Raw genomic sequence first — 1,101,323 nt, 5'->3', positions numbered from 1 at the left:
GCGAAATCGTCGTTTAACATTATTATTGTCTATTCTTCTTGCACGTTGATTTTCACCTTTTTTTCTATTGTTTGTTTTGTCGGTTCAACAATTTTTTTTCTCTCTGATTTTTTTTTCTATTTTCATAAAAAAGAGCTTCCAGCCATCCGTTTCGTCATGCCATGATGTCGAAGTTAATTTTTCTCAAAAAAAAAAAAAATGAATATTCAAACGTTCATCCGTGAGTTATGTGTCGCTTGCATGTCTCGAGAACGTATGATTTTTCACTAATTTTGGGCAGAAAAAGGGATTGGAAGGAGGCAAAAGTGTCATAATGCGTCATTCATTGTCTCAAATGGGCTTCGTTGTTGTCGAAATTTGATTTTTCAGTCGTCGCCAGGCAGCACAGAGACACAAACAGTGGTTTACTTCAAACGCCAACAGCAGCAGCAGCAGCAAACAACGTCAAGGTACGAGTGACAACAAGCTACGAGAGACCACGAATGTCCAACTTTAATTAATTACACTCCTGTGTATCGCCGTCTCTTCTCGCCAGCAAAGCAACAAAGGGACAAACAGCGGCAAGAATCACGAGATATTCCGTCGTAGACGACAGCATGTGTGGCATCGCATTAAACAAACTAATAAATAAACCAACAATGTCGCTACATGTCGTTCGCGTTCCTTTGTGGAGTTGGCGAGAGTTGAGAGCAGTTGCCGTTGTTGTTGTTGTTGACGCGGTTTGGCGCGTCTTCTGTGCGTTTTATATTTTATCATTGGCGATTTTTAATGAAATTTAAGCGAAAAACAGGGATGGAGCGTGAAAATTTCATCCAAAATTCGATTTTAAAGTTTTGGCGGGAAAATTTTGACAGATTTTTGATGATTAAACTGCCTATCGAACGAACCTAATGTTGATTGTTTACATCCAGGGTTGCCAAAAATGCAAAAATTTTCTTATTTTAAAATAATTTTGATGCAAAATTTGTTTTTTTTAAATTATTAATTTAATTTAATTTAATTAATTTAATTTTTAATTTAATTAATTTAATTTTTTTTTAAATTATTAATTAAATTTAATTTAATTAATTTATTTTAATTTAATTTTATTTATTTTAATTTTTTTAACAATTTTTTAGTAAATTTTTAAGAAATTTACGTTCAGGCTCGAAATTATTTAATTTTTCAAAATAATTGTCTAAAAATTTATATGAAAAATTCTATGAAATTTTTTCAAAAAAAATTTAAATCTTTTTTCAATAAAATTTTTTGTTTGGTAAAATAATTTAAATTTCAATAATTGTTAAAAAGTCAAAACTTGCATCAAAATTAATCAAAAAATCATTTGAAAAACTGATTTTTTTTGCATTTTTTGGCAACCCTGAAAAACACACAATAGCTTCGTTCGACAAGCATTTCCCGTCTCTGTCGATCTCCAAATATCCGCTGTTTCATAATATAATATTTGAGAATCCTGTTAAGGCTTTCCATACGACGCAGTGGCTATTTTCAGTGGTTTTCAACCCTCCACACGTATCCTCAAACTCAACTCAACTCGAAAATGAATATGGAAATGGCATTGAGTGTTAACATATTATTTGCTTATCATCGTCCTGTTTTTCGTTTCGCACACATTTTCCCTTTTCTTTTTTTTCCAGCAGCATTGTTTGTTGTTGTTGTGTGTTGATTTTTAATGTAGACAAGCCACGACAGGATTTTAATTGAAACAGAGCAGAAGTAGGCAGTGCGCGGTCATCTCATCCCATAAATAAAAAATGTAACATTGTGTGATGGCAATTTAATGATGTTATTCCGCCTCTCTTGTAGAAAGCTCCAATATGGTAATCTGGAAAAAAATAATGAAAAAAATTAGAATTTTTAGTTTTAAAAATTTTTTAAAGGTAAACTGCGAAATAGAAAGTCTATCGAACGAACCTAAGAATAAACAATAACAAAAATGGCGCCAAATTACCTTTTTTAAAAAAATCCTTTGAAAGATCAGAAATTCCTTTAAAAAAATAAATATAAACTTCCTGCGAACCAACCGCATAATAATAACAAACGGAAATGGTTTCTCCTAAAGAATATTTCTCATTATAACTGATCTTCTATTCTCGGAAGTTGATTTACTCACTACTTGCCCCATATGCAGAACTTTTTTCATTAAAATATTTTTTTTTCTCAATTGCTTTTAACTCGTATAATTTTTCCAAGAATTGTTTTTTTTTTCATTTAAAAAAAATGTAAATATTACAAGAATGAGACTATATCATTGTAAGTGCGAATGCTCAGTGACCATAAGAATAGAATTTTTCAACAAGCCTGTGGCTTTTGATATTAACATATATGCATGCATTTTGAAGGTTTTCATACAAAAAATGAATTTTAATTATTTTTTTGCTTCAAAAATCAAAGAAAAAAAAAATAAAAAAAAATAAATTTATGAATGAGGAGTACAAAAGTGAGAAACAACGCTAAATTTGGCGCTAATTTTTAAAAAATGTTAGGAAAATTTTGAATAAAAATTCAAATTTAATTTAAAAATATAAAAAATCCTCAAAATCATAAAATAAATTAACAAAAACTGAATGAGGAGTATGAAAATGAAAAATTTTGGCGCCAAAATGTAAAAATAAAAGTTTAAAGAAAATTTAAAGAAAAAAATACAATAAAATAAATATTAAATAATTTTAAAAATGAAAAAATAAATAAACTATAAAAAGAATTTTGGCGCCAAAATTAAAAAATTAAAATAAAACAATAAATTATTTAATTTAAAATAAAAAATAAAATAAATATTAAAAATATTTAAAAATAAAAAAAATTAAATAAAAAATTATATAATTTAAGAAAATAAAAGAAAAATTTTTATAATTTCACTAAAATGAAAAAAAAAAATAAAAATGCGCCTAAAATTTTTCATTTCACGACACAAAATTCTGCATCTTGACGCATTTCAAATCCGCTTAAAAACTTTTGACATGTAAGTTTTTTTTTGCAAAACTCTCCCATTCCAAATACATATTTTTTAACATCAAAAGCTGTAAACAACGAATTATTTTCGCAACTATTTGGTCCCTCCAACAAGCCATCCATTCTAATATTTTTCCTATTTGTTTGCTTTTTTTTCGCATTTTCACATGAAATCATGGCAGCATCGCCTGAATGACAAAATTTATTGCAGTCCTCGCTACAATAACACAACACATGATACTCCATTTGAACGAAAATAGTGAATTGTGACCTCTACGTGCTCGAATGCTGCTCTCGTTCTCGCCAAAAAAAAAAATAAAAAAATTGTATCTCTTTGTTCTCTCCGGTTTTTTAAATATGATTCATGAATTTTTCATGCGAGTGTGGGCGTGAGTGTCGCATTACCGAGCGAAAGAAGACACGGTCCAATTATTGGGTTAATGACCTCGACTCGCCCGTTTCGCAATATATATTGGCAGACAGACGACGACGACGACGAGAAAAAATGTCACGTGAAAGACCGTCGAGTTGAAAAGTTGATCCTGGCACTTTTTTGTCGTCGTCTCGACTTTGTCAATTAATTTTTGTTGTTAACTTTTTTTTCTCCGGCAGCTGGATATGGATCTGGATTGTAAACGACGAAAAAAATGTGAGAGAGTTAATCTAATTCACATCACAACGAAAGTTCATGATTTGCGAGTGTGTCACATTTGTGCGCTCACGAATCGAGGTTTTTACAAACTTTTTCCACTATTTATAACTTTTTTAATTTGTATTTTTTTTCTCCTGCAGTTTTTTTTTTATTTTATCATCAAAAGGCGTAAAAGCGAAGCAAGAGATGATTAAATGCTGAATAGAGATGCTCATTTTAGGAAACAAGATTTTTCTTGTCCGAAAAAAAATTTTCCATTTATTTTTTAACAGAATTTACCAACAAAAATAAAATTGAAGGAAGAAAACCATATAAACCTATTTTCGACGAAAAATCCATGTTCATGTTCACAATTTAACACAAAGAAAGAAGGAATTTATCCTTTTTACAACTTTTTTTCTTTTTGTTGCACATTTGCCACGTGAAAAGGGCCGAAGAGAAAAAAATTAGATGAAAAATTCATTTTATGTCACCAAATACCTTTTTATTTCCATGTCCAAATACTAAAACTTTTAAATTTCAGGTACGACGAACGACATGCATGTCGAAAAAGTATCCAATAAGAAGACGTTGTCGTCTCGATTTCTGGATTTTTGTGAAATTTCTAATAAAAAATGAGGAATTTTGCAAGATTTGACGTCACGTGGTCAAAATTATTTGAAATGTGCATTGGGATGAAATTTAAAAAAATTTAAAAATTTAAAAAAATTTAAAAATTTAAAAAAATTTAAAATGTAAACTGGGTTAAAAGTTAAAATTTTTTGCAAAAAAAATTTAAAAAAATTTAAAATGTAAACTGGGTTAAAAGTTAAAATTTTTTGCATTAAATCGAAAATTAAGAAGATATAATGAGCAGAAAAATTTTAAAATGTGCAATGGGATAAGTCACGTGGTTAAAATTTTTAATGGGAAAAATTTTTTTAATGTGTAATGGGTTGAAAATTTCAAATTCTTAAAATAATTTCATATGTAAACTGAGTTAAAATGAACAATTTTTGCATCAAAACAAAAATTAAGTAGATATAATGAGCAGAAAAATTTTAAAATATGCAATAGGCTAAGTCACGTGGTTAAAATTTTTGAAATTTTCAATGGGAAAAATTTTAAAACTTGTTCATGAGCAATTTTGAATCCCAAATATGGAAGATAAAACTTCTAAATAATTTTAAGATGAAAATTTTTCAATTGTGCATTGGGAAAAATTTTCAAATATGCACTGGGATGCAAATTTTAATATGAATTCTTACAAATAAACTAAAAATTTCAATAAGAATAAAACTTTGAATGTGTTCTGGGTCAAAAATTCAACTCATTCCATCATAAAAAAAAAATTAAAATGTGCACTGGGTCAATACCAAAATGCGATTTTATTATTTGACGCTTTTTAAAACGACAACTTTCACACTTTAAAAATCTTTTCAACGGAAAGAAAACTCGAGAAGAAAAGACTGCACATTTTTTTCGAGGCAGTAGCAGATATTTTACAGCAAAAATTCTCCCCAAATGCAATAAATATCTTAAAGGCAAATATTTTCACTTTGGATTCAATATTTAGGAGAGACAACATTTGTTACGAAAAGTGTTGGAAATTGTCACTTTTTTTTGCTGCTGCTTTTACAGTAAAAGCCGAAGCCACACACAAGAAAAAGTTTAAATGTGTTGCCAACAGAAGAAAACAGAAGAGTTACGAAGCCCGAGACAAAACAAAGAACATTTTTACAAAAGAATAAATAATTCATGTTCCTGTTCTGCGATTCAGCTGCTGATCCAAATCGAATCGAATCCAATGAAAAAGTTGCGAGAAAAAGCAAAGCGATGCAAAATATATGGAAAAATGTGGGTTTAAAGATTTTTTTTTCGTGTTTTAAAAGGCAACACATACACGAGAGGATTTTGTACGAAAAAAAAAGTACATAATCGACTTTGTGTTATCTGTTGTTTTAACTTTACTTGTTTGTTTGTTGTTGTTTTTAGCTTCAAGGTACTTTTAGAAGGATGTCAAATCAAGTTCAATCAGCAACATTTATGAAGATTTAATTTTTTTTTTCTATTTTTTTAGGATTATTTATAAAAAAAAATTAACTTTCAGACTTAACAAGGGAATTTTTCTAAAAAAAAAAATAAAATTGTTGCAATCGAAAAGGATTAAGCTTTATTGAAGATAAAAATTGATAAATTTTTATGAAGCAATAGAGACTTTGTTAAAGTTCAAATACAAGTTTTGAAAGGATTTTGCCACAAAAGAGTTGAAATATTTTATCATATTTATTCGAATTTGTGCAAAAATAGTTTGTTTATTGGCAAAAATATGAATTGATGAAAATTCAATACAAATTTCTCTTAACAAGTTATGAAATCTTTTGAAGCCCTAATTCCACGAAATCCATACGTGTTTCCATAATGATGCAACAAACAAGAAGCAAACATGTCAGAAAACGAAAACCATGACTTGGCAAGAAAACACAGAGAGAGAAGAAAATAAATTGAACAAAAATGATAATAGAAATTGTTACAACTTGACCATGATTTTGGCATCAAGTAACAGACACACTGACCAAAACTACCAATTTCCAATAATTCTCTCGAAGAATAGAAGGTGAAACAAGACTTTGAAAGATATTGAATGCGGCTGTGTATTTTTAGATTGAGAAGAATTGAATTGGCTTGCGGCGACGGCGTCATACAGCAAGAGAAGGAAATCGAAAATGGAAATTAAATTTATTTCAATTCAAATTTATTTAATAAAAGTACGACTTCTGGTCAGTCACTCAATCGATTCGGTTCGGAATATTATCGTCATTACGATATTTTCTTCCGATACTTTGCGATCGTCAAGACTACGTGTAATAACGAACGAACGACTGTCCTGCCCTAAAGGTCAACTATTTTAATGGAAAAGCGGATGATATTAGGGACCTATTTGAGGTTTTGCCAATACACAATTTGTCGTTGCGAAAGGGGGAATTGTCATTGGAGATTTAGGAGAGATATTTGCTTCCCATTTATATTATTTTTGTCCTTTGGAGACAATATTGCGGTTGCAATCAATTCGATTTTATTCCCGCATGAAGACATGTGTATGAGGGAAAGTAATGACAAATATTGCAGTAGTTTTTTTTTTGTTTTTTACGAAGAAGGAATTTCGCTGTGAAAATTTCATGTCACGAGTTTAAAAAAAATGTTTTAAAAATTAAAAGAAATTAAAAATATTTTTTTAAACCCAGTGCACATTTGGAATTTCATTTAATTTTTTTTATCCCAATGCATATTTTGATTTTTATCTTTGATAAAAAGCTTTTAAAATTTTTTCCCAATGCATGTTTTAATTTTTCTCTTTGAAAAAAAGCTTTTAAAATTTTTTGCCTAATGCACATTTTAATTCTTTTCTTTGAAAAAAAGCTTTTAAAATTTTTGCCTAATGCACATTTAAATTTTTCTCTTTGAAAAAAAGCTTTTAAAAATTTTAGCCCAATGCACATTTTAATTTTTCTCTTTGAAAAAAAGCTTTTAAATTTTTTTCCCAATGCACATTTTAATTTTTATCTTTGAAAAAAAGCTTTTGAAATTGTTCCCAATGCATATTTTAATTTTTTTCTTTGAAAAAAAGCTTTTAAAATTTTTGCCTAATGCACATTTTAATTTTTCTCTTTGAAAAAAAGCTTTTAAAATTTTTTCCCAATGCACATTTTAATTTTTTTCTTTGAAAAAAAGCTTTTAAAATTTTTACCCAATGCACATTTTAATTTTTCTCTTTGAAAAAAAGCTTTTAAAAATTTTAGCCCAATGCACATTTTAATTTTTCTCTTTGAAAAAAAAGCTTTTGAAATTTTTTCCCAATGCACATTTTAATTTTTTTCTTTGAAAAAAAGCCTTTAAAATAATTGCCCAATGCACAAAATGAAATTTCTAAAACTTATTTTATGATTTTCATTAAAAAAATTTACTATTTTGAACGTTTTTGAGCATCCAATAATTTTTTCCCAATGCAATTTTCAAAAATTTTAACCACGTGGTCAATTTTTGTTAAAAATTATTAAATAATTTTGAATTGAAAAATAAATTTAATTAAAATTTACTGAAAATTTCTAAAAAAAATCTAAAAAATTAATGATTCTTGAGTCGAATAAAAATTAAAAAATTAAATTTTTAATTATATTTCGCAAAATTTCTCAATTCTTCGAAATTTAAACTCCTCCCAAAATCAAAACGAGACAAAAAGAAATGCTTTATTGATTTGCTGATTCGACCATTTTTCACAACAAACGACAACGAAATTGCATAAATTACATTTTCCCTCTCGGATTCGGATTCAGACTCGGACAACGACTCGACAAGAAAGTATTTGCCGACATTTTTCATTGCTTTCAAACGTCAAACATTCCATTCCAGATTTGAATTCGCATAGCTAGCTACTGAAATTGTAAAGAAGCAAAGGAGAAAATGAGAAAAAACGGAGATGAATTTATAAATTCCTGCTGACATTTCAATAATTTTGCATTTGCTATCTGCGTCGCACACGATTGCGAGTCAACAAAAAATCGAAGACAAAGTCATGCATGAGAAAAGACATTTTTTTCTCTGTACGACGGAGCAAAACGACTGTGACAAATATTTCTGAGTGAAAGAGGAAAATAAGTAGCAATAAAGTGACTTTCTTTGTGTGAGAAATATTTCGCAGCATCAGTTATTCCTAATAAGAAAAAAAAGAGAAAAAGGCAGAAAAATAGTTTTTAAAATGGAACGAAAGGCGTTTCGATTCTCGATGATGGAACTCAACTTTGCTATTTTATTGTTATTATAATTTTATTTCGACTTAAAGTGGCTCAAGTGAACATTTAGAGATAAATAAAGCAGAGCACAGAAACAAAAGACGATGGAAAAAATTCAAATGTAAAGTCCATAAAATGGCTCTCCCGTAGTCAGAAAGAAGATGCCAAACATAACCATAACATTATTGCTTTTTTAACTTTTATTGTTTGCCAAAATTTTTCTCGGGGGCGTCGTTTAGTGTTTAAAAAGTTTGAGAAAAAAATTAGATGGAAAAGTTTATTTTTTCTGACGAAAAAAAAAATTTTTTTTTGATGCGAAAGCGATGACGCAAAAGCTAATTCACGCATTTTTACGCATTTTTTACGCACATATTACATTAGCATTTACCTTTAGTACTTTTTAATGCAAAGTAGGATAATACTCACAAAGTCCTCACAGAGGAATGATTTTCAATTGAGTTTTGTTTGAAATATTAAGATGAGCTGAGATGAGATATTGCAAGAAGTGAAAATAAATCCGCGACTTTGGAATTCGAGGTAAGAGGATTTTTTTTGTGGAAGATTTTTGTTAAAAATTTATGATTTTTTTCTTTAATTTTTTTTTAAGTGAAGAATATTTTAAAAGAAAATTTCAGTATTTTTTTTTATTTTTATGTTAGGTTTGAGAATTTTAATTCATGATTTTTAATTTCATCTAACTTTTATTTAATTCGACGTAATTTAAAAAAAAAATAATTTTAATTTATTTTATATATTTAGTTATTTTAAATTAAAAAAATAAATAAAAAATTTTAAAATTTAATTTATTAAATTATTTTAAATTTAAGATTTTATTTATTTAAATAACATTTAATTTTATTATTTTTTAAATTTTTCCATTTAAATTAAATTAATTAATTTTTTTAAATTAAATTTAATTTTTTTAAAATAACATTTATTTATTTTTTTAAATTTTTTCATTAAATTTTATTTTTTTTTAAATATTTAAAATGTTTTATTTCAAATTTTTCAATTTAAAAAAAATATTTAATTTAAATTTATTAAATTAAAATTTAATTTATTTTTTAGTTTAATTAAATTTATTTTTTTTTAAATATAAAATTTATTTAATTTTATTTTTATTTATTAATAATTCTAATATTTTTTTTTATATTTTTTAAAATGAAAAAAATTAATTTTTTATAAATTTTTGATGTTTTTTTTTATCGAAAAAAGGAAAAAAAAATCATCATCTCAGAAAAATAATAAGAGAAAAAAAAATAGAAATCCATCAGAAAAGTCATCAAATCATGTTTAATCGAAGTCTCGTGCCGCACAAAAATGATCAAAAATCTCGACTGTTCCGCAATTCCTTTTGAAATAAACTTGGCACAACGACGCTTATAATTTATATTGTTTCCATTGTCTGTTATTTCATGTCTTTGTGAGATGCGATGAGACACTCGACATCCAATCAGTTTCATTGTTTTCCTCACTGCCGCAACGTTTAACGACCATCTCGACATTCAGAAATAAATAAAAAGAGGAAGCAAAATTGCGATGTGAGAGGAAAACGAGCCAATTTCATTCGTTTTGTTGCCACTTCAACCTTGACATGATACGATTTTGTGCTTTGAATTGACCATGAAATGTCTCGTTTTATTTTTTCTCTCTGAATTTTCCTTCAAGGAACGACGGAGTAAAGTGCCTGTCGTCTCCATCAACGGAAATGTTACTCAAAATAGGTCATTAAATCGATCATTATCCGTAGTAATCAACCCTCTTAATCGCTAAGTACCCCGAAGACGTACAAAAAGTGAAAGGCAACGAGATTTTCGGTTCACTTTATCTCAAAATTGCCACATAATAAATATGTATAACGATCCCCCATAATCTCCGAATCCATACATGTGGATTAAATGAACAGACATTTTATGATAAAATTGCCGTACTTTGTCGTAAATGCTAATAATACATCATCACAATATGTTTCGTTTTTTTTTCTTTCTTGCTTCTGGTGTCTCTCTCCTTCTCTCCGTTCTTTGGAATGTTGGCAAGCAGCTTAAACACAACAAAAAACAACAAGACGACCAATCTTACATAAATGGGTCTGTTAAATGTTAATGAAGGGATTAACCCTGTTTCTGCTCGTCTTCAACTTTTCTCCCTCGTCTTTGAGGTAATTTGTGAACATGTGCCCTATTGAGAGGAAATGTGGGGAACTTTAACCTCTTGATGCATTTTAATAAGTTTCTCATTTAGAAATTTTTTCAAGATTAACTCACGAAAAATTTTAATTTTTTACAAAAAAAAAATTTAAATCGCCAAAGTAGATTTTTGATATTTTTCTTTTAAACCCCTATTATTTAAAAAATTAAAATTTTAATTTTTAATTTTTATTTATTTTAATTTTATTTTATTAAAAAAAAAATTATTATTTTTTTTTTAAAATTTTTTCTTTTAAAAAATTTGATTAATTTTATTATTATTTTTAATAATTTAAATTAAAAATTTTAACATTTAAAAAAAATAATTTAAATTAAAAAATAATTTTAAATTTAAAAAAATTAAATTAAACATTTTTTATAAAATTATATTTAATTTAATTTTTTAATTTAATAAATTTTAATTTAATTTATTAAAAATTTTATACTTATTTAAATAACTTTACTAAAGTAAAAAAAAATACTTTAAAAACTTACAACTTTTCCACTTTCAAATATTAATTTCAAAAATTTCACATTTTTTCGCTTTAAACTGATTTTAAAGAATTTTTTTCCTTTTTAAATTTTTCATTTTTTTAAAATTATTTATTTTTAATTAAATATTATTATTATTTTTTTTTAATTAAAAAATATTTTTTTTAAATTTAATTAATTTAAATAAATTAATTATTTTAAAAATTAATTTTTTTAAAAATAATGAATTTAAAAAAAAATTATTTTAATGAATTTTTAGAGAGTTTATCTCAAAATTAAATTAATTTAACCAAAATTAATAAAATTATCTCCTTAAAATGTCAAACTCTCCCATTTTCCTCTTTTCAGAAAACAAAACTTTTCTTTAGAAATCATAGTCAATAGACTTTCAAAGTCTTAAATTTAATTCCTCTTTAGACCCTTTTCATGTAGTACCAAAGATGTGTTCGAACGCTTTCCAAAAATTATATTCACAACAAATTCACAAAGAAGAATTAAATTCATTTTCTTTGCGCTTTGTTCCAACATTGATCGAACTTTGCTCTATTTTCCTCCTCTTTTTGTCTTTTTTTCTTCTCTCTCATTAAAAACGACACACAGACACAAAAAGAGATGAAAAATTGTAAGATCATGCTTAATCTCATTTTTAAAACCTCACAAATTATGAATCAAAAGACGGCGCAGATGCGGTTATGAATATTTTTAATTTTTCATCTTTTTTTGTCGTTCAAGTGTTTTTTTTTTGCTCTGCATGCATGAACTAAACACACATAAATTAAAACATAAACACACACATAAATAAATTGTTAAACGCTCGCTTTACGATACGGAGCAATGCCGTTTTTTTTATGAGGTACTTTAATATTTACTCCGCACAGACACTCGAGCCCAACATAAAAACGACAATTATTTATAAGTCTCGGAAAAAGTTGAAAGAAAATCCAAGAAAATGAAATATAAAGCAAAGATTGAGATGGTTACCGCACATTCTCCGTGTGTTTGTGCGGTTTCTTCATTTCCCAGGCAGGCAACGACGACAAAGAGGTAAGGCGAGAAACGAACGACGAGGAAATGTCTCATATATTATTATTACCTTAATAAGACTTAATTTAAGACAAAAGAGACAGACAATAATGAATTGTTTCGGAACGTCAAGGGGAACTTCCGTCTTGAATGGAACAAAATCTCCCAACGAAATGCACGAAAACCGCTTAAGACGACGTTCATTAGTATTTATTCTTCTTATTAAATAAAACACGGAACACACACAAGCTGAAAAACGAGAAATATAATGAGCTTTTTCAGTTCTCTTTACACGAAAGTCGACGCCAACCTACAATAACTCATGTCTTGAGAGTGATTTGTGGTAAGAATGAAAGCAAAGAAAAAAAATATAATATTTAAGATGACTTTTTGAATGTTTTCACTTTAAAATTTATAAGCTTCTTGTTTCGGGATAATGTGCTTTGTTGCGTCTCATTGTAGCTTTCTGAGGGAAGAATGAAATGGGTTGTCATTGTTCAGTGCACACAACAACAACAGAATATAATAGAAGGGGACTTACGAGATGACTTTCAGAAAAATTTGTTACATATATTGTTTTTTATTTATTTTTAGTCATTTCTTGTTATTTTTTCTTTTTAAAAAGGTAAAATTGGTTAGAAAGTGTTTGGCGAACGAAGCTTGTTGACAGATCAGAATTCGGTTAGGTTCGTTCGATGAACATGAAATTAATTTGTTAACGTTCTTTTTTATTTTTTTAAATTTATTTATTTTTTTAATTGCTTGATTTTTACAATTTTACAACAATTATCAAAAAATTAATTTAAAATTAAAAAAAAATTTTTTTTAAATTTAAAATTTTTGATTTTCAATAATTTTCCAAAAATTTTAAAAATTAAAAAATAAAATATTAAAGTAAGAAAATATGTATAAAAAATTCAGAAATTAAAAAAAAAAATTAAAATATTAAAATAAATTTAATTTTTAGGATTTTTTAATTAAAATAATTTTTTTTTAAATTTTTTATACATTTTTAAAGGTTTTAATTTAAAAGTTAAAAATTTTCTTTTAAATTTTAAACTTCAAAACAAAATTTAAAAAATTTCGAAAAAAAATAAAAAAAAATATAATTAAAAAAAAAAATTTGAAAAATAAAATATTAAGGTAAAAAAATATTTATAAAAAAAATTTTGAAATTTAGAAAAAAAATTAATTTTATTAATAAATTTAATTAAATTAAATTTAATTAATTAATTATTAAATTATTTGAAATTATACATATAAAAATAAAAGTTCAACAGATATTTTTTTATAATTTTTTCTTTTAAATGAAAAAAAAATCGTAACTTCAAAACAAAATAATATTTTTTTTTAATTTTGAGCCTTTGTTAAATCTGTCACTTCAAAATAAAAAACATTAAAGCTTATTATTTTTAATTTATTTAATTCAAATAGGTCTAAAAATTAAAAATAAGAATTAATATTGAGGAGTATCAAAAAGTTTTCCATTTTGAAATCGAACGAACCTAAACAAATTTGATCTGTAAATGAGCTTCGTTCGACATACAATAATAAAAATTAGCTTAAAATTCATAATTTTCGAAAGAAATATTTTTTTTTAAACAAATAAATTTTCTTTAAAATTATGTTTGAACCGAAAATTCTAAACTATTCCTTAACAAAATCAGTAAATCTATTTTTTTAAAAATAAATTTGATAAATCTTTTCGAGAAATCATAAAACCCTTTAGTAAACAACCATGCACCTCCATTTTGTAATTTCTGTCATTTGACCTCTATTTGATCCCCAGATCGTTTCCATCTCATTGCACTTTATGACTCGAACGACCTTTTCTTCACACGCACAACAAAAACTCACACAAAAGTTAATCTTGTCTTGCCTCTCCATTTTATTAAATCAATCTCATGCTAATCCACAACAAAAAAGCCAACGGACCAATCTTGTGATCCCCCGTATAGAAATGTAAATGTGTCACTCCAACTATTATAAATATTTTATGGTCGAAGAAAATTGGCAGTATATGTTTGTCATAAATATTTGACACCCGCCATTCCTCTTGAAGAAACATCTCACCATCCTCTCGAAACCGAGTTTGAGCATCAAGTAGTTTGTATGATAAAATAATTACTCAATTTGTAGTGCCACAGAGTAAATATCGTACGACTCTTAATGGCATGCACGGAAGGTAATATAAACCACAGATATGTACTCAAGATATTTACTAAGTTCTCGGTTTTACTCATTGGTTTACGATGTGCTCCAAGACATTATATCTGACTAATATTAATAATTTGCCGTATGTCGTGTGAGAGACTTACGCCAAAACTTGGAGGGTAATAACGAGTAAATACACCAAAAATAATAATAATGTTTAATAATAAACGTATATGGGAGATAACAAGAGCAGCAACGAGACGATGTTGATGATGATGTTTTATGGTAGCATGATTATTATTAAGATATCGTTTCCATTGAAGTTGAATGAGATTTGTGAAATGTTGTTTTTAGTGAAGAGCAGAGCGAGATCAATGGACTTAAATCGATTTTGTGAGAAAATTTACCAATATTTAAAATTTCTTTGAAATCAAAGCTTATTTAAAAATTTCAATTTTATTAAAGTGCCATCTAGCGGAGAATTTTTTTTTTAAATTTTAGGTTAAACAAAACTCAGAAAAAAATTTACAAACTAAAACAAACTAAGGATAAAGAGTAAAAAAAATTTTGAAAAAAAATTATTCATAAAATTAAATTTAAAAAAGAGCCATCTAGCGGATAATTTTTAATATGAATTTAATTAAATAAAAATATTATTTTATTTTTAACTAATTTGGTTGAAAAGGAAGAATATTGCTTATCGAAATTACTGTCGATAAAAAATTTTTAGATAAAAATAAAAAAATCTGAAGAAAAACAAAGAGCCATCTAACGGCAAAAATAAGTTTAAAAAATTAAAAAATTCAAATATTTAAGGATTTTAAATTAAAAAAAAATTTGACTAAAAAAATTAATTAAATTAAAAAAATTAAATTATTAACTTAATTAATTAAATTGAAATAAATTTTTTTTTAAAGAGCCATCTAGCGGATTAATTTAAAATTTGAAAAAATCCTGAATTAAAATCTAAAAAAAGTTTAAAATTTATTTTAATTAGAAAAATATTCTCGAACCTGAATTAAATACCCAAAGAATAAAAACTTAAAAAAAAATTTCTAATGACAAAACAGCGCCATCTAGCGGTAAAATTGAAAGTTAATTAAATAAAATTTTTAAACGAAATTAATGAGAAAAAAATTGATACAAAACATCACAAAATCTCCCGTTACATTGAAAAATCAGCTGCAAGCCACACAACTTTTCCCATATTAAACTTTCAAAAACTGAACTTGCAACTCTGAGATTATTCCTCAAAAACATTTTCCCGAAACATTCATTCCAATTATCGCCGAACAAGTCTTCTGGCATGATGAGCACATCATAGTTCTATGTCTTGTGTCATGTCAGGCGAATGACATGCAGATTTCCATTTGCAAGCTGCTGCATTAATACATCAAAAGTTCTGGTTGTCAGTTGTCTCTCACTCACATTTTGTGCATTCACATGTCGGTTTTTCCCCATAAATATATATTTAATTCCCTTCTTTTGAAAATTCTGAAAGTTTTCAAATTAACACGAGTGCAACGAGATTACCATGAAGAGCAGCATTCAATAACTTCTCTCAAACGCGGTCTCTTAACTTCGAATTTTAATTATGGCAAGCAAACCAAGTGCACACACACAACTTTTAATTAGATTGGAATGCAACTCGTTCACATTTTAAACGAGTATAATTGCCTTTACAAAGCTCTGTCTCTCATGGAACAAAATAATCATCAAATGAAAGAAGACGAAGAAGATTTCAGCTTTTAATTTGCAATTTTATGACAATTTTATTCGAGTAAAGCCAGTTGTGTAGTAATAATGTGTTTTTGTGTCGAGCACAAAATTTCGTACAGTCAATTTTCATTTATTTAAATAATAATTTTAACCCTATTTTCGTAATCGTATGTAATTATACAATGAAAACTTTTTAATTTTTGCATGTATCGTAAGTGTTCTTTCTCGTTTCGAGCAGCAAAAAATGCACTTTGTTGTACTACTTTCACATTTGAATAAGTAAAAAAAGTGAAAAAAAACTTCAGTAACTCACATAAATCCGATAAAAAGTTTTTTGTTTGGCAAAAGTTTCTTTTTCAATATACAGTAAAAGCAAGCAAGGAGGAGGCGAATTCATCCATATATAATTATGTGTGGACCGAAATTGGGTTAAACAAATGAAGAGAGAGATGCAAAGTACTGAGAAAGTCTGCATTCATGTGGGAAGTTGTCCGAATTGCAGCAAGCAATGGGAGCGTGTGGTGTAACCGACAATTAATTATGTTGTTTTCCCAATAGCTGCTTTTTGTTGCTGAGTCGGAATTTAGACCTACAATTAATCTTCATTTTGTTGCACAGCTTTAAGAAATTCAAGGAAACTTTTTGCAGATGGATTTTATTGCTTTTTAATTCTGCAGGAAACGAAATTATTTGCAACGTAATATCTTTTACAAAATTAAGAGAGTCAACTTTTAGTTGAATTTTAATTTTTATGAATTTTTTTATATATATAAAAAAATATTTTTTTTTAAATTTTGGTTGAAATATAAAATTTTTGTTATGTTTTGTAATAATTTGTAAAATAAATTTAATTTAATTTAATTAAATAAAAAATTTCTAAAAAATACAAAATGCTTAGATAATTCAAAATTTTTACCAAAATTAATTAGAAAAAAAAAATTTAAATTAAAAATTAAATTAATTCATTATTTATTTGAAATTTATAAAATTTATTGATCAATAAAAAAAAAAATAAATTAAAAATATAAAAATAATTAATTAATTTAAATTAAATAAATTAAAACTATTGAAATAATTATTTAATCAAAATTTTAAAAAATGCAAAAATAATAAATAATGGTATTTAACTTTAAAATTTTATTAAAAAATTCTTCAATACTCTTAAGAACATCAGACACTTATGAATATGGAAAAAAATTATAAAATTTTTCAAACATTTAAAAAAATTTTTTAATGAATTTTGCTTGATAGGTACATTTTGAAGTTCAAGATAATTTTAACTTTTTTTCAAAATTATTTTTTATTTTTTTAAAGCAAATTTTAAAAAAAATAAATAAAATTTAGAGATAAATAAATTAAGCTTAAAATTTTTTTCTTAATTAAATTTTATTTATTTATTTAATTTTAATTTTTTTATTTATTTTAATTTTCTATTTATTTATTTTATTATTTTTATTTTATTTTAATTTTTTATTTATTTTTCAAAAAATTATTTTTTTTTTCTTTTTGAAATAATTTTTAAAAAATTAATAAGTTCAAAAAAATTCTTGAGCTGAATAGAATTCAATTTAAAAAAAAAATTTAACTCTCTCGATTAATTTAATCTTAAAAACTTTTTTTCATTAAAAATATTTCATATTTTTTTCACAATTTTTTTAAAAATTTAAAAAAAAATTCTCGCAATAAACACAAAATAAGCTTTTTATACATTTCCAAATAATTTGAATTCATCAAGAGCTTTCAAGAGAAAAAAATATATTCAACATTTTTTTTTTCAAAACTCATTCCACACGTCATCATTCATGAAAAACCCTTCATTTTTAATTAAAATTAATTTAAAAAAAAAAAGATTTAATGAGACGCATTTAATTTATATGAATGAGTGACATTGATGATGACACTTGTGAGCACCAAAATAAAAAAAAATTAATTGACACGGAACACAAAAATCCACTTCCGTCTCATTTAATAATTTCAAACGTGTTCTCATTAAATGAAAAATCTGTCGCTTTATTTTTTCTGCATCGAGAGTCCTCGCACTGTCATTTCTAATAATAATTTTTATTTAAATCGTGCCGCTTTTGAAATTTTCTCATATGTTTGTACAATTTATTATTTAAATTTTATTTTTATTATGTGTTCTGTCGTTATTTACTTCGGATTCATTTCAGCTGTACACACACGAAAAGCCCGCTTTAGTCAATATTAGAGTTTGGGGCGCGCAGTCAATGAAAAAAAATTTATAAAAAAAAGTATAATAAAAATTGTTATTTTTTTAATGGGAGAAAATCCACATGAACAAACATTTTTTTTTTGTTCGAAAGGCAGTAAATAAAGAGACATAGAGAGAAAAAAATACATTTTTATGGAACATTACTTCCTCGCTCGCTGCTGATTTGATTTGCATTTGAATTTTTATTGCGATATTAAAATCGGGTTTTTATTGTTGTTGGTTGATATTTGTTTCGTAAATTCAAAAAGAAAAATTATTCAGCAATTTGATGGGCTCTAATTTTTATTACTTGCTGGCGGTAAAAATAAAAATCTGTTGACATGCTTAGATAACATTCAATAATGAATTTAAATTTGATTACCGCTTTTTTTTATCCCCTAAAGAGATTTTATCTGTCAAGGCGGAGATATTGATTGAAAGTGACAGAAAATCGATGGCAATGAATTTTTTTCCGCACATTTCTTTCGATTTGCGTCACAGTTTTGGTCGAAAAAAAAACGTTATTTATTTCTTTTGTTTTTAATAAAAAATAAAAATAAAAAAAGTAATAAATAACGGGTAAAACAAAAAATTTCTTGCCATAAATTTGTCGGGTCACCCGAGCAAACATTTGTCATCTTTTGTTACAAAATTATTTACGTAACGAAACTTTTGTCTTGTTTATCACTACAAATTGCCGTAATAATTTTTGTCACCCAGAAAGCATTTCTTCCGCGCGAATGTAACACCTTCAGTTAATAGTCTATAAATAACGCAATAAAAGTGTTGCGATAAAAAAAAAAGCGCGGGATCTTTGCAGCGTCGGTTCCGTACCTCAAGTGATGTCTATCGAACGAAGCTGTGACAAAAAAAAATGGCCTGTTGCCGCCTTTTTGCTTATTAAATCTCCAAAAGTAAGCCGGGAAAAAATCATAAAACAGCAAAAAGTTAATAATAAAGTGTGTCACTTGGTCTTTTATTCTATTTTTATTCCTTCCTCGTATTTGCCCTTTTTTTTTAATTTTGTTGACCAAGAGCGTCGAGTCGTGTTCATGGAGAAAGATGGAGAAAACAAGACGAGGACAAGAAAGTAGCTACAGATGTATTTGCACTTAATAACGCATGACCTCATTTTTTGCCAATTATTTTTTGTGTTATTTGTTTTCTTTTTCGCTTGCTTTTGCCATGACAAAATTCGTCTTTTTTCGGGATACATTTTTTTTTATGAGAGGCGACGACGACGACACATGACGATGCAATAAAATGGAAGAGAGTGTCAAGTTTTCATCAAAAAAAAGGAATTTTTGTACAGCAATTCTTTGATGTTTAAGCAAAATTTCAGACATTTATCGATCGATTTTTGGATGAAATTCAGTATGGTTTATCATCTTCGGTTACAAATTGTCATACATATAAGACAAAAGACATTATTTGAGGCTGAATAAATTAAAGAAAATGTTTAAGAAATGTTAAAAATAATTCTTAAAATTTTTTTTTCTAAATTAAAAATTTAAAAAGTAAATTAAAAATTTCAATTTAATTTTCAAATAAATTTTTAAAAATTAACAAATTCTAAAAAAATACTAAAATTTGTGAAAATTAAATTTTTTATATTATTTTTAGAATTAATAATTAAAATAAAAATCATTAATAAATAATTTAAAAAAAATCATAATAAAAAAAAAAATTATTAAATTTAAAAAATATAAAATTATAAAAAAATTATTAAAAAAAATTTTCAAATTTTTACTAAATTAGGTTTTTGCAATAAGGGAAAATATTTTAATTAGCCGAAATTTTTTTAAATTTCAAAAATTTTAAATTAAATTTTTTATTAATTTTTATTCCATCATATTTTTTTTAAAATTATTTTTATTTAAAATTATTTTTAAAAAAAAAAATAATTCTACAAAATTAAAAAAAATTTGAACAATTAAAATTATAGAAAAAAAAATTAAATAAAAATATTTTTCAAATTTTTAACGGTTAATTTTTGAATTGACAGCTACAAATTTTCAATTAAAATATTTTATAAAATTAAAAATAAATGTATAATAAATTAATGTACCTAATAAACTTTTTTTTGACAATATTTTCAACTTTTATGAATAATTTTTTTTTTTTTTTTTTTTTTTTTTTTGAAAAATTTAATTTTTAAAATATTTAAATTGAAAATTAATAGCTGTCAATTCAAAAATTAACCGTTAAAAATTTTAAAATTATTTTTATTTAATTTTTTTTCTACAATTTAAATTATTCAAAATTTTTGAATTTTTAAGAATTATTTTTTTAAATAAATAAATTTTTTAAATAAAAATAATTCTAAAAAAAATTATAAAAAATCTAATGGAATAAAAATTAATAAAAAAATTTAATTAAAAATTATTTTGATCAAATTAAAAATTTTCAAATCAGTTAATTAAAATATTTTCCTATTATTGCAAAAGCCTAATTTAGTAAATAAATAACAACATAATATTTGCTGATAAATATTCCTGCAAACACCTGCTCTCGTTCCGTCGCACTCTCACACACACGCCAGAACAAAGGAATTTCCCATTCATTTTTTCCATGCAGCAGCAGCAGCGACAAAGACGTGTTAAAGGTGACACAATCTGTCTTTTGATAAATATTTTTCCTCTTACTTCTACCGTGTCATAAAAGAGTTGAAGGTGAACGTTGAAGCAGAATTATGAGGGGATACGTCCTGTTTGAATAAAAGAAAAATGATATCAAAAGACTGAATCTATATTCATAAAGTTGTGCAAAAGGCCTTTAGATGCTGGAAAAAAAAATAAAATAAAAAAGGGGGCAGTAATAATAATAATATAAAAAACTAATAAAACATAAATTAATCTGCACCGATTTATCTCACTCTGCTTCGCACAACACGATAGCACTTGGTTTAAGCATGAAATTTATCGGCAATCTCCTGTTTTTTCTTCTCGACGTTAATCTAGTCTCGTATTTGGAGAGGTTTATCTCCGTTAATAAAGTGTGTTTATTGTTTTCTGCTTCGATACGTACGATGCCAACACGGATTACGGTTGTCCCGAAATGCCTGTCTATCGAACGAACCTAATCGGAATTTACACAAAAATGGACGAAAATTGTTTACTTTTCACGGAATTGGCATTGATATTGATTGGATATTCATAAAATAATAAAAATTTGCATTTTTTCTCGATTTTTTGTGTGCCAGAGACGACAACGATGATGATGATGATGATGTTGACTCAATCGAAATGGAAAAATATTATTTTTTGCCATTTCCCAATACAGCTGATCTGATACATATTTTATTCATAACTGCATGCAAATGTCGGTCTCATCATCATCGGCGTCTCGTTGCTGAAATGATGATTTGAAAAATATGGACAGACAGCGAATAACTTTATTTTCCGCCAAACTACTACTTTGCCGCTACGAAAATGAATGAGTGCATGAAAATATCATCAAACAAATAACAGGCTTACTTAACGAGAGACTCTACGAAAAAAAAAATTGTAATAATATCGAAAATAATATGAAGAGGAAGTGAATTTTTTTTTTTGTCGGGGATATCTGAGTGTCTGTAGCAACATCGATTTGCACATCATTTCAATAAATAATGTTATTATATTCTTGTTTCGAGCCGCAAATGCATATATGGCGAGGATTTTGCGTTTGGAGTAGTAGCTTGTGGCGCTGAAAGTAATAAACATATTTCAGATCACGTTGGATACCGCTGGGAGGGTGAAAAGCTTATCAGACGATAAACAGTCCGTGTTTTCACTCTTTTTATTTTCTATTATTCGATGCTTTTTAATAGAATTTTATTTTTATTTATTTTTTTTCATGATGATTTTTTTTTAATTTTGAATTTATCCAAATAGTAGCAAAAAAATTTTTTTTATCAAAGAAGAATTTTCAATTATTTTTTTAAATTTTAATTTCATTTAATTTTAATTAAAAAAATTAATTAAATTTGACAATAATTTTTTAAAATTTTCCTAAAAATTCATAAAAAATACAAAAAGTACCTCAATTGATTTTTTTTATAAAATTTTATGAAAAATAATATTTTTAATTTTTTTTTTAATTAAAAAAAATAAATGAAGTAAATTTGATTAATTTAAATTCAATACCTATATATTTTCTTCTTAAAATTTTTAATTGAAATAAATTTCTAAATTGATTTTTTTTTAATAAAATCGTAATAAATTTTCATAAGAAAAAATTCTTGAGATTTTTTAATTTAAAAAAAAAAATAAAAAATTGTAAAAAAAATCTAATCAAATAAATCTGACTCAAAAGCTACAAAAATCATGAATTTTGGTATAAAATATTTTTTTTAATTTTTTTTATTTAATAAATAATTAAATTTAATTTTTGTTTAATCTAATAAAATTTTATAAAAAATAATATTTTTGAATTAAAAAAAAAATAAAGCATTAATAAATTAAAAAATTCTAATAAATCATGAAGATTGTAATAAAAAATTATTTTTTAAAAAAAAAAATCTTGGCAATTTTTTGCAATCTACATTACATCATTTTTTCGTACAAAAACCCAAGCTTAATTAAAAAAAATTTTCTTCAGGTTATGCAATGTACATTGCATACAACTTTCCCTAATTTTCATGGAAATTCAATTATTTTTTCCAATTCTTTTGGCACGAAAACCTTCTAACAATTAAGACAAATATTTTACAAAAAGCTGTAAATTTATTCTTAAATCAAAACTTGAGTTATTACATTTCAAAGCTCGTATGAATAATTTTTAAATTAAATTTTTAAGCAAAATCCCTTATTTTTTACATTTTAGATCTCTCTAACAAACAATTTTCCAAACAAACTCTTTCAATAAAACTTGTAAATCCACATTGCTGTCTGATACCGGATTAAAGCTGCAATTCCGAGAAATTTCATCGAACAACATTAATCCAGCACAAGCGAGGAACGAGAACACAAACAAAAACAAGTCAAAATCAAATTATTTTATCTTCCTCGGCAGAAGGTTATTTTGCATTGACACACATTATTTGTGCTAAGATCTCTGACGTTGACACGTGACGCCGCCGCCGACACTCTGTCTATCGCTCAGTGTTTAATGAAAATTATAACTTTGACATTCATTGTCATATTTTTAGGAAAATATATTCAAATTTTATGAATCTACTTCACGAGGGACGAACTTTAAATTAATATTCGTTTGTCTTTTGACACGCTGCCGCCGCCGAAAAAAATGAGCAACGCACTTCAAGTTTTGACAATAGGACAGAAGGTAAATTTTAAGACAAGTAGGAAATGGGGAAAAATGTAATATGAACAAGAAATTGATTCGCAAATTGAATTAACAAAACATTTTCCTTTGTCGTTCAAGTTAAAATTTACTTCGAGATCAAATTTATATCAAAAGTAGTCAGAAATAATGGTTAACTTTGCTTTTATGACTTCTTCTTTGCTGCTGTTTTTCATCGTCAAGCCTGCAAGAACTACACGCGGAACAAGGAAATCTATTTTCAATTTGAAAGTTGCGTCTAATTTTATTAGCGACGGATATACATGATGTGATTTTGATAAGGTTTTGTCTTATCCGCCGCGTCGTTCCTTCGAGCAAGGAGAAAAACGTGATTGTTTTTTTTGCATGGAAACAAAATTGAAGTTAATCAAGTTAGTTCGTTGAGATTCGGTTTGGTCGAGTTTGTTTTTTTTTCCTTCAGAAGCAAGATAAAATTATGTTTTTTTAAAGAAGACATGATAAATGTCCCATAATACTCGCAGCCATGAGTTAAAAGACGAAGCAGAGTATCTTTTAAAGTATTAAACAGAGAAAAAATTATGCATAACACCCAAGACGGCTCCGATGAAAAATGAAAGAGAGATAAGCGAATGACTATATTCATCATTGTCGCATTGAACGTAAGAAGCTCAGTTCTCATATTTTCATAAATTTCCCTGGAATAAAGAGACAACAGAGAAAATGCAGAAAAAAAAGGTACAAAGCACAAAAAAGTAGTTGTTTTGTATGGAAGTGCAAAAAAAAACACGAGCAAAGCAATGAATTTATGTCTGCATAATGAATGTGTGTATTCTTCTTGCTCAGGTTCTTTTCGTATCTTTCGTTAACATAACAACAATTTTCTCGTGTTGTTTAAATGTTGTGTTGTCTCTCTGGCTTTATTATTGCTGTAATCATTTATTTCCCACTTTTTCTCTTGTCTCTACAAAGAAAAGCACTCTGATAAGAAACTGAGATGACGTCGAACGAACCTATTATGATGATCGTTGTAAGAGGTTCGTTCGACGTCATATTAGAACTTTTTCTTATCAGCTTTTCTTTGTAGCAAATAAAGATAAAAAGAGGAAAATATTGAATTATGAACGTCGAACGAACCTATTTTTGAGTAATTTTTAAAAAAAGGTTCGTTCGACGTTCAAATTTTAGGTTAGAATTAGATCAAATTTGATCTTGACAAAAAAAATACATTGAATAAAAATGAGATGCAATCGAACGAAGCTATTTAAAAAAATTATTAAAATAGGTTCGTTCGATGTCATCTCAATTTTTTGTTCAATGTACTTTTTCTGACATTTTTTATAGAATTTTCAACCTAAAAATGATTGATTTTGAAGATGTTTGTCGAACGAACCTCTTTTTTTCTTGATCCTTAAAAATAGGTTCGTTCGAAAAGCATCCGTTCATAACCTAAAACCAATCATTTTAGGTTGAAAAATTAAAAAAATCATTAACGAACTTTTTTATAGTAGTTATTAAAAAAAGTTTGTTCGACGTTAAAATTTTTCAAATCTCAGGTTAGAAAAAAAAAATACATTGAAAAAATTAGATACAATTGAACGAACCTATTCAAAAAATTATTAAAATAGGTTCGTTCGATGTCATCTCAGCTCCTTTTTGTACTTTTTCTGAAACCTGTCATCAAAATTTCAACCTAAAAATGATTGATTTTCGGGATGCTTGTCGAACAAATCTATTTTATAGATCTTATCAAAATAGGTTCGTTCGACAAGCATCCCTTCATAACCAAAAATCAATCATTGTAGGTTGAAAATTTGATGATAGCTCATTATTAAACCACAAAACAAAAATGATTAGAGAAAATAGAAAACGAAAATTATAATAATGTAATTCTATACATTTTTATAAACTTTTCTGCAAACAATGTTTATTGTTACGTTGTCATTCCCCCGACATACATCCATAAAACGTCATAAAAAGCAAGAATAACAACAACACACCGGATGGGCTGAATGGATATTGATCCGTCATTGAATAGAACAATAATTTATTTATGGATTCTTTTCCACAGGTAACTCAACAACAGCCTACATAGCGCGCGCAAGTAAACTCGGGCTAACGATATCAATCAAATCCATAACAAATAACGAAACAACAACAAATCGCATAAAATACAATGAATGGATGGAAAAATTCTGCCGAGATTCAATTAAATTATTTTATTTTTATTTTGTTTATTTCGCAAAAAAAAAACTAATGTTTGTTCGAGTTCAGAGTTTAATGATTTTTTGTTGAGTTTTTATTTCCTTTTGTGTCTTTTTTTTTCGCGATAGATAAAAAAGCATGGCAACGAACTATTATTGTCTCATCATTCTATTCTTGCTGGATGCAGTGCTGGAAGATACTAAAGAAAAAAAGATGAAAGTGAAAATCATAAATTATTTATTATCTAAAGAGAGTAATAACAATGAATCGTGTTTCATGTCTTCTTCTTCGTCGTCGTCGTTGCTTTGTCGGCAGCTGGATGTTGTACAGTTATTGCACTACAAAACACACACACACACACACATTTGCGTTACATTAGAAACGAAGAAAGAAATTTTTATTTTCTTTTATATTTTCATGTATATTAAAGCAGGGGCGGAAATGAGGGATGAAATGTCTTGAGGGAATTTAAAATAATATTTTTAAAAAATAAAAGAAAAAATCTGAAAAAAATATTTTCATACTTTTTTTAATTATTTTTTTTATTTTATTTTAATTTTTATTAAAAATTTAATTTAAAACAAATTAAAATTAATTTTTAAACTTAAAAATTTTAATTTTTTTTATTTATATATTTTTAGTTTTTTTTTTATAAATTAACTTTTAAGCCTTCTATAGAATTTTTATTAACTTCGACTTAAAAAACAATTCTCAAAAAATTTTTCAATATGTTTTTTGATTTTTTTCAGCAAATTTTTTTATCGGTTTTCGATCTTAAATATTAATAAAAAATGTTTAAAATGTTTAAATTATTTAATTTCAAAATAATTTCTATTTTTTTTTTTTGTTTATTTTTTATTTATTTTAAAATTAGGAAAACTTATAAATTTTTTCCTCAAATTTGAATGAATTTTTTTTTCTTTATTTTCTATAATTTTATATTTTTTTTATTTTTATTTTCTAAATTAATTAATAATATTTATTCAAAATAATATTCTAAGCAAATTTAAAAAAAGTATTAAAAATATTTTAAAAAATCTTTTTATTTTAAAATTTAGTTATTTATTTTTTATTAATATAATTTTGTTTTTATATTTTTTAAATTTCTAAATTTAATATAATTTTTTATTTTTTTCAATATTTTAAATATTTTGAAAAATTTAATTTTCAGTAATTTTTTTTGGTAAAAATTAATTTTTCGATCGAAAAAATTATCTAAAAAAATTTAAATTAATTTCAAAATATTTTTTTGAAAATTAAATTTTTTTTTCCTCAAATTTAAATAAAAATTTATTAAAATTTCAGAATAACTTCAAACCCTTTAAAGACTCAAACAAAAATCTCCCTGAGGAAATTTCACTTCCCTTCCATCCCTGCGTAAAATTTCATATTGTTTTGTAAAAATGTATGAATTTTTTCATATTTAAGTTCCTTTACATTTATATGATTTTTTTTCTTTTTCTCGTGTGTGCCTTGTCTTCTCATCGTCTCTCATATAAGCGAACATAACTACAATAAATGTGAGCTCTTGGTACAATAAAATGCGACAAAACCAAGAGGGCTTTTGAGAAATGATATTTTTTATTATTATTACTTACTTACTTGCTTCGCTTCTTCTCGTCGTTCAAAATGTCTTGAATTGCTCATACAAGTAGTTTTTTGTTCATTTTTTGTTTCTTTCATTTTTTTCCAAAATGGCTGTGAAAATTTTCAACCTTGATGACAGAAGAAACAGAGAGAAACTCGACACGTGACGGTCATCTTTAATTTGTATGTCCTCCGGTGTAAATATCTTCATTTCCCTTTGCTTCTGTGACGACATAGATTTGCTTCCGTCGTCGTCACAACTCAATGAACAACCGACAACACAAGGAAAAAAGTGAGAAACGGAGGCAGGACAAATCGTTTTATTATTATTATTATCGTCTCGATTACACTTTTACTTTCTCTCTTTTTGCTTCCTCCTTCACGAGAGCGACACACTGGACCGGATAACGAATATTGCTTTGCCCGAGGATGTACAAATAATATTATTGGAAATGAGACATGATTCGAGCATAACAATAAGGTAAAACGATTATTATTTTTATTGCTGTTATTATGGTAGATCATCGTCTTCATCCTGTCGAGCATTGTAAAATTACGGAAATTTACATGAGCCGATTATTTGCGATGAAAAATGTTTCAAAAGGAATTTTAAATGTGCCGGAGATAAAGACGCCCATTAAGAAAGCAACGAAAAATCAATACTAATGCTTTTAAAATTTGTCTCATCGAACACAAAAAAAAAATCCAAATGATGCAGTTAAGTACAATTCTTTTGCCATTTCCCAACGAACAGCAATATTTGCTCTTTAACAAGATTCTTTTTAAATGCATTTCGGAAAAAAATTGATAAAAAACGACTTTTTTCAAAAATTGAAGGTCACGTGGTTTAAAAATTTTTAAAATGTGCATTGGGGTAAAAATTTTAAAATTTATTTTTTAAAAATTTAAAATATGCAATGGGAAATTTTAGAAACTGATTTTAAAATTTTTAATAAAAATTAATTTTAAACTGATATTTCAAATGAAAATAAAACGATCACGTGGTTAAAATTTTCAAAATGTGCCTTGGGCTAAAAATTTAAAATTATTTTTTAAGCTAAAATATTAAAATTTGCAGTAGGAAAATTAAATTTTTGCATTGGAATAAAATAAAAAAAAATAAATTAAGTGTGAAATCGTAAAATTTAATAAAAAAAAGTCACGTGGTTAATTTTTTTAAAATATGCTCTGGGATAAAAATTTAAAATGTAAACTGGGTAAAAATTTAAAATATGTTCTAAAAAGAAGACTTTTAAATGTTCATTAGGTCAAAAATTCAAGTTTATGAAAATTTAAAATATTAAGTATTTACCATGGTCACGTGGTTAAAATGCATCATTATCTGAAATTCTTTTAATGCAAACTTTTTTTAATGTTTTGTGATTCCGATGTCGAATTTTGACTGCATTAAGTACATTATCGTCTCTTCTCTTCTCGTGTATGTCGACGACAAATACCATCAGAGCAGAAGAGAAGAAAACAACAACAGCCGCCATCCGAAAAACGTTCTCCATTCACGTAGAAAATCAAATAAAATGATTGTCATTAAGGGTTGTCGTACACATTTGCACGCCGCTGCTGCATCTTTTTCGCTAGCAGCTCAACTTCATCTCGAGTCGTCTTCGTTTTTTCTTCTTTTTTTTCATTTTGTATAAATAAAGCAATCCATTTTCGTGTCTTTATAGATTTCGTGTTCGTCGTTGTCTCTTTTTCTCAAAAAAAAAAAAAAAAAAAAAAAAATTATTTGGCACACAAATCAAATAAAAGCACATTGACGCAGCAAACGTACACAAAATAAATGAAGAAAATCGATTTCGTGCTCTTTTTGCCATCAGTTCAGCCATTCATGAAAATAAAAATAAATAAACACAAGGGGTTGACTTGATTCTTAAATATTTGTTGTACGCGTTCAAAAAAAATTCCCGTTATTTCTCAAAAAATTGGGCTTCGATTATGAGAATTGGAGCTTCTCACGCAGGTACATGTGTTGCTTGAATAATGACTGTCATTTGATATATTCTTCCACTTTAACATTTTTTTCTGTGTGTTCGCGTCAATTTCATGTGTTTTGTTATTACACGAGAGCAGAGAAGAGAAGAAACGAGAAATAATATTAAGAAAATTGGATGGAATTTAATCCCGGGTAGCAATGTAGAAACGGCAAAAATGAACATGAAACATAAAAAGGCATAAATGGAAATGTGTTCTCGGCACACAAACATCCATTATCTTGATGGACAATATTGAGAGATGGTACGTGGTACGATTTTTTGATGAGAATTACTGCATATGTGCGGCACTTTCAGACGTCTTTGACTGATTTTTTTACGTTTCCATTGAAGTGTAGAAAGTGTTGGCTTGATGAAATCTTGTCGCATGGATGTTCAATGAGATGAAAAAGGAGGAATTTTGATTCGTGAGGTGTTGAAAAATCGCTTTGGGGTCCTAAAATTGCTCTTGAGGTCTCAATTTTTTCTCTTTTTAATATGATTTTTTTCTTGGGGTCTCAAAATTTTCTCCTTGAGGTCTTAAATTTTATCTTGAGGTCTTAACTCTTTTTTTCTTGAGGTCCCAACATTTTTTCTTAAGGTCTTCAAATTTTTTCTCAAGGTGTTAAAATTTTAACTTGAAGTCTTAAATTTTCTTCTTGAGGTCTCAATTTTTTTTCTTAAATTTTTTTTGAGGTCTCAAAATTTTTTTAGGTCTTAAAGTCTTCTTAAAATTTAAATTTTTTCTTGAGATCTTAAAATTTTTCTTATTGAGGTCTTAATTTTTTTCTTAAGGTTTCAAATTTTTTTCTTAAGGTCTTAAAATTTTCTCCTTAAGTTCTTAAATTTTATCTTGAGGTCTTAAGATTTTTTTCTTGAGGTCTTAAGATCTTCTTGAAGTCTTAAATTTTTTTCTTGAGGTCTTAAGGTTTTTTTTCTTGAAGTCTTAAATTTTACCTTGAGGTCTTAAGGTTTTTTTCTTGAGGTCTTAATTTTTTTCTTGAGGTTTCAAAATTTTTTCTTAAGGTCTTAAATTTTTTTACTTAAGGCTCTAAATTTATTTCTTTAGTTTTCCTTTTTTTAGAGATCTAAATTTTTAATCTGTGAAGCTAAGTTTTGAACTCACTTCAAATCATTGAGCTCCTTTCCAAAAAGAACGGTCTGCTTGAATTAATTTTTTATTAGATTGAAATTAAATTTTCTATTAAAATAAAATAAAATTTGCCGCGTTTTTTTCTTCGTTAATTCCTTTAACACGCTAGCCACGCACCGTTTCCGTAATTTTTCTCTTATTCATTTTTAATTTAATTCCTCCCAAAGTAACGCCAACCGTGTTAGTTCTCGACAGGACAAAAATTCAATTTACTCATTCTCACACTTTCTGTCATAATAATCATCATTTTTTCATCTCCATCGTTCCTCTCGCAAGCTATTAAAAATTCAAACCACGTCCTTTTAAAATTGACACACATTTTTTTTCATCTCTCTCTCAATATTATGAGTACGAAAAAAAAAGATGAATGAATAAAAAAAAGAGATTGTCGAAGCGTAAAGATGGTTTTTAACGAGTAACTGAATGATTCAATGAATGAATGAACTTTCCGTCATCCAAAAACCAAACTTAATTATTTTCACATTTGGCCCACGTTACAGCGAGTTAGGAAAATTTGCTGCAAAAAGTGTACAATACCAATCCAGAAATAAATCGAATAAACAAATAAGAACTTCAAATATTTGTTGATATATCGGTTGTTGACTGAGTAAATTTTGAACATGCCGCTGCTGCTGCAGAGAAGTAGCAAAACACTTCGTGTGTAAAATTCAGTCTGTGACTGTGTTTGTTTGGATATTTGTCAACAAATATTGGTTTATTGGACTAAAATTATCATGAATGTCGGTCGATTCGAGCTTTTGCGTTACAATTTATCGGGAAAAATGGCGGAAATTGATGATGTGTTATCGAACGAAACTAATGGAGATCGAAGATTCGTTCGATGGGCATTCATTAAAGGATTTACTTTTCAATTAGTTTTACCAAATTTTAACTAAAAATAGAACTTCTAAATCGAAAACCAAATCTAAAACAAAAAAAAATGGTTAAAAAGTTTTAGCTAGAAATAATTTTTTATTTAACAAAACCGATTTCCGAGGTTCGTTTAATAGACATTTACATGAATTTCTACTTTTCAGCTTCCTCAATCGAAATTTAACTAAAAATTACTTTTCATAGAATCAAAAAATGATTTTAAGTAATTAAATGCAAGCCAATCAAAATTGACCGTTGAATAAATGAACAGATCTATTAAAAATCTAAGCTTCGTTCGACAGGCATTCGCATGAAGTTCGGCGAATTGAAAAAAAGATAATTTAATTATTCATTTAAATTTTCCAAAGTTCACGTTTTTTCAACAATATTTTTTCGTATGTGAATTAAAAAAAATATTTTTAATTACAAATTTTTCAAATTAAATTTTAAATTTCATTAAATAAAACAAAATTAAATAAAAATTTAACGAAAAAAATTCATTAAGATCAAAGGTTCGTTCGAAAGGCATTAAATTAATTACTAAAAAAATCTCCAGATGAAATTAAATAAATTAAATTATTTCAAATTGATTGAAAAGCAAATTAAATTAAGAAAATAAGAAAAAAATTATCAAACGAAGCTAATAAAGATCGAAGGTTCGTTCGATAGACAATTTACAAGAATTTAATTTTTTTCAATAAATTACTCTGAATTAACAATTAAATATTTTTTTCGAGGAAAAAATTATTATTTTTAACAAAAATTGACATTAATTAAAAATAAATTAACTTAGCGAAATTTTAAAAAATCTAAGCTTCGTCCGTTAGCCATTCCTCGAAAATTTTTCAACTTTTGCAAAAAAAAAACCGTAATTCAAAGAATTAAAAGTCGACCATTTATGTCAATTACAACTTTTTAGTTAGTTTTCAAAAAAAGAGAAATATTCAAATGAAATAAACTAAAAAACTGTCTATTTCCATTAAAATTTTAATATAATTCGATAAAAATTATTAGTCTTGACTTTTTCTATTAAAAAATAAAAAACTTTTTTTTTCATCAAAATGTCTTCTATAAAGAATTCAATGAACTTAGAAGACATCGAAACGACAACGACGACGACGACAATGATGACGTTAACAGAAAAAAGTCGCATTCTGCCCGCATATTCATTTGCATATATAATACGAAAGTATTTTTTTTTATCATTTATTCAATATTATTATTGTACTTGTCTTGTGTGCGCGCGGAATTCTAGCCAAACCCCCCTTCTCGATACTCGGCTTTAAATCATACAACAATCATTCGCAACTGTTACTACTCCTCTTTTTTTTCGGTTATTTTTGTGGGTTATCGAACGTTATTGTAGCTACCGTCGTACCGCGCGAATCAAGCTGTCAGGTTGCTCTTAGCGACATAAAAATGTTTTAATATTAATTTTTGGTTGTATGTTATTTCCTCGTTCCTGTCTTGTCGCGTACATCGTAGAGAAAACTTTTTGCAGCTATGTTCCGCTGGCGAGGTCGATGGTTCATGTAATTTTTCAATAATCATAAAAATTGATCAAACCCTCCCCCTCCCCCCTATTGAATTACTCAAAGAAATTTTCCAATCCACAAAAGGCAAAAAAGAAAAAATCTTCGTCGATATATTTTTAGATTAAAAATCCTTCCTCGCTTCTATTGAAAAAAAAATAGTTAAGATGTCGTCGTCGTCGAACAACGAGCAATAGAGACAAGATGCAAACGATGTAAGTAATAATAAAATGGATCCATTCAAATTAGGCACTTATACGGGAATTTATGGTAATGCCGAGTCGTGTAACTTTATCATGAAAATTTTCGGCACAACTTTTACACACAAAAAAAAAGTTAAGCAGATTTGTGGTTGAAAGACGAGACATATTTCCCCCTTTTTACTCTCTCCATTCATTCATCGCTTTGTGGCTCGAGGGCAAAAATCATCCCATAAACTTTTACCGAAAAACTTCGTAATTGAAGATTTTATAAATTAATAAAATTGAATCAGCACAAAAAAAACCAAAAAGTCTGGCAAACAATAATATTTTACATAACTCTCGAGAATAAACAAAGCACAGAAAAAAATGTTGATCACCGCATTTGCATGCACAATACTCGACACACATGTGTGCAATATCTAAGAGATTGCTTACAGGCAGAAAATAATGAAGGAAGAAATATGTACCGAACGTTCAGTGTCGAGTCAAGCACAGAAGTGAAGTAGAACGATGTCAACTTGTAAATATAAACAACAACAAAAAAAAGTGTAACAACAACAATGTTGTTGAAGAAAAGTTTTAAAATTTCATTTATTATGAGCAGAAAGTGCTTTTAAACACATTTTGATGTGTGTTTTGTCTCTCGTGTTGAGATTTTTTCAAGCACTAAAAATGAGAGGTGAAAATTTCGACAGGAAGAGTTTTAAACGAGAATTTTTTGAAAATTAATTTAATGAATATATGAATTTTTTGATAAATTATTTTTATGGTCATGTTGCATAGTTGCATAAAAAATTAATAGAAAAATATGAAAAAATTGAAAAAAAAATATTTTTGAAATTTTAACATTTTTTCATTAAAAAGTTAAAATTAATTTTTGACATTTTTTACAATTTTTGTAATGTAAAAATAATTTTTTTTATCTTCATATGAAGAATTTTATCAATTAACAAAAAAAATATTTTTTATAATTTTTTGAAGCAATTTTTTTTATTAATATTTATAATTTAATTATTCTCTTCTAATTACTTAATTCAATTTTTTTTTTAATTTTTTATGCTTTAGGATTTTTTAATTTTCTTACATTTAATTCGTTCTTTTTTATAAATTGATAAATAAATTTAATTTAAGATAAATTATTTAATCATTATCAAATTAATTTAATTTAATTAATTTAAATTAATAAAATTTTAATAATTCAATTTTATTTTTTTTAAATAAGTTATTAATTTATTTATTTTATTTTAAATTAAATTTAATTTTAATTAAATTTTTTTTTTTTTTTTTAATTTTATTTTTTACTAATTATTTATTTAATTAATTTTTAATATTTTTTATTTAAATTAACAAGATTTTATTAAATTTATTTTTTTTTATTTAATTAATTATTATATTTAGTTATTTAATTTTTTATTTTAATTAAATTAATTAATTAATTTATTTATTTTTAATTTAATTTGATTTTATCAAAGTTTTAAAAATTATTTGAAATTTAATTTTATTTAATTTATTAGATTTAAATTAAATTTTTTTAAAAATCAAAAATGGCATAAACCAAAAAAAATGTCGAACAAACCCAACAAAAAATAGATTTGTTCGCAAAGCAATCTTTATTTAGTGAACAAACTTTGTTCAAACAAATTTTCCTTCAATCAACCCAAAAAAAGGGTCAAAATTTGTCAAATATTTACAATCTACCGCCTTGATCACTTCCATAGTTCCTTTCTGATAACAAACACGCGACAACCTAAACAACCGCTTAATGAATCAAGAAAAAATTACAAAATTTACAAAAAAAAAAGTTCTTGCTAACCCCTTCTAAGCGCACTGCAAACAAATAAAAAATAACCGAAAAAAGTGCCTGATATGACAAGAAAAAGTTCAAACAAACCCATCAAGTTTGTCGGATCTCATCGCAACGAACGATCTCCATGCCTCTCGTGTAACTACAGAGACGGCATGTGTTAGCCCGAAAAAAAAAATGTTTTATGATTTTTATTTTGTTTTCCCTCATCATCGCATCGTCAGTTTTTTTTCTGCTCCACGCTATCCAGTCGTCGTCATTCGGATACAATAAACATTTCAACAATGTACTTTTTTCGGGAGGGCAAACACACACAATCCTTCAACATCAGCTTGTGGATTGAAATGGAGTGAAATTTACCTCTTAAGGGGCTACTTTAATCCCTTATTTAGGAAAAGAGGTTAAAATAATTCCTTAAGAAGTCAATTTAACACCTTTAGAGGGTAATTTAATCCCTTGAAGTAATTTAATTCCTCGAAATCGGGATTAAAAGAGACTTAAAGGGATTAAATTAACCTCTAAAGGAGTTAAAATGACATCTTGAGGGATTATTTTAACCCCTTTTCTAAAAAAGGGATTAAAATAATCCTTTAAGAGGTCAATTTAATCCCTTTAGTTAATTTAATTCCTCAAAATAGAGTTAAAAATGACCAAAAGGGATTAAATTAACATCTTAAGGAGTAAAATTTATCTCTAATTTTGAAAAAGTGGTTAAGATAATCTCTTAAAATGTCAATTTAGCACCTTTAGAGGTTAATTTAATCCCTTTTGGTCATTTGAATCTTCATTTCAAGGAATTAAATTAACTTTAAGAGATTAAATTGACCTCCTAAAGGATTATTTTAATCAATTTTTTAGAAAAGAGGTTAAAATAATCCCTCAAGATGTTAATTTAACACCATTAGCGGTTAGTTTAATCCCTTTGAGTCTCTTTTAATCCCAATTTAAAGGAATTAAATTAACTTCAGGGGATTAAATAATCTTCAAAAGGTGTTAAATTAACATCTTAAGGGATTATTTTAACCCTCTTTTTTAAAATGAAAGATTAAAATAGCCTCGAAAGGTAAAAATAACTCCTTTTCAATCCTCAGAGCCCGAACGAAACATGTTTATGACAGAGTTGAGAGCCAGCCGCCTCAAACAACAATGATGATGAATATGATGAGGTGACGCATATGCTGCGATTGTGTTTTTTCCATCCTCTCTTGTTCGCTTTCTCGTTCAGTCGTGCAAGCAACGCTCGTAAATTCCGAGGAAAGTTTTTTTCATTTTGATGTGTGTTTGTTTCTCTGACGTTGTTGCTGTAGTGAATTATTTTTTTTATGCTAAACTGGCATATTTTTCCGGCGAAAAACCCTTTCGTCCCGAGAACAACGACAACGACGACGGTCTAACGCAAAATAATGTACAACAAGGATGATGTTGTGTCGGTAGGTAAATATTTGGCATGCTCCGTTAGATAAGTAAATTATGTTCGTTTTCTTGCAAAAAACGAGAGAAAAAAATATAAAATTATATGATGACTTGTCAAAATTTATAGAAAAGGGATGAGAGATTGATTTTTTGACGACAAACGTTACGAACAGACGTCTATCAAATATTTGCTTTATTAAAACCTTATCAAACGGAATTTAAATAAAGAGGAGAAGAGAAAAAAAATTTTTTTGGTCAACATTTTTTTCTTGTCTACTTTTGTGTTCCGTCTGACCAAGCAGGACTAACAACAATGCCAACAATTCAAATGTTCGGTTTCGACAAAAATTTTTGCTACACGTCTAAGATGGGAGAGTTTGTGTGAGAGGTAACCATTGTTTTTGTTCGAAAATGCCACAACATTTTTGTCTTTTACCTCCTGTGGTTTGTACAAAAATTTCTGTCCTTTTCCAGCAGAAATAAAAGCTATAAATTGCATAAAAGACTCAAATTTAAGTGTTCTTCTTGGTAAAAGGCAAAAGTACACAAACACAAAAGATGAAAAAGGAAAAATTTTTTAAGAAGGATTATTTTCTGTTTGAAAATTTTAAATTAAGCGTATTTTGACGTCAAAAATATTTTTAAATAATTAATAAAAAAAAATATTTCCTTCTTCTTAAAATTAAAGTTAACTTAAAATTAACTTCTTAAATTTTAAAATTTAATTTCAATTTTAGAAATTAAAAAAAAAATAAAAAAAAAATTTAGTTTTAAAAATTAATTAAAAAATAATAAAAAAAATAATAAAAAAATTTAAAAATTAAAAAAAAATAAATCAAAATTTTTTATTTACAATTTAATTAAATTTTTAATAAATTTATTATTTTTTTTTCTTTTATTTTTTAAATTTATATTTTTTTTCATTTAAAAAATTTTTAATTTGTTTTTTTAATCTGTAATTTTAAATTTATTTTTAAAAAATTATAAAATTTTAATTTTTTCAACCCAAAAAAACCCAAAAAAAATATTTTTAAGAAATTATGCAAAAAATTATATTTCTAAAAAATTTTTAAGACATTTAAGTTATTCAGAAATATAATTTTTTGCATAATTTCTTGAAAAATATTTTTTTATAATTTTTAATTTAATTTTAAAGATATGCTAATTTTTCATGTTATTTAATATTTATTTTTTAAATTTTAATTTAACTTTTGATTTTTTCGAACAACCAATTTTAATTTTATTTTAATTTAATTGATTAAAATTAATAAAAAAAAATATTTGAAAATATTTGAAAATATTTTATATAATAAATTTTTTATTATTATTTTTTTTTTTATTTTTATTTAATTTAAATTTTTTTAAAAATTGTTTTAACAGTTTTTTAAATAAAAAATGAAGAATTAAAATTAAAATATTTTTTTTTATTTTATTGCACATAAAAGGAATTAAAATTAACACAACTCTCCAACAAAAAACAATAAAAATGAGAAAATAAACCGCAGGCACTACAATTGAGAAAAGTTAGACAGACGTCGTCATGATGTCGAGTCAACTCTCGTACACTTCGCATATGTGTTTGATGAATGAATTATTTATTAATAATAAATTTTGCCCTTTTTTGCCAACCATTCATCATCATTTTCAATTGTTCTTTATCGAAAAATACTTTTCTCACACACAAAAAGCAGTCCATTTTGCTACGAAAAGAAACAACAACGGACAAACGGAGCGACCTTCTAAGCACCCCGAGGACTTGTTTTAATTATAATTTTCCTTTTTCTCTGTTTCTGTTGCCGACAGAACGCCAACAAAAAGGGATCAACTGAACCATGAACCGAACTGAAGACTCGTCGTCGTTGTTTATTTAGTGAGTTCAAAATTAAATTTCAAAGCAAGTTCAAGAGCAAAGACGATGTCGCTCTGCAATTCAAAAAGCAACAGAGAGAGAGAGACGAAAGAAAAGTTAACTTATGGGAAAACAAATTAAGCAAAAGATTTAAATTTGCGAGAAAAAAAAAGAGGAAAAGAGGAGACAAAAACCACATCCTGTTTATTACGAACACGAAAAACGAGAAAAACGGAGGAAATTTAAAAAAACAAAATTTATCAGCATCATGTGCGGTTAAATTAAAGACACGTTTTTAACTTTGCATTCAAGAGAAATAATTCGGCAAAGAAAGACAAACTTTTGAATAAACATTTTGTTGTCTGTGCTCGCTTGAATTAATTTAATGCCAAAAATCGTGAGTATTTCAAACTTTTTTAAGGAGCTTTTGACTCAAACTTGACTTTTTGATTCCTTTTTTGGGCGTAAAATTCAATGAAAATGGTCTTTAAGTCGACAGTTGATCAGCAAACCACGTCTTTGTTTGACGTTTTTGCCAAAAAAATGAAGAAAAAACAAGAAAACCTACAAAAAGTGTGAAAGGAAATGAAAACAGAACTGAACAAAACAGACAAAGGAAGGAAAAGTGTTCTGTCATGAGTTTTTTGTCCCTCATTATTTTGTCTTGTCTTTCGTCGTTTTCTAATCTAACGATGTTACGCTCATAAAATTTTTCTTAATGCGTATTTTCATTAAAAATTTCAAATTTTTAACCACGTGACCTAACCCAATGCGAATTTTGAATTTTTTGCCCAATACACATTTTAAATTTACAATTTTATGACATTTTATTTTTAACCCAAGGCACATTTTAAATTTTTGACCCAATGAACATTTTTTTATTTTCAGCCCAATGCACATTTTCAAAATTTTAACCACGTGGTTGCCGAATTTTTTACGATAAAAATGAATTTCCTCAAATAAAAGACGCAATTTTTCTTAAACGACATCAAGAAACCACGACAAAAAAAAACAAAACAAATGAATTTGGTTAATTGGATTTGAGTTTTTCCATCCATTTTATTTCCTTTTTTGTGGCAGGCAGATCTGTTGCTGCAAAAAAAACTTGAACGAAAAAAACATTTCTTTTCACTTTTGGTCTATTTCATGTCTCTGGTTTTTTTGTCTTTCCTGACATTCGTTTGTTGCTTTTTTTGTGTGGTTTATGATGCAGAAAAAATGGTCCGTCTTTCTTTCTTGCGAGAAACGACGAAGGAAAAAAATGAAAATAAACGATAAAGATAATAATGAACATTTCTTGTTGTTTGCCTTGCGAGTCCCGAGGAAAATTACGTTTAATTGTTAAGAACGCGTCGTTACATTAACCGAAAATTAAGGCGAAATAATCGTTGTTATTATTATGACGACGGAAAAAAATAACAAGTCCCGTTTGACGCAGTGTAATTTTCCGGAAAATGATGGAAGTTTGTGTTGATAGAAAAGAAAAGTGTTTGATTTGGGTTACAAACGGGATTTTTTATTTTTTTATCAAGAATAATTTTTCTGTTTTAAAATCTTAAATCGCAAATAAATAGCAAAAATTTTTAATAAATTTATTTTAAAAAAAAATAATAAATTTTTTCTGAATTACCTAATATTTCAGATTTTCATCCCAATTCGCAATTAAAATCTCATCCTAATGAACAATTATAAAATTTTTACTCAATGTGCATTTAAATTTTGAACCCAGTTAACATTTTAAATTTTTGTCCCAATACACATTTTAAAAATTTTAAAAAGAAATTTTTATATTTTTTCTTTTAATTAAAAAAATAAAACGAATGAAGATTAAAAATCTCGTAAAGTTGAAACTAATTAGAATAAAATTATCAAAAAAAAAAACAAATTTTTAAATAATTTTTTTTTGGCCCAGGGCACATTTTAAAATGTCACCTGAAGTAATATTTCAGATTTTCATCCCAATTTGCAATTAAAATGTCATCCCAATGCACAATTATAAAATTTTTACTCGATGTGCATTTAAATTTTGAACCCAGTTAACATTTTAAATTTTTGTCCCAATGCACATTTTAAAAATTTTTAAAATGAAAATTTGGATAAAAAAATTAATAAAATTTTAAAAAAATTAATAAAATTTAATTTAATTAATTAATTTAAATTTTAATTAATTTATGTAAATTTTAAACAATTTGATTGAAATTTTAAAAAATTTTAATAAAAAAATAATTAAAAAAAAATGATTAAAAAAATAATAAATAAATTAAAAAAAAATAATAAAAAATTAAAAAAAATAATAAAACAAAGAAAAGTTCATTTAATCTCGAAACATTTGACTAAAAATTATGAAAAAAAACAAATTTTTAAATAAAAAAAATCTCATCTCGCAATAAAATGAAATGAACACCGTCGCGCCAATAAAATCGCAGAACGATCCGAAATTTGAATTCATCCAGATTGAATAATAGACGACAATAAAGCTGAAGTGAAAAAAAAAGTATAAAACGAGTGCAGCATTTTATTTAATATTCGTCACTTTTCACGCTGCATGCAAGCAAAATCGAGGCAAAGTCAGACAGAAATCCATTTCGAAATTTATATCTTCATGTCATTTCATTGCGAAAATAAATTTCCAGTCTGCACAACAATTGCCATGATACGAAAAACCCAAAGCTCCGTGCAAAAAAGGAGGAACCTTGCTATGAGAGCGATGCAAATTGACACACTTGTCGAGTCAACTCGATACATTTCGTTTGTTTTTTTTTTTCGTGTGTTGTTATTGAGTTTGTTTCATGCATGAAGCATGAAAATAACACACTTTTGACTACAATTTATCTCGTTGCCAGCAGATTTTGTGCAAATACTCCTTACTTTGAGGATTTTTTTGTGTAAAAGGGGATTTTCATTGCTGAAGTGCGCTTCGTCGTAATTAAACACGTCTCGACATTGTCCCCTTTTTTTGCAACAAAGCAACAATTTCCCTTTTTCACGCATTGAAAATCCTCATTGAGCCAGAAAATAAAATTAAAAGTAAAACTAATAAATTGAACCAGACTAGATTTCGATTGGATTGGATTTCTATTGTCTCCACAGGAAATGACAATAGCAATGAGTCGTAAAAAGACATCATAATTGGTTCAATTTTTTTTTTTTGCAATTTTTCGGATTTTTCTCTCTCATACACGTGAAAAAATGAGAAAAATATTTCGGTTTACCTTCGAAAAATTTCCGATTTCGGTTTTGTTTCATTATTTTAAGTGCCTTCGAGTGAAATATTTTTGCACACGAGAAAAAAAGAGCATTTCAATCAACGGAAAAATGTGCGGAGTGTGAGGTTTCATTGGCTATTTTGTAGCGATGTCGATTTGGCAATTTGCAAATTTTTCTGATTTTTTTTTCATTTCTATGCAAAGTTAAAATATATGTCAAAAATTTTTTTTATTTAAAAGCAATTTGAGAGAACTAATATTGCATTGCGTTAGATTGACATTTGTTCAATTTTAGAAGTCAATATTGTTGACGGACAATTATTTGTGCACAAAAATAGAAAATATATTTTTTGATAAATATTTTTTTTTTTTCGTTGTTGGTCTGTTAATGAAACAAAGTGCTTTTGGGAATTCAACTTTGCGTTTTTGACAAAAATTATTTTTAATGGAAAATTTTTTTCATTAAGTTTGATGGATTTTTGGGTATTATGAGAACTTGTCAATTTATTTTATTTCTCGAGAATTTGATTTTTCAAAAAAAAAAAAAAAATAGAATAAAATTTTATTTTTTTTCGAAATTACAACAAAATTAATATTTACTAAATTATTTTATTGAAAAGTTTTTTCACTTGATAAATTTTTTTTCAAACATTTTTTTAAATTTTAATTAAATTAATAAATTAAATTAAATTAATTAAATTAAATTTTAAAATTAAAAAAAAAATAAAATTAACAAAAAAAGTCATATTCAAATAGAAAAAAATAAATAAAATAAAATATATAAAAAAAAATAAATTAAAGAATAATAATAAATAATTAATTTTATAAATTAAAAATTAAAAAAAATGTCATTTTAATATTTTGAAAATTTTTATTAAGAAAATTGAAAAAAAAAATATATCTAAATTGCATCAAAATAAATTGCATCAAAATATTATTAATGATTATAAATAAATTTTTAAAGATTTTTATTAAAAAATAATTTTAGATTTATTTTTTTTATAAAGTTTAATTAAAATATAGGTAATTAATTATAAATTATTTTATTTTATAAATAAATAAAAAAAAAAATAAAATAAAAATATTAAATTAATTAATAAAAAATTATTTAATAATTAAATTTTAATTTCTTTTATAATTTTTAAATTTAATTTTTTTTTAAATAAATTAAAAAAATCATTTTATTTCAAAATAAATTAATAAATTATTTAATGAAATAATTAAACACATTTAAATTAAATTATTAATTAATTTAGCAAAAATTGATGATGTAAAATTATCTCTACAGTCCATTAAAAAAAATTTAAAAAGCTCTTTAAAAAATTTATGAGTTAAATTTAACACTTTAAATTTTCACAAAATTACAAATTTTACGACACTTTTTTACTAAAACTCGTCAAAAACCGATAAAATTCACTTTCAAACCCAAAAAATGTAATTTTACCAACAAAACTTTCCTCATTTTCAACCATAAAACTCATCTTCTCCGTGATAAATAACTCCAATCATCACATATCTTGTACCATTAACCCATTAACGACCCATCTCGTGCCCTTTTTTTCCAATAAATTACCACATTGTCTTAATAAAAAAACAGAGTCAAAAAAGCCACTTTGTATAAATTAAACCTTCCATAAATAACGTGTGAGTTATTACTCAAAAAAAAACAAAAAAAGAGTAAAAGGGAAACAACTGACGACGCGACACAACTTAACGGAGTGTGCAATAAATTACAGCAATAAAAGACTCTTCAATTCGGAAAAAGCCACCTTTTTCTCCGCTCCTCTTCCCTTCTTTTCCATTAGCACAAAAATTACATTCACACAAAAAAGTGAGATAAATGTGCAAATATTTTTTTTTTCGTATGGCTTTCAACACACATTATTATCATATTTTATGACAAAAAACCTTTTTTTTTTCGGTTTCATCATCATCATAATCGCCGAAAAAGCTCCAAACAACGAAAACAAACAATTTTACGAAAAACCAACTTTTTGCATAATCCGACTTTAAAACCTCTCCCTCAACCCGAAGTGTCATTTTCTTTTTACCTGTCGTCGTCCATTGTACACGAACGAGGTACTTGGAACAATAAAAGGGGAGAAAATATTGAATTAACCCTCCGTTTATTTTATCGTCTAAATTAACTCGGTAACTGAAAAATCGATTTTTGGCTACGCAAATGACACAGGAACAAAAATACAAAAATTTTCCTTATTGTAATAATTTTCCGATACAAGTTCGATAGACTTTTTTTTCATTATTTTTAGAATAAAAATTTAAATAATTTTTTTTCTTACCTTTTTTCAGGATGATTTGAGTTGAGTTGAGCTGCCATTGATGAAATTCCAAGAAATAACTCCTCCATTATTTTTTATTCCGTTTTTAATTTAATGCCGAGTTTTACACAAATTTACCATTAAATGATAAAGAATACAAGAAAAGAGAACGAAAAATGCAGAAAATCCCTCTTCTTATATTTATTCATAATTTTTTATACTTTTTGGTATGTATTTATGCACAAATGTTTTATTTTATTATTATATTTCATTCTTTTTGTTTACTTTTTCCACTCCTTTTCCTCTTTTTTTTTCGTTTTTTCTCGTTATAACCAAGCAATGGATAATTTATAAGCAAGATGCTTGAATATTTTTTTTTGTACAAAAATTACCTCGTTGCAGTTTTATTTTAAATAAAAACATTTTTTTCTTTTATTTAAATAAATTAAAAAAGTAAATAAAAGAAAAATTTATTTAAAAAAAAAATCGAAGAAATTTAGGTCAGTAATTCAATTTTTTTCTATTAAATCGAGCTGAATGACAATTTAGCAGTCAATAATCGATTTTTTGTTCCCAAATTAAATAATTTGTATCGCGCGACATAAACTGGATAAAAATAGGAAAATTTTCCACAAATAAATTATTTCTCTTTTGTTTTTTTTTATTTTCAGGTGAATGACGCATTTCTCGTAGTAAACGAGATCCTGCTTATAGATTAGGTGTGAAATATACGACGAAGGTACGTAGAGTAAAATAATACGTGGAAAAGACACAAACATCGTACACAAAAAAAATTTCTACATGACACGTGAATTAAATATTTATGGAAGTTCTTTTTTTTTGTATGAAATGTTCGTTATCTGTCATGTCGCGAGCGAGACTTTTAAGAAAAAGCAAAAAAAAAATGTAGAAATGAGAGATTTTTCGTCAGAAAATTTTTTTTTGACTTGTGATTGAATAAAAGATGTGATTTTTGACGTTATTATGTAGCAGAAGAATTGTATCATTTACTAAGAGGTTTTATTTGTTATTGGATTACTTTTTTGTTTGACGGGATTTTGTTGAGCTTTTTTTTTGATGGGGATGAATTTTTTTAAGGTTGAGATTTAAAATATGGTAGATAAGGCAAATATTTTTATTTGTCATGGATTTTTTATTTTTTTTAAATGAAATTTAATAAAAAAAATTGAATTAAAGTATAATTTTATTAAAATTTTGGATAAAATTAATTGAATTAATATTTTAAATAAAATAAATTTAATTTAATTATTTATTTTTTAAAAAATTTAATTTAAAATTTAATTTTAAAAATTTTTTTTTAAAAAATTAATTAATTTTTAATTTTTTTTTTTTATTAATTTTAAATAATTTAATTTTTAATTTTATTTTTAAAAAAATTTTTAATATTATTTTTATTATTTTTAAAAAATTTTGTTTAAAATTATTATTTTTAAAAAAATTATTAATTTTAAATAATATTATTTAAATTACCTAATTTTTAAAAAATTAAAAATTGTTTAAAAATTCATATTTCATCATAAAAATATTCATGACAAAAAAAAATATTAAAATTTTTCTCACATTCTTTAATTAACTTTTCATTGCCAGAATATTAAAAAAAAATATTTTAAAAAAAATTGCATATCAATTTCCCATCAAACATTAAATCATATTTGACACATTTTCAAACTTTTCGTTATAAAAAAAAAATTGCGGAAAAATATAAACTTTTTTTTTAATATTTCGCTTCAACTCTGATATTTATACCTGATGCAGTTTAATTTATGTTCATGTCCAGATAGAGTTAATAATAAAAATTCAGACAACTTTTTTTTTGCCATAATATTCAAACAAAATTTTTTAACGCTTTTTTATTCATTCGTACATTCATGTGCTGTTATGTTACACGAATAAATATTTTGTTGCTTTTTTGTTCAGGATTATTTTTTTTTATTTCATTTATTTTCCGTGTGTGATCCGCAACTTATCTGAACTGCAGGAACTTTTTTTCCATTCATGGGAAAAAAATTATATTTTAATATTTTTTTGTATTTTTTTCTGTGTGTTCGCCTCCGGAGATTAAAAAATTATGTTGTGTCGTAATAATTGTAATAAATGAATTTTTGGTGTTTTTTAAACATTTATAAAACAAAATATTGTCCTGTATGAAAAAAAAATAACGAGAGGACAGCAAAAAAAAATGGAAGAGGGATTATTTTTCGTGTCACAAAATATATTAATATTTTTATTCACCTTTTTTATTTATTTTTTGTTTATTTTTTTTTTATTCCTGTGGCTTTTTTTTATTATTTTTCAATTATTTTTCGTTTATTTTTTTTTAATAATTTTTTTTATGAATTTTATTCAATTTAATCGAATTTTGTTCACTTCACTATTCTATTGGGAGAAATTTTTGACACTGTTCAATCAATGGAACACGAAAAAAGAGCCCGTCGTTGTTCCCAATACAATAAATGTAAAGTTATCATTAACTTTTTTTTTGACAATTTAATTTTTTTTTACATTTTAACTTTTTTTCCACGTCTAAACAAGAGAAAATCCAACGAAAGACTGACTCAAATGCCCAAAAGTATGCAAAGCATTAACCGGTTACGGTATTTCTCTCTTCGTCGTTACAAATTGCGAGAGAAAAACTAACGAAAGCCGGCTTCTCGTTGCGCATGCGCACACGATTTGTTGACAAGCCACATACGAGACGGCTGTAATGTTGACAAAAATTTGTTTGTTGATGTTTTGGTTGCTGATGGAGATGTTTGCTTGGCTTGCGGTACGACGTCGGAGAGAGAAAGTAACGACGAACGGTTTTCGAATATGAAAAAAAAAGAATTTTTTTTTCATGAAAATCCGGTAAATGTTATGTTAAGTGACAAAATTTTTCCGCGTAACCACTGACAACAATTTACTAATAATTCAATACATTCCACGATTTCTCGAGGAAATTACTTTTTTGTTACAAGTTTGGCTCATTTGCATATCGGTGCATGCAGCAAAGCACGAAATCCGTTAGACAAATGATTATTTTTAGATTTTGCGTGAAAAAGCGGAGCTGTAACGTGAATGAGGTTTACAATTGTCTTGATTGTGTTTTTAAAATAGCGCAAGAAGTTCTTGTTTGTAAATTTGCTTGGAAGGCAAAAACAAGCACGTTTTCTGTATTATTTATGTGTTACTATTTTTTGGGGAAGGGGAGAGAGCATGTGTGAAGATATCGACACACAAGAATATTGGAATGGAAAACAGTTTCGTGATAGTTTGAAAGTTTAAGGGTAGGAAAATGCATTTTTTGAAATATTTTGTTTTAAAGGGATTTTTATAAAAAATTTTTTTTAATGTCAAAGAAAATGAAAAGTATAAAAAGTAAAAATTTTCTAAAATTTCTTTATTTTTTTTATATTTAAAATAAATATTAAAAATTCAAATTCGACTTTAAAATTCTAAAAATTTAATTTTTATCTTAAAAATATCAAAGAATTTTAATTTTTATTTTATTAAAAATTTTAAAAAGAAAAAAATTAATAATTTTTATTTAAAAAAAATTATTAAGGCACATTTTCAACATATTTAATTTTTTAAAATTTTATTTATATTTTTTATTATATTATAATTTAATTTTAATTAATTAGTTTTTATTTAATTTTTAATATTCAAATTTTATTTTATTTTAATTTTTTATTTTATTTTATTTATTTTTTCAATTTTTTTTTATTTTTTTATTTTACTTTAAAATAATTCATCATAAAAAAAAATTAAAAAAAAAATGTAAAAAAAAAATTTTTATAATTTTCTTTGTTAATTTGGTAAAAAAATTTCTCGCAAAATTTTTTTTTTTTGCCAAAAAAGCTTTTTTTTTATAAATTTTATAATTTAAAAAAATAATTAAAAAATTAATATTTTTTGAAAACTATCTTTCAAGGATGATTTTTCAGCTAAAAAAATAATTAAATTTATTTATTTAATAATTTTGCCTTGAAAAAATATTTTTATAAAATTTTTTTTTATTTATTTATTTTTATTTTATTTTTCAATATTTAATTTTTTTTTTTTTAATAAAATTGAACAAATTAATAAAAAAAACAGAAAAAAAATCTAAAATTTAAAAGAAAATTAATATAAATCTCAAAATCTCATTTGTTTCAAAAATTAAAATTTAATAATATTTTACAGAAAATTTTAATAAAAATAATTTTTTCGTGAATTAAAAACCAAAAATCGATCAAACCTGATTCAAAACTCCATCATCTAGTTAAAAACTTGATTCCCCTAAATCAGAACAAAAAACTTCCGTTGCATTCATTCCTCGTAAAAACTGCCAACTGCTTATAAATCCCGTCAAAACTTCCTTTTTGAAGAAAAACTTTCTTCCCTATTCCTGAAAAAAAAAAACTTTCATCCTTTACAATTTATGTCAGATGCGGCTTTAGATTCCTGCTTCTACATTTTCCGTGTCTTGCAACGGCGGTTTTACACAAAAACTTACATGAGTTGCGATTCGATGGTGAATGCCTTAGACAGGTACCGCGGCATGAACTTTCACGGAATATCTGACTAAATTTACTATAAACTTAGAATTTTTACTGTTCGCGCGTCGTGCAACAAAACACACGATTTTATGACTTCTTATGAACTCGTAAAAAAAAAGTTTCTCGAGTAAAATTGTAACTTGCGTGGCATGTCGCTATTTTTAGATGTTTTTGAGTGTTTCGAAGCATTTTATAACTATTTTTGTTCCACAAACCTTCGATTGATGTCGTCGTCGTCGGTGTTGTCGTCATTATCATCAGGAACTTTGTTGCACGATATCGGTTGCAGCTGTTAAAACCTACTTTTTATGCGACGGAATGCACGCAATCGCTTCCCATGGCGTTTCAGAGAAATTTCCTTAAAAAAGCTAAAAACTCGGAAAAATCGATAAATTCTGAGGAAACTTCAGACGAGACTCGAGCGATGTCATTGCGTGTGCGGCACTCATTAAAACCCACGTTGGTACGAAAAAAAACTAATGAAAATCGATTCGCATTTAATAACCCACTTAATGATTTCAATAAATAAACACTCTCACGTGATCAATGGTAATAATAAATTGCTAATCAATAATTAAATTTCTGATACGGGGAAAAGTCGAAAATCGTTCGAAAATGAATTTTTGATGAGGTGTTAATTGCCGAACGACTGTCAATCTGCCAAATTTTTGATGAAGGGAGGAAAAAGTTTGTTGCCCTTTCGACGTAAAAGCTGGCAGGTGGTTTTTTTAGAAAGAAAAAATTTAATCGAATCCATATTCATAGAGCAGTTCATCACAAATTCATCACGAGAAGCGAGAAAAAATGAGAATTGAAGCGGAAAGAAAACGGAATGAGAATTTTTTGTGTGTGTACAGCGATTAATGTAAGTCGAAAGATACCGAAAAGTTATTAAGTCATAGGTACTTAAGTGTACCGGCAGTTGTACCGTTTCGGTAAATTATTGTTACACGGACCGTGTATTAAAGAGTTATCGTTGTGTAGAGAAGGTATTAGGCAGGTGAGTGAATTATTTATTAATTTTTTTTAATAATTTTTTTTTAAAGTAATTTTTTAAATTAAAAAAACATTTGATTACAATTTATTTAAAATAATTATTTTATTTTTTTATTAAATAAAATAATTATTAAAAAATAAAAATTATTTAAAATTTTTTGCTCGTTTAAATATTTTTTTATTAGCAAATATTTTGAATATTTCTGTTCTTTAGTTCAGTTTAAATGTTCAAAATTTTAAATTATTTTTTTTTATTTTTTTCATACATTTTGGATGAAAAATTATTCTAAAATTTAAAAAAATTATTTTTATTTAAATTATTTATTTTTTTATTATTTATTATTTTATTATTTATTTTTTAATTCATTTTTAAGTTATTATTTTTTATTTATTTATATTTTATTTTATTTATTATTTTTTAATTTAATTTTATTTTATTTTTTTTTTTTTTTTTTTTTTTTTTTTAATAAATAATTTATTTTTTTTTTAATTTAAAATTAAATATTTCACTAAAATTTTAGTATAAATTTTGAAAAATCTGAAGATATGTTTTATTTTTTTTCTTCAAATATTACTTTTAAGCCTGTTTGAAAAAATAAATTGATTTTTCCATTTTTTATATATTTTTTATAATTTTAAAATTTAAATTTAATTCTTTTAAAATTTACAAATTAATTAATTTAATTAAAATTAATTTAATTAAAAATTATAATTAATTAATATAATAAAAATTATGATAAATTAATAAATAAAATTAATAATTAATAACTTTATTTATTTATTAAATTATTAAAATTTTAAATAATTTTTTAATTAAAATTATTTTTTGATTAATTAATTTAATTTTTATTTTATAAAATTAATTTTAAATTTTTGATATTAAAAAAATAAGAAATTTTTCAAATTTAATTTTAATTTTAAAAAATTTTAGTCGAGAATTTTAATTTTATTTTTTGAATCAAAAATATTCATAAAATGCTTATCAAAGCCCTTTTATGCAAAAAAAAAAAATGAATAATTTAAAAAATATTTTTTTTATTAATTTAATTTTTTTTAATTTTTATTTTTTTTTAAATATAGTTTAATGCAATTTGATTTATTTAAGAACTTTTGAACAAATATCAATTTTTTTTTAATTTTTAATAAAAAAAAAATCAAAATATCTCCTCTTTAAAAAATCTCATATCTTTAATACTCGAGACACGAAGAACCATTCCCGTCTATCAAACTAATACACACACACTCGCATCGTCTGTCGGCCAGTTCTGGTCCAATACATTCACACTCACGCGAGAGAATACTTAAAAAACACGTAAAAAAAATCATACAGTCGGTATGTACTGTTATTGTTTCGTGCCTTTGTGAGTGTGTGCCTTCATATGTTAAGTCAGTTGTCAAGTGCAAAAGAACGGGTTAAGAGTTATTTCTCTCTCGATCTCGAACTTTTAACATTATTTTAAAGTGTTTCTTTCCAACTTTCGTGATAAATCTGCAAGTTACGAGAACAAAAAATGCAACAATAAAACAGAAATTCGCCAAGTTTCGTTCCCGCAACCAACATCAAAGGTAAAAAGCTACGGAAATTTGACATTTTCTTGAAGAGATATCAATTCAGCGAGCAACATAAAATAATGAACTCAACACAAACCGCCTTAGCTAATTACCTTGCCGCTGTAATTAAATTTTATATTTACGACAGCAATTTTAAGCGAACACTTCACAAGCGCACTTCCCACATGGAACAACACGGTTTTAAATGAGATTAATTACACCTTTTATATCCCATACTTTCCTCTATCGCGTCTTCGTTTTTTTTTTCGCTTAAATATTTACTTTCTCAGCAGTAAAAAGAAAGAAAGATGAAGCGAACAAAAGTGTTTTCTTAGCAATTTTTTCTGTTCTTTGCGTTGTGCATTTCCTCCCGTGCCGCTCGGGGAAAGAAGAGGTAAAAATGTACAACAACTGCAATTAAAATAATACGCTGCCATGGAGATGGAAGATAAGAAAATTAGTTACAGGGAAATTCCTGCAGTTGAAGGATTGTGTATTTTTTCTGCTTTTTTCCACGTCTTGGTCTCAAAAGAGGATCGTGTTACAGAATATTTATTTACGAAGAGAGCGAAAAAAAAATAAACAGAAAGAATGAAAATAAATAAGGAAATAAGTAGAAAATAATGTAATTTTATAGTTTGATTAAATAATTATTTTTGTAATTAAATGGCAACAATTAATTAAAAATTGAGCAAAATCGGGATTTTTTTTAACTTCTTTGAAGTTTGAAAAAAAAATAAAAAAAAAATATTTTTTAAAATTATTTTTTAATCAAGATTTTAATTTTAAACATTTATCTTTCGAAATATTTCAATAAAAATTGGTTAAATGGGCCAAAATTTTAAAATTTTTATTGCTTTAAGTGAACATTTTTTCATGATATTAAAATTTGCAAAAATTTGTAGTATTTTTTTTTTAAATTTTTAAAGATATGAAAAATTCCGTTCGAAAAAAAATTCTTTTAGGATTTGTTGAATTTAAAGTTAAATCAATATATTTTAGTTTTTTTGTTTAAAAAAAAAAAATAAAAAAATTTTAAAAAAATAATTAAAAAAAATTAAAAATAATTTAAAAAAATAAAAATAATATTTATGATAAAAATTAAAATACCTAATTTAAAAAAAATATTTATAAAAATTAAAATAATTTTTAAAAAATTATTTTTAAAAGAAATTAAAAATAATTTTATAAAAAAAAATTATTAAATGATAAGATGATAATTAAAAATTTATTACCATTTAATTATCATCTTATCATTTAATAAATTTTTTTTTATAAAATTATTTTTAATTTTTTTTGAAAAATCATTTTTTAAATTATTTTAATTTTTAAAAATATTATTTTTATTTTTTTAAAATTATTTTATAACTTTTTTTAAACAAATCAAAAATTTTAAATTAATATAGTTTCAGTTTTATTTTTAAAAATTCAATGCAATTCAAATTATTGATATAAAAAAAATTAATTTTTTAATATCAATAATTTTTTTCATGATATTTTTCACTTTGAAGGAATTTTTCATTATTTTTTTTTTTTAAATTCTGTCAAACTTCGATTTTTTCAGATTCGTATTCTTATTTAAACATCAGTGTACCACAAAATTGTATTTAAACCCTTTTAACATGCACTTAGTAATCGCTTATTCTGAAAATTTTGTTGTTACTCATTTCCTCGAAGTGCAATCAACAAAATTCCATATAGACGAGCTCTTAATATTAGATCGATATCGTATCAAGAGCTATTCAATACGAGATTCCATCAAATAAACATCCAATCATTTTACTTTACAAAAACACTCCTTCTCGTCAGTACTTGAGGATACAAAATTGACCTAATGATATTTGCTCCGCTCGTTCATCAATCGTTCGAGTGTTTTGAGTACATTTTGAGCAATTTTGAAATGACAGGAAAATTTCGTTTAAATTTGGATTTTCCGAGAATTTTCGATACTTTAACGAAAAGGGAAAAATAAAAAATTTAAAAACAATTTTTTTAATTATCACATTTCTGCTTTTGGCATATTTTTACGCCATTTTACATCACCGCAAATTCCCTTGACAAGCTCGCACGTGACTTTGCCATCATTATTAACTTTATTATTTGTTGGTGCGAAAGAGAGTGAAAAAAAAGCAAAACACTTGTCGACGCCAACGACGACGTGCTTCGTTTCGTGTGTGTTAATTAATTAATCATAACGTCAAACTTTTATCATTAATTATTTGCTGAGCTCGACACGAAAGTTGTTGACGTCCAACGTCAAAAAATTAGCATCATTTATCTATTTTTTTGTGTTTCGACCAACAATTTTTTTTCATTCTCAATAGAAACTGAATGCAAGCCCAGCCAACAATTTATCAGCAATTTTCCTTATCTGATCTACGAAAAATTACGAACAATTGAAGTCAACTCCAATAATTAGGTTTTTCAAATGGGCGAAAATTAGTTCACACGAAAAATGAAAGAACGAACAACAAATAGTACAACTAAACAAATTAAAATCGTTATCACCTTTTACTTTTTGAATTTAATGTTTTTTTTTCGTTTCTTTGTTTGTTTACATACTCGACGTTCTTATCGTGTAAAAATATTTTGAAACAAATAACGAGCCAAGTATAGTTGTTATGAAAGAACAAAAACTTGAAGAAGCAAAAAAGTTCAGATAATTGTACAGAAAAACGATGGGTAAACTTTTATCTTATGGGCGCTCGTACAGTTTTTCGATGATGTTCATTTATTTTCACTTTGTTTGATTTTCTTTCGCGTAGTTGTTTTTTGTTCGTTGTAAGTGTTTGATATCTTTGTTAATTTTTTTTTTTAACTTTTTCTCTTTGCTTTTTTCTTTTCTATTCGTGGAAATAATTGAGTTTGTTTTGTTATGATTTTAAGCAAAAAAGTGGATTTTTGATTAAGTTGTCGAGATTTGTGAAAAAGTCATAAATTGACAACAAAAACAATTGAATAAAGGTTTACTATCTAAGAGTTATTTACAAAAATTATAAAATTTAATATATTTTAATAAAAAAAAAATCAAAATAAATTAAAAATACTTCAGAATTGTTGTTCAATAAATAAGGACATTTTCTATTTAAATTGAAAAAATGAAAATTAATTTATTTAGTTAAAAATTTAAAAAAAAAACATAATTTAACTTCATAAAAAAATTTAAAATTAATATAATTTTAATTTTAATTTTAGAAAAATTAACTTAATTTAAAAATTATGTAATTTAATTTAATTAATAAAAATTTTTAAATAAAAAATTATTTAATTCAATTGAAAATTTTAAAACTGAAATGAAGTTAATTTAACTAAAAATGTCAAAAACAAAAATAATTTCATTAAAAAAATTAATTTAATTAAATTTAAAAAAAAAATAAAATTCAAATTGATTTGATTTCTTAAAAATTTTAAAATTAATTTAATTAAATTTAAAAAAAAAATAAAAATTAATTTAATTTTTATTAAAAATTTTAAAATAAATTTTATTTGCTCAAATTTTATTTTTTTAAGTTATTTAATTTAATTAAATTGAAATTTATTTAATTTAATTTAGAAATTTCAAAAATAAAATTTTAATAATTTTTTTTATAAAATAAAAAATTCGTAAAATTTAAAAAAATTATTAATATTAAATTCAATTAATTATTAAAATTATAAATTTTTAAAAATTAAATTAAAAAAAAAATGAAATTTTAAAAATCTTTAAATTTTTTTTATACAATTTTTTGTTACCAAAATAAAAAAATTTAATGAAATTTTTTGTGCTAAAGAAAATTTATTTCAAGTCAATTTTCTTCAAGTTTTTGCAAGAAATGCTCTTTAGAAACATATAATCTTCAAAAAAGACCAAAAGATTTAAAATATTACTTCACTTCAAAGTAAAATTTCGTTTTGAGACATCTTCAGTAAATTATTTCGTTCACAACTCTTATTTTTGAAGCACCTAAATTTTCATCAATTTTAAAGAAGTCTTTTATCACAAACAAATATTGCATCCTTTTGATGTCTCTTCACAATAAAATAATTATGAACACAAATACGAAACACGACAAATAAATCAAATAAATGCAATAAATTCACTTCTGTCATAATTGTCACTTTAATCCTCTGTACATATCCTTGTGACGCTCCTCCGTAAGTAACATATCAGATTTTAACCACATGACATAAATAAATTTAATTTTGTTGGCGTAGTTCTACGCTGCTTGAGACATTTCTCGTTATTTGATATATTTACAAAGATTAATCTACCAACACTGTCGTCTTCGTCGGAACACAAAACAACAGAGGAAATGCAGGCGCCACAAAAGCCTTTGTGTCAAAATGAATGTCAAACATGGAATTTATCGATATTCACACTTTTGTTGTGCAAAGACCTCCCAATTAATACCTCCTTTTACTACTTTGAGGTAATTGGCAGTTTTACAACGAGACATAAGCCGAAAAAAGAAAATTTCTGTTCCATTTGACAATTTTTGCATAAGTAATTTCCGTTTCACGAGGCGACACATCAATTTTATTTCCACGTTGTTTCTCGATAAATAAATATTTTTTTTTTATTGTACAATCAAATGTAGGTTTTTTGCACAGCACTCGCGAATTTTATTTGCATTTTACTTGATTTTCTCGTTGTCGTCGTCGTCGTCGTCGTCTTTCGCTTGTCAAAAAGGATTTTATCTTCTTCGTTTTTCGTGTGTAGCTGAGGAAAAATAAATAAAATGCAAAAATGTTGTCAACTCTTGTCGACGACACTACGAAGAGCCTGCTTTCTTGCGAAAACAAAAATTTTATAAAACGAAGTGAAATGAAATATAAAATGAAATAAAAGGAAATGATGCAAATAATGCAAAAATATAAACATAAATTGAGAGACATTTGGGTAACACTTGTTTCGTTCCAATGTTTATAGAGTGACTTTTTCCTTTCCGAGTTGGAGTTTATTTTATGATTTACTTTGTGATTTTTATTTGATTTAGCGTTGTTGTTCGCGACTATTTTCAATATTGAGAGAATTTTATTAGAGTTTTAAATTGAATTTTTTTTTAGGAAACTTGAAGAAAATAGATTTTTAAGTTTTTCTATGTTGAAGCTGAGATTTCGCGATTTAAATTTGGTCAATTTTTCTTAACGTACGATATTTTTTTACAACTCACTATAGTAATTTTGTCTGTCACATCATAACTTTGTTGTTTTCAAGGGTGAAGAGCTCAAAGTTGGGTCAAAACTTGATGAAATTTTACGTCTATGGTACCCTACTGATCAGATTTGCAATTGAAGATCTCTATATGGGACCTCCCATATAAGCCACATTTTTAAGAGGCCCTTATTTTATCCTTTTTAGTTCGTTTTTACGCTTTTAGGTCTTTAGCCTCTTTTTAGGCTCCTATTTTTTATATTTTTAATACGTTTTTATTTCAAAATAAATTTTTAATTAAACTAAATTTTATTTTTTTTTAATAAAAATTTTTTATATTTTAAAAATTTAATTTTTTTTTTTTTTTAAGAAAGTTTTAATTTTTTTTATTATTATTTTATTCTTTATTTTTATAAAATATTTTTTAAATTTTAATCTTCGAAATATTTTTTTATTTTTTAATATTTTATAATTAATTTTATTTTAAATTTTTTAAAATATTTTTTGATTTTTTTTTCTTAATTATTTTTTAATATTTTATGAATATTTTTTTTTAGTTATTTTTGAGCAGTTTGAAAAATTGTATTTAAAATTATTGTCAAAAAAACCAAGGAATTACGATATTTGCTCCATAAATTGAATGAAAATAGATTTTCTTTCTGCAATTTAAGTAAATAATAATCTTTTCGAACTTTTAATCCTTCACTATTTTTGCATCATGATTCGTAATAAATAGTCTATTGATCGAAATTTCCTATAAAATAAAGTTTCATATTTCATATTCGACCTGGTTTCCCTTCAAAAATCAAATTTATTGAAAATCTCTTGTACCGTGCAATAAAGATGTTTGTTCATTAGTTTTTCATTGGAATGATATTTGATAAATTTATATTCTAAATTTCAATTCGAAGAACTTTCTCATAACATTTTCCAAGAAATAATCTAAAATCATCTGAAATCATCATAACTGCTCTTAAAATGAAAACTTTGATGTAAATTTCTCAAAATTCAACAAAACTTACCAATTTTCTCATATTTTCTCCATTTTCAGGCTTAAGCTACTCACCAAAGCATGTCTACCACAGATCCCGGAATAATTTGCTACCAACATTGCGGACCGAAAGTCTTCACATTTACGTTACCAGAAACGTGCAAGGCATGCAACACGAATTTAGACTCGAACAATTGCTCAGTACTGCCCTTCCGTTTGCCGTATCCCTTTGTGCAGGCGTCACAACATCCCTGTGCCGTCGTTTTGCGACCTACGAACGGAGATTTTCTCAAGTAAGTTTGCAACAGGCGACTGTAACTGCCTCCTTTAATATTATTATCCCACAAAATGCTTAATGACCTGTAAAATTTACTTGTTGTACTATCTTTAAGACTTTCTGTGTGTGTGTTTGTGACAACAAGACGACATGAGACGATCTTCATTTTGTCCGGCACTTAAATTCCAATGTTTGTGTGTCAGAGAGATATCGATAGCTGTTCAATTTACCAAACGACCTCATTCTCCATTTTTGTCATTATTCTGCTTTAGTCGTCACTTCATTGCACTTTAAACTTGCTGCCTTGAACGAGATGACATCATAACCAGTTACGTCGATGATGACGATAATGATTTATGTCTGTGCGAAAAAGAGACTAAAAATGTATCGAAACCGCAAAATATGACAAAGTGTACTTGCCTTTTATGATGTTGCGGGAAAAATTCCATTCCAGAGTTCATGATAAACACATTTTTGCCCGAGTGTTGTGGTCGTGATGAGTTACGATAACAATGTTTGGCACACTTGTTGTTGCTGGTTTGCGAAAGGCATCCATTACGCGTCAATAATTTCGTGTGCCAAACAAATGACTTGCATTCCTTTTTCAATTTCTCCCCGAAAAACACACGAAGCAGCTGCAGAGAGAAAACGTGAAATAAATGATGTGATAAAATGTTTTCCGATATAATCAAAGGCAGTTCACATAACAACAGGTTCGTTTTTCATGTCAATAAGTGATTTTTTTTTTCGTTTTTTTGAATTTCCTTTCGTTTTTCACCGCACACAAAAAACACACATTTTTGACATAATAAGTGGCTTCATTTGCGATCTTATTGACGATGATAAAAAGGAACTTGATTATTGTTGATTTCTTTTTCGGGTGTTGAAATGTGCTTTTGATGAGTCATGTACAGCTTTTTTTGAAGTAATTGGATGGAAAATTTGATTTTTGATCATTTTTTGCAACATTTCGATGGAAATTTGTTATTTCTCATGTGTTTGTGCCTTTTCATAAAAAACTCGAAAATTACAATGAAAAATCTGAAAAAGAAAATTATTAAAAAAAATTAAAATTGTGAAAAATATTAACGAAAAAATTTTAAATTTCAAAAATACAAAAAAAAAATTAAAAAGTATATTTTACAAAATTTAAATAAAAATAATTTTAATAATATATTAATTTATAAAATTAATTTAAAAATTATTAAACATAAAAAAGTGAATTAAAAAAAAATAAAATAATTTTAGATAAATACTAATTTTAAAAAAAAATATGAAATATAAAAAAAAAATAAAATTTACCAAAAGTGATTATTTTTTTTTAATTGTATCTAATGTGGATCTAATGCAAAATTTAAAAAAAAATGAATATGACAAAAAATATTAAAAAAGTGAATTTTAATAAATTCCAAAATTTAAATAAATTCAAATTACAGTTAATAAAATGACGAAAAAAAAATTTTCAAAAGTGAAAATTTTTAAAATTAAATCTAAAAAAATAAAAAAATAATTATTTTATAAAATATTTAAAAAAATAAAAATTTATAAAAAAAAAATAAAAAATTAAATGAAATTTTTTTAAAAATTATGAATATAAACAAAAAAAATAAAAAGTGAATTTTTCAAAAATAAAAATTTAATTAAAATAAAAAATAAAAAAAAATTCAAAAAAATAATAATAAGTGAATTTTTTTTAAATTTTAAAAAATTAAATGAATTTAATAAAAATTTAAATAAATTCAAGTTTAATTTAAATAAAAATAAAAAAGGAACAAAAATAATTAAAACCATAATAAAAAAAAATTAAAAACTTTTAAAAAGTGAAAAATTTTAAATTAAACTTATGTGAGAAAAAAAATATTTAAAAAATTAGAAAAAAAAATTAAAATCAAATTAAATGTTCAAAATTTATTATAAAAAATTAAATATAAGAATGAAGAAAATTCATAAAATTTAAAAATTTTGAAAAAGAATTTTAATCATGAAAAGTTATGAAAAATTATCAAAAATCATAAAAAAATGTCTATCCTAAATGTGATAAAGTAATTCGTTTTCTTCAAAATGTCAACTTCCCTTACCTTATTTGAAATTCAAAATCATTTCAAGTCGAACTTCTTTAAAAAGCGAATATCTTTAAAAGTATCTCCTTTGTGCCAATTTATTGAACAAACAACTTAATTTCGCATTCCTCCCCGTATTCAAATCAAGTAACGACCTAATTTGCGCCATAAAATTGGTTAAATTGTGTAATTTCTCATCGATTTTCATTTAATTTAACAACTGCTTCGTTTCACGTTAGCTTCTACATAAATAAACCGAGAGTGAAAGAGAAAACCGAACAAACCCATAAACATAGTTCAGAAGAATTTATTCTCGGTTATGGAGTTGGTAGTAATTAAAATTTAATACTTTTTCGCGTTGCAGAATGTTTAGAGGAGCGCACCAGGTGAGAAATGAACTAAATGGTAAATACGTAACACGTGCCACACGATGTTATGCACATTCCCGTCGTGTCTCGACTTTGCTGCTCAATTCATTATATTTTATCTTCGCCCGAGACGAGCTTTTTTTCTCTCTCGAAAGGAAACGCCATTAAAAATAGAACAGCGTGCATCGTGTAATGAGAATGCGAGGAAACGGAGTGAGTGAGGAATGTTCTCGCACTGTTTCAGGTAAAAATTATGTGGTGCATTAATAATGGGAAAATAATTGGGAAACACATTTTTTTCTTCATTCTCTTACTCGTTTTGTTTCGTTACGTGATTTCCTTTGCACTTTTCACTTGAATGCGTCGTCGAGTTATTAAGAGACACGTGTTTCTTTTTTGTAATTTCAGTGACTACTCGAATCATCTGAATTTGCATATCGGCGTGACGACATCGAGTGCGGCGATTGTCGAGTTCGATCGAAACGGATTGCGACGACATGGCGTCAGCAGTAAAGCTATGAAGACGCAATGGGCACAAAGCTTGTTGGTAGAAAAAGTTCCCGAAGCATGGACTGAACATTGGGATGATGTGCTTCAAATTATTTGCAAAGAACCTGTTTGGACTCCGCAGGATTACCATGAAGATCGACACAATTGTTACACTTTCGTACTGCGATTTTTGAAGGCATTGGGATTTGGTGAACTGAGTCAATTAGCGGAAAATAGGTAAGAGTTTTGAGATTTTTTGTTAACATAACCTCAAAGTTGTTGTTGTTGTTTGTGGAAAAGAAAAAGAATTGGATTTTTTTTAGTTTTTTATTTTTGTGAAGTGAATTTGTGTGTCAAACACACGCCATCACAAACACATCGGGATCTCAAAAAGTTTTAAAAAACATTTGAGATTGCTTGCACACGGTGCTTAATAGCGGATTGGCAAGTCCTTGTAGATGGGCAAGAATTTGTCGAAGGAATAGTGTTCTCCGTATGGGAAGTATTTGTGTCCATAGAATTGGTTTCCATAGATGCCATCAAAGTGTTTGCCATAGAAGCCATCATAGGGTTTGCCATAATAATCACCGAATTTGTGCAAGAAAGTGGTGTGATCTCCGAATCCAGTGAAGATGTCGCGCATGAAAGGCAAGTCCTTGTGCATAACATCGACGTAGTTGAAGTGCAACCAGTAGTATTTCATGAACATCATGTAGTCGGAGACTTTGCAGATCATGAACAAGTCGAAGTAGTGAGGATCGTATTTGGTGAAGTCGATGTTCATAACCATCATCCAGTGCGTCAAACCAGTCATCTTCTTGCAGTACAATGGCATGGTCAAGGTATCGATGTCTTTGTAGTCAACATGAACCAAGATGTCGTTGAAGCGAGTCTTGAAGATATCCAAAAGATCAACCAAGTATTTGTAGTAGAAGACGATGAAGTCCTTCTTGACAATGCTGACATCTTTGTCCAAGATGTGAGTACGACCTCCCAACATCAAGGTACGGTAATCGATGACGTCAGAAACCAAGTCACGACCATATCCGTAGCTTCCGTAGTTGCCATGGGTGTATGGGAAATAGGGAACTGCAGATGCAGCAGCGACAACAGCCAACAAGATGAGGAATTTCATTTTTCTTCTTCTATTTGCTTCGGTACTCAAGAATGCACTGAATGCTTTCTCCAACTTACTTGCCGCTATTTATACCCCTGAAACTCTTCGCATTATCAAAACACGTACGACATGGTTCGATGTTTATTGACAATGCACATTTTATCTCCTTCGCAATATTTTTAATTAGAAATTTTTTGAAGATTACCCGAATGACCTTTTGCGACTTTCTTTTGAAGATTATGCGCTTAATTAAAAACGATATCAAAGTCGCAGTTGTCAAGTCGAAAATTCCGGATCTTATGCTGCTAATCAAGGTTGAAATGTTACTTTTGATAACTGCATTTTATTGAAATAAACAAGACTTCGATTGATGCAAGGTTAATTGAAAAATAACAAAAAGACACACCTTCGGTTTCATCAACAATACTTTTGCATTGAATTGTTTTCATCATGAAAAACTTATAATGGAAATACCCATGAAAACCGATAAATACAATGATTCCTTTAAACAGTAAAGTCATATATTGAAATGGAGAAATTTTAATCGATATTATCGAAGGAAATAAGATTGAATACATATTTCGATTCTGAAAAAGATGTCAAAGAATTGAACAAAAGTTATAGAAGCATGAATCGAATAAACAAGTTTTTAAACATTTTCAGGAATATTCAATGTTTACTTAACATCCTACGAAGTCAAAAGAAAAGAAAAGTATAGTCCAAGAAAAAACTCAATTCTTCAAATCTTGAGCCATTAAGAAAACTAATGACACTCATTAAGACATATTTTTATTTTAAAATTTTTATTTATAAATTTGATTCTTTTTTTTCCATTTTCTTATGAAAAACACCTTTCGTTTCATTTATTGTAATATGAGAAACAAAATATTACAGTATTCCAAAGAGATTTTTTGGATAAAGTTTTACTAAACTGAAAAGAAGTAAAATGCAAAATTTATGCTGTTAATATGATGTGATTTATTGGAATCATATATTTAATTTTGAGCAACAATCTCATGAAAGTAGCTTTTGACAGTCGAATCTCTCTATTGTTGTTTAAAGTTTAGTTGATGAAAATTTAGTATTTGTGGACAGGGAAGAATTTGTCGAAGTTGTATCCATATCCGTATGGGAAGTATTTGTGTCCAACGAAATCCTTTCCGTAGATTCCTCCGAAGTGTTTGCCATAGAAGCCATCAAAGTGTTTGCCATAGAAGCCATCATAAGGTTTGCCATAGTAGTCTCCGAATTTGTGCAAGAAAGTGGTGTGATCTCCGAATCCAGTGAAGATGTCGCGCATGAAAGGCAAGTCCTTGTGCATAACATCGACGTAGTTGAAGTGCAACCAGTAGTATTTCATGAACATCATGTAGTCGGAGACTTTGCAGATCATGAACAAGTCGAAGAAGTGAGGATCGTATTTGGTGAAGTCGATGTTCATAACCATCATCCAGTGCGTCAAACCAGACATCTTTTTGCAGTACAAAGGCATATCCAAGACGCTGTGTTCTTTGAAGTCAACAGTGTACAAGATGTCGTTGAAGCGAGTCTTGAAGATGTCCAAAAGATCAACCAAGTATTTGTAGTAGAAGACGATGAAATCCTTCTTGACCAAATGGATGTCTTTGTCCAAGATGTGAGTGCGACCTCCCATCATCAAGGTTTGGTAGTCGATTTTGTCGGATACCAAATCATGACCATATCCGTAGTTGCCATAATAGTTGGTTCCATAGTTGTAGTTGTATGGGAAATATGGAACTGCGGATGCAGCAGCGACAACAGCCAACAAGATGAGGAATTTCATTTTGAATTTCTTCTAATTGCTTCGGTACTCAAGAATGCACTGAATGCTTTCTTCAGTTTTACCAATGGCTTTTATACTAAAATCAAATTAAATTTTGTACTGTGCTCTATACTACTGATGTATAAAACAAAAAATAGATTAATTCAATTTTTGATAAGAGCAAAATATTTTGATATACGAACATTGTGCGTTCACCTACAATTCGCAAATCATAAGAACCTTATGTTTTCTGATAACAAGAGGCATTGACTTCAAATTACTGTTAACAAAGCTTGCTATATAGCTTGATATATCGTACATTAAACCTAAAATGGAAATCTAAGAGTAATCAAATTATGCTTTTACTCAATAATCATAATTGCAAATAATATTTGTTGTATATTTTGAATTGATATATCGAGTCTGATAAAATTTCAATGTATATCGAAGTATCTCGAAGCATACCTGATTCTTTATTACTTTCACTTAACTTTTAATTCAAAATGCAAAAAAATAAAGAAAAAAAAATAGAATTCTAAGTACATTTTTTTATATAAAAAAAAATATCTAAGGCAATACTTCAAAGAAAAAAATTGATATTCATGAGCTTTTAAAAAAAAAGTTCAATATGAAATTTGCAAATATGCAATTTTTCTATCTCCAAGTCAATGTTTTGTTACATAAATCTGTCTCAAGGTCATATGCTTTTAAAAAATAATGATAATTCGTATCAATTTAAAGAATATTAATTAGCGGAGAAATTGATATTTGTTATCAATTATACATTCTTTGCATTCCTCTCTGATGTGTTCTACATAACATTATAACAAAAGACGTTTCGCGTAAAAAGATTATAAGAATTATGCAATACACGAAGATTAACATTCGTTTTTGGTATAAAAGCCCTCGTCAATGTTGAGAAAAGCATTCAGTGCATTCTTGAGTACCGAAGCAAATAGAAGAAGAAAAATGAAATTCCTCATCTTGTTGGCTGTTGTCGCTGCTGCATCTGCAGTTCCCTATTTCCCATACACCCATGGCAACTACGGAAGCTACGGATATGGTCGTGACTTGGTTTCTGACGTCATCGATTACCGTACCTTGATGTTGGGAGGTCGTACTCACATCTTGGACAAAGACGTTACCATTGTCAAGAAGGACTTCATCGTCTTCTACTACAAATACTTGGTTGATCTTTTGGATATCTTCAAGACTCGCTTCAACGACATCTTGGTTCATGTTGACTACAAAGACATCGATACCTTGACCATGCCATTGTACTGCAAGAAGATGACTGGTTTGATGCGCTGGATGATGGTTATGAACATCGATTTCACCAAATACGATCCTCATTACTTCGACTTGTTCATGATCTGCAAAGTCTCCGACTACATGATGTTCATGAAATACTACTGGTTGCACTTCAACTACGTCGATGTTATGCACAAGGACTTGACCTTCATGCGTGATATCTACTCTGGATTGGGCCACGATTTCTTGTACAAATTCGGTGACTTCTATGGCAAGAAATACGACGGTATCTATGGCAAACACTTTGACGGATTCTACGGAAAGAACTTCGATGGAATCTACGGAAAAGACTTCGTTGGACACAAATTCTACCCATACGGAGAACACTATTCCTTCGACAAATTCTTGCCAATTACCAAGGACTACTTGCGTTATTAAGTGTGATATCTAACACATTCGGTTAATGGCAGCGAATATCTTCGCGAAACCCATTATCTGATGAATATTTTTTACAAAACAATAAAGATCATGTTTTGAGTAAAAATTACTTTTTTCACTTTGCTTTTTCTGTGGGTATATTCAATTTCAAAAAGATGCATTCTCGACTTAAAATAGTTTTACTTTGTTTCTTTGGAAGCTTTGTATCAGCTTCAATTATCCCTGATGAAACGAATCACTTGAATTCTCATCTCTACATGGATGAATTTCCAAAACCATCAATGTATCATCCTCTGAACTGTCAAGATTTCAAACAAAAAGGAATCATCGCATGGATGATACACGAAGGATACAATGTTCCATCAGAAGATCAAATGTTGTTCAAAAAGTGTGGAAATATCGACAAAGATTTCATTGTTGGAGAAACTTTTCTATATGGAGAACGAAATGTCGAAAGTATGAAACGTTACAGTAATTACTTGAGAGAGTTGTTGAAAACAAAACCCAAAGTCAATTAATAAATCCAAACATTGAAACTGAAATTTTTTTTTTTTTTTATTGAATAGCTTTACTGTTCACTATAAAATTTTTAGCAAATTTTGTTTTTTTTCAAAAACTAATTTATCATTTTTAATCATTTTATAACTTAAAACTGCTAAAAAATTGAAACTGAAAAAAAAAATTTCTTTGACATAGTTTTGTTTTAAAAACTAAATCAAGAGCAAAAAAACTGTGTCAAAAACTGTGTCAAAAACTGTGTCAAAGCTATTTTCGTCAAATTTTGCTCCAAATGGATAGAAATTTGTCAGAGGGCTCCAATTTATCATTTTTAATCATTTTATAACTCAAAACTGCCAAAAAATTGAAACAGAAAAAAAAAATTTCTTTGACATAGTTTTGTTTTAAAAACTAAATCAAGAGCAAAAAAACTGTGTCAAAAACTGTGTCAAAGCCAATTTTGTCAAATTTTGCTCCAAATGGATAAAAATTTGTCGGAGGGCTCTAATTTATCATTTTTAATCATTTTATAACTCAAAACTGCCAAAAAATTGAAACTGAAAAAAAAAATTTTCTTTGACATAGTTTTGTTTTAAAAACTAAATCAAGAGCAAAAAAACTGTGTCAAAAACTGTGTCAAAGCCATTTTTTTCAAATTTTGCTCCAAATGGATAAAAATTTGTCAGAGGGCTCTAATTTATCATTTTTAATCATTTTATAACTCAAAACTGCCAAAAAATTGAAACTTAAAAAAAAATTTTTCTTTGACATAGTTTTGTTTTAAAAACTAAATCAAGAGCAAAAAAACTGTGTCAAAAACTGTGTCAAAGCCAATTTTGTCAAATTTTGCTCCAAATGGATAAAAATTTGTCAAAAAGGCTCTTATTTATCATTTTTAATCATTTTATAACTCAAAACTGCCAAAAAATTGAAACTTAAAAAAAATTTTTTCTTTGACATAGTTTTGTTTTAAAAACTAAATCAAGAGCAAAAAAACTGTGTCAAAAACTGTGTCAAAGCCAATTTTGTCAAATTTTGCTCCAAATGGATAAAAATTTGTCAGAGGGCTCTAATTTATCATTTTTGATCATTTTATAACTCAAAACTGCCAAAAAATTGAAACTGAAAAAAAAATTTTTCTTTGACATAGTTTTGTTTTAAAAACTAAATCAAGAGCAAAAAAACTGTGTCAAAGCCATTTTTTTCAAATTTTGCTCCAAATGGATAAAAATTTGTCAGAGGGCTCTAATTTATCATTTTTAATCATTTTATAACTCAAAATTGCCAAAAAATTGAAACTTAAAAAAAAATTTTCTTTGACATAGTTTTGTTTTAAAAACTAAATCAAGAGCAAAAAAACTGTGTCAAAGCCAATTTTGTCAAATTTTGCTCCAAATGGATAAAAATTTGTCAGAGGGCTCTAATTTATCATTTTTAATCATTTTATAACTCAAAACTGCCAAAAAATTGAAACTTAAAAAAAATTTTTCTTTGACATAGTTTTGTTTTAAAAACTAAATCAAGAGCAAAAAAACTGTGTCAAAAACTGTGTCAAAGCCAATTTTGTCAAATTTTGCTCCAAATGGATAAAAATTTGTCAGAGGGCTCTAATTTATCATTTTTAATCATTTTATAACTCAAAACTGCCAAAAAATTGAAACTGAAAAAAATTTTTTTCTTTGACATAGTTTTGTTTTAAAAACTAAATCAAGAGCAAAAAAACTGTGTCAAAAACTGTGTCAAAGCCATTTTTGTCAAATTTTGCTCCAAATGGATAAAAATTTGTCAGATGGCTCTAATTTATCATTTTTAATCATTTTATAACTCAAAATTGCCAAAAAATTGAAACTGAAAAAAAATTTTTCTTTGACATAGTTTTGTTTTAAAAACTAAATCAAGAGCAAAAAAACTGTGTCAAAAACTGTGTCAAAGCCAATTTTGTAAAATTTTGCTCCAAATGGATAAAAATTCATCAGAGGGCTCTAATTTATCATTTTTGATCATTTTATAACTCAAAATTGCCAAAAAATTGAAACTTAAAAAAAATTTTTTCTTGACATTGTTTTGTTTTAAAAACTAAATCAAGAGCAAAAAAACTGTGTCAAAAACTGTGTCAAAGCCAATTTTGTCAAATAAATGGATAAAAATTTGTCAGAGGGCTCTAATTTATCATTTTTATCATTTTATAACTCAAAACTGCCAAAAAATCTGAAAAAAAATCCTTTGACAAAAGTGTATGAAATTGCAAAAGGGTTAAGGAGTACGAAAATGTAACTTGAGGAGTACGAAATTGTAAAATGAGCAGTTGAATTTTTGAAAATGAAAAAAAATATGTAAAGGAAGATGTTGATAAAAAGATGAAAAGAAAAAGACAAAATTTTGTTTAAATTTGAATTGGCTTTTTATTCAACCAAATTTTGAGTGTTCATTTAGAAAAATGTTCACTTTCGGCAGTCAAATCTCTCTATTGTCGATAAAAAATTATTTTAATTTTTCATCGTATGAAATTTAGTATTTGTGGACAGGGAAGAATTTGTCGAAGTTGTATCCATATCCGTATGGGAAATATTTGTGTCCAACGAAATCCTTTCCGTAGATTCCTCCGAAGTGTTTGCCATAGAATCCATCAAAGTGTTTGCCATAGAAGCCATCATAAGGTTTGCCATAGTAGTCTCCGAATTTGTGCAAGAAAGTGGTGTGATCTCCGAATCCAGTGAAGATGTCGCGCATGAAAGGCAAGTCCTTGTGCATAACATCGACGTAGTTGAAGTGCAACCAGTAGTATTTCATGAACATCATGTAGTCGGAGACTTTGCAGATCATGAACAAGTCGAAGAAGTGAGGATCGTATTTGGTGAAGTCGATGTTCATAACCATCATCCAGTGCGTCAAACCAGACATCTTTTTGCAGTACAAAGGCATATCCAAGACGCTGTGTTCTTTGAAGTCAACAGTGTACAAGATGTCGTTGAAGCGAGTCTTGAAGATGTCCAAAAGATCAACCAAGTATTTGTAGTAGAAGACGATGAAATCCTTCTTGACCAAATGGATGTCTTTGTCCAAGATGTGAGTGCGACCTCCCATCATCAAGGTTTGGTAGTCGATTTTGTCGGATACCAAATCATGACCATATCCGTAGTTGCCATAATAGTTGGTTCCATAGTTGTAGTTGTATGGGAAATATGGAACTGCGGATGCAGCAGCGACAACAGCCAACAAGATGAGGAATTTCATTTTGAATTTCTTCTAATTGCTTCGGTACTCAAGAATGCACTGAATGCTTTCCTCAACATTACCTCATGCTTTTATAGCACAAATTCTTTGATAACGACATCATATTGCACATAAACTCGCGTAACAATTTTTTGTAATTAAACTTCGTATCTCACAACATTAACCTTGACATTGTTTACGATTTGCCGAATTATCGTTGAGGCGTTGTCAAGAGATTGCAACTTTCTTCGTGAATGTTTCGTGATAAGAAAGCGCCACGCGTCGTCTGCTCGCTATCAAATCAAAAGCATTGTTCCATATGAACAAAAAAAAAATAAATTGATTAAAATTGAAATTCAATTTTTTTGTCGGTTCTGCCACAAACAACAACAACTTTGTAACAAATTACACAAACAACATATTTTGATTAAATATCATTTCAAATGCAGCTTATTTACGAACAAATATTTTTGTGCATAACTAACAGATAAAAAATATTTTTCCTCTATTTTCATTCTGGAAACCGCACACATCACGATGATATTTTGCAACAAATAGAACCCAATTTTGTGAAAAATTTATTGTACCACGTACAACGGCAGCTGGCAAATATATTTCATTGTATCGCAAAATTCGTGATGGTGGTTATTACATTCATCCAATTTCGACAACAACAACTACAGAGATGCAAACGGCAGCAAATAGAGCAACATCAACAACACCTGCATCATCATCGATATTTTCTGTGAAGCGCAACTTTTAAAAGTGCAAGTTTTTTCCGAGAAGAAAATGTGATACAACTCTCCTCGAGTATACTTTTAGCAATAAGCGCGTTCACGTTCCTCTTCAGACACTCCATGGAGAATTTTCTGCTGGTTAGTACATTTCATCGCAACAGACATTCCGACATGAAATGTAATTCCATTTGAAATCCATGATCATCATCGTCACTAACGTAGGTGGCTCGAAATGCAGAATTCTGTGCTTTTCAATTGTTTTGCGAAGAGGTAACGATAATTCCTCGGGGGCACTCTCGCAATTGTTGTTAACAAAATGTAATATTTTATTTTCATTTATTGACATCCACAATGCACACAAATACTGAAGATAACGGCACTTGAGCCAGAGACAGATCTCCGATAACGAGGTCGCTGAACGAGTAACCTTGTAGAAATATATTTTTTTTAGAAGTAATTGATATTTATTTAAAAAATAAACAATTTTTTTCGTTTTTTCTGAAATAATCAAAATTTTTCACTTCACTTCGTTCTGAAGTGCAAATGCCTTGGCAACTTACCATCCATCCCTTGATCCGAACATGTCGAAGGTAAGAACGAATTCCCAACAATCACATGCCGCTCATGCATGAATAAATAAAATTTTGGATTAGATGTTGTGAAAAATCGAAGAAATGTAGCAAAATTTATTTATCTCTTGTTTCTCTCGGTTGCTGTCAATATTTTACAATTTTATTAATGCATTTTTGGAAAATATTCCATCAATTCACGTGGAAACATTCTTGGGGGAAATCAAACAAATGATTAATTCTGCAAACAAGTTCCGTTATGGCACACAATTCCAATCACAATATTGCTGTTGATTGTTCCAGAATAAGCCGGGTTGGCAATTTTGCGTGTATGGCGCCTGTCCGGGCCATGCACAATGGTAGAATTTTGTGCAATCCGGGTGCTTGAAGTAGCCTGAAGTAGGACAAACTTGCAATGCTCCATCAGGGTTGGAAGAAGCGGTTGTTGTCGTAGTAGAAGTCGTTGTCGTGTCAACTGGATCAGGTAATTCTGGCATAACGGGATAAGAGCTATTTCCGGATAAGGTAAAAGAGCAATCGACCTATTTTTAGATAAAATAAAATAAATGAAAGTTATTTTAAAATAGTTTTAAAAAAAATTATTAACTTTTGTTTAATTAAAAGTATAAATTTAAAATAATTGTTAAATAAAAGATTTTGACTTAAAAAATCTAAAAAAAAAATTTTAAATTAAAATATTTTAAAAAAAATGAAAAAATAAAAATTTAAAAAATTATTTTTTAAAAATATTTAAGTAAGGTTTTAAAATTAATTTAAAATTTATTTAAAATTTAATTAAAATTTATTTATTAAGAAAAAAATTATTAATATTTTTTCATATTTTTAATTTAAATAAAAAAATAAATTTAAAATTTTAATTTAATTAATTAATTAAATATAAAAAATAATTTTTTAATTTAAATAAATAAATTTTAATTTAATTAATTAATTAAACAAAAAAAAATATTTTTTAATTTAAATAAATAAATTTAATTTAATTTAATTAAATATAAAAAAGTTATTTTTTAATTTAAATAATTTTTTAATAAATTTAAAATTTTAATTTAATAAATGTTATTTAATTTAATTAATTTACAAATTTTCATTTTTTTAATTTTTTTTTAATTATTATTTTTTAAGATTTAGAAGAAAAAATTTCGTTTAGAGTGAAATATGAATAAACAGATTTTTTTGAGATTTTTTCAGTAACTTACATATCTTCCAACAGCATTATTGATCGCTCGCATTAACGGGAAAGGACATGTATCACAAGCGCCTGTTTGGTCATCTTTTTCCAAAGACCAAACCATAACTCCTCCCAAATTTCTCGTATTTACCAAACTCGCTTTTTTCGTAACACTCTCGGGATTTTCATACGAAATCCATAAGCTACTGTCATACATATACGGAGTCCATTGGGGTGCTGATCCAGCAACTTTTGTCATTCCAGTTCTTGCACAAATCTAAAAATAAAATAAAATTTCAAATAATTTTTAAATAAATTTAAAAATAAATCAACTTACTTCATTATAAGAAGGCGAAACTCCCGTACTTGGCCAATTTGATGAATAAGAAGCTCCAACATTGACAGATCCCGCTCTTGCATAAGCATTTCCATACAACGGCAATCCAAGAATTAACTTTTGCGAATCCACAGAACTGAAGAGATTCAAACTATTAACCATTGAATCGCGTCCTGCGACATCATCCATTGGCGCATTGAAGTACAATCCGAAACTGACATCCCATTGAGCATTTGCATGAAAATCGTACGTCATCATTTTCACGTAATCAACAACTTGCCCGACTCCGGCAACATCCAAGCCTCCCGATCCAACAGCCCACCAATTGGAAGTTCCGACAGCAACTGTCAACAAGTATCCAGCAGGAGCTAATTTTGCTTTCACTGCTCTGAGAAGTTCGACAAAATTCTGACGATCGCTTGAAGAAGGAAATTCCCAATCGACATCGATGCCACTCAAACCGTATTGTTGACAAGTTGTTAAACAAGATTGAGCAAAAGCGTCTCTCAAAGAAGGACTTGCTGCGATTTGAACAAAGTTCTGTAAACTCCACCAATCTGCAGCGCCCCCTATCGACAAAAGCATTTTGGGAGCTTTTTGTGTTCCTCTAAAGTTGAGAAAATTTCCAAGATCTAAAAAATTATTTTGATTTTTTTTTGTTTTTTATAAAAAATGAAGAAAATCTTACTCGTCATGGCACTCGCCAAAATATTTCCATTAGCATCGACTTGAGCGAAGGCTAAATTCACCATCGTACACAAATTAGGCTTCAGGGTAGATAAAAGTTGGTATCCTGCATTGGATGAGATATCGACATAACAAACCACTTCCTCTGAAAATTAATGAAAAAAATTTATTTAATTTCATATTTTTAATAAAAAAAAAATACTTACTTCCATTAACGTTATTTGCACAAATAATGGCTAAAATAGCCAAAAAAGGTAAAAACTTATTCATTTTTTGAATTTTTCTCCAATTCACGCCGAATTCAAATCTGAACTAGAATTTTTTACAAAAAATCACAGATATTTATACCGAAAATAATGTTTTATGAATTACAAAAGTTAACAAATATCGCTTATCGTAAGTCTAATTATGCCATAAATTTTAAAAAAATATGACATGAAGTGCGATTCTTGAGAAATTTGAACCCTTTCTGACAACAATTGGTGAAATTTTGGTCTCATATCTTATCTGAAACGTTTATTTATTTGCTCAACGTTGATTTTTATTGTTTCAGAAAGCCCGAAAAATGAGTCAATCTGCGTCATTCATGAGAAATTCTTATCAGATAAAATCTTATCATTTTTCTTGAATTTTATCTAAAGCGTTTTTTAAAGTATCTTACGTTGTGAAATGCATTTTAGACTTAAAAAATAGGTCAAATGCTTCAAGTTTAAATTTTTGGCGGGAAATATTGAAAATTTGCATTGGGAAATGATCTTGAGATCATGATCAGTATTTTACGCCATTTTTTTATTTTTTGGCGGGAAAAATTGAAAATTTGTATTGGGAAATGATCTTGAGATCATGATCAGTATTTTACGCCATTTTTTATTTTTTGGCGGGAAATATTGAAAATTTGCATTGGGAAATGATCTTGAGATCATGATCAGTATTTTACGCCATTTTTTATTTTTTGGCGGGAAATATTGAAAATTTGCATTGGGAAATGATCTTGAGATCATGATCAGTATTTTACGCCATTTTTTATTTTTTGGCGGGAAATATTGAAAATTTGCATTGGGAAATGATCTTGAGATCATGATCAGTATTTTACGCCATTTTTTATTTTTTTGGCGGGAATAAATGAAAATGTGCAATGGGATTTGACCGATCAACGTGTCCCAATGCACATTTACAAATATTCGCGCCAAAAATTAAAATTTCACAAAAAACAATATATTAAATTTAAAATTACGAAACAAGTGAGAACAATTTCGTCTCAAACAACACGAACGTCGAACATGCTTTTAACACCATTCACAGCTTGTCGCATTACATTTTTTTATAGATCGTTGGCTTGCAATGTTTCGTACCTTCTTTTATTGTGAAAATGGCTTAACAGCAAATGCAATGTTACAGATTTGCCTGCATGACTGGCTAATATTTCTCTGCTTTTGTGTTTACTCATGTAACAAACAACAAATTTTCGCTTTCTCTTTTTGTGTGTCTCTCCGAGTCTGAAGAAAAGACGGAAAATGTTGGCAATATTTTTGTTTGTTTGCTAACCAAAATCTATTGTTATTGCCAATGTAAATGCGGCAGCGTGTTAAAATTTAGAGAAGCCCTTTTTCCAAGCTTTAAAATTTATCTAAAATTCGGTCCCGTTCTGCTTGCGTAACGAAATAAATGGAAATAATTCTCCATTTTCTTCGCTTAAATCCCGTTTCTTCTTCACTTTCATGCGAAAAAAAATTTTGCGAACCAATAAATATAAATAAATCGCACATATTTCAGGCACAAAAAGCTGTTCACTGAATTCCTTCACATGATGCCAGTAGCTAATAAAACATATGTGACGACAATTCGTCTCTTTGTTATTCAAAATGACGAAAGACAATGCACGAACGTTATCTCTCCATTTTCAGCCAAACTTGCTTTTTATACAAAAAAATTTTTTTACAGCAAAATTTCGTTTAAACCCGTTTTTCGTAATAAATTTCGAAGAAAAAATTACATTAACATTCGATATTAATAGCATCTCAACCCAGTCTTTAAAATTCTTTTATTGCCACAATAAACTGATAAAAAAATAAAAATCTGTAATAAAGTGCCCCGAAAAAAAAAATCGATGACTCGGAGGAAATGACAACAATAAAATATCATTTTGCGATTTTTTTGGTCTCAGAACGTTCAATTTTCTCCATGGAGATTTCGGCACCGAAAAAATATCTCTGAGCAAGTCACAAAAGGAATTAATTACATGATCCTTTTTATTTTATTTTTATTGTTTGTCACACAGCTCACATTTTTTAAAAACAGACAGGTTTTAATTTTATTGGATTAGAAAAAGGCGGTGATTGAAGAAAATTGGATTTTTGTCGATAAAAAGGGTCAGGAATAAGTGCACGTTCGAGATTGGATTTTTATGTTCAATGAGTAAATTTTTTTTTAATTAAAATTGTCGCTTTTACGAGTGATTTGTTGAGTTGTTAATGAAAATAACCAGGTGTTTCCATTTGATTTTTTTTAAGCAATGATTTTTTTTGTAGAAGCACAAAATTATGCAAATGATATTTTTTAAGATTTTTTTTTTCATTTTTAAAAATTTTATATTTTTTTTTAGAAATAATTAAATAAAATAAAATTTAAAAAATTAAAGAATTTTTACAAAATGTCAGAACAAAATGTTTTTAATTAAAAAAATATTAATTTAAAAATTTTTAATATTTAGTATTTAATCAAAAATATTAAAAAATTTATAAAAAAATAAATAAAACCTAATATTTTTTTTTTTAAGCTTTTTTTTATCTTTAAAACAAAAAATATTAAAATATTTTTTTTTTTTTTTAAATTTTTAAAAAATAAAAATTTAAAATTTTATTATTTTTTTAAAATATATATTTTTTATTTATAAAAAAAATTTGAAAATTTTACAAATTTTAAAAATAATTTTGATTTAAAAATAAAAATTAAATTTCAAAACTTTTTAAAAATTAAATTTATTAAATTTTTAAATAATAAAAAAAAAAATTAAATTAAAAAAAAAATTTTTTAAAGAAATTTTTTTTATAAATTTTTAAAAGAATTAATTTTAACAATAAATTTTAATATTTAAAGTTCAAAATGCCATGAAAAAAATTTTTTTTCCTTTAAATTGCATTTACCTCAATAAAAAAAATCGTCGATAAACAATCCAACTGTGTAATATTTAAATGCAGTGAAACGTAATTTCGTTGCAATGTTTGCATTATAAATGAGAAACATTTTTTTTTTCATAATTAATCCATTCGAGCGAATTTGTTGTGAAATTCAGGCCATGTTGCTCGTCGAGGAAAACAAAAACAACAATTATATCATCCCACGCATAAAGAAAAAGCCAATAATTAGGGTGAAATTGGGGCAATTATCCGTGGATGCTAATGCAAAACAGTTAATAAAAGCGGTTTTATCTTAATATCCCTCGAGTACACATTTCACTTGTTTCGTCTCTTATCTTGCGTGCGCGCGTGTCTGACATGAGTAAGTGTTTGTCTATGACGAAGGGAATCAATATTGGGGCAGATAAGAAAAAAAAGGTTCGTCGAAAAAAAAAATAAACAATGTTGAGTGTCTGTCGCTCCCCTCTTTCTGTCTGTTTTCTCTCTTTTGTTGTTAAGGATTATAATTATGATTATTTGAGATTTTTCTCTGCTTCGTTTTTCTGTTAGGGACAGACACAGATAAATGTGCGGTTTTAACATATTGTTTCAAGTATTTTGTTAATTACAACCTTTTTTAGGAAATGAGACCCGAAATATGGCATAAAATTGTTTTTTTCTCAAGATTTTTTTTAATGTTTTTCAATTTTCTTCGAGATTTCGAACAAAAAAAAATTAAAAATAAATAAATTTAAATAAGAAATTTAAAAATATTAAAATAAATTTTTAAAAATGAATAAAAAAAAATAAATAAAATTTTTTTGACGTATTGAAAAAAATATTTTGCTCGAAAAAAATTAAAATTATAAAAAATCAGCCTAAAATTTAAATTTAATTTAATTTGAAAATATTTTAATTAAGGTGTTAAATTGAAAAAAAAAATAAATTAATAAAAAATTTAAATTTTATTTAAAAAAAAATAATTTTGAAAAAAAAATTTTTTAAAAAAATTTAAAAAAAAAAATTTAATAAAAAATAAAAATTAAATAAAAAAAGTTTTTAAGTTCAATAAAAAATTTAAAAAAAATTAATTTTTTTAATAAAAAATTAAAAAAAAATAATTTTAATAAAAAATTAAAAAAAAAATAATTTTAATAAAAAATAAAAAAAAATAATTTTAATAAAAAATTAAAAAAAAAATAATTTAAAAAAATAATTTAATTTTTATTTATTTTTATTTTTTGTAAAATAACATAAAATTCAAACATTTAAGTCAAGAAAATAAGTAAAAAAAATTGTTTATTTAAAATATTTTAATTTTTATGAAATCTGACTTACCCTGAATTTTTTTCATAATAATAAAAGACAAATTTTAATCGAACGAAATATCGTCAAAGGAACAAAACTTTATTGGCCAAAACTTTAATTGTTGCAAACCCATCCACAAGTTCCTGAAACTTTGTCGAATTGAAGACTTCCGCATGACATTTCATAAGGAGCACTTCCGACAGCTCCGCAACTGTAGAATTTGCTGCAATCCGGATGAGGCAAAGTACCTGTCGAAGGACATTTTGTGATGATCGTAGTTGAACCTCCGCCATTGTTGTTGTTGTTGTTGTTGTTATTTCCTCCGTTATTGCCTCCATCTGCTTTTTTCGTCGTCGCTTTTTGCGTGGTTGTTGGAATAACGACGACATTTCCGCCATTGCCGCCCGATGAACTTCCATCGCAAGCCTTTGCCCGCCCAATAGCGGAGTTCAAAGCTTTCAACAAAGGCCATTTGCACGACGAACAAACTCCGGAATAATCATCTTGATGCAAAGCCCATGTCATGACACCTCCGAGCCCATATTTGTTGGCAAGATCTCCCTTGTCCTTGATACTTTGCTCGTCTTCGTAGGCAATCCATTCCGTTCCCTTGTACATGTACGGGCACATTGTGAGCGAATCGCGCTTTTTAGTGTACGACGGATCGGCAATTTTCTTGCAATAATCGTGGTACGACGGCGTATTTGCAGCCATGATTTGAGTGCCGCCAGCGCCCCATTTATCGCCGGGTTTGTTTTGACTCGGGCTTGACAAGGTATACGTACGACCGTAGAATGGCGTGCCAACGTTCAATTTGCTCGCAGGAGCTCCGCCTTCGATGAACAATTTGATGCCGTTTTCGACGCTGTCGCCGTATCCGTTGACGCGGATGGGAGCATTGAAGAAAATTCCCGAGTTGTAATCCCATGAAGCATCAGCGTGATAATCGTATGACATCAAGTTGATGAAATCGCAAGATTTTCCAAGGGCAGCGATATCGTAGACTTTTTCATCGCGTACTCGCCAATTTCCGGGCATGACAGCTGTCGTGAGGAGATATTTAGATCCGAATCTGAAATAATAATTTAAGTTTATTTTAGTTTAAATTTTAGAAAAAAATTAAATAAAAAAAAATTAAAAAATTTGAAAATTTTTGAAACTTTTTGAAATTAATGAAAAAAAATTAAATTAATAAAAATCTAATATTTAAGAAAATTTTCAAATTTTGGTACATTTTTAACGAAATTTCTTCAAAAAAAAAAGTTTCATTAATAAACAAATTTAATTTAAATTAAAATTAGATCAAAAGTCAAAATTTTCATTTTTTTATTTTTAGTGAAAATGATTAATTTCAAATTCATGTATAAAAAATATTCATTTTCGAAAATTTATAAGAATTAATGATAATTTTTAAAATTGAATATTTTTCTTTAAAAAATTGAAAAAGTGAAAATTTCATAGCTTTAAAATAATTTTAACAAATATTTTTTTAAAATTTTCTCAATTAAAAAATTTAAAATAAATAAAAATTTAAAATTTAAACTAAAAAAAAATTCTTTTAAAAATTATTAAAAAAAAAATAAATTTAAATAAAAATAATAAAATTTCATTAAAATAAAAAAAAAATTATAAATTATTAAAATTTAAAATAAAAAAACTTCTTCAAAAATTATAAAAATTTAAAAAAAATTGCCCAAAGTAAAATTTTAAATTATGAAAAAAAAATTTAATTAATTAAAATTAAATTAATTTAAAAAAAAAATTTAACTAATTAATAAAATTAAAAAAAAATTTTAAAAAATTAAAAAAAAAAATTAAAAAATTATAAAAAATTCAAATTTAAAATAAAAAATTTAAAATTAAATTTAATTAATTTAAAAATATCTCATAAAAAATTATTTAGGAAAAAATTAAAAGAATTTTTGAATTTTATATCGTCAAAAAACTCTTACTTGTCACGAATAGCTTGATGCAATTCAGCGAATGTAGTTCTCTCATAACTTTCCGGGAATTCCCAATCCATGTCGATACCATCCAAGCCGTGTTGCTTCACGACATTCAAGCAATTTTTCGCGAAATTTTCACGACTTGCGGGCGTCGCAGCAACTGCTCTAAAGTTCGCAACTCCAGCTGTCGCTCCGCCAAGAGCAAGAAGCAACTTTGACGTCGGAGTCTGCAATCTTTTGAAGCTCGACAAATCCGGAACACGAATACTGCCATCAGCATTGACGTCTCCGAAAGAGATCATGAACATTGTGCAAAGTTTGGTATCAACGTAGCTCGTAATGTCAACCCATGTTGGAATGTAACAAACGACTTCCTCTGCAAAAATTTAAAAAAAAAATATTAGAAAATTATTTAAAAATTAAAAAAATAATTTTTACTCGATTTAACAGCTTTAACTGACAAAATTGTCAAAAAAATACAAAACGCGGAAATAAATTTCATTTTTTTATTCGCGACTGTTCCGAACAAATCACAAACAAAAAATGAAATTTACCCGCAAAATTTTCTAATAAATATACCAAAAAAGCTGCCAGAAATTAAATTAATGTTACATTAGAACGAACGATAATGAGACGATAAACATAATTAATGACTTAGGCAATTATGTCACGATAAAAATCCCCATTAAAATTGAATAATAATTTAAAACAACAAAAAACTTTTTATCACTTACTCGCTTCAACGTTGGCACCCAAAACAGCCAAGAAGGCCAAAGCACAAAAGAACTTCATTCTGACGACTTTCAAAATGAAACTGATAAACATCCGATATTTGGAGCGACTTTTTATACCACAAATCGCTATTTGCTCTTGTTTTGTTTTTCTCGATTTACGTCGCGGACCAGATATTGCACATATTGACTTAAACTTTTGATTGACACATTTTAGCAAAAATATTGAAATAATGCGTCATTAGAAAAAAAAATCGCCACGTAAAAGAAAATTCAGCAAAAATTTAAGGAATTTAAAAAAAAAAACATAAAACGAGAAAAATACTTGAAGTTTTTGTGTTAATGCATTTTGTTAACATTTTAAGCATTTGACATGACTTTCAATGAGATCCATTCAAAAAAAAAAAAAGAAGAGCAATAAAAGTTCAAGCAACTTATTTGCGAAAAGTATCGTTGAAAAACTTTTCATTGCTAAAAAAAATGTTTTAAAGTACTTATTTTTTATTTTTTTTACCTTAAAAAAATTTGAGGAAAAAAAAGTTGCCTTTCTCACTGGAAAGTTATTCATTTGAGGTATTTGATCAGAAAAAAATATTGACAGCATCTGGCAAAATTTTTCTCAAGGTTTTTTAATGTTTACTTATCTACGATTGTTTTGACGCAAAACGAGAAGATTTTTTTTTTCTTTAAGATTTTTACTTAAAAATTGCAAAATTTTTCATTGCACAATTCTACTAAGACTTTTTTCGTTGAACTTTAATTACAGACTGCTTTAAAAAATTTTTTTTGCTGTTTACTAATTTTTTGTTGTTTATTTATTATTTTTTAAAAAAAACCTCGAAAAACATTTTTTTGCATTTGCGTCGCTTAACTTGATCAAAGCGCGCTTTGCCAGTCCATTCATCCGCCGAATGAATTTTAATTCAAATTTTAATCGAAAAAGTTATGAATTTCTCGCAGATTTGCATTACATCGTCGTCGTCGTCATTCGCAAAGAAACGCACTAAATTTCTCTTTTGATGGCGAATGAGAAAAAAAACTGAAGTGAAAAAGATTTAAATTGAATTTCGTTGATGTTATTTCCATGTCAAAGAGCAATCTCATAAATAAAAAAAAAACGCACACAAAAAAAAATCTCATAAAAAAATGTAAAGTAGAGTCAAAACAAGCCAAGCTTTACTCTACTTACATCCCCTTAAAAAGAAAGTGATAAAGTAAATAATATCTTTCCCGGATTTTTTTATTGTTTGTTTGTTACAAGATGAGAAGCGCAAAGAAAAAATCGCTTATCATGATCAGAATGATTCAAATACGCTTCTTTTTGTCATTCAAATGCGATTATTGTTTGCTAACAACGAAAATAATATTTGAATAGAGAATTATTTCTAGAGTTGTCAAGAGCATTGAACACTTGTCGTTCGCGTCAAGACATCGCATTGAGACGTTCTTGAGGAGCAGATGTAAATCTGAGCAAATAACAAACGACTAACGAAATTTTTTTGTGTTGATACAAATGTGTAATCAAAGAAAAAAAAGTTTCTTTTGTTGTGTGAATTAAATCGCTTTTTTGAAAAAAAATTGGGCTTTCTATCGAATTTTAATTTTAATTAATTTTAATTTTAATTATTTAATTTTAATTATTTGAATTTTAATTATTTTATGTTAATTATTTTATTTTAATTATTTAATTTTAATTATTTAATTTTAATTATTTAATTTTTTTTAATTATTTAATTTTAATTTTATTTAATTTAATTTTAATTATTTAATTTTAATTTTTAATTTTAATTATTTAATTTTAATTATTTAATTTTAATTTTTATTTTAATTTTTAATTTTAATTATTTAATTTAAATTATTTAATTAAATAATTTTAATTATTTAATTTTAATTAATTTTAATTTTAATTATTTAATTTTAATTATGTATTTAATTTTAATTATTTAATTTTAATTATTTAATTTTAATTATTTAATTTTAATTAATTAATTTTAATTATTTAATTTTAATTTAATTTTTTTAATTTTAATTATTTAATTTTAATTATTTAATTTTAATTATTTAATTTTAATTAATTTTAATTAGAAAATTTTAATTAATTTTGAATTATTTATTTAATTATTTAATTTTAATTATTTAATTTTAATTATTTAATTTTAATTATTTAATTTTAATTATTTAAATTTAATTAATTTATTTTTTATTATTAAATTTAATTAATTTAATTTTAATTTTTTTTATTAATTATTTAATTTAATTATTAATTTTAATTTTAATTTTAATTTTAATTAATTATTTAATTTTTAATTTTATTTTTAATTTTTTAATTTTTAATTTTATTTTTAATTTTAATTATTTAATTTAAATGATTTAATTTAAATGATTTAATTTTAATTATTTAATTTTAATTTTTTAAAAAAATCATAAAATACGTTCAAATAATTTTTTAACCACAAAAAGGTTCAATAATTCTCAACTTCTTCAAAAAATACTCCTGAAGCATTTTTTTAAGAGCTCACCTTGAAATCTAAATTCTGCTCATGTCCTTCGATAATTCAATTCCAGAAAATAGAAAAAAATAAAAACCTTGCCTTTAGCTCCTGAAATAATCCACAAAAAAATATTTCCTTCAAACGTCCGATTTTATCGTTGGAGGCAAATCGAAAGATAATTAACTTTTTCCCCTCTCCATTGAAATAAAATTCGCAGATTATCTCGCCTTATGTTTATTTATTTTCCATCGATGATGTTAGTGTCAAATTTGTGGTCGTTTACAGCATTTAGAGATGTGTCGTCGGGCGATATTTTATGGTTATCGTTTAGAGATAATGAGAAAAGTTTTTTTTTATTTTGACACACCTCTGGCGATGCTTTAGATTTTAGGCTGTTTTCGGTATTAGTTGATATTTTGGTCGAAGTCGACAAAAGATGTGCCTGAAATTGTTATTGATAAAAGTTATTATTTATTACCTCGTGGTTTATGAACTGTATTAGTGGCGATAATCAACGTTAATCGACGAAAAGTTCTCTTTTGCCAAATTAATGACTTTTCCTCTTCTTCTTTTCGCAGATCCTGTCAGAATCGAGCAACTGGATGTTGATTGAATTGATACGGGAAACGATTATCACTCGTAAGCGTTCCTCGTTTTGAGACCATAGATCATCGCACGAGCCATATCGATTGATTGAAATATTATTTTTCCTGTTTTGCCGTGTTGTTGTTGTTGTTTGTTGCCGTTTTTAATGAAAACATGTTTCGAGCGCGCTGTCAGATCAATTTATTGATATCCATACACTGCCGGGAATCCTACAAAGAGAGAAATTTCTATGAAAAATTGGTTTTTGAAGAGAACTGGACTGGATAGCAAATGGATCGAATGCACAAAACAATACAACAGACACAAAAAATGCCTCAAAACGGGTTCTAAGTGAAATATTATAGGTGAATGGATGATGATTGGAATGGTTTGCTTTTCAATTTGTTTCGTAACGAGGAAAGGTCAGAAGGCGAAAACGAAGAAGACGAAGATAAATAATTGCTTTTGTATTGCAGGCAGATTAGAAACGGATGTTTATGCGATTGATGAAGCGCCATTGTGACGAAACACAAAAGGAAATTTAATCAGATTATTGTCACTTCATTCATTTATTTTTTTCCCATTTTTTTTTTCGTCGACAAATTTCTGAACAGTACACCTCATTAAAGATAATGTCCTATGAAAGCTCTTAACGATGGAAAATTATCTGGTGTTTTTAATCAAAACAATAATAATCCGAGAGGAGAACAACGAAAAATGTTTCGGTTTTTCGACAGACACAGAAAAATTGGTACAAAGAAGAATAAAAATAAAATAAAATTATCTAAATATTTTGGTTGTTAGCAAGCCACGTCGTCGATGGAAGAACAGCAGATTACAACCTAATTACGAGAGCAAGACAACAAACAAGGCATACCACAATGGAAAAAAGCAGAGGAAAAATTAATGAAGGTTGTTTCTGTTTCACATAACGATTTTAATGATGGGTTTTGTTTCATTTTGATTGTTTTTATAGCATTTTTTATGAATTTAGAAAAAATGAAAATTTTCCGTTTCTATAGAGAAAAGTTGTCTGTCAGTTTGAAATTCGATTTTTGTTTTAAATTTTTTGACGATATTCTTTAAATAAATTTTAAATTTAAATTTATTGAATTAATTAATAAATAATTTAAAAATTATTTTAAAAAAATAATAAAATTTTAAAATTGATTAAATTTAAAAATTTGACCTCATTTTAAATCAAAATTTTAAAATTTTCTTTAAAAAAAAAAATAAATAAAAAATATTTATAAAAAAAAATTAATTTAATTAATTGACTTAATTTTAATTAAAAATATTTTCCAAAATTTTTACTCATTCGATTTAAAAGGTTAAGCAAAATAATTATTTTTTTTAATTTAAAAAAAAAATATTTCTCTCAAAATTAAATCGAAAATTAAAAAAAAATTAACTCTTGATTTATTTCAACTTATTCTTAAGTAAAATAAAGCCAAAATAATTATTTAAAAATAATTTTCGATCTTAAAAGGCTTTTGACTTAAGCTAGAGTTTCAGAATAAATTGAAATAAATTAAATTATTTTTTTTTAAATTTTAAATTAATAATTAAATTATTTTAATTAATTTTAATTTTTTTAAATGTTTCATAGAATGAATAATTTTTATTAATTAAGAAAAAATCTAAACGAAATAATTTTTTTTTTTAATTAATTAATTATTTTAAAAATAAATAAAATAAAATTAATTATTTTGCTTAAGTCAAACATAAGTTAAATGAGTTCAAATTTTAGAAAATATATATTTTTTTAAATTTTGTTAATTAATTAAATAATTCAATTAAATAATTTTTTTTGTATTTTAATTTTTTTAAAACTTTTTGGTTAGATAAGATGTTTGAAAAAAAATGATTTCAAAAAATTTACTTACCAATTTTATTTTTTTTTTTCAGAAAAAAATTAATTTTTGGCCCATGCAGGGGTCGAACCTGCGACTTTCGCGTTATTAGCACGACACTCTAACCAACTGAGTTAATGGGCCTCTTGACATTCTCTTATCAGTGCCAACCCTTGAATTGACGTCTTTTGAAGCATTTTGCAAACACAAATATTGTTATCAACTTTTTTCCATGTCAGTATGCAACTTTTTCTCAAAAAAGACAAATCCCCGTGGCACACAGAAAATCCTCATTTCATTCGTCATGCTCACATCAAGTCGCACGACAAACTGCCATGACAAAGTGATTCCATACTGTTGATTACATAGACAATCCCCCTTTTGCAAATTACACCTTTGAAACGAGATTTGCAACATTTTTCGCTGCATTCCAACATCCTGTGTGCATCGCTGATGAGCTTAATTTTGTTGAATATATGTTTTTTGTCCGCCTTTCTGTGTAAGTAATCTCTGGCAGAGTGCGGCCTAATTCCACTAAATTAAATTATGCTCTTTTGCAGCGAAAAACAGCGAGTGTACGGCATAAATTTGCAACTTTTCATTCATCACACACACACACACGAGAGACGCGCCCGAAATGAAATAATAATTAGAAAATCTGAATAATTGAATGCTAATCCGGTTTTGAGCTGCAATTATGAAAATTATGACGATGATTATGATTAATTAATTTATGTGCCGCACAAAAGTACGCGAATTCGTAAACATCGTCGATTCCATGGAGAAAATCCACGCAATTGCCTAACAAACTGGAATAACACAATAGAACTAATAATTGAGTGCCGATTATGCCGAAAAATCGCTGAGGCGAAAAATTTTAAATGTGTTCGATTGGTAATGCATGAAAATGGTCCCGAAGCATTTTCCGAGCCCAAAATTGGTCAAAGTTCGAACGAAATAACGACAGTTAATTATACAAACTTGTCAAAACTAATTTCAATTTGCATTTTGTTGCCTTTGTCATTTTCCATTTGAAAAATATCCGACAAAACTTTTTTTTTCAATCCGTATGTCAATGAATTATTTTTTTATTTTCATTCCATTTTGAAATTTTTCGGATTTTTTGAGGTCTGTCTGTCAATAATTTATTTAAAATTCAGTCCAATAATTTTATTTTTTTATGAAATATTTCTTAAAGAATTTTTCGTAAGAACAAAAAAAAATTGTAATAAAAATAATAATTTATATAAATGGTAAATTATGGGAAAAGTTGGACAGATGTTTATTTTATACAGGCAAGTCTGCATAACAAACCACCCGCCGCTATTCACCGACGAATACGAGGAAAAATGCCGGTTATTTTAACTTTTTTTTCTGTTTTGTTCAATGTTTTTTAGTTTGTTATCCAACTATAGTATTTATCGAAGCATAGTTGGGATGCAGAGAAAAATTGGTACAAAAGTTGCCTTTTTTTCATTCGTATCAAAAGTTTCTTTTGGAAAAATCATTTTGTGAATTTAGTTTGTTTCAGCAAAATAAAAAATAAATAAAAGCACGTTTTTGAAAAAATATTTAAAATTTTAATTAATTTAAATTAAAAAATATAAAAAAAATAATTTAATTAAAAAAATTAAAAATAAATGAAAAAAATTATTTTTTAATTAATTATTTTTTTTTGTTTTTTAAAAATCATATTAAAAAAAAATAAACTGAAAAAAATTTCAAAGAAATTTTTCCTGAATTTAAAAATTATGTAAAAGTAAATTTTAAAAAAAAATCAAAATTCAAAAAATTAATTAATGATAAAAATGATTAACTTTTTTTAATAAATTTTAAAATTCAATTATTAAATTTAAATTTATTAAAATACTATAGCTTATTATAGAAAAATTAAATAATATTTTTTTATTTTTTAAATTAAAAAAAATATATATTTAGGTATTTTCAAAATTAAATTTTCAATTTTAAAGTTTCGTAAATTTTAATTAAAACAAATTTAATTTAAAATAATATTATTTAACTTTAGAAATAAATTTTATAATTTGATATTTAATTATTTAAAAATAATATAAAATTATTTTTTAAAATTATTTATTTTTACAAAAATTAAAAAATAATTTTTTATTTATTTTTATTTTTTTGATATTAAAATAATTAAATTTTCATTTAAAATTAATAAATTAAATTATTTTTTTAATTAACTAATTTTCAGAAATCTTTTTAAAAATAATTCAATATCCCAAAAAATTTTTTTTTTTCATATTTTTTTTAATTGAAAGTTGATTTTTAATTTAAAGACAGACTTCTAAGCTTTTAAAAACAAATTTTCACAAAAATTTAAACAAAATGAAATCAAAAGCTTTTCAATAGAAATAGTATTTTGTGCCATTTTGTTGCCGATATCAATAGAAAAAAAAGTATATTTAATGGGCCCCTGATGCACTCAAAGGAAAAATTTTTAATGATTCCATAAAAGTTATCGAAATTTTCCCGTTCAAACGCTGAGAGGCATTCCTGCAGGACCGATGATTTATCATCCGCTACTAATTGCTGTCTGACCAACATTCGCAAGACTCCAACTTGGCACAACTTTCTTGATTAACTCCCTCATGGCAAGTTTCTCGCGAGCGCCAAACGACAAACAAGAACTTTTTAAAGACACTAAACGATGTTTTAATGTGTTTTTGATGGTGATGTTTTCTGCGGTTTTTCGAAAAATTTCGCCTCGTACAAAATGCAATTTCAAGTCGGAAGTGAAATGCGATGTTTTTTCTGCAGAATCATCAAAAAAGAGCTGAAAACAGGCATTTTAATGACTCTTTTACTGTGCCGATGATAAAACCTGCTCCGTGTAAAATGTAATAGAATGATGACTTTTTATTGCCGCCCACATTGTCTTTGTGCAAAAAAAAAGGAAAAAAAAATGGTAGTTAGCAAGTCTGATTTAATTCATTGCTTGCGAATATCACAGGCGACGACATAAAATTAATGCACATTTATGACTCTTTTTTATTTTAGTATAATTTCACTTTTATTATATGAGAACGTCGTGATAAGTCCCAAAGCCGAGCCAAATTCATTTAATTTACTGCAAATGTCTATCTAAGTCATGAAAAAAGTCCCCTTCTGTTGAGAAAAAAGACAAGCGCACTTTATATGAGGCAGTTAAGGCAGTTAGCACAGACATAATTTTATGTGTTTAATTACCTAAAACGATTTTTCTTAATGTTTGTGTGGATGTCGAAGATTCTTTTTTACTTCATTTTCTCTTTATGCTCTTTTATAATTATGAGATAATAAAGGTTTGTTAGTCTTACGAACAAAAAAGGTACAAAATGAGGATGAAAAGAAACGTTGGACAAGGCGTCTCCATCGTAAATAAGAATAAAAATTAATTTAAAGGAGGTAAGTAGATGGAAAAAGCAACAAATATTGAATTTTATTGCTCTAATTTGCGATTTTTTTTAAATTTTAAAATTAAAATTTTTTAAATTATTTTAACAAAAAAAAAATCAAATTATTTCACAAAAATTAGCAACGATAAAGTATGCAATAAATTACACTTTATTTTTACACTGTTAAAAATTTATGACTTTAAAAATATTTATATTTTATAAATTTCATTAAATGTGAAAAATTATTAATTTGGATTTTATTTTAATTTTTATTTATTTTTTTTAGTAAAAAGATTTTAATCTTTATTTTATTTTTGTTTATTATTTTTATTTTATTTATTATTTTTTTTTTTAAAATATTTTAAAATTTATAAAAATTTAAAATTATTAAATTAATTATTATTTTTATTTTACATTTTCAAAAATTATTTTTTTTTTTTAATAAATTTAAATTAAATTAAAAAAAAATATAAAATTAAAAAAATTAAATAATTAAAATTTTTTTAATTATTTTTATTTTATTTATTTTTTTTAATTTAATTTAAATTTATTTTTAAAAAAAAATAATTTTTGAAAATGTGAAAAAAAATTAATTTGAATTTTATTTTTATTCATTTATTTTTTCTTTATGTTTTATTAAAAAGATTAAAAATTTTTATTTATTTATTTTTTAATTTATTTTTTTTAATTTCATTTTATTTAATTTTTTTTAATTATTATTATCAAATTTATTATTTTATATTATTTTTTCAAATTTAATGCCTAATTCACTTTTTTAATTTTAAAAAAATACATTAAAATAAAAAAATTAAATCAATTAAAAATGGAGACGCCTTGTTATTTATACCAAATTTCGTACATTTCTGTATCTATGGGTTACGTATAACTAACGAACTAAAAAGTATTAAATAAGAAAATTTTAAATATTTCTTGTTTTTTTTAAATAAAAAAAATGTTAAAATAGAAAAAATCTTTAAAACTAAAAATAATTAATAAAAAATTAGTTTCGTTCAAAGATCCAGTTGCTAAAAATTTCTATAACTCTAAATTTTGTTCAAACAAAAAATCAATAAAATCCACAAATAAAGATTAAAAATCACTTACCCATCATAAATTTCTCCATACAAACTTCCCTTTCGAAATTTTCTCATCAATTATCTCTCAAATGATGATCCAACGCACAAACAAACCTAATTTAATCCGTTCCACAAAGAAAATTATTTATTAACGCAAACAAGACGATATCTATTAAAACATTATTTGCACAAAACCTCAATCTTTGCTTCACTCGGCAATGATTACAAATCCATTTACTCTTTGCTCAAAGTTTCGTGTTACACCGAAGACGAGTGTAATTTAAAGAAAAAAAAAACACAAATACTTCCAACGCCAATTAGAGCATGAACTGTTGTTATTTTAAACACCATTCCGTTCTGTTTTTCTTCCTTCCGAAGGACAAAAGCCCGCCGCCTGGCAAGAAACCATTAATCTCGGCAAATGTTTAATTAGAAATTAGAGAATACGTGACTGGACTGCCTGATTGCAATTTCAACTTCGGAGAAGCAGAGCAGCCCGTATTGAAAAAAAAAGAAAATATTTCCTAAAAACATTCAGATTCATGAAAATGAGGAAAAAACAAATTCTAATAACATTTATCGTTTACTTTGTGCTAGTCTTGTAGCTTGCAGCAACATTTTGAGCACACAAACTTTATAATAAAATGTTGCTGTATCATCATTTATTGTTTGTCTTCTTGTTTTCATTTACTCATTTAACGAGAGTTTGTTTACATTTTCTTGTCATGAATGTCACATTTGAATAATTTTAACACTAAATTGTCGTACGAGTCTCGCATTTCCAATGACTCTTTCGGAAAAATTTCTCCTCTCTCACCAAAAAAAAATTTTCGTAGCATCTTTAAGCGATTAAAATTCCATAAATTTAATTTTCAACTTGTTATTCCGTAATAAAATGATAATGAAATGCTCGCGCTCCCGTGAACATAGTGAGGGACAACCACAACTTTTCCCGTCGCAAGTCACTTTCCGCGCGTACAAACAACAAATTTTTACTAATTAAAAAAGTTTTGCTCGGATGATTTTTCTCCCTTCGCCTTCGTCATCTTCGCCTTTAATAATTATTATTATTTTTATTACTGCGAAGTGACATTTGGACGAGACGCACACACGCCGGCACGGGAGCTATGAATGATTAATAAATTGAAAATAATAATGAAGAAGAAAACGATCAAAGTGAAAGTTAAGTTTTCTAATTAGCGTCAAGTTTTATAAGATGCTTTATTATTAGTATTATGAGAGTAATTTTTATCAAGTAAATTGACAAAATACGGAACGACGGCTGTTTTTAATGCTTTTATGAAGGTTTTCCGAGAAGAAGAAGTTTACTGAAGCAAGTTTATTGAAAATTCGTATTGATAAATTAATTCTAAAGAATTTTTGACTTTTCAATTTTTTTAATGATTTTTAATTTTTTATTTACCTAATTTATTATTTTTTGAAAAAATTAATTAAATTTGAATAAATTAATTATTTATTTTTTTCTTAAATTTTATTAATTAATTTAATCATGATTATTAATTATTAATTTAAATTTTTTATTTTATTTAATTTGATATTTTTTTTTTAAATTAAACATTTTTTTTTACAAAATTTACTTTTAATTTAATTTTTATTACTTAAAAATTTAATTTTTTTAAGTTAATTTACTTATTTTTTTTTAAAAATTATATAAATTAAAATTATTTTTTAATTAATTAAAATATTTTTTCTTTAAAAACTATTTAATTAATTAACAATTAAATTTTTTAACATAATTTATCAGATTTTCTTGTTGCACTTTTTAAAAATAAATAAATTATTAATTTTAAAAAATAATTAAATTAAATTAATTTAAAAATTAACTAAAAATAAATTGAAAATTAAATTAAATTTTTAAAAAATTTTAAATTTAAATAAAATAAATAAATTTTTAAAAAATTATTCAAGTTTTCAAAAAAATAAGTAAATTAAATTTAAAAAAAATTAATTTTAAAAAAAATTACATTAAAAAATTTTTAATTTTTTAACTTAAAAATTATTTTTATTTTATTTTATTTTAAAAAATTTTGTATAAAAAATCTGCAAAAAAAAAATCTTGTAAAAAAATAAATATTAATTTAAATAAAAAATAATTTTTAATTAAAAAATTAACCTGAAAATATTGAAAAAATTAATTTTTAAAAAAATAAATTAAATTAATTTTTTTAAAAATTAATTTTTAAATTTTTAAAATTAAATTAAAAGTAAATTTGTAAAAAATGTTTAATTTAAAAAAAAATTATTAAATTAAATTAAAAATTAGCTTAAAATGATAAAAAAATTATAATTAAAAAAATCATAAAAAATTAAAATTTTAAGGACTTACCAAAAATTATTTTTTTTTATTTTAGAAAATTTTATATAAAAAATTTGCTCTTTCAATCCCACTATTTTTATTTTGAGCTTTTACAACTCAATATCACTCACTTTTACGACTTTTCCTTATCTTTTATCTCTCCAAATTTATCTTATCACAAAAATTCAAACTCTCGCCCGCAAGTTAACTCGAGTCAGTTCAATTTCGTTCGATGTCAAAACGCGTCGTCGTCGTTCGAAAATCTGTCAGACTGCGTTCGATATATTTAAAAGAGCTCCTCATGATGGAGACCCCCATCGCCGAAGCACTCGAACATGTCGCCTTCCTCCAAACGCTCAACCGTTTGTGCGAAAATAACCAACACGAATTAATTTTATCCGTTCTTCAAGCGAACAAAAGTGCCGAGGAATATTTATCTTTACTCCTGTTGATTTCGTTTCCCAATTGCGTGACTTGCGTCGAAATATTCATCGATAATTTACCTGCCGAAGCAATCGAGAAACCCGGATCTCTTGGAAGAAATGCTCTGATTGCGGCAATCGTATTGGGAGAAAATAACTTTGCCGTCATCGAGACGCTCGTAAAGTACAAAAAAGGTGTTTTAGTGAATGTGCCTGATGCTTTGGGACGCACCGCGGTTCATTACGCCGTGATAAAGGGCGATACGAAGATCGTAAAGTTGTTGTGCGAAGAAGGAAATGCTAATCCTGATCACATCGACAACGATGGAAACACAATTTTGCATCAATTTTTCCTGTTTAACGTCAAAAATGCCGAACTTTTAGGTTATCTAATGCGCGGGAAGCCCCAACAGCACAAAATGTTAAATGTTCATAACAGCAAAGCTCAAGGCAAAAGTACCCCGGGTATGTTGGCGATGGGCATGAACAGTCCTTACATGTCCCAACTCTTTCGAGAAATGCGCGACATTCCTCCTGAACGACATCCAACCGTTGAACGTCGCAAAATGGCGCTCGATTTATCACTTTACGAAATCCAAGATGGCGACTTGAACGAACTGAAATTCATAATCGAGAAATTCGGAGACTCCGTTGATGGAAATGGAGATACTTTACTTCATAGTTTTGCGAAATTTGGATTGTCGAACAAATCAGCGATCGATTATTGCTTGAGACGACCTTCAAATGCCCTTGAAGGTCAAATTAACGCTCAGAACAGAGAAGGAAAGACTCCGTTGTATGTCTTGCTTGAAGGACCCAAAAAAGCTTCAGAAATGTTATTTGAAGCACTTTTCGAACATCCTTCTTTGGATTTAACGATTCGAGATTCCATGGGTTGGACTGTTTTGAAACCTGCGGTGAAGCAATCTAAAGAGATTTTTCTTAAAATTTACGATTCAAATCCAAATCTCTTTTTTGCGTTGAACTTAAACGACATGAACGTCTTCATCTACATGTTTGAAATCATCAACAAGGAACCATTTGAACTTTTGAAAGCTCTTGTAGAAGATCACGGTTTAGATCTAACCTCAATTGATGATCTTGGTCGAAATATTTTTCATTATTGTGCGGAATTTGGCAAAAATAAGCCATATATCTACGATTATTTGTACAGTAAGTTGCCTGTAAGTCCTCAGACGATGATAAACGTGAAAGCGAAGGATTGTTATGGTTACACTCCCATGATGCTTGCGATCATTTCCGGCAACGATTACTTTTTTAAACATCTTTTTGCTAAATATGACGTCGATTTAACTCTCAAACCAAACTCGGGTTTCAATGCGAACTATTTGACACTCGCTATTAAACATTCAAGTCTCGATATCCAACTTCAAATCCTGAAACGCTGCCCTGAATTAGTTGATTTTGTCAGCGACTTGGGAATAACTCCCGTGATGATCGCCATAGCTGAAAGTAAACTTGAATTAACGAAAATCCTAATTAACGAATACAATGTCGATATAACTGTCAAAAATTCTTACGGCAATACTATTCTTCATTACTTGGCGAATCATCGAGTAAAGGACACGGAATTAATTGAATTGCTGCTAAATGGCGATCGAAATGTTGCCTTTTACATCAATGAACGAAACGAGGATGGCTTGACTCCCTTCGACATCGCCATGCAAAAGGAAAATATTGAATTAGCAAATGCTTTTGCGAAATATCTCACAACAGAGGCAGATGTCGCTCAGATCGATGTCAAAGATGTCACGAACGAGAAACCTCTTGTCATTAGCCAAGTTGATGGATTTCTCGCCACATTTCAGGAAGAAAGTTTATTTGATGATCTTCGAACGTTAATTGAGAAAAATGATTTGGAAGGTGTCAAAACTTACATGAGTTCACGAAATTTACCGGAAGTTCTTCATTTCATCAGTGCCATTCAGAATATTGGACCAAATATTATCGATTTTCTCTTGCACGAATGCCCAAAAACGCGGGAAAATGTCAACTATCAAAACAAAAATGGCGACACCGCGTTACATTGTGCGGCGGTACGAGAACATATCCCATTGCTAAACGCTCTGTTGAAGCATCCGGAGATAAATACAAAAATCCAAAACAAAAAAGGCGAAACAGCACTTTTGGCGGCAATTAACAACACCTGGGTGAAATTCAGCGAAGACGTCATTCGGATGTTAGTGATGCACGAACCGAGCCTTGTGCACATTCCAGATTTTTATGGAGTGACGCCGCTTCAAGCCGCCATCTTGCATGACCATTTCAATGTTTTGAGGTTAGTTGTGGAAAAAGGCGCGAATTTGCATTATGTTGACTCGGATGAAGATACGTTGGCACATTTTTTGGCGGGATATAAGGCGCAAGACCCGAAAATGATTGAATTTCTCATGAATAAGCCGAATAACGTGTTGAAACACATAAATAAGCGGAATAAACATGGAAATACTCCTTTGCATGCGGCGTGTAAGATGAACAATGAAAAGTATGTCAATTATTTGTTGGCTCAGAGGCGCATCGATTTGCTGCGAGTTAATAATATGAACGAGACGCCACTTTTTGTGTGTCTTTCAGTGAATAGGAAGACAGCATCCGCTAAAATTATTGACGAATTGGTGAAAAAATGCCCGGGAATGGTATCAAAACCGAATTTTGTGGGAGATCTTCCTATTTTGTTGGCATTAAATGTGGAAAATCACGATGTTATCAAAGTTTTAATTGAAGATGGGCGAATTGATGTGAATATTTGGAGAGACAGACAACAAAACACTCTTCTTCATTATTTGTTCCTTTATGAAATAAAAGATCGAAATATTTATAAACTCTTAATAGGTAAGTTTTTTATAAAATTAAAAAATTTTACTCACCAAAAAAATATTTTTTTATTTTTAGATAAAGGTCAACTCGTGATAAACCATCCGAACAACTTGGGAGACACAATTCTTCATTTCGCCTGTCGTGATCATCTTCTCGATATCGTGCATCTTCTCATCCAATGCCCGGATGTCGATTTTTCCCTCCAAAACTCCAAAGGCGATACCCCTCTTTTGGAACTCCTGAAACCCGGGCAGAATAACGTCGACACAACAATTCTCGTCAAATTACTGATCTCCCTCTTCCCGGCGACGAAACACATGAAAAACTATCGAGGCGTCGCTCCGATCCACAAAGCTCTCGAAAGCGGCTTATTTGATGCCGCGCCATGTTTGTTGCCGATAACAGATGATGCGCGCGATTTTACTGATAACGCGGGCAATAACTTGCTGCATTATCTCGCGCGATACGCAAATTCCGACGAAAAGTTGATAAGGAAGTTCTTGCAAGGCATGAGTCAGCCGGAAATTGAGCGAATTGTGAATAATGCGAGAAATAACGACGGAAAAACAGCTTTAGATCTCGCGCGGGAGTTTAAAAATGATATTTTCTTGAATGAGATGGAAATTAGTTGAATAAAAGAGAAAAATCCCTTGAAATTTAATTATATTCAAGTCTGTGCTTAAAATGAACAAAAACTCCCATTGTCCTATTTTTTTTGTTTCGAAAATGACATTTAAATAAAATTAATTTTTCATCCGCGAGACTTTAAATAAATATGAATAATGAACAAAGTACTTTTTTGATGAAAGACATTCGAGAAAAGTTTATGATATTTTATTATTTATGATGAGAGTGAATTAGAGATCATTAATTAAGGGAATCAAGGACGCGAAACTGTCATAAAAAGTAGGAGAAAAAGTATTTATATAACTCTTTTGTTCAATTTTGTCAGAAAGTTATTGATAAATTTTCTTTTAAAATTGAAAAGAAAATTTTTCTTGAAAAACATAGAAACTCGAATTTAATGTTTTTCTATTAAACAAAATTATTTTTTAAAAATTTTTAGTTCTTTAATTCTTTTTTAAAGAAATCTTTTAAAAAATTTCATATAAAATTCGTAAATGTCAATTCAAAAATTGACCGTTAAAATATTAAAAAATTAAAATTTCACTATTTTTGAGCCAAATATTTTTTTAAATTTCAAAATAAAAATTTTCATGAAAAATATTTAGTTTTTAAAATTTATTTAAAAATTAATTAAATTTCCTCAAATCAAAAGTAAATTTATAAAAAATTAAATTTAAAATTTTTTAATAATTAATTAAATTTTCATAAAATTCCTTAATTTTTCATTATTTTTAAATTAAAAAAAAAATTAAATTAATTTATTAATAAAATACCAAATTAATTTTAATAAAAATTTAAAAAAAAATTAAATTAATAAAATAATTAATAAATAATTTTAATTAATTTTAATAAAAATTTATAAAAAAAAATAAAAAAAATTTTTAAAAAAAATAAAAATAATTTATAATAAAAATAAAAATAAAAAAAATCAATTTAATATTAATAAAATTTAATTATAAAAAAATTTGATTTAAAAAAAATTTTTCAAATTAATAAATAAAAAAATTAATTTTAAATAATTTTTCAAAAAATTAATATAAAAAATTTTAATAAAATATTAAAAAAAATTTTTAATTAATTTTTTCGAAATTAATTAAATTAAATTAATTTGTTAAATTAAAAAAAAAATTAATAAAAATTAAAAAAAAAATTAATAAAAAAATTGATAAAATTTTTTAAAAAATTAAATACAAATTTTTTTGAAAATTTAATAAAAATTTAAAAATTAATCATAAAAAATTTCATGATTTTAATGAAAAAAATTATTTTTTTAAATAAAATTATTTCAAATAATTCGAGAAAAAAGGACAAAAGTGAAAGGTTTATAAAAAATAATTTTTTTCTTGATAAGTCTTCCAACAACAAAGTATTGTGAAAACTTCTAATTCACTTTTGAAATTCAATTTTGAAGAAATTACTGAAACCTTTTAAACATTTCTCGAAATCCATTGTTTTGTTAAAAGTTCATTATTATTGAGTTTCAGCAGAGAAATATGTGACATAACATCATCTATTCACACAATTTTCGCCTAAATTGATACAAAATTGATGAAATCTTAATAAATCTGTTAACTATCTCTCGTCCTTCATGCCGACATTTTGTGTTGCTGCATGCACAAGGTCTCAACGTAATTCCTCAAAAACATTTGCAAACAACAGAAGCAGCACAAGCGACAACAACAGCATCATCCCCGACAGAAAAACTTTTCTAATCTAATAGATGAAGAACTTTGTTTGGCAACACAAAACATTTAGTTGTTATATTTATACTCTCCTCTACGGCCTCCGCTCCGTGTGCTACAGCTTTTAATGGAAGACAATGGAATTTGTGGAGTGTGTGCCAAAAAACATCACGAAGAAGATCAAAATCTTGTTTATATTCAGTTTATTTATTTATTTTAACATCAAAGTGCTGTGTGTGGAAACAAACTTTATTTTATCGCTCAACAAATTGTGTGCAATGTCGAGCTCCTTCCTTCTTCTCTCCTGCAAAGAAAAAAAATTCTCTTTCGGTAATGTGAGACAAAAAAGCAAAGAAAATTGGATTGAGCACTTTTCTTTAATTTAGTACACAAAGTACGGCGCATCAAAACTAGATCAAAAAGTAAACAGAAAGAATTTAAGTTTTCTACTTTGACGCTTCTTTGTCAACGTTGAGACGACGAGAAAAAACAACAAAAAATAGTTTTCCTTTTGAATTTCTTGCGCTTTGGAGCGACGTGCTAAAAAACGAGAGAAAAAGGATCATCTTCATGAAAATAATTGCACAATAAATATTAAAACTGTTTTACTTTGTTTGTCTTTTGTAGGAAATTTTTAAAAGGGATGTGTGTCATGAATACTAATGTCATACTAATGGGAATTGTGTGGCAACCAAAGTTGGAGCAAAAGGATAATAATGTGGAAAAAACAAACAAAACTTGAAATTGGATTGCTTTTTTGGGTGCATTGTGAGTATTTTTCCCCTTTTTTATGACTGAAATTTGATACTTTTTGACACGTTTTATTTTAACTCGAATAATTGATAGAAAATTGGCTCATTGAGCGGTTGGAAAATAATTAAAGTTGTCGAAATTGAAAGCAAATTTGAATTGTGAAATTTAAAAAAATAATTTAAAAAAAAAAAAAAAAAATTTTAAATAATTTTTTTGTTTTTTTTTTAACAATTAAGAATAGATTTTACAGAAAAAATTAGAAAAATTCTTAGTTTAAATTTTTTTAAAAATTTTGAAATTTTAAAAATATCGTTCGAAAATTATTAAATTATTTTATTTCATAAAAATTTGCCAAATGTTTAATTTTATTTTAAATTATTTTTTTTTTTTATAATTTTATTTTAAATTTAATTTAATTTTTTTTTTATTTTATTATTATTTAATTTAATATTTTTATTTATTATTTTTTTTTTATTCAAGCCTAATAAATTATTTTTTTTACTTCTTATAAAGTTTTGGAAATTTATTTATCATCTTCAGGGATAATTTTTTTATTATTTTTGGATCTTTTTTTATTTGAATTTTATGTTAAAAAATATAATTAAAAAAAATTCAATTAAAATGTTCACAAAAAAAAATTGTTCAAAAAATTTTTTCAACTAAAATTCAGATTTTCAAAAAAAAAAATCAAAAATATTAAAAAATTATCCTTGAAGATGGTAAATAAGTTTTTAAAACGTTTAAATTAATAATTTTTTTTTCATTTATCCAACCTGAATCAAAAATAAAATAATAAAATTCAACAAGGAATGATCAATAATTTTTTAATTAATTAAAATTTTAATTTTAATTATTTAAAAATTAATTTAAAATTTTAATTTAAAAATTAATTAAAAATTATATTAAATTTATAAATCTAAACTTTAAATTTTTTAAAAAATTTATATTCATGGTTTTCCGCAAAGATAGGCAAAATTTCTCTATTCAAGTTTTTTTAAAAAATATTTTAATTAATTTTTGAATTTAATAAATTAATTAAAGTAAATAAAATAATTTATTTAAAATTCAACAATTAAAAATTAATTTAAAAATTATTTTTTATTAAAAAAAATTATACTTACCAACCATGAAAATTTTCTCTCTTTTTAAAATCCAACTTTAATATTTGACTCAATTACAAAAATTCAATAAAAGATTTTTTTTCGATTTTTTCTTACATTTATCTCATTATCGAACTCCATTCTTCTCCATCGTATTCTTGATTCCCATTCAGTAATTTTTCAATTATTTGCCTTGCAGCTCTTTTCAACGTCATTATCTTTTCATTCCTTTCAAGGCACATTAACGAAAGATTTGCATAAAGTTTTGTAAGTGCCGCAAGTCACTTTTCCTCTTTTTCCTAAAATAGAAAAAAGTATTTTTTTTAATGGAAATTCGCATCACGCCGGAAGTAAATAAAATGCATTCTAATGGACTTTTGAAGATGTTACAAAGTACCTGGCGTCATTAATAAAAAATATTTTTTAGAAAAAAAAATAAGTTGACCTAACACATTAATTGTCTCGTTAAGTCAGGTTGAGAAATAACGAGAAAATTGAAAAATAACAAAAATGAACACAATTCAAAAAAAAAATAGTTGATGATGAAAATAATCTGCTGCGGTTTACTTTTTATCTCCCTTATTATTTATTTTTTTATTTACTTTTCGCTGTGTGCAACTTTCGTTTCCTGTGTTTATCTCCCCTCTTCTCTTTTGAGCGAATGTATCTGTTTGAAAACCTTGTTTATTCTCGTTTTATAACTTTTTAATTTTCTTGTTTATTTATTTATTTATTTTTTTTTTTTCATTATTCATCCGTTTCTGTGTTATCGCGTTAATTTGTGCGGTGATGCTGTTTTTAATAACTTTGAGTGCTTCTGTTTTTTATTTCATTTCGTTTTTTTTTTTCATTTTCGTGGAAATGGAATGAAATGCAAACCAGACGTTCAAATAATGAAGTCAAAAGAGTCACTTTATGAAGCAAAGTGTGTCGCAAAAAAAAATAATAAATAAAATATTTCATCCTTTTCGAGTTCAGTGAAACCGCATGAGTCCCTTTTTCTTTCCATTTTCATCATGATTGATTCGCTGCCATCGCAACCCATCAGGAATTCAATCAATTATTTATCGATAGATAAGGCGTTCGTCGTCACTTCTAATAAAAATGGAGGGGAAATTGACAAAAGAAATATTTTGAGTGCTTTCTTCTTTTGTCATTTTTTGTGTGATCTTTCGAAAAAAAGGTCAAGAATCGCATTAAACGGGATTACGAATTTATTTTTTTTTTCAGCACATGTGAGATAACTCATCACTAAAAATGTTGTGAAAAAAAATGTCATTAATATTAATGCAAAAAATTTATTTTTATCTCGTGAATGTTTTCAGCAATTTCATAATAAATTGTATTTTTTGTTGAATGAGTGAAATGCGATGTCCTTTTAATTATTTTTTTTTATTTATTATGTGATTTTAATGAAAATTACTTTTTGAGTTATAATTGTGTCACTTTTGATAGAATTATAAATTTTTTATATTTTATTTTGACAAATTTAATTTTATTTTTAAATATGTTTAAATATTTTAAATTAAAATTAATTTTTATTAATTATATTTAAAAAAATAATTTTTTAATTATTATTAATTTATTTTATTTTTTACTATAAAATTTAATATTAAAATATTATTTAAAAATAATTAATAAAGATTAATTTAATTTAAAATATTTTAAAAATTTATTTTTATTTTTTTTTTACTTATTTATTTTAAATTTTTATAATTTGTTTTTAATTTAATTTTTTATTTGTATAATAAATAAATTATTTAATTTTTTTTATTTATTATTTTTTTTTTTTTTTTTGTAAAAATAATATTTTTTGTATTTATTTATATTATTAATATTTTTATTTGATAAAATTTTCCGTTACCTACATTTCAATTGTCACTTGCAAATAATAAAAAAAATATACAAAAAAAAATAAAATTGTGCCAAGTGCTCTTTGTTAGGTAAATAAAATAATAATAACTGTGCTCTTTGACATTTTTTTTTGCCGAATATTCACGTCAAATAAAAATAAAATTCACACAATTTGAATATCTGTGAGAACGAAAAGTGTGCTTTGTTTGTTATTTTATGAATTTTATCAAAAATTATCAAAGAGACGAACGAAAAATTTTTTTAAATTAAAAAATGAATAAATTAACATACTCAAAATTTTAAACGACAAAAGAATATGTGAAAAATTTAATTACCTTCAGAATCGAGAACCGTAAAAATCGAGATGGTATGGAATTATTAATATTTTTTCAGTGTTTAAATGAAGTAAAGACAAGAAATGAATAATTTTTCTCCGAAAAATGAACAAAAATGCACAAATTTGTGTAAAATTCTATCTCTGTGAACATAAAAAGCATATTTTTGTGTCCAAAAGTGACAAGTTTCCTGTGTGTTTTTGCAAATTTATTTGTGTTAGTTGCTTTTTCGCGTGCATTTCATGCCAAAAACCTCATTTTCGATGGTTTTCATGCCCGCAAAATGTACTTTAGTCACTTTTCGTCGCCAAAAACACTTTTTGGATCGCCAAATAATTGAAACGTATAATGAGATTGTTTCAACACATCCAACTTTTATGCTTTGCATGTGCTTTGTGTGGCTTTTGACACCATGTTTCACGTTGATTTATCTCTTTTTGCGTCCGTTTAGTGCGGATTGCGTCGCGGCGTGGCATGTCAAGGCACGAAAAATGGCAACTTTTGCAATTTATATGTTAAAATTGTTACTGACCAAAGTTTTATTTTTTTTTTTTGTTCAATTATCGTTTTTTAAAGCTCTAACAGCTTTTTTTAGACAGATTTCAGTTGTAAGATGTTTTAAAAATCCATTTGTGTGGCGGCAAAAGTTTGTGTGTGTGTTGTCACTTGCATTTTCTCACTAATATTACCGCTGCTGAACAACTTTTTTGAGCTCTATATCTCTTGATGTTAACTTATTTGAACTTTTTCTTGTGTAGTTTTGCGTCTAATGCAGAAGAAGTTTGAAGTGCATTTTTTAAAAAAATCATAAAAATTAGGATTTTGATAGTTTTTCATAAAAAAAATCAATTCAAAAATATAAGTAAATTAAATTTAAAAAAAAAATAAGAAAATTTTAAGAAATTAACTAAAAATTAATTTTAAAAAAAATTAAATAAAATAAAAAATAATTTAAAAAAAAATAAATAAATAAAATTTAAAAAACATAAATAAAAATATTTTTTTAAATTAAAAAAAATAATTAAAAAAAATTATTGAATTAAATTTATTTAATGTTGAAAAAATAAAAAATATTGAATAAATTATAAATATTAAAAAAATTTGTTGAAAATAATTTAAAAAATTATTTTAATTTAAAAAAATTAATTAAATTAAAATTTTTTTTTTTATTTATTTTTTAAAAAAATTTTCAAATTATTAATTCATAAAATGATAATTTAAAAAAATTTTCTAAAGTAGATTTTAACTAAAACAGATTTAAAAAAATAAATTTAATAAGTAGTTAAAAAAATTAAAATAAAATCAATAAAAAAAAATAATTTTAAAGAAATAAAAAAAAATAATAAAAAAAAATAATTAAAAAAATTTAAAAAATTAAAAAAATTAAAATAAATAAATAAAATTTTAAAAAATTAAAAAATAAATATAAAAAAAATAATTATTTAAAAAAATATTTAAATAAAAAAAATTTTCTCAAAATAAATTTTAAAAAACGCTTTAGTTAAAAAAAAAATTTTAAGACAACTTTTCATATATTTCGTTCATTTTTTTATCATTGCACATGGCAATCTTGTCATGTCTCTTTTTAAACAATTTAACACTCTTTTCACACTAGAGTTGTGTTCTTAGCTCATGTTCAAAAGTATTAAATAAAATATTATCGAGAGATGTTTAATTTAAAAGTTTGTAATAATAATCTTAGATCATGGCTTTTGAAGTTTTCCAGCAGCTTATCATAACAAAAAAATACTTTTTTTATAGAAACTTTTTTTTAACAAAAAAAAAGTGAAAAACGTAAAAATGCAATGAACGTCCCATCACATCGTCTCACGCTTCATCACACAAACAAAATGATAAATTGAATATATATCATTTACACACATTGTAGCCAATCCATTGTTTTTTTACAATTTTTTTTTATTATTTAAAAAAATAACGAAAAATCCCTCGTGACATGTGAAGAGTAACATTAATAATTTTTTCGTTGGACAAGCGTTCGCTTGACACGTGTCCAGAGCATATTGAACGTGCTTTTAAAAATAATTTATATTTTTTAAAAAATTTTTCAGACAGACAAAGGACGTTTCACCCTTGAACTCTTCTGCATTGAAAAAAAAAATTCAACGGAAAATCGTAAAAAAAAATTCTCGATAAATTTTTATGTAACGACGACACTGAACGACGCCAAAAAAAGATAAGAAAAAAAAGTGAGTCGTTGTCGTTTATGATCTTTTGATTTCCTTGCCACGTTCCATCAATTACTGCGAGATAGCTGGTCTCGGGAGTCGCATCGATTTGTTTGACAAGCGACATAATCTTGTGTTAATTGGAACAATGTCGTGTTTTTTCCCCGTTCGGCATGTGTGGGAGTGAATAGCAACAAATTAATATTAAATGACAACCAATATTGATAGAGAAAGCGACAGAGAGCGAATTGTTGCTAGGTGTTTGTGTGTACATGAGAATTATTTCAATTATTTGGTGCGTGAAATTTAATTATATTATTTTCGGGACATTTTTGTTGTGCAAATATTAGAATTATTTTAAAATGTTTTATTTAGAAGTTTAATTGAGTGTGGAGCGCGTGTCGAATAAATTTAGGTCAGTGTTAAAAGAGAACTTTAAAAAGAATTTTTTTGAGTTTAATATTTTATAAAGGAATTTTTATTGTAAAATTATTAATTGAAGTCAGATTTTTACTTTTTAATTTTTGTAAAATTAAAAAAAAATAATTTAAAAAAAATAAAATAATATTTTTTGATGACAAAAAAAACGAAAATAATAATTAAATAATTTTTCTTCTTTAAGTTAAATTTTTCAAAAATTAATTTATTATTTTTTCTTATTTTGTATTATCTTATTTAATGTTTTAATTTTTTTTAGAAAATATTTTTTATAATTTAAATTTAATTTTTTTTTTATTTTTTATTTTATATTATTTACAAACATAATAAATTTTATTTAAAAAAAATAATAAATTTTAAAAAGAAGATCGATTTTTTTTTATTTTTTAAAAATAAAATAAAAAAAGGACTTTGAATAAAAATTTATAATTCAATAAAATTAATGAAAAATTTTACAATGAAAGTTACATAAAAATTGAAGAAATTTAAATTTCATAAAAAAAATATTTGATATTAAAAAATAAAATAAAAAAAATAAATTTTTAAATTTAAAAAAAAATTAATTAATTAAATTTAATTTTTTTAATTTTAATTTTTAATTTTTTTTCTTAATTTTTTAATTTATTTTTTTTATTTTAATTTTATTTTATTAATTAAATTTAAATTTTTATAAAATTATTCAAAATTTTGTTTCATAAAAAAATAAAAAAAAAATAATTTTTGAAATTTAATGAGCTACCCTTTGAAAAAAAAGGAAATTAGCTCATATTAATTAATGACTAATTTTCCGCAGAAATTACTTACATTTTATTTTTCTCAACTTTTAATAGCAATTCTTCATTTCAGACCCGTACTTCATTCAAACAACTTCAAAAAAATGTCAAAACTCGAATTTCTCGTTCCAAAATCCTCACTTCCTTTCATCCATGGAAAATGTGAAGAAACATTAAAAAGCATCGAACACGCAACCGGCACTGAAATCAAGTTTTTCTCCAACGAATCCGAAAATTCACTTTGTGTCATCACAAATCCCAATTTTGAGTACAATCCCGAAGCTGTGCATCGTGCCCAAAAATTTATTCTCGACAAGGCGAAAAATCCTCCGCGAATGTCGGAAAAAATGACTGTTCTGAGTGTTTCTGTGCCTCGAATCATTGGACTCTGTGGAGAACGCATTGAAAAAATACGCAGGACAACGTTAGCGGATGTCTGGATTGAAAGTAAAGACAAGGACGAAGATATCGTCACAATTGAGGGCACACAGTCGGAAATTGACGCTGCTCGTGCAATGATCGAAGAATTTTTAAAGGGTTAATTGGATAAATCGCACATATGCAATTTTTGAAGTTTTTTAACAGAAAAATATTAATTTTTAAAATCGTAAGTTTAATTAATTACTTTAAAAATTTAAAAATGAAAAAAAAAATTATCTCAATTTTTAAAGTTTAATTTTTTACAATTTTTCGTTTAAGATTAAAAAATTAAATTAAATTTTTAGAAAAAAGAATACAATAATTTTTTTTTAAATTTTATTATTTTAATTATGTAATGATTTATAATTCAATTTATTAATTACATCATTAAAATAATAAAATTTAAAAAAAAATTCTTTAGAATAAATAAAAATAAAATAATTAATAATAAAAAATTAAAATTAAAATAAAATAAAAAAAGAAATATATTTTTAAATATTCTCAAAAAATAAATAAAATATATAAAAAAAAATCCTTTAAAAATTTTAAGGGGATAATTTTTAATTTTAATTACGTTTGAAATGTGAATAAAATGTTTGGTAATTTTTTTTTTATTTTATTTTTAATTTTTATTAAATTAATTAATTATATTAATAATTTTATTAAAATAAAAATTCGAAAAAATTAAAAGTTTTCGACAAAAAATTATTTTTAATTTTTTCAGAGTTTCAAAATCAAGAAAAATTATAAAAATATTTTTTTTATTATTCAAAAACTTATTTTTTAATTTTTTTTTTTATTTATTTAAATATTATAATTTTTTTTTCATTTTTTTAATATGTGTGATTTTCCTTTATAGACCCTTAAAAATCATAATAAATAAAATAATAAAAAAAAACAAGACGCCTCCACAGACATAAGTGCAAAATCTGTCGTTGATAGCTCCTTTTGTGAAATTTAAAGAAACAAACAAACGACGACGGACATTCATAAATTCTAATAATTTTTGTCAGGTACTTTGTTCAAACACTTGCTCTCCATTAAATTTTATTTATTTTTATTGCCTCATTCAACTCGAGAACATTCATTTCAATTTTTTTTTTTTGTGTGTGAATTGCCTCACTTTCTCTCCCCAAACACACACACGAACACTCGAGTCCTCTGATTTATTTAGAAAATAGAAGGTTACGGGGGGAAAACACTTGAGCAGTCCCATTTGTTCTGAAGATTTCTCGTGTCTTTGTGTGAAAAATAGAAAATTTGCACTACGAAAAACATAAATTCCGAGATCTTTATTGTGCTTTATGAAGTGCTGAAACACATTTATGTGAGATTTTTATATTTATTCTGAGTAATTTACGAAGCTGAATGGTTGAATGCTCCTCAAAGTTTTAAACTGGAAAATTTTTATTCAAAGCTAATTTTGTACTTTTGCATGGTCTGAGGCAAAAAACCATTTTTTTTTTCGTTGCTTTGTTTGGCAAATTAAAATGTTTCTGCTTACATTTACAACTCACACACAGGCGGCGGAAAAAATGCACCTTTTGACAGGAGAAGAGACGAGTCAAAGGTAAATAGCAAGTGCTTTGTGCAAATAAGAGAAAAATACGGCGATGATGCAAGGCGGCGCAAGTAAATATTTGCATAAGAATCCAAACTACTCTCTCGACATAAATCGACTCAATTAGCATCAATTTCGCTTTTTCTTCGTAAAATCCGTAATCCAGAGAGAGAGAGAGAGAAAATTGAATAAAATGCCTCAATGGACTCCAAGTTATTAAAACCGATATATGGTTATTTATTTATTTTAATATTAAATTTAAATTTCGGAGCAATTAAAATTCTAAGGATAAGTCGGGCGAAGTGCAGAAAAACGAGAAACAATTTGCAATAAATTTTCCAAAATTGTCTTTTTAAATGTTTTTGTTTCGTTTGTTGTTGTTGTTTTGCAAAAGCAAAATTAAATTTCGATAAGGAAATAATTGGATAAGAAAATTATTTTATTTGTTGGAGATTTAAGATTTTTTCAATAAACAACAAAAAAAAGTTAATTAAAAAAATAAAATTTAGAATTAAAATTGACAGTTTTAGATAAAAATAAATTTCAATGAAGATTTCGTTATGAATATTAAAAGCCACATTTGAAATAGAATCAATTAACAAACAGTTTTAAGCTCATTTGTTTGCGTTTGATTCTGGTTAAAATATGTAACACTGTGGGACGAATTATTTAATTTACTCAAAATTATTTTTTTTTTATTTTTATAAATTTATTATTTTTTTAATAATTTTATTTTTATTTAAAAAAATGATTTAATTTTTTTTATTTTTTTTTCAATATTTTTATTAATTTATTTATTTATTTTTTTTTTGAGGAAAATAAAATAATAAAAAATGAGAAAATATTTTATATTTTTTAATCAAAATAAATTTAAATATTTAATTTAAATAATTAAATAAAAAAAATAATTTTTCGTTAAAATTTTACAAATAATAAAATAAATTTTCTTTGTGAAGACATTAATATTGAAATTAAAATGAAAAAAAAAAAATTAGTAACGTAAGCAAAACAATTTTTTGCAAAAATTTCTATTTTAATTTTTATAAAGTATATATTTTATTTTTTGATATTTTTCATTAATTAAAAAAAATATATAATTTTTAATTGTTTAGTAATTAATTTTTTATATTTTTTTTTAATTTAAAAAAAATATATTTTTAATTGTTCAATAATATTAAGTTTATTTATTTTATTTAATTATTTATATTTTGATATTTTTTTCTTTAATTTAAAAAAAATAATTTTTAATTAATAAATTTTTAATTAAGTTATTAATAAATTTTCATTTATTTAAAAATTAATTAATGTAAAATATTTTTTTTATTTTTTTGTTAAATTTTTAAAATATTTTTAAAAAAAATTGAAAAATCGTCCTAAAATTTTTCAAATTCACCCCACAGTGACAAACAATATAAAATAACCAAATTTCTGTAAATAATACCGTTAATGGAAACTATTCGACCGATTAATTACTTACACTCGCCAATGCACCGCAAAAATTGAAATGCATGATTATTTCCCAATAATTTTCCGAATATTTGTTCTGTTGCTGAAACCCTTTTTACGAATTAAATTATTGAACTAAAAAAAAAAGTTTACAGCTGCCCATTTGATTTATGTGCACTTATAAAATTTTTTAAAACCCTTTTTTTTTTTGAAAACCAAGAAACGAAGGAAACAGACAAAAAAGCGATAAAAACTACAAGAAAGTGTAGCAAAAGTTCAATTTACAACTTCCCATCATCATCATCGTCGCATCATCGGCACAAATTGAAAGGCGAACGAAACAATGGCAAAAACATCTCAGCTGCTGAAGATAACTTTTATTTTTATTTTATATATCCGTTTCAAACTCGTTCAAGTTTTCCTCTCGTGCTGTACGAGGTAATGAACGCACTCAGTCAGTTATGACTTACAACTACCCTCGCATTACAGAAGAGTTTCTCCTTCTGACAAGAGATAAGATGAATAGAAAAACTTTTCCCATATAATAATTTTCATTTGTTCACATTCAATAAATTTCTTCTTCTTCGTCTTCTTCTGCCGCCGCTCGAAAATAAATTGTATCCTTTTTTAAAAAACAAAAGCTCAGTTCGCACAAATTTCTTCCGTTTCCAATCACATTTCCGCCGTCGCACGAGAAAAAAAAACTGAAAAAGTGGAAGAATTGATATTATTATTATCTGTCTCTTGGGTGTAATAAAATTAATGCCACTTCATTGGTTTCAGCAAATGCATTGTCTTATCTTTTTTTTTTGCGCCCGAACATCGTTGTTTGTCGATGGTAATTCACTTTGGCGGTAGGAGCTTTGAAAGAACATCCAGTTTTTATGGTTCACTGAATACATTTTACTTTTCAACTGAATGAGTGATTTAAGGAGGTGAAGTAATAAATGCGCTAAAAGCAAAATAATGGAACGATTTTTTTTTTTTTTTTTTTTTTTTTTTTTTTGAATAAACGTGAGTTGAATTATTTTAATTTTTTCAAGAGTTTTCAAATATTTTTCAAGAAAATTAAAAAAAAAATTATTTAAGTAAAATTTTATTTTATTCACAGACTTAAATTTAATTTTATTAAATTAAAATAAAATTTTAAAATAAAAATAAAAAAAATAAATAAAAATTAAAAAAAATTAAATTTAAAAAAAAAATTATTTTATTTATATTTAGGCCGCTCCAAATGAAACTCAATAGTTTTGTCCAAAATTTTATAAATAAAAATGGGGGGGGCAAAAAAAAAAAAAAAATTTGAAATACTTTTTTTCATACAAAATGCCAATTTTTTTGTAAATTTTTGATTTTTAATGAATATTTTTGTTGTTTTGACTTTTTTACATTGATATTTGTGTATCAAAAATTGATTTAAAAATTTTTTAATTAAAATTGAAAAAAATGAATTTTAAAAAAATAACTGTTAAAATTTTTTTGAAAACAAAAATTCAATAATTTTTATAAAAATTATTTTTAAAAGAAAATTTTATGTTAAAATACGATTTTTAAGACAAAAATTACTAAAAATTGAAAAATTTTCTTGAAAGTTTTATGAAAAATTATGGAAATACACCAAAAATCGGTAATTTTTGATGAAATTTTTAACTTTTTTTTTTATTTTGCCCCATTGGATTTTCGAATTTAAAATGGGGCATCGGACAAAACTATTGAGTTTCGTTTGGAGCGGCCTTATTTAAGGAAGAAAAATTTGAAAAAATAAATTACAAATAAATTAATTAAAAATTTAAAAAATGATACTAAGTATCAAAAATGTGTTTAAATAGGAATTTGGGTTAAAATTGATTTAAATGATTTTTTTTTTCAATTTTTTTTAAATTATATTTTAGCAATTTGAATAAAATTATGTATGGTAGACAAAAAAATTAATGAAAAAACAGACAAAAAATTTATAAAATATTTTTTAAAAAAATTATAAAATATTAATTTTTGTTTTTTTTTAATTTTTATAACAATTTAAAAAAATTATTTTAATTGATATTTTTTTTAAATACCATAAAAATTAATCATTTTTGTAACAATTTATTAAATTTATGAACTTTTTCTTCTCTTTTTATTTTTTTTCTTAATAGAGATCTAAAGCAATGAAAACTGAATCTTCATTTCGAATTTATTTGTACCCTCATTATTAATTTAAGCCATCAATTGCTTCATGTTGACATCCGGAGAAAAATTATCGAAATTTTTTAATTTATTTTTTTCAAAACTTCTCTTCTTGGACCAAAACTTGGACCTTTTTCCTTAATTCCTTTCATTTTTTTCTTCATTTCTGCCATTTGTTGTGAATGCCTGCGTTTTATGTGTCTGGATTTGTTGCCCGAATTATTGAACGATCGTCCGCAAAAGTTGCAAAAATGCCTCGGAATGCCGTTATGGATGCTCATGTGATCTTCAAAGGTGTTTTTCCGCTTGAACGAAGCATTACACGTTGAACAAGTATACGGTTTTTCACCGGAATGGATCTTCATATGCAATCGCAGATACTTGTGCGTCGTCGTTTCCAACCCGCAAATATCGCATTTCAGATGCAACTTTGACTCGACATGAATTTGCTTGTGTTTTTGCAGATATTTGACGAAAATTCCGCAAATATCGCATTTATGACGAACACTTTTCGTGTGACGAGCTTTGATATGAGCTGTTAAGTCGGCTTTCGAAAGACATTCTTTGCCGCATGTTTCACCTTTAAAATAAAAAATTTAAAAAAAATTAATTTTTTTTTCAAAAAAAGTCAAAAATTTTACTCACAAATTGGTTTTTCGAGGTCCATGTGAAACCTTCGATTGTGTGTCATGAGAGAATATTTCGAAACGAACGATTTTTCGCACAATTTACAATTTTGACGTTTCTCTGGCTCCGTTTTCGTGCGATGGAGACGATTTATGTGATCAGCTAAATCCTTTTGGACATGAAATTTTTTGTGGCAATGATCGCATTCGAATTTTTTCGCTTCGTCAGGATTGTGTCTCAATTCATGATCTCTTAAAGTGTATTTATCCGGCAATAATTTCTGACAAATTTTGCACATAAAGTCGACAGGATTCAAATGAACTTCGTTATGATTGACTACAGACTTCTTTGTGAAGAATTGCTTGTTACAGCAACGAACGTACCCTCGAATCCCGTGTTTGGCTTGATAATGATCCGACATTTGACTAAAAGTTGGGAAATTTTGCGCGTCACAAAGCTCACAAATGAGATATTTGTCGATTTCAGGAACTTTTTGATGTTTTTTGGAAGTTTCCAAGTGTTCTTCGTCCATGTGTTGCTTCAAAAATTGCTTCGAAGAGAAATTTTCTTCACACAAGTGGCAGATGAAAGACTCGGAACTCGTTTCAAATGCTTCTTCTAAGTATTCAACATCCATTTGGAGCTCAGGATCTTGTTTGACGAACACATTTTCACTCCGTTCGAGACTTTCCTCTATTACTTTTTGATTTTTTTGTACATTTTCGATGAACGCGGCGGTGGATAGTACTCGAGAATGGCATTCAAGACACAAAATTGATGGATTTTTATCTATTTCCACAGGATTGAAGTGAAAAATCTGAATGATTTTATCAACGAGGTCCGAATATTGTTGGATATCCACGAATTCTGTGACTTTTTCAAGGTTTGACAAGCAAAATCGACAATAAGGTAAGCTTAAATCCATTTTCCTTCCGATAAAAATATTTTTGTTTTGATTTTTTAGCATTTTTGAGACGAATGAAAGTGATAAAGTCAAAACGGATGTCACATTTCGACTATCCTCCGTCAAATCCGTCAGCTGTTTCCAAAAGCAAAGATTTTTAGCATCCAAAAATGGTTCATAACAACACCGGAGGTCCTCATGGCTTGGGCGATCCCGACGACAGATCGCTGCGAAAGGTCGAACTTGAAGTTTGCATCCCGAAAATCATACGCGAACGCACAAAACTCTACAAATGCCCTGAGGAAGTGAAGGAATTCGAGAATTGCTGCAAGGAAAAGGGCCTCATGATGTGGTATTCGTGCCAAAAACAGAACGAAAACCTAAAAAAATGTCAAATTAAATGGTATGCCGACGAGGAATTGAAGAAGGAATGCACGGAAATTTACCTCGCGGAACGCGCCGAATTCCGAAGAACGGGAATCACGAAGAAACAGAAAGAATGGATGAAAAATAATCCGGGAAAGCCGCTGCCGTAGATCCATAAGTAGTCATAATGTTAGAAAAAGAGATTTTATTTGGCGATTAAACGAATAGAAAATTACGTTGAGACGCTTTTGGTGCCTTTCCACAGGTTGAAACGCTTAAAGGTGAGTAATCGAACGCGAAAATCACGCAATCGAGTGAGAAGATCCATTGAATTTGCACTTGGAGGAACAACTTCGATGACGAGACACTCCTTTTTACTCGTCTCTGAGATGCGATACCATCCGAGAAATTGTTTTGAAGGAAATTTGTCCTCGGTATCGAGCGTATTTCGGACTTTAACCGTAAATTGTGAGTGAAAATATTGAGGCCCAAGTTGGTAAAGTACTAAAAATGGGAAAAATTTAATCTAAAAATTTGAAAAATCGAAAAATTTACTTACAAAAGTCACTTCCGAAGTTTGTTCCATCTTTCACAACCCAATTTTTCGCTCTGCAATATTGATATGCCACGAAATTTGTTACGAAATTTCTTTTGGCTTCGATAAATTTCATCAAAATCTCTTCTGAAGTCATCTCACGATCATTTTCATCGAATATTCGAAGCACTTTTAACGAAAAATGCAAGAAAAAGGCCTCTTCTGGAAATAATTTCAAGTCCTCCGTCAATTCACAACGCCCTAAAATGGTATTTTCTTCAGAATTTTCCTCTTCCGATGCAAATCCGTCACGAATTTCGTAAAATCTTTCGTTCACGAATTGTTTCTGGAAACGATTACTAACTCCGAAGCATCCATTTTCATGTAATTCTTGCGCTTCTTCAGGATTTGTGACCAAAACTGATGATTCTGAGAGCTTTCCTTTGTATTTTGGCTCACTTGGGATCTCTGTGACAGGCAAAAACTTCGGAAATGAAGGCAAAGGCGTTCGATATTTACGAAAACTCATTTTTTTCAACCGGCAACTTCAGTTTTAAGCTCTTTCGGGCGATGTCACTTGAAGTTTTTGATGAAAATTGTTCAAAACTAGCCTTGAGTCTCGATTTCAGGTAAGAAATTTCCAAAATTCTTCAAATTTCATTAAAAATTTAACTTTTTTGACTGAAATTCTTTATTTTAATCCTCACAGATTGCGACATAGTCCCTTGCCTCGCGTCAAATTGTGCCTCATTCAACCTACTCGGCAATTCGTGCCCAAAAATTAACAAGTGCGAGTGTCGGTCATCAAGCAATCCCGTATTAAAAGTTGAATTTTTCCATCAAATACTTGCCAAAAGTGACAATTTCGGCATTTGTTCGTGAAATCATAGCATGTTGCAGTAATTAAACGATCAGGTAATGCAAAAAGTGTCAGCTGGAGCTCGAGAAATGCGAAAAACAAGTTTCGGCTCATTAGACTCCATTTTACTGTACGTCGCTTGTGTAACGTAGGAGACGTAAAAAGGCATAAATTACCTTTGGAGCCATTAAAAAAGTATAAAAATCCGTAAAAAATGCGTTTTTCGACCGAATATGAGGAAAAATGAGACGCAAAAAAATCACTTTGAAAAAAAAAAAATTTTTTTTGATGAATGTGTTAACAAGAAAGTGTCGTCATCTCACACAGTGTGGATTCAATTGTCGTAAACAACACCCAACGGTGTGTTTAGCTGTTGTTGTCGTCACGTAAAGTACTCGCAATGCCCATTAAAAGCTAATTAATGCGTGTTGCTTATCGATTTTCTCCCATTTTCACCTGAAATCCAAAGGAAAACGTGTAATTTTCGGATGTCGTTCACATTTTTATGGCACCTCGCAGCGAAAGTATGAATGAAAATCCGTTCGTGAGTCTCGTAAACGACTAACTTGCATACAAATCGTTGTTTACTCCGATAAATAATTAACGGTTTGTCCACTTTTCGATCGTTTTTCCCCGAGAAATGACAAAAATTCGTCAAATCGGTGAAATTTTCACGCAGATGACTCACAATTTTTTAATTTAATAGACAAATTACGTGACACTGAGTCCAATTATGCGTTATACAATGCCACAATTTATCGATTCACACGGAAAAAAAAAGTGTCGTCGTATTATGTCATGAACTTTAACATTTGTGTCGATGCTCGACGAACATGGGGAGGGAATGGAATGTAGACAACTGGAGGAACAGGTAGCAGAAATCTAGTATCAAATGACAATTGACAGAGAATCGACGTCGTGTCGACAAATAAAAAAAAATATAAACATAAAAAGTTGTCCTTTTTGGGGATTTTTACACGAAATTTTTTGTTTAAGTGAGAAGAAGGGGATTAAAAGTGCGTCAAAACATACAAAAAAAAATATAAAAATGTGATTTTGTGAGAAAATGTTGCCTTGAAAGAGGGCAAGGTTAATAAATGAATGAAAGTTTTTGCTATTGAAAAAAATAGAAAATTAGAATTTTTACCATGACCTCAACAGTAAAGTGCGATTTTACGAGAAAATTGACCAATGAAATTTTTAAAATAAGTTTATGAAATAAAAATGTATTAAATTTAATTTATTTTTAATTAAATTTAATTTTATTTTAATCAAATTATATTTTTATTAAATTTTATTTTTATTTTATTCAAATTTATTTCATCTCCAATATTGCAAAAAAAAATTCAAATCGATAAAAAATATTAAATTAAATTAAAAATTTTAGTCATTAGTTTTATTTTTTTCTAAATTTTAATAGTTGTCTCTTTTATAAAAATTTTATGAAAATTAAAATTTTTATGAAAAAAATAAAATAAAAAAATTTTTTTAAATCTAAATATTTTTTACATATTTATTATTTATTTATTTTTTTTTTTATTTCTCATAAATATTTATATTTTTTATAAATATTTATTAAAAAAAATTAAAATTTTTTTTTTTATTTTTAATTTTAGTTTGTTTAAATATTTAAAAAAAATAAAATTTTGAACAATTTTAAAAATTATTGTGACATTTTCTCACAAAATTACAATTAAAGAAAGTTTAGAAGATAAATTTTAAGGTTTTTATGTCAATTTTTTTAAATTTTTGTTATGAAACTTATAAAAAAAAATTATTTGAAAAAAAAAATTAAATTAAAAACGTAATTTTTATTAAAAATGAACAAGGACCTTTAAATAAAAATCAATTTTACAAAAATCGTCTTACTAAAATCAAATTAATTTCATAAATTAAAAAAAAATTAAAGTTTAAAAAAAAATTAAATGAAAACTAAAAACCTAGAAAACTTTTTTCTCATAAAATCATTCAAAAATGTTCAAAAAAACAAAATAATTACAAATGTTTCCATCTTTTTTTCTTTCCAGAACTGATATTCAATGCCATATATTCTGATACGAGGAAATTTATCTTCCTATAGGTGAGTAACTAACAGCTGCTTTATTTTTCTTGTTGCTATTGTTGTTATTTGGTTGCATTGATTGTCATGAATAAATACACTCGTCGTCGTCGTCGCATACGATGATGATGCGAGAAAGCGAATGGTTTAGTCCGAATAATAATTTTTATGTCATTATTATCATATTTTATGTTTTTCTTCCATCATTTAGTATTAAATATGGGAAATTTTTTTTTTCGTACCTTCTTGTTGTTTTTTTAACAAAGACTCTAAATCAAGTTGCATGTTGGTGTTAAAAAAATACTAATTTTTTGTTTGTTTTTTTCCATGTAAAGCCACAAATATCCGTTTCGTGTGTTAGTGTCTGGGCTAAAAGGTGAGAAAATTGTAAAAAAAAGAATTAAAATGAGTTTTTGATGAATGAAATTTTGTTTTGCAGCCGCTGATATCGAACAACTGAACCGCTTTCCATGCGGTGGTTACTCTGACGAATCGACTATTGTTTATTTGCAGCATCCGTGCATTATTCTTTCTGCTTTAGAGGTAATTATGAGTTTTTTTTTAAATCTGAAAATTTTAAGGAATATAAGTTTTTTTTTAATTTCATAAAAAATTAAAATTTTTAGAAAATTTTCTGTCGTAAAATTTCTTAAAAAAAAATAATTTTGAAAAAATTTTGTATCGAATTCAGTATTTTTTATAAATTTTTTTTACTAAAAATATTTTTTACAAAATTTTTTGTATCAAAATTCAGTATTTTTTTAAAGTTGAATTTTTTTCAAAACTAAAATTTTATAATGTTGAAAAAATAAAAAAATATTTATGAAAGGTTGAAAATTATTTAAATTTTGTAATATACCTATTATATGAAACAATATTTTAAAAAAAAAAATTATTATATTTGATTAAAACTATTTATATTTTTTAAAAAGATTTTTTTATCTAAAAATTTTCTAAAATTAGATTAAAATTTTCAAATTTTAATGTAAAAAATAAAAATATTCATAAAAGGTCAAAAATTATTTTTTTTCAAATAAAAATATCAATTTTTTGTCTCCCCCCCCTCGGATTTTGTCGAAAAAATTCAGGGGGAAAAATAAAAATTAAATATAAAATACAAATATTTTTGACATATTTTGGAATTTTTATATTAAAAAATCATGAAAAATTACTGTTTATGGTAAAATTATACAAAAAACTAAAGAAATTTGCTTAATTAATTAAATTTGCTTAAAACATTTTTTTGAAAGTCACGTGAAAAATAATTTATGTTGATTTTTCTTTACTTTTAATTTCAAATTTAAAATAATATAAACTAAAATTAAATAAATGTAAAGAATCAACGTTTAACGTCTAAAAACGTTAAAAAATTACAAACAAAATATTCAAAAATATTTTTTTTTTTATTTCCCCCCCCCCCCCCCTCGAATTTTTGAAAATATTAAATTTATTCGCCTTAAAATAAATAAATTTTTAAATTCAATAATAATTTTTCAAAAAAAAAAAAATTTTTTTTTTTTCAAATTTTATTTATATTTAAAATATTCTTTTTTCATTTCAAATAATTTTTTTTTTAATTTTAAAATATTTTTTTTTTATTTTTAATCAATTTTTTTTAAATTATAATTTTTATTTTTTTTTATTTTTTTAATTTATAAATATTTAGGATTTTTTTTTTGAGTTAAAAAAAAATTCAAATAAACTTTAACCCATAAAATTAATAAAATTTATTATTTTTTTCAGGTTTTGGGATATCGTGTAGTTGCAAGTAGTTCAACGGCAGTAAAGCAGGACTACAATGAGTACATGTGGACTATGAGAAAGGAGTTTAACGAGCCAGATCCCTTTTACAGCGAAACGTCATCGGCAATTATCGAACGCGACAACTTAGCAAATAGCGGGCGCGAAGACGGCTTGAACAAAATCGACGTTCCCGAATAAACCAGAAATCTCAATGGAATCATCTAGTTCACCGCCACAAACGATAGCGACGCAAACCAATCAAATTCACAGTTCCACGACACCCACGCAAACCGTATCCAGTCAAATTTCCGTAAACGCGCAATCCGCAGCTGCTGCTGCGCCCAACGTCGTTGCGATTCCCGTGCCCGTTGTGCCGCCCCTCGAGAGCACCTACTACTACGTTTTCGTGCGCGGAAGCATCTATTCGGACTTTGGTTCGTTATTTGGACTCACGCAAGACGAAATTACGGCATTGAGTACGCGCTACAACAACAAAGTATCGTGCGTCGACAACGGGATTATGATCAAAGCACCTCCCGTTGATCTCATCAATTCACTTGCACAGCTCGGCTATAAAGTTGTTTGCGCCACAGGCGAGTCGGAAATCACTTGGACCTTACAGCGCGAAGGATAAACACACATTTCATCCCATTTTTTTAAGTTTTAAGTCACTTTTTTTCGTTTTTAAGTTTTTTTTTTTAGTTAAGATTTCGATGACACATCCGTTTCCGAGTCAGGCTAATCTGAGGAAGACAAATCACAATTGCGTGGGTATCGTGAATCACATCCAGCCGAATCCCTCGGTGTCCCAAACGCTCGAAGAGCTCGATTTTGATCGCGGAATTTGGGCGTGCGCCATGTACGGCGACTACGATGCTCTTGCGAAGCACATCAAGAAAGGGCATGTCAATGATCGCGACGCCAACGGATACACGGCACTCCATTATGCCATTCGAACGGGTTACACGCGATCTGTGACGATGCTTTTGGAAGCGGGAGCCGACGTGAATGCCCAAACGAATGGCGGCGCGACACCTTTGCATCGGGCTGCGCTCTGGGGACACACCGAAATACTCAAAATGCTGCTCAGTATTCGCGGTATTCGGATCGACGTGAAAAACGAGGATGGGCAAAATCCGTTGCATCGCGCCGCTGAGGGAAATCACATTGAGGCATGTCGTTTGCTGCTTGCGGCAGACAAGCAACTCAAGTATGATCGCGATGTGCAAGGACGACTGCCCTTCGATTTGGCGGATGACGATAACACGGAACTGCTGCAATTGCTGGTAGTTGATCTGCCTGCGGGTTACATCTGAAACGCATGTGATAACTGACAAGTGCTTTGGTTAACGAACTCCCAACTAACAATTACGACGAAAAAAAATATATTTACAAGAAAAATTATTTTTTGTAGAATTCATCATCTTTATATGTGTTTAATATAAAAAAATAAGAAAATTATATGAAAAATAGAAAAAAAAAACAAATAAATAGATCAAAATACTTCAAACTATGTTACTAATTATATTTACAAGTAATAAAATACTAATAAAGTGAATCATTCAGTCAAAAGTCAAAAACTTTTTAATCCTCTCGATTTTTTTTTTATTGAACTTTTTGGGCTTCATTTCAAAAATCGAAAAAAAATTGAAACTTTTATCCAAATTGACAAGGAATTTTCAAAAATTTTATATATTTATAAAAATTTTTTTTTTGTTTAAATTTTTAAGCTTGAAATTGATCAAAAGTCTGCCTTTGAAGCCCATTTGATAATTTTTATTGATCAAAAGTTATGATGCCTTTGGATGCATTTTTGATAGTTCTTAGGCTTAAAAATTGAATACGTAATTTTCATTTTGAGAGCCCATTTGATAATTTTTAGGCTTGAAATTGATCAAAAGTCATACAAAAGTGCTTTTGATGCCTTTCTGATGGTTTTTAAGCTTAAAAATTGAAAAATAAAAAATACGTAATTTTCATTTTGAAGGCCCATTTGATAATTTTTAGGCTTGAAATTGATCAAAAATCATACAAAAGTGCTTTGGATGCCTTTTTGATGGTTCTTAAGCTTGAAAATTGAAAAATAAAAAATACGTAAAAATTACGTAAAAAATACGTAATTTTCATTTTGAGAGCCCATTTGATAATTTTTAGGCTTGAAATTGATCAAAAATCATACAAAAGTGCTTTGGATGCCTTTTTGATGGTTCTTAAGCTTAAAAATTGAAAAATAAAAAATACATAATTTTTATTATGAAGGCCCATTTTATGATTTTTACGCTTGAAATTGATCAAAAATTATGGAAAGTTGATATGAATGTCATTTTGATGGTTCTTAAGCTTTAAAATTGAAAAATAATTTTTTTTAACAAACTACCAGTCGTCGCCATAACCCAACGAAATAATTGAGACGAATGCAAATGATAAATTCCATCAGCTGATTTTCTGCTAATTCAACGAATTTGTCTTCATGCTAATTCAACAAAAATTTTAAGTGAAAAAAATCCAAAAATCACGCAAATTCTCCAATTTCAATCGAAAAATCATCCAAATTTGCACAAAAAATCGCAACAAGTGACAAACACAAAAAAAAATCTTCTGAAATTAGTCGTAAAATCGACAAAACCAATAGGCGGGGCACAAAATTCCTTCACATCAAATTGACGGAGAGAGAAAGTATTTTTTCATGTTCGTCTACGACTGAAAAAAAATCATGCCTCCCTTGAACAGCTTCGGCGGCGAGACTCAACAACAGCACAATAACAACAACAGCAACAGCACATCAGGCACAAATGCGAATCAACCGCAAGTCCCGTCGCAAGATCGTCGTTTCCAGAGCATTTCGTATGAACACAAATTACTGCAAAACCTGAATCTCCTGCGTCTCGACTCGAGATTCTGCGATGTTGAAATTGTCGCCGGAAAAAGCGTCATAAACGCGCATCGCGTCGTCCTGTCAAGCGCTTCGAAGTACTTTGAGGCGATGTTTCGGCCGGATCTCGGTTTGAGCGAAGGCACACAAAAAACGGTGACTCTCCATTCGATCGACTCGGGGATTTTGCGGCAACTCATTGAATTTATCTACACGGGAAAAGTCGATATCGATCAGAAAAATGTGCAAGAATTGCTCGCAGCAGCAGATATGCTTCAAATTATCGAAGTTGTCGACGGTTGCTGTGAATTTCTCGTGCGCGAATTGCATCCGAGTAATGCCTTAGGAATTTTGCGGTTCGCCGAGACACATTCGTGCGCCGCCCTCGTGCAATCTGCCCAAACATTCGTCAACACACAATTTCCCGAGGTCGCATTGGAACAAGAACTCCTCGATATCGACTCGAATCTCCTCATAAGACTCATTTCCTCCGAAGCGTTGCGTGTCGACAGCGAATGTCAGGTTTTTAATGCCGCTCTGCGTTGGATTAAACACGACACACTCAATCGCCGTCGCTACGTCTTCGATATTCTCGCAAATGTGCGTTTGCCGCTCGTGAATATCCGTTATGTGAATGCCGCTATCGAGGAATGTCACGATGTCTCGCTCCAAGTCGCCTTAAAATCCATCAAAAAAGATCTCGTTTCGGGTCGAGGGCATCTCGTGCCTGTGCGAGTGAGTCCGCGCATCAGTGCGAAAAAGAGCATTTACATAATCGGCGGATCGCGTCGCGAACCAAGCAATTTACAGTCCTGGAAGACAGATTGCATCTTCGAAAGTGTCATCAAATACGACATTTTCCGCAAGGAATGGCAAGAAGTAGCTCCGATGCAAGTTGGGCGCATTTTACCCGGCGTCGCGTCACTCGGCGGCAAAATTTTCGTCTTTGGCGGCGAACGTGGCAGTCAAATTCTCGCAAATGGCGAAGCTTATGATCCCCAAACTGACACGTGGGAACCCCTGTCGCCCATGATAATGCCTCGATGCGAGTTTGGATTGTGCGCCATTGGCGGAACTCTCGTTGCACTCGGCGGATGGGTTGGCGAAGACATCGGAAGCACCATGGAAATGTACGATCCCGTCAAAGATACGTGGATTCGACTTGGAGAATTGCCCGAAGCGCGTTTCAGTATGGGTGTCGTGAGTTTTGAAGGCTTAATTTACATTGTGGGCGGATGCACGACAGCCAGTCGACATCTTCCCGACTTGATAAGTTACAATCCCGTAACGCACGAATGGACAAATTTGGCTCCCATGCAAACGGCGCGTTGTCAAATGGGTGTCGCGATACTCGATAGGAATTTGTATGTCGTAGGGGGGAATAGTTCGCATCAGGAAGTGCTTCGAACTGTCGAAAAATACAACTTTGACGAGGATAAATGGACGACAGTTGCTCCAATGACAGTTCCGAGGGCCAGTCCTGCATGTTGTTCGGCAGATGGATTGTTGTATGTCGCGGGCGGCGATCAAACGTGCGAAGTTAACTTTTATCGGGCACAAATTACGATTACTTCGTTTGAGTGTTATGATCCGGTAAGAGAAAAAAATTGTTTTTTTCCCTGAAATTTTAGAAGAAAATTAAATTTTTGTAATTTTAGGCTACTGATAATTGGCGCGAATGTCCCGATTTGCCGCTTTCGAGATCAGAAGCTGGAGCAGTTGTCGTTTAAATTCTTTTTTTTTTATCACATTCCAAAAAGTTATCTTGTTTCGCGTTTCCTTTTTAACATTTTTATCAAAAATAATCATTTGCAATATAGGAATTTTATATAGATTTTGAAATACTTTTTCATAAATATTGATTGATTTCTTAAGCTTTTTTTCTATTTCACCGTTATTTTTTTTATTTTAAATATTTTTGACATTTTGATTTATTAAAAAATTTTTTATGAATATTTTAAATAATAAAAAAAATTAAAAAATAACGACCAAAAAGTTAAAAAAAATTTTCAAAATATTTTTTTGTTTATATTTTAAAGAGTTAGAAATTCTAAAATTCACAAAATATTAATTATAAAAATATATTTAAAAATTTTTTGAAAAACAATCCAAAATTTAAAAAAATTTACCACTTTTTTGTAAAAAAAAAAAATATTTTCTGAACATTAATAATTTTAGAATTTTTAAAAATTTAAAGAAATTAAAATTAACATTTATCACTAAAAATTCAAAAATAATTAAATTTAAATTTTAAAAGCTAATTTCAGAACATTTTGAATTATTTTAAAGTTTTTTTCGTAAACATTTTGATTAAAATATAAAAAAATTAATTTTTTACTATATTTAAATATAAGGACTAAAAAATATTTTTTTATTTTAATTATTTTTTTACATATTTTAATTAATTTAATTAATTAAATATTATTATTTTTATTTTTTAAATTATTTTTTAAATTATTTTTTAAAATTTTTAAATCAAATATTTTAATTAAATTTTTTAGAATATATTTTCAAGAATTATTATTTTTTTTTTTTGATTTATTTTTTTATTCAATATGAATATTTATTTCAGAGAAAAAAAATATAACTATTTATATTTAAATTTTTTTTTTTTAATAAAATTTTCAAAATATTTTTGAAAAAAATTTTAGAAAAATTATTTAAATTATTAAAATTATTATTATTTTTTGAAAATGAAAAAATCATTTAAAAAAATATTAAAAAATCAAAATTAATTAAATAATTCAAAATTGAATAATTTTATAAGTTTTTCATATGAAAATCTAAAAATTTCTATATTTTCAAAAAATTTTATTTCAAAAATGGAACGCGAAACAGAAAACGCTTTTGGAATGCTATAACGGTCCAAAAAAAAACTCTTATTGGATCTGTGGATGTCTCTCTGTCCTGTTTCACTAAAAATAAGCAAAAAAAATCATAATCAAAAAATTAAAAAAAAATTGTTAGAAGCCAAAGATGGATGTCAAAAGTGGTCAAACCACCCTTTGAATGTTGAATGTTGCAAAAAAAAAAATCGCTTAAAAATTATCCGTTGTTACTCCATGACGAAAATTCTATTAATTTTGCACAAAATCTTGCTTTTAACAGAAAATACTGACCAGTATTAGATATTGCGCGTCCCGAAAAATTCATTGTTACTGAGATATTCTATTAATAAGCACCCAAAAAATGAACGTAAATGAATAAAAAATATATTTGAATTAAAAAAAAAATAAATCTGAGTTTGGAGAGCAATTGAAAAGATGTTGTCGAGGTCACGTCATGTATGATCAAGGCCTACTGCAATGACGCTGTACGTGTTTCCATAGTGTTTACCATCGGAAGTTTGCCAATTTGCGGAATTCATGTCGTCGTCGCACCAAATTCGCCTCTAAATTCCCTCTTTCATCGCTTTTTCGTGAAATTTCCTGCGCAAAATGGTGAGTAAAGTGCCTTTTTCATGCAAAAAATAAAATTCTTATTGGATTTTTGCGCATTTCCAGTCGGATTTGTCGGATAGTTGTCGCTGTTGCTTGTTGGATGTTTCGTGCCTCGACATTTCCAAGTACTTTTCGCTCGATGATCCGATCCAATTGGCATTCAATGTGCACGATGCGACAGATTTCGATGGCAAATCGTATCGTACGGTGTTCGAAGAGTATGCGGGCTTCAAAGTGCTGCCCGGAGAACCGGATAATTTGTGTGCAAATTGTCGAACGCGTCTCCTGGATGGATGGAAATTCTGGAAATTGCTGCGAAAAACGCAAAATGTGCTGCAAGAGACACTTTTGAAGGAAGCTACGAGTTGCGGGGAGGAAATTTCCGTGACGCCGCCCGTTATTACGATTGTCGATAGTGCCGCTGTGGAAAAGGAAGAACGACAATTGGCGGAAGAAACGAAAGATATCTTGGCATATCTCGCTGAAGACCTAAATATCTCCGAGGAATGCAAAAATATTGATACTTTACCGCCTTTGACGCTGGATTTGGACTTGGATGCGTTAATTGATGGTCACGCAATCTCGATGAATCTCGACGGAAGCAGTCCGAAGAAGAGAATTTGCCCGTTTAGCCCGAATAAGGCGTATAAAAACATTGATATGCATTTGTCGCGGAAGCATCGCGACTTGAAGACAATAAAATGCACGACAATGGGATGTCGGCGCACTTTTTACACTGCCGAGATGTTGTCGGAGCATCTTTCGAAGGATTGCGGAAGACGCCCGAGTGTTGTGAGAACCGAAAATCAGCAGAATTTCACATGTAAATTTTGTGGCAGAGACTTTGATGCGTATCAAAAGGTCCGTTCGCACGAAAATGCACACAGAACTCGCATTAAAGCGGCGAAAGAAGGTCCCCGATACAAATGTGACATCTGCCAGAAGTTGTTTATGGAGAAAAAAAATGTTCGGTTGCACATTGAGTCCGTACATTTGCGTCTTCAGAAGCTCCGTTGTGCCAAATGCGACGCAAAATTCTTCTCAGACTCCGGATATCGCTACCACATGACGAAATTTCACAAGAATCACGAGACCTTCAAGTGTCAGGAGTGCGATTACGAGACCAAAGTACGTTTTATGTTGACGCGCCATCAGAAACGACACGAAAAACCGGCGACAGACGACGAAATTGTGAATCACGAATGCCCCCTTTGCCTTACGAAACTCAAGACAAATCAATTGTTGCACACGCATTTACAAAAGGTGCACGGCTCCAAAATCATTCTGTGTAAGATGCCCAAAAAAGCCTCCTCGGAGTCGTCGGAAGACGAGAAACAACGTCAGCTGCAACGCCAGAAGCAACTCGAGTACGAGGAGGAAGTCATCAAGCAACAGGGCGAAATTTTGGCGGAAATCAATCATCAGCGATCGCCCAGCAGTCAATTATTATTGAGTAATTTTTAGACACCGTAACACGTAGAACGTAGTTGAACGCTTTATTAGAACGAGTAGGAATGTAGATTTTAAGGCAACAACAATTTTTTTTATTGAACTTCGATTCATCGCTCGAGACGACGATCGAGACAGACTGAATGCTGACAGTGATAATTGTTTCTTTTTTTAGCTGGCTTTTGCTGGATTCGCGATTTTTAAACAGCTACTGTTGATATTTGATAACGGGAACAAACACGATGAGGTACGCAGCTCGCGCGAATTTATTTCATGTACCACTGTTCCTTATGAAAAAAAAATATTTTTAAGTTTTTTGTACTCAAACTCATTCTAATATTAAAAAAGTTGCACAAAAACTGCATGAAATTCTTGCAGCGGAGTGCAATGGTAGTTTTTAAGGCTTTATGTGATTGCTACGTTTTTGAAACGGAATAGAATAGCCATGAATTTGAATTGTAAAAGCGCTCGAAAAATTATTTAAAAGCAATTTTTAAACAATTTCAGTGATTTAAAAAAATTTTGCTCAAAATTTAATTTTGAGTTTTTCTTAAGGGTATGAGCAGATAATTTTTTTAAACGAGATGACAATTAAAAAATTTGACAGCTAAAAAAATTTTTTTTTTCTGAAATTTTTAAAAAAAATTATAAAATAGTTAATATTTTAGTTATTCTCAAGTTTTTTTTATTAAAATTTTATTTATGTTTTCGTAACAAAAATTAAAAATTTTACAAAAATAAAATATTAAATTGTCAAAATTTGAAAAATAAAAAAAATTGGCAGCTAATATTTTATAAGACATTTTTGAGAACAAAAATTTAAAACTCGTAAAAAAATTATTTAATTTTATTTTATTTTTTTTTTCTTCAGATTTTTAACAAAAAATGTTCTATGTAATTTTTTGTGACATCTGTCAAATTTTGGTTCAAATTTATTTTTTTTTAATTTTCAAATCTCTTAAAAAATTGAAATTTTTGAAAAAAAAAATGTTAAGAAAAAAAATATCAGTGAATGATTCCACAAAATATTTATTTTTCAAAAAAAAAAAAAAATTTTTTAAATCAAAATTTAAAATTTTATCAATATTCGTTCATTTTTTTATTTTTATATTTTTTTAGAAATTTTATAGAAAATAAAAAAAAAATAAATTCAAAAATATTAAAATTCAAATTCAAAAATATTTATTTATTTTCTTAAAAAAATGTTCTTTCATATTTTTAAAAATTTTATCAAGATTTGTTAATTTTTCGATCAACATCTAAACATTTTAATTAAAAAAAAAAATAAAAATTTTAAAATATGAAATTCAAAAATATTGAAGAGAATAATTTAAAATTCTTTCAAAATTTGTTCATTATTTTTATTAACATCTAAAAATTTTTATAAAAAATTAAAAATTTTAATTAAAAAAAAATAATTTTATTAAAAAATTATAAATTTTAAGCAAAAAGCTTAAATTTTGACATCTGTCAAAAAATTTTAAATCTAAAAAAAAATTATCGAGCTGATCCCTTAACATTTTTAATTCTAAAAAAATCACTTTAAACAAAAAATTAAAAAAAAAAAATAATCGAGCGCTTTTTTGGAAAAGATTTTTTATATATTTTAATGTTTTTTTTACGATTTTTAACGTAAAAATAAGCAAAAAGGAAAAGTTCACTTAAAAAGTGAAGCAAATACGTAACCACATACAATAACGTAGAAATTTAGAAAATAGCTCTTAAGATTTGTAGAACTCTGCCTGGCACTTGAACGTCTTTCAAAAAAAATTTTTTTGTTTTAATTTTTTAATATTTCAACTTTTTTTTATTTTTTTCGCTTTTCTCACAACTTTTTCATATAATAAAACAGTTTTTTGCTATAAAAATGTATTTTTAATTCTCTCCGACGCCTTCATGCCATTTTTGTTTCTTCTTCTTGACAACCTCTTTATCTGTACTCGTCGCTGCTTTGAATAAATTTTTGTATTCTGTGAAAAGTTCGCCAAAGTTGTCGTCTTTTTCGACCTTTTTCTTCTTCGTTCGCCCGATTTCTTGCTTTTCCTTGCGGATTTCCTCCTGTAGTTTTAAGCGTTTTTGTTGTTTTTTGAGTTTGTGTGTGTTTTCTGCGTGTTTTTGTGCTTGAGCATCGAGTTTCGACCGAGATCGCATCCGGGTAACTCCTTCTTTAGCTTCTAATCCGACGAAATCCGCATCTTCTGTTTTCTTCTTCTTTTTCGGGTTTTCGTTTGTGTCATCATCGTCGTCTGCGGGGCGTTTCAACAGCACAAATTTGCCGGGGAAATTTTCTTCTGCCTTCTTTTTGGGTTTTTCGTCGGGATTTTTCTCTTTTTCGAGCTTTGCTTGGTACGTCGGGTTGTTCAAAAGTGATTTTTCGAGTCGTTTTTGCTTCAAATTGATCGCTTTTTTGTCTTCGATGCTGAACGAGACGATTGGGCGGTTGTTTTTTCCAAAAATATTTGGATTATTATTCAATTTTCGCAAGACTTTTAATGCGATTTCGTGTGTTTCGAAGGATAAAAAGCCAAATCCTTTGCTATTGCCTCCCGGAAAGTCTTTTGATGGTTTATTTTCGCGCATCACTTTGCATTCTTTCGGAGTTTCGCCCGTTTGTTGGATCACCATGCCTTTTAATTTTTTATCGTCGTACTTTTCGGGCAAATTATGGATTGTCAAGCGATCTCTTGCCACAAATCGATTCAAATCTTTCAACCATTGCGCCTTAATTTTCTCCAAATGAAGTCTTTTTTGCATGTCGGAAGCGGAAACGCCCTCTGCAGCACTCGAACCTGCCAAAATAACGCCTTCCTTCACGAGATACAAATTTCTCGAGTCTTTCGGCTCTTTTTTCTTGTCTTCCTCGTGCTTTTGCTTCGCCTCATTGCGACTCATGGCAGGAAAAACATCCAACGTGAAATCCTTGACTTGAATTTTGCCGGAATTCTGCAAACACAAATCCGCCGACTCCTTTGTGCGAAAACGAACGAACCCAGTTCCCTTGGAATGACCCGAAATCGGTTCGCGATTCGTCAAGGCGTACTCTTGCATGCCAAATTGCGACATAATTTGCCCGAGTTCTTCGTCTGTCGTGTCAAACGGGAGATTTTTGATGAAAAGTGTTCTGCCATCGCCCGCATCGTTCGCTGAGCGACGAGGACCTTTTTTTACGGGCTTTTCTTCGTCATCCGGATCCTTTTCTTCCTTCTTCACGACTTCTTTTTTGACTTTTTGTTCGTCGTCGTCTTCAGTTTTGAGTCCTTTTTTCTTCGCGTAATCTTGTTTGCTTAACGCGAACTCGACTCGCAACGGGCGATCCATGAATTTCTTATTTTTTGTCTCTTTGACAGCTTTTACGGCGTCATTGACTTTTTTGTATTGCACAAAGGCACATCCAACCAACTTTCCGTCTTGTCGTTTGAGCATGCAGACTTCTTCGATGTCGCCATAGGGAGCGAAATGCTTCTTCAGGTCACTTTCTTTGGCTTTGAAAGGCAAATTTCGCACGATGAGACGCGCTTTGCGGTTAATTTCGGATGCGGGAGTGTCTTTTTGTGGTTTTTTCGAAGGTTTTTTGGGAGAAGGAACGCCTCCGGGACGGGATTTTTTGCATTTGAAGCATTCGGCACGTCGAGCAAAGTTACTTTCGCCACAATCGCAGGTCCAGTCTCCTTCACGAACGTTCGAATTGTCACGAGGACCTTTATTGGGACTTTTAGGAACGCCTCCGGGACGGGATTTTTTGCATTTGAAGCATTCGGCACGTCGAGCAAAGTTACTTTCGCCACAATCGCAGGTCCAATCTCCTTCACGAACGTTTGAACTGTCGCGAGATCCCGAATTTCTGTTATTAGCACCTTTTTGAAAGCCTCCGGGTCGTTTTTTGGCACATTTGAAGCAATCCGTTCGTCGTGAAAAGTTATTTGCGCCGCATTCACAACTCCAATCTCCCTCCCGAGCATTGGGATTTGTGAATTTTTTGTTTGTTCCGCCTTCGGGTTTGCTTTTGTTGCATTTGAAACACTCATTTCTGCGTGCAAAATTACTTTTTCCGCATTCGCAGGTCCAATCTCGATCATTTCCCTTGGAATTGTCACGCGATTTGTTCAAACTTGATGAAATGCCACGCGCTGCGGGCTTTTTTGCGACATTCGCAGGCACTCCGCCGGGTCGGGGCTTCTTACATTTGTGACATTCGCCTCTCCAGGCGAAATTTGTGTTGCCGCAATCGCATGGCCAGTCTCCTTCACGTGCGGCAAATTGATTGCCGTTGCTTTGACGTCGCGCCGGTTTGTTTGCATTCTCCAACGGAATGTAATCTTCGCCTTCTGGCACCATTTTTGACTTGTTTTTTGTCAAATTTCTTCAAAATTTTGCAGAGTAAACAAAACGCACGTTGTTTCCGTTGTTTTGCTGTCAACTCTGAATAACAAAAGTACCCAAGGCGCAAATAAAATGCTTCATTTCATGCCCGGAGCGAATTTTGAATGAATCAAAAATCAAAATAAACCGCCAAGAAGTTTCATTTCTCCTGAAAATTCAATAAATGGAGCCTCCGAAGAAGATTTTCAAGCCATCCGACGGTTCAAAAGTCACAGAATTGCATCTTTCGATCCCTCCGAGCTTCCAACCGACGGGAATTTCATATCAACATGTCGAAAATAGGACCATGCTCATCGTTCAAGGTGTCAATGAGATCCTCACGTTCCTTCTCGGAGACCTTCGAACGATTCTAAGCACACCAAATGCCATCAAACCGCTGAAAGAGAACTTAATTCAAGTAGAAAGTTCAGTTTTGAAGATAATTCACAGCAAAGTTCGAACTTACTGCCTTCATGAAGATCAAAGTCTCTCCTCTTTTGCCTCTTACAAGCAACTTAAACAGCTGAAAAGTCCCTCAGGATGTCGTGACATCATCAAATACAGAGATGGGGTTGCTGTTCTCGTGAAAAACCCTCGAGAAAACTTGCGGATCGAACTTTTGCCAGACACGAACAACGAAAATCCATCAAAAATTGTCGATTGTGGACCAGCAGTTGATGACGAAAGTTATTTTTTAGGGCAATTTGTTGTTTCTGAACGAAATTTGAGTTTTTTAAGTGCTTTTTTAGGTGTTTCGATGCCTGTGAGAAAAGATCCTTTTCTGCTTTTCTCCGTGGGAAATAATATTTTTTGGATAAATGACACAGAAGACGATGAAATTCGAATAATTCGAAGTTACAGTTCAAAAATAATGAGATTTTTCATGAAAAATTCACTTTTCATCGCAATTTTGGAATCCGGAACGATGGAAATTTCGTATTTATGTTCCTTACTTGGAGTTGTTGGCTCGAAAAGATTCCATTTGTTCGAAAATTGTTGGAGTTTGTGCACGGAAAAGCTCTTAGCGGTGTCAAATGGCAACGAACTTCATGAAATTGAGGTAAAACAAATGAAAAATGACGTAAAAATTGATAGAAAAGTCACAAAATTACCGGGGATCGTTGGAATTGTTTTCGTGAAGGAAGTCAATCGACTGTTGAGCATCACAGAAAATCGATTTATGTATCATTGGGAAGTTACGACAAAAGAATTTGCGGTTGGAGATGATGATGATGAGTTTCAGTTGGTATGAAAAATTTAATTTTTCTCAAAAAAAAAATTTTTTAACAAATTTTTTATTGTAGGTCGATGATAAATATCTGTTAAAAGCAAATTCTGTTAAAAATCTGTTACAAAAGTTACTTGAGGTGCACAAAACTTACCAAAAAACCATCGATGAGAAACAATCAAGGCATGAATTGCTCGAAAACTTTCGTTCAAAACGCTTTTCAAGCATTTCTTCACAAAATTCGTACTTGGAATCGATTCCTCGTGACTTGAAAAATTACGTTCATAATCTCCAAAGTCTCTCAATGGACCAAAATTTGCTATTTCTCGTCGTTGACATGAAAATTGATGACTTACGGACGATTTTATGTATCGAAAACACATTTATATTGTTCGAATATTCATTTGAAGGAAAAATTCGAAAAAGATTTATTCGTCTAAAAGATTTTTTATCGGATGAAAAATCAAAAATTCTCTTCGACGTGAGCCAAAAAGGACATTTATCGTTGCCAGAGATGAAAATTTCACTTGTTCACCTGATAAGACAAAATACTGACCTTTTAATGTTAAAAACTGACGTGAAAACGAAGACTGAAGATTTGAAACAAGAAATTGTGAGTGATGAGGAAGTATCAAAAATTACGAAAACGAATGAAAATTCACTCATTAAACGAATTTTGGGAGAAGAAATTAAAAATTCAAGCGAAATTAGTTTTTCACATAGCTTAAAAGTTCCTAACTCGAACATTTTATTGAACAATTTCAACTTAAGTTCATCAAATAATCGTTCAGTCATTAAAATCCATGGGAAATTTGCAATTCTTGAATTAATTCATGAAGAAGATGTGCTTAAAATATCATCGCCTGACTTTGGTTTAGTGAATTATCTCAAAAATTTGATTTTACGAAAAATTTTTGAACAAAATAATTTTCAAAAAATTTCGTTTGATTCAAACTTTGAGAGAAAAATGAAGGTAAAAAAATTATTTTTACTTAAAAAAAAATATTTTTAATTTTTTAATTATTTTTTTATTAATTTTATTTTTTTTAGGAATTCTTGCCGATATTGACTTCAACGAATATCAATGACAGGGATGTTTTAGAATATTATCGAAAAATACGAGAGCTTCCTATTGAATTTTCCGCTAATTAAAAAAAATAAATTTATTTAAAAAAAAAATTTTTTCAATTTTTTTTGACAATTTTGGCTTCAATTTACAAAATATGCTTATTCATCCGTAAAATTTTATCTCATGAAGTTGCACAAAATAAACATTTATGACACTTCAATTAATTTCTTATCTTCGTTTGATATAATTTAGTAATCTATTCATTCAACAGGAAATTTTATTTAGTTATTATCGAAACTTTTTAGCGAAAAGATTACTTCCTAATTTTTATGAACAAAATTTAACAAAAAATGTTCTAAAATTCAATAAAAAAGTAAAATAAATTGCAAATTTCATTTTTGGCGCCTTTCAGTCTAGATTTATTTTTAAATTAATTTTTTAATTTATTGAAATATTTATTTGTGCAATAAATTGACAAAATAATTCAATTTTATTTTTTTATTAATTAATTTAATAAAAAGATCGAAAAATTCTTTAAAAAATTAAAAATTTAATTAAGCAATAAATTATTTAAAATTAATTGAGAAATAAATGAATAACGCCATTCAAGATTTTTATGCGAATTTCATGATTTTTTATGATGCTTTTAAAATTTAAAAAAAAAAATAAATAATAAAACATTTAAAAATTTGAAATGACAAAAAAAATATAAACTTATAATAAATAAAACAATTTTAAAAAATTAATGAAGTGTTGAATAAAAAAAAATAAATTTAAGAAAAAATGTTAAAAAGTAAATTAAATAATTAAAATAAATAAAAAATAAATAAAAAAATAAATAAATAAAATAAAAAATAAAAAAAATAATAAATTATTAAAATAAGTTAATTAACAAAATAAAAATAAATATTTAAAATAATAAAAAATAAAAAGAAATATAAAAATCTAATTAAAATATTTTTTGTTTTTGTATAAAATTCGAAAAAAAAAAAAAAATAAAAATTAAGAAAAAAAACGAATATTTGAAAATAAAAAATAAATAAACTTCAGAATTCAAATCATCTTCAAATAAATACCTTTCAGGTGTGAAATTCACGCACAACAGGATCAACCAAAAAAATACGTAAAAACTTAAGCTCACACGCTTGATTTGACAATATGATCGTCCTTCACAGTGACTTAGCAAAAGACGCCTTTTAAAGTTTAAAATATTAATTTTGTGTATGGTTCCAATTGATTAATATCCATTCATTTCAATTGTCTTTCGTGAATTTTTCTACATATCGACGTTCAAGTGTTCTCAAAGTGTAACAAGTTTGCTTAATTTATCAGTAGACGATGAAAACAAACATCAGTTAATTCGCGTTCTTCGCTTGTTTCAGATGTGCCTCTCACTCGAAAATCGCTAAAATGGTCAATTTCAAGCGGAAAAACGTCTTAACAGCAAGTTTTAGAAGCCTGTGAGTTTTGCATCTACAAGAAAATTTTAAGAAAAATTAATAAATTTTAATTTTTTAGCAAAAAAACGTTCAGTAATGGCACGATTTTACCTTTTCACGAACTTTTTATGTTCGCAACGCCTCTCGAACTTGCCTTGGTCATTGTTGGAATAATTTTCTCCGTTCTCAGTGCCCTCGGGATTCCAGTAGTGATCGTTTTGTACGGCGAATATACGACAATTTTGATCGATCGGGTGCGAGAAGCTGAAATTTCAACGGAAACTTTGATACTTAAGTGGTTTGGCGGAGGAAGGATTTTGTAAGTGATTGATTTTTAATGAGAATTTGTGAAAAATGTTTGAATTTTTGCAGAATTAATGCGACTACAGAGGAAAATCGTGCGGAAATGATCGTCGATGCAAGGGCATATGCCCTTTCGAATGTAGTTGTGTTCATTTTTCAACTTATCACGATGGCAATTGGCATTTATCTCTTCAATTTTTCCGGGCAAAAGCAAATTTGTACAATTAAAAAGCTATTTTTCAAGTCTGTACTGAGACAGGATCAAACGTGGTTCGATTTGAACCAAAATGAGAGTTTTGCTGTGAAGTTCAATGAGTAAGAATTTAATTTTTTTACAATTTTTCTCTAAAATTTTAAAAAAATTGAGATTTTTTAACTCACCTGAGAAATTTTTTTCATTAAATTTTAGTGATTTGGAAAAAATCAAAGAAGGAATCAGCGAAAAAGTCTCAATTTTCATCTATTCCGTGGGAACTTTCTTCTTTTCCATCATTTTTGCCTTCATTTACGGATGGAAACTCACGTTAGTGATCCTCAGTGTGTCTCCTTTGATCATTTTATCCACAGCTTATGTCGCCAAGATGCAAACAACGCTCACGGAAAAGGAACGAAAGTCTTATAGCTCCGCTGGAGGCATCGCCGAAGAAGTCCTGAATGCAATTCGCACCGTTTTCGCCTTCAACGGTCAACAACAAGAAGTCGCTCGGTACAACGAACATCTCGGAATTGCCGAAAAAAATGGAATTCGCAAAGGAATGTTCACCGGAGCTGGCGGAGGCGTCACTTGGCTCATCATTTATTTGGTTTACGCGCTCGCTTTTTGGTACGGCATGCAATTAATTTTGGAAGATCGCTACAAAGAAGTCAAGGAATACACGCCAGCTGCCTTGTTGATTGTCTTATTTGGCGTCTTAACGGGAGCACAAAATATGGGATTAACGTTGCCCCATTTGGAAAGTTTTAATGTCGCACGTGCTGCAGCAACGGGAGTTTATGCGATCATCGGAAGAAAGTCAGAAATTGATGCGATGAGTGAAAAAGGATGCAAACCGAGTGCGTTGAAGGGAGATTTTAAGTTGACAAATGTACATTTTCATTATCCATCGAGAAAAGACGTCAAAGTTTTGAAGGGATTGAATTTGACGATGCGTTCAGGACAAACGACGGCACTTGTGGGAATGTCGGGATGCGGCAAAAGTACTGTGTTGCAGTTGATTCAACGACTTTACGATCCTAAAGAGGTAAATCTTGAATTTAAAAATAAATTTTGACAGCTGTCAATTGATTTTTTCATTAAAAATTCAAGAAAAGATACGAAATTTGATTAAAAATTGACAAAAATTATCGTAAACAATTTTAAACTTCATAAAAAAAAATTTGACAGCTGTCAAATAATTTTTGTTAAAAATTGACATGTGTCAAAGATTTCGATTCGAGAAATTGATTTTGGCCTAAAAATTTTAAGATAATTAATTGAAATTGCCAAAATTTGAGAATATTTTTGACACCTGTCAAATTTTTCAACAAAATATCGATTGACAGCTGTCAAAATTTCGGTTAAAATTTAAATTTTTTGTGTTTTGAGACTTTAAATGAGAAAAAAATGATATGAAATTTAAAAAAAATTTAAAAGAGAAGAAATTTTTACAAAAATTTTGACATTTATCATATTTTTGACAATAAAAAATTATTTGACAGCTGTCAAAATTTTGTTATATTTAAATTTTCAACATTATTTTTGTCAATTTTAAGTTGAATTTCATATCTTTTCTCAAAAAAAAATTTGACATCTTTCAAATATTTGACAGCTGTCAAAATATTTTGAAATTTTAAATTTTTTACGATATTTCTTAAATTTTTACTCAAAATTGGTATTTTTTCTTAAAAATTTTAGAACTCAATGTTAAAAATTTAAATTTTTTGAAATTTTAACAAATTTTTGACTTTCAAAAAAATTTTTTTTACTAAAATTTATTTTTTTACCATTTCAGGGCATCGTTGAAGTCGATGGCATTCCCCTGAAAACCATCAACGTCAGTCATTTACGATCTTTCATCGGCGTCGTTGGCCAAGAACCCGTTCTCTTCGACACTACAATCCTCGAAAACATCCGTTACGGATTTCCCGAAGCGACACGTGAACAAGTTGAAAAAGCCGCCAAAATCGCAACGTGTCACAAATTCATCTCCAAATTCCCCGACGGTTACGAAACCAAAGTCGGACAAAATGGGGCTCAACTTTCGGGCGGGCAGAAACAAAGAATCGCCATTGCACGAGCAATCATCAAAAATCCGTCAATTTTACTCTTGGATGAGGCAACTTCAGCTTTGGATCCAACGTCGGAGCGCGAAGTCCAAAATGCTTTGGAGAAGGCATCGGAAGGAAGAACAACGATCGTTATTTCGCATCGCTTGAGCACGATTGTAAATGCCGATAAAATAGTCGTTATCGATAAAGGAGTCGTCGTTGAGGAAGGAAAACACAGCGAATTGATGGAAATTAAGGGAATTTATCATAATTTGGTGCTGGCGACGAGTAATAAGAAGCAAGAAGAAACAGATGAGGAGAAAAATGATGATTTTTCAGCTCAAAACGATTTTAAAAGTCTTACCAGCTTGGATTTGTCGCAAAAAAGTCTCGATTATCGTCACGCGAACTCGAATGAAGAGGAAGATTACTCAAGTGACGTTAAGGATGACTCGCATAAAGTCCCGTTGCGTCGTCTTTTGGGCTTAAATGCTCCTGAATGGCCTTTTTTGCTGCTTGGATCTGTCTCCGCTGTCATCGTAGGAGCTTCATTTCCCATTTTTGCCGTTCTTTTCGGCGGAATTTACGGATTACTTGGCGGAACTGACGACATTGCCATTCAAGAAGGCACCAATTTTTACTCCATCATGTTCATTGTGCTCGGAATTGTTACAGGAATCGCTACTTTTCTTCAATCGTACGCTTTTAACGTTGCCGGCGCTCGTTTAACGAAACGTTTGCGCTTTTTGTCCTTCGAAGCGATGATCAATCAAAGCGTTGCGTGGTACGACGAACCCACAAACACCGTTGGCGAGCTTTCAAGTCGTCTCAGTTCGGATTGTGCGCAAGTTGAGGGCGCTTTGGGTACTCGGATGGGATACATTTTTCAATGTGTCTCAATTATCATCATCGGAGTCGCTCTCGCCTTTTATTATTCGTGGAAATTGACGCTTGTGTCGATTGTGGCGTTGCCCATTACGTTAGCTGTGGTTTTTATTGAGTCCAAACTCATGACAAGCAGCGAAATTAAGGAGAAAAAGTCGACGGAACAAGCGACGAAACTTGCTGTCGAAGCAATTTCGAATATTAAGACGATCGCATCGTTGGGACAGGAGAAGTTGATTTTGCAAAAGTACGAATTGATCATAAATGATGTCACGAGAACGTGTATTAAGAAGATACGGTATCGAGGACCTGTTTATGCAGTTGGGCAAACTATTCCGATGTTGGGTTATGCGTTGGCTTTGTGGTATGGAGGAATTTTGGTTTCCAGATTTGAGATGAGATTCGATGAGGTTGTCAAGTAAGTTGTGAAAAATTATCTAAAAAATAGAAAAAAATTGTTTAAAAATTTTGAAATTAAAAAAAAAAATAGTTTTTACAAATATTTTATTTTTTTTTAGAATTATTTGAAATTTTTAAAATCTTTAAAAATTAAAAATTTATTTAATATTTTATTTAAATTAAAATATATTTTAATTTTTTCATTAAATAATTGCTTAAAAATATTTCCTTTAATTTTTTTTGAATATTAAATTATTTGACAATTTTTTAAAATATCAAATTTTTAAATTTTTTTTAAAGTTTGTTTTAAATATTTTATTTTTTATTTATATTTATTTTTTTTAATTATTATTTTTTTATTTAATTTTATTTATTTATTTGTTTTTTTTTTTTTTTTTTTTGTTAAATTAGAATTATTAATAATTTTTTTCTTTTTTTTTAAATCTTGCAATTTGACAAATACTCAAAAATATTAAATTTTCTAAAAAAAATCTTGCTTTTTAACTTTTTTTTAAATATTTTAAAAAATTTAGTAAAAAATAAAATATTCATATTTTAAAAAAATAAGAAATTTGAAAAAAAAAATTAAAATTACATAAATCTGAAAAATATTTTATTTTTTTTTTTGTATTTTTAGAGTTTCTGAGGCACTTTTATTCGGAGCATGGATGATGGGACAAGCTTTAGCTTTCGCGCCAAATGTTAACTCGGCAATGAAAAGTGCAAAACGTGTCTTAGATCTACTGGATAGTCGAAAAGCGATCGAAATAATCCATGACAAAAGATGGCAACAGTCTAAATGGGTAAACATCAATTTTTTTAATATAAATTCTTTTCAAAAAATCTTTTTTCGTATCTTTCAACAGATCGCAGAAGGCGACATAACCTACGAAGGCGCCAAATTCAGTTATCCATTAAGACCCAAAGTTGAAGTCTTACAAGGACTCGATCTGAAAATCTTTAAAGGACAAACTGTGGCATTAGTTGGACCATCTGGATGCGGAAAATCAACCTGCATTCAACTTTTATTGCGTTATTATGATTTAAAAGAAGGAAAAATCGTAAGAAAAATTCTAACCTCAATTTGATCTTTTTTTGTTTACCTTTTTTCCTTTTAGTGGATCGATGATCGTCTCGCTAATGCACTTCCCGCCAAAATCGTACGTAATCAAATCGGTTTAGTGTCTCAAGAACCTACGCTTTTTGATCGTTCAATTGCTGAAAATATCGCTTATGGCGACGATAGCGATCAACTTTCCATGGAAGACATCATCAAAGCATCCAAAATGGCGAACATTCATGATTTTATTATTCGTTTACCGCAAGGATACGACACGAATTTGGGCGCAAAGGGTAGTCAACTCTCCGGCGGGCAAAAACAACGGATCGCAATAGCACGAGCTTTGATCAGAAACCCAAGAATTCTGTTACTGGATGAAGCAACGTCGGCTTTGGACAATCAAAGTCAGAAAGTTGTGCAAGAAGCATTGGATCAGGCACGCGAAGGACGAACTTGCATAACGATTGCGCATCGTTTAAGTACAATTGAGAATGCGGATGTGATTTGTGTCGTAAAAGAGGGAAAAGTTGTCGAACAAGGATCACATAATGAATTATTGGCTTTGGGAGGAGCTTATAAAAAACTTTATGAAATGCAAAAAATTTAAAAAAGTATTTTTTTGGCTTAATAAATTTAATTTATTTCAAGTTTTGTTAAAATTTCAAGTAAAAAACGTAAAATTAAATTTTTTTCTTGTTTAATACTTTTTAGTGCACTTTTACCCAGCGCACATGTAAAGGTAAAATTTTTTAATCGAACACGACGCCACTGATTTTTTCACAATTCGTAAACAAATGCAAGCCAAAAGTTGTGAAATTGCTAAAAAATTAAAAAATTCAGCTCGAAAGTGACAAAAAACTCGAAATTTCATCAAAAATGGATTCTCCAGCATTTAAAGATCTTCAGGTTTGTAAAATTTCGACATCGAATCCTAAAATTTATTTTTTTTTTTATTTCAGGAACTTGAAAAAAATGAAAGAATTGACGAAAATTGGGCATTCTCGGATACATTTCAGAAGGTTTTAGATACGGGCAACTTGGAAATCATCAAATTTTTCGTCGAAAATGGAATTCTGAGACAGAAAATCTCAAACCAATGCGATTTTCGAAGCTACATTTCATAACCTACAAACATCACGAAGATGCAAAAACTTTGGAAATTATCAATTATTTGTTGCCATATCTGTACAATGAAGATCCAAAACGCCCCGGATTTCAACTCGTTGACGAACTTTACAGTATTTTAATGGATTTCTTCCGCGGATGTCGTTTTCTGATGAAATATTTTCTCGAAACTTATTACACGAAGGAGCACAATGCCTTGTATCCGCTTTTGGAGAAGCTCGAAAAAAAGTTCGAATTATCGGAAATTCCTTGTATTGTGATTTTTTTGCACAGTGACATAAAAAATTTCGATGCCGTTGACGATTACGAAGATTTGGATGATATTTTGACAGTTTTGATGAAACTCGTTAATGGAGATGCTGAATCTGTGCAATTGGCTGTTGAAATAACAAAAGTTTTTCTGGACAAGAAAATTTATGAGCGAGATTTTGAAATATTGTTAGGCTCTCGTATGCCAAATATCGATGAAGCACCAATTGTAGTCACAGATGATGAATTTAAACGTTTATTTCAGTTTGTCTACCACTTACTCGACAATACTATTTTCATCATTTTCGCATTAAAATGGTGTAATTTTTGTGTGCAACATCGAAAGTATTTTCAAACATGCATTTTTTTGGTCGAATTATTTTCGTTATTTACTGCCATCGCCGAGTTTAATGGGAAAAAGCTCCTGTCTTTAGAGAAATTTTGTCAACGGGTAATCATAAAAACAACTTTAAGAGCAACAAAGGTCAATGTAAAGGAAACCATGGACCGTATTTGGTCTTTGACGCTTCCCGTAAGAGTTAAGTGCAGCATGCTTAATATCCGTGATGCCAGTTGGATGAATGAATTACGAGAAAATTAACTTTTAAGCTTTTTTTAACACAAGAATCGATTTTTTTTTAAATTAATTTATTTTTTGATCCTTTTTTTGTCATGAAAATTAAATAAAATATACGTAATTTATCTTTTTTAATCATTTTCTAACTCAAAACTGCCAAAAAATTGAAAATGAAAAAATTTTTTTCCTTTGACATAGTTTTGTTTTAAAAACTAAATCAAGAGCAAAACTGTGTCAAAAACTGTGTCAAAGCTATTTTAGTCAAATCTTGCTCCAAATGGATAGAAATTTGTCAGAGGGCTCTAATTTATCATTTTTAATCATTTTCTAACTCAAAACTGCCAAAAAATTGAAACTGAAAAAAAAATTTTCTTTGACACAGTTTTGTTTTAAAAACTAAATCAAGAGCAAAAAAACTGTGTCAAAGCTATTTTTGTCAAATCTTGCTCCAAATGGATAAAAATTTGTCAAAGGGCTCTAATTTATCATTTTTAATCATTTTCTAACTCAAAACTGCCAAAAAATTGAAACTGAAAAAAAAAATTTTTCTTTGACACAGTTTTGTTTTAAAAACTAAATCAAGAGCAAAAAAACTGTGTCAAAGCTATTTTAGTCAAATCTTGCTCCAAATGGATAGAAATTTGTCAGAGGGCTCTAATTTATCATTTTTAATCATTTTCTAACTCAAAACTGCCAAAAAATTGAAACTGAAAAAAAATTTTTTCTTTGACACAGTTTTGTTTTAAAAACTAAATCAAGAGCAAAAAAACTGTGTCAAAAACTGTGTCAAAGCTATTTTAGTCAAATCTTGCTCCAAATGGATAGAAATTTGTCAGAGGGCTCTAATTTATCATTTTTAATCATTTTCTAACTCAAAACTGCCAAAAAATTGAAACTGAAAAAAAAATTTTTCTTTGACACAGTTTTGTTTTAAAAACTAAATCAAGAGCAAAAAAACTGTGTCAAAAACTGTGTCAAAGCTATTTTATTCAAATCTTGCTCCAAATGGATAGAAATTTGTCAGAGGGCTCTAATTTATCATTTTTAATCATTTTCTAACTCAAAACTGCCAAAAAATTGAAACTGAAAAAAAAATTTTTCTTTGACACAGTTTTGTTTTAAAAACTAAATCAAGAGCAAAAAAAACTGTGTCAAAAACTGTGTCAAAGCTATTTTAGTCAAATCTTGCTCCAAATGGATAGAAATTTGTCAGAGGGCTCTAATTTATCATTTTTAATCATTTTCTAACTCAAAACTGCCAAAAAATTGAAACTGAAAAAAAAATTTTTCTTTGACACAGTTTTGTTTTAAAAACTAAATCAAGAGCAAAAAAACTGTGTCAAAGCTATTTTAGTCAAATCTTGCTCCAAATGGATAGAAATTTGTCAGAGGGCTCTAATTTATCATTTTTAATCATTTTCTAACTCAAAACTGCCAAAAAATTGAAACTGAAAAAAAAATTTTTCTTTGACACAGTTTTGTTTTAAAAAATTAATTAAATGCAAAAAAACTGTGTCAAAAACTGTGTCAAAGCTATTTTAGTCAAATCTTGCTCCAAATGGATAGAAATTTGTCAGAGGGCTCTAATTTATCATTTTTAATCATTTTCTAACTCAAAACTGCCAAAAAATTGAAACTGAAAAAAAAATTTTTCTTTGACACAGTTTTGTCAAATGCAAAAAAACTGTGTCAGGGCTCTAATTTATCATTTTTAATCATTTTCTAACTCAAAACTGCCAAAAAATTGAAACTGAAAAAAAAATTTTTCTTTGACACAGTTTTGTTTTAAAAACTAAATCAAGAGCAAAAAAACTGTGTCAAAGCTATTTTTGTCAAATCTTGCTCCAAATGGATAAAAATTTGTCAAAGGGCTCTAATTTATCATTTTTAATCATTTTACAACTCAAAACTGCCAAAAAATTGAAAATGAAAAAAAATTTTTTCTTTGACACAGTTTTGTTTTAAAAACTAAATCAAGAGCAAAAAAACTGTGTCAAAAACTGTGTCAAAGCTATTTTTGTCAAATCTTGCTCCAAATGGATAAAAATTTGTCAAAGGGCTCTAATTTATCATTTTTAATCATTTTCTAACTCAAAACTGCCAAAAAATTGAAACTGAAAAAAAAAATTTTTCTTTGACACAGTTTTGTTTTAAAAACTAAATCAAGAGCAAAGAAACTGTGTCAAAAACTGTGTCAAAGCTATTTTAGTCAAATCTTGCTCCAAATGGATAGAAATTTGTCAGAGGGCTCTAATTTATCATTTTTAATCATTTTCTAACTCAAAACTGCCAAAAAATTGAAACTGAAAAAAAATTTTTTCTTTGACACAGTTTTGTTTTAAAAACTAAATCAAGAGCAAAAAAACTGTGTCAAAAACTGTGTCAAAGCTATTTTATTCAAATCTTGCGTCAAAATTTATCATTTTTAATCATTTTCTAACTCAAAACTGCCAAAAAATTGAAACTTTTTTCTTTGACACAGTTTTGTTTTAAAAACTAAATCAAGAGCAAAAAACTGTGTCAAAGCAATTTTTGTCAAATCTTGCTCCAAATGGATAGAAATTTGTCAGAGGGCTCTAATTTATCATTTTTAATCATTTTCTAACTCAAAACTGCCAAAAAATTGAAACTGAAAAAAAAATTTTTCTTTGACACAGTTTTGTTTTAAAAACTAAATCATGAGAAAAACTGTGTCAAAAACTGTGTCAAAGCTATTTTAGTCAAATCTTGCTCCAAATGGATAGAAATTTGTCAGAGGGCTCTAATTTATCATTTTTAATCATTTTCTAACTCAAAACTGCCAAAAAATTGAAACTGAAAAAAAAATTTTTCTTTGACACAGTTTTGTTTTAAAAACTAAATCAAGAGCAAAAAAACTGTGTCAAAGCTATTTTAGTCAAATCTTGCTCCAAATGGATAGAAATTTGTCAGAGGGCTCTAATTTATCATTTTTAATCATTTTCTAACTCAAAACTGCCAAAAAATTGAAACTGAAAAAAAAATTTTTCTTTGACACAGTTTTGTTTTAAAAACTAAATCAAGAGCAAAAAAACTGTGTCAAAAACTGTGTCAAAGCTATTTTAGTCAAATCTTGCTCCAAATGGATAGAAATTTGTCAGAGGGCTCTAATTTATCATTTTTAATCATTTTATAACTCAAAACTGCCAAAAAATTGAAACTGAAAAAAAAATTTTTCTTTGACATAGTTTTGTTTTTAATGATAAATCGTACTTTTTTTTATTTCATCAAAAATCGATCAGATATCAATGGAAATGAACTTTAGAATGAATATTTATTAACTTTTAGCTTTGAAACCCATCAAAAGTTGGTTGAAAATTGACTTGAGAAAAAAGTACGATTTTTGCTCCTCATTGGTATAAAAAAATTCAGATGTCTTGTCAAAGGGCTCTAATTTATCATTTTTAATCATTTTACAACTCAAAACTGCCAAAAAATTGAAAATGAAAAAAATTTTTCCTTAAACATAGTTTTATTATATGATAAAATCGTACTTTTTTTATTTCATCAAAAATCGATCAGATATCAATGGAAATGAACTTTAGAATGAATATTTATTAACTTTTAGCTTTGAAACCCATCAAAAGTTGGTTGAAAATTGACTTGAGAAAAAAAGTACGATTTTTGCTCCTCATATGATAAAATCGTACTTTTTTTTATTTCATCAAAAATCGATCAGATATCAATGGAAATGAACTTTAGAATGAATATTTATTAACTTTTAGCTTTGAAACCCATCAAAAGTTGGTTGAAAATTGACTTGAGAAAAAAAGTACGATTTTTGCTCCTCATATGATAAAATCGTACTTTTTTTTATTTCATCAAAAATCGATCAGATATCAATGGAAATCAACTTTAGAATGAATATTTATTAACTTTTAGCTTTGAAACCCATCAAAAGTTGGTTGAAAATTGACTTGAGAAAAAAAGTACGATTTTTGCTCCTCATATGATAAAATCATACTTTTTTTTATTTCGTCAAAAATCGATCAGATATCAATGGAAATCAACTTTAGAATGAATATTTATTAACTTTTAGCTTTGAAACCCATCAAAAGTTGGTTGAAAATTGACTTGAGAAAAAAAGTACGATTTTTGCTCCTCATATGATAAAATCGTACTTTTTTTTATTTCATCAAAAATCGATCAGATATCAATGGAAATGAACTTTAGAATGAATATTTATTAACTTTTAGCTTTGAAACCCATCAAAAGTTGGTTGAAAATTGACTTGAGAAAAAAAGTACGATTTTTGCTCCTCATATGATAAAATCGTACTTTTTTTTATTTCGTCAAAAATCGATCAGATATCAATGAAAATCAACTTTAGAATGAATATTTATTAACTTTTAGCTTTGAAACCCATCAAAAGTTGGTTGAAAATTGACTTGAAAAAAAAGTACGATTTTTGCTCCTCATATGATAAAATCGTACTTTTTTTTATTTCATGAATATTTTATGAATATTTATTAACTTTTAGCTTTGAAACCCATCAAAAGTTGGTTGAAAATTGACTTGAGAAAAAAAGTACGATTTTTGCTCCTCATATGATAAAATCGTACTTTTTTTTATTTCGTCAAAAATCGATCAGATATCAATGAAAATCAACTTTAGAATGAATATTTATTAACTTTTAGCTTTGAAACCCATCAAAAGTTGGTTGAAAATTGACTTGAGAAAAAAAGTACGATTTTTGCTCCTCATATGATAAAATCGTACTTTTTTTTATTTCATCAAAAATCGATCAGATATCAATGGAAATGAACTTTAGAATGAATATTTATTAACTTTTAGCTTTGAAACCCATCAAAAGTTGGTTGAAAATTGACTTGAGAAAAAAAGTACGATTTTTGCTCCTCATATGATAAAATCGTACTTTTTTTTTATTTCATCAAAAATCGATCAGATATCAATGGAAATGAACTTTAGAATGAATATTTATTAACTTTTAGCTTTGAAACCCATCAAAAGTTGGTTGAAAATTGACTTGAGAAAAAAAGTACGATTTTTGCTCCTCATATGATAAAATCGTACTTTTTTTTATTTCATCAAAAATCGATCAGATATCAATGGAAATCAACTTTAGAATGAATATTTATTAACTTTTAGCTTTGAAACCCATCAAAAGTTGGTTGAAAATTGACTTGAGAAAAAAAGTACGATTTTTGCTCCTCATATGATAAAATCGTACTTTTTTTTATTTCATCAAAAATCGATCAGATATCAATGGAAATGAACTTTAGAATGAATATTTATTAACTTTTAGCTTTGAAACCCATCAAAAGTTGGTTGAAAATTGACTTGAGAAAAAAAGTACGATTTTTGCTCCTCATATGATAAAATCGTACTTTTTTTTATTTCATCAAAAATCGATCAGATATCAATGGAAATGAACTTTAGAATGAATATTTATTAACTTTTAGCTTTGAAACCCATCAAAAGTTGGTTGAAAATTGACTTGAGAAAAAAAGTACGATTTTTGCTCCTCATATGATAAAATCGTACTTTTTTTTATTTCGTCAAAAATCGATCAGATATCAATGGAAATGAACTTTAGAATGAATATTTATTAACTTTTAGCTTTGAAACCCATCAAAAGTTGGTTGAAAATTGACTTGAGAAAAAAAGTACGATTTTTGCTCCTCATATGATAAAATCGTACTTTTTTTTATTTCGTCAAAAATCGATCAGATATCAATGGAAATGAACTTTAGAATGAATATTTATTAACTTTTAGCTTTGAAACCCATCAAAAGTTGGTTGAAAATTGACTTGAGAAAAAAAGTACGATTTTTGCTCCTCATATGATAAAATCGTACTTTTTTTTATTTCGTCAAAAATCGATCAGATATCAATGGAAATGAACTTTAGAATGAATATTTATTAACTTTTAGCTTTGAAACCCATCAAAAGTTGGTTGAAAATTGACTTGAGAAAAAAAGTACGATTTTTGCTCCTCATATGATAAAATCGTACTTTTTTTTATTTCATCAAAAATCGATCAGATATCAATGGAAATGAACTTTAGAATGAATATTTATTAACTTTTAGCTTTGAAACCCATCAAAAGTTGGTTGAAAATTGACTTGAGAAAAAAAGTACGATTTTTGCTCCTCATATGATAAAATCGTACTTTTTTTTTATTTCATCAAAAATCGATCAGATATCAATGGAAATGAACTTTAGAATGAATATTTATTAACTTTTAGCTTTGAAACCCATCAAAAGTTGGTTGAAAATTGACTTGAGAAAAAAAGTACGATTTTTGCTCCTCATATGATAAAATCGTACTTTTTTTTATTTCATCAAAAATCGATCAGATATCAATGAAAATCAACTTTAGAATGAATATTTATTAACTTTTAGCTTTGAAACCCATCAAAAGTTGGTTGAAAATTGACTTGAGAAAAAAAGTACGATTTTTGCTCCTCATATGATAAAATCGTACTTTTTTTTATTTCATCAAAAATCGATCAGATATCAATGGAAATGAACTTTAGAATGAATATTTATTAACTTTTAGCTTTGAAACCCATCAAAAGTTGGTTGAAAATTGACTTGAGAAAAAAAAAGTACGATTTTTGCTCCTCATATGATAAAATCGTACTTTTTTTTTATTTCGTCAAAAATCGATCAGATATCAATGAAAATCAACTTTAGAATGAATATTTATTAACTTTTAGCTTTGAAACCCATCAAAAGTTGGTTGAAAATTGACTTGAGAAAAAAAGTACGATTTTGGCTCCTCATATGATAAAATCGTACAATGAAAAAAAATATTTTGGAAAAATTACAATATTTTAATTTAATTTAATTTCAATTTTTAAAATTTTTAAAACACTCAAAGACTAAAAAATTGAAATTTAATAAAAATCAACGGCGATGAGAATTAAAGTTGAATATTTGTTGTTGGTCTCCGTTCCTCGTGACATCCATATGGGAAAATTTGCAACTTAAACCAAAACAATAGAAAATTGATGTTGCTTAAAAGGGGTCTTTCCGTCTCTGGGATCGCTAAAAACTAGCAAAATAGTGCAAAAATAACACGACAAGTACGTCCCGCATCAAATTTCACTCGAATTTAAACTAAAATTTTAATTTTTCCGCAGAAATTGCTCGTAGTAGAATTTTCCCTGCGTAGACGACGACGACGAAGATGGAATCGGTGACACAGCTCTTCGAGGATCTCGACAACACCAACAACCAGCAAAATATCGAGGAATCCAAACGGAAACTCGTCGAAGTGTTCAACATGACGAAAGATTCGTGGCTCGTGCACGGCTTCATCGACTACTACAGTCACACAATGTCGGAACGGGTGCTCGATGTCTTGGCAAAAGTGAGTCAACCGCATGACAAATTCATCTTTGATCGGTTGTGCGAGTTGATGCGCGAAAAAGATACGCGTGGCGTGTCGAATAACAAACAAATGGCACTGAATGTCTTCGGGTATTTGGTGCGAGCGAACCCAACGTGGCTGTACAAAGTGACGAATCACGGTTTGCTGCGCGAAATTTTGAAGTTGCTGAAGAACGATAATGACGTCGTGATTTACATGTCAGCGCTGTGGTCAATTATTGCCCTGTTACCGATTGTGCCATCGTCCGTAGCTCAATATTTGCACGATTTATTCGACGTTTTTGGGCATTTGGCAGCGTGGAAAGACTCGCAAGTGTTGAACGAAGTCGAACATTTGAATTTGCAGATCGGATTGATTTTTCTCTTTACGCGTCTTTATGGGATGTATCCGTGCAACTTTATGGATTACATTAAAACGCACTATATCGCCAACAAGGACAAGCAATCCATCTACCAACACACGATTAAAGGGCTTATTGACACAGTTAAACTTCATCCGTTGATCATGACGGCGACAAAAGAGACTGAAATTAGTCCCGCACGTTGGAAAAAGATGGAGCCGCATGACGTTGTCTTCGAATGTGCTCGTCTCTCGTTGGAATATAACGAAAGACCGCAAGATTTCGTCAATGATTGCACGACACGACATCTCACGCCTGTCCCATTGCTACTTTCAGACTCTTCGGGCGCCACAATTCGCGTAAGTGACCTCATGTTACCCAATAACAAGGCTCTGGCATCTATCCAAAACGACAAATTCGAAAGTATTTGGAGTCCGAGTAACGTGGTTCATGCAACGCCTCCTCCAACGGGCGCTTTATCGTCTCACACATCGACACCGACACCAAATTTGCACAATTTTGGCATGCAACCGCCCAATTCGCAGCAACAACAACACTCGGATAGCTCGTCGCCGCCCGAAGCTGCCGTTGAAGCGACACCCGAAACGACCCCCATGAAGGATAATGTCAAAAATGTGCATTCGTTACCGACAAATTCGACAATTGCGCGGGCGATTTGGAACACGTCGCAACCGTCGTCGCCCTTGAAGAAGGATTCGTCGCCGTTTCGCTTTTCCGCGGCGGAAATTCAAGACCAAAATACGGGAACGAATCAGCGGTTGATGAAACTCATGGATGACAGAAGCATCGCGGTGAATCATTTGAAGCAGAGTAAAATGGTTGTTTCGCCGCCCACAGTTGGAAATGCCGATGAAGACAAGGAAGATCAGGAAGTTCGGGTGATTAATAGCAGACCAATGGATGTCCCGGTGAAGCCAGTTGCGGATGACATGATGGCGAATTTTGAGAATGAGGGATCGTCGCCTTGTAGCGTGGGCGGTTTGCATATTCCGTTTTCGCGGTCGGTGTATGAGCTGAAAAATAAAGTGAATCGATTGAGATTGGTCAGTAATTGCATTGAAGATGCGAGTTTTAGTGCAGGAACGAGTCCCGATGCGCATGGAAATATTATGGTGACGCGCGGGAATAAACAAACGAGAATTAGGTAAGAATTTAATTTGTTGAAAAATTACAGATTTCAAAAAAAAATTTTTAATTTTTTTTTAAATTATATTTTGAGTAATTGAGTAACATAATTTTATTTAATTTTTTATTAAAATTATTTTTTACGAATTTTTTATTTTTGATTTTGTTTTAATCAAACTTTTTTGAAATTTTTGAAAGAAAAATTTATTTTTTAATTTTGAAAGTTAAGAGAATTTTTAAAAAAAATATTATATTCCGAATTTTAAATTTTATTCAGAATATAATTTTATTAGAATTTTAAAAGATTCAAAAGTTAAAGTTTTTCCGAAATAAAATATAAATTAATTTAAGTTGAAGTTGAAATTTTTTCAAAATGAAAATAATAAATTTGACAATTTTTTGATAAAAATTAAAATTTTCAAGTTATTTTTTGATTAATTTTTTAATTTGAATAATTTTTTTTTTTTGAAAAGTAAATTTTAATTTTTTTTTTTATTTTTGAAAAAATTTAATAATAAAAAAAAAAATTTAAATTAAAAAAAAAATAATTTCGAAAATTTCTTTTCAAAAAAAAAAATTGAAATTTTTTAAAAGTTGAAATTTTTTTTCAAATATTTTAAAATTAGTTTTAAAATTAAGGTTTTTTAACTTTTTTGAATATTTAAATGTTTTTGAAAGAAAAATTATTTTTTTAAATTAAATTTTGTTATTAAAATTTTATGTTAATTTTTTTTAAATTTTCTATTTTAGATTTTTTTATTAATTTTTTCAATTGTTAGATAATTTTTTTTTAATATTTAAAATTTAAATTTTTTACAAAAATTTTAGGTTTAAGTGAACTTGTAAAAATTGAATTCAAATTAAGAATTTCAATACTTCAACTATATTTGAAAGTAAAATTTTTATGAAAATTTTGAAAAAATCTTAATCTTAAAAAATTTTTTGATTAATTTTTGTAAAATTTGATTAAAATTTATCATTTTTAGACTTTCACAAGAATCAAAAACTAAAAATTTTTTCGAAAAAAATTATTTTTTTCAATTTAAGAAATTTAAAATTTTATTTTTTAGAATACTTTTGGTTTAAAATCATATAAAAAAAATTATAAAAATATTCAAATTTTCTCGAAAATTAAAATTTAAGCAAAAACTTTAAAATTTATAAAATATTTATCATGAAAATAAGTTTTTGTAAATTTTTTAATAATTTTTTTTTTTCTCAATTTTCTCTTTTCAGACGTTTCAATTCGTGTCCTCGGATGTCTTTAAATGCCGCAGATTCAACCCCCATCTACGATTTGCGTCGCGAATCAAAATCTTCGAGCAACAAACGCAACGACAAACCCCCAAGTCAGCATTCGAAGAAGCTCTTGCAGCAAATTCGTGACGATCTTCTCACAAAAAGCAGCGGCGCCTTCGGTCGAACTGATGCCTCCGTGCAAACCGTAAAAACTGTCTTCGATCAACCGTACGACGGTCTCATGTCGGCAACGATAAACGAGGAAAAAGAAATAAAATCGCGCAATTCGTTGCCTTCCATCGACGCAAAAATCAAAAGTTTAAAATCGCCGTACGAGCTGCTCGACAAAGTCATCGAAATCGCAGGAACGCGCAACATTGGAGGCTCAGGTGCCGTAAAAACCGTCGACGAATACAAAGAAAGTCTGAATCTGATCCATTTGCAGCTGCAATACGAAAAGCATCGTCGCGAAGTGCACGCCGACCGAAATCGTCGATTGCTCGGCATGACACGTAAAATCCATCAGTACGAACAAAGTCACCAATCGCTAACGGAACAAAATAAGATCCTCATGAACGACTTGCAGCTCGTGAATGATCAGCTAACGAAGTTGCGGTACACGTTCAATTTGCGCGAACAGGAGATGCTGAAAGAGACTGAAGTGTTCCGGAACAAGTATCACGTGGAAAATGAGGAAAATCAAAAGTTGCGTGCCCTCGTCGAGCAACTGCGTGCGGAAAATGCCGAATATTCGCGCGAAAAGAAAGAAACGCATTTGGAACTGGAAAAAGCACGCGGCGAACTGTTCGACGTGAAAAACGAATTGCGACAAATGATGATCCAAGCAGAACTCGTAAATCGCTACAAAGACGAACTGAATCACCTGCAATCCGAAGTTATCATGATGGGCGAAGTGCAGCTCAAGTGCAAAGAGAAATTCTCGAGTATCGGGCTTCTCGACGCAAAAGACTACAAAATTTCGTTGCTGCAAGAGAGTTACATGGAGGAAATTAGCAACCTCAAAGCTGCTCTCGAGTCGAAAAAATCCAGCTTGGAAACGGCTTTACTGAAAGTCACCGATCTGGAGAACCAATTGACACGTCGTGACGTCATCTCGGCCGATCTGAAGCGCGATTTGAAACGCACGAAAGAAGAATACGAGGAAAAAATCAACGCCCTCGAGAAAAAATACACGGCACAAAAGGCGATCATGCTCCGCAAAGACGAACACATTTTGGAATTATACAAAAACAGATCGCCCGTCAATATGACAGCTTTATCGCCGGATTCTGAGCGCGGAGGTGTCAGCGAAATCACCGCAGGCTCATTGGATCATGCCTCATCGCCTCTGTCGCTCTCCCAAACATCAAGTGACGGCTTATCCGCGAGTTTCAGCAAGTCCGTTACCGAAATCCGCAATTTACAGGCCTTGGTGCAACAAAGTACGAGCACTGTAGCAACAGAAATCACGGGAAAATCGCATCCCGCTGACATACCAACCACTTCTAACCAACTCAAGTAACGCGATGACACATTTTAACCCAGTTTTCTGTTGAAATTTATGAAAAAAAAGAGAAATATTCTTAAATACACTTGAAAAAACTAATTTTTAATGAAATTTCAGCTCGAATTCGAGTCACTTGCTTGTAATTCGCGATCGTTATCGTACAATCGACGAATTTCCGCTAATAATTCTGTCACATTGATGCCTTGTTTGGCGGAAATGCAGATTACAGGAGCATCTACGTGACTTTTTAGTGCTTCGATATTGTCTTTGGCTTCGGGCAAGTCAATTTTATTTGCAACTATCAGTCTTGATCTCGTCAATAGCTCGGGACTGAACTTTTTGAGCTCTTCCAATAGTGTTTCGTAGCATTTCCAAGGCTCCTCGATTGAAGCATCGACGATGAACAGCAAAGCAGCGCATCTTTCGACATGTTTCAAAAATTGGATCCCAAGTCCTTTATTTTCCGCCGATCCGGGAATCAATCCAGGCAGGTCAGCAATCGCTATTTGTTCGTAATCGTCATATTGGACCATGCCGACGTGCGGTTTGAGCGTTGTAAAGGGGTACGAAGCTACTTTTGGCTTTGCTCGTGTAATCGCATTCAACAAAGTACTTTTTCCCGCATTCGGAAATCCAATTAGACCAATTTCAGCCATTGTTTTAATCTCCAGCTTGTACGTGATGTCTTCTCCCTGAGCTCCGTGTTCGGCAATTTGCGGGGCTTGTGTCGTCGCTGATGCGAAATATGTGTTTCCTTTGCCGCCGGCGCCTCCGCGAGCAGCTATGAACATGCTTCCGTCTTCATCCAAGTCCCCGACGACTTTTCCAAGGTCATTTCGAATCACAGTGCCAAGCGGGACTTTGACATTCAAGTGTTGCGCATTTTTGCCCGAACAATTTTTGTTCATGCCTTTTTCGCCGTCCGCAGCTTGCAAAACGGGCGGAATGTGATGCAAATCACGAATATCTGTGGTTGCTTCGAAAATCACGTGACCTCCGTTTCCGCCATCTGCTCCATCGGGTCCTGCGAATTCCTTGCGATAAACGCTGAGGAACGAAATGCATCCGTCGCCTCCCTTGCCGGCAATGCAACGAACTCTTTTTTGGTCCACGAAGTATTGGGAGGTTTGTCGTTTGGATTTGGCTTTTGTGCTTCGCAGTGCGCGCGGAGTTTCATCGCAAAATTGACGAATTTCAAGGGATTTTGGCGTGACAAGAGATTTTCTCATAAAATTTCGAGAAATTAAACGAAGACTGAACATCGTGGAAATTTTTTGAATTTTGTTTTGATTGAATTAACAAGAAATGGGATTTGAGGCTGTTACAATAATCAAAAATGTTCTAATTTATTTCTTTTTTTTTGAAAAATTTAAAAAAGCCTCTAAAAATTTTGAAATTTTGTCGAAATGTCGAATAAATTTGTCGAATAAATTAAATTAAGGCGAATAAATTTAATATATCCATTTTTTTGTCTCCCCCCCTCAGATTTTGTCGAATTGGAGAAATAAAAATTAAATTAAAAAATAAAATATTTTTTTAATTGAATTTTTTTGTACTACTTTTACGAAATTTAAAAAAATTATAAAATTTAGCTTTGGAAAAATAACATTATTTAGCGTTGGGCATTTTTAAAAAAAATAGTGAAGTAGAAATTATATTTTTGATCCAAAATGGTGAAAATTTATTTTTTAATCAAATTTTGATAAAATTTAAAAAATATTGTTTAAAAATTTTTTAAAATTTTTCTCGATTTTTTTTTAAAATAAAAAAATAATTTTCATTTGTAGCTTTTAATATGAATTTTTAAAAATTGAAAAATCCACATTTGCGAATATTTTTTTTTTGATTGTAAACTTTTTATTTTAAAGTTCAGAAAGAAAAAAAAAATATTTTTGAACTTTTTGAATGAATTTAAACATAAAAAAATGTTGTTTTTTAAAAAATTGTACGAAATATTTAATTTTTTTTGTTAGATTTTTCTTCCAATTTCCTTTTAAAAATTCTCAAAAATTAGTTTTTAAAAATTTAAATAATAAATTTTCTGAATTAATTTAAAAATAAAATTTTTAAAAAATTAAAATTAAAAATTATAAAAAATTAATTTTCAAAAATTTTTAAATTTTTTTACAAATTTTTTGAAAATGATCAAAAAATTTCAAAATTTAAATTTAAAAAAAATCAAAATTTTCAAATAGAAATAATTAAAATCGTGAATTTTGAAGTCATTTTCAGAAAATTTAAGCAAACTGAAAAAATTTGTTTTGTCTGAAAAATTGCTTTCCATTCACGAAGCATGATTTTAAAATAAATTCTGAGGGCATTTTTTTCCTCATGCTGAATTAAAATCGTGATAAATTTTGCAAGTTCAATTTTTGAGTTTTTTATTTGAAAATCCTGAAAATTTCATGAAAATTCAATAAAAAAATAAAATTATTTTCTCATTTTAAATAAATTTTTCATTTGAAACATTCAGAATTAAAAATACAACTTTTGTTAAATTAAAAATATTAAAAAAAATAAAAATATTATTAAAATTAAAAAAAATTAATAAATTAAATTAAAAAAATAAAATTAAATAAATAAAATCAAAAAAATTAAATTAAAAATATTAAATAAAATTAAAAGTTAAAAAAAATAAAAAAAAAATAAAAAAAAATTTCACACAAATTGGATTTGTAATTTGAATAATACTCCGTTATCGATTCAGGAGTTTTAATAAAGATTTTTAAATATCTTCCTCATGCTGAATTAAAATCGTGAAAAATTTTGCAAGTCAATTTTTGAGCAATTTTAAGCTTGAAACTGAATAAAAAGTCATTCTGAAGATGATTTCCATTCATATTTTCTCAATTTTCGAACAAATAAAATTTTTCACGATTCTTCAATTTATTATTTCTCAAAAAAAAAAAAAATAGGATTATATTGGAAACATTTTTGATATTTGTATCGGCCTAACTTTAATATTTGTAAACAAAAAAATCCATTGAAACCGAAATTTCTCAAATTTCCCAATGATTTTCGAAAAATGGTAAATCCTCACATCTGTAACTTCCCGGATTGTCGTCAAGAATTCACAAATAAGCAATCTCTCGATCTGCATTACAAAAAATCTCACAGCAAATTAGTGTTAGAGTGCGCGGAATGCATCGCCGCCGTTGCAGATCTCCTCAACCAAAGACATCATCAGGAACATTTACCGAAAAAACGCTCGTCTGTCGTTGTTCTTGTCGAAAAAAATGACAAAAATGACCTTGTAGAGCCAATTCCTGTGCCTTCAGCTACTAACGAAGTCACCGTTGTCGATACTGAGGACGCGCTCGTCGAAAAAGTCGTCGCTCGTGAATTCAGTCGCGAGAATTTCGAAGAACTCCAACTTTATCTGTCAACATATTACCCGGAAACGGAAGAGCGAGCGCTGAAATTGATCGAAAAAGTCGAAATTGGAAGTCTGAAGGAGGCACGATCAGCACAATATTACCTGCGATACGACTACGGAGTGATTTTTAAGCGAGTAGCGCAAAAAGTAATTTGTCCCGTTTGTGCGAAATTCTTTAAAAAGTCACATTTGGATGAGCACATAAGAACGCACGAGCCAAAGAAGGAAACGCGAGGCAGGAAAAGGAAGACGAGAAATCCTGAGCCTTCGACATCCATCGAACAAAGGACAGATTGCATCATTTTGAGGATTTCGCCGACGCCGCATGGGGAATTGCATCATGTCGAAGAGGATTTGATCGATTTTAGTACTGAGGAAGAAGTTTTAGAGGAAATTAAGATTATTGAAGGCTGAATTTTTAATCAAAATTTTAATAAAATATTTTTTTATAAGAAAATTGTGAGAAAAATTTGAAAAAAAATGTTTTTTTTACGAATTTTTAATTTTTTTAACGAAACTTTATAATTTCAATCTAAAAAAATTTAAATTTATGTCTCAAAATTAATCAAAAAATTCAATTTTAAGATAAAACTCGAAAATTTTATAAAAAATTTGAAAAAACAAAATTAAAAATTTTTTAAAAATCAAAAAATTTAGTATTAAAAAAGAAGCTAGATGATAAATTTCGAGGAAAATTTGTCAAAAAATCATGAAAAAATAACTTGAATTCGTAATTTTATAAAAATTTCCTCTAAAAATTAAAATTTTTGTCACTTTTTCATTAATTTCGTTCCTCGAAGCCCTTTTTCACTTTCGCGCGTCATTCAAAAAATCCAAATTTAGATGTTTCAATTAATTGTATTTCATTTTTATCTCATCGGAAACGGAACTCGCAACTTATGAAGAGTTGGCATTTGGTCCGCGACGACGACCGAAAGATTGAACAACGTTGGCGAAACGTCTGTTGAATTGGATACGTCTCTTAGCACGACCTGTCTTCTTCTTTTTCTTCTCTTGCTTCTCAACTTTGGGCGTTTGTCCCTTGACCTTGCCAGCACGTGCCAACGATCCGTGAACTTTACCTCCGAGCAATGGAATATTGAAGTCGAGCTCGACGTTGCTCAAGGATGAGACGACATTGTCAACGGACAAAACGGCGCCTTCGCATGACAAAGTAAAGTCTTCGGCATCAATACCTTCAAGGATTGACAATTTGTGCTAAAAAAAAGAAGAAAAATAGGAAATTAGAGATTTTTTTATAGAAATTTGTTGTGAAAAATCTCTCACAACAGTCGAATGTTTGATTTGTTTGATGAATTACTTCATTTAAATCGAAATAAGTCACAGAATAAATCGTAATTTTAAAATTTTTTACTCTAGCAGCCTAAACGGAGGATCAAAAGTCACTAAATCTAACGTTTTGATCTGACTAGAACTGCAAATTTAATTTTTAGCATTTAATTTCAACTGAGGCGGCTTGAGTTTTGACGTTAAAGTTCAAAATTTTCACAAAAATTTTCTTTTTTTGCCTATTGAAGCAAAAAAATGTTTGATTTTTTGATGAATTTTTTCATAAAAATGGAAAAAAGTCACAGAATTAATCGTAAATTGATAATATTTTGCTTTAGCAGCCTAAACGGAGGATCAAAAGTCACTTTTTCAAACATTTTAATCTGACTAGAACTGCAAATCGCATCAAAACTCACAGCCAAGGCGTCAAAAATGCAAATTTTTTTCACAATTATTTCCTTTTTGGTCAAATGTACGGGTCTTCCTAATATCGTAATCAGATTCCTCCACAAAAGAGGCCAATTACGACTCAAACAGAACCGATTCACTCTGGCAGAGATTTGGAAAGGGATGATATAGATTTAATTTTTATATTCCCTTGCTAGAATTCTGCGGTAAAAGCTTTGCACTTTTCGTTGCCGGTTACTTACTTTGATTTCTCCAATAGTTTCCGTTGGTTGGACTTCCAACACATGATTGTTTTGACCACGAATATGGAGTTGCATCTTGACAGATTTGCCTAAAATTGAAAAAAATCAATTACAATGGGGTCCATGATGTTTTCCGCACAAATATTTTGACGTGAATTTTCGTGTTTAATGCAAGTTTTTGTGAGATTCTAACACAATATAAAGTTGAAGCGCGATGGAAAAGTCATTTTAACACGAAAATTGACGAGTTTTGAACGATTTTTTGTGGATTATTTTGCGAAAATACGAGAAACTCCATACCTTCTACTCAAAAAGCTGGCTAAAAAGAAAGAAACGTGGAGAAGTGACGTTTATGACGTTTGAGCAGTGAGGTGTGTTCGGAAAATAATTTGAGGTTGAGTTGGTTTGACATTGGGGTGTGTTCGAAAATTATTTAAAGTTTAATATGATCAATTCGAGATCTAAAAATTTTATTTCGAGAGCTGAAAAGTTCATTTTGATAGCTGCAATTTTTTTTTAATGATAAAAAATTCATTCGAGATCTAAAAATTTTAGAATCGAAATTTTTTTTTTAAATCTAAAAATTTTTTTTTTAAATGTTCATTTCGAGAGCTTAAACTTAACATTGAAAACTTAAAATCTTCATTTCAAAAACTAAAAATTTATTTAGCCTGTAAAGTTCATTTCAAGATATAAATTTTTTTTTCGCAAGCGAAAAATTTTCATTTTGAGGCTCAAAATTTTATTTAGAGAAGTAACAAGTTCATTTTGAAAAATAAAAAATTCATTTCAAATTCTAAAAATTCATTCGGAGATCTAAGAGTTCATTTCGAGATCTAAAAAAAAATTCGAGATGAATTAAAATGAATTATTTCAAAATTTGAAAAATCATTTCTAAATTTTAAAATTCAGTTCAGCATCTAAATTTTTTTCGAAGCTAAAAATTCATTTCAAGGTCTAAAAAATTTAATTTTTAAACAAAATATTTTATTTTTCATTTTTTTAAATGTTCATTTTGAGAGCCAAAAATTTATTGATGATCTAAGAGTTCATTTTGGGATTCCAAAATGTTCATTTCGAGACCTGAAAATTCATTTTGAAAACTGAAATTTTTTTTTTATAATAAATTTTTAGTTATTTCGACAGATAACAAAAAAATAATTTTGAGATTTAAAATGTTCATTTGGAGAGCAAAAAATATTATTTTAAAACTAAAAGCTTTTTTTTCGAGATAATTTAAAAAATGATTTCGAGTCGAGAGCTAAAAAAATATCGAGATGTAAAAAATTCATTTCGAGATTTAAAATTATTTAAAATAATTTTATCATTGCGAGACCTAAAAAATTCTTTTATACAGAATGGCAATTTTTTTTTTAAACTAAAAATTTTGTTTCGAGAGCTGAAAGTGTTCATTTTGAGTTTTTAAATGTTCATTTCGAGAATCGAAAAATTTATTTCGAAAACTGAAATTTTTTTTCGAGATCTAAAAATTCATTCGATGATCTAAGAGTTCATTTTTGAAGATCTAAAGATCATTTTGATCTTACCTTTAAATAAATTTCCTAATTTTTTTAAAAAATTTAAACATGAGCCAAAAAAATGAACAAAAATTCATTAAAATATTATCAGAGTACAATTAATTTATTTATTTAAATTACAACTTCAACATATAATTTATGACCTTATCACTAAATTTTTTAAACGCAAGTGACTAAATTAGTAAATAACGATATGCAATGAAGCTCTAACTAAATTTTCTAACTAACTATTCAACTTTTTATTGTTCTTCTTGTGTTTATTAACCTAAGTAATAATTAAGGAGGAGGAAAAAGGAGAAACGTGAACTTACAAAGTAACTCAGTCTTTGTACTTTTATTTTTAACGCGAGATGAAACATGAAATGAACTGGGATACAATTTACTTTGTAAATATATTAAAAATGATGATAGATCGATATTTTTCTAAATAACAATTTTTTATACAAAAATAAATTAAAGTATTTTTGGTAAGTTTTTTTTTTTTTTGGATCTGCAAAGATTTTTAAAAAACCTTCTTCAGAATGCGTCGAAAGCTCCCGCCTGCCTTCTTAGATTTGCTCGAAGCCTCGTCGCTGTTCGCATCACTCTTGTCAACGATCGGCGTGGATGTGCTGATGTTACTTCCGGCTCCGACACTGATCACATCGGGGCTTTCTGACTTTGCTTTCGACTTTCGCAAGCGATACCATTCCCATCCGCTCGTTTGAACGACGGGCGGCAACGATTTCCTTGTACTCGAACGCCCGAGAGCCGATTTGAAAAATGCTGGCGACGAAAGTCTCCGGGATTTGTCGAGTTTTGTGTTGCTTGAGCGTGACGAAGTGTCCGAAATTGAGGAATCCATGCCGTTAATTCGCTGACTACTCGACATCGAGGGCACGTACTCGTTATAGGACAGCTCCGACGCTGTTGGGATGATAAATTCGTCGTTATCTTCCAAATATGGCATTTCTTCAATGGGTTTATTGTCGGCATTACATCGAATCAAGTTCCCATTTTTGATGTCGTATTCAGCTGGTGACTCGCCACGCAGTAAATTACTGTCGCCGGAACTGCTGCGTTTCGATAAACGACTTCCTGTCGATGTTTTTCGGATTTTTTCCTTATTTTTCTTCTTTTTGCTCGAAACGGAGTCGGAAACTTTCATTACTTCGACGAAATCGGTGCCTTCGCTGCCCGAACCGATGTTACGAACATCATCGCCGCCTCCCGAAGAGATGAGCAAGTCCTCGTAATGTCCCGTAATCTTCAGAGCTTCTTCGCTGGGGCGTCTTTGCCTCACAGAAGGTGAACTATGTAACGTGCCATCGATGGATTTCCTTCGTTTTAGGTCTCCTTTGTTCTTTTTCTTCTTTTTTGACGCTGCGATTGTCGCTTCGAGCGCTTCTGTCAACAAATTATTGCGTCTTGAGCAGTTTCGCAGCACGAAAAACATGAAAAGTAACTGAACGAAGAGAAATCCGCCGCAATAAGTGACAATAATCTTCCAATTTTGCAATGTTTCGATCACTTCATTCAAATCGTGACGCATTTGCAGGTTTTGTTCGTACAATTGTTGCTCGCGATCAGTATTTTTACGATTTTGCTCCTCGATATGATGCAAAGTTTTGGCGAAAGATTGTTGCAACTCTTCAACTTGCTTCTTGTAACGACGCGAAAGCTCTTCCAAATACTGACCCGATAGCGACATATTCCTCTCGAGTGACTAAAAACGAAGAAAAAATCAATTTTTATTAAAAAAAAAAATTAAAAAAATATTTTTTTTACCTTTATCCGATTCGACAAACGCAGGAAAACACTTTCTGGTTGACCTTGTTTGTGATTTATCGTTGGATTGGTCGTTGGAACCGAGTCTCCTCCATTTCCATTGCTCGCCAAAAGCGTTTCTAAATTCTCCCATGAATTATTTCCATTTATTTCGATCGTTTCATGCGACGGGCTTTCATCAATTTTATCATTTTCAGCAACTTCCTCTTCGGAAGTTGCAATTTTTTCGGGCAAATTAATGGGCGCTAACGGAGGCGCGTCAATAACGACTTGAACATCCTCAGTAGAGACATTGTCGATGCTATTTGTGACAGTTTCGGGCTCTGTTTCGTTCGTTTCTTGCGACAATGGGGGTTGACTGTCTTCCGCATTTTGGAAAATTCGTTCCTCGTGCGAGATTTCTTCCTTTTCGGACTGAACTTCAGCATTTTCTTGCGGTTTTTGTTCGTTTTCATTGACTTCTTCTGCGACTTTTGACTCTTTTTCGTGATTTTCTTCCACAAATGGCACCTCATTCTTCATTTTGTCAATGGCTTCCAAGGATTTCAGGTGTTCCCAATGGATTTTGTTGCAAACACCGATGGAAATGTTCAACGGAAGCATCGTTGCGACGTAATTACGACGAATTGTCGACGGAGTTGGCGGTAACTGAGCTTTGTTGAGAGCGGGATCAACAAAAATGGCACAAAGATCACGTGAAAGACTCTCAGTGACGACGGGATTTGCAGCTAATTGGGTTAATACGTCGTCGTAACATGCCGCAACTTGTTGAACTGAAGCACTAAGTTGCGTCGGGCACGAGTTACACAGGAATGGCGTAATGACAGACACACATTCGCGCGTTTTGAATGTCCTTAAAGTTCGATTTTGATGTTCGTTTGTCTTCGAAAGTGCTTCGGCTGCCTTTTTAACCATATTCATGACAGCTTCTCCCGCTGTTTTGAGGATATTTTTCTCCTTTTCGCCTTTAGTTTTTGATTTTTTCTTCCCATGACGCAGCGGTTCGTCGATACTCGGCTCAAAAACGGCATTTCCTTCATCTTCTTCCTCCTCATCTTCCAAATCATCGGGCGTCGCTATCACTGTCGGTTGATTTTCCGTCTCAAATGCCTCAAATTCGGACGTTCCGTATACGCGAAAGAGCGAAACCGGGCAATAATGCTCCGAATTGTAGTGCGATTGGATGTCAACTCGCACGAATTTTCCAAATAATTGCGGATGCAAGACGAAAGTTTGAACATCTCGCTCATCTTTCGCCGTAAAATGACCCACATTGGACCAATCTCGTGTCGGAAATCGATTGGAAACGCCTACAGTGAAGTTTTTGGGCGACGACGAAAAAAGCTCGAAATTCGCCAAATCGATTTTTTCCGCTTGAATGGGTTCGCACAACTCAACGACGAACCAAATGCGACTCGTACACGGACTGAGCAAATATTCGTCCTTCGAAGCAGTGAGAACAGAACCCGTACTTTGCGCATCAGCGTTCGAAGCAAGGATTTTCGCGCCGCAATCGGGAGAAGCATAATTTTTCGCTCGTAATTTCACCACTTGATGCTTCGGATTGTGCTGACGCTGACTTTTCGGGATAACGACACTGCCGTTTTCCTCTTCTTCTTTTTGTTTTTGCTCAGCTTCTTGCATTTGCTTCTGCGCCCATTCCGAAAACACGGGAATTGTGCCGTCTTCGGTGTTGTTTTGCTCTTGCGGCGTCGCAGGTTTGATTTTTTCCGCGGAAATGTCGTCTTTTGTCGCGGATTCTTCCGTGGATGGAGCAATTTCTTCTTGCGAGGATGGAATTTCGTCAATTTCGGACTTTTCCGTTGATGTAGGCGGCAATTCTGGATCATTTTCGTTGGGATTGTTGATCATCACGAACGCTGTGGCATTTTTGAGACTGTCGTCGATGTGTTCGTTGAGCTCAGAATCCACTCGAAGCTCCGGTTGATCAACTAAAGTGATGAGAGGACCATTTGCAGGAATGTCTGGTAAGCTGAAATTAAAGAAAAAATTAAAAATTAATAAAAAAATTAAAAAAAAAATCATTTTTAGAAGTAAAACCTTTTGTACAACGTGGATAAGGCAAGAATTTGTGTGAGACAGACGACCCAACAAATCCATATCAGAACATTAAAATTCTTCATCTTCCTGATGCGATTGACTAGTTTCCGTACAAACATCATTTCGATGCAATTTTTACGTTTTTTCGGTATTTTTCGACAAAATTTCTTTCATATCGATCATTTTTTTCATGATTCGCGGCAATTTTAGTTGTGCGCACTCATAATTACTATTCACAGTCTAATGAATTGATGCATCACTTTTTCGGTTCATGCTGGCTGCCTGCTTGACTTATCAATTATTCAACAAATAACAACTTGAACGGCGAGCTAGATATGCAATATAAATTAATATGTTAGTCAATGTCACACTGCAATAACAATCGATTCACATTTGGTTGAATTTGGTCACCTCGCATCGACTTTTGAACTTTTTTTTTACGAAGAAGTGTCAAAAAAATGTAATTTCAGCGAAAAAATTATTTTTATTATGAAATACGGTCCAACTTTTTTCAAGAAAACACTTTTTTGCTCAACGAACTGTAAAAATTGTTACAAAACTGCCGTAAAAATCACTTCATGACACGATATTACATCATTTTCATCTTAGAAAAATGGAGCAAATCTACAGTCGACGGCGCCAAAACACTTTTTTTCATCTCGTCACTCAACACTGCCGATGATTTCAATGTCACGTGCTCGGAAAAGTCATACTTTGATGATTTGAAGATATTGGATTTCTCTTTATTCTGCGATTTTGTCATAAACAAGGAAGCTTTATAAGGTAAATTGATATAAATTTACCGGGTTAGAGCAAAGTAAGCGGCGGAAAACGACAAGAGAGACAAGAAAATATGCGCGTGATTAAATTCCGAAAAAAATACTTTCGCTTTTTGATTTTGATCAATGCACTTTTTTTTATTAGAAATGCATCTTGTAACGCAATTTTTATTAAAATTTGCAGGTGAATGTTTTAATAAATAAATTATAATTGAAGTTGGCGGCGATTATTATTTTTTTTTATTTTTTGTTTTACTTGAGGATGATACAAATTTTTAAATTGTTTAAAACTTTACCCATTTTTAAAATTTTTGAAAATCTCATCTAAAAAATTTTTTTTTTATAAAGATCAATCGAATATTTTTCGAATTTTTCGTTTGAAAATTTGTTTCAAAAAGAAAAATTTTTAAATAAAATGAAAATTTCTGACTCAATTTAAGCAAAAATTTGTAAATGTCAATTCAAAAAATGACGGTTAAAAATTTGAAAATCGCTTTTTGCTAATTCAAATTTAAAATTATTAAAAATTTTCAACAAACATTTTTTAAAAAAAAAAAATAATTAAATAAAAATTAAAATTAATTAATTAATTTTTTATTAAAATTTTCTAAATGAAAAAAAAAATTATTTAAAAAAATAATTAAATTTTAATTATATATTGATTAATTAATATAAATAATTATTTTTAAAAATTGATTATTATTTTTAACTTAAAAATTTAATTCTGTGATTCAACTTGTAAAAATAAAATATTTTTTTTATAAGTAAAATTTAAAATTTTTGAAAAATATTAAATTTAAGAAAAAATATTAAATTAACAAAGAAAAAATTGGAAACATTTTTCCTAATTGCATCTGCCTTAATCTAAAAATTTTTAACATCTGCTGAAAATAAATGTCTCTCGAAGCAAACTTTTCTTCCTAGTTGTTGCTTTTAATTCAAAAACTTTCAATTTATATTAAAATAAATCGACTTATGAATACTTTGTAACATCACAGCGCCTTGGCGACGACTTTTAATGCGATTTTCATTCAAAGTACTTGTAAGTCACTTACTTGGCTAAAAATGCTCTTCAACTGAATTATTTTTTACTTTCAATCGATCTGTTTATTTTTCATTTTTTAAAACAATTGGATTAAGACCAAAATCGTATCTACCTGAAAGTCCTGTTCTGTCTAACCTTTTGAGGAATTTCTTTGTTTCTAATAGAGTCTCTGTGTCTAGACAACTTTTCAAACTAATGAATGAAGAGTATTTATTTATAAATATACATTCAAATGTTACTAAGTATAAAAATAAAAAAAAATTGCTATGCAAATTTGCTTCTAATAATTGCTGAACAAATTTCTTTTCTTCTGTTTTTTTAATTAATTGCATGAATAAATTTTTTGATAGTTTTGTCATTTTAAGCGATATGACGTGAAATTCATTTGTTATTAAAATTGTATGCAAAATATTTATTCGTGATAAAACATTGACTTAGTTTGTTTGACGTTTTGTTTGTTAAACTGTATTTAGTTAAAGTTTTTTTTGTCATGAAACTTGACACGTTTTTTTAACAAAAAATTAATTTGAGACATTTTTAGGAAAAATTAATTGAAAAAAAATTTATTAATTAATTCGAAGAAACTTAAGAAAAATTATTTTGAAAAAAAAAAATTAATGAAAATATTTAAAAATTATTTTTTTTATTAAAAAATTAATTAATTCGAAAATTAATTAAAAAAAATTAATTAATTAAAAAAATTAATTTAATAAAAAAAAATAATTATTAAAAAAAAATTATTTCAAAGTCAAAAATTTTCGTTCCAAAATTTTTTTCAAAAAAAAAATTTACAAATTTAGTATTTAGAATTTTTAAAATAATTAAAACGCAAAAATTCTTATGAAGAAAGTTAATTTGTAATTAATTTCTTTGAATTCCTGAGATTTAATTATTCACAGAATTTATTACTCTTGTCTCTCTTCCTTTGTTTTATCAGAGCTTTATCAAAACGTGACTCAATAGACTTCACAAAGCCTTATTTGCTAAAAACACACCTTCAATTTACATAAGACTTTAAAAAAAATGCATCGTGATGAAATCTCTACTTTGTAACAGATACGTGCAAAATCTAGGCTACAAAACGAATCAACTATGTCAAGTACCAATTTTAGCTAATATTTGAGTAGCTGATAAGTCATAAAATAATTCCAGCAAGTTCAAGTTTAGAATTTTCCAAAACTTGTTTGTCTAATCTGGAATTTACATTGTCATTGTTCCTCTCGAGATAAGATACTTTTTTTTGCGTCACAAAGATAAAAACAATTTTCAAGACAATTCCGGCTTAAATTAATGAACTCTAGATATTGCATCAGCAAGTTGCTCCAAATTCAACCAAACATTGAACGTTTTAATTGAACCTTCAAACAAATAGTTTCAATAATTTTTATGTGTACCATATGTGAATGTGTTGCCACTATTTTACTCCCGAATTTATGAAACGTTCACTTTTGCAACATTTATTTCTCATAAAAAATGTAAATGACGTTGAACGAATGCAGTCGAGTAATCACAGAAAGCCACGTATTATTTTAACGTGATTTTTTTTTATCACAGCTGTGAAGCTCAATATTTTCTCTTTTGGTAATTTGTATTTGTTTTCAATTTTATATTTACATATATGGACGGCGTTTAAAGTTGTTATCTTTCAATTTTTTGTTATTCTCAAAAAAATATAAATTTTCGAGGTCGCGTTCTATATGATGACTAGAATTCACTTGTGTGTTAATCTAATTTTTAAATATTTATTTTGAATATTTTGCGCGTATTTCTATGGTACTTGTTAATGTTTGATTATTCGCGTCATATAGCAAACTTAATGCCGAAAAAAATTAAACCGCATAAATTTTTGCACGTTCAAGTCTTTCAAAGTTTCGATTCATACTGGCGTATTTTCTCAAACTATTTACTACTCAATTGCAAGAGAATACATACACGTGTACGGAGACGAGTTTGTGACAGAAATGTTTTTTTTTTAGTTTTGTTTGAATAGGGAGTAAAAAGCAGGGTTAGGAAAGTACTTTTGCTTTTTTTGAAATAAAATTTTTTTCTAATTGATTTTTTTTTCTTTTTCAGATATTTACTTCTTCAACTTTAATTATGACAAGAAATTTTAAGCAACTAATTAAAAACCAATTAAGAAGTTAGTTGAGAAACTTGTAAGAAAACTCAAAGGCATAGACTTAAACTCATGGAATATTTGGTAACATCACATAAACTGGATAACGAGACAAATTAAAAACAGTTCTTCAATTTACAATTCTTTAATCCTTATTACAAAAAGCTCATTAGGATGCGAAGAATATCCATCGTTAACAAGAGGAAAATCATTTGAGGCAAGAACAGATTGATCTTTTTTTATAAAAGTTATTTTGTTGAACATGCTGCTAATTGAAAAGCTATTTCCATTATGAATCCAATTTGTAGACAACATCCATCTCATATTTCTTCGAATTAAGAAACGAATTGAAAACCGAAGGTCCTTTGAGAAACTAAAGAGTGTGAACAAATTTATCCGTTAAAAAATTCAAATTTTTCCCTATTAACATTTAAAAATCTTGATAATGTTAGAAAGTCATAAACGAAGCGCTTTTAAGCGTATTTAAACTTCTAAAAGTATTTTTTCTATTTCTCAATAATAAGTGAGGATTAAATATAAATTAGAGTGATATTCATACTTCTTCAGAATCATGACACTAATTTTATTTGAAAAATCAAAAGACTTCTTAAAAGTGATTTTTTAATTTTCATAATAATTTAATAATTTAAAGAAAGAATTACTTAAAACCTTATATTGTTAGAGAATTCTTTGTTCCGCAACTAAATCAATTACAAAGCCTTTATTCTACATCATCTCAATTTAAAACAAAACCAACAAAAATTATTATTTCTGAACCCTGCTTTATACTATACGATACAAAAGAGCAAAACCACATAAATAAAAATAACGAGAGAGAGACAAGTTTTAAATTATGATCGTACAAAATTCGCGTGGCTCGTTCGAAACGTAGGCAGATAGTCATTAAACGTAGTTTTTTTTTCATGAATTGAGAGATAAAAATACAAACAGAGAGAATCAACAAAAATAGCAAACAATTCAACCTTATCACTAACTATGTATAACTATTCAAGTATTTTGTTGTTATCAAGTATTTAAGCTCGTATTTACGCACAAATAAGATTTTTCATTCTATTATTTTCCTTACATAATTTTTTTTAAAGTAATCGGAAGTAAATTGAATAATTTTTACGCCTCTCAGTCATATCAAAATTTCAATGAATTAATTGAACATTATTATAAATTAAATTTGTTCTGAGATGAAATTATGGGAGAAAATGAGACCTTGTGAGTTCATTTACTCTACTTTGAGATTATCGGCACGTACTATTTTATTGTTGAATTTTTGTACAAAAAAAATGCTGGGTGTGAAGAAATTGCGTTGAGAATGCGGATGGCGTGTGTTTTGTGTTAAAAAAATGATCGAACTAAAAATAGATGAATTTCAGCAGATCATATCAGTAAAAGACTTTATGTATATTTTTTCGTATCGCTTTTGACTTTTTTTTTTATTGAAGGTTAATGACAATTTTTGAACAAAAATTTTTTGAAATGTTAGTGCAGATTTTAAATATAATTTTACAAAAGGGATGTGCAGACAAAAAAAAAACAACGAAAGGGAATAATCAAAAGGAATTTCAGTCAAACATCATCATCTTGTCCTAAAAACTAGAAAGACTTTTGTGTCTTTTACCAAGCATGGACAGCTGGAGCTGAGTGAGCATAGGTAAGAGGGAGCCCGTGTGAGTAAACGCCATGGCTGTAGGTCAATGGAGCTTCATGAACGAGTGTTTTGGTCAAGGGGGCAGCAACAAGAGTCTTTGTCAAGGGAGCCGAATAAGTGTGAACTGCTGGAGCCGAGGCAACGTACGATGTATGGACAGCTGGAGAGGCTTCAACGAGAGTCTTTGTGTGGATTTCGGGTTGATGGACAACGTGTTTCTCGATTCTTGGGGTCTCGATAACGGTTTTCTTGAGTCCGTGTTGGTAGATGGGCTCAACAACGTCAGCTTTGCTGTGTACAATCGTTTGGCTTTGATGCGAGACGGCAGTTGGGAAGCTCTTGACAACGTTGCCAACATGATGAACAGTGGGTTCTTCAACGACAGTCAATTCGGGTTTGACGACAGTTTTTTCGTAGGACTTGAGAACGGGCTCTTGGATGACGGTCTTCTTCAAGACAGATGGTTGATAGGTATCAACGACGACGGCACCATGGGAGACGCTGTGCGTAGCGAGACCGTGATGCGTGACGCTGGGAGCAGCAGCAGCAACAGCAATGAATGCAGACAACACCACCTTTGGGATTATTTTTTGTTATTCACACTTTTTTTTGACACTTTTGGGATGCAAAAAGACTTACCAAACGGAACATTTTGATTGATTGTTTAAAAATTTTTCACGAGGTCTGTGTTGAGATGATTGTTAAAGCAAGTATTAAGCTTGACTGATACTTTTCCCAACATGGCTAGACTCTTTTATACCTCAATTTTTTTCTCAACACCGCACATACCGCACAACAACATTGAACAACGCTACTTTATGCTGCTTTAAGCCACGAAAGAGCAAGAAACACACACACACGACAAAAACTTATTACCGGGTTGTAAGTAAATTGTCGCTCTATGGAGGGGCGTTCTGATACGCGTTTTAAAATTGTATCAAAATCTCGAACCATGCATATGCAATGCAGTGACCTTGAATCTTTCATGTACTTCACTTTTTTTCAAGTTTATTAACACACAACTCTTTTATTATTACAGTTACTCGCGTAAATACAGCGGGCAATCAATCAAGGGATCGCTCCTAATTGAGCATTTAACAACGTCGTCATCGCGAAACCTGTTCTTATTTTTTTTTGTTTTACTTTCCGTTTCAATTAGAAGCCTCTCGTGCTCTAAATGGTTGTCAAAGTGTAAGAAAATAAAAAAAAATGTCGAAATCGCAAGATTTAATTACCGAAATTCAATACGGAACTCGAGCAAAACTCGTCTTTATGGTCAGCGCAGAATTGAGTTCATGTGCGTCGATTGCGAGACATTACCGTCTCGCGTAAAGGTTAGATGGCGACAAGGAAACGCCTTTTCTCGTTTCAAAACATGTCAATTACTTGTGGGATTACGGATCTGTTTAGAACAAATTGAATTGATTTTTTTTCAATTTTTTTTTATGGAATTGCATAACAAAAAAAAATATTCAAAAAATCAGTTCAATGACATGAGTTGAGAAGGTGCTAAGTAGTGCAGTAGTGCATTACAATTTTTTTTTATTTTATTTTAAATGAAGAAAAATGAGACTCATGAGTAAATTAATCGCATCGGTTAAACAATTGCAATTTTTGAAGCATACTTTGTCATGTAGATCAATTACAAACTCACTTTTTGACTTTTTTTGTGGTAAAAAAAAATTCATGAAAAAAATTAAATTAAAAAAAATTAAAAAAAAATTAAATTAAAAAAAAATTTAAAATAAAAAAAAAAAAAAAATAAAATTAAAAAAAATTTAAAATAAAAAAATAAATAAATTAAAAAAAATTTAAAATTTAAAAAATTAAAATAAAAAAAAATAAATTAAATAAAAAAAAATAAATTAATTAAAAAAATTAAATGACAAAAAAAAGTAAATAAAAAAAAAACAATTTAGAATAAAATAATAAAAAAAAAAATTAAATTAAATAAAACAAATTAAATTACCTAAATAAATAAATAAAATTTAAAAAAATAAATTATTTTGAAATAATAAAAAAATTAAATTAAATTTAAAAAAAATTTAAATTTAATAAAAAAAATTAAATTTAAAAAAAAAATTTTTTTTTCAAATTAAAATTTTAAAGAAAAAAAAAATAAATGTTAAAAAAAAATTAAAAAAAATATAAAAAATAAATTTTAAAAAAATTATTTAAAAAAATTAAATGACAAAAAATTACAAATTAGTTTAATTAATAAAAATTTTTAAAAAATAATAAAAAATAAAAAAAATTAAATTAAATTAAAAAAAAAAAAAAAAAACAGTGAGAGGCGTGTCGAATGTCCTGTTCCTGTTTTATTTTATTTCTCAATTTTTTTTTGTCTCGCTAAGTAAATTAATCATTTTTTTTTTTGTTTTAACATTTTCTCATCTCTTCTATTCATTTTTTCTTGTCTATTTCTCAGAATGGATATTGGCATGTTCAGCAAATATAAAATAAAGTAATAATAATTGAACGTGCGACAAAAAAAACTTGTTTGCCTCAGTCAAAAAAAAAGTATATGGTTAAAATTGAACAAGGATACATCAACAACGAACGCCACTCGATTGAAGTCACTTTCAGTTTTATAGCCCGACAAAAGGAATTTATGAGGAATTGACAGCTTTGTCGTAAATTTTGTTGATAAGTCGAGGTCTTGTAGGAGATATGATAAAAATTTTATTGAAAATTGTGTTTTAATGTGTGGATTAAAAATGAAAAAAATGGTTTTTCAATGAAAATTGGATTCGAATGGAAGTTTTAAACCGAAAATTGCTCGAAAATTACTGAAGTTTTAATTTTTTGATGAATTTTTAGTCAAAATTTTTCTTCTGAGATATGATTTTGTGAATTTTATTCAAAAATATTTTTTGAAGGGTCTTTAGAAATTTAAAAAAAGAATGAAACTAATGAAATTTTGAACTTTTTTCGATAACATGAAAAAAAATTTAAAGAATTTTTTTCTATTCGGCTCAAATAAACGAAAAATTTCTTTAAAAAATTAAATTTCTGAAAATAATTTTTATTTTAGTAATTTAAATAAGCAAAATTTGTCAAGTAAAGAAAATATGAGAGAAATTTTCATAAAATTATTTGAAGCTCATGAGGAAAAAAAAGTTACTTAAATTAAAATTTTTATCATAAAAAGGTAAAAAATGCACTTAAATCTTATTTATTTTTCCCTTCCTTAACTTTTAATTGCAGGAATTGCGACTGTCCCTTAATTCTTACTTACAACTTGTCAGACAAGAACAAGAAGTACAAAAAATCATATGATCGTGAACAGACAAACAACAATAAAATGATGCAAAAAAGTGGAAAAGAACGTCAAAACTGGTTTAGAGACGCCTGCCTTTTCTTTTGTTTTGCTCATTTTTTAACAGCTTTACACAGACACCGTTAAATTTAATTGAAACGTTCAATTTCCTGATCAATAAGAACAATTTCGAAGAATTTTAACGGATTTTTTTGTAAAATTTGTCAAAAAATCTTAATTAATCGCCCTTTGTTTTACTTTCAATTTCAACATTTAAAAAAAATACTTGAAAATCTTGAGGCACGAGAGCAACATGACTTGAAGTGCATTTAATTGCGTATCTCTCGAATGTTCGAACTTTCAAACAACAAATTTCAATTTTTTTAAAATTTTTATTGCTGAGAGCGAAACAATTGAGCAACAAACCAGCATTAAAGCTCAATTTATAATAATTAAAGGGCATCGAATCACCTTGATGTCAATTTTTGGCCTTGCAAGGGCCCTTTGTGTTGCGCACGTAGCACCTTTGAAAAGGGTTTGAATCATGACGTCGTACTTTTTTTGACTAATGTGCTTAACCTACTTCTTCTATTTTCGACGAGATGATTATCTTTTGGTTGATTTTTTCACTAAATGCAGCGTTTTTCGGATTAGAAAAATGTCAAAAAATAAAACTAATTAAATTTTGAAGAGATAAGGTCAAGCACATCAGTTTCAATTGTTTTGCTTTTGTGAATTGTCGCTTTGACGTGCAACGACGACGATGCTTCCTAAATAACACTCACACACATAATTTGGCACCGGAACCATTTTTCATTTGTTTATTTGTTTGTTTTAGTCGTGATTTGAAGCATTTTAAGAAAAAAAATTTAAAAAAAATATTTTTGAAGTTTGTCTTAAAAAGTCTTAATTTTAAATAAAAAATTTAATTAAGTAAAAAAATTAAAATAATTTTTTTTGTAATTTAAAAAAAAAATTAATTAAAATTTAAAATTTTTAACAAATTATTTTAACACTTATCTTTTTTTTATTTTTTTTAGTTGAATTTATATTTCAAGATTTCTATATTAATAATTTTTTTTTCAAATAAATTCAAATTAATTTTTAAATTTATTTTAATTATTTATTTTAATTTTTTTGAATCAAAAAGTTGAAAATTTATTTATTTTAATTTTTTTTATTTTTAAAATAAATTTTTTAAATATTTAAAAAAATAAATAAATAATTTAATTAATAAATAAATTAAAAAAATATTTTCAAAACCAAAAAATTTTGGAGAAATTAGAAATTAAAAAAAATGAATCAATATTCATTTAAATTCAAAATTAATAAAAAAAATCATAAATTTTAAAAATAATGAATTTAAATTAAAAAAATAATTAAAAAAATTATTTAAATAAAAATAATTAATTTAATTTAATTAATTAATTTAAATTTAATAAATTAATAAAATAAATTAATTTAAAATTAATTAATTAATTAAATAATTTAAATTAAGTAAATTTTTGGTAAAATTTTTTCAAAAAAAATCAAAATGCGCTCAAATATTTTTTTTTTATTTACAAAAAATTAATCCAATCTCGTTAATTTTCGTTTGCGCCAGTGAACTGCTTTGTTGTTTCAAAATATTTATTTAATTTTATTTTCGTGTGCGACAATCGCTCAAACTCAATCATTCACAACGAGCCGTCAACGCAACAAAACGTAGGTCAGTAACACTTTTGTTTTGCATTTCAGAGACATTTCAACGTGTAAACGAGAAAAAAAAACTGAAAATTAGTCGTAGATCGTTGTGAGATAAATGTGTTAATAGACGTGAATTATAATCAAACTAATGAGCGTCAAATTCAAAGAAGCGCCTTTAAATGAGGAAAAATAAATCCCTTTGCAAAAAAAAACTTGACCTTGCGAAAAATCACGTGTCACGAAAGAAAGAAAGGAACGGATTAAGAAAAAAAAATGAAAAATTATAAAAAAAAGCGAGCACATGACACAGAGGGAAAAAAAATGTTGATCGTAAAAAATTGTGAGTATAATTTAATTTTCACAATTTCTTGTCTTTTTTTGCATTTTTTCTAATAATAAGTCGAGGAAAATAAAGCGCTTTATTTTTAATAATAATTTTCTTGAATGACGGAGAAATTTTTCTTTCAGGCTTGAACTCAATGAGGGCTCTTTAACACCCAAAAATGATTTTTAACTAAAAATTTTAATTTTTTAACGTTTCCAGTTGCGACAAAATGCAGTTCAACGCCCTTCGCAACACACAAAAACTCGTCTAAAAAACGTAAATGACTTTAAAATTCGTAAAAACATTGCCACGAATGAAAGAAAACACACAGAGGACGTTCAAAGTGCACCGAATGACTCATTGGAAAGTGTCTCGACACAAATTCTTATAAAAAATACTTGAAAAAGTACAAATATTTGCACAATACTTACTCATTCTGAATGACGCCGGAGTTTTTGGAAGCGGATTCGAGGAAAACGACGTCGTGCGCCACATTTTCGGCATCGAAAAACTTGCTTTTGTCACTTTTGCCTGTGACACGTTCACCTTTCAAGCACTTTTTCTCGGTACTCGAGACATTTTCGCGTCTTTTTGGCGCCCGTTCTTTCACTAAATTTATTTTTTCTTTGGTTTTCACGGCTTTTGTCGCCGTTTGAGCTTCATTTTTGTCACTTTTCACGATTTCTTGCACTTTTTCACTCTTTTGCGGGCTTTGTGTGGCAGCGGCATTCGTTTCGGCAGCGACAATGAGGAAAAGTAAGCAGCTGTAAAGGAATTTTGTGGATTGTGGGATGAGAAGAGATCAATAAAAATCAATCAAGTATCTGCGGATGCGAGAAAATCTTACCTTGAAACTAATGAGATGACTAGCAACAGCCAGTACGTGTGACGTAAGTTGAATTTTATCATAGTTTTCTTATCTTTTTTCACATTATCTCAATTTTTTTTCAGATTTTTGCATTTTTTTCGTGGAACAGAGGATGAGTTTTTCACTGCGACAGAGATGACGTTTTTCATTTAACGAATTTTCTCGGTTTTTGACACTTTTTCGAGTATCCTTCACAAGATTGACACGAATTGCGATGGTTTCTTTGAAGTTTTGAGCGATTTCGGGTCAAAAAGCGTCGAATAAAGGAGGAAATTGTGTAATTTCAAGAGGACCACGACACGAAGAACGTAAACAAGCACTTTACTTCCATTATTTCCAATATCACTTCCATTATTCCAGGCTGGATGTCTGTTTCTATACGCATACACGGTACGGCGTCGGAAATTATTTTTTTTGCACTGGGATTTGTCGGAAATTATTTTCTCTGCATTGGGACTGAGTGCCGTGAGTGGTTTGAGTGGTTTTGAGTGACTTTGAGTGGTCAATTTATCATTTTCATTCGACTCAATCCCATGTCACAATTGTCAATTTATCCTTTGTGCATTGGGATTGTTATTATTTTTCGAAAAAGGATTCGTTAAAGTCCTGAATTTTGAAAATCTTACAAAAAAATACTTAAAGTTTATTTTTTTTATATCACAATTCATGTCTTTGACGGGTTTCTTTAAAAAAATTGAGTATCTAAAGAATTTTTTTCAACTTTTTTCAGGATGATGTTTCTTCGTGTGCTCCACAAAACGATTCCGACGAGCAAATTCTGACTTGCAGATGGTACATTTGAATTGTTTCTCCATGTGAACATCTTTGGTGTGTCTCGTGAGGGTTTCTCGTGTCTTGAAGACCTTGAAACATAGTTGACATGTTCGAGCAGCTCGCCTAAAAGGAGAAAAATTATCGAAAATTTCCGAAAAACTTGAAATTTCTTACTTTTTTGCACAGGTACGTTCATGTCGTCTAAAATTATTCGATCGATTTGAACGAAATTTGCAATTTGGACACGAAAATCTCCAATTAAGCTCTTGATCCGGAGGATTTCTAACGATTTCAGTCTTTTCGTGTGTTGGATTTTTCTTTATTTCAGCAGATTTGGCGTTAAATATCAAAAATTCCTTCAAGGGACTTGTGTTGATTTCTTCAATTTGATGATTTTCTTCAGGATTTTGGTTTGTATCTTCCTCAGATTCAGTTTCTGATTCAAAATTTTCTCGTAATGGACTTGAAATCTAAAATTTTGGTAAAAAATTAATGAAATTTTAATTAAATTTTTTGATTTTTCAGATTTACGCTCAAATTATCGCCATCTTCGTCTTCTGTCTCGGAGTAGGAGCTGTAATCCCATTCAGATTCCGACAAATCTCCCGAATCATCGGTTGAAAGGAGTTTTCGCGGCAATTCAGAGTTCGTCTGAATGTAATCATGATCCGGGATTTTCTGATATTCGGCTTGATCGTCATCGAATGTGCATGTGTCCCAATGATTTCGCGCATCTTCGACCCCCAATGGCACGTAAAGACACTTGCTGCAAGGCTCGTATTTCGCAATTACGCGTCCTAAATGAATTATTCGCACTTTGTTGTCCATTCAAAAATAAATAAATAATTTATGACGTCAGAGGGCGTCTGATCTTGCCGATTTTTCCATTTCCGGCACCGATTTTTTCATTTCCGGCACCGATTTTTTCATTTCCGGCACCGATTTTTTCATTTCCGGAACCGATTTTTTCATTTCCGTTTCCAATGAGACGAATGCAATTGATAAGGACGGCAGCGCCATCTGGTGCTCATTTATCAATTAGCTTCCGGTTTTTGAATTAACGTGATGGCGATTTTTTAAAATGTCGACGACATTATCAATTTCATTCGTAAAAAATTAAGGATTTTTAGGTCTTTTTAAGCTAATATTCATTAAAAAAAATTATTTAAAAAAAAAATCTTTTACAAATTCGAAAAAATTTTTAATGAATCAATCAAACAACATTTTTACATAAATCAATTCAAAATGATTCATCCGCTCAACATAATTTTTTTATGCTCGCACATTGACCTAGAAACCAACGAAAAAAGTTACAATTCAAGTTCATGACTCAAGCAGCACGTTTCTGTAAGTCATCGATCGGTTCAATGGAAAATAGAGAAGATTTCCACGAAATATGACTAATACGCAGCAATTGAACCGAGTTTGCGTTGAGTACTTAGTCATACGTCATTCATTACGACGCGATTTTTTTTTTTTTGCAATAAAATGTGAATGAAACAGATGTTGAGCAACGTCACGATTCTGATTTACTCTGACTCAATAATAATGTTCATTCATGAGTTTTTTTTCGTTCGGAAATGGGCTCGACTTTAGTGACGTTTTCTTTAAAATTTAAATAAAATTTTAAAAATTGAAATCTAAAATTATAAAAATTGAATTAATTTTTATTAATTAATTTTAATTTAAAAAAAAATTAATTTTGATGAAGAAATAAAAAAAAATAAAAATTAATTAATCAAATTTTGAAAGTTAGATCACCGTTCTCCGTCTCAAATTGAAGGTTTTGATGTTAGAAACAACTTTTGTTTTGGACTTTTTCTAAATTTTGCGTTTTCGATGTACAGGCGCCATTTAAAGATGTTAAAAAAAATTGATTAAAAAAAATTTAAGTCAAAATCCTCTTATTATGAGGGCTCACATACCGATTTTTCAAAATTTTTTCAACTGTTGTAGATCACGGTTCTCCGTCTCAAAATGAAGGTTTTGATGTTAGAAACAACTTTTGTTTTGGAATCAGGAGCCATTTAAAGATGTTAGCAAAAAAAATTGATGAAAAAAAATTTAAGTCAAAATCGGTTCTCCGTCTCAAAATGAAGGTTTTGATGTTAGAAACAACTTTTGTTTTGGACTTTTTCTAAATTTTGCGTTTTCGATGTACAGGAGCCATTTAAAGATGTTAGCAAAAAAAATTGATTAAAAAAAATTTAAGTCAAAATCCTCTTATTATGAGGGCTCACATACCGATTTTTCAAAATTAAGCTAAATCACGGTTCTCCGTCTCAAAATGAAGGTTTTGATGTTAGAAACAACTTTTGTTTTGGACTTTTTCTAAATTTTGCGTTTTCGATGTACAGGAGCCATTTAAAGATGTTAGCGAAAAAAATTGATTAAAAAAAATTTAAGTCAAAATCCTCTTATTATGAGGGCTCACATACCGATTTTTCAAAATTAAGCTAGATCACGGTTCTCCGTCTCAAAATGAAGGTTTTGATGTTAGAAACAACTTTTGTTTTGGACTTTTTCTACGCGTTTTCCGTACAGGAGCCATCGAAAGATGTTAGCAAAAAAAATTGGTCCTCTTATTATGAGGGCTCACATACCGATTTTTCAAAATTAAGCTAGATCACGGTTCTCCGTCTCAAAATGAAGGTTTTGATGTTAGAAACAACTTTTGTTTTGGACTTTTTCTAAATTTTGCGTTTTCGATGTACATGAGCCATTTAAAGATGTTAGCGAAAAAAATTGATTAAAAAAAATTTAAGTCAAAATCCTCTTATTATGAGGGCTCACATACCGATTTTTCAAAATTAAGCTAGAGTTCTCCGTCTCAAAATGAAGGTTTTGATGTTAGAAACAACTTTTGTTTTGGATTTTTCAAAATTTTGCGTTTTCGATGTACATGAGCCAAAAGATGTTAATGTCACATACCGATTTTTCAAAATTAAGCTAGATCACGGTTCTCCGTCTCAAAATGAAGGTTTTGATGTTAGAAACAACTTTTGTTTTGGACTTTTTCTAAATTTTGCGTTTTCGATGTACAGGAGCCATTTAAAGATGTTAGCAAAAAAATTGATGAAAAAAAATTTAAGTCAAAATCCTCTTATTATGAGGGCTCACATACCGATTTTTCAAAATTAAGCTAGATCACGGTTCTCCGACTCAATGTACAGGCGCCATTTTTTAGCAAAAAAATTGAAAGTCAAAATCCTCTTATTATGAGGGCTCATTTACCGATTTTTGAAAATTGAGTTATATTACCGTTCTCCGTCTCAAAATGAAGGTTTTGATGTTAGAAACAACTTTTGTTTTGGACTTTTTCTAAATTTTGCGTTTTCGATGTACAGGAGCCATTTAAAGATGTTAGCAAAAAAATTGATGAAAAAAAATTTAAGTCAAAATCCTCTTATTATGAGGGCTCACATACCGATTTTTCAAAATTGAGTTAGATCACGGTTCTCCGTCTCAAAATGAAGGTTTTGATGTTAGAAACAACTTTTGTTTTGGACTTTTCTAAAATTAAAAATTTGTACAGGAATAAAGATGTTAGCAAAAAAAATTGATGAAAAAAAATTTAAGTCAGAATCCTCTTATTAATTAATCAAATTTTGAAAGTTAGATCACCGTTCTCCGGCTCAAATTGAAGGTTTTGATGTTAGAAACAACTTTTGTTTTGGACTTTTTCTAAATTTTGCGTTTTCGATGTACAGGAGCCATTTAAAGATGTTAGCAAAAAAAAATTGATGAAAAAAAATTTAAGTCAAAATCCTCTTATTATGAGGGCTCACATACCGATTTTTCAAAATTTTTTCAACTTTTGTAGAACACGGTTCTCCGTCTCAAAATGAAGGTTTTGATGTTAGAAACACGGTTCTCCGTCTCAAATTGAAGGTTTTGATGTTAGAAACAACTTTTGTTTTGGACTTTTTCTAAATTTTGCGTTTTCGATGTACAGGAGCCATTTAAAGATGTTAGCAAAAAAAATTGATGAAAAAAAATTTAAGTCAAAATCCTCTTATTATGAGGGCTCACATACCGATTTTTCAAAATTTTTTCAACTTTTGTAGATCACGGTTCTCCGTCTCAAATTGAAGGTTTTGATGTTAGAAACAACTTTTGTTTTGGACTTTTTCTAAATTTTGCGTTTTCGATGTACAGGAGCCATTTAAAGATGTTAGCAAAAAAAAATTGATGAAAAAAAATTTAAGTCAAAATCCTCTTATTATGAGGGCTCACATACCGAATTTTCAAAATTTTTTCAACTTTTGTAGATCACGGTTCTCCGTCTCAAAATGAAGGTTTTGATGTTAGAAACAACTTTTGTTTTTGACTTTTTCTATTTTCTGCGTTTCCGATGTACAGGCGCCATTTTAAGATATGAAAATTTAAAAATAGGTATTTAAAAAAAAAGTTCAAAAATAAATTTTATTTTTTTTTTAAATTTTATTACGGGAATACAAAATAAACGAAAAAAATTAATAAATTTTTATTCAATGCTTCTTAAAATGATAAGATTTTAGAATTGATTTCGTTTCAAAGCTTAAATTCGTTCGTTGGTGAAATATACAGCATCCGAATGGAACTTTCTGATTCTTCTTGTTTTAATGAGATATGCCACAATAACAACTAAAATTATAAAAATTGTTCCTATCGCAGCCCATAAAGTACTTTGAGGTTGATTTTCTTGAGTTGTATTACTTTTTGCTTTCAATTCATTTAAATTTTCTTCCAATATTTGAAAATTTGTTAAATTTTGATCAATTAACATTTCTTCAAGATGTTTGAAATTTTCGTTGAGTTTTTGCTCTCTTTCATCATTTTTCTTTAAGGTTTCATTGAATTTTGATTCTAAACGCAAAATATCTTCTTCAAACTTGTGTAAATATCGTGAAATATCTTCAACTCTATTGAAAAGATCTTCATTTGTCTTGTTAATTTCATAACTGGATTTTTCTTGATACGCAGCTCCAAAAACTCCTTTGATCAAGAAAATGTTGATGAAAATGATAAATTTAAACATTTTTATTTAAAAGAACAATAAGAACTGAACTAAGCAAAAAATTATTAAAATTATTCGCAAATTCTTATCGCTTTTTAAAAAATTTGGCACATTTTTAGAATATCGGTCAAAGTCTATTTGATAAAAATTCTAATTTTGTAAAAAAAAAAAATTAGCGAATTAAAAGTCATTGAACTCTCCTTTGAATCACTCATTTCAAACGTGACTCTACATCTCTTGTTCCATAACGCCATTTCGACGCATCGTCGTCACTTTAATGTTGCAATTCGACTCCTGTCACAAGTTGTTATAGGTCAAGTTTTCCATAAAACGCCTCGTTGGTTGCAAAGACGTTTCGGATTCCAAGAAAGTTTCATAAACAAGAGATAAAAACTGCTCCTGTGTGTCTGAACGTCATAAAATGTGTCTCCGGCAGCTACAAAAATAAACAAAAGGCGTCAAACAATCGTATTTGTCATGTAAGTAAATAAATCTGATATAAACAAACAATTTATTAAGTATAAAAAAAAATATTTTGATAAACATGAAACGTTTGAAGAACTTGCATCAGTGACGTTTTTAGCTATAATTTTGTTATTGTTAGCAACTAAAAGTGCAGTAATCTGTTTAGAGAAGTGAATCATGGAAAAAGTTGTTCGTCATAAGTTTAGAAGAGAAATGTAGGACGTCATATATGAGGCGATCGAAAATTTTAAGATAAATTTTTTTTTGCGATTTTGTGAGAAAAAGGTCAAATTTTTTTAATTTTTTTATTCTTCTTAACCAAAAATTTATTTTCAGGAAAAAATGAAGAGAAGAACTTATTTTCTTATGTTATATTGGAGATAACAATCAATTGAATGCCTAAAAGCTGAACGGATCAAAACTTAAAATCTATCGAAAATCGTTTTGAAGGTACATCCAAGAATAGTGAATATGAGAAATTCAAATTAAAACTCCCTATTTTGATTTGAATATCCTAACAATCTCACTGGAATATCACAAAGCACATAATATCCATGATATTTATGTTTATGGAACAGTAAAGCTCGTTAACAGCATTATGAGGATTTTAATGAGACAGAACTTTTTATTTTAAAAGCATATTATACCTTTATGGGAAATCGACGCTGTATAACCAAAGTTTCAAACCGAATATTCAATTACATCGACTACAACGATTCATCGACTTGAAATTACCTTTTGCAAGAAAAAATATTATCACACTCTGACATGAAGAACAGTTTAAGTCTTTAGAACTAAACGATCCGTTTATAATAAGGAAGACTTTTTAAATTTTCTCTGTTGAACCTCACAATATTCCTTGAATATATCAAAAGTTTGATATTAACTTTTTAAAGTTAGAGGTTATGTTTCGAGTAAAAGCCTTTCAATTTAATCTCATATTATTTCATTAAAAAATAATAAAAAAAAAAATGTTCCAATTTTTCATAAAATCGCAATAGAATTATTCTTGCTACAATTGACAAAAAAATCATTCAATCCTCGTATGAACCAAAACCCATTAAATCTGTTTCTGACCAAAAACAAAACAAAACAATGATTAATATTTACAATTTTACACTCGAACGCGATTTACACGAGGTACGGATCGTACACGCAAATTTATGAATGAATAAATCCCCACTATTAAGCGACGTCATCATTTCTGTACATTCGCGGTATAAATACATGGCTTATACCACATAGATAATGCATGCGGCATTGATGATTAAGTCACTAGTCATCGAAAGTCGCGTGTATTTTATAATTTTTGTGTACGCGAAAAATTAGTCTTCTAATAACCATCGATATGCGTGGACTAAAAACGCGGCGCTTGATCCTTTAAATTTGCCGGTTTTACTAAAAAATAAAAAAAAATAAAATTAGAAAAAAATATGAGAATTTAACCGTTCAGTATTAATTAAAAAAGAGAAAAGTGAAATTAAAGAAAATTTCATAAAGTGATGAAATTTCTAAATAAAAATTAAAAAGTGAATTTTTTTTGAAAAATATCTTTTATGAGAAAAAATGAAATAAATAAAAATTTCTTCGCACAAAGTGAAAAAAGAAACAAAATAAAATAAAATCAATGATTCACCATTCCTAGAAATGGAGAGCTGTGCGAATAACGACAACTTGTTACCATTCACTGTACGCACATTATCGATTCACAGCAAGTCCATTCGCGGTTTGGCTCATAAAAATAACAAGAAACGAATACTACCTTGCATCTGCAGGGTTTTTCCAACATCATGCAAGATGACAGTAGTTGTAGCAATTACAGTGTGACACTCTTAACGTCGAGCACATCGAGTAGCATAAGCAGCAGTGTTAGTGACGAATCGGAAAGTCGGACAAGAAAAGAATCTAAAAAGTGTGAAAGTGACGAAGAGAATGAAAATGACACGATTTTTCTGCCATGCGATCCGCGTGAATGGGAAGCTGAGCATATTGAGCAATGGCTTGCATGGGCAACGAAGGAGTTTAAAATTGATCCGGCGTTGCAGAAGGAAAAGTTTCCCGAAAGCGGGAAAGAATTGTGTGCGATGACAAAGGCGGATTTTTGGGTTTGTGCAGGAACGAAATATGGCGCCGAGAAGTTGGCGAAATATTTGACGAATTCCTTGTACAAAGTCACGGGCAAATGGGATCAAGAGTTGTTCAGTGACGATGAACCAAGTAAGAGTTTTTTTTGTTTATTTTTTACAGGTGAATGGTGTTGATGATGAATTAAGTGAATGCCGTCGGTGGTTTTTTGTTTTTTTCTGTAAGACAAATAGAAGAAAAATTTATTAATTTAAATAAATTTTTTGGAAAAATTGAATTTTTAACGAAAATTCACTTAAAATTTTAGTTTTTTAATTAAAACTTTTAGAAATTTTGTCATTTTTTAAAAGAATTTTTAAAAATTTTATTTGAGATTTCGATTTTTCTTAAAATTTATTTAATTTGATCTAATTTAATAATGAATTTTTCACATTTATGAATATTTATTAAAAAAATCGTTCAAAAATCTAAAATAAAGCAATTCTCACAATTTTAAAGAATTTTTTCATTTTATGCCTCATGGTTCAAAAAATAATAATAAAATAATAATTTTTTAGGATAAATATTAACAAAAAATAAATTTTAAAAAATTAAAAAAAAAAATAAAAATTAACTTGAACTTGAAATTACCTAAAATTTATCTTTCGTAAAAAATATTTTGAAGAAATTGATTATTTTAAGTCTAAATTTCTTATTTTTAGACTTGAAATTGATAAATTTTGCAACAAAAATTTTCAATTTCGTACAAATTTATCAATTTCAAGTCTAAAAATAAGAAATTTAGACTTAAAATAATAAGTTTCTTCAAAATATTTTTCACGAAAGATAAATTTTAGGTAATTTCAAGTTCTAATGAAATAAATTTTCAACAAAAATTGACATCTCAATGGTTAAAATTGCAATATTTTCTTACCACAGTGCAAAAAAATCACATTTCCGATAATTTTCGCAACAACTTTAATGAAATTCCTCGACAGCTTTCGCTTAAATTTATCTCTTGTCTGATAAGAATCCCCATAAATAGTGCAAAAATTCCCATCTGACCTGACAAATGTTCTCATCGTGCACAGATTAATGTCGTCTGATATCGCTTCATTGACCCATGCGAAACAATAAAAACCAAAAAAATCCATTTTGACCGTGTCGTTATCAAATGATTAGAATCTAACTCGTTCTTGCAATTTTTTTGGAAAATTATACGGTTCGAATTGACTTTTGTTTTGTGTCTTGCGATCCCTTTTCCGTTGATAATCCCTCAACAAATACAAACATTTATCAAATTGACTGGATTTCTTCTTATCATTCATTCACTTAAACTCCGTTTCTCGTGTGTAAGCTGCGACCGACGTGAGAGTTTATTGTGTTCGTTATTACATTTATCACTCCCCTTCCATTATTTCCGTAGCGTACGAGTGAAAATTGAATAATTATGGAAAACACTTGGCAAAACGACGGAGCATAAGTTAATAATCATCATCCCGAAAAGTGGCAAAAGTCAAAAAGTTATTGTTTGGCGGGATTATTTCTCGATTTGAGGCCCGTTCGGTGACAATGCGCGTCGCGATGTTCGCAAATCCCCGAAAAAGACATTCAACACATCCTTTTTCCTTCCACAATCTAATAGCTTTTCCTTCCTGCATAAATTTAGCGTGCACGGTACAGTCAAGGGGCGCGTGACCCGAAATTTTATGGATCACCTGCTGTGTGAGAAAGTAATCCCGCAAGTCAAGTTTAAGTTTTTTATTAGATTTTGCGACTTAGATGGATTTTTTTCTCCTCATTTCTCCAAATTTTCATAAAAAATCCGATTTTCGAGATTTTTTTAAGGGAAAATTTCTCAGAAAAAATTCAATTTTTCCATTTTCTTGCAATATTTTCAAGAAAAAACACTAAAAAAGACAACAACATGACACAAATTTCCGTTTTCCCCTTCAAACGAAGACGTTCTGTGTACCCATACATGAGATTCCTTTGCCATTCTTAAACAAACAAAAGGACACGAAAACGCAAGACAAACAGTTTCCTTCCGACCTTTGATCTGTAAAGTCGTTCCAAGCCACAAGTTGAAATAAAATGAGCGGCGTCAGTATCGAGATGGGAGCAATGTGGCGTCTTTCGGAAGATGCAGCTCGTCGTTTCGCCAGAGATCGCTTCACGAATTTCGCGAGTCATCATCATCATCATCACCATCATCGTCATTATTCAAATATTTATAATGGTAAAAAAAAAGAGATTTATTACCATCTGTTAAAAATTCTTTTAGAAGAAAATGTCTGAAAATACAAAAAAAGTTCATGAAACATCCTTTTAATAAGAAAAAATTTTAAAAAATTAATTTTAATCAACAAAAAATTTAAATTTTAATTGTGATTCATGACAAGGCGCCCGACAAATTAATTTATTTTGTGGTTTGTCTCGTAAAAATGGTCAAAAAAGTGTCTCGTTATGTAATGCGGAAAAAAATTCAGAATAATAACAACAAAAAATCAAACAAATAAAATTCGGATAGTGAAACATTTGGCGCCGCATATTATTAGTTGTACTTTTATTTTATTTTAAAATCAATGACGTGTTTGGATTTCGCGGAAAAGTGTGTAACGTTCGCGTCTTTGAAGAAGTTGATGGTGTCTCGATGATTTTTTTTTGTTATTTTTTATTTGAATAATATTTACCCACTCACTTTGTAACGACCTTTGTGAATGTCTTTTGTAAGATTTATGTGAAATTTTTAAGGATTTTAAGTTCTCATGAGATGAAATTTGATTAAAAAATCATTTTTATCTCCAAAAATTTAGTAAAAATTTGTAAGATTTTTTATTTAAGAAATTTTTTTTTTAATTAAGAAAAATTAAAATTTTAGGATAAATATTAAATATTTATAAAAAAATGAATTTTTAATAATTTTTTTAAAAATAAAATTTAGTAAAAAAAAAATATAAAATTTTTGGTATGAATTAAAAAATAATAATTTTTTAGGATAAATATTAACAAAAAAAAAAAACAAATAAATAAATAAATTTTTAATAATTTAAAAAAATAAAAATTAATAAAATTTTTTTTTAATTTTTGATTAATTAAAAAAAATTATTTTATGGATTAATTTTTACAAAATATGAAGTTTTAATAATTTATTAAAATAATTTAATTTAATAATTTTTTGATTAATTTTATGATGATGTTTATTCTCGTGAAAAACGGAAAAAAATAATTAAAAATAAAAAAATTTCTTAAAACTATTTTTCACATAAATTTATTAATTTTTCATGAAGAAAAAACTTTTTAATCAAAAATTTATTGAAATAATAATTTTTTTCATTGAAAAAAATTTTTTAAGTAAATTCAAATTTTTTCATGAAAAACTTTAATTTTTTTACTGAAAAATTAAAAATTAAATTTGCAACATTAATAAATCCAAATACGATATTTTATTAACTATAAATATAAAGGATCTATAAAAATTTTTTTTTTTCATTTTTGAATCTAAAATTCTAAAAAAAATATTAAATTTATAAAAAAATTTAAAGTTAAAGTATATTCTCAAATAAAATTCTTCAAAAACTTTCTTTCAAACTTCGCCAAATTGTTAAAATGCACTAAAAATCATCCAAAAACAACATTTCCAATCATAAAATTCCGTGAATTGTCACAAAACGACAGACAGTAAAGCACTTAATTAATTCAATTCTTACCTCATTCCTCTTTTTTTTTGCAGATCCATATCAACTACTCAACGCTGCATCCCACAGATTGGTGAGCCAAGGAGGCTCAGGACAGATACAATTATGGCAATTTCTGCTCGAGCTGCTCGCTGATTCGTCAAATTCCTTCATACAATGGGAGGGAACAAATGGTGAATTCAAGGTAATTTCCCCTTCCTCTTATGTTCAGAACTGCGCGCGTACAGGAGAAAAATTCTGTAAAAGGGCTGCTCATCGAATCGATTTTCTTTCAGCTCACAGATCCTGACGAAGTTGCACGTCGCTGGGGCGAACGCAAAGCCAAACCAAATATGAATTATGACAAATTGAGTCGTGCTCTAAGGTGAGTTTGCACTTTTTTGTGTGATTTCAGTTGAAATTCGGATCAAAAAGTAATAATAATAGATCAAAAAGTGCGAATAATTTTACGAATTTTGCGGTTTTATTTGATTTTTTTTGGGATATTTACATAACAAGGCACAGCAGGCCCACACACATGCGCGAGTCGTTAGAAAACTCGTGTGAGAATTTTGTAGAGTGGAGAGAAAAGAGGCTCGCTCGTACATTCTTTGCATTCTTCTTTGACTTCTTGCTTCGTGTATGGGTTTTTTTTTGCATACACTCTCTTCGTTTGTTTCAATTAAATTTAGCTGTTTCTTCATTTATCTTACAATCGCTTTTAAATTTATAATGTTTTAGTGCTGCGAGCGGCAATTCTGAGAAAAGTGACCATTCAGTTGTTGCGAGAATGCGGAAGGAAGTTTGGGAGAAATAATTGGGCGATGATTCATGTTGATTTTTTTTAACAGTTTGAAGAATTTTGTCAAATTTTTGTTTTTTTTATTTTTTTTTTTCAAATTATTTTTTTTATTTATTTTTTTTTTTTAATTTTTCATAAATAAATTTATTTAAATTTAAATATTTTTTTTTAAATTTATTGAAAAAATTATTAAAATTATTTATTTTTTAAACTTTTTTTTATATTTTATTTTTTTTATATTTATTTTTTTAAATTTTTTAAAATTAATTTATTTTAATTTATTAAAAAAAATATTTTAAAGTTTTTTTTCATATTTTTATGAAATATTTGATAATTCATTAAATTTTTTAATGCCTTTCCAAACGTCGTCGCCTTCGTTAAGAATGTAAAAATCATAACACGCCACAAAAACATTTTGATGTTCAATTTTTGTTGCATTCACAAACTCCTTCAATTGTTTTACGTCTCTTCCATATACCAAAACTCCTCCATCTGTTGCATTGATTCCCGTTTTTTCTCTCGCTACTCCGCTAACAAAGGCATCTTCAATCCACAAAAACGGCAAATTATTCGCAACTTCGTAAATCTTTCCAACTGTCGATTGGGCATAAAATATCGCGAAACCTCCGATGTAATCTGGATAAAATTTGCCTTGAAGCTCTTCTTCTGTCACTCGATGTCTATCCTTTGAACTTCGTCCGATCGGATTCTCATGAAACAAACGCCCGTAAACAAAATCTCGATTTTCATCATAAATTGTCTCCCAAAAGGATGTTTTGAAGGAACTTAACAAGAATGGCATGTTGAACATCACATCGTCATCTGTTTTCAAAACGACTTTGGCACTTCCACAAAAATATTTTGCCCATTTTAGACTCATTACGTGTTTATAAGTGAGATTTCGATAATGATCGACAAAGGATCCTTGAATTATGTCGTGATACTTTTCATTTTCGGAGATGATTTCGTCTTGTTTTTGCTTCGTCGCTACTGTTCCAAGAGTAAAATACACTCGAAATCGACCAAATTTGCCATTTTCTGTTTGATTTGCCCACGTTCGTCGAATAACTTGACGTTTTTTGAAATTATTAGGAGCTGATTCAACAAAAACTGCGAGATCAATTCCTTCAACGGGACATGGAGGTTGCTGGATGACAAAATGAAAGTCATTAATGTTAATTAATTTCGTGAAATCCGTTGAATTTTCAGATGAACTCATATAATTTTCATATAAAAAGTTCGATACCAGAAGAAATAAGGCCAGCGCCAACAGAAATGAATGTAATATTTTTCTTGTCAGAAACCTTTGATTGCAATTTGCGATAGTTGCAAAAAAATCTTCAAAGCGCCCCATAAGTATGGAAAAAAATTTTTTTTTTACAAAATACAACTGCTTGAATGATATTTGACAGCAAACTGAAAAGCTTTTTGACACAAAAAAATAGTTGTTTTTACTTTTCGAAAGTTTGCTCAGCTGACACATTTTTTTTGTGTACAAATTTAGTTCAATGTTAAGAAACTTCTCATTAGTATATTGTCAGTTGATCTATAAAAACCTAAAAAGAGACAAAATTTTATAAAATGTTAAATAAACTTGTTACTTTTTTCGTGATTTTACTTTTTATCTCTGCGATATACATAGTTATCCTGCTCCAAACTACAACTTCTGCTACAAGCCCTCATCCAAAAGTAGAGACAACGATCTATCTCGAGGACATCGATTACGGCGAACAGAAACCATCGCTCAGTAAAAGTGATAGCCAAATATTTTTCATCGAAACAACATGCGCGGAAAAATGTGATTGTGGCACTATTTTTCCCGACAAACGACTTTGTGCCTTTGAATCGACAGCTCGACTTCATCCAAACTCAAAAATTTACGTGTTAGTTGTGAATTCCGATTATTTCGATCCAGCTCACAACTTGGAAACTGTAAAAAAGTTGATGGAATTTGAAAATGTATACATTCGAAAACTTAATTTGACGGAATTTTCGAAAGAAACTCCGTTAGAGCAATTTTTCGCAACTAAAAGATACACACATTCGAATTATTTGAGAACTCATTTGTCGGATATCTTGCGTTATTTGGTATTATGGAAGTATGGCGGCACTTATCTAGACTCTGACATGGTTTGTTTGAAGAATTTTGAAGATCTTGGCAAAAATTGGGCCTCCGAACAGGATGACGTGATAGTTCAGGGGGCAATGATGAATCTCGGAAACGATGAATTGGGTAGAACAATCGCTCAGAATTTTGTAACAGAGCTAAATAACACTTTTGATGGCACAAATTGGTCAACGAATGGTCCTGAATTGGTGTCGAGAGTGCTTAAGAGATTTTGTAATGAAACAAGTGTTTGGAAAATGTGTAATACTACGTGCAATGGATTCAGAATCTTTCATAGACAAGTATTTGCTCCTATAGGATGGCAAAATGCACGTTATTACTTCAGTGCAGGAGATACGGAAGGTGTCATGAGAGACATAAGGAATGCAAAAACAGCGCATATCTTCAATCACATGACGACGGACAAAGAGGTTGTGAAGGCAGAAAATATATCGTACGCGTTAATGGCGAAGGAACATTGCCCGAATATGTTTTACTCTAAAAAGAAATGTTTTTAATATAAAATGAAAATTTTGGTTTTATGAAACTTTTAAAAGTTTATTCAAATGTTGAATGCCCTTCCAAACTGCATCTCCTTCACCAACAATGTCAAAGTTGTAACACGCCACGAAGAAATTTTTCATTTTAGTTTGTTTCATATTTACAATTTTCTGTACATTTTTCGATGGCATGCCAACTGTCAAGTATCCGCCGTCTGTAGTCTTTATTCCAGTTTTCTCTCTTGCTACACCGCTAACAAAGGCATCGTCAATCCACAAATACGGCAAATTTTTCGTTGCTTCGTAAATCTTTCCGACTGTCGATTGCGCGTAAAATATCGCATAACCTCCGATGTAATCTGGATAAAATTCACCTTTTATTACTTCTCTTGGTATGTAGTGTTTTTTCGTTGGATCTCTGAATATTTTTCCTTTGTGCCACAAAAATCCGTAAACAAAGTCCCGATTTTCATCATAAATTGTCTCCCAAAAATTTGTTTTGAAGGAATTTAGCAAGTAGGGCATGTTAAACATTGCATCGTCATCCGCTTTTAGCAAGATTTTGGCACTCCCACAGAAATATTTGAACCATTTGAGACACATTATGTGCTTATACGTGTTGTTTTTATAATGGTCGACGAAGGATCCTTGAATTATGTCGTGATATTTTTCATTTTCGGAGGTAATTTCCTCTTGTTTTTGCTTCGTCGCTACTGTTCCAAGAGTAAAATACACTCGAAATCGACCAAATTTGCCATTTTCTGTTTGATTTGCCCACGTTCGTCGGATAACTTGACGTTTCTCAAAGTAATCAGGAGCTGAATGCACCAAAACCAGCAGATCGACTTCATCAACGGGACATGCTGGTTGCTGGATAACGAAATGAAAATCACTAATGTTGATAAGTGTCTTAAAATCAGTGAGATTTTCTGATGAATTCAATTGCAAATGACTTTTTTCAACACGAATAGTCTCCAAATCAATTGACTTTTGATATATTACGATCAATAATGTGAATACCAAACATATAATGAGAAGACTGTTGTAGAGTTTTTGTATAACCTAAAAGAAAAAATAATTTCAAAAATTAAATTTGCATGGTAAATGTTAAAAATCTTACGAATTTGCTGAAATTTTTGCAAAAGTTTTTAAAACGTTCCATCTTCCCGCAATTCGGTTTGATGTTTTAAATCAAACTACTTTTTTGTAATTCTGAAAAACTCTCAAAAAGTCTCTTGTATTAAGACTTTTGACGTAGATCCACGCCAAGTTTGTTCAGCTGGCATATTTTACTCTTATTAAGATCGTATATTTACTCAGTTTCTGCGAATTTTTTCTGGTCTCCGATACGATGTCGTTAGATTTTTGACAAAAAAAAAATAAACGTCGCTTATTATTCTGAAACTTTTAAAAGTTTATTCAAATTTTGAATGCCTTTCCAAACGGCATCTCCTTCTTTGACGATTGAAAAGTCATAACACGCCACAAAGAAATTTTCATCCTCAACTTTTGTTGCATTTACATATTGCTTCAATGTTTTAACGTTTCTTCCATGTACCAAAACTCCTCCATCTGTTGCATTGATTCCCGTCAGATTCCTCGCTACTCCGCTAACAAAGGCATCTTCAATCCACAAAAACGGCAAATTATTCGCAACTTCGTAAATCTTTCCAACTGTCGATTGGGCATAAAATATTGCATAACCTCCGATGTAATCTGGATAAAATTTGCCTTGAAGGTCATCCTCCGATACGTAATGCTTATCTTTTGGATTTCGTGAAATCGAATTTTCATGAAGCAAACGCCCGTAAACAAAATCTCCATTTTCATCTTGAATCTTCTCATAAAAATGCGTTTTTATAGATTTTAGTAAAAATGGCGTATTCAGCATGACATTGTCTTCTGTTTTTAAAACGACTTCTGCACTTCCGCAGAAATATTTTGCCCATATTAGACTCATTACGTGTTTATAAGTAAGATTTTGATACTGATCGACGAAGGATCCTTGAATCAAATCTTTAAATTGATAATTTTCGAGAATCAATTCGCCTTGTTTCTGCTTCGACTTAACTGTTCCAAGAGTAAAATACACTCGAAACCTTCCAAATTTGCCATTTTCTGTCTGATTTGCCCACGTTCGCCGAATAGCTTGACGTGTTTTAAAGTTATTAGGAGCCGTTGCGACAAAAACTGCGAGGTCGATTTCGTCGACGGGACATTGGGGTGGCTGGATGATAAAATGAAAGTCATTAATGTTTATTAATTTATGAATGTCCGTGAAATTTTGTGTAAAATTCAATTGTGAATCATTTTTTTTCATTCCAAAATTGATAAGTTCTCGATAAACTACGGTAAACTTTGATAATATCAGACACAGAATCAGAAAAAATATATAAAATTTTCGCTGAAAAGAAAATTTGTTTAGTTTACACTTTTACAAGATTTTTAAAAATTTCACTTACGCAAAAATATTTATAATAAGCCATCTTTTTCCAAAGATATTTCAAGAGCAAATTATATTTTGTGACTGATAAAATATTAGATCTTCGCAGTTTTGAATTCTAAACTCGCGAAAAGTTTGTACAACTGGCTAATTTTTTTATTATTTTCATGATATTCAAATATGTATTTTTGACAAAATTTTACCAAAAAGCTTCATAAGTTATATTTACATTTTTATTTGATGATTTTGAACAAACTATACTACTTAACTCTATTTTTTATTATTTTGTAATAATGATTAATTGTTTTAGCTGTTTTGTTTTCTAAAATAGTATATTTACTCAGTTTTTACAAACTATTTTTTGTCTACGATACGATTTCGTAAGATTTTTGACAAAAGTTGAAAAAAAATATTATTTGTTTAATTTTAGTTTGACTCTTTTTATAAAATATTTGTCAATTTATTAAAATTTTGAATACCTTTCCAAACGTCGTCGCCTTCGTTAAGAATGTTAAAATCATAACATGCCACAAAAAAATGTTCATCCTCGATTTTTGTTGCGTTCACATATTGCTTTAATTTTTTTACAGATCTTCCATGCACTAAAAGCCCTCCATCTTTTGCACTTATGCCCGTTAATTGTCTTGCAACTCCGCTAACAAAGGCATCTTCAATCCACAAAAACGGCAAATTATTCGCGACTTCGTAAAGCTTTCCAACTGTCGATTGTGAATAAAATATTGCGAAACCTCCACAATAGTCTGGATAAACATTGCCTTTTATCTCATCTTCGCTCACTCGATGCCTATCTTCTTTATTTCGTTCGATCCGATTATTATGAAACAAACGCCCGTAAACAAAATCTCGATTTTCATCATAAATTGCCTCCCAAAAGGATGTTTTAAAGGAACTTAACAAGAATGGCATGTTCAGCATCACATCGTCATCCGTTTTTAAAACGACTTTGGCACTTCCACAGAAATATTTCGCCCATTTTAGACTCATTACGTGCTTGTAAGTAAGATTTCGATAATGATCGACAAAGGATCCTTGAAGTAAGTCTTGAAACTGATAGTTTTCGAGAATCAATTCGCCTTGTTTTTGCTTCGTCGAAACTGTTCCAAGAGTGAAATACACTCGAAATCGACCAAATTTGCCATTTTCTGTTTGATTCGCCCACGTTCGTCGAATAACTTGACGTTTTTTGAAATTATTAGGAGCTGATTCAACAAAAACTGCGAGATCGATTTCTTCAACGGGACATGGAGGTTGCTGGATGATGAAATAAAAGTCATTAATGTTTATTAATTTTTTGATATCCGTAAGATTTTGTGTTAAATTAAATTGCAAATGATTTTTCTCCATGAAATTTGTCTCAAAATTGATACATTTTTGATGAATTACAATCCACGTTGTCAATATCAAACACGGAATTGGAATGAAATTATACAATTTTCGCTGAAAAAAAGTTTTTTTAGTTTAAATTTTTGCTATATTTTCAAAAATCTTACTATTTTAGGGAATTCTGTTCGAAAATATTTATAGTAATCCATCTTTTTAAAAATTTTAATATTTTTATGCTTACGTTTCCAAAAAAGCTTCTCTGCGTTTAGTATTTTTTTTTCATATTCGATTGATGATATAGAGCCAACTATTTTATGAAACTCTAAAAAAATTTTCCTTTTTTTGGTATAAATTCATTCTTAGTTTGTTTAGCTGGCACGTTTTATTTTATTAGACCGTGTATTTACTCAGTTATCACGAATTTATTCAAATGTCTATGATACTTCTCATTAGTCTATCGTCGGTCTATCAGTAAAAACCCTAAAAAATGAAGAACGTTAGTAAAGTTCTTTTTATAATTTTTGCTGTTTTTGCCAATATTCCGTTTTTGATGTTTATCGTTTCGAATGAAGAGCCGCCAAAGCAGCAAAAGTTGGATTTAATTCCCATCCTGGATATTGACAAAGGCGTTGTGAAGCCATCTTTGAATAACAGTGATCGCCAAATATTTTTCATCGAGACGACATGCGCGGAAGCATGTGATTGCGGCACCGTTTTCGACAATCGTCGAATTTGCGGCTTTGAATCGACAGTTCGTCTCCATCCAAATTCTCAAATTTTCATCTTGGTCGTGAATTCCGACTATTTTGAGCCGGCTTACGACTTTGAACCTACGAAGGAACTCATGGAATTTAAAAATATTCACTTTAGGTCAATTAATTTGGAAAAATTCTCTAAAGGAACTCCGTTAGAGCAATTTTTCGCAACTAAAAGATACACAAAATCGAGATTTATGAAAACTCACCTGTCGGATATCTTGCGTTATTTGGTATTATGGAAGTATGGCGGCACGTATTTGGACTCTGACATGATTTGTTTGAAGAATCTCGATGATCTTGGCAGCAATTGGGCTTCTGATGAGGGAGATAAGTCCATCCAAAGTGCCATGATGAATCTCGGAAATGATGATTTGGGCAGAACGCTGGCAAAAAATTTCCTTAATGAAGTAAACACAAGATTTAATGGCAAAAAATGGGCAATAAATGGTCCTCAATTAGTGACGAGAGTGTTGCAACGCTTTTGTAAGACGAAAAGTATTTATAAAATGATGAAGCAAACGTGTAAGGGTTTTAAAATTTATCCGGGTACGAAATTTGCTCCCGTAAATTGGGAAAAGGCAGAAGATTACTTCAAGGAAATATCAAGCAATGATACCATGAGGGTTATAAATGATGCGTATACAGCTCACATTTTTAATCATATAACTTTTCAACACAGAGTTTTGAGGACAGATAATGTGCCGTACGCATTGATGGCGAACAAATTTTGTCCTGACATGATTTGTTACTCAATCAAAAAGTGTATTTAAATTATTTGAAAATAAATTTTTGTTTTTTAAGATTTTCTTCTAGAAAACTCTTAGATGTGACACAAAAAATTTTTCAACTTCATTTTCACACTTTCATTCAATTTGTTTAGCTGGTATTTTTTTTTCTTTTTTGTATATTTATTAAATATTTATTCAGTTTTGAAAGTCTACCACACGTGCCGTCAAATTTTTGAAAAAGTCGCCTTGTACTTAATACTTTTAATTTTTTTTTAAATTTTGAATATCTTTCCAAGCCTCGTCTTCTTCGTTGGCGATTTATGTAGCACTTTTAATTCATTCAGCTGACACATTTTTGTTTTGTATTTTTTTTATAAAAAAAAATATTTATTTCTTTTACTTTATTCTGTTTTCACGAATTTATTTCAATGACCATGACACTTTTAATTATTTCTTTTAACTTTTAACACTTACGGATTATAACGTGATGTCTACTCATGAAGCGTTAAACAAGAACTAAATTAGAACATAGAACAATTCGTACACGATACTAAAGTTGTCAATGTGTGCGTGATCTGCTTTCTCCTGTGTAAATAAATTGAAAATAAATTGAAAATTTTCTTTAAAAATAAAATAAATTAAAAAAATTAAAATTATAAAAAATAATATATTTAAAAATATACCTAAACGAGTAAAATAATATTTAATATAAAATAAAAACTTAAAAATATATTTATTAAAAATTATTATATATTTTTTAATTATATATATTTTGTTTTATTTTATATTTATTAAATTTTATAATAATATATATAATTTATATATTATATATTCAATATTTATTATTTTATTAAATTAATTAATTATAAAATTTTAGATTTTTTTTGTTTTATTTTTAAAAACTTTTTAAAAGCATTTTTTTCAAAATTTTTCAACAACAATTTTTCAAATTCAGATTACCTTTTAACAATTTTCCATTTTTTCCTCTTCTTTCCAGATACTATTACGACAAAAACATTATGACCAAAGTACATGGCAAACGTTATGCCTACAAATTCGACTTTCACGGTTTAATGGCGGCTTGTCAGGCTCAAGCGCAAGGACAAGATCCGACAGCAAGCATGCTCGTTAGCACCTACTCCAAATACCCAACTGCAAGTCAGGATTTCTCATCAGCTGCAAGTCTCTATCAAAGTGGGCATTTGCCGCATCCGTCTTCCGTTGTCACGGCTCAACAACAACTTCCGTCAACGTCGTCGCATCAAGCGATGCTTCCCGCATCGAATTCGTGTCTCAACACAAGCAACAACAACAATAGTACAAACAACAATGGAGGCGGCTCGTCGTCAAAAACTGCTCCGATAAGTTATTGGTCCTACCAACAATTTGATCCGCGCCCTCCTCCTTCATCGCCATTTTGAGAGTTTTTGTCGTGATCTCTCGGCAGTTCCTTGCATTGAAATTCTGTAAAAAAAAAAAGAAAATTGTTCCTATAAAATTAATAGAAGCCTCGGCAACAAAAAGGGTCACACTCCATTCACACGAAAAATCTCAGGAAAATGTAAATTTTCTACTTTCCAGTGTAATTTATTGTAAAGTATTCCATTTAGCATGTAAGGCAGAACTTTTTATCGTAATAAAGCATTTTATTAATACATAGTAGAAAAGTGCGTTACAATTTTTTTTTTAAATTATTTTTATGGAAAAAATTTTTTGATAATAGGGCAAGTATAAATTTTTCCATATTTTATTCGTATTAACATAAAAAACCTAAAATTGATAAAAATTAAAAAAATATATATTTTTTTAATTTTTCAAAAAGAAAATTGAAATTTTTCAAAAATAAAAAAAAAGTATTTTTTTTAAATGAGACAAAAAAAAAATATTTAAAATGATGTATTAAACAAGAATAAAAAAAATGTCTTAAACAAGAATAAAGCCTTGAGACGCGATTGAAAAATTTCTAGAAAATATTGCAAGAAAAATAACTTTTAATTAAAAATTAAATTAATTGAAATTAAATTTTAAAATAATTTTAATTAATAAATAAATTTAATATTTTTGTTACCAAAATTCATATTTAAAAAATTTATTGTGCTCATCATTGCATACTTGAAGGCTTTCTAAAAACAATTGAGACGCGATTGATCTCGTGAAAATTTGTTTTTTTTTTATTCAGTTTCTTATTTTCAGAAAATATTGCAAGAAAAATAACTTTTAATTAAAAATTAAATTAAATTTTAAAATAATTTAAATTAATAAATAAATTTAATATTTAATTAAATATTTTTTTCATGAAAAAAGTTATAAGTTTAAAAAACTTCCATTATAATTGTTGTATTTTAATATTTTTTTTGAATTAATGAAAAATTTATTTTTCATGAAAAAATATTAGTTTAAAATATTTTTATAAAAATTGTTGAATTTTAATTTTTTTTTAATTGAATTAATGAAAAATTAAAATTTCATGAAAAAAATACTCCAAAAATAATTCCTGAAAATTTTGGAATTTTAATATTTTTTTAAATTAATGAAAAATATCGATTACTCTTTAAGAACTTTTTCGACAAAATCAGAAAAAAATGACGAAAAAAATAAATATTAAATTTAATTATTTGCCTAATATGTATTTCCAGATACTATGACTTTTTCAGACACTAAAAAAGTAAAAAAAAACTAAACGTTTTTAGATTTTATAAGTTTGCACAACTTGAGTCAATGTTTAGTTATTAACAAAAAAACGCAAAAAATTGGTTCAATATTTCTATTATTTCTTGTTATGACTGCGACTCGTTGAACTTCAATTCAGGAATTCTAAAGTATGATCACTTTTCGTGCTACGATTTTTTTTTGAATCATTTGTTTTTGTTTTTAATACTTTTTTAAATAACAAAATACCTTTTTGCAGGCGTCACTCAATATTGGGTTCAACATTCAGCCTTGAAAATATTTTTCTTGACGTTAATTTGTTTTTCAAACATCAGTATATAAAAATTGTCATTTTATTATCGCTTCTTCTTGATCAGTGTGAAGCACGGAGTACATTACGACTTCCTCCGTAAAGTTGTTCTAAAGGCGTTATGGGAATAGCTTCAAAGCTGGTAGACTTCTTAGCTGGCAAATCAAAAATTGTCTTCCGTATATACAATGGCACGTGATACCCATATATACAAGATAAACCACGAGACAACTCTGACAAATAATTTATCCAGTTGGTTTATATTTTGTTTTTTATTTGTTATAAAATATTATATTAATTATATGCGAGCTCACCTGTCCGATATCTTGCGTCATTTGGTATTATGGAAGTTTGGCGACACTTATTTGGGCTCTGACATGGTTTGTTTGAAGAATTTTAATGATCTTGGAAGCAATTGGGCATCAGCGGAGAGTGAAGGCGTAATTTAAGGAGCAATGATGGATTGGACAGAACCGAACTGAACAAGGAACTGAACAACTGATGTTTTTAATCAAAAAACAATTTTTTTTTATGAAACTTTTAAAAGTTTATTCAAATGTTGAATGCCCTTCCAAACTGCATCTCCTTCAGCAACAATGTCAAAGTTGTAACAAGCAACAAAAAAGTTTTTAACGTCAGTTTGGTTCAAATTGACAAATTCTTGTACTTTTTTCGATGGCATGTCAAATGTCAAATATCCGCCGTCTGTTGCATTGATTCCCGTTTTTTCTCTCGCTACTCCGCTAACAAAGGCATCTTCAATCCACAAAAACGGCAAATTGTTCGCAACTTCGTAAATCTTTCCAACTGTCGATTGGGCATAAAATATCGCGAAACCTCCGATGTAATCTGGATAAAATTTGCCTTGAAGCTCTTCTTCTGTCACTCGATGTCTATCCTTTGAACTTCGTCCGATCGGATTCTCATGAAACAAACGCCCGTAAACAAAATCTCGATTTTCATCATAAATTTTCTCCCAAAAATTAGTTTTGAAGGAACTTAACAAGAAGGGCATGTTGAACATCACATCGTCATTCGTTTTTAAAACGACTTTGGCACTTCCACAGAAATATTTTGCCCATTTTAGACTCATTACGTGCTTGTAAGTGAGATTTCGATAATGATCGACAAAGGATCCTTGAATTAAGTCTTGAAACTGATAGTTTTCGAGAATCAATTCGCCTTGTTTTTGCTTCGTCGAAACTGTTCCAAGAGTAAAATACACTCGAAATCGACCAAATTTGCCATTTTCTGTTTGATTTGCCCAAGTTCGTCGAATGGCATGACGTGTTAAAAAGTTATCAGGAGCTGATTCAACAAAAACTGCGAGATCAATTCCATCAACGGGACATGGAGGTTGCTGGATGATGAAATGAAAATCACTAATGTTAATTAATTTCTTGAAATCCGTGAGATTTTCCATGGAGTCGACTGAAAAGATATCAATATCTACTAAAATTGATTTCAAATTATTCCTATTTGCATTATAGATCAGCATTATAACAAATACGATCAAGAATAATGGAAAAAATTTATAAATTTTTCCTGAGGGCTGAAAAAAATAAATTATTAGCTTAAATCTTGACTTATTTCAGAAATCTTACTTTTTTGATGGAATTTTTGGAAAAATCTTTAGGGTCTTCCATTTTGCTGGATGTCTTTAATGAGGTAAGTATACTTTAAGACTGACTCAAGAAAAAAAAAAATTACTTCGTATTCTTTGACGCAAATTATCCGATAGTTTACTCAAGTGCCAATTTTTAAACTACATTTTTTGCGAGTTCAGTTCAACATGTTTAAAAAATATTTCTCATTAGTTCTTCATCACTTCATCAGTGAAAACCTAAAATAAAATGTTAAAGCTCCATACTACAATTTTCGTATTTCTTCTTGCGAATACTCCGTTTTTCATCTTTATCGTTCTCAGGTTCACGAATGAAGAGCCGCCAAAACAGCAAACATTGGATTTAATTCCCATCCTGGATATTGACGAAGGCGTTGTGAAGCCATCTGTGAACAACAGTGATCGCCAAATATTTTTCATCGAGACGACATGTGCGGAAGTATGTGATTGCGGCACCGTTTTCGACAACCGTCGAATTTGCGGCTTTGAATCGACAGTTCGTCTTCATCCAGATTCACAAATTTTCATCTTGATCGTGAATTCCGACTATTTTGAGCCGGCTTACGACTTTGAACCTACGAAGAAACTCATGGAATTTAAAAATATTCATTTTAGGTCAATTAATTTGGAAAAATTCTCTAAAGGAACTCCGTTAGAGCAATTTTTCGCAACTAAAAGATACACAAAATCGAGATTTATGAAAACTCACCTGTCGGATATCTTGCGTTATTTGGTATTATGGAAGTATGGCGGCACGTATTTGGACTCTGACATGATTTGTTTGAAGAATCTCGATGATCTGGGCAGCAATTGGGCTTCTGATGAGGGAGATAAGTCCGTTCAAAGTGCCATGATGAATCTCGGAAATGATGATTTGGGCAGAACGCTGGCAAAAAATTTCTTAAATGAAGTAAACACAAGATTTAATGGCAAAAAATGGGCAATTAATGGTCCTCAATTAGTGACGAGAGTTCTGCAACGCTTTTGTAAGACGAAAAGTATTTATAAAATGATGAAGCAAACGTGTAAGGGTTTTAAAATTTATCCGGGTACGAAATTTGCTCCCGTAAATTGGGAAAAGGCAGAAGATTACTTCAAGGAAATATCAAGCAATGATACCATGAGTGTTATAAATGATGCGTATACAGCTCATATTTTTAATCATATAACTTTTAACCTTAGAGTACTGAAGAATGCAAGTGTTCCATACGCAAAATTGGCAAATCAATTTTGTCCCGATATGGTTTCGTATCCTAAAAAAAAGTGTATTTAGGAAAAAAGATTGCTCAAAACTAAAGAATTTAAAATAAAATTAAATTTAAAATAAAATCATTGAATATTTTAATTAAAAAGTAAATTAAAAATTTTAATTAAAAAAATAATAAATTAATTAAATAATTTTATTTGATTAAAATAATTAATTAAATAATTTTAATTAAAAAAATTAATTAATTAATCATTTTTTTACCTAATTTTTTTAATGTATCATAAAAAAAACAAAAAAAAATAAAACCCATAATTTTAGTTATTTTTATCAAAATTTCTAAAAATCTATTGGGTTTTATTTAAAGCGAATTATTTTTTTTTTATTTTTAATATTAAATAAATTTTTAAAAAATCTTTCGCATTTCCAAAGAGATGATTTTTCAATAAAAAAAAAGATGTTTGCACAACTGTTTAGAAATTATTGTTCAGACAAAATTTTATTTAATAAAAAAATATTGAACCATATTTTTTTTTATTTTATTTGTTTTTATGTCTGCTTTTCTTTTCTTTTTTAGAATTTTTTTTTTTATCTCATATGAGTTTCTGTTTCCATGTTAATTTAGTTGTCGTCTGAAACTTCAAAGACGATTTACTCAATTGGTTGATTTTTTCACTAATTTTTATTTTTATTTTTTTTTTTTTAATTTTAATTTTCACTTTTTTATTTATATTTATGATTTTTTGATAAAAATTAAATTTTTAAAAAATTAAAAAAAAAAACAGATTTTATTTTATTTTAATTTCGCTTTAGAAGCCAAAAGCTAGGTATAAAAAACCCGTCAAAATTTTAACTTTTTTTTTATATTTTTTTCTTGAATTTTTTCGTCAAAGTCGGAAAAGAGTGACAAAATATTTAAAAATTTAATTTAATACACTTTAGAGGTTTGCATTACAAGAAATGCTTCAAAGCCATCACGCCAAACGTGACGAGATAAACCAAAAATGCCGTTCGATCGATGAGTCTACCCAACAACGACCAATAAAACTCATTTTCGCCCGATTGATGTCCCGCTGAACTAATAATTTGATGATCGTCGCTCGTTTGATGATCATCAAAAGCGCCATCTTTCAACTCCTGTGCCGCCTTTTGCTTCGCCCGTGGATTCGTGACACCCAAAAATGATCCGTACCAACTGTCGATGACAACTTTGCACGCATTCGGTACATTTCCATTCTTGTTTCGCGCGATTTTGATGACAACCACGCCGAGAATGAGAGCAAAACACACCAAATACAGCGTCAAACAATAATGACAAACTGCAAAAAAGCGAACGTTTGAATGAATTTCTTATCGCAGCAAAATCGGAAATGTGCAAAACTTACCGACGAGCGGAACAGTCGTTGCCGAGACAGGCAACAAGTTTGAAAAATATTTGATGAAAATCGTTAGAATGACGGCGTTGAAGCAGTTTATGATGATTTTTTCGCCTGCTTCGGAGGGAAGCCAGAAACTCGCGAGTGTCGAAAGGACGACAATTGTGATGGGCGTGAAAGCGACACTTTTGTACATTTCGGAGCGACGAGCTACGGTGATGTTGTATTCGATATCGACATAGGGCTCCGTGCAACATGCGTACATTTTGACGTTGCGAGTACTTTTCATCGAAGTGATTTGCCATTCGGGGTTCTCGATGACCAGTTGGAGCTGAAAAAATTAATTTTTTGATTTTCTTGAAGATTTTTTTTTAATTTTTAAAGAAAATTAATTTTTTATGAGTTTTTAACTTTTTTGTTTGAAAAAAGATTAATTTTTTGCAGTATATTATATTTAGAAATTTCTTTTTAATTTTTATTTATTTTTAAATTTTGGATTCAAAATAATTTTTCATCTTTGAGCAAAGAAATTTTTTTTACTTTAACTATTTTTTAACAAAAAATACTTTATTTTTGAATTTTTAGAAATTTTAGATTTTTTTTTAAAGCTAAAATTAAAAAATTTCGCATTTAAAAAAACTTTCTAAAATTTAAAAAATTAAATTTTAAAAGATTAAAAAAAAAATTAAATTTTAGAAAATTTTTTAGATTTTAAATTTTTTTTATGAATTTTAGAAAATTTTTTAAATTTTAGAAAAAATTTTCATATGCGAAATTTTTTATTTTTAGCTCTTAAAAAAACTTAGATTTCTGTCTGAAATTTTTAATTTTTGCATAAAAATTTAATTTTTTGAATTTGAACTTTTTGAAGTCAAATCTTTAACTTTTTTAATTTAAAAAAGAAAATTAATTGTACCAAAAATCGATATTAAAACTCAAAAAATAAAAATTTCGTTAAAATTTAAATTTTCAGACAAAAAAATCAAACTTTTAAAATACTAACCTCCGGTGTCTCGGACTGCAAATCAAGAATATTCCCCGAATAGGTCCACGAACCAACTTTAATCATGCACGTTTGCACATCATTTGGCCATTTTCGCAAATCCAAATCGCAAAATACCTGAAATTGCGACGGCGGCACCCACAAAACCTTCCCTCCGTGATACACGATGCACGTCGTTCTGCCGTAATGCGAAATATCATTGCCCAATGCCGAATTGTACAACACAATATCCGGTTGCCACACTTCATGATCTGCCATATGAACGGATTCCAAGCCCCCATAATCCGCTGGATTCCATTTCAGCTTGTCGTCATTCCACGAGAATTTGGTCCATCCGTTGAGTGTCATGATGGATTTTTGCTCGTTGATGTCAATGTGTCGAATGGAGAGCTTAATGTCGACATTTGTGGCGTTTTCATGATGCGCAGGTCGCGCAAAACGATCGTAATTCATCAGCAGATCCTTTTTCAGTTTATCCGTGAAGGTGCTGTTCCATATGGGTTGCGGCTCTATAAGAGTAATGTCTTGAAAAGTGAATGGATTTAATCATAAAAACACGGAAAACGTGAAGAAATTGAGAGATTATGCAAGAATTTTGTATTTGTGTCTTTAAGTGACGTTAATTTAAGCTTCTATTGTTGCTCAATTGAAGAAATTTCAGAGGTTAGAACTTTCTCACGATAAAAAATAACAAAAATTTTGTGAAAAAATACTCACTCACGGACATTCCGCATCTAATTTCGCTAATTAGCAGCAAAAGTCCCAACAAAAACAACATTTTGCTGCTTTTTTGATCCCGAAAATTATTTTAAAAAAATATTTTCTCCTAATTTTTTTCGTTCGACTTCGGTTGACGGACAAACAACAACTGATATCGTTCCCCCGAACAAGAGATTATCAAAGCAGCAGCTTTTTTTTCATGCATAAACGAGATAAAAGATCGTTTCGTTTAATTTTTCTCATAAATTATATCAACAATGTTTAGAGAGTTGTTTGTTATTTATCAGGAATTGTACTTCGGCAGTGCACTACGGAGCAATAAAAGCGAGAAATTCGACGATGTGAGGGCATTTCGTATAAATTTTAGGCTGTTTTCGGTATTTTTTAGATTTTAGTGTGTTGAATGGTGTGAGAATAGATTTAAACGAGTGATGTTGAGTGACGACGACGACCAATTACGAGTTGAACAGTCGTCGAGCGCATAAAAAGATAAATAAACAACGTGATGAATGCCCATTTTGCGCATTATTAGATTAAAACGACGAGAAGAAAACCTTCGAGAAGACAATTTTGGGGTTTTTGTTACCTAAAATGAAAGAAAAACATTTAAAAATAAGAAAATTTCTTTTAAAAAATTTTACCTGGAGCAAATTTTTGTTAAAATCCATAAATTTTTTTCACATTGAGCAATTTTCGACGTCAAAATCTGAAAATAAAGAACTGGAAGTATCACAGCAGGACATTTTTTTCTAAAAAAAAATTAATTTAATTCAATTATTTACCTTTTCATGCCTCCAAAAATTATTCAATGTCACAAAACTCGCTCCAAATCCATCATTTGTTATTAGAATTTTGTCTGAAAACGTTCAAAATGTCATCAAACCACGAAAACTGACCTTGAAACGCAGACCATTAGAGAGTAAAAGCGTTAAAAAAATTCCATAAATCACGTTTGACCCCCTTTTATGTGTCTCGTTGCCTCTCTCTAGAACAAAAACAATAACAAACACTTAACATTTATTAAATTACAGCGATATTAGATGGTATGGACAACAACGAACGACGGAACGAGACAAAGAGATTATTAATTTCATGTAATAAAAGTGTATTATATCACAAGTGTCTCGTTGTCAGTGTCATCGGTAAGGGTCATTGTGTCGTTATTATCGCATCAGCATCAACAGGTGGTCAATTTTCTTCTTTTATGAAGAGACTTTGGCACTTACTGAGTGTGAAAATTAGCAAGAATTAATTTTTTCGTCACTTTTACTTTTGCAAAATTCCTTTTTTTGTACACGGAAGAAGGAATTTTGATTGAAGTAATTTTAAATTTTATGCTTCGTCATCAAAATAATCCAATTTTCTATTTTAAAACTGACTTCAAAGCTATTTTTAGACACAAAATTATTCTAAATCTAAATTTTGCGCTTACTTCATTAACTAAATGTTCCTCCAAAGGTGTCCGTAAGTGATTCTTTGTGTGAGATAATTGGTCTGTTGCGAATTTTGTGAGAGTTTTTTGAAATTTTGCTCTTTTCGAGTGATGAACGAGACAAAAAGTGTGAATTTCATGCCGCCTAAATTATTATCATTGTACATAATTCTCAATTGCTTCCATTGTGTGTGGCTTTGATAAATCTCTTGAGCGGAGGAGTTTTTAATCAGTCGTCGTTTGATCCTCAATTTGAGCGGTTGTGCTAAAATTGAATTAAAAAAATAAAGTGAGAATTAGGAAAATAAAGGAGAATGCTGTTGCTTTTTGGAATTTTAATATTTGTGACGGGAATTGCCTCACATGAGCATGATCATGAGCGTAAGTTTTTTATTTAATTTTGAAAAAAATAAAATAAAAATTTATGATAAAAAACTAACGAAATTGTACAAAAAAATTTCAGTAATTTTTGTAAAAAAAAAATTAAAAGTAAAAATAATTAAAAATAAAAAAAAATACTTCAATATTGATAGATAGATAGAAATTAGAAATTGAGATTGATAGAAAAAATCAATTATTTTATTTTAATTCTAAATTTTATAAATTTTTATAAATTTTTAATTTTTTTATAATTTTTTTTTAATTTTAATTTAAATTTTGTGGAAAAAATTATTAAATTTTATTATTTATTTAAATGAAACAAGATTAAAAATTTTAAAATTTTTAGAGAAATTTTAAACTTCAATTTAAAATTTTTGAAAAGAAAAATAATAAATGATTGAAAATAATGATGAAATATTAATAAAATTGATTAAATAAATAATTGTTTTTTTTAATAAAAAAAAAATATTAAAATTCAAATTTTATTAATTTTTTTTTGTACTCTCAAAATTTTATATTTTGATGGAAATGTAAAAAAAATACAATAAGCATTCTGAAGATGATTTCCATTCAAATCTCCTCGATTTTTAAATAAAGAAAAAAATTATTAAATTTAAAAAAAAAATTTTATTAAATTAAAAAAAAAAAATTAAAGATAGTTAAACTGAAAAATCAGTTGAAAATTGAATTTTTATTAAAAAAAAATTTGTGAATCTTAAAATTTCTTTAAAAAATTAAAAATGATTAAAATTAAATTTTTCTACTAAAAAGTAAATTTATAATACTTCCTCAAAATATTTCATAAATTGCTCAACAAAAGAGAAATTATGTCACCATTATGTTAAGCATCCATTGTCATCGCATCACTTCTACTTAAAAATAATTAAATTTATTGCCTTTTTTCGCACACACTCTTAGATCATCATCAACTTTGGAACAACACTTACCAAGATCTCCTGCGAAAAGATTTGATTTCGGACTACGATCGTTTTTCTCGTCCCGCAAATTTGCAAAATGTCACCGATTTGAATGCAACTTTGACCATTTATCAAATCGACGTGAACGAAAAGAAGTCTCTCGTCACGATGTTTGGGCGTATCCTGTTCACTTGGACCGATGACAAGCTCAAATGGAGTCCTGATGCTTATGGGGGTCTCGATCACATCCATTTAGCTGCTCACGAAGTATGGAAACCCGACATCACTCTTTATAATTCGGCGATGGGACAAAGTTTGGATGTTTTTGGGCCAACGAATACCATTGTTTATCCAGCAGGAAAAGTTTTGTGGGTGCCTCCGACGAAATTTTTGGTGTTTTGTGACTTGGATTTCACAAATTGGCCTTTTGATACGCAAAAATGCTACGTTAAAATTGGATCGTGGACTTATTCGGCGAAAGTTTTGAACATTCAGATTGAAAGTGAAGCTAAAGTAAGGAAAATTTTGAATGAATTTTTGATTTTTTAAGTAAAATTTGCTTTTTTAGATCGAAAAACTCATGACGAACCCTGTTTGGGAGATTGTCGAAGTCAAAAGTATCCGACATGAGACATTTTATCCTTGTTGTCCCGAGCCATATGCTGATCTTCAGTACAATATTACCGCGAAACGTCACTCGATGATGCAGAAAAATATCGCTTTCGTTCCCATCACCTTCGTAATTGTCACAACTCTTGTTAGTTTCTTGTTCCCATCAACTGCGGGAGAGAAAATTTTAGTCAACTCCATCAATGCTGTCATTTTAGTACTTTTGATGATCTATTTTTCGTTCATGCTGCCAATTTCTACAACGAACATCCCCTTAATTGGTAAGAATTTCCTAAGAAAAAATAAAAAAAAAATTATAAAATTTTAATTTTTTTTAGTTCAACATCATTATTGCACTTTATACCTCATTTGCATCGCCCTTGTGATTGGAGCTGTTGTCCTCAAAGTTTCCCGCAAGAAGAACGGAAATGTACCAAAATGCTTCAAATGCGTAATTGACAGTTTTTATGCTAAAATCCTCGGAATTTCATCTCCTCGCTCACGAAAAACGTCGGAACAGGAATTAGAAGATGGCAAAAGTGACAAAAATTTGTTAAGCTCTGAGGAAAATGAGCTTTATTGGCCTTTAGTTGGAACGCTCGTTGATCGCACAGCATTTGTTGCGTATTTTATCGTTTTTGTTGTGATGATGTCGAAACATTTCTAAAAAAAAAATCATGAAAAAAAATTTTTTCGTTAAAATTATTTACGATGAAAATAAACGAAATTTGGATGCTTACATGATAAAATTTTCATTAATGGGCCTCAAAAAAGGTCATTTTTTGTCAAATCTTGCTCCAAATGGATAAAAATTTGTCAGAGGGCTCTAATTTATCATTTTTAATCATTTTATAACTCAAAACTGCCAAAAAATTGAAACTGAAAAAAATTTTTTCCTTTGACACAGTTTTGTTTTGAAAACTAAATCAAGAGCAAAAAAAACTGTGTCAAAAACTGTGTCAAAGTCATTTTTGTCAAATCTTGCTCCAAATGGATAAAAATTTGTCAGAGGGCTCTAATTTATCATTTTTAATCATTTTATAACTCAAAACTGCCAAAAAATTGAAACTGAAAAAAAATTTTTCCTTTGACACAGTTTTGTTTTGAAAACTAAATCAAGAGGAAAAAACTGTGTCAAAAACTGTGTCAAAGTCATTTTTGTCAAATCTTGCTCCAAATGGATAAAAATTTGTCAGAGGGCTCTAATTTATCATTTTTAATCATTTTGCAACTCAAAACTGCCAAAAAATTGAAACTGAAAAAAAATTTTTCCTTTGACACAGTTTTGTTTTGAAAACTAAATCAAGAGGAAAAAACTGTGTCAAAAACTGTGTCAAAGCATTTTTTGTCAAATCTTACTCCAAATGCATAAAAATTTGTCAAAAGGCTCTAATTTATCATTTTTAATCATTTTGCAACTCAAAACTGCCAAAAAATTGAAACTGAAAAAAAATTTTTCCTTTGACATAGTTTTGTTTTAAAAACTAAATCAAGAGCAAAAAAAATGTGTCAAAAACTATGTCAAAAACTGTGTCAAAGCCATTTTTGTCAAATCTTGCACCAAACGGATAAAAATTTGTCAAAGGGCTCTAATTTATCATTTTTAATCATTTTATAACTCAAAACTGCCAAAAAATTGAAACTGAAAAAATTTTTTTCAAAGCTTTTTTTTGTCAAATCTTGCTCCAAATGGATAAAAATTTGTCAGAGGGCTCTAATTTATCATTTTATAACTCAAAACTGCCAAAAAATTGAAACTGAAAAAAATTTTTCCTTTGACATAGTTTTGTTTTAAAAACTAAATCAAGAGCAAAAAAACTGTGTCAAAAACTGTGTCAAAGCAATTTTTGTCAAATCTTGCTTCAAATGGATAAAAATTTGTCAGAGGGCTCTAATTTATCATTTTTAATCATTTTTCAACTCAAAACTGCCAAAAAATTGAAACTGAAAAAAAAATTTTCCTTTGACATAGTTTTGTTTTAAAAACTAAATCAAGAGCAAAAAAACTGTGTCAAAAACTGTGTCAAAGCAATTTTTGTCAAATCTTGCTTCAAATGGATAAAAATTTGTCAGAGGGCTCTAATTTATCATTTTTAATCATTTTTCAACTCAAAACTGCCAAAAAATTGAAACTGAAAAAAAATTTTTCCTTTGACATAGTTTTGTTTTAAAAACTAAATCAAGAGCAAAAAAACTGTGTCAAAAACTGTGTCAAAGCAATTTTTGTCAAATCTTGCTTCAAATGGATAAAAATTTGTCAGAGGGCTCTAATTTATCATTTTTAATCATTTTGCAACTCAAAACTGCCAAATTTTGTTTTGAAAACAGAGGGCTCTAATTTATCATTTTTAATCATTTTTCAACTCAAAACTGCCAAAAAATTGAAACTGAAAAAAAAATTTTCCTTTGACATAGTTTTGTTTTAAAAACTAAATCAAGAGCAAAAAAACTGTGTCAAAAACTGTGTCAAAGCAATTTTTGTCAAATCTTGCTTCAAATGGATAAAAATTTGTCAGAGGGCTCTAATTTATCATTTTTAATCATTTTTCAACTCAAAACTGCCAAAAAATTGAAACTGAAAAAAAATTTTTCCTTTGACATAGTTTTGTTTTAAAAACTAAATCAAGAGCAAAAAAACTGTGTCAAAAACTGTGTCAAAGCAATTTTTGTCAAATCTTGCTTCAAATGGATAAAAATTTGTCAGAGGGCTCTAATTTATCATTTTTAATCATTTTTCAACTCAAAACTGCCAAAAAATTGAAACTGAAAAAAAATTTTTCCTTTGACATAGTTTTGTTTTAAAAACTAAATCAAGAGCAAAAAAACTGTGTCAAAAACTGTGTCAAAGCAATTTTTGTCAAATCTTGCTTCAAATGGATAAAAATTTGTCAGAGGGCTCTAATTTATCATTTTTAATCATTTTTCAACTCAAAACTGCCAAAAAATTGAAACTGAAAAAAAATTTTTCCTTTGACATAGTTTTGTTTTAAAAACTAAATCAAGAGCAAAAAAACTGTGTCAAAAACTGTGTCAAAGCAATTTTTGTCAAATCTTGCTCAAATGGATTTTGTTTTGAAAAATAGTTTTGTTTTAAAAACTAAATCAAGAGCAAAATAACTGTGTCAAAGCCATTTTTGACAATTCGTGCTCCAAATGGATAAAAATTTGTCAGAGGGCTCTAATTTATCATTTTTAATCATTTTTCAACTCAAAACTGCCAAAAAATTGAAACTGAAAAAAAATTTTTCCTTTGACATAGTTTTGTTTTAAAAACTAAATCAAGAGCAAAAAAACTGTGTCAAAAACTGTGTCAAAGAAATTTTTGTCAATTCTTGCTCCAAATGGATAAAAATTTGTCAGAGAACTCTAATTTATCATTTTTAATCATTTTTCAACTCAAAACTGCCAAAAAATTGAAACTGAAAAAAAATTTTTCCTTTGACATAGTTTTGTTTTAAAAACTAAATCAAGAGCAAAAAAACTGTGTCAAAAACTGTGTCAAAGCAATTTTTGTCAAATCTTTGCTAGTTTTGTTTTAAAAACAAATGGATAAAAATTTGTCAGAGGGCTCTAATTTATCATTTTTAATCATTTTTCAACTCAAAACTGCCAAAAAATTGAAACTGAAAAAAAATTTTTCCTTTGACATAGTTTTGTTTTAAAAACTAAATCAAGAGCAAAAAAAACTGTGTCAAAAACTGTGTCAAAGCAATTTTTGTCAAATCTTGCTTCAAATGGATAAAAATTTGTCAGAGGGCTCTAATTTATCATTTTTAATCATTTTTCAACTCAAAGCAAAAAAACTGTGTCAAAACTGAATACAATAAAAATTTTAAAAAAAATCAAGAGGAAAAAACTCAATTTTTGAAATCAAATGGATAAACATTTGTCAGAGGGGCTCTAATTTATCATTTTTAATCATTTTTCAACTGAAACTGAAAAAAAATTTTTCAACATAGTTTTGTTTTAAAAACTAAATCAAGAGCAAAAAAACTGTGTCAAAGCAATTTTTGTCAAATCTTGCTTCAAATGGATAAAAATTTGTCAGAGGGCTCTAATTTATCATTTTTAATCATTTCTCAACTCAAAACTGCCAAAAAATTGAAACTGAAAAAAAATTTTTCCTTTGACATAGTTTTGTTTTAAAAACTAAATCAAGAGCAAAAAAACTGTGTCAAAGCAATTTTTGTCAAATCTTGCTTCAAATGGATAAAAATTTGTCAGAGGGCTCTAATTTATCATTTTTAATCATTTTTCAACTCAAAACTGCCAAAAAATTGAAACTGAAAAAAAATTTTTCCTTTGACATAGTTTTGTTTTAAAAACTAAATCAAGAGCAAAAAAACTGTGTCAAAAACTGTGTCAAAGCAATTTTTGTCAAATCTTGCTTCAAATGGATAAAAATTTGTCAGAGGGCTCTAATTTATCATTTTTAATCATTTTTCAACTCAAAACTGCCAAAAAATTGAAACTGAAAAAAAAATTTTCCTTTGACATAGTTTTGTTTTAAAAACTAAATCAAGAGCAAAAAAACTGTGTCAAAAACTGTGTCAAAGCAATTTTTGTCAAATCTTGCTTCAAATGGATAAAAATTTGTCAGAGGGCTCTAATTTATCATTTTTAATCATTTTTCAACTCAAAACTGCCAAAAAATTGAAACTGAAAAAAAATTTTTCCTTTGACATAGTTTTGTTTTAAAAACTAAATCAAGAGGAAAAAAAACTGTGTCAAAAACTGTGTCAAGGCAATTTTTGTCAAATCTTGCTTCAAATGGATAAAAATTTGTCAGAGGGCTCTAATTTATCATTTTTAATCATTTTTCAACTCAAAACTGCCAAAAAATTGAAACTGAAAAAAAATTTTTCCTTTGACATAGTTTTGTTTTAAAAACTAAATCAAGAGCAAAAAAACTGTGTCAAAGCCATTTTTGACAATTCGTGCTCCAAATGGATAAAAATTTGTCAGAGGGCTCTAATTTATCATTTTTAATCATTTTTCAACTCAAAACTGCAAAAAAATTGAAACTGAAAAAAAATTTTTCCTTTGACATAGTTTTGTTTTAAAAACTAAATCAAGAGCAAAAAAACTGTGTCAAAAACTGTGTCAAAGCAATTTTTGTCAAATCTTGCTTCAAATGGATAAAAATTTGTCAGAGGGCTCTAATTTATCATTTTTAATCATTTTTCAACTCAAAACTGCCAAAAAATTGAAACTGAAAAAAAATTTTTCCTTTGACATAGTTTTGTTTTAAAAACTAAATCAAGAGCAAAAAACTGTGTCAAAAACTGTGTCAAAGCAATTTTTGTCAAATCTTGCTTCAAATGGATAAAAATTTGTCAGAGGGCTCTAATTTATCATTTTTAATCATTTTTCAACTCAAAACTGCCAAAAAATTGAAACTGAAAAAAAATTTTTCCTTTGACATAGTTTTGTTTTGAAAACTAAATCAAGAGGAAAAAACTGTGTCAAAAACTGTGTCAAAGTCATTTTTGTCAAATCTTGCTCCAAATGGATAAAAATTTGTCAGAGGGCTCTAATTTATCATTTTTAATCATTTTGCAACTCAAAACTGCCAAAAAATTGAAACTGAAAAAAAATTTTTCCTTTGACACAGTTTTGTTTTGAAAACTAAATCAAGAGCAAAAACTATGTCAAAAACTGTGTCAAAAACTGTGTCAAAGCAATTTTTGTCAAACCTTGCTTCAAATGGATAAAAATTTGTCAGAGGGCTCTAATTTATCATTTTTAATCAACTCAAAACTGCCAAAAAATTGAAACTGAAAAAAAATTTTTCCTTTGACATAGTTTTGTTTTAAAAACTAAATCAAGAGCAAAAAAACTGTGTCAAAAACTGTGTCAAAGCAATTTTTGTCAAATCTTGCTTCAAATGGATAAAAATTTGTCAGAGGGCTCTAATTTATCATTTTTAATCATTTTTCAACTCAAAACTGCCAAAAAATTGAAACTGAAAAAAAATTTTTCCTTTGACATAGTTTTGTTTTAAAAACTAAATCAAGAGCAAAAAAACTGTGTCAAAAACTGTGTCAAAGCAATTTTTGTCAAATCTTGCTTCAAATGGATAAAAATTTGTCAGAGGGCTCTAATTTATCATTTTTAATCATTTTTCAACTCAAAACTGCCAAAAAATTGAAACTGAAAAAAAATTTTTCCTTTGACATAGTTTTGTTTTAAAAACTAAATCAAGAGCAAAAAAACTGTGTCAAAAACTGTGTCAAAGCAATTTTTGTCAAATCTTGCTTCAAATGGATAAAAATTTGTCAGAGGGCTCTAATTTATCATTTTTAATCATTTTTCAACTCAAAACTGCCAAAAAATTGAAACTGAAAAAAAATTTTTCCTTTGACATAGTTTTGTGTTAAAAACTAAATCAAGAGCAAAAAAACTGTGTCAAAAACTGTGTCAAAGCATTTTTGTCAAATCTTGCTCCAAATGGATAAAAAATTTGTCAGAGGGCTCTAATTTATCATTTTTAATCATTTTTCAACTCAAAACTGCCAAAAAATTGAAACTGAAAAAAAATTTTTCCTTTGACATAGTTTTGTTTTAAAAACTAAATCAAGAGCAAAAAAACTGTGTCAAAAGCCATTTTTGTCAAATCTTGCTCCAAATGGATAAAAATTTGTCAGAAGAGCAAAAAAACTGTGTCAAAAACTGTGTCAAAGCCATTTTTGACAATTCGTGCTCCAAATGGATAAACATTTGTCAGAGGGGCTCTAATTTATCATTTTTCAACTCAAAACTGCAAAAAAATTGAAACTGAAAAAAAATTTTTCCTTTGACATAGTTTTGTTTTAAAAACTAAATCAAGAGCAAAAAAACTGTGTCAAAAACTGTGTCAAAGCCATTTTTGACAATTCGTGCTCCAAATGGATAAACATTTGTCAGAGGGGCTCTAATTTATCATTTTTAATCATTTTTCAACTCAAAACTGCCAAAAAATTGAAACTGAAAAAAATTTTTTCTTTGACATAGTTTTGTTTTAAAAACTAAATCAAGAGCAAAAAAACTGTGTCAAAAACTGCGTCAAAGCAATTTTTGTCAAATCTTGCTCCAAATGGATAAAAATTTGTCAGAGGGCTCTAATTTATCATTTTTAATCATTTTATAACTCAAAACTGCCAAAAAATTGAAAATGAAAAAAAATTTTTCCTTTGACATAGTTTTGTTTTAAAAACTAAATCAAGAGCAAAAAAACTCAAAACTTTATCAAAAATTTTTAATCATTTTATTGAAACTGAAAAAAAATTTTTCCTTTGACATAGTTTTGTTTTAAAAACTAAATCAAGAGCAAAAAAACTGTGTCAAAAACTGTGTCAAAGCAATTTTTGTCAAATCTTGCTCCGAATGGATAAAAATTTATCAGAGGGCTCTAATTTATCATTTTTAATCATTTTATAACTCAAAACTGCCAAAAAATTGAAAATGAAAAAAAATTTTTCCTTTGACATAGTTTTGTTTTGAAAACTAAATCAAGAGCAAAACTAAATCAAAAACTGTATCTTAAAATTAAATTGGAAATTTAGAGACAAATTCGGATACTATAGACCTGAATATAACAAAAATTTAAAAAAAATCGCATGAATTTTTCAAAAATAGGCAATCAACATCTCACCAAGTAACGTTTCAACAAAGAACAAGACATCTCCATCTCTAAAAAAAAATAAAATTGAAATATTTTTAGCTCCTGTGTGTTTGTTGTGACTACTTTTATCAATCAATGACATCATTTTTGTCAATATCTACCGGTTTTGAGACTTTGTTGTTCAAGAATTTGTCTGCAGAATGTTCAAGTACTTCAATTTTTTGCCTTTTTGTTCATTTTCGGTCAATTTTTCATCAAACTTTTTAAAAAATGTATTTAAAAATTAAAATGTTTAGCTAAAATTTATACAAAAAAAAAATAATTTTTTTATATTTTCAGATCCTTTAAAGGAAATTACTCACAATATTTACATTACCAGCTGTCGTCGATGTCTACATTTATCGTTTCTGCATTCCATCTACCGCAAACGCAATTTAAAAATAAACTGCTTTTCGTGCATCGGCGAGCGAAACGCATTTTTCGCGATTGGTATAAATAAAAGACGGCCTTCTATCGTGTCCCGTTATCATTTTAGTCGAAACCTTGCTCTAATTCACACCGTGCCCGGACCAATTTTAACTGCGCTTACTCATTCTCGTCGCATCGTCGGTCGAATTTTCGTTTCGTTCGTGTTACGCAAGAATTTTCACCTGAAAAAAAAGAAAATTTTGATAAAAAATGACATTAACTACAACTGGAGAAGAGAGTCCTGCTGTACCTGAACCAGTTCCTGAGATGGAAAGTTTGTCTCCGGTACCGCCAGAGCCTCAGAGAGAGAGAAGTCATACTCCGTTGGAGTCGGAGCTTGTGGTTGATGAACTTGCGGGAACGTATCGGGATTATCGTCGTGCCAAATCCCCTTTTGAATTGGGGCGGAAGGAAAATGTCTTGAAAAGTTCGTCGAAAGCAATTATCGATAAAGCTTCCGTAATGGATATTTCCGTGCCGAATGGCAATGCCGAAGAGGATATTCAGAATTATTTCCGACACATTTATCAAAATTTGATTTTTGACATGGCCTCGATTCAGGACATCACGAGCTTCAATGAGGGAACGAACATCGAGATTGTCGTCGTTGAAGAGGGCGAAGAGCCTCCCGCGACGGAGGAAAAAGACGATTCTCAGGCTAAAAAAAAACTTCGATTGAACCGCGATCCGGAGAGTCTTCTGACGACGATGAGGATGCTGCTGACGAGGAGAAAAGTGACGAAAAGGCGGAAAAGCAAGAAGAAGGTGAACAACCTTCCGAAGAAAATGTCGTCGTCGCCGATGAAAAACCGAAGACACCCGAACCGAATGAACAAGAAATCGCTGCAGCTGATGCCGAAGTGAGCGAAATTATCGCTGCAAGTGAGGAAAATGCGCAAGAAGAAATCAGTTCAGAGCCAACTGCCGAACTAGAAGCACCAAAAGTCGAGGAAAATTCATCAACGTGGCAACAACCAGAAGTCGCAGTCGAAGAAGAAGTCGAAGAGGAAGAAGAAGAAGACGACGAACCAATGAATCCTGAAGTAATTCCGGGCTTGGAGAATGTCGTTTGGGACAAAATTCCCGACGAAGAATGGGATTTCGAGTACGAGCCTCTCGTGACGCCATGGAGCTCCAAACGCAGCAGCATGACAAACGAGCCCAGTGAGTCGCACAAAACGTTCGAAATGCTCAAAGAGATGAAGGAGCAACGTGGCGCTTACATCATGACACGTTTAACGGATCGTGCAGCACCCATTGGAGACACGGTGAAACTCACAACGATCGTCGATGGCAATGGCGTGCGTGTTAATTGGATGAAAGATGGCGAATACATCGAGAGAAGCTCCCATCTGACAGTTAGCGTCAATCCGCCAATGTACACGTTGACCATCAGTGATGTCGAGAAGAAGGACGAGGGCGAATATACCGCGGAAATCGTTCAGGGCAAGACAAAGATGACGACAACGGCCAAAGTTACCGTCTTGAGCATCAAGAAGGAGAAGAAAGTCAAGCCGTTTGCAGTCAGAATTAGAGGTAAGTTAATTTTAGATTTTAATTTTTTTAATTTTTTGACATTGACGACGATGCGATATGAACGACAATGAAAGACTCGTGAGTGATAAACACATCGAAAATTATTTTTTTTTGGCAATCGATCGAGTCGATGATAAATGCAATTAATGAGGCCATTGAAATTTTCGACAAACCTTCGCTCGTCATTGTCAAGATTACAGCATTTAATGGCGCCATTTGGGCGAAGAAATTTTATTATTTCACTTTTTGTCGCTAATTGATTTTTTAAAATAATTTTTAATTTTCGATTTTTAAAAATTTATCAATTTTGCTTAATTATTATTTTTTAAAAAAGTAAAAAAAATAAAATACCTAATTTTTAAATAAATTAAAAAAAAAAATTAAAAAAATAACAATAAAAATTTTTAATTTCTTGTTCAAAACAGAACGAAAATTTACTGAAAAAAATTGTTGAAAATTAATTTTTATTTATTTTTAAATCAAAAATTATTAAAATTTCATATTTTTAACATTTTCTTACAAAATTTGATACAAAAACTTACGAGAAAGATATTAAAATTTTTTTTGAATACTATTTATTTAACTTGCTTAAAAATAAAAAGAATAATTTTAAAAATAATATTTTTGTTAAATAATTTGATATTTTTCAGATAGAATTTTCAAAATTAAAAAAAAATTGATACAAAAAAAAAGAAAATTTTTTTTATAAAATTTTGATACTAAAATTATTTTTGTAATAAATTTCACTTTTTTCACGTTTTTTACTTAAAAAATTATAAAAAATTAATTTTTATATTTTCAAAAATTTTTTCATATTCAAAATTTTATACAAAAAAATCTTCAAATTTTCTTAAAAAATGAAAAAAAAAATTATTAAAATAATTATTTTAAATAATAATTTAATATTTTGCTCTCATTATTTTTTTTTTTTAATTTTCAAAATTTTTTTAAACAAAATTTGATACAAAAAATTAAAATTCTTTAGTTTTTTTTTTGAAAAAAATTTTGAAAAATATATAAAATAAATGTTTTTAAAAAATTAAAAAGTTTATATAAAAAAAATAAAAAATCTCAAAAAAATAATTCTGAAAAAATAATAATTTTAATCAATGTCTCCCATGATTTTTTTTTTTTCGACAAAAAGTGATAATAATATAATTTTTAAAAATTTAAAAATAATTAATTAATTTAATAAAATAAAAAAAATTAATAATTAATTAAATATAAATTATTTTTTTAAATAAAATTAATTAATTATTTTTAAATTAAATTGATATTTAATTAATATTTAATTTCAACTAATTTTATTTATATTTTTTCCGCAGACTTCTACCATTTAAAATACAATTGTCTCATCATTGAAGCCCAAATCACGGGATCTCCTCGTCCCGAAGTGACATGGTACAAAAATGACGAGCAAGTCGAGATGAATGATCGCACGCGCACCGACGAAACGGAAGGCGACGAAATCTATTGGCTAATGTTCCATGATCCCGTGCCCGAAGACAGTGGCGTTTATCGTTGCGTTGCCGAAAACAAATCCGGAAAATGCGCCATCGAGCACGAAGTTGTTTTCACGAAAAAAATCCCCTTTATCCATTATGCGGGAATGGGACATGCCACCCCAAAATTACTCAACGAAGAGCAATTAGCTGAACTTGCAGCGAAAGAACAGGAATTCAAGCGCAAAGCTGCTGAACGTGTCGCTGAAGAATTAGCAGAAATTGACGCAGTTTTACGAGCGGAAGAATTGGCGAAGATCAAAGTAAGAACGCCAACTCCCGTGCCTTCAGTGAAATCCGGGGAAGGCGGCGAAGAAGGCGAAGCTGGAGAAGGCGGCGAAGAAGCAGAAGAAGAGGAAAAACCAAAACCTCCTCCGAAAAAGGTAGAAAAACCGAAGGAAGCTCCGCAACCGTATGTCGAGGAATCGATCGCAGTTCGTTTGTCAAAAGAAAAACTCAAATGGTGCGCCCTTTTAACGAGTCGTTCAATTCCCGAAGGCGGAAGTACAAAACTTCAATGTATCTGCGAAGGACCTGGATCGGTATTCAAATGGACCAAAGACGGCAAAAACGTTGAATGGAGTGATCGTGTCAAGAATACAAGTCAAATGGGCATCGGCGAAGTTGTCATCACAAAAGCACAAAAGAAAGATGCTGGCGTTTATTCGTGCGTTGCAAAGAACGGCAGAGGCGAAATCGAGACAAGTTGTCGTGTTACAATTCTCGAGCCACTCGAAAAACAAAGCATCAAATCGCCTCCGACCTTCCCTCGTGGTTTGCACGAAAATTATAGCATCTTAGTCGACGAGTTGATCCTCGAAGTTGCAATTCGTGGCGTTCCTCAGCCCGAATTCGTTTGGAAGAAGGATGGAGAACCCGTTGTTGCCGACGATCGCATCGTTTTTCACGAAGAGAAAGACAATGTGTATCAATTGCTGATCCATCGACCTGTTGCGGAGGACAGCGGAAAGTATTCCGTCATCGCATGGAACTCCGAGGGCAAGAAGGAAGTCTCGCATGTCGTCAATTTCGTGAGTAAAACCGAAAATTCTCGTCCTACGGTGTTTGGCATCTTCCACAAAGGCTCCGTTGTGAAGCCAGAAGACAGTAGCTTGGAAGAAATCATTCATCCGCCGAAACCTGCGAAGAAGGAAGGCGAAGAAAAGGAAGAAAAAGGTCCAAAAGTGCAAAAGGAAATGGGCGGAGGCGGCGCAAAAGCCACACATTTCGGCGCTTTACATCATCTGAAATTCGTGTCGCAATTACGGGATCAATATGTCATGGAAGGATCAACTGTCAAGCTTCAATGTTACCTTGACGGCCCGCAACCAACGATGAAATGGTTCAAAAACGAGAAACCCATCCAATGGGGACAAACGATGATCAACAAGAGTCGCGATGTGCACGGATGCTGCGAAATTCAAAAAATCACGATGCAAGACGCGGGAATTTATACATGTGTCGCCAAAAATCCCTACAACGAGATCGAAACAAAGTGTCGTTTGACGGTATATAAAAACCCAGCAAAAGATTTGGACCTTGGAAACCCGAATCTGATCAAACCAACCTTCACGCGTGTCATGGATCATTACGACATCGTTACGGGCGACATTATTATCGAAGTTCAAGTACGTGGATCGCCGCAACCGACCTTAACATGGGTTCGCGACGGGCAAAATGTCGTTGCAAGTGACAAATATTTCTTCATGCGTGAACCCGATGAGGTCTATAAACTTTGTGTGCATAATCCGACGTTACTTGATGCCGGTTTTTACACTGTCAAGGCGAAAAATAAGGCTGGCGAGACTCAAATCAAGCATAAAGTTGAGTTTTTGGGACGCGAACGTTACGAACATGTCCCGTTAATCGCTCATGCGCAAAAACATGTGCCTGTAGAAGAGACTGAGGAAGCAGAAACTGTCGTAGAAGAGCACGTGAAAGAACCATCACCTCCTCCAGCGCCCGTAGCTGAGGGCGAGGAACCCGCAGAAGGCGAAGAAGCCCCGAAAAAACGCAAAGATCCTCGTCGTTGGGAGAAAATGGAACCAGCTCCTGCTTGTAAACGTTGTCGCGCTGCTGATGTTTTAACTTTCGAGTCAAAATTGAGGAATGTAACTGCTCCCGAAGGTACTGTCGTGAAACTCGTTTGCTCCGTTTCAGGTAACAACCCGAAATTCCATTGGTTTAGAAACGGAAACAAGCTTGTGTTTGACAAACAAGTCGTCAACAAAGGAAAACTCGGAATTTCTTCGGTAGAAATTATTGGAGCGACGCCTAAACATTCAGGAACGTACAAAGTCGTTTGCGAAAATGGTCCCTGCGAGATTGAATCCGAATGTGTCGTCACAATTTTCGAAAATATGGAAGCAACTGTCCCTCCAACGTTCACGCGACTTGTCAAAGAGTATTATGACATTCGTACTAACGATCTCGTGTTGGAAGTTCATTGTCGCGCTGTTCCCCGCCCAAATATCAAATTCATCAAGGATTGTTTGGATGTCAGTAACGAAGAATATTTCCCGCCGGGCAAGTTTGTGATTGTTCGTGAAGCTGAAGGCATCTACAAATTGTGTATTCATGCTCCTGAACGCGGCGACAGTGGGCGTTATGTCTGCGAAGCAAGCAATAAAGCTGGAAAACAAGAAATTACGTATCAATTGAAGGTAAAACCGATTTCGGAATATACTTACATGCGAGGAATTGTCACTGCCGAACCAAAATCCAAGAAAAAATACGATGACGAGGACATTGTTATTCGTTCGCGACATGCTTCAGTCGCTCGAGATAAGACTCCAGCTGTTCCAACGCCTGCTCCGACGCCAATTCCTCCCCCAACGCCTGTTCCAACTGCTGAAGGAGAAGCTCCCGGCTGAAGGAGTTGAAGCAGAACCCAATCCAGAGGAGAATTTAACGCCTGAAGAACTCGAAAAAGCTCGCATGATGGCAGCTACGCCCCCAGAACAGAAAGATCGGGACTTTACAGATGCCAAATATGCCTTGAACTTCATCGTGCAGCTCAGAGATCAAATGACAATCGAAGGAGGAAGCGCTAGATTCGTTTGTTCTATTGACGGATATCGCCCGACCCTCACATGGTACAGAAATAACGAAAAATTAGCATTCGGGGAAAAGGTAAAGAATACTTCGAAAGATACTGTTGGTAGTATTCAACTTCAAAACTTGAAAGTTGCCGATTCGGGTATCTATAAATGCATTGCGACGAACAGATATGGGCAAATTAGTACTTGGGCGAGACTTCGAGTGATTGCGAAGGGCACAGAAGAAACAGGAGTTGCTCCGCAATTCGCTCGGGTGCGAGATTATTACGATATACCCACAAATCAGATAATTGTCGAAGCCCGAATTCTCGGAACGCCTCCTTTGGAGATTTTATGGTACAAGGATTGTCGCGATATTCAAAATGGCGACAAATATTTGATTGGGCGCGAACCTGGCGGTGTTTACAAACTTTATATTAGCGATCCGGTGCGTCGTGATACAGGCACGTACATGATCCAAGTGAAGAATGCCTATGGTTACGAGCAAGTTAAGCATGAAGTTCGTTTCTGGGACAAAGAAGAATATCTCTACGTACCTGGAATCAATCATGCCGATCCAAAAGAGAAACGTAAGCACATGGAAGTTGTTAAAATTCCTAAAAAAGAAGAAGAACCCAAGCCAGTTGAAGAGCCTCCGCGTCAAATTGAGCACAAAGCACGTCCTGAAATTGCCGCTTTGGAGCCTCCAACACAAGAAATCATCGATGAACGTGCTAAAGATGAAAAGCAGCAACGAAAACCTCGTATCTTGAAGCCAGATCCCGTTGAATTCATCACCCGACTCCGTAATCAATGCTTGGCGAAAGGTTCGACGATCCATCTTTCGTGTTGCGTCTCTGAAAATAACCGATTCGACGCTCAATGGTTCAAAAATGGCGAACCTCTTGAAATGGACAGTTCTCGCATGAAGACAACCGTTAACAAGGATTCCGCTGTTGCGACGCTCGTCATTAAGCAAGCCGTCGTTGATGATTCGGGCATCTACAAATGCGCGATCAAGACAAAACGTGGACCCATCGAGGGCGAATGTAAAGTTGAAATCTTCGAATTGGAAGAAGGAACGCCTGAAAATGTTCCTCCAACATTTGTTATCCCGCTGCATGATTATTATCGCCCCAAGACGAACGATATCGTGATAGAATGCAAAATTCGTGCAAATCCTCGTCCCAGATGTCGTTGGCAACGTGATGGGCTGTTTGTGGATCATTGCGACAAATATGAGCCTTATTTCATGGAAGATGGAACAGTGATGTTGGTTGTTAATAATCCGAAGATGATTGATTCTGGAAGATATTTGCTCGTGGTTGAAAATAGCGTGAAACGTGTTGAAATGTGGCATGAAGTGCATTACGAGCCGAAATATGAGGAGAAGAGGAAACCGAAATATGATGATGTTATCATTGAGAACGAAGTTCATCCACGTAAGTTTCTGAAATTAAAAATTTTTGCTGTTAAATATGTGACAGATGTCAAAATTTTTGTTCAAATTTCAATTTTTAAACATTTTAAATTTTTAAAAAAATTAAAATTTTAATGAAAATATTAAAAATTTTAATTTTGAACAAAAAATATTCTAAAATTCAACTTAAAAAAAATTAAGAGCTGTCAAAAATTTGTTTCTGTCAAAAATGACAACTCTTTAAATTTTTCTCTAAAAACTTAATGTTTAACTATTTATTTATAACAATTTTTTTTTACAAAAACTTAATCTAAAACTTAAGAATTCTTTAAAATGGATTTATATCCAAAAATTGACTGACAGGGTTCAAAATTTTTTGGTAAAGTTTAAATTTTTATACATTTTTAATGATTAAAAATATTAAAATTTAAAAAAATATATTTAAAAAATTTTTAAATTACGAATGTTGAACAAAAAATATTTTTAAAAAAATAAAAAAATTTACTTTTTAGCTGAAAATCGTAAAAACTGTCAAAATTGTTACTGTCAGAAAATGAAAACTTTTTAAATATTTTTTTTATTTTTATCAAAAAAATACATTTTTTATAACCCTAAATTTCTCTAAAGTTAAAAAATTTTATCAAAAAATTTCAAAATGTCATTTTTGACAGCTGTCAAAATTTTAAGTAAAAATTTAAAATTTTTGCAAATTTCGAAATTTTTGATAATTTTTCGATACAATTAATTTTTAAAAAATTTAAATTAAAAAAAATATTTTTTTAATAAAAATAAAAAAAAATTTGACACATGAATTTTATAAAAACAAATATCATTTTTGACAGGTGTCAAAATTTAAGAAAAATTCAGTAATTTTGAAACTTTTGAAATTTTTGACAATTTAAATAAAATAAAATTTAAAAAAAAAATTTTATAATGAAAAAATAACAAAAAATTTGCTAAAAATTAAATAAAAAAAAAAATTTTGACACCTGTCAAATTATGAACTGTCAAAAAAATTTTTTTTTTACCTGAAATTTAATTATTTTTTTTTTGATTTTCTCTTTAGGTGTCTATCCCAAGCCAAAGGAACCTACTCCTCCTCCGCCAGTTGAAGAAGTTGTCGAAGAAGCTGAGCCCGAAGAGCCTGCCGAAGACGAAGGATGGGGCGTTCCCGACTCTGAGGAAGAAGAAGGAGAGCAAAGCGAAAAAGAAGAAGAATAAATTTAAAAATTTAACTTTTAAAACTTAATTTTAAGCTGAATTTGTGTTAATCCTTTCTTAATTTTAACCTATTGTAGTGGCTAAAGTAACAAATGTGTGCCTTTCGACCTTTTTATTATTTATTTTTATGCAAATAAATGATCTTTCTTTAATAATTTTTCGCATTTTACACATCATCGCGCGTAATGACACAGAAAATTATTCGCTACTTACGTTTTTTCGTCACCGCAAACGTCAAAAAACAAACATTTTTCACTAATAAATGCAGATTTCTAACAATTAGTTGGTGACAAAAAGTACGTGAATGAGCGTCAGTCGACTTTGAGTCTCAAGAATTGAAGCGAACTCACCTGAAATGGAGTCTAACGAACGTTAACGGCTGAAAAGTCATTTTAGAATAGAATCGTGTCGCTGTTGCACAAGGAAAACTGCATCTCAGTCGTTGTTGGAAGTTCATCAACAGAAGTTCATACTCTAAAATTAAAAAAATCGAACTAATTATTCTCGCTTTATAGAGTGCATCAATTACCCGCACGCTCGTAACTGGCCTCAGGTGCAAAATGATTTCATTTTTCGTGTATCTCGTCTTCCTCATTGTCATTTTTGGGCAATTTTTGACACCGTTGAAGGATTACTTGACTCGCGTTTGGATCGCATTGCATCTTCCGGGACCAAAAACGAAATTTCCCTTCGGAAATTGTTTCACACTGCGAGATCCTGACGTTTTGAAGAAAGAATTCGCACGTGGTTACTCGTTGTACGGCACTTTTGGTCGAATCTGGTTGATGTTTTTCCCGTTTTTTGTCATTTTGCATCCGGATGACGTGCAAACGGTACTTGCGACGAAAAAACACACGGAAAAAATGTTTCTGTATAAATTTTTACACAACTTTTTGGGCAAAGGATTGATTACGAGTGAGCGCGAACGATGGCAATGGCACAGGAAATACTTGCAACCCTACTTCCATTTGGGAATTTTGGAGAAATTCATTGAAAACTTCGAAAAATGTGCGAAACGAGGTTTAATTGAAGAGATTAACGACAAAAATGAGGCTTTTAACGTCACTCCGATCATCAATAAATGCGTTTTGAACATCTTAAATGGTAAAAAATTGATTAAAAATTGAAAATTTAGAAAAACTTACCTTAAATTACATTTAGAGACGATCCTCGGATTGAAAATTGACGATCCAATGAAGAAAATTTCGGAAAAATCTCCCTTTCGAGATGGAAAATTGCAAGTTCCAAACCGGATTTGTTCTCCATGGCTCCTTTTTCAGTCAATTTATAAACTCACAAAAGCCGCTGCTCACGAAATGAGTCAAAAAGAGCGTCTTGAAAGCTTTACAAGGAAGGTAAGTTAACATTTTTTCTAAAAATTTAAACAAAATTTATGAAATTTTTCATAGATGATCACAATTCGTCAAAGTCAAACAGAGAAAAACTCACCTTGCATGTTGGATTATTTGCTGGAAGTGTCAAAACAACATCCAAATTTCACCGAACAAGACATTATCGACGAAGCTTGCACGATGATGCTCGCAGGTCAGGACTCAACAGGCAGTGCTCTTGCTTTTCTCATGTACTATCTCGCCGAAAATGAAGATTTTCAACAAAAATGCTTCTTGGAAGTCGAAAAAATCTTCAAAGAAAAGTCTTTTGACGAGTCATTGACCTTAACTGACTTAAATAACATGCGATTTCTCGAGATGTGTATCAAGGTTCGTATTAAAATTCACTAAAAAATTAATTTTTACCTCAAAAAATCATTTTTAGGAAACTCTCCGCTTACAACCAAGCATCATAATTTACGGAAGAAAGCTGTCAGAGCCTGTAACTCTTCGTAACGTGACTCTTCCAGCAGGCAGTGACGTCTTTATCATTCCTTATGCAACGCATCGTATTCCAGAAATTTATCCTGAGCCAGAAAAATTTGATCCCGAACGATTCAACGTTGAAAACTCCCAAAATCGAAGTAAATTTGCGTTTATTCCCTTCAGCGCGGGTCCTCGTAACTGCATTGGATACCAATTTGCGATTATGGAGATGAAAGTTATCATGGCAACAATACTCAAAGACTTTCGGATCAAGTCAGTGCCGGGCATAACGAAAATTGAACCATCATTTCGGATAACTGTGAGAGCGAGAGGCGGAATTTGGCTGAAAATGGAAAAAAGAACATGAAATTATTTATTTTTAATAAATTTTGTAACAATTTTGGTAAAAAAAAATCTAAATATTTAATGAGGCGTCATGATTTTTATTATAAATTAATTATATCACGCAATAAATTTCATAATTTATGAAATTATGTATTAATTTTCATACATTATTTTGGTAATTTTTGCAATAATTTACAAGTTATTGTTGATTTTTAGAACATTAACGATAATTTTTGTTCAAATAAATGAAGTGAAACTAAAGATTTCAACATAATTTTGCATAAGAAGACGAACGTATTTTAGGAAATTTTTCGCTCTCATCAGTTTTAGGGCTCGGAATAAACCAAATACCAATAAATAAATATATTTTTGACAAATATCTTCAAGTACTTTTTTAAATTTTTATTTTTGAATTTTTATTTTTTTAAATTCAACATTTCAACTAATATTTCATTTTTATATTTTTTGTCTTAAAATTATTACTTTATTGTCAAAAAACATTTCAACTGAAAATTGTTAGAAAAATTTTAAAATAGTAAAAAATTTAAGAGAAATTCTGTTTTCTTGACTTAAAAATTAGGCTTCTCTTAATTTACCTACATTTTCTGTTTTATTTTAATTTTAAACCTTTTTCTTTTAGCATTATCGACATTACAGTAATTTCTATGTCAATATAAAATTCCATAAATTTTTGATGAAAATTTAGGTAAATCTCAGAAAAAAAAATTTCAAAAATTAAAAAGGTATTCAGCATTAATGAAAATCTTACTTTTGCATGATATGTACTTATATTTATAAAAAAAATTGCATGAACAGAAATCATCTTTAGAATGAATATTTATTCAATTTTAGGCTTAAAACTGGTCAAAAAGTGACTTGTTAAATTTATCAGCGTTTGAACTTCAAAACGCTGATTTTTTTGTTACGTCAAATATCGACCCAATATGAACAGAAATCAACTTTAGAATGAATATTTATTCAATTTTAGGCTTAAAACTGATCAAAAAATGATTTTTTAAATTTATCAGCGTTTGAACTTCCAAACGCTGATTTTTTTGTTTCGTCAAATATCGACCCAATATGAACAGAAATCAACTTTAGAATGAATATTTATTCAATTTTAGGCTTAAAACTGATCAAAAAATGACTTGTTAAATTTATCAGAGTTTGAAAAACTCTGATGCGTTTGAACTTCCAAACGCTGATTATCGACCCAATATGAATAGAAATCAACTTTAGAATGAATATTTATTCAATTTTAGGCTTAAAACTGATCAAAAAGTGACTTGCAAAAAAAATCAGAGTTTGAACCTCCAAACTCTGATTTTTTTGTTTCGTCAAATATCGACCCAATATGAACAGAAATCAACTTTAGAATGAATATTTATTCAATTTTAGGCTTAAAACTGGTCAAAAAGTGACTTGTTAAATTTATCAGCGTTTGAACTTCCAAACGCTGATTTTTTTGTTTCGTCAAATATCGACCCAATATGAACAGAAATGAGCTTTAGAATGAATATTTATTCAATTTTAGGCTTAAAACTGGTCAAAAAGTGACTTGTTAAATTTATCAGCGTTTGAACTTCCAAACGCTGATTTTTTTGTTTCGTCAAATATCGACCCAATATGAATAGAAATGAGCTTTAGAATGAATATTTATTCAATTTTAAGCTTAAAACTGGTCAAAAAGTGACTTGTTAAATTTATCAGCGTTTGAACTTCCAAACGCTGATTTTTTTGTTTCGTCAAATATCGACCCAATATGAACAAAAATCAACTTTAGAATGAATATTTATTCAATTTTAAGCTTAAAACTGGTCAAAAAGTGACTTGTTAAATTTATCAGCGTTTGAACTTCCAAACGCTGATTTTTTTGTTTCGTCAAATATCGACCCAATATGAACAAAAATCAACTTTAGAATGAATATTTATTCAATTTTAGGCTTAAAACTGGTCAAAAAGTGACTTGTTAAATTTATCAGCGTTTGAACTTCCAAACGCTGATTTTTTTGTTACGTCAAATATCGACCCAATATGCACAGAAATGAACTTTAGAATGAATATTTATTCAATTTTAGGCTTAAAACTGATCAAAAAATGATTTGTTAAATATTTTGAAGTTCAAACTTCAAAAAGAATTTAAAGAGAAAGTGAAAAATATAATAAAATTTTAGAAAAATATCTTGAAAGTTAAATTTTCGTAAAGAATCAATACAAATTAAAAAATCATATAAAAGCAAAATTTCACTTATTTCTTGGAAAATTGTAATTTTCTTTCAGAATTCTCTTAAAAAATTCAATTAAAATTAATTTTGATCTTAATAATTTCTTTATAAGTGAGTATTTGACAAATACTTACCAAATATTTATTCCGAACCTTATTTCATTCCGCACCCCATTTCATTCCAAACCCTATTTCCATGCCGTTAACATCAAAAGTGCATCCTCTGTATTGACTTTGCAACATCTCCGTATTTACACTTTACTTATCAACTACCGCACACTCACGTTTCTTCACTTCACTACACTTTTTGTACGACGAGCCGTTATTGCAGCTGTTTATTTCATGAATGAACAACTCGCGAGAGAGAGAGCTCCGAACAAAAAAAAAGTTGTAAACACTACAAAAATCGCGTATAAAACATCAACAAAAAAGCAAACACGGAAAACGTAAATCAACGAAAAAAATTATTTAGTGGGGGAAACTCACTTGTTTTGCCTCATTTACAGATAATCGCCGCGCTTTGATGATGACACAACAACAAAATTAACAAAAAAAAACCAAATTTGCAAAAATCGCGCAAAAATTAAGTTTGGTAATTTTTTTTGTGCAGAGAAAAAAGTGCAAAAATTAAATTTTCCAGCCCATTTACGAATCGACTTTGTGGTTAATCAAAATTAATAGGCGCAAATTTTAGTGGTGAGTTGAATGAAAAGTCTCTCTAAAAAAATTGCCATACATGCAATGGAGACGTGCATCTGAAATTTTCTTTGGAGGTAAATTTTTGCATCAGTATAAAGCGACGTAGACGGTATACGATAAACTTCAGTTTGCCGAGTGACTTCAAATAGTGCGGATCGTTCCTTATTTTTGCTCACGGAAACAAGTGTTGAAACGTTTTAAATATTATTATTATTTAATAAAGTGATCAGTTATAATTATTGGCGTGAGTTCAAGAGTTAAATTCGAGTTAAATACAGTAATAAAATATGCAGGAAAATGGAAATTTATGGAAAAAATTTGAAATATTTTGGAAATATTAAAAGAAAATGTCGACTTTCAAAAAAATGTTGAAAACTTAATTTTCTAAAAAAAAATGAATTTTCAAAGAAAAAAAAAATTTAAAAGTTTTTTTCATAAAATTTGAAGATTATATAGAAAAATTATATACCTACATTTAAATAAAAAATAATAACACATTAAATTGAAAATTATTTATAAATTAAAAATATCAATATTTTTTGAATATTTTAAAAAATTGGAACAAAACTTAATTTTTAAAAGTTTTCGTGAAAATTTATACAATTTAAGTTGAAAATATTTTTTTTTAATTTTTTTAATTATCAAAAGTAAGCATTTTAGATAATAAATTTTAATTTGATTAAAATTTTGTTTTTTTAAGAATTTTACATTTTCAACCTTAATACAAAAACTAAACAAATTTTATTTCAAAAAATCCCCAGATGAGTAAATTTGATCGAATTTTCATGAAAACTGAATAAATTAATGAAAACTGTTAACATACAAATTGCGTGCTCGACCCCTTTTAAAATAAACTCAAAATCAGATTAAAAAACAAAATATTGCGTAATTTTTTTCATTACAAACACATGGAAAAATTCAATACTTGAAAATTAAAGCTTATACGAAGGAAAACAATTAGAAACCTTGAATACGTTCATGTTCGAAATACCCTTAACATACACATTTTTTTTACTTCCACATTAGGCAAATACAATTTCAAAAAATGTTTCACTTTGATTTAGACCCAAAAACTTAAATTAAAATAAATGTTGATTAAAATAATTAAATTAAATTAAAATTAAAAATTAAAAAAGAATAATATTAAAAAAAAATTAAATATTAAAAAAAATAAAATTCTATAATTTTTTTTCAGTAAAAAATTAAGCTTCAAAAAAAATTGACATTTCTTAAAATATTAAAATTTGATTATTTTCAAAAATGTTCAAAAAATTAGAATATTTTTTAACTTTTAAAAATACTTAATTAAAAAATTATATAAAATATTAAAAAATTTTATTTATGTATTTATTTTTTTTTAAATTTAATTTCTAATTTTTTTAGCCAAACTTACTCCATTAATGACAAAAATTAAAGAAAAATTCAATTAAATGAAATGTGAAACATTGTTTAAAATTTCACTTGCCTAATTTTTTTTTTTTTTAAATTACATGTCAGTAAAAAAACAATTTATTTAAAAAATTTGCATAAAAATAACTTAATTGTCACAAAAATTAAAATTTTTCACGCAGTTCTCGAACATCAATGTCCCAAAATCGAAAAAAAAATTGCACAATTTTCAATTAATTAAAAATTCTTACAAATCGAGCAATAACCAACCATACATTATGCGTATCTGAAAATATCGTTGACACAATAATAATTTTTTTGTACGGTTTCATATTTTAAAACTGCAAGAAACTGTCTGGTATTTTTCCATAACAATATTAAAACCTGTCTAAATTTTATTCATAAAAAAATTAATCGAACGTTAGAGGAACATACTTGTTTGTATGATTGTCTAAAAATACTGCGTTAATGCTTTAAGCATTGCGTTGGATTGCAAAAATTATTATTTTTAACAAATTTAAGTGATTTTAATCAGGCAAGACTTGTTCTTGAAGTTTTGAGGCGGAACAATTTTATGCTCAAAAGGTCAAAAAAGCACAAAATTTATGAATTTAACGAAGATTATTCTTAAAAATTGATCACAAAAGTGACTTTTTGCAATAAAATGACAATATAAGAGCTCAAAAATAGCAAATAAGCATCGGTCAAAGACTCTACTTTCATTTCTTGGCATACGGATGTCGTCGCATACACGTGCATTGATGCATTTTATCGAACAAATGTCTATGCACACGATTTAGCTATTATTCAATTGCTCGTAGTAGCGACTTGTACAGCGTTTATGCATAAAAACACGCAAAAATAGAGATATGTGAGGAACATTAACACAGTGAAATAGTAACCAGTTTAAGACTTTTCACATTTTTCAACAACAATTGGATTTTTTATGCGATTTTTTTGGTTTAAAGTTACTTGAAACGCTCAAAAATGAGGATTAAAGTTGATTTTTGTTAGAAAAAAATTAGTTGAACATTGAAAAATTTATAGTTGAAGGCCTTTTCCTGTACAACTTGAAAAAACTTCTGATAAAATGCATGATTTATTGTGTTATTTGACCAAATCAAGGCAACTTTTTTAAATTTTCTTCTTATTTTTGCAGAAAAATGGCTTCCAACGTTCCTTCAGTGCGGGAATTCTACAAAAATAAGACGATTTTTATTACCGGAGCGAGTGGGTTCATGGGAAAAGTAAGTAAAAATTGATTTTTAGACCTTTTAAAATACTTACAATCCAATTTTTTAGGTTCTCGTTGAGAAACTTTTGTATTCCTGTTCCGACTTGAAAGCCATTTACATCATGCTGCGACCAAAACGTGGAAAAGTGCCCAAATCTCGTGTTGAGGACATGTTCAAATTGCCTGTGAGTAAATTTTATTGTTGCAAAATTCAGAAAATTGCTAAAATTATGAGTTAATAACAATGGAAAGGTAGTTAAAAAGCATTAAAGTTGCATGTTCTCCCCCCAAAAAAATTCAAATTATTGCCAAAAATAAACTTTACCTCTCTAATGTCGATTTGGAATCATGTTAATCATCAAAAATATTTTTAAGAAGGGGAAAATTGCTACTTGTTCAACAAAAAAAGTAATTTTTTGAACTTAATTGAACTTTTTTTGCAATAATTTTGCATCAAATAATTGTTAATTGAACAAAGCAATTATTTCAAGTTCAAATAACTGCGAAAAAATCGTGATGAAAATGTCAATGCGATGCAACTTTATTGAATTTCAATCAAAAAAAAAATATTTCTCGGGAGTCTGAAGTGAGAAACGACCTTGTGACGTTACATAAACAAAATTTCTTCGAGATTTTTTGCGATGCAGTGCTCATTAATGAGATAAACAATAAATTTACATGGCTCAATGAGCGACGTGATAACACGAAAAATATAAAGTAAGAAGAAGAGACCGAAAAATGTTGAAATTTTCATCGATTGCGAGCTTAATTAAACGATTTCGGCTGTCTATGGAATTAAATGAATGCATAAACGGTTATTATTTTGATGAATTTTGACATTTTTTAATTAAAAATATAGAGAAAATGCGATTTTGAGCGGATTTTATGTCTGTCTGAGAATTAATTAAAAATAAAATTTTCGAGTAATTATTTTTTGTGAAAATTTTTGAATTTTAATATAAAAAAAAAAATTAATTTTGAAAAATTTAAAGTTGAAAAATTTTTTTTTTCGAATATTTTGTAAATTAAAATATTTAAAAAAAAAAAATTTAAATTTTTAAAAATTTTTTAAAATAATTAAAAATAATTTTTAAAAAATTATTTTAAATTAAAAAAAATAATTTTAATTTTAATTTAATAAAATTATTTAATCAAATTTTAAATTTTTTGTAAATTAATTTAATTAAATTTTAATTTTTTTATTATTTTATAAAGAACTTTAATTTGATTTAAAAAAAAAATTTAATTGAAAAATAAATATTTATAGAAGTCAAATTAATTTTTTTTATATTTTCAAAAGATTTTTTTAAATTAATTTTTATAAAAAGTTCGAAAAAAAATAATAAATTATTTTCATAATTCTTTTAAAATTCTCTAAAAATTTTTTTTAAATTTTCTTAAAAATCTCCTTAAAAAATTGAAAATTTAAAAATTTAATAATAATATTGACATTAAAAAAATCGAAATTTAATTAATTTTTTTAACTGAATAAAAAAATATTTTTTACAAAGTTAATAATTTAAAAGAAATATAATTTAATAAATTTAAAAAAATAATTTTAATTTAAAAATAAATATTTTTTAAAAATAAAATTTGAATATTTTAAATTTCAAAAATATTTTTTTAACAATTTTTTAAAAGAAAAGATATACACAATTTGATATTCAAAATCATTTTTTTTAAATTTATCGAAAATAATGCTCAAAATCTCCTTTAAAAAATTAAAAATTTAATAAAAAGCGCTTTCAAATATTTTCCGATGACTTTTAAATTTTGCCTACTTGACGAAAAACAACAATACCGAAAAACAGTTCAACTACTTTTAATGTTGTACATTAAATAAATGAATAAGTGAGACATCTTTCTTCAGAAATAACTCAAAAAAAAAAAACATTACAAAAGCACTTGTTTTTTATGACATTCTGTCTGTTGCGCGACTTGTAGGTACTTTTAAGGCAGCAAAAGCGAAAAAGAAATGCAAAAAAGAGACATTGATAATGATTTATCTGCATTAATAACTCTTGAATGCACCTTTTTATGCCTTTTCAAAAAGGAGGACACGCCATGTTAACAGATTTTTAATCACTTATTCATCAGTGCTCGTAAATTGAAAGAAAATCACGTTTCGTTGCAACATTGACATTCGGTGCGGAGCGCAGATCAATGGGAGTGAGATGACATAACGCGACCCTTGGCACGAGACTAATTTATTTTGTGCGTCTCGAGTGATAAAATTGCAAGTCATAAAGGCTTAAATAGAGTTCAGTTAAGTTAATGCGAGACAAATTAATTTTTTTACGCTGCTTCTGATCGTCAAGCGAGGTTTTGTGGAAAATTTTTCATTAAAATCTTTCTTTTTTTTTGCAGATGTTTCAACGACTTCGCGATGAGAAACCTGAAATGATGAAGAAATTGCATGCGTTTCAAGGGGATGTGACCTTCGATGGTAAAAAATTTAACTTTTTTCATGATTTTTTGTCATAAAATCCAATTTTTTTCATTTTAGAGCTCGGTTTATCTTCGGAGGACACTCGCGAAATCGCTTCCAACACCAATATCGTCTTTCATTTGGCAGCAACGCTCAAACTTGAAGCCAATTTAAAGGACGCCATCGAAATGAACACAACAGGCACTCAACGAATCCTCGATTTGGCGCGTAAAATGCCGAATCTCGAGTGTTTCATCTACTCTTCGACAGCTTTTTGTTGCGCCGATCAAGATGTTTTGCACGAAAAAGTCTACGATTGTCCTCATTCGCCTTACGATTTGATGCGATGTGCTGCCTGGATGGATGCCAAGACTCTGGATCAGATAACGCCGAACTTAATTCATCCGCATCCCAACACTTACACTTATTCCAAACGTTTGGCGGAGATTTTAGTGCGTGACGCCTTTCAAGAATTGCCGGTTGTGATCGTTCGTCCGAGTATTGTGACGCCAGCAGTTGAACATCCGTTGCCGGGATGGGTTGATTCGCTCAATGGACCCATTGGAATTATGGTTGGCGCGGGAAAAGGCGTCATTCGGAGCATGGTGTGCAATGGGGATTACGATGCGGAAGTTATTCCCGTGGATGTTGCTATTAACGGGTTGATAACGGCAGTTTGGAAGGAAAGTTTGTTCGGCGGGAAGAAGGCGAAGGATGTTCCGGTGTATAATATCACGTGTCCCGAGACAAAAAGAACGTCATGGGGCACAGTTTTGAACATGGGCAAGGAGATTTCGAGAGAATATCCCTTTGAAGCGGGTGTTTGGTATCCAGATGGGGACATCACGACAAGCAAATTGGTCTATACTTTCAACTCAATCTTCTTCCATTGGCTGCCTGCGTACTTTATTGACTTTTTGATGTTCCTTTTTGGACAGAAACGATTGTAAGTTGACTTTTTCTTTGAGAAAAATAATTAAATTTAAATTAAAATAATTAAAATTAAATTATACAAATTTAATTAAATTAAAAAAAAAAAATTTAAATTTAATTCAACATAAATTAATTGATTAATTAATTATGTAATTGTTGTTTAAATAATAATTTTAATTTATTTTTTTAATTAACAATTAAATTAAATAATTAATTAAAATTATTTTAATTTTTAAAAAATTTTTATAATTTAAGGCCTTCATATTATTTAAAATTAATTTAATTCAATTAAAATTCAAAATTTTTTTTTATTTAAAAATTTTAAATTTATAATTCAAATTTTAAATATTAAAAATCAGTGAACTGATGCTAATTTTTTCATTTAAAAATTAAAAATTATTTAATTTTTTATGTAAATCAATTTTAAATAAATTATAATTAATTTTTATTATTTTAATTTAATTAATTTTTTTTTTGTATGAATTAATAATTCAAATTTTTTTTTAATTTTAATAAAATTTTATAAAATTAAATAATTAATTTAAAATACAAAAATTATTTTTATGTTTTTTTCTTTTATTTAATTTAATTAAATTATTGAATTTTATTTGAATTGAATTTTGTTTTAATTTTTGTTAAATAATTTATTAAAGTTATTCAATTTTTCAGAAAATTTAATTATTCCTTTAAATTTTTAAAATTAATTTAAACTATAAATATAAATAATATAAATTTAATTTTTATTAATAATTAATTAATTAATTATTTTTAATTATTAAATTAATTATTTTAATTCCCTAAAAATTTAAATAATTTAATAAAAATTAATTTTATTTTAATTCAATTAAAATATTAAAATTTTAAATTAATAATTCAAATTAAATTATTTTTAAATTAAAATTAATTTTTTAAAAAATATTTTTAATGAAAAAATTTAAATTTCAGCATGGTTCGCATTCAAACACGTGTCTATAACGGACTTGAACTCTTGACATTCTTCACAACGCGAGTTTGGGACTTCAAATCCCCCAATTACGCCTCTTTACAAGATGCCTTAAGTGAAGATGATAAAAAGGAGTAAGTTTTAAACAAAATTTTGTCCATGAAAATTTTTTTTTATTTATTTTTCACAAAACAGCTTCAACATGTACACAGATGACGTCGAAGTATACGATTATTTGAAAACAGTGATTCTCGGAGGGCGACAATATTGTCTCAAAGAGCCTTTGTCGTCTCTTCCAAAGGCTCGAATGCAACTCAAAGCGTGAGTTTTGATTTTTTTCTTAAAATTTTCTTTTAAAAAAATTAATAAAAATATATTTTTAGGTTGTACATTCTGGATCGCGTAACAAAATTGGTCCTTTTCTGCGTCTTCGCATGGCAAATGTTGCGATGCTTTGGATTTGCGGAGCCCATTAAGGAATGGTTTCGTGGCGTACATGCCTAATTTTTAAGTTTCGCTCAATTTTATTGGCTTTTATCTTTTTTTAAACAGTTTTTTGTACCAGTGTATCAATATAAATATTCAATTTTTGATGAAATTCGGATGAAATTAAAGGAAAAAAGTGATAAATTATGCGGGATTTTACTGAAACTCATCCAAAAATTTGATATCTTCTTCCAAAACGTCAAATTGAGCCAACAAAGCTTCTGCGTAGTTGGCGTAATGTGACTTATCTCCCATATCAGCAGCACGTCGAGTCCATTGTTTGCCTTTTCTGATGGCACTTTTGAGTTTTTTGACACTTTGAAGCAATTCGCACGAAAATTGATGTTCATAGGTGGTATATTCGCCCGTCATTAAGTCGTCAAAGGCATAAAAACTCATTTCGGGAGTCTCTTCCAACTCCAAAGCATCGGTAAGTACGAGAAAACTTGTATGAACGAGCTCATAAGCCCACGATCCGTAAGCCAATGAGACCAAAGATTGCGCAAAATCGACCTTATGTCGCTCGTCTTCCGGCAAGGAACGACGATATTGAACCAAATTGTTCATAAAACCCGCTAACAAGTGATTTACTTGTGCAAAATGCAAATTCTTGATGAGACAATTAATTTCCTCGACCATGGCGGGCATTGTATTGTTAATTACGTAAATTCCCTGATTTTCCGACTTGTCAATTGAGATTTTGGCACGAATTGAGGGCATAGCGTACTTTAACTTCATACTGTCGTTTTTTACATTACTCCAGGCGGCAAAAAGGAAGATCGATGTGTAATGATGCGCCATCAGGAGACACCATAAAGTCTTAATTTCGCGTGGCACGTCGAATAATTTGTATGGCGTGAAGGCTTCTTTGGCATCAGGGACCTTTTTTAAGAAGGAATTGTACGTCGATTCAGCTTTTGACAAATAATCCACGGCTTTTTGAGGGTTTTTGAACAAGTAACATGTCCCAAGAGTATTTAAGGCATCAACATAGAAGTAAACAGCAACAGGTTCGAGACGAATTTCTTCCAATATTTCGACACTTTTCATACAAAATTCCGGATGATAATCAATTTCAGACGAATCCGTCGTTTTTTTGGCGTTACTTCCTCGCAAATTCAACGAAAAAGCCTTCATAGCGAGAAACTTTTTGTAATCCGGAGATTCTGGAGACGGCATTTGACGATCAACTTCTGTTTCCAAGTCCTTTGCAACATCCTCGATGTCTAAAAATAAAATATTTGAACAAAAATTTATGAAAATTTAAGAAAATGTCACTTACTGACAACAATTTCATCAAAAAGAGTATTTCCGGGAATTTTTTTCAGCTCTTTTTTCATTCGATAAAGCTCCGTGAGACTAAATAAGAGCTGTAGTTCGGAAATTTCTGAGTTTTCTCCATAAAGATTGTCTGCGGTGTATCTTCCAGCTTCACGAAGCGTAATTGAACTAAAAAAATTAAAATTTTTTAATGATTTTTCATGAAATTTAAATTCAAAATTTATACTTACACCATTTTTCGGTGATTTTTCTCGATTTTCAATGAAATCTCGATGGAAAAAGAATTTTCAATCAAAGTTGCCGGCAAAATTATATTTTTGAAATTGCCTTTTTGCTGATTCAAGTAAGTTTTTGTTTACATTTTACTTCGAGTCGTTTGTTTTTCTAAAGAATTAAAGGAAAAAATAGAAAAATTAAAAGAAAAAGGAGCAATTAAAATGTCACAACAAGAATTTGCAAGCGTTTATATCAATTCTGCACCAAAAAACACATTTGCTGATGAAGAAATCATCCATTCAGCGTACATTTGTGGCTCTTGCCGCCTTTCTTGTGCATCTCTCTACGATTTGGTCCTTCACGAGAGTCAAGTAATAAAAAAAATTTTAAATTTCACTAAAAAAAATTAATTTTTCATTATTTTTAGGTTCATATTATCGAATTTTCTCGAATTGTATCCAAATTAAAGGCATTAATTGACGAATTCATCGTGCCCGAAGACAAAAACGAAACACATCCTTTCAAAAAGGAAGATTCTGTGGATTATTATGATGAACCTGATGTTCATGACGATGCCGGCAACGAATCTGAAGAACAAGAAATCATCCGCAGACTTCAAGAATCCGGAAATTTAAGCTTAAAAGTCATGAAACCCTCAACCGATCAAAATTTGGAGCCTCGTTCGTTGCGCAAAGAGATGCCTTTGCGAATAAATCGTGATAAATTGTCGTTCAAAACGATTGTTCGAGGTCGTAAGAGACTAAAACGTCCCAAAAATTGCTTCACATGCGCCTTTTGCTCGGAAACCTTTGAAAATTACCCGCTTTTGCAACGTCACGAACGCTCCACACACAAATACATTTGCGATTATTGCGGCAGGGAGTACACGGTAAAGCTAAATTTGAAGATGCACATGTTCCGGGAGCACAAAGGTATCAAAACGTATTGCATCGAATGCGGCATTTCGACGACTGACTTGAAGGAACACATGAAAAAGCACGAAAACGATCCAACTTACATCTGTGACATTTGCGGCAAGGAGATGCGAGGGAAGCAAAAGATTAATAATCACATGAATCGATCGCATAAGTCAGTTTTTGCGAGATTTTTCTGCCAATTTTGCGATGTAGGCTTTAAATACATGGCTGACTTGAACGAACACATGATCAAACACGATCCCGATCGAAAAGATCACAAATGTCACATTTGTGAGAAGGCTTATAAGAGGAAAAATGAGCTAAAAAGACATTTACAATCACATGAGGGACAAAAATGGCCTTGTGAGGATTGCGGAAGGGAATATGCTTGGCAACGAGGCTTATGGACACACCGAAATAAAGGAAGTTGTAAAGGAAAAAATTAATTTTAGCGTGATTTTTAATAATAATGTTGAAAAAAATGAATTTTTATTCCATAAAAACCCGAAAAACACGAATTAATTATGCATGTTGCCGATCGCCTGCTCAATTTCCTCCTTGGAATACATTCTAAAGAGCTCCTTGGGTGTCATTGTCATTATTTCGACATTTGTGGAATTTAATTTCTCCTCCATGACTTCCTTCAAGATGCTCAAAGCCACATTCAAGGCGTCTTCCAACGTCAAATCCGGCGTATATTGTTCCTGCAACGTTTGTTGAGCGCCTTCGCTGCCACTCCCGATGGCTTTTGCCTCGAAACGCGTATATGTCCCTGATGGATCCATGTGATACAATTGCGGTTCGCCATCATCGATGCCCGCAAATAAGATTGCAACACCAAATGGACGACTTGTTGCCGATTCGCTGTCACTATCGCCGAATTTAATCGCTTCCACAGACACAGCTTTCGCGCAAGATTCGACTGTCATGCGTTCGTTATAGACAAACCAGTGATTTTGCACTTCGATTCGCGCGCGATCGAGTAAAGTACGAGCATCGGCAATTAATCCAGATGTCGCACAACCAATATGACGATCGATTTCGACGATTTTTTCTACTTTTGCCGGTTCCATGAGCACAGAAGTGATGCGCTTTTCGACCGCGATGACAACTCCATGCTTCGTACAGATCCCAATTGCGGTAGATCCGAGCTTAATTGCTTCAATGGCGTATTCTACTTGAAATAAACGTCCTTCGGGCGAAAAGGTATTGACCCCACGATCGTATTCGGAGCGAGTAAGGAACATCCTACAAAAGAAAATTTGTTAGTATTGCAAGTCATGTCAACCAAAAATTCGCCGGAACACAAAAAAAGTTGAAAAATTCACGAAACTTTCATGAAATTTCTTTAAAAATGATAAATTTCAACTCACCTCGTTACTTGTGAAGTAAATTTTTGATGAAAAAGAAGCAAAAAATAGTAAAATCGGGAAAAATTCAACAATTTTAATGGTAAACAGCAAATCTGCAACTCATCAACTGTCACTTAAACGTCATGCGAGTTCGTTTTTTGCTTTATGAGACCTTTTGGGGTGCCATTTTTCAAAGTCGTACCAAAACATCTTCATCCCGTGAAGATTTTTCTTCGTTTTTCGTTGAATTTTAACTTAATTTAGAAGATTTTTCGTGATTTTACGAATAATTTGCTCGAAATTTGCCATTTTTTATCAATTATTGTAAAAGTCTTCGAGATTTTTGTCGAAAAATCATCCGAAAAAGAGAAAAATCTTCATTTTTGATCATTGAAAAGTTGAACTTTGGACTTTTTTTACGGTATTGAAGATGCAATCCAGTTTGAAATTGATCCGTGCAGTGCAATTGTTGCCCAAACGGCTTTATGGAAGTTCCTCTGGATCGTTGGTTAATGTAAGAAATTTTAATTTTTTTTCAAAAAAAAAATTCTTATAAGAATTTTTTATTTTTAGTTGACGGTTGATGATAAAACCGGGTATGCGACAATGGAATTGAATCGTCCTCCAGTCAATAGCTTGAATCTTGAGCTCTTGCAAAGCATCGACAAGAGTCTTGATCAGTTGAATGAGAATCGAACACGTGGTTTGATTTTGACGTCGTCGTCATCTTCCGTTTTCTCCGCTGGATTGGATATTATGGAGATGTACAAACCGAATGTCGAACGTGCCGGGCAATTTTGGCGAACGCTTCAAGATGTTTGGATGAAATTATTTGGAGCGACATATCCCACAGCTGCTGCCATCAATGGACACAGTCCCGCAGGCGGATGTTTGCTTGCGATGTGCTGCGAATATCGCGTCATGCTGCCAAAATTCACGATCGGCTTGAATGAGACGCGTTTGGGAATTGTGGCGCCAACGTGGTTCCAAGCAACGATGCTCAACGTTTTGAGTCGCAAGGAAGCTGAACGTGCCTTGACCTTGGGCACGATGTTTACGACGGAAGAAGCTCTGAAAAATGGACTTGTCGATGAAACGGCAGCTTCGAAACAGGAAGCCATCGAAAAATGCGTCGCATTTCTCGATCAATTCAAAAAAGTGTCGGGCGAGGCACGTGCAATTACGAAACAAGCCTTACGAGCGGAGCCTATCCGCGTTTTGGACGAAAATCGGGATCAGGATGTCGATTTGTTCTTGTTCACGATCCAACAAAAGAAAGTTCAAAAGGGATTGGAAGCTTATTTGGAAGCTTTAAAGAAGAAAAGTGGATAAAATTGCATTTTTTAGTTGATTTTTAAATAAAATTTATCATTTTTCACAGTTAAAAAAACATTTTAATCAATTATAACGGTCTAATAATTCATGAGTCATCCTAATCTGGATGCACTTTTGCTCTAAAGTTCATTTCCCGCTGAATTCATCATCATTCATTTTGAATTTCGCAACCGGACAACAAGTGTCTCCGTAAATTTTTAATAATTTTTCGCATTTTTACGTAAAATAAAAATACTAAACTACTAAAAAACGGGAAATCATGCCGTAAGTTGTTGATTTTTTATGAAATTCAATGAAAATTTGGGGAAATTTATGCAAAAAATGAGAAAATCTAAAAGGGCGTTGGAAAGATCTCAAATTTCAATATCAAGGCCATTGACGCCATTTTTCCTTCTTGCAGGTTCGAGATGGTCGAAGATGCTTTTATTGAAGAATTGTATGGAAAACGAGCAAAAGTCTCGACAATTCAACGTTTGTTTGCTCAGTTGTTGGGAAAAATTACTCAAGCTTTATGTTTTGAGATCAATATGAAAGGTAGGTTTTTTTAAAATTTGAGGAAATTTTAATTTCTGAGTAAATGAGACAAAGGAAATTTTGCTAAAATTGCATAAAAATTGATTTTTTTCCATTTTTTTGAGGTACAAGTATAACATCTTAACTGAAAATCACAAAAAAATGTCATAAAATTGTATAAAAAATTTTAATTTCATGAAAATTTGATACAGAATTTATCTTTTTCCTTACAAAATCCTTATCTCAAAATTCGAAATTTTCTAAATTTCAAAAAAATAATTAATTTAATTTAAAAAATTATTAATTAATTCTATAATTATTTAATTTATATTTAAAAAATTAATTATTTTAAATAATTTTAAAATAAAATAATTAAATTAATTAAAATAAATAAAAATTAAATTATTTAATTAATTTTAAAAATTATTAAAAATATTTTAAAAATTATTTTATTAATTCAGATATTAAGAATTAATTAATTAATTTTTAAAATATTTTTAATGTTTTTTAAAATAATTAAATAATTTGATTTTTATTTTTTTAAATTAAAATTAATTATTTTTTTTTTATAAATTTTTTTTTTTTTTATTTTATTTTTGAGGCTCACAAAATTTTATTTCAATGCTCTAAAAAATCTGAAAATTAAAATTTTTAAAATAAAAAGGACTCAAAAAATTATTTTAATACTTTTTTTCACAGAGTATGAGGCCATTTTGACCAAAATGGAAACTGAAGTCAATGCATTGATGTCGAAAGGCAAATCTGTTGAATCGAAGAAACTATTGGCGATCAAAGGTTTCATTTATATCCAACGTGGTTATCAACCAAGCTTCGATGGAAAACGTAAAAAGGTTAAAATTGAGCATTTGAAAACGGCTCTCGACATTTTTGGATCCATTAAAAATGATCGCGAAGGCATTTTTTACTACATTGTGGCCTTACAAGGGATCGCTTTGCATCACAAAGGCTTGTCGCATCGCATTGAGTACCTAGACAGTTTGAAATTTGCTGAATGTGCCTTCGACATGTTTCAGAACAACTTTTCTGATGTCGATAAGGAAGCTTGGAATGCGACAAAGTTGTTTGATATCACTCCTAAGACTCTTAAAAGCTCTCCGCTCGGTGGTTTTAACCAAAAATTGTCGCATTTGAACAACGAAACAATGGCACAGCTCTACTATTGTGCCAAAATCTTGAACATCCCAAACTTAATGTTGAAGCTCGAGTACATTAACGGATCTATTTGGAAGAAAACTTCCGCAAATCCCGCGATGGAAATTGATTTTTGCAATTTAACTCACGAAATTGCCGCTGAAATTGAAGATTTGATTGGTTTGCGTTACTTTGGGCAAGTTGATCACTTTCTTACCGGCTTGTGGTACCAAATGAACAAGTATCAACGTGCTTCTGACGAGAAGAAAATGGTTCGTAGTCGTGCAATTGTATCTATGATGTACGCAAAATGGGCTAATCAAAGCGTCGATCACGGAGGTCAATGGCGCAACTCCCAACCTTGTGCAACTATCAACCCAATTAAGACTAAAATTCATCGTTTTGAGCAATTTGCAGCAGTTGGTGTCAAATTGTGTGAGCAAGAGTTGCCTTTAGCTGTCGTCAAAACAGCAAATGAGGTTGCTGGAGTCGTTAAGAAAGGCAAATTTTGGGGACAGAAGGCTTTGAAGTACTTTGACGAAGCTGAAGATCAACGCAATGTTCAACGCGTCAAAGATTTGATCCGCGAATTGGACCAATTGCAAAATCAGTACAAGGGAAAAGACAATTGAGTCTCGATTTTTGCATGAAATTCGATATTTTACGTTCCTTATATTAATATTGCATGATTTTTTTCATTATTACTTATCACAATTTACTTAATTTGCCATGAATTTTAGGCAAAAACAAAGAATTCATTAATTGAATTGATTAAAATGTATTTTTAATGCATGAAAATTTGAATAAAATTTAATTTTCTTGAGAAAATTTTGAGTTTTTATTAATTTTTGAATGAAATTCGTTAAATTTCGTGTGTTTTTCAGCTTGTTTTAACTCTAAAATTTCAATTTTTAAGATTTTTTTTTTGAAATTAGGGCTCTGAAAATCAAAATTTGCCCCTAAAAATTTTTTCTCTAACTACGTCACTGATAATTTATCTGAATTCATTCTCAGAACGCCATTCAAAAGTGACGCGCTCTCCAATTTTCATCAAATTTTAAAGAAATTAGGCCATTTCTTAAAATAAAACTGCTAAAATATGGAGTAAGTATTGCTATTTAGTTGAAAAATCATGAAGGTTCAATGAAAAATCCTCAAAATAACTAAAAAAAATAATTTTTCGAAGGCGTCTTTTTGTCAAAAAATTTTGAGGTTATTTTTTCTGCACAAATTTAATGAAATTTCATAATTTCTTGTAATTTTAGCGAGATAATTGAAGATTTTAAACGTGAATTATTCGGCGAGGATGCCAAATTGACCGAAATTCAACAAATCCACGTTACCATTACTCTCTTGGATGATCAGTTAAGACGCAAAAAGGGCTACACCGATGAGCAAAAGTCTAAAATGCTTGAAAGTGAGACTTTATTTTTGTTTTAAAATTTATTTTTCAATAATTTTTGTTTTTTTTTATTTAGTTTTGTTCGATCATGCTGAAGAATTGGAAACCGAAGTCGACAAAGTCATGCCTGCTGAAGATTCTCCAAATTTCATCAAATATCGCGTGATAAAAGCCTACACTTTTTATGTTCGTGGATATTTAAGCTGCGGATCTACGATTATTCATGAAGATTTGAAGTTTTTGGAACAAGCGATGGAAATTTTAAAGCCGATCAAGTTGACACACGAAGCTCTTTACTACTATTACTTGGTCTTGCACTGTTTCGCTTCGATTTACAAAAACACAGAAGAAAAAAACAAAGTTTACGAATTTTTAAAGGAGCAAGAAGAAACCCTCGAAGCTTTCAAAGAGAAATTCCCGGATTGCGTTCATAAAAAGTACGGAAATCAAATTTTGTTCGACACAATTGTCAATTTTGACAAAACTTTCACGCAATTGATGTACACGTCGAAAGTTGAGATGTTCGGATATTACCAAAAAATTGCATGTGACAAGGAAATGGCTCTCAAATACGCATTGGAAGTCGTTTTTGCCTTTGATACACACATTAACGGAGATGCGACAACCTCACAATCGGTTGTAAATTTCATAAGTCTCCTTTACGACGCCTTGCACTTGTTCATTGCTGAATTTTGCTTCCCGCAATTAAATCACTTTCTCGCCGTAATCTTTTTTCAACTCGTCAAATATCGCCGCACATTACCGGAAGACAAAAAACACGAAATTGACGAAGCCATGGGAGACTTATCGCAATTATACGCAGATTGGGCTTACGAAATTGTCGATTACAGTCTCAAATGGCGTTATGACAAGGCAGCTTTCGAGAAAAAGCATCCAATTGACCAAAAAGTCGTCATTTTAGAGAAATTCGTTGAGCCCGGAGTTGAAGCGTATGCGAATCAGTTCCCGTGTGAGCCAATTGTGTATCGCGAGGACATCATGAAGACCCTGAGAAAGGGAAAGGCATGGTGTCAACGTGCCATTGACTTGTATGAGGTCTGCCCGGAGAAGCAATCGACTACAAAAATGCAAATGGATGGATTTAATTTGGGATTGAATTGCTTCAAAACGATCGATTTGCCGGAACGTGGCTCGTAAACTTGATTTTTTTCATAAATTAATACTTTTCATTACCTTTTTTTGTACTTGACGTACTTGAATGTTCAAAAATGTAACTTTTAACGTACGAATTCTATGTTTTCCATAAGAGAATAAACGAGTTTTTCATGTTGCATTGCTAAAATTAAAAATTTTCTGATGTTAGATCGTCATTTGTAACTAAATATTCGTCGATAATAGAGAAAAAAAAAATTAAATTTTGCTTAAATTTTAAAATTTTTTAGGAAAAAAAATCTAAAAAAAAATTTTTTAAAGAAAATGTTACGAAAATCGATTTTAAAAGTAGCCAATTTGGCTCAAAAATTACCAAAAAGGCTTTTTAGCAGCAATTCTTCGATGTTAAATGTAAATTTTTATAAAAAAAAAATTAAATTAACCAGAAATTTTAATATTTAAAATTTTTTTTTTAGGTTTCAATTGATGAAAAAACTGAAATTGCAATTTTAGAGTTGAATCGTCCTCCCGTTAATGCTCTCAATTTAGAATTTGCTCATGAAATTACAAACAAAATTGATGAATTAACCAAAAATCGTGCAAATGGCGTCATTTTCACCTCATCTTCTGACAAATCCTTCTGCGAGGGTCTCGATTTCCACGAATTTCACAAACCAGATATGAACCGAGCTGAAAAAGCTTATCGTGCATTCCAAGAGTTATGGTACAAAATTTACAGCTCTCCATTGCTGACAGCAGCAGCAATTAACGGGCATTGTCCTGCTGGCGGTTGCGTTATTTCGTTGGCTTGTGATTACCGTGTGATGCTTCCCAACTTCAAAATTGGCTTGAGTGAGGCTCGTTTGGGGTTAATTTGTCCCGAATATGTGCGAGGAACGATGCGAAAAGTCATGGATCGACAAGATGCGGAAGAAGCAATTTCGAAAAGAACACTTTTTACGACTGAAGATGCTCTGAAGGTGAAATTTAAATGGAAAAATTTTAAGAAATTTAATTTTTTTGTAATTTTAGGTCGGATTAGTGAATGAAATTGCAAATACAAAAGCAAGGGCGATCGAAAAATGCAAAGAATTCATGGTTCAATTTGAAAAATTTGATATTGAGACACGAGTTCGGATGAAATTACGCTTCAAACTTGACGAAATTGATGAATTTCTTTTGATGCAAGAAGAAGATGTTCAAAATTTCTTGAAAAATATTCAAAAAGAGAGTTTTCAAGAAGGGCTTGATCGATATTTGCAAAAACTCAAGCAGAAATCAAACGAATAATTAAAATTTGGTAATTTTCAAAGTCCATTTTGATGATATTCGTTTTTTTTGTGCGAATAAATAAATAAATTTGCATGTCGTAGTGACTTTTATAAGTAAACATTTGGCAAACAAAAATTTTTATCGCGCTATTTGTACATAAAAATTGAATAGATAAGGAAAAATTAGTGAAAAAGAGTGAGAAACGTCAAATTTTGGTCTAAAATAATTAAAACTGGCATCAATTTTAAAGAATTTCAACATAAATATCGAAAAAAAATAATTTTTGTTTAAAAAATAAACAAAAGTGACCTTTGTACCTTAAATTGTTTATAAAAAATTTGATAAAAATTCAAAGAAAAAATTAAAATGATACGAAAATCGACTCTTAAAGTTGCACATTTGGCTCAAATACTTACAAAAAGGCTTTGTAGCAGCAGTTCATCGATGTTAAACGTAAGATTTCTCCAAAAATTTTTTCATTTTCAATCCAAATTAATTTTTTAAAATTTTTCTTTTAGGTAAAAATCGATGAAAAAACCGAAATAGCAATTTTAGAGTTCAATCGCCCGCCCGTGAACAGTCTCAGTTTGGAATTTTCGCAAGAAATCACCCGTAAAATTGATGAATTGACCAAAAATCGTGCAAATGGCTTCATTATTACCTCAGCTTTGGACAAAGTTTTCTGCGGGGGCTTCGATATTCAAGAAATGAACAAGCCCGACTTGAATCGAGCTGAAAAGGCATGGCGTGCGCTTCAAGAAGTATGGTTCAAAATCTATAGTTCTCCGTTATTGACAGCAGCAGCAATTAATGGACACAGTCCCGCTGGCGGATGCATGATGGCTTTAGCTTGTGAACATCGTGTGATGTTGCCCAACTTCAGAATTGGCTTGAATGAAGTGCAATTAGGGCTGGAAGTGCCCGAATGGTTACGAGCGACAATGAGAAATGTCTTGAGTCGACGTGATACGGAACTGGCACTTACTTTGGGGACGATTTTTAGTACCGAAGATGCGCTGAAGGTGAGAAAATTGAAAAAAAATTTAAAATTTTAACATTTTTTTATATTTTTAGGTCGGATTAATTGACGAATTAGCGAATTCAAAAGAAGAAGCCATAGAAAAATGTAGAAATTTCATGTTACAATTCGAAAAAATTGCTCCTGAGGCACGATCTCGTACCAAATTGGGCTTAAGACGTGCGGAAATTCAAGATTTTTTGGCAACTCGTGAAGATGACGTTCAAATGTTTGTGCGAGACATCCAAAAAGAGAGTTTTCAAGAAGGCATCGAGCTTTATTTGAAATCACTCAAGAAGAAAAGAAACAATTAATTCAAAATTTTCCATAAAAATTTCTATAAATTCACTTGTTTGTCCATCATTTCTTGGAACGCGGCTTTCATGCCGCCCACAATGTTGTTGACGTGAATTCTCGTGTGCACTTTTAGCTCGTAAGGCGTTTTAAAGATGGCGAAGCAATGAGCGCATCGCTCGTTCGTGTTGTGATAATGTTGACGCATATGCACGTCTAAGGCAACTTTTGACCAGAAATTCTCGTGACACTCGGTGCATTGGAATGTTTGTGATGACGCGGTAATTTTGGGCTCGGAACTTGCGGAGGGAGGAGCTTCAGGTACGGGATCATTATTGTTATTATTCGCCGTGGTTGTACGTTTTTTGTCATTTTTCGCTTTCTTTGGTGACTTTTCAACAGGTTGTTCGCGTCGTTTGCGGGTTCGCGTTGCACTTTTTTCAACTTTGAGCTCTTTTTCGTCGACGAGTACTTTTTGCGAGGCATGACACACTTTCATGAACTCGTTAAATGTTTCCATTTTGGTGCAACATTTCGCGCAAATTAGGTCATGTTCCGGAAAAAGTGTCAATCGCAGCAAATTTTGAACCAAGTTTGATAAGCTGCTGTTGCTTGTGATGGAAACGAGATTTTTCTTCGACGACATGAGGCACAGACGACAACGATCTGCGGAGTTTGACATCTTTTGAGCTGTTCAATGACTTTTGGTTGCTTTGGATGATCGCTGTTTGCAGGAAATAATTCTAAAAATTAATTGTGAAATTGCTTGAACACCATTTTTTTGTTATTGTTTTGGTTTTTTTGACAGACAAGTGTTAGTTAGGGCGATTCAATGTTAAAAATTGATTCACTTTTTGGCGATTTTTTAAAATTTGAATTTTTCAACAAAATTTGGTTTAATTTTTTCTTTGATATTATTTATTGAAAATTTTAATTATTTTGAGCTGTTAAATATTTTTATCAAAGTTTTAAGTAAATTTTTAAAATTTTTTTTAAATTAAAAATATTTTTGAAAAAAAAATTAGAAACTAAATATATTATAATTTTGAGTAATTTAAGGTAAAAAAATTAAAATTTTCTAAAAAAAAATCATTTGCTTTTCGAAAAACTTTTTATAAAAATCTATTTGAAAAAAAATTTAAAAATAATTTAATTATAAAAAAAATATTTTTAATTTTGAAAATTAAACTCCGTTCGTAACAAGACATTGAAAAGTGAAGTTCAATAAATAAAGTTTAAATTACACCGAGCCTTTTGACTTACTCAGCGACCTTTTGGAGCAGAAGAATTTTTTTTTAATTCGTTTCATTTAAAATATGCAAGTTAGTAATTACAAATGAAATTATAATATTTTTAAAATTAAAATTGAAAATTAAAAATTAAAAAAATAATTTTGGAATATTTAATTAAATTTTTAATTTTTTAAAAGAAATTTTATAAATTGTAATTTTAATAAATTATTATTATTTTTTTAAATTTTATATTTAAATGATTATTTATTTAAAATTTTGATCAAAAAAAATTAATTTTAAAATATTTTTAATAAATAAATTAATGTGTTTTTTTTTCAATTTTTTTTATCAAAAAATTTTACAAAATTAAATTTTTAACAATTTTATTTAATTAATTAAAATTTAATTAAAATCTAAATTTATTTAATTATTATTTTAATTAATTAATTAATTAACTTAGTTATTAAATATTTAATTTAATTAATTGAATTTTATTATTTATTTTTAAATTTTCATTAAAAAAAAATCAAATGTGAAACATTTTTACACATTGAAATCGCCTAATTTGCATGTCTCGTTAATTCAAAAGTTATTTACGCTCCGGCAGTCGACGATATCACACACATTTTTAATATTTTTCCTGTTTTTATATATTAAAATTTTAATTTTTTGTCATTTTTCGCTAAATTCAATACAAAATGTCGGCAATTACTAAAGGTAAGCACTCAAAAAGTCAAATTTTCCCAAAATCCCAAGTCTCAAAGATCAAAAATATTTTTACGACGAAAGTTCAAAGTCCATTACGAAGTGAAAGATAACTTAATCTTACAATAACAATTTTTTTTTTGCTCGCAGGTATTTTCATCGTTGGTGCAAAACGAACAGCTTTCGGCACATTCGGCGGCTCTTTCAAAAATGTTTCCGCCACAAAATTGCAAACTGTTGCCGCCAAAGCTGCCATGGAGTCTTCCGGTTTGCGTCCCGAGCAAATTGACTCTGTGAATATCGGAAATGTCATCGCTTCGTCGCAAACTGATGGCATCTATATCCCACGTCATGTTCAATTGCACTGCGGAATCCCGAAGGAAAGACCTGCTCTTGGCTTGAATCGTCTCTGCGGATCAGGATTTCAGTCTGTTGTGAGCGGAGCGCAAGATATTTTGTTGGGCGCTGCAAAAGTTTCGCTCACAGGCGGTGTTGATAACATGAGTCAAGCTCCGTACATCACACGAGGCATCCGTTTTGGCACAACTTTGGGCACAAATCCTCAGTTGGAAGACAGTTTGTGGTCCAGCTTGACTGATAGTTACTGCAAATTGCCCATGGCACTCACGGCGGAGAATTTAGGGGAGCAATACAAGATTTCGCGTGATGAGGTCGACAATTTCGCCCTCCGTTCGCAACAAAATTGGAAAAAGGGACTTGATGAAGGAGCATTTACTGCTGAAATTGCCCCCATTAAGATCAAAGTGAAGGGAAAGGAAGTCGATTTCGTCGTCGATGAACACGCCAGACCCCAAACAACGATCGAAGGCTTGAAAAAACTCCCGTCTTTGTTCAAAAAAGACGGAACAGTGACAGCGGGAACTGCTTCTGGGATTTGTGATGGCGCTGCTGCGGTAATTGTCGCTTCCGAAGATGCCGTTAAGGAATATAACTTGAAGCCTCTTGCTCGATTGGTTGCTTATTCGACAGTTGGAGTCCCGCCAGAAATTATGGGAATTGGTCCGGTGCCAGCGATTCAAAATGTGCTCAAAGTTGCTGGTTTGAATTTGAGTGACATCGATTTGGTTGAGATTAATGAGGCTTTTGGCGTTCAAACTCTTGCTTGTGCGAAGGCTTTGGAATTGGACATGAATAAACTCAACTTGAATGGAGGTGCAATTGCTTTGGGACATCCGTTGGCGGCAAGCGGAAGTCGAATTACGGCACATTTGGTGCACGAGCTTCGAAGAAAGGGATTGAAGAGAGCCATTGGATCTGCTTGTATCGGAGGCGGGCAAGGAATTGCCTTGTTGTTGGAAGCTGTTTAAGCTCGAAATCTACTTTTTTGCATTTTTGTACGAGTCCTTATTAATTTTTTCAATTTTTTATCGAATTTTGTTTTTAAAATAAAAATAATTTTTACTTAAAATTCGTTTTTTTGAAGAAATTTCAATAAAATTTCGCACTTTTTGTTATTAGATTCTAATGGAAATATTTTTTTTTTGTAAAATTTTCACTTTATGTCGATATTTATGGATTTTTATATTTAATTTATATTTTTTTACATTTAATATGTTATCAAAATTTTTAAATTTAATTTAAAATTTTTAAAATTTTAAGAAAAAAATTATGTTTTTTTAGAATCAATAATTTTTTTCAAAATTTTCAAAAATTTAAAAAAAAAATTAAAGATATGACAAAAAAAAAATCAAATTTATTAAAAGTCTCAAAATATAAAGTTTTTACAAAATTTGTTCATTTTAAAATTTTTGAATAATATTTTTGAAAAAGTTTTTCAAAAAATAAAAATTTTCTCAAAAAATTTGATTTCCAAAAAAATTCAAATTTTGAAGCTAGAAATATGTTAAAAAATAAAAAACGTACAAATCTTTTAAAAATTTTCTCAAAATACGAAACTTTTTAAAAAAATAATTTCATTTTAAAATTTTTTTTTAAAAATAATATTTTTAAAGAAATTTCTCAGAAAATGTAAAAATTCTAAAAAATATGAATTTTTCGAAAAAAAAAAATTAAATTTTTAAAGCTCGAAGTATAAAATTCAATTGAAAATTATAAAAATCAATTGAAATTTTTCTCAGAATATGAAATTTTTACAAAATTTTCTTAACTTCAATTTTTCTTTAACAATAATTTTGAAGAAATTTATCTGAAAATCAACTAAAAAAGTGAAAAATCCCGTTAACTGAACTGAATCAGCATGAAAACGAGTTGTTTGAATCAGCAAATGATGAATTTCTAAATTTTTGAAACGTAAACAAATAAATCTCCGACTTAAAAATTGATTTTCCTCATCAAAAATGATAGAAATCAAGGCAAGACTCGTTCGAGAGCAAACCGCAGTCTTCATCGCAGGAGAATCCATTGAATGTTTCGTCACTTTTACGAATCCTCAAAGATCTCAAAGCACTTTACAGAGTAACAGGTAAATTTTTCTTCCATTTTTCATTAAATTTTCTTCTTAATTTTTATTTTTTTTTAGTGACGTCTTGGAAAATCTCGCTTGGGCAACTGTTTCGATCCAATGTTACTGCAATACGACACTAAAAAAGGACAAACCATCATTAGCGGATGACGTTCCAACTGCATCGACATCTCTTGCCACATCACTTTTGAAGCAGGGAACTTTAGTGGCTTCCGCTCAACCCAAATTTTTGTTTTGTGATTTGCGATTGGAGCCAGGAGAGACGAAATCTTGTAAAAAAATTCAATTTTTTAGTTGAAATTTAAAAAAATTTAAATAAAAATTATTTTTTTTTAGATTTATATCGTGATGAGCTACCAAAAAAAGGTCCTCCAACTTATCGCGGCGTTCGTGTGAAATATTTTTATAAAATTACGATCGCCACGCAGCGTGTGGGCTCAAAAGTGCAACTTTTAAACGTTCCTGTGCGAGTTCTCCCAAAGCCAGATTTCGAAAATGAAAGTGTAATTGGCGAAATTTGCGACGACACGAACGACAATGTAGCTCCCGCAAACCCATTCATCGAAAAAAAGAAGACAGAATCTTATTTGGAGATAATTTTGCACTATTTGCAGAATATTTCGTCGCGTCGTTGCCCAAACTTTTATGTCATCACGAATAAACGAGGGCGTGTCGGGCGTTTTTGTCTTTTCAAGCAAAATTATAAATTGGGCGAAGACATCGTTGGAACGTTAGATTTTTCATCGCAAACCGTCAAATGTGTGCAATATTCCGTAACGTTGCAATGCGAAGAAATAATTCGCGAAACGAATGGAGATGAAGTTCATGATGTTGCTGCTGTTACGAGCTTCACGAAACATCACGAAGTTTGCATCGGATTGGTAGAAACGCAAATTATTCTGCCGGTGCCGTTGCATGTGACGCCGTCCTTCAAAACGGATCAAGTTGATGTTCGATGGCGACTTCATTTTCAGTTTGTAACGACAACTTCGAGTCACATGACGCCCGAATGCGAACCGGGAGAAACGTGGCAAGCACCCGAAGACATCGAAATTGAAACGATGATGTGGAATTTGAATGTTCAAGTATTGCCGACGAATCCGCTGCAAATTTCCGCGCCAAGTGGCGTTCATACATTGATTATTAAATGAAGACTTTTTAAAGTATTTTCTATAATTCCAAATTAAAAGTTAATAAAAAAGTTGAAAAAATTTTTTTTTTAATTTTTTTTAGTGAGTATGTGAAGAAATAAAATTTACAGACCAAAAATTAAAAAAAAAATAATTTTTAAAATAATAATTAATTTTTTTAAAATATTTAAAAAATTAATTAATTTTTAATTTTATTTTTAAGAATTAATTAATTTTTTAAATATTTTTAAAATTAATTAATTTTTTTTATAAATTTTTAACATTAAAATTTAAAAAAAAAGATAGATTTTTCTTTAAAAAATTGAATAAATATTTATCAGCAAAATTAAAATAAAAATTTGACAAATTTAAAAATTCATTTTTGAAAGGAAATTTTATTTAAAAATTTAAATTAAAAAAATTTCTCAAAAAAAAATTTTTTTACATGAATTTTTAAAGCAATATTTGAAATTCGAAAAAAAAAATAAATTCGAGGAATAAAAATCTTGATAAGAGAAAAAAAAGTTTAAAAAAAGCAACAATTTATTTCTCAACTTCCTTTTAAATATAAACGACATCTTCACTATTCGGATGTTTCAACTCATCAAAAGTCATTTCAAGCGCTTTTAGCAGTCTCTTTGCATCCTCGACGTTAAAAACGACTGGCGGCTTAAACTTCAGCACATTCTCGTACGGCCCATCAACACTAATTAACGTCTTGTGAACATTTTTCATGTAATTAACAACCCAAATTGCCATTCCCTTTGCCGGTTTTCGCGTTTTTTTGTCTTGAATCAACTCACATCCGACAAATAATCCTTCTCCTCTGATGTCGCCGATGAAATTATAGTGAGGCTTCATCTTGCGCAATCGTTTGACGATATAAAGACCTGTTTGGAAGGCATTCAGTTGCAAACGCTCCTTTTCAAAGACATCAAAAACGGCGTTAAGGATGCCGCAAGATACGGGATTTCCGCCGTACTATAAGAAAAATGAAAAATTATGAGATTTTTGTGGAAAATAATAAAAAATTGTGACAAACCGTGTTGAAATAAGAGACACCCGTGTTGTAAAAACTTGTAGCGATCGCATCTGTGGTAATAACGATACCAACTGGATGCCCGTTTCCGATTGCTTTTGCTAATGTGACGATATCTGGCTTGCCTCGCATTTTCTCGATGGCGGTAAAGTGAGTTCCGATTCTGAAAAAAAATTAATAAAAAAAAAATTTTTTTTTTATTTTGATGAGGAAACTTTAAAAAATATAATTCTAAAGTAATTTTTTTAACAAAATTTTAAATTTAAAAATTAAATAAAAAGAAATAATTAAAAAAAAATTTATTAATAAATAAATATTTTAAATATTTTATTAAAAATTTAATAATTTAAAACATTTTTCCAAAATATTTTTGATTTAAAAACTTTTTTAAATTATCATTAAATATTTTTTAATTTTTTATTTAAAAAAATTTCTAAAGTAGAATTTTAATTTTGAAAATCTTTAAAAAATAATTAAAAAATTATTTTTTTAAATTATATTTTAAATTTTATAAATTAAATTTTTTTTAAAAATTTTCAAAATAATTTTTTATTTAATTTTTTTTAATGAATCGTAATAATTTTCAAAAAATTTTTAAATTAAAAAATATTTTTGAAAAATTTTAAAAACGATTTTAAATTATTAAAATTTATTTTTTTTTAATTAAAAAATATTTAAGATATATTTTTACATTATTTTTTAATTAAAATATTTATTTTTTTCAAATAAAAATATTTAAATTAAATTATTAAATTTTTTCCAAAATGTGTTTTAATTTTAAAAATTTTTTAAATAAATATTAATTTTAATTTAATAAAAATTTAATTTAAAAATACTAATATAAATTTTAAAAAATAAATTTTTATAATTAAAAAAAAATAAATTTTTCAAAAATATTTTTCAATTTAAAAAATTTTGAAAATTAATAAATTACTAAATTGAAAAATATTTTTGAAAAATTTAAAAAATTATTTTTAATTTTTTTTTAATTAAAAAATATTTAGGATATATTATAATAGGTATCATTTTTTAATTAAAATATTAATTTTTTTTAATAAAAATTATTTTTTTAGTTACCTTCCAAAGCCACATTGAACTTCATCGGCAATTGTAACACCTCCGTTATCTTTCACCAACTTGTGAATCAACTCAAAATACTTCCGCGGAGGAATTACTTGACCTCCGCAGCTTTGATACGTTTCCGCAATAAAAGCATTCAACCCATATTCCGATTCCTTCAACTTTTTCACAACTTTCGCAGCTTTTCGTGCATAAAGCTTCGCTGCTAATCGATTCGAGTAATTATGGAATGTATAACAACCACTAAAAAAATTAATTTTTTAATCAAAATTCTTTAAAAAAATATTTTTCTTACCGATAGGTATCCGGGCAATCCAACACTTGAACATAACTTTCGTTTTGAAATTTATCCGGAGTGAATTTGTAAGGCGAAATTTCCATCAGCGACGTTAAATGACCATGATAGGCGTGATTTAAGGTAACAACTCCTTTGGAATTTGTGTGAGAATTCGCCAAACGAAGTGCCAAGTCGTTAGCTTCGGATCCGGAATTGACGAAAAATGTCACCGTCAAGTCCTCTGGAAGCAAATGCGAGACCCGAGAAGCAAATTTGATGAGTTCGTCGTGCAAAAAGCGATTATTCGTGGAAATAAGTGACATTTGTTTGTAAGCTTTTTCAACGACATCCGGATGACAATGCCCAACGTGCGCCACGTTATTAATACAATCCAAATACTCGTCGCCGCGCTCATTGTACATCTTACAACCACGTCCCGCGACAATTTTCAACGGATTTGACTTGTAGAACAACTGACACGATTTGCTGCGATAATTTTTTAAATGGATTTTTTGTTTTTTCAGCTCTGTGACTTTCAGTTATTTTCTTACCCGGAATATTTATTTCGAAGTTTCATCGTGCGACTCACCGTGGTGAACGGATGCGCAGGACGATCGTGATTTTGTAACATTTTTAATTTTTAAAAAATTTTTTTTTTACTTTTAGCACGCGACACGCCAAAAAAATCGGAAATTGACGTGCTTTCGAGCGAACGACTTGCCAGAGACTGCTTTTGGTCTATTTTAAAAATTATTTTACTTATCTCTCCGTTGTCTAGTTACGATTTTCTATGTGTACCAACATTAATAAGCACAATAATTTAATCGTGCCGGACAGAAGATGAGCGATTTTTTATGTGAGGGTGACGTTTGAGAGAAAAATTTACATCTCTCGGTAGATAAGTTGTAAAAAAATTAGATGAGAATTGATGTAAATTGCTTCAAAAGCAGAGAGTGTCAAATTTTTTTTTATTTTTTGAACGAAATTTTTACGAGAAAAAAAGAAATTTTTTAATTTTTTTGATAAATTTTGACAAAAATAACAAATTTTGAGCCCTTTAGCATAAACAAACCTAACAAGGTCACCTATTAACCCAAGTTGAAGGTCAGATTTATTATTGTTTAGCGAAAAAATAACTTCTCTTATCTCGATTTTTACGTTTTTCTCTTTAAAGGGAGATTTTGTTTGAATTTTTTATGTAATTTGGCCTAAAAGTTGTTATTTTTTTAAATTTTACATGTTTTTGATTATTTGAACAGATGTTTAAATGTTTTGAAGATGATTTTTAATTTAAATTTCCGTGTAATATTTTTTAAAAAATCATTTTGAAGGTAAGTTTCAGCTTTTGTAGAGTTGAAAAAAATAATTTTGATCATTTGACGAGACTTTAAGTTTCATTAGAATAAAATTTTATCAATTTTTTTAAGAAAAATGATAAAAAAAAAATCTCGAGAGTAAATTTTTATATTTTATGATCAAATAATTTATTTGCGATCAGAAAATTAAATCTCAAGATTAAATTTCTAAAAAAAAAAAAATTTTTTAATTTTTTGAATTGAATTTTTAGATAAAATTTGTGACTCAATTGTTTTAAAAATGATATTTTTGATAAAATTTTGTTGAAAAATTTGATAAAATTTGTAAAAAATTATAAAAAAGTGAATTTTTGAAGAAAATTTTCAAATTTTGTGAACAAAATATTCATTTAAAATCAAAAAATTAAAATTTTAGTATCGAGTTCCCTTGAAAAATTTAACAAAAATTACATTTTCAGGTAAATTTTATGAATCTAAGGTTTAAAAAATATTATTTTTGTTCAATTTTCGTTAAAATTTTTGACAAAAATACAAAAAACCAGCCGTCTCCATTCACAATTCTTCCTCATTTGTCACTTTTGATTGTTTTTGTCTCTTTTTCCAGTTCAAAACAATTCGCAGATAGCACAAACTTAATCTAATTTATTATATAATCCCCGCGTATTTGCTGTGATAACCGTAGATCAACGTTCTCACTTCATTATTATCACCTTTGTGTTCAATTTTTGTCCAATTTCTCGACATGCACGTAGACAACAAACACAAAGGGGCTTGCTTATCAGCGTCTCGTAACGAAAATTGTTTGATCGAGCACTATTGTTTGTAAATATTGAATAGTTTTTCAAATAGCACGTGCTTGTCACGCTTAAACTCACACGTTGGAACAGCAAATGACCCATTTTGCTATCAAAACTTCAATTTTATTGAGAAATTTGAAAATTTTGGTTCACAGCTTAAAACTAAAACACATTCATGAACGGAAACGCCGCTTTTTCAGGAGTCATGAGATCAATGAGGAAACAAACGGTGCCCGCGATGCCTTCGAATAAGCTAAAAGGACGATCGGGAGTTCGTGAATGTCTCTTAAAGTCGTCAGTTTCGAGAAATTCTGCAAATTTATGAGCTCGATGGAGGTATTTTGGGTTGTTTGTGAGACGAAACATCAGTAAAAACGCATATCCGTTGCCTGCGATGCCGTGACAGATCCCGGGACCCTTCAGCAAGAGACCTTGATGCCAAATATTGTCTGCGCAACGAACACAAGCCTCCAGATATGACTTTTCCTTGAAGACGAGATACGCTTTTGCATATAAAATGATGAATCCAGGCGATCCGTGACACCAATGAACGAGATGTTTGTCGTCAGAGTCGAATTTTGTCGGAAAATTTCCATCCGCAGCTTGAAATCGCAACAAATAATCGATTGAGTTTTTGATATCAGCGAGTTTAGTATGTGAAATATTCGAAAATTCATCGTTTTCGGTACTTTTTGAGAACCAAGATGATCGTAGCAGAGTAAAAAGTATCGCAGAAATGCCATGAGCTGCTCCCAAATATTTTTTTCCGTGCCATTGATACATCAAAGGAATGTCTAATTGCTGTTCAGATGAAAAATTTCGACCACTGTTGAGCATAAAATTACATAATTCCAGGATTTTGTCATTTTCGATGCAATTTTCGTCAATTTCTTCATTGATGTAATACATCCCGGAGAGAAATCCAGCCCGCCCGACAAGAAATTCATCGCCTGTGTTGTCGTCATCTCCGAATTTCGGGTCGAGACACTTTGGTAAGGACTAAAAATAGAACTTTTTGTTAAAAATTGAGTAAAATTTGAACAATTTTTGAAAAATTACCTCCAAATAAGTGTCAATGTCGGCTTTTTCAGCAGATTTTTGTCCATTTAGATGATTGACAACAGCAGAAACGGCAAAAATTCCCGCATTTCCGCACAAAAACGCGCAAGGTTTGGATGATAAGTTCTTCTTAGCTGACTCAATGTACAATTTTCCAAGCTCCAATGCATTTCTCACTAAATTCGGGTCAAATTGATGAAGTTTCGTGAACATAAAAGCAATTCCCGCATCTCCTACATACAAATCTCCTCTGCGATTTCTCTCATTTTTTCGTGGTTTTGTATTTTCTACTATCAATTCAACATATTTTCTTATCAATTCAACAATTTTTTCTTTTTTTTCTTCGAAAACTCGTTCGTCTCCCGTCTCATAATCCTTAAAATTATTCCTAAAATGTCGCGACATCGTAATTTATTGCGGTTGTGGCTGACTTTGATTTTCGCGAGCCGATTTGTAAGCAATTTCCAATGCGGAGGTCACAACTCGCATATCCCCTTCGATCGTCTTTGACCAACACTCGACGTCGCCGATTTCCTTCAATGCTTGATTGAAATTCTCGATTAAATTGAGCCACTGATGCGTTTGTTTGGCGAAATTGTTGGCTTGAACGTGCAGTTGCTTCGCTTCGATGTCGAGACGTTTTTGGTTGAGATACGCTTGGGCTACTCCGACGTTCAGGTGATCCACGAGATTCGATGTTAGCTCGTTTGAGGCGATAATTGCTTCTTTTCTCAACTTTTCTTGTTCTTCTCGGCGCGATGCTTGCTTTGATTGGTGCTCTTTGATCATTTGTTGGAACATTATTTGGGAATTAATTGATTTTTTTGTGTGGATTTCATGAAAAGTTTTTTGTTTTTGTTGTTTTTCAAGTAAGGCAAGGGCAATTTTGAAAAATGTTTCACTTTTTTTTACATTAAATTTTTTTAATAATTTTTTTTTATTTTTAGATTTTTTTACGTTCTAAAATTGTTTTAAAATAATTATTTAAAAATTTGGAATTTAATATAAAAAAAAAAATTTTTCATAAAAAATGAGTTTGATAAAATTATTTAAAATTAAAAAAAAATAAAATATTTTTTTTTAAATAAATAAAAAAAATAATTTAAAATAAATAAAATTTAAAAAAAAATTAATAAAAATTAAAAAAAAATTTTTTTTAAGAAAAAAATTAAAAAAAAAATTAAAAATAAAATTAAAAAAAAATTAATTAAAAATTAAAATAAAAATTAAAATAAAAATTTTATTAAGAAAAAACTTTTAAAAAAATGTGAGATAATTAAAATAAAATAAAATTAAAAAAATATTTTTTAAATTAAATTTCAAATTTTTCAATTATATTTTTGTAAAGAATCAGGTCAAAAAATTATAAAATTCAAAAATATTTAAAAATTTATTTTTTAAATTAAATTGAATCAATTTAATTATTTTTTTAAAATTAAATTAATTTTTTTTAATGAATTCGTTTTCAACCTCAAAAATAAAAAAAAAATTAAAATTAAATTTCAAGTTTTTGTAAAGAAGAAGGTCAAAAAATTATAAAATACAAAAATATTTTAAATTTTCATAAATTTTTTTATAAATTATTTTTTTTTATCAATTTTTAATTTAAAAAATAAAAAAAAATATGTTTTTAATAAAAAAAATAAATAAGATGCAATATGAATAAATTATAAAAATTGCATTGGCCTCAAAATTGCATTAGAATGAAAAACGGTACCTCCCGGAATTGCATTCGACGAAACACATTAGAATAACAAAGTTGCAATAAACCTTCAATAAGCCTTTTTGTCATTTTTCAGTTCATCTTTTAGTTACAAAAACCCAACGAAGTTCCTTCTGAAGCCCAAAAACCTCTTCTCGACACCAAAATGGACGAATCCCAAACAAACGCCGCTGCTGTGAGTCTTTATCATCAAAAAGAATTCTACATTGGGCTACTTTTGGCAGTCAGCAGCAGCATTTTCATCGGAAGCTCCTTCATAATCAAGAAAAAAGGCCTTCTGAGACTCAGTAAAAAAGGTTCTTTAAGAGCAAGTGCAGGCGGATTCGGTTATTTGAAGGATTACGTTTGGTGGGCAGGGCTCATTTCGAGTAAGAAACTCCATTTTTTAATTGAAATTAATGTTAATTGCTTTTAAATTGAATTTCAGTGGGACTTGGAGAGGCTTTGAATTTCACAGCATACGCATTTGCGGTAAAAATTCTCTAAATTTCTTGAAAAATTTGATATTTTAATTTTTTTTTGCATTTTAGCCCGCATCGTTAGTCACTCCATTAGGCGCATTATCAGTTATTGTCGCTGCAATTTTATCATCGCACTTTCTGAATGAACGTTTGAACTTACTCGGCAAACTGGGATGCTTTTTGTGCATTATCGGATCGACAATTATCGTCATTCATTCGCCGAAAGAAGCAGAAGTCGAGAATTTGGCGTTGTTAAAGGAAAAATTAACAGATACCTCGTTCATCGTGTATGTTGGAGTAATTATGACGCTCGCGCTGTTCATGGCAATTTACTGGGCGCCCAAATATGGACACAAAAATGTATCGATTTACATTATTATCTGCAGCGCAATTGGATCGCTCACAGTTATGAGTTGCAAAGCACTTGGATTGGCATTTAGGGAGACAATTAGCGGCGAATCGAATGACTTTGCGACAGCTTTTCCATGGATTTTGATCATTTTGACGGTAGTTTTCATTGGAATTCAGATGACTTACCTGAATAAGGCGTTGGATATCTTCAATACATCGATCGTGACGCCGATTTATTACGTGATATTCACTTCTTTGGTCATTGTTGCATCGGGAATTTTGTTCAAGGTGAGTTTTGAGTTGAAGAATTTAACGATTTTGAACATTTTCTGATATCTTTGGGTATAAAAATGAAGAAAATGTAAAGTTTTAGCTCAAAAAAATTGAAATTTTCAACCAAATTGTGTTAAAAAAAAATATATTTTTTTGTTTGAAATTTAAAACTTCATATAAAAAAATTTAATTTAGTCAAAGGAATTAAAATTAAAGAAATATTTTGAGAATTTTTGATCTAAAATAATAAAAAAATTCATAATTTCGGTTAGAAGCCTTCATTTCTTTCAAAATTTCTTAAAATTTTAATTTTTTAATTCTTAAATTTTTTTTCCTAAATTTTGATTGTTTATTTTGTCGAATTTTTTTTTCTGAATTTTTTTTTTTTTTTTTTTTTTGAAATATTAAAATTAGCAAAATTGCATTTTGAAATCGTTTTAAAACAGAAAAAAACATAAAATTTAAAACATAAAACAGAAAAAAAAAATTATTTTTCTGTCTCAAATTGAAAATTAAATTTCTAAAAAAAATTTTTTATCAAATTAAGTAAAAAAAACTTACCAAAAAAATCAATTTTTGTTCGCAAAAAAATAATTTTAAGTCAAAACTCTTAAATTTTTACCTTTTTTCAATCACTTCAAAAAAAATTTCAATAAAAACTTTCTTTTTAGGAATGGACAAACATGTCACCCGAAGACATAATCGGCGATTTGTGTGGCTTTTTCGTCGTCATTTGTGCCGTCATCATGCTCAACGGATTCAAACATCTTGATGTCTCCATGGATGACGTTCGTGGCATTATGAGACCAAAACGCCGGATGATCGAACAAAACGAACGTGCGCCGCATTCTTCTTCCAACTTTGAGGATGTCTTGGTGCACCAAAATACGTCGTCATCTAAGCAATATGGCACGACAGATGTACGGAACATATGACCGATGAAGCAATTGAAACAAATCACTAATTTTAAATTGAAGTAAAAAAAAAACTTGAGGACTGAACAAAAACTTATTAAAATAAATTATAAAAAAAAAATATTTATAATAAATTTTTTTCTAAAAGAAAAGATTTTTTTTAATTTTTTTGCATTATTTTAATCAGTAAATTTTTATTTATTTTTTAGTTTTTTCATCATTTTTTTTTTAAATAGAAACTATACAAATGTGTGTTCATCATCATCCATATCATTCAAAAATCTTCAAAGTATTACTTTTGTTTTATTATTTTCTATTTTTTAACGATTTATGTTTTTTTTTTGTTTTGTTTTTTTCAATCAATTTTCTTTTCTTGATCACCTCAATTCGCTGAAATTCATTAATTTTATGGACTTATTCTCTCACAATCGCCGATAAAATTATTTTTTATTGTATTTTGCGAGTTTTTTCAGCTGGTTGGTAAAACAAACAAATAAAAATTGCTTGAAGAGATTTTTTTGCGTCTTGTTTAAAGCCTGCTAATGTTTTTTCGTTCTGCTCGAGAGATTCTCGGGAGAGAGGAGTCTCCGGAATTGGATGATATTGAGTGTGTGGGTGGTTTTTTTGTGTGTAGAATTTATAGAAATGGTTAAAAATTATTAAAAAATAAAGAAAAAAAATTTGAAAAAATTTTTTAATTTTTTTTTCAAATTTTTTTCCTCTTTTTTTCTGTCTCAATTAACATTAAATACTATTTTTTTCACTATTTTAACAAAACATGTCAAGCTTTTTACAATTTTTGTTATGAAATTTCATGGGATGATGTTTCTTATTGTTGTTTATATCAAGGTGTTTTTTGAAGAATTTTTAAATTTTACTTTTAAAATCGGAGATGTAAGAATATAATCATATAATAATGATATATAATAAAAGAAACAAGTGTGTAATCTCATGATCAACGCCAATTTCTTTAATAAAAAAATTAATAAATTTTTTTTCTAAAAAAAATAATTTTATTTTAATTTTTTTAATAAAATTTCAAATTTCAATTAAAAAAATTAAAATAAAATTTTTTTTTTTTAGAAAAAAAAATTATTAATTTTTATTGTTCTTATAACAATAGAACAATATAGCCATCAAGGCAGGGATCCTGAACAGTATTTTTTAAAATTAGGGTGATCTCGGATCTCATTTTAAATTTTAATCGTTTTCTTCATTTTTTTCAGGGGTCATGTCACTTATTTTCTTTTTTTTTTCTTAATGAATTTCGTTTATTTTTAATTTTTGTGTTTTTTTGTATGTTTTTTTTTTCTTTATAGCTTAAGTAGTACAGCAAGACCAATATGGTTCAATTTCTCATTTTTTTTCTTCATATTAGTTATTTTTCTTCTTTAAAGTATTTATAGAGGTTAGACATTTTTTTACAGGGCTTTTCTATTAAAAACCGCAACAATGATCGATCGATGCATTTTTTCTCTTTTTTAGATGTTTCTTACGAAAAATGTACAACAACAATTTTTTTTTAAATAATTAAAAAAATTAAATAAATAATTATTGGGACGATTGATTTTTTTTTTTAATTTTGAAAAAAATTATAAATTTTTTTTTTTCGTACAAAAAAAGTACGTGGGACATGTTTAAGTTTTAAGACAAACAAAAAAAAATATTTAACTAAAATATTATTTTTTAAATTTAATCAGAAAAATTTTTTTTCGTTTTAGAACTACGAGGAAAAAATCGAGTTCTATCTAGCTAGAAGGACAAATTACCAACACAGACAGTTTTTAACTAATTTTGTTGATTTTTTTTCACTACAGTAGTAATATTTTTTAATGATAATTTTTTTTATACAGATGCATTTTTTTATATGTTGAAGAAATAATTAATTGGGAATTAACTCAATTGTTGTTGCTTTTTGCGTTTTTTTTTTCTTTTGTTTTTGACATGAATGTGATACTTTCGGATGTTTATGGGCTGATTTTAATTGTATGTGTTGTTGATTTACAATTGCAATCAATTCAGGTCCCGATCTTCTAAGTACTTGTATTCAAATGTAAAACCTTCCTTTTTGCGTTGACCCCATTTTTCGTAATCAAAATAGATGTAAGTTCCCTGAAAGTGAAAAAAATAAATTAAAAAAATTTAAATTAGCAAAAAAGCGATTTACGAATTTTTTAACGGAAATTTTTTGAATTGACATTTACGATTTTTTTTGTTTTAAAATGTCAAATTATATTTTTTTTTTAAGAATTTTATTAAAAATTTGTTGAAAAAAGTGAAAAATTTACCTGTTCGTATTCCTCATTAATTACTTTGGGCTCCTCGTGTCGCTGAAACCACATCATATACTTTGTATGAAATCTCCAACTCTGCTTTTTCAGCGCCTTGGCGGCGAGATACTGGGCCTTCGTGCCCTCCATATAGTAGAAAATGAAGAAAAGCGTTTCCGTGGACAAGCGTTGAAAGAATTCAAAGGTGTCCGAATGTGGAAGTTGTTGCTGTTGACAAACATTTAAACGTTATTTTGGAGGTTATTTATAGATTTGTGCGCGCAAACACGTGAAATACCGAAATGAAAATGTAATTACCTGCGGATAATGTGGCGGTGTTTGTACAGGCTGTCTTTGCAAATAATTCCTTAATCTCTCAGAATCACAAGGCTGGGGCAAATGATAAAATGACGCTTCCATAAGTTGGAACTGAAAATTGAAGGAAAAATGTTAGAAATTTCGAAAAAAATTAAAAAATGTGTAAAATTTACTTGAATTTGATGTTCTTTCTGCAGCGTTAACTGCCCGAGCGGAGCAACTCCTAACAGCGGAGGAATATGCGCTTCATTTGTCGCAGCCTGATTTTGATTTGACGTCGCGGATGACGATTGATGCAGTTGTTTTGCACTTTCGCGTCCCGATGACGTGCCCCCGACAACGGAATTAGGTCCATTTGTGGCAGTAGAGTCGATCGCATAGCCTCCCTGAACGCCTGAACCGCCGACAATGCTTGCTGCCGACGCGCCTTGTCTCGTGTCAGCGGGCTGAGGTGTCGATTGTTGCAGATGGCTCGGTGTATTGACGGGCGTCTGTGCTGTGCCCGATGACGGTTGTTGCGCATTCATGTCGTTCGTCGCATTCGAATCTAGCGCATTTACCGCCTCCTGGGCTATCGTCTTAAGCGTAGACATTTTTTCACCGGATTGCGTCACAGACTGCTGTTGCTGCTGATGTTGTAATGGAATATTGTTACTTTTATTGTTAACAAGATTTGAAGTGGGTCCGTTTACTAAATGCGTCGCAGTCAGAGGAGAGGTCAGCGATGGCGATGTCCTGAATTGAAAAAAAAAATTAAAAAATTATCAAAAAATCTCTTAAAAAGTGAAAATTTCGCGCGAAAAACACTTACCTACTGCTTACGCCCGAATTGCTCGGCGACACACAATTATTCATCGCAGAGTTTCCATGATGGTTCGAATCTGCGTTGCTATTGTTATGCATTATCACTGAATTATTTTGTGATGTTGAATCTGAAAAGACACAAAGGAAATTCATGAAAGTGAAAAAAATTTTTTTTTTAAATTTCAGAAGTATATTCAATTTTAACAACCATCAAACATCCAAATTAGGAATATTTTTAAAGTTTTTTTTTTTATATGTTTAATTAAAATTTAACCATTCAAAACAGATTAAAATTAAAAAAATAAATTATTGGAAAATTAATTAAAATTTAAATTTAAAAAAAAATAATTTTAAGTAAAAAATATTCAATTTATTGAAAATTTAATTTAATTTTTTTATTAAAATTAAAATTTTGCAATTTTTTTTAAAATGATTTTGGAAAATAAGAAAATTTCAAAATTATAAAAATAACAAAGTTGCTTGAAATAATTGTTAAAAGACAAAAATATTTTGAAAATTTTTAAAAAAATATGAATATTTTCTTCAATTTGAAATATTTGATATTGAATTTTTATAAAAAATTAAATTTTAATATAAAAATATTTTCTGTAAATTTATAATTTTGGAGAATTTTCGATTTTTTTTTATTTTATTAAATTTTTAGAATTTTTTAAACAAAATTTTTAAATTCAATCAATTTTTTCGTAAATAATTATTCAATATTTTAAAAAATGATACATTTTTTTTATCGATGTTGGATATTTTTTCTTAGAATTTTCAAAAAAAATTATGAAAAAGTAAATCGAAAATATTTTTGTATTATTATTTTTCATAAAAAAAAAAAAATAAATAATGAAATAAACTTACTTGCAGACGAGCTAACCACAGATGAAATTGACTGTTGCGTTGATTGTAGCGTTATCGGTCCGTTTTCAAGAGCTAAAAATTCAAATTTTTCATGTAAAAAGTCAATTTTGGGGAAAAATCAATAAACTTACTTTGTTTTGCCACGGCGGCAAATGCGATAGGTGCCGTTGATGGAATTGTTGAGGGCGATGTAATTCCAGCTGCAGCTGCACTCAGAGACGCGAGCGTTGTTGCGTTACCTCCAATTATTTTGTTCGTTATCGTGTTATTGCCACCCGATTTCTGTTGCGAGGACGAATTAGATGATGAGGTTGCTGGCGAGACTGCATCAGAAAATTTGTTGCCGGCACGCATTGGAGTCGGTTTCACAGGCTGTTTCAAGAAAATCATTAATTTTTTGAAAAAATGAGAGAAAAGCGAAAACTTACCGTCACTTTCGTACTATTGGAATCATTATTCTTCGCATTCCGTTTCTGCGTTTCCGCATCCGTGTTGGTGCTCGTTGTTGAATCTGCTCCGCTGTGATTCAGGGCTGCCGTTATTGTACTGCAATTCAGTGTCGGCGATGTTACAGGCGACGAATTTGAGATAAGACTACTTGGTGAACCGCCAGCTGTGTCATTACTGTTATTACTGTCCGTAGTACCAGCAGACCGATGTTCTAAATGAAAAAAAAAAAAATTTAAAAGGTGTCCCAAAAAATTTTTATTAAAAATTATTAAGGACAATATAGCAATATATCAATAGATTTTCAAATATTATGAATTAAAGATTTTTTAATTTTTTTTTTTATAATTTTGACATTTTAAACTATCTTAAATTTTGCATTATGCTTTTATTTAAATTTTGAGTAAAAAATTAAGAAATATTATTTTTTCAAAAAATTACAAACAAAAAAAAAAATGAAAAAAAAATTTAAATATTTTTAGATACGAAAAAATAAACAAAAACAATACTTTAATTTAAAAATATAAAAAAAAATAAAAAATCAAAAAAATAAATTTTTAAAAATTAAAAAAATTATAATTAATTAAATTTATCAAAATAATAAAAATTAAAATGAAAAATTATTTTTTTACCTCTTATTTTTATAAAAAATAATTTTTCATTTTAATTATTAATATTTTGTTTAATTTAATTAATTATCAAAAATTTATTTTTTTTAAATAATTTTTTTAATTAAAGAAAAGCTTTCAAAAAATTTTTTTTAGAAAAATTTAAAAAATATCTTTTATAAAAATTTTGTAAATTATTTTTGGAAAGAAAAAATTTTAAATTGAACAATTTCATAAGATTTCCATACAAAAAAATACCAAAACCGAAAATCTATAATTTTTTTTTAAAATTAAAAATTAGTTTAAATTTAAAAAATTAAACTCCAAAAGATAAAATGTGAGAAAAAAAAGTGATTTTCTTACCTGTGCCAGATAATTCAATTTCATCCAAGCCAATGATATCGTCGTACAGATATTCGTTTTCCTCAAAGTCAGGCTCCTGCGATGACTCAATGTAATACTCGACATCGTCCTTGATCTTTTTCACCTGATCCAGATCCACTTGATCGTTGTCCACGAGTCGGAGCAGCGTCTCGAGTTTGGTTATATGGAATTTATGTCGTTCCAACTTCGACTTCAGATCGTCAACCTTATCCTGCTTGTCCTTGTCCAGTCGTTTCTTTTTCGCCGCCATTATGGACTCCACTTCGCTCTCGTACTGATCCTGTTGCAGCTGCAACGACGTTATCGATGACGTTAGCCAACAACAGAGATCTTCCTTTTCGCGTTGCGCCGGATCGAGTTTTTGCGCCGCACCCAGACCTTCCTTTGAGTATGCTTTTGTCTTCGTCGCTCGCTCTACTACTTTGAATCGTTCCATTTGCTACGAAACAAATATTTTTTAATTGAAAATTTCTGTTCAGAGAAGCAAAAAAAGACAAAAATTACAGTTTCTATTAGACGTCGATTCTCAAGTAGAGCACTTTTGTCCTTGATTTCGGCAGATGCGATCCATGACTTGATCTGCTCACGCAGCCTCTGCAGCTTTTTGATTTCCTTTTTGAGATCACCTTCATATTTTTCCTGAAAATTTTCGAAAAAAATTAACGAATTTTCATGAAAAAGTGAATTTTGGGACTTACCTTTTGGTTACTGTTCGTGGCATTGTGCACTTTCTGCCAAATATCTTCAAATGTTTCCACGCCTTCCGCTACTTTTTTTAGACACTTGTCTATTTCACCTGCGTTTTTCAAAAAAAAAGAACGAAAAGTGATGTAAAAAATGCATGTGAATAATTTAAGGATAGGTGCAAACGAAAGACGAGAGTTCTTGTAATTTTTTTTGTCGTACATCGTACATGTCGCCGTATAGCGAGCATACACGCAATTCCATTGCCATAACACACGGAATTAATCGATAATTGTTTGTCCAAATATTTTTCTGACTTAAATCTTCTGGCACGGCACTTTTGTAAGCTCGTTACATGCTGAAAACTCGTCATTTCGAGCTCCCTCGGAGACTTTTCACTCTGCGAACTTTTGCGTGATGCGTACACACAGACACAACACGGAGCACGGACAACCCGAAAATCCGTCACTTTCGCTGCCGAAAGTGCGTTTGCACGTTATTTTCCGGGCGTTTCGGCGAATTTGCGACACGCTGAAGTGCTCGCGAGACATTCCGCTTGCGAGAAATTCCGTTTCGCGACACGCAAAATTGCAAAACGGCACCAAATAAACGAAAGGAGAATGGATGATAAATGGACAATGGATGCTTTTGACGATTCGACGAGGTTTTTTGCTGTCAAAATTCACGCTTTTTCGTGCAAATTCTGCCATGGGACATGCATCGGAGCGAGCATTCGAGCAGCTGGAACGCATTTTCGGGAGATTTTGCGCCGCTTTGCCGAAATTCGCAGCGAAAATGGACAAAATAGCGAAAAACTTTGGCGATAAATGGTGCGTCGGCTACAGAACCTCCGTGCACGTACGACGACTTGTATGACGACTCGAAAAAAAATGAGTTTCCCAAAATCGCATACACGAATTTTTCAACTTGAAAAAAACATACCTTGCAACTTTCTTGTGGCTGCCATAGCTATGTACACCGCGATTTAAAGTATTCAGGCATAATCTAATTGTAAAAAATTACGTGTAAATTTCCGTTGATCACTGTTATTTTTTATTTTAATTTTACTCGAACGATTGTTGTTTTGATCGTCGCCTCATAACAGAAGTGAGACGAATGAAAGTGATGAGCCCCCTGGCGGATTCTGCAAAACACAATTGACAATCGCCTTTACGGCTAATTCAAGTTTGCGAAGCGATACTGTTATACAGGCAGGTGCGGGAATCCTTAAACTTGAGTTAAAAACCCGAAAAATTTGAAATATAAAAAGAAAATATTTAGAAGAAAATTTACTTCAAATTACAGGCAAAAATGTTTTTCAAGTCTCAAATCGAAAAAATTAAATAAATGAAATTTTATTTAATTTTTTTTTCGAATTTGTCAGAAATATGATTCATTTTTTGAATTTTAGAGATGAAAATTTTAATTTTATATTCAAGATCAAGTGTGAGGTTTTTTTTTATTTTTTCAAGAAATTTTTTTTTTTAATTTTTGTATTGAATATCGTATTTTAATATGAATTTTTTTCTCACAATTTTTATAAATATACGAATTTAAGAATTTATTTAATTTTTTTTTATAAAATTATTATTTTTTAATTATGAAATATTATGAAACATTAATTAATAATTAATAATTATTAATGAAATATGCTTTTTATCAAAATGATATGGTATTTACAAAATTTTATCATAGGACACCCAAAATTCAAATAAGTGCACCAAAAAGAGAATATATATTTCCAAAATCCTCAAACAACATTTTTCGAAGAAAATTTGTGAATAAGGTTTTACAAATATTTTTGATCATTTAAATAACTGAATATTACATATTTGTATCAAAGTTTTTTAAATCAGGAATTTTGTTTAAAAAAATTCAAAATGAGAAATTTCTTTAAAATTTTTGAAATTTGAATTTTTTCAGGAAATTGTTCCTTTATAATTCCTTTATATAATAATTTTTGACAATTTTAAACTTTATTTTATGTATAAAAAAAAATAGATATGAAGTTTTTTGATGATTTGAATTGACACAAGGTTATAAGCTCTTTGTGTATAATTTTTGTAATTTATGTTTGTATCTGTAATAATATCTATTTGAAATGGATTTCATAAATAGATAAAAAAAATCTATAACCTTCATCCCTCATGTTTTTATTTCCAAAATCAAAATTTCATATCCAACTCATATCAATTTAATATGAAAAAGTATTTGTTTTTTACCTTAACTGAATTAGCGTTTGACTTATTTTTTTCTTTCACAATGTTCATAAATAACAATTCAAAATGTCAAAAATATTAAAATGACAGTAAAAATTATTTTTTGAAAGAAAAAATTTCTTTAAAAAAAATCTTTATTAAATTTTTTCATAAATTTATGAATTCCCGCAACTCTCAGCTGTAGATAAGTATAACAGTTGTATAACATAACTCACTTGACGTTTGTATAACTGTTCATTTTCATTCGTCTCACGTATAACTAAAAATTGAATTAGCATAAAAGCAAATTCCATTATCACTAAAAAACTGAGGAGTAAGAAAGTGTCATTTGTTTTGCTCGAAAAGTTTTTTTGGAAAAGTTTCGCAAGAGAAAAGTCAATTTGTGATCGGAAAAGATGCAAAACAGTCGCGCCTTTTACAAAAGCGCGAAACGTAACTCTCGTCTCACGAGCTTGACGGAAGATCTCTCGGGAACAGACCCTCCTTACCGCGAAAAACTCCACAATTTGTTCGCCCAAATCGAATCGACGTTCGATGCTCTGTATGCGGAAAATTTAGCTTTGCAAGAAAAACTCGAAGCTGTTTACGCGAAACAGGGCGTTCCTGATTGTACTCCCGCCAATGTTCAAGGGCAAGGCGACGAATCGTTGGGCACAGATACGGCAAGCAGCAAAAGCTTCAAATCGAAACTCGCAAGTTCAGGGTCAAAGTTGAAAACGAGCTACAAAATCAAGGCACAAACGAGTAAAATTGTGTCGTCGTTCAAGGCGCATTCTGTCGTCAGTACCGCGGTGCGCGAATATGTCGGGCACAAAGATGGCATTTGGTCCGTGGCAACGAAAATCGGGCAACCCATAATCGGGACAAGTTCAGCGGATCACACAGCGTGCATTTGGGGCATCGAAAGCGGAAAATGTTTGTTGCAATATCAAGGTCACAACGGTTCCGTGAATTCAATTCGTTTCCATCCGTCGCAAGATTTGGTGTTGACGGGCAGCGGCGATGGCACAGCTCACGTTTGGCAAGGTTTCGTCAATTACGATAAATCTGTGAAAAAATCCGCGCATTCATCGGATGACGAACTAACGGAAGCTGAAACGGAAGACGAACGAATTGACACACTTCGAACGCCAGTTTGCGAATTAGCAGGTCCCGGAGGTCATACGTCAGTTGTCGTTGCCGCTGATTGGCTTCCGGGCGGAGATCAAATTGTGACAGCAAGTTGGGATCGCACCGCGATTTTATGGAATGTCGAAACCAAAGAGCCCATTCAAACGCTTACGGGACACGATGGCGAACTCACCTACTGCTCTGTCCATCCCTCACAACGCCTTGTCGTTACCGTTTCGCGAGACAGCACATTTCGCTTGTGGGATTTCCGACAAGAAATTCCCGCCGTTTCCGTTTTTCAAGGTCACACGGAGAGCGTAACGTCAGCTGTTCTCACGAAAGACGACAAAGTCGTATCGGGCTCCGACGATCGCAGCGTCAAAGTTTGGGAACTGAAGAATATTCGGGCAGCTCTGACACACATTCGCACCGAAAGCGCCGTAAATCGCTTGGCAGTCTCCGCAAATTCCGTAATTGCAATTCCGCATGACAATCGAGACGTGCGATTATTTGACATCAATGGACAACGCATCGCTCGTCTCTCGCGAACGAACCGACAAGGACACAGTCGAATGGTTTCCTGTGTGGCTTGGAGCGAAGATCCCTCGGCAGTTGTGAATTTGTACTCGGCAGGCTTCGATAAGAAGGCCATCGGATGGAATGTGCTGCTGCCCAAGGAGAATAACTGAAAGGGAAGGAAAAGTTCAGTAGCTGAACGATCAAAGATTTGAATTAAGGAAAAAAACATTCGCTCGCGAGAACTAAAAAAAAAAATCAATTTAAATTACCACCAAAAAAATTAAAAAAAAGCACCTGTTCGTCAATTTTATGTCTCTCATTTACTTTCGTAGTTAAAGAAGTACTTAAAAAAATGTTGTACTAAAAAAAATAACCACAGTCTGTTTAGTGCTATAGACATAGAAAAACATGACATTTATCAAAGAAAATAAATAAAAAATTAGATTTTAGAAGAGCAAGAAACTGAAAAGAAATCCTATTGTTAACTAATCTAACAATCTATTTTATGTAAGAAAAAAATCTTGTTAAATAACTTATAATAAATTATCAATAAAGATCAATTAATGGATGAAAAATAGTAAATAAAAAGTGTTTTATTTAAAAATGGTTTTTTTTAATATTTATTTTAAAAATAAAATTTTAATTTATTATTTTTTGAATTTAAATTATTAAATAAATAAATTAAATTATAATTAAATAATAATAAATTTTATTATTTTTTTGGTGATTTAAAAATTATTTTTTTTATTTTAATTTTTTTAAGAATTCAATTTAATTTATTTTGACAGAAAATTTAAAAATGTAGAAAATTAATAATTATTTAAAATTGTTATTTTATTTTTTTTTGTAAATTAATTTAAAAATTATTTAAAAATTTTATTAATAAAAAGTAGATAAAAAGTTATTATACAAAAAAAAATTTTTTTTTAAATTTATTTTTATGCCTAATTTTTTTTAAATTTCGATTTTTAATATTTTTAAAAATGAACGTTTTTGAATAATTTTTTAAAAATTATTTTGTTCATTTTTCAATTATATTTTTTAAATTATATTCAAACCAGTGTAAAATTTTATACAAAAATTCGTATTGAAATTTACCTAACATTTATTTTTTCTTCAGAATTTTCAATTTATTTTCTTTTAGTTCAAGACAAGTTTCATGGGAAGACTTTTAACAAAGAGATAATTTTTTTTACAAAATTAACATTTTTTTTTTTATGGAAAGCATTGATCAGGTTCTTTTGATATTTGGAAAAAAATTATTGTAAAATACCAAAACTATTTTTTAACAAAAACTTTAAAAAATATAAAATTAAAACAAAATATTTTTTTCAATTGTTTTTATACTTAAAAATTGTTCAAAGCATAAATTTTAAATAAATAATTTAATTAATAATTTGTTTATTTTTTTAAAAATATTTTAAAATAAAAAAAATTTTAAACGATTTTGTAAAAAATTTTTTCAATAGAAAATAAAATATTAAAATTTAATTTAATAAAATTAAAAAAATATATATTAAAAAATTTTATATTTAATTAAAAATTAATAAAAAAAACAATTAATTATATTTAAATTTATTATAATTTTTTATTATATAAATATCAATTCATTATTCAAAAAAATTATCATTTATCTACTGTAAAAAGTCCATTCTCCATTCTTATCAATGTTAAAATCTCTTTTAATTACCGATAACACGAACAAACAACTCCATATTTCAGTAAAAAATCTCAAAAAACAGCTGTTGCTTTATATATTCAAATGTTGCTATTAAATTGTATAAAGAAAATTCACAACGACTCGTTCATAGTTATTATCATTAATATAGTTGTACCTACATATAGCAACTCCGTTCAATGCTAACGACTTACTGACATACACGAAGAAAAGTCGTCGTTGCGCTTTTTATCCTGACTCAAGTTTCAGTACTGAGCAGGATCTCAAACCGCGAACACTAAAAAAATAATAAAAAAAATATTATTACCGGAAAATATTAAATTATAAAAAAATTAGTCATAAAATAATATGAATTAATTTTTGTTTTTAATAATAAATTTTAAATAATAAAAAATAATTAAATTTAAAATAAATAAAATAACAACAAAAATCGTAGAATGCATAAAAAAGTGATACAAATTTAATCTTCTTGAGTGACTTGGATAAGGGAAAGATAAATGGCATAATAAATACATATAATGAGATATTTATTCCGCTTGTCATCCTCTGGAGGTAGAAACTCCCGTTACTGAAAAAAATTGACATTTAAAAGTTTTTCGTGAAAAAAAAATTTTTTTTTTAAGAAAAAGTACGTGTTGCAGTATTTTTAAGGACACAATGGTCGTTTAATGTGGTAATTATGTTATTTTTTTATTTTATCGCTTGCATTGCAAAAAAAGCCATTTATATGTATAATGTTGGATGCTTGAAAGTAATACATTTTAAATGCATGTATAATAAATTTATTATAATATATGTAATAATATATTGCAAAAATGTGTGTTGCGAAGAGCTTTTTCTCGTAAGAAAATGTTTTTCTTATCAGATTATGATATTTTTTAATTTTAACTTTGACGAAAAAAAAAATATCCGCATTCTCGGTGTTTTTTTCAAAGAGCTTTTTATTACAATAAATAACAGTCTTCGATCCGCGTATCAATATGTAATTATTGCAGTGCACAACTGGCTCAATACGTCTCAAGGTAATCTGGTAGTTGTTCAATTTATACGGACAATGAAGCTATTTTGATGAATTTTAATTGATGGTAATTTTGTTTACTGCTGTTGAGGATGCTTTCGCGTGCTGCTGCTGCTGGTAGCTGATTATTACCTCACTAATCAGCGGCATTATTGTCAATAATACACGGCGCCCGGTACGGAAATGCCGCTCAAGAAAATTATTTTTAACGTGTAGGAGTTGGGAGTTAATAAACTTTTGCAAATGTAAAAAGACTTTGACCTGAATTGGATTTCAATGTAATTAAATTTAAGGCGAGATATGTTACAAAGTCACGTTATGCATTAAGAGTTAAAGTTACAATAGTCGTAAAAATAAGTATTTTTATGTCATTATGTTGAGACATTCACTTTCTTCGAGATAACATGTAGGACGAAACAATGAAGAAAAATGTTTTATTTTTGATAATTTTAATTTTTAACTTAACTTTAAAATTTTTTAAATAATTAAATGATTTTTTTTACTGTAACTTATTTAGAAAATTAAAATTTTTAATTTAAATTAATTAATTAATTTATAATTTTTTATAAATTTATTTATTTTTTATCTTATTTTATTAATTAATAATAATTTTTAATTAAATTAATTAATAATAATTATTTAATAACTAATTATTATTTTTTTAAATGTTTCAATATTAAATTATATTTTATTATTTTAAAGTATAATTTAATTTAAGTCTTTTAAAAAAATTTTAAACTTTCGGAAAATATTTTTAAGTTTTTTTTTTCAGCAGAAAATAATCCTTCACGAAGATGGAATAAAAGACTTTAAGAAGCCTCGACCTATTTTAATTGAATGGAAAGAAATGAATTCAACTAGTTTTCATGAAAAGGAAAATTTATTTGAATTGTATTAAATGAAAATTGTGTCACAATGACTAAATTACATTGAAAGACATCTAAAGAAAACCAAACTAAAACAAAATGTGTGATAAAGAAAACGAATTCTGATTACAGACAGCAATTTAGATGAAACTAATTAACTTTTGCGTTTCCACAGAAGAAATTTGATTTTTGTAATACAAGACAAATTCTTAAAGAAATCCTTGAATGATTACACTCAACTGCGGTTTTTGTTTAAAATCAGCTCATAATTTTCACGCATAAGATATGCTTTCATTTGAACGTGAATGTATTTATGATAACAATTTTCTATTATATATTAAATATTTAACAAGGCATTTTTTTTACAACTATAAATTTCTTTAAATTAAATTCTTTCGAAAATTTATTTTAAAAATTCTAATTTAATTTAAAAATGTAATTATTAAATTTATTTATTTTTAATTTTAAAATTTTATTAAAAATTATTTTTTTTATTATTTTTTATATTTAATTATTTTTTCTAACTTATTGCTTAAATTTTACATTTTTTTAAATTAAATTTAAAAATAATTAAAATTTTATTTTGATTAAAAAAATTTATTTTTAATTATTAAATAGGTATTTAATATTTATTATTAAAAATAAATTTGATTTTATTTATTATTTTATTTAGTCTTGTTTATAAATTTAAATTATTATTAAATTTTATTTATAAAATTATTTTTTTATATGCTAAAAATTTTGTCTAACTTCGTAATTAATTATCATAATGTTTAAATTAATGATTATGATATATAAAATTTAATAAAAATTATTTTAAAAAAATTTTTTAAATTATTTAAAATTTAAAAATAAGAAAAATCGAACAATTTCAAAAATAATATTATTTTTTGTAATATTCATGGATATTATTTTTTTTTATAATTTCAACTAATTTTTATTTTTGCTCAAATTTATTTAAAAAAATTTTAAAAATTATTAAAAATTTATGAACATTCGAAATATTTTTTTTGAAATATGCATTTTATATTTTTTAAAGATTTTTTATTTTTATTCAAATATTTTTTTTAAATTAATTTTCTTTTTGCATATTTGACATTTCAATATTTTAAAAGTCATTTTCAGTAATTGCTAACCCAAGCTCTTAACTTTCTGCATCTAATTTAAAATTTCTCATAAAATCTCGAAACTTTTCAAATAAATTGTCAGAAACTTCGTAAAATCACCTTTTCCTAATACCCTTTAAATTTATTTCCAGATTTGTGTTTGTTCAAAACCAACAAAAAAACATGACGTTGCTCGGTATCGAGGAGAATTTAACGAGAGATTATCCGAGCAGCAATGAAACGCAGCAACTTTTGGAGGGCAACGAAAACAACGATGACTTGCATCCCGTTCGCGATTCGTTGGGTGTCGTTATCCCCATAACCATCATCTACTTCTTGATATTTGTGACAGGCGTAATTGGCAACATCACGACTTGCATCGTCATATCGCGCAACAAATCCATGCATACCGCCACGAATTACTACTTGTTCAGCCTGGCGATTTCGGATTTTGTGTTGCTCGTGAGCAGCGTGCCCGTGGAAATTTTCTTCATTTGGTACAAATATCCGTACGTTTTTGGCGAGACTTTTTGCATTTTGCGCGGCGTTGCGGCCGAAGCGAGTGCCAATGCGACAGTTTTGACGATACTGGGTGAGTTGCACCTGTTTTTCGCGAGTTAATGAAAATTAATGTCTTTTTTTTTCGTAGTTTTCACCATCGAACGATACATGGCAATTTGTCATCCATTTCTGTCGCATTCATTTTCGCGTCTCTCACGTTGCGTCAAGCTGATAATTTTCATTTGGTGTCTGTCGATTTTCTATGCTGTGCCGCAGGCGTTGCAATTTGGCGTCGTGAAAATTCGGCCCAACATGGAGCAATGTGTCGTCGTCAAGGTCATCATTCAGCATTCCTTCGAGCTGTCGACATTTTTGTTCTTTTTTGCACCCATGACGCTAATTACCGTTTTGTACATTTTAATTGGATTGAAACTGCGGGCCTCGACAATGAAGCGCGAAAATAGCTCCATGGAGAAACGGTACCACAACACCACGCAATCCTCCCGACGCGTTATTAAGATGCTCGGTACGACGTAATTTTATGTCTTTTTTTCGATTTTTACGACTTTTTATCTTTCCGCAGTGTGTGTCGTTGTCGCCTTCTTCCTTTGTTGGGCACCGTTTCATGCACAGCGACTAATCTATATTTATGGCACGAATAAAAATCACACAGCAAGTCATCCGATCATGTTGAAGTTGTACATTGTCATGACTTATATTTCGGGAGTTCTTTACTATTTGTCGACGTGCATCAATCCCTTTCTCTACAACATCATGAGTCGCAAGTTCAGAGAAGCATTTAAGGTACTTTCTTTGCAATTTTCTGAAAGAAATTTAATTAAATTTTTATTTTTTAGTCGGTTTTGTTTAGAAGCACTTGCAAAAAATATTTCGTTTGTCTGCCAAAAACGATCCAGAGCAAACCTGTACAATACTCGCGAGGAGCCAGCGGCAGTTTGGCTCGAGATGCAAGTCGACAAAATCAAACACTATTGAAAACTCAGGTAAATTTCTTTAAAAAAAATTTAAAAAAAAATTAATTTTAATTTTTTTTTAAAAGTTAAAAAATTTTAATATTTTTTTTTATTATTTTAGGAACGTTAATTAACAAGAAATATTTACGGAGTATGGGAAAAAGTCAATTAACAAAAATATAAATCTTTCATTAGAATACGTAAGAAAATTATAAAAAGTTTTAAACACAAAATTAAATGGACCAAAAATTCATTTTTTACTAAACGTGGTTAGCTAGAAGCTGAAAAATAAAAAAAAAATAATGTTGTAGAAAAATACAAAAAATAATTAAAACGAACAAAAGAATAAACCAAAGTTATTGTATGATGTAGATGTTTATCGTAATTAAAATATATAGTTGTTAGATTAAAATATATTTTTGATATAAATATGAAAAAAAATATATTTAAAAGTCATATGTGTGAATTAAAAAAAAATATTTTTAAGAGAGTGGTTTTGAAAAATATATATATTTAAAACAATTTAAAAAATATATTTTTTTTATCATACATGTATATGTTATTTATTGGTAGAAAAGGTAAATATTTATTAATATTTTTTATTTTATTAGATTAAATTAAATTATTTTTGAAAAATATAAATGATTACTAAAATAAGTAATATAATGAATATTAAAATTATGTTAAACAAATTTGTTTAATAATTTTAATATATTTTTTTTAATTTACAAAAAATATTTAAATAAAAAAAAAAAATTTTTTTTAATTCAAAATAAATAAATAAAATAAAATATATTTTTTTATTTAAATTTTTAAATTAATTAATTATTAAACACTTTAATTAAAAAAATATTTTTAATACATTAATTTTTTTTAAAATCAAAAAAATAAATAAAACTTAAGGTCTAAAAAATAAATTAAATTAATATTAAAAAATTAAAAAAAAAATATTAATTAAAAAATTATTTTTTTTATTCAAAAAATTAATATAAAAATAATACAAAAAAATATCATAAACAAATTAAAATAAATTGAAGTAAATAATTAAAAAAAAATTATAAAAAAAAATTATAAAAAAAAAAATTAAAAAATAATTTAAAAAAAAAATAATTTTAATAAACTTACCATCAGCATACTTTTATCAATTAATCAATTAATTAATTAAAAAAATTCAAACTTTCATTTTCAACTTGTTTTTAATTTATCATCATCACTTTCCTTTCATATAATAATTTTTTTCCATATTTCCTTTCATAAATAATTGTTTTTTTTTTCATCTTTGCAATAATAATAATAATTAATAATAATCCAACTTTTTTAAACATTATTTTTTTTAATAGTAATAATCATCACCTATACAATGCTAACAAATACGTACAATATTTTTTAATTATTTATTTTTATCTGCGTATTAAAAACTATCATTTATTAACATATCTAACATAATAATCAGTTGAACAAAGCAACGTTTATTTTTTTTATTTAATATTTAAGTTTAACAAATCACAATTTATAACTTTTTTTTAATGAAAATCTCTCAAATAATTTTTTAACAATTTTTTTTAGTAGTAAATAATTTTTTTACACAGTACAGAATTTTTTAAAATTAATTAAATTTAATATTTTTTTATTTGGAAAAGAGAAGATGAGAATTTCGAACAAGGAACATTAATACGGGCAGCGGGACAACTACAGCAATTTAACATGTTTCAACATCAATCTAAATATTTTTTTTTTAGTTTTTTAATTATAATTTTTTTTCTTGTATATGAAATGTCAGGATATATAATTTAATTTAATTAATATAATTTATTGCAACACATGAATGACAACAAATTTGATTGATTTTTTGCAGGTGATTGCTATTAAATTTTTTATCATAATGTAAAAGTTTGGTCGAAAATTTATTGTTCATCAAAGATATGGATGATTTTTAATTAATTATAAATTTTCACATCAAAATGGAACTACGAACTACAAATTACTACTCATAATGTGTGCTTTTCAGGCGGATACAGTTAACAGACTACACTACAGTAAAAGTGTTTTTTTTTATTAAATATATATTTTTTTGAACAATTATTATCATTGGTTGATTGATTCGTCGAATTTTTTATTGCGTAGAATATTTTAGAGAGAGAGGAAGAAACCGAGGACAGGATTTCTACACGAAAATTCTCATTTTTTATTTTTTTTTAATTTTGCGTGCAAAAGCAACGATGATTGTTTTTAAGCACTTAAATATTTTTTTTTACCAATTTTAATTAATTTATAGACAATGAACGAGCCTTGTTTTTTTTTTTTTTTTTTTTAATCTCTAAATATGTGCTAAATATTCTAAAAAAAAGAGACTAGATCGAAAAATAACTGTACGAAAAAATTTGCACTTAACGTGCTTGCATGTACTGTGCCGAAAAAAAAAAATAATTAATAAAGTTTCGTTGTAAGAAGGAAAAAAATAACAAAATTAACAAATATTTACAAAAAAAAAATTAAAGTGAATTTTTCTATAAATAAATACTGTAACGGCTTAATTTTAGTCAAAATTTAATTAATTGGAACGAATTTTAATTAATCTCGTAATTTACGTATCGTTCATTTTTTTTTCAAATTTTTTTTAAGAAAGTATTTTTTTTAAGAAGACGACTTTGGTATAACAGTAAAAATCATCGTATTAAAAAAAAAAATAAATTTTACGAAGATTTTTTTTTTCTAATTTTTTTGCACATTTTTTTACATATTTTTTTAAAGCACAACGTCGATGTTACTTTTTGTGTGTTTGTTCAATGAAATACTAAATAAAATTATTTTTTCCTTTCAAAATTATAATAATTCATTTTTTGTTCGTTTAAGCTTTGATTATGTTACATCTTTAAATTAATTAATAATTTTAATCCTAATTAATGTTTGTAAAAACAAAAAAAAAATAATAATAACGAAGTAAATGTTTTTGTTCCTTTGATTATATTTTGGCTCTCTTTCGTGCTTACGCTCAATTTTTTTTAGCAATTTACGCACCAATGAATCCATAAACCTCCAACACGCGTATTTCAAAGTCGCCGGATGCACACAACGGGGGATTGTTAAATGTCTTGCAACTGTCTGTCTTGCCAAAGCGGATATTTTCATCCATCCAAATTGCTTGTCCCTCACTAAAATTTAAAATTTTACGTAAAAATTTATTTTTTTTCAAAAAATTTTAAAAATTAAGGCTTACCCTCCGCCAACTGTGATCATTTTGGAATCTGCTGCCATGAATAATTCGGATCCGTGGCCCAAATTTTGATCGCCTTCGATGCCTACCCAAGGATATTTCGCTCGTTCGGGGTAAAGGGAGAAGAGGAAAGTCTCGCCGGTACCAAAATAAGCTTGACGTTGCCCGCGATCGTCTTTTAAGTTGCGTTCGTACCATCGTGAGGAACAGTATGCTCCAAATACCTTCAATTAAAAAAAATTTATTAAGAATTTTGGTGAAAAAAAAAAATTTTTTTAAAGAAAATTTCAAAATTTTTTAAGAATTTAATTTTTTTAATATTTTTTCATCAACTTTAAAAAAATAAATTAAACAAAAACCTTGAATTTCCATAAAAACCTTGATCAAAATCACAAAACTCACTTCATTATTGCACGTTTTAATCATAAGTAACGTTGGTTCGTGTTGTTCTACGCGTACATAGAACGTCGTTAAGGAACATCCATGCTCCTCCGTTGTGTATAACAGGACTGGCTGATACATCGTTATCCGCACGGGTAGCCAAGACCAAAGTGTGAAGAGCTGTTGTTATTAAAAAATAAAAAAATTATTAAAAAATTCTTAAAAATTAAAAGAAATTATTGAAAACCAAACGACACAACAAAAAAAAAACACATTTTTACGTTAAAAAAAATTAAAAAGACACAAAATTCATGCTAAAGTTAAGAGGTTTATCCGAAAAAATAAGAAAATGATGATAATGAGTGATGAAAATATCCATCAAAAGTTGCAAATCTATGGGTTTTCTATAAAAATAAAAATTTTTCTTGAAATAAAATAAATAATTTTTTTTAAGGAAAGTTCATAAAAATTTTTAACAAGTATCACAATTTTTAGAATTTTTTTTTTACATTTTTAAATTTAAAATAAATTGAAATACATAACTCATTTGATAAGAAAAAATTTCAAAGTATAATTTTTCAAAAAATTTTTGACATTTGTCATAGTTTGACGTTTGAAAATTTGACAAATGTCACCTTTTTAAGTAAAATTATTTTTTTTTTAATTTAATTTAAATTTTTTTTTTCAAAAAACTTTTGTGTTATAAAAACTGACATTTTTTTGAAATTTTTGACAGCTGTCAAATATTTTTTAACTGTCAAAATTATGACATCTGTCAAATTTTCAGCTAAAATATAATTTTTCGAAATTTAAAATAAACTTACATGATATTTTTGCTATTTATGACTTCAAAAATTTATATTTTAAGAAAAATTTTGACAGCTGTCATTTTTTTGACATTTAAAAATTTAACATATCTCAGAATTTTTCGATAAAATATCAAAATTTAAACATTTTTAAGAAGATTTGATGAAAATTTTGTCTCATTAAAACCCAAAACTATACAAAAAAATTAAATTTTCTTTAACTTTTGACACTTGTCATCTGTCAAAATTATTATGAACTTGAAAATCAAAAGAAAAATCAACTAAAAAGTGATTTCTATCTAAAATCATGCTACTTTTGGAGAAAAACTTTCAATAATTTTCAACATTTTTCGTTTAAACTTACATCATCATGATCAAGAATATTGCTTTTAAGACTTTGAATTGGATAAACACCCATTGATAATACACGTGCATCGGGTGAATGTGCACCCTAATGTTAGTTTTTCATTCAAATTATTGTTAAAAGTTGGTTTAAAGCAAAAAATTTTCCATTTATGTTAATTTTTTAAAAGGCAGCAGGAAAAAAAGAAAAAAAAAACAAAATTTTATGACAATGAGAATAATTTATGTTAGTTTTCTTATTAAATTTTCAAAGTAAAGTGCATGCTATGTTTTTCCTTATTATTTTTTTTTTCATGGATAGATGGAAGGTGACACTCAAGGGAAGGCAAGAAGAGAAAAATACTTAAGAGGCGAACGACACAAATATCGGTTAATTAAGTTTTTATATTTTTTATAAGGAAAAGCGGGGTAAGATGATATTTTTTCTATGATAACATTTTATTTTTTTTTTTAGTTCAAAAGGTCACAAGTGTCAGTCACGGGTTAATTGATTATTTTTATTTATTATTTATTTGATGACTTGAATGACGTGAACGGGAGTTTATTTAATAGACACTCAAAAAATAAACGAAAATCTATTTTTTTTTGTTTTTTCCCATCATTACCATTTGTCTGCACGTGTCGGACGGTATTTTCTGTAGAATGTGAGAGTCCCACGAGAATAAAAAAAATATGTGAAAAAAATAAGAAATTTCGTTCGTTAGTGACACACTGCTCTATAAGAAGTTTTGCGCAGATCCGTAACCAGAAAATTCGACGAAATTGAAGAAAAATTTAAAAAAAATTTTTTTGGAAGAGACTTACCTCTCTTATCGTTAATGTGTGCGACATCATTTGTATGTTAAGTTGGGATTGACTTGTGGGCAAATTATCACTAGAACGCGATCGAACTAATTGCTTGGGACCCCCGAGAACTGATTTACTTTTCAATAACATTTCAGTCTTAATGAACACTCGTGAAATATATGATGAACTGGAAAAAAATATTTAAAAAAAAAATTAATTAAAAAATTTTTGACAATTAAAATTTAAAAAAAAAATTAAATTTTTAGTTAAATTAATTTTTTATATAAAATTAAATAATTATATAAATAATTATCTAATTAAAATTTAACATATTTTTTTATTTAATTTTTTTTTTAAATTTTTAATTATATTTTTTCATTTTTCTTAAAAAATCTTATAATTAATTTTAACTAAAATTTTATATTTTTTAAAATTATTTTTTTTAATAATTAATTAATTTAATTTTATTTAAATTATTTAAATTAAATATTTAATTATTTAATTTTTTTTATTTATTTTTTATAAATTTAATTTTTTTCATCATTTTTAAAAAAATTTAATCCTAAAAATTTTATTCATTAAAATTAATTTTATTTTTTCAATTTTTAACTAAAAATTTTTTTTTTTTTAAATTTAAATTTTTTTTTGATATTTTATGTTTTTTATTAAAGTAATAATTATTTAATAATTTTTAATAAAAATTTAAAATTTTCTGATAAAAAAAAATAAATTCGTTAAAAATAAAATTTTCAAAATAAAAAAAATCTTACCTTAAATTTCGTATGCTAAAAGCGGTTCGCAGCAGCTTCGTCGGCGTAACTGGGATATTTTTGCAGAATTTCGGTATGGCATTGTCAATGTCATTTTTCACAGAGTCCGTGCTCCATTCCGCCGTGCTATTTGTCGCCGCAGACGAATGCTTGTTGAAGAGAATGAGAATCGCGAGCGCTACACGATAAAACACTTTGATGCCTTCGTGCAGGAAGCAATCCATGACTCTGACTAGATGGGGAAACGGTAAACTACTCAAAATCCACCACATCCAATCGGTAAAGAGACGCTCGAATTTCTGGCCCGTACACAGTCGGGACAAATACATTATGGCGGGTTTCTGTGAAAAAATGGGAAATTTTTGTTGAAAGTTTTTGAGGGAAAAATGAGAAAAACTCACTGCATGTTTCTTTGATATTTGCATAACAGTCTTCCATGTTACTTCAAACAGTAATTTTGTCTGTGTGATGAATACTTTTTCTTTAGCTGCTACTAAACTGGCTAGACAATGATAACACTCTTCCTCTGTGGGGAAATAAAGAAGATAATGAATTTTATTCAATTTTTTTGCTGTCATAGAAAAAAATATTATTAAAAAAAATGTGAGAAAATTTTCTTTCTATTAAATTATTTTTTTTCATTTTAAACAATTTTAAACTCTTTTTCATATGAAAAAAATTATTATTTTTTAACTCTTCAAAGAAATGAAATAAAAATTAGAATTTCTTAAAAAATTTTTGTTTTAAATATTTTCGAATTTTTCTTACAATAATTTTTATTTTAATTAAAATTTAAAAAAAAAAAATTATTTTTTTTGATAAATTTTCGAAATTAGAAGTTTTATTTTTTTTATCTCAACAATTTATTTTTAGATTTTTCTTTATATTTTTTAAAAGAAAATTTAAAATTTTGATAAAAAAAATTATTTTACTCATAAATGTCACAATAAGTTCTTTGAACTCATAAAATCAGTTCAAATCGTGCAAAAAATCGATTTTGTCGAGGTTCATTGCTCCATTAGCGTTCAATAAATCCACTAAACGAGTTCAATCGAATAAATTTATCATCTTTCATTATCTCTCGTTTGCTCACGTACAAAGTAGCTGTCAATGGCAATAAAGCACGAGAAAATCCACTCACCTGACATGTAATGCAATAAAATCGCCGTTATGGGATACAGCGATGGACTGTACGTGATGTCGGGACATGCATAGCCGAGTACACTAACAACGCGATCAGCCACCGCGCGTCCTTTCTTGTTGAGGAAATACGGGAGACAATGCGTCGAATCGACAAATGGCGGCAACATTATTGGCTTTTCTGGAAGTTCTGTGGTACCGAAGACCTGAAAATGAAAAAAGTTTTTAATTAATTAATTATGAAAATTTTTATTTTTAAATATTTTTAAAAATAATTATAAATTAATTTTAATTAAATTTTGAATTTAAATATTTTTTTATTTATAAGAATCAATTAAAAAATTTAATATTTTTTTTAATTTAAAAAAAAAATTAATAATTAAAAAAATGTAAAATAATTTAAATTATGTACCTTTAAAAAGATTATTAAAATTAAAAAGAAATTTTAATTTGATTTAAAAAATATATTTTAAAAATTTTTTAATTTATTTTTTCTTTTTAAATTTTAAAATATTTTTTTTTATTTTATAAAATTAATTTATTAATTCTAAAAAAATTAATTAAATTAAATAATTTAAAAATTAAATTATTTTTTAAAAAAATATTAAAATTAAAAATTATAAAAAAAGTAAAAATTCTATTTAAATAAAAATTAAAAATCATATTTGAATTATTTTTTAATTTTAAAATACATATATTGTTTTATTTTAAAAATCTATTTAATTCATATTAATAATTTTTTAATAAAAAAAAATAATTCTTAATTTTTAAAAAATAATTTTATATTGAAAAATAATTTTAATTTAATTTATTTACAATTTGTATTAAAAAAATATTTATTTATTTTTTAAAGTTTAATTTGAATTATTTTTTCATCTAGAATAATTTTTAAAAAATTTAATTAATTTAATATTATTATTTAATTCATAATAATTTATTATTATTTTTTTTAATAATTGAATAATTTAATTTTTTTTTTCAATATTTTTAGATTTCCAAAGCGAATTTTGTAGCAAAAAAAGTTCTTACCTGATTAACCATATCCCAATAAAACCCATCGAGCATACTTTTGCCAACCTGATGCTGCGCACACAAAATCGGCCACAACTGAGATCGTATCGAGGAATTTATCGGCCAATTATTTTCGCGAATGATAATTTTAACGTCGCGTTTCTTGCCCTGCTGCAGCGTCTGTTGCACCTCGAGAAACGTCTTCAGATGGATTTTCTTCGATGGCGACGTAATTGCCGAGGCATTTGTTGCTGCGCCAAGCGCTTCGGCACCCAACGACGCTATCTTCGATGTATCAACGTGCGGCGCAAAGGCATCGTAGATGTCGGACATCTCCTCGATCGCACTCAACATTTCGCCATTCCCGCCATTGTTGATGGGCATTTTTCTCCGATGTCGCTTCTGACTGTAATACTTTCGACTGTACCGCAAGAGTAACGCACCGCGGCTTAATGGTTGCTGATTTTTGTGTATTTTGATGGATTGCAAGGGAACCTTGTCAACTACTTTTTTTTTGTTTTTTTTTTAAGATGACTAGATCAAGTTTCAATTTTTTTTTTGTTCAACAAATTCGATTTTTTTCGAACCGGCAGTTTTTTTTTGAGTTCCTTAACGTTTAAAAATTACGAGTGAGATGAGTAATTTACATCGCGATCGATTTTCTGTATCTTTTCTTGGCGGAAATATTAATTTTTGCGTTTTGAGGAAAGCAATTAAGCTAATCGATTTTGCGGCATCTGCAAGATAAACATTTATTAGAAATTATTTCAATCGTCAAAAGCACTCTAAAAATATTATTTTTTTTATTTTTGGTCATCATTAATGGAGACGTCGGGTTTTTTACTCCGAGCTGCTCTGGAATGCGAAATTTTATCAAAATAGTAGCAAACACGCGTGCAGCGAGTTTATAAATAGAATCATGTTGCGCGCGGGCAAAACAACAAAATAATTTTTGTTTTTATTATATCTACAAAAAAAAAATATTATTCATATCAAAGATAAAAGTAGACAACAAAGAGTAAACAATTTATTTATGATTTTTTTTTTTTGCACAAACACTTTTAATGTGTTCACGAAAAAAAAATAAAGCCGGATCGATTGTGCACACGTTTGTTGTGTAAAAAGAGCGGTTTGATAGTCTTGCCAGTAGTCAAAGCCAATTGAGAATAAAAGATAAGAAAAGTAAACTTTTGATATGAAAGTCTCATTAATGAGTACATTTCGTATACTACATAACTTCTCTGCTATAAAATGTTATAAAATTACACAAAGTTTGGTCTATAAATAAGATATAGACCTAAATGAGGCAGAAAATTTCCTTTGAAGAATGGCTTTTGTAAAAAGGGGTTATTAAGAAATTTACTCTAATTAGTATTTTTTTCATAAAGAAATTATTTTTTCTTGTATTTTGAATAAATTTTTTTTACCATTATTGAAGTTTCTCAAGTTGGCTTTTTAAAAAATTTAAATTTTTAACAAATTTTTGTATTTATTTTTATTTTTGTTTTCACTTTTTAAAATTTTAATTTTTTAACTTTTTAAAAAAAAAAATTAGAAAATATTTTTAAAAAAATCAAAATAAAATAATTATTTAATAAAAATTTCATAAATTACATTTTTATGCAATTTTCACTTTAAAACTTAAAAAATTTATAATTTTCACAATTTTAATTAAAAATTATTTTTTTTTAATTTTTAAGTTAGTTTTTTTTGCTTCACTTGTTTAATTTCGTTTTTCGTAAATATTACTTTTTAAATATTAATTTTTCGTACTTTTTTTATTTTTCACTTTATAAAATTAATTTTTATTTATTTATTTTTTTTATTCTTTACGAATTTATTAATAATTTTTTTTTACTTTTTTCACAAATTTATTTTTTTATTCATAGAAATTTTCACATTATTCTCTGAAAAATTATTTTTAATTAATTATTTAATAATAATTACTAATAAATTATTTTTATTTTTTAAAATGCAAAATAATTTTAAAAAAAACGTGATTTTTTTTTTCAATAAAACTCTTAATTTTGCATAAATTAAAATTTATTTAATTAATTAAATTAAAAAATAAAATAAATGTAATTTAAAACTTGAATAAGCGAAAAGCGATTTTCAAATTTCAAATGAATTTTTTTGATTAAATATTTAACTTCTTAAATATTATTATTATTTTTTTATTTTTTACTTTCTAACATTTTATGTCATTATCAAAAATTAATGTTTTTTTTAACAAATATTTCGAATTAAAAAAATTAAATTTTTAGCAATTTAAAAAAAAATTAATTAAAAATTTAAAAAAAAAAATAAAAGTTTTAATTTTTTCACTCAAAATTACAAAAATTAGATAAATTAATTTAATAAAAAAAAATTCGAAAAATTAAAAATAAATTTTTGTTCACCCTTTTCAAATAAAAACAAAAAAATTTGCCTCCTTCATATTAGAACAATATTTAATAATTATATTCATTGTGCGATTTCGTACTTTTTTTTGTTTGTTCGAACATTTATGATGATAAAAAATGTGTTAAATGTCTCAAATGAAGAAATTTGTTTAAACTATCTTTTAGAGACACTCTTGTAACAAAAATTTGTGACGAAGTAAGGCAGTAGCTTTCATAAAATTTTTATCTCGGAATATCATATGATTTTTTTTTTCGTTGCTTCTCCTCGCTTCGAATCACAGATGGCTCACGAAAGAAAAAAATTAATCTAGATGAACCATAAAATTAACGCAAGTGACACACTGTCTGCATATCAATCAATGAAGCAATGAAGCATCGACCGAAATTAATTCTCGCTATCTATCTTGCGATACACAAACAACAACAACAACAACAGATACAAAGTCAATCAAAGTCGCACAGATAAGATTCGTTCGGCGTAGCGAATTGGCTCATGTGGAGTTAAAAATTTACGTGAAACGCTCGTCGTTGTATTTCCTCTTGGCAACTCTATGAAATTTCTTCCATGTGGGAGATTATTTAGTTTTTCTGATAAAAAAAAAAAATTAAAAAAATATTCAATTATTCAACCCCATTTTTTGTTGCGATGTTCAGCAATTGAAATAAAAAAAAATTATTCGAACAAAAAAAAATTATAAAAAAACTTGAAACATTAAAAAAACAACATCACGTGATGATGAGAAAATTGTACATTTATGTACGAACAACGGGCGGAGGCGCAGATGAGAGCAATTCGGGCGAGAAATATTCGGAATATGACATTGAATCGCGCGATGATTGAAGACGAAATTCCCCCAAGAATGTGTCTCACCTGTTTTTCGTCGTGTTCGCGTGTGTGTGTGTGCCCGTGTGCGCGTTGTTTATTTATTATTTATTACACAACTTTCTGTTTACACTTTTTTTCACACTAATTCCGGCTGTGCACGATCAAAAGTGCAAAAATGCAAAAATCTTGTCTGCCTGTCTCGCGCTGCGAAATTGAGTGACAGCGTCTTTCGCTCTCTCTCGGCAAAATCTTATAAGAAAATTTCAAATTTCCTTCGAAAATTAATCATTTTCGTCGTTTACGTGAGAAATTGCACATTTCGACACGGGGATTTTGCTACGACGATTGATTCATTGAATAATTCGACGAATTATCGAGGAGCTCAAGTAATTTACAATTAAAAAAAAAAACTAAAAATAAATAATTTTGTCATCGGGATGGCATTCCTCGCGTTATTTACTCGCGACAACAACCGCAACGTCACGAAATTTGATGACCAAAGCACTTCACTTTCACGGCAAAACTCACCCTCGAGATTTCCTTAAGTTAATTTGCTCGTGAAAAAAAAAATTTTTTTTTCTTGATTATTTTTCTCTCGGTGCTGCTAAAAACTCTTGAGTGAGCGTAAATTTTTTCTTTTACTCGTCTTTGCCACCGTTTAAGAGACTTTTACACATTTGTCGCGATCTGCTGTGCACTTCCGTCGGTCACTTTCATTGAATGCACGCGTTCTGGGCACTTGAATTTTCCGATTTTCGCACGATTGGGGGATAAATAATTTTTCCTTTGCAAAAAATCGATTCAGACTGTCTGCTTGTTTATTTCGACACTTTCATTCGTCTCAAAACTTGAATTGGCGTGATGGCAAAAAATTAAATTTTAGTACTCCTCATGAAATGATAAGAAAAAAATTATTAATTTTTAAGTTTTTAAGAATTTTTGAAGAAAAATTTAAGAAATCAAAAGAAAATTTTTTAAAAAATAATTCTAAAATGTAAAAAATTTAATGTCTCAAAAAATTTAAATGAATGGCAAGCCTAATATTTTTGACAGTAAAACAGTGCCGTGAAGAGAAGTTTAACAATATGGGGCAAAATTTTTGAAAAAATTTGTTGAAAATATTTTTTTGGAGTTTTTTAGATCTTGATCATTAACTTTAGCTTTTGATTGCTAAATTTTGATATTCGGAGAGAAAATTAAAATTTTTGAAATTATATTTTTCAAGAATTAATAAATTATTTTTAAAAATTTGTTAAAAATACAATTTTATAAATGCGCAAAATTTCAATGCAAATTTTTTTGAGCTCTAATTTTTTTTTAAATTTCTAATTAATGGAGCATCTTATTTAAAAATTACAAACCGAATATCAATTTAATTTTTTTTTTTGAAAAAATTAAACTTTCAAATTTTTGAAAGTCTTTCATCTTTTTGAAGGTCTTTCATCATTTTCCAATCTTTCGTTTTTGATATGTAACTTTGGTGAATATTTTCAGCTTTATTTTAAATTTTTATTTTTTAAGTCAAAAATCAAAATTATTTGACTTAAGACTTAAGTTTAAGTATAAGTTGCTAAAGTTTAACTTAAGTCGAATTAATTGACATAAAAATTCACAAAATTAAAAAAAATTCTAAAAAAAAACTTTGTTCTCGAAATTCGATTGAAAAACTAAAAAAATATTTGACTTTTAATTTATTTCAATCTTTTTGACTTAAGTTTATTAATCCTTAAAAATATATTTTGAAAATTTAAGTTTTTTTTAAGTTTGAGTTCAAGTCACATAAATTTTGTAAAATTAAATTAAATTCAAAAATTTCAATTTTTTCAAAAATTAAATAATTTTTAAAAACATTAATATAAAAATTCCAAAATATTTATTTTTTTAATTTTTTATTAAAAAAAATAATTTTCAAAATAAATTCAAAAATTTTTATTGAAATGACTTTAAAAAAAATTAAAAAAAAAAAAATTTAAAAGTCATTGACCTTCAGTTAACAACACTGAGATACTCAAAAATTATTTTTTTTTTCAATTTCTGATAAGAATTTAATCATCTGATAATTTTAAAGGGCCCAATTTCCCCTTTCGTGCCCCTTTTTATCGAAACACGTTAAACGGCTCTGTTGTTTCGACTCGACGACTCGAGTTAATTTTGTTGCATATTTATTTAATTTTATTGGTTTTGTTCCTCATTTCACGACAGTTCCTTCACAACAAAGACACAAATGGCTGCAAAGCGAGCTGCGGGTTTCGTCATTCTGCGAAAACTCAACGACCACATCGAGTATTTGATGCTAAAAGCGAGCTATGGCGATCACCATTGGACACCGCCAAAAGGTAATTGGCCTCGTGATTTTAATTAAATTTGCGCCGCATGACGCAAAACAAAAAAACCTGAACATGTTCGTTGAAGGTCACGTGGATCCGGGCGAAGACGATATGGCGACGGCGCTGCGTGAAACGCACGAAGAGTCGGGCTTCACGGAACAAGATTTGATCATTTTTCCGAATATCACGAAGACACTCGATTACCGGGTCAAGAACAAGGACAAGTCTGTGGTTTATTGGCTCGCCGAGTTGCGCGACGTCACGAAAGCCGTAACGCTCTCCGAGGAACACGAAGACCTCAAATGGGTGTCGAAGGAAGATATCGTCGATTTGTGCGGCTACGAGGATTTCGGAGACATGATTGAGGAATTTCACGCCAAATACCTCGATGAACTCGAAAAATTGTATTCTTCGTGATTTATTGAGTTTTTTTTATTTCTTATTTTTATTATCGTTTGATAACAAACCATTTTTTTATTTCTTTATTAATTGTATAAGCTTAACCATGATTCAAAAAAGTGTCGCCAAGTGACAAAAAAAGACAAAATAGATGAAAAAATGTTTTTAATGCCAATCCCTGATGATTTTTTTTTAAACATTCATAATGACACCAACTTGTGTCGGAGCAACCAATTTCGGGGCACAAGCTTGACGCAATGCCATTTCCCACGTATCGAGTAACTGAGAAAGTGTAAAAATTTTCGGAAGTTTTAGAATTCGAGCAGTTAAGGCTTGTTGAACGGTTTTTAGGAAATCTGTTCCTTCGTATTCGCTCTCGACGAAGCATTCGGGCGACGATTTCGGGTAATCGCGAGGAATAGTGACGTTAATTGGCGGCACACACGGCAAATGTTTGTCATCTAACCAGCAAATGAGCTTGACACTCTTGCTTCCGGCACAGGCAGCGGGATCGAGAGTGATTTTGAACTTGGAATCCAAACGGGCGATTTCTCCTTGTAAGATGTGAGAGATTTCGGGACCAGATTCTTCATTTTGCGTGTCTTCTTCGAGCTTCATGCGTTTGAGACGAGATGGAAGGGGAATTGTTCTGAAAGAGAAAATTAAAATTTTATTTAAATTTGATGATTTTTATGAAAATTTTAAAAAAATTTTAGTTTTTGAGAGAATTTTCGTTTAGAAAAAAAATTAGTTTTGATGAAATTTCAAAATAATAAAATTTAAAAACTAGAAAATTATTAAATTTGTTATAAAATTTCAACTTTTGCCGTAAATTTTTTCAAAAAAATAAATAAATAATTTTTTTCTCAAAAATTAAATTTTGAAGAAATTATTTTTTTAAATAAAAAAATAAACAGTTTTCATCGAACAAATTTTTGTTTAAAAAGTCAGTTTCTTATGACAAATTTTATTTAAAAAATTTTTTTGATCAAATTTTGTTTATATTTTTAATTAAATTTATTTAATTTTTTTTTTCAAATATTTTCTCAAAAAATTCAAAATTAAAAAAAATTATTTAAAATTTACTTTTAATTTAAATCTTTGAGATTTTATGTTCAAACTTAAAAAAATCTGCAAAAAAATTTTTTTTTTCAATTTTCTAATGAAATTTTAGTTATAATTTTTGTTCAAAAAAAAATTATTCTGATCCTTGGTATTTAAAAAAAAACAAAAAACAATTTTAATGAAAATTTTTGTTCAATTGAACAATTAATTTTTCAGCAAAATTTTTCAAAAATAATTTTTTTCCCAAATTTTGTGAAAAAATTAAATTTTATTTCAAAAAATATAAAAAAAACTTACTTGATATCGGATCCAAAAAGTGATTCCAAGCAAGGACGAAACGTTCGTTGAAGCGTATGATTCGCCAATGGAGTTTGCATATTCGCACTTATGGCTTCCAACAACGGATTATTGATCGTATGTTCCTTAAATGCCCCCAATTGATTCTCCAAAGCAGTTTCGCACTTCAACAGCGTCTCCAACGGTATCCGACTATTGGGATTCGACAAAATTTCGAGTAATTTCTTCATTTTTTGCAAACGATCTCCATCATCGTTGCCCATTCGAGTAATCATCCGCTTCAAGGGCTCAATATATTTCGTCAATTGTCGATATTTCTCGCGATAAAGTTGCTCATCGTGCGGATTTAAGGGACTTGGCGCTGTTTCTCCGGGTCTCATTGGCGTATTCAACGGTTGCGATGGCGACGGCGTGATAATTTGCGGTCTATTCATCATTCCCTGCGGATTTGGAGACGCAACCATTGCTGGCGACGGTATCATTCCTTGCTGCGACATCGGATTAATTGGCGAAGGAACGCCTGGCGTACGTGCCATATTCGGATTCATCATCATGGGGTTCATTTGACCTTGACTTGCTGCCATTTGCTGTTGTTGTTGTTGCATCATCGCGGGATTCATGCCTCCCGGGACAGGTTGTCGCATCGAAACCATTCCTCCGGGATTCATTCCGCCCATTTGCGATGCCATTTGGGGATTCATCATTTGTCCGCCGGCGCCTGCGTGTTGCATTTGACCTTGAGGACCCATTCCTTGATTCATAACGCCCATCATTTGACCTTGATGCTGTTGTTGTTGCTGCTGCATATTCATCGTCATGTTTCCGCCGCTCATTTGACCAACAGCTCCCGGCATAACGGGTCTCTGTTGTTGCATTCCGACCATTTGGGGATTCATTCCTTGCATTGGGCGTTGTTGCGTAAGCGATTGAAGCAAATTCGATGGCGGTTGTTGCTGATTTTGTTGCTGCTGCTGCTGCGGAACGCCTCCCATCATGTTTGGCGGACCCGGAGGACCTCGAGTGCCTTGCGTCGCGAGTGTTTGTAACGCGTTGATGGGATCTTGCATGCCTCCCATGTTGCCAGGTGCTTGTTGCTGCGGATTTGGCGCTTGCTGATTCGTCATTTGTTGCGTCGGATCTTGCGCATTCGGATTTTGACCCGTTTGCTGCTGATTTTGAGCGCCTTTCGACTTGTCTACGTGCGAAAATGGCGAAACAAAGGAAAAAATAGTCATCTAACGTCACAAAAAACAAGACAGATGACGATGATACTCACTCATTTCGCGGACATGCAAGATAAGACGTGCCACATAGCTGAGGTACTCATCTTTCGTGCGCGACTTTTGGTACACATGATTCTCCATATCGATGCTATTCTTCGCCGATGTCATGCCCGATTGGACAATGGCTTCGTTTCTGCCGAAAATGAGAAATGAAAAAAATCGAGAGATAAGGAAAGTGATTCATCAAGCCGGAGACACATTTCACTTTGTTTAGAAAAATTTGCATAGACTTACATTTTATTTACGACACTCGTACGAAAGTTTGGAGTTCTCCAAGTATTTTCTTGTTCTCCGCTCATTTTTTACGCTGTTCGATAAAAATCTAATACTTTCAACTCAAATACTGATAATTCTTTTGTAGATTTTTGCTATTTTTAACCTTAAATACGGAATATTTCCTTCAAAATTTATTAAATTCAGGGAAATCAACAAATTTTTTGATAATGGCGATTTTTTTTGGTTTATAAGACGAATGAAATTGATAAACTTATTTTTTTCGGAGGAAAACAGTAGAAAATTATTCAAAACATTCAGGCCTTTTCAAATTTAACTTTTGATTTTTTATACCCCTAAAAATTTTAATTTTCATATCTTTCAATTTTTGAGCTTAAGACTTTCAAAATGAAAATTCCGTATTTTTTACGTATTTTTTATTTGTGAATATTCAAGCTTAAGAACCATCCAAAAGACATCCAAAGGCATTTTTCATAACTTTTGTTCAATTTCATTTTTTACGTATTTTTATTTTTCAATTTTCAAGCTTGAGAACCATCCAAAAGACATCCAAAGGCATTTTCTATAACTTTTCTAAAGCTTATAAACCATCAAATGGGCTCTAAAAATGAAAATTACGTATTTTTTACGTATTTTTTATTTTTCAATTTTCAAGCTTGAGAACCATCCAAAAGACATCCAAAGGCATTTTTCATAACTTTTGATCAATTTCAAGCTTATAAACCATCAAATGGGCTTTCAAAATAAAAATTACGTATTTTTTACGTATTTTTTATTTTTCAATTTTCAAGCTTCCAAGCTTTTTCATAAACCATCCAAAATGGGCTCTCAAAATAAAAATGAAACGTATTTTTTACGTATTTTTTATTTTTCAATTTTCAAGCTTGAGAACCATCCAAAAGACATCCAAAGGCATTTTTCATAACTTTTGTTCAATTTCAAGCTTATAAACCATCAAATGGGCCTTCAAAATAAAAATTACGTATTTTTTACGTATTTTTTATTTTTCAATTTTCAAGCTTGAGAACCATCCAAAAGACATCCAAAGGCATTTTTCATAACTTTTGATCAATTTCAAGCTTATAAACCATCAAATGGGCTCTCAAAATGAAAATTACGTATTTTTTACGTATTTTTTATTTGTGAATATTTAAGCTTAAGAACCATTCAAAAGACATCCAAAGATATTTTCCATAATAATGATCATATTCGAGATTAAATACCCCAATATTTAATTTTTCCAAATTGACTCAAAAAACTTTTATCAAACTTGCAACGACCTTATCAGTTTCATTCGTCTCAAGTAATGTATTCCATAAAAAACAATCACATTTATCAATTTCATTCGTCTCACCCGAGAAATTCCGTCAAAACGAAACTTCTGCGAACAGGTAAGCAAAATTTCCCAATTTTCATCTAATTTAACAAATGTTCGTGACGTATCCAATTATTTTTCCGCTCAAAAAGGTTCTCGAAAGTCTCTTTAAAGGAAAAATCATGAAGATCATTGTCTTCATTTCCTCTTAATTTGTGAATTTTTGATTATTTTTCGGGATTTCCTATCCAAGGGCGTAGAACGTGTTTCAAAATTCTTATTAGATTTCCCAATTTTTCGATTTTAAAGGGATTTTAAGGGAAAAAGAGTTTCATTGAAGTCATGTTTAAAGGAAATTTTTGAATTTTTCAAGACAAATTGCGGGAAAATGCGTGTTAATTAAGTTAGAGAGCCTCTTTGCTACGTCAGATGTGCTTTGTTGACATTTCAATTTGATGACCTTATTTTTCTTTTTTCTATTCCAGGGGAGGTGCTATTTTCACTTTTTTTTAGTTTTTTTTTACACGAAAAAAAAAGTTAATTTGTCGTAGTTTTCTCTTCTGATTTTTCACCGGAAATTTTGTTGTTGTTGCCATATCCATAAGTAACCAGAAGCAAAATAATAAAAACAAACAATCGAAGAAAAAAGTAGAGCAAGACACGCAAAAACAAAAAAAAAAGAGAAATCTAGCGAGAGGAGATGTCACAATACCGGCGATTGGGCAAAAATTTGGAGACTCCGCGTCCCTTGAATTCGACGCAGGGAGCTCCCGTGGGAAATATTGCCGCAAAAAATCAACCGCAGCACTACGAGACGCAAGGCAGCATCGACGATCTCATCACACTGATCGAAAGTGTCGCACCGACACTCGTCAATGGCTCGATCAACATTCAAAACCTGAATATTTTGAAGGCGAATTTGTGCATTCATGGTCCGCGTTTGGAAGAAGTTGCCAAAGATACGCTCGATCGAACGTTTGTCGTGCTGCGAAATGCCTCGTTGGATGAACGACTTACGATTATGACGCGTCTCAAGTTGCTCGAGCTCATTGAATTGCGTGCGAAACATTGGCAGGTTTCGAGTGACATCAACTCGTATTATCAGTTCAAGGTTGAGGTGAGATTTTTTTTTTTAAATTTTATGAATTTTTTAATTTTAAGGAGAATTTTTGATTTTTAGCCCGATGGTCTTCAAGTGCAAACGGAGCCCATGATGCTTAGCACCTCCCCGCCATTACAAATTGGATCAATGTCGTCAATGCAATCCGGGACGGCACCTGCTTTGGCGCCCGGCGAGTTGATTCGTAACTCGGGAAAGTTTACGAAGCCAACAAAGATCCCCGGAAAGAATTATTCCAAGGATGAAATCGTCATTCGTAATGCTGATTCAGGAAAAGGTGAGTTTTCGACGTACTTCAATTATTTTTCCGCTCAAAAAGGTTCTCGAAGTTCTTTAAAGCTCGAAGATCATTGTCTTCATTTCCTAATTTGTGATTTTTTGATTATTTTTCGGGATTTCCCATCCAAGGGCGTTACAACTCAAAACTGAAAAAAAATCAAAATTCTTATTAGAATTTTTTCGATTTTAAAGGGATTTTAAGGGAAAAGAGTTTCATTGAAGTCATAAAAAACAATTTTTTCTTTGACATAGTTTTGTTAAAAACTAAATCAAGAGCAAAAAAACTGGTTGTGCAAAGAAATTTTTGTCACATTTCAAATGATTTTTTTCTTTTTTCTAAATTTATTAATTTGTCGTAGTTTTTTAATTTTTCAGGAGGGCTCTAATTTTGTTTTTAATCATAATAACTCAAAACTGCAAAATAATAAAAACAAACAATTAAATTGGGCAAAAAAAATTTTTCCCTTGAATTCGTTTTACGCAGGGAGCTCCCGTGGGAAATATTGCCGCAAAAAATCAACCGCAGCACTAAGGCAGCATCGACGATCTCATCACACTGATCGAAAATGTCGCGCCGACACTCGTCAATGGCTCGATCAACATTCAAAACCTGAATATTTTGAAGGCGAATTTGTGCATTCATGGTCCGCGTTTGGAAGAAGTTGCCAAAGATACGCTCGATCGAACGTTTGTCGTGCTGCGAAATGCCTCGTTGGATTTACGATTATGACGCGTCTCAAAGCTCAAATTGCGTGCGAAAGTTCAAGGTTGAGGTGAGATTTTTTTTTTAAATTTCATGAATTTTCAAATTTTAAGGAAAATTTTTGATTTTTAGCCCGATGGTCTTCAAGTGCAAACGGAGCCCATGATGCTTAGCACCTCCCCGCCATTACAAATTGGATCAATGTCGTCAATGCAATCCGGGACGGCACCTGTCTTTGGCGCCCGGCGAGTTGATTCGTAACTCGGGAAAGTTTACGAAGCCAACAAAGATCCGGAAAGAATTATTCCAAATGAAATTCATTCGTAATGCTGAAAATCTTTTAATGCTGAAAGCGATTTTTGTCAAATCTTGCTCCAAATGGATAAAAATTTATCAGAGAGGCTCTAATTTATCATTTTTAATCATTTTTAAACTCAAAACTGCCAAAAAATTGAAACTGAAAAAAAATTTTTTCTTTGACATAGTTTTGTTTTAAAAACTAAATCAAGAGCAAAAAAACTGTGTCAAAAACTGTGTCAAAGCTATTTTTGTCAAATCTTGCTCCAAATGGATAAAAATTTATCAGAGGGCTCTAATTTATCATTTTTAATCATTTTATAACTCAAAACTGCCAAAAAATTGAAACTGAAAAAAAAATTTTTCTTTGACATAGTTTTGTTTTGAAAACTAAATCAAGAGCAAAAAAACTATGTCAAAAACTGTGTCAAAGCAATTTTTGTCAAATCTTGCTCCAAATGGATAAAAATTTATCAGAGGGCTCTAATTTATCATTTTTAATCATTTTCTAACTCAAAACTGCAAAAAAATTGAAACTGAAAAAAAAATTTTTCTTTGACATAGTTTTGTTTTAAAAACTAAATCAAGAGCAAAAAAACTGTGTCAAAAACTGTGTCAAAGCTATTTTTGTCAAATCTTGCTCCAAATGGATAAAAATTTATCAGAGGGCTCTAATTTATCATTTTTAATCATTTTATATCTTAAAACTATAAAAAAATAAAATTGAAAAAATAAATTAATTTAACATTGGATTTTAAAATTTCATAATAAAATTGATAAAAAAATATTTCAGTAAAAAACTTAAAAATATATTTTTTTTTAATTTTAAATATTTATTTTTATTTATTTTATTTAATTTTATTTTTCATTAAAAAAAAATTATTAAAAGTATTAAAAAAATAATAATTTTCTACTTTTGATTCAAAATTTGTAAATGTCAATTTGAAAAACTTTCCGTTAAAAATTTTAATGAATTATTTCGTTAATTTTATAATTTTTTAAAATATCATGTCAGAAAAAAAGTAATTTTTAAATATTTTTTTTTTATTTTTTCAGTAATGGGAATCAAAGGACGCAGAGTTCATATGATCGAAGAATTGAGTGAGACAATCATTTCCTTCCAAAAAGGTAAAAACAATTTTTTTTTTAATTTTTTTTTCTAATTCGTAGTTTTTTGTTAAATTTTTAGTGAATCCGGGAGCTAAAGAGCGTTTAGTGCAGATCACAGGTCCATCTGAAGAGAAAATCAAGTAAAGTTTTCGAATATTTTTAAGAAATTTTCTCAAATTTGAATTTTTCTCCATTTTCAGTTACGCGAAAAGTCTCATCGAAGACACAATTCGCCGTAATGCCTCTCCCGTTCGTCTCGATTCGCAAGACGATGGCATGTCAGTTGTTTCGGGCAACGGTAACATGATGCAAAACGCATCTGCGCCCCAATCCATGCCAATGCAACACGACATGTTCATGCCATCCGCCGATCTTTACTCGACTTCCGGCAAATTCCGCACTAACAACAATCACAATTTCGGCGGCAGAGCTCCCGGCGCCCTGCAACAAAGTTATTCCACGGATGACGCGTCGCTCGGCGAATACAAGTACACCGTAAACGTGGGCCAACACAGTATTAAAATTACTGGCGATAATTTTGAGTTGATTCGTACGGCAAAACTCGTGCTCGACGATTACTTCAGCAGTGCCGAATTCCTCCAGTCTGTCGGCGATTACGTGGATGACGCTTACAATCAGCATGCGGCGCAAACGATGGCGTATCAGCATCACGTCATGCATCAGGATTCCTTTCCGCCAACGAGTGTCATTGGCAATCGGATGTCACGCGACGATAGCGGGATCGCGTTAGACAAGAAACTTTCGCCCGGAAAGCAGTTGGAGGAAGCTGTGAAGAAATCCGTTCGCATAACTGACACCGTCGCAGATGCAGATGCGAAACAGGAGATTTACGAAGACGACGAAGTGTTCATTGTCGACGAAAATGGAAAAGAAATCCCGATTGGCGGCACGAAGACAGACGTTAACGAGCAAAATGGCATCGCTCGCACGCAAAAAGTCAACAATTTACGTTCGAGTTTGGTTGAAAGTTGCAGTAAGTTTGCAAAAAATCTCAAAAAAATAATTTTTTAAGTTAAATTTTTCTTTTAGAACGCCACAACTACGACATCAAAGAGTTGCTGGAATACTCAAACAGTCCTTTTGCGTGGGCCTTGCCCGAGAATTGGATCAAAATCTGTGAAAAATTGCCGAATTTGGTGCGAAACAAGGTAAATGACGACACCGTTGCTGTCAATAACAACAACAATTTGCGTGCTCGTCCGCATTTTAATCGTCACAAAAGTTTCGATTGTGCCACTAATATCAACAACAACAACAACGTTGCTCCCGGAGTGAATCTTCGCCCCAAAAAGCCATTTGCCAACGACGATACTAAACGCAACTCCTTTGTACGATCTACCTCCTTGTGTGACTAATTCTTCCTTACTCACTAAAAAAACTCTTCTAACAAGAAAATTCATGCAGAAGAAATTTATTTTTCAAAAGACTAATTAAGATGTAACTCGAAAGCATTACAACAAAAAAAACTAACTGTGAGATGAATGAATTTAAACTTAAAACTATTTAATATATATTTAATAAATTAACGCAAGAAAAGTTACTATTAATAAGAATTAATTTAAAAATACCAAAAAAAAATTTTTTTTTGAATCCGTATCTATATCAATATTAAAATGTATTAATTATTATGAATATATGTGAAAACGAAGTGAATTCTAATGAAAAAATTGGAATTAAAAAAAGAAATAAAGAATCATTTATCAAATTTAATTTGAAATTAAAAGAGAAAATATAGTTTTTGAAGACTAATCCTGTGTTTTTGTGTGTTTTATTGCCTTGATTTGTTTGACTAACAGCATTTTTCGTTGCTTTTGATTGAAATTTGAAATATTAACCAGGCGTCTCCATTTTTTTTACCGCATTTCGAGAAAAAATGCGGTAATGTGATAAACTTTGATGTATTTTGAAAATTTCTTTGAAAAAAATATTAAATTATTTTTTTAAATTTTTTTTAGAATTTCGAAAATAATTTAAAAAATATTTTTTTTAATTTAAAAAAATTAATTAAAGAAATACAACTCTTTGTGCCACATAAAAAAATACTAAAAAAAATTTTTAAATATTTTCACGAGGATTTAAAAAAAACAAATTTATTTTTTTATTTTTTTTAGAATCTCGAAAAAAATTTAAAAACATTTCTTTTTAATTAAAAAAAAAATAATTAAAAAAATAAACAAAAAAAGAAGTTCGAAATAAATTCTAAAATTTTCAAAAATGTTTTACGAGGATTTTTTTTAAAATTATTTTTTTAAAAATTTTTTTAATTAAAAAAAATTAAGTAAACCATTAAAGAATTAAAAAAAAATTGAAATTTTTGTTCGAAGAATTTTTTTAAATTAAAAAACATATATTGATTTATTAAAAATTTATAAAAAATCCTTCAAAATTAATCGAAAATTATTTGAATTCAAAAAATTTTAACCTTTAAAAAAATTAAAATTATGTAAATTCTTTCAAAATTAATAAAAATCATGCTAAAAATTGCTTCTCACGTAATTAAAATTTTTTGCTTGTTTCAAAATGTCAAAAAATTCAAAATTTTAAAAATTTTGAAAAATTTCTTTAGGATTTATCCAACGAGAAAAATCGCTTCACTGTGCAAAAATACCTGGAAAGTCGTTTTCTTGAAGTCCCCGAGAAGACAATCGAACCTTCAAACAGCTCCTCGAGCATTTTGGATGAATCTTCGACGACAACAGATGGCGACACCATCGAATCTGTGGGCGGCTCTCAATTAATCCTCGAAACAGCTGCTGCCGAAGACGACGAGGAACGAAATTTGTAAACTTTAAATTTTTTTTACATATTGACATAATCTGAACTAACTTTAGTATTAAGTGTCATGAACATTATTCTTTGATACACAAAAACACAGGAAAATTTCTTTTCAAGAGTGACTTTCTTTCAGGATGAGAATTAAATTTAATTAAAAAAAGTGTAATAAAATTGTAAGAATAAAATAAATAATTTTTTTCACACATTTTTTCATGTTTTTTTAACAAAATTTTATATTTTCCATTTTTTAAACCTTTAAATTACTCAAAAAATCCGTAATTTCGATCAATTCATCGTCTTGCGCGACAATTTTTTGGCTGCACGCAAGTTGATTCAACTCTTTTGCTGACTTTTCAAACATTTTCTTCCATTTTTCCGCATCGAGCGGCGCCTCACTCGCACTGCAATACACAATTTCGTTCAAATCTTCCTCCAGCTTGAAGGAACAAACAGCTTTAAAGTCCTTTTTCAGGTCGGCGATCACTTTTTCCCGTAATTCGTCGTCGCGACAAACCAAATTCAGGATAAAAAGTCCATCGTCCTTCAGGATTTTCTTCACAGCGTCAATAATTTCGGGCGAAAGGAAGTCTTTCGGAGGGCAACTCATGCCGATCGATGTGTCTTTCGAATCGACATCAAATAAAACTGCATTCAGTTTCTTCGGATTTTCCATTTTCGACGCTTCTTTGAGATATTCAAGGCCATCTTGGATGACAACTTCCAAATTTTTCGTTTGATTCAGCTCGAAAAACTCCGTGGCAATGGATAAAATCGACGGATCAAGCTCAATTGCGGTAATTTTTACATTTTTTAACATTTCTTGGATGAACGAGACGAGTCCGCCGCCTCCCAAACCGACGAGAAGTGCTTCTGTCTTTGTGGATTTTTTATTTTTTGACTTTGTGGTGTTGAAAATGTTCAATCCAGCTGTCATGTAGAGATGATGTTGACATGCCAAGTACGTTTTATCGACAAATTTCTTCATCACAGTGCCATCTTTCGCATGGGACATCTTCAAAAGTGCCTCCGATTGGATCGTATTTTGGTTCTGCATGAAAATCAAGCGACGAAAGAGTTGATTGTTATCACACAAGACATCTTCGATGACATAAGGACCCGAAAAATCGCTTTTTCCCTTGCAAATTAGCTCGCGATGACCCACATTCGAGTCCAAACTCAAATACGGAATTTTCGCTGAACTTCCATTTGGCGCCAAATTTCGAATGTACGGATTAAGCTCCTCTTGAACGCGTTCCCAGTCCGGATATGTGAAATCTCGATGCATGGAAACGATCGCTAATCGATCATGCCCCGATGATTCCTGTAATTTTCGACGTCCCGGCGGAGTTGAGAACAACCAATCAACTTCCCTGCCCTGCGGAACGATAAAAGCCGCAAATTTTCCATTTCCACGTTTGGGTTTTTGATCCAAGACATGAATTGTGTATCGCGGTTTGTCTTTATCGTCTGCCGTGTGAAGCTCAAGCTTAATTTCGTTCGATAAAGCAGCTGAGGAGTCCTTTACAAGCCCATTCGTGACCATCGAAGATTGTTGTACGTCATTTATGACCGCAGAAACTTCCGCTTCGCTCGTTAATCGTTGAATTTTATCGCCGCACATGCAAATTTCGAGCAATTTTTGGGGTAACGCCTTGAATTTCGTCGCTACAACAACAAAAACGGGCATACTTGTGCCATCGGAAGACGTTTCAGCGGTTTTTCGTTCAGCTTCGACGCATCGAACGACGCGGAACATGAAATTATTTGCAGGTAACGTTGCCAAAAGTAATTTTAGGATGTGTGGTTGAAGTAATGACACGCAAATAAATCTTCCGCCGATTTTTAAAACACGCGACATTTCCGATAAATAGGCAGAAACGCGATTTAAGACCTCGGCGGAGTCATCGGTCATCAAGGCATCGAGCGTTCCTTTGTCTAAAACGACGGAAAATGTTTCCTCATTGAATTCTTTCATCTGGGTGACATCTCCTTGAAGCCATTGCATCTCACTTCGACTCCGATTTGCCTTCAACATTTGATTTATAACGGTAGCTGAGATATCTACATTCACAATTTTCCTATAAGAATCGAAATTTAAAAAAATCGATGAAAAATTAATTTTTTCTTACTTTATCCCGACGTCATAGAGATCAGCGGAGAGTTTACTGTTACCGCAACCAACAACCAAGATGTCATCTTTCGGTTTTATGTATTTGTGCAAAATTCCACACAACTCTGGATATTCGCCGTACCTGAAAACAACTCAAAAATATAAAAAAATTGAATTTTTGGAGGCAAAATTCGATGACTTACCATTCAAAAGCTGCTTTTCCGCGTGCCTTGAAGAACTGATCCCAATATTTCGTGGATCCAAACTCGCTTGTCGTCTTCGGAAGCAGTAAATTCATGTTCTTTCCTCGGTTGATGTTGTTTGTTTACCTCTGCCATGTGAGTTATCACTTTCATTCGTCTCAAAATTTATCGACCCATGTCACATTTTTTGACAATTTCATCGTCCTACGTCACAATTAAAGAGCTGACGTAAACAAATTGGATCCGATCGGCATTCACCGAGACTAAAAGACCCGAAAAATGAGCGAAAAACGCTCAAAAAAGTCCAAAGAGGAGATTGCGAGGCAATTTGACCTGCCGGAACGCAAATCGAAGATAGCAACGATACTCCAAACGCAGGATGTGGCTTATTGCATCTGCAGAAGTAGCGATAGTTCGCGTTTCATGATTTGTTGTGATGCTTGCGAGGAATGGTATCACGGCGATTGCATAAATATTACGGAAAAGGAGGCGAAACACATCAAGCAGTACTTTTGCATCGCTTGTAAGGAGAAGGATCCGTCGTTGCAAGTCGTTTTTAGGCCTGTACCGCAAGCGCCTTCCGTCCAACAACCGTCGCACAGTGCAAGAGACGCTGGAGGACATTCGTATTCGAGCAAAAAAGCCGACGACAAGAAACTGAAGAAGCGCAAGGAACACAAAGCGGCGAAACATCAACGGGATGACAAGAAAATTGTAAGATAATTTTTAATTTTTTTTTATTTTAATTTTTTTTATTTTAATAAATTGATTAATTTTTAAATATTTATATAATTATTTTAAATTAAATAATTAAATTAATTTTAAAATAAATAATTAAATTAATTTTAATATATTCAATTTTATTAAATTTATTATTTTTTTTTTTAAAAAATTATTTTTTTAAATTTTTATTTATTTTGAATTTTTTGTTCGATTTAAAAAATATATTCAATTTGTTTGAAAATTTAAAATTAAAAAAAAAATATATATAAATTATTTTTTTAATATTTTTTTTTATGAGTGGTTTAGTTAAAATAATTTATAATGTTTATGTTTAATTTAATTAAATAAAATTTTGAAATTTAAAATTTTATATTTTTTTTAATATATTTTTTTCAATATAAAAATAAATTCAATAATTTTTTAATTTAAATTAAATTAATTTAATAATTTTTTAATAATAATAATAATTTTTTTTTTTTTTTTAAAAACAAATTTTTAATTTAAATTAAATTATTTTAAATTTTTTAATAAAAAAAAATATAAATTTTTAAAATTAAAAAATATTTTTCAAATAAAAAAAAATAATTTGATATAATTATTTTTATTTTTTTTAATTATTTTTTTTTTATGACAAAAAATTTAAAATGATCTCAAAACGATTTAATTTTTTTTTAATAAAAAAAATATTTTTTTTCACAGGCTGCAAGTCGCCCAAAGAAGCGAAAACGTTCAGTAACACCCGAAATTGTCCTAAATCCCGCTTTAACGGGCATTCGACAATGTCACGGACCCGGATGCATCATGAACGCACGCCCTCAGAGCAAATATTGTTCCGACGATTGCGGCATGCAGTTACAAACAGCCCGAATTTATCAAGTTTTGCCAAATCGCATCAACGAATGGGGCATGACACCTTCAAAAGCGGAAGAATTAAACGCAAAAGCCTTAGATTCAATTCGTTCAAAAATGGCAATCGTTCAAGCGACCTTGAGTGAACTCGATAAACGTCACACGGAACTCGATTTGTTGGTTGAACGCGCGAAACGATGCCAAATTGATCCTCGCGCCGCGGAAATTGCCGATAATGATGCTGACGAGGCGTCGATGTATTGCATCACGTGCGGACATGAAATTCACTCGAAATTCGCAATTCGTCACATGGAAAAATGTTTCAACAAGTACGAGTCTCAAGCGAGTTTCGGGAGTATTTATCGCACCCGCATCGAAGGAAATTCCATGTTTTGTGATTTTTTTAATCCGGCAAGTCAAACGTATTGCAAGCGATTGAAAGTTTTGTGTCCCGAACACTCGAAAGACCCGAAAGTGAATGACACAGATGTTTGTGGGTGTCCGTTAGTGAAGAAAGTTTTCACATTGACGGGAGAATTTTGTCGGGCGCCCAAAAAATCGTGTTACAAACATTTCGTTTGGGAGAAAATTCGGAGAGCGGAAATAGATTTGGAACGCGTGAGACAATGGCTGAAGATGGATGAGCTAATTGAGCAAGAGAGACAATGCAGAATGGCGATGAAGGCACGAGCATCCGTTATGGGACTGCTGCTGCACTCGACATACAATCACGAAATCATGGATAGATTAATGGCGAAGAGTAACAATTAAAACATTGCGACAAGTGAGAGGAACAATAAAATATTTTTAATTCTTGAAGATTTTTTTTCTCTGTCGTTTGTAATTTTTTTTTCGTTGGCTTTAATCATTCATTGATGTTCTCAAAGACATTTTTTAAGGAAAAAAAAGAAAAATGTCAAAAAGGTTTCTTGTCTGTCTTTGAACAAATCTCTAAAAAATTAAACGAATTTTGTTTAAATAATAATTTTCATTTAATTTTTAAATTCTAAAAAATATTTTTGACTTAAAAAATTAGATTAATTAATTAAAATTAAAAACTAAATTAATTATTTTTAAAAAATTTTAATTTAATTAATTTTTGAATAATTCTTAAAATTGTTTTGTCTTTAAAAATTAATTAATTTAATTAAAATAAAAAATTAATTTAATAAAATTTTTTTTTAAAATTTTATTTAAAAAATTTTTTAAAATATTTTGACTTTAAAAATTAAATTAATTAATTTAAAAAATAATTTTTAATTAAATTATTTTTTAAATAAATTATTTTTCAATTAATTTAATTATTTTTTTAATTAGTTAATTGATTTAATTTTTAAAGTCAAAATAATTTAAAGAATTTTTTTAAAAATTAATTATATTAAAAATTTATGAAGTTTTTTAATTTTTAAGTTAATTTTGGAAAACTTCGATTTCTAAAGAAAACTGAAAGATAGCTTTTATCCAAATTTGAGAGCTGAAATTAGGTTTTAATTAAAATTTTTGGGCTGAAAATTAATTTTCTTTGAAATTAAGGAGTTTTAAAAAATTAAAAAAAAATCAAATATTTTTTTTAAATATTTAAAAAAAATACGCTCTTATCAAATACATTTTTCTAACGATTTTTATCTCATTTTTATCGTCTCTTGTTCTCCTCATTTTCGATGATCGAAGTAATTAACTTTTTAAAAAATAATAAAGAAATACATCCCAAACACGAATATGGCGCGTAATTAAATTAATTTTCCAAATCCTCCGATCTTCTCTCGTCTTATTTTTATTTTACTTTTGTTGTGTTTTTTTTTTGTTGCTTCCTCGTGTTTGTAACATACCAAATGATTTGAGGTGTAAAAAGATTCCATTGCATTCCATTTTATTACGATATGCGCTGCACTCTACGGTTCCATAGAAAAGTATGGACCATCCGAGAATTAAAATGCTTTACGTGACACGGAGATGTTCAAGTTCGAGTCTCATAGAACATAAGTTTTTCTATTTTTTACCTAAAAAATCTTTAATTAAAAAAAAAAATAATTTTTTTTATTAAAAATCATTAAAATTCAATTAAACGAAGGAAATTCCTGCAAACAAAAAATCCCTCTTGGACATTGTTTTAGGGCAAGTGCCTGCAAAGCTATACGAAAAAACAACAAAAAATGACCCGTATCTCTGTAGCGAGGCTGTACGAACATACTTTGCCTTATAATTTTATTCACATCACATATTTTAGATTAACCCATACAAGCGCACGACGGTCACTCATGAAAATTGTCTTGTTTTACAAGAAGTTGAACCAAGAAGAAGAAGAAGCAGAAGTTGAGGCTGTGTTGGTGTTTTAAATACCAATGGAGAGAAAAGAAATGAGTTGACACGAACACAGTGACACGAAAGAACAAGTTTTTACTTTTTTTTTGTTGGAATAATTTTTTGTACGAATCAAGAGTGTGTGTTTTTCATTCTTGCGATGTTGATTGTCTCTCGTTTCGTTGCCCGTTTGCTCCGTGGATGTACAGAGGATATTATTTTATGTCTTGTGCATGTGTGTTGTTTAATTATTTTCAAGTAGTAAACAACTAAAGTATTTACAGAGAAGGCGAAAGGAGTTGGCGGGAACAAGAATTTGAGTTTTTTTGATTAAAAATTAGAATTTTGAAAGAAATTTAATGAAAAATGACTTTCAGCTCTTGATTTTTAAAGAAAACTAACTTTCAGCTCTTGATTTTTAATGAAAACTAACCTTTAGTTTTTCAGTTTTTGTAAAAAAATATTCTCAGCCCACAAATTTTCATGAAAACTAACTTTCAGCTCTTGATTTTTATGAAAACTAACTTTCAGATCTTGGTTTTTAATGAAAACTAACTTTCAGCTCTTGATTTTTAATGAAAACTAACTTTCAGCTCTTGGTTTTTCATGAAAACTAACTTTCAGCTCTTGATTTTTATGAAAACTAACTTTCAGCTCTTGATTTTTAATGAAAACTAACTTTCAGCTCTTGATTTTTCATGAAAACTAACTTTCAGCCCACAAATTTTCATGAAAACTAACTTTCAGCTCTTGATTTTTATGAAAACTAACTTTCAGCTCTTGATTTTTAATGAAAACTAACTTTCAGCTCTTGATTTTTATGAAAACTAACTTTCAGCTCTTGATTTTTAATGAAAACTAACCTTTAGTTTTTCAGTTTTTGTAAAAAAATATTCTCAGCCCACAAATTTTCATGAAAACTAACTTTCAGCTCTTGATTTTTGATGAAAACTAACTTTCAGCTCTTGATTTTTGTATCGAAAATCTAAAAAAATGTATCAAAAAAGTAAAATGATGGATAAAAATTATTTTTCTAAAGAATCTAAGATCCCTTCTCCTCCCCGATTTCTCATCCACACACCTGATTCCCATCATTCCGTACACACATTTACCTTATTTGACTCTTTTTACATTATCTTCCATTTCTTCTTCACACACTCTTTTCTCTCGTCGCTGTTTACACGAGATATTTTGAACTCTGCACGACAAAGACGAGATCAGGCACGAACACAAACAAATCGCTCAAGTACCTTAACTGGACAGGTAGATAGAAATTAGCTGCACTCTATAAATAAATTCACGTGTGTGTGTGTTAAATATCTCGCGCGTATAGAAAGAAAACACTTTAGAAGTGTCTCGCGAAGAAAAAGCAGGTTCATGTCAGTTACTCACCGATCGTCGAGTTGTACAGTTTTGTGAAAAGGAACTTGATGAAGGAACTGTTATCGTCGGTTATTACAACTCTCATGTACCTACGTCTATCGACGCACATACGCAAACACATATATGTTGGAATTTAATAAATTAATTAGGAATATACACACGTAGACGTCGTTTTCGTCGACGATCTCGAGCTAAAACAGGATTTTTACTGCTCGAAAAGTACATTTTGACGGAAAAAAATCAATTTTTCTGAGAGAAATTAGTGAGGTAATTACAAAAACTGACAAAATATCGACAAAAATGAAAATTTAAAGCGCGAGTGCGAGGAAATAAAATGCAAAAAAGTGTACATCGACAACGTTATAAATAAAGCTACGCGATATTCACTCGCTACAACATGTTAGAGTGTCGTCGACACATAAAATAAAATAATATGTACTACATTATTGTATTTATAATATAAAAAAGGAAGAAAATGGAATGTGATGAATTAAGCGTTTTTCCATCGCCATCAAGAATTTTATAAAAAAAAATATTTAAAAGTGCCTGAAAAATATTTTTGTAAATAAATAAAAAAAAATTAAAATAAATAATTAAAAAATAAAAATAAATTCAGTGAATCAAATTAAATTAAAAAAAAATAATAATAAAAAAAAATTTTAAAAAAATAATAAAACAATAAAAAAAATTATTCTTGAAATACGAAACAACATTGGATTCGATTACACTTGACCATTGCTAAAATAAAAAAAGAGCAGAAATAAAAATAAATATACGCGAGTGCAGCAAAAAAACACACATACCATACTTACACCATTATTATTGCCCATTACATTCTTTTAATGGCTACAATTTTTTTCTTCCTTCAATATTTAATTTTTCGTTCTTGCTCATCTGGAATCTCGAATAATATTATTATTCGACCTGATATGCTTTAATGTGCGTGGATTTTTTATTATTCTTATACGGATCAAAAGCAACTTGGTAAGTTCAATTATTTTTTTTTAATTCTTCATTTTTTTTTGTTCAAAAGTGTAAATGACGCGCTACGATCTCAAAGGTCAATAGGTGAGAAGAATTTCTCTCTTTCATGACTCATGCTTCGCTCGTGATGGGATTGGGAATTCAAAAATTCGATCCGCACTCCAATTAATAACGAATATGAGAACAAACGTTTTTTTTTTAAATAAGACAAAAAGAAAGTAACTTAATGATGTTAACAATGTTTGAAAGTCTAAAAGGTTTTTTTTGTGAGTTAAAAAAAAATTTGTAGTAGATTAGAAATGAGGAAAGACGTTAATGTGGGATACATGTTGTGATTTTTATCGAGATTTTGAGCCATGGCGAATTTTTCAGAGTATTTGAGGCAAAGATAATCAATGTGCTTCATTACCGATTGCGCTAACGGTCAAATTCTTATGGTGAGTTAACGATTTTATGAGTTAATATGGATTTGAAAATTATGATTTGAGATAAAATGTTAAGTGAGGAGATGGTTTAGTGAAGGTTTCTTTAAGTATTTTAAGAGGTAAAGAAAGGAAATTGTGGTTTTGTGAATTAAATTTGATTTTTAAAGTAGAGAAATGGGTCAAAAAGTAAATTTAATTAGAAATTCTGAATATTTTTGAAGAAATTTTATACTCTTTAGAAGATTTAAAGAGATTTTATGTCGAAAAACTTTTTTTCTTTGTTTTTGGGGCCCATAACCTTTTGTGTTTGAAGTTTTTTTTTAAATAATAAATTTCAAATAATTTTTGGTATTTTATAATGCTTGGTTTGGATTAATTGAAATAAATGAAAATTTCCATTTTTTTATCATCTGAAAAAAATAAAAGAAAATATATTAAATTAGTTAAAAAATTATCCTATTTTTAAATATTTAAAAAAAAATAATAAAATTTATTATTTAAATATTAATAATTTATTAATAAATAAATAGTAAAAATTTAAGATTTTTTTTAATACAATTTATATTTTAATAATTTTTAAATTAAATAATTTTTTTTGTATAAATTGTAAAAAAAATTGAAATAAAAAAATATAAAATATTAAAAAAAAAAACAATAATTATTTAATTTAAAAAAAAAAATAATTAAATAAAAATTATAAAAATATTTAATAAAAAAAAAATATTTTAAAAAATAAATTTAATAAAAAAAAATATCAATTATTTAAAAAAATATTAAAGTACATAATTAAATTAATTTCAAAAATAAATAAAATAAAAATTTATAATTAATAAAAAAATAATTTCAAAAATTCTTTATTAAAATTTCTTTTAAACTTCAAATCTAATAAAAAATTTTACAAATTAAAAATCAATTTTAATAGAAATTTTCGATTAAAAACCTTTTAAAACAAACCATAAAATACCTCATTCTTTCATGTAAAAAGGTCAATCGACTAACAATAAAACTAGTTTCCTGCTCTTCGCCACATTTGCTCGCTGCAATAAAATTCCTTATCACATCACAACTTTTAATAATAATAAAAAATGTGTTCAATTTATTTACCTTCCCTCCCCCTTTTTATATGCACAAGCACACGGGACTCTTTTCCCATTCAGAATCATTTCCTTCGCTTGCACTGCAGAAAGTAGAGAAATAAAATACTTAATTACCTTCTCATTCATTACTTACTTGGCAGAGAGAAAGATAATCTTTACGAAAAAAAAAAATAATAAGCAAGATGAAATTATTCCGATTATTAAACGTATTTAAACTTTATGATAAATCTCCCTGCACTGACTTCTTCATAATAGTTCCCATTTATAATTTCACCTGCGATGCACTTTTTTTTTGTTCTTACATGATGAACTGGGGTTCGTTTCTCAATTTAACGCGCAAGTCTTTCGTTTTTGCATACCTTCGGTTCGGTTCGGCTTGCATGCTCAATGAAATGATTGAATGACCCTTTTTGTTAAAACTCGTTCTTGAAAAAGTAATTTAAACAAAAGATTATCTTTGTAATTAAAATAGCTGCTACTTGTACGTGACTGCGTGTTGTACGAGGCTCTTCTCTTCTCTTTGCTTCTTTATTATTTAAAAAAAAAATTGTATCGCGCGCAGAAACGTGGATTGGACGGAGTGAAGAGGAAAAAGGCATATTCTTAATAATAATCATAATAATAATAATAAAAAGCTAGAAGAGAGTGAAAGAAAAGAAACCCAAGTGCAAAAACCCAAACGATATAACATTTCTTCTCGTTTTTTTTTTTGCTTACTAATAATAATAATAATAAAGGCATTCAATACGAATTGTGTTGTACATATTTTTAATCAAGCGCTAAAGAATGTTGTTGTTGCTGTTATTATTATTATTAGGTTTATATACCGACCAATAATGTGAAGAAAATTATTTTCGCAATTTTAGTTTATTTGCGATAAATTTAAAAATTATAAAATATTTCATTAAAAATTTTAAAATTAAAAAAAATTTAATTTAAATTTTAAAATATGATTTTTTATCAAAATTTTAAATTTTTAATTAAAAAAAAAATGACAAAATATATAAAAAAAATTTAATTAATTTTATTTAATAATTTTATTAATCCAATTTTATTTTATTTTTTAAAAATTAATGAATTGAATTAATTTGATATTTTTTTTAAAATGTAATCAATCAGCATAAATTAATTCGTCAAAATAAAATAAAAAAAAATAATTCAAATTAAAATAAATTATTAAAAAATTATTATTTCTATAAAAATTATTATTAAAATATTTTATTAATTAATTCAAATTTAATTTAAACAAATATTTGATTTTATTTTTTATATTTCAATAATTTAATATTATTAATAATTTAATAATTAATATTTAATTTTTTAATATTTTAATTTTTTTAATAAAATTTTTTATAAAATTTAATATATGATTAATTTGATAAATTTTATTTATTATTAATTTTAAAAAATTAAATTTATTTTAATTTAATAATTTTTTAATTAAATATTCAATTAATTTTAAAATTATTTAATTATCAAATTCAATTATTTTTTTTTACCTTTTTTAAATTTTAACTATTTTTCATAAAAAAAAATAAATAAATAAAAATAAAATTGCTTAAAAATTTTTATTTTTTTTATTCTTCTTTGTTCAAAAGTAAAAACTTAACTTTTGTAAAATATTTTTATTTTAATAATCGAAGGATTAGAATTAGAAATATTTAAAAAAAAAATTAAAACTTACCAACTTTTTTTCCAACATAATTTTGCGAAACACGAATTTTCCACAATGAACCGATAAACGTTCTCCGTTGTTGTTGTTGTTGTGTGGATGGATGTTCGCAGTTCACTTCTTACCTAGCCGTGTTTGTTGTTGTTGTTTGTGTATAAAATATAAATTGAACTCCATTTTAGTTTTAATTTAGTTTCAATCTTATTCATCCGGACGTTTTTTTTTTTGCTCGCTTTTCTTTTATTATTATTTTTTTTTTGCCTTCTTCTCCACGTTCATTTCGTTCCATTCCGTTCGTCGTCGTCGTCGTTTGATTCTGAAATAAATAAAAAAATAATTTTAATTTCAATTTCTTGAACATTGTTTGAATAAATTTAAATTGGTCGTGTACATTTTTCGCTATCCGGATGACGACGACGACGACAAAAACTGCCCTTTCAGGTCACAATAAAAGGGTCTGACAGACGACTTCTGGTTGTTTTTCTTTGCCAATTGCAAAATAATAAAAGGCATGGCAAAGAACAAAAAAGTTAATTTCGACGACGACGACGACGAGAAAGATGCGAAGAGATATAAAAGAGGCTGTTCGAACATTCTTGCTGGATGGATGTAAATATTCATTTCGAAACACAAATAATAATAATAAAATATTGTGTACGATCGTCGAAGAAAAAAAAAAGTTTCGTACATGTGTGTGTCGGATATTTTATTTTATAATTTTATATTAATTAACTTTTTTTTTCATTTTCTATATCTCATCATTTTATCTATTGAGGATTTCATTATATTTTATACGAACGTGTGTGTTTGTGTGTTTGTACGACGACAACGTTGTATATTATTAAAAGTAGAAACAACGTTGATGTTGATGATGATGATGAAGAAACGGGCCACAATAAATATTTTGCTGCCCATATAACTTCTGTTTCTTCGTGTTCTTGTAACCACATGTGAGATGTTAGGCACACAACGTACATATTAAGTGAACGTCTAAAGAAGAGGTAGAAAAGTAAATTATATAGCAAAGTTGCTAGATCTGGAACAGAAATTTTTTAACATTCTTCTATAATTTTTTGATATATTTATTTCAGTTAAAAATTTAAAATGTTTTCTTTAAAAAAAAAAAAAAAATTAAATTAAAAATTTTAAACTTAAAAATATAAAATTTTAATTGCAAAAAATTAAAATATTTAAAAAAAAGGTTTACCATTTTTTTCATTTTTAAACATATTTTTTTTTAACTACAGACTTGTGTATGTATTTTTTTTAAAATAAATATTAAAAATGTAGATAAAAATTACTTGAAAAAAAAATATATCTTTGAAAAAATATTTTTAAAAATTAATTAAAATAAATAGAATTATTAAAACTATTTATAATTTTTTGTGACAATCATATATTAAATTATTTTAAAAAATATTAAAAATTTTAAATTTATGGTTTTTTTGTTATTTTATTTTATTTTCTAAAATTTTTTAAAATTAATTATTTTATAAGTTTAAATAAAAATTACTCAAAATAATAAAACATATTTTAAAATATAATTTATTTCAATTTTCAAATTAAATCAAATGACAGAATGTTTGACAATTTTTTTTCTGTTAAAAATTAAATTTAAAAAAAATATTTTTAATATATTTTTTTTTAATTTTAATTTTTTAATATTTTTAATATTTTTTTTTTTAAATAAATTTTTTAAAAAAAATTTTAATTTAATTTTTCTATAGGTATAAATTCAATAAGAAAAATTGACTTTTTTCAAATAATTTTTATACAGACTTTGAAAGAAAATTTATACTCAAGATTCATAAAAATCATATAAAAATGACAATCTATTGTCTTTTTACTGTACAAAGACATTTTGCTACTTTTTTTCTACCACACGGCATCATAATAGCACAAACACTTTATGATCGCGCGGTTTAAAATAAAAGTTCTCTTTTTATTATTATTACACTTTTTACTATTAAAAGGAATTTTTCAACTGATTACGTTGCTGCTTTTTATCGTTTTATGGTCCTAAATTTTTCTATTATATATTATTTTATGCCTGATGATGAGAAATTGGCTGTTTTTCGATTAATTTATTCTATTGTTGCCCGCTTTTGATCTTTGCTTTCAAAGCAAACGAATCATGCTAAATACTACGTTGTAAAAAGTTTTTCTGGAGAATTGACTGAGTAATTAACGAAGATTTTTTTCGTTGTTGTTGTTTTATGACTAAATGCGGATTTCCATAAGTGTTGTAAAAGTGAGCTGAGTCTAGCTGCAGGCTTTGTGCGGTAAATCCATAAAAAGACGAAAATTAAATATTATATTCTTTTGTGTTTTTTTTATATTTTTTTTCGGTACCTAGATTTTTTTTTATTTTATTAAAAAAAAAGGTAATTTGCATTTTTCCTCTTGTGTGGGAAAAGGTCTTTTTATATATAAAGAAATTAAATACAAGACGTTAGAGTTCATTAATTTCGATTTTTTAAAATAAAATCTATAAAAAATTAACTTTTTTTCATTAAATTTTAATGAGAAATTTAATTTCTTTAATTTAATTTTAAATAAAATTTTAAATTAAATTTTTTAATTTATTTTTTATTTTTATTTTTGATTTAAATTTTATTTTTAATTTATTTAATTTATTTTAATTTTTTAAATTAAAATTTTTTAATTTATTTTTTAAATATTATTTTTATTATTTTTATTTTTAATTTATTTAATTTTTTTTTAATTTTTTAAATTTAAATTTTTTAATTAAAATTAAATTTTTAATTTTTAGTTAAAAAAAAATTCGTGTAGAAATTTTTTATATTCTAAAAAAAGTTTCACATTTAAATACCTTAATGACGCATCAAATTCTTGCGATCTTGTCGCAACTCGAGAAGAAACATTGTATATTGAAGAAATTTTTCCACACCTTTAACAATAATTATTGTTGACTTATCGATTGATTTATGGACCATTCCTGCCATGCCACACAACACAAAGCAAGAAAAGAAAAAAAGAAAAGAATATTCAAGGTGAGGGACACCTCACAATCAATCATCAGTTCCATGCCATTCAAGGATATCGCGTGTCTGAAAATCTCCATTCTCGCCCTCTGCATTCGGCGAAACCCGACTGGAAAATTATATTATCTCATTCTCGGTAAATATTAATCCGCCAAGTATATCATCCAACTAGATAAAATAATAATAATAACAATCTTTCATCTATCCTCTGTGCACGCTGAATACCATTGCGGATGGCGAGATGAAAAAAAAACGAGCATTTTAAAGTATATACAATTAACTTACAACCATTTGAGTTAAGCTTTGAAAACATTAAAACGTTTTTTTTTTCGCTCAGTATCCAATATATTTATAATTGCAACTCATTAACTCAATGCAATGGTTTTTTCTTCGCTTTCGTTGCAAAGTTGAGGTTGGGCTTTTTATTGGCTCGTTTTTTTTTGTGTGCTATTTGCTACCAAACAATAATAATAATATTATATTAAAAATAAATGCAATTGGAGAAAAAAATGTCCGTACACTTCTTCTTCTTATTTTTTTTTTCGCTTTTATGAGGGTGATACAATTAACAAAAATGTTTCATTTTGCATTAAATTTTATATTGTTAAAAAAATAAGTTTAATTTTATTTCAGTGACATTTATTGAAAAAATTTCAGGTTTCAAATTATTTTTCAAACTAAAAAAAAATTTAATTTCAGTGAATTTTTTAACTAATTTTTCAAATTTTTTAACAAAAATAAAAAAAAATATTTATTCGAAAACAAGCGACTGCTAAATGAAACATTTTAAAATTAAAAATTTTTTAACCTTATCATTAAGAGCTGGAATATCACTTAAATGACAAAAGACATTCAGATCGACAGAAACATTCAGAAGCTCAATGTACTTCATCGAACACTCTCAGAATCAATGGATCATCAAATCTTTGGAAACATATCGAAGCATTTTACGAGTTGTTTCTCAGCATTGAAACTTATTAAGCAAAATGTGGCAACTCATAGAAGCAAACACAACAAGAACCAATTTTTCTTACATGTAAAGGAACTAAAATCATTTTAGACTGAACAACAAAAATCTTAACTTAAAATGCTGAGTTTAGAAATAGAAAAATCAATTCAGAAGCAAAACTTAGTTCACATACATGGACTTAAAAATATACTAATTTTAATTTAAGTGATAATTTTAATTTAAGTTAATTTAAAGTAGAAAAAAACATGTTTTAGAGGACGATTTTTTTTAAGAAAAAAAATTTTTTCTCGTCAGGAAGAAAGAGGAAGGCGAATCGCGTCACTGTCGAAGATCATTGTACTGAAAAGAAGTGTTTGTCTTGAATCAAATGTGTTATTGTTTTTTTTTTGTGTAATGGTCAAACTAGGACATGAGTGTAGGTGATCATTTTTAAGATCAGAGATACCTTGAAATTGTAACCCCCTTCTGACTGACCTGTATATTATTGTAGAAGGATATGAAATGATTTAAAAAGTCATTAATTCTCTCAGAAAAATATTTTTTCACACCTTATTGGATAATTAAAAAGACATATTAACTTATTATTTCGAATCGAGTTCAAATCTCCTTATAAAAACATGAAACAACTTTCATAATTGTTCCATCCTAAAACTTCTTATTGATTTAAACTTTTTTTTTAATGTAAGCAAAGAAAAAACGACTCTAGCTTATATTTTTTTATCTTTCGTGGCGTATGTAATGATGAAACAAGGCAATGTTAAATTTTCTGAGAAGAAATCCGCAACTAGCTAACAACAGCTAACAGAACAAGGAATTAAGATATTCCTTTTCTTCACTTTTTTGTTCGCTCTCTCTCTCTCTTATTATTCATTTGTTTGTTTTATATTTGTCTGTTGCGGTATTTTTGCTTCTTCTCCTCTATATTTATACTCAATTCGATACCACTCTTGAGCAGAGACACAAATAGATGCATTACATTTTTTTTGTAGAACGTACGATTGGCATCCAACGCTCTAACTAACGCATTGCTCGAGTGTGTGTAATATCTATCAGAGGATGGAAAAACAAGAAGAAAAAAAAAGTAAATATATATTTATTTTGAGAGCGCTGCATATTAAAGCACCGAGATTGAGTGTTGGCTTGGAATTCATTTTTATTTTCATTTCATACGCAAACAACACTTTAGTGCAATTCGATTTATCGAAATATCTATCAGTGCGTCTTGATCTTTTAGTTTCTTTCCTCTCGTCGTCGTCGTCGTCGACGTTGTTGTTGTCGTCTCATGGCATTGCATTGCGTTTTGCAGCAAGACGACGACTGGACCATGCTCTATGTCTTTCGCTAGAGTTGCTGTTATTTCTCGAATGAATATATTTAATATGTTTCATCTTGTTGCATATCGCATCGTCGTTCGCCTTTCGTACACCTAAATATACGTGGCAGCAACAAACATATATCTTTGCCGTCTTGTACGAACATAAAAATGTACAATTTATTCCGAGAGATTCGACTGTTTGTTGTTTGTTGGTTTTGCTGCATTTTTTTTTGTCTTATAATTTTTTTTTGAAACAACTTGCTGTCTTTCCTTTACTAATAATATTAACAGAGATGCAACAACAACGTCGATGGACTTATGCAACAACAAGAAATATTTGATAGAGAAATTATTTAGTTGCAGAGACAAAAATGCAACTAAAAAGCGGAAAATGAAGGCCATTTTATATCGCGAGTAAATTGATAAAAACAATTTTTGGTCAGTAATGCATTACAATTGAGCGTAATTCGAAGAAATACATTCGAAAAATCATTTATCATTACGAGAGAGGATTTTTGGGAGGCTAAAGTCACGATTACGATTTAAAAGTTAAATGGTTCAGATTTGAATGTTAAGTTAAATTGGGCGATTTAAACAAATTGTTGAGTTAACAATTATTCTGAAGTAAAAGTTTCATTAAAAATTGAAAGGTTTTAAGATGGAATTAAGACAAAAATGATCTGAAAAAAAAATAAAAAATTTAATAAATTTTCGAAGGAAAATTTGTCAGCTCTTGAAAGAAATTCCTTCAGAAATATTTTTTTTTTTTGAATAGAATTTTTTTATTTTAAAGCTCTTGAACAAACTTAATGTCTTAAAAATTTGTTTTCGAGCTTTAAAATAAAAAAATTCTATATTAAAAAAAATATTTTTGAATGAAATTCTTTTAAGAGCTAACAAAATTTCCTTCAAAATTTAAAAATTTATTAAATTTTAAATTTTTTTTCTGAGATCATTTTTGTCTAAATTCCATCTCAAGACCTTTAAGTTTTAAATGAAATAAGAAATTTAACAAATTTAAATTTAAAAAAAAATTCTTTAAAAAATTAAATTCTTTCGTAAAATTCTTTTAAATTCTATTAAAAATTCTATAAGGCCGCTTCAAATAAAAATTTTTCCAAAATCTTTGAAAATTAAAAAAAAAATTTTTCTTTGAAACTTTCAAATTGATTTAAGATCATTTTAAGTTAAAAATTAGAATTTCATAAAAAATATCTATCAAAAAAATTTGAAAAAAAATTCAGTAATTTTATGAAATTTTTTAGATAAAAAAATTCAGTTAAAATTTAACAAAAATTAAAATAATTGAAAATTTTTTATAAAATTAAGAAAATACAACAAAAAACGATTAATTTTGATGAAATTTTTAACTTTTTTTTTGTTTTGCCATATTGGATTTTTGACTTTTAAAATGGGGCATCGGACTTAATTTTTGATTTTCGTTTAGAGCGGCCTAAATAAGTCTATAAATTTAAAAAACATTTTTGTATAAAAAATAACTAAATAATAAAAAATCTTAATTTTATGACTCAATTATTAAAAATTCTTCAAAAAAATTTCTTATCTCACCATTAACGATAAAAAAAATAATTTAGATTAAAAAAGGTAAAATTAAAACCACCCTTGAACAACTTTATCTCCTATTTTTTTTTTCTCAAAAACCAACCCAAGACGAAAGCAAAACTCGTAACAGTAGCAAATTTATGTTTTTTTTTGTTCTTTTGCATTGCATTGTCTGTCTCTCCTCCTACCTTGACACGACTTTGGATAAGGATATATCTCCTTCGACGATCAGATAAGCAGCAACGTCGTCTCTCGGTTAAAATGTTAAATTGACTCCAAATTAAAAAAAAAGGAAAAACAATGAATTTAAATAAAATATATTATTCGATCACTAAAACTATTCTGATGTCAAAGCTGTACTTTTTGGACGATTTTTTATTATTTTTATTTAAATAAGAGACGATGAGGAACAGAAAAAAAACAATGGCAAGATGTCGATGTAGAATTAATGCCATTTTATTGAAAGCAGTACAATAAAAATTTTATTTAAGAAAAAAAAAGGTTTTTTTTTCATCAACTGGCATCCGATGGAATCAACAAAGAGAAATATATACAGAAAGAAAAAAATTTAGAGCTATAAAACAATAAAAGTATAAAAAGATGTTCTTGTTCGGTTCTCTTCTTCGGTTTCTCGCTCGCGCTTGTCTTTCCGTTGCATTGATGGTCATTGTGTGGCGTATTTACAAAATAAATATCTATCCATGCATACATTTGGCTGTTTTTCCAATTTACATTTTTTGTTCCTTTTTTTTCATCGACTTATTATTTCACGTATATAATTTTTTTTCTTCTTCTCCTTTTCTCTCGCTCGCTTACAAACATGATGCATACATTAAAAATGCATCTTTTCGAGCCAGCGAAGAAATAAGAAGACAAACAGCAACAACAACAACAACAGCAAAAGTGAATAATATAATAATATAATAAACATGCGCGCTGAAAGAAAAGAATATTATACCAAAAGTACAGTAACGCTGCAACGAACAGAGAGAGAAGAAACAATCGTTGCTGCTGTTGCCTCTTCTTCGTCGTCGTCTTCTTCTTAAATATTCTCGAGTTCTTGCCTCTTCGCCATACATTTTAAATAATATTGAAATGTACATGTTGAAAAGTAACGCGCGTATATCTTTTTACAAATAATAATAATAATACTAACAGCAATGCAATGCAATGTTTTTTTTTTATTTTTTTTTTTTTGTATTAAAGGCAAGGCATTATATTTAAAATAATAAGAAATTGAATAAAAATTGAACAAAATCGCATTATTATTACTGGATTAAATATATTATGTGCAGTTTTGCATTTTTTTCGTGTTCATTGCATTCCTGTGTGTTTAAGTACGAGCAGCAGCAGCACAGACAGACGTGTGTAGGCTGAAGTCAGTTCGAGTATACCAAAGCGAACGAGAGTTTTTCCTAAAGCGGTTCATTTGTTAAAAATGTAAAACGGTATCCTGACACAAAATGGACAAATAAAAAATTGTCTGAATTAATTGGTGAAAATATGAATGATATGATTGTTTTTTTGGTTTATGTAATATTTAACAATTATATTGGGTAATAACTGTTTTCAAAAGGAATTTTTGAGTTGAACTTGTTTTTGATGGAAGTTTTTTTGTCCATCCGTTTTTTTTTGTTTTTCAAAATTTTGAATTATTTTAAATAAATTTATAATAAAATTTTTAATATATAAATAATTATTTAGGTATATATTATATATGTTTAAATTTTATATATTTTTTTATAATTATAAATATTTAAATAACTTTTTTTATTATTTTTATTTTTTAGTACCATAATTTATAAAAAAAATAATTAAAAAATATTTAGAATTTAAAAAAAAATTAAATTTTTTTAAATTAAAATCAAATAAGAAATATATTAAAATTTTTTATTATTAAAAATAATATTTAGAATAAAAATTTTAATATATATAAAAATAATTATTTTATTAATTATTTTAATAATCTAAAAATCTTAAAATATTTAAAAAATATTAAAAAATTATTTAATATTTTTCAAATTTCTCAAAGTTTTTTACGAATAAAAACACAAAATTTTTATATTTAAATTTTTATTTTTTAAATTATTATTTTTTTTATTATTATTTTTTAAATTTTTTAGAACAATATAAATTTAAAATTAAATTAGAAATAATAAATAAAATATTATTGAAAATTTTTACGATAATATTTAAATTTAAAAATTAAATAATAAATCTAATTAGAATTCAGGAAAAAATCAAATATGAATTTTTAAATAAATTTTAATATCATAAAATATTTAATTATTTTAAATTTTTTTTAAAATAATTTTATTTCTCGCGATAAATAAAAAAAAAAATAATTTTAAAATATTAGATTTAATTTCTTTTCGTAAAATATAAAATTTACTTGATTTGAATTAATTGGATTTTTTTTCAAGCTTAATTTTTTTCCATTTTAAGATTTCTGAACTATCATACAAAAGATTTTTTAAAAAGTAATTATTAAATAAATTAATGAATAAAATTTAAAATTAATAAATATTAAATTTAATAAATTAATTACTTTTATTATTTAATAAAATTTATCTCATAATGATAAATTTATCTCAATATCATCAAAAAGCGCTCAATACGACAACCTAAAATTTAAAAAAAACAATTTTTCATTATTTTACCTGCAAGAAGAACTGCACTTCAGTCAATAATTGCACGTGGAATCGATACATTTCGAATTGAATAAAAAATTATTGGTCGTTAAATTATATTTGAAAGCTTAAAATTATTTCAATTAATTTTATGGGCAGCTTGGGTGTCTGCTCTCGTTGCCCGTGTGTCTTGATGGAAATTTTTATTGTATCCGGCTGAGTACCTCTCACTCTCTTCTACAAGAAAAAAAAATCATATATTTATAAAAAAAAGGAAATAAAGAAATTCGTGCGTATGATTTATAAGTCATAATTTAAGGTATCGAAGCTACGATTTTCTCTTTCGGCCTTTTTTGTGTAATAATCAAGAATAATCTTGTAGTTAATGCTTATTTATTTATTTATTGAAGCAACGAAATTTTGGGAAAGGAACGAAATTTTTAAAAAACTTTCAAAAAACATGAGACGGAAACTTATTAACTTGCCCAAAAATTTAATTTCCTTAATCCATCATCAAAAAAAAATTCAACCTGTTACATTTTCAATTACAATTTAAAATTAACTTTTTGTTCACATTTTCTCATTTATCTCGCATTATACACACATTTCACTAAAAACTTTGCACTAAAAGTCAATAACATTCTGCTTAAATCTTGTGATGAGCTCAATTATCTGATTAAAAACGTATTTTTTTGTTCGTTTCTTCTAAAAAAAAGCCATTGCAATGTCATTCTTCTTGTGTTTCTTTGATGCAATGCTCCTTTTATCCGTCCATTTTTCATACGGCAGTACAGTTAGAGTGCTGCAAAAGCAAAAAGAATACAACGTAAAAGACAAAAATGGCATTATTTGACATGACATGCTCCTTTTTTATTATTATATTATTTTATTTGGCCAAAAATTTTCGTTAAAAATGTTAAAAACCGATCTTTAACTAATATAAAACGGCAAAAAAAATTTTTTCAAAAGAAAGCCATGCACATACGAACATGGAGTATCATGACACAATAAAAGAACTTTTGCCGAAAATTTGACCTTTTTATACACAGAATGCGTTTTTTTTTCTTCTTGCGACGATGACGATCGACGTCGCTCGACCGACGTTATTATATTACATTACATTCAAATGTGCTTCGAAAAATATATTAAAAAAGTTTTTTTTTTGTCTTGTCTTGTTCTCTGAAAGAACAAAGCGAAACTTGAGGCCGATGTGATTGAAGCTCACTAAAGTGGAAGCACACAACTTATTTTCATATCATTAAAAAAAAAATGTACGCGAACGAACTCAATTAAGAGCAAACAAAAAAAAAATTGCAGTCGCCGCTGTTTCGATGCCGCGATGATGATCACTAATGATCGTTATCCTTTTGTGTGCGGTCAAAATTTAATGAAATTTTTTTTGTTATTCTTTTCCGAACGCGAATGAAGTATAATTTGGGGTTCTAAAAAAAGGAAACAATCATTATTAAAAGTTAATTTGACGGTAGATGTTTTTTTATAATTTATTTATTGAACCCATGGATGAAGAAAAATACGGAAAAAGAGTGTTAGAAAAGGGCGATTTGAAGCTCTTCCGAGAAAAACTAATGAGAAGCTCTTTAGATGAGGCAGTCATGCATAATTGTCGTTCTCTCAGCCATTTCTATTGTCTCAAGAGCTGTGTGTGTGTCATTTTTATTATTTAATGATGATTATTTATGGGGAAAAAGGTGATGACGCGATATCTTTTCTTACGCACGCATTATTACGGATATGCATCGCGAGCGGTGAGAACTTCCGTCAAATTTTTATTCAAATTTATTTCAAACTTTTTGTCTCACATTTTTTTTTAGAAGATTTGAAATATTTTTTTCATACAAAATGACAAATTTTTTTAAGATTTTCGACCGTTGATGAATATTTTTTTTTATCTACATTGAGAATTTTTAAATTAAATTTACAGCAATTTAAGTAAAAAATTAAAAAAAGAATATTTTTTTCATAAAAATAATTTTCAAAAAATTTTGAATATGTATTACATGTTTGAAAAAAAAAATTAAAATTTATAATTTAAAAAAAAAATAATTGTCGAAAAAATTAGTTCAGTAATTTTATGAAAATTATTTTTAGAGAAGAATTAATAAAAAATGTGATAGTTAAAATACAATTTTCAATACAAAAAATTTTATACGTACACATTTTTTACAAAAATTTTTAAAAAATTCTTGAAAAAATATGAAAAAAGTAATCATCTCTATTTTCATAATTTTTCAAGAAATTTTTTAAAAAATTATTTAAAAATTATTTTTTTAGTAATTTTTGTATTCAAATTCGTTTATAAAATTATTATAGTTTTTAATATAATTATTGTTTTATAAAATTTTTTTAGTTTTTTAAAAAAGTAGTTTTTAATTTTTGATGATATTTTTAATTTTTTTTTTTTCAAATTTTTGTGTATTTTCATAATTTTTTAGTATTTTTTTTATTTTAACATGAATTTCCTTCTCTAAAAATATTTTTATAAAAATACTGAACTTTATTTTTTTTTTTTTTTGACAAATATTTTTTATGAAATTATTAATTTTAAATTTATTACTTAAAATGGTTTGAAATTAATTTTTAAACCTAAAATAAATTATTAAAAAATTCATAAATTGAAAAACGATCAAAAATTTTTAAAATTTTGTCATTTTGTATGAAAAAAGTAATTTAATTTTTTTTAATTTATTTTTAATCTTCTATTGAAGAGGCGTTAATGTGAAATAATTAAACAAATTAAGAATTGTCAACTTTAGATTGACAAGTTTGTTAAATTTATATGCTTGGTTTGAATTAATTGAAATAGATTTGAAGCTTTTGAAGATCAGTTGAGTTGACACTTACTTCTTTAATTTTCATCATTTAAAATTAAAGAGTCACAGATTTCTAAAAAAAAGAAAAAAATCTAAATTAGTTTAAAATCAAAATTAAATACTTACAAAAGTTTTCATATCTAAAGGTCATTTTGATACCTTTAAGACACTCAAAGAGAAAAAAAACAAAAACAAGCAATTTTCAAAAATATTTGTGTGCAATGTGTTTAGTTTGCGTTCCATTCCGATTCCAACAGCAACCAAAAACTATCTTTCTCTTCGCCGTTGTTGTTGTTGTTGTTATTATTATTCTTCTTCTTTCTTTCTCATTCCTCCATTTCATTATAGCTACATATTATAATGTGTTACAAACTTATGGCCTTAACATATTGCCTGTGTCTGTGTCTATACAAACCATCGCGATGATGTTACTTTTTTGAAAATGTTATGTTATTTTGAAATAATTTCCTTTTATAATGTACATTCTTTGGTTCTTCGCTGTATAATACACGAGACGTTGTCTTCTTCATCGTTCATACCTCAAATATACAATTAGATTCCATTTAAATATTATTTTGTAGCGCTACGACGTGCACGAATAAATTGAAAGGCAAAAGAATTTCAGAGTCAGAGGAATTAACGACGACGACGACGACGAACAGCGCGCAAAAGAAAGATCGAGAAAGGGGGGAAGGAGAAAAAAATATTATTTATTTGATTCTCAAAAAGGGATATGATAATTTCAATGGAAACAGTCTAATTATCATTAGATATACGTGACATCGTTCGGTATCTCTTCTCGCTTGCCCAATATATCATATTCTTATTTATGAATGTAAGATACCGTCGACATTTAAACACGCGGGATGAAATTCAAAAAAAAAAGAGGAATTTCACACTTTTTTGGATCTCTATTGTAATGAATGAGGTAATAAAATATTTTTGTTTGTAATCGGGTGTTATTAACAAATATTAACCTCGAAAACTCGATAAAATTAAATCAGAAAAGCATCAGACTTGGGCGAGGTGTGTTAATGAAGCATTTAAATCTGGTGCATTTTTTTTTGTGTGAGGCATCAAAGGCGGTATTACCTCGTTACACATGAACGTTGATTGAATTAAACAATTAACGAGTTTACCAAGAGGAATTTTTCATTCAAGGAATTTTTTCAAAGTAAGTTCATTAACAAATTTGATTAAGAATTTTCAAATCAAATATTTTTTTCTAACGTTTTCGAAAAAAAAAACAAAATAAAATTATGCGTCAAGGTCCATTGGAGAATTTTTCGCATATTTTACTGAAAAATTGTTTAATGGAAACCACAACACGTTCTAACCTCTTGCTCTGCCGTCTGTCTGATTTTTGTTTGGAAATAAAGACATGCACAGACAAATAAATGCCAGGTTTCCATTCTGCCTTACATCGCTCGATGATGATGATTGAACAGAGTGATTTTAATTTTTTTTATCATATTTTATTTAAATTTTTTGAATTAAATAAAAACAATCAATAAATTTATGAAAATTATCAAAAATTTTTCTAAAAACCAAAAAATTATTTTATTAAAAAAAATAAATTTTAAATTTAAAATAAAAAATAATTATTTTGAAAATTATTTTTTATATTAAAAAAAAATTAAAATTTAAATTGAAATAAAATTTTAAAAAAAATTAAAAATTATTTAAATTAAAAAATTAAAATAAATTAAATTAAAAAAAAAATTTATTAACTTTAAAAATTTGTTATCAATTAATTAATTTTTAATTAGTTAAAAATTTTTTTTTTCAAACTTAATTTTTTTTCTAAAAAGTTAAAAAAATTTCATTCATAATTTTTAAATTAAAAATAAATAAAATTCAATTAAATTTAAATAAATTAAAATTAAAAAAAAAAAAAATAATTAAAAAAAATTTTTTTAAAAATTAAATTTAAAAATTAATAAATTTAAATTAAAAATTTAAAAATTTTTAAATAAATAAATTAAAATTAAAAAAAAAAATTTAATATAAATTTATTTTATTTTTTTGTTATATTTTTAAAAATAAAAAAATAATATCTAAAAAGTTTAATAAATTTCAACAAAGCATGATAAAAAATTTAAAATCACTCTGTATTTCATGTAAAATAAAAATTATATTCTTCATTTTTGGCCTAACATCGCAAGCGAAGAATCTAACAAACAGAAAAAATATTTGTAAAATAAAAGGCAAGCAAGCCAGAATTGTAAAGAACCAGAAAAAGACGAAGAAGAAGAAGAAAGAAATCTAAAGACAGATTGGATGTGCGGTATAGCGGAGCAACATCGCCGCGCTGAAGAACTGAATTGAACAGATGAGGCAAATAACAAGTATACACATCCGAGAAGAGAAGAGAAACGAATAATAATCGAAAAAATAATAATACGACGAAAAAAAAAGAAGAGAATAAAAAGAGAAGATGAAGAGAAAAACGTATTATGCGAGTGTGTCTCTATAGCGAAGGTAGATTTCTGTAACATCATTATTTTCTATATCATTGGCGAACATATTCTATTCGTTTTTTGCCTTCTTTTTATTTTAATATAGCACTTTGCTCCGTATACCTGCGCGCAACAAACACTATTTATGTCGTTCTGTCTCTATTTAAAGTGTTGTTTGTGTCCAATTTTATAGAAGAAAATATTTCTTTTATAGCTGTTGCTGCTGCTGCGGAGATAGAGCAGCGAGAAGAGTAATTAATTGAACAGTGAACAGATATCGTGATTTTTTTCCGTTCGCATCGACCCAAGAATGTTTAGAAATCTGCAACGAGAGATAGCGAGCAACGAGATACAAAACCATCAGGAATGTTTCTCAGAAGAAAGGTTTGTGTTGGGATGAAAAATGACGAGGATAGGAAACGACTATCGATCAAAGTAGATCTATTTCTGTTCTTTTGTTCTCGATTTCGAAACTCGACATCGACAAAGCGAATCAGCTCTTTTTTTTTGCAACAATCTAAACTTCTTTTGTTCGACAGCGCGCAAAATCATTCATCATCGAACGGTTTTAATTGCATGAAAGTTCAATTTTTTTTCGCAATCATCGTTCTTATGGTATCTAATTTCACCTTTTGTTAATCGAAATTGTTGAAAACCCGCTTTTCGCGATAAAATTTTGCTTGGTTTGAATTAATTGAAATTGCTTGGTTTGGATTTCTTATAAAGCATCTTATAGTCTGCTTTTCTGCATTCATCTAAAAAGAAAAAAATAAGTTAAAAAAATATTTTTTCCAAAAATTTCTTACCTCCAATTTTTTTTTTCTGCGAAACTTGAATTTTTCACTCATCATCACTCCTTTCTTGCACTAAAGGAGAGAACAAAAACTCTTTCTTCCAATATTATTACAACCAAAATGTATTATTATTATTATTATGATTATTGTGTTGCTGTTATTACCCTACAAAAAAAGCTACATTTGGCTTTTAAGAGATTACTTTATACACTTTACCAATATTGCCTTGCTTGATAATAATAATAATAATGATGATGATGATGATGATGGTAAAAATATAAAATCCTCACATATTCTTTTAGTTTATTTTTTTTTAGGTTGAACTAATTATTTTTAATGAATTTGAGTAAAAACCAAAATTATACTAGCCAACGACGATTTATTATTATTATATTTAGTGACGAAGAAGAACAAAAAAAAATGTAGGGTGAACGAGAAAGAGCTGCAAAAGACAAGCGACGAACCTTTTGTGTGTGTGTGCTTTGACAAATTCTTTCATATTTAATTAATTGTCCGGTCTATACTACGATAGCGAGTTTGTAGTGCGGTTGGTATGTAAAAAAAATGCAAAGATAGTTATTATATTTTATGGAAAAGAGGTAGAGAAGATATTATCTTATAATTTTTTTTTCTTCTTTATTTTAAAAAATGTGACTGTGGAAGAGAGGTAGAAAAATTACCAAGACATCATTCATATAATAAAAATATGTGTTCACAGTGGGCTTTTTTTAAATCCCGAAATTTTGATTTTTTAAATTTATTTTTAATTTCAATAATTTTTTTTAAAGAATTCAAAAATTAAAAAAAAATTAATTAAATTTTATTAATTATTTTTAAAATTTTTCTACATTATTTTTTTATAATTTTTATTTATAATTAATAAGTTAATTAATTTTTGCAAACATTTTTTAAAGTTCTTTTTAAATAATTAAATTTTTATTATTTATTTTAATAATTTTTTAAAAATTTAGAAATGAAAAAATAAATTTAATTTAATTAATATTTTTTTAAAAATAATTTTTTGTATAATTTTTTACTTATTTACAATTAAAAAATTAATTAATCACAAAAATGTTTAAATATTTAATTTTTTTTTATAATTTTTTTAAATTAATTTTTATATAAAATTAAAAATTTATTATTATTTTATTTAATTTTTGTTAATTTAAATTTAACTAATTAATTTTTTTTTAAATCTTCATAAATCAACATATTTTTTTTTCAACTATTGCGATTTTTTGCAATTTTTTAATATTTTTTATTATTTAATTTTAATATTTATTTTCAATTTCAAGAGAGATTTATTGAAAATTTTTTTAAATTTAATTTTTGATATTTTTGTAATAAAAAATCTTTGAATTTATCAAAAAATAAGATGTAAAAAATTTAATTTTCTTAATTTTCACTTTTTGAGAAAAAAAATAACTTCACTTTATATTTAAATTTATTTTTTTTGCCTCACTGTGAGCAATATAGAACCTACAAAAAAATCGTCGCTCGCGTTGGATTGAATAACTTTGGCAGAATATTATGAAAAAACAAAAAAAAAAAAAAAAGATGCTGCAAAAAACGTCGACGAAGAAGGCAGAGAAAGAATGTACGGTGTTTAATGAAATCTGCAAAATATGTAGCTGTTGTGTTTTTTCCTCGTTTCTGTCTTAAACTTTTTTTTTTAACACATTCTGGATTAAATTCAAAACTTTTTTTTGTTGGTCCTCGATTTAAAACAATGAGAAACGCGATTTTATCGTTTTTTGTGTCACTCGAGCGACTCTTAGCGGGATTTTAATTTACACTCTTCGAAAGTTTATTGATGATTGGCAATAGTTTCGAACGTTTTTTGTTTGTTTTTAAAAAATTCTTGAGTAATTTTTGTGAGAAAGAGAGAAATTTTGTCGTTTTTTGTGTGCCTTTTTTTTATCGTAATTTAGCGCAACTCGAGACGACGATGTACGAACAAAAACAAAAAGTTAATGAGTCGCCTTGAGTCTAATGCATTTCCTTTTTATCGTATATTAATCTCAATTTTTTGTGTTCTTTCGTCTCATTACAGATCTCGCAGCACGATCGCAGCCGATGAATCAGCAATGCACCACCAAATAATCTTTGATTAAATCACACATCAATTTGGCACGCAACTGCCATCATAATATCATTAAAAGATAATTAACTGCAACCACGAATATTTTGTGTAAAGTGCACAGTAGCACATACGAGAGAGAGCGAGAGATAATAAAGCAACAGACAACAAATGTCTTGATGATGAGGCGTGCCAGCACAAAAATGCGACGAAAAAATCTGTTCATCAGGACATGGGCTCCGGGTGAAATGCTGAAATTACTTCTGATATGTCTGTTCCTAAGTCTCAGCTGCACGCGAATCGCCATTTTTGCCAATTGTGAATACGTTAGGGAGTTAAGTGTGTCGGAAAATGTCCCGATCGGGTCTCAAATCGGCTTTATCAGTAAAAGTAGCAGTAGTAGTAATGTAGACGATGCCATGTTAGCACCACCGTTTCTCATTGTGCCCGTACCCGGCAGCGAAGGGTATGTCGATGCTGATCTGGCAATCGATCACAAAACAGGAGAAATTCGTACAAAACGAGCTCTTGATCGAGAAACACGAGCTTCGTACGTTTTCGTTGCCATCCCCCTAAATGGCGAACACATCCGAGTAATTATCAAGGTCTTGGATGAAAATGACAATGCTCCGACATTTCCCGTGCCTGTCATGAACATCGAGTTTCCCGAAAACACGCCGAAAGACGTGAAACGAACTCTGAATCCCGCACGTGACTTAGATCTGGGAGCTTTTAACACACAAAAGTACAACATCATCTCCGGTAACCTCAATAACGCCTTCAAACTGGCGTATCATCGTGAGCGTGACAGTGTCCTCTATTTGGATCTGCAAATAAACGGGTTGCTTGACAGGGAAATTACCTCGTCGTATACACTCGTCGTTGAAGCACTCGACGGAGGAAGTCCTCCCCTCAGGGGACAAATGATCGTTAACATTACCATCTTGGATGTCAACGATAATCAACCGATTTTTAATCAAAGTCGATATTTCGCAACTGTACTCGAAAATGCGACAGTTCATTCGAGCGTGCTGCAAGTTTATGCGACAGACATTGACGACGGCGACAACGGCAAAGTCGAGTATTACATTAATAGGCGACAAAGCGATCGCGACTCCATGTTCCGAATCGACTCGAAAACCGGTTTAATACTTGTCAACAAACCGCTCGACTTTGAAACAAAGGAATTGCATGAACTTGTTATCGTGGCAAAAGACAATGGAGACTTACCGCTTGAAACGACAGCTTTTGTGACGATACGAGTACTGAACATAAACGACAATCAACCAGTTATTGACGTGATATTCCTCAGCGATGACGCAACGCCCAAAATTTCCGAGGATGCTCAACCGGGGGAATTCGTAGCTCGTATCTCCGTAAACGATCCTGATTCTAAAACGAAATATTCGAACGTTAATGTTTCCCTATCCGGAGGCGAAGGACATTTTGGACTTACAACTCGTGATAACATCATATATTTAATGATCGTTTCGCTACCTTTGGATCGCGAACTTAAAGCAAATTACACGTTAAACGTTGTAGCAACAGATACAGGAGCTCCGCCATTACATGCCTCGAAAACTATTTACTTACGGATCACTGATATCAATGACAATCCTCCGCTTTTCGAGAAACAAATCTACCATGCGAACATCATGGAAGTGGCTGATCCGGGAACTTCTGTTATACAAGTGACAGCTATCGATAAAGATGAGGGAAATAATTCTGTTATTTCATATTCCTTACGTGATACGCCCGAAACTCATTCACAATGGTTCCAAATTGACAAATTTTCCGGTTTGATAACTACTCAAACGCATATCGATTGTGAAACGGAGCCTGTACCAAAATTAACGATATTAGCAACAGACAATGGCGTTCCTCCTCTATCTTCAACGGCGACAGTTCTCGTTACTATTCACGACATTAACGACAACGAGCCGCTTTTTGATCAAAGCTTCTATAATGTTTCCGTAGCTGAGAACGAAATGAAAGGATCTTGCATTCTAACAGTTTCGGCGACAGATTCTGATTGCGGCGTAAATGCCATGGTGAATTACACAATTGGAGATCGCTTTAAAAAGTTGAATCAATTCGTCATTAAAGCAGATACTGGCGAAATTTGTATCGAAAATGAGCTCGATTATGAAACGCGGAGTTCATATGAGTTTCCTGTTATTGCTACAGATCGAGGAGGTCTCAGTACAACCGCAGTAGTTAAAATTTTGCTCACTGATGTCAATGATAATGTACCTGTCTTTTATCCGCGCGAGTATAATGTCTCGTTGCGCGAAACGGATGCTTATGAAGCGACATCTACCCCAATTGTTCAAGTCGTTGCCAAAGATATCGACTTTGGAAAGTTTGGTCACGTGACTTATCGTATCGTAAGCGGCAATGAAGCTGGCATTTTTAGGTTAGATCCACAAAGCGGACAACTGTTTGTGACAAAACCGAATGTTTTGGCGAATAATGGAATGACTTTTTATCATTTGAATGTCACAGCGATCGATGGCGGGGATTTACAGTCAAAAACAAATGCGGAAATTTACATTAGCTTAATCGACTCGGCTCAAAGACCTCCGATTTTCGATAAAACGCAGTACAGTTACCAAGTTAAAGAGAATGCCAAGTACAATACGATGGTTGGATCAATTACAGCTACGAATTTTGGCAGTAAAAATGACATTCGTTACTCAATTTATTCCGGAGATCCTGACAGTTATTTTTCCATCGATCCTCTTTCAGGCTTTATTCGTGTCGCAAACCCCTTGGATCATGAAACAAAGCCTCAAGTCTTGCTAAATATTCAAGCGACGAGCGGAGATCCTCCCGCTTATGGGCATACTCAAGTCAACATCGATATCGAAGATGTAAATGACAATCCCCCGGAATTTGAGTCGAATTCTATTAGAATTTCCATTCCTGAGAACACAGATTTGGGAGTTCCAATTTATGCAGCTCATGCTCGAGATAAAGATTCGGGAAAAAGTGGCGTTGTTTCGTATTATCTCGTAAATTTTGAGAATTCAACAAAAATGGCGCAAAAACAACCGAGCGCCCTCTTTAGTATAGATCCCAAAACTGGATCACTGACACTTTTGAGACATTTGGATTATGAAACGTCACAAAAGCACGCGTTAATTGTGAAAGCTGTTGATTTGGGAGATCCTCCATTGTCTACAAATCTCACAGTTTACGTGGATGTTCAAGATGTCAACGATAACAAACCGATTTTCACGAGATCGCAATATCACGTGAACGTATCGGAAGAAACTAGCATCAATAGTCGCATTTTACAAGTTGAAGCAATCGATTATGATACGGGAAATAACGCCAGAATTACATATCGCATCGATAATATTCGCACGAAGGAACAAACTTCAATGATTCCTGACGAAGCAAATTTACTTTTTGGAATTTTTCCTAATAATGGATGGCTTTATTTGCGAGGAACGCTTGACAGGGAGTTTTGTGACTTTTTTAACATCACAGTACTTGCGAGTGATAACGGAACTCCCATTTTTACGACAAAAGCGAATATAATTCTGAATGTTCAAGATGCCAACGATAATAGTCCTGAATTTTTGAACGAAAGTTACGAGTTTGAGATTCAAGAAAATATGCCAAAGGGAACGAGAGTTGGATTTGTTAGAGCAAGCGATAAGGATATTGGACAAAATGCTGCAATAAGATACAGTTTGATACCGAGTAATAGCAGTTTTCAAATTGATCATGCAACAGGTGAGAAATTTTTTATTTTAAACTTGTTTTAATTTGACAAAAATTTAAAAAATTTTTTTTTTTAAATTTTTAAATAATTTTTTTTTTTAATTTTTAAATAATTTTTTTTTAATTTTGAAAAATTTAAGTAATTTTTTCAATTGAGATTTTGAGTTGAACCAAAAATTATAAATGTCTATTTATAAAATTATCGTTAAAATTTGAAATTTTTTTTTGCTTATTAAAAATATTAAGAACACAAAATTTGAAAAAATTAAAAATTTGAATTTGAAATAAAAATTTTAGTAAAAAAATTAAAATTAAAAATTTGAATAAAAAATTAAATTAAAAATTTTAAAAAATTAAAAATAAAAATTTTAAATTTAAAAAAAAATTTTAAAAAAATTAAAAATTTGAATAAAAAAATTTAAAATAAAAATTTTATTAAAAAAATTAAATTAAAAATTTTAATAAAAAATTTAAATTAAAAATTTGAATAAAAAATTTAAATTAAAAAATTTATTAAAAAAAAATTAAAATTAAAAATTTTATTTAAAAAAATTAAATAAAAATTTTTAAAAAATTTAAAATAAAAATTTTATTAAAAAAATTTTTACGATTTTAAAAATTTTATTAAAAAAATTAAATTAAAAATTTGATAAAAAATTTTAAATAAAAATTAAAATTTTTATTAAAAAAAAATTAAATTAAAAAAAATCAAATTTTTTAAATATTTAACAAAAAATCAAAATTAAAAATTTTAAATTAAAAAAAAATTTAAAAATTAAAAATTTTGATAAAAAGATTTTTACTTACAATTTTCAATATTTTCTTTTCAGGCGAAATCACAATCCGCGAATCCCTCGATCGCGAGCTCCGCGCAACTTACGAAATAACCGCTGAAGCTCGTGACTATGGCATCCCTCAACGAAGTGCTCGTGTTCCCGTTCGCATTATCGTTCAAGATGTCAACGACAACTCTCCCGATATCGTTGATCCGCAAGACGACGTCATCGTTGTTCGTGAAGGACAAGCTATTGGCACAGAAGTTGTAAAAGTTCGCGCTGTCGATCGCGATAACGGCGAAAATGCAACCATAAAATACTCAATAATTCGCGGAAGAGACTCTGATGGCATCAACACGTTCAGCATCGACACCATAACGGGCTTGATAAAAACGAAAAAAGTCTTGGATCACGAGGAAAAACACATTTATCGTCTCGCCGTGGCAGCAACTGACAACGGAAACCCGTCAAAACAAAAAGTTCGCGTTTTACGGATCGAAGTTTTGGATTTGCATGACAATCGCCCGACTTTTACGAGTTCAAGTGTGGTTTTTCGCGTACGAGAAGATGTCGCAGTTGGTCATGTCGTTGGAACACTGATGAATAATCCGAGTTTTAATGATGTCGATACCGAAGATTTGGATGTAACGTACACTTTGACGCCTTTAACGAACGATACCATCAAAGATGCCTTCGAAATTGACTATCATTCGGGATCGTTGGTTGTTGCAAAAGCCTTGGATCGTGAATTGCAACACGAATTCAAGTTAGAAGTGCGTTCGTTGGACATTACAACATCAAATAACCCTCAAAGCTCCGCAATTACGGTAAAAATCGAAGTTGCTGACGTCAATGACAACGCTCCGGTATGGAATTTGGACCCAATTGAGATAAAAATCGCGGAAAATACGAAAATTGGCACGAGTTTGTACAACTTTAGTGCATCAGATGCGGATTCTGGCAGAAATGGCGAAGTTCATTACGAACTTTTACGCGTTTTGCCTTCGATCGACGATGAAATCTTCACCATAGACCCTCTAACAGGCGTCATGCACTTGACAAAACCTTTGGATTATGAAATTTGCACCGAATATCTCATCACAGTACAAGCCATCGATCAATCCTCGAACATTAGTGAACGTTTACGCTCCTCTGTGACAGTCCAGCTCTTCGTTCAAGACATCAACGACAACGCTCCCGTATTTGTGCATCCCTCAGGCAGTAATGTAACTGTTCATTTGAGTGACGAAGTGCAAATTGGTCACGTGGTTACCCATATTCTCGCTTCCGATGCCGATTCTGAAGACAATGGGAAAGTAACTTACGCTTTGGTTGCTGGAAATGAAGAAGAATATTTCAAATTAGATGCGAAAAGTGGCGTTTTGACTCTCGTAAAGCCCTTGCGAAGCATCAAAAAGTTCGAATATGACTCAACTTTGACGAATATTCACACGAGAATCGCAAAACACAATAATAACTTTGAAATTTCGAATTTTAATCTTCAAGTCGTGGCGAAAGACAATGGAAGACCAACGAAAAGTGCAAAAATGGACTTACGCATCGTCGTTTTCGGGTCCCAAAACATGCCTCCGCGCTTTTTGGACCCAATTTATTACGCAAATATATCCGAAAGTGCGGGAATTGGCAGTTTTGTCGTACGGGTGAACGCTAAATCGTACATTGGGGGTGACGCCGAGAACATTACTTACTCAATTCCGAAGGGAGTGGTCGATGATGCTTTTGTAATCGATCCTGTGCGAGGAATTATCACAACAGCCAAACTTTTGGATCGAGAATCGCGCGATTTGTACTTGATTCCTGTGTATGCGCAAGAATTTCGTTCCTTTGAGTCGTCGCAAATGAACTACGGGATATCCACAGTTGTGGTTCGTGTCATGGATGTCAACGATCACAAACCAATTTTCGGTCAAGAGTCGTGCAACACACTTCTGGTGCCCGAAAATCATGAAACAGGCATAATTCACACAGTTTTGGCCTTTGACCTTGACTCCGGCGTGAATTCTGAGATAACGTATTCGATCACGGGAGGAAATGTCGGCAATAAATTCAACATCAACTCTTATACGGGAGAACTTACCGTCAAACCATTGGATCGGGAGCAACAATCGAAGTATGTGCTTCAAATAACGGCTCAGGATCGCGGAACGCCCGTCATGTATCAAAATACGTGCAATTTAACGATCATCGTGGAAGATTTGAACGACAATACCCCGCGATTTGAGAAGCCCAGCTACAGTGTAACCGTTTCCGAGGGCGTTGGCATCGGTCATGTCGTTCTCGTTGTGAAAGCGCAAGATGCTGACAGCGGAAATAATGGTCGAGTGTATTACAGCGTTCAAAATGAGACTGATTCGATGTTCCAAATCGACAGCAAAACAGGCGTTATAACAACAACGGGCTTTTTGGACCGAGAAGTCAAGCAATTTTACGAATTAATTGTCGTCGCAACAGATGGCGGCAAGTCTACAGCCCGTTCCGAGCGAGTTTCAGTCCAAATAACGTTAGATGACGTCAACGACAATGCTCCAATGTTCAAAGATTACCCTTTTCGTAGCAGAATTAGTCATTTGGTGCAACCAGGACAAGTTTTGCTGAACGTTGAGGCACGAGATGGAGACGCCGGTATCAATGGCGACATCATTTACGAGCTAATTTCGACAAAATCCAGCAATAAGTTCAAAATTGATCTTAATACGGGAGTTTTGACGGCAACACAATCGTTAGTAAGTGAGAACGGAAAGACAGTTTACTTGGAAGTCATGGCGAAAGACAAAGGATCTCCCGGAAAAACGTCTTTTGGATTAATTGAACTCAATATTGGCGATGATTTCGATCGTCATCCACGTTTAAAGTTCCAAAATGACACGTATTTCATGAATTTCAACGGAAAAGTCGCGGAAGGTGTGCGACTTGGATCTGTTCATGCCATTACCACAAACGGGCGTCGTCTCAGTTCGACCTATAGCATCATCAAAGGGAATGAAGATGACATTTTCGCCATCGATTCGAACAATGGAGAGATAATTTTAGCCAAAGATCTTAAAATTACCGATCGAGAATGGCAACCGAAATATTATCTCGGAGTTATGTCGAAAGCGAAGGAAAATCCCCTCATGTATGCCTATTGTGACGTTGAAGTAACTTTTGCGCAAATGAATGTTCGACCTCCGATGTTGACCCAGAAGGAATATCTCGCTTTTATTTCCGAAGGACGTCTCAAGGGGACTTTTGTAGCAAAAGTTTCAGCTGCAAGTGAAAATGAACATCGTCAGTTGTTGTATCACATTGTCGATGGAAACCATGATAATGCATTCGTAATTGAGCCAGCCTATAGCGGAGTTGTGAGAACGAATATTGTGTTGGATAGGGAGATTAGAGAACAGTACACGTTGAAAATTATTGCCACAGATGTGAATTATCCGCAATTAACGACGACGGGAAGTTTGTTGGTGCGCGTTTTGGATGTCAATGACAATCAACCGACGTTCCCGCCGAATAATTTTGTCACGATTCCGGAAGGTAAGAAATTTTTCGATTGAAATTTTTATTTAAAATTTTTATTAAATAATTTTTGAAAACTATAAAAATTTGAAAATTTTTGAAAAATAAATTTTTTAAAATTTTTTTTTTGAGTAATTTTTGGTCAAAAAATTTTATTTTTTTAAAATAATTTTTAATTAAGTATTTGATTCATTTTTTAAAATAATTTTTTCTAAGATATTCAATTTTAAAATTTGATAAAAAAAAATTCTGAATTATTTTAATAAATATTAATGACACATTTCTCAAAAAACTTAAATATTTTAAATAAATTAAAATTATAATAAATAAATAAAATTAAAAAAAAATTATAAAAATCAATTATTTAATAATTAAATTATTTTTTTTAATTACCTAAAAAAATAAAAATTATTTAAAGTGAATTAAATTTAATTTTTAAGTTAAAAAGTATTCATAATTTTAAAAAAAATATTTTTTACGATTTTTTGAGAAATTTGTAGTCAAAAAAAATTATTTTGAAAATAAATTAAATTAAAATTTAAAATTTTAATTAAGTAAAAATTTGATTCAAACAAATTTTAATTTTTTATAATATTTTTTTTTTCTGAGATACTCAATTGAACTTTTTGATCAAATTTTTTTTCTGTTTTTAAAATAAATATTAATGAAAAAAAAAATAATAAAATTTTGAAAAATTATAAAATAAATAAAATTAGTAAATTATAGAATTTTATTTTTTTTAAATAGAAAATTTATAAAAAAAATTAAAAATTAATTAATTAATAATTAAATTATTATTTTTTTCAATAAAAAAAGGAAAAGTTATTTAAGCTAAATTAAATATTTTTTTTTTTAATTATTTTGACAAAAGTTAAATATTTTTCGGTAAAGTTCAAATAAAAACAAAAAAAAATTAATTAAAAAAAGTTTTAAATAAATTTTAATTTAAAAGATGAATCTTAAAAGATGAAAAGTAAGCTAAAAAGTAAAACATAAATTAAAAATAAATAATTTTTTTAACTAAAAATGCTTAAAAAATTTGATTAAAAAATAATAAATAAATAAATTTAAAAATTAAATTAAAATTCTTAAAATTTTTACAATGAAACCACTCAAAAACTTTTTTTTATAAATATTTTTTTATTTTATTTTTTTTTTTTTTTGATGAATTTTATAAGTCTAATATCTTTTTTTATTTTTAGATACAACTGTTGGTTCATCCGTAGCTCAAATAACGGCAAACGATGTCGACACAAGCCCAATTTTGACGTACAGCTTCAAAGAATCAAGTTTATCCACGGAAATGTCTTCCATCTTCGGCATTAATCGCTTCAACGGCAAAATTATCCTGAAAAAGAAACTCGATTACGAGAAACATCGCGACTACAAACTCCAAATTGTCGTCTCTGACAAGAATTACTCGGCGGAAACGGGAGTGTCGATTCAAGTCACTGACGCCAATGACAATGCACCGTCGTTCGAAAAGACAATTTACCAAAGTACTGTTTCAAGTGAGTATTTTTTTGCTTTTTAAATAATAAAAATAAATTTTAATGAAATTTTTATTTTCAGCTCATTCAATTTCGCCAACAATCCTCACAGAAACTGTTCGCGTAAGTGCAACTGACGCCGATTCCGGAAAAAATGCTGAAATTTCTTACAAACTTGTGAGATCTCAATCTGGATTTACCGTCGATTCAAGCACGGGACGACTTTTGGCGAATTTAACTCAAATCATGGCATCAAATCCAACAAAAATGTACCGCGATTTTGACTTGCTTGTATCAGCTACGGATCGAGGAGTGCCAAGTCTTCGTTCAATTGTTCCCGTTCGAGTTCACATTTTGAACGATCATCAACAGCGAAACGCCTTTTTCCAATCGCAATATCGCGCAAAAGTTGCTGAAGATGCCCCAATTGGGACAAAAATCCTGAATCTCGTCAATAATGTCGAAGACAAACGAAGTTTGGCGCAAGGAATTAACCTCGAAATCGTTTCTGGCAACGAAAATCTCGTCTTTGACGTTTTAATGCCTGATTTGGTGATCATTCTTGTCAAACCCTTGGATCGGGAGACACGCGAAACGTACCAATTGGAGCTTTTGATGACAGAAAAGGAACTTACCGCATCAAATGTGAACGAAAATTCAACAATTTCAGTTACAATTAACGTTGACGACGTAAATGACAATGTCCCAAAGTTCATTTCGACCGTAGATCGAGCAGTTATTAACGAATCTGTCGCTTTGAGACACGTAATTGCTCGCGTGGAAGCCATCGACGACGACGCAAGCAACTCTGAGAACTCTGAAGTTGTTTACAGCATCATTTCTGGCAACGACGAGCAACTTTTCACGATAGATTTGATCTCCGGGCAAATTTCCGTTAACAATCGACTCGATTTTGACAAACATCCGGAGCCATATTCGCTCGTCATTCAAGCTTGTGACAGCGGATTGATGCCAAAATGCGCCGTGAAGCCATTTATTGTTGAATTACTCGATTCGAACGATAATTCACCGAAATTCCCGTTACTTGAGTACTTTACGATGATCGGCGAGAACGAACCAATTGGCACAACAATCGCTTCTATTAAGGCAATCGATGCAGATGCGGGTAAATTTGGCGAATTAACATACGCGTTATCGCCATTGAACGATTTTTCCGACATTGACGAGTCTTGGAAGGGATTTAGCGTTGACTCTGCATCAGGAACGATCTTTTCGCAACAAATTTTCGACTACGAAACGAAATCTCGTTACAGTTTCTTGCTCGCAGCAACAGATTCGGGCGGAAAATCGACAACTACCAAAATTCACGTCTTAATTGAGAGCCGAGATGAGTTTGTGCCGCAGTTTACGGAGAAATCTTATCATTTTGTGCTTCGACCCAGTCCGAAAGGGAAGTATTTCGCTCCCGCAGATCACATTGTGGGCTATATAAAAGCAACAGATAAGGATTTGGGGATGGATGGCAGGATAATTTATCAACTTACGACACAAAATCCGTATTTCAAGGTGAATTTCACGACGGGAGCCATCATGACAAAGCAAAAAATCGATCATATCGGTCCGAAAGACGTTTCGTTAGTAGCTACTGCCAGCTCGGGGCGTCAAGGATCCTTGTCTAACATGACAGTAGTTGAAATTTTGATCGATTCGAATGCTATCGGGACTGCTGGAGACATGATACGAGAAGATACCGCTGAATCTGGAAGTTGGGTCATTGGATTACTCATCACTTTGTTGCTGTTTTTGACAGTTTTCGCGACAGCTTTCTTCTTTTTGCATTGGAGGAAGCGCGGATTGAAGCATGTGTCGAAGCCACGGTTGAATTCGGAGAATAATACGGTAAATACGAACAGTTATGTCGATCCAAGTACCTTTGATACGATCCCGATTCGAGGAAGTGATGCAACACAAAGTACCAATAGTGGCTTTGCACCCCCGCGATACGATGAAATTCCGCCCTATGGACTTCATACGGGAAGTTCTAATTCGGGGGCAGCGACAACTTCGGATTTGTCGACGTCGCAAAGTGGTTCGAGTGGTAGAGGAAGTGCCGAAGACGATGGCGAAGATGAGGAAATTCGAATGATTAATGAAGGTCCGTTGCAAAGAGAAGCTCTTCACACGGGTTCGAGACTTTCAGATGTTTCCGTTCATAATAGTCACAATAGTCAACAGGAATATTTCGCACGTCTTGGGGCTTCGCATCGATCGACAAGCTCCTCAACGCGTCACACGGGAGGTCCTTTGCAAATTTCCGATCATCATCATCCGATGCCCATCGAAGAAATGCAAATGTACGAAGACGACAACGACGAAGTCGACATCACAAACCTCATTTATGCCAAATTGAACGATCTCCCGATCCATCCGAATCACGATTTGACGTCGTCGCACCATCATCAAGACCAAGAAGACATGACCAGCAACTACAATTGGGATTATTTGCTCGATTGGGGTCCGCAATATCAACCGTTAGCTCATGTTTTCTCCGAAATTGCACGTTTAAAAGACGACAGCGTGTCGATGCGAAGCGGACAAAGTGTCGCCAGTAGTATTCGCAGCAAAAATTCCCTGCATCACACGATGAAACACTTGCCGCCTCCTCTGATAACGAATGTCGCGCCGCGACTTGTGCCCGTTTTGTCGTCAAGAAGTCGGGGAAGCAGCAAACATCATTATCCGCCTGTAACGAATAGACCGATTTTTAATCATCATGGAAATGGGGCAGGAAGCGGCGGATTTTCAACACCGAGTCCCATGCCGCCGAGCTTCACAAATAATCTGATACCGTCGTTAAGCACGCATACGCTCGATTCGTCGGGAAATGACGTCGCTTCGGTTCATAGTCTAAGGAAAAGTTAGTAATAAGTTTCTCTATTTACCTACCAAGAACTGAAAAAGAAATTTTTTTTTAAGGAAAATTGTAAAGTTAAGAATTTTTAGCGTAGATAGGCAAAAAAAAAAAAGAAAAATTGTAAGTTCAAGACTGGTATTTGTAATAATACTCAAACGCGATTCCCACATTTCTGCCATAGAATTAGCCACAGTGGGCCAAGAAGTTGCATTAGATGTACATATTTTTGTAATTTTAAGTTAAATGAACGTTTCAAATTAAAATTTTTATTGAAAAAAAAATTTAACGGATAATTTTTAAAAATTTTTTGACAGTTCAAAATTTGACAGATGTCAAAAATTTAATTAAAAATTTATTTTTTGAGCAATTTTAAAATTTTATTTAAATTAAATTTACGAACTTTTGATCTTCGAATGCTTAAAAATTTTAATTTTAATTTAAATTTTTGAAGTATTTTATTTGACAAATTTCGAACTTTCAAAATTTGTCAAATTTTATGCTTTCAAAAATTTTAGAGTTTCTAAAATCTTCAATTTTTGAACATTTGAGGTTCAAAAACGCGTGAATTTAATTAAAGTAAGAAATAAAAACTTTAGAATTGTTCAAAAATGAAATTTGTAATAAATTTTTGACAGCTGTCAAATTTTTGAAATATCAAAAAAGTGACAGATGTCAAAATATTTTTTCAGATTTCATTTTTTGAACGATTTTGAAATATTTTTCTATCATTTTAAATAAAAGTTGAACTTTTTAATATTAAAAAATTAAATTTTTAATCAAAATTTGACAGATATGATATTTTTCATTTTTTTAAATAAAAATCTTATTTTTGAAATTTTAAAATTTTCTATAATTTTTCTTAAATTAAATACTCTCAAAATTTTTGATATTTTAGATTTTTTTTTTGAAAAAGAGCAAATTTAATTAAAATAAATTTAAAAATTGCTCAAAAATAAAAATAAAAAATATTTTTTGACACCTGTCAAATTTTGTAATTTTAAAAATATAATCAATTTATCCGTTAAAATTTTTGATGAATTTAAATTTTTAAAAAAAAAAAATTAAAAATAAATTTGGAACGTTCCTCCTTGCCTTCCAACGTACGAGACTTGAATGATATTTTAGCTGTACTAATTTATTTATCATTTTGTATAAAATATTTCTTCCAATTAAAAAAAATAAATAAAAATTTGAAGCCCAGTGTAACAAAACGACATTGTTGAAAGGTACAATTATAAAAAAAATTGTTAAGAAATGTAAATTTTAAGTACTTTTAATGCTAATTTTAACTTTTACAATTTTAATTTTAACTAATTTTAGCTTAGTTTTTATACGAAAAGAGAAAAAATAGAATACTTTGTAGAATTTTGCAATAAAAAAAATTTTAAAGAAAAAAAAATCACTAATTTTTATACAAGAGTCCTTGTAAAAGTTGGTAAGTTTGTACTTTAAACTCCAAACGTTGCTTCGAATTCAGTTTTTTCAAGTCAGGAAGCAAACTTTGCATAAACATCATATCTCCATCCGCAGTACAAGAGCACGCCGGATACTCATGAGGCTTCACTGTGCGGTTTAACGAAGATTCAGCGCAACACGGAGTTGAAATTCGTTCAATTTGGGTCCCGGAAGTTTGTGATGCACTCACTTTTATTTGTTGTTGGTAGCTGTCTTGCATCAATGTGTATCGCTCTGATTTCCCGGGAGTCGTTGAGAGTTTTTGCAACTTCACTTTGTTCAAATTCATGACTTCCGGAGACGATTTTCGCACTTTTATCGCTCGATATTGCGGTTCTGCATCGGGAATTGATCGTTTTACGATACGAGGAACGATCGGAGTTGACATGTGAGGAAGTTGATTTTTGATGGAAACAGGCTCGAGTTTCGGAATTGCAAATGTGTAGTCTTGATTCGATGTTTGAGGCTCTTCTTCGCAATAAAGCTCCATGCTAATTGACTGTTCAGGCGGTTGAAGAGTGATATTGACGTGTTGCGAATCGTTTTCATTGCGACAATCGTCGGGAATGACGGAAATAACTGACACCATTCGATTACTATCTTGCTCTTTTTTTATTTTTTGCGTTGGTACTTGACCTTTGAGGGCAGATTCGATGCATTCGCTCAACGAAGGACCGCGTGAATAGAGAAATTTTGATAAAAATTCCATTTCTTTGTACAATTTCCATTTGGATTTGTCTCGATTTGTCCTGTATTCGCCACGGAATGTCTGTCGAAGGATTCCCCAACGTTCTTTGCCTAAAAAAAACATGAAAAGTTAATAAAAAAAATTATTGAAAAAAAATAAGAGACTTACAAGATCCCATTGGCTTCTTCAGTAATAGATCGAAATTAGCCCAAAGAGTTTCCGTAAACGACAGAAGTTTGTATTTTGAATTGCTTGGATCATATAATTCGGGTTGCTCTTTGACACAGGCGATTAGAAGTTTTGTTTCATCTAAAAAAATAAAATAATTTTTAAAGAAATTATTTCTAAAAATATCATTCTGAGAATTTTTTTTAAAAATGCCTCAAAAGGTTCAAAAAAATCGAGTAAAGCGAATTCTCATGAAAGTAGAGAAACAATCCTTTTTCCCTCCTTACCGAAAGTCCATTTTGGCGCTGATACTTTTTGTTCATCGTGAACTACGTGACTATTTTCCAATTCTTCCTTATTTGGAGGCATCTTTTGTCCTTTTTTAATACAAATTCGATGAAAATTTAATGGAAAATACTTAAAAATTACGAAAATTTGTGCGAGGTAATTAATATGTTTATGTTTTTTAACGGTTTCATAGATGTCAAAGTACACTACTTCCTTACTTATATAATTTTTTCTCTAAGTCGTCCCCCAAAATGTATATATCAGAGAAGGAATAGTGTAGAGTAATGTTTTTGAATTAACTAAAAGGCGATTTTTGATGTTTAGCCTCGTATTGTTTTGAATTTGGCAAATTTTTATCCATTTGGAGCAAGATTTGACAAAAATTGCTTTGACACAGTTTTTGACATAGTTTTGCTCTTGATTTAGTTTTTAAAACAAAACTGTGTCAAAGAAAATTTTTTTTTTCAGTTTCAATTTTTTGGCAGTTTTGAGTTGTAAAATGATTAAAAATGATAAATTAAAGCCCTCTGACAAATTTTTATCCATTTGGAGCGAGATTTGACAAAAATTGCTTTGACACAGTTTTTGACACAGTTTTTTTGCTCTTGATTTAGTTTTCAAATCAAAACTATGTCAAAGAAAATTTTTTTTTCTTTCAATTTTTTGAGTTTTGAGTTTTTAAAACAAAACTTGTCAAAGAAAAGTTTTTAAAACAAAACTTTTTTTTTTTTTCAGTTTCAATTTTTTGGCAGTTTTGAGTTATAAAATGATTAAAAATGATAAATTAGAGCCCTCTGACAAATTTTTATCCATTTGGAGCGAGATTTGACAAAAATTGCTTTGACACAGTTTTTGACACAGTTTTTTTGCTCTTGATTTAGTTTTTAAAACAAAACTATGTCAAAGAAAAAATTTTTTTTCAGTTTCAATTTTTTGGCAGTTTTGAGTTGTAAAATGATTAAAAATGATAGAGCCCTTTGATAAATTTTTATCCATTTGGAGCAAGATTTGACAAAAATGGCTTTGACGCAGTTTTTGACACAGTTTTTTTGCTCTTGATTTAGTTTTTAAAACAAAACTGTGTCAAAGAAAATTTTTTTTTTCAATTTCAATTTTTTGGCAGTTTTGAGTTATAAAATGATTAAAAATGATAAATTAGAGCCCTCTGACAAATTTTTATCCATTTGGAGCCAAAAATTGCTCTGACAAATTTTTTTTAAAACAAAACTCCATTTTTTGGCAGTTTTGAGTTATAAAATGATTAAAAATGATAAATTGATAAATTTTTATCCATTTGTAGCTTTGACACAGTTTTTGACACAGTTTTTTTGCTCTTGATTTAGTTTTTAAAACAAAACTATGTCAAAGGAAATTTTTTTTTTCAGTTTCAATTTTTTGGCAGTTTTGAGTTATAAAATGATTAAAAATGATAAATTAGAGCCCTCTGACAAAGCAAGATTTGACAAAAATTGCTTTGACACAGCTATTTTTTTGACACAGCTTTGACACAGTTTTTGACACAGTTTTGCTCTTGATTTAGTTTTCAAAACAAAACCATGTCAAAGAAATTTATTTTTTTAAATTAAATAACTAAGAATTACTTACCAAAAAAAATTAAAATTATATTAGATATGAACTTAACTTGCTTTAAAAACGCATTATCTATTAAAAATTTGATTTTTTGATTAAAAATGATAAATTAGAGCCCCTAAAACAAAACTATGTTCAATTTCATTTTTTTATGCCCAGAGATAAAGGGTACTTTTTTTTTGGAGCAATTTTTATTTTTGTGAAATTTTATTAAAATTTTTGCTTTGAAAACTTATTTTTAAAACAAAACTATGTCAAAGGAAATTTTTTTTTTCAGTTTTTTCAATAAAATAAAAAAATTTTAAAACTGAAATTAGATTTTTTCAAAATTATTGAAAATTTTATATGAAAAAATTAAAATATGAAATACTTAATAAAATTACTTGAAAATCGCACTATATTTCTTAAAAATTTTATTTTTCTCAAATTTCATTAAAAAATTTGTAATATTTTTAACTTACCAAAATTCGAATTTACATCATTGAGAAAACCGTATTCATAAAAACAACGCATAAAAATGTCGAGAGTCTCGTAATTTACAATTTAAACGCATTTCTCGTAGTCAAATATAGCAAATTCTGTCAATTTTCATCGAAATACGAGCTCAAGATGTCATCGGAAGACTCAAAGGTAAGTGAGAATCAAGAATCTCCCGAAAAATCCCTTAAATCCATTTGTGACGAAATTGGGTCTTTGTTTTGATATTTTTTGTATGGGAATTCAGTGAGTTGTGTGTGTGTTTCATCAGAAAAAAAACCTTGAATGTGTTAGAATGTTGTTTTTATCACCTTTGATTGATTAATGACTCATTTTGATTTTTTTTTGTAGGAAGTTCTCAGCCAATATGGAATCTCGCTCAAAAGAGGCTCGGCAGCTTACATGGATGTGTTGGGAAAAATGGGAAGTCTCAATGTTTTAGGTTTGTGAGGATTTTTTTTTCTTATCGCCTTTCGACATTTGTTTGTACTTTGATTTCTTTGTTACAGATAACGGGCCGCTGGGAATTTCACTGCAATGGGTGTTGAAGGAGTATACGGTGTTCGAGAGCAGCGAATGGTCAATTGTTGTGCCTGATGCCGAGAAATATGACACGGGCGATGATCCAACGTCACTTGCGAGTTGCGATTCTGACGTCGCGACAGGCGAACCCGAACAAAAATCAAAAGCAATTAAAATAACAACCAAATCTTGTGATCTAAAGGGACTTGAAACATCCAAAAATGAGCTGAAACTAATCGATAAATACGGAATTGCGACGTTTGTTTATAGTTTTCACAGTTCTCACATCGAAAATTTCATGTCGTACCTCGAACGATCGAGTTACATCCAAAAAAGTAAACGAAATTTTTATACCTTTGTCGATTACAAGGAACGAGACAAGCTTCACAAGAGTTTCGCGGAGCTCGATATCGGCGAAATAATGTCGTCGCGACGAAATCCGGGCTGGAATAAGTACGGGACGATGGAAATTCTCGCTGCAATTGGTCACAACTTCCTTCCGCGTGCCCGAGATGAATTTAGCACGCCATCGCCTTTGACGCCGGAGCGCGCTTGTGACCCGGCGGAGATGTTACACACAGCAGAAGCGAATAAAGTTGAGAAAATGGTCGTTTCCATGGCAGGCGGCGACACAAATGATGTCGATGTGAGTCACTTACCTACGAGAATTGCCACAAGGCGTGAAAATCCCTTGACGCTGTCGCAACTAAACGATTTTCGATGCGACGATGGGAGTTATCGTGACGTCGACACAATTAAACGCATTATTTTCCGTGGCGGAGTCGATGCCGAAGTGCGACCTTTGATCTGGAAGTTGCTTTTGCACTACGATTTGTGGGACGATACCGAAAAGGAGCGCGAAGATCGTCGATCTGCCTTGACTGACGACTATTTTCGCATGAAACGTCAATGGCTGAGCATTTCCGAGCAGCAGGAAAACAATTTCTCGGATTATCGTGATAGAAAGTGCCAAATTGAGAAAGATGTCAAACGTACAGATCGCAACTTGGAGTATTTCGAGGGCGAAGACAACCCGAATCTCGTCAAATTGCAGAATATTTTGATGACTTACATCATGTACAACTTCGATTTGGGCTATGTGCAGGGCATGAGTGACTTGTTGGCGCCCATTTTGATGCTCATGGAGAACGAGGAGGATGCATTTTGGTGCTTTGTGGGTTTCATGGACAAAGTCTTCCACAATTTTGACATCGATCAGGCAGGAATGAAGCGACAATTGACAGACGTGAATACCTTACTTGCCTATACAAGTCCAAAGTTGTACAATTATTTCGTCGAACATCAGTCTGAAAATATGTATTTTTGTTTCCGATGGCTTTTAGTATGGTTCAAACGAGAATTCTCGAATTCGGATATACTTGCGTTGTGGGAAGTGCTCTTTACGGATTTACCGTGCAAAAATTTCCATTTGTTTATTGCTTTGGCGATTTTGGATGAGGAGGCTTTTATCTTTATGGAGAATAATTTTGAGTTTAACGAAATTTTGAAGGTAAATATTTGATTTTTTTCTTTAAAAAAATATTAATTTTTTTTTATTAATTATTTTTTTCAATTTTCAATAGAATTTTTTTTTTAATATTTTTGAAAAAAAATTAATTTTTAAAAAAAAAAAAATTTAAATTTTTAAAAAAAAAAAAATTAATTTTAATTAAAATTTTTAATTAAAAAAAAATATTTTAAAAAATTTATTCGAATTAAAATAATTTTTAAAAATTTTTAATTTTTAATTAAATTAATTTTTTAAAATAAATTTTTAATTAAATTTTATTTAAATTTTTTTAAACTTAAAAAAATGTTTTAAAATTCTTTTAAATTAAAAAAAAAATAAATTTCTTTAAATAATTTAATGATTATTTTTATTAAAAATATTTATTTAAAATAAATATTAAATAATTATTCAATTTTAATTAAACTTTAAAGTTTTTTTTAACTAAAGAAATTTTCATTTTTGAAAAAAAAAATTTTTTAATCATATAATATTTTTTTGTTAAATTTCAGCACATCAACGAACTTTCGGGCAACATAAATCTCGAGAAAATCCTAACCAAAGCGGAATCCATCTACATTCAAGTAAAGAATTCCACAAAATTGACAGACGACATTCGTCGAATCATCGGAGAGCTGCCCTCGAAGGCAACAACTGACGAAGGGCACAGCGACGACGAGAAGCTGATGGATGGCTTGACGAAAAATGGCACACACGATATGGAGACACAGTCATCTAATGACGCAAGTCCCTCAAGTAGTGATAAAGAAGCAACTTATGAAGTGGGAATTCATTCAACTTTTTATTAGATTTATTTTTCTAAATATTTAATATTAGCAATATTTCATCCGTAAAAGTCTCCATCTTTCCTAAAAGGACTTAAAATGTCGCAATTTACCACAGAAACACACACACATACACATTTTAAAATAATGTAAACATAGCAAGGATCAGTGAAATAATAAATGCAACAAAAATTTTTTGAATTATTTTAGTGAGAAATTAATTGATTTTCTTGAAGTTTTGAAAAGCTATCAAATGAAGGTAAAAAAAATTTAAAATTTTTCGCTAAAAACTACAAATTTTCATGATTTTGAGGTTAAGTTAATTTTTTAGGTTATCTTTTTATCAAATTATTTTTATTTCTTTTTGTTCAAAATTTTTCTTTTACATGATTTTAAAAAATACTTACATGAAGCTTTTAAATTTATAAAGGAATTTTAATTTTTAATTGAATTTTTACAATATTTAAAACCTTGATCACTTACAAATTTTGAGGTTATGTAATGATCGTTTTTTGATTTTTCTCGTTTTGATCGTTTTAACTCGACAAACTTGAATTTTTTCACATTTTCAATAGATTTTCGTCTCCAACTTGCTTAAAACTCATTTTTCTGATCATTTTCTTGAAATTTTATCATAACCTTAAATAAGGTGAAACCAAAATGATCAACCTAATATTTGAGACGAATGAAAGTGATAAAAACCTCGTTAGTTTTTAATCGCTGAAAGGCATCACAAGCTTCCCGCGATTTTGTTAGCTGATGCCTTCCTTCAAAAAAGGCTTTAAAAGTGTTGATCACTGTAAAATTTTAACAAAAAGCCATGGATGAATCAATGGAGTCTCCTTCAAGAGGATCACAAACTCCAAAAACCCCAAATCGAACCCCTGGAAGATATCAACCTAACGCGTCGGTAAGTTAACCCAACTTTTTCTCTTCAAAAATTTTCTTTCATTTCAATTTTTTTAAATTTTCAGATTATTTCCGGCATTCCCGTGAACGACGATGAAGCAGAACGTGAAAGTCGTCGAAGTACTTTAAGCGGCTATTCCGAAAATGAGATGACTTTGACGGAAGAAAATGCTGCGGTGTCGTCTTTATTACAGATGTTCAGTGAAAATGTATGTTTTTGTCCCAAAATCATCAAAAATCTTAAAAAATTTTCCTTTTTCATAGAAATTCAATCGCGACAATGTCTGGAATTTCCATTTGATCGATCATTTCAGCAATTTAGTGGCTAAGCATCACAAAAGTATGTCAAATTTTCAAACGGCAGGCTCAGCGTTGGAAGCAAGTGCGAAAATTTACGTGTTAAAGGTTGATTCTTTGCATCAACAAGCCTTGCGAATTGCTTCAACCTTGACTCGGGAATCCGCTCGAGCTCTTGGCGCTGCGAGAAATGCCGATGAAGACGACGACGAAGCGGAAAATGGCATGGATCGCAGTTTAAACAACAATTTAGATCAAAATTCGTCGGGAAAACGAACAAAAGAGAAGCGAAAACGACGCACAGCTTCCGTCATAACGAAAAATCCGGAGTCGTTGAATGCGAAATTGGAGACAAATCCGTTCACAGATCCATTTTTTGCGAAATTAAACTCGATTGTGGGCGATGTCAACAGCAGTAGTCGTCTCATGCAGAACATAATTGGCACAAAAAAGGGTTCGTTGCAACTTCGGACTGATTTGCCGTTTTGGGACAAGCGAGAAATGGAGCCTCCCGTTTACGATGAGAACGAAAATTACGAAAATCAGCAAATTGTTCGCATAAAAACGCATGAAGCGACAACTTTTCATGCCATTCATCACGAACTCAAGGGTTACAGCATCTCAGATAAGCCTGCCGAAGACGAACAAGAAGAAGAAATGCCGCAATCGATCTTGCATCATTCCATTGAAGCATCTTTTCACGACAGATCTGTCATTAATGCGAGTATTGGCGCCGGAATCGTCTTCGATCCTGATGCCGAAGTCGAACCAATTCCCGTCGACAACAATTTCATGATCGATCTCGGACCTCCGGATGGCGAAAATGCCTTTTCGCAACTCGAGGAAGAAGATCACGAAGCAATTATGCGTTGTCGAGGCTTGCGTCGAGCTCCTGTCATCGTCGAAGACATGGCTCCCGTCGATTCGACTTCCGGCACACTCGAATATTCGTATCGCCCGTTGGAAAATTTCACAGATTTTTGGGCAGGACCTTCGCATTGGAAAATTCGACGTCAACCGAGCATGGCACGGAAGAGTTTCACGCAAGCCAGTCAAGCAGGAAGTCAAGTTGTGGCAAGCAAACGAAAGCGACGCAAGAAAAAGGAAGTACAATTGTTCACGAAAGAGGATTTGTTCAACTTTGATCCGGGAAATGTGTTCGTGAAGCGAGATCCGGCGAATCCAATCAAGAAAATTACGCATACGAGTACGTTTATAAGGACAAAATGGAATTCGAAAAAGTTAAAGTTGCCGACTCACATGCAATTTGAGGACAATATGTTCGATAATTTCTTGTCGGGACCTCAATTTCGCCCAATGAACATAAAAGAGGAAGTAGAACCCGAACTTGAAGTCGAAAAATACGATTATAACAACGAAGTTGACATTGAATATTGTCGTGATGTTCATGTAAGTTAAAATTTTTGACAAATTTTGATTTGACACAACAATTTTGATAGATACAAATTTGACAGATGTCAAAATTTTAGTTGAAATTTTCATTTTTAAGAATTTTTTGAACAAGAAATGTAGCTTGAGTCTCAAAATTATCTAAAAGTTTAAAATTTAATTAAAAAATTTAAATATTTACAAGATTTTGACATTAAAACTTTTGACAGCTGTCAAAATTTTTAAATATTTTATCTTTTTAATTATTTTAAGAAATCAAAATTTATTTTTTTAAGTAAAATATTACCAAAAAACTTAAGAATTCGTCAAAAAATTGTTTATTTTTGACATAAATTTATGACAAATGTCATTTTTTACAGTTCAAATTTTGACAGCTGTCAAAAAATTTGTTAAATTAATTTTTTTCTATATTTTTAATAATCAAAATTGTGTTTTGAACTAAAAAAAGTCATGAAAATTGTCTTTTTTTAATTTTTGACATTTTAATTTTGACACCTGTCAAAATATTTGATATAACTCAATTTTTTGAGCGATTAAAGGCTAAAAATGCAAAATTTTCAAATAAAATTAAAAAATTTTACTTTTACTTTTCTCATTTTTTTTTTTCGAATTTCAGGCTGGCACAGAACCCGAAATAGATTTCGCCGCAGGAGACAATCCAAACATCAGCGACGAGCAAAATATCATGTCACCTCCTCCTTTTGCATCGCCAATTAATGATATTTCTCCGCCAACTCCTGATTTTATCGGGACTCAATTCGCCGATGCTCCGGAACAAGTTGAAAAAATCGAAATTCATTATGCGAAACGAGCAAAACCCGTCGACATGAAGCAACTCAAATCAAAATGTTGGAATTTGATCTCTGAACTTCCGGGAAAAACGAGTGCTGAAACAGCAAACGGCGAAACTGTAAAAGAAATCGAGTTCAAAGACGTTTATGATAATTTGCCAAAAGTTTTGACGAAATCTATGGCAGAAAATATGAGCACAGGACTCGCTTTTTACTCATTATTGCATTTGGCGAATGAAAAGGGAATTGAAATAGTTCAGCATGAGGATTTGGATGGATGTACAATCGTCAAAAAAGATAATTCTCCTTAATTTGTTTAGTTTTATGTTAGAATGAACTTTCTTTTTTAATGGTTTCTTATGAATCTAAAACGAAATTCATTTAAAAAATTAAAATATTTGATGTTAAAAGTGAAAAATTCACAAAAAATTGAAGGAAATGTTAATACTTATGTCAAATTTTATTGAAAAATTCGATTTTTTTTTTAAATTAGAGATGAAAGTTTAATTTATTAAAAAATTTTCATAATTTTTCGTTTAAAAATATTGAATTTGTTCAAAAATTTGAAGAAAAAAATTAAAAATATTTCAAAACTTACCCATTTTTAGTAAAAAAAATTAAAAATCTAATAAATTTTAATTATTTCTGTTTTATTTATCAATATTAACCTATTTATAAGGACTAAACCTATCAATATCATATCAATTTTTGCTTATCTACTATTAACTAGTTATTACACAGTGATTTATTAATTTTAATTGTTTATTTTTTTCTTCAATAGAATAATATTCAATAAAATATTAAATATTTTTAAGGTAAATTCAGTTTTTCATAATATTTTTTCGACGATTTTCTCTTGTAAATGTAAAATTTTTTGACGTAATAATTCAAATTTTGTCAATTTCAATCATAATTTTGTCGAAATTTCATTTTTGTTAAATATTTATTGTCGGAAGAGATGTAAAAACTAATACTTTTTTGGTAACAATATTCTTTTTCTTTGATGGATGAGTGAAAACCATTAAGTAAGTTTTATTATTAATTTTTTTTTTCGAGTTTGTCACGAGTTTATTGCGTATTGAATTTCCAAATTTGGCTTTGCAATGCGGAGTTGCATCTGAAAAAATAAAAAAAAATTAAAGTATTAAAAATATTTTTTTTTAATTTCATAAAATTTAATTATTTAAATTAAATTTTATTAATTTTTTATAAAACAAATTATTAATATTAAAAAAAATAATTAATTTAATTAAAATTTATTTTTTTTAAAATTAAAGTATTTAATAAAGCAATAATTAATTTGAAAATATTTTGAGAAATTAAAATTTTTAAAAAAATAATATTTTTATTTAATTTTTTAAAATAAAAAAAAATTAATTTAATTATTTTTTAAAATTTTAAAAAATATATTTTGAAATTTTTAAATAAAAATATAAAATTTTAAAAAAATAAAATTAAAAATATTTATTTTTTAAAAATTAAAATTTTTAATTAAAAAAAATTATTTCAAATCAAAAAATAATTTTTAATTTTTTTAAATATTTTTTTTTTAGAAACTTTTGAACTCACCTCTCGGCAGTAACGCCACTCACTTGCGAGTATCTTGAATCCAAGCAAACATTCAGCTTCGTATGCTGAATGAGTCCGCCATCACGGAATCGCCACATCTGATTCTCGAGACTGTCATCACATATTTTCATAACAACCATTGATCCGCGCGTAAAATTGACTAGAGTTAGGCATAAATCTAAGTGTTTCAATTGACCTTTTTTGCTAAATGTCCATTCTTGATTTCCGCCCGTTTCGTGGCATTGATACAATCCCACGGTGCCATCAATGAGATGCCCGAGCGTATCTAAGCAGAACAATCCTTGACGCAACGAGCCCTTCAACTGCGACTCGGGAATCGTTAGTTCCGGATACACGTGCTCCAAATACCATTTGAACGGTTTGCACTGCAATCGTTGCTTCAGCTCGAGTCTGTCGTCGATTTTACCAAAGGGAATGTTTTTCGCGAGCGGTACGGAGGAGTAATAGTACTTTTTGTAGTCATCCATCCAAACTTCGGCTGCTCGACGAGTGTTACGAGCGAAAACATTGCCACTCCCGCCGGGGAAACTGTACGGATGACGTTTGCGGAAGACATGCCCGACACGACTGCAAGGAATTATTTCGAGAGATCCGCCGCACATCCACACACGGAACGATATTTCGAGGTTTTCGCCGCCCCAACTGAGAAAAAATGAAAAATTTGGTAAGAAAATTGAAAAATTTTGAAAAATTTAAGGTTTTACTTACACATCCATTTTCATGTCATATTTGCCCAATTTCTCGAAATAAGCTCTCTTGATGACAAAAAGCCCGCCGGCGATCATTGGCGTACGAATAGCACTTGTGGGATCTTTTTGTCGTTGTTGTCGTTCGTCAGGACTGAGATATTCCCATTTAAAAACCTGAAAATATTTTTTTTTAGAAATTTTAGTTCAAAAAGTTCAAGAATTTTTTCAAAAATTGAGTCAATTGTCAATTTTTAACATTTTTTGTTATTGAAACATTTTTTTGCCAAAAAATTTAATTTTTTGAAATTTTTGTTCACTAAATTTTTATTTTTTTAAAAGCAAATTGAAGCTTTTTGTGTAAATTTTTATATTTTTTACAATTGTTTGATAAAAATAAAATTTTTGGAAAAAATTTTGACAGCTGTCAAACTGACAATTGTCAGAAATTTCGCTAAATTCTAAATTTTTGAAGCGATTTGAAACTTTTTGGTTATTTTTTGTTAAATTTTTAAGCTTGTTCTGATCAAATATGGAGTTCTGAAAAAATATTTTGACAGCTGTCATTATGACATTTGTTAAAAATTTCATTAAAAAATAAATTTTTTATTAATTTTTATCATATTTTATCTCAATTTATGTCTTTTGAATTTAAATTTTTTTAAAAAATTCAGATTTTAATTAAAATTTTGACATTTTTAAAATTGACAGCTGTCAAAATTTTCATAAATTTTTCAATTTCTTTTATATTTTTAAACAAAATTTCAATTTTTGTCTCTTTTTCAAACAAAAATCGTAAAATCTTACCAAATTCCAATCGAAACCGCCCCTCAAATCAGACGACGCTCCAATATACTGAAAACTATCCATACTAATGACATCGATAACGGGACACACAACTCTCGTGTCATTTTCCGCAACACGTTCAAGTAACGGCTCCAACCACTTTTCATTGCACTCGCAATGCGAATCGAGGAATGTTAGGACCTCCGCTGTGGCAATATCTGCACCTCTCACACGCGATCTGACAAGACCTTCGCGCTTGTCGTTACGAATTACTCTTACTTTTTCTATTTTTGCTAACTCTAAGCCATCCTCAGCTAAAAATTTTTTTTTAAAAATTATTTTTTTTTACAGAAAATTGGATATTTGGGACTTACGATGATCACTATAGTCATCTACTAAAATAATTTCCTTAATTAAATGCTCGGGACTTCGATTTAGTACGCTTACAATTGTCCTGAGTAGAGTGCTGCGAGCCTCGTTATGGAACGTAATGATAACTGATGTACTAGGAAGATCATTTCGATAAGTTTTTTTGCGGCACCTGAAAAATTTTTCATTAAAAAATATTTTTTTCCTTCATTTTAGGTCGATTTTCGATGAAAAAATGGAAACTTACATCGAATGCCTTGTATCAGGAATCCCGCGATTGCTCGAAAGCTTGTCACTTTCCTCCTGATTGAATCGATTTCTCACATAGGGATCCTCGCCAGGTCGCAGGGAGCCCCGTTTGATGTAACTATTCTCGTCGAAATAGTAGTGAATGGGATGCTGAGACAGTGAAGATGTTTCATGGTAACTGCTGCTCCGTGCTGATGTCAAAAGATCATCGAGCGTAGGTCCTGTGATACCATTTCGCAGTCTTAATGCACGGTTTTCGTTCTGAAAAAATAAAAAAAAAATAAGTCACGGAACTAAATTACTTAATACAGGTCCCCCATTAAATTGTTAACTTTTTATGCACTCTGAGAAAAAATAAAATTTTATTTTTTTTTTCATGTAAAATAAATAAATAATGCAAAAAAAAACAAAAGAATGTCAAATACAACAAAAAAATAATCATGTCACATCATGCCGACAATTACATAAAATTGGTCTTTCTTTTGTCTTATTTCCTTGTTACGAACAAATATTATTAACGGAACATTCATTTTCGAGTACAGAAAAGAAGCACATTGTGTGCTAGCTAGACAGATTTCACTTTTATTTTATTTTACATTTTATTTCATGTTAAAATTTACATTGATTCTCGTGCCTTTTTGCACTCTTTATGTGCTTATTATGTACTTAGCAACAAAAAATGTACAACAATGTTTTTTGTATTATTTTATAAGCATCTTTTTTTTTTTTTTTTTTAGACAAATGAGATTGATTAAGTGAATAAGTGAAATATTTTGTCTTTGAAACGTCTTTGATTGATGCACGATTTAAAAGATTTTGATTGACTGAAGAGACTGATGAGATTTTTTTTGTTTTGACGTAATAATAAAGTTCAAATGAGAAAAAAAAAATTTTATGGAAAATTTTTTTTATAAATCTATCAAAAAAAAAAATAAAAAAAAAAAAAAAAAAAATTAAAAAAAAAAAAAAAATTTAAAAAAAATAAAAAAAAATAAGCAAATTATTTCATTCAAAAAAAAAAAAATAAAAAAATAAAAAAAAAAAAATATAAATTTATAAAATAAAAAAAAGTTTTAAGTATAAATTTAAATAAAATTTAAAAAAATTATTTGAAAAAATTTAAAAAAAAATTATTTTAAAATAAAAATTTAAAAAAAATATTTTATAAATTTTTATAAGAAATTTTTCTGTTCATGGTATTTTTCCTTAAATGGAAGTCTTTTATTTACAAAAAAAAAATTAAGACAATAGTGCCTAAAGATTATTTTTTTCTCGATTTGTTCATTTTTTTTATAAAATTTAATGCAAATAAGGAAAGATTTAGACAAAAATTTGTAATTGGGTTAATTCATTATTAAATTTGTAGATTTTTGTTTATTTTACAAAATACGTTTCAATAAAATTTTCTTATTTCTTTACTTTAAGATTATTATATAACAAAAAAAAAATAAATAAAAATAAAAAAAATATTTCCTTTTGAGCCAAAATTAATAAAATAATAATTTTAATAACAATTTATTTATTTAAACAGCTTAAATTTGTTTTTTTTTTCAATTCTTTATAAAAAGTTAAAGAAATATAACTTTTTATGCGAACATTAAATTTTATTAAAATTAATTTTTTTTTGTATTTTTTTATACTTTTCAAAATTTAATAAAATAAATGAAATAAAAAATTCATAAATTAAATTATTTAACTTTAATTCATCAATATTATTAAATTATTTAATATTTGTCAAAAATAAAAGTTTATATTAATTTTATTTATTTTTTTTTATTTTATTTAAACAGAAATTTATTTATTAATCATACTTTTATAGTTTTTTTTAATTATTTAAATTTTATAAATTACTAAATAAATTTAAAAATAAAAATATTTTCAAAAAAAGAAATAATTAAATTTTAAAAATAAAATTTTAAATATGAAAAAAATCTATAATAATTCGAACATAAATTTTAAAGAAATATAATTTTTTTAAAATTTTTTTCTTGTCTTATCACATCTCTTCAAGTACTTTAAAATTTTACACATGATCTTCCTAAACACTTACTTCACTTTTTTTTCTCGATTTTATCTACAGATAATTTAACTCACGGAAATCGTTTTTGATCTTTCTTTTTTTTCTCTTGTTTCTTCCAAATGAACGCAATTACGAAAGAAATGCACGTTTTTTTTTATTTTTAGTATTTTTATGATTCAACACTCTTCGATGCCTTTCATTCCGATATCATTCAAAATAGCATTCGTAATAAAATGTTTAATGATTTGTACCGAAAAACGAGCATTTATGACTGCGTTTATGGCACTTCTTTGTATTCAAATCGTGACAATTTTCGTAAATTGGCGGAAAGATCGTTATCTATGGTTTTAAAAGCTTTTGACAATTAATTTTTATTTTGTGCATTCAAGGTCTTTTTTTTTTGAGTGAAAGTTTAACGGGAATTAGAAATTTTTTTTGAATTCTTACCTTTTGGCCGCCTTGAATGAAATACAAAATGAGGAAGATCCAGATAACAGCTAAAAGGAGCACTAATTTTACGTTTCTACGCATATTACTTTTCACTACACGACTAATACGCATCCTTCTCCGTTTATGACTAATTTTAAAGCTTTTTTTTTGTGTCGATTGGGTTCAAATTGCCTTTCCCTTTAGGTTGTTTCGAGTTTTTTTTTGCCTTTCTCTCTATGAAGATTTTATTTCCTCGTCGCCAAAAGACGTCGCTTCGGCATGCAAAACACGTTTTATGACCGTTTTAGATCATTTAACGCACACATTAATATTTCATGGGGACTTGTTGCTTCTAATGTTGGCTTCGGCATGCTGCGGATTGCATTTGCTTGGCTTTTTTTGTGGAATGTGGAAGCGTGACCTATTGTTCTTTTCTTATTAATTTTTTTTTTTAATTAAACAATTTTTTATTTCCTTTTTTTAATCGCGTGAGTATTTTTTTGTGTGCGAATCACTTAGCGAGTCACGTGAATGTCGAACTATTTTTTTGAAATGTATTCAAATTTAAGACAAATAAAAAATTATGAAGCAAGCACACAATTTAATTATCTCTTTCAAATATTTTTTTTCTATAATTATTATTTTTATTTTATTTTTTTTTGTTGCTATTGCGAATGTACGGAAGAGGAATGTCTATTTTTTGTTGGTAACTATTTTTTTTATTTTTTAAAGTAGCTGCATGCAATAATTATGATGGATGCTGGCGATTGAAAAGTGTGAATGCCTTTTGTTCCAGTTTTTGTACGGCGCAGTGTGGTAATTATGCAACAAGCGGCTTGCTCTGCTCATGTGTGACGAAGACGAAGACGTTGGAGTACAAAAAAAAAACAAACGCTTAATAAAATTTTATGCGAACGCTGCTGCTGCTGCTACTGACAATGATGACAACGATAACTGCTGGAACACATTTTTGTGATGCTTTTGCTGTTGCAACTTGTAATTTTCTTTTTATGTGTGTGATGATATTGCTGAATGCTGTTGTCGATTTTTGTTGTGTTGTAATAACGATGTAAAGTTTCCATAAGGAAATCTCTGTTGGAAGATAAAAAATAATATGAGATTATCATTATTATTATTTGTTTAGATAAAAAAAAAAGTTTTAAAAATGGAGAAAAAAGAGAAATTTAGTGAATACGAAGTTTTATGGTCAAAAATTGAGTTTAAATGCAGAAAATATTTTTTTAAATTATTTTTATTTAATTTTTTATTTTGTAAAATTTTCTAAATTATTATTTTTTATTTTGAAAAAATAAAAAGAATAAAAAATATCAAAAATTAAAATACATTGACGTCATTCAAAAATACAAAAAAATAAATTTTCAAAATTTTTACGGTGAGAATTATTTTGGGAGCTAAAATATCAAAAAAAATATATTTATATTCAATATCTTAAAATTTGATAAAATTGAAGCAAAAACTATTGTTAGGCAAAAAACTAACAACTTTTGAGTGATAATTTAGATTTTAGGTTTAAAAGAAATGAAAGCTGAAAAATAATAAAAATGACCTAAAATGCAAAGTCGTTTTAAACTTAGAAATTTTTTTAAAAAATTTAAATTAAAAATAATAAAGAACTTAATAATTAATAAAAATAAATTTCATAATAAAATTAATAAAAAATTAAGTAAAATAATATAACGGAAAAAAATTTTGATTGGCAAAAATAATGCTTCTTAAAATTATTGAAATTTAACAATATTTCTAAATTTTATAGAAAAAATAAAAATATATAAAATAAAAAAGGAAGGAATAGTTAAAAAAATTTCTTAAAGAATTGGTCGATTTGATAATAAAAATTAATATTTAATTCCTTAAATAATTTTTTCCACGACTTAAATTTTGACAATTAAAAAAATTCAAAGTCAAATTAAAAAAAATAAAATAAAAAGCACAAGCAAAAAAAAAAATGTTAAACAAAAATAAAATTAAAATAAATTTTATAATAATTTTTTTTACATAAATAATTATTTTTTTAAATTTATTTTTTTTTTATAAAATAATTATTTTTATAATTAAAATTTTTTTAAATTTTTAAATTAAAGTAATTTTGTAGAAAATGAAAAAATAAAAAAATTTAAATAAATTAAAATATAGTTTCTCGAAATTTTAAATAATTTCAATAAATTTTACAAAATTAATTAACTTTCTAAAAAAAAATAAAAAGAAAAAATTTAAATTAAATAAATAATTTAAATTTACAAAATTTTTATTAATTTTTTAATTTGAAATTCAATTATTTATTTATTATTTTTTTTTGTTATTTAATTTTTTTTGTATTTTCACAAAAAATAAAATCACAAAAAATATCCTTCAAAGTAAAATTAAGCACGTGCAAAAAAAAACGTCAAACAAAAAATCAGAATCAATCAAAAAAAAAAGTTGAACAACCGCTTTTACACGAGTTAATTGTTTCATTGCCCCAAATCACTAAAATTGATCACCTGAAGCACACTCAAATTAATTTCCGACTCAAACTCCAGCTGAAGATGCTAACACGATTAACAACCAAACAAAAAACGAGCACGAACAAAAACTCTAATTAAGTAAAACACACAAAAAATTATGTCAATTATGGCCACATTCCTGCTCGTCGAACTCGTTGCATTGCATTGGAGAGACATTGAAAGTAAAATAAAACACGAAAAACCATCTGATGACGATAAATGGGTAACACAGCATAATGTAATGATGATACATTGAACAAAAACCCAGCACGATGATGAAGTAATTTTAATTTTTACGTACGCAAGAAGACAGCTGAGAGGCATTACCTTAAACGAATGATTTAAGCGAATGACACACAAAACGAATTGCAGGAGAAGAAGAAGTATTGCGAAATCCTTCTTTTTGTCTCGTTTTGCTGTCTCTCGTTTATGGAAAATGTCTCGCAGCAACACGGAACAGCATAACTGGTTCCAACAATTTTTTTGTGTCCTGTCTCGTCTTGCAAAGCTATGAAAGGTATTTTACGACGGCGATAGACACATTTTTAATTGATTGCAAAATATTTCAAAAATGTCTGTTCAACAGTCACTACCTAATGTCTTCATACATGATAAATGAACGAGAAAAAAAAGTTGCTTGATTGAGGAACAAAATAAAAGTGAATGTCGACGCAGCGGCGTTAGTTAATAAAAGGTTGGCATACGCACTTTCGCAGGTTTTGTCTCACGTTTTAATCACGATTATTACAAAATAGTTTTTTTTTGTTTGTGTGAAATCAGGCGTCTCCATTCTGGTTTAGTCAAAAAAAAAAAAAATAAGAAAGGCTGATACAATTATCAAAAATGTTTTCGATTTCATAGTTTTTCTAAATATTAAGAAGAAATATAGAGAAGATTTTTTTTATTATTTCAAATGTTGGTAAAAAAATAAGTTTTTATTTCAATTAAAATTTATTTAATAAAATTTTATTTTAAAAAAATTAAATTAATTAATTTAAAATTATTTTTTTTATTTAATTAAATTTTATTTTAATTTATTTTAATTAAAATTAAAAAAAAAAATTGAAAATAATTTATTTCTTAACTTTTTTATAAAATTCAACATTTTCACATATTTAAAATTTATTTTAGCAAATTTCAAAATAAATTTAAAATTATAATCAAATTTAATTAAAATTTTATTTTTTTATTTGCTAAAATTAATCTTAGATATTCAAAAATATTTTTTATTTTAAATTTTTTAATTAAAATTTAAAGTATTTTTAATTCTTTTAATTTTCAAAATAAATATTATTTTTTTTTTTATTAATTAAATTTATTTTTATTTTTAGTAAAAATATTCAATTAAAAAATTATGAATAAAGTTGATTTTTTCTTATTTAAAAATTTATTTTAATTAAAAAAAAATTAAATATTTTTACTAAAAATTTGAAAAATAAAAAAATTGAATCAAAAATTAAAAATTTTTTTTTGAAAAATTCATTTTAAAATTTTGAGTTAATATTAAACAAATAAAAAAAATTTAAAAAAAATTGATTTTTTTTTTAAAATCGAAAAAAAATTAAGAAGAAATAAATTGATATTTGTATTGGCCTAAAGTTAGATAAAAATCTTTCAATCTCTCAAGAGACCCGTAAATTACTAACAGATTTACGTCATTTAACACAATATTAAATGAAAATGACGCGCGTGCCAATTCTGGTTCAATCTCTTTTTTTTACTCTTTTACAAACGCAAAAAATTCTGAATGTTTTATTTTGCAGCAACCGTTAGCTTTTTATTGTGAGCTTTTTATTAACGACTGAGAGAAAGAGAGATCGATTGTGCCAAAAATAAAACGTGATAAAAGAACGTTCGAGTGTAATAAAAAGAAGTTTATCAGTGCATAACATTAAAACACTCAATTTATTGCCGATTTAATGCCATCCCTCGGGCCATTTGAAAAATAAAACCATTGAGCATTGATTCGACCATCGAATTCATTCAGCTTTTTGTTCTTGATAGAAAATAAAATAAAAAACTGTTACTCTCTTTGTTCAGCAGATTCAATGAGGAGGCATGTGCCACACTCTATTTGTGTGAATAATCATTGAATGTGTGCTAATTATCACTAAACTGTTATTTGTTTACTAAAAGAAGTAATTTATACTTTTGAGCATCGGTGCATTGTTTAATTGTAGCTTTTAATGCTGCACCGGTTGTTTTTTTTCCTCTATCGATTCAAAGAACTGAATAGCAAAATGCAGTTGGCTTGTGCCGGATGCAGGTTTGGCATAAAAGCAAAACATAACATTTACCGTTTTGTGTAAAATTGCTCTGAAATTACGTCTTCAGAGAGTAAATTAGAGCTCGAAAGTGTTTTTGTGGAGAGTCGTGACATTTTCTTCGGGGAAAAGTTGCAAAATTTACAAACAAGGTAAATTAAAAAACACTCAAAGCTTAGCCAAGCAAATAATTAACAAAACTGCTGGCGTATGGCTTGACATGATGTTAGCTTAATTATGTAATTACGAAGTTTGACTGTTTTTAACAACGGTCTTCTTTACAACCTTCTTGGAAGGTAAAAATTTTCTGTGGACATAAAAAAGACTCAAAAGATTAAAATTCATTTGAGGGAATGAAAAAAATTTCAAAGAGAAAAATTCAACGAATGTCAGTTCTTCGTCAAAAATCTTTCTTGTCCTCATAGCAGCTTCGAAACAAAGCAATTTCAGGACTTTGTCAAATTATTTGACCCATCACAAAAAAATTCGTCAATAAAAATTACCAAAAAAAAAAAAATTCAAAGACATATAGATAGGGCGACTATACACGAAAACGATCACTTTCTTCGCACATCACCCGATATCAGTATTTCATCGAAAAAAAATGGCATGAGATTTTTTGATGGTTTTGTGTTATTTAGGCCTAATAAAAACCTAAATTCAAATTTCTACAACGAACTAAACGGATTTTAGACATTTTTTAGTGCATTTGGGTATATAAAAGTACCTCTTTGACATAAACTGAAAATGCATTCGAAAACATCTTAAAATTCTAAAATAGCACTTTTTAGGCCTAAATAACACAAAACCATCAAAAATCTCATGCCATTTTTTTTCGATGAAATGCTGATATCGGGTGATGTGTTCGATGCATTTTAATTTGACCAATTTCTTAAATTTTTCAATAGGTAAGTTTATCCAATTATATGTTGGGTGCATTCAAGAACGCTCATGGCTTCCATTACGATTTTTTTCTGTAATTTTTTCCATCAAATACGTTCAAGTTAAAATTTAATGAATTTTATGATACTTCGAAAAACATCATAAAATTCTAAAATATGCCTCAAAAAACATATTTACGATGGAAAAAATTACAGAAAAAAATCATGATGGAAGCGATGAGCATTATTGAATGCATTCGTTGTCATTTTCAGCAGAGATTCGTCTTTGAAAGAACAAAAAACTTCAAATGAGGCTCTTATTAAAATTCTAAGAGCCTTATTTGAAGATTTTTGTTCTCTCAAAGACGAATTTCTTTAAGATAGGGCTCATAGTAGCTCGCACTGCTGTCTTTCAAGGATTGTACTTCATACTGTGGAATCGTAATCTTTTACTTTTTAATCCAAACCAAGCAATTTTAGAGTTTACTTCCAAAAAGTCATTTGAAGTCTCAACAACTCTCAGAATTTTGAATTTAGGTTTTTTGGATTACTTTAGGCCTAACTAACACAAAACCATCAAAAAATCTCATGCCATATTTTTTCGATGAAATGATGAAATCGAGTGATGTTAACTTCAGTTTTTTGTCAAAATTCGCTCTTGAATCCTCTTTTGGTTTCTTTTCATCTTCCATTAAATTTTCACAGCTCGGAAACTCTTTTCTAAGTAGTACTCCAAATGTAGGAAATTGCTTCAATTACTTCTTTTTCTCGTAGTTCGTTGAAAACCACACAAAGTTCTCACAAGAAATCCAAAAGAATTACAATAAGTTTCAAGACGTTGTTAAAAAAACTATTTTTTTTACCTGCACTTTTTTTTCAACACATAAAGCATAAGCAATCAAACTTCTTCCAACATCCAACACAGTCGAGAACAATTTCCACAATAAACTCGAAGGAACGAATATAAATTACATTTTTCATTTTAATATAAAAGTTTCCTTCATCGTTGTCGACGGCTCGTAGCGTAGCGATAAATTTACATGAACAAATGCAATTATGATGCAACAATGGAACACATAAAGCGCGCTCCTCACGACAATATGTCGCTGATAGTTTTTTTTTTGCTTTTAATAAGACGACTGTTTACTAAATAAACGAGAACGTAATAATTTTAGAGTTCGAACGAATCCTATTACAGCCAATTTATGTTTTGATTGCTGCAATAGCATGCAACTAAGAGGCTATACAGCTGCCATACTTTCTATTTTTTGCTGTGTAAATTTGTTGAATGTTGTAATGTTTTCCCTTCTATTTTTCACTCATTCCGTTTGCCATGCAGAAAATTTTTGCATATGACGCGAAGTTTTTCTTTCAATAATAAATAAGAAGAGACGAACAGTAGTGTGGAATGCAGTTTTACAGAGTCTCTGGTTTCAGCAATGGGACGTCTCTGATTTTTTGCTGCGATAGTATCAAACATCTGCAATCATTTGCATTGTATACTCGATTCAAATCGAGTCCAATGTAGAGAAAAAATTCCATTTGTATTTTTTTTTTCTTTTCTCTCTCTCTTTCTGTCTCTCACATAGACATAACTTGTCTTTATTGCTTTTGTGATGCTGTCTTGCATTTTTTTTCTTCTTTTCTTTATGTTGGAAATCCATGCCAAACGCATTTGTTGAAAACGGTTGAAAAACGAGCCAAAAGTGCTGATGAACTGTTAAGTGACATAGCCTCGACCATTTGACTCTCTCTCTCCATCGCTCGTTAACTCTGACCATAATTGATTCGAGGTTTGCCATTCACTGAATATTTATTCAACGAAAAAATAATGAAGATGCAATCAACGTCACTACTTATTTATTTGTTTATTACAACTACTTGTTTTTTTTATTTTATCGTGTAAATATTATGAAAGACACAATTTTTTTTTGCTCATATTATGAAATTAACATTTCAAGGCTTGATTCCGTGTTGCTACAAAAATAGCGGCGCCTTTTACAGAAAAAAAATTTCACATTGTTATTGCAAGATGATGAGTAATTGATGACTTTTGGCAAGAATAAGTTGGTGTTACGTTCGTAAAAGGTGCGCTCTGGTCAAGGAATTTCGAAATTATACAAAAAAAATTGAGGTTTAGTTGACATTCGCTTGATGAGAGGTAGATTTGTGGGAATGTTCAACCGGATACGCTCCATGCGATTAATTATTCACTTCCACAGAGTGAAATGCGTTGACTCATGACTCCTGATTGAATTAAAATCAACAAAAAAATAATCAATAAAAAAAATCGCAAGCAATGCAAGGCCGTGAATTCCCCTGATAGGAGTCGATACACACCGTTAATTTATTCATTATCGAAACTTGCCCACAAAAACGCAAACCAAAAAAAAATTGTTGTATTAAATCATTATCAGGTCGTTATCTTCAGTGGCTCATTACGCTATAACAATATCACTTCAATTGTAGATGTGTGTGGCAAATAAATGTAGAAATGTAAAAAAAAAATATTTTTAATGAAATAGTTTGCGCTTGTCTGAATTTTTATATCAAATGTAAAAAAATCTGTGGCTTTTAAATTTTTTTTTGAACAGATTTGAGCGCTTTTTTTTAAATAAATTTATTAAATAAAATATTATTTCTTTTTTATATTTAATTTAATTTAGATTTTTTATTAAATTATAATATTAAATTTAACAAAAAAAATTAATAAATAAAAATTAAATTAAATAAACCTATTTAAAAAAAAATTAAATGAAAATTTAAAAAAATAAATGAAAAGTAAAAAAGCCAAATCTACAAATATTTACAAACTACAGATTTTTTTAAAAATTAGACAAGCAGAAAATTTTTCATAAAATGTTTAGCTTTTGACTTTGTTTGATTTTTCAATTTTTTTTCAAATTTTTAATTTTAGAGCTATTAACTATGTTAATTTTTGTTAAATTTTTAATTTTTTTGACCTTTAAAATTTTTTTTTGAGCTTTTTATTTTTTTTATTTTATTTTTTAAAATTTTATTTAAATTTTTTTATTAAAATTTTTTATTCTAAAATTTCTTTAAAAATTTTAAAGTTTCTTAACATTTTTAATTCAATTTCTTTAAAGTTTTACACTAAAATTTTTATGTTATTTTTTTCATCATATGTAATTACAACAAATTAATTTTTAAATTCAAATCGAGTTCCATTAGCCAATTTAGAGCTTGTTCTGTGGCTTGATGCAAAGCATGTCAAGTTAAACAAACAGACAGACTAAATTCACTTTCAATCACATTTTTTCTGTTTCACTTAACTTTATATTAAAAACCTTATCACTGAAGCGTATGATTCAATTTGAGCACCTTTTGTTGTAAATAAATGAAATTATTTTGATAAACGATTTATTTTTCATTGTAAAAACATAATGACAAAATTATCATATTTGTTTTTATTTCTACTGCAACGATTTTTTTTGTTGTTTCCATGATCTTGAACAATTGCACGGTTTGATGAACTTTACCGGATTTATTTTCACTTTGGTTCGATAAGAACTCAATTATCTCCAATTAAACACATGTTTGTCTCAAATTTCTATTTTAAAACTGGAAGAATGTCGTCATCGATAAAAAATCGCTATTTAACTTTAAATTCTTCGCACAAAAAAATAAACAAATTCTTCTGATAACGATTTTTATTATGTTTACTTTTTCCTCATTTGTAATTCTTTGAACGGCTCAAGTAAAGAGCAGAACAAACAAATAATTGAAAGTTTATTTGAATATTTTGTTTGAAAGTATTCAAGTGACAACAACTCGTTTCATGTTAATAACAATTGTTAAAACGCACCAAAAAAAAAACTTGTACCAATAAATTTTTGCAATACGATTTCAACGAGTTTTTAGAGAAAATTTCTCTTGTGTTTTTTGCAGCTACTTGCTGCGATAACTATAAATTAATGGATTAAAAAACAGTAATATTTTGCAGATAAGCTCATTTTGCACCAAAGATTTTGCGTTTTGACCAGAGAGGTGCAATAAATCATGTACATGCCCATATATCACACACATGCAAAAGTTCACGAGCTTTGTTGTTTTAGCAAATATTTTAATGCCCCGAAAGATAACACATGAGAGTCCAAAAATATACTTTTATTGTTCCTATGTGTTTGTTTTGTTCTCGGTGAATAATAATAATAAAATGGAATAATCTGTAGACATAACAACGACTAAGCTACGCATGAATAGACAATTGAATTGACGTACCTTTATATCTTCCGCGCCTCGTATGAGCATATTCATTGTTTATGTGTGAAAATTTGCTCTAATTTTCGTTTTGAACAATAGAGAACAGACCTAGGGCACTGTTTTTTCAATTTTGATTTTTTTTTTTTGTTATTCAGACTTCGTCATAAATTGGAAGGTAAATGAACTCAAATGCATTTTTATGAGTTGGGTGTAGACACCTGTTATTATTTCTAATCAACGAATTGATAAGCTTACTTTAACGATTTTAAAAAAAGTTAAATTTTACCTTTTAAGGGCGCTCCAAATGAAAATCTTAAATAAAGTCCATAAAAAAAAAATTTTGAAATACTATATTCATACAAAATGACAAAAATTTAAAAAAAAAGTTTAGAAATTAAAAATTTTTTTTTTTATAGTTTTTGAAATTTGCTTATTTAAAATAGGTTTCATATTATATTAAATTAAAGAAAAAAATTTCATACAAAATAACTGTCAAAAAATTTTGAAAATTTTTATTAATAATTTTAATTTAAATAAAAATATTTTTAAGAAGAAAATTTATTTAATTTTATAATTTCAAAACAAAAATTAAAAAATTGAAAATTTTTGAAAAAAAAAATTTAAAAATATATTGAATAATTATGAAAATACACCAAAAACGGCCATTTTCGATTAAATTTTTTACTTTTTTTTTGCCCCATTGAATTTTCGACTTATTAAATGAAGCATCGGACTTTATTTTTGATTTTCATTTGGAGCGGCTTAAATTATTTTTTTAAATGGTAAAATTTGTTTTTTTCAACTTAAAAACCACATTACCCGATTTTCATCGAAAAATAAATTTCATGAGATTTTTTGATGATTTTGTGTTAGTTAAGCCTAAAGTAGTCTGAAAAACCTAAATTCAAAATTTTAGAACGAACTTCAGCATTTTTAGTGCATTTGGGTATTTTCAAGTACCTCTTTGACATACCCAATCTCACTAAAAATGCATAGAAAAATTGAAGTTGGTTCAAGAATTTCAAATTTAGGTTTTTTGAACTACTTTAGGCTTAACTAACACAAAACCATCAAAAAATCTCATGGCATTTATTTTTCGATGAAATACTGAAATCGGGTGATGTGAAACTTTTTAATTTCTTCTCAAGGAATTTAATTAACGTTTCAAAGGCTTAAATCGACTTTTTTTTAATTTAAGCCTTTCAACGGTTAATCTAAATTCCTTAAGAAATTTTTTTTTAATTAAAATTAAAATTAACCTATTTTCAGGCCACGGAGAAACTTAATTTAGCTGATCAAAAGTCTCCATTTATCACCCAAGCTTATAGACTTCACAGAACTTTATCACGTTTCACACAAATAAAGAGCGACAAAATAATAAAATCACAACTTAGAACGATGATTACTCGGTTGAACGTAAAAAAAACTGATCAATTGCCAGCAAAGTTTGTGATATAAAAAGAGTGTACATAAAAATGTGGGGTAATAAAAAACAATTGAAACTTTTGTAAGTCAGCCGCCACAAAGTTTTTACCTTTTTTTTTTTTAATGTTTATGCACGTCGTTCATTCGTTTATATAGCGGTTTACGTCTCGGATTTAGACAAGTTGAAATATGCTCATTTCACACCGTAAAAACAATAATGAAAATATATTATTGGAATATGCATAGCGCAGCACACCAAAAGCAATTTAAAAATAAACTGATACATGGTTTATTTTTATACTTATAAGTGTATGTTTGGCGGATAAACAAAAGTGTGCTCTTGTTTCACGTAAAATTTTATATTATTATTTTATTTACATTTCATGCGAGTCTTCTTTCTCACTCTACGAGTCTCACGAGGAAGGAATTGCATACAATACAGCGTGATTATTCGCTCTACATCCGTAAATTATGAGTGTTTTATCTCTATTTGGTTGCTTGCTTACAATGTAGAAGATGAAGCAAAAGAAAACACACATTTTTAATAATAAGTTTTTCACTCATGCAGCACCTAATTTGATGCAAGATTCGTGTGAGGAATATCTTCAATAAATTGCATTAGAAGAAGAGAGATTTCTGCATGAAAAGCTCTTTAATGACACTTCACGGAATAATTAAAAGTGAGCAAGTTCAAGTGCGGGATTGTGCAATGATGATAATTCTAAAGAAGTTAAGAGTCGTTCACGGAGGTAAGTTTTGTCTGTCTGTTATACCTAATTAATTTTTTTTTTCATTACAGTGATGATGAAATTTTTCAAGGAAGGTACTTCTCATTATGTAAAGTGATTAAAAAATCTACTTTATGAAATTTCCAACCCTTAAAGATTAAGTTACGATGGGGCAAACGGAAAAATTCATCAAGCAGTGCACATTGCTGTATCATCTATGACTATAAAATCTCATTTAACAAAAAAACCTTGATAGCATTTCAAATTGTAGCAAACAGATTTTAGAATATGATGACGAATTACAAAAAAAAAACAAATGAGCAAAGAAGACTATAAAAACATTCTTATTGGAAAATAAACGACCAACGACTATGTGCCAAAAAAAAATAAAAAATAAATTTAAGCACTTTTAATAAGTTATTAACTCCATTCTAAATTCAAAAACAAAGCTAAACATTTTGTCTAACGAATTTATTAAAATGAGCCTACAAAGAACACCTATTAAAATGCAGCTGAGAAATTGCAACAAAATGGAGGAAAAAATATTCTGGAAGATGACATAATTGAAATTAATGATGGAAATTCAAACAAAGGAGACAAAATTCAAACAATACTTTCATGGAAGAATTGCTTAGAATTTCCGGAATTTTCGAGGAAAAAGAAAATTGCAAAATTTACAATTTTCAATTCAGGCCGCTCCAAATTTTTTTCTATGTTTTTGTCCCCTGCCCCATTTCAAAAGCCGAAAATCCAATGGAACAAAAAAACAAAAAAGTTAAAAATTTCATCAAAATTTACCATTTTTTGGTCTTTTTCCATATATTTTCAAAGAATTTTCTAAAAAATTTTCAAATATTTTCAAATTTAAATAATTTTTCTATTGAAAAACGAAATTTAACATGAATTTTTTTCTCAAAAATTATATTTTAAAATTTTTTGACAGTTATTTTTATGAAATTTTTTTGTTTAAATTTTGAACTTGAAATACTCTGAGATCAATTTTAAATAATCAAATCTCAATGTAAATACCACAAAAACCACAAAAACTACTAAAATATTCATTAAAGGCCCAAATTGGTTAACATTTTGTCATTTTGAATGAAAAAGTATTTCAAAACTTTTTTTTGCCCCCCCCCCCCCATTTAAAAAAAAAGTGTTTTGGGACAAAAACATCGGAAAAATTTGGAACGGCCTTACAAAATAAAAAAAAAAAACTCTTGATGACGTTTAACTCAAAGTTGAATAAAAAGAATGCGGCAATGTCTTCACGAAATGAAAAAAAAAATAAATAAATAAAGATTTGCCTTAAAATTTAACTATATTTGCCGATTTCACTGTTAGAGCATTACATAAACTAAGAAAATTCATGAATTACATAAAGAGTCAAGGATGGGTATAAGCAATTACAATGAAATGACAACTTAACTGATAAAAATTGAAGACTCGATGACTTTAGAAACAAATGAAATATCGAACAAGACTCTTAACATAAGGGTTCATTTTTTTAAAAAATCGATGTTTAGTATCATATTGCAAAAATAACTAAACCCTTACATCATATCTTCTTGTTATAAAAAAACTACATACCTACTAATTTTTTAAACAAATATCGAAACCTATTGAAAGGGGGCGTAAAACTGCATCTTTTGCATTATGCATTATTATAATTTTTGCATCGCTCATTTTAACGAGAAACAACATTTCAACATTCAAAATGCGCTCTAATTCAATTCATTTTTACAATACAAAAGATTTTCATGATTAGCTTCTTTTCAAATAAATTTCTCATAAATAATAATCTCTCAATGAATAATCACACACTACAATCTTGTACTAAATATTTTTCTGCGTTTACACCAAATTTACACGAATTAAATAAATGCAAGAAAAAGTCGATAAAAAGAAAACTAAGTAACAACAAAAAAATTAACATATCACAAGCAACTTATTAATTGCATATAGCATTGCAGCACGTCTCTATTACAAACTTTTCTTCATTATTTTATTGCGAATAATAATATTAATAAAAAAAATCATATAATTAAGCTCGTAATTCAAACAAACATACATTGCATTAAGATAAAACCTGAATAATCACGATGCATATCATCTATCTCAAACCAATCTCAACTAACTATGTTAATGTTTGTTAATGCATCTTGAGCAATAACAAGAGCAGCAAATATGGCAACAACAAAGTATCGCCATATGACCATAAAATTTTTCATGAAACAATTTGAGATATTTGTAAATATTAAATGCGACATTGACCATGACACTGCGGCGCGCGGCGGAAAGAAAATTGTTGATTTATTAAACGTGATAATTTCGCATTTAATATTTTTTTTATTTCTTTTAAAAGTAATAAATAATAGAAATTCGTACCTTGACACTGTAATTGGATTATTTTTTTTTCTTTAACGTATCGAATTACATTGCACTTGATTATTACAGACAATTTTGTTTTTTGTTCGTTTCAATTTAATTTACAACTTTATTTATTTATTTTTTGAATGTTTTCATTCATGTCACAAAATTTGCCAAAAATAGAAAAAAAAATCAAACGCGCCGATTGCACTTGTATTTTATTTTTAACTCTACATGATATATTTTTGAAAAGAACACTTGACAAACATTTGAATGCACTTTATAATGTGTGTATGTCGACGTCTCGCTACGTGTGTAATATTATTTGGGGATATCCTTTGTGTATTACGTACTCTACAGTTGTGTGGTAAAAAGAGGTAAAAATCAATTATTTCTCGGCTAGATAAATAATTTGGCGGATTAAATTTGGGTATCTTTTGCGTGTCGCTGCGACTTTTGATTCAAGTGTGCTCGAAATGCGGAAATTTATCACTTTTTGTCACTATTTTGCCTTTGCAAGAGTCTATTTAATTCTGAAATATATTTTTAATGTCAGCAGCGATTCAATTGTGTGTGCAAAAAGAACGGAGTACAAAAACGGACTGACAAATGCGCCGAATCGGAATTCGTACGGAATCGTGTTTTGTTTTGATTTGACTTGGATTCGTCGTTGCAAGTTGTAAGCCTTCATCCAAGTTTTGTTTTTATATGAGACTCGGATGATTTTCATTCAAGCTTTTAATTAAATCTTTTTATCCAACTTTGATCAAAAATCTTGAATTAAAATGTTGTATGAAATTTTATTTTCATCTTAAAAAGCAATTTTGAGGTACTTTGGAAGCGATTCAATTGGATTTTAATATTATTTTGAATTCTTGAAAATTTTCAAGTCCGTTAAAATTTCTTAACTTTTCAAATAACGGTAAAAAAATAAAATAAAATAAAATAAAATAAAATAAAATAAAAATAAAAATAAAAATAAAAATAAAAATAAAAATAAAAATAAAAATAAAAATAAAAATAAAAATAAAAATAAAAATAAAAATAAAAATAAAAATAAAAATAAAAATAAAAATAAAAATAAAAATAAAAATAAAAATAAAAATAAAAATAAAAATAAAAATAAAAATAAAAATAAAAATAAAAATAAAAATAAAAATAAAAATAAAAATAAAAATAAAAATAAAAATAAAAATAAAAATAAAAATAAAAATAAAAATAAAAATAAAAATAAAAATAAAAAAAAAAAAAAAAAGAAAAAAAAAGAAAAAGAAAAAGAAAAAGAAAAAGAAAAAGAAAAAGAAAAAGAAAAATAAAAATAAAAATAAGTACCTTGAATTAGCAAAGCAAATTCGAATTGTAGTATATGTTTGTTACATAACCCGTTTGTGTACCGAGTCATTGTTTAGTTTAAGAGAAATTATTGCCAATTCTTCATATGCTGGACAAACATATAAACACAATGTACTAAAAATTACAAAAAAGACTTTTTCTAAATTTTGCGTTTCCGATGTACAGGAGCCATTTAAAGATGTTAGCGAAAAAAATTGATTAAAAAAAATTTAAGTCAAAATCCTTTTATTATGAGGGCTCACATACCAATTTTTCAAAATTAAGCTAGATCACGGTTCTCCGTCTCAAAAAGAAGGTTTTGATGTTAGAAACAACTTTTGTTTTGGACTTTTTCTAAATTTTGCGTTTTCGATGTACAGGAGCCATTTAAAGATGTTAGCGAAAAAAATTTTCAGCCAAAATCCTCTTATTATGAGGGAAATTAATTTTCACTTCCAGCTATAAAATTTATCAAATATAGGTTGAAAATTAATTTTGGATGGTTTATAACGATATTTTATATTAATTAGAAAAAGCGTTATAGGCCTCATAACGCTTTTTAGTTTTTATTCGAAAATGCGTTATGAAGCAAATTTTATCAAAAAATATGTTAGAAAGGACTTAATATTCACTTCCAGCTATCAAATTTATAAACTTTAGGTTGAAAAATTATTTTGGATGGTTTATAACGATACATATTTCATATTCATTATAAAAAGCGTTATAGGCCTCATAAATTTGATAATAAACCTACCTACCGATTACCGTTCTCCGGCTCAAAATGTAGGTTTTGATGTTAGAAACAACTTTTGTTTTGGACGTTTTCTAAATTTTGCGTTTCCGATGTACAGGCGAAAAAAGAAATTTTTGAAATTTTGAAAAAAAAATTTTTTGAAAAAAAAAATTTTTTTTTTTTAAATTTTTGAAAAAAAAAAATTTGAAAAAAAAAAAATTTTGAAAAAAAAAATTTTTTGAAGGGCCCCAGATTTTTTTGTTCAAGTCGGGAGATTCTTTGCCTCAATTCGAATTCTTTGGAATGTTTACTGTCGTTTAGCACCTTACCGCCTTTGATTCTGACAATTTTTCGATGTTTTTAGGCCGGCGTTTCACAAAATGGGCCCTTTTTGTGCGGTAAAAACAAAGTAGTATATGGAACATATACTACAAAAATAAAAATAAAAATAAAAATAAAAATAAAAATAAAAATAAAAATAAAAATAAATTAAATTAAATTAAATTAAATAAATGAAATACAAATTTTTGAAGATTTTTTTTGTAAATTATTAAAAATCTTGAATAAATTTATTTTTGAAAACTTTTTTTTAAAAAAATTAATTTTGTGAAAATTTAAAAATCAATTAATATTAATTGTTGCTTCGACACAAAGAACATTCCTCTTCCTCTTCGACAAATCAAACACCATCATTTTTCCCTTTGTCCTAAAATGCGCAAATGGAAACCGGGACAATTGTTGCAAATCAACCGGAAGATCAAACTTATAAGTCCCATTCTTAATTGGACATTTAATTCTCGGCTTGAATCTTTTTCCAACAGCTTCTGCCATCATAGATTTCCGCACCAAAAACTGACAAATCCCATTTTGCTCAACTTGTCGACTTTTAGAGCTGCAAGTTTCATCAGAAGGACATTGTTTAAACACAAAATTAACAGCGCCGTCCTTTTGAAAAAGCGTTTCTGTGAATTGAATTTCTCCAAGTGCTCGAATTTTGTTCTTCGTGACACTGATGTTCAATTTTTGGAATTTTATTGGGAAGTTTAGTGTCGATGGGCACATTGCATAGTGTTCGAGTTGAAATTGAAGACCCTGAAAAAATATTTTTTTTTTAATTAAATTTTTTTTATAAAGATGGAAAGTTACCAAAGAGGATTTTAATAGAAAAATTTGTAAGAAAAAAATTTTTATCGACATTTTCGGTCAAAATTGGAACAAAAACTAACACGAAATAACAAAAAAATCACTCAATAAATGACGATTTGTTAAATGTTCCGTATTTTTTTTTATTTGTGACAATTAACGACATCAAAAAAATAATGAACAGGAAATGATCTACTCTTTCATGCTGACAATCGTTTCGAAACAGATCAAGGGACGTTTGCGTTCGTGCGGCAATTTATCCGAAACCACAACTTTTGCATAAGTTCGGAACTTTGCAAGCGGAAATTTCGCCAAAGGTTTCATATTGATGGTCAAGTTGAAGGAATAACTTCCAGGCTGCACGGGACATTTAATGGGCGGCGTGAAATAATCTCCCAATTTGTTCCCGAAAATGGATTTCGCAGAGAGAAAAGTGCAAATATCTTTCAGCTGAATCGAAGTTGGTCCCGAACAAGTGTTATTTGTGGGACATTGCTTGAAATCCGCATTCGCAATGACATCGAGTTTGCCAAGTTCATCAGCTATAACTATAGATCCGGATCCTTGTAGCTTATTGCTCTTGCTGATACTGACTTTTGGATCGATAAGTGTCAACGGAGACTTATGCGAGATTGGGCAAATGTGCAAACCTTCGATCACGAATTGACGAGCCTGAAAAAAAAAAAATGAAATTTTAAGAAGATTTTTATCAAAAAATTCATTCAAAATTCATTTAAATACCTCGAGGAGAAGGTAAGAATTGAACATTAAAGTGAGAAAAAGTAATATTTTTAACATTTTTTTTTTTTGCACAAAATTATAAACTCAACTAACTATATTGAGTGTTACTTTTTGACTATTTGAGGAAATTTGGATTAAAAACTCATCAGCTGGTTTATTACATTTTTGATCAAATTTAGATAAATGTAACAAACAAATGAGAATATACGATAAGTGTGTTTAATGTTATCTAATTGGGAATCTCATTTGGGTGAATTTTCGTGAAATTTAATTGAATTTTGCAAAAAAAAAAAAAAAATTAAAAAATTAGGAATTTTAATATAGAAAACAAAAGATTTTAAGAAGAGGTATTTTTTAATTAACAAAAAAATTTTTTTTTATAATTTTTTATTTTTATTTAGTTTTATTTTTATTATATTAATTTTTATTAATTATTACATATTATTTATATTAATTAATAATTTATTGATGAATAAATGATTTTTATATATTTTTTTTATTTTTGGGAAATTTTTGAAAAAATACTTCTATGAAAGTGAAAAATGTTGGAAAAAAAGTAGTTTGTTAAAATTTTCACAAAATTATTTTTTTTATTAAATTTGCAGTATTTTAATAAAATTAAAAAATAAATAAAATAAAATAAAATTAAATAATTTCTATATGTTTTAAATTATTTTTAAATAATTAGGTATTTTTAATTTAATTTAATTTTTAATTTTTTAATTTAATTTTTATATATTTTTTTATTTAATTTTTTATATTTTTTAATTTAATTTTAAAAATTTTTAATTTTTTTTTTTTAATTAAATAAAAAATTTAAATTTTTATTTGTGAATTAAATTCAATTAAAAAACTTTCGAAAAAAAAATTTTTTTTTTCTAAATATTTATTTAATATTTTTTTTTACAAAAAATTCAATCTTTCATTCCAAAAATAACTTCCATACAAGCCAAAGCATGTTTTCTATCATGCGGCATTATTTCCGAAATAACAACTTTCGCAAAACTTCTAAATTTTCCAAACAAAAATCTCGTTACAGGATTCAAATTAAGCGTCACATTGAAGCTATAAGTGTCAGCTTGAACGGGACATTTGACGGGCGGTGTGAAATATTCTCCCAATTTGTTGCCAAAAACGGATCTTGCTGTTAAATAAGGACAAATATACTTCAGTTCGATCGAAACAGGTCGAGAACAAGTTTCATTCGTGGGACATTGTTTAAATTCTGCGTTCGAAATGGCATCGAGTTTGGCAATTTCTTGGGTAACAACGAATGAACCATGTCCTGAGAGTTTGTTGTGCTTGTTGATACTGATTTCGAGTTCTTTGACTACAATTGGAGACTTGTTTGGAATAGCGCACATGCTGAAACCTTCAAACAGGAGTTGACGTGCCTGAAAAAACTATTTTTAGAAAATTTTATGGAAGATTTGAAGAAAATACCTCAAAGACATGGTAAATATTGAACAAAAATAAGAGAAAAAGCAACATTTTTTTTTAAGTTTTGCAATTATTTTAGGTATCGACTAACAATATTGAATGTTAGTCTTTAACTATTGAGGTAGGTTTGGACTAAAAATTCATGATCAACAACAAATTTTGGATAAAAGGTGTTAATGACAGTCATTAAAGGTAGATTTTCTTTGAATTTTGACCTTCAGTTTTGTCATAAAATGAGTTTTAATGAATTTTTTTAAAATTTTCAGCTTATTTTTTGTTCAAATTATTCAAAAGAAATGACGTCAAAGAAAAAAATTTCATCAAAAAAGTAATTTTTGGTTTCAAAACTTGTATTTTTAAGAAAAACATAAAAAAATATGTTAAGATCTTCCATTTCCGAGGTCTTTCATCCACCAAATCGTCTCAATGCATCCAACAGCTTTCTTCTTTCCCGCATCCTGAAACACGAATTTCGTCTCGTACCGCGTATTTGACAGCGGAAGTCGTACAATGGGCTTCAACGAGATGTCAATTTGTATTTTATAGGAGCCTGCTTTGACGGGACATTCCCATTTTGGTACAAAAAAATTCCTCGGCTTCAAACCAAAGACACTGCTGAAGTCAGAAACAAGAACACACACCTTCGGTAAGACATAATCCATAAAAGGACCACATTTTCGTTCCTTTTTCATCTCGCATCGACGATATTTCAGCATAACTTGCAACTCGGGATTCTGATCATCCAACACGATGACGTCTCCGTCGACGGTTATTCGATTTTTTGTTATGTTGAATGATTTGACGGTGCATTGCATGCGATATGGACCGCCGCTGCGACATGGTTGAATCAAATCCAGTACAAATTCGCGATTTTCTCTGCTCTAAAAGACATTTAGCTTTAATTTTTATGGATTTTTTGATGAAAAAGTGACTTACGGGAGCAAAACTTTCACATTTAACGACAAAAAATAGAAGAAAAAGCCATTTCCAATGCCAAAAATCATCAACCAGTAACATTTTTGAAAGATTTTAGTGAACTAAAGTACATTCCAAGCCAAAATTCGATAAAAATTTTAATTGGAGAGACAATTTTCGCAAAATTGCATGAGTTTCCGGTTATAATTCAACGACGCAAAGCGACAAAAAAGCAATTAACTCTCGTTAAAACTGTATTTTATCACGTAAAATCCGTTAATTATCAATAAACTCTCCATTGGGACCCTTTAATCCACACAACTCCTCGTACACAAACCACTTTTTTAACTTTTGTCGAATCAATCACGAACAAATTCGCAAAATATTTCGTTCTCGGATTCAACATGTTGGTAAATTTTTCCAAAAAAATCGTAAAATTAAATTTATAAAAAGCTTTTCTCGGAGGACACTTCAGATTTGGCGTGAAAGAATCCCCAATCGGATCTCCAAAAATAGTTTTTGCGACAAAAACCAAACACGGCTCGGGAATTTTCAGTTCAGTGCGATTCGAAGGTTTTTTCGAGCCAAATTTGAGTTTGCGGTATTGAAGAACAATGGCGACATGATTGCTGAGATTTTCGGTGACATTGATGGTGCCTTGAACGTTCAAAATGTTTCTCTTGAGGGTTATTTGGGAAAAATATGGATTGAAAATGTAAGATTTTGGTTGCTGACATGAAGTTACGTTGCCAAGAATGAACTCAGGAGCCTTCGAATGAAAAAAATTCGAAAAATTTCTTTAAAAAATTTGAAAATTGGACTTACGCAATGACAAAAAGTGCAAAAATAAGCAACTATGATGAGAATAAAGCTCCGTTTCGCCATAATTGTTGTTGGGAAATGAATTGCGATCAACGAAAAATTCAGGTAAATGCATTTTTTGACATTTAATGAGCGGTAATTTCCTATTTTTAGTTCAAATCAAGGCAGTTTCATCTAAAAATCAACCAAATTTCATCACAGAACGACATCTCTTATCATTTTTATCTCACTTCAACAACAAAAATACGACGAAACCCGAAAATTGACGTCATAAAGTAACGCAATTATTCAATTGATCCACAATTTCTATTAGATGCGTGTGCGACTTGAGTCATTTTCAGTCAAAATTTCGCTTCTCGAACAATCAGACGCACAAATTCTTTGTGAAAACCCCAAAAAAAATGTCACGAACGCTCTTCATCTCTGCAGTTCTGGCAATTTCCATCGCGATCATCTTCGTTTCCGCGGAAGAGCATGACGATATTTCCAAATTTAACATCAAATTACCGGAGGCTGACGGGATTTGTCGCATCGAAAAGCTAATAAATCACACATTTGCTGTTTTGGAAACGCGTTTGGAGAAGTTGGAGCATTTACTGAACACTGTGGTGCATAAGCTGAATAGATATTGAAGGGAGTTGGCTTCGTTTTAATGGAAAATGAACTTTTTATGTGGATTTTTGCAATAAATTTAAGTTTTTTTGATGATACGAACGAGTTTTTGTTTGATGGTAGCCGGTTTGATCCAGAATTTGTTATGAAGCCTTTATTCGCGTTAACAAGAAACATCAATTCTGGATTTTTCTTGATGAAAAATTACTCAGAATTCGTTAAAAAGTTGAGAATTAAATGAAAAATATAAAAAATTAAAATTTTTTATTAAAAAAAAAAAAATAAAAATTTTAATTAAAAATTAAAAAAATAAAAAAAAATAAATTTCTAACTTAAAAAAAAAATTAAATTTTATTATTAATAATTATTAAAAAAAAAAATAAAATTTTATTTAAAAATTTAAAATTTAAAATATTAAAAAAATGATCCAATTAAAAAAAAATTAATTTGAAATTTAAAAAAAAAAAAATTTCGTAAAAAAAAATTAAATTTTAATATTTAATGTCAAAAAATTAATAAAATTTTAATTTTAAATCAATTTTTTAAGAAAAATTTTTAATTTTAATAATTAAAAAATATTGAAAAATTTTTTTTAAGCAATTTTAGGAAAATTTTGACAAAAAAAAAATTTTAAAATAATTTTCAAATGACTTACCTCTCATAAAATTCCATGAAAAATAAAAAAAAATTTGAAAAATTAATTTCATAAAAAACTTCAAATCAAATTTCTTAAAAAAAATATCGTAAAATATTCATCATTCGCTTCAAATAATGTATGAACGATCCCTTACTTCACTCTGATTCGTCAAAATTTCAACTTTTTGAGCCAATCCTTGCTTTGTTTATGTTTTGATATCATCTGTTTCACGTGGAAAACTTGCGTTCGTCGTTCTAAATTAAATTATTGAATAAAAATTTGACCTTTTGACAGACACTTACCTTCGCGATGAAGTCAAAAAAGCTGATTTCGCATCTGCTGTCTGCAAAAACCGAACAAAACAACGTCATCCAAGAGATTATTTACTTCTACGAGGATCCAGAGACCTTTTCGTGTCACTTGCGAGACAAAATGCGCCCGGCAACTATAAAAGCTTACACAGAATTGCTCTTGGCGAAGCTTCGAAATGATTCTCGACCGGAATTATTGCTTACCGTAGATGAAATTATCGAGATGTTATCACGATTGGAGGTGAAAAAGCAGGAAATGGATGAATTTCATCGGATTTTGGATGTTCTTGCGTTGACTTTGTACATTAAAACTGCCGAAGAAGGTACTGATGACGATGAAAACAGCTTGGAATCGTTAAATTTGTTCACGAAAAACGATCAACGGAGTTTCTATGTGAGTCATTTGCTGTTTAAATCGCTTCTGGATCGCGGTGTCATACGAGATAAGGATCAAAAAGTCGTTCAGGACATCAAGGAACGCTTAATTCTCGTCTTAAAAGAGGAAAGTCGTGGCATGTCTCCGATTTATTGCATCGCTGTGGAGTCTGTGAAGCTGTTATTCGACGAAAAAATCTTAAATCCTCTAAAATTCCTTTCCCGCATCCTGAAACCACTCCGAAAAACCGATGTTGAGAGCTTCGCCGTGATTTTATGCGACTTTATCGAATACGTCCCGAATAAAATGCTCGGATTATGTCAAGCTATGAACATGTTGAACGAGTTGGACCTCTTTTTGTTGCTTGAAAAGTCAGCGCGGAAGGTAAAAGATCCCGAAATCGACACAAAAAGATGTTTTTTCCTCCTGAAAAACTGCGTTGAACTATTTCGCGAGCTAAATTTGACGTACAAATCGGACTTGATGTCATGGGACCCCGAAAAAAGTTATGAATATCAAGAGGCTTGGGATAAATTCTTCACAATTGTCGAAACTTTGAAGGAAAATATGAAACATTTGATTGTTCCGGCGTTCGGAATGCTCGAACAACTCGACGTTTTGGGTCCACGATGGAAATTGTGTCTGTTAGAACGCGGATTTCAGAATGAAAACTCATCGGTGCAGACTTTTTGTGCTTCCTACTTGCTAAAATCGAAGGAATTATGGACTTCTATTGGAAATGGAAGCGATTCGGCGTTCACGGGAGTCATCAATAACACGAATTTGTTCTCAAAGAATGAAATTACCTTCGATCCGGAGCTTTATTGTGACTTTGTGAGACAGTATCCGGATTTTGTTCAGTTGGATCAACTACAGAAATCAGTTCCGATCTATTTTACGGTCAAAGGATTGTTTTCTCGGTTATACGATTTGAACGAAAATCACGAAAATGAGGCTTTGACGTGTTTAAATCAAATTTTGTCGGCTTTAACGATGGTTCATAACACTTTGATAAGAGCAGAAATCATCGATTTGGTCGTAACTTTCATTTTTAAGCGACGATGGTTCAAAATTTTGATGAAATTGAACCTAAACCATCTTTTAGAACCAAATGAGGGAACATTACTCGAAGGATTGGATCAATTTTATCCAGTTTCGTTCGACGAATTGACCGAAATTTATCGAAACTCATCAATTCCAATGGTTCTGAAACGAAAATTTATCACAAATGACCTTCAATTCACCAAAAATGAGGAAATTCCTCAGATTTTGTACGTTCATGCATACTTACATCTCGAAAATGACCCCAAATTGAAGGATTTTTGTGAGAATCTCCTTTGTGACTTCCTGACAAGTCTTGAAAACAACAAAATTTCCTCCGATACATCAGCAATTGAGGAGTTAATTTTACATGACAGACAACTTCCAATTAATTTCGTTGAAAAAATCGTAAAAATATCAGTTTTGCAGCTCACAAATCCCCTAACTGCTGTTCAAACAAAAGCTTTGCTTGCGGAAATCCTGAAAAATGTCTCGGAAAATCCAATTTTGTGTGAAAATCCGTCAATTCGCACGTCTTTGGAGTTTTTAACGGACTCGATGCAGCTGATGTGCAAGACAGATGCGGGAAAAGTCAAAGGAAAAGGCGATGGAGAGATTTTTTCAAAGTATTATCAGGCTTTGAGTGTCGTGAGGAGGAATGTTTTTGCCAAATATGGTCCTGATAGGGTTCTTATGACGGATGAACTTGAATTTACGTTGTATTTGATGGATGTTGGAGGTTCAAGGATACTCACGACGGAGATGGGAACACTCAAGGTAAGAAAATTTTTGGATTTTTTCAACATTTTTAACGATTTTTATGTTTTAGACCCTCTTCAAGAAGCATTTGACTGCGAATTTGGACCCCGAATCGGATTCTTTTGAACAATCTCTTGCAATTGTGGAACGATGTTACACAGAAATGATGTCCTATCGACGTTTCGAGTACTTTTGGGAGTGTCTTGAATGGTAAAACTTTCAAAATTTATCAAAAAATTCAATTTTTCATTAATTTACCTTAAAATTTTAGCTTTGTTTCGATGATTTTGTCTCCAAATCTCTTCCCATCATGGATTTCCGACGTCATTGTGCCATATTATTCGAAATTAATGAAGCTCGCTGACGTCACTCAAGGAGTAGCTCACATAATTTTATCAAAATTATTCAAATTAGACATCGACATCTTCAGAAAACTCGAAAATTATCAAGAAATCCTCATCTGGGGCTTACTATTCGGTGAACAGTACAACAGAAATAAGCGAACAGAGACCGAAATCTGCATGGAAATCCATCAAAAGAAGCCTTATCTCGTAACTCGTTACCAATATCGCGAAAGTGCTGACGTTCGAGCACTTTCAGTAGCGATGTTGATGAAAATTTGCGAGCCCGAATACAGAAATTTGCCGGAAATCGAAAAAATCTTCCAAGAAATGTTCAAAAAATATTCAAAAGTTGTCGGAAATCGATGTTACGCGGATTCCCAAACGCATTTAGACAAATTACGGATAATTCAAGCGCTTCTGGTACTTCCCTGCGTCGAAGATCAGTTCCGAGAAATGATCCAGTTGTCAACTTTCTTCGACAGTAACTTGCCCAATGTCTCGTATTTGCTTGAAATTTTGTTCGCACGCAACGTTTCCGACAAATATCTCGAGGAACACATTTTGTCGGATGATTTTATGAAGGAACTTCGTCCATCGGGCGCTGAATCGCTTTTTGTCATCCTCTATTATCGCTGTTGCACGGAAAGAGCTAATCGAGCAGCTTTCGTCGATCGTGTTATTAAGAAAATTCTTCCGTTTGCCATGGGACAACACTTTACGACGCGCCTTTATGCCCAAACGGTGTTGCGAAAACTCGTGGATCGACGATTGTATCTCGAAGGAAGCGAATTGCGGATGAAACTTGTGAAGGAGGGACTTGACAAGAGCTTTGAATTGATGGGAGATACGAAAAATCTACGAAGTTTCAACGATATTCGATTCAAAATTATCGAAAATTTAGGAAATTTTGGGTTAGAGATGATTTTTGATACGATCCCACGCATGACGGAGCTGGCTGAACACGAAATTATCACAGTTGACATGATAAATTTTTCATTAAAGTCAATTGGAAGTGAAAAATTGTCGATTAAATCGATCGATTCTGAGGTTGCAAGACGAATTTTTGATAAAAAAATCGAAATTTCGAACAATTCTGACCCAGAATCGCCTGAAATTGTCACACAAACGAACATTCAAACGAAAATCATTCCCGCGAAGCAAATGTTGCCAAGTACCCATCTTGCGGAAATCTTCCCGGATAAATATTTGACCAAATCCAAGTCCATGACAGATCTCATAGTCATCGCCACACTCATTACGAAGCAACCAAATCTCGGGGGCTTGGCGAGAACATGTGAAATTTTCAACGTTTGTCAATATGTTGTCGGAAGTTTGCAGCAAACGGAGACAATTAGCTTCCAAAGTCTCAGTATGTCGGCAGATAAGTGGCTTAAAATGGCGGAAGTGAAGTTAAATGACCTCGCGGATTACCTAAAATTGCTCAAAATGCAAGGATATTCCGTCGTTGGGGCCGAACAAACAGCAAATTCGGGTCAAATCACGGAATTTCGCTTCCCGAAGAAGACCGCGTTGCTGTTGGGCAATGAAAAAGAAGGAATTCCGGGAAATATGATCAGCATGTTGGATTACGCAGTTGAAATCCCGCAATTTGGGCTTTGTCGATCGCTGAATGTGCATGTTTGTGCGAGTCTTTTCATCTGGGAGTACGCGAAACAGCATCAAGTTACCAAGAAATGAATTTATTTCAACGTGATTAGGCTGTAAGTGAGTGTAAAATAAACTATTTTATAAGAAAATAATGGAATTTAGCGATTTTTTAGTGTTAAAAGCTGCCCAGGTAACGACGTTTGATGGAAATGCGCTTCTAATATCATTTAATATCCATTTTAGGACGAGGCACTTAAGGCAACTGTCAAAAAATCTTCAAAACCGATTGTTATTGTTCCATTTTGTTGGGTGTCGCGTTGTCTAAATGCATCTGTGAAGCGTTGAATTTGCACACCTACAAAAAATTTCATTAAAATTAACATTTTTCATCAAAAAAAGTCAAAATTTCGACTTACACAAGACAATAAATTGATCAACCGACACTTCATTATGCGTTTTCGGATCGCATTTGCCAACCAAGAATTTCACAAAGTCCTGTGAGAAGCGAAATCCCATCTGAGTCAAGGCTTGAAATAATTCTCCTTCGTCAATGTGTCCGCTTTGATCGCGATCGTACGTCTTGAAAACACTCAACCACTGATTGATGTAAGCAAAGAGCTTTTCGAACTCCATAACGTCAATTGTTCCGCTGCGATCCGCGTCAAACATGCCAATCATCAAGTTGCACGCAGTATCGGAGAAATTTTCGCCTCGTCCGTTGATGAGAGCAGCTTTTAGCTCGGCAGCGTTGATTTTGCCGGAACGATCTTTGTCGACGAGGTCAAACATGCGCTGCGTTTCGGGACTTACGCCAGTTGGGGCGGGCGGAGCGTAACCTCCATAGCCTCCGGATTGGAATTGGTACTGAAAAAAATTTCGAAATTTGGGTTAAAATTTGATTTTTTGCGAGAAATTAACATTGAATTCGATTAATTCGTGATGAATTGAGGGATTTTGAACAGAAATTAAAGAACTTACGGGATTATAAGACATTTTAATTCAATTTTTAATACCGTGGGATTGGGAAATTTTTGTTTGTTTTTATTTATGACTAAAAGGCGAGTAACTGGATTTCGCAGAGGTACGAATTTGAGGTTAAAATCCATGCCGTTATTAAAAAAGTGGCTCAAAAATATTTTTTTCATCTTAAAATTTTTTTAAAAGCTTACTTATTTTTTCCGTGTCAGTATATCGGTAAGTAGTCCCGATTATTTTAATTAGAAAATTAAAGAAATTTAATGATTTTTTTTCTTTGGTTTTTTCTTAATCAATTCATATTTTTAAATAAATAAACGCTCAAATTTCCTCATATTAGAGTAAAAAAAAATATTTTTTTTTTCTAAGAATTATGTGTTATTTTTTTTAATAAAAAAAAATTAAAAATTTTTATTTTATTTAAAAAAAAGTTTTTTTTTATTAACTTATCAATTATTTTAAGCTTTTAAGGGATTTTAAATATATTACATATTTTTTTATTTTATTTTTTTTTTCATATATGACTCACGCTTTTTTCGAATCAACGAAACACAAATAAAAAAAAACATTCTCAACTGTTCAAAGTTTTGTGAACTTATTTTTTGTTCAAAACAAAATTAAAGTTGCTCTGTTGCCATTTGAATCCTGTTTGCATTTTTCGGCAACGACGCAAAAAAATTTTTGAATAAAAAGAGGTGCGATTGACAGTTTAACATCAGATAACAATTGAATTTCAATTGATAAAGGTCAAGTAAAAATTAAAAAAAATTGTTTCAATAATATTTTGAAAAAAAAAAACAAAAGAAAATGAAAAAGTTTACAATTTTCGTCTTCTTGGTAGTTTTTGGTCTTGTTTCATCAGTACCTTTACTACCTCAGTTGCCAGTGAACCAAATTGGCGAATTAATTGCTAAATTAACGGATATCGATTATAAACCTGAATTCAGTCTAGACGGCAATGTAATGGAAGGATTTGATGCTAGTTATAAACTTCCCCTTGAAATAAATACATTTGGAGAAGGTACCATAGTCCATGGAGGTCACATTAATGGTGTTAATGAATTTTTTTCAATAATTAAGGAAGATATACCTGCTGTATAAACTATATTTAAATGTAATGTTTCTCTTCAATTTATTTATAATTGAAAAAAAAACATAATGATAAACATGTATATTGTATATAAATAATCAAAAGTTATTAAAATAAAATAAAGGCTCCTACAAAAAATATCGAGTTTTCTTATAAAAAAAGCATGAAATTTTTTTACATTATTTTAGTTTAGTTTACATTATTTTAGAAAATTGTTGGAATTCTGATCTAAAACTTCAGGAAGGAGTTATGAAGCTTTAAAAAGAAAATTATTTATTCATTTTTTTGTAAAATAAAAAATGAAAATAAATTCAGAATTAAAAAAAAAAATATGAATAATTTAACAATGTATAAAGAAACTATTGTTAAGTTTTTTTTTACATTACATGATTACATGTTAGAAAAAAAAACAATATTTTTAATAATGTAAAATTAAAAAAATTTCAGACTTAATTATTTAAAAGATTTTTAATGCAAATTAATAAAAAAATTAATTTAAAATTTTATGAATATTCATTTGATCTCTTTGTGACTCATATTCTTTTCGAATCAACAAAACGTAAAATATTGCAAAAACTCAATTTTAAAAAAACAATCTCAACTGTTCAAAGTTTCATGAACTTATTTTTGTGCAAAATAAAACCTTGTTGTTATATGAGTCCTGTTTGCTTTTTCGGCAACGACGCAAAATATTTTATGAATAAAAAGAAGAGAAACTGACAGTTTCGACATCAGATAAAAATTGAAACTCAATTGAAACAAATCAAGTGAAAATATCAAAATTGTTTTTAATATTATTTTAAAAGCAAAAAGAAAATGAAAAAAATTACAATTTTCGTCGTTTTGGCAGTTTTTGGTCTTGTTTCGTCAGCACCTCTATTGCCAAACCTCGATGAACCTTTGACGTCTGTTGCTGATTTAACAAAAATAAAATTTGAACCGATTATCGTTCTAGATTACGATGTTTATAATGGAGCTGATGGAGGAGTTATCTTATACGTTACAACTCCTATAGGTGAAGGCTTTATTGGAGGATGGGGTCACATTAATGGTTTCAAAGAGCATTTGGAAAGCATTGGTTATGTAAAGGTGGAATAAAATTTATTAAAATGTAATGCTTCTATTGAATTCAATATTAATAAAATAAAATAAAGGTAGCTACCCAAAAAATATATATTGTTATTTTTAAAACAATAAAAAATTGTATGTTGCATGGAAATGATTTAAAGCAAAAAATATAAAGTTGAAAATTAATTCACAATTTTGTAAAAATAATCTAAAATAGATAAAATTTATTTATTTTTTAATTAATTTTAAATTAAAAAGAAATTTTGGTTTACTTTATATTTTTATTCTTTTATGCTAAAAAAAATTTTTTTTAAGATCTTTAATAATGATCAATTTTCAACACGAACTTCCAGTGCAAAGTTTCTCGATAAATTATTTATTTATTTTGAATATTGACATAAGAAATAAATTTTGTCGCGTCTTGTTTGTTTAATTTCAAGCGTGTCGCAAACATTTTTTTGAATTGGACCAACATTTTGATAACATGTATCTTACCTATTTAATTAAAAAAAAATTTTTTTAAAGATTTTTTTATTATTTCTAAAATTCCAATTTAAAAACATTAAAATAAATAAAAATATATATATTTTTTTTAAGTACGAATTATAAATGAAAATAAGAAAATATAAAAATTTCATTTTTTTTTTTAAATAAAGTTGAATCTTTTTGATTTTTTTCTCCTTTTTAAAATTTTTTATATTTTTCAAAATAAAAAAAATATATTTTTAAAAATAAATAATTAGATCTCATAAAAAATATGTAAATTAATTAAAACATTGAATATTTTTAATATGTATTTTTTTTATAAAAAGACTTTCTTAATTTAAATTTAATTTAAGTTTTTAACAAAATCATTCTTAATTTTTTTCCTTGGAGTTTCTTAAAAGATCAAAAAATTTTTTAAATACATTAAATTTTTAAAAATTCATTTGATGTACAAGTGATTCATGTTCTTCTCGAACCAACGAAACGTAAAATATTGAAAAACATCCAAAAACAAATAAATAAAAAACACATCCTCAACTGTTCAAAGTTTCATGAACTCATGTTTGTTCAAAAATTGCTGCTTAAGTCCTGCTTTTTAAGCAACGACGCAAATTAATTATTGAATAAAATGAAGAGCAACTGATAATTTCGACATCAGACAACAATTGAAGCTTAACTCAAGTAAATCAATTAAAAACTAAAAAAAAACAAATTTTTCAACAATATTTGAAAAACAAAAAAAAATGAAAAAGTTAACAATTCTCACCTTTTTGGTTGTTTTTGGTTTGGTATCATCAGTACCTTTGCCTCAATTTTCATTTCTTCAAGCACCTCTAAAATTGGTTAAAGATTTATCAAAAAGTAAAATTACAGACGTTTTTGGTTTAGATTTCAATTCTTCGGATGAAGATGAAGGTATTTATACCTTTTGGATTGAAAATGGATTAATACGGGAAGGAAAACCAGGCAAAAGTGATGACAAAAATGGTCCCACTTATACTTTGAGAAAAAAATCAACAGGTTGAAACTACTGCATAAACTATATTAAAATGTATTTAATGTTTGCATTGAATTTAATATTGAAAAAAATATCAAGTTAAAAAAATAAAATAAAGGTAGCTACAAAAATATTTTGTTTTTTTTTTAAATAAAATTTGCAAAAATTAAAAAAAAAATGAAAAACTTAAATTTATTCTTCTTCATAAAAAATTTGAATATTAAAATTCAATATAAATAACAAATTTTAATAAAGTTTCACTTAATGTTTAAATAAATAATAATAATAATAATATGAAAAAAAAAATAATTTTATATAATTAATTATATAGTTTATAAAAACTCATTTATTGTATATGTGACTCATTTTCTTCTCGAATAATCTGTAAAAAAATTAAACGTAAAAAATTGTAATAAACAACAAAAAAAAACATTCTCAACTGTTCAAAGTTTTGTGAACTTATTTTTTGTTCAAAACAAAATTTAAGTTACTCTGTTGCCATTTGAATCCTGTTTGCTTTTTTCGGCAACGACGCAAATAATTTTTTGATTAAAAAGAAGAGCGACTGATAGATTCGACATCAGTTAACAATTGAAGTTCAATTGAAGAAAGTTAAGGGAAAAAATATTTTAAAAATAATATTTTAAAAAAATGAAAAAGTTTACAATTCTCGTCTTTTTTGTAGTTTTTGTTTACGTTTCATCAATACCTATAATTCCGGGACTTCACGATCCTGTGAAGCTAATTCTCAAGCCCGTTACCGGATTGCTTGGAGATTCATCAAAAACTAACATTAAAGACGTTGTATACTCTCTTTCGCTTGAAAATGGATTAATACGAGATGACAACGTTATCAAAGGTGTTGTAATAAATGGTCCCATTTTGAGAATAAAAAAGGCAGATTAAATTTACTGCATAAATTATATAAAATGCATTTAATGTTTGCATTTACTTTAATATTAAAAAATAAATATCTAGTTAATAAAAATATATAAATAAAAAGTAAATAAAATAAAATTAAGGTAGCTACAAAAATATTTTGTTTTTTTTTTTTAATTAAACGTTTCATACTTCGAGTGCAAGAAATATTTTTAAAAAATAAAAAAATTGAGAAAATTAAAATAAAGACAATTTTCGTCTAATTTTCAAATAATAAAAATAAAAATTTAATGGAGAAAATCTCTTCAAAAAAAAAAAATTAAAAAATAAGTAGGTAATTTATTTTTTTGAAGGAAGAAAATCAAAATAAATAAATGTATTTTTTCAATTTATAGTATAAGAAAAAATTTTTAAGACAAATAAAAAAATAATAGCAACTGTTCAAATTCGTTTGAATTTTAAATAAAAAAAAACTTTTCACATCTTATTTATTTATTTTTTTCAAGTATCTGGATAAAAGAAGAAAAAAATATCTTGTTTTTTCGACTTATTTTTTTCAATAAAATAAAAAAATAAAAATTTAATAAAATCTTAAATGAATAAAGAAAAAAATTTATAAAATAAATTTTAATACAATTATCAATTATTTAGAGCATTTGATGGGAAATAATTTTTTTTAAATTAAAATCAATTAAATTAAATTAAATAAAAATTCATTAGTTTCATAAATATGACTCACGCTTTACTCGAACGTTAAAAAAACATTTAAAGTTACTCGTTTCAACGAAATAATTTTAAAAAAAAAAAATTTTCAACTGTTCAAAGTTTTATGAACTTTTGAAAAAAAAAAAAAATTGAAAGATCAATTTATTGAAGGAAGTCAAGGAAAATTTTCAAAAAATATATTTTTATTTAAAAATATTTTGGAACAAAAAAAAATGAAAAAGTTTACAATTCTCGTCTTTTTTGTAGTTTTTGGTTTGGTTTCATCAGTACCTGTACCTCAGTTGACAGAATCTCTACAACCAATTATTGATTTAACGAAAATTAAACTTGGAGACGCTTTAATTTTAGAAACAAGTTTATCGGAAGGAGCTGATGGTAAATATGTCATTGGGATTAAAAATGATTTGGTAGGAGAAGGAGGCGCAGGCATAGGTGGTCATATAAATGGTCCTACAGTAATTTTGGAAAAAATTCAGGAAGCTTTACCTGCTGTATAAACTATATTAAAAAGTAATATTTTCATTTAATTTAATATTAAAAAAAATATCTTTATCTAATGTATGTAAAAGTTAAAAAATAAAATAACAAAAATATAGAAATAAAAATATTGTGTTTTTTTTGTTAAATAAAATTTTTATAGTCCGAGTGCGAGAAATCTTTTTAAAAATTAAAAAAAGTAATTTAGTTTTTTTTTTTGAAAGAAGAAAATCAAAAATTAAAATTAGATTAAGAAATTAAAAAAAAATAATCATAAATATATTTAATTTTCAATTTATTTGTCTCGAATTTATATATCTTGTATTATACAAAATAACAAACGACAAAAATGACAAATAAAAAAATTTTCGTTTGAACTCCGAATTGTCGCACCTAGTTTTTTTCTGTACTTATCTGAATAAAAAAAAGATATCTTAGTTTTTATTATTTGCAATAAAAAAAAAATACCTTTATTGGAAGAAATATCAAAAATAAAATGTTTAAATATAATATATAATATATTTAAAACGTTTTTATTTTAGAAAAATATTTAAATAATTTTTATTTTTTTTTATAAATTTACAAATAATTGGAACTTTTTAAGTGATTTCAAAAAAATATATTTTTTTAATTTTAAAACTTTTAATTTTATTTTAATCATTTATTTCATATAGAATGACTGAACCAACGAAACGTAAAATATTGAAAAATACTCAAGACAAATAGATGAGAAAAAAACATGCTCAACTGATCAAAGTTTTTTGAACTTACTTTTTGAGAAAAACAAAAATAAAGTTACCTTGTTGCTGTTTGAGTCCTGTTTGTTTTTTTCTGGCAACGTCGCAAATTAATTTTTGGATAAAAAGAGAAGCGGCTGACAATTTCTTCATCAGATAACAATTGAATCTCAATTGAAGAAAGTCAAGTCAAAAAATATTTTGAAAATAATATTTTTAAAAAATGAAAAAGTTTACAATTCTCGTCTTTATGGTAGTTTTTGGTTTGGTTTCATCATTACCTGTACCTCAGTTATCATTTCTCGAACAACCTGCTAAAGTGGTTGATGATATAACAAAAATCAAATTTTCAGACGAATTTAATTTAGATTTCGATTTTTTGGATGGAATTAAAATTGGAAATTACTTTGACCTTATACTTGGATTTCTTGGACAAGGGGACTTAGGCGTAAGTGGTGAAACGACTGGTTTTTCACATTTTTCGCAACAGACACTTTCAAAACTTTTATCTATTTTAAATGCAGAGTAAAATGTAATGTTTCCATTCAATTCAATATTGAAAAATATCATATTATAATAAATAATATAATAAAATAAATTAAAGGTAGCTACCAAAAATATATCGTGTTTTTTTTTAATTAAACGTTTTATACTTCGAGTATTTTTAAAAAAATTTAAAAAGTTTTTTTGAAAATAAAAAAAAAAAATAATAAAATTGGAAATAAAAATAAAGACCATTTTCGTCTATTTTTTTTTAAATTTTAATGTATATATGGCTGGCCATATTTACCAAATTTTAATAATTGTCAATATTCCATAGAAAGTTTTATTTCAAGCAAGTTGTCAAGTGAAATATGTTTAAAAATTTAAATTAATTAATTTAATGTTTTTTAAAGGAGAAAATCAAAAATAAAAAAATTTAAATAGATTAAAAAAAATAATCATAAATATAAATATTTAATTTTCAATTTATTTGTCTCGAATTTATTTATCTTGTATTGCCAACTGCCTATTGCCAATTTTTAAGATAAATACAAAAAAATAGTCGCAACTGTTCAAATTCGTTTGAACTCAGAAAATAAACTTTTCGCACCTTGTTTATTCCTTTTTTTTCGCGTATCTGGATAAAAAATGAAAAAATATCTTAGTTTTTTAATTTTTTTTTTATTTTTTTAAAATAAAATTTGAATGAAATAAAATAGAATGAAGAAATTAAAATTGATTATTTCAGAACGTGTTTTTTTACCAAAATATTTAAATAATTTTTATTTTATCAAAAATTCATAAATAATTGGAGATCTTAATTTTTTTTTTAAATCTTAAATTAAATTAAATAAACATTAATTTGTTTCATATACATGACTCACGCTTCACTCGAACGTTAACAAAAAATTTAAAGTTACTCGTTTCAACGTTTTTTGTTATTAACAAAACGTAAAATATTAAAAAAATACTGAAAACAAATAAATAAAAAAAAAACATTTGCAACTGTTCAAAGTTTTATGAACTTTTGTGCAAAAACAAAAAAAAAACACTTTGTTGCCATTTGACTCCTGTTTGCTTTTTTCGGCAATGACGCAAATTGTTTTTTGTTTAAAATGAAGAGCAACTGAAAATTTCGACATCAGTTAACAATTGAAGCTCAATTGAAGAAAGTCAAGTGAAAAAATATTTTAAAATTATTTTTTGAAAAAAAAATGAAAAAGTTTACAATTCTCGTCTTTTTTGTAGTTTTTGGTTATGCTTCATCAATTCCTTTATTGACGTCAATTCTCGAAACTGTGAAGAAACCATTGAATTCTGTTATTGGATTGATTAGTGACACACCAGAAGCTGAAATTACCGAAATTATATACACTTTTTGGACTGATAATGGATTGATAGAAGAAGGAAACGTTGGGAAAGCTGATGATATAAATGGTCCCATATATATTATGAGAAAACAATTGGCAGATTAAATCTACTGCATTAAATATATTGTATATTAAAATGTAAAATGCACTTTATGTTACATAAAAAAAACTATCAAGTTAATAAAATAAAAAAAAGGTGGTTACAAAAATATTTTGTTTTCTTTTTCGAGAGCGAGTTTTTTTTTAAATTACAAAATGTGTTCAAAAAAATTTGAAAAATTAAGAATAAAGACTTTTTTTTATAATCTTTTATTTAAAAATTACTGTTTACAATTAAACCATATAAAAAACAAATACATATTCTAATGAAATATAGAAGATTTTTTTAAGTTTTTAAGAGCTAAAAATTAATTTAAAAAAAATTAATTTAAGAGATTTTATTTAAAAATAATAGAAATTTAAATTAATTCAATAATAAGAATTAACGTTTAACATAAAATTTAATTTTTTATCCCCATACCCCTCATGGGACAAAAAATGAAAATATTAAATTTTTTCTTATTCTTTATTTATTTAGTTTTTAATAACATTTAAGTGAAAATAACAATAAATTATTAATATTTTAAATATTTTTTTTTTATTTTATTTGATATAAAGTTATATGACTCATGTTCAACGAAACGTAAAATATTGCAATACTCAATAAATAAAAAAAATTCTCAACTGTTTTTGTGCAATATAAAACTTTGTTTGTTAGTTGAGTCCTGTTTGCTTTATCAGTAACGTCGCAAAATACTTTTTAAATAAAAAGAGGAGCGATTAACAATTATAATATCAGAAAACAATTGCATCTCAATTGATTAAAGTCAAGTAAAAAAATACTTTTCAATAATATTAATAAAACAAAAAAAAAATGAGAAAGTTTACAATTCTCGTCTTTTTGGTAGTTTTTGGTGTTGTTTCATCAGTACCTTTATTGTCTTCAGTTCTCAAGCCTGTGGAGCCTATCCTCGAATCGGTTGCTGGTTTAACAAAATTTGAACAGGACCCCGCTATCGATTTGCAGTACAATGTAATAAAAGGTCTTGATGGTCATATTATCTATATCGCTGAAACAGGATTAGGAAATGGTTATGTAGGCGGATTAGGTCACATAAATGGTCTTGGTGATTTTTTGGAAAAAATTGAGAAAGCCGTTGCTGATACACAAACTGTATAAAAATTCAATGCAATTTAATATTGATAAAATATTATAAATAAAATAAAATAAAATAATAAAATAAAGGTAGCTACCAAAATATTGTGTTCTTTTTAAAGCAATAAAAATTTATTAAAGAAATATTTTTTTTTTAATTAAAGAACTTAAATTAAGAAACTTTTTTAAATTTTTTAACTTTTGATAAGCTATAATATTTTATTTTATTTTTTAATAATGCTAATATTTATCTAAAATACGTAAACCTAACTTGGCAAAATAAAAAAAATTATTAAAAATTTTATTGTAATTTTAAAATTTTTAAAGAAATTTGTAAAAAAAATTTTAAAGAAAAAAATTCAAAAGGAAAAAAATATTTATTTTGTATGGGAGATTGTAAATTTAACATAAATAATAACATTTTTTCTTAATATTACCAAATTGATAAACTAAAATTTTTAAACTTAGTTGAAGTTATGTTCAAATAAAAATATTGTATAGTATAATATTTTCTAAACTTTATGATAGCTCTTTTTATAAAAATTTTCTTTTTTAAAATATATAACTTGAACTACTATAAAATTTATTGGTCAAATATTTTTATTAAATTTTTTAGTGCATTTTAAAAATTTAAAAAATTTCATCAAAAATTACTGGTTTTTAATCTATTTTCATAATTTTAAAAAAAAATTTTTAAAAGTTTTTCAATTTTTAGTCATTTTTTTTACAGAAAATCATATTTTAAAATAAATTTTCTTCTCTAAAAATATTTTTCATAAAATTACTGAACTGATTTTTTTGACAGAATTTTTGAATTTTGACATGAATTTTTTTTTTCTTGAAATCAATTTTAAATTAGCAAATTTAGACAGTTGAAAAAACATAAAAAATAATATTTAACGATGAAAATTTTGTCATTTTATATGAAAATATTATTTTAATTTAATATAAAATTATTAAGATTCATTTGATACATATATGATTCATGTTATTCTCGAATTGATGAAGCGCAAAATATTGCAGACAAATAAATAAATAAAAAAAAATGCACAATTGTTTAAACTTTTATGACCTCTTTTTGTGCAAAACGAAATACCTTGTTGATGATTTAGTCCTGTTTTTTTTTCTGCAACGACGCAAATTATTTTTGAATAAAAAGATATTCGATTTAAAGTTTCGACATCAGATGACAATTACATCTCAATTGAAGAAAGTCATTATTAAAAAAAAAATGAAAAAGTTTACAATTTTCGTTTTTTTGGTAGTTTTTGGTGTTGTTTCATCAGCACCTTTACCTCAATCGTCACTTCTCAACCCTGTGAAGCCTGTTGTCGCATTGGTTGCTGATTTAACCAACCTTAAAACTAAACCTGAGCTCCCAGTATCTGTCAATATAGTTGATGGATTTGATGGTTTGCTTAAAATTCCCATATCAAGTGGTATAATTGGAGTGGGAGGTCCAATTGCAGGCGGGCACATAAAGGGTCTCAATGAAATTTTGGAAATGGGTTTTGGTGTAAAATTGATTGATGAATAAACGTAATGCTTGTATAATAATATAAAATTGATAAAATAAAGGTAGCTACCCAAAAAATCTAATTTAATTTTAATTTTAGAAAAAACTTTCAAATAATTTTCGATTTTTTTTTATTTTTCAAAATAATAAATTAATGTGATGTTCATAATTTTTCCTTGATTATTTCATGAAAAATTGTTGCAGGCAGTATCGTTGTCAGTCGTCCAGCACAATAATGTCTACGGGGAGAGAAGTTGACAATTGTTTTTGCTTCTTACTCGAAGGAGGTCTTTGTTGTTGCTGCTGCTCGTTCATATTTTTCAGCAACGATTGACCTGAAGACGGCGGAATGGATTTTGGTGTGTTGTTGTAGCTATTTCGCGACATATCCGATGGTTTTTTGTTGTTTTGAGGGATGGGACTTTGAACGACGGTATTTCGGGATTGATTCGCTTTTTGCTTCTCGGCGAGGATTTGTTGGAGAGTCTTCGTTGGTTGACTGAGTTGACTAAAAAAATAAAAAATATTTGATTAAAAAAATTAATTTTCTAAGAAAAATAACAAAAATTTAAAAAATCATGTCTTGTGAATATATTTTTTTTTGTAAATTTTTAATATTTTTGAAAATATTTTTTTTTAAACTTATTTTTTAAGAATTTTTTTAACTCTATAATTTTTTTTTAATCTTAAAAATTTTAATTTTTTTTTTATTTTTTTTTTAATATTAATTTTAGTAAAAAATTTTTCTGAAAATTATTTCTTTTAAATTTTTTAACAAAAAAAAAATGAATAAAATTGTTCATCGATTATTATTTTTTTTACTTTTTTCAAATTAATTTATGATTTTTTAAATAAAATATTTTTTTTTTATTTCACAAAAATTAAGAATTTTAATTTTTTTTTTCTAAAATTTAAAATATTTTTTTTAATATTTCTGAAAAGTGTAAGATTAAATTTAATTTTTTCGATGTTTTAATTTTTTTTAATTTATTTTTTTCATAATTATATTATTTTAACAAAAAAAAAAAAATTTTTTTTAATATTTTTTAACTTTTTTAATTTTTCCTTATTTTTTTAAATCTTTTTTAATTTTTAAAATATTTTTTCAGAACTCACCTCATATAATCCATCGAAGGCATCTGCTGTTGCTTTTGTTGTTGTTTATACGAATTCGACGAATTGCCCGAAGTTCCCATGTACAACGAAGCCGGTGAAAAATTATGATTTTGCTGACTTTTCTGCTGTTGATGCGATAACGGCGTCGAATTTCTCGCAGGCACAGGATTCGTTCGACTCGATCCGCTGCTGTTTGGCGTTCCTGGTTTGCTACTTCCTGCACTTCCCGCCGGACTCAAACTACTGTGACTCAGCACGGGACTCACAGATATTTCGGGCAACTTTAAATTCGGAAATTGATTATAATTTCCTCCTTGCGGCATTTTATTCGGCACTTTTGTCGTTTGTTTCATCTGCTTTTGATTGAAATTCTTCGGCGAATCACGTCCTTGCTTCTTGGCGGCATTTTTTGTGCTCTTTGTCAAGTCAATCGACGAGCTCAGCGTCATTTGTTTCGCGAATTCCAGCTGGAAGGGACTTTGCAACTTCGCTTCGGGGATCACAGAGATCGATGGAAGCGAATTAAGTCCCGGAATGTTTTTATAATTCGTCGTGTTTTGCGATTTTTTCGGTTTTGGCGGCTTATTTGAGGCATTTTGCGAGTTGTTATTCACAGGAGTGACAGTTAAACCGACATTTTGTTGCTGTTTCGTCGTCGATGGCGATGATAAATTACTCGAAGAAGGTATCGCTGATGCCTTGGAGGGACTAATTGTCAAACCACTTGGCGTTGAAATCACGGGAGACGGGCTTTGAGCACCCGAAGGCGTAATTGAAAGCGATTTCGGGAGATCCATCTTCACCAAATCCGCAAAACTGAGTTGCGGCAGACCCGAAGGCGTGAAATTAACGGCTTTCGCATCGCCCGAATTCAATTTTTGCTTCTTTGGTTTGGGTTTTTCGTGCGACGGAGTGTTGTACTTTTGTTGTTTCGACATGTAATCGTTCGCCATGGCTTGTAATTTGCCCGAAGATGAAGTTGGAGCGTTATTTGGTACCGGCAACACTGAAACTCCGCCCTTCATGGCGATATCTTTCAATAAACTCATCGGATTTTGACTTCCTGACGTCATTTGAGGCGGTTTTGGTTTCTTTTCCTTCTTCGGTTTGTCTTTTTTCGTCGTATCAACGACTTTTTTCGGTTGTTGTTGTGCCATTTTTCCGCTGGAATTGCCGCCAAGACCCATCGCAGCTGACATTGAGCCTAATCCGCCGCCTGCGAGCACGTCTTGCATGTACTTATTCAGAAATTGGTTGTAATTCGGAGCCGATGACATTGACGTTAAGGCACTAAATTGCGAATACATGCTCGATTGTTGTTGCAAAAGCGACATCAAAGCCATCGTTTCGATCGTACTCAAGCCCGGAGCGAACGGATTCAACGAACTAAGTGCTGACTGAGCATTCATCATGCTTGCAAGTGTCGCAATGGAGTCTTTGTACGCTGAACTACTCGTTGCCGCATTTGCTGTGTTCGCCGAAATTGACGACGAAATCGGATTTTTATGCAAATCTTGCAATTTTGCCAAATCCTGCATGAGCGATGGAATTTTCGAAGGAGAAATGTTCGGAATATTGTTTGGAATCGACATCTTTGGTGGTTTTTCGATGCTTTTACGAGGCTTTGACACTCCCGGAATGAACGGATTTTCTCCATTTGTAGGACGAACAGGAGGTTGAGACGCCAAATCAGCATTGCCCCCATCCGCAGCGAGTTTTTCTTTGTATTTTCGATATTTTAATTCGTGTTCGCATAGTTTTAACGCTAAATCAACACAATTTGCGTTCTCCGGAAGCGTTACTTTGTCTTCGACATATGCACGATACACTTCTGACATGACAGCTCCAAACAAAGAGTCCTTTTGATTCATATATTTCATCGATTTGCGATGTGCTTTGCTTATGTCAAGCAACAAATTCATGATGGCAGTCTCATTTTTCGCTTCCACGTGCTTTTTCAGGACGGAACGGAAGGATGCGACACAGAACATGATCGCTTTTTGGAATAATTCGTTGCGTTCTGTGTCTTTCAGGTATTTTCTAAAAGAAAAATTTTCATTTTTAATTATATTTTTTGATTTTTTAGTAAAAAATTGAGAAAAAACTTACTTGTCAGCATCCGGTGTGCGATTTAAGTGAATCGCAAGATCGAAAAGTGTTTCATGATCACATAATTGTTTGAGAACATCCAAAAGTACGATTACACATTTCGTTAAATGTGATGAAAAGTTGCCCGGGCGATCGATTTCTGTTACAGGAATCCTCCAAATGCCCTAAAAATATAAATTTTTGATTAAAAATTATTTAAAATTTTATTTTTTTATTTTTTTCAAATTTTTTATTTTTATGAAGGGGGGGGGGGGGGGAAAAAAAACTTTTGAAAATTCAATTTTTTTAAGCAAAAATATTTATCTTCAATTTTTTTTTTCTTAAAAACTTATTGTGAATTAAATTTATAAAATTATTTTTTTTTATTTTTTTTTTTAATTTTTTTTTAAGTTTTTTAATTTTTAACTTTTAATGCAATGATATCAATCTTAAAAATTAAAAGCATTTTCGAGTTGAATTTTTTTTTAAATAAAAGAAAATTTTTTTGAAAATTTGAAATCGAAAAATAAATAATTAATTTTTTATTAAATTGCAAATAATTTCAAAGATTAAAAAACCTTTAAAATTTATCAATTTACAAAATTAATAAAAATTTAAAAAATTAAAAAAAAATTAAATTTTTAAAATTTTGAAAAAAAAAGTTTTTTTTAAAATATTTTTTAAATACAACGCAATTTTTTTTCAAAAATTATAAAAAAAATAAAGAAACTTAAATAATTAATTGTTAAAAAAAATTAAAAAAAATTTTTTTTTTTGTGAGTAAAAAAAATATTTTCTTAAAAATTAAAAAAAAAATATTTTTTAAAGTTTAAAAAAATATTTGAAAATTTATAAATATTTTTTTTGAATTTTTTAAAGAAAATTTCGTGCTAATTAAATAATTTAAATTTTTTGGAAAAGCATAAAAACTTACATTGAAGAAATTATTATTCTTCCTTTCGGTGAAAAGTCCCGTAATTTGGCTCCCAAGTGTCGTTTTGTACGTGCTCAACAACAACAATCGACAATTTTCCAACGACTTTGTCTCGCCAGTTGCATTCATGAAGTGATTCACCAACCGATAGATACTTTTGTAATGTTCCGGAAACCGCGTAATGCATTCCTCCAAATTTTTGATGCAAATTTTGTACAAAGCATCAAAATCCGCCTGTTTCAAGGGTTGGTCGTCCCTTTCCTCCTCCGGCGCTGACGACGAACTTGAATCTGAATCAGAATCGCTGTCACTCGATGACGAGGATCCCGATCCGGAAGACGACGATGTCTTGCTTGAGGTGCTTGTTGTTGTTATTGTGCTTTCTTGTGATCCGCGACGCGACGATTGTTGCTCAGTCTTTCGTAATTCTTTCAATTTTGGATCGACGGGACTTGGAATTGATCCGTTCGAGAGTTTATCGACGCCGTTGACGATGACACTCGTGGGAATTGAGGTAACAACGGGATTTTCTTCGAGAACGGCATCGCCGTTGTTCAAATTTTCCGTATTTCGATCCTTCACAGACTCATCTCCTTCGAGTTTTGGAACTTTTTGTGCCTCGCCATTCTCGGATGTGCCATTTTCCGTTGCAGAAGTGCTTGGAATGGCATTCGGGGGAACTGAATTTTGCATTTCTGTGGCTTTTCGTTTGACGGCAGGTGTTCGGATCTTCGCCCGATTGAAGGCAAACGGAGAATTTGCGACTTCTTTCAGTACACGATGGAAAATTTTCGCTTCTCCCTTCGTCACATCCTTTTTTCGTTCCAAATATTTGATGATGGAAGCCGTTATTCGATAGAAAACTTCCAGCGCTTCAATTGCCAAGTTCGTTGGATTGCTGTGATTGATGCGAATCGGGTAAGTAGCGCTATTTTCGTACAAATAACGAGCCGATGCGAGATAATAATCCAAATATTTCTCCGGAGATTCTTTCCGTTTCTCACTTATTTTGCCCAACATGTAGTAATAAAGCCATTTTTCGTCTTGTCCTTCTTCCTCATCCTCGTTTTCGCTCTCTTCGCCGCCATTTTCTGTCCCATCGACGTCTTTTCGCTTACTTTCGACCGCTTTGCAGAGTCGAATGAGGTTCGAAAAGGCATTGTGTGTCAATTCCAAGCACTCTTTTTTCTTTTTTTCCACAAATTCGAGCTCTTCGGGTGTTAAAGTGTCACTTCGGAGTTTTAAGAGGCGCGAACAATACGAATGAAGGTTGTAAGTGAAGTTTCCAAATTCAATCCAAACAACGCGATGTTTGTCGTTCAAGCGTAAACATTGTTCGTAACATCGCATGACCTTTGCAGCTTCTTCCAAAAAGTCTTTTGGGTTCATTGGATCACTCGAATTGAGTTTGGACTCGATTTTATTGCTTTTCGAGAGACTTAAGCCTACCCAAGAGTCGAAACGATTGGGACGCAGTGTGAGATCGAGCACGTAGAAACGACGAGCTTTTTGGAAATCCTTATTTTTGAAGTGATAATCCGCTCGAAGGTAATAAATTGTCCTAAAATGATAAAAAAAAAATTAATTTTAGGTCATAAAAAATTAAAATAATTTATATTTTTTTTTTTAATTTGAATAAAATTAATTAAATTAATTTTTCTGAGGGTTTGTAGTTTGAAAATTTTTTGAAATTAAGAAAATTTAATTTTAAAAAAATTAAAATAAAAAAAAATAATTGTTAAAATTAAAAAAAAAATATTTGTAAAATTTTTAATTTTTTAATATAAATAATTAATTAATTAATTTTAAAATAAAAATTAAAAAAAATATATTTAAAGTCGAAAAAAATTTTTTTTAAATTGATTAAAAAAATAATTAAATTAAATTAATTAAGTTTAAAAAATTATAAATAATTAAAATTGTTAAAAATAAATAAAAATGGTAAAAATAATTTAATTAAAAAATTAAAAAAAAAATTAAAAAATTTAAATAAAGAAATTAATTTAAATAATTAAAAAAAAAATTATGGAAAAATTCAAAATTTTTATAATAATTAATTTTTTTCTCTATTTAAAAATTTTTTAAACATTAAAAAAAAATTAATTTCAGGTCAAAAAATAAAAACTTACTGTATTCTCTGTGGCATAATGTTCATCTCGTTCGGCAAAACAGGATTTGTTCCGCTAATAAAGTCCTTTATCGAAGTCGTAAACTGCGAAATATCCAAACATTTCGGCATAATGTTCAATATTCGTGCCAAAAGTGACTCCATATCCGAGCTAATCGACTCCAACTTGTAAGAATTGAACTCTGGAAGGTTGTCGGGGCGATAAATGTCGAATAATTGAATTGCGCGCTCCCACGAAAGATCAATTGGCTTCGTATCGTGCTCTTCAATGTGCTTCGAACGTACTCTCTTTGGCGGATAGCCGTACAAGCAATAAGTCGTTTGTTCCAACATCTCCATAATTATCTCGCGCGAGTGTTCCAGTTCGGGAGATCTCAATCTCGGCGTAATTTCATCCAGAATTTTCATCAAATATTTGCTGTCGTCGCGCGAACACCACTTTTTCCTGCCCAAAAAGTCGTGAGAAGTGAAAAGAAGCGACACGCTATTCGGCATCGACTCGTAAATGATGGATTTGAGTCCCAAACCGTCGCCTTCCTGCGCAATCGAAAGAGCTTTTTTGCGTGCGACAGAGTTCAAGTCGTCCGTTCGTTGCACAATTGGATACAAAATCACCCATGGGACCTGAACGTTCAACAAATGATTTTGCACGGATTTGTTGTTGTTTTCCGTATTTGTGTCGAGCTGATGTGTGACGACGCGCGAGAGAGTTTGCACGAGACGCGCGAGATATTCATCCAAAGTGTACAAAATGTCGTCGTCTTCTTGCTCGAGCAACGCCTCGAAATAGTCGAAAATGAAGTTGATTGTCTCCGCCCATTCACGACGACGCGGATGATGTACGGGCGCTGCGAGAAATTCATCGACGCCGTAACACAAACTCATTTCCATCCATTTAAGGCACTCGGAATACTTTTCTTGACACCACAGCGATTCGAGCAACATCTGAATTTGTCCGTGGATGTTGAGGACGAGAGATTTGGCGAGATCTCCGCGAATTGAGCTGCTGTAATAAATGCTTTGCTTGAGGACTTCCGCCAATTCTTCGTATTCTCCCGCTTGATACATTGCTTTTGTGTTACGGAGACTTATTTTTCTGAAAGAAAAAAATAATAAATTTAATAATTTATTAATTTTATTCAAACAAATTATCGAAAAACTTTCAAATATTATTTTTTTACAAAATTTTTCAATTTTAGTCAATTTTTTTTAATGAAATTTGTAAATTTTAATTAAAAAAATTCCCATAAAAAACTTAAAAATTTTTTAAAATATTTTTAAATTAATTTTTAAAAATTTTAATTTTTTAAAAAATTGAATTTAAAATCCAAATATGAAAAAATTGGTTAAATTTTTAATAATATTTTAAAATATTCAATAAAAATTTTAAAAATATAAAAAAATTAAAAAAAAAAAAATTTAAATAAAATTATATTAAAATAAAAGTTTTTAAAAAAATCAATTGAAAATTAATAAAAATATCAATTAAAATTAAAAATATTAAATTTATTAAAAATATTATTCAAAAATTTATGATGTTTTTATAAAAAAAAAATTAAATATTTTGAATAAAAATTTTTGAATGTTGATTTGAAAAAATTTGTTAAAAATTAATTAATTTTTTTTTTTTATTTTAAGTCCAATTTTAATGAAAAATTTAATAAATAAATGTTTTAAAATTTCAATGAAAAGTCAAAAATTAATTATTAATAAAATTTAAAAAAAAATATTGAAAAATAAAAAAAAAAATTAAAATTACAAAAAATAAATAAAAAATATTATTTAAAATAAAAATGATAAAAAATATAAGATTGAATAAATTTTAATAAAAATTTTAAATATTGTTTAAAAATTTAAAAAAACATTTTTTTTTGAAAATAAAAATTTGTTAAAAAATTTAATAAATTATTTTTAATTTTTGCAAAAAAAAATTAAAACAAAAAAAAACACATACCTCCTTATTTTCATAATACTGTCGTTGATTATCTTAACATTTATGAGACTATTACTACTCTTATCTAAATTTGGCAACATTAACGTGTATTCGGGATCTCGACTTTCGATCGATGTCTTCAGCTAAAAAAAAAAATCAAAAATTTTTTTTTTTAAATTTCTTCAAAAAAAAAACTTACATTTTCCAAATAATCCAAAGCCTGTTCAAAATTATTCTGATTAACGTTCATCCACACGAAGATCCACATGAGTCGACTAGAGAATTCCAAATAAACGTTTTGCGCGAACAAAAAGAATCCAACGTAAAATCGCAGTACGGTACAAAGTTTTAAAATTTCCGCCGGGATTTCCGTCGTTTCGTTGTTGTTAACACGGAGCTCCAAGTAAAAAAGTGCGATTCTGATGTTAAATTCGAGTTCCTCATCGCTTACGAGGTTCATTGTGTCATAATCGAATATCGTGCGGTAAATTTCGTACACGGCGCAGTACATTTTTCGCATCTCCTCGGGCATATGGAGTTTCCAGAGCGACGCGAGATGCTGTAAGTACTTTTGCATGACGACGAAGAGATCGAACGCGGGCATTTCCTTGAGTTCGGCAGTAAAATTATCAAAAGTTTCTTTCGTGGCGACGTTAAATTCCTCCAAATTGTAAGTTTTTGCGGCTTCATCGTTCGCATTGAGGGCAGTTGTGACAGCGTTGCTATTGCTTTCTTGAGGCGCGAGTGAATTTGTCGTGTCGTAACTTTTTTCAAAGTATTGCGGCAGTATCCGACGCAAAAATCCATTAATTGTGGCATCAATTAACTCAACGGGCGCTTGTTCGACCTTTTTCCTGTTCGAACGACGATTTTTATGCCATCCCCATTGCTCGAGAACGGTAAGTTCACTGCCTCGTCGTCGTCGTTTCGAGTCAGATTTCAACGCAGCGATGTCTGAATTCGATTCTGCATCGTTTTTCTTCCCGTTTTCCGTGTCAGTATTGTCTCCGCCTTGAAACGTGCTGTCATTTTGACTCAAATCCGCGTTATTTTCAGCTTGAACGACGTTCTCTGCGGGCGGTTCGTTCTCCTGATTGTCTTCAACTTCCATGGGAGTCACTTCGGGAACATCTCCATTGAGCTCCGAGATTGTGTTGCCAGGCGTCATGGGAATTTCAAGTAATTCGTCGTTGTTGAAGAGATCAAACATGCCAGGAGATGGTTCGGGAAACGAATTTTTTGACAATTCATCGGGACTGAGATCGTTCAAGCCTTCGATCATGGGCTCAGGTTGCTTTTCCGCATAAAAATCGTCAAAAGTGTACATTTGAGTGAGGCTCAGTTCATTGTCGGAAGTCGCTTTTGTGTATAATTTTGTTATTAATGTCCCAAACGACATCCAATCGAGCGTTTCCATGCGAAAATCTGACGTGTCGATGGTTTTTGAGGCAGTTTCTGTTGATATCTCGTCGTTTTCCGTACGTTTTATTGTGAAAAATCTCGAATTTCCGCTGTGCGAGACGTTTTCCAGCACAAAATCCCCCTTTTTGTAGCATTTTTCGAGCATCGGGATCATTTCGGGGTAATCCTCGTTCACTTCGACAAGCACATCGATCGCCTTGCGATGCGACGAGTTGCGATTGTAGCAATGGAGAGCCTGCCCGTATGCTGCTCCGATACTTTGACTCGCACACAAAGCATCGAGAAGCCCGTTCATCGATAGCCAATGGTTCGGATTGAGCTCTTGACACTTTTGGAAGGCAAATTGCGCTAAAAAGGGACGTTTGATGCCCAAAGCCAAGTATCCGATGCGATTTAGCGTGAAAATGTCAGTGTCATCCATCTTGACGGCTGACAACAAGTAATTCAGTGCATTCTCGTGCTGGCCCAATTCCTCACACAAAAATCCCAAATTTCGATACGTGTTGTACTTGACACTGAACAATTTATTTTTATCTTTATCACATTTGCCATCCAGCTGAAAAACACAAAAAAAATCGTAAAAAAATTTTTTTCGCCAATTTTTTGTTGTTTACATACTGCGACGACACGTAAACGAACGTGTGTCGCACGTACAGCGAAAAAAAAAATTGCACACGCACTTACCTGATCGAGTGCCTCAGCTTCCAGTAGCTCGGTAAACAGCTTAATTGCATCTTCTTTCCTGCCGTCACTTTTGAGTTTGAGCGCTCGCAAGTACTCCGAAACGATGATAGTTTCCTGCGGAAAAAGAGTAAGAGTCACATTTGAGTTGCGATCCAGCGGCAAAACTCGTAATTTCCTGTCAAAAATGCGACAAAAAATTTCTTGCAACGCTTGCCGTCGTTGCCGCACAAAAACACAATGCAAAATTCGGGGGAGCATGTCGAGCACTTTTTGCACGTACCTCAGCCTCTTTCGTCACTCTTTCCGTGTCATCTTCGGCGCCATGCACTTCCTGATCATTTAGCGCTTTGATTCGCAGCATTTTCTGCCCGAATTACCACAAATATTTACATGAAAACTTTTCACTTTTGTTCAGCACTTCTTTTTTTCGACCTTCTCGCACTTTTTTTGACGTTTACACGACAGGGATGGCGAAACGGCGGGATTTTGCAAAAGAGGGCTCTTATCTATTTGAAAAGAAATTTTGAATTATTTTCAAAAACTTTTTTAAAATATAAAAAATTTATATAAAAAATTTAAAAAAATTATAAAATGAATTATTTTTTTAAAATATTAAAAAATTTTAATTTTTTTCTTAAAAATTTTTGTTTAAAAAAATGAAAATAATTTTTTTTTTGAAAATTTAAAGTATTTGATTCAAAAATTTGGATTCTGAGCAGATAAATTGTAAAATGTTCATTTCAAATCGAAAACATTTAAAATGTTTAATTTTGTTAATTCATAAAAAATTCTAAAACAAAATTTATTTTTGAAAATATTTTTCGAAATTCAATAAAAAAAAATCTAAAACATGAATTCACTATTAAAGAAAATGAAACGAATAATTTATTTTTGTAGCTCTAACTAATTATTTTTTGAAAAAAAAAAAAATATTCTTAATGACTTTTGGTCATTTTCGTAAAAAAATCAAATTTTTAATTCATTTAGTGAAATTTTTTATTGGTTAAAATATTTTTTTTTTATTTTAAAAATATTTTCGATTTTTTTTTACTTTTTTTCAAATTAAAAATATTTTTTAGAAATTTTATATTTTTATTTTTAGATAAAAGGATCTTAAAATTATATCTTTTATTTTTGATAGCTCTAAAAAAATTATTTTTAGAAAAATGATTTCTTTTATTATGACTTTTGGTTCATTTAAAAAAAAAATAAATTTTTAATTCAATTTTTTTAAAGATTTATTCAATTAAATATTTACAAAAATATAATGTAAAAATTTTGTTTCTTAAATCAATTTGAACTAATTTTAAGGAAAAAAATTTCAAAATTTTATTTTTTTTTATTTTCTCAATTTTTTTTTAAATTTTTAATTTAGAGTTAATTAATTGACCTGAAATATAATTAAAAAAAAATATAAATTTTTATTATTTTTTAATTTCTAAAAGTTTTAAAACAAAAATTTGAAATCGACGGCCCTGAACTCTATCTTTCAAAATTGCCCAAATTTTGACATTTCTTAAGGTCCGTCTCTGAAATTTGCCCGACAATTACATTTCAATACTCCTCATCTCCAATCAAAATAAAAACACTCGAATCAATCCGCAATTTTTCATTCAAAATTAACATTTTTGCAGAAAAAAACAGTTTTCATTGCGATATGAAAGGAGATTTTCAATTCAAAGCATCACAAAACGACCTGAGAAAGCATCGCAAATATTGAATTGACAAAAAATTGAACAAAAACGGATAAAAACTGAAATTAATCATATCAAAAAAATTTTTAAGTGAATTTTTGGTAATCATTATCATGTAAAAAATAGAAATAAGAGCACAGAGACAATTCATGAGAGATTGAAAAGACGCAAAAAACGTCGTGAAAATGATAATTAAAGTTAAACAGACAAAAAGTAAACAAACCGTATGTGTGTAGAAAGTCACAAAAGTGTTGCAAGAAGCAAAGAGAAAAGGAAATTTCATTGAGTTGGTCCCGCTGTTTGGCTTTCGAGCTACATGGGGTCTGTACAAAATGCCCTAAATTGCATCTCGTTCACGCTCGCCGTCACACTTTTCCTACTTTTTTGCACGATTGGCGCGAGTCAGCAGTCCTGCGATAAATCCCGGAAGGTTTTTACTCAGTCATGGGGCGAAATTTCCGACTCCGATGGAGTTACGAATTACACAAAAGTAAGTTTTTTCAATTTTTTTGATTTTTTTTTTAAATTTTTTGTCTTTTTTTAGGACTCTCATTGCGAATGGTTGATCCGAGCAGCAAATTCATCGCAGTTTATCACGCTAAGCTTTCGCTCAATCTCTACTGAATGTGCCTACGACTACATTTTCGTGTACGATGGCGACTCGTACGCCAAATCTACGCTTTTGGGAAGTTTTTCGGGCAAAACGAGCCCCAAACCAATCGTTGCGGCATCCGGCAGTGTAAGTTCCCTCGAGATTTCTTTGTTTACATCGCGAATTATCACTTTTTATGTCTTTTGTAGATGCTGATTTTGCTGTATAGTGACACAAATTACGTGCTTGACGGGTTTAAAGCGGATTTTTCCGTGACAAATTGCCCGAACAACTGTTCGTCGCACGGCAAATGCGTGAATCACAAATGCATTTGCAGTAGTAGTTGGCTCGGCGATGATTGCAGTAAAAATGCGTGTCCGCAAAATTGTCACGCTGAATTAAATCAAGGGAAATGCGTGAAAGATCATTGCGAATGTGCGTCAGGATACTCCGGGATGTCGTGTAGCTTGAAAAAAGACGATCCAATTAGCAATGAATATCATTGGTTGGCAGATTCGATCGACGGATTGCATCCGAGAGCAGCGCATACAGCGACTTACATCGAAAAGACTGATTCTCTGTACGTTTTTGGCGGTTACGACTTGAACAACGTGCTGGATAACTTGGAAATTTATCGTTTTGAGACGAGTCAGTGGGAGAATGAGCATGGATTGCGACTGAAACAAGCGCATTTCAAAGATAGGCTTGACACGACGTTGCTAAAAGCAGTATTAGACAGCCCGGGGGAAAGTCCCTTGTTTCATTTGAAAGACGGATCGATTTTTAAGAATGTTTTGTTGTCGGTGACGGAAGGAAATAAGCTGAGAAGTACGAGATCAGCAGGAAATAACACGATAAATAGCGAAAATCAACACAATTATGATCGACCATCGGCGAGGCATGGGCATGCAGCGAGCAATGTTGAAGGTAAGAATTGAATTTAGTGAAAATTTAATCGTAAAGGTAAATTTTTGTGTCAAAACGTTTGAAGAAATTTTGATTTTAAAGTCAAAAATGTTGACAGCTGTCAAAATTTTTTTAAAAAAAATTGAAATTTTTAGTTCAGAAAGTTGATATCTGTCAAAATTTTTGAAGAAATTTTGATTTTTATTTCAAAAAAGTTAACAGCTGTCAAAATTTTTGAAAAAAAATGAAATTTCAAATTATAAAAAGTTGACAGCTGTCAAAATTTTGAAAAAATTGAAATTTCAAATTAAAAAAGTTGACAGCTGTCAAAATTTTGAAGAAAATTGAAATTTTTAGTTCAGAAAGTTGATATCTGTCAAAATTTAAAAAAAAATGATTTAAATTTCAAAAAAATTGACAGCTGTCAAAATTTTTGAAGAAATTTTGATTTTTATTTTTGACAGCTGTCAAAATTTTTGAAGAAAATTGAAATTTTCAATTCAAAAAGTTGATATCTGTCAAAATTTTTGAAGAAATTTCGATTTTTATTTTGACAGCTGTCAAAATTTTGAAAAAAATTGAAATTTCAAATTAAAAAAGTTGACAGCTGTCAAAATTTTTGAAAAAAATTGAAATTTCAAATTAAAAAAGTTGACAGCTGTCAAAATTTTTGAAGAAAATTGAAATTTCAAATTATAAAAGTTGACAGCTGTCAAAATTTTTGAAAAAAATGAAATTTCAAAATAAAAAAGTTGACAGCTGTCAAAATTAAAAAAAAATTTAAATTTTCAATTCATAAAGTTGACAGCTGTCAAAATTTTTAAAGAAATTAGTATTTGTAAGACAAAATTCAAAATTTTTTCAACTATCAAAAAATATTTTCTTAAACTTTTTCAACAAAAACCTAATTTTTCTTCAAAATTTTTCAGATGGCTTCGTAATTTACGGCGGCAAAACATCTTCAGGTCATCTTTCCGACGAACTTTGGCTCTACAACATCTCCTCGAACAACCGATGGTCTTTACGAGCTCTAAATTCTCTCGTCAAACCTCCCGCTCTCGTTCGTCACACACTCACATACGCCAACGGATTCCTCTATCTCTTCGGCGGAAGTACCTCAAGCGGCGATTTCTCCTCCCGCATGTTCAAAATTCGCATTTCCCGCAACTCCTCAGAGGAACAATGGCAAGAAGTTAAATGTCGCGGCGGAAAATCTCTCGACGTTCGTGTCGTTGCTCATACAACAGTTTATTACGAACCACTCAATTCTTTGATCGTTTATGGCGGAATCACGACCGGAGTTGCAAGATTCTCGAAATTATCGGATCGGATGTTTGCGTTTAACCTTGAAACGCAATTTTGGGCGGAAATTTTGTATCCAAGGACTTATTTGAGGGATACTTTTGTGCCACGAGAACGAGCTTTTCACACAAGTGTCGTTTCAGGAAATTATTTAATTGTTTTCGGGGGTTATTCGCATCGTCATAACAAGGAGGAAATTTGTTATGACAACACAATTTACTTGTATCATCTCGGATGTCATACTTGGACAAGTCCTGAGATTTTGGGGCAATCCACAAATCATTCGCCGAAGGAACAGGGAGTTTTTGCACATGCTTCAGCGCTGCGAGGGAACACTTTGTTGCTTGTTGGAGGCTATCATGGCACGGTAAATGGCGATTTGTTGGCTTATACGATCCCTCCGATGATTTACGAGAGTGCCGATCCCGAAAGTAAATGCTCGAATTATCACCAACAAAGCGAATGTCTCTCAAATATGGATTGCGGATGGTGCAGTGCGGATAGTACGTGTTACGGACGCACAGTAGGCGCCAATTGCACGACAAATTTACAAACAACTCGATGTCCGGGGATTTGTCAAAGCCTTGGAGACTGTCAATCCTGCTTAATTCTCGGAAAATCGCATCAAAACAGGAAATTCAACTCGGTAGCGCAGAAATTGGGACTTGACAAGTGCACGTGGTGCGTTCAAAATGCTCGTTGTCATCACAAAGACGAGTACGGGATATGCGGCGAAGATACCCCCTCGCAAGATGTCGGTTGGTGGGGCAAACAAGGCATCGAAATCACTTCAGCGGATCAATGCACACCCAAAGACAAACGCCCGGGACTCACATTGTTGCGATATTTGTATCCCGTCGACTTTAACATGCCCGATTCGATTCAAATTATCAACGCAACCATGGTAGACTTCAATTTGCCCGGCTTAAATACCATCACGGAGCAATTATTTGACGGAAATGGCAGCAAAATTGTCACGCGCCTCTTGGGATACATTCGCCCGCCCGAATCTTGGCGAAATCTCAGCGAAAAGTTATGGGTTTGTTCGAGTTATTCCCAAACCGAACTGAAAATCGGACTTTTTGATGCGAAAAACCTAAAATTGGCGGCAAATTTGACCTCAGATCAAACAAGTTGTGTTCAAGCGGATTGGCCAATGTTGGAACCAGGCAAGATTTTTATCGATCTTCAAGCGAAACGGTCGATGAACTCGCAAAATGTGCCTCACAGCAAGATTGGGCTGCAACATAATCGCACGACAGACAGTTCGAGAGCCTTTACTTTCGAATATTTGGAGCCTTTTGCGAACGAAACTTGCGGATATTACAAAAGTTGTCTCCCATGTCTCTCGTCGTCGAGTTGCGGATGGTGTGATTTGACCAAAAGTTGCGTTTCAAGAAGTTCGGAGCAAAGTTGTACCTTGGAAGATGAATCTCAATATTTGACTCTTCATTCGACAAAGTGCAAAAATTGTTCGAATTTCATCAGTTGCGAAGATTGTACGACAAACGATTGCGAATGGTGGATTGAAGATGCCCGATGTGCGCGGAAAGGTCGATCGCCGAGAGCAGCAAGAACGTTAAAAGCTTGCCCGGTGCCCTGTTATCAACGAACGGGATGTTCGCAATGCTTGAATGACGCCGGGAGATGCGTTTGGTGCAAATCGACGCAAACTTGCTTCAGTTTCTCGGTTTATACGAGCGAATATCAGTTCGGGATGTGTCGCGAATGGTTGGATCAAGTGTCGTATATTGCTCATGAGAATTCGTCGCATGTCGAAGCGAATGCGGATAAATGTGAAAATTGTGCCGCCACGAATTGTTCGTCGTGTTTGAAGACGCTGAGTTGTGGTTGGTGCTACGATAAGGAGAATCCGATTGAGGGAATGTGCTTGACGGGAGATTTTAATACGACGTCGACGGAATGTAGTGTCTTGATGAATAAGACAGATGTTGAATTTGCCTATGCGCAATGCCCGGATGTCGATGAGTGTGGATTAGGTAAGAGTTTTTTCGATTCTGAAGATGATTTCCATTCATATTTTCTCAATTTTCGAACAAATATTGCTCCAAATGGATAGAAATTTGTCAGAGGGCTCTAATTTATCATTTTTAATCATTTTATAACTCAAAACTGCAAAAAAATTGAAACTGAAAAAAAAATTTCCTTTGACATAGTTTTGTTTTAAAAACTAAATCAAGAGCAAAAAAACTGTGTCAAAAACTGTGTCAAAGCAATTTTTGTCAAATCTCGCTCCAAATGGATAGAAATTTGTCAGAGGGCTCTAATTTATCATTTTTAATCATTTTGTAACTCAAAACTGCCAAAAAATTGAAACTGAAAAAACATTTTTTCTTTGACATAGTAACTAAATCACTGCCAAAATTTTTAATCATTTTGTAACTCAAAACTGCCAAAAAATTGAAACTGAAAAAAAATTTTTTCTTTGACATAGTTTTGTTTTAAAAACTAAATCAAGAGCAAAAAAACTGTGTCAAAAACTGTGTCAAAGCTATTTTTGTCAAATCTTGCTCCAAATGGATAGAAATTTGTCAGAGGGCTCTAATTTATCATTTTTAATCATTTTATAACTCAAAACTGCCAAAAAATTGAAACTGAAAAAAAATTTTTTCTTTGACATAGTTTTGTTTTAAAAACTAAATCAAGAGCAAAAAAACTGTGTCAAAAACTGTGTCAAAGCTATTTTTGTCAAATCTTGCTCCAAATGGATAGAAATTTGTCAGAGGGCTCTAATTTATCATTTTTAATCATTTTGTAACTCAAAACTGCCAAAAAATTGAAACTGAAAAAAAATTTTTTCTTTGACATAGTTTTGTTTTAAAAACTAAATCAAGAGCAAAAAAACTGTGTCAAAAACTGTGTCAAAGCTATTTTTGTCAAATCTTGCTCCAAATGGATAGAAATTTGTCAGAGGGCTCTAATTTATCATTTTTAATCATTTTGTAACTCAAAACTGCCAAAAAATTGAAACTGAAAAAAAATTTTTTCTTTGACATAGTTTTGTTTTAAAAACTAAATCAAGAGCAAAAAAACTGTGTCAAAAACTGTGTCAAAGCTATTTTTGTCAAATCTTGCTCCAAATGGATAGAAATTTGTCAGAGGGCTCTAATTTATCATTTTTAATCATTTTATAACTCAAAACTGCCAAAAAATTGAAACTGAAAAAAAATTTTTCTTTGACATAGTTTTTTTTAAAAACTAAATCAAGAGCAAAAAAACTGTGTCAAAAACTGTGTCAAAGCTATTTTTGTCAAATCTTGCTCCAAATGGATAGAAATTTGTCAGAGGGCTCTAATTTATCATTTTTAATCATTTTTAACTCAAAACTGCCAAAAAATTGAAACTGAAAAAAAATTTTTTCTTTGACATAGTTTTGTTTTAAAAACTAAATCAAGAGCAAAAAAACTGTGTCAAAAACTGTGTCAAAGCTATTTTTGTCAAATCTTGCTCCAAATGGATAGAAATTTGTCAGAGGGCTCTAATTTATCATTTTTAATCATTTTATAACTCAAAACTGCCAAAAAATTGAAACTGAAAAAAAATTTTTTCTTTGACATAGTTTTGTTTTAAAAACTAAATCAAGAGCAAAAAAACTGTGTCAAAAACTGTGTCAAAGCTATTTTTGTCAAATCTTGCTCCAAATGGATAGAAATTTGTCAGAGGGCTCTAATTTATCATTTTTAATCATTTTTTAACTCAAAACTGCCAAAAAATTGAAACTGAAAAAAAATTTTTTCTTTGACATAGTTTTGTTTTAAAAACTAAATCAAGAGCAAAAAAACTGTGTCAAAAACTGTGTCAAAGCTATTTTTGTCAAATCTTGCTCCAAATGGATTGAAATTTGACAGAGGGCTCCAATTTATCATTTTTAATCATTTTTTAACTCAAAACTGCCAAAAAATTGAAACTGAAAAAAAATTTTTTCTTTGACATAGTTTTGTTTTAAAAACTAAATCAAGAGCAAAAAAACTGTGTCAAAAACTGTGTCAAAGCTATTTTTGTCAAATCTTGCTCCAAATGGATAGAAATTTGTCAGAGGGCTCTAATTTATCATTTTTAATCATTTTATAACTCAAAACTGCCAAAAAATTGAAACTGAAAAAAAATTTTTTCTTTGACATAGTTTTGTTTTAAAAACTAAATCAAGAGCAAAAAAACTGTGTCAAAAACTGTGTCAAAGCTATTTTTGTCAAATCTTGCTCCAAATGGATAGAAATTTGTCAGAGGGCTCTAATTTATCATTTTTAATCATTTTTAACTCAAAACTGCCAAAAAATTGAAACTGAAAAAAATTTTTTTCTTTGACATAGTTTTGTTTTAAAAACTAAATCAAGAGCAAAAAAACTGTGTCAAAAACTGTGTCAAAGCTATTTTTGTCAAATCTTGCTCCAAATGGATAGAAATTTGTCAGAGGGCTCTAATTTATCATTTTTAATCATTTTTAACTCAAAACTGCCAAAAAATTGAAACTGAAAAAAAATTTTTTCTTTGACATAGTTTTGTTTTAAAAACTAAATCAAGAGCAAAAAAACTGTGTCAAAAACTGTGTCAAAGCTATTTTTGTCAAATCTTGCTCCAAATGGATAGAAATTTGTCAGAGGGCTCTAATTTATCATTTTTAATCATTTTATAACTCAAAACTGCCAAAAAATTGAAACTGAAAAAAAATTTTTTCTTTGACATAGTTTTGTTTTAAAAACTAAATCAAGAGCAAAAAAACTGTGTCAAAAACTGTGTCAAAGCTATTTTTGTCAAATCTTGCTCCAAATGGATAGAAATTTGTCAGAGGGCTCTAATTTATCATTTTTAATCATTTTTAACTCAAAACTGCCAAAAAATTGAAACTGAAAAAAAATTTTTTCTTTGACATAGTTTTGTTTTAAAAACTAAATCAAGAGCAAAAAAACTGTGTCAAAAACTGTGTCAAAGCTATTTTTGTCAAATCTCGCTCCAAATGGATAGAAATTTGTCAGAGGGCTCTAATTTATCATTTTTAATCATTTTTAACTCAAAACTGCCAAAAAATTGAAACTGAAAAAAAATTTTTTCTTTGACATAGTTTTGTTTTAAAAACTAAATCAAGAGCAAAAAAACTGTGTCAAAAACTGTGTCAAAGCTATTTTTGTCAAATCTTGCTCCAAATGGATAGAAATTTGTCAGAGGGCTCTAGTTTATCATTTTTAATCATTTTATAACTCAAAACTGCCAAAAAATTGAAACTGAAAAAAAAAAATTTCTTTGACATAGTTTTGTTTTAAAAACTAAATCAAGAGCAAAAAAACTGTGTCAAAAACTGTGTCAAAGCTATTTTTGTCAAATCTCGCTCCAAATGGATAGAAATTTGTCAGAGGGCTCTAATTTATCATTTTTAATCATTTTTAACTCAAAACTGCCAAAAAATTGAAACTGAAAAAAAATTTTTTCTTTGACATAGTTTTGTTTTAAAAACTAAATCAAGAGCAAAAAAACTGTGTCAAAAACTGTGTCAAAGCTATTTTTGTCAAATCTTGCTCCAAATGGATAGAAATTTGTCAGAGGGCTCTAATTTATCATTTTTAATCATTTTACAACTCAAAACTGCCAAAAAATTGAAACTGAAAAAAAAATTTTCTTTGACATAGTTTTGTTTTAAAAACTAAATCAAGAGCAAAAAAACTGTGTCAAAAACTGTGTCAAAGCTATTTTTGTCAAATCTTGCTCCAAATGGATAGAAATTTGTCAGAGGGCTCTAATTTATCATTTTTAATCATTTTATAACTCAAAACTGCCAAAAAATTGAAACTGAAAAAAAAAAATTTCTTTGACATAGTTTTGTTTTAAAAACTAAATCAAGAGCAAAAAAACTGTGTCAAAAACTGTGTCAAAGCTATTTTTGTCAAATCTTGCTCCAAATGGATAGAAATTTGTCAGAGGGCTCTAATTTATCATTTTTAATCATTTTCTAACTCAAAACTGCCAAAAAATTGAAACTGAAAAAAAATTTTTTCTTTGACATAGTTTTGTTTTAAAAACTAAATCAAGAGCAAAAAAACTGTGTCAAAAACTGTGTCAAAGCTATTTTTGTCAAATCTCGCTCCAAATGGATAGAAATTTGTCAGAGGGCTCTAATTTATCATTTTTAATCATTTTGTAACTCAAAACTGCCAAAAAATTGAAACTGAAAAAAAATTTTTTCTTTGACATAGTTTTGTTTTAAAAACTAAATCAAGAGCAAAAAAACTGTGTCAAAAACTGTGTCAAAGCTATTTTTGTCAAATCTTGCTCCAAATGGATAGAAATTTGTCAGAGGGCTCTAATTTATCATTTTTAATCATTTTGTAACTCAAAACTGCCAAAAAATTGAAACTGAAAAAAAATTTTTTCTTTGACATAGTTTTGTTTTAAAAACTAAATCAAGAGCAAAAAAACTGTGTCAAAAACTGTGTCAAAGCTATTTTTGTCAAATCTTGCTCCAAATGGATAGAAATTTGTCAGAGGGCTCTAATTTATCATTTTTAATCATTTTTTAACTCAAAACTGCCAAAAAATTGAAACTGAAAAAAAAATTTTTCTTTGACATAGTTTTGTTTTAAAAACTAAATCAAGAGCAAAAAAACTGTGTCAAAAACTGTGTCAAAGCAATTTTTGTCAAATCTTGCTCCAAATGGATAAAAATTTGTCAGAGGGCTCTAATTTATCATTTTTAATCATTTTTTAACTCAAAACTGCCAAAAAATTGAAACTGAAAAAAAATTTTTCCTTTGACATAGTTTTGTTTTAAAAACTAAATCAAGAGCAAAAAAACTGTGTCAAAAACTGTGTCAAAGCTATTTTTGTCAAATCTTGCTCCAAATGGATAGAAATTTGTCAGAGGGCTCTAATTTATCATTTTTAATCATTTTACAACTCAAAACTGCCAAAAAATTGAAACTGAAAAAAAATTTTTTCTTTGACATAGTTTTGTTTTAAAAACTAAATCAAGAGCAAAAAAACTGTGTCAAAAACTGTGTCAAAGCAATTTTTGTCAAATCTTGCTCCAAATGGATAAAAATTTGTCAGAGGGCTCTAATTTATCATTTTTAATCATTTTTCAACTCAAAACTGCCAAAAAATTGAAACTGAAAAAAAATTTTTCCTTTGACATAGTTTTGTTTTAAAAACTAAATCAAGAGCAAAAAAACTGTGTCAAAAACTGTGTCAAAGCTATTTTTGTCAAATCTTGCTCCAAATGGATAAAAATTTGTCAGAGGGCTCTAATTTATCATTTTTAATCATTTTTCAACTCAAAACTGCCAAAAAATTGAAACTGAAAAAAAATTTTTTCTTTGACATAGTTTTGTTTTAAAAACTAAATCAAGAGCAAAAAAACTGTGTCAAAAACTGTGTCAAAGCTATTTTTGTCAAATCTTGCTCCAAATGGATAGAAATTTGTCAGAGGGCTCTAATTTATCATTTTTAATCATTTTATAACTCAAAACTGCCAAAAAATTGAAACTGAAAAAAAATTTTTTCTTTGACATAGTTTTGTTTTAAAAACTAAATCAAGAGCAAAAAAACTGTGTCAAAAACTGTGTCAAAGCTATTTTTGTCAAATCTTGCTCCAAATGGATAGAAATTTGTCAGAGGGCTCTAATTTATCATTTTTAATCATTTTTAACTCAAAACTGCCAAAAAATTGAAACTGAAAAATAAAATTTTTCTTTGACATAGTTTTGTTTTAAAAACTAAATCAAGAGCAAAAAAACTGTGTCAAAAACTGTGTCAAAGCTATTTTTGTCAAATCTCGCTCCAAATGGATAGAAATTTGTCAGAGGGCTCTAATTTATCATTTTTAATCATTTTACAACTCAAAACTGCCAAAAAATTGAAACTGAAAAAAAAATTTTCTTTGACACAGTTTTGTTTTAAAAACTAAATCAAGAGCAAAAAAACTGTGTCAAAAACTGTGTCAAAGCTATTTTTGTCAAATCTTGCTCCAAATGGATAGAAATTTGTCAGAGGGCTCTAATTTATCATTTTTAATCATTTTCTAACTCAAAACTGCCAAAAAATTGAAACTGAAAAAAAAAAAAATTTCTTTGACACAGTTTTGTTTTAAAAACTAAATCAAGAGCAAAAAAACTGTGTCAAAAACTGTGTCAAAGCTATTTTTGTCAAATCTCGCTCCAAATGGATAGAAATTTGTCAGAGGGCTCTAATTTATCATTTTTAATCATTTTTAACTCAAAACTGCCAAAAAATTGAAACTGAAAAAAAATTTTTTCTTTGACATAGTTTTGTTTTAAAAACTAAATCAAGAGCAAAAAAACTGTGTCAAAAACTGTGTCAAAGCTATTTTTGTCAAATCTCGCTCCAAATGGATAGAAATTTGTCAGAGGGCTCTAATTTATCATTTTTAATCATTTTACAACTCAAAACTGCCAAAAAATTGAAACTGAAAAAAAAATTTTCTTTGACACAGTTTTGTTTTAAAAACTAAATCAAGAGCAAAAAAACTGTGTCAAAAACTGTGTCAAAGCTATTTTTGTCAAATCTTGCTCCAAATGGATAGAAATTTGTCAGAGGGCTCTAATTTATCATTTTTAATCATTTTCTAACTCAAAACTGCCAAAAAATTGAAACTGAAAAAAAAAAAATTTCTTTGACACAGTTTTGTTTTAAAAACTAAATCAAGAGCAAAAAAACTGTGTCAAAAACTGTGTCAAAGCTATTTTTGTCAAATCTCGCTCCAAATGGATAGAAATTTGTCAGAGGGCTCTAATTTATCATTTTTAATCATTTTTAACTCAAAACTGCCAAAAAATTGAAACTGAAAAAAAAATTTTCTTTGACATAGTTTTGTTTTAAAAACTAAATCAAGAGCAAAAAAACTGTGTCAAAAACTGTGTCAAAGCTATTTTTGTCAAATCTCGCTCCAAATGGATAGAAATTTGTCAGAGGGCTCTAATTTATCATTTTTAATCATTTTCTAACTCAAAACTGCCAAAAAATTGAAACTGAAAAAAAAAAATTTCTTTGACACAGTTTTGTTTTAAAAACTAAATCAAGAGCAAAAAAACTGTGTCAAAAACTGTGTCAAAGCTATTTTTGTCAAATCTCGCTCCAAATGGATAGAAATTTGTCAGAGGGCTCTAATTTATCATTTTTAATCATTTTTAACTCAAAACTGCCAAAAAATTGAAACTGAAAAAAAATTTTTTCTTTGACATAGTTTTGTTTTAAAAACTAAATCAAGAGCAAAAAAACTGTGTCAAAGTGTCAAAGCTATTTTTGTCAAATCTCGCTCCAAATGGATAGAAATTTGTCAGAGGGCTCTAATTTATCATTTTTAATCATTTTACAACTCAAAACTGCCAAAAAATTGAAACTGAAAAAAAAATTTTCTTTGACACAGTTTTGTTTTAAAAACTAAATCAAGAGCAAAAAAACTGTGTCAAAAACTGTGTCAAAGCTATTTTTGTCAAATCTTGCTCCAAATGGATAGAAATTTGTCAGAGGGCTCTAATTTATCATTTTTAATCATTTTCTAACTCAAAACTGCCAAAAAATTGAAACTGAAAAAAAAAAAAATTTCTTTGACACAGTTTTGTTTTAAAAACTAAATCAAGAGCAAAAAAACTGTGTCAAAAACTGTGTCAAAGCTATTTTTGTCAAATCTCGCTCCAAATGGATAGAAATTTGTCAGAGGGCTCTAATTTATCATTTTTAATCATTTTTAACTCAAAACTGCCAAAAAATTGAAACTGAAAAAAAATTTTTTCTTTGACATAGTTTTGTTTTAAAAACTAAATCAAGAGCAAAAAAACTGTGTCAAAAACTGTGTCAAAGCTATTTTTGTCAAATCTCGCTCCAAATGGATAGAAATTTGTCAGAGGGCTCTAATTTATCATTTTTAATCATTTTACAACTCAAAACTGCCAAAAAATTGAAACTGAAAAAAAAAAAATTTCTTTGACATAGTTTTGTTTTAAAAACTAAATCAAGAGCAAAAAAACTGTGTCAAAAACTGTGTCAAAGCTATTTTTGTCAAATCTTGCTCCAAATGGATAGAAATTTGTCAGAGGGCTCTAATTTATCATTTTAAATCATTTTTTAACTCAAAACTGCCAAAAAATTGAAACTGAAAAAAAATTTTTTCTTTGACATAGTTTTGTTTTAAAAACTAAATCAAGAGCAAAAAAACTGTGTCAAAAACTGTGTCAAAGCTATTTTTGTCAAATCTTGCTCCAAATGGATAGAAATTTGTCAGAGGGCTCTAATTTATCATTTTTAATCATTTTTAACTCAAAACTGCCAAAAAATTGAAACTGAAAAAAAATTTTTCTTTGACATAGTTTTGTTTTAAAAACTAAATCAAGAGCAAAAAAACTGTGTCAAAAACTGTGTCAAAGCTATTTTTGTCAAATCTTGCTCCAAATGGATAGAAATTTGTCAGAGGGCTCTAATTTATCATTTTTAATCATTTTTAACTCAAAACTGCCAAAAAATTGAAACTGAAAAAAAAAAAATTTCTTTGACACAGTTTTGTTTTAAAAACTAAATCAAGAGCAAAAAAACTGTGTCAAAAACTGTGTCAAAGCTATTTTTGTCAAATCTTGCTCCAAATGGATAGAAATTTGTCAGAGGGCTCTAATTTATCATTTTTAATCATTTATAACTCAAAACTGCCAAAAAATTGAAACTGAAAAAAAATTTTTTCTTGACATAGTTTTGTTTTAAAAACTAAATCAAGAGCAAAAAAACTGTGTCAAAGCTATTTTTGTCAAATCTTGCTCCAAATGGATAGAAATTTGTCAGAGGGCTCTAATTTATCATTTTTAATCATTTTATAACTCAAAACTGCCAAAAAATTGAAACTGAAAAAAAAATTTTCTTTGACATAGTTTTGTTTTAAAAACTAAATCAAGAGCAAAAAAACTGTGTCAAAAACTGTGTCAAAGCTATTTTTGTCAAATCTTGCTCCAAATGGATAGAAATTTGTCAGAGGGCTCTAATTTATCATTTTTAATCATTTTTCAACTCAAAACTGCCAAAAAATTGAAACTGAAAAAAAATTTTTCTTTGACATAGTTTTGTTTTAAAAACTAAATCAAGAGCAAAAAAACTGTGTCAAAAACTGTGTCAAAGCTATTTTTGTCAAATCTTGCTCCAAATGGATAGAAATTTGTCAGAGGGCTCTAATTTATCATTTTTAATCATTTTATAACTCAAAACTGCCAAAAAATTGAAACTGAAAAAAAAATTTTTCTTTGACATAGTTTTGTTTTAAAAACTAAATCAAGAGCAAAAAAACTGTGTCAAAAACTGTGTCAAAGCTATTTTTGTCAAATCTTGCTCCAAATGGATAGAAATTTGTCAGAGGGCTCTAATTTATCATTTTTAATCATTTTTAACTCAAAACTGCCAAAAAATTGAAACTGAAAAAAAATTTTTTCTTTGACATAGTTTTGTTTTAAAAACTAAATCAAGAGCAAAAAAACTGTGTCAAAAACTGTGTCAAAGCTATTTTTGTCAAATCTCGCTCCAAATGGATAGAAATTTGTCAGAGGGCTCTAATTTATCATTTTTAATCATTTTACAACTCAAAACTGCCAAAAAATTGAAACTGAAAAAAAAATTTTCTTTGACACAGTTTTGTTTTAAAAACTAAATCAAGAGCAAAAAAACTGTGTCAAAAACTGTGTCAAAGCTATTTTTGTCAAATCTTGCTCCAAATGGATAGAAATTTGTCAGAGGGCTCTAATTTATCATTTTTAATCATTTTCTAACTCAAAACTGCCAAAAAATTGAAACTGAAAAAAAAAAATTTCTTTGACACAGTTTTGTTTTAAAAACTAAATCAAGAGCAAAAAAACTGTGTCAAAAACTGTGTCAAAGCTATTTTTGTCAAATCTCGCTCCAAATGGATAGAAATTTGTCAGAGGGCTCTAATTTATCATTTTTAATCATTTTTAACTCAAAACTGCCAAAAAATTGAAACTGAAAAAAAAATTTTTCTTTGACACAGTTTTGTTTTAAAAACTAAATCAAGAGCAAAAAAACTGTGTCAAAAACTGTGTCAAAGCTATTTTTGTCAAATCTTGCTCCAAATGGATAGAAATTTGTCAGAGGGCTCTAATTTATCATTTTTAATCATTTTCTAACTCAAAACTGCCAAAAAATTGAAACTGAAAAAAAAAAAATTTCTTTGACACAGTTTTGTTTTAAAAACTAAATCAAGAGCAAAAAAACTGTGTCAAAAACTGTGTCAAAGCTATTTTTGTCAAATCTCGCTCCAAATGGATAGAAATTTGTCAGAGGGCTCTAATTTATCATTTTTAATCATTTTTAACTCAAAACTGCCAAAAAATTGAAACTGAAAAAAAATTTTTTCTTTGACATAGTTTTGTTTTAAAAACTAAATCAAGAGCAAAAAAACTGTGTCAAAAACTGTGTCAAAGCTATTTTTGTCAAATCTCGCTCCAAATGGATAGAAATTTGTCAGAGGGCTCTAATTTATCATTTTTAATCATTTTACAACTCAAAACTGCCAAAAAATTGAAACTGAAAAAAAAAAAATTTTCTTTGACACAGTTTTGTTTTAAAAACTAAATCAAGAGCAAAAAAACTGTGTCAAAAACTGTGTCAAAGCTATTTTTGTCAAATCTTGCTCCAAATGGATAGAAATTTGTCAGAGGGCTCTAATTTATCATTTTTAATCATTTTCTAACTCAAAACTGCCAAAAAATTGAAACTGAAAAAAAAAAAATTTCTTTGACACAGTTTTGTTTTAAAAACTAAATCAAGAGCAAAAAAACTGTGTCAAAAACTGTGTCAAAGCTATTTTTGTCAAATCTCGCTCCAAATGGATAGAAATTTGTCAGAGGGCTCTAATTTATCATTTTTAATCATTTTTAACTCAAAACTGCCAAAAAATTGAAACTGAAAAAAAATTTTTTCTTTGACACAGTTTTGTTTTAAAAACTAAATCAAGAGCAAAAAAACTGTGTCAAAAACTGTGTCAAAGCTATTTTTGTCAAATCTCGCTCCAAATGGATAGAAATTTGTCAGAGGGCTCTAATTTATCATTTTTAATCATTTTCTAACTCAAAACTGCCAAAAAATTGAAACTGAAAAAAAAAAATTTCTTTGACATAGTTTTGTTTTAAAAACTAAATCAAGAGCAAAAAAACTGTGTCAAAAACTGTGTCAAAGCTATTTTTGTCAAATCTCGCTCCAAATGGATAGAAATTTGTCAGAGGGCTCTAATTTATCATTTTTAATCATTTTATAACTTAAAACTGCCAAAAAATAGAAAACGAAAAAATTTTTGAAAATTCGAGGAAATTAAAAGATAAAATATAAAAATTTTAAATTTTTCTACAAAATTAAATTAAAATTTAATTTTTTTTCTCATTTTAGGAATTCACGATTGTCATCCTGAAGCAGTTTGCAGCAACACTCACGGTTCTTACCAATGTCAATGTCGTCAAGGCTTCATCGGCGACGGAAAGAAAAATTGCACAAAAACCTGTTTCGAAAAATGCATTCACGGCACATGCTCCGGAGCTCCCGATTACGTGTGCAATTGCAAACTCGGTTGGACTGGAATCGACTGCTCCGTGAATTGCGGTTGTAACAATCATTCGACTTGCGAAACGGGCGTTGGCGTTTGCGATGAATGTCAAAACTTCACAGAAGGCGATTTTTGCGAAAGATGTCGCATGGGCAGCTACGGAAATGCGACGAGCGAAAAGGGATGCACGGAATGCGATTGCAACATGCACGGAAATAAATCTTTAGGCGTTTGCGATCCAATTACGGGCGAATGTTTCTGCCAGGACAACACGGGAGGCATTCATTGCGAGGTTTGCAACAGCGAATATTACGGCGATCCGCGTGACGGAGGGCAATGTTACTTGGAATGTGCGCCACGAAGCGTTTTGCATGCCGGACAACAACAAGGATTGGGTTCGTATCAGTCGTATCGTCCCGAATGGGGAGGACCTGAGACTCGGGAGTGCTTGTGGATCATTAGCCCGAAGACAGATACCGCAAAAGGCGATTATATCATCCGATTGGAAGTCGAAAAGTCCGAAACGAAACGCGTGTATCGGGCTGTGGATGTTTGGCGGATATTCGATGTCTATTTTCCATGTGGTCCCTTGCTTGTTAGACACTTGAAACATTCTCGCAGTTTTGACACGAAAAAAATTGATCACGAATCCGGCATGTGACTCGCATGCGATTACAAAAGTCACAGTTGATTTTTTACAAGCAAAGTGTTTATGGACACTCTTCGAAGATTTTGAACACTTACAAACCTGCCTGTGTGCGACAAACGGGAAAATGCATCTGTCGGGTTTCGATTCATGGTCCCTGCAGTTCGGAAATAATTGCCACGCGAAACAAGCCATTTACATCTATGGGGGTTTGAGGGAACAGAAGAAAAATGGCGATTTCGATCGCGTGTTTGATGATTTTTGGAAATTTAGTCTCCAAACGCAACGATGGGAGGTTGTCGAAGTGCAAGGAAGTCTCAAACCGCCTCCGTTGTGTCTTCACACGATGACTTTGGTGAAAGATGCGGACAAAGATTACTTAGTTTTGATCGGAGGACTGTCTTTTACGCATGGATTTAATCAAGATGTGTGGCTTTTTAATATGACGTCGTCGAAATGGCAGAAAATTGAATGTAAAGGTAAGAAATTATTCAAAAAAATTTGTTTTTCTTTAATTAATATTGAGAAATTTTTACTAAAAAAATTTAAATATTTTTATTCAAAAAAAAAAAAAAAAAATTAGGTATTTGAGAAAATTAAAAATAAATTTAAAATAAAAAAAAATTTAAGAAATTTTCTGATTATTTTTGTTTTAGAACAAGTTTTTGTTCAAATTTTAAATAAAAAAATAATTTACTTAATATTTATTTTAAAAAATAATTTTATAAAGTTTATAAAATATTTTTTTTTTTAAATTTTATAAAATTTTTTTTTTTAAATTTTATAAAATTTTTGAAATGAAAAATAAATAAAATAATAAATAAAATAAAAAAAATAGTAATTTTAAAATTTTCTTCAAAAATATATATTTTTTTTAATTTTATGATTTAAATTTAATTTTTTCATTTTTTTAAATTTTAAAAAATTCTATAAATTAATTAAATAAAAAATCTATTTTTAACATTTGGCAAAATTTTAAAAATTAAAAAATTTTTCAAACTTTTTTGAAATTCAAAATTTTTATCAATTTATATAATTTTTTATTTTCCGTAAAATTTTATTTTAAATTTTTAAAAAATTTTTAAATATAACAAAAATTACAAATCATTATATCCAATTTTTGTGGTTTTTTTTTTTTGATTAATTTTCATTATTTTTAATTTTTTTTCAAATTGCAAAATTTAAAAAATTAAATAAAATATTATAAAATTAAAAATATAATTTTCAATAATAAAAATTAAAAAATCTAATTAAATTCAAAATTTGAAAAAAATAAATTTGCTATCATTTATTTTTTTTTTTAAAATAAATTAATTAAAATTAATAAATTTTTTTAAAATAATTTAATAAAATTTGAATTTAAAAATTTAATTTTTTATTTATTCAAAATTTTAAAAATAAATATGTCATAATTTATAAAATATATTTTTTTTAATTTTATAAATTTTTAAAGAATTTTTTAAATTTTTTAGAGAAAATTGATTTGTAAATAATTAATTAATTTTTAAAATTAATTTAATTAATTCAAATTTTTGCTTTTTTTATATTAAAAAATTAAATTTTAATTTTTTTCCTTATTTATTTATTTTAACTTCTATTTTTTTTTTAATTTCAGGTGTTCTTTCGAGCATTTTATTCGGGCACAGTACCGTAAACCATCAAATTTCTCGTTCCCTCTACGTTTATGGCGGATATCGCATCGAAGAAAATAAAACAGTGATGTCAAACAAGCTTTTTGCTTTAAATTACGAAACTTCAACATGGACTGAGCTTCCTCCGTTTCACGAATTAAATCGCCCGGGCGAGTTAAAGGGACGTTTTGGGCATTCCGCTGTCACAACAGACACGTACATGGTAATTTACGGCGGAAAAACATCCGGAAACAGCAGTGCGGATATCCTAATCGCGTACAATTACAACTGCAACCATTGGATTCGATTGACGGAAGACACCGACATCATTGGCGAAATTCCGACAAGCACTTATGCTCATGCGATGACGATCGATGCGGATTCCTCCTCGATTTACGTCGTTGGCGGTTGGGATGGAAGTATCAATGCACGAGTTGTGAAAATTAACATTCCCGTGGATATTTGTTCGTTATGGAGTCGAAGCAAGTCAAGTTGTCGCCATTATATGGGATGCAGTTATTGCGCGATTAAGCCGTTGACGGAATTCGGATCGCATTGTTATTCTTCGGGAAATTCGGGAGTTTGTAGTGTCACGAATGACAGTAATGCGTTGATTGCGTACAATTCGGGGGCAAGTTGTGACTTGGAATGGATCGAAAGGAGGAATTGTTCGTCTTTTACGACTTGTAGCGAGTGTCTTGCGACGTGGCCTGTTCATTCGGCGAATGGAGAAGCTTCGCAGGTTTGTCAGTGGTTTGAAAGTGTCGATGGCGCAGGCAGCAAATGTGTTAGTACGAGTTTGATTAATTGCACGGGAACGAAATGCGGGACAAATCCTGTTACGAAGGTAAGTTTTTTGTGCATTTTATTTTTTTTTTTATTTTTTGTTGTTAAAATTAAAATTTGTTTTTAAAAAATTTTAAAATAATTTTTAAATTTTATTTTAATTTTTTTTTTTGAGAAATTTAAAAAATTTAATATTTTAAAATAAAAATAAATTTTAATTTTATTAAATTTTAAATTAAATTACTGATATTGAAAAAATATTAATTTTTATTAAAATTTTTTTTTATTAAAAAATATGCAAAAAAAGTCAAAAATAAGATTAAAAATTCTTAAAATAATCTCGAAATTTTAAATGATTTTCAAACGATCTTTTATTTTTGCTCATTTTTTTAAATTAAAAAAAAAAATAAATTTTAAATTCAAAAAAAAAAAAAAAAAAAAAATTGAGCTTGAATTCTTCAATAAAAAATTAAATAATAGACGAAAAAATTTAAAAAATTATTGATATTAAAAAAATAAAAAAAATCAATTTAAAAATAAATTTTTCAAAGGATTTCTAAAATTTACGACTTTTTGATTTTTTTTTTTTAATTTCGTAAATTTTAACTATAAATTAATAAAAAAATCATTTTAACTTTACTCGAATTTCAAAAAAAAAAAATAAAATAATAATAATAATAAATAAAAAATAAAATTAAAAAAAAATTAAAAATATTGAATTAAAAAATTAATATGAAGTATAAATAAAAATTCTGAAAAAAAGTTTAAAATTTTTTTAATTAAAAAATAAAAATTAAATAATAATTTTTAACTTTAATTAATTTCAGAATTTTCATCAATGATTTTTGATAATTTTTTATTTAAATTTTTTTAAATTTATTTTTTTTTTAATTTCACCAAAATTTCAACTCTTACCTTTTATAAATTTTTAAATAATTTTTAATTTTATTTTTTTAACGAATTATTTCTATTTTTAGGTCGATCAATGCCCAAGTCTCCAATGCATAGCAAACGATTGCGCTTCTTGCAACTCCCAAAAAGACTGCGTTTGGGCTTCTGACGGGCATTCTCAGCAATGCATCAACGCCTCAACTCCTTATTTCAAACGAAAACTTGACGTCATGACAAGTTGCCCCGCCAAATGTGACGTCAACAAAAATTGCAGCGCTTGTCTTACCGCATTGAGCTCCGAAGGCGGTTACGACGATTGTCATTGGAGCACGGAACTCGGAGTTTGCATGTCTCAAAGTTACCAACCCGTGATTTGCGCCGGCGGCTTATGCGGTTTAGTCCTAACGCCCGAAGAAAAAGATTACTGCCCCGAGTCGTGTGAGGCTTTTGATCAGTGTCAAACGTGTTTACGACACGCACATTGTGGTTGGTGCGCCAAAGAAGGCACGGAAGGCGAAGGATTGTGCACGCAAGGCTCAATGGCAGAACATCCGGCAAAATCTACGTGCGATTTGTTGTTTGCCGCAACGAAAAATGTCACTTTGAAGGAATCTGATCGCTTTTCGTGGAATTACGTAAAATGCCCGCCGGAGAATGAGTGCGAAAATGGTCATCATAATTGCAATCCGGAGTCGGAGCAATGTTTCGACTTGAATTACGGCTACAAATGCAACTGCAAGGAAGGTTTTAAGACGGAAAATGGGAAATGCAAGCCGATTTGTCGTGAGGGATGCGTTCGGGGCGTTTGTACGGCGCCAGATGTGTGTCAATGCGACTTTGGATATGTCGGCGTGAATTGCACAATTCAGTGTAATTGCAATGGAAACGCGAATTGCAAAGGTCCCGACAAGTTAGACGAGTGCGGAGAGTGTCACAACAACACAATGGGCTCTCAATGCGAAAAATGTCAAAAATGGTTCGTGAAAAATGAGCGAAACGAGTGCGTTCCATGCTTGGAATACTGTCACGGGCACACAGATATCTGCGTTCAACAAGACATGGCATTTACTTTTCGTAATTTGACACGAGATGAGATCGATCAACGCTTGACGGAAGGAGTTCAGAGCGATGCGGTTTGTTTGGAGTGCAAAAATCAAACTGATGGACCGAGGTTTGTACATTTTTCGATGAAAATCCATCAAAAATTAATTTTTAAATATTTTTTTTAGATGTTCAAGTTGCATTCCCGGATATTTTAGAGGAACAATGTCAAACAACGATGGATGCAGGCCTTGTCAATGTCACGGGCATGGCGATATGTGTGATCCTGTCACAGGTAATTCATTTAAATTTTTAATTTTTGACTCAAAATTGATTGTTTTTTAATTTTTTAGGGGAAAAATGCAATTGCGCGAATAACACGGAGAGCGATTTGACATGCACGAATGCGAAAATGCACAAAAATTCTGTCCATCCATGTTGGGATGTGCAATGTTCGAAGTGTAGAGACTCGTATCAAGGACATCCAACGCATGGGCATCAATGTTACAAGCAGATAACGGTCGATAGTAAAATGTGTTTTGATGCGAAGACGATTGGTGAGTAGAAATTTCTTAGTTTTTGAAGGTTTAAATGAATTTTAGAGATTTTTTAATTAAATTTTTGTTAGATTTTGAATGAAAATTCTTTAAAAAATTATTTTTGAATTAAATTTTGACCAAATGTTGATAAATTTTTAATTAAAAAATTTAAATTCGTCTGAAATTCCTTAATTTTGACTTTTTGTTTAAAATTTTTATAGTTTTTATTTTAAAATTGTCTTTTAGATGAGTCTATTTTTTGTAGTTTTTGTGTAAAATTTAATAAAATTTTTGTTTGAAATTAAAAATTTTGATGGATTTAGCTCTTAATGAGTAAAAAATTTGCTTGCTTCAAAATTTTTTTTTAATTTTGAAGAAAAATTGCTTTAAAATTTCCTCTTTTTGATGATTTTTAATTTGATTTTAATAAAAAAAGGTCTAAATGTGAATAAAATGCTTTAAAAATGTAAAGAATCAAATTTTAAATAATTTTTATATTAAATGTTTTAAATTAAATTAAATTTTTTGAAAAATTTTTAATTTTAATCAATTTTTGAACTAAGTATGAATTAATTTTAATAAATTATAATTAATAAATTAATAATTTTGATAAATTTCTTATATTTTTATTCAAAATTTCTTCAAAAAAGCTCATTTTTGGTTTAATTCAGATTTTAAAGTTCCAAAAATTTAAATTTTTTTGCCGAAAAATTAAAAAAAAATGACAAAAAATTTAAATTTTTCTAAAATACTTATAAAAAATTGTTAATTTCTATTAAAAAATGTAAAATTTCGACACAAAATTAATTTTTTTATATAAAAAAAAATTTTTCTAACAAAAAATTTTCTTTTTCTTCACAGATGAATGCAAAGTCAAGCCTCGTGCATTAAATCCCGGCGAAACTGTCTTCTTCGTCATTCAACCTCGTTACACAAATCTCGATATTCGCATCATCATCGATGTCACTCAAGGCGAACTCGATCTTTTCATGAGTCCTCAAGACGATTCTTTTGTCGTCGAATCCAACAAATCTTCCGGTTTCCACGAAATTTATTTGGATCATCAATATCGATGGAGCATCGAAGATCTCGACGACGGCGAACTTTTCATGCCAATTCAGTTCAGTCCCGAACGCAACAAATACAAAAATTATTCCGACGAGGAACGATTTTTCGTGAGTCCCAATTCCGATTGCAAGGCGAAAAACGACGGATTTTCCGTGAAAGATTATTTCGTGCGCGAATTGTGTTCTTACGTGACCCTCACGCAATGCAACACTTTGATGCGAGTGTTTGGCTTGAAGAATCGTCTTGTCGTGACACTGCCTCAGAGCATTCATAATCTCAGTACGACGCGATTTTTCATCGTAATTCGTGCCGTGGGAACGCAAACTGCCAGTTACGGTTTGATCTTTTTCCGTCAAGATCAGCTACATATCGATCTCTTTGTCTTCTTTTCCGTGTTCTTTTCGTGTTTTTTCCTCTTTCTCGCCATTTGTGTCGTGGCATGGAAGTTTAAGCAAGCTGCCGATATGCGACGTGCTCGGCGACGACACAACATCGAACTGATTCACATGGCGCAACGTCCTTTTTCGTGCATCGATTTGCATTTGGGACCCGATTTGACGCCCGTAACGCATCGAAGGCGCAAATCTCGTTCGGCATCGTCGTCAACGCATCACGGCTCGTCGATAACGCAACAACACGCTCACACCTTTGCTCAAGAATTTTGCAGTGACGGACATGCCGCCGTTGCTACCGTATTTATTCGTCTTCCGGGGCGTCAAAAAGCCCCCATCAACTTGTCGATGGGCAGCACGTTGATATCGACGAGCAATTCGCGACGCTGCAAACGAGCCGTGGTCGCAAATCAGCAACAAGCACAACAAAATTTGTAAAGAAATCCGTCTTAACGAGACAACCGCCCATCCAATCCAGTGCAATTCATGTAAGAAAACACAAACTAGATGTACAAAAATGTTGATCAATGTAAATTTAAATGTATAAAGGAATCTCAGAGAAGTTGTAGAAATACTAAACTTACAAAAAAATAACTTGAAATGTTAAAAAAACTCTTTTTTGTATTAAGAGAAGATATATCATTAGAACACTTAAAGAAATTTGTGATGAATTCTCGTTTAAAAAAATGTAAATAATTTAATTTAATTTTATTTCAACGACTGCATCGAATACAATCTATTAATTAATTAATTAAAAAAATAGAAAATTAAGAAAACTCGAATCTTGAAATTTTTTTGTAGAATTATTACTCTTCATTTTTTAGGCATTTATTTAGGTTTATATTAATTAATTAAAAATTATGGTCCTAAATTAGTATTAAGAAACATTATGAATTGAATTCTTTAGAAATGGAAAATAAATTTTTATTATTTTCGTGAAAAATATTAAATGTGTTTCATTTTTTACTTACCTTTCCTTCTTTTATTAATATAACTTTTAGTTAAAAATGTTTTTTTTTTTAATTTGAAATTCAAGTCTAAAATTAAAATAATAATTCATTTTTTAATTAAAAAACAATTTTTAATTTTAAATCAAAAAAATAATTTTTAAAAAAAAAAAAATTTAATTAATTTTTTTTTGTTCAAATATAAAATTAAATTCTAAAATTAAAAAATAATAATTAATTATTTAATTTAAATACAAAAATTAAAAAATAATTATTTTTGTTAAAATTCAATTTTAAAAAATAATATTTGAAAATTTTATTTTTTTTTTAATTTTAAATTAGAAAAAAATTAAATATCTATAGTTTTCATCATTTTATTTTATTTGAAATTGAATTTAAAAATAAAAATAATAATAAATAATATTTTGAAAAAAAAAAAAAAAATTAAAAATACACAAGTCTAAAAAAAAATTTTTTATATTATTTTTTATCGTTAACAAAATAAATTTTAAATTAAATTTTTACATTTAAAAATATATAATATACATTTAAATTTTTATTTTATTGATATCAATAATAATAATAAATTTTTATCAATAAAATAATTAAAAAAAAAAATTAAAAAAGTTAAAAGATTTTTTTTTATTATTTTTCATCATTTTTTATTATTAATTAATATCAATATTCATCATAATATCATTCATTTGTATGTTATTTATTTTTTTTAATAATATATATTTATTATTTATATTATATATAATTATATGCTTCCATTTTTTTTACTAAAATTCAATATTGAAAGCATTCAGCGGATAAAATTCACCATTTGAACTACAATTTTCACTTACATCTATTGATTCTGCGTTTATTTTATTTATTTAAAATATTCTCGTATATCTCTTCATTTTTTTTTTTTCAATTTTTGCCAAAAAGAAAACCGTTCACAGTAATTATCTTGCTTCGTATATTTTTTTATTTATTTTTAATATTAATTATTTATTAATATTTATAAAAAATGGACATTTATTTAAAAATCAAACAAAAATTGATAAAAACAAAAAAATGCAAGCCTCCTTAATATTTACGGTAAATAGGAACTCGTAATATTTTTTTTCATAATAAGCTTCTTGTTTTATTTTTTGCTACAATTAATATTAATTTACTTACAACATCAATGTGTATTTTTTTATTATTTATTTATTTATATTTTTTATACTTTTACACATTTGTTAAAAAATAATAAGAATAAAAAAAGGCACGAACGAGTCACCGAATGATTTTTTTTTTGGAAAGTGACTCGCAATGTATGTTGATATCAGCGAGGAACTTTTTTTTGTGAGATTATTAAAAAAATAAGGAAGATAAAAAAAAACAACAAAAATATAATTTTTTAAATATTTTTTTCATATATTTTGTGTCTTTATACATATTAATATATAATATTGTGGTATGATTTAAAAATTAAAATTATAAAAAATTTATCACACTAAAAAATAATATTAACTAAGCGAAAAAAATATGCAACAAAAGAAAATTTTGTAAGTACTTTTCTTTGTATATAAATATTTATTTAATGATTAAAAATTGCCGTTATTATTTTATTTTAAGCTAAACATTTTTTTTTATTAAAAATCGGAAGGATTTCTGGCTGACTTGTTTGGCAAAGAAAAAAATAATTTTTTTTTTCGGCAACATCGAAGACAATTATTTTGTTATTTATTTATTTATATTTATAATTTTTTATCATATATTTTTTTTTCCTTCAATATTATTTTATTGCTTATTTTTTCATTTTTCTTAAAAATCATGATTGTATTTAATATTATACAAATATATAGTGTGTATAAATAAAATTAATTTTCATAGCTTATAATTTTATTTTTATAAATTTGTGTGTTTTTTGCCTTTTCATAATAAGCAGAGTATACATTGAGTTTAGATTTAGATATTTTTTTGTTTGTAAGACAGAAACGTGAATATGAACATGTTACAACTACTACACAGGTAATAAACTTTTCATTTTTGCACTTAAAATTAATGGACTATCTAAGAGTTTTTTTTTTTTTTTGAGTAAGTAAATTTGTACGGTAATTGATATCATTTTGTGTACTTTTTTGTTGTTGATTTATTAAAATTTAAAAAAAAGTAAAAAAAATTCCTGAGAGACAAAAAAATCCTGAGTGAAAAAAATAAAAAAAAATAATAATTTTTTTTATGTATGATAAAAATATATTTAAAAAAAATATAATTTTGACAAAAAATAATTATAAAAAATTAAACTAAAATTTTTACATTTTTTTAATAATTTTTTTAAGTATGTGCAAATAATTACCGCTACACTATTTTTATATATTTACTATTTTTTTATAATAATTAATTTTTATTAATCTCTAATCACTGAGTTGTGTTTGTCTTCATTTTCATATAATATAATAATATCATATTATATAATATAATAATTATAATTAATAATAATAATTTTTAATTATACATTTTTATGCTTATTATTAACTTTTTTTTTATATATTTATAATATATATAAATAAAATTATACACAAGGTACTTTAATTCTTAAAAAAAACATAAAAAAATGTTAAACAAAAAATATCAACATTTCTCTTAATCTTCAATTTTTTTTTCTTTAATAATTATCATTATTTTATTAAGGTAGGAGCATTTACTTGTTTCAATTTTCAGAGGTACATTTTACTTAAAAATTACATTTTTTGAGTATTTTCCTGCACTGTGAGATTAACTTGTTTGTTACTTGTTGTTGAAGGTATTCTAAGTAGTATATCTTGAGGTAGTTTGAGTGGATTTGAGGTTTTTTTAAAGAGTATTTTTTTTTTATTTAAAATTTATATCTATATCACTTGTGTCTTTTTTTAATTATTATTTATTAACTGAGCTATTCTATTGGTTTTTATGTTTAAAAAATGTAAAATACCCGGAACTATTTCTCTTTTGTATAGAATGTTGTAAAAAATGCAACAACAAGTTATATTTAATTTTTTAATTAAAAACTATTTTTTGTTTTTTTACTTGCTTGAACTAGTTATGAGGTAAACTGTTGGTTTCTGGCTGGTAATTATTTTTTTTTTTAAATATTTTTTGTGACATTTTTCCTTAATTTTAGATTTTTTACTAACTAACACTCTACTAACATGACAAATAATACACTAATTTTTTAAAAAATGTTTATTTTTAATTTTTAAAATAATTATTTTTAATTATTTATTCAATATCAACACGTTAACTCTATTATTTGCTTCTTGTGTACTTATACTTCTTGCATTTGTTTATTTTTAATTCTTTACATTTTTTAAAATTTTATTTTTTTTAAATTGAACGATGGCACAAACGAATCATAACAAATGTTCTTGCTTTTTTTTTGTAAATATTTATAATTTAATTTTAAAATTAAAAATTTTCTAATTTTCTGGACATTTTTTTCATTCACGTATACCTTTAGTTTATTTTTTTCTGCTATCGTATAATTTTTTGTCATCTTTTTTTTTGTATACAAACTTAAGGCTTCATGTTTTTTTTGTTTAAATGTAAATTTTTGTCGAAAGACCAATTTTTTGCTTAGTTTGCGGCAACAGCTGCTTGCCCTGATTCATCATCGGAATAGTTTCGTTCGTCGCCCGAGCTGTTGATCTCCTCTTGATGGCGTTCTCGTTCGTTTCTGTCCTGTTCATGTCCCAAATCCATCGGTTCGGAGTCCCGTTTGATGTCCATGCCTCCGTGAATTTTGCTCGAATTGTTGTTCGCTGGTTCGATCGTGACACTCGTGTTCGATTGGATCTTGCTGAGGAAGGAATTTGGGCTTGTATCGCGATTATTGTTGACTTTTGCGATGTCAATTTGGGGCGGCAAGAGTCCCGGCGGAAGTTTATCTAAACCGTGTCCCATTGCGTTAAGTTGAGCCATTTTTGCGGCGTGGAACGCTGCCATTGCTTGATCTTGTGACATTCCCATTCCTGAAAAAAGGTTGAAAAAATTGAGGTTAGAATTTTTTTGTTTGGGATTTTTTTAGGTTAGAATTATTTTTATTTTCAAATGTTAAGAAATTTAAATCTGAGTAAAAATCTGAAGTTTGAGGTTAGAAATTTGTTGAATTAAAAAAAAATTGAGGTTATATTTTTTATTTTTAAAAATTTTTGAGGTTAAGAAGATTTTTTTTTAATTTACTAACTTTTGAGGTTAGTTTTTGTTTATATTCTGAATTTCAAAAAAAATTTCAAAATTTTGAGGTTATATCTTAAAATGATTTTGAATTTAAAATTCTTTTTTGAGGTTAGAATTTTTTTAGAGATTTTTTTATTAATAAATTTTTAAGGTTAGAAAGAATTTTGTTGAACTTATAGACTTTTTAGGTTAAAATATTTAATGATAAAAGATTTTGAGGTTATAATTTTAGATCTAATAATATTTGAGGTTAGAATTTTTGAGGTTATATTCAAAAAAATCATAAAAATCTTACCGAATGAATTTTCCGTAATAAATTGCAAATAAGTATCCAACAACGCTGAACCTGTAGGACCTCCATGTCCTCCCATCGCCGCATTTCCGCCATCTTTACTCAACTGTTCCAAGCTCTTTGGCGTCAATGCGCCCGATCTAACGCGCGTTATCGTCGTATTTGGATGACTAAAAGCCGTCGGCGACAATCCAAACTGATCCGAATACCTTCCATTTCCGCTCGCAGGTCCATGCCCGCTCATTGTCAAGTCCTCAGGATCATTATCTGTGTCGCCATCTTCGCCACGCATATCCAACTTCATGTTTGGTCGACTACTTGTGCCCGTGGGAGAAGCTCGTGCCCGCAATTCAGCTGCCGAAATTTTTACGCCTGCCTTTGCGAGTAAACGAGAAGCCAATTCGGGATCGAAGGGCGATGGCATCGGCAAAACTGGAAGATCTTTCGTGGAAATTCCGCGATGTTGACGCGACATGTGCGAATGCAAGGAGTTACGAGACTTGGCAACTGTTCCGCATAAGACGCAACGATATCCGGGGCAAACGGTGTGTTTATCTTCCAAATGTGTGCGTAATGTGTGAGCTGATCGATAGATTTTACCGCATTTTGGACAGGGACGAGGATCCGTTGCACGAACACGCATTTCCAAGGTACGTCTGTTTACTGTAAAAAATTAAAAAAAATAATTATTAATAAAAAAAATTAAATAATTTTAAATATTTTTCCTTAAAAATAATTTAAAACTAATTTTTTCATCAGCGTTCTTTGTATTATCTTTCGTTTATTATTCATATATAATAATTTTATTATTATAATTATTGTTTTTTTTCTTCATCTTTCATTATTTATACTTTTTGTTCATTATAATAATAATAATAAATGTTATAATTATAATTAATAATAATTGGTATCTTAATCCTCTCATCTGTTGGTATTTTTATTTATAACTTATTCAGCGTGCTAAAGTACTTTTTTTTTAATTTTTATTATTTTTTAAAAAATAATAAAAAAAATTAAATGGCTTGAATCTAAAACTAAGTTGGGTACAAAAATAAAATATTTTTTTTTAGAATAATATTTTTTTTTATATTCAGACTGGTTGGTCAGGAACTCTCAGGATCTCAGTATTATAAGATGTTTGTATCAAAGGGATGTTTTTTTACACAATATTTATTAATAATTAATAATAATATATTAATAAAAATTATTTTTTTTTCAAAATAAGGAACTTTTTTATATCGATTAATTTTTAAAAAATTAATTTTTTTATTTTTTTTTATATTTTAAAAAGGAACATTTTTTTATATAGTTTTATTTTAAATAAAAAATATTATTTTTTAAAAAATTGGTGGAAATTTCTTCTATAAACTAATTTGGAATGCAAAACTGTGATGAGATGTCTTTTTTATATTTAAATAATAATTAATTTAATTTTAATTATTATTTTTTTATTTTATTTTTTCTTTAAGGAATACTTTTCATTAGTTTTTTTGGTAATTAAATACTGTAATAATTTTGTAAATAAAGCTATTCGAAGCATTTTTTATAATTTTTGGTGAATATTACAATATTTTACATTAATTTTATATTTTCTATACAAACTTTGGGTTACGCGATGTTTTTATTGTGTTTCAGTACTTTAGCATCTTACGTTCTAGCTCAGATTTTATATCAAATACTGATAATGCAATTGTTTATTTTTTATATAGGAACCATGTTTAATTATTTTCATAGCAATTTATATATTTTTTTTGTTAAATACTTTTAATTATTAGTTATTTTTATGGTATCCCGGTGAAAGGGCCCCCGGAACTTCGCATCGCCTTCATTTTCGCCCATTGCAGCGTGTGTTTCAAGCGCATGTGATTCCTTACGGAATTGGGATGAGCGAATCGTCTTCCGCACTGGATAACCGGGCAAATGGGACTGTCGCGCGGATAATGTCTATCAAGATGTTGACGAAAAACGCGCGGTTCAAGGGGCACTTCACACAAGGGACACGGCAGAAGATAATTGTTACTTCCCGCATTATTGCTACAACTATCGCGATTGTTACTCGTAACGTTGCCCAGGTGATTATTATTGTTATTATTATTATTATTCGTGTTATTGGAATTGTTATTTAAGCTATTTCCCGTGCCGACGACGACATTTTCCGCCGAAATGCCGGCAGATGTCGCCGCATTCATGACATTATTGCAATTTTCGAGGGCAGCGGCGAAACTTTTGTTGTTGCACGCACTAAAGAGACGCGCCGTGATTTGCAAGTGTTGCTGATGCTGTTGGTGTAAGGCGCGTTTTATGCCGGCAGCGAGCTCGTCGGAAGCACTCGGTGTCACGCCAGGGCCGGACTTGATGTTTGACGACGACGACGCTGCAGCGTCTAAGCAACTCGTTGGCGTATGGGATGCGGAACGCGAAACACGATTATTTACAAGACTATTTACAAGGGTGTCGGATTCGCCTCGGTCGTCGATGCAACAGGCGTCCTCCATGGCGTCATCCATGCTACATGAGTCGTCAGCTTCTTGCTTTATCACGGCAATACAATGTTGTTGAGCATCTGCAATCGTGCCAAACAGAGAACAGATTGCAGTGTTAGATGATTTCTGATCGCCCATAGTCCGACCCTGATCTGTTTTTTTTTCTTTCTTTTATTTTTTTTTTAAATTCCTTTATCCCGAAGTTTAATGCCAATGTTAATGTTAGTAATGTTAATAATAAGAATAAATCATTATTAATAAAAATACCAACTGTCTCTTATTTTTTTTTTCTTTTTTTTATAATTAATTTTTAATTTTTTAATAATAATTAAAAATATTTTTTTTTATAATAATTTGGAAAATGGTTTCGGTTTTTATATATTTTTTTTAAATATAGATCACGGTCGTAATATTTTTTGTTATATTATATTATATATAATAAATGTATATGATACTAATTATTTTTTAATTTAATAATAATAATGATAAATGTTTTTTTTATAATAAATATTTAATAAACTACAAAAAAAAATTAAAATAAAAAAAATCACAATAAAAAATTATTATTATTATTATTAAATATAATAAATAAAATAATATATTAAATAAATAAATAAATATCAAGAACAATCAGAAACCATTTTTAACACTGAAGTTAAAATTTTATGTTTATTATTATTTTATATATTATTGTATATGTTAGAGAAAATTGAACATGGAATATTTTCTATTCTAATGAAAAGCGGTTTATCGCATTATATTATTTTTTTGGTAAAATAAATTTAGGATATGTTATGCAAATATAATGCGATTCAAAATAATAATAATTTTAAATTCATGTTTGATTGTTTTTTGATTGTGATTAATCAAATAATAATAATGACGTGGAAAAATAGCAGAAATTGCACGTATATGACATTTGCGGTGTCTATCAATTATTTCTAAATTATTATATTTATTATTAAATATTATTTATGTATAAAACAAAACATATATGTTAAAAAAAATACAAAAAAAAAGATCAAACGATTTTTTTTTGTATTATTTAAAAATAATTATTTATAATTATTAAACAAACAAAGAGACACAACAACAAAAAAATACCTCTGAAAATTACACACATGAACGATGATTGAATTTGCGGTCTTTTATACTTAAACAAGTGCAACGTAATGAAATATATTCGAAAAGTAATAAAAAACGAGGAAAATCAATGACTGAAGTTAATACAAAGTTTAAAGTAAACATTTTAGTTTTGTATCAATATCATTATAATGATACATAAAAGGGTCATCCCTCTCTTTTGCCAACTCGTTCATCACACATTGGTCTTTGCGACACTCGTTAAATACATTATTATCATTATTATTGGGGAGGAAGGAACAAAAACATGTTACTTTAGAGACATGCCAAAGTATTATATATGATGTAAAGTAATAATAATGATGAAAGATATATTATACAACATATATGATGATTAGTTTTTGCATATAAAGTTATTGGCAAACAGATAAATTACCTTTGCGAAAGTGAGCGAGGTAATTATAAAAGGTCACCCCCTTTATAGACTTTATATATCTTGCCAATTTTGGATATTCGCACACACAAAAACACACCCCACGAGGAATTACTTTGATTTTGAAATTGATATGTTGAAGATTTTTGCTAATTAAGAGTTTATTGAAATGTGAAAGATTGTTTCGAGCGCGCGGTAGATGAAGTAAGGAAAATTCGTTAAACGGAAAATATTTTTAGAAGTCGCTACAAAAAAAATTATCTTTCGTCTGAATAATTTATTAATGAAATTTATTTATTCCGTCTTTTCTTTTGTTTTAAGAAAATCCACACACACACACACATAATTTATGGGTGCGTTTGTGACATCTTCATTATTATTAATAATATTCGTCGTATCAGTATAATTATTATTATCAACGATCGAAGACGTTTTTTTTTGCAACCATCCTGATGATGATGATGATGATATTTATCCACTCGTATGCATAAATTAATTCCGTTCGACGAAGTGCGTTGTTGTTACATCAAGACGACTCTCAAAGTAACTTATTATATCTTTGCGAGTATAGATCTTAAAAAAGGACAAAATCCCTTCAAACAGTTAATTTATTTAATTTTCATGCTTGCGTGGCGTGTGTGGATGGCGGAGACGGCGGTAAAGAGTTATTATTAAATTGATGAGGGATTATTTGCTTTTCTTTATACTTTTCTGTAACATATATCATATATAAAAAGGACCCGTATACTTCGTTTTATCCATCAAGATTTATTTATTTATTTTATTTTAATTTTATTATTTATTTTATATTAATTTTTTTTTATTATTTATTAATATTTTTATTTAATTTAACAATTTAATTAATTTATTTTTTTATTTTAAATTTAAATTAAATTTTAATAAAAAAATTATTTTCTTATTTTTTTTAAATTTAATATTTTAATAAAACTACTTACATCATTTTATATTTAAATTTGAATTTAAATTATATTTTAATTAAAAAAAAAATAATTTAAAAAATTATCATACGAAAGTATGCAATTAATTAAAAAATTATTAAATTTTATATTTTTTTTTAAATTATTAATAATATAAAAAAAAATTAATTAAATTAATATTAATTTTTATTGAAAAATAATAATAATAATTTTTAGAAAAATATAATTTTTTTTATTTAAAAAAAATTATTAAAATAATTAATTATTTTATTTATTATTTAATAAAATTATTAATAAAAAATAAAATTTAAAAATAAAAATTATAATATATTAATAAAAAATCAATGTAGGTAGAACAAAGTATAAGGGTCCTTTAGAAAGATATCATATATGTTAATATTGGTTAGTACTTAATCAATGAGCAAAAGATTTTCCGTCATTTTAACCGCTGTGCTCCGATAATTAAATTCACTTTTATCAAAATTCCTTGGAAGTCGTAAATAAACTTTGGGGAATTTTATCATTCATTATAATAATAATGATAATTTATCCTATATATATTATTATATATGTTTCATGTTTCGTGCAAATTCAAGAAAAAATTTCTTTTTAATTTTTTTAATGATAAAGAAAGAAAGAAAAAAATGTACACTCCCCTCATTCAGCAAGACAAACGAAAATATTTCAACCACAAGCCTCACTTTTTTTATTAGCAATAATTAGATATCACATTTATTGGAAAATTAGACACAATTAAACATATAACCATATAACAAACATTTGTTACCTCATACACAATATTTTTATTACATTTTAACCCAAAAAAAAAAGAAAGTTTTGCCGCCGCCGCATACCGTCTTAACGGGACAATAACATGCGATATTTTATGTTTTACTAATATAATATAATATATTAAAACACAAGAAAATTCCTTGATTTGTTTTCTTTTTTTCATTTATTTTTATTATTTTTTTTTCTCTATATATGTTTAATTTGAAAGGGTCGTAAAAATTGTGCGTTTTCTGCATGAAAAATGTTTATTTATCTGTCTCGCCATTAATTTCATTAATTTTGAGTCCAGTAAGGACATTTTCTTGCATGACGACTTTTCTTCATTATTTCGTGTATTATTATGTAATCTTCATTAAAGTAAGTGCCCTCAAAGTAATGTTTCGTTATTTACGCAACTTGAGCGATTTTCTTTAAAAATAAATCAAACTTTGTCTCTAAATAACGAAAAACAAGGATTAGTTACCTGGACATTCAATATATATAAAAAACATGAAGAGGAGAGTTAAAGAAGAAAAATTGAATATAAATGAAAATGAAAGTGTTTACCATTTTTCAACTCCCCTTTAACTACATTTTCACTCGCAGTGACTTATTTAAGTACGTGGAAGAATAATGTGACGTACAACAGAACAAAATAAATGGTTATACAAAACTTTCTTTTAGTACACGCATTATTATTATCATTATTATTATTACCCCTTCGTAGTTTCTCGTTCTTTATCGTCGCCAACGCATCGGATTTACCCTTTTTTCTCATTATTTCTTCTTTATTTCGATTTTTTGTTTTGTGGAAAATAATTGTGCATGCCACAAAACTTTCTCATTTTACAATCAACATAATATTCTAATTTTATAGCTTTTAATAATCGTTCAAAAAATGCGAAATTACACAGTAAAATATTTTTTTTTCTATTTAAAAAAAAAATCCACGAATTAATGAATACAAAAAAAAAAAAAAAAAAAAACTTTTTTACTTAAAAAGTCTCTATTACATTACAATATAATATACTATAGGAGTTTTGTTGTAATTATAATTATATACAAAAAAAAAGTTTTTTTTTTATTTTATTTCAGAATCGATTTAACAACGCATCTAAGCAAAATGCTCGTAAAAAGGAGTATTTAAGGCCATTTATTCGACATGTAAATGAAGAAAACATGGTGCTTTGTGTGTCCTAATTACTGATTAATTACTCCTTTTTATACATCTACACAAAAATAAAAATACAGCGGAATATATTTAAACTGCGTTTAAGAAGAATTGTTAATCTCTCCCTCAACAAAAGGAAAAAAAAATGTTATATTTAATCACAGACATTAAAAGCAATAAAAAATACAATTAAATCGTATGTTTTTATCATTACTTGAACTTTAGGCTTTTCTCGGAAAATTTTAATAATAAAAAAAGGATTTTTCTTTTATTTAATTGCAGAACATAAAAAATATGACGAATTTCAATGTAAACGTATATTTATGTATATTATTAGAATAATACCGCATAATGTATGCTCGACATCAATGACATTCTATGATATTCAAAACTATTCATTTATTGATCCAATTAGTTTTGTTTAAAATTAATCTAATATTTGCTTTGTACATGTTATATATGTTGTTGTTGTATTGATATCAAAATATATATATATATATTTATAGCATTTGACGAGCAGTGGCGGATATTTCAAAAAAAAACCCCAAAATTAAAAAAAAAATTTTTTTTTCGTATGAAATTTAATTTTACTATTTATTATTATTATTTTATTATATTTTTAATTATTATTTCTTATTTTTTTATTTAATTTTTTTATTTTAATTTTTAATTTATTTTATTTTTTTTTATTTAAGCAGAAATTAAAAAAAAAATTTTTTTTATTATTTTTATTAATTTTTTTTTTTATTTAATTTTTTTTTATATATTTCATGGGATTTTTTTTTATTTTATTTAATTTTATTTTTTTAATTATTTAAGCAGAAAATTTTTTTTTTTTAATTTTTGTTAATTATTTTTTAAAAATTTATTTAATTTTTATATTTTTTTTTAAGCAAAAATTTTTATTTATTTTTATTAATTATTTTATTTATTTTTTTTTTAATTTTTTAAGGATCAAAAAATACGCCACTGATACCAACATATATATTAAAGTTTCGATAGTTTATAATATTGTATAGAAATTAAAATTATAATTGTATTAAATCATAGACTCAGAAAATGAATATAATTTGATTAATTCAGTACTTTTCTCTTCACTCTTCACATATTTTCAAAAGGCTTTGAATTTGCGTCATACGAACGATATAATTGTATCATAATAATAATAATTATTATTATTATTTATTGTATATCATATATGTTTGTTGTTGAAAAGACACGCAAAAAAGGTTTGACATGAAAATCGTTACAAACAAATCAAATCCCACGGCTCATGATGAATTTTCCCTAAACAAATACTTTTTGAAATTTTTTTTATCATACATGTATAATACAAAAAAAAATATACATTAAAAAAAATGTAGAAATAAAACGAAATTTATGTTAAAAAATCCTTTTCGAGGCCCTTTCTTACATATAAATGTTGTTAAAATGTTACAAAATACAATAGAAAAATATTATTTTCGGACTTTACATTAAATCGATATCCAGTACAAACATATATGATATACAAAAGTACTATAAAAAAAATAATAATAATAATATATAATATTTGAAAAGTTTTTCCTCTTTTTTTGTTGTTGTTGTTGTTGTAATATTACCTAAACTCGTCGTCGTGTGTGTTATGTTTCATCTTTTACACTTCCCATTTCCATTACCAATTCCTATTTTATTTCGTTTTATGTGTAGTATGGACAAAAGATGGTCCATGTGATGCCAATTTTTCTCAAACATACACATGAAGCTATGTGTAAGTGAAGGTATAACAAAACAAAACAAAAAAAAAACATCAATAATAATGTAAGAAGAATAATGGTCATCAATTTCTTTTAAATGCGCATGAACATTATTGACCATTGTAGATATTGGTTTTATTTTCTTACACTTCTTTTACATTACTATGAGATAAATATTATTATTTTTTTTTTATTATATATTTTTTTTATTTATTTTTTATATATCTTGAAAAAAAATATATGTTGAAGAAAAATAAATACAAAAAAAATTATTATTATTTTTTATAAGTGTCCAATTTGAAATAAATGTCCATAAAAAGGATTTAGACACAAAAAAATATAAATATAGGGGTCATTATATTTTTTTTCGCTTTTTATCATTTCTTGCACACATACGGAAAATCCATCTTTGAGTCATGAGCAAAAAGTGTGTTGAATATAAATTAAGAAAAAAAAATATATATTATATAGAATAATAGGAAATTGTTGTTTTATGGATGATTTAGTTTAACTTTAGTTCGGAAAATCCGTTTTTTATATTTTTTTATGTTATATTTGTTTGGCTTCACCCTTTTTATACGCTTTTTCTGATTAAAAGTATTCTTAATCCAATAACATATCAACAAATATCATGCAAATAGTTAATTTTTTATTTACCTTTTATCCTTTTTTATACAAACATTACTATTTTTATATCTATATGTTGGTAATATTATACATTTTTGTCTATTTCCGTTATAATTTCCAACTTTTCTTTCGGAAAAAGTTACAAAAGGCATTTTTACACACCCATCATTCACCCATATCTTATATTTTTTATTTCTATAACATTTTTTTTTTAAATAATTAGATATATCATGAAAACATTTGCTTCGATTAATAATAAAATAGCATGCCAAGTCAGTCTACTACTTTGGAATCTTCGTCAAAAAGGCTTGTCTGCCCTTTAAATGTATTTTTTTTTTGTATATTCAGAGAAAAATAAATATAAAAAAATCCAGGTGAAGACAAATTGGCATGATGTAACACAAAAAAAAAATATATTTATATATAATAGTTTAACTAGACGACGTATTAAAACGGAAATTGATAATATGGATGGTTTATGACGTAACATTTTGCCATCATCGTTAATATACGAATAATAATAATAATTCCGAAAAGGGGGTGCCTAAACACATGTTTGATTTGATTAAACGAACGCAAATGTATAACTTGCTTATGAATCATTTTTTTTTGATGTATGTCGATCGGGTATCAATCGCAGGGTTCCAGAAAATAAAACAATAAATGGAATAGAAACGGTAATAAAAATAGTTAAAATGGAAGAAGAGCCATTTTTTGAAATAAAATATAAATAAATATAATTTCTCATCTTTTTTTGTTTTATTTTTACGACGTTGTTGTATATTGTGTGTAAAAATATCAATAAATATTGGCACATTACAACTTCTTGTGCAAGAAGACAAAGAAATAACAACAACACAACAACAACAATGTTGATAATAATAATGTTTAAAGAGACATAAACGAACATAAAGACGCGTAAAACGACAATAAAATATGACCGAAAATTGTTTTTTTTTGTTTTAGTCGATGGAAGTGAATTTAGGACTTGTTAACGGGAAGTTTTTTGTTAAGGTCTGATGATCATTATTATTTTTTATTAAAAAATTATTTATTAAAAAAAATATTTAAATTAATTTTTAAAAATTTAGTTTAATTTTAAATTAATTTTTAAAAATATTGTTCTTAATTATTTTTTTTTTAATTTTTATTATTTTTTATTTATTTTTTATTTAATTAAAAATTTTAAAATATTTTTCATAATATTTTTTTTTATTTTTAAATTTTCAATTATTAAAAAATTTATTAAATTCAAACTTAATTAAAATTCTTAATAATTTTATTTTCAAAATTTCAATTATTAAAAAAATTTAATTAAAATTATTATTTTTTTTTTAAATTTAATTAAAATTATAATTATTGGATTATTTTTTTATTTATTTAATTATTTTAAAAATATTTTTGTTTTGTAAATTATTTATAAAAATTTTATTTTATTTAATTTTTTTTAAATATTTTTCTAATTTTTAAAATTTTTATATCATGTTAAGTTATGCAATGAATATCACACGTGATCTATGCGATCATGAAAGATCAATGAACATAACCTCAAATTATTAAAATTTTATCAATAAACTTTAATTTCTTTAACAAAAATAAAATTTTATGATAGTTTATTGAAAAAAAAAGAAAAATTATTTTTTAAAAAATAATTAAAAATAAATTTAAAATTAAATTAAATTAAAAATAAATTTAAAATTAAATTAAATTAAAAATATAAAAAATAATTAAAATTGATAGAAAAAAATTATTTTTTTCGATTAATTTCAATAAACTTCCCTTATCACCCTCCTCAACAAAAATTCCTCTCTCTGCAAAAAAGGAACCGGAAAGTAAATTTATTCCATCATAAAGAAGAACATTGTCAAATATCCACAAACATTCGCAACGAAAAAAAACGACATAAGCACATCATAATAATAATTTAACTGCCATGAGTCCAGAGATCATCTTTATTATATTTTTATCGCAAACGATATGAGACAAGATATGTCATCATTGTAATAAATAAACTCACTTCCGTATCGCGCTGTACCTTTTCGTACAGTTTTTCCGCTCGCCACAGCCGAAATCTATAAAATATCTTCCTATTCAATTATTTCATGCGAAATGTAGTTTTTTTTTGCTGGGCGGCTTTTTCGGCTCAAAACCCATAAAAATAAAAACATGCGGGAGAGTACGAGAGAAAAAGACAATAAACATAAAATAACTTAGATGTAGTAAAAATCATGAACCCATGAATTGTTTCTTTTTTGTATCGCGAAAAATTTTCCGTATTTACAAGAAAAGACAAAAAAAGCCAGCAATGGCATCATCATTTCGCCATTCATTTTATCTCGTGTCTCGTATCTTTTTGCTCTGTTTAAGGGAGACATTGGTAGTAAAAAAAAATATTTTTTTCGCTTAGATAAAAAAAAAGACATAAACTATCACAACTATTACTCGAATCCACGATAAGACGAGAAATAAAGTGATGAAAATGGAATAAATAATAATAATTTTCATGCGATTTTTACAATTGACTTCCCAAAAAAAAAAAAGAAAAAATCGGAAGAGGGGATTTTCGAAGGTCATTCACCTGCCGGCAAAAAAATCTCATCTCGAATAAATTTTACAATTGAATTATTTCTGATCGGTCAATTGACACATTAAGTAATCAACTCTCTCGGATTTTCGATTCATCATGTGAAAGGAGCAGCACCAAAGTAAATATTTTCCGATCAATGACAAAAGGAAGAAAATAAATAAAAAGCGAATAACGGGCGAGCAGTAATCAAAAAAATAAAGCAAAAGAAGAGATTTTTGTCAATTGTGTCTGTCTTGCACATGTCCTTCGTTTGCTGTGGGAGTCATTGATATATGTTACACTTCTTCGCTTACGCTTGCACGTTACTTGACTTGGACAGTAATCAAAGATAAAGTGCCATGAACAATTCTTATGAGAATCGGAAAAAAATTGGGAGACACAGAAAAAAAAGTCACTTGAGAAAAATTGTTTTGTGAGAAATTTGTGTTTCGCGTAAGAATTTTTTTTATTCATATTTCGAAAATTTGTCATAAAAAAAATATTTTTAGCAATTTTAATAATATTTTATCTGAATATTTTTTTTTAATTTTGCTATTTAAAAAATATAATAATAAATAAAATAAAAAAATATTAAAAATTTTATAAAAAAAAATCATAAAATTTTTTTTGAAGGATGTATTATTGATTTTGATAAATTTATATTAATAGGAACGAAAAAGTTTTTTACTTAATTTTTAAAAATTATTTTCATTAAATAAATAATTTTAAGTTAAATTTTAATTATGGCAATAAATTTTTTTTATTTTTTTTTAAATTTTATAAAAATTTTAAAAATAAAAAAATTATTTTCATATTTTTTATTTGTCTTTATCTAAGATAAGATTTAGAATTAATTTTAATTAAACATAATTTTTAATTAAATATTTAATTTTAATTATTAAATTAAATTTAATTAATTAATTATTTTTTATTCAAACTTTTTATTTTTTTAATTTGATTAAATTTAAAATTCATTATATTTTTATAATGAAAAAATATTTTTTATTTTATTTTTTTAAATAATTTTTTATAATTATTTATTTTATTTTTTTTTATTATTAAATTAAAATTAATTAATTGCAAAAAAATTAAATAAAATTTTCTTAAAATTGATAAAAATATTTTTTTATGACAAATAATTTTTTCTCGAATTTTGAATTTTCGACAATTTTTTTCAATATTATTATTAATTTATTTTTTAATAAAAATAAAAAAAATAATAAATATTTATTAAAATTAAAGAAAATTCATTAACTTTATAAAAAAAATCAAATAAAAAATTAATTTTAATGAAAATCGGATCGTCTGAATTTTTTTTTTCGTTAGAAAAATAAAATAAAAATCCACATAAACCAAAAATTTCTCGTCGTCTTCGTGAAAAAGGACTGACATTTTATTAATGATTTTTCTTTTCTTTTTATTTTGAACCATGTGTGTTTATTTCTTTTCCTTCTAAAAATCCAACGAGCCAAGCCACGAAGACTAAGACGAATGTCTTTACTTCCCTTTCAATTCAATAACATTTATAACGATTGTCCGAGATATATTTTCCCTTTTTTTCTGCTTCTTCTTCGATTTTCCTTATTTTCAACGTACATCGACGGACACGACACATTGTATTGTAAAACATTAAACAAATCAAATTTATCGACAAATCAATATCTTTTATCTTTTTTTTCTTCGTTTTTCGTACGAAAATTCTCCAGAGCGTCATCGTCCAAAAACTTTTAACATATCATGTTTTTGCAATGAGTTCACCTAACACGCACTCATTGTTTGGCGCTGGTTTAGGAGAGAAAACATTACATATACAGCACATGCTCGTAGGAGGAATTCTAATTCGGAAAAAGAAGAAGAAGAAAAACGGAGAATGGACATTGTCCAAAAATTCGTACATTACGAAGAATTTACGACAGAAGGTAGAAAATGTAAGTACATCCGTTACTTAGTTTTTTTTGCTGTTGTTGGGTGATGAAGGTACTGTCGTTGTCATGTACTTACGATAACAACCACACATGTGACCCATAGCACATTACTCCGTAAGAAGACCCAAAAATTGTACATATTCAAATAATACTTGCTCGCCAGCACCTTTCTCCTTCTTCACTCGTTTAAGTATGTATACCGCCCAATTTATCACTCATCTTCGTTTCTTACGTTTTTCTGTCTCAGATGTGTGTGTGTGTGTTTCTGTGTTCTCACGTGAAACGTTGCTATGAAATGATATGTATACCTTTTTCTCCGGCTTTCTTTCGCATTTCAATGAAAAAATTGACTTTTTAATGGTTTAAATGATTTTTTTTTGAAGTCACGTGGTTAAAAAAATTTTAAAATTTGCATTGGGACAAATTTTTAAAATGTTCATTGGGGTAAAATTTTTAAAGATTTTCTAAATTGCTTCGGGATTAAAAGTTTTGAAGAAAAGTTTTCATTTATTAATTATTTTTTTATTTATTTATTTTTAAATTTAAATAGTCACGTGGTTAAAAAAATTTAAAATGTGCCTTTGGGCAATTTTTCTAAAATGTTTATTGGGGTTTAAGTTCAAAATGTGATCTGAGATAATAATTTCAAAATTGCTTTGAGTTAAAATTTTTGAGCTTTTCATTTTATAAAATTTATTTTTTTTTAAATTTAAATAGTCACGTGGTTCAAAATACTTCAAATATGCATTGGGTAAAAATTTTAAGAATGAATCAAGACAAAAAATTAAAATGTGTATAAAATAAATAAATTTTTAAGTTCAAATTATGAAACTTTTAAATTTTCTCCAGTTATATTATTTGTTTAACTTCAATAGGTCACGTGGTTCGAATTATTAAAAATATACTTAAAGAATTTTTTTTTCAAAATTTTTCAAAAAAATAAAATTAAAAATATGCTTTGGGACAAAAAATTTAAAATTATGTTAAAAAATTGTAAATTAAAGTTCAATTTTGTCAATTATTTAAATTAATCAAGTCACGTGGTTAATAATTTCAAAAATACGTATAAGAAAAATAATTTTTGAATTTTTATCAAGGCAAAAGTATAAAATGTGATCTAAAACAAGACCTCAAAAGATTTCAGATCAAAAATTGATAAAATTTTACGAGTTATGTGATTTTTTCATATAATATGGTCACGTGGTTTGAAATTCGTAATACGCTTAAACAGTTAATTTAACGAAAACATTTGGAATTTTTTGCTTACGGACACATAATAAATCCAATTGTATTTCAACTAACTCATTCCAATTTATCTCCTACCTATATCTTCACCTCCCCCGTTTCCTGTACTGTTTTTTTCTCTTCATTTTCTTATTTTGTTTCGTATTTATCATCATTGAACACATTTTTTTTGGGCGCACGAGTACCTAAAGTGTGTATTACTTATTCTTGATCGTCGTTATTATTCTCTGGCATTTTTCTCTTGGCCAGCGCAAGACACAACAACAACATTGTTCATGACGTGTGTGTAATTGTATAATGTGTCGGTCGGTAGGGGTGAAGCTGGACCATTTTCACCATTTATTGATATATCTTTGCTTTTAGTGTGTTTGCGGGAGAAAAATTCCGAGGAATGAGGGAGATGGTCAAGTTAGTGTACTTACTTTACGATTTTAATGTTACTTTATGTGTTTTCTTCGTACGGAAAGCCATGGGGGCATTTATTACGTGTTTATGCAACGAAAGAGTACAAAAAGGGTCAGAGAGAGAGTTTATTAGTGCATTCAAGCATTGAAGTAAAATAATTTTATCTCCTTTTTATGCTTACTTGCTAATAAAGTTTTGCACAAAAGGGGATGAAAAATGGGAAAATTTGATTGATTTAAACTCTTCTGCGAACATAAATAGTTCAAATTTCTCTCACGAGCCAAAAAAAAAATCTGTAAAATTATTCGGTAATCGGAAAAGGGACACAAAATTTGTGCTAAATAAGTAAAAAATGGGAAAACTAGTAAATAATACATGAAAAAAGTTAAAGTTTTGTGTCATGTAGCTCCCATCCCATCCCGTATCTCTTTGCCTGGCATGACTTGATATGGGTGTACATTTCAACGTTTTGTACAGAGAAAATTTTTCGTGTATTGACATGGATCTTAGTTATCTAGCAGCACACACACACAATGTTTGTATGAAATTACATGAACAACAACAACAAGAAAAATATATCGGGCACATATTTTGTCCTGAGCTGAAAATTTAGACAATATATCTTATTTTTGCTGTTTTATATTATTATTTTTTTATGTGAAAAAGGCAGGGATGTGAGTTAAAAATTTGCGTTTTTATAAAAAAAAAATTATAAAGAAATTAAATTTTTGATTAAAAATTTTAAAATATTTTAAAATTTTTAAATATTTTTTTTTAATAATTTTTTTAAAAAATAATTGTTAATTTTTTTATTATCTTAAAATTTTTATATAAAAAATTAATTATTTTATTAATTTATTTATTTTCATTATAAATTTTATTTTTTTTTTTAATTATTTTTTTAAGTAATTTTTTTTTTATATTTTTACAAAAAAAAAAAAATATAAAAAATAAGTTTTTTTTTAGAAATAATTCTAAAAGTAATTTTTAGAAAAAAAAAAATATTTAAAAGATAAAATTGTTCTATTTTAGAATTAAAATAATCAATTCGACCTTAAATAGGAAATTTTTCACAAAATAATTTTTTTTTCATAAATTGATGATTTTAAATAATTTTTGAAATTATTTAATTTTTTTAGTTTAATGAAAAATACATTTTTAATGGTATTTATGTTAAAGGAATTTAAATATTAATTTTTTTAATTTTATTTTTTTTAAATTGAATTTAAACGAGCTTTTATTGAAAATTTTTATAAAATAATAATTTAAAAAATTTAAAAAATTTTACAAAAAATTCTGGAAAAAATAAATTAAAAATAAATAAAATTAATAAATTTAATAAGAAAATTAATTTTTAATTTTTTTTAAATTATTATTTTAATAAAAAAAAAAAAATTTTTAATTTTAATAAAAAAATTTTTTTAATAAAATTTTTTGTTTAATAAAAAAAATAAAATTTTGATAAAATTTTTCGTAAAAATCTATTTAAAGCCAAATTTCTTCAAAAAAAAAAAAAAAAAAAAATTATTGGACCTGCTTTTACTTTAATCTCCTCACACACACACACGAGACATGACTTTCTTTTAGTTTTGCCCTTATTGTGTTAAACTTATCTTGTCTCTTCTTCTACGTTTTTCTTGTGTGTGATTACATTAAACAAATATACTTTATTTCGCAACTATAACATTACATCTTCTCTTCCTCTATTTGTCTTATTTTTTTTTGTCACTCTCATCCCACTTTTCTGCTTATTTTCATCCCTTTGCTCGTACACTTTACTTAACTAGCTACTTTTATCCAGTATTGGCATTAGTTGAGACGAAAGACAGAGTAGCAGCAGCTAAACGACATCATTTTTCGGGTAAGAAAAAACTTTGTGCTATTGATTTATTACTTTTTAAGTTTTTCCGAAAATAAAATAAAATAACATAAAATGATGATAAATTTAATATTATTCCCCTTTTATTTTTTTTTTACGAATTTTCTCATATGAAAAAAGAAAGTTTTCTCACTGTTTTATTCATTTTTTTTTATTTTTCGATTTTTGACCATATTTCACGAAAAAAATAAAGCCAACTAATTAAACAGAAAACTAAAAAGAAAAAAAAACTAATTTTCGGTAAGTCAAATATTTGTTTGAGAAAATCATCAGAATAATAATTTTAATCCGTAAACATGGGATTTTATTAAAATTTGAAATAAAAATTATTTTTTCTCATGACGCATATGAGAACATTCAAATAATCATATAGAAGAAGATTTTTCGTACATAGAAAAAGGATTTGTATGCGGTAAGCAATTTTCCTATTTTTTGGCATTCAACCACATCTAACGCACACACACACAGAAATTTCATTTAATTTTCATCATTAATAAGACTTCTTTTGTACCCAAACTCGTACTGCTTGGCTTATCCATGTACGGAAAAATTCTAAAATTATTATAATATTTATTTTGCAACGAACGGAAAACCATAAGCAAGGCCCCCCTCCATGCCCGTCACACGTTCTGTGGCACGTACATCAAAAAATGTTTGCCTAAACTAAAATAAAATAGGAAAAACCACATAAAAACTATTTATCATTTCAAATGTTCGTTCGTTCGTATTTTGCATTTAAAAAGGAGGAAAAAAGAGAGAGAACCTTCCTTCTTAACCATTTTATGTTTTATCACATACGAGCGTACGATGCATGAATAATATAAAATATCATATCCGATATTTTTATATAAAATAAATTTTAATTCAACAAAAGTACTTTTTTCTGTTATTTATTTAGATTTTTCATGTGTGAGGAATTTATGAAGGCAAACAGACCCTAAAAATGCGCTTTGGAAAATTTTTTGCATGAGGCGAGTTTTGGGAGTAATACATTTACAAAAGGAACGGATCAAAAACATTTAACAAAACTTTTCTTTCTGGTTGGACAAAAATTAGTAATAAATATGAGACGACACGACGAGAGACATTGGGAAGGAGGAACGAACAAAACACGGGTTGTTGCCTTTGTGTTTGTCGGATTATTACAACATAGCAAGAGTCTAATGTGATGTATGTACTTTTTAGCTTCAGTCAGATTAGAGATTTGCTGAAAAGTGGTCAGAAAAGTGCAAATAAATTTGTGGGATGATGGGAAATTGCTTTTCAAATATTTTTTTTAAATTAAATTTTTTAAATTTGAATTTTTTTATATTTTTTTTTAAATATTTTTTATTATTTTTTTTTGAGAATTATTAATAATTTTCTATATGATTTTAAAAAAATATTTTATATTGATTTTTTTTTTATTTTATAAATTTTTTTATATTTTTTCAATAATTTTAATAAAATTTAATATTTTTTTTCATAATATTTTTTTTCAGAATTTTTAATTTTAAGTATTTATTAATTTTTTTTTGTTTATTGTTTTAAAATATATTTTTTTTACTTTTAAAACTAATTTTTTATTAAATGAACTATAATTTAAAAATAAAATTATAAAAAAAAACAATATAAAATTAAAAAATTTTTATAATAAATTTAGAGTTATAAAATTAAAATAAATTTCAATATAAAATAATAATTAATAATAATTTTCAATTTTTATTTAAATTTATATTGAATTTTTATTAAAAAAAATAATTATTTTTAATAATTTTTATTTAAATTTATATTGAATTTTTATAAGTTAAAAAATTAATTTTTTATTTAATAAAAAATTATTTAATATCCTTAAAAATTAAAATAAATAAAAAAAATAATAAAACAAGATTAAATTTAAAAATAAATTTATAAAATTATTATTTTTTATTATTTTTTCTTCAAAAAAAATAAAATAAAAAAAATAAAATAAAATAAAAAAATAAATAAATAAAATAATAATAATATTTTTGTTCATTTTGTATCATTTTATCAATAAAACTCAAGCAAAAGTCGAAACTATCAAAAAATATTTCCCCGTTAAATCAAATCCGAATCAGAAATAATCACAATCAATCACATCTCATTGGCACCCCCCAATTTTCCGGAAAAATTTCGGTGTGTTAATGACACAATAACTGATTCTCCGTAATTTTTTTGCATGATAAATGGACAAAAAATCACCCTCCTTCGTCATGCCTTCTCCTCAAACGACGACGAACCGAAGAAAAAAAGTACACGGAAAATAGTCCGACAACAATAACAATAAAAACATGACATTAAACGACAGTAATAATAAAAAAATATTGTGTTATGTACGAAAAAATGTAATAAAAAATAACTTTAGAAAATTGTTATCGTTTTTTTTTTCGGCACTCAGTCGCTCTCTCTTTATTAGTTGCCATCATTAGACCACGCGTTCCTCGGGAGGCAAAAATTTATGAACTGTGAGTCAGGATAAAAGATTAAAAGTAAATTTTTCGGACCCCTTTTGTCCGAGAAAAGGAAATCTTCTTCATTTGTTACATTTTTTGTCGGTACACACGTCATTCATGGCAACAAAAAAAAAATAAATTTACATGATCATTGAATTTTTTTTTTTTTTTTTTTGAAAAAAGGACATAACTTATCTTTATGTTAAAATCAAGCAAAAATCGAGGGTCTTGTACATAAAAGGAGAGGAAGAATATGCTCTCAAGTACCGAACATCCATTTTCCTTCAGTTTCATTGTCCGAAAACATTATAAAATGTGTACAAAATTTCATGTGTTCGGACATGAGAAAATATTTTGCTTCACTGAATATTTATTTTTTTTTTGAAAACTTGGCTGCTGGGAGACCAAGCAAGCTGTGTGTGTGTGTGTGGTAAACGGACAGGAAGTGTATTACGATGAATGGATGTGAAAGTACATGTGAACATCTTGCTGGAAGCATGACATGGCACAAAGATTCACTCTCGAATTCTCAAACAAAAAATTACATTTTAAAGGATTTTTTCGAGTTAAAATCAGTTTTTACTGAAAATTTTGGTTTTATGAGATTTAAAATTATTTAAAAAAAAAATAATATTGTTATTAATTTAATTTTGATTTAAAGCAAAGTTTTATTTTTAAAGCAATTTTTATTTTTTTATTGATAAAAAAATTATTTATTTATTTTTTTATTATTAAAATATATATTTTTTTTTTATTTTTATTAAAATAAATTATGAAAAATCATATAATTCATAAGAATAAAAATAAAAAAAAAATTTTTTGATATTATTATTTTTTTTTATTTTTAAAAAATAATTTTTTTTAAGGAAAAAAATTAAAATATTTAATTAATTAAAATATAAATTTTAAAAATAAAAATCAATCACAAATCAATTAAATAAATTAAAAAAAAATTAATTAAATTAATTTTATTTGAATAATTATAAAAATTAAAATAATATTAAAATTATTAAAAAAAAATATTTATGTATTATTAAAATAATCATTATTAGTATTTTTTTAAATTAAATTATTAAAATATAAATTTTTAAATATTTAAAATAAAAAAAATATTTTCAAACTTAATATAATTTAAAATTTTTTTTAAATTTAGCTTAGTTTAATTTAAATAAATAAAAAGAAATTAAATAATTTTTAAATAAATTACAAAAATTTAAAAAAAAATATTTTTTTTAGAATTATTATTAATATTTTTTTTTAATTTAAATATTATTAATAATTAAAATTATTAATATGTTAAAAAAATATTTTTTTATTTAAAAAAAAAATTAAATAAAAACTGTCAAATTTTCATAAAAATCTTCCACTTTACAAAAAAAAAAAAATTTTTTTTTTATTGAAAAACTAATAATCCAAATGTGTAAAAAAATGTAATCTCTTTCTATGGAAACTGTTCGGACACCGGAGGACAACACATGAAAAATAATCGATTCAATTTTTGGAAAATGTAACTATGAACGACAGTCCCTCTCACTCGTTCTCTACTTATTTCCTCGTGTGTCGTCAAAGACACATGTGTACTTGTCGTTTGTGTGTGCGAAAAAATAAAATAAAATAGAAAATTGTCTAAATCTCAGAGAAAAAATAAAAAGTGAACCTATTTCATTTAAAATTGTATCTCTCCAACTCTCGCAATGTAAGGCTTTATTTTGTTAGATTTAGATTATTTTGGATATTATGTTGAAAATATAATGACATGACATGTGTGTATCACCTCATTCCCCCGGTTGCCGACGACGCCTCTTCCACAAAAAGTGTACTCGACAAAAAACGGACAAATCTACCGAAAAAGGGGGTACATTTATCTATCTTTGTGTGCTGTGTGTGTCTTCTTGAATTGAATTGCCTCGGTGCTGCTTCTCATGTCAGATAAAACTTTTGTGCACACACATATCGCTTTAAGATATGCCATAGAATTAAAATTGAAATTGGGATGGACAATAAAAAGGGAAGAAGAACTTACGCCTTTCACGTATACGGAACCCACATTTATTTATTTGCGAACTAAAATGAGCTCTTGTGTACATTTTAAAATGGCACTTCAAGTGTTTTCGGTTGTCTACGAGTCTCATATGAGGCACAAAAACTCGATTTAAGGCACTTTCGGACCGACACATGTGTGGAAGGAGAGGCGAAAATCCAGTAAATGCATGCAAAAGTCTGACTTTTCAGATAAAATTTTGTGTAATAAGCACGTTTTTGTGGACATTTATTTTATTTTTCGGGCCCCTGTTCTCGAAATTGGGAGGAAAACAAGGAAATTACATTTAATTTTATTTCGAGTAGTTTTAATTCTTCCTCCTTTTGGAGTGTGAGTTAGTTCTTTTGTTTAATTAAAATTTTATTTTCAGGCAGACGATAAAGAAATAATCGAATAATGATGATTATTGTGTTGGTTGAATTGATTTGAACCGCATTTCAAGCACTTCTTGGATAGAAAATAATTTTTTTTGAGAGGAAATCTGGGGAAATTTATGGTCAATTTTTAACCAGAAAAAAAATCAAATAATGAAAATGAGGATAAATCCACTTACTCATCCCTTTAAAAAATAATTTTTTTTCAGTAATGCATGGCAACACAGAATGGCACACACAAATCATCATGATCGTCGAATCCCTTATCACAATCGCCCGTATTGAAGTTTTATTTCTGTCGTTTTTCAGGGATGGAAAAAGTTAAATTTGTTTTTTTTTAAACTTTTTGTCTTTAAATTTTTTCATGAAATTTTTTTTTTGTTTGATGAATAATTTTTTTAAATAATTTTTTTTTATTTTTATTTTCATTTATAATTTTTATCCAAAAGAAATAAAAAAAATAATGTGTAAAATTTTTATTTTTAATTATTTTTTTATTTTTAAATTTTTTTATGAATTTTTTTTTATAAAAATTTTTTTTTATTTTTTTTTTTATTTAGATGAATAAAATTAATTTTTTGAAAAAATTTTTTTTTGTAAATTTTTTAATTAATAAATAATTTTTAATTTTAACTTTGAAAATTTTAAATATTTTTCACTTTCTTTGAAATTTTTTTTAATGAAAAATTTTTTAATAAGTTTATAAATTTTTTAATTAATAAATAATTTTTTATTTTAACTTTGAAAATTTTAAATATTTTTCACTTTCAAATTCAAAATTTTTGATAAATTTGATGAATATTTTTTAAATGAATTTTTATTTTAAATTATTTTTTTTTAATTAATTAATTTAAAAATGTAAATAACAATTTTAATTTTAAAAATATATTTTTCAATTTTTCAAAAAAAATTTAATAAATTTTTAATTTTTTTTTTGTAAAAATGCAAATTTATTATTTATTAATTTTTTTTTAAATTTTTTAAAAATGTAAAAAAATAGGTATGTAAATTATTAAAATAAAATAAAAAAAAAAATAATTAAAAATTAATAAAAAAATTCAAAAAAAATTATTAAAAATTAATAAAAAAAATAAATTTAAAAAATTAAAAATTAAATAAATGAAAAATTTAATTAATTAAAAATTTAATTTAAATTTTTTAGAATATTATTTAGCTTGTAACTCAAATATTCCATCCCTGTTTTCAAAGAAAAAAAAAATCATGTAATTTTTTTCCCATATGTACACACAAAAAAAAAAAGAAGAAGAAAAGCGAGCGGTCAATACAAACAGACACACAAGAAGAAAAGTAAAATCCAAATCGAAATTTCAAATGAAAAATGATTTTTTCATCTTTTTCTTGCTGTAGGTAGTACTTGTGTTTGTTTGTCTTCACATGTCATCCATACACGAACGACGCAACTTCATATTACCTTTAAATATCAATATATCTTTCCGGCTCTTTTTTTGCTTATATTTTCTTTTTTTTTTGTCCATTTGTTCTTTTTAAATTCTAATAAGACGTGTCTCATGTGTGTTTGTTCGATTCGAACTCGGGCAAAGAAAGGACGAAAATACGTCACATTTTCACATACGACGACGACGGACGACTAGAAGGGGACATTTTTATAAGAAGATATCTATTTTTATTTCGTTTTATTTATTTTTCACAAAAAAAAAGTTTTATTTCGTACGACGGATCGCACACGAGCAAGTCTTATCACGTAATTTACTTCTTCCTTGACCGTACTTTTCCCGTACTTTTCATGTAGCGAGCGTGCATGAGAAAAATGTCTGACGTTGCCTTGGATAAAATTATGTTTTATTGACCGTGCAGATGATGTTAGCAGCCCAAAGGCGAAAAAAATAAAATAAAAGAGATAAAAGTGGGCGGCAAATCGTCGTATTTGTCGTAAATTCTGCTATTTTTCCACGAAATTCTCTCTAAATTTAACTATTCTAATATTTTTCGCAGGAAAAAATCGGAATTTGTACTTACCGAAGTTGTCGCCATGCATGCCCGAGGGTCCCGGAAAGCCGGGAATGCCTTGCAAACCGAGAAAACCGGGAAACGAGGAAGTGCGCGGATCCATTGAGCCATTCATGCCATCCATTTGGTCGTCGTCGCGATCCGAGCCGGCATCGTCACTCGCATTCGAGTCTTCGCCCGCACTTTGAGCCTGTAGAGATGACAAGTCGGCATGAGTCTAAGTGATGGTTTTGTGATGATTTTTGATGATTTTGATGAAAAATGAAAATTTGCGGCAAAAAATGATGAAAAAAACGGATGAATGTGAAAAAAAATTGAATTTTTTACCTGTGATGGTACAATGAGAGTTGGTCCGCCTTCCAATGCTTGTCCGAGTAACGAGTCTTTGAATTCCATGCTGCGATCGCGATCCTCTTTACGATCACGCGATTCTTGATCCGATTTGCTGCGACGTTCACGAGTAAGGGCGTGTTGCTGTAACGGGGGATTGATGGCGGGCAAGAGACGTTCGGGACTGAAGCCATGCTGCTTTTTGAACAGTTCGGAGCTCTTGGTACGCTTTTGGGGTGGGGGATTTGATGCGGAATTGTCGTCTTGCATGTCCCAAGTCGACATTGAGTTGGAGGACTGCTGATTAAATTTTGTAAGAAAAAAAAAATTTTGTTAAAAATTTAAATTTTCATAAAAATTTTATGATTTTTTAAGGAAAAAATTTAAAAATTTATCAAAAAAATTATTTTTTTAAAATTTAATTAAAAATTTTTTTTATAAAAATTTGAGTATTTTTAAAAGATAAAGAATTAAAATAAATTTCGAATAATATTTAAATTTTTAAAAAAATATTTTAATCAAATTTTATTTATTTTTTTTTTTTTTTAATTTTTAATTTAAAAAAATAATTTTTAATTTAAAAAATTAATTTTTAATTTACATATTTAATTTTAAATTAATTATTTTAATAATTTTTTTATGTTTATTTCAACACCAAATTTTTACTAAAAATTACGATTCAATTCAAAATTCAAATAATTTTTTTTTTAAATTAATTTTAAAATAATTTAAAATTTTTAATGAAAAACTTGTAAATTAAAAAAAAATCAATTAAAGAAAAAAAAATTAAAATTTGAATAAAAAAAAAATTTTAAAAAATTTTCAAGCCAATAACTGCGAAGTTTATTAATTACAAAAAAATAATAAATAAAAATCTTGAATCATTTTTGATAAAATTTTATAATTTTTTGATATGAAAAGTTAAAAATTTAATTATAAAATAAAAAAATAAAAAGTTAATTTTCGTTAAATATTTAAGAAAAAATGAAACTTTTTACATTAATGAGTTTAATAATTTAAAAAATTAATTTTTTCTTTAAAAATTTTAACTTTTCATGCACTTACCTTTAAATCTTGTGACACTGGAAGAGGCGTTGGATGCAAAGTTGTACTCGAAAGACGTGCTGGATTCGCAACATCTGCCAATCCGCGCACTTGCAACAGCTGAGCTGTCTTTAGGAAGTCCGGAAGTTGCTCTTGACCAATGTGAACTTCGCCGTTATACATAAATCTACAAAAAAATCGTAAGTTTTTCATTAAAAATTATCAAAAATTTTAAAAAATTCAAAATTACCTCAATAAACTCTCTACATCTTCAGGTCTAATGTCTCTCAGAATCACGATCGGATGTTCGCAGGGATTGGCTTTGAGTAATTTGCGAAAATACGGACTGCATGCACTCAAGACGACTTTGTGTGCGGTGAATGAGCGTTGATCGCATGCGAGAGTCACGTCGACAAAGTCTTCCTCGTCGCGCAAATGACGAAACGACGACAGAATGGAAGATTGGAAGTCGTTCCATTTGAGGGCGTATTGCTGTTCGGAGGGTGCGGGCGACGCGGCATTCCGCTCCATTTTGCGATCCGACGCCGTTGTCGTTGTCGTCGCCTGATGATTATTCAAAAAGTTCGCAACACTGTGATGTATGTTGTTGTTATCTAACTGAAGTGGTTGTTGTGCTGCAGATGCGGGGGTTGCAGTTTCGTTCATTTTTTGCTTGAATTGCACCACCCGTAAAACTTTTTTTTTTAATTTTTTGTTTTTTTTTTTTTGTGGTTTTTGTTGCTGCTGCACTTTAATTACCCGAAAAAATTAAACAAAAGAAACAAAAGGGCGACAGCTGTTCCGATTTTTCTTCTTTTTCTTGAATTTTTGATTAAATTTTAGAAATTAACTGCATATTTTGTGGCAAATCGCGTTCGGGGGAGAAATGAGATCACAAAACATTCTTGCTGGTGCAACACAAATGTCTCCGCATTATGATGACTTTCGTACGATGAAATATTTAAAATGCACCGTATGCCGTAGGTCGCTGCTGATGAGGTACTGCACCCAATAATATTTATTCAATACTAATAAAATATTGTTTTTTGCCTGCTCCGATGGTTTTAAATTAAAATCAAGGACGGAATCTAGAAAGAAAATGAACAAACAAATAAAAAGGACACAATTATTATATTATATTTGCATTTGTTTTCACTGCGCTTCGTACTTCGGTTAGCTTGGAGGAGCTCTCGTTAGTGTCGGAGCGCGCGCGACGTACGAGAAACACACGATGTGCAACTGAACGAAATATTATTATATTTTCATTTCATTTCATTTTATATATTTTAAGTTCTGGCATAATAATAAAAACAACAAACGGAAACCGAGACAATACGAAGTCTCGTTGCGAGCGAAAATGGAGAGATTTGGCGAGAGAGAGAAAAGTGCATCCGAGAGACAATTTCTGCACTTTTTGGTCATACACGAGCGACACACGAGGGACATGTGCATGTCGTGAAAGAGTTGAAATTTGCACTTTTGTGGAGGAGACATTTCAACGGAAGAGGGAAATCACCCGATTTGATAAAATTAGGATGAACGGAAAATTTTATTTTTAATTTTTTTTTAGCTTTTTAACAGAAAAAAATAAGTTAATTAATTTATTTATTTTTTAATTAATTAATTAATTAATTATTAAATTTAATAAATTATTATTTTATTTTATTTAATTTATTTAGCTTTTTATAAAAAAAAAATTGAAAAAAAATTTTTTTTTAAAATTGAAGTTTTAATGCAATTTCAAGTTTCTCATAATATTTATTTTTTTTTAATTTAAAGTTTTTACAAATTTTATTAATTTACTTTTATTGTTTTTTAAAATATGATTTTGTTTTCAATTAATTAAATTAATTAAATAAAAAATTAATTTTTAAAAAATTTAATTGTTATAAAAAATTTTCAATGTAAAATTGTAAAATTTTAATCGAATTTATCGTAAATAAAAATAAGAATATAAATTTTATAAATTTATAAAAATAATAATTATAAATTAAAAGATTAAAATAATTAAATTTATTCAAATTAAAATTTAATTTTTAAAAATATTAAGAAAAAAAATCGAAAAGTTTGTAAACTTAATTAATTTTAAGGAATAAAAATTAAATTACTTTTTTAAAATTTAAAATTATTTAAACTATTAAAAGGCCCATTTTATTTTTCATAAAAATATTATTTAAATTTTACTTTTAAACAAATTTAATTTGACAAGTTCTCAATTTTTTTTCTAAATATTTTTAAAAATTGAATTTTAATTTAGATAATTTTAATAATTTTTTTTATTATAAATTAGTTATTTTTTTTTGTTTTTTTTATTTTCAAAAAAAAAATTTTTTAATTCAAAATTCATTTAACGAGCGTTGTCGTTATTTTTTTTTTTTGAATTTAAAAAAAAATATATATTTTTAAGGTTTTAATTTTTTATTAAAAATTATAATTAATTATTAATAAATAAATTTTTAGTTTATAATATTAAAATTTATAACTAAAAAAAAATAAAATTTCGTTAAAATCATTTAAAAATTTTTTTTAATTCAATTTTTTTTTATTTTTAGGAAAAAAAATGTTCATCCTTCAACAAATTCCTTTGCCTCAAAATTCTCTCGCATCGAGGAAAAACATTCGGCACTCACGTGCACCGCACACAAAACACCTCGTATAATCACAAAAACACACACAAAAATTTACTGAATTGCATTAGGCCGAAAGCCGAGCAACTCTTTCGTTTGGGAAGGAGAAAAATCGTTTCATTTCATCAATTAATTGGATTGCACTTTATGCCGGCAGCATTCATCGTGTCGAGTGTGTCTGCCGAAAATCTCTCGCATGCGCAAATCCTCGTGTTTATTTTAAATAAAAATGCATTTCATGTCTATGTTTTTGTTGTTTTTCCTTTTTTTGCAACGTGTACATACAAAATTTATAGTTTTTCCTTGATTGTGTGTGACTTTCGGCTCGTACAGCGTCAGTCTAACTCTATTTCCGTTTTTTGTGCGCCGCATGCTTTTTCGTGTCATTCGAGTGTTCGGCATTAATTTTAATCGCCATACGATGAAACTGCATGGAAAAACTAGTTTTTGCATGAATTAAGGTCGTCGACGAGTTACGGAGGGAAATTGTTGTATGGCGCCCGCACATCGTACACACACACACACTACTTAATCTAATTAATTACAAAATCAATATCGTCTAATTAAACGTCGTTTTTCCTCCGTGTAGCGGCACGGCGTTCGTACTCGAAGAAAATCTCATTTTTGTTCCTTTTTTAGGCGTACTCGGCATTGTTCTGTTTTTATTATTTGTTATCATTGTTTTACGTGTCGTCGTCGTCTGTGAGGCGCATGTACAATTAATTCGCTTTGTTTTCCTCCGTCTTTCGATAGTGTCTTGAGTACTTGTCTTATTAATGGGACTTTTGCATGAATTTCAAGCAAACTAAAAAAAAATCCCGAAAAAACTTCATTAAAATCCTCATTCCGCTTTCGTCACATCATTATTATTATTTATATTCACTCTCAGTCGAAAAACCCCCTTTTTGTACATTTCTGCCCAGCAAGCGAGACACAGACGATTAATTAAGGCGCATGGCTTGTGTCGACGACGACAACGACTTCCAGAGAGAGAGTGCATAAAATTGCTTAGCTACACACATGTTAGATGCTGAGTTTAGTTGTGTGTCCAGAATTCATAATTATTATTTTTCGGTGAACGGGCGGATGAATGAACCGAATAGAAAGAGCAGCATCATCAACATGAATCATGGAAGGGATGCGAAAGAAATTAATTGAAAAAAAAAATTTAGGAAAAAATTATTTTTTAACGGAAAATGCACTAAAAAGTAGAAAATAATAATTTTTACTTTTAAAAAATTTTTTTTTTCGAAATTACATTCGATTTTGAAAAAATTTCGAAAATTTGAACAAATTTCGAGTAACTTTTCGAATATTCGAAAATTTTATTTTATTTAATCAATTTTAATTTATTTTAATATTTTTTTTATTTTAATTAATTTTAAAAAAAACATTAAGTTTAAAAATTTAAGAAAAAATTATTTGAATAATAATTTAAAAAATAAAAATTAATTAATAAATTAATTATATTTTCGAACACTTTTAAATTTTTTTTACGAAAAATATTAATCAATTGATTTAAAGTTTTAAGTTTAAATAAAAAATTTGAGAAATTCGAAAAATTATTTCTTTTATGAATTCTGAGAAAATTTTATTAATAATAAAACATGTTCGAAAAAATTTTTTTTGTTCGAATATTCGAACATTTTTCGAAAATTTGTTTTTTGAAATTTATTTTAAAAATTATTTTAATTATTTTATGAAATTCTAAAATTTATTAATTTTATTAGTTTTCCTATTAATTTTATTTCGAAAATTTGGAATTTTCTAAATTATTTCAGAAAATTATGATTTTTGGATATAAAATTTATAAGAAATTATTTTTTTTTAATTTAATTTTTCTTTTGAAATTTTTTAAGAAATTTATTATTCGAAAACTTATTTTTTTTCGAAGATTTAAAAATATAATTTTTTCGAACATTAAAATTTTTTCGAAAATTCGAACTTCGAAAATTTGTTTAAATTCGAATTTTTTAAAATTATTTTTCGAAAATTTTTAAAACAAGACAAAAAGCGAATTCCATTAAAAAGCAAGTACGAGAAAAAAAAGAGTTCTTCCATAATAATGAATGAAAATCGATAAAGATCAGGAGATTAATAATAATGTGTTGTACTCGCACTTCACTGCAGGAATTGAACTTGCTTATCTATCGTCATACATTTCTGTGTGTGCCATGCGAAGTGAAGGTAATTAATATTACATTCGTACCGTATCCGCGTGTGTTCCCCGATTTATAGTTGTTGCTGTTGCTGCTGCTGCTGAAGTTAATTAAGATCATGCATAAGCAAATAAGTTGATGAATGGCATTTAGCACGAAACCCAACAAATAATTTATTTATCAGTTCAATTACATTTATATTTTATTTAAAGTACATTTATCATTGTTGCCGCTCTCGTTGCTGCTCGAAAATCGAGATGGATGTAAATCATAATTAACGCAGGCAAGTGAGCATAAAAGTCGCTGTGCACGCCAAAAATAAAAAATAAGCAGCTGTTTTCTCATAAATTTCACACCTTTTTACAACAAAATAACAAAAAAAAAAATCAACACACCGCTCGCTTGTTATCACCGCATTTATTTTCCGTTGTTTGCGCTTTGGTGCCGAGACGAACGAAAATACTCAACTTTGTGTGCGGAGGAAAAATTCTCTCCGGCGTGTGCAAAACTCAACGCGTGAGAGAAATTTCTGCTGTTGTGTAGAACGAACTGAATGAATGAACGCCGGATGAGTGCATGAAACGGGGATGAGGTGATGAATTTTTCGCGTTAATTGATTTGGAAAGGGATGTCTCGTGCAACATAATGAACTTATGAAGTGCGAATATGGATGGTTTTTTGACCTTTTGGGCTTAGAAAAGTTTGGTGTGATGTTTGAAATTGGATTAAAAATGCATTTTTCGAGGAAAATTCTGATTTTTGAAGTTATTTATAATTAAAAATTTAATTTTTTTTGTTATTTTTATTTAAAAAATGTTTTAAAAACGAGAGATTTTTAATTTTTTTGCCTAAATAATATATTTTTTGAAAAATTTAAAAAATAAAAAAAATTAAATACGTTTAAGTTTAAAATTCTTTTTTTTTTAACAAAAAATTCATAAAAAATATAAAATTTTATAATTTTTGAAATTTTAATTTATTATTTATTATTTAATTATGAATATAATTTTTTAGAAATTTAAAAATATTGTTAAAATTTTTAATAAAAGATCTATAAAAAAAAATACAAGAAATAATTATATCTCAATATTTTATAAAAAAATTGTTTAAAAAGATTTTTTCCAAATTGTAAAAAAAATAATAAAATAATAATAAAATAAAAAAATAATAAAAATAATTAAATAAATAATTATTTTTTCTTTCTTAAAAAACTTTCTTATTAAAGCAAAAATATTAAGATAAAATTTTTTTAAGAAAAAATTAATTTTTTTATCATTAAAATATTTTTTTAGTACGTTTACAAAAAAAAAAAATAATAAAATAAAATAAATAAATAAAATAAAAGAAAAAATAAATAAAAAATCCAACTTAGCAACAAAAGTCTTCTATCACGAATATTTCTCCCGAACACATTCATATTTCAATAACGATAATTACTCACAACTGCTTAAACCATCGACTATCGACCACATCCGATTAATTGCCCTACTCAACCACAATCGCTTTTGTATTTACTGTACTATTGTATTAACTAACAAATTATTTTATTTTTTCCATAAGTACACAAAATAATAAAATATCACTTTCAACTCACTTTAGTTTCATGAATTTATCGCAATTCGCGACATTTTTTCATTGTTTTGTTTTTATTTTTTTTTTCTGTGTCTGCTGTTTGTGTTATTAACTGTGCCCATCCACGACGAACGCGTCTGGCATTGTTTGTTTTAATTTTGATCTACTTACTCGTCGTCTATCTGCCGTCTATCTATCACACCGTCAGTTCGCACTCATACCACGAACAAAAAAAAAATTATAATCATAGTTAATGTCAGCATTATTTATGTCGTTAATTTTATTTTATTTATTTTTTTTCACATTTTTTTATTGTTTGTTCATTCAATGTTCATGAAAAATGTGCTTTACACAGAAATTATTGTCCATGTATTAGCGGCGCGCATATCAACTGCCCAGCGCAAATAAACAACGAATAAAAATAATAATAATGGTATTTAATTACGTTTTTTTTTTATTTAATATTATTTTATTATTATGATGCGATAATGTTTATAATATGCGCGACACTGAAAAAAATGCCAAGTTCCATTTTATTTTTTGTTTAATTAGATTCTTTTGTATTATGTGACGAAATGTTTGTTTAGTTTCAAAATTTTTATTGTTTTTCGACGGATATCAATTTTTTTATTGAATTAGAAGAAATAATTTAATTTTTTATTTAATTTAATTTTTTAAAATTTATTTTTTATTATTTTTTTAAAATTAAAAAATAATTTAAAAAATTTTATATTTTTAAAAAAAATTATAAATTAAATAATTTTTATTTTTTATTTAAAATTTATTTTGTTTAATTAATTTTTAATTTAATTTAATTATTTTTTAAAATAAATTAATTATATTATTTTTAATTTTTTAAATTAATTAAATTTTTATTAATTAAAATTAAATTTTTATTAATTAAATTTAATTTTTTTATATTAAGCTAAAATTGAATTTAAATATTTTTAAGTTATCAAAAACTAATTTAATATTTTTTAAAATAAAATTAATTTTTTTAATTAAAAAATAATTTAATAACTTTATTGTATTAATAATTAAACTAAATTAATTTTTTAAATAAATTTTAATTTTATCAATAATTTTGACTTAATTATTTATTTTTAATTAAAAATTAATATAATTAAATTTAAAAAAAATATTTAAAAATATTAAAAATATTTAATAAACGTTAAAAAATATATGTTTGTCGTTAAAAATGACGCTTGATGCAATAAATGATTTTTTTTCAGTTAAAACGCCTTCTCTCACATCGCAGGTATAAAACCTTTTTTCGACAAGTCATCCCTCAATATATCATTATTTATCCCAACATTAAATTCCAGCGCACATACGAAACAAAGATTGCATTCTCGAAACACAAAAAAGTAAAAAAAAATCAAAAACAACAAAAAATGCAAGGAACGCAAATAAATGTATGAAGCAAGTACTAATCTCATCATAGAAGTCACATACATACACATGAAGATAAAATGTAAGTGAGGATCATTGATGACTTTACAATTTTTTTTGTTGTCCATATTTTGCTTCTCGTTTATTGTGTTTGTGGTGTTAATGTTAAATATCTTCTTTTATTTTTTTCTTTTAACAGATTTAAACAATAAAAAATTTTTATATGTGAGAAATTGTACGAAACACATGAGATCCTTTATTTTTTGTACATGTTGTTGTACTTAGGTACAAATGAAAGAATAAAAATAATAATAATAGTTATGAAAAAAGGCACGTTTTCGGTTTTTTTTTACGCAAGACGAAAAAGAAAAATAAGAGAAAGAGGACCAAAAGTGTAAAATTTAACAATTTATTGCGAGAAATTTTTTCGACTCCATTTTTATCCTACACAAATCCTCCTAATCGAATAAATATAACATACAACAATTGTGTACATCAGCATTGCAGTAATAATATGTGATCAGGATCATGTTCCTTTTATTTATTTTTTTCAAAAAAAAAAAGAACAAAAAATGATAATTTTATTTATTTGTACTTGTCTGCATCATTTGATGTTAAAATATTTCGGGTACCTGCTCATTTTTTGCCGTCATTGTCTAAAAAATTATTATAAATTATTATCTTCTTATTAAGCACATCATACGTAGAAAAGAGGCGAACAAAAGGTTTTAATTTAATATAATTTTTTTTTTGAAATGAAATAATAATTACAATGCTCTAATTTATTCATTACTTCATTCATCATCTACATTTATACGGCTTGCTAAGTTATTTGTTAATTTTCGTGTACAAAAAAATTAACGCTTTATTTCCATTACCATCTTACTTTGCTATCATATATAAAGTATAGTAATTCACATGTTACATACATGTTAAGTAATGATGAAAATAAATTCATGCAAGATCAATTAAATAGTTTTTTTTTGCTGGAATTATTTTGCTTTGAAGAGGTATTAGATAGGTAATGTTTTAGAAGTTTGATTTTAATTCTAAATTAATGATATATTAAAATTATATTAAAATAATATATTAAATTCTAAATCTTTTATAATAAATATTCATCAAATTTATTAAAATATTATAAAAAATATGTTAAAGTTTAATTTAAAAAACATTAAAAATTTAAGTTTTTATTTTAAAATAATTTATATAATTTTAAATTTTTTTAATACATATATGTATTTTTACTTTATATATTTAATTTTTTGTTATTTTTTTTATATAATTATAAATAATTATAAAATAAGATAAAAATTTATTTTATTTTTATTATTTTAAAAATTAATATTTTGATATTTAATTGTTTAATATGGTGCATTCCATTCTAAAAAATACCGAAATCCCGGATTTTAAATTTACCTATAAAAGTACAGATCTTATTATCATATCTTGATGTCCATCCGAAAATAATAAACTTTTGCTAAGACAACATATATTTTCGACTTATTTTAAAAATTTTTATCAATGGTTCAAAATTTTTTAAAAACGCAAAAATATCACATTTTTGGCTTTTCTGACCGAACAGTTCGTTTTCAACCATATGTTCCATGGCAAAAATTTATGTACTCGAGATGACAAACAATCCTGGTGAACAAAAATTTTATAATAATAAAGTTGAAATTTTGACCTTTTTTTCGCTACACGGATTTTGCGATAAAAATTTTTTAAAACTATCATAAAATTTTTAAAAATAAGGGTAAAAAAATTTCGCCAAAGCAAAAATTTCTTCTTTTTTGATGGACATCACGATAAATTATTCAGTTTTTCATTTCTATTTCTGTTTTATGGAAAAATCGGTAAATTTAAAATCCGGGATTTCAGTATTTTTTAGAATGGAATGCACCATATACAAATTTATTAAATATATCAAAATATTATGAAAGATATATTAAAACTTTATTTTAATTCATATTTAAAAAAGTTTTTTTTCTATTATTTTTCTATTATTTGTTATTATTAATAAAAATAAATATAAAAGACAAAAAATTATTTAACTTTTATTTATTTTGAAAAATTTTTAAAAATTATAATATTTATTTAATACATCATATCATATATTTTGTTATGAAAAAATCATAGAATTATAAAAAGTACATTCAATATATTTTTGAATAAATTTAGAAATTATTATTAATAATTATATTTTATTAAATTAATTAATTTAATAATAATAATCATATAAAAATATTTATTTTAATAATAATTATTAAAATAAAAATCAATAAAATAATAATAATAATATATTTTTAAATTTTATTATTATTATTTTATAAAATGTTCCAATCTAACAATAAAAACAAAATGTACGAAAAAAAAGAAAATAATAATTTAAATACAGAAGACTGCCTCAATTAAAGCTAATCTAATCCATCTTCTTACTTTAATTTACTTGCCTTCACTTTTAATTCATCCGAATAAGACATTCAATTTTTTAACTACTTTTATTGAACGTAATTGAATAATTTTTTCATACACATGAAAAAAATATACATTACAATCATCTTAATATTTCGTGCATATCAAAATTATATTTCTTCTTTTTTTTCATTATTAACCTTTATTATTAGTCTTTATTCATTATTTCTTTTAAAAATTTTTTTATTGCGCGCGTAAATACATCAGACACGTCTTCCTAATAAAAATCATAAAAAAATTAAAATTTGTTGTTTCGTTTTATAAAAGGTATTTATGTATCATCTCTAATGTACTTAATATTCACAAAAAGTATAATTTAAAGTGAATGTACCCAAAAGTAGCAATTGTCGAAAAAAAATTTTTGTAATCGATTAAATGTTTTTTTTTTAATATTTGAATAATAATGTACAAATTGACACATTATTATGATGATTATTATTATTATGATGTACGAAACACAACATGAAACACTTGTTCGAATGCTCTTGTCATTCAATTACACAAACTTTATTTTTTAAATTGTATTTTTTATTGGTAGCCAAAAAAAAAATTGTTGCTATTATTATCATTAAATTGAAATTCTTTCTTAATGTACTTTAATTGTGTGTTTGTAAGTTGATTGTTTTATTATGTATGCTTTAATAACTTGATATATCGTCATTTTTAATGCGTTCAAGGTCTTTCTTAGAGGAAGTTTACGAATTTTTCGGGCATTAAATGCACTTCAATGGCACAAAAACGCGAAAAATCGTCCAAGTTACGATAAAACGAGACAATGGCACAATAATTCATATCAATGTGTTAATTAAAAACATTTTTTGTCATTTATTGTCCATTATTACCTGACTTAATGATGCTGTACTGCACGAATTTTGACATCCGCGTGTTTTTTTTTTAAATAATTTTTAAAGCTGAACTTTAATTTTTATTTAAAAACTTGAAAAAATTCAATTATTCAAAGAACAACGATTACGTTAGAACTAAAAATAATAATAAAAAAAATCACATGCACTTGTTTCTCCTCGTGATTAATCGATTAATAAGAACATGCTGATTATATTACACATTTTTTTTATACTTAATAATTTTTTCCACACTACGTCAGTATTTGTAGCAATAAAAAGTGCTGTACAAACTGTAATTGTGCATAGGTAAACGACAAACTAAACTATTTCTCAAGAAGATGATGAATTTATGACACCTCGACACCAACGTGTGAAGACAATTTTTTTTCGCGATATGAAACCGCCGCAAAAACAGCAACAACGTTAATATTAATAGATTTTTTTTCGTGTGTTTTGTTAAATTACGAGGAAAGTAATATCATGTCATGTCTATTTTTGGTCAAAATTCGCCGGAATTAAATTCGTGTGCATGAGTAATTGCGTTTAATTTGAATAAAAGTTGAAAATTCGCAGAAATAATTTGTTTTGATAAAAAAGCTTTAAAATTAAATTAATTGTTTTCCTATTTTTTATTTAAATTGTTTAAGAAAAAAAAATAGAAAATTATTTTTCTTTGGATATAAACAATTTTTAGTTGATTAGGGTGTCACTAAATTTTAAAAATAAGTAAAATTAATTAAAAATAATAAAATTAAAAATTTTTAAAAAATAATAATTAAATTATTTTATATTAAAAATTGATTAATTTAAAATATTTTTTTTTATAAAAATTTAAATTAAAAACAAATAACAAAAAATTAATAGTTATTTTAAAACAAAAATTTAATTTAAAAAAATATTTTAATTTTTTAAATAATTAATTTTAAATTAATTTCATGTGAATTAATTAATTTAATAATTAAAATTTTTTAAATTCAAAATTATTTTTATTAAAATTAATTAATTTAAAAAAAAAAATTAAATTTTTAAAATTTAAAAAAAAATTATTTAAATTAATTTTTTTATTTAAAAAAAATAAATAAAAAGTTTTAAAGTAAAATTTAAAAAATATTTTTATTTTATTTTATTTTAAATAATTAATTTTAAATTAATTAATTTTTAATTTTCTAAATTAATTATTAAAATATTAATATTTTAATTAAACATTTTAATATTTTTATATTTTGCATTTAATTTTTTATTATTTAATAATAAATAAATAATTTTAATATTATTTTTTTTTATTAAAAATAAAAATTAAATTTAATTTACCAAAAATAATTATTTTTCATTTAATTTCGAGACATCCTATATTTTTTACCAACTTTCTTATAAATAAGTCACTCAAAAAAAAAAAGTAAGAAAACATTTCATCACCCTAAAAAATATATTTATTCAAAATAGAATCTGGGCAGACACACAGCACGAAGATTTCAATTATTTTCAAATTAATCTCCAATTGATTAATGATTCTTTTGTTTTTGTTACTCATTTTATTTATTTATTTACCCGAAAGACACGAACAAGCCAGGTCGGCAAAAAATTAAAAACAAAAAAAAAATAAAATATAAAAACAAACAATTTCAAAATTTAATCGTTTAAATACTCGACAGCAGCGCGAGTTGTTGTGCTTTTTTGGGACTCTACAAGGAATTAAAGGTATTTTAAATGTTGAAAATAAAAATAAAATAAAAATCAATTGAGGAAAAGTCTCACAAGTAATTTCAAAGGACAGAAACATGAACATGAACTCTTGTTCGTGGAAATAATAAAAACTTGTAAGACCTTTAAAAAAGTCATAAACGCGCGACTATTGCTGCAGAAAACGAAGGAAAAGGGGTAAACGCTATGAATATTCAATAAAAATAAAAATTCTTCGTACACCTGTTTGGTTGTTTGTTCGTTAATGTGCGTTATTTTTCGTGTGTTTAGTGCGTTCAAGTGAGTAAGTGTTCATGTGATCGCCCGAAAATTTTCTTCGTTTTTTTTTTACGGTATCCATTAAAAACACTCACTTTTATGATCCATTTTCCGCTTTTTTGTTCTTTTCTTTTTGTTTTTCTTTTAAAATTACAGAGACGACAATTTTTTTGCCATTAGGGGCGAAATTGTATTTTTATAAAAAAAAAATATTATTAAAATTATAAAGAAAATTTTTAAAAAATACATTAAACATTTATTTTAATTTTTTATATTATTTATTTTTTTTAATAAAATATTTTTAATAAAAAAATTAAATAATTTTTTTTTATTTTTTAATAAAAATTTTTTTAAATAAATTTTTACTTTTATTTTAAAGTTTTTATGAATGATTGTAAATTTTTATTTTTTTTAAATTTATATTAAAAATTAAACTTTATTGAAATTTTTATTAATAATTGTAAATTTATATTTTTTTAATTTTTTTTTTATTATTTTTTTTAAATTTATATATTTTTTTCTTATTTTTATAAATAATTAAAATTTTATTGAAATTTTTATTTTCATGTAATAGATATACCTTCTAAAAAATTTTATTAAAATATAATTTGTCAAATTTAAATAATAAAAATTTTGAAAATGTCAATTCAAAAAATGACAGTTAAAAAATTTGAAAATCGCTATTTTGCTAATTCAATTTAAAAAATATAAATATATGTTAAAATTTGATTTTTTTTTATCAAGAGTTGAAAAACTTTCTAAAATTTAAATAATTTTCTTGAAAAATTTTATTTTTTCTAAAGAGTTTTATTACTTTTTACCAAATTTATTTTTCAAAAATAATTTTAATTTAAAGAAAATTTAAAACTCGAGCCGAGCCCCATCCAAACTACTGACTGTAACATCATAATAAAGGTAAATTTAATGGCAGACAAAATAAAATTCTCGTAAAATGAACATATGCAGTACTCAATCAAACGAAAAAAAAAATACAAAACTTATCAACACCATTTGATAGTCTCGCAGTCACGAAAATTGTATTAAAATGGCATTAACATACGCAATAATTACAATTCTCCGGCGCGGCGTAGGACGGTATGCAATAAAACATATTAAAACATTAAAAAATAAAAGTTTTCGTCACTACCGTAAAAAATTTCTACTGTAAAAAATAGTAAATTTTATGTGTTTTTAATATTCACTGCAGTGCCCTTTTCTCGTCGAAGCACTTAGCTAGTAAAGGTAATATTTACGGGCAACGTAATAAAATTCAATTATTTTTTTAGGGTTCAGAACGACAGAAATTAGAGTCCAATTCCGTAATACTCGTTTATGACATTTAATTGTACTTTTATTATTATTAACAATTTTTTTTTTGTTATTTTTTTGAGACACGGAAGAGAACGGAGCATAAATTAATGAAATAAAACGGGCAGCTAATGATCGACAGTACGTGTCGCGTCGTGAAATGAAGCAATAAATGAACAGGAATGTTAAGAGGAAATATTTGAATATTATCAAGTAATTGTTGTTACATGCCACAAAAATAAATTGAAGTAATAAATTTTCTCGCATTTTTTCGTAAAGTGCCTCAAAAATAAGTAAACAATTGAGATTTTGATTTTTTTGAGTGATTTAACGAGACTACTATTGTATTTAAATTACGCAAAGTGCAATAATTTTGGTCAGTAACAAACCATCGTTAACCATGAATTTTATTGCAGTACAGATTAATTGCGCGTAATTGTAGGTTTTTACTTTTGTTTATGAAAATAATAAAAATATAACTTGATAAAATAATATAAAAATGACATCAGAATAATAAATGTGAGAAAAAAAATGCAAATATTTTTTTTTAATTTTAATTTTTTTTTTTATTAATTTTAGTAGACGAGTTTAATTATATATGTTTAAAAAAATCTCATTATATATATTTTTTAAAATTATTTTTTTTAATTCTATATTTATTATTATCATTATTATTTATTATTTTTTTTTTATAAAGTCTCCGGGGAAGTAGACGCCAACATATGACGCAAATTAAAAATTTGTGTACAAAGAAAACAATCACGAAAGCAATATATCACCAAACTTTTATACATTTAATAAGCACGATCCAACAGAATGTACTCAGAAAAAAATAAAATAAAAAAAAATAATATTTATAAATAAAAGACAATCTATTATAACATTTTTTTTTCTTCTATTTTAATTCACCTTCTATTGCGCGAGTGTTGTTTATTTATTATTTTTTTCTTTTAATAGAGGAGAATTATTTTTATCCAAATATTCAAGTTGTGTAAAAAGACGAAGAAAAAAATTAAATAATAAAGCGTTTAATGTTATTTTGAATTTTAGTGGTCTGTACGGATGGTGACAATGATCGGTGTTTGTCATTTGAACGAGTGAGCGTGCTTGTAGGTATATTAGATGAAAGACGGTTGTTCACAATTATTTTTATTTAAAAAAAAAATATTCTTGAAGACGATTTAAATAAAAAAAAATAAATGTATAAATAAAAATTATTAGGTAACAAATGGATTTACTGTCTAATAAAAATTTTTACGTGGATCCTTCCATTTGTTTGAAAAAATTAAATTTTAAATTATTTTTAATTTTCAAGTTATTTAATTAATATTAATTAAATTAAAATATTAATTTTTTTTTTATTTAAAATTTATTTTTTAATATTAAAATATTAATTATTTTTTTTAATTAATTTTTAAGTTATTTAATTAGAATATTTTTAATTTTAAAATATAATTTTTTTAATTAAATAATTAATTTTTTAAAATAAATAACTAAAAAAAAATTAAAAATAATTTAAATTTAATTTTTTTAAATAAATAAAAACAATATTATTTAATTTAAAAAATAATTAATATTTTATTAATTTATATTAATAATAAATAATTATTAATAATTAATTTAATTTTTATAAAAAATAATATTTTTTCTTATTAAAAAACAGTGAGTCATACAATAATTCACGAAAAAAACGAAAAATTAAAAATGCGCAATGCGACAATAATAAAAAATATTATTATTTATAATTTTCTTTTTAATCTTTATGATTAACAAACGGATTGTGGGTGTCTTTAAAAAAACTGAATAAATAGACTTCAAAAAAAAAAAAAAAAAATTAAAGCAATAATAAATAAATAAAAAAATCTAAATTTTGACAAGAAACTGTGTCAAAAATTTTAATTAACTGTAAAAAAGTGTCTTCTGTAAAAAAAATTGACCACATGTTTTTTTCAAAATAAAAATTATTTTTAAAAATTATTATTTTTTTTTTTTCATTTTTTGTAATCAAAGTCAATTTTTTTGATAAATGTATTTTTTTTTGCTTTAATTAAATATGAAAAAAATGACCAATAAACAAATATTGACGATTCACCGTCTTTTTCTCCTCTAAACGCGTAAAAATGATTCTCAAACAAAAATCTTCTTGTTCATCTTCACGTTTTATACAAATATTTATTTAGTAGTAGAAAAATTTCATTGATAACTTTTTTTTCTCTTTTTCTCTTCTTTTTAACAGTTTCTTCACGTAAATCGTAGAAAATGAAGAAGAGGAAAAAATTTAAAAGCTAATAATACTGCATTAACCTAAAAAATCGATCAAACCACTTGCATAACCTCCGCCGCAATTGCAGTACATGCCGCACAATTTATGCTACACTCTTTTTTTTCCAATAAACTAATCTAATTGAGACATTGATTGCAGACAGTTACAATTTTGTGTGCGATAAGCGAGAACGAAAGGCGATTTTTAATGTTTTATTTGTACGAGAATGGCGTGAACAGAACATGAACTGAACAAATATGCGCTTAGAAGTTGATGCGTGGCTTGTGGGAGGCGAGCGTATTTAACGCACTGCGAATAAACAAACAACGATGACTAAGCGTAAATATTTTTTTTTGTATTTCATGTCGTCGTTTTGTTTTGATTTTTTATGTTTTTTTTCGAAGGTTTTGTTAAATTATGCCAGAACTTATTTTTTTTTATTTTATTTAAATTTAAATTATTTTTTAAATTTTAAAATAAAATTATTTATTTAATTTTTTAAAATTTTAAATTAATTATTTTTAAATAAAATTATTTTTAAAATTAATTAAATAATTTTTTTTTTAATTAATTTTTTAAAATTAATTTTAAAAATATTTTTAAAATAAATTTAATAATTTTAAAATTAATTTAAAAATTAAATAAATAATTTTATTTTAAAATTTAAAAAAAAATTTTTTAATTATTTTTTTTATTTAATTTCAAAATTAAATTAAATTTTTAATTAAAAAAATATTCAAAACTTACCTTATTTTTTTTTTATTTTTTTCAGTTAAAAAAATCAGGAAAAATCTCGTATACAATGCCGGCAAAAAATCTGTAATGAAAAATTTAAATATTTAAAATCAATATTTTTTTTATAATTTTTTTTTGTGAAGACAAAAAAAATATTTATTGCCGTTGATGGGCATGACGACGACAACGATGAACAATTATCCGCTTCACACTCATCATCATCATCGTCATTCTCGCAATTTTCCCCGAATAAATATTTTACATTGACCATTTTTCCATCGTTTTTTTGTGTGACGCGCGGTAAAAAAACATAAAAAAAATATTATAATAGCACAAAAAATATAAATAAATGAAAAAATATCATTTTTCATTCAAATATTGATTTTTCTCATTGTTATAATATTAATACGGCATGAAATTTATATAAATACTAAATATAAATGTACGTCGAGAGAGATACCGTACACACGCCATTGCCGCCGACACATCGTAGCAAACAGCAGGAAAAGTGTAGCTCAAGTTATAATTGCAAAAGTGTACAAAAAGGCAAATAATGTACAAGTACTTTGATATCGTATCCCAATTTGCGCTCGGTACCTACACAATGTACGAACTGACATAGAAAATGCCGAGCAGAACTAGCTGAGTTGAAAATTTTATGTATAAAATAAAATAAATGATATAAATTTTCTTGTTTTACAACAAATTGTTGTACATAACTAAAAATTTCCTTTTTCGTACAGATATATGGGGAGTTTCGTATTCGGGCGGTATGAGATGGTGTATCATGTAATAATAAGGGACAACTAGACGAGAGTTAGTACAGTTAGTTGTGTAGTTTGTTCAAAAAGTGTGTTCAAGTACGAAATATTATTTGTTGTAATGTATAATGTGTTGCTGTTTGAATGATAGGTTGCTCGTCTTTTTGTCAGGGGAGTGGGAATTAGGAGGTTTTTGCATGTATTGTCATTGAAAATGCAATTTTAATGAAGAAATTAATGGAAATTTCAATGAAAAGTGATTTTTGAATGAAAATTTTATTTTTTTTTACAAAATTGTTTTTTTAATATTGTTAAAATTATAAAAAATTAATAAAAATTGAGAAAAAATATAAAAAAAACAATTTTAAAGCATTTTTTAAAAATATTTTTGGTAAATAATTTTTAATGTATTAATTTAATTTTAAAATAATTTAATTTTTAATTAATTTAAAATTTTTGTATAATTATTAAAAAATTTTTTTTTTTTAGTATTTATTTTAAGTGTTCAATATTTTTTTTAATTTCATGAGAAAAAAAATTAAATATTAAAAAAAAATTAAATAAATTTTTAATTCAAAATTTTATTTTTTTATATTTAAATTAAATTTTATTTAATTATTTTTTAAAATAATGTATTAATTATTATAATAAAAATTTTTTTAAAATAATATTTAAATAATTTTATTTTAAAAATTTAACAATTTGATTTAATTTAAACAAAAAATAGTAAATTTTTTTTTGTAAAATAATAAATAAATAATAAAATTTTTGCTAAATTAAAAAAATGTTAAAATTTAAATAAATTTTTAAAAAAAATTCTTTTATTATTTAAAGTTTTAATTTTTTTTTCAAAAAAATATTTAAAAATTAAAATATTTTTTTCTTTCTTTTCTTATAATATTATTTTTTTTTTTTTGTTATATTTTAATATTGAAAAAAAAATATATATAAAAAATGCTTTAAAAAATAAAAGTAATATTTTTTTTTCAAGATTTTTCAAGTTTTAAATTCATATTTGAGAAAAATAATTAAAATAATAATCATATTATTGAAAATCTAAAATTTTATATTAAAAACAAAAATAAATAAAAAAAAATAAAAAAAAATTTAAAAATAATTAGAAAATAAATAAAAATACAAATTTTATATAAAATATTTAAAAATTAACTAATTAAATTTTTGTATTAAAATATCTCTTTAAACCCCAAAAAACTCTTAATAAACAAAAACCTCGCACCCAACAACAAAACCCCTTCTAAACAACTTTTAATTGCTCATTTCAGATTAAACTCCCCGCAAAAATCATCCGTCACTGAATCTGTTTCGCATGTAGTACTGAATTATTTCATTTTTTCCTCCCGAGCATATCTCTTGTACGTTTGGCAACACAGCTGTTGTTGTAAAATTATTTGTAATTGCGAGTTTCCATAAGTACAACAATTGCGCGTACATTACACTACTGTCAACTAAAATTCCCTCACACAGACTGCGAAAAAAGCGGAAATAGGACTAAAAAGCAAAAAGCAAACTTTCTGTACTCTTTCCTTTTGCCAAACAGCGGCGCAAGTACAATATAGTTTAAATGTTAATGTTTTTACATTATGGGGTGTTCAATGGCAAAAAGTGGGAAGGAGATGAGTAGTTGAAGTAATAAATATGTACGGTACAGTTGTATTTATTATAGGCGAGCAATCACACAATAAATTGAATTTTGTATAAAATAAAATTTATATTATTACTCGAGAATTTATTACTTTTTGTCTCTCTTTGTGCTGCGAACGTCAAACGCACACACACACACACGCCCGTGCCATGCAGAGGGAAAATATTAAAACGGAGTGGTTTTTCCACTCTGGAGCCTTTTAACGTGTGTGTACGGAGCAAAGACACAATCATTATATTTAATTTCTCTGTAGAAGCGCACAATAATACATAACATTGATCATGATGCCAACGTGCTTTATGTATTATTCTATCGGAACGACGACGACGACGACGACATAGAAGAATAGTTGGCTGTGCGTCGAAAAGAGATAGATGAATTAATTAGTTCCAGACAGAAAATTTTCCTCATTTATTTTTCGGATGTACAACAATTATAATAAAATAATAACGATAATGCTATGGATTTCGGTACACGTGAGAGCCACGTACGCGAGACATTTAATTGTACATGTACTTTATGGATTTTACTAATTTTTGCTTGGAGTGGACGCAATAGCAACTTCTTTATCTTCGCTCGTGATACGAAAAATCTTTTCCCATTGTTTATACCTAAAAAAAAAATATAAACAAAAATTATGATTATTTCATCAGTTTCGCACCGAAAAACTACTATCATGTCACCGAAACACGACCAGAATTTTTTTTTCGCAAGATAAGCTGCACGCGGAATGTTTTATTTATTATTTTTTTTTCATCACAAAAAATTTTTTTCTATGACAAAAAAAAAAAAAATAAATGGAATAATCGTGCAATAAGTCAATAATTGTTTCAATTTCAAAAAAAAAAAAAAAAAAAAATACAAGACAATTCATAATCAATAAAAGTAATGTAAAAATTGTGTCGCTGTCTGTTGTTATTGTTGTTCAATTAATCAACGAAGAATGATCATCATAATTAAGAACAAATTTTATATACATGTTACTTTTGTACAAACAGCAGAAAAAAATATCAATTGAAGAATTTTTTTAATTAACTTTCAATAATATTACAATTAGTCGTTCGATTGTTTGTAAGATTAAGGTTGTTTAAAAAAAAAATAATAATAAAAAAAATTATACATGATGATTCAAGATGCGCGGGTTTAATTAAAAATTGAGGCAGTACAGAGATCAATTATATTTATATTTTTTTTAAATAATAAATTGATGTCTAATAATTGGCAATAATTAATCCATATTGTATGATTATTGTTTAATAAATGCGAAATTTTTGCATTTTTTGAAAAGAGGCAGATGTCTGGTTTGTTTTAATTTTTGTTTAATTTTAAAAATATATATGTTCTATAACATATATTTTAATGTGTTACTTTAAAAAAAATTATAATAAATTTTAAAATTAATATTTTTTTTAATTTAATTTTTTAATAAAAAATATTTTAGAATAGTAAATTATATATTATATTTAATTTTTTTTAATAAAATAAAACAAAAAAATAAAATAAATAAATACAAGAAAAATAATGAAAAAAAATTTTAAAAATTATAATTTTTTATTTTTCTAAAACAATAAATAAATTAAACATTAAAAATAATAAGAAAATATAAAAATATATAAAATAAAGTAAAATATTTTTTTTATATTTTAAATATTATATTAAAAAATAATTTTAATTAAAAGTTATTGAATTATTTTTAAAAATTTTTATTATATAATAAAAAATTAAACATTTTTCGAAAAAAATGTATGTATAAAGTATACATTTATATAAAAAATTAATTTTATATTAATCTAAATAATATTTTTTAAAAAATTATTATAAAATATATATTTTTAATATAATTAATATAATTAAAATTAATATTTTTTTTATTATTAATATTAATATATTATTAATTATATACATAAATTATATTTTTTTTAATTATATATTTTAATAAATTTAATTTTTATACTTCACAATATTTATAGATCTTAATACATACAAAAGAATCAACGAATACTTTTCATTGTAACATTTCAACAAAAAGTTATAGATTGCCATCAATTTTACATTTCATGAAATATATTTTACAAGTAAGTACCACTCAACATACATCACGGCGCGCGGCATCTCCAATATATTATCAGTAAATAATGGCGGAAAAATTAATTCAATTAAATTTCTGTAAGAAACTGCTAAGTAAGTAAGTACGCAAGTAATGAATAATGATACATCATAATAATTAATTTGATCAATTAACGAAATGGATTTTCTTCCCCTTGTACAGAAAAATAAAATACTTGATTTTTTTTTTCTTTTGAACAATCATTTTTTTTTGTCTGTATGTAACATGCAATTAAATCGAGAAAATCGAAAATTTTTGCCGGGAATTCAATTGAACGAGAAAAAAAACATGATTCAATTAAGTCATGATCAACGCATGTCTTATTGATATTTTTATTATTATTTTTTTTTTAAATGAATATATTGACATGGAACAGATGTACAAAAAATATTGATACCGATGTACTCCCAAAAAATTTGTAAATATAAATTAATTGATTAATGAAATAATGTTGTTAACAATTTTTTTTTATTAATTTAAAAAAAAAAATTTAAATAAAATTAAATAAAAGTTAACAATCAAGTCAAAAGATTAAAATAATAGTAATCTTATTTTGACCCAATAAAATACAAAAAAAAAATCTTAATCTTCAACAACTTGTTTATCATTATTATTATTAAACAAATAATAATAATAATATTAATTAAGAAAAAAAAACCTTAACCGACAACCGCATATCACATACTAAACATGTAGCTACAACAAAATTATTATCAGTCATATCTGACATTTTTTATCATACACTCTCCAAAGTACACAAATTAAAATCTCATCATTAACGTTGACGCTGACACGACAAACAATAATATAATAATATTAATACGAAAAAAAAACTGATTTGCAGAAACACTTATCGCTTATTTTATAATAATAATAATAATTTTAGATGCACTTACATTTTATCAGATTTTTTTCTATGCAATTCTTTTGTGATTTAAATGCATTTATTTTATTTTTTTTTATTAAAAGTCACTTAACGTTGTAACGGAAATTTATAAATTTTAATTTTTTCTTGTAATCCGTAATTTTTGTTGTTTTTTGTTACTTGTGTGTATTTATTAGATTTTTTTTTTGTATAAATTTTTATTTCACTGATAATGATAAATTTAATTGCAAACACGTATACTTTTATTTATATGCATGGAGTATAATTGTATATATATTGATGTGTGTTTATTGTACAATTTTTATTATTATTTTAATTATTTTTATGGGTTTTCTTATCAAAAAAATTTTTTTTGATGGTATGATGAATTTTTTATTAGTAAATAAACACTTGAATAATTTTTTTTTAAATCGTATAACTTGGAAGTCTCACTTTTAATTTTTTTTTTAATTTATTTTTTTTTTATTTAAATTTAATTAATTATTTTTTTTTTTTTGGAATAAAAATAATTATTTTTATTTTATTCCAAAAAAGAGTTGAAGAGAAGGAGGAAAAAAATTTAATAAATTTTTGCAATTTATAATGCAATACTGCGCGCTGCTGGTGCCAGTATTGTTTTTGTGCTAACCGAATGAATGTTGAAGTTGTACTGAATGCGAGTAAAATAAAGTAAGTTTATGTTACAAGTACAAATAACAAAAAACATACCGAGTGTGTAATAAAATAAAGTATATTTGTTTCTCATTGTACATTTTCGGTACGTACGTACGTCGCATACATCATACGAGCGTATGAGCAACGATCAACCTGTGCGCACTATTACTATCTATCTATCTATCGAACGACGTACGATACCATACCTTCGTACACGGTACATACGACAACCTACTGAAATTTTAGTTTTTTTATGATATAAATTTTATTTCATTTATTTTACTTACCGCCCGTCAATGTATGGAGCTGTATGGCGAGTACGACGACGAAAACTTATTATTATTATTATTTTCGGTACGACAACGACGACGTATACATTTGCAAGGAAGGTTCTTCTTCATCTTCGTCTTATTTTTATTGTATTATTCCTTTTTCACTTATATTTTATCTTTATCCGTACGATGTATGGGGTATGCGTGTACGTATGTGTCTATGGAGCTGTACGAGCGTACAGAGCATACGAAATTATTAATAGTTATCCGTACTTGTACTATTATTTTGTACAATTATTACCGATATTAACTGGACCATACATACGATGTATGGCGCGCGTTGTAAAGTGTATAACAGTGAAAATGTGATGAGAGAGAGCGGTTGGTTTCTCTCTTCCGGCGAAATTGTATTTTCTGTTATTGTGAAAATTCACGTGTTTTATATAGGTATATTTTTTTGAATAAAAATTTTATTTATTTCAAATTGGAAATTTAATTATATTTATTTTCTTTAATTTTTTTAAATTAAAATTTAATTTATTTTTAATTTTAAATTTTATTTTTTTTTTAATAATTTAAATTAATTTCAATAATTTTTTCTATTATTTAATATTTTAATTTATAATTATTTTTTTAATTAAAAATTAATTTTTCCATTTTTTTTAATAATTTTTTGTTTTTTATTTTTTAAATATTTAATAATTTTTAAAATATTTTTTAACTTTTTTTTATTTATTATTTTTAATATTAAAATTTCAATTATTTTATAATTTATTTAAAAAATAATTTTTTTTAATTTATTTTAATTTTTTTTAATAAAATAATTATTTTTTAAATATTACACTTTTTTTATATTTTTTAAAATAAATATTTATTATTTTTATTAAAATTAAAAAATAATAAATTTTATTTTAATTTTTATTTATTTTTTTAAATAATAAATTATTTATTTAATTTATTTATTTTTCTTAAATAAAAAATTAAATAAAATTTATTTTTTTTTTAATAAAAAAAAATTATTTAGGTAATATTTTTTTAATAATTTAATTAAATTAATAAATAATTTTATTTAATTTTTTTTATTAATTTGAAAAAAAAATAATTTAAAAATAATTTTTTAAACCATTTCGTATAACACTTTTAAGTAAAATCTCTCTCTCGTTCTCTGAATCAAACACGACCAATCAACAACACATTCGATTCATACACAAACATATACCGCACACACACACAAACAAACGCACACTTGACTCGTAAGAAATCATAGAAAGACGGAATATATGGGTTATTTTTAATCGGTTTCTATTGTTTGTAACTACATATGCGATTCGTACAATTTTTGTGATGCTCTTCTTCATCTTCTTCACTTTATATTATTACTTTTATTCCTGGTATTGCTCTCATATACACGCCGCCGCTTTTTGGTAAGTAACTATAACTCATGTATGTCGTTCGTGCCCAAAAAACGAGCATCATCAAGTAAACAGCCAATATTATTAGAGAAGAAATAATAAAAAAAAAAGTTTAATAATAAAATACACAAAATAAACGTAAATTATACTTTTTTTCGGTATGTATCGTAAAAACACATTTTTTTTTTGGGCAGTAAATTTACGTATGTACATTGGATTTTTAGAAGTAGGTGGATACAAAATATAAAAATTGTATGATTTTTAGATTGATGGAGTTACGAGCGGCGTTACAACGAAAAAAATGTTTGATTTTTTTAAACATTATTTTTTTTAAATTGCATTTTTTCTGCAAATTATTTAATATTTGTTCATAGAAAAAAAATAATAATTTGTTAAAAGTCAGAAAAAATGTTTACAAACATTTGCATTAAAAAAATTTGTCAAAATATTCATGTTTTTAATAAAAAAAACTTCTTGTGTGGTCGAATAATGTTTATGAAAAATTGTCGGATTAATGACAAAAATGTCATTTATTTTTTTTTTTAGAAAATAATTTTTTTTAAATATTTTTTTCAGTTATTCCAGAAAATAACAAAAAATACATGAATTTTATACAAAAATATTTATTTAGCTGAAAAAAATTCAATAAAAATTATAAATAATTAAATAAAAAAAAAAATAAATATTTTTTTAAAATTTTATTAATTTTTGTAATATTTTTTTTTTGTAAGAAAAAATATTTTTTCACAGAACATAATACAAAAATATATATTTAGCCGAAAAAAATTTAATAAAATTAATAAAAATTTTAATAAAATTAAAATTATTGAAATAAAACAATTTAATAAAACTTTTAAATTTTATAGATTTTTTTAAGTTAATTTTTTAAAATTATTATTTTAAAATTATATTCAAAAATAAAATTATTAATTATTATAATATTTAATTAATTAATCATAATAACTAAAATTATTTAAAAAATTTAATATTTTTTTTAAATTTAATTTTTTTAATTTTTATTGAATTTTAATTTATTTATATTAAAAATTTTTTTATTTAAATTGAAATTAAAAAAATAATTTATATGAAAATCATTTTTTATTCAAATTTTTCAAATTTTTTTTTAACATAACAAATTTTCTAAATTTAACTCATCATCAATATTTTCGCCCCGTAGATAAATTTTCTTCAAACGGATGAATAAAAGGACTCGCTAATTAATATACGAAGAAGTGCCTGATATTTAAATAATAAAAATATCATCATCATCAACAAATAATAATAATAATATGCCAAAGGTGATGCGATATGCCTGCTGCCTTTGAACAACAAACGTAACCTTAAACTTAAACTTACACGTAAATATTTACCGAAAGCATCGTTCAGCATGAAAAAAAGGACCCATGAAACTACTCATGTTTGTCAATATGGTGCCCGAATTGTCCACACACACACATTACCCTCCCGACATTATATTGACACCAATGCAAAAATATAGCGCTACAGAGCGCAAAGTTAAGTAAAAAGGTAAAGTAACATGCATGACTGGAAAAAGGGTTTGATGATTAAAATAAAATTTTTCCACATACGGTTAAAAAAGTACTTCTTTGGGTGTCTTTGCTGTGTGCACGACGACGTTAGTTTTTCAATGCGTCTCCGAATTATTATTACGAAATACGGCGATAAGGTGTGGCCAAGTGCCAATATATAATAATATTGTAATAATATGGAAGGTTGTTTGTTGGATGTTGTAGATGTTGTATTTAGGTGATGTATTTAAATTATAATTTTGCCAAAGTACACCCGAAATAATATTATTATATTGAGAATTTTTAGTTTTTGAAGTTGAAACCCTTTTTTGAATGTGAAAAAGGTAATATTAGTGCTTTTTTGTGTCGTTCGTGTTTAGTTTTTCGTTTTATTTTTTTGAAGGTAGGAGAGTTTTTCATTTTTTTTTTGCTTTGTCGAATCACAGAGTTTAATAATCCAAAGTGAAATTCAGATTCGTTCATCAAAAAATTTTTTCTAAAAGCTAAACTTTGGCATTTTGAAGTCATTAATATCACAGGTTCAGTTAAAAATACTGATACAACTATTTAAAGTTGAATTTTTAATTTTTCTATTTTTTTTTTATTTTTTTAAAATTAATTTTATTAATTAATTTTTTTTAAATTTTTTTAAATTTTTTAAAAATTATTTTAAATTTTTTTAAAAATTAAAATTTTTTTAAATTTTTTTTTTTTTTTAATTTTAAAAATTTTTATTTTTAATTTTTATTTAAATTTTTTAAATTTTTTTTTATATTTTAAATTTTGATTATCAAGGTCAAGAATTTTTTTTATAAAGAGCTGAAAATAAATAAATTAATATTTTTTTATATTTTATTTTATTTAAGTTTTTTTTACAAACCTTCCAATAATTTTTTTTTAATTTTATTTGACCTTCAATTGTCCTTGGAAGTTTTTGCTTAAATTTTGCTCCATTTCAATATCTAAAAAATTAAAAAAAAATATATATTTTTTTTTTAATAAAAAAAACTGATCCCTATCTATCCTTTATTCTATAAAAGGACTCTAACTCATCTCTTCAATTTTTTTTTGCAGAATTTACATGTCCATCTTCACATTTAATGAGCTAATTAGTTTTTCAGAAATAAGTAATTTCACGAATACAAAAAAAAACTTAAATTATGGAAGATGACCCAACAATTTGCATTTTAATATAAAAATTCTTAAAAGTCGAGAGGCAACCCGAAAAAATTGGGCCAGAAGGATCATCATAACACACAACAAATGTCTTTCTTTCTTCTATATTATTCATTCGTCGATAAAAATATTAGTTGCTGTACGAAACTTACCCGGAAAAAAATTCTCTTTGAAAATGCAAAAAAAAAGTCTGCCCACATAAAAGTTGCTAATATTGCTCCTGTTCGCTTCACTCGAACTCAAACTCGTCTTCTTGCCTGTAGATACCTACTTATTATAATAAAATGCTAGCATAAGTATTTTAAATAGTAATTTATTTTCTACATATGTTACACATATGCTTTGCTTGCCATGCCGTTTTTTTATTTATCCTTCGCTTTTGTGGATGGTCTCTTCTATCTTTTTTTTCTCTCTCTCTGCTCTGCCTTGTGCCACTCGTATGAGTACACGGGTTGTATCCAATATCAGACAATTTATTTTCTACAATCTACATAATATTTTTCGTATTTATTTTGCATAATGCATGACCAAAATTCTTTATGTTGGTACACTCGACACATTGTTAGAAGAGACTTTGTGGAATTTATTTTATTTTTAAAAAGAAAAATTGCAATTTTATCAATTTTGGAAGGAATTTTTTGATTTAATTGCAATTTTTTTTATGAAAAATAATTTTTTCATAATAAAATCTTATTTTGAGTTAAAAAAGGAAAACAATTTACTTACCAATATTTTTTTCCTCGTCGCCAATTAAAAAAAAAATTTTTTTCCTCGTCGCCAATTTAAAAAAAAATTTTTTCCTCGTCGCCAATTTTAAAAAAATTTTTTTCCTCGTCGCCAATTTTTCAAAAAATTTTTTTCTCGTCGCCAACTTAAAAATTTTTTTTTTTTACATTGAGGCTCATTTGAACGACTTCAGGATGTGCCTCAAGATCTTTACAATCCAACAACCAATTCATAAATTTTCCAAAAAATCGTAGAAATACCATCGATGAATGTCCTTTTGGCGTTCGCAAATAACTTCAAGACCCTTTTTAAACAAAAAAAAAAATATAAAAAAAAACATTTGAATTTTCGCTTGTTCTTATCTATGATGGTTTAAAACCGCCTGTCATGTAACACTTGCGGATATTTTCTCTTTTTTTTGTGAATGCGCGACCACATATTGCCCTAAATTATTATTATGCATGTTTGTGTTTACACTTCAACACAGCACATTTTCTTACGAGGAGTTTGAGCGAAAAACGTGAGTTAAGCCATATTTTACGTTTTTTTTCAGCAAATATTCTTCTTTGCGAGATGAAAAACGAACAGATTTTTCACTTTGTGTGATGTTTTAACAAGATGATGATGACAACAAGGCAAGTAAATTCTATTCAGCTTTTTCATTTCTATTCAGCACAGATTTTGGTGCCGCATGTCCTCGCAATTTGCTCGAAATTTATGTCGAAGGAATTTAAAGTTAATCAAAAATCACAGAATTTTTTTTTACTCTTTGATTAAATCCAGATTTTTTTTTTCGTAATCCAATTCCAAACCGACACGACAAAAGGTCACTTGGGAACATTTTTCGTTTAAATACTTTTTGTAGGAAAAATGAGGAAAACAAAAAAAAAAGCAAACAAACACTCAAGAACTCTTTTGTGACAAAAGAAATTTCCTTTTCCATTTAAGGGCAATCATCGAGAAATAGAACAACAACAACAAAAAAATAAAAGTGACTCCATTTAAATATCATTCATTCATCGTCTAACGTGGAAAAAATATTATATGGAAAAGGAGAAGAAATGCTGCAGCAGCGAAGAGCAAAGAAAGAAAAAAAGAAAAATAACGGCATCAAATGGACTTAGGCGAAGACAAGGGTAAAAAGTATTTTCCAAGAGTGTTACATGTGTGTTTTTTAATGCATTTCAAAGAAAAAAAAAATAGATTTTAAGTATGGGTCCGAGGGTTGAAAAAATTTCAAAATATGCATTGGGTCAAAAAATTAAAACTTGATTTCAGTGAAGGTTTAAAATGTTTCTTGGGATGAAATTCTAAATTTTTTATTAAAATCAACCACAAAATGTATTTTACAATAAAAATTTGGAATATGAACTATGTAAACTTTTTACAATGTGCATTGGGACAAAAATTCAAAATACATATCAGGCTGAATTTTTTTTAATTTAAAAAAAAAATTAATAGGCCTTTGGTCTATCAGATCAGATTTAAAAAAAAATTCAAAAAATATAGAATTTAAAATCAGACTGATCAAAAATGTGCATTGGGATAAGTCACGTGGTTAGAAAATTTTAAAATATGAAATTATGATAAAAATTAAAAATTTTCATGTAGAACATTTTAAAATTTAAATTAAAAAAAAATTCTTTATGTTAACTGGGTAAAAATTCTAATTGTATTTTGGGCTGAAAAAGTTAAAATGTGCATTGGGCCAATTTTTAATGATTGAAATTTAAATTTTTCAATAAAAGAAAAATTTGAAACTCTCAGTCAGAAAATTTAATTGTTCATTAGGCAAACTTACAATAAATGTGCATTAGGAAGAAAAATTTCAAATTGTGCATTGGGTCAATTATTTCAAATTTCAAAAAATCCGATAATGTAATTTTTTTTTAACGACAACTTTCTACATTATTTTTCATTTTTATCTAAAATCTACATATTGCTCGCTTTTTTCTCAAATAATGCCAAAAAAAAAAGTCTTTTGTAAAGAAAGACGAAGGGATGAAGACGACGACGTTGTGTGACCATTACCTTCACATACACTCACACACACATGGGCAAACATTCGCAGATCCATCGTAAATAGTACATTTGTGTAACATTTTTTCCTCTTATATGGAAATGAAAGCGATTTTGAATATTGGCAGGATATTGCTATTTTATATTTTTTTGTTGTTTGTGTCTCCAAAGCACCAAATATACAAAAAAAAAACGCAATATAAGAAGAAAATAGGCTTGTTTGTGTTGCTGATGATAACAAAATTATTGTTTGTTGAATGTTTTTTCATCTGCTCTCACATGTGCGTGCTCGTATGCTGTCCCGCGCTAAAAGGCAGGCAGGCACACACGACGAAGAAGAAGGGTAATACAAAGACATAATTTATGTTATTTTGATAAATTGAACGACCAAAAAGGAAAAGTGTTTGCCGTCACGAGCGACACATTCATATCAGGTGCGAAAATACTTTAATTTTACAAATATTTGAATTGGATGAGAAACATCAACGAGCCGTCGACGTTGTCGGACGAAAATGAAATTATGTGTGAATTGTCATTCAATTGGCGTGCCGTTTTGGTGATGCGTTCGAATTTTATCGGCAGTGAAAAAAGGTGCGAAAAGGGATTTCAATTTATGAGCGACGACAATTTCGAGAAATGTTCAATTTTCTTGAAAAAAATAAAATTTTCAAAAAAAAAGATGAAAAATAGGAAAGAAAATACTCGTAAGTGTTTCCTCTTGCGATTCTATGGGCTATTCTAATTCAAACAACAACAAAGCAACGATCACAAAAACGTTTTTGCGTCTTGTTTGTCCATATAACATGTGTGTGTGTGTGTGATTGTATATACGTTAAAATTGAAAATGTGAAAAATATTGAAATTGAAGGATTTGCAAAAGGAAGTATTAAGTGTGCTGGACAGAGAAGGGTGAAAAGAAAAGGGAATGTTTCTGCACCCCAAGTTTGATGAAATGTCATTTAAAATCTGATAAAAGTTTTTTTTTAATATTTAGAATTTTAAAAAAAAAATTTGTAAATATTTTTATTTGTTTAAAAAAAATTGTGAAAATAAAAAATTAAATTCTTTAAATTTTATTTTAAAATGAAAGTGAAAAAAAATTTAAGTGAAGAATTTTTTATTTTTTTTTTAAATAAAATTAAATAATTATTTTAAATTAACATTATTTTAAAATTGAATAATTTTTTAAAATTAATATTATTCCAAATATGAAAAAATAATTTTTGAATAAAAAATATTAAAAAATTTTAAAAATCATTTTCAGTTTGTTTTCGTAATTTAAATGCATTTAAAAAAAATAATATTTAATAAGAAATCAAAATAAGAATTAAGAGTTTCTAAATATCGTTTTTCAAAAAAAAAAAAAAAATAATAAAAATAAAAAATAAAAAATAATAAATAAATAAAATAATTATTAAAAATTATATTAAAATAAATATATTTTTTTAAATTATTTTTTATTTTGAAATATGAACAATGATTTTTTTAACAAAAAAAATATTCACATTTTTATAAATAAAAATTAAATAAATAAAGAAATTTTTAAAATAAGAAAAAATAGAAAATTTTATTTAAAAAAAATTAAATTAAAAAAATAAAAATATAAAAAAAATATTTTAAATTTAAAAATTTAATTTAATATACCAATATAAAATGAAATTAATAAGAAAATAAAAATATGACAAATTTTAAAATTAAAATTTTTGTATAAAAAAATCCTTTTTGATGATTAAAAATTTTTTTTTGAAAAATCTAAAAAAAAATTATTTAAAAATTTAAAAAAAAATTTTAATATAAAAAAATATTAAATTAAAAATAAAATCAAATTATGACTTAAAAAAATATTCAAATTTTTGTATAAGAAAAAATTCTTTTTTATGGTTAAAAATTTATTTTTTTAAATTTTTGTGAAAAATCTAAAAAAAAAAATAAATTATTTAAAATTTTTTATAAAACATGAAACAAATAATTTTAAATTAAATATTTTTCTATGAAAAAAACAAAAATAGTAAAAAAAATTTCCCTTCCCTGCCTATTTTTTGTGCATAGATTTTGCATTACCACACAAATTTTTAGCATATATTCCTCTTTTGTCGACTTCGACAAGCATTTTCGTTTTATATATATTTTCTTTTATTTTTTTCACTTCTTACAGAGAGCCACACAAACGACGAACGAATGCTGTGTTTGCTTAAAATGTTTTCCCATTTCATCTTTCTCGGTGCTGTTCAAGGAACAAAAAGCCCAACTTGACAACAACAACACACAAAGGCAACGAGAACACACACTGAAAACAATGAATACATAAAAAAGCCGAAAAAAGGAAAAAGATAGCCATTGGATGAAAATCCTCTCGAACAATTGTACGCACTTTCGGCTAAAAGTGATGTGTGGAACGTGTTTGTGTGCGTTGCTGTATCAAATTCCTCAGATGTTTTGCATGCATGGAGCGGAGTACAAAATAAAAAAAAAATGTTGTGTACAAGTGCTCTTTTTGAATACATGAATTTTGAATAACAGCACGGCTCAGAAATTGTTTGAATAATAAGAAAATAAAATAAAATAAAGGCTTATCTCGGTTATTTTGTGTCGATGGAGGATCGATGGCGACGCATGGTGTTTCATGCATTTTTTTTCGTTTCAACGTAAAAACTGAAATTTAACCCGAATAATCCTTTCTTATCAATTTTTCAAGTTTTTCCCCTGCAAAAAGTCGTAAAAATTACCTTGCTGGTCAACGGCCCAGTTCTGGCACGGCAAATAAATAATATCATATTAATAATAATTTTAACGATAAATATCCATTGTAGCCGTCATAAAAACGGAGTGTGGCCCGTCCTTTATTATTCCTGCGCCGTTCCATGCCAAACCGAAAGCAACAATAATCAAAACATTTTCACACTACATTCAAAAACACTTCAAGTCACATAAAAATCTGTCATAAAATCTACGCTTATCGGAATGATTGCAGCAAACCGTCGTACATTGTCCCATATGTGAAGTTCGTCGAAAGAGAGAGAAAAATACGAAAAAAAAAAGAAAATGTATTTTTATTCATTTCTGTTGTTGTTGTTATTGTCGTGTGTGTGTGTGAATGTGCAAAAGGAGTCAATATTTTTAATAATAAAAGGGACTTGCTTATAAGCTCATAAGACGGCATTATAAAGAGAGAGCGAAAAAATGCCAAACGGAGGAACAATCAAATGATGTCCATAAAATGAAATTGAAAGTGTGACTGTTTGTGTCACATTATGGCACGAAACACAACAAAAAAAAAAGCGGAAAAAAGAGGTAAAAAGCCATGAAATGCCAGTAAAGGCAATGAAAGGCAGTAAAGATTGGAGAACGTTGCTTTTTTTTTGGTATAACAAAGAAATAATTTATTTTATGAAAGCTCTGTGTTTGTACATTAAACAGGTCGACAACAATTGTGAAGTAATATGATGCCTTGTTGATGGGAAATAATTATTAAGAAGGAAGTTGAAGGAAAATTTACGAATTTTTGGTGAGAATTTATAAAAAATTTTGATTAAAAAATTATTTTTTTATTTTTTGAGAGAAAATTAAATTTATTTATTTTTTTTTAATTTAAAATAAAATATTGAGAAAGAAAGAAGTTGAAAAAGTCTTTAAAAGCGGATAAAAATTAAAAATTTTGAATAAAAATTAAAAAAAAATACAAAAAAAAAATAAAATTTTGTAACTTTTAGTTTTCGTTTGAATTTTTTTTAAATATTATTTTATTTTGTATATTTATTATGCTTTATTATTATTTTATTTTAATCAAAAAAAAAAAAAAAAAAAAAAAAATCTGAAAATTCTTATTTTCAATTATTTTGGAATAATTTTTAAATAATTTTTTTTTATTTAACTATTAATTATTTTTTTATCTTTTTATTTGAAATTTTTAACTAAAAACAGATAAAAAATTAATTCTATTTAAATGAAAAAAATTAACTTGAAATTATTAGAAATCTTAAAAAAACTTTGGCTTGATAAATATATTTTTTCTTAAATAAATAATTAAGAAAAAATTAAAAAATTAAATTTATAATTCTTTTTTTCTTATTTAAAAAAAATTAAGCAATTTTTTGAAAAATCTGAATTTTTCATAACTAAAAAATAAAAATAAGTATTTAAAAAATAATGAAATAAAAAATACAATAATAATCATAAATCATTTAAAAAATTAGAAAATATATTTATTTAAAAATTTTTTATTTAATTTTATTTTTTTAAATATAATTTTTTTCTTTAAATTTTTCATTTTTTTAAGTTTAACATTTAAGTCTTTAAAAAATGTTTAATAAAATTAAAAATAAATTTTAATTTTGTGAATAAAAAATCTTATAGCATTCCGTTTTAAGATCATCAGAAAGCTTTTAAAATTGTTTCTTGTGCTTTAAGAACCTTTAAGTTTCGTAAAAAAATCCTTTTTAACTCAAAAATATCAAAACTCACAAAAAATCATCAAATCAACGAATTTTTCCTTACCCGCCTTTTCTTTTCTTCTTTCACAAAAACTTTCCAATATTTTCCATCGGTAATTTCAAATCCTTTCTCTTATCACAATTTTACCGCTTTTCCTTTCTCCATATGACTTTTCACCCCGGGTTCTTGTCTCAACTAAAACTGGATGCAATTTCCTTCAAACTCCTCATTGCGCCGACTCGTTATCCGCCGTGCGAAAGAGACACCACGATGCCAGATTTTTCCGGGAACAGTTAACGACGACGACGAAAGGTACACAAATCCTTCTGCACGTCACACACGCATTCAAACAGATGATGATAAAAAAAAAAGTTGTTCATCATGCCGGCGCGTCGGGCATACCACACACAACAGGTCCGCTGCGAAAACGTGTGAATGTACACACAGTAACATTGCAATTGCTGGGCTTACATTTTCCATTACATGTTCCGTGAGATTCAGTTCACTTTAAATGGTGCGAAGACAAGACGAGCGCGGAATCCATTAAAACCGATGAATGTGGCAAAAATGTACAAATTCATGGGATTTCTGGGCAAAATTATAAAGGGGCCAAAAAAGTGAAGAAGAAAAAATCCACGAAAATTCGCTCTACAACGACGTAATTTTTGGTTTGGGGCTCAAAGGGGAATTAGAGGGTAAATTAAAAAAAAAAAATAAAAGTGCGTGAAAAAAATTAAACGTTAAGTTTTCTCTATTTAAGTTGAAGTGATCTTCATTTCAAGTGAATTAAATAATAAAAGAAATAAAAAAAAGAGGAAAAAGAGAAATTTTCCATGCAATAAAATTTTATTGCAAAAAACGATAAAAAAAAATCAACAGGCGTCCCATCGCCAATAAAATTACATAATTTCCCTCCTCATGAAAATAATTTCCCAACTATTTCGGAAAAATGGCTCGGCATGTACGCCTACCGCAATGTAAAGTCGGAGTGAGTCAGGTGCTGTACAGACATAGCCACAAAACAGACACAAAAGACGACGTACACGAATTGTTACTTCTCTTCATATTTTTTTTCCTTCAACTGACGGATGATGAATAAATAAATGTTAAACAAAATTACTACTGCAGTGAATCGATTCCAGACTTTTTTCCTTCCTTTTTTCTTTCGTCATTGTTGATTCACTGAATTTTCCATTTTTTCTCTACCATTTTCATGTAAATTGACCGAATTTATATTCATATATCGAGCGACATTGATTAAATTAATAAATGATTGGAATTAGTAATCAACATAAAATGTACGCGACGAGACGAATATGACATGGATGTAATTGAAAATGTCAACCAGTTGATGAGTTGTTTCGAAGAAAGCAGCGAGTAATCATATTTTTGGGTGTAAATTACGTCAAACTACATAAAAATATCCAGTCTTGCTGTCTTTTAATTAATTTGCTTGCTCTTTGTCTCTACGTTATACGGGATTCAAATAATTGACTTGACATAAAATGAGATAAGACAGACATGAAGTAAAGGGAAATTATTGTCTGAGGATGGAAATGGGCTTATAAATATTTTTTTTTTCGAAAAAAATAATTTTAAAAATTTTTCAGTTTATTTGAAAAATTTTAAAAAATACTTTTTTCGAAAAATTTTAAAATTGTAAATTTTTGCTTGGTTTGAATTAATTGGAAAATAGAAAAAGTTATCAAACTTACCTTTTTTATCAAATTTTTGTTCAGGAAATTGATTTTTTTTCTTCTGAAAATGATTTTAAAAAAATATTAAAAATTTAAAATAATTAGTAACAAAAACTTACCTTTCAAATTTTTAATTTTAAAATTCGTAAATGTCAATTCAAAAAATTACCGTTTAAATTTGAAATTCGCTATTCTGCTAATTCAAACTAAATTATTAATTGAAACAAATTTAAGTCAGGAAATTGAAATAATTCTTTTCTTCTGAAAAAATTTAAATTTGTTAACAAAAAAGTGTAAAATAATCTTACCTTGAAATTTTCAGTTCGTAAATGTCAATTCAAAAAAATTACCGATAAAAATTTGAAATTCGCCCTTTAGCTAATTCAAACAAAAAATTTAACTTTTCATCAAATTAGTTATATTAAACTTAAAACTTTTCGACGAAAACTTCCTTTAATAAAAAAAAATCAATTCCCAAAGATAAACTTAACTCACCGCACTACTAAACGTAACATGAGCAAACAAAACAAAAATATCGAGTTGCCTTGTTTGTTTAGTCAAAGCCAATCAAACTACATCGCATTTTATGAATAGCTCATATTGTATGTAAAGGTGCCCAGGGAAAAAAACGTCGATATGAAGGATAATAAAAGTTATCTCGCTCCATTCTCCGTAATATGGCTTGCTTCGTATTAATATCATCCACACAATTAGACATCAAAGAAAATCGATACGTAATGCAATCTAAAGCCGCTGTCCTACAAGGCAGGCGAAAAGTGTGAAAATGTGAATATAAAGGAAAAGGAAAAGAAAGAAAAGTGTCATCGATATAATAATAAAAGATATGAGATCGGATACAATGTTAATTATAAATCATCATCCAAGTGTTTCCTCCTTTTTTAATGATGAAAAAAAAAGTTTGAAAATCCGATTTATAATTAAAAAATTTCTAATTATTATTATGGTTTCTATCTAGGTCAGAAGATGATCAAATAAAAATGTATCAATATACGATCCAATCGTTGTGGAAAAATGTACGTGTGATATCAAAAATATAGAAAAAAAAATAGAAAAGACTAAAATTTAAGATAAAATTAATAATTAATAAAAAAAATAAAAATTGACACAAATGTAAATAAATGCTGGGATGAACAGAGGGCACTTACAGAACTCTTTGTCACATTTGGATGCAATTCATACCGAGTTCCCCGACGGTTTTGAGGAAGCTCTCCCACTCCAGGTAAGTTCTCATAGTCAATAAAAAAAATTAATAATAAAAAACAAATAAAAACCATTTACACGATCGATCACGATTTTTTGTTGATGTTCGATACCGACAATTACTACATATTTACCATTGAAGCTACGTCGAAAAAAAAATCTGACAATCCATTTATTTTTATAGCGTAAGTAATGAGTAACAAGTTTTTTTTATTACTCACTTTTTTTTCTGGCTCGAGAGACAATTACACGAAACAAAAAAATTGAATGATGGGCAACCAGTATAATTTTTGTAACATTTTATTTGTGTTCATTCATTGAGTAATCGGATCGTTTCAAATAAAAAAGTCATCATCCTCTATTTCTTTTTTCGTCAGTGTGATTATTATTATTATTAATGCGTTTGTTTTTGCTTTTAATACTTTTTTTTTACTGCTACTATAGGTAGTTGGTTTATTATTACTCGCTAAGTAATACGGTATTTGAATTTATTTTGAAAACCTTTAAATTTAATTATTACTTGCCTCTGCACTTCATAGATGAGGGTATCGACTGACGGATAGTTTTTTTTATTTTATTTCATGAGAGCCAATTACATTTTTTTTGTTTTTAAAATTTTTACCTCACGATTAAAGTTCAAGCTCAGAACTTTAAACTTTTGTTCAGTGACGATTAAAACAATATTTAAAACGAATTCCATTGATCCAATTTAATCCTTTTATCGCATTTGTTTTATTTTATTCTTAATTGCGTTTCTCCGTATTTAATTGATCGTCGAGCAAAAAAGCAGAGAATGGAATATTGTTTAAAAATTTTATTTATTCATGCAGATGATGATTAATCTTTAATAATAATGTACTCACACTCACTTATTATTAGTACATTACTCAACTTAACGAAATTTTTACTGACGCACATTCATTTATTGTATTGCTCTTTATTATTACGAAGAATGTTAATATGTTAATGTATAAAGAGGAAAAAAAGAGAAGTGAGTTGGTCATATATGCTGACCAAAAGAAAAACGAGACATAGATAACAAAAAATTGAAATTATTGTTTTGAGTCATCTTTGGTTAATGATTCAAAATAAAAAATTGGAGGTTATGGGTTTTGGATTTGTCTGTCCGTTACTCATTGAATGAGTTGCATTAAAAAATATTTTTCAAATTTCGTTTAGAAAACGATAAATTTAAAGATTGTTCAAACGTATAGTTGTATTTAAAATTTTCATAATGGATTTAAAAAAAATAATTTGTATCTAAACTTAAACCCTTCTCTAAATTTTATTTCAAGTACTGCCCTGATAATTTCATGTACCTCATAAAATAATTAGTATTCATTTTTTAAATTTTTCTTAAGCTTGTGTCAGACTTGGCAGTGAAAGTAACATATCTCATAGCTTGAGAGTCTCTTTGCAATATGTTAAGAATGAGGTAGAGCATTATAGAAGTAGAACCAAGCAAAATGAAGTATTTCGGATACTCTGACATTTAGGGACTTTATGTTTTGCTAGTTAATCCAAGGTTGGCGATGTTACAAATATACGTCTATTTTTCTTGAATTTTGTATTATTGGAACAACAAAACTGTGAACAGGCAGAATTGTGCTTGGAAACTCGTTTAATGAGCTCTTACGACTTATAACTTTTCTGTTCAATGTTGATGCATTTCAATTCGATTCTTCTGCATATGGTTTATAGTTCTTTTTTGTATTATTTGAGTATTCTTCAACCTGAAAAGAAGAGGAAAATTTTATATTAGACCTAAAATGATACTTACCTAAAATTTTACTCTCAACCCTTAAGCTCTCAACTATCCGCTAATTTTTGTAAAAATATAAAAAGCGCTCATGAAGATTCGACTTTAACCGAGATCAAGTTTCATCCAAACAATTACTACAATTTTTTCGCTTCTCTTTAAAGTCTCGTCATCAACAGAAGAAATCACAGCTACAACTAGTATAGACAGCTCGACAATAAAACAAACAACGATAACAATTTACATTCTCTTTAAAACAATTAATCAACATTACTTCTGTTTTAAAACAAATACACTGAGCACTAACCACACAATGCCGCGCGCTTTTGTTCCCTCTTCTGTTGCTTCTTTGTTCGTAAGTGGCTTATTATTTTCCGATCGAAACAATAATAATTGAATTGATGAGCTGTATTGAATACCAGAGACTAATTGCCTTTCACACGACTTTGTGGCTTGTCAGGAGGTCGCTCTATTCTCCTTCCTTGGCTAGACTGAAATTTTTTGAAGCTGTAAATCAAAAAAAAAAGTAACTTATGTAGCAATTAAAAAAAATAAAAATTTTAATCTAACATATGTTTTAAAAGCACTAAAAATTATCGTAATTCCAATAAAAGTATTACCAAAACGAATACTTTGTGAGTCATAAATCTTTACCTCGAACCAATTTCGAAGAGATTATTATACAACACCCTCTTACAAGAATCGAATAGAAATTAAAAGTATCGACCGAAATTTTTTTTTATTACCTGTGCGTAAAATTAAATGCAATGAAGGTGTACTGTGAGCGGCAATTAATTCTTCACAAAAATTCTTCTTTTTTTTGAAAAAAAGGAACTATTATTACGACTTATTTTTACTTATATTTATGAGCGATCATGTTCCAGAATTTATTTGTCTGACATCTGTGAGATGTGGATAAATACCTGAAAAATAATTTTTATTATATTAGAAAAAAAAATTATAAAATTTTTATATGATGACATAGTTGCATTTTTTTGGTTGCCATTTTCTGCTGAAAAAATTCATTTCATTTGATATTCATGAAAGGTAAAAATATAAATAACACAAATTTGTGTTCAAAACGCACAAGTAAATTAAACAAAAAAAAACGACAAGCAACGTATGCGGATTGGTTAAAATTTTGTACCACTTAGATTTTAATGATGTTCGCGATGTGTTTTTTTTTATTCGGTTACTTACGTATTTTTATGTGTACATACCTTTTTAGAGCTTGAATGTTAAATATTAGTGAGGTAACAACAAATATTCCAAACGAAAAAATGGGTAATAAATAACATTTGGCACAAAGTGAATTGCTGTTTGTTGGTTGTTTGCGTTAATTTACATAAATAATTTTTTTCAAGTTTTTTTTTATATTTTATTTATTTCGTTTCTTCGATCATTGCTGTTGTTTGTGTTAAATTCATTTAACGCTTGAGTAATATTCACCAATCACATCATCACTATTCACTTTGATGATTATTATTACTTTTTATTGTATATATTTGAAAACTATTTTGTATCATGGCGGTCATGTCGATGCTATGATGAATAATGGCAAAAAATCGATAAAATAAAAATATTACTTTTTACCATTTTTGTATAGAGTCCAATTGTTACATGATTTTTTTTCATCTTGATGATTTTCCGTTATTTTTGGCTTTTTTTGACAAATTAAGCTGAAATTATATATAAAAAAAAAATTTGTAGACAATTTTTAGTAAAATCTCATAAATATTTATAATGTAATTAATGAAATCTGCTTTTATTTTTTTTAAGTTAAACACAAAAACATTTCTCAAGGTTCATAAAAAAAAGAAACATATTGATACCAAATTTATCGAAAAATTAATAGTATCGCAAAAATGTTTGATGTTAACTTGTTTGTTGCGTAAATGAGTTTTTTTTTATGATTTTGAGGTAAAAAATTAGCAATGAGTAAAAGTTTGATTTTTTCGAATTTTTAAATAAATAAAAAATATTAAAAATAAATATTTAAAATAATTAATTAATATTTTGAATAATTCAATTTTATTATTTTTTTTATTAAAAAAATGAATTGAAAGTTGAAAGCCCATCCCAAAAAAATATAAAAAAAAATTCTCACAGTTTTTTTTTTTTGGTAAAAGTACACTCGGTAATAAATTCTCAAACCAAAAAAAAAAAAATATTTCTAATCTAAATTTCATTTCAACACAAGCAAGAGTCCAACATCCAACTCGAATTACTTTGTGTCTCAAAGTCAAAGATAATCGACAAACAAAAATGTATAAAAAATTTATTTATTTTTTTTTCTCAACAAAAAACAAGTTTTTTTTACCTATTTTTATGTATTATAAAAAATACTTGATTTGATACCGTGAAAACATTATTCTTTTTATTAGTCCCCAATATACGTACAGAAAATTTAATCGATTCAATAATGTCCATTTGCGCGTAAGAAGAAAAAAATATTTTTGAATTTTTTATTGATGTTTGTTGAAACTAAAGAGAGAGAAATAAAGAGAAGATGGCATTAAATAGTTTTTTTTTGTTGGTCGCGTATCACCGAAAAAATATAAATAACAAATTTATGTATAAAAAGAGATAAAATTTATTTTTTAAATAGAAAATATGGTTGCTTCTTCATTTCATGTGGTTTGTATTTATTTATTTCTTTGCTCGTGTACCAATGAGACATTCTCAGTTACTCGTTTTATTTTGGATTTTTTTTTATTTGTTGGATGAGATATATTGTTTTACATACACGCGGATCTTATAAAGTAGGATGAACATTTTTTTAAAATTGATTTAATTATTAAAAATCAAATTAAAATTTTTAGAATTTACTTTAATTAATGAAAAATTTTAAATTATTTAAAAATTTATATAAAAAAAAAAATTAAAGAAAATTAAATAAATAAAATTGAAAAAAAATTAACTTAAAATTTTTTATTTTTATTTTAATTGATAAAAATTTAAATTTATATAACAAATTATTAAAAAAAAATAAAAATAAAATAAAATAAAAATAAATTAAAAAAAATAAAATAAATTATTAATAAAAATTAATGAATAAAAAATTGAAAATTTTAATAAAAAAAATTAAAAAAAAAATAAATAAATAATTTATTAATTATTAATAAAAAAAAAATTAATTAATAAAAAAAAATTTTTGGAAAAAAAAAAATTTTAAATAAAAAATGAAAATTTTAAAAATAAAAATAAATAAAATTGCAAAAAATATAAAAAAAAAAAATATTATTAAAATTATTAAAAAAATATTTTTTTAAAAATAAAATAAAATATTTATGAAAAATAATTATTTTAAAAAATTTGAAAAAAATATATATTAATTAATGGCAATTTATTTTTGGTATTAACTTAAAAATATTTTTAATATTTATTTTTTTTATCATATAAATTTTTTAACTTGCAAAGAATTAAAATAAATTTAAAAAAAATATTTTTTCTTAAATTAATGTTTAATATTTTTTATAAAAAAAAAATAAAATAAAATTGTCCAACCTCATCTCAAAGTAACACTCACAAAAAAATGTTAAATACCTTCAAAAATAATGTTAGATTTGTCGTTTACTTGAAACGCTGCGATGCTGTGCTGGTCTCTAAATACGTTCAAAGTGATACAATCACAATCGCCGATATAATGTCTCTAAATGGGTATAATATGTAAATGACCAACAAACAAATTTTAATGTTTTGACATCATTTTTTTCTTATATTTTTTTCCTCTCTTCTCTTATTATTATTATGATGATGATCATGTTGATTGTCCACTCTTACCATCATACGTGTGTTAGCTTTTTTTTTATATCAACTACAAAAAATACCTGAATCTAAACCAAAAAAAAAGTCGTAATTTAATTGTGTGGTGTGTACCATCCTCTTTTTTCGCTTTTTCAACAGATTTTTATACGGCATGACATTTTATTAAAGCTTACGAGTCGACGAAAAAAAAATTTATATGATTATTTACATAAATTACGAACAAATATACAAAACAATAATAAATATATAAGAAATAGATAAATTACCGTAGATTATAAAAAATGCCGTACGAATACTTTTCTAATACTTTTATGATATACGCGGACATGATTAGTTAGTTACTTTTTCGAAAACATTCACACTCGCCATTAAAACATTATTTTTGAAAGTTTTTTTTTTTTGAAGAAGCAACAGAAGAAGATACAAGGTGATGGCAGTTATTTGACGAAAAAAAAAATACCGTAAATTTTCATAGATAAAAAATGTAATTTGAATATTATTTTAGACTACAACAACAACTATCGCCGTTCGTCGTATTATGTGTGGTTAATTGACCTCATCGTGATACAGGATTTAGCAATATAATTGCCTTGTGGCTTTGGCTCTCGATTGTTAATTGAATTCATAAAATATACAATCTTGTGTATTTTTTATATTTTTATTTTTTTTTTCGGTAAAAGTAACAAAATATCTGTGTGAGTGACGAGCATATTTTATTACTTATTGTTGCTCGTTAGTTAATGAGTTAAAGAAATTTTTTTGAATAATTTTATAGCACCCACGAAATTATTTTATTTTTTTGTCTATTTGTGGCGCTCAATTAATGAAAGAAAAAAAGTCATAAACTAATCATTGCCTTTAAATAAAAAATTAAAATTATTTACCTTAAAAAAAATTAGAAAACGAGATTTTTTATAACTGAAGAAATAAAAAAATGACCAAACCCATTATTGGATTTATGTAAAAAAAAATCTCAGGTGTAATAAAAATTAAATTTATAAAAATCTATCATTATTATTGTGATGATAATAAATATACAACAAAAAAAAAAACTAAGAATATAGCCGTGAAAAAATCAGAAAAAATAAATAAATTACGATAGATAATAAAAATATTATTATTCGTTTCTTATTAAAAATACCAAATCACAATAATGATGGTGACTTAAAGTATAAAAGATGGTCATCTATTGCTGTTGTGGTATAGAAAATGAGCAATATGTAAATTATTTCTTTATAGATTTGATACTTTTTAAGAGTTTTGGCTTTTTTAATGGCATGACGTGTGATCGAAGGTCAATAACAGAAAAAACGTGGCAAGCAATTATAAGATTTATTTTTTTTTTACTTTTTTATGAAAAATTAATAAAACTAATTTATCTTAATTTTGACTCATTAGAGAATTTTCGAGCCTTTACAAATTATTGAAATATTACAAAAATATTTATAAGATTTTATTTTGTTTAATATTTTCATTTTTAATTGTAAAAAAAAAAATTTTTTTTTAAATAATTTTTTCTCATAAAAAAATTAAATGATTTTTTTTAAGAAAATAAATAAATAAGAAAAAAATTAGAAAAAATAAATAAATTAGAAAAAAAAACATTTTTATATAAAATTTAAATAATTTAATTAAATTTAATTAATAAATAAATTTAATTTAATAAAATTTAATTAATTTAAGTATCAATTTTAATATATTTATAAAGTTTTTTGACATATTAAATAATTTTTTGACATTTTAAATTATTTTTTGTTATAAACAAAAATTGTAAAAAATAAAATTTTTTTACATTTTGAAATTAAAATTTACAAAAAAAATTAAAATTTTAAATTTTTATTTTTTTTTTTATTTTTTTTTTAAATGCTAAATTCAAAAATTTATGAAAAAAATGATAAAATGTATTTTAAAAATTATTAAAAATTTTAAAAAATTATTCATTATTAAAATTTAAAATTTTTATTAATTTTTTTTTATTTTTAAAAATAAAATTATTATGATAAAAATAATTTATTTTTAAAAAATTATGAAAATTTTGAAAGAAAAAAAATATTTTTGCTCAAATAAAATTCCAAATACGATAAAATTGATTAAAAACCACATATGGTAAGAATCTCTGAATATTCGTTAGATATTTGACCCTCTTTGACAGACAAGACAATCCAAGCAATTACTCTCTACCTTTCGACGACGACGAAAAAAATGTTTGGTAGCATGATTCAGGCACACAACAACACAAAAAGTAATAAATAAATAAATAGAATGAAAAATTAGACGATAATGTGAGCGTAAACGAAATGACATGTAAATTATTATTATGGTTGAATAAGTTTATCACGCGATTAATAATGTGAATAATAACCAAAAGTAATTTATTTTTTTTTTTTTGTAAATTTTTGTTTGTAGTGAATTTCAACCTTCTTAAAATTAAAAACTTAAATTGATCATTTAATTTTTTTTTTCGGTATGCAGCAAAAAATTAAACAATTATTATCGTCAATTTAACAAACAATTGCTTAGAAAAGAGCTTGCGAGCATTAATCATTCAGTCTGTTTATTCTTGTTCGCTTACCGAAAATTTGACCTGAACCAAAGTTTTTTTTTTCGAATAATAACTCACATGAAAAGAGAGTCGCGAAATAATCTTACAACGTACGAAACTGTCTGTGGTTTTAATTTGAATTCTCGGAAGTTCATTTTATTGTAAAAATGAGAATTTATTAATTGAAACGTGAATTATTCGTTGCTTAGACGCTTTTTTTTTGTACATGTCTGAGTCATATCGCATCACTTTGATGCAGTTAAAAATATCGCGAGACAACATTGAAGGGAAATGATGCGAGCCAGACGGATTATTTGTAGCAGAAAAAGGTATAAAAAAAAAGTGAAGTGACCTTTAAAATAATTGTGAAAGTGACTTTTATGGAAGTTTGCAAGTATTTTCGTAACAAAAGTAACAATAGGATATAAATCATAGATACAAATCTAGTTAAAAGTGAAAATTAGATTTTAATTAGTAAGAATTACGTGAATAAAAAAATTACGTGTTAATGTAATTTTTATTAAAATATCCAAAAATACTTCAAAAAAATTGACTGAATTAAGGTTCATTCACTTTTTCACCTTTTTTGCTGTCTGTCTATCTATAAAAACTAGACAAACACAAGACTACCCTCTGTCAAGATCGTGACCTTTTTTCTCTACTGCTCATCACATCTCAATCTCTCGTCAAAAAAAAAAATATTTTTTAAAAATTCCCTTCATAAATTAACGATAAATGTACCTCCCGTATCCGAGTCTGTCGTCACTGCTTTACGCACCTTTTTGAAGCGTATAGACAACAAACAGGTTGAAAAATTAGTGATGATTTTCATTATTTGTTGTATTAATGAGCGATCTGTCATTCGTACTTAAGTAGATTGACGCTAAGAAGATTTGAAGAGGCGTTCATTCATCATTTTTTTTTTTAATTTTTCACTATGAGGCGCCATGCCACCCAAAAAAGTCGCAGTTTACTTTTTCAATTAAAAAACGAAGTAAAGTGAGCAATTGTCTTGATCAAACAAGCATGAAATTGTTCATTAGTATCGACACGCGTTCAAAAAGAGGTAAAAACTTCCTTTGGTTCATTTTTTTGTTCGTTAAAGTAAAAAAGTTAATATATCATTACTTAAACCTTCATTATTTTGAAACCGAGAAAAAAAAACCTTTTTTCTACATTAGTGAGCACTTAAAATAAATGAATTTTTATCTAACTGCTGCGCGATATAATAGCAGCGCAATAATTACTATGCTAATGTTTTGTTTTATTTACATTTTATGAGGGACATCATTTCGAGTTGTTGTTGTCCATTGTCGAATTTTAGACAACAATAATTACATACTTTCTCGGGCATGGAACGAACATTCTCTTCGCGCGTTTAGCTGAAAAATTGAATGGAATGGGAGAAGATCAATGTTGTAGTAATAATAAATGACTACTAACGTTCACTGTGAGCAATGTTGATCAACGGGGCGATCATCTCTCTCACCGAGGGAATTGTGTGTGTGGGTAATAAAGTTTTGTTCCATTTTGTTTTAAAATAATTTTTTCGGTTTTAATTTATTCATGTCCATTATTGTTATGCCGAAGCATTATTATTTTGTTTCTAGTTTTACTTGAAAAATTATTTACATAGGACAGATAATTATTTTTAATTTTATGGATTTTTATGTTATTACTTTTATTTTGGTTGTTTTTTGAAAATTGAATTAGCAATTGTCGTATACTAATTAGAATTTTTTAAAAATATTTTTGAATTAGCGTGAAATGTTAAATCTACAAAAAACTTTAAACTGTTGATAAAAGCTTATTAAAGTCACATTCAAGAAAAAACTTTTAAGATGCAGTATACTGAATATTTTCTGATTCTCGTTGCAATTTCTTACTTTTGTGCCATCTTAACTTTTTATATGCTTTAATATAGTATAACATAGCAGAATTTTTTTTTTGAATGATGAATTAAAATTATTTCCTTGTTCATTGAATCTTTACTTTGCAGTTTATAGTCTAAGTTTAGCTGAAATATTTGGTTTGTTCAAATGTGACAGCGACTTGTTCCTTTTTAGATGTCTGATATTTAGTTGCTTGGTAGTTCCTTTATATAATATATTAAAAATAGTCTTTGTCCAAACGCGAAAGGACAGGAACTTGTAAATTCTGTTGAAATTTTGTAGATTTTGGTACGTTTTTCTGGATTGTTCATTTGTCATAAGCAATCAACTTTGGATTGAGTAAGAACATTGTACTGTAACATTTTTTTGATGAATTATGGAGCTGCAGCTTTCATTATGAATATTTTGAGTGAAAACCCCTTATTAATTTCTCCTCTTTTCTTCTTTTAAAAAGAAAATAAAAAAAAATTAAATTGTTTTTTAGTATACAAATTAGAATGATTAAAAAATATTAAAAACTTACCATCCTTGTGAAACCTAAAAATAAAAAATATAAAAAATTTTTAAAATATCTGAAAATAAAAAAAAAAAAATAAAAATTGTTTTGAAGTTTTTAAGTATTCAAATTAGAAAAATCAAAAAACTTAAAAAATTAAAAACTTACCTTGAGAAAAAAATATTTCAATTTTCTGAAACGCCTGAAAATAAAAAAAAATTAAAAAAATTTCAACTCTTATGAACATCATCGAAACTAAACCCATCACCAAACGAAAACAATAAGGTAATTATTGCCAATAAAAAATTATTTTAAAATATTCCCTAAACAATTTCCTGACATAACAACAACAACAACTAAATAAAAACAATAAAACAAATAAAGGCATCGCGCAAAGTGAATTATTATACTCACCCGATTTTTATATATCAAAATAATGAGTAGGTGTATTGTCTAAATTCATCTCGCAGTCATATGTGAGTTGTTATAAAACAATACAAAAACACTTTTAGAGCACTTATTTCACAGTTACTTTTACTTGGACCCACAAAAAACAAAAAGAGCCATTTCATGCAACATTAATTTCCTTATCTTTTTCGTTATTAGTTGCCGCATCGTACTAACAAAAACCTACAACAATAAATTTCATTTGATATGTAAAAATATGGGAAAAGATGCAAATAAGATTCATTCACTTCACAGGAGAATTTCATGCATTTCTAATACTAAATTCTTTCGTTCAAAGAATTTGCTGCACTATGCAAAGAAATTGCAGAGGAAAATATCTTAAAAAGGATAAACTTGGTTACTTCAAGTTGTGTCCTAAATAAACATTTTATTTGTCTGCCATGTTGTTGCAGAAGATGCCAAAACTATATAGACGAGGCTACAGAGAAACATGTGTGGCAGGTTAATACGATTATTCCATTAGAACATGTTTTGATGGCAAACGACATAAAATTTAATGAGTTTAGCAAGTGTTTTGTTGTTTGTCTAACCATGATGGTTTTGCTGTAATTTGCGACTATTTACGGAAAAGGGAATTGAATTTTTAAATATTGCATAAAAGTCAAGTCCAGTAGGATTAACACAAATTACTCTCACAGCAGGATTACATTGTCTCGTCCTTTGAAACTCCTCAAAGCATCTCCTGTGACAAGAGAGAAATTATTTTATTTCTCGACAATTCATGTTCCATTATCGTCTCTTTTGTTCTTTTAAACCCAATTTAAACCAAATATTTTTACCTAAGCAGCTTGATTCTTCTTTTCTTGTACAACATTCAATCCCAGTCACATACATTTCGTATTTATTTTCTGACTTTTAAAGTCAGGACTCTTCTTTGCTAATGTTCCACGTACACACGTACCTCTGTGCTGTACGTGTATGAGGAGTATCTATACAGAATGTGTTAAAAAACAATTTATTTATCAAAGATTTTTTTTTAGATTTTACTTTAATTCACCTTCCATGTTATTATTCCAAAAGGCAAGAAGTGTATCAGAACAGTAAATGAGCAATAACGTATAAGAGACGACCCTTGTCAAATCATAAGTAGTTTTTACACAAGTGTCCGTGTTGTATGCACTCAAATGATTTTTATTTTATTATTTTATATACAACCAAGAAACAAAAATACCTGATTCTCGATTTATTTTTTGTACGAGCCATGTACTCTGTGTGAATGCAATCTTTTTCGTCTTCTTATGCCAGACAAAATTTTTCGATTTCCTAGAAATTTATTTACTTTTTTTTATTATATTAATTTTTTAACCGTACGTCGTTGTCCTGTATTTTTTTATATTATTTTAATGCAACAATGTCGTAATGTATCGCTTATTGTCCGATGTATGATGTGGAAATAATTTGATATGAAAAGTTTATCGTGCAAGAAGAATATCGAATTTTTTAACAACAAAAGATTCTCAATAAGTAACATTTATTTCATAGATGAAGTCATGGTAACATTTATTTTATAATAACAAAAAAAAAAAGTAAATGTAGAAATTTGACCCCTTGCCAAAATGAATTACAGCGATAAATCGGCAATAAATCCACAAATTTCTAACAAACTGCCTTTCTCCTAATTTTTTATTTTATTTTATTTATACGTGGCCATCAATTTATAAAAAAATGCCCAAAAAAATAACAAAAAAAAAAATAATAATAATAAAAATATATATAAAAAGTCATCTGCAATCATGATGATGGTGTTATTAGCGAACAACAAAATTTCATGCAAAACATATCGAATTAAAATTTTGATAAATAGATAAATTTATTCATATTATTTTATTTTTTTTATTATACATATATATTTTTTTTGAAAGGAACATATACAAACAAAATATATATATATGTATAATAATAATAATAAAAAGTAGGCAGATGAACGGTTACTTTTTTTTTATAAATTTTGCAAAACACAAAAAAAAAGTTTATAGATGATGAACACGTTAATATATTCCAAAAATCCATTAAAAAATAGTTTTAATTTCACGTAACCAACATTTTCATTTCCTTTATACTACTTAACATATATGTATAGTATAGTATATGTTTTGTAGTAAAAGTAGTAAATTTATAGGTTCAATTTACGTATTTTTTTCTTTTATTTTTGATTCCATTTTTGAAGAAAATAAAAGAAATATGAGAGACAAAAATTTAAACGGTTTCGTAAAAAAGTACATAAATTGACGATTAAAGTTTTTATCTATTTTTTCACATACATATATATGAAGCGGCATGATATTACCATTATTAAAATTTTAATGTTTAGTATACGGAAAAAATATCAAAAATAAGTAGAAAAAATAAGAGAGAATATAAAAAAAAATAAAATAAAAGAACGCCCATTATTTTTGATTATTTATGTCTTCTAATTACTGGATACCTATACAGCTATCGTGGAATTAAAATTAAAAAAAAGAGTATTTTTTTATATATATATTTTGTATCGATTTCAAAAATTAATGTTTTTTCTATTCAGTCCGTTTTGAATTAATTCTTGAAACTATTTTTATACAATTTAATGACATCGTTTTTTTTTTGGTATTCTTGATTCATTTACTTGAAAAGGTAATAAAAATTGTATTATTATAATGGACTCTTGTTTCTATAAAAGATTTGAGAAAGAAGAACAGGTTAAATATAATTTAGTTTAAATTATCATTTTTGTAAGAAGACTAATGTTTAAAATTTAAATATTTTGATTATTATTGAATTATTTGAGAAAATTGTTTTTTTAAATTTTATAAAAAAAAAATAATAATAAATTAGAACACAAAAAATCAGTAAACTGTGAAAATATCTATGTTTATATATTTTTATTATTATTGAACGAATCGTTAAATTTTTTATTAATAAAGCAGAAAAATCGAAGGTCAATCAAACAAAAATTTATAAAACACACAAAAAGAGATACAAAGGTGTTTCGGTCACCAAAAGTCATGTTTATCAAATTACGGGTGAACCATTATTATGTTATATATTTTATATATAATTTATTTCTCAGTGTGTGTGTCTTTAAAATATTTTGTGTTAAAAATTGTGCAAAAATAACTTTTTATTTTTTTGAACGATTATAAACTTTTTTTTATTTTGTATTATTTATTCAAATGATGATTTGGAAGATGATAAACCAGTTATTTTAATCATTATTCATTAAATATCGCGCTACACAAATACAACCTTATGGATGGTAATTTTTTATTATTATTGTATTATAATAATAAGCGACAAAAATTTGCCAGACTGGAATTAGAAATCGCTTATAAATAATCAAAAGATATCTTTTTTTACACACACTTGGAGTTTTTTCTCTAATTTCTGCAAAAATATCGGTTTATTTTACGTAATTTATAAATTTTTATTTTTTTTTTGTATTTTTGGATTATATGGTACATGGACCATTCATTAATGATCATTAATTTTTGGTTGATTTGAATTCATTAAATATCGAGCCATTAATGAGACACACTTGAAAAAAGAAACTGCGCGATCAGTTTTGCGTTAATACATAAAAATATACAAAAAAAAGAAGAAGTGAGCGGATTTGAACATATTTTTCATTATAATTTTATTATATTTTTTTTAACAAAAATTTAAGCTTTGTTCATTTAGAGACGTCGTGTATAAATGTTGTCATAACATGCGAGCGTTTTTTAACTGTCTTGTAATATTTTTTGTTTTAAGGGCATTTAACATAAAGTCGGTTACTTGATCCTTTTATTGCATTGAAGATAAGGAAATGGATGTTTACTTTGATGTCTATTTGCCATTTTTTAGGATATTTTAGAGTGCACTTGAAATAAAAAAAAATTGAAAAAAAAATCTTGTAGGTAATGTTGAAAATAAATATCACAAGTCATCGTTCGGTTTGCCCTTTTTATCCTAAAAAATATTTTTTTTGTTTAATTTTTTGTAACTAGAACATGTAGGAGATGCAATTAAATCATGGCGTACGTGTACTGACATATATTTTATGGTTTCAAAAGATGTTTTTGGAAGAAGAAAAATTTTGCGCCTATTTGGTTGGTGTCTGTCTGTGAAAAAAAAATTCAGGAATAAAAATTTTAATGAGCAAAAATTAATTTTTAAACATGGATTAAAAGGAAAAAATTCTAAAAAAATATTTAAAAAAAGAAAAAAATTAGTATAAAAAAAAATTAAATTAAAATTTAAAAAAAATATTAAAAATTAATAATACTAAATTATTTAAAATAAATGAAAATATAAAAAAAAACTATTTATTATTTTGTAGAAATAATAATAATAAAAAAAAATAAATTAATTTAATTAATAATTTTATAAATATTAAAATATAAAAAATTAAAAAACATTAAACAATAATAAATAATTTAACAAATATCAAAATATTTTAAATATTAAAATTAATTTTAAAAAATTTAAAAAAATACTTACTATAAAAAAAACATAATTGAATTTTATGTGTAATTTTCTAAAAATAATATTGATGAGAATCAAAAATAAGTTCGAAATTAGGAATGATAAAATTGAAAAAAAAAAAAATTAAAAATAAAATAAAAAAGAAAAGAAAAAATTATTTTAAAAAAAAAAAATATAAAAAAATAAAATAAAAACTAATCAAAAATAAAAATAATTATGAAATATTAAAAAATAAAAATAATAAAAAATAATGAAAATTTTAAAAATATTATTCATAAAAATTTATTAATTATAAATTATTATGAAGAAATATTTTGAATGCAAAATAAAACAAAATTATAAAAATATTAAAAATAAATAAAAAAAACTATCAAAATTAAAAAAAAAATAACAGTAATTTTTTATTTAAATTTTTCTTATTTTATTTTTTTAATTTTAAAATTTTAAAATATATTAATTTTGAATTTTTAAGAAATATTTTAAACAAAGAAATAAAACGCGCTCTCATCTTTATTTTTTTTCTACAAAATTAAAAAAAATCTTACAATAATCTTTTTCACATATCCCCGAAAAAATACATTTAATGATAATTTTTGTTCCTTTTTAATGTGAATCCTGCATTTAAGATGCATGTACGCTCACACATAAGAAAAAAAAGTTAAAATAAATACGTGAACATTAAATAAATGAACAACTTACTAACTTTTTTAGTACCTGATGATCCTTTTTTTTCTTGTCGTACGTACAGTAAATTACAAGAACAACAAAACACGAGAAAAAGGACATGTTGCACTTGCTTTTATTGCATTCGACGTACATAGATTTAACTTGAAGCGTCTCTCGTAGATGAAATGAGACAAGAATAAAATAATAATAACAATAATGGAGAAAAAAGATTTGATTTCAAGATATCCTTTTAAATATTTTGTGTGAGACATGTCCTCGAATAAATTTACTGAAAATAAATTCAAGCAACGAGAGAAAGGCAGGCGTTACAAATGGTTAATTTTTTTTTGTCAAAGTGTATGAAAAAAAAAATCTGATCGTTGTAAAGAATAATTTATTTTTTTTTTATTTATTTAATAAAAAAATAAATCGTTTTAAATCATTTTTCATTTCTTATCGTTGCAGGAATCATCACCAACTCTTACCCTTATCTCATCAAAGGTAAAGTATTTTTTTTTATTATTAAAATTTTTTTGATCATTTTAGTGAATGTCAATTGTGAAGTGCGATTTCTCCGAAAAAAAGACATTTTTCAGTATTTCTCATAATTATCAAAAGCAGCTGACACTAAATCGTATTAAATATTCCAATTTTTCGCCACAAGCTGAATTTTTTTTTGTATCAACGCATTACATCGTTACTTTGTCTTTAAAAATACTTTCAATGACTTGTAGGTAATTTGTCGTATTTTTACATCTTCTCTCTTCGTTACGATTTCTCTCTAACAACCTAACATACGTTCAACGACAAATGATTAGTCGCCCAACAAAAACTAAAATTTATTATTGTACTTTTTTTATGAAAAACAATTTCGGTGTCATAAATTAAGTAAACGGCAGATGCATCATCTATCGGGTTAAATTACGAAACGAAAAAAAAACTATTAAAAAATTGTAAAAAAATGTAATTTTAACTCCGTCTTTTGAAAATTCTGACGTCATTTTAATTCACGTCAATTTTTGAATTGCATTCCCGGAGAATGTTGACTCATGCGATTGATAAAGAGAAAAAAATCCTTGCGCATTACAAACAAACTTCAGGCATTTCCGTACGAGATGAATAAATCTTGCATTTTCCTCTTTGTTCCATTCGTCTTGTTAAGTTACTTGGGCAGTTTACAGGGAGAAGGTAGCAAAAGTTGATGATGTAACAAGCAACCGAGAGACGATTATCGGTGTTTGTAACACAAATTCTTGTAATACTTTTGAATGGTTTGTGAGGAAGAAGAAGAGAAAAAGAGTTGAGAAAGATGCATTTTGGGTACTAATGGGAAGCACATGACAAACACGTTGAAAGGAACGAATTGTAAGGTAGTAGATAGGAACAAATTTTAAGAAAATTTTGCGATTTTTTTTTTATAACGAAATTTATTAAAATTAAATAATAATTAATTTAATGATAAATAATTAAATTCAATTAAATATTTAAGAAAAAATAATAAAAATTAATTTAAAAAATAAATACAAATTATTAATAAAAATTATTAATTTAATACCTAATTAATAAAATTTAAAAATAAAAAATTAAATTAAAAAAAAAATAATTTAATTATAATTGAATAATAAAAAAAATTTATTAAATTTAATTAAATAGAAATTAATTCTTGTTAAAAATTATTTTTGTTAATTCTTATTTTATTTCGTAATTAATTCAAAATTACATTTATTTAAAAATTTTATTTAGATCTAAAAACTTTGGAAAATCAAAATTTTATAAACAATTTTTGAAAAAATTAGAAAATAAATTATTAAAATAAAAAAAATAAAAGTTAAATAACAAAGTTAAAACTTTTAACAAAAATTACAAACATTTATTAAAAATATAATTTTTAAAATTTTAAACTGAAAATTTTTTTCTGAAAATTTTTTTTTCTGAAAATCTCATTAAATGGTTTTTGACAACCTTATTTTCAAAGAATTTTAATTTTTTAAAAAATAATTTCTTAACAAAATTGAACCAAAAATTTTGATTTTAATAAAATTAATCTTATTTTTATAATTAAAATTATTTATATTATTTTTTTTAATTATTAATTATTTTTATTATTTAATATATTTTTAATTTTATTTTATTTATTAAAAAAATGTGAAAAAAATATAATTTTGTAAGAAATTTTTGACAATTAAAATTTGACAGCTGTCAAAGACTTTTTGATAAAATTTCAATATTTGAACAATTTTTCGCAATTTTAGACTTTTAAATTTTTATTTTCTTTAAAAATGTAAAAAATTATTCCTAAAATTGTGCAAAAATTGTAATTTAATAAAAGTAATTTGACAGCTGTCAAAATTTTATCAGTCAAAAATTTTTGAAATATTTTTTACCCAATGCACATTTCACTTTAAAAAAAAATTTTTTTATCAAGAAAAAATGTTCCTCTCTCTAAATAAACTTTTCTTGTAAACAAACCAACAACGAAAGGCACGACGAAAGGAAACTCCAAAAGATTACACAAATACACGTCATCATCGTGCCTCGTTGCCGGAGCAGCAAACGATGTAATTGGTGTGTAATGAGTCATAAATTGCACTTGATGCTCGTCATTCACTTTATTCACCAAACCAAAAAGGGAATTAAATTTCGGTGCTCAACGTCACGGGCGTAATGAGAGTAAATTAACGTCAATATTTCTCGTGTGTGTGTGTGTTTTAACATGTCGTCATGTAATGAAATAATAATAAAAGCAAAGAACGAAAAAAAAAATCAGAATAAACAATGTGTGGCACGTGGATGACTTGATATGTGCCGCGTGGTGTTTTTGGTACGACGACGACGACGACGACTGATATGCTAATTTATCTCTTTTTTCACGTACATGGATCGGATATGATATGAGACACTCAACAGCAGCGTCAACACATCATATCAATCTGTCACAGCTGCTACTGTGCGTTTTTTGCCTCTCGTTGCCTCGCAAGACGAAATTGCTTGCATTTACGAACAAATTGAATTGTGTAATAAATAATAAAATTAAAATATTGACGAGATGACGTGCAATCAAGACAGATGTGCCTCGAAGAATTGCAACGTCAATCGAATTATTTTGACAGAAATTAATGAAAGACAATTAAACTATTTTGTCTCTTTTCCATTAAAAATGCATCTAAAAATTCTTTAAAAAATAACACGGTAACAACATTAATTATTTTTTTTTGTCTTAACATTAAATTAATTTCTTCATTTGTTAAAAAAAAATAAAACACGACTACCTAAGTCAGTTAATTAAAAAAAAAAGAAAAACAGAAAATTTAAATTTTTAATTGAGGTCCAAAGTAACATACGGCGTCTTGTGTGATATGATCTTATTTTTTGTCTTTTTTTCTTTCTTTTGTTAAATCATGCGTTTGAATTTCTAGTTTTTGGGTAAAAATGTTCCATTTAGGAAAGTATATAAAAAATAAGAATAAATTAAAATAATTTTAGAAAAAAAGAAAAGAGAAAGAATAATGATACAAAATGAAAGAGTTTTAACAAAAAAAGTGTTTGTTTGTTTTGATAGAAGATTTTTTTTAAAATGGAATTAAGGAAATGTTCAATTATTCGGCTTGTGACACGTTTTAATGCTTATTATTTTTTTTTGTTCAATTTTTTAAATGGAATTAAGGAAATGTTCAATTATTTGGATTGTGACACGTTTTAATGCTTATTTTTTTGTTCAAAGTTAATGAAATTTGACAAAAGAAAGAGTTAAAAAGATTTTTTTAAAGTAAATATTTGTTTAAAAAAAAAAATAAAATGTATAAAATTTGAAAATTTTTAAAATAAGAAAAATTTTTTTAAATAAAAAAATTTTTTTAAAAATAAAAAAATAAAAATTAAAATATTTAAATAAATATTAAAAATATTAATAAAATTAATTTAATAAATTTTTATTCTAAAATTCATTAATTTTTAAAATATTTAAATGAATTTAATTAATTTTCCAAAAAAATTAATAAATTATTTAAAAAAATAAAATAAATTAAAAATAAATTAAAAATAATAAAATAAATAATTTTTTTTTAAATATTAAATTAATGAAGCTTTTAATATTGAATTTTTAAAATTAGTCAAAAATTTTTTACGTTTGAAATAAAATCAAATTGAATATAAAAATTAAATCAAGAAAAAAAAATAAATTAAATAATAAATTTATTTATAAATAATTTATAAATTTCAAATAAGTTCAAAAAATTTTTGAAAATAATTTTATTATTTTATCTTTTATTTTTTTATTATTTATGTTTTTTTATTTAAGAAAATTAAATCGAGTGTAAAAAATTAATTACCTTTTTAAGTTTAGTTTTAATTAAATTAAATTTTATTTATTTAAAAATTTAAGCATAAAATTCATGATTTTTTTATCAAAATAAATTTTGAAAATTTTAAGTAGGTACTTAAAAGTTACAAATTAAAATTTTAATAAATCCAATAAATAAAAATAAAAAGCTTTTAAATTAAAATAAATAGTAAATATACCTTAAAATACGCGAAATTCACAAACTTTTCCATTTACATGTTATTATAACTCACATATTTCTCATATCATCAAAATTCACTCAGAAAACAAACTTTTTGTTTTTGTTCCTTGACTGAAAAATGAAAATAAATATGTTGCATTTCCTTTCATCGAAACTCATTCCTAATTACTTTTTCCTCACACTTTATTAACAAATCGCTGCACATTTTAATTACTTTTTGCTCTGAACTTTTGAACTTTTTTTTTTTTATTAAAATTCAAACCTTTTCATGAAAAAAAAAATTAAAAGAAAAAAATTACATCATCCGTCATGAAGAATAAAAACTGAAACAACAACACCGATGTTTATTTCTTGTTCATCTCATCTTCTTCTGTAATGTCTTTCAACTAAAAAAAAAAAAAATCGTAAATATCTAACAATAATACACACAGAAAAAAAATGTCACAAAAATTGTATTTACAGTTAAAAAAAAATATAAAAATAATATTAAAAAAATTATCTGTGGGTGTACTTTATTATTAAACTTTGAATTTAGTTCACTTCCAACTACGAAAAATAATAAAAATTTCGTCGAATTGAAAAAAACACAAAAAATTATCTTAACGGAAAATCTTGTCTCACCAATAAAGTTCTCATCGAAAAATGTTAAATTTTTATTATTCCTTGAATTGAGTTGCATTGCGTGCAAGTATTTTCCTTAAAAAAAAGGCGAAAAAGGAGAAAAAATGTACCGTTGCAATAATTTCATACAATTTTTGCGAATCATGTTATTTGCATGTTTGTTCGGCATAATTGGAAGGTTCATTTTTTTTCGTCTACGAACGAGGCATGAAAGAATTCTCATTATTCCTTCTTTTGTTTCTAACATGAGCTCATCGATAAGAAGACGACGATCACATATGCTACTGCTGCTCGATTCCGTGAATTCCGCTGATTGGTTCGGCGATGTTTAGAGAGAAATACATTTTTAAATAAAAGGTGCAATGCAAAAATTGGGGCAATTCTATTGATTCTTCGCTTATATTTTTTTTTCTTCGTATATATAATTATTTTATCGGATGGATTGATTCATGAAACAAAATTTATTGCGACGACCAAGTTTTTTTTTTTTTTTTTGGCAGAAGACATGCATAAAAGGCGGGCGCAGACAATTATTATCGAGAATTGCTTCAAGCTGAAGTAACGGTAAATTTTTTCGTTTTCGCTTGTTATTTATTCTTCGTCGACGTCGCGTCCGTTTGTTTTCTTTCATTCCCCATTTAGGCTTAGAGAACGTCAGACAATTGTTTAGAACAGAAAAAAAACCGAAGCAACGCCAAAAAATGTGCAACATATTGTTGGTTTGTACCTTTTCAAGGATCTTTAGAGGCGTGTCGCGTACCTATTTTGTTGTATTTATTTTTTAATATTATTCGATAACGTAACTCATTTATTTAATGAAATATCAAGGCACTAACGGCGAATTAATTTTTTTCACAATTTAAATTTTTTTATTGAAAAGATCGCCGTCACTGCAAAAATTTAAACCTTTTTTTGTAGAATTTTGCGTGCATTGTCGGACATTTTAGTAATGAAACAAATATAATAATAATATCAAATTATAGCAACAACACACGACGCGAAAGGAGAAGAGAACAAGAAATTAGTCTAGCAGCAAAAAAAAAAACACGGGGCGCAAGAATATTATTTAGGCATAATGTTGATTAGCATTTTATTATTAATATTATTATTTTATTTGTAAAGCGGCATGTTGTGTCAGTCATGGTAGACCAGCATTAAAAAGGCTGCTAGTTTGCATTTGTTCTTGTAGTTTTGGTTAAAAAAAGGTGCACTTTTATGTTAGATACTGGATGATAATGGTTGTGCAGTTATTGTTTGAATTTTAATTTTTGCATTTTTTTACATGATAAAAAAATTATGTGTGACATGAAATTTTATAAAAAAATAATAAATTATTAAAAAAATGTAAAAATATTTATTTCTTTTTTTTGACAAAAAATTTAGTTAAAAACAAATATTTTTTTAGCATTCTATAAAAGTTTGAAATTAAATTTATTTTTATTTAAATTAAAATAATTAATTTTTTATTTTATTTTATTTTTAATTTTTATTTTCAAAATTGAAATTTAAAAATAAAAAAAAATATTTTAATAAATTTATACCTTTAAATTTAGTTTAAATTCTTTTGATTGATTTTTAAAATTTAAAGAAATTTTTTATTTCATTTCAAAAAAAATTATATGAAAAATAATTAAAAAAATTTTAAAAATTAAAAAAAAATAAGTTTTTTTTGTTTAACAAAATTTACTAAAAAAGTAACAAAAGAGAAAATAATAAAAAATTAAATAAATAATAAAAAAATATGCAGTAAGAACTTAAATTTAAATAAAAATATTTTATAAAAATTTAAAAAAAAATCGAACTTAAAAATTAATTAATTAATTAATTTAAATTTTCTTAAATGTTTTTTAATCAAATTTTGATGTTAATTATTAAAATAGTTTAAAATAAAAATAATCATTAAGGTTTTAAAAAATTTTTTTAATAATCATTTTTTAAAATTATTAAAATTTTATTACTTGAAACTTAAAAAAAATAATTAATGAAAAATTTTAAGGAATTCTTCAATTATTATTTTAAAAATAATTTTAATTCAATATAATACAGGATTAATTTTTATGAGAAATAAAATAGAAAATTAAGATATTTTTATTTAAAATTAAAAAAATTAATATTAAAAAATTAAAATTTATTTTAAGCATTTTTTAATTTTTTTTTAATATTCATCAAACTCTAATTCAGCGAAAATCCAAATTCAGCTCTTATTATCCCCAAAAAACAAAAAAGTACATTAGTAATCCACAAAAACATTAATGTTCTGTAAAAATTGCAACAACAGTCGCTAAATAAATATTTAAGCGAAACAAGACAAAAAAAAATAGGACAGATGCAAAATTCTAAAATTTTTTCTTGCACCGTTCAATTTTCTTTTTTATTGTCTAGACTTGTCTTATGTTCCCGTCTTCGTCTTAAAATTAAAACAAAAAAAAAAATAATAATTTGGTGCATGTTTTTGATCCACGAAAAACGAACGGTAAACTCTTTTCTGCGCCTTTGTAATCAAAATTGCTTACAAGCACGAAACGTTGAAGAGAAAAGCTTAATTTATCCTTGACATTGAACTTGTTTCGCTTGCACTTTTTTTTCTCTCTCGTCGTTTATGTTCTTCGTTGTATGTCCCACAGGCATCATCGAGTCATCCAATTCCGAGAAGGACCTTAATCGTCAATGTTCATGTCTGTTTAATGCATTTCATTTAACGATTTAGCGCGATGTGCGGTGCGTTTGTGCAGATACATGTACGGAAAGACAAAATGGATTTTTAATAAAATTTCGAGTGAGCAATGAATGCAAGAAACAATAAAATTTAAGAAGAAAAAAACAAGAAAAGTAATAAAAAAAACGAAGAGTGCGAAGGGAAAATGCATAAAATGTACCAAAAACTTTGTTGTTTGCATTGCTTTTTAACGCCGGAAATAATTATCGCATATTTTTTGGTGTTCAGCACATTTTTCGATCGTTTCTTATTTTTTTTTCTTCTATTACTGATTTAATAAGAAATTTCACTTTCTCATCAATTGATGATCAACGAAAATTTCCCACAGTGTCAATTGAGTAATAATTATTATTATTATTACGTTGACGATGATGACCAACGGCAAAGTTGTTATTGCAATGACATTGAAAACAAATTTTTGTTCGTACACAGGACGCCCGCCGGCTAATAAACAATAATAATTTTCGAACATACGAGCAATAAATAGCTTAAAAGTATTTTAATCACATGTCACGATCACACGCGACTTCCTCGTCATACAAACAGCGAGCCAGACAATTGTTAGACAGACACTTTTTGGGTATTCAATTAGCAGCGCGCATTTGTTGTAGAATCTAATAATTTTTATGATGTCAGAAAATTGCAACGAACATGTTTTTTTTTCATTGTAAAAAATTTACGTTTTGCAATTTGAAAAAAATTGCGAATTTATTTTTAGTATAGGACCCGTAAACTTGGTTCTACCCTTCGATTGTTTATAAAAAAATCTTCAAATAAATGCATCAAGCAGAATTTGAGTTATGAAATGTCTAAATTTGAATTGATTTTCAGGTTCAATTTTATATCAGCTTTTTAAGTTTTTCAATTCTTGTAGCTTTTCAAGATCCATGAATAGATATTAAGTATGTATCTGTGTTAGTTTTCATTGGTAGATCAACAAATGTGACGAAAATGAAGTTCCTTCACTTTTACACACTTTTTTGCCTCAAATTAGGAAGAAGCGATAGCATCAAGGTACAAAAGTTTTTAAATTTAATGGAGTTTTCTCAATCAGCAACTGCAATTTGGATTAGTTTTAACTCAGTGAAATTCATCGTAAAATTTAATCGTCTTTAGTCAAAATTAATAATTTCATTACTTTCAGTTCATCCTTTTCGCTATTTGACGAGCTTAATGAATCATATTTCGTCTTCTACTGCCATGGATGGAAAGTTGACTTCTCTTGTCTTGTCGTATTGATAAAAGTGAGCTCCTCTAAAAAATGTTATGGAGACGACATAAATGTCATATAATAAGTTGAACTTCCATGTGCAGAAAATTTCTTCTTTGACTTCTTTGGTTTTTAATTTTAATGAAACTCTAGTTTTTGGTACGGTTCATCCAATCCATCCATTTTTGAAGGAGAAGCCTTTAAAATTATTTCTTCCAGCTCAAAGATATCCTTAATTGAATTTTTGATAAAATCTTCTTCTGATTTTCTGAAAAAAAAGTTTCATTATAAAAATTATACTTTTTTCTTATACTTACCATGTCTCATTGAAATCCCTCATGGCGAAACAGGAATTTTTCACAGTAGTCCCTTGTTTGTTATGAAATCACTCTTGCTCTCTCCCATTCTCTTACGTAACAAAAATTTGCCCTTTATTCGTCTTATCCCATAAAAACTGCTAAAAAGAACTGCGCAAAAATGCATTTAACGATGGATAATGTTCCATATCAACAACAAACAACAACAAATAACGAAAAATGCAACAGCATCCAGGATGCAAAGTAATTCAATTCAAGGAATTAAATTTTTATATATTTTTAAAAGCGAATGACTCGGTAAGAAAAGAGGAAGAAGAAACACAGAACGAGAACAAGAAATAAAAGTAATAATAAACATCGCGGTCGGCACAGATTCGCGTCATTGTTAACGAGCGAGATGTACGAAGAGAATAAAAAGTGTTGCAAAACGAAAGTGAAGTATACAAAATATTTGGCAAGACAAAAATTCTTTCAAATAATAATCTGTTGACCTTGACGATTTTTCACCGATTCTCGCTGCTTTACTCGTTATTTGCTTGTTTATTTGTAAGTTATCAGCTTATATTACTGACATTCCTCTCGATATTTTTTTTTATTTCTCGGTTCTTCGCGTCGTCTCGATTTTTTTTTTGTGAATTAATGCACTTTTTACATGCAAATTAAATTAACAAAAATATTTAAATTGCTACCATGAGTCACTTCCATGGAGTTGTTTCATATCATTATTGAAGCACTTTGTCAGAAACTCAAGTGAAGCAAAAAAAAATCTTAATTAACCGTCTTGATCATTTTATCTTTCATTTTCATTTAATATGATTTTTTTTCGGTAGGCATGATCTACACCTTACTTCTCAACAAATCTTCTAAAAATAATTTAAATGTAGAAAAAAAATTAAATCCGGTAATCGTTGTTTCCATACGGACGATGTTGTGTGTGATTATATTTCGTAATTGATTCTTCTAGTTTAATCATAAATGTCAGTCTTTTGGGGAATCTCTTAGATGTGTGACAAGACATGCGGAACATACGGAATCGTATCTACATAAATAACAGGCGAGTACACGTGCTAGATGATTTTTTTCTCTTCTTTACGCATTTGTGAAATGAAGAGTTTTAATTGAAATATTACTTTGTTTTGATTTTTTATTTATTTTTGTATTCATAGAGAGTAGAGTGATGTACTTGTAGTGCACATTTGAAAGATATTAGGCAGTTGCTGCTTTTCAAAAAAATTCTTTAAATAAAAAAAAAAGCTGGAAAAACAAGAAATATTTCCATTATGACAAGATACAAAATTAGCTAATTAAATTTCATATTCAGCATTTATTCAGCAAATTTTAAATAAAATATTTTTTATCTAATTTTAAAATTTTTTGCTCTGAAAAATTCAGAAAATTTTTTATGTTAAGCGAATTTCATATTCAGCAAATTTTTCATAAAATATTTTTTATCTAATTTTAAATAAAACTCTTAATAAGCAATATTAATGCAAATTTTTGAAAAATTCATCAAATTTTTAAAAAATTCGACGAATATTTTTTCACTTAAAATAAAAACGAAATTTTGCTAATTTTTATTCAGCAAATTTTACATTCAGCAAATTTTATACTCAGCAACATCTCAATTATTTTAACGAATTTCGAAAAGTATATTTTTTATTAATTTATTCTTATTAAGCATTTATTCATCAATTTTAAAAAAAGATATTTTTTTTATCTAATTTTATATTAAGCTCTCAGAAAACGAATAATTCAGCAACTGCAAAGATCTACAAAATTTTCGACAAATTTTTTTTTAGTTAAAATAAATACAAAATTTTGTCAATTTTTATTCAGCAAATTTTATATTCAGCAAATTTCTTATGCAATGTTTTTTAAGTCACTATAAATTCAGCTGTCAATTGCAATATTTTTGAACAATTTAATTCAGCAAATTTTATACTCAGCAACATCTCAATGATTTTAAAAAATTTCGAAAATTATATTTTTAATTAATTTATTCTTATTCAGCTAATTTCATATTCAGCAAATTTCTTATATATTTTTTTTTTTAAATTTTAAATTCAACTGTCAAATTTTAAATTCAGCATTTATTCAGCAAATTTCAAAATTTTATTTTGAATATTTAAAAATTCAATCTTAAACAGTTTTTATGTGAAGAAATTTAATGAAAATTTTGCTTGAACTAAAAAAAATAAAATTTTTAATTAAATTAAATAAAAATAAATTTCAAAAATCTAATAGCTCCTACCTATTACGCACAACTGTTAATAAAATTCGTGCGTGACACACTTCGTATTGAGAATCAAAAATATTGTTATTATGATCCATACGGCACTTTGCCTACAAGTAGTAGATAAATATATCAGAAAATGAAACAAATAATATAAAAGAAATTTTTATTTTAATTTTTTTTTCATCTTCACTTAAAAATAAATATCCAAATATCAAAAACATCGCGCTTAATGCACATAAAAATTGTCTCTTTTATTATTAGCTGCTCTTATGTGTGTGTGTTTGTGCCCGAAAAAAAAACATGAAATTTTTATTTAGAAAAATAAAATCATGATTTATTGGTACATGAAGTGAAAAACGTGTAATTTATACGACCAATGTACAAAAAAAAAATCAAAAAATGACGAAAAAGTTACTTATCAAGAAAATAATACTTTTTCTCTCTTGTAAGTTTTTTTTAAGCATATCACGTGGAAGCAAAAAGCACATGCGATGCAATTACATGTGAAACGGCGGAATTTTTATTAAGCCGCTGAACATGCATCGAGATTAGAAATATAAAAAAAAATGTTTAGTCATAAATCAGATTTTTTGTCAAACAAATTTAGACACGTTATGATAGCGCTTAATGATGCTCATAACGAGTCAAAATGATAAATTTTGAATGAAATGTGGGGGAAAAGTGCATTTCTTGTCCATCAAATCCGAATTTTGTCATGAAATGTGCGATTTTTCGTTAGAACAATGCATGACGCACGAAATTTTCGGCACACAGGAAATGATTTTAATTAGTTTTAATGTGTATTTATTGCTAGAGACACTCGCAAAACGCAAATTTGTGCGATTGGAATCGGACTTGGGCCGATCCTACATATCAGCAGCAAAACAGTACTTTAATTCATGTGCAGAATGTTTAATCACCCACGATATCATACGGCATGGAGACACAATACTGACACTGTTTTCGCGGCGGCGGCCCATGCATGCAGTTTTTTTCGGTTGTTTGTTGTTGTACGACATTTATTCTCGCCGTATTTAATATTTATAACATATAAAAGAGGAATAAAATGAAATGAACAAAAATATTGTTATTAAAATAAACAGACATGGCACAGACATGTTTCTAACGAAAACGAAAATTTCAAGGTCACGCAATTTTTTTTACGAATCCTGTTGAAGTTTTATTTTATTTTTTTTTTATTTCTTCAAAAAAGCAATAAAACTTGCATTTGAAATTATTTTCGGCTTAATTTTCATTTTAAGAAAGTAACATTGTCGCCATTTTTTAACGATTTCATTGAAATTTAAAAAAAATGCATAAAAATACAAGAAAAATAATAAAATAAAAATATAATTTAAACTTCAAAAAATTATATTTAACTCTAAAACGCATCAAGTGTGCACAGCGCAAAAAAAATTATATATCTCCAAAAAAGTACGACTGAATTCCAGGAATTACGGTCGCAAAATTGTTGTTTAATAAATTCAAAATGATCTTTTTGCACATTGCTAAAACGACTTTTTTCGTCGTTGTTCTTGTATGCGCAAAGAATAGGCAGTAAATACTAATAATAACACATATAACTAACAAAGTTGCTTCGTTTTTTGTTTTATTTTAGAATTTTTAGTTGAAATAAAAATATAATCGTTTAAGATAATAAATGAAAAAAAAAATAAAATAAAATGAATGAAATGGAAGAAAATAAAATAAAATAGCAAGCCGTATTTTAAATGAATGAATTTTTAAGGAATATTTGTGAGTTTTTAAGAAAAATATTTTGCTTTAAAAAATTTAAAAAAATATTATGAAAAAATAATTTAAAAAAATTATTAAAATAAAATAATTTAAAAAAAATTAATAAATTTATTAAAATATAAAAAAAATTATTTAAAATTAATTATAAGGTGATATAAAAATTTTTTAAAATTATAAATTCAATTTTTATATTAAAATTTATTTTATTAATTTAATAAAATTTTCAATTTAATTTAATTTAATATTTTTTTATTTTTTTAATTAATTAAAATTTAAAAAAAATTAATTAATTTAATCAAATTTTAATTATTATTTTTTTATTTTTTCATGAAAAAGTTTATAAATTTTGTTGATATTTTATATTTAATCCTCAAAATTGTGAAATATTTATTTTAAAAGTTTATAATTTATTTTTTTTAATTGATTTTTTTTAAAGAAAATTTTAAAATTAAAAAAAATTCAAATAATTATTTTTTATTTTTAATTAATTTAAATATTTTTAATTTTTTTTTCGCAATAATATTTAATAAAAATTTTCGGTTGAAAAAAATACATTTTCAGTGAATTTTATTTTAAAGCAATTTCAGTTACAAAAAAAAAATAAAGAACGAAGCCTAACAAACTAGATAATTAGATCAACTCTCTTCTTCTCGTATTTTTTTGTTGCATTTTTGTCATCGTTGCAATTTTTCAAATAATTCAATTTTGAGATCAAAAATTCAATTAAACTTGTTGTAACATTTTTTTTACAACAAAATAATTCAATTTTATCCTCATCCTCCGTAATCTTCTCGATTTTTTTTCAATTCTCTACAAGAATGAATCAGAAATTTTGTAATAAAAATGACTAAACCCCAATAATTGCCCTCCTTCGACGAAAAAAATCCTTTTGTTGCTAACACTTCGCTCGAAACAAGAAGAAAAAAAATGACTCAAAACAATTTTTGCCGACAATCGACGAAATTGTAGCAATAAAATAAATAATAAAGTAATAACAATAATGAATGAGCAAACGAGCAGCAATGTAATGAAAGAGAAGAGAATGAAGTGAAAAAAAATTGTATACAAAAATATCATCATCAAGATATGAATCCGCTTTGTTGGCTTGTGTATGAATATGTAAAATAATTGCTAGGTACGGTATTTCCGATTGTAATTTTTTTTTGTGTCTTGTTATTATTTGATGATTGAACATATTGATTGTTGGTTGCTAGCGCCGCTGTTCACAGAGAGAGAAAAAAAATTGACAGAATATGGGAAATTAAGTGAGATGTCAATGTTGAGAGGTACTTCACATGAGTTTTAATTGACATTGAGGATTGTTGTTCGTTTGAGTTTTTTTTTTTCATTTTGATGAAAGATTGGTCAGACTCAAGGTTCGAGGATATGAAAAATTGCATTTTTTTCAAGGAAAGGTTAAGATTTTTATTTTTTTTTTCGATTATTTTAAATTAATTAAATTAATAAATGAATTAAATTTTTTTTAATAAAAAATAAAACAAAATAAATTTTAATTAAAATTTATTAAAAAATTAATTTACTCCGAATAAAAAAATAAACATTGAAATATAAATGAAAATTAAATAAAATATTTTTTAAAAAAATTAGAATTATTTTTTTATTTTTAGAAAATTAAATTAATAAATTACAAAAATTATTTAAATTAATTACTATTATTTAAAAAAGTAAAAAAAATCAATTTAAAATTTTTAAAAAATTAAATTAAATAAATAAAAATTATTTTTTTAAAAGAAAAAATTTAAACAATTTAAATATTTTTATTTTATTTTTTAATTTTAATTAATTATTTTCCTCACATATTAAATTTTTTAAAATAAAAAAAAATTAATCAAATAAAAATTTAACATAAAAATAAAATAATTTATTTTTTTAAAGTAGAACGTAATTTTTTTTTTATAATTAAATTTATGAAATAAAAAAAAATATTTTAAAAAAAATATTTTTTTATTTAAAAAAAATAATTTAAAATTTTAATAAAATAAAATTATATTAAATTAGATAGATTAAAATTCATTTTTTGAAGAAAGTAGACCGTTATTGAACAAAAAATATTTATTTCCAATAATTTTTTGAATATTTTTCCATTAAATGAGGAGTATCGAATTTTGAAATACATTGAAAGCATATTCCCAATGCAAAAAACGTTCGTTATACACACAAATATTTTATTATTTCACATTTTAATACTCCTCATATCTTTTAACATTTCCAATGGACTTCCAATTTCCCCTCAAAAATTCTTCAGAATGACTTTCCATTAAAATATTCGTTATTTAATTTAACAAAATTATTTTTTAATAATTTTTTAATTATTTTTAATGTCTTAAAAATTAAGAAAAATCATAAAAAAATCGAAAATTTCACAAAAAAAAAAATTTTTTGTTATAAAATACTTAAATCTCCCCCAATCTCACTCGTACGAACGAGATCTTATTTTAAACAGCCGCTAAATGCAAAAACATGCGAGAACACTTGTTTCGTGAAAATCTGTCGTCTCGTATGCTCACAGATGATCATCTCGAAAAAAATAAATAGACAAGAAGACTCACTTTCTCACTCATCATCATTACTTGTCGTCTGAATGAAAATTTTTGTCTTTTAGTTTCTCGGCGAAAATCTTCGGGATCACTTTGTCGCTCGTTGGTGATTTTTGTTGTTGTTGTTGTGATAAAAAACGGAACGTCGCGTCTGAAAAATATTTATTTTTAATTCGCTACTTGAAAAAAGTAATGAACGTACGCTCTTGACGCGAAAGAACGGAAAAATTTCAAGTAAATAAATAAATCACTTTTTTATTGGTCGCAATAATTGTAAAAAAATACCCGAGAAAGCACGTTGATTATTTTAATTGCAGAACAAATTAATTAAACGAGAAAAAAGTTTGTTTATTTATTTGAAATTATTTTCCCGGACAAGTGTTTACTATTAATTTTTATTACTATTACTACTATTTACGTTTGATTTACGTTCGATTTTGGCAAAAAAATTAAATAAATAAAAAAAAATAATTTTCATTCATTGAAAAATTTCATTGCAAAAAAGTGTCAAAAAATTACCTTGGAAAAATTTAAAAAGTTTTTAAAGAGCGATGATTATTATTAGTTAAAAAATTTGTCTTTTAGAGAATGAGAAGAGAGGGTAAAAAGCAACGATAAAGCAAAAAAATCAAAGAAAAAACATGAAAAGTGGATTCGTCCAAACAAGACACGAAACAAGTGATTTCTTTTAAATATTTTAATTGTGAACTAAATTTTTATTCTAATTTCGATTGTTAGACAACAAAAACATGAAAGAATCTGAACTACTTTTGAAATTTTAATTTTAACGAGAGAATATTTACACAGCGAAGAAGACAAAAAAGAAATAAAATTGATTTTTATGAATATTCATAATTAATAAGTGCGTTAAAAATAGACTTTGATATTAAATCAAAGGGATATAAAATCAGAAAAACTTGAAAAATTCATGAAAATTTTATGACAACCAAAATAGTTAATTTAAAGTGAAACGAATTTGAAAAAATAAATAAAATGAAAATATCAGCTTTTAAGAGACCTCATGGGCATCACGGGCATCATCATCGTCATAATACGACGTACAAACCGCCTTTTATGAGGAATCGACGGGTAAGATTTTTTTTTTGATGATACATGAAATTTTTTCAAGTGCGTGTGTCGCGTGTGAAATGTAGATCAGATGCAAATGTTTTAAGATGTTTTTTGTAACAAAATAAAATTATTCGCAGAATTAAGGGGAATTTTTTCTGTGAATATTGGTCATTATTTTTTGGTTCGTTTTTCAATTTCTGATAATTTACTTTTTATTTTATTCTTAATTAAAAAATTAAATAAAATTAATTATAATTAATTAGTTAAAAAAATTTAAATGATCATAATTAACTTTATTTTTTTTTCAAATTTAATTATTTTTTATATTTTTTTTTATTTTTAATAATTTTAAAAATTTAATTTAATTTTTTTTTATTTTTTAATTTGTACAGAAAATTAAAAAATTTATTTTTAAATTGTTTTTAAATAATTTTTTTAATTTTTTTCCCTCAGAAAATATTAAATTATTTTTTTTATTTAAGATTTTTCTATTTTAATTATTTTTTTTAATTTTCTTAGTTTCAACAAGTAAATTATGTTTAGTTAAATTATAAAATTAATTTTTTCTGTAATTCGTGAATTTTAATGAAATTTTTAAAAACAAATTTTTCATTTATAAAATCAAAAAAATTAAGAAGATTGAATTAATTAATGATTAAGAAAATTATATCGAAAAAATTTTTTTTCATTCATAAAAATAAAAAATTAAAAAAAAATTATTTTAAAAATAAATAAAATGTTTGAAAAATTTTTATTACTAATTTATTGAATTGATAAATTTTATTTTTTAAATGATTTATTTAATTTTTAATTATTATTTTGAAAATAAAAATAAATAATAATTTAATTAATTTTTTTTATAAAAATTTTAGTAATTTTAATTAATTAAAAAATAATTTCTTTAAAGTTTTTAATAAAAATTTATTTAAAAAAAATTGAAAATAATTAATTTAAAAAATTTAAAATTTTTATTTTAATTGAAAAATTATTTAATTAATTATTTTAATAATTTTATTATTTTTAAATAATTAAATATTTTTTTTTTATTATTTAATTATTTTAATTGTTGAATGAAAATAAACCATTTCGTCAAAGAATTCAAATTAAATATATTTTTTACTCCGGAATTAAATGAATCACATGTTCAAACATGTCACAACAAAAACCCGCGATTCCTCTTTATTTGTCACAAAAGTTGCACACTGAAGAGCAATGTCCAAAAGCACTACAGAGCAAAAAAAAAAAGTAAAAATACTTCAAAAGACAACAACAATCAAAGAAAAGTCACACAAAAGAGAGCGCGCGGAAAATGTGGAGAGCGAACCCCTTTACTACAGCCGTGTATACGTGCGTCATATGAAGTGTTTCAAGTTGTTGTCACTTTTTTTTTGTACAAGATTTTCCTCTTTGGCTTTGTGTGTCTTTGTGTGCGTTTTTGCCGTCGTCATCGTCGTCGGGCCGCTTCGTGCAAGCCATATGATTGAAATGGCGTGGATCGATCTGGCGCATGCCCATCTCCCGCAACGAATGCGGCCTGCGTCAACGTAGGCACACAAGTAGATCAGCTGTACTACTACTGAGGGGTTTTTCGAAAATACGTTACGTGTCTCCGCCGCTGCTGCTGCTGCACGACAACTTATGGCACAATAATAACATAAAACAACTTCAAAAAATTTCAGTTTTTTTTTCGGTTCGTTCTTTGGCTCCTTCCAGTTGATGGTTATCTGTTTCGATATTCGGATATCTCTCGATAGTTTTCCTCTCGGCGACGCGGCATAATTTCAACCAATTTTTTTTTGCTGGTCGAGAAACCACGAAAAATCCTTGTTGTGCGACTTACGATAAAAAAAAAATAAAATTTCAAAAAAATTAGTGTCGACTCGACAATGTCTAATTGGCTGACAACGCAGCCAGAAAGCAGAAAAATAAAATTCCTCACAACGAAAAAATCCGCAGAAGGCAAGTACCGGCAATTTTTCAAAAAAAAATTATGAAAATTAATTTGCGGTTTTGAAGAAAAAATTATTTTCGGTCCCTTTGGAATCTCCAAAATGACACCTCATTGGCTGCTGACTGGCACACGTAGCTCGTGCTTCATAACTATAAAGTTCAAAAATTATTCGCATCGACGACGTCGTATACGCGGAAACTTTGTTTATTTTGATGTCCTAACGACAGTTGAACACCGGGCAACTCCATTCGAAAATCGTGTGTGTTTCCCTATTTTTTTTTGTTCCTCTGAAGCAGGATATTTTTCCCCTGAATCGCCTGTGTGTCGATGCAGCATATTTGATGAGTTGGTGTAACAGCGAAATTACTTTTCGTCGTGCAAGTCGTCGGCGATTCGGGGAAATTAACCTTACATAAAGGAATTAGTGAAAGAAATGTTGTATAATAGTGCTGTAGAATGGATTTGTAGAGAATTGTACGACACACGGTGGGTTCAAAAGTTATTTTTGTCGCGATTTGATCCATTTTTTGATGATTTTTCTTCCTTTGATTCGATCAGGATGAATTTCGAGACATTTCAATGAAGTTTTTTCATATATTTTACCAAAAAGTGATCCTAAAAAGAAAAAATTAGTTTTTTAGTAAATAAATTGAACGACTTTAAAAGGTTAAGTGAAATTATTGTTAAAAAAAAAATTAAATTTAAAAATAAATAAAATAAAATAAATTTTCAAGATATAAAAAATTCACAAATTACGACGTTTCAAATTTTTTTTTGATAAAAAAATTGAAAAATTTTAGAAGTTTGTATATTTAACTTATACATAACAGATTTTTTTACTTGTTTCATATAATTTAATTATTAATTAATTTTTTTTTCTACAAATTTCTTTATAATGATAAAAATTTAAATTTAAAAAAAATTAAGAATTTAATTAAAAATTTAAGTAAATTTTTTATGTTTTAAGTTTTAAATCTTTCAAAAATTATTGAAAAAAAATCCATTAAAAAATAAAATTTTTAATTAAATAAACTAATTTTATTTAAAATTTTGAAAAAAAAATTTTTTTTTGCTGATGATAAATTTTTTTATTTTTTTGAATTTTCTTAAACATATTTACATAATATCATGAAAAAAAAAATTTGTTGATTATTTATAAATTATTTTATTTATTAATTAATTATTATAGGTATTAATGAAAAATAAATTAAAAAATATATTCTTGAATTAAATTAAATTTATTATTAAAATTAAATTTATTGAATTTAATTTTAAAAATAATTCAAATTAATTTTGAAATTAATAAAAAAAAATCGAAAAAAATAATTTTAATTTATGTTAAAATTTAATTAATTAAAAAAATGAAATTAATTTAATTGTATTAATAAATTAATTACAATTTATTTTAAAAAAATTCAAGATGTTTAAGAAAATTGAAAAAAATAAAATAAAAATTAATAATCAGAAAAAATATTTGTTTTTCAAATTTTTAAACTAATTATTTTAATTAAATTAAAAAATATATTAAAATATTAAGAAATTTTTTTTAATTCTTTTTTTTTTATCAAAATTTACTTTTGAACTTAAAAAAATAAATTCCTGAAGATTTTTGATTGAATTTCAACGTTTCCAAATAATTTTAAATCAAAAAACCTTTCTAACGTCAAAAATTAATAAAATTACTTGACGCCTCCGTCAAACCATTCATAAATTTGTCAAAAACAACACACAATTCATCCCATTGTTCGAACACGTTACGACACCTCAACAACAGCACATACACATCCTCGCGCGAGTTAACTGGAAAAGCACCATCCAGTTTCACGCACACTTGCACAACTTTCTTGTTGTTTTTCCCACACACACACACACACTCTCGCAACGAGACGTCACAACACGACGACACGAACGCACGAACGGAACGACGTACAAGTGAAAATTATATTCCAAATCTCTTGTTGTAATCATTTAAAACACTAAAAAATTCCTCATCATCATCAATTCATCATGGAAAAAAGAAAAAAATCTCCCAAAATAATCGCCGAATAGCCAAGTAACGTGTCAGCAGGTCGCAATTTTCGCAAAGAAATCGCGTCATTTGTTTCTAAACAATTATCAGGCTGCCCTGAGACAGGAAAAATAAATTGCTTGAGCACGAAACACACGCAGTGAATATACATCTAGAATAGAAAAAAAAATCGTGTGAGTGAAATTTTTTAGTGAAAATGCAAGAAAAGTGAATTTTTTCGACAAGGAAATGCACAAAAAGTGTTTACGAGAAAATGTTCTGTGATTATTTAGCATTAAAAATATTTCAAATTGATAAAAATAACAAAAAATGTGACGAAAAATAATTTTTTTTGATGGACAAAGAAAATTTTCGTAGTTTTCCATTCATGATTTTTACAATTTTTCCCATTTCAAAGACTTTCAAAGCAATAAAAATGCATTTAAAATGCTTTCAAATAAAAATATGACCAAAAATTGGCAAGAAATTCCATATCGGGTGTTGTCGCAGTAACAAAAATTTCAGTAAAAGCATATTTTCTTCAATGCAAAAAAATGTAGGCAAAAAAAGTAAAGAACGAAAAATCAAATTTATACGAGGCGCTGTAGATACACGTTCGGTTTGCGTGTATTTGTGCCCCTTTTTCGCTTGTATTTGTACGTCGTGCTCGGAAAATTTTATTATTTGTCAATGTGCTCGTGTTTCTCATATTTTCCGTTTTTTTTTCACGTACACTCGTGCCTCTGTGTGTGTGTATTTTCTTTTACATATCATTAGAAAAGCACTAATATTTGTTTGTTATTACATTTACTTAGGTAGAAAATTTTTTGTCGTCGTCGCTTATCATTCGCGGCATTCCCGCAGCTGAATTGTGTGTGAAATAAAAAATTATGTGATAATAGTATCGATAAGCGAAACATTTAATCCACTGAAAAAAAAAAATAAAATAAAAATTGTCGATTATTGGCCCACTTTTTATTTTTTACACACACACAGATGCATCGCGTAAATATGACTCTCGCGTAGGATTACAATGTACACAAGAGGAGAGAACTTCACTGAAATAGAATTGATGACATTAAATTCCAAGAAAAATGTAATAAATTTTATGATCTTTACGTGGTCATAAGCGAAAAAATTTTCAAAAAGTGCATTAAAAAAAGATTTTTTTTTGTGAAAAAAAAAATGTGAAAATTTGTAAAAAAAGAAATAATTTTTATGCATCACAGAAATATCGTTGCAGTGACTTACCTCAAACACGAGAAGCGGAGTAGGTCCATTTTTTAACAAAAAAAGTTGTGATAATTCTGCTAGAAGAGTTTTTTGAGTGTTGCATCATTATTTTTTTTTATTGTCATCGTTAGAGATTTTACTTCATTTAGTAAATAAATTAAAAATATTAAGTAGTGAAAAAGTTTTTAGAGGAAAGTTAGTGATTGAAAATTTTACTTTAATTATTTTATTAATTATTTTAAGAATATTTAATGAAATTCATAAAAAAAAAAATTGCAAAAATATTTTTCAATGAACTCAATTTTTTTTTTAAAATTTATTAAAGAATTTTTATCAATTTATTAACTATTTAATTATTTTAAAACGATAAAAAAATATATTACTCGTGAGAAAAATAAATTTTCTTTTTTTTGAGTTAAAAAATAATTAATTGCTTTTAAAATTTCAATGTTAAAAATTAAATCAACAAAAAATTTAAATTTCAATTTTACAAGTTTTTGGAAAAAAAATATAAATAAAACTTTATCTGAAAAATATTTTTTTTATGAAATTTGGAATTAAATTTTGAGAAATTCGTCAAGATAATAATTTTTTCTATAAATTGAACTTCCATCTTAAAAAAATTTATCGTTTTCAATCTAATTTTTTGAAAAAATTAATTACTTTTGAATAAATTTTTAAATTTCTAATTTTAAATTTATATTTAAAAAATTTTGAAAAATATCTTTATTAATTTTAATAAAAAGTATTTAAAAACTTACATATATCTAATGGATTTTTCATAGCAAAATATTATAATTTCCATTTAGATGTCAAAACAATTTTTTTCTTCATCCGAAAAATTTATTAACTGAAAATCATTAAAAAAAAAAAAAAATAAAAAATTACTGAAAATGTTTATTAAAATTTAAAACTCATTAACAAAAAAATTAAATAGGCGAAAAAAAATATTAAATTTTATACAAAATTAAAATTGAAGTTCTTGCAATGAAATTTATGCAAAATTAAAATTTAACCCTAAATTTGTTAAAATTAAGCAAATTTGATGCATTAAAAATTTGAAAAAAAATATTTAAAAGTTAGCTTTTTTGTTAACGATTATATCCAATATTATATAAAGAAAAAATCTAATGGAATATTATATAAAATTACCTTTTCTCAAAAAAAAAAAAATAATAATAATAATAATAAAATAAATAAAAAAAATAAAATTCAAAATTCCTGAAAAATTTAAAAATTCATTAAATATTTTTAAAGTTATTAAAAAATTATTAATTAATTTTTTTTTATTAAAAATTTTCAATCACTACTTTCAGTAATTTCATTTCTTTTAAAAAAATAGTTTATAGCTAATTTTTCTTTAAAAATCAATTCTTAATAGCTTTTAATTTTTTTCATTCAATAACTCAACCAGAATTATTCATTTATTTTCATTTTTTAATTAATTAATTGCAAAAAAAAGTGTGTGCATTTACGGACATTACATCAACAGAAATCACAGAACATTTTCATCTCGTGCATTTTTCTCGCATTTCCCTTCATTTTTCTTCGTATGAAGTAGAGATTCAGTGAATCCATAGTAATAATTGGTTTTTAATAATAATTGCATCTATCTTTCTAGCATACAAAAAAAACATAGAATATCATAGAATATTAGAGCAAGAAAAAAATAAACTAGCATAGAAAATAAAAAAAAAATGATTAAAAGTGCTAAGGAATTGAAAGCCTCTTTTCTACTACTTTTACTATTATAGAGATCATATGTAGTGTTGATTAAAAATCAGACATTTAGTGTTCAAGTGAAAAAAAAAATAGTTTTGTAGAAGTGCTTTTTTACGCAGCTTTTGCATTTTCTTATTTATCGTAAAAAAATATTTCAAAAAAAAAATTAAAAAAAAGTTAGAAGAGAAAAAAATACTTTTTAAAAATTTCATTGCAAAAAAAGTCACGTGTTAATTGAAGAAATTCAATCAAAATATCAGGAACGGAAGAAGATTGGCCTGCCGAAAGGCCGATGGTGCAGCGTCCTGCGATGGATGATGCCGTCTCGCCCGTGGGAGGCGGGCATCATCGCGAACCGCCGCCAACGACTTCCGTAGCAGCGAGCAATCGGCTCGGCATCGGTATCGGATACTCGCAAATGCACCAAAATGCCGGTTACAATAAGCTTTTCACACAGGTATTGCTCGTCGTTTCTTCTTCTTTCATGTCTTGTGTGTGTTTTTCGAAGTAATTACAAGGATTTACGAAACGATATGTATCTGGGTCGCATGTAAAAAAATCTGCTCATGTCTTCGTTTCCATCTTTACTTGATGGGAATTTTTTTTTAACAAGAGAAACATGGATTTAAAATGCATTTACATGATTTTGTATTCAATTCAAGTCGTTACACGTCCAATTTGGAACAAATTTCTTCTTGTCTCCAACTTTTCTCCTCATTCAGTTACAGATTTCTCGAGATTTGTTGCAAGAAACGCCCTTGCAGTTAAATTTTCATCAATTAACATAAACGTTTTGTAATTTCTTCAGGGCTGGATTTAAATTTTTCGCGAAAAATTAAAAAAAAAAATGTAAAAAAATTGCTTGGTTTGAATTAATTGGAATAATTTTCAGTTTGATTTCTCAAACTTGAAAAAAATTTCATAAAAAAAATTATGAAAATTTTTTTGATGTTCTTGATCCGTCACTTTTCCTCCTTTGGCCTCATAACTGCTACAATGAACACTAAAGAGTGTCATTAATTTTTTGTTGTTCCCATTTTCCTGTAAATAATGAAAAAAAAAATTGCCATTAGCACTCCTCTATTAGTCGCGTAAGGTTCTCGCGGAAAAACAAATGAAATGACAAAAGTATAATTCACTCGACTAATTCTCTTGTTTTTTTTTTGTTCTGCGTACAGATCTTTAAATACGAATGTTTTCTGTGAGGTTAATACAAGGCAAAAACAAACAAACACACAATGCAAGGAACAATTGAAAATGCTCGCAAGCCACTTGAGACTTGCACAATGCTTTTTGTGCTGTGGTGTCGAGTCGAGATGTATTTGCGTTGCTTGCATACGATACGGAAAAAGTTTTTAATAGTGATGCCAGAAAGTTGGAAGGATAAAAGTGTTTATAATTTAATGGTCATCAAGTCGGTCTAATTTCAATTCGACAATTTAGGAAACCTAATTTTATGTCTTTTGAATGAGTTTTTTTGTGTGTGGTTTTTGTGAGAAAAAGGGGATAAAATTAAATTTTTTTTTTTTTTTTTTGAGCTTAGTTATTTTTTTAAAATTTAATTTTTTTTAATAATAAAAAATTTTTTTTAAAAAATTATTTAAAAAAAATAATGTTAAAAATTTTTTTAATTAAAAAAAAATAATTTAAAAAAAAATTATTAAAAAAAAATAATTTTAAAAAATTGATTTAAAAAAAATTAATTAAAAAAATTTTTAATTAAATTTTTTAAAATTTGAATTTTAAATAATTTTATTGAAAAAAAAATAATTTTTAAAAAATTTTTTAAAAAATAAAAAAAAAAATTTTTAGAGATATTATTATTGAAAAAAAAATAATTTAAAAAATTATTCTTGAATATTTATATAAAATATAAAAATTTAATTCAAATTAAAAAAATATTAAATTTTTAAAAATTTTTTAGACAAATTTTAAGATATTTCATTCTTTAATAATTTTTTTTGTTGAACAAAATTTTCAAAATAATTGAAATTAATAAAAATATAATAATTAGGTAGTAGTAAAAAAAATGAAAATTTATAAAAACTTGAATTTTTTTTTTCTATTTCTTTCAAAATTTTAAAAAAATCGAAATATTTAAAAATTTTTTTTTTTTTAGATTTTCTTCTTTTTTAGAAATTTTTTTTTATTGCAAAAAAAATTATTTAAAAAAAAATTAAATAAAATTTAAAAAAAAATAATTCAACCAAAAAAGAAAAATTCGACAATTTTCTCACAAAATCGTAATTAAATTCATCTGTTTTAGTGTTCTCATGTTATCTCTCTTCCTATTCATTTTTTCTTAAAAATGTCTTTTTTTTGGTAGGAGGATCCATTTAATTTGGAGTAATTACTTTATTTTAATGTGATTCAAATTCAACTATCTGCCAAATAAAGTACTCTTGAAAGTTCTACATATTTTTTGCTAAATTTATGTCTCGAAACTTTTTCAAAAAAAATAATTATTCAACTTTTTATGCAAATTTATTTTAACCTGCAAAACGAAAACTTTTCACAGTAAAAGAAGAATTTTTCCGTAATATAGGTCAGTAACACATACCAAAAAAATTCCAAATTGACTAGACGTCTCCATTCACTTCTCTGCGTCGTCGTCCATTAACATGAAAAGTAAAAACCCAAAAAAAAAAACTGAAAAAAAAAGAATTTTTGGCATGGAAACAAAACTAACTTGCAGATTATTCCAAAATAACAATGAGATACTGTGTTCCGCTACTCCCCCCGTTCGTCGCCCGTTACACGATTCTGACACGAGGACAATGCAAAAGTCATATTTTGCACTCGCACACAGAGAAAACACGCGAAATAATGAATTCTCTGGTGCATAATAACACTAACGACACACATTTTCGCTGTGCGGTGCGGTGCGTGGCGAGGAGGAGAGTTTTAACAAAAAAATTAATAGGCAGTAAAATTTACACAATTTTGCATGCCATGCCGGTTGATGCTTTTATTTTGCATTGTTGTTATTCTTGTTAGTTTGGCGGAATAATATTGAAATCTTGTCTTCGTGTTGTTTTACAAAAAGTGTACTAATTGTTAGTTATGCAGACACTTTTGCCCGATGGCGAGAAAATGGGATGAATTTAAGTAAAATTAATGTAAAATTTTGAACTTTTCACTTTTTTATAAAATTTCCGTAATTTTTAATCAATTTCAAGCTTGAAACCATTTCAAAATAAAATTACGATTTTTAATATTTGACATTTGAAGATAAAAATTTTATTTTCGAAATCAACAATTTTATTTTCGTAATTAAAAATTTTATTTTCGAAATTGAAAATTTTTCTTTCGAAATTAAAAATTTTATTTTAAAAATTGAAAATTTTTCTTTCGAAATTAAAAATTTTATTTTAAAAATTGAAAATTTTTCTTTCGAAATTAAAAATTTTATCTTCGAAATTAAAAATTTTATATTCGAAATTGAAAATTTTATTTTCGAAATTAAAAATTTTATTTTCGAAATTAAAAATTTTATTTTCGAAATTGAAAATTTTATCTTCAAAATTAAAAATTTTATTTTCGAAATTAAAAATTTTATTTTCGAAATTAAAAATTTTAATTAAAAATTTTATTTTCGAAATTGAAAATTTTTCTTTCGAAATTAAAAATTTTATTTTCGAAATTAAAAATTTTATTTTCGAAATCGAAAATTTTATTTTCGAAATTGAAATTTTTTTTCGAAATCGAAAATTTTATTTTCGAAATTAAAAATTTTATTTTCGAAATTAAAAATTTTATTTTCGAAATCGAAATTTTTTTTTTCGAAAATTTTACTTTCAAGATCATTTCAAGGTCATTTTCTGAAAGTTTGTTGTTTTAACACTTCATAGAGTAAAATTAGCCTCTTTTCAAACCACAGTGCCTCGAACAAGGGAGAGCCCGTACAATGTTGCAAGGTGCTTTCATGTGAAAAATATTAGGTCATCGTTATTTACATTAGGGAATACGGCACATCACACAATCGGCACGACGACAAATGAATTATGCATTATGCTGAATTTCTGGACTGAAACTGGAGTCGTCGTCTCGTGTGCGGTTAAAATCAATCCATGACCTCATCGATCGCATCGCAGCGCGTCGACATTCTTTATGGGCGCACTTGTAACAACAACAACAACAACAAGCACAATGGCCTTGACTAATGATTCAATTATAATTGAGCCATTTCATTTATTTGTTGTCATGTTTATCGCATATGTTGGCTGTGTGTATTTTATGGAGACAAGGAGCCATGTTCGAACATCCATCCATACATCAAGTGCCGTTGTTGTTGTTTGAAGCGCGCGTCGATCCATTATTAGTTTTTTTTTCTTCTCTTTCTCTCTCGCTCCATTCAAGCGCTGCTAATTTCCGCAAATGTCTAGCAGAGAAATACTTTGAATGACAATGAAATCGCACAAATGTGTGGCAAAGCGAGGCAAAATCATGCAAGAGATAAGACGACGACACAGTTAAAAGTCTCTTGTCTTGTCCTACATTCCTTTTGTGTGTACATTTTAATATTTTATTGATTTAACTCTTCTTCGTCTTGTTCGTCGGGCAGATCATCCTCATGTAGCTTGTGTGTAGCGTCGAGTGCGCTTGAGGCGAGCTAAGTTGTTGAGAAAATTTTTTGCTGATGCTGGAAGGTTGAAATTGTTGTCCTCGCTCCTTCGCACATAATTTCTCTCTCGATGATGCAAAAAAGATAAGAATTTTATGACCTTTCCTTCGTCTTTAAGTAAAAATCGCTTAAAAGGCAAAAATTTAAATCCAAAACAAATTTTTAATAATTTCCTTAAATTTTCATCAACAGGGTTCAGCAGATTCCAATTACTCCCAACCATCATCCGATCTGTCGCTAGACGAGGAAAAGGAATCGCTTCGGCGAGAAAAAGAGCGGCAGGCTTTAGGCCAGTTGGAAAAAGCAAGGGTAAGAAATTTTAAAGAACTTTTGAAAAATTTTGCCTAATGAGAATTTTTTTTCAGACAAAACCTGTAGCATTCGCTGTTCGGACAAACGTACCCTATGATGGTAATGTTGACGACGATTCACCCGTGCATGGAAGCGCCGTGTCTTTTGATATCGGCGATTTTTTGCACATCAAAGAAAAGTACGACAATAATTGGTGGATTGGTCGATTGGTTAAGGAGGGCTGTGAAGTGGGATTTATTCCGAGTCCCGTCAAATTGGATCACATTAGGATGCAGGTGAGTTAATTTTAAGCTTAAATTTTCCTTTCTATTCCTAAAATCACAAAATTGTCTTTCGAAATTTTTTTTTTGATATTCGAATTCGCAAATTTGTCTTTCGAAAATTATTTTCGATATTCGAATTCGCAAATTTGTCTTTCGAAAATTTTTTCGATATTTTAATTTACAAATTTGTCTTTCGAAATTTTTTTTCGATATTCGAATTCGCAAATTTGTGTTTCGAAAATTTTTTTTGATATTCGAATTCGCAAATTTGTCTTTCGAAAATTTTTTCGATATTCGAACTCGCAAATTAGTCTTTTGAAATTTTTTTTCGATATTCGAATTCGCAAATTTGTCTTTCGAAAATTTTTTCGATATTCGAATTTACAAATTTGTCTTTCGAAAATTTTTTTCGATGTTCGAATTCGCAAATTTGTTTTTCGAAAATTTTTTTTTGATATTCGAATTCGCAAATTTGTCTTTCGAAAATTTTTTCGATATTCGAATTTGCAAATTTGTTTTTCGAAAATTTATTTTAATTTCGAAATTGAAAATTTGTCTTTCGAAAATGATTTTTAAAAAAAAAAATTATAAGAAAAAGTTCGGAAAAAGTAAAATTTGAATGAAATTTTTTATGAGAAAAAATTTAAAAAAATAAATTTTTCAAAATTTCAGGCGTCTGCGAGATCATCAAAGCTGTACGCGGTGAAACCAACAAGTAGCGGTAATTTAGGAGCAACTGGCTTGCCAGGTGCGGAGACACGAGGTAGCACACCCCCAACACCCGGTATGACACATTCATTTCAAAGAAAAAAGGATTATTTTTTTATATTAATTTCATTGTCGTTTGGTTGTCATTTTTTTTAATTATTTTATTTGTTGTGACACCCAATAACCCAAATCCCGTTCCTCATTCCTCTGAAAAAAAAAATTAAAAAAAAAAATCCTCTCCCCGTCACTTTATTGTAAAACTTGTGTTATTTGTTGTATTCGTTGTTGTTCTTTCGCATCATTTTGTCATCGAGAGCAAAGATTTTTTTTTTAATTTTTATTATCAATTAATTTCAATTTTTACCGTTATTTTTCAATTTTTCACACATTTTGTGTTCGTCGACCGCCAAACTGTCCTCAACAAGCGTCGCACGCCGCCCGTGAGCTGCTATTATTGTTGAATTTGTGCCAATTTTCGGGTGTGTGCGATAGAAATCGGTCAATGAGTTTTAATGCCTAAATAATAATAAAAAAAAATATTTTTCTGTGCATCTTCAATTCCTGTGTGTCAGTCGGTCAATTTCGCTATCTACGGAAATCAATTGGAAAAAATGCACCTGTGATGCATTTCTAAGGCATCTTTCGTCGCAAAATAATAAAAAAATATTTTTAAAATATTTTTTTTGTCTGCTTATCGCACACACAGAAAAAATGGTTCAGTCCGAAACAAAAAAATCTTTGCAGGTCAAATTCCTCGATTTTTTGCCTATTTTTTGTACGGAATCCACAAACATGGAAAATTTTTATCAGAAATACACAACTTTGCCATATAATAAATTTATTTCGTTTGCCACGTGTTCGCAACGAGACACGAGACCTGCAATAATTGCATCCATTTTTGTGATAAAAATTGCAGAAAAAGTTCTAACCGAAAATATTTGGCATTAAACAAGCAATAAATATCCGGTTACACAGTGCAACGACAGAAAATTTGTGTATAAATAACGTAATAACGGTAAAAATTATTATGTATTTTTTTTGCAAGTTTATTTTTTTCAATTTTATTTTTGCGTTAATTTAAATATGTGAAATTTATGATTTTTTTGTGTCGTTATTTTTTTTTTAATTTTCATTCATTGCCATGTAAAATATTTCATTCGACAAGATCATGAATGGATTTAATTTATATTGCACCGGACTTTGTTTCAGGCTATCTCTGTCTCTTTTTCTCTCTGAATTTATCTATTTCTGTACATAAAATGCATGATTTTATCTTGCACAACAGATTTTTTTTTGGTTTTGGCATGTTTGTTGTTGTTAGTTCATTTTAGTGTAAAAAAAGCAAGGCAACTCCTCTTCTATAATTTTATGCTTTTATTGGAATTGATGAAAATTAAATTAAATAAAAAAAAAATTTCTCAAAAAAAAATAAATAAATAAATAAAAATATTTAAATAATTTTAAATGATATATAATTTTAAAAAATATTATTTGAGATTTTTATATATGATTTAACAATAAAAAAATAATAAAATTAATAAAACATTTTTACGATTTTTTATTAAAAAACTTAAAATTTTTTAAAAAATTTAAAAATTAAATTTTAATATTAATAATATTTAAAAAAAATAAAAATAAAATAAAATTAAAAAAATATTGAAGTCAAAAATTTTTTTAATTGTTCAAATTTTCAACTAATTTAAATTTTTGATTTTTTAAATTCAATTTAAAAAAAATTAAGAGAAAATTTAAAAGAGTCTAATTTAAAAATAAAAAAATTAAATTAACATATTAAATTAATAATAATAAAAAAATATAAAAATAGTTTATAAAAAAATATTTAAATAATTTTTTAAATTTAAAATTAAATAATTAATTTAAAATTTAATTTAATCATGAAAATATTTAAATAAAAATTTATTATTTATTTTTTTTAAACGAAAAATTATAAAAATTGTAAAAATGTGTTTTTAAATATTTTTTTTAATTCTTGTCTGATTTTTGCATGCTTGCATAAAACTATATGAATGTTAACTAAAAATTCATTTAATGCTTATCTATTGATAGAGCACTTTCTTTAACATTTTTGTTCGATTATGCCGAAAAAAATTCAAAATTTCACAGAAAAAATCTGTAAATTAAAAAAAATTGTGTAAAAATCTTCAAAATTCAAAAGAGACATTTTTTTAGAAAAAAATTGTTAACTATTGTTTTGTTCTTGTTCATAACTTTTAATGCACTCACTTAGCGAAAAAAAGATGAGAAAATAAACTTTCATAGAAAAAATTTTCTCATCGACGACAAAATAAAATTATTTGTTATTTAGAGAGAGAGTTCAGTTTTTGTCCGTTGATTTTTATTTTTAATTATTAGAGAAATTTCATACTTTTTTGCAATTTTTTAACAGAAAAAAATTAAATCTGAAACTTTCTTGCAGCAAAGCCAAGTTGTATTTTTCTTCATATATATATTAGTCTCTTGTGTCTTGTTCTTTTTTTTCATTAGTTTTACATTTTTGTCTACTATTTGCAACTTTTTTAGTGAATCACTTCACTTCTTTTATCGTTTTTTTTTCAAATTCATTCAACAAGATCAAATGTTACCGACCAAAAAAAAAATAAAACAAAACAACTCGCAATCACGCACACAATCGAACGAAGAAATGTTAGGGGTGTTTTAGCTTATAATATATTACAAAACTATCTAAATGATGTTTTACAAAAAATTAATCGAAGAAAATTTTTTTACTAATAACTTTTTTTGTCAATTTATTTTTTTTTCTCTGAAACGATTTTTATCAAAAATTAAACAAAAAAAAAATAAACAGGAGACGAAAGTGACGGCATGGGGGCGCCGCGACATGGAAAAGCAACAATGGCGACGCCGCCGACGAAGGAAAAACGAAAACCCTTTTTTAAGAAACAAGAAACCTCGTCGCCATACGATGTCGTGCCGTCGATGCGACCCGTTGTACTTGTGGGGCCAAGTTTAAAAGGTTACGAGGTGACCGACATGATGCAAAAAGCTTTATTTGACTTTTTAAAGAGACGATTTGAAACTAGGTAAGAGTTTTTTGTTATATTTTTTCTTTTGAAACTTGAAATTTTTTTGAAATGATCTTGCGTTATTATTTAAAATAAAAAAAAAAAATAATTAAAAATGAAAATATTTTTAATAAAACTTTAAAAATTAAATTAATATTTTTAAATTAAAAAAATTTAAAATTTAAAAATAATTTAGAAAAAAATTAAAATTAATTATAACTAAAAAAAAAAATTATTGAGGAAATAAAAAAAATGATTTTTTTTAAATATAAACTGAAATGAAATTTAATTCAAATAAAATTTGATTAATTTGTTTTTCAAATTTAAAAAAAAAAAATAAAATTAAAGTAAAATTTTCGTATAATTAAATTTCATTCTAAATTATTTAATTAAAAAAATTAGTTTTGCAAAAAAAATATATTAAAATAAATTATTATAAAATAAAAAATTATTAATTAAAAATATTAAATATATTTATTTTTAAAAAATTATTCAATTAAAAAAAAAATAAAAAAATTATTATTAAAAATTAAAAATTAATTTCATCAAAAAGAAAATTTAAATTAATTTAATACATTTTTTAAAAAATTTCAAATAAATAAATTTTCATTCTAAAAAAATTATTTAATTATGAAAAACAAAAAAATTAAATTATACAAAATAAATAATAAAGCCTTGAATAAAAATTTAATTTTTTAATATTTTTTAATTTTATAAAAAAAAGTAAAGTTTTTAATTTCATATAAAATTAAAGAAAAAAAAAATAATAAAAATTTTTAACTTTAATTTTAAATTTTAATTAAAATATTTTATTTAAAAAAAATTAATTAATTTTATCAAAATTTTATTTTTTTAAAGTTTTTCTTATAAAAAAAAAAAAAAAATAAAATCTAATATTTTTCTCTTTCTTTTTTTTTCTTCGTGCAGAATTATAATTACACGGGTTCAAGCCGACATTTCCTTAGCTAAACGTTCACTAATGAATAATCCCTCAAAGCGTGCGATTATGGAACGCTCTAACAGTAGATCATCGTGCCTAGCAGAAGTACAGGTAACATTTTCGTCATGAAATTTGTCGCTTCTCGCTGATTATTAATGACTTTTTTTTTCGCATTTCAGGCGGAAATAGAACGTATTTTTGAATTGGCACGGACATTACAATTAGTAGTACTCGATTGTGATACAATTAATCATCCGTCACAATTAGCAAAAACTTCTTTAGCACCTTTAATAGTTTATTTAAAGATAGCTAGTTCTAAGGTTTGTATCGAGTTTTCCCCAAAAAATGAAAAAAAAAATAATTTTTTACGTTTTTTTAGGTTTTACAACGTTTAATCAAATCACGTGGCAAAGCTCAGTCAAAAAATTTATCAGTACAAATGGTTGCGGCGGACAAATTGAATCAATGTCCTCCCGAAATGTTTGATATAATATTAGACGAGAATCAGCTGGAGGAAGCGTGTAATCATTTAGCGGAATATTTAGAAGTATTTCATGAAAAAATTTCAAAAAAATATTTTTTTTAACAAAAATTTCGTTTTTTAGGCATATTGGAGAGCAACTCATCCCCCAGTTAGATCAAATCCATCTGTTCCTAGACCACTACCGTCCCAAGAAGCGTCGCCATCTGCCGATCAAGCGAACCGGATGGGCCATACTCCTCCAGGTAAGATTTTTTTCCGTGTTTTCGTGTGATTTTCTCTCAATGTTTATCAGTTCGCGACAAAAATCAAGCAAAAAAGTCATACATTCAATGTTTTAATATTCAAAATAATATGTATAGAATATACTACTAACCATTACAAATCACATGCAAACCACACAACTACAACAACAACAACAAACAACCGCACAACAGAACATGACCAAAACGAGGATACATCCAAAATACCTCGAGATAATAGATATAGAGACCGTGATATTCGGGAACGGGATCACGAACGCGAACGGGACAGAGATAGAGATCGAGGTAATTTTGTCCCTCAATCCCTCAATTTCACTTTTGTGACTTCCTTGTATCTCTTCTCAATCTCTAAAAATTTAGAAATATTTTCTTAGTTCGCTTCTTATTTAGAATTTCGTCAAATTTTTAAATTTTATTTAATTTTTAGTTCAAATCGATAAAAAAAATTATCAAAAAAAAATAATTTTATCAAAAATTTCTTCTATAAATATATTTAAAATATTAAATTGTGACAAATTATGAGAATTTAAGGTCAATTTTTGACGATTCAAATAAAAATATTGTAAAAAATTCAACTTTTTTGAATTTTTTATGAGATTTTAGGTCTAATGGAAATTAAATTTTATATTTCACGAAGTAAAATTTTTCATGTTTTGGATAAAAATTAAAAATTTTATAAAATTTCAATTAAAAATTTTTAAAGACTTTTTTGACATAAATTATTTTATGAACTTAAATTAGAAAAAAAATAATTAAAATTATTTTTTAAAATTTTTTGAAGTTCTTAAACTATAAAAATGAGCGCTCAGTATAAAAAAAATTTCTTAAAAAAATTAAAAATAAATTTTGAAATTAATTTTTAAATTTTTTTCGAAACCTTACAATCATTTTTTAAAATTTTAGCTACAAAAAATTAATTTTTAGCTCAAAATTAAATTAAACAACAGTATATTGTCAGTAAAAACTGCTTTTTGTATCGCTACACGATCAAATTTTCTCAACTTTTGGTCAAATTTTATCAAAATTCGTAAAAAAAGTATCGCTAGAAAGGCTTTAAAAGTATAAAAACCGTAAAAAACTTACAAATTTTACTTTTAAAGTTTAATTTCAGTCACAATTCGTCACACAACGAGGCTCAAAGAACACTTTTTCGTGTCTCCTTTTCTCCAACTTTCATTCATCGACATAAAAAATCATCGACGTCAACTTTTTTTGTACACCGCAATCTGAATGTGTCTCTTATATTTATTTCCCTGCACTAAAATACTAAAAATTAAAAAAAAAACTTCTTTGTGATGTTCATCTCTATTTTTTGTGTCACTTGTCCAAGCACTGTCTACATTTTTTTGTTCACAAGGATTCTTCTCTGTCTCTAAAAAACAAAAAAAAACAGCTACACTGCTCTTTTTCCCTTTTTTCAGGATTTACATTGGACGACATTCAGGGAACACTTCTTTAGAGCAAAAAAAAAAAAAAATTAAAAATTAAAAAAAAAAATTAAAACAAAAAAAAAATACAAAAATAAACAAAAAGACACTTTTCAATTTTTTTTAATTAATTAATTTAAAAAAACGCATTTAGTTAAAAAAAAAAAACATTTTTTGGAGAAATACAAACACAATTTAAAATTATAATTTTTGTTGTTAATAACCATGATCTGTATCCAATTCCAATCCAGGTTAATATAAAATTATTTTTAAATTTTTTGCCTTTTTTTCAATAATTTTTTTTATTTTAGTTTAGAATTAATTTAATTTTTATCGCTAACAAATTATTTGACTAACATTTTTTTTTATTTTCTACTAAAAAAAATTAAAATTAACAAAAAATTCATCAATTCATGAAAAAAGAGTTTTTTCGCTAATTTTCTTTACTTTTAACTTTATTTTCGGTAAAAAGTGAGCCCTGGAGTTGTTCGTCGTGCCAATGATGAGCCCTATTAAAAAAAATATTTTTACTCATCTTTACTCTTTTTTACCGTTTTTCTCTTAAAATTTTTCATTTTAGTAAGTTGCGAGTGTCGTTTGGTCCCTAAAAAATTTTAAAAAATTAAGAGAGTGAATTTTTTCTGAAAATTGACTAAAAATGAAGTTTTTTTTTCTACTTACAAAAAATGCATGAGTCCGATTTTTTTCAAAAAAAAATTTTAAGAAATATTTTTTTTATATTTAATTTAATTTTTTTTTTAAAGTTTTATACAAAAAAAAAATTTTTTAACCTGCGGTTTTTGTTTTGTTTGCGCAAAAAAAAATTTTTTTTAAAAGAATTTTATTAATTAATTTTTTTATTTTCGCAGGTGCTTCATATCATCACAATCGTCGACCAACGCGCGTGGATCGTGAGCGTTACAGCGATCGGGGAGATCATCGAGATCGCGGCGATCCGCGTTACATGGAACGTGGCCACAGTTCACATCGTGATTATTCCTCAAGTGCTCGGCAAGACTACAATCGTCACTACGACGACGAATATTTGGTGCATGAAACGTCGGCGTTGCGCGAACGAGATCGCGACCGGGAACGAGATCGCGATCGCGAATGGATCGAACGCGAAAGATATCAGCCGTTGGCGCCGCACCAATCGAGCAGTAGTCCGCACCGAAGGGATGGAAACAATAGAAGGGTGTTGAACGCCATGTAGGAGTCATGGATTTAGGGGTGGGATCACATGGATGATTGTGAACGAGATGTCGAAGATGAGGAAGCGGAAGACGATGGCTTTGAGTACGATGAGTTTTTCTAAATTTTTCTCCGTGAATTTTTAGACTTTCTCACGCAATCGACTTTCATCGACTTTCGAACGCGCACACACACAAACATCGACGTGTCGACATCTTTCATACGGGACTTGATGGAAAATTTCGGAAAAAATTATTTTCGAAACTCAAATCCGGTTCCGTATCTCAACCATCCTGATCTCATCCCTAAAACGCCCTTTTCTTTTATATTTTTTCCATTTACTTCCTCTCTAAACTTCAAAAAAAAAAATTGTAAAACCCACATTTACGGGTAGATTCTTTAGAACACTTCTTAGTTAAACTAAATTAAAAAAAAAAAATTACGAAAAAAATCAATGATGATCTGAATTCATCGCAGGTCGATAATAATTAACAGTATTTTAATCAGTTTAGAAACTATAACTAATTTTTATTAATTAATTAAAATTAACAAAAAAAAATCTTTAAAAAAATTCGTAGCATTTCCCACAACTTTAGAAAATTTTTCACAAAGAATTCACAAATTTTTCTCGTGCAATTCTCGTAGACCGAACCTCTATCTAATTAAAAAAAAAAACTTTATATTACGAACTGTAGACTTTTGCTCGTTCTGTAGGAAAAAATGACTTTTACATCTTAACTTTCCAATTTTTCATAAAACTTTTTTCTTAAAAAAAAATAAAATTAAAAATTTAGTTTAGACCTAAATAAACATAAAGAAATAAAATTATCGAATTAATTTGAAATAAAAAAAAATAAATTTAAATAAAAATGCAATTTTTACAAAACAACCATAGATGATGAAAATTCTTACAAAGAGAACCAAATTAAATAAATAAAATAATGTTTAAAAAAATAGATTAACAGAAATAAAAAAAAGCAAAAAAAAAACTCGAAAAGCTTTAGTTAGGAGAAAAATAATAAATAAATAAAAAGAATGAATTGCAAAAAAAAAGTTTCAAATTTTCGTAATCATGTAGATTTTATTATTTTTTGATAGAAAATGTTAAACATTTTCAAAAAAAAATATATATTTTAATTGTTTAAAAAAATCAATAAAAAAATTGATTGATAAAAAAATAAATCATTGAATTATAATTAATTAATGTATATTTATTAATTAATTAATTATAAATTAAAAAAGACACAAAAAACTATCGATAATCAAGAAAAAATTTATAAATAAACAACAAATTTGGTCTTTTTAAAGAAAACGTAAAAAAATGGAAAGATATTGTATAAAGAAAATTCGCTACCAATTGCCTTGCACTTATAAAAAAAAGATATTATTAATTATTAAAGAAAAAAAAGTAAAAAAAAGCCTCTAACAATTATTGATTAAATTAAAACTTAAAAAAAATAAATAAATAACTTTTTTTTAGAATGTGCTTCAATGTAACTTTTTTAATTTTTTTTATAATTTAACAAAAAAAATTTTTTTTTTATTATTTACTAAATTTGCTCAGAGCTGCTGTTAACATCATCGTAAGCCAATCAAATATAATAAAGAAAAAAAAATAATTAATATAGTTAATAAATTAAAATCGTAATATTAAACGATAAATATTTGATTTATTATGGACCAAAATAAAAAAAAATCAATGAAATTAAATTAATTAATTAATTATAAAAAAATTGATAAAAAATAGTTGATAAGATTTACATAAATAAATAATTAAATGGTAATAATTGTATCCCGAAAAAAAATAACATGGTCAAAAAAGTTATGTTTGTTAAATATTTGATGTTTTATATTGTATATTTAGTACCGCAGCAAAATTCCTTTAATTAACATTTCACTAACATAACATACATATTCTAAAAAAATGTATCTGCTCCAAATAAATAGCTCTCTGTCCAAAAAATAAAACCCAAGAACATTTATAATAATGTTATAATCAGATTTTATTGTTGTATATGTTTTATTATTAATTAAATTAATATTATTAAAAATAAAAAAAAAATATAAAAAATTATTTATTATTAAAAAAATATTTAGTGCGTGTTAGTTTTGTATAAAAAATGTTATATTTTATGTAATTATTTGACGGAATATTTGTCTATTTTATTTGTAATGTTTGTTAAAAAATAAACTAAAATATAGAAAAACGCAAACAGGATAAAACGCATCAAATATAAGATATTTACAAAAAAAAACATAGCCAAAAATTTTCAAAACGAAAAATCATTTTTTATAAAAAAATATAAATAAATGCTTTCAAAAATATTTCTGACAAAAAAAAATTAATCAAATCATCTAAAAAAAAATATAATTGTTAAGTAAACAAAAAATACATAAAAAAATATATTTAAACAAAAAAAAATAATAAAACAAGTTAATCGTTATTAATTATATTTAAACAAAAAATTGTGTTCCCTTCGGTTCATTGTTCAATTGTTGATGAAAGCATTTTTACAGAAGAAAAAAAATAAATATCTTATACATAAAATTAAAAGTACCTTATATAACTAAACTTTAAAAAAAACATACACAGAACACACACTAATAACATACATACAGAAGATACATTATTATTAAAAAAAAATATCAAACAAAATCGAAAAAAAAAATGTTTTTATTCCCTCGAAAATTAAATTAAAATTTAAAAAAGGTGATGATACTAAATAAATAAATAAATATAAAAAAATTTCATAAACAATTCTATTTAAAGACAAAAATCATAATAAAATAAATAAATAAAAATAGCTAAATTAATTCAAACAAAAAAATGCTTATTCGCCCAAAAAACAAAAAAAAATATTAAAAAAAATAATCATCAGTATATTAAATAAAAATAATTAATAATAAATAAATTAAAGAAATAAAAAAACCCTTTTACCTTTTCTTAAAAATAAATTAAAAATATAAAAAAAAACAAAAAAGGTAGCAGCTATTATATTATTAATAAAAATAAAATTATAACATAACACATAAATAAATAAATTAATTAAAAAAGAGTAAATTGATTAAAATCCAAAAAAAACTAAAAAATTTGTAAATAAATAAAATAATAAGTTTAAATAAAAATAAACATGACAAAAAATGATGATGAGAAAAAATTAAATAAAATTTTTATCTAAAAAAAATTTTGTTTTATTTTAACTTAAATTTAATTACAATTAATTAAGAAAAATTATAAAAATTCATTAGAAATCTTTTATGAGTGAAACGCAACTTTACTAATAAAATCTAAAATGTTGATGGGACATAATTGAGCGTAAATGCTGCAATCATAGGACTCTCCACGGATCTCTGCTATGTAATAATCTTCCATGTTTGGTTCTTTTTTTGAAGTGTGAGGACTAAAAATAATTTTTATTTTATTAAAAATTTGTTTTTAGTGAAATTAAATATTTTTACCTTAATAAAATATGAGCAATATCGCCTAAAAATCCGTTATGTTTGGAAAATGATGAATCCACGTGTTCACAAATTGCTCGTAATAGACATTCGTGACCTTTTAATCCATTTCTATATAAAAAATAAATATTTTTTTTTAAAAAATTAATTTAAAAAAAAATTAATTAAATTAATATTTAATTAAATTAAAATAATTAATAATTAATAATTTAAATAATTAAATTAAATTAAATTAAAAAATAATTAAATTAATTTTATTTATTTATTTAGTTTAGTTAAATAAAAAAATATAATTAATTAAATTTTATTCAATTTGTTTGTTTTTTTATTAAAAAAAATATTATTTATTATTTTTTTATTTATAATTTTAATTAATTTATTAATTAAATAAATAATTTTTTTAAATAATTTTTAAAATTTTAATTGATTTTTTAAATTAATTATATTTATATTTATAAATTATAAATTTAATTAAATTAATTAATTAAAATTAAATAAATATTTTTTTATTAATTTTATTTTATTTTTTTATTTAATTTATATTTTATTTAATTAATTATTTTTAACATTAAAATAAAAAAAAAAAAAAAATAATTTCTTACACTTTTAATTTATCTTCAATCCATTGATAAATTCTCCGACGTGTAATAAATGCCTCAAACGGAGGTCTCGTCTCCACAGTCCCATTTCCCAAATATTTTTCACTTAAATCCATATCCGTTAAAGTCTTATTCAATTCATTTCCCTCAAAATCAGCTCTTCTTGTTCTCAATAAAGCCGGACCTGCTGTTATATCCGAAGCTTTAATTGGAACATTGTAATTCGCTTCAAAATTATACGACAAAAAAACATTATAATTCGGCAAATCCAACGGAACAGCAATCGCCAATAACACTCCACACACTGTACTTGGCGGAAAATGAAGGAATGACGAAATTCTTGTCACATAAACTGCTAAAAGGAGTAAAATTGTACGAAACATCGCGCAACGAAATGTTTTCAGTTTGAATTTTAAAATAAAACTAACGTCTTGAAACATTGTATTTTGAGTCATGAACACTTTATGATGGAATTAATTACTAAAAATATTAGGATGAACATGAAAAAATTATTTTTAAGTTTTTTTTATGAGAAATGAAGAAAAAAAAAAGTTAAAAATGGACAAACTCGAAAAATAAGACAAACGTGCTAATTAATTTGTTTGATCAAAAGAGAAATGTTACATTCTAATTAATCGTGCTTCTTAGAATAGTTTCATTTTTATTACGATCAAATATCGACCAAAAACTGCATGTTACCAGATTTCAATTTAACCCACTTTTAAATGGAAATTTTTTTTAAACTAAAACTCGTTTCCGGTAAAATTTGAAAGAAAAAAGCTTTTAAAGCGCCATCTATCGTCATTTTTGAAAAAAGTTCCGTTTTTGCAAGAAAATCTAAAAATAAGTCTCTCCCGCTCTCTCTTACACGAAATTATGCGCGTTCATACGATTTTCTAAGCGAAATCAAGAGCAAGGCAATATGTTCGGATCGTAACATAATTTACTCGCCCGTACTCGTCATACCTCTATGCGCCGTACGGAACGAAAACCCGACCATCCTTTTTACTCATTTTATGCACAAGGTCGCAAAATTTTATGCTTCGCTCGTCGTCGTCGTCGTTCGTCTTCGTGCGCATTCAAAATTTTTACAACCGACAACGAAAAAATTTTCCCAAGTTTTTCAGTCCAAGTTTTTCCTTTGCTTGCTGTTAACCTACAAATTATCTGCGTAGAGCACGGCGGCGGGAGCAAAATACTACACACACAAAATTAAAACAAAAAGGCGGCAGAAACATTTTTAGTTGCTCATTTAAAACAGCTAGCATATATGCAACAACATTATCACAACACGACGACGGAGTCGACACGAAAAATCGATAATTAATTTTGTTGATTGAAGTTTTTTTTTTTGCGTGTTTCGGGAAACTCCAACGGGAAAAAAGTGATTTTTTTGTGAAAAAAAAATAAATAACAGCTGTGCAAATTTTGCAATTTTTCGTAAAAGAAAAAAAAATTGAAAAAAAGACGCTTTCAATGCTAAAAAACGCTTGCAAAGCATAAATTATACGTAATAAAGGACCACTTGTCATCAAGCCTGCTCATTCGTGAAAAATTCATTGTTCGTGCTGCTTCAACACAAAAGAGGTAAGTAGGGAATTACACACAATTCTACTTTACGCTGATAAGTGTTTTGACATAAAATACGAAATTTTGACCTGAAAAGAATTTTAATGCGTCATTTTTTCCATCGCTAAGCCTCAAATCAAGCGAAATCCTTGCTAATGACGAGTTGTAATCTCTTCCGGCTTCCGTTTACCGCGTCGTTAATTATGATTAAATATTTACACAGTGCGCAACGATACACAACAATTATTTCTTAAAGAGACCTTTGTGGGTGCTAAAAATGTGTTGAGCGTCTTTCAACGTTATTTAATGGAAAGACCGAAAAAAATTTATTTTTTGTTTGTTCGGCAAATAAATTTGGTTCAACAAACATTCATAGCTAAAAATATCAATTCAACCCCTTTTTTGGGCTAAATATATTTGATACGGTCTAAAAATACAAAAAAAAGGATTTGAAAAAAAAAATGTTTTATCAATCAAATTACTTGCACGAGCTTTTTAAGGTCAATAACCAGAAAAAAAAGTTTTTTTTTTTAAATGAGAACGACAAAAAAAATAAATTGTGGCTCTTTTGTTGGAAATCTAGTTAGAATACAGTCCGTTCAATGACATGAAGCGGCGTGGGGAAGCCTTTGCAAACAAAGAACGTTGTACGTTGATTTGTAGTTGAATAGGGAAATAGAAGGAATTATAATGTATAAGGCGTCTCCTCAGATATAGAATAGTCTGGAAATTGTCAATATTTGATGGAATTGACCTATTTTTGTCAAATTTTGAGCGGGAGTTTATTTAAATTGAATAAAAATTAATAAATATTTAAATTTTTAAGGAAAAAATTTAATTTAATAATTTTTTTCATATTTTTTAAATATAGATTTTATTTAAAATTTTTAAATAAATAAATTTTATTTTTTTTTAATTTAAAAAAAAATTAAAAATATTCTTAAATAAAAAATTAAATTATTTTTTTTATTTAACATTTTTAAAAAATTCGAAATTTAATTAAAAAATATTTTTAAAAATTAATATTTTTTTCATAAAAATTTTATATGAATTTAAATAAATTTTATCTAATTAATTTAAATTATTTAATTATTTTTTAGTTATTTAAAAAAATTATTTAAAATGAAAATTAATTAAAATTAAAATAAATTAATTTTTTTTTAATTATTTAATTATTTTATAATAATTTAATTTAATTATTTATTAAAATTATTATTTAAAATTATTTAATCAATTTTAATATTTTCTTGAAAATTTTCTTTTTCAAATTTTGATGAAATATTACTAAAAAATTTAATTTTTGAGTTTGATTTTAATATCTCAATAAAATTAAAAACTATGATTCAAAAAAAATTTTTTGGGCTTGAAAATGAAAAAAAAATAATATTTATTTCGAAAAAACCTAAAAAACTGTAAATTTTTCAACTGTCAAAATAATTCTCAAGAAATTTTTTTCAAGATCCTTTTTGACATTGAAACCAATCCAACCATAAATTACCCTTTTTCTGTCATTTCGCTCCAAATAAATTTGGATCTTTATAAAAAAATGTCTATTTGAAATTGTTAAACATTCAAATAAAACGATAGAAGCATGCCCAAAATATTATGAGATTACGTGCCCTCTCGACACCCTTCTTCGCCGCTTACCGCACGCCACGCAGACTCATTGTTTGTAGTACGAAATGTGTGTAAATGCCTCACCTTGATTTTCATGTTGTGTCTCCGTGCTCGAGTTACGCCACAGAACAATCAACATTACACACAAATCGTGTAGTTGAAACGATGCGAGAGAAATTCATCTCAACATCGTGAAAATATCATCATCATCGGGCATGCAAAGAAGAAGCATGCAGCAGCAAAAAATTGGCAATGATTGTGCGCATGCGCTGTTGTGTCGCTGTGATTTAACATAACGAACAAAAAAAAACTGATGATGGGCCAAGCATGTTGTGTCTACAAATCAACAAAAGGAACCGGGACTCTTTATAATCTTACATGCTCATGAGCACCCGTTTTTATTACGAGATTTTTATGAGAGTCAATCGATTTATAAAAAAAAAGTTCATGAGCAAAAAAAAAATTATTTTGCACTCTGCGAGATGAATTTTCTCTAAATTAAAATTAAAAATTAACATGCAGTCTTGTTCGTGCGTCGTAACAGTTCAAATCGAAAAACATTATTCTAAAAAAAAAATATTATTCAATTTCTGGCGCAAATCTCTTGTGACGAAACTGACCTTCTTTTTTTTTTGCTAAACACACACACACACACGAGAGAAAAAATAAATAAAAAATTTCGCCGACTAGAAATAGTTCAAGATCAAATTTTTCTTTCGCAGACGTGTGTCCGGTTTTTTTTTATCTCTTTTCAAAAAAAAAAAAAATGCGAGTTTTTTTTCATTAACAAAACAAAAATCATAAATTTTTTCAATTAAGTAACAGGTAAGCTAATGAAAATATCGATTTCCGTGCAACGAAGTGACCTTTGCCCTTTCAACATTAGCTTTGATGTTAATTTTATACCTCATGCAATAAAAGTGTGGCGCTTTTCAATTTCTCTCCGATCATTGAAGACTAATAAATCAATGTCACAAAGTCTTTATCGGTGACATTTCAATAAGAAGTCAATCATCGTTATTTTTTGTCATAAAAAAAAATGTTGCGGTATATAAACGTTTTGATGAAAAAAATAGTAAAATAAATGAGTAAAAGGACGTGGCATGCAATATTCAGTTTTTAATGAGTTACGTGAGGACAACTATTTATGTAAATACTTATAAAGAGCGCGACAAATTAATCTTGTTTGTTTTGTAATTTATTGTTATTATTTATATGAGTTTGAGGAGTTTGTGAAAAAAATGCTCTTTTGTGGTTTTTTAATGGTCTGTCTGTTAAATAGGAGTTTTTATAATATAAAAATATTTAAAAAAAAAAATGAAATTCGGTGAATTTTGCACATAAAATATGTATGGGAGTAAAATTGCACTTTGATAAAAATTTGTCAAGTCAGGTCTGTAAAGAAGGACGTTTTCAATGTTTCATTTAATTCAACTTCACTATAATACTTCAGTATTCAAAAACATGAGCATTTACGAAATTTCGTTCTTTCAGATGAAAAGTTATTATTAATTCCCTCGATTTTTTTTTATTAACTAGCAGCCTTTTTTTCTAAAATTTTTAGAAACACAGAGCTTTGATGGCGCTTAATACAAGAAATGTAAACATTTTCGCTTTTTTTCATCTTTCTCATTGAACTCGAATAACTTGTCTTCTAAGAATTCTTTTAAATGGCAAATAATCATAGATTACTTTTTTTGTCGTCCTTTCAGAAACGATGCTCATAACTTCATTTAAGACGGTTCTTTATGCAATCCGCCGCTTAAAAAACGATTTGTTTATATCAAACTTGTATTATCTCCTCTGATAGGTTGATATATAGGATAACGTGAAATATTGTCTGTTTCATGCAAATTTTCCTTTTCTTTTTTGAATTTTCAACGTATTCGATTATGACTGCTTATTGCTTATAATTTCACTTATAATTATCGTATCGTTGAGACCTGAAAAAAAATAATTAAATTAATTTTTATTAATTAAATCCTTATTAAATTTTTTTAATAAAAATAACGATCTTAATCTAATTCAAATATATTTCAAGTGCAAACTTCACAATCAATTTTTAAAAAAAAAATCTAATCAACAATTTAATATTTTATGTCAAAATACACATTTTATGATCAAGATCTTTATATTTTTATCACATTTTTACCAAGTATAATAAATTTGTTATAAAGATATCCATGAAATGTCAATATTAGACATTTTTTATAGATATTAAAGGAAAATTTTGCAATATTTCTTTTTTGTCATTTATGCTTTCTATAATTTCACGTGGGAGTCTTTCTGATCAGAAAAGTTTTCTTATAGAGGAAAAAATGCATTAAAATGACATATCTGACAATTATATTCCTTACAGTCCCTTAATAAAAATTTAATACATTTTTTTTACCTTCGATGGAAAAAATACGCTTTACCAACACAATTTCGCAAAACCAATAATTTCACTTCCTGAAAAGAAAAAAATAAATAAATATTACGAAAAAGCTTTAAATATTAAAATAAATTACGTTGACAGCTACCTTGCACTTTTTATTGTTATTGAAACCTTTACAAGGCTTCCTTCTTTTGCGATTTTATTTTAAAATAATTCTCAATAATTAGATTATCTTTGAAAATATTATGCATTACTCACTTTTGAGTTGAGAGAATTCAAGAAAAAGTCCGTGAAAAAGGTTAGATTTTTCTCGAAAAAATTTAAAACTTACCAGTCGCTTCCATCGAAACTTTCTTTTTTTTCTCTGCTCTCATCTCTGCTGAAATGCAATCTCAGTTCATCACACTCAGTCTCAGACAAAATGGCGCAATAACTTTATTTATTTATTATTTATTCGTCGAGTCCAATTTTAATTTCGTAACTTTCACCTAAAAACAAAAATTATTCTATTTTTAAATTTTTTTTCGTACGTCATTTTGTGTAAATTATTTTGTACTCACAGAAAAAGAGGAAAAACAGCATCTCCGTGCATAGAAACAACAAAACACGTGTTGAAATCAATATGTAGCTTTTTTAAACAAATAGCTCTATTTTTCGGCGCAACAGAAAAAAAATTGAAAATTTTGGCAATGAGTTAATGAACTGCTGATGAGATACAGATGATGATGATGATTATTAAAAAAAATAAGAACCTTGTTTTGAACTTTTTGCCGTTAATGTTGTTGTTGCTTGCTTGAAAAATGAGGAAAAAATTTGTAAATATTTTTTGGCAAAATCGCAATTTTTGATTTGTTGTATCTCTTCTGTTGATCTGTTCTTCTTGGAAAACAACGATGTTTTTTTTTGCTTGCATTGGAAACTAAAAGAACAAAAAAAATAATAAATTTTACAAAAAAAAAATGATAAATGTTAGAGAAAAATCTACCCTTTTTATTCTTGGCACCGAACGTCAAGGTTACCGTCGAAATTGGGGCTAAATTTTAGTGTAACGATCAAATTTGATGCGACTCCTTTTTGATGTTTTTTTTTTGTCCATCGTTCCGTCGTCGCTCATTAATTAATCATCATTAAATGTGTCGTCTTGGCACGATTAGCCGGTCATCGTAAACCGGAATCAAATGCCAAAAAAATGTCTCTTGAACACGTTTTTTCTTTTTTCTCGAACGCATGTCATGTGAACGAACAAAGAACACAAAAGATCTCGCACGTCATTTTTTTTTTGCATAGAAAAAAAATTTTTTGGTTCTAAAATTAGAAATTTTTTTTCGCGCTGCTGAGTGAACGACAGTTGCTTGATCTTTTGCTACAAGAAAAGTTGCGTGACACGAAATTCTTTGCATACTAACGGTGACAAGCGACGCACATGCTGATGCCTAAAACTCGAGGACGGCAATAAATTTTGGCGAACGCACACCTTTGAGAGTTTTTTCTTGCGGTTTGACGTCAACGTGGGTCGTAAACGTCACGAAAAAGCTAAAAAAAAGCTTTGAAAAATTAATGCACGTGTCTAAAAATATTTTTTTCAATAAAAAATAAAAGCATCAATTGCTCGATGCATGCAGACTTGTCAAGAAAAACAATCAGATACTTTTTTTCTCGTAGTAAATAAAAACTGATGGGAAAACGTGATTGAAAAATTTATAACAAACAGCTGAAGTCGTCGTCGTTGCAAGAACATTAAAACAATGAAAAATAAAATAAAAAATCTTTCTCATCACGGAATTGAATCAACACCTTACACAAGTCGACATGAATTGAGTGGTTTGACATGAAAAAATATTTCTTTTGATTTTTTTTCCTTCTGGCTTTTTTTTTGCAACTGTTTGATTGATTGATCGATCCACGTGTGGCGTGATTGGAGGCAATTTAAAGTGAGAATATTTCAATTTTTTATTAACATTGGTGAGTCAGTCAATTGCGAATGAAGAAAAAAAATATTTTTTATAAAGTCCAAAGATTTTTCATGTGAGTCAACGGCCCAACTACAGTAAATATTTATCGACAATTAGATAAATAAACAAAAATTTGGCGTTCGTGCGTTTTTTTGTATGAAATTTCTATAAGCAAATTAACAATCAATAAGTGCTGATTTTTTTTACTGTGCATTTTGTATTTTCCAGACACGAGGTTTTGTTTGATTTTTTGTGACTCATAATATGAATTTTGAGTTATTTTTCTGAGAAACTTTTATTATTTAAAAAAATTATTCAAAAAATTTCTAATTATTCAAAAAAAATTTTTTAATTTTTTATTTTTTTTAAATTAGGTAAATTATTATTTTTTTTTTTATTTTCAAAAGTTAATTAATTTAATTTAAATAACTTATTTTTCAATATTTTAATAAGTTAAAAAAAATTTTTAAATTATTTTTTTATTTAAAAATTTTTAATAAATTATTTAAATAACTGAATTCCGTCAAATAATATTTTTTTAAAATTATAAATTAATTTATTTAGATTTATTTATAATTTTAATTTTATTTTTTTTTTATTTATAAAAAATTTAATTTTAATATTTTTTTAATTTTTTTTTATAAAAAAATTCTCATAATTTTTTTAAAATTTTTATATTTTATATATATTTTAATTTTTTAAATTAATTAATAATAAATTTTATTTGATTAGTTTATTTATTTTATTAATTTAATTTTAATTAAATTATTTAGTAAATTAAATAATAAATATATTTTTTTAGTTTTTTAGATAAATAATTGTTTAAAAAAAATTAAATTAATTTTTTTAAATTTTTAGTATAAAATTTCTTTTTAAAAATTGTAAAAAAAAAGTTATATTTACCTAACGTTTATACCATTAAGGCAATAAATAGCACCTTATTTGCACTCTTTGTCGTCTACTTCGCCATCGTCACATTCAATCGCAAGTCAAGTCATAACAATAATCGTTCTGTAAATAATAAGACAATGTTCGTTTGAATGGCTTGCATGCACTTTGTAACGATAATATTTGTTCCTGTCCTGTCGCTCGACGACACTGATTGATCTTCCTGAATGAGAAGTTCAAGTATTTGATTTGCATAAAATGAGAAAGTTGACATGTGAAATTTTTATTTAATTTTTTTTTTAATTTAAATAATTTAAATTTATTTTTTTTCTTTAATTCAAAGAAAAGTCAAAAATTTATTAATTTTTTAAAAATTAAATTTTCTCATGTTTTTACAGAAAAATTAGATTTTATGAAAAAATTAAAAATTTTTTTTTACCTAAAATATTACTTAAAATTATTATTTTTAAAAATTTTACAAAAAAAAGTAAAAAAATTATTTTTTATTTTATTTTTTTAAATTAAATTTAATTTATTTTTTATATTTTCAGCTTTTCATTATTATTTAAATTTTATTAAAAATTAAATTTATTTATGTTTTCAAACAAAAAAAAAATTAAATTCATAAAAAAATTATGAAATTAAAATAAAAAAAAACCAAAAAAAATTAATTAAATTAAAATATTTTTTTTTTAAAAAAAAAAATTAAATAATTATTTACTTAAAAACAAAATTAATTAAAAATTATGATTTCAAAAATATGAGAAAACATTTAAAAAATAAACGTTTTGAGGAATAAAACTATAAAAAAATGAATAAAAATCTAATTTTTTTTTTACTAAATTCATCAAAAGTCAAATTTCTTATAAAAAAAATCATCAAAACATCAAATTTTTGGTTCAACTCAACGTCACTCACTTCACCCGTTCGTCAAAAGTCAACACAAAACTTCTTGCAGTGTAACCGGCTACACACATGACACACACCCGACACCTCCGTAGATACAACAAAACGCCGGTTCTGTTCGTGTAAACTACCGTGCAATGCGATGCGATGCGAGTTATCGACATATTTATAGTTCCTCGGCATATTCTTACGGAACACTTTTCGTCGTGTCGGTGTCGTACGAGTTAGAGAGTCTTTCTATGCAAATGCGATGCAGGCACACGTACCTCGTGTATACGGAAAGTACCACACCGAGATTCCCTTAGAGATCTTGGGCATGCAATATCTATCGAGTTTAGTTCTTGCTTGACACTTGTCGTGAAATGACCTAAAAATAGAGAGAGAGAATCCGAAAAAAAATATTAGAATTTTTTATTTTTGTTATAAATATAGAAAGAAATTTTTTTTTCGAAAGAATTGAACAAGAAGTGATTAAATTTCTTTCTTTCACAAGTGTCTCGAGTGAATTTGACGTCAATTGTTAAAAAATCCATTGAATTTTATTTTAAATTGTTAAAAATTTTGGTAAGTTATTTTTTATCGAATTTTTTTTAACCGAAAAAAATCGTTGAACTTTAACCCAAAAACCTCTATTAAATAATTATCACATTGCCGTGCGTTAAATATGCATGACAAGGAAGAAAATTAACTCTTGTGTGTTAATAAATCTAGCTGGGTCATTGTCGCCACGTGGAATTTCACGAAGGACATTTTTAATTGAAAAAATTTTCACACTTTGTGTCACTCAAAACACTCGCGAGTCACGAAATTGTTGTTTTTCAATTAGATGACAATTAAAATGGAATGATTACTGTTTCAGTTTGGACTGATTAGCACGTGTGACGTCGTCAAATTAACTGGCATGACAAATTTTAACACTTTTTTTTGTTTCTTGGATTTTTTTTTAAATTCGCGAATTCTAAAAAAGTTGTTTTGACAACAAAAAAAAAATTAAATTTTTTAGATTCATTGACCCGACTTTTTTTCAATAGAAATCTTTCTATTTCTGCACGTCTGTACGAACAATTTTTTTTTGCAAAAAAGGTACAAAGTCGAAAACGTCGAGTCAGACAAAATTGGTTGATTGCTTTGCAAATACCGTGTTTGTTTATTTATTTACATTTCAAACTGATAATCTGCTGATCTAAATTTTTGTTTTTGAAAAAAAAATCGTTTTTGTGATTTTTTGGCTTAGATTTTAATCAAATGCGCTTTTATTGAATTTTATCAATTACAGAAATTTTTAAAACAAAAAAAAATTAGTTGAAGACATGAAAATGTAAATAAACAAAAAAAAATGCATTAGATGATGAAATTTGTAACACAAGCCGAAAGTTGCTTGTCCTCTCAAGGACACATGTGATTTACAAAAAAGACACGAGACGACAAAAAATGTCGAAAGAAGAGGAAGAAGCGATAAGGAAAGAATTTTTTTTTTAAAAAAGAGGCATGAAGTCATACATTTTTTTTTTTTTGAGTAAAAAGGAAATCAGAACTAAAACCTGTTATTGAAATTCATTAAAAAAAAATTGTAAACAGAATAAGAAGAAAGAGGAATGGGAAGAATTGAATGCAAGAAATAAAAGAAGAGAAAGGATAAAAGCGTCTTTTAGTGCAATGGAGAGAAAGAAAAAAATGAATAACAGACATATTTGGGACAACAAGAGCAAAGTTGTTGACAAAAGTGTTACCAAATGATCAAAAAGCGATTGTTTTATGGAAAATTTAGAGGATTGAGATTGTCAGAGATGGATTTGGAGTTTATTCTGTCAGAATTTCCTCATGCTACATTAAAATTTTTCAACATCTGAAGAGCTAACTTTTAAAAAATGAGAAATTTGAAGAGCTAACTTTTAAAAAATGATAAATTTGAAGAGCTAACTTTTAAAAAATGAAAAATTTGAAGAGCTAACTTTTAAAAAATGAAAAATTTGAAGAGCTAACTTTTAAAAAATGAGAAATTTGAAGAGCTAACTTTTAAAAATTTGAGAAATTTGAAGAGCTAACTTTAATAATTTGAGAAATTTGAAGAGATAACTTTAATAATTTGAGAAATCTGAAGAGCTAACTTTAATAATTTGAGAAATTTGAAGAGCTAACTTTTAAAAAATGAGAAATTCGAAGAGCTAACTTTTTAAAAATGAGAAATTGAAGAGCTAACTTTTTAAAAATAAGAAATTTGAAGAGCTAACTTTTAAAAAATCAGAAATCCGAAGAGCTAACTTTTAAAAAATGAAAAATCTGAAGAGCTAATTTTTAAAAAATGAGAAATTTGAAGAGCTAACTTTTAAGAAATGAGAAATTTGAAGAGCTAACTTTTAAAAAATGAGAAATTTGAAGAGCTAACTTTAAAAATTTGAGAAATTTGAAGAGCTAACTTTTAAAATTTGAGAAATTTGAAGAGCTAACTTTTAAAAAATGAGAAATTTGAAGAGCTAACTTTTAAAAAATGAGAAATTTGAAGAGCTAACTTTTAAAAAATGATAAATTTGAAGAGCTAACTTTTAAAAAATGAAAAATCTGAAGAGCTAACTTTTAAAAAATGAGAAATTTGAAGAGCTAACTTTTAAAAAATGAGAAATTTGAAGAGCTAACTTTTAAAAAATGAGAAATTTGAAGAGCTAACTTTTAAAAAATGAGAAATTTTAAGAGCTAACTTTTATAAGTTAATAAAATTTTATACTTTTATCGACCTCGCCCTGTTTCGTCACATTTCCCATGCTACTTTATTCTTCGAGTTGATAAAAAAGTTGATAACTTTTTTTTTTAATTTTTCTCATGTGAATAATAATCGTTAAACTCATTCACGTACGCTTAATGCGATTAATCAACTCGGTGCAAAAATAAAAAGCTCATGAATAAATTCTGTGCTGCAGGTCAGTGTCCATAAACTGGTTATCATTAGGCGCGACGCGGCGTTGAGGCAAAAGGAAAGCAACCAAATGTTGCATGCGACGAACGCGTGATCGCTGTTGCTGCTACTAACTACAACGTTCAACCAAAAAAAAAATGTACCTACAACTAATTTACTGCCGATGTGTGTTTGAGTCAATTTATCTCTCTCTCTAACGTTTCCCATTCTTTTTTTTTGCTTCTGACACATTTATAAATAATGTCTTCGTTAGTTCAATAAATTATCAAGTGAATTTAGAAGAGACACAATGGTGAGTGATTAAGAAGCCGCAAGTCGGAGGAAATTGATATGCGACGTGTTTGTTTGCGGAACGGAATCAATTATGCTAATAACATCGCAAAAACCAACAATAACAACGAAAAAAAAAATAATGGATTGCTCCTGAAATGTCCTTGTTGCTTACAATGTTTTTATAAATTCCGCCCATTAGCCGAGTCGTGTGCGCTTATTGATGTTCAATCAATTATTTATGCAAAAAAAGCGATGAAGCGTAATAGTATTTTATGTAAATAAAATAACTAAACGAGCGTAAACATTAAATTGTAGTTTGAGAGTAAATTACTAATGAGAATTTACTGCGAGCTGGAAAAGGATTAAAATTAATTTTATTGCTCAATGAACCAAACATTTTAAGATTTTAAGTAAAAATCGTTAACAATGAATTTCTTTTAAAATTTTTCAAAAAAATTTTTTTTTAAGTAAAGAAATTTCGCTTAAAATTGTTTTTTTTTAAACTTTGTAACGCAATAACACAAATTCTGTTTTACAAATCATTATGAAGTTTTCTGAAAATTTATTCGTTTAAATTAGCAAAAAGTTTATGTGTTAAAAAAAATGAAAAAAGTCCCATGAAAGTCTTGAAAAATAAAAATTTTGAATGTAATGTACATTGCATACTCTAAAGGGGCACTTTTAAATATTTTTATTTAAAAAAAAAATTTTTAATTTTTTTTATTAATTTTTAAAATTTAATTGAAATTTTAATTAAATACCAGAAATTTTGAATGTAAAAAAATGATAAAATTCTTGTCGAAAAATACAAAAAAAAAAAATTTGATATGTAAGATCAATTACATATCTTAAAAAAGCTTTTATCAGAAAACAATATTAATTGCATAATGTTAAATTTTTTTTACGAAAACAATTTTTTTAAAATATTTCGATTTTTTTTAATATTTAATATTTTAATATTTGAAAAAAATATTTAATATAAAAATAATATTTTTTTAAAATTTAAAATAAATTTAAAATTTTTTTTAAAATAATTAAATTTAATTTTTTCACTTATTTAATTAATTTAAATTAAATTAAATTTTTTGATTAAATTCAATTAACATAATTGAAATTTGATTTAATTTAAATTATTTAATATAATAATTAAATTAAAAATAAATTAATTTTTGAAATTAAATTAAATTTTATATAAAATTAAAATAAATAAATTATAATCAATAATTTTTTTTTAATTTTATAAATTTTTTATTTTTAATTTTTTTTTTTTTAAATTTTATCAATTTAGAACGAAAAAAAAATTACAGGAAATCGAAAGTTAGTCATAAAAACAAAAAAAAAAAATCAAATTAAACGAAATTCAATATTTAATTATCACATGACATCTCAGATGACACATTTTTGTCCGATGACAAATTCTTTGTTTTGCATTTATCAAACTCAACAATCAACTTATTTTTGTGCCAACTTTGTTTTCAATATTTTTTCACTCCACACAGCAATAACTTACTTTCTTAATGACAAAAAAATGCATAATAAAAATATTATTATTGCAATTTATTGCACTTCTTCGAAAAAAACAACCAAGAATTTGTCGAAAAAAAAACACGTGATTGACATTTTACTTTTTTTCTCTTTTCAGAATTATTTTTGTTTTGAACTAAAAAAGAAAAAGAAGAAAACTCAACCAGAATGCAGGACAAAATTTGCGAAGTACCCCCGTCACAATGGGAAGAATTACGCGACATGTTTGCAGCTGATTGGCCTCGCAACATTTACGCCTACAACTTGCTCGAGAATTATCTTCAATGGCGAGAACGTGATCCGAAAATCAAAAATTTGAAGATTTTTGCGTTGAATGGCGATTACAGCGATGGAACTTTTGTTGTTGTTGTAAGTTTTTTATTTTTTTTTTAAATAATTTTTTTTTTTTTTTTTTTACTAATTGAAACTAAAAAACGTTCGCACGTAAATTTGACAAAGTTCCTGCTTCTTCGGTCAAATTAATGGGCGCTGTAACGGTTTTCGACTAAGTTTCTCGTTGTGATGGATATTTTTTTAATTTTTTTCTGAATTTTTTCGCAGGATCGGTATCAGATTTTTGTAAACACACTCGACGAAAGTCAATTGCGACTGAAGAAATTGCTGGATTTGTTGGATTGGAGTAAGGGATTTCAGGTGCATGCGGTGTTGAAGCGTTACAGACCGTTGATAATGGAGATAATTGAGAAGAAGAATTTGGTAGCTGAGTTGGAATTCCACACGTACATGCAGTATTTGCCGAAAGAGGAAGCCGAGCATTTCGATGAGACGTAAGTCGTGCGATTTTTGATGGATTTTTTAAGAGGAAATTTTTTTTTTGTTGCAGACCCCCAGATGGCATCACGTTGAAGCCAATGACGAGCTTGGAGCACGCGATTCAGGCCAACAAGGCATGGTTGTTCCACGACGAGGGTTCGCTCTTCTTCATCAAGCGCCTGATGGAATGGAACGAAAATATCGGGGCATTCAATGAAAAAGACGAGCTCGTTGCATGGTGCTTTAGGTAACGGTTGAACTATCCACGGATTCGAAGTGCTTACCTCCTATTTTAGGTTCCAATTTGGCGGACTTGGATTGCTCCATGTCACGGACAAGTACAAGCGGAAAGGCCTTGGCAGCACGATTGTCAAGACAATGGCGAAGCGCCTGGCGTTGCTTGGCAGCGATACGATCGCGAGTGTCGTGACGCACAATCAGCCCTCGCTCAATATGTTCCAAAAACTTGGGTTCCGCGAAATCGACGAGGTCTCTTGGATACACACAGTCCCACTCGTGCCTTCCAAATGGGTCGATTAAGATGAAGAAGTCGTAACAACTTCCAACAATCCGACAGACGCCCAATAATTTTCAGTTTTTTATCATTTTTTTTACTCCCGTCTTCCCGAACATTGTTGGATGCTGTGCGAAAAAACCGACTTCATGATGACAAACACACACAACTTTATTATTTTATACCTTTTTCTTTCTTTTTTCTCTCTTTTAAGCACATTTACCTTCTAAAATGTTATCTTACAGGAGGCACATTCTCTTTCGCGTGCGAAAAGTTGCGAGACTGTGTTTTATGTGTTTGAAAAAAATGTGCGGACAGAGCGGAGGAATGACATATACTTAACATACATATTATAAATGTAACAAAAAAAATCACTTAAACGTGATTTATCAATATTATCTTTAAAAAAATAGTTTTTAGTGACTTTTATGCTGCTTGCCAACGCAACAGCAACATATATGTTCAAGATAAATTTTAAGCAAAAAAAAAAACTTTGACAGTGTGTTAACATTTAAACATTAAAAAAATTATAAAATAAGAAAATAGTTGTCCTTTTCCCTTTTTTTCCATCCCTTACAAAAAAAAATCTTGAATGTAATAATTTTTTAAATTATTAAACAGTATTAAAAAAATCTCTTTTTACAAAAAAAAAAATTTTTTTTAATTAAAAAACATCAAAATAAATAAAATTTAAAATTAAATCGAGTTAAAACTCGCAGAAGTTGATGATGTTTTAATTGTCATGTCACTTTTAAAAAACAATAAATGCCGAATTTACTCGGAAAATCTTTAAAAGTATTTAAATAAATATTTAAAAAAAATACAAGACTAGAACCACCAAATATAATCCTATCGTATACTCAACTAAATAATTAAATAACATTTTAGAGACATATACTTTACTGAAAAAAAAAACACTTAAAACTATTAGAAGAGATTTAAATCAAAAAATAATGTCTTTGAATGTCCCATTAATTATTATTAATTTTTTTCGAACCCCTCACTTCACATTTTCGAACTCCTCAGTTCACATTTTCGAACTCCTCATTTCACATTTTCGAATTATTATTAATTAAAATTTTCTTCGAAAAAAATATTTAGATGAATAAAATGTTGAGGATTGAAGGTGTATTAATCTAGTCTACAGTGGAAAAAAATATTTTATTTATTTATTTTAAGTTGAATTTTTAAAAATTTTAAAAGAGAGAACAAGATCAAAAAAAAAAATATTCAAATAAAATTTGGAACAAAGGGAAGGAAACTTAAAAAATATATGATATTATTAATTAATTATTCAAAACAAAAGAAAAAAAACAGACACAGAAAACTAACATTTAAAAATAATTTTTAAACAAACTGTAGAGACTGAGCGAGTTAAAAAAAATATTAAATGCAAGAAATTATAGCACTACTGGATAAAATCTTGTTTGCTCGCTTTAACATTCATTAAAGAAAAAAAATTACTTATTTACCTTAAATATTAAATTTTATAAAATATATATTCGCTCGATTTTCATTTTACGTCATTTTTTTTTAAATTTATATTTTTCCAAAAATTTTAAAAAATAAATATTTAATTGTTAAAAAATTTTCTTCTTAATGTTTGATGAACAAAAAAAAAATATAAAATAAAAATTTTGATAGATATTAAAAAATTTAGGAAAAATGTTTGGAAAAAAATTCAATGTGATTCTTTCTATTTTTTTTTTATTTTATTTTTTCTGAATTAAAAAAAATAATTATTATTAAATAAAAGGTATAAATGTTACTCATTTAAAAAAAACAATTAAATGCAAGAAAAATAATTAAACAAGCAAATATTTATCACATTTAATAAAAAAAAACAGTTACATAACTACCTAAAACTATATAATCTCATATATTATATATGTATATGTGAAAAAAAAAAATAACAGATGAAACTTAAAAAATATTTGATTACTAAATAAATATTTAATAAAAAAAAATATTACATTAGTGAAAAAACAAACAAAACAGAAAAAACTTAGAATTAATGATACAAAATATTATAACGTTTTTTTGAAAAGAATACAAAAAAAAAGATGATGAGAAGGAAATTCTCTGAGCGATGAAAAAAATAGTGATGTGATGGAGAACATTGCAAAAAAATAATAATAATTAAAATAGAGAAAATAAACAATTTCCGAATTCACGGAAAAAAATTTCTTGAGTGTTTTATTTATTTAAGAATTTTTTAAATATTTTTAAAAGCTTAAAAGGTAATTTATAAAATATATTTTTTATTTTAAAAATAAAAAATTAATAAAATAATTCTATCCTTTTTATTATAAATAAAGTATATTTTATTATTATTTTTCATTTAAAAAAAAATTAAATTTTTTTTTTATTTTTTAATATATTTACTACCATTATTATTTTATTTTTTTTTGTTTGAAAATTTTAAATAAAAATTTATTATTTTATTTTTTTTTTAAAAATTTTAAATTAATTTTTTTATTTTTTATAATAAAATTTTATTAAGTTAAATTATTTTTTTTAATTAAATCATAAATCATATTTATTTAATTTTTTAATTATTTTTTTAAACTTTAAATAAAAATTCATTTTTTTTCTATTTAAAAAAAATTTTTTTTTTATTTTTGAAAATTTTATTTTATTTTTTAAATTATTTTTCATTATTTTTTTTTAATTTATTTTATAAATTTAAATTTTAAAATTTTTTTATTTAAAAAAATTAAATAAAATTATTTTTATTAATTTATATTTTTATAATAAATTATTTTAAATAAAAAAATTAATTATTATTATTAAATAAATTAATTAAATAAATAATTTTTATTAAATAATAAATTTATTTATTAAATATTAAATTTTTTAATTATTTTTAATATTTTTCATTAATTTTCATATTATTATTTTTATTATATTATTTTTTTTTAATTATTTTTTTTTTTTGCTTTAAATTTTAATATTTCATGAAATAACGAATTTTTATAAAAAACATAATTTTAAAAATAAATGTTCATTTTCGTTCAATAATTTCAACAGAGTTCATTTCTTGTCAGTTTTTGACATTTTTTAAACAGACCGCCAACGAACTTTTTGTTTTTCTTTGTTTTTGTGCTTCAAATCCCATTTTATATTTCAAAAATACACAAAAACAAACAAAATATGGGAGATCCTTCTTTAATGAAACATTTCAAAGGTCACACAAAAGCTGTAAGTTACTAATTTTTCAAAATTTGTACGAAAAAATGATTAAAATCCGACTTTTTCCATTCACAGGTAACTGGGATCGTCTTCAATCCGTTGAAAAATGAGATTCTTTCGTGTTCTTCCGACAAATCCGCCATCAAATGGAATTTCGATCAATCGCTGCGTTGCATAAAATTCGAAGCGCACACCGAATCCGTGAACGATATTGCTTGGGCGCCCGATGGATCGATCATGGCAACAGCTTCCAGCGACAAAACTGTTCGAATTTGGGTTCCGACACTTCGTGGCGCCTCCGATTTATTTCGCGCACACACAAAACCCGTTCGTTCTGTGGATTTCAGCTCATCCGGGCGTAAAATGATCACCGGATCTGATGACAAATCTTTGAAATTGTGGCGTGTGTCGCAGCGATATTTCCTCTCGTCGTACACCGGGCACACAAATTGGGTGCGATGTGCTCGTTTTTCGCCCGATGACATGGTAATTGCCTCGTGTGCCGAAGATAAAACCCTCAAATTGTGGGATACGCGAACGACGGATTGCATTCACACGTTCACCGATCAAAAAGGATGGGGCAAAAAAGTGGCTTGGCATCCAGAGGGAACTCTCGTTGCGATCGGGTTGAATAATAGTCGCGTGAAAATCTACGATTTGAAGATGCAAAAGTTGATTCAGTATTACCGCGTGAACGAAGATGCGATAAATTCGTTGGATTTCCATCCGAATGGGAACTACATGATTGCCGGAAGTGACGACAGCCAAATAAAAATCCTGGATTTGCTCGAGGGACGTCAATGTTACACGATTACAGGACACGATGGACCCGTAACTGCTGTGAAATTCTCCAAAGATGGCTCGCATTTCGCTACTGGAGGCGCAGATTGTCACGTAAGCTCCGAAATTTTCAATTTTTTTCACAAATTTCATTAAAAATTAATTTTAGATCATGCTTTGGCGATCAAATTTCGACAAAGAAGTCTCAATAAGCGACTCATCGATCGAAAATTTGCAAAAAGAGATAAACCTCAAGACGATAAACGACGAAAATACCGAAGAAAATGAGCCACAAGAACCTTCAAAGGCCGAAGATGACGACAGCGTGATAATAGACCCTCGAAAATCCGAAAATTACGAATTATCAGACATCATAGAGGTAATTGACTCAGACGATGAATGAGTTTTATTGTGTCGTCCATCAATGTTCTCCTTAAACTACTCTTAAAACTTAATTTTTGTAACAAAAAATGAAGAAAATTCTTAAAAATAATATTTTTCCATGCACTCCAGGCTTCTAAAGTATCGGAATTCCGTACATTTCCTCCAATTTGAGAGCTTTTTTCCGCAAATCCGTCATTTCCTGACACAATTTCTTCGATTTCAGTCTTTCGTGGTTCAATAAATCCTCTGCCAGATCAATTTTTCGTTGCAAATCGAACAATCGAACTTTGAAAATGTTCAATTTATAACTTTCTGAGGGCGAATCTTCATCTTCTTCACTCTCAGACTCCACAATTTCATCCAAATTTTCTTCCGGTTCAGAAAAAATTTCTTTTGTAATTAATTTTTTGTCGATTTTTTCCGCTTTTACGCCCAAAAATTTGTCAAAAGAGATCGCTGGATGGTCCCCAAAGTCCTCATTTGGCTTCTTTTTCTTCTGTTTCGGCACAATTCGCGAAATATCTTCGACAAATTTGTCGGCAGTCTCTTTCGCGAGTTCAGCAAGGCGTCTTTGGCGACGTTCCTTTGCCTTCCTGAGACGTTCTTCGCGATGTTCGGGAGTTTCGTTCTCGTAAAAGCGTTGTCGCACTTCCTTTTGGTGTTTTAGACGTTTTGTGCGTTCTCGACCTGATTCGGTATCTTTAGTTGCTCTGCCGAAACCTTTTTTTTTGCGAACCATTTTGTGTTTTGTTTGGAAATTTTGTTTGGTTTTAATGACATTTGGATGAAAAATGACAGAAAATGAACGAAAAATTTGATTTTTATTCCGTGTAGAGGGATTTTAGGTGATATTTGTTCATTTTTGTGCTGACAATGGGGATTCCGTAGAATTCTTTGAGCTCTTTTGCTCTTGAAAATAGCAAATCCAGCTCTTTTGCCAAAGTTTCTGACTTTCTTCGTTCCTTACTTAGGTCTTGATTTGCCTTTCTGATCTGTAAATCGAGTTCCATGCACATGAAATTGTATTTTTTGCGTTCCATGAGGTCTTCGGGAGTCTCATTCGGGTCAATTTCCTCATCGGATGAATCTTCTTCGTCACTTTTCTCAGCTAATCCAGGTTCTTGTTTGATTTTTGGCTTCCTTTTGACAGATTTTTTCGTCCCAAGGGACTTCATTTGTTGTTTCAAGCGTAATTTTGAGCGTTTTATGCGTTCCCTGTACTGCTCCAGAGTCTCACAATTGTACCTCAAGCGTTTTTTGTAGGTTTGAATCTGTTTTTGTTCCGATTTGATGTCTTTTAGTTCCTTTTCCAGTTCGAGTCTCGCTTTTCTCGTTTCTTTAGCTTTGCGACGGGCTTCCTCCCGACGTTCAATTTCCTCCGGCGTGAGTTTTGCTCTGCGAGCTTCCTTCCGTTGTTTTTCTCTTTGGAGGCGTTTTCGCCTTTGTTCGTCAGTTTCGTACCAAATTACTTTTTTAACCATGATTTTTACGGAAAAAAATTAATTTTTTGTGTCAGTCTTGAAATTTTATTCGTTTGTTTACAAATTTTTCGCATGAATTGTTCATCAGAGTTCATTTCCATCCAAAAAATCGGGATTGTTTCGTTTTGATGCTGCTCCGCCGAAATTTATTTCGATGAAATTTATTCGATTTCGTGTCATGAGAATATCTTTTTGCATTAATTCGTTCTTCATTTTTGCTTTTTCGAGGTCAAAAAGTACTTTTTGGAGTTCTCGCTTCTTTTTTTCGTAGCGTTTTTTGTCGCGAAGAACATTTGCTCGTTTTTTAACCTTTTTCAAGTCGCCAAGAAGGACTTTGGGTTGCATCGTTAGAGGAACCATGGCTTTTAAGTTGATTTCTTGTCTCACGGGGGATCGTTCGCGAGGTTCTTCCTGCCAATGATCGTCATTTTCGACGTGATTCTCTTCTTCGGGAGCTTCTTCTTTGATTTCAGGCACCAATCCGGGATCCATTTCGACTTCTATGAAGGTTTGTTCAATGTGAGTTGGAAAAGAAACAGCTGGAATTTGGTTTTTCTGTAACAAAGGTTCATCATCGTCACTGTCGCTGTTCAAATTTTTCGATTTTACGGGAGCTGAAATGAAATTTTGATCAAAAATTATTGAAAAATTGAAAAAATTAAAAATTTACCTTCAAAAACTGTCTTTTTCTGACTCTTTGGAGCAGATTTCTGAACAATTTCCTTCCGTTCGACGACTTTTGGAGCCTCTTTAATGATCTCCCCGGGTTCTTTAATCGGCTTCGGTAGAATTAACTTCTTCGTGTTGATATCAAAGTGAGCGCAGCAAATGTACAAATAGTCTCCGATGCGATTTGTCAAGTTTTCGTTGAACACTTGATCCCATTTTCGTGCCAGATTTTCGTGAATCTTCAATCTGTTGACTTTTGTATCTTCTGAGGTGTTGTTGCAGTTACGAAATTCACAAGAAGTTGCCATTTTTCTAAATTTTTATTAAATTTAATTGTTTTGAGAAATTTTCGTTCATCTAAACTTCGCTTGTCAACACGAACAGCTGATTTTGATGCAAAAAACCGGCGTTTTTGTTCATTTTTGAAACTGAATTAACGTCTGTTTTATTTTTTTCTTGTAGGAAACTTCAACAAATCCACAAATTAATGAGCTTCGAGCTGATATGAGGAAGATTCGTGAAGAAGTTGAGTATTTGAAGGCAAAAATGGCGGAAATGGATAAACGTGTAAACAATAGAATTAGATTTGAATGAGGATCAAATCAGCTGAAACAGGAAAATAAGACTGGAATAAGTGCCAAATGTATTTTTTAAAGATAATATTTAATAAAATGTGATTTATTTTGACTTTTCGCCTTTAGAAATTTTAAAAATTTAAATTAGAATAATTTTGACAGTTAAAATAATTTGACAGCTGTCAAAATTTTTCATGAAATTTCAATATTTGACCGAAAATCAGGTATTAGAAGTGAAAATTTCAGCTAAACTTATTTAAAATACTTTGAACTTTTAATTAATTACTCAAAATGCTAAAAAATTCAAATTTAAATAAAAATTTTGACATGTGTCAAAATGACATTTAAAAATTGGTTAAAAAATTTCAAATTTTTGAATATAAAATTTTTTTTTGAAATTAAATTTTCTTAAAAAATGTTAAAAAATATTATTTTTTTTTCAAAAAAATTTTTGAAAATATTAAGTTACAAAATTTTGACATCTGTCAGCTTGACATTTAATTTTTTTTTTAAAAACTTCACATTTTTTCAAATTTTTGAATTTTAAAATCTTTATGAGTAAGACTTGAATCTTCTAAAAAAAATTTTAAAGAATGATTTTCTTCGAAACTTTTATTTTTTAATTTTGAGTTCAAAATTTTGACAGCTGTCATTATAATATTTCAGAATTTTTCAAAAAAAAAAAATAAAATAAAATTTTTAATTAAAATTAAGGTTCAAGAGATAAAATTTAAAAAAAAATATTTTAAAATTTAAATTTTTTTTTTTTTTCAAAATTTGAAATTTTTAGAATAATTTTGACATTTGTCATTTTTCGTGAAAATTAAAAAAAAAATAATTTTATGTACTTACCCTTCAAATTTTATCATAATTTGTGGTTTTAATCTTATCTCAAAACATACATGACTCTACAAACGAACACTTTTTTAATATTTTGAGATGATTTCTCCTTCAAAACATTCTCAGTTCATAATTTGACGTTCAACTAACAACATTTCTGTTTAATTTTTCGTGTTTTTGTCTCATTTTCTTCGAAAAATCTCCCAAAAATGAACAAACTTGTTGAAATTCCTCCATCTGAATGGCCTGCTTTACGAGATTCGTTTCTTCCCAACTGGCCTTCGGAGCATGTCGGCTACTATTTAGTTGATAATTACGTGAAATGGGTCGAAAAAGATCCAAATATCAAAAATTTGAAGTTTTATTCGTTGAATGGCGATTGGAGCGATGGAACATTTGTCGTTGTTGTAAGTAATTTTCATTCAAAAGTCTCTCAAACGGGTAATTGGGTCATTTTAATTGCAATTTGGCAATGAATTGATCAGCTGTTGTCATTCATTAATTTCAATTTTGAGAGATTTTCACTGAGAGAGTGACAAAAAAGAGAATTTTTGAAGTTTTTCATTAAAATTTTTAAATTTTTTGTATTTTCAGGACAGATACCAGCTTTTTGTGTATACCTTATCGTCCAACAACGATCGCCTTACGGATCTCCTGCGACTTCTTGATTGGTCCAAAGGCTTCAAAGTCAGTTCATTTCGCGAGAAATTCCGCCCCGCTGTTTTAACCGTCGTCGATGAGCTAAATTTGGAGCGCGAATACGATTCCGACACATTTTTGTATTTTTTACCGCGAGATGAAGCAAAAAATTTGGAAATCTCCCTTCCTGATGGCTTTTCGCTCAAACCAATGTCATCCATGGAGCATGCCCGAAAAGCAAACGACGTTTGGCCAAATCGTCATGAAGGTTCTTTGTTCTTCCTGAAGCGCCTGATCGACTGGAATCCCCAAATTGGGCTTTTTAATGGAAATGAACTCGTCGCTTGGTGCTTTCGACTTCAATCGGGACCCCTTGGAGCACTTCAAGTCGACGAAAAATACTTCCGCAGAGGCTTTGGATCGATTGTCACGAAGAAAATGGCTCAAATTTTGGCAGAAATGGACCAAGATACCTTCGCATTGGTCGGAATTCAAAATATCGCATCACAAAAAATGTTTGAAAAAATCGGATTCAAAGTCACGGATCACTGTTTCTGGCTGCGAACAATCCCAACGGTGCCTTTTACGTGGAAAGATTAATTTTAAATGATAATTTTTGATTAAAAAAGACAGAAAATAATTGAATTTTACCACAAACCGTCATTTTATCTCGTTCAATGGACCGCATTTCGTATCAACGATGAATTTTTTCTCCTTTCGAGACGTTAAAAAGTCATTTTAGTACAAAATCAGAACTCTCTCACTTCAGTTGTTCTCATTTTCGGTCAAGATCTGTAACAAAAAATAACAAAAATGAATCAATTAGTCGAAATTCCATCAAATAATTGGGTTTCGTTAAGAGATTTGTTCCTCACTAATTGGCCAAATGATCATGTAGGCTACTATTTAGTTGATAACTACGTAAAATGGGTTGAAAAAGACCCAAATATCAAAAATTTAGCCTTTTATTGCTTGAATGGCGATTGGAGTGATGGAACTTTTGTCGTAATTGTAAGTAATTTAATGAAATTTCATTAAAAATTTTTGAAAAATATTTTTTTTTTAATTTTAGGATCGCTTTCAACTCTTTATCTACTCAAAATCCGACACAAATGAACGCCTAACCGAGCTTTTGAGACTCCTGGATTGGTCAAAAGGCTTCAAAGTCAGTTCTTTTCGCAAGAAATTTCGTTCCGCGGTGTTGACTGTGATCGATGAGCTCTCATTGGAAGTCGAATATGACAAAGAACGGATTTTGTTCTTCATGCCGCGTGAAAAAGCATCCGTTTTGGATGTTACTCCGCCTGAAGGATACTCGTTGAAGCCCATTTCTGATGAGAATCATGTACAAAAAGTGAGCGAAATTTGGTCAAATCGCGATGAAGGGTCATTTTTCTTCCTTCAACGGTTGAAAAATTTCAATCCAAATGTCGGATTGTTCAAAAACGACTCCAACGAACTCGTTTCTTGGTGTTTTCGTCTTCAAGTTGGAGCTTTGGGAGCATTACAGACCGACAAAAATTACCTTCGACGTGGCTTTGGTTCTTTAGTTACGCGAAAAATGTGCAAAATTCTCGCCGAAATGGATCAAGATACCTTTGCTTTAGTTGACGCATCGAACGAAGCCTCGAAACGAATGTTCCAGAAAGTCGGCTTTGAATTGCAGGATTTCACGTGCAAGATAAGAACAAAGCCGAGTGATCCAAATTTTCGTTGGCATGATTAAAAAAGTTGTTATCTCGTCAATTTTTTTGAATGAATGCAAATAAAGATAACGAAATAGTTCTCTCTCGTCGTGTTTCGCTATGGAAACTTACCATCTGTTCATTCATTCATAAAATAAAATTCATTTGTCGACTTTAGTTGGTGAATTGCTCTGCACTCGATAACAACTCTTGACTTATTTTGAAGAGAAAAATGAAAATTACAAAAATTCCTTTGAGTGATTGGCCTTCTTTGAGGGATTTGTTCAAAAGTGATTGGCCAAGGAACATTTTGCCGTACCATTTAGTGCAAAATTATCTGGATTGGCATCAAAAAGATCCGGATTTTGTCGAGAAAAATATCGAAATTTGTTGTTTGGATGGCGATTGGAGCGATGGCACGTTTTATGCATTGGTGAGATTTTTTGAAAATTTATCGTTGATGATTTTTAAGAGAGATTTTTAGGGAGAGAAAAATTTTTATTCTGAAAAAAATAAAATTTAAATTTAATTAAATTATTATTTTTTAATGCAATTTAATATTAATATTATTTCAATTGATTTTATTAAATTAAAAATAATAATTAATAAAAAAAAGTCATAAAAATAATTCAAATAATAAATTTTAAAAAATTTTTTGAAAAGTGCCCCTCATATGATGAAATTATACTTTTTTTTATTTGATCAAAAATCGATCAGATATCAATGAAAATCAACTTTAGAATGAATATTAATTAAATTTTAGCTTTGAAACCCATCAAAAATTGGTTGAAAAGTGACTTGAGAAAAAAAGTACGATTTTTGCTCCTCATATGATAAAATCGTACTTTTTTTTATTTGATCAAAAATCGATCAGATATCAATGAAAATCAACTTTAGAATGAATATTAATTAACTTTTAGCTTTGAAACCCATCAAAAATTGGTTGAAAAGTGACTTGAGAAAAAAAGTACGATTTTTGCTCCTCATATGATAAAATCGTACTTTTTTTTATTTGATCAAAAATCGATCAGATATCAATGAAAATCAACTTTAGAATGAATATTAATTAAATTTTAGCTTTGAAACCCATCAAAAATTGGTTGAAAAGTGACTTGAGAAAAAAAGTACGATTTTTGCTCCTCATATGATAAAATCGTACTTTTTTTTATTTGATCAAAAATCGATCAGATATCAATGAAAATCAACTTTAGAATGAATATTTATTAACTTTTAGCTTTGAAACCCATCAAAAATTGGTTGAAAAGTGACTTGAGAAAAAAAGTACGATTTTTGCTCCTCATATGATAAAATCGTACTTTTTTTTATTTGATCAAAAATCGATCAGATATCAATGGAAATCAACTTTAGAATGAATATTTATTAACTTTTAGCTTTGAAACCCATCAAAAATTGGTTGAAAATTGACTTGAGAAAAAAAGTACGATTTTTGCTCCTCATATGATAAAATCGTACTTTTTTTTATTTGATCAAAAATCGATCAGATATCAATGAAAATCAACTTTAGAATGAATATTTATTAAATTTTAGCTTTGAAACCCATCAAAAATTGGTTGAAAAGTGACTTGAGAAAAAAAGTACGATTTTTGCTCCTCATATGATAAAATCGTACTTTTTTTTATTTGATCAAAAATCGATCAGATATCAATGAAAATCAACTTTAGAATGAATATTTATTAACTTTTAGCTTTGAAACCCATCAAAAATTGGTTGAAAATTGACTTGAGAAAAAAAGTACGATTTTTGCTCCTCATATGATAAAATCGTACTTTTTTTTATTTGATCAAAAATCGATCAGATATCAATGAAAATCAACTTTAGAATGAATATTAATTAACTTTTAGCTTTGAAACCCATCAAAAATTGGTTGAAAAGTGACTTGAGAAAAAAAGTACGATTTTTGCTCCTCATATGATAAAATCGTACTTTTTTTTATTTGATCAAAAATCGATCAGATATCAATGAAAATCAACTTTAGAATGAATATTTATTAACTTTTAGCTTTGAAACCCATCAAAAATTGGTTGAAAAGTGACTTGAGAAAAAAAGTACGATTTTTGCTCCTCATATGATAAAATCGTACTTTTTTTTATTTGATCAAAAATCGATCAGATATCAATGAAAATCAACTTTAGAATGAATATTTATTAACTTTTAGCTTTGAAACCCATCAAAAATTGGTTGAAAAGTGACTTGAGAAAAAAAGTACGATTTTTGCTCCTCATATGATAAAATCGTACTTTTTTTTATTTGATCAAAAATCGATCAGATATCAATGGAAATTAACTTAAGAATGAATATTTATTAACTTTTAGCTTTGAAACCCATCAAAAATTGACTTGAGAAAAAAAGTACGATTTTTGCTCCTCATATGATAAAATCGTACTTTTTTTTATTTGATCAAAAATCGATCAGATATCAATGAAAATCAACTTTAGAATGAATATTTATTAACTTTTAGCTTTGAAACCCATCAAAAATTGGTTGAAAAGTGACTTGAGAAAAAAAGTACGATTTTTGCTCCTCATATGATAAAATCGTACTTTTTTTTATTTGATCAAAAATCGATCAGATATCAATGAAAATCAACTTTAGAATGAATATTTATTAAATTTTAGCTTTGAAACCCATCAAAAATTGACTTGAGAAAAAAAGTACGATTTTTGCTCCTCATATGATAAAATCGTACTTTTTTTTATTTGATCAAAAATCGATCAGATATCAATGGAAATCAACTTTAGAATGAATATTTATTAACTTTTAGCTTTGAAACCCATCAAAAGTTGGTTAAAAATTGACTTGAGAAAAAAAGTACGATTTTTGCTCCTCATATGATAAAATCGTACTTTTTTTTATTTGATCAAAAATCGATCAGATATCAATGAAAATCAACTTTAGAATGAATATTTATTAACTTTTAGCTTTGAAACCCATCAAAAATTGACTTGGTTGGTTGAAAAGTGACTTCAGAAAAAAAGTACGATTTTTGCTCCTCATATGATAAAATCGTACTTTTTTTTATTTGATCAAAAATCGATCAGATATCAATGAAAATCAACTTTAGAATGAATATTTATTAAATTTTAGCTTTGAAACCCATCAAAAGTTGGTTGAAAATTGACTTGAGAAAAAAAGTACGAATCGTACTTTTTTTTATTTGATCAAAAATCGATCAGATATCAATGAAAATCAACTTTAGAATGAATATTTATTAACTTTTAGCTTTGAAACCCATCAAAAATTGACTTGAGAAAAAAAGTACGATTTTTGCTCCTCATATGATAAAATCGTACTTTTTTTTATTTGATCAAAAATCGATCAGATATCAATGGAAATCAACTTTAGAATGAATATTTATTAACTTTTAGCTTTGAAACCCATCAAAAATTGACTTGAGAAAAAAAGTACGATTTTTGCTCCTCATATGATAAAATCGTACTTTTTTTTATTTGATCAAAAATCGATCAGATATCAATGGAAATCAACTTTAGAATGAATATTTATTAACTTTTAGCTTTGAAACCCATCAAAAATTGACTTGAGAAAAAAAGTACGATTTTTGCTCCTCATATGATAAAATCGTACTTTTTTTTATTTGATCAAAAATCGATCAGATATCAATGGAAATCAACTTTAGAATGAATATTTATTAACTTTTAGCTTTGAAACCCATCAAAAATTGGTTGAAAAGTGACTTGAGAAAAAAAGTACGATTTTTGCTCCTCATATGATAAAATCGTACTTTTTTTTATTTGATCAAAAATCGATCAGATATCAATGGAAATCAACTTTAGAATGAATATTTATTAACTTTTAGCTTTGAAACCCATCAAAAATTGACTTGAGAAAAAAAGTACGATTTTTGCTCCTCATATGATAAAATCGTACTTTTTTTTATTTGATCAAAAATCGATCAGATATCAATGGAAATCAACTTTAGAATGAATATTTATTAACTTTTAGCTTTGAAACCCATCAAAAATTGATTGAAAAGTGACTTGAGAAAAAAAGTACGATTTTTGCTCCTCATATGATAAAATCGTACTTTTTTTTATTTGATCGAAAATCGATCAGATATCAATGGAAATGAACTTTAGAATGCATATTTATTAACTTTTAGCTTTGAAACCCATCAAAAGTTGGTTAAAAATTGACTTGAGAAAAAAAGTACGATTTTTGCTCCTCATATGATAAAATCGTACTTTTTTTTATTTGATCAAAAATCGATCAGATATCAATGGAAATCAACTTTAGAATGAATATTTATTAACTTTTAGCTTTGAAACCCATCAAAAATTGACTTGAGAAAAAAAGTACGATTTTTGCTCCTCATATGATAAAATCGTACTTTTTTTTATTTGATCAAAAATCGATCAGATATCAATGAAAATCAACTTTAGAATGAATATTTATTAACTTTTAGCTTTGAAACCCATCAAAAATTGGTTGAAAATTGACTTGAGAAAAAAAGTACGATTTTTGCTCCTCATATGATAAAATCGTACTTTTTTTTTATTTGATCAAAAATCGATCAGATATCAATGAAAATCAACTTTAGAATGAATATTTATTAACTTTTAGCTTTGAAACCCATCAAAAGTTGGTTAAAAATTGACTTGAGAAAAAAAGTACGATTTTTGCTCCTCATATGATAAAATCGTACTTTTTTTTATTTGATCAAAAATCGATCAGATATCAATGAAAATCAACTTTAGAATGAATATTAATTAAATTTTAGCTTTGAAACCCATCAAAAATTGGTTGAAAAGTGACTTGAGAAAAAAAGTACGATTTTTGCTCCTCATATGATAAAATCGTACTTTTTTTTATTTGATCAAAAATCGATCAGATATCAATGAAAATCAACTTTAGAATGAATATTTATTAACTTTTAGCTTTGAAACCCATCAAAAATTGGTTGAAAATTGACTTGAGAAAAAAAGTACGATTTTTGCTCCTAATATGATAAAATAGTACTTTTTTTTATTTGATCAAAAATCGATCAGATATCAATGAAAATCAACTTTAGAATGAATATTTATTAACTTTTAGCTTTGAAACCCATCAAAAATTGGTTGAAAAGTGACTTGAGAAAAAAAGTACGATTTTTGCTCCTCATATGATAAAATCGTACTTTTTTTTATTTGATCAAAAATCGATCAGATATCAATGAAAATCAACTTTAGAATGAATATTTATTAACTTTTAGCTTTGAAACCCATCAAAAATTGGTTGAAAAGTGACTTGAGAAAAAAAGTACGATTTTTGCTCCTCATATGATAAAATCGTACTTTTTTTTATTTGATCAAAAATCGATCAGATATCAATGAAAATCAACTTTAGAATGAATGTTTATTAAATTTTAGCTTTGAAACCCATCAAAAGTTGGTTGAAAAGTGACTTGAGAAAAAAAGTACGATTTTTGCTCCTCATATGATAAAATCGTACTTTTTTTTATTTGATCAAAAATCGATCAGATATCAATGAAAATCAACTTTAGAATGATATTTATTAACATCAAAAAAAAGTGGAAATCATTTTTGCTCCTCACTTTTTTTTTAGAATATCAATGAAATCATTTAGAATTATTTATTAAATTTTAGCTTTGAAACCCATCAAAAGTTGGTTGAAAATTGACTTGAGAAAAAAAGTACGATTTTTGCTCCTCATATGATAAAATCGTACTTTTTTTATTTGATCAAAAATCGATCAGATATCAATGAAAATCAACTTTAGAATGAATATTAATTAACTTTTAGCTTTGAAACCCATCAAAAATTGACTTGAGAAAAAAAGTACGATTTTTGCTCCTCATATGATAAAATCGTACTTTTTTTTATTTGATCAAAAATCGATCATCTTAACTTACCTTAAGGTACCTTTTTCTCATCAAATAATTTTTATTTTCAGGACGAAAATTCCGTTTTCTTCTACACTCTGAACGAAGATCTCTCCAAACTCGTCAATTTACTCTCCCTCCTGCCACGTAACAACGACTATCTCGGTGCTTGTGTCTATGCGCGCCATTTTCCAGTCGTAGAGAAACTCGTTTCCCTCATTCCCGAATGGGAACATAAATTCAGTACAAAAACCTTCTTGCATCACATTCCACGCGAACGAGGAGCTGCTTACGACTTGGAAATTCCCGAAGGAATCACAATTAAACCGATGCATTCCGACGAACATGCCGCTACGGTAGATTCTGTTTATCCATTTCGCACGGAAGGCAAAACCGTTCATCATTTCAAGAAACTCATGAAATTCAACACGAATTTGGGGGCTTTTGATGCGGAAGACAAACTCGTGGCGTGGTGTTTGGTTTATCAATCGGGCGTTTTGAATGCGTTGCAAGTGTTGGATGATGGCAGAAAACGACGCGGATTGGGCAGTTTGATGGTTAAAGCGATGGCGAAGACGATGGCAGAGCAAGGATATGACACGTTTGGTTGCATTGTCGATGGAAATGTGCCGTCGTTTAATTTATTCAAGAAATTAGGGTTTGATAATATTGGAGAAGTTTATTGGACTGGATTTGGATCGAAAAATGTGAGCAATTTTACGGCGAGTGATCCATATGCGGAGCAGAGGAATGGAAAAAATTGAAAAAAAGTTCAAATTATTAAAAAAAAAAATAATTATAATAAAAAAATAATTTAAATAAAAATTTTATTTTTGGTAATAAAAAATTATTTAATAAAAAAATAATTAAAAATAAAACCAAAAATAAAATTTTTATTTTAATTTTTTTTAAATATTAAATTTTTTATCATAAATAAATTCATTTATTTTAAAATTAAATAAATAAAAAAATTGAAATAAATTAAATGCGAAATTTAAATTTTTAAATAAAAATCTTTAAAAAAAATATAAAATTTTTTATTAATTTTTAAAATTAATTATATTTTACATCAAATTTAATTTATTTAATTAAAAATAAATTTATTTTTTTTAAATAATATTATTTTTTATTTTCATTTTATTTTGAAATTAAATTAATTTTTTTTAAAATTTTTTAATTTTTTTTAAATTTAATTTTATTTATATTAATTTTTAAATATTTTTTTATATTATTTTTTAAATTTTTTTTTTATTTATTTTTTTAAAAATAAATTTGTAAAATTTAAATATTTTTTTCATTAAAATTAATTATTAATTTTAAAAATATTTTTTTTTTATTTATTTAATTCCGTCAAAGAAAAAAAAATATTGAAATCGAAATTTTCCGACGTCTCAAGCTACATTCGTCTTCGTTTTATTTACAGAAAGTGTTAATTTACTTTAATTAAGACAGTTTGGAAGCTGCATTCACTTGCATTGATAGAATTTATTTCCGTTCAGTTGCAATTTCTCACTTGAACAATCACAATTATTATTTTTTTTTTTTCGCGCAGAATGTCTGAAGTCAACCAAGCAAATCAAATTTTCATCGAAGATTGGCCCGTTTTGAGAGATCTTTTTACGCGAGATTGGCCAAAATATTGCTTACCTTATCATTTAATCCAGAATTTCCTCGATTGGCACAAAATTGATCCGGAACACGTCAACACGGATATTCAACTTTTTTGTCTCAATGGCGATTGGAGTGATGGAACGTTCTTTGCTTTGGTAAAAAATTATTTAAAAAATTTTTTTTTTATTAATTTTTATTTTTTTTTTTAGGATGGAAATTCAATATTTTTCTACTCCTTGAATGAAGATAACGAGCGTTTAATTTCTTTGTTGTCACTTTTGCCTGCAGATCGTGAATTTCTCGCTTGTTCCGTGTATCAAAGGCATTTGTCGGTAATTCCAACTATCGTTCCTCGTTTTTCAAATTGGGAGCAAAAATTCACGTTGATGACTTTTTTTCATCGATTACCGAAGGAGAAAGCTCTTGCCATGGAAATTGACATTCCTGAAGGAATTTCTGTCAAACCAATGTCCTCAGATGATCACATCGCGACAGTTGACTCAGTTTATCCGCACAGAACGGAAAATGTCACGGCGCAAGGCTTTAAGAGACTTTTGAAGTTCAATCTCAACTTGGGAGCTTTTGATGCGGAAGAAAATTTACTCGCGTGGTGCTTTCGGTATCAAACGGGGACCTTAAGTGCGCTTCAAGTGTTGCACGGAGGACAAATGCGACAAGGATTGGGATCGTTAATCGTTAAATCGATGGCAAAAAAGTTGGCGGAAGAAGGTTTTGACACGTTGGCATGTGTAACGGAGGGAAATATCCCCTCAATGAAGCTTTTCGAGAAATTGGGATTCGAAATTATTGATAAAGTTTATTGGGTTGGATTTGGAAATCGGGATATTGAGGGAACAATTGGACATATTGGGAATTAAATTAGAGAGTTCATTGACTTTGAACTGAACTATAAATATTATTTTATAAAAAAAGAGAGTTTTTGATACAAAAAGCAAAAAAAAAACTTAAAATTTCTTTGAAAAAATTTAAAAAAAATGTAAATGTCAATTCGTTGAAATTTGAATTTCGCCTTTTCGCTAATTCAAATAATATTTCAAACTAATTTAGTTAAAATTAAAAAAAAATCTAACAAAAATAAAAAAAAATTTAAATAAAAAAAATCAAATCTTAGGTATTTTAAAACTAAGCTAAAAAATAATTAAAATTAGTCAAAATTATAAAAAAATTTAACCCAACAAGAGTTGAAGTAGTTAGAAAACTCACTGCATGAATAAAATTTATAATGTATTTAAAATAAAAAAAATAATTTTTCTAAAAAAAAAATAAATGAAAATTCATGCCATTCTTATAAAAGCAATTTTTGACAAATCTTGCTCCAAATGGATAAAAATTGGTCAGAGGGCTCTAATTTATCATTTTTAATCATTTTGCAACTCAAAACTGCCAAAAAATTGAAACTGAAAAAAAAAATTCCTTTGACACAGTTTTATTTTAAAAACTAAATCAAGAGCAAAAAAACTGTGTCAAAAACTGTGTCAAAGCAATTTTTGACAAATCTTGCTCCAAATGGATAGAAATTTGTCAGAGGGCTCTAATTTATCATTTTTAATCATTTTGCAACTCAAAACTGCCAAAAAATTGAAACTGAAAAAAAATTTTTTCTTTGACATAGTTTTGTTTTAAAAACTAAATCAAGAGCAAAAAAACTGTGTCAAAAACTGTGTCAAAGCAATTTTTGTCAAATCTTGCTCCAAATGGATAAAAATTTGTCAGAGGGCTCTAATTTATCATTTTTAATCATTTTGCAACTCAAAACTGCCAAAAAATTGAAACTGAAAAAAAATTTTTTCTTTGACATAGTTTTGTTTTAAAAACTAAATCAAGAGCAAAAAAACTGTGTCAAAAACTGTGTCAAAGCAATTTTTGTCAAATCTTGCTCCAAATGGATAAAAATTTATCATGGGGCTCTAATTTATCATTTTTAATCATTTTGCAACTCAAAACTGCCAAAAAATTGAAACTGAAAAAAAAAATTTTCTTTGACATAGTTTTGTTTTAAAAACTAAATCAAGAGCAAAAAAACTGTGTCAAAAACTGTGTCAAAGCAATTTTTGTCAAATCTTGCTCCAAATGGATAAAAATTTGTCAGAGGGCTCTTATTTATCATTTTTAATCATTTTAAAACTCAAAACTGCCAAAAAATTGAAACTGAAAAAAAAATTTTCCTTTGACATAGTTTTATTTTAAAAACTAAATCAAGAGCAAAAAAACTGTGTCAAAAACTGTGTCAAAGCAATTTTTGTCAAATCTTGCTCCAAATGGATAAAAATTGGTCAGAGGGCTCTAATTTATCATTTTTAATCATTTTGCAACTCAAAACTGCCAAAAAATTGAAACTGAAAAAAAAAATTTCCTTTGACACAGTTTTATTTTAAAAACTAAATCAAGAGCAAAACTATGTCAAAAACTGTGTCAAAAACTGTGTCAAAGCAATTTTTGACAAATCTTGCTCCAAATGGATAAAAATTTATCAGATTTAAAAAAAATTACCGTTAAAAATTTGAAAATCGCTTTTTGTTAATTCAAGCCTTTTTGTTTAATTTTTTTTTTCAAAAATTATAGAAAAATCATAAAAATTCTAATAATCTGTTCTAAATTAACATATTTTTGTTTTATTGCAATTAAATTTTTATAGGGAAGAGGGCAAATAAAAGAAGAGATGAGACTCGAAACACAAAATTAGAAAGTAGAAAGCCAATTCAGCAATAAAAAATAAAGATTCGAGTTCAGTTTCAAACTGACCGTCGTTCAAAACACACAAAAAATAAAAAAAAATCACTTTAAAATTTAATTCAAAAAATTTTTAAAAATAATTTATCTCAAAAATGGATAAATTAGAACCAATTCCCGCCAAATCTGTGTCTTCATTACGAGATTTGTACAAAAATTCCACAAAAAATGTCCTTCCTTATAATTTACTTGACAACTACGTTCGATATCGGACCATTGATTCAACGTTCGTCGACGAAAACTTCCAAATCATGTGTTTGAATGGAGATTGGAGCGATGGAACTTTTTATCTTCTTGTAAGTATCGCATCTTTTTATTTATTTTTCATAATTTTTTATATTTTGGCTTATTTACAGAACGATAACGAGCTTTTTTTCTACACTTTAAATGAAGATCAAGGTCGTTTACGACGCTTATTGGCGTTATTTCAGTTCAACCAACCTTCTTTATACGCAAGTTATACTTACCTGAGGCATTTATCCGTCTTGGATACTTTACCATGGCGCAAAATTGCCGTCGAAAGTACAAAATTTTATCATCTCCCCTCATGGAAGGCACTTTTGATGGATACAAAAGCTCCCGATGGGCTTCACGTGACTTCTCTCAAAGCAAAGGACTTGGATCTCACTTACGAACTGTATCCGTACAAGCATGAAGTGTCATTTTCTCACTTCCAGATGTTTCATCGCTTCAATAAAACCGTTGCAGTGTATGATGACACGAACGAGGAGCTGCTTGGATGGTGTTTTTTGCGTCAATCTAACGCATTTACAGCACTTCAGGTGCGAAAAGAACACAGAAGACGTGGTTTGGGGTCAGTTTTAGTGCGAAATATGGCGAAATTATTAGCTCAAGAAGGCAAAGACTCGTTCGCGATCGTCGTTGATGGCAATAAAGCATCCGCGAAACTCTTTAAAAGTGAGGGATTTGAATGCATCGACCGAGTTTTCAACGTTCAAGTTGCTCCAAAGTCAAAAATTTTATCAAAACTTTAATTTTTTTTAAATAATTTTTTTATTTTCTTAAATTTTAATTTTAAACTGGCACATTTTCAATATTTTTGGAGTATAAAAATTATTTTAAGTCAATTTCTTTGGAATTTTCGTTGCAAAAATCACTCTGTCAGAATTTTATCTAAGCTGTCGTGTTTCTTCAGACTTGATTTTCCATACTTTCCGAGACAGGTGCTGGCACTGCTTGAACTGCAACTGCTACTGGTTGAACAGATGTCACCTAAAATGTGCGTTTGCGAGTGATGTAAATAAAAAATAATTTATTCGAAAAATTTCTTCTTATTTTTTTTTATAACATTTCTTACAAGTTTTTTAAATCTAGGTTTATAGCTTCATGCAAATTAAAGTTGTAAAAAAATAATAATATTTTTTTTTGTAAACAAATAAAAATAATCCAAAAATAATAAAAAAAAATTATAATTTAAAATTAGTGCCAATTTTATTAGTTTTTGATGCGTTTTGAATATTTTTTTTTATTTTTATTAAAAAATTAATTATTTACAATTTTTTAGCTTAATTTTTAATTTTTTTCCGAATTGTTAATTTTTATTCCTCTAAAATTGGTGCATACTTACTATAATCTGCAATCTGTAAGAAAATTTAAATTTTTTGAAATATCAGGAACGATTCGTGTCAAAAAATTGAAGTAAAAAAATCAACTAAGCTTGGGACGAAATACTGACAGAAAGGAAAAAAGAAGCGAAAATTCTACAAAACTAACAAACTTTTAAAGGAAAAAATTCTACAGATTAATTTACGAGAAAAATTTAATTTTGACGTCACACAAGAAGAAAATTATAAATTAATAAAATAATTTTTTTTTAAAGAAAAATCTTAAAATACAAAAATGATAAAAAAAAAATTAAAAATATATAAAAAAAAATTAAAATATAAATTTAATTAAATTTTAAATTTAGAAAAAAATATTGAATTAAAAAAAATATTGAAAAATTAAAAAAAATAAAAATTTCGTTTAAAAAATATTAAAAATAAAATTCCATTTAAAAAAAAATTAAATTAAAATTAAAAATGTTTAAAAACAGAAAAATTAACAACATAAGAATTTAGAAATTTTTTTTTTTATTTTTTCCTACTTTGAATAATTTCCTTTTAATTTAAGATTGTTTTTAATTTTTTTTTGAATTAAGGACGGTTTATGAAATAAATTTTTTATTTTATTAGCTATAAAATTGGCTAAAATCCATTAAAAATCTAAAAAATTATTAATTTAATATCGTGCGAAAATTTAAAAATAATAAAAAAAAATCTAACAGACCAAAATATTTACAAGAAATCTAAAAAACGGACAATACAACAAATAAAAAAAAATAAATTTATAAATAAAACACAGAAAAACAACATTCAAAAATAATAACCTGAATTAAAATTTCTTTCTAAAAAATCCCAAATAATTCATGCAAAAATATTTTTTTAATAATTAAAATAAAAATTAAAGAAATTTTAACTTAGGTCACAATTTTTAAATAATTCAAAAATGTTTGCTTGATAAATCTTTATAAAATATAAAATTAAATAATAATTTATAAATTGTCAAAAAAATATCCCTCCTAAAAATATTTACAAGTTTGTTTGTCTTTCCCTTAGAAATTAAATTGAAACTATTTTTTTTTATCAGAATTCAATATTTGTTAGTATTTTTTTTGTGGATGCTGTCAATATAATATTCTTTGGTTAAGCCTTTCGGTTCGTTCACTTTTTTTGTGTAAATAATTTCCTTTTAAAAATAATTTCATTCCTTTTTCGTTCCATTTTGCTTAATTTCTAAGTTGCCGTTGTTATTAAAACTACCATTAAGTTTATTTTTATGACAATTATTTACAAGGGGAGCCGATTTTACCTTAAAGCAGCGGATTTTGAAGTGATCGCACATTTCGCAGACCTAAAAAAAATTTTTTTAATTAAAATTAATTTTTTTCTTAATTTTTCAGGCGAATTCTTACAACTCCTGCTCCGTAATGAATGTGCGCGAGTGTCACAAATCCCGTTAAAACGTAAATAATCCATCGTTCGACCTCCAAAGTGATTGGCTGAAGGTTCAGCAAGGCATATGGGAAGCAAGATACTATCACACAAAGCGTCGTTGGATAAAGTAAGGCATTGAAACGTTCAGTTACGGTATCGCTCATTTGCGCAACGATCAAGCGACACTAAAAATAAGAGATAAAAATTAAGAAATTTGAGATTTTAAGCTTTTTTGAGATAAAATTCTTCATTTCTTACACAAATATTTGAGAAAAGTGTTCCCGTTAAGATGAAAAAAAGTCTTGGTTGGTCCATAATTATCTCGTTGACGCTGAAAAAGGCCCAAATTGTCGTAATAAAGATCAAATAACTCAAGGGCATCAATGGGCGAGCTGCTTCCCAAAAAGGTCTCATTTTGCCAGTTTTATTTTTGTACCCTCTAAAATGTTAAAAAATTAATTTTCATGAAATTTTAGTTAAAAATTCAATTTTTACAGATAAATATTCCTTCCCGTAACCCACCAACTCGTCACAGGACCCGATGTGTAAAGCAAAACTTCGAAAAATTGTCTCGGCAATATCCCGAAATACTCCGTTGTCCAAATCCACGGTCCAATTATCGTCGTGAAAGCGAGCGATAAGCAAACGCTCTGTAAAAAAATCGATAAAAAATCTAATTTTGTCCCATTTACGACACAGGTGAGGTACTTACACACATGACATAGTCATAAGCAATCGGCAAATACATAATCCCGGTGTTATATTTCTCGAAATGCGTGATGTAAAAGTTCACGACGCCCGCAATTACGATAAAATGCATCCGTATGGGGGAGAAATCCTGTCTTCCGAACAAGCTGAACATGTAAATGTGGATAATAGAGGTCGAATAGGAATCTAATCCGTGATCAAATAATTCGCCCAGCGGGGAACTCGTGCCTGTACGACGTGCTTGTTTCCCATCAATGCCATCTACGACGAAATTTTAATTATTTTTTTGATATAAAACGTGAAAAAAGCAACAAACCTAATGTATAAGCGACAAATAAATTTATTCCTGCAACTAACCAGACCCATCTCGGTATCGGATTCGGTTCGTTGCGGTATTTTTCGGCATCAGCAGCGTGAAAGTCGTAATCGTAGTACGCGATGAGGAAGAAATTTAGGATTGTGAGGAGAAATCCGCTGAATGTGATGAGATTTGGGGCGAGCCATCGAGGGAAATACTGAAAAATAATAAAAAATTTTAATTTTTTTATAGATTTAAGGAGTTTTCAGGACTTACTGTCACACATTTGTTCCAAAAAGGGTGCATCACATTGTTACTAAACCATGATTTGTCGACACAGTTGTACTGAAAAGAGAAAAAATAATTTTTAAAGTTAGTTTTGCATGTGAGTCATTAATCATCGACGACATTTGAGACATTTTTATCACTTTAAGTGATATTTTTGCATGGAAATAATGGAGTTGGCAAGTTTTTTACTAACAAATTTTATATTATGAGAGGATTTTTAAGCGAAAAATACAAAAATTTGGTAAGTTGTTTATATTTTATAAATTTTTGAAGCGGAAATTGTTTTTCTCACACTTTTAAATTTAATTTAAAAATTATTTTATGAAAGATTTTTACAAAAATTTCGGTCCAAAAATAATTTTTTTATAAATTGTAGCGAATTTTTAATAATTTGTATACCAAAGTTATAATTTAATTCAATTTCGTACAAAATAATTTTTACAAAATAAAATTCAGATTAATAAATTTGAAAAAAAAAGAAAAATTATTGAAATTATTAAAAAAAATTGAAATACCTAATTAATTGATTTATTTATTTTTAATTTTTTTTTTATTTTTTATAAAAATTAGTTTTATTTTATAAAAAAAAATAATTAAAAAATAAATAATAAAAAATTAAAGAAAAAAATTAAATTCCGTTTAAAAATATTAAAAATTAAAAAAGTTGGAAAATTTATTTTAAAAAATTAATATTTAATTTAATTTAAAATTAAAATATTTGAATAATGAAAAAATAAAAAAAATATTAATTTAGATTTTAGATTTTATTAAAAAAAAAATAATTAAAAATCAATTATTTAAGAAAATTTAAAATCAACAAATTTTCTTTGAAAAATCTCATAATTCGTATTTTTCTTGCATAATGCATTAAAATTTCCGTTTGAACGACGTGACGACAGCTCTCTAAGCAATTTTGTAAAACAAAAGTTTCTATTTTTAGAATCCATAGATTAATTTTAGTATGCGATGGATAAAAAAATATTTTTTTCAAAGAAATTTTTGTACTCTAATGACCCCTTCGTAAAATATTAAGCCGAAATTTATGACGTACAACTTTCAGTTGACTCATAATTTGATCTAATGAGTTGAAAATTATGTCGTAAAAAATAAAATTAATTAAAATGACGGTTCATGACGTCAAAATTTTTAACTTAAAAAATATTGAAAAAAAAAAAATTAATTTAGAGGAATTTTTAAAATTATTTTTTTTATTTTAAAATTATTTCAAAATTTTCTCAAAATTATTTTTTCAATATTATTTCAAAATAAAATTCAATTTAAAAAAAATTATTAATTTTTAATTTTTTACTTTTGATAAATTTTCTTTAATTTTTCAAAAAAAAAAAAAAAAATAAATAAAAATTTTTTAAATTTAATTTTTAATTAAAATTTAATTTAAATAAAATTAATTTAAATTTAATTGAATTTTATAATTCTTATACATTTTAAATAATTTTTAATCACTTTGTCACTCAATGGATTAAAAAAATCTCAAGGCTGTTAATGACAATGACCCATCAACCGCTTTGTCTCCTCTCAGTTATCAATTCAAGGTCTCTCGTACAAGCAAAAAAAAATCATCTGTTCTGTTCTAAAATAGAAAAAAATCTGTAAACACATGCTTGATCCCTCCCTTGAACTATTCCCTTAGCGACTTGCCGATTAGCGAACCATCATTCAGCAAACACTCTCATATAAAAATTACGAAAGAAGGTCATGATCATAAAAAAGTTCTGTGAATTACTCGAAAAAAATGTGATTAAAGTACAATTTTTACTTGTCGCAACGTAAAATTATCAAGAAATGTAAATATTTTAACAATAATTCCGTTAATCAATTAAAGAATTATCATTTAATGAACACTTTTAGTACTTCGTCTTTACTCGTTACAATGAAAAAAGTTCACTGAAATATTTATTTAACAAGAATTCGATTGAAACGGAAATCGCAATTAATAAAATTGAATTTTTTCTTACAAAATTACAATTTTTTGTATTATTTTTGGTTCAATTCAATTGATAAGATTTACATTTTCAGATTTTTTTCATATAAAATTCCATTGTTATCAATTTTTTGTTGAAATTCTTCCGATTTTTTCATTTTTTTGTCATTTTTTTGTAGATTCCGGTCAAATTGCAGCAAAAATACGTCATCCCATTCGGAGGAAAGCCGTTAATTGATTAGATTAGATATCGTCGACGCAACAATTGTGAGTAATTAATGTGATAACAACATGCAGGTTGCCGCTGTACGAAATGACGAATCAACAAAAAATTAATTTAATCAAAAAATAATAATGGAAGTAGCGTGACATTTCGTGCCTAATCATAATTCGTGTCGTGTTTGGGGGAATTTTGTTTGCTTTTTGACTGATTGAAGGATTAAAAGTTGATTGGTTTAATTGATTTCCATGAATTTCTATCGTAAATTCGATTATTTGAGACGAATTAAAAAATTTTCCTTAAAAAAATGCTGAAAATTTAATTTTTTCAGATATTTTATGACTTTTGACGAGATGGTTTTTACATTAAATTTTATATTTTTTGTTTTATTTTCAGAAATTTTTACGGTTTCAGCACTTTTGAACTATGAAAGGCCCGTTAATGACACAGGTGAGCTCCAAAAAAATCATGAAAATAATTAAAATTTTATTTTTTATCATTTTAGAACCGGATTATTGCAAATATCTGGTAACTGATGGACAACTGATAATCGTTCCGACAAGAGCTTGTACTGAAAGATGTAATAAGCAAGGAAAAGATCCCGCTTGTGAAGTAAGAGATGCGGATCAATGGCCTGTGAGATGTGATTGCTTTCCAATTTTATGGAAAAAGCTGAGAAAATCTAAAAATTGCGATTAAAATTTCATCATCTTTAAAAAAATTTAATAAAATGTCTTTAAATTCGTGTCACGGGCGAATAATTTTCTCTTCAAGACAATTTTGAAGCATCTGTCTAATTAAATGAGTTAATCTTCGTGAAATTTTAAACAAAGTTTTGTCTTTTATTGAAATTTTAGTCAAATTATTTGACCTTCAGGGCAATTTTTCAAGGTTCCCAACAAAGACAAACGTTATTTTCGCAAGATTCACGATATCCGATGCAACGACACATGCTGCTACATTTCGGCAATGGCTTTCCAAATTCGTCACAAACGGGACCTTTAAGTTTTTAAAAATTATTTATTTAAAAAAATAAATAAAAAATTTAAATTTAAGCTTACCGGGTCTCTTTTTGGCGAACGAACAAAAAATTAATGTGAAAATTAATAAAATTATAAGAAAAGTTCTCATGATGTTCAAGAGTTGAATGTTGAAATGTAGAGAAAAAATATTTTTTAAATAATTTTTTTATAAATGCAAAAATTAAATTCATTAAAGCAGAAAATCAAATTTTGCATGGAAATTTTTAAAAATTATGTTTGATAAAAAAAATTTAAAACTTAATAAATTTTTTAAATTGATAAAAAAAAATTTTTAAATAATTTTTTTTAATAATTTTTTTTTTATTAAAATAAATTTTAATTTTTTTTAGAAGAAAAATTTAAGTTTTTCAGGTTTTTCGTCAACTTTTTTGAAACAAACAAATCCCGTCTTGTTACTGTGAAGTCGAATATGACCCCCAAACTTTTTACAATTTTCTATGCAAGTTGGTGTCGGTTTTCCATTGGTATCGCACCATTCAGCATCAGATTTTTTCTTCGAGTCTTTTTCTTCGTCGTCAGCAAAAGTTTCCAAAGTTATTTGGAAAATTATTATAGAAATTATAAAAATTCGGAATAATTTTAACATTTTCTTTATTTTTTATTTTTGATGAATATTTTATATTAAACTAAAGTTTTTCTACAAAATGAGGAAATTATAAAGAAAAAAGTTGGATAATTAAGTTATCAACGCTTTTTAATAAAATAAAAGCAAGAAATTGTAATTATTTATCGTAATATTGATAAAAAAAATTTTTTTGCCATATTTTTTTTTTGCAATATTTTACAAAAATAAATAAATAAAAACTCAAATTAATTTAAAAATAAACATTTTTACAGAATTTTTATTTACAACTTTTTCAAAATTATTTTATATTTTTTACTTTATTTACATAAACAAATTTTATCTTTACAACGAGGTAACGAATCACGCCACCAAATTTTGCAATTTTTTATACAAAAATTAGTTGGAGACCCATTTTTATTGCACCATTTGGCTTCAATTCGTTCGCTATATTCTTTGCTATCCATAGCAAATATTTCCAAAGTTAGTTGAAATATTATCAAAGAAATCAGTAAAATGCACAAAAATTGCTTCATTTTTATTTTATTTTTTCTTAGTATTCAAAATTTATTGTTTAACTAAAACTCACGGAAATGTGAAGCATTTAAAAAGAAATAAAAAAATTAATCGAGTTATCAAAGCTTTTTTAATCAATCAAAGCAAGAAAATTGCATTTTTGTAATTTTTTTAAATTTTCTGATGAAATGATTTGAAAATTTTTTAAAATTTACTATAAGAAAAATTAAATAAATAAATTAAAAATTTTTCTTTGAATCAGCGTAAAAAAATATTTTTTTTATTTTAAGAATTTTAAAGCAAACATTGAATATTTTAAAAATGTTTTTCAAATTCTTTCCATGAAAAATTTATTTTTAAAATTTTCTTCATTTTCACAAAATTTCGCATGATTAATTTTTATTACGATGGCGGTCTGTAGAACATTTCTACGTTATCTTTCTTGCCCCAGCAAATACAATCTCCATACTCATCGCATTCTGCTCTTGCAGTTTTTATCCAGCTTTTACAAAATTTTTCACAGTTTCCCGTGGATTTTCCCTTTTCACACCACGGTCCTTTAATAAAAAAAAAACTTGAAAAAAAAAAATTTTTTTTTAATCTCAATTATTTTTACCCGAATATGAATCTTCTTCATTGTTTTCATTTTCTTCATATCCATCGGCAAAAATTTCCATAGTTTGCTCAAAAATTAATATTGAAATTAACAAAAAACACAAAAATCGCTTCATTTTTCTTTAATTTTCAAAACTTGTCAAAATCTGACAGTAAAATCGCGCCTATTTATTTATTTTTATAAAGAACAAATTTCAGTTAATTTAAGTTATCAATGCGATTTAATCAATTATAAAAAAAAAATAAAATATTTTATTGCAATTTCAATCAATTCAATTTTTTTTTGAAAAAAAAAGAAAAAAATTATTTGAAAAAATTTAAACAATTTTTTTTAAATCATAAAATTTATTATTTAATTTTTTAAAAATAATTTTTATTTTTTTTTTAATTGAAAAACTTCAAATTTTTTTTTTCTTTAAACATTTTTTAAGATAAATTTCATTAATTTTTATATCATTTAATGATTTTTTCTTTAATTATTTTCAAAATTTTCTTATCCTAACATACACATCTTCCTTCTTGATCGCATTCTGGCTCCCAAATTTCACCACAAACTTCTCTACAATATTCCGTAGGATTATTATTTTCATCACAAACAGGTCCTTTTAAATTTAAAAAATAATTTAAAATTTTTTAAAAATATTTTTTTTTTTGAATTTTACCCGGAGGTCCTTCATCTTCATCACTTCCATCGCTCTCATTTTCGTCACTTTCATCGGCAAAAATTTCCAAAGTCAATTCAAAAATTAACATTGAAACAATCAAAAGACCCAAAAATCGCTTCATTTTATTTTTAAAAAAAATTATTTAAAACTTCACAAAATTAAATTTTACATTTATTTATATACAAAAAAAACTTAAATTCAATTTTAATCGAGTTATCAATGCAGAAATTGCATTAAAGTAAATAAATCGATTTGTTTACGGAAGTAAGTCAACTTTTTCACCTTTTATATCGAATGCAGTAAACAACTTGAATCACATAGAAAATCATTATTTTCGTGTAAAAAAGTAAAAATAACCGTTAATTATTACTCACCTTGTACTTATCGAAGCCCTTCAAATGAGCTTCACTTAAATATTTTATTCCTAACATTTTTTCTTCAAATTCACTTTTTTTTTTGATACAAAATAATAATTTAATTACTGAAAAAACTTTGTAACTCACTGCTCTATAAATATTAAAATGATTCAAATGTCACACCATTCATAGTTACTTTTGTTATCTATTTCTATAAATATGTGAGTTTTTTCTCTCTTTCCTTCGTTCTTTCTTGAATTTATTTATTTATAACAAAAAAAAAAAGAATAATAAAAAATTGTGAGTGAGTGACCGACTGAAAGTAAAATTTTTGCCGGGCAATATAAAAGTGTAGTATCACCGAGTCGTCACACTGATAACAAAGCACGCGTATTTTTCTATTTATTTCTGAATTTAAACACTACAGACTCTCGTGCTCGTCGTCTGGCCTGACAATCTTCTTTAATTTTTGCATCCGGCTTTTACACTTGCTCAATATTTCTTCGTTTTACTTTTTTTTTGCAACTCATTAAATTTGTATGTTTTTTCCGTGATTTTTATTTTTTGCGTGTTACAAGTTGCTGATTGTTCGCTAAATCTATAAAAGATGCAATTTTATTGTGCTGATCGTATTATCATCCATTTATTGTTCCAGATTCAGTTGCACGAACTACAGTTTTGTTAACGCGTCGTGTTTGTTTGTTTTTTGTAAAGAAAAAAAAAATGTGTAAACGATAAAAATACACAAAAGTTGTAAAAGTAAAAATAAAGAAGAATTTAATAATTGTCTATTCTAATTTTTGAATAAATTTAATTTTTTTTTCGTGATACGAACCGAATGAATGTCAGAGTGATACTAACATCACGAAGACCGACAACTAGTTGCAACACATGATTTTTTGAGAGGTTTGAGTGTGGTTGTGCGCGAGTCTGAATAAATGTGTGTGTGTAGAAAAGTAATAAAAATGTTCTATATGGAAGAATGCAGTTGATTCATTGTTGGTAGGATGGGTCGATTTTTTTTACATATTTTTTTATATTATAAAATTAAATAAAATTGAAATAAAAAATTTCAAATAAAAAAAAATTAATAAAATAAATGTAAATGTAAAAAAATTTTAATTTTTTTTTTTAAGTATTTAAATGTTCAAAGTGAAATAAGTAAAATATTGAAAAAGTGAAAAAAATAAGAAAAAAAACTCTTTTCATTAAGTAAAATCCCTAAATTAAAAAAAAAATTTTGAAATTTTATAATTTAAAGAAATTAAAAATTAAAAGTTTAAAATTAATATTAAAGGTAAGAAACGAAAATTTTATTATTTTTACTATTTTTATTTATTTTTTAATTTTCTATTCACAGGTTTAGATACAGCATCAAATAACTCCTGAATTATAGAATTACTTTTCATCATATAATATGTTTGCATATTTCACATAGTAACTAACCTAAACTAACCTATTAAACTGAGGCTATTTCAAACAAAGGACGGTTCAAATGATTGAACACAAATCTACATGAATCATCATTAAATATTTTCAATTGTAAAAAATTAGTTTAGTTTGAAATTTTAATTTCTGAAGGCATCATAGACTGTTGACTATGTGTTATGAACAACAATATATATTCCAACTCAATTCTTGCTGATCCTAAGTAAATGTTTAAGAAGATGAATTGATATATTCTGGGACGAGACACATTCTGTTACAAAATTTTCACTTATACAATTAGAAAAACAATATTTTTACCCGCTGTTAAATTAGTCGACCGAAGAGTACATTATAAAATCCTTTATGAGATGCATATTTCTCAGCAAATCATAAGAAACCCTTAAAGATATTTGAAATGAGTTGAATGTTCTTTAAAAAATTTAAGAAATAGAATACTTATTTTTTTATGTCATGTTTTTTTCAACAATTTTTAAATTTTAGCTATACCTATAAATATTTTTTTTATTAACTTCTACAAAGAAACACAAGTTGTTGAGGAAATAATCTTCATAAAATATTTTCAATTTTAAATTTTTTTTAGTTTAAAATTTCTTATTCTTTGAAAGAAAGGAAAAGAATCTTTCATGAAGTTTAATATTTTGAAAAAAAAAATAAATTTTTACTATAAGATTTTGATAACATATTATTTTTATTTTTTTTTTATTATTTTTATTTATTTAAAAAAAATAAACTTGTACGAATTTAAATATTGTTCTGTTTGACTGATTTTTATTGTAATTGATACAATTCGTACGTTTTAGAAAAATTAAAAGTTTTTCTTTAAAAAAAAGTTTAATTGAAAATTTGACCCTCTCTAATGAACTACCACAAGAACACACGCCGACATCCGAATGCATCGTACGATGTTCTGAGAATTGTTTACATTCACTCACACAACCGCAGAACTCTTAACCAGACGAACGTTCAAGCACTGAACAAGTGTCGGCACGTATTTAATGCTTTCCTCAACGTTGACGACGTGCTTTTCTATCGTGATAAGGGTTTCAATGTACGCGAGTCAGTATATATAAGAAATTTACAGTGACGGCGTGAATTTATATTATTTTTATTTTCTTTAAATTTACAAGCTTACAATTTACATAAAAAAAAAAATTTAAACAAATTTCGAGGTTTCCGTTGAAATAATACCTTCCTGTCTCAATCGCGACAACATCGGGCGATAAATGTCTTGTGCGAATGGCAAGACGACACCGCGTTGCTGAATTTCGCCATCCAAAATCATCTTTGTGGCAATTGCGGCGGGGAATCCAACGGTAACTGCCATAGCGGAGTGTCCATTTTGCGCTGCTGGTTGCCCATAAACGACGAGATTAATTCCGCGTTCTTCCTTGCGTCCATCTTGCCATGCAATGCCGAAATCATGACGCAAAATGATCAAATCACGCTCATCGGGCTTAATTGCCAATTTTTTAGCTAAAAATCCGCACAATGTATCAATTGGGGTTTCTTGTTTCACAACCGGAGTGTTCTCGAGAAGTCCTAATTCCTCCAAATAATCGGGATTTCCATCGCGATCCATGATAATTTGTTTCAAATTGTCGATGAAAATGTCGTTATCGACGAGTCCAAGGAGATTTATGATAACTTGACGCTAAAAAAAGCAAATTTTAATGAAATTTCATAAAAAAAATCGAAAATACAAACCCAAGTAATTTCAGGTCCCTGTGGATGCAACATTGGATGAGGCTCGGGATCGATCAAACCAATCAACTGCAACGTCTTAATACATTCGGTAAAGCCCTTGAAACGAATTGTTCCGCGAACGAGAGTATGCAAATGAGGTCCCATGTTGTACAACTTTTGGTATTTCAAGCTGTCGCGATTTGGGAAGCCCTCGAGGGAGAATCCAGGCAAGAAATCTAAAGATCTGGGAGCTGACATCAAATCGCCGCCTCCTTGAATCTCGACAATTTGTCCTTTTGACAAATAACGAGCGGATGAGAGAGTATTGATGATTGCTCCGCGCGGAGACCACGAGAATTTGTAACGAAGAGGATTGTCGGAATGCTCGGGAGCTGGCAAACCGCCGCAAAAACTGACAAAAGACTCGATAACGCCTCCTTTGTCGTGAATGTCGTCAATGGCTTCCATGGCGAGCAAATGATCGATTCCGGGATCCAAACCGACTTCGTTGAATAAGGTAACGTCGTTCTTCAATGCACTAAAAATTTAAAAAATTTTATAAATTTTGATTTTTTATGAAAAAATAAGAAATTTAAATTTTTTAAAATTAAAAATGTTTTCGATTTCAGAAACTTTAAAAAAAATTGAAGAAAAAAATTTTTTTCATACTTTTGTATTAAAAAATTGTACATTTTCTTATGAAATTTTAAAAATATTTACTTTTGAACTAATTTTTGGAAAAATTTTTATAATTTATAAAGTTTTTGGAAAAACTAAACTAAAATTGAAAAACTTTCATACAAATTATTAAAATTATAAAAAGTAAAAAAAAAATTTTTGGCTATCGAACAAATTTTAAATTTTTTTTTTATATTTTTCTAAAGTTTTTGGAAAAATTCAACTAATTTTTTTTTTTATAAAATTTTAAAAAAAATTTTATTCAAATAAATTCTGATCTTCTTTCAAAAATAATTTTAAAAAATGAAACAAAAATTAATTATTTTGTTAAAATATTTCCAAAATTATGAAATAAGAAAATATATTAACTTATTTTAAAGAAAATTAAAATAAAAATGAACCAAAATTGTTAAATTTTTTTTTCAAAATTATTTTTAAAAAATTTAAATTAAAAAAATTTTGACATTTGATCTGATTTTGAGTAAAAAAAAAACTTTTGTAAAAAAATGAGCCAAAATTTTAATATTTTCTTAAAAATATTTCAAAAATTTATGAAAATGTTTAAAAAAAAAATAAGAAATTATTGACGATTGAACAAATTTTTATGAAAATTCAAAAATTTGTTGTTAAATTTAACCGAAATTTGAAAATTTACATAAAAATTTAAAAAAAAAATTAAATAGGAGGAAATCGAAAACATTTAAAAAATTTTTTTTTTGTCTTCAAGGTTGAAAAAATAAGAAACTTACTCATTATGCAAGGCTTGAACTTCATCGGTGACATAACTAGCAGTAACTAAATGCGTTTTTCCTTCAATGCAGTGTTTAGCGACCTTTCCATGAAGACTATAAGGCAAAAGTGAGACGACAACGTCACTTTCGGCACACATTTCAGCAAGAGCTTCTGGATTTTGCTCGACATTCAAGTAATTTGACTCAACGCCTGAATAACGATCAGCTAAGCGATCTGCTTCTTCTTTCACTTGAGAGCCTATTTGATAAAAAATTATTAATTTCAGGTTTTTTAAAGATTTTTTCGCGATACTCACAAACTTTGATTGCAACTCTCGGCGAATCTCGATGCAAATATTCGACCAAAGGAGCGGAAACCATTCCAGCGCCCAAAACCAAAACGCGTTTCTCTGCTTGAGTGCCCGGCGCCTTGTGACGAGAGCGTGAATGGGAGTCCCGTAAGTCGTTAATGTACGCGAAATTGGGTGTCAAAGCTCCATTACTCGCGATAACGGCATTCATGACAGTTTTTGAGAAGTTTTGCGACTCCAAAGGCTTCGAAGCGTCACTTTGCATGATGTCATAGGCATACGGATACAACAATTCCGAGAACAAATCTGTCGATTCGCGTGGCAATTGCGTTGGCATGTTGTCAATGGAGCAAACTAACACTCCGGGACCCTTGAAACTCTTCGTATCCTTATTGCGATCGGCGTCGTACAAGCAGAACGGAGTGTCAATTGTCGTACATTCATTCATAAACTCAATAGAACCGCCCGGATCAGCACTGATGTCACAAATTGCCAACATGCGATGCGGTAAAACGGGCGCTCCGCGACTTGCGGGCAACCAAGGCGCATTAATTGGTCTCAAAAGTGTCTTGGCATCGGGAATTGTCAAAAGTTTCGGACTTCCGACAGCCCAATAAATCCCATTGACAATCACCGAGGCATACGGAGCGATATTTCGACTGAAAGTTGACGTGTAACGTTCAGGAAATTCCTCATATTCTTGCGGATCGAAGCCTCCGCCGTCAATTCTCTCAATATGATCCGATCGAGACACTTCGCAACCGTAAATTTTGTTTGTGCTTCCGTGTTCGGCGACTTTTTTAAGTTTACTCGGAGGAACGAATTCCACGGGGAGATCGTTGAAAATCTCCTGAGCGCCTTGCGAGACATTTCCTGTGCCCGTAAAAACGAACGTTAATGGCCCGATCGATTTTGGCATCATTCCCAATGAAATTTCGTAACCACAATCGCGGATAGCTTGACGTGCCATTGAGGAATTGCGATAATTGTGAGTTGGTCCAACGTGCATGAAAGGCGTGTGATGTCCCAAAGCCAAGAGACGAAGACCTAAGCCGTGAAGAATGTTGATCATTCCGGAGACTCCAGCGTATTTGCCGAAAGCTACAACGCGAGTTCCTTGATCGTTGGTCATTTTTTCGTAATCGATCAAGCGGATGTTCTGAAAAAAAAAGGTTTGTATGAAAATTTTATCAAAAAAATTATTGAAATTTTAAAATTTAATTAAAAAGTTAAAAAAAAAAATCAAATATTTGCAAATAATATAAAATAAATAATTTAAATTTTTTATAATTTTAAAAAATTTTGTAGAACAAAATTTCATTGATTTTTAAATAAATTTAATTAATTTTTTTTTCTTTTTAAATTCAAAAAATAATAAAATGATCCTTTTTTTCAAAAAAAAAAATTCTTAAAATAAAATAAATTATTTAAATAAATAAAAAAAAATATCATTTAAAAACTAAAAATATTTTTTTTTTCTTTTAAATATAATTTAATTTATTTTTTTTTTATTAAAAAAATCCTTAATTAATTAAATTATTTTTTGAAAGAAATAAAATTAAATTTATTTTTAAATGATTTTTTTTTGAAGAAAATAAAATTTTTCCGAAATAAAATTTTCAAAGGAATTCAAATTATTTTTATTTATTTTTTTTTAAATTAAAAAAATTAATTTTTTGAAATATTTCTTTAAAAATTTTTTATTAATTTAAAATTCTTTAATTTGTTTTTGCTTTAGATTTTTTTTCATTTTATTTTAAATTGAAATATTTAAAATTCATAATCATTTCAATCTACTTTTTTTTATTGTTTCTCAAAGCATAATTTTTTTTTATTAATTTTTAATATTTTTTATTTCTAAAATTTTTTTTACCGTTTTTTTAGTTTTTTTTTTTAATTTTTAACTTAAATTTTAATGGATTGAATTTTTTCTTTAAATTTTTTAAAAAATAATTTTAATTTTTATTAAATTTTGCTCTAAAATATTTGAAACTTATAATATTTTTTATTAAATTTTATTAAATACTTCTCAAAGCATTTTTTAATTTTTTAGAATTTTTTTTTATTTTTTAAATTTCACAATTTTTATTTTTAAATTTTTCACTAAAATTTTAATAAATAATTTTTTTAAATTTTTTCAACAAAACTTTTCAATTCAAAAAATTTCTAATTATAAATTTTTTCTTACCTTATCGATAACAGCATCCAACAACGGCATATTCGACTCTTGCGCCTTGATCGTATGCGAAAAGAAGCAATACGTCTTTCCCGGAATCAAATCCGCAATTTGGACCTGTTTCACGCCAAAAATGACACTTGCTTCACTAATGTCCTCCGTAACGACAGCTCCGGCATTCAAATAAGCCTAAAAAAAATTAAATTACGCAACATGACAATTATTTATAAACACGAGTAAACAAACGAAAGTGTTATGAAAACGTTATCTAGCCTTAAAATCACGCGAAAAAAAAATCTAATTTATTTATTTACTCAAATTCTATTGTGAAACGGGAGTGTTGATGAATGAAAATAACAACAAATTTCCGAAATTGCACGAGATTATCGGTCATTGTGTGACAATCAAAACGGATTTTGTACTTTGTAGTGACATGGCATGACGACACAACACACTCCCGCAGTAAAATTGTAAAAATTTATGCTAAATTACTGATAACGGAGCACACCTCTGGCATTTTTCCTACAAATTTGTCATTTAGTGATAAGTGTGTGTGTGGCCCGCTCACAGCATCGAAACGTGGTTACACATTCTGAGATTTTTTTCTTTTTTTTTTTTCGTGTGCGAGATGATAATATTTCGTACAATAACACGACCTTGGGATCTCTCGCAGCACGTTATCAGCCCGAAAATGGTTCGAGTTTGGAGTTTTTCGACTTACTTGCATGGGATATGCTCTCCGATTCGATGGTTGGACCAAAACTTTGACATCGTTCTTCACGAATTGACGCACAGTGTTGGGGTTGAAAGGCGCTCTGCGTTCCCACACGGATTGATCTTCACGTCTAATTGCGATGACACGTCCCGACTAAAAGTGAAAAGGTTAAAAAATGTGAAAAAACGACGCAAAAAATTTAAAACTGACATGCTTGAAACGCAAAAATTTGGAAAATCCCAAAGCAGTTGAGGACGTCAAATGTTTCGTTGCCCGAAAAATCATCTTGAAATATTTCGTGAAACTAATTTTTGATTTTTTTTTTCTTTTATTTTTTAGATGCGATCCGAATGACGTCCAAATAGAAACTGAAACTCGAAGACACGAAAATGGAGCGAATAAGTGATCTTTTGTATTCTCATTAAAAGTGATAAGGAAATTGTTGTTGTTGCTGCTCACCGAAATCTTATGAATGGGGAACGAGTTACTTTGTTGTTGTAAAAGTTCAGAATTTTGACCTCTTAAAAAGATTTTCTGATAAAAAAAATAGTTTTTTAGAACAAAATTTTTTAAAAAAATATTTTTTTTAGAAAATTTTTAAATTTTTTTAAAAATTCGTTAGTTAAGTCACGTTTTTTAACAAAAAAATTTTAAATTTCAAAACGCAACGAAACGCGATCGATCGTGAATCGCATGAACAAACGTTAACCACTTTGCATGCAAATCAATTTCAGACCAAGTTTAGTTCATTCGCTACCGTTGCGCGTGTCGGATCGCGTTAAAAATAATTTTTACGATTTTTTTGCCTCTTTAATTCAATCAATTTTGATTCTTAGCGGCATCGACAATTTGCAAGAAATTTAAAAAATTAAATTTTTCAATTTTTTTCAAAGAAAATTATAAAATTTACGAAAAATGTGACAAAATCGTCAAAAAAAAGTCACTCAAGTGAAAAAAAAATTCTAAAATAAAAATAATGGACTTTCGACGTCGTTACGACAAGTTAACGGATGATATAAATCGTGTGCTGACAAGAGCCAAAAGTACCAGCAATGTCTTGGGCTTCAAGAGATCACAATTCGACCCGAATTACTGTAAGTGTCGAATTTTGCTTCGAAGGACAAACAAACAGCGATCGATCATCATTTTTTGCGGCAAAAGGCGACATAAATTCTAAAAATTGAAACAAAAAGTGTTGCTCAAGTGTTTGTAAAAATAGAAAAATTAGGTTCAACAGATTTCAATGTCTAGCAGGTTGTGTGAGACGATCTCGAAAAAAAATTTCCTGAAAAGTTTTCGTTCGATGTGTGAAATATTGGCTGGCGTTCAAATTGAGTTGCATTTCGATTTTCATGAAAATTTACAGCAATTTGCTGTTTTTTTTTCCTTTTTGAAATACGAAGAAGGCAGATAGAGCACGCGGCAAACTGCAAATTTATAAATTTTAATTGGAATTTGATTAATTGCAAGATGTTTGTGATCAAGTGCATTCTCTAATTAAGAAGACGTGGTTTTTGCCATGTAAACATAAAGTTTCTGCGATAGTGAATGTCAAGTGATAATTTAGAGGAATTTGGAATTATTTTTTAAAAAATTGACATTTTTTATTTTTAATATTTTTTTTTAATAAAAAAAATAATAATAAATTAAAAAATTAATCATTAATAAAAATTATTAAAATTATGAAAAAAAAAAAATTTTTATCGTTATCTTTTAATTTTTAAATATTTTTTATTTTAAATTTTATTTTTTGAATAATTTTTTATTTTAAATTTTAATTTTATAATCAAATTTAATTTTAAATTTTTTTTAAATTAATTAATTTTAAATTTTATTAAATTTTTATAATATTTAAAAATTTATTTTATTATTTTTTTCAAAAATTTTAATTTTTTTTACTTTCATTAATTTAATCATATTTTTTATTAATTTAATTTGATTATTTAATTAATTTAATTAATTATTTAAAAAATTAATTTTAATTTCTTATTGTTATTAATTTTTATTATTTTTTTTTATTAATTTTTTATTTATTTTTTTGCGAATTTTTTTTTTTAATTATTGATCGATCATCAAAAATTATTTTTTTTTTAACTAATTTCCTTAAAGTTCATATTAAACTTTACTATTTTTTACCATAAATAGGTCAAAAATCGATCAAATTGAACCAAAAGACCGACATTATTGGCAATAATAATTAAAAAACCCATAAAAATTGAAAATAAATTTATTTATTAGCACATTCACTCAATCGAACCATTAAAGAATTTTTTTGTCTTAATTCATTTTTAAACAAACGTCATAAAACAATTCGCACAAAACAGAAACTTTTTAAATAAAAAAATGCATGATTCGCATCTTAGTTCCTTCTGAACAAACAGAACAAACAAAAGACTTTGATTGACACTGAAGGTCACAAATTTGAGTTCCTTTTGATGAAAAGAAGCCGCTGCTCAGCAAGATTTATTGTTATCACCATAAATCGCTTTAAAATCGTGTCGATAGCTGATTTCATTCATAATTCATGAAAAAATTGAAACAACCAGGCGTTAGTTTTTTTTTCAATTTCAATGCATTTTATATTTCATGTCGTCGTTCCATGTCGATTCCAATCAAATCCATTAATCCAATAATAATATTAACTCACTTTGTTACAAAAGTTTTTTTTTTATTTTGCGCCACAAACTCTGATGAACCTAACTTTACACACAGCAGAAAAAACTCGCTAACCGGCACATTGCATACACATGTTCAATCGCGAATAATTGTTTTTTTTTATGATGATACAAGCAATTCATTCTCGTTCTGTATTTCGGAATCGTACGAACCTAAATAACTCTTGAATGCGCGATTACTGCATGAAATTATATTCAAATGTCTTGAATGAGTTGTAGGAACGAAATAAAATAATATCAAATGTGAATATAAATAAACAAAAAAATTACGCGTTCAACTTCACACACAGCGACACAGTGACGCGCGCAATGAATGTGAGAATTCTTGAATGAGCAAGAGATTCATAAAAAAAATGATGATCCTCAATGAATTTTGATCGGCAACCTGTTTCTGTCGCGTTTTAAGTCGTGTGTGCAAATTTACAATAGAATTTTGTCGTATCAGCTGGTATTTCTGACTTCTTGACATTTTGTGAGAAATTTGTGTTTCGCAAAGTGAAATTTTTACTGCGAGAATATTCAAATTTTGTTTAATAAAGAAAAAAAGCAGAAATTAGCTTATCAAAAGTTACAAGTGAAAATGCCGAATTCAACAGGAATTTTACAATGGAGTACAAAATATCTGAAGCCGAATGGTTCGAAAGAAGTTCAAAGCATTAACGAAGCCTAAAAGTCAAGAAATAAAAATTTTAAAAAATTCCCAGAAAATTATAAACCAGGAAGATTGACAAAAAAAGTGAAAATATGATTTAATGGTGAACAAAAACAAAATTTGAAGCCGAATAAGTAAATCTGAAGAAACTGAATATTGAACGCCCTTACGATCAGAAAATGAACCTTTGATCCGTTAAACCTAATTGAAGTCCGAAAAATAGATCATCTGGCAGGAAATTTCCTTATTATAACTTATTGAGTAGCAAATATGACACATGCCATTACTTCGAAATACGACTGATCCAAAAAAGAAAGGGAAGAAAAGATGCAAAGGAATCTGCACATGAAATCTATTTGAAGGATGCTTGTCTTTTAGTCGAACATATTTCTCAAAAACAACGAATCATTGCAATCTCGTCTATTCTGGAAGAACCATCTGACTTATTTTAACAAATATACTGTGCTCTATTGGCTCATGCTCTACTATTTCATTTGTTCTTTATGACTTTTTTATTCGGCATCAGTTATCAAAAATACCTTTCTTCATTCAACAGACGATATAATAAGCGGAAATCAAAAACTACGCAAAAAAATTTCTTTCCTACCCGTTGGATAAAAACGACAACAGAGCTAAACTTTATAGAGTACCTTGAATAGCCCTTTATTAAAAAAATATTTGTGTTTCATATCTCTCGACGACTCTCGATCTAATTCTGTAGATATTTAACTTCAACTGAACAGAATTAAGAACCAATGCCTACTTTGATCCCTTCACATTTCAAAATAATTTCCAATTTATATCTCGCAATTTTTTCCCAAGCTGCAAAACACAAAATCCTCACAACTCTCCCATAGAACCGCTCATTGAATGCTAATTACAAGAATTTCGTCGATGACATCATGTCGTCGCATAATATGAGTTTTTGCTTTTTGCCCACTGTGCGTTTACGATAGCACACGGAAGAAGTAGCATGTGTGAGTTACACTCTATTGATTTCAATTGTTGTTAGTTTGATCATTTGTTGTAACGTTATAATCGTCGTCGATTTTTATTATTGCTGTAATTTGAGTATTTTTAGAATATTTCAGGTCGTTCACTAACAGTTAAAAATTTTGTTTTTCGAATCAGCAACATAAATTAAATATTGTGACTTTTTAATGTTTTAATCGAGAAACAAGACCTTGAAGAAACTTGTAATTTATAAACAATTTCTAATGTTTTCGATTAAAAAAAAATATATATGAAGTAATTAAAATAATTACATATGTTAGTCAAGTGTGAGTGAATTAAGTGAATAAAGAAGAATTACTCGACGGCTTCACCTTAGTGTTGCGTTTGATTGACTCTTGTTTAGATTTTTCAAATATAAACAATTGTTGTGAGTAGTATCAAGGACAAATGATGAGACGAGACGAATGTTTATCTTCTTATGTTGATTAAATTTTTAAAAAAATATTTAAAAAATATTTTCTTATAAAATTTTTTCAGAAAACTTTAAATTTTATTAAAAAAAAAATTAAAAATATTTTTTTGACAATTTAAGCAAAATACGCTCAAGTTAAAAAAAAACTTTCACAGTAAAAGTTCAAAAATCTCCCATAATAAATTAAAAACCGTCAGTACTCTACAAATCTACCTCAAGGTCGTTTTTTCCGCATGTTTTCAATTTTAAACAGATTTTTCCCATTACTCTGCTAAATTTCGTAAAAAAATGCAATAATTACCAAAAAATTTCATCTTCCGTCGATCAAAAATCATCACTTGCCAAAAAACGTTCGTCGTCATCTTCCTCAATAAAATAAAAAAAAAGATAAAAAATTACCCGAAAAAACACTTAACACCTACTAATAATCAACAAATCAAGAGAAAAGAGCAACGATCATCATCTTCATCATGTAGTAGAACGAACAAAAACATGAAAATCTTTCTCTTTTTCGCTCAGAGACTTTTTCCTTGCGTTAATTTTACTTTTATTTAATTCAGTGTGCGTTTGTTCTCCGGCACGACAAAACCTAAAAAATTTAAAAATAATTAAATTTTTTTCGTGTATAACGTGTAGAGTAGACTGTCGATTCGATCGTACGAAGAAATTATTTTTACAAAAAAAAAAAATTTTTTTTTTAAAGAAAAATAAAAAAAAAGAAATTTTGAAAATCAGACAAATTTCTAAGAAAAAGTGCGAAATAATTTTAAAAAAAATTGAAGGACTTTTGAAAAAAAAAATTAAAGAATTTAAAGAAAAAGTCAATTTTATGGATTAAAAAATAAATTTTTCAGGTAAATTAAAAAAAATTTCAAGAAAAAAATCCATAAAAGTGCATTGACCTTCGCCAAAATAGACTTTTCCATCGTATTTCCTAATCACTTTCGCCATAAAAAAAAAGTTACCTCAATTTTTTCTTGCTTAATATTCCTCCTCTTTGATGCTGCGACGACGATGATGACATTGTGTGTGCCAATTGCCGGACTCTATTTTTATCATATTCCCGTGAAATTCGGCGACGAACTGCGTTGAGATCAGCATGAAATTCGTCTTTCTCTCGCACATTGAACCGTTCAACAAAAATTTTGTTGTCTTAATTTTTTTTTTGTATTCACGACAAAATTTATTAGTTTTTGTGGAATTTCCGCCTATTCATGCATTCGTTAAAAAAAATTCAAACGACAAATTTCGTTTCAGACGGCGTCTTGTTTGGCGCTCCAACGGCAGCTTCCTCACGATTTATCGAAAAATTTCGCCCGAAATACTCGAAAAGTGACTCGAACTTGCAAGAGGCAGCGGAAGCCTTGAAACGAAAAGCGGCGCCTTTATGCACGGAGGAACCGGAATTGTTGGAGGTCATTAATTAAAAATCGCTTTAAAACTCCCAAAATGCATGTTTTGACGTCTTGACACACGAATTTTCTTTGAATTTATGTGTTTCCTTTGTTTTTCCAATTTTTTAAAAAAATAAAAAAAAAATTTAAAGACAAAGTTAATGACTAACCCGAAGAAATTGTCTCGCAGACGACGCACTTTTCCGACGGAAATGGAAAAACCACATTTTTTTTGATGATTTTACACACCACGCTTCACAAAACACATTTTTCAATCGTCTAACAATAACATTATTAATAATAATAATTTCTCTGTGCACCGAGACGTCGGATGCATCTCACACACACGACGCAATAAAAAACTTTAATAAATGTGTATTTATGAAAAAAAAAAACGAGTGACTTTGCCTCAATTGAGTCGTTTGTTAAATTTGTTATTTATTTAGATGTGAAAATAAAGTTGAAAATATTTATAAATGCATGACACGCAGATCGGGTTCAGTGCAATCAACAAGAAAATCTGGAAGTTTTTTTTTCGAGTAGGTGTAAGAAAAGAAAAGAAACGAAGATGCGTTTTACGAGATAAATAATTTTTTGCAGTAATCTGGCACAAAATAGTTAAAAGTAGTAATTGGACAGTCATTCAAATGCGGTAATAATGCGATGATGAGATGATTCGTGACTTACAAACGTTTTTGTGTTTAGTTAGCAGAAACGTGTCAACTTGACTAATTGCAGATTTGGCACCTCGCTCTCTATTTTTCTCTTCATGCTTTTGTGTCTGGAGTTCTAATTTGAATTAGGAACTTTGTTGTTTTGTTGAAAGTTTAATGCAAATTTTGCAAGGTTTTTGCTGTAAAATGTTAATTTTTGTGAATTTTGATGACTTTTGCTCATAATTAATTTTTTTATTATTTTTTTTTTTTTTTTTTTTTTTTAATTAAATTTTTTAAATATTTTTATTTTTTTTAATAAAAAAAAAATTTTTTAAAAAATTTTTTTTTTCATTTTTTCTTAATTTAAAAATATTTTTGAAAAAAAAAAATCGTAAATTTGTCGATTTTTCAAAATAAAAAAAAATACTCTGTATTTATTTTGACTTAAAAATTCACTTTTTTATGTAAATTCATTTTTAAAAAAATTAATAAAATTTAATCTAATTAAAAATTAATAAATTCATTTATTTAATTAAAAATTAATAAAATATTTTTTTTTTTAAAAAAATAAGTTTTTGTTAATTTTCAAATAATTTTGAGATTTGATGGTTTTAAAAAAATCAATTTTAAGTTACATTTAAATCCTAAATTAAAAATTTAAATAAAAATTTAATAAAAAAATGTTAAATTTATTTTCTAATTATTTTTTAAAATAAAATTAAAATTAATTAAAATAAAAAATTCTATAAAAATAAAATAAATTAATAACGAGTAATTTTAAAATTAAAATGAAAGTATTTCATAAGACGAAAAATTTAAGATTTTTTTTTTCAAAAAAATTAAAATATAAAAAAATAAAAAAAAAAAAAATTAATAAAATTTAATTATGAGCAAAAGTCATCTAAATTTATCTGTAAATATTTTTATTTTTTTTTTAATTTTTTAACAAATTTTAATTATAATTAAATTATTTTTATTAGTTTAAATAAAATTATAAAAAATTAGTGAAAAATAAAAAAAAAGTAAAAAATTAAAAAAAAAAATTTAAATTAAAATTATTATTCTTATGAGTAGATTTAATAAATTAAATTAAATTTAGCATTTTTTTTAAATTATAATTAAATTTTATTTAATTTAATTTTTATTAAATTTTAATTAATTAAATTTAAAAAATTTTCATAATATTTAATTACATGAAATATTTTGTTGCAAAAAATACATTTTTTGAAATATTACATTTTCAACTAAAATATCTTTAGTTAAATTTTAGTTGCATAAAAACGTAAAACTCATCACTGCAACGTGCTAAAATGCAAAAATTATCAAAATCTCGCATATTACCTCACATTTCATGACTTTCACAACTTAAAAAAAATTACATTTGTAAGATCACATTTCTTCAAATAAATTTCTTCAACTATCATCTCTGACCTAAAACTTTGCAAAAATTTCACTTGATCTATCAATCAATCGCAATAAATGACTCCCATAACCGACTTTTGCACTTTGCCAGCTATTCAAATGTCGAATAAATAATTCATAAATTCTATTCTGGGAAGACAACTTCGTTCAATATGTATTGCCATTCACTCTCGATCGTCGCCTACGACACTTCTCATTAACTAGAAACAACAAATTGTAAAATTTAATTGAATAAATGGTCACTTTTTCTGTGCTGCTTACTCAGCGTTCGCCTCAATATTGAGCTAAATATATTTTTTGGACAAAAAAATTAAACTTGACCTTTAGAACAGAAAATTTTTGAATTACGAGACAAAAAATTTTGATGAATCAGAACGAATTTGTTTTGTTTTTGTTGTTGACGCGACTAATTTATGCAAAAATCAAACTAATCAATTAATAAAAATTAAGCTTCGCACGTTTCCTCTTGATAATTAATTAGTTCAACGCATAAAAGGAGGTTTGACCAAAACGGGAAAACTTGTTGTTCGTCGAAAAAAGTCAAAAAATGAACAAAATCTCAAGTTCAATGTCTCCTTTTGCGTTGAAACTCCTCCAGAGCAACTTTTCAGACGTTCGTGACACTTTTCTTAATTAATTAAAGTTGACAGATGTTTGATTTTTTACTGTTTTTCGGTTGTTTGATGGCAAAACAACCGAATATTTATTCAAGAAACATTCGCAGTTTATTTTCCATCCGTCATCGGGTGTTCGAGTGTTGCGAAAACAGACAAGGAAAACAAAAGTAACGGATATTTTACAGATTTTCGCATGTCTCTGTTCGGAAAACGTCATCGTGTGTGCGAAAAATCCGATGGCACAGCGCCAAGTTGCGAGTTTTGCATGGATTTAGACACTTTTTTGGGTCAAGACACGTTTTTTTGCTTGGTTTAGATTATTTCTAAAAAAAATTTTTTGTTTGTTTTGAGTACTGAACGTGAAGTTATGCACAATTTTCTGGATTTCATGCACTTTTTATCAATTTTTTTCATATTTTTGACCTAAATTTTAATACTTACCTCTTTTTTTCGCAGGATATTCCTCATCGCCCCGTTCGCCTTCATCCCTCAAGTCACAAATCTTCTGCCGCTTCGTGCGCCGCTGAACATCACAACCTCCAATACTACCGAAACAATCGAAATCGCATCCTTTTCGGCGAAGGCAACAACTCTCCGTCATCGAAACACTTCCCGCTCGCTCGAAGTTCCTCCGACACCGATCAACTTGGCTATGGATTCAACCATTGGTACAGCAATGACAGTAATATGAGTCCCGTAAATGGTACCCGGGAGAACGGTTACGAAAAAGTAGAGTTACGAAAGAAGCAGCCAGCCTCGAGAAATGATCAGCAACGTCCCGTGTCGTCAGGATTTCAGTCGTTTTTGAAGTTTTTCGGGAAAAATAGTGAAAATCGCAATTCGACAGCGAGTGAACCGTTTGGCGCGGAAGAGAGAAATAATAATAACACGAATTACGGGAAAATTAGACAGAGGTTGAGAAGTACAGAAAGTCCCGGAAATTCATCGTCGTCGGGAGGAACAGATTCTAGTCCAACATTATTAGAGTTAGATAGCACGAGTGAGCTAAGTAGCAGTAGCTCGACAAGTTGTGATAGTTTATTTAGTATAGCAACCACTGGCTTTCATTTTGTACCAGTTGACATTTATCAACCGGATGGGAATACATTAAAGGTGAGAATTTTTCATGAATTTTTTGTTTTGAAAACAAATAATTTGAAAATTTAAAAATTTTTTGAGAAAATATTCAAAATTTAACTTTAAAAGTCTCAAAATTAAAAAAAAAACTTAAAACGAGGTTAATTTGAATTTAAAAAAATTTTGACATCTGTCAAATTTGACATAATTATTTAAAATTTCCAAAACTATCAATTTTTAAATTAATAAAATTATTTAAATTATCTTTTTGAATATAAATGAAATAAATTTTCTTAAAATTTTCAAAAATTTTAGTATTTTAAAAAAATTTTGACAGCTGTCAAAAATGATAAAATTATTTTTAATTTCAAAAATATTCGACTTTTAACCTATAAAGTTCTATAAATTAGATTTTTATGAAAATAAATGACATAAAGTCTTTAAATTTCAAAATTATGAGAATTTAAAAAAAAATTTGACAGCTGTCAAAAATGACATTTAAGTTTTTTATGATAAAATTGTTAATTTTATGAATAACCAAGTTCTAAAAATTAGTTTTTTGAGAACAATTAAAATGGACTAAAATTTTTAATTTTCTTTAAATTTTGACAGCTGTCAATGTCAAAAGTGATATATTTTCTTTCATATTTTAAAATTTCAATTATTGATTTGAAATTCATAATTTTAAAACTTCTCTCAATATTTGAGTTTTTTATAATAAAAAAAATTATTTGACATATAAACGTCAAAATATGACAAATGTCAAAAATTTTTATAAAAACTAATTTCAAATAATTTTAAAATATATTTTCAATAATAAAAATAAATAATTAAAATAATTAAATAATAAATTACAAAATTTTTAACTTAAAAAAATATTTAAAAAAATGAATTTCAGAAAAAAATATGAAAGCTGTCAAAATTTAAATTTTTAATAAAAAATAATATTTTAGAAAATATTAACAAAATTTAATTTAAAAAAAAAATTTAAAAGAATAAATAAAAAAAAATTTTAAACTTTAAGAAAAAATTTGACAACTTTCAAACTTTTAATTTTAAAATTTTTAACTGTCAAAATTAAATTTTTTCTAAATAATTTTTCTTTTTTTTTCATTTTAGACTCATAAGCAATTACCTGTGCAGCCAGTTACTGATTCGTACCGCAAGCGTCTCAAGCAACGCGAAAGTTTCCGCGAAATTGATCTCCTCAACGACTTGACGCTGCGCAAAAAGTATCGTCTCTTCTCCACAGACACCGAACCAAAGAAAAGATCCAAAAACGCCTCATCGGAAGCTGATCCCTCATCGTCGCAGCAAAAGCCTCGTCGCACCGTGAGTGACAGCTCGAAAGACTTCAAAGCGGGCGCGTATGTTCACGTCAAGGGAAAACGAAAAGCTCCGCCGCCTCCGCAACCAAATAGTGAGCAAAGTAGCACGCAAGTGACGCCAAAATCAACGTATGGTCGTCGCAAGAAACGCCCAGCACCTGCGCCGCCAACGACTCCCGAGCAAAATAACACTTTATCGACAACAAGTTTGCTCGACGACAAAGATATCCGGGCAATAATCGACGGAACGAGGTTTAATTTTGACGCGCCAAGTACGAGTTTGGCTGAAGAAAAGCGAGAACAGAGTCAAAGTATGCCAAAACCATCGACTTCGCGGGAACTTCAAGTAGCAAGTCCCTCGAAAAAGTTGACGGAAGAGCAAAAACAGCATTTGATCGAAAGTGTGGTGAAAGCAACGACACCCGAAAAGATGGAAAATGACGAAGAAACGCCCGTTCCAACACCAAGTAGCAGTATGAACAACGTCCCGAGCTTCTTGATGGATGAAAATGTGCTGACGATGAACAAAAACGCCTACAAATTCTGCAAACCGGAGAAATTTCAGGAAAACGAAACAAATCTCGAGGTCGTTGAAGAAGATGATCGCCCAATTTCACCGCTTTCGCCTCGTCCATGGTACAAAAGACCCTCAAATTCGCACAAAGATTACTCCCTGATCCCCTTCAAGCGCGAAACTTTCCTCAAAACGATCGATCGCAAGAAGAACAAGAACAAATTGGAAGATGATCTGCCTGAAGTGCCTTTTTGTCGCAACTCTCTGCTCGAAAACGGCAATAAATTAAACTTTTTTGCCAAATTAAGAGACAATCGAGCCGAAATAACGACTCCAGGGAAGCAAGAAAAACGCCGTTCGGGCATTGGAATCCCAAATATCAGCGAACTCGATAGAGAAGCAGCGGAAATTTTGGGTCAAAAACACATGAAACCCCTTGAGGAAGGCGTAAATCGTCAAAATTCGACCGAAAATGAGCATGAACAGTCCCCGCCGAGATCCGCAAAGGAGCTTATTTCGAAATTTGAAGCTCAAACGAACAATTCTTTGGGAAAAGTCACCGTAAATCCCGTTTTTGTTGGAAGTTCTAACGGAAATACCTCTGCAAACGCCTCTCCCGTGATGAAAACAAAGCACGACGAGAAAAATAAAAGCTTGAAACAAAACGCATCGAACTTTGATTCGGTTTTCAAGTCATGGAAGTGTCCTTATTGCACACTGGAGAACCCAAGTTGGAAGATTGTCTGTTTGGCATGCGATAAATTGAAGCCCTGTGACAGCGTTCAAAAGTATTTCGGGCCAGGACAGGGCCCAATTCGCCCTCAGGATGGCTCCATGAACAAAAATGACGCGAAAAAAGACGATTGGGACAAGAAACGAGAAAAAGTTTTGAAATATTTCCGCCCAAATGCATCGCCAAAGGGATCAAATACGAGTTTGAACGAGTCACAAAGCGCTAAAAATGACGAAAAATCCACGGGAAATGCTCTTCAAAAGTCCGCTTCAGAAACTTCGATGTTTGGAAATGAACCGGCAGCACGAATGAGGAAGAGTTCATCCCCAAATCGAGGAATGGGATCTCCTGCACTCGGATTGAGACGTCTTGTGTTGGAAAGAACGCGCGAAAAATCGATCGAAAAGCAAAAAATTAAGGATGAAACGGGAAAAGTCACCCAAATATCGATCACTTATGCAATTAACGAAACGAAACCGAGCACTTCGGAGAACAAAGAGAACGAATATGCGCAAATTGAGCAAAAAATCGATGAAAAAGTTGAGAAAAATGAACCTCAGGAAGAAATTTCGTTCTCAACTGATGTTTTTAATGCCGTTTCAATGGGAATGAAGTCAGTAGAAGAGCCAAAAATGACGAAAAAAGTTGAAAATGAGACTTTTGAAGCACCAAAACCTATCGAAAAACAAAAAATTAACTCATCAAACCAATCAAATGTGGTTAGAGCCCCGCAACAAACATCCAAAGATCATCTCGAGATCAAATATAAAGACACAGTTTTCGCTCGAAAGGAAGTTTTCATCACAAATCAAGCTTATGTAGCTCCAACTGCCTCGAAAGAGAGTTTAAATGAAGAAAAATTACCCGACAAACCTCAAAAAATCAAAAATTTTGAAGAAAAAGAGAAGCCCATGAGCAATCAAGTAACGACAAAACCTCCTCCTGTGCCCGTACTTCCCTCAGAATCGACTCAAAAAGTGACTTCCGTCCCCGAGAAGAAAGAATTACCTCAAAAAATCGAAGAAACTCCCAAACAACCATCCGAATCATCAGATTTCGAAGCCAAAAAACGCCAATTATCGAATCGCGAGGAGCTGGAACGTGAAAAAGCTCGTTTACGGGAGATGATTCGTGAGATGAATGCCAAAGCTCTTACCGATAAATATCCTGTGTTGAAGAAAAAAGCCGCCTTAGCTGATGAAATCCTCAAAAAATCGGATGAAAAACGTGATGATCCTCCAAAAGATGAAATTAAACCAAAAGAAGAGCCAAAAATTGAACAAAAATCAGTCGAAACGCCGCCGCAGCAACAAAAACTCGGGGCAATTAAGAAATTTTTCGGAAATAAAGTATCGAGTTCGGTTCAAACGACAGGAATTTTGAAGAAAACTGAATGTGACGAGACAATTCCAATTACTGTCACGGAAATTTCTGCGCCTGAAGTTGATGATACGAAGGAAGATTACGTCAATATGCCTCCCGGATCGCCAACTATTGCGAGGGCGAATATTTCTTCCAAAAAGGAGGAAGAAAAAGTTGAAAAAGCGAAGTTGAGAAGGCAGTTCAGGTCTCACAAAGGATTGGAAAGCTTCAAATCGAGTTTAAATTTCCCCTCAAAAAGCATGAATCGAACGAATACTCTCGTGATCAATAAATTATTGAGAAGTTTGGAAAATGCAATTGCTGATGGTGAATTTGATCAAGCAGCGAACTATGCAATGGAGTTGGCAAAGATGAAAGTTGCTCTTTCGGTGACGCGTCAGAAGGATCGACCTCTGTCTGGAGCAATGGGCGGCGATTTGGAACTCGAAAATATCATGTAAGTTTAATTTTATTTTTTGAGAAAATTATTTTTGGCGAAATTTTCATTAAAAAAAATAATTTTAATTTTTTAGATCTTTTTAATTTTTTTTCTTCAAATTTATTTAAATTTTTTTTTCTAAAATTTCAAAAACTATTTTATTTATACTCAAGTTCTCTTAAAATTTAATTTTTGAAATTTTACCTTTGGAAATTTTGTTTTTAAATTTTATTAAATATTTTTTTTTTTTGCAAAATTTTTCTTGAAATATTTTTTTTGCTTAAATTTTAATTTAAAAATAAAATTTATAAATCACAAAATTTTTATTTATAATTTTTTTTCTAATTAAGTTTTTTTTGTTAAATTTAACTTTAAGTTTTTTTCTAAAAATTTAATCAAATTGCCGCTTAATTTTTTTTTTAATATTTTTTTATTTTTATTCAAATTTTCATAAAATTGAATTTTTACTTTTTAAAAAATATTTTTAAAATTTTGTTTTTTTTTTTAATTTAAATTTTTAATTTTTTTTAAAATTTTTCTTTTGAAAAAAATTTAATTAATTTTATTTTATTTTATAATTTTTCTTTTGAAAAAAATTTAATTAATTTTATTTTAATTTATTTTTAAAATTTATTTAAAATTTTATTATTTTTTTTTTTAATTTAAATTTTTAATAATTTTTCTTTTGAAAAAAATTTTATTAATTTTATTTTAATTTTTAATAATATTTTTTTTATTTATTTTTCTATTTAATTCAAACTCAATTTAAATTTAAAAAAAATTATTTAAGACTATTTTTCATAAAATTTTTATAAAAAATTATTTTATAATTTGATTTTTTTTAAAAAAATTTTTTTTTTTTTTCAATTATTTTAGTGTCAACATGTATGTCGAGGATAAAGAAACATCAAAAGGTCCCATCCAGATCTCAATTTGCCCTCTATGGTCGGTTACGAAGCTAAAAGAAAAGATTCAGGAAGACTTCAACTTACCTGTGCACAAACAACGATGGATTTTCTTCGACAAATTAGCGGATGACGACTCAAAAACATTATTTGACTATCGCGTCGTCGCTCAAGGAGTTGATATTTACTTATATTTAGTCGACACAGTCATGCAAGATGAGAAAAAAGTCAAAGAAGAGAAAATAAACGAAATTAAAACATCTTTAAACAAAACAATTGAGCTCCAAAAGGCTCTTGACAGTTTCGAAGCGGAAGTTGCCAAAAGTCCTGCGCCTCGTAAGAAGCATTTTTCGCCTTATGCTGATGTCAAGCCAAAAATCGAACGCAAAAAAGTCGTTTCGACCTTCACGCCGACCGAAAAAAATATTTTAAATGTCTCAGATACGGAAGACGAACCAAAGATTGTACCAAAAATCGAACCAAAGCCAGTTATAGCTCCATTAGTTGATCCTCATGCATGGACTTGCACTCTTTGTACGTTGATAAATCATCATGCGGGTGCCGAATGTGCTGCCTGTGGGCATCCCAGAGTCAATAAAACGCAAGAATGGCCTGCTGACATTCGAAAATCCGAAGCTCGAAGGTTTTTGGGGAATCTTTTCGACCCAAATACGGAAATAAATCCCGTTCCAAAGCCCCAACGAGGTCAAATTGGGTCAAATAACGAGAAACAAACTGCTGGAACGAGTACTTCTGATGCTAAAAATCCTCCGAAAGGCTCTTCAACGACAACAACTGTCATGACAGCGCTCGTTAATCCCCTTCCGAACCCAAATATCACAAAAACCAAATATCGCGGCGTTGATAATTACAATCCGAATGCTCCGTATGTCTTTCCAACGGTCGCTGAAGTGCTCCAATCCAACGTCCCCATCATAAAAACTGTCATGCTAAAAAATCCCGACAAATTTGTCGATGTCGATACTCCGCCAGCAATCCCTCCGCTGCCAGCAGTGATGCCAAAACACGAAATTCGCACAAATTCTAATCGGAGAAAGAAGAAATTAGCGCCGCAGCCTCCGGGAACGCTAAATCGCAAGAGTGCTACGTACCTTGAGTTGCTAAATCTCGATAATGCGGGCATTGTTCCGAACGTCGAGCCCTTTGAATGCACAATTTGCTTCGTCGAGTACCAAGAAGGCGAAGGAGTGATACTCAGGGACTGTCTTCATATGTTCTGCAAGGAGTGTTTGGGGTATGCCATCCAATATTGCGAAGAACCGGAAGTGAAATGTCCGTATAAGGATACCGAATATAGTTGTGAGATGTCGTTACAGGTAAAAATTTTAACATTTTTTTGAAAAAAAATTCTAATAAGATTTTTTTTCGTTTTAGGATCGAGAAATTCGAGCTCTTGTGACGCCGGAAATGTACGAAAAGCACTTGGCAAAGTCAGTTCGCCTTGCAGAAAATCAAATTGAGAATGCATTTCATTGTATGACGCCCAATTGTCGTGGTTGGTGCATCTACGAAGATAACGTCAATACGTTTCGGTGTCCCGTTTGTCGGATTTTGAATTGTTTGACGTGTCGGGTAAGGAATTTTATCTATTTGAAAAATAAAAAAAATAAATAAATTTATTGATGTATAATAAAGATATAAATTTTAAAAAAAAATCAAAATTTATGTAAATATTTAAAAATTTTAATTTAAAATTTAATTCAATTTATTAAAATTTTATTTTTTTTAATTTTTTTTATTTATTTTAATAAAAATTTTAAAAATATAATTTTTTTTTAATTTTATATCAAAAAATATATAAAGTGAATTTAATAATAAATGAATATAATTTAAAAAATTTAATTTAATTTAATAAAAATTAAAATTAATTAAATTAATTTAGATTCATTTGAATTATTTTAAAAAAATTTTAATTTTAAAAAATTTAGTTATCAAATTTAATTTTTTATTAAAAATAATTTTAAAAAATAATTTAATTTCAAAACATTGAATTAAAATAATTTTACTTTATTAAAAATTCATAATTTAGATATTTTTCTTGAACAAAAAATAAAATTAAAAAAATTTAAATTAATTTTTTTTTTTAAAGAAAAAATAAAATTACCTAAGATTTAAAAAAAAAAATGAAAAATCATTCAATAAAATAATTTTTAATTTAAAAAATAAATTAAATATTTTAAAAATAAATTTGGTAAAAATATGTTTAAAGTTAATTAAAATTAAAAAATAAATTAATTTGGTTTAATTCTAATTCAAATTAAAATTTTTGAAAATTTTTTTAAATTAAAGAAGATTAAATTTCATTATAAAAATTTCAATTTTTAGGCCATTCACGACGGATTAAACTGCAAACAATACCAAGAACGTCTTCAAAATAACTGTGATAATAATGCGGAAGCGAAACGCACAATTGGCTTCCTCCAAGAGATGGTTGAAAAGGGTGAAGCGATGAATTGTCCAACGTGTCAAGTAAATATCTTCCTATTTTTTTACTTCAAATTTCATAAAAAATTAAATTTTTCATTTAAATTTTAGGTCATCGTCATGAAAAAATGGGGCTGTGATTGGTTAAAATGCTCAATTTGCAAAACTGAAATTTGCTGGATAACGCGCGGACCGAGATGGGGTCCCGGCGGCAAAGGAGATACTTCTGCAGGATGCAAATGTGGCGTTAATGGGAAGAAATGTCATGAAAAATGTAATTACTGCCATTAGAATGGAACTAACTTTATATAGAAAAACTACTAAAAAAAATCACGATTTGCAAAAAAAAAAATATAAATATTTGAAAATATTAAAAAAATTTCGTTTGAATGAGTCATCAAGCAACATCTGTAACTGTTATTCATTGCCTGCCTCATGCCATCTCATTGACCTTCCTAACGAGCGAAGAATTTCAATTTACCTGTTGAGTTCCTTGTACGAACCACACAGACACAAAAGAAGATAAGACAAGACAAAAGTAACGAAAACAATAAAATCCTCGAGTTAAAGAATCTTTTTTTGTGTGAAGATAAAGAACAACGCCAGCACAAGTCAAAAGAAGATTTTTTTTCTCTTCTCAAGTCTTCAGTAACGTATTTTTTCATCATTTTATTTTGATTTTGATCTTCGTTCGTCGTACAGATTTTTTTTTGTGAGAGAAATAAAATTTTTCACCTGTTGATTCTCTCTCTCGAAATTTTTCGTTTTTTTTTTGTGTAGATCGAAATTTCTCTGAAGAAGAGTTCAATTCGCGAATGCATGGTACGCTACAAGCGATCGAGTGTCATGATGAGTGTACGAGTACAGATAAAATAGAGTCATATCTCTCCCAGACTTTTAGCCGTTATTCATTTCTGTTTTTGTTTTTATCCACATATAATGTGTGGATCGCATATGTGTCTCATACTTATATTGGCAATGCACGATTAATGTGTTTCTCGTACAGGTATTGCTGGAGAGATGATCATGAGAAGTTGAAAATTTGAGTTTTATTTTACTTTTTAAAGTTTCTTTCGATTTTAAAAGAATTTTCGAAATTAATTATTCAATTTTTCGAAGTTCGAAAATTTTCGAAAATTTGTATTCGATGTTCGTTTTGAAGAAAATTATTTTTATTTTTCGAAATTAAAAAAAAAATATTTAATTCGATATTTTTGAAAAAAAAAATATTTGATATTTCGATACATTTTCGAAATATTTTTTTAAATTTTCATTCATTCTTTTCGAAATTTGAAGAAATAATTTAATTTAATTTAAATTCGATATTTTTCGAAAAAAAAATTTCAATCTCTTTCGATTTTTTTTTAGAAATTTTTTATTTGTTCTTTCATGAAAATTAAATTTAATTTGTATTCGAAATTTTTCGAAAATTTGTAGGTATTCAGTGAAATTTTGATATTTTTTTTTTTGGTAAATTCTAAAATTCATAAATAAATAAAAACATATTTTTTAATTTTTTTATATTAGATCAAAATTTTTTTCATCAAAAATTAAAATATTTTTATAATGTTATTTTCGAAGTTATTATTATTTTTTTTTTTTCTAAAAATTTAGATGATTAAAATTTGATGAATTATCTAAATCAATTCTTAAAAAGAAGTTCGAAATCAATAATTTTAAACATAATTTTTTTATCTTTTGGAAATTTATTTTATCGAAAAACATCGAATACAAATTTTCGAAAATATCGAAAAACATCGAATTTTTGAAAAAAAAAAAAAAATTTCTAAAACTTTAACATATTTTTTCAAATAGAATTTAACTATTTTAATAAAAAAAATTATTTAAAAATATCAACTATTTTTTTTAATTAAATAAAAAGTATACATCAAGAATAAAAAAATAATTTCAAAAATTATAACAAAATCCGAACAAACTTAAAAAATAAAAAAATAAATATTTAATTAATTCAATTGAATCAATTTAAATTTAATTAATAAAATTAATGAATTATAAAAATTAAAAAAAATTTCAAAAAAAAAAAATTTTTTTTTTCGAAATTTATTCGAAAATTTTTTTTCGAACATTTTCGAAAAAAATCTAATTCATTCAACAAAAACATTCTACTTCACTCTCCCATTCAAGCCACTTTACCTTTTTTTATTTTTTTAAATATCTCTACAGACACACATAAAATACCAGTTTTACCTGTATTGCAACAACATGACATTTTATCATATATTCTTGCCATATATAAATACTCTCGCGTCGTACGTCACACACTCGCGTCGGTAGGCAAAATATCAACAACAAAGCAGCAACAACATTACAGCAGCAGCCAAAGCACTAAAGTCAATCAGTTTCAAACGCAAAGCATTAAAGTGTGGTCGTGTCTCGTGTACCGAAAAATTGCTCTCCGTTTAATGAAGTGTTTTGCTGCTGCTCATTATATGCATTTTACAAGCAAAAAAATAAAGAAAAAAAGAATTCAACTGAAACCCGAGGAGAGTTGTTGAAAGGAATGAAACAAAAAAAAATGATATGCACCCGCAACGTGTGACGCGTGTTTTGACTTGATTTAATCATCTTTGCATGAACTTGGTGATTTATGCTCGGAAACCTACGCAGTGAAAAACGTTAAAAAATTTATAAAATTTTGAATAAAAAGTTAGCGCAGTGAAACCACAAAAAAAATCAGAAATTAGGTTTTATGGATCTTAATCAATAAATTTTAATGTAAATATTCAATGAAGAGAAACGCAACAAAGTTACGCATGTAAAGTGAAACGGATTAAAATTTTTTAACCAGAAAAGTTGAAAAAGCAAAAAAAAAATGTAAGAAGAGATTAGAAATTAACAAAATTACAAAACGTAAATTTGTCACAAAAAAAAAAATTAAACGTTGGCGACGAGACGTGCTTTTTTTCACAAAATCTTGATAAAAATCATTGATGCTTGAGTCGGCATTTAAATATTTTGTTTTTAAGCAAAACGTTTTGTTTCGTGTGATTAGAGAGAAATTTCCGCTGAATCAACAAAAAAAATGTGACTCCAACGATGATGACTTCTAACTGTTACTTGTTTCGCCTTTTTGTTAAATAAATAAATATTAAGTGAAAAATGTAAATATTTGAATGTCGTGTGAGCTCGCGAGACAATTGACGACTCTTTTTCCATTTCTTTTGTTGCTACAGTTATAGATCGCTGCTCGGGTCATGTAAAAAGCGTTTTTTTCACACACAAAACACAATTAAGACGACGGGTTTGTTTGTTTTGTAATTCAATAAAAGGGCTTGTTAAGTGCTTTAGTGGCGTTTTCACGAACAATTGAGCGGTAATTTGGCACCGCTAACGAGTTGTGGGCTTTTTCGTGTAATTAAGAGATTTTTTTTGAGACAAGTTAAAAAGTGTTAAAGAGCTTTGACGTAAATGGAGTGAACTGAGTAATTTTAGAAGAAATTTGAATAATGTGGGAAGTGAAGAAGAAAATTATGAGATTTATTGACAAATTTGATTTTTTAATGAATTTTTGTAAAAAAATATTTTAATTGAATTTTTTGTCAATTTGGATAATAATTTTTTTTTAATTTAATTCTTCATTAAATATTAACATATTTTATATATATTTTTTTTTTTAATTTAAATTATATTAAAATAATTAATTTAAATTTTTAACACATTTGAAAACATTCATATTTAAAATTTAAATTAATTATTTTAATTAAACTTAAATAAAAGAAAAAATCAAAAATTCATGAAATATTTTAATATTTGATGAAGGACTTAAAAAATATTATTTAAATTGATAAAAAATTAAAATTTATTTGAAAATATATTTTTTCTACGAAAAACAAAATTAAAAAAAAAAATAAATAATTATAAAAATTTAAAAATTTAATTATTAATTAATTTAAATTAAAAAATATAAAAATTAAAAAAAATATTTTGAAAATAATATTATTAACAATTTTTTAATCAAAATAATAAATTAAATTAATTTAAATAATTCAATTAATTTATTTGATTCATATTTTTTTTGTTAATATTTATTTATTTATTAAAAAAAATAATTAAAATATTTTCAATTTTTATTATTTATTTTTTAATTTTAAATTAACTTTTATAAGAAAAATTAATAAACTAGTTAAATTTAATTTATAAAATAATTTTTTTAAAAAAATATTTATTTGCAAAAAATTTTTTTAAAAATTAATTAAATTTAAATAAAATTAAATAATTAAATTAAATTAATTTATCATTAAAAATTAAAAAAAAATTATTAAATATTAAAAAAATGATTTTTTGAAAACTTAAGGGTTGAATTTTTTCATAAAAATTTACTTTTTAACTAAATTTTTTTTATTTTTTCTATTTAACGAATAAAAAATATTTTTACTTTTTTGCTCATAATTCAAGGTTCAACGAAACTCTTCTTACGTCACAAAGTTCAAAAAGTCATTTTTTTCTATTTAAATCTCTCATAAATTCACTATTTTTAATATCACCTCCTCCATGAAAAGTCAATATTTGATGTCAATCACTTCGATATACGAGCATTGTTGTTCTCCTTAATGCCCATTTTATGCTCATAATTCTTAATAAAAAAATTAAAATAAAAAAGGCAGAAATTAAATAAAAAAATAAGCTCTCATCAGTCATTCATTGATTATAATAATTTAAAAATATGATTAACATACAATATAAATAAACATGAAGAAAAAAATAGAAAACAGACGCAGTGCAAAAAAAATCGTTTGAAGAAAAAAAAGTAACGAAAGATGTGAAGAGGAAGAGCATGTTTGACTTCAATAACTCATGAATTGTGTGTGAATTGAGAATTCATAACGAGATCAGTTTTTTCTTATACTCGTTTTACATGCGACGAGATGCGTTTTAAAAAACTTTTTTTTTTTTTTTTGAAAAATGAAAGCCATGAAAAAATTTAAATAATAACCGGAATATGCAGCTTCCTGTTTCTTGTTTGTTTGTTGTGTCTCGCGACTAATTTATCTATCACTCGTCTGTCTTCTTATCACAAGAAGATCAACTTTCTTCCTCGAGAGTTTTTTTTTCTTGCAAGTGTCTCTCTCTTGAGTTGGAGTTCAATGTTCACACACACATAATGCGAAAATAGTTCGTATCGTGTCCCATTTATTTGCCATTCACCGAATAAGCTACGTGTATGCTACATAAATAAATAATTGAATCATAATGAATGGAATGTGTTTGTTAGGGGTCATGAAAAAAAAATTTTTTTTGTATCAATTTTGGAGTTTAATTTTTGAAATCTATACTGAAAAATATGAAAAAAAGTCTTTTACAGCAAGTTTTTATCTTGAAAAATAACGATAGGAGGGAATTTTTTGATTTTAGGGGTCACATATTTTTTTAAAGACTCCAAAAATTAAAAAAAAAATAAATAATTTGAAATTTTAGAAGTTTTTAGTGAACTGATGTATAAAATATTTCTTTTAAATTTTCCTTGATTTATATTTTAAATTGAAATTTTGACATTTAAGTGGCTTTTAAGAACAATTTTAAGACCCCAATTCGAATTTTAAGTGATTTTTTAACCTTAGAAGTTATATTTTTCATTAAAATTTTTATAAAAGTCATATTTTTTTGAAAGCTAATTTTAATATCTTTTTGACGAATCATTTTTCATTCGTTTTAATTTTATAAATTTTGATTTTTTTCATTCATTTTATGATTTAAGACCGTTTAGGGGTCTTAAGAATTTTAAATTGTTCTTCGAATCGAAAATTATAAAATTTATAAACTTGATGAGAAATACTTTTTTACATGTTTTTTATGTAAAAATTTCAACAAATTTAACTTCAAAAATTTGCTTCATGAAAAAATTAAAATTTTTAAGACCCCTAATGACTTTATTTGCGAGTTAAGCTGAGCTCATGTTGTATTGTTATAAATAAAAAATAGAAGAAAAGAAAGAAATCTATATATGTAGATAGAGAGACATAATTATAGGCTTAGGCTTGCATTGCAAGTCAAATCAAATTGAGCCAAAGAACGAGCAAAAATGGCAACGACGCATTTTTTTAGATTCTCGAGGCGCGTTCATTCCTCAAGGTTCATCATTCCGAGTAATTGGCCTAGTTGTAAACGATTGCCCAATATTTTTTTGTTGTTGTTGAAATAATATCAATTGTTGCGTTCTATACCATCCAATTTATTAGCCACAGTGTTACAATGAAAAACGAAAAAAAAAAACACGAAACAATACGTGCGTTCGTTCCCGCAGTACGAATTTAAGCATCAATGATATTTTCTATGTGCGTCTCACTGTCGAACGAACTTTTTTTTTAATGCAAATGTACAATATTTACCGTCAAAACAGATAAAATTTGTAATGAATGGCGTCCACAACGAGCAACAATAACGTTAATAGCGCGAACAATAACATCAGCAACAACAATTCCGCAGCAGTTCAAATAGGCAGTGGCAATCAAAAGTTATTTCAGTCGAGTACGAATAGTCTTTGCAGCAACAACAGCGACATCGAGGGCCTACCAAAGTCATTTATCAACGCGATGCGAACCCTTTTTGATATCATGGCGGATCCCCGAACAGGCTTTGTGCGATTTTCCGACATTGAGCAACGATGGCAAGAAGAATCCCAAGGGATGCCACTTGGAGTTGTCGAGTCATTGAGAAAAGTTACGCCCGCCAATGGAAATTTGAGTTTCGAAAGGTTTTGCAATGGACTGAAAATATGTCTTGTGAAGAATCAAACGACAGAAAAGCAAAATTTGGCAAGTTACAAACGTCAAGTCATCGGAGAAAGTACTTCGCCAACGAACATTCATCATGGCATGAGAAGCGGAATATCGCCAATGGGTCAAAAAGAAACTCGTAGACCTCCATCAGCGCCAACTTTGGATTTTAGCACGCATTTACCGAAACTTCAGCAACCTGCGCCGCCGCAAACGCATCATATCCATCCAAATACCATCAACAACAGCAGCAATAATAACAATAATACAGCAACAGTTCGCCCGAATAACGTTCAAATGTCTCAACGAACGTTAAGTATGCCTCAACTAAGCCCTGATCGCGATCCCATTGCAGAGCCTCAGCAACCGCCGCAAGTTCATAATATCTATAGTCTTGGACCACCGAAGCCTCCTCGTAGCATGCGATTAAGTGCGCCTGCTGTTCCCGAACGTCTCGACAAAGCAGAAATCCGAAATGCCCTTCACAATTGGCAGTTAAATGTCATCGAAGGCGACAAGAATAAACAACAAAATCGTTTGAGTCAAGGAAGCCCCAATAGCATTCCATCGAATAGTTATCAACGTAGCTCAGGCGATGGGCAAACCGATCAAAACATCTACCAGAAAAAGGCGACAGCAAGAAGGCGGGAACCTCGCAGACATACGTTGCAAAATGGAATAGATTATAACATGCTGAAACGTTTGAAACAAATAGAACAGGAAAAAGACGTTTTGCTGGAAGGACTTTCGGCGGTAGAAAAAGCGCGTGATTGGTATTTGAAACAAATTGCTATTGTGCAAGACAAGATCAAGTATTTGGGGCGAACAGGAACGCACATGGTGAGTCAATGAACCTCATTTTTTTTTGACGTAGAATTAAAGTAAAATTATATGTTAATATAATTTTTACACAAAAAAAAGTGTCTTCTGCATTACAACAACAACAACAACAACAGTGACACACATAATTTATAACGAGGAAAAAATCACATCTTACGCTTTAATAATAAATAATTATCATTACTCCCGTTTACACTTCCATTTGTACAAAGCAAAGACAATGAATCTATAAAAAAAAGTGAATATAAAAAGTGAGTGTGAAGTTTGGGTAAAATCTTTCACAACTTATTTAAATTTAAAAATAATTTTTTTAACTGTGAAATAATTTAAATAATTCACATAAAAATTTCAAAAATATCAACTCTTATAGAATTATTAGTTTTGAAAATATTTTCACAAAGGAAAAAATCTAAGTTTTGAAAAGTAACTTTCGACTAAAAAAAGAAAATTAAATTTGGTACGAGGTTTTTAATTAGTACATGAACGCTTCTGTCAACGAATAAGTCAAATTAATAAGCCAATATGTCAAATGCGAAGTCTTCTAAATATCGAAGCTTATAGTCATCTTCCTCTTGGGACCATGGATGATATTGGAATCTTAAACCTGTTCTCAATATGATCATTTTATAAAGTTTCATCGAATTAAAAAAAAAAGTATAGTTCTTGAGTTGTATATTAACATAACTAATTTTTCTGGTTAATGCTCCAGAAAATGTACTTTTGGTAACTAACAACTTTAGATTCTTCTTAATGCTGGATTAAAATAGTTTTCTTTAAAGTCTTATTGATTTCTGCAGATTGTATCCATTACTACTTTATTTTTTCTGCTGTTTCATTAAAAAACATGCATTGTGGATCTTCTTTTAAGCAATATCAATAATAGATTCTACTTAAGGGTAGTATAGAATACTCTTCTTTGAAGTATTTTTGATTACTGCATATGTTCTGTGTATGTTTCTTTATGACTTTAGCTTTGACGTTTAATATTTTGAATCATAAAGCCATCAAATAGTTTAATAGTAATTGAAAATCTGAAAAATCTAAAAAAATATTTAAAATTAAATTTTATTCGTTAAAATAAAATTCACTTACCAAATTTCACACTCACAATTTCCATGAATATCGCCGTCTCCATCTTCACAATTTCTCACCTCTTCGAGATTATTAAATTAGTATCATTAAAGCTCACTACATTTGATCTATTTTTTTTTGTTGCTTAGGCACTTGAATGATTTCATCTCTATTATTTATTACGTATTACGAACGCATTTCTCCATTTCAAAACAAAATGTCATAAATTAATAAAAAAAAACCAGAGACATAAATTAAATCTACTCACCGCAGCGGCGTGTATTCAATCAATTAACCTGTTTTCCTTTGATTTATAGCTCAATGCAATGCACTCTTAACAATCCACGATTTTTTGTCACCTTTCCTTCGTGACACCCAAATTCGGTTTAATTAGAAAAATATTTCGCGACACAACATTGTCATCGTGAATGAACGCGTCGTCGTGCAAAAACCAAAAAAAAAAAAACAACAGAAACCGCAACTCGGAAGTGTTACAATTAAACCGTGACAACAACAAAAAAAAGTTGTCAAGTCTCTTTTTTCACACAATTAAAATTCAAATTTTATTACTGCTGCGCGATAACGATGAGTTGAACTGAATTAATTTGCGAGAGTCTTTGTCGCTGTTTTTTTTTTGTTGTTGTAAATAAAATGAATCATCGCAAGAACTAAAATTGATTTTTTTCCGTTTTTCATTAAAATTCAGTTATGTGACGCTCATATGTAACATTATTATTTGCTAGATAGACACATTGAATAAAAAAAACCATAATCGGATCGTGCCGCACCTTCCTCTCTGATTTATGCATTTATAATGTTGTTGTCGTTTTTTTTCTGTCGCAGCAACATATTAAGAACGCGTTTGAAATGGAATGCCATTCTTTCGGTTTGTTAGCTTGCGACAGATTGCGTCAAGATAAAAGCCTTTGCATTGTGAAAGTATGTTGGGAGGTCTAACGAATTTTTGCTTTTTTTAGGAGCATTGGACCGAAGCGCAGCAAGAGAGGGTTGATCTCCAACGTGCCCGTATCTTTGAAGTGAACCGACATCTCATGACGTTGTACGAGAGCGACGGATTTCCGATGCACATGAATTTAGCACTTCATCATCACAGGAATTTTCAACAGCAGTATGGGCAGAGGATGCCAAGAGCGGAAATTGTTTGAAAAAAATAACGTAGAAATTAGTTGAGCCAGTATTTTTTCCTTAAAAATGTGCAAAAAAAAATTTGAAATGGGCAATTTTATTAAAAGTTTCAAAATTTGACAATTTTTTTTGAAAAATTTTAATTTATTTTTATTTAAGAATTTTGAATATGAAATTTGAAAAATTTTAATTAAATTGGAAAAAATTTAATTTTTTTAAATATTTCCTTTTAATTATTTTTTTATTCTTAATTAAAATTTCTTTTTAAAAGATTAAAAAAAAATTTGTAATTATGAAATTTATGTTTTTAAAAATTTTAATTAATTAATTAAATAAATTTAAAAATTAATTAAAAAAATAATTTTAAAAAATTTATTTTTTTTAAATTTTCGATTTTAAGTTATTTTTAAATTAAATAATTATTTTATTAATTATGTTTTATTTAAAATAATAAATAAATTTTAAAGAAAAATATAAATTAAAAAAATAATTAATTAATTTTTAATTTTAAAAAAATTAAATTTTTTGAAATCATTTTTTTTTTTAAATTTTTAAATTTATTTAATTAATTAATTTAAAATTTTTAAAAACATAAATTTCATAATTACAATTTTTTTAAAGCTTTTAAAAAGAAATTTTAATTTAGAATAAAAAATAATTAAAATAAAATATTTAAAAAAATTAAATTTCAAATTAAGTTCAAATTTAAGTAAAATTTTCTCAAATTTCATATTCGAAATTCTTAAATAAAAATAATTTTTAAATTTATTTAATAAAAATAATTAATTAGCATCCATAATTAAATTATTTTTTTTTTTAAATAATTTTTAAAAATTATTTAAAAATTTTTATAATGATAAAAATTAATTATTTATTATTTAATAAAAAAAAATAATTGTCAAAAATTTTAATGAAATTGCCCCTTAAAATTAATAATTTGAAAAAAAAAAATCAAAAAATAATTATTTGATCATAAATTAATATTTAAATGTAAGCGTGCCATAAGATTTTATTACCACACGATTTTACACTCATTCGCAAGAAAAAAAATTTTTTTTATCAATTTTAAGCACAAAAATTTATTTTATTTTGTTTTTACATGAATGTCATTAATTAAACTATAAAATTACACACAAAATGCTTGTAATACTTACACAGAAAAAAACTTGTTCGTCGATGAATCACTTACTTAATAAGAAAGTTGTTTCTTCATAAAAATGGTAATTAATAATCTTGATCCTTCTTTAAAAAAAAAAAGTTGTAAATAAGAAGAAAAACAAAATAAAGACGAATATTTTAAGAAAGTTATTTTTTTGGTATAAAATGGCAACTTTTGGTAACTTTTTTTGTTGATTTTATCGATTTTTGTTCGTTTCAACAGGTTCCCAATAAATTCCGTCGTGACTTTGGGGCGATTCGATGAACGGAGATATCCATGCGAGGTAATATTTTTCTCCCAAAACGACTTTCCAATTTTCCCAAAAGCCGTAATTGTAGGAAAATTGCGGTCTTTTGTTCTTTTCGTGAACGACAATCCCGTTGCTGACTAAATTCCAGTGATAAAACAGGAGAGCTCCAACAAGCAACGACCCGATAACGAGAATTAAGTAAATTACGAGGTAATATTGTTTCGTGCTGCTATCGACCATGAGAACAGCGACGGGAAACAGCATGTTAACGAGCGACACTAAATTTCGGAAATCCGCGCCGTGCAAAAACCACAAATAATAAGAGTTGTAAATGCTCGAAAAGGCCGTCGCGATGACGAGATGCACGAGTAACATGATGAAATATCGATGATTTGCGTGTCCGACGCACGATCCCGAAAACATGCAATGATGATCTCGTTTCAAAATGCAAACATCGCACACGGGGCAATGCCAACTACGAGGCGGCGAAATAGCTTCACAGGTCGCGCAAAAAATCCATCCTTTGGTTTGCGCATCAGGCGGCGGATTTATCATCAAAGGCTTCGTACTTGTATCGACGAGAATTACCGCAAGCAGGTTCGCGCTGATGTTATAGAGCAAAAAAAGTCCCAAAATAAAGTAAATTGTGTGAAAGAAGGACCAGCTTCCATGAATTTCGGGAATTACAATCCACAGCTCGAACCAAAAAGTGATCGGAATCATGAAAACGAAGAAAAAAGTCGCTGCTGCATCCTGAATTGAGCGAGGTAGGAATGTTTTGCGTAAGTACATTTCGTAAAAACTTAAAGAAAAAAAATTGAATTTTAATTAATTTGTAAGTTTTATCAAGAAGTTAACAAAATTTACCTTTATTTGTGTCAATTACCTATGAAAAAAATCGTTTTTTGTGATATTTTTTGGTAAAAAGAAAAAATTTTGGCTTCTGTTATTGTTTTTCTCTTTACTGATAACAGCGAGAATGAATCATATGTTCGGTAAAATGGGGACTGAAAATCGATTTCAAGACAAAAAGACGTCATTTCTGCTTACAATTTTGAATTTCAAATGAAAAGTCGTTGATATTTACTGTAATTCGTTTTATAAAATTTGATTTCTTAGAAAATATTATTTGAAAAATTATTAATTTAAAATTAGTGAAAAGCAAAATTTGCTAAAAAATTTTTTTTTCTGTTTCAATTTTTTGGCAGTTTTGAGTTGTAAAATGTTTAAAAATGATAAATTTGAGCCCTCTGACAAATTTTTATCCATTTGGAGCAAGATTTGTCAAAAATTGCTTTGACACAGTTTTTGACACAGTTTTTGCTCTTGATTTAGTTTTGCTATGTCAAAGAAAAAAATTTTTTTCAGTTTCAATTTTTTGGCAGTTTTGAGTTATAAAATGATTAAAAATGATAAATTAGAGCCCTCTGACAAATTTCAATCCATTTGGAGCAAGATTTGAAAAAATTGCTTTGACACAGTTTTTGACACAGTTTTTTTGTTCTTGATTTAGTTTTTAAAACAAAACTATGTCAAAGAAAAAAAATTTTTTCAGTTTCAATTTTTTGGCAGTTTTGAGTTACAAAATGATTAAAAATGATAAATTAGAGCCCTCTGACAAATTTCAATCCATTTGGAGCAAGATTTGACAAAAATTGCTTTGACACAGTTTTTGACACAGTTTTTTTGCTCTTGATTTAGTTTTTAAAACAAAACTATGTCAAAGAAAAAAAATTTTTTCAGTTTCAATTTTTTGGCAGTTTTGAGTTACAAAATGATTAAAAATGATAAATTAGAGCCCTCTGACAAATTTCAATCCATTTGGAGCAAGATTTGACAAAAATTGCTTTGACACAGTTTTTGACACAGTTTTTTTGCTCTTGATTTAGTTTTTAAAACAAAACTATGTCAAAGAAAAAAAAATTTTTCAGTTTCAAATTTTTTGGCAGTTTTGAGTTATAAAATGATTTAAATTGATAAATTAGAGCCCTCTGACAAATTTCAATCCATTTGGAGCAAGATTTGACAAAAATTGCTTTGACACAGTTTTTGACACAGTTTTTTTGCTCTTGATTTAGTTTTTAAAACAAAACTATGTCAAAGAAAAAAAATTTTTTTTGAGTTTCAATTTTTTGGCAGTTTTGAGTTACAAAATGATTAAAAATGATAAATTAGAGCCCTCTGACAAATTTCAATCCATTTGGAGCAAGATTTGACAAAAATTGCTTTGACACAGTTTTTGACACAGTTTTTTTGCTCTTGATTTAGTTTTTAAAACAAAACTATGTCAAAGAAAAAAAAATTTTTCAGTTTCAATTTTTTGGCAGTTTTGAGTTACAAAATGATTAAAAATGATAAATTAGAGCCCTCTGACAAATTTCAATCCATTTGGAGCAAGATTTGACAAAAATTGCTTTGACACAGTTTTTGACACAGTTTTTTTGCTCTTGATTTAGTTTTTAAAACAAAACTATGTCAAAGAAAAAAAAATTTTTCAGTTTCAATTTTTTGGCAGTTTTGAGTTACAAAATGATTAAAAATGATAAATTAGAGAAAATTCATCCTGTGAAGGCTTTAGAAAGTAAAAAATTGATAAAAAATATTCGCTTTTAAAGACAAAAATTTGATCGTTAAAATTGCATCATTGAAGTATCTTAAAAAAATCAAATTTTTCTGAAAATCTATTATTGAAGACTTAAGATCTGAAACTTTAAAAAATTTTCTTTTAAATTGTTTTCTATGTCAAAGGAAAAAAAAATTTAAATAAAAAAATATTTTTTTAAGGTAAGTTTTAAAACGAAAATTTATTTTCTGACTTCAAAATTTAATTTAAAAAAATAAAAAAAATTAAAATTAAAAAAATAATATTTTTTAACGAATTTTTCATTCAAACCAAACAACTTTCTGTAAGCACTTTACATTTTCGCCCCAAAAATCGTGCCTCGAATTCTCCGAACTGTCAAACCGTAGACCGTACACTATTTATTTACATTTGTTTTTCACACACACACATTTTACGACGTTTCCATCTGTCCGTCGCGATACAAAAATATTTCGCAATTGAATCGCAGACAGCAATGACTTCGCTAGATTCTTTCCGCGAAACGTCATTTGTTTAAAATTAATTTTCATTGTAGTGCTGTTGTTGTCGTTGCACGACGAGGAAATCTCGCTTATCAAGTGGTTTAATTGCTGAAGTGGAAAACGCGAAACAAGAAAAAAAAGGTTTGACGTGAAAAAAGAGACGTGACAACTTCAGAAAATGGCGGAAAAGGACGTGCGAGATGCCGAGCAAGTAGCTACTTCGGAGAATTCGCTGCTGGCGAACGATGGCGGGACCGAGCTGAAAATCTTGCAGAAAATCAACGATTTGTATCAGAAACGAATTGATGAAGTAGAACGTGTTGAAGGTGATTTAGAGGTGAAATTCGAGACATTTTTCGCATTTTTGTCGCAATTAGAGTAATTTGCATCTGTAAATTTTCAATTTTTTATGCAGGAACCGAGTGAGCAAGTCTTGGCACTGAAGCTCGAGAACAAAATTCTTCGCGAATGGAATCAAAAGTCGCAAGAAACCATCCAACAGCTGTGCACGGAAATGACAGAAACGGAATCTCTCTTGGGCGAAAAGTACGAACAAATGCTGAAAAACATGGAAAAAGTGCCGCGCATGATTGAAATCGAGCAGGAGAAGCTCCTGAAGGAAATAAATGAACTCAAATCGCGTCCCTCGGATGAAATTGTGGGAGATTCGCAGCTTGTGACACTGAAACGAAAGCTCGAAGAAGTCACCGAGGAACGAGATTCGCTGAAAGAAGAGACCCAAAAGCTCGCAAAAGTCATAAATTCGATACAGGAAGGCGATTCTTTGGTAAATTCGCGCACGCAACGCTTGGAACAGGAAAATGCGGATCTGAAAGCACGCATCGCTGAGCTCGAATCACAATCAAAACGCAGTTCCTTGAGTCTTTTGGACAAAATTGACTTTAATTCATCCGACGGGAGTGCTATTGATGGTTGTCAGGTGAAAATTTTCCCATTTTCTGTAAAAATTTAATGATTTTTTTCATTTTTTGTCATTTTTAGTTGGAAATATTGCCTCTTCAGACAGAATCCTCTACCACACTGTTGCCTGAGACGTCAGAAACGGAAGATATTTGGAGTAATTTCCTCAAAAAAGTCGAAAATTCGTTAAAAATCGACCCCGAAGAATTCCAAACTGTCGATTCTGTGGATAAATTATGGAAAATAATCGAATCCAATACCGAAAATGCTGTGAAAAGTTCCTCAAACTCCTCAAATGATGCCGAAATTCAAGTTGATGTTCCCCAGCAACTCGGCACAGTCGTTCAAACAATCACAGAAACCGCAAATAGCGTCGTCGCACTTCTCGAGACGATCGAATCACACAATACGGACCTCCCAATCGATGAAATTCGTGCTCTTCTAACAGATTTTGATGCTTTACTTGCCTCCATTAAATCTTCCGCTGAGACAAAAATCAAAACAAAGTTCACGAAAACGGGCGACGTCGAAATTACGGGATTTGTCGATATACCCGAAACGAAATTCAAGGAATTTGTGGAAAAGTTTCAAACGCACGAGAAAAGTGTCAATGCGAAAATTACAGAAAAAAATAAAAATGACATGCATGCGTTCCGTCGAGGTCTTGCATCGCTCGTGCCGCAAATTGAACATCTCAGGGATCAAATTCAGGACAAAAATTACTACCAGAAGGAGAATAAGGCGTTATTGAAGCGAATTGAGACGTTGGAGAAGAAAATTGTGTCGTTGCAGGGAACGATAACGAAGACTTTTAATTCGCTGGCGAGCTCGGATATGCTTGAGGAGAAGAAAAGAACGGAATTGCAACAAGCTTTCAAGATGAATGACATGATTGGACTTACTTTGGCGATCCAGTCGATAGGAGTAGGGATGAGAAATGAAATTTTCGCTGCCTCAATGGAGTCGGAGAAGAGCAGAGAGGAGGTTCGAATGATGAAAAAGAAGTTGGAAGACATGGAAAAGAAACAAGAAGAGCTGATAAAGAATCCCGTGGTTACGGAAAAGGAAACTAAGGAGATGGAAAAAATGATGGGGGTAAGTTTTTGATGAAATTTTGAAAAATTAAAAGATAAGAAATTTAAAAAAAAAAAATTAATTAATTTATTTAAAAAAAAAATTATTTTCAATTTTGAAAAATTAATTAATTATTTTTTAAATAATTAATTTATTTTCAATAAAAAAAATAATTATTTATTGAAATATTAATTAATTTTTTTTCATTTTTTAATTAATAATTTATTTTTTTTAACTTAATATTTTATGAATTTTTTATACTTTTCAAATTAATTTAATAAAATTAATTATTCAGGCATATTTATTTAATTAATTATTTTATAAATTATTTATTAATTATTTTTTAAATTTATTAATCAAAAAAATTATTTTATAATTTTCAAAAATAAAATTAATTAATTTTATTTATTAATTTAATTTAATTTAATTATTATATTATTTATTTTTTTTTTAATAAATAAATTAATTAAATTATTATTTAATTTAATTAAATTAATTAATATTTTTTTAATCAAAATTTTTAATATAAAATTTGAAAAAAAAAATTAATTTAAAAATTAGGTATTTAATTAATTAAAATTAAAAATTAATTTATTATTTTTAAATTAATTTTTTGGTTGATTTTTTTTAAAATAAAAGAATTATTTATTTTTTTTCGATTATTTGAAAATTTATTCGAAAAACAAAAATAATTAATTAAAAAATTGAATTAAATAAAAATAAATTTTTAAAAAATTAACATAAAATAAATAAAATTAACAAAAATATAAATTTTCAGATGCAAAAAATAGCCGAAGAGGAAAGTCGTCAAATGAAAAAGTACATCGCCTCTGTCAGATTGGAGCTCATCCATTTGGTAAGTTTGCGGAAAAAATTCCAAAGTATGAAATAATCGAGAAAAATTCCGCGTCGCACATTAACCTGTGACCATTTCTCTCGAAAATTTCCCTCGTGACTCGCGTGCGTCGATAGAAAATCACACAAAACCCGCAATTAATCGTCATGATCACGCGTTTTGTGGGCCTGCTGTCTCTAACTTGTCAGTATTTCTCTCGAATTTCGTGTAAAAAGTAAACATTGATCGACATATGTTGTCTCAATAAGTCATTAAAGAAAACAAATTGTATGACGACAACATCAATGACGAGCAACGGAGCTGAACGAACTTTATTTTTAGAACTCCGCACTCCGAAGTTTGTCGTCGCGAGAAAAAAGTGCAGATTCTCGTGTAAATATTTACATTTCACACGAAATTCGAAGATTTTTCTCGCTCGCTTTTCATTCAGAGCAGCAGTTTTTCACCGGTCGTTCGCTTGCCAAGACATAAAAAAGGCATCTCGTGATCGCCGTCGTGTGTGTGGATTTTTTTACGTTTCAAAATAAATAAAGCTAAAAAGTGTTTCTGTGTGATTTTCTGTACGGCGACACGTCGAGGAAGTGAAATTAAAAATATTTACGTGCACAGCGCGAAATTAAATTTAAATTTTGAATGAACTCTGACAATGACGAATTTTCAGCTAACCGAAACGCGTAATCAGCACTCGTCAGATGGCACGGACTCGAGTATCACGTCGGATTATGACACGGTGTCGCTGGCGGGCCTCATGAACGACTTGAAACGCGAGATTATCATGAAAGACGAGGTGCTGAAGAGTCGCCAAGTGACTGTCGATAATCTCGAAATGTGTTTGGCGGAGATGAAACGACATCTGGACCGCATCGAGAAGGAAAATCACACATTGACAAAGACAAATAGTGAGTTAAGCAAGCAATTGAGTGTCGTTGAGAAGGAAAAGCAGGAAATTGCCGAGAAGAAAGAGGAGTTTGACAAGTTGGTAAGTAACTCGTAGTGTGATGACCTGATTTTAGTGAGAAAAACGCAACAACGCACGACGTTCATTAATTTAAGCGCTTGTGAAATGTTCGAAGAGTCGTTTAAGTGTTTTCACATGAGAGTTGTGATGAAAAAAAAGTTGAGATTCGTGCATGTTGCGGGAATTAAGTGATTTAGACAAACATTGTAGCGATGCGTGCGGTGCGATTGATCTCATTTAAGAGATTTTTCTTTTGATTTTCTTTGAAAATTGAGCAATTAAAAAGATTTGTTTCTAATTTGTTCAAAAAAAATTCATCATTTGTTGGTTTTAATGATTATTTACATGAAAAACAAGTTTATTTCACTTTATTTTTTATTTTTTTTTTATTTGATTTAAATGAACTTTCTTTAATTAAGATGCTTAAAGATTCTTTATATTATAAACTTTATTGACAATTTTTCTTATATTTTATTTTTTTAATTTTTATTCATTTATTTTTTATTTATTTATTTTCATTTATTTTTTTAAATTTTATTTTTAAATATTTTTTTTTACTAAAACAAATGATATTTTGAATAGTTTGAGCAAATAATTTTTTTTAAAATAAATAATTATTTTTTTAATTTTTAATAATTCTTAATATATTAAATAAAATATTATTTTATAATTAAAATAAAACAAAAAAATATATAAATAATAAAAAAATATAAAATAATATTTTATTTAATATTTTAATAATAACTTTTTTAATTTAAAAAAAATAATTATTTAATTTAAATAATTAAAAAATATTAAATTATGAAAATATAAAAACTCAATATTTAAATTTAAAAAAAATCAAAACTAATCGCTTGGCAAATAATTTTTTTTATTATGATTATTTATTTGCTATTTTTTTAATTAAAAATTTTCAACTAAAAAAATTAATAATTTCTAAAAAAATAAAAAATTCATATTTTAATTAAAATAATTCTTGCATAATTTTTTTTTGTCGTAAACATACAAAAATTTATTTTTTAATCAAATTTTAAAAATTATTTTTTTTTTTCTTTCAATAAATTTTTATTTTTTTTATTATCTTTTAAATCTTTAATTTTTTTTTTTAAATATGATAAGAAAATTAGAAATCATTAAATTTGTTTAAAAAAATTATCAAATAATCAACATTTCTTTGACAAAAATGTCAATTTTATCCCGTTTTTATCTAAAATTCTCTTATTATTTTTATTTCAGGTAACGGACAACCAACAAGAATTAGCGAGTCTCAAACAGGCAAAGGAACAACTCGAGTTCGAGGTACCTATCTAATTTCTTGCGCTTTTTAATTTCAATTTTTAGTTCGTTCTTAATTTTTAAAATTAGTTCATTTTTTACTTTTTCATTTTTTCCTTTCTCTGTCTTTTTCCTCCAGCACGCTAATCAAACGCAAACGATACAACACTTGCGTCGCGTCTTGGAAGAGACAAAGCGCAATGGTAATGCTACCGTAAGTCCATCATCATCATCATTTCTGAGCACATTTTTCCGATCAGTGCATGATGTGTGAAAATTAACAATTTTTTTTTTACTTAATTTTTTTTAGTTCTTAATTAGTTGTTAAGTAGCACTCCTGACATTTTTATCATTCTTAATTTTGCTTTTTTAGAAACACAATTTATGTTCAATGTCACATTTTTGTGTCAATTGCACCCGAAAATGAAGAGTGAGTTTGTTGTACTTACGAGTCAAGCTTTAAAAGCTTTTTATGTTAATTTTTTTTTAATAATTTTAACTTCTTTATGTTTTTAAGATCTCATATCCTGCCATTAGAAGCTATTTTTTTGGCTAAAAATTCATCGACGCATTTGTTGCTAATAATTTTTTATTATTTTGCAATTCATTCAAAAAATTTTTGCAACGAAAAAAAATTGTAACGTCTTTTTATCTTATTTTCTTTATTTATTTACATGCTCTCTCCTTGTTCTCTTTACATTTGAAAAAATATTTACAAATATCTAAAAAATGTGTAATAAATTGGATTACCACACACCAATCAACTGCAACAACAAAAACTTGTGAAATTGATTTTCCAGATGCGTTTTTGAAACAAATGCCGTAATATTGTTATCAAAGCAATTTTTAATGATATTTTTGTTATTTTTAATCTTTATGTAGGCTTAATGAGTAATAAATGATTTACGATGCGAGTGGAAAATTTTAAGTTTGTAAAGTATCAATGAATTTAATGACTTTATAAATTGTAAAATTTTAATTTTTTTATGAATTTTTAAATTTTTGACATTTTTTTATGAATTTAAAAAAAAATCAATGAGGAAAAATTTTAAAAAAAAATATATAAAAGAATTTAATTAAAAAAATTTAATGAAATTTATAAAAATAATTTTAAATAAAATTAAATTTTAATTAATTTTAATTTTAATTAAAAAATTAAAATTTAATTTTAATTAAAAATATTTTTTTCAATATTCAATAATAATTTTATTTTATATTTTATGAGCTTAATTATTTCCACAAATATCTTTATTAATTAACAAAAATTGATGCACGATCTATTAAAAATTTTACTATCAATTGTCATATTAATTGTTAGGTTCTAAAAAAATTACTGATATTAAGAAATTTGATTAATTGAAATTTGGAATTGAGTTTTTCTTTAAACTTTAGGTTCAAATAAAAATTATAAAAAAATAAGTTTACCAAAAAAATCGGAAAAAATCTGATTTATGAAACATTATCATTCTCTGCTTAGTACTTTAAAAAGCTTTAATTTTACTTTTTAGAAATACTAAAAAAAAAATATATATTTTTATGAGCAATAATAATGAGAAACGAAACTCATTCCGAGTAAAAATGAGGAAAAAATATCACTTAGTCACTTTAAAAAAAATATAAATGCTTGGTTAGGATTAATTGGAATAACTTATTTTTAAAATGTTTTAATTTATAGTCATTATAGAAAAAATAATAACTAAAATTTAGTGCCATTAGGAATCCAAAATAATTATTAGAAGAGCACTGAAAAGAAAAAAATATCAGTCATAGGGAAGAAACTAATAGATTAGTGAAAAAAAAGAGAGAAAAAACTTATGAACGTAGACTGAAAATATGTCGTGATATAATTGACGTTTATGGCTATAATTTCATGTTCTTCTGAAAAAAAAAATCTTTTTGAAAATTTATGATACAAAAATATTCTATTTATTTTTAAATATATAAAAAATAATCTCTGTGTGTTGTACCGAAACACTCATTCAATCTTTCACAAGAGAAAACAACAAAGAAATTTCACTGAAAATTTTTAAAGGCAGGTCGCGTGCCAACTATTTTTCGGTGTCTCATCATCGAGCAATGCCTCTTAAATCTTTTTATTATTTCAATAACTAACGTCAAAAGTTTGTCGTTTGAACCCTCTTCCTCTTTTATTTTTACTTTTTTTTTTGTTTATTATGTTTTGTTAGTTATAGAGAGAAACACACCGCCGCTCTTGTTAATGTCTTAATAACAAACGATATTTTGTTTGTCGACAACAACTTTATACTTTTTTTTGTGTTTTTCAAAGTGATGTTTCGTGTTTGTCTTTGCACTCACTTATTTTGGAGTTTATTTGCCAGTAACGACCCATCAAACAACCCATTAAAAAAAAGAAAATAATAAACAAAGAAGGTGCTCAAAAACACATAAAAAAATAACACTTTTTGGTTTAAATGAGAATAACATTGACACTTAATTAACATTTTTTTTTCCTGTTTATTTTTCTTTTGTGAAAAATCCAAGAAATTGATGAATGAGAATTTTTCTACTAAATGAATTTAATGAAAGTTGAATAAATATTGTTAAATATAAAAATAATAATAATACTAATAAACATCACGTCGCAATAAATAACACTAAAAGTACTAATAAATAAATACAAAAAGCGCACATGTTTCTTATAATCACTCAGAAGATGAATAAAATTGTAACTGTTTTAAAAATAAATAAAAAAAAGATATAGATTTATTGTAATGAATAATAAATAATAAAAAAGCAAGACTTTTTTGTAAGTAATTGTTTCAGAGTTAAAAAAAAATATAAATTATATCAATGCGTTGTTATGACAAACTTTAAGCTAATAAAAAATAAAAAAATTAGAAAGTAACAAAAATTTACTTATTTCACGATTTTTTTTGGAGAATGTTTGTTCTTGTTCTTGCAAGTTTTTGTTCTAATTTGTTCACGTTTTATTTTTAACTGACCTAAGGAAATCCCAAACACACCTTTAAACAAAAATAATTTAACACTGAAGGCCTCAAGATGTTTTTAAAGGTTTGGTATTGAACGTGACTTAAGCGCGTTTCGTTTTTTTTTTCTTTTGAGTTCATTATTTTTCTGAAGTCTTATAACTCGTTATACAAAATTCTGAAGTTTTTTTAACTTTCAATCAACATTTCTTTACTCTATAAGTAAATCAAACTTTTTCTTTGAATTTTCCCTTTTTACAAAAAAAGAACAAAAATTTGGATAAAAATCTCCAACCCGAACCTAATACTTTTTGAAACCCGTTTTGTGCCCTTGAAGTAGATTTCTTACTTTTCTTATTCTGTTTTATTTAAGGGATATAATCCTTTTCAGTTCTTTTCCTGCCTCGTGTAGATTTTTCGTTAGTTTGCAGTATTGTCTTCTTGGTTTTCGGATAGTAATCGACTACCATGAATTGTAGGCGAAACATACATATGCCGTTCACTCCTTTGAAAATTTATCTCATTGCCGAGTTTATTGCTTCGTTTAGTAATCTTCTTCACAGTCTTCTACCAAAGTTGTTAACATTCTCATGTACTCTGAATTATTATAGGAATTTTTTCATTTGACTCTGAGTAGTTTTATAAACATATCTGCTTTGTGCCCGAACTTTGCTGTTGAATAAAATAAAAAAAAAAATTAAATATACCTGAAGTTCAAATAGCTTTCAAAATTTGCTTTTGTCGTCGTCTTCTTCCAAAGAGTTGATAATATTTTAGTTTAAATAATGATGAATCTCCTGAAAAAAATAAAATTGGTAATTATATTCAATAAACAGACAGACATCGAAAAAAACCAAGAGGTAGCATATTTTACTTTAATAAAAAAAATTTAAAAACTTACCTTGACCATTTAATTTCTTTCTTTTTAATTTTTCTTTTATTTTATTTTTCAACTAATTTAGATCGCCCACTCTAAGGATATGAACAACATCCTCAACCTGAACATACGAACCTTGAGTGCGCAAATGAATGAATTATATGCTGAGGTAACATTTTTACATAACTAACTGCTAACCGTAACAACTAAGATTTATAACATTTTTTTTTGCAATTTTCTTTAAACTTTTTCTCTCCTTTACTTTCTTTCTTACTTTTTAGAATATGGAAAAGGATCGCCAAATACAATTGTTGCGTGACGGTAATTTAGAGTTACGTGAACAAATTACGGAATTAAATAAAGACATTTTGGAGTACAGTGAATTGTTGGAATTGAAAAACTTGGGTAGTAAGGTAATTCGCTTTAAAATGTCAAATCAAATATTTCTTCATTTTTTTTCGTAAAAATCCACGAGCAACCTTCAACGCTTTACTTCGCTCCATTTTTCACCATCTTCATTCGATAAATCAACCTTTTTTGTTCTAAGGTTTTACTTTTTTTTTCGTCGTCGTCGTATTTATAGAGTATGTCGCGAGTAATGCTTAATAATCGAAAGTAAAGCAAATAAATTTGTAACTGTAACTGTGTGATACTGAAATCGATTGACGACTAATGTGGATCAAACCACACACCAAAGAAGTACTTTGCGTTTGTTTGTTTAGTTCATGTCCTTACGAGACCTTGACGCCGCGCAATATGTGTGATTTAGTGACAAACATTTGCATGGATTTGGAGAGCTTTATGAACGAAAGACATGAGATTTGGTGAAAATCTGAAGATTTTCTCAAGGAATTTTTTTCGTTTCGTGAGTTGGAGACATTTTTCGGTGCAATTTTAAATTGAAAAGTGAAATTTTGGCATTGAAAATGGCTTTTCAATAAATAACTTTCACGACACATTTTTGAATTGTTGGTAAGTACAAAGAAAGTTTTTCTTATCAACCGATATTTATCATGGTTTTTCATGCAATTTTAGCGCATTTCGAAGGAAAAATGGATTTTTTCAACAAATTGATGTTCAGGATGTCATCGAAGCGTTTAGAGACCAAAAGTGAGGAAATTCAGAAAAATTCTAAAAAAAAAATTTAATTGAAAAATTTTAAATTCAGAAAATTTTTCTTGATGATCAAAGCCAAAATTTTACAATTTGAAGAAAAAATTCTTCTCACATATTTAAAATCGATTTTAGCGAATTTTAAAATTAATTTTAAAAATTTTAAGATATACTCACAAAAAATCCGTTAGAATCCAAAAATCCGTTAAAACTCATCGTTCTGATCAATTCGAAGACTTTTTCCATAATTTTTCAACAAGTCAATCGATTTCTTTAACCCGAACCACAAACAGCTCCATTTACGAACATAAAACCAGCACAAAAGGAGTCGCAATAAAATATTTTAGCACTTGTTACGATCGTTGACTTTCTTCTGTGGCGCTATATTGATTTTGATGTCGTTTTATTTATAGCCCGTCAATTTCTTATGCAAATGGTGACATCGACGTTCGAAGGACATTTATCACTATGAGTTACGACGAAAACCTGAAAAAAGTGAAAAAATAATTAAAATTTCATTTTTAACTCACAGCTTTGGTAATTTCGTTAAAACAATCAAAAATTTGGAAGAAAGACAAAAAAAACAAAAATATCGTGACTCAAACCAATTTCAACAGGTGAAATTTCCATTTGTAAAAATTTTAAGGGTGAAATGTTTTTTCCATAGAAAAAAGCTGTATAAGAATTAGATCAGACAGATATTTGTCAAGAACTCAAGTTTTAACAGTAATTTGTCTTCGAAACTTTTTTTTTTAGTTTTTAATCAAGATAAAAGCTTCAGTTGTAAAAAAATTGTCGATTTTATCTTGATTTTAATCAAAAAATGAATGAATTTCCCCATTTTTTTGTGTTTTTTTGTGGAAATTCGAAGAGCGAAGAGACATTTTCCATTCCATTCGACTTTACTTCGTGGAAATTTTCTCTTTATATCGATCAAATACTTATTGCATTGAATCACTTCTACACATATTTGGCGGGACTTTACTTCGACACGTTATCGCCATGCAAATGTTGAGCTATGAACCTTCGCTGTTAGCGAGGAACGTCGATTTTTGATGGTTTTCATTTGTTTTTGAGACGCGTTTTGGGTTTCGGGCTACGTTATTACCCATATTTATACAATTTTTTATGTCAATTGCTGTGCGCCGCCCCTGAATACCTTTCGAATATCAACAAAAATATCACGAGTGTTGTTATTATTGAACATTTTTAGCAGCACATCGTTGTCGTTTGCATGTTTTGGGTCCTCAGCGCGCGAGCACTCAATTCCATATCAGTCATATTTTTGTGTCGTAATGATGTGCGATTGTTGTAACTGCAATACATAACTTTGGTTGACGACTGGAAAGAACTTTATTCTAGTCTAGAGAAACTTTTTTTATTTTTGTGAAAGAATTTCAGTTTTTCTCCAGCTCTCGTCGATTGTGGTTCAAAATTCGTGAACTTCAGTTTTTTTATTTATTTTTATTGCTTGTTGGTGATGGAGTGTTTTATGAGGAGCGAATAAAAACAGACAATAAACAATAAATTTACGAAGAAAATTATTAAAAATTAAATTTGTAAAAATACAAAAATATGAGAAAATTTAAAAATTTTACATGTGAATGTCAATTTTTGATAAATGATGTCTAAAACAGCAATCGAGGACATGCAAAATATTGTTAAATTGTAACATACATGGAAAAATTGAAAAACAAAAAAAAAGTTGTTTGAAAATAAAAATAAAATGAAATAAACAGAAAGAAAAGTGCAAGTGAATTGAAAATTTTGAAAGTGAGTGAAAGTAACAAATTAAAGAAAATTGGGCAATTTATGAAATTTAGGAATAAAAAGTGAAATTTTACTTTCAATAAATCATATATTGTGAATAAAATAATAAATCTGAAAAAAAATAAAAAAAAGAAAATTAAATAATTATTTTTTATTAAAAAAAATTTTTTTAAATTAAATTTAAAAATTTTTTAAAAAATTTATTTAAATATTAAATTAATTAAAATAAAAAATAGTATAGTAATAAAATAAAAATTTAATCAAAATAAAATGAAAAATTTAAATTAATTTAAATTGCAAAAATACAACTGAAAAAAAATATATAGGTTTTTTTTATCAAAACAAAAATTAAAAATTTAAGAAAACTTGTGTACCTACACGAATTTACTGAAATAAAAAAATAATATATTTTTTTTAAATTATTATATAAAAAATTAAATTTCTATTCCATATCTTTCTATAAGTGCTAAAAAAAAATAAAATAAAATAAAAAAATATTAAATATAGAAAATTTATAAATTTTTAAAACACGAAAATTTTATTAAAAAAATAAAAATTTATAAAAATTGAAAATAATATAAAATAAAATAAAAAAAACTGAATTTCTGAATATTGTCAAATATCAAAAAACTGACAAAATTTGAGATATTTAGTGTAAAAATTTTAAATTTAATTTATTTTACAATTGAAAATTTTTCTTTTTGGAAAGCTAAAAAAATCGTCTTTAAATAAAAATTTTAATTTCAAATTTATTTTTTTTTTTAATTTTCTTTAAAAATTAAAATAACATAGAATTCTCATTTTTAAGAAAAAAAATTTTTTTCAAAAATAAAAACGATTCAAAATTTTTAAAACTTATTTTAATTTATTACTAATTATTTTTTTTTAATTTATTTTTTTAGTTCGCCTTTCACAAAGAGAATGAACGTGATTTCATAAAACAACAAACAAATCAGTTGAATGAGGAAATTCGTAAATTACGAGAGGCTGTCAACACAGTTTGTTGCGTGGAAAACGAAAAGAAAAAATTGGAAAAGCACGGAAGTAGCATGGGCGAATATGAGGATACGACAACATCCAAGGACATCACAGATCTGCCAAAAAGACCTTCAAAAAGCACAAATGAGCAAGATGCCATCGATCAAATTAAACAAATTCTCGTCTTGTCACAGGATATGGCGCAAGCAAATTTCGACGTGAGTTTTTTTTCTATTTTTTTTTTTTAATTTTAATTTTTTAATTTAATTTTTTTTTTAAATTTAATTTTTTTTTAATTTAATTTTTTTTTAAATTTAATTTTTTTTTAAAAAAAATTTTTTTTTTTTTATTTTTTTTTTAAAAAAATTTTTAAATTTTTTTTTTTTTTTTTAATTTTTTTAACAAAATTTTTATTTTTTTTTCTTTTAGTCCAAACGTTACGAAGAGCTCAAAGAAGGCATGTCGGCACTCCAAACGCGTCTCAAGGAATTTGCCGAACGCAACAACCAACTTTGTGCCATGCTCACGGAATACGAGTCCAAATACAAGGATTTCGAAACGCAAATCGGCAAATTGTCTCACGAAAACAACGATTTGCAGCATCACATTGACGATGTGACAGACCACGTGACGCAACTAAAGCGTGAAAATGCCAAATTATCCGAATTGAACATCAAGGCGACGACAGAGCTCGATGTGATGCGCAAAACTTGCAAATGTGGCGTCTCTCGTTCAACTTCGACGCGACCTACCACGCCTCCAAATCGCTATTTATCGCTCCAAATCAAGGATTTACGGAAACAATTGACCGACAAAACGGAAGAAATCGAAAAATTAAAAGATCAAGCGAAAAGACGCAAAATCGACGTCGATCGAGCCCTGAAACAAGCGAATTCCGACAAAGAACGTTACCACAAAGAATGCACGGAACTCGTTGAAGTCGTTGCCGAATACAAAAGTCGTGTCGCGATTTTGGATCAAAATCTTCAGAGAAAGGATTCGGAACTCGTGAACGCGTTGGAAATCAAAAAATTGGCAGTCATCAAAAGACAAGAAGTGGAAAAAACGGCGAGCGAAATCGAGAAACGACACTCGGATTTGCTGTTGCATCAAGAAAGTTTGAAGCAGCAACTCGAGGAATTGCGCGAAGAGTTGGCGCATGTGAGAGAAGAGCATCGAGAACGCGAAGGACGAACGATGGAAGAACTTCAGGCAGCAAGACAAGCCATTCGGGATCAGCAAGTGAGGATAACGCAGCAAGAAATGAACTTTAAATTGATTTTAGAGACACGAAAACAGCTCGAAAAACGCGCCGAAGCCTATTTGAAGGAGGTAATTTCTCAAAAATTTCTAAAAAAAATAATTTTTTAATAAAATTTTTTCAGATCAAGCAACTTAAAACCAAATTGTCTGACGAAACGAACACCAAACAAGCCTTGATGGAGCTCTCTGACGTCTTAGAATCCGAACAGAAGCAATTAAAGGACAAATTATGTCGTCTCACGGTAAAAAATTTCAATTTTTATTCAAATTTCGTTTTAAAAATTATTTTTTCTTCCGTAGAACGCCGATCAGGATCTCGGAAAAGCCGTTTCTGCCTTGGAAAACCTCAAACAGCACAACTACGACTTGACAATCATGCACACGCAACTGCAACGCGACTACAATTTGTTGCGCGAAAATCATCAGCAACTACTTGACCTGCGTACACAATCAATCAAGGCACTTGAGACGAGTCAACACGTTCAGGAAGAAGGAGACGCCAAAGAATCCTGCCTGCGATCCAAAATCGAAGAACTTTTGGGACTTATTGCTATTCTCATGAAGGATCGGGACTACTTGAAAGCCCTTGTGAGCGAAAAACATCGCGATATCACAATTCTTTCGAGCGAATTGAGTTCAATTAATTTAACGAGGTAAAAATTTTCTGAATTTTTCATTAAAAAAATTTCAAAAAAAAATTTTTTTTTGTTAAATTTTTAGTCAACCATCAACCATTGAGTACCCTACAAAGATGCATCAACCGTTCTTTCCGTCACAAATGCATGAAATCCCCGCCGGATACACTGCTGACACCCCAACAACTGTCGCAGATGAACCCGATGCTGAGGCAAAGTTAAGCGGATTGCGCCAATTGACGTCGTCGATGCAACAAATGAAGGAGGCGTGGATAAATGGCATCCAAACAGCCATTGATGAGGCTTCTTGATATCTTTTGGATGATGATCTGGAATAATTTTTCGTTTTTTGAGAGATTTCTTTTGTAACCGTCCCTTTTAGTTTTAATAATTTCCTTGAAAATTCCCATTAATTTATTTAAAAACTGAATTATTTTCACTGTTTGTACAAAAATCCCGCGCATTTAATCCTTGAGCAATGCATTTTATTAATAAAAATTGATCTTTAACAAGTATTTAACTCTCATTTAAGCCTTTTTTCATTTTTTCTATTTTTATTAGTTAAATTATTAATTTTTTAAAGGCAAAAATGCCTTTTAATCAACTAATAAATAAGTGTTAAGTAAAGATTTCATGTTAAAATGTAAAAAATATTAAATATTTAAATAAACCTAAAAATTAATTGAAAAAAAAAATTTTTTTATTCATAAAATCTCTATTCGAAAATTACAAGTGTCATATTTTACAATTTTATACCTAAAAATAAATGTTTTTAATTATTTTTTTTTTTAATTTTTAATAATTTTTTTCTAAATTTTCTAATTTTTTTTATTCTTATCAATTTTTTTTTTATTTTTAAATTAATTAATTTTTAAATTTTAATTAATTAATTTTTGAAAAATTAAAATTTAATTAAATACCCTAAATTTAAATAATTTGTCATAAAAATTTTTAATAATTTTTTAAATAAAAAATTATTTAAAAAAAAATTAATTTTGAAACAAAATAATAATCAAGCAATAAAAAATTTATTAAAAATTAAAAAAAAAATAATTTCAAATTTTTGATAGTTTTAATTTTTTACGAATTTTTAAAAATTAAAAAAATAATGTTAATTAATTAATTTTAAAAAATTATTTTTAATTAATTAATTATTTTAAAATGTCAAGTAAAAAATAATTTCAAAATTGTAAGAAAATACCTAATTTATTTTTATTATTTTGATATTTTGACAAATTATTTTTTTTTCTGTAAAAATATTAAAAAATTATTTTTCGATCAAAAAGTCAAATTTAAATTTTTTTTTAAATTTTTTAATTATTTTTTTCTTTTTTTTTTCATTAAAATTTTATCTTCACACAAAATTTCTTAAAACATAAATTTTATGTGCACTTACCTCTTATGAAATTCTCATTTTAGAAAAAAACCAAAATTTTTATTATCTGTTCAAACGTTTTTTTCCATTTTCTTTATTAAATACTTTCTTATCATTCATAACTTTATCTTGTTTTAACATTTTATAATTTATCAAGATGCTTAAATAATAAATTAATCTAAAAAAAAATACATCCTAATAATACAATTATGTAATAAATTAAAGGATTGACGCTTGAAAGTGGGAGAAATTCAAAAACTTTCATCATTAATATTTTTTTTTACAATTTTTTCCATCATTTCCTTAACTTCTTAAACTATTTTTTTAACAAACTTTTCTCTCTTCTAACACAAAATACTACGAAGAAAAAAAATTCTCAAGGTGGTCAAATTCAGGATGCTAACAAACTTTAAAAAAGATTTTTCTTAACGATTCGACTTGTAAACGGGCGACAGATCAAGCGTTAAATTTTTGATTGCGTAATTGCGGGCAGAGGATCGTGTCTGTTTCGACGATCGGATGATCTCGAGAACGAGACTGCGACAATCGTTACAGACTGCCATGAGTTCGCCGCGTAAATTTTCCTTTTGCACGTCGACAGCTTGACTCGAATTTGACATTGTGAGGGTGAATCCTCGGGAAAATCTGCTTCTAAAATTAAAAAATTAATTTTTTAATAAAATTTTTGATTTTTTCACGGGAAATTTCTTACTTTCGATCAAGCGTGCTGCAATTCGATTGAGTTTTCGCGGGACTTTGGGCAAATCCGTAATAACTGCCTGTCATGCTCTTCGGTCCATCGATGCTTTGTGACATAATTGACCCATTTTCTTTGTTGTTGTTGTCCAATGTGCCCGTTAACGACATTGACATCTTGTTGGGATGCTGCATGGGAGTTACGGAGTTCGATCTTTGATTTTTTGGTGAGGAAGGCGCTGATCCGACGGTGTTTCGTGACTATTTTTGAAGAAATTTGTATTAAAAAATTTTTTTTTTCAAATATTTTTTGAAAAATTTACCTTTCTATCCATTTCAGGTCGCATTAAACGTTCCATCAGCGTACGCGAGAACGACTCTTCGACGCCAAATCCTCCGCTTTGGGCATGATGAATGGGCGACGGCGTGTTACTTATCGCAGGACTACTCAAAATCGATGGCGACAATAGCACAACAGGCACATGCCGGAAATGTTCACGCGGAATTCGCATTTTTGTGAAGCATTTGATGCAAACGGTCCGATCGCACAACTTGCAATTCACGCCGCGTTGCCCAAAAAGCGAAAATCTCGTACGCAAACACAAAAAACAAAGTTTTCGTCGTTCAACTTCCTCCTTGATCTTGATGCCAACTGGAAGCCCTTCGAGTTCAGCCTTTGTCATTACGGATCTGATATGTATGATCTCGTCGAGCGTCAGCGAGAGTTTATCTGTGGCATTTAACGTCTCTTTCCATTGCAACTCATCCAGGGAATTTGTCCAAACGGGTTCCGGTTGAGAATTTTTCTCCGAATGCGTTTCGTTAATCACTTCAGAAGACTTTTCGGGTACGACGGGAGCTGCAACGACGCTCGGCGGTGCCGGAGACGCATCATTTTGACGTTGTCGCGAATCGGGACGCGATCCAGGCAACGATTTACTCTCGGAAGTCACGCTGAAACTTTTACTGCAACCAACTATCGTGTGTCGTCGCATCGAAGAGCGACGTGATTCGCACTGAGTTGCAAGATCGTAAGCTGAAAAAGTAAAAAAATCATTAAAATCTGAATTTTTCTACAAAAAATCTCTCAAATCTAATCTAAAACAGGAAAATTCTAAAAAAAATCTACTCAAACGCACACAAAACTCTTAAAAAACGGAAATTTTAATTACTTTCAAGAGCCTTATCACAAAATTTGTGATATTCGTCGTGTGTTAAGACATTAGAGGGTCCTATTCGAGTTCGAAATAACATCAAGAGGAAGGAAAAAGAGACATAAAAAACATTAAAATCCATTTCCATCAAGAAAATTTCGTAAAAAATGAAAATTTTGAACTTACTTGTCCTTCTTAATACTGTATTGATATTATTTTGGTTGTTTTCATTGTTACGTTTATCACTTGTTTGGCCCTGTTTTTGTTGTTGTTGTCCATTACTGCTGAGACTGCTGCTTCCAGAGTCAAGTTGCAGAGAACAGAGTTGATTGGAGTCGAGGGAAGCGTCTGTTACATCTTCGCCAGCGCCGAAATCATTGTCCTGTAACATTAAAAAAATTAGAAATTGGTTTAAAAATTTTTTTGGTAAGTTTTTTATTGAATTTTTAATTAAAAAAATTAAAATATTTCAAAAAATATTTAAGTTCAAATAATTAAATTAATTTTATTTAAATTAAATAAAATTTTTTTCCGAACTGAAAAAAATTTATTTTGGTTTAAAAAAAAAATAATATTTTGGATTTTAACATTGAAAATATTTTTTTAAGAATTTTTGTGAAATTAATGAATAATATTTTGCAATTAAAAAAAATAAAAAATCAAAAATTTGTTAAAAAAATAAAATTAATTAATTAAATTTTTTTTCGTATTATTAAAAAATCTTTAAAATTAATTTATTTGAATTTTTTTGTTAAAAATATTTTTTTTTTAATTTTAATTTTTAAAAATTTTTAATTTAAAATTAAAATTATTTAATAAAAATATTTAATTTAACCGAAATTTAAAAAAATTTTTCGTTTAATTTATTTTTTTTCATTTAAATTTTTGTTAAATTTTAATATTTTTTTAATTTTATTATTTATTCTTATTATTTTTAATTATATTAAAATTTAATAAAACTTATTATTTTTTTTGTATTTTTTTCAACAAAAAATTTTTCAATTTTTCGTTTTTAATTGATAATTTTTTTCTTTTCATTTTGAATTTTTTTTTTTTAATAAAAATTTAAATTTAATTTAATTTATTTTTTTTTTATTTTAAAAGTTTTAATAAAAATTCAAAAATTTTGTTTAATTTTTGATGAATTTATTTTTATTCTTAAAATTTTATTATTTTTATTTTTAATTATTTTCAGAAAAAAATTCATTAAAAAGAATATTTTAACTAAAATAAAAGCAAAAAAAAAAAACACTCAACGTAATGAAATTGATTAATTGACGAGATAAGCAACTCATTAACATTCACTTAATTAATTATGGGATTGGCCTAATTTCATTCAATATAACGTTAATTAACACTTTTTTTTTGTAAATATTTACTTTCAAACAAAAAAAAAAATTTTTATCGAAAAAATGTTGAAAAAAAATCCTCACCTGCAACAATGACAAGTCAACAGGAATCAGTCTTAATGTATTTCTGGGAGATTTAGATCTTGGCCTGCTGTTTCCTTGCACATTTGTCTCATCGACAGCCTTTTTAACAGCATCTAACTGGATAGTCGTTGGTAATACTGAAAAAAAAAATAAAAAAATTTAAATTTATTCTTTAAAAAATTTCTCAAGAGCTTAATTCCTTCAAATCTTGAAATTTATTCAAGAAAACGTTAAATTTTTGATAATAAATCACGTAATTGCCCTTCTAATGAACCACTTTAGCCCTATTTCGGGTAATAATTCACATTCCAAGCAAAATACCACTTATCGAACAATAAAAACAATGAAAAAACATAACAAGCAGTAGACCAAACATAAAACAATCGCAGTTTATTGTTGACCTCACTCAACAGTCATAAACTCCGAAATTTACTCACGTTCTCCTCTGCATGAACATACGCTCGACAAGTAAAAAAAAATACAATGCAGTGCTCTATTTTTAAAACATTTTCATTATTTGCGAACTTTTATTTTTAATTCACAACTCATAACGCGACAACACGACTTTTTTGGGTTATTAAACTTTTGTCATAATTTTTTGGCGTAATAAAATCGATTTTTTTTCGAAAGTTTTTTTTTTGCATGATAAAAAAATGACAAACAGCTTAAAAAAGAATTTATTACAAAATAATCCGAATATGTAATTTTTTCGTATTACGGAAAGAATCTCATAAATCCATACTCGGATATTTATGGCTCGCAGGTGAACTTATGCAAGTCATTTTTTTTGCACGAAAAAAAAATAATCCGCACTTGTGTGCATGTTCGTTGATGAATTTTTGGCCTAGTTTGTCGCGTCGCTCGCGAAATATTGATTTTTAATCATGTTATGACACGACAAAAGAACGTTCATTACGACAAAATTTCAATACTGAGGTCTTAATAAGCTCATGAGAGAGTAAGTTATGCAAGAAAACACAAAAAAGCATGTAATGATGTGTGAAATTGGATATGAGTGCAAGCAATTGTTGCTTTCTTTCGTACTTGGAACAATGAAACACGTTCATGATGATGACATTTAAAAAACGGGTGAAATACGATAACGAGAAAACTTAAATGTTTTCCCTTGTGGTTTTGGTTCGAACAATGCACGGGCGAGTAGTTAACAAGTGTCTGACAGGTGTTGAAAGTTCATCGAAAAGGTTAATTTTGACATTTTTTAGGGAGTGAATTTATAAAATTTTAGCTAAAAATTATCTTCAGAAGACTTTTCAGCTCTCAGTTTTTCCATTTTTGACGTTAGAAGAACCTTCAGTTCTCAATTTTTTCCTATTCTGAGGCCTAAAATTGACATTTAGCTCTCAGTTTTTCAAATCTGAGGCCTAAAATTGACATTTAGCTCTCAGTTTTTCAAATCTGAGGCCTAAAATTGACATTTAGCTCTCAGTTTTTCAAATCTGAGGCCTAAAATTGACATTTAGCTCTCAGTTTTTCAAATCTGAGGCCTAAAATTGACATTTAGCTCTCAGCTTTTAAATCTGTTTTTCTTTTATCTGAGGCCTAAAATTGAAAGCTTTAGCTCAGTTTTTCAAATCTGAGGCCTAAAATTGACATTTAGCTCTCAGTTTTTCAAATCTGAGGCCTAAAATTGACATTTAGCTCTCAGTTTTTCAAATCTGAGGCCTAAAATTGACATTTAGCTCTCAGTTTTTCAAATCTGAGGCCTTAAATTGACATTCAGCTCTCAGTTTTTCAAATCTGAGGCCTTCAATTGACATTTAGCTCTCAGTTTTTCAAATCTGATGCTTTAAATTGACATTCAGCTCTCAGTTTTTCAAATCTGATGCCTTAAATTGACATTCAGCTCTCAGTTTTTCAAATCTGATGCCTAACATTGACATTCAGCTTTCAGTTTTTCAAACCTGAGGCCTAAAATTGACATTTAGCTCTTAGTTTTTCAAATCTGAGGCCTAAAATTGACATTTAGCTCTTAGTTTTTTAAATCTCAGGCCTAAAATTCACTTTTAGCTCTCAGTTTTTCAATTCTGAAGCTTAAAATAATCTTCAGCTCTTATAAAAATAAATTTTTTAACATTAAATATCAATAAAATTTGAAATTTTTAAGGCATCACAGCAAATCTTTGCATAAAAACAAACAATACCAAAACATTTCAATTACAAATCTTCTCTAAACGCACAACCAGAACGAGAAGAAAAGTTAACTAACATTAAATCACGTAATTTTCTCGTCACCTTTCACTTTCAAACCATCATAACTTCCCTTCTTACATAAATTTCAGGTATGACGCCGCACTATTTGTTTTTTTAAGAAGAAGATTACAGGTGTTGACGTCCGTTTCTTTATTTTAAGCAACAACCTCATTTGCATCAAAATTAAAACAATGAAATTACGCACTTCGTTGCACACAATTAACTACATTTACTTAAATTTCACGTACCGCCGCTTAAAAAGTGTGAAAAATTTTTCTTTACCTGATCTCGGTTTGGGCTTTGGCATCGAGGGACCCGCTCTCGGCGCAGGTCGAGGCAATTTTGGGCGTTTTGCGGAAGAAGAAGATGACGCTGCTGTTGTCGCAGTATTGGAAGCATTTGTCGTCGCTGAGGTCAAAGGACAATAAAGCGAATCACGAGCGGCATCAACTACCGACCCGCATGGCATTTCATCGTCATTTCGTCGGTTTTTATTACCTCCAGGCACTAACATTATCACCAATTTTCGTTTTTTTCTCGTCTATTTTTTTCAATATTTTTCGTTTTAATTACTTTTTATTTCCTAAGAGACAGAAAAATGATGATTGCCATATCGAGACACGTGAAAAAATCATGAAAATTGCATTCAAAAGGAAAAAAAATTCAAAAGGGGACATTTTTACGACGGGAGAGAAACACGCAACATAATCTCGCATAGGGTAGATGTGAAAAGTCATACATTTTCATTTATTCAGGCGCAAAGTACCTCTAATGTACGGAGAATTTATGGGGGACACGGAGGAAAAAAACTTCTTAATACTCGGTAAGATAATAAAAATAAAGGTTGTACCGCACACGGACGAGGGAAATGAAAATAAATCGACAGATCGATAATTTTCTCCCAAAAATAACCGTACATCTGACTTCAATTCCTTCAGTGTCGAAGAAAAATCGTAAATTGTTCTTAATGGAATGAGAAAAATGCTGAAATTAGACACTGAAGTAACTTTTCTTGTACTTTTCTTGAGAAAATACGAGGAAAATGGAAACTTGGCATGAATATTTGAACATCTGTTAAAATATTGTGTTACTACTTTGGGGATTTTCTTACTATTTTGCCGTATTTTCTTCCTTTTTCAGCAGATAACTGATGAATATTCGATGAAATTGCTGCAAAAAGTTAAGAAAGTAGAACAGCTATAAGGTAAAAACGTGTCTGAGACTCCAAAATTATCTTGCAGGTAAGAAATTTTTTCTTAAAATCCAAAATTTTATTTTTTTCTTAACAATTTTAGGCGATTTTTGAAGCAATTTTGAAGGAACAAGGCTAAAAATGTGCTTTTGAGGGACACTCATCAACCATATTGCGCGTGAAAGAACTTTAATTAGCGCTAATTGGTCTTACGGGTTTTAATTTTTTGCAATTTTCATGATTTTTCTCTATTTTTAATTCAATTTTTTTATTTTTTAGGATTTTTTGAACCTACGATTGATTATTTTTTGGTTTGAAGTCACTTTACACACGCGTTTTTGCAACCGACGACCATTCTCTGCTGACTTTATGATTTTTTTTTTAATTTTAGCTGTTAAAACACTTGCTTGCGAATCAAATGCCAGCCACGAACACTCTGAAAACAGTAATTTTGTACAATATTTTTATTTTCATCACGACTTCGTGGTAACCATACATGCCGTTTGTGTGTGTCGTACCACTTTTGGTAGGGAAAACATGTGTAATTCACTCGAAGCATGAGTCATACGAAAAATTACTAAAAGCAGCTCCCGTACACGAACACTTCGAAGTCAAATCCCTCACTTTTTCCCTTCATTTCAGGACTTTTGGTAGCAAAATCGACGCAGGCGTAACAGGACTTGACGTAAATTTGTCGTACGAACAGCTGATTTGCGATTCAGTGAGGGGTTGAAGGTAGAAAGGACACGAAAAAGGGGTGCACGTTGATAAGAAATGTCACAACATGAATGGAATTGTATGCGGAAGAGGTGAACGAGACACGTTAACTGCCGAGATGAGGCGAGACGAGACGCCTGGAGAGCTGTAATTGCGTTATAGTAAAACAAAAGTTTGAATTCTTTCGTTTTTTTGTGTTTTGTTTATGCTTTTCATTAAGTCTAGACACGTCGCCATACATTTTTTACAGTTTTTTTCAACTTGAATTAATGAAATTTATTGTTTTTTAGTTTAGACAACTTGTTAGAAAGTCACTAAAATTCGGCGATAATGATCAAAGTAATTGACGGAAGAGATGACGAAGCGGTTTGATGCTTAATTGATGGAGAGTGAGAAGCTCAAGGGCGTCGTGATAGTGCAAAAAGTCGATTTTTGAATCGAAATTGATGAAAAATTTGAATTTAAGATTATTTTATAGGTCAATTATTTGAAAGAAAGTCAATTGATGATTTAAATTTGTTACTTTAGGGTAACGTGATTTGAAATTTAAGTTCATTAAAGAATATTTAAATTATAGATTTTGTGAGAAAATTGTCGAAAATATATTTAAGAGTCAAAAATATAGTTAAACTTGAAAAATAAATTTAAAAAAAATAAAATAATAAATTAAAATTAATTAATTAAATTAAACTTTAAAATTTAATAAAAATAAATTATTAAATAAATTTTTTCGGATAATTTTTAAAATATTTAAGAAAATTTAAGGTATTTTTTTTAATATTTTAAAAATTTTATTTGATTTTTTTTTATTTTGTTACTTTTTGAATATTAATATTTTAAAAATTAAAAAAAAATCATTTTTTTTTACAATTATTTTTTTTAATTTTTTAATAATTAATTTATTTAATTTAATTTAAATTTTATTTCAATTTAATTTTTAAAAATTTAAAAATAATCATAATAAAAAAAATAAAAATTCATAAAAAAAAATTAAATTTGAAATTTATTTTTTTAATTAAAAATATTTTTTTTAATTAAAAAAATAAATTTATTTTTTTTTCATGAACAAAAAAATAATTTAAAAATTTAAAATAAAAAAATTTAAAAATTTTATATTTAAAAATTATTTTATTTTTTATTAAATAAAATTAAAATTTAATAAAAAAAATTTAAAATTATTTTTTAAATTATTTTAATAAAAAATTAAAAAAAAATATCAAAAACTTATTTTTTTTTAATTAAATAAAATTAAAATTTAATTAAAAAAAATAAATTTAAATACCTAATAATTTTTTTTTATAAAAAAAATTATAAGAAAAAAAATGGAAAATTTTCTCACAAAATCTCTTAATTTCATTCAAAAATTCTTTAATGAACAAAATTTATCGTGACGAATCAAACTCTATTTATTTCCATTTATTAAAAGACACGCATCGGCGCTTCGTCACAAATTCCCATCTCAATAAAACGTAAAAAAGCTATAGAAAAACTGACCATCCATAAGTCACAATTACATGCGAAAAAGATTTTCAACAAGCAAATCCATCATAAAAAGTAGTAGCGAAAAAACAACAATAAAATAACCAAACAAACACGACCCATTCATATTTTTATTTCTTTTTTATTCATCGCAAATTTATTCGTAATTTTCTTGTAAGCCGTTGTTGCTGTTGCTACATTTCATTGTTATTGCTCGCTACTTTATAACGGCTGCATACATTACGGTAATCAAGCGTCTCTCGTTTATTGAGCGAACGAATTCGTAAAGTAAATGCATGTAACGAGACCGAAAAATATGTCTTTGATGGGAAAATTATGCAACGGTGACATTCAATTAAAATATTTAGTTCAGCTTGAGCAAATAAAAAAAAAACGCGGAAAACTCGACAAATTCACGGCTTGAAGAGAGATAATGAGCACTTTGACAAACTCTGACAGGAATGTGTGAATTTTTTTTTTCATTTCATTTGTGTCTCTTATCACGATTGAAGTTTTTTTTCTTTTTTATTTCCTGAACTACCTTTAAAAACAAGTCGTGGTAGAGTGAAAATCATAATCTCACATGGTTGAGATTTCAAATGCATTTTTTAGTGAGATAAACAACATTTTTCTTGGATGAACATTAATTTGTTGCTCATATCGTTTTATCGCGGGTATTGTCTTTGGTGACTTTTTGTTGTTTTGTAGGAATTGAGTGAAAGTTCAAACAAATATTTTCTTTTTTTTCTGAATAATTTTTTTTTTTTGTTAGGAGAAAAGATGTGAATGACAATACGATATTTATTTATTTATCACAAAATTAAATAAAAAATAAGAGAAAAAAAATAATTGAAATAATTTTTCAATTAAATATTGAATTAAAATTAAATTATTTTTTTTATTTATTTTTTTTAATAAATAAAAATAAATAATTTAAATTAAATTAAATAATAATATCAAAAAAATAAAAATTAAAAAAATAATAAATAAATAATAAATTAAATAAAAAAATAAAGTTTTTTTTTGAAATTAAATATTTTTAATTAAATTAATTATTTTTTAAAAATTAAAGAAATATTTTTTTATTTTAAAAAACATCTTTTGTTTCATAATTTTTTTTTTTTGCATTTTCATGAAATAAATTTTAATAATTTTTTTTATAAATAAAAATATTCACTTTGAGATCAATTTTATACTAAAAATTCCGTTAGCTAAAATTCACTATTTTTAAGATTTCATGAAATTGACCGAAATTACATTGAAAAATTCACTTTTTCTCAATAATTGAACTTGAATGTATCTCAACAAGTAGCAATTGGCTCGTTAACTTGTCAGTTTTTAACAAAAAATAATTTTATCTTGAAATTGAGATGTTTCTTCAATTGATGGACGTTAACGTTCTGGTCTGATAAGTTGATGACAGACTTTTTTCTTCACAAATTTTTTATAAAATTTCTTCATTTAATTTATTTGAAGACTTTAAAAATTTAAAAAAAAAATTACTCACTCTTCATTTTTTTATTTATTTTTTTTATCTCGAATAATTTCGCGCCATTAATTAATCAAACTTTATCCCCATCACTTTTTAATTTTTTTTTTCTTGTTCTTCTTTCAATAAAAAATTCGTTCATTAATTAAATTAATCTTCTTGTTTTCAGTTTTTTTGTTTTGTTTCAAAAATAAACACTTGACGATAAACCGTTGATATCCAGCCACTCAACTCGTCAGATGATCAATGAAAACTGAATAAACACGATGAAAGTACCATCGAATTGTTATTATTGATCATCTCTTATAAAATAACGGTATCTACCTCTTCCTCTCTCTCTTTTGTGATTCGTGAACCATCATCAAGTTAATTATATTGGCTTGATACCAGCTCGATATGGGCTTTACATGGAACGGAATAAAGTCATTATCTTGAGCATCTTCGTCGAATTTCGCGGTACGTTGTCCATGAATAAAAAATTATATGAGCAATTTATTAAAATTTTACACAAAAAACTCCAACGACTCTTTAATAACGGAAAACCAGTCGTTCGCCCATTTAAAAACTCACCAAAATTCAACATTATCACTTTCGAACGACTCAAAATGTTGAATTTAAATGAAAAATTCATTGCATACTTTTTTGGTTGTTGGGCGCCTAAATGTATGCAATCAAAGTTTTGCTTATAATTTTTGTTTAAAAATTATTTTTACGTTAAATTTATTTTTTTAATACATTTTTGCAATTAAAAAAATATAATTTAATACGAATATTAAATAAAATAAATTAAAATAATTATTTTAATAAATTTAAAAAATAATTTAATTCAGTTTTATAATGAACAGAATTTTATTCATTAATTAATTTAATTTTTATTAATTTTAAAAATTTATTAATTTTTTTTTAATTTTTAGCACAAAAATTTATTATTAAAAAATAAAAATAAATATTTAAATAAATTTAATTTAATTTATAAATGTTATTTGTTTATGATAAATTAAAAATTTATTTAAATTTATTTTAAAAATTATATTTTGAAAAATGAATTGAATTTATTTTCTTTAAATTTTATTAATGAATTAATGTTTTTTATATTAATTTTAAAAATTTATTTTAGTAGAAAAAATATTCTCAACTTTTAGCACAAAAATTATTTCAAAAATTTTTTATTTCATTTATCATGCTAAATATACTTTTTTTTAAATAAAAAAATTAAAGTAAAATAATATTTCAAATTTATTCACTATATGAATTAAAAATTTTAAATTAAAATTAATTAATTTTTTATCAATTTTTTTAAAAATAATTTTAATAATAATTATTTTATTTTTTTTATTAAACTATTAATTTAATATTTGACAAAAAAAAAATTAAAATTGCATAGTAAGCGCAAAAAAAAATATTAAAAATAAATAAAAAGAAAATTTCTTCAACTTTCGTTCTCAACGACCTTCAGATACATATTCAGGAAATTAAAAAAAAAATCCAACAAAAACTGAAATTTAAATGATCATTTATCACATTTAATACCAACTACCGACCAAAAAACACAGTAACACACAAATCATGCATCCTTTGCGTGTCTCATTTCACCTAGTTTTTACTTTTTCTTTCCTTTCGCGTTTCATTTTGTTTCAATAACTCTTTTTTTTTGCATGTAATTTAACCACGAATCCATTAAAAAACTCTCTTGCGGTTGTTGTCTTGCTTCTTTGGCAGGCAGGCAGCAAACAAAAAAAAATCGAGAATGAAAACAAACAAATGACAAGCGATATATCAAGCACTTTGTGCAGCTTTTTTCTCCTCTTTCGCTTAGAAAAAAGAAATAAATAACGACGATTGCGTGCACGAGCAATGAAACATGAAATCGGAGGAAGACCTTTGGAGATAAAATTTTTAGACAACATTTAGAGAGACACGAGAGACATAAGCAGAAAATAAAAGTGCACTTTCTCCGCTTCGGTTGTCGCCACAGCAGAATTCCAAGGTTAGACAATTAAAAGAAAAAAAAAGAAATGCTCTCCGTGAATAAATCAATTCAATTTCGTTTCAATGAGAAATTCATCTAAACATGTAATCAGACGACATAAATTAAAAAATTTTTATTTGAAATCGTGGCGAACAAAATTGTTATCATCGGTCGCTTGTAAATGCATTTAATAATAATAAATGATATTTAATGCTAATATAATAAGTAATTATGCAATTATACGAGCATTAACGGACATTTAACCAATAAACATTTATTTATCGCGCGCGCGTATTTTTTTAATTTTTTTTGTTTTTTTTTTCACGAGGCGAGATCAAGAAACTTTTCGCATGCAAATTAGCAATTATTATTATTACAATTTTTATTAGGATTGTCTTTTATTTTTATTATTTTATGCAAAGTGATCGCGCAACGTTCAAGTAATTATATTATCGAAGATTTTGTGTTTACTTAAGATTTGTGTGAGAAATTATCGTATTTCATTAAATTTTTGCTTGAAAAAAAATTTAAAAATAATTAAGAAATACATATAAAACATTATTAAAAATTAATATGCATTAAAAAAATTAGTAAAATTTTTTTCGATTAATTAAATAAAAAAAAAATCAATTAAAATTAATATTAATTTAAAAAAATAAATTAAAAAAATTATTTTATTATTTTTTTAAGTTTTTAATCAATTAAAATTATAAAATTAATAGGAAACAATGAATAGCATGAAAATTATAAAAAAAATATTATTTTAAAAAAAAAAAAAAAAATTAATTAAATAATTTATAATAAAAATAATAAATTCTAAATTATTCAAAATTATAAATTAATTATAAAAAAAATTATTCTAAATTATTCAATATTTAAAAAAAAAAAAAAAAAAATTCTAAAAATCAATTTTTTTTTGAAAAATAAATAATTTTTTTTGAAATTTTATTTAATTCAAAAATAAATTTAAATATTAATTTTTTTATAAAAAATCAGTTTAAATTTTTTAAATAAAATATGTTGTCTAAAAATGTTTAAAATTATTAATATTCATGAAATTTTATTTTTTTTATTTTAAAAGGATTTAAAATTTTGAAATATTAATTTTTAATATTTTTTTTAATTTTAAAATTTAGTAAATTAATTAATTTAAAGAAAATAATAAATTTTTAAAAATTAAATTTAAAATAAAAAATAAATTAAATTAAACATTTAAATAATAGAGAAATTATAAATTAAAATAAATTTAATTAAATTAAATTATTATTTTTTTGCCCAAAAAATTCTTAAATTAAAAAATAAATCGCAAAAAAAAATTAAAAAATCAATAAAAAATTTTCTACAATAATTTTACGAGAGCAAATAAAAGATAGAAGGTGATTAGAAAGCAATTACATGATATCATGTTGTTCCTTTTTTTTTACAAAAATTATTTAAAAATGCAATTTGCGGCAGCGATGACGATCGAACTACAAAAACAACGTGATCCGACTTTGTTTATGTTAATTGTTTCAACATAAAATATTTATTCTTTCATTTCATTTCACTTTCTTGCTCGCCTGAGCTGCATGCGGGATTGATTGAATAATCGCCACTTTTATTCCGAAAAAATTATTTCGATGCAAAAAAATGGAAATTTTTCGGCTTTTTTTGTAAATTTCTTGATTTCATTGAGATTTTAATTGAATTAAAATATTTTTTTTTTAATTTCAGAATGTTGACGGTCAATTGTGGAAACAAAAATAAAAAAAAAAGTAAAAACCATTTCTGGGTCATTTCTTTTTTTTTTGTCCAACAGACGACGACGCACTCACCTGAACGAACAGGTTTAAACTGCTATTAATACTGTTGCATTTCACAAATATGGTCAATGAAAACATACTTTTTTTTTGTTTGCTTCCGTATTTTATGCCGTTGTGCGTCGAGCCAGTGAGTAAATAGTAGCAATGTTGGACTCTCTCATTATTATTGTTTAATTTTTATCATTATTATCATCAGCGTACATGACGACGACGACGACGACGAAAAAAAAAGACAAACGGAGACATGTGTACAAACAGATTGTCACACGATATGGTTTCGTTTCTTTTCTTTTCTTGCTGGCTGCTGTTTGTTGCTGCTCTTACCAATAAATTTTTGTTTAAATTGTTTTAAAATGCGATAAACTGGTTGTCGTTGTTGTGTTTTTAGGGAGATTGTTTCGTTGTTGCACGAAAAAAAAAACGTAGAAGAGAGAGACATTTAATGAATTTAATGACTTTGCTGTCCCGAGGAAAGTAACAAAAAAAAAACATTTTGTCAATTAATTTTTACATTTTTTTTTACCGTGAGGTGATCAGATTTTTTTTAAATGTTTTTTTTTAATGAAGAGGCGATGAAATTGGATCAAGATTGAAATGTTTTTTGGACAGGAAACATTTTTTTTATTTTATTTTTATCAAATATCGTTAATTTTTTTTATCATTAACGGGAAAAAAATTAAAGTTGAAAGATGGAGTCATCAGAATTTTATTCAGAATAGATAAATTTGTCATAGGGAATTTTTTAAATAGTGAGAAATTGAATAATTCAAAGTTAATTTATGAATTTCTAAGTACTTTGCATGAAGAAATTTCATTTTTAAGAAATATTATGAGAAATAGTATTATCTTTGTGAATTTTTTTATCAAATTTTTTATTAAAAAAATATTTAAATTAATTTAATAAATTGATTAAAAATTAATTAAATAATAATTTTATCTAAATTTTTTAAAAAAATTGTTAAGAAATTAATTTTTGATGAATTTTGAATTAATAATGTCTCAAAAATTAAAGAAAATTACTTTTAATATTATTTTAATTAATTATCTAATTAAAACTTTTAATTTTGGATATAAAAAAAAATTTTTTTAAATATTTTTTTTTTTTGAGAAATTTTGCTCAGAAAAAAAAAAATTTTTTTTAATTTTTTTTTTTTTTTTTTTTTTGAAAAAAAAATTTAAAAAAAAAAATTAAATTTTTAAAATTTTTTTTTTTAATTTTTTTTTTAAATAATATTTTTAATAAATTGAATAAAGAAAAAAAAATATATGAAAAATTATTTAATATTTAACTAATTTTTTTTTTTTTTTTGAACAAAATTTTAAGATTTTTTTTTTCTTAAGTTTTTTATATCTCGATCATTGAAGTCTTTTGAATTAATCTTCAAAAAAATAATTAATTAATTTTTTTTTAAATTTTAATTTTTATTTTAAATTAATTTTTTTTCTATTTATTTTTTAATTTTTAAAAATTTTAAATCAATTTTTTTTTATTTCTTTCTAATTTTTTTTATTTTAATTTTATTTATTTTAAAAAAAAAAATTAATTTAATTTTTTTATGAATTTTTAAATGAAAATCGATCTCTAATAAAATATTTTTGGTCATGAAACCACAAATAAAAACTACTTTTCCTTTTAAAAACTCTTCTTTTTCAATTTCACGACATCAAGATCGCCATTCAACTTGTTTCTCTATGCATTAATGCTCGCCACAAAGATCTCTATCTCGCACTCTAGTTTATAATAATTCTCCGCAAAAAGCACCTATCTACATATATCACCGCAACAAGCGCAAACTTACATTGTCGAGCGTTGTCGTCATTCAAAGAAATGCGCGAAAGAATTTCACAAGAGTAAAAGTCCATAAATATTTGCAACTCACACAAAACACTTGTAATAATTTATAATAAAATATTTTTTTTTCTGTAAATCGAACGAACGCGCAAAAGAGACAACATCTCGACTCGAGGAATGAATGGGAATTATTATTTTTTATTATTATCCTATGAATATGTAACGAATTTATCGTCGCAGCGCGCAAAAGAAGTGAAAATAATCGCCGGTTTCAGAAGACATAAATAAATAGTTTAAATGGACAAGCGAGGGAGATACGAAAAAACTGATAAGAAAAACTATTGCGGAGCAAATGAAAACTGTGGAAGTTAAATTATATTTATTTATTGGACAAGCGCTCAACTTGGTTGCTTACAGCGCCAATGAAATCTAATTTATGCAGTTTTTGACTTTGTTGCGATTTTTTTTTTGCTAAAGTTTATTGAAGGAAGGAAATGCTCTCGAAGAAAAGATTTTTTTTTGTGATAAACGACATGAAAAATTGCACTTACATCGATTTTTAAGCTTTGGCGCCACAGGTTTCAATACTCTTCCTTGCCTTATTGAGTCAAGTAACAGGTCACGAGGTGATGGATTGCGTTTCAATGGTTGTAATTTTCGTTCAGAGGCCTGTAATTTAAGGTAATTATTAGAAAATTTGTTTTTTTAGGGCAAGAATTTGCATAAAATTATTTTAAAAAAGTCTAATTTTAATTTTTTTTGTTATTTAAGGAAATTTTAAATTAAAAATTAATTTTTATAATAAATTTATTTTAAAAAAATTAATTTAATTTTTTACAGATTTATTATATTATTTAAATTTTTATTTAATTATTTTTTTAATTTTTTATTTAATTTTTTTTTTTAATTTTTTAAAATTTTAAAAATTTTTTAAATATAAATAAAATTTTTATTAAATTAAATTTATTTATAAAATTTTAAAATTATAAAAAAAATTCTTCAATACATTTCAAAAAGCAAAATTTTAAAATAAAAAAATTCTTAAATTTAAATGCAAAAAAATATAATAATAATATTTTTTTTATTAAATTAAATTTTTTTATAAAAAAATAAATTAATATTTTTTTAGTAAAAAAAAATTAAAATTTAGTTGTTCACAAAAAAATAAAAAATAATAACATTCAATAATTTTTTTTACTACCAAAAATTCAATTTTTTATAATTTTAATTATTTTTATTTTATTTTATCAAAATTTAATTTTTAATTTAATTATTTTTTAATTTAATTTTTTTATTTAATTTTTAATTTTTGATAATTTTGAAAAGTAATTTTTGATTTTTTTAAATTGAAAAAAAAAAAATTTTTTTATATTTTTTAAAAAAAAAAAAAATAAATTAAATTAAATAAATTTCTTACCTTTCTTAACGGAGGCCTTGAACGAATAAATTCTAAAATAACGGCATGTGCGTCTTTTTTCACTCTCGGCGGTATATCGCCATTCACCATAACCTTCCTTAATTGATATTTTCTGAAAAAAAAATAAAAAAAAAAATTATTTTAAAAGTTCATCATTAGAAATTAAAGAAAGCATGCCACATTTTTATTAACTTTCAACTCTAAACCTTAAAAAAAATCTTAAGCGATAATTAATCATCTCAGACCTTTTTTGTTAAATTTTATAATTTTTTTAACCACTTTCGTTGTTTTTTTTTACTAATTTAGTGCGTGTGTGTGTCTAAATTGACGTCGCCGCATCGATAAGATAAACGCCCTTTTCCGTATTGAGAAAACAGAAAAAAGTTAACGAACGCCCTCGAAAAGTGTGTTCCAAATCTCCGCATGTTCCGGAATTACGTGCATGATTTTGCTCTTAGCTCAACGAAAAAAAATTTTTTTTTTGCCGCACACACAATTTTTTTTACATTTTTATTGCTTTTCGTTCCGTAAACTCTTACAAATTGCAGATCATTTATTAGTAGCGAACGAAAAAAAAGCGAAATAAAATAACGAACAAGTCGAAAAAATGCTATTTAATTGCAACCTACATAATTATAATAATAACAAATAAGAATGAATTGACAGTAAAGTACATTATAATTGTCGTTCGTCGTGAATTATGGGACATGTTTCTCGATTGCGGACAAAAATATTGCATGTTTAACGTGTGTGTCTTGTTTTAAGCCGTTCGCGACTTATGTTGGTGGCTTAAAAGAGCAAAGCCCATGCAAAAAAGCACTCTCAAGGACAAATCACGAGAGAAACACACATAAATTATGTGAGTCAATTGTTTAGAAGCACAAACAGACGACAAGAAAATTTGTTTCGTGTTCCAATCAACCCGTTATGGTATGCAGCATGATTCATTTTTATTACTTTTTTTGCCACATAATTGCTCCGGAACATGATTTTGGATGCAAAATTAGATGATTTTAGATTTAAATAGAAATTCTGTCAAAATTTTACAGGAAAGTTCCATCAATCATCAGAAATCATTTTTTTTAAACGTCAATCGTTGAAATAGTAAAAAGTTACTAAAAAAAGAAAGAAAAAGAAATTGTTACCTAAAAATAGATACAAATTGAAAAAAAATATGAAAAACTTGTATTTGTACATTTATTGATTAGTTGCAGTCTGTACAACTTCAAGTCTTGTCAATTTTTTTTTATTCTTTTTCTTTGATTTTTTTTTGTATCTTTTATTGAAGGTTCTTCGTTAAAAATTAAAAAAAATTCTCTTTTGGATTTTTTTCTATAGTCTAAAAAAAATTAAGAATATTTTTATAGAAATTTAATGTTGGTCTAAATCTTGAGTTTGGTAAGTAAGTTTTACATTTTTTAATTAAAAAAAATTAAATTTTCAGTTTTTAGATAAAATTTAAGAAATTTATTATTAAAGTTTTATTGAAATTCAACTTAAAAATTATTAAAAAAAAAATTATTTTTAACATTTTAGTTAAAAAATTAATAAAGGTAAGCAGAAATTAAATCAATAATTCTCAAAAATGTAAATTTTTTAAGAAATGTATGAAAATTTTTTAATCGATAAAAATTTTATTTAAAACTTCAAAAAAAAAAAAAAAAATAAGAATTTTTTTAAAAAAAATTTTAAAATAAATTTAAATTAAAAATAATAATTATTATAATAATTAAATTATTTTTTCTTAAACTTTTTTTAAAATTTTTTTTAAATTTTTTTTTTTTAATTTTTTTTTTTATTTTTTTTTTTTCTTAAATTTTTTTTTTTAATTTTTCTTAAATTTTTTTTTCTTAAATTTTTTTTTTTAATTTTTTTCAAAATTTTTCTTAAATTTTTTTTTTAATTTTTCTTAAAACTTTTTCTTAAAATTTTTTAAAAATTTTTCCTAAATTTATTTTAAAATTTTTCTTTTATTTTTTATTAAAATTATTTTAATTTTTTTTATAATTTTTCTTATTTTTTTTTTCTTAAAAATTTTTTAAATTTTACTTAAAATTTTCATTAAATTTTTCATTTTTTTCAAAAATTAAGAAAAATTTGAAATTTAACATTAACAAAGAATTGATAAAAAATTGAGCTGAGTTTTAAATAAAAACTTGTAAAAATTCTTTAAAAATTTCTTCTGAGACACATTTTTGTTGAAAATTTCTCAAAAAATATTTAAAACTTTTAATTTTTATCGAAATATTTTTTTCAATAATTCATAAAATGCGCTTTTTGCATTTTATTTTCATCCCAAGTACTTTTAATCTCTAATTTCCTCTTCTTCTTTTTTTTCCCATTTCTCACTATTATTACATTTAATTAATGATCTTTGACTATACAATGAGCTTCGATTGCGATTGTTGACGTTCGCTGCGATGATAGATAGATGCTGTGCGCTTGCTGCTGTGTTGAAAGCATTCCCTCCGTGTGCGAACAACTTCTTTAGGTCAGCACTTTTCTGCATCGCCCATTGTGCGCGTTTAGACCATTTAATGAGCGATTCAACGATCGCTTAGACTTGATTGAATTCCGTGTGTGGCAAGAGCAAAAAACTGTTGAAAGTGATAAATGATCTTCTTACCTTTGCCGAATGTCTTCCATGAGAATCTCATATGGAGTCAATTCGTATTCGGTGGGGGTCCGCGAAAAGTTTTCGATTTTTTTCAGACGAACTCCGCGACGTAATTCATCCACGACTTGCATCCAAAAGCGTGCCTGAAAAGGAAATTGAGAGAAATTAGTAAAATTTTGTCAAAAACTCTCGAAAAAAATGTCAAGTTCAAGTTCAAACGTGATAATTTTGTAAATATTTTGAATTCTAGCTGATAAGAAACAAAATTTCTATTTAATAGCCGGCTGTTATTCGATTCAAATGTCAGTCTTTACCGAAATTTCGTTTGACAAAGACATGAAGTTGGTAATTTTCCCTGTTTTGCTTATCATCGCGTTCGGCGATTGTCTTCGAGTGGATGAACTCGAGGTCGAAACGAAGTTCTTTAAGGTTTTAGGACATGAAAAGGATCATTTTACGGCTTTTGAAGGAATTCCTTATGCTGAACCTCCAATTGGCGAGTTGAGATTCGAGCCTCCTGTTCCGATTCATACCAAGGTTTGATAATTTTTTTAAAAAATTTTTCAAAAAATTAATTTTCTTATCATTTTTCAGCGAGATGATGTCATTCAAGCAACAAAACCGGGCAATGCGTGTCTCCAATGGAGCCATTTAATCCTCGATAAAGAAGATAGAATGATGGGTTCGGAGGATTGTTTGTACCTGAACGTTTATACGCCCAAAAATCTCAGCAAAAATGAGAAAATTCCCGTAATTGTTTACATTCACGGAGGTGCCTTGATGTACGGAAGAGGCGATTACTATGGACCTGAATTCCTCACAAAGCGCCCCTTGATCGTCGTAACCTTCAATTATCGCTTGGGACCTTTGGGATTCATGTCGAGTGGATGTCACTTGATGCCCGGCAACATGGGAATGAAAGATCAAGTCGCCGCCCTCAAATGGGTAAAAGAAAATATCGAAGCATTCGGAGGCGATGCTGAAAAAATCACAATTACGGGATTTTCTGCCGGCGGAGCTTCAACACATTTCCATACAATGAGCGACATGTCAAAAGGACTCTTTACTAACGCAATTTCTCATAGCGGAAATGCTCTTGATCCGTGGGTCATGCAACGAAATCCCGATAAGAAATTCGCCAAAGTAGCTGAACTCGTTGGATGCGGCGATAAATCCGGTAAAAAGGGCAAAGTTGCATGTTTGAAGGAAGTCAAAGCTGAAGATATCGTTCGAACTGTCAAAAATTACCAACCATGGCTTTATAATCCCTTCCAAGTTTTCGGAGTAGTTGTTGAACCCGAAATTGAGAAAATTGGATTGGAAAGTAGTCATGATAATTTGCATGAGGGAGAAGAAAATGCTGAGGAACATCATCATCATCATCATCATACGATGCCTTTTATCAGTGAACATCCGGAAAATCTCATGAAAAGCGGAAAAGTTCATAGCACGTGGCTCGTGACAGAAACAAAGGACGAAGGATTGTACCCAGCTGCAGAATTCTTGAGAAAAACTGAATATTTGCCGTATCTCGAAGAGCATTGGAACGAAATTGCTCCCCATATACTCCATTATAGTGAAACAATTCCGGAAGAGAAGTTGAATGAAGTTTCTCAAAAGATTAAACATCATTATTTGGGAGATAAGCCACTCAATGAAGAGACTTACAAAAGATTTGTTGATGTAAGTTTTCACTTTTTTGAGTTAATTTCAATTTAAATATCAATTTCAAGCAAAAATGATAAAACATAACCTCAAAATTGCTGAAATTGACATTTGAACAAAATGAAATGTGCATTGGGCAGAAATTTTATCCTTTAAATTGTGACATGGGTTTGTTTATATTTTTTTATAGATCTGCACTGATCGCCTCTTCCATGTCGGCATGGATCATTCTGCGAAGCTACAAGGAAAAGTTCATCCAACATACGTTTATTACTACAATTCTAAACTCAAATACGGTTTCGGAGAACTTCTCGCTGGAAAACATTCAGATTTACTTGGCGTAGCTCATGGCGATGACGTTTTGTTACTTTTCTTCGTTGAAGATTGCAAAATTGAATTATCTCCCAAAGAAATCGCAATGCAAGAGAAATTATTAGATTTGTATGAGAGTTATGCCAAAACTGGGTAAGTATGAAATTTTTGAAACCTTTCAAAATTTTGATTAAATTTTTTTATAGAGTTCCCAAATTTGGAGATGTAACGATGGAAAAGACAGATCTGGATGACTCTATTAAATATTTAGATATTAATGGGCCCGAAGATGCGCATGTCAAAGTCTATGACAACATTGGCGATCATAAATTCTGGAACACTTTAGGATTTAATGAGAACTGAAGAATCAATAATTCAATTGAATATGAATAAATTGTCACCATTTGTTAGTTCAATTGTAACTTTCATACAGTTAACATGATAGATTTGATTAAAAATCGAGTCAATATATTCCAAAATGGCGATCATCGACAACCATCAGAGATTTTCAACTTCATCCTGAATGTTTTCAAAACATTCTTTAACCCTATAGGTGGACCCTATTTTGATCCTCTTTGGAAAGTTGATTGGAAGATCTTTCATCTACTGTTTCTCATCGGATCATCAGGCATTTGTTACTGCTTCAACGGTTATGAGAATAGAAATGATATTCGAGAGGTATCGTTCAGCGTCTGTTTGGGCTTGTTTGTTTTTTTAGCTCTCCAAAGACTTCATAACTTCATCGGAGAACATCAAACGATGATGTCAATGCTTGAGAAAATCGAAGATTTCACGAAATTATGGGAACAATCTTCAGTTGCGCATCAAACTATGCTTTGGTACTTTCGAATGTTAGAAAAAGTCACAATAGCGGGCATTGTACTTATTCCGCTTGGAGGTTTCTTTATCGCCATTGGACCTATTTTGATCTATTTCTTGCTTGGAAGGATGCAGTTGCTGTACATTTGTTATATACCCTTGGTAGATTACACAAAAAGTCCCGGATTCGAGATTCATGTTGTGATGCATGCCTGGCTTGTTAATTGCTTTTGCATTGGTATCACGCCAATTGTTGGAATTATATTGATGTTTGTGGCAATTGCAGCTTTGCAAATTGACATCTTTTGCTTGCAAATACAAACCTTGAGTGATGAAAACTCATTGAATAAGGAAACTTTGAAGATCATCTACAAAGAGCATCAAAGATTGTTAAATTTCATGATGGATTTGGAGAAAATATTGTCTTTTCAAGAACTAACGGATCATCTTATCCTCGGATCTCAAATTTGTCTGTCGCTGTTCATTTGTATTCAAGGATTTTGGTTGCCTGGATACACAATCGTCATATTGGGATCATTAGTAATTTTTGTGTTAAGTTTTCTCGGAACAATTATTGAAATGAAGTTCGAAAAACTTTCGCATGTGGCTTGGAGTTTTCCATGGTATACGATGAATAATGAAAGTCAAATGGAATTTCTGTATTTTCTTGCAAATACGCAGAAAACGAGTTGGTTGACAGTTGGAGGATTTGTTCCATTATCGGTAAACACTTTTGTAAGGCTGTACAAAGGAATATATTCGTACTTAATGGTTCTTGTGAATACTCAGTATTAGGGGTTTTTATAGATGTCTCAACTCTTTGAATCAATAAAACTCAGTTCAATAAAACATCGATCTACCTTAAAGTTATTAGGAAAGATTTTTTTATTTCAGCATTTTTAATTTAGTATTTGAAATTTAGAATTCAAATTCTCGTAAAATCATTAGGTATGAGTAAATTCCCTTATACAGCTGCACAAAAGTATTCAAATTTAATGGAAGTCTTCCCCATAAAGTGAATCGATCACAACTCTGCGTATGAGCCATAAAAAAGCAAAAATTCTTTTGATCCTTCAGTGACATAAAATACCATGGGATGTTATATACTTCAACTGAGAGCTTTTCTAACTTGACTTCAATAATAGTTCCCAAGGCATCAATTGTGAAAATTATAAAAGTACCCGAAATGACAGTATAGTATCCCGGAATCCAAACAGATTGCATCAAAATTAGGAGTGCCAAACATATTTGAAATCCGAAAATGCAATGATCATAAAACTGCTGAAACGATAGCAAGTACTCCAAGTTGTCAAGAAATTCAATCATTTTCTGATGATCTTCGTAGATTTCTTTCAAAACATCACTTAGTTTCAATTCAATGAACTTTTTTCTGTTTTTTGCGATTAATTCACCCAAAGCCTGTATCCTTTCAGTCAGAATATCGATACGACAACAAAGTGAAATGAAAATGCTTAAAATATGAAAAGCAGCAGATCCGATACCCGAAACCACAAGAATAATACAAAACATGTGATACACCAAATGAGCTTCAAATCCTGGATGTTTTCTGTAATTCACAGCTGGCAAGTAAAGTTCAAAAGCTACCATCATTTTACCCGTGCAAATATAGTAGATGATTGGAAAAACCTCCATTATGACTCCGATTGATACAAAAACGAATGTTCCATAGATCATCACTTTTTTCAATAATCGATAATACCAACAGAGAATCGGATATCCTGTTTTTGTATGTTCCCATTTGCTCGTGAACTCTTCCGTGTCTGCCTGAATCGATATGGCACTATCGTGATTCATGATAAGCAAGTAGCAACGTTGTACTCCAAGGATGGGAAACATTGAGAGGCATGCAGTGAAAATTACTTCTTTGAAATCATGACGATGTTGGTAACCATAGAAAAAGTAACAAAAGATACTGAAACTAACGTAGAAGAATAAGTGATATAAATGCCAATCCAGCTTCCAATGAGGATCGATATAGTTTCCGATGGCAAAGTAGCTTAACTTACTGACAAGTTTCTTACAGAAAAACAAAATTTTCATCGGTTCAAGATGCTGTTTGAACTTTTCTTTTCTATCTTTTGCAACTACATCCTCCATGATTGAAAGAACAATATTGACTAAGTCAAATTTTGCATCAAAAGTTCTTATATATAGTATTATTTAATGATTTTAGAGAACCAATTTCGCAATTTTGCAAAATTAATATATTTAAAAAAAAAATATCAACTCAATTAAATATCGATCTCTCGTAAAATCATTAGGTAAGAATAAATTCCTTTGTATAGCTGAACAAATGTATTCAAGTTCAATGGCAGTCTTCCCCATAAAGTCAATCGTTCACAATGCTGTGTGTGTGACAAGAAAAAACAATAATTCTTCTGATCTTTTAGCGACATCAAATACCATGGAACATTATAGACCTCTTTCGTCAAATTCTCCAACTTAACCTCAATGATCGTGCCCAAAGCGTCAATTGTGAAAATCACAAATGTTCCTGATATGACAATATAATAACCAGGTAGCCAAATTGTTTGCATCAAAATAAAGAGAGCCAAGCAAAGTTGAAATCCAAAAATGCAGTGATCATAAAGTTGTTGAAATGACAAAAGATCTTCCAATCTATCCAAGAATTCAATCATTTTCTGATGATCCTCATAGAGTTCGTTCAAAACATTGCCAATTGATACTTTTAGAAGAAGTTTTCTATTCTTTGCTACCTTTTCGCTCAAAATTCGTATCCGTGTAGTGATAATGTCAATGCGACAACAAAGCGAAAAAAATATCGCTATAATGTGAAAGGTAACAGATCCAAGTCCCGAAATTACGAGAACTGTAGCAAAAAAGTCAAATACCAAATGAGCTTCAAATCCTGGATGTTTTTTGTAGTCTACTTCAGGTATATATAATTCGCAAACTACTAACATTTTTCCAGTCAATGCAAAATAAACTACAGGATAAAGTACGATTATCACACCGCATGATACAAACAGGTATGTTCCATAAACAACGATGCGTTTCAACAAGCGATAATACCAAATTAGAATCGGGAAACCAACTTCCGTGTGCTCCCATTTACTTGTGAACTCTTCATTGTCTGCTTGAATTTCTACAGCGTTTTCGTGATTCGTCAAGATCAAGTAGAAACGTTGATAGCCAATGAAGGGATACACTCCAAGACACGCTGTGAAGATAACTTCCTTAAAATCATAACGATTTTGGTAGCCATGGTAAAGGTAACACACAAAACCAAAAGTGATGTAGGTTAAAGAATGATATCCATGCCAATCTAACTTCCAATCCGGATCGACATATCTTCCGACAGCAAAATAATTTAGTTTTGTTATGAATTCTTTCACGTAGAGCAGGATTTGAACAGGTTCAAGATCTTTTCTTAATTTTTTTGTGACAGTTTTTTTGACAACTTTTTCCATTGTTGGAATTCACAAGACTTCAATTATGAAAAATCCTATTTTTTTTTACTCCATCTTTTGTAACTTCATCCTCTATGATTGAAAAAACAATATTGACTAAGTCTAATTTTGCATTAAAAAATTTCTTATATAGTTTCAAATAATGACTTCAGAGAACCAATTTCGCAATTTTGCATAAACTATTCTTCAGCGAATGGCTTTTTATTGCTCGATAATCAATACTTGACCTACTTGAATACAATTCCAAATCCGATTTTCCTCGCTCTTTGCCAAAAAATCGTTGCGGATGCATGACAAAAGAAAGAAAAATACACAAAAGACGAGAGTTAAATTATTTCACAATACGAAACAGTGGCAACATAATAAAAAAAAAATAACATGCAAGATAAGGGATTGCGGTCCAATGACAAAACGCATTGACAGAACAATGTCCAATTTGTGATGTGACGCGAGAGTATGAAGGAGGAAAAAAAAAGAAGAAAGATGGCATGACAATCAATCAAGTGGGATAAATATGCGTTAAATGCACTTTCACCCTGACTTTCATGCCTGCTGACAGATCGGCGACACGATGACGATGACGACGAGATTTGTCGTGCCATGATTTTTTTTCTGTCTGTAATATGGCGCGAAATTGAATTTTGAACTTAAAAAGCGCGCAATTTTCAAAAGTAATCGTTTAAACTATCTCAGATTTTAATTTATTGAATTTTCATTGATTTTTTATCATTTTTTTTAATTTATAAATAAAATAATAAATAAAAAATTATTTAAAATTTATTTAATTAATAAAAAAATTAATAAATTTATAAAATAATAAAAAAAAATATTAAATAAAATTAAACAAAAAATTAATTTATTAAATTTAAATTAGTAAATAAAAATCTGAGAAAAATTATATTTCGTCTCAAATTAAAAATATTTTATTTGAACTGAAAATTTCATTAATATGCAATTTTTTTAATTTTTTAAAATTAAAAAAAAAATAAAGTTTAATTAAAAATTTAAAATAAATAAAAATAAAATTATTTAATTTAATTTACTTTATTTTAACTTTTTTTTTTGAAAAAATTTAATTTTTAGAAAATTTTAAAAAAAGGATAAAAAATTTTGATAAATTGAAGTCTGAGATAACTCGAACGAAGTAAAATTCTAAAATGTAAATTTTACTCACCCATTCGCTAAAAGACAACTTTCCAAGCTCCTTGCTCGATTCCTGAACTTGCGCCTTGATCTGCAGCGATTGTGCGTCTCCATGCAGAACCTTTTCAAGGAAAATCTTCAGCTCAAGACTTTCTGTCGCCAGGGCACGACAAACTGCCTTATAGTGATCGTCAGGCGTTGTATTCGTCGACGATCGCGCTTGATGATTTGAACTAATTGGTGAGAGTCTTCCACTGCATAACTGTAACAAGAAGACAATAAAACGTAATTAAATGTAATTTCATCACTCAATGATTTTTTCGTTGTATTCCGCAAACAACGAAGAAGCAGAAAAAAAGATGAAAATGAACAGATGCCAGCGACGCGATAGAAATGCGATGTCGATAAACATTATGCAACCGAGAGACAAATTATTTCACGTTAAGTAAGTCGAGCAACGTGCATCATTATTATAATTATTATTAGAAGAAAAAAAAAGTTGTAATTATATTTAAATTTACGAAAACTTCGGTTCGTTGCGTGTACTGGATTAATTATAATTATTTTTACTGCTTGATGTCTGTTCGATAGAAAAAATAAATAAACATTGCACTGCCGATGGGGAAGTCTGGTTAATTTCTCGCGCAACTATGAAGCAACAAGAAAATCCCACAATTTCCGATAATCCTCTAACATTCACACCTCGTCGCTTGCATCGCAAATCTTTTGCATGAAAAAATTGCATCATCAAATCGCTGCAAGCAAAGCAACACACACGCATGTAAATCAATTTATTATTCCCAATAATCTTGTCATAATTCACTTCTCTCAATCTATCGTTTTTTTTACTTCTTCTTTCAAAGAAAAACACGCAGTTGTATAACAAATAATCGTCGCCGCTTCAAAAAAAAAACGCGACAACAATTACCGACAAATAACAAGAAACAGAAGAAAAAAAAATGTGTTAAGCCACATTCGAACGAGACAACAATAAAACAAGCAAGAATCAGTTAAGTGACAATTTTAAAGTGACATCCGACAAAAGTTGGGAATTTTTGTCGCGCGGTGAAAAAATAAAAGGAAAGAAAGAAATGCGTGTTGCCATTTAAAAAATGCATGAAGAGAAATATTTACGCAGCAAAACAGAAGTTTTATGATATCGTTTGATTGCTGATTGCTTTCAAAAGTGGCACGTATTGGTGTCATTAATAAACGAGCGGAGATGATGATGGGCGATGGGAACTTTTCTGCATGGGAATCGTTGTTAATGGGCTTTTGATTGGATATCGGGCGACGTGAGGGAATGGAAATTATGGGAAAAAAGGATTAAAAATGACTGCAAAGAATTTTTTTGATAAAATGAGGCAGAAAATTGGATTTTTTTTTAAATTTTAAGTTTTGAAGAAAATTTAAAGAATTTAAAATTTGTTTGTTGAAAAAATTGTAAATTTTTATAAAATACTTATTTAATGTGAATCTCAATCAAATTTTGTATGAAGATGATGACTTGCAGTTCTCATTAGACGTTAAAAAATATAATTTTATCGAGATTTCAAGCGTGAAAGACTCAAAATTTAGTCACGTGATGTCTTTAAAAAATGTTTAATGAAAAAAAAATTAAAAAACAAAAATTGTTTAAAAAAATGATTTAAAAAAATTAATTAATTCATTGAGCGGTTAGGTTAAAAAATCTGAAGTTACCTAATTTAAAATAATTAAAGATGAAAAAAAAAAATAAAATTTATTAATTTAATTTAAATTTATGGAATTGGTAAAAAAATTTATTTTTTTAATATTTTAAATTTTAAAAATAAAATAATATTAAAAAGTTAAAAAAATTAATTACAAAAAAACAATAAAATTAAAATTTATTTTAAATTTTTAATTAAACTTTATTTTTTAATTAATTTTTTGTTTTGGTAAAAAATTATTTTTTTAAAAATTTTTTAATTGAAAATAAAATAAAATTTAAAAGTTAAAAAAAAATAATTGCAAAAAATAATTAATTTAAAATTTATTTCAATTTTTTAATTAATTTTATTTTTGGTGAAAAAAAATATTTTTTTAATTTTAAAAATAAAATTTAATTCAAAAGTTAAAATAAATAAAAATTTAAAAAATAATAAAATTAAAATTTAAAATTTATTTTAAAATCAATAATTTTAAACTTAAAATTTAAAACATAATAAACTTTAAAAAAAAATAAAATTTTTACCAATTATTATTTTTTTTTTTAATTTAAAATCATAATTTTATATAATTTCAGAAAAAAAAATATGTTTAAAATTACAAAAAAAAAAAATAAAGGTCAAAAAATTCTCAAATGTCGATTTAAATTTTTGAATTAAAATTTAATATTAATTATAATGAAATTTTCTTAATTAACCAGGAACTTCCATTATTTATGCAAATTTCCATTAAATGAACTCAAAATTTCAACGCAATGGGAATATTTTACTGTAAATCATCAAAATTAATCAAATTTTAATCCATTTTTTTACTTCGTTAATTTTAATGCGTATGTTCCTCCATCAATTTTAAACCCGCACAAAAAACCTTATCTCCAAAAATCTCCGCAAAAGCCCAATTCACGATTTACAAAGTGCTAACATTAACAATTAAACGTCTAAATTAATTTTTCACAGAATATTTCTCACGAACGTCCTTGCATGCCGTCGTCTTGTATTTACGCAAAGAGGTCGTTGTTCATGTTTTGTTCAATATTAAATTATGATTACTTTAAAATAAAGCAGCACCTTTAGAAGCATGAACAAATAGTTAAAAAAGTGTTGAATTTTGAGAAGGTGTTGCCTCTCGTGTTGTTTCTGCTACCGTTTCATTGTTGTTGCATTCCAATGGCATCCCACGCGACTTGAGCTCCGACAAAGGAAAGTGATCGATTTGAAAACGCTCGACATGTGCGGGATTTATCAATCGATCGACATGTCAAGCCAATGACGGAATTGACATTTTTGACACATTTTTTGTTGTCGTGCGATAAAGGAACCACTAATTAGCATAAAAAGGTATTAATTACGAGAAATTCTGCGTGATTTACTGTGACATTTGTCGTGAAGAGGGTTGCGGAAGGCAAGTCAAGCCTCAAAACGCGAATCAGTCAAACATGAACGATAATTACTCGTTTTACATTTAAACGTTAATTATGATGATTTTTTGCGTTTCAAGGTTAAATAGATTAACTTCGACTCACGAAACTTCGAAAAAATCTAAGAAATGATAAAAATTTTAAACGTTTAACGCACAAACTGACTTACGTTGACCCACATCTTAGACAACGCAACTTTTCATTTCTATTTCTTTTTATTTCTTAAAAAAAGTAAAAAAGTCGTAATCAGCAAGAAAGCTTCCTACATGACATTTTATAAGCCACTTACGCGCGCGGCAATAAATTTCGATTTGTTCATCGAGAAAACGCGGAGAAAAAAATGTTAATGATGCCGATAAAAACATTAATGCCTCATGATGCATTATTCGAGCATCGCTGGTCATTATCTAACGTGTCATAATAACTCGTTAATGCCATTCCATTTTACCGGGAGTTAATATTTTTTACGGTAAGAAAGTCTTTTGTTTGGATTTTTTTTAATTCGGACGACATTTTTATTATTTTTATGTCAAGTCTTTTGTCCGAAATTTTTTTAACATTTTTTTTTTTTTTGCTTTTGTGTTTTTAATAGTCAGCTACTACTTTTTTTCTTTAGTTTTTTTGTTTGAATGCCGTAATAATCGTGTGTCGGAGTGTCGCGTAATTACAATTGTTTACTGCTCAATTATTATTGCAAATTCATTGAAGATACACTCCCCTCTGCGAATTGCACCTTCACTTGCGTCGTACTTGAAGATTTTGCAAGAAAAACATGAGCGAAAGAAAAGGTTAATGATAAAAATTGCGTCACACGGCTAATTGTTGACACAGAAGAGATGCGCGGAATTTGATAACGAGTTGTATAAATTTCAACGGAAGTAGTCTTCAAAAAATTATTTTTTTTTACAATTGTATAATTTTGGTTTTTATGAAAAATTAGGTAATTTTTGTTTATTTTTTAAAAATATTTTAATGATATTTTAATTTTATTATTTTAAATAATTTTTAATTTTATTAAATTATTAAATTAATTTTTAAATTTTAATTTAATTTAAATAAACGATAAATTTTTTAATTTAATTTTCGGCATTTTTTAAATAAATTAAATTAATTAATTTTTTTTCAAAATTAATTAAAATTATTTAAAAAATTATTTAAACTTTTTTATTTTATTTTAATTTTATTTTTTAAAAAATATTAAATTAAATTAAAATTTATAAAATTAATTATTTTAATTAAATTTATTTTTTTAATTAATTAATTAATTTTTTTTAATAATTAAACATTTTAATTAAATTTGTTTTTTTTTATTCTCGATATATTTTATTTGTTTTTATTTTTTTAGCGTCACAAATTAAATTTATGTTTGAAATTAAAAAATAAAATTTTTAATTAATTCATTAAATTTTCAAAAATATTGTTTAATTAGGTATATTTAAAAAAAGTCCATAAAATTAAATAATTAAAAAATTCTTAACTTCGTAATTTCAAAAAAATTAGAAAAGTTAAATTTTTTTATTCTGTTAAAATTTATTTGAAAATTCATTTAATTTTTTTTTTTTTTTGAAAATGATTTTTTAAAAATTTTTTTAAATTTTAAATACAAATTTAATAGTAACTGAAATATTTTCGAATTGACAGGTGTCAAAATTTTGCAATTTTATGAGCTTTTAAGCTAAATTTGATATTTGAATGTCAAAATTATGATAAAATCATATTTTTTATATAAATTTTTATCAATTTTCAGCAAAAAATCAACTTTGAGTAAATATAAGAGTTCAAAATTTAATTTTCGGTTAAAAATTTTTAATTTCTTCAGTTGCGAAACACAAATTTCAAACCACCTGCATAATAATTTATAGAGATTATCAAAATTGCTTACCTGTAATACGTGATCTAAGTCTTTGGTGTCAAAATGTTTGTCCTCTTCGATGTCTTCCGAGTCCCATTCGATACCTTCATCATCAGCATCTGGAAAAAAACACAAAAACATGACATTAATCCTCATTAAAAAAAACTACGAAAAAAAACGTCAAAACATTGTTGTTAATCCTCTCGGAATCGCGCATTTCAGTTCATTAAACTGGTTATTATTAAGATCCAATCGATCGATAAAAAAATAATGTAAGTAATAAAATTGCAATCTTCTCATGTCGCTCGCTGTCTCGTGTGGCGCGTTCGTTCTATGTTGCTTGCTTCAATGAGCAACCGCGACCACCTAATTAGTGTAAATGTTATTAAGACATTGGTAACAAGGTGATTATTATTTATTATTTTTTTCGTTCGAACGACGTAGATAAATGGCGATAGACGAGCACAAAAGACAAGACAAGAGACGAGCAAAGGTGAGAATTAGTCACATAGAACAACTGACATAATTTTCTGTTTTCGTGTTGTCGACTTTAAAAACAATTGTTGGCGTTGTGTGTGCGTCAGAAGAGACGAATGAGTTGAAGGATGGTAATTGTTTTTGATGGATAAGTGATGTGCTGAATGGGAGTCGAGTCAGGCAATGAACAATGAAGAAAAGAGAAGTTGTGAAATGTCGAAAGTGAATTTTTCACGTTATTAGAGCATTAAATAAGGGAATGAGGACAACGAGTTGGGTTTTTTCCATAAAAAAATATTTTTTTTAGATATTGAATGTTCTCGAAATATTTTCAAGGTCTAACAAAAATTCTTATTTAAATGCATTAAAAGTGAAAATTTTTTGAAATTTTTTTTTTTTAATTAATAATTTAAAAATTTTTATAAAAAAAATTAAAATTATTAAAAAATTATTATTTTTAAGATAAGTAATTTTTTTAAATTAATTATTTCAAGAATTAAAAAAAAAATAAATTAAAACTGAAAATATTAATTTTTTTATTTTTTTTTAAATTTTAGTAACAATGTAGAATTATTTTCTGAAATTTAATTATTTTAACTTTTTTATGTTATTTTAGCATTAAAATTATTTAATATTGATTTTCTTCAAATAATTAAATCATAAGTTCTAAAAATTTTTAAGAAATTTTCAATTAATTAAATTAATTAATTTTTAATTGAATTTTTATTTTATCTAAAATTATTTTTTTAAATATTTTGTATTTTTCGAATAAGAATTATATAAATTTATTAAAAATAAAATCAAATCCAATTAAAAATAAAAATTTATAAATTTTAAAATATATTATTGATTTTTTTTATTTTTTAATTATCAAAATAAGAAATTATTAAATATAAACATTATTGAAAAAATCTAATTAAAGAATTTGAAAATTTGATGAAAATTAAAAATTTTAAAATTTCTTAAATTTTTTTTAATTAATTTATAATTGATTAATGTAAAAAAAATTAATTAATTTAAATATTTTTTTAATTAAATAATTTAATATTTTTTTTAAATTTAATTTTTAATTATTTTTTTTTAATAAATTAATAATAAACAACAATTTTGCTCTAATACTTTTAATTAAATTAAAAAAAAAACAAAAATCGCAAATTTAATAAAAATTTTCATTAAAACTGCATTGAAAACCATAAAAAAAAAAATAAACTTCACAAAGTCTCTTCTTATGGAATCGCTAACCTTTACTCAACATTGTACTCCAAATGCAACAATGAAGCACAAGCTCATTCAAACTAATTCATAATCCACAAACAACGACACACGGAAACTCCATTGATCATGCGAAACTCCATGAAACACGAGAAGAATGCTCCGCGCCAAACCTCTCATGCTTCTCTCATTATTTTACTTTTATTAACTATTAACAAAAATCTAATCAACTTGTCCAAACTACAAATACAAATTGCTTTAATCCAACATCGGCGCACTAACCTAGACCTATTTTCGCCTTGTCCACATGCATGAATTACAATTATTTTATTTTCATTCATGGAGAAGAAAAAAAGTGTTTTTTTTTATTTCGTATTGACTTTAATAACACAACGAACGATATATTTACAAATTATTTACATTTCAAAAAAGTGAATAGAAAAAACGTTTAAATAACTGTAACTGTAAAATTATTCAGATGATATGCTTTTATGCTGGTAGCGAGTTATCATTAAAAGTCTATGCGAACAATCACAAGTGTTTTGTACATTGTTAATTATTAAGGTTGAAAAAAAAACAAAAAAGTTCGAAGTCATGAATTTTGATCAATGTTCGATTGATATTGATAGATAAAATAAAATAAAGACAATGAAAAAAAAATTATTGGCTTGGGTGTTGAATTGCATCAATGTCAAGTTCATCTTTAATATCGATTGCTTTTTACTGTTTTTTTTTTGCGCAATGACCTTACGTACAAGCTCAAGCTCAATTTCAGAAAAAGAGACAAAACAATAGAAATGAAAAAATAATAAAATAAAAATAAATGGCGATAAGATAAAATTCTTTTTGTTTTCTCTCTTGCCAAGTCTAAGCTTATAGTATTTGAGGTCGCACGAATAATACGAAACAAAAAAAAAACGAATGAAGAATGTGCGTGATCAATTGATCCGGAGGAAAATTGCATACGACGCTATTATTATAAAATTTATAGAAAAAAAGGAGGAATTTCTTACAAAAAAAAATATTTATAAAAAGCTTCAAGCCTCAAAGGTATGATAATGATCGAGGTGAGGCAATATAATTGTACGTTTGCCAATATTGTACTTCAAGTGTACTATGAAAGAAGATTTTTTTTCATTTCTTTTAATTTTATTAACGTGCAGTTTATGGAAAATTTGTGTTTCGATGAATTTTCATTTGAAAAATGAAAAAAAAAATAATTAAAAAATAATTAAAATTAATAAATATTTTTTTTTTAATTTTATTTCTTTAAATATCTTCACTGGAATGGCAAAAAAATTAAGTAACGAAAAAAACATTAGAAAAAATAAAAAAAAAAATTTAAATTAATTTTTTTTTAAATTTTTAAAGTTTTAAAATGTTGAATTGTTAAAAAAATAATAATTTTTTTAGAAAAATGAAAAAAAAAAAAATATTTTTTTTTTTTTTATTACAATACAAAAAAAAATTATTTTTTCAAAAATAAAAAAAAATTAAAAAACTTGAAAATTTAATTTTAAAAAATTTTAGATTTAAAAAAAAATAATTTTTGAAAAACAAAAATATTTTTTCATGTTTATCTTTTAATTAATTGTTAGAATAAATTTTTAATTATTTTTTATTTAATTTTTTATATATTGTTATTTATAATTTTTTTTATTATTTTTATTATTTATTTTTAGTAAAAATAAAATTTAATAATGATAATTTAAAAAATAGAAATTTAATAAAAATAAAAATTTTTTGAAAATATAAATTTAAATTAAAATTATTAAAATTTTGCAATTTTTGATTCAAAATAATAAGTTAAAAAATTTAAAATTTATTAAAAAAATATATTTTAAAATTTTAGAAAGAAAAGGAAAATTTAAAAAAAAATAATAAATTTAAAATTATTCACATTTTAAGAACTATCAAAAATTATAAATTGGCAACTAAATATTTTAAATTAATTTTATTTAATGAATTTTTTGACGAGCAAAGCTCTAAATGAAATAATATTTAAAAAAGATCATTTTTCTTATACATCTCGTAAAATTTTCCATATTGCGAAACACAAACTCTCCACAAAAACCATATGCGATGCAATTTTCGAATGAAACAAAAACACAATATCGATTGATTGCACTTAATTTTATAATAGATTTGATTAGCTAAAGTCTTTACAATGTCAATTACGATTGTCTACAACTAGCTACGAGTTTATTGACCTACGATACTCGTTGCTCTTGGCATTCAGACATATCATCGTAAAAAAGTGATGATTTCCCCCAAAAAAAAAAATATGAAAAAATTGACATACAAAAAAAAATCACTTGTTATGTGGGAAAAGGTAATCATTCAGATAAACATACATTTATGACTTAAATACTCATAGGAAATGGAATTAATTTTACACTTGCCTGCCCTTGACTCGAGAGTTTCTCACGGTCATAATTGTTCTGTTTAATTTTTTTTTGTAGATTTTTGAATTTCTTCGCAATGTCAAGCGAAAAAATATTCCAGCAACTGCGTTACTTCTTAGATGAAATGAGTAGATAGAAAAATGCAAAACGCAATGGAACGAATGATAATTGCAGGAAATCGTTTTGCCAAGCGATGGGAAGAAATTATCATTGTCTTGTTTTGTCATTTGTTTTATCTAACTCTTGAGATTAACTGGAAATGTTCGTTTGTGACTTAAGAAGGTCTTCTAATTACTTATGTAACGATAAATAATCTCAGTAACATGAGTTTGCATTTTTTTTCTGTCTTGTGGGACGTTTGACAAACAAAAATTTAAAGTTTCAAGAAAAAAATTCGAGAAAGATGGAATTTTTTTCAAAAGCATATTTTTTAAAAAGAATGCACGAAGGTTGTTGAACGAACAAAAATTATTTCAGTGCACAACTGGTCATTTGTCTTTTGAGCACAATGCATCAAATGATCGACAGCCCACATGTATCAATTACACTTGAATGCCCAATAATTTGACATGCGCTTATTTTTTTTCCGCAATGGACTTTTGTTTTGCTCGAAATTATGTTGTTATGAATGAAGCACATGTCACAGACCCAAACACACGGAGAATAAGGTGTGAGTTTATTGTCATCCGTGCAAGCAAAAAATTACTTTTAAATTACTGTCGTCTTTATTACTTCACTGCACTACAATTATTATTTTTTTATTGAATTGCTCATTGAATATTGAGGTTGGTTTGTTATTTTGTGCGGTGTAGGCCCGCGCGAGAGAGCGACACAAAACACACAAGTTAACCTTGAATTATATAACATGAATGCTTAGATTCTTGTGGTTTATTTCCTGAACTTGGCACTTACCATCCGTCGTCATGAAGTGTATGACTTGCTCCAACTCGCCCGATATCAGAGGATCCTCATCCGTGCCCAAATTGAAGTCGAGTGCATTGTAGATTACCACGCCGAGTTTCAACAAGATCTGAAAAGATTTAAAAGAAAAGGTAAGTTTTTGATCCTTTACAATTTTGGTTAAATTTTTTTTTTCATAACAAAAGTTACATAAGCGATCGATTCTTCGCAGTATTTAAGAAAAAAAAATAGCAAAAGAGCGATTAACAGTTCAATACACTTTGTTCGGTTTTTTTTTCATAACATTCATATAAAAGTAGAAAAATAGATAGAAAGAAGAAAAAAAACTATTCACTTTTTTGTCTGACTTTTAAAGCCTATTAAAATAATGTTGAGCCAATAAAATGAAATCAAGATGCACGTTTTATCCATTTTTTGCGCTATTATTACACAAAAATTATTTTATATTCTTGCCACAGAACACATCTCTCTCTTTAGGAACGAAAACTCACTTAGAACCGGTTTTTTGACTGAAAAACAACAAATGGAAAAGGCTTTGTATGAGGACGAAGGAAGAAGTATTTGAGCGCATTTTTTTTCATAAAGTAAGATATCATAAATGGTAAGTTATTTGAAATATTTTAACAAACATTATTTTGTTTATTTTACTTATTTTTTATTTATTTAATTTTTTATTTCATATATTTTTTTTATTTATTTATTTTTTTTTTGTTAATTTTAGATATTATAAATTAAAAACAATTTGTTATTTACCTAAATTTTATTTTTATTAACATTGGCAAAAATTCAAAATTTTACGACTTATTGAACAAAACCATTTTCAAACTCTCCACAAAACTTTGATACAAAAACGCTGATCAAAGGGACTTATTTAATTTTTGATTTTTTATTTATTTATTTTTATTTTGTTAATTTTAGACCAATTTGTTATTTACCAAATTTTATATTTTAGGTCGAATCTATTAACATTGGCAAAAAATTCAAAGTTTTACGACCTATTGAGAAAACTTTTAAACAAAAAATCATTCAAATCAACTGAGACAGGCATAAAATTCTTATTACTGACAAGCATATATCGATTATAGCTTTAATTAGCCTTGGGTAAGAAGATCCATAAATATGAGAAAACTAAATGGCGACAAAGAGAAAATCATCATGTACCATCTTACCAACAAATAATGTAATTCTAATTCTAATTTACTCGAAAACCAATTTAAAATTGAAATCTGAACTTCTTCAATTTGGAAATGTGATAAGAACATTTGAGAACTATATACCTCCATGTAGTCAAGAGCTCTGAAGCGAATGACATGAATTGAAGGAAAATCTTATTTAGAGCCGAATATATGAAATACTTCTCCATGATGGGCTCATATGAGTAGAGGGAAAAAACTAAACAGATCGTAGCTCACAGACTTTCTGAAATATTTTAAACTATTTTTAAAAAAAACTTGCCTGATCTCTTTCTAAAAAAGTTTCTATACGATGAATAAACAACAAAAAAAGAAATTTCCGATTCAAGATAAAATTAAACGATCAGACAGACATACAATAAACCATGAGATAGCAAATTTCTCTTTATCTCTAAAAAAAATAGTTAAAGGTACTTTATAAAATATGAATTTATTTATACATATTTTCGTATGCTCGCTTGCGATCGAGTCAAAAGGCAAAAAACGCACACAAAACATCTCCCGAGAATACTGATTTAATATACTTGACATGATGATGTTCCTTCTTCTTTCCTTCGCATTTTCATTCATAGATTCAATTTATCGCATAAATTACGATTCTCGATGTTTCTTCGACTCCAAACAACGCGCAAAACAAACCTAACATGCACCAGATAGAAAAATACAGAATTGAAATTGAATAAATTTTAGAAAATAAGCAGCTGTCATTAAAGAGGCATTCATTGTACTTTATTAAAACAAACATCAAACTGCGCGCACGAAGATGCATTCTACCTTTATGCGCAGAAAGGAAGGCAATCATATGTGGTTCAGCGCGGTAACAGGTGTGCAATTGCTCTTTGAATGAACGTTCTTTATTTTTTTTCTTCCAATACGATGGAATGTGTGGTAAAGTCGGTGCATTATTGTAATTTTTTGTACTGCGCCGCAGAGTTGAGCAAAAGGGAACAACAACAAAAAAAACATATAATATGGTTAAATTATGGTATGTCTTCCTTCTTTGTATTTTAATGGGTTTCGAAGTGAAGTGGTAATAAAAAATTATGTGGTTATTGTTTTGGTCATTGAACTTGTTTACTTCTGCATCGCGCGCAAGATGAAATGAACCGAAGAATTTTTCATCGTTATTGCTTTGACAAGCATCGAGCATATTTTTATGCTAATAATAGAATTATTTTGAATTGAATGGATCGACCACCCGGCAATTCGAATTCCTTCGAAACTCTGAAGCTTTTGGAGTTGTTTTGGAGAAAAAATTCAAAAAATTATATAAGATAAGAAATTGAACGTGAAATTGGACGATTATGTCTAACTAACAAGACTTTAATTGTATTCAATTTAACAAAAAAATTTTTTTTGTTGTTTGTTAGTCTATCACTTTTCAAAGCCAGACAACAACAACAACAACAAGTTAATGAATGAAATCCATTTAATTTTTTCACTTAGAGCTTGTTTGGCATTTAATCGCATTTTTGGCGAAACACTTTTATTTTTCATTACATTCAATTCCGTTTCCATTTCTATTTTTAATTCAGTGGGAAATTATGCTTTTACCATATCGTATTTCGCACGAATTTCTGTATATGTAAATAGTTACGACGAGCCATATGTTCGTGAATTTTATCAAGGTGCTTTCTTCGTGGCTTTCTTTATCATTATTATTGTTTAAGGAAAGTAACTTAATTTTAGGTACTTTGTCGGAAGATAATACTTTGTGTGTTATTATGCAAAATATTTATTATTATTATAGAGCTATTTGGTATGAATGGAATGAAGACGTGAACATTGTTAGAAATTTTTTTTAATAACTATCGAGGAAATTGATGTGAAAATAATCGATTAAAATGTTTAAAATGGAGAACCATGAAAAATTTGCTAAGTGCGGGCAAATTTGTTACAAATTTCATTAGCTATTGGATCCGGAATCCGCATCTTGCTTGAGCTACATCAATCACGCACGCACATTTTTTTTCTTCTTATAATTATTTTTGGAATGCCGTTGAAACAATGGAATCAGGTAAAAATTTACAACTGTCTAACATGCCACGCCAGTTTTTTGCTACTGTTGCTTCGAAATCGAAAGTAATTTCCATACTTTTTCCATTTAATATTTTTTTTAGGTTTGAATCGAAATGAATGATGAATTCATTGAAGAAAAAAATGCATCTTTGTAGCAAAATTATGCACCATTATATTCAAAAATCTTGCATATTTTACGCAAAGCAAAGGAAAAGTTGAGAAAATATCATTTCTTTTTTCGGAATTTTTCATAAGTTTCGATCTTGAAAGGGAAAGGTGAGTAAATAATAATACAATATTGAATATAAATAATTTGTTTATATTTTTTTTAAACATTCATTGAAAAAAAAAACTTTTTTTTTTATTTTTGTTAATCATGCATGATTATTACTCTCTTTTTTTTCATCTTTATTTGTAGTCAACATCGTTTGTTAAAAAAAAATTTTTTTTTCTTCAGATCATTTAATGGATTCATGTCATGATTATTGTACAAATTTTGTTTAAGTTCAAGTACTTTTCACCCAAGTTCATGTGAGTTTTTTTTTCAAAAAGAGATGAGCAATGTTGTTTTTTCATGCAAACAAGTATTTATTTTCTAAATCAATTATATTACAACTTCTTCTTGTCCATTTCGGATCCAGAAGAAAGCAAAGTCAAGGTAAGTGATTGATTTTCATAAAATAAAAAAATTTCATAAATAAACATTTTATTTTATTTTTTTCAATTTTATGATGCGATGATGTGAATGAAAGATGACCAAAGCGAGAGAAAAGTGTGTACTTGTTAGATTTGGAACGACGCGAGGTAAAATAATAATTGATGGGTGGCCTAAATCTATCCATCATATTCGTTCTTTTTTTTACATTTAATTTTTATTTCTTTTCTTTTTCAGGTGTTTGACGTGCTAATGTTTCAAGCGGCGCGCGAGTGCAAGATGAAATGATCGAAAGTTGGTCAGAAACTTTTTAAATGGAGTTGAGACCAAAAGTGTGAAACCACAAGAGAAGCTATTTGTTGGGTTTTTTCTAATTTAAAAAAAGGAGCTTCAGGTAAGAATTGAACTTTGAAAGAAATTGATCAAGAGAGGGGAAGGGAAATAAAAAAAAACCTCTTGAATCTGAAAGACTTTGCGAATCGACGAACCAGATAGCGACAATTCGTGAACCGTTTTTGCTTAACATGAGGACAATTTTGAATCTTCGGATAAGAGACAAGGCGTAAAGTAAAGTAAAACTAAACTTCAAATCGTATCATGATGATTTTTTGCACTTGAAGGACCTTTTAATGAATTGAAAGAAAATTGAAAAACTCAAAAGTTAAAATTTGGAGCCTCAAAGAATTTGGAGAAGAAGCATAGAGATCGAAATTAATCAAATTGTTCAAATTTGGAGAGAAATCATTTGAAACTTGTTCGAGATTTTAAAGCTAAAAGCTTTAGCTTTCAATTGCAAATAAATTTTTTTTTCGAAAATTCAACTTCAAAAAAATTTCAAAATTTTTTTTAAAGTCTAAAGATGTGTAAATGAAAGTAATTGAAAAAAAATCCACAATTAAATAAAATTTAATATCGGAAAGAAATATTATTAGCTACTGGACGAGTGCCAAACATCCGTATCTTCATCTAAATTGCAACTTCTGCACTGTCGTCGAAGCATTCGATGAAAAAAGTAGCACAATCATGTAAAAAGATTGTAAAGTAAATATAAAATACACGTTTCGATTTATTTACGATATCATTCTCTCTATCGCCATCGATATTACTCCGTAGGAGACGACAACGCGAGAAACAAACAAACCAACAATCAGACAGAAAGATCGAGGCAAGGCATTTGGAAATATTTATTACTCGGCAAACGAAACGAGAGAACGCAAGACGAGAGACATTCTATTCAATTCATGTGCCAAAAGAGCTATAATGTCGTTTTTTTTTCTTCTATTTCTTGGCTCGTAAAGTACTGAAAAACGCTTCCAATGCAGGGAAAAAATGCACAAAGTTACATCATTATTGCCTGACTCCACACGGAAAACTACCTCGAATCATCTTCTGAAACTGCATGGACAATCACTTCTTTCTTTGCTGCTTCTTTCACACGCACAAATAAGAATCAAGTTATAAATCTTGCATTGTTATGTCTTTCTACGAGGCAGGCAAGCAGGTTTATATATGCGGGAAAGAAGACACACGTAATCGACGCCGCCGCCAATACAATAACTAAAATTTATTACACGATACTTGATCATTCTATTTCCCATTTCACACACGATGAGAAATGCATTTCTCTCCAGAAACGAAGAAGAAGAAGAGAATGAAGAAATAAATGATTAGAAATTGATGCGCGCCTATTTATCTCCAACTCTCATGACTTTGGACAAAACCCAGTCTCTTATTGATATTTATGGAGTCATTGCGCGCCGTTAATGAAGTAGTTTCTTCATCGTTTCTGTGTGTGTGCGATCTCAATTCTCGGTAATTCGAGTTTTATGACAGCACTAAGGGCTTTTAATGAACAACCAATTACATCGAAAAAGATAAAATAAAAATAAAAACTTAACAAAAAAATGTGAAATGTGACATAATTTTTACGATTATGTTAATTTATTAAACATTTTTTTTTTCTTTTAAATAAAATTCGAAGCAATGCATATCGATATCAATCATGCATCTCGTGAAACATTTAAAAGAAATAAAATTTAATAAAATGCCAATGAATGTGGGTTCATTCGTAGCAGTCTCGTGCGCGTAATGCATTGGAATGGAATTTTGTTTATATTTTTTTAAATTTTTTTTTTGGGTACATCGCGAGACTTCGAGTCGAAAAAAGTCATAATCGAGTAATAAATAAATAGCTTATTGGTGCGCGCTTTTGTAACAACAAGTGTTGTACATGGGTACACAATAATGGGTGATGAGACAATGAAATATATTTGGAGTTTTTAGGTAAAAAAAAAACATGAGTTATGAAGGTATGTTAAAGGTAAAAAAAAATTTTTTTGACCATTAAAATATTTTTTTAACTAAAATTTTTAATTACAAGTCAAAAAAATTTTAAAAAAAATTTTTAAAATAATTTTTACGATTTTTTTTTTTGCTGAAGTTAAATTTAATTTTTGACAAAATGCAAAAAATCTATTAAAAATAAAAATCTTTTAAAAGAATTTTTATGATAGTTTTGCTAAAAAAAATTTAATAAATTCAAATTTTAACCAAAGTTTGTTTTTTGTTATCAAAAGTGAAAAAAAAAATTAAATAATTTTTTATGATATTTTAGCTGAAGTTAAATTTGATGAATTTATTTATTCATAAAATAACTTCAATTTTTCCAAAAAAAACCCTTTCTTTAAAATTTTTAAAGTTTTAATTTTTTTTAGCAAAATTTTCTTTATTACAATTTAAATAAATTTATAAAAAATCTTTTAAAATTTTAATCTACTATTTAAATTAATTTAAAATTTAATATTTATTTGAGTTCATTAAAAAAATTTTTTTACGAATTTTTAACCTTTCTTTAAAAAAAATAAATTTGAAGAGTATATTTTTTATAAAAAATGAAGATAAAAAAAGTTGAAATTGGCAAAAAAATCCATTAAGAGATTATAATTTTTTGCTATCTTAAATTTTTTTTCCCCATTTTAAGTACCTAGAAGTGACTTAAGCTGATTTTAAGTATCTCAGTTCATTTCACATCCGAAAAAAAATTCCAGACAAAAAAGATATTGCATAACGAAACTATCACAAAACAATAAATCGTTCATCCAAAAATAAATAAAATACGCACTCGACCCGCGACTTGTGCACTACTCACACGTGATTATTAAATTATCTAAAGGAATTTTTATTACATCTTTCTTTCGCGATCGCGACCATTATCACGATCGATCGGCATCATACGCACGCATCGCATATATGGAAGTGGTTTTTATGTCATACCGTTGTTGTTGTTGTTATTTTGTTGCTGTTCGCCCTTTTATGAGGTATTCATATTCAGAGAGAGACGAGAAAAAAAAATTAAAATAAAAACAACTCCAATGATTTACAATGTTATTTTTGTTTTCATAATTTATTCCATATGAAAGGTGTTCGGATTGCAAGACAAGACCATTTTTTACGATTATTACATTATTATCTCGCACAAAAACAACAACAACAACGGTAATCCGAGACGAAGCTTGATCATCTTGTGTTGCGAAAAAAAATTTCTGTCTCTCCCTCGTATAAAAAAAACACATTAATTGAATTATAACAATTGCAATAATGGGCAAAAGAATAAAAAAAAAAAAAAAATAATATGTAACAGTTGTAACGTAATATGTGAGAGGCTCGAATGTGCGTGCAAATAACATGCATTTTACATGTGCAGTTGCGTATGAAAATATGTCTTCTTGTGCAATTGTTGGACTTGTTGTGTGCGGTTTTGAAGCTGCATTTCATTCAGAGGAACTGAAGCACGAAATCTGTTGCAAGTATCGTCTTAAGTATTTGCATGTAGGAGGAAATGAGACAGGTGCTTGATTTTAATTCGTTATCTGGCTTCTCTTCTTCTGTCTCCAAGTTCCGAGAACTGAATGAGCAAAAATTTTTCTCATGACAATCGATGAATGATGTCAAATTAAGAAGGTTCAAGTAGTAGTTGTCGCTTTTAATTAAAAAGGGTGATGCAGCAATTTGATGCGATGGTTTGTAATTATTACATGGCCGAAAGAAATGCAAGCGATATGCGATGAGAATGAACGTCAATAATTAACTCATATATTATCTTTTTATTTTATGAGAGACGAGCGACGTGGGAACTAGATGATTTTTAATGGTCTTTTGTTTGTTTGGTGATGTTTATGATAGGCGAACAGCGGTTCAAATGTAAAAAGTGAGTAATTTGATGCATCTTCTTGTAATTTTTCAAGTGTTGAAATTCTTCTTTAATTTTAGGTTATTTAATCAAGAGTTTCGTAGATTTTAAAAAATTAACAGAAAGTTTGAGAAGATCGTCAAATTTTAACTAAAATCAAAGGAAGTATAAGGTAAGTTGATATGCACAGAATCAACATAACCTCAAAATTGAACATAGTAGGGTGAAAAGTTCAAGTTTTACTAACTTATTTGACGCCATGTATGAAATGTTAAGAAGTCTTCCTTTAATAACATCCTAAAGCCTTAAAAGTTCTCATCTTGTTAATTTTTTTCTCATTCTTTTGAAAAGAATCAAGAATTAAAAAGAAACTTAATAAGATGAGAATCTTCGAATGTATCCTTAATATTTTGGTTTTCATTGCTTCAGTAACAGGTTGACTCATTTTATAGATTTTTCTTTCAAGAAATCTATAAACTTAGAAAAAGCTTCGTTCAAAGAATCTCTTGAACTTGACAAAGAGTTCTTAAATGATTTAATAGAGTAACGTCATAAGTCAGACGAAACATCTTAATTTTTATTTCCTTGTCTGGATTTCAACTTGTCTTCTATCCGAAAACAAAAATTCTTATCTCCAATTTGTTCTTATTCTTCTTTCCTCTTATGAGTCTTCAAACCTGACCACACATAAACAGATGTTCAAAATATTTACTTTCCATGTTTCTATTTTCGGTAACTTTTATATTCTTTACTTTTCTATCACTAACCTGACCCAATTTCCGATAAGACACCTACCTCAGTGATTTTTTATTTTGTCTGTCGATTATTTTACGACATCCCGTAATAAAACGATAAAGTCGACAATTAAATCGATCTATAACATTATTATTATTTAACTTTTCTCTTTGCTCAACGACAACTTGGTTTAACTTTGAACAGTTTCATTGGTGTGTCACCCATTTGTCATCATGATCGATAACAATAACAATATAAAACAATTTTCTTATCATCGGCGTTGTATCAGAGACCAAAAAATGCCACAGAGAGAGATTATTTTTGTTGGTCATGTTTAATTTACTTAATTTATATTATTATTGAATTGTTCCAGATTCCGTTATCGCATTTTTTTTGGACTTGACTGACAATTTTTATGTTTGATTTGAGGTAATCAATCACAACTTTTACAACAGAGCTTACATTGTAACATTTTGACGATTGATTGCCGTAATTAATTTGATTGGACTCTGTGTGCAAAATTTGAAGCGATAAGAATCTGTCGCCACACCTAAAATTTGGAAAAGTGACGACGACCTGTTAGTTCGTTAGCATGACATTCCTTTTTTTTCTTGTGAGATTTCTTAATTATCGTGTTTGTTCGGAGCATTCGAAAAATGACATGCAGTACTATTAGATAATCGTCAATTCATTCTTCTTTGTTATTATTGGAGACTCAGCTTAAACTGTACTAAACACTCCAACTTGAGGAGATACAATAATAATGTGGCATGCATAATTCGATTGAATCAGTTTTATTATGCACGAAAATTATGTTTTATGCCTTTTTTATATACTCGCGATGCATGTCGACAATTGCATGAAATCGTATTGAATTCTAACTGTAGGTATATGTGTTCGACGTGGCGGCGTCATACATTGTTTCGTAAGTTTTGTAACAAAATAGAGATTTTTTCCTTTGAATAGAAACGAGAATCACGTTCTTTATGGAACCTATTCTAGATTTGGTATGGATGTCGCTTCGTTAATTTTCAAGACGTCAATTGTTAAGAAACTTTATTATTTAGAATCATTTTAGTTCTTTTGAGTGTCGGGTTCTTCTGTTGTAACATTGTAAGGTCCCGTGAGTTGACATTCCGAGAAATATTGCTTACAATTTCCATTTCCCAAACCAATTGCAGCTGCTCGAAGACTATCCAAGATGGGCATTGAAACTGAGGGCTTTACCATCTTCGATGAGAGCCAACTCATTCCCAAAGTCCAAACAGGCATCCAGATCTTTTGACTATCTTTACGAGCACGAGCCTTTCGATTAAACTCACATAAAGTTCGACGAAGACATTTTCCGTCGTCATATTGAGCTACTGTAACAGCATCGATGGATCTCAATACCATTTTTGAGACTTCATCAAGTTGTTTGCCAGCAAAAGTAATTTCCAAGCTACGACGAACTCTTTCAGATCTTCCGAGAGTTTCAGCTCCTGTTGCGGGAACTTCTCCGCCGCCTGTTGGTTGAACAGGAACCATCATCATCGAGGCATTAGCTTTAGCAGCTGAGAGACATAAAAGAAGATGCAGAATGAAAAGACCAAAGGAAAGGAAGGCAAGAGTTGTTAAAGCAATGTCAAACAGATCCTTAAGTTTAAGAGATTTGTCTTTGGAATGTTTAGAAGAAGTTTCTGTTGGGAACTCGTAATGCGGTTGATGACTAACGTGTGAAGAAGGTTCGTATTCAGGATAAGTATTCATTCCTGGATAACCGCTGAATTTACTTCCTGCTGTAGGTTGAGGTTGAGGAATGTCTCCGAAGGTTACTTCGTTAATGGGTTTGACAGCCTAAAAGTTTCAAGTTTATAAAGATTTTCTTTGAAAAGAATTTTTGAACTCACAGCAAAACCTGTAACTTCCCCTTCATCGTACTCATCTTCGTAATTCATGAAATGAGAGAAATCCTTTCTCGGAGTGAATCCTTTGGGACGTTCATGATTCGATGCAGGAGTTGATGGTAGAATTGTATGTCCCGTGACATGTCGATAAATGTCTTCCAAAGAAGTTGTTCTTCAATTACAAAATTTCGGAAAGTCAGTCAAATTTTCATTTTTAACAAACAAAACTTACTTTGACAACCAATTCTTGTATCCGCTGGATCCCTGATCGAATCTCATCAATTCCTTCGGTTCATTTTTAGCTAAAAATCCTCTTCCAACAATTATGTTCTTCTTAGCTTCTCCAGTTCGTCTTTGGATGCTATCAACTTTGGGACTTACAACTTCCGACAAAATTTGATCAGCTAAAAAGTTGCTGCACAAATATTCGTTCATCATTTTCCGATGGAAGCCCATTGTATGAAATGCTTTATCCAAGCTTCCATTATCTTCATGCAGTAAATTTATGCCATCCTCGTCGCCATTTCTACCTTCAGCTGCTTCAAAACTTGCATTGGTATTGTTCTTCGGGCCTTGTACAAGAAGCAATGAAAAAGGCATCAAATCCTCATTCAAGATGTCGTTAATATCGATGGCGAAACTGTTTTCATCCGCAAGATCAGAAGCTTTTATTATTACGAAAATTTTAAGCAGAACTATTGCAATGTACTTTAACATGTCTTCACTTTTTGAGTGACAACGAAACAATGACGCTAACACACTTTTCTTATCTGCAATTCCCTGTTATTAGATGCATCTTCACGGAATGTTGCACGCGTAAAACGGCATGCTAATGCGACAAGTAAACCAGATCTAAGAAAGATCTAGAAAGGCTTTGAAGCGAACGAATGCTTTACGTAAGTACATGATGATGGAAACTTATCAAAGAGCATTAAAACGGTACTTTTGTGAACTTGCGCTGAGCTTATTCATCACTCAACTTGTCAAAAACTCGAAAAATTTTCGAGAGACAAAAAGTAAGAGTACCGACGCCGGATCAATATCAGAGAAAGAAAGAGGATGATGATTCAGCAAAGATGTCCGTTTAATTAGACGTCGATTGTTGTAATTGATTTATGATTTTTGCGCTTATGAAACGCTTTTTTGTTTGAAAATTTTTTGGTCAATAGTTGAGTAATAACACCTTCCTATCTTTTTTTCATAAAGCGACATTTTCAGCAAAACCAAAAGAAAAAAGTTACATGACAAGATATCAAATGCTCAAGTATTGTCAAGTCTATTGTCAAGAGCAGCAGAGATAACTTTACTAATTTCACAAAAGAAGTGCAAATGAATGGGAGAAAGAAATCACATTACTACGACTTCCGCATAAACGTTCCTCTATTGTTTGCTGTGCTGCTTAACTTGATGGAGTAATTGAATTGTATGTTGATAGCGGAGGAAAGAAAAAAACATAATGGTAAGTATCAAATATGAAATGTGAGTAAACTTTTCAGTTTATGCAAATAATCTGCATTTTTTTGTATGTCAGAGAAAGAGGAAAACGAAGATGATGCATTTTTTTTTTCATGTTCAACAACATGGCGAAGAAGACCACCCAGACAAAGGCATGACCTTTTACTGCTGCTTTTGAGTTGAACAAAGGTGAACAAATGTAATGAGAGTAAAAACTTGACCCTCGAAAACATGTGCGCTTAATTATGTCAGACTCAATTATCGTTGTCTTTACGTGGAAAACAATGCGGATTATTGTGTGTAAATTTATTCAAATTTCGTCAATTTTCGTTTTTGTTTAGTTTTTGGTTGGTACAGTTTGTTTAAGAAGTTTGTTCATAAGAAATTGAAATTTTTTTAGATTTTTACTAATTATTTTTTTTTAATTTTTAGGTATTAAAAAAGGCTAAAATAAATTGGGCAAATAAAAAAAAAATATTATGAAAAATAAATTTGGCACATAGAAAATGCATTTTCGACAAATAAAAATTACTTTTCGACGAATAAAAAATTACATTTGAGCGAATAAAAAAAAGGACTCCAAATTATTCAAAACGCTCAAAAAAGAACTTTCTACATTCAGCAAATTCCTGAACCAATTGACGCTCGCATTCGAACAAAGGTGCTACTTTGTTGACAACCCGGAAGTCAACAGCCTCTATGATCATGACGTCACTCTGACAATCAACAACCACAAACAAATCCTAAACTCACTTTGAGTGACAATCCTTTTGATTGAATTTTTAAATTGAGTTAGCTTAAGTTTGTAAAAAAAATTAATTTTTTGTAGAGATTTTTCTCCGATTATTTAAAAATGTTAGAAATGGAACTTTCCCTATAAAATGAAAAATTAATGAAATTTGTTGAATGCCTCCTGTGATACATTAAAATTTAAAAAAATATTATTTTTCTTAAATATTAAAAAAAAATAAAAATTCGAAAGATTATAATTATCAAGTTTAAGGCTTAAAAAATTTTTGATTAATGAAAAAGAATTAAAAAAAAATTAATTTAAATTTATAAATTAATTAATTAATTTTTTTTAAAAGAATTTTTTCATAAGAAAAAAAAACCAACAAACTCTAATTCAAATAATTTTCTTTCTAAATACTTTGTCTCTCATTTCATTTTCAATTCTTTCATACAATTTTTTTTTTGTTTTCATAACTTACTTTCCGTGTAAGTCCGTGCTCAGTTAAGCTTAATTTCGTCATCATCATTATTATTATTATTTTTTTACTAAACTATATGGACATTTGAACAATATTTAAATTTTTTGTCTTTGTATGGCGGGCGCATGTTTTTTTTCGCTAAAGTAGACTTTACATCTAAATTAAATTAAATTGTTACAATTTTTCCTCACAAGTAGCGTAATTTCGTAATTTTTCCTGCCATTTAAAACAGATTTATAAAAATAAAAAGAAATGGTCCATATGTTAAAAATAATAATTGACTCACAATGAAAAAAAAAGCTTTGCTCGACTCGTTGCCTCGGTAATTGATTAAGCAGTCAAAATTCAACGTGAATGAAGAAAAATAGATTTTTAATCGAGTTTCGCTCCAGATTTGCTGCTGATTTGCATTGTGAAGATTATTGTTATTATTTTGTTTGTAAAGTGTTATAAAATAACAAGGTGAAAGACGGAATTGATGCTCTACTGATTTTTGTTAGTGTTAAGTGTTTAAAGAGCCCATTTTCCGTTGTTAGATAAATTTTTGGAGCAAACTTCTCATGAGAAGCCTTTTCAAGGTCAATCTTATCTCAAGTCATGTTTCATTGTTCGCTGCATCTAATCTCGAGAAAAGAGGAAACTTTCATGTCATGCCGACACGAAAAAAAAGCCATTGTTGCGAGGGAGAAAATTGAACCATACAAGGCATTAAGATCGTTATCAATCCGATATGAAATTTCATCGATATTATTGCCTTTCTTCAACACAAATTTCTACAATAACCCGCTTAGTGTAACAATAAACCTAGATAAAGAGCTCAACACTCACTCAAAAGTACATTAAAGTCAATGAAAGAACATAATAATTTTTTTTAGGTCAGTGTCAGATGAATAATTTCCGATAATCTTCATCGTTCGTTCGAAATTGAAATTTGTTACTACATGGCGATTTTCTTTCACAATCAAATCAAACACAAAAATCAATCGAAATGCAACTCGTTCATCACCTGAAGCCAAATTCAGATGGATTTGTTGTTCGTTGCTTGTTTTCCAATCAAAATTCAATTGTTTTTTGTGAAATTTATTATTATTTTTTTCTCTTTCTCTCGCTTTTCGTCGGTCATTGTTTCTCGTTATTACTTTTCTAAACTTTGCAAATCAAATCATGCGAAAATTCGTTTGTGCTTTGACCTGTTTCGTATTTTTTTTTATTGTTCTTGTAACATCTGTGCCGCACTTACACGATTTTTATCTCGCGCTGTTTGGGTGGCATTATGAGAAAATTTTTTTCAGCGAGAATTTCTTAAGGAAAGGTTTTGAACTTTTAAATGAAAATACGTAAAAAATCCGTAATTTTCATTTTGAGAGCCCATTTGATGATTTTTAAGCTTGAAATTGATAAAAATTATAAAGAACCTTTTTGGATGGTTTTTTGATGGGTCTTAAGCTTGAAAATTGAAAAATTAAAAATACGTAAAAAATACGTAATTTTTGTTTTGAGAGCCCATTTGATGATTTTTAAGCTTGAAATTGATAAAAAATTATAAAGAACCTTTTTGGATGTCTTTTTGATGGGTCTTAAGCTTGAAAATTGAAAAATTAAAAATACGTAAAAAATACGTAATTTTTGTTTTGAGAGCCCATTTGATGGTTTTTAAGCTTGAAATTGATAAAAAATTATAAAGAACCTTTTTGGATGTCTTTTTGATGGGTCTTAAGCTTGAAAATTGAAAAATTAAAAATACGTAAAAAATACGTAATTTTTATTTTGAGAGCCCATTTGATGATTTTTAAGCTGGAAATTGATAAAAATTATAAAAAACCTTTTTGGATGGTTTTTTGAGGGGTCTTAAGCTTGAAAATTGACAAATTAAAAAAAATGTTTTACTTTTTAAAAAGGAGATCTTTAATTTTAACCGTGTTCCATTAAAATTTTTTATTGAAATGCTTCAATTTCACAAAGCTGTCAATTTTTTCAAAGCAATTAAATTTTCCGTTCAAACACCTACTAACCTTCGAGCGATAAAATATTCATAAATCATGCAAAATATTTTTGTTGTAGGTCCTCGGTAAATTTTTACATGACTTGTCTCGCGAAAGTGTTACAAACATCATAAAAGCTTTTCTTAAAACGTTTCTAACAAAAAAAAAACTAAATTGACGGGCAATAAAAGACTGAAACACACGCCACGAAACAAATTTTAGAAATTACTTCTTTTACGATTTTTTTCGCTTCACATTCACATGACGAGCGCCAAAGTAATGAAGAAGAAAAGAAATTATGATAACCAAATTATTAGTTGGATCGTGTGTCGTTGATCGTTTGATGATATTGGCTCGAAGGCTTGTTTCGTGCTTTGTTCATATTGCGCACTAATTTCTTTTTCATTCATTTCATGGCAAAAAAAAAAAATTTTATGAAAAGAACAAACAAAATAATTGTTCGAAAAATAATGTTCAAAGTCATAAAAAAAATGAAATGAAATAGAAATTGACCGCGAAAGTTGTAAATATCGCGAAACAGCTGTCAAAAGGTCGTCGTTCGTGGCGGTTTTTTGTCTGTGTGAAACGATTTGTGCTACTTGTTGATTTTTTCGAAGAATCGAGCTACTCGTCATAATTTTATGAGAAAAATCGAAACTTACCTTCTTTTGCGTTGAGACAGAACATTTGTGAGTATCTGAAATGAAAAAAAAAAAGAAAAACGGATGTTAAAATTGAAATTCTAAAATTTGCAAAAAATGTCCTCTAAAAATTTGTTAAATGAAGCGAATTAAGTCAAAAAACTCATTTAAAATTTTTTTGCGAAGAAATTTAAAAAACAGATTAAGAAGTAACAAAAAGGTTGTTCACATCGGTTCACATGTTGTGAAGCCAATCAATTATCTTCGCCTTATTTGTTTTGATTCTCGTAAAAATTATTTCAATCAGCTCAACCACAAATCAAGTGGCTGTCGGAGTATCTATTCTATGGAATTTATAATGCCCTGTTGTTGAAAAACAGATTATTTTACTTGGTTTTAATAAAGTTTAATATCGAAAAAGATAAAATAAAAATGAAAAAATTAAATTTATAAGAATGCATCAAAAATTAGGTACCGCAAGTAAATTTCGTAATTTTTCCGAATTAAAAATTTAAAAAAAAATATTAATTAATTATTAAATTTGAAAAAAAAATTTTTTCAATAATTTTTGCAAATAAATAAATATAAAAAAAAAAAAAAAAAAAAATTTAATTAATTTAAAATTTAATAATTAAATTAAAAATTAATTAATTAATAATTAATTAAAATTTTAATAAATTAATTAATAACATTATTTCGATTTAAAAAATTAAAAAATATTAATTAATTAAAAAAAAATTAATAATTTTTGCAAATAAATAAAAATTAAAAAACAATATAAAATTTATTAAACTAAAAAACTATTATTCAAAATTAATAATTAATTAAAATTATAATTAATTATTAAATAAAATAAATTTAGTTAAATTAAAAATTATTATTATTAATAAAATGACTTTACATTTTTTTAAAAATTTTTCAATTGTTATTTTTTATTTATAATTTTTTTTTCAATATTTACTTGAAATTATTTTAAAATTGAAAAATACCTTAAAAATTAAAAAAAAAATTACGATCAAAAATTTCTTTAAAAATGGGTTCACATGTAAAAAAGTATTTCAAAACTTTTTTAATTTTTATTTTATTTAATATGTAATATTTTGAATTTTTTAAAATTAAATAAAAATGAATAAAAAATATCAATAATAAAAAAAAATTATTTTGTTAATTAATTAAATGAAATATTTTAAAAAAATAAAAAATAAATGAACAAATATAATTCTTTGTAGAGTAAAATTCCCTAATTTTTCAACTTCAAGAAATATCAAGAACATTTTTTTTTGCAATTCAAAGCACGTACCAATTTTTATTCTGATTTTAATTTTTTTTATGTTTTCCGACATATCTTTTAACTAAATTGCTTAATAACACGGATTTCATGTAAACCATTGAATATAAACAAATAATTCTGATGTTTTTTTGAAGACGTTTAATGAACTTGACGTGATCAGTTAATGCCTCCAAATCACGTTCCGTGCATTAAAAGGTGTTTATGAGAAGTCAATGATTCGTGAAAAACTCTTGAAGATCAAATTTTTGTTACCGGGTCTTTTTGCTGCCCTCATTACATCACAAATAAAAATTACGCCACAAAGATCGAGCCCGATATTGCTCGAAATTGATTGACACTTTTCTTTCGAACATTAAAAAGCGACATTACGCCATTTTTTGACGAGAATCCGACACGGAAACATTCGCTCAATTGAAATCAGATAACGAGCTCGATCGATCGCAGAAACTAGACCGACACTAACAATTAATTTTTAATATCGAGCGGTTTGTCATCTTATAAAATCGTAATTTATTTATATAATTTCTTATTTCCTCGCCATCCGCCGAGCAAAAAAAAAATCATGTCTCGAAATTATTAACTCAAAGTCGAGAAAATAATAATAAAAATCAAGATCACTATCGTTCGATTGAATCGAGCTGATAAATTACCGTGATTATTGAAGCTGCATTTCTATAATTTTCAGCCATAAAAAGTGTTGTGTCTGACCAAAATAATAAAAATAGTAAAAAAAAACTGGAATTAATACAAAGTAACATCGCGAGAGCATCAATTGAGAGGAAAGAGGAGAGAAACATCACGCCTCTTACGAGAAAAAATAGTTGAATATTAATCGACTAATTATGTGTGCAGGCCATTTGCATTAAAAACATTTAAAAAACACACACCGAGCTTTAATTAAGTTATTGATAAATCGATAAAAAATCCATTCGCAGTGCATCTGCGTCGCTAAGGGAACGCATTTACGCCCCCGTGTGTGGTATTTAGGTGAATTTATCAGTTTTTTATTCAAATTTTCGAATATGTAACTTCTGGTTTTTGATCAAAGCCTTACGCGATCACTCAAAAATTTCACTGCAAAATTTAAAAAAATTATCAAACGATGATAAAAATATTTACAATTATTATTGCATGAGTAAATATTGACAAAAAAATGCAAAAAGTGACGATAATTTTTATTTTTATAACATTTTTTACACTTATTAAAATCCATTGAACTGTCAATTGAGACGGCGAATTTATGCGAACTTTTATCGTTTTTCGCTCTCTTTTGCAACTGATTAAAAAATTTTTCATAAATTTTTATTGATGTTCGTAAATATTGTAAATATTTTATCAGTTTTTATGTTTCGAGCGACACAAGCAACTTTAGGTCAATAAAATTAAATGAGTCAGCAGTGAGAGTGTCGGAATTCGCGTTGAAAGTTTATTTATTTATTTAAATGTGAGCAAAAAAAAAAAAAAAAATTTAAGTCGACATAATTTTTATGTGGATTCCTTGAGGTTAATGATAAGTTATGGAAATTGTGACCCGCTGTAAAACTTTTTCAATGTCGATCAGTTGCATTTTTTTGATACGATTTTCGGATTTTTAATAATTTTGAGTGATTTTTGATTGAATTTGAACGTTAATTGGATCAAAATGTGAATTTTTAGTAAGATAAGTCGGTTAAAGGTCTTTCCTGAAATTTTTTAAAATTGAATTTTGTATTAAAAATGTATCTTTTTAATAATTTTTTGATCAGTTGATGATATTTTGACCTTTTAACGCCCAAATTTTTTTTTTTTTTTTTAATAAATATTTTTTTTTATTTAAAAAAAAAAATTTAATTAATTTTAATTTAATTATTTTAATTAATTTATTTTTTTTAATACAAAAATATAATTATTTTCAAATTAATTTTTTTTATTTAAAAAAATTATTTAAAAAAAATTATTTTTCTTATTAAAAAAAATGAACAAAAATTAATCTAAAGAAATTAAATAAATTAATTTAAAATTATTGAAATTAAATTAATCAAAAATAATTTTATTAAAATTATTGCTTTGATTAAAAAAAATAATTAATAAAATAAAATTAATTAATAAAATAATGACCTTAAAAAAATAATAAAAAATATACAAATTTAAGTCTAATAATTTAATTTTTTTAAATCAAATTTTTTTCATTAAATTCATTTTTAATTAATTTAATTTTAATAATTTTAAATTAATTTATTTAGATTAATTTTTGTTCAATTTTTTTTTAAATATAAAAAATATATTTTTTTTGAATAAAAATATTTTATTTTAATAAAAAAATTTTTTCAATAAAAAAAAAGTTTTTTTTAACACTTTTTTAAAAAATTGACAATTTTTTTTTTCTTAATTTTGTTAAAAAAACGAACGATTTATTACGAACTTGTTGAATCTCAGTCAACAATAAGGCGGAAAAATGTCTTCTCAACACGCAAGATATTTCCCGCTGCGTGTTTCGTGCCGCGCATGAGATTTTCTATTCATTCATTCATTAAATAATTCATCAATTTCGATGAGTTAACATAAATCTTGTTGCTCTCTTAATGTTGTGATGTGATTAAAAGTGAGACTTTCATGGCACTGAAAAATTAAATCGAATCGGGGTATCATTAAAAATGACGCCAGCTTTCGCGAAAGCCCGTATCGAACTATTTTACGATCACTTTGAAGGGCTCGAAATTGAGTTGCACCTCGTAAATCAAACGCTCACTGCCACAAAAAATTACTCCGTTACTAATGCGTTTTAAATTTTCCTTCCCTTTTTAAATACTAATTAAAATTCGGCATGCTTGACAACTGCTGAGTAACTGACGCAATATTATTATTTGACGTCTTTTTTTTCTCCGTTACGCACTATAATTGATTTTTTTTATGACAAACAAATTTTTATTTTTTTTTTCCTGAAGATTGTTTGTTTCTTGCAGCGACTTAATTTCATCTTTGGTGCAAAAAAATTTTTTTTTTATTTTTTTGATACAAAATGATGACACCAAGAGAGAGATAAAAAGAGAATGTCGAACGAATTAAAAGTAAGATATTAAAATATGAATGGGTTACAGTTAAATGTTGTTATGATCATCAATGGAAAAGTTTATTTTTGTAAGTGCATATGTAGTACAAGTACAAGAAGAACTTCTTCTCACACAAAGCGGGCAACTGTAAATTTCCGTTTAGTGTAAAAGAGTTACGAGGCATGAATTTGTTGCTTGCGATGATAGGAGGAATCGCAATTTTTACAATGTTTCAATCGTGATCCGTGATCAAGTGGCATACTGAGAGCCTGGGAGGCAATTAAAATAAAGTTCGGTTTGAGTTTTTGCACTTGAAATGAGTTTTATGGGAAATTTTCTGTTAACTTTAACGGGATTTTGGTCAAAAAACTGTTCTTTGAGTTTTGAAAAAATTGATCCATTGAAGAAAAAAATTTTTGAACAAAAAAAAAATAATTAAATATTTTTTGATAAAATTTTTTTAAATAAATTATTTTAAATTCAAAAAAATTATTTAAACTTAATTTATTTTTTTATTTAATTAAAATTCATTTTTGACTTTTAAGAAAAATTAAATTAAAATATAAATAATTATTAAAATAAAATTAAGAATAAATTTAAAATAAAAAAATTATTTTTTTATTAATTTTTTTATTTAATTATTTAAATTAAAAATTTATTTATTTTATTTGAACAAAATTTCATTGAAAAAGGAATTAAATTATTATTAATATTTTTTTTAAAATAAAAATACTTTTAAAAAAAATTAATTTTAAATAAATTTTAATTAAAAAATTATTTTAATCATTAAAATAAAAATTTTAAAAAAAAATAAAAAAATTATTTTTTTTTATTAAAATAAAAATAAAATTATTTTTAAATATAAATTAAAATAAAATATTTTTTTTTAAATTTTAAAATTATTTAAATCAATAAATTTTAATAATTTTTAAATTTAAAAAAAAAATTAAATTTGCACAAAAAAAATTAAATTTTTAAAAAATAAATCTCTTCTAACATCTTTTTGCAGGTCAAACAGGGATTATAAAGAAGCAAATGTGTCACAACACGCAGCATTAAATCACTTTTAATCCGACTTTAATAAACTTGTACTTGTAAACATACTGGCACATAATTATTTTATCACACTTCTCGTCTCACGCGTTGCTTTTTAACATATAAAAGTTGTTTTTGCATTACTCATTCGCGCATTTTGCCCGATAAACTTGAAGGTTGCATACTTTTGACTCGAACGCGCGTGGTGCATAGAAACGGTAAAGTACAGAAATATTTTTCAAAGATTGCTTAGATTTAATTTATTTCATGAATGTGCTTCACTTTCAATTATTCAAATTAAATTACTGCAAAAAAAAAAATTAAAATATGCAACCTGCCGCCACGGTGCGGTGATTTATTCGCTAATGTTTGTTTGTAATAAAATAATAAAAGAAAAAAAAAGTTAATAAAAAAATTTGTAACAAGTTAATCAGATACGAGTGTGTAGGAGAGTGTTTGGTGTGCAATATCAATGGCAGTACAAGGAATTGAATTGAAGTGTAATTTATTCCGCACTTTATTTGCATATTTGACTGATAATGTTTGTTTACCGCTGTCGATGTCGAGCGAGTAAATTATTCGAGCTGCAAATGAATTTTAATGCAAAAATATTTATCATTGAAAATGGGTGGTGTCTTTGACTTTTATTTGCATTGAGAGTAGAATGCAATTGTTTTTATCGGGTTAAGGGAGCATGAAAATAGCTTTGACATGCAACTTGTTCTTGTTTAAAGGTTAAAAGTTGTTCGTTTTGTGAGCCATATTTGGGATGAATGTTCTCAATAAAAATTTGTCGTTTGAAGGCAAAGTTTTAAAAAAAATAAATTTTTGAAAAAAATTAAGACAAAAATTAGAAATAATAAAAAAAATTGCTAAAATGAAAAATTTTTGTTAAGAAATTAATTAAAAAAATTTTTTTTAATTTTAATTTAAAAATTTTACCTTCCTTTTAAAAAATTTTTTGAAAACTTTAAATTTGAATAAAAATTTTTCGATTTTTTTCTTATTTCAAAAAAAAAGAATAAAATTGAATTTTTTTGATTTTTCAAACATTTAAAAATTTTTGTCAAATATTTAAAAAAAACAGTCCATTAAATTATAATAATTTTTTTTAAAAAAATTTAACAAAATTATTTTTTTACATGTTTAATTTTTTTTTAATTTTTATAAAAATACATTTAATAAGAAATTAAATTAAATAATTATAATTAATTTATAATTATTTATAATTAATTTAAAAATAATTTTATTTGAAAATAATTTAATTTTAAAAAATAATTTAAAAATGTATTAAATTTAATATTGAATAAAATTTTAAAAAAATATTTATTTAATAAAAAATTTTTCTTCAAATTTTGATTTAGTTTTGATAAATATTCAAAAATTAAATTAAAATTCTAAAAAACTTCCCTTAAAAAAATTTAAATAAATTTAATGCAAAAAAATTAACCTCACAAAAAAACCCTTTCTCCTTCTCCTCGTTAAAACAATAACAAACCATTACTCATTGCTCAAGTATTCCTCGGCTGATTGCTAAACAAACACCCATTGTGCGCAAAGCAAGCGCATTGTTGACCATTGGCATTAACAAGTAAGTACTAACAACTCACTTGAGCCTAATAATGAACTACATTCGAACAACAAACGAACACAACAAAAAAAAACATGCACCGAATGCACTACTTTTCAAATTTTTTTTAATTAATTTCTCAATACGATATCGAACAATAAACTTCATTTATTCACGTATTTATTAATTTAAAGTTGTTGTCCGCTCAAATATGCAAATAAATGAATTATTTCAACAGCGACAGGTATTGCGCGATTTTGATTCTATTTAAAGATAACTTTTTATTACAAATTTTGTTTTTTCGAGGGTCTTGAAGAGAAAAAAAAATTTTTTTTTAATAAAAACTTCCTTCTGAAAAAAAAATTACCGCTACAAAAATGTAAGAAATGAGACTCGTTGCAAGCAATTACGATGAGATAATGCATTTGATGAGTTTTTATCATAAAATAACGTTTCCGACAATTTTCCTCTCTATTAATGATAATAACGTATTTTTTTTTATATCAAACAATAAAAAAATAAAATTAAAAAACAATTGAGATTCCACGTCATTTCCACGTTTTTCTTGTACTTTAATGCATCTGCGCATCATAAAACATCGAGCATTAAAAAAAAATTATTAAAAATGCTCCAAAAAAAAAATTTAAGTTTTAAATATTCGAGAAATGTTTCGCAATTCTGCATAAAATTGATTTGCTTTCTCGATTATCAACGCGAAAAATGCGATTTTCTGTGCTTTTAATTTTGCATTTTGCTTCAGTTAACAATTTATTCGGAGTTTTATTACATTTTGAGTTCTCTAATACTAAACTTCATAATGAAAAATTTTTTTAAAATTTTATTTTTAATATTTTTTCTTAAATTTTGTTTGATTCAAGCAACAAAAAATTCCGAAGAAGAATATTTTATTCACCCAAAAGTGCCAATTTGTGATTGGACTGAGACCCCAACGCCCGCTTGTGTGTCGCATTGTGAGGATCAAGGCAAAGAAGCATTTTGTGACAAAGAATTAAATTGCGTTTGTATCGATTTTGAGCCAAATACGCGTTAGTTGTTCATCATTTTTTGCATAAAATCAAGCAACTTCCGTTTTAACGACGACGATGGAATTAGCAAAAATGGTTTAGCTACAACGACTGATAATCATAACAAAAACATCAGTGAACAATAAAGCTTAAAATAAAATGCAAAATTAAGTAACCGTAACATGTTTAACGTGACTTTTCTTCACTTGAATTGTTGTGTCGACTTTTTTTCCGCATGTTTTGTGGCGCGTCAGATTCCATTGTCAAGGTTACTGACGGTCAAGTGAATTTTTTTTAAATAAATTTTTGTTCTGGATATTTTCTTTTATCGAGAAGAAAATCTTGTAATTTTTTTTTTTTGAGCGAAAAAATGGCAACAAAATTAAATTAAATGAATGTTCACAATTAAATGTTGTAACGTTTTTTGTTTTATTTAATTGTAAAAAAAATTTTTAGGCAAATAAAACAATTTAAGCGCATTTTAATCATTTTTTTTAAATTTCTTAAAATTTTAATATTTTTTTTTAAATTTGTTAAAAATTTAAATTTTATTCAAATTTTTAAAGAATTTTTTTTTTATATTTATATTTTTTATTTATTTAAAATTAATTAAAAATTGTAAAAAAAAATTTCTAAAATATGAAAATTAATTTTGAGACTACTTATAAGTTTATTTTTTAACTAACTTTATTTTATTTTAATTTTTTTTTTATTTTTTCATATTTATTTTTTATTTAAATTATCAATTTCTTAAAATTTTCTTAATATTTTTCAAAATAAAAAAATATATTTTAAAATAAAATTAAATAAAAAAAAAATAAAATTAATTTAAAGTTTAATTTTAGATTGTGTCAAAATTCAATATTATATTTAGGAAATTTTTTATAATTTTTAATTAATTTTCAAACCTATTTAAAAAAAAATATTTAAAAAAAACTTCGAAAAATTCGAATAATTTTTTTTCAGACAGACAAAAATAAAAATTCTTTAAAAAAATCATCAAAAAATGTGGTAAGAAAATAAACGTTACAAACAATTACTTTACTTGGCTGCAGTTTCTTCATGATTACCTACAAACAACAATAAATTACGTTCATTACATTTTTTTATCAACGTAAAAAAGCTAACAAAAAACTAGAGAAGAAAAAAAAACTTTTAGAACAACCAAGAAAGAAAGAAAAAGAATGCTGGAATTTTATCCAAACAAAAAATCTTTCACGACATACAATTTTTTTTCTTGTTGTAAAAATAAGAGAACATTGCTACTGATGCTTAGTTTTTTTTCAGCTGTTGTTAAGACAGGTCTCTTCTTTTTTCCGCTTTTTTTGTTTCAGATACTTAACTGTTTCTTTTCTTGTGTTGTTTTTTTTTGCTTGCATTCAATTGTCTTTTTGCACTAATGAATTAAATTAAAACGGTTGTTTTTGCTGCAAGGAACAGTTAAGTATTTTTTTTTTATTAGAAAGTTATTAGAACCCGCTCAGGTCATCATGATCATCAATTTGCATGTCAGAGTAGATCCGGAAAAGATCATAACACTCTTTCTTTCAATTTTATCACGCATTTCTCGCATCTCGCAAATGATCCAGTATCAGTAATGTACAGCGACTCCGCTCTGACTGACGATAAAAATCTTTCTATAGCACAACATCATCAAATAAACGCCTTTAGGGCAAATTATAGCTGTGTGAATGTCGTGCATTGCATGTGAAGAAAGAGCATTTCTTTCGTCTCTTTGCACACGGAGCTGCTGCTACGAAAGAGCTATCAATTTTAAAAGCATCTTAATTTCACGTAATTAATTAACGTGCGTTTTAACTTGAGATGTGCTCGCTTACGAGCGATGTTTTGAATGATTAATAGAGATAAGTGAATCTCTCTCTTTCTTTCTTTTCTTTCCACAGAAACGCTCGATGAATGAAAATTTAGTGTGAGTGTGGTCAACTAACATTGAATTGAATTGCTTTAAAAAAAGAGAAATGCATTTCTTCTTCTTCTTCTTGTTTCTTTCTTGCATAAGTCACCAAGGTAGGTAAGATCAGATGCGTAATTATTAAGACAGACATCTGTATCAAAAAATAGCTGGAAACTACAAGAAGTGACTTGTAAAATTATATTAAAGTAAAAGAAATTTTTTTAATTTTTTTTAGCGCGCGTACAATACTTGATGAAAAAAAGCACGGAGAAAATGATAATCTTTTCACACGAAAATTTCTGTTCCATATAAATTTCTGTGCTTGTGAAATAATAAAAATATAATAATAACAAGAAAAGAAAAAAAAACACAACAATATAAAGGCGATAATATTAATAAAACATCGAGAAGGCACCTACTTACAAGAAAAAACAATTAGCGAGAGTATCGTTCAAGTGTCGCTTTAAAATGTGATTGGTACTGATGTTTTCAACGAACTTACGAAATTGCAAATTTATAATTGATAAAGAGTTTTGCTCTACTGAGCTAAATTATATTCTGTTTTCGATAAATTTTGTTATTGTACATCTTTGTGTTTAATTTTTATCAAAAAAATTCAATTTGTTCGAATTTATTTTTTTTTTATCGATAGGTTGGTATTCCTTGTTGAGATAAAATTTTTAATATAATGAATTTATTCAAATCAATTTTTGTCCTGATTTGTGATACTTTTGTTAAAAGTTCAAGGTTGTCCTCTTGATGTTCAAATCGACCAAAGCCGATCGTAAATGAATCTTAATGTAAGAAGGTAGCTTTAATGTTAAGTACATCTAAAGTAAAAAGACGAATAAGTAGTGCAAAATATTCAACTAAATTGTCAGTAGTCCATTAAGGAACGCAGAATTTAAGTAACAGACTCTGCCGATAGTAGTACCATCGTTCTCTTGCGGGTCAGCATTTGTAATGGCTTTGAATCCTTTTGCGCGAATGGCTGCTTAATTAAAACTTCAATTTTGTTTTTAACGTTCTGAGCTCTGTGAAGGTTCAGCATTAACTCGTTTTTGAAGTACATGGTGAAATTTCGTAATACTTTGTATCATTTCTGAAAGAAGCTCAACTCTAAATAATTTTCTTTACTCCTCTAATGTCTTTTAACATTTTATTCATAGCATTTGCCTTCTTCTTCCTTCCGTACTTCCAAAAAATGATGAATCTTGTCACAGGTCAATCCTTCAGGTAATTTTTATACTTTTTTGAGGGTTGATTTAACACATTTAATTTAACAAATAAAAATATTAAAAAAATACTCAAAATTATTAAAATTTCAAACTTACACGATCCAAGAAAAATTTAAAAGTCATCTGTAAGTTCGTCTGAAACATCAGTTGTCAATATCACGAAAACTTTTGCCATTTACCTTTTTACCTCGTTGCATTACTACTTACACCTCGTTGACACAAAACCCAAGCAGGCAGCCAGCACTCGATGGCAAGTCGAAAAAGAACCAGATTGCAGCAAGAAAATGAAATTTTTTATTGTTGTGGTTGCTGTTATTAATCTGTTGTTATTTACAGCAACAACAACGGCTATTATCAGCAGACATGGTTTCGTTTCGCGTATCTCGTCGTATCGCGCAGTACGTTATTTTGTAATCATAATAATAATTGAAAGTGAGATTTGGTCTCAATTTGGTACCTTCGGAATCCGGGAGCAGTTTTAACGTTTTTTTGCCTGCAGCTTCGATGACATGCCAAAAGAATATTATTTACAAAAGATTTCGACGATAATTTAAAAAAAAATAACGAAATTACACTTTTGCTTTCGAATATTGTGCGATTTAGATCGAAAATTATTTCTTTCTGTCTCTTTCGTTTTTTTTTTCTTCGTTCCTCAACTGAGCAATCCGTTATGTTTTTTATTGCTTTAAAAGGTAAAAATTGCCATTTAAGTAAAACAACGGGCATCCAGGTGATCTCTTCGATAATCACAAATAAATATTTTTCATTTTTTTCGCAAATGAAATGCGACGAAATGGAGAGAAATGAAGAGAGAGAGAATATTTTAATATGCATAAAGTATAAAATATTTATCGAAAATTTGTTTCGAAAGTTAATCGCAGCAGCAACAGCAGCAAGAAGGAATGAAATATCGACATGTGGATTTGCCAATCAGCACTTTCCGCAAAATAGCAGTCCGTTAATGATGATGATGATTTCTGATCGTCGTTTTCTTCTCAAAAAAAAAAGAAGGAAACAGCGGCAGACATCGCGGCATGTGCTGAGCACTCACACATTTTTCGCGCATCAACCACGCTTGTTGGTCGACAAATGATATTTATGATGCCAAATGGACCGGTTATTTATTCAAATTTGCTGCTTTTTCGTTAATGTTGTTAAAATATTTAGTTTTAATGAAGAAGAAGAAGCGACGACACGAAGAGAAACATGTTTAAATAAATATGCATTAGTCACAAAAAAAATGTTAAGCGACGATATTAGTTACCGAAAAAGAAATTTCTTTCGCGTGATAATTTCAAATGAAAATAATTTACATAATTTTGCGAAAAAATAAAATAAAAAATATTAAAAACAACAAAATTGTTTGTTTACACAGAAAAAATACACGAGTTAATGAATATGAGGAATTAGGAAGAAACACAAAAAAAAATTAAAATTTCTGCTCGGAAGACAGTGAATTAAATATTAAAAGTGAATCTGCCTAATCATCGAAAATGATAACCCTCAGAAAAAGTGTTGAAGTGTAAAATCTTAAACTGTCATTTCCTGTGAATTTTTAATAAAACAATAAATTTTTGCTGATTTTTTCAACTGCTTGATTAATTATTACAAAAATTGCCTTGTAAAGTGTTTTTTTTTTTTTGCATAAAAAAAATATTTTATTTTCATGGTTTACTATTTTAATTTTTTGTTTAAATTTTTAAATAATTTTATTTTTAATTAATTTTTAAAAATTAGAAAAAAATATTAAATTAAAAAAAAATAATTAAAAATTTTTTTTTTAATTATTTTCAATTATTTTAAAATTATTTTAATTATTTTATTTTAATTTAATTTTTTATTTAATTTATTTTTTTTAAATTTTTTTTTTTAAAATTAAAAATAAATTAATGAAAAAAATTAAATTAATGTAGAAAAAATAAATTTTTATAAAAAATAAATTTTGAAATATTTTAAAATTTAATTAAAAAAATAAAATTTAATTAAATAAAATAATAAATTAAAAATAAAAATAATTTTTAAATTAAAAAATATTATAAAAAATTCACAAAACAAACAAATATATTTTTTTTAATATTCAAAGGAAGTTAAATTGGCAAAAATTCTAATTCCGATTAAAAAATAATAAAAAAATACTGATAAAAGAAATATGTGAATTTTCTTATCAGTACCGAGAAGCAAAAAAAAAAGTTATTTTTTGTCATCAATCATAATTTCATTAAGAACCTCCGCATTTAAAATCCAATTAAAGCGTCGCAAAGCAATTATAACGGATCTTTTTGACAAATGTCAACATTAACCTCACATTAGCATCATTTTTTTCGTTTGTTTATTATTTCTTGAGGAACTTATAACAAAAAAATCATATTACTAACGGATTATTTTCTTCTATCGCATTTTCGGTAATTATTATAAAAATAAAGATTATTGCTTGTCTTCTTTAACGCGGTCATGTTGTTCAATCTCGGAATGGAATGGAGATATCTTGTTTTTGTTTTGTGTAAAAAGATAAAGACAACTACACAACAAAAAAATTGACCATGTCATGCTCTTGCTCATAGATCGATTTAATGTTGTGGTTGACATTAATTAATTGAGAATGATTTTTTGAAGGCTGTGAAATTGTTGGCGCGATTAAATTTTTTTTTGTTTTTTTTTTCAAAGTAAATATTGATTTGATTCGGTTGGTTATCAAAGGGAAACGACATAACGTGACATAAGCTGGTGCTAATTATGTTTTTTTATTTGATTATTTTTTTTATTGCAGTGAGAAGTGTTTACGGAGAAAAAAAAAGTGATCAGTGATGCGATTAGTGAGGGGCATAAAATAATTTAAAAAAGGCGGAAGTAGTCAAAAAGAGGTAAGAATTTTTATTTTAATTTAATTTAATTAATTTTTTATTAAATTTAATTTAATAAATTTATTTAATTAATTTTTTTATATTTTTTTTTAATTTTTTTTTTTTATTTTTTTTTTTTTATTTTCATTAAATTATTTAATTTAATTAATTTATTTAATTGTTTTTTTAATTTTTTAAAAGTATTTTTGGATTTTTTTTATTTTTTTAAAATTAATTTTTATTTATTTTTTCTTATTTTTATTAATTTTTTTTTTAGATTTGTAGAATTTTCAAAATTCTATAAAAAATCAAATTATTTCAATTAATTCAAACCAAGCATTTAAAATAACTCAAATCCGTCACTGAACAAATTTCTTCAAAAAAAAAAAAATGTAATCCCAAATCACATCCTGCTAAAAAAAACATCAAATTTGACCCGCAAGCTCAATAAGCTGATTAACCTCCGACAACGACGATCTGCAAATCATCCGAAAAAATCACCGCTAACCTTTCACATTTCAACAAACATCAACAGCATGTCACAACAAACAACGCAAAAAAAAAATAATTTCAGCAAATATTATATCATCGAATTTCTTTCTTTCACCCTGCTTGATGTTTCGTCTGTCGATCTGCAACATGTCGCGACTACAATGAATACCGCAAATTAAAATGACAAAAGGTGACATTTTTTCAATTACTGACCAAACATCATCGTCAGCGAAAAGAAAGAAAAAGAAACATGACGAACGAACGAAGAAGAAGAAGAAGTCAAAACCAACAAAAAATGAATAAAATTATAGTTTTTGGTTGTTGGACAAAAATTTACAAGTCAAGTATCGTTGAAAATGAAAGTAAACTTTTTTTCAGTAGTTATTAAATAAAACTACTTTTAATGGGGAACACGATGCGTTTTGCTTGTTTTTCGTTCATTCGACGTCGTCATCTCGCTGTCGCAATCCAAAAGAATGTTTGATGATGTTAACGAAAAGAGAAAATTAAATAAAATTCGGGAAGCACGTTTCTGTTGCACACGGCAAAAGTGAACCGGTGAATTTTTCAATTTTTCGAGCAACAAGTGAAATGTGTGTTCACATTATTTATCTGGATCACTTATTTCGTTGTTCGTGCATCGCGTATGTGCCTTGTAACTGTATCGCAGCAGCAGTTAAATCCCATTTATTTAAACGTCACCTCTTTCCTGCCTTATTTTTTCTTTGCGAGCGATTTTTTTCTTTGGCGAGGTTGGGCATCGTATTTCAGCAGTTTTGTGAGTTTTTTTGCACAGACGTCCTATTGACGTGATATTGATTTTCATTTAAAGGAATTTTAAGAATTTATTGTGAAATTTTAAATTTGAGCGCATTTTTTAAAATTTTTAATTAAAATTTAGTCAATAATAATAAAAATTAATAATATTAAAAATTTTATAATAAATAAGAAAAAAACTTTAAAGATTAATTTAATACGAAAATTAAAAAAAAAAATAATTACCTAATAATTTTAAATTTAATTTAATTTTAAAACAAATTAATTAAAATTTATTTATATTTTAAAATTTCTAAAATTAATTTTTGTTTAATTTAAAAATATCTTTGATTTTTTTTAAATTTTCTACTTAATTTTCTATTAAATTATTTTCATTTTCAAATATCGATTGAAAAAAAATAATATTGTATTAAGTATTATTTAAAAAAAAATTAAAATTAACTCTTAATTCATTGAGTAATAAAAAAAATTTTAAAAATAATTTTTATATGAAAATTTTCAAAAATATTTTTAAAATAAATAAAAATTAAATTCAATTTATTAATAAGAAGAAAAATTTATAATTTCAAATAATTTAAATTTTTATATTAAAAATTATAATTTATCAAATTAAAATTAATAAGAAAAAAATTTTTTTTTATATTAAATTTTTTAAAATAAAAAAATATAAAAAATTGCATTTTTTAAATAAAAAAAATTAATTAATTAATTAATAATTAATTAATTAATTAATAATTAATTAATTAAAAAAAATAAAATTTATTTTAAATTAATTTTAATTTTTAAAATAAATAAATTTTAAGAATTTAAAAAAAAATTTTTTAGTTAAAAAATATCTTTGGTTTTTTGAAAATTTTATATTTTTTTTTTTATTTTTTAAATTAAAACAGACAGACATCAAAAGCATAAAAATTCCACAAACTGCATGAAAAAAATGCAACAACATTGCACTTGGTGTGTCTTGTCGTTATAAACGTTCGCTTGCCCATAAGAGATAAATCACGTAAAATGTGTGTGCGCACACATTTCTTTTTCTCGTGTGCAGCATTTTAAATGTCACGACGATAAAATACTTTCGTTCGAATCGAACAACAATTCAATATACATAAATTTTTATGTTGCTTTTTTTCGCAAGAGCGTTACATTATTTGTACTTATGTCCTAAAAACCCACTAAAATAATGTTTCTTTTTCGCAAGCAACGAGATGAAAGAAGACGCAATTGTACACGGGAAAAATTATCATAATGAATCAATAAAAGAAATTAAATGTGAACGTGGTGCAGCTTCGATGCGAAGACAGCAATTTACGACAAACAACAACTATTTATAGTTGCAGCTCGCGGTGCAAGAAATTTATGAATTTCATAAAATACGAAAAAATTTTCATTTCACTCGGAGATTTTTTTTCTCTTCTTTACAATTTTATGAATGGAATTGCTGCCGGGCATTCAAGTCGTCATCAACGCCGTCGTCGTCGTGGATAATATTATGATGTTATTTGAGATAAATTGTTGCATTTGTTGTTAGAAATGTGACGTGCATGGGAAGAAGAGTGTTAATAAATTTAAATGAAAATATCGTATAAAAAAATTTTGTTCTGCGTTAAAAAGCGCGATGATGAGAGGTGTTAAAATATTTTTTTATTTGTTTTTATTTTCTGTGTGTGCGATGTTTATTTGTTTATTTATTAATCCGCCCTTAATCTCTGTTTCTCTCTCTCGATGCAGTCTGGTCTAAGCTAATCATGTTTAACGTTGGCGTCAGACTAACATGCTCCGTTCAAATGTCGCGTCGTCCAAAAAGAAAATTTATCGTTCATAAATTAGGTCAGTAGTGAAGAGGAGTTTTTTCTCTTGAAAACTTCACTTGTTTTGTGTCAAGATTACAGAAAAAAATTAGAAGAAAAAAAAAGAATATTTATTGCCTGACACGAAATTGGGTGATAAGACATGAAGGAATTTGTGATAAATTTTAATGAAGGTTTGAATGAATATTCAAAGAAAGAAAAATTTTATAAAAGAATTTTTGGTTTAAATTTAAAAAAATATAAAAATTTTTCAGAAATAAAAAAATTATAGAAAATAAAGAAAAAATATTCTAACTTTAAAAAAAAATATTTTTTCAAAAGTTTAGATAAAATGTTAAAAATTTATTTTTTTTTTAACTTCCAAATTTATATTGCAAAATTAATTTCTAAATTAATTTAAATTATTCAATTTAATTGTAAATAAAAAATAAAAAAAATAAATAATAAATATAATAAATAAATTAAAAATAAAAATAAAAAAAATAATAAAATAAAATAATAAAAAAAATAATTTATCAATTATCTTAATATTTTGATTTTTTTTCATTTGATATTTTTTTAAAAATTAAATAAATAAATTTAAAACAAAATTAATTATTTTAAATTTTTTTTTTCAATAATTTTTTAATTTTAAAATTATTGATAATTTTAATTAATATTTTTTTTTTAATAATAATTGATTTTAAATAATGATTGAAAAAAAATTAAGTAATTCAAAATTAGAAGCAATATTTTTTTTAGAATACAATATAAATTATGTAAAAAGAAAAATTAGGTTTTCAATATTTTGATGATTTACATTTTGTTAATTTTAATTGAAAAAAAATAAAATTTTTACCACAAAATTTCTTTAATATCTTTAAGATTTTATTTTTTTATTTAATTTTATTTAATTATTTGTTATTTTTTGAATATTTTTGAAATTTTAAGTTTAATCATTTTTTAAAATATTTTTTTTTTAAATTATTTTGATTAATTAAAAAAAATAATCAAAATTTCTATTTATCAAATTTAATAAAAAAAATGAGATTTAAAAAAAAATTAAATTAGCTCAAAAAAAATATTAAATTTCTTAAAATATTAAATTTATTTTAAATTAAAAATTTCTAAAAAAATTTTTTTTTTTTCTTAAAAATTAAAAATCTACCGGCAAATAAAAATTTGTTAATTTTCTCAATAATGACAATAAAGCCGGCAAAAACAATCCATTGACACACTAACACAGTACAAAACTGCGCATGTGAGTCTCTTTCACTCGTCATCACTTCTAATTACACACCACATGTAATAATAACGTGTCGTCATCAGCCTTGGCAAGGACGTTCATTCGTATTCAAATCGTTTTTATTTGATGGATTTTCGTTTTAAGCCACAAACAAACATGCACGCGATAAAAAATTTGTTTGCGTTTTTTATCATTTGACACGACGACGATTAGCCATAAAGCACAAAAACCGCCTCGACTTGAAGACCGAAGCTTCGCTGATGTTGATGATGATGTGGCGTGGATAATTTTTCCAAGTTAATTACGGTTTTGTGTACTGAACGACGACTCTGCCAGAAGCAAAGCGAAGAAAATCGATTAAATTTTTTAATTTTTTTTTTTTAGGTGAGGCTCGAAGAAATGCGATTTCCTGCCGATCGTCGAAGCATAATTAATGCAAAAAGACAAGAATTTTATGAGAATTGGACAACACACCTCTCGTTATGTCTCGTAATTTCCATTTTTAAATTGAAATTTTGCAAGAAAAGGTCAAAAATGGGTCTCTTTCGACAGAATCGACGCAATTTCCACACACCAACGAGCCTGCATAGGAAGTCATGTCACAGTAGTTGCATTAAAAATTCAGTAGTCTTGTTATGGTTTGATGGGAAATGTGTTGCACAGACAATTTTTTTCATGCAAATCACGGAGAAATACGAGAAAGAGAGAGACACGGTTGAACTTTTTACGGTTCAGCAACTTTTTTCTTCGCACTCTGTTGATTCTACGCTTTTTTTGTTCTCTATTGTTCCCGCAATGGCGACTACTGTCTCGATCGATGGCATTTCTTCGGATATTTACCTACGACTGCGGTCAAAAAAAAAACCCAAAAAAAAAAATAATTAATTTGAACAATGACACTTACCTCCATTCTTGAAGCTAAAATGAACGGATCCGTCTTTGTGGAGATTAAGGTTTGTCGGCGCCGCAGGTACGAGCAAATTGTGAAAACGGTTACGCGTGAAACCATCTTGGCACAAAAAATCTCGGTACATTTTGAGACTTTGGTACAAAATTGCCCATGCCTGTTCCTCGCTGATCGGATTATTAAACGACTTCAGGATACTTTCGAGCGTCACGCAACTTCCGGCATCCTCACATTTCGTGTTAACCGAAAAATCTTTCATGTCGGCTTTTGCAGATTTTAATTTATTCGATAGGTTTTTATCCATTTTGACGGGATCTGATGCCTCCGACGGCTCTTTACTCGTAGATTGACACTCGTCAGTCATTTTTTTCACTAATTTTTTTTTTGTTTCTTAAATTTTCTTATCAATTATCTTATTTTTTAATTTCATAGAATTTTTCATAATTTTTTGATTTTTTCACTTGTATGTCAGAATTTTTCGAGATTTCATAATTTTACAAAATAATCTCATTTTTGTTGTTGTTTTTTTTATTTAGCACATTATTTATCAGCTGATGAGATTTTTTTTAAATTAATTTTTTTTTGTGTATGATCGAGACCATTACTTGCTCATTTTTGTCAAAAGTCTGCGAAATCATGCATCAAAATGACAAAATCAGGTAAGAACTAACACTCGTTCATCATTTTCTTATCATTTTGTTGTTTAATTATTATATTTATTTTTATCATTCTTCTTGAAAGAGATAAATTTTGCTTAAAATACACTTGAGTGTTACTTTTTGTTGTTGTTGTTGTTGCAATATTTATTGTACTTTAATTTTTTTTCAGGTAAATATTTTTTTTTGCACTTTAAAATTTTTTATTTCATAATTTTTTTTTTTAATAATTTTATTTAATATTTATTCACTTGTCATCAGTATCATTTTTTTTTGTTATTTAAAAAAATATTTTATTTCATGTTTTTTTAAAATAAATTTTAATTTTTTTTTGTAAAATATTCTTTTTATTCTTCAATTTTTCTTTAGGATTTTTCTTCAATTTTTCTTTAATTTTTTTATTTATTTTTATTCTTTGCGGATCAATATCTACGACACGTAATACGACAAAAATATAAATAATCAGATGAAAAACATAACAAAAACACGTGAGTCCAGCACGAAACACCGTTCTCTACTAAAGTAACATCTATTTTGAAAAGATAGAGACGAATGAAATTGATAAAGTATCTCGACTAATTCGAGATTTATCAATTTCATTCGTCTCGGAACAGCTGATTGGTCACTCATAGTAACTCACGGTAACTCATGGCACTCACGGCACTCAGTCCCAATGCACAAAAAATAATTTCCGACAAATCCCAATGCAAAAAAAATAATTTCCGACAACGTACCGTGTATGTGTATAGAAACAGGCATCCAGCCTGGAATAATGGAAGCGATATTGGAAATCATGGAAGATAATGGAAGCATTTTCAATTTTTCGTTGAAATTATTTTTTTATATATTTTAATTATTTTAAAATAATTTTTACGAGATTTTATGAGATTTATTATTTTTAAAACACAACTTTTATTTTTTTAATTACCTAATTATTTTTTTTAAATTTTTATTAATTAATTAATTAATTTTAATCATAATATTATTTAATTCTTTTAATAGTACAATTCAGATGAATTTTGCAACAAAAAAATTTAACTAAATTAATTATTTTCTTTTTTGTACGATTTTGCTTTGTTTAAAACAAAAATTCAATCAAAGCTTTAAATTTTTATTAAATAAAAAAAAATAAAAATTTAACAAAATAATTAATTAAAAAAAAATATTAAAAATAATTTCGAAAATTAAAAAAATACCCAATAAAAAAATTAAAATTAAAATAAATAAATAAAAAAAAATTAATTAAATTATAAAATAATTTCGAAAAACACTCTGGAGACTATTCATAAAATTTTGAAATTAATTTAATTTAATTTTTTTTTAGTTTAATTTTAATTTAATTTAGTTTTTAAAAAATTCAATCCTTTTTTCAAAAATTTTGAGAAACTCAACAATTTTTTATAAATTATAAATGAAAAATAGTTTTTTCGGGTCTAATTTTTTTATTTCAAAAATTTAATTTAATAATTAAATATTTCGTATTAAAAAATTAGAAATTTATTTCAAAATTTCAAACATTTTATTTAATTTTTTTTTAATTAAATTTAAATTATTTTTAATTAAATTGTATTTTAATTTTAATTAAATTTTGTTTTTATTTTAATTAAATTTAATTTTTTAAAAATCTGACAGGGATCTTTTCTTACCTTTCTCCATTTCCGCATCGATTTTTCATCGCTTCATCTGCTTCCGCGACGCCATATCCATCTTTTAATTTTTTTCTCTAAAATTAAACCATGTCTCTTCTTTATTTCTTCCTAATTTTACATTTTTTAACGCAATCCTTCGCTTGGGCTAACCAAACCCAAACAATTCTCATCGAACTGCCCGACAAATTAGCCCTCAACGACTTGAACTTTTTCCAAATTTACGAACTGGAGAACTTAACTTCACACAAAATCATCATCCGCAACTTGCCGCAACGCGTTTTCGGCCTTTTAGAAGTTCATTCTCATCTATACTCTGTCGGTTTGGAAAATCCGGGACAACAAAAAATCCTGAATGGAACAAATATCGGTTTCATTGTCAACGGAGATGGCGAATTTGTGCTCTCGAATCCAAACAATTTCGTCAAAGTCGAGGCGGCAATTGCTCTCGTGACGATGAACGGAACAACAGCTCCCTTACCTGGCGGAAGTTCAACCCATGGACCAGCTTTACAAATCTCTGGCTTGCGAGAAAATTCAGATATTGTGAAAATTTCAACGCCCGCTGCCCAATCAGCCACGGAAAATGATCAAATTTCATACGAAACGCGTTTTCGGTATTTGAGAGTTGGTGACTTAAGCTCCCATACGTACTTTGAGGGGATCAAGGACATGCTAACAGCTGATGGAGCACGAAAAAATGGCAGAAAAAACGATTTGGCATTTCAAGAAGGTAAAAAAATTAAAATTCTAACCTCAAAAATTCACTTTTTTCCATTTTTTTCAGGTAATGAAACGGTTAGTTTGTTCGCAAAGATCAAAGGAACAGCGATTGTCGTGCAAACAATAGCCTTGGATTACGGAGGACGCTCCGTGTACATTCCTGCCGTCACGTATTCGTGCAACGTTCATATCTGGAAAGGCGATTGCTTGAACGAAGATCCCTTGAATTTGGGTTTTTACGTTGTTTTAGTCGGAATTTCGATTTTTTTGATGACACGCATCATGTTGCCGGATATCGTGAATGATCTTTGCGTCGGAATGGGAACTGGCTTGGCGCTCGGAGTGTTTTTGACACTTTTTATCAACATGGAGATGAATTGGAAGGCGTTCATCGTGATTTTTAGCTCGCTTGTCCTCACCGGAAGCAATTATTTGATAAATCTTCACTTTCCGAAGGTTTCGCATTACCTGACTTCCTTTTGGTTATGCTACATTTCGTCACTGACACTCTTTTTTGTTGCCAATTTCTCCTTTAATCTCGTCGAATATCAATATATCTTCCTCGTGCTCTTCACGTTGCTTGCGGCGATCATCCTTGCGGCGCGTCATCAAACCGAAACTCAAGTCAGCATCATTCTCGGCGGATTTCTCTTCATGTTTTCCGTCGCTTTCTTCACGAACGGGCATTTGAACAACATCATCGAGCAACCATATTACTTGGCAAAGGACTTTGAGTACATCCAAGCTGTTAAACGACTTCTTATCGCGCCACAAGATGCGATCGCCTTTTGTCTCGCGATAATTTTAGTCACGTGTTTACTTTATGCCTTCAACCGTTACGGCAACATTTGGGACAAAATGCTTGAAAAAGAAAAACTTTTGCGGGAGCAAAGAGTCGCTCTTGGTGTCGCAACGTTGCACGAACGCCTTCAAGTTGCCTCGGAACACACGCCGCTCATTTCGCGATACACCGAAACCGAAGAAGATGAAGTTTTTGAGACGCCAAACACGAATCGAGAGCTGTATAGTCGTCTTAAATCGCGAAAAAAGTAATTTTTTAAATATTTTTAGTGACAAATGGGTTCTTGAAACTCAAAAAAAAATATTAATTGAATTAAATTTCTGTGGTTTGGCTTTTTTTAAGGTACATTCAAAGTTACATTTATTTATTTTTTATAAAAAAAACCTAAAAACATCTTAAAATGGCATCATGTTTGAACGAATAAAATTAAATAAAATTAATGAGATTAAATATGAGAATTGGATAAATTAATTATTGATGGGTAAGTTCAAAAAATGATTTTGACAGTTCAAATTTTTTTTGACAGATGTGAAAAAAATTTTTTTTTTAACGGATTAATTTTAATACTTTTTGTAAATATTATATTTTGGCAAGATAACGCATATTAGTGAAGCAAAGGGTTATTTTTTGGCAAAAATAAATTTAAGAAATTTTCGAGTGAAGCAAAGGGTTAAAATTGAAGATTTAAAAAAGTTAAAAAAATTTTGACAGCTGTCAAAAATAATTAAAAATTTTGACAGATGTCAAATATTTTTTTGAATTAAAATTTAATTTTTTGACATTTTCTGTAATTTTCAAATAAAAAGTCAATTTTTATGTTCTTATAGAAGTTTAAAAAAAATAAATTTGTAAAAAAAACTGACAGCTGTCAAAAAAATTTTTTTTTTCAAATGTCACTATTTGAAAGATTTTTCGACAATTTTTGCCTCTATGAAATATAAAACTAAAATTTCAGCTTATTTAAGATTCAAAATTTAATTTTTTTTTTGAAGTTTAAACAAAAATTTTGACATCTGTCAAAAATGACAACTGAAGTTTCTTTCATTTATCATAACTTTAAAGTATTTGTTCGATTATTTTGTTCGAAATTTTTAAAAAACTTCAAAATTTTCATTTTTTAAAAAGTTTGAAATTAAACTTCAAAAAAACTTCAAAATTTGAACTGTCAAAATCATTCAACGCACTGCTCCCTTAAAATTAACTAAAAACTACTCAAAATAAGTAAAATTTGAGCTTCAGATTCGAGAATCTGTCAAAATCTCACACTAAAATTTGGTTCGAGTTCAAAAAAAAATTTTTTTTTTACAATTCATCCCTGAAGTGTTCAATATTTTGCAAATGATCTCCATAATCGGTAGCTTCTGAACCCACAAAGATGTCGTAATTATTGACAATTTCATCGTAAGACAAACGATCGTCATGGTCGTCATCTGATGCAGCGAATAAATGATCAACTTCTTCGTTTGCTACTTCACTAAAAATTTAAAAATTTAAAAAATTTAATTTTTTTTTTCAAAATTTTACGAAAAATGAGACTTACTCATTACTGGGCAACATCCAAGATAAAATTTCATTTCCCGTGAGAAAGCCATCGTGATTTTTATCGAAATCGTTGTCAAATTTGTCCTTTTCCGTGACGAGATATTCCTTGTCCTTATCTCTCGCTGAATCTCCTACAAACTCTTGGAAGTCAATTTTTTCGTCGCCATTCATGTCTTTGTCCGCCAAAGTTTGTCGCAGCACAATCGGCAGCATTTCCGGATGTTCCTCCGGATTATTAAAGCGAATAAATTCGTCAATAATTAAAACGCCGTCGCCGTCTTTGTCCGCTGCTTTGAACAATTCCCTGTCATCTTGCACCATTTTGTCCTGTTCATCGATTTCGTTGCGCATTTCCTCGTCACTTTCCATGCCAAAGGTGTCTTTAATGTATTCGGCCCACGTAACTTTGTGATCTCCGTCTTCGTCGCAATCCTCAAATCGATCCGTTGCCTCCTCAGCTGCCAAACTCTTGAAAGAACGCAAAATCCAGGCTTTCAATTCGTGCCGATCCACGAACCGATCTTTGTTTAAATCCATTTTCGTGACGAGAACTGCAAGACGCTTCTTACTTTCTTCGGGCGAAAGGTCGTGAAACTCCTCCGCTTCCTTTACCGAGCCTAAAATGGCTTCGTGATCGAATTCCGTGTCGTGTTCGTGCGAAGATTTGTCGAGATGGGCGTGCGTTGCCCCATCCTGAAGACGCTCCTTGTGTTTTTGGGCGTGATGATGACTTTGGGCTGCAGCTGCATGCGTTTTGTGGAAGATGCAAATTAGTAAGATGAGGCAAAGGGACCTCAGAAGCACCATATTTGTACTAAAAAGAGAGAAAATTGGTAAAAATTTTGAAATTTTCAATTAAATTTTTGAAATTTTTACCTTTTTAACACTAAAAACGAAGAAACAAATATTTTTTTTCAGTATTTCCGGCTTAAGAATCGCTCTTTTGTTCGAAAATGGATTAAGAATGCGAAAAACACGTCAGTCCCCAACCTTTTTTGTTTACTTCTGATGAACAGCGGTTCCACAGATGTCATTCACGCAACTTTAACCCATTGTGAAATGTGAAATTATCCAAAATCCTCAATGTTTATCAACAAAAAACCATGGAAAATCACAAAAAATCGGAAAAATCTGGCTCTGAAGCGGGCGTTAGTCAAGTAAAACGACACAGTTTGACTCAATTAAAACTTCCGAACAAAGGAAGCGGCACCGAATTTTGTAAAAAATTATTTTTTCATCAAAATTTTAATAATTTATGATTTTTTCCGTAGCTGACAAGTCCTCAACACCCAAAACTCCCACTCCAACACGTACTGTGGATCGTCTCCTGCGAAATTGTGATGCAATTGGCCTCTTTGAAGAACTAAAACACGTAAATCCCTTTGACGAAACGTTCCGCAAGGCAGTTGAGAACAAAGATGTGACATTTTTATCATCAGCACCCTTGAAAGGACTCACTCCCGAAGACGAACTCAACACGCCACAGTATCCAAGCTTGTTAAAAGACAAAGCCACAGATCAAAAACCTTCGGAAAAACCCAAAACTGAGAGACCCAAGAACCGAAAATTGCTGAAAATGACAAATTCTAACGTTTCCAAGGTCATCAGACCAATTTTACCGAAACCCTCAAGTAGTGCAAAAGCGAAATTAAAGGCTTTCATATTGAAAGATCTCTCGCCAGTCATTGTTGAAAAGATAAAAGACGAGAAAAAGCTAAAAATAATTAAAAACAAGTCACCCAAACCGACAGACAGTAACAGAGAAGCAGCTAAAAGGTATCGCCAACGCGTGAAATTGCTTCAAGAGCAACTCGAAGAAGATAATTTACGATTAAGGCGCGAAAATTCTGAATTATTAAAAGAAAATTTAGCCTTGAAACGACAAATTTTGATGTTAACCAACAAAAATTCAACTGAAACAGGTGAAATTTAACCTAAAATCTCAAAATTTTTACAAAGTTTAACTTTTTTCTATATTTTTAGTACAAAACATTCCCGTGATAATTCAACAAATCCCTAAAATTCTAATAAATAATCAGCCACAGAGCGATTCGAGTACCAAATCATCATCTTTGATGCCGAATGTGACTCCTATGTACACGATAATCAACGCAAATGACGCAACTGTGATAGAAACTGACAAAAAAAGTCACTAATTTTTACGTCGCAGGCCACTTAGATGCACGGGAGCTTTTTCAGTAGCTGCTTTGACCTCTTTTATCGCTTGCAAGACCTTCATTGGCTCAGTTAGGAACCATATCCAAAGCGCTGTGTAATAGCGATAGTACTTGTCGTGTGCCTAAAAGCAGAAATTTGAATTAAAAATTATTTTTTATTAATTTTTGTGAAAAATTTACCGAAGTATCCTCCAATTGCTTACATTCAGCCTTCAAATCCGCATATTTGGCTTGATAATTTTTATTTTTCGTCTTTATTTTTAGAATTTTTCGTGTAAATCGTGGATCGCCGAGTACAGGCTTGGCAGTTGTTCCTCCATAAACGAATTTTTCGTAAATTTTTTCAATTTTTTGGAGTTCCGGGAGGATTTTATTGAAATTTTCAGCAGCAATGCCCTCAGAAACGGCTTTAAAAGACGAACTCAAGTCTCGTTCGAACTCGGAATAAGCTTGAATAATTTCTGAAACGTTAGAAATTTTAACTCCGTTCAACCCGATTACCTCAGAAATTAGTTTCATCGTTTGATCTTGAGCGATTTGAAGATTTTTTGGCATGACATCTCCTTTAACAAGGCGTTTCATGATCTGAATTCGCATATGAGTCGAATGACATGCCCCGAAATCGTCGCCGGAAAAGTCTTTGTTCAAGCGTTCCCAATCCAAATTGATGGCAAACCAGATAATTTCCGACATTTGAATCGTTTTTGTGACAAAAGGCTTTAGTTGGTTGATGTTTTCGATGCGACTCGTGGCTCGACTGTGCTTGAATTTGATATTTTTCGTGGATAAAAGTTCAATTTGGGACAAAACGAGGTCGTTGATGCGTTCCAAAATGCGTTGTTTCAAGGATGAAACTTGATTTTCCTTTTGTTCGTTCACGGCACTGAACTCGCTCATCATCGACATTAACTGATTCATGTCGGAGGGCAGTTGAACGGCGCCAGATTTGACTTTTTGCGAGACAGCTTCCATTGCGGCGATTTGCATTTCGAGCAAAATTTCCTGATATCGAGCATTAACGAAGCCATCTTTGGCGATTTGAAGTTCGCCCAGCTTTGAATCGTAATTTTCCTCGACAACCGAAACTGCGGTGAGAATTTGATTTTGTTCGCAGTAACTTTCGAGCTCTTTGATGAATTCCTCGATGAAATTGTAATGTTCGTAAAAGGGCATTTGATGCGTAAAAATTTTCGGAGTATTTACGGAATTTTGTAAATCTTGATATAATTTACGATTTTCCTCCTCAACTGCTTGTAACTCGAGCGCAACTTTACCCGCACTCTCAATTGAAGCTTTTGTTTCCTTTTCCGCATCACTGAGACGCAATTTCACCTTTTCCAACTTTGTTTCTTGCTGTTTTTCCGTAAAACTGAGCTCTTCGACGGCGGATTTTTGTTTTTCCACAATTTTTCGCAATTCTGAAACCCTTTTTGTGGCAATTTCTAAATCTTCTTCGCAACAATCGTCGATTCCGGGATTTTCGTTTGAGATTTCTTGCAATTTTTCCGTGAGATTTTTGTCGGAAAGGAGTTTTCCAGCTTTTTTGAGGTCTTCGTACTCTTTAATCTCGGCGGGCGATAAGATATTTTCCTCCGAGACGTTTTCTTGGATCCATTGAAAGAATTCCGGAGCAGTGGCGAGCATCCATTGAGCGTTTTCGCCATCAATTCCGAGTTTTTTGAGAATATCCTGTGAAAATTTTTGTTAAAATTCGATTTTTGGAAGGTTTTTGAAGTAACTTACGTTGGAAGAATCCAAATTTGGTGCCATTTTCCATGAAATTTTATGAAAATTTTAAGGAACAACAATTTTTTCAAGAAAGCGGGTAACGAAATTCAAAAATTCAGTATTGACATTTATCATTTTTAGACGTCTCAGGTACCCTGCAAAGAAAAATTATTAGAAAAATGGAATTTCGTTCACTTATTTATCAATTTTTCATAAAAATACGAAGTAAATGTTGAATTTTTGATGAAAAATTGATAAATATTTTGATTATTAACTAAAATTTAATTATTTTTATGATTTTTATTTAAAAATTTTCGCAAAAATCGAAAAATTTGGAATTCTTAAAAGGCATGACATTAGATTTCATGTCGGAATTCCTTCCAAATTGTTCGTTGGGCATCATAACAAACAAAATAAATTCTCAAAAGCAAAGTCTGCGAATAAAATTTAAGAATTTCAGTCAATTGTGATAAAATCTCACACTAAAAATGGTTGATATTAGAGGTAAGAGCTTCTTAAAGACCCGAATTTGTTTCTAAAGTTTCAATTATTGCTCCAAATATCGGAGATTCCTTCAAAAAAACACTTAATTAGAACTAATTGCTGATTCATAGTCGCCAAATTTTAACTTTTTTCTCTTTTTGTTTTCATTTTTAATCAATTCCGGCGTCATCAATGGACTTTTTTGTGCATTCTACAGGGTGAGTTTTCAAAAATTTGCTTTGAAATATTGAAATAATGATAATTTTTGTCTTTTAGTCTCGTCGCTGTTGCATTTCTCGGCTCCATTGGAATGACATTGGTTATTCTCGGCAGTGTTTTGTACGAGTAAGTGACTTTTCTTTAATTTTTTCAAGCGAATTTCAATATTTTCTTCATTTTTTCAGTAAATGGTGGCCATTCTTCGTCGTTTTGTTCTACATTTTGGTGCCGGTACCGACAGCATTTGCTAAAAGACATTTAAATTCCATGGGCGATGGTACAGGAGGCACGGAATTTGCACTTTTCCTCACACTTTCGTTGATTATCAGTAGTTTTGCGTTGCCGATTGTGTTGTCACATGCCGCTGTGGTGAGTTTTTTTGCGAAAATCTTGAGGAAATCGCATTAAAAATGTAATTTTAATCCTTTTTTAGATCGCATGGCAAAGTTGTCTCTTAACTTTGTGCGGAAATGTCGTCGTTTATGCAACACTTCTCGTCTACTTCCTGATGATTGACTCCGACGACGGTTTCCAGATCTAAAGAGTGACCAAAAATTTACAGACTTAATCATGAATTTCAACAAAAATTGAATTCGAACGACTTTTTAGAGATTTTTTTTTCCTTTTTTGATAAAAATGAAGGTCGTTCAGTAAAATTATATTGAAGAACAATGAAAAATAATCCATAAAAAAAACATAATTTAATTTATATTTAAGATGATATAAAATGTAAGGCAAAATGTATTGCGATGCGAAATTATCAGAAAATAACACAAGGAGCAGAAATAAATATTAAAATAACAAAAAATGATTTAAAAAATTATTTTAGAAAATTAAAAAAAAAATTGAGGGCTTCAAGTTTTTAATTCGAATAAAAATTTTATAAAATTTAATTTAATTTTTAATTTATTTTAATTAAAAATTTAAAAAAAAAAAATTAAAAATAAAAAAAAAATTTTTTTTGTGAAATTTTAATTTAAAAAAAAAAAAATTATTTTTAATTTTTTAATTTTAAAAAATTAACAAAAAATTAAATTTTTTAAAATTTTCAAAAAAATTAATTTAAAATTTTTGTTAAATTTGTAAAGATAAAAAAAATTATTTTTAAAGGAAAAATTTGGAAAAAAAAGTTTAATTTAAAAAAAAAATAAAAATGGAAAATTTTTAGTTCAAAATTGAACATAAAAATTATTTTTTGATGAAATATGATAAAAATTTGGAGAAATTAATATTTTCAAAATAATTTAATTTTTTAATATTCAATATCAGTAAAAAAAATATTTAAAAAATTTTAAGAATTTAAAAATTAAAAAAAAAATTTTGGAGCATTTTTTTTCTAATTTGTGATTTTTAATTTTTTGAATATTTTTTTTAATTTTTAAAAATTTTTAAGAAATAATTTTTAATAAAATTTTTTTAGACCTAAATAGGTAAAAAATGAAAAATTTGGACATTTTTCTCACAAAATCGAAAAATTTAAAAAAAAATCACATTGTTAGATAATTCAAAGAAAATGCTTTTTATTATTTCATCATCATCGTTCATCATTAAAATTGTGATTAATTCAATAATTTTTCTTTATTTCAGTTAATCGTTGATCATCATCTGAGTTCATTTCTGCATTTTTTATTTCTAAATAAGTACTTTTAATGATATTTTTTTTTGGTTATTGTGCAAAAATTAAGTTTTTTTTGTTGGTAACATTCAAAATATTAATTAAAATTTTCAAAAAATAAATTTTAAGCATTAATTCTCTCATATTCTGCCAAACGAGGTTTCTCCGGGATATCCGAGTCGTCAGCAATCGAGTAATAAGGTTCCGTCAAAATTGCCAAACTTTGTTGAAATTGTTGTCGACGAGCCTCCCGTAAGGATTTTGTCTGTCGGATCGCCTTGCTGAGCATGAAAGCACAAACCACGCCGAGCATTTGAACCAAAGCGACTGCCGTTGCGCCTGTAGCGATCAACATTGAGCCTTGCGAGATCAGGAATTTGAGACGAATGAGGCAACCATCCTAAAAATTAAAGTTTTTTTGAGTGAATTTTATCGAAATTAATGAAAATTTTGGAAATTTACTTGATAAATCATGTCACAAGTGCCGTGACTTGTCTCAGAAAAGCTCGCACAACAAGATGGCGGAACGAAAACTTTTGTCTCATTTTGCTCTTGTTTCAAAATGTGGTCCCAATCTGTTGGATTATCAATTCCGCAGCATTCCAACTGTTAAAAAAATGCAGAAATTCGTAAAAAAAATTTTTAAAGAAAATTTTTAAAAAACTCACCGAACTTTGCAAGAAATCAACAGTTTCCTTCATGTACTCGTCTTTCTCGTACTCGAGCATTGTTTCCTTCATCGTTGTCGCTAACATGTCATGTACTTGTCCTTGCAACGCATATGCCGAGATAGCAGCAACAACTTGCAAAATGAGCACCAAGAGCAACAAAACGCCGTAAACATTGATCCAACAAGCGCTTTCCTTGACAGCTCCAATGCATCCGAAGAGCGAAATTGACAAGATGAAGATGCCGATGACGACCAAAAGTGTCGGCGGTGAATAGAAATGATCGTACAAGAAACGCTCAAAATGGTCGTAAAGTGCATTGATGGTAATTCCCACAACGATTAATAAGGCACCCGTTAACTGAAAAAAAAAATTAAAAAGTTAAGAAAATTGAAGTTTGAGGTATATTAACAAGGCGTCTCCATTTCATTAAATTTTTAATATTTTTATTTTTTTTTAGATATTTTTTTTTAATTCATTCAAAAAATTTTGAAATATGTAAAATTTATAATAATTTCAACAAATTATATTTTTTTTAATTTATTTCAAAGTTTAAAATATTAAAAAAAATTTTTTTAATTTTTGAAAAATATTTTTAAAAAATAATTTAAAAATTTTAAAATAAAAAAAATATTTTTTTTAAAATAAATACAAAATTTTAATATTACGATATTTTCATTAAAAAAAATAAATTTTTTATGTAATTTATAAATTTTTGAGCAAAAATTATTAAATATTTTAATTGAAAAAAAAATAAATTTTTTAAATTTATTCTCAAATTTTTCAAATAATTTAAAATTAAAAAAATAATTAAAAAAAATTTAATTTTTTTTTAAACTTTATCAAAAAATTAATTAAATACAAAATTTAATTTTAATTTGAATTAATATTTTGTAAAAATTTATTAAAAAGTTTTTATAAATTTAAAAATTAAAATTTTTTATGGTAAAAATTTTTTGACCAATATTGTGATATTTTTTTAATCAAAAAGAAAATTAAAAATTTTGGAATTTAAATTCTCAAAATAATTTTTATTATATTTTTTTAATTTAAAAAAATATTTTTTTTCCTTATTTTTTATTTTTTATTCATTATTAAATATGTACCTATATCTCAGAAATTTAATTTTAAAATAAATTTTTACTCTAAGTATGTTTTAATATTTATGAAAAAAAAATTTTTTTTAAATATTTGTTAATTAAATAAAATCTTTAAAAAATAATATTTTAAGTGCTTTTAAAAATTTAAGAATAATTTTAGTTTTTTAAATAATTTTGAAAAGTGACAATTGTTAAAATTATTACTTTAATTAATGTTTTAAAATTTTTTTTAAAAATATTTTAAGATTTTTACCAAAAAAAATTCACGTTTTCAGATTCTTTCCCCTATTAAATTTTATCAAAAATTAAAAATTCTTCAAAATTAAATAAATAATGTCACCTTTTTCTAATTTTAAAAATAATTCATCAACCTCATCCCTGATAAAAATCGAACTTTTATGGGTCAAGAAGCAGACAAGTAACAAAAAAAAAACTTTCAAGTTCACCGACGAGACCTACATACATGAAAAACTATAAAATTTAATGATATCGCTCCTTATCCAAATCTATTGATAGTCGTAATTCATATAAATTTTACACAAAAGTCTCATAAATATTTTATCAGATCGATAAATACACTCTCGAAGAAGTGTTCACGTACACCTCGACATTGTATGGATTTCGGTTTGTTAAATTATATTTTTTTTCATTTTATTATTATAGAGTTACACGCGATATTATTAGAGTATGTTTGTTATGGATTGTGCACGACGTCAAAGAAACGCAACGAAAAATTGCACCGGAGTTCTAAAGAAAGTAACCTTGAAAAATTTATTTCATTTATCGGAATATGGATTTATCGTTCGTCACTCGAAAGGAGCAAAACTATCATTTCGTGTCTTTTTCAGTAAATAATTAATCCCAAAGTCATGTCAATGCAAAATTAATGTCGAGGCAACGGAATTTGAACAGATGTCCCCTTTTTATTTATTTTTTGTCCTTTTTTTCACGATTTACGTGCCTCATCGAGCAACTGACCTAACAAAGTTCGAGCACAAACAGAAACTACGAAAAAAATCAATAAATCAGCCTGCTTGACGTGACGCAGAATTAGAACTATCGAAGCTATTGTTAGTCAAATGGCACTAATTACGAGCAAAAAAAAATTAATTTGAACTCGATACTCACCAAAAACATAAAGTTGATCAGGAAAATCATGTATTTGATGCAACGCATCCCGACGTTCAAATTATTTGGATTTTCCGTTAACATTTTTTTTTTCACTTTTTTTGCTTAAATTCGTGATCGAATGCACACAAAATTCTTATCAGTTAAATGTTTTTCCTTATCGATATCACAGAGTGCGAGATAAAATTGTGTGGCTTTTATTATCACCTGTGTTGTTGTTTTTTTTTATTTTTACTAAACTAACAAACTGATAAAAATTAAAGTCGTTGTCGAGCGAATTATTCTCTTGTTTTCAGTTCCAGTTGTGGCTAAATACTGAAAAAAGTTGTGCGGTAATGTGGCGTAAATATTGTTTCTTCGTCGTCGTCGTCGTTTGATGATTTTTTTTTTCTGTGTGCTATGGAGAGAGACGATTTGTAGCGGTATGGGGAAATAGAATGCGGAGAGTATAAGTTCTGTGTAAATAAGTTCGATAGTTATGTGTGTGGCTGTTTACGAAGCCTTACAGGGACAGGGAAGGAGTTGAGGAATTTTTATTGGTTTGGTTAATTGATTTTAATTGATATTGGAAAAATTTTATTTTTTTCTAAAATTATTTAAAAAAAATCAAATTAAATTTATTAAAGTAAAATTATTGTTTATTTAAATTATTTAAATAATTTTTAAAAAAAATATTTTAATTTTTTAAATTTAATAATTTTTGATATTATTAATATATTTAAAAAATAATTTTTTTTTCAAAAAAAAAATATAAATAATTTTTAGTTTTATTTTTTTTTTAAATTCTAACCCAACAGTATTTATTAATTTAAATTAATTTTATTTTTTTTTTATTTTAATTAAAATTTTTTTTTTTTTAAATTAAATTTAATTTAATTTAAATTGTTTATTTATTTATTTAAATTATTTATTCAAATTGTTTTTTTTTTCAATTAAAAATTTAAAATGTTCAAATTTGTTATTTTTTTTCAAAAAAATATTAAATTAAATTAAAATATTTATTTAAATTATTTTTTTTCATTTCAAATTTTAAATTTTTCAAATAATTAATTTATTTTATTTTATTATTTATTTTTTTAATTCAAACCCATCAAATTATCATAATTTTTTAAATAAAATTTATTTTAATATTTTTTATTTTAATTTTTTATTTCAATATATTTTTTTTTAAATTAATTTTTATATAAAGTTATAACCGCATTTTTTCTCCGAAATGCGGTAAAAAATTAATGGAGACGCCTTGTTCTTTTTAAATTAAATTTTTATTATTTTCATGAAAACCTTTTCATATTCCATCTCTGACGCTAAAATAATAATATTTAACGACAAAGAGACGATTTTTCATTTGTATGACTTTACTTCCACAATACTATTCTGTTCGTTATATGCTGCGCTATTGTAATGTGATGGCTTATTATATTAACTAACAAAACATCACGGCAAAACTATATTGTTTTTTGTGTGTGCCATTTGTATTGATGATGTACATAGAAAGGGTCATGCATCGAAAATTCTCTAAATTCATTTTTTTTTATTTTTTAAGCTTAAATAAAATTCGAAATTTAACAAAAAAAATTTTTTTGATAAAAATTTCAATTTAGATCAAGCCTAACGAACAATTACTCTTATTATTAGCTACTTAGTGAGTCTCCTATTCGTTTATGCCACGAGCCAACGAAACCATAAACGACAATAGACAGAAACTATAGCATGGAAAAGGAATGAAAATCGGAAACGTAGAAAAACGAGAAATAATTTAGCTGAAAAATTATTGTACCTTGTTGAGCTCATATTTTTAGTTTCTTGATTTGTAACTAATTTTAGTGCTTCGAAAACTGGACATGCGTACATGAATGGAACTTTTTAGAATTTTAATTAGCGATATTGATCCTTTGAAATTGAATTTTGAAATAATTATGAAATTTTTTAACGAATAAAATTCTTAAATTTTTTCTCTAATTTTAAATAAAAATTTTTCAAAAAAAAAAAAAATATTAAAAAAAATAAAAATAAATCAATTAAATATTTTACTTAATTAATTAATTTATTACAAAAAAAAATAAATTATTTTTAAATTAAAAAAAATATTTTAAAAATAAAAATTTAAAAAAATTAATTTTTTTTATTAAATAAAATAATTAAATTAAAATTTTTAATTAATTTTAATTAATTATTTTTTTTTGTTTATTTAATTAATTAATTTTTTAAAGCCAAAATTAGTAAAAATCAAGAAATTTCATCATGAAACTAAAAAAAAAATTGACACCAATGTCAAATGAAAGACCAGACGACTCCATCTTTAGTTACAAAACAAACAAATATCATGCATTAACGTCTAAAAATCTTCTTAGACAAAAAATTTTCGTTACTTTTCACGGTGCAGAATATCTTTATTCATTTAATTAATTATTTTTATATATTTTATTATTTTTCTCCTAACGTAACTCGAGCAATCTTCAGTCATTTTTCGTTGCTTTTTCTTTTAAAAAAAAATATTTCGTGACCAATTTCGTTCGTATTTTTTTTTAAGCCGCCAACCATTGTCTGTCTCGAATTTGCTTCGCGATGAAACATGCAAAGAAAATTCCAATGAACTGCAAAAACGAATTAAAATTTTATCTTATCTCTTGAAATGTCAAACATGACTCACTTGAATGAATGCCAAGACAATTCCAGCTGCTCCGAGACTCACGGCATGCGCTTGCACAAAGTTTCCGAATTCAACGACGCATCCATTTTGATAAACTTTATCCGTCATTTTGAGGTTGCATTCTCTATTTCCAATTATTCCTGTTTCGGGTTTGCAGCACGAAATGGGGAGCCCGTCATTGGTGTCGTTGTGCAATACTTCGATCCAATCTTTGGGAGAATTTACGCCGCAACATTGATACTGAAGGTAAGAAAATTTTTTTTTTTAGAAAATTTTAAGAATTTTAATGAAAAATTTACTTACATCCATTTGAATTTCATCCCAAATTTCTAAAAATTATAAAAAAAATAAAAAATTGTAAAAAATTTCATTTAAAAAATCCTTACTTGCAATTTCTGTTGAATTTTCATACTCCTTCATCGTAGATTTGAGACCATCGCTAACCAATTTCGAGGTTTGATTTCTGAGTACATATCCACTAATGCCAGCTGAGAGCTCCAAAATGAACACCAAAATCAACAAAATCGAGAACTAAAGGTAAATTTCAAAGTAAAATTACGATTTTTTCAAATTTAATGAAATTTTTTACCGTCAACGTCATACAATAGTTTTCCTTGATGGCGCCACAGCATCCAAAGAACGCAATAAAGAAGATAATGGACCCGATGGCAATCAACAAAGAAGGCACAGAGTAAAATCCGCTGTCTAAGATATCTTTGTACCCATGATAAGCTCCCTGTACTGTCAATCCAACTGATAACAAGATGATTCCTGTCACCTGAAACGAGAGCAAATTCAAGAAAAATTTCAGAAATTTAATAAGAAACTTACAGCAAAGACAAAATTAAATCCAAAAAGTAAGTATTTAACGAAACTAGCACTCCATGAAAGGGCAGAAGCCATCTTTGGTTTTGTCTCTTGATGGTAATTAGTTGAAAATCTGCAAAAAAGATCTCAAAGTTAATGGAGATGTTGCGTGAATCACTTCCAAATTACGACTAAACTCTTATCTGTACTTGTGATCTCGTTTGTTTTTGTTTTTCGATAAGAAGAAAACAGACAAAAAAAATCGTGCTATCTTATCAAGTGTTACATTAATATATTAAGTAAAGAACCAGAAAAATATTTTGTCATAACTTAAGTGAAAAAAAAAAATCGAGAACCGTATCAATGAATTTCGCCAAATCGATAGCCTTCTATAAATAATAAATGTTTATTTATTTAATGGTAAGATAAAGAACCGATTCATTAATCGATAATGATTTGTCGTTCTCGGTATTGTAAGTTATCGCGTCACTCAAGCTGCTACAAACTTTGCAATGTGTTCGTTTTCAGTTGTAAATATTTAATTGCCGCAAATATACAATTTTATGGCTCGAAAATGTCTTATGGATATATGTACACGAATAGTTTGTAAAACTTATACAAAGTAAGATTTTTTTTTCAGCACAAAAATGACTTATCTTGTAAGCAGTCAACCTAACATGACATTTATGTCTTAGAAGAAAATTTTTTTTAACGGAAAGAGGCTTTGTGATGAAAGGAAAATTGAGAGAACTTGAGCGCATTTTTTGGTAAGTTTTTTATTTTTCATAAATTTTAATTTTTTTTTAAATAATTTTTTAATTTTCTTTTTATGTAAATATAAACTTTGAAACTGGAAAAGAGTTAAGCCTTCTATGTATCTAACTAAGTGATCTTAAGTCGTCAACCAATGGATACTTTGTTAGAATTTGGATACTGTACAAAACTGCAAAAGTCGAAAGGATTAAATCTTTAACAGAAAAAACATTTTACGAGCCACTTCATCTAACAAATTTAACAATTTTACAAAAATACAAAAGAAATGAGAAGAACATGCGGATAATGAGATCGGCACTTGGGATGAAATTGTTAATCTTATGGAGAAACAAACGTCTATAATGGAAAATATTCAGCATTTTTCATTTTAAAACTTCATGAACGAAAAAAACTTAACTCTGATGTGTAAAAGTTTAGTATAACAGAAAATGAAGGATCCATCCTATTAATACAATTTCATATCATGAAAAAACAAAACTACAAACTTCTTCAACATATAAGGCTGTCAAATATGATCCAATCGACAACTGGAACGAATTAAGCTCTTAACTACTCTTGAAAATTTCGACAGGCACATGATATAAATTAAATTGCCATTAAAAATTATTAACACAAGTCTTAAAGAAATTAATTAGAAAGAACAATATTTTTGTCTTTATAATATAATAAAAAGGCAAGGACAGACAGACACCAATATTTGACACAAAGCGCTTTAATTTTTTTTTTTCAAACTGTCAAAAATTGATTTATATTCACAATCAACTTTACTAAAGCGAGCTTTGTTAAGCTTGAAGCCCCACGTAATGCTTCATTTGCTCCGTTCTATCATGTAGCTCAAACCCGATACAATAAATTATATGGTTTTAATTTATACCCATCAATTAAATAAAAAAAGACACTCGAAAAAAAAGAGCTTTTGTCAGAACGCGATAAGAAATTTCATTAGACATCTTATTGATACGTTATCGTTCAATGTTCTTCACGACATGAAATTCATTAAAAAAAAAATGTCAAAAGTAAGTCAATGTCAACGTGAGCCAATATTAATTTTTCATTCACTGACTCAATGTTATGACATAAAGTATATGAGAAGTACATAAAAACGTGCTACTCAACGTTTTCTTTCGCTTTCAAAAGAATGCGCAAAACACGCAACTCGAAATTCTAGACAACGATATCCAGTTGCATCATAATCGTAATAATCACTTAATCAGCTTTTGCTTTCACGTTCACTGAACCTGTTTATGTGTCGCACAGCGACTTAAGTCGTTGGGCAAACAAATAGGACAAAAAAGATTGAATATCATGGAATCAGCAATAAATTGAACGACAATTTTGCTGATATCGGCGGATGTTCTTCGTATTTCACGAATGCCTTTTTAGTGAATGTAATTTTTAAAGGTTTTTTTTTTCGTCTGGCTAGCCAGATTATTGAAACAGGTTTTTTTTTATTTTTGAAAGAGCTACTTGACGACGGTTCATTAACAACATCAACAACATGAATTAATTGGTCGAACAATTTCTCGAATATTGTTCCCCCTTGCAGTTATTTAAAATTTACAAAAAAAAAACTTTTACGATCGTACGATTTAATTTGCAAAAAGATCACTTTTTGTTCAGCAATTTTTGATGTTTCTTCAAATTTTCTTTAACAAAACTTTAAAATTTTATCACAAATGCGATAAAAATGTGTATCAGTATCGCACGTTGGATAAAATTAGCAAGTAAATAATAATAATATGGTCTACTAAAAACAAGCAATGTCACTCACGTTCGATATATTCAACGATCCAAATGTGACTGAAGGTTTAAAAAAAATCTACCTGTGCCAAGTTCTGTACACGACGAGCTTGTATTTGTATTCGTGAAGCGAATTTGGCTTCGGTAGTAGGTAAACATGGAAATGCATTGTTCTGTGCGAGAACAGACATATGCTGATAAGAGAGTTTATCTCTTTGCGGACCAGATGACATTTGTTTTGATTATGAATCATTTGACCAAATAACTGGTAGATAAACATCAAAACGGGGATTTTATGTCAGTTACATTTTAACTTTTATCAAAATGTGTAAGAGATACATCTTTGCGAATTTTGTGCTACTTGTAATTTTTTTTAAATTTCATTAAATTTTTTTTTTAATTATTTTTTTTTTAAAAAAATAGTTGAGTGCAATAATTTCTTTTGTAATTGGTCACAACATAAAAGGAGATTTTGTTAAATATGGCTCGTTGCTGAATCTTCAAGATGTCTTAAATTTAAAAATTTTCTATTTATTTTTTGTTTCTGGAACAGCAATTGTCTTTATTTTTGGTGTCAATTGCTATTTTATCGTTACAAAAAATCTTAAACAATTATTTCAATTTGTGAGAAATTATTTTTTGAACAAAATTTTTAAAATTCACTGATAGTACGTTGAATTTCAGTTTATGACATGTTGCTTTGCGTTAATAGCTCTTGAGTTAGCTGCAGGTTTAATTGGAATTATTTCAAGTGCAAAAACTGATGAAATTGTAAATTTGAACTGGACGTTAAATGAGTATTTTGGAAATCAGGAAGTTCGTGGTAAGTAATTTTATGCACTTTATTAAATGTTTTTTTTTAATTAATTTAAAAAAATTCTTTTTTTTTGTAGACGCATGGGATTCAATTCAAAGCAAAGTAAGTACTCAATTTGCAGAATTTTTAGAGAAAAAAATTATTTTTTCAAAATAATATTCTGAAAAAAAAATAAATTTTGAAAAAAAGAATTATTTTTTGACTCAGATTAGGAAAAAAAAAATAAAAATCACTTTTGACTTGCGAAAATTTTTTTCAACCAATGACAATTAGACAAAAACTTTCAAATATCTTGAATTAATGAAAAGCGGTAATTTTTTTTTTTTCATTAAATATTTTAATTAAAAATTTAGTAAAATTTTCAATATTAAAATATTAAAAAAAAAAGTTTAAAAAAAAAATTAATAAAATGAAATTTTATTTTAAAGTTAAATATTTTTTTTCGACTAAAAAAATTATTATTTTTTAAAATAAAATTCATTATTTAAAAATTTAATTTAATTTAATTTTTAATTTTATTTTATTTTTAAAAATGTACAAAATATTAAATTAATTATTTAAATTATATAAAAAAAAAATTAATGAAAATAAAAATTTTATAAAATTATTAAAAATATTATTAAAGATCTAAAAAAAATAATATAAATTTTATAAAAAATAAAGTTAAATACCTGTATTAAAAATTATTATTTTTTTTTTAAATAAAATTAATTATTTTAATTATTTAAAAATTTTAATAAAATAAAAAAAAATTAAATTAATTATTTAAATTATTATTTATTTAAAAATTATATCAAAACAATAAAAATAATAGTTTAAAAAACATTAGAATTAAATAAAAAAAAATTATATATAAAAATTTTTCAGTTCGAATGCTGTGGAATAAATTCTCCCAACGACTGGCTTAACTTTAATAATGAAGAAAAATTTCCAACATCTTGTTGTCCTCGAGAATTTTCATGTAACTTTGAAAACGCTTACCAAAAAGGATGTTCAACTGATTTTACAAACTTCATAAAAAACCTTTGCTTAACTTTTGGAATCACGGGACATTTGTTGTGCATTTTTCACGTAAGATTTTAAATAAACAAATTTCATAAAAAAAAAAATATTAAATTTTTTTCAAAATTTTTCAGTTTCTCGTGTTTTGTTACTCAATTTTTTGCTTCTTCAAACTTGCAAAAAAATTATCTGTTAATGAAAATTTTAACGAATAAAAATCTGAAAATTATTTTTTTTCTATTTCATTTATTTTTCATTGAATTCTAACAAAATATTAAAATAAATTTGTAATTTTTTTTACAGAAATGTGCATTTTTTGAGTTTCTATTGTAAATAATTACGTAAAACATAAAAGTGACATCTAAAGCTATTTTCTTAAAATATTCGGTAATTTTTAAAGCTTTTTCGAAAAGAACTGAAGGAGATGGCAGCACATTTAATATGTCTTCTTGTTATTTTTTTTTGTCCTAATCTAACAGTGATGAGTTCTACATTCAGTTTTCATTTTTATTTAGACATTTAATTGATTTCTCCGGATATTTTCCATTAATTATCGTACGTTTTGTTCTTATTTTCTCTCACATTCAAGGGCGTAACTTCTCCTCCTTCGCCGTTTTCGACTCCGGTCGAGCGATTCGTTTGTGGCTTATTCCAAGCTTGTTCCTCGCCGCTTCCCATGAACATGTAAGCCAAAATTTCGACGACATACAAAGCGACTGTCACAAGGAAAATGACTCGCCATGCGCCAATTGTCTGATTTCCATGCGTAATTTGACCGACAAAGACAGGAACAGTAATTCCGGGCAATGTTGCGACGGTATTTGTGATTGCCATCAAAGTTCCCGCATAATTTGGCGCAATATCGATATGATTGGCGAGGAAACCGCAGAACATGCCTCCGATCGACGTGATTCCAACTCCCATGAGAATAACAGCAAGTCCTCGTTGACATCCGATGTAACAAAGGGCGAAGAGACAACACATTGGCACAAACGACGCGAAGAAAGTACCAACTTTACGAGCCGTCGTCGTCGTAATCATGCCTTTGCCGCGCAACGTATCGAGCGTTTTGCTCAAAACCATGCTGAAGAACCACATCGTGAGGAAGGGAATTGCCGTAACGACCGCATTTTCCTTGATATTGAATGCCAAAACTTGTTTCATGTAGAACGGCAACTCGATAAGCAACATGTACCATCCCCAATTCGAGCACGTGTGAGCAATGAGAATCGCCAAAAAGGGTCCGGAGGTGAAAATTTTTCCCCATGGCACGGGACCTTTGGGTTTTGCGCCTCCGCCATGCGGATCAGCGACAGCAGTTGCTTCGCCGCCTGCCAAACCATTAATGATCATGTCACGTTCCTCCTGACTCATGAGCGCTTGTTTCGCGGGCGTATCTTGAATCAACCAAACCCACAAAAACAACCAAATTGACGCCAAACCGCCCATCACGTAGAAAACTGCCTCCCATCCCAACGTGCCAGCGATAATTCCCGCAAGGAACATACTTATGACAGTTCCCAATGCAGTTCCGGCATACGTGATCGCCGACATTACGGATCTCTCGCTAGGGGGCGCCCAATTTGACAACATCACGTGCATGGCGGGAAAAGTTACTACAAAGAAAAAAGGTAAAAAATCATTTTTTTTATAAAAATTTTAACAAAAAACTTACCTCCTCCTCCAATTCCTTGTCCGATACGCATCACAATCATCGCAACGTAATGCATTTCAGCAGCCAACGGCGTCAAAAGCGCACAAACGACATTAATGGCGACGGAAAAGAACATAACCCATTTCGCGGAGAACAATTCAGCAATTCTGGCTCCGGGCATTTGCGAAACAAAGTATCCCCAGAAGTAACAACTTAAAATTGTGCCTTGTAAGGGTTCGCTCCAGTCGAATGGTCCATCCTAAAATAGAAAGAAAGCGTTTTTTAATGAAAAATTATGATTAAAAGAGCAATTTATTTGAGTGCCAGACGAAATTTGAGCAATTTTATCGATTTTTAAGTAATTTATTGGATCATTCACACCGATTATCGGCGATTACTTTGAATGAAAAAGTCGTTTGTGTTATTTTTAAGTGCAGTTCAACAGATTTGATGAGTAATTGTTGCGTATATTGTTCCAGATTTAGATTTTTAACGACTTTTTCTTTATTTTTAGGTTAATTTTTGATCTGGAATGTGAAATTTTGCGTAAAAGTCTTAATGATTTTTGAAATTTTCATTCAACGAGACTCAGAGAATTATGAAAAAATAAGAAAATTTCAAAAAATTTATTATTTTGGGTCAAAAATGAAGATCGAATTGCAGAATTTGAACTTTTTAGCAAGAGTGAAAAAAAATTTTTTGAGAGAATTTAGTTGAAAAAATGGAAATACGGTAAAAAAGTGATAATTTACGCTCAAAAAAGCTCATTTTGATAAAAAATCAAAAAAAAAAATTTTTAACTGAAGAATATTTCAACAAGAAAAAGACCCAAAAAGTAAAAATTTTTTAATCAAAATGAGCTTTGAAAATAATTTTTGTACCCATAACATCAAAAATTATTCGATATCAGTCCAGAACTACTTCCAAAAGTGTGAAATTCATTAAAATACGTCACAAAATTTACTCTCGTAGACAAATTTTAATGTAAATATTTTGATATTCAATCTATTTTTAGCGCGAAATATTGGAAAAATGTTAAAATTTGTCTCTTTTGATACTAAAAAAAATATTTTTTATCCGAAAAGTGACAAAATTTAAACTCAAATAGTTAAAAATGATATTTTTTTTAATTTTTGATATCAAAAAGTTCATTTTCAGGACAAAAATTAACATAAAAATGATATTCTGTGTTAAAAAGTTGTAAAAAAAGAAACAATTTCAACAAAAAAAAGTTAAATAATTGCTTAGGGAGTTCACAAATTGCCGTTAAATACTCCCAAAGACAAAGAAACAACAAAATTTCTTAAAAAAGTTTCTTCAAACAAACAATTTCATTCATAAAATATTAATTTTTTGAGTCGAAACACGTGTCACCCATCCTCTAACCATAAAAAACCCACAAAATTCATGCTACAACTCGCCTTATTCTCAATAAATCATTCAGCGTAACTCGCTGTTTGCTATATTAAGAAGCAAATAATATCAACAACACCCAAAAATAACGACGAACGGTCTGCGTGTATTCTCGATATCTCCAAAAACGATAAGTAAACACATAAAAATCCACGAAATTACTCCATACGACGAGATATGAGTAAAAAATCGGCGAATAACCGATAAAATTATTCAATCTCCGCTAACGAGATTACATAACAAACTTGATTTCGGTCAATTATGTTCATTTTTTTCGTTCTCGGCGAAGAATTCGCGCGAATTCCCCCGTCAATTCCCAAAAATTGATGTTAATTGTTTCAATTCGTGGCACGTTTTGCGAAATTTAGCGCTTAATGTACTTACTTCCATTGTTTCTGTGGCATTTCCGGGGGCTTTGCAGGCTTCCTCGGCATTTGGATCGGCGACAGCTGCTTCGTGATGCGATGCTCCGTGCGCGAGTGCTGAATGGTTCAACATGGCAACCATCGCAACACTCAAATTTACCTTCAACCCATAGACAATGGCCATAGCGATGCATCCCAGAACGGCTAAAATGTAACGCGCGGGAAGAAGACCTGAAAAAACAAAAGAAAAAATGTGAAAAAAGAACGCACGAGACAAAAATTTATGGTCAAGGTCATTTTTGTGTCATTCTAACGCGCGTTAGAGGTCATGCACGAGCACAAAAGACGATTTTAACACACTTTTCGTTGCTCGAGGGGTCGTCTACCCTTGTTTTCGTTCGCATACGGCACGTTAACCGGTAGATTTTGCTATAAATAGCTCTACCCAGATATTTTTTTGAATATTTTAAGAACGAAATCACCTGGTTTTTATGCAAATTTAACTTTTTTCGCATAAAATCTTCATTAAAAACTTCTTTTTTATCGAATTTAATCCAAAAAACGTTATTTTGCGTGTGTAATTTAATGAATTTCTCATCTCCCGCTTCTTTTCTGCACCTTTAACGACCTCTAAAAACATCATCCATCAACATTTCGCTGATAAAACGGTACAATTCGCTGCATAACCTTTGCTTATCTAAGTTCAGTCTTCGGATGGGATGAAATTTTGGTAGTTCGTTGATTAATTATGTCATTATGTGTCACATTGAGCAGTAAATGACGGAAAAAATAACACATCCATCATTCAATTTGTCGAAAATCATCACATAATTTGTTCATAATTGTTATTTTTGTTTCTTCAAAGGTTAAATTCTTTGTGGGTTGAGCAATTATGTCATCATGAACGGTCAAGTATAGGCATTAATTGGGATTTTGGTCGTTTTAATTTCCTTTTCCTGTCTTGTGGATGGAGTTCTTAGAAGAGTTTAAGAGATTTTGTTCATTTTTATGAAGATTTTTTTTATAAATTTAATTTTTTTTATTGAATTATCAAATTTCAAGTGATTTTTTTATTTTTTCAAAAAAAAATATTAAATTTTTAAAATGTTTTAATTTTAAAAAATTAAATTTTTCTATTTATTTATATATTTTTTTTAATTTTTTGCAATTTTTGCAAAAATTTTAGATATTTTAATCAAAATATTTATTTTTTGAATTAAAAATTTAATTTTATTTATTTAAAATTTAATTTAAAAATTCTTTAGAAATTTTTTAGAATTTTAAAATATTTTTAATTTTAAATTTTTAATAAATGAAATTAAATTTTTAATTAAAAAAAAATTTTTAATTAAAAATTTAAAATTTTTAGATATTCAGAGCGAAATTTTTTACTAAAAATTTTATTTCTTTTAATTTTTTTTAAATATTCAAAAAATTATTAAAAAATAAATCTTTTTTAAAATTTAATTTTTTTTAAATAAATAATATTTAAATAAATTTATTTTTTTTTATTAAAATATTATTTAATAATTTAATAATTTATAATAAAAAAAAAAAATTATTAATTTTAATAAAAATATTTTTAGTTTAAAATAGTTTTAAAAAAATTTAAAAAAATAAATATTTTTAATAAAAATTTAAAAAAAAAAATTTCCTAATTTTTATAGATTTTTTATTTTTTGTGTGTTTAAGGATTTTTTGTCGAAATATTTAAATTAAATTAAAAAACTGTTATAAAAATGCAAAGAGTAAAAATTAAAAAAAAAATTAAATTTTACATTTTATTTTAAATTTTTTAGAGCTTTAATTCAAAAAGTTTATTTGTTATCAAAAATTATTTATTATTTAATTTTTTTTTAATTTTATTTTATTTTTAAATTCCATAAAAAATTGATCTATCATAATTGTCATAAAAATTTCATGAAAAACCATCAAAAAATGCAAAAACAAAACTTTTATGCAAATTCGTCCCCTAAAACTTTATTTTATGTCACAATTTAGCAAATTCCGACAGTTATTGACCATTACAAAGTCATAAAAATGTTCCCGCCGATCATCATAAAAAAATCCGCGGTAAAAATAGATGAGATCTGTCAGCTGCTTGTGTAACGGCGCCGCATTTACTTCATAACCGAACAAATTACTATGCTCACGAGTGACACACATGACTTTTACTTTTGCATGGTTCACGTAAACGACGTATTTGCCCGGGCAACGATGATGAAAATAGATTTCCATACAGATGAAAAAACCACCCGCACGATTTTTTTTCGTACGAACAAAGAAAAAAGGTGAAAAAAATTATAAAAAAAAAATATTTTCATTTTTTTTCACAACAAGGACGGTCAATGCAACGATTATCTCGAAGAAAAAAAAATTATGACAAAAGAAAAAAACAACTTGTTACGCTTTTGAAGAATATTTTTGGAAGAAATTCAAGTGAAAACGAAATTTTCACCTACAAATGACCTTGCGTTGCAGTATGTCAACGTGCGATGTCAGTTCTTTGGCATGCCGAAGAACAAACTGGAGCATTTTGTTAACCGGTTTTTATTTTTTTGTCCAAATTTGTTCGTTTTTATTCAGAAATTAACTCGAAGTCGCATTAAACATTAATTAATTACTCATCCTTCTTCGTTTTTGATGGGTAATTTTTCCATTTTTAATCATATTTCAACATAATTGAGCGTAAAATTAAATAATTTCAACATAAAAAGGGAAAAAATGTCACGGAATGGAATTTTTTGTGAATTTTTTCTTGTTAATTGATGAACAAATCTCTAACATATGGAATTTTTTCTCTTTCAGAATCTCAACGAACGCAGTACGAGACAATTATCGAGTGATTTCCATTGAATGACATTTATTGTCCTTTATCACAACTGTTCACAGAACACACAGCAGGCGAGAAAAACGCGGATTTGTGGTTTTTTGGGGATTTTTCGGATTTTTCAGATACTTACTTCCGAGGATGCTGCCTCTGCATGGAACTGTTTCAGTCATTTTTACTCTTTTTTTGGTATTTTCTTACAAAATTTCGTTAATTTTTCACTTTTCCTTTTAATTCTTTGTGAAATTTAATTTCATCTCATTTACATCATTCAAAAATTCTTTTCACACTTTGTTGGTTTTGTTCGGAAAAAGGTTCAACTTTTTCTTCTATTGTACTTTTTTTTCGTTCAAGTGGCAACAATATTGTTATTTTTTTGCTAAAAATACAAAAAAATAAAAAAAATTATCTGACGAGTTATCAGTCGAACACGTCCGATAGGTTCGCAATTCACTGAACTAGTGAATGAACGCCGAGCAGCAGAATGCGAGTAAATGCGTCGGTCTCACCGCTGTACGATGAGGAGAATTTGCGTCGATACACGAGTTTTGTTCTGTTCGGAAGGAAAGGAAAAGTTAACAACGTTCTCTGCTGAGTTATTTAGAAATTTGTGCGTGAGAGACGTTTTTTGTACGAAATCCATGGAGCTATATGACACTGTTTGTTTATGTTAAAGTGCTAAAATAAAGCTAATAAACGGGTAAATGAGATTTTATGACAGAAACAGAAGAATTTTTAAACGAAAGAATAAGAAAAAGAACGAAAAAAGAGACGAGAGAGAAAATTTTTATGATTTTATTGAACCCAAAAAAAAAGGAATTTAATTCAAAAACGGATGAATGAACGAAACATATGGTTTCAATGGAGATTCATGGAAACAGGGTTCGGTAAAAATTATTTTTGCTAAAAAATGTTTTTTGGTATTTGAACAGTAGGAGGGCGCGTTATCATTAAGTAAATATCAAAAAGTGAAAGAAATGTCTTTGGAACTAAAAAAAAGGGCTTGGCGAAAAAAAGTTTTATGTTTCATTGAATTGTGCTTAGATTGCATCAGTCAAATGCTTTCTCAGGGCGAGATGCATTTATGAATGAGAATTGCATGATGTTGAGTCATAACGTTGAGGAAATTTATTACGTTCAGTTATAGAAATTCTTTTAGAAGACGAGAATTTTTTTATTATCTTATTAGAAAAATATTTCATTATAAGGGAAAAAATAATTTAATTACAAAATGTTGGTAAATATTTTTAAATTATTAATTTTTTAAATTCACTTTGTTTATTTAATTTTTGTTTTAACAAAATTTTTTTTAATTTTTAACAATTTTTATTTTTTTTTTTTTTTTTTTTTTTTTTATTTTTGATAAATAAAATTTTTTTTTAGTTTTAATATTTTTTTTTTGGCGTGAAATTTAATATTTTTAATTATTTTATTTTTTTTTTTTATTTTATTAAATATCTGTTGCTTTTTTTGCTAATTTTCATTTAAAAAATGTATTAAAAGATTTATTTTAAATTTAATTAATTTTTATTTAAATATTTTAATTATTTTAAAATTTTTTTATTTGATTTTTGTATTAAAAATTGTTTTTTAATCGAACTTTTGACTCTATAAAAATTAATTATTGACGAAATTAAATAAATATTTAATAAAATAATAAATAAATAATTAGCTTTAAATTTAATTCACTTTAATTATTCAAATTTAATTATTTAAATTTAATTATAAATTAATTTTTGATTTTTGAAAAAAAATTTTTTTTCAAAAAAAAAATTACAAAAAAAAAATAAATAAAAAAATCGTGAAATTTGATTATAATTTAAAAAATAAATAAAAAAATATAATTAATTTTTATTAAAAATATAATAAATTAAATAATAAATTGATTTTAATAAATTTTTATAAAAAAAATAAATGACTAACTAATTTTTAATAAATTATTAAATAATTGAAATTTTTTAAAACTTTAAAAAAATTAAACAAAATTCGCAAAAATTAAAAAATTCTCTGAATAATATTAAAACTTCCTTTAATAAATAAATTTTCATTCATTTAAAAGAAGAAGAACAAACAAAGCAAAAAAGACAATTTCTCGCACACTTATTTTATTTTATTTATTTATTTTTTTTTGCTAACATGCGAACGTGAAATTGTCACGAATAAATTGACTAAAATTGGTTGAAGTCAAATTTATTAAAAAATTAGATTTTTTTTCGCCATACTTTCTTTCATAAAAATTTAATAAATCAAAAAAAGTTGAATAAAAAATTTAGATAGACAAAAATTTTTTTGTTCAGAAAAAAATTAATCTTAATTTTTATTTATTAATTTTTTAACATTCCATGCAACTCGTCGCATTCCGGATTTTTTATTAAATAAATATTTTGCCAAAAAAAACGGCCTTCATTTTTTTTGCATAACGTAACAACACGCCTACTTGATTCTTAATAACTTAATACAAAGAACATTTTTTTTCTCAAGAATCTCATGAAGAAATAATGATTGACAAAAATTTTTGTGTGCATTTCGTGTGACTGTTTAAATAATTATAAATCAAGGTGACCTGCAAAAAGATGAACAAAAGTGTACAAACGCACGTCGTAATAATTTTACGAGCGCCCGAATGAGTTATCTATGTAAAGTTGCTCTATTTAAACTTTACTTCCGTACATGGGAATCGTTCGTAGTGCGTTGCGTTACGCAAGAAATTCTTCCATTGATTGGTTTTTCACCGAAAACCGATCAACTTTCTTTGTGTACTTGGTACATCGAATATTTTCCGATACCCAAAAAATACTTCCGACCATAAAATATTGCTCTGTAACCGTATACCTCCCAACATTGTTACATTGCGTAGCATTGTGCGTGTGCGTAAAATAATTTTACTGATACGAATGACGACACGTATTTTTTCGGCAAAGTATCTCGAAATTTCTGTTAGTCTGTTACTTTTGTTGGTCGATCTTAATGCGTATCATCGACCCACTTACACATTTACACAAGTTAACACAGTTAGAAATATCGATTTAGCTACGCACTCTCATATACATTTACATCGTCGTCGTAACAAGCCATTCACAAAAATAACTGTGTATGTTACATGAAGGTCGTACAGAACAATGAGGAAGAGAGAACTCGATACGCAATGCGTGTATGCTGCATGGCTTCTATAGTATCACTATTGACACACATTTTAGGCTAAACAAAAGTTGGAGCAAAAGGAACGGAGGTAAGTGAATTTTTGCCCTTGATAAAAACTCAAATTTTCCAAAAACTTCTAAAAATCAAAAAATAATTTTTTAAGTTTTCAATTTTTTATAAAATCTCTCACACATAAAATTTTACAGGGATCCATCCCTGTACGCACTTTTTCCTGTACGAGCCTATACGACACAGAAAAAAGTGTGTGAGCGCAAAAGTTAATTTTGTTGGAGAGAATTCTCTTTTTTACTATTTTCCGTGTTCATAAAAATTGTGCGTAACTCAAATATTTGAATGTTTTTCGTTGTTTCTTGCTGCTGCTGCTGCTTGCTGCGCTACCAATTCATGAGCTACTAGTACTTTCAGGGATATTTGTGTTAGGTCAAGGTTAGGTTTCGTGAACTCGATGGCATTGCTCACGTAACTGATTTTGATTTATTGCGATGCATCGCAAATGAAACGCAAGATAATTTTCTAATTAAAAAGTTCTTTGTCCATTTATTTTGAGTGTCAGTTTCTCTCTCTCTTAAAAATTTACAACAAAAAAAAATTAATTAATTAATATGGATATAAAAAGTATTTTTTGTTCCTCGGGATTAGCCCAGCATGACTTAAGACGTTGTAAATTTCGCGTTTGGAAATGTTGTCAGCTGCACGTTCAAAGACAGGCTTTTCGCCAGGTCCGAACCTGAAAAAAAAATTGATTTGGAAGTAATGGTTTGGGAAATAATTGCAAAAATTCTTACCAACTGTAATGCGCTAAAGCTGCTCGAATACGCGGGATTTTGTAATGTGGATTTTTTAAGTGATCAGGTAATAAGGCTTCGTTTCGGGCATTTTCAATGACATCTCTGTGGGCATATTGAGCGAAAGTGATGCTGATAAGTGCAAGAAGAAGAACAAGGAGTGTTGGTAAGTATGTCCTGAAATTTTGTAAAAGAAAATTTTTAATTATTTTTTTTTCAGGCAGAAGCAATATGCAAAAATGTTACACTTTATTAAGAGCTAATTATCTTTAGTAAAAGAAAAGTTTTTAATTTTGATTTAAAATTATTATTTTTTATCTTTTACAGGTCTCAATAGTTCAAAAATCAATTTGAGTAACAAAAACTTTTCAAATTTATTTCGATGAAAATTACATAAAAATAAAGCTTTAGAATCTGAACACAATATTTAGTTGCATATATATCAGCCTCTATAATCAACAAAGTTAACCAGCCGGAAAAGAGAAAAATCTACTTGTTAATATATAATGATGGAAGTGCTTTAAATGCTACTAATGAAAAATTTTCCTTCATTCCTGTTCTGATGCCTGTTCTTGAATACAAAAAATACTTAGAAGCAAGATGTAGAAGCATGCAAAGATCATAACAAACATCTTGGACAAAAATGCTTTGTGAAATACTGCCAAGTCAAGCAACAAGTATGGAATCATTAAAGCTTTTGAAATAATCGACTCGCTTAAAACATCTTTAATAAGCCAGATGATAAAAATATCCTTAAAATCCTGAAAGATGTGAGCTGTTATAAGAATTTCTTATTTTACTTCAAGTATGGTCAAACATTATTAAAATATTCTGAGTTCGACACATTAACTGTCAGAAAATTAAACAATCAAGAGATGGATGGCTAAATATTGAATTAAAGTTAAAGTTTAAAAATATTTATAAATATTGATTTTAAAATTAGTTTAGAAAATTTGACAAACAATTTGAAAATATTGATAACCAAAAATTTTGGGAGAAAATTAAACATGAAACATTTTTCATAATTGTAATAGCCTTATCCATAAACTTTTTCTCAATATTAAATAATTTTTGAAATATACACTAATCCCTATTACCGCAAAAAAATAATTTCCCATAAAGATGTCTCATAAAAAATTCACAAAAAATTACGTTAAAAACCCAACGACATGGTTCACATTACAAAAAATAATTAAAATTTCTAATGCAATTGTAAAACAATTTGTCACCAAAACGTAATTTGACATTGACTTTTGAAATATTTTTTTTTCGCTCTATTTTAACTTAATCAAATTTAAATTGAATCACGCATCATTAAAATATATCGTTACCACTATTACACATTTTTTTTTTTTGACAAATGTCTTTATTTCATTATTTATTATTATTGTTGAAAAATTACATCACACTTTAAATTTTTTTTTCGCACATGCCACGCAAGTTCAATTAAAGTTGATCAAAAACTCGTTGATTGAATATTTAATTTATAGCTCATCAATTCTTCTATTTAAAATAATTTTTTTTTCTGACAAGTTTTAAAGATCTGGAAAAATTTTTAATTTTTTTTCCTAATGCTACATAACGCTTTATGCATACTATTTCTATTTAATGTTTATTATTATTATTAAAAAGTTATGAGATGCTTTAATAATGCAACAAACTGGTTGCCATTTGCTACTGTTTCACTTCACTTTGGGTTAATTACATTTTTATTTAAGTACATGCGATGACCAAAAAGATACTTACATGATTATTTTAATTTAATTTAAATTTAATTCGTGCACTTTTCTTTCCACGAGTCAAAGTTTATTCAGAAAAACAACACGAAAAAAAATTAAATTACTTCGTTTTTAGCTAGTTTCTCTTCGGATTCCAAACATAAACTGAGTATTATGTTGAATTTAGAAACAACAACAACCATCAACAACGGTGGTGCACAGCAAAGGAAAAAAACGCACGTTGTACTTTATTTTTATTATTATTGCACGACACTCGATTGCATACGTTGCCAAAGTCGTCACTCGATCGCTTAATGATTAATTTTTATTCGGAATGATAATTATTTAAGAAATTTTTTTTTTTTGACAAAAATTGGACCCAAATTTGCACTTTTAACAAAAATAATAACTCGGTACTCTTAAATTTTTGCCTTTTTCGCATTTTTCAGCTGTTAAACGGACTGATATGTGATTTTTGCTGCACCATAATGCATCTCGATGTATGCGAGAAACGTCGCGTATGGAAGATTGCACTTTTACTTTTTATTTTTCGTGCACGGACTTGACGTAATTTTCTGGTTTCTTGCCGTTGTTTGTGTTGTTATTAGAAGAGGAATCGATGGAAGCTGCAGTTGTTGTTTATAAAAATTGCAGAGAACGAGCGTTAAATGACTTATGGCAGATTTGAAAGTATTTTTTCGCGCGAAATAACCGGTTTCGGATTAAAAAGGATTGAATTTCGCAGCGAAAGAGACGGAAACGGCGGTTTTTGAGAGTCGGTATCAGCTGCCTCGGTTGTAAGTCATGCGGAAACAGACAGGTCAAAAGCTTCTCTTGCAGAATGTCAGTAATGAAATATGCGAAATACAGGTTCGACCGTGTGTGTAATGTACAATGATGATGAACTCTTGCGATTTTCTCTTCGTGGCACGGCTACTTAATGCCATTGTTCACTTTTTGCGTTCAATTAAAGTGCAAAAAGATACTGAAATGCGATAAATATGCGATATAAAATGCTCTTTTGTTGAAATTTCTTCTTCACTGAAGACTTTTTGAACTATTTCCATTGTTTCCGTGCCATGAATTCGTCTGAAAAAGACAAAAATCTCAAAAATTTTAAATAATTTAATTAATATTAGCAGAAATTTAACTCTTGTAATCAAAAATTGGCGCCTTTTACATCAAAATTGTTTTTTAAAAGGACTGAAGTGTCGTTTTGATTAAACATTCCGCATTTACTTCACGTTACTTTTTTTTTACATAATCACACAATCAACATTCACTTACATTCGTTTTGTATGCAACTTGTTGTTTGTCCAAAAAAATTAACGTCACAATAATTCTTCAAAAAAGAAATATATTTTTTTTTATTTATTTACAGCAAAAACGTCTAGAAAAAAAAGTGAAATTAAAAGTTAAAGTCGAAGTTGCCTTTCGTCGTGACAAATTCCGCATTGGAGTCTTTAATTTTCATGTTTTTCGTGGCTTCCATCTTCAAAATCAGCTCTTTTCGGTCCAAAAATAGCGTTGAATCCTCTTCAAATTCCTCTTCGTCGAAGCCGCTACTGGTTAATTCCGCATTTTCTTCCGCTGTCATCTCGGATTTTAGGTCTTTAGGTTCTTCCGTGACTTTTTCCGTGGATTTTTTCGATAAACTGAGGATGAAATTGTTGCTCAAGAGATGCAACGGAGCCATTGTGTGGGATTGGAAACGTTTAAGCTGTAAATAGAGCAAAATTACGATACAAATTAATCATTTGCGTCATTAAAAGAGTGCAAGTGACAAGTGCAGTTTTTAATTAAAACGATAAAAAAGGGGAAGTGAGAGACATTTTTAGATCAAGAGTTGAGAAAAGTTCATGTTTCCATGCGAAAAAGAATTTTTTTAATAGAAATTTCTCAGAAAAAAATTATTTTCAGCTCATTCATAAGAAAAACGATAAATTTTCCAGATGATCGAAAGAAGTAGAACAAAGTTGTCAATAACAGATCGAACTTTTAAAGTCACTTGAAAGCAATTTTCTGAATAAAATGACATTTTTTCCTCTCAGAAGTGATTTTTTCAATAAAAATTCATAAAATGCGTTAAAATTTCTCAACAGAATGCACATCAGCGGGATATTGATGAGAAAATATGTAACTCAGGTAGGGAAAAAAGGTATAAAAAAGGATTCGCAGAACGAAATTTAGTCATTTGTGCAACGAGAGACAATTCAGGAGAACGTTTTACGATAAAATTCAGTGAAAAATTGTGGAAATTTAGACAAGATGAGATTTCTTGGGCATATGATGTTGCTGATCGGTGTCCTGGCAGTCTTCGTTATCGTTAGCGATGCTGTTCCCGTGAGCAATCCAGATGTTGTGAGTAATTTTATAGATTTTTTGTATTAAAATTTTAAATTTTTAAAAGTTTTTGAGAAAATTTCAATAATTTTTTAATGAAAATTTAAAATTTTTAAATCAAAAATTAAATTTTTAAAATAATTTTAAAGAAATTTTGTTAATTTTTTGAAAAATTTGGCTTTTTTGTAAAAAATTGTCTCAAAATTTAAAGTATTAATTTTTTTATAATTTTTAAATCATTAATTTTTTTAAATGAAAATTAAGTTTTAAAATTTTTCATTAATTAAAATTAAATTAAAATTTTAAATAAATATTTTTTTTAAATTAAAATTAAAATTTTTAAATTTTTACATCGACTTTAAAATTTTTACAATTTTTATAAAATTATAATTTTTGATAAATTTTAAAAAAAATAATTTTTTTTTTTAATTTAGCCTGAATTTTTTTTGAATTTGATTCATAAAGTAGAAAATTTTAAAATTTAAAAAAAATGAAAGATTTTTCAAAACTTTCTGTAAAAATATGGTCAAAAGTTCCAAAATTTGAATTTAGAAAAAATAATTTTAAGTTTTATCGACTAATATAATAAAATTTTACAAAAATTTTATTTTTGATTTAAAAAAAAGTTAAAATTAAAGAAAAATTTTAAATTTCATGAACAAAATTTAAAATATTTTTCATCAAAACTTCCTCAGAAATAATAAAAAATTAAATTTTTAGACTCAAATTCGAAATTTCTTCACATTTTTGAATAAAAATAATAATTTTCAACAACGTTTTTCATTCCAGCTCGTCAAAAACATGCGTGATATCCCACAATATCACTGTTTGAGGTACTTTAAACACGATATCCAACTCATGCGACGTTGTCGTAATCATCGTACGTTCCAACTTGTTGGTCGACCATACGAATAACTCCCCAAAATACCCAAAAACAGCTCTTAGTTAACCCCAAAAGACATCCCTGACGAGATTCATCACCGCTAATTGTCGTTTACAGCGTCAACTGTCACTTCTTTGTACCTTTCACACAATAAAAAGCACGAAAAAACTCACCTCTTTTACTACTGACTCGCCCTGCATGCCAAGTTGATTCGAACTCCAATACTGAAAGTCCTTTTTCGCCGAATTTGTTGACTTGTCAGCGATAATTGCCGCGAACGGAGTGCTATAATTCGTTTGTCGTTCATCCAAATTGTTCAGATAAAGTTTGGATTTTTGCGTGGAGGCGTCATTGGACTCGGCATCGATGTAAATTAGCTCTTGTCGGGTGTTTAGGAAGTAAAGTTGCGACGCCGCCTGCCAATCGAGCGAATTAAAACGCGCTTTTGGGTAACGTCGAGGCACCCAAGTCATGCCGTAGAGATCTTCCATGTTGCGACGACAATAAACGACGTGCGCCGAATTAATGTGAAAGACGAGAAGTTGATTTTCCTCCGAAAAAACTGCGATAAAGTTGGTTTGGGTGTCGATACTTGCGAATTTCGTCGAATAATTGAAACTTGACTGAAGTCTCAAGGTCAGCAAATTCCAAACTAAAATTTTTGTGTCGGTACAAACGCAAACCAGGTGACAATGATCCTCATTTCCGAACAAAATATTTTTTATTTGAACGGGAGCTTTTAATGGCAACGATTTTTCCTCATTTTCCGCATTTTCTGCATTTTCTTTAATTTTGAAACTACGTTTGACGTAATCCGGCAATTGCGATTCCACAAAATGCTCGAACCACTTGAGTTTTCCTTGTTTTTCGTTATTTTTCACACGTCGTCGTTGCAGTAACGAATAAGTCGCGAGCTTTTGGAACTTTTGATCGCGCTTCAATTTCCTCAAATCACCCGGCAATTGACGTAAAACTTGTTTAACTGTCGTTCTTCGTTTGTACAAATGCTCCGCGATGTCTTTTTTGAGCCCAAAAACGTCAAATTGCAAGTCCAGAGTCTGCAAGGCGTTAATTTTTTGGTCGAAACTCAAATCAGAGAGTGACATAATTTGTGAAAATGCACTTTCGCGTTGACTTTCACTCAATTTTTCGAGTTTTTTCAATTTATTGAGAGTTACATTCCTTTTAGCTTCTGCCGTGACGTCTTTCATCAACTCATGTTTCTCTCCCTTGAGCATCAATTTCGCTTGGTTCAAATAAAATTGACGTTTGTTCAACATTTCTTCAGTTTTTTTCGATTTTTTCTCCTTTCCAATGTTGATTTGTACTTTATTTGCGCTTCCATCTGCCGCATTTGGTGCCGTCAAAGCACATTTCATCTGTAACGTTTCCGTGTCGAAGATGCACAAAGTATTTCCGAAGCCAGCTGCTAACAGCGAACAATCAGAACTGAAGGCGGTTGAATGCACGGGACGATTTTTGTAGGTAATGACAGCGACGTTCATCCAAACTTTGCCTTGTCCTGAAAAAAATTAAAAAAAAAAAATTTTTTTTGATGAATTTTTGAGAAAAAATTAAACTTACGATAAATATTTTTTGAATCCTCGAGAGCCCAAAGCTTTAAAGTGTTGTCTTTGCCAACAGAAGCGCACAATAAGTTCTTCATGGAGTGCGTGCTTGAAAATTGAAGTTTGTTGATGCCTTTGTCATGAGGTTGTTCGACATTTGTGTTTAAGACGAACGATTGTTTGCTTTCGCAATATTGCCAGAATTTCATGCGAACCTCAGATGTGTGCTCAAAATCATCCCAAACTTCAGAAGTTACCATCCAATTGATGTTAAGGGCACATTGAGTGACGCGAGTGTTGAAAACGAGCTTGTTTTGTTCAGGACATTGGTAATTTTGGTCTGTTATGTCGAGCTAAAATTTAAAAAAATTAAAAAAAATATTAATTTTATTTAAAAAAAAAATTAAACGAATAAAAAAAAAGATTTCTTGTCAAAAAAATATTTAAAAGAATAAAATATCATAAAATAAAATATAAATTTGGTAAAAATTATAAAATTTAATTTTAAATTTTTATAAAAAAAAAGTAAATTAAAAAAGAATTAAAAAGAATAACATATACCTAATTATAAATTAGATATTTTTTTTATTTGAGTAAAAAAATTACAAAAAAAATTTTAAAATTTAAATTTTAATAATTTAAATAAAATTTAATTATAATTAATAATTAAAAAAAAGTTAAAAAAATTAATTGAAATAAAAATTTAAAAATTTTGTCTAAATAAAAAATTTTAATCTGAAGAAATAAATTAAATTTTCAATTTTTTTTTATACAAACAATTACCTAATTTAAAATTTGAAATAAAAAGAAAATAAGAAAAAAGTAAAAAAAAAGAATTTAAATTTTTAAAAAATATTTTTGAAAAAAAAATCAAAATTTTTTGAAAAAAATAAATTTTGGAAAAAACTTTTAATTTTTTCAGAATTTTAAAAATTATTTTTGAAAAAAGTAAAAAAAAATTAAAAAAAAAATTTTGAAACTTTTAAAAATTTAAAATTTTGAAAAAAAAAAAAAAAAAAAATATTTTTTTTTTTTTTTAAAATTTTTTTTTAAAATTTTTTTTAAAGAAATTTTTAAATGTTTAAAAATATTTTTGAAATTTAAATTTTTTGAAAAATAAATTTAAAATAAATTTAAATAAATTTTTTAAAAAGAAATTTTAAACTTACATTGTACAAAAGTGAATTTGTGTGTGTCGAAAAGAACTGCAAATGCCCCGATCTGCCATTCAAAACGATAGATTGTGTTCGTGGATTGACTTGCAATCCAACCGGAAACGGATTCACTCCCGTAAAATCATTTGGCATCCACGTAAAATTCTGAATCATGCTGAGAAGTGACAACTGCGCATCATAAAAATGTATCGCATTATCTTTCGTCGCAACTACAATTTTCGAATTTTCTCCTCCAACCGCGATATGTGCAATTGCTGACGACATGCGAGGCAAAAAAGTTTTGTTATTCGGTTCATTGATGATCCATTTGACGAGAACAGCTTCACTTGCGCCGCTATAAAAAATCGTGCCCGAACAACTGAAGGCAATTGACTCGACTGGCGTGTGATGCCAATGATAAACATCGATTTTGGGACGTCCTTCGTTGTTCAAGACATTCCGCCATAGTCGAATTCTGCCACGAACGTCTCCCGTAGCTATTGTATCATGCTCCGGATGACAAACTACCGTCGTAAAATGATCTTTGAACTCATTCTTATACATTTTTCGGGCTTTTGTGGACTGAATATCGATGGTAAATAATCGGGAGCCTTGCGTAATGCAGAAATAATTTAATCCTTTGGCAGCTACTGACACAGAAAAGGTTTGAGAATCCCGAAAATCAGGTAAATCGTAGTTGTGAAGTACTTTGCCGTCGATATAATTAACACAAGACACTTCGACTTTGCCATTTTCGTTTTCAGCGACAACGACAGCATAATTTTTGAAGTAAACAAGATTGAAGGACAAAATTTTGTGGAAATTTAACTTTGATTTCGTCTCCAAAAGCCCCGTTTTCCATTGCCAATGCGATAAATTGCCCGAATTGTCACATACGATCAATCTGTGTCTCTGCGATTTGTCGATTTCAGCAGAAATTAAGGGATTTTCTGTCTCTGGACACAAATCTCGAACCCATTCGGCGGTTACTGCGTTGTAGCATTTCACGAGATCCTTGGAAATGACAAAAATGTACCTAAAAAGATGAATTTTCTTAATTTTTTAGTCGAAAAATGGAAAAATTTTGAACTTACTCTCCGTCTCGCGAGAAAACTGGCTTGAAATCAACAAGCGAGCCGCCAGTTAATTTCTTAATTTCAAGTTTGTCGTCAGTTGTCATCGTTTCTGTTGCCATTTCCTGTTTCAGCGATTTGTTCTGAGCATTTGTGACTGCCTGTGAGTCGATGCACATTATTATTTTAAGGGATTTTTAATGAAATTGCGGACTTTGTGTTGTCCTGCAGCACGTGTGAATGAAGTAAACAAAGGTCCAGTTCACATTTCATCCGTTTTCGACCCAAAGCGAAAAAAATTGCGTTCAAAACAGTACGAGATGCACGAATATACGTGTCGTACAGCAAAAAATTAAAAACAAAAAGAAAGACGGAGTACGAAAAATCACTTTTTTACTGTAAAAATCCGCTGCAAAAGCCTCCAACATGGGAAATGTTAACGAGAAAAGCATGGCACGCGAACGAATGAAGTCCGGAAGTCAAGATTTGTTTCCGGGATCGCCGTTAAAAGAGAGTTCCGCATTTACCTTCGACAAGAGGCCATTGTCTCAGGACAGTCAAGACGACGATTCAAGTGCTTTATCGCGATCTGTGCCTCCAGGTAAACAATTTTCCTTAAAATTTATTCAATTTCATCGAAATTTCTTCAAAAAAGTTATTTTTCGCATTAAAAAAAGAAGAAATTTCAATGACCTTGTACGCAATTTCTTCATACGTACGTGATTTGTCTCGTAGGTGATCCAGAATTCTTGACAGAAACTCGTCCTCGAGCGAATACAATGTCGGAGGGACAACCGATACCCGGATCAGATAATCCGCCGCCCACGGAGGAAATGGAAGAAGAGAAAATTACGCTTCCGACAGTGTTCAAATGGGATGGCGGCGGCAAGCAAGTTTATATTTCGGGCACTTTCAGTGACTGGAAGGCGATTCCGATGGTAAAAAGTCATGGGGATTTCGTGACAATCATTGATTTGCCCGAAGGCGAGCACGAATACAAGTTTTACGTGGATGGCGAATGGAAACATGATGCAAAATTGGTGAGAAAAATTAGATTTTATGAAGGATTTTGAGGAAATTTGATTAATTTGAGACAAAACGTTTATAGAAATCGCTTTGTAAGTTGATTTTAAGATAAAATTTTCAAAATTTTTTTTGGAAAGTGGATTTTTAAAGCTTGTCGAAAAAGAAAAAGTTTAATTTTTGACAAAAAATTTTAAAAATTCAACTAAAAATTTACCTTAAGGGGCTGAATGTGACAAATTTCGACTAAAATAAAAATTTTTAATATTTTTCTGACTTTAAATTATGACAATTTGTAATAATTTTCTCGAAAAATGATTTTTTTTATATCAAATTTAACATTAAAAGATTAAAATTTTTCGTAATTTCAAAAAAATTTCTCTAAAAATTTATTTTTTATGATCAATTTGAACATTTTAGGGCACAAATTTTTCTTAATTAAAAAAAAAAAATCATTACAAAATAAATTTTTGATTCAAAATTAGTATTTTTTGGTAGAAAAAATTTTTCGAAATACAATTTTCAGCTTTAAATTGAACTTTTTGAAGCGAATATTATTAAAATTTCTCTCGAAAATTATTGTTTTTGTCTCAAAATAATTGAATTTCTTTAAAAACTCGAAAATTAACTAATTTTAAAAAAAAATCCCTTTTAGAAACATGTCGACAACGACGCTGGCACAAAAAACAACATGATTTCCGTACGAAGATCTGATTTCGAGGTATTCCAAGCTCTCGCAAAGGACAGCGAAGATACCGGAAATCACGAACAGCGCGAATATTCACAGGAAATTCCTCAAGTGAAGCCATGGGAGAAACAATCTGGTCCTCCAGTATTGCCTCCGCATCTCTTACAGGTCATCTTGAACAAAGATACGCCTGTTTCTGTAAGAATTTTTACCTTTTTCAACTTTTTTCGTCATTTTCAATGATTTTTCACCCAAACAGTGCGAACCAACTCTTTTGCCTGAACCGAATCACGTCATGTTGAATCACTTGTATGCACTTTCCATCAAAGACGGGGTCATGGTTCTCAGTGCCACACATCGATATCGCAAAAAGTACGTGACAACACTGCTCTACAAGCCAATCTAAATGGAAACGTGAATTATTTTTAATGGATTTTAGTGTTAGAAGTGTGTTCTTTTTAGATAATTAATGGTAAAAGTCGACGAAAAAGTGGAAGGAATAAATCAAAAATTATTTTTCTCGTTTAAAAGTTGAAAATTTTGTCAAAAATCCACACGTAATTTATTGTTTCATGAAAAAATCTCTTGTTTGTCTTACGATTAAAAGCTAAAAATGCGTGAAAAAACCCTTAAATAATGTAATCGCCTGCTGCTTCGTTGCACACCTTATTGTCGATACACTTACAACTAATGCCGGAAGGCGCGAAATGATTCGTAAGACAAATTCTGTCGTCGGGACAACCTCCATTGGGGATTCTCGTGCATGGCGTGTGATAATGTTCGCATCTTTCGGTCACAGCAACTGCTCCATACATCTTGTGACTTCCAAAAATGGGACTATTAAAGCCTTGCAAACGATTTCCATACAAATCGATTGCTTCAATTTTCTTCCTAAAAATTTAAAAATAATTTTTTAATGAATTTTCGTCAAAAATTAACAAAAAATGCTCTTACGTTGTCCAATCGGTCCAATAAAAGTGTTCGTCAGTAGCTGCCAACCCAAATGGATATGATAAATTTTTCGCGACATTTCGCGGAACTTTCGAATAAACATCGACGCAATCAATTCGTTTCGTTCCCGCATCCGCCCAACATAATTCGCCCGTAGTTGGTGAAATTACCAACGAATTTGGTAAAATTACGTCAGGACTTTTCAATAAAACTTGTCGATTTGTGCCATCCAAGTTGGAATATTCGATTTTTGGACCATCGCGATCCCAATCGCTCCAAAAGAGATACTTTCCGGGATCAACAGCAATTCCTCGGGGGTTCACAAGATTCTTGTTGACCAAAACTGCGCGTTTTGAAGCATCATCGAGACTTGCAACTTCGATAGTATCCTTTCCCGAGTCTGTCCAATAAATTCTACGTGAGATCCAGTCAACAGCAACTCCCTCAGGCGAGACAATATCTTCGTTCAGGAACACTTTGGGCGCTAATCCGTCATATCCGACGCTCGAAAGGCTCTTTCCCGTGATGTCGCTGTAGTAAAGACGTCCCTCGGCGCAATCTTTGTCGACGCCAATTGCCATTTTCGTGATTGCAACGGGCAATCCTTGACGCCCATTGAAGGGAATGCGCACCAAAGCGACGCCTTGACTGTAGAATAAGAAGCCTTTTTCGACGCGAACGACTTCGTTGCATTTCGAGCCGTTTCCTAAAAAGCCATTGCGACAAACGCAGCGCCATGTTGCTCCGTAAGACTCACAATCGGCATTACGATCACAGATTTCCGGATAGTTACGACAATTACGTTCGGGGTTGCAAACGAAGCCATCGCCATCGTAGCCTGTGTCGCAGCGACATTCGTATTGGTGCCTTGAAAAAAACGAGAAATTAATAAAAAAAAAAGTAAAAAAAAATTTGAACTTGAAATTTTTACCGTTCGTTTGGTACGCAACTTGCATATAGCCCGCAGTTGTTCCGTACGTTGCATGGAGGAGGAATTGATTTGCAAGTGCGAATTCCATCGCCGACGAATCCTTCGGGACAATGACAATACTTCACTTTTTCAGTTGGATCCCATTTGCAAATGGCGTTTTCGGCACAATATGCTCCGTCGCATGAGCCAGTTTTGACGCAGCTGAAAAAAAAATGAAAAATTTTAATGAAATTTTATTCATTTAATTTATTTTAAAAGCTGAAAAATTTATTTCAAAATCGAAAAATTTTTTTTGAGAAGTAAAAATTTTATTTCAATAAATAAAAAATTCATTTCGAGAGCTCAAAAATTCATTTTTAGATAAAAAAAATTTCATTTCGAGAAGAAAAATTTTTTTCGAGAAGAGCTAAAAAAAAGTAAAAAATTTTTCGAAAAGAGCTAAAATTTCATTTCGAAAACTAATTTTTTTTTTCAAGATCTAAAATTTTTTTTCGAAAACTAAAAATTTTTCGAGATCGAAAATTTATTTCGAGATCTAAAAGTTCATTTTCCATTAAAAAAAACTTACAAATCTGACAAATCCCGTTCAAATCCAGCATCACAAATACAAATTCCATCGCTGCAATGAGAATTATGCCCGCAATCTTCATTTGAATTGCATTCCGCCATCACATGGCAATACTTTCCATCCCCTTCATAACCTAAAAATTTTTAAAACTCATTAAAAACTTTTTTTTCTTCAAAAATAAAAAAATTTACCTTGATCACAGACACAAGTCGAAGTACGAAGCTTTTCGTTGTAAACACATTGAGCATGTTCATCGCACGAATCATGTTCAACGCAAGAAACTTCCTTTTCACGGCAGTCAATTCCGTCGCCATGATATCCAGGGTTGCCTTTAAAAACGAAAAAATTCTAAAATTTTATATTTTTTGTGATTTTTAAGAGACTTACAGATGCATTCGTATTTTGAACTGATGTCATTCCATTGACAACTGGCATAGGCACTGCAATTATTCTCAATATCGCATGCAACTCCTTGATTTGACTGATCATCCGAGTCTGAGTCTTCCAAGTGACACACTTCACGTGTTCCTAAATCGATTAATTGATATCCAGCGGGACATTCGCATCCAGTTATCGTGCAATAAGGCTCTGTTTCGACTGAAAATTAATCGAAAAAAAATTTAAAAATCATTTTGGTTAAAAAAAATTTAAATTTTTAATTAAAAAAAAATAATTATTAAAATTATTTAAAAATTAAAATAAAATTTTTAAATCAAAAGTTAAAAATAAAAAAAATTGGTAACAAAAAAATTAAATTTTAATAATTAAAATTTAATTCATTAACATAAAATTTAAAATTTTTTAATTAATAATAAAAAATAAAATAATTAAAATTTATTTAATAAAAAAAATTGAAAATAATTCTTTTTGTGAAAAAAAATAAATTTTTTTGACAATAATTATTAGAAAAATTTTAAAAATATTTTTTTTATAATAAAAATAATTTAAAAAAATAATTAATAAAAAACGAGTAAAAAATAATTCAATAAAAATTAACAAAAAAATTAAAAATAAATAATAAAAAAATTCAAAGATAATTGAAAATATTTTTTTTTTGTGACAAAAAAATCAAAATTCAAAAAAAAAAATTTAATAAAAAAAAGATGTAAAAAATTAATGCAAAAATTAAAAATAATTTTTCAACTAAAAATAAATCGAAAAAAATTCAAAAAATTTTTTGATAAAAAAATTTAAATTTTCAAATTAAAAAAAAATTAAATTATTTTTTTTATCAAATAAATTTAAAAAAAATGATCTAAAAAAATTCTTACACTCCTCTGGTTGTGAAAGCTGTTCACAATTATTTCCATTCCACACCAAATCATAAGGACAATTATATTGACACGTGATCCCATCTCCATTATATCCAAAATTGCATCGACATTGACCATTAACGCACGCTGCATGCGGAGAACACCCTTGACAAGGCTGATCGCGTCGATCTTCTGTCTCATCTGGGTACAAATGCTCATTGGGACGACGTTGCGTGACATCTGGATAATCAGGTTCGTATCGGGGACGAGTTGTTGGATACGGGGGACGAGAAGGACGATGTACAAGAGGATCACATTGATATCTAAAAACAAAAAAAAAATTAATTTTAAAAAAAATTTGGACAAAAAAATTGAATTTTTTACCCATTTCCATCAAATCCAGGCAAACATTCACAACGGAAGCTACCCAACTCGTTAATACATCTTGCATTTTCACTGCAAGTGCTGTATCCGCTGTTACATTCATCAATATCGACGCAATCTGTGACACCACGTTCATCTGAATCACGCGGATAGGTAAAACCATTTTGACAAACACACTAAAAAATAAAAATAAAAAAAATAAATAAAAAAAAAAAAAAAATAAATAAAAAAAAATAAAAAAAAAATAAAAAAAAAAAAAAAAAAAAAAAAAAAAAAAAAAAAAAAAAAAAAAAAAAAAAAAAAAAAAAAAAAAAAAAAAAAAAAAAAAAAAAAAAAAAAAAAAAAAAAAAAAAAAAAAAAAAAATAAAAAAATTAAAAAAATAAAAAAAAATTAAAATTTAATGAAATTTTTTGAAAAATCAAATTTTTCAGCTTACATCGTAATTATCTTCGCTACTTGAGACACAAACAGTATTCGCTCCGCAACGATAAGACCCATCTTCGCACGGATTGAGACCACTCGTTTGACCAACTTTGTTAATAGCTCCAATTCTGACAGCTTTTTCGCGTGAATCGTAGTTAATTGTGTTCCGGGTGCTCTTCAACTTGCTCGAAAGTACGTCAGAATCGTCACTGTCGGCATATTTGCACTTTTGGAATTTGATCTACGAATAAAAAAAAATTAAAAATTATATTTTTACGAAAAAAAAATATTAAAAATTAAATTTTTTAAAAATAAATTAAAAATTAAATTTTTTATTAAAATAAATTAAAAATTAAATTTTTTATTAAAAAAAAATTAAAAATTAAATTTTTTATTAAAAAAAATTAAAAATTAAATTTTTTGTTAAAAAATATTTTTAAAAATTACCTCTTGGAAGACACTAAAGTTAATTTCCTGCTCTCCAGCATGCAATTTGTGACGCGAAACGGAACTCAACATGTCTCCGTTCAACGTAAACTCGTCTGTGAAGTCGTCAATGGTGATTTTAGCATCGCGTGGAATGTCGGGCAAGTCTCCCGATACCTCAACTTCCGACGCGAGTTGATCCCAAACGTTTAATCCGGTGTAAGTTTGTTTAATATTGAACGTTTGTTGGGTCTCATCGAAGCGTAAAGTGATGGAACTGTTGAATTTGCCGCCCGTAAGTTGAAATCCGTTCTTTGAGGGTTTCGTGGGTTTCGCAAAAAGCCATCCGATGGTATTTCCGATTGTTTGTGCCAATTGCAACTTTAACCCGGTATTTTCATCCAAAGGACTCAACGCTGTGTACGTTCTTCCTTCCGCCATGACGACGTAAGATTGCAAAGCGACACTTCCGATATTCACGCCGCCCACGGAGCCCGTAATTGTGCCCGAAACTCTCAACGGGGCATCGTTTTTGATGCAAATCAAGCCATCGCCGTAATAATTTTCGCGACAAACGCAACAAAATCCGGTATTTGTGTCTTTGCACGTTGCCATCGAGTGACATTTGAAGTTGCCTCCTGTCGCGCAAGACGTTGGCTCGCGTTTTTCATAGCTGAATTTGAAGAGATCGGGTTCTGTGATGTTGTCAGTTTGCCCAAGAGGACCCGTTCGGAAAATCCATTCGCCCGGATTGTTCACATTTGAACCTTCGGTGATGTGACGAATGTTATCGGAGCCCGAATCTTTCAACAAATAATGACGCAAATCCTCCGAAACGAAACCAGCTTGCGCTCGAATGTCGGGCAATCCCGAATCTCCGGTTTCGCCTTGGATCCAATTGATGCCGTTGCGCGGATACAAAAATTGTGTGTAAGTTTCTTCTTGTCCGCAGATCAGAATTACTTGAAAAGTGTTTGTTTGTTCGGTCTTTTGGTTGTAATGACCAACATTTTTCCATGTAGCGATGAATAAAGATTCAGCTTTGAAGTCAAGAGCATCGCTGAAGCTTTGGCGAACAAGCGTTTCAGCTCGTCCCAATAAAATTGGATCGTGCGTTTGGTAATAGGAGACTAAGGAGGCATCGTTGTACGCTGAGGTATCAACGTTGGAGTAAAATGGCGCGATCGCGGGAACTTCCAAGGGGAAAGGAACATTCACGAATTGGGGGTATTCGCTTCGGAATGACAAGAGACCGTTTGTGTTGATCTGAAAAGAGATTTTGAAGAAACAAAAATTAAAAATTTTGGTAAGTAAATTAATTTTTTTGCTTAATTTTTAACAATTTGCTCTAAAAATTAAAATTAAACGTCAAAAAAATCGTAAATGTCAATTCAAAAAGTGATCGTTAAAAATTTGAAAATCGCTTTTTGCTAATTCGTTATAAAAATCATACAAATTTGCCTGATTTTTTGTTAAAAAATCATAAGAACTACAAATTTAAATTTTTGTATATTAAATTTTTATAAATTTAAATAAAAATTTTTGAATGTTATTTTAAATAATTTAAAAATTAAAATTAAATGTTTTTTTTGTTATTTAAAGTTTCTTAAAAAAATATTTAAAAAAGAAGAAATTTGCAAAAATAAATTTAATCCTTTGGTTAAAAAATTTTTAAAAAATATAAAACTTTTTAATAAGAAATTCTCCAATTCTTATTTTTCTTCGAAATTCTTATTTTCAACTAATTTTTTTTTAATTTAAAAAAATCTTTAAAATTGTAAAAAAAAATATTAAAAATTGGACTTAATTTTTTTTTTCATTTAAATTTATTTTTAGTTGAATTTTTTTTAAAAATCAATTGAAAATAAATATGAAAATTAATTGTTTTATTATTATTTTTTTTTTCAAAAAATTCAAAATTATCAATTTAATTTAAAATTGATTTAATTTGAAAAAAATTACTCCAAATTATTTTATTCACTTTTTTTATAAATATTTTTTTTTTCAAAAATTAATTTTAATATTTTAATTTTTTTTAAATCACAAAAAAAATCAATTTAAAAAAATTATTTGAAAATAAAATTTCTCATTTAAAAATTTTAAAGTTTGTTTTAAATAATAAAATAAATAAAAAAATTTAATTATCACATTTTTAATCCTTTGAAAATCTTCTAACATAAATAATAAAAATTTGTCAAAAAATCACGTAAAATTTGAATGAAAATAGAAATTTTCATAAAAAATTCGTAAAAGGTCAAAGCTCAAACCTCAAAAAAATTAATTTATGACAAATTTTTTAACGACTTTCCTCACACACGCCACAAAGTATCAAAACTCTCACACCTGTCACATCAAAGGGCAAACATAAATCATCACTCTCGATCTATTTTTAACGAACGAAAATATTTATTATAAAACATTTTATTATCAAGGTCTGTGATGTCTTCTTTCTTTCTCTCTGTAATTACAGGACTGATTATCAAATCGATGATTAATTCAAAAAAAAATTGTTATCAGTTTGACTTCGGGATGACCAAAGAACAATTTTGTGTGAATAACTCCAAAAACTCAAAGAAATAATGTCAGAGAGAAGGTTATCGGAGTGTGCGAAATTTCCTGCCTAACGATGAATGAATGAAAGTTACATCGTGTCGAAGGGTTAGGGATCACCGCAGACTCACAAAAAAAATATTTTTAGAATAATATTTTTAGAATTTCGTGACACGCTTCGTGATACTTTGTCGTCGTTGGTTGGCGCTTAAATTCTTTGTTTCGACGTGCGTTAGAACTATTTTTGAAATGAGTTTCCTTCGAACTTCGGGTTATTTTGTGCGATAACAACGTAAATATACAAACAACTTGCTCCTCTTTCCCTCGCAACTCGACTGATAATGTGCCCGATTATCTCACATTTAATTAATTTCGCACTGAAACGTCGCGATTTTCGCAACTTTTGAGCACATTTTATAAAAAATCACTTTTTTCTTACATAGACGACGTCATATTTCTCCGAATAGAGATGCACAGGAACATTTAACTTGACATATTCGTAAGAGCTGTCGCCTTTGGGAAGGACACTCAAGTGATCGTGCGACTCATAGAGCTCTTCGACACTGATGGCATGTGCGCCAATTAGCAAAAATATTTGAAAAATTAATAGTTTTAAGTTCATTTTGGGGATTTTTTGTTATAAACTCAACATTTATTCACAAAAAAATTAAAAACGCTCGAACGAGGAACGTCAACCGTTCACTTTCACGATCCGAACTCAACTAAAGTGACGAGAGAATTTCTTCTTCTTCTTCTTTGAGCGTTTGTCTTCCAGGAGAGCGAATACACAAAAATAAAGCATGAACATGTGTAGAATTATTTCGTAAAAATTGATTAATTTTAATAATGATGAGATGTTTTTCTTCGGGTGACATCAACAAGGAAGACCTAGAATGAAAGAAAAACATTTGAAAAAAATATTACAAGAAGGGTTTTCAAGAAACGAGACCGCACACACATTTTATCCGAAAAAATTCTCATGGTCGATCGCAAGTGTTGATAGATTGGATATTGTCACATATTATATTCTTCTCGTAAATTTAGCAGTAAGAACATCATTAAAACTTTGAATAATTAGAAACATGTGCAACAGATGACAAATAATTTTGATGAATAAAAAACTAAAGAAGAACCGATATTTATGGGTCTGTATGTGCTGTGCCTGCTGTGAGGTTTATGTTGATGTTAAAAACATAAAATATAATGAGATAATAATGTTACATTGTTTTTTTTTTTGTTTCAGGAGTTGAAGAATTTTCGGCTACTGGAAGATCGTAAATATTATTTTTTTTTTATTTTTTGTTACAATTTACAATTTTTTTAGGAAGAAGCGATAAATGGATGGCGCTTTGAGTACAAAGAACATATTTTTTATGGAATTCGGATGGATTTTTTTTTGTTAGTTTTTGAAAGAAAATGTTTGCAACGAACTTAGTAATGAACTTTAAAATATTGAAAATAGTTAACGAAGCAAATTTAATGAGTTGGAGTAATTTATTCAACAAATTAAACATTTTTTCCCATTTTTTAATTTTAATTTTAAAATTTTTAATTTAAAAATTTGAAAATTGATTATAATTTTTTTATTTAATTGTTTTAGTTGATTTTTTATATTTTATTTAATTTGTTAAATTTTTCTCTTAAAAAAATTAAAAAATTAATTAAAAATTTTAATTAAACATAATTTAACTTTTTAGTTAAATATTTTAATTAATTTTTTTTATATTTTTTTTATTTTATAATTTTTTTTTAATTTTTTTTTTCTTTAAAAAAATTTTTAATTAAATTTTTAAAAAAAATTATTTTTCGACTTTTTTGTTTTTTTGTTTGTCAGTAATATTTTAAAAATTTTAATTTTTTTTTTAAAAATTAAGGAGATCGATGCTAATTTTTAGAATTTTTTATTCAATTTTAGCTTTGAAATCCATAGTTGAATGATTGAAATTGACTCAAAAATTTCATGAAAAATTTTCTTTTTTCAAATATAGGTCATGGAAGTTTTTTTTTTTATTTCAAAAATATCAAAAATCAAGGAACAATTTGGTTAAGACTTGAATAGTTTGACTTTTTCGTTTTTTTAAAATTAAAGAGGAATTTTTTGTTAAATATTTTAATTGAAATTTCTTTAATTTTAAACCATTTTTAAATTAAATTAAATTTCGAGAATTTTGATTTAAATAATTTAATTTAACATTTTAATTTTTTTTAACAATCGATTTTCTCCTGAAATTTTTTTTTTTTTTTTTTAGAAGCCATAGAGCTAAATATTGCAAACTTCAAATTTCATGGAGGTTCGAATTAAAATATTGGAGCCAAAGGAAGTATTTACAAATTTATATTAATTTTTTTCAAAATTAAATAATTTTTTTAAGTTTTGCGATATTTAAACAAATGAAAAAACTTTGCATTACAAGACATTTAGTAATAAAATGTCTTTAAACCATCAATTTTTTAATTTTTTTGAATAATTTTTTAAAAATTTATTTTAATTTTTAATTTTTCGAGGAGAAAAATTTCAATAATAACGAAAATGTTTCACAAAAAATTTTTAAATTAATTTATAATCGCGGAAATCATAAAATTTTTCTTCAAAAACTCCTTCAAGGTCAAAGAACTTTTTAAATTTTTTTTTTTCGAAAATTTAATAGATGTCATTAAATTATTTATAAACATCCATAAAACTTGATACTTCATAAAAAAAATCATTCAAGTTAAAGCGTAAAATATCTTTATTTCGTTTCGAGCTCATTACACTAAAAATTTAACTCCTAATTATAGTCAAAAAATCCTTAAACCCCTAATTGTGCACCAAAATCAGTACGGTAACTTTCATTGAGCTCCAATTCCTCTTTTTACGTTCATCAAGAAACGTATTTTCTGTACGTATTATCCATTAATTGATCCACGCCGCGATCAATTGGATGAATAATCAACGGAATTGACGCCAATCCGACAATTGTGGAAATCCATTTTCCAGCTTTGGCGGCTTTTGTCTTCTTCAGGATCATCCGTGTTCCCCAACAAATTCTGTTGATCGTGAATCCCGGAATCGCGACGCTTGCCAACATTTGCCAAATGAGAGTGTCTCCGCTTGCAACCAATGCGCCGCGTGTTCCGCCTCCAAGAGCTTCTGGAAGTTTGTGTTTTTTCTTTGCCTTGTCGACAGTATCGCACAAAACGTAACCAATTGCGACGGCATAACTTGCGTGAACAAGTTGCTTCTTTACGAGACTGCGGAAGGCTTCGCCGACTTCGTTGCTGTAACCTGAAATTGAAAAGTTTTTTATGGATTTATTGAATTTTTTGTGAATAATTTAATTACGAACCTAAATATCGGACGAGAGTATCGCGATAAACGTCGACGTTATCGTTCGTGTTTGGAAGTGTCATTTCGAGATTTTATCAAATGCTGGCACAAATGTCTTTTTTTAGTTAATTAACACACAATTACAGCGTCAGTCTTTGTTTAATCACCAAATTATTGCATTTTAATTACGTAACACACGTGAGTTTAAATTTAGTTTAACCATGAATGGCTGGGACAGTTTTTATTCGTAAGTGACTTGAGCGCTTTTTGAGAATTTTTTTTATGAAAAATTAAAAAATGACAAAAATAATTTACTAAAATTTATTTTTGAATTTTTTACACGCAATTTTTGTAAAAAAAATATTTTTTTAAGAATTTTTAATTCTCATTCAAAAAAAAAAAAATAATAAAAGATAAAATTTCATAAAAATTTAAAAAAATATTAAAAAAAATGTTAAAAATTTAATTTTAATTTTCAAAAGAAAAAAAAATAAATTTAATTTTTCAAAATTTAATTTATTTTTTTTTTTAAATTTTAGTAAATATTCATTCAAAAAACAAAAAAAATATTTAAAAAAACTACATTAAATTTTATTATGTTAAGATTTGAACAAAATAAAAAAAGTTCAAAAAAATTTCAAAATAATTTTCAAATTGTTTTTTTTAATATATAATTTTTTTTTTAATTTATTAAATTTTTTAACAAAAAAAAATTTATTTTAATTAATTTATTTTGAATAAAAATTCTACATCGTTAAATAATTTAATTTTAACAAAATTTTGATTTTTTTTTAAATTTCAAATTATTTTTTAATTTTCATTCGAAAAAAAAACTAAATCAAAATTTTTAAATAAATCAAAAAGTTACATTAAATGTCAAGATTTGAACAAAAATTAAAAATAATTTTAAAAAAAATTCAAAATAATTTTTTAATTATTTTTTTTTTTTATTAAAAATATATACCTATGGATTTTTTAATAATTTTTAATTTTTTTTTTTTTATTAAAAATTTTTTAATACTGAATTATTTTGAATCGATTTATTTATTTTTTAAAGATTTGAAAAAAAAAATAAATTTATTTTCATGAATAAATAAAAGTATATTTTTATAAAATTCTCACAGTAAATTTTTGAATAAATTTTTTTTTTGTAAATTTTTAATTAATTTTAAATTAAAATCTACAAAATTTGATTAAAAATTTTATAAAATTTTCTCAAAAATAAATAATTTAACAAAATTTTTACAATTTCGTTAATTTTTTCTTTCAAATTTGTTCAAAATAAATTCAAAATATCACGGATGACATCAACCAATCCCCAATGGAGCAAAATTTATGCTCAAAAATGCCCAATAAACATAAACAAAAATCAGCTGTTCACATTTCGGCTTGTCGCCCAGCTTGAACAAACATTCCAAACCAACTTTCAACCAAAAATTTCGCTAAAAACCATGGGAGGTCGTAAATATTTCTGCGATTACTGCGAAGTCTTGATCCAAAACAATCCGCACATCATCCGAAAACACAACGAAGGCCTTCCGCATCAGAAAAACCGAAACACTCATTACGAAAAATACAAAAGTTTGAAGGAAATTCTCGCAACGGAGAAGACAAAGCTTCCCTGTAAACGAGCAGCAACCAATTCTTGCGCTTTTGGAGCTCTTTGTCGCTTCAGTCACTACAGCCAAGCAGATTTGCAGCTCATGGAGGAACAAATTCGAGAAATGGAGTCTTTGGAAGAGAAATTTTTTGATGAAAATTCAGTCGAAAAGTTTCTACAACGAAATAAAATTAGCAAAGAACTTTATTCAGAAATGCCGCCTTCGACGAAGGAATGGAAAATGGAAAAATTAGAAGAAAGTGACTTGAAAACCGAATGGGGTTAATCCAAATCCAACATTTCCCATTCTTTTTGCATCTTTTCAAGGGCTTTCATCACATCATCGGTAACTTTGAGCTCGGCTTTTGCTGTGTTCAATAATCGAATCATCTCGGATTTCTATCGAAAAAAATAAAAATCATCAAAAAATCATTAAAAACATGAATTTCTTACAAGATTTCTTGCATTATTCAATCCAACGACATTCTTATTAGATTTTTTCTTCTCGCCAAGCAGTTCGGCAATGGCAACCAAATACTCCGACGACTGTTTTTGGAACTCTTTAATACTTTCGACCTCATCATGCTTCAGAAAAGTCTTATTTTCTGTCTGTTTGGACTGATGTCGCATCATTTCCGTCAACTGTCGACAAATTTGATGCAAATTCTGTACATTGGACTGCAGAGTTATCCGAAACGAATCATCTGAAACTCAATTTTGATCTATATTTTCCATGAAAAACTGAAAAATAACTCACCATCATTGTTTCCAAAGTCCAAAATATCCTGCAACGAACACCGATCCGCTGAATTTTCCATATTTTAAACGAAAATTGACTCAAACAACGCTCAACAGGTTTTCCGGTAAAACGTAAACATTCAAAAACAAAACGTCTCCGGATGACAGAAGACGCCTTTGTGTCAAAATTGCTCATCTGACAGCTTCAAGTAGTGCAATTGCGTTCAAAATTGGAAAAAATTCTCATTTTTTTTGAGTTTTTGTGCCTTTTTACTTTGTTTAAAGCCTTTTTTCGTGCTGAAACAACGACCGAGCAGTGCCTTAAGCGACTTGCGTTGTTAATTTCGAACGAATCATGTTAGAACGGTAGAAAAGAAGCATCAAAAATATCACTTTGGGATGTTTACGTAGCAATATAGCACTATACTTAGCAAAATTTAGACAAAAATTCGAGAAATCCGGAGCCAAAGTGTAATTTTGGTCCGAAATTCAACGTAAAATGGCTTCGAGCGAGAATAGCGACGACGGAGGAGGTAAGAAATTCGAGTTTTGAGAAATTTTTTTGTGCATTGAAGGATGACTGTAGAAAGTTTCTTTTTTTTCACAACCTAATTTGATGAAATTTCATGATTTTTTATAAAAAATGTGCTAATTTACGACTAACGAATCAATTTTAGGGCATTTGCCATTCCCGAGCAGCTACCCGATCTTCACGGGAAACAATGTGACCTCGTCAAATTTGGAAATAATCCGAGATTTTCAGGAAAGGTATCAGGAATTGAAGTTACAGCTCGCCAATGTGACGACGGAAAAGCAACGGTAAAATTTTTTTTCTCTGCAAAAATTCAATTTTTCTATTAAAAATTAATTTTTAAAAATTTAAAAATTATAAAATTTTTAAAAACATTAATTTTTTCTATAAAAAATCAATTTGTCTATAAAAATTCATTTTTAAAAAAATTTAAGAACTATAAAAATTTTTTAAAAAATTTTAAAAATACTAAATTTTTTTATAAAAAAAATAATTTTTCTACAAATTTTTTGTTTATAAAAAAAATGATTTTTCTATAAAAATTTTTTTTATAAAAAAAAATAATTTTTCTACAAAAAATTCATTTATAAAAAATTAAAAAAATTTAAAAATTATAAAATTTTTTTAAAAATATCCAATTTTTTTATAAAAAAAAAATTTTCTATAAAAAATTAATTTTTAAAATTTTTTTATAAAAATTAATTTTTAAATTTTTTTAATAAAAATTAAAAAAAAAATAAATAATTTAAAAAAATAATAAAATTTTTAAAAAATATTCAATTTTTTTTATAAAAAAATTAATTTTTGTTTAAAAAATAATTTTTAAAAATTTTTTAAAAATTATAAAACTTTTTTAAAAATTTAAAAAAAAATTAAATTTTTCTAATAATTTTTTCAATTTTTCAGCATGGAACACGAAATTTGCTTCTTGCGGAAGGAAAATGAAGTCGCCAAAAAACGAGAACTTCACGCATATCGCGAATACACGCAGCTCAAAAACGAAATGGATCGTTACAAGGAATTCAATGCCGACCCTCCGCGTTACATCAAACTCGTGGAAAATTTGACGGAGGAAAATAAAAAGCTACAAGACTTAAAAAACGAAAGTGAGACCGAAGTAGCTACTCTATTATCGGAACGCGATGCTGTGCTAAAAGAAAATCAAAAATTCAACGAAATGAACGAAACTTTAAAGAAAGGCTTGGAAAAAGTCACTCGAAGTCGCGATGACGCCTTGAAAGAAATCGCCGTGTTACGCGACAAAAACGCGCTGCTTGAAAGTCGCAACGATTTTGCCGCTGCCGAACGAAAAGATCGCTTCGACCTTGAAACAGCAGTTCAGGAAATTGAAAAACTGAAAAAAGCCTTGGATAAAACGGAAGGCGAACTCACGAAAGCCGAAAAAGAGATAAAAACAGCGAAGGAACGTCGTGACTGGGCAATACAAGAACGAGAAAAAATCGTGTTGGAACGCGATTCGATAAGGATGCAATGCGACGCGATGCGAAAGGAGCGCGATAATGCAATTTCCAAGAGCTTAAAGGCCCAAATCGACCAAGATGACAAAGATAAAGCCATCCGCGAGTTACGTGAAAAGTTGGAACAATGCACTTTAGCTGCCAAAGAAGCTCGTTTATCGATCGGGGATCGCGTACTGAGCTTAAACAACAAATCCGTCGATAGTTTTAAGGATTTGACGCAAATTAACGACACGCGAAACAATAACAACGTCGCTCCGTTGACTTTGGTGAACGTTTGCATGAAAGATGTGTTGGAACAACCGCCGGAAATGTCGATGGGAAGGAATTCGTTGCAAGAAAAGGGTCGTTTGTACAACCGGATGGTGAATTGTAGCACGCAAACCGACAATATGCACAGCAATAGTGGCAGTGTCAACAGCAACAACAACCAAAATCGCCTAAGTTTGGATTTTAGCAACAACAATAATCATTTTTTGCCGGCTAATTTGACGACGCAGTACAATAACAGTCCGATTAATACAACACCGCCTCCCGCAACAACCCCTGTGACAATTTCCTCGGGAAAATCCGCTTCAAAACGTGTTTCGGGAATGCTAAAGAACTTTTTCAACAAGAAAGATAACGAAAATGACGCTTTGGCGTATTTTGACTCCGTACTTGAGTCGGATCAGGAGTCTTCCAAGTCGCCGCCGACGAAAGATTCGATCACGAAGCGTCTCCGTCGCAAGGGAAACAAAGATCAGGCAGCTGAAAAATACGTTGGAACATGGCCCCGGGTAAGTGCGAACCCAATTTCGCATGAAAATCACTCCGGAACGATTGTACATCCGCGCAAAAAGGACAAACAACGACAAACTGTCTATAATATCTTCGATGATTGTCCTCCGAGTCACGAAACATCCGAAAATTACTTTGTTCCGTCGCCAGCTCCAATAGCGCTTCAAAAAACGCAACAACAGAGCAAATCAAATAGAAATTCGAACCCAATTCCGGGAGATGTCAATCGGCGGATCCTTTCCAGCAAATATCAGGACATCAATGATGGCAATCAAACGTTAAAAGCGACGCCACAGAAATATCGAAGCATCTTGTACGATCAGTCAAAACCGAATCCCATGAATCGACACAGCCTGAATTTACAAAATCTGCAAAGTTCACAGGAAAAACACTCGTTAGACTTTATTCCGATAAAAAATTCGATAGATTTACCGTCGTTGCATTCGATTAGCAAAAGTCCCATCAACCATCCAAACGTACGAAATTCCGCAACGACCCCGCTGCTTGAATATTACATCAATAACAACAGTAAGAGTCAAAAATTCGCGTCGGATACTGAAAGTATACCTGAATATCCGCCGCCAGGGAATACGAGTACGCTTCCAAGTCAACTTCGGAACAAGTCGGGAACGAATCGGGTGCAAAGTCATCTCTTTAATTATCCCTCAAGCGGTTCAGGGAACGGAGTTCGACGTTATCCGAGTCCCTCGACGATTGTTTCGTCGCCTGGAAACGACATTTTGGGACTTCCCTTGGATACGATGAGCATGTCGCATCATTCGCAGAGCTCTTCGATCGATTATTCGCTGCGTTATGGGCGTCTTCAGTCGTCAAAAGAGGAAGTTCCTACTTCTTGCATGTATGATGTCGTCGGTACTTTCCCTCGGAAGAAAGAAAATCAGAGAATTCGCATCTCGTCGAATCAAAGTATGGCGTCGCGTGGCTCCGGAGTGAAATTGAGCAATGGATCGATCGATTGCGGCTCGGAAAGAGCGTCGCCGATGCCAATTGTGAGTGTTCATGTCATCGAGGAAGGTCATTCGAATAAACGTAACTCCATGCCGGTGTTTAATAAGATGAAACCAAACATCGGGATGTTGCGCGAAATTCACATTGACAAAGTTGAGAGTCCGCTGGGCATCAAAATCGTTCAAACGCAAGAGCACGGAGGCATTTTCATCTCAAGTGTCACCGAGGGAAGTCTCGCGAGTCAAATTGGACTGCAAGTTGGCGATTTGCTGCTCGAAGTTTGCGGCATCAACATCCGACTGGCAACTTACGAGTTCGCTGCTTGCATTTTGCGTCAAGTTCAGGAGTCGATTACGATGCGAGTTCAGTATTTCCCGGACAAATTCGAGGCATATTTAGTCAAATCCACAGATGGATCGATGCGCATCCCCTCCGGTTCGGGATCGCCAACGCCGCAAAATTCGCCACAAATGACCCGCAGTATTATGTCGACAGATTCGTTGCGTGGCTTTGACATGTCGCCGTCGCCTTCAACGAGACCCATCAACAGCCATCGATCGATTCGCAGCTCGCAACTTTCCCAAAAGTCGAAAGATTTCAGTGACAGTTTGGAGCATCCGATCGAGGCATCGACGCAATCCAGTCCGAATAATTTGTACAAAGATGACATGTACAAGCCGCGATTTTTGCTCATGGAAACACGGAAAACGGCAAATTTGGGCATTTCGTTGCTGGGAGGAAACGCATACGGGATCTTTGTGCATAGCGTGAAGCCTGGATCGATTGCTGATCAAGCGGGACTTCGTGTTGGCGATCAAATTTTGGAGTATAATGGGACGGATTTGAGACGAGCAACGGCGGAAACGGCAGCTTATGAACTGGCGAAGCCTGCGGATAATGTGACAGTTCTTGCGCAATTTAATCCACAAAGTAAGTTTTTGAAATTTTTTAAAAAATTAATTTTTAAGAGAAAAAAATTTAAAAAAAATTCTTTAAAATCTTTTTAAAAATTCATAAAAAAATGTAAATTAAATAATTTAATTATATTTATAATTAAATATTTAATTTTTATTTATTTAATAATTAGTTTTCATTTATTTTATTTTTCCAAAATTGAAATTTTTTATTTTAGTATTCAAAATTATTTTTTTTAATAGAAAATAATTTAATTTTTTTTTAAAATATTTATTAATTATTTTAATTAATTTTAAAAAAATAAATTATTATTTTTATTAATTTATTTTTTCAATTATTAAAATTAATAATTAAAAAAAAAATTTTAATAATTTTATCCACTAAATTTATCATAATTTTAATAGAAATTAAACAAATTTTTAAAAATTGAATTAAAATTTAATATTTAATTATATTTTAAATATAAAAATTTAATTTTGGAAAAAATTATATTAACATTTTTAATTTTTAATTTATTAATTAAATTATATTATATTTATTTATTCTTATTTAAATTTTTATTATTAAAATTATTTAAATTATTTTTTTAAATATAAAATCATAAAATTTTTTTTTAAATATTAATGAATTATCTTAATTATTTAAAAATATTTTTTAAATATTTTTTTAGTTCAAATATTTTTTGTGTTAAAAAGTAAAATTGAAAAATATTCTAATTTAATTTTTTTTTTTAATTTTTATTATTATTATTATTATTTTTTTTTTTTGAAATCTCAAACAAAATTTTTCGATTTTTTTTAATAAAATTTTTAATTTTTTCTTACAGAATGCAATCAAATCAAAGACAAACCGGGCGATTCTTTGTACATCCGTGTCGGTTTCGATCGAAACACAGACTTGCGAGAGTCGGAATTGGCATTTAACAAAGATGACGTTCTCTATGTTGATAATACAATGTTCCGTGGATCCGGACAATGGCGTGCTTGGAAGCTCGATGAGTATGGGCATCGCATTGCTTGTGGCGTAATTCCATCTCAAATGAAGTAATTTCTGAAAATTTTTCCATAAAAATCAATTTTTCATGATTTTTTGATGATTTTTTAGGGTTGAAGACGAATTACGTATCCTTGGCGATGGAACAGATGGCGAGTCAACAACGCGACGTGGATCAACTTCTGCTCGCAGATCATTCTTCAAACGAATCAAGCCACAACGAAGCTCATCGAGAGACAGTAAAGAGCTCGCGTCGTTCAGCAACACGCATTTAAGTCTAAATTTGGAGTCAGCATTGAATGAATTTGACTCCGTTAGCACGTATCAACGAGTTGAGAGACTGGAATGTAAGAAATTTTGAATTTTTTGTTCGAAAAATTATTAATTTTTGATTGTTTTGACAGTAAAATATCGTCCCGTGTTGGTTTTGGGTCCGTTAGCTGAATTCGTCGTTGACAAACTCACAAGTGACTATCCGGAAGTCTTCCAACGTTGCATGATTAATACGATAAGCAACAAGGAAGCGCTCGAACAAGGTCTGCAAAGTAATGCAATTGTCGATTACAGGCGACGTGGAAACGTTTTTGAGTGTACGACAATTCAAGCGATTCGTGAAGCGAAGGTAATTTCTGATTTGCAGCCTTTGACATAGTTTTGTTATGAAAACGAAATCAAGAAAAAAACTAAATCAAAAACTGTGTCAAAGCGATTTTTGTCAAATCTTGCTCCAAATGGATAGAAATTTGTCAGAGGGCTCTAATTTATCATTTTTAATCATTTTTTAACTCAAAACTGCCAAAAAATTGAAACTGAAAAAAAATTTTTTCTTTGACATAGTTTTGTTTTAAAAACTAAATCAAGAGCAAAAAAACTGTGTCAAAAACTGTGTCAAAGCTATTTTTGTCAAATCTTGCTCCAAATGGATAGAAATTTGTCAGAGGGCTCTAATTTATCATTTTTTAACTCAAAACTGCCAAAAAATTGAAACTGAAAAAAAATTTTTTCTTTGACATAGTTTTGTTTTAAAAACTAAATCAAGAGCAAAAAAACTGTGTCAAAAACTGTGTCAAAGCTATTTTTGTCAAATCTTGCTCCAAATGGATAGAAATTTGTCAGAGGGCTCTAATTTATCATTTTTAATCATTTTTTAACTCAAAACTGCCAAAAAATTGAAACTGAAAAAAAATTTTTTCTTTGACATAGTTTTGTTTTAAAAACTAAATCAAGAGCAAAAAAACTGTGTCAAAAACTGTGTCAAAGCTATTTTTGTCAAATCTTGCTCCAAATGGATAGAAATTTGTCAGAGGGCTCTAATTTATCATTTTTAATCATTTTTTAACTCAAAACTGCCAAAAAATTGAAACTGAAAAAAAATTTTTTCTTTGACATAGTTTTGTTTTAAAAACTAAATCAAGAGCAAAAAAACTGTGTCAAAAACTGTGTCAAAGCCATTTTTGTCAAATCTTGCTCCAAATGGATAAAAATTTGTCAGAGGGCTCTAATTTATCATTTTTAATCATTTTTTAACTCAAAACTGCCAAAAAATTGAAACTGAAAAAAAATTTTTTCTTTGACATAGTTTTGTTTTAAAAACTAAATCAAGAGCAAAAAAACTGTGTCAAAAACTGTGTCAAAGCATTTTTTGTCAAATCTTGCTCCAAATGGATACAAATTTGTCAGAGGGCTCTAATTTATCATTTTTAATCATTTTTTAACTCAAAACTGCCAAAAAATTTAAACTGAAAAAAAATTTTTTCTTTGACATAGTTTTGTTTTAAAAACTAAATCAAGAGCAAAAAAACTGTGTCAAAAACTGTGTCAAAGCCATTTTTGTCAAATCTTGCTCCAAATGGATAAAAATTTGTCAGAGGGCTCTAATTTATCATTTTTAATCATTTTTTAACTCAAAACTGTCAAAAAATTGAAACTGAAAAAAAAATTTTTCTTTGACATAGTTTTGTTTTAAAAACTAAATCAAGAGCAAAAAAAAACTGTGTCAAAAACTGTGTCAAAGCAATTTTTGACAAATCTTGCTCCAAATGGATAAAAATTTATCAGAAGGCTCTAATTTATCATTTTTAATCATTTTCTAACTCAAAACTGCCAAAAAATTGAAACTGAAAAAAAAATTTTTCTTTGACCTTTTTAGCTAAAAGTTCAATTTTTCATGATTTTTTTTTCTCGTAGACTTTTCATTGCATTTTGGATATTTGTGTCTCGGCTGTTGAACGCCTGCAAAGAAATCAAATTCATCCGATCGTACTGCTAATTAGATTCAAGTCAGCAAAGCAAATTAAGGAAATAAAGGATCTCGGATACTCGACAGACAAGATATCTGGCAAAGCTGTGAAGGAAATGTACGAACATGCTCTAAAACTGGAGTCGGATTATCGGCAATATATTTCAGGTGAGTCATTTTCACAAAAAATTGAAACCTTAAACTTTAATTTTATTCAAAATTTGTTCTAAAAATTGAAAAATTTATTCTAAAAATTTCTTAATTTTCGAAAATCTCTTCTAAATTTATTAAAATTTATTCTTAAAAATTCTTTATTTTTGAACATTTGTTCTAAAAATTTTTTAATTTTTTAAAATTTGTTCTAAAAAAGTCTAATTTTATAAAAAGTTGTAATCAAAAAATTTAAATTGATAAAAATTTGTTCTAAAAAGTTTTTAATTTATGAAAATTAATTCTAAATTTTAAAAAACTTGTACTAATTTTTTTTTCAAAAATAATGAAAATTCGTTTTAAAAATGTTTAAAATTTATTAAAAGTATTTCAAAATTCGTACTAAAAAAAATCTAAACTTACCAAAATTTACCTTTTTTAGCAATAATTCCTGCTGGAGTCGTAAACATTACTCACATTTGCAATCAAGTAAAGGCCGCAGTTGATGCTGAGCAGAAAAAGATTCTTTGGGTCCCTTCAAGCAATCAATAGAAGAAAAACTAAAGCAATAAAAAAAGTGTCTTCCCAATAAAAAAAAAAAAATAATTAAATAAATATTTAGCTAAAAAAATGTTTCTTAACCCTGATTTGAGTTTGGAAAAAGGGTCAAAATTTGTTCTTTTTTGAAATATTTTTATTATCAATCATTAATTTTTAAGCCTAAAAATAATTGAAGTGAAAATTTAAATATGAATTATTTTCTACGATAAAGTAATCAATATTATTATTAAATATATTATATAAAAAAAGAATAATATAAGAAAAAAATGAAAAAAATAACAAATATTTTTATATAAAGAGCAGCTATATAACTCACGACGACAGCTATAGGATTGTATTTTATTACAAAAAAAAAAAAATAAAATTTTTAAACAAAAATCGATTTTTTTCTCAGAATTTTTTTTTTTTTGATGATTTTGGTGGGGACTGATTTGTCGATCGTGAAATTGTCTTAAATTTAAATGAATTTCTTATTTCTATGACTAGACTTTCCACAAAATTGTAAATAATTGTCACTCAAATGGCTTTCAATTCTCTTCGTCTTCTTCCTCGTAGATGTTAAAGTCTTTTGGGCGATAAAACTCGTCGACGCTGTGTTCGTACATGGCTTGATGCACCGTCGCTTGAGCTTCTTCCAGCGGCGATTTTTCCGGTTGAATCGATCGAGGACTGCGCGATGTCACGCGATAGTCGAAGGGAATGTCGTAACACTTGCAAACACAGCACGACGGAAATTTGAACCAATCGGAGAAAATTCCGCGACATTCGTTGTGCGGATCGTAGGCAAGCAATCGATGGAGTGAGAATTGTTGTTCGCATCGACATCCGTCACGACAAAACATTTGCTTGTGCTCGTTCGTGCACTTTTCCCAATGCACGTATTGCTCGAAAGGATAGAGATTTAGCAAGGCGAGAGTTTCGCCGCGTGTGTTGTTGGCCCAAAATGGTGCCACGACTTCTTCTTTGACGGGACATGCGTTACTGTGAAGAAAAAAATTTAGAAAATTTAATTTTTTCAACCAAACAAAGAAAAATGACAAAAAATAGATTTTTAAGAATTAACGGAATTTTTTTTTTTGAACTGACAGGTGTCAAAATTTAAAAATTTTTATGAATTTTATAAAAGAATCTAAAATTTAAAATTTTTAAAGTTAAAGAATTATTTTTTTAAATTGAAATGTGAAAAAAAAGTTACAAATTTAAAAGAAATTTTGGTTTAAGAAATTATCGAACAACTTTTTGAAAAAAAAATTCAGAAAATGACAAATTTTGATCATTTTCATTTAAAAATTTAGGAAAATTGGATTTTTTAGAATTAACAGATAATTATTTGAATTGACAGATGTCAAAATTTAAAAATGTTTAAGGATTACATTAAAAAATGTAATTTTTTTAAAATCCTGAATTTCAAAAATTAGAAAATAATAAAATTTATTGAAAATTTTGAATTTTAATATTTTACGAACAATTTTTTAACAGACGGATGTCAAAAAATTAAAGTTTTTAATAAATTTCTCAACAAAATCGAATTTTGACAGTTAACGGTAACTTTTTTGAAATGACACACGTCATTTAATAATTTCAGTCGCTAATTTTAAGACATTTCGTAAATTATTTTTAATTTTTAAACTTAACGAACAACTTTTTGAACAAAATTTTAACAATTTTTCTTCAAAAATTTGACTTTTGAAACTCAACGGATAATTTTTTAAACTGACAGATGTCAAAAAAAATTTAAATTTTCGTTTTTTCTTAAATTTCCTTCAAAAAAATCTTCCAAATCGATACTTACACTCCCCTAACATTCATTGGCGGATTGGGAACTGGCTTCTGAACTGTATCTTGGAACAATTGTCCTTTCATCGTCGGTGCTACATCTTCTTCTTCATCATCTTCCTCTGACACTTCGAGTTCTTCTCCCGTTTCATACGAGTCCTCGGAGCTTTCACTGCCTGAAATTGCTTCTTCTGTCGTCGTCGAATGTCTTTTCGTCGTACTTTCCGTTTCATTCGACGCCATTAACTGCTCTTGACTTGCTTGGGATGACGAAAGAGTTACGACAGTAACGGCATCTTGTTCACTGAAACTCAACAAAGTCTCGTTGTTACTGCCAACATTCAATTTGTTTGTTTCAACTTCGAAATCAATTGGAGCCGTGTCGTTGTTTGTGAGCAAATAATAATCCTTGGAATTGCTGTAATTCGGCTTTTTCGTCGTTACTGTGGGATTTGCGCTCGTTGTCGGTTTTGGAGTTGTTGTTGTAGTACTTTTAGTTGTACTTGTCGTTGTTTGCTTCGTTGTCGTTGTCGAAGTGCTTTGCAATCTGAAATGCGGTTCCATAATTGTGTCACTTTTGCGATTATTTTTCTTCAATCCGGCATTTCGTTCGGGCGTGAATTTCATCGCGCGATAATTTTTCTTCGAATATCGCTCGGAAACTGCCTCAAAATCGTCGGATTCCAAATAATTGCCGTCAAATTCGTTCTTGAGCACGGAAATTTGTCGGATGTCGCCGTACATGCGTTTCATTAAGCCTTGATTTTCGTGCACAAAACGACGAACGGCGTGCCATGGATATGCGCTGCCCGGCAAATTGCAGTAAGATTGCGTTGAGAGATCACATGGGATGGAAGCGATGAGTTGCGCACGTCCTTTGCGGGATGCACGAGGATCACAAGCTCCGCCGGAATCGTATCCATAAGCATAGGAGATGTGTGTGACGAGGGAAATTGTGAAGGTGAATCCAAAGAAAATCTAAAATGAGAGAAAAAATTAAAATTTTAGTTAAAAATTTTTACAAAATTTTAAATATTGATGAAAATATTGGTTAAAAATATTTAAAAAAAAAAATTAATTTCTAAATTTAAAAATATCAAAAATATATTATTAAAAATTTAAAAAAAAAATTAAAAATTTTTTTAACAATAAAATTTAAAAAAATATAAAATTGAAAAAAATATAAAATTTAGAAAATTTTTTTTTAATATAAAATTTAAGAAAAAAATATATAAAAATTATTAAAAATTAAAAAAATTATTAAATAAAAAAATATTAAATTAAAAAAATATTAGATTTTAAAAATTTTAAAAAAATATTTAACCTTAAAAATTAAAAAAAAATATTAAAAATATATAAAAATAAAAAAAAATATTTTAAAAAAAATATAAAATTTTAAAAATTTGAATATAAAAAATATTTTAATTTTTTTTTAATTAAAATTAATTTTATTTTAAAAATTCATTAATTAAATTTGTTTAAAAAATTATAGAAAATTAATAAATTTTAAAAAACGCCATCTATTGTCAAATTTTAAATAAATTAATACTAAAGCGCCATCTGTTGCATAATTTTTAGGAAAAAAAATTCTAAATTGCGACTCAAAAATTAAAAAAAAATTTTTTGAAACAATTTTTTTTTAAATTAAAAAATTATAAAAATTGAAAGATAATTCACAATAAATTGTGAAAGAGAAAATTAAATTCGAACCAAACTTATGTCATTTATCACTTTCACCTTTTCCTTGTCTCATTTTTATCGCTCGAAACATGATTGAACGAGATCGCGCCGGTGAGTCACTCACACACATGCATGCATAAAACTCAACATTTTGTCACATAATCCAACCCAAAATTGACGTCATGCTCGGAACAAAGTCAAAACTCGAAACAGGTATTGGGCAAATATTGATAGAAAGTGAAATTTGTTTTTGACGACACACCGTTGTGTAACACCAAAACGCGATAATCTATCGACGAAGAACGTTTTTAAGCAGATCGATGATAAGAATTCCCGTTTTTTCGGCTTTAAAAACGGAGCGGAACAAAAGATTTCTTTCAAAAATACCGAAAAAGGCAACGAACCTTCGACAAATTTGATCAATTTTTGGATCAAGAGTGAAATTAAATCACTTTCTCGATGTTGCAACCTTAGTCGAGAAATGCGTCGCAAATAAACAAACAATAATTAAAAATTGAAAAAAAAAATTGATCAAAAGGTCGCTCACCTACACTTTCCTTTTTGCCATTCCTCAACAACATTTCACACAAAATGTCGGTTATTTAAAACTTTTCAATATTTATTGAATAGATAATTTTGTAACATGAGTCAATTTCCGGCGAAGAAAGCACGCAACACGAAATTAATTAAAAGTTTATTTTTAGCTCGCGTGAAAAAGACGCACATTGACCTTTATTGCAGTGACCTTGACATTTAACGTTTAAGGCGTCTGTGGGTGTGTTTGGGAAATTATTGCGGGAAATTTCTTGAAAAACTTACAAAATAAACTCGAACAGTACTCGAGGAATGAACTAGATTTCGAATAATTAAAAAAAAAGTCGTAATTGGAATGTCTGGAAACGTTTAGCGATTGAAAAAAAGAAATATTGAGCAAGTTGGAGAGTGAAGAAAAAGAAAGCGAAAGAGAAGTTGGAGGTAAACGATGTTGACAGTCGATTGGCGTTAATAATTAAAAAAAAGCGACTTCCGATGAAAGAAAATTTTGTTTAATTGAGAAATTTGAGGTAAGGTAATGGATTTTAGATAATTTTTTTTTAAATATTGTTTTTTTTTTTGTAAAAATTTAGTTTTTTTAAAAAAGAATTTTTAAGAAAAAATTATAAAATGAAAAACAAAAAATAAAATGAAAAACAAAAAATAAAATGAAAAACAAAAAATAAAAAAAAATTAAATTAAGTCAAAACTTTAAAAATTAATTTAACTTAAATTAAAAAAAAAAATAATTTAAAAAAAAATTGTAATTTTGAGATTTGTCTGATAAAAATTTGCAAAAAATAAATTAAAAAAAAAATAAGATTTGGTATAAAATGAAGAAAAATAAGTCAAAAACGGTAAAAATGAATTAAATTAAAATTTAAAAGATTGACATTTTAATTAGTCTCGTAAATTTTCTTAAATATTGGAAAAAAAATAAATAAATAATAAAAATAAAATTTTACAAAAATTTTTAATTTATTAAAGATCAAATTAATTGAAAAATTTAAGTGAAAAATTAATTTAAATATTTTTAAGTTTTCTTTATTTTTTAGTTTTATTTATTGATTATGTTTTTATTATTTTTTTTTATTTTTTAATAAAATCTCAAAATTTAAAAAATAAATTGTGACCATATTGATAATTTTTGAGTTAAATTTTTTTTTTATTTTTTAAATTGCTTTGAAAATAAATTTTTTTATCAAAAAAAAATAAATAAATAAAATAAAAAATTAAAAAAAATTTTATTGAACTAACAGATGTCAAAATTTACGAATTTTATATTTTTTTTAATAAAAAAAGGATAAAAAAATAATTTAATTTTGAAATTTTATAAAAAAAAAACAACTAAATGCCTAATGATTACTTCATAATTAATTGAATAAATCCTGAAGGTCTTAAAAACTAAAAAAAAATTTGAATTCGCCTTTTAAATTAAATTTTAAATAAAAATTTAAAATTTAAAAAAAAATTATATCAAACAATTCTCAAGCAAAAATATAATTGCTCCAAAAAATCATGCCCTAATTGCCTGGTTCACTGCGTTAATTCTTCAAAACTGTTCTATTAATCATCTTTCACACATGATTTCATTTCATTTTCGCTCGACATTCTCTTCTTCAACAATAAATATAAAAAAAACCATAAATGGTAATATTTGATAATTGCGTAGAGTAGACCAAAAAAATAATTATTTACTTACTTGTGCTAATTTTTTGTAATCCATTTTTTGTAAATTTAATTTTTTTTTGTTCTATGCACTTTTTTTTTATTTTTTCAAAAAATTATTTCAGACACCTTGATTTTTTTTCTTTTTTTTTTTTTTTTTTTGTAAAACAATTCACGTTCGCACGTTGCTTTCTTTTTATTTTTGTTGAATTATTTTGTGTTACATTTCATTTCTTTTCATTTCATTTGGTGTTCGGAACAAATAACAAACATGTCGAAATTTGTATTAATTTCGTTTTTTTCATTCACATGTTGCTTTTAAAGATTTATCCATCCGCTCAATGATGCAGTTGTCATGCAAAAAAGGCCTTTTAAAAAATGAAAGAAAGACTCGTAACGACACTTTCTCTTTTCATTTGAAGTGAATATGGTTCATTTCACTGAAAATTCGATTTTTTCCTCGTTTTTTCGATTTAAATTTTATTTTTATTTTTAATTGTTCACTTGAATTTTTTGTCTTTTTCTGAAATTTTCTTCAAATTTTCCGTTTTTACGATTTTTTGATGTTTTCCAGTCGACAGTTGAGACTCAACTAAAACAATTTTTAATATTTCTTCATTGCTCGAGCCATTTATCCATTCAAAAAATTGTTTTTTGTACCTGTTGTACGACGAACGACGTACCGCGCCGCTCAAATTCGCCTATAAAGAAAAAGTTTTCTTAGTAGGTCAGTAGTGTATTTCTTTCTTTCTTCTTCATTAGTTCGTCGTCGTCGTCGTCGTAAGTGCGTAGCGAGCAACAACGACAGAGTTGCAGTTGTGTGTGAAGAAATGAAATATGATGAAAAATAAAACGAATTTAATGAAAGAGGCTCAAGAATTATCACGTGTGAAACATAATTTATTCTTGTTTCATTCATCGTTTCTTTTCTTTTCGTGTCTTTGTTTGCGTTGCTTTCGGTGTGTGCTTATCATATGATTGTCTCATTGTGGGAGAGATGATGAGAAATTTCGTTAAATGGGGTAATTTGCGTTGGCTTCGATTTATTTGATGAGCTAAAATAAATAAGAAAAACTATTTTATTTTTTTTAATTAAAATTAAAGAAAAATATTCAAAATTATTTTTTTAAAAATCCATAAAATATAAAAAAAATATTTTTTTAAAAATAAATAAATTCTAAGAAGCAATTATTTTTTTAAAAAATTAAATGATTTTATTTTAAAAAATTTTTATTCTTATTTTTTTATTTTCAAAATTATTTTAAAAATTTTCCTAAAAATTAAAAAAAAATAATTAACTTCTCAGGAGCAATTATTTTATAAAACAATAAAATAATTTTATTTTTAAATTTTTTATTCTTATTTTTTTTTTATTTTTTAATTAAAGAAAAATAGTTCAAAATTATTTTTAAAAATTTCATAAAAATTAAAAAAAAAATTTTTTTTTTAATTTAACTTTTAAGAAGTAAATATTTAAATATTTTTTTTTTTAGGAAAATAACTAATCATTTTTTTTATTAATTAAGAAATTGAAAAATTTTCAAAAAATATTTTTTTTTTCAAATTTTATTTATGAAAAATTGATAAAAATTGTAAAATTTACAAAATTAAATTAAACTTACAATTATTACAACTAAAAAATTTTTTTATTTATTTTATATTTATTTGATTTTAGAATTAAAAAAAAAAATAAAAATATTTTTTTTGTGATACATATTTCAATAATTTTTAGTTTTTATTTAAAAAAAATATATCAAAAACAACTCTGGGTAATTTTTTTTTAAATTTTTAATAAAAAAATAAATAATTTTTAAATTAAAAAAAAATAATAAAAATTCATCAATTTATAGTTAAGGTGAATTAAAAATACTTTAAAAGAGAAAAAATAAAGTCGACCAAAAAATTTATTTTTAGTTAAAAAAAAAATAATTTTCAAAAAAAATTTATTAAAAATATAGAAAAAAATATTCTGAATATTAAAAAATTTTAATTCTAAAATCTGTTAAAAAAATAATTTTTATTAAAATTTCCGTAACCCCTACTCTAAAGTCCCATATCACATTCAAGTTTTCATGCAAAAAATAAAATGACATGCAATTTCATCATAAAAATTGTAAACAAACCAATCATTTTCTATAAAAATCAACCAAAAAATGCCTCACAATCATCATCATCACGGCACGGGACATCAATGCGAGGCAGAATCAACAAGCGCTGACCAAGACAATGTCCTTGAAATGGGAATTCAGTACAGTTTATTCAAGAAAATCGACACGGAGAACCTCGAGTGTCTCAATGAAGCGGAAGAAAATAGTGGCAAAAAAGTTTTCAAGGCGTACGAAAACCGCCTAGACTTTGGAGACTTTGTTGAAAGCGACTGTGATCAGGAATTGATTTTCAATATCCCCTTCACGGGCAATGTGAAGCTCAAAGGCATCGTAATTATCGGAAATAATGACGAAACGCATCCCAAAAAGATGAGATTGTAAGTAAAATTTTTGATTTTTCTTCCAATTTTGATGGAAAAAATTATTTTAGGTTCAAAAATCGCGAAAAAATGACTTTTGACGACGTCACAATGCAAGCAGATCAGGAATTTCCGTTGGAAAAAGATCCCACAGGCACGTTGGAATACTCGACAAAGGTCGTTGCGTTCTCCTCAGTGCACCATTTGACAATTCACATCCCGACAAATTATGGCGGAGAGACTACGAGAGTTTATTATATCGGCTTGAAAGGAGAATTCTTCGAGAGACATCATCATGGCGTGACAATTTGCACTTATGAATCCCGTCCTAATGTTTCGGATCACAAAAATAACTTGTTTGACTCCGTCAACCATGCGATTCAATAAAAAAATATCTGAAAAATTCATGAAAATAAATTATTTGTTCCTTTTGTAAGAGAAAATACTAAAAATATTTTTTTTAAAGAAAATTTCAAAAAATTTTGTAAGTTAATTTTTTTTTATTAGGTACACTTTCTGCATTTTTTTTAATATTTTTTTTAATAACAACAGAGAATGATAATATAAGTTTGTTTTTTTTAATATTTTTTTTGTCATAATTTAAAAATTCAATTTTTTTCGCAAATTTACAACTGTCCAACATCACTAAACTTTTGAAGTTAGTTTCAAATATATATTTTGTTTTATCGAATAAATGTAATATAATTAATAATATAATTTATAGGTCGTCTATACTTTTTGTCTCTATAATAATCTCTAATGATCTAAATTTATTTATTTAATAATTTTATATTTTTTTTAGCGAAAAAATTTTTTTTTTCTTCAAAATTTTGTCATTTTTGGGTTAAATTTTTTTTTGTGGGATTCACTCAAAACTCACTCAAAATTGGATTTTAAAATTCATTTTCTCAAAAAAAAAATACGTGAAATGATTAGTTTTTGGTCAATTTGTCAAGATTTTTTCATAGAATATTTTTGATAATTTTAATTTTTTAAATTTTCATTAAATTAAAATTTTTTAATAAATAAAGATTTAAATAAATTTTTCGAATTAAAAAAAATCTTTTTTAAATAATTTTTTCTTTAATTAATTTTTTTAATTTTTCTCAAAATAAAAAAAAAAATATTTTTTAAACAATTTTTAGGTATTTTTTAGCAAATTTTTTGATTATTCAATTTTCATTAAATATATTTTTTTTTAATTTTAAATTAATTTTTAAATAAGATTTTTATTATTTAATTTTTTTTAAATTTTTTCGTTAATTTAATTAAATTTAAATTTTTAAATTAAAAATAAAAATTTTGAACGACATAAAATTTAAAAAAATTGAAAATAAATTTAAATTAATTTTTTTACATAACAATTTATTTTTTCTTGAAAAATTTCGTTTTTTAACAAGAAATTGCATTTTAAAATCAAAAAATAAAAAAATTAAAATTGTTTTTCATTAGAAATTTTTTTCAAAAATCTATATTTATCTATAAATTATTTTTCAAAAAAAAAAAATAAATGAAAAAAAATTAATAAATTATCAAAATTATTCTATTAATTCAAATCCTTTAAAAAAATAACAAAATTTTGAAAAAAAAAATTTTTTTTTCGCATTTTATAGAGAAGTTTTCTTTAATGATGATGCGAAAGGGGAAAAAATGGGATAATAAACTCACGAGTCGTGCGAAAAAACATTTTTAAACGCAAGTTGCTGCGCTCGTTTTCGCATCCAAATTAAAATCTCGACTCTTGGCACACATCTCGCAGATGCGTTTCGACTCGTGATTCAAAAATGTGCAAAAGCGACAACTCCATTCATTCGTATTTACAGCTGAAGGCAAAGACGGTGGCGCGGATTTCTTGATAATGCTTCCGTTTGACTTGCTCGACGTCGTCGTTGTTGCTGTCGTCGTCGTCGCATGATGATTATTGTTATTTGTCATTGCACTTGCACTCTTCTGCTGCATTTTTGGCGGCTTGCTGGGCAAATCGGGCGCCTTATTACTACTATTACTACAATTCCTAACGTGATGCGCTTTCGTAGATCGCTCAACGATGGGCGGGGGCGGCGGATCAATCAAATTAATGCGATCGATATCGAGTCCCAAGTCCTCGTCGACATCATCAAAGTCCTTTGTGTAACCCTGCTTCTCGAGATTTTTGAAAACGTAGTTCCAGGATTCGTACGAACCGATGCCGTCTTGATTTTTTGTGGCTTGCGACGAGGATTTCGGCGTCGATTTGCTCAAGTCGTCGTCGTAACTGTCAAAATCCGAGTGACGGGACGTTTTGTCGTATGGCACGTCGTATCGTTTGCCCGTCGCCGAGTTGCTGCTGATATGTCGCGTGTCTTTCTTGAGGATACTCGTGGGATATGGCTTCGGATCGAGATCGATGAGGGTCCCGACATTCGCTTGACTCCCGATACTCGCGTATTTCGTGTGATCTGGCTGCGAAACGGGCGTCGATTGGGGCAATCCGCTGTAATAGCCGCTCGTGCGTGTCAAATAATACTCGTCGGGATGCATCATCTTGGCGGGAGGCGGCGGAACAACTGGATAATTTGGCACGTAACCGACTTTGTGACCATTGGGGATGGCATAACCGCCATTATTCAAACTACTTGACAAATTGTAGGGGAGAGGAAACCGATTTCCCGATACGTTGTACGGGTGCGTGTTAAATGCATTGTAATTGCAAGCGGCATGGGCTCCGTCGATGCAATCGTATGACGGCATGGAAGCGGGAATATGTGCTACTGCTGCGGGATGATCGAACGAATGCCGATGCGGAACGTTCGGATTGATCAAGCCACTCGCATCGTATTGGTCTAGGGACTTGCTGTGTGGGATTGCGGGATATCCGAATTGCGCCGGCGGCGGAGGCACAGCTTGCGGCGAGGGCTGCTGACTTCCAAGTTGCGATTTTGCGTGGATACTGCACGAAGGCGATGTCATATAAGGGATTTGATAGTGTTGCTGTTGCTGTTGTTGTTGCTTGTTACATTGACTACAGGGATGCATAGCACATTGATTATAAGCAGCTGACACGGGAGATTGCACGGGCAATACTGGATTATAGCAGTTATCTACTGAAAATTGGGATTTTTAAAATAAACTACTTGGGATGATAAAAAATATTAAAAATGTTTTCGATTTCATATTTAAATTATTTTTTTGAAATATTGAGGAAAAATTTTTGATTTAATTTATTTTTAAATTTTAATAATTTTTGTTTTTTAACTTTTTAAAATTGAAATTTAATTTATTAAAAATTAAAAAAAAATTATTTAAAATTTTTTTTTTTATTAAATTAAATTATAAAAAAATATTTAAATTTATTTTTTTTATTTTTAATTAATAATTAAATTACCAATTTAAAATAATTTCTTAAAAATGGAAACAATAATTAAAAATTCAAATAATTTTTTGTCCAAATGATTTTATAATTTTAAATAGAAAATAAAAAAAATGCTCAAACATAAAAATTAAAAAAAAAATATGTTTTAAAGCTCAAATAGAAATTGAAATTTATTTCAATAATTTAAAAAAAAATTAATAATTGAATTATATGAAAAAAGTAAAATTTAAAAGTTTTTTTTTTGTTTATTTATTTATAAATTATTTTTTGATTTATTTTTTAATTATTTTATAAATAATTAAAATAAGAAAACAAACAAATTATAAATAAAAAAATTATAAAAAAAATCTAAAATAATTTTTTATGAAGTTAAAAAAAAGTTTAATTATTTAAAAACAAAAATAAAAAAAAATCTAAAATAATTTTTTTTATGAAGTCAAAAAAAAAAGTTTAATTATTTTGAAAAAAAAATAACTCGTTATTGAACATTTTAAAAAAGTTTAGTTTTTTACAAAAACAAAACTTTGAAAATTAAAAAAAAATTTTTATTAAAATTTATTATTTTTTAATTTGAAAAAATAAGAAAAATTCAATATGATTTCAACAATAGTTTTTTTTTACCAAAAATAGATTATTTTTTTTTAAATTTTGCGAATTTTTAAAAAAATGTAAAATGATGAAATCGAAAACATTTTTAATTATTTTTTTTAAGCGCATAAAATATCATAAAAACTTACCACTTCCTATCACATTTTTACGATATTGCTTTTCCTGTATACTATAAGCGATCATTTTAACCGCCTGCGACGCTGTACCGACATGATGTTCCCGAAAATTGTAAATATCCAGCCAGGAACACGTCAATTGCATTCGTGTGAGTTCCGAATAAATTTGCTTTATGATTTGGCATTCAACATAAGCCGCCATTGCATCTCTCGAGACATTTGTGACTTGATCCGGGCAAATTGCGCCATCCAAAACTAAAGTCTAAAAGCAAAAAATCAGTTTTTTAACAAAAGTTCATCAAAAAATTGTCAAAAACTTACCTGATTCGCAAGCATTTTGTATCCCATCGCCTCAAAAAGCCTCTCCGCATCGAGCAAATTCGTCCTTATCTCGTGTTGGAAGAACCCGGAGAACATTTTGATCACTTTGTACTCCTTCCGCCACGGTTTCGTGAACAAATTATTCGCATACTGACTGATCGACTCGAAACCGATGCACGCCTTGTACGCCGAAAAGTCCTGCATGTACAAAATTGACTTTTTCAGCACGTGATTCGTCTCGGGAAGGAGAAATTTTCGATCGTGCGGCACGAGACACAGGTAATCCGTGAGACATGTCTCGAGTTTGACGCGTTCCTCGATTTTTTCGAGACTTTCTTCCGTTTCCAGGTAATTCCAGTGCTTCTTGCAAATGTCATTCCACAGCTCGGACAAATATTCGGTGCTGGCGTTCGTCGCATTTCCGTAATTTGTCATCTTTATCTCTCTCAAGTGGGTGTTTTGCTGCTTTATCTGCGAAAAAAACGACAAAAACAAACATGAGTCATTAATTTTTTTTTTTTTGTTGATATCTCGTCGATGATGTCCGTGAGACACTCGAACCAAAATCGATACGCAATGTACGTGCATGCGGAAGTGATTCGCATTGAAAACAGCGAAAAAAACTGTAATTCGATGAAAAAGCACTTTTTGTTACCCCAATTTCTAAAATTAAATTAATTTCTCAGCCAATCGCACAATGGTCGATAAAAAAGCGTGAGAATACGCAACACTCGCGATGTTTAGCTCCAAAAATGGTACAAACTATTTTACATTGTGATGGATACGCAAAATAATTTAATTCGATTTTTTGTCTTTTTCACAGCGGAAATTAGCTTCTCAGGACATCAACGAGGGATTTTAAGGCTTTGGGAGAGTTTTTCGAGGCAAGTACCGTTAATTGTTGATTTTAAACCATTTTTTTGTGAATTTTTTAGATGAAAAACAAAGTGAATGACAGATGAAACTGCTTGAATTAGCAAACCTGAACTTGAAAAAGGCAATTGTGACTCAGGGCAATAACGGTTCCCAACGAGAAATGCAAAAATTGTGGTCACGTGACCATTTTCCGTTAAATTTTTTGATAATTTTTGAATTTTTTTGGGTTTTTAAAGCTCTAAAAACTTCAAAAAATCTCAAAATTCTTTAAAATTTTTAATTTTTTGTTAATTTTTAGTTAAATTTCACTAAAAAATGATGAAAAAAGGGACAAGAAAGCAACAACTGCCTCTCGATCGAATTCCTCAACATACGAAGCACGCGCATGCGCAACAATTTGGCACTCTCCGTGCACTTTTTTTTTGTTTATCCTGCCAACATACGGGTCTAAACATCATGTTACGTGCTCTCATTCAACTGTTGTTTATGTATCGTCACGTAGCTACAGGCGACGAATACAACGACGAGCGACGAGTGAGGAAGAACAATAAAGAAAATTTTTCATTTATGAATTCCGGTATTCGTTTGCGCTCTGTTGATACGACAACATCGACTAAAATGTCGTTTTGCTGAAACGAGAAACAAAAAAATTGTGTTTATTGTACAAAAAAGTTGGAATTTTTCAAGAAAATCTCGGAAAAAGAAGAAATTTTGTGAAAAACTCGCGGAAAAAAGGTGAAAGTGAGTGAAAAATGGGAAATTTTTGTGAATAGAGCAAGACACACGACGAAAAAAGTGATAAGAATCTGCAACAAAAAATGTCGAAATCAATAAAAAGTGTAAAGTCGAGCCAAAAGTGACTTAATAACGCACCTCAATTAAAGACGTGTCTCCATATTCGCAGAATTAATCAGCAAATTAATATTTTTCACACGCCTCTTAATTAATGCAAACACAAAAAAAAAATTGTTATTTAAGGATGGCGATGATGCGAGCTCGGTGTCTCAATATTTTTTTAATGCGACGTTTGATGATGGATGATTTCGTATTCGTTAAGAACATGCGATTATTCAATTAAAGCAAACAAACGACGTAGACGACGACGACGACACAATAAAGTGGCTCAATCATCATCATTCAATTTACGGCTCTTTATCTCCTCGTTCTGCTCTCGATGCGCGCTGTACGGAGACCTTTAGACGTGATTTAGAGTCTCTCGCATGCGAAAAAACAACTAAAAATGAAAATAAAAAAAAAAACGTTAAGGTTAGGGAGAAATTTTGTACGTGCTGAAAATGGACGTTGATTAATTAATATTTCATGTTGTAGTAGAATGGATATTTTTATCAACAGTCTATTGACTTTTATGACCCGTTAATAGAAAGTTCATCAAGTTAAGTAATGGAGAGAAGGTAAAAAAATAACAAGGCGGTGTTAAGAAGGATTTTTTTTTTTTTTTTTTTGAAGAAATTTTTTAAAATTTAAAATTATTTAAAATTTTTTTAAATAGAAATTAAAAAAAAAAAATAACATTTATTTCATTAAGAATTTTAAAAGTTAAAAAAAAATAATATTAAAAAAATAAATTAAAAAAAAATTTTTTTAAAATTTTTTTTAATTTCTTAAAAAATCAAAAAATTTTTTTTTTTTTTTTTTTTTTATATTTTTTTAAATTATTTTTTTTAATTTTCGAAATTATTTTTTTTATAAAATTTTTGTGAAATTTTTCAGTAGTAAATCTGTATTTTTTTACGAATGAATTAAGTAATTACTAAAATTTTAAAAAAATCCAAATTAATTACAGAATTTAATTAAAACTAATAATTTTTAGAAATTAAAAAGAACGACAAGTGATTTCAATTTTTAAAATTTTTAGATCAAATTTTATATTCCTAATGCCAAATATTCTTAATTATTAAAATATTATAAAATAATTTTTTTTTTATATTTTTTAAAAATTATCTTTATAATTTAAGCTGAAAATTTTCATAAAAAAAAGCTAAATATATATTTTTATTTAAAGTTTTTTTTAAAAGTAGAAATTATAAATAAGAAAAATAAAAAATTAGTGAAACTTAATATTTCTTAAAAATTTTATTAAAAAAAAAATAATTTTTAAAATTAAAAAAAAAATTAAAATTTAATATTTTTTTTTTATTTGAATGAATTTATTTAACTTATTTTTTTAAATTTTGTTTTTAATAAAAAATAGATATTTTTTCAATATTAAATATTTTAAGTTTTTTTTTTAAACTTTTGAAATTCTCTATATAAAGAATATATTTATGATAGAATTTTTAAAAATTTGATAAAAAATTCATAAATAATTTTTTCGTTTTTGCATAAAAAAGATAAATAATTTGAAATAATTAAATAATTTAGTTTTTAAGCTTTATGAAATTCAAAAATTACCAAAATATTGAGAAGTTATAAAACTTCTTCAAAATAAAAAAAAATTAGAAAATTTTCAAAATATTTAAAGTTTAAAAAAATCAAAATAATGAATATTTTATAAAAAAATAATATTTAAAAAAAATCTTAAAATATTTAAAATTTAAAAAAAAAATTAAAATAATTAAACACTTTTTAAAAATCTCACACTCCAATAATAAATTAGCCAAACTTTCATATTCAATCCAAAAATTTCTTTTAAAATTTTTCCATTGCTTATCGAACATTAACCTCCATTTGGCGTCAAAAATCCTGCATTCTATTTTAAATATCCATTTTACTCCGCATTGCCCTAAAAATACAACAAAAAATGTGAAAAATAGACATTAACTACCACAACACGTTATTACTTCTTTTTTTATTGCATGTTGCTGTCCATTATTACTATTTTTTTTCAAAAAAAATGTATGCATGTGAATGCTCCCACACAAGACACATTCATTATGTATTACCAAGAGCTTGCATACTTGACTGACCAAGAAAGACTTTGCAACACCTTTGTGAGTTTTGCAACAAAAAACCATTTCCGTGAATTTTTTTGGCAGCAAACGAGTCTCAATGGCGGCGCCTTGTCTCGTTTTTAGCGATTTTATTTATAGATCGCGTGCGAAAGTTGTGTCCTCACCTTTCCATTAGAGCTAATTAATAAAAAAAAAATGGAAATTCTTCAGTCGTCAGAACAATTTGCTCAATTATCTCGGGAGTGAAAGTCGATTTTTTATGGGAATTTTGTTATCTGATGATTTGTTATTCTTGGAAATGTGTCGAGAGAGACAATAGCGTATAAAAGACGAGTGGTGCTGACATCACTTCTCACTTCGTGAAGAAACTTTCAGCGAAGCAATTGAAAAAAAGGGAGATTTACGCGTAATAAATAATTTATCTAGAGGTTTGTTGTGCTGTGTTGCTCTATTCCGGCGTGTACGGCGTGCGGTGTGTGCAATAAAAACACAGAGAGGCAGGTTTTGTTGCCCACATACAACGAGACACACGCCAAATAACAACCAAACAAACAATTCATTCATTAAGTCACTCTACTTTTGTAGTCAAGTCGTATAATACGGTCAATATAACTTGTTTGGTGAATCAGTGCCGTTGCGGATTGTCATCGAAACACATCTCAATCCACAAAATGTCACATCTTACGAGGCTATCTGCCTTTTTGCTACTTGTCTCCATCGCCATCACACATGCCGCTACACTTAACGAGTCAAACGGGAGTCGGCATGCCAGCAGTCTCATCCACAATACCGTCGCGGCGAAGGAAATGCACATCGACGAGTCGCACCGACATGATTCAGTGCCCGCTGCAAAGGCAACTACCGAAGGCAGCAACCAGCTAATTGACTTTTTGAACGACATGAAATCCGGCACGAAGGTTTTTCAGCATTTTTTCACACACAGCAACTTGACACAGATCGTAGAAGGTAAAAAATTCCATTTTTATCTCATGTGTGACGAGAAATTAACTTTTTTTTCGCTTCCAAAACAGACGGCAGCTATACAATTCTCATTCCCTCGGATAATGCATTTCAACGTTGGCATCCCATAGATTGGGGATTTTATCCGTTTAGTGTGCCAGAGTTCACGGAATCCATCTTGCGGAATCACTTTTTGCCCATGCAGAAGCCCTTGAAGCTGGAAGACATCAAAGAGATGACAGGAAAGGAGAAATTTAAGGCTTTGGGAGGAGAAACAGTGTCTTTTAGAGGCAAACGTAGGATTTTTTAATTAAATTTTTGAGTAAAAACTTACCTTTTTTTTCGTTTTTTAGCACAAACAACTGCAAATAACGTCACTATTTTGAATGAATCGGTTCTTCCAAATGGAAATACAGTTTTGATTCTGGCTGAAGTACTTTTTGTTACTGAAGCGGTTGTCTCTAAATTGCATCAGGTAAGAAAAAATTTTAAAAAATTATTTTTTTTTTTTTAAATAAATGAAAAATAATTTTTTATAATAAAAAAAAAAAATATTAAAAAAAATAATTTTTTTTTTCAAATTAAATTTTAATTTTTTTTTAATAAATTTAATTTTAAAATTAAAATTAAATTCATTTATTAATTTTTTTAAAAAAAATATTATATTAAAAAATAAAATTAAAATAAAAAATTTATTTTTCGGAAGAACAACTTAATATTAAAATAAAAAACAAAAATTTTAATATTTTCGGAAGAAAAACTTAATGAATTAAATTTTAAATAAAATTAAAAAAAAAAATATTAAAATATAAAAAACAAGTTCGGTATTAAAAAAATTAATTAATAATTAATTTTAAATAATTATTTTTTTAAATTAAATTTATTTTTAAATTGATATCTTTTCGATAGAAAAAATTAATAAATTTAATCTTTGAAAAAAAAAATAATAACTATACCTATTAAAAAAAAAATAAAAAATTATTAATTTTTATTATTTTTTTTTTTTAAATTTTAATTTTTTGATATATTTTCGAAAGAAAAATTTTAAAATTTAAAAATTTTTTGAAAAAAAATTAAAAAAAAAATATTTTAAAAATAAAAAAAAAAAATTAAAAATTATTTTTAAAAATTATTAAAATTAAATTAAAAAAAAAATTTAATTATTCAATTAATTAATTTTTTATAATTTTTTTTTTAAATTAAATCTAATTTTTTTTATATCCATTCAAAAGAAAAATTAAATTTTTTGTAACGAATTTTAATAAATCATTATTTTTCAGATGCACAAAGACAAGGAAACACCTCCATTGTTGGCTTTTCCATGGTTTGGGGCGCAATTTTTGTCGCATGCGTTCTTATCGCTCGAACGTGACTCACGTTTCACACAAATTACGAGGTAAATTTGCATCAAGATTAAAGAAAAATTACCTGAAAAATTACAAAAATTCATTTAATTGTAGATTCTTGAACGCTGCTGAAGTCGCTCCGTACGTCTCGGGAAGTAATTATACCTTCTTCGTGCCCACTGATGAGGCATTCGAACGTCATGGCTTCGATATTTTGAGTGATGATGTCTTGGTAAGAGCATTTTTTCTGAAAATTTTCATTTTTTAATTAAATTTCTCCCTCAGGCTTCCGGAAAAGGTGTGAATTTGCTCTTAAATCATTTCATTCGTGGGCGTTTGTACAACAAAGACTTGAAAAATGACAAAATTTTCGAGACAATCGGCGGAAAAGCGGTGAAAATTCAACGTAAACCCGATGGAAATGTCACCGTGAACAACGCTCTTATCATCGAAGCTGAAGTTTTTGTCTACAATCTCGGAACCATGTTCTACATCGACGAAATTTTGTATCCGGAGACCATTGAGAGTGCCGACTCGAAGGATTTGAACGACACGGAGATGAATGACGAGGAAGCGACAAATGCTGAGGCAACGACACAAGAATCGCCGTCATCCACGCAGAAAGATGTCGAATTGATCACGAAACGGACCGTCGTTCATCGTCATGACATCGATGACGACGACGAATTTGAGCCGCTCGACGACGAGATTGTCACACCGCGCGTTTTGCCGGTCAAATACGAGGCAGGAAGCAAGTAAAAAGCAGATCGATGAACAATTTGGAGTGAGTGAGTGAAAAATTACACAAAAAAAAAACATATTTGACGGATGAGTGTTTGAGTCATTTTTGATAGAATTTTTGTAGCGCCATTTTAACGACATTTTAGACGACTTCCTTTACATCTTTACAACTTTTAAGACAGAAAATTCGATCACGCTTCTTCTTTTGTTTCTTCAAAAATACAAAAAATATATAAAAATGCAAGTAAAATATATTTAACGATAAGAAGTAAAGGAAATTACAATAATACCTAACGAATTATTAGCGTAGCGTGATATTGAAAAAAAAATATTAAGTAAAAATAATCATTAAGTAAGGTTAAAATTGAAATAAACTTTTCTGGGTAATAATCGTTAAAAAATAAGTCTTTGGTTTTGATTTTCATTAATACTAAATGCGTTAAATTCGACAAATTAATTTTTAAAAAATTTTGATAGATGACTTGGCGTCATTTTTTTCATAAAATTGCAAGAGTTTATATATTTTTTTTAATTTTTAAACTATTTTAATTAAAATTTCGATTTTTGAGTCTCATAAATGTCAAAAAAAAAATTAAATTTTATAAAAAAAATAAAATTTCATTTTTGACATTAATGACAGATGTCAAAATTTTAATGAAAATATTAATTTTTTAAAATATTTTTTGAGTAAAAATTACTAAAAAAGTTCAAAAACTTAAGATTCAATGAAAAAATTGACAGCTGTCAAAATTAAATGTTCAAAATAAATGACAGCTGTCAAATTTTTTAAAAATATTTTAATTAATTGAACAGAAAGGAATTCAAAAATAGAAAATTTTATAAAAAAATGTTTTAAAATTCTTCAAAATTTCGAATTTAATTAAAATTTGACATCTGTCATTAATGTCAAAAATAAAATTTTAATTTTTTTTAATAAAATTTTAATTTTTTGACACTCATGAGACTCAAAAGTCAAAATTTGAATTAATTTTGTGATATTGAGTTTTTAAAATGATAAAAATTAATTTTTTATCTAAAATTTTGACAGCTGTCAAAATTAAAATGTCAAAATTTTTAACTAAAATTCTCAAATAAATAATTTTAGGATGTTTCTCAGACATATATAACAAAAATTCATCTTTTGAGATTTTTTTAATACCGTAATCTACATAATGCTAAGAGAATTTAAAAATCTGTTCTCTTAACGAAAATTTTCGTTCTCTTAAAAAATTCTAATTTTGACAGCTGTCATGTATTTCAAATGTCAAAAACATTTAAAAATACAACTAAAAGTTGTTGAAAAAAAATATTTAAAAACAAATAATTGTTTTCTCTTAATTCAAAATAAGCCTTTTTAATTTATTATTTTCTATCAGAATTTTAAGGGTTTTTTTTCTCTTAGCATTATGTAGATTACGGTATTAAAAAATATATATTTTTCAAAAACTTTGACAGCTGTCATATTTCAAATGTCAAAAAATTTCTACAAAATCAAATAATTAATATTTTTAATACTATTTTCTATCAGATTTGACTAAAATTTAACTTTTTTTTCTTTCAATTTGTAAAAAAAATATTTTATATAAAATTTTTGACACCCATCAACTGTCATCTATCAAAATTTTTAAAAACTAATCTTAAGTCCCTTAAATCTAAGTACTATCTACGATCATGAATGAATAAACTTCGATTGTCTGTGCGACATCTTGCTCTTCTACCACAAAAAATTCCCGTTTCTCCTCATTTTCATGCAAAATTTCGACCTGTTCATATTCGTCGCTCACGATTTTCGTTCCCGCATCGTGAGTTTGCTTCATATGTCTCTTCAACGCCGCCGTGCTTGACAAAATTTTCGCACAAATCTCACATTGTATCGTTTGGGTCTTCTTAATTTCCGAATGTAATGCCACAAGATGTCTTTTTAGAGCTTCTTTCCGCTTGAAAGATTTCCCACACTGCTCACAAGAAAATTTAAAAATATCAAAATGACTCGCAAAATGCGGTAACAAGGCACCTTTTCGGGCAAATTCTTTGCTGCAATAGTGACAAATGTATTTTTCTTCTTCTTCGCCGCAATAATTTTCATGCGTTTTGCACTGAGCTTGATAATAAAATTCCTTGCCGCATGTTTTGCACGTCAATTCTCCGTTTTTGTGGTTGTCCTCGTGCAATTGGAGATATTTTTCGGTATCGAAGCCACGAATGCAGAACTGACATTTGAATTCTTTTGAACTTTCGACGAGTTGTCGATGCACTTTTCGTTCGTGAACTTGTCCATCTGCCTTACGGGAGAAGAATTTGCCGCAATATTGACACGTATATGAGGTCCAGAGACTCGATTGGTGCATCCGGCGAATGTGTCGGTTCAAGTCTCGCTTGGATTTGTAGCTTTTTTGACACGTTTCGCACGTTTGCTCGGAATTCAAGTCGTCAATTTCGCCGTTTTTGTGTCTCTTCATGTGTTGATCGAAGTTAAATTCCTAAAAATCGTGAAAAAATAGATAAAAAAATTCATTTTTGGGCAGAAATTTACTTACTTTGGTAAATCCTTGTTCGCAAATCTCACATTTAAAGGGCGTGATGAGACTTTCTTCCATCCGATGCATCCTTTTCTCATGTGTCAAGCCATTAACTTTGATCCCGAAGAATTTTCCGCAATATTTGCATGTGTGACCGCCTTCCTTGTGCTGCGTTCGCTCATGAACTTTTCTCGCCGCCTCGCAACTCAGCAATTTTCCGCAAAAATTGCATTCCAACTTGGATTTTTGTCGTCCTTCGCGCTTATTTTCGTTCTCGAGGAACTTTTCAAAGGGAGTTTTCTCCTTTTCGTGACTCATTTGATGCAAACACAAACTTGAGAGGTCCGAAAATAGCTTTTCACAACATTGAAAGCGACGAATTGATGGATTTTCAACTGAATTTGGCTTCACGACGGGCTCCGCTTGATATTTGGGGATTTTTACACGTAAATGGTACAGCGCTGAGACGTCCAAAACGCAGCTCATGATAAAATTACGGGAAAAATCGATGAAAAATGAGGAAAACGATCAAGTGTTTTCGAACTTGTTGACAATTTCAGATGTAAACAAACCTTTTAACCAATCAGAAATTATCTCGACGCTCATTGGTTGTTCATTTAAATATCAAACTGTCGTCCCGTTATTCGCTAATCACGTGGTTAACTTGAATTTTTTGTCATTTTTCATCAAAAAACATGAAAAAACGCAATTTTTAACCCTAATTTGGCACAAAATACTTTTGTTTATTCTCCGCAGAGTATAACTAGCAACAACTCTGACTAATTTTTACAAGTTTTAAACTTTTTTTTTCTTATGACATATAAAAAAAATTCATTGATATGGTCTAAAGTTTGAATTTTTGGTGGTTGTCTATTCCGTGTCGTCATTTCTTCGTTCCTCGTTTGCTTGGGGTGCACTTTGCTCTTCCAGTCTGTCATGCAAAATGGGCGATTCGTCATCCTGCTGTCGCAAATTGTCGTTTTCGTCGAAACTCGTGACTGCCATCTTGATTCCGACGAGTAGGAGAGTCGCTCCGATAGCTGCGAGCACGTAACTTGTCCACATTCCAGCTACTTTGACGGTTTCCATGACGCCAGCTTTGGCAGCGAGCTCAGGCGTGATGTCGGCAACTTGGTTGAACCAAAACATGGGGAAGAGGATGTTCGGTACGTGTTTGTAGATTCTGAAAATGAAAAGTTTTGAGGTAAGAATTTGATTTTTTATGTAATTTTGAAGACATTTGACAAATTTTTTGAAAGATTTTAATATTTTCGATGAAATTTCAATTTTTGAACGAAATTTTTATTAAAATTTTTAAAAATTTACTTGAAATTGTAAAAAATTAAATTTTAGATAAATGTCAGTTTTTGACAAATATCATTTCCGAAAAATTTTAATTTTTGAAAAAAAAAATAAATAATTTTTTACAAATTTTTTTTAATCAAAATCATGAATTTCATAAATAAAAAAAAATAAATTAAAAAATAAATAAAATTTTCATAAAAATTCAACCAAATATTTGACATTTTAAATTATTTTGACAAATACAAAATTTGACAGCTGTCAAAATTTTTGTTTAAATTTCAATATTTGAGAGAATTTTTGAAGAAAAATTAATAGAAATTCTTAAAAGAGTTCAAAAAATAAAAAAAAATTGATAAAACATTTAAAAATTTTCATCTATTTGACAATTGACAAATTTGACAGCTGTCAAAATTTCAGTAAAATTCTTAATTTTCGAGAGAAATTTTGAAGAAAAATTAATAAAAATTCTTAAAAGAGTTAAAAAATTAAAATTTTGATCATAAATGTGAGACTTTTCATATTTTTGACAGTTGAAATATTTGACAGCTGTCAAAATTTTTACGAAATTTAAAATTGACGAGAGAAACTTTTAATGATTAATGAACAAAATATCTCTAAATGTTTCAAAAATTTAAGTTTTGTTCAAAAATCAAAAAATATGCCATCTTTTAAAAAGTTTTAAAAATGACAGCTGTCAAAATATTTAATTGAAATGTCAAATTTTTAGCATTTTTTTAAATTTTTTTTTAAAATATCTCGAAAAAAATATATTGTAACTGATTTTTTATATCTTGAAATATTTTTTTTGATCAAAAATTAAAATTTCATCAAAATTTTGACAGCTGTCAAATTTTAAAACTGTCAAAATAATTTTAAAAAATTTTCTCCTATATAAAAAATTTCTAAATAAACTCACTTTGACGTCGGATCCGGCGTCAACATCAAATTAATCTGCAATCTCGCCCGAATTTCCAACGGAATGCCCGATTTCGGCTCCAACGAAACGTACATTTGATGCCTCGTCTTATTGGGTTTCATGCCGCTCACATTTTCCCTATAACTCTCATCCGCTAAATAGAAATGTGGGTACGACATGAATGCCGGGCTCCCAAATTGACACGTACTTGCATTAAAAACTCCCCTTTTGAGCAACGGATCTGGGCACTTTGCCGCCAAGCAATAACAATCTTTTCCATCCAACATCGATTCATCGCCTGCCCATTTAATCCCGCTAACATCGAATTTCGTTACGTTCGTTTCGTATTTCAACGTCAAAGCGCGACAAATGTCCACAATGAACATCGTGATTTCGTCGTGCGTTCGATTTTCCTTCATCGGAGGCCAAAGTTCGCCTGTTGTGCCGTAAACGTGCCCGCATTCGCCGCCAAACATGTCAGTGTGATTTTTTTTGTTCCACATTTGCATCAAACCGACACGATAAATGTTGTCTCGACCTGTGCGGATTTTCATTCGGCCATCGTGCGATGCGGATCCGTTTCTGCCGTAAAACCATCCAAACTTGTCGAAGGGAATGTTGATCTTGAGCGATGGAAATCGTTGTTTGATGGCTTTGAGAAGTATCAAAATGGGGTCGTTGTATCCGTCGAAGAGCAGTTGACCGACTTTGGCAGTTTTTGTTAGATCACAAGCCATTTCGAGATAAAGTTCGTTGGCGATGCGACGCTCCCACGCAGGCAAGTATCGCATATTCCATGTGATTGTCGCGCAAATTGTGTTTAAATTTGTAATTTTATCGCTAAGTTTAAGATTTCCCGAGAGATCGGGGCGAAAATGCCAGTTCCGCGTTTGATTAAAGTTCACGGAATTGCCATTTTTGTCGAAAACGATGTCGACGCGTTCCCGAACTTCTTGAAAAACATAAGGACCGACCTCCTCAAAGTGCGGTTTGATCTTTGGAAATGCATTTATGTCATGAGGATTGGTCCAGTTGAACATGTAAACCTCAAAATACATCGGAAATGGAGTTTTCTTCCAATTTACGAAATTTTCCGTGCCATTTTGAAGCATCAGTTCCTAAAAAACAAAATTTTAATCAAATTTTCTTCAAAAAAAAATTAAAATTCTTACATGATCTATCAATCTGGTTGATAATCCGGGCCAAATTCCTCCCAAGGCAACTGATATGATGAGAATTATCGCTCCCAAGCTCAAAAGCCATGTCTTCTGCGACGCCGTCGAGCATTCGCAACAACCCATTTCGCTTATTTCTGTTGAGTATTACACGTTCTTGCACTAATATCGTTGATCTAAAGGTGACTCGTCACTACAAGTGAAGACTCTGTAAGTGAAAAACAAAGAAATTTAAATAAAAATAAAATTTTCCAAGTTTAAGAGGGCAAATGCGTCATCCAACGACGAAAAATTATCAACTTTTAATAAAAATATCGCACATTTGTGACTCATCACACTCACAAAAGATGTCTGGACTTTGAAAAAAGTGATAAGAAACTGAAAATTTCTACAAAAATCGACAGTTTTAGCTTTCTTCATGGATCGATAAGCATCATGCAATCGCTTATCGACGTAAATTACGAACCGGATTGACAACAAAAGAAATTTTTTTTCACTAAATCGATTATATGAACGTAAGTAAGCTGTAATTACTTAACGATTTCAAGGATTTTTACTGAAGGACATTTACTAAAAGTTCACTTTTTTGATCTGAACCCGTTCTACGCACAAATTAATTGACGAGTTGATAACGTTCAGCATCGTTTGTCGAGATAAATGGGTCATTGCAGATTTTTTGCAATTTTTTTATACATTTTTGCTCACTTGCCTTCAAAACATTTTTTGGATTGTATAAATTTATCACAGATTTTGGGATTTTTTAGAGTTTATTTTGATTATAAGACACTTTTTGGTATTTTTCAGGTATTTTTGACGAATAACATGGCAAGATGAGACTGAATTTTAAAGAGAATTATCGCGTTTTTTAGCTTGCGAAGTTGTTATTTACAGGCCAATTTATAGTGCCAAAAGTCAGAACAGAGGGCGGTAATCTCGATCGGAAGTGCACCGATTTTTTCATTTCCGGCACCGATTTTTTCATTTCCGGCACCGAATTTTTCAGAGAGACGAATGAAAGTGATAAAGACGGCAGCGCCATCTGTACATGTGATTCAATTATCACTTTCATTCGTCTCAAAATGCCAATATGAGACGAATGCAATTGATAAATCAGCGCCATCTGCACCTTTATGGTCGATCCGGGAACTAAAATTATCAATTTCATTCGTCTCACTTTGGTCACTACCGTATTTCTCTGAAATGAACCCACACCATGAGTAATTTTTCGACCGAACACCATGATCATGCGGATGTCATCGTGAATTCCTGTCATCGCATCAGTCATCGCGAAATAAAAACAGAGTCAGAGTTCAGTGAGTGTTTGTCCCGTGAAAACCCGAGAAAAAGGGAAAAATTAAAGTGAAAAATTGTCAAAAACTCTGTGCAAACGCAAGTGACGCCGTAAAACGGCAAAATTCGTGTCTAAAGTAAGTAAGTTTCTGGCAAAAAATGCAAAAATATGTTTCGTCGCTGCCCGTCTTTGGAAACTTTTGGTTTGGAAAAACAGTCGAATGGAGGAAAATTCTCCGTGTATGTGTTCGCCCCCACGGCAAAACATCAGGAAAAACAGGAATTGTTCGCTGCCAGCAACTCGGGGGAGAATTCTCGGAATTTTTTGTGAATGTTTCGCTGCTGCTGCTGCGGAAAAATGATCTAATGTATCCAATTTTAAATCGCGCCGTGTCTGGATCGTGTCATATTTTTACGAGTCTCGTGCAATTTTTTTTTTTCGCAAACATATGTTGAGAGCTCTGAGAGATTTTTACGTTTGGCCCGTTCATTCATACACAAATTTTTTTTTTAAGTGGCGGCAGTCTATCGCTCTCGCAACGAAGCTACGAAGAAGAAGAAGGGAAATTGTTGTACATCGCAAACTATTTTTAGCAAAAGGCAGAAAAAAAGACGGCAAATAATAATTGCTACAACTCACATATTTTTCCTCCTCCTCGACGACGACGGCAACGACGACGACACAAGAGCATCGACACAAAAAATTTCTATGCTTTTTTTGCGAGCCATACAGATCAGGTCGTGCATGTTGTGCATTATTATTGTGCATTATGCTGTGCTACGGAAGAATTTGCTGCTATTGTGGCCCGTACGTCGCGCAGCGTAGAGTGCAAGAAAATGTGAAAGGAATCGATTGATTTCTGAAAAACCCACGTAATGAGCTATGTGCCAGTTGTAGCTTAGTTTCGTTGTGTGTCGTGTCGGGTTTGTAACCAACACACATAACACACTCACTCTAAAAAAAACTACAAAATTGTTCAATTTTTCACATAGAAAATATGTAGCTGCGACGACGACAGAGACCGACTGTGAATGTTGTTGCATTGCATAACACACATCTCTCTCTTTTTCAACAACAACAACTGAACCACTGAACGAAACGGACGATAGTCCATCACAGAATTCTGCGAAGTAATAAATAAATATTATTTTTTTGTTTTTTTGGCGAAACTGTTGAATTTAAATCAATAGCCATTAAAGAAAACCAGTTTTGGTTCGAATTTGGGGTTTTTTTTTTAGCACATTTGAAGGAAAGATGGATTCAGAAATGAATTTATTTTTTTATGAGGATGAAATAATTTTGGACCTTCAATAGTCTACGTAAATTCTATGAGTTTAATTTTTTTTGAATTTAAACCTGAAAAATATATTTTTATTGAGAAAATGTAAAAAATTGAATTAAAAAAATTAAATATTAATTCAATTATTATTTAATATTTTTTATTTTTTTTTATTGCAAAATTGATATTTAAAAAAAAAATTCAATTTAAAAAAAATTGCACTTTTTGGTAAATACAATTTATAATAAAAAAAATAATTAATAAAAATTTTTGTTAAATTAAAATTAATTAAGGAAAATTTTTTAGTAAAAAATTATCAATTTTGCAATAAAAAAAATTAAAAATATTCACTCTTATAATTTTTCAATTTTTTTTAAATAAAAATTTAAAAAAATTAAATTAATTAAATTAAATTTTAAAAAAATAAATTTTTGACTTACCCTATTAATTTTAATTTAACGAAAATTTTGATTATTAATTTTTTTTTTTTTTGTTATAAATTAAACCGAAAGTTGAAAATTTTCTTACTTTAATTGTCTAAAAAAAATAATTGAAATTTTCGTTGAATTTTCCATTTCATTCAAAAAAATTTGCAAAAAAAATCAATTTTGCAATAAAAATAATTTTCTTCATTTTTTAATTATTTTCTACAAAAATTAAGAAAAATTGATAATTTATTTTAAATTGAATAATTTTGAAAAAGGTTTTTTTTTGACTCAATTAATCATTTTTATAATTTATTTTAAAATTATTTATTTTATTTTTAAAATATTTTAACGAAAATTATTTTATTTTTTTGTTTATATTTTACCAAAAATTGAAAATTTTCTTGCTTTAAAAATTAATTTACAATTTTTCGAAGATTTATAAGTTTGAGCAAAAGAAGCTTCGACCTTTGACTTAATTGACAATTGAAAAAATGACTTTTTTATTTTTTAAGAATTTTTATTTTTTTTTGATAAAATTTAACATTTAAGATTATTTAAAAGTCAATTCAAAAAGCTTAATTTCTCATATAAAAAAAATAATTCTTTGCAAAAAAAAAAAAAAAATTTTTTCTAATTTAATTTAATTTAATTTTTATTTAATTTCTTTATTTTTATTAAAAAAATTAAATTAAATTAAATTAGAAAACATTTTTTTTGCAAAGATTTTTTTTTTTTTTTTGAAAAATTAAGCTTTTTGAATGACTTTTAAATAATCTTAAATGTCCAAATATTAAATGACATCCAACTTTGTTCAAGATAACGATTAATTTACAACACGAGCTCATTAACTACTTCAACTCTTGTTTAATTTTCAGACAGAAAAAAAAATCAAAAAATGGAAACTTAATATTTTAAATCAAAACTCAAGTAAATATTTCTTCAAGTATCTTCGCCGCACCAAAAAGACACTCGTGACGACCTTTCAACTACTTTCGAAAAATAGCTGTCAATTCAACAACCTAGACAACTGCCAAACACGACACCCTAAAAAGTATTGGAGACAATATAATGATAAAGTTTTCTCCTCGTCACACTCGCAACAACACAAAAAAAGCTCAAATTTCCATTATGCTATTAAGCAATATGTCGTCGTCGTTGCTTGTATCGATTCCGAGAAAAGCAAAAAAAAAAAAAAGATGAAAGCAACAGTATGACGTTGATGGTAACTTCTGCTGCTACTGCTGGATCTTTATTGAAAATATGTCTTCATGTTTTTTTTTTGTTTTCGTCGTCGAACGAAACAAGATTTATTGTACACTCAGTGTCAACCACTTGTTCATATGTGTCGTCGCATCTCTTCTGCATACACTGCGGGTTATCATCACACACGAAAAAAAAACGAGGGAGAGGGCTAAAAAAATTTTTTTTTTCATGAATTTCTAATCACTGAATGTCGCCTCGTATATTCTTCTTCCCACAAAATGCCGCATTAATGCACCAACACGAAAATTTTCCTCTTGTAAAATATCAAAGTTCACTGTTCGCGTGGGTGTTGTTGTCATTTCACTCCTCGTCGCACGATAACAATTGAAAAATTTTCTGAAAATGCGCACAGAGGGCGTAAAAGTCGCTTCCGAGCTATTTCCTAAGCCTCAACGACAATAACAAGCCAATTTATGATTACATTTGTAAAATTATTGTTCCGTTTCTCCCGAACAACAGGCAATTATCGTCCATTTCCATAAAGTAGTAAATAAACCGTTTAGGCATAAATTATGTTCCGTGTGCGAAAATCCCCGCCGAAAAGTCATAACATTACGATTTATCCACGAGGCATAAAATTACAGAATATATTATTGCGATATTTATTATATTATTATTACGGATACACCACATTATTTGTCAAAGTTAAATAGAACGACAACAATCACACATTTGATCGCCCACGCACTAAATTCAACAAACTCGAAAAAAAAAATATAGAGACATTCTAATCATTTTGTTGCTTGACATACTTCTTATTAAATGCGCGAAATTCGTAGCGAGATTGATATTTATTTTGTTAAGGATTGAAAAAAAAAATCAAATTAAATTTAACATATGGATATGCATATGAGTTTAGTAATAATAATAATTATAATATGGAGTTAAATAAGAATTATTACGCAATCCGAAACATGTGTTTGATATTGTGATAACCGTACCAAAAGGCAGAAACAGTGGGATAGGAAACTTTATTTTATATTAGATAATTTTTTGGGCGTGGAATGACCTTGAGATGGATTTGCAATAAAGATTTTGAAAGGTAGAAAAAAGTTTTGAAGAAGAGATTTGTGCAGATTTTGTATTTTTTTAATGCTTTAAGTCAGAAATTAATTTAAAGTTTTTTTATTCTGCATTTTTTAGGATTTAAAAAAAGTTAGCTCTTTAGAGAGATTTTTCAGTTTTTGAAAATGTGGCCTAAATTTTAATGGAAATTAGTTTTTAAAGAAAAAGTGACTTAGATTTTCATATTTAGCTCTAAATTGTTCAGATTTGAGATTTTGAAGGTCTAAATTTTGTTAGTTTTCGTTTTCAGCTCTTAACCTTTCAGAAATTCTTGGGCTAACTTTGTTAGTTTTCATTAGAAAGCTCTGAATCTTTTAGATTTTAAGTTTTAGAGTGAATATTTTTGTTAGTTTTTGTTTTCAGCTCCAAAAATGTAGAGCTAAAAGTAAAAACTAACACAAATTAAAGTCCTTAATTTTTAAAATCTAGAAGATTTGGAGCTAAAAATGAAAACTAACAAAGTTAGCCCAAGAAATTATGAAGAATTAAGAGCTGAAAATGAAATCTAACAAATTTTAGAACTTTTAACTCTCAAATCTGAACAATTTAGAGCTAACTATGAAAATCTAACTAAGTTTTTCTTAAAAAAAACTAATTTTAATTAAAATTTAGGCTTAATTTTTAAAAACTGATAAATGCAGAATAAAAGTCTAATTTTTAAAATTAAAAAAAAAACTAAAATTTTTAAGTTAATTTTAACAAAATTTTAGAGCTTCATTTTCCAAAATCATCTCATTTTTCCAAATTTAAAAAAATTCTTAAATGAATTAATTTTTTAAAAATTTTTTTCAACTTTTTTCATAATTCTAAACTAAATAATTTTATAAATAATTAATAATTTTAATAAATAATTTTTAAAAAATTATTATTTTTAATTAATATTATTATTAAAAAATTATTTTTTTTAATAAATATTTTTTTTATTATTCAAATTAAAAATATTTCTTAAAAAATCTTAATAAAAATTTTCTGTCCCTCTGTTAAAGTAAATTTCCATTTCAAAACGTTCCCATTATAGGCGTAGCTAAATTTTACGAACAATCAATGATTACAATAAATAAACGTTTACAAAACTCGTATATAATTTGACTGAAACAACGAAAAAAAAACTGAAGAAACAAAAAAAGAACCGGAACTTGATAAAAACCCAAAAAATAAATAAAATATAATAGAATTGTGCGAAAAAAACGTCGTTTTTGACTTGACCTACAATATGTTCGTTAGACATTCTCTGTTCGTCGTGGTGTGTTGAAATTCTCAAGAGTCTCCGAAAATTAATTTACTTTTCGTCATAATAAACGTGTCGTCGTGGTGTCGAAAACTTGATGCTGAACTTTTTAACCTTATCGACGATGAGGAAACTTTTCGGTCGACCCAAAGCAAAAATGCTAAAATAAAACAAAAAGTTTAAAAGTGTGTAAAAGTCAATTAAAATGTTTTTTGTGTGTGTATTATAAAGTGTACTATATAGCCAAGTGTTTGCTCGAAATTTAACAGAAGAATAGAAAATAAAACGGATGTGGGTCTCTATGAAGTAATTTTAATGGAAAGGGTAGGTTTTTGAACGAATGTGGACATGAATTGCTAACAAGATGTATTTTCACTTGTTGCATATTTTCCTTTTGTCATCATGGCTCCGAGTGAAATGACGTCAATTTGCGTCGAGACTTCTTCATTCAGTCCGTCAATTGCGACGCGATGAGTAATTTGATAACGGAACGTGGGAGTTTACTGTTGATGTTCAATAAAAGTGATAGGATTACACCGAAAAAAAATCATTTATCGAAAGTGAATGCAAAGATTATCATTTTTTGAACGAGGCGAGTGCAATTTAGAAAAATGTTTCATATTTTTTAAATCTAAAAAATTTTAAAAAACATTTTTAGGAATTTTAATTAATTTGTAAATTTAAAAAAAATCAGTAGAAATTCTAATCAATGACTTTTTTCTCTAAAAAAAATATTTTTTTTTATTTTTTCTGATAATTAATTATTTTTTTTCTTCAAAAATAGGCAAAAACTGTCAAAAATGATAAAACTTAATTAAAATTTTTATTTTTTAACTTCTTTTAATTAATTTTATTTTTTTCAATTCAAATAATTAAATTTTTTTGTTGAATTTTTTTTTCTCAAAAAATTTTTTTTTTTTTAAAAAAAAAAATAAATTTTTTGTTTCAATATTTTTATTTTTTTTTTAATTTTTTTTTTTAATTATTATTTAAAAAAATTTTTTTTAAAAAAAAAATTAATTTTTAATTTTTTAATTAAAATATTTTTTTTTGTCTTTTAGAATAAATTTAATTTAGTAGGTATAAAATAATATTATATTTTTTGATTTTTATTTATTTTAATTTTTAATTTATTTTAATTTAAATTTTAATTTTTTTTTTATTTTTTTAAAAATTAATTAATTAATTTTTCTATTAATTTTTTTAATAAAAATCTTTGCATTTTTAAATTATTTTTTAAATTCTTCATTAAATTACGTTTTAGATTCTTCATTAATTAATTATTCTTACTTGTAATTTTCAAAAAAAAAAAAAAAAAAAATTAATAAGGATGAAATATGAAACATTTTTCAAAATTGCACTTGCCTCAAACGTTGTCGCAGTGAATGAAGGATGATGACGAGGATGATATTTTTTTTTCAGAAATGCTGTTTTGTTGTGTGGGCGTTTAAAAGCACATACAATGTAGTTCTTTGATGTTTTTTTTAACTTCTTGCCAGCTAAACGCCTTCTTTTCATCCAAAACAATAATTGAAAATTTGTATTATTAACAAAGCAGTAATTGAAATTTTTGCGTATAAACTTTGCCCGTACATTGATCTCTCTCTGGAGAATCAAGAAGAGCGCGAAATGATGAATTATGACACGAAAAAGTTCACAAAGCCGCGTTTTTGTAATAAAAAAAAATTTTTTTGCTTGTAGGCGTTTATTATTTTTACTTTCAAATTGTTAAAATTCCGCGGTTCTAATTTTTTTTTAGTTTTTATTGCTACGTGATTGAAATAATGGTTCATCTGCTATTTCGCTTGATGACAGATTACTCTGATTTGCAAATTAGAAAATGCTTTGCCACAAACGCACATTAAAAATGGAGTGTGGCTAATTGACATCGAATTGATAACAAAAAAACTATTTTTTTTTCATTTTGTTCGAAAAAAAAACCCTTTGTTAGTTTAATTAACCGGCACATTTTTGCTGTTCTTCATGCAAAATCAAATCAATTGATATCTGCGTGCAACGAAAACACACAAAGGGAAGTGAAATGATATCATTATTCATGTTGGATTTGTCTGTTTTTTCTCTTTTTTTTTTGTATTTTTTGAGTAATTAGTAATAGACCGATCAGTCAGTCGTCATTCAAGTGAATGAACATATAGACGCTACAGTTTTATTCATTGGAGAGGAAATCAATCCAACTCACGGATGTGCAACTTTCAAGCGGTTTCAGACATAATATGATGAATATTGGCGATTGAATTAAGCGTTTGTTGAGGGATTGATTAATTACAGGATATGACAAAATTTGAAAAAAAATTAAAAGTGAAAGGCTTCTCCATCGAAATTTCAAAAATTATCTTTTTTATGAAATTTTAGGTACAAGAATGGACAAAATTTCATTTTTTCAGTAATTTATGGATAAAATTAAAAAAAAAATTCGGATCAATTAAGGCAAAAATTTAATATTATCTGTTTTACGCTTTAAGAAAAATTCAAACGAATTACATGAAATTTTATTAAAAATTAAATTTGAAAAACTTGGAGATTATAACGAAAAGCTTATATGAAAAAGCCTGAAAATCATCGAACTTCGTAAAAGTTTATGATATTTTTGTGATAATGTAAATTAAAATTAAAAAATAAATATTAAAAAAAAAAAAAAAATTAAAAAAAAATAAATTAAATAAAAAAAAATATTTAAAAAAGGCTCCGTTAAGAAAAATTCAGCAACCTAATAAATTTTATTAAAAATTAATTTGAATTACGTGATTCGATAAATTATAAAAAAATAATGTTAAAAAAAATTCGAACTTAAGAAAAGTTTGAAATTTTTGTTTAATGAAATTTTAAAAAAATTAATATAAAAATTTTGAAGCTTTAAAGTTTTTCTGAAAAGCTGTAATTTTTCATTAAATTTTTGAATAATTTGAATTATGATAAAAATTAAATTACAAAAAATTAAATTAAAATATTCCAAAAAATCTTAATTTTTTAATTTTGTATTAATAAATTTTCTTAAATTAAAAATGTTTGAGATATAAAATTTAATTTACAAAAAAATTTAATTTAATTTTTTATTAAAATTTTTTAATGTCAAAAAAATTAACTAAAAAAATTTTTTAAATTAAACTAATTTTATTTTATTTTTTAACGAATTCGTCTATTTAAAGAAAAAAAATTAAAATTAAATTAAACTAAATTAATTTATTTATTTAAAATTATGCAAAAATTTAAAGCCTCTAAATTAATGCTAAGAATCTAAAAATTCCGAAAAATTGATTCTGGGCTGATATTTTATAAATTTTGAAAAAAATATTTAGAATTTGTTTTATGCTCATGCAAAAGATTAAAAAAAAAATTAAAATCACGCAGAAGCTTAAAAAAAATAAATCTAATAAATTTTCTTCGCAATAATGCCCCATAATTTACACTCCAACCGCTTAATTACTTGAAAACTCTTATTTTTTGCTTTTCTAATCACATTTTTATTATTTTTGTCAACTAATGAGTCTACAAGATTCTTTTTTTTTATTAATTGTTATGGCCTTAATTTCTTTTGCAGATCCAACAATTATTATTAATATTGATGTCATTTTTATTATTTTTTTATCGTTTTGTCTTTCTCTCTTCCATGATAATCACTGCAAAAAATTTTCTTGTTGTTGTCATGTCATGAAAATGATATTTTTGTGCTAAGGTCACCTCGTTTGAATTAATCTTCTTACGAAGATGATGATGATGAGTTAAACACCTACTCAGTGAATTTTAACCGACAAAAAAAAGGACAAAATAAATTTAAAAATATTCTTTGCACCCCATTCAGTAATTTTTCAGTATCATCTCTGCTCCGTCATTTCTCTTAATGTTATTATTATTATTTTGCCCCCGCATCCTCTCGACACCGCATCACAATGAAATAACGTTATTTTGTAGAAAAAAATAAAAGGAAGAGAAAAGCAAAATAACTGCGTCACAAGACACGCCGAAGCATTAAAGAAGTGATATATTTATAAATATTTTTACGTGCGTGAATCTGTGGCTCGTTTGAGCCTTGCCTCGGTATTTCTACGACGTTCACTAATAATGACGTCAATTATTGTCGGCGGCGCGCAACATGTTGTATTGTCTCTACGTGGGCCTACGTTTTAGCCGACGACGACGAATGATTGAAAAGTGGAAAAATGGCAAGAACGGAGGATTTCTCTCGACACTTTTGTGTTCACACAGCATTTAAATGGGTAACACAAAAAATGTTGTTCTTTCATTTTTATGCCATTTATTTCATTTTTTCGTACGTTCAAGGGTTTTGTTAACATTGCGCGCCGCGGTAACCCAAAAATAAATATTTTCGCTCTTATCATCATCAGCAAAAATTTATTTCAAGGCTATGATGTGCGAATCGATAAAATCTTGTATGATAAAAAAATAATAATTAAAATCAATCAATATGTATTAAAAAAAAAAATGCCAGCAAGATAAGTACTTAATGTTAAAAAAGTAACAACCAATTACTTTATGGAGGGAATTACGTAATTCGCAAAAAAAATATTGTTAGGTCAGAAAATGATTTGAGCGCATTTTAGGAGATTTTTATCAAAAAAAAAAAAATTGGATGAAAGACTAAATTTTTTCAAGGCGAATAAAATGGCACATAAAAATTTAATAATTTTTTGGCAACTCATGCGATAGATAGACGTCAGTTTGGTCCGGGGGGAGAAATGTGTGCGTAAAATATAATTCAATTATTATTTTTTTACGAGTTTATTGATGATGATCGGCTCGATAAATTTTTGTTTGACGAGTTTTGTGACAAAAATCGAACGAGAATGAGTGATAAAAGCAGAAAAATATTTTATTTAGTCTGGCAAAAAAAAAATAATAATTTAAAAATTAATAATAAAATTTTATTAATTTGATAAAATATTTTAAAATTAAAAGAATTTAAAAAAAAAATAAAAATTAATTAAATTAATAATTTTTTTAAATAATAAAAAATAAAAAAAAAATATTTTAATAATAATAATAAAAAATTATTTAAATAATTTTTTAATAAAATAATTAAAATTTTAAATAATTATTTAATAAAAAAATAAAATAATTTTAAATTAAATAATTTAATTAAATAAATTATAATTAAATTATAATTTAATTAAATAAAAAAAAATAATTAAATAATTAAAATTTTAATTAATTATTTAATAAATAAAGTATAAAATAATTTTAATAATTATTTTTAATAATTTAATAATTAATCGATAAAACATATAAAATTTAATAATATTTTTTTTTTCTTTTTTTTTTTTGCAGATTAATTCAACAGTTATCGAAATAAAAAAAATATATATAAAAATTTTGTGTAAAAAAAATAAATAAATAAAAAAATTGTGCTGTTAAAAAATTAATAAAAAAATTCTAGATTTTTTGTGAAAAAAAAATAATAATAAAATAAAAGTGTTAAAAGACAAAAAATTAAAAATAAACCGGAAAAAAAATCGAACAATATTTCAATGGTTAAAGCACCGGCGAATTCGCCAGATAATTCGAAAAATTATCAAAATCCGCATCAACAGCAGCAAAAAGTTACCACAGTAACAACAGGACACTTTCAGCAACATTCCCAACCATTTAATTTTCAGAGCGGCAAACACGGTAAGAAATCCCGTCGTTTACAGCAAAACGTCGTCGCCGCCGCCGCAACGATGGCAGAACCGCCAGGAGTGAGTTCAGCAGGTCCGACGCTCCTCGTGACGACAGTTTCGCCAATTAGTGCTCCCACGGGCACGCCAATGATTGCCGTTGTAGCGCCCACAGCACGCACAACGCCCAATAACAACGCGAGTAACAACAATAATAACAACAGTAGCAGCAACAAAAACAACCTAAAAGGGAATCATTCGCCAATAAAGGCATCCGCGAATATTTTGCAGCAGCGAATTCACCCAATTCCGCAAATTTATCATGCCCTTCCGTTGCAAATTCAACCGGCAGCTTGGTCGACAGCAGCTCTCGTCGAGCCCGCATTCCATTTTGGACCCGGATTCGAACGTGCCTCGTCCATTATGGAAATTCAGAATCAACAGCGGCAAATGACGTGTCCAACGCACGGCACGCAAACCGTTACATCGACAAGTAATTCTTCTTCAAGCTCGTCAAATTCGTCAGCGACGCAGGAACATGTCGTCTTTTTCACCGTCAGTCAAGGCGTTTCGGTTACATTTCAGATCGGGAATAGCCGAGAAGTGGTGAGAGGTAAGTACAAAAAAAAAATGATTTTTTTTACATCATATGACTCTCTCGTGGATTGCAGAAAAAAATTAATAATTATTTCGCAATATTGCCTGCAAATATTTAACGCAATTATTGCAGTATCTGCACATTTCTATATTTATACTCAAAAAAAAAAACTGATCAAGTAAAAAAAATTGAAATCGTGTTTCATGCAAGTAAATGTTTAAGTTCATTCATTCACCCCGTTATTATTAATATACCAATATACTCGTGGAAACCTCGTAGAAGTTGTTGAAGAAAAAAAAAAGATTTATTTATCTTACGTAATAATTAAAACGAATTTATAGCTTATCGCAGTTAAATCAAAAATTGAAAAAAAAACGCTGCAAAAAACCGCTTTGATATATTTTAACATTTTTCAACTGTTCTTTTTGGTACGAAATTCCGCGTGCAAACTACAGCTGCTGCTGCTGCAACAAATTTCAAGTAAATCAAGTTGTTGGACTTTAACTCAATTTAAATAATTTTATACATGAGTTTTTAAAGGAAACCTGTTATTATTATAATTGTTTATTTTTTTTTTCTTGCGTTATTGCGGATTTTTTTTTTTTTTGCTTTATTTATAAAATAAAAGTTTAAATATATTTAATTAAATATAATGAATATAAAGATTGATGGAAATTGGGTGTAATTAACGTTTATTGGAAACAAAGAGAAGGCGAAGGAATCTTGTTGACACGCGGATCTTGTCTTTTAATTTTTCATTGTTTGGATCAAGAAATGGAAAAAAAGAGTGAAATCGAGTTTAGCAGTGATTGGAATGAAAAGGAAAAACATCGAGGGATAAAAAAAAATTTTAAAGTGACAAATTGATTTAAAATTTAGAAAAAAAAATGAAGTGACTTTATCAAATTCGTGATGCCAAAAATTGCAACTGAGTTAAAATTAAAAAAAAAGTATTATAAAATAGAAATAAAATAAAATTAAAAAAAAAAAAAAAACTTAAATTAAATAAAAAAATAAATAAATAAAAATAAAAAAATTTAAAAAATTAAATTAAATTAAAATAAATGAAAATAAAAAAATATGGAAGTTACTAAGAAAGTGAAAAAAAAAAATTTAAAACGCTCAGAAATTTAGTTTAGCCGAATAAATTTTATAATTCGATTTTTTATCGTGTTACATAAAAAATCATGAAGTTACAGTATTTAAATAAATTTTACAAAAAATAAGAAAATTTGCTTAAATAAGACATTTCCTATTGAAATATAGATGAAATTCTTTTTTAAGTCAAAAAAAATTTTTTTTTGAGAGATTTTGTTTGAAAATTAAAAAATCATACAAATGTTTAAAATTTCACATAAAAAATTAAAAAATATTTTTTTTAACAAAATTCAGTAAAATGAAAATATTAAAAATATTCGCTTAAAAAATAAAAATTATGAATTTTCGGAAAATTTCTGATTCTCAGAATGAATTAGAATTGAAAATTATTCTTAAAGACATTAACTAATTCCATTAAAAAAATTATATAAAATATGCAAATTAAAAATTCACAAAATCGATAATGGAAAAATTCGATAGAAATGAAAGTTGTTATTGACTTTCAGAAGAATCCCACAACTTGATTGGAATTAAAAAGATTTTTTCATGGTTTGAGTCTCGAATTGGCGATTTCTTAATATTAAGAGATTTCAGGCTGAAAAAAATTTTTTTTTTAAATATTTTGCTTGGTTTGAATTAATTGGAATAGATTTGAAGTCCTTTCATCGCCCATTTCATCAGATAAAATTTTCCTCTGCATAATAATTATTATCTCATCATGTCATCAGCAGCTCCTGTTAAATAAATAAAAAAAAGAAAATTAACAAAAATTAAAAATAAATAGGTTGCGATTCCAATTTTCCAACTACTTGAACATTTTTTTGACTCTTTTTTTTTATCATAATTAAAAGCGAAAAAACGACATAATAAGGCGTGACATTTGCACTTTATCTACGTCGACGACAACACGGCAACATAATTTAATACAAAATTCATTCATAAAGTCTCCCAAAATTTAATATATTAGCATAAATACCTCCCGTGAGACACTACTAAAAATTGGAAATACAACCATGATGAATGGCGCACAAAATGTGCCTCGAACACATTTTCGCACGTAGACACAAAAAGTGCAGAGGAAAAAAACATTAAAATTAATTATTTGCGTCAAAAATGTGTCTGGTGCGCAACGAGGCACATTATTTGTGCATTTGTTATTTATTTAAACAACACAAAAAAAAGATTCTACTTAGAATTCAGAAAACTAAATTCAGGAAACTAAAATGAAATATTTTCCGCTCATTTGGAGACATGCGTTTTTTTTTTTGCATACAATCCTTCGTCGATCTATCATCGCTCGAGCCGCTCCATCATTGTGTTTTTCATAATTTGATTATTATTATTATTTATTTGCAAATAAATGAGTTTTCGAAGAATCGCCGGATGTGGCTAGATAATCGTCACTGCTTCAGCCCTTGCTTTGTCTCGATTATTGTAGCAAAAATCGTTCACCTTCTGAAAAAAATAGAGAAAAAAAATAATATTTTTTATTATGAATGGCACATAAACGAATAACAAAAAAAGGAAATCAAATCATCAAGCGAATAGATGACAGATTATTATGTCTCTTCTTTTGCTGATGAACTTTTATGCACGCACGCTCGTTGATGGCGATCAAACTGTCGATAAATATGTCGCCATCATTACTTTACATCACACACAACAAGTTCTGCATTTCAATTTTTTTGTGAAAAAAATATTTTTTTGGCTCGAAAATATTGTCTGTTAGAAAATTTTTATTTTTCTTCGATTAATATTAGAATATTTAATAATTGGCTAGATGAAAATAATTTAATTTAATTAAAAAAAATTTGATTAATATATTTTAAAAAAAATCATTAAAAAATAAATTTTTATAAAAAATTTAGAAATAAAAATTAAATTAAAAATAATAAATATTTTAAAAAATTAAAAAAAAATAATTAATAGAAAATATTAAATAAAAATTTAAATTAATTGAAAACAATTTGTAAAAACATCGAAAAAATAAGAAATTAATCGAAGAAATGTGAAACGTAAAAATAATAAATTAATTTGAACAAAAAGAAATATTTTAAAAAATATTTACAAAAAAAAAAAAAATTAATTAAAAAATAAATTAAATTAATAAATTATTAATTACACTAAAATTAATTTAATTGAATAAAAAACATAAAATTATTTTTTTTAAATTAATTTATTTTTATTTTTAATAAAATAATTAATAATAAAATAATAAGATAAATTAATTGAAAAAATATTTTTTTGTTTTTATTGAATTGAGTAATTAAATTTTTAAAATTTATTTTATTTTTTAATTATTTTATTATAAATTATCTGAAATAAAATATAACGAATTTTTTTAAAATAAAATAATTTTTTAAATTAAAAAAAATCAAAAATAAAACTAAAAACTTTTAAAAACAAATTAAAAAAATTAAAATTTATTTTTTATAAATTAAAATTTTCTATTTCAAACTTAAATTGAAAAAAAATTAAAAAAAAACCATAAAAATAAAAAAAAATTAAAAAAAAAATTAAATTAAGAAATGCACTTTAACTAATAATAATTTGACGAAAACTTTTCCTATTTCATTATTTTTTGTCACTGCAGCTCCATTCGATTCAATGAACTAGAATTTATGCACAGACATCGATTCGATCGCAATCGAGTGTGTGTTGTGTTATTTATATAATGTAATCGAACTGTCATAAATTGTTATATAAATAATAATAACATTTTTATGAGCACACAGCCACGTACCGCACACAAAAAAAGTAGGAAAATGCAGCAACATGGTGCTTAAAAACTTTCAAATCAGACAATGTTGCAGAAAAAATTACACGCATTTTATGCTGTATAATGCTAATAATAATAAAAGCTATTACTTGCGTTTGTTACGAATGTATGTCTCGCTCTCTGTGCAATTTTTTCTTCTTTTTTCAAATAAAAACAAGCATACTTCAAATGCCAATTGTATATCATTAGACATTGGCGATAAAAAGAAAAAAACTGTGATTGTCCCGTTTTTTGTTTTGTTATTTCGCGAAGAAGCTACTGAAGAAGTTTTTTTTTGTCCTTCGATAGAGGAAGAAAAAAAATTTGTACCAAAAACACAAATGTACGTCAATCCGCTCGACTATTACAAATTATTAAATATTACTCGCCGTTCTGCGAATAAAAACGAAACAATAATAAAACGATTTATTTATTTATTTTTCTGCCACTTGAACTGCACTTGTACGCGTCGTCTCTCGTCGTCTTCGTCTCGTTATTAGCTTTTTGTGCAAAGTACATTGTGGGTGATGAATGAGCGAAATAGACAGACACTTGGCGTTATAAAGTTGCTGTGAAGAGCACGAGGAGTGGGAAACGGAAGATTTTGAACTCGAGATGTCTCGTTGGAGGACGGTTTGAATGACTTGAAACAATGTTTTGCCATCGGAAATTCCCATTTTTTGCTTTTTATCACGATTTGGGGGCAAAAAAATTAGAATTTTTTTATGAAGTCATGAAATTTTTCATCTGAAGGTTGAATTGTCTAAAATTAATTTATTTTTAGAATATTAAAAAATTACTCAGTATCAAATTTTCTTTAAAAATTCATTTAAAATATAAGATTTTGCTTTAAAATTCATTAATAACTCAACGTTAGAGTTTAATTGCACTAAAAATTAATTTTACAAAAAATTTGAAGTTTATTTAATTTTTTTTTATTTTTAAAAAAAAAACATATAAAAATTAAAAAAAAAAAAAATCAAAAATAAACAAATAAATTTAAAAAAATATTTTTTGCAGAAATACAATTAAAAAATTTTATGTAAATTACGAGATTATTATGAAAAATTAATTTAATTCAATTTAATTAAATTAATTAATTATTTTTTTATTTATTAATTTAACTAATTAATTTATTTACCTTTTTAGTAAAAATTTATTAAATTTAAAAAAAAATATTAAATAAATTTCATAATTTTTTATTTAAGATTTTTTTTTATTAATTAATTAATTAAATTAATTAATTTTATAAAATTAAAAAAAAAACAAATAAATTTAATAATTTTTAAATTAATTAATTGAAAATTTAATTCTTTATTTTTTTTTTTTTTTTAATTTTATGATTTTTTCTCCAACTTTTTTTAATTATTATTTTTAATATCTCGCTAAAATAAATTTTTAATCAAATTTCTACGAAAAAAAAAAATGAATTTATTTTAAATATTTAAATTTATTAAAAAATTTAAAAAAAATTTAAATTTATTTGAAAAATTTAAAAAAAATTATAAATAAATTTATAAATTAATCATTTAAATAAAAATTAAAAAAAAAATATTAAAAATTTATAAAAAAAAATTAATTAAAAAAATTTATTAAAAATTGGCAAAAAATTTTAAAAATGATCCAAAATTATTACTTCTGAGAGTAAAAAAAATTAAAGAAATTTAAAACTTTTACCTTAATTTTTCGAATAAAAATTTGACCTCTTCAACTGAAAATCCTTGAGTCATCCTTTGAAACATGAGAAAATTATCTTCTTACAATAAATTTATTTTCTTCAAAACATCTCTGACGTCTTTCATTTTCTACTGAGAAACATAATATTATTGTTCATTGTCCATTCTCATAAAAAAAAACTACCAATTCCTCGTATTTTCCGTATCTCATCCGTACTTACGATGCAGATTTTCTGTTGATGCGCAAAAGACATTTATTTTGCTGTATGACGTCGCCTTGAATTGAATGAAACTTCATTCATAGAGAGACAAAAAAACGAGAAAAATTGCATTTATCATTATTTTTATTATTTTCTACTATTTTTCATAGTTTCATAGCGAAAGAGAAGATCACTGCAAAAAAAAAAAACAAAATGAATTACGACGAAATAAGAAACGACGAAGGAGAGAAAGTCGGAAGTAACTGTGCGTCGTCGTTGATTTACCTGCAATTGTGCATCGGTCCAACGCGATGCGACAACGACTTCCTCCTGAGACCGAAAATTAATGAATTGTCACGTTTCGAGCACAAAAGTCGTCATTCTTTGTCATTCTTGGGAATTTTTTTAATTTTTTTCTCATGTAAATGCCAGTCAGTGTTAATGAAAAATTCAAACAAACACGCCTCGTTTTTACGAGATTTCTTGGCAAAAAGTCAACAAAGTCGAAAAAAATGTCGAAAAGTGTCGCGCCAGACATCGCATCATCATCTCCGAGAGACTCAGACAGCAAATAACTGTCACTTTAATAGAGTTTTAATAACTGTCAGTTAGTAGATCAGTTATGTGACACATCTTCGCGAGCATGAATGAGTCGTCAAAGCAACAGGTTGTTATGCGTGAGTAATTCCCGTCGTCGTCGTCGTCGTCGTTGAGCAAGAAAATAAAAAAAAAACTTCATTCACGGAAGGATTGAGCTTGCGATGTAACCAATCAATCATGATGCTTGCCGTTCATTGCAGAAATATTCGATAATTAGATATCGCCAAGTCGCAAGTAAGACAGTAAGTAGTAATTATTTGTGTACGGAGCTGAAAAAAAAATGAATGAGGTCGAATTTATCGTTGTTGTTGTAATGTACAATAATAATAATAAAATAATGATACCCAATCATCGGTATGTGTGTGTCTGTTGTTATTTTATACTTTTTCAAACGTAAAGAGGCACCAACACTGCGGCAACTCGCGCGTTTCGTTCGTACGACGAAGCAACGAAGAGAAATTCTTGAAAAGGTTATCAACCTATATATGAAACTAACATGTTGTTATTATTATTTGTTGTTGTACGGCAGTCTCGCTGTCCGCCGCATATTCTGTACTGGCACAGCGATGTCTAATAACGTACAATGCAAGTACTTGTATGGCGCTGTTGAGGCTTTTAACTACAGGGCGATCGTAAAAAAAGTGATAAAAAGACATTTTTTTCATATTTTTACGAGAATTTTTCTCATAAAATTAAAATTATTTAAGCATGAATTCTCAAAGTTCAAAAATTCTGAAGATTAAAATTTTTAAAAGATTCAAAATTAAAGTTTTAATTAAAATTTTCATAAATTTATGTCTTAAAATAGTATTAAAAAATTATTTTTTTAATTTTTTTTTACTAAAAAATAATTCGTAAGAAAAAAAAATAATATTTTAGAAAAATTATAAGAAAATTTTTAAAAAATTATAAAAAATTAAACAAAGAGCTTCAAAAGATGCAAAATAAAGTATTCAAAAAAATGAAAAAATTTCATTTCATTAAAAAAAATATAAATAAATATTAAAATTTATTTTTTAAAAAGATTTTTTGATCTTAGAATTTGCTACTTTAAAACAAGAAAAGTTTTTAAAAAAAATTAATAATAAAATTAAAATTCAAAATTAATTAATAAAATTTTAAATTAGTTATTGAAAAAAAAACTTAAGAATTGTTTTTTCAAAAATTAAAAAATTTAAATAGTTTCTGTTTTTAAAATATTTTTTCTTAATTTTTTTTTTGTAAATTTTTTTGATTAAAAATTATGAAATATAACTTTTATACATTTTTTTAATTTCACAACTGTCATATAAAATTATGAAAAAAATAATAAAATAATTTTATTCACTATTGAAGAAAAAATTAAATTAAATTAAAAAAGTAAATAAAGTTAATTAATTTTTTTTATATTATTTCAATTAAAATTCAGTAATTAAATTTTAGTAAAAATTGAATTTGACTCAAATTGATTATTTAATTTTTGTACAATTAATTAAATAAAATTTAAAAAAAATAAAAATGAAAAAAAATTTTCAAGAGTATTTTTTATAAAAATATTTATTTGCTTCATTTAATTTATTTATAAAATTATCAATATAATTTTTTTTTTCGAAAATCTAAAAAATAACTTTTATAAATAATTAAATTAAAAATATTAATTTTTTAATTTAAATATATTTTTTAAAAATTCATTCAAATATTTATTTAATTTATTAATAACTTTTAATATTTTTTTTTATTTTTAAATATTTTAAACGAAAAATCATAAAAAAATTAAAATTTTAAAATGAAAAAAAATTATTGGATAATTTTCAATTAAACACACTGTGCCTTCCAATCGAGAGATAAATAAATAAACAACATTAAAAGAAAAAAAAACTTCAAACAGTATACTTTTTAAAAGCAGCAGCACACAGTTCTATCGACACAATTGCATGTACTTCATATACTTCGTGGATAGTCGAGTCAGAGACACACTAACAGAGTCAGCATGCCATTATAAATATTTACTTCTTTACATACTTTTACAAATGATACACAACTTCAAGTTTTCAAGAATTCCATTTTTTTCGTATTTACTGCACTCCCTCTTCGAGCTACTCCCTTTTTCGGACACAAATTTCTCTAAACTCTCTAAAAATCCCATGAATTGCTGAAAAAAATTGATAAAAACAAATAAATTGAAGTGAACTGTGGATGACTTTGAGTTTGAGTCTCTGGAAATAAAAAAAGGTTGCATCATCATCTGTTCCGTGCCGTTCAGCTTATGATTGAGTTGTGCGCCGTATATTTAATAATAATAATAAAAACAGACAGATTATTGGCGAATTCTTAGGAAATTGAAATATCGTCGTCGTCGCTTTATTGCAGTGAAGGTCACAATAGGGTACGAGCGTTGTGAATTAATTAATTGTTACAGCGATCATCGGGTTTTAATTTATTTTTATTTATTCTGCGCTTATGGGGATTTCCAACGAATTGTCAGAATTTGCTGCGAAATTAAAAAAAAAATAAAACAAGAAATTTTTTGTTCGCTTGTTGCACTTCGCTCGCTATCTTTACATCAATTCAAGCAAAAATCGTAATAAATCAAGACAAAAGGCTACAATATTTCATTCATAAATCCTTGTAGAAAAAAAAATTGGTCGGCCATATTCTCCGCTGCTGCTGCGACGAAACAACCGCTATTCAAATGCTCGCTTATTCAGCCTTGTGTCTGCTTGTGAATAAATTGTTCACATAATAGCGAAAAATACGTACAAGCAGCGAGCAAAAGTAAAAGTGAATGTAACGTTTTGTACATCACCATCATCATCATCAGCATCAGCATCAACAACAAACATCATGGAACATTCACACCATTCATCGTTTGATGTGTTTTTTAGAGGTTTTTATTATTATATGATTAAATGCATTTAAAATGACACGGCATAAAAAATGAATTGAAAAGGGATTAGTTGCTGACGTCGAGATGAAATAGCGAAAAAAGGTCGACTTGTTTTCTAAGTTTTAATTTTTTTTACAAAAATTTTAAAGAATTTTATGAAAAATTTTATTTTCATAAAAAAAACTTAATTTTACTAAAAAAAAAAAAAAAATAAATAATGAAAAATAAATAAAAATTTAAAATATATTAAAATAAAAAAATAGTAAATAAAAAAAATTTAAAAATATTTTTAAAAATTCTCAGATTTTTTAAAAATTTAAAGAAAAAATAACATTTAAAAAAATAAATTATTTTTTGACAATTAATAAAAATAATTAAAATAATAATTTTTGTAGTAAAAAAAATAAATAAAATAAAAAACAATAATAAATAAAAATTAAAAAATAAAAAAAAAAATAAAAAATTAAAAAAAATCTTTATTCTCACATTTTTAAAAAATGTAAAAAATATAACAATTACAAAAATAATTTTTTTTATGACAATTAAAAAAAATAATTTTTATAGTAGAAAAAAATAATTATTTAATTCAATTGAATTTATAATAAAAATTATTTTAAATAATGAACATTAATTAATTTTATAACAAAATATATATAATTATATGAAAATAAATTAAAATAATTCTGAATCGAGTTCTGAATATTTTAAAAAATATTCATATTATTCAAGAAAAAATTTTAAATTAAATTTTCAACTGTTAAAAAATTGAGTTATTGAAAAATAATTAATTTGAAATTTTATTCTAAATAAACAAAAAAAAAATATAAATAAAAAATTACAAAAAAATAAAAAATTAATACAAATCAAAATAAATTTTAAAAAATATTTAAAAAAATAATATTTTTGTAATTATTATATATTGTAATTTATTTATTTTTAGTAAATATTTTAAAAAATAATAATGATAAATATTTTTTAAATTTTTACATAATTTTTATTTTTTTTATTAAAATTTAATTTAAATACGCTCAAGTTCACTATTTCAAAAATTATTTTTTTTCTTCTTTAAAATAGAAATAAAGAGACATTCACTTTATTTAATTTTTTTTTTAAAATAAAAATAAATAATAATAATTATTTTAAACAAATCAGAAGATGATGATGAAAGATAATAATAATAATTTTCGCCTGAAAAGACAAATAATTTCACTTTTTTTTATTTGAAGTTCGAATTTTTGTGCTTTGAAGAAAAGATTCGTATTTTTTTTTCGACCACATCTGACCCAATTATTAGAGAGATATGTACCGTTTCAACAAAGAAACACACAATTTTTTCACCAATAATGTAAATAGAGCGTAAACAGACTTTTATTTTGCTACAAAAGAAGCACAATCAAGAGCGAAGTCGTGTTCGCATCTACCACACAAAAAGCAACAAACAGTAGATTCACCGAAAAAAAAAATTTGCAAAAACCTTTCACTCAAAAAAAAAAAAAAAATTAAATAAAGTAACTTTGAACAATAATAATATAATGAAAAGAGGAACTGAGCTCTGATTTCTACATAATTCAGCAATCCAATTCGCACAATGATTTCAAATTAAAGCTTCAATGATTATTCAACCACAAATATGTGTGCTGTTGGTCGCTCTATCTATAATTTTTAGCTTTTTTTTTTCGCCTGAACATTTAAATATATTTTTCTATTTAATATAATAATAACATGTTCAAGTCTTTAGAGCTAAACACAATGTTGAAATCACATAACAATAAGACAATGAAAGTTCGATTTTTTTTCCGTTATTATTATTATTATTAAAGGCAGTTTGTTGTTGTTGCAGAGCGAAAACTCCTCCTAATTTTCCGTGAAATTCGTTTTTTTTTTTGCGTAATTTGCTCTAGAACGGTAAAAAAGTTGATTTGAATGCACTGTCGATCTGTCGAAAAACAAAAATATTTATATAAGTAGAGAATTTATATGCAAGGAATGTTGATTCAGTGAATTTCGGGTGATATAACATGCAACGAGAGACACACAGCGAGTGACATACGATACGACGAATGTCTTTAAAAGTTTTCAAAATAGAACATAAAATAATAAAAAAAATCAATTCAAGGTTATCAACAGTTTATAAAAGATTAGTTTTTGTTAGAGTTTACTTTATGTGTGTGTCTTTCGGTTTAAATTGGATGGCGTGTCGAACTCTCTTTATAAAAAGTTTTATTTGTTAAATTGTGAATTTTTTTGTTTAAATTATCAAAAAAAAAAAAAATTAAAATTTTAAGCTACTAAATTTAAATTTTTTAAAAATAATTTTTTATTTAAAATTTAATTATTTTTTTTTATTTTCTTAAATTAAATTTTATTAAACTATTTTTTTTTTTGTTGAATTAAGAAATTAATTTAAAAATTAAATTTTATTTTGAAAAATTTTTAATTTTTTGAGAATTTTTACAAAAAAATATATTTTTGCATATTCAGAAATTTTAGAAATTTTAAAATAATTTTTTTAAAATAAAAAATATTTATTTTGATCTACAAATCTTTCTGAGCTATTTAAAAAAATATTTAATTTTATGATTTTTTGAATTAAAAAAAAATAATGTTCAACAACTTTTTAAATCTAAAATTAAAAAATATTAATTTCAAATTATTTATGAAAATTAAATTAATTAAATATATTTTTTTTTTATTTTTTGAAAATAAAATTTATTAATTTAGTTCAATAAATTAAATAAATAAAAATCTATTTTTTTTAATTAAATTAATTAATTTAATTTCAATTAATTAAATTAAAAATAAAATTAAAAATAAAATTTATTAATTTCATTTATTTTTTATTTTATTTATTTATTTATTATTATTTTTTTTTTTTTTTTTTTGAATCAAATGAAAAATATAATTTTTTTTAAAATTTTCTTTCAAAGGCTTCTCAAAAATAATTTATAAAAATCAAGGAAAACTACAACTGCTCCCCAAAAAATGTTTGCAAATAATCCCTTTCTAAATGCCAAAGCAAAAAGTCACGTTTGTCAGCTTTAATCCTCTTTCTCGTTCGGATCCTTGAACACTCGAATTATGCAAAGAAAGCCATTTTATTTATAAATTCGCAAGAAACCGATACAAAACTACGAGATTTGCATTGATCCAGTTGCCGTTTTGTCGCATGTGCCAGAAACATCTAATCTTTTGTGCATGCAGCGAACGAACGAACGACCGAGAGACAAACTTTTATGAATGACCTAACACCCAAAGCAACTGCAATCCATTCGTAATTTGATCACAACCACTTACTTACTTTTCAAAATGGACTTACATAAGCCTTTTATTGCCTTCTAGTTAGTTTTTTTTTTCGTTGTTTAGCTATTTCTCTCTTTTTCTCCTCCTCCTCTCTTCCTCGCTCCATTCCATTGTTTGTCTTGGAAACTCTCGTTTTGCTATTTTTTTGTTTATTTTTTTTTTTTTGTGAATAAACCGATTTGCAAACAATTGAGATTTTAATATTTTCGCTCGTTCCACACTTATACAATCAACAATGGATGGAGGAAAAGTAATAAATAGCTGAACGCGCTCTCGACACACATTGCTAAAGCCTATTATTATTATTTTTGTTTTAATTTTTGCTCAGCTGTTGTTCCTTTTCCGCATCCTTTGCAAATGTGCGTTTCCCAAGAAAAGTCAGACTCTGCATTTTATTGCATTTCTTGGGCACACAAATGCACAACTTTACAAAAAATTAAACTTTTCCATACAAATGAACATATTTATTGTACAAACGTTGCTCCGGAAGATGCGGGAAATTCGAACAAAAGAAAATGAAACTTTTGAATTTATTTATTTTTTTTTATTTTCAACATTTTTCGTTGAAATTGAATTTAATATAAAATTTAAATATTAAAAATTAAGTAAAAATTAAAAAAAAAATTAAAATAAAATAAATAAATAATCAATTAAAAAAAATTTTTAATTATTTAAATTTTATTTTTATTATTATTTAAATTAATTAAATAATAATTTAATATTATTAATAAATATTAATTTTATTTATTTTTTTTTTTTTTTTTTTTTTTACAATTTAAAAATATTTTGATATTTAAAAAAAATCATTTTCATTTTTAATTTTTAAAAAAGATTTTTTTTAAATTTTTTTTTTTTATAATTTATTTTTTTAAATTTATTTAAAAATTTTTTTAAATTTTTTAACATATTTAAATTTTTTAAAATAAGGTTTAAAAAGGTTTAAAAAAAAAATTTAATTTTAAATTTAATTAAATTTAAAAATATTTTAATATTTTAAAAAAAAATCATTTTCAATTTTTATAATAATTATTTTTCTTACAAATGTGAAAAAAGTTACAAATAAGTTGAAATAAAAATAATTTTTATTTTTTAAATTAATAAAAATATTTTTAAAAAATAATTTTCATTTTTAAAACACATTTTTGATATAAAAAAATTAAAAAATCAATTTTTTTTAAATTATTTTTTTTAATATGAATAATTAAAATTTCCCGCAGCGACACATTCAACAATGTTCGCGTAGCACGAAAATTTTTGTGGTTACACTGACAATTTTTGCCTTCTCCAAGTCTCATACATACCTACATCTATACTGCATTGGGCTTCGTAAGTTTTTTTTTTATTTTTGCGCAAGAATTTCGTAAGTTTTCTGTAACTTTATAATAATGATTTAAATTATTTTCAATGTGTTTTATAACATCACACACACAAAACTTCACATACACAAGTTTCGCATAAAATTGTGCTTTTTTACGTGTTGTGGACTGTTGTGCAGAAAAAAAACTAAAGTAATGATTAAAAAAACTTTTATAAAATGAATGTATGGCGTATATTTAATATATATATAAAAATTCATTGGTTTAAGTTTTTTTTTATCTCTCGCAAGAGAAGCAGGCTGTTGCTGCGTGACTGTTTAGAGACATAGAAATAAGTATGCTACAACATTTAATGATTACTTTTTTTCAAGGTATTGAGTCAGCCAAAGTTTTTCATTCATATCTAACACGAAAAAAAAAAATAATATTAAACAAAAAAAATATATGTTAAAAACCAGGCGTTTGCATTTACGAGAAATCGTAAAGAAAATCACTTTTACTTGATATGACACTTGACACTTACAAGGCTGCCTGTCTATTTATCGAAAGAACAATTATTGTTTTACAATTGAATTGTGTTATCAGACACTCGTTTTAGTAATGATGCTATCATTAACTAATATGACTCATTCTCGTCAAATTCTGAAATATTTTTAAAAAATAAATAATAAAATCATCATCATCATTATTAAAAGGAAAATAATAAAAAAAGAAGAAAATAGAGCAAGTCTTTTTTTATTATTTATTAACTGTTTTTTTTTATTTTTTAATTTAAAAAACATACATGCAATGCTTGACTTAACTAACTGATTTTTTACGTGACAGTTGGAATGTTGTAGAAAAAAAATTAGTTTTTTTTTGTCAAGTAATTTATTTTATTGCGTTTGATTATAACATATATAAATATTTTTATATGTTTAAGTATCAAATGTATAACTTGATAAAAAAAATATATTTTGTATAAAAAAATTATATATAATAAATTAAAATAATTAATAATGTTATTAAGTACATTATATCACTTATAATAAAAATTTATTTTATTTATGATATTAAAAAAAAAATAAATTAATTAATGTTAACAAACATTCAAATAAATAAAAAACTAAATTTTTATATTATTTTTTATTTAAATAAATAATTTTTTAATATTAATAATATTTATTAAATAAAATAAATTAATTTAAAAAAAATATATTTTTTATTTTAAAGAACCAAATGTATAACTTGATAAAAGTATAACAATATATATTTAATAAATTAAAATAATTAATAATGTTATAATAAATGTTAATTATATAACATATAACTAAAAAAATATAACTTATTTATGATATTTAATAAAAAATAATAAATAAATAATTTAAAAAAAATTAATTTTAACAAATATTTATAAAACTTCAAATAATTACCAATATTTACCAAACATTTTAAAAAATTATTTACAAAACTTTCCACAAATTCGAATGGAATTCAACCCAAAAAAAAACTTTTTGCGTCTTTCTTTTCATTAAATTTAATTTTATATATAAAATTTATACAAAAATACCCCACGTAATTGAATCTACAAGTACCACATATATATCATATATAATAAAATGATTACATTATATTCAATTAGTTTAGCAGTTGTTTTGTATACAAACTACGACTGTCTCAAAACTAACTTCAAACATATTTTTTTTTTGGTACAAAAATGTTAACTAAGCTGATAATTCATTTTTTTTCTGTGCGATCAAAGTCTTAATAAACAAATTTTTTATACAACTTGAAGTGAAGTTAATGAACGTCCTTGGATTATTATGCAATTTCAGAGCATGAGCTCAACAAGTGTCAGCTTAATAATAAATATGTATAATAATTATTATAATAATAATGATGATGATTATTATTATTATTAAAATTTAAATTAACATCGAAGAGCTGCCAAACATTTATTATAATTGTCTTTAATTATCGCCAAATTCGTGCTCAAGTCGAAAAATAAAAAAAAAAAATCAAAAATTGTTCAAAGGTTAAAGACCTGGCAATTAAGTAACAAAAATTATAAATAAATAAAAAAAATGTTTTTAAAATAAATGTTTTAATTTGAGAAAAATGTTGAAAATGTGCAAAAATTTTGTTTAATTTATTTTTATTATTATTAAAAAAAAATTCAAACTCACAGCAAAACCAGTTCAAATGAATTTGAGTCTTAACTTTAGAATTATTCAGCACAAAAAAGCAATATATATGTATATAATTTGATACTTGTACAATAAAACGTGCATATTTTTCAATGACGTGTAACTTTTTGAAAGTGGGACTGTTGTACGTTCGTTCGTTCAATTCTGTGAGATTCCAATACGAAGTGTAATGTTCTTTGTGTGCTTTAATGTTGTTTCGTTAGACTCTCGTAGCAGTATCGACCATTGATTTATTCGCCACAACACTCGTTTCGTTTTTTTCTCTTTCGATATTTAATGGATTGAATCCTGAGCGTTCGATATCTTCCTCAGCGGCGATAAATTTTATTACAGAAAGAAGAGACACAATCCGGGATGAAATGATGAGATGACATTATACACACTTTGGTGTCTTGGGATTCTGTCTGTGCTTCGCTTACAATGGCAGCGACTGTAATAATAATAAAAGTTTTTATCACTTCGTTCGGCTTGTTCTATGAATGCTAACCATGCCACAGAACGATATATAAACCAGACAACGACAACCAAGTATTTAAATGGAAGTGTGAAAAGTGTGTATGTGTGTTGAAAATGGACAACGTCAAGAGTTGAGAGACTTAAGAAGTGAAGAGAATTCGTTGAGAAAATGCAACAATTTGAATAAATTCTCGAGAAACAGGATTAACATTCTTTGAAAGTTGATTCCAATGAATATTTTTTGTTGGAAAAAATTTAAACTTACTTGAGATTTTGATTTTTTAACAATTTTTAGTTATTTAATAATATATAAAATATTAATATTTAAAAAAAATACTAAAAAATCTACATTTTAAAATTTTGACATCTGTCATCCTGAAAGTGTCAAAAAAAATTTTTTAAAGAATTTTAAATTATTTATTTATTTTTTTTTTAGATGAACAAGAGCGTTTAAAAATAATTAAATCTCAAGTTTCTGAACATTTTTTAGGCTTAAAAAAATATTTTTTTAAAATATTAATAAAAATTTTGACAGCTGTCATTCTTAAATTGTCAAATTTATCAAAAGAATTTTAATTTGATTTTTTTGCTAAAATTTTATGTTTATGAATAAATAAATAATGAAATTTTAAGTTTCTGAAGCCTCAAAAATGGTATAAAAAATTATTTTGTTAAATTTCTTTTAAAATTTTGACAGCTGTCATACAATTGTCATATTTTAAATGAAATTTTAAGTTTTTGAAAATTATTTAAGTCTCAAATATTGTTTTTGTATTTATTATTTATTTATTTATTACTGCTTTGTTTTATCAAAAAATAAATTAAATTAATATTTTCAAAATAAATTTGACATTTCCAGATGACAGATGTCATTTTTTTTTAAATGTAGATTTTTGAGTTTTTTTTTACATATTAATATTTAAAATTTAATTAACTAAAAATAATGCCAAGAAATATGTCAAAAAAGTTCAATACTTAAATCTTTAGAAAAAAAATTGACAGCTGTCATTTTGACATTTGAAATTTTTGATAAAATCTCAAGATTTGAAACAATATGAAGTCAATTTAAGATTAAATCTTGCTCCAAAAAGAAAAATTTTTAAATTGTTTCAAATCTTAGTTACCTTAAAAGGAAATTTTTGACAGTTCAAAATTTGACAGATGTCATTTTTTTTGTTTTTGATGAAATCACAAGATTTAAAACAATTTAAAGTCAATTTTAGGTCAAATCCTTCTTCAAATGAAAAAAAATTTAAATTGTTTTAAATTTCGAATTTCATCAAAAACAAAAAAAAATGACATCTGTCAAAATTTCGAACTGTCAATTTCTTCAAAAAAAAAATTCCTTTTCAAAAAAGTTTTTTAGTAAAATCTCCGCAAAGTAACTGCCACATCATCAACATTACGCGGCATTTAAAGAACCGTGCACTGTTTACAATTTATTTCGTGTATCGACAAAAGTTTCCCGTATAGACCACAGGCACGAAGAAGTGAATGCACAGAAATAACTGACAGGTTTTTTTCTGTCCTTGAGAGTCCAGCTGATATGTTGCATATGTTCCGTACGTGTTTCTGTACGTGTTCGTATACACACAAAGAGATTCTTATTCGATTGGTATGTTCTAAAAAAGTTATCCTTTCCTTTTTTTTCTTACACACTTTTTCGAAACATTCCTCCAGTAGTCTCAAATACAAACGCATTCCTCCAGCGTCGTTGTTTTTATTTACATTACACACTATAAACAAGTTATTTCAACATGCAACATACACGAAACCGTGGAACTTTAAATTTTTCACTGTATTAGTTGGTCTGGCATGAGAGTATGAGAGTTGGTTAGTTAGTGCAATGCCACATCATGTATTTGATCATTATTAAAGTCATAGAGAGTGAGAGACTTAAGTTAAGTACCAACAGCTTTTTCGTTTGTATATGTTTAATTTTTGTATATGTTGTAGTTAAAAGTTGTATATTCATAAAGTAATGCGATTGTTGTTGTCTTACTTACTCCCTTTCGCATTTGTACCGCGTATACCATGTATGGCTGTCTCTCTTCGTTTTTTTTTATAATGTCGCGTCAACAACATTCAACAACATTCCATATTTCTTCATCAGCAGTGCGATTTTAACTTTCATACAATATTATTGTTTTTCATATAAGTTCTCCTTCGTGTACATTATTATTATTATTATATATTGTGTATAAATTTGTACTGTTGATTTAGCACAAATTTTTGTTTAAAACTATTTCTTTACTTTTTTTCACAAAAAAATATATATTTTATAACATATATTATAAATATATATAAAAAAAACAATTGAATTATTCAAAAAAAAAATCTAAAGTGAGTCAAAAATTATAAAATAAAATAAAACATCGTGTCGGCTTTATTATACATACAGTGGAATTGTTATTTTATTTTTAATTTAATTCAGATTGAACTGGATTCATCATCATCATTTATTAATGATTCAATACAAAATATATACAAAGTTTGTCTCTCTTCGAAAAAAAAAGTCTTATAAGAATTGTGGCGTATATACATTTATTATCCAGTATCACTTTGAATTAAATTAGATTAAATTGATTTTTTTTTCTCTATACATGAAATTTTTGTGTGTAATAAAATATCAAGATATATAACAACGCATCATATCATATCATGTATAAAGTAAAATATTAATGTAAATGTTATACTTTTACAGAAAAATTATTATTCAAGTGAACATATATAGAAAAAAAATTGTATATGATACATATGAATGAAAAAGAAATAAATTAATAAAAAATATTGGATGAAGAAAAAAGTAATTAAATGAATGAAGGAAATAAAAGTGCAAAGAAACATTAATTAAAAAATAAATATACAAAGTGAAAACAGTTTTTAAAAAGTTATTTTATAAAAAATATATATATTACTTATATTATTATCATTATATTAAATAATATTATTAATTATTATTAAAAAAAAATAATAATAAATAAATAAAAAAAATAGTTTAATATATTTTATAATAAAAAAAAATAAAATAAAAATATATATAATCAAAATTAGTGTGAGTATAGTGAATTATTATAATAATAATATTTTTTTTATAAAAAAAAGTGATTTTCAAAAAATTTCTTATACACAAAAAAAAAATAATATAATAATAAATAAATAAAAATGAAACGTCCCCGAAATGCGTTAAAAAAACCACAAGAAGACATTGTTTAGTCTGTGTCTCATAAACTATCTATATAAAATAAATACACAAAAATAGCAATTGTTACAAACATTCCGCTTGTACATTAATAGTTATTAGTTGTACGTACATATGCAGAAATAAAGTCAATGAAACGGATTTTGAATTTTAGAAAGGCAAAAATTTTTGCAGTTTATTATACAACTTGCAATGTTGTCGTCATCATTTATTGTATATTTTTTTGTTTTTTTTTAGAATAATATATAAAAAAATATTTTTTTTATTATTATTCATTAAAATAAAAAAATTAATGATAATAATTATAAATTATTAGAAAACAAAACGAACAAAAAAAATAGTTAATGAGTCCAATCCAATAAGAAATCCGATAATCATGAGAAATGTGCAGTCAATGCATGCAAAAGAAGGTGAAATTTTTGCATTTATTGAGTACAAGTTGTTTGTTAGCGATTATTATTATTATTATTACTAGTACATTGTTCCCTTTTTACAAAAAAAAAAAAAAAAAAAAAATAAATGAGAGTTGTGCATTTTTTTCTCCAACATTCATTCATTCAAAGTCAACAACAAAAACAATTTGAAAAAAGTATTTGTACATTATTATATATATAATATATCGTATAACTACAAGTGTGCGTTTTTTTTTCTCTAAATTACATCCGCTTTAGTTAGATCATGTTTTAAATGATTAATACACATCTCTCGCGCAGTAACATGCTGGCATGCAGAACAATGCTCATGTCTGTTCAGTTTTCGATTTGTTCGTCATGTACATGATATTATATATGATAAAATGTGCAGAGAGAGAAAAAAAAATCAAGTTATACAAGCAAACTAAAATATGTACTAAACAATTTATTTTATAGAAATTGTGTCAATGAATGCGTGTACATTTACTCTAATAACTAACGGAGTAAATAACAACTTATTACAACTGAAACCGATGCATTAATAAAGATATTGTTATTTTTATTAACAATTTTTTTCTTAAGACGCAAAATTATATATAATATATTTTTATATATATAATAATTTAAAAAAAAATCATGAATATCGGTAAAGTTACAATATTTTTTTGATGATGTGGCAAAAAATACATTGTTTTATTTTACATATAGATTTATTTTTATACAAAAAAGAAAAAATGTTATTTTATAAATAAATAAAATTAGGTCGTAATTCATCAATTTTCTTGTGTTTTTGTTATGATTATAATAGAAAAACATAAAAAAAAAGAAAAAAAAGTAAATTTGACACAACAAACATTCGCTATGTTAATGTTAATGTATATTGTATATTATATATGTTTATATATAATACCAATAGTAATAATAATAATAATACAAAAACATGACCTTGGTCATTCTTTTATTTTTTACAACATCAACAATATTTAACATCAAAGAAATCTAAAATAAAATATTTTATTTTATATTGTTTTGTTTTGTTTTAACGGAACTCCAAAGTTAACTTTGATGATTATTTCATTATTGTGAAAAGATAAATATCATTTTTTTATTTACTACTGGATTTCAAAGGAAACCTGTTCTATTTATGTTTATTTTATTTTTTTTTTGTATAAAATTATTATTATTATTATACATTTATATAACATACATATATGATAAATATATATGTTTAAATTAAGGGGTTTAAAATTTTATTTTTTTTTATTTACATTTTTTTTTATTTATTTATTCAAAAAATTCTCAAAAAAATATACAATTAAAAAAAATAATTAAATAAATAAAATTTAAAAAAACAAGATTATTCATAAAATATATATTTTTCATTATCTTCTAAATTAAATGCAAAATAATATAAAAAGAATTAATAATTTCATTAAAAATTACCGTTTTTTGGTGTATTTTTATAATTTTTCAAAAAATTTTTAAGAATTTATTTTACAAAATTTTCAATTTTTATTAATTTTTGATTTAAAAACTATATTTTAACATATTTTAAAATATTTTTCATAAAATTACTGAATATATTTTTCAAAAGTTTTTGACTGTTATTTTTTACGAAATTGAATTTTAAATTTTTTAAATTAGCCAATCTCACTAAAGTTGTAAAAACATAAAAAAAAATATTTCATGCTAAAAAATTGTTAAAATTTTATCATTTTGTATGAAAAAACTATTAAATTTTTTTTTATTTTGCTTTTTATTTAAAAATAAAAAAAATTAATATTTATCATTTATTTTAAAATTATATGCAAAATAAAATTAATGATGTTATAAAAGTAATAAAATTATAAATTTAAATATAAAATTTCATTCATATATATTTTTCCGAAAGACGCAAAAAGCAACAGTAGTTACCTAAAAAAAAATCATGATGATGATGATTGTTGGTACAGTACACGACTAAAGAGATCCCGTTACTCTCATATTATTATTATTTTTGTACGAATTGGTATGTTGTTTTTTTTTTTTGCAATATTTGTACCTATATCTCTTTTGTGTACAAAAATAATAATAATAATAACAACATTATGTTTTCTTATGTTTCTTATTTTTTTATGCATACGTGAATAAGAGTACATCATCGCGACACAAAGTTTTGCACGTACTCGATATTCATTGCGTGTACCTGTCTCTTTTTCATATACATATAACATATATAATATATAATTTTGTATTATATATGTTTATGTATGAAACGTACAAAGCGACGTGAATATGTAATAAAACATGATTAAATCAAATGAGCGAAGAAAAGAAATAGATTTCGTGTACAAGTAACGCGAAATTTGCAGTAAATGTACGTTTTATTGAGCATTTTTCGATATAGATGTCGCTTCAAGTACCTACAATTTCTTGTCTGAGTCAAAATTTGAAAAAAAAAAAACTTAAAAATTCAATCAAGACAAAGCTTCTTTTTACCGAACGAACTCGCATCGTTGAGTAGTTGTGTAAACATAGCATTAAATTGCATTTTTGTGAAAGTATGTTTGTAAAGTAGGTAGCTAGTTCTTCTTTTTTTCATCATCATCATCAACAACAACATGAACATCATTCGTTCGAAATTGCATTCTTCAGAGAGTCGAATCGTTCGTATTTCATGCAGATCGGTGGTTTTTTTCAGTTTTGTCGTAATATTATGGTGAAAACAACTGCAAGTGACAGCTTAGATATTTGTTTGTTTTGTCGTACCTGCTCAACTGCATTTTATCTTTTTTACGAGTTTTTTTTTTCGGAGAAATCTTTTGATTTTGTGGCTTTTGCGCTTTTGAAGATGAGTCACGTTGCACGATACGAATAATTTTGTGTTTCGTTCCATGCCGAATCGAAATAGTTGGCAAATTTGGTTTTATTAACCGTTATATTTAATTATACATACCCTGACACGATCATCGTCGTTTCATCATCGAACTGGGTTGCATTGTTAAGTAAGTGCACGACAATGGAAACGACGAGCTAGACGACTGGAAAGAGAGATCATCGTCACCATTTTATTACTATTATTATAAAAATTAACGAGAATTGAGACTTTTTAGTTTAGCGAATTACGAGAGCGCATTTCGTCAAATACTTGAAATTTTCAAAATTTTAATTGAAAAAGATTGCAAATTTTTATTTTTAGAATTATCAATAATTTTTTTTTTCAATTATTTTTTTAATTTTGGTTTTAATAATTTAAAATAATTTTTTTCTTAATAAAATGAAGAAAATGAAATTTCATACAAATTTTGAAATGCAATAACTCAAAATTTTGTTTGAAAAATTTCTTCAAGGCCTTGTATAAAATGTTTATTGTAACTCATAGAAGGTTTCTGTTTGATTGAAAATTAAAAAAAAAATTGGAAAATAATGAAAAATTGAAAATATGTAATGTAATGTACATTGCATACCCTCAAATTATATAAAACTGCTTTCAAAGTTACAAAACTGCTTTCACTCAAAATTTTTACCGCATTTCGAAGAAAAAATGCGGTATTAAACTAGATTTGTTTGATTTTTATTGAAAACAAACTATCAGAAATGATCAAAAATGACAAATTTTTGAAAAATGTCAAATTTCAAGTCAATATTTTTAAATTTCGAAAATTCTTAAAAATTTATATATAAAAAAATTCTTCTTTTAAGACTTTTGAACATCAAATATGTATTCATTTTTTCTTAATCCTTCACAGAACAAAAAATGTTTTTTTTAACGTAATTAACAATTTTAGCTAATTTTGGGCTTGATACATGAAAATTTATTTTTACAAGATATCCCTAAATTAATTTTAAAGCTAAAACAGACAACCATTAAAATTCCTCTAAACAGAAAAATTCTTCCGGAAAATGCATTAGAAAAAAAACTGTGTGTACCCTCATATAATTTGCTCCTCGTTCACAAACTCGACTCTACTCTGAAGCTAATTTGTGTTTTATTTATTTATAACCATATATTTAAAGTTACTCATTATTATTATACTGTTTGATTGCAAACTGCAGAGGCACAAAAGAATTGCCTAATGAGTGATTGTTGCTGCTGCCTGCTTGCCTCGGTTAATTCATGGTTTGCTTTAAAATGAAAAAAAAAATACAAAAAATTGCATTCGTTCGTGTGATTTATTGTTGGTTTGCCCATGTAACCGATTTGAAATCTTGGAAGTGACTCAAAAAAAAAATCGCATTCGCTCTTGGAATCGATCCACACAACAATCGACTCACGGATATATATATTTATTCATAATAAATCAATAAAAATGTCACAATTTCAATGTGCGGCGAGACACTTATTATCATGATAGAATAATCGTCAAACTATGTCATTTTTGTTATGGTGATTATGCTTTATATTTTATTAATGAATTATTTATACGAAACAATTGCAAAGTACACACATTGTATTTCTCAAGTGCTTTCAATCATTCTACATCATGGCTTTATTTATCAACTGCTAATGAACTATGATTCTTTCGACATGTTCTGTGTGTGTCGTTGTGTGCAATGCGTGCGATAATGATTTGAAATATGAATAATTTAATGAGATGTTTGAAGCCGCGTGTGTAGATTTGTCGTCGTTTTCGTGATAATTTGTTTGTTTGTTCGCGTTTAACCGGTATTTGGTGAACCGCTTAGCAAACAATTTAAAGTAAATTTTGTGAAAATTGTCAAAATTGTTTGAGTTTTATATGATATATGTTTATAAAATAATTACTTTTGAATTTGAAATATATTTTTTTTAAAATTAAATAATTAAAAAAATATTCTTTTATTTTTTTTTATGAAATATTTAAAAACATTATGTTAAAAATTAAAAAAAATATTTAAAATAATTTTAAATAAAATAATATTTCAAATTTTTAATAAAGTTTTATTTAATATAATATTTTAAAAATAAAAAAATAATTAATAATTAACTTAAAATAATTAAATTAAAATTAATAATAATAAAAAAAAATAAAAAAAAAATTTTAATTATATTATAAATTCTAAGTAAATATCTTATTTTTTAAAATATGAAAATAATATTAAATACTAAAATTTTATAATTTTTGCTTAAAATTAATTATACCTGAAAATTAATAAATTTAAGAACGAATTTATTATTTGAGATATTTTTATGGAAAAATTATAAAAATTAATATAAAATATTTTTTTAATTTTATAAAAATAAAAATAATGAAAAATTGTATTAAATAATAAAATAAAAAAAAATATTTTTTTTATTATGAAATTTTTGAAATTCTTAAGCATACCTATATTTTTAATTTTTATAATGTTAAAAAACAATAAAACTAAAATTTGATGACATTTGCTTGAGAAAAACTATTTCTTAATATTAATAAATTAATTTTCTAAAGTTTATTATTTTTAATTATTTAAAAATTTTTTTTTTGAAAATCTTAAAAATTATGTAAAAATATCAATGAATTTAAAAATTTTTATTTACTATATTTTAATATTTTTTAATTTAATAATTTTTGTTTAAAAAAAAATTATATTTTTTTTTATTAAATTCAAATTTTTGATTTATTTTAAAAATAAATAATTTTAAAATATTTAATTTAAAATTAAATTCAAAATATTTTATTCTTATAATAATTCTCTAATTTTCACTCAATTTAAATACAAATTCCACGAAAATCACTGAATAATCCATAATCCAAATATAATCTCAGCAAAAACCTATTACTGCAAACACAAACAATAATCACAAATATAATAAATTACAAATTTATGAACTTTTGATTATGTGTTGTAATTTTTGTCCTAATATAATATAATCTAACACAATTTTGTATATGATTTAATATTAATGACTGTAAACAATTGTCACCGAAATTATTTCATTTTGTTCCAAATTTTTTTCCGAAAATGTCAAAAAAGGGCATTGATTATTTTTCTCATTAATTGTCTTGTCTGCTCTAAGATAACCTCGAAACTGTTATCATAGTAACATTGGTACTTCACCCCAAAAATTTCTCGGAATTAAATTTAAATATTTACAAATGTATTAAAAACGTGAGACTTTCTCAGTAATTTCTGCGCCTTAAACTTATTTATTATTTTTTATTGAAAAATGCAAAAGTACATGAGGTTCAAAAAGACAATTACGCTAATGATAATCAAATAATAATCATAACATTATAAAAATATAAACAAACATCATATATATTTTATAGGAGTACGAAAAAAATATAAGTAAATAATGATGATGATAACATAATAACAACAAATTCTTGGAAATTCTCGTTCGTTATGAATATTCACGTTACAACTTCATGGCGTTTTATACTTTAGTCAATATGTTTAGATATTTTTTTATTATTATTGTAAGATATTGCAATAATGTATAACATATATTTTTATATATAATGTAAGGTTAAGTTAGTAAAGTCGTTCATTTCTATTATTATTTTTGTATTAAGTTAATGGCTTCGATGATGGCGTTAAATTATTACTCGCTTACAAACTCATAAAAAAAATATGAAAAAAATCAATTGTAATATTCTTGAAATTCTCGGAATTGTTATCTCATAATGTTGTAAAAAAGTAAAGTTTAACTCGTTATCGCTTTTTTTTCTAATATACAAAAAGTGTCACATTTTGATAAGATTTGACATTCCTCTCCTCGACAATTATTGTAGACACTTGTCGAAAATCTCCGCTGCGTCTCTTTTTCCTGTTAACACGAATGTCAAGACGTGTCACCTATGGCTTTTGACATTTTCGTGTATTTTTTATACATCATATATGTTGTATGTATGTTTGTATAATAATATGAAACATTGTTGTTTTTATTATCACTTGAAATTTTTTCTAAACTTTATAAAATTATTTTTTAAGTAAAAAAAAAGTTGAAACACTTGTTTAAGTAGCGTCGAGTCGGCAAACGATGACAAAATGTCTCATTTTATTGTTTATTTATAAATAAATATATATGTTGAGAGAACAATTTTATAAGCGGCGCATACATCATCATCATCATCATGAACATCATAAGCGTGAAGAAAAAAGCGGATGTTGATTAGGGAAAACGTGATATAGCGTGGATTCGCTGTATAACTTCTGTTTGTACCAACTAAGCCTTTATTCACATTTTTTGTATTTATGAATGAATGAATTAACTTGATTCCGAGCGAAGACGCGAGAATTCGTCTTTTGTGTGACTCGGAATCTGAAGTTGCTGCGACTTTTGTGTTAAAATAATCGTGGTTGTGAATATAATTTAAATGTTAAACGGTGTCGTTTCATTTTTTTATTATTATTATTTTGTTCCAGAACCTTCGAGATAAGTTTTTCGGAGCCTAAATGTTTTATTTATGACGAATATTGTGGAAAAGTATAAGAAAATATGAAAATCACTTGCTTTTTATTACGTTTTTAAATAAAAATATTTAAAATATTAAAGAATAATGTTTGAAAAGTTAACTTTTATATTAAACAGTAATATTTTTAACATTAATTTTATTTAAAAAGTTGGAATTAATTATTTAAATAAATATTAAATAGTAATTATTTGATAAATTAAATAAAATAAAGTAAATAAATAAATAAAATTTTGTTTAATTTTATATTTGAAAAAATTATTTTTAATATAAATTTTATTTCAAAAGTTAAAATTAATAATTAATAAAATTAAATTTTTTAAATAATTTATTAATTTAATTAAATTATACATATTTAAATAAAAATAAATATTTTTTTTCTAAATTTTTGAATAAAATATATTGAAAAAATAAAATAATAAATATTAATTAATGTTAAAAATATAAAATATTAAAATTTTCAACATTATTCTTTTATAAAAATTAATATTTTTATTTAGAAATTTTTATTAAATAATTTGAAAAATATGTTTAAAAATCATTTGTATCTTAAAAAATATATTTTTAAAAATGATATCCCTTAAAAATTTTAATTCTTATTATAAAAACATAAAAAATATTTTAAACATTGATTAATTTTTTATGAATTAATTTTTGAATAAAATTTTTAATATTGGAAATGTAAAAAAAAATTATAAATCAATTTTAATAATATTTAAAATTTTTTTTTTTAGAAAATAAAAATTTTAGTATAAATTTTTTAAAAATTAAAAAAATACTCAAAATAATTTTTAAACATTATTTAATAATATTAAAAATTCTAAAAAATTAAAAATTATTCTTAAAATTAAAATTTTTAAAATAAATTTTAAAAATATATTTTTAAAACTCAAATAAAATTAAATTTTTAAACATATTTCCTTACAACAACAAAAAACCCAAATGATGGCAATCCGTTAATTTCTGTTTTTGTTTCTCCCGCAAGTCATTCTGCGTAAAAAAAGAAAGAAATGTCCATTCACTTTTTAATCTCATTGAACTTTGTTACCGACCGACAAAAGCCATCAATTTGGGTGCGCGCGTTGTTGTTACGTAAAAAAAAGCAATCTCGTATGTGTTGTGATTATCATTTTTTCTTTCCTTTTCTTCTATTTTAGGTTCCTTACAAAGCAAAAAAAAAATATATATAAAACACACACACGAAAAAAAAAGTTAATTCATTCAATTTTACAAAATATAATCTGTAATGTTTCATTTTTATGTTTATTATAATATTATCGCTCTAATTTTGTGAGTCTCGAAAACGAGTCTTGTGAACTGTGTGAGTTAGAAGAAAAAAAAGTTACATAAAGTGCAATATTTTCCCAACATTATTAATTCAAAAAAATAAATAAAAACAAACGAATGTCTTTTGTGTGTGTTTAAGTAGCAAAACACAAAATGTGAGATTTTTCGGTATTACGAAAATTTGTAACAAAAAAAAAAAAGTGAAAGAAACGAAAGAAAAAAAATTCACAAAAGACATTTTTCGCGTCAATAATGGTTCGTTTAGCGGTAACGACAGCTGAACAACCACCGCCGACGCCTTTGGCGACGCATCCTCACAATTCGCACCACACATCAACGTCTTCCAGCAACAACAATTCGAACGCGAACAACAACAGTACAACCGTCGCCGCAGCATTTTTGCAGTCCGTTACCACGACACTGAACACAATTCCGCCGCCGCCTCACGAAAATGGCAATCATTCCAATCACTCGTCGCAGCCATCTACGCCTCCATTGATCATCGCAGGTCCGCAGCAAATGCATCAAATGCAATCGAATCACCAACAGCAACAGCAACAACATCATGAAAACGGAAATAGTCAAATTTACGTACCGGCAACATACCCAAACGAATTCTATCCGCCTGAATATTTTTTACAACCGGACATGCATACGCCAATGTGTACGTTGCACTCGGAATATGGTAAGGGATTTAAATAATAATTCAGCTATTGGGCGTCTCCATTCGATTATCCGCCGCACCTCGTAATAAAATTATTTTTTTCTTCCTTTATTAATGACTCCATGAGCGAATTTTTATGTGTTTGTGTGCAAGTTGCGCTTCATAAATAATAATCATAAAAAATACGAAATAAATATCTTTAATTTGATGACCTTGTAAAAAAGTTAATAGAACCAGTTTTGTCTTCTTCTTGTATTTTTCTGCAAAAAAAAAAAAATAAAATATATATTTATTCTACGTCAATAAAAATAAAATATACTCGACAAGGGACTTTGCCTTGCCATATATATTTTTTTTCTTTTTTTTTTAAATACTTTACACATAAATAAATAAAATATATATATACGAGTGTGAAGCTAAATTGCCTCTGACGATGAAAATTAAAATGCAAATAATACATGAATCATCAGTTTCTTTCGGAATTTTTTAAAAATATAAACAATATTATTTTTTTAATATTATGTATTTAAAAAAAATATTAATAAAATGCAGGTGTGCCGTAAAAATTTGAAAATTTAAATAAATTATTAAAGATTGATTATATTGCAAAAAAAAAAAATATTTGAACTAATTTTTGAAAGGTAGATTTATTTTTATATTTATTTGATCTGATATAATTCCGAATTATTTATTTATTTTTTTTTTATTTAAAATATAAATACATTAATATTCAAAAAACGTTTGATTTTTTTTTTGCTTACTTGCACCCATAAAATAATAATATAATATACATAAATAAATAACTTTGGTAAATATTAATTTATAATTAACATCACATACGAATGACAGTAAAATTTAGATAAAATATTTTATTTAGTATGCAGTAATATTCATGATAGCAAAAAAAAAAATTTTTTCATGAATCACTATTTTCTATTTATTTTTATTATTTTACGTTTATTATTTCTGTGGAATTTAAAAAAAGCACAAAAGTAATTTTATTTACTCATTTGTTCACGTTCATGACATAAAAGTGTGAAAATCATTAATAATATTGTTGTCATATGTTTATTTGCCATCGGTGTGAATAAACTTTTTTTTTCTTGTAAAATTGACAACAATTGCGCGTGTCAGAAAATCTCTTGTCCCAAAAATAAATATGAAAGAAGAAGTTTATTGAAATGTAAATATTTGTAAGAATTTTGGGGAAAAACCATAATTTTATAGTGCAAGGTTCTGTTCTGAATCATCATCGTAAAGTTGATGTTACGTAAAAATGTAATGAAACGAAAAATTGTGTTTAAAAGGTGTAATTGATATTGATATCCATGTGACTGGTTATAATTTAAATATGAAACTTGCATCAATTGATATTTTTTTTGCTGTCGTGTGATGCGAAAGTGATGCATATCCGGTATGTTATTTTTTTTTTATTGAAATTTAAAAATTTATTGATTTTTGATTGAAGTTTTTTATAAAATTAATTTTTTTAAAGGAATTTAAATTTCGAAAAATTTTAATAAAATATATTTTAAATAATTTTTTTTTTATAAAAATTATTTTTTTTAAAAAATTATTTTTTTTATTATAAAAAAATAAAATTGTAAAAAAAGAATTATTTTTAAAATTTTTAAAAATAATTTAAATTTTTTTTAAAAAAAAAAAAAAAAATAATAAAATTTAATTTTAAAAAATTAAACTTAAAATTATTGCAAAAATTTAAAATAATTTTTTTTTTTTTTTTCAATAAAAAATAAATATTGTAAATAAGATAAAAAAAATAAAATTAATTAATTACTAAAAATAATTTTTTTGTTGTTATTTAAAAATTTAAAATTAATATTTTTTTTTTCAAATTTAATATTAAAATTTAGAGAATTTTTAAAATAAAAATTCGAAAAAATTATTTTAAAAATTTAAAATAATTTTCAAAAATTATTGTTTTATTTTTTTTTGTTTTAAAATTTTAAATTAATTTCGAAATAATTCAAAATACATTTATATATATTTTTTTCTTGAAATTCTCAAAATTTATTTAATTTTAATTAAAATTCAACACAATTAATTTTTTTCTTTACTCACCAAAACTGTGAAATCAATTTTTTCCATGAAACCTGTGAAAATAAAAAAAATATAAATTTACAACTTTTAACCAAAAATGAAAATTTTCTAAACAAAATTTTCTTCTTTGTTATCAAAAAGACATCTAACAACATCTTAGAGAACAAAACAAAACTTTCAATGACAAAAATCTTTGTCTTCTTGAAACAAACTTTCCTCCTTCTAACAAGATCATCATAAAATTTAACTAACAGGGCAGACTTTGCAACAATATCACTCAAACAAAAACGGCCTACAAATGCACTGCGAAAACCACAAGTGCAAGCACGTATCTCCTCTCAGTCGTGTAACGTTTCTGCAACAATGTCTCTGTTCAAAGTCAACAAATTTGCTCGAAAGAAGCTATTTTCCATTCACAACATTCATTAAATTAAACAAACTTTATAATATCTGAAAATGTACCTTTTGCCGTTCCAAGATTGTGTAAACAAATGTTAGCACATCAATTATCATATAGACAACTTTTGACAAGTTTTTTGTTTTGTTCTGTAAGAAGTGCATGACGACGTCCGAGTAATTGCGAAAAAGAGAAAAGAAACCAAGTTTTAAGTACAAAGTAACAATATTCACTTAACTTGTGAGTAGCCTTTGTGTGCTAAATAAATAAGTTTTGTGAAATAGAATATTCAAAAGAGAGTGTAAAATATCATCGTCATGCATCTTACATTTTATAAAAGCTGAAGATTAGCTCATCATCCATTGCACGGCACTATATTTTATTTCAAGTATTTCGCTTCATGAAGACGACTCTTCTATGCAAATTAGATCAATTTAAAATACTTTTCATAATAAATAAAAGATAAAAAAGAACGTACAAAGGCGTACGATGCGCTCAGAATATTTTTCTTAGTTAGGTTGAGGCAATGAGCAAAAATGTTTCGTATTTTGAATTAGCAAAGAGGCGATTCTCAAATTTTATTAACTGTCATTTATTTTGTTCAAACTTTAAAAAAATTATGAAGTTAATTTTTTGTTGAAAATATTTCTTGACGTTTTTACTAATTTTCTTTTTCAAATTCATCAAATATTTCTAAAATTTAATTTTTAAAATTTTTCTGATCAATTTATAAATAAAAAAAAACTTAAAAAATTAAATTTTACAAATTTTTTGATGAATTTATAGAATTCCTTTAATTTATTTAAAAAAACGTAAAGAAATATTTTCAACAAAAATTAACTTCATAAATTTTTTAGATTTTTAACAAAAAAAATTGACATGTTAAAAATTTGAGAATCGTTTTTTGCTAATTCAAACTATAAAACATTTTTAAATTAATTAAATTTTTTTGTGATTTTTCCTTTTATTGTATTTATCAGAGAAGTCGTGTTCAAGACATATTTTCGTCTTTTCTGATGAACCATAGAAGAAAAATCTCAAAAATTTGTTTGAAATGTCAATTCAAAAAATGACAGTTAAAAAATTTGTAAATCGCCGTTTTGCTAATTCAAGCAAAAATTTATTTGAAAGAATTTTTCCCAATTGTTTCAGCCTTTAGTTATCGTTTGAAGAATATTGTTCGAGGGCAATATTTCTGCGCTATCCAGCTCGAGTCGTAAAGTAGTAGTGCATGCGATGCATTGCAAAGTCCATTCCGTACTTTCTATTTTTTTTTTCGTTATATACTTTCAACAATGCATGCACTTACCATTTGATACAACAAACATGCAAGTTATTATATAAAAAAAAATGTAGAAAAATTGCAGTCGTGTACTTTATTTCACTTCTTCGACGAACAAACTGGGCGTCCTTGATAAAATTCCATTTGAATGTATCAAACGTTTGAAAATGTCTTCGAAAACTGTCTTCAAGGCAGTTGAATGTCTGACCTTTTCCATGTCGCATAGCTAAAACAATGCCCAATAATTTCCGAAAAATAAACTGCGTCACAGGGAGAGATCATGATGCAAACAACCTTGTCGCTTATTTAATTTTCAATTTTTTTTTTCATTCACTTTTTAGAAATTGTCGCAACGTGTCACCTACGCCGTCGACAAATTCATTCAGTTCCCGAGAACAATTAAATTCTGTTTCATTATTTTTTTTTATGAATGAACTGCATGAAATACGAAACGAACGATTTTAATTAACGATTTATTCTTTTTTTTTTGTGAATGAAATGAGATCATATTTCACGATTTACTAATTTTTTTGTGGTTTTTCTTTTTTAGGTCCCGTTACAGTGCCAATGGTATCGCAGGGCGGTTCGCCGCCAATTCCCATGCCCGTTCAGGTGCCTCCGGGACACGTGATGCAACAAATTGTCGACGAGAATGGCACATTGCGACAAGTAATCCTGTCGACGGCACACAATCAACCAACGATTCACCAGCAAGGCGGAATTCAACAGCACGCAACTATTCATGCACCATTTGTGAGTACTTTTTTTTTTGCTTCTCATCCCTTTAAATGTTCTCTTGCGTCGTCTTGATTGCCAGTGATTTGTATGCCGAACGAGACAAGAACATATGTTGAACAGATTTTGATATAAATCGTGTGCTATATCGGGCGATGAAGTGAATCGGGGTTCGGAAAAATTTTTTAGAATGAACTCAATTTTGTCCAAAATGATTTTTTTCTTCTAAAAATGAACTGAAAATCATAAAAAATGAACCAAAATTCATTTTAAAAAAATTTCTTAAAAAATGAACAAGAATGAATTAATGTTATGAATAAATTTGTTAAGAATTTAATAAAATGAATCAAAATGAACTAAAATCTTTTTTTAAAATAAAAAAAAATTATTGAATTTCAAAATGAATTTGGATTTTTCGAAATTTTTTTGAAATGAACAAAACTGAACTGAAATTCATTTTAAAAAATTTTTTATTAAAATAATTTTTAAAATTTCGAAAATGAAATTAACTGAACTAAATTTTCATTTAAAATAAAGAAAACAAATGAACAAATTTTCTCAAAATAAACAGATTTGATAAAATTTTCTTGAAACGAATCAAAATAAACTAAAATTCGATTGAAATGTTCCAAAAATTAAAAAATAAACTCAAATTAATTCAAAATGAACATAATGAATTTTCAAAATTTTTTTTAAATGAACGAAATGAATTTTTAAAAAATGAACTTCAAATTAAAAATGAACAAAAAAATATTAAAAATTTTTTGAAATGAATCGAAATGAACTGAAAGTCTAAAAATGAACATAATGAATTAAAAATCCAATTTTTTTTTTTAAATGAACAAAATGAATTTAACTTCATTTAAAATGTATAAAAATTAATTTCAAGCTTAAAAAATTGAAATGAAGAAAAACTGAAAAAAAAAATTCCAAAAATAAACAAATTGAGTCAAAATGAATTAAAATTTAATGAAGTTAAAAAAAAAATTAAAATCCAATAAATTCGAAAAAAATAAATTTTCTTCCGAACCCTGTTCCTCCATCGTGTTCATGAGATTTTTCTCAAGTACTTTTTAAAACACAAAAAAAAATCCTTCTTCTTCTCCATCTTTTTTTACATATCGACTCACATCAAGTACAAGTCGGTTAGTTTCTTTTTATCTACCACAAGAAGAAAATGAATAAGAAAAAAAACCCAAACGAGGCACATGACATAACAATATAACAACATCGATAATAAAACAAGCACGATTTAATTATTATTAGAAGATTTTTGTTCGTCGAGTGCTCTTTTGATTGAAATGTGAATGTGAAAAAGCGCGTCAATGACCGCTGATCCGATTTCTTCATCAATATTGGATTAAGGACGGCAACTTTGTTTCAATTTCGATTGAATTTCGTGTCATGCCACTCCTCAACACCCCGCTCTTTGCCTCGCATCGCATTCATTATCAATAGATCATCATTATTTTGCAATAATGTCTCAACATACTCTCGAAAAAAAAATCGGGCAAAAAGAAAAAAAGTGCATTAACCTCTAACTAGTTCACTCAATTTATTTTTGCGATAAACAACAACAACACACACAAAAATATATCATTTTTTGCTTAATTTTATACAATTTTTTGAATTGTTTTGTTAAAATATGTTTTTTTTTTATAAAAAATAATATATCATCGTTCCGTACCTAATTGTGTAATCACAACAGTTTTTTTCCTTCTTTCTTGATATTTTTTGCTGCTTGTGGTTATTTTTGTGCTTGATATAATATTCAAGTAGCAAGCAACGAACAATAGTAATAACAATATAATGAATACGTAACAACAACAACATAATCTTACATTTTTTTTTACTTGAAATTATTTAATTTTTTTACAAAAATTTTTTTTTGTCATCTTCAAAATAATAAAATTGAAAGGAGTGTCAATTTTATCGTATTTTAAGATGAAATGTGTGAAAAATTATGAAAATTATTTTTATTTTCATGACTTTCATGGGGTTACACAATGACATTTTTATTTAAAATTGTACAAAAAAAAGTCAATTATTTTAACATATTTTGCGTGAAATGGTAATGACATATTAAAATTCATGTACATTCAGAGAGAGGCAATATCGAATTGCAATTTTTAATTAATGTAATCAATTAAAGATAAAATATGCAAAAGTTTAATTGACATTCCGTCAGGTTTTTTTGTAGATCCGTATCGGATGTGAGAGGTAACTGACACCTTTCGGACAGGGAAAAGTTGTTTTACATGGGATATTTTTTAAATATGACATTTTTGTTCCAAAAGTAAAAATTTATATAAAAAATATTTTAAAAAACAAATTAGAATAAAAAAAATTATTAAAAAAAATTAATTTAATTAAATAATAATTTTAATAAATTTATTAAAATAAATTATTAATATAATTATTATTAAAAATATTTTTTTTATTAATTTAATTATTTTTTAATTAAAATTTCGCAATTTAATTATAAATTTAAAATTGAATTAAATTTTTAATTATTTTTAACCATCAATAAAAAATAATTAAATAAAATTTAATTAATTAATTTATTTTTATCATTTTGAAAAAATTTGAATTTTTAAAATTTATTTTTTTATTTTAATTATTTTTAAATTTTTATCAATTTTATTTTTTTATTTTATTTATTTAAGAAAAAAAAAATTTTTAAATTTAATTAAATTATTATTTTTAAATAATTTTTTTTATATATTATTATTTAATAAAATTATTTTGAAAGAAAAAAATATTTTTTTTTTAATTTGAAAAAATTAATTTATTTTTTAAAAATTATTTTATAACAATTTAATTTTAATTTTGAAATAAAAAAAATTTTTAAATTAATTTAATTAATTTTAAAAAAATTTTCAACAAAAAAATAATTTTGTTATAAAAAAAATTAATATTTTATTTTAAATTAATTAAATAATTTTTTTTTTAATTTATAAAAGTCATAATTCTCAGATATCAAATAAAAATTGTAATAAAAAATGTCATAATAATTTTATCTCAATTCTGGAAAGTAAAATTCTCTTATTACAAATTCCATTAAAAGCTGTTAAGTAACAAAATCTGTTACTATCCCTTTTCAATAATGAATTCTCGTTACTCGTTTATTCGATTTTATACATTTCCCGTTAGCAAAAATCGTATGAGGATAATTCTCGAATAGAAATTTCTTCAGAAATTGTCTTCCTACAAATAGCATTCCGGTTTTTAATTGATTCTCAATGAAATTCAAAGAAATAATAACATTTCAAATACATTCACTGATATCAATTCGAGAAATTTTTGTTCAATATCAATAAAAGTTTTTTTTTGTTATCAAAATTAATATTTTTTTTATAAATTATTTCATGTCATGTAAAATTTGATCCCATAACAATATTTCACGTACGAAAAAAAAAGTTGTAATCCTACCGCAGCAACTTAATTACCCCACATAACAATCAACTTTACATAATAATAAAATAATAAAATTGTTGCAAAAACAATATCATTCAAATAAATGGTTGTGCACACACAAATTGCAATTATTGTTACAAAAAAAAAGCGAGACAATTTATGGATTTTCATTGCACTTACCTGACCCTTTTGCGAGCAGCGCTCATTCATGGCACGTCGATTATCCCACATTATTACGAGTACAATGACATTAAAAAAACGACACCGGTTTGCGCCACGCTCTGTCGATTCGAATATCAGATTTTTAATATATTTTTTTTTTCAAAATAGTCTCGCACACCACAAACAATTTTTTTTTTTGCGCGCGGATACTAATAATAATAATAATTTTATCAACAACGCCGTGTGTCAGGAAATAAAGTGTTTGGAGAGCATTTTATCGCGAAAACAAAGCGGTGATGTACCGATCTTTGTTTCAGTTTTTTTGCTGTCAAGGTCAACCCTAATAATTTTCTGATTTATAAATTTTGATAAAAGTATACGGGACGTCTCGCTGTGTATTTACGCGAGGAATCACAACCATTAACCGGAAATAAGTTTTTTTTTGCGCACACAAACTTTGCAGAGTGTTGCTTCTAATGCGTTGTTTATAAAAAAAAATGAAATGTCATGACCTGGATGTTGTTATTGTTCTAAGTGAGCGTGAAAAGAGCAATTCATTCAATTCAACTCGCGAGATTTTAGCCAATAACTGTCAGGTTTTCTAATTGCTTGAAGTTTTCTTGATAAAATAATGCGCAGAGAGCTGTAAAAATCATTGGTATGCAGTAAATGAACGTCCTTGAATCATGTGATACACCTTTCGTGCATGTAATGAAGCATAAACAATCGTAAACGTCTATCTTGGTCTTTCTTCTATCGATGCAAGAGTTCTTTGTGTTTATTTCTTCTGCAGAGATTTGCACGAAGATGGTCATTATTTTTTTTCTGTTACACAGTTGACCGATGACGGTAGATTTCGACGAACTTAGTGATGAGTGCTTGGTTTGGATTAATTGAAATGCTTTGAATTTTGTTAGTTTTTAGTTTAAACGTCTTCTGATGGAAAACTGAAAGGAAAAAAGTTGTTTTGAAGCTGATATGATGCTTTTGAAGAAAGTTAGCTCTTGAAAAATTTGAAATTTTGGCCTAAATTCTTAAATTTGTAATATGAGATACTTGAAACCTCCTACAAAACTGTCAGTTTTCTACCAAATTGCCTTCTGATAAAAATCTGAAAGAAAAAATATTCTTTTGTTACTCAAATGATGCTTTTAAAGGAAGTTAGCTCTTGAAAAAATCAAAAGTTTGCCCTAAATTTTTAAATTTTCATTAAGAGATTTTTGAAACTTTTTCCAAAATTGTCAGTTTTTTGCCAAATTATCTTCTGATAAAAAACTGAAAGGAAAAAAGTTGTTTTGATACTCACATGATGCTTTTAAAGAAAGTTAGCTCTTGAAAAAATTGAAAATTTGGCCTAAATTCTTAAATTTTCATTAAGAGATTTTTGAAACTTTTTCTAAAATTGTCAGTTTTTAGCTAAATTCTCTTCTGATGAAAAACTGAAAGAGAAAAAGTTGTTTTGAGACTCAAATGATCCTTTTGAAGAAAGTTAGCTCTTAAAAAAGTAGAAAATTTGGCCTAACTTCTAAAATTTTCACTACGAGATCCTTAAATCTTTTTTCAAAATTGTTAGTTTTTGCTTCTTATTACAACTAATGGACTTATTTCAAAATCTGAAAAAATCTAAATTGTCAAAAAATTCATAAAATCGTTTTAAAGTTCGTCAAATAATACAAACCATCAGATACCGCGATACCTATTGAGGTCAAATCCCTTTTGGTTGTTATTATTGCCACTTTTTTTCCTCTACGTAGATCTGAAATGAAAAAGAAGACATAAACAATCAGATGCCTCGTTCTTTATTTGTTTTTTTTTCCTCGCATCTCATAATAACTTTATAACTGAATAAAAATATTCCCTTTGATACTTGTTCGTTCACTCTCTATGGTATTGTTGTTGTTGTTATTTATTAATGACTTCTCATATGTTTTATGTGTCATTGTAAACTAGAGAGAGAGAGAGTGAGAGATAAAACAAAGAACTTGAGTGTTTCAGGATATGAGGCGATTGACGTCATTTCTCAAGGTGTTCAAGGTTGTAAAACTGAAGAGTTGTTCTCTTTTTCTCTCCTTCTTCTAATTTAATTTAATCACGGATATTTGCAACCAAAAAAATTTACGAGTGAGATTAGATTTTTTTTTGTTTTTGGGTCAAGTTGAAAACAAACACCGAATAACCGGAAAGTCTTATCGACACAAATTCATTCAAAAAAAAAGCAAATATTTTCTTTAATTTTGTGAAAAAAAAAGTTTTGTCCCACTCCCTGTAAATTTTTAGTTTTTTTCGTGCTCAAGAAAAAAAATTGTTCATGCCAAGACCGACGAACAACCTTTTCAATCTTAATCAATTGAATCGTGAAATTAAAATTTTTTTCACTTGTATTTTTTTTCTTCATTTCTCGTTCAACTCTTTGTTTCTACGTCGTCTGCGAAAAACTTTAGCAATATCTTCAAGATCTGTTTGTCAAAAGAATCGCTTTGTGCCTTTGTCGCTATGACGAACATTATCGAATAGTCTAAACACAACTGAAGAAACATTGCTTTGAAACCTACTTACTTTTTGTTCGCAAAAAAAAAATAAACGGGATATTGTTTTCATCGCAGTTTTAACAACAATAAATAAATAGAAACAAGACGAAAAAAAAAGATGAAAGAAAAATAAGCTACGTGAAACCAGCTGTGTTTACGACGAGTGAATTCGTGTATTTTCGTATTATTTTTCAAAAGACTGATGATTTCGACCTCGCAACAGTTTTTTTTTCGTATCGTGTTTACATCGAAAAATCGAGCGGAACAGGTAGAAATGCAAATATTGAAAGTCCATCAGGAAATGCAAGTAACAAGTGTACCGATACAGAAACAAACAACAAGATTAAATTGGATCACATGGTGATTACTTTTGTTTTTTGTTGTTTGTCGGATTACCAAAGAAGCTGATGGAGAGAAATTGTTTTCGCAGAATGGAACTTTCGTATGTGCAAAACTTTTCAACATTGTTCCCATGATCTACTTAAGTTCTTATCAATTAAATGTTGCATGTTAATGGTTGGAAGTTAAAACATGCACTTGAAGAGTTTTAACTTGATTTTAACCCACAAATGTGAGTAAAAAGTCGATTAATTTTAATCGAGTTGGGATTAATTGAAATGCTTTGAAAGTCGTTAGTTTTTATTTAAATTGTCTTTTCATGTTTATCTGAATCTATTAAATTAATTTAAAGAGCTTGGAGATGAATGAAACGAAAGTTAGCTCTTCTTTAAGAAGCCCTAAGTTGTTAAAACTTTATCAGTTTTTAGTTAAAATTGTTTTTTAAAGTCTATAAAGTCTAAAAGACTTTTAAAAAATATTTTAGACTAATTTTTAAGAAAGTTAGCTCTTTGATGAAAAGCCCTAAATTCATCAAAATTTGTTTAAAATTAATTAGTTTTAATCCAAAATTGTTTTTTGAGGTCTAATAAGTCTAAAAAACTTTCAAAAAATATTTTAGACTCATTTTTATGAAAGTTAGCTCTTAGCCCTAAATTCTCAGATTTGATCAAAAACTCTTCAGTTTTGACTTTAAAATATTTTCTTAGGTTTAATAAACCTAAAATATATTTTAGAAGAAATTTCATGATGTATTTTATTAAAATTAGCTCTTTTAAATATAGAGCTAACTTTCTCAAATTTCATCATAAAACACTTATTCAAAGACTTTTCACCTAAATTTCAATAAATCTTTCTTAAAAGCAAAAATCTAACAAGCTACGTGTATTAAATAATGGAGAAAATGCACTTAACCAAATGATAACAATTTAACATAAATAAACGTCGATGATGATGTGTGTTTTCAAAACTTCGCGCAATGCATTTACTCTTTCACAAAAAAAACGAACGAACGAAATGTAATAAAAATCATCAAAGTAGAAATAGACCGTTAATAATGTGTGTAACTGCCGTTGATGGCATGCACTTGCCGCTCGCCTCGCCTCGCATGTAAGCACTTTATATTTTTTTTTTTTCTTTCAGCATGTATAAAAAATATGTTAAAAGTAAATAAAAATTAAATAGAGGCACACAACTTCTAAACATCTGTATATAATAATATTGAAAATTTTTATTTACAGAACAAATAAATAAAACATTTTTCATTCTTTTTTAAAGTGTGTTTATTTTTGAAAAAAATATAAAACTTTCTGAATGAAAAACTTTTTATGGGATTTAATTAGACAACTTGTGTGGCTTCTGTGTTTTTGACATGCGAACAAAATGACGACGGTGTCAACAGCATTTTGAGGGAAGCGGAAATCGAGAGATGTTTTATTCAACAGGATATGTTGAATCATATTTGCGAGAATTCTGTCACGTTTGCAGCAAGATGCGAATGGCTCATTGTTACATTTTTCTGTGGAAATTAATACTCTCTGAGTGTTTTGTTACTACCATATGCAAAAAATTTGCATTTTGTGATGATAAATTTTTTTATGAAAAAAAAAAATTAGAATTAGCTAAAATGAGGAGTCTGTCGATATATTGGAAAGATTTCGTAAAAAAATTAAAAATTTGACTTTTCTTTAGAAATTTTTGAAAAGTTAAGTATTTAAAAAGTAGAGCTAACTTTTTTAGTTTGCAAAATTTGTCAGTTTTGAGTGAAATCGAATTCTGAAGTTAATTTGAATCAAAAAAATATTTTTTTTAAATTTTTCTGAAGTATTTTAAGAAAGTTAGCTTTTATAAAAGTAGAGCTAACTTTTACAATTTTCATTAAAAATTTATCAGTTTTGAGTGAAATCGAATTTTAAAGTTAATTTGAATCAAAAAAATATTTTTTTAAATTTTTCTGAAGTATTTTAAGAAAGTTAGCTCTTTGAAAATTGGAGCTAACTTTTTCAATTTTCATTAAAAAAATTAAATTAAAAAAAAAAATTAAAAATGTAAAAAAAAAATAATTTTCTTTAAAAAAAAATCTTAAAAAAGCGCTCAAGTAAAAATGACCTAATTTTAATTTTTTTCACACTCATTCATTTTTTGTAACACAATTTTCTTTTGCTTGGCTTTGCTTTCGCAGTGTTAGTATTTGTGACTGTAGCTATTGTTCACACAAGTGAAATACTTTTTTTTTACTACACTAATAATAATAGAGTTTTTCCACAAGCATTTTTTTGCTGTTATTATAATATACTGTTAGTAAGAGCTGAAACAGCAGTCGACGAACAGCAACTGTTTGAGCCACTTTTTTATCGTGACTACGGAAAAAAGCGTAAAAAGCAATTAAAACAGATAAATACAGGCAAGCAACAACTGTTGCTTTAGCAAATAAATTTTTAACTTGTTTTTGCTAATACAATAAATATTTACCTTTAATCGTGCGTCAAAGGAAGAAAAAAGTCGTGTCACTTGATAAGTAACAAAAAAAAACAACCCAAAAAATTATTTTTAAACCGAAAAAATTCAGAGTGATAAGAAATGCGCGACATTGAAGTGTGATAAGAAGAAACTATTGCCAACGAGGCAAACTTACAAAGCGAGCGATGAGCAACTGTTGACACCTGTATTGTTTTATGAGTCGAAAAAAAACGCCATGAACACAACTACGAGTGATGGGGATTTGCCTGTTACGACGAATAATCGCGTCAGTAGTGATTTGGCCTCGATCGCGAGCAGTAAAGAAGACACCGAAAGCTGCGACGAAAACCGTCGACGTGTCAATTCTCGGAAAAAATTGATAATTCGATTAACGTTGGTGCGAAGAGCGAAAGTGAGTTTTTCGGAGATTTTGGCTTATCTGAGCGGAAATACGACTCGATTACGTGGCACCTGCTTTCCGGTTCACTTGATAAGACATTTTTTCTGTGTTTTTGTGACACGTTCAATCATTGTCAAGTATTTATTATTGTTTTGAATTCGGCGATAAGATCGTGCAAAATGATAAGATTCGGCTTTTTATTGTGAAAGACGATGCAGGACATTAACTTGTAAACAAGCAAAATTATCTAATTTTTGGTTTTTGTGTCTTTTTTCAGTTAACTGCCAACGGAACAGCTCCATTCTACAGTCCATTACCAGCTGATTTCGCGGGACCAGCAACGGGACAACACTTTCATCCGGCAATGCAGACGGGAGGGCAGCATTTGCAGGCGCAGATGTCACATTCGTCGCCGCATTCGCCATCGCCGCCAAGTACCAATCACTACAAAGATGAACGTGCGCAACGGCAACACACGAGACTGGTGCGAAAGCTCGATAAGAAGAATAATTCGCGGAATATGAGTAAGTTTGATGATTTTTTTTTTGAGAAGATACAAATTTGCCATTAGAGGATTTATTAAAAAAAAAATTTTTTTTTTTTTGGAGAAAATTAATTTTCTAAATTTTTTTTTAGTTTGATTTTTCTCATTAACTAAAAAATAGATTTTGAGAAGTTAAAATATAATTCGAATATAATCTAAAAATGATTTCGAATTTCATGAAAAATACAAAAAAATATTTTTTCGAAAAAAATTATAGCTTTTGAGGGAATTTTTTAATTTAATTTAATTTTTATTTAAACTTTATTTTAAATTTTATTTTTTTTTTAATTTAATCTAATATTTTTTTTAAATTAAAATTATATTTCTTAACAATTTTCAAGCTCTCGATGAAAAAAAATTTTTTTTTTAAATAAGCTTTTGGGGAAATAAAATTTTAAGCTTTTAAAACGGAAGAAAAATAATTTTTTTTTTTGAAAAATAAAAATTTAATTTTATAAAAATTTTGAAGCTTTTAAAGAAAAAAATGATTTTTTGACAAAATTTTAAGCTTTTGAGAAAATAAAAAATAAATTTCAGAAAAAATTTAAATTTTTTGAAAAATTAAAATTTAATTTCTTAACAATTTTCATTCTTTTGCAGAAAAAAAATTAAAGAAATTTTTAGTTTTTTGAAAAATTTTATTTCATTTTTTAACAATTTTGAAGCTTTTAAAGGAATTTTTTTTTTTTTTTTTAAATTTTAAGCTTTTGAGAAAATAAAATTTAATTTCAAAAAATTAAATAAAAATTTTTTGAAAAATTAAAATCTGATTTCTTAACAATTTTCAATCTTTTGAGGAAAAAAAAAGATTTTAAAATAAAATCACATTTTTAGGAAATAAAGTTTAATCTTAAATTCATTTTGAAGGTTTAAAAGAAAGAAAAATAAAATTTTCAATGGCAAATTTGTAAAATTCTCAAAAATTTCTCCATTCAACCCAATAGAATAAATTTTTAATGCAATTTTTTTTTCATTTTAGGTTCAACATTGTCGACGCCAGCTCACTCACCCTCGCCTCGAAAGAACGAATTGAACGGCGTGCATCGTCAACAACGTTCAAATGGCACCTCATCTGTCGGCACATCCGAAGATGGCGAAGAATCGTCTGTGCCCGACGAGGAAGACGATCAACAGGCAATTATCGACCAATTGGCAACAGTTCAAACCCCAATTATCACGGAATTAACTACTCGTTCGGCGCTTCTGAAATGGACAAAGCCCGCTTCCACGGATAACGCTCCTTTGGATTTCAGTAATTTAGAGTACGAAATCCTCCTTTCGCACACAGGAATTGGGGGGCGTTACAAACGCTTGATCAAGGGAAAATCTTTGTCGTGTTGCATCAAAGATTTGAGTCCCGGCAGGGAATATGCGTGTGTTTTGCAAGTTTATTACGGCGAAACGCATTGTTCGAGTTCGGAGCCTTTGGTTTTCTACACGCCAAAAAGCGAGCCGAATGCCCCGACAGATATCAAGTTGACGACACGCACAAAGAACTCGCTTCAGCTGAAATGGAATGTGCCCGCAGACAATGGGGCGCCAATTTTGTACTACATACTCGAATGTGATAACGGCAAAAACGGCGAATTTGTGGAAGTTTGCAAGACAAAGTGCAAGCAGTACTGTTACAATAAACTACAACCGTCGACGGCATATCTTTTCCGTTTGGCAGCCGTGAACGAATGCGGAAGATCCGCATATTCGCCAATTGTGCGCTTCGAAACGTCAGTTAACCCGCCCCAGCAACCCATGTCGCCATATTTGCAGCACGCCACGTCATCGTCGTTGCGTCTCGGATGGAATCGTCGTCCTACGGATGACGAATATCAACTTCAGTTGTCGGATTTCCAACAGGGATACTTTAATGTGTACGTCGGACCGGATAACGTGTACGAGTGTGTCGGTTTGCGACGCGCCACAAACTTCCAATTTAGACTTAGGGTGAAAAATGAGGCAGGCACGTCGCAATGGAGTGACGAAGTGGTTTATTGCACGGCGCCCGAAAGACCCGGCAGACCCAATAAACCCCAAGTGAAGGGAAAAATCCAAGCGACGAGTTTCCGTGTGAGATGGGATCCGCCGCATGATCGCGGAGGCGCCGACATCAAATTGTACTACTTAGAAATTAGTTCGGGTGCTGGATTTGAGTCGGTTTACGTGGGTCCCGAGACTGAAGCTTTATGTGATCGCCTGAGCCCCGGCACGACATATCAGGTTCGTGTCATGTGCGAAGGACCTGCTGGGATGTCAGGTTCATCCGATTATTGTACGATTACGACGGAGCCTGTTGTCCCAAATGCACCTCCTTGTCCTTATTTGGCGAATCAACCGGGTCCGTATGCGGCGATTTTGCGATATGACAAACCCGATTACAATGGCGGGGCTCCCGTTACATCGTTCGAAGTCGAAGTTGAGGGTAGTAACAACAACAAACCGCGCGAATTAGCGTATAGCGGAAAGGAGCAATTTTGCGTCGTCAAAGATTTGAGACCTGGCGAAACGTATGTCGTTCAAGTGCGAGCTGTTAATCGCATCGGACCCGGCGAATGGAGTGAAGAATTTAGATTTAAGACAGCGCCGGCGCCCGCAGCAGCGCCATCTGCTCCGACAATTTGCGCAAAGTCGCCGACGCAACTCTCGATCTCGTGGCTGGAGCCGTATACGAATGGGGCGCCCATCACGGAATATCGCCTCGAGTACTCGCAAACTGAGCAACACGATGGCTTCTGTGTGGCCTATCAGGGAGCTCAGAAATCGACTGAAGTCAAGAATTTAACGCCATTCACGTACTACTATTTCCGCTTGTGTGCCTCGAATTCGGCAGGCACGAGTCCATATTCGCCCGTTGCGAAGCAACAAACGCCCGCCGCACCTCCCGGAATTCCCGCGTTTGATGATTGGGAGAAATCCGCATGTGATATCCGGCTGACGTGGCAGGCGCCCGAATGCAATGGATCGCCCATCGTTTATTACAACATCGAGTGCAGCGGTATGGATCGGCTTATTTCAACCAGTGATGCCGCATGCGAGTATCTGCTCGAGAACTTGAGCTCCGAAACGACGTACAAGATACGAATTCAGGCTGTGAATCGCGTTGGCACGGGTCTCTTCTCCAATTATCTCAAGGTTACGACGCTCCCGTTGCCGCCCAAACCACCAAAACTGGAATGCGCTCAAATCAGTTATAGTTTCATCAAGCTCAAGTGGGCAGAGGAGAAGCCCTCGGCATCCACGACGCGTCTCGATATCGTGCGGTACTACGTGGAGATGCAAAATAATCGCACGAAGGAATTTGTCAATGTTTATACGGGAAATCGCGATACGTGCAAAGTGCACAAGTTGCACGAATGTCAGTCGTACACGTTCCGCATCTACGCCGAGACAGATTGCGCCGGGATGGGCGACTATTCTGACGAAGTGACGTTTACCACGCCAGCAGCTTTACCAAATAGTATCAAAGCACCTCGTGTTGTTGTTGTCGATGGCGCGAACAAAGATGAGGAAAACTCTTCGGCGCACAGTGAAACCTCGACGTCGCTTACACTCGAATGGCAGCAAAGTAAAAATAACGTTTTCAACGATCGCATCGAGTATTTGTTGCAGATGAGCAAGGGAAAGAACGAACAGGATTATAAAGAGGTAAATTTTATTTTTTTTTTTTATATTGGAAAAAATTTCAAATGAAGAAAAGTTAATTTTTTGATTAATTTTTATTAAATTAATTTTTTATTTTTTTATAATAATACCTAATTCATTTAATTTAAAATAATTAAAAAATATTTCTAAAATAATTATTAATTATTTTATAATAATTTTAAATTAAATTAATTTAATAAATTTTTTTTTATTTAATTTTATTAATTTAAAAATTTATTTTATTTAAAAAAAAAATAATTATAAATTATCATCAAAATATTAAAAGAAAAAAGTTAAAAATTGGCGTTAAAAATTATATTGGAACGTCACTTTTGATGAACATTTTTATGTTTTATTGAATATTCAAATATATTTTTTTTGTTTAAAATATTTAAAAATTTTTATCATCAATATTTATTTAAAAAAAAAAATAAAAAATTATTTTTTTTTACATTTTTAAAACCATTTCTGAAATTAAAAACAAAACCTAATTCAAAACAAAAATTAATTTTTTAATTTAATTTTTTTTTTTAAATTTAATTTTTTTTGTTTGTTAAAAAAATAGTTAAATTATCATCAAGTTATTAAAAACAATCAAAAACAGAAAAAAAAACTAAAAATCTAAAAATAAAATTTTTACAAATAGTATCATAAAAATTTTAAAAGAAAAAAATAAAATACATACCTATCATTCGAAATATAAAATATTTAATTTTTTTTAATTTTTTTAAATTTTAAAACTAAAAATGAATATTTTCAATGAAATTCTAATTATGATATTCATCAAATAATTTTTAAAAATTGAAAAATTAACTTTTTTTGTTTCATTAAAAATTGCTAAAAAACAAATTTACAAAATTTTATTACTTTTCAGGTTTATCGAGGCCCAAACACGCGACACACCTTAACAAACTTGGACTACGACACCGAATACAATTTCCGCGTTTGCCCCATCCGAATCATGACAGCGACAGACGACGAAGTTTTTGGTTCCTTCTCACCCGTTTTGCATCATACGATCGCCTTGCAGTCCCTTCACAGCTCGGATGCCGTTGATTCGGTGTCAAATCGCTTGCATGCCGTTTCCAATGATCATCATGTTGCATCAGCGGCACGTCTTTCGTGCTCCTCGGGATCAACGGAGACACTTTCACGCGAAAACGCTGCTGCCCGATTGCTCTACAAGATAACGCAAGTGTACAAAAATCGCGACAAATTCACGGACCATCAAAAGGCAATTATTCTCGTCATTTTCATGATTCTCGCGGCATTGGTTTGCGCTGCTGTCGTCGAAATGTTTTTGCGGTAAAAAGAAAAAAAAATTGCATGGGACAACAAATAGGAATTAATTCATTATTATTTATAATTTTTTTTTTTCAACATCATAAAATATATTATATTATTATTATTATTATTGTCAAGAAAAAATCAAAAGAATCTACAAAAAAAAAGTTTTATGTTTATTTACAACACAAACACACACAAAAAAAAATAATAAAAAAAAATTAATCTTGTATTCTCTACTTTTTACATATTTACATAAAATATATGATAAAAAATAAAAAAAAATCTTATAAATAAACTTAAAAAATACGATGTTATCCAAAAAATAATTAAAATCAAACTCTCGTATGTTAAATGTCTGCACAAAACCTTTTTTCATATTTTTAACATATACAATTAAAAATTTTATTCCCGCACAATTCTACATCCTACACAAAAAAATCATCAAAATTGATGTTAATAATTAAAATTAAATGACTGTTCAAAAAATACATAAATTAAATATGATGTTTAAATAATACAAAAAAATTCATGTGCAATAGAATTTAGTCCGAAAAATAAATTAAAATAAAAAAATACCTAACAAAAAAATAAAATATAAAGAAAAAAGTTGAATTTTGTCACAAAATGCTTGTGTCAATGTTTCTCTACTTATCTTCCTACCTAAGAAAAAATAAAAAAAAAAAAATTAGAACGCTTTTCTACTTACCGAAATATTTACCACAAACTTTATAAAATAAAAAAAAAATATTTTCCAAGCCTAGAAACCGATACATTCCTTCATGAATATAATTTGAATATTATTTAAAAAAAAACTTTATATTTTTTTTAAACATTACACAAAACAATAATTTAAAAAAAAATAATAATTAATTAAAATAATTATTATTATATATTTTATCATTATTATTAATAATTATTACTTTTACGAATAATAAAGCAAAAAAATAAAACAAATATTTTTTTTATTAATTATTTACTACTCACAACTTCACAAAAATACCTAAACAACTTTAATAAACACGAATTCTGAACAGTATTTTATTATTTTTTTTCTTTAATTCCTTGTTTCCTGCAACATATATAATATATAATGAATAATAGAAGAGAGAACAATCCATCCACACACGAATGGCCCATCATTTTGTTGTTTTTATTAGCTTGACATGGCTTTTTATACGAAAAATTTACAATCTATCTTTCTGAAACATGACATCAGAGTCCCGAAAATAAATTTAACAAAATGTTAACTTTTAATAATAAAAAAATATATAATGATTAAAAAAAATATATATTTAACAAAAAAATAATAATTAAAAAAATGTCATCGGGAAAGAGATATAAAATATATATCTTAACAATCTAATCAAAAATGTGCATTGCTTAGTAAAATTTTTTACACAATTTTTTTTTTTTATAAAAAGCGCAATTTTTTCATACCAACAACCAATAGTGACCATTTTACTTATAAATCATTTTTTAAAAAAATTAAAATTTAAACATCTTCGCGATTTTTAATTTTTTTATATATGATTATCATGATGATGTTTGAAATGCATTTGTAAATAATTTTATAATTAAAAAAAAAATACAAACAAAAATATTTTGTAAGTGTAACGAAAATTAAATAAAAAAAAACAATATAACCATGTATTTTTGTATAAAAAATGATGAAATGTTAATAATAAATATACTTACCTGAAAAGAAAGATAAATAAGTTTAAATTAATGAAATTATAGTATGATGATTAAAAATGCGCTTTTTTGAGCTATTGAGCTACAATACTAAATAAAAACAACAAAAAAATATATTAGTAATGATTATATATTATGAAAAGAAAACGGAAATAATGCTTTATATATATTATATAATAAATGATGTTATACAGATACGTGCAAAGAAAAGACTAAAAAATCAATTTATTGTCCACAATTATGATTAAAAACAAAAAAAAAATATATATATTATTGATTCCATGTCTATTATTATATCATACTTTCTTATATATTCACAAACATACATGTCGTCAAAACAACATATATAAACAACAAAATAATAAAAAAATAATTATACAAAAAAAAAATCATGTCAAATTCAACCATTTGCTTATAAATGTCTCAAATTCATGTTCATATTCAAAATTTGTTCCGGATTCGCAGTGCCATTTTTTATATTTAAAAAATATATAACATGGCTGGAATTCATTTTTTCATTAATATTATTAAATAGAAAATAGAAAACATAATAATATTCCCCTTCATCACGTTTTTCTCTCTATCTACTTATTTTTTTTATTAATAAAAAATAAATAAATGAAATAATTAAAAATAAAATGAAAGGAATTATAAATCTCTACAATGACAAGGAACTTTCTATATAAATAATAATATATATTTATGAAAAATGTATAACAAAAATGGAAACATTTAAAAAAAAGTAATTAAAAATCAAATACCTTATAATAATTAATTAAATAAAAATAAATACGAAATGTGTAATAATAATTATTAAATTTATATATAAAAAAAAACAAAATAATATTAATAAATAATTAAAAATAAATAAAGGAAAATCAAACAAAAAATTATATATTATATATAAATAATAAAAGAAGCGTATAAACGAATGCTAATCAAGGAAAAATTGGGAGAATTATAATAATAAATAATGATTATTATTAAAATTAAGGAGAAATGAAAAAAAAAATGTTTATAAAATATCTACATATGATTATTATTATTATATATACAAAATCTATATAAATATATATATTTAAAAATATATAGCTCTTCTTACTATTATTATTATTATTTACTATATACTTGAGACATTAAGCATATTAATTAATTATTAATATAAAAAAATGATTAAAAAAAAGAAACAAAAAAATATTATATTTAATAAAAACTACAAAAAAATATTCATGTTATATGAAAAAGAAAAAGGTAAATCAATATAGAACTATATATTTTATGTACAAAATTATCAAAAAAAAAAATCAAATTTTTGTGTTTTATTTTCTTCGAGGAAACTTACCTTTTAAAGTGCTTCAATGAACGTAAGTATAAAATTTTTTATACTAAAAACATTTTTACGTATTTTTTACGTATTTTTACGTATTTTTTACGTATTTTATTTTCTTCAAAAAAAATTTGTCAAGCCTTTGGAAGTACAAACGCTGAGAAATTTAACAAGTCATTTTTTGATCAGTTTTAAGCCTAAAATTGAATAAATATTCATTCTAAAGTTCATTTCTGTTCATATTGGGTCGATATTTGCCGTTACAAAAAAATCAGCGTTTTGAAGTACAAACGCTGATAAATTTAACAAGTCATTTTTTGATCAGTTTTAAGCCTAAAATTGAATAAATATTCATTCTAAAGTTCATTTCTGTTCATATTGGGTCGATATTTTTGCCGTTACAAAAAAATCAGCGTATTGAAGTTCACACGCTGATAACATTAACAAGTCACTTTTTGATCAGTTTTAAGCCTAAAATTGAATAAATATTCATTCTAAAGTTCATTTCTGTTCATATTGGGTCGATATTTGCCGTTACAAAAAAATCAGCGTTTTGAAGTTCAAACGCTGATAAATTTAACAAGTCACTTTTTGATCAGTTTTAAGCCTAAAATTGAATAAATATTCATTCTAAAGTTCATTTCTGTTCATATTGGGTCGATATTTGCCGTTACAAAAAAATCAGCGTTTTGAAGTTCAAACGCTGATAAATTTAACAAGTCATTTTTTGATCAGTTTTAAGCCTAAAATTGAATAAATATTCATTCTAAAGTTCATTTCTGTTCATATTGGGTCGATATTTGCCGTTGCAAAAAAATCAGCGTTTTGAAGTACAAACGCTGATAAATTTAACAAGTCATTCTAAAGTTCATTTCTGTTCATATTGGGTCGATATTTGCCGTTACAAAAAAATCAGCGTTTTTTTTTTTGCAAGTCCTTTTGATCAGTTTTAAGCCTAAAATTGAATAAATATTCATTCTAAAGTTCATTTCTGTGCATATTGGGTCGATATTTGCCGTTACAAAAAAATCAGCGTTTTGAAGTACAAACGCTGATAAATTTAACAAGTCATTTTTTGATCAGTTTTAAGCCTAAAATTGAATAAATATTCATTCTAAAGTTCATTTCTGTGCATATTGGGTCGATATTTGCCGTAACAAAAAAATCAGCGTTTTGAAGTTCAAACGCTGATAAATTTAACAAGTCATTTTTTGATCAGTTTTAAGCCTAAAATTGAATAAATATTCATTCTAAAGTTCATTTCTGTGCATATTGGGTCGATATTTGCCGTTACAAAAAAATCAGCGTTTTGAAGTTCAAACTCTGATTTTTTTTGCAAGTCATTTTTTGATCAGTTTTAAGCCTAAAATTGAATAAATATTCATTCTAAAGTTCATTTCTGTGCATATTGGGTCGATATTTGCCGTTACAAAAAAATCAGCGTTTTGAAGTACAAACGCTGATAAATTTAACAAATCACCTTTTGATCAGTTTTAAGCCTAAAATTGAATAAATATTCATTCTAAAGTTCATTTCTGTGCATATTGGGTCGATATTTGCCGTTACAAAAAAATCAGCGGTTGGAAGTACGGATTTTGGACTGATGTGAGTAAAATTCTAGTGAAAATTTTAAGATAAAAAAAAAATAAAAACAAATTTTTTAATTTTATTTTAATTCATGATTTTTTTATTTTACGGCATTATATTATTTTATTCAATATTTGTATTATTTTCATATTTTTTTTTAATAATAATAATAATAATATTTATTCTTAACATTATATGTATTTAATATTATGCTTAAAGGGAGGATAGAAACGGGGGTAAAGGAAACATTTTTTTTCTTTTATAAAACATAGGACAGAAATTGGGGGAGAAGGATAGGATTAAAGTTACAAGAAGGTGTTTTTTTAATTTTTATTACAAATGGTAAGGTAATAGTAATAGTATTAAGTGATAATATTTACAAATAATTTACAATTTACATTTTTCGTTCATTTTTTTTCACTTTTTTTTTCTTGCTACATACATTTATTTATCTTTAAAATTATAATTATTATTAAATAAAGACCATTTATATATTTTTTCATTTATTTTTTTTTTCTTTCTTTCCACAGCTAGTTTATCTTAACGGATGGATGTGTGACCCATGAAACAAAATAATAAAAATTACCGAACATTTTTTTTATTTTCTAACATTTTACAAAGTTTCGTGTGTTTGTGTGTGTTTGGTGATTTTTGATGATTTTATATATTTTTTTTATACGTATACGACGAAAATTTAATACACAACATTCTCAATTTCATTACAAAATTTTTTTTATCGAAACGAATGAATGACAATTAAAACATGACACAAGTAAACGATTCAAATAAGACAGAAAACGGTATCAAAAAGTGTGTTTTCTTTATTTTTTGCTTTTTTTTCATATAAATACTAATAAAAAAGGTTCTCCCTGCTATGTCTTATTTTTTCCATTACTTTAATTTTATATTTAAAAAGTTAATTTTTTAAATATTTTTTTTTTAATAAAGAATTGTGTGAGTCGTCTAGTTATTATTTTTTTTTTCTATTAAGATATATTTCATACAATTATACAGATAAATTTTGCTATCTAATTTTTTTTTTATTATTGTTTAATTTTTTTTTTGTTTTTATTTATTTACTTGTGTTTGTTTTATTATTTCATGGTTTGTTTATTTTTTTTTAATAATATATATTTTTTGTCTATTAAAAAGATGACCATCTGCTGTGAGTGTGTTATTTTCCAAAAATTATTTTTTTCCTTCATCATCATAGTATATTATCACAATTACATTAAAACATTTGATCTGTTCCGTTTATATTTTTTTTTTGTATTAACATTTTTTTGCTTTTTTTATTTTCTTTTTATTTTACAAATATAACTGCAAAACAAATAACATTTTTCTGTTTAGTTTTATTTTTTTCTGTAGATTATAAATATTTATTATTGTTATATATTACAAACTTACTTACAATGTTGCTAAATTTTTTTAATCGAAAAAATATATTCGATTAAAAAATATTTATTTTTTTACATATTTTGTGTGTGTTTCGGAAAATAAAACAAAAATTTTCGGTCAATGATGATAAATAATTTTAATAATAATTTTTTTAAAAACACTAAACAAAAAAAAAAAATTGAGCTTCTGTTTTTTTTAATTATTTTTTTTATCATCATCAAAATTTAATTATTTAAAAAAAAACTTAAAAAATAATTTTTACAAATTAAAAGGATTCGGCGATGATAGGTGGTTAAAAAAAGGACATTTTATAATAATAATTAATTAGAAGTTAATTATTTAATTAATTAATTATTATGTATCATCATTAAAATCGAAAATCACAGTAAATTCTCTCAAAGAACTGAAAAAAGTTGTTTTTTGTTTGAAAAAAAAAAATGTTATTTGCTATTATGATATTATTATTATATCTTATTCATCATATTTTTTTAATATAAAATTAAACAGAAAACAAAATTATTTATTTTTTTACTTAATATTGAGATCAGATCATTTCGGATCTGGAAAAATTTGAAAATTAGGAAATTTGTAAATTTTTTTTATACTTTTTCCAAATCCGATTTTGTGTGTCGTCGATTTTTATTTTTTTTTTCTTCTCAAAATCATTGATTTCTTGTCATTGTTGGTTTTTTTTTGTCAATTTCGGGATTTTTTTACACCGTAGCGATCACAATCAGCAAATGAGCGATGTTTTGCACACGATGCAATAAGTCGGGAGCGATTCTCGTCAAACTTTCGTTCGCAAATTCGCACGACGGGAAGATGTGAACGACGTAAGATGCTTGTTGGCTGCCCGGTTCGGCGATGTTGACAATGCCAGCGGCTTGTTTCTGCTGTAGATACGTGATGAAACCTGATTGGAGGTTTGTCAATTGCGTCAGTACGTCAAATTGATCTCGTCCGCATGGTAAGGCGAGTAACATGCAATGTTCGTTTTCGACCTAAAAATAATTTTTTTTTTAGTTTTTGTTGGATTTTAAGATAAAATTGAAAAAAAGGCCGAAATTTTTGAAAAATAAAATGGGGCAAAATTAAAAAAAAAATTGAAATACTTTTTTTCATAACATTTTTGTTAAATATCATTTTTGAGGTTTTTTGTTACTATTTACTTTGAGAATTGCTTAATTAAAAAAAAAAATAAAAATTTGAAAATTTAAAAATTTTTTTTTTTTAAATTTCTTAAAAAATAATTTTGAAAATTTCTTTAAAAAATTTTTGAATATTCTTTAAAAAAAAATTTTAAAAACTTTTTCAAAAAAAAAAATTTTTTTAAATTTCTTAAAACAAAAAAAAATAAAATTTCTTTAAAAATAAATTTAAAAATTTCTTTTTTTTTGAAAATTTTAAATTTTTTGAAAATTTTATTTGAAAATTTCTTTTTGAAAAATAAATTTTGTTCAAAAATTTTTAAAAAAAATTTTTGAAAATTTCTTAAAAAATTATTAAAAACTGTAATTTTTAATGAAATTTTAAACTTTTTTTTTATTTTAAAAAATTATTAAAAACTGTAATTTTTGATAAAATTTTTAACTTTTTTATTTCTTTTGCCCCATTGGATTTTAGACTTTTATTTTTTTATTCTCATTTGGAGCAGCCTTAAAGAAAAAAGGGATTCTTACCTGCATCTTTCTTGCTACACCGTCGATTTGAACGGGTTCCAGTCGCATACGTTGCGCGATTCTCAGCGGCGGATTCGATCCATCGATATTTCGTGGAAGGGATTTCGCGGCAACATCTCGACTTCCGTAGACAAAGTGCATTTGCACGGCAGCCTGATCGTTTTTGAGTGCCAACAATCCTTGCCACATGACGGGATACTGTTTCAGCAGCGAATCCAGCGACTCGGCAGAATGCGGAACTTGACTTCCGTGCGGCGGCGTCGCGATTTGCATGCCACGCGTCGATATTTCGGGCATTGCCGGTACGAGACCCGCATGCGGCGGCATATTTGGATGACCTACAACAAGAATTTGTGAGTCTTGCTGATGCTGAGGCGCGGCACGAACAACGACTCCGCGCGAATTTGCGGCATTATTACCTGCGGCGGCGGCTGCGACAGCTGCGGCACGTTCTCGTTGTTCACGTTCTTCGCGTTCCCGTTGAATGTGAAGCAACGAAGCGGGCGTCGGAGGCGGCGTACTTCCGACATATTGACTCGAGCCGGGAGCATTTGCGCGATGGGCTGGCGGCGGTTCGAGACGCCCTTCGTAGAAACGCGCGTGATTCGGATCGTGAGGATAGTGCGGGACACGAGCGCCGTGAATGTAAGGCGAGTCTACAAAAAAAATCAAAAATTTAACAAAAAAATTCAAAATTTAACAAAAAATTATCTTACCTGTTGCCCTATCTCCGGGACTCTGAAGACTCAAAGGTACGGAAGTGATTCTCGGGCCACTCGCAGGACGACGCAACTCCAATGGAGGACTTGCTACCATCGATTCGTCAACTTCTGACATCACAGGTTCTGCTGTTCCCGGCAACATTGGCGATCTACAACGAAAAAATTAAAATTTTAAAAAATTTGACCCAAATTCGGACTTTTTTTGATACAAACCTTGGCAAATGCGGCGGAAGTCGAACAGCCAACGCTTCTTGTTGTCGTTGAACATGTTGCTGATACATGTAATTCGGATGGTAATACTCTCGAGGTATTGCTCTGATCTGTCCTGGAGGGAAATTTCCATCGCCCTATTGAAAAAAAATATTTTGGTAAAAAATTTCTCATGAAAAAATGAAAAAAAAATTATAAAACTAAATGAAAAACGAATTCTACGAAAAATTTTTATGTAAAAAAAAATATTTCTACTAAAAAATAAAAAAAAAAAAAGAAAATGTACCGGAGTGATTGGCGTTGCCTGCTGATGTGCCGGCGGAGGACTGTGCGCTGACACACTACTATAAACACCCTTTTCCCGATGCTATTTTACGTAATTTTAATGATTTTCCAAAAATGTGGCAAAAAAAATTTGGAGAAAGAGAGAAAAAAAATTTTGCTTTAATTTCCGATTTTCTTCGAATCATGTTTTTGTGTTTTTTTGATATGAAAAATGAGATGAATGATTAACGGATTGACGAGAAAACTTACCAAGCTTGCGTGTTCGAATGCAGAAACGGGCAATCCGGCTTGCAATGCATGTGCTCTGCCTTGGGGACTCATCGTTGGCGGAGGTACTCGTGAACTGCTTGCTCCTAAAATTGATTCAAAAGAAGAAAAATTATTAATTTTTATTTTATGAATTATTTTTTTTAGGCAAAAAATTTTTTTTTTTTTGAAAAATTTTATTTTTTTAAAATTGAAAAAAAATTACGTAAATTTTCATTAATGTCGATATAAAAGTTCTTAAGCTTGAAAATTAAAAATACGTAAAATATACGTAATTTTTATTTTGAGAGCCCATTTGATGGTTTTTAAGCTTGAAATTGATCAAAAGTTATGAAAAATGCCTTTGGTTGTCTTTTGGATGGTTCTTAAGCTTGAAAATTGAAAAATAAAAAATACGTAAAAAATACGTAAAAATACGTAAAAAATACGTAATTTTTATTTTGAGAGCCCATTTGATGGTTTTTAAGCTTGAAATTGATCAAAAGTTATGAAAAATGCCTTTGGATGTCTTTTGATGGTTCTTAAGCTTGAAAATTGAAAAATAAAAAATACGTAAAAAATACGTAAAAATACGTAAAATATACGTAATTTTCATTTTGAGAGCCCATTTGATGGTTTTCAAGCTTGAAATTGATAAAAAATTATAAAGAACCTTTTTGTATGTATTTTTGATGGTTTTCAAGCTTAAAAAGTGAAAAATATGAAAATCCGTAAAAAAAATTTTTTTTTTTCAAAAATTTTCTGTCAAAAATGTAATTTTTTTTTACATACCTGCTACAATTGGTTGTTGACTCTGCACATGCGAATGCTTCAACGGCGGACTGGCAACGGCTCCCGTGAGAATTTGCGGCGCCTGATGCAATCCAATCATGTTGCCTTTCATTTGCGGCGCATTTTGTTGTTGCTGCGGAGGCTGAATTTGCGGAGCTGCCATTTGTTGCTTGGCATTCGGATGCATGGGCGGCGTTTGCGCTTGCTGGATCGTAATTGAGCCTTGTTTGACCAAATGATGCGACAACGAAGGCGCTTGCTGAACTTGTTGTTGCTGCACTTGCGACGGTTTTTGATGCGCAGCTTTGCCCGGAATGTGAATTTGCTGCGTTTGAGGCAGCTGCAGCTCGCCAGATTTGCTCATTTTGATGGATTGTTGCGTGACGATGGTGCCTTGAGGTAACGGTTGTCCCGGCGTCAGTTGAATTTGCTGCACTTGATATTGTTTGCCGGGCGCGGGACCTTGTTGCGATGGCGACGGAGCATTTTGGGGACCTTGATGGATGATTTTCGTGCCTTGGAAGACAGTTGTGTATCCGCCGGGACCCTGAATTTGCACGGGTTTGCCGTGAATCATCAATTGCGGTTGCAATTGTTGTTGATTTTGTGCTTGCTGCTGCTGCGAATTGACTTGAATCATTTGCGGGCCAGGGCTTTGCGACGGTTGTTTCGTTTGTTGTAATATTTGAACGCCTTGCGGATGCGGCGGCATGCCTTGTTGTTGTTGTTTCGCGATCATATGCGACGTTTGCATGCGTGGCGATTGCTGTTGCGTCACAGAAACACTTCCCGGCGGGATATTTATCACTAAATTACCCGTTGGACCGTGAATTTGAGGCTGAATCGGACCATGTTTCGTCATAATTGCTCCCGGAGGTAATTGCTGTGCCTGAGATTGACTCTGTTGCTGCGAATGCGGAACATTGGGAGGTCCACAAATCTTAACGACTGTTTGGGAAGGCGCTTGTTTCGCATCAATGACATGCTTAATGGGCTGTTGTTGCATTTGCAAAGGCATGGGATGCGTCGAAGGCTTTTGTCCTGCCGTAAAAGTCGTTTGCGAGACAGTAACAGGCAATTTTTGGGTCATATTCGGAGGTTGTTGAATCGAAATCGGTGTGTGTTGGATAACAGCTGTTGCTTGCGACGTCGGGGGATTCGGCAAGGGGACAACTTTGATCTCGGCTTGCGAATGCTGAGGCAATGGCAAGTGAATTGTCGTGTTCGGAGGCTTGTTTTGGACCGAATTCGGGGGATTTGAGCCCGGAGGAAGATTCACAATGACAGGTTGAGACGTAATTGTGAGAGGTTTTGGCGAAGCATTCGACGTTGGAGGCTTCTCGATCGGAATTGGCTTATATTGCATCCTTACGGGAGCTTCAACGACCGGATTTTGTGTTTTTACGACATCCTCCTGTTTCGGAATCACCAATTTCTCTTCAACTTTTATCTCGTGCGTCATTTCCGTGAATGTCATGGGAGGCGTTTCGGTTTTAATTTCAACTTTGATGCCTTCTAACTTGACTTTTGCCTCATCGCTGCTACTATCAACCGAATTTTCGGACAATTTGCGATCTTTGTTCGCTTTTTTGCCGCCTGGTTGACCCGCGCGAGGAGATTTTCGCACATCAGCGAGGTTCTGTTTCTCCGGCAAGTTGTTTTGACGCGTGTTTCTTCGTCCTGCTGGCGTTTGGGCGACAGAAGCTTGCGTTACGACGACATTTGGGATGGAAACAGGCGTCGAAACGAGCGTCGTGCCAGATCCTGCTGGCGATGAGGGTTGTCTCAACGGCGAATTCTTCGGAGATTGCGTCGTCGAGTTACGAACAACGTCTTCGATGATGTCATCGACGGTACTTCGACTGCCGTCGCGTTCAAGCAAGCGTCGCGATTTGCGTGTATTTGCTGCTGCTTGTCCCGGCGACAAGAAATCTTCTTTGCCATCCGTATTGGGGCTCGTTGGTTGTTGCTGCGGCGATTTTTCCGTCGTTTCCAGGTTCAAGGGCATCGGTTGGGTAATCACGGTTTGCGTTGACGGCGCAATTTGAGGCGGCAAAATGGGCGCAGATGTTTGCGGAACGGTAATTGGTGTCACAGTAACCGATGGAACAGCAACATTTCCCGCTGCCGCATCAATTGCCTTTGCGTGATTGTCATTATCGCTCGAATCGTCGTGGAATTCATAAACATCCGATTCGGAATTTTGATTCCGTGGCTTGTTTCCTTGAACTCCTTGTTTTCCGCCGCGACCTCCTCTGCCGTTTCCACGCTTGGCTTGTGTTGGTTTCGCATTTGTCGTTCTCGTGTTGCGTGTTTGAACTCCAATTTCATCAGCATTTGCCACAGAAACTGGCGGAATGACAGGAACTTGCATTGGTGCTTCGGGAATTTTCTCAATTGTTGTCTTTGGAGCTTCGTTATTTTCGGTATTCTTCCGTTTTCGTCCTCCTTTCCCTTTGACTTTGACATCTTCGGGTTTGCTTTCGACTTCTTCAGGTTTTGGTTGGACAACTTTTTCCACATTTGACTCAGATTTCTTCGAATTTTCGTCAGTTTTGCTCGAATCAGAGCCCGTTTCTTCTTCCGAGCACAATTTTTGGATCACAGAATCGATATTTACGTCACGTGCAGACCAATATTCCGTATCTTCTTTCGTCTCTTGAGCATCTTCGGGTCGTTTGTCGTCTTTGTGCGGCGATAATCGTTGAGGATTGACGTCAGTTGTTGCTTTGAGCTTATCGAACAACGTCGAAGCAGCTACGGAAGACGCAGGGCGTTCGAGATTTTTCTCGCCGACACTCGTTGAAGGAGCTTGTTGCACGAAAATCTCGGGTTTTGGCGGAATATTCGATGGATGAGCTGTAAAAAAAATGTTTTTTAGAAAGTTTCAAATGGAAATTTGAAGAAAAATTACCTCCGCGTTGAATGGGGATTGCATTTGGTTGATTTGGAGCGAAGAATGGAGGAATATTGACTTGATGATGAACAACTTGAATCGAGCCTCGAGGTGTTTGTTGTTGATGAATGAAAATTGTTTGGTTTTCCTTTTGTTGCGGGGGCTGTTGTTGTCCTGCAGGCAAATGTACTGTGAAAAATTAAATAAAATTATTAAAAAATTGATAAATAAATTAAATTTTGAAAAAAAAAAATTGTTTCAAAAAATTATAATGATTTTAATTTATTTAATTTTTTATTTTTATAATTATTTTTGATTGATTTTTGACGAAAATAAAAAAAAAAAATTTTTATGAAAAAAACTAAATTTAAAAAATTTTTTGAATTAAAAAATTATATGAAAAATATTGTTTCTATTGAATTTTTTTGTCAAAAAAAAAAAAAATTATTATGAAAATGATAAAATTTACAAAAATTGACGACCAATAATTTAATTTTATTTTTTTTAAATTTAAATTTAAATTTTTTAAAATAAAAAAAAAAATATTTTTTTTTAAATTGAAGTTGAAAAAAAAAATTAAAAATAGACAAATATTCATATTCAATAAATAAAATTTTAGAAAAAAAAAGTTTTTGAAATAAAAAAAAAATAAAATAAACTTTAAAATATGGGAATAAACTTTAATAAAATTTAATTTATTAAAATTTTTGACGAAAATATAATTTAAAAAAATTGTTTTTTTTTAAACGTGAATGTGATTTAATTTTTTTTAACTGTATGAAGGAATTATTACTTTTTCAAATTAAAAAAAAATATTGAAAAAAAATTTTTTTTTTATTAAAAGAAAAATTTAATTGAAAATTTTTAGAAATTAATTAAACTTAAATTTAATTAAAAAAATTTACTCAAAAAATAAAATTAAAAAAAAAGTTTTTTGGTAAAAAAAAAATAAATAAATAAATTTCGACGAAATAAATTTAGATTTTTTTAAAATTTAAATATGTGTTAATTTAATTATTTTAATGTAAATTAATTGAATTAAATTTTAAAAATAAATGAAATTTTTTTAAAAAATTTGAAAATAAAAAAAAAATAAATAAATAAAAATTAAAATAATTTTTTGAAAAATTTTAAATTTAAAAAGTAACAAAATCCTACCTTGTTGTTTGTTTGGCACAGCAGACAACGTCGCTTGACTCGGTTGCGACAACAAGACATTCGTCGGTTGAATCGGTTTCGATCCACTCTGCGTAATTATCGGGAATCGATTCAACGGCACTTGCCCAATTGCATTTCCGGGAGCATTTAACTGTTGTCCCGCTTGTGTTCCCGCATGGAAAATAATTTGCTGTTGTTGCGTTTCCTTCGTAGGCGACATCATTTGACGCGCCTTTTGATCTTGCTGCACACGTCGAGGACTTGCCTGTTTCGACGCTGACGTCGTTGGAATGGAAATCGATCGCGGAGACAAAAGTTGCGGCGCTTTCGGCGTTTCTTGCACTTCCGCAGGAATCTTGATCGTCGGCGGCTGCAAAACGGAGAACGATTTGTTGGCATTTGTCGTAATCGAAGTCGCTGCCGTGAATTTCACTTGAGGAATCGACACTGGAATCTTCTTCGGGGCTTCTTCCATTTTCGCAACTTCAGGTTTCGCAACCAAGGGACTGACAATCTTCTTATTTTCTTGTTCCTTTTCAGCATTTTTGCGAATTTGCGCGAAATCAACATCCGGAGTCTTTGGAGGATTGTCAAATTGTGACGTTTTCTCAGGTTCTTCCGTTTCCTCGGTGTCTGTATCGATTTGCAAGTCATTTTCCGACTGTGGCGTATCTGCTTTGATATCCATTTCGTCAGTATTCAAGCTCTGAATCGCCTTTTTCATTTCCTCATCATCTTCGGCGGGAATGACAGGCTCCTCGGGAGCAACGGGCGCTTCTTCGACAGGTTCCTCGAAGATTTCATTGTAATCCGTAACGTTACTCGTACCGAAACTCTCGCCCAATAACGCTGCAACGGCATCTTCTGTCTCTTCCTGCGAAATAATGACGCGCGATTTCTCTTCTGCTTGATTTTTCGCCTCTCCCATCGCTTTCGACGGGCTTTCAGCTCGTTCTGCTTCGGTTTTTACGACTTTCGGAGGTTCATTTGTCACAGCAGGCGTCTCTACAATCGACAAAACAGCAGATTCGTGTATTTTTTCGTCAATTATGCCGCCAAATCCGGGAATCAAGACTTCTTTTCGCGGTTTGTGGTCTTCGCCTTTGACAGGACTGCTTGTAACCATCGATTTGGGAGGCGGTGAAGTCATGCCATTACCGCGAATTGTATTTGTTTTTGGTTTTGACGACGCCTGGGAGTGTGATTCGACGTGATCGTCAACCAAGGAAGGCAAACTCATCGGTTCCGGCGACAAAAGTTTCTCGTCGTTGTGATTTTTGTGATGATGATGTTTGTGTTTTTCCTCTTTTGACTTTTTCTTCTTCTTTTTCTTCTCGCGTCGATGCTCAGAAGTGTCTTTTTTGCTGCTATCCAAGCTATCTTCGCCGTCAGAGAAGCGGAAAACGTCTGTAGCTTCTTCGTGATTGGATTTATGGGCATCTGTCGCAGGTTTTTCCGAGTCACTCATGAGCTGAGCTTCCAAAGCACGACCTGCTTCATCCAAATCGACGCTATTTTCGTCTTCCTTTCCATGCTGCGACGTGTTTTTGTTGTGTTTTTCACGTCGTTTCTTCTCTTTTCGCTGTTTTCGGCTTTCATGGGACTCATCTTGGGGTTGTTGAGATGGTTGTGGCTTCCGAATTTGATCGAAAGCGTTATTTCCGGAACTTTTCGCACTCGTGCTTGGACTAACAACGGAGTTTGTGGGCGATTGACGTGATTCTTCGTCCGATAAGGGACCAAAAATGTCTTCCATTTTTTCTTCACGCTTGATATCCAAGGATTGTTGCTTGCCCATGAGCTTATTAGCCTTTCGAGCTTTCTTTCGTTCATGTTCTTCGCGAGTTTTTTCACGTTTCTTCTCTTTTTTGCTGCCATGTTTGCTACTTCGGCGATCGTGAGCTGCTTCCAAACTCTTATCGAGCTCCGATTTGGGCATTTCTCCTTCCGTATCGCGTCGTTCGCTCAAAGGTAATGCATCTTCGTCAGTACTATCCATGGGGAAACTCTTCTGACGCTTCTTATTTTTCTTGTGTTTCTTCTTCGATTCGTGTCCGAACAACTGATCGAAGGCAGATGTCTTGTTATCCATCATTGCAGGCGCTGAAACAGGCGTTTGCAAGCCTTTTTGGTAATTTTCCTCCTTGATTTCTTGTTTTATCGTCGCCGTATTGATTTTCAAACATTCCTCATCCTCGGAAATTAGCTCCGTTTTGAGTTCCGTCTTGATTGGCGTCTTAATATCCTCCTCGTCGGAACTATCGAGAGCCAATCGGGTCGTTCGGGAGTTCTTTCGCGACGAAATCTTCCTTCTTGGGGATCGTTTCGCCTGCATTTGGGCATCCGAACTTTCTCCTTCGCATAATTCGTGTAATTTTTGTCGGTTGAAATGCATTTTTTCACCCTCCGAGTCAGACATGCGGTTATGATGCGACATATCGTCGTCCGAACTGCTTGCCAAACCTTTGCTAACGCGTCGATAACGAACGTTTTCTTCGTCGTCAGAGTCGGAGTCTTCGTCCCAGCTTGTTGAACGTTTCTTTCCTTCGCGTTTTGCTTCACGAACTCGCTTGAATTTGCCGAATTTCGCTTTGGTCTTTTTCTTTTCCTCTTGTTTTTGCATATTTTTGCACGAACGGGCCTTGACTTTGTCGTACATCGACACGTAGGGACCCTCGTCGGGTATGTCGAAGATCGAATGTTTCTTCCTGCCATCGGAATCGGTCTCGTCGGAGGTGTGGGATTGCGATTGTTGATGTCGATGCGAGTGCGAACTCTTTGGGCGACGCGAAGTTTTCGAACGAGATTTTTTACTTCCGCTCATATCGTCACTCGACACGTGATCGCTTCGACTATTTTTGCGACTTTCGTGTTTAGATGAAATTCCGTCGTCGCAAGAATTGCCGCTGGTCGTTGATTTGTCTTGCGAATCCTTTCGTTCCTTGTTTTCGCGTCGAATTGCCCGCAAACGTTGCTCTTCTTCGCTCGAACGAAGCTCAATGGCATCGAAAAATGCCTTGTTGTCCATCGTGTTGTCCGTTTGGGAATTTTCTTTGTCGCGATGCATTTCCTGTTTGACACTCGGTTGTTCTTCTTTCACCGCGTGCCCGGCATGAGACGTTGTCGTTGACGAATGTTTGCGATTTAGCTTGTGATGCTTCTCGGATTTGTGTTCGGATCTCAAGCAATCGAACAAATCCTTATCCCCGTGTCGCGATTTCTCATCCGGAGGCGATGCGCGATCTTCCTTTTTGTGATGGTACTTTGACGGTGTCTTTTCCACACTTTTGCCCGAATCAGGTTTACTCTTTTTCGTGACTTCTGTCGTTTCAACGTGATTCGTTAGCGGCGCATCCGGCGAACTTAGTCGACGTTTGTTGTTTCCGCCACGAACGGGAGACGTGCTTGCTGAATTGTTGTGTTTATGATTGTGACTTCGGTCTGATTTGGGTTTTTCTTCGGGTTTTTGTTGTTGCTCCGTTTGGCGGGCGCGTTCTTCTTTGGCACGACGTTCAGCTTCTTCGCGTTCCTTGCGGAGTTTTTCTTCGCGACGTTCTGCTTCACGTTTTTCTTGCTGACGACGTTGCTCGTTTTCGCGTTTTTCACGCTCTGCAGCTTCGGCGCGACGTGCTTCGGCTTCCTGTTGTTGCTTAAGTTGTTTTTGCTCTTGATCGGATTCCGTGTCGACTTGCATCTCTTCTTGCAAACTCGTTTTTCTGCGATCTTTGTACGATTTTTCGTCTGTTGAAGAGAGAAATTTTTTAATTAAAATTTTTGTAAGAAAATAAATTAAAATATATTTTCGATTTCATAGATTTTTTAAAATACATAAAGGTATTTCTTTCAAAAATTAAAAAAAAAATTATTTAAAAAATTTTAAGTGAAAAAAATTTGTTTTAAAAATATACAAAATCTGAACTTCAAATTATTGTTCTGAAATTATAATAAAATTTTAATTATTTTTATAATTTTTTTAAATTGTTTAATTTTTTTTTAAGTTCAAAATTTAAAATTTTTTTTAAATTTTTTAACTTAATTAATTTTTTTTAATATTTCGTTTTATTATTTTTCAGATTTCAAAATTTAAAAATTTTTTTAAATTTTTTAACTTATTTTAATTTTTTAAAATATTTCGTTTTATTAATTTATTAGGTATAGATTTTTTTTTTTAATGTTTAATGTTTTTTTAATTTATCAATTTTTGATTTTTTAAATATTTTTTTATTAATTTTTGATTTTTTTTTAATTTTTTTTGAATACCTATATCATTTTTTCCAATTTTTAAAATTCTTCAATTTTTTTTATGTTTTTCAATTTTTTTAAAATGTCTCAAAAGTTATTTAAAATTTATTTAAAAAAATTAAAATTTTTAAAAATAATTTTTTTTAGAATTCCTTTTTTAAAAATAAAAATGTACGACGATTAAAAAAAAAATTTAAATTTAAATTTTTTTTTTAATTTTTTTTTAAATTTTTAAAATTTTTAAAAATTTTTCAAATTTTTAATTTTTTTTTTTAAATTTTTAATTTTTTTTCAATTTTTCTAATTCTTTATTTAATTTTTGAAATTCTTCAATTTTTTTTTATTTTTCAAATTAATCAAATTAATTATTAAATCTTCATCCTTTTTTCTTAAATATTTATTTTTTTTAATTTATGAATTTTCGAATTTTTTGAATTTTTTAAAATTTTTTATAATTTTTTCTTTTTTTAAAATTTTTAAAACTTAAAAAATTTCAAATTTTTAAATTAATTTTTAAATCTTCATCCTTTTTTTTTTAAATATTTATTTTTTTTTAATTTTTGATTATTTTTTTTATTTTTTAATTTTTTTTTTTTAAAAATTCTTTCAATGTTTTTTTTTATATTCAATGTATTTTAAAAAAAATATTTTAAATTTTTTAAAAATTATTTTTAATTTTTTTTTTTTAAAGAAAATCTTATGTAAAAATTTCTTAAAAAAAATATTTTGTATGAAATCGAAAACATTTTTAACAATTTTAATAACTTTCTAAACTTACCATTTTTAGTTGTTTCAACATTCTGTGTCTCATTTTGCGTCGTTCCAGCGGGCAACGATGTCGACTTTGTCAACACCCGATTACTCGTGGCATTTGTACTATTTCCCATGGTTGTCTTACTCGCATTCGAGGCATCCGGCAACGAATTTGACTTTTGCAACGCCGTGCTCGCGCTCGTTTTCGTGCCATCCGCACTCGAAACGGTCGTTGTTGTCGCCGTATTTGTCGTCGATGTGCTTCCCGCAGTTGGCGGATGCGACGGGAACGGATACTGCAGCTGCTTAATGACCGGCGTCGTGGCTCCATTGCCACTCGAAGCACTCGAGGGACTCGTATAGGGCGGACTTCGCATCGGCGAATTACTTCCCACAAGTCGCTGCTGATGAATTTGACTCAAATTAACGACAGCGGGCAGGGGCGGCGTCGGAATTGCCGCTTTTTCCGCAGGAGGCGTCACAATGGGAGGCGTTGCGGGCTTCGTTTGAATTGGAATGGCACTCGTCGCTGTGACAAGCGGGACCGCGGGAATCGTCCTCGCGTAATTCGAAAATTCACGGGGCTCGTATTTGTCGCCGATATTTTCCAAACGACGCGAATCATCATCAAAAATGGATTTTTTCGCGAGAAGAGTCTTCGCAATATCCGAAGGTTGAACCTCTTTGACATCGAGTTCGAGTAATTTGTGACGATAACCGGCGGAATTTCCGTTATTTTCACCATGGGATCGACGATGCGAACTTCCGCCGCTCCATTTTTCGTATTTGTCATCCAAGGCGCGAAGACGTTCCTCGAGCGAAGATTCTTCCAACAATGGATTTCGTACTTCAGTCTCCGAATCACTCGAATTCGAGCTTGGCAACGATGGAGGACGAGTCGTGGCGGTGTTATTGGGACTTGTTGGCTCAGTTGTCGTCGTTTTTGCTTCAGTTGTTGAAGCAACAGTCGACGTTGTCGTCGTCGATGATGACGAATTAAGCGTAATTGGGACATTTGTCGTCGCAGTTCTCAAACTGGGCGAAAAAATCGTGTTTGTGGGACTCGTGAGAGTTGTTGACGTCGCATTCAGACTAGAATTCGAGACAGCTGCGGGAATATTCGTGCTCGATTGCAACGCCAGCGGGACAGTAGGGGGCGTTTGTTGGTTCGAAACTTGTCCCGTCGCGCCCGACGACGAAGGAAATGAGGTTTGTGATTGCAGTGCAGCCGGCAGAAAGGTGTCTTTCTGCTGTTCCTTTTGCAGAGCGCGTAACTTGATGAAAAATTGTTCGGCAAATTTGGGCAATGGCAACACCATCGGTTCATGAGATCGTTCACGGGGAATGCGACGCGGTTCGCTGGGTTCGTCGCAGAGCGGAGTGCCGGGACGTGATCCATCGGCACTTTCGCCGCCCGAAGCTTCGTGCGAATGCATTGAATGGAGGCGATGCCCGCGCCCACTCGACGAATGATGATCGTCGTTCGGGAGCGCCGCGGATGTTTTTCGCCTTTTTGTCAGACTTCCGCTGAATGTGTGATCGATTATGGAAGAGGATCGTGATAAACTATCTGTGGACGGTCTCCTACTATTATTATTATTATTATTATTACAGTTAGAATTATTTGTACTACTACTTGAATGCAGTTGCGACGCTGCGGTGTGTTGTTTCAAACTCGCTTCCGACAATCGGCGAATTTCGACGCCCTTGCGATGCGGATGCGCCATATGATGATGATGATGATGGTTATTTGGCATGTTGTTGTGTTCGCCGCCGCCGACGACGTTATTCTCGTGATGATGATGGTTGTTCGTCGAATTTGTCGTCGTCGTTGAGTGATCTATCACATAATTGCTGCCATATCGTCGTTTCTTCGGACTCACAAGTTCATCGCCACTCGAGGGACATTCTTCCAGTTGTTCCAACAAGTGCGATCGTTCGCGTAACAAAGGCTTGATATCGCCCTGCGTTTCACTGCCGCGTCTCCGAACAACACTATTTGTCGCGCTGGGGGCGTTCGTTGATCCTGTAACGCCATGTTGGGTGGTTTCGTCAATATTATTGGCTACTCTACTGTTACAACTATTATTTATATGTAAATTACTACTATTATCACCAACAGAAGAAATAACAGAACCTAATCTAGATTGGGGCGATTCGACGTGATCGCGACTCAAACTGCCGCCGCGAATCGAACCGCCGCTTGTCGACGTCGCTTCGTACAAATCTTCGTGCGAGGCGCCCGATCCTTGACTAAACTCGTCATAACTGCGGATTCGACGATCGTGTGCCAAGGATAACACATCATTTGCATCATTTGTCGTGCTATAATAGTCCGTTGTGGTTGACGTGTAACGAATTTGTCGCGGTTTGACACTCGTTTGACTCGACGGCGATGCTGCGCCGCTCAAGGGGTTGTTGGGTCGGCTAAAAGACGCTGCCCGACCTCGACTAGATGACGTTGACGATGTCGAAGATGCATTTTCGTATCGACTACTGTTGTTGTATGATCGCGATCCAGGTACTGTGACGGTTGTTTCGAAGCTGCATGCTCTCTCCGAAACGCCCTTGTTCTTGTTGTTGCTTAATTTCTCGTAAAATGCGGTTTGGCATTCACGTGACGCGAAATCGATTTGGATTTTTCGACTTCGTAGCGTCGTGCCGCGCATTTCTTTTACCGCCAATTGCGCATTTTGGTTCTGTTCGAACGTAATGAGGGCTAATTTGCGTTCGCGATCGATTACGACGCCCTCTACAGGTCCAAATCTGCTGAACTGACTGATGAGATAGTTCTCGGAAACGGTGTCGGCGACGCCGTCAATCCACACGCAGTTCGTATGCATGGATTTGCCAAACCCCAGCTTGATGCGGTTGTTGCCGAGATGCTCGCCATCCATTTTCCGCATCGCTTTCACCACAGACACGATATTGGCGTACTGACAAAAGGCATAGGCCGTCAGTCCCTGCTTCTTGATGTCGATGTCGATGATTTCGCCGAAGCTGTCGAAATATTTGCGCAACTCACTCGCACTGATATCCTTTTCCAAGTTGCCGATAAACAGTGTTCGCGTTGCCTTCGGATGGTACTCGTCCAGTTCGGCTTCGTATGCGCGAAAATCGCTGTCCTGCAAATCGAAGCCTTGGTATAATTCAACGTCAATTCTACAGCCAAAAAATAACTTGTCTTTCGAGTCTTCTAGGGCCTTTTCGGCATCCTCTGCCTTCTTGAAGCACACAATCGCGTATCGATCGATATTTGTGCCGACAACTTTTACCCACGTGACTTTGCCGTTTTTCTTGTATTCGTGAAAGAGGCCGTCCTTGATGCTTGTGTCGCTCGAACGCACGGGCAAATTTCGCACACGGATCGCCAAAGATCGCGTATCGTCGCCCAAATGATGATGACTGCTCGAACTGCCGGCGGAACTGCCTGCTAGACTGCTGCTCGAGGAATTCGTGCAAATGGGCGCCGCGCCAATCGCTGATTGTAGGTTTCTGCTTCCGGGTACGGGACTTCCGCCCGACTCATTTGACGAATCGCTGTTCGACGAACTGCAACTGCTTCGACTATGCGAACGGGAACGACTCGATGTGCTGCAGGGGGTTCCGCTGCCCGAACGGGATTTCTTCTTTTTTGCGCTACTTCCGCTCGTCACGTGACGCGACGACGTGTTGTTGTGATGCGACGACGACGACGACGAATTCACAGAGTTTGACGGGACGTTGGAGGCGTTGTTGTTAAGGGTCGAGGATGCGTGACGCGCGTGATTGTGTGACGCGACGCTCGACGACGACGACGAATGATGACGCGACTTTGAATTGTTTGAGGCGTCGAGTAAGTCGCTTCGGGTGCTGTTACTGCGCTCGAGATGCGGCGATTCGTACGCTGGATCTGACTTTATAGTACTTCCGTATAAGTTGCGCGATGACGACGAGCTCGAACTTTCATACCAGTTATTGGAGGATATTCTGTGATGACCAATGGGCGTGGATCTGCGAATGAGAGAAAAGAAAAGAAAAACAAATTTTAAAAATTTGCTCTTGAAATTTTGACCTAAAAAAATTTTTAAATAATTTCTCCTTTTTATTTTTGAATATTGTGCCTTGACTAAAAAAATTCATTAAAAAAATAAATAAATTTTTAAATTAAAATTTTACATTCAAATAAATTTTTAAAATTAAAAAAAATATTTTTTTTACATTAAAATTTTAATAAAAAAATAATAATTTAAATTAATTCATTTTGAATTTAATTTAATTTAAATTTTGTTGAAAAAATTAATTTAATTTATAAACATTTTAAAAAATTTTAATTAAAAAATAAGTTAATTTTTTTTTAATTAAAAATTATAATTTAATTTAGGTATAATTAAATTGGAAAATTAATGAAAATTTAAAAAAATTAAATTTATTTTTTTTTATTTTTCAAGTTAATTAATTTAATCAAATTTATATTTCATAAGAAATATTTTTAAATTTTGTTTTAAAATTTAATATTTAAAAAAAAAATATTTTTTTAAATTAAACATTTTGAAGAAAAAAAAATTTTTTTAAATAAAATTTTTATCAAAAATTTTAATTTTAAGTTATGAAAATAAACTAAAATATTTTTTTTTAAATTTGAAATTTTGAATTAATTTTAATAATTTAAAACGTTTTCTAAAAATTTAAAATAAAAAATAAATATTGTTTTTAATATCAATTTGAGATCAATTTAATTAAAAAATAAATAAAAATATTTTCTTTAAATGTTTTTTTTTTCAAATTCAAAGCAAATTTAATTTGAATTATAAAATTATATAAAATATTTTTTTTTAAATTAAAAAAAAATAAATTTAAATTTTAAATTTTATTTTAAATTTTTATCTTAAAAATTTTTATTCAAAATGTTTAATTTAAAAAATATTTTTCAATTTTTAAGTTTTATTTTATATCATTTAAATAATATAATTTAAAAAAATAAGTTTCTTTGAAAAATTAAAAAAAAAAATAATTAGGATTAAAATTTTAATTTTTAAAAAATTTATTTTGATTTTATGAAAATTTTAATTTTAAAAATTTATTTTTTTTTTAATATTTCATGTTATTTATTTTAAATAATTTTTTGACTTGATAAAAGTCAAATATTTGTAGACAAGCCTAATTTTTATTATTTTATTTTTTAGATTATTTACATGAAATGGCTCGTGTGCATGTGCAAAAAGTGAAAAAATATAAACATAAAATTATTTACAAAACAGAAAGAACAAAAAAGTTAGTAAGAAAGGATGCGATTAGAAATTAATTTTAAACGAAACAAAAAAAAAATAAAAAGTTAGGCATCATTCAGTCGATAAAATAAAAAAAAATTCAGGAAAGTGAGAAAAAAAAAGTAGCGAGCGTCGACGACTTCAAATTCCTTCTCGTTCAATGCGGGGAGAAAAGTTTTTTTGCCTTACCTATCTACACATGTCGAGTACGCGCCATTGCGATTCGACGTGTAATGCCTGTCTCGGGCCCTTCCGCGCACCACAACGACATCCGATGCGCTGCTGGGCGACGACGCTGCAGCGCCGTGATAACTTCCGTGTATGGAGGCGCGTCGATGGAGCGCAGAAGGGTGACTTCCGCTGCCCGCCGATGTGTGATGGACGCAATTCGCGTTGTCAATGCACGGCTCTAACTGACAACTACTACTAAGAAGCGAGGAGCGAGCGTCCCGTGACTTTGTGTGACTGTAAAAATTTCGATCGAATCCGTGTGAGGAGGAATGGTCATCGGATCTGATTTTTGCAGGAGGTTTGTGAGGTGAGATTATTTTTTTTAATTTTTTTTTGGCAAATGCAAGCATTTTTTTTACATGGAAAGAAAAGAATTGGATAAAAATATAGACTTAGCGATGTTTGTTAAAACTTTTTGTGGTTAAAATCTTAAAATTTAACATTTTTCATGCAGTTAACACACAAATTATCCCAAATTAGAACAAAAACATGCAAAATTAATGATGATGGGTGACTTTTTATGAGGTATGATGATCAAAAAATGTGTCATTTCTCGATTTTTTTCCTTTTTCATCTCGAAATTTATTTTTTTCAGAGATAGTTCGAACACTGAGATACTAAAAATTACCATTTCTACGTTTTTCTACAACACACGAGTAAAAAAAAAATAAGGAAAGAAAGAAATAGAATCCTACAGAACCTAAAAAATCTACTTTTGTGCAAAAATATCAATTCAACGAATTTTTTTATACGGATTTGTATGTGAAATGTGTACTAACCCATGACTGGTTGAAAATCGACGAGAACTAATTGTTTCCCCAGGTACTTTATTACAACTACTATTACTTAAGTTATTCGCAGAGGAGGAGGAAGATGACGTGTTGACGGTTGCCAACGCCGAATACTGTGGTAAAGATGCATTTTGTCCATTAATATTGTTATTACTACTGCTATTATTATTATTTATAATGAGATTTTTCTGTGTCGTCGTCGCGGATCCTCCCGTTGCGACACCCATGTCATCGTCATTCGTCACAATCGACGGCTCGTAATACTCCGTCGTGAGGATCCGGTCGTCTAGCTTGTGTTCCATGTGATGCGCCTTGCTCGCCGACTTGATATCCATGAAAGACACCGTTGCGCAAAGACAAAGCGTCGTCCCAACGGACCCATGATGATGATGATGATGATGATGGTGCGAATGGTGCTCGTCCGAGGGCGAAATTGAGTTTGGCGTGTGGTTACCGCCGATTAGAACGTTCGTGGCGACACTTGTGGGCTCGATGTCGTCGTTGCGCGGCGTTCCGACGGTGCATGAGGACGACACAGAACTGCTCGAGGACGACGATTGGGGCGGCGTAATAATTTTGACACTTTGTACTCGGCCATATCTGGAATGTTTGCATGGAAAAGAGAAAAATGGAAAAAAAAGAAAAAGAAAAGGTGACATTTAACAGTGTTTTTGCACAGGATTTGTAAAAAAAAATTAAGAGGGGAGCCATAACTGCTGCTGCGAGACTTCAACTTTTTTTTTTTGCTATTCTTCAAAAAAAAAAACCTTCGAGTGACACATTTTTTCATTTTTTTTTTAATGGATTGTGACATGAAAATGGTTTATGTACAAAAAAAAAAAATTAACGGATCGATCGATGTACCTACTTCGAAAAATTGTACAAAAATGTTCGTTTCCCGAAAATAAAAAAAAAACTGCAACGTTACATAACATACTCACACTTCTCCTCCCACACAGGTGCAGCATGCATGCGATGCAGTTTAATCTCATTTACTTGTTTTTATTTTTTTTTTCGACCAAACCTGTTTTTGTCGATTGCGTTAATAAGAGTCTCTCTCACAAAAACTCACACAAATACACGAAAAACCACTCAACTTTAGGCTCAGCTACTAATTTATATTCACTAAAAATAAAAAAAAAATAAAAAACCGCACGGATCCAGGAAAAGAAACTTATAAATTATGCAAAAAAAAAATAACGTTTCGCATTTTTATCGAATGTTGCTGCTATTTTGAAAGGCACACAAACAAAAAATATCGGCTTCCTGTTTATTAAAATAAATAATTTTGGAACTGTATCATCATCTCTCGTAGTTGTTTGGATGATTGGTTGGTTGGCATTGAAAAAAAGAAGAAACAAAACAAAAACAACAGAAAAAAATTTGAAAGAGAATGTTTTTGGCTTCTACTTCTTTTTTGCTGTTGATGAGTGAATGAATTATGAGGAAAAGGCAAAAAATATTTAAATAAATTATTTTGGAGAAGAAATGATAATCTCCTTTCGCTTTGCCGAATGACGCCCGAAAAATGCATGAGTTGGGAGAAAGATGCAAAAAAAAGTTATTTTGTGAGAAAATTGAACAAATTTTATTAATTTTTTTACAATTCAGCAGATTTTTTTAAATTTTTTTCGTATAAAATTTCTAAGATTTTAATTTTAATTTATTTTGTTATTAAAAGTAAAAAAAAATATATTCAGCACTCAATTCAGCGAATTTCAGGTTTGCTGAATATAAAAAAAATTAAGTACTGAATAAAAATTTAAATTTTTTAACATTTTTTAATTCAGCAGATTTTTTTCAATTTTTTTTTTGTATAAAAATTTCTAAGATTTAAATTTTAAATTATTTTTTAAAATTATTTTGTTATTAAAAGAAAAAAAATTATATTCAGCACTCAATTCAGCGAATTTCAGGTTTGCTGAATATAAAAAAAATTAAGTGCTGAATAAAAATTTAGATTTTCCAACAATTTTTAATACAAGAAACTTTAAATTTTGTTAATTTTTATAGATTTTTTTTTTTTTTTTTGAAAAATTTGCTGAATATGAATTTTTTTAAAGTTTATAAATTATACTGAAGAATATTTTTTTTAAACAAATTATAGTACAAAAAATTTTTTTATTAAATTATTAATTATTTTTAATTTTAATATATTGACTTTATTAATTTGCTTTAAATTAATCTGCTGAATTCGAAATTTTTTTAAAATTCATAAATTCTTCAAAAAATTTTAATTATTTCACAATTTTCTTATGTTTTGTAAATTATTTATAATAAAAAATAACAAATTTACTTTTTGAGCTTTATAAGGTTAACAAAAAAATATAAAAAAATCAGAAAAATAAATTTCGCAATTCAGCACAAATTTTCAAATATATTCAGCAAAGCTGAATTCAGCTGAATTGAATATTAATTTACATTTAAAGACTTTTTAATTATTTTTTGTTCAATTTTTCATTGAAAAAAACTTTTTCTAACTAAAATTTAATGAAATTCTATTTAAAATTCTAAAAAAAATTGAACAAATTTCTCACAAAATAGCATTTAATGACTTTCTATAATGATAAATCTGCGGTTGCCGAAAGCCTTTCTTAATAAATAATTTAAAAACTCGTTTCAAACACACACAAAAAAATCTCCACAGAGAACATTCTTCAATTATTTTATCTGTTAAATTTAAATCGCCTTTCAAAAAAGAACCCTTGATATGTCTCGCTGTCTCCATTCATTCACTCAACCAACTACTCAACGTGCAGCGTAACCCGAAAAAACGAAAAAAAAAAGATTTATTTAATAAAATCTATCAAACTTAATCGGCTTTAATGTGTCTTAAACTATCAAGCGAGCGAGGCAGGCATTCCTTGAGGCAATACCAAAATCTGTCTATCTAAGCCAATCATACATCACTTAATACCAAAGCGTAATTTTACCTCGTTTTACACTCACATGACGACGAGCGGAGTCGACGAAAAAAGAGCTAGAATTCGTTAGAGCTATAATAGGCAACATGACACGAACATTTACATTCATTATTTTCTAGATCATAGGTAAATAAACTTATTGAAGGTGATCCACACCATTTTACAATTGCATTGCATGTGTACGCTCCGAAGACACGTTGTACACATGCGAATAACGAGCAACGAGAGCTTTAAAGCATGATTATGTATTAGGCATTGTTTTCGTTTATTTTTTTTATTTTTCGTTGCGTTGCATTGCTAACAAAACAAAAAATATGGCAGACAAATTTAGGCTAATGCAATAATGGCTCTGTATGAATTTTTAATTTCATTTGTTTTTATTTTGCTTTTTTTTTGTTTTTGCAAGTCGAGGCAAGTCTCATGTGAGTTGCGTAAAAATTTGCAGTTGCAGTTGTTTTTGGAAGGAAGGTAACTGAATTGAGAACTTTTATTGAATGACCTCGTTTTGTACGGAGTGTCGGAACAAAATTGGGCTCATTATCAGTTTTTTAGGTGTAAATAATTGTACGCGTTGGGTAGAAAATTACAACAAATTTTTATTTAGGGTGACTATGAAATTTTATGAAAATTATTTTTTAGTCTCTTTAAAACTTAAATTGAAATTTTATCAAAAATATTAACATTAATTTGTTTTCAATTTTTGGGTCAAAATTTTCTAATATTTTTCGTATTTTAATGATTTTTATTTATAAAGCGCCATCTAGCGTAGATTTTTTTTTGCTATTTTAAAAACAGATTTCAAAATTATTTTTTGTCAACAAATCATTAAAATTTTTATTTTCGTAAATTTCTTCCATAAAAAATTTACATTTAAATTTCCTTTTTAAATTTCTCTAAAAAAATAATATTTTTAAAATAAAAAAAAAATATTAAGATTTTGTACAATAAAAATTCTTTTTGACTGAAATTCCATTTAAATTTTATATATTTTTTGAGAAAAAAAAATATTATATATTTTTAAATATTTTTTTTTATATTTAGGTATTTAAGAAAATTCCGAAGTAATTTTTTTTAATTTTTTATTTTTTTTTTAACCAAAGAAAATTTTTATAAATTTTTTAAAATTTATATTTTTTTAAATTTTTAAGTAAAATTAATAAAATAAATAATAATTTAAAAAAATTAATAAAAAATAAATTTCAAAAATTTAGAAAAATTTGCTTTGGATTTGAAAAAAAAAAATTAAATTAAAATAATAAAATAATTATGAGAAAATAATTAATGAAAATTTTAAAATTTAAAAAAAAAATAATTTTTTTTCTAATTAATTTAAAGGAAAATTTATTAAAAATTTCATAAAAAGAAAAAAAAATCGGAATTAATTGAATAAAAAATTATTTTTTTTTTTGGATTTGTGAAAATTTAAACTTCAATTATTTTTTTCTTAATTTTTCAGAAGTGTCAATCAACCAAACAAAAAAGTGTCCATCCTGTGAAATTTCCCCAAAAATAAATTAGGCATAAAATTCGTAAGTACGTCACATCACATCAGATAATAATAAAACGCTTGTGCACGTGCCTTATGTGTGCATATCATGACAAAAACTCATCAATCTTTTTTCCAGACACATGAGGATCATATTGGATTGAAAATTTCCATCGCAACTGCACGTCGTAGCAGCAGCAGCAGCATAACAAGGATAATGTACTTAAATTACACAATTTTCATAAAATTTCACTTGAGGGCTACACAAAAGTTTTTCGGAGTTTAATGAACGAGCGCTCTTTAAAACTCGACTCTGATGACATCCAATTTAGATTAACAACGCTAATGATGATGACGATGATTTTTCTTTGGATGATGGCGCACCTGTACCGAAACTCCCTCCCTCCGTCCCACACACACACGAAACATTTGGAAGTAATGACGACGAAAAAAGTCTGCGTATAAATTTTACAATAGTTGAAAAGTAAACGAACCTCCAATGATGGTGCATTCACTTACAAAAAAAAAGCACAGAGAAAAAAGTAATGTTACATCCGTATGTGCCTGCTGCGCTTCGGCTGTGACTACATAACGCGTCGTATGAGTCATGATATTGTTTATTTTCGACTGTACGAGGATATTTTTTCAGTCCCTGGGCTTTTATATTGTTATTGTTGTAACATTTTATACGCAGCCGAGCTATTCCCCTCCCGTTCATTCACAGACGAGGCACAGCTCTCGTGTCAAATACAGATTATTATTGCAGCACAGGAATGTTTTCGAAAAGTTTTTGTTGACATCAGCTTATGTACAAGGGAATCGTCGTCGTCGTCGTCGAGTAAATAGTTTCGAGTGTGTTCGAGTCGCTCGTTATATAAACCGCCATCAGGACATGCGCATCGCAGGCTTCCATTTGAAAAATTTATATTTGATGAGAGATTACTCTGGATGGCGTACACTTTCACGTACACACAAAAAACTTTTTAGAAGTAAGTATATAAAATATTTTATTTAATGATGGTGTGCATGTGCCACGAGCGGATGTGAGACAGGGTTCATTTGGCTTAAAGTAGCAATTAGGATTTGCGTTGTTTCTACGAAAAATTTATTATTTTTATTGAAATTTATTTCTGAAGTGAAATTTTTAACAAAAAATCGATCAAAAAAAGTCTCATTAATTGGAGTTTTTGAATAAAAAAATTAATTTTTTTAATATATTTTCATAAATGAGAAAAAAATGCCAAAAATATTTTAAGAATTGGAAATTTTTAAAAGAATTTCAATGAAAACCTTTCTTTATACATCTTAAAAAATGCTTAAAAGTTAATTTTTCGGCTTTAAAAGAAGAAAAATTCAATTTTTTACTGTTTTTTTTAACAGAATAAAAAAAACTGAATAATTGAATAAAAGAAAGAATACCTATTTGACTTAATAAAACATTTTTGCATTTTAAAATTAAAAAAGTTTCAAATATTGAATTTTTTGTCATTTATAAATTTTTAAGTGATGTTAAATTTTGCTCATTGAAAAAAAAATAAATAAAATAATTTTCAGTTAGAAATTTAATATTTTTTTATGAATTTTTCAAGATTCCTTAAGAATTAAGATTTTTTTCAAAAAATAATAAATAAAAAATTAATTAATTAAAAAATAATTTAAAAAATTTTTTTTAATTTATTTAGTTATTTTTAAAGTATTTAGTTAAATTAAATTATTTTTTTAATTATAATTAATTTAAATTATTTTTTTTTTATTTTTAAATAATTTATTTAAAAAAAATATTTTAATAAAAAAAATTAAATAATTTTAAAAAAATATAAATCTGAAAAATTTTTTCAATAAATTTGACTGAAAATTATTTTTTTAGAGTCAAAGAGCATTTTTAAAAAAATTTAAATATTTTTTTTTCATTAAGAAAAATAAATAAATTTTCCATCTTAAAATTTCTTAAAAATCACTTTTAGTGAAAAATTATAATTTTTGCTTTAAAAAAAAATTCAATCAAAATTTTTAAAATAAATTTCCGAATATTTTAAAAAATGGTTCAAAATCATTCCCATCCTAATGCTCTAATGCTCCAACCATTCCATCCGCACTAACGTTACATGATTCATAATCCTGCTGTATTTTCACGTCGTTGTCCTAACAAGGCAGCTACGTCATGAAAGATTACTTTAAAAAGGTACGATTATATGAATGTTTAATAATAAAAACGAACATTACAAGAAATTGCTGCTGCAGAAACGCTAAAATTAGGAAAAATTTACATGAAACGAGTCAAGAACCTTTTTTTCCCATGAAAATTTCATCATCGCTTTGATCTCGAAGGACTTAGAGAAAAGTGCTTTTGACAGAAAATTTTCCTTTAAAATTTCACTTAAAAATATTTTTTTTCAGAAAAAAAAATTTTTCTACCAAAAACTATCAAAAAGGGTGTGAACCTTCCATTTAATCCTTTTTTCGTACTTTTGCAGCAATATAACTCGAAAAATACGTTTCGAACAATCTAGATGAACCCATTTTCGGTACGAGTTCATCCCCTTTAACTTTTTTACAGCAATGTTCGTTATTAAAGTTCGTACGAGCAAATATTATTTATATTAGTAGGTATTGCATCACATTCATTGTGTCTACATCCAGGCAACATTCTTTATTGTTATTTTTGTACGGACACTTGCTATCGTCAGGCAGCAGTCGTCACATTTTATTTTATTATATTTCTTTCGTTTTTTTTTGTCGAAGGCGTAAAAAGTAACGAAAAAACGAGAAAAAATACGCAAAGAGGCGGCTTTGCTTATGCAATGAAAGCCCGCAGAGAATTTTTCGTACATATAAATAAATAAAGAATAAAAAAGGAACGAAAAAGGATGAAGATGATGATAAAAAAAAGCCTAATTGGATCTCATTTCTTATATTTTTTTTTGTGTTTTCTTGATGATATGTACACACAAAAAAGAACCTTTTTCATTTTCTTCCATTTTCTCTCGCTCGTTTGAAATTGCAAAAATTTAAAATAATAATGCCGTTCGTGTGTCGTCATTGTCGCCTTTTTTTCTTCGACGTATTTTTCTCTTATCCAACCAAAACAAACGATAATCCATTTTATTCCATCAAGTAAATGGTATCGTTTGTCGGATGATATTTTGATGTCTGGCAGCGCGCATGTGTAACCTAACATTGTTGTTGTTGTTGTTTTTCTATATATATAACTTTTTATTATACACATAGATAGACACTAATTTCCACTGAAAAGAACACACTTTTCTGATTTATTATACACAAAAAAAAACTTTTTTATATATAGAAACTAAATAACAACGAAAAACTAAAGCACGAGTGATACAGAGCCATGCTGCGTACAGTACGTAATGAAAATTGATTTTCCGATCGATAGAGATTCGTTTTTGATATTATTTTGTGTAGTTTATGGCTTTTCTATGGAATAGTAGATGCAGTAAAAGGCAAAGTTACTTGATGATGATCATTATTTATTTAGGGAATTTTTCCCTGAAATCGTGCAGCAATGCAGGTTTTGTTGTGCGAGGATTGTTTTTCGTTAATTATTTGATATATTTTACGAAAATGTTAACTTGGAAATGACTTTTTTTAAATTCGATCGAATTTTGGGTATGCAATGAATTTTACACTTTCATTTTTCAATTTTTTATGGTTTTTTGTTGAATTTTTTAAATTATTTTCATACAGATAACTTTTATAAGTTTATTATAACATTTTATATTGAAAAATTTGAGTATTTTCTAAAAAATTTCGTTTTTAAGTTTGCTCCTGTAGGGTATGCAATATATCTTACATCAAAAATTTGCAATTTTCTCGACTTTATTATTTTATATTCCAATATTGCTTTAGACAGAAGGCTCTTTAGAGCTCAATAAACACTTTTTTACAATGAAATTCATTTAAAAATTAAATTTCTCGATATTTTGTATTTTTTTATAAGTATGCAATGTACTTTACACTTTAATTTTTTGATTTTTCATGGTTTTTTGTTGATTTTTTTAAGTTATTTTTATACAGATAACTCATATAAGTTTGTTTTAACATTTTATATTGAAAAATTTGAGTATTTTCTAAAAAAATTCATTTTTAAAATTTGCTTCTGTAGGGTATCCAATATATCTTACATTAAAAATTTTCAATTTTCTCGAATTTATTATTTTATATTCCAATATTGCTTTAGATAGAAGGCTCTTTAGATCTCAATAAACACTTTTAACAATGAAAATCATTTCAAAATTAAATTTCTATAAATTTTGTATTTTTTTGAGATATGCAATGTACTTTACACTTTCATTTTTCTATTTTTCATCAGTTTTCATAAAAATTTTAAAATTATTTTTGCACAGATAGTTTTTGAGAGCTAATTAGAACATTTTATACTAAAAAATACTCAAAAACTTTTCATAAGAAATATTTTTTTTTTTCGTTTTGAAATTTTCTCCTTTAAGGTATGCAATGTACTTTACACTTTAATTTTTCAATTTTCCATATGTTTTCATATTCTTTTTCAAAAATTTTTTGTACACAAACCTTCTGACAGTTGAAAAGCACAATTTACAGCAATCCTCATATTGATCCATTAAACTTAACACAACATTATGACGTTACAAAGTAACTATGGATTTTCAATTTTTATACATTTTCACACAAAAATTACTTTTTCATTATTTCACTTGAACATTTTTTGTACAATTTTTCGTATTGATCAGTATTTCCTTTGTAGCATTTTAGTATTAATTTGTATTAATATTGCTTTATATATTTTTTGTTTAATGAAGTTTTAATGTTGATTTTAGCCGAAAATGATAAATACAAATGTGAATGAATGATAATGGAAAGTATGAGCACCATTGCTTATTTTTTTTCATATTTATTTACAAACAAATGCATTTATTATCAGTAATTGTTGTTGATGTTAATGTTGATAATGTGTTGTAATCATAATATTAATAATAACAATTTAATGATATGTTTGGTTTGTTGTTTTGCTGATAATTACCTGAAAAGAGAAAATAGAAAGAAAGATTAGTTTTATTTTATTAAATCTCGAAAATAAGAAAAAAATTTATTAAAAATTCAGGACAATTTTTCATCATTAATGTTTTCCGTATTTTTCCATCATTATATGGAATTGATGTGCAAACAAAACAGAAAAAGAGCTAAATAACAGAGGTCAACCATTTCTGTCATGACGGTTCATTCATCGTCATTAGAGGTAAATATGTATGGTATGGCATGTCGAGGAAAAGTGTTTGTTGGAGTGAATGATGTGCAATGATTAGTTTTTTGCTGCATGAAATAATGTTGTTGTTGTTGTACATAACATCATAGGTAATGGTAATAAATAACAAGCAAGCAAAAAAAAATGATATGATTAAGTCAAGTCAATTTCCTTTATTCATAGACGAATACGTACGAAATGGAATGAAAGAGTAATGTGTTATGCCAATTATTTTATATTATTATTATTATTTAGAAGACATGATTTGCAAACAATATGAAAATGGTCGTTAAGTTTACTATGTGTCTTATTTTATTATGTTTTGAAAGAGTTTTATTTTTTTTTTAATTTAAATTGTCAGGGGAGCAGCTTTTTTATATCTTTTTTTTTAATGAAATAGAGGAAGAAAGTGTTAATATTTCTATTTTTTCGAAAAGTTTTTAAAAATAAAAAATTTATTGAACAAAATTATATTTTCGAAAATTCATTGTTTTTGAATTTATTTTTCTTTTTAATTTTTCGAAGAAGTTTTTATCAGTTTTCAATTTGAAAAATATTTTTGCTTTTTTTTAAAAATGAAAAAATTACTATTAACATTTTTTTTTTCGAAAACTCTTTAATTTCGAAATTATTTTTTTTTATTTTTTGAAAATATATTTTCGATTTTTTTGAAAAAAATTTTTTAATTTCGATATTTTTGAAAAATTTAAAAATAATAAAAATTATTGAGAAAATTATTAAATTTTTATTTTCGAAATTTTTTTAATTTCGAATTTTTTCGAAAATTTGTTTAAATTCGAATTTAGAGTTTTTTGAGAATTTTTTTTTAATTTCGATATTTTTGAAAAATTTTAAAACAATAAAAATTATTGAGAAAATTATTAAATTTTTATTTTCGAAAATTTGTTAATTTCGAAAATTTTTTTGTTTATTTTTTATAATTTTTTGAAGAAATTTTCATCATTATTTATTCTATTGACCATCAAAGTAATATTTTCTGAGATTTTTGCGCTATTTTAGTTAAAAACAAAAAAAAAAATTAATTTATTTTGAAACTGATTTTCGAAAATACAAATTTTCGAAAATTCGAAATTAAAACGAAAATTTGATTCTTTCAAGATTTGTAAAGAAATAAATGGATCTTCAATTAAACTTTAAAGTTGAAAGACAATAAAATTCAACTTTTGATAAAAAAAAAATTTGAGGTTAGAATTCGAAACGTCAATTTAAAATGTGACAGTTGAAAAACGAATTTCGAAAATATTCAATTTTGCCTATAAAACTATCGATAAAAACATGAATAAATAAAATTTTAATTCAATTAAAATCTAATTTTAAAACGCTCAAAAATTAATTTTCCAATTATTTAAATATCAAAAATAATTCTACATTCCATCCAAAAATTACTGTCTTTAATAAATAACAAACTATCTGAAAAACTATCAATCCATTAGTAAGTCTCAATTAAAAGTAACTATAAGTAACTCAATTATTCATTAACGTCGTAAAAAATTCTCCTTTTCCTCCTTTTTCATTTCTCATCAGATTTCATTTCCAACAAAATATCATCGAATCGATTTTTCCATCGAGTCGATATCCATCATCGTCATAAAAATTATTTTACATGCAATTTATTTATTCATTCCATTCATTAATTAATGAATCATCATCATCATCATCTGGACTGGATATTTGCTTTTATTTCGTCTTATCATTATTTTCGAGCCACGTACACGTAATTGCGTTGCAATAACAATTGTTAGTTGTGTGCTGAACTGATGATAAATAAAATACATATGTAATTATTTATAACTATTTAGATGGAAATCGACCGATGCGATGCGCAGACGAGTAGTAAAAACTTTACACCGGTTGACGTCATTCTCATGGAAAAAGAAGGAATGGACATTAAAAATTAAAAATCTCTCTGATGGAAGACGGAACGGAACGTAATGAATAGATGATGAGACAACAAGTAAGTACTTATTATTATTTTTTTTTTTTTTTGAGACATATTTGGTTTCAGTGATTTACTCGTTTTTGTTCGAGAAAAATTGAAAAAAAAAACTTAAAAGACGATTTATGAATATTTCATTTGTTCAAAACGGGAATGAATGGAGATTCTTTGTAATTGATCAGTATACTCGGAGGAAATGTCACAGGACGACAAAGTATGAATGGATTATTTTGTGTTTGCGTTTCATTTCAGACTCGTTTCCTGCAGAAGAAGAAGAAGAAGAACTTTTTTTTTGAATGACGGTTCACACAAAACATGTGGCGAAGACAAAAAACACAAAGAATTGCTTCACGAAACAAAGAGCTGTCACACAAAACGCCGTGGAATTCAAGGGTTTTTCATACAAAAAGGACAATGTTGCATGAAAAGACGCGAACGAGGGACTCTTTATTCAATGGAATTCATGAAAAGGGACAAACTGCGTTTAAGAGATGTCGTTTATCATCATCTGGCATCATAAAGATGCTCAAAAACAAAATAGATTAATCCAAACCAAGCAAAAAAATTTACTTTTCAGGTCTTCAAGGTTACCAATCCATCATAAAACTAAAAAAAATCCCGACAAGCGCAACAGGAAACCTCCGAAAAACGAATTCCAGTGTACATAGTGCTTCGATCCGCTGCATGATGACGCATTAATTTTCACTTTACGTTACAAGGTACAGCAAAATTTGCATAAATGTTCGTCGTACTACTCCAAGAAACACCATTAACATAATAAAAAGGCCCCTTACGTGCGGCACATATGCTCGCGCTAATGTAAAATTGGAATTCATATCACGCAAAAATCTATACGGCGACGAGTAGCAGTCATCATCATTAAATAAAAAGTACACATTTCCCAAAAAAAAAAAAAATATTATAATGGGCGATATGAAAATCGATAATAAAAAACCTATTTACGATGTTGTGATTGTTGAAATAAAAAATTAATATTTTTCATAGACAGACACAAATGTACTTCTTGCATACGAAAGTAACGCGCGTCGACGATAAAATCGCATGAAAATGTATTGATGTCTGTTTTATTTTTTTCGAGAGCCGACAATGAAATGCAATAAAATGACAAAAGAGGACGAAAAACAAAGCTGTGCCTCCAAACAACAAAAGGGTTGTTTACTTGTCGTTGCAGCCAAGAGAACAGACAGATAATTATCACTTGACATTTCTCTGGCGAAGCAGCAGAGACAAGGTCATAAATGATGCACAACAAACGACAAGAAGACGTGTGATTAAATGCACATTTTTCATCGTTTTGTGCATTCAGAGAGGCACAAGTGGTCGACGACGACGATTTTTTAATTAGATTGCAAAGTCAATGCATGTCTGAGTAATGAGAATGTCTGGAGGAAATTACTTTTTGTGTTGTCTCAAGTGCTCGTGAAAAGGGATGGAATGTACTTCCGTTGGTCTTTGAGGGATTTTTTGAACACAGAAACGTAGAAATTGTGGTAAAAATTTAAATTTTGATAAAAAGTCAGAAATTTTTTTTAACAAATTTAAATTTTTTTTCCGGTTTATATGAAAATTTTTGAAAATAATTTTATTTTTTACCATTTCTTGTTATATTTTTATTATTTAATTTAATTTAGTTTGAAATTTTAAGAATTTTTTTTTTTTATTTTTTTTTGTAATTTATTTAAAATTAAAATAAAAATTATTTAAATTTTAATTTTTAATTTATTTATTAATTTAAAAAAAATTAAATGTGAATTCAAATTAATTAATTTTTAAAGTTGAAAAATATTTTTTTGCAAATTTTTATAACATTTTTTTTATTCATAAAATGTTAATCTGAATTTAAAAAAAAATTAAAAGAAAAGCTAAAAATTAATATTTTTGAATTTTCAAATTTTTTCAAATCAAAAACTAATTTATCAAAAATAATTAAATAAATATAAATTAAATTAATTTATAAAAATTAAAAATTTTCAAATTGTATAAAATTTTATTTTTTAAAATAATTATAATATAAATAATTAAATAATAAATAATAAAAGCTTAATATAAATTAAAATAATTAAAATTTTTTTAAAATTAAAATTTATTAATTTTGAATGTTTTTATTGAAAAATCTGAAAAAAATTAACTGTAATTTATTTTTAAATTGACATTTAAAATTTTTCTCAATTTTTTTTTTAAATAATTTTTTTATTTAATTAATTTTTGAAATTTTAATTTTTAAAATTTATTAATATAAAAAAAATTGTATTCACATTTATTAATTTTTTTGAAAAATTTTTTTTTGCTAATTTTTAATTTTTTTTTAATCAACTTCAAAATTTTATATAAATTAATTTTTTTTTTAAATTAAAATTTATGAATTTTAAATGTTTTAATTTAAAAATTTGAAAATAATTTTAACTGTAATTTTTTTTTGAATTGACATTTAAATTTTTTCTCAATTTTTTTTTTTAATTTTTAAACGAAAATTTCACTATTTTTGGTCAATAATTGCTCACAAACAATAAAAAAAATCAACCTGTCATCTCTAAAAAAAATACTAAAATTTAAAAAGAAATCTGAGTCCATCCTCCTCAAATTGACTGTCAAACAAAAAGACAAAGAGAAAAGTTCAAATATTTGATTGTCCAATGTTGTTTACATTTAACCATCAAAACGTCAAAGACACGCACATACGCCGCAAGTTACCGATGATGATGATGATGATGGATCATATGGTTGTAAAATTTCTTCAACACAAACAAACTCGCAGCGCGTTTACATAACGAGAGAGAGACAGAGTCTTTTGTGAAACACCAACAAATAATATAACGAAATATAAATACATAAAAAAATAGTAAAAATTTAGCGTTCATTGAACTCGCGCAGCGCAGCGCAACAACAAACCTACGTACGAGTACTTTTTTTTTCTTTTTAAAGCTATTAACTAACTTACGAAATCATCATCGCCCGTGCTGCACACGTAACTTGAGTAGCGGCGACGGCGTGATATTAGCAAATCGCTTTTTTTTCGATTTTTGGAGTGTTTGTTATGTATTTAAAGGAAAATTTGTACAAGAGCGCTTATTTGCTCTTCAGGTCGTCATTGAACCGATTTTTTGTTGAATTTATGATTTTACACGCCGCACGGTTTAATATTCCGCGTCAAAATTCTTGCTTCGAAAAAAAAATTCTTTAAATCTTTCTTTGTTTGTCATTTCGTGACAAGACACGTCAGAATCGCCGAAAAAACTAGTTTTCATGCTTGCCACTCAACTCTTCGCTTTTTCTTGTGTGTCGTCGTCGTTTTAAGAAGTAAAGTTCGATTTAACGATTGAATCGGACGATAACAAGACACATTCATTAGTGACTCGTTTCTTTTGCTTCTTTTCTTCGCATTTCTTGCCTAATTATGAAGATTTCTCGATCATTAAACTCTTATTTCATTTTTTTTTTGTTTTTTTTTGTATCATGTGACAAGTTAAATTTCGTACATATGTGAATGCAATGGTTAATTGGTGAAAAAAAAAATACAGAATATAGCACATGCAAGTGTGCTTCGGAGTGAAAGTAGGGCAACAAAAGAAGAAAAAAGCAGAGTAAATACAAAATGTACGGTAATAATATAAAACGGTGAATATATAAAATAAATACAAAAAAAAAATAAATTTCTTAATGGAGATTGTATAAATACATTTAAATATACTAAAAAGAGTGATACTCTAAATAAATGAATAATTCTCGCGAACATTTGGGTTTTGTTTAATGGTTTAATGGAACACACCGAAAAAATATTAAAAACCACGAAAAAAATATTTTAATAAATAATGGAGTTAACGGATTGTTTTTGTTGTTTAAGTACATGGAAAGTCGGAACAAAAGTGCGTAGATTTGTATATTTTATTTATTTTTATTTGAATACTCGTGAGGGATTTTTCCGGGAAATTTAAATTATAAAAAAAAGGTTAAATTGAGTTCATTGACTTTTATACATAATGTTATGAGAAAAGTTTTTTGATGTTTACTTTTTTAAATGAAAAAAATATTTTTTTTAATATATTTTTTTTTATAAAAGAAAAAAATTAAATAAAAATTAATTAAGAAAATTTATTAAGTTAATTTAATTTTTCAATTGCAAAAAAAAATTAATTAATTTTTTAATTTTGCAATAATTTTAAAAATTTTTAAAAAATTTAAATTTTTATTCACATTTTTCATCTTTCATTAATTATTTTCTAAATTATAATTAAAAATAAAAAATAATTTTTTTTTTTGAAAATTTTATTTATCTTCTATTTTTTTTTTTTTTTTTGTTTAAATAATTTCACAAATTTATGTGCACAATTCAGATTTTAAATTTTTAAAAAATATTATCATGAATAATTATAAATTATTTTTTTTTTCATAGCAAATTCAAAAAAAAAATCATTTTTTTTTTTAATTAAAAAATAAAATAAAAATTTTATTAAAAATTGATGAACTTTTTTTCAAATTCATTCGAACGAAAAATAAATAATAAAATTTAAATAAATTTGAAAAATAAAAATTAAAATTAATTTACAAAGAATGAAATTTGCGCAAAATAAATTAAAATTTTTATGCGCAGTTTAGTTTTCATCAATTTTTAGAAAATTTTTATTTACTTTAAGAAAACTAAAATTTCAATTAATAAAAAATAATTAATTAATTTAAGTAAATAAATAACTTTACAAATTTTTTTTATTAAAATATTAATTTGCAATAAATATTTAAAACAAAATTTGCGCATTTTTTTACAAATTTTTAAGCGCAGTTTAAAATTTCTTAATTTGAACAGTTTGACCCTTTCAGTAGTTTAATTTAACTAAAATAAAAAAAATAATTACCATTAATTTCTTTAATTTCTATAAAAAATTCTATAATTTGTTTAAAAAATTAATTTAACAGAAAATTTGCGCAATTTTTTTTTACAAATTTTTGTGCGCAGTTTCAATTTATTTATTAAATTAAAAAAAAAATTAAAAATCAATTTCTTAACAAAAAATTCTAAAAACCGTAAAATCGTTCATTTCAACACCTCATCTATAAAAATTCAGCTCAACTGACAAAACTTGCGCAAACAATTCATCGTCATTTCCTGCGCGCCATGACAAAATTTCGCCATTTATTGACTCATCTATCACCCAAATCCAATCCAATCCCATTATAATGATCATTAAACATTAATATCTCGTTTTGTAATCACAAAAAAAACTAGTTATCGTCGTGTGTGTTGTTGTTGCTGCTGCTGTGAAACATCAAAATAACAATCGCATTCGGCCATTAACCCGAACACGAATAAAAAATTTCCATGTATCATAAAATAATAATGAAATGTATATCAATTTTACTACTACAACAGCTTTCGTGGATGATGCTGATGATTCATAGTGTTTAGCGATTGTTGAGCACGAGAGCAATGTAAAAAATACAAAAATGAGGAAAAATATAAACAAAAGCGACAGAAGCACGAAAATGGGCACGAAAACATTGCGCAACATGAAAACGATCGTCGTAAACAAAATAACGGGTCTCGGGATGAAAAAAAAAGTTTCCCAATATTTTTATTTATTTTTTTTTTTGCTCGAACAATACGTAAATAAAACATTACGAAGTCAAATGAATTCACCTAATTCCCTCCTCTATCAAGATTGTCATTCTTGAGTTGTGTACAAAAAAAAATCGCATATAAATAAATGAAATATTTATCTCTCTGTTTTGCTTTTTTCGTTTCTCGCAGACACTGCGCCTCTCGCGAAGAAAATGCATTAATGCAGTTTTTTTCTGTTCAAATCGTCACGACTCGACAAATATTATTACTGTCCCTTCATTATTTCATTGTACGATTAAAATGTTGCTCATGTAATAATAATAATAATCGTCGTAGAAAAACGCGGCGATGGAAACTTTTTTATAATGTTAATTGAAAGAATGACCTTTTCCAGCTGAGTTGACATGACTAATGGTCGGTTGTGTAACAGTGGGAGATGCATGTGTGTTAAAATGTCAACAATGGAGAAAAATTAATAAAAAAAGGCAACAATCGGCGGATTAACAGTTTAAATTTCTCATTTTCATGTATTATGGCAAAAAGGTGAAATCAGCTCAAATCGCATTTAATGCCAACACGCCACAGAGCGTCAATTGAATGTCAATATTTAATAACTGCTGTGCGAGATGTGTGTTGGTGTGAAATTTTTATTTGATCATTGAAGGTTTTTGAACTTTTTTTTCAGTAATTGAAAAATTGAACTGAAAATGTGAAGGATTGAATTTTAAATAGTTTCAATTTGACACACCTTAAATGGATTAATTAATTTTTTAAATTATTTTTGAATAATTTTTATTTAAAAAAAATAATATTTAAAATTGTTGTTTTAAATCGTTAAGTCGTTTAAAAAAATATATAAAAATATTTAATAATTATAGTAATAATTTCATTAAATTAATTAATTAATTAATTTTAATTAATTATAAAATTTTATTTTAATTTTAAATTAAATTTAATTTAATTAAATAAATTTTTTTCAAATTTTATTTTAATTTTATTTTAATTTTGTTTTATTTTATTTTAATTTTTTTAATTTGATTTAATTTTTTTTATTATTTATTTTTTATTCATTCATAAAAAAAAATTAAAATATTATTTTTTTTAATTATTCAATATTTTTTTTTAAATTTAAAAAAAAATTAAAAATTATTAAGTTTATTTAAAAATTATTAAGAAATTATTATTTAAATTTATAATTATTTATTAAAAATTATGCTTTTTTAATTCAAATAAATTTTAAAATTATACAAAATATTGAATATTTTTTCAAACAATTTTAACTTTAAAAATTTTATGAAAATGTTAATTTGTAATTATTTGTATGATTTTTTATGTTTTAAAAAATTTTTAAATAATTTCTTCCAATTAGATTTTAATTTTTCATCAATTAGAAATTTTTTATTTCATTAAATAATTAAAATTATTTAAATATATTTAATTAAAATTGATTTAAAAAAAAATAAAATATTTTTTTAAAATAAATTTCATATTTGAAAAATGTTTTTAAAAAATTTTCTCAAAAAATCAAAATTTTATTTTTAAAAATTTAACAAATTTTTTTTATTATAAAATTGACTTAAAATGTATCAAAATTATTTTCCAACTGCAAGAATTTCCATTAAAACCCGAAATAAAATTCATAAAATTGACAAAAAGTGATGCAAAAATCAACAAAAGTCTCATATTTTTATTAAATAAACAACATTAAAATTGAGTTGTATCATTTTTCACATCTTCATAAAATAAAATAAAATTCAAGTCATAATAGAAAAGCCAGACTGATTTTTCAAAGGTGTGCCACTAAAAATATTGACACAATAATAAAAAAAAGTTTTTTTTTTAATTGGATAAATTTTTAATAATAAATTTAGCGCTTCATTCATTCATTCGTGTTTCTCGATTAAATTCCGCGCTCGGAGCAAAAATATATTGAAAAAGTTGTCATACAATAAAAATAAATTCGATTCTACTATTTTTATATCAAATGAGACAAAAAAATAGAGAAAAACAAGTCTGAGTAAATAAATATAAATTTTGCTTTGAAGTAATTTTTTTTTAAAGTCTCACATATATCATAATAATATTTATAACGAAAACTGTGCCTTACTGTGCTGTTCGTCGTACAAAATAAATAATAATAATAACTTACGTAATCAGCCAACCATCAATCATTGTATATACGCGACGTACATGCCTTATGTAAAGTGATGTTAAAAGTGAATAATTTTAAAATTCGAGTTTGAGATTTTTAAATTTCGAATTTTTATTTTTTAAGGAAAAAATTAATTTTTTTGATCTTAAAAAATAAAAATTCACAATTTTAAATGAAAAAATTGAGCTCTCGGATTTAAATTATTCATTTTTAACATCACTACTTATGTACTTTAAACATGAATGAACGTGAAGGCAACTTTCAAAGATGTCCCCTTAAAATATTTTCTCCTGATTCGACCCTTTTGAGCAAATTTAATTCTTTAAAATGGGATTTTTAAGTAATTTTTGTCAAATTTTTTAATTAAAAATCATAAAAAAAAATTAAAAAATTATTTTTTAAATTTTTTTTTGTACAAAACTCATTTAAGAACTCAAGTAATTTAATTAAATTGACATCGTTATGTACATTTTTCGCTATATTTGTACGAGAAACACAAATAAACGAATAAAATTTCTTCCAAAGTTTGTACAAATAGACAAAGCCGCATGAGGGACTGATAATTTAATGGCTTGACTGACAAATAAGGCTGTCACGTGATAACGTTTGATAAGAAAAATCCGCTTGTCGAGAGTACTTCACAACCGCGTGAGAGAGAGACAAACAACGTGATAAGAGTGATTCAGAGCTTCACATCCTGGAATTACGTTGGCCTCATAAAAAAACGAACGGATCGTAAAAATTCTTACGAAAAACCGCAGCTGAGTTATGAAATCGTTCTTTCGAGCAAGGCCCCCTCTCGTCGTCGTCGTCGTACAGCTGTGTGCGATGTGAAAAACTATTTTGTTTTGTATTTATGTTCAAATTCAATAGTAGGAGACCTCGTGTTTATTTCGGGTTACAACTATTTTTACACATTATTACAACAACAACAACAACTCATCATCATGATGATCATCATAAGAATTTTTGAATGTTTTTTTTTTATTTATTTCTTTACATGAGACGCGTCACAAATTTATCGCAGAGACAATTTTAATTCGTCACAGAGGGAAATTTTTGAGTGTGGCGAATTTTTTTTTAATATAATTCTATATTTTTTTCAGATTTTCGAAAAAATTTCAAATTCTCGAAATTTTTTACAGAATTCATTAAGAATTTTAAATTTTTTAAAAATGTTCCTTCAGCTTTTTAAATTTTCGAAAATTATTCGAAGAACTTTTAATAATTTTCGAAATTAATTTAAATAACTTTACAAAATTTTCGAAATTAATTCGAATAACTTTTCAAATTTTCGAAATTAATTCAATTAACTTTTTAAATTTTCGAAATTAATTCGAATAACTTTTCAAATTTTCGAAATTAATTCGAATAACTTTTCAAATTTTCGAAATTAATTCGAATAACTTTTCAAATTTTCGAAATTAATTCGAATAACTTTTCAAATTTTCGAAATTAATTCAATTAACTTTTTAAATTTTCGAAATTAATTCGAAAAACTTCTCAAATGTTCAAAATTAATTCGAAAAACTTTACAAATTTTCGAAATTAATTCGAATAACTTCTCGAATGATCGAAATTAAAAATAATTTTCGAAAATTTGAAAAGTTAATTTAAAATTTTTCGAAAATCATTCCAAAAATCTTTCGAAATGCGAAAAAACTTCTACTTTAAAAGACTTTTCAATAAAAAAAAATCTCGTTTCTACAAAAAAATATTTGTTTTTCATTAAGTATTAAGTAAGAAAAACAACAACAAAAACAAGATGCGACACACACGTAGAGAGAAAAAACTCGCTTCTGAGCAAAAAAATAAAAAAATATGTAAATACGAAGATATTTGAATATATTTCTCAGAAGAAAAGAATGCTTGTGTTATACAACCTTCTTCACTTCCTCCTCGGACGACAACGAGCGAAGAGAAAGATAGACAAGAGACATGCGGATTGATTTGAATGTGTGTGCGGAATAATTATCTCTCTGTATTTTATTTAGTATTGTCACCGAATGTCGATGTATGACGACGACGGTCTCTTATTTACTTTGCAATTGTGTTGTTGTTGTTGTTTTTGTAAGGAACGAAATTATTCATCATCATCATCATCGAAAAAACAACAACAACAACATTGCAGAGCGTCTCGCATTCAATTCGTACAACTGGCAAAATGTCTGTTTTATAAATAAATATAATTAAAGCCGTTCTCTGGTCATATGTGCACGTTTTTCGCTGTTGCATGTGGTAGAGATATTATTATTTTATTCATGTATGTGTTCCTCTGCGCTGCCTCGGCGACGATAAATTGCCGAAAAACTAACAAAACGTCCCTTTTTTCGAAAATGGCTGATGCGGGAATGGCATTTTCTCCGAAAAAATTCCGAAATTTAGGGATTTTTGGGCAGTAACGTGCCATATGGTAGTTCAAGTGTGGTTAAAAAGCCAAGAATTGAGGAAGTCTTTGTCTTGCTAATCAATCAAACGAAGCAAATCCCTCGGGAAAATTACGGAAAATTACACAAAGACAAGAGTTGATCCAAGGTGAATCATCGTTGATGAACGATCCCCCGAAAAATATTGTCTGCTCAACTAAAAATGGCCTGTTACCAACACATTCGAGCAACTTTCCTTATATACTTTGCGGCAACGTGCATACATGTGTGTGTTACCCGAAACACGGCATAGCAGCTTGTTGTTGTTGTTTTACTGCCTTTATTTGCCGAACACTCACACAAACGCGCCTTGCCTATAAATAAATAAATAAATAGCGTTGTATGTGTTCGTGTACGAAAAAAAAAATCAACAACGCAAAAAAAAAATTAAAACATGATCTGGATAGAGGAACGTTGAATGACGTATGGACATGGAATATGTTATTTTGAACTAGAATAGTTTCATTATTCGTACTTTTTCTCTTCTTCACTTTTTTTCTCTTTATTTTTTTTTTTAGAACATCGCTATAATATAATCAGCACATAAATTGAATGCTTTACTGGTTATGTGCCTTTTTATGTGAGCTCGTTTTTTTTTGTTTTATCTATTTTTTTCTATCTAGCGAGGAAGATATGAATGGCAAAGAATTCTAGCAAACGAGGGAACGAACGAACGAAAAAAAATGCTTCATGAATAATGAAATAGTTGGAAATGATTGAAAGCACTTTTAATTTTGAAGCGTTTCACAGAACAGAACGAGAAAAAAAAAGAGTTTAAATTGTCAAGTGAATGTGATTGATTCGAAATTCTGTTTTTGGTGTAAAAAAGACTTACAAAAATGATGATAAATGTCCTGAAGATAGATTTCTATGGGAATTGTGTGACGTAACTCACCTAAAAAGAGAAAGAAAATTGAAAATTTGATTAGTTTTGTGTTTGAAATTGGTTTGAAATGAAATTTTATGATTATTTTGACAGAAAAGTGTTTGACAGCTGTCATAATTTTTGATAAAATATAAATTTTTATGACAAATTTAAGATATTATTTTGTTTTAAAATGTTTAAAAACTAAATTTAAAATAATTAAAGTTGAAATTCTAAAAAAAAATTCATATGCAGGGTTGCCAAAAATGGTTTTTTTTAATGAAATTCTAATTTTTAAAAAATTCTAATTATTTTAAAATTATTGTGATTCAAGTTAATAAAAAAAAAATAAAATTTTAACAAAAATTAATTTAAAAAAAATCATTAAATATTTGGCATTACAGGGTTGCCAAAAATAATTTTTTTTTTTCAATAAAATGAAAATTTGTTAAAGAATTTTAATTATTTTAAGATTTTTGTAATTCAAGTTAATCTAAAATTAAAATTCTAACAAAAATTAATTAAAAAAAATCATAAAATTACAGGGTTGCCAAATTAAATTTTTTATTTCGATAAAATGTCAATTTTTAAGCAACTTATGATTATTTTATGATTTTTGATTTTAATTGAAAATTTAAATTCTCATGAAAAAAATTTAAAAATCATAAAAATATGAAATTTTTGATATTACAGGGTTGCCAAAATTATTTAATATTTTTTGTTTAAAAAAATAAATTTAAAATTCTATTTCTGGCTTAAAATATAAAAAAACTTTAAATAAATTATTTGAAAAAAAAATAAAATAAATATAAAATTCAGGGTTGCCTAAAAAATTATTTTTAATTTAATTTTTTTATTATTTATTTTTTTTATTCTGCGATTTTTTATATAATCTCATAAAATTTTATTTTTTTTTTTCTATATTTTAAAACTGATTTTTTTTTTCATTAAAATTTTTAAATGAATAGAAAATAAATATTTTATCAAAAATTGGTTCTACCTGTCAAAAAAAAATCTTTTCAGGAACTAAATTATTCAAAAATTTAATCATTATTCGGTCCAATTCTCATTCGCTTCAAACATTTTTTTTTATTTTCAAGCAATATTCACCTTTTAACTTTTCTTGTTTATTTACCGAGCACCAAACGAAAGAAAAAACTTAATGAAACGATGACGCTGCCGAAATTTGCAAATATATAAATTCGGCAAAACAAAAAAAGTACGGAAATTTTTATTTAAAACAACCAAATGGAGAGCTAGAAATGCTGCTGATTCATGGCAAAAAGTATGTCTTGGTTTAATAAACTGTGAAAAAGTACATTGAACCAACAATCGAATGCTCGTGCAAAATTAAAGTGCAAAAAAACTTTTTTCAAGGATTTCTTTTTTTGCTGTCGATTCAAGTAAACTACCCCCTTTTCTTGTAAATCCGGTTTTGGGGATTTTTTTTAAGCATTGCGTGTTCGACATAAATTTACTGAGTGAGATAATGAAAGCAAACAGAGTTAATTCCGCATTGTCTTGATTTGTGGTGACTTACGCGTTATTTCTAACTTTTTTTTTTCTTTAATTTGACGTAATAATGCGAGTCATGTGCTTCGACGTGTCGCTTGTTTACTCCGCTAGACGAGTTTTTGGTATTTTTGTGATAAAAAACTGGTTTGTTTAAACACGTTTTTTCAAAAGAATTTTTTTTTCAAACTTTTTTAATCTTTTTAATGACTTGAAAGGATACGGAAAAAAATTTAAAGTGAGATCATTTCTAATTAAAATTAAAAAAATAAAAAAAATTAATGAAAAATTCTTTCGTAACTCGAGTCTCACAGTAAATATTTATAAAAAAAATTCTTATAATAAACATTCGACGCAACATTTTTTTTTTATTTAATGACGCAATGTAATATGTGAGGAAGTCTAAACAAAGCCCTTGAATGAATAGCACCCTCTTCGTTTTATTTTTTTTTTGTTTCTTACAAATGGCGATGTTTATGTAAGTTTTTTGTTTCGTTTAAATATTTAAATTTAAATTTTTAATGAATAAACAATATTTTTTGTTCATTCCAGTCTTTGTTCGCCGCAAGAGGAGTCCCCGAACGAAGCAGGTGAATGTTAATTCACAACCGAAAAAACAGGACAATAGGCCAAAAATTGATAATTTTTATGTTCAGGTGTATTTTTTGTGCCTGCAATCCCTTATATGCAAAAGAAAAAGGGAACAAATTGACGAAACGAAAGCAACATTGATACGTTTCCCGAGAAACGAACAAAAACATTCGACACAAAAACACAACAAAACAAGGATATATTTACAAAAACCTGTTTTATGTGTTTTTTCCTTTCCTTTTTTTTCTGAAATTATTATTTTTTTTTTGTTTGTTAGTTAACTTTAACGAGGTTCCTTTAGAACACATTTTTTTCGGGGGTTTTTGTCGTGTTGACGACGTCAAAAATAATAAAAGTAGTCGATAACAATATTAATTCCTTTCGACTCCAAGCGACTTACGTGTCTGGCGTTCATTTAAAACCAAAAAGAACGAACCAACAAAAAAAAAATGCCTTGATAAGAAAGTCTTTCACAGAAATCCAGAGATTTTGTTTGCGTCAATCACACGCGCGCGCCGCTTGCTGCCTGCCAGAAGGCGGAATAAAAAAATCGTTAAGTAAGTTTTAAACAACAATCATAGAGTACTTTTCGAATGAACTAAATAAAAAATAAAATCAATGTACCTCCAAAGTTTTCTTTTTTTTTTTTGTAGGAAACAGTTCATCAAGGCATCTGGCATTTTAATTTATTTGTTATTTTTTTGTTCGAATCTGGCAAGTGAGTAATAACAATAATAATAACAGTGGAATCAATCACAACTCTTTTTGGATTTTTGTGTGATTTGAGCACGATGGTAAGGAAATTAGTGAATTTTACGTTTTTTAACTTTTTTTTAAATTTCTCTAAAGGTAAGTTTAACTTAAAAAATTCAGAAAATTTTAATTTTTATTTGTTTATGAATATTTTAGTTTTTATTTATTTAAAGAATTTTTTTATTTTTTTTTTTATTTAAAGAAAAATTTCAATAAAAAAATTAAAATTCTAACCTTTCATAAATAAATAAAATTTTAAATTTTGACTAAATAAATTAAAATTCAGTTTTTCATCTTTATTTATCTAAATAATTTTTTAAATAAAAATTTTTAATTATTTTTTTTTTTTTTTGTAAATTAATTTAAATGTTTTTTAAATAATTTAAGAATTAAAGTATTTTCATGCCAAATAAAATTAAATAATAAAAATTAATTAAATTTAGTAATTTAATTTTTAAAAAAAAATTTAATTAATTTTTTTTTATTTTAAATATTTTAATTTTTATTTATTTAAAGAATTTTTTTATTTCTTTCTTTTTTTTTATTTATTTTGAAAAAAAAATTAAAATTCAGTTTTTCATCTTTATTATTTTTTAAATTAAAAAATTAAAATTTTTAATTAAATATTTTTTTTTAATTAAAATATTTAATTTAATTAATTTTCTAATTTAATGAATTTTTATTATTTAATTTTATTTCAAACAAAATTATGTTTAAAAATTCATTAAATTAGAAAATTAATTAAATTTCTTAATTTAATTTATAAAAAAATATTTAATTAAAAGTTTTATTTTTTTTTGTTTTGTTTAAAATATTTGAAAGATTTTAAAAGTAGTTTTTGTTAGAAAAAAAAAATTATTTTTGTCTCTAAAAATTAAAATAAAAGCTCACTTTTTTTTTCACAAAAGCTCACAAAAAATTTTTAATTTTCTGAGTTTAAATTAAATTCTTAATTTAACATGTTTTAGAGTAAAATTCGTCAGTTTTTGACCAACCGAGTGCTATAATTTAGTAGTTTTCGATTATTTCGTGCCTTCTTTTGATTTTTTTCAGTTCAAAGTAAGGATCGGAAACACACAGAGACGAACACAACGAACACAGATGTGATCCATTGCCAAAAAATCACTTGAAAAGGAAATGATGGCAGACAACAAATGTGGCTGCAATGCATCTTCTTCTTCGTCTTCTACGTCGTGCCCGTTACAATGTATCTCATTGTAAATAAATGAAATTTATTCCTGAGAGTCGACGACGCAGCATCGCATGATGGTCTAATGATGAAGATTTGTCTACGACAGTTTTTTTTTTGCTGGTCTGCTGAAGAAGACAATCAAAATAAATTGAATGCACACCAGCAGCATTCAGCAACTCATCGGTGTCTGTGTAGACAGATAGAAAGATATGCATTTAAGTTAATTTAATTTATTTTGTCAATTGGGACTTTTTTTTGTTTGTTCAATCAATGAACGAACGAATGAATGGCGGTGACTGTAAAATACTGGTTCTTCGTTATTTCTCCAGTAAAAATCCAGTAGGAAAAAACCCTTAATTGCATGTCAACAATTTTTCAGTCTGTTGATTGACTTGATTGGAAAATGCATTTAAATGTAGCGGAATGCAACTTTTGATGCAGAACAGTTAATGTGCCTTTTTATGTGTCACACACAAGTCGTTACATTGTAAAAATTGCTACGGGCATGACTTTTGATGCGACAGCCAGAAGTAAATGTCAAGCGGTGAGTGCTCGAATATGTACAAGTTAATGAATCGTGGAAAATGACAGTAATTGTCTATCATCATCATCAGGAGTTTCTGATGGTTTTATTACCAAAAATAGCGATTAAATGACGTTTTTATATCCAAAAATTGATGGTAGGTTTTAATATTCATTTTTTTTCTTAAATAAAAAAAATTGTCAGGCATGAAAATTTTTTAACTTTTTTACAATTATTTAAAAAAAATTTTTTATTTTATAATTTTAAAAAATATTTTATCTTAAAATTAATTTAAAATAATTTTTTTAATGATTATTGAAAAAAATAAGTAATGATTAAAAAAATGAACATGTTAAAAAAAATTAAAAAAAAATTATAATGAAAAATTGACAAAAAAAATTATGGCAATTTCACAACTTTTAAATTATTCAGAATGTTCAAAATTTACTTAATTTTTTTTTCAATTTTTTTTAGAATTTTTTTTATTATTTTTTAAAATAATTTTTCAAATTATTGAGAATGTTCAAAATTTTCTCAAATTTCTTCTTTTCATAATTTTTTTTTATTTTTCAAAATCTTTCATTTTTTTTAAATATTTGAAAAATATTTTTTTATTTAAAAATTAATTTAAGATTAATAATTTGATGAAATTAAACATTTTAAAAATATGAAAAAAAAAATTAAGCAAAAATTTAAAAAAAAAATCAAAATGAAAAATTTAACTTAAAAATTATTAAAAAAATTTAAATAAAAAATAAATGAAAAAAATTTTTTTTTGGTTAATTTTACAACTTTTACAAACGTTCAAAATATTTTTAAAAAAATTTCGATTTTTTTCTTATTTTTTTTTTTTAACTTTTTTTAATATTTTTCGTAATTTTTCTACATTTAAATTTATTTTTCCAATTTTGATTTTTATTTTAAATTTTTTTAAATATTTGATTTTTTTTTAATTAATGAAAAATCAAGACAATTTAAAAAATTGAAGAATTTTCATTAAAATTGTTCCATAATAAATCCAAACCAAACAAAATCTGTACGAAATTTCAAAAACACTCTACAACTGGACAAATTTTCAAGTATCCTCCTCTCCATAAACATACATTTGGAGAGCATTTCTGTTTATTTATTGTAGCACTTGACTCCGTTTCAATATATACGAAATATACAACGAAATACTGGAGGACGCCATGCAACGATCTTAAGTAATAAATTGCTAAATTGTCTCAATTTATCAAAGCAAAGTGGATCTTTATTTGACACTCAAGACCCGGAGAAACGAAAATTTCTCCCAAAAATCCAGAGAAAAAAAATCTCGAATGTCAATAAACCAAAAATTTAATAAAATAAAAAGCTCGGAGATAAATAACAAAGAAAATTTTATGAATTCTAATGTTTTCATGGCAAGCAAGGCAATGCGAGCAGAGATAACAACAATCACTTTAATAAGCAAAAATAAACTGCAAATACTGTAAATTCATATCTGCGTCGTCAGATGAACAGTAGAACGACGACGACGACGAGTGTAACAGATATCCAACAACAACAACAACTATCTAAAAAGCAACAATATAACAGCAACCACAGCAGAGTACAGTTGTTGATGACGCGCGTTCAAATAGTAGCGGATGACCTAGTAATGCCGTTATCTTACATATTATTATTATTGCCATTGCTACAATATGAAGAAAGAAACAAACTTTTATTATTACAATAAAATATCTGCATATCTCTCGCGTTCGCTCTGTGACTCGACGACGACGACACGACTAATTTACATACGAACAGAACGACGTATTGACAGCATTTATTTATTTATTACAAAAAAAAACGGTATTGTTTGTACATATGTGACTGTGGATTGGATATCCATCCGTGATTGTTTCAGAACGTTTGCTCTAAATCTGTCTCCGTTCAGCTTTCAAGGCTTTGTTTCAACTCCGTTATTGATTTCCTCAAATGTGCATTATAATAATTTAATTAACAACAAAAAAAAAATTCATGTCATTAAAAAAAATGAAATCGTGGGTTGGAAGCCCTGAGAGTTTAACAGCTTTGTCAAGGACTTTCTCGTGCTATTTAGGTCTAACAGATTGTCGTCGTGTTGAATTAGATTAGTGAGCGGGTGTTAATCAGGATTTGATCATGAATTGCGAAGGTGTTGAATTTTGATTGATTTACATGTAGCTGAGCAGCTGGTTGGAGTTGTTTTTTTAGTTGCATGAATTGATTTGCATTGTTTTGTTTAAATTCTGACGCAATTCGCTTGTTTTTATTTGATTTTCAGTTTTCTTGAACGAAATTTGAAATTTAGATATTTTTAGTTTTTTTCAGTTTTTAGATTTTTATTTTTTAAAATCTTTAATTTTTCAATTTTTGTATGCAAAAGAATGAAAAAAAAATAATTTTATGAAAACTGAAAAAGAATATTTTTTTTTAAAGATTCTAACAAATTCGTTGAAATTTTTCGTAATTTTTCCTAATTTCAAATGAGTCAGTTTTTTGTTAGTTTAGCTTAGATTTTTATATATGAATAAATAAAACCTCAAATTTTAATTTTCAGGTAAAAAATTTGGATTTTAGGCCTCTTTAGCTCTTTATATTCAACTTTCACATAATTCGAAAATTTTCAGTTATAGCTTTTTCTTAATATTTCTTGACTTAAAATCAGTTAGTTTTATGTTAAATTAGCTTAGATTTTTGTATCTCAACAAATAAAACTTCAAATTTTAGCTTTCGTATACAAAATATGAATTTTAGGCCTCTTTAGCTCTTTTTAGCTTTTAGATTTATGTCTCATTAGGATTTAGGTTTTTAGTTTTTGTTTAAAATTTTTATTGAATCAAGTGAAAAGCTAATTCAGAAAGATCTAAACGACTTAAGCTTTCACGTAATTCGAAAACTTTCAGTTTTTGCTTTTTCTTAAATTTTCTTGATTTCGAATCAGTCAGTTTTATCTTAGTTTTCGTAAATTTTTGTACCTGAATAAATAAAACTTTAAATTTTTGTTTTCTGATACAAAATTTTAATTTTAGGCCATTTCAGCTCTTTTCAGATTTTGAATCTAACATGTTTTCAGAATTTTTTTCAAAAGTAAAATTTAAGTTTATGAGTTTTTGGGTCTAAAAAATCAAATCTAACATGTTTTCTATGTTATTACTTAAGAAAAAGTTCAAAAAACTAAAAGAAACCCTTTGAGAAACATAAATTTCTTACAACTTAGAAAAAATTTTTTTCGCTGAACAAAAAAATTCATGTGCCTACGATAAAACTTTGTGAAAAATTTAAATTTTTTTTTATTGTTATTTCTCTCTTGTGTCGCATCCTCTTCAACTTTTTCTCTCCAACAAAGTACCTACAAAGCATGATTTGCCTTTGTGATATTTTGTATCATTTTTACCATTTTCATATTTAAATGTAACGAATACTTGTCGAAAAATTTTTGCCATTTTTTCATGAAAATGTTGGAAGGAGAAAAAAATTTTATTGATTTTCATTTCAATATGAATGAAAAGTACTGAAACTAGACGAGAGCTACCATGGAGACGAGACAACTTGATTTCGTTTTTGTGTCTAAATTGAATGAAAATTTGACCAAATACTTACGAGACGTTCATAATTCCAAGAATTCATTTTAATTTGTAATAACACAAAATTCGGACACTCACCTAAAAAGAGAAGAAAAAAAAATTCGTTCATTAGTAAAATATTTCCAAAGTAAACCACAAAATTTAATCAGAGCAACTTTAACGAAGCAATTCAGCGCAAATTTAGCACAAAATATGATAAATAAATGCAATTTGTGCATTTTCGTCTCTTTTGGGATTAATCAGAAAAGTTACTTGAATTCACTTGTTTCTCCCGGCCCACGTCATTTACATTCAAATATTCATCAAATTCAAGGGCATGCCTTTTTTTGAGGTGACTTTTTGACAATTTCAATTATCGTATTTTGTTAATCAATGAATGGCCGTTAATTAATTATTTAAACGCACCCAAAGCGAGTCATCGCACGCATTTAGCGGCATTGACGACGTGTTTTTATCGAAGCCGGCTCTGCCCTTAGTAACTGGTTTCTTCGTTGTGAACAGAAAAGCAGAGAGAATGAGACGCATAAATAATTAAATCCGTTGTTTATTTACTATTCATTACGAGTCCATTACGAAAAAGTCATAATAATCGAAAGACACGCACATATCCGGTCGATTCCTTTCCTTTTGATACCGAACAATTGTCGACGTTCTTCACGAAAGTCAATAAAAATTAAAAAATCGTCTATAAATAAGTCGTAAAAAAATATTTATTATAATTTTATCGTGGTAAAAAAAAACACAAAATTAAGTAATGGAAAATGGACCTTGAGAAGGAAAAAACGAAATTTTTCGTGATTCAAGGTCAAGGTCCATTCTTTGATGGATTTCGTCGAATTTTGACGACATGAGGTCCAACTTTTATTGGCAGATCGATTGATCGATGCTTAAAAATAAATCCGACGTATTGATTTACTTTTTTTTTTACTTGCCGGGCATCATGCCAGTTCCATAGGAGAAAACAACAAACAAACAAAAAAATGCAAATGAATGCCAGAAATTTGTTTTTGTCTGCACATTTGACACACAGGGCACTTTCTTGTGAATTAACAGTTGTTGTTATTATTGTCGTCATCAACGACCCGTATCTATCTTTTTTTTTTTTGAAGAATTTTTTTTTTTATTTTTTTTTTCCACGAAAAAAACTATCACTTTGTATGCACCCAATACAGGCAAAAAATTAAAATAAAAAAAACAAGTCGTCGAATGAGTGACTGAGCAAGAAAAACAGGCTTCATGCATCACAGGTTTTATCTCTCTGACACGGAACACTGTGTCGAGTGTTTTTTTTTTTGTTGTTATTCTTGCTTATTTTTAAATAATAAAAAAATAAAAAAAAAATGTTTTATGACTTAAGTGAGTCATTTTATTTGTAAACTTTCATCGAAACTGGAGAGTTCGAGAGAATTAGAGAAAGAGAAAAAAAGAACAAATTTATTCATAGAAAAACAAAACAATTATAGGGAAAAAAATAACGCTAATTATTTCATTTAAAGTTGGGGCTTATCACGATTTGTCATCAGCTTATTGTGTTTTTTTTTTCTCTTTTTTTTTAATCTCCGTTAAGATATGGTAGAAGATAAAATTAATATTAATGTTTAGAACGCAGTTGGAAATGGCATGAAAAATTACGTTTAACGCTTAAAAATGGATTTCCTGAGTTTTTGGTTAAATGTTAAAGAATTTTTTGTTGGAGAGATAAAAATAATAATTTAATTTATTTAAAATAAAAATTATTAAAAAAATTAACAATTTTTGAAAGTAGAAGACAAAAATTTTAGAATAAATTTATTAAAAAACATAGCGATTTTTTGAAAAAAAAATAAAAATTTTCTGCTAAGCTTAAATATTGAAAAAAAAAAAATTTCATGGAAAAATTTTTTAAAATATTTAGAAGAATTGCTTCAGTAAAATAAATTTAAAATAATAATTTTTAACAATAAATTAAATTAAAAAATTTAATTTTAATTTATTAAAATAGAATAATAAATTTTAGAAAATTATTAAATTATTTTTTTGATTTATTTTAAATATTAAAAAATTATTTAATTATTTTTTTTATTATTTTTAAATTATTAAAAATTGATAAAAAAATTTTTTTAAATTATTTTTATTAATTTTTTTTTATTAATTTTTTTAATTATTAAATTGAATTATTTATTAATTAATTTTTTAAATTTATTTTTATTAATTTAATTTTTTTTTAATTTTTATTAATTATTAATTTTTTATTTAATTATTATTAATTTTAATAAAAATTTTAAACGACAAAAATCTTCTAAAAAGACAAAATCTTCTATGAAAAATATTTCGGAATAAAAAAAGCACCAAAAATATCAAGAATAGCTTAAAAATTTTAATTTTTTATAAAATCAAAAAATTATTAAATATTTGTGTTCAAAAAAACCTCTTTGAAAAAAATTATAATTAAAAATATTTCCAAAAATAAAAAAAAAATCACTTAAAAATTCAAAGTTCAACAAATTTCAAAACATTTTAATAAAATAATCAAGAACGACAAAAACATCTTTTAAGACTAAAAAACAAAACAGAAAAAATTCAATCTCACAAAAAATTTTCCACGAAATTAAAGTTAATGAACGTCTATGACGAGAAAAATTTATAGAGCAAAAAAAAAATCCATAAAAACGGCAAACTCTCATCTAAATGTAAAATTCCCTCATAAAATGACGTCAAAACTGTTCCAAAACAACGACTTTAATCAAATTTAATGGAAAAAATCCCCCCATCATCTAATAGTTTCTCCCATTTTATATTCCGTCATCTCTTCCATTCAAGAAAAGAAATGAAAGAAAACTTTTCTTTAAAACAAAAAAAAATCTGCACTTTAACAGATAAGACAAATCTCTTCTCGTTGTTCAAAGCATTTCATCATCACCCACTCACTTACTTCGCTTTTCATAAAAAAATAAAAGAAAATTCATCAGCAGGATTCTGAGAGCGAAACAGAGGGACATTATTATTAGTAGGTACACGTGTGCTTCGGCAGCAAAAAAGGCAAAAAAAAAATTTACAACATACATCGTTTCTTCTTCTCTTCAAACATTGAAAATTATTATTATAGTAAAAAAAAGTTCAGAATTTATTTGAGACCAACGTTAAAAGCAAACGAGCAGAGCAGAGGCAGGCAGGCAAAGCAAGTATAATAAAATGTTTTTTTTTCTTCTTCTCATTGTACATAAGAGTGTGTGTGTGTGTTCACAAGAAGAAAAAAACCTGAATTTTTGTCTCTTTCGTTCGCATGCGAAACGGGTCTATTGCCTTTCCGTTCGCACTACAGTTGACCTCGCTCGTTTCTCTTTTTCGAGCAGCAATAACAATAATAATACCAAGAATGAATGTACCAGAGAGTTTTGTACATAACGCTTATACATGGCCGGAATAATAACAATAATAATAACACTAAAACGCAGAAAGAAGACGGCAACGACGACGACGACGAACGAAGATGACGAGAAGAGGAATCGACAAAAAGAATTTATTTGTACGAAGAATATAATAATAATGATGATGATAAAAAAGGCTTTTGCTTTGCTTCAAAGATTGCCCATTTATATACAAACACATTCAACTATCATTATCATCGTTTTTTTCTCTCTCTCTCTTACACTACTTCAATGATACTTTACAAACCTGTATGCGAGAAAAGAATAAAGAATTGGAGGAAAAAAACATTACAACTTCTTCTTCTTCTTCGTTTCATCTTCCATCGCAGTACAAAGTCGAATAAGGCACTTCGTACTTTTTTTTTTCTCTCGTCGTTGTCGTAAGATAAAGAAGAAAGCAATATTATTATTTTTAAAAAAGGAGGAAAGAAAAAAAACAAGACAAACCAGTTTTCTACAATAAAAGACTGTCATGGCACTGTTAGTTGGCGAGATAGAAAGAAACAGGTCGATACAAGTCGACTAACGAACGTGTAGAATCGAACATAAATATTATTAAATATAACTCGAAAGAAGAAGAAAGAGTTTACGTATCACGAGAACTTATTTAATTTCTTGCTAGTTAGACTTTAGTACATTGTAAATTCTCATTTTTTTTTTAACGAATGGAATTCTGAAAGGAGTGGGTTTTCAATTGAGTTTCATTTGATTGACAATACGCCCTAAAAACATTCCAAAAAAATTGAATACAAAAAATATGTTTCAAAATTTAGCCGCAATTTCAATGAGGGCGCTGCATTTAGCCACAATTTCAATGAGGGCGCTGCAGTATTTTAATTTTCCTAATTGAAATTAAGGCTTAATTTTGAAAAAAAAAATTAAAAGAATATTTTGGAATGTTTTTTGGCGTATTGTCAATCGAATGAAACTTCTTTTAAGTTAAAGAAAACATTCCAAAAAATCTCATTTGATTGAAAAAAAAAATGTTTCAAAATTTAGCCGCAATTTCAATGAGGGCGCTGCAGTATTTTAGGTTTCTCATTGAAATTGAGGCTTAATTTTGAAAAAAAAAATTAAAAGAATATTTTGGAATGTTTTTGGGCGTATTGTCAATCGAATGAAACTTCTTTTAAGTTAAAGAAAACATTCCAAAAAATCTCATTTGATTGAAAAAAAATGTTTCAAAATTTAGCCGCAATTTCAATGAGGGCGCTGCAGATTTTTAATTTTCTCATTGAAATTAAAGCTTAATTTTGAAACATTTTTTTTTTTCAATCAAATGAGATTTTTTTTTAAATGTTTTTGGGATTATTTTGAATCAAATGAAACTTAATTCAAATCTCACTCCTATAAATTAAAAAATTCCATTCGTTTAAATTAGAATTTAAAATAGCGCCAAAACGGTTGATCCCTGTACTAATTTAAATTGTAAACAAAAAATGTACAAGCCGGGATAATAATATTTCCTGTTTTTTTTTGTACTACTGTTGTTTAAGTAAACTACATAAAAGCACATTGCATGGAAAAATACAAAAAAAACTACGCGGATAATTCGTAGAAACGACCATTAAAAGTTTATGTATTAAATGTATTCCGCATTTTGCCGATTCCGATATCAGAGAGCCGTTTTCTCGAATCTCATGCGAAAGAGTGTAATTGCGCATTATTTATCTAGATATCGTGCTGCTGTTATTATTATTATTACTATACTATAAGCCGTGTTCCTGTTTTGTCGTTGTCGTAGTAAAACAAGGCAAAAAAAAAAAAGAGAAATATCTGGTTTTTATATATTTTTCTTTCTGCACACCAAACGTGAACCAAAAACTCTTCTGAATAGTTTTACGATACGCTTTATATATTTTGTTGTTGTCTTGATTTTAGTTTTTAATGCTCTGTGGAAATTCCAGTTTTCAAGTTGTAGCTTTGAGGCACATGATTCACGGTATCATGGGTTGTAAAACTTTGCTTGTAGGTTGTTGCGATTCGTTGTTGTTGTTGTAAGAAAGCTAGTCAACATTTTATTTACATTACAAACAAGCGACAAGAAGGAAAAACAAGTAAGAAAACATAAAATAAACATATTTTACTATTATGGTCATATTATTCTCGTTTTTCATTGGCCATATTTGTCATTCATCCACGCAAATAAAATGTAATTCGAACAGATAAGAATTTTTCCGATGAAAAATATCTCGTCATCGGAATTCAATTTTATATGAGATTTGTAAAGTTTACTTTTCATTTGTGAGAAAAGCTTTGAAATTTAGACGCAATTTTTGTGAGGGCGTTGCTGTATTTTAAATGAAAGAGCGCCAAAACGGCGAATTCTTGAACTAAGTTGATCTTTTGATCTTGCATTTTTCATTATTAGACTTATTTTTTCACTTTTTAAAATATTCGCAAATTGGGATCCCTCATTATTATACAGAGATGAAAAATTTCTGTTTTTTTTTCGTTTTTCTTTTTTTGTATGCCCTGATGTTGCGCTGCTGCCAGCCTGCCGAACGATGATGATGTTTTGTTTACATGTGCACCCGTTTGACATAAATTATAAATAGAACATCAGCAAAAATAGTGGCGAAGATAAATCTTCAAAGGAACGTTAGTGCCAAGTTCTTTCAATGAATGACCAGAAATTGTTTGGTTTTTTTCCTTTCTCTCTTTCCCTCTATCTCTACATTTATATAAATAAATATCTTCTCTTCTTCTACAATAATAATAATAAACAAGAAAAAGTGTTTTATTTATTTATTCAACGTTTTTCTGCAGCACTTCATCACTTTTTTTCTTTTTTGCTCTATAGACTTTGAAAGATTTCATTTAAAAAAAAATACTTCGAAAGAGAGAAAACATATCGTCCTCAAATAAAATAATAATAAATAAAAAAAGAGAGAGAATATTTCAGCAATCAAGAAAAGCTGCCCGTAAGCTACAACATGTGACTCGCACGTACATTTCCTATCAATTTTCTTGATTAGATGCCCCGGAACACATGCCTGCCTGCCTGCCACGAAAAGCTGTGATTAACCTTAATAGATAAATGTATCGTCGTCGTCCTCAATTCCGCTGCCATTTATTACGTAAAGCTTTTACGGGTGGTAGGTAATGAATAAAAAATGTCGGAAAAATAATTCACCTGCCTAGCCCCCCGTAAGGCATGAAAAGGAAACAAAAAGATCGTTAAAAAGACTGATATTTGATATAAATGGGAATGTCAATCTATTTTTGCGCAAACTTTTTGTAAATTGTTCGGTTTAGCAAAACGTACGGGATCAATAATGAGATGTCAATCAAATGGCAATGTTGTTGCACACATAACTCGCTATCAGGCAACCCTTATGGAAAACCCAAACGAGAAACGTTTAATCGATTAACGTTGCAGCAAAATTTAATGAATGAGTTCAGCAAAAGAAAAAATTTCTCTCATAGATTCGCAGCCATTGAAGAAATGTTAATTGCTGGCTTTTGTCAGCTACGTTGAATGAAACTTTTCAATTTCATAAATCATCATTCGCAGATCTTTATAAAACATTTTAAATAACAGCATTTTCCAAACACAACACAAACAAACAAAAGAGACCTGTAAATAGTTGTCATGTTTTACGTTTTCTTTTTTTTTCAATATGAAAAGGGACAAACAGTAACTAACAAGCTACAAGCTCTTACAAAAAAAAAGACGTGAAAGACCAAAAGAATTTGTATTCCATTATGTATCTATCACAGTTTTTTTTTTCTGTGCAGTACAAAAGAGGAAAAACATTTGAAATACATTTTTTCTTCACTATTATTGTTGCTGTTTGAAAAGCGAAGCATTCAATGTTTCACGTTTCTTTAGAGAGAAAAGAAATAAAAACTGAATTCAATTGAATGTTGTTACTTCTTTTGAATATTACGACAATCGTGAAGTTTTTACAGAGCGATACCATAATGGGAACAGCAACCTGTGATCTTTTTCGAACAGTTAAAGGAAACGTGATGTAGAGGGCGCTTCATAAAAAACGACAAATTTGCCCCTATTATAATGAACGCCTATGTTTAGAATTACGTTCAAATATCAAAAACTAACAAAAAATGAAGTTTTTGATAGTTTTGAACGTAATTTTGAAACATAGGCGTTCATTGGTTTACATTTGAAGCGCCATCTACATCACGTTTCTTGTACTAAGATCACGAAAACACTTCAAGACTCATTTCTACGAAATTGCACCTTCTATTATGCCTCGTAAATTACCTCGAAAGAACGCCATTCTAACAACTTTCAGACTTGCTTGCATCTACTATTTTTGCTACATACTTGAGAGATAAATTACAATGTTTTCCTTTTGCGAATACTTGCACGCTTACCCAGAAGTAAGTAAGTAAGTGCACTGCGACAGGCGCATTACGATGATGATGGCCCATTATTTCGAATGAATATGATTTTGTGTAGAATTTTTGATCTATAGAAAGATAACTACATTCACAAAACCCTTCAAACGAAAAAAAAAAATGAGAAACGTTTGCAATTTCCAGGCAATCAGCAAACGAAACCTGTCTTGTAAGCACTTACTATACAAAGTGTACGAAATGTACCTACATGGAACAAGGTTCTTTTCATAAGGAAGTCAGTTAAGTGCAGTATATTTTAGAAATATTTCATGCACATATGGAAAAAAAGAAACTCAACTATTATAATAATAAATTGTGTACTACTTGTAACTTTTTTAACTATAATGAGCCCGTAAATGGCGAATGTATGTACTTTTGTGCAATATAATGTAACTTTTCAAGTATTTAGTGGTGTTATATCATGTGGGAGACAATGGCAAAGTGTGGTAATAATTACAGTCATCAAGAAAAGAGATTGGAGACTTGAAATCTTGTGAAACTATTTCAAAAACTAAAAGTTAGCTCTTCAAAATCTAAAGTTAGCTCTTCAAAAACTAAATTTAGATCTTCAAAAACCAAAGTTAGATCTTCAAGAAATAAAGTTAGCTCTTCAAAAAATAAAGTTAGCTCTTCAAAAACTAAAGTTAGCTCTTCAAAAAATAAAGTTAGCTCTTCAAAAACTAAAGTTAGCTCTTCAAAAACTAAAGTTAGATCTTCAAGAAATAAAGTTAGCTCTTCAAAAACTAAAGTTAGCTATTCAAAAATTAAAATTAGATTTTAAAAAACTAAAAGTTAGCTCTTCGAAAACTAAAGTTAGCTCTTCAAAAACTTAAGTTAGCTCTCCGAAAACTAAAGTTAGCTCTTCAAAAACTAAAGTTAGATTTTCAAAAAAAGTTCTCTTCAATCCAGAACACATTTCCAAATCCAACAAAAAATAAATTCAAACTATTGTTCGAATACAAAAAAGAACTCGTCATGTACGTTTTGCACGTGATTCCGCCAAAGCTGAGTAACAAACAGAATGAATAATCAAATAAAAGAATAGAAGAAACAAACGAACGAACGAAACGACACAAAGAATCTACTTTAATCACTTTTTTCGTGTTTCTGGTACGACTGGTACTGGATTCACTCGATGTTATGTAACGCATTTGTTTGTGTGATCGAATGATTGAAGCTCTCTCGTCGTCGTATATTCGTATATATCATTCGCAGTTATTATTGATTCAGAGAAAAACAACACGAAAAAAAAGAAGAATAACCTGTTCGACATCGTCGACAAAAAAGTTCTGCATGACGAACATCGATCAGCCATTTCTCAACTAGATGGAAGGGAAGACTACGATTAAAAAAGTCATTTTTTTCGCATTAAAATAATTACTTTGGCAATTTGTCTGCTGTGATAATGATCAGTTGAAAGCATCAGAGAGCAACTAGAGCTGTTATTATTACGATCCTTATTTCCTCGCCTCATTTTTCGTCGCTGCTGCTGCTGCTGCGATGATGACGATGATAAAATTCATCATACTTTATTTATTTATTTATTATTAAAAGTTATATCCAGCAACGAGAATAATTCAATTCCTATTTTTTCTCGCTCTATGTGACTTTGTTGGGATTTAAAATGAAATCCAGATTACGATTTGGAAATAAATTAAATTCCCAACTCATCATGAATCAAAGTCTGTCAGTTTGTCGATTTGAAAAGCGCTCATCATCATTCAATTTATCCGCAGCTCGTTTTAACGTAATGCAGATAAAAAAATATTATTATTCAATCAAGAATGGTTTATTTTTCCAATCATCTCTTGATATTTAAATATATAATTTTTCCCATTATTTTTTTTTTGTGATGATGGTCCTTGATATGTAACGTAACGCAATAACAAAAAAAAAACCTCAAAAGCCGTTAAACATCGATATCTGACACGGCAACGATCCGATTGAAATCCAGATAAAAGTTGATCCTCTTATGAAATGAAAAAAAAAATCATACGAGAACGACGTTTGTCGCAAGAAGCCAAAAAAGTAAAATAATAAAAAAATATATAAAAAAATCTTTCACTCATTCCAAAAGGGATTAAAAATATCTTTGGTAGTTTACTGTACAATGTTACAATTTGGGTGTCTCGTAATCGAAAATTGTATTTAAAAAATAATATTTACTTGAGTTTTTTTTAAACTTTTTTTACTATAAACTATCTTTAAACAATTTAAAAAAAAAATAATTTATTTTCATAAAGATTTTGTGTAAACTCAACTTAAAAAGATCAAAAATTAAAAAAAAAATTAAATTAAATTTAAAAAAAAAATTTAAATATATGACATTTGTCAGTTTAAAAATTTGGTTCGTCAATGAAAAATATTTTTAAAAAATTTGAAATAATTTAAAATTAATTAAAATTTAAAAAAATTAAATTTCATAAAAAAAATAATTTAAAAAAATTAAATTTTAATGAAAATTTTTAATAAAAAAAATAAATTTTCAAATCTTTAATTAAAATTTAAAAAATTAAAATTTATTAAAAAAAAAATAATTTAAAAAAATACAATTTTAATGACAAATTTTTAATTAAAAAATTAAATTTTCAAATCCTAAATTTTTTTAATTTTTAGTCAAAAATTTAATTTTTTTTTTAAATAAATACATTTAATAATTTATTTTTTTTGAATAAAATTTTAGTTTTTAAATATAAATTTTAAATTGAAACAAAAAATTATCAAAAAACCAAAATATTTTTTTTTATAAATTTAAAAAAAAATTTCATAAAAATTTTTAAACATAAAAAAATAGAGTTTCGAGAAAAAAAATATTTTTTATAAAAGACTATCAAAATGTAATTTCTAACAAAGACAAATTTATTTTCAGAACATTCGAGAACATTCGAGTCTAACAAAGTTCTCTGATTAAAATTTAACAACAGGGAAGACGAAACAGAAATTTTTATAAGTCAAATCGTCGTTCCCTGTGAGACATAATCTACGTCGGAGATATCTCTTCTACGAATTTAACGAAATTCAACATAAGGTTAGAAATAGAATTCTCCTGCTTTTTATTCGGAATTAAGGCCGACATTGCATAAAAGTCTGTCGATCGTGTGTGCATTTGTGTGAGTTTGTGTCTAAAATGCAACATAAAACTTTTTTACACTCACACTTGGATACAAAAATTTAGACAGCAAGGCATGGCAGGGTATAATGCATTTCAAACTCTTTATTATGCCGAGGGAATTACGACGTTTGCATTATGAACACAAACACACACACATATGCCTTTTGGTGCATAAAAAGGGAAGTTTCTCCTCGTATGTGACTTGATTTCATATTTTTGCCATACATTTGCCATTAAAATGCAGAGGAATACCCATAATAAAAAAAGAAGTGAGCAGAGACATGGGAAATTGTTGTTGTCTCACAAGTGTGATTTTTTCCGAAAAGGTCACACACCATTAGTGCAGTACAATGTGCCTTTCTGTGTATTTGTGCGGATTTTACGGCAGCAGCTCCTTGTTATTGTTCCGAGGTAAATAATTATTTAGGGTGAATTTTAAAAGTTTCATTAGCGGGAAACTATTCGTTCGAGTCTGCACTGCGACGCAACAACTAACAACAATGGAGCGGAGAGAGAGCAGCAGCAGGCAAAATCAATAAGTACATAAGGTTGGTCGACGTCGTCGTCGTCGTAAGTTCGACTATGAATGAAATCATTAGACTATAAAATTTTATACAATTGTTACAAATGCATTTCAGACGCTTGCTCGGCTTTTTGTTTTGCTTTATTCGTTTCTCGTTATTTTCGTATTACATTAGCAGTGCATTATAATGCGAATAGATGGAATTTTATTCATTTGTATTATTTTTGCATTTATGAAATGCAAAAGTGCAAAAGAGAAGAAGATTCTCCTTGAAAATCGGAACTGAGGTGTGACAGAATGCTTCTACGTGGATTGCTTTTCGAATCAACTTTGACTTTTTATGCTGGTTTTATGGAAAATTTACGAGTTTTCAACTTTTGAGATACTAAAATATTAAAAAATGTTACGAAAATTGCCTAAAATTTAATTTTTTGATGAAAATAATTAAAATTTTAAAACAATTTTTAAGTTTTTTTTACATTTTTTTAATATAATTGTTGAGATTTTTCAACTAACATTCAATTTTTCGACCTAAAAATAATCTCAAAGAATTTTTTCTTTCAAATATTTTAATTATTTTTTATTTCTTGAACAAAAAATTTATGTTAATGGGCAAAATTTTTCATTTCAGACAAACTTTTTTGAAAAATTTACTCAAAAATTTAGTTTTAATTTTTTTTAAAGTGAAAATAAAAATAAAAAATTCTTTTAAAAAAACTTTAGAATTTTAATAAAAGTTTTTATACAATTCGATAAAAAAAAAACTTTCATATTTTTTTTTTTTGAAAATATTAAAATAAAATTATTAAATAAACTTATTAAAATCAATATTAATAAATTATTTAAAAATATAACATTAAAAAAAATTAAAAATAAATTATTAATTTTTTTTTTAAATAAATTGTTAAAAAATTATTAAAAAAAAATATAAAAAAATAAAAATAATATGATTAAAAATTATTTAAAAATAAAATATTAAAAAAAAATTAAAAATAAATTAATAAAAAATTTTTTTTTCAATAAATTGTTAAAAAATTATTTAAAATAAAATATAAAAAAAATAAAAATAATATGATTAAAAAATTATTTAAAAATAAAATATTGAAAAATCATTTAAAAATAAAATTAAATTTTTTAAAAATAAAAAATAAAAATTTTTCAAAAATAAAATATAAATTTAAAAAAAAAAAATTTTTAATTAAATTATTTCAACAGAAGACATTTAGATTTAATAAATCCTAATAACTTCTGAAAATTTTATTTATTTTTTTTTCATTGAAAATCATTTTGAGGTTGATATTAAAAAAAATGAAGAAAAATTAAAGTTTTTACATAAATTTCTTCAGAAAGTCAAATTTTTCTTTAAAAAAAAGAAAAAAAATATTAAACTAAATAAAAATGACTTAAATCAATTTTTAATCCGAAATTCAATTAAACCATAAAAACCCTCCTTCGCCTGCTTTCTTTCATAACTTCACTCGCCTTGTCTATTAAACCAACCTCTTTCATACCGCAAAAAAAAATATTTTTGCAAAATAAAATAAAAAATCTCTAATCTATCGTACTTCCGGCTCGACTACATGCCCTGTGACGGTGCTTTGCAAAACGTCTGTAATAAATAACTTCTTTATTTGGTAACAGCACACACTCACGTCAAGTCAAGCCGAGTCATTTGTGTGCGTCTTGTCACTTTTATTGACTAACAAGCACTAAAAATAGATGTATTTGTGCGGAAATTTAAATAAACTTCTGCATCGTCGTCGTCGTCTTAGGTGTCAAATTTAGAAATGCCATCAAGAAAATAAAATTTTAATGGCGAATTCCGTGGAAGTTGAACCATTGTTTATTTATTTATTTTTTTTTTTTATTTTTTTTGCTTAGACAGACAGTGAATGAAATGATAACCGCAAGCCGAGGTTAAATTCCGAACAAAAGGAAACTCGTGAAGTGGGCAACGTGACCGAATCTTGATAAAATTCTCGAAATAATTAAACTTTTTTTGACATGCAAAAAATTGGAAACAATGGAATCTCACGTCGCTCGTCGCAAACAATGTACATCGTTCAATTATTATTAAATTACGACGATGTTGATAGCCATCGATGTAATAATAAAAAAATACGTTATCGAACAATGAAATGATAGATAACGTAAATAATTAGAATGGAGGAGATTGCCATCCACGTGGAGCGTTCTACGACGACGATGATGGAGCGTTATCGATTAATTTAATTAAATTCTAATATAAATTTATCGTAACAGCTTCAGCTTTTGTGGAGAGACCTCCCTTCTCGTGTCGAATTGTTACACAATATGCAGTTACGCTGAAAATTATATCAGAACAGACGTTCGTCGTTCGTTCAGCTCGGCTCGTTATGATAACCGATGGTACGATGATGAAACAAGCAAGTTTCCAATGCCTGGCCATAAAATCGATATTCTGCAGATAGATAACAACGAACGTTGTCGTGCTTTTGATTGGTTTTTGTTTCGGTTTCGGACAAAATTTTATGTCTAATCGATACGACGAAGTTAACTGCTGAATTCATGAGAGAGCGATAACGGACATGTGTCTTTATCGTTTCGAATTTGTTCCTCCAGAAAATACATTGTTCGGATGGCTTTTAATCAAAAAATGTTCAATTGCTGCATGACTAATATCACTTATCAGTCTTCTACAATTTTTCGAGTCGAGTTTGTGTGTGTGAGTATTTAAATTGAACAATTACGAAATGTCATGTTTTTATCAATTTTTTTTTTGTATCGATTCGAAATTTATGTGATGTGGCTTGTTTGACATAAAAATAAGTTTTTTAATTGAATTTTTGGGGTTTTTTATGCAGAAAATTAATTTTTTAATTTTTTTTTAAATTAATTTTTTTTTTCATCAGATTTAGAATTTCTCCTATTTATTAAAAAAATTGAAGAATTTTTATTTTATTTTTTTTTAATAATTAATTTTAACTTTAATAATTTTAAAATTTTTGTTAAAACTTACAAAACAGGTACAAAAAAAAAAAGATTTTTTTTTTTTTTTTTTCAACAAAAATTAAATGAATTATTTTTGAAATGAATTTTTCTTCAAGAGAAGGTACATTAATTTTTTAAATAATTTTTTTTACGAAAATCGATTAATTTTTTAATTTAAAAAAAATCATTTAAAAATTTAAATTACCTTCTCTTAAAAAAAATTCACTTCAAAAATAATTCAATATTTTTTTTTTTTCGAAATAAATAAAAATCTTAATAATTTTTTTAATTTGGAAGTTTTGAGTTAGAAAACTTTAACAAAAAATTTATTTTTACAATTAATTAAAATTCTTGTCGTAAAATTTTTAAAATTAATTTAAAAAAAAATAAACAAAAATTTGCTCAAATATCGAAAACTTGAATATTTTACTTCATGTAAAAAAATTAAAGTTTATTATGAAATTTATTCATTTTTTTTCATTTTTTTTTAATTCATTTTTTTAAAAAAATAATAAAATTACAAAAAAATTGCATAAAAACTTTTCTAAAGGTCTTGAAAGATGATATTTTCAGTAATTTTTTTTTTATAAAACCAAAAGAAGCCTTATAAAAATAATTTTGATGCAAAAAAAAAATTGGTAAATTAAGAAAAAAACTTTAAATAAAATTTTGTTAATTTGAGAAGTGCTTTAAGTAAGAATCTGTTAAAAAATTTACAAAAAATCCTTCAAATTTTATTTTCAGTACAAAACCTTTTAAAAATTGAACAAATTTTTTTTTATTGAAAAAAAAAACTAATTAATTCAAGTTTTAACAAAAGAGGCTTTTTTTGAGGAAACACTCGACCTGAGAAACATCCCACTTTTGTTGTAACATTACAACGCGGGTAAAAAAAACCTTGACTACGATCTCTCATTACATTGATCAATCAATCAATTTTCAGCTGTAACGTTGCTTTGTTTATTATTATTATTTCATTCAGCAGAGTAAGCAAATGAACGACAACAATTTACGCAGCAACAAAAATACAATTTTGTTCAAAGTTAATAACTCTTTGCGTACTTCCTGGTCTGTGTACTGCCTGCTTATCATACAAAGACAGACCCACATCGCAGCAATGACGACGTCAGGTGTTTTAATATTTATTTACGTTCAGCAACCTCTTTGCGTCTTATTAACGAATAATACGACGTACGAAAAAAAAAATCAACAATAATTTAATATTAATGATAATTTTTTTTTTCTTAGCTGCTGCTTCACATAGAAGAATGATGTAATCTCTTTGCGTTCAGATTGTAACGTAAACTTTTGTGTTTGGTGCAAAAAAAAACTTTGACCACTACCTTTATAAGGTAATAACATTTATTTTATTGTCAGTGTTTTCGCGTTTTATATAAAATATTAAATTTATTGTTTTTGCGTGTGTTGATTATGACAGTGACAGTCGTCTAATGCCAATTTATTTTCAGCAGACTCCCACATCATTCGTGTCTCACTCTCTCTCGAGACGACGACGACGTCGTTATTACGATGACAGTTATTGTAAATCTGTGGCGAAAACCAACCGACATAATAATCAAGTTGTGTCATAAATTTTGTTTATTGTTACTTCGAATTGAGCTTTTGTTTCCTTTGTTAATAAGGGAAAATTTGCAAGATTAGCTTTGGAGCTGAAAATTATTTTAAATCGTTCAAAAAACTTAGATTTACGTTAAAATTGTTTAGTTTTGTTCAATAAGCATTTTTAGATCAAAAACTAAAAATTTAGCTTTATGTTTTCAAAAGTTAGCTCCAATTTTGAAAGAGCTGAAAATTTGTTCAAAGCATTCAAAAGGTTTAGATTTACGTTAAAATAGTTTAGATTTGTTCAATAAGCATTTTTAGATGAAAAACTAAAAATTTAGCTTTATGTTTTCAAAAGTTAGCTCCAATTTTGAAAGAGCTGAAAATCTGGTTTAGATTTACGTTAAAATAGTTTAGTTTTGTTCAATAAACATTTTTAGATGAAAAACTAAAAATTCAAAAAGTTAGCTAAGCAAAGACCTAAATTCATTTTTCAAAACTGTCAAAAAAAGCTTTGAAAAAACTTAAAAGAATAACTGAACTTAGGTTTGTTCGAAAAACTGATAATTTTTGAAGAGCTAAGAATTTAGCTTTGAATTTTTTAGATAAATTTTCTCTCAGAATTTAATAAAAATTATTTTTGATTTTACTTATTGGAAAAATTATTTGCAGATTTTAAGTCTTATCTAAGAATTAATATTTTTAAAAAAAATTTCTAAAATGAAAATTTTTTAGGTTTGTTCGAAAACATGAAAAATTTAAATTTGAGAATTTCGAACAAACCTAAAAAAAATTTTAGATCATAGTTTCGTTCGAAAAAAAAATCATAAAAACATGAAAATTTCGTTCACGTTAGTATTTCGTAATATATTACGCCTTGTTTCTTTATCTCAACGAAAAAATAGATTCTGGCTTATCAAAAAACAAACTAAAAAAAAACTACATTTTTTGATGAGCATTGCTCTGATAAAGGGTTCGTTTCGTAAGATAAGCGCACATGGTCGACACGAACGAAATTCACGACAACGACGTGTTTGTGTCTTATTGCGTCGAAAATTTGTTTAGTTGAGGTTTTTTCGTGAGCATACAGTACAAAATTTTGTTGGTAGGAGCAAACTGCAGTTATTCACATTAAATATTAATTACTACATATTTATTTTATGAATATATCTTGCGTCGTACATGAAAAATATATAAATAAATATAGCGAGAGACACATTCATTTATATTTTTAGGTTATGTATGCGCGCCATTATATGCACTTGCATGCTTGAAAAATAATCGACAAAATATGTGCACCATGTGTTCACTATGGTTTTTATTGTTATTATTATTATTTTTTTGTTGGCCTCAGCGACGACGACGAAACGCATTCTGAAATTAACAAACGAACTACAAAAAAAAAATGGATTTTTAGTCAATGAGGCCATACAAGAGAATTTTTAATGCTGGAATGAAATGGATGTCAAATGACCCGAAATGCACAAAAAAAAAATTACAAAACATTGCTTCAGAGATTTTCTGTTCAGGCGAAAAGGCAAACATAAAAGCGTAGTTTGTTTTTATTACCGCCATGCCTTTGCTTTTGCCATTTTACGCAGACGAAATAAAAAAAAAGTAGCCGACACTATGACGATAATGTAATGAACAACACACAGCAAAAACTATATAATAAAAGAGGTTATCACAAAATGTGCAGCTTGCACTTTTGCGGTTTCCTGATTTTCGTGCTGCAGTGTGCGGTATTTGTCTCTTTTTTGCCTTGCAAATGGCTCGAAAAAAGCAATGACAGGGGATTATGCTGGAAATAGATGGGAGGTTTTAATGGGTTTTGTTGTAAAATTGCCATTTTTTCGAGCAGAAATTAGTTTTTAACTGAAAGTTGGGTTCGTTCGAGAAGCATTATTTGAAGGAATTTGAGAAAATTTGAAGCTTTTCGAACGAAGCTTGAAAAAACTGATCTTAGGTTAGTTCGAAAAGCATCAATTTGAGGAATTTAATAAAAATTGAAACTTTTCGAACGAATCTTGAAAATTACTGATCTAAGGTTAGTTCGAGAAGCATAAAAACTAAAAATAATTTTCACATAACCTTAAAATTTTTTTTCAAAAGCTCAAAATTTTTAAGTAAAAATTAATTAAAATATATTTTTATAATTAAATAATTTTAAATTTTACGAATTAAGCTTAAAAAACTGATTTTGGGTTAGTTCGAAAAGCATAAAAAATTAAATATTTTCACATAACCTAAAAATAATTTTTGTTTCAAAAACTTAATTTTTTAAAATTTTCAAGTAAAAATTTATTCAATAATTTTTTTTTAATTAAATAATTTTAAGCTCTACGGACAAAACTTGAAATTAACTGATCTTAGGTTAGTCCAAAAAACATAAAATATAAGAATTCTTTTCACATAACTTTTAAAAATTATTTTTTTTTCAAAAGCTTAAAATTTTCAAGTAAAAATTAATTAAACAGTTTTTTATTAAATTAAATAATTTTAAATTTTACTTCTTAGGTTAGTTCGAAAAGCATAAAAAATTAAATATTTTCACATAACCTCAAATTTTTCAGATTTATTTTAAAAGCTTAAGATTTTAAGATTCAAATATTTGTCTGCTGAAAAATTTAATTTTCTTATTTAAGAATTTGATTTAAATAAATAAATAAAAAAATAGATTATAAATTAATTTAATAAAATAAAAAAATATTTTTTTTTAGAAATTCTTATCTTAGATTCGTTCGAATATTTTTCAGAAATAAGATCTAATTTTTTTAAAAGAAAAAAATTCTTAATTTTTAATAATAATTTTATTTAATATGAAAACTTAAAGTTTTTAATCAAAATCTAAAAAATTTTCTTATTTTAGGTTTGTTCGAAAAGCAAAACTGATCATTTTTTTTATTTATTTTTTGGAATTCAAATTTTTAGACCTATAATTTTCTCAAAAGATCTGAAAAAGAAATTTGTAACAAAAATTAATAAGAATTTAATATTTTTCTTTAAAACAAAAACTTTTTCAAAAACTAGATTCGTTCGATAAACATTTAAAAAAAGCTTCGTTCGTTACAAATTCCATCAAAACCTCAATTTTCACTTTAAAAATCCTCCCATAAACAATTAGTTTCTCTCTCGACAGCAAATTCGAGAAAACGACAAATATTGTCGCAAATTGTAAAACTAAATCCCAGTTAATAACCCGCTTTCAGTCTGTAGCAGCAAATTTCAAAAGACTTGGCAATGGATGATAAGATTTCAAGAAACAGGCTTTACTCAGGTGTGCTTGTGTGTGGAAAAATACCACAACTGGCAACAAAAAGCTGAATTTATTCTACATAATGTAATGAATCCAGCTATTTATTGGAGGTAAGTAGTGAGAGCGCGAGACTACATCTCTTTATTATAAAAACCCATCAACTCTGTATTTTATTTAAAAAAAAACTAGTTTCCATTCTATGAGACTTTGGCTTTTACGTGAGAAACGTTTTTCCATACGAAACTATTAAAAATAGGTAGTAGGTATAATAAAATGAGACTCGACGACGAACAAACTAACAATCTACATATTCATGATATTTTATTCCTCGCAGAGTATCATTAGCTTATTATTATTTTGTACATGTATATCGCATCGCGTGTACAAAAAAAAAATACTTAAAGCAAAGCTAAAATGTAGGCACATTATTATTGTTATATAAATATAATGAAGGAAAAAACGAGTTCGTCATCATCATCGTACACTTAAGTTTCTATTATAATTTGAAAATACACGTTCTTTGTGTACGAGGTTCGTTCGACGTGAAAAAAAAGAAGATACGTTGGCACAGTAAAAAAAAAACTCACAAACACATAGAGAGAATATAATTTACAAAAGAAGAAAAAAAAAGTTATAACCAGCTTGAGCGCTCGAATAATACATTTCGTGTCGTGTCGTGCTATCTCGTTCCAACACAAACACACAAAAAAAAAACATTATTTGCTTAGTCATACAAAACGAGTAAACATTTTATCAAGGCAAGGGAGCGAAGAAACGTCGGAAAAATGTACACCATGCCATATTGGCTAAAATACGGGGAATTGACGATTTTGAGCCAATCTGCGAGCGTTTACACCCGGGTTTACATCGGAGTTTACAGCGGTTTACAGCACAATGATGGCCGCCGTCGACGCAACGTCACTACATGAACACATAATATAATAATAAAAGCAAGTGCGCAGGTATTAGAGTTGGATGTTATTTTTTGCCTGGCTGATTTTCAACATACCACAGCTCCATAGATACAGGAAAAATACTTATTTTGAATGAATATACCCTGCATTAGTGTTAGAGAGCGATATAAGCTGATTTTTTTTTGTGTTGCTTGTCTTTCTCTGTGCTTCTATGTACAAAAAATTGAATTTAATATTAAATCTCGTACAGAGCGTAGGTCTGTGCGGTACAGTAGGTATATAAGTAGTTAGGTATAATGATTATTTATTATATATTGTGTGTGCTGGTTGCTAAGAAAAAACTTTTTTTTTTGTAGTACCGGCTGGAAAACACGAAATTTTAGCATTTTAAAGCCTTTGAGGTCTTTTATGAGAATTTTTATGAAAAATTTCGTGTATAAAACTAACACATAGACACGAAAAATTCTCAGAGCTGGCTTAATAATCAGGGGATTGAAGGTAAATTGTCTACCTGAGCACACCCTTCTTATCTAAAACGATTGAATAAACGACATCATCATCACGAAAGATATTTACTTGAGAAAAAACGAGGCGAAGATTCCATGAGAGATCCCTTTTGAAGAGCATTTTATCGCGTTTTATTGCTTTAAAATTCTATTTTATTAAAAAAAAAAAAATTTTTTTTTAGAAAAGAAAAATTCTTACCTCTTAAAATGTTCTCTTATTCTGTCCTCACGTACTGTTTCGGGCAAATTTCCTACCCAAAGGTGTCGAGTCTCTCGTACCATTTTGTTTCCCGCCGCTTCATGGAGGCGAAACTTTAAAACTTTCTTTCACTATAATAATAATATTTTTTTATATTTTTTTTTCTTCTTGATATTTTTTTCAAATTATTTTTTTTTTAATAATAATTTCTTCTTTTATTTATTAATAATTTATTTATAATTTTTTTTATATATATTTTTTTATTTTTAATATATTTTCAGAAGAAGAAAACACTTGAACACTGATATTATTTTTCTTGTTTAATTTATATATTTTTTATATATTTATTTTTTTTTTTATTTATTTACAGATTTTAAAAATCTCGTTGTATTTTTTATTACTTTAAATTTAAATATTTTGTGTAGAACTGAAAAAAAAATTAAAATATGGTTGAAACTAAATTCTCCAACTATTTTTCGACTCAAATTAAAATACGACGCAAAAAACAGTCGAAAATTTGTTTCATTTTTATTTTTTTGCTTCGTTGATATTTCCTCTTTTTTCGTGCACTTTTATTTTTTTTTACTCCAGAATAATCCAGTAGGGATAAAAGCTTGGCTTGGGTATCCAAAAGATATCTCACCTTTAAAAGTATTTTTTTTTTCTTCAATTTTCTACCACAAAGATGCTTTTTTCTTTCACACTTTCTCTTGATTTTTCTTCTTTTTTATAATTTAATTTTCTTGCTTTGATAAATATTTACTATACATCTTCTTCTTCGGAGTTTCTGACACTTTTTTCTCTTTTTTTTCTTTTCAATATTTAACTTTCTTACTGCACTTGTATTGATTTGAAGCGATTTGCTTGTGCCATCTTTAATTATATTTAATTATTTTTCTTTTATTTATTATTTTAATTTGAAGCGTGTTGTTGTTGTACACGTCGTCGTCGTAGATATATATATATATATATTATTTATATATTTTTTTTGTATAGTAAAAACTCTTCCTAGTTTACACCATTTTTCTCGTATTTCTTTGCGTGCTGCGAACTTAGAGTTGATCTGACGGGATTTACTCGGCGTCCTGAATTTCCTGATGATGATCCCATCGAGAGTTTTGATGTTCACAGATAACGTTGTTAATTTTGTCTCGTGTGTGTGTGTGTGTTTTTGTGTTTATATATGTGTTTTCTATCGCACAATTATTTAATTAAAAAGCCACATAGTTCTTCCCTCGTCGGCTTCTCAACTCAGACTAAGCGATTTTTTTGTTCCGATTCCAGCCCATTTTTAACAGCACGTTTCAAATACGTTCCAGGTTCGCGTTGTTTCAGTTCAAATCGCCGGAAATGAAGCGATTTATCAATTTCATACGACTCAGAATAGTTCAAATTTATGCCGCATTTCCGCTTTGGTGGCTCCAAACAGGATATTGACATGCTAAATGCAGCGCCATCTGGAGGGTTATCAATTTCATTCGTCTCATTTCATAACATTTGAATTAGCATGAAGGCGAATTACGATGCGGGCGAATGATAGTTTGTGATAATTTGATTAAATTTTCTTGCTTTTTTGACTAAAGATTTAAAAAAAAATTAAAAAATAAAATCTGATGCCCCATTTTAAAATTAAAAAAAAAAATATGGAAAAAAAGTTTAAAAAATTTACAAACTGTGAATAAAATATTAGATTTTTGCCGTATTTTTAATTTTTTTTTTTTCTAAAATTTTTCTTAAATTATGGATTTTTTTAATTGTCACATTCAATTTTATTTTTTTTTTAATTTTAATTTAAAATTATTAATTAAATCATGAATTATAATAATAAATAAAAAAAATAATTTTTTAAATTAATTTTTTTTTTTTTTGAAACATTGAAAATTTTCGAAAATTTTTGGTTTGATTAAAAAATGTTTGTTAAATAAAAAAAAAATTTAAAAGATTTTTTTAAAAATCTAATTTTAATAATTTTTCAAAAAAAAAATTACTCAAAAATTTTTTTTTTTTTGAAAAAAAAATTTTAAAATTTTGAAATTTTTTTTTTAAATAAATTAAAAAAATATTTTTTTAAAGGACCTTTTTTTAATTTCAAATCATTTTAAAAAAATTTACTTAATTTTTTTTTTTTTGGAAATTTGAAACAAATTTAAAAAAAAATAAAAAAAATCCTGTTAAATGGAAATTTTAAATAAATTATTGTATAAATTCTCTTCATAATGATTCTTCGAAAAATTAAATTTTAAATTAAAAATTTTTCTTAAATAAATTAAAAATTAAAAGAAATTAAAAAAATGAACATAAAATAAAAAAAAACAATTTTAAATTTAAATATTAAATTTTTAAAAAAAAAATAAATACATAAAAACTAAAAAAAAAATTAAAACAAAAAAAAATAAAACGAACTTTTTTCTCGCTTACATCAGTAAAAAAATCAAATAACTCGAAAATGAGCAGTAAAAAAAATTTTGACTTATTTTTTTTTTAATTTGACTTTTAAAATTTTTCAAACATTTTTCCTTCAAATTTATTAATTTTCTTTTTTTTTATATTTCTTGATATCTCAACTGCTGAAGTGCATCAAAATTATCTGGCGTGGAATTTTTCTTCATTTCTTCAACTTTTTCCCATGCAAGTTCGAACGGATAAACCAAAGGCTTAAATCTATCGGGAATTTCGTCGTCATTTTGCATCATGTTATTGGCGATATGAGGAGCTGCAGGTCCCTTCATATGAATCCTCTCCAATTGATTCGCATTATGAGTCAACGGATCAAGTCCCGTGATATTAAAAAAGAGCTCTTCTCTCGTCAGGACATTAGGAACTCCCTTTTTACTGAAGAACTAAAAAAAAAATTAAATTTTATAAAAATTTTTAAAGGAAAATAATTTTTTTACCGTCACAACGTTATCACAATCCCGCATGAGAAATTCCAAGGCGCCCGGATGCTGCGGCTCAACGGATTGGGCAACGTCAATGACCCAAATTTGATCGTTATACCACAAAATGTTGTATTCGGAGAAGTCAGCATGCACTAAACGCGCGTCATTGTACATTTTGTGCATAATTTGGAGCGTTTCTTCGTAGGCGACAGACCATTCGGCATCCGACAAGCGTGCTTCTTTGATTTTCAACGCGGGAACAGTATTTCTACCGATAAAGGACATCACGAGAATATGTTTTTTCAAGACAATGACGTCGGGACATAAAATTCCCGCCTTTTTGAGACGTTGCAAGTTGTGCATTTCCTTCTCGGCCCACATATTGATGATCGTATGCGAGTTTTGTTTGCTAAAACGTCCTTTGAAGCGATAATCGTCTTTGATGTAACGATCGCGTTGCTTAAATTCGTTCAGCGTCGTCGAGAAAATCTTGATGGCAACCTCTTTTGGCACAAGAGCATTTGATTCGCCGTTTGGATCGGTTTCCGCATGCAAAATAACTGCTTCTTTCCCCGTGGAAATTACTCCGTCGACACTTTCCAACAGTTGGTTATTGATCATTTTGTACAAAATCAAGCGCGTGGCTTCATCAAGACCCATAACTGCAGTTTCAACGGCTTCTTTTCGATCAAAAGCCCGATTTACCTTCTTCGTTTGCTTCACACTTTGCTTCAGTTGATTGAAAACTGTGTTATTTAACTTCATATCGAACGATCCGGCATCGCCAGTTTCGAATTCCGGCGGAAAAGACATTACTTTGCACGCATTTCGACGTCCCGCGATCTCCGCATCGTGTTTTGTCTTGATTTCGCCATCGACATTCGTCGTTGTGTTCTTTTTCTTGCTAATTTTCGAGAATTCCTTCTCGTTTGTCTCGAAACGATCCCAATCCTTGCGTTCCTCGTACGGTATCGGTTGATTGTCTTCCGCATCCGAGTCTTCTCCCTGCAATTCTTCGGGCGCAATGCGATATTTGCTGTAACTGATCTGCACTTTTGAGTTTTTATTGTTTGCTTTTTCGACTTTTTTCAAGTAATTGTCGTGTTCTTTGATGTACATCTCCTGCAGCGTTTGAGCAATTTGCCAGTCGCTGTCCATTTCGACAATTTTTTGGAAATCCGGTTCGTCTTTTAGTGCTTCCAACACTTCTGGCGGCAATCCCGAGGGTTTCGAAGGCGGTTCAACGTCATGCGGAACAGCATCAACAACGTCAATTGACGGGATTGGAACTTTTGGGCCTTTTACTTTCTTGAATTCTTCCTCTTGTAAGCGTTTCGCGTACTCTTCGTTCATGATTTCGCTCAAATTGGAACTAACATCCGCCTCTGCGGGTTCAATTATCTTCCAGGGAGACGTCATTTTGTTGTGTCTTAGTTTAGAATAAATTATTGCACTTTAAATCTATAGAGTTAGTACGGCTCGTGTACAAAAATATGCTTTTTGTGTTGTAAAATATGAGGTAATCGAGTTCTTGTACGGAATTCAGGCGCAATAAAGCTGCTAATGACTCGTTTTGGGAGAGTCTTGACGCTCGAATGACGGGAATTGGGCAATTTTTAAAGAAAAAAAGCCCAAAAATGATCAAACTTGTGCTCGGGTTGAGCAAAATTGTGAAATTGACAGAAGACAGGGATGGAGGTTAGAGAATTTATGAAAAATTGGGCAAAAAATTCAAGGGCACGTGAATAAAAATTTGTATTTATTTTAAAATTTTAATTTTGAGTTATAAAATGATTAAAAATGATAAATTAGAGCCCCCTGATAAATTTCTATCCATTTGGAGCAAGATTTGACAAAAATTGCTTTGACATAGTTTTTGACACAGTTTTTGACATAGTTTTTGTCTTGATTTAGTTTTCAAAACAAAACTGTGTCAAAGAAAAAATTTTTTTTCAGTTTCAATTTTTTGGCAGTTTTGAGTTATAAAATGATTAAAAATGATAAATTAGAGCCCTCTGACAAATTTTTATCCATTTGGAGCAAGATTTGACAAAAATTGCTTTGACATAGTTTTTGACACAGTTTTTGACATAGTTTTTGTCTTGATTTAGTTTTCAAAACAAAACTGTGTCAAAGAAAAAATTTTTTTTCAGTTTCAATTTTTTGGCAGTTTTGAGTTATAAAATGATTAAAAATGATAAATTAGAGCCCTCTGACAAATTTTTATCCATTTGGAGCAAGATTTGACAAAAATTGCTTTGACACAGTTTTTGACACAGTTTTTGACATAGTTTTTGTCTTGATTTAGTTTTCAAAACAAAACTGTGTCAAAGAAAAAATTTTTTTTCAGTTTCAATTTTTTGGCAGTTTTGAGTTATAAAATGATTAAAAATGATAAATTAGAGCCCTCTGACAAATTTTTATCCATTTGGAGCAAGATTTGACAAAAATTGCTTTGACACAGTTTTTGACACAGTTTTTGACATAGTTTTTGACACAGTTTTTGACATAGTTTTTGTCTTGATTTAGTTTTCAAAACAAAACTGTGTCAAAGAAAAATTTTTTTTTCAGTTTCAATTTTTTGGCAGTTTTGAGTTATAAAATGATTAAAAATGATAAATTAGAGCCCCTGACAAATTTTTATCCATTTGGAGCAAGATTTGACAAAAATTGCTTTGACATAGTTTTTGACACAGTTTTTGACATAGTTTTTGTCTTGATTTAGTTTTCAAAACAAAACTGTCAAAGAAAAAATTTTTTTTCAGTTTCAATTTTTTGGCAGTTTTGAGTTATAAAATGATTAAAAATGATAAATTAGAGCCTCTGACAAATTTTTATCCATTTGGAGCAAGATTTGACAAAAATTGCTTTGACATAGTTTTTGACACAGTTTTTGACATAGTTTTTGTCTTGATTTAGTTTTCAAAACAAAACTGTGTCAAAGAAAAATTTTTTTTTCAGTTTCAATTTTTTGGCAGTTTTGAGTTATAAAATGATTAAAAATGATAAATTAGAGCCCTCTGACAAATTTTTATCCATTTGGAGCAAGATTTGACAAAAATTGCTTTGACACAGTTTTTGACACAGTTTTTGAGTTTTTGTCTTGATTTAGTTTTCAAAATAAAACTGTGTCAAAGAAAAAAATTTTTTTCAGTTTCAATTTTTTGGCAGTTTTGAGTTATAAAATGATTAAAACTGATAAATTAGAGCCCTCTGACAAATTTTTATCCATTTGGAGCAAGATTTGACAAAAATTGCTTTGACACAGTTTTTGACACAGTTTTTGACATAGTTTTTGTCTTGATTTAGTTTTCAAAATAAAACTGTGTCAAAGAAAAAAATTTTTTTCAGTTTCAATTTTTTGGCAGTTTTGAGTTATAAAATGATTAAAAATGATAAATTAGAGCCCTCTGACAAATTTTTATCCATTTGGAGCAAGATTTGACAAAAATTGCTTTGACATAGTTTTTGACACAGTTTTTGACATAGTTTTTGTCTTGATTTAGTTTTCAAAACAAAACTGTGTCAAAGAAAAAAATTTTTTTCAGTTTCAATTTTTTGGCAGTTTTGAGTTATAAAATGATTAAAAATGATAAATTAGAGCCCTCTGACAAATTTTTATCCATTTGGAGCAAGATTTGACAAAAATTGCTTTGACATAGTTTTTGACACAGTTTTTGCTCTTGATTTAGTTTTCAAAATAAAACTATGTCAAAGGAAAATTTTTTTTCAGTTTTAATTTTTTCTCTAAAAACTTACGAAATTTGGATTTTTGGAAAAAAAAATTGAAAAATTATTTTGAAAGTTAGATTTTCGAAATAAAAAATATTCAATAAAAATCATGCGAAATTTCATTATTTTTTCGACAGTAATTTAATAAATTTTAATTTTTTTTAATTTAAATTTGATTTCTATTTTGTAACTTTAATTTTCAATTTAAAAAAATAAATTTTAGACAATAACGGGCCCTTCAACGACTCTCATTTCACATCCCTGCGTCGAAAAAAAATCAGATGTTCAATTCAAAACAAACGCAGAAGTAAATAAAGAGAAGAGAGCGAAAAAAGAAAAATAATAAGGCCATAAACTGGATAGAAATTATTAATAAAAACAACAATTTTACGTTGTTCGTTGATAAGGAGGAGGAGCGCAAACCGATAAGATGTCTCAAAATTCGCTGTTTTTTTAGTTTCTCATCAAACTTCTGATAGGGTAGGTCGGAATTCTCCCTTTTGCGTGCAAAAAATAATAAATTTAATTTGCCTATTTATAGCATTTGACACAAACACAAGCTAGAAACAGACCAAAAAGCAACAAAAAAACGTTTTTTTGACAGCACCTGAAGAACAAAGAAATCCCAACGATGAAATTTCTCGCCATTTTGTGCGTTTTTTTCGTGCCACAGATCCTGCAAACGCAATCCGCTGTGATAATTACTAAATCCAAGACCTTTTCGCCTGTTATTTTGGGTACGTTGACGTCGTTGTCGTCATTTGTGACGCAATTTGTTTTTGATTTGAGCTTAATTTATTTGTTTATTTTAGTTCCTGGCGACGGAGGATCGCAACTCGATGCTCGTTTGAACAAGACTGACTCTCCGCACTTTTTCTGCACCAAAAATTCCAATTGGTTCAACTTATGGCTCAACATGGAACTGCTTTTGCCCGAAGTTATCGGTAATTTTGACCCATTTTCGTGATCCTTGAGGTCATGTAATTGATAAATTTCGTCTTTTTCCGCAGACTGTTGGATCGATAACGCCAAATTGAACTACGATAATGTCACACGAACGACCAGCAATCAACCGGGAGTCGAAATTCGGGTGCCCGGATGGGGAGATTCGAGCACCGTCGAGTATCTTGATCCGGCAAATCGCTTTTTGAGTGTCGGATATTACTTCAAGTACATCGGAGACTTGCTCGCGGCAAATGGATACTTGAGAAATCACTCGATTCGGGGAGCGCCATACGATTTTCGCAAAGGCCCGAATGAAAACAAGCAATTTTTCGTCGATATGAAGAGTTTGGTCGAAGAAACTTTTACTTTGAACGAAGAAACGCCCGTCACGCTGGTTTGTCACTCGATGGGATGTCCCATGACGCTACTTTTTCTCCAAGGACAAGCGCAAAAATGGAAAGATCAGTACATTTCCAAGTTCATTACGATTGCAGGCGCATGGGGAGGCAGTGTGAAAGCTGTCAAAGTCTTCGCCATCGGAGATGATTTGGGCGCTCTCGCTTTACGAGCTTCCGTGATGAAACAGGAACAAATTACGATGCCATCTCTCGCGTTTCTCCTTCCTTCGCCGAAATTCTGGAAAAATGACGAAGTTTTGGTACGAACTTCAACCAAAGAATACTCCATGGGTGACATGGAGGCAATTTTTCAGGATCTCGGATACCCCGTTGGATGGGAAATGCGCAAAGATATGCTTCCGTATCTTGATTTTTCGGCACCTGGCGTCGAAGTTCACTGCATTTACGGCTCGGGAGTACCCACAGTTGAGGTATTGAAATACTCGACGCCCGATTTGACGGGAAATCCGAAGCTTTTGACGGGCGACGGCGATGGAACGGTTAATATTCGCTCGTTGAGGGGATGCGAAATGTGGCGAAGCGAACAAAAACAACCAGTGAATACGCTCGAAATACCCGGAGGCGAACACATGCGGATTTTAGCTGTTCCGCAAACCATTCAGTACATCAAAGATACCCTTCTTAAATAAGCATCTCTCTATTTTTTCGTATTTTTAAGGCATTTAAGTTAGAATCTCAATAAAAATAAAGCAATAAATTTAATTAACTGACAATTTTTTTTGAAATGAAATTGAGTCGGCTGAAATTGATCAAGTAAGGCGAATAAAATTTATGTTTAAGTTTTTTGTCCCATAAGGAGGGATGAATTTTTGAATTTAAAAATTTCTCATATTTTTATTGAATTTAAAAAAATCATATTTTTCATAATTTTTTAAGAAATTAAAAAAAAAATATATCAAATTTTTTTTTTTATTTTTCAACTTTTTTTTAACAAACTCTTCAATTTTTTCAACATTTCCAAAAATTTTTTCAATATTTCAATAAATTTTTCAATTTATTCACAAACTTGTCCATTTTTTAAGAATTTTTAATAAATTTTTCAATATTTAAAATTTTTTTTCAATATTTCAACAAATTTTTCAATATTTCAATAAATTTTTTAATATTTCAACAAATTTTTCAATATTTCAACAAATTTTTCAATATTTCAATAAATTTTTTAATATTTCAACAAATTTTTTAATATTTCAATAAATTTTTCAATTTATTTAGAAATTTGTCTATTTTTTAACAATTTTTAATAATTTTTTTAATATTTAAAAAAATATTTCAAAATTTTCAATTTTTAACAAAATTTTCAATTTGAAATAATTTTAAGATGGATTTTCCTCTGTAAAATAATATATCGTATTAAAACTATTCAAATTTCGTTCTAAATTTTTTGACAATTTTTTTTTCATGAAATTATGATTTTTTAATTTATTACTTGAAATGGTCTGAAATCAATTTTAATTTATAAATCTCAAATTTAATAATTAAAAAAAAACAAAAATATTGATAAAAAACTCGAAAATTGTATGAAAAAATTATTTCAAATTTTTTTTTTAATTTCAAATATTATTTAATTATTAATTTTATTTAATTTATTTTTATTTAATTTAATTTTATTAATTAATTATTAATTTTATTTATTTAAAAATATTACAAATAATGAATTTTATTAAATGTTTAATTTTTCCCCTTAATTTTTTTTCGACAACAAAATTTAAGGGGTAGCGACTAAAAACAAAAATACGAATTTTATTCGCCTAAATATTTGACTGATTCAAAAACAACAAAACTTGTCAAGAAAAATTGTTTTTCCGAATGTTTAAATGTAAAAAAAATCAATTTAAATTATGAATTAAGTGAAAATTGTTGCCTAAAAATGGAGATAAGCGGTAAGTACAAGCCAAAAATACAAAAAAACCTTAGAAAAATTGTTTTTTCTTTAGCAATTTAGAGAAACATGAGTCACTTAGATTTTCACTTAAAATGTTTTCACTTTTTCCCGTAAAGAAAAAAAGGAAAATTAGCGAGTTCACGTTCCGAAGTTAGCTTTGCCTTGATTTTTTCACAATTTCTTTTCAAATTTTCATCTTGGAATGCTTTTTATAGAAGAAACTAGTGATACCAATAGAACAGTAGTGGATTTGTCTAAACAATCCTTAAAGAAAATACCGAAAAACGAGAATGTGCAGGATATTCGGCAATTGATACTCGACGACAATGAGTTGCAAAAGTTCGACAACATCGATTCGTACGCAAAAGTCGAAAAGGTAAGATTTTTTTTCGGTTTTAAATTATTTTTTATCGTAAATTTTGGGTTTTTCAGCTGTCTGTGGCGCGAAATGTCCTGATGCGGATGTACTGCGTGGGTCGCTTGCAGAATTTGCGGGAGCTGAATCTCTCGTACAACCAAATAATCACGCTGGAGGGCACAAAAGAGCTCGTTCACTTGCGCTCACTCAATCTAGAAGGCAATAACATTAAAACGATAGAACATTTGCATACTAACACAAAGCTAGAATACTTAAATTTAGCTGAAAATAGCATTGGAATCATAACAGATTTATCGTTTTTGAAATGTTTGAAAGTAAGGCATTCGAATTTTTTTCATTTTTGTGTCTTTTCTTCTAACGCTTGAGCTTTCTTCTTCCTAAATGTCTTAGAAATTAGCTTAGAACTCACCTTTAGTTCGAAATTTCATCGATTTTTTACTAAAAATTTGCTCTTTTTCGCATGCAGGAACTACATTTGGCTGGAAATCGCATCACACATTTGCGTCAATGTGAGAAATATTTGCCGGTTGCCCTTGAAACGTTGTCTCTCGCGAAAAATAGCATCCCGGATCTCAACGAAATCTCGTCGCTCGTGCATCTGATCAACTTGAACAGCATTACGATCAACCAGAATCCATGTGTGCAGATGACCGGCAATGCTGTGGGCTTCGATTATCGCCCCTTTGTGCTTAATTGGTGCATGAGTGTCAAAATTATCGACGGTTTTGTCGTGAATCCGATCGAAAGTCTCAAGGCGGAGTGGCTCTACAGTCAAGGCAGGGGACGACAATTTCGCGTGGGCGAACAAGAAGCTCTTGCGAAATATTTGAGCTCAGTTTGTCCGTTGTCGGGAGAGGCTTTGGAGAACGAGAACGAACGAAAATTGCGATTAATTCTGAGTAAGGCGCAACAACATCAACGTCAACTGCAGGAAAATCCGAATCCAAGTTCGACGAATAGTAGTCCCTCGACGCTTCGGAGACGCGGCGTTAATCGAGTTCAGTCTCCAAGATGTAAGTTTTTGGCCTGAAATTATTTTCTTAATTTTTTTTCGATTTTTTGACCCAAAAGATTTTTTTTTAAAAAAAAAAAAAAAATATTTTTTTCATAAAAATGGCATTTTTTTTCATCCATAATGAATATTTAAATTATTTTTATCGCCTTGATTTTGATTTGATAATTTAAAATAATTCTATTTTAAGTTAAAAATTTGAAAAAAAATCTTAAAAATAATTGTCAAAAAATTTTGAAAAATTATTTTTTTGAAAATATTTTTTTCATGAGAAGAAATTCATGTCAAATTTCGTTTTTTATGAAAATTATTTTCGTTTTTAAATTTAAAATTAAAAAAATTTCTTTAAAAAATTATTTAAAAATTTTTTGAAAAAATATGAAAAAAAAAAATTATTTAAAATTTCTTTTTTGAAAAAAATTATTTTTATTTTAAGAAATTTAAAATTTCTTTAAAAAATATAGAAAAAAAACGTTTTTAAATTTCTTGAAAAAATATGAAAAAAAATTATTTAAAATTATTTTTAAAAAATTTTTTTAAAATTTCTTTAAAAAATATGAAAAAAAAAAATTATTTAAGATTATTTGAAAAAAAAATTTTTAAATTTCTTGAAAAAATATGGAAAAAAAAATATTTAAAATTATTTTAAATAATTTTTGAAAATTTTTTGAAGAAAAATCGAAAAAATAAAAATAAAATTTTTTCAAAAAAAAAAAAAAAAAAATTAAATTTTGATGAAATTCTTAACAATTCGATTTTTAATAATTTTTTTTTTTTAATTTTTTAGTCAATCGCCTTTCATCCCATCGTAACAACTCGCCCGATATAAGCATGTCGAACAGCTATCACGGCAGCATCATGTCAAATTCGATGAATACAAGCCAAATTGAGTCTCACAACAGTAATCCGTTGGAGATGACAAAGTCCCTGATTGAGAATTTCAGCGGAGACATCATGAGCCAAAGCATGGATACGTCAAGTTTGAACGTTTCCTTGACAAGTACAAACAGCGGATCAAGTACAGCGACGAATGCGACGTACAACGGCAGTAAAATTGAAGTTACTCCCCCAAAATGCTTGCCTGTCATCAACGATTCGCTCAATATCTCGATGGGGCCCTTGCCAACAGTGCAAAAAATGATGCCCGTACCCGAAAGTCTCATGAGCCCGGATTGTCAACCCCCAACGTACATTGGAAAAATTATTCCCGCAGCAAATACGCCGCCTCAAATCCCCAAAGTCATGAAAACGAAGGATGGGAAGCCCGTTGCTGCGAGGAATTTGACGCCAAAGCTCACGGGAAACACGAAAATTATGACAGCAAAGTTGAAAAATGATCGCGGCGCGGGATCTCCAAAACGATCGACAACAAGTAGTGTCACGACAACGCCCAGATCGAGCATTTCGAGTATTCAGTCGATAAATCCAGCGATGAAAACACAAACGGTGCATGTTCCTGCAACGAGAGAAGCAACTCCCGTGTCAAGTGAACGAATTTTGAGCTCCGAAGACGAAGGCGACAGTTTTACGCAAGAGAAAATTCAAGCGGTACGACATAAGGCAGCGGAAAAATGTCAGAAACAGAAGAAAAATGCCGAAATGTGTCTCACGAATGTCTCGAAAACGACGGAAAATTCGGCGATTATGATTCAAAAGTTATGGCGCGGGTACCGAACACGCAAACAACACCATTTAGCGGAGAAAATTCAACGAAAAAAGACGGAAAATTACATCAAGAAGCTCACAAAGGACATGGAAGAGACAAAAGCAGCTCTCGAAAACGAACGAAAAATCCAACAACTCCAAATGCAAGCCATTAACGCTCTCTGGAAGAAAGTTTCGAGTCTTCAACAGGCTCAAGCGCATCAACAACAGATCACATCAGCAACAACGACGCCCGTCGTGCAAAATATTTTCGAAGAAACGTTGAAATCCACAACTCTGAGCTTGAATTTCGACAACCAATCCGTGAATGTAGTGCAAGATTTGACAAAAACCTGTTCGATGTTGATGACACAAGTCGCCCAACTCCAAAATTCCATGCAATCCATGGTTAATTGCATGTCAATGTTCGCTTCCTATCCTCCAGCGAGCGTAATTACAGGCGTTCAAGACTCCGGAAGCAACAATTCGCGCGATACAATCGAAACCCAAACCGAAATTATTGCCGTTCATACGCCGCAAGTCGAAAAATTTCCCTTTAATGGCACCCAAACGACAAATAATAGCATTACAACAACAACAACAACCGCGAATAACAATAATAATAAACTTTTGAGACCCAATAGCTTGCAAATCACATCGTCGACGGAGACATCCCCGAAGAATTTGCGATTTAATTCGGTGCAAGTGACAAATAATGATGAAAATCTCCCCGATAACGAGGAGGAAGAAGAGAAAAAAGATGAAATTGCGAAAATGGTTCATAATACGAGTGAGTTGAGTCTCGCAGCGGACGATACGAATAATATCGATAATGAGCCCGTGAGTGAATTGGAGTCGGAAAAACATGAAAACGAAGTCGTGACGGAGATGGAAAAGGCGGAGGACGAGACGATTGCTGATGCGTCGTCAATTTGCACGGAAAACTAAAGATTTTTTTTTATGAGCACCCGAGTTCCTTAGATTTTAAGTTTTAAAGTTTTGATCTCATTTTTTGTATGATATTTAAGGCCTTTGTGCGAAAAATTATTTTGACAGGTAATGAAAAGTGATAAAAATGAAAAATTTTTACATGAATTTAAATTTTAAAAAAAATCTTTCTGAAAATGTAAAAAAAATTTAATTGCTAAAAATAAAATTTTTGACAAGAAAAAAAATTATCAGCTGTCAAAATTTTTGAATAAAATTTTATTTTTGAGACAATATTTGCTGAAAATTATAAAAAAAAATTCAGATCTAAAAAATTTTAAAAATCGATAAAAAAATTTTATAATTTCAAAAAATATAAAAATGCAAGCAATTAAAATTGAATTTTTGTTAAAAAAAATCAAAAAGAATTTAATTAATTAATTAATTTAATTTTTTTAAAATATTAATATTATCTATTTTTTTTTAAATTGTACAAAAAAAATCAGTATCAAAAATTTGGTTTAAAAAAATTTTAGAATTTAAAAATTGAAATTTTAATAACCGAAGATTTTTGATTTTTTTTAAATTAAATTAATTAATTAAGTAAAAAAATTAAAAATTATGAAATTAAAAAAAATTAAAATCGAAGTTTTTTGAAAAAATTTTTAATTTTTAAAAATATCAAAATTTGATTAAAAAAATTTAAAAATTGAAATTTTAAATTAAAAAAATTATTTTTTGTTTAAAATAAAATTTTTTGTAAATTTTTCTTGAAAATAATTCAAATTTTTTTAATTTAAAATTAATTTTTGAGCATTTTAAATTAAATTTTTGTGAAAACTGATAAAAATATACTCTAATTATTTAAAATTAAAATTTTAGAATTTTAAAATTTAATTTTTCAATTCAAACAAAAATCATAAAAATTAAAGAAAAATGAAAAAAATTAATTTTCGAGCAATTTTTGGTTTAAAATTATTAATTTAATTTTTTTTTTTAAATCAAAATTTCTATATAAATTTCTTGACACTTTTAACTGTTAAAATAATTTTTCGCACTTTATGATATTTTTTTTACACTTCAAACTTAATGTACATTTTTAAACGAAAAAAAAATTATAAAAAATAATCTTAAGAAAAAAAGCATCACAGCTTGCCCAGCTTACTCAGCACTCACGAACATTCCCATGAAACTTTGCATTTTGTAGCTTAAAAGCGTCGTTGCGATCGAAATTACTTAACTGGAGCCTGTACTTGTTGAATTAACGTTGGTTCAACGAAAATTTTAATGTTAAAGAAAGACAAAAAAAAAGTTATTATTGAGATACTCTTAACGATATTTATGGAAATTTATGAAATAAATGTACGTTTCCTTATAAAAAAAATCAATTTTCTTCTTCTTCTTCCTCTTCTTGCTCTTCTTCGCTCTCCTCCGTGTCTGAAGATTCATAAGTCGGTCGATTTCTGTTCGGAATTAATCCATCTTCGTCTTCTTCCTCTTCGTGTTCCCGCTTTTTCGTGAATTTTTTGGGCCAAACTTGCTCTTCGTTGAAGACTTTGATGTGTTCCGGCGTCAAAATCCGCACAATTTCCGCCTTGACTTTGTCTCCTTCCTCAATTGGCTCGACGAGGACAAAGTCTCCGCGCTTTATCCACACGTTCCGCCGAAATTTCGTGGGCATCGACACCAAAAAGTTACTTTTTTCGTCGTTACTTGACTCAACTTCATGCAAATTGTTCCCTTTGCTCGCGACAATTCGCACAATTTCCTGATTTTCCTTCGGCACGGAAAAGTCATCGGCATCCAGTTCACGCAAAACGTGCTTTTGACGATTAACGCGAGACATTTCGAGTCTCAAATTGCTTCTTTTTAACGAAAAATCAACAGTTACCGATGAATATTTTGCGATTTTGACGAAATTTTCCAAACAAAAACAACTTTTGTGCGATCCATGTGTGAAATTCTGACCCAGTTGACATCTTTCGGCACAAATTAAATGCAAAGTAGGTCGAAAACAGCAAACAATAACACCGGAAAATGACTTTGTCGGAGGAAATCTCGCAAGAAATCACGGAATCCAACAAAAATCGCAATGCCATAAGGTGTCGAGAGTGCAACAGTTTGGTCCTCAATCCAAATACGGCGGATTTTGTCACACAAACTGTGAGTTAACCTCCTTTGATGACTCACAACTTGATTTTTTACCATATTTTATTGTAGTTTTCGCTTCCGAAGCAGCATCAAAAGAACACCGTGAAGATCGATGAGCTGGAATGTGAGGATTTTGATCATTTTTGGACTGTCAAAGACATTTTGGCGTTCGAAAATGTGGGTTTTTTGAACACTGTTGATAGCAAAAAGTACCTGATTTGCGCGGATTGTGAAAAAGGACCCATTGGATATCAGGATTTGACGACGCAGAATATTTATGTGGCATTTAATAGGATAAAGCATGTCCAAAAGTGAGGTTTCGTGTAAAAATTAAATGGAGAAAAATCATTTTTGTGGATTTTTATTGGATTTTCTTATGAGCTACGACGTTAAACGGCCTTTCCTTTCTTCTTTTTGGACTTTACTTGTGCCGCTTCTTGATTTTTTCGCTTTGTTTTTGTCGGGATTGCTTCTTCTTCGTTATTTTCTTCCCTAAAATGATAAAAATTTCAATTAAAAATTTTTTTTTTCAAGAGAAAATTGAATTTTTCACGTACTCTACAGTCTGCATGTTATTAAAAAGTGCCTCATATTCGGGATCATTTTCAATTCTGTTGCGTTCTTTGAGTTTTATGGCTTCTTCTGTGCCATCCATGGCTTCTCCCTTGATGTCTTGCAACAAAACTTGCGTCACTTTGGATTTTACGTAGCATTGGAACAGCGCGCTCGGCGATTCAACGTCAAAAACTCTCACATATCGATCCAAACAGCCCGCCACGAGATATTTTCCCTTCGTATCCAACGCCAAACTCGTCACACTGCCCACAAATCCTTTGTACGTGTGCACCGCATGCTTCATACTGCGTCGATCGAACGCCCGAACGACTCCCAAATTCGCTCCGACGAAAATCAAGTCGCCATGCGCTGCCATTGACACGTAACTTATTTGTTCTTTGTCGTTTTTGTAGTTGAAAACGGGGCGTCGTTGCTGTTTCGAGTCATAAACACGAACGTAGCCATGTCGAGAGCAAGTCCCAAGCACATTTGGGGTTAAAAATGCAAAATCCGTGTCCCAAACAGGCACTTCCAAATCCAATTCGTCATTCGGGAGATTTTTCGTGGTAAAAACGACCTTTTTTGCTGTCAAATCTATCACTTTTAGATTATTTTTGCGCTCTTTGCCGCCCGTGGCAATTAAATTCGGGTCATCCAAGCATTGACGAAGGCGCGAAATGTTATCGCCCGAGAGTTGGAGAGTTTCTACAGGTTTCGCGGCATTTTCTGACAACAAATGTACATCCCCATTATCTACTGCAGCAATGATTTTCCTAAAAAAAATAAAAAATTTAATAAAAAAAACTTTAAAAAACAAAAAAAATCTTACCCATCAAACTTTCCTAAGCCCATAACTTTGCCCTCCAACTTCCACGAATGCTGTAATTTGACAAAGTCGAACACTTTTACGACGCCATCCTCTCTGCCAACGAGAATTTCTGACTTTTCCTTCGGATTTGACCAACTGAGACTTGTGATTCCGTTGTTTTTCTCGAGTTTTTCGACTTTTTCGATTTGATGTTCGCGAAATGGATTCTCCTGACTGATGTCGAGGCGCTTGAAGGATCCCGTGTGAGTTCCCACATACAGGATGTGCTCCTCCGTGTACTCGTTGCTTTTCTTATTAGCAGTTGTGAAGCTCATTTTCGTGAAATTTAATCCAGAAATGTTTTTGTTTCGAGCTGCACGTGTTTCTGTAATGTTTTGATGTTCATAAGAAGTTGAAAGTTCGTTTGAATTAAATTTTATTTTTTATAAATAAAATAATTTTTTAATGGAATTTCGATATTTTCAAGAATTTTTTTACGATTTTTTTTTTAAATATTTTTGAATGATATTTTTAATTTTTTAAAATTTATATTTTTATAAATATATTTTTTTAATATTTTTTTTAATAAATTGATCAAAAATTTCAAAAAAATTAATGGAAAATTTTTAACTGTTTAATGTTTAATTTTTAACTTAAATTAAATTTTTAATGAAATTTTTACATTTTTAAAAAATTTTTAAGTTCTTTTTTAAATTATTTTATTAAAATATATAAATTAAAAATTTTAATAAAAGTTAATGTAGTTCATAAAAAAGTACTTTTTGAAGAATTTTCTATTATTTTTTAAATATTTTTTTTTTATTTTTCTTTGAAGATTTTTTTAAATTAAGAAAAAATTTTAAATTTTTATAAAAAAAATAATGTGAAATTGAAATATGAATTAATAGAATTAAATTATATTTTATGTACAAAAAAATATTGAAATTTTTTTAAATTTTTGTTAATTTTTTTTAAAGTAAAATTTTGAAACTAAAATTAGTTATTAAATTTGCAATGTATTTTTTGCATAAAATTAATTTTTTAATGAAATTTGAATTTTTTAAATTTTTGCAAAAATTTTCTTTAAAATAAATATTAAGAAAAATTCATAATTAAGTAAAAATTAATGTAAATTTAAAGAAACTAAATAAAAAATTAAAACTAAAATTAGGAAATAATTAAAAAAAAAATAATTTTCTTTTTTAAATTCTTTAAAAAAATAAGAAAAATTATAATTTCAATAAAAAAATTTAAAAAAATTTAATAATTTAATAATAAATTTTTTATTAAAAAAAATATAATAATTATTAATGAAATTTTAATGATTTAAAGATTTTTTAAAATTTTTGTTAAAAAAAAATTCTAAAAATTGAAGAAAAATTGAAAAATTCAATTAAAATCAATGAACAACAGACGATAATTCGAATTTTATCGTGAAAAGTCGCCAATAAATGTCACCGCTCAGTTACCATCGATTGAATTGATTTATCACATACAAAAAAATTTCCTCAAAGTATGTGAAAATTGGTGCAAAATGCGGATAAATTTGTTGATATTGTGGATCGTTACGTGTTTCTGGCACGTCGATTCACGTCCCGACGCTGGCAAATGGGTCTACAACATCGAGGATTTCGGCGGGGTAACTATCCAATGCATTTAGCAGAATTTTCTCTGCCCAACAAAAGATTCTTGGCGAATGACGAATCGAGTGTCTACGTGTATTTTTCTCTCGAATTTCAAGATAAAAAAGCTTCCTGCACTGCTTTTGTGTGTGTAACGATATCAAATCGTCACTGTGTTTACTCTTTCGTTATCACAAAGAAAAAAATAAAAAATTATCCTTTACTGTTTTATCTCAGCCGAAAATAAGCGACGTGTATCAATTTTTCAACCATATTTCGTTTGTTTGCTTTTCAGGTAATCCAACTTCAACGACGATTGTTTGCCGGTTCAAAGATTTTCGTGCAAAGTAAGCGATTTTTCCTGAAATAAAAATTATTTTAATTAAAAAAATTTTTTTTTTAGTTACTTGCGGGCCTCTTTCTGTGAACGCGGGTGAATTAACAGTCAAATGGCGCGTTCGCCCGATGGATATCGACTGCCCGGACACGAATCAACCCATCGCCAATACAACAGAAGGCTCAACTTCGTACACGTGTGACCATGACGGGCAAATAGTTATTCTCGAATCGTCTGTTGTGCAAAAAAAAGATGAAAAAACGCCCGAAAAGGGATCTCGGAAGCCCCTTACGACGATCGTGGTTGATGGGCATTACGTTTTTGCGATCGAAGTCGAGTACAAACATGACAAACCAGAGTCGCTGGGCACCTACATGATCGAAATGATTGGTCCACAGGGTTATTTATCGGCAGATAATTGGCCTTTGCTCCCATTTTACGGCACAATGTGCATCGTTTACGTGATTCTCGGCGTTATTTGGTTGACGGTGTCGTTTTTGCAATGGCGCGACTTGTTGCGGATCCAATTTTGGATTTGCGCCGTCATTTTGCTCGGAATGCTCGAAAAGGCGATGTTTTATGCGGAATATCAGCGTGTCAATTCGAACGGCGTAAACAAACAAAGTGTCGTCCTGTTCGCGGAATGGGTTTCTTGTGCCAAGAGAACGTTGGCTCGCATGTTGGTGATCATCGTTAGTCTGGGTTTTGGCATTGTCAAGTAAGTTTTTTGATTTTTTCTTAAAAAAAATCATTAAAAATTGATTTTTTTAAATTTTTTTTAGACCTCGTTTGGGTCCCATGCTCCATCGCGTGGTCTGTGTCGGCGGATTATATTTCGTACTTGCCTGCTACGAAGCTTATAGTCGAATTACGAGCGACGACATGTACTTAATTGCAAGTATTCCGCTCGCAATTCTCGATTCGGCGATCTGTTGGTGGATTTTTACGTCGCTCGTACAAACAACGCGAACACTGAGGCTTCGCCGAAATACCGTGAAGCTCGCGTTGTATCGTCATTTCACAAATACGCTCATTTTTGCCGTAATTGCGTCGGTATTTTTCATGCTGTACTCGATAAAAGCGCATCGACTGAACCCTTGTGTCACAGATTGGAAGAATTTGTGGCTCGACGATGCATTTTGGCATATCCTGTTTTCCGTTTTGTTGCTCGTCATCATGATTTTGTGGCGACCAACGAATAATAATCAACGATATGCATTTACGCCGCTGCTGGACAACCCCGAAGATGAGGATGATGGTGAGAAATTTTTGATTTTTTCAAAAAAAATAATTAAAAATTTTTTTTTTTACCTTTTAGAAGAGGAAGAAGAGCAATTTGTCTCGGATGCGTATGGCGTAAAGATGCGCGGCACTCACGGAAACTCCACAAAACCGCCAAAGAGTGCAAATAACGACGAAGACGATCTCAAATGGGTCGAAGAGAACATCCCCGCTGCGATAAATGACGCTGCGCTGCCCATTCTCGACTCCGACGAGGAAATTATCAACACAAAATTCGAAGTTTCCAAAATGCAGTAAAAAAAAAATAAATTAATATATTTTGTACATAGTTCTTAGTGAGCACCTTACCTCTTATACTTATCGTACTTTTTCATCATAAAAAAAATGTATCTTATCATATTTATTAGCGTATAAAACTTAGTATTTATGGGCATTTTTTTGCTTTTTTTCACGTGAAACATTTTTCGTGTAAATAAAAAAAACTAACGAGTTGCAATGAATTTTTACCAAGATTAATTCACATTTTTCACACGAGAAGTCACAGTTCAAGTCTTGTTTTGCGGCAAAAAAAAAATTTAGGTAGAGCCTAATTTTTATCCTAATTTGTGAAACAGAGACCATCCTTTTTAATTTTTAGAACACAAAATTAACTAAAAATAAATTTTAAATTAAATTAAGCGTAAGATATACGAGATATATTGTATTGTAATGATAAATAAGATGCTAAATAAATAAATAAATTAAACATTGAAAATTAGGATTTTTTCGTTTTTGTTAAATTTTATTATTATTTTATGTCAAAGATATTTTTAAAATTAAAAAAAAAAATTTTTTAATTGGTCAAAAATTCTTCTTTAATAAAATTTTTAAATTTTTATTTCTTCAGAAATTCTAAAAATATCAAAACTTTAAAAAAAAAATTTTTCAAAAAAAAAAATTAGTTTTTAATTTTTTTTTCAGTTTCAATTTTTTGGCAGTTTTGAGTTGCAAAATTTTTTTCAATCCATTTGGAGCAAGATTTGACAAAAATTGCTTTGACAATTTGATTTTTTAGAGCCCTTTGCTCTTGAAGCTTTTTAAAACAAAACTATGTTTGCTCTTGATTACAAAATGATTAAAAATGATAAATTAGAGCCCTCTGACAAATTTCAAAAAAAAAATTGCTTTTAAAAAAAAATGATTTTTTAAATTTTTTTTGAAGAGCCCTCTGATTTCAATCCATTTGGAGCAAGATTTGACAAAAATTGCTTTGATTTTTAAAACAAAACGTCAAAGAAAAATTTTTTTTTCAGTTTCAATTTTTTGGCAGTTTTGAGTTAAAAAATGATTAAAAATGATAAATTAGAGCCCTCTGACAAATTTCAATCCATTTGGAGCAAGATTTGACAAAAATAGCTTTGACACAGTTTTTGACACAGTTTTTTTTTTTCAGCTCTTGATTTAGTTTTTAAAACAAAACTATGTCAAAGAAAAAATTTTTTTTCAGTTTCAATTTTTTGGCAGTTTTGAGTTACAAAATGATTAAAAATGATAAATTAGAGCCCTCTGACAAATTTCAATCCATTTGGAGCAAGATTTGACAAAAATTGCTTTGACACAGTTTTTGACACAGTTTTTTTGCTCTTGATTTAGTTTTTAAAACAAAACTATGTCAAAGAAAAAATTTTTTTTCAGTTTCAATTTTTTGGCAGTTTTGAGTTACAAAATGATTAAAAATGATAAATTAGAGCCCTCTGACAAATTTCAATCCATTTGGAGCAAGATTTGACAAAAATTGCTTTGACACAGTTTTTGACACAGTTTTTTTGCTCTTGATTTAGTTTTTAAAACAAAACTATGTCAAAGAAAAAATTTTTTTTCAGTTTCAATTTTTTGGCAGTTTTGAGTTACAAAATGATTAAAAATGATAAATTAGAGCCCTCTGACAAATTTCAATCCATTTGGAGCAAGATTTGACAAAAATTGCTTTGACACAGTTTTTGACACAGTTTTTTTGCTCTTGATTTAGTTTTTAAAACAAAACTATGTCAAAGAAAAAATTTTTTTTCAGTTTCAATTTTTTGGCAGTTTTGAGTTACAAAATGATTAAAAATGATAAATTAGAGCCCTCTGACAAATTTCAATCCATTTGGAGCAATATTTGACAAAAATTGCTTTGACACAGTTTTTGACACAGTTTTTTTGCTCTTGATTTAGTTTTTAAAACAAAACTATGTCAAAGAAAAAATTTTTTTTCAGTTTCAATTTTTTGGCAGTTTTGAGTTACAAAATGATTAAAAATGATAAATTAGAGCCCTCTGACAAATTTCAATCCATTTGGAGCAAGATTTGACAAAAATTGCTTTGACACAGTTTTTGACACAGTTTTTTTTTTTTTTCAGCTCTTGATTTAGTTTTTAAAACAAAACTATGTCAAAGAAAAAACAAAACTTTTTTTTTTTCAGTTTCAATTTTTTGGCAGTTTTGAGTTACAAAATGATTAAAAATGATAAATTAGAGCCCTCTGACAAATTTCAATCCATTTGGAGCAAGATTTGACAAAAATTGCTTTGACACAGTTTGCTCTTGATTTAGTTTTTAAAACAAAACTATGTCAAAGAAAAATTTTTTTTTCAAGGCAGTTTTGACACAGTTTTTTTTGCTCTTGATTTAGTTTTTAAAACAAAACTATGTCAAAGAAAAAATTTTTTTTCAGTTTCAATTTTTTGGCAGTTTTGAGTTACATATAAAATGATTAAAATTGATAAATTGCACAGTTTTTTTGCTCTTGATTTAGAGCCCTTTTTTGGCAGTTTTGACAAATTTCCCTCTGAATCAATTTGGAGCAAGATTTGACAAAAATTGCTTTGACACAGTTTTTGACACAGTTTTTTTGCTCTTGATTTAGTTTTTAAAACAAAACTATGTCAAAGAAAAAATTTTTTTTCAGTTTCAATTTTTTGGCAGTTTTGAGTTACAAAATGATTAAAAATGATAAATTAGAGCCCTCTGACAAATTTCAATCCATTTGGAGCAAGATTTGACAAAAATTGCTTTGACACAGTTTTTGACACAGTTTTTTTGCTCTTGATTTAGTTTTTAAAACAAAACTATGTCAAAGAAAAAATTTTTTTTCAGTTTCAATTTTTTGGCAGTTTTGAGTTATAAAATGATTAAAAATGATAAATTAGAGCCCTCTGACAAATTTCAATCCATTTGGAGCAAGATTTGACAAAAATTGCTTTGACACAGTTTTTGACACAGTTTTTTTGCTCTTGATTTAGTTTTTAAAACAAAACTATGTCAAAGAAAAAATTTTTTTTCAGTTTCAATTTTTTGGCAGTTTTGAGTTATAAAATGATTAAAAATGATAAATTAGAGCCCTCTGACAAATTTCAATCCATTTGGAGCAAGATTTGACAAAAATTGCTTTGACACAGTTTTTGACACAGTTTTTTTTGCTCTTGACAAAACTATGTTTTTTTTTCAGCTCTTGATTACAAAATATTAAAAATGATCAAAGGAAAAATTTTTTTTCAGTTTCAATTTTTTGGCAGTTTTGAGAGCCCTCTGACAAATTTCAATCCATTTGGAGCAAGATTTGACAAAAATTGCTTTGACACAGTTTTTGACAGTTTTTTGCTCTTGATTTAGTTTTTAAAACAAAACTATGTCAAAGAAAAAAATTTTTTTCAGTTTCAATTTTTTGGCAGTTTTGAGTTAGAAAATGACTAAAAATGATAAATTAGAGCCCTCTGATAAATTTTTATCCATTTGGAGCAAGATTTGACAAAAAATGCTTTGACACAGTTTTTGATCGTTATTTTTTGTAAAAAATAATTTCTTTTGTAAAAAATATAATTTAAATTTAAAAATAATAAAATTTCAAAAAAAAAAAAAAATTGTTCAAAAAATTTCGAGCAAAATAATATTTAAATAAATGTCACCCTATAATTTTTCACAATTCAAACGTTTCGTAACCCTAATGTATCTGCGACACAAGCGACTGTCATATTGTGTCAAAAGCTACTTTTTATGGAATTTTTCGCTCGTCAACAAAAGACTATTGAAAAATACGTGAAAAAGGATTTTAATCCGCAAAAGTGTTAAAAATCATTCAAAAACTATTCAGTGAAGGCAAATTTGATGAAATTCAATCCCGAAAGTTGTTAGATTTCGGAAAAAATTAAGGTAAAATTTGACACAATTTTTTCGTGACGACAGCCATTTTTTTCTTTTTGTCTCGCTTCTCGCTGATTGGTTGAAGTTGACGTAATTTTAATTTTTTCGATTTTTTTTCGTCTCTCCCACAGAAAAAAATTAAGATTTTTTTCAAATAGGTAAGTTTTCAAGTATTCAGTTATTATTTTGTGTGTGTGTCGTTACGTTGGGGTATCTGCCGAGCAATGATGGATACCAACAAACAACCGTTGATGAACACACCGCCGCCGCCCTTAATGGGCACAAATTGGAGTCCTCAGCAACAGCAGCAGCAACAACAACAAGCGCAAAATTGGCAGAGCATAAATTGGTCGAATTACTACAGTTATTACAACAATCAGATGCAAGTGACGCAAACGAATAAAAATGCGCCTCCCGGGTTTGGAAATGCCGTCGTTTTAAACAATGGAGACGATCAGCATTTTCCTCCGTTGCCAAGTGGTCCGGGACCCATTCGTTTTAATTTGAACCAAAATAATCGGTATAACCCGATGTTGGCGAATCACAATCCGCTCTCGGAATCGCCGAATCAGGGTCAGTTCATGAGTAAAAATCAGAAGAAAAAGAATCGAAAAAAGGCGAAACAAGCGATGATGCAAGCGCCGCAAGCTCCCGTCATTGGTCCCGCGCCTTTTGTCGCCGCAGCGAAGCAACTTGAGTGTCCCCCGCCCCCCACAATTACGGGAATTGACTTTTCGCGTCCTCCGCCGCCATTACCTGTGGAAACGTCGCCCGCTCACAACAGTCCCGCATCCGCAAATATTTCGTCGCCATCTACGCCGCAACCGTACAAAGCACCAACGACGCCAAATCCGTCGCTCGGGACAACGCAAAACCCCACAGATGCCTGGCCCGAAAGTTTAAACAACTTTGTGAACCGCTGCTACTCGAAATGCAAGACGAAAGTCGACAAAGATCAAATCGACATCATTCTCAAGGGCAAAATTACGAGTGCCGCTGCCAAGGGAGCTCTTTTCACGACAGATTGGGACAGCGAACCGACCCCCAGTGTTCACAGCGAACGTCTTGCCCAACAAGTACTCAAAACAAATACGCCAATTATGGGCACCGTTACTTCCATTTCGCCCAAACCGCAACCACAGGCAGTCAATGTGCCTCAAAAAGACAAGAAAACTGCTCAAAAATTGATGAGTTCGCGTCTCGGCATCAAAAGTTTGGCAAAATCGAGGTCAAAATCGCCGCGAAAACGAAGAAGTCGATCGAGCGACAGCGATTCGTCGAGTTCCTCACGTCGCAAATCCGTTCGCCGAGACTCGAGTGACGACGGAAGTGTGACTTTTTCGAACAACGGCAAAAAAATGGGCGGTAAAAATAATAAAAACAACAAAAACAAGCAAAATAAGCAAAAAACGAAGCAACAGAAGAAAACGGGAGGATTTTATTCGGAATACGGCACCATTGGAGGCGATGTCGATGGCGATAAGGAACGTTTGCAACAACGCGCCGCTCGTTTCAAGCAACATTCAACGAATACAGCGAAGAAACAAACTGCTCCGCTTCAGGTTAGAAATAAAAAATTGCAAGCGGTGACAGCGTCGCGACTCTACGTCGACGATTCGGGCTTCGATGGTGACGACGATTTCGATGTGCTGCGTGATTTACACATTGTTGGTACGTGCAAAGACTTGGAAAAGTCCTTTTTGCGTTTAACGAAGGCGCCGAGTCCGTCGGAAGTACGTTCGCCCGAAGTTCTTGTCTATTCGCTGCAAAATGTCAAATCGAAGTGGCTGGAGAAGCAAGATTACTTTTATGCGTGCGATCAACTCAAATCTATCAGGCAGGATTTAACGGTAATTTTGATGATTTTTTCAAAAAAAAATCATTTTTTAAACGGAAATTTTGATTTTTTTCTTCAGGTACAAGGAATTCGGGATGCATTTACGGTAAAAGTTTACGAGACTCACGCCAGAATTGCCATGGAAAAGGGAGATCACGAAGAATTTAATCAGTGTCAGACACAATTGAAAAATTTATATAGCGAAGTAGGGGGAGAAAATCAACAGGAGTTCTTGGCATACCGTATTCTGTATTATATTTTTACCAAAAATACCTTAGGTGAGTTTTTAAAGTTGACTTTTTTTTTAATTTCAATTTTCTAAATAATATTTAAAGAAACAAAAAAAAATAAGTTTTTAAAAATTGAAATAAATGCTATTCAAATTTTTTTCTTTTAAAAATTTTTTTAAAATGTATTTAAAAATTTATATTTTTTTTAAAATATATTGACTGAAAAAAAATTTTTTTTTTGAATCTCATGAGAAAATTTCAATGTTTAAAAAATTTCAAAAAAAAAAAAAAAATTTTAATTTTAATAAATTTTAATTTTTTTTTTTGAAATATTGAAAATTTTCAAATATTGAAATTTATTAAAATCTTAAATTTAAAAATAATTTTTAAAAATTTTGAACCAAAAAATATTATTTTAATAAAATTTTACAACTGCTTTTCAAAAAATAATTTTTTTCAATTAAAAATTTTAAAGTTTAAAAAAAATTTAAACAATAGAATTTTAAGTAAAGTTATCTAAAAATTTTTTTTAAGCTTCATGAGAAAAAGCATTTTTCGAGAAAAATATTAAAAAAAAACTAAATAAAAAAATAATAAAATTAAAAAAAAAAATTAAAATTTAAAAAAAAAAATAAATTTTGATACAAATTTTAAAAAAATGAACTTTTACTTTCACAAAATTTTTTCAAATAATTTTTTGCAACTTTTATTTTCAAAAAATAAAATTTCATTAAAGAAACACATTTTTTAAAAAAATGAAATTTTTAGATGAAATTGTTTTTTATAATTTTGAAAATCAACGAAGAAATTTTTTTTTGAGAAATTCTTAACCAAAAAAATTCTTTGCAAAATATAAAAAAAAAATTTGGAGAAAAAAATTTTTTTTTTTCAACTAAAAATTTTAAACCTTAAAAAATTTTAAATTATGAAAATTAAAAAAAAAATACTGTAAACATTTTATTTTATACTCCTAAAATCGAAAAAACTGCATTTTTCAAAAAAATAAATAAATAAATAAATAAACAAAATTAAAAATTTATTAAAAAAAAATTTTATTAAAAAATTTTCATAGTATTTCATTAAATAAAACTTTTTACAAAAAAAAAAATAAATAAATAAATAAACAAAATTTAATTTTTATTCAACATTCAACAAAATACAATGAGTCAAAAATTTCTCAAAAAATCAATTTTCAAAATAATTGGAAAAAAAAATTAAAAAAATTGTGAAGAAGTTTAAGCAAAAATTGTTCAAAAAAAAAAAAAATTTTTCAAAAATTTTAATTTCAGAAAAGAATTTTAATTAATTATGATTTTTTCTCTTATTTCAGATCTCACAACCATCCTTAAATCCTTGTCTGCCAAAGATCGCGAAGTCGAGGTGATCGCGCACGCACTTCAGCTACGTTCGGCATGGGCTTTAGGCAATTACTGTAAGTTTTTCAAATTATACAAGAGTGCGCCGCTCATGTCCGGCTACATGATCGACTGGTTTGTGGAGCGAGAACGTAAATTGGCTGTGAAGAGTGTCGTCAAAGCGTACGTAACTTTTAGTCACATAAGTATATTTTTTTAGTTCAAAAAATTTTTTTTGTTGCTCATCATCTTGGTATTTGGGATGCATGATCGCGCGACGCAAATTGCTAATAATCCGTTCTCTTGCAGGTTCCCATTCTCATAAAAAAAATTTTTTTTTCATCTTTTTTGTCACTTAACCGAACAATGTTTCTTTTGTCTCTTATTAATTTAGTTATCGACCAAATATTTCGGTGGACTTTGTTTCACGTATGCTTGGATTTGAAACGAGCTCAAAGTGTGAGGAATGGCTGGCAACTCTTAATCTTACTTTAGTACCTGCGAGTAACTCGACAACCGCTAATTCTAGTTGTAAAAGTGAATCAACCATGATTGATTGTAAAGCCAGTATGAGTGCGCTACCGAATTTCTAAAGAAAAAAAAAGTATAGGACTCAAAAAATTTATAGAAAAAAGACATTCGACGACAATAGTGAAAGAAAAAAGTGTTAAAAAAGACTTTTTCAAATGAAAAATGATCAAAAATTAGGACAATACACAAAAAATGTAGCAAAAGTGAACCAATATCGGACTAAAATGATAGCAATATCTCGTGTCAAAGCCATTCCAGTTGCTTCCGCTCATTTTCGATTATGTTTCTATATGCACGTTACATAGTTAAGTCACATCGATCGTCATTCACTTGCTCGATTGGACGCTATTTAAACATAAATTTAGATTTAGAGACACGGAAACTCGTCATTCGCACCTTTAGAGACTCAGGAATGGACCGAAAATCAACCCAGCAACCCGAAATGGATGAAGGAAGACAAAAAATCAACGACTTTACATGGAATGGAGCATCGCAAAGGACTTGGATTGAACTCTTCACAGACTGGGATGTACCAAATGTTCAAAAAAATTTAAAAAAATGAACTTTTGATGAGGAAAGTTGAAGTCAAAGACGAAAAAAGGGACAAAAATCGAACTTTTGATGAGGAAAGTTGAAGTCAAAGCCCAAAAAAGGACCAAAAACAAAGGAAATCTTCCATTAAAAGGACGTTATGATGCCCGAGGGATGCCATAAGACGCTCAAAAGACGACAAAAATAAGCTAAAAGGAGAATTTAAAGTCAAAAATTGAGCTAAAAAGTAAAAAAATGCTCATTTCCGGATGATTTCTTCCAAAAAACGCGAAAATCTTCGATAAAAGGTCAACTGCGCTACTTAATTCCTACATGCACACACATTAAATCACAAAATACTCGATCATCCACGTAGCTTCCCTTTTCGAAAACTATGGAGATACGTTGTTGTTGTTTTGCTGCTGTTACTGCGATCAAAGAATTTCTTATTTTTAGTTGATTTTTATAATTTTTTTTATAAATTTTCGTTATTTTATTCCTTATTATTACGTATTTAACTATTAAACGCCATATTTTGAACGCTTGCCGTTTTTTTCATCGACTATTTATTGAATGAACTGCCTTCGACGCCCTTGAAGGTAGATTTTTGTTAACAAAATTACAAATTTTTTACAAGACTACAAAAAAACGGATCAAAATAAAGAAATTTATTACATTTATTTGTGGATTTTTTTTTTGTAAGTTTATTTTTTGAGACGAAACTAAAGGTAAGAATTCAAATAAAAGGTCAAATTGGCAAATTTCCAATAAAATTTACGTCTATTAATATAAATTTATCTCCAAGTGCCTTGATAATACTAAAAATTTATTGCTTTTGATTCTCATTTTCGACTTCTGACGCGTTTTCTTTGAAATAAAAGTCAGTTAATTGCGGTTCGATGGTTTTTCCTGTGAAATCGAGCACAACTTTGCCCCGTAAATGTCGTTCTTCGACCCGCTTGTATGCCAAATCGGCTTTTTCGAAGGGAAAAATTGCCGTTGTAACCGAGGAGAGTCTTCCTTCGTTCACTAATTTGCGTAAATAAGTCAATCCTTGGGGCGCGGGAAGGAAATATGCCCATTTAACGATGCCTTTTTTCGCTCCGATCGCTTCCACGTTGGATTTTATCAAGTCTGCGAGGTTTTTGACGTTGCCAGCGATGAGTCCCATCTCGTCGGTGTTGCGCAGCGTTGGCGAACTGAAGGTAACGTAAGTATAAAAGGGACAGGGAAGGTCTTTGGCATGATCAGGTCCCTTTCCTGCACAGTCAAGCACTAAATCGAACGTTCCCATGCTTTTTAGGTCTTGTTCATAATGCGGAGATTTGTAATCTACGATATTTGGGATATTTCCGAGACTTTGAACGAACGGTAAGGCATCCGATGAACATGTTACGGTGACATTTGCTCCTTCTGCCAGCAGAATTTGTGTTGCGATGGAGCCAACGCCGCCCGAAGCACCCAAAACTAACACTTTTTTGCCTTTTCCGCCGCCTGAACCGGCAATTCCAAAGGGTCCTCCGAGATTTCCTGAGACATAGATGCCAGACCACGCTGTCATTCCGGCGTACAAGAACCCTGTGACATCAGTATCGGGCAAATTTGAGGGTTTTTCTGTCAACTTTCGATAAAAATGTTAAAAAAAATGTCGAAAAATCGATAAACTCAACTTACATAATTCTTATTTAAGACAATAAAATCACGATGACATCCTTGTTTATGCACCGGCATGACTCCCCATACTTGTTGTCCGACTCTCGCTTCCCTCTCGGGCACATTCATGCCTTTTTGCACAACTTCCCCGACAAAATCCCGCCCGACAACTAATTTAAAATGAGAATTCTTTGAATTTTTCTTGTCGTTCGACCATGAACAGCACCTACCAAGCGGAAATTCCGTGTTATTCACGAGTTTTCGCGTGAGATTCAGGAAATTTGAGCCATATCCGCGGATCATTGCGACATCGATGGGATTCACGGAAGCAGCATTCACTTTAATCATCACTTCGTTCGCTTCCTTTATCTGAGGTTTCTTCGAGTCGTCGCGATAAACGAGCTCGTCGAGTGTTCCGTACCGCAAAATGTGCCATTCTCGGACCTTTTTTCGCCTTTCTTGCTGCTTCTGGGCGGAAATTGTCGCGAAACTGCATCGATTTGCACCGAATTTGGCCCGTTTGAGTGCTTTCGTGAGGGAATTCATCAAAAAATCGACCTGAACACACAAACTCGCGAATGAAAATGTTGATAAACAACTCGCGCAGACTCGACTACATGTCGCCAATGTGTGTTTTATTTAAAAAGAAAATTCAGAAATACGTTCGTCAATGCGAATTTTGTTTTTCTTCAACTGCGCGACAAGCTAAAAAATTTTTATTATTAAAAATTGATAATTTTTTTAAATTTTTTTAAAAATTTTTAATTTTTTTTTTTATAATTTTTTAAAAATGTTGATAATTTTTTTTTTAAATTTTGAAAATTTTTCAATAATTTTTATAATTTTTTTTATTTTGAATTTTTTTTTTAATTTTTTTTTATAAAATTTTTTTAATTGGATAATTTTTTAAAAATTTTGATTTTTTTAATAATTTTTTTAAAAATTTTTATAATTTTTTTTTTTTTTTTTTTTTTTAATTTTTTTAAAAAAATTTTTTAATTTTTTTTTTAATTTTTTTTTAAAAATTTTTATTTTTTTTTAATTTTTTTTTAATTTTTATAAATTTTTTTAATTTTTTATTTTGATAATTTTTTAATAAAATATTTTTTTTAATAAAATATTTAAATTTTTTAAATTGAAATTTTTTGCCAAATTTTTTATTTTTTTTTAATTTTCATAAAAAATTACGAGAAAAGGAAGAAAAATGAAGAATTTCAACAGAGGTTTTAATGAAAATGAATCAGAATTCAATGAAAAATTAATTCCCTGACAATAATTTTTCACTTTTGATGGCTTGAAGAGCGAAAAAAGACGCTCAATTGCAAAAATGAACGATTTTTAGATGTAAAATTCAACATTTTATAAAGTTTTCATTGATTTTCATACGAAATTCGGACAAAATTCGACAAAAAAAATATTTTTGAAATAAAAAATGGCGCCCTTTACGCTGTTCGTTGAATAAAAAACGCGCCGTCAAAACTCGTTGCCCGGCACTGCATTCACAGTTATCTAAAAGTTGGCGTCGTTTGACGAGCTCCGCATAAAAATTCGCTTTTAATTGAGAAATTCTGACAAAAACTTGCCAAAAATTACTCAAAATGACTGAAAAACAGGACGAAAACAACGAACAATACGAATTAAGCTTCAATTCGGAGGATTTGAACGCAAATCTGAGTTTTCTTGATCGCGATGACGCCGCCGCCGCTCCTTCCGAAAATCATGACGTCACACCGCCCGACGAAAATTTCCAAGAAATGCAAAATGAAGAGGAATTGGCTTCGACTGAAGAAGATGAAGCGGAAGCTGAAAGCGAAGACATGGAAGAAGACGATGAAGAGGCTGAAGAAGGAAATCGAGATGACGCCATCGATGCTTTTATCGATCAATTGTACGACGAAGTTGACAAATTGCAAGATCCGCAAAGTGTTTCGCTGGTTATGACGTCACTCAAGATGGAGGTTAAGGATTTAAAGATGGAGGTTGCTAAGAATAAAGGCCATGCGGAACGTTTATTGGAAGATCGTCGTCGCATCAAGAAGAAGAATCGCAAGTTACGGAACGAAAATGAGGAAATTAAGCAGTTGTGAGTTCATTTTAACCTCAAATTTTGAGAAATTTCTCTTAAAAAATTTATTTTTTTCTTGTAGTTTGGAAAAGATGCAGAAAAATCAGATCTTAATATCCAAAGATTATGCAAATGCAGCCAAAACCTGCAAGAAATTGATTGCCACTCGCAAGGAATTGTTGCAAAAATGCGAAGAAATTGATCAGAATTCATCGAAAATGAACAAGAGTAATGCAGAATATGACGGAGTTTTGGAGCAAATGGAAGTTATCAAACAAGATTGTGAGTTTTTTTGATTTTTAATTAAAAATTTTTGATTTTTAATAAAAAAAAAATTTTTTAGACATGAAATTGAAGATTGAACACAATGCCGTACTTGCAGAAATGAACGAAAGTGACAAGAAACACGAAGATTTGAAAAATGAAATGAAATTGATGGAAGATCGTGCTCTTGCAGCAGAGAAAATGGTTCAAGAGGTAATTTTTCTAATAAAAATTTAATTTTTTTTATAAAATTTTAAAATTTTCTTATAAAAATTTTAATTTTGCTATAAAAATTCAATTTTTTTTATCCAATTTTCAATTTTTTCTTATAAAAATTAATTTTTTTTAATTTATTTTTTTTTCAATTTCAAAATTAAAAAATTTTTTTTTATAAAAGTTTGAATTTTGGATAAAATTTTCAATTTTTCTAATAAAAATTATTTTTTTTAAATTAAATTTATTTTTATAATTTCGAAATTTCAATTTTTTTTTTATAAAAATATCAATTTTTCTTATAAAATTTTCAATTTATATAAATTTTTTTGCATTTTTCCGCAGAAAGAGCAACTTGTCTCATCTTTGCAGGACAAAGAGGAGCAAGTAAAGCAATACGTAGCAAAACTTCGTGACGAAATCGCCGAACTCAATCGTGTTATGCGCGAGCAACAAGACGAATTTCAGAAGAAACTCGCCGAAAAAGACGCCGAAGCTGAAAAATCTCGCGAAACTTACGAGAATCAAATCAACAAAATGTACACGGAGATGGAACGCGTTCAAACTTTGACCAAAGAAGTCGCTGGGCAGCAAAAGAACAATCAAGGTCTCATCAAATCCTTGACCGATCAAATCAAGGATCTCGAAAAAGAGAACAAGAGTTACATCGATGCCAACACAGACCTTCTCGTTCGTCTCCGCGACATGGAAAAAGACTCGGGATCCGAAGTTGATGCTCTCAAGGACAAGCACAAGCAACAAATTGACGCTCTTACTGCCGAAATTCGCGAATTGAAGAACAAGGTATTCGAATTTACGCATCGCGATTTGGAGCAAAAGAAGAAAATCACGGAGCTGGAAGTCGACAAGTCCGTTATGGAGCACATGCGGAGTCAGGAAAATGCTCAGGAGCAGAATAATTATTCGACTCCGATGCCGTCGTTGAACATGCCGCCAGTTTCGCCGAGCATTAGTCCCATTCCGACAAGCAGTCAACAGCGTCGTACGATTTATGATCCGAAAAATCGTGCAACGACAAATGAGAAACCGCGTCAATTTTTTGCTCATACTACCCCGATTGGAGCAACTCTCGCTCAACGCAATTCTGCAGCTAAGAAACGCCCGCAAATGGTGTGTGAAGTACCGCCGAATGCTGCACAAGGAAATTTGGATCGAAGTGATGTGAGTTTTTTGAAATTTTTCGTTCAATTTTGACATTAAGAATATTTTTTAATTTTTATTTCAAATTTTCAAAAAAAAAAAATTGTCAATTTTTAATTTCAAATAAATTTTTTAAAAAATTTAATAAGAATATTAAATTTTAATTTAATTTAATTTAATGTTATTTTTATTTTTGTTTCCAATTTTATTATGAAAATTAATTTTAAATTTTTAAAATAAAATTATTTTGAAATTAAAAAAAAATAAATTAAAAAAAATAATTTTAATTAAAAAAAAATAAATTTTATATTTTAAAAAATTATTTACATTTTTAAATTTGAAATCGATTTAATTTTTCAATTGAATAAATAATTCAAATTAAATTTATTATTATTATTATTATTAAATTAATTTTCATAAATTTTCGTTGAAAATTTTAATTAATGAATTAATTTATAAATGAAAAAAAATTTCCAAATTTTTTTTTAATTTTTCGAATTTTTTTACATTTCAATTTTCAAATAATTTTAATTTAATTAAATTTAAAATTAATTTTAAGAAAAAAATAATCAATTAATTTTTATTACTTTTATTTATAAAAATTAATAAAAGATTAATTTTTTATTCTTTAAATAAAATTACAGAGAATTAAATTTAAAAAAAGTAATTTTTTATTATATACCTATTTTTTTTTTTAAATTTATAATAAAAGTTAATTTAAATTTTATAAAAAATTATTTTTTTAAATTAAAATTAAATTTTTAATTGAAATGAAAATGTAAAAAAAAATATTTTTTTAACTAATTTAAAAAAAATTATCAAAAATTTTAATTTTTTTTTTAAATTTTTATTTTTAGACTGACGTTTTCCGCCTCAATCCCCTTGACATGAGCGCCGTAAATGCTGGATTCGATAGCGATGATGACTCCTCAGTTGTTGAAGTAACTGTCACTACATCCAAAAAGCCTCGACTTTCTTAAGTCTGATGAGCTTTCACGACACGATATTTGATATTGAATATCAATTTGACTCTTAAAATTTAATTTTACTCAATTTTCCTCAAAAATTTGACCATTTTCTTCAAATTAATACTCAAAATGTGCTAAATGTACCCTTATTTCAATTGATTTGACACAAAAATGTTAAAAAATATGTTAAAAGAAGCTTAAATAAAGAATTCTTCGGTGTTAAAATAACGCAGTTCGTCTGTACTTTCAAGCTTTCTCATCTCTTTTGTCTCTCTCTTCCGTTGCTCATTCATAACTTTACTCATTCACGCGAGCTTTTCATTGATAAAAATCGTGTACGAGTTTTCTGTAGCGTTGTACGGCGAGACCGGTTAATAAAATGAAAAATCTCAAACATTTAGCTTGTAGTATTCGGTGAACTCTTGTACGGGACAGTCGATTCCCTTATAAAAAATATTTAAAAAAAACTTCTTCAGAATTAAAACAAAAATATCAAGAAATAAAGTTCCTATCGTCGCGACAATCAATCGTCAACGCAGCGTTATCATCGAAAAAAGCGATTTAGGTCAGTTTTTACGGTGAAAATAGTGAAATATTGCCGTAACTTTGCTTTTGTTATGATTTAATGACCTTTTTTTACTCACCATTTGTAATTTTTTTTTGCTTTGTTACAGCAACACACTTTCGAAGAAAAACATCGCTCGGCGAGAACAAAGCAAAAAAAAAGCTGAATCAACAAAATCAAACGTAGCTCAATTTCAGCTGTGTAACGACAGACAACAACAAAAAAGAGACATGAAGAAGAAAGGTTTTGATGTTCTGGTCTATTTGTGTCTCGCCATCGTCTTTGTTGCCGAATGCTCAGCGTACATCGTTGATCCCGGACCAGTGGTTATTGCTACAAGCGGTAAGAAATGCGTTGCCAAGTTGCGTCGTGTCGAGCAATTGATAAAAAAAAATTGAACATCAATTGATAAAAGATGATAATAATTGAAAACAAAAACAAGATCCACGTAGATTAGGAAAGAATTGAATTGACATAATCCGTTTGTTTGTTCGGAATTAATGTCATCTTATCAGTTACTTAAGATAGATTTGATGAGATCTTGATGAATTTTTTTTTTCGTGAAGAGTCTTGAAGAAAATTCGCGATTTTGCGAGAAAATGAGACAAAATTTTAATTTTTTTTTCGAAAGATGCAATTTTACGAAAATTTGGTACAAAAATCGAACAAAAATTGAATTCTTTAAGAAACTTTTTATCAAAAATTGCAATTTTGTTGAAAAATTTTGAAAAAAAAAATTAAGTTTTAATTTTTAAAAGAATTTTTACCGAAAATTGTATTCTCAAAAATTCAATTCTTTAAAGAATTATTTTGAGAACTACCATTTTACGAGAAAGTTGAACATTTTTTTTATTTTTAGTTAAAAATTTTTTAAACATACAAGAGACTAAAAAATTTCGTTTTATGCTCTTTAAGGTTCAAACTTGTTCAAAAATTTTATTTTGAGAAATTATTCAAAAAATTAAATAAAAATTTAATTAATTAAATCAAAATTATAAATAAAAAAAAATTAATTAAAATTTAATAATAAAATTAAATATTTAATTAAAATAATTTTTAAAAAAAAATTCTTAAGCCTCAAATTTAAAAAAAAAAATATAAAATTTATAAATTTTGGAATATTTTTTTGTAAAATTATCTTTTCAAATGAACTTCACATTTAAAAATCCAAAAAAAAAAATGTCATTCCAATTATTTTTAAAATGAATTAAAAATTCACTTTTGAAGTATAAAAAATTAAAAAAAATAAATTTTTGTCGTAAAATCGCTCATTTTTTGTCAAAATCAATTTTAAAAGGCAAAAATAATTTTTTTTTAATTTTAATTTTTTTTTTTTTTTTTTTTTTTTTTTAAATTTTTTTTTTAATTTTTATTTTTTTAATTTTTTTAAATTTTATTTACTTTTTATCTTTAAAAGTCAAAAACAACTTAATTCAATAAAAAAAAATATTTCTGGTAATTTTTTTCAAAAAATAATAAAAGTTTTTTTTTTTGAAATAAACAAAAAACATAAAAAATAAAAAAAAAATCACATTTTATGAGAATCTTTTTTTTGTTTACTCTGCAATGGTGATTCACAAACAGTACGAAATTAAATCCGACTCTCGACCCAAACAACCTTAAATGTAATTACAGATAAGAATTGACGTAAAAATAATTTAAAAATTTATAGGAAGTGTCAAATTTATAATCAAAAACACTTATTTTTTGTCATTTCAGGTGAAATTTGGCCTAAACCAAAGAAACAACAGACTGAGGAGACTTTTTCCACATTTACACCCACAAACTTTCATTTTAAAGTAATTTAACTCTAATTTTCTTGCAAAAAATCTAAAAAAATTATTTTTTTTTAAATTATTTTCAGGCAACTGAAAAAACTTGTGATATTTTGGATCTCGCATTTGAACGCTACACGCAAATTTTGGTCCAAATCTTAAACAATGGCAGAAGAAATAGACGTTCACAGCCCCGAAGACGCTCAAAAGTACGTTTAGATCCGTTATTTTCGGGAAATTTAGTCGAATTTAACGTCAAATTGACCACCGAGTGTGAGGATAAGCCGTATCAAGGCATGGATGAGTCATGTAAGTTCAATTTTTTTCAATTTTCAATCTGAAATTAATTGAATTTGTTGTTTCAGATGTCCTAACTGTCACTAATGGAAGTGCTTCTCTCGATGCAAAGTCTGTGTGGGGCGTTCTACGTGGTTTGGAGTCATTTTCACAACTTACCGTTTATTCAGGCGAAGGAACTTCCGTAATTTTTCTCCATTTTTATTTAAAAAAATTAAATTTTAATTAATTTTTGATTTTAGTTACGTGTAAATCACACCGTAATTAACGACGAACCTCGTTTCTCGTGGCGTGGATTGCTTGTCGACACATCGCGACACTTTATTAACGTCGATGTCCTTTTAAAAATTCTCGATGGAATGGCTTACAACAAATTAAACGTAAGAATTTCATAATTTTTTTTACATTTTTTTCAGAATTTTTCACAAAAAAAATTTTTTTAGGTATTTCATTGGCATATTGTTGATGATCATAGTTTCCCATACGAGAGTCGTCGTTTCCCCGAATTGAGTGCTCAAGGCGCTTTCACGCGCCGAATGGTTTATTCCGTGAACGACATCGAAAATGTCATCGAATACGCCCGAATTCGGGGAATTCGTGTCCTTGCGGAGTTCGATACACCCGGGCATACTCGTTCATGGGGCGTTTCTCATCCCGAATTGCTCACCGAGTGCGAAGGACAGTACAAAGGAAAACTTGGTCCCATGAATCCCATCAACGAAGAAGTTTACGTGTTCCTCCAAGAATTATTTAAAGAAGTTACGGAACTCTTTCCCGACAAATATATCCATTTGGGCGGCGACGAAGTTGGTTTCGAGTGCTGGCAAAGCAATTCCAACATCACGGAATACATGAAACAAAACGACATTCGCAACTACGAGAAATTAGAGGAAATTTTCATCCAACGAATTATCGATAATGTCGATCAATTGGGCGCCAATTCGATCGTTTGGCAGGAAGTTTACGTGAATCGCGTGAGTTTACCGCAAAAAACAGCCGTTCACATTTGGACTGGAGATCGTTTCCGCTTGTTATACAGCGTAAGTCGCAAAAAAATGAAAAATTCACGAAACAACTGTTCAAATTTGACAAAAAAAATATTTTTTAGGTAACGAAAGATGGGCATCCAGCGTTATTATCGTCATGTTGGTACTTGGATCATCTATCCACGGGCGGAGATTGGCGCAAATACTACACTTGTGATCCGCATGACTTCTCAGGCAATGCCGAACAGAAAGATTTAGTCCTTGGAGGCGAGGCTTGTATGTGGGCAGAAGTCGTTGACAACGGAAACATCCTTCAAAGGTAAATTTTTCCTTGAAAAATTAAAATTTTTAGTAATTTTTCGATCTTTTTTGTAGAATTTTCCCTCGCGTATCAGCAGCAGCTGAAAAATTGTGGTCCCAACAGAGCGTAAAAGATATTGAAGATGCTGCTCGTCGCTTGGAAGAGCATTATTGTCGTCTCAATGTACGAGGCATTCCCGCTCAACCTCCAAATGGTCCCGGATTTTGCGCTTAAAGAGCAATTTACTTAATTTTTGTATTTCAATGGAAGCATTTTCTTATTTTTTTAGTTAATTTGTAACGAATAAAGATTTTTTTTTAGCTTTTACGTTTGAATTTTACCGCACGAAAGCCGTTTTTCGTGTATTTCATTCAAATTTCGGGCACACATTTTTATGTGATGTTCGTCAAAACATTGTCGCGTTATATAATTTGACTTAAAAATGCAATAAAAAGCACGATGGAGCTTTTGTTGAACTCTCAGTACGAAAATGGCACTTGTTAGAAAAATATTTTTCTTGAATTTGGTCCTTTTGGGGGTTTTTTGTTCAGTAATTGGAGATGAAAATCTTTGTGTGAGTTGAATTATATTTTTTTTGACAAAAAAAAAATTAAAATATTGAATTTTAAAAATTTTTTGTGTCAAAAATTTTGCATTTTTAAATTTTTTTTGTGGTTAAAAATTAAAAATTTTAATTAAATTAATTTAATTTAATTTTAATGAATTTAATTAAATTTTTGATTAATTTTAATTAAAAATTTTAATTTTATTTTATATCAAAAAAAAAAAAAAAAAAAAAATAAAATAAAATAAAATTAATATTTTTAGTTTTGTGTTAAAAAAATTAAAATTTTTAATTTTAAGAATTTTTCGTGCTTAAAAAATTAAAAATTTGCATTTTAAAAATTTTTTTTTGTGCCCCAAAAATTAAAAATTTTAATTAAATATTTTTTTGTATCAAAAAAATTAAAATTTTTAGTTTAAAAATTTTTTTTTGCCAAAAAATATAAAATTTTTAATTTTAAGAATTTTTCGTGCTTAAAAAAATAAAAATTTTAATTTAAAAATTAATTTTTTGTTAAAAAATTTTGTTTTTTTTTTTTTTTTTCAGGAAGGATACTCATTAAAGCTCCTTTCAATCAAATCCTGCAAAGGCATCGAGCAAGAAGATCAAGTTTTGCGAATAAATCAAACGGCGAACGTAATTCTGTCTGCAGATTGTCGCATTCGTTCATACGCTTGTGTCGAATGGGACACTTTTGAGGCGGCAGAAGTCAAATTTCAGCTCTCAAAAAATGGAAGAGTTGTCGTGAAGAAGACCGTTGACTTGTGTTCGGACAATAGTTCGGATCTTTCGACAATTTTGAAGACTTTTGGGTTTGCGCATTCGTGCCCTTCACCGGAGGTAAGTGAAATTTCATAAGAAAATTCGATTTTTGTTGAAAAAAATTATTTTTAGGGCTCGAAATGTGTGAATGGAGAACGTGCGATTAATATTTCGAACAGAAAAACCATGTTCATATCCATGCTGAGTGGCGGCGCAACCCTTAAATTCGACATTGATCATGGAAATGGACAAAAATCTTGTTACAACATCGATATAGCTGTGATGAAAACGACCTAAAATGAGTCAAAATTGAATTTTATGAGTTAAAATTTAGTAAAAAAGTTGAAATTATAACAAAAAATGAAATTTTTAGCATCGTAGATGAGTTTGGAGGTAACTTATCATTGCATCCGGGAGTGTCACACAACTCACAAAGGGTCCCATTCAAGCATTTGTTCCTAAAATATTCACGGAGATCGGAAAAACAGCCTCTATGAACGGTAGAATTGCCATCTCGAAGTGTATAGCAGTATCTTTCATCGAAAGTTTGAATTTCCTTTGGGCATTCTTCCGTTTCGAGTCCTTTTCCGAGGATACATTTCTCATCGGAGTACGAATCACAAACAATACAACGTTGTTTAATGACATTTTCTCGATTACATCCCGAAAAATCACATTTTTTGCATGAAAAATCGTTGCATGGCTCATCTAAAGTGTCTAAAAGACATCCTCGTGTCACAATTCCTTCGTTAGAAACTGAAGTGAAACAATTTTCCGTCTCTCCAAACTCGATTTGTTTGACACATTGCTCAGCTTTTGTCGAATTATGACCCCAAACACACTCGTCCTTGATATTTTTCGCGTCTCCCGTGCATTTAATGCAAAATAATTGAGGTTTCGTGTGTTTTGGTGCTCGATTACATCCTTCGAAGGAACATTTTTGACAAAATTTATCATCGCATGATGGGGAATTAGCATCTGACATGCATCCACGTGATATTTTTTTCGTCATTTGATCCATTTTTGTGTAACATTCCTCTTTATTGCCTCGATAATTTCTGCAATAATGCAACGGAGGCAAATTATTGTTGGAAAAGGCACATCTTTCATCATTTTTCTCGTCACATTGGAAACATTTGACACGAGAACGGGGCACGGGCGAGATATTGCAGTTGTTTGGATCACAAATTGTTAAAAAATCATCATCACGAGAGACGTTTAATTGAGAAAGACATCCTCGTTGTGTTCCAAAATTCGATTTTCCGCCGATTTTGGAGAAACCTAAAAGAAAATTTAATTAAAATGTGAAAAAAATATTTAAAAAAATTATTTACATTGATCCAAGTACTCGTCACATGTAACAGAAGGTAATTTATCGACATTTTCAAGCGTTGCGCAGTTTGGTTCGTCAGTCGAATCGCATTCAATGCACTTCTGATAAGTCACTAAAACAAAAAATCATTAAAAAAATTAATTTTTTGGTATAAAACTCACCTACATTTGTCGTTACATTTCCTTGTTTGACAAATTTTACAATTTTTATCGTTTTTCGTGCATTTTTCCTTCAAATTTTCGTTTTTAATTGTATGTAAACACCCTCGAACTGCATTTTTCTCTCCATTAATTTCATTTTCTTGCAACACACATGCAAGATTTTCCTCCTGAGAGTCACTTATGCAATACACATATTCCTTTTTTGTGCCGTCACACTCAGAATCTAAGCGAGAATCGCATTTTTGGCATTCCAATCCGCGATAAATTTTAGAATTGCAGTTGAAAGTCGTACAAATGTGACAATTTTCCTTCGCAGCGTCACATTTTTCGATGTTTTTGTCTTTTTTCAGGCATCCACGTTCGATTGATTCGGGCCCGACAATCGTAAAACATTTATCTGGCTCACGCCCAAGCAAGGTAGCTTCACATTTTTTTGCTTCTTGATTCTCGTAACACAAAAAGGGAACGTACCATGATCCAGGCTCCGATTTGTCGCATTGAACACAGGCAAAAGTATCGTCGTAAGATGGTTGATTGTTTATCGAGCTATGAACACAAAATTCGGAAAATGTTGAATTTTTGAGGCAAAAGTCGATTCCGGGGGAGTTTTTGTCTGATAAGCATCCGCGATATGTTAAAGTTTTATCTAAAAAAAATTTTTGAAATTTAAAATTTTTGAAAAATTTTGGAATTTTTTACTTACTTATGACCATCGTGTAACATTGATCGTTTTTGTCGTAATTTACGCAAGGAATTAATTTATGTTCTTCTTCGCGAATTCTCACACATCTTCTGCCCTCACATTGATAACAATGCTTACGATCGGATGGGAATAACTCAAAATTACAAAAGTCACTTTGACATTCAAGGATTTCTGTTATTTCAGGATTTTCGGGCTTGCAACCTCTGAAAGTTATTTCTTCATCTATAAAAAAAATTAATTATTTTATTTGTTAATTATTTTAAATTTTAATATTTTTTTTTTAATTTTTTTTTTAAAAAATTAAAAAATTTTTAAAAAAATTAAATTTCAAAAATTAAAAAAAAATTAAATTAAAAAATTTAATTTCAAAAATTAAAAAAAAAAATTAATTAAAAAAAATTAAATTTAAACACATTTTTTATTTTTTATAATTATTTTTTTTTTATTTTTTTTTATTTATAATTTTTTTTTATATTTTTTAAAAATATTTTTTAAAAGTTTTTATTAAATTATTTTACTTAATTATTTAAAAAATTTTTTTTTAAATTTAAATTTAAATTAAATTAAAATTTAATTTAATTTTTTTTTTATTTTTTCAAAAATATTTTTTTAATATTTAATTTATTTTATTTCATACTTTTCATTATACATATATTTTTTTTTAAAATAATTCTATCAGTATTTTTGCAAAACAATATAAACAAATTAACTGATACTTTTGACATTTTTTTCATAAGCTTATCCGTCAAATTGAAATTTTTTAAAAAGAATTTTTAGTTCCTTTGTGAAATTTTAAGTTTCGAGAAAAATCGTTTACCTATCCAACTCGCACAAGATTGCACAGTCTCATCACATTTCTCATAGCTCCATGACGGAATGTGTTCTATGTCAGCAATGGCACATCCTGGGTCATTGTCCGATCGACACTTGTAACATTGGAGTGAAAAGATGTCGCAAAAGTGTAGGAGAAACGTTGCGACAAAGATAATTTTATTCATCGTTCTTTTGTTTGCACAGCTCTATTGAATGACACAATGATACTGCGGTGGTCTCGCATTTCGATTTAATCAGCAAAAAAAGTGTTTAAAGCCATATCTGACAGAGATAAAGAATGATTAGTTCGAAGTTATTATCAAATTATTTTTTGCTTTGGGAAGGAAACAGGGGTGGTCAATCTGCAATTTTAGCTAAGTATCGTCAATCAATTCTTCCGCGTATTTAATGGAGTTTTAACGATCAAACTGATTTGCTCGGATTAATTCCATTAGAATTATTGGTTTTTTGTCTTGCCTCACCTTTACGGCTGTTAGCTCGCTTAATATTCGTCTCTAAAAAGCCATAACTTATCGAGCATTTGACACAAGAAATTATTTATTCCAAGTCGAAATGAGTCAAAAACTGGATCTCTTTGATATATTTCTAAAAGTTAGACAGAACATAAAACAAACGAAGAAGAAGAAGATGAGGAATGAAGAATGCGAAACACACCGCTGAATTGTGTTTTGTTCGAAATCGAAAGTATATCAGACATGATCTAGTTTTTTATCACAAAAAATAAACATTTTTAAAATAATAAAAAATCAAATTTGAATAAAAAATTCAAAAATTAAATGATGGTATTTGGAATTTTGTACATTTTCGAAGAATTTTCGGATGTAGATGTTTTTTTACACAGGTAGGATTTTGAGGAAAAAAAATTAGGATTTGAGAAAGGTTTTCAATTTCATGTCTGGGCGTTACTCTGAGAAGAAAATTAACAGGAGATGCTAAAAGTGATCGTCTTAAGATGAAATGTCTTTGTGAACACATTACATTCATTCTTTTTATTCAACTTTGAGTTAAACGTCATCAATAGTTTTTTTTTCATTTCGCAAATTGAAAAAATTTTGCAATTTTCTTTTTCCTCGAAAGTTCCGGAAATTCTAAGCAATTCTTCCATGAAGGTATCATCTCCTTTGTTTGAATTTCCATCATTAATTTCAATTATGTCATCTTCCAGAATATTTTTCCGTCATTTTGTTGCGATTTCTCAGCTGCATTTTAATAGGTGTTCTTTGTAGGCTCATTTTAATAAATTCGTTAGACAAAATGTTTAGCTTTGTTTTTGAATTTAGAATGGAGTTAATAACTTATTAAAAGTGCTTAAATTTATTTTTTAAATTAAATTTTCATTAGCTGAAAAAATTTAACTATATTCCTTTCAACGCCTACTTATTCTTTCCTTTAACCATTGAATTTTTCTATTTAGGGTAATTATGTAAATTTCTTATCGCTTCTGTCTTCTGATATGAATTGAAAATTGGACTTCCTGATTTGTTATCCGATAGTTTTTATAATACAGTTCTTCGTTCAGTTGACTCAGTTCATCGTCTTAAGTTTCATCTTATTTGTTCTTTCAATTAGTAAAATTCAGATTTTTGATATCTAAAGTTTCATCTGTCTGTTGCAGTTTTTGTATTATATAGCTTTGCAGTTGTCAACCTAAAAATAAAAAAAAATATTAAAAATCAAGATATTATCAAGTAAAAGTAGAATTCTTAACAGTTCAACTTATGAGAATGAACTCTGCACCAAAGACAAGTTTATTTTTTATAAGTTTTAATTAAAAATCTATTAAGTCAAAATCTAGTTTGTTCTTATTAAAATAAAAAATGCCTGAAAAGTGATAAGAAAGCTATAAATCCTTCGATGATTCTCAAAAGTTTTCTTTTTATTGTGAGAACAGCGCGTTTTGACAAAACCAAATAATAAAAATCTCAGAGCCAAAATTTATTTTAGGCAATCAATAAACATAAAAAAAGCTCTGAAAATAAAAATAGCAATAAAATATCCGAAAGTATTCTGAATATTAAGTAGAAGATGATCTAGTTTTGACGCATGATACTCAATAGTATTATTAAATAACGATAAGAAGATGTCACACACAATCGTAGGAGTAAAGACTTGTTTTCGATAGTCGAATAGAATGTATAAGATTTCATTTGATTTATTTACATTTTTTTTAATGTGTGTGATGCGTGACAACTTCTGCCAAATTATGTAATAAATCTAAAACAGATATAGAAGGTCGTTTTTAACATCTTTTTTTGTTGGTAATTGATACGAATTCCTTCCTTATGACTTTGAAGCTTTTTTAGTGCTAATGCCCTTTTAGTATTAAGTCCGTTAATGAAGAAGATCTTGAGAAGATCTCAAAAGATCAAATGTGAGAAATCAATATCGACTTAAAGTAATAATAACACGTGTGCCAGAATGTCTGAGCTTACAATGGTAACTGTTTCAAACTGATTTGAATTTGTCAAAGGTGTGTCTAAACACATTCTGTTGAGTATTTGCTCTATTAAACGTTGATATTTGTTCGATCGAACAATTAAGGAAATGAGACATGTCATGGATGACTTTCAATCATAGTCTCGAATTCTTTTCCTCAATCTTCCAACACAAGTTTTTTTTTTAGAAAATGACGATAAAAAATTCTTGTTCTCGCCATAAAAACTCATCTAATTTTGAATATGCGCGCAAAACTGTTAGTTTTCAAACAGGTGTTGAAAATAAGAGTTGAAACCAGATTTTGGTAGAAAATTGATGACACTATATAAAGTAGAGCAAAGGATAGAATATCTTTCAGTTATAGTCTCGGATCTTAAACTGAACGGTTGAATTTCGAGAAAATAAAAAAGGAATAAAAACCGAAAAAATGGTGAGTGGGTGCTCGAATAAAAGAAACTTAGTGCCAAAAATGGATTATAAGTCTTTGATTAAAAATGGATAAAAAGGAATTAATTTATATTGGATAATAATATATATGGAATATTTGTTTGAAAGACTGCAAAAAAATATAATAAATGAATAAAAAATCAATATTCAAAAAAAAACTTTTAAAAAATTATTGTGATAGTGATCAGATCTCAAGGCTGATAAAAATTAAAAAATTTTAATTTAAAAAAAATCTTAAGTGAAAAAAAAATTAATTTATGATTTTTCCATATTTTAATTCAGAAATGGTTAGTAATAAGTAGCTGCATTTTAGCAGCGATTCTATCAACGAATGCTGATGTGAGTCACATTATCGGAAAAGGATATGACTATCCCGTTCCCGCTACTCGTTTGGATATTCCAAAGCCCGCTCCAAAAGCACCTGTCCCAACTTATATGTAATTTTGTGAAAAATAATTCTTGGAATTTGGCTACTTACATTTTGTAAAATTTTTAGTCCTCCTGTACAGACGACAACAACAACAAAGAAGCCCGTTCCTCCTCCTCCTCCCCCGCCAAAGGTTAAAGAAGTAAAAGAAGGTTATGATTATCCAGTCCCAGAGGTTCGCTTGAATATTCCAAAACCAACGCCAAAAGCTCCTGTTCCAACTTACATGTAAGTTTATGATTTAGTTTTGGTTTTTTATTTCGTATTAGGCCGATACAAATATCAAAAATGTTTTCGATTTTATGATCCTTCAAAAAATTTGGAAATATTAGAAAAAAGTAAATTTTTTTAGAATTTACATATTTTTTTTGAAAATTTTTAATAATCGACATTTAATATTTATTTTCCAAATTTCTCAATAAAGTAATCGAAAAAATTTCAACTGTTCTTTTAACCTTGTAAAATGATTTATGAAAATTTTTTTATATTTATTTATTTTTTTTAATATTTAACATTTTTTTTATATTCAACAATAACATTTTTAGTCCCCCTGTAACGACAAAAGCTACGACGACAACAAAGAAGCCTACTCCTGTACCAAGATCTAATCCTCCTCCTCCGCCGCCAAAGGTTAAAGAAGAAAAGGAAGGTTATGATTATCCTGTCCCTGCTGTTCGTTTGGATATTCCAACGCCAAAAGCTCCTGTTCCAACTTACATGTAAGTTTATGGTTTATTTTTGGTTTTTTAACCAACGCCAAAAGCTCCTGTTCCAACTTACATGTAATTTTAAGAAAAAAAAAATAATTAAAAATTTTCAACTTTAACAATCTCATTTTCAGTCCCCCTGTAACGACAAAAGCTACGACGACAACAAAGAAGCCTACTCCTGTACCAAGATCTAATCCTCCTCCTCCGCCGCCAAAGGTTAAAGAAGAAAAAGAAGGTTATGACTATCCCGTTCCCGCTACTCGTTTGGATATTCCAAAACCGACTCCAAAAGCTCCTGTTCCAACTTACATGTAATTTAAAAAAAAAGTCAATTGAGAATTTTCAATTTAATATTCAAATTTTCAGTCCTCCTGTAACTACAAAAGCTACAACAACTACAAAGAAGCCTGTCCCTGTAACAAGAGCTAATGTTCCTCCTCCGCCAAAGGTTAAAGAAGACAAGAAGGAAGGTTATGATTATCCAGTCCCAGCTGTTCGTTTAGATGTTCCAAAACCAACTCCAAAAGCCCCTGTCCCTACTTACATGTAAGTTTATGATATATTTCTGTTTACTTATTTCATATTAGGTCGATACAAAAATCGAAATCGTTTTCTATTTCATAATATACTTTCAATCATTACGAAATGTTAAAAGTTAAAAAATTGCTTTTCTTCAGAATTTGTAAGGATTTTACTAACCTAATTTTTTAATTTAAATTATTTCAAGTGTTGTTTTAACCTAAGCTTTAAAAGATTTATGAAGATTAAACTTTTTTAACATTTATAATTTTTTTCAAATTAAACATTCAAATTTTCAGTCCTCCTGTAACTACAAAAGCTACAACAACTACAAAGAAGCCTGTCCCTGTAACAAGAGCTAATCCTCCTCCGCCGCCAAAGGTTAAAGAAGACAAGAAGGAAGGTTATGATTATCCAGTCCCAGAGGTTCGCTTGAATATTCCAAAACCAACGCCAAAGGCTCCTGTTCCAACTTACATGTAAGTTTTATAAAAGCTTTCAATAAGTATTTTATCTAATAAGAATATATTTACTTACAGTCCCCCTGTAACAACAAAAGCAACGACAACTACGCCTAAACCAACTCCAAAGAAGATTGAAAGCACATATCTTCCTCCAACAACTGCCGCGTAAGTGTTTCAATTATTTATATACTTCCGATATTTCAATATTCTTAAATTTCATACCAATATTTGTTTACGTTGTTTCTTATGCTTAACTATCAATTATCACTTATAACTTAAAGACCTGTAACAACAAAGAAGCCTGCTCCTCCCCCTGCAGTTGTAAGAAAAACTGAGGTTGAAAAACCAAAGCCTACATATTTACCTCCTAAAGTAGAGACTCCAAAGTAAGAACAAATTCAAGATATACTCTCGAATCAATAACTGACTTTTGGTTGTTTTTAGACCTACAACTAAAAAGCCCGTTCCTCCTTCTCCAGCAGTAAGAAAAGTTGATGTTTCTAAACCAGTTTCTACTTATCTCCCTCCTAAAAAAGTTGAACCAACAAAGTAAGAATCAATTCGAATCTCTTGAGAAAAAGAAAATCTTATTTTTGGTCTCTTTTAGACCCGTAACAACTAAAAGACCTGCTCCTCCTCCAGCTGTTAGAAAAGCTGTTGAAAAACCAAAGCCTACATATTTACCTCCTAAAGTTGAGACCCCAAAGTAAGAACAATTTTAAGGCATACTATCAAATAAATAACTGACTTTTGGTTGTTTTAGACCTACAACTAAAAAGCCCGTTCCTCCTACTCCAGCAGTAAGAAAGGTTGATGTTTCTAAACCAGTTTCTACTTATCTCCCTCCTAAAAAAGTTGAACCAACAAAGTAAGAAACGTTTAATGTATCACAAAGTTACATAAATTGATTTTTGGTCTCTTTTAGACCCGTAACAACTAAAAAGCCAGCTCCTCCTCCTGCAGTTGTACGAAAAACTGAGGTTGAAAAACCAAAGCCTACATATTTACCTCCTAAAGTTGAGACCCCAAAGTAAGAACATTTTAAAGATATACTCTCGAATCAATAACTGACTTATGGTTGTTTTTAGACCTACAACTAAAAAGCCCGTTCCTCCTCCTTCTCCCGCTGTAAGAAAAACTGAGGTTAAAAAGCCTGAACCTACATATTTGCCCCCTAAAAAGGCTGAACCAACTAAGTAAGAAATATTTCGAATCTCTTGAGAAAAAGAAAATCTAAACTTTGGTCAATTTTAGACCCGTAACAACTAAAAGGCCTGCTCCTCCTCCAGCTGTTAGAAAAAATGTAGAAAAACCAAAGCCTACATATTTACCTCCTAAAGTCGAAACACCAAAGTAAGAAAAATTTAAAGATATACTCTCGAATCAATAACTAACATTTGGTTGTTTTTAGACCTACAACTAAAAAGCCCGTTCCTCCTTCTCCAGCAGTAAGAAAGGTTGATATTCCTAAACCAGTTTCTACTTATCTCCCTCCTAAAAAAGTTGAACCAACAAAGTAAGAAATATTTCGAATCTCTTGAGAAAAAGAAAATCTAAACCTTGGTCAATTTTAGACCCGTAACAACTAAAAGGCCTGCTCCTCCTCCAGCTGTTAGAAAAGATGTTGAAAAACCAAAGCCTACATATTTACCTCCTAAAGTCGAAACACCAAAGTAAGAAAAATTTAAAGATATACTCTCGAATCAATAACTGACTTTTGGTTGTTTTTAGACCTACAACTAAAAAGCCCGTTCCTCCTTCTCCAGCAGTAAGAAAGGTTGATATTCCTAAACCAGTTTCTACTTATCTCCCTCCTAAAGAAACAACGTAAGAACTTATCATTCTCCATATTAAAAGGCTAATCCGATAAGCAAAAATATTTCACTTTTAATCTAATCTTTCAAAATTTCAAATGATAAAATTTCACAAAATTTAAAATTATTTTTTTTACATCCTGCTTAAAAGATAAAAATCATTAAGAGATTTTTGTAATTTTAGAAAAATTTTTATAAAAAAGTGAGACATTTTTCATAATTGCATTAGCCTACCTTTTATCAAATTTCTCAAAATTAATTTTTTTTTCAGTACCCCAAAACCCACCACGCCCAAGCCAACAACGCCCAAACCTGTTGCTAAATCTGCAACTTTGACAAAAGACGGATACGAATATCCCGTTCCCGATATTCCATTTAACTTTTAAGGAAATAAGCTGAAAAACCTTCACACGATACCTGTTTTTCATTGAGATCTTCTGCGAGGATTTCAAATGAATTTATTTCTCCTGTATTTTTCTTTTTTTTTAGAAAACCACGGTAGATTTATTTATAAAATAAATATTTTTTTCTTTGAATGTGTTTATGAATTTGTTGTCCTTAATGTCTAAAAAATATCAGTCAGATGGTTTCCATACAACGGAAAACATTTTTCTATTAATTTCGCTGAGGATAATTTTAGCTAACTCTTGTTTCTCGATTGGAATTCTAAAAAAAATTTTTTTTTAAATTTTTAATTTCATAAAAAAATGAAGAAACTTACTTTTCCAACATATCTCGACCTTCTTCTTCTTCCTTTTTAGCACGTCTTCGTTTTGCTCGTGCTTCTGTCGTTTCTTTTACTTTTGTCGTCTCTTCTTTGCCTTTTCTGTTGCAAAATATGTTTTTACCCTGAAAGTACAAAAAAATTCTTAATAAATTTTGTTTTTCAAAAAAATCATGAAACTCACTCTCGTCACCCGTTCCTTCTTCTTTTTCTTCTCAAACTCTTGACTATCATAGTAATTCGGTTTCTTCGCAATTCGAACTCTTCCTGTGCGTCTCTGTTCTGCCACAGCCTTCGTTTCTCCCTTTTTCTGAACTCCGCTGCTGCTCGTACTCGGAGTTGTTGTGACCGAGCTTCGTGTTTGTCGGGCAAAAGCAAATCCACATTCGCCGCATATTCGACTCGCAACTGCAACGCCAGCTTCGCATTTTGGACAACTTTTCGAAAGGGTTCTGAGACGTCTCATCTTTTAAATTAAGAGATTCTTTTGCTTTTTGTTTTTGTTTATTTAGTGATGTTGATAGCAAATCGCCATTTGCTAATTCAAAAATGGGGTAAATTCATATGCTCAAACGGCTTGAGTCGATTTACAAACCGCTCATCACTTTCATTCGTCTCAAAATCGAAAATTGGAGGATCGAAAACGAAAGGTTCAAAAAAAGGTTCATGTCTCTGATAAAATTCGTTTAATCAACACTCAATTGCCGAAAAGTCCCAATCATCATAGCATCTTCGTTGGTTTTTTGTCGAGCTCCTTCAGGTCTTTTGCTTTCGTCAGTTCCATATTGTTCGTCTTCTTTAAAGTAATTTTCGTAACTTTTAAATTTTTCTTCCCACACGTTCATTAGTTCATCAATGCATGGCGCCTCGCCTCCATATTCCTTTGGCAAAATACTTTTCGGCACAAATTTATACAACTTTTCCAAATTGCTTCCATGAACTTCAATCTGTAACGAAGACTCTTTGAATCGATGTCTATTTCTCGCGTTCATGAGATTCTTGAACATGTTAAGCATCGTTCCGAGTCCCGGAGGCAAATTCAAAAAATGAAAAGCTCTTTGGCGCACGGGAAGAGCATCTTGTGTCACAAAAATCAGTTTCTCAATCAGCTTTGGCGTAAATTGCGCCATTTGTGATGCTTTAAGGCCTTTCAGGTCGATAATGTTGACCTTATAAAGGAAAAGTAGAATGAAAGGTAATTCAACTCAATAAATACAAAGAAACCTTACAAGACCGGATACAACGAAATTGTCATCCTCCAATAGCATTATCGCGTACATCATAACTGCCATTTGGAAAATTTCCGTGATGTGAGTTGTTTCGGGGTTATAATGACCTGCTCGGATAATCACGACTCTCGGAGCTACGGGATGCTCTGTTTCGGGAAGCGGAATGGAAATTCCTTGTTTTAGTACTTCAAGTATTTTTGGGTTGCAATATTTGTCTTTTGGATAAATTTCGGGAGCTACGAAGCGACTTGAGTAATAATTGTCGAGCTTTTCTTTCGTACGTTCGATACTGAATTTACTTCCTCGCAGAAATCCAATCAGGAATTGGTCGTCAGTTCGAGCATTGATGTATCCACATTTTTGGAGCCAATCTTTGAGAACAACTAAGTCACTTTGAATTCGATCAGAGGTTTCGTTAAGCTCTGACATTGCCTTTAACTTTAGATTTGTCGATAACGGTCTTATCGATGCCATTTTGCAGTAGTGCGAGGAATGCGACTTGACAAGGTGACGAACGACAAAAGACTGAGACATAAATAAATAAACAATATTGTCGATATCGTCACGTGTTCTTTAAATACATCGAACCCTGATTGATAATAATAATGAATAGTGTTGTTACGCTTCTATGCACTTGCGTGTTTAACTTAATGAATTGAAAAATTAAAATTAAATAATTAAAATTAAAAAATTAAAATAATTAAATTAAAATTAATAAATTAAAATTAAATTTAAAATTAAAATTAAAATTAAAATTAAAATTAAAATTAAAATTAAAATTAAAATTAAAAAAATTAAAATTAAAATTAATAAATTAAAATTAATTAATAAATTAAAATAAATAAATTTAAATTAAAATAAATTAAAATGAAAATTATTAAAATTAATTAAAATTAAAATAAAATAAAATTTAAAAATAAATTTAAAATTAAAATTAAAATTAAAATTAAAATTAAAATTAAAATTAAAATTAATAAATTAAAATTAATAAATTAAAATTAATAAATTAAAATTAATAAATTAAAATTAATAAATTAAAATTAATTAAAATTAAAATTAATAAATTAAAATTAATAAATTAAATTTAATAAATTAAAAAATTAAAATTAAATTAAAATTAATAAATTAAAATTAATAAATTAAAATTAATAAATTAAAATTAATAAATTAAAATTAATAAATTAAAATAAATAAATTAAAATTAAAATTTAAAATTAATAAATTAAAATTAATATAATTAAAATTAAAAATTAAAATTAATTATTAATTAAAATTAAAATTAAATTAAAATTAATAAATTAAAATTAATAAATTAAAATTAATAAATTAAAATTAAAATTAATAAATTAAAATTAAAATTAATAAATTAAAATTAAATTAAAATTAATTAAATTAAAATTAATAAATTAAAATTAATAAATTAAAATTAATTTAAAATTAATAAATTAAAATTAATAAATTAAAATTAATAAATTAAAATTAATAAATTAAAATTAATAAATTAAAATTAATAAATTAAAATTAATAAATTAAAATTAAAATCAAATTAAAATCTAATTAATCCGATAAAAAAATTAATTAATTTTCAATTCATGGAAAAAAACAACTTTTTTTTTTTGTTTAAAAAGAAGAAAAAATTTGCAATATTTAGAAAACCTTATCACTTTATCGTATTTAGTCAAGTAATAAAATTATTAGATAACATGCCATATCTTCTTATAATCGCATAATATCGTACGATAATGTGAGATAGGTTAGTTTTGTTTAATCAATATATTTTGCACAATCCATATCAGTATTCACATGAATTTACTACCACAAATTTCCTTAATTAGATGAATTAAACTGATGTGACTAATTAGTGGTAGATGATTGTAATTGATTGAACTTTTTGTCAAAAAATTTTGTGCAATAGGATTTGCCAACATTTTAAAAGTCCAAATGATGTAATTTTTTGCATAAAAGCGTATTTTCTTAAAACTTCGTCAACTACAAGACGTCTCCATCTCAATTGAAATAAAGTTTTAATGATGGCTTTTTTTAATCGTGTTTCTGAGAAAACTCCCGTTTGCACTTTTTTTCCATTTTCACTAATTAAAATTTTATGTTGATGCCACATCATTTACATGCATTTGCTAAAATGATTCATTAATGCGAGTTGCACGCGAATGTTTCGCATAATAATAATAACGATGATTGAATGATGATGAAAAGCTTTTACAGTGCTGTGTGCGTATATGAGTTTTAGTCAGTGCGGATTTTCGATTTTTAATTAAGTTAATTAAAAAAAGGTTGTAAAGTGTTAATAATATGCTGCCACATTTTTGTTTATTTGTCGTCGTTATGATATGATTCGGGCTATGTGTATGTGATTAATGGATTTTCGTATAGAAGAAACCCTAAAAATGTTTGCTTTTTTGGTAGAAATTGAAAATTATCGTTTGTTGGAAGGGACTTATGTGAGCGCATTTTAGGTTATATTTCAAAGAGGTTCAGGTATTAAAAAAATCTAACTTAATTTTTTTTTAAATTTAAATGTTTCATTAAAATTCTATCAAATATGAACAAAAATCAACTTTAGAATGAATATTTGTTCAATTTTAGGCTCAAAATTGATTAAAAATTGTTTGAAACTTGACTTGAAAAATTCGACCTTTTAAGGGTCTTATTGAGAAAAATTTATTTTTTTCGAATTCCGAAAAAAATTCGAAAAAAAAATTTTAAAACTTACCAAATAAAAATCTAACAGACAGACATCCATTGCCCAAATAATCCAAACTCCCTATTTTTGAATGTCCTTCCCTCGAAACAAGAAAAAAAATTGCCAGAACACAAGAAATAAACTTTATTTTTGCATTTAGTCCATTATCATTCATTAATTCTTGATGCATTCGTCGCCGCTGTTGCCTGTCTGTCAATCTGGAAAAAAACATTTGAAACTGGCAGAAAAAAAAATTATAAAATTTGTCCAACAACATTAGCACACGAAAGAACTTTTAAATTTGCTAAAATCCTAACAAATAAACGTAGAACGTGAAAAAAAATTTTTTTTCTCGCAACTGAACGACATGGATTTTTAAAAATTTAACACCATCATTCAGATAACACACGAGAAAAAAATGTTCAGGAAAAAGTGTTGCTTTTATAGTGCTTATAGGCCAATCCTTTCTCCTCTCTCTCTGTGTGTTTGTCTCTGTGTATATTGACAAATTGTAGTGGCGATTCTCGTACTATTAAGGGAAAAGATTGATCACAAAAAATGTAGCATTTTTTAAAAACAAATTTCCTCGCATTTTGTCGTACAATTTTTTTTTCTACCCTTTTTCGCCTCAAATGTACGAACGAAGGATGATGACGATGATGATGTGTGAGTGTGTGTATTAACAATGTTTTAAAAAACGGGAAATTTCGGGAAATGTAAAATTTTTAACAAAAATAAAGAAAAATAAAATAAAATTTTTCAAAAAATAAAATAAAATAAAATAATAAAAAAAAGTAATTATTAAAATAAAAATATGTTTAAAATAAAAAAAGCTTTTTTTTTAACAAAAATTAAAATAAATAACTAAAAATTAAAATAAATAAATAAAAAATTAAAAAAATTAATTCAAAATTTTAACAAAAATTAAAAACATAAAAAAGCGTTTTTTTAAAAAAAAAAAAAAAAAAAAAAAAAAATAAAATAAAATAAAATAAAATAAATAAATAAAGAAAATAAAAATTCAAGAAATTATTAATTTTAAATAATTAAACTTTAAATTAAAATATGTTTTTAAAATAAAAAAAAATAATTCAAAATTTATCTTTACAAAAATTAAAAAAAAAAATGTCTTTAACTATTTTTATAATTTTTTAAGGTTTTTTTCAAAAAAAAAAAAAAAAAATTAAAATAAAAAAATTAATAAAAAAAATAAATAAAAACAAACAATTAATTTATAATAAATTTAATTAATTTAACTTAAATTTGAAACATGTTTCTAAAATAAAAAAAATTAATTTAATTCAAAATATATTTTAACAAAAATTTAAAAAAAAATTTTCTAATTATTATTTTTTTAAATTTAATTTTAATTAATTTATTATTTCTTTTTATAAATAATTAATCTATTTTAAATTTTTTTTTCTTATTTTTAAAAAATTAATTTTTTTTAAAAATATAATTAATATTTTATTTATTTAATATTTTAAATTTTTAATTTTATTTAAAATCAAAGCAATTTTAAAAAATTTTAATTTATTTCACATTTTCCGCACTTTCAGGCAAAAACTTAAATATACGGGACGGGATAACAAATGAAAGCGGTTTAAAAAATGTTTTTTGGTTTGTTTAAGCATTTATCATTTAGCAATTCGCTCTCAGTCTGAAAATTGAACGATATGTTTCTGTTGAGAAGATAATACTTACTTAATTTTTTTTTTGCAGCAGCAGCAACAACATGCTTAAATCCGATATAAATGCAGAGGAAAAATCCAAGATGTGTTATAATTTTCGGAACAATTATCACTCCCAAAATTACCGCTTGTTTAAATTGTTAAGTACGTCGGTTGTTCTCAATTTTATATAAATTGTTTAAAATAAATTATTCATCTCGCAATTAAATCCATTGTCTCTCTCTCTCTGTCGTTTTTTAGCATTGTGTATCGTCGTCATCATCATGTGAAATAATTTCGTCTTGTCATCACTTGTGTTGTGCATGCATTTGGTGCCATCTATCATGTGCAATGCTCGCCGGATGCCAAAAAGCTGCCAAAATTCTCCGGAAAATATTATAAAAGGATTTTAAAGCCGCCAATGGAAAAAGGGAAGTTGCGCGTCTCATTGAAGCAATAAATAAATTGGAAATCTTGTTGTTTATACGACGCGTCGCTCTACACTGCGGTTTCCTAAATAAATTTAATTCAATGTTGATTTTATTTGACGGTTTTCTTCGGAGGAGGAATTTATTGCGGGTTACCATTCTTACCATATTGCAATAATAATTCACAAAGTGACGCGTTTTTCATTTTGCGTCGTTTGCAGCTGCCTTGGTGACATTTTTTTCCCCGCAGAGAAAACAATAACAACAATTTACTACCTGATGATGCCTGCGAAGAGACGAAGGCAGGCAGCAACGACTCGAGCTAATTATTTAACAAACTTTTTAATTCCACTTATTCCGGCAATCAACTCGCAATTTTCCTGCATAAATCGCACTTGTTGGCGTTTAGCTTCGGAAAATATGAAAAAAATACAAAACAAAATAAAGCATATGTGAAAACACATGTGTGCCAATATGTGAGGAATAATTGTGCAGATTTAAATGATGTTAATCTACTTGAGGAGGTTTCGAGTGTTTTTTTTCTCGACAAAAATTTATATCGAGCATTGTTTTGCGAAAACAACTCAAAAACAATTTTTTTTTTGTAAAATTGAGTTTAATTGTTGTTTTTCCTGCTTATTTTGTTTGTTAGATTGACATGAGATGCTTGAGATTTTTTTTTATTGGAAGTTGATTGGTTTAAAAATGTTCAATTATAAAGAAAGATATTTTTAAAAATTTTTTAATGATTTAATATTTTTTTTTTATTTTTCAATATGAAAGACGAAAATTTATTTAAAAATTAATTTTTATATTTTTTTTATGAAATCAAAATATAATATTTTTTTTTTATTAATTTTTTTAATATAAAAAAAAATAAAAAGATATAAAAAAAATTAAATTAAATTTTAAAAATTTGTAAATTAGTGATAAATTTAAATTTTTTTAAATATTAATTAAAAAAAAAATATTTTAAAAAATTTAATTTTAAAAATTTTTAATAAAATAATTTTTTTTTTTGAAAGATAACAAAAAATATGATTTTTAAATTTTAATTGTGAAATTTTTTAAACAAATTTTAATGAGTAAAATGTTTTGTTTTTTTTTCCAGAAATATTTTTAAAATTTGTTAAGTTATTTTTTTTTTTTGCCTAAATATGTAAGACATAAATTTTATCTCAATATACTTTAAATTATTTGATAAATAAAAATAATTAAATTATTTTTTTTTAGTTTTTATAAATTAATAATAATTAATTAATAATTATTTAATAAATAAATAACTTAAAAAATTAATAAATATTAATGTTTAAGTTAAATAAAATTAATTAAAATTTAAATAAAATAATAATAAAGTGAATAAAATGAATAAAAAAATTAAAAAAACATTTTTTTGTATTTTTTATAAAAAAAAAAAAAATTTAAAAGTAATTCGAGTCTACTTACAAACTACCATCATGAAGTAGAAAAAAATATGCAAAAAAATGGACAATTAGATTTTACCGATAATAACATTAACATTAACAACACAAAAATATAAAATAATTATTCGAAATAGACAAAACCAAAAATTCCGCCAAATTACGTTTGGTATTCGCTCTGCAAACAAAATATTCAAGTACAAATATCATTATATGGCTTTTGGCATGTTTCCTCTACAATCTACTCTACTTTTCTATTTTCTATGCTTTATAAATATGTTTATCATGTAATTTTATCAATTCCGCGTTAAATTTTATTCTTCCTATTTTGTACTTTTCGTTCAGATCTCTCTTTGTGCACGACAGAGGAGAGCATCGAGAGACAATAGAAGCTCTGTTTCTGCAAAAGCAATATTACCATGTCTGTCTCTCGTTCCATGTGCTCCCAATATACACAGCTCTACTTTTATTCATGAGTATAATAATATAACAGACAACATTTAATTTAATTAGACGTGATCCTTAATTGTACGAATGGTTCTGTAGTCATGGCAGTAGTTTATATTTGATATCATTTATTTAAAATTTAATTGGAAAGTTGTACTTAATTGGAATTTTAAGTGTCTTTATTTGCTATTTGAAGCAATTTCTACGTGTGTGAGTGTAGATTTTCGGGTGATTGTTGTACTAAAAGTTTTGTGCGACACTAACGGTTTACTTTACAGTTTTACGTAAATATCGAAAAGAGACGATAGTGATGATGACGAAACGACTACACGGAGTAGTTTGAATGCACAATTTAACTTCTATTCAATTTATTCAATTATATATTAGCTTCATTTACAGCAACTCCCTCATCCGCTTTTCCTCAACACTTTTCGTAGATTGACTAAATTAAGGAATCATTCTTCTTCTTCTCTTTCGTCTGTACGCTGCGTTTTCTTCATACATGTCTTGATAATACGCCTCATTATCTAGTTTTCGAGGAACTTGGATTGTATTTAAAAATGGACCGAATCACGAGGACTGAGAATTATTTTGATTTTTACTAAACGACTTATGAGGTTTTTAATTGTTTATTTTATAATTTTAAAAAATTACCGTTAAAATTTGTAAATCGCCTTCTTGCTAATTCAAATCGGTTTATCGGTTATTTTTTTTTTGAGGAAATTTTTTTATTAAATTTAATGTAATTTAAAATTTATAATTAATTAAATAAAATTAAATCAAATTAATTAATTATATTAAATTAAATTAGTTAATTTTATTAAAAAAATTAATTAAATTAAATTAAATTTATCAAAATTAAAATATAAAAAAGTTGAAACGGTTGAAATTTGAAATTCGCATTCTTGATAATTCAAATCTGTGTATCGGTTATTTTTTTTATTAAATTTGCTAAATTTAAAAACATTTTGAGAAAATTTATTCACAAAAATTAAAAATAATTTTAAAATTAAAAAAAATATATTTAATTAATTTTTTTTAAATTGCTTTAAAAATTTTAAAATATTATTTACCGCTAAAATTTGAAAATCGCTTTCTTGTGAATTCAAATCGGTTTAACTTTTTATCAGTTTAAAAAAAAAACAAAATACAAAATTAATAACCCAATAACAAAAAGGTAATTCAGTGGTTAAATTTAAAAAAAAAAATAAAATAAAAATGTATAAATAAATAAAATAAAAAAAAATCATAATAAAAAATAAACAAAAAAATAAAAAAGTATAAAAAAATTAAAAAATATAAAAAATAAAATTTAAAAAAAATATAAAAATAAATATTTTATGAAACTTTATTAATAAATATAAAAATGTTTAAAAATTATTCAAATGAAATTTTAATTCTTACCTGAATTTATATTTCTTCCCTGAAATACCTTCCTCAGACATTTCTTTGCAAATTCTGTACGGCAGTAGTTTGGAACTTTTCATTTTCCTCTCAATTTGTAAGAAACACACACACATTCGGTACCTATCTGACTATTTGTTCAATCAAAGTTTATGCGACTAACGATTTGCACAAGACATGACAAGAGTAAATTTTCTTTCAATCATCATCATCGTCGTCATTGACACATATACGAACAACGACGTCGACGATTGTAAGGCTTTTTGACTTCGATTTAATAAATTTTCCCTTACTTAATATTCAGAACACGTTATTCCTAATCTTTCCTTAACGAGGCACATTCCACAAATCATCACAACATGTGTCATCGTCATAATTCCATCCATCGCATCGAATTGCGGCAATCGCATCGCATCGCAGAGAGCGACAGACAGACAAAAGACAGCGAATTACAGGAGCTTCGTCTACGACCTTCATCAAGCAACAAGCCGAAAAAACGAAGGGAAAAGGAGAAAACCTTGTACAAACACAAAATTTTCAATCACATTTCACATTTACACAATCAAAATTCAATGTACATATTTTATTTGATGATGCACAAAATTCTGAACTTTTCTTCTTTTAAATACTCCTCGTGCAGTAAGACAGCTGCTTGCGATAAGAATTGTCTTTACTTTCATTTTTTTTTTAGCAAGAAGTCACTTGAAATTCATCACGATGGATTTGCACGTCGTTTAGACGAAGAGAAGCAACATGCTCATGTGATATCAAGTGCAGTGATCAAGGAAAGTCATCATCATTCATCACAACGATTTAGCAAATGTAAATATATTTAAGAGTCGTCTTCGGGAAATGTTTTGTTCGTGCGGTAGCTTTGGAATGGAGTTGTCATCATCATCAAGGCGATTTTTTTGCGATAGATTGTTCGAAAAAAAAAGGAAGTTTTATTGATTCATGAATTTGTCAGAAAAAAAATTAGATAAAGTTAAAGTAAAAAGTTAAGAAATTCTAAAAAAAATATGAAGGTTTATAAAAATTGAGTTTTAATTAATTTTTCAAATTTAATTTTAAAGTTAAAACTTGAAGAACCGTTAAAATTTGAAATTCGCTTTTTTGATAATTCAAATCGGTTTATCGGTTAAATTTTTGCTTTTAACATAATTTTTAAATTAATTAGCCAGATTTGAAATTAAAAAAAAATAATTTTGAAATAATTTCTAATATAAAAATTTATTGAATTTAAAAAATTAAATTAGATTAAAAAATAATTTATAAGTTAAAAAATATAATTTTTAAATTTTTAAATTAATTAAATTAATTTATTTAAATTTAAAATTTAAAAAAAAAAAATTTTAAATAATATTATAAAATTAAAATGCATATTTTTTTTATAAAAAACATAAAATTCTATTGAACCATATTTGGTAGTTTTTCCTCTACAACTGTCAAGATATCAATTTTTGAAATTTTTTTTTCTTTTGCAATTGATCAGAACCATCACATTTTATTTTTATAGAGAAATTTTTATATAGAGAATTATTATATTTTAATTAAATAATATTACAAAAGTAAAATTTAAAAATAAAAAAAAATAAATTGAAAATATTTGTAAAAATAATTTTAAAAAATTAAATTAAGAACAACAGAATTTTTAAAAATATTTTTAGAATTATTTTTTTTTATTAATTATCTTTTTGATTCGAATCGGTTATTATCGGTTTTTTCTTTTATTTTATTAGAAGTTTTTACAATTTTTGACTTTTTTTTTATTAAAAATTATTTTGTAAAATTTTAATAGAAATATTCTTCTTGAAAATAAAATTTAAAATTAAATTGTAAAATAAATTTAAGAAAAAAATTACCGATAAAATTTGAAAATCGCCCTCTTGATAATTCAAATCGGTTAAAGCCTTTAATTTTTGTTCATTAAAATTTAATTTTTCAAATAATTTTTTTAAAAAATTTTTTTCAATAAAAACTTATTACTTCCTAATTCACACAAAAAAATCAAATAAATGTCTAAACTTTCTCAAAAAAATAAAAACGAGAGTAGAAAAAAGTTCAAAAAATCATCAAGATTAAATAACCTCTTATATCAAAAGACAAGCTCCATATTCAAATGCCTCATGAGAGAGCGCGCGAAATCCATCTGATTCATAAATAAACAACTATTTTTCTTGTAGAATTTATAATATTTTCGTGTCTCTCGGCATTATCTCGCATCAACATCTATGACATGAAAAATCGGTTTTAGATGCCAATTAAAAAGTTTTATTTTTTGCATTCGATTCAATATTTTTTTTTTCATTTAAAAGCAATTTTTAACGATTAATTCACACACAGACACACAGAATCACATGCGAGGTATTTAAAAGTTCAAACTTCTCTCTCTCGCTCGCAAAATACAATTCACAGTTCAGCAATCAATACAAAAGATCTATCGCATGTGTTTCCATCATAGACACACACTCACACGTGAATTCGATTGAAACGGACTGGTACTAGATTTTAATTGCTTGTTACTATTAATTAGTGAATATGTAAATTGGTAACTAAGAGTCGACTACAACAATAATAATAATGGAAATGGATTTAATGGTCGACACACACACACACACGAGGACATGGCATGGCACTAGATTGATATAAAATTTTGTTGAAATTTATGTAAGTTGTTGAGTTTTAATTGAAAGGCGAGCGTACGATGGCAAGCAGCTTGTTTATGGTGTTAAATTGAAATATATTTTGCAAGTTTAAATTGGTATCATTTACTCTTTTATACACATTCTTTGGGAATAATTGTTGTTTTTTTCATTTTTTTTTCAGTCGTCAACCAACATTCGCTTGTCAAGAGATGGAATCAACGAACGAAACAAGAGAAATAAATCCAGCGCGCAGATACTAAATTAATTTAATTAAACATTATTTGTGGTAAAATGATGATGAAGTAAACGTTTTTCTTACATTTTTGCAGGAATAAAAACGAAACAAAGTCACGATGCATGTCATTAAGTTTTTTTTCGTCGTTACTCGAACAAAGACTCAAACTCGCGTGGAGTCGCGTTGCGAAAAGTGCGCATCAAAGAGTAATAAGCTAATTAAATCAAAGCAAAAATTACGAATTCAGGACTCATAATAAACGAAAAATTAGCAAAAGTAAACAATGTTCTAATGAGCTTCATCGAGACGAGACGAGACGAGAGCGCGCGGCGAAAATAGGATCGAGAGAGAGATAATTAATAAATACAAAAGAATATCAAAAAATAATGAGCTTCAACTTCCAAATTGAAGTAAATAAATGTTTTATCGGTGATTTTTATTGAAGTTTTTTGTCTGTTATTCGCTGCTGCTGCTGTGTTGATTACATTACAAACAGAACGCAGAACAGAAAAGACAAAACAACTGAAAAAAAAGAGGAAAATAAAACAAAAAAACTGTCAGACCAAATTTTAATGAATCACTTTAATACACTGCCCTTCACTTTTATTTGGCATTAAATTCACTAATGAACTTGTGGCATGCATTCCAATTGGTTTTTATGGCATTACACGTGTACAAATATGTGATAGGAATGCAACCGATGAGGAGAAAAAAAAATGCACGAAGGATCGATCGAAAGTTGTTAATTTGCTTTGCAGGAATTGTAAAATAATGTGCGTTGATAAAGGTCAGTTATTGGCGATTTTTTAAATTTTTTTTTATTTATCTGATTGACGACAGAAAGTGTTGCAATTAAAAATTATTTTAATTCTTGTTGAAAAATTATTTATAAAAAAAATATCAATAAAATATTTTAACCATTTAAAAATTAATTAAAATATTTTTTTTTAATAAAAATTAATAAATAATAATAAAAAAATATAAATTTTATTTATTTTAATTTATTTTTAATTTTAATTTTTAAATTATTTATAATAAATTTTTATAAATTTTTTAACAGTTTTCAAAATTATTTTTTTTTTAAAATAATTAATTAAAAATTATTTAACTAATTTTTATTTTAATTTTTTAATATTAAATTTTTTTAAAAAAAATTTTTTATAAAATTTTTTTTTAATTTTTAAAAAATTATAAATTTTTTAATTTAATAATAAAAAAAATTATTTTTATTTATTTTTAATTTTAATTAATTTAATTTATTTTTTTTTATTTTTTTTTTTAAATTATTAATAATAAATTTAACTAATTTTAATAAATTTTTTAACAGTTTTCAAAATTATTATTTTTTTATTTTAAATAATTTGATTAAAAATTATGTTGAATGATGAGAATTTTTAATTTTAACAATTATAATATTTTTTAATATTAAATATTTCAAAAGTATTTAATTTTTGTAAAAAAAAATATTTAAAAATTAATTTTTTTCTTGAATTTTATATAATATTAATTTAAATTTAAAATTATATTTTTTATAAAAATAAATATAAAATTAAATTCTTTAGGTAATTAACATACAAAACTACAAGAATTTTTTAATCTATAATTTTTCAATAAAATTTTACAAAATTTATTTTTTTTAATACAAAATTTACAAAAGGAAAAATAAATAATTAATTTTATATAATTTTAAATAATGTTTTTTACATTTTTTAAAAACTTTTTTTAATAAAACAAAAAAAAAATAAACATACTAAATTATTTGAATTTTTAATAAATAATTTGAAATAATTTTTTAATTAAAATTTGCAATTTTTAATCTTTTTTTACCTAATAAAATTTTTGCATAACCGTAAAATACAAATTTAACCGATTTGAATTATCAAAAAGGCAATTTTCAAATTTTAACGGTTATTTTTTAAAAATATAATAATTTAAAGAAAACTTTAATACTTTAATACAAAAAAATTGTCATGAACAGAATTATTAAGAAAAAAAATAATAATTTTAAATCCTCTAAATGAAAAACATTCTAATAATAATTGTCACAAAAATAGATTAATATTTACTCAACAAATAAACGGATTTTAATATTTTTCCGCTATTTATTCAATCACGACGTCATATCCTTTCATTAATTTCTTGTAAATGAACAAAAGGGGTTATCCAGACAACATTTTTCCATAACAAATAACCAAAAGAGAAAGCAAGAGAGCGGGATAAAGGGGAAAAACATTCTTAATTATCTCCATTATTAGCTTTTTGTTCTAATTAAAAATCATAATTAATTAAATTCTTTTATGTTTCACAAAAAAAAGCTCGTGATAAAGATGCGTCGTAGATTTAATACAATAAATAATAAAAATATTGTACGGCGAAAAAACAATGTAAATAATATTTTTATTAGACATTGTGTTATTTTTATTATCATTATTGCATTATCTGTATCGCACGAAAATGTTACTCGTTCTGCGCGAGGAGAAGAATGGAATATGACAAAAACAAGAGCTTGAACGAGCTATTGTTTTAATAATAACGACGACGACGACGATGATGATGATGATGACGAAAGGCGCGTTCTTTTTGATGTTGTTTGTTTCGCTACGTTGGCGTACCTGGCGTTGTTCACAGGGAAAATTGTTGCTGGAAAACAAGAGAAGAATTTAATTACCTTGTGGTGCGGTTTGTTATAAATTACTAATTAAGAGAGTGTGTGCTAAATTTTCATGTTTCTTAGCAGTATTTTGGTTTTGAAGAGTAGGGGGGGGAGGCGGGGGAGAAGTTGCATATTTCAAACAAAATATAACGAGGACTCTATAATTATAATAAGGATCCAATTAAGAAAGTGGTTTACTTTGTTTTTCTTTCAGTCGTCGTGTTTTTTACAAAAGGTTGATTTTTTCAAGTTTGCGTAAAAATAACGAGAATTTTTTTTTGTAGCTGAAAATTACTCTGTTAAATATTTAAATAATTTTAAACGAAAAATTCCAAAAGTAACAAAAAAATTCTAGAAACTATTTTTCCATTATTATTCGATATATTTTATTTATTCTGTGAGGCTCGTGTGAGTTAGGCCGACGCATATTAGTAATAAATTGATCAATTTATTTGAAAATACATTTTCTATATGCGATGCCTAAATATTGAATGAAGAGCAATAAATGCAGAAAATATTTCACCCACATATTTTTCAAACAAAAATTTTTCGTTATTTATTTATTAGCAATAATAAAAGAGGGCCTCTAACAATATTTTAATACTCATCTCGCTCCATAGACCCGACACAAAAACTCTTTTCTCTCTCGCTCGTCATTTATTGTTTTATAAATTGGATGAAAATTTGCATGCAAAACTTTTTGCCCCGGCAAAATGATCTTTTTTGTTCTAAACTCATAAAACGTCCGTTGGAAAATATACTGGTTGGTCGCATTTTCCCCATATATGCATGCATTTCATTCAATTTATCGCCTACAGAAAGAATGTCTCAATATTTTTAATTAATTAAGCAAAAACTTTTAATTATTATCGATAGACAATAATAATAATAATAATAGCAGCAGCATGGAAACGGAAAAACTTTTCGCAAAATTATGAAACTAATCGAATAGAGAGCGTAGACCAGAGATGCGAATAAATTTTGCTTTAAATACCATTTTAATAAATTGATACACCGCTAATTAAATGTTCTATTGTGTATGAAATTTTGCGCGCTGACGACGACGACGCGCACATGTCTATAATAAAATGATAATGAAACAATAAATGGTATCATATCAATTTTGTTTCATAATAACGGGCAGCATGCAGTGGCAGCAACAATGGCGCAAGAAATCGGGCAGTGGCTGTTTTTGAGATACATGATCAAATTAATTATTTTATAACAACAAGGCAAACGATAAATAAAAGTGTAGAGAAGTATCTACAGCAAATTATTCTGAAAATAGTTTATGTTTTATATTGAGCAAAACGGGCCTTGATTGCATCTGCTCTTCGCCAAACCACTATACCATCATGATGTTGATGATGATCATCAGTATTAGTTGCAGAAATAGCAACTACAAGCATAGGGAAGAGTAGAAAAGGATTATTAGATACGAATATTTTCGGAGTTTTTATTAAGTATGAAGGGGTAGGTCACTAATTTTGAGTTCGTTTTTAGATTTTTAAATAATTTAAGAAGATTATTTTAAAAATTATTGCTAAATCGAAATGTCCTTAAAATGTTTAAATATTTTTTATTTGCAATTAAAATAAATTTAAATAATTATTAAATTTAAAAAAAAAATAAAATTAAAAAAATAATTTTGGTATAAATTAAAATTTTTTGTCAAATAATTTAAATATAAAAATTAAATTAAATTACTGTATTAAAAAAAATAATTTAATTTAAAAATTAATAAATTTTATTTTAGAATTATTTTATTTTACCTATATTATTTTAATAAATAATTTAAATATTTTTTTTTTGTATTAAATAAATTTATTTTTTATTTTATTATTTTCTGAATTGAAAAATAAAGTAATAAAAAATTTTAATTTCTTTATTTTTAAATTCAGTTCGAATATGTTTAATTTTTTACTTTTTCCAACGTATTTTTATCATCTTCAGGGATATTTTTTTATATTTTTAAAAATTGTTATTTAAGTTTCAAAAAAATTCAAAAATATCTTAAAATTTTCACAAAAAAAAAAATTTTAAATACTAAAAAAAAATTCTCTGAAGATGGTAATAAATTTTCAAAACGTTGAAGAAGTAATTTCTTTTTTATTTATTCGATAAGAATTTATTTAATATTTAAATTTATTTTAAATTTATTTAATAAAATTAATTATTTTTTTTTATAAATTTTAATTATTAAAAAAAATCAAAAAAATAATAATAAAATAGTTTATAATCTCCAATTCCTTCGATATCTTTATGCTTAAAATTTAAATTTATTTTTTTTTTAATTTTTAAAAAAATTATTTTTTCAATAATTTTTAGTTTAAGTGTAAATGTTTTCGACACAAAAATAATAAATTTAAGATAAAAATATATAAAAACACAAAATTAGCTAAAGTTACGAAAATTTCAGTTAAAAATTTTCAAAAATATTAATTTGAAAAAAAATTTTCAAAAATATTAATTTGAAAAAAAATTTTTGGAAATTTCTTAGAATTATCTACTTTACGGTAATATATAAAATAAAATAAAATAAAAAAAATACTTACCTTATCATTTAAAAAAAATTCATGAACTACCCTTTATTAAAATCATACATCAGTACTACTTTGTTGCCTATCCATATGATTAGTTTGATGAGAAACTATCCCTCTTCACGTGCATGAATCCCAACATCGAAAATTTTCCACGTTAGATCGAAAACGATGATTATCTCTCTTCGTCGAAGTACTTGCTTCATCAAAATAATTGGCTAATTAATTAAAATTTAAAGTTTTCAGAAATATTTATATTGTTAATTATCGACGATGATGTGAATTGCCGTATGGAAAATTATAAATTGATATCGCAACAATTTTTTTTATTGGCAAGGACTAACTTTTTTAAATTTTGTTATTTTTCACACAAAAAAAGTCATGCATGCGTCAAATTAATAATTTATTCTTGGAAGCACTGTACACATTGTAAAGTGAACCTTTTCAGATTTTCAAACAAAAAAAAGAGTAATAATTAGATGTGCGAACAAAGACTTTTGGCACAGACGAAAATTGTGGTTCGCCTTCTCATTCCCCGGTGCACGTCAATTTTTAAGGTAATTAAATATCTGAAATAGCTCTTTTTTGTGTGTGTACAATTACAAAGAAAATTACACAGAAACAACACACAAAAAAAATATCAACCCGAAAATTCTCTTTGATAAATTTTTGAACGGCTTCAGCGAGGGAAAATTGTTATGTAAGGTAAGGTAAAATAATTTCGTTATTTAAGAATTTGTAATTGTTACTTGATCAGATTTTGTTTCAATTTATTATAATTATTTTAATTGTTTTAAAATTTTAATTAAATATTATTATGAAAGATTATATAAAATTTATTAACATAGAGAATGGTTTCTCTTTGAAAATTTTCGAATTATTAACAAAAAAAAAATTTTTTTTGTCATCTCGGAAAATTTTTTCACAACAATTGAGCTCAGTGAATCGAGTTTTCTGCTCGAATGTTAGTCGAAGCGTTATAATTGGGCAAAATTTTGCATTCAAAAGTCCATATGTAGGAAAAAAAAATTGCAAAATTTCTCATGGAAAATGCACATTCACCGGTTATTCTTCCGGAAAATAATATAAACTTGTTGTTTCCAATTTTTTTCTCTTCTTTTCTCGAAATTCTTGAAAAAAAAGAGAGAGAGAGAGAGAAATGTTGACCGTTATGCATGCTAATAAATAAGAATAATAATATCCTTAACAATATATCCTTAGATATGAGCAATAATGCATGCTTGATATTTTAAAATGAAATAAGGACCTTGTTGAACAACAAACATGTCTTTTTATAACAACAAGTTCCTTTAGCAATACGAAAAAAATATCCTTAAGATAGATCTCATTATTTTCTTCTCTTTTTTTTCTCTAAAGTGGTCAGTACACATCTCACACATGCACGAAGGGACCTTCGAAAAAAAAAGGCTATTCGACGACGATGTCCAATTATTGTATTGGAAGAAACAATATCCGGATAATGACTTGTATCATTATTCTTCATTTTTTTTTGTCTTATTGTGATGAGACAACTTGATGTCAAATAATCATCATCATCATCATCGCACATTATAAACCATGCCACAACGACACGACACTATTTTAAATAAATAAATAATAAAATAGTGTCTGTGTGTGTGGTATATCTAATTAAATTGAGTCATATAAAATATATATAAAATGATAGAGTGCGCCAATAATTAAATTAATTAGTGTTCAAACCTCAGTTTCCATGTTTTGTTTATTATTTCAGAGCATGTACGTGGATTGGTGCATACAGGAGGAAAATTTTTGACCATTCATTATAACAGTTTGTGTGTTGTTTCCTAATAAAAATTAGATGTTGCCGAGTGAGTAATGTGGAAAATTAATACATATTTAATAATAAATTGAACATTAATTAGTAATTAAATTATGGCTCGTGCGAAAAGTGAGGAGAAAATTTTGTGGGAAACGTCGAAGGATCTTCGTGAGACAAGAAAAAAATTTAAAGGTAAGTTAAAATATATTTTTAGGATTTTTTTTCATTTTAGGGTAAGAAATCAATTAAAAGGTAAGTTAAAATATTTTCTTATGATTTTTGTTCAATTTTTTAAGTTTAATATTATTTTAGGGTAAGAAATCAATTAAAAGGTAAGTTAAAATATTTTTTATGATTTTTTTTCAATTTTTTAAATTTATTTGTATTTTAGGGTTAGAAATCAATTAAAAGGTAAGTTAAAATATTTTTTTATGATTTATTATTCAATTTTTTAAGTTTATTTTTATTTTAGGGTAAGAAGTCAATTAAAAGGTAAGTTAAAATATTTTTTTATGATTTTTTTTCATTTTTTTAAATTTATTTGTATTTTAGGATAAAAAATCAATTAAAAGGTAAGTTAAAATATTTTTTTATGATTTATTATTCAATTTTTTAAGTTTATTTTTATTTTAGGGTAAGAAATCAATTAAAAGGTAAGTTAAAATATTTTTTTATGATTTTTTTTTCAATTTTTTAAGTTTATTTTTATTTTAGGGTAAGAAATCAATTAAAAGGTAAGTTAAAATATTTTTTTATGATTTTTTTCAATTTTTTAAATTTATTTTTATTTTAGGGTAAGAAATCAATTAAAAGGTAAGTTAAAATATTTTTTTATGATTTATTTTTCAATTTTTCAAGTTTATTTTTATTTTAGGGTAAGAAATCAATTAAAATGTAAGTTAAAATATATTTTTTTTAATTTTTTAAATTTATTTTCATTTTAGGGTAAGAAATCAATTAAAAGGTAAATTAAAATATTTTTTTATGATTTTTTTTAATTTTTTAAATTTATTTTCATTTTAGGAAGCTTTTGGATTAAATAAAAATAAAACTTGAGAAACAAAAGTAATATTTACCTGTTGGATTTTCCTTTGTATTTGTGGAATATTCTTTATAGAATAAAATTTTCCTTGTTCGAAAATTCGCTCACTTGAAAATTTGTACATAAAAAGAATTAATTTTCATTTAATTTCAAATTAACGAAATCTCATTCATCCAATTAACTCAATCTGTCAGATCAATCATTTTCCGTAAATTAAACTCCCTCTAAACAATACGAGTAAAATTTCCTCTCATTGTGCCTCAAAATTCAACATGCGTAATAAATATAATGACGCTTCAGTATTTTAAAATGCCTTTTTTTGGGTGCTTTGTTGTTGTTAGCTATTACTCTAATTACGTTGCTTTTATTGCTGGAAATGACAGACTCACCCTCTTCCTCCTCATTTGCCGTCTCCCGTGCAACAATGTTCCATATTAACGTTACACGTGTTTCCTCATTTTGTCGCATTACGCATCCAATTTATTTTCTGAAATAATTACAGGGCATTAGTGTAACAACTAATTAGTTAATTGATTGAAAAGCGAGCAAAATCGCCGGGGAAATCTATACTTTTTAGTTGGCTTAATTTTGGAACAAAAAAAAATAAACACATCAAGGCATGTTTAGTTACTCTTCACGCGGATAATCGCATTTCGCTTGGAGCTTTAGTCCATCAAATTTATGCAAAAAAAAAAAAAATATCGCATTAGAAGATTCCCAGTTAATTGGATCGAACGTTCGTATCTAGTTGATAGATTGTATAGAATTCAATTTGGTCCATTTTGTATTGTATTCGGGAATTGTTTCCCCGAAAATGCATCGCGAAACAAAATTTTGACATTAATTTGCATTTCGATATTGAATTCCATGGAATAGTTTAGAGTAATAGTTTTATATCGAATGGAATTTATTTTCCCCGAATTGTATTGGTCTCGACGTTTTTCGCGTTTTTGTGTAATTTTATGCAAATACCATCCGGTCATTTTGTGAAAAATTGCTATTTCGCCATTTTCGATCTGTCAGATCTTGAATTTCGAACGAAGCTAAGATCTAATGTAAAATTCATTGCATAACCTAAAATTATGAAAATTTATTTTTTTTAAGTTTTGGGTTATGCAATCAATTTTACATTAGCAGATCTTAGATTCGTTCGATAGTGATACTTGAAAAATTTTAGTTTTTGATATTTTTCACAGTTTAGAGTTCATTGTAACGAATATGAAGTGCTATGGAGACGCGTTCAATTTTAAATAATAAGCTGCGTTCCTCTTCAACTCTTGATGAGAATTTATTAAAATTTCACAGGACTCAAGTGTGTGTCGAACTAAGCAGATAAAGAGCTTTGCTGAGTTGATTTAGAGACTCCCCTTTCTCTAAAATAAAAAAACTTGAAAACTCAAACAAACTGCGCTGAAAAATATTAAAAAGGAAAATCTTTTTTAATTTAATTCAAGATGCAAATTAGTTTTGTAATTTATTTTTATAACATTTCCCTCTATATGATGAACACATGACACGCACACGCGTTTTTTCTGCTTAATATTCTTGTTTGTTTGCTTAGACATAGACGTAGACAAAACACATGACGAGGCTGAGTCAGTGATGCGTTGTGTTTACACAAGTAAAAGAGTTGAAAAAAGGTTCCTCTTTATTTTTTTTATCCATTCATACATATATTATTATATCATTTTATATCATTATTACAACATATATTAATGGAAAAAGACATGCGTGGATAAAATGTATGCGAAAATGTAAGAAAAGAGGAGACACGAGTTGTTTGTGTTAATTAAGCCTTTCTTTTGTATTACGGAATAAATTAAAAACATTTTTTTTAATGTTACAAGAAATTCAATTAAACTAATGGAGATGAGAATGAAGCTGATGTCTCTTCTGGAAAAATGGAAAAACTTTTATTTTTGATAAGCATGATATTAAAATTATTAATTAGCTCACATTTTTGCTTGAATTTTTGATTAAAAAGGACTTCAAAGGAGGTTTAAGCCATGATTTTTTTTAAAATGTTTCTTGAAGGTTATTTTTTAATAAAACCGCAAGATTTTTCATCCAAGGCTTTAATAAAAGTTTATTAGCTGAAGTCCGTTACTTTATGGATTAATTTTTCTTTGTGGTTGTGATAATGAAAAAAAATTATAGAAGATTGTCTTTGTGCAAAATATTGTTATTTTTAACTACTTTAAGATGATTATTATTTAAGCTTTTGATAAAAAGTTTTTATTTTATTCAATTATAAAAAATTTTAGTCATAAAAAAAATTTCAAATTACAAATTTTCTTTGTTTGAAGTTTAAAATTTCAAAAAAAAAAAAAAATACCTATAACGCTATAATTTAAAAACAAAATTTAAAATTGGTAAAAAAAAATTAAAAAAATTTTAATAAAAAAATTAAAATTATAAAAATAAAAAAATTATTTTTTTTTTAAATTAAAAAAAAAAAAAACAAATTTTTTGTTTCTATAAAGCTTATAAAGCAATTTTTGTCAAATCTTGCTCCGAATGGATAAAAATTTATCAGAGAGCTCTAATTTATCAATTTCAATCATTTTACAACTCAAAACTGCCAAAAAATTGAAACTGAAAAAAAAATTTTTCTTTGACAAGCAAAAAAACTGTGTCAAAAACTGTGTCAAAGCAATTTTTGTCAAATCTTGCTCCAAATGGATTGAAATTTGTCAGAGGGCTCTAATTTATCATTTTTAATAATTTTGTAACTCAAAACTGCAAAAAATTGAAACTGAAAAAAAATTTTTTCTTTGACATAGTTTTGTTTTAAAAACTAAATCAAGAGCAAAAAAACTGTGTCAAAAACTGTCAAAGCAATTTTTGTCAAATCTTGCTCCAAATGGATTGAAATTTGTCAGAGGGCTCTAATTTATCATTTTTAATAATTTTGTAACTCAAAACTGCCAAAAAATTGAAACTGAAAAAAAATTTTTTCTTTGACATAGTTTTGTTTTAAAAACTAAATCAAGAGCAAAAAAACTGTGTCAAAAACTGTGTCAAAGCAATTTTTGTCAAATCTTGCTCCAAATGGATTGAAATTTGTCAGAGGGCTCTAATTTATCATTTTTAATAATTTTGTAACTCAAAACTGCCAAAAAATTGAAACTGAAAAAAAATTTTTTCTTTGACATAGTTTTGTTTTAAAAACTAAATCAAGAGCAAAAAAACTGTGTCAAAAACTGTGTCAAAGCAATTTTTGTCAAATCTTGCTCCAAATGGATTGAAATTTGTCAGAGGGCTCTAATTTATCATTTTTAATAATTTTGTAACTCAAAACTGCCAAAAAATTGAAACTGAAAAAAAAATAGTTTTTCTTTGACATAGTTTTGTTTTAAAAACTAAATCAAGAGCAAAAAAACTGTGTCAAAAACTGTGTCAAAGCAATTTTTGTCAAATCTTGCTCCAAATGGATTGAAATTTGTCAGAGGGCTCTAATTTATCATTTTTAATAATTTTGTAACTCAAAACTGCCAAAAAATTGAAACTGAAAAAAAATTTTTTCTTTGACATAGTTTTGTTTTAAAAACTAAATCAAGAGCAAAAAAACTGTGTCAAAAACTGTGTCAAAGCAATTTTTGTCAAATCTTGCTCCAAATGGATTGAAATTTGTCAGAGGGCTCTAATTTATCATTTTTAATAATTTTGTAACTCAAAACTGCCAAAAAATTGAAACTGAAAAAAAATTTTTTCTTTGACATAGTTTTGTTTTAAAAACTAAATCAAGAGCAAAAAAACTGTGTCAAAAACTGTGTCAAAGCAATTTTTGTCAAATCTTGCTCCAAATGGATTGAAATTTGTCAGAGGGCTCTAATTTATCATTTTTAATAATTTTGTAACTCAAAACTGCCAAAAAATTGAAACTGAAAAAAAATTTTTTCTTTGACATAGTTTTGTTTTAAAAACTAAATCAAGAGCAAAAAAACTGTGTCAAAAACTGTGTCAAAGCAATTTTTGTCAAATCTTGCTCCAAATGGATTGAAATTTGTCAGAGGGCTCTAATTTATCATTTTTAATCATTTTGTAACTCAAAACTGCCAAAAAATTGAAACTGAAAAAAAATTTTTTCTTTGACATAGTTTTGTTTTAAAAACTAAATCAAGAGCAAAAAAACTGTGTCAAAAACTGTGTCAAAGCAATTTTTGTCAAATCTTGCTCCAAATGGATTGAAATTTGTCAGAGGGCTCTAATTTATCATTTTTAATAATTTTGTAACTCAAAACTGCCAAAAAATTGAAACTGAAAAAAAATTTTTTCTTTGACATAGTTTTGTTTTAAAAACTAAATCAAGAGCAAAAAAACTGTGTCAAAAACTGTGTCAAAGCAATTTTTGTCAAATCTTGCTCCAAATGGATTGAAATTTGTCAGAGGGCTCTAATTTATCATTTTTAATAATTTTGTAACTCAAAACTGCCAAAAAATTGAAACTGAAAAAAAATTTTTTCTTTGACATAGTTTTGTTTTAAAAACTAAATCAAGAGCAAAAAAACTGTGTCAAAAACTGTGTCAAAGCAATTTTTGTCAAATCTTGCTCCAAATGGATTGAAATTTGTCAGAGGGCTCTAATTTATCATTTTTAATCATTTTGTAACTCAAAACTGCCAAAAAATTGAAACTGAAAAAAAATTTTTTCTTTGACATAGTTTTGTTTTAAAAACTAAATCAAGAGCAAAAAAACTGTGTCAAAAACTGTGTCAAAGCAATTTTTGTCAAATCTTGCTCCAAATGGATTGAAATTTGTCAGAGGGCTCTAATTTATCATTTTTAATAATTTTGTAACTCAAAACTGCAAAAAAATTGAAACTGAAAAAAAAATTTTTCTTTGACATAGTTTTGTTTTAAAAACTAAATCAAGAGCAAAAAAACTGTGTCAAAAACTGTGTCAAAGCAATTTTTGTCAAATCTTGCTCCAAATGGATTGAAATTTGTCAAAGCAATTTTTGTCAAATCTTGAGGGCTCTAATTTATCATTTTTAATAATTTTGTAACTCAAAACTGCAAAAAAATTGAAACTGAAAAAAAATTTTTTCTTTGACATAGTTTTGTTTTAAAAACTAAATCAAGAGCAAAAAAACTGTGTCAAAAACTGTGTCAAAGCAATTTTTGTCAAATCTTGCTCCAAATGGATTGAAATTTGTCAGAGGGCTCTAATTTATCATTTTTAATAATTTTGTAACTCAAAACTGCCAAAAAATTGAAACTGAAAAAAAATTTTTTCTTTGACATAGTTTTGTTTTAAAAACTAAATCAAGAGCAAAAAAACTGTGTCAAAAACTGTGTCAAAGCAATTTTTGTCAAATCTTGCTCCAAATGGATTGAAATTTGTCAGAGGGCTCTAATTTATCATTTTTAATAATTTTGTAACTCAAAACTGCCAAAAAATTGAAACTGAAAAAAAATTTTTTCTTTGACATAGTTTTGTTTTAAAAACTAAATCAAGAGCAAAAAAACTGTGTCAAAAACTGTGTCAAAGCAATTTTTGTCAAATCTTGCTCCAAATGGATTGAAATTTGTCAGAGGGCTCTAATTTATCATTTTTAATAATTTTGTAACTCAAAACTGCCAAAAAATTGAAACTGAAAAAAAATTTTTTCTTTGACATAGTTTTGTTTTAAAAACTAAATCAAGAGCAAAAAAACTGTGTCAAAAACTGTGTCAAAGCAATTTTTGTCAAATCTTGCTCCAAATGGATTGAAATTTGTCAGAGGGCTCTAATTTATCATTTTTAATAATTTTTTAACTCAAAACTGCCAAAAAATTGAAACTGAAAAAAAATTTTTTCTTTGACATAGTTTTGTTTTAAAAACTAAATCAAGAGCAAAAAAACTGTGTCAAAAACTGTGTCAAAGCAATTTTTGTCAAATCTTTCTCCAAATGGATTGAAATTTGTCAGAGGGCTCTAATTTATCATTTTTAATCATTTTGTAACTCAAAACTGCCAAAAAATTGAAACTGAAAAAAAATTTTTTCTTTGACATAGTTTTGTTTTAAAAACTAAATCAAGAGCAAAAAAACTGTGTCAAAAACTGTGTCAAAGCAATTTTTGTCAAATCTTGCTCCAAATGGATTGAAATTTGTCAGAGGGCTCTAATTTATCATTTTTAATAATTTTATAACTCAAAACTGCCAAAAAATTGCAACTGAAAAAAAAATTTTTTTCTCAAAACTGCAAAAAAATTGAAACTGAAAAATTTTTTTTTCTTTGACAAAGTTTTGTTTTAAAAACTAAATCAAGAGCAAAACTGTGTCAAAAACTGTGTCAAAAACTGTGTCAAATCCATTTTTGTCAAATCTTGCTCCAAATGGATTGAAATTTGTCAGAGGGCTCTAATTTATCATTTTTAATCATTTTGTAACTCAAAACTGCCAAAAAATTGAAACTGAAAAAAAATTTTCCTTTGACATAAATAATTAAATTAATAATTAAATTAAAAAATAATTAATTTTAATTAAATAAAGAAATAATAAAAGCAAAAAAAATCAAAAATGCGCTCTAATTTTTTATTTTCTTTAAAACTCTCTCACAAGAATTCCTCAAGAGTTCATAATAACAATAAAAAACAGGAGGATTTACCACTTTGCACACTTTAACAGGACAGAAACAAATGTAAATGTTCTACAACTGTCTTCTTATTTTTTCCTTTCCTCTTCTACAGAACACTTTTTCTCCTTTTCTTCATATTTTATCATTTATCAAAAGAAAAGACTTTCAACCGCAGTATCCTCTGCCACTATTCCTGTAGCTACGCATGTAATCCGAGTACAGAGTGTGAACAAGAAGAAGACGAAGAAGAAAATCTTACAAGAAAAGAAGAAGAAAAAACTCAGGTTTTTAAAAGAAAGAACATAATACGATCATATAATAATAACAGATAAATGTTATTATACACTTAAGTTTATTCTCGTTTCTTTCCGTTAAATGGTTACTACAAGTTACTACAACAAACAACAGCAATTGTCATCATTTTATATTACTTCACATTAGAGACTCTCATAGATTTTTGATATGGGGACAAAAAAAAAAAAAAAAATAAAATCGCATGACGATGATTGTTCACAATCATATCTGACAAAAGAGGACGTTTAAGCGGATCAACGTTTTGTTTGTTTGTGAGTTTTTTTTTGTCCTCGTCGAGTGAAAAAAAAAGTGAAGAAGAGATTTGTTGAAGCTGATATGTTGTCATCGTTTGTAGTTCATTGGAGCTTTCGTACAAAAAAATTTTTTATCACTCTTGTGGGTATTTTCTTTTATTTTTATTTTATTTACTTTTCAGCCAAAAGTCCAGTTTCCCGAAGATTTGTTATCTTTTTTTTTCTGTGGCGGCGAGAAAATCTCCAACACGTCGCAAAAAAAATTGGAGAATATCAAGATAAATCTCTTCTTAAGTACCGACAATTTGTTGAAAATGTCTCAAATCAAGTGTCTGTTATCTGTCGCTTTGTTGCCATAAGTTGAACAATGGACCATAAATGCTCTCTGTTATTGTTACTCTCTTTATAAAGTAATAAAAAAGCATATTTTTCTTTTGCTTCGAGAAACAGATCGAAAACTGATAGTGAGAATTACATTTTTCTTTGTGGGATTGACTTTTTTAAGAAAAAAAAATTTACCCGAAAAAAATTGAGCTTCTAATAAAATTCTAACATAATAATAATAAAATTACGAGATAAAGAGTAAATTTAGTTTCACGACGTTTAAACGGTTTCTTTAAACCCACAAATGATTGTAAGAAAAATTTCCGAGGAACGCCTTTTTCAAGTCGTAGACTTTTACTGATGACGCGTTTCTTCTTCTTCTTCATGCTCATTTGTAAAACGTTGCAACACAAAGATGCTCAATGTGATTTAACTCGGAGAAATATTGAAGACATGTGTGGAAAATTGACATGATAAAAAAAACTAAAATTGTGAAAAATTTAAGTTTGGCGAAATATTTCAATTGCGAATTTTACAATTTTTGATAAAATTTTCAAAAAGTTTTTTAAATCGAGTTTTCACTATATTAAAATTTTTGGTATTTCATGATAAATATTGAAATTAAAGAAAATTATATGAACTTCATTAAAATTTCATTTAAAATTTTTTGTTTAAATTTAAAAAATTATTTTAAAAAAATAAAAAAAAAATTAAAAATTTAAAAAAAAAAAATTTAAAAAAAAATTAAAATTAAAGTAATCAAATTAAATAAGGTAAATTTAATTTTTCATGCATTTTTAATCAAAATATTAATATTTTATAAATTTTTTATTTCAAAAATAAAAAAAAATAATTTTTAATTTTTTTTCATAAATTAAAATATTTTTAAATTTTGAATAAATTTTTTTCGAATTAAAATAATTTAAATTTTTAAAATGAATTTTTTTGCTTTAAATATATTCCTATAAATTAAATTATTTCGAATTTATTTAAAAAAAAATAAAAAAAAATTTTTTGATTTTTAATAATAAAATAAAATTAATTGATAAAAATTTATTAATTTAAATTAAAAAATAATTAATTAATTAAATTAATATTTTTATAATAATATTAAATAAATTATTCAATTAACAATTAATAATAAAAAAAAATTGAAAATTTATTTTAATTTACGATTTTAAATAAAATTATATTATAATTATATATATTATTAAATTATATTAAATTAATAAATAAATATTAAAATGATTTTTTTTGCTTTAAATTTTAATGAAAAAAATATAAATTATTATTATTTTAAATTTTTTAAATTTTTTAATTATTTTTTTTATTATTAATATTAATATTAATTTTTTTAAAATATTATTTGTGTTCATAATTTTAAAATAATTAATTTTCTTGGAATATTTTGTAAAATTTTCTCATATCCGAAACATAAATTTTTCCCATTTTTTCAGGATGCTTCAAATAAAAAACGAATGAAATCTCGAACAATTACTCTTCAAGTCTACAACAACTTCAAAAACTCAAACGAAATAAATCTCAGAAAAAAAAGTAAAATAACTTTAAAAGTAAACGCCTTAAGCGCCGAATTTTGTTTAGAATAGCAAATTCTTTGTTTTCTATTTTTTTTCTTCAATTTTTTCATTTTATTTATTGAATTAAATCAAAGACCATCAAACGATAAAATTTCGAATTTTTGTTGGTCGTCTCGAATTGAATTAGGAACGAACGGAGACTTAACTCGTCAAAGCGGAGGAAGATTTTCGCAAAGCCACATCATGTCAAGACAATAAAATGTTCAAAATGTGGTTTTTTGCTTACAAGACAAGACGAAAAAGAAGAAAAAGGTGATTATCTGAAGAATTTTCCTCCAATATTTCGAGATTTTCATTATTCATGTGTGTGTGGCAATGTCTTCTTATCTTGCCTCCTACATTCACACAAAATCCTAAACATCAACTTCCTTCCCGTTCGTTCGTGGCATGAGCGAAAATACATGCAACTGCTGCTTTTGTGTAAAATTATTTTTTTCTCTCTCGTCTTAACTTGAACTTTATTCAAATTTTATTATTTCAGCACACACACACACACACAATTAAAGTAAAAAGGCACAGAACACACACACACGAGAGGCAAAAAAAAATTTTTTCCAACAACGTTAATTAATTATATTAAATTTTAAAACATGTTCTTTTGTACCGTCGTCGTCGTTTGTCGTCGTGTACACATGACTTTGCTGTAACCCAAACCATGATATAGCTAAAAATTGTTTGCTTGCTTGCTTGTGCATTAAACATTTTCATTTTCTTCTTCATCAAATTTTCTAATTAGCGTCATAGACAGCAAAATTTTCTTGTTCGCGTTGTTGTTTCGCTGCTTTCGTCTTATATGAGCTTGTCATGATTCAAAGTTGGCAAATTTTTGTCGGTATGTGTGTGGCAGCCAGGCAAAAATGAGTAACGGGAAAGGGATGTGGAAAAAAGTTTCCTTTATATTTATACGACTTTTTAACTAATGGCAAATATTTTTTTTTTGTTTCTCGAAAAATATCTTAATTATGTATGGAGTTGATTATGTTGATGTGAAAAATGTCAAAAAAATTAATTTAATTATAAAATAATCAATTAATATAAAAAAATTATTTTTTAAGACATTTTTCTGCTCAATTCGTTGCCTGAATGAACTTTTTCATCAAAAAAAAATTATTTCTAAATTCACATGAAAATGCTTGAGTAGAAAACAACAAAAGGCGAACAATGGCCAACATCAATTTTTTGGCTTAAAAAGGGCTATTAAGGCTAGAAGAGACAAAAAATAAAAATAAACATCATAAAAAAAGGAACAAAATTTTTCGCATTTTGTCACCGCACCATCGAGCGAGAGAAAAGCAAAAATTCCTCTTTTTTTGGCAGGATGTGACGTACATTCACGTGCACTATTATTATAATAGATTTTAATTTTATTGTGTAAAAATTCCGAAAAAAGCCGTCGTCGTTGGTGAAAAAATGTATTTTGTATTTTAAAAAAAGGATGTGACACTGTTATTAGACAAAATATTTTATGTGCTCCGAAAAAGTGTGCGGTGACAAAACTTCAATTACAGCAAATATTTTGTCTTTTATGGTTTTTTTGAGGTAGCGCAGTGCTATTTAGGACGAAAATAGTGAATATTTTGGTCTTTTGTGAACGAGAAAAAAAATGTTTGAAATTTTATGAGGGAAATTCGATAAAAGCACTTTTTGCAATATAATATTTTTTTTATTTTTATTTTTTTATTTTTAATTGTTTAATTTAATTTAAATTTGTTTATTTTAAAAATTTATTTGTTATTTAAATAATTTTTATTGAATTTATTTTTTTTATTTAAATTTATTTATTTTTAAATTTTAATGAATTTTTAAAAAATTACTTCTCATATTTTTAAAATAATTTCTATTACCTAAATTTAATTTTTTTTTTTTGTAAATTTCATTATTTTAAAATTTTTATGAATTAAAAAAAAATACTTCTCATATTTTAAATCTAAGTTTTTTAAAATAAAAAAAAAAATATTAAAATCAAAAATTAAATTTAAAATTTTATAAGAGAATTTTTTAATAAATATTTCATTTTTCTCATCTTTTCATTAATTCTTAAGTTTTTGACATTAAAATTCAATATATTTTTTGAATGATTTTTCCAATATTTTTAGAAATTTTTTTAAAAATTTGATTTTTTTAAATAAAAATAATTAATTTTTGTTTAAATAATTATTAAAATAATTCTAATAGTTAAAAATAAAAATAATTTTTTTTCAAATAACTAAAATTTAATATTTTTTTTGATGATTTTTCCAATATTTTTGAAAAATTAACTCTTCTGGTTTCTTCAATATTTGTTTTTTATTTTTTTAATTTCCCGATTTTTTGATATATTTTATTTATTTTTTTTTTAATTTAATTTTATTATTTTTTTTAGTTAAAAAATACCTCAGACAGACTCAAGCTTGAAAAAAATCAAAATTTTGTCAAAGAACTCCCAAAAACTAAAAAGAAGAGGACAAAAAATATTATAATAATAGAAAATAAGTGCAGGACAAAGTGGTTCGTAGTTCGCAGTAGTAGCAGCAGCAGCACAAAAATGGAAAATGAGTAAGTTTATGAAAATTTTAAATAGTTTAATTAGTTAGAAAATACACAAAATTAAATGAAATTTTTAAATGTAATGGTTATTGCTCCGTAAATTGTGTGTCTGTGTGTGCACCCAATAGCACTTCCAGTTACTGTGTGTTGTTATTATTTTATATTATAATGGTTGTCAGATTCAGAATTTCCCTTGAGGTCACACATTATTACATTATACGTGCCGGCATCGACTCATAGAGCAGAGCATAGAAGTTGGTAATTGGTGAAAATTTTCAAGCAGAAATTTTTTAGGCCAGGCAGGAAATTGAATATTTTTTAATGATTTTAATTGCAAAAAGGCATGCTTTGGTCCGATGAACACACACAGACAAAAAAAAAACGGGTAAGAGGGACTTGAATTTTTTTTTTGCTGAGCAAGTCACTCGTTTTCACTCGTTCGATGAAAAGCTCGATGAACACTTTCGAACAAAAATATATCGAAATCGAATCAAAAACTTTTCAATTGAATTTAACGAGTGCACACACATATAATTTAGAATGGATGCTTAATTGCTGAAAATTGAATTGAATTAGAAAATTGTCCCATTTAAATTATTATTTATTTAAATTGGAAGATAAAATAATAATGTCGAGTTTTCATGACAATTATTTGACTTTTATTGAGAAATAATTATTTTTAGAATTTTTTATTTTGTGTCATTTTGTTTTTATTTGATTTTTAATTGTTAAAGAAAATTGTTGGCTATATAGATAAAAAAAGTCGAAAAGAATTTATTTTTATTAAAAAATATTTATTTTTATATTTATATTTATTTATTTTAATAAATATTTAATTAATATTTTAACTATTATTTTTTTTTATTTTTATTTTAAAAATAATTCTGAATGAAATTCGTTAATTTTTCATTGGTTGTTTTATGGAAAATTATTAATATTTTTTTACATGATTTTTTTTTACTTGATCTAAAATATTTTTAGATAATTAAAAAAAATTAATTTAAAAATAAAAAAAAAATTATAAAAAATTTAAAATTATAAAAAAAATAATTATAATTTAATTTACATTTAATTTTACTAAATTTAATTTATTTTTATTTATACTAAACTTTAAATATTTAAATTTTATAAAATTTTTTTAAAATCCAGCGAACCGGTTGACGATCTCAAAAAAACCCGGAAGTCAATTCTAATTCATTTCATAAAAAATCAAATAAATTTTCATTTTAAATTTTTTATTAATTTTTTTTTGTATTAATTTTATTAAAATAATTAAAAATAAAAATCGATTTTAAAAATTAAAATTAAATAAAATTTATATTGATATTTTTTTAAATTTTTTTTAGATTGTTTTTCAAAAATTAACTTTCAAAATAAAACAATTAAAAAATATTTAAACTAAATTTTTAATATAATTTTATCAAAATTTTGCAAATTTAATTTTAATTTTATTTTAAATTATTTAAAATTTAATTTAAATTAATTATTTAAAATTATTGAATTTAATTTTAAAATATTTTTTTTTCTTGAAGAAAAACAAAATTTATTTGCAAACAATTGCTCAGTAAGCAAATTTCGCTACTATTTAAACAAAAAAGGTGACACAAAGGCATCGGAATTGAATTATCAAAACAAAGTCAACAACAATATTCCTCAACGCTCTACTCAAATATAAGTAGAACTTGTGTCTCTCTTCATAACACTTATTTACCAATTTATCATATTCTCCTCTTCTTCTCTTCCAAGTGCCTCATCTACCTCTCGAGCACACAGAGAGAAATTCGATTAAACACAATAATTTTGTGAAGTGTATTTAAAATTGTATGTCTTCCTCGTTCCGATCGTTCGCTGCTGCATTTTCGCCAAATGCAAATGCTAAAACTGTGAAATGTGGTGTGAGAGTCCCGAAAAACAGCTTTGACCAGTCAAGCTACAAGCCATAATTTTTTTTCCTGTGCGAACGTTGACCAAGAGCAGCAGCAACGTGAATGACGAAAATGCCTCAAATTGTTCAATATAATTGTCTGTGTGCGATGCGAGTCGGAGGCAGCAGCAGCAGCGGCAAATGTGTACTTATATAATAAAATTGAATTGGCCAAATCTAAATTTGACTATTGCTTGTTAGGTAACAACTTTTCCCTGAAAGTGCATGTTGTTGATGAACAAAATATTCAATTATACATGCATTTTCTATGGGTTTGCAGCGCACGACGTACGGGATGCATTTTATTATTTGTCTGAGAAGAATTGATTTTGTTGCTAACTTGTTATCACTTGTGAAAATTTTAATGATCTTGTATGTGCCATGCACGCATTTCTCTCTCGCTCCGCACACAGACACAGGCACACGGGAATGATTGATTGACTTTAATTGATTTGTATATGTTTGAAACAAAAATTTCTATCTAGAATTCTCCAACTACAGAATTTCATGCAGTTTGCGCGTAATTGTTTCTAACACACAAACAAGTCGAACGAAGTGAAAAGGAGTTGAATTAACTCCTTGAGGAATTTAATTAATTTTTCAAGGATTTAAAAAAAAAACTAAAATTAACTAAATTAATTTACTTTAAATATTAAATTAATTTATTCTAATTAATTTTATTTCTTTTAAATTTTAATTTTTTAATAAATTAATTTAAATTAATTTATTTAATTTTTTAAAATTAATCTTGAATTTATTTAAAATAACTAATTTTATTTATTTAAATTAATTTTATTTTTTTAAATTTTAATTTGATTAATTTAAATTATTTATTTTAATTTAAATAAATTTATTTTTTTTATTTATTTTAATTTGATTTATTTTCAATTTATATAAATTTTATTTCTAATGTACCTAAATTAATATTTTTTAATCATCTTACAAAAATTTTAATTTAATTAAATTTTAATTAATTTTATTTTTATAAATTAAATAAATTTAAATTAAATATGAGAATATTTTAATTAATATCTAAATAGATCTAAATAAAAATATTTTTTTTAAATTTTTAATTTTTTATTAAAATTTATTTAATTTAATTTAAATTTTTATTAGAATAAAATAATTTATTTATTTTTTTTTAATTTTAGAAGTATTGAAAATTGCATCTCAAAGATTAATGAATAAAATTATTTTAAAAAAATCATATTAAATTTAAATTTAAATTAATTAAATAAAAAATAAAAATAATAATTAAATTAATATTTATTTTTTTTGAATAATCAAATTGAAATTAAAATAATAAATTAAATTAATCAAATAAAAATTATAAAATATTTAAATTTACATATTAAATTAATTTTTAAGTAAAATTTGAGCAAATTTCTTAAAAATAGTTCAATTAATTTTTTTTAAATATTAGATTTATTTAAATCCTAAAATGTTAATTTTTCACTTTTTTAATCCATCGGGCGACACTGAATCCTCGTTAGAAATAAATGCTGTGAATATATTTTTGTTTACTAATTGGACTTTAACTATAGAAAATTTGTTTCGAGTTTTTGTCCTGACGATGTGCCAGTTATAGAGAGAGTGAGTTAGAACGGAACGTTCGAGTTGATTGCTTCAGTTTAAATATTAATTTCAACATATTTTTCACTCGAGAGGAAATCAACTAACTTTTCGGGATAATAATAACACGACACACATTAAAAAAATATCACATTCACAAAAATTGAACATGTTTCATCCGATTAATAAAATTTTTGAGTCGTTAAATTATTTATTGCATTTCCGAATAAAATATAAAATTATAACATGTACTTTTTTGGAGAGAAGAAAGGAGGAAGGACTGCCATATGTTAAATTGTACATGACTGACCTCTCCGTGTCGTCATCGTCGTGAACGTTGCTGCTGCTGCTACTTGACGAGAACGTGTCCGCATGTATAATAAATATCTATATATTGCATAAAATAATAAAATTTTGTCCAATGTTCTTGTTGTTCCGGACAGACATATAAATATTATATTAAATTGCACATTATGGCTGAGCATTGGACGAGCATTTTTCATTCGGAGGCACAAGGAGTGAGAGAATAATGTGTAAAGAATATTTGATGAGATTGATGAATTATTAATTATGGAAAACTATCCATCCATTCATTCGTTTTCATCATTCATCGTCATCATCATTAAATTTTTCCCTCAGCGTTGATGTATGAGTTTGTGTTATAAAATATATAATAATGAAAAATTTATGGGAATTTTTTTTTCGGGGGGATTTTTGAATATATGGGGAAAATGGTCTTTATTGCACAGGTGTTTCACTTAAATTAGGAGTTTTTTTTTTAATTTTAATATTTGACGTGAAAGACGAATTTTTATTGAAATTAGCTTTCAATTAATTTTTTTTTGCTATGATCTACCAAATATTTTTTGATAAATGCGTTATTTGTCTTCTTAGATTAGTTTGAATATTTTTTTTGAAAATAATATTATTTAGTTTTTAAACATAAAAATTTTTAAACATTAAATATTAATTAATTATTTATAAATTATAAAATAATTATAACATATTAATTTTTATATAATTTTTTAAAAACATTTTTTAAACATAAAAAATAATAATTATTTTTAAAATTTTTAATTATAAAAAAAAATAATTATTTTTAACAATTATTAAAAAAAAAAATAAAATTTTGACAAAATATATTTTATTTAATTAATTCATTTAATTTAATAAATTTTTCAATTAAAATTAAAATTATTAGATATTAAATTAAATTAACTTAATAATAATAAATAAAATCTATAAATAGAATCCTTTAATTTTAACTACTTTAAAGCTTTTTTTAATTTTAAAATATTTTTATATAATTCAATTTTTTAATTATTTTTTTTTCTTTACAATATAATTAAAGTTAAAATTAAATAGAATTCAAGAAATTTGACGAATTATTTTAATATTTTATGTAAAAGTTTAATATGATTTTTGTGAGAAAAAAGAATCTTTCAAACTTGAATGAATTTTTCATATCACTCAGAGTTAATTCGTATAATGACGACATTTAACCGCTCACAATCCTTTTTACCTTTTTTAAAATTTTTGCAATAATAACAACGACGACGACGTCACAAAAAAGCATAAGCGCCAAGCGATCTGTGAATGAATAAACCACTTTTGCTAATAGGGCACAAAAACTTTTCATATCATCTAATGTCCAATTAGACTAATGTGCTGTTGATGCTTTATACATGCAACATCATTTGTGTATACATAACCTTTTGTAAAAGCGGCAGGTACTTATCTTCACTCAGCACACAATGGCGCTATATTAGCATGATTATATGTGTGTGGTAGCATACGCGGCGATGTGATGATGATGATGATGCTGCTGTTGGTGTATATTATAATATTCTAATAGAAAATTTTTCGGAATGGGAAATGACATATCGCATCAGAGCAGTTGGAGGAAGAGCGAGAGATGTGAACAGCAACATTGCTCTTGTCAATTTGAATTAATATAATGAATAATGTGAGGCGCAGAGAGGAATTATGAACATTTTGTAAATTCACCCGTTGCTTTTAAATGGCATTCCGATATGCAAACGGGCATGTAATGTAGCACAATATGCGCGTTTCCGTGGGCCATGACGGCGCGACGGTAGCACATGAATGACTTAGATAATGAATTGAATGGAGATTTTGGGACTATGCGTGTGTTGTTTATTTATAAACATTTACATACGGCGACGAATGTGTACATAAAACATTTGAAAGATTAAAATTTAACGAAGGTTATCTATGAGACGGATTAAGGTAAAGTGATTTTTTGACGTAGTAGGTACATGTCATACGCAAATGAAATATTTTGTGACGTAAGCCCGGTTAGCTCAGTTGGTAGAGCGTTGGACTTTTAATCCAACGGTCGCGGGTTCAAGTCCCTCATCGGGCGGCAAACTTTTTTTATACTCACATTTTTTTGTGTTAATTGAAATTCCTGATAAGAAAAACATCAATTTTTATTTTGAAGTAATTATATTTTTATTTTTCACTGTATTGTTTGTGATTAACGAAGTATTTTTTTTTGTTTTTAATATTACTTACGACTAAATATCTCAAAAAGTATTTTTTACAATTATTTAATTTAGATTTCTTAAAACAAATTTTCGGTAGATTTGACTTTCATTATTTTTTTTTGTATATTTATCTCCAAAGTGAGTAAAATTGTCATATTACCACAAATTTCTTGTAATATATTTAATTTGTTTAATAATTATTTAGGAAACTTACCATCGTAGTTGATCTTTGTGTGTACATTTAATGTGATTTTTTTATAGATCTTGTTTTAAGTTTTTAAATTGAATAAATCTACAATAATCTACAACTTTGAATAATGATTACTAATGTATCATTTTCTATATTTTTAATTAAAATTATACAACAATTACAATTAATAATAATAATAATTAATATTTTTACGATTTTCTTTTTCGTTACTTAAGTAATAGTTAATAATTTGTTTATTTTTTTTTAAATTTATGAAGATGATATTTTTTGAGAGAGAATTTTTTTTTGTATCACTTTTGCGATTTTTAAAATTTTTACGGACTACGATCGTTATCATTGTTGAGAGCGGATAGCTTATCAATACTATCGTCGTTGTGCAAGTCATTTAGCTCTTCTTTTGTCTTGTTGCCATTATTGTTAATGCCAGATGCGTAACCTAAGCTATTGAAGTCATTTGGTTCGTTTTTCACGTTTTGTTTCGTAAAATTATGAAAATCGTCATGATTTTCCTGCTTAATGAGAGCATTTTCCGGGAGTCCGTTAGCATTAAGATTATTCTTATTGATGCTGCTGTTATTGTTATTATTATTATTACTCGTGTTGGAGGAAAAGTTGTTATTTACAAAGTGAGGAGATTCAACTAAATTATTTGATGAGTTACCATTATTATTACTATTTGGATAATGCTGTTGCTGCGACGCAAGATGATGATGATGATGATTCGAAGAGGGAGGGAAATGATTGTTATTACTATTGTTACTGCTATTATTGAAGCCAGCAAAGTGACCATTGTTTCCGGTATCGTAGCATGGTTTCAACAAGCCTTCCATTTTGTGAAGATGCGAATCGCTCATTCCGGGAGGATGAAAATTGAAGCCTCCCTGCGGATGGGATGGATGCCCATGCTGCGGTTGTTGTTGCTGCTGCTGTGCAAATTTCGGATTGTAGATCATGTTTTCTGGTATCATATTCGGTGGTAAATTGTTATGAGCATGATGATTGTGTGGCGTTTGCGGATGGCTTATCATTGTCGTATTTTGCGGGCCAGCAGTTCGAGCGAAACTCGATGCTGTATCATCCATGGAACCTCCCGCATTCACCATTTTACGCATCATGCCAATTTCCTTGCCATACAAATTGCTGTAGAGTTGTTCGGCGCCCGTAATATTGCTGCCAGGCATCGAAGTACCTGCTGCAGATGCGGCATTTACAGCAGCTGCGAGATGACGTTGATGCAATGGCGGCAAATTACGGATACTCTCATCATCGAGCAGCGGATGGTGATTGTGATGCATATTGGGATTTGGCGGAACAATAGGATCATCCTCGACTTTACGATTTTTCGGAGGACGTCCTAAACGCGGGCCATCTCAGTCTCTCGAACGACGAGGTCTTCCTACCTTGCCTTTGCGCAATGGAGGATTTGGTGCACTACTTGTCTTAATTAGTTTATGCCAGTCTTGCTCGCACACAATGCTTCCGCCGAGCATGTAATATCTGCGTGAAAGGAAAAATCAATCAGTTAATACAAGTTCATTTAAATTAATTTTCAAGAAAGTTTAAGAAAACTAAACGAATAAACTTACCTATCACCTTGCTGCAAATTATTTGCACACTTGGAACACTGAAAGCATTTCAAATGGAACACATGATGCTGTAACAACGGTTGATTTTGATAATTGTTATTATTGTTGACGCCATTCTGATTTGGATTTATCTGCGATGTCGTTCGCATGACAAGTTCATTTGCCGGTATTGTTTCTCCGCAAGCAGAACAAGCGCCTGAACTTCTGAATAACCTAAAAATACAAAAAAATCATAACTTTAGTTTTTTTTTCAAACAAAAAAAAAATTCTTCGTTTGTTCATGCTTTAAACGTATTACACAGGAAGGCGAAGAGAATGAAGTACAAAGCGAAAAAAGTGGTAATGAATGCCAGAGACAATTAAAAATAATTAGAGATGAGTTTATTCAATTATATCTGTAACACGAAGAAAAACATCAATTGTTTGAGGCTCATTCCGCAAGAGCCCTGAAAAATTTCCCCATTAAATTAAACGAGGAGTGTTTAGTTTTTTTAATTCAAATAATTATAACGTCTGTCTACTTTTCGTACAAATGTGATGCATCAACATCTCGTCATCATCATCATCATCCGCAAGAGACTTGTTCGTCTATAGAGAGAGACGAAACATAATAGGGTTCAGTACTAACTGACACAATCTAAAGAAAGAAAAGTTTCGCTCATTTTAATTAAAAAAAAAAGAAAACAAAACGAAAATGTGTGCACCATACACGTACGTATCGCAATGAGAGAAAACAGCTAAAACTAATTAAGAAAATTTCTTATAATTATCGCCATAAAAAAGTTTCAATTTGGGATTATTACTTCGCTAAATGCTGTCTAGGTACGTAGCAGTGTACACACTTATGTTTGCCATGCTTTGCTTGCTTGCTTTACTTTAATTAATTATATTGTTGTTGTTATGATGATGATGATAGTAGTAATAATGATGATGAACAGGGAGCGAGAACGAAGCAATACAAAAAAAAAATGTACAAAAGGCGAGGAGACGAGAATCGCGAACAAAAACAAGGCAGGGCACATATGGGAAATTCATTTAAGTGCCTTATTGTAGGTCCTTCTGATAAGTGAATTCATATTCGAAATGTCAATTTTTTTTTTAGAAAATTTAACTCTCGAGTGGATTATAAAGCTTTAATAATTTCATCGATGGACTGTTTGCAGCCCCTAACTCGAACGAGCGAACATAATCTTAAAATTTATCGCCTCTAACAAACAACATGGATAATTGCACATTTATTATTTCGTAATTGTGTGTGAATTGGATTTTATGATTCGTGTAGTAGTAGTACATTGCCATGGTAAAGCGTATCCGACAATGCTGGACAGACAATTTAGCGAGCGAAAGGAAGAGGCGAGAATATTTGTGTGTTCCTGTAACTAAAAACCGTTCTTCAACCGTTATGCGTTTGCGGAGGAAATTGCTTATGGGCATTGCTCGGCTAGTTTTTTTTTGTCAGTGAGTATCATCATGTGGTTGCCTCGCATCGCTTATACATACGACTAAAAGGTAAATTTTTTGCTTACACCTTTTATTATTACATGATCTTCCGCTTCTCCGAGCTTCGTCGTACATGTGCAACATAAAAGAGATTCTTTGTTGCGCGTGTTTTGTGTTTAGCTGCAACACCAACAAAAACTATGCACATTGCGACACACACACACAGAAGAACAAGCAGTAATAGAGTAATTTGATAAAGATTAGCATTGTGCTTTATTTTATTATGTTACGTGTTCGTTTCGTTGGAATGTTGTAGGTAAGAGCGATATATTTTGTTTTTATTATGTCTCTCTGTCATTGTAGTCTTCGCCATCGTCGAATCGTGTCCTTGTTGTCGTCACTCGACTCGCGTTTGAATTGCAGGACAAAGTAATTGAAATTTATGATGCGAAAAATGTGAATTTGATTACTATCGTCTACCCCGAAAAAAAACGTCTCATTTAACGAACACATTCATTCATTGCACTCCAGAGAAAAACTGTGAAAAAATTTGTATGCAAAGCAGAACGAATTTTACAGTCAAAGAAGGGAAAACGGAGAACAAGAAGAAACTAATTTTAACTAAACAAAAACACACACACACACACGGGTAAGGAGAAAAGAAAAAAAACCACACATACAATTTTCAAATTAACTTTAATTAGACTCATCTGCACTCCTCTTGTTACTTAATAAACCATCTAATTTTGAGTGGAAAAACTTTCTCTTTATCTGTGTAGCGTGTGTGTGTTAGTGTGTGAGGTAAAATTTCAGGCTTCTTCTTCGTTTTTCTTTTTTACGTTATTTGGTTTCATGCCACACATGCACAGCAGAAACTTTTCCTTGAGGAGTTCTACAGCTGCATCATTACCTCGGTAGAATAGTAATTGGTTTGTTGCTAATAAGGACTTATATTCAAATTTCACATCTTCATTGCTTGATTCGCTTTAAATTGAAGTTTTGGGTGAAAAATTAATAATTATTTTTTTTTTCTTACAGGATTTTTCTTCAACTAACAAAAAAAAGGAGGAAATGAAGCTTTGAAAAGCTTTTTTTCATGGAATGGACTCAAATCTTCAAGATATTTCATGTTTTAAGTCAATTTAATTTTGCCTGAACTTAGTTAATATGCAAACCAGGGTCGAAAATATTTTAAGTAAAAAAAAGCTTTTGCTTAAGTTAAAGTCAAAATTAAGTTGATTTTTGATTTTAAAAGAGTCAAAAGCTGATTTACTTTTACTTGAGTGAAAGTTTTAAGTCAAATATGTTGAAATTAAAAATTTTTCAAAAAATTTCAATTTGTTCATGAAGAATTGTTTAAAACTCGAAAAAATTGTAATTTTTTGAAAAAAAAAAAAACCTAAAATAAAATTTTGTAAATGACTTAAAACTTTGACTTAAGAAAAAGTAAATCAGCTTTTGACTTTTAAATCGAAAATCATAATTAATTTTGACTTTTTATTTAAAGCAACCTGATGCAAACACATCATGAATTACCTCACAGCCAATATCGAGAGAATTGGGGAATTGCAACCGTATGAATTGAGAAGCAACGAAAGACTGAGGCCATTATCTGTGATATCTTACCAAGAACAAAACTCAGTGTGGTATAAAGGTGTTAGAATGTATAATGAAATGTCGCAACAATATGGAACAAACTGTGATGAACTAAGTGTTTTTAAGAAAAATGCCCTATCATTTGTACGTCAAAATATAAGTGTGAACTACAGTGTTGATACATAAGCATACCTGACCCAATAATTCGTTAAATCATCGCAAGATGGACCACATCAAAACAACAACAACAACAAAACAATCAGATTTTGACCTTCTCTACAATTATTCAACATGTTAAAGGATTCGTTTTCAAGGATCTTAAGCTAATTAAAAAATCAACTTTGCTCGCATTTATGAATGTCACAGTTTAATTAGAAAGTAAATTCAAAGTGAGAATGCATAATACATTTCGAGAAATGCAACTAATTAAGACACACATGCAAGAACTTTTCAAACTCACGCGCGCTGAGAGGTATCACTTTCTACCTGACTCCCACGAGGGCGTTGACACACACACAGAAACACGTTCAATATCAAAAACTAATTAAATTAGAATATGGCAATTTAATTAACTTGCTACAAATATGACAAGCCTCCCATATATACACGTTTCTGTCAAAAATTGTTTTGTGTGATACATTCCTGGAAGCTTTATTAATTAAAAACCTCGGTGAAATTAAATAAAATAAATCATAAAACTTTTACCTATTAATTTTTGCCAACGAGACGCACACACAAAACAACAACAACAATAATAATAAATATATATATAACAAAAATTTTTCCATATACACGGCGAACATATATCAAAAATATGATACTTTTTGCCGTGTGTCTATGGAGGCAAAACGGGAGCAAGCTAAACAATTTTTCCGCCGAAAAATTAATTAAATTTGACATAGAAATAGGGAATAGAACCATTTTTGGAAAAACACAGCGCGCGCGATGAATTGTTCTGTAAAATATGTATGAAAAACACACCCAAATAGCACGAAGACAGGTGCACCAAAATATATCAAACGAAATGAAATGAAATGAAGGTGACAATCATAAAACACACATGTGAATGTTTTTTGCGCTCGGCTCCCAAAAAATTAATTTACAATTTTCATAATAATTTTTCGGGAGGCATTCCGAATGATTTATTGACAGCAGGCAAAGTCAGACGACGCAAACAATTTGCATATAGGTACACTTCAATTTGCCAGAAATCAAATTGATCAAATTCAATCAGATATGAAATTTCTTAAGAAAATGCAAAAGTCAATACGGCTTGTCATGAAAGAAGAAAATGCGGAGACTTTCGGACCAATTCAATTAAATCTTACCGTACGGAATTGTATCATCATTTTATTTATTGGATTGACTAATTAGATAAATGGAAGCAACTTATATGTATCATGTCCTTTCAACATACACATCTCATGTATAAAAGACGAATTGGTCGTTCCGTTAATGTTATTAAAATCAACAAGAAAATACCTTTCTTGAGATTTTGTCTCAACTTTTCCTTTTGAGGTGCCTTGTGTGAAATCGGAGAAATGCTCGAATTAAAAGGAAAATGAATAATTCAAATCAGCAAGATTTGATTGTTGTTTGTTTGTATATAACTTTTAGACGAAAACACTCATGCACACACACATAAATATATGGAACAAACAACCTTTTATTGAAAATAGAAATTTCCTGTGTCGGGTCACATTTATGAATGCTTGATGTTAAATGAATTGAAGTAAGATGCATTTTATGTTTATTTGTTTGTGCAAACAATTTATGCCGTCTTGTATATTCAAATGTGCAAAGGCAAATTTAACTTTCTCGAAGAAAATTTTCCAAAAGGTAAGGACGCAATTATGTATGAAAAAGGGAAGGAAATTCATCGTTGCGACGTCTTTGCTCAAAACCATTAATGTAATTAATGTCTGAGTGCTCGGACCTGTCGTTTGAAGATGCAAATTTTTGATTTGAAAGGCAAATAGTAATCTTTGACAATTTTTTGATCAAATGTCTTCTGAGATGAAAGAAATTGTTTATAAGGTAAGGTTAGTTTAGTTTTTGAATTTAAATTACCGTAATGTACATAATTATAAGAGAAAATTTAAAAATTTTTCTCTTAACAAAATTAGAAGTTAAAACTTGTTCTTTTAACATTTTTTGTTTCAAATTTAATTAATAAGAGAAGGCTAATTTTGAAGTTAAGACAATTTCTCTTAAATTTTTGACGTTGTTTAAATTTTTTTTTACAATATGTATTTTAAATTAAAATATAAAAAAACACAAAATTAGAGAAAATATCAAAAATTTCAGTTAAAAATTCTCAATTGATTTAAATAATTTAATTAATTAATTTAATTTAATTTAATTAATTTTAATTAATTTAAAATTTAATTTTGAAAATTTTTAACTGAAATATGAATTTTAATTAATTTTGTGTTTTTATATATTTTTATCTTAAAATTATCATTTAAAAAAATTAAAAAAAAGTATCAAAATAACGTCAAAAATTTAAGAGAATTTGAAAATTAGCCTTTTTTGATTAAATTTGAAACAAAAAATGTTAAAAGAACAAGTTTTTACTTCTAATTCTGTTAAGGGAAAAATTTTGAAATTTTCTCTTATAATTATCTACATTACGGTATTATATATTTTTTTAATTTTCAGGATTTAAACTCTAAAGGAATTTTTTTTAGAGAAATTTCATCAAAAAGTGAGAAAAGTCAATATTGAAGGGTAAGTTTTTTATTTTTTTTTCCAGTTTGAAAGACTCAAAATATACTTGAGATGTTTCAATTAATCCAAACCAAGCATAAATATTGAAAAATTTGAGTAACTAAATTGAAGAAGATTGAATTTCTACAAGCCACAAAAAATCTTTTTCATAGAATTTCTTAATAGATTTTGTTCATGTCTAAACTTTTTTTTTTTTGAAAAATTCTCGGAATGAAATCACAATTTAATTTCCTCTACGCCAAAAGTTGGGATTCTCTGCAGATTTGCTAAACATTTCTGCCAGACATATATACACAAAAATTAATCAAACTAAATGGCTTACACTCGTAACCCAGAGTGAAATTTAATTAAACTAATGACAGACACCTCACTTCCCCTTTTTGTGCAATGTAATTATTACAACAAACAAGCGGGAGCTACTACTTCGAGAGTTTCGTCTGCTGGTCGTCGTCCGTATTTATTCAAATTTCAATCAAAATTTTCGCAAATCTTGCTGGTACACAACTTGTACATCAATTGTCATCAAAATAGTTATTAATAGTAACAATTATCCATCATCTTCTTACAACAATTTAGAACAATAAACAGCTCAGTAGGAAACATTTTACTTGTTATCTTGTTGTTGTGTCTTTCCCCGAGATTTAATAGCCCATAGTAACGTTGCTGCTGCTGCTGCTGCTGTAAACTAAACTCATCATCCTCGTGTGTGTGAGAGAGAATCCGAAAGACAAGACACGAGAGTCTGTGTCTGTTGTTTAGTTAGTTTGATATGATAAAATTTAATTAAAGCAACTACCGCACCACATATTCACACACTTCGTTACATGTACGACGAAGCGAATACACGGAGGTATGATGATGTGTTGAAAGTTAATTAAATTTTCCGAATCGTACGTTCGTCGTGTACAGGAGGTTTCCAAGTGAAATACTTGAGCGTACTCGTTACTGAATTGCTTCTTATAATGAAATAAAAGGCTGAGGTAGCTAAGACAATGCCCAAGATAATCTTATCCTGTGTAGTTGATGAGGTTGGAAAGGAAATTCAACATATTTATGTGAATAAACACACACACACACGAGATCTTTTCTTCGCAAATGAATATTCAATTTACGAACAATTTTACGTTAGAATTGGAAGGAAGAATGGCAAAGAGAACATCGTTTATCTAAAGGTGCATATCAATCATAACCAGAAATTATTCTGTAGCAATGTTGCAGTATGCTGGATATGCAGAAATTGACTCGAGAGCGAACATTAATTAAATTTTATTGAAAATCTCGTTACGGGAAATTTTATGGATTCCAATCTTATGGATTTTTTTTATCATTTCTCATTGATTTAAATTGAACTTATTTTTTTGCTTTTAAACAAAAATTTTATAATTATATTTTTTTTTAAATTAATTTATTTTTTATTTAAAAATTTTTGTTCAAAATTTGCATAAAAAAAATTAATTTTAAAAATATTAAATTATTTTTAATTTAATTAATTAATTTTTATTTTTAATTATTTTTTTTTTAATTTTTCAAAATATTTTTTTAATTAATTGTTTAATTTAAAAAAAAAATAATTCAATAAAATTTTCAAAAATATTTATTTTAATCAAATATTTAATTTGACTAATTTTAAAAGAATTAAATCAAATTTTATATCTTTTATTTTAAATATAAATATTTTTAAAAATAAAGTAAATTTAAAATTTTTTAACAAAATAAAAAAAAACAATTTAATACTTTTAAAATTATTTAAGTATTAAATATTTGATTTAAATAAATATTTTTGAAAATTTTAATAAATTATTTTTTTTAAATTGAAAATTAAATTAAATAAAATAAACAAATAAATTTAAATTAATTAAAAATAAAAATTAATTTAATATTTTTAAAATTAATTTTTTTTATGAAAATTTCAATTTTGAAGAAAATTTTAACGATTTTTAAATGTAATTTTAATAAAAAAAAAAGAATTAAATTTATTTTTAAAAAATAAATTAATTAACAAGATTTAAAAAATAAATTTTTAATAAAAAAAAAATAAATTAATAATTTAAAAATTAAAATTTTTTGTCAAAAGTTGAAGCAAATCTTGATGATTTTTCATTTAAATTCTATCATAATTTATAAAAACCCACTAATTTCATCTAATATCCCGTTACAGCTATAATTTCGGCATAAAATCGCGGCAATCACACATTATTTGTACATCATCGATGATAAATTTAATTATCTCTTCTCCCGAAAAATTTTCCGACGCAACACAACATTTATAAACTGTCGAGGTAAGCAGAAAATTTAATTAGCTTACGTATACTGGCGACGACGGCCTTGTTTGATACGATTAGCTTAAAGGCGGTTTTGTACTTAATTTTCGTGTGTATCTGTGCTTCGTCGTCGTTATCGTCATCATCATATCAGTTTTTGGTTCGGGTGAAAATTTTGCGGGGGAGCTACAGGGAGGATATAATTGGGTGTAAAACAATATTGAATGAGTTAAATAGCAGTAAAAGACATGATCATGGGCACGTACAGCGAGCGAGACTCGAGTGTATGGAAGAATGGGTTCCAATTAAAAATTTTTGCAATATCAAATTTCTTAATTATTCCCTTCTTTTGTACGGATTTTGTACGTACGAGGTACGTATGGATATTGTGTTTATTATTTTGTTGAATCTTGAATGTTAATTAAGAAATATCCGTCCTTTATTTTCATTCGATACTCTGGATTTTTCATCGAGTAGAACATCGGAAAAAGGGCTGATTAACAGATTTTGATTGGCTTTTCACTCACGAAACGATGATTTTGCGTAAATTTTGGTTTATTGACATTTTTGCTTACCTAAAAAGAGAGAAGAAAAAGAAAATATTTTTATTAAAATTTTGATTTTAACTTGTTTTCAACGGTTATCGGTTCAAATATCGCTCTCAGCGAAAAAACTTTTCCGCGCAAAATTTAAAAATTGAAAAAAAAAGTTAAGCTAATTATCAGATTTGCACGTGAAAAGCGCCTGTGGCATGGTCCATTTGTCGATGTTGGTATACAGGTGCATGCATAACTCAACCTCATCCATTTCTCTTCATCATCTTACAACGAGACAAAAGATTGTTATCATCATCAACAAATAATACAAGCTACAACAACAACAACAACGAGTAGAAGCAGCAACGATATAATTAATTTATTTTATTTTATTTTCAGGGTACTAATAATATTAATTTTACAAGAAAACAAAAGGAGGACGACAACGACGACGAGAAGAGGGAGTGTGAGGTGAAAGACGACGACGACGACGACTCGACATAACTAGGTGAGGCAGGCAAGAAGAGTGAAGGAACAACTTTTTATTGCATTCACTTTTTCCCATGGAGGTACACATAATTTTAAGAGTATTAGCAAAATTTTAATTAAATGTCTTCATCACTCATTTATAATGATAAACATGTTTTATTTTATTATAAATTACCAAGGAAAAGTGTTGTTACTGCGGAGGAGGAAAAATGGTCAAGAAATAACCCAAAAAAATAAGTAATGAACAATAATCAACCATAATTTTGTTAATTATCCAGAAATATCTTATCGATCGGATTGCATTTCGCAAGAGTTCTTTCTCTTCATTAAACACAACAACAACAACTAAAATGATAGCGAGCAATAATAATGAGAAATCGCCCATTATATTACGACGAGAAGTGAATGAGACGAGGCCGAAAAAACTGTTGTACGTGTTTGATCTAACTAGCACGAACTACAAATACACTTTTTTTTCGTTGTTCGTATTCTCTTGAATCTATTTCGTGTTTTTTTGTTGTTTTTGTGAAAAACTTGTATTTCTCCTTAATTTTTTTTATTTTAATTTTTTTTATCAAAGGATTTCATTAAATTATACAAACAAATTAAAAAAAATTATTTAAAATATTAATTAATTATTATTAAATAATTTAAAATTAATATTTATAAAAGTTTTTAATTAAAATCCTTAAAAATTTGAATTATGATGTAGATATCGAACGAAGCTAAGATCTATTGCAATATTGATTGCATAACCTAAAAAAAACAGATCTGATATGAAATTTTCATCTATATTTTCTTCAAAGTTCAAAATATTTTTTTTTAAAATGATTTTTCTTTAAAAAAAATTAAATTAAAATAAAAAAATAATTTAAAATATAAAATAAAAATAATTTTAATACAAATAATAAAAAATATTAAAAAAAATAAATTAAAATTTAAATACACAATTTAAAAAAATATATTTAACATAACCTCAAACTTTTGAAAAATTCAAATGAATTATTTTAATTAAATTTTAAAAATTTTTATTTATTTTTTAATAATTTTAAGATTTGTAGTAATATTAATATTTAATTTTTAATTGTTGAAAAAGTAAAATTTAATTAAATTTTCTTGAATTCTAAACTTTTTTATTTTTATATATTTTTTTTTTTTAATTTTGAAATATGCAATCAATATTACATTAGATCGTAGCTTCGTTCGATATGATCTTGAAATTCAATTTTTGAAAGATCTTAACTTTAAAAGTTAAATTAAATTTTAAAAAATATTTAAAATAAAAATATTTTATTCTTTTTTAAAATAAATTTAACTTAAAAAATAAAATATATATAAATTAATTTTTTTTAATTAAATTTTAATTAATTAAATTCTCATAAAAAAATAAAAAATAATAAAAATCATTTTTTTAAAGTTAAATTATTATTTTTTAATTTCTTTAATTAATTTTATTTTGAATAAATTTTTATAAAATTTGTATTAAAAAAAATAATTTTTAAAAAATTAAATAAAATAATTTTTAAAAAATTTAAAATTCTTTTCAATAAAAAATAATTTTTCATCAAAAAAATAATAAAAATAAATTTCGCGCCAATTTTTTCTATAAAGCGAAACACAATTTTCTCACAACTCTTATTATTTTCAAGGTATCCCAGACAAGACAGGCAAAAAAAAAACGAAGATAAAAACTGTATGAAGTACATGCCAACGTGTACGAAAAAGTAAGTAAATCAGCGATATTGATCCTTTTAATTTGCACTCCTCTTCTCTTGTGTCTTGCTCATTTGCTCGAAGACAACACAACATCACAAGGCATTATTGTTCATTAATTTATATCTGAATCTTTCAGCTGCTCGCCCGTTGTTCGTACATCATCATCATCATCGTGGATGGGAGAGAAGAGATATCATCAGCACTCGTCAGGTACACTCGATTTGTGGAGCGACGAAGAAAAAAAAGGCAATTTGATTGATCATTATTTTGGATGTTGTTGGTAAATTAACGTGTTGTTTCGTAATTTGTCTGACTGATCCGGAGAGTGTCGATTCTTTTTATTGCTTCTCGGAAAATTATTTCATGTAAAAAAAAAAAATTAATTTTATGGAAGATTGATAAATTACCATAAATGGCAAAGGCAACCCTTCATCCCCGTAACTAAAAGTATTTAAAATCCATTTAAAAACGCATTATGATTAAAATCCTGGATGGGTTCAATTCATCTCGCTCATTCACTTTATCACACGCATTAATTTTAATTAGAAAATCAGTTCAGCACAGATACCTCCGCTCGCTTGTACAAACACAAAAACGTAAATTTGAAAAAATTTGCCGTACGTTAACTTCCTTCTTTTGTGAAAATTAATTTTTTGTATAATAATAAAATATATAAAACTTTCCCCCTTTTTTAATTAAATTTTAATGTAAATATGTATATAAATATCACACACAACGACGATGGCGGGAGGCGAGTGCCTGCAAAACGTCACAAAAATGCTTTTTATTTAGGCAATGATGTGTGTGAGTGAGGCAAAGCGCCCGCCGACGCCGCCCCGGAGTATCAGAAAGACATTAGACGAGCATTATTTGTTCAAACAAATTATGATTTTAATGTTTTTCTCAATTTAATAAATGATTTTTTTGACATTAGGATCCTTTTTTGGCGTGTATGTGCAGGAGAGGTAGGTAGGTACAAAATGAACGTAAAATGGATGTTTCCGCTAATTTTGGAAGGAAGTTGAGTCAGAAGGAAAATTTTATATTTAATTAATTTTAACTCGTTCTCTTTTTTGTGTACATGGAAAATTTTTTTTTGGACAAGAATCGTGATGAGGAGGATTTTTTTTTAATTTAAAAATTTTTTTTTATGACTTGAGGCTTAAATTTTTAACTAAATTAAAAAAATATATTAAATATTGAGTTGAAATTTTCGATTTTTTTTAAAAGATTAATCATTAAAAAAATAAATAACTTTTTAATATTTTTTAATAAAAAAATTAATTATAAAAAAATTATTAAAAATATAATTAAATGTTATTTTATTTAAAAAAAATTTTTTTTATAATTTTTTAAATTAAATTTTTAATAAAAAAATTTTTAAAAATAAATAATTTTTTAAATTATTTTTAAAATTTTGTTTCATTAAAAATTAAAAAAAAATTTTATTTTAATTAAAATTTTAATAAAATTAATTTTTAGTACATTTTAAAAAAAATTAATTAAAAGAAATTAAAAAATAATTATTCATTATAAATTAATTAATTTTTAAAATTTTGTTTATTTAAAATTTTATTTTAATTAAAATTAATTTATTTAATTAATTATAAAATTATTTTTTTAAAATTTAATTTTTAAAATTACCTATTTATTTTAATTAAATAAATTATTTAAAAAAATAATTTATATTAAATTTATTTTTAAGTTAAAATTATTTAAAAATGTTTATTTTTGAATTTTTCCAAAAATTTATGGAAAATTAAACATTTTTTAATTTTATTTAAGAAATTTTAATTTTCTGTCTAAATTTATTGAATTTTAATAAGAAAAAAATTTTATTAAATTTTAAGCTATTTTTTTGGTGAAAATTAACAAAATTTCATACAACTCAACTTCACTTTTTTATCGATTTTTTTCGTAAAAAAATATTTTTTTCCTCATAAGACCCTCGAAAAAGTTTTCCCTAAACATTCGCGTCACTTATCTTCGCCTCCAATCGCAAATTACCCCAACAGCGACTCACACGTTAAACATCTAATCACTCAAAACATTCTTTTAATCACTTTCTCAACACTTTTTTTCGGCTAAAATTTCTGTTTTTCCGTTGATATGGAGAGAAACTTTTCATTGCCAGTAGACTCGTTACTATTTATTTTTGGATATCGCACACACACATGCAAAAACTCTTGAAACAAATAAATAGAACGAGCGCGCGAGAGAGAATGGGGTGGCTTAATTACGGTCGTCTCCAACGGAAAATGTGAATGAATGGAAAAAGAGAAAATGTACTACTGACAGGCAAGAAAATGGTTTTCCACACACACAAAATCGGAACATGATGTAGAAACATTTTTGATACATTTAATTTATTTCTTTGTACGTTTCGTACGAGCGACCGACATAACAACAACAACAACGAACGACGAACGAGGCGCTGTTGCCAATTAATTTATTTTGAACAGGAAAAAAAGGATTTTAGACGCGCTTATCTCAAATTAAATTAATTTTGTTTCGCGTTCGTCGCTGTGTGTGTGTGTGTGATTGGCGGTAGCAGTGCGTGTATAATTAAAAACGTGTAGTACCCTTTTCACGATAAATCGACCCTCGCTTGTATGTAAATTTGTAATATTTTTCGGATCATATGCACTTTTGATGATTTTGGAAAAATTTCGGAACGTTTAATTAGATTTCTTGTTTTTTAATTTTTTTTTCAGTCCTGCGGTTTCAGACGAAGATTGATGAACGAAGGAAGGATTAATGTCGGGAAATGAGGAAAAATTAAAGTAAACACGACGAAAAAAAAAACAATTAAAAAAACCCTCATTGACGGGGAAAACTCAACACTAAATGTTTGCTTTGGTAATTGTAATTGACACACACACATGCAGAGGTAAGGCAAAAAAGGCGCCAGATTTTTATGTCAGTAAAATTAAACTCGTGTGGATTTTTTGAGTAAAATGTAAACAAATCGTAAATTTTCAGGTTAAAAGTTTATGGACAGTTAAAAAGTTTCACTTTTTCGACCAAAAAATTATATTTTTTCATTCAAAAGGTTCTTTTTTTAGTATTTTTTAATAAAAAAAAATAATTTAATAAATTTTATTAAATTAAATTAAATTTTAAATTTTTATAAATTTTATTTAATAAAAATTTTAAATTAAAAAAAATTTTTTTTTTAAAATAAATAAATTTTATTTTAATTATTTTTCAATTTAAATAAATTTAAAATTAAAAAAAATTAATTAAATTTTATTTTAATTAAATTTTTATTAAATTAATTTTTTATTTATTTAATTTAAAAATTATTTAAAAAAAAAATTTATATCAAAATTTAATTTTTTTTAAATTTTTTTTTTTACAAATTTTAATTGTTTTAAAAAAATTAAAAAAATAATTTAAAAAAAAAAATATTAAAAAAATATTTTAAAAATTTTAAAAAATAATTTAAAAATTAAATTAAATTAAATTTAAAAATTAAAAAAAATAATTTTTTAAATTGTATGAAATTTTTTGATATTTTTTTTCAAAAATATATTTTTAAATTTACGAAAAAAAATAATTTGAATATTACAAAATAACTTTAGTATTAAAAAATAAGAAAAAAAACTTTATTTAATTTTTTAATAAAATTTTAATAATTAATTTAACAAAATTTAAATAAATAATTGTTTATTAAATTTTTAAATGAAATAATAATAAATTAAAATAAAAATATTTTTTTAAAATAAATAATTTAAATTTTTATTATAATTTAATAAAACTTTTCAATAATTTTAAAGATTTAATTTTATCGATTTTTTCGTAAGGTTTAAGTTAAAAAAAAAATAAATAAAAATCTATCTTAAAGACATCCAAATCTATCAAAAAAAAAAACAAAAAAAAAAAAAAAAAAAAAAAAAAAAAAAATTGTGCGTTCTCCACGCAGCACGCACGTAATTCAATAAAATTCCTCCCAAAATTCAATTTGTTCAATTTATATCTATTTAACGACAACTACAACACTGACTCGACGTCATTTTTTCCTACGCGGAATGGAAATCATCCAAATTATCTGTCATGTGTGCGTTTTTTTTCCTCCTCATCATCATCATCATCATCGACAACAACAACTGCTTGCAAAAAAAATCATGTTTGTAGTAAACCAATAGCACGTACTCCCGCCGCCGACGACGACAACGAAAAGACAAGGAAGAAACAAAAAGATGATGAATAAATTTGATGTACTTTCATGTGCACGTAATACAATAAAAGTAAAATCAACTCGACTTTTTTTTTTGTCTTGAGACATTTTTTTCGCGAAAAACGAAGAAGAAGGAAGAGAAAAACAGAAAGAAAGGAAAATGGGATAAATACTAAAGTGGCAGAATAATAGGAGGATGTCGCCGGAGATATTTATGAATTTTTATTGCTGGGGCGTAAAGTGCGATAAATAAATTGACATTTGACAAGAAAAGACGACTCACGACATTATTAGATTTGTTTAATGTCAATTACGGCGAAAAATGGAATTTTTTTTGTGAGAATTTCATCAGGTGCATTCGAGAATTTCGCTCAAGGACACTAATTGCACCGCAATTAATTTAATTTGATTATAATTAACTAAAAATTGTTATTTTGTGTCATTAATATAATTATTATTGCATTATTGCTGCACGTGCTTCATATTCAAAAAAGTTCAAATGTTTGTAAATTTCACTATTATTTTATTACTGTTATTTCAACTTTTCTGTACGAAGCGAAGGAAAAAATCATTTCTGTACGGAAACATGGAAAAACAAACATTATAATAATAATAACAGCGAATTTTCAGTGCTTCGAGAGACATCGACGACGACGTACGGCACTCATTATTATAATAATAATAACATAATGATGGAATAGAAATACACACAGAAAAATCATGGAAAAGGGAAAAAAAGTTTTTCATGTAAATGTTCTGTTGTTTTAACCCCCTAATAATCGGTTCGGTGGGCTGGCACAAGTAATAATAGTAATTGCATTGAACTAACATGTAATGCAATATGTAATTATGTTTTCGTCTCGTAATTTTTGTTTTTCAGTATTTCGACGTCGCTCGTGTAGTCGCTCGGAATCATCAAGCGTAGTTGTTTGGAAAAAGTTTTTTTTTTAAATTTTATTGTTATTAGAACGACTCTTTCGGAAACTATTTCTGTTAATGTTGAAACATTGGAAAGTTCGGTGTTGTTATTAAATTTGTCGGAAAATTAGGGTGTTTGGGTGAAATTGGATTTTTTGTATTTTGGAATATGAGACGATGATTGTTGGGAAGTTTTGGGACGTAATTTTTGATTAAAATAATTTTAAAAGTCAACAAATTATTTTTTTTTAATTTAAATTTAATTTAAAAAGCATGAAATTTAAGATTTTTCAGAAACTTTTAAATAAAAATTTATTAAAAATTATTTGAAAAGAGTATAAGAAAAATTTAAAAATTATAAAAAAAATTATAAAAATTCAAAAAATTTAAATAAATTAATTTAAAAGTTTCCTAAAATAAAAAAAATATTTAAATAAAAATAAAACTCAAAATTAATTATATTTGAAGAAAAAAAAAAATATTTTCATACTTATGTAAACATTTTAAAATTAAAAAAAAAATATTTAAATCAATTTAGTTAAAAAAATTTAATTTTATAATTTCAGAACATCAAATATTCATAAAAATTTGTATTTTTCATAAAAAAAAATTGCTTAAAATAGTATTAATAGAATTTTTGAAGTAAAAATTAAAATTTATTTTAATTTAAAAAAATAAACAAAAATTGAAAATTTTTAATAAAATTATTTTTAAAGTTTAAAAACAAAAAAAATAAAAAATAATTTTTAATTATAAAATCTTATCGTCAAACATTAAATTTTCATTAAAATTATTTATTTATTTAAAATAAAAAAAATATATAAAATTTTAAATAAATAAAATAATAATAATTTTTTTTTATAAAACTCTGAATTAAAAAAAAAATATTTTTGGGAAAAATATTTCACAACTCAACATTTCCTTATTTAACCTCTTATTTTCACAGGAAACGGAAGAAAGTCCTTGACCAGACAATCGTCTTAACGCTTATTTATTTGCAAATTGCAGATTAAAGATTGTTATAATAAAAACGCTTGTAAAACATTCATCTATACGATGAGAAATGTAAAAGAAGAAGAACAACCACTAACAAGACGAGAGAGAGAGAGCGTGGAACAAGAGTATAATGTTTAATATTTATCATCATTATCATCACTTTTTTCTTCATTCACCATCTCCGCGTTGCTTTGCCTGCTTAACGTACCTTTACAAGTACATTATCACTTACTTATCGCTTTATTCGAATAAATTTTTATTTTTATATCTTTAGGTAATAGGAAACCTGAGAGAGAGAGAGCGACGAAGGAACTTGAGATGCAGAAAAAACGTCATTAACGAAGCTTTTTTAAGGAGAAAAAAAAATGTTGACCACAAAACCTTGCCATCGATCCGCCAACTATTCACGAAAGCCATTAAAAAACGTTCAACTCACATGAGAATGCGGACACTCGCTTACTCATAATAGTAATAATTACAGGGTCATAAGTTTAACACCAACGTAGAGGTTTTTTTCTCCCTTTTTTCCTTGTGCGCTGAACGGGCTTTTTATATTTTATTTTATCATCGTGCCGTCATCGACATAAACACGCATTCGTTTACCACTTCCTTTGCTACGAGTGTGTCCTGTACGAGTCCTTCGTGCTACTATTATTACATTTTATAAGGAATTTCGATGAAAAAATGCGATTTAATGCAAGATTTGACGTCTGTTAAGTCACGTGGTTAAAATTTTCAAATATTGCGCTTTTGACAATTGAAAATTTGCATTGGGAAAATTTTTTGAATGTGTATTGGGACAAAAAATTTAAATATGCAATCGGTTAAATGTTGAAAATAAGTTTTCAGATGGAATTCTAAAATATTTTGAATGTTAAGTCACGTGGTTTGAAATTTGTATTTTTTTTAACAATTAATTATTATGATTTTTTGCGATGAAAGATTTTTTATTTAATTTTATGATAAAATTTAAGATTTTTTTTCAGTTTTTAATGAAAATTTATTTCCGATATTTATTTTTTTCAACGATGGATAATATTTTAATGTTTTTAGTCACGTGGTTAAGTTTTTTTTTAAAAAAATTATAAAAATTTATAAAAAGTTGCATTGAAAAATTTTCAAATTATTTTTTTAAAAATTAAAAAAAAAAAAATAAAAATAAAAATTTTTTTAATTGTTGAAAATTTAAAATAAAAAGTCACGTGGTTTGAAAAAATGCGATAAAATCTTCTTTTAACGACAACTTTCCAAAAAATTTTTTATCATTACACCGCCGCAATGGTGAACGAAAAAAAAAGTAGTTGGAGAAAAAAAAAATGAATAATGAAAGAGTGTGCTAACGTCTAGTAATTGATGTTAATTATTGTAATGACATTTATGGGGTTCGAGTGCATGATAAATCATGACAACACACATCATATCGTGCACACTCTTGTGATGATGTTTATTTATTGATTTGATTATATTGTCACACAACGCAACTCAACTCACTTGATTGGAGTTTGAGTTAATAAAATGATAACAATACAATAATAAATTGTTGTTGTAGTCCCCGTTATTGAGTGGAAATAAAGCGAATAATTGCCGTGTTAATGTTTGTTTATTTATTTTCAAGATAATTAGGTGCGCGTTTTTATGATGTGTGTGCGGTGCAAAGGATACAGAAAAAAAATGAATCGCTTCGCGGAAGGTCAATGAGCGGAGGCATGTCATTTTATGTTAAAGAATCACAAACAAGGCGAACAAGGAAAATTGTGATCAAAATTTGTCTTTTACAACACCCATAAAAACGGAGCTTATTATGAGTAATAATTTCCAGCTAATATAAAGTTTATTGGGACACTTGATTTTTTTTTTGTTATTTTATTGTTGATGTTTTTGCTTGAGAATAATTTTTTAAAAATATTGGAATGGTTTTGAAAATTTTTATTGAAAAATAAACAAGAAATAAAATTTTAAAAAATTATTTAAAATAAAAAAAAAATTGAAAAAAAATTTTTTTTTTATACAAAAATAAATTAATTTGAATTAAATTTTATGTTTTTAAATTTTTATTAAAATTCTTATTTAAAATTTAAAAATAAATTAAATAAAATTTTGAAAAACAATAATTTTTATTTTTTTAAATTATTTTTAAAATTTTAAATTCTAATTAAGTAAAAATATTTTTTTAAATAATTTAAAATAATTTCAATTAATTTAATAATTTAATTTTTTATGAATTTTAAATTCAAAATTTTGAATTAAATTAAATTTAATATTTTTTGAAAAATAATAATTTTCATTAAAAATTAGCTATATTTATATTTTTTAAAAATGTTTATTTTTTTAAAATTTAATAAAAATATTTTTTGATTATAAATTTATTCCATTTTAAATCAATAATTAAATAATTCAGTTGTAAAAATTTAAATAAATTTCATTTTTAAATTAATTTTTCAATTTAATAAAGTAATATTTTTAAAATCTTGAAAATGTTTTAAATCGGATTAAAAATAATTTTTAATTTTTTTTTGTCTTAAGCTGTAATTTCAAAATAAGCCCCTTATCGAAAAAAATTAAAATCCGTCTCTGAACAAATCTAACAATAAAGCATTGAAAGACGAAGAAGAATCTCTTTAAATTTCCTACCTCATTGATTTTTATGTGGTTTTTGTTTACTTCTGTCTCGCATTTCACTTTTCGCAAGTCCTGCTCGTGACTCGTGTCTAAATTTTTCTCCGCAAACATAATAATTTGATGAATTCGCTCGCGGCGACGACGAGATCCTTCCAAAACAACGTGGAAAAAAAGCAAAAACATTGATCCAAAAACAATTAAAAAGCAAATAATAAGACAGACATTCCCCTAATCAAATCATTATATCCTCCATCACCCAAACAACAACAACACACACCGAACATGTAATGATCCATCCATCATTTAATTAAGCGTGTATTGTTAAAACATGCACGTACGGGTCTCTCTCTCTCCCGACTCAGCCTTACTTTCCTACCTACGTAGGTAAAAAAAAAATGTTGGACAAAAAAATAAATTGATATCCTTGTTCGGCTGTACGACGGCGTGTGTTAAAAATGGTCTGGGCTAAACTAATTTAATTTTTAATTAAATTCTTTTGAAAATTTGCTTGATTAAACATATTATTGACATTAAACTTGTTCCGTCGTTCGTGCATCGACACGCCGTAATGGAACGATGTTCAAACAAAAAAGGGCATTTTAGATAATTTGAAAAGAGTAATAATAAGAAGTTGAACATGTTGTTGGCAGACATTCATTGGATCAAAGTTTTGTTCGTTTTGTTCACAAAATGCGGGATGTCATTCGTGATTGGAAAGCTTTGAGTAAATATATCATCATCGTCGTCGTCGTCGTCGTCAGTCACATTAACAGACTGACCTTTAATCCCCGGGTTTTATCTCCTCTGCGTCAAAATCGTCGACGATCGAAATTCTGTGGCGAAGGTGATTAATTCGAAATCTTTATCTCCATCTCTCGAATCTCGTTGTGTGTTTATTTACCTGAGAGATTGGATGCACCTTTAACGAACACATGTGTCTCGTAATGGGAGGTAAATGTGCTTATCTACGAGAGAAATAGGTACGAATAGTGATTAACACAGAAATGTGTAATGCGAAGAATTATAAGAAAAATAGATTTTAAGTTCAGGTTGATTTTTTTTTTCGACTTGAGCGTATTTTCAAATAATTTCTAATATTTTTCATATGTTCTAAATTAATGATATTTTTTTTTCAAATTTATTAAAAAAAAAAAAATAATTTAATTTAATTTTATTTCAAAATTCTTAATTAATTTATTTAAAATTTTAGACTTTTTTTCTCAATATATTTTTTTTTATTTATTTTGAAAGAATTTTAATTTCTAAAAAATTTTCTCAAATTTTTGAAATTTTACAAATTATTGGTATTTTGATTTAAAAAATTTTATTAAAAAAAAAAAAAAAATTAATTTTTATTTAAAATTTTTGCTGAATATTTTTTATTTACCTAATTTGAAAAAATTCTATTTTTTTAATTTTTGTAAAATGCTCAAAATTTTTTTTTAAAAATAATTTAATGAGATTTTTTTTTTGACAGCTCTAATTTTGAGTAAAAAAACATTTTAATTAATTACTTAATTTAAATTTAATTTTAGCTTATATTTTAAAAAATTAGTTTTTATTTTTAATAATATTTTTTTTTTAATTTTTATTTTTACGGTAATTTTATTTTAATTTTTTATTTAATTTGATTGAACAAAATTGCTAAAAAATTATTTTTTTTTAATTTTTTTTATTTTTTAATGTATTTTATAAAAATAAAAATAAACAAAATTTAATAATTTTTTTTTCTTAAATTCTAAAATTAATTTTATATTAAAAAAAATGAAAATCTTTCAAAAAAGGTCTAAAATTTTAACATTTTTTATAAAATATTTTTTTTAATTATTAAATTAAATTAAATTATTTTTTTAATAAAAAATTAATTTTTAAAAGTTAAATTCGCATTGGGATTTTTTGTCCTATAGGGTTACGATCATTAGGGTTCACATAAATGTGCATTGGTCTCAAAAGACAAATTTCCCTCCAAAAACGAATTTTTAAAAAATTTCTTTAAATGCTCAAAAATACTTGAAAAAAAGGATAGAGAGATACGAGAAAAAGATAAATGTTGCTTGTCCATTATGGTTTGGTAAAATTACATATTATTACATTTTTTATTGACTCAAATTTTTTTTCCTGTCTTTACAGCTTGATCGTATCTCGGAACGAACGAAGAAACATTTGTAACGCGAGGAGAGCCCAACAACCTAATTACGAAGAATTTCTAACGACCGTGGACCGTTAATTACCTCGGAATTCCTTCACATACGATCGTTTAATCTTAATTAATAGATAAAACTTTGTAGTAAATATTGCTGTGGTAAGTTTCCCATAAGCGTTTGAGCGTGCAACATATTCTCACATCATCACGATTTTTACCTCATTTTTGCGCTGAAAACATTTGAGGCGCCTTAATTTACACTCCATTGCTGTGACACACTCGCAGCTAATTCCCTTCATTATTTTTTTTTGTGTTTTGTAGTAATAACGACAAAAATCCCACATCGCACTTGCTTTGCCGTAGAAACAACACCTATTTCATTTTAATTTAATTGAATCAATTATTTCGAATGTTACTTGTTGTTGTCTTGCTTCTCTCTTCGCATTTCTATCTTTGTTTGTGAAATGTTGCAGATGATGTAGGGAGATACTCGTCGTCGTAGTAAATTGCAATAATAAATAAAGACACGCTCTTAATTGCAATGTTATACACGCATTTGTAATATAGCTATAAATAAGTATTTATTCGTTTGTTGGTCAGAGCAGCGAACGACGATGGCGAGGTACATGGATACGCACTAATATAGGTAACAACACAAACATTTTATTGATGTACTTCATTGATGAGTTAACTTGTAAGATCTTGTAGTTTGTTCTGGCGATGCGGTGAATGCAAAAAATTGAGTTTTTGTTTGTTTGTTTTTTTAATGGAAAGATCACGACTTTTTTCGACGTGTTTCATTATTTTTGTAATTTATTTTTTTTTGTTTTTTTTTAGGGAGAGTAATCAACTCGACATTTAGATTTTCAAATATTTCATTGAAAAAGTTATAAAAAAAATTAAAAATTTTTTTAATGGGCAAAGGTAAGAAAATGTATTTTTCATAACAATTCTGTCAATAAAAATTCATAACAAGATTAAGGTAAGTTTAAATTTTTAATTTAATGTTTTTAAATTATTTTTAGAAAAAAATTAAGAATAAAATTTTTATCTTAATTATTTATAAAAAAAAATCGCATAAAATTTAAGAAAATTTTTTAAAAATGCTAAAGTTAAAAAATTTATTCTTAATAAAAAAATTAAATACATATAAGAAAATAAGTTTAATTTTTTTTAGCTGAAAATAAAAACTTTCAATTAATAAATTTTTAATTAATTCTTTTTTTATTATTAAATAATTTATTCAAAATAACTTAAATTATTTTGTATTAAAATAGTTAAATTTAAATTTTGTGAATTTAAAATTTATTTATTTATTATTAAAATTAATTAATTATTATTAACTTTTTAGTAAATTATTAAAATTTAATAATTTTTTTTAGGAATTATTGAAGATAAAATATATTTTAGAAGAAAAATTTACATGAAGCTTCAGATCAAGGATTCACAAATTTGGTCAAAAATTTTGAAAGATGTCTCAATATACCAAAAAAGTCACTATAAGTTTAAAATATTATCCAATTAATTCAAACCAAGCAAAATATTTAAAGAATTTAAAAGGATGAAATCTCAAAAATTTAAAATTTATCATTAACTGTGACCAAAAATTTAAAAATAATTTAAAAAAAAATAGCTAATTTAAAAAAAATAATTAATTAATTAATTCAACTTCAAAGTTTCTTAAAAACTGAAAGAATTTCATATAAATTTCTTTAAAAATTTTATTTTTTTTAATATGGAAAAATTTTTACTTTTTCATAATTTTTTCTGTAATTTTAATCTAATTACTGAACTTTTTACTCTTTTTCCGATAAAACTATTTAAAAAACATGCCGCCATTCGTTCTCGTAAATCAAGAGTTCAAATGACGCGTGTTTACCTGTCTCGATCGGCACGTAACTCGACACTTTATTTGCGTGCGTTTGAGGTTTTGGTTTTCCTTTATTATTGTCAATTCCAATTTGTGCTTTCCGAGAGAACTTGTTCTGATGACACAAAAAAAAAACTGACAAAGACTATTATTTTTACAAAAAGCATTGACAAAGCAAGGAAGAAGACCCATTGGGTCATGTTTCATTTCATTCCGAAACACACTGTTCGACTGTTCGGAATTCTGAGCAAATCATGACAAATACCAAGTCAAAGTGTAATTATCCATTGTTTGTAATTTAATATTGTATGACGACAGAATAAAATATAAAATCGGACTACAAACAATTGGAAATGGATTACACTCCGTAGCCTCATTGGAGAACAAAACTTAAAAATAAAACAGTATTAAATGTCCTTTTGTCGTCATTTTCATTACGGCTCGAGCAAAATATAATAAAATTTCATTAAATCCTTACGTTTGAGGTCGTATCAAATCTCTGTCGTGCCAACTTTCACAGAAAAAAAAAACCAAAACCAAAAGAAATTACTTTGTCTATTTAACGTTTATTTACTTGAACCGATAACAAAAGGAGAACGAGAGACAGGCGAAGGAAAAAAACGAATATTGTTTACTCTTCACTTACCTTGAATAATCATTCTTGCATAAAATCATATTACTTTTAGTGAAGCAAGTAGAACCCATTTCAGTTAATATCTCATGACAACATGAACATTTTAAACAAGAATTATGCCAATATCTGTCTAATGCACACATGATAAAGCGATCTAGTATTTTACCTGCAAGAGAAAAAAAAAGACAGAGAAAAAAAAGTTATTTGTGTGCTCAATGTGTGGTAATCAAGTTCAGATTGTTAGGGTGATTGTGATGAATCTTCGTTCGTACTTTTTTTTATTTTATTTTTATCATTATTGTTTGCACAATTGATAAAATCAAGGGAAAGAGGAAGGAGAGGAAGAATAATATCAATTCAATAATTAGTGTTGTTACGAAAGACGAAGAAGAAGAGCAATTTTTTCAATATCTGCTAATGGGATATCTCTAATAACTGTTTGAATTGACGTCAATTAAATATTTCAATTAAATTTATCGCTATTTTTATTTCCACGAGATTTGTTGTCTAAGTTGGTTACGTTTTTTTTTATTTCTGAGGAAATTTATTTTTATAATTAATATTATTTTCAGGGAATTTTTTAATTAAATTATTATGAGTTTATTTAATTTAAAAAAATAAATTTAAAAATTCAATAAATCTATTAATTTAATAACTTACATAGTTAAACAAATGAATTTATTTATTTAAATAAAAAAATTTAAAAAATCAAAAAATTTATTAAAATTATAATAATTTAAATTTTATTAATTTTAAAAAAATAAAAATTGATAAAAAGATTTTATTTTGAATAAAATAAATTTATTTTTTTTAAATTTTATTTAAAAATAATTATTTTTGTATATATTTTTTTTAAACAAAAATTTAATGCCAAAATAATTTTTATAATTATTTTAATTTTTTTTTTGTAAAATTAATTTTTTTATTTATTTTTATTTTTAGAATTATTTTTATTTTGATATTTATTCAATATTATTTTTTAGTCGTAAAAAATAAATAATTTAATTTAAAAACTAATTAAACATTGTTAAAAAATTATAATTTTATATGAAAATTTTTTATATGACAATTTTATATGAAAACTTTATTTTATTTTTTTTTGTATTTTTAAAACTCGAAAAATAATCTTTAATAAATAATAAAATTAAAATAATTCTAAAAAATATAATATCTAAAAAAATTTTTAATTTAGATTCAATAATTTTTTTTAAAAGAATATCTTTATAAAAAATCAAATAAAATAGTTATTTAAATGAAACATTTTCAAATTTAATTTAAAATAAATTCAATTATTTATTAATTAATTGATAAATCATATAAAAATTCAAATTAATTATTTTCAAATAAAAATTTAAAATATTTTTTTTTTTATTTTAATTTAAAATAAAATATTTTTATCAATTTTTATTTTTTTTTAAATTAATAAAATTTAAATTATTATAATTTTAATAAATTTATTGATTTTTAATTTTTTTTTATTTAAATAAATAAATTCATCATAATTTAATTTAAAAAAAAATTAAATAATTTTTTTTAAATTTAATTTTTTTTTTAATTTCAGATTCAAAAAAAAAGATTCATCAACCCTATAAAAACTTAATAAAAATCAACTACTTACCGCCGCATCCCGCGCAAAATTTCACAGGCCCCATATTATTATTCATCTGATGGAAATTCTGTTGTCCATCCATGTGATTTGGTGCCATGTGCCCGTTGTGATGATGCGCGCTCGGCATGTTGCCCGAATAATTTGTATTATCTGGACTGGGAGGTTGATGGTGCGGCGATGATATATCCGGATACGGATGGTAATGCGGATTCATCGCAAGTGAGGCGGCCAGCTTGACAATTTTGAAAGCTTTTTTAAACCACGAAGTGAGAAAAAAAGAAAATTTGCGCGAGTTTTTCCTCTTTTTTATTGAGAATTAACGAAAGTTAACCTCAATGGTTTGTTTGATTTTTGGAATTCACTGTGTTATTAAATTCATTAGAAGACGTTGTACGCCTCTGAGCAATTTTTTCTTTACTTTTAGGTCCTGAATGCACCGCTGATGTCTATATAAGTATTTTGCTGCGCGGAGAAGAATGCCTCATTAGTGCAACAATGTCCACGGGAAAAAATGTATTGACACTTGTAGTTGTTGTTGTTGTTATTTCTATCTCTCACTCATGTAAAATGTAACAATAATTGTGTTTCTATATCTTTTTAATATGAATTTATTCTGTGTTTCACGCACGCTTTTATTATTATTTTTTTACGATTATTATTATTATTTCTGAATTTGGTTTTGTTCGATATCTTTTTACTTTTTCCTTAGTTTTGCACGTATTTCATGTACTTCTCTTTTTTTCGCTCACATTTATTTATTTATTTGTAATTTATAAATAATGAATTGCTGCACTTGGCACACACACTGGATTACTGGCTGCTTGTTGTTCCGTCGTTATTGATGATAAATCTGTAATTACATGTAAAAAAACAAGGGAATATCAGTAAATATTGTTCGTTAGTTGCTGCTGCAGAGAAAAGAGAGAGAAATAAATGAATAATTAGGGAATAAATAAAAGCATGATTATTTTTTTCTCTTTCTTCACATGTTACACATGTTTGTTACTTTCGGGCCGTTTGCTAATGAGGTGCAGTATCGACACCGCTCGTCGTTACAATTTCTGTCATCTCCTGATTGGAGCTCATTCCGTTCTTTCTTTACGACTTTTTTTTTGTTCGAGCTCGTTTCAAGCACAATTTCAACGATTAATTGAGCAGATAAAAGAAGATTAATACAACTACTTTTGCCATAATTGACTTGAAAATTGTGTTGTTTAATGTTATTTTTTTTTTGCCTTGCCATATAAAAATTCACAGAACGAAAGATTGCCATTAAACAGGTCATATAATGATAATAGATTGCATTCTAAAAATTTGCTTGTTTTATTAAATTAAATAAGTGTATGTTGTTGTTAGACACATAAATTTTATGAGAATGGAGTAAATTACATGAAAGAGTTTATTAATAAACTTTTTTTTTTTTGACAAATGTTAATTGAAAAAGTCCTTCTGAGAAATTGATGGCGAAACGCGATCATAGATAAGATTTTTTTTGTTGCTGAAATGATTCCAGTTACTCGTAAATTTTATGTTTATTGTTTTTTTGATGTTAATTTCAGAACAAGACTAATTGAAAAAAATTGAGAATAAAATTGTTTGTTAAAATTTAGTTTGAAGCTTTGAATTTAATTATATAATTAATAAAAAAAAATTTATAATTAATTTTTTTTTAAAAATAATAATTAAAAAAAAAAAAATTAAATAATAATTTAAAAAATAATTAAAAATTTTATTTTAATAGAAAATAATTTTCAATTGATTAAAAGTTTTCATTTTTAAAAATTTTGTTTAAAAATTACAATTTATTAAATTACAAATAAATTGTTATTTTATTTTTTTAAACTTTTAATTAGATTTTTTAGATTGTTAAATCAGAATTTATTTTTCTTATGTTTATTTTTCGATTCATTAAATTAATGATAAATAAAAAAAAGTATTTTATTAAAATATTTTTTAAAATAATAATTAATGTATGTTATTTTTTAAATTAAAAATTATTATTTTATTTTTTTATTTATTTATTTAATTTTTTATAATATTTAATTATTTTTTATTTCATGAAAATATTTAAAATTTAAATATTTAAAAATATACAAATTAAAAATATTTTTCTAATTATTTCTTAATATTTTTTTTAAAATCAATAATTTTTTTTAAAAAATATTAAAAATAATTAAATAAATAAATAAAAAATAAAATGATAATTTTTAATTTAAAAAAAACGTACATTAATTATTAATTTTAAAAATATTTTAATAAAATAATTATTTTTTATTTATTATAACATTTTTATTAAAATATTTAAAATTAAATTAAATTAATTAAATAAATAAAAAAATTACAATTAAAAATAAAATTGATTCTTTCATTTATTTAAATTTTAAATAATTTTTTAAAAATTTTTAAATAACTTTTTTCAAATTAATTTTACAATTGAAATTAACACTACTTTATAATTAAAAAAAAAAGATAAAAAAATCTCAATTTCACGAGAATTTTATAAAACTGTTAATTAAAATACTCAAAACTCTTAAAGAACTTAAAAACTGCATTTTTCCTTTTTAAAAATCATGCAATCCCAAAAACAAGTGCACTCCGCAAGCGAGAGAAATGTATCACTTACACTTATTTTTTTTTATAATTATTTTCTTCCACACAACTGAGCAATTAATTTTATCAATGTTACATCAACTCGACGCGCAATTCTGCATAAATAACCAACTAACGCACATACACGTGTGTGGCGCAAAATACTGCGAGAAATATATTTTTTAATTACAACACTTGACCTATGATCCAATTAAAAGATTATGCTTATATAAACATAATATGCCTTTTTTTGTACGTAAAAAAATTTTTTAACTGTTGCAATTAACAAACAAACAAATAATACTGAAAAAAAAAAATATTCCAAGCTTAATTGAAACCTGCATGAGCTGAGTTCACCGTCTAATTATTTTATTTATATATGTGTGGATTTTTTTTTTCAAACATATGATGCGGATCATCATTGCGCGCGTACACAAGGCAATTCATTATAACACCATCAAGGGAGAACACACAAAAACATGTGTTGAGTTGCTCGACGAAGATGATGAAAAAAAAAATTCAAATGACAAAAAATGAGCACTTTTTAATTGGACACAAAATTGTAGGCAGCGAGCACACATCGCACATCGCTCGAAAAAAAAAGTAACTTTAACTATGACGAACTTTTGTGCGAAAAGAAAAATCTAACTAATTGTAAGAATGAACGGAAAACTTTTTTTTTTTGCACAAAACTACTTGAATGTGTGTGTAAATTAGTCAAGTTTTTGATAATAATTCAGCTTCTGGGTGCTCGAGTGTGTTTTGTGTGAACGTTGTTGATGTTAACTCAAATGTTGGAAAGTGTTCTTCGTACGAAAGGATTTGAGTTTGGTTAATTAAGACACTTAATTGGGACTCCATGCTGAGAATTTTTTCCTCTCTTGCGTTTCTTGCGTTGATTTAATTAGTTGAGATATTGTCAGTGGGTGTCAAGGTTCTGATTCTTTGCATGATTTTGTCATCTTCGACCGTTATTTTCTTTAAATTAAATTTAAAAAAAAATAATAAAGTACAAAAAATATCAAATTAGCCAATTATGTTCATATTTAAACATTTGCCAATTATTTTTTCTCTTCTTCATTCCCAGCGCAAATAGCAACAAAACACGTACATGCCGTACAAAAAGAGAAGAGACCTCAATTAATTTAATTAAATCCAATATAATAATTGTATATATATAGCGTTTGATGCTAACGAGGAAGAAACACATGGATGCCCGTACCGTACAAAGGAGATGATGATTAAAAATAAAATATCGTTAAACTACCCATTAACCATTTTGTTTGTTATATTATTGTTTTTTTTTTGCGCTATGGCTCTCATAAATGCTTAGGCAGAAAATTGCAAACAAACGTTGCTTGTTGATTATTTCTCGTTATTATTATTTTTTTTTTACTACGAGTACGAAAAAAATACATCGAGAGTGTCTAAATAACTTTTTTTCTGGGTTTTTGTGTCGTTCTTTAAATATTTGTCTGTACATTTATTTAGTTTTTAATTTAGTACCATGACAATTAAAAAAATATTTATAAAGTTGAACTAGTTGTTGATTGCTGTTGATAAAAAAAATTGTTAATTATATATTTTATTTACACACAAAAAAAAAGAATTTTATAATTCTGGTTTGAAAAAAATGAGTGAGCGCATTTTCGTATTTAATTATTTTAATTGGATTGTGTTTAATTTTTTTTTAATTTTTAATTTCCAAATTTTTTTAATTTCCAACATTTATTAAAAATTTTCGAAAATAATTTCGAAATTCGAATTTACAAATTTTCGAAAATATTTTCGAAATTCGATTACATAAATTTTCGAAAATGATTTCGAAAATTCGAATATTAAAATTTTAGAAAATAATTTCGAAATTCTCAAATTTTCGAAATTCGAATACAAATTTTCGAAAAAAAAATTTAATGTTTTAAATTATTTAAAAGAATATGTACCTAAATATTATTTTTTTTTATTAAAAAAAAATGCAAAAAAATTAAATAATTTAAAAAAAAAAAATTAATTTTAAATATAATTAATTTTCAAAAAAAAAAAAAAAAAAAAAAAATATGAAAAATATAAAAAAAAATTAGTTAAAATTTTAAAATTATCATAAAAAAAATTTTGAAACGAAAATGTTTAATTTATATTTTCTTTAAAAGAACAGAATTTTGAATTTTCTTTCTAAATTATGTACATTACGGAATTATTACAGTTTAAATTAATTTATTAAAATAAAATTATGAAAATTTTAGAAAATTTTGAGAAATTTTTTTAAATAAAATATTAAATTTGAAGCTGACGATTTTTTTTTTTAATTTTTTAGTTTTGATATTTATTTTTTTTATTTAGTTTTGACGAAAATTGAAACAAAGAACGTAAAAATATGAAAATATTTAATTATTCAAAAAATTGATTAAAAAATTAAAATTTGATATAAAAAATTTTAATTTAAAATTCAATAAATAATTTAAAATAAATAAAAAAATAAATAAATATTAAAAAAAAAAATAAAAAAAAATATTAAAATAATTAAAATTAAAATAAAAAAAAACGACATTAAAATAATTTAATAAATTAGAAAAAAAAATAAACTAACAAAATATTCCTCAAACAATTTTTTTTTATATTTTAATTTAATATTTTTTTTTTATTTCAAAACAAAACAATAAAAAACTTATCATCTTCTTCAGACTTTCACGCTAATTAGCTCCCATTTAAAACAATAAAACAATATTTTTCCGATTTTCGATTCCCCCCTATTCCCCGCAAAGTATCAAGATGTTTTGCCGTGGTTTTGTTGCATTTTATTGCAAATTTACTCTCATTACGCGCATAAAACTTTTTTTTTTATAACAACATTAATTAACTCGAGAATGCTATAGGCAAGCAGCATTCGTGGGTAGGTAATTAAAAGACGTTGCGATGCCATGAAATAAAATTGAAAAAAAAACTTTAAAGTTATGTATCAAATTTCGTCAGCAGCAGTTGATTAATCAGATGCGAAAAAAATTGAATGATTTTGTGGTATTTTTATTTCGCATTGCACGGCAAAATCGTGTAAATAAAAAAAAATATTATAAAAATATAATGAAGAAAATTAATGTTGTGAGCTGTGAAATTCTTGCTTTTGAGTTAATCTCGCAAGTTTTTTGAAATCCCGAAAGAAAAGGAAAATGACAAAAATTAAAAAAAAAAAAACAGTTAAGAGCCCTATTAAAAACACATGTTGGTGAATTCTAACAATGAGTTCGTTGCAATTCATCATTGTCCGAATTCGAATCGAAAAAAAAATATCGCGACAGTATCGTGGTTAGTTAGAGACGATGGATGTGCTCTAATTAATTTTAATGAACTTCACTCTCAATCCATTATTTTTTTTATATTTTTTTTTGTGCAACTCTCTTTCTCTTTCTTACACAGACACCCAAACAACCTTCATTATTTTTGTTTTGTTTTTATTTTTTTTTTGCATCAATTCTCACATTTTTTTTATTATTTTTATTTTATGTGGGAATCACTTTTATCTCTTTCTCTGCGTTGACTCATTTTATGTCGTCGTCGTCGTCTTCGGAGTTGTCTCACAAAAATACCGGCAATTTATAAAGTGATACACAAATTTTATCCAATTATTATTTTTTTTTGTGAATCACTGAAATCATATCATCACATATGTGAACGAAACGAGCAAAACAACAACAAAAAAGTGGTATACAGAACGAGAAAAGATTTGATTGTTCATCATTATGGTGTGTTTAGTTGATTCTCATTCAGTGTCTCATACGTTTGTGCGACGTACGGGCATGTATAAAAATTCTTCCTTTTTTTCCTTTAAAAAAGTACAGAATTATAATGATTGATTTACAGAAGATAATATGGATCATTAACGAAGGAGAACTCGAGAAATTGTCACATCATGTTGAAAAACTTTTTTTTTTTAGTTATTTTTAATGATTCGGACTTTCGTTGATATATCATGATATATCCGAAAAAAAAATCGAATAAAAATAAATTTAAATTTAATTGAATTCCAATCTGTAATTTATCGATAAATAACAAAATAAATCCACTTGAAAAATTTTTCAACGTTTAATGTACTCGCACGATGTTGATTACTATTAAAAATTTATCAACTTGTCACAAAAATCAGGTAATAACGTGGTCAGTTTTATTCAATATATATTTAAAAAAAATATTATTTTAATTGGATTTATAAATTTTTATTAGTCAAGTTTTTTTTTGTATTTTATTGTATATTTTTGTATACAAAATATATGTTTACTATAAAATATATATGTTAGGGAGCGTATTAAAAATGAATAATGTTGTTGAATTTCTGACCAAATATGAATTGTTTTGCGGTAATTCAATTAAAACAGTTAATAATGTTACGTTTTGTAATGAATTTTGTATGTATATGTAAAATATATATGTTTAATTTAATTATAAAATAATAATAATAATCATGTTAATTAATATTTAATTAAACATTAATTATATATTATAATAATATTCGTACCTTTCTATTTCTTGTAACACGAAATTATTTGTTTAATTAAATAACAAATAATGAGCGTGTTTTTCTTTTTTTTAAATTTATCTTTGAATCAATTAATTAATTTTTTTATTTTTTTATATTTTTTAATATATTGCACGTTTTTTATTATTATATATATATTTTTTTTTAATATTTCACAAATTTTTGATTTATTTCTTTATTTTCTTTCCTTCTTTGAGTTAACACTCACTCAATTTTGCCGCAAAAATATAACAAAAATTATCGTAAGAACGTCGTCTTGTGCTTCCGTTGCGTTCCGAAATGTAAACAATACTGAGGAAAGAAATGAAAATATCAAAACAAACGACCCCCTCAGTTTAGAATTGTATCCATAGAACATACGGGCCGAGACGGCATTGACAGTAACAGCAGCTGCTACTCCGTATGCCTTTTTTGAACAAATAATACAAATACATACAACATATACGCATACATACATATGCTATATACGTATATATGTATATACGAATGGTGAGTAAATGAGAGAGAGGAGGAAAAGAGAGTCAATATATATAAAAGGATTTTTACTCTTAATAATAAATTAAATTGGATTTACCCCATACTGCTGTATGCGCGTATGTATGAGTGTTCGTACCGAAGATAGGTGAGTCCGATACCCATACACGTGTACAGAACCATACATACTGTATACAAGTACAGCTATTATAATAAAAACAGGACTAATTAAATTATATTATTAATCACGAAAAAAAAAGTGAAACCGGTTTTGGATTTCATTTCAACGAACAGTACTCGGGTTCTCTCGTCGTTGTTGTTGTAATCAAACATGTGTGCACGCACGCACATGATAAATAAATGCAAAAAAAATGTTATAACAGAAATGTATCTAATTAAATTAATTTTAACACGCCTCCACAATATACATACAGCTCCAGTATGTGATCTCATTATAATAAAATGTGTATGAAAAATAAAAAAAAAACGGAGAATAGGAGTAAATTAGGCTAGAATGGATGAATATGCATGAATGTGATATCAAATTGATTAAAAGGCGTATGAATGATCAACTTGATTAATTAAAGAAGATATTTTTGTAGCTGAAAAAAATTCGGGTGAGGTCAATGTAATTACTTTGTGCGCTTATGACGCTGAAAAAAAGTGAAGAAAATGTTACTAATTATGACAGAACGGAAAAAAGGATTCAAAAAAATTTATTTTAATGATTTAGTGAGAAAATGTGAAGAATTTATGTATCGAAGCTTGATATTTATTTTTAGATATTATAAGAAAATTATTTTTATTCATTTAAAAATTTTCTTTAAAATAGTTTTTTTTAAATAAATAAATTTATTTTTATTTTAAAAAATTAAATTTAATAATTTCAGGGTTGCCAAAAAATATAATTTATTAAAAAAAATAATTTTATTTAATTATATTTTTTCATTTTTATTAATTTTTTTTTTTTTTAAATATTTTTTTGTCATTTTAAATATATTTTTTTTATTATAAAGTCATAAAAAAAAAATTGAAAAATTTTAAAAAATTAAATTCAGGGTTGCCAAAAATGTAAAAAATAAGATTTTTTTCCATATTTTCTAAAATGTTTTTAGAGGCATATTTGAAGGTTATTTTTTTCGTTTAAAATTTTGGAAATATGTATGAAAAAAATTTTTTTTTTATCAGAAATTATTTTTGTTGTATTTATATCTTTCCTTAAATTATTTTTTATATTTATTAAAAATTTTTAAAAGAAATTTTATTAAATTTTTATAATGTATAAAATTAAAAGTTTATTTTTTTTAAATAATTAATTCTAATAATAAAAAGTAAAAATAAAATTCTAAAAATAAATAATAAAATTTAAAAAAAAAAATTAAATTTTAAAAATTTAAAATAAATTAAATTAAAAAAAATAAATTAATTTAATTATTAATTGAATATTTGTATAAATTTGCATTTAAAAAAAAATTAAGTAAAAAAATCTATCAGATCTTGTATAATCTTTAGATCTTTTCGAACGAATCTAAGATCTAACTGTAATATTCATTGCATACCTTTGAAGTAATTTTTTATCTAAAAATCGATAAAAAAAAAGATTTCAAAGCTTAAAAATTATAAAAAAAAATAAAAATTTGAAAAAATTTCAGAAAAACGTAAATTTTTCACAATTAAAATTCTGAACTAGACTAACTTGGGCGCATATATCGCGCTTGCTTGCTTCTAATTGAAAAGAATATTTCTTGTCGCATCATACAATCATTATAATTTTTCCTTCTTCTTACGTTCATTACTTCTTCTGCACTCATCTCTGCGATCTCTGTGCTCTGTACTCGTCGACGACAACGACGACACTCTACTAAATTAAGGTACGCTTGTTCCGTATTTATTATTGTTGTGTATTTTAATTAGCAATTAAGAACAACTTGTATGCATATCTATGTGTATTATTTTTTTTTGTTGTATTTTTGTGAGTTGAGTTTGGAGAGACTATTTTAACGAATACGACTCGTAAAAAAATAACGTAATAATAAACAACCGACGACGACGACGACGAGTGTGTGTGTTGGAAGAGCCAATTAAATTTGATTATTAAAACGAAAGTACAAACGGCTTAATTGGCTTGATTCGCATTCTTTTTTCCAATTCACATGTACGCTCGCACAGAGCTACAGGAGCCTTTTATGTTCATTCACATGAGTTTAGCGCGCACCGCATCATACATTGTAGAGCTCGGCGCGTAGAGAGAAAATAATAATAATATAATGAATTCTCGTTATGTGTGTAGTTAGTTTGGCTTGAATTTGATATATGATGTGAATGATTTAATTGGCTCACTTTTGTTATGTACCTCCGTTCTCCGGTAAATTCCCTCAAGGGATTTCTCGATAATGTAATAAATAAATGCAAGAAAAAAAGGGGAATGTATAACCGTGACGTCACATTTTCGCCAAGGAGTTTCCATATTATTGCCACCTTTCCATTTGTCTCTCTCATTAAACATGTCCAATTATTTGTTAATTAATTTTTTTCGTCTCTCTTTTCTGCCCGTAATTCTGCGCCCGCTATGGGTCTCTCCGTTTGCCTTTGGGTGCAGTATGTTCAACATTGCATTGATGTTAATTAAATTAATGAATTAATAGGCATTCAGACTGCTCACACGATGTGTGCTGCGACACAACATATCACACGACGACATTCAGCGGGGGAGACCAAGTTGTGTGCTAAGAAGTCATTAACAAGAAATTTCATTAACTTATGACGATTTATGGAAAAATATTCAGGAGATATATTGAAAGTTTGCGTTGAAAGAATGATTTTTACTTGATTTTATTAAAAAAACCACGTGACCTAATATTTTAGTAAGTAAAAAAATATTATTTTAGTTTGGATTGAAAACATTCAAGATATTAAATTTTATGAAAATGTTGAAATTTTCATTAAAATTTTTTTACGCAATGCACATTTTAATTTGTGTTAATAGTACATATTGAAAATTTTAACCACGTGACTTTTTAAAATTTTTAAGTGAACATTTTTCAATTAAAAAATAATTAAAACTGACAAGTTTCTTGACTTTGTATCAATAAATTAAATAAAAGTTAAATTAATTGTCGAGTTTTGTATTTTTTTTGCTTGAAATTTATTAATTGTAAACCACGTGGTTTATTTTTTGAAAAATTTAAATATTTTTCATAAAATATATTTAAAATATTAATCCTAAGGCATATTTTGATGTTTTTGAAGAAACAATTTAAAATTTTTTGACCCAATAAACATTTGAATTTGTCTTAATAGCAAATTTTAAAAATTTTAACCACGTGACTTATCAACTTTTATTTTTTAATGTTTAAATTTTTTTATAGAAATAAATTATTTCTTTGAAAAATTTTAAAATATCTTGATTTTTTATGAATAAAATGAGTTTTGTATATTTTTTTTTGTTTTAAAATGAATAAAAAATTAAATTTTTGATTATAAACCACGTGGTTCAATTTTTAAAAAATTTACATGTTTTTCATAAAATATATTTAAAATAATAATTCGTCTGCAGATTTTAATCTTTTTAAAGAAAAAATTAAAAATTCTCGACCCAATGCACATTTATAAATTTCCCTAATGCACATTTTGAAATTTTTAACCACGTGACTTATTATTTTTACAAAATATCGAATTTTTGTTCGAAATCTATTTAAAAAAAAATTTCAAAGCGACAAAAAATGATAGTTTTATCAAAAGTAAAGTGCTTGTCATCCTTCGAAGGACATTTACTTCAACTTTTAATCAAAAAAATCTCAAATTTGAATAAAATTCGGAGAATTCGTCAGACACAAAAGTTGCATCAAAATGAGGAATTTCGAGTCGTCGAGTAGGCAAGTTGTGTTATTGTGTTAAATATAAACGTGTAATAAATTATTAAATGATAAAATATCGTGCGACCAACAACATCTGCTTTTGCTTTCATTATATTATTATTACTCGACTATTACAAGTAGCTGCCTGTACGATCGAATTTAAATATTTCTCGTCGTCTTGTCGTTCCTCGTCGGGTGTTTTGATGAATGAAGGATGTCGTCTACTTACCGAGAACTCGAAATGAATTGAATCGAAATTGAATGAAACATTTAAATTACACTTTGCTGTAAACATATGACGCTCTCTCGTCGCCCAAAACACGACGAAATGAATGATAATAATAATTGTTTAATACTTTTTTCTGCATCTACGGACCTGTGAGACGTACCGAGCAGAGACATTTTGTTAATGAATGTATCTAGCTAGTAGAAATGTACAAGGGATACAATTGAATTTAATTAAAATACATGTCTCCTTACTTAGTTGTATAAGTAGAGCAATGTTCCTTTCTCTTCTCTGTCTCGCTAGAAATTTGTTGTTTGGGACAATTATTTTGCGCTTCGAGGTAAGATGGAGAAGAAAGGAGTTATTATTTTGATAGCAGATGCAATTCATTTTCAGAAATTGCGCAATTTTGAGTTTTTATCGAGGCAAAATTAGTAATTAATGGCTATAAAATTTGATTTTATGAGACAATAAATAATTTTTTTTATTATTTCTTCAGAAAAATTAAAAAAAAAAATTTTGTTGAAGAATTTTTCTTAACAAATATTGATTTTTAGTCGTTTTGAGCCTATTTAAAATTAAAATTAAAAGCTTGGAAAATTTTAATTTTATTTTTGCCATTGCCAAAAATTAAATAAAAATACATTAAATAAACAAAAAAATAAAATAAAATTAAATAAAAAAAAATAAAATAAAATAAATAAAAATATTATTTAAAAATTTATTATTATTTAATTATCAAAAATAATTATTTAAAAAAATAATAATTTGAATTATTTTAAAAAATATTTAATAATCATAAATATTTTTCTGATAAAAAAAAGCATCAAAATATATTTTGCAAAATTAATATTAATATTAAACATCAATTTAAATATTTTTTTTTTAAAATATTTATATTTTTTTTTTTGGTTTTAAAAATAAAAAAAAATATTTTTAATTATAAATAAAACTATTTTTTTAAATAATAAAATTAAATTAAAAATAATTTAATTATTTTTTTTTAAATTAAAAAAAAAAAATATTTAGCTTAAAAAAATTAATGAAAATTTTATTTTTTTTGTTTTCGACATTTTTTTAATCCAAAAAATTTAATTTATTTTGCAAAATCCCCAAAAATCTCGTAATTTCAAGTGACATCAAATGAAAAGGCAATAAAAACGCGTCGCAGCGATAATTAGTTGACACATTCCATTTACACAACTCCAACGTTCTCACATATCCTGCGATGCAGATTTAACTCATTAGTAGATTTTTCACATAGACAAAAAAAAAGCGTTTTATTGTTAAATTTTTATTCATCAACATAATCATTAGGCATTGTGAGCTGCACGAAGCGTATGAGTTTTTATATTTCATTATTATAGTCACTCATCGTAATTAAAGGCATTTTAGATTCACGAGCGAAACAGAATAGAATAATTAGCATATTATATTCTGTTTTTCTGCCTTTGTTTTTTTGTGCGCTGCACATCGTTGTCGCGTCCTCCTCATCATTAGTATTATGCTCCAATTATATTACAGTCATCATTATCATCGTCAATTTAACGTTTTCATTACACTTTACACACCGTTTTATTATTATTTTATATATTTTCCTCGAGAGCGAGGAGTTTTCACGATGCCAAGCGATGAGAGATGAACAACAACAACAACCATCATCATCATGCATTGTTTTATATTTTATTTTTCATAGACAGTTAACACGTATCTGGTTTATGGGAGACACACAGGCACACACTTTTTATTAGAACCATTATGATTACGGCATGGTAATTAGGCAAATGAATTGCATTATGCATGTAATGTACCTGGTAATTTTTTAAGCTTCTTTTGTGCACCAAATAGGCAGTCGGAGCAATAATAATAGTATTAAGGTAAGTGCAATTTGCTGAAATTGTTCAAAGTTTATCCTTTATTTGAAATCCGATTTTTTTAAATTTTAATTTAATTTTTTTTTTAGAGTTGAAAAGTAAAATTTTAAATAAATTAAATAAAAATTTAAAATTATAAAGCTTGATTAAAAATAAAAAAAAATATTAAAAATTTAGTTTTTTCGTATGATTTTCTTCTATTTTTTATTTCAATTTAATTAATTAAAAATTTATTTTATTTTTTTAACCTAAATTTTATTTTCTTAATATATTTTCTGTATAAAATTCTTAAATGTCAATTCAAATAAATTTTGTAAAAATGTTGTTTTGAAATAATAAAAATATTATTTGAATGAAAATTAATAAAAAAAATAATTAATTTTTATTTTTCAATCAAAATTTGATAAAAAGAAGTCTAAATAAAATATTAGAAAATTATTGAAAGACATGAAAAATTATTTAGAAACAAATTGAAAATTATTTAAAATTAAAAAAAAATTAAAATCCTTTTTTAATATTTTAAAAACTTTTAAAAAAATATTTAAAAAAAATATGTATTTATAAAAATTAAAAAAAATAAATAAATAAAATAAATTAATAATTAAATATAATTAATTTTTTATTTAAATATTTTTAAACAATATTTTAATTTTTTTTATTAATTTATTTTTTTAATATTTATTTTTTTTTTGTTTAACAATATTTTTTAGAAGTTTTTAAAATATTTAAAAAAGATTTTTTTTAAATTCAAGATAAGTAATTATTTTTTTAAATTTTAAATAATTTTCAATTTGCTCCTTAATGAGGATATTTTTTGATATTTTGAAGAAAATAATTTATTTTTTTTAAATTAATTAATTAAAATTTAAAGCAACAAAATTCTTTTGAATAATGAAACATTTTTTCCAATTGTTCAAGCCTAATATGAATTACTATAATAATAAAAGTACGAAAATCTCACTTTTCACTAAAAAACGAGTATGATGAACGATGCTGCTGAGGCGAGGAAAGGTGATTATGAGTTTACGATGAAATGAGGTAAAAATTTGTTTATTTTCATGCGATAATAAAAATCCCTGAGCTGAGAAGAAGCAGTTTTATTGTTTTATCCCTTTTTATTCACGAAAAATATTTCAAAAACATTTTTACGGCTTCCTCTCTTATTTTTATCGCATTAGGCAACTGATCTGAAAATCTTCACATATCTCCGTAATTAAAATAATAATGAAGACACGACAGAGCTCATAATGAGCGTCATTCACCGTAATAATAATATATGAATAATGTTCATTAAAAAACGAAGTGAATCGAGATGAAAGAGTTCGTTTTTGAGCAGCAGCAAAAAAATGTTATTTATAGAAATTTTTACTACTACTATATGAGCAGGCGGATCATCATCAAGCAAATTATCACCATATTACAGTTCATCAGACAGTTTCGTCGTCTTTTCGTTCGACGATGATGATGATGACATCAAAAGAATTTTTGTGTGTGCTGCTTCAGGAGGAACATGTGTTTATGAGTAATCGATTATATCGTTGTTTTGTGCCGAGCAGCGACGACCGTATAAGGTGCTAATTAATTTTGTGCATGTCTTTGTTAAAATTTAATTGGAAGGCAAAACATAATTTAATTTACATTTTTTTTTCGACTTACAGGTGTCTTTTTGGCAAATTGACGAGTTGAAAGGCTCTTCATGTGTGCAATAAATTTTCGTTTTTTTGTTTATGTTACTCAACCAGAAAAAAGTAAACAAGTGTTTGGGAGAATTTTGTTGAATGAATTTTGGATTTGCTTGAGTGTATTTTAAGAAAAATAATTTTTTAAATAAATTAAATTAATTTTTTAATTAGATAAAAATGAATTTGATAAATGATATAAATTTTAAAAATTTTAAACTAAAATTTTTAAGAATTTTTAATTAATTAATTTTAATTTAATTTTAATTTTAATTTAATTTAATTTAATTTAATTTTTTTTTTTATTTTAATTTTATTTGAAGAGATTTGAAACAATATGATATATTTCAATTATTTACCCTTGGACTTTTATTTATTATTTTATTTTTTTTTTTTTTTTTTTTCAAAAAAAAAATTCAAAAAAAAAATTATTTTTAATCTAAAATTTTTAAAAAAAAAAAATTGGAATTAAAAAAATTTTGTTTGAAAAATTTATAAAAATTATTCTAAAAAAATTATAAAATATAAGTTAAATAAAAGTTTTAAATTTTTAAGATTTTTTTAAATAATTAAATTTTTTTTTAAATTATTTTTTTTTTTAAATAAATTAAATTTAAATTAAATTAAATTTAAAAATAAAAATTAATTATTTAAAAAATTAAATTTAATTATTTAAAAATAATTAACGGATCGACTCTCAATAAAATTATTTTTTTTTTTTAAATAAAAAAAATTTTTAAAAAAATTCTTTAAAGTAAACAGACCCACAAAAAAGTCATAAACCTACTTCTTCTTCATTCATCTTCTCCAGTTGGCAACTTTTTTTTTTAAATTTTCTTCAAAAAAGAAAAAAAAAAACATGAATTTAATGAGCGCGAACCGCCGTAAAATAAACGCACGGTAGACATCAATAAACAATCATAAAGATTTTTATTTCTTTTAATTATAGTTTATCGTGAATTTCTGAACTACTTTCTCGTGTTTATGCGTTTGTTCTTCATACTTTTCTTGGTTCAGTAGTTGATGGACGGGTGTGGTGATTAATCTTCTTTTACAATTTTTTAAATTTATGACACATCTGTTGTGTCGACTTCTATGTGTGAGTTAAAAATTACTTTTTTTTTTGAAGCGAAGGGAGTCGTGTCACAATTAGTACCTTTTGTTATTTATTTAATTAATTTATACTTTTATCGTTTTATTATCTCTCGTGTTTCGCTACTTGACGAACAAAAATGAAAAGTGCAACCGTTTTATGGCTCCCTAATTGGCCAAAAGCTTCCATTTTTTGTCAGGGACAGATTTTTTTTTCGTTTTTTGTTGAAGACGAAGAATAATATCACTTTGTCTCCTCAAGAAATCTGTCACATTTTGATATATTTGCCAATATTGTTGTTGTTTTCGTTGTAGTTGTGAGTGAGTCAATTTAGAAAATTGAAATGTAGAAAATAAAACTTGTAATCACTTTCGTTGTTTGGGTCCCTCTCGCGCGTGTACAGACATCAACAACAACAACAACAACGTCGCAGAGAAAAAAAAGGATGGAAAAACGAAGAAGATGAAGAGACGCGAAAATGTATTTAGAAAATTGGCATGAAAATTGGAATAACAATGATTGGTGTTGTATTCCGTTGTTGCTGCTGCTGCTGCTTCGTTTTTCCAGAAAGATGACGATGATTTGATGGGTAAAGTGAAAGCGGAATGAAATGGAACGACGACGGAATAAAAGGGTTGCCTTTTTACTTAATGTTAATGGACTAATGCTTATTATTATTATTAAAAGTTGTTGTTGCTGCTTTTTCAATGCAAGGCAGAGAGGAAGAAAAAAAATAAGCATTTAACATTAATGATAAACAAATTTTTTGATTAAACGAAGTGAAACGGATCTAATGTTTTGTGAGGAATGGGAATTGAATGGATTTTCATTGCGAGATGATTTTCTCTCCCACACACATAAACATGCACGGAAATAAGAAAGGAGATGAATTTTAGATCTAAAAGAACTTAATTGGAGAAGATCTTAAATGATCTGAAGATCAAAGCAAAAGATCTGACAGATCATCTGATCGTTTGCTTTGATCTTCAGATCATTTAAGATCTTTTCCAAATAATTTCTTTTAGATCTTAAATTTCATCTCCTTTTTTATATCCGTGCGTTCAGATCAAAATTTCAATTATTTAGATCTTAGATCTATCGAAAACAAAACTGAAGATCTTTTGTGATCTAAAGATCTAACTAAGATCATTTCTAATTGACCTTGGTTTGACCTTCAAATCACAAAAGATCTTTAGAATTGTTTTCAATATATCTAAGATCTGACCTAATTTTTAAATTTTCGATCTCAAAGGATCTAAAGATGAAATCACAAAAGATCTTCATTTAGTTAGATCATCTTCAGGTTAGATCTTCAGATCATTTGAGATCTTTTCAAATAAGCTCTTTTAGATCTAAAATTTCATGTCCTTCCTAATATCCGTGCGTTCAGATCAAAATTTCAATTATTTAGTCAGATCTTAGATCTATCGAAAACAAAACTGAAGATCTTTTGTGATCTAAAGATCTAACTAAGATCATCTCTAATTGACCTTGGTTTGACCTTCAAATCACAAAAGATCTTCAGTTAGGTTTTAATATATCTAAGATCTGACCTAATTTTTAAAATTTCGATCTCAAAGGATCTAAAGATCAGTTTAGATCTTCAGATCATTTGAGATCTTTTTCAACTTCAACTTCCAAAATTTCATTTGAAGGAACTTAACTTAACCTTTCAAGTAGATTTTAACTCTTGAAAGGTTAATTAAAGTTCCTTCAAATGAAATTTTAAGTTTAACCTTAAATCCATTAATTTTCAAGTCACAGGGTATGAAACGCCTCCATGCTCCAATGGCATTTCCAAAAAATTTTTGCACATTATCTCGCTCTCTCTCGTGCTATAATTCCTATTTTACGTGAACACACAAACGGCAACTACGAGGGGTGTAAGTAAATTGTTCGAACATTGATTGAATAAATAGGCAATCAAGGAATCTACCTTCCTTCCGTTCTCTGCTGTGGCTGCTGCTGCTTTGTTCTGAACAATGAACGCACTTATTTTTTTGATTCACTCGCACTAATAATATTTGAATATTTATTAGATTACATTCTCCCCGCAATCGTTCAATACATATTTAACAAGCAAAATACAATGATTGGAATGATTATGCCGCAGAATCTATTTTGTAAATATTTAAACATCTCGCAGCAGTAGCAGCAGCACCAATTCGAGCTCCGTGTATGGCAATAATAATTGTAATTACGATTTATATTTACTTTTATTTCATGAATATATTTTTGCTGTTTGTTCCGAATCCAATATTCATGGCGAGGTTCGGAGAAAAAAATCCTTCGCCGCAGTAATATTTCGGTAATCATCATAAAAACGAGAAAATCTCGCACGATATCAGATCAGACCAGAAGTCGATTAGAAAAAAAACCTACACACACATGTCATTATCAGACATGAACAAAATGAAAAACGACATCAATTAACGTCAATACTCTCGGCGCGCACACACAAAGTTGTGTTCCCTGATTCTAATTAGAAAACTTTTTCAATAATAATGTGAATGAATGCTACATATACTACTTTACTTTTGTTTTCACTCCACAGAACGCTATATGGCAGCACGCCATCCATTTATCGGTTTTAATGAGGACATGAACTTTAACATTAGAGATGCGTCGTCGTCGTTGCTCATTCTTCATTTTGAGATGTATTTAATTGGCAAAAGTTGATTTTTTTTTTTTTTTTCGTGGTTGGTCAAGATGGTTTTTAATTAATTTTGAGGAAAATTTTGATTCATAAGTCAAGTGCATCTTTTCAATTTAATTCATTATCTTGATTTTTGTTTAGATTACAAAAGAAAATTGTACTTGAATTTTGAAAGAGGGTAAAATTTAAAGGGTTAAAAAATAAACGTAATATTTGTATTAATTAATTTTTTTTTATAAAAATCAACATTTTTTTAATTTTAAAAATTTTCTTTAATTTTTTAAAAATTTTTTTTAATTAATTTAATTTTTTTTTATTTTAATTTATTTTCAAAAATTTTTTTAAATAATAATTTGACTTAAATTTTTTTTTTAAATTTCTTTTTTATTTATTATTGAAATTTTTAATTTTTTATTAATTTAAAAAAAAATATTTTTTTAACTTTGTGATATTAAAAAAAATAAATTTTGAATTTTTTAGATTTTTTTAATATCTGTTTTTTTTGTAAAATTAAAAATAAATTTAAAAATTATTAATTATTAATTGAAAAATAATTAATTTATTTTTTTAATTTTTTTATTTAATTTTAAAATGTTTTAAAAAAATTTTGAAAATAAATTTAAATTAAAAAAATTATTCTTAAATTTTTTTTTTATTAATTTATATAAAATAAATTTATTTATTTTTTTTTATTTAATTTATTTTATTTTATTTTATTTTATTTAAATATTTTAAAATAAAAAAATTATTTGATTTTAGTTTAAAAAAAAATATTTTGAATATTTTTTTTTTTTTATTTTTTTTAATA

The 1,101,323-nt window shown here is 27.6% G+C and overlaps 122 protein-coding genes and 2 non-coding genes across 165 annotated transcripts in view; 66 read left to right on the top strand and 58 right to left on the bottom strand.

Annotated features, from left to right (window-relative positions):
• Positions 1-50,438: 50,438 nt before the first annotated feature.
• On the top strand, positions 50,439-69,468 carry LOC134830125 (MKRN2 opposite strand protein). The gene is made up of 4 exons (XM_063843506.1): positions 50,439-50,595; positions 56,766-56,998; positions 59,819-60,136; positions 68,758-69,468. Exons 2-4 carry the CDS (start codon positions 56,787-56,789, stop codon positions 68,960-68,962), a joined length of 735 nt encoding a protein of 244 aa, XP_063699576.1. The 5' UTR covers positions 50,439-50,595; positions 56,766-56,786; the 3' UTR covers positions 68,963-69,468.
• A 150-nt stretch (positions 69,469-69,618) lies between these two features.
• Positions 69,619-72,056, bottom strand: LOC134831814 (chitinase-3-like protein 1). Its single transcript, XM_063845636.1, has 5 exons — positions 71,922-72,056; positions 71,717-71,860; positions 71,029-71,660; positions 70,720-70,968; positions 69,619-70,047 (listed from the first exon to the last, which is right to left on the bottom strand). Exons 1-5 carry the CDS (start codon positions 71,983-71,985, stop codon positions 69,763-69,765), a joined length of 1,374 nt encoding a protein of 457 aa, XP_063701706.1. The 5' UTR covers positions 71,986-72,056; the 3' UTR covers positions 69,619-69,762.
• A 4,171-nt stretch (positions 72,057-76,227) lies between these two features.
• Positions 76,228-78,888, bottom strand: LOC134831715 (chitinase-3-like protein 2). Its single transcript, XM_063845520.1, has 3 exons — positions 78,820-78,888; positions 78,092-78,461; positions 76,228-77,211 (listed from the first exon to the last, which is right to left on the bottom strand). Exons 1-3 carry the CDS (start codon positions 78,875-78,877, stop codon positions 76,254-76,256), a joined length of 1,386 nt encoding a protein of 461 aa, XP_063701590.1. The 5' UTR covers positions 78,878-78,888; the 3' UTR covers positions 76,228-76,253.
• Positions 78,889-83,816: 4,928 nt separating this feature from the next.
• Trnai-aau (transfer RNA isoleucine (anticodon AAU)) lies at positions 83,817-83,890 on the bottom strand. Its single transcript has one exon. It is a non-coding gene; the product is annotated as a tRNA-Ile (tRNA).
• Positions 83,891-90,838: 6,948 nt separating this feature from the next.
• Positions 90,839-94,467, top strand: LOC134828409 (ankyrin-3-like). The gene is made up of 2 exons (XM_063841388.1): positions 90,839-93,809; positions 93,870-94,467. Exons 1-2 carry the CDS (start codon positions 90,839-90,841, stop codon positions 94,424-94,426), a joined length of 3,528 nt encoding a protein of 1,175 aa, XP_063697458.1. The 3' UTR covers positions 94,427-94,467.
• A 14,431-nt stretch (positions 94,468-108,898) lies between these two features.
• On the bottom strand, positions 108,899-110,708 carry LOC134832370 (zinc finger protein OZF-like). The gene is made up of 2 exons (XM_063846364.1): positions 109,781-110,708; positions 108,899-109,715 (listed from the first exon to the last, which is right to left on the bottom strand). Exons 1-2 carry the CDS (start codon positions 110,685-110,687, stop codon positions 109,219-109,221), a joined length of 1,404 nt encoding a protein of 467 aa, XP_063702434.1. The 5' UTR covers positions 110,688-110,708; the 3' UTR covers positions 108,899-109,218.
• Positions 110,709-110,797: 89 nt separating this feature from the next.
• Positions 110,798-111,253, top strand: LOC134832375 (COX assembly mitochondrial protein homolog). Its single transcript, XM_063846370.1, has one exon. It carries the CDS (start codon positions 110,837-110,839, stop codon positions 111,200-111,202), a length of 366 nt encoding a protein of 121 aa, XP_063702440.1. The 5' UTR covers positions 110,798-110,836; the 3' UTR covers positions 111,203-111,253.
• Positions 111,228-112,293, bottom strand: LOC134832371 (tRNA-splicing endonuclease subunit Sen2). Its single transcript, XM_063846365.1, has 2 exons — positions 111,592-112,293; positions 111,228-111,536 (listed from the first exon to the last, which is right to left on the bottom strand). Exons 1-2 carry the CDS (start codon positions 112,094-112,096, stop codon positions 111,265-111,267), a joined length of 777 nt encoding a protein of 258 aa, XP_063702435.1. The 5' UTR covers positions 112,097-112,293; the 3' UTR covers positions 111,228-111,264.
• Positions 112,294-112,341: 48 nt separating this feature from the next.
• On the top strand, positions 112,342-116,574 carry LOC134832374 (uncharacterized). The gene is made up of 5 exons (XM_063846369.1): positions 112,342-112,482; positions 114,454-114,506; positions 114,821-114,861; positions 114,925-115,028; positions 116,229-116,574. The coding sequence occupies exons 2-5, from the start codon at positions 114,466-114,468 to the stop codon at positions 116,424-116,426; spliced, it is 384 nt and encodes a 127-aa protein (XP_063702439.1). The 5' UTR covers positions 112,342-112,482; positions 114,454-114,465; the 3' UTR covers positions 116,427-116,574.
• On the top strand, positions 116,440-116,862 carry LOC134832373 (uncharacterized). Its single transcript, XM_063846368.1, has one exon. It carries the CDS (start codon positions 116,440-116,442, stop codon positions 116,860-116,862), a length of 423 nt encoding a protein of 140 aa, XP_063702438.1.
• Positions 116,863-116,941: 79 nt separating this feature from the next.
• On the top strand, positions 116,942-117,789 carry LOC134832372 (ankyrin repeat domain-containing protein 39). Its single transcript, XM_063846366.1, has one exon. The coding sequence runs from the start codon at positions 116,942-116,944 to the stop codon at positions 117,542-117,544; it is 603 nt and encodes a 200-aa protein (XP_063702436.1). The 3' UTR covers positions 117,545-117,789.
• A 928-nt stretch (positions 117,790-118,717) lies between these two features.
• LOC134830051 (actin-binding protein IPP) lies at positions 118,718-121,063 on the top strand. Its single transcript, XM_063843406.1, has 2 exons — positions 118,718-120,693; positions 120,759-121,063. Exons 1-2 carry the CDS (start codon positions 118,942-118,944, stop codon positions 120,828-120,830), a joined length of 1,824 nt encoding a protein of 607 aa, XP_063699476.1. The 5' UTR covers positions 118,718-118,941; the 3' UTR covers positions 120,831-121,063.
• Positions 121,064-122,454: 1,391 nt separating this feature from the next.
• Positions 122,455-124,402, top strand: LOC134831233 (zinc finger protein 700-like). The gene is made up of 2 exons (XM_063844908.1): positions 122,455-122,540; positions 122,604-124,402. The coding sequence occupies exons 1-2, from the start codon at positions 122,538-122,540 to the stop codon at positions 124,002-124,004; spliced, it is 1,404 nt and encodes a 467-aa protein (XP_063700978.1). The 5' UTR covers positions 122,455-122,537; the 3' UTR covers positions 124,005-124,402.
• Positions 124,403-125,662: 1,260 nt separating this feature from the next.
• Positions 125,663-128,394, bottom strand: LOC134831939 (RNA-binding protein 28). Its single transcript, XM_063845777.1, has one exon. It carries the CDS (start codon positions 128,322-128,324, stop codon positions 125,865-125,867), a length of 2,460 nt encoding a protein of 819 aa, XP_063701847.1. The 5' UTR covers positions 128,325-128,394; the 3' UTR covers positions 125,663-125,864.
• Positions 128,395-128,494: 100 nt separating this feature from the next.
• LOC134828408 (uncharacterized) lies at positions 128,495-130,728 on the top strand. The gene is made up of 3 exons (XM_063841387.1): positions 128,495-129,594; positions 129,653-130,549; positions 130,627-130,728. Exons 1-3 carry the CDS (start codon positions 128,533-128,535, stop codon positions 130,726-130,728), a joined length of 2,061 nt encoding a protein of 686 aa, XP_063697457.1. The 5' UTR covers positions 128,495-128,532.
• A 222-nt stretch (positions 130,729-130,950) lies between these two features.
• On the top strand, positions 130,951-137,625 carry LOC134829652 (multidrug resistance protein homolog 49-like). Of its 3 annotated transcripts, XM_063842850.1 has the most exons (9): positions 130,951-131,018; positions 132,028-132,105; positions 132,164-132,403; positions 132,457-132,702; positions 132,797-133,628; positions 134,379-135,937; positions 136,556-136,721; positions 136,785-136,979; positions 137,037-137,625. In XM_063842850.1, exons 2-9 carry the CDS (start codon positions 132,056-132,058, stop codon positions 137,583-137,585), a joined length of 3,837 nt encoding a protein of 1,278 aa, XP_063698920.1. In that variant the 5' UTR covers positions 130,951-131,018; positions 132,028-132,055; the 3' UTR covers positions 137,586-137,625. The 3 variants fall into 3 exon arrangements, with proteins under 3 accessions (XP_063698920.1, XP_063698918.1, XP_063698919.1); XM_063842848.1 differs by having other exon boundaries at positions 136,556-136,979; XM_063842849.1 differs by lacking the exon at positions 130,951-131,018 and adding an exon at positions 131,874-131,959 and having other exon boundaries at positions 136,556-136,979.
• Positions 137,626-145,891: 8,266 nt separating this feature from the next.
• LOC134830578 (hamartin) lies at positions 145,892-150,619 on the top strand. The gene is made up of 3 exons (XM_063844112.1): positions 145,892-145,999; positions 146,057-147,812; positions 149,030-150,619. The coding sequence occupies exons 2-3, from the start codon at positions 146,104-146,106 to the stop codon at positions 150,552-150,554; spliced, it is 3,234 nt and encodes a 1,077-aa protein (XP_063700182.1). The 5' UTR covers positions 145,892-145,999; positions 146,057-146,103; the 3' UTR covers positions 150,555-150,619.
• On the bottom strand, positions 150,619-151,818 carry LOC134830579 (mitochondrial ribosome-associated GTPase 2). The gene has a single exon (XM_063844113.1). It carries the CDS (start codon positions 151,799-151,801, stop codon positions 150,653-150,655), a length of 1,149 nt encoding a protein of 382 aa, XP_063700183.1. The 5' UTR covers positions 151,802-151,818; the 3' UTR covers positions 150,619-150,652.
• Positions 151,819-154,810: 2,992 nt separating this feature from the next.
• LOC134829681 (ubiquitin-like FUBI-ribosomal protein eS30 fusion protein) lies at positions 154,811-156,218 on the bottom strand. The gene is made up of 3 exons (XM_063842894.1): positions 156,156-156,218; positions 155,856-155,944; positions 154,811-155,133 (listed from the first exon to the last, which is right to left on the bottom strand). The coding sequence occupies exons 2-3, from the start codon at positions 155,928-155,930 to the stop codon at positions 154,813-154,815; spliced, it is 396 nt and encodes a 131-aa protein (XP_063698964.1). The 5' UTR covers positions 155,931-155,944; positions 156,156-156,218; the 3' UTR covers positions 154,811-154,812.
• A 1,334-nt stretch (positions 156,219-157,552) lies between these two features.
• On the bottom strand, positions 157,553-173,063 carry LOC134831888 (SUN domain-containing ossification factor). 2 transcript variants are annotated; one of them, XM_063845717.1, is made up of 4 exons: positions 172,942-173,063; positions 172,526-172,858; positions 159,161-161,153; positions 157,553-159,098 (listed from the first exon to the last, which is right to left on the bottom strand). In XM_063845717.1, the coding sequence occupies exons 1-4, from the start codon at positions 173,001-173,003 to the stop codon at positions 157,896-157,898; spliced, it is 3,591 nt and encodes a 1,196-aa protein (XP_063701787.1). In that variant the 5' UTR covers positions 173,004-173,063; the 3' UTR covers positions 157,553-157,895. The 2 variants fall into 2 exon arrangements, with proteins under 2 accessions (XP_063701787.1, XP_063701789.1); XM_063845719.1 differs by lacking the exons at positions 172,526-172,858; positions 172,942-173,063 and adding exons at positions 161,222-161,550; positions 164,440-164,908.
• LOC134831606 (uncharacterized) lies at positions 166,615-167,524 on the bottom strand. The gene is made up of 2 exons (XM_063845384.1): positions 167,464-167,524; positions 166,615-167,399 (listed from the first exon to the last, which is right to left on the bottom strand). The coding sequence occupies exons 1-2, from the start codon at positions 167,473-167,475 to the stop codon at positions 166,791-166,793; spliced, it is 621 nt and encodes a 206-aa protein (XP_063701454.1). The 5' UTR covers positions 167,476-167,524; the 3' UTR covers positions 166,615-166,790.
• Positions 173,064-173,601: 538 nt separating the features above from the next.
• Positions 173,602-174,564, bottom strand: LOC134831810 (hypermethylated in cancer 2 protein-like). The gene is made up of 3 exons (XM_063845630.1): positions 174,268-174,564; positions 173,911-174,206; positions 173,602-173,859 (listed from the first exon to the last, which is right to left on the bottom strand). The coding sequence occupies exons 1-3, from the start codon at positions 174,562-174,564 to the stop codon at positions 173,679-173,681; spliced, it is 774 nt and encodes a 257-aa protein (XP_063701700.1). The 3' UTR covers positions 173,602-173,678.
• Positions 174,565-180,925: 6,361 nt separating this feature from the next.
• Positions 180,926-195,044, top strand: LOC134828407 (DNA-binding protein D-ETS-6). The gene is made up of 4 exons (XM_063841386.1): positions 180,926-181,417; positions 184,998-185,146; positions 185,238-185,326; positions 194,621-195,044. The coding sequence occupies exons 1-4, from the start codon at positions 180,991-180,993 to the stop codon at positions 195,042-195,044; spliced, it is 1,089 nt and encodes a 362-aa protein (XP_063697456.1). The 5' UTR covers positions 180,926-180,990.
• A 2,067-nt stretch (positions 195,045-197,111) lies between these two features.
• LOC134828406 (lactosylceramide 1,3-N-acetyl-beta-D-glucosaminyltransferase-like) lies at positions 197,112-198,080 on the bottom strand. The gene has a single exon (XM_063841384.1). It carries the CDS (start codon positions 198,078-198,080, stop codon positions 197,112-197,114), a length of 969 nt encoding a protein of 322 aa, XP_063697454.1.
• Positions 198,081-198,435: 355 nt separating this feature from the next.
• On the top strand, positions 198,436-199,479 carry LOC134828405 (lactosylceramide 4-alpha-galactosyltransferase-like). The gene has a single exon (XM_063841383.1). The coding sequence runs from the start codon at positions 198,436-198,438 to the stop codon at positions 199,477-199,479; it is 1,044 nt and encodes a 347-aa protein (XP_063697453.1).
• A 774-nt stretch (positions 199,480-200,253) lies between these two features.
• On the bottom strand, positions 200,254-202,645 carry LOC134831532 (acetylcholine receptor subunit alpha-like 1). Of its 2 annotated transcripts, none has more exons than XM_063845278.1 (4): positions 202,507-202,645; positions 201,790-202,298; positions 200,796-201,117; positions 200,254-200,729 (listed from the first exon to the last, which is right to left on the bottom strand). In XM_063845278.1, exons 1-4 carry the CDS (start codon positions 202,565-202,567, stop codon positions 200,362-200,364), a joined length of 1,260 nt encoding a protein of 419 aa, XP_063701348.1. In that variant the 5' UTR covers positions 202,568-202,645; the 3' UTR covers positions 200,254-200,361. The 2 variants fall into 2 exon arrangements, with proteins under 2 accessions (XP_063701348.1, XP_063701347.1); XM_063845277.1 differs by having other exon boundaries at positions 201,790-202,313; positions 202,507-202,634.
• A 1,538-nt stretch (positions 202,646-204,183) lies between these two features.
• LOC134830888 (acetylcholine receptor subunit alpha-like 1) lies at positions 204,184-206,587 on the top strand. Its single transcript, XM_063844498.1, has 4 exons — positions 204,184-204,322; positions 205,241-205,752; positions 205,808-206,129; positions 206,187-206,587. The coding sequence occupies exons 1-4, from the start codon at positions 204,256-204,258 to the stop codon at positions 206,513-206,515; spliced, it is 1,230 nt and encodes a 409-aa protein (XP_063700568.1). The 5' UTR covers positions 204,184-204,255; the 3' UTR covers positions 206,516-206,587.
• Positions 206,588-214,847: 8,260 nt separating this feature from the next.
• Positions 214,848-222,773, top strand: LOC134830885 (muscle M-line assembly protein unc-89-like). Its single transcript, XM_063844496.1, is given in 4 exon segments — positions 214,848-215,455; positions 216,781-219,740; positions 219,742-221,437; positions 222,482-222,773. Coding segments are annotated over 4 exon segments (5,316 nt in total). The 5' UTR covers positions 214,848-214,950; the 3' UTR covers positions 222,637-222,773.
• Positions 222,774-223,196: 423 nt separating this feature from the next.
• Positions 223,197-224,820, top strand: LOC134828404 (probable cytochrome P450 4aa1). Its single transcript, XM_063841382.1, has 3 exons — positions 223,197-223,740; positions 224,146-224,357; positions 224,413-224,820. The coding sequence occupies exons 1-3, from the start codon at positions 223,197-223,199 to the stop codon at positions 224,818-224,820; spliced, it is 1,164 nt and encodes a 387-aa protein (XP_063697452.1).
• Positions 224,821-227,661: 2,841 nt separating this feature from the next.
• LOC134829464 (putative fatty acyl-CoA reductase CG5065) lies at positions 227,662-235,166 on the top strand. Of its 3 annotated transcripts, none has more exons than XM_063842538.1 (8): positions 227,662-227,718; positions 230,270-230,357; positions 230,413-230,529; positions 232,712-232,790; positions 232,851-233,718; positions 234,651-234,782; positions 234,844-234,969; positions 235,032-235,166. In XM_063842538.1, the coding sequence occupies exons 2-8, from the start codon at positions 230,274-230,276 to the stop codon at positions 235,150-235,152; spliced, it is 1,527 nt and encodes a 508-aa protein (XP_063698608.1). In that variant the 5' UTR covers positions 227,662-227,718; positions 230,270-230,273; the 3' UTR covers positions 235,153-235,166. The 3 variants fall into 3 exon arrangements, with proteins under 3 accessions (XP_063698608.1, XP_063698607.1, XP_063698609.1); XM_063842537.1 differs by lacking the exon at positions 227,662-227,718 and adding an exon at positions 227,861-227,965; XM_063842539.1 differs by lacking the exon at positions 227,662-227,718 and adding an exon at positions 227,911-227,998.
• A 124-nt stretch (positions 235,167-235,290) lies between these two features.
• On the bottom strand, positions 235,291-236,650 carry LOC134828403 (uncharacterized). The gene is made up of 3 exons (XM_063841381.1): positions 236,646-236,650; positions 236,417-236,583; positions 235,291-236,360 (listed from the first exon to the last, which is right to left on the bottom strand). Exons 1-3 carry the CDS (start codon positions 236,648-236,650, stop codon positions 235,291-235,293), a joined length of 1,242 nt encoding a protein of 413 aa, XP_063697451.1.
• A 165-nt stretch (positions 236,651-236,815) lies between these two features.
• On the top strand, positions 236,816-238,031 carry LOC134832326 (zinc finger and SCAN domain-containing protein 10-like). Its single transcript, XM_063846311.1, has 2 exons — positions 236,816-237,002; positions 237,059-238,031. Exons 1-2 carry the CDS (start codon positions 236,853-236,855, stop codon positions 237,992-237,994), a joined length of 1,086 nt encoding a protein of 361 aa, XP_063702381.1. The 5' UTR covers positions 236,816-236,852; the 3' UTR covers positions 237,995-238,031.
• LOC134832328 (proteasome subunit alpha type-5) lies at positions 237,995-239,057 on the bottom strand. Its single transcript, XM_063846313.1, has 2 exons — positions 238,922-239,057; positions 237,995-238,796 (listed from the first exon to the last, which is right to left on the bottom strand). Exon 2 carries the CDS (start codon positions 238,793-238,795, stop codon positions 238,067-238,069), a length of 729 nt encoding a protein of 242 aa, XP_063702383.1. The 5' UTR covers position 238,796; positions 238,922-239,057; the 3' UTR covers positions 237,995-238,066.
• Positions 239,058-239,101: 44 nt separating this feature from the next.
• On the top strand, positions 239,102-240,304 carry LOC134832327 (enoyl-CoA delta isomerase 1, mitochondrial-like). Its single transcript, XM_063846312.1, has 2 exons — positions 239,102-239,414; positions 239,474-240,304. Exons 1-2 carry the CDS (start codon positions 239,331-239,333, stop codon positions 240,230-240,232), a joined length of 843 nt encoding a protein of 280 aa, XP_063702382.1. The 5' UTR covers positions 239,102-239,330; the 3' UTR covers positions 240,233-240,304.
• Positions 240,305-240,396: 92 nt separating this feature from the next.
• LOC134832325 (uncharacterized) lies at positions 240,397-242,722 on the top strand. Its single transcript, XM_063846309.1, has 3 exons — positions 240,397-240,499; positions 240,636-240,769; positions 241,448-242,722. The coding sequence occupies exons 1-3, from the start codon at positions 240,495-240,497 to the stop codon at positions 242,530-242,532; spliced, it is 1,224 nt and encodes a 407-aa protein (XP_063702379.1). The 5' UTR covers positions 240,397-240,494; the 3' UTR covers positions 242,533-242,722.
• Positions 242,723-242,898: 176 nt separating this feature from the next.
• Positions 242,899-244,589, top strand: LOC134831389 (uncharacterized). Its single transcript, XM_063845109.1, has 3 exons — positions 242,899-243,004; positions 243,166-243,317; positions 243,379-244,589. Exons 1-3 carry the CDS (start codon positions 243,000-243,002, stop codon positions 244,458-244,460), a joined length of 1,239 nt encoding a protein of 412 aa, XP_063701179.1. The 5' UTR covers positions 242,899-242,999; the 3' UTR covers positions 244,461-244,589.
• Positions 244,590-244,739: 150 nt separating this feature from the next.
• On the top strand, positions 244,740-245,705 carry LOC134828402 (enoyl-CoA delta isomerase 1, mitochondrial-like). The gene is made up of 3 exons (XM_063841380.1): positions 244,740-244,826; positions 244,892-245,395; positions 245,448-245,705. The coding sequence occupies exons 1-3, from the start codon at positions 244,740-244,742 to the stop codon at positions 245,703-245,705; spliced, it is 849 nt and encodes a 282-aa protein (XP_063697450.1).
• A 132-nt stretch (positions 245,706-245,837) lies between these two features.
• LOC134830854 (enoyl-CoA delta isomerase 1, mitochondrial-like) lies at positions 245,838-247,019 on the top strand. Its single transcript, XM_063844453.1, has 3 exons — positions 245,838-246,140; positions 246,206-246,709; positions 246,762-247,019. Exons 1-3 carry the CDS (start codon positions 246,054-246,056, stop codon positions 247,017-247,019), a joined length of 849 nt encoding a protein of 282 aa, XP_063700523.1. The 5' UTR covers positions 245,838-246,053.
• Positions 247,020-247,042: 23 nt separating this feature from the next.
• On the bottom strand, positions 247,043-247,681 carry LOC134828401 (zinc finger protein 219-like). The gene has a single exon (XM_063841379.1). It carries the CDS (start codon positions 247,679-247,681, stop codon positions 247,043-247,045), a length of 639 nt encoding a protein of 212 aa, XP_063697449.1.
• A 1,138-nt stretch (positions 247,682-248,819) lies between these two features.
• Positions 248,820-250,365, top strand: LOC134829246 (3-ketoacyl-CoA thiolase, mitochondrial). The gene is made up of 2 exons (XM_063842251.1): positions 248,820-248,948; positions 249,087-250,365. The coding sequence occupies exons 1-2, from the start codon at positions 248,930-248,932 to the stop codon at positions 250,262-250,264; spliced, it is 1,197 nt and encodes a 398-aa protein (XP_063698321.1). The 5' UTR covers positions 248,820-248,929; the 3' UTR covers positions 250,265-250,365.
• An 826-nt stretch (positions 250,366-251,191) lies between these two features.
• LOC134829247 (RAB6A-GEF complex partner protein 2) lies at positions 251,192-252,610 on the top strand. The gene is made up of 3 exons (XM_063842252.1): positions 251,192-251,379; positions 251,437-251,651; positions 251,716-252,610. Exons 1-3 carry the CDS (start codon positions 251,255-251,257, stop codon positions 252,528-252,530), a joined length of 1,155 nt encoding a protein of 384 aa, XP_063698322.1. The 5' UTR covers positions 251,192-251,254; the 3' UTR covers positions 252,531-252,610.
• Positions 252,611-253,069: 459 nt separating this feature from the next.
• LOC134829245 (alanine--glyoxylate aminotransferase 2-like) lies at positions 253,070-255,599 on the bottom strand. Its single transcript, XM_063842250.1, has 5 exons — positions 255,457-255,599; positions 254,924-255,391; positions 254,626-254,871; positions 253,552-253,711; positions 253,070-253,490 (listed from the first exon to the last, which is right to left on the bottom strand). The coding sequence occupies exons 1-5, from the start codon at positions 255,534-255,536 to the stop codon at positions 253,071-253,073; spliced, it is 1,374 nt and encodes a 457-aa protein (XP_063698320.1). The 5' UTR covers positions 255,537-255,599; the 3' UTR covers position 253,070.
• A 1,545-nt stretch (positions 255,600-257,144) lies between these two features.
• Positions 257,145-258,482, bottom strand: LOC134830751 (lanC-like protein 3 homolog). The gene is made up of 2 exons (XM_063844323.1): positions 258,078-258,482; positions 257,145-258,017 (listed from the first exon to the last, which is right to left on the bottom strand). Exons 1-2 carry the CDS (start codon positions 258,480-258,482, stop codon positions 257,181-257,183), a joined length of 1,242 nt encoding a protein of 413 aa, XP_063700393.1. The 3' UTR covers positions 257,145-257,180.
• A 6-nt stretch (positions 258,483-258,488) lies between these two features.
• On the bottom strand, positions 258,489-258,925 carry LOC134830752 (biogenesis of lysosome-related organelles complex 1 subunit 1). Its single transcript, XM_063844324.1, has one exon. It carries the CDS (start codon positions 258,876-258,878, stop codon positions 258,489-258,491), a length of 390 nt encoding a protein of 129 aa, XP_063700394.1. The 5' UTR covers positions 258,879-258,925.
• Positions 258,926-259,820: 895 nt separating this feature from the next.
• LOC134830075 (magnesium transporter NIPA2) lies at positions 259,821-261,974 on the top strand. The gene is made up of 4 exons (XM_063843438.1): positions 259,821-260,168; positions 260,228-260,271; positions 260,331-260,900; positions 261,557-261,974. The coding sequence occupies exons 1-4, from the start codon at positions 259,946-259,948 to the stop codon at positions 261,818-261,820; spliced, it is 1,101 nt and encodes a 366-aa protein (XP_063699508.1). The 5' UTR covers positions 259,821-259,945; the 3' UTR covers positions 261,821-261,974.
• A 1,535-nt stretch (positions 261,975-263,509) lies between these two features.
• On the bottom strand, positions 263,510-269,271 carry LOC134830242 (CCR4-NOT transcription complex subunit 3). Its single transcript, XM_063843657.1, has 12 exons — positions 269,124-269,271; positions 268,196-268,293; positions 268,002-268,136; positions 267,477-267,936; positions 266,487-266,719; positions 266,190-266,430; positions 266,059-266,130; positions 265,199-265,319; positions 264,561-265,122; positions 264,388-264,498; positions 264,088-264,297; positions 263,510-263,911 (listed from the first exon to the last, which is right to left on the bottom strand). The coding sequence occupies exons 1-12, from the start codon at positions 269,146-269,148 to the stop codon at positions 263,813-263,815; spliced, it is 2,367 nt and encodes a 788-aa protein (XP_063699727.1). The 5' UTR covers positions 269,149-269,271; the 3' UTR covers positions 263,510-263,812.
• Positions 269,272-270,732: 1,461 nt separating this feature from the next.
• On the top strand, positions 270,733-272,601 carry LOC134830658 (WD repeat-containing protein 37). Its single transcript, XM_063844209.1, has one exon. It carries the CDS (start codon positions 270,796-270,798, stop codon positions 272,197-272,199), a length of 1,404 nt encoding a protein of 467 aa, XP_063700279.1. The 5' UTR covers positions 270,733-270,795; the 3' UTR covers positions 272,200-272,601.
• Positions 272,602-274,135: 1,534 nt separating this feature from the next.
• LOC134831773 (pyrokinin-1 receptor-like) lies at positions 274,136-278,416 on the top strand. Its single transcript, XM_063845588.1, has 6 exons — positions 274,136-274,380; positions 276,850-277,289; positions 277,347-277,724; positions 277,782-278,002; positions 278,056-278,202; positions 278,294-278,416. The coding sequence occupies exons 2-6, from the start codon at positions 276,881-276,883 to the stop codon at positions 278,300-278,302; spliced, it is 1,164 nt and encodes a 387-aa protein (XP_063701658.1). The 5' UTR covers positions 274,136-274,380; positions 276,850-276,880; the 3' UTR covers positions 278,303-278,416.
• A 2,545-nt stretch (positions 278,417-280,961) lies between these two features.
• On the bottom strand, positions 280,962-290,662 carry LOC134832855 (GTPase-activating protein skywalker). Its single transcript, XM_063847052.1, has 9 exons — positions 290,400-290,662; positions 286,662-287,380; positions 285,634-285,838; positions 284,894-285,018; positions 284,493-284,833; positions 283,741-283,909; positions 281,789-281,947; positions 281,390-281,610; positions 280,962-281,324 (listed from the first exon to the last, which is right to left on the bottom strand). The coding sequence occupies exons 2-9, from the start codon at positions 287,025-287,027 to the stop codon at positions 281,183-281,185; spliced, it is 1,728 nt and encodes a 575-aa protein (XP_063703122.1). The 5' UTR covers positions 287,028-287,380; positions 290,400-290,662; the 3' UTR covers positions 280,962-281,182.
• Positions 290,663-292,073: 1,411 nt separating this feature from the next.
• Positions 292,074-292,767, top strand: LOC134830808 (bis(5'-nucleosyl)-tetraphosphatase [asymmetrical]). Its single transcript, XM_063844391.1, has 2 exons — positions 292,074-292,207; positions 292,284-292,767. The coding sequence occupies exons 1-2, from the start codon at positions 292,096-292,098 to the stop codon at positions 292,613-292,615; spliced, it is 444 nt and encodes a 147-aa protein (XP_063700461.1). The 5' UTR covers positions 292,074-292,095; the 3' UTR covers positions 292,616-292,767.
• Positions 292,768-292,789: 22 nt separating this feature from the next.
• On the bottom strand, positions 292,790-295,686 carry LOC134830807 (mediator of RNA polymerase II transcription subunit 15). The gene is made up of 4 exons (XM_063844390.1): positions 295,477-295,686; positions 295,236-295,375; positions 293,960-295,154; positions 292,790-293,246 (listed from the first exon to the last, which is right to left on the bottom strand). The coding sequence occupies exons 1-4, from the start codon at positions 295,539-295,541 to the stop codon at positions 292,790-292,792; spliced, it is 1,857 nt and encodes a 618-aa protein (XP_063700460.1). The 5' UTR covers positions 295,542-295,686.
• Positions 295,687-296,810: 1,124 nt separating this feature from the next.
• Positions 296,811-303,302, top strand: LOC134832241 (eukaryotic translation initiation factor 4E-binding protein Mextli). Its single transcript, XM_063846217.1, has 8 exons — positions 296,811-296,867; positions 297,277-297,908; positions 297,972-298,188; positions 300,247-300,318; positions 300,380-300,440; positions 300,501-301,294; positions 301,351-301,469; positions 302,888-303,302. The coding sequence occupies exons 2-8, from the start codon at positions 297,492-297,494 to the stop codon at positions 303,104-303,106; spliced, it is 1,899 nt and encodes a 632-aa protein (XP_063702287.1). The 5' UTR covers positions 296,811-296,867; positions 297,277-297,491; the 3' UTR covers positions 303,107-303,302.
• LOC134832240 (eEF1A lysine and N-terminal methyltransferase homolog) lies at positions 303,215-305,546 on the bottom strand. The gene is made up of 3 exons (XM_063846216.1): positions 305,410-305,546; positions 305,226-305,348; positions 303,215-305,174 (listed from the first exon to the last, which is right to left on the bottom strand). Exons 1-3 carry the CDS (start codon positions 305,502-305,504, stop codon positions 303,344-303,346), a joined length of 2,049 nt encoding a protein of 682 aa, XP_063702286.1. The 5' UTR covers positions 305,505-305,546; the 3' UTR covers positions 303,215-303,343.
• A 90-nt stretch (positions 305,547-305,636) lies between these two features.
• Positions 305,637-307,800, top strand: LOC134830557 (CXXC-type zinc finger protein 1-like). Its single transcript, XM_063844076.1, has 2 exons — positions 305,637-306,123; positions 306,832-307,800. Exons 1-2 carry the CDS (start codon positions 305,689-305,691, stop codon positions 307,750-307,752), a joined length of 1,356 nt encoding a protein of 451 aa, XP_063700146.1. The 5' UTR covers positions 305,637-305,688; the 3' UTR covers positions 307,753-307,800.
• Positions 307,801-332,738: 24,938 nt separating this feature from the next.
• On the top strand, positions 332,739-344,893 carry LOC134828400 (protein dachsous). Its single transcript, XM_063841377.1, has 4 exons — positions 332,739-336,234; positions 337,053-340,538; positions 341,723-342,031; positions 342,093-344,893. Exons 1-4 carry the CDS (start codon positions 332,739-332,741, stop codon positions 344,891-344,893), a joined length of 10,092 nt encoding a protein of 3,363 aa, XP_063697447.1.
• A 1,208-nt stretch (positions 344,894-346,101) lies between these two features.
• LOC134831739 (uncharacterized) lies at positions 346,102-347,656 on the bottom strand. Its single transcript, XM_063845546.1, has 3 exons — positions 347,484-347,656; positions 347,197-347,337; positions 346,102-347,138 (listed from the first exon to the last, which is right to left on the bottom strand). Exons 1-3 carry the CDS (start codon positions 347,563-347,565, stop codon positions 346,288-346,290), a joined length of 1,074 nt encoding a protein of 357 aa, XP_063701616.1. The 5' UTR covers positions 347,566-347,656; the 3' UTR covers positions 346,102-346,287.
• Positions 347,657-349,570: 1,914 nt separating this feature from the next.
• Positions 349,571-352,569, top strand: LOC134831536 (TBC1 domain family member 15). The gene is made up of 4 exons (XM_063845284.1): positions 349,571-349,704; positions 349,903-349,993; positions 350,061-351,583; positions 352,093-352,569. Exons 1-4 carry the CDS (start codon positions 349,684-349,686, stop codon positions 352,387-352,389), a joined length of 1,932 nt encoding a protein of 643 aa, XP_063701354.1. The 5' UTR covers positions 349,571-349,683; the 3' UTR covers positions 352,390-352,569.
• Positions 352,570-353,096: 527 nt separating this feature from the next.
• LOC134831020 (condensin complex subunit 2-like) lies at positions 353,097-393,703 on the top strand. Of its 2 annotated transcripts, XR_010161987.1 has the most exons (5): positions 353,097-353,275; positions 353,340-353,483; positions 353,539-354,981; positions 355,598-356,175; positions 393,694-393,703. XR_010161987.1 is itself a non-coding variant. In XM_063844653.1 (4 exons), the coding sequence occupies exons 1-4, from the start codon at positions 353,186-353,188 to the stop codon at positions 356,081-356,083; spliced, it is 2,163 nt and encodes a 720-aa protein (XP_063700723.1). In that variant the 5' UTR covers positions 353,097-353,185; the 3' UTR covers positions 356,084-356,486. The 2 variants fall into 2 exon arrangements, 1 of the variants encoding a protein (XP_063700723.1); XM_063844653.1 differs by lacking the exon at positions 393,694-393,703 and having other exon boundaries at positions 355,598-356,486.
• Positions 356,421-376,878, bottom strand: LOC134831021 (polypeptide N-acetylgalactosaminyltransferase 2-like). Its single transcript, XM_063844654.1, has 8 exons — positions 376,313-376,878; positions 361,920-362,993; positions 359,451-359,713; positions 359,209-359,375; positions 358,856-359,148; positions 358,071-358,225; positions 357,342-358,004; positions 356,421-356,889 (listed from the first exon to the last, which is right to left on the bottom strand). The coding sequence occupies exons 2-8, from the start codon at positions 362,031-362,033 to the stop codon at positions 356,841-356,843; spliced, it is 1,704 nt and encodes a 567-aa protein (XP_063700724.1). The 5' UTR covers positions 362,034-362,993; positions 376,313-376,878; the 3' UTR covers positions 356,421-356,840.
• On the top strand, positions 384,896-389,206 carry LOC134830279 (uncharacterized). The gene is made up of 3 exons (XM_063843702.1): positions 384,896-387,174; positions 387,227-387,366; positions 387,428-389,206. The coding sequence occupies exons 1-3, from the start codon at positions 384,979-384,981 to the stop codon at positions 389,196-389,198; spliced, it is 4,107 nt and encodes a 1,368-aa protein (XP_063699772.1). The 5' UTR covers positions 384,896-384,978; the 3' UTR covers positions 389,199-389,206.
• Positions 389,322-390,161, bottom strand: LOC134830280 (peflin). Its single transcript, XM_063843703.1, has 3 exons — positions 390,087-390,161; positions 389,525-389,972; positions 389,322-389,463 (listed from the first exon to the last, which is right to left on the bottom strand). Exons 1-3 carry the CDS (start codon positions 390,099-390,101, stop codon positions 389,348-389,350), a joined length of 579 nt encoding a protein of 192 aa, XP_063699773.1. The 5' UTR covers positions 390,102-390,161; the 3' UTR covers positions 389,322-389,347.
• Positions 393,704-401,233: 7,530 nt separating the features above from the next.
• LOC134831374 (calcineurin-binding protein cabin-1-like) lies at positions 401,234-411,842 on the bottom strand. Its single transcript, XM_063845093.1, has 9 exons — positions 411,693-411,842; positions 411,413-411,526; positions 409,506-411,284; positions 409,328-409,449; positions 407,375-408,469; positions 405,246-406,806; positions 404,333-404,496; positions 402,224-404,263; positions 401,234-401,615 (listed from the first exon to the last, which is right to left on the bottom strand). Exons 1-9 carry the CDS (start codon positions 411,771-411,773, stop codon positions 401,324-401,326), a joined length of 7,248 nt encoding a protein of 2,415 aa, XP_063701163.1. The 5' UTR covers positions 411,774-411,842; the 3' UTR covers positions 401,234-401,323.
• A 1,172-nt stretch (positions 411,843-413,014) lies between these two features.
• On the top strand, positions 413,015-437,186 carry LOC134828397 (multiple epidermal growth factor-like domains protein 8). Its single transcript, XM_063841373.1, has 11 exons — positions 413,015-413,596; positions 413,651-413,845; positions 413,908-414,625; positions 415,534-417,906; positions 429,308-430,114; positions 430,191-430,586; positions 431,723-432,585; positions 433,502-434,586; positions 434,645-434,751; positions 434,810-435,013; positions 435,857-437,186. Exons 1-11 carry the CDS (start codon positions 413,423-413,425, stop codon positions 436,891-436,893), a joined length of 7,959 nt encoding a protein of 2,652 aa, XP_063697443.1. The 5' UTR covers positions 413,015-413,422; the 3' UTR covers positions 436,894-437,186.
• Positions 437,187-440,940: 3,754 nt separating this feature from the next.
• Positions 440,941-468,002, bottom strand: LOC134830951 (protein abrupt). Its single transcript, XM_063844570.1, has 6 exons — positions 467,629-468,002; positions 467,394-467,565; positions 466,332-466,631; positions 466,014-466,221; positions 441,889-442,548; positions 440,941-441,385 (listed from the first exon to the last, which is right to left on the bottom strand). The coding sequence occupies exons 1-6, from the start codon at positions 467,907-467,909 to the stop codon at positions 440,991-440,993; spliced, it is 2,016 nt and encodes a 671-aa protein (XP_063700640.1). The 5' UTR covers positions 467,910-468,002; the 3' UTR covers positions 440,941-440,990.
• A 37,147-nt stretch (positions 468,003-505,149) lies between these two features.
• LOC134828339 (voltage-dependent L-type calcium channel subunit beta-1) lies at positions 505,150-558,813 on the top strand. Of its 7 annotated transcripts, XM_063841272.1 has the most exons (12): positions 505,150-505,286; positions 521,764-521,799; positions 550,033-550,149; positions 550,206-550,427; positions 551,088-551,199; positions 553,951-554,185; positions 555,095-555,218; positions 555,287-555,427; positions 555,487-555,654; positions 555,713-555,833; positions 555,951-556,136; positions 558,148-558,813. In XM_063841272.1, the coding sequence occupies exons 1-12, from the start codon at positions 505,194-505,196 to the stop codon at positions 558,489-558,491; spliced, it is 1,899 nt and encodes a 632-aa protein (XP_063697342.1). In that variant the 5' UTR covers positions 505,150-505,193; the 3' UTR covers positions 558,492-558,813. The 7 variants fall into 7 exon arrangements, 6 of the variants coding, with proteins under 6 accessions (XP_063697342.1, XP_063697344.1, XP_063697343.1 ...); XM_063841274.1 differs by lacking the exons at positions 505,150-505,286; positions 521,764-521,799 and adding an exon at positions 538,044-538,320; XR_010161897.1 differs by lacking the exons at positions 505,150-505,286; positions 521,764-521,799; positions 555,951-556,136 and adding exons at positions 545,393-545,673; positions 557,751-557,857 and having other exon boundaries at positions 558,148-558,178.
• A 2,912-nt stretch (positions 558,814-561,725) lies between these two features.
• On the bottom strand, positions 561,726-562,910 carry LOC134828396 (uncharacterized). Its single transcript, XM_063841372.1, has 3 exons — positions 562,531-562,910; positions 561,929-562,039; positions 561,726-561,870 (listed from the first exon to the last, which is right to left on the bottom strand). The coding sequence occupies exons 1-3, from the start codon at positions 562,908-562,910 to the stop codon at positions 561,726-561,728; spliced, it is 636 nt and encodes a 211-aa protein (XP_063697442.1).
• A 780-nt stretch (positions 562,911-563,690) lies between these two features.
• Positions 563,691-577,887, top strand: LOC134829794 (uncharacterized). 2 transcript variants are annotated; one of them, XM_063843051.1, is made up of 5 exons: positions 563,691-564,114; positions 576,663-576,913; positions 577,106-577,332; positions 577,389-577,565; positions 577,615-577,887. In XM_063843051.1, the coding sequence occupies exons 2-5, from the start codon at positions 576,713-576,715 to the stop codon at positions 577,856-577,858; spliced, it is 849 nt and encodes a 282-aa protein (XP_063699121.1). In that variant the 5' UTR covers positions 563,691-564,114; positions 576,663-576,712; the 3' UTR covers positions 577,859-577,887. The 2 variants fall into 2 exon arrangements, with proteins under 2 accessions (XP_063699121.1, XP_063699120.1); XM_063843050.1 differs by lacking the exon at positions 563,691-564,114 and adding an exon at positions 572,193-572,400.
• A 3,018-nt stretch (positions 577,888-580,905) lies between these two features.
• LOC134832242 (POC1 centriolar protein homolog) lies at positions 580,906-585,005 on the top strand. 2 transcript variants are annotated; one of them, XM_063846218.1, is made up of 4 exons: positions 580,906-581,033; positions 581,100-581,918; positions 581,974-582,183; positions 584,801-585,005. In XM_063846218.1, exons 1-4 carry the CDS (start codon positions 580,986-580,988, stop codon positions 584,930-584,932), a joined length of 1,209 nt encoding a protein of 402 aa, XP_063702288.1. In that variant the 5' UTR covers positions 580,906-580,985; the 3' UTR covers positions 584,933-585,005. The 2 variants fall into 2 exon arrangements, with proteins under 2 accessions (XP_063702288.1, XP_063702289.1); XM_063846219.1 differs by lacking the exon at positions 584,801-585,005 and having other exon boundaries at positions 581,974-582,207.
• LOC134832245 (uncharacterized) lies at positions 582,322-582,959 on the bottom strand. Its single transcript, XM_063846221.1, has one exon. It carries the CDS (start codon positions 582,925-582,927, stop codon positions 582,322-582,324), a length of 606 nt encoding a protein of 201 aa, XP_063702291.1. The 5' UTR covers positions 582,928-582,959.
• Positions 583,707-584,697, bottom strand: LOC134832243 (uncharacterized). The gene is made up of 2 exons (XM_063846220.1): positions 584,340-584,697; positions 583,707-584,283 (listed from the first exon to the last, which is right to left on the bottom strand). The coding sequence occupies exons 1-2, from the start codon at positions 584,644-584,646 to the stop codon at positions 583,754-583,756; spliced, it is 837 nt and encodes a 278-aa protein (XP_063702290.1). The 5' UTR covers positions 584,647-584,697; the 3' UTR covers positions 583,707-583,753.
• An 899-nt stretch (positions 585,006-585,904) lies between the features above and the next one.
• Positions 585,905-587,120, top strand: LOC134831981 (uncharacterized). The gene is made up of 2 exons (XM_063845836.1): positions 585,905-586,160; positions 586,348-587,120. The coding sequence occupies exons 1-2, from the start codon at positions 585,963-585,965 to the stop codon at positions 586,990-586,992; spliced, it is 843 nt and encodes a 280-aa protein (XP_063701906.1). The 5' UTR covers positions 585,905-585,962; the 3' UTR covers positions 586,993-587,120.
• Positions 587,059-594,849, top strand: LOC134828395 (uncharacterized). Its single transcript, XM_063841370.1, has 4 exons — positions 587,059-587,403; positions 587,465-588,108; positions 588,294-588,510; positions 594,006-594,849. Exons 1-4 carry the CDS (start codon positions 587,206-587,208, stop codon positions 594,696-594,698), a joined length of 1,752 nt encoding a protein of 583 aa, XP_063697440.1. The 5' UTR covers positions 587,059-587,205; the 3' UTR covers positions 594,699-594,849.
• Positions 594,850-595,487: 638 nt separating this feature from the next.
• LOC134832746 (uncharacterized) lies at positions 595,488-596,493 on the top strand. The gene is made up of 2 exons (XM_063846877.1): positions 595,488-595,700; positions 595,755-596,493. The coding sequence occupies exons 1-2, from the start codon at positions 595,488-595,490 to the stop codon at positions 596,421-596,423; spliced, it is 882 nt and encodes a 293-aa protein (XP_063702947.1). The 3' UTR covers positions 596,424-596,493.
• Positions 596,494-598,391: 1,898 nt separating this feature from the next.
• Positions 598,392-599,291, top strand: LOC134832745 (uncharacterized). The gene is made up of 2 exons (XM_063846876.1): positions 598,392-598,592; positions 598,653-599,291. The coding sequence occupies exons 1-2, from the start codon at positions 598,392-598,394 to the stop codon at positions 599,289-599,291; spliced, it is 840 nt and encodes a 279-aa protein (XP_063702946.1).
• A 29-nt stretch (positions 599,292-599,320) lies between these two features.
• On the bottom strand, positions 599,321-609,343 carry LOC134829527 (ethanolaminephosphotransferase 1). Of its 2 annotated transcripts, XM_063842621.1 has the most exons (10): positions 608,524-609,343; positions 602,575-602,643; positions 602,317-602,515; positions 602,005-602,261; positions 601,788-601,942; positions 601,551-601,731; positions 601,271-601,477; positions 601,168-601,209; positions 599,885-599,897; positions 599,321-599,529 (listed from the first exon to the last, which is right to left on the bottom strand). In XM_063842621.1, exons 1-10 carry the CDS (start codon positions 608,578-608,580, stop codon positions 599,411-599,413), a joined length of 1,299 nt encoding a protein of 432 aa, XP_063698691.1. In that variant the 5' UTR covers positions 608,581-609,343; the 3' UTR covers positions 599,321-599,410. The 2 variants fall into 2 exon arrangements, with proteins under 2 accessions (XP_063698691.1, XP_063698693.1); XM_063842623.1 differs by lacking the exon at positions 599,885-599,897.
• Positions 609,344-611,035: 1,692 nt separating this feature from the next.
• On the bottom strand, positions 611,036-616,598 carry LOC134829268 (alpha-aminoadipic semialdehyde synthase, mitochondrial). The gene is made up of 7 exons (XM_063842278.1): positions 616,459-616,598; positions 616,255-616,401; positions 615,546-615,722; positions 613,364-614,516; positions 613,065-613,305; positions 611,659-612,175; positions 611,036-611,605 (listed from the first exon to the last, which is right to left on the bottom strand). The coding sequence occupies exons 1-7, from the start codon at positions 616,531-616,533 to the stop codon at positions 611,108-611,110; spliced, it is 2,808 nt and encodes a 935-aa protein (XP_063698348.1). The 5' UTR covers positions 616,534-616,598; the 3' UTR covers positions 611,036-611,107.
• A 518-nt stretch (positions 616,599-617,116) lies between these two features.
• On the top strand, positions 617,117-643,772 carry LOC134832843 (uncharacterized). 2 transcript variants are annotated; one of them, XM_063847037.1, is made up of 8 exons: positions 617,117-617,342; positions 625,547-626,203; positions 627,287-630,561; positions 631,420-632,785; positions 632,844-633,041; positions 633,795-633,938; positions 634,005-634,167; positions 643,516-643,772. In XM_063847037.1, coding segments are annotated over exons 1-8 (5,847 nt in total). In that variant the 5' UTR covers positions 617,117-617,300; the 3' UTR covers positions 643,518-643,772. The 2 variants fall into 2 exon arrangements, with proteins under 2 accessions (XP_063703107.1, XP_063703106.1); XM_063847036.1 differs by lacking the exon at positions 643,516-643,772 and having other exon boundaries at positions 634,005-634,219.
• Positions 640,268-641,479, top strand: LOC134832214 (suppressor APC domain-containing protein 2). The gene has a single exon (XM_063846182.1). It carries the CDS (start codon positions 640,268-640,270, stop codon positions 641,477-641,479), a length of 1,212 nt encoding a protein of 403 aa, XP_063702252.1.
• A 1,016-nt stretch (positions 643,773-644,788) lies between the features above and the next one.
• LOC134832846 (probable palmitoyltransferase ZDHHC24) lies at positions 644,789-646,063 on the bottom strand. Its single transcript, XM_063847041.1, has 2 exons — positions 645,961-646,063; positions 644,789-645,895 (listed from the first exon to the last, which is right to left on the bottom strand). The coding sequence occupies exon 2, from the start codon at positions 645,883-645,885 to the stop codon at positions 645,040-645,042; it is 846 nt and encodes a 281-aa protein (XP_063703111.1). The 5' UTR covers positions 645,886-645,895; positions 645,961-646,063; the 3' UTR covers positions 644,789-645,039.
• A 2,062-nt stretch (positions 646,064-648,125) lies between these two features.
• On the top strand, positions 648,126-654,206 carry LOC134832845 (optineurin-like). 4 transcript variants are annotated; one of them, XR_010162083.1, is made up of 8 exons: positions 648,126-648,514; positions 648,593-649,117; positions 649,180-650,193; positions 650,951-651,028; positions 651,690-652,007; positions 653,223-653,285; positions 653,352-653,475; positions 654,062-654,085. XR_010162083.1 is itself a non-coding variant. In XM_063847039.1 (8 exons), the coding sequence occupies exons 1-8, from the start codon at positions 648,356-648,358 to the stop codon at positions 654,071-654,073; spliced, it is 2,244 nt and encodes a 747-aa protein (XP_063703109.1). In that variant the 5' UTR covers positions 648,126-648,355; the 3' UTR covers positions 654,074-654,206. The 4 variants fall into 4 exon arrangements, 3 of the variants coding, with proteins under 3 accessions (XP_063703109.1, XP_063703108.1, XP_063703110.1); XM_063847039.1 differs by having other exon boundaries at positions 653,401-653,475; positions 654,062-654,206; XM_063847038.1 differs by lacking the exon at positions 654,062-654,085 and having other exon boundaries at positions 653,401-654,040.
• Positions 654,207-657,189: 2,983 nt separating this feature from the next.
• LOC134832741 (probable DNA double-strand break repair Rad50 ATPase) lies at positions 657,190-663,156 on the top strand. Its single transcript, XM_063846871.1, has 7 exons — positions 657,190-657,255; positions 657,368-657,499; positions 660,872-661,165; positions 661,377-662,279; positions 662,333-662,452; positions 662,511-662,863; positions 662,931-663,156. The coding sequence occupies exons 1-7, from the start codon at positions 657,190-657,192 to the stop codon at positions 663,154-663,156; spliced, it is 2,094 nt and encodes a 697-aa protein (XP_063702941.1).
• A 1,207-nt stretch (positions 663,157-664,363) lies between these two features.
• Positions 664,364-737,114, bottom strand: LOC134829506 (protein spire). 2 transcript variants are annotated; one of them, XM_063842592.1, is made up of 14 exons: positions 736,668-737,114; positions 717,540-717,574; positions 701,544-701,661; positions 696,568-696,656; positions 691,611-691,841; positions 684,198-684,331; positions 681,572-681,683; positions 680,706-680,823; positions 667,504-667,640; positions 666,257-666,452; positions 666,089-666,148; positions 665,240-665,952; positions 664,933-665,177; positions 664,364-664,871 (listed from the first exon to the last, which is right to left on the bottom strand). In XM_063842592.1, the coding sequence occupies exons 1-14, from the start codon at positions 737,032-737,034 to the stop codon at positions 664,646-664,648; spliced, it is 2,781 nt and encodes a 926-aa protein (XP_063698662.1). In that variant the 5' UTR covers positions 737,035-737,114; the 3' UTR covers positions 664,364-664,645. The 2 variants fall into 2 exon arrangements, with proteins under 2 accessions (XP_063698662.1, XP_063698663.1); XM_063842593.1 differs by lacking the exon at positions 666,089-666,148.
• LOC134831923 (venom carboxylesterase-6-like) lies at positions 684,507-686,663 on the top strand. The gene is made up of 4 exons (XM_063845763.1): positions 684,507-684,725; positions 684,783-685,871; positions 686,044-686,318; positions 686,372-686,663. Exons 1-4 carry the CDS (start codon positions 684,525-684,527, stop codon positions 686,526-686,528), a joined length of 1,722 nt encoding a protein of 573 aa, XP_063701833.1. The 5' UTR covers positions 684,507-684,524; the 3' UTR covers positions 686,529-686,663.
• Positions 737,115-739,028: 1,914 nt separating the features above from the next.
• LOC134831044 (uncharacterized) lies at positions 739,029-740,936 on the top strand. The gene is made up of 2 exons (XM_063844680.1): positions 739,029-739,705; positions 739,760-740,936. Exons 1-2 carry the CDS (start codon positions 739,063-739,065, stop codon positions 740,746-740,748), a joined length of 1,632 nt encoding a protein of 543 aa, XP_063700750.1. The 5' UTR covers positions 739,029-739,062; the 3' UTR covers positions 740,749-740,936.
• LOC134831045 (reticulocalbin-2) lies at positions 740,831-743,036 on the bottom strand. Of its 3 annotated transcripts, none has more exons than XM_063844681.1 (4): positions 742,916-743,036; positions 742,038-742,853; positions 741,804-741,971; positions 740,831-740,881 (listed from the first exon to the last, which is right to left on the bottom strand). In XM_063844681.1, exons 2-4 carry the CDS (start codon positions 742,844-742,846, stop codon positions 740,869-740,871), a joined length of 990 nt encoding a protein of 329 aa, XP_063700751.1. In that variant the 5' UTR covers positions 742,847-742,853; positions 742,916-743,036; the 3' UTR covers positions 740,831-740,868. The 3 variants fall into 3 exon arrangements, with proteins under 3 accessions (XP_063700751.1, XP_063700754.1, XP_063700753.1); XM_063844684.1 differs by having other exon boundaries at positions 740,862-740,891; positions 741,762-741,971; XM_063844683.1 differs by lacking the exon at positions 740,831-740,881 and having other exon boundaries at positions 741,629-741,971.
• Positions 743,037-743,142: 106 nt separating this feature from the next.
• On the top strand, positions 743,143-743,972 carry LOC134832739 (uncharacterized). The gene is made up of 2 exons (XM_063846870.1): positions 743,143-743,257; positions 743,311-743,972. Exons 1-2 carry the CDS (start codon positions 743,143-743,145, stop codon positions 743,970-743,972), a joined length of 777 nt encoding a protein of 258 aa, XP_063702940.1.
• A 27-nt stretch (positions 743,973-743,999) lies between these two features.
• LOC134829851 (augmin complex subunit dgt3) lies at positions 744,000-746,039 on the bottom strand. Its single transcript, XM_063843129.1, has 3 exons — positions 745,960-746,039; positions 744,397-745,905; positions 744,000-744,338 (listed from the first exon to the last, which is right to left on the bottom strand). Exons 1-3 carry the CDS (start codon positions 745,984-745,986, stop codon positions 744,192-744,194), a joined length of 1,683 nt encoding a protein of 560 aa, XP_063699199.1. The 5' UTR covers positions 745,987-746,039; the 3' UTR covers positions 744,000-744,191.
• A 302-nt stretch (positions 746,040-746,341) lies between these two features.
• On the top strand, positions 746,342-747,275 carry LOC134831504 (leptin receptor gene-related protein). The gene is made up of 4 exons (XM_063845246.1): positions 746,342-746,450; positions 746,705-746,772; positions 746,832-747,015; positions 747,080-747,275. Exons 1-4 carry the CDS (start codon positions 746,433-746,435, stop codon positions 747,185-747,187), a joined length of 378 nt encoding a protein of 125 aa, XP_063701316.1. The 5' UTR covers positions 746,342-746,432; the 3' UTR covers positions 747,188-747,275.
• An 869-nt stretch (positions 747,276-748,144) lies between these two features.
• LOC134830182 (23 kDa integral membrane protein) lies at positions 748,145-751,482 on the bottom strand. The gene is made up of 4 exons (XM_063843574.1): positions 751,158-751,482; positions 748,930-749,289; positions 748,724-748,867; positions 748,145-748,661 (listed from the first exon to the last, which is right to left on the bottom strand). Exons 1-4 carry the CDS (start codon positions 751,239-751,241, stop codon positions 748,386-748,388), a joined length of 864 nt encoding a protein of 287 aa, XP_063699644.1. The 5' UTR covers positions 751,242-751,482; the 3' UTR covers positions 748,145-748,385.
• A 2,034-nt stretch (positions 751,483-753,516) lies between these two features.
• Positions 753,517-757,194, bottom strand: LOC134830373 (CD63 antigen-like). The gene is made up of 7 exons (XM_063843827.1): positions 757,160-757,194; positions 754,639-754,747; positions 754,397-754,585; positions 754,194-754,338; positions 754,111-754,136; positions 753,808-754,047; positions 753,517-753,751 (listed from the first exon to the last, which is right to left on the bottom strand). The coding sequence occupies exons 2-7, from the start codon at positions 754,708-754,710 to the stop codon at positions 753,683-753,685; spliced, it is 741 nt and encodes a 246-aa protein (XP_063699897.1). The 5' UTR covers positions 754,711-754,747; positions 757,160-757,194; the 3' UTR covers positions 753,517-753,682.
• A 262-nt stretch (positions 757,195-757,456) lies between these two features.
• On the top strand, positions 757,457-759,162 carry LOC134832063 (leukocyte surface antigen CD53-like). The gene is made up of 6 exons (XM_063845951.1): positions 757,457-757,491; positions 757,552-757,752; positions 757,798-757,951; positions 758,022-758,047; positions 758,813-759,016; positions 759,082-759,162. The coding sequence occupies exons 3-6, from the start codon at positions 757,816-757,818 to the stop codon at positions 759,160-759,162; spliced, it is 447 nt and encodes a 148-aa protein (XP_063702021.1). The 5' UTR covers positions 757,457-757,491; positions 757,552-757,752; positions 757,798-757,815.
• A 30-nt stretch (positions 759,163-759,192) lies between these two features.
• Positions 759,193-765,655, bottom strand: LOC134830756 (sialin). Its single transcript, XM_063844328.1, has 4 exons — positions 765,343-765,655; positions 762,399-762,610; positions 760,623-760,860; positions 759,193-760,563 (listed from the first exon to the last, which is right to left on the bottom strand). Exons 1-4 carry the CDS (start codon positions 765,380-765,382, stop codon positions 759,494-759,496), a joined length of 1,560 nt encoding a protein of 519 aa, XP_063700398.1. The 5' UTR covers positions 765,383-765,655; the 3' UTR covers positions 759,193-759,493.
• A 6,556-nt stretch (positions 765,656-772,211) lies between these two features.
• On the bottom strand, positions 772,212-778,132 carry LOC134830199 (uncharacterized). Its single transcript, XM_063843602.1, has 5 exons — positions 777,917-778,132; positions 776,838-777,858; positions 775,685-776,021; positions 774,274-775,622; positions 772,212-772,594 (listed from the first exon to the last, which is right to left on the bottom strand). Exons 1-5 carry the CDS (start codon positions 778,072-778,074, stop codon positions 772,283-772,285), a joined length of 3,177 nt encoding a protein of 1,058 aa, XP_063699672.1. The 5' UTR covers positions 778,075-778,132; the 3' UTR covers positions 772,212-772,282.
• Positions 778,133-778,243: 111 nt separating this feature from the next.
• On the top strand, positions 778,244-780,149 carry LOC134832808 (5'-AMP-activated protein kinase subunit beta-1). The gene is made up of 4 exons (XM_063846979.1): positions 778,244-778,496; positions 778,631-778,935; positions 779,574-779,804; positions 779,866-780,149. The coding sequence occupies exons 1-4, from the start codon at positions 778,322-778,324 to the stop codon at positions 780,010-780,012; spliced, it is 858 nt and encodes a 285-aa protein (XP_063703049.1). The 5' UTR covers positions 778,244-778,321; the 3' UTR covers positions 780,013-780,149.
• LOC134832807 (nidogen) lies at positions 780,124-787,797 on the bottom strand. The gene is made up of 11 exons (XM_063846977.1): positions 787,533-787,797; positions 784,565-785,809; positions 784,131-784,358; positions 783,694-783,869; positions 783,328-783,632; positions 782,444-782,653; positions 782,248-782,385; positions 782,057-782,189; positions 781,489-781,689; positions 780,561-781,424; positions 780,124-780,497 (listed from the first exon to the last, which is right to left on the bottom strand). The coding sequence occupies exons 1-11, from the start codon at positions 787,713-787,715 to the stop codon at positions 780,236-780,238; spliced, it is 3,945 nt and encodes a 1,314-aa protein (XP_063703047.1). The 5' UTR covers positions 787,716-787,797; the 3' UTR covers positions 780,124-780,235.
• Positions 787,798-789,798: 2,001 nt separating this feature from the next.
• Positions 789,799-790,609, bottom strand: LOC134831320 (mitochondrial fission process protein 1). Its single transcript, XM_063845028.1, has 2 exons — positions 790,420-790,609; positions 789,799-790,358 (listed from the first exon to the last, which is right to left on the bottom strand). The coding sequence occupies exons 1-2, from the start codon at positions 790,481-790,483 to the stop codon at positions 789,955-789,957; spliced, it is 468 nt and encodes a 155-aa protein (XP_063701098.1). The 5' UTR covers positions 790,484-790,609; the 3' UTR covers positions 789,799-789,954.
• Positions 790,610-792,186: 1,577 nt separating this feature from the next.
• Positions 792,187-792,904, bottom strand: LOC134830671 (uncharacterized). 2 transcript variants are annotated; one of them, XM_063844225.1, is made up of 3 exons: positions 792,758-792,904; positions 792,454-792,704; positions 792,187-792,399 (listed from the first exon to the last, which is right to left on the bottom strand). In XM_063844225.1, the coding sequence occupies exons 1-3, from the start codon at positions 792,816-792,818 to the stop codon at positions 792,283-792,285; spliced, it is 429 nt and encodes a 142-aa protein (XP_063700295.1). In that variant the 5' UTR covers positions 792,819-792,904; the 3' UTR covers positions 792,187-792,282. The 2 variants fall into 2 exon arrangements, with proteins under 2 accessions (XP_063700295.1, XP_063700294.1); XM_063844224.1 differs by having other exon boundaries at positions 792,454-792,710; positions 792,758-792,885.
• Positions 792,905-792,945: 41 nt separating this feature from the next.
• LOC134830670 (disks large homolog 5) lies at positions 792,946-801,650 on the top strand. The gene is made up of 8 exons (XM_063844223.1): positions 792,946-793,271; positions 793,416-793,557; positions 794,177-797,427; positions 798,239-798,455; positions 798,517-798,752; positions 798,810-799,027; positions 800,593-800,812; positions 801,237-801,650. Exons 1-8 carry the CDS (start codon positions 793,238-793,240, stop codon positions 801,344-801,346), a joined length of 4,428 nt encoding a protein of 1,475 aa, XP_063700293.1. The 5' UTR covers positions 792,946-793,237; the 3' UTR covers positions 801,347-801,650.
• A 232-nt stretch (positions 801,651-801,882) lies between these two features.
• Positions 801,883-807,071, bottom strand: LOC134832735 (protein spaetzle 4). The gene is made up of 3 exons (XM_063846866.1): positions 807,048-807,071; positions 803,148-804,109; positions 801,883-802,336 (listed from the first exon to the last, which is right to left on the bottom strand). The coding sequence occupies exons 1-3, from the start codon at positions 807,069-807,071 to the stop codon at positions 801,883-801,885; spliced, it is 1,440 nt and encodes a 479-aa protein (XP_063702936.1).
• Positions 807,072-809,100: 2,029 nt separating this feature from the next.
• On the top strand, positions 809,101-809,935 carry LOC134831272 (PITH domain-containing protein GA19395). The gene is made up of 2 exons (XM_063844964.1): positions 809,101-809,498; positions 809,552-809,935. Exons 1-2 carry the CDS (start codon positions 809,167-809,169, stop codon positions 809,865-809,867), a joined length of 648 nt encoding a protein of 215 aa, XP_063701034.1. The 5' UTR covers positions 809,101-809,166; the 3' UTR covers positions 809,868-809,935.
• Positions 809,936-809,990: 55 nt separating this feature from the next.
• LOC134831271 (protein tamozhennic) lies at positions 809,991-814,843 on the bottom strand. 5 transcript variants are annotated; one of them, XM_063844962.1, is made up of 5 exons: positions 814,771-814,843; positions 813,879-814,349; positions 813,570-813,819; positions 811,149-812,563; positions 809,991-810,112 (listed from the first exon to the last, which is right to left on the bottom strand). In XM_063844962.1, exons 2-4 carry the CDS (start codon positions 814,311-814,313, stop codon positions 811,170-811,172), a joined length of 2,079 nt encoding a protein of 692 aa, XP_063701032.1. In that variant the 5' UTR covers positions 814,314-814,349; positions 814,771-814,843; the 3' UTR covers positions 809,991-810,112; positions 811,149-811,169. The 5 variants fall into 5 exon arrangements, with proteins under 5 accessions (XP_063701032.1, XP_063701029.1, XP_063701033.1 ...); XM_063844959.1 differs by lacking the exon at positions 809,991-810,112 and adding an exon at positions 810,115-810,244; XM_063844963.1 differs by lacking the exon at positions 809,991-810,112 and adding an exon at positions 810,115-810,244 and having other exon boundaries at positions 811,149-812,560.
• A 464-nt stretch (positions 814,844-815,307) lies between these two features.
• On the top strand, positions 815,308-821,122 carry LOC134832474 (transforming growth factor-beta-induced protein ig-h3). Its single transcript, XM_063846498.1, has 7 exons — positions 815,308-815,495; positions 818,252-818,632; positions 818,698-818,922; positions 818,980-819,101; positions 819,907-820,022; positions 820,087-820,204; positions 820,258-821,122. Exons 2-7 carry the CDS (start codon positions 818,338-818,340, stop codon positions 820,729-820,731), a joined length of 1,350 nt encoding a protein of 449 aa, XP_063702568.1. The 5' UTR covers positions 815,308-815,495; positions 818,252-818,337; the 3' UTR covers positions 820,732-821,122.
• Positions 820,768-823,866, bottom strand: LOC134832475 (zinc finger protein 501-like). Of its 4 annotated transcripts, none has more exons than XM_063846501.1 (3): positions 823,251-823,866; positions 822,381-823,193; positions 820,768-821,143 (listed from the first exon to the last, which is right to left on the bottom strand). In XM_063846501.1, the coding sequence occupies exons 1-3, from the start codon at positions 823,716-823,718 to the stop codon at positions 821,138-821,140; spliced, it is 1,287 nt and encodes a 428-aa protein (XP_063702571.1). In that variant the 5' UTR covers positions 823,719-823,866; the 3' UTR covers positions 820,768-821,137. The 4 variants fall into 4 exon arrangements, with proteins under 4 accessions (XP_063702571.1, XP_063702572.1, XP_063702573.1 ...); XM_063846502.1 differs by having other exon boundaries at positions 822,477-823,193; XM_063846503.1 differs by having other exon boundaries at positions 822,498-823,193.
• A 59-nt stretch (positions 823,867-823,925) lies between these two features.
• Positions 823,926-827,521, bottom strand: LOC134832472 (protein croquemort-like). Of its 3 annotated transcripts, none has more exons than XM_063846495.1 (4): positions 827,334-827,521; positions 826,626-826,836; positions 825,454-826,571; positions 823,926-824,415 (listed from the first exon to the last, which is right to left on the bottom strand). In XM_063846495.1, the coding sequence occupies exons 2-4, from the start codon at positions 826,752-826,754 to the stop codon at positions 824,103-824,105; spliced, it is 1,560 nt and encodes a 519-aa protein (XP_063702565.1). In that variant the 5' UTR covers positions 826,755-826,836; positions 827,334-827,521; the 3' UTR covers positions 823,926-824,102. The 3 variants fall into 3 exon arrangements, with proteins under 3 accessions (XP_063702565.1, XP_063702566.1, XP_063702567.1); XM_063846496.1 differs by having other exon boundaries at positions 827,338-827,521; XM_063846497.1 differs by lacking the exon at positions 827,334-827,521 and adding an exon at positions 827,095-827,115.
• Positions 827,522-827,922: 401 nt separating this feature from the next.
• LOC134829744 (fibronectin type-III domain-containing protein 3A) lies at positions 827,923-888,870 on the top strand. Of its 3 annotated transcripts, none has more exons than XM_063842980.1 (6): positions 827,923-828,055; positions 838,487-839,428; positions 873,084-873,286; positions 882,849-883,095; positions 884,095-886,754; positions 887,626-888,870. In XM_063842980.1, exons 2-6 carry the CDS (start codon positions 838,687-838,689, stop codon positions 888,058-888,060), a joined length of 4,287 nt encoding a protein of 1,428 aa, XP_063699050.1. In that variant the 5' UTR covers positions 827,923-828,055; positions 838,487-838,686; the 3' UTR covers positions 888,061-888,870. The 3 variants fall into 3 exon arrangements, with proteins under 3 accessions (XP_063699050.1, XP_063699051.1, XP_063699052.1); XM_063842981.1 differs by having other exon boundaries at positions 827,923-828,059; XM_063842982.1 differs by lacking the exons at positions 827,923-828,055; positions 838,487-839,428 and adding an exon at positions 868,054-868,814.
• A 5,658-nt stretch (positions 888,871-894,528) lies between these two features.
• On the bottom strand, positions 894,529-965,317 carry LOC134831205 (protein split ends). Of its 4 annotated transcripts, XM_063844875.1 has the most exons (13): positions 964,897-965,317; positions 912,464-912,787; positions 907,051-911,018; positions 902,031-905,771; positions 900,891-901,061; positions 897,977-900,835; positions 897,188-897,291; positions 896,940-897,020; positions 896,657-896,790; positions 896,438-896,592; positions 896,141-896,377; positions 895,722-896,059; positions 894,529-895,043 (listed from the first exon to the last, which is right to left on the bottom strand). In XM_063844875.1, the coding sequence occupies exons 1-13, from the start codon at positions 964,977-964,979 to the stop codon at positions 894,756-894,758; spliced, it is 12,483 nt and encodes a 4,160-aa protein (XP_063700945.1). In that variant the 5' UTR covers positions 964,980-965,317; the 3' UTR covers positions 894,529-894,755. The 4 variants fall into 4 exon arrangements, with proteins under 4 accessions (XP_063700945.1, XP_063700943.1, XP_063700944.1 ...); XM_063844873.1 differs by having other exon boundaries at positions 895,722-896,377; XM_063844874.1 differs by lacking the exon at positions 896,940-897,020 and having other exon boundaries at positions 895,722-896,377.
• Positions 965,318-967,327: 2,010 nt separating this feature from the next.
• LOC134830023 (serine/threonine-protein kinase RIO3) lies at positions 967,328-969,445 on the bottom strand. The gene is made up of 2 exons (XM_063843369.1): positions 967,791-969,445; positions 967,328-967,736 (listed from the first exon to the last, which is right to left on the bottom strand). The coding sequence occupies exons 1-2, from the start codon at positions 969,192-969,194 to the stop codon at positions 967,440-967,442; spliced, it is 1,701 nt and encodes a 566-aa protein (XP_063699439.1). The 5' UTR covers positions 969,195-969,445; the 3' UTR covers positions 967,328-967,439.
• A 2,357-nt stretch (positions 969,446-971,802) lies between these two features.
• LOC134830647 (phospholipase A2 group XV-like) lies at positions 971,803-973,576 on the top strand. Its single transcript, XM_063844195.1, has 4 exons — positions 971,803-971,987; positions 972,049-972,244; positions 972,320-972,451; positions 972,518-973,576. The coding sequence occupies exons 2-4, from the start codon at positions 972,139-972,141 to the stop codon at positions 973,498-973,500; spliced, it is 1,221 nt and encodes a 406-aa protein (XP_063700265.1). The 5' UTR covers positions 971,803-971,987; positions 972,049-972,138; the 3' UTR covers positions 973,501-973,576.
• Positions 973,577-974,646: 1,070 nt separating this feature from the next.
• On the top strand, positions 974,647-978,883 carry LOC134830696 (centrosomal protein of 97 kDa). Its single transcript, XM_063844251.1, has 5 exons — positions 974,647-974,751; positions 974,969-975,129; positions 975,186-975,446; positions 975,599-976,145; positions 976,932-978,883. Exons 1-5 carry the CDS (start codon positions 974,739-974,741, stop codon positions 978,734-978,736), a joined length of 2,787 nt encoding a protein of 928 aa, XP_063700321.1. The 5' UTR covers positions 974,647-974,738; the 3' UTR covers positions 978,737-978,883.
• A 793-nt stretch (positions 978,884-979,676) lies between these two features.
• On the bottom strand, positions 979,677-980,561 carry LOC134830455 (probable RNA-binding protein EIF1AD). Its single transcript, XM_063843952.1, has one exon. It carries the CDS (start codon positions 980,559-980,561, stop codon positions 980,100-980,102), a length of 462 nt encoding a protein of 153 aa, XP_063700022.1. The 3' UTR covers positions 979,677-980,099.
• Positions 980,562-980,628: 67 nt separating this feature from the next.
• LOC134830456 (guanine nucleotide exchange factor MSS4 homolog) lies at positions 980,629-981,214 on the top strand. The gene is made up of 2 exons (XM_063843953.1): positions 980,629-980,878; positions 980,936-981,214. Exons 1-2 carry the CDS (start codon positions 980,753-980,755, stop codon positions 981,179-981,181), a joined length of 372 nt encoding a protein of 123 aa, XP_063700023.1. The 5' UTR covers positions 980,629-980,752; the 3' UTR covers positions 981,182-981,214.
• Positions 981,215-981,216: 2 nt separating this feature from the next.
• LOC134830454 (WD repeat-containing protein 74) lies at positions 981,217-982,620 on the bottom strand. Its single transcript, XM_063843951.1, has 3 exons — positions 982,251-982,620; positions 981,424-982,194; positions 981,217-981,358 (listed from the first exon to the last, which is right to left on the bottom strand). The coding sequence occupies exons 1-3, from the start codon at positions 982,562-982,564 to the stop codon at positions 981,256-981,258; spliced, it is 1,188 nt and encodes a 395-aa protein (XP_063700021.1). The 5' UTR covers positions 982,565-982,620; the 3' UTR covers positions 981,217-981,255.
• A 1,084-nt stretch (positions 982,621-983,704) lies between these two features.
• Positions 983,705-986,158, top strand: LOC134829645 (transmembrane protein 87A). Its single transcript, XM_063842836.1, has 5 exons — positions 983,705-983,868; positions 984,147-984,198; positions 984,255-984,906; positions 984,971-985,446; positions 985,507-986,158. Exons 1-5 carry the CDS (start codon positions 983,764-983,766, stop codon positions 985,725-985,727), a joined length of 1,506 nt encoding a protein of 501 aa, XP_063698906.1. The 5' UTR covers positions 983,705-983,763; the 3' UTR covers positions 985,728-986,158.
• Positions 986,159-989,440: 3,282 nt separating this feature from the next.
• Positions 989,441-994,714, top strand: LOC134829004 (leukocyte receptor cluster member 8 homolog). The gene is made up of 5 exons (XM_063841995.1): positions 989,441-989,600; positions 989,723-991,441; positions 991,508-991,706; positions 992,989-993,196; positions 993,408-994,714. The coding sequence occupies exons 2-5, from the start codon at positions 989,816-989,818 to the stop codon at positions 993,604-993,606; spliced, it is 2,232 nt and encodes a 743-aa protein (XP_063698065.1). The 5' UTR covers positions 989,441-989,600; positions 989,723-989,815; the 3' UTR covers positions 993,607-994,714.
• Positions 994,715-994,734: 20 nt separating this feature from the next.
• LOC134829005 (reticulon-4-interacting protein 1 homolog, mitochondrial) lies at positions 994,735-996,327 on the bottom strand. Of its 2 annotated transcripts, XM_063841998.1 has the most exons (3): positions 995,959-996,327; positions 995,750-995,898; positions 994,735-995,696 (listed from the first exon to the last, which is right to left on the bottom strand). In XM_063841998.1, exons 1-3 carry the CDS (start codon positions 996,272-996,274, stop codon positions 994,902-994,904), a joined length of 1,260 nt encoding a protein of 419 aa, XP_063698068.1. In that variant the 5' UTR covers positions 996,275-996,327; the 3' UTR covers positions 994,735-994,901. The 2 variants fall into 2 exon arrangements, with proteins under 2 accessions (XP_063698068.1, XP_063698067.1); XM_063841997.1 differs by having other exon boundaries at positions 995,750-996,327.
• Positions 996,328-997,275: 948 nt separating this feature from the next.
• On the top strand, positions 997,276-1,000,637 carry LOC134831788 (uncharacterized). Its single transcript, XM_063845602.1, has 5 exons — positions 997,276-997,811; positions 997,876-998,075; positions 998,137-998,270; positions 998,616-999,452; positions 1,000,289-1,000,637. Exons 1-5 carry the CDS (start codon positions 997,327-997,329, stop codon positions 1,000,409-1,000,411), a joined length of 1,779 nt encoding a protein of 592 aa, XP_063701672.1. The 5' UTR covers positions 997,276-997,326; the 3' UTR covers positions 1,000,412-1,000,637.
• A 187-nt stretch (positions 1,000,638-1,000,824) lies between these two features.
• LOC134830543 (beta-hexosaminidase subunit beta-like) lies at positions 1,000,825-1,004,650 on the top strand. The gene is made up of 9 exons (XM_063844057.1): positions 1,000,825-1,000,964; positions 1,001,074-1,001,306; positions 1,002,684-1,002,763; positions 1,002,829-1,003,048; positions 1,003,105-1,003,220; positions 1,003,279-1,003,416; positions 1,003,480-1,004,076; positions 1,004,145-1,004,341; positions 1,004,398-1,004,650. The coding sequence occupies exons 2-9, from the start codon at positions 1,001,195-1,001,197 to the stop codon at positions 1,004,555-1,004,557; spliced, it is 1,620 nt and encodes a 539-aa protein (XP_063700127.1). The 5' UTR covers positions 1,000,825-1,000,964; positions 1,001,074-1,001,194; the 3' UTR covers positions 1,004,558-1,004,650.
• A 1,428-nt stretch (positions 1,004,651-1,006,078) lies between these two features.
• LOC134832732 (uncharacterized) lies at positions 1,006,079-1,008,845 on the bottom strand. The gene is made up of 6 exons (XM_063846862.1): positions 1,008,665-1,008,845; positions 1,007,848-1,008,069; positions 1,007,149-1,007,790; positions 1,006,985-1,007,095; positions 1,006,150-1,006,931; positions 1,006,079-1,006,108 (listed from the first exon to the last, which is right to left on the bottom strand). Exons 1-6 carry the CDS (start codon positions 1,008,843-1,008,845, stop codon positions 1,006,079-1,006,081), a joined length of 1,968 nt encoding a protein of 655 aa, XP_063702932.1.
• A 2,254-nt stretch (positions 1,008,846-1,011,099) lies between these two features.
• LOC134832729 (uncharacterized) lies at positions 1,011,100-1,015,884 on the top strand. The gene is made up of 19 exons (XM_063846857.1): positions 1,011,100-1,011,117; positions 1,011,847-1,012,001; positions 1,012,061-1,012,219; positions 1,012,537-1,012,710; positions 1,012,833-1,013,012; positions 1,013,068-1,013,247; positions 1,013,520-1,013,699; positions 1,013,760-1,013,849; positions 1,013,966-1,014,070; positions 1,014,129-1,014,233; positions 1,014,292-1,014,390; positions 1,014,448-1,014,552; positions 1,014,610-1,014,714; positions 1,014,773-1,014,880; positions 1,014,939-1,015,037; positions 1,015,096-1,015,200; positions 1,015,259-1,015,357; positions 1,015,416-1,015,511; positions 1,015,770-1,015,884. The coding sequence occupies exons 1-19, from the start codon at positions 1,011,100-1,011,102 to the stop codon at positions 1,015,882-1,015,884; spliced, it is 2,277 nt and encodes a 758-aa protein (XP_063702927.1).
• Positions 1,015,885-1,015,946: 62 nt separating this feature from the next.
• On the bottom strand, positions 1,015,947-1,016,729 carry LOC134830584 (uncharacterized). The gene is made up of 3 exons (XM_063844119.1): positions 1,016,407-1,016,729; positions 1,016,220-1,016,347; positions 1,015,947-1,016,164 (listed from the first exon to the last, which is right to left on the bottom strand). The coding sequence occupies exons 1-3, from the start codon at positions 1,016,686-1,016,688 to the stop codon at positions 1,016,074-1,016,076; spliced, it is 501 nt and encodes a 166-aa protein (XP_063700189.1). The 5' UTR covers positions 1,016,689-1,016,729; the 3' UTR covers positions 1,015,947-1,016,073.
• On the bottom strand, positions 1,016,725-1,017,957 carry LOC134830583 (alpha-tocopherol transfer protein-like). Its single transcript, XM_063844118.1, has 2 exons — positions 1,017,452-1,017,957; positions 1,016,725-1,017,391 (listed from the first exon to the last, which is right to left on the bottom strand). The coding sequence occupies exons 1-2, from the start codon at positions 1,017,923-1,017,925 to the stop codon at positions 1,016,909-1,016,911; spliced, it is 957 nt and encodes a 318-aa protein (XP_063700188.1). The 5' UTR covers positions 1,017,926-1,017,957; the 3' UTR covers positions 1,016,725-1,016,908.
• A 35,851-nt stretch (positions 1,017,958-1,053,808) lies between these two features.
• Trnak-uuu (transfer RNA lysine (anticodon UUU)) lies at positions 1,053,809-1,053,881 on the top strand. Its single transcript has one exon. It is a non-coding gene; the product is annotated as a tRNA-Lys (tRNA).
• Positions 1,053,882-1,054,530: 649 nt separating this feature from the next.
• LOC134832728 (GATA zinc finger domain-containing protein 16-like) lies at positions 1,054,531-1,055,511 on the bottom strand. The gene has a single exon (XM_063846856.1). It carries the CDS (start codon positions 1,055,509-1,055,511, stop codon positions 1,054,531-1,054,533), a length of 981 nt encoding a protein of 326 aa, XP_063702926.1.
• LOC134832476 (LIM domain transcription factor LMO4.1) overlaps positions 1,055,451-1,101,323 on the bottom strand; it is a 97,342-nt gene continuing 51,469 nt past the window's right edge. For 2 of the 3 annotated variants that reach the window (XM_063846505.1, XM_063846504.1), the window contains exons 3-6: positions 1,081,549-1,082,389; positions 1,079,943-1,080,096; positions 1,055,803-1,056,015; positions 1,055,451-1,055,713 (exon numbers count right to left, since the gene is read on the bottom strand). In XM_063846505.1, the coding sequence (XP_063702575.1) occupies positions 1,055,587-1,055,713; positions 1,055,803-1,056,015; positions 1,079,943-1,080,096; positions 1,081,549-1,081,753 (699 nt within the window). In that variant the 5' untranslated portion in view covers positions 1,081,754-1,082,389 and the 3' untranslated portion in view covers positions 1,055,451-1,055,586. Of the gene's footprint in view, positions 1,055,714-1,055,802; positions 1,056,016-1,079,942; positions 1,080,097-1,081,548; positions 1,082,390-1,088,635; positions 1,088,715-1,101,323 lie in introns of those variants that run through there. The other variant, XM_063846506.1, reaches the window with a different exon arrangement.

This window comes from Culicoides brevitarsis, chromosome 2 (genome assembly GCF_036172545.1).
Source record: "Culicoides brevitarsis isolate CSIRO-B50_1 chromosome 2, AGI_CSIRO_Cbre_v1, whole genome shotgun sequence".
NCBI lineage: Eukaryota > Metazoa > Arthropoda > Insecta > Diptera > Ceratopogonidae > Culicoides > Culicoides brevitarsis.
The sequence above is the reverse complement of the archived record's forward strand: the minus strand, read 5'-3'. Positions and strand labels throughout refer to the sequence as shown.

What these genes read in the sequence shown, in the direction of transcription:
- LOC134830456 (XM_063843953.1), top strand. Translation starts at nt 980,753, where the DNA reads ATGACTTTGTCGGAGGAAATCTCGCAAGAAATCACGGAATCCAACAAA. An exon ending in CGGATTTTGTCACACAAACT is followed by an intron (nt 980,879 to 980,935) that starts GTGAGTTAACCT and finishes ATTTTATTGTAG; the next exon opens with TTTTCGCTTCCGAAGCAGCA.
- LOC134832729 (XM_063846857.1), top strand. An exon ending in GCTCCTGTTCCAACTTACAT is followed by an intron (nt 1,012,711 to 1,012,832) that starts GTAAGTTTATGG and finishes TCTCATTTTCAG; the next exon opens with TCCCCCTGTAACGACAAAAG. An exon ending in CCTAAAGTTGAGACCCCAAA is followed by an intron (nt 1,014,715 to 1,014,772) that starts GTAAGAACATTT and finishes GGTTGTTTTTAG; the next exon opens with ACCTACAACTAAAAAGCCCG.
- LOC134831021 (XM_063844654.1), bottom strand. Translation starts at nt 362,033, where the DNA reads ATGCGTATTAGTCGTGTAGTGAAAAGTAATATGCGTAGAAACGTAAAA. An exon ending in TCATTCAAGGCGGCCAAAAG is followed by an intron (nt 359,714 to 361,919) that starts GTAAGAATTCAA and finishes TTATTTTTTCAG; the next exon opens with AACGAAAACCGTGCATTAAG. An exon ending in AGTGGCGTTACTGCCGAGAG is followed by an intron (nt 356,890 to 357,341) that starts GTGAGTTCAAAA and finishes TTATTTTTTCAG; the next exon opens with ATGCAACTCCGCATTGCAAA.
- LOC134828409 (XM_063841388.1), top strand. Translation starts at nt 90,839, where the DNA reads ATGGAGACCCCCATCGCCGAAGCACTCGAACATGTCGCCTTCCTCCAA. An exon ending in TATTTATAAACTCTTAATAG is followed by an intron (nt 93,810 to 93,869) that starts GTAAGTTTTTTA and finishes TTTTATTTTTAG; the next exon opens with ATAAAGGTCAACTCGTGATA.
- LOC134830075 (XM_063843438.1), top strand. Translation starts at nt 259,946, where the DNA reads ATGGACGAATCCCAAACAAACGCCGCTGCTGTGAGTCTTTATCATCAA. An exon ending in GTGGGCAGGGCTCATTTCGA is followed by an intron (nt 260,169 to 260,227) that starts GTAAGAAACTCC and finishes ATTGAATTTCAG; the next exon opens with TGGGACTTGGAGAGGCTTTG. An exon ending in CATCGGGAATTTTGTTCAAG is followed by an intron (nt 260,901 to 261,556) that starts GTGAGTTTTGAG and finishes CTTTCTTTTTAG; the next exon opens with GAATGGACAAACATGTCACC.
- LOC134831888 (XM_063845717.1), bottom strand. Translation starts at nt 173,003, where the DNA reads ATGATAAAATTCAACTTACGTCACACGTACTGGCTGTTGCTAGTCATC. An exon ending in TCCGGCGTCATTCAGAATGA is followed by an intron (nt 161,154 to 172,525) that starts GTAAGTATTGTG and finishes CTTTAATTTCAG; the next exon opens with CTTACCAGACATTCCTGCAA. An exon ending in GTTTGTCGAATCGGATAAAG is followed by an intron (nt 159,099 to 159,160) that starts GTAAAAAAAATA and finishes CTTCGTTTTTAG; the next exon opens with TCACTCGAGAGGAATATGTC.
- LOC134829245 (XM_063842250.1), bottom strand. Translation starts at nt 255,536, where the DNA reads ATGTTACAAAATCACGATCGTCCTGCGCATCCGTTCACCACGGTGAGT. An exon ending in CTTCGAAATAAATATTCCGG is followed by an intron (nt 255,392 to 255,456) that starts GTAAGAAAATAA and finishes AAATTATCGCAG; the next exon opens with CAAATCGTGTCAGTTGTTCT. An exon ending in GTGTCTCTTATTTCAACACG is followed by an intron (nt 253,491 to 253,551) that starts GTTTGTCACAAT and finishes TTTTTCTTATAG; the next exon opens with TACGGCGGAAATCCCGTATC.
- LOC134830696 (XM_063844251.1), top strand. An exon ending in CGTACGCAAAAGTCGAAAAG is followed by an intron (nt 975,130 to 975,185) that starts GTAAGATTTTTT and finishes TGGGTTTTTCAG; the next exon opens with CTGTCTGTGGCGCGAAATGT. An exon ending in TCGAGTTCAGTCTCCAAGAT is followed by an intron (nt 976,146 to 976,931) that starts GTAAGTTTTTGG and finishes TTAATTTTTTAG; the next exon opens with TCAATCGCCTTTCATCCCAT.
- LOC134832328 (XM_063846313.1), bottom strand. Translation starts at nt 238,795, where the DNA reads ATGTTCCTTACTCGCTCCGAATACGATCGTGGGGTCAATACCTTTTCG.
- LOC134829794 (XM_063843051.1), top strand. Translation starts at nt 576,713, where the DNA reads ATGCAGGACAAAATTTGCGAAGTACCCCCGTCACAATGGGAAGAATTA. An exon ending in GCCGAGCATTTCGATGAGAC is followed by an intron (nt 577,333 to 577,388) that starts GTAAGTCGTGCG and finishes TTTTTGTTGCAG; the next exon opens with ACCCCCAGATGGCATCACGT. An exon ending in CTCGTTGCATGGTGCTTTAG is followed by an intron (nt 577,566 to 577,614) that starts GTAACGGTTGAA and finishes CTCCTATTTTAG; the next exon opens with GTTCCAATTTGGCGGACTTG.
- LOC134832843 (XM_063847036.1), top strand. Translation starts at nt 617,301, where the DNA reads ATGTCTTGGGCTTCAAGAGATCACAATTCGACCCGAATTACT. An exon ending in ACAATTCGACCCGAATTACT is followed by an intron (nt 617,343 to 625,546) that starts GTAAGTGTCGAA and finishes TTTTTTTCGCAG; the next exon opens with GATATTCCTCATCGCCCCGT. An exon ending in TGAATTGTCCAACGTGTCAA is followed by an intron (nt 633,939 to 634,004) that starts GTAAATATCTTC and finishes TTTAAATTTTAG; the next exon opens with GTCATCGTCATGAAAAAATG.
- LOC134831320 (XM_063845028.1), bottom strand. Translation starts at nt 790,483, where the DNA reads ATGACACTTCCAAACACGAACGATAACGTCGACGTTTATCGCGATACT. An exon ending in TACTCTCGTCCGATATTTAG is followed by an intron (nt 790,359 to 790,419) that starts GTTCGTAATTAA and finishes TTTCAATTTCAG; the next exon opens with GTTACAGCAACGAAGTCGGC.
- LOC134829652 (XM_063842848.1), top strand. Translation starts at nt 132,056, where the DNA reads ATGGTCAATTTCAAGCGGAAAAACGTCTTAACAGCAAGTTTTAGAAGC. An exon ending in TTTGGCGGAGGAAGGATTTT is followed by an intron (nt 132,404 to 132,456) that starts GTAAGTGATTGA and finishes GAATTTTTGCAG; the next exon opens with AATTAATGCGACTACAGAGG. An exon ending in AGATTCGATGAGGTTGTCAA is followed by an intron (nt 135,938 to 136,555) that starts GTAAGTTGTGAA and finishes TTGTATTTTTAG; the next exon opens with AGTTTCTGAGGCACTTTTAT.
- LOC134832807 (XM_063846977.1), bottom strand. Translation starts at nt 787,715, where the DNA reads ATGAACTTAAAACTATTAATTTTTCAAATATTTTTGCTAATTGGCGCA. An exon ending in GACTTGTGTCTGTGATCAAG is followed by an intron (nt 782,190 to 782,247) that starts GTAAATTTTTTT and finishes AAAAATTTTTAG; the next exon opens with GTTATGAAGGGGATGGAAAG. An exon ending in GAACGGGATTTGTCAGATTT is followed by an intron (nt 781,690 to 782,056) that starts GTAAGTTTTTTT and finishes TTTTTTTTTCAG; the next exon opens with CTGCGTCAAAACTGGCTCAT.
- LOC134829464 (XM_063842538.1), top strand. Translation starts at nt 230,274, where the DNA reads ATGGCTTCCAACGTTCCTTCAGTGCGGGAATTCTACAAAAATAAGACG. An exon ending in CGAGTGGGTTCATGGGAAAA is followed by an intron (nt 230,358 to 230,412) that starts GTAAGTAAAAAT and finishes CCAATTTTTTAG; the next exon opens with GTTCTCGTTGAGAAACTTTT. An exon ending in CTTTTTGGACAGAAACGATT is followed by an intron (nt 233,719 to 234,650) that starts GTAAGTTGACTT and finishes TTTAAATTTCAG; the next exon opens with CATGGTTCGCATTCAAACAC.
- LOC134830051 (XM_063843406.1), top strand. Translation starts at nt 118,942, where the DNA reads ATGCCTCCCTTGAACAGCTTCGGCGGCGAGACTCAACAACAGCACAAT. An exon ending in CGTTTGAGTGTTATGATCCG is followed by an intron (nt 120,694 to 120,758) that starts GTAAGAGAAAAA and finishes TTGTAATTTTAG; the next exon opens with GCTACTGATAATTGGCGCGA.
- LOC134832370 (XM_063846364.1), bottom strand. Translation starts at nt 110,687, where the DNA reads ATGGATTTAAGCTTACCTTATTGTCGATTTTGCTTGTCAAACCTTGAA. An exon ending in GGACCTCGAAAAACCAATTT is followed by an intron (nt 109,716 to 109,780) that starts GTGAGTAAAATT and finishes TTTATTTTAAAG; the next exon opens with GTGAAACATGCGGCAAAGAA.
- LOC134828406 (XM_063841384.1), bottom strand. Translation starts at nt 198,080, where the DNA reads ATGCTGATCTATAATGCAAATAGGAATAATTTGAAATCAATTTTAGTA.
- LOC134829645 (XM_063842836.1), top strand. Translation starts at nt 983,764, where the DNA reads ATGCGGATAAATTTGTTGATATTGTGGATCGTTACGTGTTTCTGGCAC. An exon ending in ACATCGAGGATTTCGGCGGG is followed by an intron (nt 983,869 to 984,146) that starts GTAACTATCCAA and finishes TTTGCTTTTCAG; the next exon opens with GTAATCCAACTTCAACGACG. An exon ending in CCCCGAAGATGAGGATGATG is followed by an intron (nt 985,447 to 985,506) that starts GTGAGAAATTTT and finishes TTTACCTTTTAG; the next exon opens with AAGAGGAAGAAGAGCAATTT.
- LOC134832846 (XM_063847041.1), bottom strand. Translation starts at nt 645,885, where the DNA reads ATGTACTTACGCAAAACATTCCTACCTCGCTCAATTCAGGATGCAGCA.
- LOC134829506 (XM_063842592.1), bottom strand. Translation starts at nt 737,034, where the DNA reads ATGACTGACGAGTGTCAATCTACGAGTAAAGAGCCGTCGGAGGCATCA. An exon ending in TTTTAGCTTCAAGAATGGAG is followed by an intron (nt 717,575 to 736,667) that starts GTAAGTGTCATT and finishes TTTTCATTTCAG; the next exon opens with ATACTCACAAATGTTCTGTC. An exon ending in TGCAGCACGCTTGATCGAAA is followed by an intron (nt 664,872 to 664,932) that starts GTAAGAAATTTC and finishes TTTTAATTTTAG; the next exon opens with AAGCAGATTTTCCCGAGGAT.
- LOC134831788 (XM_063845602.1), top strand. Translation starts at nt 997,327, where the DNA reads ATGACTGAAAAACAGGACGAAAACAACGAACAATACGAATTAAGCTTC. An exon ending in AATGAGGAAATTAAGCAGTT is followed by an intron (nt 997,812 to 997,875) that starts GTGAGTTCATTT and finishes TTTTTCTTGTAG; the next exon opens with TTTGGAAAAGATGCAGAAAA. An exon ending in GGAAGTTATCAAACAAGATT is followed by an intron (nt 998,076 to 998,136) that starts GTGAGTTTTTTT and finishes AAAATTTTTTAG; the next exon opens with ACATGAAATTGAAGATTGAA.
- LOC134828407 (XM_063841386.1), top strand. Translation starts at nt 180,991, where the DNA reads ATGCAAGATGACAGTAGTTGTAGCAATTACAGTGTGACACTCTTAACG. An exon ending in GAACAAATGGTGAATTCAAG is followed by an intron (nt 185,147 to 185,237) that starts GTAATTTCCCCT and finishes ATTTTCTTTCAG; the next exon opens with CTCACAGATCCTGACGAAGT. An exon ending in AAATTGAGTCGTGCTCTAAG is followed by an intron (nt 185,327 to 194,620) that starts GTGAGTTTGCAC and finishes TCTTCTTTCCAG; the next exon opens with ATACTATTACGACAAAAACA.
- LOC134832472 (XM_063846495.1), bottom strand. Translation starts at nt 826,754, where the DNA reads ATGGGTTGTTGCGAATGCTCGACGGCGTCGCAGAAGACATGGCTTTTG. An exon ending in CAACCAGATTGATAGATCAT is followed by an intron (nt 826,572 to 826,625) that starts GTAAGAATTTTA and finishes TTTGTTTTTTAG; the next exon opens with GAACTGATGCTTCAAAATGG. An exon ending in ACGCCGGATCCGACGTCAAA is followed by an intron (nt 824,416 to 825,453) that starts GTGAGTTTATTT and finishes TTTCATTTTCAG; the next exon opens with AATCTACAAACACGTACCGA.
- LOC134830373 (XM_063843827.1), bottom strand. Translation starts at nt 754,710, where the DNA reads ATGGCTTCTGCCCTTTCATGGAGTGCTAGTTTCGTTAAATACTTACTT. An exon ending in AAATTCAACAGAAATTGCAA is followed by an intron (nt 754,137 to 754,193) that starts GTAAGGATTTTT and finishes TATAATTTTTAG; the next exon opens with AAATTTGGGATGAAATTCAA. An exon ending in TTGTCTTGGCATTCATTCAA is followed by an intron (nt 753,752 to 753,807) that starts GTGAGTCATGTT and finishes TCGTTTTTGCAG; the next exon opens with TTCATTGGAATTTTCTTTGC.
- LOC134831271 (XM_063844962.1), bottom strand. Translation starts at nt 814,313, where the DNA reads ATGACAAATTACGGAAATGCGACGAACGCCAGCACCGAATATTTGTCC. An exon ending in ACAAAATGCTTGCGAATCAG is followed by an intron (nt 813,820 to 813,878) that starts GTAAGTTTTTGA and finishes TTTTGCTTTTAG; the next exon opens with ACTTTAGTTTTGGATGGCGC. An exon ending in TAAAAATGTGATAGGAAGTG is followed by an intron (nt 812,564 to 813,569) that starts GTAAGTTTTTAT and finishes CCCAATTTTCAG; the next exon opens with TAGATAACTGCTATAATCCA.
- LOC134830242 (XM_063843657.1), bottom strand. Translation starts at nt 269,148, where the DNA reads ATGGCAGCCACAAGAAAGTTGCAAG. An exon ending in ATCGACGTCTAATAGAAACT is followed by an intron (nt 267,937 to 268,001) that starts GTAATTTTTGTC and finishes TTTGTTTCGTAG; the next exon opens with CAAATGGAACGATTCAAAGT. An exon ending in AATTCGGGCGTAAGCAGTAG is followed by an intron (nt 265,123 to 265,198) that starts GTAAGTGTTTTT and finishes TTTTCAATTCAG; the next exon opens with GACATCGCCATCGCTGACCT.
- LOC134831939 (XM_063845777.1), bottom strand. Translation starts at nt 128,324, where the DNA reads ATGGTGCCAGAAGGCGAAGATTACATTCCGTTGGAGAATGCAAACAAA.
- LOC134828396 (XM_063841372.1), bottom strand. Translation starts at nt 562,910, where the DNA reads ATGTTTCGTACAATTTTACTCCTTTTAGCAGTTTATGTGACAAGAATT. An exon ending in ATTGAAGATAAATTAAAAGT is followed by an intron (nt 562,040 to 562,530) that starts GTAAGAAATTAT and finishes TTTTTTATATAG; the next exon opens with AAATGGATTAAAAGGTCACG. An exon ending in ATTGCTCATATTTTATTAAG is followed by an intron (nt 561,871 to 561,928) that starts GTAAAAATATTT and finishes AATTATTTTTAG; the next exon opens with TCCTCACACTTCAAAAAAAG.
- LOC134831389 (XM_063845109.1), top strand. An exon ending in AAAGTCTAAAATGCTTGAAA is followed by an intron (nt 243,318 to 243,378) that starts GTGAGACTTTAT and finishes TTTTTTATTTAG; the next exon opens with TTTTGTTCGATCATGCTGAA.
- LOC134831773 (XM_063845588.1), top strand. Translation starts at nt 276,881, where the DNA reads ATGACGTTGCTCGGTATCGAGGAGAATTTAACGAGAGATTATCCGAGC. An exon ending in GACAGTTTTGACGATACTGG is followed by an intron (nt 277,290 to 277,346) that starts GTGAGTTGCACC and finishes TTTTTTTCGTAG; the next exon opens with TTTTCACCATCGAACGATAC. An exon ending in ACGCGTTATTAAGATGCTCG is followed by an intron (nt 277,725 to 277,781) that starts GTACGACGTAAT and finishes ATCTTTCCGCAG; the next exon opens with TGTGTGTCGTTGTCGCCTTC.
- LOC134831532 (XM_063845277.1), bottom strand. Translation starts at nt 202,567, where the DNA reads ATGTTGTTTTTGTTGGGACTTTTGCTGCTAATTAGCGAAATTAGATGC. An exon ending in TAGATGCGGAATGTCCGTGA is followed by an intron (nt 202,314 to 202,506) that starts GTGAGTATTTTT and finishes TCACTTTTCAAG; the next exon opens with ACATTACTCTTATAGAGCCG. An exon ending in TGCAGTCCGAGACACCGGAG is followed by an intron (nt 201,118 to 201,789) that starts GTTAGTATTTTA and finishes TAATTTTTTCAG; the next exon opens with CTCCAACTGGTCATCGAGAA.
- LOC134830807 (XM_063844390.1), bottom strand. Translation starts at nt 295,541, where the DNA reads ATGAGCGGAGAACAAGAAAATACTTGGAGAACTCCAAACTTTCGTACG. An exon ending in CTTGCATGTCCGCGAAATGA is followed by an intron (nt 295,155 to 295,235) that starts GTGAGTATCATC and finishes TTTCGCACGTAG; the next exon opens with ACAAGTCGAAAGGCGCTCAA. An exon ending in CTTTTTGGATCCGATATCAA is followed by an intron (nt 293,247 to 293,959) that starts GTAAGTTTTTTT and finishes TTTCTCTTTCAG; the next exon opens with AACAATTCCCCTTCCATCTC.
- LOC134830647 (XM_063844195.1), top strand. Translation starts at nt 972,139, where the DNA reads ATGAAATTTCTCGCCATTTTGTGCGTTTTTTTCGTGCCACAGATCCTG. An exon ending in CTTTTCGCCTGTTATTTTGG is followed by an intron (nt 972,245 to 972,319) that starts GTACGTTGACGT and finishes TGTTTATTTTAG; the next exon opens with TTCCTGGCGACGGAGGATCG. An exon ending in GCTTTTGCCCGAAGTTATCG is followed by an intron (nt 972,452 to 972,517) that starts GTAATTTTGACC and finishes CTTTTTCCGCAG; the next exon opens with ACTGTTGGATCGATAACGCC.
- LOC134828403 (XM_063841381.1), bottom strand. An exon ending in TTTTGATGAAATTGTTGTCA is followed by an intron (nt 236,361 to 236,416) that starts GTAAGTGACATT and finishes TTTTATTTTTAG; the next exon opens with ACATCGAGGATGTTGCAAAG.
- LOC134830670 (XM_063844223.1), top strand. Translation starts at nt 793,238, where the DNA reads ATGGCTTCGAGCGAGAATAGCGACGACGGAGGAG. An exon ending in GTGACGACGGAAAAGCAACG is followed by an intron (nt 793,558 to 794,176) that starts GTAAAATTTTTT and finishes TCAATTTTTCAG; the next exon opens with CATGGAACACGAAATTTGCT. An exon ending in AAGCGATTCGTGAAGCGAAG is followed by an intron (nt 799,028 to 800,592) that starts GTAATTTCTGAT and finishes TTTTTCTCGTAG; the next exon opens with ACTTTTCATTGCATTTTGGA.
- LOC134830808 (XM_063844391.1), top strand. Translation starts at nt 292,096, where the DNA reads ATGGCTGCAAAGCGAGCTGCGGGTTTCGTCATTCTGCGAAAACTCAAC. An exon ending in CCATTGGACACCGCCAAAAG is followed by an intron (nt 292,208 to 292,283) that starts GTAATTGGCCTC and finishes TGTTCGTTGAAG; the next exon opens with GTCACGTGGATCCGGGCGAA.
- LOC134832326 (XM_063846311.1), top strand. Translation starts at nt 236,853, where the DNA reads ATGTCACAACAAGAATTTGCAAGCGTTTATATCAATTCTGCACCAAAA. An exon ending in TGGTCCTTCACGAGAGTCAA is followed by an intron (nt 237,003 to 237,058) that starts GTAATAAAAAAA and finishes CATTATTTTTAG; the next exon opens with GTTCATATTATCGAATTTTC.
- LOC134830279 (XM_063843702.1), top strand. Translation starts at nt 384,979, where the DNA reads ATGAAGTCAAAAAAGCTGATTTCGCATCTGCTGTCTGCAAAAACCGAA. An exon ending in CGGAGATGGGAACACTCAAG is followed by an intron (nt 387,175 to 387,226) that starts GTAAGAAAATTT and finishes TTTATGTTTTAG; the next exon opens with ACCCTCTTCAAGAAGCATTT. An exon ending in TTTTGGGAGTGTCTTGAATG is followed by an intron (nt 387,367 to 387,427) that starts GTAAAACTTTCA and finishes TTAAAATTTTAG; the next exon opens with CTTTGTTTCGATGATTTTGT.
- LOC134832242 (XM_063846218.1), top strand. Translation starts at nt 580,986, where the DNA reads ATGGGAGATCCTTCTTTAATGAAACATTTCAAAGGTCACACAAAAGCT. An exon ending in TCAAAGGTCACACAAAAGCT is followed by an intron (nt 581,034 to 581,099) that starts GTAAGTTACTAA and finishes TTCCATTCACAG; the next exon opens with GTAACTGGGATCGTCTTCAA. An exon ending in CTGGAGGCGCAGATTGTCAC is followed by an intron (nt 581,919 to 581,973) that starts GTAAGCTCCGAA and finishes AATTAATTTTAG; the next exon opens with ATCATGCTTTGGCGATCAAA.
- LOC134832735 (XM_063846866.1), bottom strand. Translation starts at nt 807,071, where the DNA reads ATGGATTACAAAAAATTAGCACAA. An exon ending in ATTACAAAAAATTAGCACAA is followed by an intron (nt 804,110 to 807,047) that starts GTAAGTAAATAA and finishes CTCTCATTTTAG; the next exon opens with ATTTTCTTTGGATTCACCTT. An exon ending in CCAATGAATGTTAGGGGAGT is followed by an intron (nt 802,337 to 803,147) that starts GTAAGTATCGAT and finishes TTTTCTTCACAG; the next exon opens with TAACGCATGTCCCGTCAAAG.
- LOC134831374 (XM_063845093.1), bottom strand. Translation starts at nt 411,773, where the DNA reads ATGCTGCGAATCAAAGCGCTAAATGATCAGGAAGTGCATGGCGCCGAA. An exon ending in AAGCTGAGGCACTCGATCAG is followed by an intron (nt 411,285 to 411,412) that starts GTAAGTGCGTGT and finishes TGTGTTTTTCAG; the next exon opens with CTGGATGGCAAATGTGATAA. An exon ending in CTTTGGATTATTTGGAAAAT is followed by an intron (nt 409,450 to 409,505) that starts GTAAGTTTTTTT and finishes TTTTTTTTTTAG; the next exon opens with CTGAAGACATCGATCGAAAG.
- LOC134830125 (XM_063843506.1), top strand. Translation starts at nt 56,787, where the DNA reads ATGTCTACCACAGATCCCGGAATAATTTGCTACCAACATTGCGGACCG. An exon ending in ACGAACGGAGATTTTCTCAA is followed by an intron (nt 56,999 to 59,818) that starts GTAAGTTTGCAA and finishes TTGTAATTTCAG; the next exon opens with TGACTACTCGAATCATCTGA. An exon ending in AGTCAATTAGCGGAAAATAG is followed by an intron (nt 60,137 to 68,757) that starts GTAAGAGTTTTG and finishes TGCAACAAATAG; the next exon opens with AACCCAATTTTGTGAAAAAT.
- LOC134828397 (XM_063841373.1), top strand. Translation starts at nt 413,423, where the DNA reads ATGGGGTCTGTACAAAATGCCCTAAATTGCATCTCGTTCACGCTCGCC. An exon ending in TGCAGCGAGCAATGTTGAAG is followed by an intron (nt 414,626 to 415,533) that starts GTAAGAATTGAA and finishes AAAATTTTTCAG; the next exon opens with ATGGCTTCGTAATTTACGGC. An exon ending in GCAGAAAATTGAATGTAAAG is followed by an intron (nt 430,587 to 431,722) that starts GTAAGAAATTAT and finishes TTTTAATTTCAG; the next exon opens with GTGTTCTTTCGAGCATTTTA.
- LOC134830888 (XM_063844498.1), top strand. Translation starts at nt 204,256, where the DNA reads ATGCTGTTGCTTTTTGGAATTTTAATATTTGTGACGGGAATTGCCTCA. An exon ending in ACATGAGCATGATCATGAGC is followed by an intron (nt 204,323 to 205,240) that starts GTAAGTTTTTTA and finishes ACACACTCTTAG; the next exon opens with ATCATCATCAACTTTGGAAC. An exon ending in AACGAACATCCCCTTAATTG is followed by an intron (nt 206,130 to 206,186) that starts GTAAGAATTTCC and finishes AATTTTTTTTAG; the next exon opens with TTCAACATCATTATTGCACT.
- LOC134829268 (XM_063842278.1), bottom strand. Translation starts at nt 616,533, where the DNA reads ATGATTTTTCGGGCAACGAAACATTTGACGTCCTCAACTGCTTTGGGA. An exon ending in AATTTTTGCGTTTCAAGCAT is followed by an intron (nt 616,402 to 616,458) that starts GTCAGTTTTAAA and finishes TTTCACTTTTAG; the next exon opens with TCGGGACGTGTCATCGCAAT. An exon ending in GAGAGTTGCAATCAAAGTTT is followed by an intron (nt 613,306 to 613,363) that starts GTGAGTATCGCG and finishes TTTATCAAATAG; the next exon opens with GCTCTCAAGTGAAAGAAGAA.
- LOC134832475 (XM_063846500.1), bottom strand. Translation starts at nt 823,718, where the DNA reads ATGAGCTGCGTTTTGGACGTCTCAGCGCTGTACCATTTACGTGTAAAA. An exon ending in GCGAACAAGGATTTACCAAA is followed by an intron (nt 823,194 to 823,250) that starts GTAAGTAAATTT and finishes CACGATTTTTAG; the next exon opens with GAATTTAACTTCGATCAACA.
- LOC134830752 (XM_063844324.1), bottom strand. Translation starts at nt 258,878, where the DNA reads ATGTTCCAACAAATGATCAAAGAGCACCAATCAAAGCAAGCATCGCGC.
- LOC134830584 (XM_063844119.1), bottom strand. Translation starts at nt 1,016,688, where the DNA reads ATGAGACGTCTCAGAACCCTTTCGAAAAGTTGTCCAAAATGCGAAGCT. An exon ending in AGAAGGAACGGGTGACGAGA is followed by an intron (nt 1,016,348 to 1,016,406) that starts GTGAGTTTCATG and finishes TTGTACTTTCAG; the next exon opens with GGTAAAAACATATTTTGCAA. An exon ending in GGTCGAGATATGTTGGAAAA is followed by an intron (nt 1,016,165 to 1,016,219) that starts GTAAGTTTCTTC and finishes AATTTTTTTTAG; the next exon opens with AATTCCAATCGAGAAACAAG.
- LOC134832855 (XM_063847052.1), bottom strand. Translation starts at nt 287,027, where the DNA reads ATGCCCATCAACAATGGCGGGAATGGCGAAATGTTGAGTGCGATCGAG. An exon ending in TTTAGCATACGAAATTTAAG is followed by an intron (nt 283,910 to 284,492) that starts GTAAGATTTTTT and finishes ATTTTTTTCCAG; the next exon opens with TTCATCATATATTTCACGAG. An exon ending in TTAAAACGTGCAATAATGAA is followed by an intron (nt 281,611 to 281,788) that starts GTGAGTTTTGTG and finishes TTTTAATTGAAG; the next exon opens with GTATTTGGAGCATACTGTTC.
- LOC134832240 (XM_063846216.1), bottom strand. Translation starts at nt 305,504, where the DNA reads ATGAATTTACTGCTTCCGAAGACGACAAGCGAGTTTGGATCCACGAAA. An exon ending in GGAAAAGCAGCTTTTGAATG is followed by an intron (nt 305,349 to 305,409) that starts GTAAGTCATCGA and finishes AGTTGTTTTCAG; the next exon opens with GTACGGCGAATATCCAGAGT. An exon ending in CTCTATGACGTCGGGATAAA is followed by an intron (nt 305,175 to 305,225) that starts GTAAGAAAAAAT and finishes CGATTCTTATAG; the next exon opens with GAAAATTGTGAATGTAGATA.
- LOC134831045 (XM_063844681.1), bottom strand. Translation starts at nt 742,846, where the DNA reads ATGGTGCTTCTGAGGTCCCTTTGCCTCATCTTACTAATTTGCATCTTC. An exon ending in TGGATGTTGCCCAGTAATGA is followed by an intron (nt 741,972 to 742,037) that starts GTAAGTCTCATT and finishes TTAAATTTTTAG; the next exon opens with TGAAGTAGCAAACGAAGAAG.
- LOC134830454 (XM_063843951.1), bottom strand. Translation starts at nt 982,564, where the DNA reads ATGAGCTTCACAACTGCTAATAAGAAAAGCAACGAGTACACGGAGGAG. An exon ending in GGCTTAGGAAAGTTTGATGG is followed by an intron (nt 982,195 to 982,250) that starts GTAAGATTTTTT and finishes TATTTTTTTTAG; the next exon opens with GAAAATCATTGCTGCAGTAG. An exon ending in AATAACATGCAGACTGTAGA is followed by an intron (nt 981,359 to 981,423) that starts GTACGTGAAAAA and finishes TTATCATTTTAG; the next exon opens with GGAAGAAAATAACGAAGAAG.
- LOC134830182 (XM_063843574.1), bottom strand. Translation starts at nt 751,241, where the DNA reads ATGTTAACGGAAAATCCAAATAATTTGAACGTCGGGATGCGTTGCATC. An exon ending in TGATCAACTTTATGTTTTTG is followed by an intron (nt 749,290 to 751,157) that starts GTGAGTATCGAG and finishes TTTTTTTTTCAG; the next exon opens with TTAACGGGTGCCTTATTAAT. An exon ending in TTGATTTCTTGCAAAGTTCG is followed by an intron (nt 748,868 to 748,929) that starts GTGAGTTTTTTA and finishes TTTTTTTAACAG; the next exon opens with TTGGAATGCTGCGGAATTGA.
- LOC134829744 (XM_063842980.1), top strand. Translation starts at nt 838,687, where the DNA reads ATGGTTAAAGCACCGGCGAATTCGCCAGATAATTCGAAAAATTATCAA. An exon ending in TAGCCGAGAAGTGGTGAGAG is followed by an intron (nt 839,429 to 873,083) that starts GTAAGTACAAAA and finishes TTTCTTTTTTAG; the next exon opens with GTCCCGTTACAGTGCCAATG. An exon ending in CAACTATTCATGCACCATTT is followed by an intron (nt 873,287 to 882,848) that starts GTGAGTACTTTT and finishes GTCTTTTTTCAG; the next exon opens with TTAACTGCCAACGGAACAGC.
- LOC134829004 (XM_063841995.1), top strand. Translation starts at nt 989,816, where the DNA reads ATGATGGATACCAACAAACAACCGTTGATGAACACACCGCCGCCGCCC. An exon ending in CTATCAGGCAGGATTTAACG is followed by an intron (nt 991,442 to 991,507) that starts GTAATTTTGATG and finishes TTTTTTCTTCAG; the next exon opens with GTACAAGGAATTCGGGATGC. An exon ending in GTGAAGAGTGTCGTCAAAGC is followed by an intron (nt 993,197 to 993,407) that starts GTACGTAACTTT and finishes TTATTAATTTAG; the next exon opens with TTATCGACCAAATATTTCGG.
- LOC134832373 (XM_063846368.1), top strand. Translation starts at nt 116,440, where the DNA reads ATGGAATCATCTAGTTCACCGCCACAAACGATAGCGACGCAAACCAAT.
- LOC134831814 (XM_063845636.1), bottom strand. Translation starts at nt 71,985, where the DNA reads ATGAATAAGTTTTTACCTTTTTTGGCTATTTTAGCCATTATTTGTGCA. An exon ending in TTTGGCGAGTGCCATGACGA is followed by an intron (nt 71,661 to 71,716) that starts GTAAGATTTTCT and finishes ATAATTTTTTAG; the next exon opens with ATCTTGGAAATTTTCTCAAC. An exon ending in TTTCGCCTTCTTATAATGAA is followed by an intron (nt 70,969 to 71,028) that starts GTAAGTTGATTT and finishes TTTTATTTTTAG; the next exon opens with ATTTGTGCAAGAACTGGAAT.
- LOC134830280 (XM_063843703.1), bottom strand. An exon ending in TGATCAATTTATTGTCTTGT is followed by an intron (nt 389,464 to 389,524) that starts GTAAGTCGAAAT and finishes AATTTTTTGTAG; the next exon opens with GTGTGCAAATTCAACGCTTC.
- LOC134832063 (XM_063845951.1), top strand. Translation starts at nt 757,816, where the DNA reads ATGACATGTTGCTTTGCGTTAATAGCTCTTGAGTTAGCTGCAGGTTTA. An exon ending in TGGAAATCAGGAAGTTCGTG is followed by an intron (nt 757,952 to 758,021) that starts GTAAGTAATTTT and finishes TTTTTTTTGTAG; the next exon opens with ACGCATGGGATTCAATTCAA. An exon ending in GGGATTCAATTCAAAGCAAA is followed by an intron (nt 758,048 to 758,812) that starts GTAAGTACTCAA and finishes AAAATTTTTCAG; the next exon opens with TTCGAATGCTGTGGAATAAA.
- LOC134832474 (XM_063846498.1), top strand. Translation starts at nt 818,338, where the DNA reads ATGTCACATCTTACGAGGCTATCTGCCTTTTTGCTACTTGTCTCCATC. An exon ending in TTGTCTCTAAATTGCATCAG is followed by an intron (nt 819,102 to 819,906) that starts GTAAGAAAAAAT and finishes ATTATTTTTCAG; the next exon opens with ATGCACAAAGACAAGGAAAC. An exon ending in CGTTTCACACAAATTACGAG is followed by an intron (nt 820,023 to 820,086) that starts GTAAATTTGCAT and finishes ATTTAATTGTAG; the next exon opens with ATTCTTGAACGCTGCTGAAG.
- LOC134828401 (XM_063841379.1), bottom strand. Translation starts at nt 247,681, where the DNA reads ATGTCAAACTCCGCAGATCGTTGTCGTCTGTGCCTCATGTCGTCGAAG.
- LOC134831981 (XM_063845836.1), top strand. Translation starts at nt 585,963, where the DNA reads ATGAACAAACTTGTTGAAATTCCTCCATCTGAATGGCCTGCTTTACGA. An exon ending in ATGGAACATTTGTCGTTGTT is followed by an intron (nt 586,161 to 586,347) that starts GTAAGTAATTTT and finishes TTGTATTTTCAG; the next exon opens with GACAGATACCAGCTTTTTGT.
- LOC134830756 (XM_063844328.1), bottom strand. Translation starts at nt 765,382, where the DNA reads ATGACTGAAACAGTTCCATGCAGAGGCAGCATCCTCGGAA. An exon ending in ATGCCACAGAAACAATGGAA is followed by an intron (nt 760,861 to 762,398) that starts GTAAGTACATTA and finishes TTTCTATTTTAG; the next exon opens with GATGGACCATTCGACTGGAG. An exon ending in ACAAGGAATTGGAGGAGGAG is followed by an intron (nt 760,564 to 760,622) that starts GTAAGTTTTTTG and finishes TTTTCTTTGTAG; the next exon opens with TAACTTTTCCCGCCATGCAC.
- LOC134828402 (XM_063841380.1), top strand. Translation starts at nt 244,740, where the DNA reads ATGTTACGAAAATCGATTTTAAAAGTAGCCAATTTGGCTCAAAAATTA. An exon ending in GCAATTCTTCGATGTTAAAT is followed by an intron (nt 244,827 to 244,891) that starts GTAAATTTTTAT and finishes TTTTTTTTTTAG; the next exon opens with GTTTCAATTGATGAAAAAAC. An exon ending in CGACTGAAGATGCTCTGAAG is followed by an intron (nt 245,396 to 245,447) that starts GTGAAATTTAAA and finishes TTGTAATTTTAG; the next exon opens with GTCGGATTAGTGAATGAAAT.
- LOC134830951 (XM_063844570.1), bottom strand. Translation starts at nt 467,909, where the DNA reads ATGGAGCGGAATGCCGCGTCGCCCGCACCCTCCGAACAGCAATACGCC. An exon ending in GATGTAGAGAGTTTATTGAG is followed by an intron (nt 467,566 to 467,628) that starts GTAATTTTGAAT and finishes ATTTTTTTGTAG; the next exon opens with ATTTATGTATAACGGCGAAG. An exon ending in CTCTCATTGTACCATCACAG is followed by an intron (nt 466,222 to 466,331) that starts GTAAAAAATTCA and finishes ACCATCACTTAG; the next exon opens with ACTCATGCCGACTTGTCATC.
- LOC134832746 (XM_063846877.1), top strand. Translation starts at nt 595,488, where the DNA reads ATGTCTGAAGTCAACCAAGCAAATCAAATTTTCATCGAAGATTGGCCC. An exon ending in ATGGAACGTTCTTTGCTTTG is followed by an intron (nt 595,701 to 595,754) that starts GTAAAAAATTAT and finishes TTTTTTTTTTAG; the next exon opens with GATGGAAATTCAATATTTTT.
- LOC134830579 (XM_063844113.1), bottom strand. Translation starts at nt 151,801, where the DNA reads ATGTTCAGTCTTCGTTTAATTTCTCGAAATTTTATGAGAAAATCTCTT.
- LOC134829681 (XM_063842894.1), bottom strand. Translation starts at nt 155,930, where the DNA reads ATGCAACTCCATATTCGTGGTCAAAACAATCATGTGTTGGAAGTCCAA. An exon ending in AAACTATTGGAGAAATCAAA is followed by an intron (nt 155,134 to 155,855) that starts GTAAGTAACCGG and finishes TCTTTTTTTTAG; the next exon opens with CACAAATTGTCAATCCTTGA.
- LOC134832728 (XM_063846856.1), bottom strand. Translation starts at nt 1,055,511, where the DNA reads ATGCATCACAATCACCATCCGCTGCTCGATGATGAGAGTATCCGTAAT.
- LOC134831504 (XM_063845246.1), top strand. An exon ending in CTCGGCAGTGTTTTGTACGA is followed by an intron (nt 746,773 to 746,831) that starts GTAAGTGACTTT and finishes TCATTTTTTCAG; the next exon opens with TAAATGGTGGCCATTCTTCG. An exon ending in TGTTGTCACATGCCGCTGTG is followed by an intron (nt 747,016 to 747,079) that starts GTGAGTTTTTTT and finishes ATCCTTTTTTAG; the next exon opens with ATCGCATGGCAAAGTTGTCT.
- LOC134832741 (XM_063846871.1), top strand. Translation starts at nt 657,190, where the DNA reads ATGAACAACATCCTCAACCTGAACATACGAACCTTGAGTGCGCAAATG. An exon ending in CCGAAGCCTATTTGAAGGAG is followed by an intron (nt 662,280 to 662,332) that starts GTAATTTCTCAA and finishes AAATTTTTTCAG; the next exon opens with ATCAAGCAACTTAAAACCAA. An exon ending in ACAAATTATGTCGTCTCACG is followed by an intron (nt 662,453 to 662,510) that starts GTAAAAAATTTC and finishes TTTCTTCCGTAG; the next exon opens with AACGCCGATCAGGATCTCGG.
- LOC134832739 (XM_063846870.1), top strand. Translation starts at nt 743,143, where the DNA reads ATGGAAAATCACAAAAAATCGGAAAAATCTGGCTCTGAAGCGGGCGTT. An exon ending in AGGAAGCGGCACCGAATTTT is followed by an intron (nt 743,258 to 743,310) that starts GTAAAAAATTAT and finishes TTTTTTCCGTAG; the next exon opens with CTGACAAGTCCTCAACACCC.
- LOC134832245 (XM_063846221.1), bottom strand. Translation starts at nt 582,927, where the DNA reads ATGGTTCGCAAAAAAAAAGGTTTCGGCAGAGCAACTAAAGATACCGAA.
- LOC134828339 (XM_063841271.1), top strand. Translation starts at nt 545,509, where the DNA reads ATGGTGCAGCGTCCTGCGATGGATGATGCCGTCTCGCCCGTGGGAGGC. An exon ending in CGTGCCTAGCAGAAGTACAG is followed by an intron (nt 555,219 to 555,286) that starts GTAACATTTTCG and finishes TTCGCATTTCAG; the next exon opens with GCGGAAATAGAACGTATTTT. An exon ending in GGACAGAGATAGAGATCGAG is followed by an intron (nt 556,137 to 558,147) that starts GTAATTTTGTCC and finishes TTATTTTCGCAG; the next exon opens with GTGCTTCATATCATCACAAT.
- LOC134830583 (XM_063844118.1), bottom strand. Translation starts at nt 1,017,925, where the DNA reads ATGGCATCGATAAGACCGTTATCGACAAATCTAAAGTTAAAGGCAATG. An exon ending in ATTTCGTTGTATCCGGTCTT is followed by an intron (nt 1,017,392 to 1,017,451) that starts GTAAGGTTTCTT and finishes TTCCTTTATAAG; the next exon opens with GTCAACATTATCGACCTGAA.
- LOC134829005 (XM_063841997.1), bottom strand. Translation starts at nt 996,274, where the DNA reads ATGAATTCCCTCACGAAAGCACTCAAACGGGCCAAATTCGGTGCAAAT. An exon ending in TTGTCTTAAATAAGAATTAT is followed by an intron (nt 995,697 to 995,749) that starts GTAAGTTGAGTT and finishes TTTTATCGAAAG; the next exon opens with TTGACAGAAAAACCCTCAAA.
- LOC134829851 (XM_063843129.1), bottom strand. Translation starts at nt 745,986, where the DNA reads ATGGCACCAAATTTGGATTCTTCCAAC. An exon ending in CAAATTTGGATTCTTCCAAC is followed by an intron (nt 745,906 to 745,959) that starts GTAAGTTACTTC and finishes AAATTTTCACAG; the next exon opens with GATATTCTCAAAAAACTCGG. An exon ending in AGCAATTGGAGGATACTTCG is followed by an intron (nt 744,339 to 744,396) that starts GTAAATTTTTCA and finishes TTCTGCTTTTAG; the next exon opens with GCACACGACAAGTACTATCG.
- LOC134830658 (XM_063844209.1), top strand. Translation starts at nt 270,796, where the DNA reads ATGCAAAACAGTCGCGCCTTTTACAAAAGCGCGAAACGTAACTCTCGT.
- LOC134832732 (XM_063846862.1), bottom strand. Translation starts at nt 1,008,845, where the DNA reads ATGAATAAAATTATCTTTGTCGCAACGTTTCTCCTACACTTTTGCGAC. An exon ending in ATCTTGTGCGAGTTGGATAG is followed by an intron (nt 1,008,070 to 1,008,664) that starts GTAAACGATTTT and finishes TTTTTTTTATAG; the next exon opens with ATGAAGAAATAACTTTCAGA. An exon ending in ATGTTACACGATGGTCATAA is followed by an intron (nt 1,007,791 to 1,007,847) that starts GTAAGTAAAAAA and finishes AATTTTTTTTAG; the next exon opens with ATAAAACTTTAACATATCGC.
- LOC134830671 (XM_063844224.1), bottom strand. Translation starts at nt 792,818, where the DNA reads ATGGAAAATTCAGCGGATCGGTGTTCGTTGCAGGATATTTTGGACTTT. An exon ending in GGACTTTGGAAACAATGATG is followed by an intron (nt 792,711 to 792,757) that starts GTGAGTTATTTT and finishes ATCAAAATTGAG; the next exon opens with TTTCAGATGATTCGTTTCGG. An exon ending in TGAATAATGCAAGAAATCTT is followed by an intron (nt 792,400 to 792,453) that starts GTAAGAAATTCA and finishes TTTTTTCGATAG; the next exon opens with AAATCCGAGATGATTCGATT.
- LOC134831810 (XM_063845630.1), bottom strand. Translation starts at nt 174,564, where the DNA reads ATGGACAACAAAGTGCGAATAATTCATTTAGGACGCGTAATTGCGAAA. An exon ending in AAGATGGCGATAATTTGAGC is followed by an intron (nt 174,207 to 174,267) that starts GTAAATCTGAAA and finishes CCAAAATTTTAG; the next exon opens with ATTTCAAGTCCATTACGAGA. An exon ending in GAACGTACCTGTGCAAAAAA is followed by an intron (nt 173,860 to 173,910) that starts GTAAGAAATTTC and finishes TTCTCCTTTTAG; the next exon opens with GCGAGCTGCTCGAACATGTC.
- LOC134832372 (XM_063846366.1), top strand. Translation starts at nt 116,942, where the DNA reads ATGACACATCCGTTTCCGAGTCAGGCTAATCTGAGGAAGACAAATCAC.
- LOC134831272 (XM_063844964.1), top strand. Translation starts at nt 809,167, where the DNA reads ATGCCTCACAATCATCATCATCACGGCACGGGACATCAATGCGAGGCA. An exon ending in CATCCCAAAAAGATGAGATT is followed by an intron (nt 809,499 to 809,551) that starts GTAAGTAAAATT and finishes AAATTATTTTAG; the next exon opens with GTTCAAAAATCGCGAAAAAA.
- LOC134829247 (XM_063842252.1), top strand. Translation starts at nt 251,255, where the DNA reads ATGATAGAAATCAAGGCAAGACTCGTTCGAGAGCAAACCGCAGTCTTC. An exon ending in AGCACTTTACAGAGTAACAG is followed by an intron (nt 251,380 to 251,436) that starts GTAAATTTTTCT and finishes ATTTTTTTTTAG; the next exon opens with TGACGTCTTGGAAAATCTCG. An exon ending in GCCAGGAGAGACGAAATCTT is followed by an intron (nt 251,652 to 251,715) that starts GTAAAAAAATTC and finishes ATTTTTTTTTAG; the next exon opens with ATTTATATCGTGATGAGCTA.
- LOC134829527 (XM_063842621.1), bottom strand. Translation starts at nt 608,580, where the DNA reads ATGTTAGGAATAAAATATTTAAGTGAAGCTCATTTGAAGGGCTTCGAT. An exon ending in TTTGGAACAAATGTGTGACA is followed by an intron (nt 602,516 to 602,574) that starts GTAAGTCCTGAA and finishes ATTATTTTTCAG; the next exon opens with TATTTCCCTCGATGGCTCGC. An exon ending in CACTTTTCTCAAATATTTGT is followed by an intron (nt 601,478 to 601,550) that starts GTAAGAAATGAA and finishes TCTTATTTTTAG; the next exon opens with TGTCGCTTGATCGTTGCGCA.
- LOC134830023 (XM_063843369.1), bottom strand. Translation starts at nt 969,194, where the DNA reads ATGACGTCTCCCTGGAAGATAATTGAACCCGCAGAGGCGGATGTTAGT. An exon ending in ATTGTGATAACGTTGTGACG is followed by an intron (nt 967,737 to 967,790) that starts GTAAAAAAATTA and finishes TTTTTTTTTTAG; the next exon opens with TTCTTCAGTAAAAAGGGAGT.
- LOC134828405 (XM_063841383.1), top strand. Translation starts at nt 198,436, where the DNA reads ATGTTAAAGCTCCATACTACAATTTTCGTATTTCTTCTTGCGAATACT.
- LOC134831739 (XM_063845546.1), bottom strand. Translation starts at nt 347,565, where the DNA reads ATGCCTCCAAATAAGGAAGAATTGGAAAATAGTCACGTAGTTCACGAT. An exon ending in AGCGCCAAAATGGACTTTCG is followed by an intron (nt 347,338 to 347,483) that starts GTAAGGAGGGAA and finishes TTATTTTTTTAG; the next exon opens with ATGAAACAAAACTTCTAATC. An exon ending in GAAGAAGCCAATGGGATCTT is followed by an intron (nt 347,139 to 347,196) that starts GTAAGTCTCTTA and finishes TGTTTTTTTTAG; the next exon opens with GCAAAGAACGTTGGGGAATC.
- LOC134831923 (XM_063845763.1), top strand. Translation starts at nt 684,525, where the DNA reads ATGAAGTTGGTAATTTTCCCTGTTTTGCTTATCATCGCGTTCGGCGAT. An exon ending in CTGTTCCGATTCATACCAAG is followed by an intron (nt 684,726 to 684,782) that starts GTTTGATAATTT and finishes ATCATTTTTCAG; the next exon opens with CGAGATGATGTCATTCAAGC. An exon ending in CTTACAAAAGATTTGTTGAT is followed by an intron (nt 685,872 to 686,043) that starts GTAAGTTTTCAC and finishes ATTTTTTTATAG; the next exon opens with ATCTGCACTGATCGCCTCTT.
- LOC134832371 (XM_063846365.1), bottom strand. Translation starts at nt 112,096, where the DNA reads ATGAGTTTTCGTAAATATCGAACGCCTTTGCCTTCATTTCCGAAGTTT. An exon ending in AAACTTCGGAAGTGACTTTT is followed by an intron (nt 111,537 to 111,591) that starts GTAAGTAAATTT and finishes TCCCATTTTTAG; the next exon opens with TACTTTACCAACTTGGGCCT.
- LOC134832243 (XM_063846220.1), bottom strand. Translation starts at nt 584,646, where the DNA reads ATGGCAACTTCTTGTGAATTTCGTAACTGCAACAACACCTCAGAAGAT. An exon ending in GAAAAAGACAGTTTTTGAAG is followed by an intron (nt 584,284 to 584,339) that starts GTAAATTTTTAA and finishes ATTTCATTTCAG; the next exon opens with CTCCCGTAAAATCGAAAAAT.
- LOC134830455 (XM_063843952.1), bottom strand. Translation starts at nt 980,561, where the DNA reads ATGTCTCGCGTTAATCGTCAAAAGCACGTTTTGCGTGAACTGGATGCC.
- LOC134832745 (XM_063846876.1), top strand. Translation starts at nt 598,392, where the DNA reads ATGGATAAATTAGAACCAATTCCCGCCAAATCTGTGTCTTCATTACGA. An exon ending in ATGGAACTTTTTATCTTCTT is followed by an intron (nt 598,593 to 598,652) that starts GTAAGTATCGCA and finishes GCTTATTTACAG; the next exon opens with AACGATAACGAGCTTTTTTT.
- LOC134828408 (XM_063841387.1), top strand. Translation starts at nt 128,533, where the DNA reads ATGGAGCCTCCGAAGAAGATTTTCAAGCCATCCGACGGTTCAAAAGTC. An exon ending in ATGATGATGAGTTTCAGTTG is followed by an intron (nt 129,595 to 129,652) that starts GTATGAAAAATT and finishes TTTTTATTGTAG; the next exon opens with GTCGATGATAAATATCTGTT. An exon ending in ACTTTGAGAGAAAAATGAAG is followed by an intron (nt 130,550 to 130,626) that starts GTAAAAAAATTA and finishes TATTTTTTTTAG; the next exon opens with GAATTCTTGCCGATATTGAC.
- LOC134831044 (XM_063844680.1), top strand. Translation starts at nt 739,063, where the DNA reads ATGTCTCTTCTTTATTTCTTCCTAATTTTACATTTTTTAACGCAATCC. An exon ending in CGATTTGGCATTTCAAGAAG is followed by an intron (nt 739,706 to 739,759) that starts GTAAAAAAATTA and finishes CATTTTTTTCAG; the next exon opens with GTAATGAAACGGTTAGTTTG.
- LOC134832241 (XM_063846217.1), top strand. Translation starts at nt 297,492, where the DNA reads ATGTCACAATACCGGCGATTGGGCAAAAATTTGGAGACTCCGCGTCCC. An exon ending in ATTATCAGTTCAAGGTTGAG is followed by an intron (nt 297,909 to 297,971) that starts GTGAGATTTTTT and finishes TTTGATTTTTAG; the next exon opens with CCCGATGGTCTTCAAGTGCA. An exon ending in CCATCTGAAGAGAAAATCAA is followed by an intron (nt 300,441 to 300,500) that starts GTAAAGTTTTCG and finishes CTCCATTTTCAG; the next exon opens with TTACGCGAAAAGTCTCATCG.
- LOC134832845 (XM_063847038.1), top strand. Translation starts at nt 648,356, where the DNA reads ATGGCGGAAAAGGACGTGCGAGATGCCGAGCAAGTAGCTACTTCGGAG. An exon ending in GTGTTGAAGGTGATTTAGAG is followed by an intron (nt 648,515 to 648,592) that starts GTGAAATTCGAG and finishes TTTTTTATGCAG; the next exon opens with GAACCGAGTGAGCAAGTCTT. An exon ending in GATTGGAGCTCATCCATTTG is followed by an intron (nt 651,029 to 651,689) that starts GTAAGTTTGCGG and finishes ACGAATTTTCAG; the next exon opens with CTAACCGAAACGCGTAATCA.
- LOC134830557 (XM_063844076.1), top strand. Translation starts at nt 305,689, where the DNA reads ATGAGCGAAAAACGCTCAAAAAAGTCCAAAGAGGAGATTGCGAGGCAA. An exon ending in AACGGGATGACAAGAAAATT is followed by an intron (nt 306,124 to 306,831) that starts GTAAGATAATTT and finishes TTTTTTTCACAG; the next exon opens with GCTGCAAGTCGCCCAAAGAA.
- LOC134831536 (XM_063845284.1), top strand. Translation starts at nt 349,684, where the DNA reads ATGTCATCGGAAGACTCAAAG. An exon ending in GGGAAGTCTCAATGTTTTAG is followed by an intron (nt 349,994 to 350,060) that starts GTTTGTGAGGAT and finishes TCTTTGTTACAG; the next exon opens with ATAACGGGCCGCTGGGAATT. An exon ending in AGTTTAACGAAATTTTGAAG is followed by an intron (nt 351,584 to 352,092) that starts GTAAATATTTGA and finishes GTTAAATTTCAG; the next exon opens with CACATCAACGAACTTTCGGG.
- LOC134828404 (XM_063841382.1), top strand. Translation starts at nt 223,197, where the DNA reads ATGATTTCATTTTTCGTGTATCTCGTCTTCCTCATTGTCATTTTTGGG. An exon ending in CGTTTTGAACATCTTAAATG is followed by an intron (nt 223,741 to 224,145) that starts GTAAAAAATTGA and finishes TCACCGAACAAG; the next exon opens with ACATTATCGACGAAGCTTGC. An exon ending in TTCTCGAGATGTGTATCAAG is followed by an intron (nt 224,358 to 224,412) that starts GTTCGTATTAAA and finishes AATCATTTTTAG; the next exon opens with GAAACTCTCCGCTTACAACC.
- LOC134831020 (XM_063844653.1), top strand. Translation starts at nt 353,186, where the DNA reads ATGGATGAATCAATGGAGTCTCCTTCAAGAGGATCACAAACTCCAAAA. An exon ending in GATATCAACCTAACGCGTCG is followed by an intron (nt 353,276 to 353,339) that starts GTAAGTTAACCC and finishes TTAAATTTTCAG; the next exon opens with ATTATTTCCGGCATTCCCGT. An exon ending in TACAGATGTTCAGTGAAAAT is followed by an intron (nt 353,484 to 353,538) that starts GTATGTTTTTGT and finishes CCTTTTTCATAG; the next exon opens with AAATTCAATCGCGACAATGT.
- LOC134828395 (XM_063841370.1), top strand. Translation starts at nt 587,206, where the DNA reads ATGAATCAATTAGTCGAAATTCCATCAAATAATTGGGTTTCGTTAAGA. An exon ending in ATGGAACTTTTGTCGTAATT is followed by an intron (nt 587,404 to 587,464) that starts GTAAGTAATTTA and finishes TTTTAATTTTAG; the next exon opens with GATCGCTTTCAACTCTTTAT. An exon ending in AGTGATCCAAATTTTCGTTG is followed by an intron (nt 588,109 to 588,293) that starts GCATGATTAAAA and finishes CAACTCTTGACT; the next exon opens with TATTTTGAAGAGAAAAATGA.
- LOC134830578 (XM_063844112.1), top strand. Translation starts at nt 146,104, where the DNA reads ATGGAATCGGTGACACAGCTCTTCGAGGATCTCGACAACACCAACAAC. An exon ending in AATAAACAAACGAGAATTAG is followed by an intron (nt 147,813 to 149,029) that starts GTAAGAATTTAA and finishes TTCTCTTTTCAG; the next exon opens with ACGTTTCAATTCGTGTCCTC.
- LOC134832375 (XM_063846370.1), top strand. Translation starts at nt 110,837, where the DNA reads ATGGTTCATAACAACACCGGAGGTCCTCATGGCTTGGGCGATCCCGAC.
- LOC134832374 (XM_063846369.1), top strand. Translation starts at nt 114,466, where the DNA reads ATGCCATATATTCTGATACGAGGAAATTTATCTTCCTATAG. An exon ending in GGAAATTTATCTTCCTATAG is followed by an intron (nt 114,507 to 114,820) that starts GTGAGTAACTAA and finishes TTCCATGTAAAG; the next exon opens with CCACAAATATCCGTTTCGTG. An exon ending in GTTAGTGTCTGGGCTAAAAG is followed by an intron (nt 114,862 to 114,924) that starts GTGAGAAAATTG and finishes TTTGTTTTGCAG; the next exon opens with CCGCTGATATCGAACAACTG.
- LOC134830751 (XM_063844323.1), bottom strand. Translation starts at nt 258,482, where the DNA reads ATGTCGCGACATTTTAGGAATAATTTTAAGGATTATGAGACGGGAGAC. An exon ending in ACATTGACACTTATTTGGAG is followed by an intron (nt 258,018 to 258,077) that starts GTAATTTTTCAA and finishes TTCTATTTTTAG; the next exon opens with TCCTTACCAAAGTGTCTCGA.
- LOC134831715 (XM_063845520.1), bottom strand. Translation starts at nt 78,877, where the DNA reads ATGAAGTTCTTTTGTGCTTTGGCCTTCTTGGCTGTTTTGGGTGCCAAC. An exon ending in GGGTGCCAACGTTGAAGCGA is followed by an intron (nt 78,462 to 78,819) that starts GTAAGTGATAAA and finishes AAATTTTTGCAG; the next exon opens with AGGAAGTCGTTTGTTACATT. An exon ending in CATCAAGCTATTCGTGACAA is followed by an intron (nt 77,212 to 78,091) that starts GTAAGAGTTTTT and finishes TTATTATTTCAG; the next exon opens with ATTCGGATCTAAATATCTCC.
- LOC134830199 (XM_063843602.1), bottom strand. Translation starts at nt 778,074, where the DNA reads ATGTGCATCGACTCACAGGCAGTCACAAATGCTCAGAACAAATCGCTG. An exon ending in GGATTCAAAAAATATTTATC is followed by an intron (nt 775,623 to 775,684) that starts GTAAGTTTAATT and finishes AATTTTTTTCAG; the next exon opens with GACAAGGCAAAGTTTGGATG. An exon ending in GCGAGTCAGTAGTAAAAGAG is followed by an intron (nt 772,595 to 774,273) that starts GTGAGTTTTTTC and finishes CTCTATTTACAG; the next exon opens with CTTAAACGTTTCCAATCCCA.
- LOC134832325 (XM_063846309.1), top strand. An exon ending in TTTTGAGATCAATATGAAAG is followed by an intron (nt 240,770 to 241,447) that starts GTAGGTTTTTTT and finishes TTTTTTTCACAG; the next exon opens with AGTATGAGGCCATTTTGACC.
- LOC134830543 (XM_063844057.1), top strand. Translation starts at nt 1,001,195, where the DNA reads ATGAAGAAGAAAGGTTTTGATGTTCTGGTCTATTTGTGTCTCGCCATC. An exon ending in TGGCTTACAACAAATTAAAC is followed by an intron (nt 1,003,417 to 1,003,479) that starts GTAAGAATTTCA and finishes AAATTTTTTTAG; the next exon opens with GTATTTCATTGGCATATTGT. An exon ending in GTTTCCGCTTGTTATACAGC is followed by an intron (nt 1,004,077 to 1,004,144) that starts GTAAGTCGCAAA and finishes AATATTTTTTAG; the next exon opens with GTAACGAAAGATGGGCATCC.
- LOC134832214 (XM_063846182.1), top strand. Translation starts at nt 640,268, where the DNA reads ATGGCGTCCACAACGAGCAACAATAACGTTAATAGCGCGAACAATAAC.
- LOC134832808 (XM_063846979.1), top strand. Translation starts at nt 778,322, where the DNA reads ATGGGAAATGTTAACGAGAAAAGCATGGCACGCGAACGAATGAAGTCC. An exon ending in GGAAACATGATGCAAAATTG is followed by an intron (nt 778,936 to 779,573) that starts GTGAGAAAAATT and finishes AATCCCTTTTAG; the next exon opens with AAACATGTCGACAACGACGC. An exon ending in ACAAAGATACGCCTGTTTCT is followed by an intron (nt 779,805 to 779,865) that starts GTAAGAATTTTT and finishes TCACCCAAACAG; the next exon opens with TGCGAACCAACTCTTTTGCC.
- LOC134828400 (XM_063841377.1), top strand. Translation starts at nt 332,739, where the DNA reads ATGCTGAAATTACTTCTGATATGTCTGTTCCTAAGTCTCAGCTGCACG. An exon ending in TTTTGTCACGATTCCGGAAG is followed by an intron (nt 340,539 to 341,722) that starts GTAAGAAATTTT and finishes TTTTATTTTTAG; the next exon opens with ATACAACTGTTGGTTCATCC. An exon ending in TTACCAAAGTACTGTTTCAA is followed by an intron (nt 342,032 to 342,092) that starts GTGAGTATTTTT and finishes TTTTATTTTCAG; the next exon opens with CTCATTCAATTTCGCCAACA.
- LOC134832327 (XM_063846312.1), top strand. Translation starts at nt 239,331, where the DNA reads ATGCAATCCAGTTTGAAATTGATCCGTGCAGTGCAATTGTTGCCCAAA. An exon ending in CCTCTGGATCGTTGGTTAAT is followed by an intron (nt 239,415 to 239,473) that starts GTAAGAAATTTT and finishes TTTTATTTTTAG; the next exon opens with TTGACGGTTGATGATAAAAC.
- LOC134831205 (XM_063844873.1), bottom strand. Translation starts at nt 964,979, where the DNA reads ATGGTACGAGAGACTCGACACCTTTGGGTAGGAAATTTGCCCGAAACA. An exon ending in TGTTGAAACAACTAAAAATG is followed by an intron (nt 905,772 to 907,050) that starts GTAAGTTTAGAA and finishes TCTCTTCAACAG; the next exon opens with ACGAAAAATCGTACAAAGAT. An exon ending in GTGTAGCAAGAAAGATGCAG is followed by an intron (nt 895,044 to 895,721) that starts GTAAGAATCCCT and finishes AATTATTTTTAG; the next exon opens with GTCGAAAACGAACATTGCAT.
- LOC134830854 (XM_063844453.1), top strand. Translation starts at nt 246,054, where the DNA reads ATGATACGAAAATCGACTCTTAAAGTTGCACATTTGGCTCAAATACTT. An exon ending in GCAGTTCATCGATGTTAAAC is followed by an intron (nt 246,141 to 246,205) that starts GTAAGATTTCTC and finishes TTTTTCTTTTAG; the next exon opens with GTAAAAATCGATGAAAAAAC. An exon ending in GTACCGAAGATGCGCTGAAG is followed by an intron (nt 246,710 to 246,761) that starts GTGAGAAAATTG and finishes TTATATTTTTAG; the next exon opens with GTCGGATTAATTGACGAATT.